This window comes from Canis lupus, chromosome 3 (assembly GCF_048164855.1).
Source record: "Canis lupus baileyi chromosome 3, mCanLup2.hap1, whole genome shotgun sequence".
Taxonomy (NCBI): domain Eukaryota; kingdom Metazoa; phylum Chordata; class Mammalia; order Carnivora; family Canidae; genus Canis; species Canis lupus.
The window spans coordinates 75,450,826-76,474,048 of record NC_132840.1 but is presented as its reverse complement, the minus strand read 5'-3'; the positions used below and the strand labels follow the sequence as shown (position 1 = coordinate 76,474,048).

At 44.7% G+C, this 1,023,223-nt stretch overlaps 6 protein-coding genes, 5 long non-coding RNA genes, 1 other non-coding gene and 1 pseudogene across 38 annotated transcripts; 7 read left to right on the top strand and 6 right to left on the bottom strand.

The window, feature by feature from the left end:
- Positions 1 to 111,079: 111,079 nt before the first annotated feature.
- On the bottom strand, positions 111,080 to 123,187 carry SC5D (sterol-C5-desaturase). Of its 2 annotated transcripts, XM_072822404.1 has the most exons (6): positions 123,100 to 123,181; positions 122,589 to 122,718; positions 115,730 to 115,947; positions 114,849 to 114,981; positions 113,186 to 113,286; positions 111,080 to 112,663 (listed from the first exon to the last, which is right to left on the bottom strand). In XM_072822404.1, exons 3-6 carry the CDS (start codon positions 115,937 to 115,939, stop codon positions 112,208 to 112,210), a joined length of 900 nt encoding a protein of 299 aa, XP_072678505.1. In that variant the 5' UTR covers positions 115,940 to 115,947; positions 122,589 to 122,718; positions 123,100 to 123,181; the 3' UTR covers positions 111,080 to 112,207. The 2 variants fall into 2 exon arrangements, with proteins under 2 accessions (XP_072678505.1, XP_072678504.1); XM_072822403.1 differs by lacking the exon at positions 122,589 to 122,718 and having other exon boundaries at positions 123,100 to 123,187.
- Positions 123,188 to 222,885: 99,698 nt separating this feature from the next.
- Positions 222,886 to 288,585, bottom strand: TECTA (tectorin alpha). The gene is made up of 22 exons (XM_072822401.1): positions 288,457 to 288,585; positions 285,470 to 285,757; positions 281,724 to 281,861; positions 281,209 to 281,374; positions 276,948 to 277,360; positions 270,251 to 270,821; positions 267,649 to 268,241; positions 265,294 to 265,867; positions 259,481 to 260,082; positions 251,535 to 252,096; positions 243,589 to 243,788; positions 239,158 to 239,541; positions 236,908 to 237,194; positions 235,180 to 235,460; positions 232,511 to 232,621; positions 231,156 to 231,358; positions 229,906 to 230,069; positions 229,216 to 229,464; positions 225,569 to 225,731; positions 224,327 to 224,414; positions 223,937 to 224,053; positions 222,886 to 223,364 (listed from the first exon to the last, which is right to left on the bottom strand). Exons 1-22 carry the CDS (start codon positions 288,571 to 288,573, stop codon positions 223,264 to 223,266), a joined length of 6,372 nt encoding a protein of 2,123 aa, XP_072678502.1. The 5' UTR covers positions 288,574 to 288,585; the 3' UTR covers positions 222,886 to 223,263.
- A 17,607-nt stretch (positions 288,586 to 306,192) lies between these two features.
- TBCEL (tubulin folding cofactor E like) lies at positions 306,193 to 379,049 on the bottom strand. Of its 8 annotated transcripts, none has more exons than XM_072822396.1 (10): positions 378,876 to 379,025; positions 375,436 to 375,614; positions 366,660 to 366,769; positions 356,943 to 357,092; positions 354,756 to 354,895; positions 347,444 to 347,625; positions 345,866 to 346,122; positions 343,145 to 343,271; positions 341,533 to 341,649; positions 306,193 to 310,194 (listed from the first exon to the last, which is right to left on the bottom strand). In XM_072822396.1, the coding sequence occupies exons 4-10, from the start codon at positions 357,073 to 357,075 to the stop codon at positions 309,876 to 309,878; spliced, it is 1,275 nt and encodes a 424-aa protein (XP_072678497.1). In that variant the 5' UTR covers positions 357,076 to 357,092; positions 366,660 to 366,769; positions 375,436 to 375,614; positions 378,876 to 379,025; the 3' UTR covers positions 306,193 to 309,875. The 8 variants fall into 8 exon arrangements, 7 of the variants coding, with proteins under 7 accessions (XP_072678497.1, XP_072678495.1, XP_072678496.1 ...); XR_012028778.1 differs by lacking the exon at positions 366,660 to 366,769 and adding an exon at positions 314,208 to 314,381 and having other exon boundaries at positions 310,010 to 310,194; positions 378,876 to 379,026; XM_072822400.1 differs by lacking the exon at positions 366,660 to 366,769 and adding an exon at positions 314,269 to 314,381 and having other exon boundaries at positions 310,010 to 310,194; positions 378,876 to 379,026.
- A 95-nt stretch (positions 379,050 to 379,144) lies between these two features.
- LOC140631129 (uncharacterized) lies at positions 379,145 to 408,427 on the top strand. Of its 6 annotated transcripts, none has more exons than XR_012028779.1 (6): positions 379,145 to 379,395; positions 379,558 to 379,726; positions 379,843 to 379,960; positions 396,883 to 397,019; positions 407,690 to 407,821; positions 408,000 to 408,427. It is a non-coding gene; the product is annotated as an uncharacterized lncRNA (long non-coding RNA). The 6 variants fall into 6 exon arrangements; XR_012028780.1 differs by having other exon boundaries at positions 379,843 to 379,978; XR_012028783.1 differs by lacking the exon at positions 379,558 to 379,726 and having other exon boundaries at positions 379,843 to 379,978.
- Positions 408,428 to 418,680: 10,253 nt separating this feature from the next.
- GRIK4 (glutamate ionotropic receptor kainate type subunit 4) lies at positions 418,681 to 841,785 on the bottom strand. 2 transcript variants are annotated; one of them, XM_072822392.1, is made up of 22 exons: positions 841,667 to 841,785; positions 792,998 to 793,102; positions 717,307 to 717,412; positions 711,839 to 711,970; positions 591,340 to 591,504; positions 578,704 to 578,801; positions 574,220 to 574,385; positions 564,187 to 564,365; positions 559,829 to 559,882; positions 531,459 to 531,620; positions 521,085 to 521,237; positions 520,305 to 520,409; positions 498,319 to 498,426; positions 491,785 to 491,988; positions 462,000 to 462,113; positions 450,891 to 451,000; positions 447,277 to 447,450; positions 443,297 to 443,462; positions 441,665 to 441,890; positions 437,644 to 437,772; positions 422,996 to 423,114; positions 418,681 to 419,138 (listed from the first exon to the last, which is right to left on the bottom strand). In XM_072822392.1, the coding sequence occupies exons 4-22, from the start codon at positions 711,918 to 711,920 to the stop codon at positions 418,782 to 418,784; spliced, it is 2,871 nt and encodes a 956-aa protein (XP_072678493.1). In that variant the 5' UTR covers positions 711,921 to 711,970; positions 717,307 to 717,412; positions 792,998 to 793,102; positions 841,667 to 841,785; the 3' UTR covers positions 418,681 to 418,781. The 2 variants fall into 2 exon arrangements, with proteins under 2 accessions (XP_072678493.1, XP_072678494.1); XM_072822393.1 differs by lacking the exon at positions 591,340 to 591,504.
- Positions 448,610 to 463,922, top strand: LOC140631130 (uncharacterized). The gene is made up of 3 exons (XR_012028785.1): positions 448,610 to 449,012; positions 455,726 to 456,014; positions 461,509 to 463,922. It is a non-coding gene; the product is annotated as an uncharacterized lncRNA (long non-coding RNA).
- On the top strand, positions 679,581 to 687,326 carry LOC140631124 (uncharacterized). The gene is made up of 4 exons (XR_012028777.1): positions 679,581 to 679,792; positions 680,323 to 681,478; positions 682,128 to 682,324; positions 686,124 to 687,326. It is a non-coding gene; the product is annotated as an uncharacterized lncRNA (long non-coding RNA).
- Positions 769,193 to 770,155, top strand: LOC140625229 (large ribosomal subunit protein mL43 pseudogene; annotated as a pseudogene).
- Positions 841,786 to 850,144: 8,359 nt separating the features above from the next.
- On the top strand, positions 850,145 to 852,787 carry LOC140625225 (uncharacterized). Its single transcript, XR_012024598.1, has 3 exons — positions 850,145 to 850,428; positions 852,191 to 852,375; positions 852,563 to 852,787. It is a non-coding gene; the product is annotated as an uncharacterized lncRNA (long non-coding RNA).
- Positions 852,788 to 856,625: 3,838 nt separating this feature from the next.
- Positions 856,626 to 856,728, top strand: LOC140631356 (U6 spliceosomal RNA). The gene has a single exon (XR_012028982.1). It is a non-coding gene; the product is annotated as a U6 spliceosomal RNA (small nuclear RNA).
- A 4,159-nt stretch (positions 856,729 to 860,887) lies between these two features.
- On the bottom strand, positions 860,888 to 1,012,275 carry ARHGEF12 (Rho guanine nucleotide exchange factor 12). 10 transcript variants are annotated; one of them, XM_072822386.1, is made up of 41 exons: positions 1,012,189 to 1,012,275; positions 939,807 to 939,830; positions 938,394 to 938,479; positions 936,758 to 936,814; positions 925,284 to 925,382; positions 924,568 to 924,617; positions 921,770 to 921,827; positions 918,965 to 919,143; positions 917,775 to 917,852; positions 917,465 to 917,584; positions 915,741 to 915,881; positions 910,451 to 910,525; positions 907,912 to 908,004; positions 905,833 to 905,943; positions 905,454 to 905,552; positions 900,125 to 900,167; positions 899,529 to 899,634; positions 898,941 to 899,078; positions 898,413 to 898,445; positions 897,785 to 897,899; positions 896,991 to 897,096; positions 895,418 to 895,630; positions 888,889 to 889,021; positions 887,846 to 887,881; positions 887,342 to 887,496; positions 885,807 to 885,953; positions 884,653 to 884,738; positions 882,464 to 882,589; positions 880,707 to 880,821; positions 879,177 to 879,277; positions 875,438 to 875,515; positions 874,011 to 874,086; positions 873,315 to 873,482; positions 872,384 to 872,471; positions 871,796 to 871,882; positions 871,582 to 871,661; positions 871,050 to 871,283; positions 868,108 to 868,575; positions 866,971 to 867,287; positions 865,844 to 865,913; positions 860,888 to 865,006 (listed from the first exon to the last, which is right to left on the bottom strand). In XM_072822386.1, the coding sequence occupies exons 6-41, from the start codon at positions 924,604 to 924,606 to the stop codon at positions 864,996 to 864,998; spliced, it is 4,323 nt and encodes a 1,440-aa protein (XP_072678487.1). In that variant the 5' UTR covers positions 924,607 to 924,617; positions 925,284 to 925,382; positions 936,758 to 936,814; positions 938,394 to 938,479; positions 939,807 to 939,830; positions 1,012,189 to 1,012,275; the 3' UTR covers positions 860,888 to 864,995. The 10 variants fall into 10 exon arrangements, with proteins under 10 accessions (XP_072678487.1, XP_072678488.1, XP_072678482.1 ...); XM_072822387.1 differs by lacking the exon at positions 1,012,189 to 1,012,275 and adding an exon at positions 1,012,051 to 1,012,069; XM_072822381.1 differs by lacking the exon at positions 1,012,189 to 1,012,275 and adding an exon at positions 1,010,843 to 1,011,078.
- On the top strand, positions 972,053 to 989,307 carry LOC140631123 (uncharacterized). Its single transcript, XR_012028776.1, has 3 exons — positions 972,053 to 972,185; positions 986,649 to 986,707; positions 989,174 to 989,307. It is a non-coding gene; the product is annotated as an uncharacterized lncRNA (long non-coding RNA).
- Positions 1,012,276 to 1,014,832: 2,557 nt separating the features above from the next.
- TLCD5 (TLC domain containing 5) lies at positions 1,014,833 to 1,022,958 on the bottom strand. 4 transcript variants are annotated; one of them, XM_072822376.1, is made up of 3 exons: positions 1,022,640 to 1,022,958; positions 1,020,353 to 1,020,527; positions 1,014,833 to 1,018,195 (listed from the first exon to the last, which is right to left on the bottom strand). In XM_072822376.1, exon 3 carries the CDS (start codon positions 1,018,089 to 1,018,091, stop codon positions 1,017,657 to 1,017,659), a length of 435 nt encoding a protein of 144 aa, XP_072678477.1. In that variant the 5' UTR covers positions 1,018,092 to 1,018,195; positions 1,020,353 to 1,020,527; positions 1,022,640 to 1,022,958; the 3' UTR covers positions 1,014,833 to 1,017,656. The 4 variants fall into 4 exon arrangements, with proteins under 4 accessions (XP_072678477.1, XP_072678479.1, XP_072678480.1 ...); XM_072822378.1 differs by having other exon boundaries at positions 1,020,353 to 1,020,467; XM_072822379.1 differs by having other exon boundaries at positions 1,020,353 to 1,020,552; positions 1,022,640 to 1,022,951.
- Positions 1,022,959 to 1,023,223: the final 265 nt, after the last annotated feature.

Genomic DNA, 1,023,223 nt, shown 5'->3' with positions numbered 1-1,023,223 from the left:
GGGTGACCAAGCCCTGAGCCACGCCACCTCGGCTGCAAAACCGATATATTCCAGTCGGGTCGGCCAACAGTCCATACCTTCTGCAAGCCCTCTGCAAGCCTGTAAGCCTTGCCGCTAAGGGGAGGGGGAGGGGGGGCGATGCTCAAAAGAGTGAGCAGGACCCACGTTTATCCCTAACCTCAGCTTGAAGATCCAGACCTTCTCTTCCTACAGATGGAACTGCTGAGGCACACCCGAGCTTAAGGATGTTTCTGCAGGTTTGTAGCAACAGCCAAGGCCTATCCACTGTGGCCGGTCTCGTCTATTCCATTTTATATTTCACTGTGCTTTGCACTCAGATCCCGGGTTTTGTTAAGACTAAAGACAGAAGAAGGAGCGGGGATTAAGGCAAAACTGCTTCTGTGGTTGTACAGGAGCTCGGTTTCAAGGGACGAAGGGGTGATCCATTCAGCTCCCCCAAAATGCTCCTCGTTCTCAACAAACCAGTCGTTTGATATCGCCCCCGGCCCCGGAGTCCTCTCTGGTTAGCTTAGCAGAGCCCCTTCCCCTGCCCAGTACCATCCTGCCAAAGGAGAGAAGGCCCCTCCTCACCTCCTCCAACCCAACGCTTTGCCACCCTCCCCCACCCCAGAATTACTGAGGTCTGGCCTCAGATTCTGCAGTTCCCCATCTCTTCCCAGCTCCAGTTTTCTCCCCAGTCAGGTTCCCCTGCCCCCCCCACTTTCTGTCCACCTCAATGTAATCATAGAACCACCCAGCTCTCCCCACCAAGCAAATCACTCATCCCCTGGGAAAGCCACAGAACCACTGCCAGCTCCCACTCTCCATCTAGACCAGCATTGCCCCCTCCGGGACCACCTTACTAGGAGTGGACCACCCTGCGGCCTCCCGGGACCAAGAGCATAGACACTGCGACACACACCCCCATTTAACCCCCAAGGGAAAATGAGAGGAAGGTGGCTAGAGTCACAACAGCCTGCAGATGATTCAATTATTGTTTCTGTCAACGTATATTTAATGAGAACTTTCTCTACAAGAGCAAGTGTCAGAACCCCAGCAGAAAACAGAGACAACATGTCCCCTACGTGTGGATTTGAAGAGAAGCAGCCCATTTTCTCCGCGCAAACTGCTGGTTTGAGGTTCAGATGGCAATTTGCAGGGCCGGCTCCTTCCTGATTTTGATTTTTGATATGCAGCTTAGAAGCTGGACACCTGGCAGGAATGCTCAAACATGGTTAATTTACTCCCTGAAAGCCCTCCTCTGTAGTCATTATCTACATTCCAGGCCATTCTCAGGTGGATGATCGGCAAAGCCTGGGACCATGTGTGCCTCCTAACTACAGGGCACAATGGAAAGTGCACTGAATGTCGAGTTAGGAGAACTGACTTTCTAACTTTGAGGACTCCAAGCTTCGATTTTCTTATCTACAAAGAAAGAATCTTCATCCCTGTCTATCACACAGGACTGTTCAGAGTGTCAGATAGAATTCTATAGATAGAAAAACATAAGTACAGTTGTCAAGGCCCCAGATAGAAGTATCACGGGCAGGTGCATTGAAGATGTGCATTCTAGTCCTGGCTTTGCAGCCCAGTGGTCGTGTGATGTTTGCCCTCGTCACCTCGCCTCTCTGGGCATTGGGTGTCTCCATATGTGAAAGTAGATCTTGCAGCCTTGATCACTCCCTGCCCCCTTCAGGACACCCACCTGAGCATGAGATAGAAGCAGCCACAGGTGAGGCCACCCAGGATAGGGGTCGGAGCTGAATTGCGCAATTCAGCAGGATTTCCTTCTAGCTTCAAAACCAGATCTGGGCTGTAAACAAGCCACCACTTCCTCCGTGTCTCCAAAATAGTATCAACATTGGGGTGGGAATGTAGACAGAGGTAGTACCCTCATCCTCTTCTGCCCCAACATGTATGGCCTTGCTCTCCATGCTGTGCAATATCACGAGGAAAATCAACATGCACAGGAATTTGACACTAGACTCACAGCTGTATAAAAAAGACTCGAGCCTCTGGGTTGCACTTTAAACCGCCCTCCTCTGTCCTTCTGTTCATCCTAGGCCATCCTGAGCTTGGACTGGAGATAAAGCTAGGCAAAAACCACCCAGAGGTCTCGGCGTCCCACATTTTTAACCAGATGCAGTCACCTTTAAAGTAGTAACAAGGACAACAACCATGAAGAGAAAGGGGAAAAAAAAAATCCCCAAAGCCTAACTCAACTTCTTTCTGTTCTCTTTCTGCCCTCATTGCCTCCCCAAATGTCAGGATCTATCTGCTTAGCCTCCCCACTTGGCCTACCCAAATCCCATTCCTCCTCCAGCTCCCAAGGCCTCCCTCTGCACCCAACCTAAGTCACAGCCACTCACATTAAGGTTCTAAGTTCCCTGCAGTCTTTGATACTTCTTCTCTGGTCATATTACTAATTTAACCTCATTTTCCTCTCAAACTATAAACAGCAGGAGGCCAACAATGGTCTTGTCTTGGTCTTGTCTTGTCTTGCTCTTGTCTGTTTTCCCAGTGCCCAGCATAATCCTGGCACGTGGTGAGTGCTCACGGACACTTACAGAATGCATGTATATGAATGAAGGGGAGGGATGACTCCCCTTTGCCTTGTGGTGAGGGTTTGGGGCACTTAAGGTGCCAATGTCGGTGAACCTTTAGACCTTTTCTTACCACCATCTCTCCCCCCACCACTTTTTTCTCCCAGAGTTGGCTTCTCTGAGTCACAACCAGACCTCAGAGTCACTGAAACAGAAAAGGGACCCCCCCAACACTTAAGAGTGGTGAACTTTATTCCCCTACGTGTCACTCTAGCCAGATAACTATCATTCCCCTCCCCAACCAGGGTAAGATAGAAATGCCTTCTTGCCCCAAAGAAATAACACTTTCTCCTATTGTTGCCAAAAATTCCCTTAGTTAAGGCAAAGTCTGGTATAATTGATAGGGTTGAAAATCCGATGCATCGAGAACATAGACCAAGGAACTTAGATTCTCATTCTAGAATAAATTAAATTCAAAGAGGAGGTTCTGGAAATAGGAATAAGTTACTTTTACATAGCAGCACTTTTACATTTATTTGCATAGTATTATAACAACATTATCAAATGTCATCTCTCAGCAACCAGTTGAAGTGGGCCAAAGCATGCATTATGGACACCCCCATTTCACAGATTTTGACGATAAAGTCTCAGAAAGGAAGATTATGTCACCAGCCCAAAGTCAGACAGTTTGTAAGAGTTAGACCCAGGCTCTCGACTGTTTGGGCCACATCTGATTTCCCTAAGGCTGAGAGAAGAGCTGGTGTTTCAAGTCCACGTATTTCTAGTCCAGTTTCAAGGCCTGGGTGAGGCAGTGAGAACCAGTGCAGAGAGAAGACAGAGTTCACAAATCGAATCCTGTTTCCTGTCCTTTTGTAGAAAAACCTAATGAGGGATTTGGTTTCAGATTTTCAAATGGGGGATTTTGCTTCAAAACCTCTGAAAGAGCACAGGTTTGCCTCGGGGTGCCTGGGTGGCTCAGTGGTTAAGCATCTGCCTTTGGCTCAGGTCGTGATCCTGGGGTCCTGGGATCGAGTCCCGCATCGGGATCCTTGCAGGCAGCCTGCTTCTCCCTCTGCCTGTGTCTCTGCCTCTCTCTCTGTGTCTCTCATGAATGAATAAATAAATAAAACCTTTAAAAAAATCTCCTGATGAGACAGTTTGCTGAGGGTCCCTGGGAGGTGATCTCCTTCCCTATGATAGAACCAGACTCCCCTTGCAGGGTCTGGACTGAACAGGAGGAGCTAAGGCTAGAGATTCTTTGAAAAACCCTGGAAAATGACACATCAATGGCTTCTATATCCTTCCCTCAGAGCTCTAGGCACTAAAGTGTGGGGAGGCACCCAAAGCCCCTTGGACACAACTCAGTTTAAATGTGTGGATGCTTTAGTTCAGTAGATGACCTGAAGTGCTCTAGGGGCCGTCAAGACAAAAGTAGATGCCCATGCTGGCTCTTTAGCCCCCCTCTCTCTAGTACAGTCTATAGACCTACGATCCCCAAAAACCCTCCTTCCATTTTCCTGCACCAGTCAGAAACGGATAAAATGCCTCTCTCCCCCACAACAAGCACAAGCGCGCGCGCACACACACACACACACACACACACACCTGCCATTGCTTCCTTTTCAAAGAAAGGCCACTTCTTGATTTTGCCCAGATAACCCCCAACCACCCCAAAGCCCTATAACCTTGCTGTACGCCTCTCTCAAGATGCTGATCCTTTTCTTCCTTCCATTAGAACAACAGTCTTGGCACAGTTAAAAAACAAAGTTCAACTGAATAAATTTTAAAGATCTTTTGGGCTTTATTCAATGATTCACGAATTAAGCAGCATCCCATCTAGCAGAAAGAAGCTCTAAAGAGCTGTACAAAATAAAGAACATACAGGCAGAAAGGGGCAGGAGGAGGAAGTTATTTATAAAAGCAAAGAATGGAGCACTTGCGGCAAGGTCATCTTTCTTTAGGGGACAGCAGGGCTTGCTCAGGCAGGTTACCTTACTAGTGCTGACCAGGTAATTCCAAATTGACCGGTTTAAGAGTCCATTCTGGGGAGAGACTGAAATTATAATTAATATTAAGTCTAAGTTTGGCAGCATGGGGCTTAGCACAAATGACTCCATTTAGGGCCTGTTGTCTGTTTTTGACAGTACTTACCTCCTTTTCTAAATTATAACTAGGCCTTTGGTCCTCTGCCCCTGTCTATAATATAATTATAATCTATAATAAATTATAGGCTACTGAGTTGAGTTGAAATGAATGGCTGGGGGTAGGGGATGAAATGATTTTGAATTCCTGATCTAGGGAGACTGAATTTCCCATCCTAGTGGCCACAACAAAGGATGCTGGAAAGATAACTGAGGGTCCTGTCAGCACCAGTTGAGTGAGCCTAGCCAAGAAAAGTGAGTCCTTTTCCGTTGTAACATATTTTTATGTATGACCCAGCCATTGCCAACCACCCGATGATAGGGATAATAGGATGCAAGTGTCTGGAAAGGATCCAGCCACAACCTGGAAGGAAATTGAAGAAAGTGAAGACAGATAAACAAAAATAGCAGAAATACGTGAATACGGTATTAAATTAAATCAAGCAAGAAAGCCATTAGACTAAAGTGGCTCTAACACTTTAGTGGCCTATGTGAGCAAACTAAAACCTAAGCCCATAGATGCTTCAAGTTTAAGAACTCAAAACCCAAACACAGTCCATCACCAATAGCCAACTAGGCTTTAGGCTGTAGCCAATCAAATAATTACTTTTTTTTTTTTTTGCTTCTGCACCTTCTCTGCATAAGTATTTTCCCCAGCTCCTGTCAGAGGAGCACTCCTAATGACTTATGCGTTGGTACTGCCCCATTTGAATTAATTTTTGCTCAGATAACCTTAAAATTTGTCATATGTTCCAGTTTATCTTTTTTTTTTTTAAACATTTTTATTTATTTATGACAGTCACAAAGAGAGAGAGAGGCAGGGACACAGGCAGAGGGAGAAGCAGGCTCCATGCACCGAGAGCCCGACGTGGGATCCAATCCCGGGTCTCTGGGATCGCGCCCTGGGCCAAAGGCAGGCGCCAAACCGCTGCGCCACCCAGGGATCCCTGTTCCAGTTTATCTTAACAGAAAAAGCTGTGCTTTGGGGCGGGAGGAACAAAAGCTGATCAGTGGGTTTGGGGGAGGTGAAGTGGAGAAGACTTTCTGGAGAACAAGCCCTTTTAAGCAGTGGCATCAAGTGTGGTGCAGAGTGAGGACGTGGAGGAGGGAGGAGGCTGAAATTGCTGTGTCCAGGAGGGGCAGGAAGTTGTTTTACACATCTCAGGAAGATGAGGAAAGTCTTCAAGGGAAGAAGGTGGCAGCAAGTAGGGTGGTACCGGAAGAGGAGGCTGGGAAGGCAGGAAGCAAGGTGTGGGGAGAGCAGGACTTGAATGGAGCACCTCATCTGACTCATGTCAGGACCACCGTGCAGGATGATTTGCGGATGCCCTGCAGCCCGGGAGGCCTGGAGAGGGCCCCTTCGATCACCCATCTCACCAGGACCACAGCACAAGCTCCAAACTGTCACTTCATCCACCTACCTCATGAGACACCTGTTTACCACCCATGGGATCTTTCCCAGGGGACTACGGGATCCTCCTCCTCCTCCTCACTGCCAGCTGTCCCTACATCCATCCCACTGGAAATTCTACATGGTGTCACCAGCTGAATTAACACCTATTACAACGATCATTCCCACCAGACTCAGAACTGCAAGTGCTTCCAATGAGGCCCTGTCTAAAGGAATACATTTTCTCAGAACCCTTAAACAAGTTATATTAAATCCTCCACACCAAATAAATTATTGAAATGGTGATTAGCGTTTGGATTGTACCAACAGATCTACTCAGGGGCAAACACGCTCTCATTTGGGGTTTGACACAACGCCAGCGCTAGAAAATGGCCCAACCACCTAAGCTGAGAACTAAGTGAAAAATCCTTTCTCTTTCCGTGGTTATTTAAACAAGAACTTCAGTGCTAAATTAGCAGTGGATTTTTCGTATGAATTTTCTTTGCATTCTAACATTATGTAAATGAAAAACCCAACGAAGTGCAAATTAAGACTATTCTTAATTCTAAAAGGCCTGCTATTCTGTGATCATGACGCCATGGAATACTTTGCAGTCTGCCAAGCACGGTGTGTGGTTTCTGCACCCCCCCACCCCACCTGCTTTAGTTGCCTGCCTGCAGGGGGGCACCCACTGTGTCCCCTTTGTCCTGCCCACTAAAGTCAGAGCTGACCCTCCACGTCCATTCCACCTCGTGATTTAATCTTGCCGGGATCATTTCATCACATAAAAGGGATAAGAGGTTGATGTGTGATTAACCTGCGTTAGGGGAACCCTGGGGGAGGACCTCAGGCATTAGTTTCGACATTCAGAGCCAGCTCACCTGGGCTTGTACCCCAGCTGGATCATCACCAGCACCTACTTTTCTTGGCTTGTAAATGAATTGCCGACCTCTGCAAGTTCAAAGGATTGTTTTAGGTTTTTTTGTTTGTTTGTTTGTTTGTTTTTTTAGTTCTAAGGATTGAAGGAGACTATACACGTCGAGCGTTGGGCATCAATCAACCCTAAACCTAAGACTTTTTAAATTATATATATTTTTTTTATTGAAGTTCGATTTGCCAACATATAGTATAACAGTCAGTGCTCATCCCGTCAAGTGCCCCCCTCAGTGCCTGCCACCCAGTCACCCCATCCCCCCACCCACCTCCCCTTCCACAACCCCTTGTTTCCCAGAGTTAGGAGTCTCTCATGTTTTGTCACCCTCTCTAATTTTTCCCACTCATTTTCTCTCCTTTCCCCTATAATCCCTTTTATACTCCCCGCATGAGTAAAACCATATAATGATTGTCCTCTGATTGACTCCCTTTGCTCAGCATAATACCCTCCAGACTTGATCACTAAATGAGACCTATTGTTATGGTGAGGAGTTCAGGGCAGATGTTGTTGCCAGATGAATTTGGGCCACTTGGTAATTGTCAGTTTTTTTATTATTCAGGTTTATGTGTCCTTTCGACCTCACTCCCAGGTGACATGTTGCTATAAAAGCAAGTCTCAGATCTGGCTCTGTCACATGCACACATGTTTCTTAGCAAACATACACAGAGGCAGTCAGGACAGGCTCTGCTCTCTGGCCTCTCTCTCAGCCCCCAAGGCCCTTGCAGAAAAACCAGGACCCCAGGAACATGCAGCAGAGTGTTGAGGCTGGTGGAGTCTACTCAACTCTTGGGCACATCAGGCAACAGAGTTTCCCATTCACGAGACGGACAAAAGACCAGATGAACACAACCCCTTGAGCAGAACTCTGGGGGTGGAGTTAGCATGCCGTTTTATGCTGGGTTCTTACAGCTTGTCCATGCAAGCCCATTCCAGCCAACCACCTTTCCAAAACCACTGATTTCAGCAGTGGAAAACTATTTCTAATAGCCCTTATGCTAATTCGCGCATCATGTGATTCAGATTTAAATGAAGATGTTGCCGGTTGGTAGGGGCCAGAGCCACCTCCGCAGCCTTGGATTCCTGACCAGGTGCTTCAAATTGCTGATCACACATAGAGCATGGATTCCTGATGGAGACCCTTCCAATGTAACTATATGCTCTCACCGTGGCTTAAAGTGAATGTACACACGTGTACATTGCACTGTTTATACGAAAGTCTTTAAAAGTCAATTACAGACAATATAGCAGCTATGAATAAGGTAAAGCTTCCAGCATCAAGGGAACAGGAGACCTAATGTAAACAATTATGATTTTTTTTAAGATTTTATTTATTTATTCAGGGGAGACACAACAGAGAGACAGAGACATAGGCAGAGGGAGAAGCAAGCTCCCTGGGACTCCAGGATCACAGCCTGAGCCAAAAGCAGACAGACGCTCAACCACTGACCCACCCAGGCGTCCCAACAGTTGTGATTTTATAATAAGAAATACCTATTTGGTCTTCATCCCATGTCTGGCAGAGAGCTCCTAAAACCCTTGGAATTTCCTAAGTGATAGGACCGGTAAAGGAGTCTTTTATTATTCATAACAAACCCTATTCAAACACCCCAGAGTTTATGTTAATGAGATGACTTTTGGAAAGCCCCTAAGTAACCTAAGGACGCGGCTGGTTGCCAGGGGAACCAACCAAAGTCAGAGGGTTGGAACTTCAGTCCCACCAGTGTGTGAGGCTGGAGGTTAAATCAATCACCAATGGCTAATGATTTCATCAATCGTGTCTATGTAATGAAGCCTCCATAAAAACCCAAGAGGATGAGGTTGAAGCAGCTTCCAAGCTGGTGAACATGTAGGGATGTGGAAGCCCCTGGAAAAGACCTGGAAGCTCCACTTCCCATACTTTACCCTCTGCATCTCTTCCATCTGGCTCTTCCTGAATCGTATCCTTTTGTAATAAACCAGTAACCTAGTAAGTAAAACCCTGAATTCTGTGAGCCCATTAATCAGTTTGATTAATTTGCACAGCCAATTAATCAAACCTGAGGAGGGGGTTGTAGGAACCTCCTACCTCTAGCCAGTTGGTCAGAAGCATAGGTGGTGACACTAGACCTGCAGTTTGCATCTGAAGTTGTGGGGGCGAGTGGGGGGGCAGTCTGAACTCTTAACCTGTGGGATCAGTTGCTATCTCTAGGTAGAGAATGTCATAACCTAATTATTTAATCAGCTGGCATTACAGAATTGCTCCATGTGTGGAAAACCCACATACCTGGTGTCAGAAGTAGTGTCGTAGTGGAGCACGTGGCGTGAAGTAAAACACCCCAGGAGTGTGTTTCTCCTTTAGAACTATAGATCCTTCTTCAGTTGGATTTGCTCATGCCCGTAACTTATTAAAAGATGCTTCAGCCTAGACAGGGAAATACTACCTAGCACCCTAGGGTGGTCATTTGCCCTAATCAGGAATTCATGCCTCAGGGGGAGGGTCAGCTAGTGTGCTAATCAGCCCACCCTCAGGAGGTAGCTATTACAAGTGTTTTGGCTATTCTAAGCTCAATCAATACAAATGATTTTTCTACTAATTAGCATAACAAATGTTTTTTAAAAATGGATTTTCATTAGTGCCTTGTTAATTAGCTTAATGAGTATTAAAAATAGGCTCTCATTAGTGAATTCAGAAGTATTCAAGACATATGGCTTGTCACAAATATTTTATAGACACACCCATCCCCCCCCCCACACACACACATGAACAGGTGACTAGGTGTAGGAATGTACCAAGCCCTCCAGCTGCAGAGATGGCCACGGAATCTTGTTCTCCAAATTATTCTGTGTGCTTGGATCTGAGGATTCTTGTTGTCTGTTACCAACCATGCCTTGAGCTTCATGCCGCCCCTGGGTGGTTGTCTCTGCACCCTGGTAAAGCACATTCAAGAAAGGTTTGATGAGATCCCCTAAAAAAGAGGTAAGACTTAACCTGCCCTGTTCCTAATAAATGACTAACGAAAGCTTGCAGTTGTAACAGAATCTGCCGTGAGATGGGCTGTCATTAAACTAAAATCCAGCAATGCACGTGACTGGCAGTGTTTTAAGGTTGCTTGGGCCGCCTTAACCAAATACCACAGACTTTGGGGCTGAAACAACAGAAATTTGTTTTCTCACAGACTTGAAGACTGAGGTCCAAGATCGAGGTGTCAGCAGGGTCGGGTTCTTCTGAGGCCTCTTTCCTGGCCTTGCAGGAGGCTGTCTTCATACTGTGTCCCCATCCCTGTAGGGTCATCCTTCTGCGTGTGGCCATCCTGTGAGTTTCTTCCTCTTCTTATAAGGATCCCACTCATATTGGATTAGGGCTCACCCTAACGGCCTCATTTTCATTTAATTATCTCTTTAAAGACCTTATCTCCAAACATGGTTACATTCCCAAGGTACTGGAGGTTGGGACTTTTTTTTTTTTTTATTTTTTTATGGTAGTCACACAGAGAGAGAGAGAGAGAGAGAGGCAGAGACACAGGCAGAGGGAGGAGCAGGCTCCATGCACCGGGAGCCCGACGTGGGATTCGATCCCAGGTCTCCAGGATCGCGCCCTGGGCCAAAGGCAGGCGCCAAACCGCTGCGCCACCCAGGGATCCCAGGTTGGGACTTTAATATATAAATATGCAGATGGGCACAATTCAGCCCATAACCAGGAAAAACTAACCTGTATACTTGCTCTAACGGGGCAGCCACCCTTATCTATTCAAAGAAACTGATGATGAGGCATAACCAGATTGATTGAGGTCAATTTTAACATGCAGTTATAAAGCAGTCAGAAAACCAGGGTGAGGGACGCCTGGGTGGCTCAGCGATTGAGCGTGTCTTTGGCTCAGGGCCTGATCCCAGATTCCTGGGATTGAGTCCTGCATCAGGCTCCTTGTATGGAGCCTGCTTCTCCTCCCTCTGCTTGTGTCTCTGTCTCTCTTTCTGTGTCTCATAAATAAATAAAATCTAGAAAGGAAGGAAGGGAGGGAGGGAGGGAGGGAGGGAGGAAGGAAGGAAGGAAGGAAGGAAGGAAGGAAGGAAGGAAGAAAGGAAGGAAGAAAGGAAGAGAGAAAGAAAGAAAGAAAGAAAGAAAGAAAGAAAGAAAGAAAGAAAGAAAGAAAGAAAGAAAGAAAGAAAGAAAGAAAGAAAACAAGGCTGAGGTTGGGAGCAGCAGGTTACACAAGGTTCTCAGGATCCGTGCATGAGTCCTGATAAAATTTCAGCTGCATGCCACAGAGACCCAACATGATGGCCTTATACAGACAGTTGATTTCTCACATTAGATGGTGTGTCAGGTTTGCTCTGCAAAGCTATCAGAAGATCAGGTTCATTCTATCTGGTTGCTCTGCTGTCCTAGGGTGCCTCCTTTGCACGGTTCATGATGGTTCGTGGGCCCATGCTCGTTTCAGACAGTGGGAAGGAGAAAGGACGCAAAGCCAAAACACGCACATATCACTTCTGCTCATATCCGCCCTTGGCCAGAACTTAGTCATATGGCCACACCTACCTGCAAGGAGTGCCAGGAGGTAGGGGCACTGTTCTGAGCATTTGTGTGCCCAGCTACAAATCAGAGGTTCTCTTCTTATTGGGAAAACCATACTGGGAAACAACCAAGAGTCCCTTACAAAATTAGGGAGAGTAGTAATGGAAAGAACAGGGCTGGGAATCCACAGCTGATCTCCAGTACTGGTGCTCTGGTTCTAAAAACACTGATACATTTGCATATGCATTGGTAAAGAGTCACTACTATAGCCCCCGAGCACCATTCTCCACCTCTACTGTCCCAGTCACCCTGCCTCTTCCCCCAAGACACCATGGACTTCCTCTAGGATCCAGTAAATAAAAAATTAATTAATGCCTGGTCTACCAGGGGCTCTCCATACCCTGATCCTGCCCAGTGGCCTGCGTCCCTTCTCATAGGTCACTGCCCTTGTCTTACTGATTTTTAAATATTTTGGAAATAACTAGTGGGAACAATGTCTAGAAATCATATTTTTATGAAAAAGTTAAAAAACTAGGGATATTTAAACTAAAATGGAGATTTGGCAGGAGTAACAACTATCATCTTTAAACATTTATTATAATAGTAATCACTACCTTTAAATTGTCTTTAAATTGTCAATTATGTGCCAAGACCTGAACTGAGCTCCATTGCTTTATGCATAAATTCTCAGATTTTCAAAGTAATCCTGTTTGGTGGAAATTATTTTCAATTCACTGACAAAGGCACTGAAGATCAGAGACACTGAGTTACTTGTAGACATAAAACCAAAATCTACATTCAAACCCCTGGATGTCTGGCTCCAAAGTGGGAAGATTTGTCTTCAGTGCCATAATGCCTACTCTGTGAAACAGGAAGTAGACATATCCACATGCCTTTATAGAGCAAAACTAAGAAATTACTAGAGAGCCGGGAAAGTTGTTCAAATTTTAAAAGGACTTCTAACCATTGAGCTATTAAAAAAACGTACTGTTGAGCTGATAGTAAATTTTACAAAGAAATGTAAATGACTTAGAATAGTCAAAGCAAACTTGAAAAAGAACAAATTTCATTAGTGCCTTGTTAATTAGCTTAATGAGTATTAAAAATAGGCTCTCAGTGAATTCAGAAGTATTCAAGACATATGGCTTGTCACAAATATTTTATAGACACAACCATCCCCCCCACACACACACATGAACAGGTGACTAGGTGTAGGAATGTACCAAGGACTTATATCACATGGTTTCAACACTCACGGTACAGCTATGGTCATTAAGCCAGTGTGGTATTGGCATAAGTAAATAGATGAGAAAAAAACAAAATCACAAAATAGAATCACGCATAAAAAGTCAAATGATTTTTGACAAAGGCACCACTGAAGTTCAGTGAAGAAAATTAAGTCATCTTTTAAGTACTTGTATAGTTGATATTTGTATGGCATCAATGAACCTCAGCCCCCTACTTCACAATATATTCAAAAATAAATTTGAGGGCAGCTCGAGTGGCTCAGTGGTTTAGTGCCGTCTTCAGCCCAGGGTGTGATCCTGGGGACCCGGGATCAAGTCCCGCGTCAGGCTCTCTACATGGAGCCTGTTTCTCCCTCTGCCTATGTCTCTGCCTCTCTCTCTGTGTCTCTCATGAATAAATAAATAAAATCTTTTAAAAAATTGAAAAATAAATAAATCAATTATTTTGAAGTGGATCATAAACCTAAATGTAAAGGCCGAACTATAAACTTTCTAGAAGAAAACATAGGAGAATATACCTGCAAAATTGGTGTGGACAAAGGTTTCTTAGGTAAGATACAAAAAATATGTAACAATAAAAGAAAAAATGATTTAATGTACTTTGTGAAAATTAAATTTTCTGATTGTCAAAATACATTGTTAGTAAAAATGAGTAGGCAAGCCATCAACTGGGAGAAATATACATCTCTGACAAAGGACTAAGGAAAGAATGAAGAACTACAAATCCATAACAAAAAGACAGTATTTTTAATTTTTTAAATTTTTTATGAATAATATATTTATTATTTAGATTCAATTAATTGGGCAGCCCAGATGGCTCAGCAGTTTAGGGCCGCCTTCAGCCCAGTGCCTGATCGTGGAGACCCAGGATCGAGTCCCAAGTCAGGCTTCCTGCATGGAGCCTGCTTCTCCCTCTCCCTGTGTCTGCCTCTCTCTCTCTCTGTGTCTCTCATGAATGAATGAATGAATGAATGAATGAATGAATAAATAAATAAATAAATAAATAAATTCATTTAATTAACATATAGCATACTATTAGTTTCAGAGTTGTTTCAGAGGTAGAGGTCAGTGACTCATCAGTTGCATATAACATCCAGTGCTCATTACATCACATGCCCTCTTTCATGCCCATTCCCCAGGTACTACCCCGCCCCCCCAGCAACCCTTGGTTTGTTTCCTAAGATTAAGAGTCTTATGGTTTGTCTCCCTCTCTGGTTTTGTCTTGTACAAACAATATTTTTAAATGGGCAAAGGACTTGGAGAAACACTTCATAAGAGAGAATGCATGCATGGCCAATAAGCACATAAAAAGGATGCTCAGCCTTGCTGGTCAACAGGGAAATGCAAATTAAAACCACAATGGGATATCATTACATACCCATTAGTAAGGTTAAGATTTTTCAGTTCTAACAATACCAAATGCTGGAGAGCTTATGGAGCAACTGGATTTCTTCTATATTGTGAGGGAAAGTGTAAAATGGTACAGCCACTTTGAAAAACTGGCATTTCCTTATAAAGATTCACCTATTCTGTGATCCAGAAATTCCAAAAGAAATGAAATCTTATGTTGACAAAAAATAGTAAAGGAATGTTCACTTTATTTCTAACAGCCAGTTTTTGGAAATGATGCCAATGTTCCTCCATGGGAGAATGGATACACAAACAGGTGAATTCATACAGTGGGATATTGCCCAGCAATGAAAAGGAACAGACTATTAATGCATACAGCAACATAGATGAATCTAAAAAATACTATGTTATGTGAAAAAGCCACCCCAGAGTACACCCACTGAAAAATTCTACTTATGTGAAGTCCAGGGACAGGCAAAATGAATCTATGGGACTAGAAATAAGAATTGTGTCTTCCTGTGGAAGAGGGAAACAGGATGGTTAACTGAAATGGATTATGGGAATATTTTCTGTGTGATGGCAATTTTCTGCATTTTGATTAAGCCATTGGATACACAGGTGTATTTTTCAAAACGCATCAAACTGTACACTTAAGGTCTGTGTATTTTATTATACATAGTTATACCTCTGTTAAAAGATAAATTTAAATAAGAAGATCAAATTAATGGCCTCTCCCAGTATGGTGCTCCTTGGCATTGGAAGTATCCAAGCTACATTAAGAGCTTGTTGCAAATATTGTGGAGGGTTTGGATTTGAGAGTTAAGATTAAGTCATTATAAAAACATACACTCAGATTTTTAAGACCTTGATGTACATGTCATTGAACTAATCGGATATTTCAGAAAAGACAGCAGTATCTGTCTTCATCTTCCACTTTAGGTTAAGGGTAAGGAAAGTCATGCTCCTAAAAACTTGAAAACATCTTTAAATGTTTGTGTGACTTTTTCTTTTCTGAAATTCTTCCCATATCTGCCCTTATCTCTACTTCCCTTCTGACACCCAAGCCCTTAGCCATTCTATGTTCCTGTATCTTAGAACATGCAGTGCTTGCACATTTCCTTTGTTAAACAACCTCCCCTCCTCCACCTCATCAACTTCTGCTCCGTCTCTGAAGAGTCTACACAGAAGTCAACTGCACCAGTAAGACTTCTCTACAAACACTACTACCTGCCGTTTTGAGTTCGATGGGTGTCTTAGGCTTGCCTGCAGCGTAGCATTTACCCTAGGCTAGATGATGCCAACGTTCCTTCCAGCTCAGAGATTCTAGCTCCTGGAACATGTGATTCCAGACTTGAAGGATGAAGAGAAATAGTCAAGCCATCAGCATAGGGTCTTCATCAGATTCTACATGAGGGGGATTGAATGAAGGAATGAGACCTAGGCGAACTACAGTTGATCCTCGAACAACATGGAGGGTTGGAGTGCCGACACCCCATGCACTCAAAAACCCATGTATTACTTTTAACTCCCCCAAAACTTACCTACTAAAACCCTATTGTTGACCGGAAGTGTTACCAATAACAACATGAACAGTCGATTAGCACGTAGCTTATTTGCATTCTATACAATATCCTCACAGGAAAGCAAGTTAGAGGAAAGAAAATGTTATTAAGACAGTCATAAGGAAAATGCATGTACAGTACTGTATTGTGTTTCGGGAAGAGAAACCCACCTGTAAGAGGACATGGGCTATTCAAACCCATGTTGTTCAAGAGTCAACTGTACATTGTTTCAAATTAGGTCAGAAGCTACAAAGTCAGCTGATTAATAAGAGGGAGCTGGGACAGTGAGACTTGGGTGGAGCTGGAAACTGGCAGCTTTGGGCCTGCATGGGAAGGGCCTAAGCTCCGTGGCTGCGTGAGAATGGATCTGTGTGCGTGTGCTGGGCATGGGGGTTTGGAAGGAAAGAATTAATTAAAAAAAAAAAAAAAAAACCTCTAGGCTAAATACAGAAGCTAATATTTATGGAGTACTTTCTCTGGTGCCAGATTTTATACTAAACACCTTGTATCCAGTAATCTTACTTAATCCTCATTTGAACTCTCTGAGGAGATGTTAAGTGGTGTGCCCAAGATTTTGCTGCTACTATGTGATAGAACCAGGTCTCCTTCCCGGATCTCTTCTACCCTGGAATCCATACTCTTGACCACTGTTCTGTGCCCAGAAAGGAATTGCCCAAATCATTTTACCCTGTCTCTTGGTTCCAGGAACCTCAACCAGCCCAATTTGATAACCACCATTTCTATTATTTTTTAGATCATCTGAGAAGAAGTGTTGATAGCATTGCCCAGCAACCTGGTCCAGTGTCTCTAATGTCTTTAGCCAGGGCACTCTTCTCTGTATTTTTTTCTTCTTCTTTGTATTTAATCTTGAGTCCTCCCTTCTCTTGTTTTATCATTAGTAGATGAGCTTAAGGTTCCATTTATATTTATAATTTCAATGGAAGGAGGAGAATGCAGAAACTGCTACATTTTAAATATTCTGGGGCATCTAAGGGTGCCTGGGTGGCTTGGTCAGTTAAGCGTCTGACTCTTGGTTTCAGCTCAGGTCATGATCTCAGAGTCCTGGGATCGTGCAGAGTCCACTTGAGATTCTTCCCCCGCTCCTTCTCCTTCTCTTTCCTGCTCTGCCCCTCCACCCCTCTCCTGCGCTCACACACACATGCTCTCTCTCTCTCAAATAAATAAATGAAATCTTTAAATATACTGGAGCATCTGAATTTTGTCAAGTTTCCATAGCAGTGTGGTCTAGAACCATACAAAAGAGGCTGATGAAGGGACAGGATGGGTCAAAAAAGAAAACGTGCATTAAGAAGATTTGGGAAATGGGTTCATTTCCATTAAGATATAAATGCAGTAGACCACAGGGTAGATTGTTACGTGAAACTCTGGTCTCTCCAAGGAAAATGCAAGGAACTAAGCTACTGGACATGGGAACTGTAGCAATGTTATGCTAAAGTTTTGCAATAGTCTTCTTCCCTTGGTCACTGTGTCTAAATAAACTAAGACCATGCCAAATACATTCAGCACCTGCTGGGAACTCGTTTCTCCATCTTCTCTTCCTTTTCTGTAGTACATGTGACTGTATTACAGGGAAATCCTTGCTTTCAAAAGCAGTGCTGTGAGAACCCAGAATGCAGGTCCTCCTTGCTCAAGAGCATGACCTCAGTCCTGAGAGTTGCAACCCCACATGAGTCAGACTACTGAGCGGTTGAGTGGGAGGTTTTCAAGCTACACTCCAAGAGCTAGTCACAGGCAGAGCACATGTTGAAAACTACGCCGCTAACTTAGCACAGTTTGTCAGTTTTTTTCTTTTAATCTCCCCCAGTTTCTTCAACTAGGGGTAAGGAATGAGACTCAGAGCAAGTACATTTTTATAGAGATGAGAGCAGAGAGAAACAACCAATGCACAGAGTGTTACCCAAGAGTGCAAGGCTAAGCAAAATATAGTGGTACGTCCTGCAGTCAAGGTGAGCTGGATAAGAACACATAGAAGTGAATGAGAAAAGGATGAGCCATTTGTGTGCAACACCCACCCCAAGTGGTTTCTAAGGAAGGATAAAGAAAGGAAACTGAACCAGGCCCACATGTTGACATTTTATCTCACCTGACAGCTTAAATAAATACGCCCATTCCAAGCCTCTCTTCTTGTCGTCCATGCAACAACCACATGCACTTTGCACAAGTCTAGAAACAGAAGCCAGAGTTTCTGGCCGTTGCTTAAACTTGTCACCTTTCCAAGCTTACCCCAGGGCAGATATCTACTGAGCAGATGGGATGGCGAAATTTCCCAAGGAAGCCTTTGGCTAGAACAACAAACACCCCAGAGGTTGGTTCAAGGTATAAATGCCATGCTAGCATGGAGCTGGTAGGGGGGTAGGCTGGAGGACCTAGCACTCTGCATTTCTCTCTGTGCCAGCTGGTTAAGGAAGAGCACAAAGGAGGCCAAAGCTGTAGGCTGGTCCAACCTTGGTCAGAGACCTTTTTGGATTTAAAGGACTGGAAGAGGGATAGAGAGGATTATAATAGTGAGACTGACCAATTACTTAGGCTGGGTCAGGGATGTAGACTTGGGCAGGCTTGGAAATTCAGTTTTATCAAAGAACACGTGCTGGGTTGGGCCATTATCAATCTTCTGGATGTTGGCTATTTGCCTTTCAGGCAGTCTCCACTCCATCTCACCCTGTGCTGCGCTCCCACAGGCTGGCGGTGTGAACCACATCAACAGAATCCTTGACCCTCTGGCTTTCGGTTGGCGTTGACCATTTGAAGGCATTCGCAGGAGATCACATTGTAGCAAAGAAAGGCAGTCAGGGAGGTGCCTCCCCCAGCTTTCTACCTTCCGGGTGGCTGTGGGTCAGCCACATTGCTCTGTTGAGGGCCCAGCTTGCATGGGGTGCCCTAGTCCATACAGCCCCCCTACCTGTGTTCTAGGAACTGCTTCTTCTTGTGCCTTTAGGAGGACAAGAGGAGGCCTAAGAGTTTCCCCCTATTATTAATGCAGAACACTGCCCTATTCCTGGCAGATTTTCCACACTTCGTAAATCGCAGCTTTATCAAACTCTCCTTAAAACATCTCATCTCATGTGCCGACTCAGAACACTTGTGATATTCAATCAATCTGACATTCAATCAACATCCATCAGCTCATAGTATGGAAATTAAGATGAGAATAACTGTCCCTAAGGTAAGAGTGTATGCTCCCTGTGATTTTATCCTCTGACTTTATTAGTTTGGATTGTTGCAAAGACAACTTTCAAAAGCTCTTAATTTTGTCCTGTGTGCGGTGCTTCAGATTTGAACAAGCTGCCTTCAGATGGATGGTAGTACTGGGTAATAATCTTGTTAAATATGTATAGGTGTTAGTTATGCTGGCTTTTTTTACTCGACTATATGAAAATATAAAACTAACTGTGTTAAAACAGTAAGATATTTAAGCGTCTGCCTTCCACTAACGTCATGATCCTGGGGTCCTGGGATGGAGCCCCACTCTTACTCAGTGGGGACCCTGCCTCTCCCTCTCTCTTTGACTCTCCCACCACTCATGCTCCAGCTCTCCTCTTTCTCTCTCTTTCTCAAATAAATAAATAAAATCTTTTTAAATAAATAGTAAGATATTAGGAGTGACTATTAATAGGCTATTGTGCAGTGATTCAGAGTACAGATTTTAAAGGCAGGCAGACAGAGATTCAAATCTACCACCTATTGGCTGTGTGTCCTTTGAAAAGCTACCTAATTTCTCTTAGTCTTGTTTGTTTGCTTTCATTCATGAAATAGTCATAATAACTGTATCTACTCCTTATGGTTGTTGTGAAATAATAAATACACCAAGTACAGCTATAGTGAGCACTTAAAATGGCAGGTATTATTACCATTAGTAAAATGTGTTAAAACGATGATGCACTTGAGGGGCACCTGGGTGGCTCCGTGGCTGAGCATCTGCCTTCAGCTCAGGTCATGATCCCAGGGTCCTGGGATGGAGTTCCACATCACGCTCCCCACAGGGATCCTGCTTCTCCCTCTGCCTGTGTCTCTGCCTCTCTCTGTCTCTCAAGAACAAATAAATTAAAAAAAAAATATTTTTTTAAATGATGTACTTGAAAGTAAGTTATCTCATCGGGTTTCTATGAAGGTTAAATGAGGGAGTATCTTTAAAGTGCTTAGAACAGTTCCTGGCACATATCTAAAAGCTATATGAATGTTAATTAATACTTAAATAATATTTAAGTGTAAACACCTAGGTATAATTTGATTCCTTTCTCTCTGCCTTTTAATTATTCTCCGTCTCCTCTCAAACCACTTTTGGATTTCCCTCCAGGCTTAAATTGAAAAGAAACTTCTACTTTATCCTGAAATGTCTCTTGGAGTCAAAAACCTTCCCCAGCCCATACATACTTGTTTGAAGTTCTGAGTTTTAAACCTCGGGTCAGCTTAGGGTGAAAAATAATTTCAAGCAAGCTTTTTTGAATATTGAATTCCTCACACTCCTGAATGAGATCTTAGCTATCTTTTCACCTTAGAGGCGTGGCGGGGGGGCTGTTAGGTTTTCTACGACTCCTTACTGGAGTTTGTTTAATTTGCTGCAGCGGCTCACAGAACTCAGAAAAACAGTTTACTTATAGATTATTGGTTTTTTACAAAGGATATTAAAGGATACAAGTGAACGGCCACATGAAGAGATAATAGGGCAAGGTCTGGAAGGGTTCTGAGCACAGGAGCTTCTTGTCCCCGTGGAGTTTGGGATGCACGGCTATCCAGAACATTGATGAGTTCTTGGGCACCGACCCAGAGGCTCTCCAAAACCCATCCTTCTGGGTTTTTATAGAAGCTTCCTTACGTAGGCAAGATGGATTAAATCATCAGCCATTGAGGATTCAGTCTCCCACTCTTCTCCCCTCCCCAGAGGTCAGGAGTTGAGGCTGAAAGTACCAACCTTCTAATCACCATGGTTGCTTCTCCTGGCAACCAGCCCAAATCCTTAGGGCCTTTCCAAAATCAACTCATTAACATAAACTCAGGTATTATTTAAAAGAGCTTGTTAGGAATAACAAAATATGCCTTGGCCTCTCTTGGGAGCTCTATATGCCTGAAATGAGGACGAAGACCAAATATATGTTTTTTATTATATATCACAGCAGTACATTTCTATAACCAAGAAGGCCAAGAGGTAACCTCAGTTCAAACCTAGCTGGATCCAGGGGTTTCAAATGATAACACAAGGACTATGGTTTTCACCACCTCTTAGCTCTGCAGGTGGCTGGTTCTGTTGGCTTCAGACAGATTTTCTCCAGGTGATGGGGAAGATGATCACTGGTTATTCCTGGATTATATATCATCCTTCGGGGTAAAGAGAAAAGAGAGAACCTTCTCTCCCTAGCATATCATTCAGTCCATATCAGTTCCTGAAGAGGACCCTGGTGAGGTCACACATCCATTTGTCTATATCCAGGACAGTGGGTGTTCTGATTGTCAGCTGGAGGCATGTGCCCACAATCGTCACATGGTGTGGGGAAAGGGCCTTTCTCAGAAGGAAGGCTTGAGGAGCAGCATAAGCCCTGACTCCATTTGGCTGGAACATTTCTCTAAACTCTCCGATGCAAAACTGTTTTAATACCTATAGAGTTAGATGTACATTCAGTTTTGGAAAAGGAGCACTGTGGGTTTGATGACATCGAGGATGGGTCAGAAGTCACCCTCTCTCCCCGGTCATTCTCAGAACTCTTTGTAGACCACTGGTTGATGATGATAATCTACCTGGCCATTATGATCTCAATGCGAAAAAAAGTGGAAGGGTCACTCCGTTGCACCACATCCCCAATTTACCCTCCTATCTCCCCAGATAGTCGCTAGAGACACACCTGTGAGACAAAAAAAGAAAGTGTCTTAGCACAGATTAGGTCATGAACAACAGCCACGTTTATTCTTTCATACTCTCAGTTCCCCAATCTGCTTTTTCTTTCCATTGAGGTAGAGCCAAAAAGACAGAATGAAAAGATACCCCCAACATACATTTTTCATTTCTCTGTGACAACTCCATGATGTCTCCTTATTTTTCAGTGAGGGGGTTTTCCTGACATCTGGCTTTTATAATTCATTCACTAGGTAGTTTCAATTTAATGATCAATTTTTAAAAATAACTTTTCTAGGCCCCCTGACATTTCAGCCCTTTAAACAGAACGTAATAGAATTTTCCAAAGGAAAAAAAAAAAGAATTTTCCAAAGAAATAAATGGTGATTTCTTTATACAACGTCTTACATTCAAACACATTTGCATACATGGTCCACCTGAAAAGCTACAACTAACGATTTTATACATGAGATTCTCATTTTCCTCTTCCCAGAATCCCTGCCCTCCTTGTATCAATATTCTTCAAAACCTCACATAAAATTATTCCCTCTAGGAAGTCTTCCCTGATTAACCAATCACTTCCAGATCTAATTACATATTTTTTCATCGTATAAACATTAATTGGAGATACAGTTCCTATTAGGTTCACCTTCTCTTATTCATATATGAATTTGAAGTTTCAAGAGTCTTAGGTTGCGAGTATAGATAGACAACTTATGGGCGGGGCTCTTCTCTTCTGTGTTCCTCTAGCCATCCCTACATCCACAAGATTGCTTGAAGCAAAGACAATGGAGGAACTTATTTACTGGTATAGTGAAAAATCCTGGGCCCTGCAAAATGCCAGAGCCAAGGTGAAGTTCCAGCTCTCTCTCTCTTTTTTTTTTTTCACCTCTCTTATTTACCAGCTGTACAGGGAAAAAGATCAATATATGTAAAAGCTTAATTTTTTTACATGAAAAAGTGATAATAAAGTGTTGAGTGTTTGTGTGATGATTAAATAAGTTATGTATTCGAAAACATTTAAGGATGCTCGTGGATCCTTTAAAAAGTATTTGTTTCCTTAGTGATGTGATTGAAAAAGCTACCGAGTCTGTGAAATGACTTTCTCGTTTGTTGTTGATTTTTGAAATTCTTTTCCAGAAGACAAAATTCCTTGTGCCAAATTAGAAATAAAAATAAAATTGCAAATGATCTTGGAGCAAGTAACAATAAACTTAAATATGTGATAAACACATGGCTACACGTCCTATCTCTGCTCCTTCCCTTACCTGGGATTGACACCGTGAACTGGTCAAAGCAGAATGTCCCACAGAGCCTGGGGTACACCTCGGAGTCCCCAACACAGGACTCTAGACAGACACTAGCAATTGATTGGCGTGTGTCCATTCATGCTAACACATATGTCATTGACACTGGTTACTTTCAGGACAGCAGAATTTGATTTGAGGAAGAGAATAAAGGAACACTCATTGCTCGGTGTAGAGGTAAGAAAGGGCACCAGGGGAGACAAAGGTGCAAGTTCTCTGGCCTGATGTAGTTTCTAAAATGTTACCATTACCCTATTTTTATAATAAATGAGGAAAAAATTTATCCCTGGCGAGTTTATGGTGAAAGATAAAAAATAGATCAAGAATATAGACATTAGTGTGTATGTGCCTACTAGCAAAAATTGCCTAAACCAAAAAGATACAACATATGTCTTACTCAAGCCATTTCATCACTGAGCAACTTGGGATATAATCCTGTAGCTGGCAAATTCTGCTACAGGAAGGCGTGATTTAGGGGAAAAAGGAAAGAGCCATTTTTCTCTCTCAAGGTTTCACAACTGCAAAAATCTTATCCAACCAACCAACCAACCAACCAACCAATCAGTATTTATTGACCTTCCACATGTACAGCACAGGACCAGGCCATACAAATATACATAGATGGATAAGATTCCCCCGTTCTCTGTTTTCTTAATTCTGTATTTGCCTGTTTGGCCTCCATTAATTATAGAGTTAAACCAATGGCCCAAATTGTTCACATCTCCCCTGTGATCTGGCTTAAGTAGACACATAAAAACCGTGTTACAAGCCCTCCAAGCAATCCTGAGGCCATACTCCCAACCACCTCCTTATCTAACTCACACATCAAGCCAATATTTCCTTTGCCTTTAATCAACACAAGGCCAGGTGCCAGACAACCAAGGACAGTCTCTATGCCCCCAAAGCTGACTGGAATTATTCAAACTAATCAGTCAGCTGTTTACCCCGTCCTATTATATCTTTACCCCAGAAGCTCCGATAAACACTATGGCCTATACTTCCCCCCCCTCACTTCTGCTTCTGTCTCCTGACCAAAACTGGTGCTTCTCCACATGGCCCTGTGTGGGTTGGCATGACCTCCTTCCCACAGGAGTTGTAGGTAATAAACACCTTTTGGTGGCATTAAACCTCTCCATATTGCCACTCAGTCACCTTGATAAATTAAGACCCATTTGCAAATCATCTACCCAAAACAACTTCCTCCCCTATCCCTCTCCTTTCTCTGACTCAAAAATCTCCTTCTCTTTGTTCCTTACCTAATCTTTTCTTCGTCATAATTCAGATTTGCTTATAGGCTGATCCATGTTTTTCAGGCCTTCTGAGCCCCCCAGAAATGGATGTGGATTGGTTCTTGGTAGAACTATTTGCCTTTCTTGGCCGTGCCTTGACACACCCCTTGTAGACTTCAGGTTTCCTTTTATTTGCTGTTAGGCACTGCTTCCATTCTCCTTCCTCTTGATAGTCCTCAACAAAAATCTAGAATATCCTCAGGCCGCTGCTCAGTCTTAGAGATACATTTCCACTCTATTTAGTGCCTCGGAGAAGTCATCATGGTTAATGTCTGCACTTTAATGCTCCCTCCTGAGCTATGGTTCATCCAGCTAAGTCATGCTTTAGTGATAATTAGGAAAGAGGTGACCGACATGGGGATTAGAGACGTGGCTTAGTTTGTCTGGGAGATATATTTTTTTTTTTTACTGCTAATTTATATGACAAATCTGGGAGGCACTCTTAGCTAGCATAATTTATTTTACTGGGATGAGAGGTTGTGTTTTTCTAACTCTTCAGTTGAGCTTGCTGACCTGTATAAAGTCAGCAAAATCCAATAATATCGTTCAAGCATCCTTGTAAAATCTATGCTAAATACTAGCAATTGAGTTCAAGTAGATACAGTTGGTGTCCTTTGACTATTTAGATTGCAAAGCTGACACAAACATGAAACAGTTTATCATAACACCAGAGAATATGCTCACGTGTTATAATTTATTCATAGTTGCTTTCTCGCTAAAGTCTTAGCAACTAAGCTCTGAGCTCCCCACCTCCTACTAGACCTGCTGAAATACACTAGAATTGCCTGATTCTCAGCCAATAATGGTGAGACTTCCCCAAGTTCAGCACCAGTTTCCCAAGTCTTATGCTTGGTCTTCCAAATGTTTTTACCCTGGACTTCCCTCCTTAGTGACTGGTAGCTTGGTGTTTTGTTTCAATATGAGGTTTCAACTGGCTAGCATGTGTTAAGTAACTTCCTTCTCCACAATGTACTTTAATTGAACCGCTTCTTATTCTTCAGATATCCCGTAAGAGCCCCCTCAATGACATGGAAAGGCCATCTGGTTTTGTGGCACGTAGCTGCATGCATCTCTCCCTGCCTCTAGAGAGCTGTAACCATAGTCTGAGCCCCTCCGTCTTTCCATAATGCCAGTTGGAGCAGATCTTAACAACTTAATCCTGCATTTTTATAGGTCAATTAGCATTTATCTGAGTAATTAACAAGCCCAGTTCCCCACTGTGCTAAACCTCTCAAAATCATACAAAACTGGACCTGTAAATCCTTAATCCCACTTCTACACTCTGGCACAGAGCTTGGTGTCATAGCCACTTTGTGCGGGCTTATCCTTCAGAGCACAATAGGAAAATCATTCTGGACTTCAAGAAGGAAATCTTAAGACAAGAAACAGAGGTAGGCAGAGAGAGGTCATTGGTGCAACCACTAAAGAAAAAACTTCAAGCTGCCAACTTCAGCTCTATAGGGAAATGGAGACTAATGCCAACGACAGATTTCAACTCCATGTCAGCTGAAATCTAACATGTAGTCATTCATTTGAGCTATAGCTTGAATTTATTTCTATGTATTTGTGACTTTGAAAATGCAGTATCAATCATGGTGCTATTTCCCTTAGACTTGGGGCAAAAGAACTTCAGTGGAAGATTGCCAGTTACTGCAGTAACATTTCAGGGAGGGAGGCTGGAAGGAAGAACAATACGTTCCCACATTTGGAGACTTTTTCTCCCCCTTATATCTGATTTTTCTTATTTCTGTATGTAGGGATCTTGCGCGTTAGCCATGTTTAAAAAAAAAAAAAAGCTTATTTCTTACTCAGCCATCAACTCACACTTTGAAAAGAGCAAAAGGGCTTTTACTAGTTTGACATTAGCACACTTATTGTACTTTATTTATTGATAGATTACAGAACATTTATATGTGTCTTATCTCCATAGTAAAGTGTAAGCTCAGGGAAAGGCAGCAGCTCTATAGAGCTAGGGGAGCAGTGCCCATGAGACTGTATGCAAATAAGAATTGGCATCACCGCCCTTCCTCCGGGAGGAGATGAGCACTCCTTCATTCTCAAGGTGCTGCAACTGATTTTGGAACTTTGCAAGGGGTGGAAGGAGAGGGGAGAAAACCCAGGCAGGCACCCAGCACACAGAGCTGGATGCAAGGCTCAATCTCATGACCCTGAGATCATGACCCGAGGCGAAACCAAGAGTTGGATGCTTAACCAACTGAGCCACCCAGGCACCCCTAGAATATTTTTGAGGTCCAACCTCCTTGTGGCATGTATCAGTAGTTCAGACTTAAGGCGGAATAATTTTTCACTGTATGGATATACCACATCTGTGTATCCATTCATCAGTGATGGATATTTGGATTGTTTCCAGTTTTTAGCCGCTATGAATAAAGCCATCTGAACATCCGCATGTAAGTCTTTGTGAGGACTTCATTTGCTTTTTATCAGAAAATAGGTTTCTCAATTTTATCTTGCCTCTATTCTCCATAGCTTTGCAACATTGAAAATATTTTTAAAAACTGTACCACAAGATCCAAAGGTGATGTCCAAAGAAAATAATTTTTTAAAAATTCTTTCTATAGATAATACAATTGGACTAAGAGTAATTGTTCTGAAGGAGATCATATTCATTTGATATATAAACTCAGGTGTATTGGTTATTAAATAGTTCACCTATTTTATAATCTATGTGAATGGTTTAATTATACCACTCCCGTGAATTGACAACAGTTTAGCACAGTAGTTTGCAGATAGTAGCTGCCTAATAAATATTTGCTGATTGATTTAAAAATGCCCTCCGTAGTTCCCCTTGGAAAGTAAAATATCGAAAGCTTTTATTTTTAACAGTGTTTTTCCATTTTACACAAAATGTTTTCCACTTTGTATAAACAACCAGGGTCCTCTGAGAGAACAAGACAAGCTATCTGGAGAGCACCAGGTCACGATTATTTATTGGGCAGCCATATTGATCTTCCTTCAGCTCAAGGGGCAAGAGCAATTGCTCTGTAGGCCTGGAGAAGCAGGAAGCATTTTTGTGGGGCCAGTGGGAGCATTTGGTCAGCCAATGCATTATGTCTCCATGAGAAACAGTCACAGGAGGCAAGCTTTCTCTTGGCAAGGGTCTCCCCTGCCCCTTGCTGGCACATTTTCTTAGAAGGTTGACTGGCCTGGATCCAACATTGGCTAACTTCCTCTCACTGGCTCTCTTGCACACTCTTCCAGGCCTGTGTGGTCAGATTTGGGCTGTAAACTCAACAGATTCCAACCACAAGGAAACTAGAACCACTTCGTGGTCCTGCTTGCTGACATTTTAGCTGTCTTACTGGCTCTGGGCAGCCACTAATACATATATGTCTTCGGTCTGTGGGCTCTGGGGTGGCACTTAGTGAAAGCCCATCTTTAATTGGACAAATGAAGGGTCCCCCTCTGGGCTTTCCCAGTGCTGAAGCAAACAGTGCATTAGAAATGCAGTCTGAGTGTCTGCCCACAGCTTGGGTTCTGTGTGCCTCTTCCCCGGGAGCACCGCCAAGGGCCGGACAATGACAGGGTCTTTTGGACAGGTTCTCCCGCCTAAGCAGGCAGCAGGCACTTTCCCCCTTTCACGTGATCATCAATTGTTTCTGTTTTAATTTCCAAAGCACCTTCATACGCCTAGGCACTCAGCACAGGTTTTAGAACTTAACAGAAAATGTATTTAAATGGTTGTAATTCTTTCCCACAACGAAATATTAAGTTTCATTTTAGTAGATAGCAATTAAAAATTCAATATACTCAACATTTTGTCTCATTACTTGTTTATCTCCCTTTAAAAAATAAAAAGGAAAAAAAATGGATCTTATCAACTCTATTCTTATAATGTAATTGTCTCTCCTTTTCCTTTATTTGAATTTTTGGCTCACCCACTGCAGATCACAACTAGGCCCAGAGCTTTTTCCTTCTGGGAGGAATATTTCACCTTCCTCCCAGTTATGCTCTGTCCCACTCCTGCAGCCGTGTCATCCAAGTGGAGCTTTCCTGGTCTGACTCTCACCCAGGAATGGACAATGACCCACTTTGGCCAATCAGAGCCCTTTCCTGAAACTTTCCCAACTGAAACTGAAGGGGAAGAGGACTAGTTGCTCTTTGATCAACACAATCTTATATTTGCTTAAGCAACTCCCAGTTGGATATTGTCACTTGCAACCAAAACCCTTGACTTACATACATACTCTTCCTACAATCTTGGCCGGTCTCACTGTCCTAGAACTTTATTACTGACGTTTAATTAGCAAATTAAAACAAAACAAAACACGTGCCATGATACTTTTGCTTTGTACTATTTCCCTTTTATAACCTAAGGATTTTTTTTTTAATTTTATGTATTTATTCATGAGAGACACACAGAGAGAGGCAGAGACATATGCAGAGGGAAAAGCAGGCTCCATGCAGGGAGCCTGATATGAGACTGGATCCCAGGACCCCAGGATCACACCCTAGGCCGAAGTCAGGTGCTCAACCATTGAGCCACCCAGGCGTCCCAAACTAAGGATTTTTTAAATGGCTCTAAGGTTAACAAGAGGAAAGAGACAAAGATAGGAAGGTGCTTAGAAACTACATCACTATGGAACATCACAGACAATTGAGTGTTCAACTAGAAAAGAAATCCAAACAGCCTCTGGGGAAGGCGTGGTGGAAGTCAAGCTATTTGCAATTATTTGAAAAGCTGATATATGAAGAAAGAAGTCAAGCTGTCTGTCATTTTGCAGAGGAATTAATTTCCAGGGGTGGAATTAGCAGAGTCCCATTTCTGTTCTTTGTAAAGAGAAAATACATTCTAATAACCAAAGTGTACCTCAAACAAGCAAGCCTCCCTTAAAAAGTAAGATTCCCAGACGCTTAGAGGTTAACATTTAAAGACTCCTGGGTGATGGGGATTACCTCAGATTCTCTTTAATTTTTCAGAGTCTGTGGTGTTGAAGTGGAGATGGAATAGTAGGAGGGAGAGGTCAGGAGCTTAGGGATGTTGACATCACATCTGCCTGCGATGAGAATCAGGCTCCATCTGAGATAGGAACTGATCCTTATGCATATCCTGCCAACCTGAGTGATCGGTTGTCAACTTCCCTAACTTCGTTAGTTAAAATTATCTAAGTGGTGGCTGGGGAATCCTGTCCCTCTCAGTTTTCTAATGGACAAAATGGGGAACTTGGACTAGCTTAGAAGTCTCCAGATCTTCCTACTAGAGATCATAGGGGAAGGACCGAGAGGAAATCCCAAAAGATGGAGAGCTGAGGAAGTACGACCTCCAGTATTGTTATGGGAGTCAGGTTCTTGAACCCGAAATGAGGCCAGACCTCAAAATCAAAGGCACAGAGGTTACAGGTGAAGCTGAAAGAAGACACAGCAACAACACATAGTACTTAGGCTGGCCTCCTCCAACAATGGGGAGGGCCCTGCTTGTATAAAGTTCCTGTTCTGGTCCCCACTCGGGTCCAATTTGCTAATGAGGGAAAGAAAAAAAAATGTTTCATCCTGGTTGGTTGTTGGTTGGTAGGGTCTTGCCCTGATTGGTTGATATTGGCAACTCAAGCAACTCATTGGTGCTCTTTGGAGCCGGGTTTTCTGTTTTAAATCTGGTTTGTAGAGCAGACCTGTCTTGGTTCTGCTGTTAAGGGAAGCAGTTTAAAAATAGTAGCCAACAGAAAGTGCCCCAGGTGCACTGTTTTTTTCTCTTGGGTTTTTGTTCCCATAGACCCTCACCGTCTCAGTATTCCACATGCTTTCTAGTTTTCTCTAACCATTGGGATTGCCTTACAGCTGGAGAAACGCACAGAGTGAAAAGAATGGTGGAGAATGGGGGGATATGTGCAGGAATGGTAACATGATTTCCGTGGACCTGTGCAAAATGAAAATGCAGGGCTCCTTGTTCAAAATCACAAGAATTTCAAGACAGCAGAGGTAGAGCATGAAATCAAGCGCAGGTCCTTTTTCTTTTTCTTTTCTTTTCTTTTTCTTTTTTTAATTTTTTATTCATGAGAGGCACACAGAGAGAGGCAGAGACACAGGCAGAGGGAGAAGCAGGCTCCATGCAGGGAGCCCGAGGTGGTACTTGATCCCAGGAGCTTGGTATCATGACCTGAGCCGAAGGCAGATGCTCAACCGCTGAGCCACCCAGGGGCCCCAAGTGCAAGTCCTTTTAAGCGTAGGACCCTACGTAACTGTATAGATCCTATGCCCTGAAACCAGCCCTGAATATATAACGCCCTGTATCACGTGGACACATAAAAACAATAGATTTGAGGGTTTTTGTGTAGTTAATTTCAAAACTCTCATTTGGCTATAATAGAGGATACTTCAATCAAAAAATCAATTTGAAGCTCTACTGATCATCTATAGACTAAAAAAACTTTATAATTCTCTAAGTAAACAATAGAAGAAACAAATAAATGCCCAACAAATTTCTCTGAATTCCCTAAAATTGGAATGATTGTGGGTTTGGTTTATAATGAAAATCTGCTCCCAAAGAGGCCTGCCAACTAAGGCGATTTGCCTGCATTGTTTAAACACATATTTTATCTCCATTTGTCTTTATTCAGAATCAAATGCATCCATTTATCCTCTCTTCTGGGATTGGTGTCAATGAATTATTTGTCTTTTATTCTTCAGTAAGCAACTACTTATCACACCTTAAGTACTTAAACGGCCCTACATTGTACTAAGTATTTTAAGTACTGGGACCCAGTCCACAGCTAAGGATGGCTGGTGAGGTGGGGTGAACAGTCACATAAAGGAAGGGAATATCATGAACCGAGACATGAAGGTTAAAATCCTTTTTTTATTATTTTTAAAAGATTTTGTTTATTCATGAGACACAGAGAGAGAGAGAGGCAGAGACATAGGCAGAGGGAGAAGCAGGCTCCTTATGGGAGCCGGATGCCGGATGCCATCCCAGGACCCCAGGATCACCACCTGAGCCAAAGGCAGATGTTCAAGCACTGAGCCACCCAGATGCCTGAAGGTCAAAATCTTAAACTGGTCACTCAGTGACCTTTGCAAGCTGTTGGCGGTGGGGCTTTGGAGTGGCCAGAGCTGTTGATCCTATGCTGAGATGCCTCAAAACTTTATTTTAAAATGTCTGGATCCCAGTGAAGCCCTACTAAACCCAAGTTACGGGGAGATTTGGAGAAAACTGGCGTCGATGGGCTTCATTGTTTATAAAATCAAGAGTGCTGGTAAAAAAAAAAAATAAAGCATTGAAAGCTTAGAATCCTGAGAAGCTGATGGTGAGTAATAACCAGTTTTACTTTGCACATCAGGTAGACCATCAGCCTGGCTATAAATTTAAGCAAGCTATGTCAGATGGAAACGTAAACCATTGCTGTACACTTGTATAGGTACTGTTGCCTTCATGGCATGAATAAAATCACCTGAAGATGAAAAAACAATCTTAAGTTGGCTGGAGAATCCAGTGTGGCTGGAGTATAGGAGGGAGGAATATAGAAAGGAAGCTTGGAGCTTCCTGTAGCTCCAATAGTAGAAGGCCTGTGATACCAAAGGAATTTGTCATTGATCCTATGAGCCAGAAGGAATCTTCCGCTAGAGAAGTGGTAAGAGCTGCCGCTTTAGGAATTTGTTAGTCACACCTGGCACTAATAAGTGGTAGCTATTATTATGTAATAGTTTAACAAGTATTTAGAAGAAGTAACAACAGGGTGCCTGGGTGACTCAGAGGTTGAGCATCTGCCTTTGGCTCAGGTCATGATCACAGGGTCCAGGGATCCCACAATGGGCTTCCCTTAGGGAGCCTACTTCTCTCTCTATGTCTCTGCCTCTCTCTGTGTGTCTCTCATGAATAAATAAATAAAATATTTAGAAGGAAGGAAAGAAAGAAAGAAGGAAAGAAAGAAAGAAAGAAAGAAAGAAAGAAAGAAAGAAAGAAAGAAAGAAAGGAAGAAAGAAAGAAAGAAAGAAAGAAGAAAGAATAACCACAAATAATGTACACCAATGTAATTTCCAAGAAAGAAAGAAGAAAGAAAGAAAGAATAACCACAAATAATGTACACCAATGTAATTTCCCCAGAGTCTTCCCAATATAGTGGATTACCAGCTATCATGGTGTCTCCATTATTTAAGTCTTTCAATTCTCAGTGGTTCTCCATGTGGAGGCCTTGCACATCATTCATTAAATTTATCCCCAAGGATCTTTCTTAATACTGTTATAAATAATACTCGAACAAATTATTTCCAGTTGTTTGTTGCTATATATAGACATTCAATAGATTTCTTTTATGTTGAAATGTATCCTGTGACTTTGCTAAATTCACTTATTTCTATAAATTTTGGGTTTTTTGGGTAGATTTTTAGAATCATTTGCCATGTATACTATCATGTTGTCTATGAATAAAGTACTTTTATGTCTTCCTTTATAATCTCCAAGTCTTCCCTTTCTTTTTAAAATTTCTTTTCCACATCTTTTTTACTGGCTAATACTAATAGTATTGTAAGAGCAGCCATCCTTGCTAGTTTCCAGTCTGGAAGAAGCTTTCAGTCCTTTGCCATTAAGTATGATGCTAGCTGTAGGTTTTTATAGATGCCCCTCATCAGACTTAGGATGTTCCCTTCTCTTTCTAGATTGCTGAGAGTTTTAGTTGGATTTTGTCAAATTCTTTTGCTGCATCTATTGAGCTAATCTTATGATTCTCTCCTTTATTTTTCTAATGTGGTAAACTATATTGATCAATGTGTATTATTGAACCAACTTAGCATTCCTATAGACAACCTACTTAGTCATGATGTATTATCCTTATGTATTGCTGGATTCAGTGTGCTAACATTTTATTCAATGTTTTTTTCCTCTTATAACTGCGAAGCTTACTTATTTGTCATTTCCTTTCGTCATAATGTCATTTTGCCATCAGAGCAATTCTGGCCTCATAAAATAAGTTGGAAAGTGTGCAAAATGGATATTATCTCTTGTTTAAATGTTTAGGCCCCTTGATGTTGTCTTATAATGAAACACAAGGCTCTGTTCATTTTTTTCCACTGTTTTTTTTTTTCTCTTTGTGACCCCCACCTCAAACTTCTGTCTCTGTTTCCTGCATCTTTTCTTTTTCCTTCTTATGCTATAGTTTGGAGATAACTCCCACATAGAAAGCTGTAGTGACTATAGAGCCCACCTAATGTGTTTTTAATCTTTAAAGAGCATATCCCTCCTATTCCTCTTGTCTAAAGCTTTAAAAGTGCTGCTTCGTGTATTTTGTTCAGTCTTACCAATGTTCACAATATATAAATGAATTTGATATCTATACGTCATCATAATCAAAACCACAAGTCCAATATTACTATGTTTTTATTTTATTTTATTTTATTTTTTTACTATGTTTTTAAAGCTTGCCGTTTACTGAGCATTTGTGTGGGAGAATAAACATTTTGCATGCCATTCTTCATGTAGCTGTCACACAGCTCTCTGTGGCATATACTATAGTGTTAAAGATGAGTAAATGAGACTCGAAGAGATTAAGTAAATTTTCTAAGGTCACGGAGTTTTTAGGTGGCATATTTAAAATTTGAATCTATCTCTACCAGATTAAAAAATCTAAACTCTTAACTATTACTTAATTGGGTCATCCTATAAAGATTAAATTGATTTACATTTGAAAAACACTAAGACCTATGATTCATTGAATCAGTAAAGCAGACCTATTCAAATTTCTAGTAAAGCATATTTCTAGTACTGTGGAGTAGCTGGCCAGTCGTTTGCCCGTTTGATTTCACTCAATTTTCCATTTTTCTCTTTGCTGCTCATTATCACAAGAAACCACCTCTTTCTTGCCAGGTTTCCTTCCCCTCTGGATTCAAGGAATAATAAAGAAACTTCTTCAGAATGGAAGCAAGTGACCCCAAGCAGTAATTAAAATCCATTCGATAAAAACAAAGAGCACAAGTAAAGATAATTATGTAATTTTAAAAGACAACATAAATGCCTCTGTGTTCTTTCTTCTCTTACCTGATTTCACAAGCAATTGTATAAACTGGTATGTATAAAATTGTATGGTTGGGCTTATCGCATATGGAAATACAATATAATTGACAGTAACAGCACAAAGGAGGTGGGTGGGAGCAAAGCTGTATTATAGTAAGAAAATGACACCAATTGGTATCCTGATCCACAGAAATAAATGAAGATCAGAAATAGGAGATAAGGTTACTACAACAAACTGTATGAATGTATCACTGATCTCTTTTGCCAGCTTTTAAAATAGACGTAAAATTATATAAAGTAATAATTATATCAATGTATTGTTTAGTTTGTAATAATTATAAATATAATACGTATAACAATAATAGCCAAAAAGGAAGAAGGAATAGTCATACAGGAGTAAGTTTTTTTGGTTGTTGTTTTGCTTTTAGGAGTAAGTTTTTTTTACTAGAATTAAGTTAATAAAGTTAGTTCCAATAAGTTATGATATATATGGTAAGCCCTAGAGCAGTTATCAAAAAAATAACTCAAAGCGATATAATAAAAAAATTAAAAGAACCAAAATGTTAAAAAAAAAGAACCAAAATGTTAAACTAAAATATATTCACTGAATGTAAAAGAATACAGTAAAAGAAGAACAGTGGAACAAAAAGATATGAGCCATATAAAGGACAAAAAGTAAAATAGCAGATGCAAATCCAACTATATCAATAATAACACTAAACTTGAATAGAAGTAAATAAACCAATGAAAAGACAGAGATTGTCAGACTGGATAAATAAAAAAATATGCAACTATATGCATCTACAGGACAGATACTTGAGACTCAGTGACAAAAATAGGTTGAAAGTATAAGGATGGAAAAATATATATCATTCAAACTGAAACCATAAGAAAGCTAGAGTGGCTATACTAATATCAGGCAAAATAAAATTTAAAAGAAAAAAAAAGTGTTACTAGAGATAAAGAGGAACATTTTATAATGGTGAAAGCTCAATCAATCATGAAAAATATGATAATTATAATCAAATGTGCACCTGAGAACAGATCCTCAAAATACATGAACCAAAACCTGAAGAACTAAAAGGAAAAATAAATGTTTCAATAGGAATAGTTGGATACTTCACCACCCGCTGTCCATTGCAGATAAAACAGATAGTTTGAAGATCAATGAGAAAATAGAAGACTTGAGCAATCCTATCAACCAAACATCCTAACAGACATAAAACAGTCTACGCAAAATAGCAGAAGGCACATTCTTCTCAAAATATATGAAACATACTCCAGAAAAGCCTATATGTGAAGACATAAAATGAAACTCAACAAATTTGAAAGCATTGAAATAATCATCATATAGTGTACTTTCTCTGACCACAGTAGAATGGAGTTAGAAACCAATAACAAAGAAATTTGGGAAATTCACAAATGTATAGAAATTAAACTATGTGCTCCAAGTAATTAATGGCTCAAAGAAGAGATCAAAGAGAAATTAGAAAATGCCTTGAGATGAATGAAAACAAAAACACAACGTTGCAAAATTTAGGGGATGCAGCTAAAGCAGTGCTTAGAAGAAAATTTATGGAGGCAAATACCTGTACAGATTCAACACAAACCCTATCATACTTCTAACTAGCTTCTTTGCAGAAATTGAGAAGCTCAACCTATAATTCATATGCAAATGAATATGATAAGCAAGTAATTAACCATTGGGTGAACATTACATAAAAAGAAGCACAGTGGTTCTTGGGATACATAACAAGGGCCAGGGTAGGGCAGAAAAGTGCTAGCTCCAAAGTGTTTACCTGAAGAGTAAATTCCCAGATCTCACTGGCATTATGTCAAGGCCAATTCACCTTTTTGCTGAGTCTCTCCACAGGTGAGAAGCACACGGGGCCAGTCAGACTGTTTCTAAATAGAGCCCTGCTCACCAAAGTCACATTCTCACCCAAGTTCAGTGTGAAAGGAAATGGAGAAGTGGACCCTCTCCCAGAATGCTGTTAGAACTTAAACAGGGAGGGGCCCCTGGGTGGCTCAATTGGTTAAGCTTCCAGCTCTTGATCTCAGCTCAGGTCTTGATATCAGGGTTATGAGTTCCTCCCACAATTGGGCTCCATGCTGGGTATGGAGCCTACTTAAAAAAACAAAAACAAAACAAAAAAGAAATATATATTTGGTGTTCATCCCTATTGCTGACACGTAACGCCCCAAACCCTTGGAATGTCCTAAGCAATAAGAAAAATGGGAGAATCTTTTTTTTATAGTGTTTGGTCTTTTGTCCTTGGGTCCTGAAATAGCTCTAGAGTCATAATGATTACAAGAGTGTCTTATTACTATTCATAACAAATCCCTTTCAGTCATGCCTCTAGCTCATGAGTTCAATCACCAATGGTCAATGTTCTCTTCAATCATGCCCATGTAATGAAGCACCCATAAAAATGCCAAAAGGACAGAGTTCAGAGAGCTTTTGGGTTGGTGACCATGTAAAGGTGCTGGAAGGGTGGCATGGTCAGAGAGAGCACAGAAACTCCATGCCTTTCCCCCCCATACCTTGCCTTATACAAACTCTTTCATCTGGCTGTTCATCTGTGTCTCTTTTATAATAAACTGGTAAATGTCAGTAAATGTTTCTTTTTGAGTTCTGTGAGCTGCTCTAGCAAATCCCAAGGAGGGGGTGTGAGAATCTGTGACCTGTAGCCAGAAGCACAGATAACAACTGGGCTTTGTGATTGCCATCTGAAGGTGGGACAGTCTTGTAGCACTGAACCCTGGACCTATAGTATCTGATGCTAATTCCAGGTAGACAGTGTCAGAACTGAGTTAATTGCTTGGTGTTGGAAAAAAGCAGTGGAATAAGAGAAAAGCCTCCTTGGAAGCCCAATGATGACTTCCTGAAGACCTGTTTAAAAGGTGTCTCAATCAGGGCCCCTGCATGACATAGTCTATTGAGTGTCTGACTCTTGGCGTCAGCTTGGGTCATGATCTTAGGGTCGTGAGATTGAGCCCCATGTTAGGCTTCAAGGTCAGTAAAGAGTCTGGTAAAGTTTCTCTCTCCCTTTCCCTCTGTCCCTCCCTGTACTAACTTGATGCTCTCTCACTCTCTCTCTCTCTCTCTCTCTCTCTCCCTAATAAGTAAATAAATCTTTTAAAAAATAAAATAAAATAAAATAAAATAAAATAAAATAAAATAAAATAATAAAATAAATAAAAGCTATCTTTACTATTTAATATATAGGGTACAGCTAGTATAACAAGAATCTAATGTGTGACTTAACCAAGTATAAATTTTATGGATAGAAGGTTTCTCTCTTAGTTAACAGTTCAAATAATCCACGGCTGAGAAAGGAGGGAACTCAAGTTCCTTCCATCTTCTTGCTCTGTGATTTTTAGATTTGTCCACAAGATCAAAGAAGACTCATCTTGACCACATTCCAAACCTTAGGAAGGGAGACAGAGACGAAGAGGGCACACTCCTTTCTTTTTAAAGGCATAAGAAAGCAGTGGCATGTGTCATTTTTGTTTATATCCTTATGGTCTGAACCTAATTTCAGGGCCATATCAAGGAAAAGTAGAACATGCAATCTTCAGTTGGACAACCAAGGGCCCAGTTTAAATGGCTGTTACCAAGGCAAGAATGGGAGAATTGATGCTGGAAGGACAACCACAGTGTCTACACTACTGTTAGTGGACCTAGTTGTTAGAAAGTTCTACGATCATTGAACTGAACCTGCCTCCTTGACACTCACCCATTGGTCTTACATCTGCCCCTGGAGTCAAGCAGCATTTATTTATGATCTCATTTTCTATGTGATAGCTTTGCACATATCTGCAGACAACTGTAATTTCCCCCTAAAACATTTCTAGGCTAATGTTCTCAATTTCCTTCTTTATTTTTCATATGGCATGTTCTTCAGATTCTCATGATCTTGTCCAATATATTCTGTACACTCTCTCATGGAATTCATTATGGAGTGTGAAAATAGAGCTATCATCTTTCTTTTTCTGGAGAGTACATTTCAATTAATATAGCCCTAGATTGTGTTTTAACGACTGAATTCTTCTACTGACACATGTGGAGTTTGGGATCAGTGAAAGAACACAACTCTCTTTCCCTCAGATATAGGTCAAGTTAGGTCCCTATCTTATAGTCATGCAATTGACTTTATGAACTTCATGTACGAACTGTATATTTATCCTTATTACTTTTCATCTTATTACTTTTAGCCTAAGTTCCTACAAGGTCAATAGGATTTCATCTCCTAGTCTATTATTACCTATAACTTTTAGCATAAATTTTTTTAAAAAAAATTAAGCAAGTTAAAAAATGAAAACAATTATTAACTCTAGGAAAAATACAAAAGGTTGTACAACAAATGACACAATAATGGTACACTACTCTTAATTCCTAGTAGTATACTCTCAGTATCTCAGTATCATCTGCTAGTATACTTACTCTCAGTATACTATTATAATGAATAGTAATGAATGTTATTTATGCAGCTATAATAATATAAATACTGAACACAAATTAGCAGAAGTTGAAATGAAAAATAATGCAAGAGATGAAAAGAGAGGAGTATAGGAGCATGAAATCCTCAACTTCTAAAGTAGAAGAATAGATATTACTCAAATTTGTAAACCAAGATATAATAGTCTAAGTATAAAATTATTTATAAACACAGAAATAAATCCCAGAAGAAATAGCTTATAATTTGAAAGTAAATGCATCTAAAATGTGGGGCTGTGGACAGGAGGCATGCAGACAGGGGGCAGCAGCCTTTTCTTCTTTCCATTCAGGACCATTTGGTTTGCTCTTTCTTTCTTTCTTTTTTTCTTTCTTTCTTTCTTTCTTTCTTTCTTTCTTTCTTTCTCTCTCTCTCTCTCTCTCTCTCTCTTTTTTTTCTGTGTGCATTTATTACTTTGTTAAAAATAAACATTAATTAAAAAAAGAAATAGTTTAAGCTGCTCAGTAAGCTACCATCTAGGAATCTATTAATTACGTTTTATGTGTCATTATCTAACATTTTAGAACAGGAAGGGGAAAGATGCCATTTTCTACACACTATAACACTGCATTTGGTATGGAGTTATCACTTGTGTCAGGGAGATAAATTTAATCACCTCTTTGGTGTCCTATTGTTATGAAGTGACAAAGTTAATGCAATTTGCTCAGTACTCTTGTTCCATTATTAATGTGTCACTCAGAATAAGACTCTAATTTTGTGCAATGACTTAATTTTTGTTCTAGTTTTTGAAATCATCATTTCTGCCAGTTTACTTCCAAAAAAATCAGAAATTTGAATGAGAAGTAGTTCAGATCCAATTCCCTAAATGGTTTTAGCTCAAAGGAAAAAAAAAATCAAACTTTTCTTGGTGAGGAAATTTACTTTCATTTATTTCTCCTAAAAATAATATTTTTTTCTAAAAATAATATTTTAGATTATAAACCCACGTGGTAGAAAACTTAGTGATCACCTAGTCACACCCTTCATGTGTCATCTATGTAAACTGAGGCAATGAGAAAAGTCACAATTATATCAGTATCATAGTGATGCTAAAAGGAGCCCATTTTTTCAATGACCCAATTTTCTGACTACCTATTCTATTTCCGTGCTTTGGATTTTGGCCTAGGTTGTAAGAGAGCCTGGATCCTGTCTTTGGTTTGCCCCAAATGTTATATGCTAATTAGTATTCATTATTTAGCAGATATTTACTTGGCTTCTATAGTGTGTGAAAGACAGTAGATTAACTAGTAAACCTAATTCAATCTTTTGAGAAGGAACATGGGGATTTATATAAGATTCGGGACTCTGCATTCTTGTTGACCTTTGCAGAGTGTTCAAACACTTCATGCACCCAGATGGATTGAGGTGTTTACAGGAGTCTGTATCAGGCCTCCAGCCCCTGAGGAAGAAGACAATTCCCCAGAACAATAGACAATTGCCCCACAGATGAACTCCCATTTGTTCAAAGCAGGGTTGCTGCAGCTAATGTGGGAAGAGTAGATTTTCACAAGAAGTACCAGACACCAAAGGTAAAAATGTATGCCCTTGGGATCTTTGTAGCTCTCTTTGTGTGCATGCAAATAAGCAGGGCCAACTGCCTGATGTGAAACGTCTCTGAGTTATTACAGTATGGAGTGGCAGTAGGGGGTCAAAATGATCATGTGGACTGTGATGTATTGAATGATGTGGAAAAGATAAAGTAACTCCTGTTCAGATGACTTTCTCTTTGCTGTAACTACTGTGATACTGGGGAAGCATCATGGAAAGAACACATGCTTTGGGACCAGACCAACCTGGGCTCAAATCCCACCTTCACACCTTAACCCAGAGGACACTGCACAGATCCCTTAAGGGCTGGCTCTGAGCTTCTCTTCTATGAGACAGTGATACTGCCCACCTAAGGTGTGTATGAAAAGCTTCTGACACACAACAGGCAGCCATTTAATGGGAGCTCTTAAAGTTATGTCTGTGGAACTCTAGCAGGATTCAATATAAAACCTGCAGGCTGGGAAAAGTGTCATCAAGATTTCTTGAAAAAAAAAAATGTTTTTCTGAGGAAATGCTCATTTTCCTAACTCTGCTGGTAAGCTCTTGTTCCTAAGCAACTTGCAGACTCAGCCCAGGTTAATGACACAGGTCTCTGAGTTGTCATTGCCAGTAAGAGATCATGCCCCAGTTTATCACCCATCCCCAGAGTTCTATCAACTAGACAAGTGAACACACCCATGAGCTGGGGAATAAGAGGGGGTCAACACTCTTTCTGCCTGTGAAGTACTTTCTGATGGTCTCTAACTGGTATTAACCCTAAATCAGATCAGTGTACAGCATGAGTTAGTTAGTTCATACAGGCTGCATTCCACCCTTACCATGGGATGGAGAAACAGTGGTCAAGAGACAGGAAGGAGGAGAGGGGTTCCTAGGCAGGGAGAGAAATGCAGACTGAGTCTCAAGGGCAGGAAGAGCCAGAGGACAAAGGAAGTTGATGTTCAACTGACTTATAACATTGAGACTCTTCTGAACAGTCTTAAGAACTGGGCGTGGGGATGCCTGGGTGACTCAGTTGACTAAGTGTCTGCCTTCTGTTCAGGTCATGATCCCAGGACCCTGGGATTGAGTCCTGCATCAGGCTCACCACTCAGTAGGGAGTGTGCTTCTCCCTCTACCCCTCCCCTCTGCTTGTGATCTCTCTCATTCTCTCTATCCCAAATAAATAAAAAAACAAACAAATAAATCTTAAAGAAAAAAAAAGAATCAGAAATGGAAAGAGAAAGAAAACAGACATTTCTCTGGAGCCTGTCCATAAAGGGGCATGAAGGGCATTTCAGGTTATCTAAGTGTGGTGGTCTTTCCAAGCCAGAGTAAGTGCTCCCACTTCTGGCAATCTGAGTTATTTCTATGTTTCTAATCACTTGTGTCGTGGGATCCTGATTCCTTGCATCCTCAGCTCAGAGCACACTAACCCTCCTTAGGGCAGCCCCAAAGAAAAATTATGGTGGCTCTCTAGCATTCATGAGGGTCCTGGGGGACCATGGGCAGAGGATTTGGAGAAACAACTTGAAGCACAAGCTGGGGCAGTGTCCCATCCTGCCCTGATGAAGGCCTTCTAGGCTGAGGGCCTGGGCCTGCTTAGGGCACTCATGCATCACCCCTCACCACACTTCTTCTTGGGGTCTATGACCCCTGGCTCTTTTGGGACCATATCCAACTGGGTCCAACTCTTGGGAATAGATACCTTCAGACTCAGGGCCCATTTCCATATCTTCTCCTCATTCTCTTTTTTGACCTCATTCTCAAAAGCCCTTATTCTTCTCACTCACTTTTTTTTTTTTCAACCATTAAAGTGTTCACTGATTCCCCCAAAGGGCTGGACAGTTGGTAGATGGACTAGAAAGTCTATACAGTCCTTGGCAACATCTGAAAACTTGTTCATCTTCACACAGGGTTGGGGAGGACTCAGTTCCTAGAAACACAAGTTGATTTTTTTGGCCCATGGAAAATAATGTTTCCAGACCTTTCTGCTGAGTCATCATCTACCAGGGATGGACAAAAGGACTTCTTGCCTCAGTTGACAAAACATAAGCAGAATAGAAACAGTCAAAAGAACTCCCAGACAATAGATTCTTCATGAGCCCCCCCGCCCCCCTCCATGAGCTAAGTTTTCCCTGGGTTACCTCATATACATTTATAGTAAATGCTTCCTCTCCCCTACAAGAAGAGGGCTCAGAAATGTGTCCTTCGCGTCATCTTTTCTGTCCCTTGTCACTTAACATTGTACCTTATACCTAACAAATGCTCAGTAAACATCTGAGGGCCCTGCTCATATCTTCTGTAAAAGTTTTTTAAATTAATTAATTAATTAATTTTTTATTTGAGAGAGCGTATATGGGTGGGGACAGGGGTAGAGGGAGAGAGAGAGAGAGAGAACCCTAAGCAGACTCTCTGCTAAGCACAGAGTCTATGTCGGGCTTGATCCCAGGACCCTGAGATCACAACTTGAGCTGAAATCAAGAGTCAGATGCTCGGCGGGCTGAGCCACCCAGGCACCTCACCACACCCTCATATCTTTATTGCTGCTACTTCAACACTTCCTTATGATACCTGGTTTCAAGTCCTTTCACCACTGTGTTTTATCCCAGACATAGTCTCCAATAGTTATTGGAGGCTCTCTTCAAGAGAGGCTCTTGCAAGAAAATTAAACCTCTCAGCTGTAGACTGACTTGTCCAGAGCAGGGACTTTGTGACAAGGTCACACTATTAAAATCTCTCTGTAGGGATTAATACCAACCCACTAATCTGTACCCTTAGGGTTACTCAAGCAGTTATAAACACACCTAGTTGGTGGCCTTAACCCATATTCCTCCATCTGGAACATCTGGATATCATAGGAGATCTTGTTAAATGCTGCTCAAGTCCCGAAACACTTTGTCTGTTACAGTTCCAAGGTCTACTGGAATAATCTATTGAATAGCATATAATTCTATTTGCATAGGTGTAACAAGATAGCAACTTATTTTTCTCTCAAGTAAAAGTCCAGGCTGGGATGCTGGCTTTGCTCCAAGAAATTATCAGGGGCATAGGTTGTTTCTGAACTGCTCCCAGGTACTGCCCTCATCCACACAGTTTTAAAGGACTTCCTCATTTACATTTTAGTAAATCATGTGTATTTTTGTTTTAGGGCATGACTCAAAAAGGAGTCATGCCTTTTGCTCATACGCATTGCCAGAACTTGGTCACGTGGCTAAGAAATTTCACTTTTGTTTTAAGTAGCTCAGGTAAGCTGAATAGCCCACGCCCCCAGCCCCAGCCACCAACCTAGATACTCACATCCTAATCTCTACAACCTGTGTGTTACCTTCTATAACAAGGGGACTTTGCAGATGTGATTAAGCAAAGGCTCTTGAGATGTGAGGTTATTCTTAATTACCAAGTAAGTCCAATGTAATAAGAAGGTCCTCGTCCATGGGAGACAGGAGAGTCAGAAGGCAGAGGATGAAAGCAGAGGTCAGAGAGAGAAAGAGAGAAAAATGTGAAGATGTGCCGGTGGCTTGGAAGAGGCCATAAGCCAAAGAATGCAGGCAGCCTCTAGAAGCTAGAAAAGGCTTGGAAACAGGTTGTCTCTTAGAGCCCCCAGACAAAATGCAGTCCTCCTCTTCCATTTTAGATTTCTGGCCTCCAGAACTATAAAATGGCAAATTTGTGATGATTTAGGCCACTAAACTTGGGGTAATTTTTTTTTTTAAGGTTTGATTTGTGTGGAGGGTATATGTGTGTACAGTTCTGTAAATAGAGCCACTCTTGGTGCAGCAAGAGGTTTATACTCTGAGAGGTGCCTGGGACTTGAGACCCCTGTCATTCTTCTTGGGAACATTCTTCCAGTTTCCCATCTCAGCCTGCTCTGGGGGCATCTGTGTGGTGAGTAGGGCAACAGGCACAGTCTCATGCCACTTGTACTCTCCTTCCTTTTTATTTTTTTAAAGATTTATTTATTTATTTATGATAGACATAGAGAGAGAGAGAGAGAGAGAGGCAGAGACACAGGAGGAAGGAGAAGCAGGCTCCATGCCAGGAGCCCGATGTGGGACTCGATCCCAGGACTCCAGGATCGCGCCCTGGGCCAAAGGCAGGCGCTCAAACCGCTGAGCCACCCAGAGATCCCAATTTTTACAGCAGCAATAGGAAACTAATATAGTATCCATTGGCTGGGCTAAAGTATCCATTCCTATGGAAAAAGGAAAGAAAAGATATTGGGGGACAGGTAGTAGTCTCTACCATGACTTTTTAATAACTGTCTTACAGCTGTTCCTAAAGATCACCTCTTTCTCTTCAAGTTGCCCACAAACATTCTTTTGAAAATCCCATCATTTATCTTGCCGGGGATCCTTGTCAAACTCTCAGGCCTGTAGTGTTAGGAGTCTTTTCCTGAAAACAATTCAGTCTCCAGCCCATCTCTCATTGTCCCCGATGCCCAGAGATAACAGCTAAAGGTCCAACCAAGTTGCTCATCATCCTGGTATTGGTTGCAGGGGCTCAACATCTGACATTGTCTGAAGCCTCAGGGTGTTTCCCAGCTTCTTCTTGCATCTTGGAACCCCTGTCCCCACCTATGAATGGTCATTTGCCCTTTAAGGGGGGAGATCACTCTCTTTGAGACAGAATTCTGAAACAACTCAGAGGCTGAGGACTTCTGCTGTCTCAATGTTGCCCATCAGCAGCATGCCATCAGCATTCGACAACGGACTTGGAAGTTCAGGCTTAAATGACCTTAGTATTAGATCACCCCCATGGTGCCTACAGAGGCCAAAGCCATCGCTGCTCTCTTGCCCAATTAGAAGAATGCAAAGGATTCAGTTTTCTCCATGGGCCTTTTGGTGTGGATTCATCGCCTTACAGGAGAAACCAACTAACTGCCCATGTTTCTGGGCCTCCATGCTCCCCAGAATAGTTCCAGGCTTGCTCAGACTGACGTATCTGCTTACCTCAGTTCACCCAAGATCCACAGCTTCTTCTAAGAGCCATTTGCTCTCAGAGAAGCAGCCTATGGGATGACAGCCAGGCTAATGGGGAAATCAAATAATTCTAAGGCTTAAAGTTTCCAAGAGATGAGCGCATTTCTCTTTTGTTCTCCTCACCTGCTCTGTGTTCTCTCTGCCAACACTCTCTCTGCCCCAGATTCATTGGCAGTCAAGGCAGGAGCCAACTGCCTACCGAGGCGTCCTCATTAAAATGCACCGCTCTTGCTAATTAGGAGCCAAGGTTCTCCCACGGTGGGCTTGGCCTGGGTATTGCCATTATCTTCATAAATAGACTCTTTACTTTGCAAATGGTGCTGTCATAGCCCGGCATTCCCGACCTGGCAAATGCTCTGCGCATTCTTAAGTGGCGGAGGGAATGTGTTAGCAGGAGAAGGCAGAGGCATTCATGCTGAAGCAGGGGCTCTGTCCTGACTTCACCCCTCTCTGTCTGGGCAGCAGGCAGCCAACACAACGGCTGAATCTGAGTGCACAACCACAATGTGAAGTAACCATATGGCCCAGGTTTCCTGGGAGATCTTATTTCTCAATCATTTTAGTCTTTACAGCAAAGTCAACTTGTTTCTGCATAAAATGCATACATATTTTTTAAGTGCTCTAATTGTTTTACCTTTTAGAAGGCTATGCTTGTCAATAATAAATTCCAAATCAGGGGGGAAAATCGGATGAGTTCTTAGTCTCCTACATCTGCCTTATGTAATCTCTATGAGAAGATGTTCACTTATTTCATTTCTTTTACCTACAAAAAACTCTCTATCATCTCTGCCTGTCTAATGCTTACCTGTCGTTGCTAGTACTAGTTCTTTGGCAAGGTCTGTTCTGATTCCCTCAATTAAATGTAACCTTTCCCTTCTCTGCAGTGTCAGTGTATCTGTTTATCTCTCCTTTATGGAACCTATTTGTGAAATGCCAACCCTGTGCCAGGTCTGTGCTGAACACACATAGCTCTATTCCTTACAATGAATTTGCAACTTATGTGTTATCCCCATTTTATAGATGAGAAAACTGAGGCTCGGTGACATCAAGAAATGTGCCCAGGGATATCCCCCTGGGGATAGGGGCAAGGAGCTGAACAAGGCTCGAGGATCTGAGTTGTCATTCATAATGGACTTCTCATACTAAATTGCAGACTCCTATAGGGAAGATCCTGTCTGCCTTCTTGGCATTTCCAACCTGAGGCACTCAAGGTTGTAATGCCTTGATTACAATTTAATTAGAGAGATAAAACACGTCTTCAAGAAAAATAGCTATATTAGAAAGCAGTCTAAAGTGTAGCTGATGGGGGTGGCACCTGGCTGGCTCGGTCGGTGGAGCTTGTGACTCTTTATCTCAGGGTTGTGAGTTCGAGCCCTATGTGGAGTAGAGATGACTTAAAAATAAAAATCTTTAAAATAAATAAAGTGTAGTTGGTACAAGCAGTATACCTTCTGCTGCTGAATATAATCTTCTGCAAAACTTACCCTGAAAAGGTTCATACAGCTGGTGAAGGTATAGGGCAAGTTGTTAGCCCTCCCCCTAATGCTGGTGTTAGAGCAGAGCACTTCTCAAACTTTGACCTGCATGTGAACCACTTAGAGATTTTGTTAGAATAAAGATTTTTTAAAAGATTTTATTTATTCATTCATAGAGACACAGAGAGAGAGACAGAGACACAGGCAGAGGGAGAAGCAGGCTCCATGCAGGGAGCCCGATGTGGGATTCGATCCTGGGACTCCAGGATCACACCCTGGGCTGAAGGCAGGCACCAAACCACTGAGCCACCCAGGGATCCTCTAGAATAAAGATTCTGATGCATGTTTGTATATATAGGGGGGTGGGACTCAAGGCTCTGCTTTTCTAAAAAGCTCCCAGGTGATGTCACAGCTGCTGGTCTTGCTGGCCTCACTTTGAATACCGAGGCTCTAAGAGACTGAACCATAAACTATAACTGGGGGAACTGAAAGGAAAAGAAGGAAGAGTGAGGGAAGATATGGAGGTTAGAAACCAGAAGGGATTAGAAACGGGTAAGAAGTACATGTGTCATGCCTTTCTCTATGTTGTAACCTTTGTCTGGAAATCCCTTGTATACTCTTTCACTGAAAAACCTTTATTTATCCTTTAAGACAACTCAGGGGTGGGCCCCTGGGTGGCGCAGTGGTTGAGGATCTGTCTTGGCTCAGGTTGTGATCCCGGGGTCCTGGGATCAAATCCTACACGGGGCTCCCTGCATGGAGCCTGGCTCTCCCTCTGCCTGTGTCTCTGCCTCTCTCTGTGTCTGTCATGAATAAAGAAATACAATCTTAAAAAAGAAAGAAAGAAAGAAAAGCAAGCAAGCAAGCTCAGAGGTCATTCCCACGAAACTTCGCTGAACCTCCATGCTGGGCTAGTTTTCCTCTCCTGTACTTTCGTGACAACACACATTCAGTCTTATCTAGCTGCTTCCCCATCTGACTGTCCGTCCCTTGAGGTCAGGGACTGTGCATTAACAATCTGACACATGATAGATGCTCTTTTTTTTTTTTTAAGTTTTTTTTATTTATTTATGATAGTCACACACACAGAGAGAGAGAAAGAGAGGCAGAGACACAGGCAGAGGGAGAAGCAGGCTCCATGCACCGGGAGCCCGATGTGGGATTCAATCCCAGGTCTCCAGGATCGCGCTCTGGGCCAAAGGCAGGCGCTAAACCGCTGCGCCACCCAGGGATCCCTCTTTTTTTTTTTTTTTTTTTTTAAGATTTTATTGATTTCTTTTTAGAGAAGGAGAGTGAGCAGAGGGAGGGGCAGAGGCAAAGGGAGAGAGAGAGTCTCAGGCAGACTCCATGCTGAGTATGAAGCCCAACACAGGGCTCCATCTCACCACCCTGAGATCACAACCTGAGCCGAAATCAAGAGTCAGACGCTTAACCAACTAAGCCCCCCAGGTGGAGCCTTGAAAGATGCTCCTAAATGAGATGAGCCTACTGGGAAACTGAGGAGCTGGTAATGAGAAGGCAAGGGTAGAGTATTAGAGATGGAAAGGAAATAAAGTCAGGGCAACAAAGGAATTCCATATAACAGTCATCTCTTGCTACAATAAGGCTATGTAAGAAACAACCAGAAAACCCAGTGTCTTAAAACAATAAGCTTATATATTAGTCATAAGTGTATGGATCAGCTGGACAGTTTTGCTCCTGAGTAGATTCTCATGCACCTGCCCTCAGTTAGCAGATTGGCTTTGCTGATCATGGCTGGGCCTTCTTGCATAGCTGAGACCTCAGCTCAGGGCTATCACTCAAGCAGGTTTGGACTCCTATCCAAGGCAGTGCTCCAAGAGAGGAAGTGAAGTGTGCAAGGTCTCCTGATGCCTCGCCTTGGATATGGCACTGTGCTACTTTTTTTAAAGATTTTATTTATTTATTCATGAAAGACACAGAGAGAGAAAGGCAGAGACATAGGCAGAGGGAGAAGTAGGCTCCATGCAGGGAGCCCGATGTGGGACTTGATCCTGAGACCGTGGATCACACCCTGAGTCAGAGCTCAACCACTGAGGCACCCAGGTGTCCCTACTTTTTTTTTTTTTTTTTAAGATTTTATTTATTTATTTGAGAAAGAGAGCATGAATGGCAGGGAGGGGCAGAGGGAGAGAGAGAAGCAGATTCCCTACTGAGCTATAAGCCCATGGTGGGGCTCAGTCCCAGGACCCCAAGATCATGACCTGAGCCAAAGGCAGAGCTGAAAAGACTGCAGCAGCCAGTTGCCCCAGCAGAATACTACTCTTGCTTCATTTTATTGACCCAAACAAGTTGAAAGTCCAGTCCAAAGTCAAGAAGTGGGGACTTGGACTCTACTGCTTGATAGAAAGAGCTACAAGTCAAAGAGTATGTGCACAGTACATGGAGCAGAAGATGTGGAGCCATTGTTGCAATCAACTGCCTTAATTTTAGATCAACTCAGACTCCTTGACTCTTAGAAGAGTAAGTAAGAGCATGCAAATTCCAGGGCACACTAGTAGTCGGCCATGACCTTAATGCTGTCACCTTTAGGAGACAAGTGGGTTGCAAACCATAGCCGCTTTTCATTATTTGCACATCAGTCACCCAAGGCAAATGTTCTTTCCCAGACTGGCTTCTTAGCTGGTTCCTCCCACTGTCCAGCTGGTGTGTGTTCATATAACTCAGACTTGGTCTAAAATTAGGGTGAGCAAAACATGATTAGAGAGGCGAATTGGTGGCAAAAAAAAAAAAAAGTAAAATTGAACTAAAACTAAATATAAATACCTTTATAGTTAGCTTCATTCAGATTACCTGTTCCCACAATCCATGTAGATACTTAGAGTTGTTTTCACTCGTATGTAGAAGTAACAAAACAAATGAACATAGAAAAAAAAAGACAAACAAAAAAAAAAAACAGATTCTCTCTTTTTAAAAAGATTTTATTTATTTATTTAGAGAACACGTGAGGGAGGGGCAAAGGGAGAGGGAGAGAGAGACTCTCAAGTAGACTTCTCGCTGAGTGTGGAGCCTGATGTGGGGCTTCATCCCACAACCCTGAGATCATGACCTGAGCTGAAGTCAAGAGTCAGATGCTCAACTGACTGAGCCACCCAGGTGTCCCCCCACCCCGCCCCAAACAGACTTAAATACAGAGAACAAACTGGTGGCTGCCAGAGGGGAGGTGGGCAGGAGGATGGAGGGAATAGATAAAGGGGATTAAGAGCACACTTATGATAAGCACCATGAAATGCATACAATTGTTGAATCATTCTATTGTACACCTGAAACAATTGTATGTTAACTATATTTGAATTTTTTTTAAAAAAAGAGTATATGTAAATCCTCCCTCACACATTTCCCTCCCTGCCAGCCACACTTCCTTCTCCCCAAAGGCAAACAATGTTATTTATTAAATATGTCTTCCCGGAAATGCAAGAATAATCAGATGTAAACAAAAAATACATGCATAGGTCATCGCCTCTCTAGTTGTGGTTTATTTTTTCCAATTAACATTATATCTACAAAGAGTTCTCCAATTCAGGTCACAAACACTTTCTCACTCTTCGTTAGGGCTGCATAATTTTCCATTGTGTGGCCGTATCTGAGGTCACGGACTCCGTCCCCCATTGACAGGCACTTCATGTTTCCATTCTGTTGCTATCATGTGATCTCAGCCTGAGAGGGCTTGAGCGAGCACAGCGATAGATTCCAGAACTTGGCCCTGTGAATGGATGGGTGACAATGGCTGCTCTATTATCTTCTGATTGGAGTCTTTGTCTTAGTTTGTAACCTTGCCACATTAAAAACAAACAGAAAATTCCATGAAGACATTCCACTTGACCTGTGCCCAGCATTTGGGGAACTTTATGTTCTCAGTGACCTCCAGAGGAAGCCATATGGGATAGTAGGGAGCCAGGGAGTGAGCAGAATGTGATTAAAAATACAATCGGCTCTGTTGCATTTTTAAAGAGCTGTTGAGAACTGTTTAAGGGGAATGCCAGTTTGTTATCTCCATGCTTAAGAGCTTTTCCACATTAGCGAGCTCTGCTTTGCTCCCATCAGCACTTTCTCATCTGGAGGGTGAGTTGCAGGTGTGCGGAACCAATGTCTTGAAAAAAGCTATATGGCTGAGGTAACTGGACACTTAGCGATCCCAGAACACCTGGGAGTCGTCTAAATGCTACAATCTGAGATTCAGGGAGGCCAAATCAGTTTGAATCTCAATTTGCCCAGAGCCCTGGTATACACCAATCAGTTCCAAATGCCAGCTCATGCTGCCTCAGACTCACCCCAGTGCCCGTTAAAGAACACAGTGCTGGGTCCCCACCTCATGGACCCAAGGAACAAGCTTGGCTGGAATCTATAACGAGCTCTCTGGGTAACTCGGAAGCATCGTCAGGACTGGGAATTTTACCAAGGCAACAGCGCAGATAAACACTACTGCATTTAGAAACCAGGAAGCTCAGGCCTTACAGACTCGATATGTGGGACACACCAAATGTTCTGCACCCTATCAGCCTGATGCTCAGGCATGGAAAAGACTTAACATTCTCTCTGGCTTTAAAGGCTGCAAATGTGAAGCTCAACCACCTCCCAGCTCCTGGTTGGTCAGGTTTCTGACAGGGACCCTGAACGTGACTCTGCAACACCACAATCTACAGGGAAATGTGTGGAAGGACAACGCTGCCCAGGGGACAATCCAATTCTCCCCTCTGTCTTTTTTTTTTTTTAAGATGTATTTATTTATTAGAGAGAAAGAGTGCAAGCAGGGGGAGGTAGAGGAAGAGGGAGTGAGAATCCTCAAGGAGACTCCCCACTGAGCATGGAGTCTGACATGGGGCTCAAGCCCAGGACCCTGAGATCAGGACCTGAACTGAAACCAAGAGTCAGACACTTAACCGACTGAGCCACCCAGGTGCCTCTCTCCCTTTCTGTCTATGTTGATGGACACAAGCCATCAGGATGAGCAATAGTGCCCTGGGTACAAGGTAGGAGGTTAGATTAGGTCCGGGATCCATCAGGCTGGCAAGGAAGCTAGTCTAAAGAGGGATACTAGATAGAAGGCTGGGCCACAGTCCCAGGCAGATGGCAATTGCTGCCATGTGGTGGCCCTGCCCAAGGAAGAGCAATTGCTTTTTCAAGGAATTGTACACATATAGACGATTGGGTAGTGCTGGTGGGAGGGCAGGCAGGTAATTCAGGTGCACCTGCACTTTAGGGAAAACTGTCTGGTCTTAAAGTCCAGAATCCATCTGGGAAGCTCTGTTTTCCTTGGGGGAAACTAGGCCGTCTCACCTACTCATGGTCCACCAATGTTGGTGGCTGTTGTCACACCCACATATGTGGTCATGCAAGGGATCTCAGGTGGGACCTGTGTCTGACTACAAAGGGAGCTGTTGATTCTGGGGATGGATCGTCAGGGCTGGCTCTCTCGGCTAGACCTCACTTGTCCCTTTAGGTGGGGAAGACCGATTTTCCTACTTCTATGTAAATGCATTAAGTGTTTAATTTCCAAGCTCCAACCAGGATTCTAGAGAAGCAGGCAATAACACTTTGCTATTTCAGGACGTAGCTGTGCAAATAAATCCTCTTTGAAAAGTCAAAATCTGTTTCTCAAAATCTTAACAGTGCTTTCTACATAGTTGGTTCTCAGGAAGTGTATAGATCAATTATCATCCCGAAGTTAAGTGATATTTAGCCATAAAAAGATACCCTATTCTATGATGGAAGGACATGGTAATGTTCTCATATTTTCCAACGCCCTGAATCTGCACTAAAATTTGCCCACCATGACTTGCAATCATCCTTTATGCTTTGAAAGTATGCCACTTCCGTGAAGGAGTAAATGGATAAAGGATTCACATGCAAATGCCTCCATGGATTAAGGAATTTTAGGTAAATACTGCAGAGTGAACAAAACCCCCTTTCTAAAGCCCCTTTCTCTAAAGTATCAATCCATGCTTAAACCCAAGACAACCGGAAGCACCTCTGCTCTGCAGTTCCTCATAGCGACCGTACAGCTTCCTCAACTGGGGCTCCCAAGCACAGGCCTGAGCAGTTACTGGTGTAAAGATTTCAATTACTGACCAGATTTTGTCTTACTGAGTTGGATAGGAAAGGGATTTGGGGAGATGAGGGAGACGGGGAAAAGAGAGAAGAGACAAAGGAACCCAGAGGGAAGAGAGTTTGAGCCCCACTGCTGCCATTGCCACCAGCACCTCAGGGTTGTCAGGGACTGGGTCACAACAGAACAGAGAAGAAAAAAGAGAATTGGGCCATTTTCTCCACTCCATTCAGAGTCTCCTTCCTGCTTTGTAGAGCCAGAATTAGAGGCCTTCTAGAACCCTCTCTGTCCATAACCAGTTCTCGCTTCCAGTTTTGGGGCTGCCTTGAGTCCAAGCCAGAAAACGTCAAGAGAAAAAAGGGCGGGGTAGGGCACCCCAATGCTGGCTCTGCAGCACTTGAAATTCTGGTCTTTCCCAATCCATCTGCTATCACTTATTTTTCAGTCCTCAAATAGCTGCCCTGTGCATTCTTTCCAGTTTTTAGAGCTGCATCCACTGGGAGAGACAGGTAGGGGTGCCCATTTCATGTTCGATCCTCCTATTTTGCTTTGCAAGGATCCTACGTAGCTCTACTTCACGGACTATAAACTGATAAACCGGGCCTTAAATTACTCACTTTATTTCATTCTGAGATGAGTTCACAAAAGCAAAAAATCACTAAGGGAGAAGTTTATCTATTAAGGAAAGTCACATAAGTTTGGTTTCTCAACTCTCGGTTACTTTATGTCCTCTTTAAGATCATGGGCAAGAAAAGTCAAAGCTGATTACCAGGTACTGTGTGCACCTGCTAAGAAAAACAGCTGTCATGCCCTAAGGCGCTCAGGGCCCAAAGTAAGGCATTAAGGTCAGAGTTGTGGTTTAAGACACCAGGCTCTGGTCCCTACAGAGAGGTCTTTCCTACGGGCCTCAGGACTTCACTCCCTAACAATCTTGCTCTCTCAAAGCTTTTTCAAAGTATTCAGCGAGCTGCCAAGACCAGGATGTTCTTCATCAAGGACTTCCGAGGAGATAAGATTTAATTTGCACTTCTGTTGGCCTTGTTAGGGCGGGTGAATTCCAGGGAGTGATGTATGTTTTCTGTAAACTCAGCAGGCCATTGTTGAACGGGGTTTCTGCAGATATTGTCAGTGGGAATATAATTTGGGTCAATGAATCATAAATTCTATTTTGGTAATTTGCCGAAGACAACATTGAGAACGTAGCTATCCCAGTGGGGAAAACTGGAAAGAGACATTCATAACTTTAACAGCACGGCAGTAGGGTGGGGAGGGGGAGGGGGGAAGAAGGGAGGCATTCTGCTCAACAGATTGCAGGCTTGTTTTCAACCAATTAGTCACCAAGCAGGTAGGATTTTCCTCCAAGTGCTGGGGGTGACTACCAAGCAGCGACAGAGGACTAGGCAGCCACAAGCAAACAGGAACATGCCACTCGAGGTAAGTCCCCTGAGATTCTCAAATGACCACCTATGTTCCGTTTATCAACCCCATAAACTTGTCCCTTGGAACAAATCCATAGACACTGAATGCAGCAGCCTCGTGCTGCTCTTGTCCTAGTTTCTGTAAGGTTACAGAGGAGAGCCAGTTCAGGCACTGGCTTTCTCTCTCCTTCCCTTTGCCTCACAAAATTTAGGTGAAGCTCTTGGTTCTAGGAGACTCAGCAGGGGGCAGGCGCCGTAGGAAGAGTACAAAGAAGAATGATTTTGTTCATTGGATGTGGCCCTTCCTCAACACAATTTTAGCTGCTTCACATGGGAAGAGATGGGGAAAAGAAACAAGAACAAAGCACCCCAGGTCACCGCTATTCAGCCCGGGAATTAAATCTTGGACCCTCAACTGGAATGCCCTTCTGATTAGCACATCCAGGTCTGGAGGGAGAGAGAAGCATTGTACCTGAGGGTGGCTGTAAAATCAAGGTCAGACGATTCTGTATTTACCCTCTCCAGCCAGCCCCCTCACCAATCAGTCCTCAGAGCTTTGTGCAAGTGAGAACAGCTGTCCTTTGTTTCTGACAAGGACAAACAAGAGAGCTGTAGTTTGATTGCAGTAGGCGGGATTTGGATTAGATGTGACGAATGATTGTTAGACTCCAAGTATTAGGAGGCAGAGGGAATGAGTTACGAGAGAGAGTCCTGCTAAAGGTTTTAGAGGCAGCTCTCTTCGTGGGGTGATCGAAGACAGTTCTTCCAGGAGGACCAATTACCCGGAGAAGGAAAAGAGAAACAACCTTCATTCAAAATGAGCAATGGTTTCCCCCTCACTGGGGAAGAGCTACTTCAGTTTCTCAAGGGGCACAGAAAACCACCTCCTGAAGTTTAAAAGACATTCTTAGCACCGGAGCAACAGCAACATCCTGTAGCTGGCCTTCCCAAACCTGGTCGCCCATTAGAATCTCTGGGGACTTATGGGTGCCATCCCAGTCCCATTAGATCAGAACGTTTGGGTGGTAGGGCAACAGGCATTGAGATTTTTTTTTTTTAAGATTTTATTTATTCATGAGAGACACACATTGAGAGAAAGAGGCAGAAACACAGGCAGAGGGAGAAGCAGGCTCCATGCAGGGAGCCCGACGTGGGACTCGATCCCGGGTCTCCAGGATCAGGCCCTGGGCTGAAGGCGGCGCTAAACCACTGAGCCACCTGGGCTGCCCCATTGAGATGTTTCTTAAAGCTTTCCAGGCGACTGGAAAGTGCATCCAGGGTTGAGAAGCCCCATGTGAGAAGCATAGATGATATTTAATCCCCTCTTTGAGGTCTTTCTAGTGGTTCAAACACGCGCTGGCTGGACCAAGGAAGTACAGAGTGTCTACTTCCATGAGTTGTCACAGTTTCCTATCGTTTGATTGCTGTGCTGGAGGATTAGCGCCCCAGGGATTATTCTGTGGGGGCAGGAGTCCCACTGGTAACGTGAAGGGGAGCCACTTCACAGCCTGGTTTCGAGAGTCTAGGAAAACAGCACGTAGGACTCAATGTTTTGAAGGCTCCCTCTGCAGAAAGGGAGGCTGTGACTCTATTGCTGGAGTCGGGGTCTCCACACTGCTGATTACAAGCTGCTGGTCCGTCTCCAGCTGTCACAGGGCAGAGTGTGTACAATGTCCCAAATTCAGGGAAACGATTGTCTGCAGTACGAAGCAGGCCCATCGTGAAGCCTAGTAACCGGCAAGAGAAAGGCAGCAAAGTGCAGGGGTTAGGAATCCCAGTTCTGGATTTGGACCGCCCTGGGTTCAAGGCCTACCATGCGCTAGCTTCACCCATTGGCATTTACTTAATTTCGATTTGGGTTTCCTTATCTATAAAATGGGGATAATAACAGCAGCTGTTTCATATGGTTGGGATGATCCAGAGAAATGATAAATGCAATAGCTGGTGTTGCACTCAGTTCCAGTTGCCTACATTTATTTATTGCCTACATTGTTGGTGTGGGCGTTGCAGCGGAGGCTGTGGCACTAGTGGGGAGATGGGGGTTTTCTCAATGACAGAGCAGTGGCATCGAGGGCGCAGGAGAAGATGGGAGGGGGAGGCATCAGAGAGGACACCAGGCTGGTGCTGACAGCCGCTGCTCCAGGTCACGGGGCACTCGCTGCACCTTTACAGCGCCCATCCTGGGAAACCCTGTATCTGCTCAACTTTAGGAGTGAGTGAAGTGGTCACCTGATCTTTGTCCTTGTCATTCCCGGACAGTCTGAGAAGAAGATTTGGGGGAGGGAAGCCAAGGAATCTGTATTTTCTTAAGAGTCCTCCGGGTGATTTCACAGCACAGGCAGGTTTGAGAACTCTCTGCAATCTCCCCAGTCCAATTAATAGAGGTCATAAGGGGCACCTGGGCGGCTCAGTAGTCAAGCATCTGCCTTTGGCTCAGGGTATGATTCCGGGGTCCTGGATCGAGTCCCACCCACATCAGGCTCCCTGCAAGAAGCCTGCTTCTTCCTCTGCCTGTGTCTATGCCTCTTTCTGTGTCTCTCATGAATAAATAAAGGAAATCTTTAAAAAAGGGGGGGGGGGGGTCATGAAAGCACCTCTGCCTGAGCCCGCCGGCTCTCTCTGTATTCCTCTGCCTGAGATCAGCAGCTCAGGAGCCCCATGACACAGACAGCCGTGTGATCAAGTATCTTCTTTTAAAGAGCACTTGGGTCTTGATGTGAGATCACAGAGTCCGAGCACTTAAGATCAAATTCAACAAATACACAGAATTCTTAAGGGAAAGAGAGGCAAGAGGTATTTTGGGGACAGGGGTGATGTGAGGACAGGAAGGGGGCTTTTGGCAACATAAAAAAGAGGCCATCTGGGAGGTAGACAAAGGGAGTATGTACACCAGGAGGTGGAAAAAGGGCCCAGGATGAAAGGAGCAAGGATCCCAAAGACAAGCCTGCTTCCTTAACCAGCTAAATGCAACCTAGAAACTGCTGTTGACAGGGCACCTGCTGGCTGACAAGCATTGCGCCAAATATTTTAGCATCTATTTGATTTTCCACAGCAGTCCTACAACAAAGGCATTGCCAGTCCCGTCTGGCAAGTGCAGAAGTTGAAGTTCAGTTACCTTGTCCAATGAGGTGGATGGGGGAGCAGGGGGGTGGGCAGAGCAGACATTACAGTGAGGGTGAGGTTGGGTGTGAGGGGCAAGAGCAGGCATCTTTGCAAAAAGACCTCCAGCTGGTGACATGGGCTCCTGTGGTCTTCGGTCCTTTTTTCCCTAGACCTGTCCCTCGCAGTTTCAGCCCAGCCCATTCCTAAGGGCAGAAGGAGAGAGTGAACCCACTGAGCCCCTACTACATGCTAAGCCCTGTGTCTAGGGACACTCTAGAGCAAGGAGCTAACTAAATATTGTCCTCTGCTTCCAGCAATTACATGCTGTTGTCACCAGTGTGAAATCTCCCGACTATCCCCACCTGGTCTATATCACTGGACTAGTTGTCTGTGATATTTGTGCACCGTCTTGAGGCTTCGCAGACACAGGTAGAGCCCCGATGCCATCATACCGTGTCTTTGTCAGCCCTCCTCCCTGTAAGTTGGGCTCCGTCGTCTACACTGCTGTTGCACTGATAGAATAATCACTTGTAGACTGACTGTCGCTGCTCTTTTAGCTTTTAATCTGTGATTCCTGGAACTTTATGCTGCTGTCCCCCGTCCCCTGAATTTCATCACCCAGGTTTGCCAAGCTTCTCTAAATAGTGTAGTCAAGGCTGTAGACTCTTGGGAGACAATCCTACATTCAGTGCATTCATTCATTCATTCATTTATTCACTCATCCATATTCACTGAGCTCTTTCTATGCTTAAGGTGCTGAACAAGTGATTGCCTAGGATTTGGGAATACAGTGGTAAATGAAACAGTCCCACCTCCCTGAAACTTAGAATACAGTTGACCCTTGAACAACGTGAGGGTTAGGGCACTGAGCCTCATGCAATAGGACATCTGCATATAACTTTTTTTATTTTTTAAAATTTATTTATTTGAGAGCTGAACATGAGTGGGGTGGGAGGAGCAGAGGGGGAGGGAGAGAGAATCTCAAGCAGACTCCTCACTGATTTCAGAGCCCCATGTAGGGCTCAATCTCCCCACCTGAGATCATAGCCTGAGCCAAAATCAAGAGTCTGGCACTTCACAAAATGAGCCACTCAGGCATCCCGAAAATCTGTGTATAACTTTTGGCTCCCCAAGAATATAACTACTAATAGTCTACTGTTGACCAGTAGCCTTACTGATAACATAAATAGGAGACTAACACATATTTTATATCTTATATATTCTATACTGTATTTTTACAATCAAGTCAGCTAGATGAAAGAAAATACTATTAAGAAAATCACAAGGAAGAGAAAATACATTTACAGCATTGTATTGTATTTATTGAAAACAAATCTGCATATAAGTGGACCTCACAATTCAAACCTGTGTGTTCAAAGGTCAAATGTATAAGCTCCTAGAGAAGGTGGGGGAGCCTAGCCTCATGGATGAGGGAAGGTCTCTGAGAGAGTGTACTCAAGCTGGGATGGGTTAGCCAGACAGAGATGGGGAGAAAGAGGATTGCAGGCCTAGGAAGAGAATGCATGATGACCAGAAGTAAGATTTGGGGGCGGACCCCTGAGAATCTGGAAGAGGGAGAGAGAGAATCTCAAGCAGGCCCCACACCCAGCAGGGACCCCAATGAGTGGCTTGATCTCATGACCCTGAGATCATGACCTAAGCCAAAATCAAGAGTCAGATGCTTAACCAGCAGAGCCACCCAGGTGCCCCAACCCAATGTGTTACTTTTTTTTTAATGCAGGTGTCACATTTTGGTGCATCTGGCTGCTTCTCTCTTGCCACCAGCCTATGAATTTTATGAAGTACCTGTCTTTACATGCTCAGGGGCCAGCCCAAGAGACAGCACACAGCAAGTGCTCAATAAATGCTGCACTGAGCCCAGTGGGGCCAGGGCCTCGGCTGTGGCCCTGTCTGGTGCCTTTCTCTTCCCCTACACTCACGTTCTCAGCTTGTGTTGGAACTTCCTTGAGTTATGGAGATACTCTTCTATGTAAGAACAAGGCAGCAATATCCGTAAGTACCTGAGTATCTTGATATGCTAATCACTGAGATTTTTGTGATCTAGGCAAAAATGCTTAGGACAAGGTGAGACTGCCTTGACATCGAAACCTGCTCCCTTTCCTTACTTGCCAGAAAAAACTCTGTAGGTCATTGTTTTTTTTTGGGTCCTGTTTCCCACAGGATCTAGATGTAATTCATTTTCTAATTGTTCTCTTCTAAAGAAAAAAAAAAGCATAGAATTTTAAGACAAGTCACATTCATTATGCTATTAAGAAAATCATGGGCTTAATAGCTAGCTCCTAAAAATCTGTTTTCGTGTAAGGTTCTCCTTGGCTTTCAGTGGGTCTGAGAAAATCTGGCCAATCAAGGCTGTGTTCAGATCATCAGGCTGCCCCTGCTACCTTATAAGGTAACATCAATTTTTGCTCCTTTAGCTTTCCCATACTCCCCAGGCTGGGGGATCCCATTATTTTTGGACATTCTCTGGCTTTAGTCACCAATGGACACACTCAGCATGTCTTTCTGTCCCCCTACCCTGCCCTTTGCGGGAGACAGTCCTGCTCCAACCTTCCCTTTAGTGCTTTTCTGACCAGGCGTTTCCCACTTCAGTCACAATAATGACTTCTTATTTCACATATTCGCAGATGGAATCACAACCCTTCCAGACCCCGTCGTCCACCATTCCCAACCTTCTGATGGACACACACAAAGGAAACCCAGCCCACTACAGCTGCCATGACTGCCACCACCACTACCAGCAGATGTTTAATTAGCACTTACCCATACTAACTCACTCCATCTTCATAACCATCTTCTGAGGCAAGTACGCCATCCTTACTTTGAAGATGAGGAAGCTGAGGTCCCAAACTGTGCTCTTAAGCATCCTCTTATGCTGCTTTCTGCAAACAAGCACTGCGGCAGAGTACAGAGAACGTGACCTTTGAGGTTGGAAATTTCCTTGGCTTTGACATTTATTAGTTGAGTGATCTTGAACAGGTTACTTGACTCCTCTGAGCCTCTGCTTTATTATCTGTAAAAGAAATAGAGTTTCTACCTTGTAGTAATGAAGAAATAAAATCAGAAGCTCTCGCATCTCTGTCTCTTGAGTCACCATGGAGATTTTTTTCCTGAATATCTACTCTGTGTCTTTCTTCTGAACCCTTGCTTGGTGCCATTAGCCTTAAGGTCCTTGGAGGCCCAAGGCCTCCATCTGCAAAGGCCACAGGTCTGAAAGCCCCTGAAGGTTTCTGGAGGACCACAAAAGCCTTGGAACTTTAGTCCAGGGCCTCCGAGAAGGGGGTGGGGTTAGTCCAAGGCAGAATTAAATGAGCAAGGACTTTGTGAAGGGAAATGTTTATATGAGAGAAAGGGGAGGCTAAGAAGGACTAAGAAGGAGAGTTCTCAGTTCACAAATCATGCCTGACCAGAGGTAGGAAGGTTGGAAAGGCATCCTAGACTTCTGTGCAATCTAAGAAAGGTTTGGCGAGGCTGTCAGGGAGTCCTTGAGCCAACACTGCTGTCAAAGATGATCAGTGTCTCCCAGGAAGGATCTGTCTTATATCCCCAGTCCATTCCTCCACTACCTGGGAACAGTCCCTGGGAGGCATGTCCTCTTTGCCCCACTGGATTTCAGAATATGGTAGCCAGGGCCCTGGTCAGTGATGCTCAGTGTCCCTCCTAAATCAAAGCGAGGCATTGATATAAAGGAAAAAGATATGTTTCCTTGTCTTAAAGGTAGAGTATTATTCCATTACTTTTCTAGCAGCTGGAAAGTTTTTGTAAAATAAAAGATTGGGAATCATTTGGTTTTATTGTTGAGTAGTCCCATCTTTAATATTATAATACTAATACTCCCAGTCTCAGCGAATTCTAGAATGTCAGAGCTGGCGTCAGATTTTAGAATTTCCTCTACAGTATCTTGATGAAAGAGAGTCCAAGTGTCAAGAGTCAGTCATTCGGTTTCAATCTTTCTGGGAATGAAGAGTCAGGGCCATTGAAGCCCTAAATAAGTGGCCTTGGTTCTGCCCTTGCCTGTGAGCCTCAACTTCCTTCCTGATCACGTTCTAGCTACATCATTACCTACCAGTGATTCAGCCTAGCTATGAATTAGCTAGAATTACCCAAGGAGCTTCTTAATAATACGCATGCCACAGACGTATTTAATCAGTGTCTGCAGGCGGGGGAGGGGAGTTGGTGCACAGAAGTCCGCATTTTTGAAGGCTCCCTGGAAGATGAAAGAGATTTGCCAGCTGCACTTGAATTCTAAACCATGTTTTGTGCCTTGCTTGGGAACTGCTCTACCTCTTAACAGCCACCTTCCTTATGTCTGACCATGTGTCTTTCATGGCTCAGGCTCATTTGCATGTGTCATTGCCAGGCACACGATTACAGAGCTAGATGGTTCCTTCCGCACAGATCTGACCCTTGGCACCCCTAGAGGAAAGCAGTCGAGATGTCTCTCTTGCATGTCTTCAGAGGAACTTTTACTAAAGGTCCAAGCATTCGGAAAGCTTGTTACCCTCCCTTAGTAGAGGAGAACTGTCTTGGCCATGATGTCAATGGAATGTAAAATCCGAACAGATACTTGGAAGAATCTGACACAAAAATGCATATGGCAGATACACAGCTCACCCCCCCACATGCTCTCGCCTGGTTATACTTCCGCCTGACAGGTGTCCTGCTGACCTCAGCTCCCTGAGAGCTGGCGGCTTACTGCTAGCTATACTGAGCTCTTTTCTGGAAGCTGTTATTTTCCAGGCCCCTTCAAAACTCCCATAGGTCTGGCTTGGCACCCTCCCCAGCACAAGCTCCTGGACTCTCAGCCCTGAACCCCTATCTACCTGAGTTCCTAGACCTTCTGGCTCTTCTCCTTCCTCCCTGGTGGCCGAATGGTCTGGAGGAGATGGTGGCCCAATAAATTTGATGGCATGACAACCTCACTGCTTTATTCTTTTCCTGCACCCCCGTGGGCCTCGTTTCGTTCCCATGTCACAAGGACCATCCATTGGTGACAGACAAGAGAAAGGGCAGTCTTTAATTTAGTGACCTTGTAAAGTTAGTTTCATATGATGCCGTCCTGTCCAAGTGTTTTGTTTACTTGTATTTACTGTAATATAAGACTCTCTTTTTCTCCCCATTTCCCCCAAATTTGCACAAGTTGTCTCAGGATCTGCAGGGTCAGAGGATAATAAAGATATCTTGTCCATCTCAACACTGACCATCTCCCCTGGACCTGATTAGAATCCCTGACCGGGCCAGCACACTGTGATATGCTCCTGTCAGGGTGAGCCTCCTTTAGTCTCTTAAGGACTGACTATATCTCATTTCCCTTCTTTGAGAGAGTGTCAGTCCAACCTGAAGCCTTGCCAAGCTCAGCATAAAGGCCACTAAGGCGTGGTCACCCAGAAAGATAAAGAGAGCCAGCTCTCCCAAATGCTGGTGTGGCCTGGCCCTCTGGATTGTGATGGAGCAGACAGGCTGAAGTCAGAGCCTAAGAATTCAGCAATCATTGTGCTTGAGAAATGGCAATGCTATGCCAGGAGGAGTCAATAATTGTCAACAGGCTTTAGAAAACAGATTTATGGGTCTGGCCAGAGAAAGATGAGGTATTGGGTGCACTCGAGGTGTACTCGAGGTGCTGACATTCTGTCCCTGCTCTGCCTTGGACATGTGACCTGTCATTCATTCAGTCATGCAGTACTTTGGGGATGTCTCCTCTAAGCCTGGGCACATCAGCATGAAGGAGACACACAGAACCCTGGGCCTCATGGAGCCAAGAGTCAAGGGACACTGTCTCCGGGCCACTCTTTGCCCTCTAATGTTGAGTGAGAATGTTGAGTGCTGAATGATGAAAAGCCAAGGGAGTGGCTTTTTCTAAAATGTTTTGAGTATCTGGGAAAAAAGCTTTGATTTTGCTTGATCAGCTATCCCTTCTAATGTCCCCCAGGTTGGGACTGCTCAATGTCGAGATGCAAATGTAGATGCAAAAGGAAAAGATAAATATGTAAATAGTAGGACTGATTTGTCCCTGATGTGTTTAAATGGAATTGTTGACATAACCTCCAGGAGCCAGGCCGTCCTCAGGGTACACTCATTATTCATTCAATCATTTATTAAACACTCTCGGTATGCCTGCTATATGCTAGGCACAGAGCTAAGTGCCAGGAACTCAAAGTCAAATAAGACATAAGCCTTGACAGCCTTGACCTCAATAAGCTTGAATCCAGTGATTGAGACCGCCATGTTAAATAAGCAAGTGCATGGGCAGAGGGATGTATACTGTAATGAAGAGTGTGTACAGGAGATAATAGGACACAAAGGAGAGATTGGCCAGTTCTACCCAAAGAAGTAATCATTTCTTGAGCTGAGTTTTGAAGGGTAGGTATGAATTCACCAGGCAGCCAAGAAGTAGGGATGGGGGAAAACAGCAAACAGCAAGACATAGAAAAGAGATGACAATAATGCTTATAAAGCTGGAGTATGAAGAGTGAAGATAGAATATGAAGTGTGGAGTATGAAGTGATAGCTGTGCAGATAGATAGTGTTTAGGGGCATAAAGAGGGCACAAAAAGTAATGATTAATGGTGAGAATGGAGGAATAGTCAGCAATCAGAACTTAAGAGACTAACATGCCACTGTAAGGAGTTTGGAATTACCCCGTAGATCACGTTGAGTCACTGATATTTCCTAGATAAAGAAATTACATCATCATGTTTGTATTTTAATAATATCTTATAAATCATAATATATTGTATAAAGTTCCCTCAGATAGCACTGGGAACAGATTGAAGGAAACAGGAGCAGGACTAGAAGCAAGAAAAAAAAAAGGACTAGAAGCAAGGATACTATCTAGAGATTTATTTATTAATATTCACAAAAACCCAGATTAAACTAGCTTAAGCTAATTATATAGATAAAGAGAGAGAAAGCCATATAGTAGGTTGTCAAGGCTTCGGGCACAGCTGGATCCAGGAGTGCACACAAGGCCATTAGATCTCTCTTCATCTTTCGACTCTGCTAGTTTTCTCTTCTCTTTGTGTGTTACATTCCGTCACACCATAGACAGATTGTGTCCACATGGCAGGAATGATGGGTGCTGGAAACCTCAAGACTTTATTTGGATTCAGAAGTTAAAGAGGCTCTCTTTCCCCCAGAATCCTTACATCAAAATTCATGGAAGCACTCTGGGATTGGCTCTGCATGGAACGTATTCTCCCTCTGGGCACTGTGATTGTCCAAGCCCTAGTGACATGCCCACCCTATGGATTGAGAGGACACTTCCTAAAAGAAAAGCTGGTGTAGATATTAGAATAAAGAGGAACTAGAGGGGGAGGAGGAGAGAGAGGGAGAGAATCTCAAGCAGACTCCGTGCAAAGCATGGAGCTGGAGGTGGGACTCCATCTTAGGACCCTGAGATCATGACCTGAGCCAAAACCAAGAGGCAGTTGCCTGACTGACTGACCCACCCAGGTGCCCTAATAGCTTCTTAAGAGACGATGTTTAAAGAACAATTTTTCATATACATTGTTGTTTCTGTGCAAACGCTGCTGCTGCTGGCCACCAGAGCTCTCGGGGACGTGTTCACTGAGACCATCAGGCCCCCTTGCAGGTTCAGGTTCCTTGTCAGGTGAGGAGTTGCCCTGCAATAGGTTGTTTGGAGGTGCTGATTTCTGGAGAGGAGCTTTCTTGCCAGGCTTGTTGGCAGAGGACATGGAGATGGTGGCAGTCCTCTTGGGGCTGGGGAAAGGCTGGTTGGCAAGGCTACAGGAGCCTCCCAGCTGCTAAAACTCTCTCAACTGGCTTCATGGACCATGATAGGCCATGGGGGCTGCCAAGGACATGACATTTATCATGCTAATTAGGGAGGGAGGTGACCAGCCACGGTGCCACTGATTTGTGTTTTTATGCTGAACATCAGGCTTCATCTGGGGATAGGTGAGAGCAAGGACCTCTGCTTTTGGAACGACTCCCATAGTTTACGTTCCTGGAGCTTTAGTGTTGATCTTCTGTCTGCCTGTGGCTACAGAGTGCCTGACTGCAGCCCCTTCTCATGCTGCCCCAATGGGTTCTCCTAGCCTGTCCTTCCAGCTAGAGCACCCAGGACAGAGCTGAGACTGGGAACATCCATGGGAGTCAGAGAAGAAGGTCATCTTCCTGCTCTTATTAGTTAGTTAAACTCACCCCTGACCCAGAACTTCTTGAAATCTGTGGGCGTCTTCTGTAGAAGAAGCATCTTCTGTTTGCAAGCCATCCCGATGCTGCGTGCCTGCGTGCGTGTGTGCATGTGTGCATGTGTGTGTATGCATACACGAGTGCAGAAGGGTTTATGTGGCCTTGGAAAGATGTTCACAACATATTGTTAGATGAAAAAGAAAGTTTCAAAACAGTATACTATGTACCTGATGTCACAAAATATGAGTAATTACATGTGAGTATGTAGTTACATACAGACAGAGTTTGGAAGAAAGCACACTAAAATGTCAATAGTGGTTTTCTCTGTGCCATAAGATTCCAGGACAGTTTGTAGATGCATATTTTGAATTTTGGCTTCTTTTATTTATTCTTATGTTTGAATTTTTCTTTACCAAAAATGTTATTAAATGATACTACCACTACTACTGCTAGCGACAAACACAATCTGCTATCAGATACTATCCTGATACCGTTCTCAGCACGAGGCTTGAAGAACAGTCAGGATAGAACTAAGAGAAATCAAGACCATGTATTGGACTGAATGTTGACATCCCCACAAAATTTATACGCTGAAATGCTAACCCCCAATGTGAAGGTGGTAGGAAGCAGACCCTCTGGAGGTGTTTCTGACATGAGGGCAGGTCATGAGTGGAGTTAGTGCCTATATAAAAAGAGGCCCCAGAGAGCTCTCTCATTCCATCTGCCGAGTGAGGACACAGTGAGAAGATGGCCATTTTCGAACCAGGAAGTGGGCTTTCACCAGACATTGACTCTGCCTCCATGTTGGACTTTCAGCCTCCAGAACAGGGAGAAATGAATTTCTGTTGTTTATAAACCATGTAGCCTATGGTATTCTGTTATAGCAGCCCGAAGAGACTGAGACAAGCTTGAATACAGAAAGATTCAGAAGACTCTGGCTCTTGTCCTATTTGGGTGGTTGTATACGTCTGACCCATGAGCAAGGAATTCCAAGAGTGTGGCTCCCATCTTGAGGATCAGTGTTTCCTGAGTCTATCCTTGCAGGGAGCGAGAGAGAGGGGATAACTAAACTGACATGGGACTTAAGGTGAAGGTGGAGGTGGTGTAAGGAGGTAAATGCAAATATGAGAAGAACTCTTGCTGGCTCTGTTGGCTAACTGGAATGGCCCAAGAACGATATCCATGTGATGGGACTATGCCCCTGGAGTAGAGTTAGTGGAACTTGTTCCATTAAAAAAAAAATTTTTTTTTAAGTTAGAAAAACCCTTCCTATACTACATTATCCATCCACCACCCAACCCCTATTTCAGGATCATAAACCCCACCACAAGAATTTGAGTTGCTAAGTTTTTTGGAGTCTGACACAGTTGGAAGTGTGAATTGCAGCCATCTGGCAGGCCAGAAAGCAAGTGGTTTTGAAATATTTATTTCCATGAAGCATTAGCTATGATTTTTAACCATGTATTGGGAGTTTTGAGCAGACACAAAGCTTGGGGCTCTGATCAGCCAGCCAGGAACCCCTTGGTTGAGCTATTTTTCCCCTAAGAGAAAGCAGGTCATAGGCTTAATGGGAAAATAATGGCTCCCCTTCTGCTTTGTAGGCCTTTTTGTATTTTTTGGTAGGAATCTTGGTTGAAAGAAAGATGAGACTAATAACCCAGGATACCCTTGGAGGCCCCATGAGCTTTAAAAATGTTTTAGAGAGCTGGGTGATCAAGAGGAGGGAGGGAAAGTCCATCTTAATCAGTAGCACGAATTTGGGGCTCGCTGGTAAAGCACCTGCAAGGGCCATTACCTTTCATTAATTACACAATAAACGACTCTTCAGTGCAAAGGGGCCACTAGTTATGGGAGGCAGGCGAGGGAAGGCAGGGAGTTCAGTACCCCTGGCTGATAGTCACATCCTGGACCCGGAGCGAAAGCCTTTCTTTTGCACCGGCTTGCAGAGGTGCTCAGCTCTGAGTGGACCAGTCCCTTTCCCAGGGTGCGAGTTGGGTCCCTTCACCCATTCTGGTAGAATCAGTATGTGCTATTCCTCCATCTACTGTTGTTGAGAAAAATGGGAATAATAAAGGCTGAAAGAACAAAGACTTTTTTTCCTTTCCTTTTGTTGCTTTCTCTTTCTTTTTTCTTTCTTTCTCTTTCTTTCCTTCTTTCTTCTTTCTTTCCATTTCCAGCTGAAGCAGTGAATATTGGATTGCTTACATGGGAGATGTTCTTGGGGCTTTTCCAGATCATTTCAAGAAGGCAGGTGCTTTCTGAAAATGAGCATTCTGCTTTTGGGTTAATTTTTGAAGGCCATCTGTGATTGATTTACTAGAGTGCTAATAATATTTTGCTTGCCTCTGTTTTTTCCCCAAAGCATCCTAAACTTCTTTCCTAATCCCGTACTCCCAGCTCAGCTATAGAGAGGCCCAATCACAGGCTGTGTGGTATTCATGGTTTTATGGGAAGGCTAACTTACAGGCTGATGGTTTTCCCCTAACCCTAGTGTTTAGGGGAGGGGATAGGGATCTTCTGTTTAAAACAAAATCAGATTTGCACCTGATTTGTATTAGGGGTATCTTCTCCACTGTGGAAAATAAAATCACACGAGAAAAGAGTGCTAGGTTAGGGCTGCAGAGAACTTAATAGAAGGTAGTATGTCAAGTATGGCCATAACATAACAGCTGCCAAGGAGTAGTCAGATATTGTGCTAAGCGCTTGTCCTGGATGACCCCATTTAATCCATATAGCTCTGGAGGAAGGTTCTATTGCAACCATGTCTATGGTCTAGAAAGATTAAGTAATCTGCACAAGTCTTTTTTTATTTTAAATTTTTGCTTATTTTATTTAAGACATTTATTTTAGAGGAGGAGGAGAGAGAGAGAGACCTCAAGCAGACTGTTTTTTTTCTTTTTTAGAAGATTTTATTTATTCATGAGAGATACAGAGAGAAAGAGAGAGGCAGAGACACAGGCAGAGGGAGAAGCAGGCTCCATGCAGAGAGCCTGATATGGGACTTGATCCCAGGTCTCCAGGATGATGCCCTGAGCTGAAGGCAGGCACTAAACTGCTGAGCCACCCAGGGATCCCCCTCAAGCAGACTATTAAGCGGGGAGCCCAAGGTGGGGCTCAATCCCAGGACCCCGAGATTATGACCTGAGCCAAAATCAAGAGTCAGGACCCTCACCCTACTGAGCCACCCAGGGGCCCCTATTTTAGTTTTTTAAATTGAGGTATTATTGACATATAAAATTGTACATATTTAAAGTATACAACAAGATGATTCGATATATATGACACTGTGAAGTGATCACCCACAATCAAGTTAATTAACACATCCATCACCTCATATAGCTATCTTTTTTTTTATCAGGGGCAGGGAGGCAATGCTTAAGATCTACACTCTTAGTAAATTTCAAGTGTATAGCACAGTATTACTACCTATAGTTGCCATGTGTATGTTAGATCTACAGAACTTAGTCACCTTATAACTAAACATTTGTACCTTTTAACTAATATCTCCCTATTTCCCCGTCCCCCAGCCTCTGGCAATTGCCATTCTACCCTTTATTTCTATGGGTCCTACTTTTTATTTTTAAGATTTCATATGTAAGTGATACCATACGGTATTTGTCTTTGCCCAAGGCTACTAATGGTAATGTGGGAACAGGATTTGAACCCAGATTGTTCTATACACTAACTGATGTCCCTACATCCAACACTTTATTGCTAGAAGGAAGTAGGGAGAAGGCATTTGGCAATTAACCTACCCTCTTAAATTGTCCTCTGAGTTAAAATATCCATTTCCTGTCTTTAATTCAATGCCTACCTCAGCTCTGGATGTAGAGCCCACACTCAGTGGTCTAGATGACGTTCACTCTCTTTGCACTGTAGCTTATTGGTGTTAACAGAGCTTATTTGCCTAAAGGACTGAGGAATCTCCTGCCAGAGAATTTATCCTGAGAGAAATAGTGGCCAGAGGTGGGGAAACTCTTAGCGTGGTGTCAGTTGGGGACTTGTCTCCAATCCCATCTGAGTCCTACGGAGAACAAGAAGAAGCTGATTTTCTGGTCTATTTCTATTTCTTCTGTTGGCATTACTAGTGTGTACATGTGGCTTGTCCTTAGAGCATCACAGAAGACACTGTTAGGGTAGTTTGCCCAACTAGCCCATTTTCCCTGACACTGCCATTTATAGCCATGGAGATGACTCTTGGCAGCCAAATTCTAGGTTTATGATGGGGCCTACTCCTTGCCTCACCCCACACTTACCATCTCTGCAAGCACAGAAGTGGGCAGTTGGCTGAAGCTGAACCAGTCAGAGTCCCTTCCAGGAACCAGGAACTGGCACTGAGAGAAGGTTCACGGCTGGACCTGCAGTATGTAAACCTAGGAGAGATTTCTACCAAGTGGATTGATGCACCAAGCGAGCTGGTTTGCAGATTGGAAGAAGAAAAAAAAAAAAAAAAGGAAATAAATTAGTTACGGACAGCAGCCCTGGTGGCACAACGGTTTGGTGCCGCTTGAAGCCTGGGGTGTGATCCTGGAGACCCGGGATCGAGTCCCGCATTGGGCTCCCTGAATGGAGCCTGTTTCTCCCTCTGCCTCTCTCTCTCTGTGTCTATGAATAAATAAATAAATAAAATTAAAAAAAATAGTTACAGAGAAGAGCAGAGACAAATGTAGAGAGATGACTTTCCTATCTCTGTTTCTAGTCCCCTTCCTTTAGCCCTTGGCTCTGGACACACTGTTTTGTTTCATTTTGTTTTTTAATAATAAATGAACTTTTTAAAAAGATTGATTGATTGGTTTTAGAGAGAGAGCACAGGAGCAGGGGGATGGGCAGAGGCAGAGGGAGAGAGAATCCGCAAGCAGATTTTCCACTGAGCGGGAAGTCTGACGAGGGGCTCTATCCCAGGACCCCAAGATCATGACATGCACTGAAACCACAGGTCATCACTTAACTGACTGAGCCCTCACCCAGGTACCCCAATAATAAATGAATTTTTATCGTAAACCATCTTGAGATGGTTTCTAAACTTGCAACAGAGAATTCTGACTTTTCTGAGTTTAATAAGCTAGGGCATGCTATAATATATTAATTGAAGCCAAGGTGATAGCTTCGTTTCCCCATAGTACATTAATTTTGCTCAGTCCTGAGGCAAGTTTATCTTATCTATTTTGACAAGGAGGTATGGGGTCAGCACCACTGGTGGAGAAACAGCTTAACAGCAAATGCACATTTGATAGTGAACCTGTATTATCTTGGAATATGATTGACAACACATTATCTCACTACTTTTCCCCCTTTATCTAGCCTACAACCCCGAAGATGCTAGGAGAACAAATCTTGTCCACAGAAGAACTTGCTTTTCTTTATGTCCCTAAAATGTGAGCCAAAAAAACTGAAGGTCTTTGTTTTCATCACAAATCAAATAGATAAGCTGAGAGGCCTACAGAGGTCTCACAACCAGCCATGGCAAAGGGAGGGAGCAGGAGTGAGGCCCAGGTCACTCTGGGGATAAATAACCCAGTGGTTGGGTCAAAGGACTCAAGTCTGATGCAAAGTTTCATGACAGGGCAGCATTACAATCTCCCTCCTTCCTTCAAGTCCCCTGGAGGGATAGCCTAGAGGGTACTATGGCATTTAAATTAGTTTCCTAGAGCTGCCATAGCAAAGTACCCCAAACCACAGAAATACATAGTTTCACATTTCTGGAGGTTACGAGTCCAAAATCAAAGTGTTGGCAGGGCCAGGCTTCCTCTGAAACCTCTAGAGGAGGATCCTTCTTTGCCTCTTCCAGCTTCTGGTCGCTCCAGGTGTTCCTTGGCTTGTGGCCACACCATGGCATCTCTGCCTCTGTCAGCACATGCCATTCTTCCTGTGTGTCTTCACAGCATCTTTCACCTGCACGTCTGAATTCACTTTCCTTCTTCCTATAACAGCATCAGTTGTATTGCATTAGGGGCCCACTGTACTCCAATATGACTTCATCTGAACTAATTATATCTGTGACAACCCCATTTCCAGATAAGGTCACATTTTGAGGTGCTGCTGATTAGGATTTTAAGCTTTCATCCTCAGGTAGGGGGAACAATACACTTCATGACATCATCCATGGGGATTTGGCAAACTTGAGCTTGAATTGAGGCCGAGGGGCCTGACATAGTTGGTCTGTCAAGCTAGCTGATGAACCTCAACACGTTTGGTGAAATGATTGGGTAGCTTGTCAGAAGACAACTTTCATGAGGCCCCAAGGATGAGAATTTATCCTAACGGTAGAAATCACTGGGGATTGTGACTTATTTAGTGGTGTATTTTTTTCTTTGCTGTCTATAAAATAATACATTTATAATAGACAATGACTTAGATTCAGTGAAATCCAATCATATGAACTTGCTTTCCCTCTCTTTCACAAAGTAGCTTATCCCAGTGACCTCAAATCAACTTCCTTAGGAAATGACTTTTCAACTGACTTTGAATTTATTATAAACAAATGATAGCTTTTGTCAAATGCCTTGATAAAAGAAAAGATACAGCATTTCCAATACCTACCAGTCTAGTGACTGGACTTTTTTTTGTTTTGTTTTGTTTTGTTTTGTTTTGTTTTTGTTTAGAAAGGCATTAGCTCCATCAGCAACTTTTTATTAAGCACCTGTTATATACTAACTATGGTTCTAAATGGGAGTGTATATTTATAGTAAAAAACACAATTAAAGGTCTTTGTTCTTAAGTTTCTTTTCCTAGGGTGTTGCCATCCAATGGAAATATAAAAAGCCACATATGTAATTTTAGTTTTTGAGTATTCCCATTACAAAAAGTAGAAGGAAATAGATGAAATTAATCTTAATAATGTGTTGTATTTAACTCAATATATGCAAAATATTTTATTAATGAGGTACTTTATATCCCTTTTTATACCAAATCTTCAAAATCTGGTGCATATTTCTGCCTACAGCACATACCAGTTAGGACTAGCTCACATTCAAGTGCTCAACAGCCACTGTGGCTAGTGGCTACTGTGCTGGTCAGCACAGATGCAGGGAGTGGAGAGAGATAATAAAGAAATAAATAAGATCCTTTTAGAAAGGGATATGATCTATGGAGAAAATAAAATCAGATCATGGGATCAAGAGTGACTGGATGGGGTTATTGATTGATTTATTTATTTGAGAGAGAGAGAGAGAGAGAACATACAAGCACCAGGAGAGGGATAGAGACAATCTCAAGCAGAGAATCCCGGCTGAGCACAAAGCCCGACCCAGGGCTCCATCTCATGACCATCACCTCCTACCCAGATCATGATCTAAGCTGAAACTAATAGTGCAACGCTAAGCCAGTCAGCCAGCCACCCAGGCATCCCTGGATGGGGTTCTTTTCTTTTTTTTTTTTTTTTTTTTTAAGATTTTTATGTATTCATTAGAGACAGAGAGTGAGAGAGAGATTGGCAGAGACACAGGCAGAGGGAGAAGCAGGCTCCATGCAGGGACTGATGTGGGACTCGATCCCAGGTCTCCAGGATCACACCCTGGGCTGAAGGCTGTGCTAAACCGCTGAGCCACCCAGGCTGCTGGATGGGGTTCTTTTAATAAAATCTGTGATCAAGTAGATGAGAAGGACCGTGCGTTGAGGTGGAAGAAGGCAGAGATAATGAGAACAAAGCCTCTGTAGCAGGAAAGAATTTGGAACAGTGCAGGGGCAGAATGAAGGTCAGTGTGGCTGGAGCAGTGTAAGTACATGTGTGTACAGTGGGGGGGGGTAGGGGATGGGAGGGTGAGGGTGGAGAAGGTAGGAGGGGCGGGGATGGTAAGGACCAGGAAAGAGAGCTAAGCGGGCATCTTGTGTGCATGGTAAGGACTTTGGAAATGATCTTGATATAAATGCCTCATTTCTATGTGAAATCACACTTGTTTCTGGTGCCTACTACATTCATTCTTTATTCACATCCATTTGTTTAATAATCAACTCTGGAATTTTGCTGGGGATTGATGTCTAGATTTTCCATGTGAAGTTTTCAAAAGCCATCCCTTTTCCCTTGTTGAACGTTGGGATGTTGTCCTTTGGTGTATCCCTTAATTTCCATGATTTTCCATAGATCTCTTGATTCCACACCTGTAAGTTCCTCCAACACTCAGGGATGTAATCCAAATAGATGTAAACATTTTTCACTGAGTAAATTCTTTTCTTTACCAGATTGTCACACATCTTTGCTTCTATTTATCTTTTTCTAGTATTTATACTCTTCAGTTCAAAGATATCACTTGATGGAGAAGGGAGAAATAAAATAGCAACTGAACTCATTCTGCCTTCTACTGGTTGTTAAAATTGTACCATTTTTTTCCTGCCTCCTCTTCTTGCTCTGAATGTACCACCTTGTTCGGATTTTTTTTATTATTATTACATGAGTTTCAGTTCATATGGTGTGTTGCTTTCATTACTTCTTTGTCTTGGTATTTCCAACAGTTGATGGTGGTACACCTTCCTCTCATACCCCCACACACCAGGGCATTTTGACTCTTCGATTTTCCTTATGGCCAATCCTTATGTCAGGACTGTCAGTTGAGAGTTGATAGAAGTACAGCTCAATCGATTTAAGCCACAAGAAAACAGACTAGTTTGTATGATTGGGAAATTGACTGGTTTCAAGCACAGTAGGATTTAAATTTTCTAAGATGTTAACAGGAGTCTTTTTGGCTTTCTGTTTTGGGTGGTTTTTGTTTTGGTTTGTTGTGTTTTTTTGTTTGTTTGTTTTTGTTTTTGTTTTTTTGGCCTTGTCTTTTCTATTTGTCTTCATCCTCAGGAGGCTCTTTGGCTTTGCCACACCAGCAGGGGAAAAAAGTCTCATTTCTGATAGCACCAGCAAAAATCAGTCCACAGTTCTCATCGGCCAGGTTTGGCGTACAAGTCCCACTCAAACCAGATGGCCTGTAAATGGTAAAGGTGGTTCCTCGGGGAAAGATCAATCAGAGTTGTGTTCCGAGAAAAGAGCATGGTATTATGTAAGTGCAAAATAACAAAGGGTCCCTATGGTCTCATATCACTGCTCCTCCCATCACAGCATTGCTGGTACTTCTCTTCTCTCCATGCTTTCTGCATCTGTTTACTTGAGTTACATTAGATTTTTGTCCAGATTTTTGAAAAAAGGCTCTTCCCTAGCCTTCCGGCTTCTGCTGCTTTAGCCCAGCTGAATCACACAATTTTTCATGGGACACACTTCGCAGGAAAATCCGCATGAACACACTGCAACACCATGGCCCTGACTCTTCCCAACTCCCCCTGCCCCCAGAATCTTTGAAATTGTAGTTCTCAATGCGTCAGGATCTTCAGAGCCCACCAGACGAGGAAGAAAGTCAGAAAGCTCAGCATTTAGAAGGGTCAGAGAGATGCCACATTTAACAGGTGAGGACTGGAATCTGATAGAACAATGAGAAAGAAGAGCTGTATTGTATTGGACTAACTGATGCAGAGAACACAAAGCGATACAAGAAACACTGGCTAATCAGAAAGAACTCACAATATGGTAAAGGGAGAGAAGCTTATAAGTCTCTATGATACATGCTGGAATGTAGGAAGGGCCGCATGAGGGGTCCTGTTCATATTTCATAGATGACTTGTGGCTGGAGTTATGAAGGAGGGCACCATGATAGAGATGACAGTTGAGCTGGCCCTTGCAAGACGGGTAGGGTTTTATGGGCTAGGAGGAGGTGAGAAGGGAGACGTGACTGGCAAAGTGAACAGCTCAAGCAAAGACGTGACAAGGTGATAGGAGGTCAGAAAATGGTGAATTGCCCAGATTAGTGGTGTCCTGGGGGACTAGGGGCAGACTTTGAGACCAAGTTTGGGCTAGATTGTGGAAGGTGTCAAATGCCCTGGATTTGGGGGATTAGATTATGGAAATGTGGCATGTGCTAAAAGAGAAGTACAACCCAAAGGACAAGTAGACATTGTCTGGTGGTCTGTGGGGCCATTTGCCCTTTCTATGCTTTTGAGGGAGAGAGAAGGAGAGTTCTTGAGATCTGGCATGGGAGCCCATTTCCTGACTGCTCTGCAGCTGGCATTCTCCTGTCATCTACGTGAAGGAGCCCAGCCCGCCTGTACCTTGGCAGCCAGGACTCATGCCACCAGAACAGATTTTAGAGCCATCCTGATATCGCATCCTTATTCTTGGCCCCATATTAGCCCCCCAGCCAGGCTGTGTTTATTTGGGGTTTTCTGGTGAAATTGAGGTGGCCCCAGGGGCGAAGCAAGGTCCTGGGGCAGGCGGTGGAGACAGCATGGACCCTATTTGCATGCTCAGTGTGTGGTATAATTTCCCAGCTGGCCTGAAAGGTCAGCCAGGGGATCTTGGTTGTGCAAATAGAAAAGAGCATAAGTTGCTGACTTTTTTTTTCTTAGTTTTTTCTCTCTCCCTTCTACCCTGGGACTGAGAGTTGGGTTATGCTTCTTGCCAGGAGCCTTCCTCCCTTGTCTACTGACTTGCCTCTCTTTCTTCCCTTCTCAAAAGGAAGGATGGGTCTCTTGGCTGTATTTCTGGTAGCTTCTGAAAGGCTTTCAATTCTCTGCTGGCAGAGGCTGGTTTCAGTATGACTCGCTCAACGTGACATGTTATGTGCGTCAGGACTCTGCTCCAAGGTGTCCTGGGAAACACACCTCAACAAGGCGGTCCTCGCTATGCCCCCAGGGATTGCTCAAGTGGGGGAGCAAGGACAGCAGAGTCAAGTCATATCTGCGTGGGGTGAACTGCGTGACCACTGTGGGCGGCTTCTCCTTCTCCACGATCCCAGCCCATTTGGATGAGGTCTCAGATGTCTCTTCTCTGATCCAGACCAGTTCCGAAAGTGCTGGGCAGTGAACAGATGCCCAGATGTCCTGTGGGGAGGATTCATTTCCATAAGACTTTCTAAGTCCTGGGCTGCGTTTCAATAGCCTGCTCCTGCTCTTCCTCCTTTTGTACCTTGGAGGGGGTAGGATTAGGAGTAGAACTAAGATGGGACACCTGGCTGGCTCAGTGGTTGAGCGCCTGCCTTTGGCCCAGGGCGTGATCCTGGGGTCCTGGGATCGAGTCCCACATTGGGCTCCCTGCATGGAGCCTGCTTCTCCCTCTGCCTGCGTCTCTGCCTCTCTCTCTCTCTCTTTCTCTGTATGTCTCTCATGAATAAATAAATAAAATCTTAAAAAAAAGAAAGAGTATTAGAAACCAAATGCAGATGCCTCTACCCTGGCCCATCAGAAGAACAGGTACTGATCTCTTGGCTGGAAATACGTCTGGACTTTGGTTGTTGTAAACTCGAGAAAGCGCCCTGCCCTGTGTGAAGGAAGCCCACGCTGCAGGTGGAGAGAGCATCTGAGGGTCCGACGGACCCAGGTGGAAGTCCCCAGGTCACCCACTTGCCTGTGAGACTGTCAAGCCACCTTCAGAGCATCCAGCTCCCTATTTGTTGGATTGGATACTTACTAGCCCTGCCCACCCCACAATGATAAATGGAAGGAATAAACAGGATAATGCACGTAAGGGGTTTAGCACAGTGCTTGGTGCTTAGTAAGCACTCAGTAAGTGATAAGCACATTGATATTAAGGCAGTAGTTTTGCCTTTATTGTTTAGCGTTGATTAACCCAAGAGGGGGTGGGGAAAGGTCCTGAGGCAGGTCCCTGCAAGCACCAGCCTGCTGTTGCTCCCCAGTCCAGGCAGCTGTTACAAAATAGCATTAACATGGGAGCTAATTTAACACAGTATTAATTTTAAGATGCAGCTGGGTCATCCCCAGGCTCCAGTGCCTTCCGGCTCATGTCTGGCACACCGCTCAGCAGAGACAGTCCTCTCTGTGACTTCCAGATCCACCTCAGGAGGGTGTTTGTGGCTCAGCGATCAAAGGGTTGTTAATTTTATACGCATACCATATTAACACACATTTTAAATGGTCTCATTAGTTTTTCTGCTGATTTCCAGCTTTGAAATTATTGCTCTGACTGCAGAGCCCCCGCGGACACGAGCTCTCATTATTTTTAGGGATAATACCCCTTACACACCCATAAATCTAGGGCAGCTGCCATTTGGGTTTTCCTCTGTGGTTCAACTGGTCCATCATATTGGAGAGGTGGTAAGTCAGAAACCACTGCTTTGATGTTTGGTTGGGATACATGCAGGTAGAGCAAATCAATTGCAGAAATGCAGGAAGTGAGGAGGGTGTGGAGGTGAAAAGAATCCGGTGCTATAGTGGACCACAAGCTAGAGAGAGCAATCGGCAGTGCCTCTCGATTGTGATTAATGCTGACTATGATAAGTGTGTGGGTGTCTGCCCCTCATGCTCAGCTCAGTTAAACCCCGAAAGAAGCCACATTATACAAAGTAGGGACTCAGTACCTCTCCAGACTTTCAAAGGAGATTTTATTTAAGACCAGCCCAGGGGAATATCTTTCCAACAACCCTCTTAGCTCTGAGCGCCAGAATGCTACATTTTTAATTTAGTCTCTCTACACATCTTAGAGCCATTACTTCTCAGGGATTTCTTTTAAAATAAAAGTTAAAAATCATTTTATGAAGCCTTGATTGGGGACGTCTGGGTGGCTCAGTGGTTGAGCATCTGCCTTCGGCTCAGGTTAGGATCCTGGGGTCCTGGGATCGAGTCCCACATCGGGCTCCCTGCGTGGAGCCTGCTTCTCCCTCTACCTGTGTCTCTACCTCTGTCTCTGTGTCTCTCATGAATAAATAAAGAAAATCTTTAAAAAAAAAACTTTTTTAAAAGGCTTGATTGTTGAAATACCTAGCTGCGCATGGTGCTGTGCTGAGTCTGTTTCAGAAACAAAGGTTGGTGGGGGTCAGTGCAAAGCACACAGGAAGATCCTGTAGTTCTGGGGTACGGGCCCGTCTGCGGTCAGCGGTAGGCAGCAGCGGGCTGGTGCTTTGCACTCTCTCTGTGGCTCCCCAAGTCCCTGCTCTCGAGGATCCAGCCATGCAGGGGCACCCCCCAGCCCAGGCCTTTACGTTCCTTCACCAGCCGCAGAGCAGCCTGAAAACTGTCCATCTCTCTCTCCTTTGGACCAGTGCCTGGAACAGTGACCAGCTCCTTTCGGGCGTGGGGTCAGAAACAGCGGAGAACCAACGTCATTCAGCAACTCCGCACAGCTGTCATCCCTGGCGTGGTGCCCTTGCCAAGGGACCCACGGCTAACTGTAATCAGTCCCACAGGCGGATGGCGGTGCAAACCCCGTGTGTGTGCCTCAGGAGTACAGCCGATGACACGGGGGCCCTCCGTGAGCAGCCCCCGAGCTGCCGATTCGGAGCCAGCAGTATAAGCAGGAGGTGCAGGCACCTGCACAGGCAGTTCCCCATTCTGGGTAGTATTTGATCCTCGTAGCAACTCTGTGAAGTCAGTGTTATTTTCCCCATTTTACAGATGGAGAAACAATTTGAGAGGTGAAGCCAACTGTTGTCCTGGATCTGCTCCTTAGGTGACAGGATCAGGATTCAAGGCCAGATTCTCTCTGAAGCAATTTCAAATTTTCCAGGGTGACCCAGGAAGAGTCTGACCAGCGGAGAAGCGGATCTGTGCCACCTGCAAACTCAATTGGGAAGTAGGGCCACTTGCAGTTTTGCTAACAACTGTCTGATATACTCTGGCTTTTGATTTTTTTCCCTAACATGTAAGCATTTGATCAAAAGGAGTCATTCATAGCATCCAATTGTGTGCATGTGTTTAAAGATTTATTTATTTACTTTACAGAGAGCGAGCCCCAGGAGCAGGGTGTGGTGGGGAGGGGCAGAGGCAGAAGGAGAAGCCAACTCTGCTGAGCACAGAGCCCAATGCGGGGCTCTATCCCGGGGCCCTGAGATCAGGACCTGAGCTATTTTTACTGTTTTTTTTTTTTTTTTAAAGTAAGCCTTAGATCCAAGGTGGGCCTGGAACTCACAACCTTCAGATCAAGAGTCGTGTGCTCTACCAACTGAGCCAGCCAAGCGCACCATGACTGTTTTATGAACCTCTTTTTCATGGAGGTTTAACATTCATGTTTTCCCCAACCAAGAGGTGCCCACTTAACTGACCGTGCCACCCAGGCACCTAATTGTGTGTTTATAGGATAATGTCTTTTTTTAAAAAAAGACTTTTTATCTAGGCACCTGGCTCAGTGGTTGAGCATCTGCCTTTGGCCCAGGGCATGATCCCGGGGTCCTGGGATCGAGTCCTGCATCAAGCTCCCCCCAGGGAGCCTGTTTCTCCCTCTGCATGTCTCGGCCTCTCCCTCTGTGTCTCTCATGATTAAATAAATAAAATCCTTAAAAAAAAAAAAAAAGATTTGTTTATTTATTTGAGAGCGAGAGAGCGCACAAGCAGGGGGGAGGGGCAGAGGGAGAGGGAGAAGGGACTCTGCTGAGCAGGTAGCTGGGAGCAGGGCTGATCACCCCCTGGGCCAGAGGCAGGTGTTTAACCGACTGAGCCACCCAGGTGCCCCAAGATAATATGTCTTAAAGTGTATCAATGCGTTTGACATATCTTTTCACAGAAAATTTAGAAATACAAAAAAATAAGAGGAAGAAATTACCAGTCACTTATCTTACCAAAACTTAGCATTCTGGTCTTTTTTTCATTGTATGTACATATAAACACATGACAAAATACAAATTAGACTATAAAAAATTCTTGATTCCTGTTTCTCCTCTCAACTTTATATAATAAGCATTTTCCATATCATTAAGTATTTTTTGAAAGTAGTATTTCAAAGGCCTTCCACAGGTTCTGGGACATAGTAAATGTGTAGCTATTATTATTTATGACAATATTCTAGTAGATGAGTGGACTATAATTTATTTGACTTTCTGATTTTGATGAAAATTTAGGTTGCTACCTTTCCCCCAGTATTATAAACAGTTGTATCAAGGACTTTTTGTACATAAAATTGTGTTTGGGGGCACCTGGGTGGCTCCATCAGTTGGGTGTCTGACTTGTGGTTTCGGCTCAGGTCATGATCTTGGGGCTGTGAGATCGAGCTCTGCGTCACTCTGCTGGGAGTCTGCTTGGGATTCTCTTTCCCAGTCCCTCTGCCCCTCCCTCTGCTCTCTCTCTCTCCATCTCTCAAATAAATAATAAAAAAAATTTTTTTTAAGATTTTATTTCTTTATTCATGAAAGACACAGAAAGAGAAAGAGTCAGAGACACAGGCGGAAGGAGAAGCAGGCTCCATGCAGGGAGCCCGATGTGGAACTCAATCCTGGGACCCCAGGATCAGACCCTGGGCTGAAGGTGGCGCTAAACTGCTGGGCCACCCAGGGACCTCTAAACAAATTTTTTTTAAAAGAAAATATTAAGATTGTGTTTATCACTATGTTGTATGCCTGAAACGAATATAACTTTGTGTGCCAACTATACTCACATAAAAATAAAAATAGATAAATAAAAGTGTGCCTAAGCTTCTCATCAATTTCTTAGGCTAGACCCCTGGTAAAGAATTACTGCATCAAAGCTTAGTCACTTTTTAACCATGTATTTGGGACACACACTGCCAAACTGCTTTCCTAGAAAGAGTGGATTTGTTTAAATTCTTCTTTTTTTTTTTTCTTTAAGTAGGCTCCACACTGGGTCCTGAGATCAAGACCTGAGCTGAGATCAAGAGTTAGCAGCTCAACTGACTGAGCCACCCAGGTGCCCCTACCTGTTAAGTTCTAACAGCATTCTGGGAGAGGGTCCACATCTCCATTTCCTTTCACACTGAACTTGGGTGAGAATGTGACTTTGGTGAGCAGGGCTCTATTTAGAAACAGCTTGACTGGCCCCGTGTGCTTCTTACCCGTGGAGAGACTCAGCAAAAAGGTGAATTGGCCTTGACATAATGCCAGTGAGATCTGGGGATTTCCTCTTCAGGTAAACAAGTTGGACTAACGTTTTTCTGCCTTAACCTAACCTGACCTTTGTTATGTATCCTGAAAATCCCTGTGCTTTTTTTTTAAATTATTATATATTTTATTTATTTATTTATTCACGAGAGACACACAGAGAGAGGCAGAGACATAGGCAGAGAGAGAAGCAGGCTCCCTGTGGGGAGCCCAATGCAGAACTCGATCCCAGGACCCTGAGATATTAACCCGAGCGAAAGGCAGATGCTCAACCACTGAGCCACCCGGGTGCCCCTCTGTGCTTCTTTTTAATGCAATGTTTGCCCCACTGGGAATCACTTGCTTATCATCCATCCTCCTGTTGGACTGGACCAGGTCTCTTCCAGTGCATTGAGCCCCCAGCACAGAGCCTAGTGCAGCCGGGCACCCAGTAAGCATGTGCAGGGGGAGAACCACAGCTATACATAAACTTGCCCCCAGTTAAGAGCTTTGAGCTGAATCATCCTCTTGTGGCTGTGTGGGTTTAAAAATGGAAAAATATTTCTTCTATATGATCAAACAAAATAAGCAAGTTACAGAATGTTCTGTGCAAGAGAGAGGGAGCAAGACAGAGAAAGAGGTAGGGAGGGGTGGCCAGAGAGCCAGAGACCATCAGAGGTGGGGGACCCAGGGAGAGACTTAAACCCTGAAATAGTAACATTGGTCATCACAGGGAGGATGATACGTTTTCCTTATTTTGAGTTTGTATTTTCTAAAGACTTTATAATATGCAGGAGTAGGAAACTTTTTTTTAAGATTTTATTTATTTATTAGAGGGAGAGAGCATAAGCAGGGGGAGCGGCCGGCAGAGGGAGAAGCAGACTCCCCGCTAAGCAGGGAGCCCAATTCGGGACTCTATCCCAGGACCCTGGGATCATGACCTGAGCCACCCAGGCGCCCTGGAAGTGTTTTTTGTTAAAATTATTACGGGGTCTCAAATTCTTTGAAACCTGTGTGGTATTACGGTGATTCAGTAAATGTTAATTACCTTATTTACGGAGCCCCCTTCATCAGCTGGGGCCACTTATTTATGTGCCTTCTTTTCTTCTGAGGCCTCTAATTTTTACTTTTAGCCAAAGATCCAGAGTGGAGAGGGTACAGGAAAGCTCACCAAGTTCCTAGCCGTCTTCCAGGCTGGCTTTCCCCAAGCTGGCCAATCTCTTGGGGAAGGCGAGGGAACGATCCCACTGAATGAAGAGGTGATCTCAGGTCAGCATTAAATAGATGTGTTGCTTTCCCCAGAGTTGGCTGAAAAGATCAAGTGACTTCCTCTAGCGAGAAGTTACAATTCGATGATTAACAGAAATTCCTCACAGCTTTACAGGTTTCGGTTCCTATTCCCCCAAGCACTGGCCTCATTACCATCTCTCCTCTCCAGGGAACAGCAGTCAGAGAGCCTAGTCCCCAGGGAAGAGCAGCAGCCTTGCAGTTTATATGGCGAGACTGGTACTCAGGTATTGAGGGGAAGCATAGATGGGGAGGTGGGGGCAGGTGAGATGGGAGAGGGTGAGGGGGGCAGGGGATAAAAGGGAAAAACTTTAGCCTCCATGTCTGAAGGGCTGTCCAGTATTTCTTTTATTGCTTGAAAATTTCTCTCCTCCTACCTTCCTCCCCATGGCCTACCCCCCAATGACAGTAGGATCCTATGGTGATAAATACGTAGGTCCTGGAAATACAGAATCCTGGCATTTTCTGAGATCATACAGAAGAAAATATATAATTCTTTTCATCAGACATGGTGTAGAACATGTGTTTCTCTTTTTGCCTTAGTTTCCAGGCATTTGTGCATTAAATCCTCCAACACTGCTTCAATGCTATGAGTAGGTGATCCTGGATTTTTTGCATACTACTGTTGCTCCTGGTATATAATGACTTATACTTGGTTTTGTATCATAATTCACCTCACAAATGATTATAATCCACCTTAGATGTCCTTTGGGGCTAAAGTGTGGTATACATTCATCTGTGCATTCATTGTTTTTCCCTCCAGGTTGGGTAAAGGGTAAGCTGCTGTGACAAAAGCCTAGCCCCTTTCTTTCTAATACACACCCCCGACATGAGTGCCACAGCCTGGCAGGTAGCAGGGGGCTCTGTCCCAGGAGCTCCTTTGAGAAGCCAGTTTCCCGAGTGGTGTATACCTGCCATCAAATGAGGTGATGTCACTGGGTGATCAAAAGAGGGCCAGAAGTATACGTGCAGTTCAGTTTGCGGCAAAATGAAAGAGCAGAACTCCAAAGCAAACTGGTTATCTTTTCATCTTCTTTTTAAGTAATTATTTTTTAGAGCAATTTTTTTAAGCTCATAGCAAAATTGAGCTGAGAGTACAGAGGGTCCCCATATGTACACATAGACTTCCCCACTACCAGCATCCCCCCCACCAGAGTGACACATTTATTACAATCCCTGAACCTACATTGACACATCGTTATGATCCAAAGTCCATAATTTACATCACAGTTCACTCTTGCTGTTGCACATTCTATGGGTTTGGGCAAATGTATAATGACATGTATCCCCCATTGTAGTATCAAAATAGTCTCACTGTCCTAAGAGTCCTCTGTGCTTTGCCTATTCATCCCTCCCTCCCCTCTAATCCCTGACAACCACTGATCTTTTTACTGTCTCCATAATTCTGCCTTTTCCAGAGTGCCATAAACTGGGAATCCTACAGTACAGAGCCTTTTCAGATTGGCTTCGTTCACGTAGGAATATGCATGTTAGTTTCTTCATGTCTCCATTGGTTTCCACCTTGCAGATGGCACATCGTGAGACTTCTCAGCCTCTATAATTGTGTGAGCTAATTCCTCATAACAAACCTCTTTATATATATGTTCATATATATTAATATGAATACATATATTCATATATATTAATATATGAAGAATATACAGATAGAATATATTCATATATTAATATTAATTATACATTAATAATTATATTAATATTTTATATTAATTATATATTAATATTAATATATGTATATATTTTATTTGTTCTGTTTCTCTGAAGAACCCTGACTAGAATATCCCAAAATATAAAATCCTTTGTAGAATACTAGAAATATAGTGTTCCCATTTTGAGCTCCTTTTCTGGACTCTAAGTTCTTTGAGAGTAGGAATTGCACCTTTATTTTTTGCTGAATTCATTCAATTACACATTTTTTTTCAAGTAACATATAGCTTATCGATAAGAATAGCAATAAAATTATAGTTCTTGTTTATTTACTGTGTATGCTATGCCAAGCACCAGTAAGCTAGGTAATTTACTTATTTTACATTATTTAATTATCATAGCAAACAGATGAGAAAGGTAGTATTATCCTCATTTTGCAAATTGGGAAAAGACAAGTAATTTGAGTAAAGACACACAGCTAATAAGTGGTAGGTCTAGAATCAGAAAGAAAAATCAGCCTGACTCTAAGTCTTACTCTTTTTTTTTTTTTTTTTTTTTTGCTACTAAAGCCCTCAATATACAAAATGAAACTCTTAAAGGTCATTTACCAAATGAAGGAGCTTGTCTAGATGATCTCAGCCAGTCCATTAAGCATTTGTTATGTTCCTACTATGTACCAGTCGGTGTGCCGGGTGCTGGGAACATAAGGTTGAATGGCATGTTTCCTTTAAGGGAAAGAGGCCAATTTAATAGACATTAGCTTTACTAAGGTGAATGCTCTGGGAGAGACATGGGAGCACAGAGGAGCAGCACATCCTGGCAATTTATAGAGGATTGGGTTTCTTTTCTTTTCTTTTCAAGATTGAATTTATATATTCATGAGAGACACAGAAAGAGAGCAGAGACACAGGCAGAGGGAGACGCAGGCTCCTTGTGGGGAGCTTGATGCAAGACTCAATCCCAGGACCCCAGGATCATGCCCTGAGCTGAAGGCAGATGCTCAACCACTGAGCCACCCAGGCCTCCCTCATGGAAGCTTTCTGAAGGAGGTCCAATCTAACCTGGGTCTTTGAGGAAGAGTAGAAGTTCGATGGGTAGAAAATGTGGGCAGGATAATCTACGGATTCAAAGTAGCGTGACAAAGGGCACACAGATGTGAGGTGACATGGAGGGGATGCTCCTTCTCCGTTCCCCGTGGCTTGTGTCCACGTGGAGGAAGCTCCTCCATCAATTCCTGCCCGCTCTCTCCCTTCATTAGTCAGAATGGCTTCTGATTAGTAAATCTGAGAAGAATGATTTGAATGTGCCGGATTAGGCTTTCCTGTCTTCCTAATGGTGATGAATGAGCTCTTTACGGGGAGCTCATGTTTGTCTCCTTCTTAGGTCCACAAAGAGAAAGCTTCTCCCTCCTTGTCTGCAAAGAAAAAGCCACTTTCTCCAGGGTAAACTTTATCTGTAATAAAGGGGGCATACTGGTCTTTCACATGTTGGTCTCCTTGTCATATTACTTAACTGATTCAGAACTCCTACAAGAGAGGTGCTATGTAGTGGGCTTTCTAGAACACACGTAATGGGAATGTAAGGTGTAAAGTGGAAACAAGATGAGTTTCAACAGATTTGGAAGAGCCAGCTCATGGACTGCCTTTGTCATAAAGGCCATAGGTGGGATCCCCCTGACTTTGGTTTTAGGGTGGGGAATAACCCACTGAGAACCGCATTCTGTAGTTTAGTCTCTTTGGCAACAATGCCGAACATGGATGTTGGTGGGATGACAGAAACAAAAGCAAAAGCAGAGAGACCAATCTGTAGGTGACTACAGCTGTGTGTATCCAGGAACTATCAGGGGACAAGGCATAGAAGAGAACCTGATCCATAGATGGCTGGGCGACCACATTGGTGAGATTTAATGATTGGCCACTTGTTCGAATCAATTACAATAGGCTGGGATAAGTCCTGCTTTTCTGACTTCAGTAACTGAGTAGATTATGTCAGTTACCAACAGAGGAAACAGGAAAACATTCTGGTTTGGGGAAAGTGAGCCACAATGCATGTCGTTTGGGCCATGCTGATTTTTATGTTTGGGATCTCCAGGTGATATGTCCAGCAGCCTGTGGTTGGGAAGGCATCTCAAGTCCAGTGGTGAGGTTCATCAGTCTGGAAGATTTAGATGTAGAAGCCATCAGCCTCCCTTCCAGGGAGGGGAGGGAGCCTTAAAATCATGACTGTGTGGGGTAGTGTAGGAAAATAAAACAGTGAGCCAGAAGGAAACTCTTTGGGGAAGGCAAACATTTTAAGAAGCTGGCAGAGGAGCAAGACCCCAGGAAATAGGACAGAAAGGAATGATCAGACATACAGGAGGAGAATCACGAGCGATGTCAGAGAAGTAGAGAATTTCAGGAAGAACCGAAGTCAAATGCAACAGAAAAGCCCAGTTCGACTAAGGCTGGGGGTGTCCAGTGATAATTTGGAGGTAATGCCCTTGAAGGCAGTTTGAGTTGAGTGATGTGGTCAGAAGCCAGGTGTAGTGGGTTGAGGAGTGGGAAGCGAAGACCCCATTCAGAGGGGCTATTTCAAGATGCTTGGCTGTAAAGCCAAGGGGACGGCAAGAGAGACTTTCTCCTCTAAAGTGAATCTTGATGTAGGGCTGACGGCAGGAAAGTACATTTTTAGAAAGGGATTATGGATAGAGCAAGGCCTCAAAGAGGAAAGGAGATCATGAATGAGCAGCTGACGTGGCGGTAGGGAGGAGGCGTTGGGACTTGAGAAGAGATTGGAGGTTTGTTGAACACCAGGCAGGACGGAAGAGGAGACTCCGAGGAAATGCTCATCTACAGTGGAGTTGGCCTGGTTATAGAGAGAACAGAAGACAGGACTTCCCCATTGGGGTGCAAATGGCAAGAGTGGGGAGCTCAGTGGTGCATTAGTTACTAGCAGTGGCAGCGAGGGCACAAAAGCAATGGAAGCAAGAGATTGTCAGCCCACGGTGGCTTTGTCCAGTCACGCGGCTCTACAGGAATAGCTAATATTTGAGCAGCTCTTTACGTTTCGGGGGAAATGTTTTTGCAGACATATTTCACTCGGTTCTCAAGGCAGCGCCACCAGGCATATGTCCCTATGTTCCTGTTCTGCAGACACAGAGCCGGCCTCACAGAAACAGTCGTTTACTCAAGGTCAGGCAAGTGGCAAAGGCAGGACTTCAAACCGTTATTTCTCGCCTCCCAGCTTCATACACATACAGGTTGATATTTAAAGACATTGGTGATTCAAGTCAGGAATGGAAATGCACACCATGGGTTGGTTTTTTCCTAAGAGTGAGGCTGAGTCCTTTCTTCTCTACTGGTGACCCTCCGGACCGGGCAGCCAAATAGCTCACTGATGTGATATTTATTTTTTTTTTTAGGAATTTATTTATTTATTCATGAGAGACACAGAGAGCAGAGACACAGGCAGAGGGAGAAGCAGGCTCCATGCAGGGAGCCTGATGTGGGACTCGATCCCGGGACTCCAGGATCACGCCCTAGGCTGAAGGCAGACGCTCAACCGCTGAGCCACCCAGGTGTCCCCTGATGTGACATTTACATCGAGGTGCATCTTGGCTTTACCTGGCTAATTGGCCCCCACAGCCCACAGCGGTCCTGCTCTAGCTCACACCTCCCTGCTTCTGTACCTGCTGCTCTTCTGCCTGCAAGATTCTCCCCATGATTGTCCCTTGTCTGATTCCTACATCCTTTGCAGCTCCCCAACCACCTTTCTTTCCACAGACGAAGCCAAAGACACTATTTTGTGCTTTTGTGCTCCTAATAGTACCTGGGGCTCTTCCCTTATTCCATCACATGGAATTTGTGGCCTATGCACCTGTCTCTCTCACTAGACTAAGAGCTCCTTGAGACAAGGAACAGTGTCTTCTGTCTCCTTCCATCTGCATACGAAGTGCCTAGCACAGTAGTTGGTGCAAACCTGCATCAGTCTCCTGTAAAGACGGGAGCTATGACCCTATGGCGTGACTCTCCGTGGAGACCAACTAAGAGGATGCTAGTCCGCAGTCTTAACACAGCCTCGCTGTTCTTTTGCTAAGTCAAAGTATGGCAGGATTATTGAGGGGTGGATAATTAGCAAAGGCTTTCCTTCCTCCCCCCTCCACCTGAGACTTACTTTCCTTTTCACCTTTGAAGTTCTAGTAGTTATGTCTCCCCAGAACCCTACTACGTTTCCTCACCTTTACCCCTGCTGCTGGTCTGAACCAGCCTCCTCTCTGGCCTGGATGATTGCAACAGCCTCATCGCTGGTCTCCCCACCTCACCCTCCCCAGGGGATGGCCTGTTCCCCACATAGCTCCAGAATGATCCTGTTAGGGCGCCGGTCAGATGAAGTTGCTCCCCAGCTCAGGGGCCTCAATGCCCGCTATCTCCCACCAGTAAAAGCCAGAATCATTTCCAATCCGTTCAGTGCTCTGCTAGATGCAACCCTTGCAAATGCATCGACTCCACCTTCTGTTCAGCTACATTGGTGTCCGCACTATTTTGTAAGCCACCGGGCAACTCCCACCTCAGGACCTTGCATTAGCCTTCCCTTGCCTAGAATTTTCCTCTTCCAGATTTCATTATCGTTCCCTTCTTTGCTCCCTCATCTCTTTTGACTTGGACATGTCCTTCTCCGTGAGGCGTCACCCCTAGCCCTCCATCAGATATTAGGACTTCTGACTCCTGCCCCTCACTGGCGCCATCTATCTCCTGCTTTATTTTTCTACTTAGCCCTCAACGCTGTCTAGAATATCACATGTTGTACTTACCTTGTTTATTTTCTGCCTCCCCCAGTAGGACATGACTTGGAACCTTCTGGTTCATTTCTGTATCCCTCCTGGGTGTCTGGCACAGAGTGGGTGCTCAATGAATACTGAGTTGAATGAATGACTTCTGATTCAAGTCTGACCTCTCATGTCGTGGTTAGAAACGGATGGTTCTCAGATTGTTTCGTGTCCATTAATCTGGCTTGTTTAATTAGAGCATATTCTTCTCAGAAGTAGAGAGCTGGTTTACACTCTGTGCCTATTGATTAATGTGGAGTGACAGCCCTCAGAGCTCAGCTGCATCTGTCCTCTGTCCCGTCCACTCATTCTGTGCCTGGCTCGGCTTGTCCCCGCTGGACCACGATGTTTCCTTTGACTCCCTCCACCAGGCCTGTTGCCTTGTCTCAGGAAACCCTCATCACTCCTGGAGAAATTCGGGCTTTCTACAGCTTCTGCTGATTTAATCCGAGCTTTTTAATCAGATAAAAGGAGGTGGGGGTGGGAGTGGAGAATGTACTCAGACCATCATACATCATTTTATAGAAGAGAAAGCCCGACATTTTCATTGGCAAATAAATCCTGGAGCTCTGGGACTGGAAGGGACCTAAGAGGTCAGCTCATCCATCTTTACACCTGTGGACAGCTCTGTATTGAAAAACCATCCCCCAAATGCAACTGTCTGGCCTTTTCTCTGACTATTCTCTAAGGAAGCTACTTCCCTGACCTCCTCTGGTAAGACATTTTAGTATCTTAGTGGGAAATAGAAAAATTATCATGGAAGCACTTACAGAGCAGTACCGTTGAGGGAGTGGAGGACAAATGTACAACCTGGAGCCCTCGGTAGGAGGCTGGGCTCTGAGGCCAAACCAACTTGGCTTTGACTTTTGAATCGGCCACTAATGAACTGGGTGATAAGAGGGATACTTATCAAATCCCAAGGACTTTATACACTTGTGTGTGTGTGTGTGTGTGTGTGTCTAAATAATAAGTGTGTATGCTCTGCAAATACTTATCTTCTTCCTTTTTTCTACTCCTCTCCCCTCACCCACCCAAATGCATTTCATGTTTAAGAGACCACCCAAGTCTTCAGTATAGAATTTTCAAGTCCGAGAGAACCTCCCAGCTTGGTGGTCCCCCCAAATGTTTGCAAAGGACTATCCCTAAATCATTCCCATTTGAACATAAAGACAGCCAATTTAGAAGACACACAGTGTGCGCTATGGTGACTGTATCTGAATCCCAGCTTTCAATGTATTCACTGTGGGACTTGGGCCATTCGACTTCTTATGTTCTCCACTTTCTCATCTGTAAAATGGGTGTAAAATATCTACCCTATGCAGTTCTTGCAATGATTAAGCGAGGTTATGTATGGAAAGAGTTCAGCATAGTGCTCTGAAACTTAGTATGTGCTTAATACGCGATAATGATGATCATAATATTTAATATATGTCAGGCATTAAGGAGAACTTTACAGGGAGTCTGGGTGGCTCAGTCAGTTAAGTGTTCTACTCTTGGTTTTGGCTCAGGTGTTGATCTCAGGGTTGTGAGATCGATCCCCAAATTGTGCTCCTTGCCCAGGTTAGAGTCTGCTTGAGATTCTCTCTCTCCCTCTGCCCCTCCCACTTCTCACGTGCACTCTCTCCCTCTAAATAAAGAAAATCTTAAAAAACAAAAACAAAGATGAAAGAACTTTACAGATCCTAATTCATTTAATAGTAGATGGTGGAAGAGTTTAGCATTCTCATTATCATTACTGTGATCATGTTTTAAAGACCCATGAAGAAAGGTGGTTGAGTTGTTTCCCCTCAAAGGATCTATTATTTGCTGTCAAATCAGTGAGGTGCTTCTATGTCCATGTGAGAGGTTGATGTTTATTCTTCTAAAGACAAGGGGTGAAAGGGGCTCAAAGAGAAGTGGGTGCAAGGAGCAGTCTGTAGGAGGAGCTGACTCATAACCCTGAGTGTGTGAGCCAGTCCTCACTGTGTAAATGCAGGGCACAGATGTTTATTTTGCCAGCCTGAAACAGGTCAGGCTGCCTTTCCCCAGGGCAATGGTGTCCTGGGTGGGACAGAGGTGACAAGGGGAGCCATGGAACTGTGAGAGCAGTGTCACTCAGTTTCTGTGAGTTGTGAGTACACATCTCTCCAGAAGTACACATGACAGGCCGGGAGGGCTGAGTGATTTCAATCTGCAAAAAAAGCCATAGCAGGTCACCCTCACCTAACCAAATAAGAAGCTTGATTTAAGCCTAACAATGGTGTTAATAGTGTTGTCAAAATGCTCCCAAAAACATTTTCATTTAGCCTGCAGACAGTCTTTTTAATTCCAAAAATAAAAATTATAATGATTATTTTCAAAAACATTAAAGAAGACTGAGCAAGAGAAAATTTTGGAGACTATGACTGTATTAAAATTCATCCCTGCTTCATATTAAAGCCTGTGGCTGCTGAATATCCAGATGATTCCTGACACAGGGAGATCTTAGGTATAATTGTTTTCTACACTAAAAGGTGGAGATGGGCCATTTAAAAATAATAATGCAATTCCAGTTACCAGTTCAGGTTACCGAGCCTGAAATGTCCTTCCATGAATTGTTCTGCTCTACTGAAACTCCCAATTTGCTTTAATAACGTTTCAACTTTTCGATTGTGAAATATGAAGGCTAGCTGCCTTCTGAAAGCATTTCTGAGTGGGTTCCTGAAGTACTCAGGGAGACAACAGGAGGAATAACATCACATTTATGACAAAGTGCCACTCCCACTCACTCCCCAAGCTCCTGACACAGTGACCCTCTTTCATTCAGGTCCTACGGCCACACCCAGAACCTTCGAGCCTAGCCCCTTTGAACCTAGCCCTTGCCTTTTGCATTTCCCTCTTTAGCGTTTCTCCCTCCCCCATTCTCTTGGTTGTTGGCTTCTTATCCATTAAGTTCAGGATTAAATGTCACCCCTTAAGAGACATTTACTGCCTACGCCTCCTATAACTCCAGCTTGCAGCATGCTGGTGTTCCAGGGCACGCATCAGCTTATCTCACTTGTTTGTTTCCTTGTCAGTGGAATCTCCCTACTAGACTCTAAGATCCAAGAGGGCAGATGGACAGGGTCCATGTCTATTTCATTTTTCATTATGGCCTTAGCATCTAGCATACAGGCTGGCATCTAGTGGAAACCCAACAAATATTAGTTAAATGAGAATAAAAGTTCAGTATTTCCTTTTCATTTATCACACACTTATGGAAAATATACTAGAGCACGAGTCCTTTCTCAGCTCTGTTCTTAGATCTATGTAGAAAATTCATGCAACTTATTTAGCTGAAGATGGGTGGCATTTGATCCTGGGTTATTCAAGACCCAGAAAAAGATTGTCAAAATGTATTACTCAAGGACGTCAGTCTTAGCAAATAAAATAAAATAAAATAAAATAAAGCCATATATATATGGTTTCCTCAGGCAAGGCAACAGAAGCAAAAATAAATAAATCAGGACTGCGTCAAACTAAAAAGATTTTGCACAGCAAAGGAAACCATCAACAAAAACAGAAAGGCAACCTACTGAATGGGAGATGGTATTTTCAAACAATATATCCAAAATGTAAGGAACTTATACAACTTAACAACAAAAAAACCCCAAACAAACTAATTAAAAAATGGGTAAAGGATCTGAATAGATTTTTTCCAAAGACATACAAATGGCCAACAGGCACATGAAAAGATGTTTCAACGTCACTATGAAAAGATGTTTCAACGTCACTCATAACCAGGGAAGCTCAAATCAAAACCACAATGAGATACCACCTACATCTGTCAGAATGGCTAGTATCAAAAAAGGCAAGGAACAAGTGTTAGTGAGGATACGAAAAAAAGGGGAACCTTCACGCATTGTTGATGGGAATGTACATTGGTGTATACACTGTGGAAAACAGTAGGGAGGTCCCTCAAAAAATTAAAACTACCATACAATCCAGTAATTCCACTTTGGGTATTTGTTCAAAGAAAACAAAAACAGTAATTTTTTTTTAAAAAATTATTTTTTTATTCATGAGAGACACAGAGAGAGAGGTAGAGACACAGGCAGAGGAAGAAGCAGGCTCCATGCAGGGGGCCTGATGTGGAACTTGATCCTGGAACTCCAGAATCACGCCCTGGGCCGAAGGCAGGTGCTAAACCGCTGAGGCACGCAGGGATCCCCGACTAATTTGAAAAGATATATGCACTCCTATGTTCATGGCAGTATTATTTACAAGAACCAAGATATGGAAGCAACCTAACTGTCCATTGACGGATGAATAGATAAAGAAAATGGAATGTTAATCAGCCATTAAAAAAGGGAACCTTGCCATTTGTGACAAGGGTGGACCTACAGGGTATTATGCTAAGTGAAGTAAGTCAGACCAGAGGAAAGACAGATACTGCATGATTTCATTTATAGGCAGAATCTGAAAAACAAACAGAACAGAAATGCACTCATAGATACAGAGAACAAACTAGTGGTTGTCAGAGGAGGGGGGTGGGTAGAGGGATGGCTAAAATGGGTAAAGGGGGTTAAGAGGTAAAAAATTTCTAATTATATAATGAGTAAGTCACAGGGTTGTAATGTACAGCATAAGGAATATAGTCACTAATAGGTAATAACTTTGTATGGTGATAGATTGTAACTAGACCTATCACGTTGGTCATTATGTAATGTATAAAAATATCAAATCACTGTTGTACACCTAAAACTAATATAATATTGCGTGTCAATTATAATTCAATAAAAAGGCTATTACTCCACTACATACAGTTTGATTTAAGGCTCATCTCCATTTGAGTAGTTGAGGACAGAGCTTTCTTACTATTTAAAAGATAAATGCCTTCACCTTGGACCATTTGTATCTATAAAGCCAGTATCTTATACAACATGGGGACAAAAAATCATGGTCTCTTTCCTTATAAAACTGTGAAAGATAAAGAAAAAATCTCAGACTCTTAATAACAGCTGGATTATGAATCCACTGTGTGCCAGGTACTGGGATAATGCTACAGAGTCCTTGGCATAGTAATTCTCATTTTACTAATGATGAAAATGAGGCCAATAGAAATTACATAACTTTACCCAGTCTCCAGTCACAGCAAGTGGCAAGGGACAAGATCCAAAGCCAGGTCTGTCCAATGCAAAAACTCATATACTTAGCCCTATAACAAATAAACAGTCCAGCTGTGAACAGCGTTGTCTGAGCCTGCACTCCGCAGGGCCAGCAATGAGCATCCTAGGACACAAGTTAAAGATAAAGAGAGCTGTCTAGGTTGTTACCTTTCCTTGGAATATGTCACCACAACACATACAAAACCACCTGAAAAATGCACCGGGCAAAGGCAAGCCTGACACTTCTGAGTCATTAAATGCAGAAGGACAAGAGAATGAATTAACAGGAGTACGTAGGCTGATTGGAAAGCCTTTTGAAAGGTGAATACGGTTCACTAGATTTTAGAGAGAGGGGAAGGGGGGATGGAGGGAGAAAGTAGAGGAGTATGGCTTCCACAGTGGTCACTCCTGGCCCCTTCAACACCATTGGCTGGATGGCTTTTTGGTTGTGGCCTGAAATAGAACCAGGAAGGATCAGAAGGATGCTCAGGATAGCACGTGTCCAAGTATAGACGACATTAGCTGTGAGATTTTTGAGGAACCAGGGCAGTGACCTTCAGGAGATGAGACAATCTTCTTTCCTCTTTGCTGTTGTGAGTAACTTGCTCCACTGTGACAAAGGGATGCGGGGCTGACGTCAGTAGTTGCTGGGACTTTTGCTGTAGGACCCATGTGAATATGACTTCCAAGACTGTGCCACCAAAGCTGAAGTCATTAGAGTTTATATTTAGAATGAGGTGAAGGAGCTTCTGTGCCCTTGTATAACTGTGGGTTGCAAGTTATTCTTCTGAGCTTGCTACAGAGGACAATGAAAATGAGGGACTTTCTTTTTTGCAGAGAAGATTCCCGAAAAGCTAAGATCTGAAGGGGTATCATAATGATGACTTGGGGGAATGTTCCTGTCTATATCGCTGGGTTGGAAATAGAGAAAACTGTACATTGAGTGCTAACAAAGGGAACTTTGGTTCCTGCTGCCAAGGAGTCTTCCTAACAGGAAGACTTCACAGGTCCTTCTAGAGGACAAGTGCTTCCTCCTCTCGAAAGTGACGAAAGTGACGCCACAGAAAAAATCTCGGCTTCAGCTAGGAGGGTTAACTCTTTCTGGTTTGGAACATTTGATTTCTGTATATTAAGACAAGGAAACAACAAATTTGTGCAGCCTCCCTGTGCCCTCCCCCAGAGTGGGCTCCAGGTGAATAAAAGTATGATTCATTTATTCCGTCGAATTTCTTCAAACTCTATTAACTCTATTTGTGTATATTTTTATTGGACCATGCTGTGATATTTAGTATGCACTTAAGCTGGATATCAAGAAAGTGCTCGCTTATTGCCAGCATTGAATACAAGTATCTAATCAAGTTCAGGTTACTGTGCTAATTATCATCCTGTTCTATAAAGTTTAATAGAATGCTACTGCAATTAGTGATTATGTATTCATTCAACTGCTCAGAGGGAAAAAAAACCATGAAATCTGCATGTGTAAGGTGAACTGTTTTAATTCATCTAACCATTAGATTCGATCATAAAATGTTTAAGATACACAATTTTAGTTTGAATTGATATTTTAGTGAGCCCACCACCAACCATCAATTTTCATCAGTCTCTTACCTTCATACTCTGTCTGGACCATGTGCATTACATTTATCTAAATTTGTTTTTAAAAATACAACATCTTAAGAATTTTCTCTCTGTCAAGTCATGAATGCTTTTTAGAGACTTTCTCTTCAACAAGGATTTCAAAGCTTCGTAATGGGTATGCTGAAAAAGGTGCCCCTTATTTCTGTGTCACAGAGAAAATGAGAGCCAGCAGACGGGAACACTCTCAAGCACTTGCCACTAATCCCACACATGTCCCAGCACCCACACCCATTCTCTCCTCCTTCCCTCCTGTGACAACAGAAACACGTTCCTTCTTCTGTCCAAAGCGACTGCTCCACTTGTATTCTGAATCTCAGCCTCTCCTGCCTCCAGTGACCTCCGCCCGGACTTGCTTTAACTCCCTCCACACAATCTGTCACTTCCTTTGGTACTAAAATATCCTCCAAAATTCTCGTCTTTATAAAACAACCCCCACCTTGACCCAGTGCCCAACCACCCACCACTGGCTTCATCTTTGCCCCACATTCGCTGCTGGACTCCTTGAAAAGCCATCTGTCTCCATGTCCTCACCAACCAGTCACTGCACACCCCACTGCAGGTGGCCTGTGCCCCTTCCACCCTACTGAGCTGGCTTTTACCAAGCCCCCCCTGTGTTAACGTACTAGATGCACCTCAACCCTGAGTTTGCTTGGCTACTTGGCCCCATTTGTTATCGCTGCCAGTCCTTCCATTCTCAAGCAGGCTCTTACCTCAGTTCCTGCAAAGCCACCTCATTGCGTGGTCTCCTTCCACGTTTATGAATTCCCCTCCTTTCCCTGACCTCCCCATGTTATTTAGGTTTCTGTCCTTGGCTCTTTTTACACTCAACACATATTCCCTGGGCCACCTGTCTCCAGGCTCTTATTAACATCTATATGCTGCTAACTTCCGAATCTATATCCCCCTGCCACCCATCCATCACACAGCAGCCCGCATGATATTGCTCACACGCTGATCTTAATCTGCCACTTCATCAAACAAACACCCCTTCAGTGTCTTCCCATCACTCTTTGGATAAAACAAAACCTCCCTACCTTGCACACTCCAGCCTCAGTCTCTTCCCAGGCCCCTCCCAGAATTCCATATTCCCACTGTGCTAGACTTCCTTCCTTCCTGGTCTTAAATGGCCCAGGCTCCTCCATCTCTCAACTTCCTCCAACCAGTTCTTTCCATCTGGAACCTTCTGCTGGCCCGCCCATCTGTCATCTTCTGATCTGTGGTTAATGTTGGATCCTTTTGAGGAGACCTTTCCTCCTCATCAGGCTAAGTTGGGTCCCGCTGCCTTGTGACCCCACTACATTTCTGCCTATTTCCTATGAAAATATTTGCTATACTTTAGCGATAGTCCTGTTTAATTACTTGCTGGTCTATCCCACCTCCTAGCCCGATGCCCAATATACACTAGATTCTCATAACCGCTAGTTGAACAAACAAATTTCCCTAAAAGGATAGTTATAAGTAACATTACCTGAACATTCATATCTGAGAATTTTTCCTTCTGGAAGGCAGTCCTTGTGCATTCCTCCATTAACTAATCCACCGCTAACTCCAAACCAACCTGTTTATCCAAAAACAACTAGGCTCTTTTATAAAATTGTGGAGGAAAAGCCTGCAACACAAAACAGTAGCTGTGTTCCTCTCCTGTTGTAGAAAACTAGCGTGAGTTTAATTGAAAAGGTGTCTAAACTCTGATTTAAAGAACTCATGGCTTTTATTTCCTTTCGACTGGCCGGCTAATTTGTACATAGTCTGCAACCTGCTTTGAGTAGTATGATTAATGGCTGATCATGAAAATACTGTCCTATAAACATTTTAAAATGACTGTACCCCTGACTTTATTAATCCTTAGACCTAGGTTTTTCCAAAGGAGGGGGAAACACTGTGATTTCTAATGGAAAAATAGGATTAACTCTGCAGAGATAAGAGCTTCATCGGAAAAAAAATTCAGGAGATACTAGTTTCACGTAATTGAAAAAAAAAAAAAACCTTTTCATACACCTCCTTCTGGGGGAGATGCATGTAATTGGAATAAGTGTCTCCCCGGGGCCAGTGGGGGACGTTCATTTGTCTACATCTTGCCTTACTGATTCTTAGTCCTGCCATTTTGTAAATATATTTGCCTGATGTTTTCTCTCTATGTATCAGGACCCAAAATACTGGGAAATAACCTAAGACAAACACGATGCTGTGTGAGACCCCGCAGATGACATTTACTAAACCATCAGAATGTGGAGAATCACTCTGATACCCTGCAGTACCAGGTATGCTTTGCTGCCCCATGGCGAAGGCATGTGGGCACATGCTGGATTTTTATTTGGGGGATGTTTGTTTGTGTATCTTGTTATTGAGCCTAAAATAAATGGCCAAGAATGGGATGATGGAGATTTAAACTCAGTCGAAAGGAACATAGCAGGGAAGATGCATCACTGTCAGGTTGGTTCATTGGTGAGATTTTCTAAAGACAAGGGAGGGAGCAGATGACCTTTCCAGAGCCCTCTGGTCTGCAGATTTTATGATTCCGTGCACGTCCTCTGTCTAGACATGGAGTGTGGATGCTCTTGCTTTTATTGCTGTAGCATGGGGAAAAAGCATAACCGCTCCACCTACAGTCTGATCCTGGAAACTACTCAGCCTCAGCCAGGAAAAACAAAACAAAATAGGGGAGAAGACGTGTATTACCCACTGGAAAGAATGTAATTGCAGTCTATAGTAGAGAATATTCCCTCCAAATTACATGCATTTTTACATCAGCCTTTCAAAATGATTGTGATTTTATTTTATTTTATTTTATTTATTTTTTTTAAAGATGTATTTATTTATTTATTCATGATAGACACAGAGATTGAAAGAGAGGCAGAGACACAGGAGGAGGGAGAAGCAGGCTCCATGCCGGGAGCCCGACGTGGGACTCGATCCCGGGACTCCAGGATCGTGCCCTGGTCCAAAGACAGGCGCTAAACCGCTGAGCCACCCAGGGATCCCTGATTGTGATTTTAATACCTGTGTTTTGCACAGTTACAGTATTCACTTGTATATTTGACATCTAATATGTAAGACCATTGCACGAGGAAAGGAAAAGATGGGAAATTTGGCTCTTCCTTTGGCAAGGGAGAAACAAAGACCTGGAGAGGTAAGTTAGGCCCACGTGTCCGACTACCCACAAGCGAGGTGTGCAGATTTCTACACTTTTGAGACTGAGCCAACATTGTAGAGCTGTCATCAAACATTAGACCTCAAGTCCTTTCTCCTTCCACTCACAGGTCCTGCTACTCCTTCCTCTGTATTTCAGGCAACCTGAACGCACCTTGTCCCACTTCTGGCCTCTTCACCTGCCTTACCTCTGTCTGTAAATTACAAACCTGCTTCCAGTTTCATAACTTTCCAGATCTTACAAGGCTCAGGTCACAGCAGCCTCATTATTCTTTCTCAACCACACCAAAGACCTGCCCTGCATGCTCCCCACTCAGGTGCCCACATGGCTTGTTCTTCTTTTCCCTTTGGGTCTTAGCTCAAATGTGACCCCCCTCACACAGGGCTTTCTCAACTACCTTGTCTGAAACAGCACCCTGGGAGTTCTTCATTCATTTTTTTCAACATCAATGAAATGTATTCTTGAACTTTTATTTATTCCGAAGGGTAATACACAAAGCACAAAGCCTTCCTCAACCTGCTGGGGGTCTGTCTCTTGCGCCAGACTCACAGACAGGGAGTCTTCCTTGTTTGACACCACCTAGTGGCTTCGGGTCTGAATTACTGAACAAAAGGAGGAGGACTCATGAAATGGGCAAAAGACATGAAGAGAAATCTCACAGAGGAAGACATAGACATGGCCAACATGCATATGAGAAAATGCTCTGCATCACTTGCCATCAGGGAAATACAAATCAAAACCACAATGAGATACCACCTCACACCAGTGAGAATGGGGAAAATTAACAAGGCAGGAAACAACAAATGTTGGAGAGGATGCGGAGAAAAGGGAACCCTCTTACACTGTTGGTGGGAATGTGAACTGGTTCAGCCACTCTGGAAAACTGTGTGGAGTTTCCTCAAACAGTTAAAAATAGACCTGCCCTACGACCCAGCAAATTGCACTGTTGGGGATTTACCCCAAAGATACAGATGCAGTGAAATGCCGGGACACCTGCACGCCGATGTTTATAGCAGCAATGGCCACGATAGCCAAACTGTGGAAGGAGCCTCGGTGTCCAACGAAAAATGAATGGATAAAGAAGATGTGGTTTATGTATACAATGGAATATTCCTCAGCCATTAGAAATGACAAATACCCACCATTTGCTTCAACGTGGATGGAACTGGAGGGTATTATGCTGAGTGAAGTAAGTCAGTCAGAGAAGGACAAACATATGTTCTCATTCATTTGGGGAATATAAATAACAGTGAAAGGGAATATAAGGGAAGGGAGAAGAAATGTGTGGGAAATATCAGAAAGGGAGACAGAACGTAAAGACTGCTAACTCTGGGAAACGAACTAGGGGTGGTAGAAGGGGAGGAGGGCGGGGGGTGGGAGTGAATGGGTGACGGGCACTGGGGGTTATTCTGTATGTTAGTAAATTGAACACCAATAAAAAATAAATTAAAAAAAAAGAAAAAAGAAAAAAAAAGGAGGAAGACAGGAAGAGGAAGAGAGGAAAGAAACACTTCTCTAGCACTTGGAGTGCTCATTCTTCGTCCTAACTAAATTCTAAGATTGAGCCTAACATAAGCCTTTCTCTATCAGTAGGCATCGAATTTCTAATGACCATTTAAGTAGCTGGAAGCTTGGCACCCCTAAGAGAGCGGGAACTTCCCATGCCAGCTCTTATTCCGGAAGTCTGATAAACAAATTCCTTAATTTCCTCAGGATGGTACTTGGAACAATAGGATTTTGCAAGGATTACCCATAATGACCCAGTAAGTAATTAGATGCTCATCAAGGGCCTACTTTTTTTTTTTTTTTTTTATAACTCCAGCACTACAAAAAAAAAAAAAAAGAATTTACATTTGGAGCTGCCCTACATGCTATCATTAGCATAGTTGCTTTAGAGGGAATTCGAACACCTGCTTTAGTGACGGTTTGTCTTTCTCTTAACCTTCTCACCAGATATACCACGCTGCCTACGAACTCACAATGTAACATTGAGTAATTCAGGTCATCTCTTTGGATTTGTTTCTTCCTCTGCAAATAAAGGGTTGAACTCATGATCCCTCGTGTCCTCCATTGGCCTAACATTTTGTGATTCCATCTAGAAGAAGGGTTATGATGTTAGTCATTCACCCCTGCCAGTGAATTAATCATAGAGGCTTTAACCTGGAAAAAGAGACCGATAGTAGTGAGAGCTGAAAGTTGTAAGACCCTCATCATCTGAGGAAAGGAAAAGCACTGGGAAAGGGCTTTGGTTAGCAGATTTAAAATGAATGATAAGAAGGACAGCCACTTGCTGAGGGCCAGCCATCAGGCACTTTGATCTCGGCATTTTACAAATGTTCTATCAGTTCATCTTTACATTACAGCTGTGTAGTTTAGGGCAGAACCAAAGGCTGAAATTAAACAGACCTGAGTTTATTTATTTATTTTTTATTTTTTTTGCTATTTAGTTTTTATTTGGCCAGACCTGAGTTTATTTATTTTTTATTTTTTTATTTATTTACTTATGATAGTCACAGAGAGAGAGAGAGGCAGAGACACAGGCAGAGGGAGAAGCAGGCTCCATGCATCGGGAGCCTGATATGGGATTCGATCCCGGGTCTCCAGGATCGCGCCCTGGGCCAAAGGCAGGCGCCAAACCGCTGCGCCACCCAGGGATCCCAGACCTGAGTTTAAATCCCGAGTTCAAATCCTGACTTTGCCATTTGTTTGCTCTGTGATTTAGCAGCATCAAATTTATTCATCTGTACAGTATAGAAAGAATTTGCCCCATAGGCTTTTGGAGAAAGATTAAGATAATGCATGTAAAGAGCTCTGTACAAGGTATTCCACAAGATTATTCAATAGTGGTAACTATTTACTATACTGGAAGTGTTTTAATCTTTTTTATTTTATCTATTTTTTAAGATTTTTTTCATCCATTCATGAAAGATAGAGAGAGAGAGAGAGGCAGAGACACAGGGAGAGGGAGAAGCAGGCTCCACACAGGGAGCCCGACGTGGGACTTGACCCGGGGTCTCCAAGATCATGCCCTGGGCCGAAGGCAGGTGCTAAACCACTGAGCCACCTAGGCTGCCTTTAATCTCTTTTTTTAAAGAAATATTTTTATTTATTCATTTGAGAGAGAGAGTGGGGAGAAGCAAAGGCAGAGGCAAGAAGCAGACTCCCCCCCTGAGCAGGAAGCCTGGCTCTGGGCTTGATTCCAGCACCTTGAGATCATGGCCAGAGCTGCAGGCAGACACAACCAGCTCAGTCACCCAGGTGGCCCTTTAATCTCTTAATTATAAAAGAAAAAGCATAAGCTCAGTATTTGAACCCATATTACTTTTATGCCATATATCTTTCTGCTATATAGTGCTGTCCCAATACTTTGCCTACTACAGTTTTCTCTTCTTTTGGCAAAGGAGGCTCAGCAGAATTACGGGCTCAAGGTCCCTAGCTGCATCAAATCTGCCTATATACCTGTGATATTGTGATTTATGATAAAAAATACATATTTGGTCTTCCTCCTGTTTCTGGCACAAGCAGCTCCTATTAACTACTGGAATTTCTTAAGTGAGGATAGTATTAAAGGTGTCTTTTGTTATGTTAATGAGCACACTTTTGGACCCCATCTAAGGGGTCTGAATGCCAGGAGAACCAACCATGTGATTAGAAGGATGAACTTTCCCTCCGCTCCTTGATTTCCTGGGAGGGGAGAGTAGCTGGGGCTTGAATCAATCACGGATGGCCAATGACCTAATGGATCATGCCGACGTAATGAAGTCTCCATAAAAAGAACAGAAGGGACGGGTTTGGAGAACTTATAGATTGGAGAACCAGAACCTTTCTGCTTGCTTCAGCTCCAAACCCTGAACTCATAAGAACAGAAATTCCTTTGTTTGTGACCTCGACCTATTAAGTCTCCACTTGGCTGTTGATTGGTATCCTTTAATATCCTTAGTAATAAGCCAGTAATCTAGTGAGTAAACAGGTTTCCTACCTGTTTACTGTGAGCCACTCTAGCAAATTAATCAAACTTGAGGAGGGGGTTGTAAAACCTGATTTATAGCCTGTTGGTCAGAACTCTAGGTACCAGCCTGGACTTGAAATTGGCACCTGAGGTAGAGGGCAGTCTTGTGGGACTGAGCCCCTAACCTGTGAAATCTGATACCATCTCTGAGTAGACAGTGTCAGAATTGAGTTGGAATGGAGGACACCCAGCTGGGGCCAGAGGATTGGGTGGAACGCCACTCACCTCCCCCTGCACACACATTGGAATTGGGGTGCAAAACCCTTTTAATACCCCATCTCATTTTCAGAGTCTTTTAACATAAAAAAACTCAGTAATACTGATTGGGAATTAAACTTGCTATCGGCACAATTCAACTTTGATGTAGATTTCAGAAATTTGGCCCTACAACTACAGGAGGTAAAAGTTTATTTTATGGCAATCACAGAAGCATTTAGGTTCCTTAACTGGGAATTTAAAGTCATGAACTCAGCATCATCTTTGCCTAAATTGTTCAGCACACTTCAAAGCAATTGACAAATTCCTAGCCTCAGCTTCTACTAAAATGTTCTATGCCACAAATACTTGTTCCTCTAGAGCCTTGCCCTCCACAGGCCCTTGATTACAGGCAACTATAAGGGATTGGTTAAGTAACCATTTTGCTACTGCATATCATGAACTTCCAATATTTCCCTTTAGTTCTGCAAACAGGGTCATTAATGACTTTAAAGCTAATCGACTCAGAGAACCAACTGCAGATTAACATGGGACTAATTCAGAAAACTGATTCTTTAAATTTTTTTATTTTTTATTATTTTTTAAAGATTTTTAAAGATTTTTATTATTTTTAAAGATTTTATTTATCTATTCATGAGAGACACAAAGAGGGAGGCAGAGAACCAGGCAGAGAGAAGCAGGCTCCATGCAGGGAGCCTGATGTGGGACTCGATCCCAGGACTCCATGATCCTGCCCTGGGGCCGAAGGCAGGCACCAAACCACTGAGCCACCCAGGGATCCCCTAAAATTTTTTTTTAATTTGACATAGAGTTGACACACAACATTCCATTAGTTTCAGGTATCCAACGTAGTGATTTGTAAAGACTATAGAGATCTGATTCTTAAGATTGTGACTTCTGAAACCACTTTTTTCAGAGCCAAATCCTTTATCTGTGTTCCATTAGGGAAGCAAGGGTTTGACCACAGGTAACTCGTGAAAACTGGTCACCACAGTTTTTATGTGGTGACTGATTCTGCGTCTGGTGTTGGGTTCTGAAGCATGTGGAGGAGGGAGTCGGAAAGAAGAGAACTGTGAGGTAGGCATGAGGGAGTGGCAAGGAGTTTCTGTGCTGGAACTCAGGATGGTTGACTGACTGGTACCTCTGTCATCCCCTCACAACACTGACATGGAGGGCATCAGAGGCTTAAACACATGTCAGACCCAGAATTAGAAGAAGCTGAAGGGTACCAGAGGGGAGTTGCAGCTGCCCTGGGCCCAGATGCTGCCACAGGCCAACCAGGTGAGCCAGTAAACACGTCACAACACGACTGAGCGGCAAGAGGGTTTCATAGACTGCCTCATCTTTCCCAGCACAGAAAATAAGATGGTCGCTAATCCATTTCCACCTTCTAAATCTGACATAAAATGACTTGGGTAGGCATGCTAACCTAGAACTGTAGGAAGGTAATTCTGGGAAACACAGTTCTGGCTCAGCCAAGCTGATATAATACAAGCCCACCATATCGCTGGTCGAGGAAGAAATCTCACTGGAAACAGAAAATACTTGGAACTATATAATAATGAAAAACAACTTATCAAAATTTATGGCATCCAGTCCACAGCTGGCCTTAGAGGGAATTTCGTGGCTTTAAATGTTTACATTTTTAAAGGAAAAAAAGAATAAATCAATGATCTGAGCTTCTACCTTAAGAAGTTGGGCCAGGGAGTGGGGTGGGGAGGAGAGGGGGAAGAGTGACAGAGAGAGAGAGAGAGAGATCAACTTAAACCCAAAATAAATAGAAGGAAAAAGAGGCAGAAATTAACGGAATTGAAGACAAGCAATAAAGAAAAAAGTCAACAGAGCCAAAAGCTGGTACTTTAAAAAAGGGCAATTAAATATATACTGTCTCAGCTATAATGAGCAAGAAAAAGAAGAAAATGAATTATCAGTATCAGGAATTAAAAAGGAAACATCATGACGGATCCTATAAGCATTAAAGGCATAATAGGTGAATGTTGCAAACAACTTTATGGCAACAAATCTGAAAACTTAAGTGAAATGAAGCAAATTTCTTGAAAAAGAGTGTATCAAAACTGACAAATGGAGAAATAAAAATATGAAAAGCCTTATATCTATTAAGAACTTGAATTCAACTAGACTGTATGTGTTTGTTACTAAGAAAAATGGGCTAATTCCACTGGGATCGTTCTCTTTGGTCACAGCATAAGCATTTGTCATTGTTTCATAAAGCTAAGGAATGTGTTTAGTCGATTTAAGTAATTTTTAAATAAAACTCCTAAGCATAAAAAAAGCACTTGAATTCATTATCAAATATCTTCCCACAAGAAGTCCAAGCTTGCTTTGGGATAGGCAAACACTACTTAGCTAGGACATAAAATGCAGTATTTATGAAAGATGTAAATACATCTTGGACATCACATTGGTCCAATGTGATACATTGGTCCTAATCAAGATTAACTTTCCTGTTTTTTCATTAAAAAAAAAACACAAAGGAAGGGATCCCTGGGTGGCTCAGCGGTTTAGCACCTGCCTTTGATCCAGGGCGCGATCCTGGAGTCCCAGGATCGAGTCCCACGTCGGGCTCCCTGCATGGGGCCTGCTTCTCCCTCTGCCTGTGTCTCTGCCTCTCTCTCTCTCCCCCTGTGTGTGTCGCTCATGAATAAATAAAATCTAAAAAAACAAAACAAAACAAAAAAAAAACAAAACAAAACCCACAAAGGAAAAGGCAAGGTACACGCTGGAATAAACATTTGTAAAAATGCATATATCCGACAAAGGACTTTTACAACATATAACAGATTCTTATAAATCAAGAATAGGAAGAAAAGCAACCTGATCTAAAAAAGTGGCCAAACAACTTGAACAGATACTTCACAAAAGAAATAAGAACAACCACAAAGCATGAGAAAAGCTCTCTACCATCATTAGTCATAGGAAAACGCTAATTAAGTACAAGGAGAGACACTCCTCCACACGGACTGGAATGGCTACAAAGAAAGACTGAGGGGATCCTTGGGTGGCGCAGCGGTTTGGCGCCTGCCTTTGGCCCAGGGCGCGATCCTGGAGACCCGGGATCGAATCCCACATCGGGCTCCTGGTGCGTGGAGCCTGCTTCTCCCTCTGCCTGTGTCTCTGCCTCTCTCTCTTTCTCTCTGTGTGACTATCATAAATAAATAAAAATTTAAAAAAAATTTAAAAAAAAAAAAAAAAAAAAAGAAAGACTGAGGATACCGAGTGTTGGTGAGGATGCGGAGGGAAAGAATTCTCCCAATTCGTAGTGGGAATGTAACATGGTACAACTTTGAAGAGGTTGACAGTTTCTTGTAAAATCAGACCTACATCGCCCCTGGGACCGAGCAATTCTACTAACAGATGTTTTCCAGAAAGAATGGGAGACATAGATCCAGACACAGACTTGTCCACTTGTTTGTGGCAGCTTTATTCATAATAACCTCACCTAGAGATAACCCAAATATCCATCAGCAGGTGCCTGGATAAAGGAATCGTGATACACGCCAGTGTAACAGCAAACACACACACACACACACACAGGAACAAAGTACAGACATATGCAATAGCAGGAATTTCAAAACATGTGAGCTAAAAAAAAAAAAACCCTACACACGAGTACACACTATCTGGTTCAATTTATAAGAAGTTCTACAATGGGCAAAATTGAGCTCCAGAAACAGAAAGTAGGTCAGTTGTAACCGAGGGCTGGGGAGAGATTGCAAAGATAGAACTTTTTGTGATGAAAAAAAAAAAAAAACTTTTTGTGATAAAGAAAAACGTTCTGTATCTTCCTTGGGGTGGTGCTTACATGGTGCTCACATCTGTAGCAGCTCACTGAACCATGCAGTGAAAACGAGTACATTTTACTGTATGCAGATTGTACCTCCATTATGCAGATTAAAAAGAAAAAAAATCCTAATGAAGGGGTGGACAGAAGTCACCACAGCAATTGCTCTCAAATATTGGAATGTACACTAAGTCTCCAGGCTCCTGTTTGCTTCTGTTGGGTAGCATACGTCAGGAGGCCAAGTGTCCATCGGAGGAAGAGGCTTAGTGCGTAAGAATTATAATTTTAAAATCAAGAGATAACGAGATTGTATCGCTTCTTGATACAAAAAGTGAATGAAAGTCTAGAGTACAGATATTTTAAAGGTGAGCGATGAACTTGGGATATCATTATGATGTTTTGTGGTTAAGTATGTTTAAATGTATTTGAATCCTGAGTTGCCAAGGAGCTCAGAAAAATGTGCTGAGTACACAAGTGTGCCTTTTGGGAGGGGATGAGTCAAACGTGTTAGACTTATCAAATGTTTAAGAAAATGGGATTAATCAAGTATGTAAACAGTGTCAAGTGTTTAGGAGCATTTAATCAGTCACACTTCTGATTGTTGATCAAAGAACTGAGAAGGTAATTTCTCTTACTTTTGTACAAATTTTACTGTATTTACATTTCAATAAGATCAAGTCGAGCCTAGATTTAAGAAACACCGTGAAAATGTATTCTAATGCAGTATCTTAGATTAAATATTTATAAGTATTGTCCTTTCTATACCAAAACTCTGCTTTGACAGTAAAGCTCGACGGTATAGTTCACACACTTCCTTCTTGCCTTAAGAAATTTAATTTCCAGGGAAGTTTTCTTCTACTTTACCTCAAAACCCTGTAAACAGACCTTACGGTTTACTGCAATGCATTTTTACAATAAAATTATTTGGCAATACATAACTTAACTATCTTACAATTCTTATGAAGAAAATTTACAGGAGATAATGTGTCAATTTTGGCTTTACTTACGATTCTCCTCTGTGCCCCCTATTTCAGTTTGCCCCTCATCTCTCACCCTCCAATGTGAAGATGAAAGTACCCAGGGGCCTTTTTTTCTCCCTGCAATTGATTTCCACCGAGGGCCTATCCTAGGTGTAATGACAATAATCACTGAACCTCGAAAGCAGAGGCATTAAGCACAATTTACATGAATAATAGCCTCTGCTGACATTTAATTGAGTGTTTCTAACCTATTTAATCTTATTAGGTAGGCAGGATTTTCATCAATTTACAGACAGAGAAACCAAGGTCATGCAATCTGCAAGTGGCAGAGCCAGGACTCAAAACTGGTGAACTCCAAAGCGGTTAGGGTCTGTAACTCCTCTGAGATGAATTCCACTCCAGCTGAAGCTATAGATTGTCCTCCCGGGTTTGTTATTTCTTGGTGTCATCAACCAATAATTTTTGAAGATTTTTTCTTTTTTCTTCTGTATCCAGAGCACCGTTAAGTAGTTGTGATTCATTTTCATTCAACCCTCTGATCGGTACTTGTACCACTGATTCCTACAGGGTCAGAATCCAGGGTACTGGTAGGTTTTGTTTGTTTCCAGTGGAGGCTTGACTTTGAGGGGAAAAAAAAAAAGGATAGTCCATCCTTGGTTAGGACCCATCTGCTTCCTCTTTACTTTCCCTCTAACTCCTCCCATGCACTGAAAATGTGAGCTAATGAATAAGAAGTGAATTCTTGGTTAAAACGACAGTGTGAAGTATCTGCAGAATAAATATTTGCAGCCCCTTGTGCCAAGTGTGTGGCACCCAGTAGGGGTTCATTCAATGTTTACTGAAGAGAATGACACTTCCATTAATTCATTCAGCAAACTATTTAACAATCCTCAGCCAGGTCTTTTAAGGACACATAGTTCAATACAATGGCAATTCACACACAGTCACTACTTTGAAGGAATCTGGGGTCTAGAATAAATAGGGTGCACTTAATGATGTTAGAGGAAAAGAAAACAGTAACTGCTGATCTAAGACTGCCAGTCAAGGTTCCTGACTCTGAAGAGGTTGGGAAGACAAGGAAAGAAATTTCTTTACCCTTTAAATTGGCTTATTTCTTTGGGTATCTTTTTTTTTCACGCTCTCCTCAGCAATCTCATGACCTCAAACTTTTCTTCTCTCTGGGTTAATCCCACATCTTTGTTGTGATTTGTCTCTCTACTTCCCCTTTTCCTCCCAGACATCATCTCTATTTAAATAATGCGCCAGCACTGCAGACTCCGTGTATCAAAACCTGCGCTCATAATTCTCTACCAAATCTGTCCCTGACTTCTTGAAGATTGGAAGAGAAAATGTGGGGCAGGACAATGAGAAGTAGGAAGTTCACCGCCATGTAGACACAGGGAGACAGAGAAACAGCAAAGAACAGGATGGCACCTAATAAAAAGTCTCCGGGTTTTTGAAATGTGTTCTTGTACCACCTCCATCCATTTCCTAATTTCTACCATAAAGGTAGAAAATGTAATCTTGACTTTCCCTTTCTGTTCTTGAACTAAAGTTTCCCAAGTCAAGGGGAAAAGCCATGCACTTGATGTTCCTGTGGGAAGGAATTGAGAGCCTCACTTCCATGAATACTGTCTGATTTCCTCTAATGGCGACTGGGACAGTGCAGTCGTGGTATTGAAAACACTGCAGGACTAAACATAATACTGCCCAATGAGACTAGAATTTAAGAAAAAAGGTGGGAGGGCAGGGGCTAGTTTGATGGTTACTAACATTTTTAGGAAGCTTTCCTCTCCCTATACATTATGTCTTTTTTTTTTTTTTTTTTTTTTCTGTTCACTACACAGTACTAAGAATCTAGAGGAAAATAACACTCATGCTCGGAGTAATGGAATTAAGAGCATCAAGACATCATCCAGCGGATGGACAACTTGAAATGCTCCGGGGGCTCGTTTGTCTCTTCAATGCTTTTACTGGGACCCCCAAAAGGAGAAGAATAAATTATGTGAGCATGGCAAACTGGCTAGCTGTTCCAGAGAGTGGTTTTCCCATTTCCCATCCTCCCAGGCACAATTAAGACACATTTCCCAGAATCTCTTTCAGTGACATGGGCCATTCAACAAAGTTTTGTCCAAAGGAACATGGGTAAGGGATAAGGCTTTCAACCTGACCCACAAAAATGGTCGTTTTCTCTTCCCTCTCCTGGTGTGGGCCCCTTCAACAAAGAAGACTCTAGACTGGAGACAGGTAGCCCCAAGACGGAAGGAGTCTGGTCTCAGAATGATCATGGAAAGCTGGCCACTGACCAGAAACATCCAAACTGGGCTTTATGAGAGAGAAATAACCTCAGAAAAGTCATGCAACTATATCCCAGTTTCCTCATGTCAAGGGCTTGTAATAGTGCCTGATCAAAAGTAAAAGCTCAATAAATATTAGCTGTCATTCACAACAGCCCAAAACCTCTGCAATGCAGTGAAAGTGGTCCTAAGAGGGAAGTGCATAGCAATACAGGCCTACCTCAAGAAGTAAGAAAATTCTCAAACAACCTAAACTTACACCTAAAGAAGCTAGAAAAAGAACAAATGAAGCCTGAAGCCAGCAGAAGGAAGGAAATAATAAAGATTAGAGCAGAAACAAATGATCTAGAAACTAAAAGAAACCATAGAACAGATCGATGAACCCAGGAGCTGGTCCTTTGAAAAAAGTTCATAGAATTGATAAACCTCTAGCCAGACTCATCCAAAAGGAGAAAGGATCCCCAAAAAGAAAATCACAAATAAGAGAGAAGTAACCAATACTACAGAAATACAAATAAGAGAACGTTCTGAAAAATGATATATGAACAAATTGGATGACCTGGGAGAAATGGATAAATTCCTAGAAACATATACACTACCAAAACTGAAACAGGAATAGAAAACTTGAATATTAGCTGCCATTATCACAGGAAACAAAGTTTGCCTCTTAATTTCCTTCTTTTTGCGGGGGTAGAGAGGCTAATGACAATCACTGGCTGGAACTGTCAGCTACAAAACACCACCAACTGGTACACTAGAATGTTTAAGTAGCGCAACAGTGTAATAGTAACTCAGAAAAAAAGATATTTTCTTCTGGGTGCCAAGCATTAAATTCTATGACTGGTCTCTTGCTAAAACACTCAAATCTAATAAAGATATGAAATATAAAAAGAATGTGATATCCCCCCTTTCTTCCCTTGACAATGAGCATTTGGAACATTTAAAAGTTCTGACAACCCACATCATTTCTGTGGTTTCAAATCGACACAATTTGTACAGAGAATACTTTGTGCTGCTACAATATTTAACTGATACAGTTTAATAACAGTAATAATCAACTTTTATTGATTTTACATAAATAGCTTATAGAATGCCTTTCCAAACCATTTTTTCCAATATATTTATGTTACAACACACATTTCTTTATGAAACTATTTGTTAAATTTTTTTGCACAGAAAGTGGGGAAAAGTGGAGGGAGAAGAGGGAAAATAAGATTTCAAAACTAATCTTCAGTGATAGGCCTAAATATTTGGCAATTACTTCCTTTTATAGGAAATTAGAGGATTGTAACTTTGAAACATATCAAAAGTGCAGTGCATCCATTTAATTTAAAAAGCAGTATTGTCAAATATATTATTTAGGCATCAAATTTCCCTTTCTAAATATATTCAGGCTCACATAATTTTATACTTATTAAATAATGGTTTAAAACAATAACCATCAAAGTCTTTCAATAATCCCAGATCTGGATTAAATCTCATGGTAGCGTCAGTATTTTTTTAAAGTTCTAATTTATTTTTTCATCAGTAAAATGTAATATTTGACAATGTCCCCAGAGAATAAGCTTCCCCAGAGAATAAGCTTTATTATGATAATCTTATTAAACCTGCTATTAATTAGGTCATTTAACTTAGCCGCTAATATGTTCTATCAGAATTTTTTTTTTCCACACTGATGTATCCACTTGAACAAAATACTATAGGTAGTCATTATCATACCAACATTGAAAACAACCATTCCTGAAACAAGGAATCATGTTTATACTAGTTCTTTGTTATGATGCTTAGTCTTGGTATTATCAAGCACAATGTATTTTCCTTAATGAATATGGGTGGATTAAGGCAAAAGGACATAACCTAGTCCCCTCAATAGTTTATTCTTTATCCTTATAAAAACTATTGTTGAGGCTATACAAATTACAGATATGCTGGCTAGAGAGAGACAACTTGTCCTTGAGACCAACACCTAGTATTGTAAGCATGAGGTTAAAATTTCAGGTGTTCACAGCATTCTCTCCTTGACCTACCATCATGATCATTCCTCAGCAGTACCCACAATGTGGACTTTCAAATACCACTTACTTGCCATGTCTCTTGGTAGTATGTATATAGATTATTTTTCCTTATTAAAAAGATTTTATAATATTTAATAATAGGGCAATAATCTACTCAGTCTTTGTAAGCTCTCCACTGAATAATTTTTCATTTTTACAACCATTTTTTGTATGGGTGTTGCACTTTTCTTCTGTCATCTTCTTCACATAACTAAGTGGTCCCTTCCCTTCAAAGGAGGAAGGATTTTTGAACGAGCCTCCAATTCTATCCCACAAAGTGAAATACTGTCCATAGTTATAGTCGAAGAACATGTGGTGGTCTGTATGATGGGCTGAGCCATTAATAAATGGCCTTAAGATTTGGGGAACACGGAAATCACCATCATGAATGGAAATTGTCCAGATATTAACCAAGATGTATAAACTTAAGTAAACCACTTTGTGTAATGGGAAGATAAAAGGGTATATATGGTAAGGTAGACTCTGAAGGAAGCCATCCACAGGGTGAAAAGCATGACTTGCAAATGGAGTAGGAATCTTCCAGAGATGATGAGGTTTGTGTATGCGCTACAGAAGAAAAGAACACAGTTAAGAACCACCTTTACTTTTCAACTTAGCTTTTCATGCTCATGTTGTAGAAATAAAAACTCTTTAAATTCAGCAAAATCACTTTATAAAATGTACCTCTTTACCTAAAAACAGTAACATTTCAACACAGCCCCTCCAGACCCATAAAGAACACAAACAAAATGCACCTGGTATCTATCATAACTATGGCTACTTAGGTATTTAACAAGTGAGGGGAAACTCTTAGAAATAGAAAACAGAATTTGGGGGCACCTGGGTGGCTCAGTTGGTTAAGCGTCTGCCTTTGCCTCAGGTCATGCTGAGGTCCTGAGGTTGAGCCCAGTATCAGGCTCCCTCCTCAGCAGGAGTCTACTTCTCCCTTTGCCCCTCCCCCCGCCTGTGCTAGCTTTCTCTCTCAAATAAATGAAATCTTAAAAAACAAAAAACCCAAGAAAACAGAGTTTATAGATATACACTGCTGAGATGTATGTATTTTTCTCTTTTCCCTAAAAATGACTCTACCTTATACACAAGTCTATGATGAAGGCCTCTGTGAATCCAGTAGATCAGCATGTCCGTGAAAAAGAGGAAGGACAGTATACTAATAATGAGGCGAAACCAGCCTAGAAAAGATAACAGGATATATCAGAATCAAGATCCGGCTTCCAGGACCATAGTTTACTTGGTGCTCGTCCATCTATGTGCACAAAATATGATCCTAGACTCAAGCACTATAAACTATTTTGGCTAATACAATACATTATAAATTAATCTCCTTTAATTCTCTAGTATCTGCTTCTTTCCTCATTTCCCTCTCATAAAAACTTGAAGTTAAAATATGAAGGCACTTATGAGACAGAAAAAGCATACACTTAGGGCATCTTTATTATTTAAATCTTTGAGCATAAATAACAGCGTTTATTTTTCCTCCATATTAATCTTCGTAAAACATAGTTTTACATACTATCTTCCTGCTTAGAATTTTTTTTCCACTAAATACCTCAAGCCCAGCATTTACTCCCTAACCCAGTCTTTTCTAATCTTTTCAGCCTCATCTGTTCTTGTACTAACCAGGCTGGTTTACTCAATGTCCTCCCAACATCTTAGAAGTCTTACCTCTTGTACCTTTACTTGTTCTCTTCAATGTATCTAGAATACTCTTTCTCCTTTTACTTTTACTCATAAACCTATCTACTTTTCAAGGCCTAGCCAATTCATCACCATACTGTATAATTTTTGTTCCTTCCTTTAAATATCTAACCTCTTACTTGGACAACAGGTGTGCTGGTGCCAGCAAGCCTGGGTTCCAGTCCCAGATCCACCACTTATTTGCTGAATGACCTAGGCAAGTTACTGTATATTAATTTACTCCCTTATAGAAGGAACATAATAATAGGACCTAAGTCACAGAATTGATGTAGAATAAGATGGATTGATACATGTGAAAATCTTAGCACTATAGCTGGTACATATCAACATTCAATAAATGTTAACTACTATTCTTACATTCTAATACTAGATATACTAGAACTGTACCTTTATTAAGTAATTTCAAAATTTCACAAAAATTTAGTTAAGGCACTGCAGGACTATCTATAATAGAAAAAAAGGAATAATCTAAAGACCAAAAAAACTGGGATCATTTAAATAAACTATGGATATCTACACACTGTGATACTGTAACTAATATATAATATGTCCAGATTTACTTACATGAAAATACCAGCATATACACTACGACAAAAAAAAAAATCAAAGTCCAAACCAGTATGCATAGTAGGGTTATATGAAGCTTTCAGGCATTGAAAAGAGGAAGGATAGATGTCAAAAGAGATGGGTTGTAGGTAGCAGGATAGTGGATCTAACAAACCTGTCTCTTGATTTTCTCTAATTATCATGAATTACTTGGGTTTTTTTTTTTTTTTTTTTGAGTCTGAATTTAACACAGAGAATAGTGAATGAAAGCAAAGGTCTCTTTCTCTGATCACACCCAGCTTCCCCTGGGCAATATTCCATCTACAACCAAGACTTCAAAATTGATAGACGAGGAAATGTACTATGTGGCAAAGACATGAGTATATAAAAACAGAGCATTTAAACAATTAAACAACTTGTAATTATTTTAAAAGAAGAAAAAAAGAGGCAGATTTGGTTCTTTAGAGAAACTACTCTGTGCTTAACTTACCACTGGGAAACTCTCCTATGTCATCATATAATTTGCTGTAACCTCTCAACTCCAGCAGGAATAGTAATACGGTGGGAATACTAATCCACGGCAATGACTGGACAGTAAACATAATTTCTCTATAGACTTGATTCTGAAAGTGAAATCATCAATACTTAAAAATCACAAAAATCTCTGTTAAACAAAAACCAGTGTAAAATTGTCTTGGATTGGATTTTTACAATCTCTTTTATATGAAGGAGCTTGCTGCCAAACTGCTTCTGTGAAAATGTTAATATACTGGAACGCGCATGGAACATTCCTTTGTGAAGACCAAATGCAGTAAATACTTTAAATTCTGAAAATTTCTTTCCTTCCCACAATATCTGCATGCTAGATTTCTCTTCGTGGAATAAGCATGTCTTTCACAAATAACTTCTATCCTCAACCCTCTCTTGATTTTCTTTTTTTCAGTCCTTGTAGTCACTGATAAATACAAATAACTGGAATAAAAAGATGATTGTAAACAAACCTACAATCTCCTATCTAGTCAGAAAATAGATATATAGTAAAAACATATTTCAGTTTGTGAAAGTCAAACATTAAGACCATTGCACATATGAGTACCTTTATGCATCACTATTAGCAAATTCTTGTCTATGTATCCAGGAAGACACCAGGCTTGTAATTAAAACGACAACAACAAAGTTGGATTCATTTATTTGTTTAAATTAAGAGAAGGAGAGGAGGATCAGCCCTACCAAAAACATCTAACCCATCTGAGGCTGGTTGCAAAAATTTTACTTAATGGTTATAACCAGTTTAATCTGAAAATCTCACGCACAAATACTTATTATTTTTACTGTAACAGTAGTTAAGAAGTAGGTAAGAAAATCACTTACCTTTAAAAATTGTGGATGCTTCATCAATGAATGATCATAGACAAAGTAATAGCTCAGCGTTGCAAAGAAGAAATAAAGGATATAAGCACCAAGATTTGTCACAATCAGGAGACTAATAGTTTGTCGGAAGATGTCATCCTCAGACCATGAGGCTGGATAGATGTACGGTGTAAAAAAATAATAATCTGCAGCACTGAGTACAAGATCCATCTTAGCCCCTAAAGGATAAACACGTGCAACAATTACTTACCCATGCTGATAGTTCTCAATGCAAAGAACTTTTGGAAAACCATACATGAAGTTTCTGCTTTCGTAAGCATTTACAACACAAGTCTGTGGCTACCAGAATCCCTGAAATGCCATCTTTAGAGCCAGAAGGGACCTTAAATATCATCTCTAATCCAATCTCTTCATATTATACCCGGAGACATCAGAGCTCAGAGACACTAGGCCCAGAACAGGTTCTTCTCTAACAGCTAGCTGGCAAGGGGCATCAATTTAGATCTAGTGCCATCTTGGTGTTCTTTTCCAAAGTCTCCTTAGGCAGCGTGGCAAGTAGTAAAGATGCGGAATGCAGGGCATTCAGATGTTTCCTCCTTCAGCTACAAGGTTCAGTGGGACTTCTTTCCTTCAAAAGGACTCTGATTTCAGAGTTTTCTTTCAGTGCTGAGACTTAAGATAAATTTGCTAGATAGTATTTATGCTGCCACCTCAGGGACCATCTGTTCTTGTGACAGAAGGAAAGGCCACTCCCATCGACAGAACAAAAGGAGACAGATTCTTGAGATTAAGAACTAGAATACGCTTATTCCTCTTGCTGCTAATCAATACTCTAGGTCAGGGGCTGGCAACTGCAAACCTGTGACTAAAAGTTTGAGGAGGAGAATGCACACAAGGGCTGTCTGGGAACAATTTAAAATTGTCAACTGTCTTCAGTCAGGCCTGCCTCGAGCTTGGATCGCCCTTACGTGGTAGTGAACCAGCCCACAGATTTTTGCCCGTTCTGTGAGACTTGTTCAAACACTTGTAGATGGGAATATATACTGACATATTATTTCTTTGCTACCAGGTTATGAATATCCTACAGTTTGGTGATCTTCTCTGCTGGTAAGGTTGTAGGGGAAGAGGCACGATCCTACACTGCTCTGGGCTTGCAAAGTGGCGCAGCTCCCATGCAGAGCAACGTAACATGCTGCCCCGGTAATCCGCCACCACTGCGAATTTATTCTGCATTCAGGCTGTCATCAGGTTTTATCTTGGCTAATTCATAGTGTTATGTTTAGCGATTTCATGATCAGCAGAGTCATTTTCACCATACTTTCAGATGTTTTTCACTACACTGTTTCCTAAATTTCCAAATCCTCCTTTCTTAATACTAACATCTGTCTTCAGCAGGAGTTCTTCATGATATATCCTAGCGTGTTTCACAACCAACAAGGCAACCAGTGGCATTTATGTACGTTCCTGTTGTCAAACCCACTTAATCAAAACATGGTTAGGATCTTCATTTCCCGGCCTGGGCTGTGGCTTTTTGTTTTTCATTAGTCCTTGGTCCTCGCCACCAGCGTAGAACTTCAGTAATGTGTTTCCCTGTAAGTCACATATAGTAGTAATTCCTACGCCGTCTTCTTCAGCAGAGGGCTCACAGACACCACCACATGCAAGCTCCTACAAGAACTCCATGCGATTACTAGGGACGGATGCTTCCCTTCATCCTGTCATTCATATGGGCTATCTGTAACTATTTTTAAAAATATTTCTACATGCGATTAAACCCAAAGTGACAATTATAGTCTCAGCAAAGAGCAGAGGTAGGAGTACCTGACAGGTGTACCAACACACAGTGAGCACCTCAGTCAGTCAGAGAAAGCCCGTGCCATTAAATGAATTTGAGTGCCAATCTTTAAAAAACAAAACAAGACCTTCTGGTTTTTCGGGCCTTTTCAGACTCTGAAACTACAGCTAAGGGACTGTGGACCTATGTTCCTTTGTGTTGTTTATTTAACTGATGTAAAGGATTTGGATAGCTTTTCACTTTATGCTATTTAAAGCAATGAAACAACGATTAACCCAATTTTGCATAAATTTCTATAAGCAGAAGTGCTAGGATGAAGATGAACTGCATTGATAACTTTGGTAGATTATCGATAGGTTGCTCTGCATAGGAGCTGCACCCCTTTGTAAGCCCAGAGGACTGCAGGATTATGTCTATTTCCCTAAAAACTTACCAACAGAGAATATCAACAAACTGTAGGGTATTTGTTAATCTGATAGCAAAGAAATGATATCTCAGTATATATTTATCTTTTTCTTGTGAGGTTGAGCATCATTTCACATATTTAGAATATTTATTTTCTGTGAAATTATGTGTTTATCCCTTGCCCATTTTTTTTTTTAAGATTTTACTTATTTATTTAAGAGAGACAGTGTACACACATGCAGTGGTTAAGAGAGAAGCAGGGAGCCAGATGCGGGGCTTAATCTTAGGACCCCAGGATCCTGACCTGAGCCGAAGGCAGCTGCTAAACAGACTGAGCCAGCCAGGTGCTGGGTTTTCAGTTTCTTAAAATCAAATTCTAGGGGAGCCTGGGTGGTCCAATTGGTTAAATGTCTGCTTTTGGCTTGGATCATGATCTCAGGTCCTCAGATCAAATCCCAGGCAGGTTAAGTCCTCTGCTCAGCTGGAAGTCTGCTTCTCCCTCTCCCTCTTGCTCTGTGCTCACCTTCGCTCTCAAATAAATAAAATCTTAAAAAAAAAAAAAATCAAATTCTAGAAGTTCGTTATCAATTTCTAGAAGTTCTTTATTTATTAAGAGTATTTAGCTCCTTGTTTGTGGTAGGAGTTGTAAGCATTTCTTTCCCCTCCCTTTGTCATTGAAAATTTTAATTAACTAATGTCAAATGTCAGATATGGACACATATCCTTCATCATATGTTGTTAATTCATTAAAATAACAAGTATTAAGTACTACACTAGATAATGAGCATACAAAGATGGAAAAGATGTATCTTTTCTAAATCCATCTGAAAGGCAACTATAGAAACAATTACATCAATACAAGTGCTATAATAAAAGTATATACACAAATTCTATATAATCAGAAAAGACAACAAAACTACCCCAGTTTATAGTAGAAGGCTCCATAGTGACAACATCTGATTCAAGCTTTAAAGGCCATTATCAGAAAGAAAAGGTTAGGGACAGCCATTTCAAATAGAAATAACAACTTGTAGGTGCCTGGGGGGCTCAGTCTGTTAAACATCAAACTCTTGGTTTAGTCTCAGGTCATGATCTCATGGGTCATGGGATTGAGCCTCAGTGGGGAGTCTGCTTGAAGAATCTCTCCCTCTGCTTCCCACCCCCAATAAATAAATAAATAAATCTAAAAAGAAAGAAAGAAAGAAATAACTTGCCAAGGAATGGAAAAAATCATGGTACATTCATTACTCATTGAGTGTTGCTGGTGGGTGCCAAATAGTGAGATAGGGATGAAATGGGGGTGGGGGGAGAGAATGTGCCAGGATAAACCTGGTAAAAGGAAATTGGTGTCAGGCTGTGAAGAGCTCTGCTGCCCTGATAGGGAATATGACTTTCCCTCATACACGATGGGGAGATACTAAAGGTTTCTGAGCAGGAAAGAGGTTCTAATCAGACCCATATTTCAGAGAAACCACTCCATTAGGAATATGAGTACTGATGAGAAGCAGAAAGACTAATTTGGTTGATCCTGTGGTAGACTAGCCCAGGAGCTCTAAAAACACACATACATATTCATCAGAGATTTAGCAGGTAAAAAACCCACAGGGCTTGATGACCAATTAAATACTGGAATGTGAACAAGGAAGAAGTCTAGGATGGCTGTGAAATTTCAGCTGGCCAGAGTAGATGGTAATGTCATCAAGAACTGAACAAGGGAATGCTGGGAGAGCTGACAGATTTGGTGCTACAAGGACAGGGGTGCATAAAGAATGAGGGATTCATTTTGGGTCTTAAATCTAATTAAGCAGAGACTAATAAGCTTTAAGTCCATGCTTACTCTTAAACATAGGCAGTGGTCTACATACAAACATGAATCCCAAGTTCAAAAGTGAGCTTGTAAGCAGCTGAAATTGAAGCCATAAGGAGTAGAGGCAGCCAGGGGAGATAATATAGCAAACAAAGTACACTAAGCAGTAGTAGCAGGAAACATAAACATTTAAAAACCAAACAGTTGAGAAGGATATTGTGACACCACTAAAAGTTGGTTAAGAGTTTATGGACCGGGATCCCTGGGTAGCTCAGCGGTTGAGCCCGTGCCTTCAGCCCAGGGTGTGATCCTGGAGACCCAGGATCAAGTCCCACATCGGGCTCCCTGTATGGAGCCTGCTTCTCTCTCTCTCTCTCTCTCTCTGCATGTCTCTCATGAATGAATAAATAAAATCTTAAAAAAAAAAAAAAAAAAAAAGAGTTAATGGACCAATCTGGATGTTACCTACAGTGTCCCATGGCCCTAAGTCAATATGGTACAGTCCAGCCAAACAATTTAAACATTAACTAAACTCTCCTTTATTCAACCTTTAATATCAGATGCAAGTAATAAGTTTCAAAAGATCTCAGTCCTTGACTTTAAACAATTCTATAGTTTTGCTTTTATCTGAAGACCACGCTAATTGTGTTAATTTGTATATTCCCTGCACATAATTGCTGTTATACTGAACCAGTGCCTGGACGGGAGGAAGACATGTGTACCTCAGTCATTCCAGAGGCAGTTTAGATCCCGTGAAATGAAACCTATTTTGTGTGTTTTTAGAATTTGGGTTTCAATTCATTCTATTTGTTGAATGTAATAATGAGGTATTCATAAACATATCGCTATACTTTCTGACATCTAACAAAAAAATCTTCTGAAATCAGTTAACAATATGATCTCAAAACTGCAATTCAAATTTGAAGTTTATATTCAAAGCCACGTCTGTAAAGGTTTATCTTGTTAAGGTTTAGAGACTAAGTCCCCAGAGTTTCGCCACCATCTGACACAGAGAAGTTAGTCAAAAAATAGGAGCTATTATTACTGCTGTTACTGGGCCACAGCAGAGTCAAAATTACTCTAACCTACGGGAGAATAAAGTGTCATTTGATTTTTCTTTGAAAAATAATTGATAATATCTAATATCAACATCTGCTATATAAACACTTGGTACCATACATATTAGCTCCTTTGACCCTTTCAAGAAACCCTAAGAGTTAGGTACTAGAATTATAAGTACTAGTATTATTAGGTACTAGTATTATGGATGAAGAAGCTGGGCACAGGCAAGTCAAGTAATCTGGGGTGCCTGGGTGGCTCCGTCAGTTAAGTGTCTGCCTTCCGCTCAGGTCATGATCCCAGAGTCCTGGGATTGAGACCTGCCTAAGGCTCCCTGCTCAGTGGGGAGTCTGCTTCTCCCTCTGCCCCTCACTTAGCTCATGCTCGCCCTCTCTCAAATAAGTAAAATCTTTAAAAAAAAAATTTCAAGTAATCTGCTTGGGATCATCAAGTAAACAAACGCTGGGGCTGGAACACAAACCCACGCAGTCTGGTTACAAAGTCCCAAGCTCTTCTACCAAGACTTGAACGAAGTTCGACTGCCTCTTCATCACTATCTCAACTCTTCAGCTTCTTAATTTTGTAAATTCTCAATGATGGCAAACTCACAGAATTTTGCATAAAATTTTAAGGCGTGTATACTCCCTTAAGTCCGGGGCTCCACAGACCCTAAGTTAAATAACCCTGACTGAAACAGAAGCTTTATATTGTTTTACTCCTACAGAAACAAAACTTTTTCATAAAACACAGTTACTAAAAAAACACAATTAGGCTAGAATGAGTCTACAATTACTCTGGCTTTACTGTAAAAGTATAGATAATAATAGTTAACATTTGTTGAGAACCAGGTATTATTTAAAAGCATTTTTTTAAATTTATCACCTTGCTTAGTTCTTTTTCTTGAAAGATTATTTATTTATTCATGAGAGACACAGACAGACAGGGAGGCAGAGACATAGGCAGAGGGAGAAGCAGGCTCCCTTCGGGGAGCCTGACATGGGGCTGATCCCAGAAACCTGAGATCACAACCTGAGCTGAAGGCAGACCCTCAATCGCTGAGCCACCCAGGTGCCCCACCTTGCTTAATTCTTACAACCCTACCAGGTAGGTAGGTACTTCCATAACTTCCATTTATAGACGGAGAAACTGAGGGCGAGAATATTTAAATAATTTGTTAAGTACTAAGTAACAATTAGGATGTATATTCCAGAATCTTGTTTCTCAGCTTCTACATTGTAATTATCTCTCAACTTGTATACATACAGATGGGGAATTCTGAATATCTCATACTAATTGCATTACATAATGAGTGGAAAAGCATCCTCTAAGTGATCGAGGATCATGCATTTATTATTATTTTTTTAGATGCTTATCATTAGAACCCTAACCCTAAACACACACCACTGTGGTGCTGTAAAGTCAGATAACCTGCTGGAAGGTTTAGGTTAGAAATAATCTAGCTAACACAAGCTCGACAGGTTGGAAACTTTTCATTCGGACGTTTGGAACTTTACTTATTGATACCACCTTCAAATTCACTCTGCTGTAACATATGGATGCCAGTAGGCATGATGTTTTCCTTTTCGGATGCTAACTTTAAAAAAAAAAAAAAAAAAAGATCGTATGTATTCATGAGAGACGCACGCAGAGAGGCAGAGACACAGGCAGAGGGAGAAGCAGGCTCCAGGCAGGGAGCCCGATGCAGGACTGGATCCCAGGACCCCGAGGTCACGACCTGAGCCTGAGGCAGACGCTCCACCGCGGAGCCTCCCAGGCGTCCCTAGGATGCTAACCTAACGGATGATTCCCCTTCCCTTCCAAGGCTTCTCGACCCGCGTGGATTGCTGTCCGTCCATCCTAATTACGTCGCAGTAAGTGGGGTTTGCACCGTAGCGGTCAGGTCACCACCTAATTTCTTTGCCCCTTAAAAAAAAAAAAAAATCCCCCCAGCAGAGAGGGAGCTCCGTCTCAAAGTAAAGCCTCAGTGTTCACCGGGCAGACTTCCTGCAGGTGTCCCGGCGCCCCCGCCCCATCACCGCGGCGGTGCGGGCCGGCAGGTGTCCCGGCGCCCCCAGCCTCCCCGGCGCCCCCCGCCCCCGCCCCATCACCACCGCGGTGCGGGCCGGCAGGTGTCCCGGCGCCCCCGCCCCGCCCCGCAGCGGGTCCCCGAGGCCGCCCGGGCGTGGAGCCTGCGGACCGCGGGGAAGGCACACGGCGGCCGCAGGGCTTCCTCAGCCGGGACCCCCCCGCCGGCGGCTCTCCATGCGCCCTCGTTCCCCGCCGCCGCCCTCGCGTGAGCCCTACCTCCGGAGCGCGCGGCCCACTCGGCGTCCGCGGGGTCGCAGGCTGCGGGGCCACCGGGCGGCGGGCGGGCGGGCAGGGCTAGGGGGCGTGGCCGGGCACGCGCTCCCAGCGGCGGCGCCGCCAGCCAATCAGCGGCCGGCGGCATAAGCTGATATGACGGCAGATCGCGCGACTTGGCTGCGCGCGGCTCTCGGCGGTCACGTGGGCGCCGCGCGCCCGGCCACGCCCCCTGCGCCCGCCCGGGAGGTGCGGAGCCGAGCCGCGGGGGCGGGGCCTCAGGGGTTGTTTCCGTCCGCTCTCGGCGGGGGCGGGGGGCAGCTCGCGGCCTTGGCCGGGGCCGGCGCGCGGCGTTGATGCGGACCTGCCTACGGGCGCTGCGCCTCGAGGCGACCCATCGGTCCGAGGAGTTGAGGGTTGACGGGGATTTGCCGGCCCCAGCGCACGAAGCCGACGTGCAGCACTGAGCGCCCGGAATTTGGCCGACCCAGTTTAGGTGGGCGTGTCCGTGACAGGCGCCTTTAGACGGAACAGGTGAAGCACACGCATGCGCACTAAGTGGGGCTGCGTGTGGCCCCCTGGAGGTCTGCTGTTGCCCGGGAGTGGGTGGTTCCTTTATTAATTTTTTTCCCTTTTGTTTTGTAGTTCTTTGCTTTTTCTAAACGTGAATTGCGTTGATCACACTTGTCAGTGGGATTCCTGGGAGCCCCAGGACTGTGCAGCTTCTCGAAAGGCCAACCGGCCGCGTCAGCATCATCTGGGAACCAGTCAGGCCCCCTGGATCAGAAGCTCCCCGAGGGCCCCCAGGACTCTGTGTTTTAACAAACAAACCCGAAATGAGTCTGACGTTTGTTAAAGTCGGAGAAGAACCACCGCTCTAGTGGATTTGACCAATCAGAAGAGAATCTGGTCCTCCTTCCGCTTTGCTCCTCCCAGAGTGATAAGTAGAAGGGGAAAAAGAGTGCTGGGAAAGTGAGAGATGACTAAGTTTGGGAAAGATGCGTTTGTTTCCTTGTAGGACCGACAGAAGTGCTGTCCTAGGAGGGGGGAAGTTATTAGACTCCAATCATAAACACCTTTTATATGAATGTTTTAGATATCAGTGGCTTCCATCCTGTTATTTATCTATTTATTTACCTATTTATCTACCTATCTATTTATTTATCTATGAGAGATCCAGAGAAAAAGAGGCAGAGACAGGCAGAGGGAGAAGCAGGCTCCACGCAGGGAGCCCGACGCGGGACTGGATCCCGGGTCTCCATGGGATCACACGCTGGACCAAAGGCAAGCGCCAAACCACTGAGCCACCGGGGCTGCCCTGCATCCTATTTTTTAATTGGCCTGTGACAGTATATTAGTTTCAGATGTACAGCACGACGACGTGATAATAGTATATTCGTTTCAGGTGTACGGCACAATGACGCGTGAAAGTGCCTCCTACTTTCCAGATCACGTTTTCTTCTTTGTTTCCTTTGTTGTTCTCATTTAATCCTTTAATTTGGGGGATTAAGATTTTTATGTTTCATTTCTGAGGAATGTAAAAATGTGATTGACCGTCAAAATAAGACGGCCAGGTATTTTGCCAGCAAACATGGGTTTGAGAATAGCAAGAGAATTGAAATTTGGGATAAGCAGGGTATGGCGAAATCATAGGCAAATCCCCAGAACAAGAGAGGAATGTTGGTTTATAGGGGAAAGGGGGAGGTTGGAAGTAGAATGGCTTTTCAGGGGCTGTGGGTTGTGACAATCTTTTATTGGCTGGGCTGTTGCCAAGGCAGAGGAAAACCTTCCTCCTGCCGGGGTCCTAAAATAATAGCAAAAGTAAATGGACTTGCAAAGTTATGCTCTTCCGGTTGAGTCTGCAGTTGACTAGGAGCGGTAGGTGTGAGAGCTCTCCCTGCTGGCCTCTCAACTCCATTATGGTTAGATTGCCTTATATTCTCATAGATTTATATGTACATATATATAGTATATACAAATATATGTGTATTTTAAAGATTTTATGTTTATTCATGAGGCAGAGATATAGGCAGAGGGAGTAGCAGGCTCCTTGTGGGGAGCCTGATGTGAGACTTGATCCCAGGACCCCAGGAGCCGAAAGCAGAGGCCCAACCACTGAGCCACCCAGAAGCCCCTTATTCTCACAGATTTAAAAGGTATTTAGTACAAAAGTTCCACATTTGTGGCTGCTGTAGCCTTGCCTATATGACTCGTTTAGTCTACGAATATATTTTTTCCTTTTCCGTGAATTAAGTAGTTTCACATTTAAAAAAATGACCTACTGTGAAAGATTGGGAAATCTGACCTTGAAATTATAAACAAACTTGAAATAAATATCCTGAGTAGCTGGAATTTTATCATTGAATATGTGGTAGATAATACAACACCACCAGATAGTGATAAATGTGGAGAAAACAAAAGGGTGAAAGGATCAAAATTGATGAGGGCTGTTGTTTACCCAGCATGGTCAGAGTCCCTTTCTTTGTGTGGGGAACGTTTAACCAGAGTGGAGTTAGGGGGCCTCATTTACTTACAAGATTCTAAACTAGGATTTAGAGTCTGAACGTTTTTGATGAGCTGGTAGGGCCACTGGCTCACAAACATCTGTTTGTATGAATTTAGTTTTTAGAGAGAAAGGAGTATTCAAGAAAAAGGTAGGTGCACAAGTACCCAAAACCAGAGGAAAAGAAGATTAATTCCTCAACCTGTGCCATGGGTTAGGTTTTAACTTCTAGTGTGGTACTTAATATTCTAGGGATCAGAGATCCCTCTGAAAATGAGATGAAATCTGTTGTCTGTCCCCCCCCAAAGTACACAATGCATACAGTAGAAGCTCTTCCTAACCACTGTCCACTTAACTAATGTTCTCAATACCCTTTCTGAAACATGCCAGCTGATCCCTAGAAAATACTAAAGACTCACAGCTAGTAGCTTTCACTTTGGTTCACACCTATGTATCTGCTTCCACCAATTGAGTGGAATGCTTAGCAAGGGTCAGTTGTATTTGCTACCAATCTATTTCCATCATAGGCCTCATAATTATATAATTACACAAATTGATAAAATTTGAGTCTGCAAAGAAAAAGAATTGTTTTTTTCAGGTATTTATTTATTGTACAGCGAGTGAGAGAGCACAAGCAGGAGGGTAGAGTGAGAGGGAGAGAGAATCCAAAACAAACTCATGCTGAGTATGGAGCCCGACAGGAAGTTTGATCTCATGAGTCCAAAGATCATGACCAGAGCCAAAACCAAAAGTCAGAGGCTTTAACAGGACAGAGACTGTCCCACCCAGGTGCCCCAGGAATTACTGTTTTTAGGAAGACCAAAAATGCGTTGGGAAGACAGGATAAAGGTGAGTGCCAATAAAAATAGCTGAAACTGGGTGTAGGCCAGATGGTTATGAGACACTAGAAAGATTTTTTTTTAAGATTTTATTTATTTATTCATGAAAGAAACAGAGAAGGCAGAGACATAGGCAGAGGGAGAGGCAGGCCCCTTGCAGGGAGCCCCACAGGGGACTCAAAACCGGAACTTCAGGATCACGCCCTAAGCCAAAGGCAGACACCCAACTGCTGAGCCACCCAGGCATCCCCAGAAAGACTTTTTAAAGCTTCAAATCTGGTAGGATTCTACATTCAACTTGATTAGCAAGAGTCCTTAACTTGTCTTTACTGGGAACAAATTAAAACAGAAATGCAAAGCGCTAGGCACATAGTTTATGCAATGAAGACTACCCAGAACTTCAGCCAGGGGGACTGTACTCAAAAGAAAGGTCTTGGGGAGTGACTGAGGAATAAATACCTAGGTAAAAATAAAATTCTTAGGGTATATGCATTGATGAGGATGTAGATTAGGTTTCATCTGACAGATACCCAAAATAATAGTGGCTTACTCCAGAGAAAAGTTTTTCTTTCTTTTACATAAAAGTGTTAATTAGCATACTTGTCTGTGGTAACAAACCCTCAATTTATAATGATCCCAACACAATAGAAATTTTTCTCTTTCTTTTCTTTTCTTTTTTCTTTTCTTTTCTTTTCTTTATTTTCTTTTCTTTTCTTTTTAGAAATTTATTTTTCACTCAAAACACAGTTCACATGGATGATCCTGATCATTGGGTGGCCCTCCTCTGCATGGAATCCAGATTTTTCCACCTTGTAGTGGAAAAATTTTCTGTGTCTTATCTAGAGAAATGGGAAAGAGGGGATTGAACATGCATAGCCACTTTTTTAAAGGCTTGGTCTGAAAATTCCATGCATTCTTTTGTTACCAATCTCAGTGACTACACAACTCAGTTATATGGCTAGGTCTAACAGAAAGGGAGGCTGAGAAATGTAGCCTTCATTCTGGTCAGCTAAAATCAGTTCCTAGGGGCACCTGGATGGCTCAATTGGTTAAGCATCTGCCTCTGGCTCAGGTCATGAGCTCATGGATTCTGGGATCCAGTCCTGAGTCAGGCTCCCTGCTCAGTAGAGAGTAGGCTCCTCCCTCTGCCTCTCCTTTGCCTGTGCATGTGTACACTCTCTCTCAAATAAATAAAATCTTAAAAAATAAAATAAAATCAGAGTTTCTATTGCTATAATAGTTATATCTTTATAACAAATCACCCAAAAATTTAATGACTTAAAACAAATATTTACTTCATGGTTTTTGTGGATCAGGAATCTGGATGCAGCTTAACTGGTCCTCTGGCTCTGGATCTCTCAAAAGGCTGCAGTGAAGTTTTGGCCAAGGCTCTATTTGGAGAGAGTTGGTTCCAAGCTCACTCAGTTGTCTGTAGCAGCCTTAGAAGACCACCTCCAAGTTCATTCACAAGGCCATTGGGAACCATCAAGTCCTTATTGGTTATTTCCAGAGAAATTGATTTCTTGCCATGTTGGCCTCTTCGTAGGACAGCTCATAACATGGGCGCTGCAATAGAGCAGGAAGGGGAGAAAGCAAGAGAGTGAGTGAGACTGAAGCCAGAATCGTTTTGTAACCTAATATTAGAAGAGATTGTGGTATTTTTATTAGAAGCAAATCATAGGTCCAGCCTACACTTAAGGGAGTGGATTTCACAAGGCAAGAACACCAGGAGGCAGAGATCATAGATAGTATTTTAGATGCTATCACAGTTACTCTGAGGAAAGGGAAAACCAATATTGGGAAACAAGCAACCAGTGTATTCATATTTCTTTCTTGTGATTCAGTCCTTGAATAAACTTTTGTCAATCAACCAACTAATCCCAACTATGCTGCGTAATAATAAAAGTTAACACTTAACAGGCATCAGGCACTGTTTTAATCTACTATTTGTATTAATGCTTACACAAACCCTTTGAGGGAAATGTATTTACATTTGAGCAACTTACAGACAAATTGAAGCACAGAGAATTTAAATAACTTGGCCGAGGGCACAAAACTTATAAGAGTTAGAGGAAGAATTATGAGCTCTTTGTAGCTGGCTGGTGGGTAGATTGGCCCATGGGAGTGTTGGGCCCTTTTCCCCTCTGATCTTCTTTGGATGGTTTTTGTTACAGGCATTAGATATTTTCCTTGAATGCAGATGCTGATCAATACTCCCTGAGAACCCTCCGCAGGTCTCTGGGATTTGCTCTCTGCATCTTTCTCCTGTCTGGCACTCTGTCCATGAACTTGAATTGCTTTCATCTCTCCATACTCTTCACTTCATCTCCTCAGCTTCATCTCCTCTCCTCAGCCCATTGGGCTCTAGCTAAGTGCTGTCCCTGCCCAGCATCCTTAGACACTCTCTCAGGGCAGAAAACTGGGGCAGTCCCTGGACTCATTCATTTGTTCCCCATTTCTCAGGCAGCACCGTCCTTGGTTATTTGACATCCCGTGTCTTGAAAGCCATTCTTTGGTGTGTTGTTTCAGGCAGAAGGGTAAATCTGATCCCTCTTCCTCCCTCTTGTCTAAAAACAAAAGTCAGAGCTCATGCTTCAAGCACTTCTCTGTACCATCTTCTACAGAATACAGAAGAGTACATAACATTTTTGGAAATTTGTGGCCATCCTCATCGCCATCCTGGGACTGCGATCCCATGTTATGAGGCTGTCAGCAGTAACTGAAGGAGTTTTTGTGATTCACCTCTGTGAATCGTGGAGAATGGAAGCAATGCCTCTTCAGGACTGGGTGATGAAACAAGACCCACAGTGAAAAGAGAGGCAGCCTCCTCATATCTCCTTAGAACATGGCCTGACTACAGTCCAGTAAGGACTGGAGGGTATGCTATGTCCACTTTTAACAAGCTAGTCTAGTTTCATCAAAGATGCAGGTGCATATTATTTAAAAAGACAAATACCATATGATAGCTGAAAAAGAGAGAAAAAAAAAAAGCTGTGTCCACATCTTAATCCTGCCCTGCCCAGGTGACTATTCTTTACAATTTCAGCTGCATAGTATGTCATGTACCTCTCTATTCAAACAAACACAAATTAGTCATGCTTGCTGGGCCATCTAGGGATATCTTTCTCACTCTGGAGCCCTGGGATTAGGACTATGGGCTAGAAACAATGCTTTTACAGAATGCTGGCCATGTGACTCCTGTTAAACAAAATTCAGCCAAGTAGACCTGAATATCTATTTGGCTTTATTCAGCCACTCATGCATTGGGCAGCATCCCATCTAGCAAGAAGAGAGCAACTCCCAAGGAGGTGTACAAAATGGAAGGTGCGTATAGATGGGAGAAGAGTGAGGCAAGGAACTTAGAAGAGTGGATTGTTTCGGGCAAGATCCCCTTCCCTTAGGGGAAAGCCGAGGGTCTTCTGAGGCAGATTACCTCACTAATGCTGAAGAGGAAGTCCTAGGCTGATTGGCTTAAAGTTCCACTCCTGGAAGAGGCTGAAACAGTTCAGTTGGGTGGGAAGTTTTGGTGGGGCTTAGCAAAAGTGACTCCATTTTGGGCCTGTTGTTTCTTTTTTAGCACTCCCTTCGACAGATTCCATAGCAACAGCAGAACATAGGATCTTTCACATGCACCAGTGAAGCACACCCATAAGTTTCCAGAAATAACAAAGGGAGAGATTTTGTTTGAGACCATGGGTAAAAGCAATGGATCTGCGACAGTTGAACTGCTAATGTGTTGTCATTCATAACCGTGGGCTGGTGGGTCCTGAGGAAATTTGAGTTATAAATAAAAAATATGTGCTGGAATAGAATAATGCACAGACAGGATACTGATTTTCTCCAAGGAACTCCAAGCAGCTTCACAGGTCAAGTTAGGACTTGAAGAAGTGGGAGTTCACCAGTGCCAGGTGATAGATAAGACTGGAAGGGAGGGGGGAACTGTATGTGCTGTGGAGATTCACAGGTCAAGTTAGGACTTGAAGAAGTGGGAGTTCACCAGTGTCAGGTATAGGTAGGACTAGAAGTGGGGTGGGGGGCGGAACTCTCTGTGCTGTGGGTGACAATATGAAAGAACAGAGTGTTCTGGAATGTGAACAAGGTATACTATAATGTTCAAGTTGAGAATTCTTATAAACAAGACCTGAGAGGTTGAATGAATTCTATTTGTTGGAATTCTTTGAAGCCTGGGATGAATTTCTTTGTGGGAAAATTTAATTAGCATCTGCCAGGCTTCTTGGGGATTCTAGTAATCCAGGATCGCTCTAACTTAAATTCTCACTTTGAGGTCTTTAATACTACCAAGACAACAAGAATTTGGCCTGAGGGCTGGCTTTCAGTTCTAAATTCTTTTATTTTCTTTTTTTAAGATTTTATTTTTAAATAATCTCTACGTCCAACATGGGACTCAAACCTACAACCCTGAGTTCGAGTCGCAAGCTCAGCTGGCTGAGCCAGCCAGGTGCCCCTCAGTTCTAAATTCTTGGCAGTGATTTCCTCCGCTTGCCCAGCACCAGCATTTGAATTTATTTACTTCTGTAGTTCCCTGGAACCAGCGGTGGAAATTTTTTGTAAAGAAGTTAATCCAGATGCCTATGCCTAGATCACCAAATAATCAGAAACAGAATGAGAACCATCTTTCTGATGAAGGAGCCTAGCATTTTATTTACCGGCACCTTATCTGATGAGAAAACTGTTTCCAAATTTCTTTGCTTTAGAAAATTTGAGTAAATGAGAGAACGTGGAAATGGCTAGTCCAAATGACGACGGCTGGACTTCCTGGAACATCTTTTTATCTACTTTGATTTTCACCAGTGGACTTTGAATACCAGAGCAGGTCCCAAGGTTTAGTGCCAAGATCAATAGTTTTGAAGACTTGGATCCAATGCCAGCCTCGTTACACATAAAGTTTGTGACTCTGGGGATCCGTTGCTCCTCTGTAAAATAGGACACTAATATATACTGTACCTATTAATTTGCTAGGGCCACCATGCCAAAGTACTACAAACTGGGCAGCTTAAAACAACAGAAACTTATTGTCTGACCAATCCGCAGCCTGAAAGTCCGAAATCAAAGTACTGGCAGGGCCCCCTGAAACATTTAGGGAGGAATCCTTCCTTGCCTCTTCCTGGTTTGAGGTAGTGGTCCTCAGTACTTGGTGTTCCTTGGCTTGCAGCTTCCTTAACTCAACCTCTGCCTCAGTCAGTTATGTAATGTTCTCCGTGTGTGTGTGTGTGTGTGTGTGTGTGTGTGTGTGTGTGTCCAAGTTTCTCTCTTTAATGACATCCGTTTTTAGGATTAAGGTCCCATACTACTTCAGTGGAAACTCATTTTCATTGACTGATTCTTTCTACGACAGCCCTATTTCCAAATAAGATTACATCCTAAAACACTGGGAGCTAGGACTCCAACATTACTTTTTTGGAAATCAATTCATAACAACTATCTTCTAGGTTACTCGCTTTTCTGTGTTCCTCAAAATACATCATAGGTATTGTATATACCTTAGTTATAGCACCTGCTGTTTTAAAGGCCACTAACCTTTGAAAAACTTCCAGTATAATTAACATACAATGTTATATTAGTTTCACGTGTAGAATATAAAGATTCAACGATTCTAAATGTGACTCAGCAATCGTTAATATAAGTGTACTCCAAATCCACTTCCCCTATTTCACCATCCCCCTGCCCAGGCCCCCTCTGTTTATTCTCTATAGTTATGACTCTGTTTTGTGGCTTGTCTCTTTTTAAATGTATTTGCTTATTTTTTTTCTTAAATTTAACATATGACTGAAATTATATGGTATTTGTCTTTCTCTGACTTACTCCACTTAGCATTTTACCCTCTAGAGCTATCCGTATTGTCACAAATGGCAGGATTTCATTCTTTTTAATGACTGAATAATATTCCATTGTGTGTGTGTGTGTGTATATATATATATATATATATATGACATCTTTATCCATTCATCTATTGATGGACACTTGGGCTGCTTCCATAGTTTGCCTATTGTAAATAATGCAGTAAACATAGGGGTACCTCTATCTTTTCAATTCGGTGTATCCATATTCTTTGAGTAAATACCTAGTAGTGGAATCACTGGATCATTTGGTAACTCTATTTTTTTCTTTCTTTTTTTTTTTTTTTTTTTATAAATTTTTATTTATGATAGTCACAGAGAGAGAGAGAGAGAGGCAGAGACACAGGCAGAGGGAGAAGCAGGCTCCATGCACCGGGAGCCCGATGTGGGATTCGATCCTGGGACTCGGGATTCGATCCTGGGACTCCAGGATCGCGCCCTGGGCCAAAGGCAGGCGCCAAACTGCTGCGCCACCCAGGGATCCCCCTATTTTTTTCTTTCTTTTTTCTTTTTCTCTTTCTCTTTCTCTTTCTCTTTCTCCTTCTCTTTCTTTCTCTTTCAGAACCCTCTCCACACTGTCTTCCACAGTGGCTGGAGCATTTTACATTCCTACTAACACTAGACAGGGATTCCTTTTTCTCCACATCCTCACCAACACTTGTTTCTTATGTATTTTATTTTAGCCATTCTGACAGGTGCGAGGTGATAACTCATTGTGGTTTTGATTTGCATTTCTCTGATAATGAGTACTGTTGAGTATCTTCTCATGTGTCTGTTGACCATCTGGATGTTTTCTTTGGAAAAATGTCTATTCATGTCATCTGCCAATTTTTTAAGGTTTTATTTATTTGAGAGAGAGACAGAGACAGAATGAGCAGGGGGAGGCAGAGGGAGAGGGAGAAGCAGACTTCCTGCTAAGCATGGAGCTGGATGTGGGCCTGGATCCTAGGACCCTAGGATCATGACCTGAGCCACCCAAGTGCCCCTCTTTTGCCCATTTTTAGCTGGATTATTTTTTTTTAGTATTGAAATATATCAGTTCTTTATATATTTTGAATGCTAACCCTTTGTTGGCTGTGTCATTGGCAGATAACCTTTTGCCATTCAGTAGTTTGTCATTTTGCTTTATTCTTTCCTTTGCTGTGCAGAAGCTTTTTATTTTATTGTAGAACTAATAGTTTATTTTTGCTTTTTTTTTTCTTGCCTCAAGAGCTGTATCTAGAAAGAAGTTGCTATGGCCAATGTTGGAGAAATTACTGCCTATGCTATCTTCTAGGAATGTTATGGTTTCAGGTCTCACATTTAAATATTTAATACATTTTGAGTTTATTTCTGTGTATGATGTAAGAAAGTGATCTGGTTTCATTCTCTGCATGTAGCTATCCAGGTTTCCCAACACCATTTACTGAAGGGACTATTTTTTTCCCATTGTGTATTCTTTTCTTTTCTTTCTTTTTTTTTTTTTTTTTAAAGAGAGAGAACACCCGTGAGCAAGGAGGAGAGGGAGAGAGAATCTCAAGCAGACTCCCTGCTGAACGTGGAGCAGGACATGGGGCTCAATACCAGAACCCTGAAATCATGACCTGAGTCCAAGTCAAGAGCTGGATGCTTAACTCACTGAGTCACCCAGGCGTCCTCCCCTCATTGTATATTCTTGCCTTTTTGTTGAAGATTTATTGACCATATAATTAAGGGCTGTCTATTCTGTTCTATTGATCCACAGGTCTGTTTTTGTGCCAGTACCATACTGTTTTAATTACTACAACTTTGTAGTCTATCTTGAAATCAAGGGTTGTGATAGCTCCAGTTTTGTTCTTCTTTTTCAAGATTGCTTTGGCCATTCAGAGTCTTTTGTGGTCCCATACAAATTTTAGAATTATTCTAGTTCTGTGAAAAATGCCATTGGTATTTTGATCAGGATTGCATGAAGCCTACAAATTGCTTTGGGAAGTATAGACATTTTAACAATATTCTTCCAATCCATGACCATGGAACATCTTTTCATTTGTTTGTGTCATGTTCAGTTTCTTTCATCAGTGTTTTATAGTTTTCATAGTACAGGTCTTTCACCTCCTTAGTTAAGTTTGTTCATAGCTATTTTGTTATTTTGGTGCAGTTGTGAACAGCATTTTTTCCCTCTCTTTCTATTACTTCATTATTAATGTGTAGAAATGCAACAGATTTCTGTATGTTGATTTTATATCCTGTGAATTTACTGAATTCATTTATCAAGTGCTGGTAGTTTTTTGGTGGAGCCTTCAGAGTTTTCTAATTATAGTGTCACATCATCTAAAATAGTAAAAATTTTACTTTTTCCTTACAATTTGGATGACTTTTCTTTCTTTTTTTTTTTTTAAATTTTTATTTATTTATGATAGTCACACAGAGAGAGAGAGAGGCAGAGACATAAGGCAGAGGGAGAAGCAGGCTCCATGCACCGGGAGCCCGACGTGGGATTCGATCCCGGGTCTCCAGGATCGTGCCCTGGGCCAAAGGCAGGCGCTAAACCGCTGCGCCACCCAGGGATCCCGACTTTTCTTTCTTTATGTTGTCTAATTGCTGTGGTTTGGACTTCCAGGACTATGTTGAATAAAAGTGGTGAGAAGCAGACATTCTAATCTTTTAGAGGAAAAGCTCTCAATTTTTCCCCATTGAATATGATATTAGCTGTGGGGTTTTCATATATGGCCTTTATTATGTTGAGGCATAGTCCCTCTTTTTTTTTTTTTTTAAGATTTTATTTATTTATTCATGAGAGACAGAGGCAGAGACACAGGCAGAGGGAGAACCAGGCTCCATGCAGGGAGCCTGATGTGGGACCCGATCCCAGGACTCCAGGATCATGCCCTGAGCCAAAGGCAGATGTTCAACCCCTGAGCCACCCAGGTGTCCCAAGGCATGTTCCCTCTAAACCTACTTTGTTGAGGGTTTTTTCATGAATGGATGTTGTACTCTGTCAAGTGGTTCTTCTGCATCTATTGAAATGATCATATGGTTTTAATCCTTTCTCTTGGTGAAGTATCACATTGATTTGCAAATATTGAACCACCCTTGCATCCAGGAATAAATCCCATTTGATCATGGTGAATGATTTTTGTAATGTATTGTTGGATTTGGTTTGCTAATATTTGATTGAGGATTTTTGCATCCATGTTCATCAGAGATATTGGGCTGTAGTTCTCTTTCTGTAGTATTTATCTGGTTCTGGTATCAGAGTAATGCTGGCCTCATAGAGTGAATTTGAGAAACGTTCCTTCCCCTTCTATTTTTTGGAATAGTTTGAGAAAAATAGATATCAACTTTTCTCTAAATGTTTGGTAAAATTCACCTGTGAAACCATCTGGTCCTGGACTTCTGTTTGTTTGGAGTTTTTGAGTACTGATTCATTTTCATTGCTGGTAATTGGTCCATTTGAATTTTCTATTTCTTCCCGACTTTTAGGGAGGTTGTTTCTAGGAATTTATCCATTTCTTCTAGGTTGTCCTATTTTTTGGCATTTAATTTTCCACAATACTCTCTAATAGTCCTATCCTTTGTATTTCTGTGGTGTTGTAATTTCTCCTCTTTCATTTCTGATTTTGTTTATTTAGGTCCTCTTTCTTTTTTTGTTGAGTCTGGCTAGAGATTTATCTTTTTTTTTTTTTATTTTTGTTTGTGCTCTAATCTTTATTTCTTTCTTCTACTGGTTTGGGGCTTTGTTTATTCTTTTTCTAGCTCTTTTACATGTAAAGTTAGGCTGTTTATTTCAGATTTTTCTTGCTTTCTGAGGTAGGCCTGAACTGTTAAAACTTCCCTCTTAGCACAGCTGCATTCCAAAGATTTTGAATCATTGTGTTTTCATTTTTGCTTGTCCTCATGTATTCTTTTATTTCCTCTTCAATTTCTTAGCCGACCCATTCATTGTTTAGTAACATGCTATCTAACCTCCATGTATTTGTGTTATTCCAGATTTTTTTTCTTGTGGCTGATTTCTAGTTTCATGGCATCGTGGTCAGAGAAGATGCATGGTATGACTTCAGTCTTTTTTAATTTGTTGAAACTTGTTTTGTGATCTATTCTGGAGAATATGCCATGTGTGCTTGAAAAAGATTGTGTATTCTCTTTTAGGATGGAATATTCTGAACATATCTGTTAGATCCATCTGGTCCAATATGTCATTCAAAGCCACTATTTCCTTGTGGATTTTCTTTTTGGATGATCGATCTATCCACTGGTGTCAGCGGAGTGTAAATGGGATGGTAATGTCCCCTATGATTATTTTATTTCTATCAATTACTTCTTTTATGTTTGTTATTAGATGCCTTACATATTTGGGTGCTCTCATGTTCATTGTATAAATATTTACAATTGTTATATCTTCTTGTTGGTTCTTTTGTGTTCTCTTGTTACAGTCTATTTTTTCTGATATAAATATTACTTCCCCAGCCTTCTTTTCACTTCCATTTGTATGATAAATGCTTTTCCATCCCTTCACTTTAATCTGCATGTGTTTTTAGGTCTGAATTGAGACCCTTGTAAGCAGCATATAGATGGGTCTTATTTTTATATCTAGTCTGTCACCTTATGTCTTTTGATTGGAACATTTGGTCCATTTACATTCATAGTAATTATTGATCAGTGCGTATTTACTGCCATTTTGTTACTTGTTTTATGGTTGTTTTTGTAGTTCTTCTCTGTTCCTTTCTTCCCTTGTTCTCATTTACAATTCATTGGTTTTCTTTAGTATTATACTTGGATTCCTTTCTCTTTATTATTTTTTTTTGTGTGTGTATCTATTAGCAGTTTTTTCATTTGTGGCTACCATTAGGCTCATATTTAACATTTTCTGCATATAGCAGTCTATATTAAGTTGATGGTCACTTAAGTTTGAACCTATTCTAAAAACACTAAATTTTTACTCCTCTACTCCTCTCCCCCAATTTAGGTATATAGTGTCATACTTTACATCCTTTTATTTTGTGAATGCCTTAACTGATTTTTATAGGTATACTTAAACTGCTTTTGTGCCTTCCTTACTCTTACTTATGGCCTTTCCTTTCCATTCCAAAGGCCTCCTTTAACATTTTGTGTAAGGATGATTTAGTGGTGATGAATCCCTTCAACCTTTGTTTGGGAAATTTTATCTCTTCTATTCTGAATGGTAGCCTGCCAGATAGAGTATTCTTGGTTGCAGGGTGTTTTTGTTTTTGTTTTTGTTTTTCTTTCCTTCAGCACTTTGACTATATCTTGCCACTCTCTTCTGACTTGCATAGTTTCTGCTGAAAAAGCTATTACTCTTATGGGGTTTCCCTTGTACGGAACTGTTTCTCTTGCTGCTGAAAAATTCTCTCTCTATTACTACTTTTTGCTATGTGTTTTGGTATGGACCTCCTTGTTGGATATTATTGGGAGCCCTCCATGCTTCCTGGGTCTGGATTTCTGTTTCTTTCCCCAGGATTGGGTAGTTTTCAGCTATTATTTCTTCAAATGAATTCTCTGTTCCCATTCTCTTTCTTTTCTCTTGCTGGATCCCTATAATGTGAATGCTATTATGCTTGATGGTGTCACTGAGTTCCCTAAGTCTATTTTCATTTTGTATTTTTTTTTCTCTCTCCCATTCAGCTTGATTGCTTTCCATCACTCTGTCCTCCAGGTTGTTGGCCCATTTTTTTGCTTCCTCTAGTCTATTTATTCCATTGAGTGTGTTTTAATTTCAGTGTTGTTGAATTCGTCATATGTGATTGATTCTTTTTTATGTTTTCTATCTCTTTGTTTGGGTCTCACTCCACTCTTTTATCAACTCTAATGAGTATCTTTATGACCATTCCTTTAAATTCTCTATCAGCCATATTGCTTATGTCCATTTTGTTGTCCATCTCTTCCTGTGATTTTTGTCTCTTTCTTTCACTGGAACATCCTTGTCTGTCTCCTCATTTTGTCTAACTCTCTGTGTCTGTTTGTGTGTGTTAGGAAAGTCATGAATGTCTTCCACCCTGTGTTAGTGAGCCTCTCTTGGGCCACCTTGGACTTGATTTGAGTCAGACCAGGCATTTGCCAGAGTTGGCGTGATAGCACCAAGCTGCAGGCACTATCCCTGTGTTGTCTCCAGAGAAGCTTTCATTGGTGGGATTGGGTCTGCAGTCAGACCACATATCTGTCCCCAACCCACTGCTGGGGCTGCAATCAGACTGATGTGTGTAATTATCTTTCCCTTTTGTGGGGTAGGAGTCACTTTGGGATGGTGCTGGCCCCTGATGGGGCTGTTTGCACAGTGGCAGGCTTGTGGCACTGCTTTGGATGGACTGGCAAGGTGTGTTAGAGTGAGTATGTCTGCAAGAGAATGCTGGGGTGGAGGGGTTTGCTAGTCCACTGTGGGAGTGGAACTGCAGCCACCCCAGAAAACACCTGCCCAGGCCAGTATGGAGGAGGAGTGGGTCCATAGGAGAGCACAGGGATGGTGCATACTATTAGCAGGCTAGGTGGAGAATGTTTACTCTGAGCTGGTTCTCACAGGTATCCATGTATCTAGGCTGGAGGATGGAGGAAGAAAATGGTGCTCTTTTGTTCTTGGAGAAGTCTCCCAAAGATCCCTGCCTCTCCAGCACATACTCTGAGATTAGTAAATAAATCTCCTTCCCATATACCCCAGACATTTTTCAAACTGCTACTTCTATGCTGTATCTCAGCAGGGTTATTTGTTGTGCTACGTTTTAAGGGAAGGGAATCCATTTCCTATCACCCTCTCAGCTCCTCCAGAGCCAAGCTTTCTGATTTTTAAAGTTCTAGGTGTTAAGCCCCACTGATTGTAAGAACTTGTAAGTTAGGCCCCTCTGCTTTTGAAAGCCAAGTGTTATGGGATTTGTCTTCCTAGTGTGGGTCCCCTGTGCCTGGGGTAACTGATGGGGGTCTGTTCCTCTCCCCTTTCCATACCTGTGATTCTCTCCCTTCTATGGGCAGTTCCATGGGTCAGTTTGGCTCCAGACCATCTTCTTAGATGTGACCTCTTCTCTGCATTAGCTGTGAGATCTAGTCTTCCAGTCTGCATGTTGTTTTCTGGGTTATTTACACTGGTGTGGATGTTATCTAGGTGTATCCACAGGACAAGGTGAGCCTTGGATCTTCCTATTCTGCCATCTTTCCTGAAGTCCAGCACTTGCCACTGTTTTAAATAAACTATTATTGACATACAGCATATATACAGATAAAAACATACAAATCATTACTGTACATTTTGAAGAATGATCACAAAATTAACACACCCATGACCATCATTCAGATAAAAAAAATAGAACATTACCAGCATCCCAGAAGTCTCGTCATGCCCGTTTCTAGTCACTACCCTTCCTAATCAATGGGAATTACTATCCTGATTCCTAATATCATAGATTTGTTTTGCCTGTTTTTGAAGCTTATATGATTAAAATAATTCACCCATCTCTCTCTTTTTTTTTTTTTTCACCCATCTCTCTTTCTGAGTAAACTGAACAACTAGATGCACTGCCTATACTAGATGGTCTCAGTGAGATGTCATTCAGGACCAACATAAAGGCAGCTATAATGCTACAGCTGTCCACTTTAGGCTAATGGCGTTTTATGTATATAACCTGTAGAGTATGCTTTTTCTTCCTCAACTAACTGGTGAGAGGGATGAGTTAAAAGAGAGTTGACAGTTCATCCAGGAGTAGGTGTCACTCCCAGCTGCCCAAGTTAAACATGGAAAACAGTATCTCTGTATTTTTACCCTTATCAACAAATTCCCACCTAGTTAATGCTTTTATAATTCATTCTCAGATTTCATTCATATAAATTGGCAAAATCTTGCAATCTTTTTGGTATATAAGTTCTCTTCCTTTTTTTTAAGATTTTATTTATTATTTACTCATAGAGACACACACAGAGAGAGAGAGAGAGAGAGAGGCAGAGACACAGACAGAGGGAGAAGTAGGCTCTATGCAGGGAGCCTGACATGGGACTCAATCCCAGGTCTCCAAGATCACACCCTCGGCTGCAGGCGGCACTAAACCGCTGCACCACCAGGGCTGCCCATAAGTTCTCTTCCTAAATTTGTGTTTGTACCTATCCCTGTAGGACAGGGATTAGCAAATTCTGGTTTGTGAGCTACTTGTTTTTTAAATAAAGTTTTATCATAATACAGTCATGCCTTTTTTTTTCTTTTTTACAGATCGCTTATATCTGCTTTTGCCCAACAATAGTAGTGTTGAATAGTGGTGACAAAAACTACGTGGCCTGTAAGCCTAAAATATTTACTTTTTAAGGAAAAAATGCCAGCCCCTGCCCTAGATTATAATGGGCTATGACTCTAGTTATATATCTAGATGCAATGAGAGATTGTGGAGGTACATCTGAGGAGAATCAGGATCTATTTTAAGTGAGAAAATTATATGATCTTGAATCCTGGGAGGCTAACCTCAGGTGGGAAGATGGGCTAATTTCACCGGAAGGGAAGAATACAGATTTTCACAGGTCTCAGTCTTGAAGTTTATATAAAGGTCATTTTAGTATTCAAGGTTCCACTTTTTTTTTCAATTAACACCTAAAGTTTTACTTAAGAGAATTGACAAGGCTGTAACCACAATCTAGACTGTGATTCTGCAATTTTTAATATCACAATTTAAATCTGGTTTTGTTTTTATTTTTAGGTCTCTCAAAACCCTTGAGATTACAAGGGATAGGAGACTTTTTCAAGGGACCCCTAGAAGTTCTCTTGCTCTCTAACAATGCTTTGACCCAAGATTTTAAATTTTTATATATTTTATATATTTTATGTATTTTTTATATATTTTAAATAAATGACCTTGTTGTTTTACTTCTTTGGGATCTCCAGTATGCTCTGAAGCAGCTAGCCCAACCTGTACAGTTATTGTAGTCCTCATTTCCACCTTAAGATTCTATTGCTTCAACTAGGGATAATGATTTTTAATATTGTTCTTTTTCACTGAATTCCATGGATTACTAGTGTTATTTTCTACTAAGAAGGTCATCTCTGATTACATGTGTAACCAGGAAAGAAAATCAATTCTTAATGATGTTCAGTTCTTAAGGATCTCTTTCTTGGAACCCAATCTGACCTCAAACTCTTTATTAGTTAGGATTCAGATGGGAAATCAGGAAAACTGTATTTGACAAGAAGAGATTTAATACATGTATTTAGATCCCCCCAAGTTACAAGAAGACCGGGAAGGAGTGAAGTTTAGGGAGAATGGCTGTGAACTTACAGAAAATAAAGACTATAGAATCAAAAGACGTTGTCATAGATGATATCAGGTACCTACCATACTAAAACAGGAAGTTCACGAAAGGGCTTCCTGGAAACTACTGCAAACCTTATGTCTACCCTCTGTCCACAAGCCTACCTGCAAATGCTGGTGAATAATGCTTCCTCATCTCTTCTATTCTTTACATGTCATACAAGTGCCTCACATTGGCTGATTCTAAACCCCACCCTAGAAAGAGATTCTTGGGAATGTAATGAATATGCCTCCAAGTGTTGCAGGAAAAGTGATGATTCCTCCATCAATAAAACACAGCGAACTGCTAGGAATATTAGAGACAAGAATAAGAGGAAAGCTTCTAAAACATGCTCATAGGCCTTTCAGCTGACAGCATGAAAAGATGAAGAATATAGTCTTCAGTTGACAGCAGACAATCCAGCACATTGCATAAATAGTTCCCAAAATATTCCACGGGATGCTGATGCTATGATGTGATTTGTCAATAAAGAATTTTACAGCCAAATACATTTGAGAAAATTCTAAAACTCTAACTCATTCTTATAGGGTGACAGTATGTATAGTTATATTAGAGTCTGAGAAAACCTGCAATAAAGAAACCATTCTTCTTTCTAATCTAGTATTCCTCAACATTGTTAACTACTCCAATTTCCCCACAAGTATCTGAAGAACATTCTAAAAAACACACTCAGGGAAAGGCCAACAATGAACCATTTTCTTTGGTTTTGTGGGCTTGTGTTAGATCACCATTGACTAAAAATGTTAGAAAGAGTGAAATGGGAAATTGCAAATATAGAAACCCCAAGCCACCATATTTGAAATAGACTAAAGCAATATTGAAAACATCTAGTGGAAAGACATTATTCATATTGAAACTATTTGTATGCATGAAGTAACCTAGTGGAGTGTGCCTGTCTGCAAACAAAAGTTGAAGGAGCTCTACATTCTCTGAGGCATAAGAAACACTATTGCACATGGCATCAGCATTTTATACACAAAGCATGTTGTATAATGTATAAAACAATGGGAATATCTGAAAAGTGTTCCTCCTGGTTAAGAGATGGGTCCTAGTTCAAGTGTGTTTGATTACTTGCTACCAAAAAGAAATAGCTAATATAAAATCAATACTTGAGATGGGCCATATAATATAGAACTGAATCTGAAAGAACCCAGATGCAAGAGGTCACATATTGTAGATTTCATTTACATAAAATATAAAAATAAACCTTATATAAAATTTAAAAAATAGGTAAGCCCACAGAGACAAACCAGATGAGCAATTGCCAGGGCTACAAGATGGAGAATATGGGTAGTTACCCTTGGTGGTATGAGGTCTTTTAGGGTAATGGGAATATTTTGGAACCAGATAAAAGTAATGATTGCACAACATTGTGAATGTACTAAATGTCACTGAACTGGACATTCACAATGACTAATCTTATTTTAATTTTATGATATTTTTTTTTAAAAGAAAAGAGGAATGCCTAGGTGGCTCAGTGGTTGAGCGTCTGAATTTGGCTCGGGGCATGATCGCAGGGTACTGGGATCAAGTCCCACATCGGGCTCCCTGCGAGGAGCCTGCTTCTCCCTCTGCCTATGTCTCTGCCTCTCTCTCTCTCTCTCTCTCTCTCTCTAGTCTTTCATGAATAAATACATAAAATCTTTAAATAAAAGAAAAACTGATCAAGTCAAAGTGGGATGAGAGGAATGCAAGGAAGAACCCTCCATCCAAGGTGGGAAAGCTAGAAGAGCTTCTTAAATGCCAACAAGTTAGTTAAAACATTGTTTTCTTTTCTTGGTGGTTCTAGACAGTGTGTCCCCCAAGTTGGAGCACTTGGTGGTATGATAGTAAAATAATATGGTGCTATAATGCTAGTTCTTTCTGTCAGACTATAGTAAAAACTCAAGAGAGAGACAGAGAAGAGAGATGTTGAGAAAGTTGCAGACTAAGCATAAAGTCAATAGCGATACAAGTATATGATTTCAATAAGGAAGACATTTCTGCTCATAGTGATTGATCTGAGGTTGCTGGCTGAGAGTCAGGAAAACAAGTATCTTATTTAATTTCAGCAAATTGTGACATCCTAAAATTAGTATGCTGATTAAACCATGGGATATTAGTAAACTGGAAAAGGGGCATTCATGTGTGTTAATGATCTGTTGCTGCTGTGTACCCACAGCCCCTGAAACACCCTGCCCACTGCACCCAGCCCCCACCCATCATTCGCTGATGTATTCATTGCTCTGCAGCTGTTACAGGACTTTCTGCAATCTTTTAAATGAATTGAGTGTTTTTTATTTTTATTTTTATTTTATTTTTTTAAAATTGAAGTTCAATTTGCCAACATGTAGTATAACACCCAGTGCTTATTACATCAAGTGCCCCCCTCAGTGCCTGTCACCCAGTTATCCTATCCCCCCACCCACCTCCCCTTCCACTACCCTTTGTTCGTTTCCCAGAGTTAGGAGTATCTCATGTTTTGTCACCCTCTCTAATTTTTCCCACTCATTTTCCCTCCTTTCCCTTATTATGCTAAGTGAAGTAAGTCAATCAGAGAAGGACAATTATATGGTTTCACTCATAAGGGGAATGTAAGAAATAGTGAAAGAGATTATAAGGGAATTGAGTGTTTTTTAGAACTTTACCTTCTCTAGCTTATGCCTGTTTGAGGAAATTTTTAGTGGTGTTTTAAAGATTGCAGTATACATCTGTAACTTATCACGGTTTATTTTTAAATAGTATTATACTATTTTGTAAGCAATATAAGAACCTTACAACAGTATGATTTTATTTATCGGCATTTTCACACATTGCACTCTGTTGTATATTTTACTTCTTACATGTGCCACAAATACCATAAAATGCTATTATTTGTGCTTTATGTAGTCCATAGTCTTATTTTTTTTATTTCTGAATTTTAATTTCAGTATAGTTAACATTGTTATACTTGTTTCAGGTGTACAATATAGTGATTCAACAATTTCATGTATTACTCAATGTTCAGTAAGATAAGTGTACTCTTGGGGCACCTGGGTGGCTCAGTTGGTTAAGTGTCCAACTCTTGGTTTCTGCCCAGGTCATGACCTCAGGGTTGTGAGGTAGAGCCCCATGTAGGCCTCAGCGAGGAGTCTGCTCCCCTTCACCTATTTCACCCATCCCCCTACCACCTACCTCCCCTCTGGTAACCACGTTTATTCTCTATAGTTATGAGTCTGTTTGTTGGTTAGTCCTTTTTTTCACCTTTGTTCATTTGTTTTGTTTCTAAAATTCCACATATGAGATAAATCACATGGCATTTATCTTTCTCTGACGTATTCGCTTAGCATTATACTCCCTAACTCCATCCATGTTGTTCCAAAAGGCAAGATTTCATTCTTTTTATGGCTGAATCATATTCCATTGTACATATATATACACCACATCTTCTTTATCCATTCTTCAGTTGATGGACACTTGGGCTACTTTCATAGTTTGGCCATTGTAAATAATACTGCAATAAACATAAGGGTGCATGTATCCTTTTGAATTAATATTTTAGTTCTTTGGGTAAATACCCAGTAGTGGAATTACTAGATCATATGGTAATTCTATCTTTAATTATTTGAGGAACCTCCATACTGTTTTCCACAGTAGCTTCATCAGTTTACATTCCCACCAACAGTGCATGAGGGTTCTCTTTGCTCCACATCCTCGTCAATATTTGTTTCTTGTGTTTTTTATTTTAGCCATTTAGCAGCTGTGAGGTGATATCCCATTGTCCTTTTGGTTTGTATTTCCCTGATGATGAGTGATGTTGAGCATCTCTTCATGTGTCTTGGCCATCTAGATGTCTTTTTTGGAGAAATGACTGTTCATGTCTCCTGCCCATCTTTTAAGTGAATTATTTTTGGTGTTGAATTGTTCTTTATGTATTTGGATACTAACCCTTTATCTGATATGTCATTGGCCAACATCTTCTCCTGTTCAGTAGGCTCTCTTTTTGTTGTTGTTTCCTTTGCTGTACAGAAGCTTTTTTTTTTTTTTTGTGATATAGTCTCAATAGTTTATTTTTGCTTTTGTTTTCCTTGCCTCAGCAAACATATATAGAAAAACGTTGCTATGACCAATGTCACAGAAATTACCTGTGCTCTCTTCTAGGATTTTTATGATTTCAGGACTCACATTTAGGTCTTTAATCTATTTTGAGTTTATTTTTGTGTGTGATGTAAGAAAGTGACCAGTTTAATTTTGTTGTGTGCTGCTGTCCAGTTTTCCCAACACCATTTATGGAAGAGACTGTCTTTTTTCCACTGCATATTCTTGCCTCCTTGGTCAAAGATTAGTTAACCATATAATCATGGGCTTATTTCTGGGCTTTATATTCTGTTCCATTGATCTATGTGTCTGTTTTGTGCCAGTTCCATACTGTTTTGATTATTACAGTTTTGTAGTATATCTTGAAATCTAGAGTTGTGATACCTCCAGCTTTTTTCTTTCTTTTTCATGATTGCTTTGGTTATTTGGGTTCTTTTGTGGTTCCATATACATTTTAGGATTATATATTCTGATTCTGTGAAAAATGCTGTTGGTATTTTGATAGGAATTGCATTAAGTCTGTAGATTGCTTTGGGTAGTATAGACATTTTAATGATATTTGTTCTCCCAATTTATGAGCGTGGAACATCTTCCCATTTGTTTTTGTTGTCTTCAGTTTCTTTCATCAGTGTTTTATGGTTTTCAGGGTATAGGTTTTTCACATTCTTGGTTAAGTTTATTCCAGGGTATTTTATTATTTTGTTGCAATTGTAAATGGGATTGTTTTCTTAATTTCTCTTTCTGCTGGTTCATTATTACTGTATGGAAATGCAACAGTTTCTGTATTTTGATTTTGTATCCTGTGATCTTATTGAATTCATTTATCAGTTCTAAGTAGTTTTTTTGGTGGAGTCTTACAGGGTTTTACAGTATCATGTGTTCCACAAATAATGAAAACTACTTCTTCCTTACCAATGTGGATGCTTGCTTTCTTTCCCTTTTGGTCTGATTACTATGGCTAGGGCTTTCAGTACTATTTTGAATGAAAGTGACAAGAGTAGACATCCTTTTCTTGTTCTTGACCTATTGCAATGGTCATATGGTTCTTATCCTTTTTCTTATTGATGTGATGTATCATGCTGATTGATTTGCAAATAGTAAACCACCTATGCATCCTGGGAATAAATCCCACTTGATCATGGAATATGATTTTTGTAATATATTGTTGGATTTGGTTTTCTAGTATTTTGTTGAGGATTTTTGCATCCATGTACATTAGAGATATTGGCTCATAGTTTTCTTTTTCTGTGGTGTCTTTATCTAGTTTTGCGATCAGGGTGATACCAGGCTCATAGAATGAATTTGAGAAGACTAGGTATTGACTTTTCTCTAAATCTTTGGTAGAACTCACCTATGAAGCCATCTGGTCCTGGAGTTTTGTTTGTTGGGAGTTTTTCAATTACTGATTCACTTTCATTGCTGGTAATTAGTCTGTTCAAATTTCCTATTTCTTTGTAATTCAATTTTGGGAGGTTATATATTTCTAGGAATTATCCATCTCTTATAGGTTGTCCAACTTGTTGGCATATAATTTTTCATTATATTCTCTTAAAATCCTTTGTATTCTGTGATATTGGTTGTTGTTTTTCCTCTTTCACTTCTGATTTTGCTTGTTTGAGTCCCCCCCCCCCTTTTTTTTATGAGTCTGGCTAGAGGCTTATCAATTTGTTAATCTTTTCAAAGATCCTGCTGGTTTCATTTATCTATTCTACTGGTTTTTTAGTTTCTATTTTGTTAATTTCTGGTTTAATCTCTATTATTGCCTTTTTTCTACTAGTTTCAGGCTTTGTTCTTTTTCTAGCTCCTTTAGGTGTAAAGTTATATTGTTAGATTTTTCTTGCTTCTTGAGGTAAGCCTGTACTGCTAAAACTTCCCTCTTAGAACAGTTTTTGCTGCATCCCAAAGACTTTGGACAATTATGTATTCATTTTCGTTTGTCTCCATGTATTATTTGATTTGTGGTTACCATTTAGCTTGTATATAAAAATCTTCTACATATAGCAGTCTATATTAAGTCAATTGTCACTTAAGTTTGAACTCATTCTTTACTTCTCCCCCTGCCAGTGTTTTAGGCATGTCATACTTGACATCCTTTCATCTTTGAGTTCTCTGAGTTTTTACAAATATGCTTATTTTTACTGCTTTTGTGCCTTCCTTACTCTTACTTATGGTCTTTCCACTTCAAGAGTCTTATTTAACATTCTTTTGTAGGGCTAGCTTATTGGTCATGAATTCCTTTAACTTTCATTTTGCCTGGGAAACTGCTTATCTCTCCTTCTATTCTGAGTGATAGATAGCCTTGCTGGATAGAACATTCTTGGTTGTAGATCTTTTCCTTTCAGCATTTTGAATATATTATGCCAATCCCTTCTGGCCTGAAAAGTTTCTGCTGAAAACTCAGATGAAAGCCGTAAGGAGTTTCCCTGGTATGTAACTGCTGTTTTTTTTTTTTTTTTCTATTCCTGATTTAAAACTCCCTTTATCATTACTTTTTTGCCATTTTAATTACTAATTTCTTACTGTGGACCTCCCTGGATTGATTTTGTTGGAGGCACTCTGTTCCTACTGGATCTGGATTTCTGTTTCCTTCCCCAGATTTGGGAAGTTTTCAGCTATTATTTCTTCAAATAAATTTTCTGCCCCATCTTCTTTTTCTTCTCCTTTTCAGATCCCTATAACACAAATGGTATTATACTTGATGGTGTCACTGAGTTCTTTAAGGCTATTTTTGCTTTTGAAGACACCACAAAAAAAGAAAACTATGAGCCAATGTCTCTCTCTATATTATATATATATATAAAAGATTCTATTTCTTTGAGAGAGAGAATATGTGAGTGGGGGAAGGAGCAGAGAGAGGGACAAGCAGACTCTGCAGAGCCCAATGAGGGGCTCAATCTCATGACCCTGAGATCATGACCTGAGCCGAGATCAAGAGTCAGATGCCTAACCAACTGAGCTACCCAGGCACCCTTCCACCTCATGTATTCTTAATTTCAGTTATTGAGCTCTTCATCTTTGATTGGTTCTTTTTTATATTTTCTATCTCTTTTTAAGGTCTCACTCTTTTCTCTGGTGAGTATCTTCATGATCATTACTTTAAATTCTCTATCAAGCATATTCTGTATCTCCATTTGACTTCAGACTTTTGCTGTGATTTTGTCCTAGTCTTTCATTTGGGACATATTCCCCTGTCTCCTCATTTTGTCTCTCTCTCTTTCCGTGTCACAGAAAAGTCTGCTATGACTCCAGAACCTAGTTCTTTAGGGCTATCTCCTGTGTGTGTTGTGTGCACTCTGCTCTTGTGGGTTGGCCACTTTGTCCTTCAGTCTACTCATCTGTAATGGCTCTCTTTTCCTGTTGTGTGCAGTGTTTGGTCTCTGTGGTATTAGTGGGCCAGTCTAGGGCTGCCTTAGGCTTAAGTTGAGTCAGACCAGGCATTTGCCAGAGATGTAGTAGTGCCAAGGGACAACAGAGGGAAAGTACATTCGTGTTGTCCCTTGGGAAGCTTTCATTGGTGCATGGGGCCTGCAGTCAGACTAGATATCTACCCCCAACCCATTGCTGAGGCCCCAGTCTAACTTTTGTATGTGGTTATTTTCTCCTCTTTCTAGGGAAGGAGTCACTTTGAAGTGGTGCCAGATCCTTTTGGGGCTGCTTGCACACTTCCAGGCCTATGGTACCACCCTGGATGGGCTCCAGGCAGACAGTATTGGAGGGCTTGCATTTGCCTTGTGAGCAGGGTAGTAATGTGGCAGTGCGGTGGTGTTAGCAGGGTTTGTGTGTTTTCTGTCCTCTGTGTGAAGGGCACTTGCAGGACTGAGCCTGAGGCAGGACTGGCTGGAGGGGCAGATCCACCAAAGGGCAGGGGCAGTACACATGGTGTTAACATATTAGACAGTGATTATAGACAGTGCACTGGTTCCCACAGGTGGCCATGTGTTTATGCTGGCAAAGTGGGGGGTGGGGGGAATGATGCCTTCCGGCTCCTTTGTTCCAGGAGGAGTCTCTGTCTCTCTGGGGACATGCTCTGAAATTAGTAAATAACCTTCCTGTATGTCCCAGGTATTTTTGAAACTTCTCCATAGGGACGTTTGTTGTGTTGTCTCTTTAACAGTGGAGACTCAGTTTCCTATCCATTCTCCCAGTTCTCCCAGAGCCAAACCCACTGATTTTTAAAATTCCATGGTTTAGGTGATGGGTAATAGGGAGAGCACTTGTTATAATGAACACTGGGTGTTGTATGTAAGTGATAAATCACTAATTCTACTCCTGAAACCAATATTATACTATATGTTAACTAATTAGAATTTAAATAAAAATTTGGAAAGAAAAAAAAATTCCAGTGTTTAAGTCCTGGTTATAAGAATGCATCCCTTCTTATTTCAAAGCCAGATATTATAGGGATTCATTTTCCTTGTGTAGGCTTCCCTGTGCAAGGGTCTGTTTCTATCCTCTCTGCCTGTGGGTTCTCCCCTCCCACTGACAGTCCTGCTTAACTCTCCACTGTACCTGTGCCCTTCCTGCCTTCTTCCATGTGGTCTCTTCCCTATCTTTAGTTGTGAAGTTTGTCCTGCCAATCTTTGGATCATTTTCAGCGTTATTACACTGATGTAAGTGTTGATCTGTTTGTATCTGCAGGAGGAGGTAAGCTTAGGGTCCTCATACTCTGTACTCTTCCCTAGAAGTCTACTCCATAGTCTTTTAAAGAAATGTAGCTATAAATGTAATAATTCTCTCTTTAAAAATATTAAGTGTGTCTTTTTTACTTACATAATTTTCTTGTGTTCTTCATTCCTTTCTTCAGCTCTGAGCTTCCATCTGGTATCATTTCCCTGTAGTCTGAATTACTCTTTTAGTATTTATTGCAATGCAGCTCTTCTGGAGATGAAATCTCTTCACTTTTGTCTATCTTAAAATGTATTTTTCATTTGTTTTTGGATGATATATTTTGCTATATATAGAATTCTAGGTTATCTTTTTTTTTTTCTTCAAGCATTTAAAAATTGTCTTTCCGTTGTCTCCTGGACCACCTGGTTTCCAGTGAGAAGTCAGCAGTAATTCTCACTGTTGTCTCCCTATACATAATATAGAGTGGCTGCTTTTAAATTTTATCTTGGTTTTCAGCAGTCTGAGGCTGATGTGCCTCCACTTATCTTGCTTGGAGTTTGCTAATTAACGTCTTTCAACAATTTTGGAAAACTCTCAGCCATTGTCTCTTCAACAATGTGTTCTGTCCCATTCTCTCTCCTTTTTCCTGGTACTCCAATTACATATGTCTCATAGATCTCAGATACTTCATTGAATTTTCTGTCTAATTTTTGTTTTTTGGTTTATATAACTTCTACTTCCTTTAAGTTATAGATCATTTTCTTCTTCTGTGTCCAGGCTGCTTCTGATCCTATTGAATGAATTCTTCACTTAGGATACTATATTTTCCATTTCTAGCACTTCCACTTGATCGTTTTTATCATTTCAGTCTCTCTGCTGACATTCCCCATATGTTTGTGAATGTTATCTAGCTTTCCTATTAGATCCTTTCATATTTTCGTGGTTATTTTAAAATCCCTGTCTCATAATGCTAATGGCTGATCCATCTCTTGGTCTGCTTCTTTCCTCTCATGGTCGTGAGTTGCATCTTCTTCTTTGTATGTCTTATAGTTACAGTGTATAAAAGAATAGTTGAGGTTAAAGGAAATAGTATTTTCCCCCAGAAAATTACTCAGCCCTTCTTCTATCAGAATGCCTAGAATCCCTAGCCCTGCAGAGGCACCAAGTAAGTACCAGCAAGACCTCAGAAATTTCTTTATAGACTAGATACCAGCTTTTTTTTTTTTAAGATTTTATTTATTCATGAGAGACACACACACAGAGAGAGACAGACACAGGCAGAGGGAAAAGCAGGCTCCATGCAGGGAGCCCGATGTGGGGCTCGATCCCAGGACTCAAGGATCACACCCTGAGCCAAAGGCAGGCGCTCAACCACTAAGCCACCCAGGCATCCCAGGACACCAGCGTTTTGAACCATGAGAGATTTTACTCTGCTTCACAACCTATATTCTAGCTTTTTGAGTCACTAGAAATTTGTTTGCTCTTCAGTTCCATTTCTATATACCCAAGGAGGGCTCTCTCTGTTTTACTATTTTGCTTTCATTCTTTGGCAGTTGCTGCTTTGCACCCAAAGTCCAGAGTGCCTGAGAGAGATTTTTCTCCTCTTTCTGCCTTGCTCTTACACTTCACTGAGCATTACTTGGGAAAGATCTGAGCACTTTATATGGGATCTCTCTAAGCTCTTCTGTTCTTCTCTTAGCCTTTAGCATATTACCCGTGTGCCCTCTGTGAGGGTCTATGGTAAATAGCAGGCAGCTGCACACTGTGGTTGGGGATCCTTGGGATTCTAGTTCATCATGCTAGGTCACATGCAGTCATTAAAAATTCATTAAAATGTGGCTGGTTTCTCATTATCACCTGCTATGATTCTCTCATCTTTTAACTTCTCTACTAGGATGAAAACAGCTATAGGTCTCACTCTTAAAGGAAGGACCCTTTACTTTATAGAGCTTAATTTAGTTAGATTTATTTTCTGTCCTCAGGTTTCTGTCAGGTTTAAAAACTATGGTTTCGTAGCTTATCCAGTTCGTAATAATCAGGGTGCACCAACAGTCTTGTGACTTGAAGTTGGAAGGGCTGGAGTTTGCATTTTAATGGCCTGTAATAGACAGGAGGCAAAGTCTGGATCCAAAGAAGGGTAGGAAGTAGAATCCAAGATTCTAGTATAAGCCAGAACTCTAAAAAAGGTTGATGTAGAAACTAACCACTCAATGGGAAACATGTTTAGGCTGGCTCTAGAATGAGTAGGAAGAGAAAGAAAGAATCTATTGGGAATTTTGAGTCATGCCGTTTTGGGGACAAAATGCATGCTACCTATGTGAATACTGAATACTACCAAGCCAGATTTCATTTTAAAGTAGCCATAGGTTAGTATTGCCCCTCTATGCCTGGCAGGAGCAAAGCAAATCCTCCCTATATGATTGATGCATGGATTTCAGCTCTTTCTGCACCTAGAAGTCATGGCTTATGATCCTGAAGCATGTAGCAGCCCCAAAGCATTTGATAGTAAATATACTAAATGAATGTTTTTGTCTTTTGTGCATTCATTGGGCCCTCCCATTATTTTACTAAAGAACAGACTCAGGTGTGTTCTGAGAAGAGAGAAAGTAGATCTGAATGCAGTGGTTCCTTAAGATTGGTGGTAGGCTGCATACTGATAGAGGATACCCTACCAGTTTTGTGAATGTCTTCAACACTGATGAGAGTGGCGAGGATTTATCTAATCTATGACCCAGGGTTCATTCCACTGTTGATCGAATCACACCTGAGGAGGCCAAGTATAAGTTCTGTGATGAGATAAAGATCTTTGTGGGCACTACCCAGGTTGACAATCCTCTAGATTGATTTGAAGCTTGACCAAATCAGTTAGGCAGTCCATCAAGTTCTGCTAGTCTGTGTATGTTGGCTGAATGTGCTAATGTGAAACACCAACAGAGAGGGGTGGGGGCAAGCTGTTCTTGATGTGGCATATGTAAAAGATGGCAATAGCTTTGCCACTGGGCTTTCTAAAATATTCATCTTTGGGGAAGATGACAAACCATGGATTTCCCTGCCCAAAAGAAAGAGTAATTGCCCCACCATTGCTGAAGACAGACAGAGATTATTATCCAGACAGAGCAATAGATGAAATGATTTCCAGATAAGAGAAATGGAGAGCTCCTTGCAGTTAATGAAGGATATATTAGCATGGAGGAGGGAACAAAACATTATTTTGAGAGAACTGCCACCTAGGGAACATGCGTTTACAATTTTTTCTTAATTACTAAAGCACATCAAGAAGCCCAAGTAAATGAAAGTCAGTAGGAAAAGAAAAAAAAAAAAACCTGAAGGGTCAGACTCCAAGATTGATATTGTAATTATTAGATACAGATTACATATCAACAATGTTTAATCTGTCTAAATTTTGTCTGTATAATGAAAATGAGAATCTTAAAAACCATAGTACTGAATGAAAAATATCAAGTATAAATCAGTAACACAGATAAATGAATTTTAGTCTATTCATAAGCACCATATCATAGAGCAGTTTGAAAAAATGCCCAAGCTATACATACAACATGGATGAGTTTCAGAAATAGAATGAAGAGTGAGAAAAGCATTTGAAAATACATATAATAGTCCTTTGTTTTAAAAGATTTTATTTAGGGCAGCCCCGATGGCACAGTGGTTTAGCACCACCTGCAGCCTGGGGTGTGATCCTGGAGACCCGGGATCAAGCAGGCTCCATGCAGGGAGCCCGATGTGGGACTTGTTCCCTCTGCCTGTGTCTCTGCCTCTCTCTCTCTCTCTCTCTCTCTCTCTGAATAAATAAATAAAAAATCTTAAAAAAAAAAACCAAAAAGATTTTATTTATTCATGAAAGAGAGAGAGGCTGAGACATCGGTAGAGGGAGAAGAAGCAGGCTCCCTATGGGGAGCCCAATGTGGGACTTGATCCCAGGACTCCAGGATCACACCCTGAGCTGAAGGAAGACGGTCAACCAATGAGCCACCCAGGCTCAATAGCTCAATGGTTTTTTTATATTAATTTCAAAATTTAGAAAAATTAAGCATTTGTTGTTTGGTGATACATCATATATTGTAAAACTAATTTTTAAAAGTGTCTGCTAATTTATAATTCAGAATTTTGGCCTCATATGGATGGGAAGGAAAGTGAGAAGATCAGAGAGGGAGTACAGTTAGCTAAAAAGATGTATTGTGTTGTGTTTCATTTCTTAAGCCAGGAGATTTAATACACAGTGTTTGTTTCTATTAACATTATTTAAGTAGATTTAAGTATGTGAGTATATTTTATTCATTATTTTGTATGCACAGTTTAGTTTTTAAAAATTCAAATCTTATTTTAAGATCAGTGATCTAAATCCTTTTTAGGAAGCCCGCACTGAGTATAAAGCGGTTTTTTTCTCTGAAGACAAAATATCAAATAGGTCCATCTAGTGGTGGATTACAGAATCTCAAACAAGGATACTCCAACTAAAGGAATACATTGAGGATGTGAGACTTTTGCTCAAATATAGTCCCTTCAACAAATAATCTGGTTAGAAAAATGGGCAGAAGACACAAATAGACGTTTCTCCAAAGACAATATCCAGATGACTAACAGACACAGGAAAGATGCTCAACATCACTCATCATCTGGAAAATTCAAATCAAAACTACAATGAGATACCACCTCACACCTGTCAGGATGGTCAAAATTAACAACACAGTAGACAGCAGGTGTTGGTGAGGATGCAGAGAACAGGGAACTCTTATACTGTTGGCGGGAATGCAGACTGGTACAGCCACTCTGGAAGACAGTATGGAGGTTCCTCAAAAAGTTAAAAATAGAGCTACCCTACAACCCAGCAATTGCACTACTAGGTATTTACCCAAAGGATACAAAAATACTGATTCAAAGGGGCACCTGCACACTAATGTTTATAGCAGCACTTTCAACAATAGGCAAATTATAGAAAGAGCCCAATGTGCATCAACTGATATATGGATAAAGAAGATATAGTGTATGTATACAATGGAATATTACTCATCCATAAAAAAGAATGAAATCTTGCCGTTTGCCGTGGATGGAGCTAGAGAGTACTATGCCAAGTGAGATAGGTGGGGAAAAAAACAAATATCATATGATTTCACTCATATGTGGAATTTAAGAAACAAAACAGAGGAGCATGGTGGAGGGGTTAGTGTAGAAAGAGGCAAACCAGAAAACAGACTCTTAACTCTAGGCAACAACCTGAGGTTTACTGGAGGGGAGATGGGCATTAAGAAGGGCACTTGTGATGAGCACTGGGTGTTGTATGGAAGTGATGAATCATTAGACTCTACACCTGAACCTAATATTACACTGTATGTTAACTAACTGGAATTTAAATAAAAACTTGAAAAAATAGCCATAAATATAAATAGAAAAAAATTCATTAATCAAGTGACAAACTGTGCTTTCAAAAGCATGAGAGAAACTTTCAGTAGCTTCCTATCTGCATCACTTTTACCCCTCGTTGACAGATGCCCCCCCTTACTTCCAGCACTGTGGCACTTTCCTTAAGACCTTCTATCCTTTATTGCATCTTCCTGCCTGAGCATTGGAGAACTCCTTCCCATCCCATTGCTTGCCTAAGCTCAAATTCTGTCCCCACCTCTGCTATAAGGTCAGGAGATCTATTCAAACGGCTATGCAAAATTCAGATCATTCTAGACATGTGAATAAATTCTCAAAAATGCACAGAGGACAGAACTGTTTGCCACATATGTTTCCATTTGTATTTTTTTTAAGATTTATTTATTTGTTCATTAGAGAGAGAGAAAGCATATGTGCACAAGCAGGGAGGAGGGGCAGAGGAAGAGGGAGAAGCAGACTCCTCACTGTCCAGGGAGCCCAATGTGGGGCTTGATCCCAGGATCATGACCTGAGCCAACGGCAGATGCTTAACCAGCTGAGCCATCGAGGTGCCCCTCCCCATTTGTATTTTTTAAAGGTTAGAGATGTATTTACATATATAGAAACTATCTGGGGAAGGACACATAAGAACCTGATAACCTAGGCCTTTGGGGTAGTGGGAGGGGAGGTCTCTGGGGAAACTGAGCAAGAGACTTTGTTTTTTTTTTTTACTGTCTGTTTATTGATCCCGATTGAGTTTTTCTGCAATGTGCATATATTACTTCCTCAAATTTTAAAGCAAGAAAATGCTATGTAGATGTAGATCCATATAGATGTTATCACTGATAAGCTTCCTACAGATAAAATACATTGATATTTTCTAATGGATTTTATTTATATCTTCTGCGCTGGATATTTTTTTTTTAAGATTTTATTTATTCACAAAAGACACACACAGAGAGGTAGAGATAAAGGCAGAGGAAAAAGCAGGCTCCCTGTGGGGAGCCCGATGCAGGACCCCATCCCAGGACCCCTGAGGATCACAACCTGAGCCAAAGGCAGACGCTCAACTGCTGAGCCACCCAGGTGCCCTTCACTGGGTATAAACATGTGTATGTTTATCCACTGCTAGCTGTAGTATAAGACAAGTTTGGATCGTGAGGTAAATGGTCTTGCTTGGATTGAAAGGCCCTCTCTTGTGTAACTTTGGACATATTCATTGCCCTTCATATTTAGCTGTGACTTTTAGCTTAAAATGATTTATGTTACAATTGACTTCTTTTTTTTTCAATTGGATCGAAAAAAATTAGTTTACATTTTTTATTTACGTTTGAGTCTTGACGCTTTGTCAACTGTGAAATCTAACAGCAATCTCAGACTGGCACATAACCTTTCTAAGATCTATTTCAGACACTAACTGGAAGACATACCATAATTCCTTTTATCTTAGCAAACTCTAAAACGAATGTACAATCAAGTATCACCAGTAAAAACACAAGTGTTTCCTGAGCAAATATTTCTGTAGTGGATGGAGTGCTTTATTCTTCAGCATTCACTCCCCCCTTCCTGTTGTATGGCAGCAGTAAACTTTGAGGAACTGCCTTGAGCTCTGCTGATGGGCCCTGGCTAGGAAGCCAGTGACTGTTTCTCAAGGACCTAGCCCTACCATTGTTGGGGGAAATGGAAATTGGCCCCCAAAGACTGAAGATAAAGACTTCCTTTTGGTGGCTTAGGGAGAGGCAATGTCTCTCACCTGCTGAATATAAACAAAGGAATAAGCAGGCTTTATTGTAACTGGCAGATGGCCTACAGCCTGGAGGGGACACCAGGCATGGATTGATAAAGATCCTGTGGCTACAGAGCAAAGAGAGGGAAAGATGCTATATTCTTGATGACACGAGTCACTCAACCAACCAACCCTGGAGCCTACCCCATCTCTGGACTTCATAGGAAAGCCAGCTGGTCAGTTTTTTATTGTTTGAGTCAAATTGCCTTGATTGGCTTTCCTGTTATTTCCCACTGAAAGCAGCCTGATGCATATTTCAGTAGAACAGTAAGAAAAATCCTCAATAAGTAAATGACACAATATCAAGGCTAGACCTTGAGTTCCTCCTCTTGTTGAATTACTTAACTATTTTACCTATAAAAGTACACATGTATTTCAGAGCATGGATATTTACATGAAGGATTGGATTGTACATTGTCATACTAGCATGGTGGAGTGTCTGTTCAGACTGCTCTCACAGAATACCATGGATTGGGTGGCTTCAACTGCAGGCATTTAGTTCTCATGGTTCTGGAGACTGGAGGGTGGAGATCTGGGTGCCATCAGGGTCAAGTTCTTGGTGAGGACCTCTTCCTGGTTTACAATGGCCACCTTTTTCGTTGCATCCTCACATGGCAGAGAGATGATTTCTTTCATGGCTCTTTTTAGAAGAGCACTCATCTCATTCATGATGAGGTCTCCACTCTCATGACCTTATGATTTCCCAAGGTCCTACCTCCCAATATCGGTACATTTGGGATTAGGGCTTCGACATATGAATTTTGGGTAGTCATAGACTTTCAGTGCATAGCATGGAGTATAACATGGATAGTATTAAACATTAATCCTGGTATTCTATTGTGAGACATAACTTCAGACTAACCATTTAAGCAAAATCAACACATGGTTAGGTGTTATAACAAAACACCCATAATGTAATACCATATTATTATGCTATAAAAAACCCATAAACCGGACGGCTTCTAAACAACAAATATTCATTTCTGACAGTTCTGGAAGTGACGAAGTCCAAGATCAAGGTACTAGCAGATTTAGTGTCTGATGAGTGCCCTCTTCCTGGTTCTTAGTTGGCTATGGTTTTGTTTATTTTTCCCTAGGTTCTCCTATTGGAGAAAGAGGTAAGGGATCTGAGGCCTCTTTAATAAGGGCAAGAATTCCATTCATAAGAGCTCCACCCTCAAAACCTAATCACCTGCCAAAGGCCCCTCCTCTTCATATCATTACCATTAGGTTCAGCATATAAATTTGGGGAGGATATATTCAGTCTGTAGCAGTAGGACACCAGAGAAAAAAGGACATCACAGGGCTTTTTCAAATTATAGTAAAATCAGTTATGGTCAGGTTTTAGGAATTCAGTGTGTGCTGAGGCTTAATCTAGAAATCAGCCCTGTGATTCAGAAGCCTCATATAAGTTGGCTGTTTTTTTCACCCATATATCTGGCCACTCTAGTGATTGTAGATTGTAAATTCCTAATTTGGCCTCTTTCATGGTTTTAGATACATTGAAGTTTTGTTTTCCTTTGAGTTAGTTTTAACCAACACCCATTTGTATTTGTAGGAAATTGTCCATTTGTCTACATTTTCTAATTTAATGGCAGAAAATCATTCACAATGTTCTCTTATTTTTAAAATCCCAATAGCATGCGTTATGTCCCCTTTTCTATTCCAACAATTTTTAATTTTTTTTCTTTTTCTTTACCAGTCGTGCAAGGGGTTTATTTTCTCTCATTTTATTAGTCTTTCTAAGCAACCATCTTGATGGTGATAAATAATCTTTTTTTTAAAAAAAAGTAAAAGGAATAAAGAAAAAGGAATATTTCTTCCACACATTAGAATGCATTTAAAAAAAAATATTTGAGAGAGAGCCAGTGAGAGAGAGAGTAAGAGTGGAGGAGGGGCAGAGGAAGAGAGAGAAGCAGACTCCCCACTGACCAGGGAGCCCCATGTGGGGATGTGGGGCTTTCCTGGGACTTGATCCTGGGATGTTGGGTTCATGACCTGAGCCGAAGGCAGATACCTAACCAACTAACTCACCCAGACACCCCTAGAACACATTTTAAATCTAGGACTGATACAAAAATAGAAACTTCAAAGAGTAGGACAAAGTGGAAAATCTATTAATATATGAAATTACACATAAAATTTAATATGAGTGTTATAAGGGAGATTATACACATATTTTGTAAATCATCAATAAAGTACATGAGCAGTTCACGCAGAAAGAATATCAACTCATTTTAAAATCTAGTATTGTTAATCCTAACAACACAAATCCACGTGGTAATAAACCATATCTAATAAAGAAAAAGTTAAAAAGTAAGTGTAATACTTAATTTAGATATGTCTTCAAGATAATTGGTTAACTCACCATTTGTAAGAATGATTCCTTAATTCATTTTTTTTAATTTATTTTTTATTGGTGTTCAATTTACCAACATACAGAATAACCCACAGTGCCCATCACCCATTCACTCCTACCGCCCGCCCTCCTCCCCTTCTACCACCCCTAGTTCGTTTCCCAGAGTTAGCAGTCTTTACGTTCTGTCTCCCTTTCTGGTATTTCCCACACATTTCTTCTCCCTTCCCTTATATTCCCTTTCACTATTATTTATATTCCCCAAATGAATGAGAACATATAATGTTTGTCCTTCTCCGACTGACTTATTTCACTCAGCATAATACCCTCCAGTTCCATCCACGTTGAAGCAAATGGTGGATATTTGTCATTTCTAATAGCTGAGTAATATTCCATTGTATACATAAACCCCATCTTTTTTATCCATTCATCTTTCGATGGACATCGAGGCTCCTTCCACAGTCTGTCTATCGTGGCCATTGCTGCTATAAACATCAGGGTGCAGGTGTCCCTGTGTTTCATTGCATCTGTATCTTTGGGGTAAATCCCCAGCAGTGCAATTGCTGGGTCGTAGGGCAGGTCTATTTTTAACTCTTTGAGGAACCTCCACACAGTTTTCCAGAGTGGCTGCACCAGTTCACATTCCCACCAACAGTGTAAGAGGGTTCCCTTTTCTCCGCATCCCCTCCAACATTTGTGGTTTCCTGCCTTGTTAATTTTCCCCATTCTCACTGGTGTGAGGTGGTATCTCATTGTGGTTTTGATTTGTATTTCCCTGATGGCAAGTGATGCAGAGCATTTACTCCTGTGCGTGTTGGCCATGTCTATGTCTTCCTCTGTGAGATTTCTGTTCATGTCTTTTGCCCATTTCATGATTGGATTGTTTGTTTCTTTGGTGTTGAGTTTAATAAGTTCTTTATAGATCTTGGAAACTAGCCCTTTATCTGATATGTCATTTGCAAATATCTTCTCCCATTCTGTAGGTTGTCTTTTAGTTTTGTTGACTGTATCCTTTGCTGTGCAAAAGCTTCTTATCTTGATGAAGTCCCAATAGTTCATTTTTGCTTTTGTTTCTTTTGCCTTCGTGGATGTATCTTGCAAGAAGTTACTGTGGCCGAGTTCAAAAAGGGTGTTGCCTGTGTTCTTCTCTAGGATTTTGATGGAATCTTGTCTCACATTTAGATCTTTCATCCATTTTGAGTTTATCTTTGTGTATGGTGAAAGAGAGTGGTCTAGCTTCATTCTTCTGCATGTGGATGTCCAATTTTCCCAGCACCATTTATTGAAGAGACTGTCTTTCTTCCAATGGATAGTCTTTCCTCCTTTATCGAATATTAGTTGACCATAAAGTTCAGGGTCCACTTCTGGGTTCTCTATTCTGTTCCACTGATCTATGTGTCTGTTTTTGTGCCAGTACCACACTGTCTTGATGACCACAGCTTTGTAGTACAACCTGAAATCTGGCATTGTGATGCCCCCAGCTATGGTTTTCTTTTTTAAAATTCCCCTGGCTATTCGGGGTCTTTTCTGATTCCACACAAATCTTAAAATAATTTGTTCTAACTCTCTGAAGAAAGTCCATGGTATTTTGATAGGGATTGCATTAAACGTGTATATTGCCCTGGGTAACATTGACATTTTCACAATATTAATTCTGCCAATCCATGAGCATGGAATATTTTTCCATCTCTTTGTGTCTTCCTCACTTTCTTTCAGAAGTGTTCTATAGTTTTGAGGGTATAGATCCTTTACACCTTTGGTTAGGTTTATTCCTAGGTATCTTATGCTTTTGGGTGCAATTGTAAATGGGATGGACTCCTTAATTTCTCTTTCTTCAGTCTCATTGTTAGTGTATAGAAATGCCACTGATTTCTGGGCATTTATTTTGTATCCTGCCACGCTACCAAATTGCTGTATGAGTTCTAGCAATCTTGGGGTGGAGACTTTTGGGTTTTCTATGTAGAGTATCATGTCATCGGCGAAGAGGGAGAGTTTGACTTCTTCTTTGCCAATTTGAATGTCTTTAATGTCTTTTTGTTGTCTGATTGCTGAGGCTAGGACTTCTACTATGTTGAATAGCAGTGGTGAGAGTGGACATCCCTGTCTTGTTCCTGATCTTAGGGGAAAGGCTCCCAGTGCTTCCCCATTGAGAATGATATTTGCGGTGGGCTTTTCGTAGATGGCTTTTAAGGTGTCGAGGAAAGTTCCTTCTATCCCTACACTCTGAAGAGTTTTGATCAGGAATGGATGCTGTATTTTGTCAAATGCTTTCTCTGCATGTAATGAGAGGATCATATGGTTCTTGGTTTTTCTCTTGCTGATATGATGAATCACATTGATTGTTTTATGGGTGTTGAACCAGCCTTGTGTCCCAGGGATAAATCCTACTTGGTCATGGTGAATAATTTTCTTAATGTATTGTTGGATCTTATTGGCCAGTACCTTGTTGAGAATTTTTGCATCCATGTTTATCAGGGATATTGGTCTGTAATTCTCCTTTTTGGTTGGGTCTTTGTCTGGTTTTGGAATTAAGGTGATGCTGGCCTCATAGAACGAATTTGGAAGTACTCCATCTCTTTCTATCTTTCCAAACAGCTTTAGGAGAATAGGTATGGTTTCTTCTTTAAGTTTGATAGAATTCCCCTAGGAAGCCATCTGGCCCTGGACTTTTGTGTCTTGGGAGGTTTTTGATGACTGCTTCAATTTCCTCCCTGGTTATTGGCCTGTTCAGGTTTTCTATTTCTTCCTGTTCCAGTTTTGGTAGTTTGTGGCTTTCCAGGAATGCGTCCATTTCTTCTAGATTGCCTAATTTATTGGCGTATAGCTGTTCATAATATGTTTTTAAAATCGTTTGTATTTCCTTGGTGTTGGTAGTGATCTCTCCTTTCTCATTCATGATTTTATTAATTTGAGTCTTCTCTCTCTTCTTTTTAATAAGGCTGGCTAATGGTTTATCTATCTTATTAATTCTTTCAAAGAACCAACTCCTGGTTCTGTTGATCTGTTCCACAGTTCTTCTGGTCTCGATTTCGTTGAGTTCTGCTCGAATCTTTATTAACTCTTTTCTTCTGCTGGGTGTAGGATCTATCTGCTGTTTTTTCTCTAGCTCCTTTATGTGTAAGGTTAGCTTTTGTATTTGAGTTCTTTCCAGGTTTTTTTTTTAATTATTTATTTATGATAGTCACACACACACAGAGAGAGAGGCAGAGACATAGGTAGAGAGAGAAGCAGGCTCCATGCACCGGGAGCCCGACGTGGGATTCAATCCTGGAGCCCAACGTGGGATTCGATCCTGGGTCTCCAGGATTGCGCCCTGGGCCAAAGGCAGGCGCTAAACCGCTGCGCCACCCAGGGATCCCTCTTTCCAGTTTTTGAATGGATGCTTGTATTGCGATGTATTTCCCCCTTAGGACTGCTTTTGCTGCATCCCAAAGATTTTGAATGGTTGTATCTTCATTCTCATTAGTTTCCATGAATCTTTTTAATTCTTCCTTAATTTCCTGGTTGACCCTTTTATCTTTTAGCAGGATGGTCCTTAACCTCCACGTGTTTGAGGTCCTTCCAAACTTCTTGTTGTGATTTAGTTCTAATTTCAAGGCATTATGGTCTGAGAATATGCAGGGGACGATCCCAATCTTTTGGTATCGGTTCAGACCCGATTTGTGACCCAGTATGTGGTCTATTCTGGGGAAAGTTTCATGTGCACTTGAGAAGAATGTGTATTCAGTTGAGTTTGGATGTAAAGTTCTGTAGATATCTGTGAAATCCATCTGGTCCAGTGTATCATTTAAAGCTCTCGTTTCTTTGGAGATGTGTTTAGAAGACCTATCGAGGGTAGAAAGAGCTAGATTGAAGTCACCAAATATAAGTGTATTATTATCTAAGTATTTCTTCACTTTGGTTATTAATTGATTTATATATTTGGCAGCTCCCACATTCGGGGCATATATATTGAGGATTGTTAAGTCCTCTTGTTGAATAGATCCTTTAAGTATGATATAGTGTCTCTCTTCATCTCTCACTACAGTCTTCGGGGTAAATTTTAGTTTATCTGATATAAGGATGGCTACCCCTGCTTTCTTTTGAGGACCATTCGAATGGTAAATGGTTCTCCAACCTTTTATTTTCAGGCTGTAGGTGTCCTTCTGTCTAAAATGAGTCTCTTGTAGACAGCAAATAGATGGGTCCTGCTTTTTTATTCAGTCTGAAACCCTGCGCCTTTTGATGGGGTCATTAAGCCCGTTCACGTTCAGAGTTACTATTGAGAGATATGAGTTTAGTGTCATCATGATATCTATTCAGTCCTTGTTTTTGTGGATTGTTCCACTGAACTTCTTCTTAAAGGGGAATTTTAAGAGTCCCCCTTAAAATTTCTTGCAGAGCTGGTTTGGAGGTCACATATTCTTTCAGTTCCTGCATGTCTTGGAAGCTCTTTATCTCTCCTTCCATTCTGAATGAGAGCCTTGCTGGATAAAGTATTCTTGGTTGCATGTTCTTCTCATTTAGGACCCTGAATATATTCTGCCAGCCCTTTCTGGCCTGCCAGGTCTCTGTGGAGAGATCTGCTGTTACCCTAATACTCCTCCCCATAAAAGTCAGGGATTTCTTGTCTCTTGCTGCTTTAAGGATCTTCTCTTTATCTTTGGAATTTGCAAGCTTCACTATTAAATGTCGAGGTGTTGAACAGTTTTTATTGATTTTGGGGGGGGGGAATCTATTTCCTGGATCTGAATGCCTGTTTCCCTTTCCAGATTAGGAAAGTTTTCAGCTAGAATTTGTTCAAATACATATTCTGGCCCTCTGTCCCTTTCGGCGCCCTCGGGAACACCAATTAAACGTAGGTTTTTCTTCCTCAGGCTGTCGTTTATTTCCCTTAATCTAACCTCATGGTCTTTTAATTGTCTGTCTCTTTTTTCCTCAGTTTCCCTCTGCCATCAACTTGTCTTCTATGTCACTCACTCGTTCTTCCACCTCGTTAACCCTCGTCGTTAGGACTTCTAATTTGGATTGCATCTCATTCAATTGATTTTTAATTTCTGCCTGATTAGCTCTAAATTCTGCAGTCATGAAGTCTCTTGAGTCCTTTATGCTTTTTTCTAGAGCCACCAGTAGCCGTATATTAGTGCTTCTGAATTGGCTTTCTGACATTGAATTGTAATCCAGATTTTGTAACTCTGTGGGAGAGAGGACTGTTTCTGATTCTTTCTTTTGAGGTGAGGTTTTCCTTCTAGTCATTGTGCAGAGTGGCCAAAAGCAAGTTGTATTGGGAAAAGGTGAAAAAGAGAGGAGAGAAAGAAGGAAAGAAAAGAGAAAGAGAAAAAAAAAGGAAGAAAAAGAGAAAGAAAAAGAAAGGGAAAAAAGGGTGGGGGAAGGAAACAAATCAAAAAGCAAAACAAAACAAAACAACAACAAAAAACCACCGGGGAGTATCTTCTGATTCTGTGTACTTTAAGTCCCTTGACTTCCCCTGGAACTTGTCCATCTAGCTGGTCTTCTGGGGGAGGGGCCTGTTGTGCTGATTTTCAGGTGTTAGCACTTGGGGAAGCTGCTCTGCCCCTGCCTGGTGCAGGGCTCAGTGGGGGTTGTTTACCCCGTGAGGCCCCAGGAGGAACAACCGCAGTGGCGGGGCCAGCTCTGGAGCCCCAGAGTCAGCTTCCACAGTAACTCCGGAGCTCTCCGTCTGCAGGGCCTGGAGGCTCCGGGGCGGGGCCGCTGATCTGCTCAGCTGGGGCAGGAGCGTCCTCGCTGTCCTGGGCCCTCCCGGCCTCTGCCTATCCCGGGGGAGGCCGGATCCTGGGCTGTGTCCCGGCGACCTATGCTCCGGGGCCTGCGCTGTTGGATTCGCGCTCCCGCCCCCGAGCCCCCCGAGCTGCTCCCGCCCCGCAGCCCCCTCCACGGAGCCGCCCCCGAGCCCCCCGAGCTGCTCCCGCCCCGCAGCCCCCTCCGCGGAGCCGCCGTCCAAGCCCCCCCGAGTTGCTCCCAGGCCGCGCAGCCCCCTCCGTGGAGCCGCCCCCGAGCCCCTCCGAGCTGCTCCGGGTCCCGCCGTGCGCGCTGCAGCCCTTAGGGAGCTCGGCGCACTCTCCCGGGTGCAGGTGTCTGTTAGTGTCCCCGGGAGCCCGAGGGCATCCCCGCCCTCCTGGGTCCTGCTCCAACTCCCTGCGAGCCCCTTTCCGCCCGGGAAGGTCGGTGCAGCTCCTGCTCCTCCGGGACGGGGCTCTCCTGTCCTGGGGACACTCGCCCCGGCCTCAGCCCGGCTCCTCGCGGGGTCCCTCCCCCTTGGACGCCTTTTGTTTCTTTATTTCTTTTTCCTCGTCTTCCTACCTTGATAGAAGCGCGAACTCTTCTCACTGTAGCATTCCAGCTGTTCTCTCTTTCTCAGGCCGAATTCATAGATTTTCAGGATAATTTGAAGGTTATCTAGGTAATTTGGTGGGGACAGGTGATTTGGGGACCCTACTCTTCCGCCATTATGCCCCTCCCCCCCCTTAATTCATTTTGGACCCCTATTTGACAATATGTATTAGAACCTGTAGACATAATATCCACACCCATTGTTCTAATGAAGCACACAGTAAGGATTTATCTTAAAATAATTCAAAAGAGAAGACTATATTCATTATGATTTTTTCATTATGATGTTTAATGCAGCATTAGTCATAAAATTGAAAATGGGGAGGAAACTTTCAATGTTCAACAACAGAGGGAGTGGTTAGGAAAAGCATCGTCTATAAACTGGATTACACATTACATGCTTCTTAAAAACTAAACATAGAGGTTTTTTTTTAAAGATTTTATTCGTGACACACACACACACACACAGAGGCAGAGACACAGGAGAAGCAGGCTCCACGCAGGGAGCCCGATGTGGGACTTGATCCCGGGACTCCAGGATCACACCCTGGGCTGAAGGCAGGTGCTAAACCCCTGAGCCACCCAGGGATCCCAACATATAGAACTTGATATGTGTGTATCACCATTTATTGATCACTTGCTATGAAGCAGATAGTTGATATATATTGTCTCTAAGTCTCATAATCACTCTGCAAATTAAATATTTTTTATTTCAGTGTAAAGGTTCTAGGTCTGGTGCCCTCTGAGATTAAGTTACTTGTTCAGTGGTGGATCTGGGTCTTGATCCCATGCCAGTGCAGTGCCTGCCACATCCATGGCCCAGGGAAGGGGGAGAGGCCCTGCTCACAATCCCTACTCTGTGATTTCTGCACCTTTACCCCAACCACCCTTCCTCCTGCCATCAGGGTGGGGTCTTGCCCAAGGGCCAATCCAAGGTCAGGCTAGTTTCTTGTGTTAGTCTGTCATGAAATGCTCTGCTAGAGACGAGAGCATGATCTCCATTCTTGCTCTTTGTTTACTTTTAGGAATAATGAGCAAATCAGGCAGTTGTTGGGAACTGAAACTGGGAGAATGTGAGACCAGCTTAGAGGGCATTTGATAAGTTAGCAGTGCTCTTGGGAGTACTGAGTGCAACAGAACTACTCTGCTAGATCACCCATGCCAGAAAGACTCGGTGGGTTCAAATCAGGCAGAAAAAAAAAATAATCAAAATATGAAGTAAAGGGAAATGGTTGTCAGCCACACCAAATTCTGCAAACAGTACCTACATCTATAAAATCATGCTCATTATGTAGTCTAGTCCCTTCATGATCTTGTCACTTCTCCAGAGTCATCTCTTAACTCCAGCTAGGTCAGATGACTCGTGTGTCTATAAGCACAGAGTATCAGTTTATCAGGTTAATCTCAGCTCCAGATTCACCCTCAGCTTGAATTAATAACTCCACGGTGCAGTCCTCTTCCTAGAATGCATTTTTGTCTGCCTACCTTATTCCTTTGCATCTTCCAAGACTTGGTTCAAGAGAAACTTCCTCTAAAAAGCTTTCCATGATCTTCTCCATCCCACTGAATCCCCCTGAGCACAGCTCCGTGGAGACCCTCTTGGCTAGAACTGCTTTATATCAGGAGAAGCTTGTTTGAGTAATGATCAGATGTGAAATAAGCAGAAAACAGAAGAGAGGATTAAGTGGCAGCTGTTAGAAGGACTAACTCAGAAAGAACATAATACCAACTCCTTAAAGTGCTTCCTCAAGAGAGGGCAGCAGATACATGAGTTACAATAGCTCACAATCCTTATTTTACCTCCTGAGTTCAAGTAGATATTTAGTATATATCAATGTATGTGTGTGTATATATATATATATAAAATATTAATTATTATACTTCAATATATGTATATATAACTGAAAGCCTGAAATGGATGGACTTTTATCCATTTAGAACTGGGGCAAAACTGATCTGGCTCTAAATTAATGCGAATGACATACTATAATAGCAATTTGTGTAACAAACTGTTCTTGAGGCAACCATCTGTACTATACAAATAAATTTGCCTCTGAAACTGCAAGGCAACATTTTCCCAGAGTCCTACAGAGAATCCAGATGCAAATTTGCCTGGCTCGCTGCCTTTGCTATATCTCTTTGGCTTACCAGTTTGTGAGCAAATTTATATAGAAAATTTAAAAAGCTGGCTCAGGATTCTAGTGTGAGGCAGAAACATAATAACAGCAATTTGTATTTATGTAAGTGGAATATTTGTCCTAAACGATCAGATCATTCCAAAATATGCTCTCATTCATTTACACCACATTATCAAAAGCTGAGAAAGTTTAAATAAATATTTTAAAGTGATTTGAAGTAAGGATTAGTTTGAACCAGACATGGGTGTTGTAATTTGTATGTACCTTAGGGAATGTTCCTATGGAATAGTTCTTTCAATCCAGAAATTTTGTTTCTCACCAACTGATTGTTTGAAGTCCCATAAGGTTTTATTTCTTCATCTATTATGCCTAAGATCTACCAAACAGTGAGCTCAGAACTAGAAATAAATGAAATCATAAGACCCAAACTTTGGAACGCATAAAACTTAACACCTTAATTATTCTTTCCTTCCCCCAGCTTCATTGAGATATAATTACATATAACATATTTTAGTTTAAAGTGTACAGTTGTGATGATTTGGTATGCATATCTATTGCAAAATGTTTACCACAGAAAGGGTGGTTAACACATTCTTTACCTCACATAATCACCATAGTTGTTAACTGAAAAACATTCCAAATCTATTCTTATGGCACCTTTTAACATACAGTATGGTATTGTTAACCATGGTCACTATGCTGTGCATTAGATTCCTGGAACTTATTCCCTTTATAACTTGGAGGTTGGCACTCTGACCAACATCTCCTCATTCCCCACCTCCAGTATTGGTCTGTTCAGATTTTCTATTTCTTCCTGATTCAGTCTTGGTAGGTTGTATGTTCCTAGGAATTTATTTATTTCTTCTGAATTGTCCAGTTTGTTGGCATAATTGTTCATAATTGTCTCTTATGATCCTCTGCATTTCTGTGCATCAGTTGTAATGTCACCTCTTTCATTTATGGTATTATTTGAGTCCTCCTTTTTTCTTGGTAAGTCTAGCCAAAGGTTTGTCAATTTTACCATTTCATAACACCAATTCCTAATTTTGCTGACCTTTTCTATTTTTCTCTTCTTTATTTCTGCCCAGATCTTTGTTATTTCCTTCTTTCTGTTAATTTTGGATTCTGGGCTTAGCGTGTTCTTTTTCTGGTTCCTTGGTGTATAAGGTTAGGTTGTTTGAGATCATTCTCTTTTCTTAATTTAGGCATTTATCACTATAAACTTTCCTCTTAGAACGGTTTTTTTTGCTACATCTCATAAGTTTTGTTTCATTGTTTCCTTTTTTGTTTGGATATTTTTTTTTTAATTTCCCTTTTGATTTCTTCTTTGACCCCACTGGTTGTTCAGAAGTGTTGTTTAACTTCCACATGTTTGTGAATTTCCTAGGTTTCCTTTTTTTTGTTTGTTTGTTTGTTTTTGTTTTTGGTTTTTTTTTGCTTTCTAGGTTCACACCATTGTGGTTAGAAAAGTTACTTGGTATGATTGCAATATTCTTTAAATTGCTAAGACTTGTTTTGTGATCTAGCAAATGATCCATCCTGGAGAAGAAGGTGTATTCTGCTGCTGTTGGATGGGAAGTTTGGTACATTTCTTTTAGATCCATATGGTCTAAAACAGTGTTCCCTGATTAATTTTCCATCTGGATGCTCTTTCCATTTTTAAAAAATGGGGGTATTGAAGTTCCCTACCATAATTGTATTGTTTTCTATTTCTCCCTTTATATCTATTAGCATATAACTTAATACATTTATATATGTTTATGTAAATAGATTTATACATTTACTATATTCCTTTGGTGGTGGCATGTTTCCTTGATTCTTCACCATCCCTCTAACCTTGTATAGATGTCTGCACATTTGAAGACACAAACACCTCTTCCAGACGTATGGACTGATTGTTGGCTATGGACTGATTATCCCCTGTGGGTGGTGACATGCCAGAGCATGTTGGAACTCTGGATCTAGCGGCATAGAGCACTATCCAGCTCAGGCTGCTGGGGTCCATGACATAAACAGCTACATGGTTCCAGACAAGGACTACAGAAGGGTTGCAGTAGCTGTAAGGCCTATTGGAGTCCTCAGTGGCACCTTCAAGTCTAGTGCCTAGGGACCAGAATGAACAGAGCTGGGGGCGGGGGAGGGGGACCAGCTATAAATGCCTGGCGGCAAGTGTTTGGTGACCAGGGCCAGCAGCATGCTACCACAGCCAACTGTGGGTACACCAGCAGCTTAGGGGGTCAACATTCACTCTGTAGCTGCAGACTCACCCTACAGGCACAGCATAGCAGTATAAGCCAATGATGGGAGTTAGTTTGGGGGCATGCTCATGCATAGTTGGAGGGGCTAACTGCAGGTGAGCCCAGTGGTGCAGGTCAGTGCCAGGAGATGGGGCTGGATCCAGGCCTATAAGCATCTGTAAGTCTCTTGACTTTTTGCCATTCACTGCTGTGGCTGCAGGATCTCTCCATGGGTGTACATGTGCTCATGGAGGCTAGCAACAGAAATCAGGCCAGGGGCATGTAGGTGCACAGCTGGAGGAGCTAGTTAGCCCCAAATGTGCACACAGTGCTGAGGTATCAGTCACCAGCATCTAGGCTGGCAACTTGTACTCACACAGCCCCAGAGGCCAGGACTGGCTGCCAGCAGAGATAAATAGTTCTGGTGGGAGGGTGGGTGGGTGGGCAGGACTGGGGGCAGAGCAAGGAAGACATCAGGTAGCTGTTATCTGTGATTGAGAAAACCTTTGGGGGAAACCCTCAGTGATGAAATCCACTGTGTTGGTCATGGGTTTCCTCAGTGGCACAAGCTACCGCTGTCCTCTGCAGAGCAGTTCACTGGGAACCACAGGCACTCCTGCTGTGTGGCTGCTACTGGCGCCCTGCTCTTCTTCCTCATTCCTAACTACCTCTATATGTCACAGCCTTTTCAGTCTCTGGGTGGGATGACAGCAGGGTTGGTCCCTTGTGCAGTGCCCCAGAAGGTGCAGGGAGCTGGTCACTCTCCCCACTCTCCCTTTGCCAGTGCAGGGACTCTTGGTACTTAGTATGCAGTATTGGCCGGTGAGGTGGGATGAGGCAGGCAAAACAATACTGTTCTTCCTTCCTCTTTTATGTGGTGGTTCTCAGGTTTTTTTGTTCCATTGCGTTGCTTGATGAAGCTTAAGTGGACCTTGAACTCTATCAGAGCTATTTTTGTTGGTGGATAGCTGATCTTATCGGTGGATGGAGGGTGGGGTCTCCTACTGTCACAGTGATGACACTCAGCTTAATTATTCTCAGCAATAACTTGGTACCTCTTCTAAAAATAGGATGCTTTCTAGCATGCTTTTAAAAGAATCTTACTAGATTTAATAAGACTATAAAAATTTGAAAATATAAAAAAGCGAAAAGAAGAAATGAAGCCATCTGTAATTTTAACATTTAGGAATAGCTACTGTTAAAAATTTGGCACGTTTTTGGGACATCTGGGTGGCTCAGTCAGTTAAGCATCTGCCTTCAGCTTGGGTCATGATCTTGGAGTCCTGGGATGGAGCCCCAAGTCGGGCTGTTTAGTGGGAAATCTGCTTGTCTTCCGCTCCCTCTCCCCTCCCCCTGCTCTCACTCTTTCTCTTTGTCTCTAAAATAATTTTTAAAAATCAATACATTTTATAGTCTTTTTTAAAGTGCTCATGTTAAAATATAAATTTAGGTAGTTAATACAGATCTTATTTTCCAAATGAGACATAATGTGAATTTTCAAAAGTGGCAAAATACCTTTCACAAACTTTATTTTAATGACTACATGGTTACTTACACACCGTTAAATATTTTTTAAGAGATTTTATTTATTTGAGAGGGAAAGTGAGAGAGAGAGCGAGACAGAGAGAGAGCATGCAAGTACAGAGGGAGAGGGAGAAGCAGACTCCCCACTGAGCAGAGAGCCTGCTGCAGGGCTCAATCCTAGAACCCTGAGATCATAACCCTGAGTGGAAGGCAGATGCATAACCTACAGAGACGCCCAGGTGCCCCTAAATATTTTTTTACACATCTTATGATGTCAGTTCCTCATTGCTTGAAGGTTTAAGTACAAACTTGGCATGGCCTCCAAAACTATTCTTAAACTTTGCCTCATGTTTTCCTCCTTCACATTCTAGACCTCAGCTATACTCAGTTTCTGTGTATCATATTCTCACTCATCCCCTGGACTCTGCTTCCTATTTTCATCATTCTTAGACATTTTTATTCTTTTTCCTCTACTTCTTTCACTCCTTTTTTCTAATAATACCTATCAATCTTTGATGGAGGGAGAGTGCATAGATGGAAAAATAGGAGGCCTAAGACTAAGTCCTTGATATCTCATTTATAAAAGCAGAGACCCCAGAGAAGGATCCAGAAAAGAAGAATGAGAACTGGCCAAAGAGGAAAACCAGAAGAATACAGCATCACAGAAAGCAAGGAAAAGAAATGTCAAAATTTATAGATCAAAAGAACAGAATAGAGTCAATAAGTAGACCCATGCATATATTGTCAATTGATTTTGTAAAAAAGAAATAAGGTAACTAAATGAGGGAGGAAAATAATTTTTTCAACAAAGGGGCTGGAGTGGCCAGATATCTGTATAAGAAAAGAAGAACTGTAAGCTTTACCTCACACCATATAAAAAAACTAACTCAAATCATGGACCAAAATGTAAGCATTAAACTACAGAACTTCTAGATTAAAACATAAAATGTAATCTTTGAGATTTGGGAGTAGGCAAATATTCTTAGGACACAAAAGTATAAGAGAAAAAATTTCATGGAATGAACTTCATCAAAATTAAAATATTTTTAAACACCATTTAGAAAATGAAAAGACAAGCCACGAAGTGGGGAAAAAAATGTATGATACGTATATCTGAGCCAGGATTTATTTAGAATATAGAGAATGCTTACATCTCAATAAGACAAACAGCCCATTAAAAAAATAACCAAAAGATATGAACACTTTATAAAAAAGATATGCAAATAGTTAATAAGCACACTAGATGTTCAGCGTCATTAATCATCAGGGAAATGTAGGTTATAAACATCTATTGTACTAAAATTTTAAAAACTGACGATGACAAGGTTGGTGAAGTGAGGAGCAACTAGAACTCTCCTCATTGCTACTGAGAATGTAAAATGGTACAACCACTTTGGAAACAGCTTGGTATTTCTTATACATTTAAACATACTTATTTTATGACTCAAGAATTCCAACCTAAGTATTTATCCAAGTGAAATGAAAATATATGTCCACACAAAGACTGATACATGAATGTTCACAGCAGCTTTATTTGTAAAAGCCCCAGACCAGAAACATCCCAAATGTCTATCAACAGGTGGATGGATAAAGGAATTTTGGTTTGTCTATACAAGGAATAAAAATGAATGAACCACTGATACATGCAGTAACAGAGGCATCTCAAAAACATACTGAGCAAAATAAGTAAAAAAAAAATACATCATATATAATTCCATTAATATGAAACTAAGAAAAATCTAAAATACAGTAACAGCATTATCATTTGTTATTTATTTATTTTTTTTCATTTGTTGTTTAGGTCAGGATGATCGTGGGCATGGGCTGGAAGGGGAATAAGGGTAACTTTGGGGGTGATGGAAATGTTCTATATCTTGTATTGGTTGGTACAGAGCTGCATATATTTGTCAAAATCCATCAAATAAGTTAGTATGTGTACCTTTTATTGGAAATTACACATCGATAAACTTGATTTTTAAAAATTATTTTGATTGCTATTGAGACTTTAGGTAAATCGAGGATGGAGAAGGGATTTTGGAAATGGCAGCATTAGAAGTCAGGAGTGGCTTCATTAAGAATACTTTCAATGAAGAGGAGCGAAGACCAAAACCTGATTGAAATGGGTTTGTTTTGTTTAATATTGTTGTTTAATTTCAGTATAGTTAACATACAGTGTCATAGTAGTTTCAGGTGTACAAGATATTCATTCAATTCCATATATTTCTCAGGGCTTATCATAATAAATGTACTATTTAATCCCATACATATTTCACCTATCCTCCACCCACCTCCCATCTGGTGACCATGTTTATTCTCTAGTGTTAAAAGTCTGTTTTCTGATTTTTCACATTTTTTCTCCTTCGCTAATTTGTTTCCTAAGTTTTATATATATATAATCATGTGGTATTTGTCTTTACTGGCTTAGCACTATTCTAATTCCATCCATGTTGTTGCAAATGGCAAGTATTTATTATTTCATGACTAGATAATATTTTTCTTTTTTACGGCTGAATATTATTTCATTGTGTATACATATATATACCACTTCTTTATTCATTCATCTTTTGATGTACATTTGGGCTTCTTCCATAATTTAGCTATTGTAAATAATGCTGAAATATACATAGGGGTCCATGTATCCCTTTGAATTAATGTCTTTGTTGTCTTTGGATAAATCCCAGTATTGTGATTACTGGATCATAAGGTAGTTCTATTTTTAACTGTTGGTGGAACCTCCAAACTGTTTTTCCAGAGTGGCTGCACCAGGTTGCATTTCCACCAACAGTGCAAGAGGGTACCTTTTTCTCCACATCCTTGCCAACATCTGTTTCTTGTGTTGTTGACTTTAGCTATTCTGACAAGTGTGAGGTGATAGTTCATTGTACTTTTGATCCATATTTCCCTGATGATGAGTGATGTTGAACATCTTTTCATGTGTCTGTTGGCCATCTGGATGTCATCTTTGGAAAAAGATCTGTTTATGTCTTCTGCCCATTTTTTAACTGGATTATTGGGGTTTTGAATTCTATCAGTTCTTTATATATTTTGAATTACTAACCCTTTATTGGATATGTCATTTCCAAATATCTTCTGCCTTTCAGTAGGTGGCCTTTTAGTTTTGTTTCCTTCACTATGTAGAAACTTTTTATTTTGATGTAGTCCCAGTAGTTTATTTTTACTTTTATTTTTCTTGCCTCAGGAGACTAAAAAAATACTTTGATGGCAGAGAAATTATTGCCTGTGCTCTCTTCCAGGATTTTTATAGTTTCAGATCTCACATTGAAGTCAATTGATTTTGAGGGTTTTTGTGTGTATGGTGTGAGGAAATGGTCCAGTTTCATTCCTCTCCATGTAGCTGTCCATTTATCCCAGCACCATTTGTTGAAGAAGCTTTTACTTATTGTATATATTCTTGCCTTCTTTGTTGTAGATTAATCGATCATATAATTGTGGGTTTATTTTTGGGCTCTATTCTGTTCTATTGATCCAAGGGTCTATTTTTGTGCCAGTACCATACTATTTCCATTACTACAGCTTTGTAGTATAACTTGAAATCTTAGATCGTGATACCTCCAGTTTTTTCAAGATTGTTTTGGCTATTCAGGGTCTTTTGTAGTTCCATACAAGTTTTTAGGATTGTTTGTTCTACTTCTGTGAAAAATGCCTTTGGTATTTTGATAGGAATTGCATTAAGTCTGTAGATTGCTTTGGGTAGCATGGACAATTTAACAATATTTTTTCTCTCAGTCTATGAGCATGGAATATCTTTCCATTTGTTGTCTTCAGTTTCTTTCATCAGTGTTTTGTAGTTTTCAGACCACAGGTCTTTCACCTCTTTGGTTAAGTTTATTCCTAGGTATCTTATTGTTTTGGGAGCAATTGCAAATGGGATTTTTTTTTAAGATTTTATTTATTTATTCATGAGAGATAGATAGAGAGTGAGGGGCAGGAGAAGCAGGCTCCATGCAGGGAGCCCGACATGGGACTCGATCCCTGGTCTCCAGGATCACGCCCTGGGCTGCAGGCTGTGCCAAACTGCTGAGCCACCAGGGCTGCCCGGGATTGTTTTCTTAATTCCACTTTCTGCTGCTCCATTATTAGTGTACAGGAATGCAACAGATTTCTGTACATTGATTTTTGTATCCTGCAACTTTATTGAATTCATATATCAGTTCTAGTTTTTTTTTTTTTTTTGGTGGAATCTTTAGGGTTTTCTATATATAGTATCATGTCCTCTACAAATAGTGAAAGTTTTGTTTCTTCCTTACCAATTTGGATGACTTTTCTTTTTGTTGTCTGATTGCTGTGGCTAGGACTTCAGGTAATAGGTTGAATAAAAGTATTGAGAGTGGACCTCCTGGGTCTTGTTCCTGTCCTTAGAGGAAAGGCTCTTAGTTTTTCTCCTTGTTAGCTGTGAGTTTTTCATATAAGGCCTTTAATCAGACCTGCTTTGTTGAGGCATTTTATCATGAATGGATGTTGTATTTTGTCAAATGCCTTTACTACATCTACTGAAAGGATCAGGTGCTGATTGACTTGTGAATATTGAATTATTCTTGCAGGCCAAGAATCCCACTTGATTGTGGAGAGTTTTTTTTAATGTATTGTTGGATTTGATTTGCTAGTATTTTGTTGAGAATTTTTACATCTAAGTTCATCAAAAATATTGGCCTATAGTTCCTTTTTTGTGGTGTCTCTATCTGGTTTTGGTATCAGGGTATTACTGGCCTAATAGAATTAATTTGGAAGTGTTCCTTCCTCTTCTATCTTTTGGAATAGTTTGAGAATGGGTATTAAGTCTTCTTTAACCATTTGGTGGAATTGGCTTGTGAAGCCACCTGGTACTGGACTTTTGTTTGTAGGGAGTTTTTTGCTTACTGATTCAATTTCACTGCTGGTTATCAGTCTGTTCAAATTTTCTTTTTCATCCTGTTTCAGTTTTAGTAGGTTATATGTATATTTCTTCTAGGTTGTCCAATTTATTGGCATATAGTTTTTCATGATATTCTCTTATAATCCTTTGTATTTCCATGGTGCTGGTTATTTTTCCTCTCTCATGATTTTATTGGGTCTTTTTTCTTTTGATGGGTCTGGCTATAGGTTTGTCAGTTTTGTTGATCTTTTCAAAGAAAAACTCCTGGTTTCATTGATCTGTTCTATTGGCCTTTTTTCTATATCATTTATTTCTGCTCTAATCTTAATTATCTCCTTCCTTCTACTGGTTTTGGGCATTGTTGGTTCTTTTATTTACCTCCTTTAGGTTTAAGGTTGTTTGAGATTTTTCTTCTTGAGGTAAGCCTCTATGATTATAAAATTCCTCTTAGCTGTTTTTGCATCCCAAAGATTTTGGACTATTGTATTTTTTTATTCCTCTTTGAGATCTTGGTTGACCCATTCATTGTTTAGTAGCATGTTATTTCATATTCATGTATTTGTGCTCTTCCCAGATTTTTTTCTTGTGGTTGATTCCTACTTTTATACCATTGTCATCAGAAAAGATCCATAGTAGGACTTCAGCCTTTGAATTTGTTGAGACTTATTTTGTGGTCTAACCTGTGATCTCTTCTGGAAAATGTTTTGTGTGCGCTTGAAAAGAATGTGTATTCCATTTTCAGATGGAATGTTCTGAATATATCTGTTAGATCCATCTGGTCCAATGTGTCATTCAAAGCTATTGTTTCTTTCCTTGTTGATTTTGTTTGAACGATGTATCCACTGATATATGTGGAGTGTTACAGTCCTCTGCTTTATTCTATCAATTATTTTGGTATTAACTCTTTATGGATTTGGTTGGTCTTAGATTGTTTGCATGAATATTTACAATTGATAGATCTTGTTCTAGCACTCCCTTTGATTATGCAGGGTCCTTTATCTTGTTAGTCTTTTTTAAGTCTATTTTGTCTGATATATTTCTATGCTGGCTTCTCAATTCTATTTGCTTGATAAATGCTTCTCCATCCCTTCACTTTTAATCTTCATGTATCTTTAGATCTAAAATTATAGACAGGTCTTGCTTTTTAATCCATTCCATCCTATATTTTTTTATTGGAACATTTAGTCCATTTATAGAAAAAAATGGGCATTTTTTTAATTTGAAGGTTTTATTTATTCATGATAGACGTAGAGAGAGAGAAAGGCAGAGACACAGGCAGAGGGAGAAGCAGGCTCCGTGCAAGGAGCCTGACGCGGGACTCGATCCTGGGACTGCAGGATCGTGCCCTGAGCCAAAGGCAGGCGCTGAACCACTGAGCCACCCAGGGATCCCCAAAAATGGGCATTTTAAATAACATAATAGCCATTCTGGAAAGCAGATTCTCCACACTCTTGGGGTTTGTTGTTGCTACGTGTCTAGGGTTTTCTGAATTACTAGTCTAATCTTTGTGGGCTGAATTCTCTGATTAGCTTAGTGGCGAGCCAATTGTTGGGCACATAATTCCTTAGATGCCTAGGGCCATTGTTTTCTAGTCTTTGCTAAAGTGCTCTATGTGTGTATGTTTTCAACATTCAACTAGGTGGTTTACAATTGTTTTAGCCTTTACTTTCTGTTTGAGTGGAGCCTCAGGTTACCCAGAATTGAGGTCCAAGGATCTTCTCAGCTTTTTGCTGAACATATGCATGGTGCAGGCCTTGCTTCCCCTTCTAGAGCATTTTTCTTTTATCCCCAAGATTTTTGGTGATCCTATTGTATTTTAGACAAACAGCTCCTTTCTCCTATCTCCAGTAGTTGCCAGGCTGCTGGTTTTAGCTGTGATTGTAGGCTACTGGTTTTTAATGGCCACCACTGAGTTAGTTGGAAGAAGGGGGAAGAGGATGGGAATAAGGCAAGTTAAAATGCCACAAGCCTCCTTGTTCTTGCCAAGATTTTGTCTTTTTATCTTGAAGTTTTCCAATTGCTTAAATCTTTAGTTTCTGGAGTACTAAAAATTTGACAGTTTTTGCCAGTGTTCTCCTTGCTATTATAGAGAATTTTTAGAGGTCCTTACTCATTTTTACTAATAGCATCTGTATCTTCTTAGTTTAAGCTAAAAATATATTGTCAAATATATTTTAAATACTAGGAGGTCTACTTATACTGTAAAAAACATTGATGTAGATCTTTGAATAGTCAAATGTTTTATTGTGGAAAGATGTTGGAAAAAAAGGATGGAAAATCCATCATTCCCTTGTTGCCTGATTCTGTAAGTGATCTGGCTAGGAGGTGCATGTACATATCAGCTTGGAGGGAGGGTTATGTATTAAATGAAGTAGAAATAACCATATTTCTCAAGATTCATTAATAAAAAATTGGGAATGTTATTAGGAATAGAGGTAGTGGCCTCTGGCTATATTAAACATGGAGGAATATTTTGCTCTGAGAAATTCAACCTCCCTAAGCACTTGAAAAAAAATAGAGGGGAATCCATTTTCCAACAAATCACAAGTTAGAACAAAATCTCATATGAAGTCTCTTTTTAAGACTCTAAACATTCGCACATTTAATCTTAAAAGGGTATACTGGGTCACACCATCATCTGGCTAGTAGACAAACAGTACTGCAATGTCTACCCTCTAAAGCAACAGTTAGTTCTGAGCCTTTTGCTGCCATCACATGTTTGATAAATGATTCTCTTATGTGAGAAACACTCTCAGTCCTATTTTGATAAACATCTCCCAAATTTGGAAGTCATGCACTGTGATAATTTGTGATCTATTGCAGAGATTCACTTGGACTGTAGGGCAGGACAATTCTCAGCATTCTGGCTATAAGGACATTCTCTTGTGTCCCAGAAATCATAGATATGTATATAATTTCAGCACCCTGGGCTCCGAGGACCTGAAGAAGAGGACACCTACTCAACACAATCTTGCCTAGAAGACAATCAGAAATATTTGGTACGTTTTAGATTATCTTGAAATGAGAGTTAACCCCAAGCAACTACAATCTTGTCATCGAGTCCAAAATTCAGTTCTTTTTGTTTTTACTGTTCAAGAGCTAAGAATTTTCTGGTAAAGCATGGCCCTTTGTATAAGCAGATGTGGAAAGGGGAATTCTTGTTTCCCATGCTTGAGCAGCAAGAACAGTAATAGAAGTTCCTGTAAATGGTTTTCATTTCTGTTCCTTTTAAAATGTAATTAGAATGACTGGTCTATCATGTAGGTTTACAATATTTGCCGGTAAACAACTTATTTATATGTTTCTTCTGAAATGATAAGAGTGATTAAAATGCATGAGACTGTTTTCCGGAATGAGTCATTCAAACATCATTTCTGATAGTGGGAACTGAATTGGAAAAGGGAGAGCTTATACAACTTATATACTTAAGGATCTTCATATGGTATTTTTCATGTAAGAGAATTTTCCCCCCACCTCAAACATTTGCTAACACCAATAATTTGTTTTATATAACATCCCTTTTGAAGAATGAGCTATTGAAAAATAAAAGCCATTTCTTGACCACTGTCTCATAGTACCCTTGGCTTTCTTCTACCTTTTCCTAATTTTTAATTTGGGTGGAAAAAAGAATGGAGGTGAAGGATTTGGGAACTTTGCAGAAGGGAATTATAATAGCTTGTGTGTACTGAGAATATATGCTATAAAACTTAGCTCAAATTGTGTGAAAAGTGATAATTCCCTTTCTGCTTGGCAATGCAACAGAGCCCAGCTGACCTCCAAGTGTCTACCATAAAACATTTATTCTGCAGAGAAAAAAAAAAAACACTTTTACAGAGCAAAGAAGATAGATCTATATATCTAGTCTAAAATGACTAGACTATGTTTGGTATAGATCAATGTTTTTAATACCAAGGCCTCATAATATGAAAATCTTCTCAGATTGCAATGATTCTCAAGGGGAATACACCATTCCATCAGACAAGATGTCAATCTTTTTTCTTTTATAATATAGCCTATACAGATGAAATTATACATTTGGAAAATTATTCTATAAACATTGCCCCTTCCTCAAAATGACATTATGTCCCCATTGGGGATGATGTCCTATTATTACCATCCATGGATGAGAATTACTGCTACAGAAGAGCAGTCCCCAAACTCACTGAGGGTAGACAGAAAATGTTAAACTTGTATTAATATTTTTAGCTACCAAGGGAAACAAATTAGGCTTTGTTAATAATGAAAGGTACTGATAATCTCAGGTGATTGGTAAGTTGACCCATGTGACAGACTGAACCTGAGTATCCTGAGGAAAGAAAGGGAACTTGAGTATGGGAGGTATAACAATGGTACTTTCCTTCATTTGCCACTTTTTACCATATTGTGACTGAGGCAATTACTAATGTAAGTAGAATTTATAAGCTTTAGTACAACACAATAATTAGGTTAAAATAAAGCATGTTTAATGTGAAAATACCTATACCATTGAGTTTCAGAGTCAATAAATATTGCAGCACAAATTAAATGAGTAATGAAAAAAGTTTTAGGATCAAGCTAAATCAGTTCTTAAAAATTCTAGCCTTAAATGCTTAGGTTAAGAAAAAACTTATGCAAAATTAACTAAGCCTACACTGAGGAGTTTTAGGAAAACTAAAATTCACTCAAAGAATGTAAGAAGAGTGAGCCAAAGCTAATAAGACTGAACAATTAGAAAAGAATTTGAAACAATTGATAAATTTGCCAAGATGGATTTTTAAAAATAATAAATCTTAGGAATGAAAAAAGATTGCTTTAGATGTTACAGACACTTAAAAATAGAATCAACTTAATGCCAATATTTAAAATTTAAATACAATGGAAAAATCTCTAGAAAAAAGTAATTGCTAAAAGTCAGTTCTATTAGAAGTAAAAAGAATCAAAATGGTAAGAACTATTAAGGGGGTTGAAACAATGGTTAAAAATTCTTCCACAAAGAAAACTCTGGGCTATATGGTCTATAAATCAAAGGAAAAATTCTAATCTTCTAAAAATAGAGAACTTTTTTAAACAGGAAATATTCTGAAACTCATGAAGATAACAATTTTGGTATAAAATACCAAGGACGACAGTGTAGGAAAATATAGGCCATTATTAACTCTTAGCAATACAACAGTGTTCAAAAAGGTTAATATTTCACAAGTTTTATGTATCCAAGGAATGCAAAATGGACGTAAGATTAGAAAATTCACATTAAAAAGAGAAAAACCATATAGAACCATGTAGATAAGAAAGCATTTGAGAAAATTCAGCATCCATCGGAAGTAAAAAAAAAAAAAAAGGGGGGGGGACCTTCCATAAATTGAAAAAGAACATTCATAGAGTTTGGAAGCAAATTTCATATTTAATGGAGACGTATTGAGAGTTTTCATTTGTATCAAGAACAAGACAAAAGCACCTGCCATCACTCCTCTTGAAGAGTGTTCTTAATATTGTATCCAACATAAGACAAAAATAAAAAGGATTGGGATGGAAAAGGCAATTGTATTTCAACATAGCACCAATTAGAAGATGTATTTAGAAACAAACACTACTTACATTGAAAAAAGAAGAAAGTTCCTAAGTAATTTGTCGTTAAAGATATGAAACTTCAGAGGCACCTGGGAGGCTCAGTCAGTTAAGTCAGTCATCTACCTTTGCCTTGGGTCACAATCCCGGGTCCTGGGATTGAACTCCACATGGGGCTCTCTGCGCAATGGGGAGCCTGCTTCCCCATCTCCCTCTGCCTACTTGTGTTCTGTATGTCAAATAAATAAAATCTTAAAAATAAAATAAAACTTCAGAAGGGGAAAAAAAACCCTGCATTATTTGGAAAGATTTAAAACCTAAATAGAAAATACTATGTTCATGGGTAGGAAATCTCATTATAAAGAGGTCAGTTTTCAAACAGATCTTTGGATTCAATGCAATTCCAGTTGAGACCCCCAACAAATTTCTCAAAACACCACCAAAAACCTAAGTTTTGTTTGTTTGAATGCATATGGCAGAGCAAATTATATATGTCACAATTAATATGAAACAGCAAATGCCAAAGAATGGCCAAGACACTCTTGATAGAAACCAGCAGGGAACCAGAGGTCCTTTCCCCTTCAAGGGTCTAGTTGGAATAAGAATCAAAATTGACATGAAACAGATTAACAGGAGAAAATAAAATTTAATAGTGTACATATGAGAAGCCCACCCAGACATGGAAAGTCCAGAGACTGAGGTATATAGGTCATTCTTTTTTTTTTTTTTTAAAGATTTATTGATTGATTCATGAGAGAGAGAGAGAGAGAGAGAGAGAGAGAGGAGGGAGAAGCAGGCTCCATGCCGGGACTCCAGGATCGTGCCCTGGGCTAAAGGCAGGTGCTAAACCGCTGAGCCACCCAGGGATCCCATATAGGTCATTCTAAACTAAGGAGTAAAGAGTAGGGGCCTGGGATTTCAGAGGAAAGGATTGTACTTCACAGGGTGATGAGAGAAGTTGTTTGGTAATTAGAATGTTTACCCTGCCATACAGATGGCTCACTCTGATAAATTTTATCTCTGCTAGTAACTCTTGTTATTGGGAAGACTACCAACTTAGACTTATGTAGTTAAGGAAGGAACATAAATTTCTCTTGAGGCTGTAGGGTTTTGATTGCCTTTAGCTCAGAATAACTTTTATGCCAAAGTGGTTCATCTTGGGGCAGCTTGCCCTGGGCCCCCGCAGTTACCTCCTTTGAAACTTCCCTGAAAGATAGAACATAAAAGTTGAGCTGATAGCAGATACACCAAAGTAACAGCCACATCAGTAGGACTCAAAATCATAGAGGCCACATTGAAAATGGTAAGAAGGGTGGAGATGCAGTCAGGTACCAAATTAATCTTTGAGACTCCCCACCAATAGGGGAGACACAACAAGCATGGAGCAGGAAGAGGAACAGACCCCACAACCAGGTACCCCAGAGAGAGGGGTACCTACACTGGGAAGACAAGCCCTCATTTGGCTTTAAAAGACAGAGGAGCTTGAGATAACCACCTTACTCCAGTCAGAATGGCTAAAATTAATGAGTCAGGAAATGACAGATGTTGGCAAGGATGCAAAGAAAGGGGAACCCTCTTTTACTGTTGGTGGCAACATAAGCTGGTACAGCCATGCTGCAAAACAGTATGGAGGCTCCTCAAAAAGTTGAAAGTAGAGCTACCCTATAACCAACCTATCAATTGCACTACTGGGTATTTACCTGAAAGATACAAACCTAGCGATCCAAAGGGACACCCATACCCCAATGTTTATAGCAGCAATGTCCACAGTAACCAAACTATGGGAAGAGCCCAGATGTCTATCAACAGATGAATGGATAAAGATATATCTATACACAATGGACTAGTACTAGTACCACACACAAAAAAAAATTCTTGCCCTTTGCAATGATGTGGAACTAGAGAATATTATATTAAGTGAAATAAGTCAATCAGAGAAAGACATTATATAGTCTTACTCGTGGAATTTAAGAAACAAAACAGGATCATAGGGGAAGAGAGGAAAAAAACAAAACAAGACAAATCAGAGGAGGAGACAAACCATAAGAGACTCAATCATGGGAAACAAACAGGGTCACTGGAGGGAAGGAGGGGGAGACAATAACTGGGTGATAGACATTAAGGGGGTCATGTGATGTGATGAGCACTGGGTGTTATATTAGACTGATGAATCACTGAACTCTACCTCTGAAACCAATAATATATTATGTGTTAATAATTGAATTCAAATAAAATTTTTAAAAAAGACAGAGGGGCTTAACTTCATGAGTGTTTAACAATAATAGGGCTTAACATCAGGAAGTTTAAAAATTGGTGGGTACAACTCAGAGCTGGAGAGCAATAGGGAATGGAGTCCCCACCCTTAAAGAGACAGGCTAACAAAACAATCGCACCCAGATACAGCATAGAAGCAGCAGTTTGAAAAGAGCCTGGAGCCTATGGGAAGGAGTTCTATTCACTAATCTTAGAACTGAAGGGGCAGGGATCTTTGAGGAGACTTCGCAAAGACCAAAGAGCTGATGGTTTCTCTTCTCTCCCCTGCCCCCCAACCTAAATACACAGACACCTGAAAGAACCATTGTGCAACACTCACCACTTAGCTTTTGCTAACAACATGACTTGCCCCCGAGATCCAACCTACATCACTCCAAAGGCCTCCCTCCAGACTGACTCCATGAGGGCCTCATTGCACAGGAAGCCTCAACAGAAGGTCAGCACCACTCGAAAGTGACTGTTGCACTTGGGATAAGAGAAGGTAACTACACACACAGCAGTTCGATGGCAGCCCCAGCAAGGGGCTTCAGGCAGACATCTGATCTGACTGCCTGCTCCACCCACCTACAGAAACCTTATAGGAGGTCAGCACAAAGAGCCTAGTAGTTCAGGGTCACTGCTATCCAGGGTCACTGCTATCCAAACAGAAGATTGGGGGCAGACATTGGCTCTGACTCCTAACCTTGCCCACCAATGAAAGCTACAGGGAGAGAACCCTGCAATTCAGTGCAATTACAGTTCCAGCAAGTGGGCTGAAGACAATCATCTAACTCAAGCCCAGGTGGTCCTACACTGGCATCTTAACAGCACAGGGACCAAACCCTGATGACAACAGGCAAAGAGGGCCATTCATTCCAACTGGACTGAAGGCAAATGTGGCTCAGCCACAATAGTAGGGCATATGCAACATACATAGGAGACACCACTGAAACTCCAGATTCTAGTGAAGAGGGGACATTGTATTGCAGGGCACTTCAGGATCTCTTCATAAGGCCACTCCTTTCAGGATCAGGAGTCATCGTTGACTTTAATACATTGAAGCAGAATTGGATAAAATGAGGACATAGGAATTATTTCCCAAAGGAAACAACAGTACAAAAAAAAAGAATTCATTGTAATGGTCATAAAGATACTCACTGGATTTAAGATTGAAAGATCTCCATGCAACCTTCAACAAAGATAGAAAAATATAAAAAAAGAATGAATCAGAGGTGAAGAGTCCTGAAATTAAAAAATACATTAGAGTGAATAAGTAGTAGACTGGAAGAAGGAGAACACAGATAAGTGAGCTAGAAGACAATAATGGAGAACAACCAAGCTGAACAGGGGGGAAAAAAAATAGGAGAACTCAACACCACCAAATGTAATAATATTCACATTCTATGGATTCCAGAAGAAGAGAGAAAAGAGTACAAAAGTTTTAAGTATCTGATAACTTTCCTAACCTGGAGAAGGAAACAAATCTAGATCTAGGAGGCCCAGAGAGCCACAAAACAAAACAAAAAACCCAAGGATGTCCACAACAATATGCATAATTAAAATGGCAAAAAGTAGTAAGAGAATTTTAAAAGCAGTCAGAGGAAAAAACAATTACATATGTACAAGGGAGACTCCATAAAGCAGTCAGATTTTTCAGCAAAAACTTTGTAGGCCAGAAGGGAATGGGATGATATGTACAAGTGCTGAAAGAAAAAAAGCCTACAGCCAAGAATACTCTATCCAGCAAGACTATCATTCAGAATAGAAGGAGAGATAAGAGCAAAGGGAGATCATAACCACTAAACCACCCAACAAGAAATGCTAAAGGGAGTTCTTTGAGTGGTAAAAGGCAGGCCATAATAGGTATAAGAAAGTTAGGGAAGGAAAAACTTTCTTAGGCACATGTAAACATAATAAAAATAGATTAACTGCTTATAAAAGTAGTACAGAAGTTAAAGCACAAAAGCAGTAAATCAATTAGACCCATAAAAAAAGTCAAGGGATTCACAAAATAAGTAGTATGAAATCATTTACATAAACATGGGGAGGGGATAGAAGTGTTGTCCTTTTAGAATGAGTTCAAACTTCACTATCAGCCTAAATAGGATGTTATATATAAACCTAATAATAATAATTCAAAAACCTGTAATATATATTCTTGGATTCCTTTTTTCTTGCAGATCACTAAATAAAGTCACCAAACCACCATCAGAAAGCAAGAGAAGGAACAGAACTGCAAAACCATAAAAACAATAAAACAAGTAGCAAAATGGCAGAAGTGCATACCTATCAAGAATAACTTTGAATATAAATGGACTAAATACTCCAATCAAAGGGATAAAGTGATTGAATGGATAAAATAAAACCACCTATATGCTACTTATGAGAGATTCATTTCAGTGAAATGAAAGTGAAGGGATGGGAAGGAATTTATCACGCAAATGGATGTGAAATAAAGCTGGTGTAGCAATACTTAGACAAAATAGACTAAGACAAAGTCTGTTACAAGAGATGAAGAAGGACACTATATAATAAGGACAATCCAACAAGAAAATATAGCAATTATAAATATTTGTGCACCCAACATGAGAGCACACAAATACATGAAGCAACTATTAACAGACATAGAGGAAGAGATTAGTTGAATATTACGAATTTTACCATCAGACATCAATGGCTAGATCATCTAGGCAGAAAAAAAAAAAAAAATCAAGGAAGAAGTAGTTTTTAAAGATTTGACAGAAAGAGAAAATGAACAAGCAGGGGGAGTGGGAGGGAGAAAGAGCAGGAGAAGCAGGCTCCCTGCTGAGCAGAGGACTTGATGTGGGGCTTGATTCCAGGACTTGAGCCAAAGGCAGAGGCTTAACCAACTGAATTAACCTGGTGCCCCAAGGAATCAGTTTTTAATGACACATTGGATTAGATGGATCTAACAGATAAATTCAGAATATTCCATCCTAAAACAGCAGAATACACATTCAAATGCACATGGAATATTATTCAGAATAGATCACGTTAGGGCACAAGTCTCCAAAATTAAAAAGATTGGAGTCATACCATGTATCTTTTCCAACCACAATAGTATCAAACTAGAAAATCACAAGAGAAAACATGAGAAAAGACACAAATACATGGAAGTTAAATAACATGCTACTCAACATTAAAAAATGAGTGGGAAATATCAGACAGAACGTGAGAGACTCCTAACTCTGGGAAACGAACAAGGGGTGGTAGAAAGGGAGGTGGGCGGGGATGACAGGCACTGAAGGGGGGCGGGGGGACTTGATGGGATGAGCACTGGCTGTTATATGTTGGCAAATTGAACCTCAATTATAAATAAATAAATTAAAAAAAAACATGCTACTCAACATTGAATGGGTCAACCAATAAATCAAAGAGGAGGGATCCCTGGGTGGCGCAGCGGTTTAGCGCCTGCCTTTGGCCCAGGGCGTGATCCTGGAGACCCGGGATCGAGTCCCACGTCGGGCTCCCGGTGCATGGAGCCTGCTTCTCCCTCTGCCTGTGTCTGTGTCTCTGCCTCTCTCTCTCTCTCTCTCTCTCTCATAAATAAATAAAAATTAAAAAAAAAAAAGCAAAGAGGAAATTTAAAAATGCATGAAGACAAATGAAAATGAAGACAACAGTCCGAAATCTTTGGGATGAAGCAGAAGTTGTTTTAAGAGGGAAGATTATAGCAATTCAGGCCTACCTCAAGAAGTAAAAATAGCTCAAACAACCTAACCTTACACCTAAAGGAATTAGAAAAAGAAAGTCCAAAGCCAGGAGAAAGGAGGAAATAAAGATTAGAGCAGAAGTGAAGTAGATTTTAAAAATAGAGCAAATCAATGAAACCAGGAGCTTTTTCTTTGAAAAGATCAACGGAATTGGCAGATCTTTAGCTAGACTCATTAGACAACCACAAAAAAACCCTCAAGATCAGAAATGAAATAACACTACAGAAATACAGAGGATTATAAGAGCATATTATGAAAATTTCTATGCCAAACTGTTCCCCTCCCCACCAAAAAAAAAAAAAAAAAAAAATTGAAGAGGAAGGATAACTTCCAAATTCATCTAGAAGGCCAGCATTATTCTGATACCAAAACCGGATAAAAATACCAAAGAAATAACTATAGGCCAATATCTCTGATGTGCATAAATACAAAAAAACCCAACAAAATATTAGTAAACCAAATTCAGGAATGCATAAGTTTTTTCTTTTTTTTACCATGATCAAGTAGGATTTATTCCAGGGATGGAAGGTGGTTCGTTATTTACAAATCAATGTGATACATCACATCAACAAGGGAGGATAAAAACCATAAGACTAATTCAATAGGAGATTAATATAACATTCATGAAAAGACTCTAGAAGGTTTAAAGGGAATATACTTCAACATAATAAAGACCATTTATGGAAAAACCCACAGCTAACATCCTATTCAATGGTGACAAAGCTTTCTTTCTAAGAAAGAGGGAAGTCCACCATCACTGCTTTTATTCAACATAGTACGGGAAGTCCTAGGCACAGCAATCAGACAAGAAAATAAAAGGAATTCAAATTAGTATGGAAGAAGTAAAACTTTCACTATTTGCAGATAAGACAGTATATGTAGAAAATCCTGAAGCATTTACCAATGTAGGGGATCCCTGGGTGGCTCAGCAGTTTAGTGTCTGCCTTTGGCCCAGGGTGTGATCCTGGAGTCCTAGGATCGAGTCCTGCGTCGGGCTCCCGACATGAAGCCTGCTTCTCCCTCTGCCTGTGTCTCTGCCTGTCTATCATGAATAAATAAATAAAATCTTTTTTAAAAATTTACCAATGTACTATTAGAACTATAAATGAATTCAATCAGGTTACAGGATTAAAAAAAAAATCAACATACAGAAATCTGTTGCATTTCTATACTAATAATTAAGCAGAAGAGAAATTAAGAAAATGATCCTATTTACAATTACACCAAAAATAGAATACATAATAAACTCAACCAAAAAAGGTGAAAGACCTGTGGTCTGAAAACTACCAAACATTGATGAAAGAAACTGAACACAAACAAATGGAAAGGTAATTCCATGCTCATGAATTGGGAGAACAAATATTGTTTGAATGTCTATGTTACCCATAGCAATCTACAGATTTAATGCAATCCCTATCAAAATACCAACAGTATTTTTCACAGAACTAGAGCAAACAATCCTAAAATTTGTATGGGACCACAAAGACCCTGAATAGCCAAAGCAATCTTGAAAAAGAAAAACAAAACTGAAAATATCACGATTCCAGATTTCAAGACATACTACAAAGCTGTAGTAATCAAAACAGTATGGTACAGACACAAAAATAGACCCATAGATCAATGGAACAGAATACAGAGCCCAAAAATAAACCCACAATTACATGGTAAATTAATCTACAACAAAGCAGGTAAGCATATACATTGGGACAATTCTCTTCAAGAAATGTTGGGAAAACTGGAGAGCTATATACAAAAGAATGAAACTGGACCACTTACTTAATCTATATTGAGTTTTTGTGTGTGGTATAAGAATCTAAATGTGAGACCTGAAACAAAAATCCTAGAAAAGTGCATAGGCAGTAATTTCTCTGCCATCGACCATAACAACATCTTTTTAGATTTGTCTCCAGAGGCAAGAAAAATAAAACTTTGGAACTACATCAAAAACAAAACAAAAAACCCACTTCTGCACAGCAAAAGAAACAAATCAACAAAACTAAAAGTCAAAGTCAACCTACCGAATGGGAAGAGAGATTTGCATTTGCAAATGACATGTCCAATAAAGGGTTAGTATTCAAAACATATGAAGAACTGATACAACTCCACACCCCAACAACAACTAATCCAATTTAAAAATGGGTGGAGGGGCAGCCCTGGTGGCTCAGCAGTTTAGCGCCGCCTTCAGTCCAGGGCCTGATCCTGGAGACCCAAGACTGAGTCCCAAGTCAGGCCCCCTGTATGGAGCCTGCTTCTCCCTCTGCCTGGGTCTCTCTCTCTCTCTCTCTCTCTCTCTCTCTCTCTCTCTCTCTCTCTCTCTCGTAAATAAATAAAAATCTTTAAATAAAAACAGGTAGAAACATTTCTTCAAAGACAACATATAGATGGTCAACAGACACATGAAGAGATGCTCAACATCACTCATCATCAGGAAAGTGAGAATAAAAGTAATGAACCATCACCTCACACCTGTCAGAATGGCTAAAGTCAACGACACAAGAAACAAAAAGTGTTGACAAAGATGTAGAGAAAGGGAAATCCTCACACTGTTGGTGGGAATGCAAACTGGTACCGCCACTGTGGAAAATAGTATGGAGTTTCCTCAAGAAGTTAAAAATAGGGCAACCCTGGTGGTTCAGCGGTTTAGTGCCGCCTTCAGTCCAGGGCCTGATCCTGGAGACCTGGGATCAAGTCCCACATCGGGCTCCCTGCATGGAGCCTGCTTCTCCCTCTGCCTGTGTCTCTGCGCCTCCCTCTCTCTTTTTCTCTCTCTCGAATAAATAAAATTAAAAAAAAAAATAGAACTACTATAAGTTCCAATAATTACACTACTGGGTATTTACCCACAGAAAATGAAAACACTAAAATCAAAAAGATACATGCATCCCTATGTTTATTGCAGCATTATTTACAATAGCCAAGATATGGAAGCAGCTCAAGTGTCCATCCATAGATGAATGGATAAAGATGTGGTACATAGACAGAATGGAATATTACTCTGCCATAAAAAGAATGAAACTTTGCTATTTGCAACACCGAATTATACCCTCTAGATCCATCTAAGTGAAATAAGTCAGAGAAAAACATATCCTTTGATTTCACTCACATATTGGATGTCAGAAACTCTTAACTAAAGAGAAACATACTCTTAACTGTAGAGAACAAACTGATGGACACCAAAGGGGAAGTAGGTAAATATATGGGGGAGATAGGTGATGGGGATTAAGAGTACACTTACCATGGTGAACACTGAGTAATGTATAGAATTTTTGAATTGTATTATATACTTGAAATATTTGGATAAAAATAAAAAGTTAAGATAATTTTCTTTGAAAATCGAGCTGGGAGATATTTTCAGCTCATTGAATTAGTCTCTTGGTCATCCTGACAATAAGTCAAGTTTTGTTGAACCCATATTAGGGGGCAGTAAATCGGGTATATTCTGGTTCAGGTAATCAAGTATTAAATAGGAGGCATTTCTACTGCTATACATGAGCTGTTATGATTTCTCTGAAGGTCGTTTATACTTAGTTTACAGGGCTTCAAGGAAAAGGGCAGTTTTAATTATCAGATTATTCAAGGTAAGAGAAAAATCAAAATGTTAGTTTGGAGAGTTGTAGCCAGACACTGGAGGATACTAGAACAAAAAGATATCTAGTCTAGTTTATAATGAAGAGTATTAAAATCTAATATCTACAAAGATGTAATCATCTGCATTCTTAAAATGAAGTAGACAAATTAACATTAGTTTGTTTGCAAAGTTAGTTTAAAAACAAACTTGGCATGAATATTTATGTAAGTGGAGCAAGAATACTAGTTGACCATATAGACTTTTTAAACCCCGCTTTTCTGAACTTTTCACAAGGAATCTTTAGACTGAACTTCTAACAGCATCTCATGGCTTGAAGCCAAGCTAAATACTTGCCATCAGACTTAGCCTACAATACCTATGGATTTGGAGTTTCTCTCTTTGAGGTCCCCCCCAAATATCTTGAGGTTTCTGCACCTGCCAGGAATGGGCCTTCTTCACTCACATGGTAAGGCTGCTGGGAACTCTGTAATGAAATATACCAGGCTGAGATTTTCAGGGGGAATTCATTGGCTCCATAAAGTCAGTCTTTTTTTTTTTTTTTTTTTTTTTTTTTTTAAAGCAGTCTGGTCATAACTGAATCTCTGCATGTCTCACAAATGTAACATTCCAGTCAAAGCCATATTTCCAATTGTGTCCTGTCATAAGGAAGACATACTCTTCTTGAACTTACACAAATATATTGCCACAGAAATCTCAGAATACTTTGCTGAGAGTCTGACTTCTCAAGGGTTCAGGTAGGGAGTAAAGATCACTGTTTCAATTTGTTCAAAGGTATATTTCATCAAATTGCTATAAGCCAGTTACCTTAAAAGAAAAAGTTTACTTCAATCTGGAGAAAAAGATTGCCATGAAAATGGCCGAGTGGGAGGACTCTAAACTCACCTTGTGTCATGGACACAACTATGTAACACTCACATTAGGAAAAATAACACAGAAAATGACAAGACTGGGAGGATGAACTCCACAACTAAATAGCAGCCACATTAAAGAAGGTACCAAAAAAAAAAAAAATATGAAGGGTAGAGTAGTGGTAGAGAGCTAAAGGGACCATGGGCCATCTATGGGATGAGGGGACCCATAGGCACAGATAAGGGAGAGAAACAGTATCACACTGGGGGAACCCACATGGGGAAAAAAAATCAATCACCATAACATTTGGCTTTGTAAACCAGAGGGCTGAATCTTGTGAGTTCTTACCGCCAGCATGACTAAAGATAAATGAACAGGCTCAGTTCTGGGAGGATCTAGATGGTGGGAGGAAGCTGAGTCCCCACCCTTAAAGAGATAATACAATAAACATCCTTGGGAGATACAGCACAGAAGCCGCAGTTTTGAAAATGCCCGGGATATTTGGGAGGGAGTGTACTCATTTTGGAGCATGTCCCAAGAGGACCAGAGATGACTGAGAATTCTCCAGGAACAAAGGATTTGACAGGTGTCACCCCTCTTCCCCAATCCCTGCCCCGCATAAACATGCTGACACCTGTGGGAACCAGAGCAGGGTCAACATTTACTACTTAACTTGCTTACACTAAGCCCTGCCCCCCACCCCCTGTACTTTGGCAGATCTGCCCTCTTCGGTCATGTTTGCCTCATTCCCAGCACTGTGGGTCCCCATCCTCAGGACACTGGTGTAATTCCTACCAACACCCCATGTATTCTATGGGACCTCAGTCTTGGCAACAGGCCCAGCAGAAACTGGAGGTACGCCACACCCACACATGCTTTGCAGGATCTGCCCAGGCTGGCCCTGGTCCCAGCTGTGGCAGGTCTTATTTTGCAAGCAGGACCAGCACGCATCTTGTTAGAACTGCACAGCACACCCTAGCTCGGTACCAAACACAGCCCACAATAGTCAAAGAGTACGTATGTGGATGGGGAGACTGAAGGAAAAAATGGCCAGGACACAACAGTAGGGCACACACAGCACAAATAGCAGACAATCCCTGAAGTGCCAGGCTCTGAGTAACAGGGTACACAGCACTGCTGGGCACCACAGGACCTCTTCTTAAGGCATTGCTTTCAAGAACAGGAAACATAGCTGACTTTTCTAACACACAGACACAGGGAGTTAGACAAGAGGAAGAGACAGAAGACAAGATCCTAAATGAAAGATAAAGCCACAGCAAGAGACCTAAGCAAAGTGAGATAGAACTAATAGGCCTGAGATTTTAAGATTTTATTTATTTATTCATCAGATAGAGAGACACAGAGACGACAGACACAGAGACGACAGACACAGAGACGACAGACACAGAGACGACAGACACAGAGACGACAGACACAGAGACGACAGACACAGAGACGACAGACACAGAGACGACAGACACAGAGACAGACGAGAAGCAGGCTTCCCAAAGGGACCCTGATGTGGAACTCAGTCCCAGGACCCCAGGATCATGACCTGAGCCAGAGGCAGACACTCAGCCACTGAACCACCCAGGTACCCTGATGCCTGAAAATTTAAAGTCATGATCATAAAGATACACACTGGACATGAGAGTACAAGCCATCATGGAGACCCTTAAAAGAGATAAGAAAAAACAAAAAACAAAAAACAAAAGAACCAGTCAGGGATGAAGAATACAGTTAATGAAATTAAAAACACACTAGATGGAAGGGTGCCTGGGTGGTTCAGTTGTTTAAGTGTCCAACTCAATCTCTCTTCAGATCTTAATCTTGGGTCCTGAGTTCAAGCCCAGTGTTGGGCTCCATGCCAGGCAGGGAGCCTACTTAAAAAACCAAATAGCAACAACAACAAAAACCTCCACACTAGATAGAATAAATAGCAGGCTAGAGGACGCAGAGGAACCAATTAGTGCCCTAGAAGAAAGAGTGCTGGAAAGTAATAATGCTGAGCAGGTATGAAAAAAAGAATTAAGAAAATGAGGATAGACTTAAGGAACTCAGCAATTCCATCAAGTATTACAATATTTGCATTATAGGTATCCCAGAAGCAGAAGGAAGAAAAGGGAGCAGAAAATTTGAATAGCTAAAAACTTCCTTAACCTGGGGAAAGAAACATATCAGGCAGCACAAAGATCAACCCAAGGAGGTCTATACCAAGATGCATAGTAATTTAAATGGCAAAAACTAGTAATAAAGAGAATTTTAAAAGCAACAAGAGAAAAGATCCTTACATACAAGGAGAACCTCATCGCTCCAACTCTGAGATTTTTCAGGTTTTTCAGCAGAAACTCTGCAGGCCAGAAGGGAATGTGATGATATATTCAAATTGTCGGGGGCGGGGGGTGGGGGGAACACCTCAAACTGCAGCCAAGAATGCTGTATCCAGCAATGCTAGCATTTATATATTTATTATTATTATTATTATTATTATTATTATTTTAATGCTAGCATTTAGAATGGAAGAGAGTTACTCAGACAAACAAAAAGGTACAGGAGTTCATGACCACTAAACCAGCCCTACAAGAAATGTTAAAGGGGACTCTTGGAGTGGAAACATCGCAGGAAAGAGCAGGAAAAGTAGGAAACACAAAAGCAGTATAAATCTATGTTGATAAAAATCACTCAAGGGACTCACAAAAAAAAAAAAAATACAGTATAGATAGTACCATATACTGAAAATGTGTTGTTTGGAGGTAGGGATTAAGGAATGGGTTCAAACTTAAAGAACCATCAACTTAATATAGACTGCTCTATGCTTAAGAGGTTTTATACGAATCTAATGGTGACCGCAAATCAAGAACCAGGAATAGAGGTGCCAAAATAAAAAGGATTCTAAGTATATAGAGTAGATCACTCAATAGCCAGCAAGTCATGAAAGGAGAGCAAGAAAAGGGTCAGAAAAACTATAAAACCCATCACAAAACAAGAAACAAAATGCTGATACATATGTATCAATAATTACCTTAAATGGGCCAAATGCTTCAATCAAAAGACATCAGTGATGGCACAGATTAAAAAACAAGTCCCGTCTATATTCTGCCTTCAAGAGACTCCTTTCAGACCAAAAGACATGCAGATTGAAAGCGAGAAGATAGAGAAACATCGTGCAGATGAAAGGGAAAGCCAGGGTAGTAATACTTCTATTGAACAAAATACACTTTAAAATAAAGACTAAGAAGGCAAGGACACTATGTAATAATAATAAAGGGGACAATCCAACAAGAAGATATTACCATTGTAAATATTTAAGCACTCAAACCTGGGAGCACCAAAATACATAAAATAGTTAACAACATAAAGGGACTAATCAATAGTAATGCAATAATAGTAGGGAACTTGAACACCCCATGTCCATCTATGGACAGGTCATCCAAACAAAATCAACAAGGAAACGGTGGTTTTGAAGGACACCTGGATCAGATGGATTTAACGATGTATTCAAAACATTCCATCCTAAAACAGTGGAATACACATTGTTCAAGAACACATGAAACAGTCTCCAGAATAGATCACATAAAAGGCCGCAAAACAAGTTTCAACAAATTAAGGACTAAAGTCATTGGGATCCTTGGGTGGCGCGGCGGTTTAGCGCCTGCCTTTGGCCCAGGGCGCGATCCTGGAGACCCGGGATCGAATCCCACGTCGGGCTCTTGGTGCATGGAGCCTGCTTCTCCCTCTGCCTGTGTCTCTGCCTCTCTCTCTCTCTCTCTCTCTCTCTCTCTCTGTGACTATCATAAATAAATAAAAAAATTTAAAGTCATACCATGCATCTTCTCTGACCACAGGGCTATGAAACTAGAAATCAGCCACAGGAAAAAATCTGGAATAACAAATACATGGAGGTTAAATAACATGCTACTAAACAATGAATGGGTCAACTATGAAATCAAAGAAGGAATCAAAAATTACATGGGAAATGAAAACCATCTAAAATCTTTGGGATGCAGCAAAAGCAGTTCTATGAAGGACATTTATAGCAATACAGGCCTAATAAAGCAGCAAGAAAAAAAAATCTCAAACCACCTAATTTTATATCTAAAGGAGCTAGAAAAAGAACTAAACCCAAGATCAGCAGAAGGAAGAAAATAAAGATTAGAGCAGAAGTGAATGAGAGGAAAAACAACAACAGATCAATGAAACCAGGACTAACACCACAGAAATACAATTATCAGAATATTATGACAAAGTATATGCCAAAAATTGGACAACCTAGAAAAAAAAAAATGGATAAATTCCTAGAAACAAACTCCAAAACTGAATCAGTAAGAAATAGAAGATTTGAAGGCTGATTACCAGCAATGAGATTGAATGAGTAATCAAAAAGTTTCCAATAAACAGAAGTCCAGGACCAGATGGATTCATAGATGAATCCAACCAAACATTTAAAGAGTTAATACCTATTCTTCTCAAACTATTCAAAAAAAAAAAAAAAAATCACACCACAATCAAGTTGGATTTATTCCTAGCATGGGTATTTACCCAAAGAATACAAAAACACTAGTTCAAAGGATTAGTGCATTACATGCATCCTTCTATTTATTGTAACTTTATAATAGCAAATTACGGAAGCAGCTCAAGATTCCACTGGTAGATGAATTGATAAAGAAGATGTGGAATATATATACAACTGTAATTCTACATTGAAATCTTAATCTCACTTTGGTTAAAAGGCAAATACAGAGAGTTATGTATTTGTGAGCAAAATTTAGCTATTTCATGCTGAACACTGTTTTCTTTAGTCAAAGATCTGAAATATAGTAAATTATAATGGGAAACATAGAATCATTGTTTTTTAGGTAGATAACTTAGAGGCAAAGAAAAACTCATTTACAGTTTCTTGTGAAGAATAGACCAATAGTTCAAGAAAACTGAAGATTTGAGAGAGCATGCATACATGCGCAAGAAAGCAGGGTGGGGGGGGGGGGGACAGAGAAGGAGGGAGAAAATCCTCAAGCGGACTCCCCACTAAGCTTGGAGCCCAATTTAGGGCTTTATCTCACCACCCTAAGGTCATGATCTGAGCTGAAGTCAAGAGTTGGACGCTTAACCAAGCCACCCTGGCACCCCAAGAAAACTTTGTTTTAACAAAGAGAAAACAAAAACTTTGCATCAGTGTCCTTTTGATATTAAAGCTCACTTACTTAGATTTATCCTGATCTTAACCAGCACTGACCACACACAACATTTGTTTCCAAAGATTCTATATAAACCTTTTAATGACTTTTTTTGACAAATTTTTTTCTTAAATTTTTACCCTTTCAAAATTGGTCAGGGCAAAGTTTTCTCTTCCCAACAAATATTTAGTTTTATTCCTCAGTTTTTCTCTGAAAAAAACCCAAAAAGCCAGGTCTTACTTTCCAGAGTTGTTTCCATTATTTCCAGTAATCTTACTTACATTTATTAGAATTCTCAATGCTTAGAAGACTTAATTTCCAGTGAAAAGTAAGCAACTGTGAACTGTTTACATGAGAACTCTTTACATTGGCAAATTTATGAATATATTTCAATTTTTATTTTAAATTAAATGTACTATATGTTGACTAACATATAGTACATCATTTGTTTCAAATGTAGTGTTCAATACTTTATCAGTTGGGTCTAATACCCAGCGCTCATCACATCACGTGCCCTCTTTAATGCACAATTTTTAGAAACATTTTTTCATAGTGTAGTCTTGATGTGGGAAGCAAAGGCAAAAATAATTAAATTTCCTACTGCCTACAGCCCACTGACAGGTCCTTGAAACAAGACTGAGTGACCTTCCTCTAGGAACTCCACTGCCTTGATGTTAATACTTTGCTAACAAAAGGCAATCTTCACCTGACCCCCAGGGTCCTATGAGTGGGTCTACTTTAACATATAAAGATTCCCTTGAAAACTTCCTTTGTCTCTAAATCCCCCAAGATATAGGTTGACAGCCCCCAAGCATATGGCACACTGATGAACGTACAAAAGGATCTCATGACTAGGGTTTTATCAGACAGTGATAAATGACCTTTTCCCAATAGCAGCTAGCCCCCTTACGGTCCTGAACACCTTGCTTCCAAAATTCCTTAGAGACTTACGCTCTCCCTAACTAACCCCCTTCCAACTTGAAAGTCTATAATGGGCCACTCCTCATGACCCCAGTGCAGCTCTTTCTGCCCCCTGGGCCCTGTCCCCGTGCATTAATAAAACCACCTTTTTGCACCAAAAGACGTCTCAAGAATTCTTTCTTGGCCATCGGCTCCAAACTCTCACATTTTTCTTGCGTTACTCTTTCAGTAAAGCATAGGTTTAGTAACAATCCCAAACTTACCTTTAGATTCTCTATAGCAAGACAAAAGTAGATAACATTAAGTACTGTACATGGTTTATCTTATTTAGAAATGATCTAGATGATCGATGAACTCTTTTACTTAGCACAACTTTAAAATCTTAGGTTACCAAAGGCTAAAAGTTTATATAAAGTCTATTTACAGCTAATTCACGTGTTCTTATGCTCAGACTACCCACAAAGCTTCAGGATGCATTAGACAAAGTCAACCATTATTCTCACTTTTTCCGACAAATTTTGCAAGAGATACTATGAGCTTTGACTTAGTAAACAAGCAGAATACAAGCTTTATATTTAATGCTGATAACTCTCAAATTCATGTCTAATTAAACGAACCACCTTAAAGTAGCTTTAATACCAAATATTTTCCCAAATCACATGAAATTGAGAAACATTTGGGTTAGTTTCTATCCTTCTGAGTTTTGGAATGCCCCCATCCTTACACGTGCTTGCCTTCAAACCAACTAAATAAAGGTTTTTTTATGAATTAACTTTAGGAGTACCAGTGGGAGGTAGAGAAAAATTTCCTATTTACAACATACATGGGCATACAAAAAAATACAGACAAGATGCAAACAAAAGCTTAATTTTGTTTCTACTAGTATTTATGGAGAGGCCATTACAGGTGCAATTTTTAAGTATTTCCCTCTTTTTCTTTAGTCTCAGGAGACCGCAGGCTCTGTTTACATTCCAAAGACATAAGATTTATCATTTCAATGGACACAGAACATAAAAAAAGAATTTTTGGGAGTTTCAGGGTTATTATCTAAAATTATCTACAGGACTATTTTGTTCCAATATCTTGATCTTGTATAACATTTATAAGCATTTTGAGAGGTTGGTAGAGATAGATGGGCTTTTAACTGGTTTCTAGCATTCTGGTTTTGTCAGGATTCGTAAAATAAAGACAGCTGTTCCTAATTCCCCAACGACCTGGATTACAGCCTGAATATCAAAAGGATTGGCTCATCTTTTTAACTAAATTTGCCTGTCTATATCAGGAAGAATTTTAACTAAAATGGGAACCAGAAGATTTATGCCTCTATGAAGACTGTATAAAGCATTTTAACAAAAGCCTTTTCTTCTGGGTACATAATAATCTTGGCTTCTATTAGCCCCTGAATATTGGCCTTTTGCACATCTATAGGAGGGTTTAGGAGGAATTTCGGTCATTTGTTTCTTCTGCAAGGGGAAGGTCGTAAATATAGTCAATTTTTCTAGTTACTCTAAATTTGGTAGGATCCTTTGAAAGTAGCCATAAAGGGCTTTATAATTTAAAAGCTCAGCTGCTGTCTAGGGAATGCGATTTTTTATTTATTTATTTATTTATTTATTTTGCACGCAGTGAGGAGGCAGTGGGCAGGAGACGCTAGGATGTATCCATAAGAGACATTGTGTAGGAATGCCTGAGACTCCACAGAGCCCCAGTTACAGAACCCTAAAAGGTAGGAGCAAAGCGAGCCTCATTGCCAGTCTCAGGCACTTTTGTTAAATTCATTTTCTGGCTCTCCAGCATTTACATGTGTAACCCATTACTTTGAACCTAGAGATTTGTGTCAGAGTGATCTGTCAATCTTGTAGGGAAACGGAAGGTAAAACAGGCAGAGGAGGGCAGATTTTAAGAGGACTTTACATTGAATGGGGACATTTCCTTCTGTCTTAGGTCTAATTTGTTCTTCTAGCTGGTCAAGGAAGTCCCCAAGACAAGCTGTTATGCTAAAGATAATGGAGAACTTTTTATTTTCAATATAGCCAATTTAAAAGATTCATCATCTGGCCATTGAGAGTAAGGTCTATTAATAGCGATTCACACCAATAAGCCTTTTAATGGTTTATGCAAAGGAGCAGGAGGCATCCAGAGAGGGCACGGGGGATGCAGACCCATGATCCAGGAGTTTACTCCTGAAGTTAGTCTAAGAAAACAAAGATCCCTGTTACACAGGCTATAAGGATAATGTAGTGAAAATTGGGTCTCCGGTCTTCCATGACCATGTGAGCTACCCCTAGTCACAGATCCACTAATCTGACATGAGCGGATGCTTGACAAGGGTTCCTATGGGCTGAAACCTCTCATGACGAACACCCTTAAGAGATGGCACAGCCAGGCAGAAGCAGACTCAGATCCCCGATCTATTCAACTGACCCCCATGGTACACCCCAGTTAATGCACCCTCCAGATGGTGGAGACCAAAGAGGATATTCTTACCAGTCAAAAACCCAAGCTCTCAGGACATAAAACAAAAACAAAGAAAATAAAATGTAACTACTTCATCTAAACCTTGGATTTCTTGGAGCCACACTAATCCCTGGAAGGGATGTACAGCAGGGCTGGGGACTGGGTTTTGTTTTACAACATACCCCATCGCAAGCATGTTTTCTTGATGTTGGCGGATGACCTAGAGTCAATCCAACCCATCCTGAGACCAACTTACCCTGTCACTGGGAGGTCTTCTTGAGGTGGTGAGCACTTTTACAGCTTTTTTAGTGCTCAACCCATGACCACCAATTTTGCAGCTTTGGTTGGCCAAGATGTCCTCTCAGCAACAGATGACAAACAACATACGACACAGATAAAGGAAAACAAGGACCATCTCTGGGAGGAAACGGATCAGTAACCAAAGATTCATGCTGTCAACTTTAACCAAAGAACAACTATACCTAAGAAACTAGTTTCACAAATATTTTCTCCTGCTAATCTAAATTTAGAAAGAATAAAAGGACTCTCATCCCTCTTGCTCCATCAGACTATGCAGACGGATATTCTAGAAGGCTAATGTGGTATAAAAGCTTACCTTCTGCTGACTGTAGGTCAGATTTCCCAAGGACCTCTCAGCTGCAGCAGTGTTTGGGGCAAGTGGTATCCAGGGAGTTAAAGTGTTCTGACTATGCCAACTGTCAGGAAGTAAGGATGCCTGTGACCTCAAAGGTCCTTCTAGCTGGGCTAGGAAACGACAGGAGACAGATTAACGGGGAAGAAAAAAAAAACCCACCCAAATTTAATAGCACACATATGGGGAATCCACACAGACATGAAAATTTCAAAGACAGTCAAGCAAAATGAAGCATATAGGTCATCCTGAACTAAGGAGAAGTGGGTAGGGGTCTGGGACCCCGGAGGAAAGGAATCCAATTCACAGGGTGTGAAGAGCAGCAGTTGCCCTGCCATACAGAGGAGTCACTCAGATAAAATTTATCTCCACTACTAGTGCTTTTCAGGGAAAACCCACCAATTTAGATTCCCCTATGTTGTTATGGGCAAAAGTTGCTCTTAAGCCTGTGAGGTCTCAATTGCCTTCAGCGCAGAATCACCTTTCATGCCAAATGGTTCATCTTGGGGCAGCCTGCCTTCAGCCCTTACAAAGTAGAATGGGTGGGGGGGGGGGGTCCTTCTAGGTATCAAGATTATAAAGCCATAGTAATTAAGACAATGTGGCTTTAGGGCAGGGATAAAGAAATAGGCCCATGGGTAAAATGGTGCCCAGAAATAACTCACGCATCCATTGCCAAACAATGGGTCAGGGAGGTATCCTCCAACTTGAGGATTCACCTTAAGACAAACAACAACAAAAATCAAAAACACAAAGCGAGTTACTCCAGACCATTCACAGAGTTTTATTCAGGGTAACTTCCTGACTGGGAGCATTGGGCAGACAGACAATCCAGGTGGTACCCAGCCATTCTCTGCCCCATCCAGACCTTAATCCCCAGCTTTTATGGAGCAGGGGGTATAGTGGTCTGTGCACCAGTCAGCTCTACCAGTTACCAAAAGTGAAGCCTTCTGTGTGCCACCTTAGGAAGATCAGAACAAGCCTTCCCTCATTCTGATCAGGACACACGTTAACCCCCATGGGGCCCAGAACACATAACCCTGAGGGAAGTCATCTCATTGGCATAAACAAGATGGAGGGCTAAAGATGGAGTCCGCGTTGTCAGCCCTCCTAGACTCCCCCCTTGACATCTTTATGGCCTGTGTGATTTTTTTTTAATTTTTATTTTATTTTATTTATGATAGGCACACAGTGAGAGAGAGAGAGAGAGAGAGAGAGAGAGAGAGAGAGAGGCAGAGACACAGGCAGAGGGAGAAGCAGGCTCCATGCAGGGAGCCCGATGTGGGATTCGATCCTGGGTCTCCAGGATCGCGCCCTGGGCCAAAGGCAGGCGCTAAACCACTGCGCCACCCAGGGATCCCCTGGCCTGTATGATCTTTTACATACCATCTTCCATGATGACCCTAGAGCCAGGTAACGGGAGGGGACCTGCAGCCCTATGCCACAGCAGCAATAGAAACAGCAACAGGAGACTAACCGGTCCCACCCCATGGCTTTTCACCATTCCTCATTCTTGAAAGAGGAGCAATGATCACTCAAGCTACTTCCTGCTGAAAAGGGGCGTGGATCAGGATTTGAGGATTGAAACTGCCTTGCATCCTGTTGCAGATTTTCCCTAGTATGAAGCTGAGCTGCCATCCTTAGTTGGAACCATTATTTTGGTGCTCTCGTGTATAATCTTGGCATCTTCTTTCACATTTCATAACGAGGTCCATTGGGTCTCTTCATTTAAACAGTGGCCTCATTTCAGGAGGTGGCCCAGCTGGTGGGCTTTCAAAGTCAGACCTGCCGTGTGTAATAAGTCAGGTAAAAAAATTACCAGCTATGCAAGGAAACCAGAATTCAGGATCCAGCCTGGTTTTATAGGTAAGCAAATATACAAGGATAATTAATCAGAACTAGAATCTAACAACAACTATAAAGGTATGTTGACTGAAATAATTCCACTCCACCCCCCACCCCAATTCACCCTCATTTCCAGTTGTTTGTAAAACAAATCTGGTTTTGTCCAACTTGGCCTATTTACATAAGTGCAGCAAGAATAGCACCTAGCCATTTACGTTCTTTTAAATCTCATAAGGAGTTTCAAATCTAGCCTCTAAAAGCCTTTCAAAGCCAAGAGCCAAGCCAGACACCTACTGTCAGACTTGCCTTCAAGACGTATAGATTTGAGTTACTTCCTCTCTTCTCAAAGTCCCTGAAATATCCTGAGGTTCCTGAGCCTGCCAGGACGTGACCTTCCTATTCACATAATAATGCTCCTAGGAACTCTGTAAGCAAGGTACCAGGGTGATATTTTTCCCCAAGGGGCTTTGTTGGCTCCATTTAAAAAAAGAAAGACCACCTTAGTTACTTAAGACCACCTGGTCATCTCTGAACCGATGCATGTCTCTCTCAAATAGGACATTCCAGTCAAAGCCTGGGTAACATAACCAGTGTTTCCAATGGTGTCCTGTTGGAGAAACTCTTACTGAACTTATGCAAATAACCGCAATTTTTTCCCATTTAGTCGTTATCACAAGCCCCAGCCAAACCGTCCTGGATATGAACTCACATCCAATTCAGAACTCACATCCAATTCAGAACTCACATCTGGCCCTAACACCCCCAGGGCCTATGCTTGATTTACTACCATTTTCACCTTTAAGAGAGCCTCTGTTGGTTAGTACCCCAAACCTGTTGGCTTCCTTTCTTAATCAAAGTTTATAAAGTTCTCGCTATCTGCAGTAGATAGTGTATAAAAGGTCTCCAGTAACCCAATAAACCAATAAAGGCCTGTAATTCCTTTACCATTTTAGGGATTGGGGAAGGCTTGTGTTTTATCAGTGACCACCCCTAGCATCATTTCTGTCTTACATGCCCAGATGATATCCAAGATCTTTACTGACTGACCTAACCCTTGGATCCTGTTGGTATTTACCTCCCAACCTCATAGCTAAGTACACCCATAATGATACAGCTGCCTGAAACAGGGAGGATAAATCACAAGTTAACATCATCTATATGATGATAAAGCACCATCTCCACTGGCAACATTTTTCCAGATCTCTGGCCACCATCCTGTGACAACTTGTGGGACTATAGAGATACTGTGTGTGGGGGGGCGGGGGCAGTGCCTGGAAGGTCCATTGTCTCCCATTCCACAGAAAGGTGAATTGGTCTCGGGATTCAAGTCCTAATGGAATGCTGAGTAAGGTAGTACACAGACCTGGTACAAAATGATAGGTCTTAATGAACGCCATGGATTTTTTCTAGCAATAAGGCTATATTAAGTGGCATGGACAGGTGGAGTAAATTTGTCAGTTTCCTGTAATCTGTTGTCATTCACCAGATCCCATTAGATTTCTTTATAAGCCAAACTGGACTACTGAATGGACTTTGAGCAGGTCTGATTACCCTCATCCTTTGTAATTCTCTCATGGTGGTAATCTCATTACCTGTGCCAATCTGTAGGTAGAGACTAGTTGGCCTGACCTTGATAGTTTGTCTCCCATAACCATCAATAGCGTTTATTTCTCCCCGAAATTAAGGCCTCTCCATAGTTAAGTGTGCATTCAGTTCCAGTGTCTGCTAGATTCTATTACACCTGTTAGTGTGAGACCAGTAAATGGTTCATTTCACATGGGGCACCCTACTGCATTAGAGGGCAAAGTTGGCCTAACGCCTAGCCTTTAGGGGTAGTGGGTATCCAACCCTGAAATTCCTCTTTTAGCAGAGGGGCACTCAGGGACACCCCAGGCTTTTCTGAGCCTTCTTTCAAGGCAATGAACTGCCTTCCTTCAGGCAAACCTTTCCCACAGTCTTAGCAAAACTGAACTGGGTTATTTGCATTTTCTCTCGGGGTCCCAGAGGATATTAGATCTTACTACCACTGCTTAAAAGACACCTTGATGGGTCCCCTTTCTGCCATTTTATTGTTGGCAGAATGCTGTTTTTCCATTTTTTTCAACCCTTCATCCCCTTATGGTGGATTCCTTCGATTCCACTTAAATCAGCCACCATAGTGGCCACTGTAAGGGCGGGCCAATTAGCCACAGGGGCAAGGACAGATTCTCAAGTCCTGAGCCAGGACCCCAGGGCTGAGTCTGAGATTCAGTCTTTCCTACCAGATAACAATTCTTTGAGCTCCTAAAATGCTGGGCATAAATAGCATGTTTCATCCCCAGTTCATACGCAATTTCACGTATTTCTTCCATAGTGGTTCGGCGTGACAATGGAGGGAAGGTGCCTTCCCTTTTCTCGGGCCAACTTCTCTTAACACAAGTGTTTATCCAATTGATCAAATTAGCTAAGTGCCCATGGTTCTCACCCATGTCTGCACATGTGATCTCCACTACAAGGCAGATAGAACAGTGAACAAGCCATCCTCAACATCCAGGCCCATCCGACACAATCCCACCTCCCCCAGTACCCCTCAATCTCAACAACCAAGCTGCCACCCCTTCCTGGCTCCTCACCCCCACTATAAGCAGCCGGTCAGCTCTACCAACTCAGTAGCAGGACATTCCCTGCCTAAAGCCAACACCTCTCTCATCTATGCCAGTGCTCTCCTTACAACTTCCTCCTCCGCAGGGACTCACGACGCATACATCAATTGCCAGGCTACACCCGCAAGAGTTTGTTCATTTCCCTTCTCCCCAACATTTAGGATAAAGTATTTAATAACCCTTTGACCTTCTCCGGGTGTCCTTTACTCACATGCTGGTCCCAAATGCTCCAGAGACCTGGCCATCTTCCCAGGTGGCAATGGCTGGCCAGCATGGGACTCCACTCGACAGTGGCCTCTCTACCCTGCTTGTTCCCTTTTCGCTCTCCTGCCTGGCCTTCCAACTATTAGAAAGTGGAGGAGGGCCAGTAAAGTATCCTCTAGCCTGAGAAGTCACCATAAGACTGAAAAACGAAGCCAGCCCTTCCATGCCACTTCCACAGCATTATGCAGGGTAACTTACTGACCAGGACCCGGGAGAGTGAGGACCCCATCCGTAGGCAGCCATTCTCTGCAACCCTTTGCCCTGTCTGGACCTTAATCCCCAGTTTTATGGAGCAGGGGCAGGTGGTGAGGTCATGGGGTACTTATCAAAATGGGCACCATCTGTGGGCCAGAGAGTCCATACTCATTACGTAAAATGGAGCCTTCTGTGTGCCACAATCTCTACTAGTTACCTAAAGTGGGACCTTCTGTGTACTACTTTAGAGAAGTAGAACAAGCCTTCCACCTCCCCAGTGAGGGCATACATTAACCTCCACGGGGTCTGGAACATGTAGTCCCAAGGGAGGTGATCTCAGGGGCACGAACACTATAGAAGACCAAAGATGGAATCAGTGTTGTCAGCACTTCTACTGATGGAGAAAGTACAATTCTATAAATGGTGCTTGGGCTATTTGTTACCAAATGGAAAGAAAAAGTCAACTTATCCTAATTTCACACAAAAATAAAACCTAGTATTTTTTAATAATAAATTTATTTTTTATTGGTGTACAATTTGCCAACATACAGAATAACACCCAGTGCTCATCCCGTCAAGTGCCCACCTCAATGTCCGCCACCCAGTCACCCCCACCCCCCACCCTCCTCCCCTTCCACCACCCCTAGTTCATTTCCCAGAGTTAGGAGTCTTCCATGTTCTGTCTCCTTTTCTGATATTTCCCACTTATTTTTTCTCAAAGGCAAATATATAACTTGAAACTTCAAAACTTTTGGAAGAGTTTTATGAATTTGAGGTAAGAAAGGATTTCTTAAAATACACATAGATGCCACTAACCATTGATTGATGAATCAATATATTAAAATTAAGATTGTATATTTCTTGCAAAAAAAAAAACATAGAAGGAGCATAAAAACAGTTCACAAATTGGGAGATTTTTTTCTTTTAAGTGGCACCACACCCACGTGGAACCCAACACAGGGTTTGAACTTCCAACCTTGAAATCAAGACCTGAGCCGAGATCAAGAGTCAGACGTTTAACAGATTAGGCCACCCAGGCACCCCAGAAGATATTTTTGACACACGTAATCATAAAGATTACAGTCCAGAATATAAAATAAGTCTATGAATCAATAAAAATGACCATTTATTAGAAAAGCGAGCAAAAGACAGCAACAGATGGCACAGGAAAAGAAACAAAACTAAGTTATAAATTTATGTAAAGTTACTTAACCTTAACAGTAATCAAGAAAATTTAAATTAAAAACACAAGATACTGTTTCACACTCGACAGATTGGCAAAAAAAAAATAATAATAATAATAATTAAGCTTTACAAACCAGGTGTGGGTGAGGAGTCCAATCGATGGCAACTCTCACACATTGTCCTTAAGGGAACAGTTGGATACAAGTGCTTTGGAAAGTTGTTGGCAGCACGTTGTAGAGTTGAACGTCCCCTCTGAGCCAGCAAATCCACTCCTGGAGATATACCTGGAGAAACAAAAATGTGCATGGAGCACCGTTTGTAATAGTGATAATAATAGAAACCTGGATCCAATGAAAATGTCTTTAACAGAATGGTACATCAGCTGTGGGTCATTCCATCGATGAAATGTGGTACAGAAGTAAGAATGAATGAACTAGAACCACACACGTTAGCCTGTGTGTTGAGTGACAGTGTTGAGTGAAAAAAGCAAGTCCGTAAACACATACAGTATGATCCATTTTGTATGTAGTTTGAACAAAGGATAAAGGAAGTATTACAATGTTTGGGGATGCATATGTAGTGGCAAAAATATAGGGAAGAAAGAGTGAATGATGAAAAAGATAATGGGCATGTGTGGAGGAGGAGGGTTAGGTGCATAGGTTTGACTGGGAAGAGCCAGGCGAGGAGGTTTCAAGGTACTAGCAATATTCTATTTTGTGATTTGGATGGTTGGTACATGAGCCTTCGGTTTATTATAGTTCTTTATTGTTACTCATTCTCGTATACAGATGACATATTTCACAACAAAAAATTAATTAAACGTTTACAATTCTGCAAAGTGCGTATTTAGACACTTTCTTTGATTATTTACCAACATGTATCTCAGAGCTTTTTAATAAATTAGAAGTCACATTCATAAGCAAAAATAACATTAACAGCAGAAAATCATTAATTTCCTGGTATTTGCCTGATGATTACCGAATTCCTGGCTAAGTAGCTAAAATTTTCAAAACTAATGAGGCCTATTCTATCACTTTGCTTCTACTCAGATATTACTATATAGTAATTATTTAAAACCTCCTCCTTTAAAAATTTGCATATACTTTATAATATACAGAATGGTACATTAGCACTGAGATCTAACTTGTTCACAGAAACACAAACACTAAATGGAGGAGGCCCACCCAACAAATGTCTTACTATGTAGACAATGAAAACATTTGGAGACCCCTGCTCAAGGTAGCGTTTCTCCAACTGCAGGTGCTCACGTGTCTCCTGAGCACCTGTTTGAGTGTTTATTTATTTTTATTCTTTTTAAGATTTTATTTATTTATTTAAGAGAGAGACAGAGAGTGTAAGGGAGAGCGAACCCAAGAGGGGGAAAAGGCAGAGGGAGAAGCAAGCTTCCAGCTGAGCAGAGAGCCTGAGGTGTGGCTCTATCCCAGGACCCTGGGATCATGACCTGAGCCAAAAGTAGACACTCAACTGACTGAGCCATCCAGGTGTCCCTCCTGAGCACCTGTTTAAAATGCTGTCTCTTAAAAACAATTTAAAAAAATAAATAAAAATAAAATGCTGTCTCTTGGATATAACCTCCAGGACTCTGATTACGTCAGTGTGGAGAGGGAGCCTGGATCATGTATTTTTAATACACACACCCTGGGCGATTCTGATGCTAGTGGCTCACTAGTGCCCCAATTTTGCTGTAAGTTTAAACAACAGTTAAGCCGCATGTTTACAGAGCTACGTCCCCAGATTGTGCAGAATTGCTTTTACTGAATGGAACTTTGGCGTGATGCCCCGGACTTGCACTGAGAGGCTCTGTAAGAACGAAATGGCCCTTTTAAATTCATGCCAGCACCTAGAATGAAGATGTAATTGATGATATAATGTATGTAGAGGGCAGATCGTGGGGCCTAGTACAGAGTGCGTTTTCAATAAATGGTGGCTTCTTATTGTTATAATTCTGTTTTATGTATTAATTCTTCTTAGGAGAGCACTTAAGAGCAAGTTCTTTCTCTTAATCCAGGGAAGAATTATGCTGTTCTTTATAACACAGCAATTTGACAGTCTGGTTCTTAGTTCAATTTATTTTGATACTTGGTTTAAATGGCTGTCATAGCTGACAAAATGTGCCTCCCACGGATATGTAGATCTCAACAGAAGAAGTGACTCATTGGTTGGACTTATTAAATGATTATACCTATGTTTTCTACCTCACCAGTTATTCTAAGCAGTTTGTGTGTGTGTGTGTGTGTGTGTGTGTGTTTACAATAGATAACTCTACTGAGTGACTTTTGCATCGTTTTCCAGAGAGCTTGGAACCAAATTAGCAACTCTTAGCACCTAGGTAGAATTTTATGACACTCCAAAAAAAAAAAAATCTAATTTTTCATACTGTTTTATATTCTTAGTCTTCTCACCTACTTCTAAATAATGCTATTTTGGGGTTATTCCCACATTCCTCTTATTGCCCTAAAGAGTTGTTGGAAGGAGAGCGTGGTGAGGAGGAATATGGCTGAGAACAGGCATGAGTAGCAGGCGGGACCAAAGTGTGTTGGTCAGCTAGGGTTCCTACATTGCCCTGGTGCAATAATCAGAAATCGGGATCAGTTATCCAACCCACATCACAGTCTTTTGTGGCTATTTTGCTTCCTTTCTCATGGATATGTGTCCACCAATTCTATATTCATCGGGTAGACACTACCAAATTAAGAAGCTCTTGTGTGAGAATTATGTGTGATTCTTGCCTAGAAAGTGATCTCCACTGCGTCCTGAAAGGTTTGAGATGCATCTTTTTAACTGATGAAGGAAAATGTCCAAGTGTTCAGTTTAGACAATGACAGAGGAGCGATCCCTCACCCATTTCTTTTGGATTTTTTTTGTGAACCTCAAGAATTTATTTTAACTAATGTTTACATTTCTGTTGATTGATTTTTCATAGGCTAAACTAATTTCTACCATTCCAACTAGTCTTCATAGAACTTTGTGAGGATCACGGTTTTGAAAAGAAGTTTCTATTTTTAAGTGCTAGTTTGGAGCAGATTTTCATCTTATATTTTTACCTGCTGGTAACATTTAGCAAAAAAAAAAAAAAATCCAAGTGCAATAATAATGGGTCTGAAATGGTGTGTTTACATAATTTTTAATAAATGAAAGCTACTCATTTTCTTTTCATCAACGCTTCACTGTTTTTAATGGCTTTTAATTTCTCATGCCTTTTTAGAAAGCCTGCATGCTTGATGATTTTCCTTTTTTAAATAGTACTCAGCATTCAGCAACACCAGCGAGCTTTGGAGAGAATATTCCCATAAGAGATATCTGTCTGAACACTTTTACTGTAAGCAGGCTAGGATTTTTAAGATGTTAATAACTTTGCTGATTGGTCCCTCCTCAGTTTGTAGTTAAAATTAATGGGGGGGGAAAACCCCAAACACTCATCCACTTTACAGGACAACCAAATAGTCTTAAGGAATGGTGGACAAGTAAAACAGGTTTTGGAGTGATAATGATAGGCTCTCTCCCTGACAATGAAAAGTAAAGCTTTACAGGAAGAAATTTATTCTTATACCTTTTAAATAAGTGATGATGTCAGTAAGGAAAGAGGACTTGTAAAATGCCAGTTTTATTGGCGTTCTTATAAACACAATTCTCTGCTAGCTTCTCTTGGGCACATCTACTGTACAAGGATAATTGATAGCATTGAGATAACAAAGGTTGGGAAAACCCTACTGTATACACTTATTCTAAACAAAGCCCCATGTTACGTGGCTTAGATTTGTCACTTCACTAAACACTCTGAACAACCACATTGGGGATGATGGTTCATAGAATTTGTGGGTTCTCAGAAAGATTAAAAAAACTTGCCTAAGATCTTTTTGTACTCAACATAGTTGGCCACTCTGTTCTGCTTGAAATACCTTCTTTCTTGGATATAGTCACACTTCCTCTTGGGCTTTCCTTGGCTTTTTCTGTCCATTCCTCAGTTACCCTTCAGTGATGTCTCCCTCTCTTCCTTACCAATAAATGTTGATCCTGTAGATTCCCGGGCCCCTTGAGATCAAGGCTCCATCTATTCTCTTTCTCTCAATTCTGTCTGAAACGTAAAATGCCATCTAGATGTATAGGATCCCTATATATGGTTCATCACCATCCCAGACTAGTCTGACGAGTTCCTGTCATATATCTTACTGCCTACTTGACACCTCTGCTTGGATCTCTTACAGACATCTCATGCTCAACATGTACAAAACTGAACACTTGATTTCTCCCTGGAACTATTTCTCACTAAGTCTCTCCCATCTCGGTAAAATGACATCATCATCCACCCAGTTATACAAATCCAAAGCATTTCTTATTTCTATCTTTCTCCTACAATACATGACCTAGTCCCATGGCTTGTTCCTCCAAAATAGAGCTCAAAGCCATCCATCTCTTCTCGTATCCATTCTCCATATAGAACTTGGAATTATTTTTAAAATGTAAATGGGGGGGATAAATTGGCGGAGCACAGAAGGTTTTTAGGATTAGAGGATTTTCTATCCTCTAATATTCTAGTGGTGGGGACATGTCATTCTCATGCTTCAAATCTGCACCTTGCCAAAACTCATCAGATGTACAACACCAAGAGTGAACTCTAACATAAACTATGAGCTCTGAGTGATGATATGTCACTGCGGGGTCAGTGACTGTAAAAAAATATACCACTATGGTGGAGGAATATTGACAGTGGGCAGGCTATGCAGGTGTGTGGGCAGGGGTTGTTTGGGAAATCTGTTATTTTCTGCTCAGTATTGCTGTTGAACTTAAAACTGCTCTACAAATAGAAACTTTTTTTTTTAGGTTTTATTCATTTATTTTAGAGAGAGAGCACGTGAAAGCAGGAGGAGAGGCAGAGGGAGAAATAGAATCTCAAGCGTACTCCCTGCTGAGTGCAAAATTGGATGCAGAGCTTGATCTCACAACCCCAAGATATGACGTGAGCCAAAAATCAAGAGTTGGAAGCTCACCTGACTAAGCCACTCAGGTACCCCTCAAATAAAGTATTTTTTTAACAAGTAAATCAGATGGTACCACTTTCCTGCTTACCATCTTCTAGTGGCTTACAATTTGCCTTTGAAATAAAATCCAAGTGCCTTTTCATGGCTGACAAAACTCCTGCCTATCTCTGCCCCAACTATGCCAGTCGAGAACTTTCCACCCACACTGGATCCTTCTCATCTCCGCAAACATGCCACTCAAGTCTCCCGGCCCATCCTTTGCTCCAACTTCTGTCTGAATTGCCTCCTTGGATGTCCCCTCCTTCATCTTTGTTTGTTTCCTTCTTTTTTGTCTCCAATCTCAGCTGAAGCAACACCATCTCCAAGCACCTGCCTGACTGTCATATCTAAAAGGCAGCTCCACCCCCATTTCTTCCCAAAACGTCCTATTTGTTTTCTTCACAGGACTTTTCACCATTGGAAATTATATCTTTACTAGTTTACTTGTCTATTATTGCTTCATCCCACTAAACTCTAAATTACCTTAAGGGCAAGGATGATATCCGTTTTCATTTACCACTATAGACCTGACATCTGGTACAAAGCAGGCAATCAGTAAATATTTGATGAATGAATGAAGTGCATCTGGCTGGTAAATGGTGAAAGTAGGATTCAAACTCAAAATCCGTATGACTCTAGAATCTGTGTTCTGTACCATTAGGCTGTGAAGTAAAATTAATTCATCTTTGATGGCATTGTAGGGTGAAATTAATTCTATTATAAAAATCTAAAATTCTTTTGAAGTGTGACAATCCATATGATAACCCTTCAGTGACAATAGAGTGCTGGATTGGCCTCTATCCTCCAAATAAACAGTGCTGCTGGAAAACGTACAGTAGCATGCCATCTTTGGCATTCTGTTTACTGAGATGCTCAGACAAGGCTCCCTGCAATGGTTCTTTCAACTCCATCAAATATTCTGTGAAATCAGATAAAATGACTCTGAGAAAGTTACTTACCTCTTCAGACCACTGGTTCTTCATCTATAAAATAGGGAAACAACTACTTCATGGGATCGCTTAGGAGTATATAGGAAATCATAGATGAAACGTCCTCACCATGGAGTCAGTCTAAGGCAAATAAATAATAACTGTGGTTCTTAAAAAAAAAAAAGTCTAATTCTTCAGTTGACTGAAAAACTCTAATCTTTAGGGCTAACTAACCAGGGTTCCTTTTAAAAACTATTTCTAAGTGCTGACGTGGTTCAGATGTGCTGGACTGACATGCCAAGTCATCAAAGACTAATGATACAGGGAGAAGATAGGCAGGAGCACTCACCTGCAGGGGACCTTGGAAATCTGCAGAAAGGCTCTAAATCCAGATGAACCAGATTCTCAGTCTCCACCGAGTTCACCCTTTATTCCACAGGCAGCGACAGCTCCAGGTTGAAGTCGGTACCATTCCTGCAATTTGTGTTTGGCTCCTCCATTTACATTCCCCACCAAGGCGCAGCTTTGAGGAATGCCTCATAGGACACTGCTGTTCAGGATTTGCCAAGTGCCCCACTTCCTGCATTTAATGGAAGTCATGGGTCCCATTTCTCTGGAGATCAGTTGGAAAGGGATCATATTTCTTTCTTAGGAAAAGAATGTCAGAATTTCTTTTCTCTCTCTCCGGTTTGGGATGTTATCATGACAAAACCAAACAAGCTGGCGGAAGAAGCCACAGAGTTTTTAATCTGGAAATGTAAAAAATGGAGCCAAATGGATTTAAAAATTTTAAATTTATAATTGAAGTATAGCTGACATATAATATTAAATTAGTTGCAGGTGTACAACATGTTAATTCAACAATTTTATCTATATCTTCTGAAATGCTTCACTACCATTAGTGTGTTACAATATCATTGACTATACTCCCTTTGGGGCACTTTTCATCTCGTGACTTATTTACTTTATAATTGGAAGTTTCTACCTCTTTTCCCCTTCACCCACTGTGCTCATTCCCCCACACCCTCCCCTTTGGTATCCGCCTGTTTGTTCTGTGAAGTTATGAGTCTGTTCCTTTCTTTGTTGTCATTGTGCTGTTTGTTCCTTTGTTTTGTTTTTTTGGATTCCACATAGAAGGGAAATCAGATGATATTTGTCTTTTTCTATCTGGCTTAGCAGACACTTAGTATAACACCCTATAGGTCCATCCACGTCATTGCAAAGGGCTTTTCATGGCTGAGTAATATTCCTACTGTACATACACCACATCTCCTTTATCCATTCATCTATGGACGGACAGTTGGGCTGCTTCCATATTTTGGGTATTGTAAATAATGCTGCAATAAACACAGGGGTGCAATATATATCTTTCCAAATTGGTGTTTTCATTTTTTTCATGTAAATATCTAGAAGTGAAATTACTGGCTCATATAGTTTTTTGAGGAGACTTTATACTGCTTCCCATAGTGGCACAATAGATTGCTAGTGCCTTGCAACTCCAGAAAAATTAAATAGACCTTATTGCTAAATATTTACTTGTTTTGGAGAAGAAGAACTTAGAGGTGAGTACTACAAATTTTAAGATTTATCATAATGATATTAATTCCTTACAACTCACCCTAAGGCCCTATTACCTTGCTGGACACACAGAGAGAGAAACTGTAAAAAATGTTTTTAAATATTTTTATTTATTTATTTGACAGAAAGAGAGAGAAAGAGAGAGCACAAGCAGGGGGAGGGGCAGAGGGAGAAGAAGAAGCAGACTCCCTGTTGAGCAGGGAGCCCCACATGGGCTCCAGGACCCTGAGATCATGACCCAGGACCCTGAGATCATGACCTGAGCAGAAAGTGGATGCTTGACTCACTGAGCCACCCAGGTGCCCCCAGAAACTGTAGAATTAATGGAACCTTAGCAGCCCTTAATGACTGGAACTTGGGCCAAAGGGGATGGCCAAGGAAATGCTTCAACAACATCCTAGGAGAAAATTATTGATGTTTCTGATGTCTCTTACGGATTAGCTTTAATATTTATTTACTTATTGTTCAAGGTAATCAGCTTAATATTTTCATTTATAGCACATCAGTGAGGTTTATTCCAAAGATAATTGTATCAAGACACTTTGTTCTTTCCTCCACATTAGTTTAGTGTCTGCAAGGAATATTTTATTAAATTCAAACTCTCTTCCTCAGGGTAATCCTGTCTTTACATTTCATTTCTTGGTTCTGGGCTCCATTCGATTTTTACTCACAGAATTAAATCTGAGGGAGTCATTGTTCGACTTCGTATAGTATTTCCAAATATCTCAGATAGACAATTAAGATCATTTTCTCCTACCTTTTAATAAAGTCTACTTAGGGGTTTTATAGTCAAAGTGAATTTTCCTTTTTTGGCATTTTTGGAAAGGGAAGATACTTTGGATGCCATCTGCTCAGTCTGGCTTCCTTCAGTTCCCATGGGAAGTCAGGACCAGCCCTGCCCCCCTGCGTGCTCACCACCATCCTCAGCTGTGCTTTGCTGTACACTGGAATGAAATGTTTCTTGGCCCCCCTTCACAAAACTGAAAGATTATGCCAGTCTCATTTTTTCCAACCAATGTGCATTTACACCCTTCTGGTGAGAGGGAAAAATCCAGAACGGGATTGGAATAGAAATGTGGAAATTGTTGGAAATGCTTACATTTACAATTGTTTACATCAGTAAAACCATAGCCATAGGAAGACTTTGCCAGTGATCATTGACTCGAGTTCGTGTTTTGGGGTGGCATATAGAGAGCCCACTTCGAAGAGTAGTCTCAAAGAGAAGGAATTTTGTTGTTTTTGTTGTCGTTTCTGTAACAGAGCACCTTGCAATGATGCTTCTTGGTAGAAGACATCTTAGGACATTTTGAGATTTAAAAATCACCACCCAGTTTTAAGTTCTATGGTTTCATCCTCCCATCACAGTATAGAATACTCTCAAGCAGAGGAAATAGAAATAGTTCACACTGATGTAGCTGTGAGGTCCTGTGGTTTCTATGAGTCACGGGTGCCTCTTTGGTGGCGTACCAGGAAACTTGATTTGTGATGAATGTGTGTTTCTAGAGTATAACGCCTAGAAATACCATGAGGTCCTCATGTGTTGTGACTGTTGGAAACCGCTTTTCCTAAAATAAAACATATTTGGATGTGTACGATGATGTGTTTCCCCATGATTTCAGCAGCCTGGGCTTTCAGGGCGATCTGCCTAAACAGCACACATTTAAACCAATTGCAGTCATTGAGTATATTATTCACTGTAGTCCAGGGGTAAGATTTCTTTCTCTCTGTTGACTCAGTTTTTGGATTCCACTTAAAGTTAAGTAATGAAAGTAGTTGTTTATGAAAAGGATCAGGGTAAAAGTACAATTCAAGGATGCTAACACACAGGAAATGGGAATGAAGTCTACAGTGGCCGGAATAAAGTCTACATCTCTAGGCTCTGCTAATCTTGAATTAATATTCAGAATACTCTTCAAAGCTCTTCTTCGCTTCATTTTATGCCTTGAATGTTCCAATACAACACCTAGACGTTTTCACATTATGTGTTCAATCATATTCCCCTTGTCGAATTAGTTTGCCAAATTGCTTTCTGATCAGGATTCTTGAGGAGAGTAGGCTCCTGTGGACATAGATATTCCTTACAGCATTCTGCAGCCATGGACACAGAGACTCATGGAGAGCTTGATTGAATATACACGTGTACCTCTTTGATTTGAATGGTTGGCATAGGGATGAAGAATACATTTAAGGACCAGAACAGCCTGGTTGCGTGAAGAATGTTTATGGCAGGTCAGAGAAACACTGGGAACCATGCGTTTTCTGCCTTTGGTTAACATCTAATTAGTAACATATTTCTATGTGAATATAATCTTTAGAGTAAAAACTTCCATGAGTTCTGGATAGATCTAATGCAAAGATTTTCAGGACCTAAAGAAATGAAATATGTTCTCCCTTTTGATAGATTTGTGCCCAACTAGAAGACAGTATTGAAATCTGTGCATTTTTGTACCCTAAACCATCCCAGGAAGAAATTCAAGAGTAAGGGGGGAAATTTTCAAGACTTCTGTCTCTAGGTTTTTTGTTCCTAAAAAGCTTAAAAGACTTTAAAGGCTACTATTATCCAAGTTGTCCCATTACCAGTTGGAAATTATGAGCCCACCTATATATATGGGTGATTGGGGCTTTTTTCTTCAGTTTTGTACTTTATGCCAATATATGTGCACTACAACTTTTAGCTAACACTCTTCTTCTAATTTCTCTGTCAAAATGCAGCATGATTTAGGATTGCACACTATTAAATATAGGTAGAAAAGCATTGAAAGTTATGAAAGATGCTACATGAGCATAAGGTACTGTGATTTCATCTAATGAGAGAATATCTTAGTTTCGAGACTATTTTGCAATCAGTGTTTTACACTAACAGATAAAACAGTAGCTAACCCAGAGGCTACATGCAAACAAACAACAAAATGTACAGTGAACATTCTCCCTTCATTTGTTTCCTTAGCAAATAGAATTTGATTGCCGAGTTCTTCACGGAACGATGAGTCTTTTTGTGTTTTATTTCTATCTATAGACACAGAGATCTGTCCCTCTGCCATGGAGATGTTGTCTTATATGAGAATCGTATTTCAGCAAACATAATTAAACCATCACAAACAGAGCCTTCCATTAGTCAGACCAGAGTTATTGCTGTTGTGCTTTAGATGCATATGAAAGTATTTCACATTCTGCTGGGGGAAAAGAAAGACCGCTAAATATTTCATGGGCTTTTCTTGATCACATTGTTTATTTCTCAGCGTTTTAAAGAGATACTTAATTTTTCCCGACAGCTATTTTTGTCAGCACGTTAGAGAAATAGATATTAAGGGCAAAATTTGCATGGGATGCCAAAAGCTGGTATTTTCCTGGAATGATGCGCACTGTGTGCATTAAAATAAATCTCACACTCTTCCCCAGAAAATGTCCTTGGCATTTGATGTGTTCTCTAAAGCTATATTCTGGTAACGTTCTGCATCTAAGGTTTCGAGAGGAGGGGGAGAAATCATATTTTGATTGAGGCGGTTCAATAGACATTTGGGTTTTATGCAAAAAAAAAAAAAAACAAAGAGGACACTAGAGGGCGCTGTTTGATTTTTCTTTTTCCCTCTGTTGTGCTGCAGGAACCGTGCATGGGGCCCTGAAAAACTGCCATCCTGTTCTCCTAACCACGGCCAAATTGCAATGAAATACAAGGTATAGAAATCCCCTGAGTTCCAGGAGAGAGGCTGGAAGCTTCAGAATAGGGTAGATGCTAGATTAATTCAGAAATAGTCAACAAGTAATTCTTTATTACCTTAAACCTGCATGATTGTCATCTTTTGATAATTACTTAATTCCTTTGGTTGAAAGAAATTTTATTAGATCTCAAGCTCTCACTAAATGTCAAATGGTACTAAAAATAGCTAGACTATTAGACAATGTAAAACAATTAGTGCTCTCAAGTTTTGCCATCAGGATTTTGAGTAGCGTGCATAACTACTACTGGTTAAGAAACTAATTATAGAAATCCCAATTGTCAGAAATGCCAGACCCCAAGATGTTGTTTCTTTTGATATCAGACAAATACCAAGTTAATAAGATTCCCAATTAACTTCCTTTATAACCTTTGCTAAGCAAGTGCCTTTTTTTCTCCCCTTCCTTGAGGCAAATCTTTTTGAGTGGCAGGAAAAGGCACTGTTCTGGAGTTAATCTAAATATGTACGGTCGTATGATTTACATTTGTATAGTGTCATTTTTTTTAACATAAGAATATTTAGAAAGACGCTTAATATTCTCCTTTTAGAGAAGGCAAGTTAAGGTATCATGCTGTGGAGTGATTTGTTCCAAGCAGAGAATTAGTAGGAGAAGGGTCAGGATCATCTTCTAGTTCTGCCTTCCTGATAGTCAGCTAAGGGGCCTGTTTGGTTTTCATTCTGTAAAAATCTTTCTCTTTAATACAGATGGGAATGATTGACTCAAAGATAACATGACAGCTGTCACCATGATTTCCAGTTCTTCTGCCCTCCAGGCTCGCCGGAAGCTCCTACTTCCCGACTCTCAGTTTCAGCCATGCAACTTGCTTTGGACAACGACGTGGGAATAGAAGTGATACAGCGTGCCTTCCAGGATGTGATTCTCCACCTTCTCTCCCTTCTCCCTAGGTGAACCCCAAAGCATCGTGTTGAACTAGCAGCATCACAAGATAATGAAGTCTCAAGAGATACCAAGAGTTGGGGGGTGGGGTGGGGAGGATGTGGAGTAAAAGGAACCCCAGGGCACCACTGGTGGGAATATAGATTGGTGCCACCACTGTGGGAAGCAGTATGGAGGTTCTTCAAAAAATGAAACCTAGAACTAGCATTCAATTCAGCAGTTCCATTTCTGGGTATTTATGCAAAGGAAATGAAAACATGAACTTGGAAAGATATCTGCACGCCAGGTTCACTGCAGTGTTACGTGCAATAGCCAACCCACCGAAACAACTCGAGTCCAGCGATGGACAAATGGATAAAGGATTGGTGATACATGCGTGCGTGCACACACACACACACACACACACACGTAATTATTCAGCCACAAAATAAAGTGCCATTTGTGACAACATGGATGGCTCCAGAGGACATTATGCTAAGTGAAATAAGTCAGAGAAAGAGAAATCCTGCATAATCCCACTTAGACACAGATTCTTAAAAAAAAGAGAGAGAGAGAGAGAAAAGAGTAAGAGTTCACACTAAGGTTTCTTTCTTGCCTATGCCAGTAGGCTCTGGTCCTGGGAAATGATCATCACGGTAAGTCTAGTTAACATCTGTCACCTTTCATAGTTACAAATATTTTTTTCTTGCGATGAGAACTTTAAAGATCTCTTACTTTTTTTTAAAGATTTTATTTATTTATTCATGAGAGACACAGAGGGAGGCAGAGACATAGGAAAAGGGAGAAGCAGGCTCCATGCAGGGATCTCAATGTGGGACTCGATCCTGGGACTTCAGGATCACGACCTGAGCCGAAGGCAGACGCTCAACCACTGAACCACCCAGGCGTCCCTCTTACTGACTTTCAAATAAGCAATACAGTATTATTAAGTATAGTCACCGTGCTGTCCATTATATCCTCAAGATTTATTTGATAACTGGAAATTTGTACATTTTGACGCCCTTCACTCATTTTGCCCACTGCACCCCTCCCCCTAACTCTGGCAAGTCTCTGTATCTATGAACTCATTTCCTGGGGTGTTCTGTTATGGCACAACAACCTCGCTTCTCCTAATGACAGACACACTAAGGATGTCAACCAAGTGGCAAAACCAAGGGCCAAGAATAAAAGTGTGGCAAGAATAGGTTTAATTAAAAGAACTTTAAAAAAAAAAAAAAGGAAACCAAAACCAACAAACTATAATCTTTCATTTAGAGATTTCTAATGACTTTGATAAGAAAGTCAATAAAGGGAAGCTATTAAATATTAGAACACTTCCTTCTTATGTATTTTTAATTAAGATTCACCTCAGGAAATCAAGTAAAAGAAGAAATGAGACATTCTTGTGTTCAACTCAGAATCGGTCTGATCGTGAACACCTAAACCTTCAACTGTGTCAATGAGATGGTTTTTCATGTGAAAATAGAACACGCACGAACATTGGTTTCTCTCTGGGTGAGGAAGCAGCCTTGTGTCTCACTTGCCATCGGCAGTTGGGTTCCTTAACCCATCTCAATGCTCAGCATTTTCCTAGATCTCAAGATGTCCCGGTTGAAGGAGACGCATATTTTTCTCCAGCACTACCAGCTGTCCTCTTAGCCACACGGCATGTGTAACCGGCAAGACCATTTAGAATTTGTTGGCCCTCGCAGAGGACCGGGAGGTCAAAGCACCTCAGCACAGATTGCTTCTCCATCCCAACTTCTTCAGCCCAGTGCCAGTGCGATGTGGGGCCCGTTACATGCAAGACACCAGCAATCATATCCACGCCCACGGTCAAGGACGTGAGGATTTATGCTCAGCTTTTCAGAGTTCCCAGAAAAATGCAAAAATACCATGAGCTTAAATCCAAAACAACTTCAAAATAAGCTTGAAGTGGGTTTTAGTTTGTTTTTAACCTTAAAGAGAGAGGCAGTCCAGGGATTATATTTAGCAGGCCCCGCTTTGCAGTTAATTACAGCAAATGTGTGTTTATGTTCTGTATACAAAAGAGCACGCAGCCTGCTTCTCTTGTACGCCGCACGTTGACGGCCTGCTAATGCTCTGTAAGTACACACGAACAGCCGTACACCAAAATACCTTAAAGCTCTGGCCGCCAGGGTCGACCTCATCCAACCGTTGCTCCTTTTTTTTTTTTTTTTTTTTTTTTTTTTTTTGCAAACAGAGCATGCTCTTTAATGCAAAGCTTAATATCAGTAAGAATGATTCCAGTCACCAAGTCCTGAGAGTACTTGAACACAAAGTTTATTTAAGCATAAAACACATGAAAAATGATTTGGTTGATTTGTCAAAGAGAAGGGTCTGGGTCTGGGATGGGAGGTGGGGTTCCCCAGGTCTGCAGACAACATCCCGAGTGGCCAAGCTGCCATGGCAAGGTTGAGGGATGTGAGGAGAGGGAAGGAACACATCATAAACAGAAGTGAGAACACATGCATATCAGAGATCAGACTCTTCCAAACATCAGAAAGACTCCTTAGACAGAGTCGAACCTTCCAGGCATCGCTTCTCAATATTGTTCCAACAGGCCCTTTCTCTGGAAAAACTATGTTCCAGAAACAGCACTGGTTTGACAGATTTTGCTGGTTAGACTTCCGGTCAGACCTCTCTAACCAGAATTTTTTTTTTCCTTTACTGGTTTTTCATGGGAACCAAAGTTTCTAGTGACAACTGTTTAGAGATTTTAGGCAAGATACCTGCTTTCCACAACTGGCTTTTGGAAGCCCCGTTGGGTCCTGAAAGAGGAGCTGGGAGTTTCACGCATTACTGGGACTCTGACTGTTTGAGGCAGATGGTATCACTTTGAGATGCTGGACACTTTCAAATAAGCTTTGACTTAAGGGCACACACTTTTATCCTACGGGGAGTTGAAGTAAGTAAATTACAGTACTTTATATAGCAACCTTGAGTTAATTATGAGGTCGTGCCTGATTTATAGACAAAATGCCATAGTGAAATCTGGGTCATGATGAGAAGCAGCGTCCAAACTTGAAGTTCAATGGAAGAATTAGAGGCTGTGAACAGAGAGGAACACAGTAAGTCCTATGATGAAAGATAGCTGTTTGGAATCAGAACTCTTTGTGGTACTCAGCGAAATGAATGAACCCACTTTCTTCATTGCCAAGAACTCACTTTATCCAAATGGTGCTGACTGAGGCAGGAAAGCAGCAGAATTAACTCAACCTTTAGCAGAGTCCTGCTAACCTCAGGGAAACCATGTGCTAAGGCTACTGCAAGAAATGTCCTTTGTTGGATCAAATATCCTAGTGCCAGCCACACCCCAGGTAGACTCGGTGACCAGATTTAAGGCCAATATTTGATCCTTAAATAGGTGGGTAACTTACTTAAAAAAAAAAAAAAGTCACCTTCATCTTTTAGATAGAACAGGGCCCCAAAGGTTAAACATATATATAGCTCCAAGATGGTGCTAGAATGCCTCAGCACTTCCCTCATCTTCCCATCTTAATCTTAATTTCTGGAATTTTCATAGGTCACTTGCTGACTGAGTGGGCCACGCATATGGGCTTCCCATATGCGTGTCTCCCTGCGCCCCCAGCTGCCTGCCCGGAATGGGAGGTGCATCTACCTCTGCAGCTCTTGCCGTCTTCCTGCAGGGTCCCCGTCACACAGCTACACAGAGGCCCATCGACCCGGCTCGTGCAAATCTGCTCACACCCTCCATTGTCCTCACACCAGTCCAGCCCTGAAAGAGAGCCGCTGGTCAGATCAACCGCAGACAGGCCAAATCTTCAATGCGTATCTCCCGGCAAAGCTTCAAAGAGAGGAGAGGAAGAAGAAAAGCCCAGGGCTGCTGTGGCTTTTTTGGGTTCATGAAAAGCTTTCATTATGGTGTCCTCCACTTCCTATTCACCAGATTCACATCGTAGTTGAAACACACCCAAAAGTTAGTCCAAGCCTTCAAATGCCATTGTTTTAATTAATACTTTATGATGTGTTTGGGGGGGGACATACGTACTTTTTCTCCTAATAGGTCCCACTGAAATGATCTGTTCTTTAGGTTCTTTGGTATAATCTGTGGCAATCCTGGAATTTTGTGGGCAAGTCTGAAAGACAGAACACCAGAGGGAAAACTCACACAATTAAGCTGATCACTTATTCTTCACCACGTCTCCAACCTCCAAAAGAGGCAGTGGTTCCAGCCTCAAGCACTATCGCTGCTCAGATTAATTAGAACCAATGCATTCTTGATCATGGAGCCCCACTGGGACTCTGGGCTTTATGTTGAACAGAATTAAATATATTCTCCACATTAAGAATTGGATTCAAAGAGGCTCCCTTCCCTTCCCAGGAATGAGGACCGTTGCACCGCATCAGGCAACAGGGTAGGCGGTGGCGTCTGTAAGTGGCTCTGCCCATAATTCGCAGCTTGATTCTGCAAGTGTTGGGGAAGCATAAAGCTGGAGCGTTAAAGACCAGGAGGCAGATACCAGGGCAGTAAAATCTTAGGGACACAGCCGTATGTGGTGAGGACGTAAGCCTGGCATGGAAGAGAGGACAGATTTGTCACGTCTTTCCAGCAGCCCCCCGCCCGCCACCCCCAGAGCTTCAGGCCCTGGCGTGGATCTGGATGAGCTGTAGGAAAGTGGCTGTCTAAAGAACACCTGGATAAAGTATCCTGAAGCCAGGAGTTGCTTTGGGAGTGTGGTGGACCTTGTCCCCACTGTTCCCTTCAGATTCAGGTGGCCAGGCTCCTTGAGACTCTGGTGCTGGGGCGGTGGTCCTCCCTCCCCCAGGGGATATTTGACAATGCAGAGGGTAGAGGCATTTTTGGGTGGGGCAACTGGAGAGGAGGTACTCTGCGTCTAGTGGGTAGAGGCCAGGGATGCTTCTCAACATCCTATGATGCACCGAACAGTCCCTATGACAAAGAACGATTTGGTCCAAAAGGCCAACGGTACCAAGGTTTGAGAAGCCCCAATCTAGTGCTCTGCCCATGACAGACTGACATTTCAGAGACAAAGAGGAGTAAATGGACATCATTCTACCGCATTCTCTCTGCTGCTGTCTCACCAAAGATGACTTCCACCCTTATAAGCATCTGGGTTGGAATCACCCAACTTAGCCACTTCCTAGTGCCGCGTGAGTGCCGCAGAACTCTCAGGGGACACCCAGATCCTGGCCTCTGTGATCTCCATGTTGGGAAAACTGGGACAGTGAGAAACAGGGCCAGGCATCCCATTTTCACACCCTCACTTACTATCTTACAGGAGTACTTCTCGGAATCACACAGTGATACTGCGCAGTGAAGGTGAACCTCATCATAGTCCCCAATGAACTTGAAGACGGTGACGTGAAAGCGACAGGTGAGTGAGACACCGTTCTCCTCGATGCCAATGGTGTTATCTTTAATGTTCTGACACCTATTCAGGAAAAAATGGGATCTTTGCTTCACACATTGGCTTTATTTCACAAAACAAAAAACAAAAAACAAAACAAAAAAAAACCTCATCACAATAGGGTCTGGATGTCTTTGCATTTGAGATGACCTCTGGGCTCTGTGGGGTTCTCATTTGCTACCAGTCCTATATATCTTCATGGTTTGTTTGAAAAGCATCAAATAACACCTCAAATTAGTATCCCAACTACAACCAAAAGTGAAATGATGGCCCCCTACCCCCCTGCAGCTTCACCTTCTCATGGTGCCCTCACCACCCTGAGCTTTATTGATACAACTCAACACACATGATGATCAGTCCCCACCTCAGCTGTACTTCCTCCGGCCAATTTCCAGGGTGGGGAGAGGAGGGTCCCCTGCTTCAACCCCTATTGGGCTGCTTTTGCACATGTTCAAAGAGGTGGGAGCTGGAGGATGAGGAGGAACTGTCTGGGATGAGCTGAGACTCCTTATGCTGTAGGTGGCCACCTCTTCTCCAGCTCCCCCACCGCACCCCCACCTCTTCGTGGTACTGAGCCAGTGGCCAGTGACGGCCACACACAGAGTTCCCCAAACGCATCACAGCCTCTTATGCCCCATTGCCTTTTCCATATGAAGTTTCCCCAATCTAGAATACTTCCCATGCAGGCAATTCTCCTGCTCTTTCCCCAACACCAGTCTGTGGCACCCCCTTCTCTACAAATACCCCCTAGCACCACCCTGACCAGGCAGGAACAGGTGGCCTTCCCTGGATTCCCAGAGCGCAAGAATCAGGTTGTAATCCCCACTGCGTCTCGAACACACTATAGGACACGCAGGATGGATCTAACCATCTTTGTGGATGAATGAATGAGGGAACAAATGCATGGTGCCACCATGGCCAAGGTTGGCCAGTACAGGCCAAGAAGTTATCTAAAAATGATGAAGATAAAAAGAGTGACTCTTCTTCTTCTTTTTTTAATCTTTCCTTCCCTGAGCCCACAGAATTAAATAGCTTAGTGATAAGGAAAATTAAAACCTGAGGTTATCCCTCCAGCATCCCCACACCTATTAGGTTTTGTAATCAGTCTTCAAGGCAATTGTCTCTTCAATGTTTCAAAATTAAAACCTACTTGCCATACTTTTCATTGTCACTATTATTCATTTGAATGATCTAAATTGGTTCGAAGTTTCAAAAATGTTGGCAGCCCTCCAATCTTCACATGGGCCTTCCCTCTTAACCAGACCACCCCCTCCCAGAGAGGGGACTTGATCTTGGGGTACCAGAAACACATGGAGCAGAAGCACGGAGCCTGGGGAAGCGGGGACACGCTAGGTGGATGCGTGCCTTGGTGTGAGCACACAAGCCAAGCACCCGAACCCTTTGTCCACCATCAGAGGAACAACTGTCCTTTCCTCTGTCCAGGTGTGTGAAGAGGAGGGAGAAGTGACCGGCATGTTGGGACTTCTGAGTCACTGGGAGGTGCCACTGCTGCCCTCAACGGAGCTGGAGAGGAAGAGCTGACCACCCTACCCCCACAAAATTCTGATGCAAACCTATTTTGCTGCTCATGCTTTCATCACTGTGCATTCGTTTTCCCACCAGACAAGTTCACCAGGTAAATAATGATCATGTCCCTCCAGAAAAAGGTCAGAGGGACTCATGAATTAAAACACCTCCATATGACGAAAGCAAACAAGAGTTTCACCTGAAGGTTTTTGTTTAGGTCCTGGGGGAGGCTGAGATTTATGAACACGCTCAATCGCTCTCCTCTCTGGGTCAAGTCTATTAAACGCTGTTTAAAAACTGCTAAATGCCACTGTGTCCTCCAAAGGAGACAGAGGCCTGATAACTGGGCTCACATCTGCACAGGGGCTTAGATCTGAGATCTTTCACTTTAGGAAAGGACTTTGATGGGAAGGAGAGGCATCCAGGCTGTGAGCCACCAAGGTGTCACCAAGTCCTTCCCTTTGCCTCTGAAGAGCCTAAGAATCAGCTCAGGAAGTCAAAAGCCCCAGCACTCCGTGCCACAAGTCCTGGCCAGCCAGCTGGGAGGTGGTGTGTCTTAATACTTGAAAGGATCTCTCTTCTGTCCCTGGCCAGCTGAGTGGCCGCAGGTGAACTGTGTACCTAACTTCTCTGCAAAGTAGTTGGATATTTACTGTTTGCCCAGAACCACACCTTCTTTTGAGAAACTATTTCTTTTCAACCTTAAAGCTAATTATAGTATCCACAGTCCTCCCTGACCACCTCAGGGCAGGTGTGTTGACTCAGGCTAGTGATAGGGGTCAGGACCCCTTAAACCCCAATCTGGCACCTTAGCATACTGAGTATTTTTTTTCCTAAAGATTTTATTTATTTATTCACGAGAGACACACAGAGAGAGGCAGAGACACAGGCAGAGGGAGAAGCAGGCTCCCTGCGGGGAATCTGATGTGGGACTTGATCCCAGGACCCCAGGGTCTTCCTGAGACAAAGAGGCTCAACCACCGAGCCACCCAGGTGCCCTGGCATACTGAGCATCTTAAGGTGAAGGAGTTTGAGAAAACAGCAGAAGCAAAAAGGTCACCCTGAACTCCCCCTGACTCCTGTCCCCTGAGACAGGTCAGAAAGCCCTCATGTGTTGAGGTGCCCTCCCTCCTAAAGGAAGGGAGCATCCTTCTCTCCAAAGACAGAGGACACCACGAAGAAGCCTAAGAGGTTTTTCCAGCTTTCTCCTGTTAGTCTGTCTTTAATTGTCACAGCTGGCCAGAATTACTGTCACTTGACATAACCAGCATGTTTTTATTTTTTTATTTTTTTAATAAAAGAGATTGCTTTTATTTAAATAAAATAGAAAAGACACTACATTCATAGAACCAGCATGCTTTTAAAAAATAAAAATAATTCTCATTTTTGTTGGGTGGTCTAGAGTCCTTTCTCCTGATTCATTCCTGTGGTAAATTATGTTACATAAGCTCTGTGCTTCCGGAAACAGTAGGTGCCAGGCATTTAGCGGTGAATAAGAAGAAACTCCTGATTTTATAGGCAACTATAGTTTATTCTATTTATGCTCTTATTCTATTCTGTTATTCCAGTTCTTTTCAGACTTTGACAGGTGTCCTGTTCACCAACCATCAATTATTCTCATGACATGCTTTCATTTGCAGGTGATCCACATTTCTCTCAAGCTGAAATGCCAAGTAGGCAGAGAAGAGTCCCCTCCTGGATTACACTGAAAATATTTTGTAGCTAATCCCACAGGGACTCAGGGACCTACTACTAAGTTGCTGTTGACTTTAAGCAACTTGCTTTGGTCTCACTAAGCCTCAGCCTGCTCATCTAAAGCAAGGCTTACAATGTCTACCTCACAGGCTGTGAAGAGAATTCTAGTTCATGGATGTAAAATACAAACACTAGCTGCCATTCGCTTCTCCAAAGATTGTTGAGATTGTTGACCAAGATTCATACTAAAGGCTCTGAAACTGTCCTCTGATAAGAGGCCACTCACCCTCCTTCAATGATGAAGTATCGGAGTTTGTCATTGCTGTCACGGGAGGGGGTGGCATAGCATTTGTTCAGCGTCAGAATCAAATGTGTGGAGTCAGCTCCAACCACAAAGACCCCTACATACAGCACATCTCGCGTCGTCAACACCACTTCACCCTGGCGATAAGGATGTTTGTAGGAGGCATTTTTGTAGAGAGCCATCTTGGTGGTGAAGCTGCCTTCTTGGGTTGGAACTGTGAGGTTAATGACACTAAAAGGGAAACAATCATGAGGTGAGGAACCCCAGACCCCAAGTTATATTTATTCAATCACTACCACTTTCAAGCTAAAAATGCAGAGGGAAGGCAAAACAGAGGAGAGTAAAGTCTAAGTCCAAAATGGTACCCACAAGCCACATGTGGCAATTAGAATTAAATTTAATTAAAAAAATCAATTCCTCAGCACCCCTAATCACATTTCAATTGCTCCGTTTCCATATACAGCTATTGTATTGGATAGCAATACAGTACGTTTCCATCATTGTGGAAAGTTCTATTGAGCAGTGCTGGTCCAAGGTGTTTAGGTGCAGAAAATATGAACTATTTCTTCTCCAGTGTTTCAAAGACAAATGCTAGCAAGCAATTTTGATTATGCTAACCTTGACTGTCAAGGAAAAGACAAAGCAATGCACACAGCCCATGAGATTCTTTACCTTAGCATAGGCTTCACAACAGAATCTAAAGAGATCTTGATATCCAGCTCATAAGCGCACGAAAATTCCACATTGATCGTCCGGTCCCTAGTGATGATGTTGCCGGTGTTGTTGGCACTTTCGATCCAGATTGTGTTTTTATACATAATATGAGTGCCATTGGACTGCAGAGCAAAGGAAGGTCAGAAATCATTAAATGTGGGAGTATGTGGCTTGCATTTCAAATCCTCAGCCCTGAAAATGGAGATGTGGCTTCATTCCACACATAACCCAGAGACTGGTGTAAGTCAGGATGGAGCCAGCTTCGGCATTTCCTAACAATAATAACGAAAGGACTGCGACAGATGTCAACAGCACCCTTCAGTCTGACAACCTTGAGTGTCCACGGAGGCTGGATTCACATACCCTGAATTCTAACGACGACCAGCCCCAGTCATCTGTGGACACCCAAGCTGGGGACATCCCGAAGCATTGCCATCCTGGGGTAATATAAACCTTCCTTTTCACTTCCTAATCTAAAATCTCTCCCCCACCAATCTTCTACCAAGCCTTCCCACAGGTACCACAATGAACAAATGCAGGTTGCACTGCTCACTCATCCACCTCCTGATAAAGCATTAATGCACACGGGGAGGAGAAGGAGGAGGAGGAGGAGGAGGAGGAGGAGGAGGAAGCGAAGCAGAAGAAGAAAAAGAAGAAGAAGAAGAAGAAGAGGAGGAGGAGGAGGAAGAGGAAGAGGATGACTATGGAGGAGGAGAAGATGACAACGATGACAGCAGAAAGGAACAGGGGGATAAGAAGCAAGAAGCTTTGCCAACCTATCAATTGGATAATCTGACATAAAAAGTTGGGACCTTGATGTATCTCTGCAGCCAACTGTTAAATGGTGTCTGGGACACCCTTCCCCCCAAAAAAACAGCTGAACCCAGCCATCTGTACCTGGAAGAAGAAGAGAAGCATGAACAAAGTAACAAAAATTTGTCAATACGCAGGGCAGAGGATGCCAGCAGACAGCGTAAACTGAGGACAGGAACCTGCCACTTACCATGAGCTTTCAGTTCAATTAACCACTCAGCACCAGACGACTCTTCTCCTTGATGTCTTGCATTTTGTATACGCCTTGTGCTGTTTTCCACGGAGGATATTTCTAAGCAGACCACCCTGAAGTTGGCTTTAAAGACACTCAATGTGCAAACACCCGGCGCTGTCACTACCTCGGCCAGATGTTCTTTCCGGCCCCAGGTTCTCACCTGCACAATGTTGCCACAGTTCCCTTTGGTGTTGTTGATCTGAAAGGAGATGAAATCTTCCCCCTCGATGTGGGAGCACCGCCTGTCATTGATCCTCACGCCCTCCCTCTCAAAGCCGAGCTGGAAGAGTTTGCACTTAGATATGGAAACTTCCATCTGGGCCGCCTTGCAGGTCACCTCGGCATCAATAATGTCATGGGAGTCTGTAGGGAACAGTTATAACAGGAAGGCTAGTCAGAGGGAGCTGGTGGTGCTGCAGGGGTGGGGGTGAGGCATCCTGTTACCGGGGGCTAATGATCTTCATGCAGTGGCTGGGCATTTCTAATTAAGCTTTGATCCAACCAAATGAGTATATGAATTCATTCAAAACAATAGCTGGGACACCGTTAAGCTTTTTTTTTTTTTTTTTTTTTTTTTTTACAGATGAAAATGCTAATAAAATGTTTCGTCTTTTCTTCACAGACCCAGGACCTCATCCCACTTTGATGGGAGTGACTTCCCCATAAGCTGCACGCCGCATCTGGCTTATCCCAGAGTGGCTGAAGGACATGCCCTTGGGTGACAGCAGCATTGGGCAGGCCACTCCTAAGGCCCCCACGGACCCCCAGGCACGCTAGGAGCACTTGCTTTTTGACACGATTGCGCCAATTGACATTTTCCAGGAGCACATAAACAGAGGGTTAATGAGCCCTGTAGAAACAGAGAGAAGCATTTCATCTGCTCAGGTGAAACCCTTGAACAGCACCCCTCCTAGGAAGCCTTTTGGTTCATTATGATGTTACAATTTAGCACTCCTGAGTTATTTGGTTCAGGCAAGGGCGCAGAACTGGGGGGGTCAATGCAGCCCCCCTTCAGGCCAACATCACTGGTGTGCCCCACAAGGCTATTCCTACCCCTAAGGGGCTGCCCTTAGGGGTTAGGACTGGGACCTGGGGTCCGAGTTGTTTACTGTTTGCTTCAAACACTGCAGTTGTTTCTTCACCAATTAATGGCTTTCAGCGAGCCTGAAAGCACCTGGCACCCTGCTCCGAGGCCTCTGTGTTTGCTGCCCACTGCCTGACCTCCCTGTGAGCCTAAGAGATCAACTGGGATCTCTCAGATGTTAAATACGGCCCCAGATGGAACTGGCTGATTCTATCCACGCACACATTTAGGTATTATGATTTATTGAAGAAAAGGATGTCGCTATGAGGAGACGAGCATTAGCCTACTTTGAAGACATCAGGCTGCTTCCTGGTTCTGCCCCAAGGCTCCCCAGGGCTTCGCACCACGGGTCTCTAACTAGCGAGGCCGCAGGGGCTCCACCCTTAGAGCCCTTCGGGCCGCCAGGCGGGGAGGTGGCAGGTGTCACTCACTGTTGTTGTAAGGCGGCGGCTCCACGCAGCCACACAGCTCTCCTCCGTTTTCCAGCTCACAGGTCCGGTTGGGACAGTCCGCCCCCACACAGGGATCCTCAACCACTCCTGCTAAAAAGGAAAACAAACAGAAACACGCACGATTTGATTTTCACACCCACGCTCGGCAGCAGGTGGCTGCACCCTGGACTTGCCACTGTCGTGGAACTGGCGGCGGTCAGATGGCAGCTGCGAATGAACAGACCACTTTTCCAGAAAGTGATGACAGCACTAGTGATCGGGCCCCTGCTCCAGGCCCTGCACCCGGCTTCATGCTTGGGGCCGCGGTGTCTCCCCTAACCCTCACCATCATTCAGGGACCTCATTTCCTAGCTGACACGTGCCCAAGGTCCACACAGCGGAAGGTAGGGGGTGAGGATGGAACGCAGAGTCACCCTGAACCGCCAACATCTACCACGATTACTGTTCTTAAGATACCCTGTTCTACGCATGACATGCATTTGTATCTTTGTACTTGTACAGAGTAGGGGCCAACCCTTTATCTCCATACTCCCTGCACCCAGCCTCCTCAAAGCTGCTGCTCAATAAATATTTGTCAAGAATGAAAATTTCAGGGCCAGTTAAGTCCCAGAGAGGTCCTTCGAATAGGACTTGCTGGTCTGCTTTGATTCATAGCCTACTTTCCCCCCATAAACTTCTATGTACTTAATTTTATAAAAATAGACCAACCAAAGTCTACACGCGGCTCGCCAGCACTGACTTAGATTAATTGTACTGTTTTGCCAACAAGGGTAAAACTAAGTAAAAAAGCAAATGTATGTGGCGTGTCACCATCATCATATTATAAACAATTATTTCTGTAGCAGATGAGTCCACAGACCACCTGCAAGATCGTCAACTCCCCGGTTTAAGGAACACTAATTGAGAGCATTTTCTTTTAGAAACTTGTTTCCTTATTTAAAGAATCTCTCTCCCGATCAGATATAATAATCCTCCTATTCATCATGGCATGGGATGGTGAGTGCTAAAGAAACAACAACTGTTCCATCCCAGCATGAGCCAAGTTAGCTTTAAGAATTTAAAAACAAAGCAAAACCCCATGCTGCCTCAGATGCGTCTCCTGACTCAGCTGCCATGCCCCTCTGCTAAGTATCTCATTGTAATATGTGGGAGGTCAGGGGTGGCTTAGCATCACCCTGTCTTAATTCCCAGAAATTCAACTAAAGGAGAGCCATCGGCAGAATGGAAATACGTTTATTTTTAAAGGCTTCCTTTTTTAAAGATCCTTTCACTTGACCAGTGTGTCCAGTACCTACACGGTGCTAAATACCCAGCAGCCACTCAACGGAACATTACAGTTGATTAACACAGCATGAAAACAACCCAGAGATTAACAAAAGCGTGGAGGTTACAGTCCACAGAAGGAAAAAACACCTCACTTGGAAATATGTTGGTCCTTATGCCAGTTATCAGATAAGACATGCCCTTCTATAGAGGGAAAATTTTAAGGTTTCAAGACAGTTAATTTTAAACTTACTTTAAGTACTGCTTATTAGCACAACAGGGTAAAATATTAAAGTTATCAACAAATTATATTGATTTCCAGCAGAGACTAGTAATTTGCTTATTAAGAGTTTCTGAAATCACTGGATACCTATTTTAATCAACGACATTGTTTTTAGTTCTGAATTAAGTGCATCCCTACCCTTGATCAGGGTTAGTCTGCAAATGTATTGAAATGCACGCAGTCTTGCAAGGTGCCAGTTTTCATGGTGGTACCTGCTTGCACATCGGGTTGGTGGTGCATACACATTCTGTTGGCCACAATATCACACTGCATTAATGAGACAGGGGACCATTTATGTATATGGACACATATATGTATATGACAGATTAATATGCTTATATACATATTTGCTCCATCTATTTGATTAACTTAGTAAGAAAATGAACAAATAGTATAATGGATTTACACATCAAAATAATTTCTTACTACAGAAGAAATATAAGAATCGATAGCTCTACTGGGAGATGGGCATTAAGGAGGGCACGTGATGTGATGAGCACTGGGTGTTATGTGCAACTGATGAATTACTGAACTCTACATCTGAAACTAATGATGTACTGTATGTTGGCTAATTGAATTTAAATTTAATAAGAACAATCTATAGATCTTTATTTTATCAGCTAATTGAATATATGTACAATCCCTTTACAAATCCAATCACAGCGTCCTTTCAAGCCAGGCAGATAGAGTCAGCTCGGCTCCAACTCGCCGCCTGCCACGTGCCTTTTGTTTCTGAGCTGGGCTCTGACCCCTGGTAAAGGAGGCGGGAAAGAGCTGGATTTGAGATCTGATATCAATCAGGATGCCATCCTCTCTCCCTCTACCTCATAAGTCTCTAAATTGGTGTTCCTCCAACCCAGAGACCCTCATCTTCCCAAGCTGGTGTCCCAAATTCCATAGCTGGAGAGGAACCACAGGTGAATGAGGTTCCCCTGAAAGGCCCCCCACGGAATCTCTGCTGTAGCTCTCAACTCTTTGACCCCGGGGACAGACGTACAGCTAGAGGCCGGCCAGCCAGCCAGGCCTAGACCAAGTGGTGTTGCCAGCAAAGCTGCTCTTTTAACTTAGGAAAGAACCCATGGAAATAAAATAATTCTCTTACAGCAATTCTCCTTCTCAATCCACTCGGTGCTGAGGATCCCGAAGGAGCGACAGGACTCCCCGTAGGCGGCCAGGGAGCCGCACAGCTGGAACTTCTTGTTGTTGTAGCAGCCATCCAGGTAGCAGGACTCGTAGAAGGGGAGGGGGTCGAGAAGCCCGTAGCAGGGCTGGAAGAAGCCCTTCATGTCCGTGAGCTTGAGGCAGTAGCCGTCGCCCTGCATCTTCTGGATGTGCACGTTATCGCACATGGCTGCGTACTGTGAGAACTGCAGCTCGTTGCAGCTGGGGGCGAGAAGTCTGGTCAGGCAAAGTGAGGCCAAGACAGCCCGAGACCCCCGGTGGGAGAGGAGACCCCATCTCCTACCTCTTCTGCTAGCCCAGGAGTCAGGGAAGTATGCTGATCCCAACACTAGCTGGCTATATAATCTTAGGTGAATCAGGTACTACTGGCCTCGATCTATCCACCTAAGAAAGTGATGCAGTAATTCCTATTGTGCTATCACTGGAGAAGTGAGGGTCAACTAAAATAATAGGTCGGTGTCCAAAGTGTCAGATGAAAGGCAGATATTGATATGATAACCGAGAACCTTTGACATAACTGATACAGTAACCATGAACAGGCATTGATATAATACCAATAAGAACCATAATAATAATGAGTTATTATTATTAGTTAATAATAATGGTAGTTGGTAGTGTCCAGGAGCCTTCTAAACCACTTCCCATATAGCTATCAGAGACCAAAGGCAAAAACCTTCACAAAAAAATTGATAGCCAGCTGAAATAGTTTATAAAGGAGGAAAAGGAAGGAAGGAAGGAAGGAAGGAAAGAAGAAAGGGAGGAAGTCAGGGAGAAACTCAAACAGAATCGTACTTCCTCAGGAGGAGAATCTGGACTTTGCCACTTACAGGGTCCCTCAAGTAAGTTATACTGGTCTAGATTCCATTTCACCTAGAACAGGAAGAGCTCAGACTAGATAGTGCCTGAGGTTTTTTCCAGCTCTGGGGCCCATAATTCAGAATAGTCTAATTTATAAGATAGTATTTGGTTTACATCTGCATCATTTCCCCATCTGGGTATTTAGCTGATGCTAAAGTACTAGGGATGGAGCCATTATACAAGCAAAGAAATACCATGAGAAAGAAGCACATCTATAGATCCAGAAATGTTTAAACAAAATTCAGTAGCTTAGAGGTAACCTGCATTAAGTACCTTTGGGATAACTTGTTTAGCTCATTCTATCTCAGGTGGTCCAAGAGGGGCCTCATAATAACTTCGATGATTTCCATTTTTCAAAGGCTTTTCTGATCTCCACCACCCTCAACCTGCACAACCACAACCACACTTTCCAGTGAGAGTCATGGGTACACAACTAGACCCAGCCCCGGGGAGCAAGGGATAGCCCTTCTCCCAAGCTGCAGGTGGGCAGCTGGCCAAGACCTCAGTGTTTAATCCTGGGCACCCTCTTCTGCTTGGCCAAGGGCTAGATGACATGAAAACTCAGAATCATATCCTCTAAGCCCAATTCCTCCCTCCGCCACTCCAGAAATAGCTGAGACCCCCGTTATGCCTATTTGCCTCCTGAAAACTCCAAAGACCTGGGGCTCAGCTCTTTGCAGAGGTGGAGCGGTGATGCTATAGAGAGTGCATTCCTCATTAACACCTGTCATGGACATGGGGGCGGGGGGGAGGGATTTGGGACACTGAGTCTAGGAGCTAGGACTCTCACCTCTTCTGCATGCCATTGGTTTTCCAGCTCTGGGCCAGTACCACGCTGCTCACCACTGGCTTCCCCCGCAAGGTCACATAGTCATCAGTCATGTCCCCATTGAAGTTGCCACAGAGGCCACACACTTTGTTCTGCAGCCTCTCACTGATGCTTATCTTTATGACATTGAAACCATTGTAGTAGATCTGGATGTCGGGGCTGGTGTCAATCACCAGGAACCCCTCACTGCTGTAGATTTTGGTTGCCAGCCCGGTTATAAATGGAACATTCACTTGTGTGCCATTGACCTATTGTGGGGGAAAGAAAGTAAATTACCACAAAGCAAAGGTTGACAAACTGTTACTGTAAAGGGGCCACTGTAGATGTTTTAGGCTTTGTGGGTTATATGATCTCTGTTGCCACTCAACTCTGCCCTCGGGGCATGAAAACAGTCATAGACAATATGTAAGTAAGTTAGTGAGGCTGCATTCCAATAAAGCTTTTTTTTTTTTTTTTAAATGGCAGCAAGTAGATTTGGTCAAATTCTATAGCTTGCTGACCCCCGCCCTACAGTTTAAGGGCATTTACTCATTATACTGTCCAGAGTTCCCTCAAAAGAAGCAAAACATGTAGGCAGAAAGATAAGAAAACATTACAAAAGTACAATCCACTACAAATGGCTGGGATTTTTGTATAAAACTTTCCCCAGCATAAGCCAATTACTGAAATGAAATCCCAGTCCTGTGCTAAGGAGTATCTAACACACGATTAAAATGAATCTGGGGATCACTGCCATGTTTATTGTTTTCTTGTATAAAATGTCCACACTGGAGGGCCCCTCATACACACCCCAAAGGTCCTATAGGCGCAGTATTTTCTGCATTCGTGATTCTCCTACTTTCTAACAGTTTCTTTTCTTAGCCCTCAGCACAGAACATAACGTGCTTTTCCTGTACTTACCAAATAAATTGAGTTTTTTTCCCCCAGGTTATTAGTAACTTTTATTTCTTTTTTAAAAAAAGCAGAAGCCCTTTTAGAAAATATGATTCTTTGCCATTTTGGCCAGCTTGGAGTATTTTATTCAGTAATAATGTCAGTTTTGCTCTCTCGGGCGGTCATTTTGACTTTCTAGCTCCCGTATTCGGGAGCAATGCAGTTGTGTCTAGGTGGGCCAATTTGCAAGAGGAATTGGAGTGTCAAAAACAGTAGCAGCTTTCATTGAAGTTAAAAAAAAAAAAAAAACATTAAAATCCAGACTCTTCCTTTTAAGCCTGCAAAATACCGCCAGTCTTTTGCCTAATGCTGGACCCTAAGCTGTCTGATGATTCTTCAAATAAGGATACGCTCCATGCATGATTATCTGAGCCAGTGGGAGAGAGAAGAATATACACAATGACCCTTAATTCTGGAAAATGTTAAGTGTGTGTCCTGGCTCTCTCCCTGACCCTCCCCAGCTGGAATCACAGTATGGAGACTGGCTCCGTCTTTCAGGTCTGCCAGCTTGTGCACAGTGCTGTTTAGCTGAGAGGCTGGAGGTCGCTTTCAGTAGATCATGAGAGTAGATTATATCTTACATGGAAGGGGTGGGAAGAATTCAAGTTGGGAAGCCATATCAGTTATGGGGGTGGGTTGGAGAGTCACATTTATTTATATGCAAGTCTAATAAACCAGAGACCAGCCACCAGGCTAAAGAAGGGGGCCATCCTAGGAGAAATCCACCATATTCAGCGTCCTATTGCCTTTCACTTGCTATGTCAACACGGAGCCCTCTGATAGTGGGGGATGCTCTCATCAGGTTTTTAGCAAGGTAGCTATTTTTGTAGGCAAATGCTTGCCTTCTCCCCACTTTTTAGAAAGGATGGCAGCGATGAAAGAGCTGGTCTTGGTACAGCTGAGCTGAGCCAAGAATACTTTTAAAGGCTCTGAAAAACAAACAACGTGCTTTTTGGAAATTAATCCAGAGTCAAAGTTGGCCAACAGGGTGGCCACCCTACCTGTGCCACCCCGAGGATTATCTACCATTTTATCACCCGGGACTCTTATCAGCACCCACGTTGTCACTACTGGCCTCGGAATTGTCAGCGAGGGACAGAACAGGGCCCGTCCTTCTGCCTGCAGGGTCTGTAGCTTTCCTTCCTTGCAATCTGGCCGTCTGTGTAGGGCTCACGTGGAGCAACAAGCTATTATCCCCACCCCGGGTCATCAGGGGTAAAAAAAACCCAGCCCTGGCTCCGGGCCACGCTTCTCAAGGTTCAAGGGCAGGCTTGTCACCTTGACAGTATTTCGGTCGTTGATGAGAATCTGCTCTTCGTTAATGTAGAAGTAGACGGGCGAGATGATGGTGAGGTTGGGCGCCGACCACTTGTCGAAGTTGATGATGAGCTGGAAGGAGATGTCGGGCAGCTTCTGGCAGATGGTGGAGAGCACGAAGGCGCAGTTGGCGGGGAAGCGCAGGAAGGCGCCGTCGAAGGTGCGGAAGACGCCGCCGCCCGCCGCCAGGCAGTAGGAGGTCCGGGTGCTGAAGCAGCCCCGCACCCCGTTGCGCAGCGCGCACTCCTCGTCCGACTTGCACTGGCGCGGGTCGCACTGGATCAGGTTGCGGCGGAAGCAGCGGCAGCGCCGGGTGCAGTCGCTGTTCCAGAAGAGCTGCTTGGGCTGCAAGAGACGCGGCGGCGGCTGTGAGGCTGCGGACCCCGCGCCCCGCCGCCCCCCGCCGCCCCCCGCCGCCCCGGGCGCCCGCCTCTGGATGGGGCTGGAGGGCGCGCCCCGGGCAGGACCGCGCTGACCTCAGGTCCGCGCCCCTGGACGCCAGACACTATGCAAGTCGGTCCTTATTGGTTTCCATCAAGAACTTGGGAATCGGGCAGCCCGGGTGGCTCAGGGGTCTAGCGTGACCTTGGCATGACCCTGGAGACCCGGGATCGAGTCCTGCATCGGGCTCCCTGCATGGAGCCTGCTTCTCCCTCTGCTTCTCTCTCTCTGTCTCTCATGAATAAATAAATCTTTTTTTTTTTTTTTTTAAAGAACTTGGGAATCTCTACAGCTGGATCGTGGAACGAATCACAGCCAACCTGTGAATGGCTAGCCATTAGAGGAAGCAGGTGAAGACGGGGGGAAAACATTTCTTGGGAGAAAATTATTCCGGCAAGGACTGTCTCCACTTCGACGATGCAATTACAACTCGCTCCAGAATGATCAAACTGGCCCTTTTCGTATCTTAAATAGGTTAAAAGAAAGCTGTAGTCGATTCTGATTCCTATTTCAACAGTTCACGGTACTCCTGCACTCGACACTTTGTCTTTATACCTAGCTGTTTGGAATTTAGTCCTGTAGCAAGGACTGCCATTCGTTTGTGTTCTGAAGTGAGGCATCTGGAGAACATGGAGGTTCTGGATTTCAGGCCCAGGCCTGCCACCCTACCTGTGCCACCCCGAGGAGCACTAGCAGCCTCCCAGAGCCTTGGTTTGCTCAGCTTTATTTTAAGATTTTATTTATTCGTGAGAGACACAGGCAGAGGGAGAAGCAGGCTCCATTCAGGGAGCCCCACGCAGGACTCAGTCCCAGGTCTCCAGGATCAGGCCCTGCGCTGAAGGCAGCACTAAACCACTGAGCCACCAGGGCTGCCCTTGCTCAGCTTTAAATTAGAGGTGATAACACAGTCTTGCAGGGCGGTTGTGAAGATTAAATTAAATATAAGGCATGTTTCCTGGCATAGAGTAGGCACTCAATAAATCGTAGCTGCAGTTCTTACTGAAGAAAAGCTACTCATCCTTCTTGAGAAGGTGAGGGATTATACCATTATCTAAAATACCCATAGCAGAGTATATCCCCCATGGTGGCAGCCTATTTCCTATTCTTCCCCACACAAGCAACAATCTGTAGACACAGTCATACTTGGTGGAGTTTGTGTTCTTGAACTTGCAATGGTTCTAGACTGAGAACTTCCAGGGAACTGTCAGAAATTGGTCATGATTGTCCGGGTGGGGTGTGGTCTCAACAAGTAGACCGTGTGGTACAGATGTAGGCACTAATTCAATTTACCAGAATGGTGCTATCCAGAGAAGAGGTTTTAACGAGGCACAAGAAGGCCTCTGCTTCAGTCTGGTCAACCATTTTCTGCTTTATCTATGGACTTATCAAAATCCCAGCTATCTCATACAGATATGACCCAGATTCAAAGGTAAATAGATAGAGAACGAGATCTCCCAGGACAGGTTTCCTCAGGGCAGTGCACTTCAAGATGCCACTGCTGTTTCTTTCATCCTCAAAGTGAGCTAGTTCCTGGAACCAAGTCTTCCCTCCTTCCTCCTTCCAGACCTGTAAAATAGTCTAGGTGCCAGCAGCCTCGCAAATTGACTTCATTTCTCTTATCAGATTTGCAGAATAATTGAGTGGATGGTCTGGCCTCTCTCTGATAAGAAGTCAGACATTACATGGGCAGAAAGAGAAAAATAACCTGGCATATGTGGATATGATAAAGAGTAAATAACTTATCCCACAGGAGAACTTGATCATGAAGGTAGCTTCACAGTGAACTCACTGGGCCCAGCGCGGCTTTCTTTACCTTAATTAGACCTGGCAATGACAGCTGGGTGATTACCCTACATGCTAATGGCTAGATGTGTTCTCCCTTTATTTCCAAGGAAATTTGTTGTATAAACAAGCCCCCAAGCTTGTTTGAATGGTGGCAAGGAGATGTGCGTTATTTGTTCTGTGAGTTTGCTACTTCCTAGATAGAAGCCGTTGTCAAAACCCACTGACTGTCTGATGAAAATCAGATAATAATGTTTATAGTGCTAATAGCCGCTGAGAGCTGTACCTGCATTTCCTGAGAGTTCCAAGGGCTTTTATACGCATCATTTCATTAACACGCCTGGATTTTTTTATTGACAAAATGCTACGCAAGGGAATAAAAACAACAAACACAATAGCATCTACCAATTACTGAACTGCTAGGTGCCAGGCACTAGGCGAGGCACCTGGCGTAGATTATTTATACAACCACCGAATGGAATTGGTATTAGGAGCCACATTTCATAGACAGGGCACCGAAGGCTCAGGGAAATGACACAGTTCGCTCAGTGTCACATCACCAGTGGTGTGGTTCAGCTAGGATCAAACCCGGCTCCCGTTTCATTATGCCACAGCCACTCAGCATCCCTGTTGAGGGGTGCGTGACACCCCTGATGGATGCAGACACTTCAGTAAGTCTCTGGACCCGGGGGCAGAGATTGCAAGAGTGCTTTTTCAGCTTTGAGCCTGGTTAACCTCTCCTCCAAGACTATGAGAAAGATGAACGTATTGTTATTTCTTTTCTCACATGACCTGCCTCTTCCTTTCGAATAAGCAGTATTTCTAAGACCTAAACCCACCTCTTCCTGGAAGTCTGCCTTGATTAGTTCTAATCTTCTGCTCCACTTCCGTCTTCCCAAACTGAAGCAGATTTCCCACCGAACATGAAACTAAAGCAACTCCCCACATTCCCCGGCTTTTATGTACTCTCAGAACAAAGTTGAGTCGGTTGTTCTTGAACAAGGCAATGCATTTTTACAAAAAGGAGACATTCTTTATTATTTTTTTTGCCTAATTTATTTCCAATTCAGACATTTCAATTCGATTTTTTTTTTTTTTAGTGCTGCTATTCTTTTTCATTTAAAGTGGATTAGTTCTGTAGGGTATTATTTTTCACTTGTTAATATGTTATTTTGTAATTGTTCTCTTGTTCTTTAAAGTGCATGTTTTTCTCTCCTGAATAGGCTTATTTTAAGATCCTCAAGGCAGGGGACGTGCTTTATCATCCCCAGCAGCACGTCCAGCACAGGGATCTGCAGATAACAGATACTCGATACTTGCAGTTATTACCTGTCTACTCGCCAATATAGGATGTGCATGTCATTTCAACAGAGACTGGGCTTGAGGCAGAACCACAGACTAAATGCTTTCTCCAGGCAGACTTTTTCTAGCTTCGTATTAAGGCCCATAAAGAAAGATTTCAAAGTACAAAAACTAAATGATTCAGCGAGCTGTTACATAATGCCTTACTGAGTGACATCTACAAAGGGCACCTTCATCAGCTCCATGCCGAAGTGCCCATAGAGAGGGAAGCAGAGGGCGGAAAGTGGGGGGCACAGCATTAAGTAGTCGGGTAGAGGGCTCTGGGGACAGTGCCCGAGTGACAAATGGCACACAAGGAGATGGTGGCCTTCACACACTTTCATGGAGCTTCAATCGCCCGAAGAAGGAAGGCCATTCCTCTTGGCCTCGAGCACCATATTTTCTAGTTAAAAATGTCCTTAGCTAAGACAGCTACAAATGTCAGATTCACAGCCACCATATTTCCCAGCTATAGCCACATCAGAAGCTTTCAAACTAAGATTTACAGGTGAGGAAATCAGAAGGGCCTAGAGGGAGGCATGGCGGAGAGAGAGACACATGCTAGTGGAGCTCAAGTGCAGGAGGCCTTGCCAGAGCCAAGGACAGTGAGGAGGGCAGTGAGGCCCCAACTCGTTTCCTCGTCGGATTCTCAGGGAGCAAGGGCCTCACCCAACCTCTCCTTAACCTCTCTGCCCTGCCTCAGCTCCCTGCAGACCAGCACCATCTTTTCATAGGGAAGAGGGAAGAGCGGTCAACTGTGACCAAGCTCTCGGAGTTGAGGAGAAGCTGGCAGCCGGCGGGAGGGCCGGGCGAGGCTGGGCTGCCTACCTCGTAGTATTTGCCGTCGGCGTAGCAGCCACAGCTGTGGGGCAGGATGCAGCTCTTGCCGTTGAGGACGTAGCCAGCATCGCACTGGCAGCCCTCCACGCAGTAGTGGTTGCACTCGCTCTTGAGGCGGATGGCGGCGCAGCGCGGTTGGCAGACACTCACGCAGCTCTCGTAGTGGCTGTTGGGAGGGCAGGTGACGGCTGGAACACAAGACACAGGTCAGGCCTCGGGCGCTCACGGGGACTAGACACGGTTCCCTCCTCAACTCGGGGAGACAGAGACAGACAGAGGCCTGGCGGGGAGTGAGCTGTGCCACCTCTTCTCACTACGACTCCCTCTGCTTCTGGAAAGCCTCCATCTGACTCATTACTTCTTAAATGACGGACCACAGAGCTGATGAAGCTACTGGAGTTCCCTCACAGAATCTCTGTCCTCTGCTCAGCCTTGTGTTTTGAGGTCCATGCTAACCTGCTACCTTCACCCCACCTCCCGACATGCATCTCGACTTCAGCCGGGCACCCCTCATGACCTTCAGGGGCGACCCACACTCATGCCTGCTTTTAGACCCTCGCTCGTATTGATCTCCCTTATTAATACCCTCCTCACCCTCTAGGCCTACCCAAATTCCTCACTCCTCTAGCCCTAGGGGGAGCCCCCTCTTATTGGCAAAGCTCACTCCTCCCACTGCCTTACACCAATGGCAACTCGCCTTCTCCCGAGAACTTCCACAGAATCTTTTCTGAACCAGGAATGCATAAACAGTAGGCCCCTGAGCTCCCGGATTTCTGAGGAGGCAAGTGTGTGCCGTGTGTGTGTGTGTGTGTGTGTGTGTGTGTGTGTGTACTATTTTCTAATGTTTTCAAATGCGTGGGGATGATCTCATAGAAGGCAATTAGGGTTCTGGTGAAGAGCATGACTCCGGAGCCAGGTGCAGGAGCCTGGAGCCAGTCACTTAGCCTCTCTGGGCCCCAGCTCGGTCTCTGTAAGATGCAGACACTCACAGCACCTACTTCATGGTGTGAGGGGAGGACTTCTGTGAGTCGGTGTGCCTAGAACAGTGCTTAGCACATACATGTTCAGGGTCACCCAATCATTAAAGACAGGTCTGCTTGAAAGTTCAATAGAGGCTATTATTTTAATCAGCTTACATGAAAAGCATGAGTACTATTATGTTGGAACTTCTCTCTTTTTTCTTTTTAAAGATTTTACTTATTTATTCATGAGAGACACAGAGAGAAAGAGAGGCAGAGACACAGGCAGAGGGAGAAGCAGGCTCCATGCAGGGAGCCTGACGTGGGACTCGATCCCGGGACTCCAGGATCACGCCCTGGGCCAAAGACAGGTGCTAAACCACTGAGCCACCCAGGGATCCCCTTGGAGCCTCTCTATGTATATACAGGATACATTTGGGGCACATTCTATTTTTTTATATTATCTAATAGCAAAGATGGACTTTTTGGGTGCACAGTTCTATGGATTTTACATGTATAGGTTCATGTAACCAATACCACGATCTATATTTTTTTGGCATTTAACTTAAAAAGTAATACCCGCATGTGGGAGACAATGCAAGCAAGCCATGCAAGTAAAAGTGCAACAGAAAATCACCTCTGGTAACAGATTAGAGTCGAATCTTCCAGAAATCTTCTATGCATATATAAGTATCCAGGTGTGTGTGTGTGCATGTGTGCATGTGTGCATGTGTGTGTGCATGTGTGTGCAACTGGGCACATGCATGTGTATATGCCATCCCCAGTTTTTCACATGCATGAGAGCATAATATGCTTATTTTCCTGCTCATTGCTTTTTCATGACTGTATTCCTTCCATTACCCTTGAATTACTGTTTTTGAACTGCTACATGGTGTGTGTATCTCCTGTGTTTATGATGATGCTGCAGTGAAAATCCGTAGACATATATCTTTGACCTCATGAGTAAATGAATCTGCACAATAAAGTTCTGGAAGCAGAATTACTGGGTCAAAGGGTATGTACATTTAAATTTTTGAGAGATGCAACTGAATTGCCCTTTAAAGAGGCTGTGCCAGTTCATCCTCCTTCCAGGGCTACATAAGGAGGTTTATTTTCCCACATCCTCAGTGACTGTTTAGCACCTCACTGACTATTTAGCAACCTTCTGGTCCTTGGAAATATGAAAGATTAAATGTCATATGCAAATATGATATATATGTATCTCCATCCTGTTTAAGAATGGGATTTTTACCCAGAATATATAGAGAAGTCGTAAAACTCAACACAACAACAACAAAAACTCATTAAAAAATGGCCAAAGAACTTGAATAGACATTTCGCCAAAGACGATGATATATGAATGGCTGGTAAGCACATGGAAATGTGCTCAACATCACTAATCATCAGGGAAATAAATATCAAAACTAGAATGAAATACCAGCTCATACTCTGTAGGATGGCTACTATTTAAAAAACCCAGAAAACCCAGAGTTGGCAAAAATGTGGAGAAATTGGAACCCTCATGCACTTTGGAATCAAAAATGGCACAGCTGCTGTAGGAAACAAGATGGTAGGTCCTCAAAAAATTAAAAATAGAATTATCACGTGATCCAACAATTCCACTTCTAGATATATGCTCAAAAAAATGGAAAGAAGCTTCTCAAAGAGACATTTATATGTCTCTGTTCATAGCAGCAGTTTTCACAATAGCTAAAACACGAAAGCAATCCAAGCATCCCTGGACGGATGAATTGGCAAGCCAATGTGGTCTACATACACAATGGAATATTAGTCAGCCTTCAAGAGGAAGGAAATCCTGCAATATACCACAGCATGAATGAACCTGGAGGATATTATGCTAAGTGAAATAAGCCACCCACAAAAAGACAGATGCTGTGTGATTCTACTTATAGGAAATATCCAAAGTCTTCAAGTTCATAGCGACAAAAAACAGAACAGTCGGCTGCCGGGGTGGGTGGGGAATGAGGAGTTAGTGTTTAATGGGTATAGAGTTTCAGTTTTGCGAGATAAAAAGAGTTCCGGAGAGGGATGGTGGTGGTAGCTGCACAACAATGTGAGTACTTCATGCCACTGAACTGTATGCCTAAAAATCGTTAAGACAGTAAATTTTATGTTCTGTATATTTTACCACAATAGAAAAAAAATAGAAAAAATTACTATATCCTTAGTTTGAGTTCTTTGTGGGACTGATCATCTTTTCACTCGTTTATGATCCATTGATATATATGTCTTCTTCTGTGAGCTGCCTGTGTCCTCTGCACATTTTGTGTTGTTGAATTTTTTTTTATTACACTGTAAAAGCTTTTTAACAATTAAAAATAGCCTTGTGTCTGTCATGTGTTACAAAATATTTAGCGTTTGGCTTTTAAATTGCTGCTTCTTTTATTTTTTGCGGGGGAGGGGGATCTGTGTTCGATTATGCTTTTGCCATGTAGGAATTTAAATTTTTAAAGTTGTCGAATTTATCAGGTTTTTCTTATGGCTTCGGGCGTTTTGCTTAGAAAGGCCCTGTCTACTTCAAGATTACCAAAAACAAAAACAAAACTGCTTTTGTCTTCTCCTAGTACTTTTATAACTTACATTTTTACGTTTGATCTTGGTTCTGTCTGGATTTTATTTTTGGGTGAGGAGTGAAGAGGGATTTAGTAATTTCCCCCTTTCTATTTTGTCCTTTGTCCCTTTGCTATTTATTGAAGAACACGTTCCCCCCCACCCCCCCCGCCCAGTAATTTGAAACACCAGCTTTGCGGAATACTAATTTCTCTTTAGTGTTTAGGCCTATTTCTGGATTTTCTCATCTTCCCACTGGTTGATCTTTCTGTTTATGTGCCAGTGTTAACTTGGTTTTGTTACAGAAGCTCGACAATACATTTTAATATCCGAGAAGATACACTACCTATTTAGAGATGTGCATTGTTGTTCCAAGTTCCCACTAGACTATAAACTATTTTATACTTCCAATTCTTCTGTGACACCCTAACAGTCCTGAGAACAGGGCAGGTAGGGTTAATAAACATTTGATTCTTGAGAACAAGCTTTAAAATTCCTAATACTGAGTTTCTCCACCCAAATGAAGTACCGAGAGAGTCGTGGGGGGATGATGGTTCTACCCCTGGATTTCCACTGTGGTCCCGTACACTGATTTATTTAGCCTTTGTGTCTTGAGGGGGACGTGGATACATGGATCCCCCTGAAAAGTGATGTAGAACAATGCAATGGACAATGGACTGGTTTGAGCCTTGGCTCTGCCACTAATTAGCGGTGCCACCTGGGCAGGTTACCTACTGTCTCTAAGCCTATTTCCTCTTCTGTAAAATGCAGGTGATGTCTCCCTCACCAAGTAGTTGTTAAGGTAAAATGAGGTGTGTTTTGCAAAGTTCCTAGTCCGCTGCCTGATACCTCAATGACAGCTTCTGCTATTAATAGTGGGAACAGTTGTCGTAGGGGAAGAATTTATTCAACAAGAATTTATTGGATCTGCAGAGAAATCTGTAAGAGAAGCCCTAATTACCAGACATTGGATCCAGGACTCTGAATAGAAGGGAAAATGAAAATGATACCCAGCTCTGACTGAGCACTCACCAGGTGTCAACCGTGGGGCGGGACAGACTACGAGACACCAGCCCACTTCATTCTCACGGTGGCCCACTAAAGTTGGAAGACAACCCCCCCCCCCCCCCGACTTGGTCCTGTACAGAGAGTCCTGCACACCCCCTGCAGCATCGGGGTGGGAGTCCCCAGTCCCCAGAGCTCCTGGCCCACTCAGGGTCAGAGAGGCGGCGCTGCCCAGTGGAAAGAGCCCTGCCTGTAGCCACTTTCCTTGGCAAAGTTCCTACATTTCTCTGAGCTTCACTTTCCTCCTCTAGAAAATGGGACTATTCATAGCACCTGCTTCACAGGGTGGCTGGTAGGAGAATATGAGTGGGGATTTGTATCGCACTTAGAATAGTGCCTGGCACGAAGTCAGAGCCAAGTCACTGTTAGGCGTTTGTGCTTTTCCTCTCCTACGGCTTACTGTCCTCTCACCATCTACTAATTTAAGTCCCCCATTAGGAGGCTGAAGGAATGACACTTACCTGAATGAATCGAAGGAGGGGTTAGTAATGAAGAAGACTGACCTCCCTCACCCCCTCTAAACCTGTTCGGTCGACTCGGGTGAAGAAGTTTTCCAATGCATTTACAAATAGGTAATTGAGTAAGAAATTATCAATTTCTTAGTTAATAATTGGTAATAATTATCAATTTCTTACTCAATAATAATGATCAATTATCCCATTGATAGGAACAGCCAATGCCATTGAAAAACAACAGAACTTTGCCTTGTCACCAATAAGGGGTAAGTGTAACAGGCTGTTCTGGATTACCCCTCTTGTTCCTGAAAATGCCATTTCTTGTATGTCGACATGTGAGTGTTGGATTGGACTAATTCTTGGGGGCAGGGGGATGTGAACCCTGCCCTCACTTCTCAGAGGTTCACGTCCCACCCTGCCAAAGAACACAGCTTTCCGCGTTCACCAGTGTCTCAGACGGAATGAGGAATGACTGAGTTAGGACTCAGTCTCCTGCAGCTTTTCTCTGCTTCTGAAATTCAAAATGGAAAACTCAGCGGCTCCAACTGTGCCCGCCCCCCCATCCCCACCCACATACCTTCTTTAAAGTATAATTTTTTCTCTTATTTTAGCATTTCTTTTCTTTTCTTTTTTTTTTTTTTCAGTCACTACCAGCATCTCTCCTCAGGAGCTCTCTTTCGGATCTTTGCCCCCGTCCTGACAGGCCGAGGTGGGGGCAAGTCTAACTGGAGCTCAGGCAGCCCAGCCTCAGCCCTGCTGGCGGGCAGCTGGTCTAGGCCGGGATGGGGCCCAAGGCCAATGGCGAGGCAGGACAGACTCTACTCTGAGTGCCTTGGCTAGAGCTCCCCATTACTATACATAACGGAGGCAACCCGTGTCTGTGCAGAAGTCTGAGGAGGGGAGAGGGAAGGGTTGTTGGTGGAAAAGCAGAAGAACAAGAAAAAATGGTCTTTATATCCTGAAGAGTCTTTTCGAAACTGTTTTCCCATCCTGCATTATTTTTAGCCCTGCAGGTCCAAGCATGATAGGGGTAGGGACATTTTCTTCCTCCCAGGTAGGGAAGAGGCTTCCCAACACAATTCCTTTTCCTTTCCACAAGTGACAAAAATTGAGACCTGTAACTTAAAGTGAGGCTTCCTGACATTAGCCCCCTCTAAAAACAGCTCTTGCCCATGAGTTCCCCATGCACTGCAGCTAGAAGCAGTGGTTTTTGGCGTCCACTCTGCCTGACCCGCATCGCAGCCCCCCAGGGAGTGGTTCAGCCACCGTGGCCCGACTACAGGAACAGAGAGAATGCCCTACAGTAAGTCTCAGGAGGAAGCAGGCGGTCTCTTTCCCAACAGACTTTCCCTGCCTGTTCCCCCAGGTCCTGGGGGCCAAAGCGTGGCTTTCTGATTTAGGTGAAGGCAAGTTCTCCTGCTCTCTGGTCACCACGCTGACCCCCAGTGAATCCAGAGGTGCTCTGGGGACGTCTCCAGATCCTGACTTGTTTATAGGTGTATTTATTTCACTGAAGTCACCAAAGGCCCATTAGTCTGGACAGTCACTCCTGCTGGCATCATCCCCCCCCACCTCCCACTCAGGGACCGAGCCTGGCTAACAAGGTCCTGGCGTCCATCCCTCCCTCTCCCTACTTCGGCCCATCCTTCCCCCACAATCTACACAATTCCAATTATGTAGAATGTAAACCAGCCATGGGAGCCTTAAACTACAATAGCGGTTCTGGGTTTTCATCAAAATCCCCTCTTTTTCAGGATGGAAAGGGAGCTTATTCTCTGGGACCCCCCACTGGATCACGTATTTAGGGTTCTGTGCACTCAGCATCCATCTGTAGCCTTTTCATACAGTTAGGCCTAGGAGAAATTTGCTATAGCTAATGAGATCAAGATGGGAAAATGGACCAAGGCAGGCTGGCCAAAGACCACTGGTGGTTTCTCCGCTCAGTCCTTTCCTATTAGGATATGCTCAATGCAGGCAGATTATTCTAGTACAGAGCACACCAATACATTGTATATGGGTTGACAGTATGAGCTTTGGGGTCAGAAGGTCGAATCCTGACTTTGCCACTGAGATTGTAGGACCTTAGGCAAGTTATTTAACTCCTCGGAGTCTTTGTTTCTCCCTGACTAATTGGGTTCCTGAGGAGAATAAACGAGATAATGTTGATAAAGTGTTTAGCACCAGGCTTGGCTCAGAGCAAGCCATTAATATAACAACAACACCACTTGGCATGCATACAGTGTGTTATGCTTTCAATTACCTAATTTGATCCTCTGGATGTTTCTGTGGCATGAAGGGTGTAGGCAGCAGCATTATCACAGCATTATCAGGGGGAAGTTAATTGCTCCAAGGTCACACCGACCCTTAAGGACAGAGCAAGGCTAGAATCCAGGGGCTCTAATTCTTTTTCTAACGCTTTTAACGTTCCACTATGTTTCTAGCACTAAGACTGATGACATGTATGAATCAAACAGAATAGCACACTTAGAAAAAGCATGGAAATTACCGGCACGGTGATGGGCCTGTGAGGTTCTAGAACAAACCAACCACCTAACTAACGCTTCGTCCCTTAGCCCTTTCTTAAAATTGTATTGTGCCCTGAGCTGAGTCCAAATGCTGTACACGATGATGCTCTGGTGCTTTATGTACGTGATCTTATTTCATCTTTAGAGCAACACGTGAAATAGGTGAGCATTATCCCCATCTTACGGATTAGGAAATGGAGGCTCTGAGAGGTTACATATCCTGTTGCGGATGTCAAACTCCATTCCAGGTGCATGTCCTTAGAGGGCTCTGCTCAGTGGACTCCCACGGAGCTGGAAGCTGGCCCGCCCACAGCCACCGACCAAGGTAGGAGGAGAGAGAGGGAGGGGGAGGGACTCACAGCAGGACGTGTAATTCCTCCAGCCGGTCACTGCGATCCCCTGAGTCTGGCAGGTGCTGGCGTAGTTCTGCAGCCAGCTGCAGGCGGTCTGCACCGCGCCCCCATCGATGCACGAGTCAAACAGGCAGTTCTTGTAGAAGAAGGTGGGGTTGACTTTGCTGTGACACTTGGTGAAGCCCGCGTTCTGGTTGGGGATCAGGCCACACAGCTGCTGCACTTTGGAGAAGCCTTCCACCTTGGTGCAGGACGGGCAGCGGTCCCCACAGCCAACCTGGCAGAAGGTGTCCCTCTTCACCCAGCTCTGCCCAAACTCGCTGACGCTGGAAGCCAGCAGACCCATGGGCATCTCCAGATCGTCGTCGGGGTTGCTGTTGTAGCGGCCACACAGGCCGGACGTGCCATTCTGCATGCTCCGAGGGACCGTGACGGACAGGAAGGTCTTCCAGTCATACACCACCTTCAGGCCAAACTCTGTCTCCACCACCACGTGGAAGCCGAAGGAAAAGATATTTATTTTCCCTTGGCCCAGCTTCAGGGGCAGATACAAGCGTTCGTTGTTGACCTACGGGGGAGACAGGGTGGCAGGAGAGAAATCAGGTTGGCCCAGAGAACACCCGCCTCTCCTGCCCATCTGTCTCTAGAGCGGCGGCCCCAGAGGCAGGTCTGGCTGGAATCTCGGCGTGTAGGTCGTTCACGTCAGTCAACTCTTATTATTAGGATTTGAACAGACTTAAATGACTATCCTTTGTACACTAATACACCTATTTATTTCAGTGCCTTCTGTTTACATCGCATTATTCCCCCCAGGAGTTCAAACTGTTTTCTCCAAGGTAATGAGAGGGTAATAAGAATTCAATTAAAGTTTAGACAAAAACACCAAAATCTAGAACTCCAGTGTTTCTATTTCCAGCTGTCTTGCGGATTTGTTTTCAGTAAGCCCCAGTTGATTCATTCCTTTGGGATTTTTTTTTTTTTTTTATTTCTCCTGAAGAATGACTTGACTTTGCTGGTCCTTCGACCTGGGATGCCATTCTTCACCTGCCAACCTCCCTCTCTCCCCCCCAGACCCTGCTCAGATGTCGCCTCTTCTATAAAGCAAGACTGTTTGAGCCTGTGGTGAGAATTAATCGCTCCCTCATCTGGGCAACCAGAATGTTATTTATGCTTGTGTTCTTCTTCACCTTTGGCCAGGATCAAGCACGTGTACACCGCTGTTGACGCCGGCATCACGATCTGCCTTATATTATGGTTAGTTGTCTACATTTCTGTCTCACCTACAAGATCAAGAGCAACTTGAGGGGAGGAACCACACTTTATTGATCTTTATATCCATCTTCCCCTCACTTCCGGCCAGATGCCCAGTGCAATGCCTCATGCTGAGAGGGCCCTTGACACGTGTTTCCTCCCATATATTTTTAATTCATAATACAAGGAAATCCCTTAACACACAACAACTCCAGAAATGCACTGCCCTTGCACTATTTTGATTCAGACGAGCCAAATCCTATAGTCCTTGGCTGGGTGGGTGCATGATGGAAAATAAGACTACTGGGAGGGCTGGGAGAGCTGATCTTCTTTTCTCAAGAGACAGGTGGCTGTGCCTCTGGGGGTGTTCTAAGATTGCTCCCTGACCAGAAACACCTTCTGTTCTGACCTTAATCTCTCCCCTGGCTGACACTCTCCCACCCCCACTGCTACTGCTTTGGTTCAGACCCCCACCACCTTCACCTTGACTACTGAATACTCTCCTAACTGGTCTCTCTGCTCTATATTGCCCCTCATTCACTCACTATGCCACTCCAACAGCTTTTAATGCAATTGAAAGCCATAATCCAATACTTCACACCCTCTCCAAGGCTTGAGTAAGATGTTTAATACACTCAGCATATCACAAGGGGCTCTCCAGGAGCTGCCCCTGTGTCTCTCAGACCCAACTCACTTACTTTCCCTACCCCAGCAATACCCAACACTTTGCAGTTCCCCAAATGGACCAAGTTGTGCCATTACTTTGCTGTAAGTGTGGTGGTGCTTTCTGGGTCCTGCCTGGGTCCCTCATCCTCAGATCCTCAGCCACTGTGACTATGGGGTAACTATAACTCACAGCTGGTCTTGCCCGAATGGAAGCCCAGAAGGTCACAACCCCACTCCATCACCCCCTTCCACCTCCTCAGGGTAGCCCTTGATCAATGACAAACCAGCCCAGGGGACCAGGGGACCAACTCTGTGTGCAGGTCATGTGCCAGAGCTCCTGGTGGCCCGGGCTGAAGCTGGTCTCTAGCTCAACCAGGTTCTTGTTGAGCGCTCTTCCCCTGGTACTTCCCTCACTTCCCTGAGAATCTCCATCTCAGACTCTGCCGCTAGGGAACCTGACCTACCCTAGCAATGATGCCCTTCCCCTTGTCTTCCCTCTCTATGGGGCAATGACCACCCTTCCCACTGTAACTCAACTATCTCCTCTTCTGTGAATATTTGTTTAGGCAACATTTATCCATTTATTTGGTACCACTATGTGCCAGGCACTGTGCTGAATGTTGGAATAAAGCACAGGCAGTGGCAGAAATAAATACATAAATCGATACTAATAATATCATCTGATAAAAGCAATGATAAAGATAAATAGATGCAGAGGCACCAGACTCAGCGGGGGGGGGGGGGGGAGACAGAATCAGGCATGCCTGCAAAAGATGATGTGCACACACATGGTCCTAAAAGAGGAGTAGTGTTGGCCAGTCAAGAAGGAATGAGAGGAAGAACAGAGAATTCCAAGAAAGTGGCACAGCCCAAGCACAGGTCAACTGGAGAGAAAAAGCCTGATAAATAGGAAGAACCACAGCAAGTTAGTGCTGTTAGAGCATAAAATGTGGCCATGGGAATGGTAGGACATGAAGATGGGGAGGTGGAGAGGTCCTGGATCATGGAAGGTCTTGCCTGCAATGTCACACATGACAGAGGCTGTGAGAGCATGTCTGACAAAGACCCATTCATTTTGCAGAAAAGAAGTCACTGGTGACTTTAATAAGAGAACAGGAGTAGAACAAGGAGACAAGAAGTCAGATGACACAATTTAACAGCAAATTGGAGATATGGAAGAAGAAGTGGTTCTCTCCAGTTCCCTGGAGGAGAAGGATTGAGTAGAAGCTAGTGGTGAATTGGGGGCAAGGTTTGCTTTAGAACAAACATGTTTATGGGGACCTAATAGAGGAGGGAGAGGAGATGAAAGACAGGCAAGATCCCTGAGAGGGCAAAACACATGGACAGGTAGAGAGTCGCCGCGGAGGGGAGGGGATGCCTCATTCTCCACGCCTGGAAGAGAGGAGGTAAAGAGGATGGCGTGACATTTCAGGAGTGCAGGAGAGCAGAGCAGGAGGTAGATTGTGCCTGGGGAGCACAGCTTTCTCAACCAGGAGGCCCAGAGGAGTCCCTATGGGCCCTGTGTAGACACAGAACACAGATGTGAAAGGTCAGGGAGGGAAGCACGGGCTGAGGGGATTCCCGCCTGCCTTGCACACCCACACTAGCAACTAAAATCTGTGCATCCAAAGGTTCATGTGTGCCAGCCTGCTTTTCCTCCCGAGTCTCCTTGCATTCTGTATTCTCGGCTACAGGATGCCAAGCAGGAGGCCATATTTTGAGGGCCAGCAAAATGACCAGATTCAAGCCAAAAGGCTTGCAAATTCTTCACTGTGCAGGAGCACCCTGAGAAAGGAATCCCCTCCACCTCAGATGGGCAGGCATGGCTTCTCTGCCTCTGAAGCCCCATGAATGCCACCACCATCCAACTTTACTGTCCTGTCTCTCTCTGTGAGTGACAAATGGAGGGAAAGAGGACGGACCTAGAGGGAAAGGAGGCACAGAAACGGAGAGGTTGGTACAGAAGCAGAGCCTGATGGACAGAGCAGGAAAACGCAGAGGAGAACGAGAACAGGGCATGGGGATGAGCGTCAGGAAACATATTTCAAACATTTAAGCATTAGGGTAAGACCACACACCAGATCTTTAGCAGAGAGATTTCCTTCACACAATTGGCCCTGATCTGCTTCTGTAGCCTCTTTAGCTGTCCTGAGAGGTCCCCTCACCCTCCACACTTTGCTGTCCCTCTGGATCTTCATGGATGTTTTCTTTTGCTAGAATGCTTTTATCTCATTCTCAGCCTGGCTGACAACCTCCGTCAAGGCTCAGATCTGGGTTATCTCTTCTAGAAAGCTTTCCTTGAAGCACCCCCTGCCCCTCTGGTCTGGCCTAGGCGACCTGTACGCTCATGACCCTCCACATGGCAGATTTTTGGACCACTTATTACATCAACATAACCTGCTAACACGTCTGTCTCTCCTACTAGACTCTGAGTTTTCTTGAGACAGAAGTCATGTTTGATTCATTTCTCTCCCCCTAGAATTTGGCATGGAATAAGCATTCATATAAGCCCATCAAACTAAACTGAGCCAGGGTAATGCTCAAAACATCACTCTTCTCTGGTGGCCACAGGATTGCCAGTAAGTGAATAAAGACACTGGATGTGAGGGTCCTCCGGCCTTCCCCTCGTCCTGGAATAAGAAGCACCTGGCTGTGCTGAAGCCCGGGGGCCATGTCAGGGAGCTCCATCTCTGTGGAGCTCTGGCTGTGGGTGGCTGAGACGTGGGTTGCTGCGGTGCCCTCAGGAGTGGCTCACCTACCACTGCTCACCCTGTAACCCTACCTGGGATATAGAGAGCATGCTCATTTCTAGCATCCCTTGCCTTAGTGGATTTCCCTATATCCTTCAGGACTGCTTAATGCAAGGAAAGGTCAGAATTATGAGGGACCCTGTGTCCCAAGGAAGCACTTCCATGGCACTTCTACTTCTGGCAGGGCCAGCAGTGACCCTGGGGGTCCATGCTGTGTTTCACCCAACACTTCATTGCACACTGTCATTGTGATGGTCATTATTCTTGTCTCAGGGAGAGATGGTGACTAATAATAACATCACGGGAAAAACAAATGCAAATCATTGAACAAGCAGATCCTGTAATGCATATTAATAATTCAAAGTAAATGCTAAATCTATCCCCCAAGCCCCCAAAGAAAAGAACCTTCAAGCATCCTGAACTCGATCTTCATGTCAAAGATTTGCTACACACTCTGTTTACAGCTTGGGCACTTAGGACATCTGGGTGACTTAGAGAGAAGGACCCTATGGGCTCCTTGGGTGGCCCAGTTGTCTGACTTTGGCTCAGGTCATGATCTTGGAGTCCTGGGATTGAGCCCCTCATAGGACTCCCTGCTCAGCGGGCAGTCTGCTTGTCCCTCTCCATCTGCCCCTGCCCCTTGCTCATGCTCTCTCTCTCAAATAAATAAATAAAATCATAAAAAAAAAGGAAAGAAAGACATGCCCTAGCTATGATTCCCCCCTCCATCCCTTTAATCAATTCCTCCTTGATGCCCATTACTCACTAATTACTCCCCTGTTGTAGGTTGAGCTATGTCCTCTGCTTAAAAAATAGGCTGAAGTCTTAACTCCCTCTCTCCCTGTACCTGCAAAGGTCACCTTATTTGGAAATAGGGCCTTTGCAGGTACAATCACGTTAAGCTGAGCTCGTACTGGATCACAGTGGGTTCTCTTTCAAAGACTGGCGTCTTTAAAGGGGGAGAGCAACTTAGCACAGGAAACAGAAGGCACAGAGGGAAGAAGGCCACATGCAGACGAGGCGGGGACCGCAGTTATGCTGCCACAGGCCAAGGATCGCCTACGACCGCCAGAAGCTAGGAGCTGATTTTGGATTCTTAGCCTCCAGAACTATAAGAGCATAACTTTCTGTTGCTTGAAAACACCTAGTCTGTGATACATTGTGACGGCAGCCCCAGGGAATGGATACTCCTTCCCATCTCCATCACTTAATGGGGGAAGAAGCCAACTGTGTGGTTCCCATGGCTCTTGCCTTTACCATGAATGCATCCCATGAGACCAGGGCAGGACACGTGCCTGGAAGGTGACCTGACCCCTTAGGGCCTTGGCCCGACAGCAGGAACCAAGAGAAGGAGACACCACTCAGGGAGAGTGAGGAATCGGCCACCACAAAAGAGAGTAAGTGTTCATGAGGCTCCAGTGGTGGGAAAATAACTTGGTCAGGAAACAGCATGCAAGTCTCAGAGGTCCATATGCTTAAATGCTGAAGAGTGTGTAACATGAGGCAGAAAACGCAATTTCATAACACACTGCATGGAATGGGACCTTTGAGCAAATTTTATTTTTAAAAGAAGAAAAGAAAACCCTATAAGGTAGAATGGTGGAAGGGTGTTGAATGCCAAGGAAGCAAGGAACTGCATGAAAATGTATAAATCTAAGGGTAGAAATATATCAGAGGAGGAGAAAAAGACAATACGATGCAAGCCACATGGACAACATGACTGATGTATTTGTTTTAACACATACGATGACAAAATGAAGTCGAGGACCGTTATTGCAATGGACAGCCTCAGCTATCCAGACATCTGTTGAAAGCCTCATGTGGCTAAAAGCAAGGCATCTGGTCTATTCCTATCTTGCCTCCGTGGCAATTTAATCTCACAGATTGATGAAGAAGTGGCCAGCAGCAAAATGAAAGTCCTAGGAACCATAGGAGAAAGGGGCTATTATGTCATCTCATTCATTCACTTGACAAATGTGTTGAATGTCGTGACACGCAGGGTGCTGTATATTCATTTACCACAAAGATGAATTAGGTAGAGCTCCTGCCCTCAAGAAGCCCACAACTAGTATGAGCGAGTTAGACATAAGCATCCCCCTAGAATTACAATATGATTAATGCGGTCATGGGTAGAGGCACCAACTGTTCTGGGAAGCACAGAGGAAAGCAGTCAGAGCTTGGGTATAATATCCAAGGAAGGGAAGAAGAATGGGTACAGCGAGACCCCTACCTTAGATGCCAAGAAGGCAGATGCTTGGATAAACGTGAAAGGGAAGGCAGTTAGGAAGCTCCGAAGCCTCTCTTTGTCAGAGAAGGAGGGTAAGGCATTTCTGAGGTGGAAAGAGATCTGGAGAGTTGCTCAGGGAACTCCCCAGTAACAGCTCAGCATTTTTCAGAGAACGTATACAAAATAAAAAGGAGTCCCCTTAGAGATGAATTACACCACAGATAGTGAGGAGAGTGGCAAGAGGCCCACGCCCTGTATCAGCTCTTCCAGAAATGCTAAAGCGGAGCTGGTTTGTCAGTGTTCCCAGTTCCGCTCAGAGCAAGATCTGGGAGGAGGAGTGGCCGAGTGTGTGGTGGAGGCTGACGTCCTTAGGCCCCATGATGCGCTCACGGAGCTCCTCAACCCCTACCTGCCGTCCCTTCATCAAGGGAGAAGAGGGTAGGAAGAGGGGATCTGAGGCCCAAGTAGGAGATTGTAGGAGAGCTACTGAGGGCTCCAGATGCGTGCAAGACTCCTAACTTCCCAGATCCCATGGGGGCCAATGGAGGAGCCAGGAAGAGGTAAGAAGAAGGCCAGAGCAGGAAAATGTCATCTTGGTCTCCACAAAGGGCAGGAGATGGACTGAGCAGTAGTACCACTTATAGGCATCTAAGCCGTGCTAGACGTGTGTTCTCGTCTACAGATGGAGTGATCTTGGAGTCCTGGGATTGAGGCCCTCCTAGGACTACCCTGCTAAGGGGACACATTGCAATAGCCCAGCTGGGATTCGCATCTAGGTCTGTGCTCTCCCCAACATACTCTGCTACGTTAGGAAAGATACCAGTTCTGTTCCTAATTTGGTGCCTTGGGTAGACCATTTTTCTCTCTGAGGCTCAGTGTCCTTATCTATAAGATAAAGCAACAGCAACTCTCCAGGGCCCCTCTCTGCTCCAACCTCCTAGGCTTATTCCTTGGATTCTAGACCAACCCTCTTCAGCTGCATCCTGGCCAACCGACCCAGGACCCCCATCCTCACATTCCCACAACGCCTTTCCTGGTGTCTGGCCTGGACTACTCACCAGCACAGTGTGCTTGTAGGCCCTGTGAATCACAATGCTGTAGCCAAACACAGTCACATCCACCTGCTTGACCCACAGGGCCAACGACGGGTCCCGGTCCTCGTTCTTGGCTGTGACAATGAACTTGGGGAAAGCATCTGAGCTTGGCCTGCTTCCTGTGGTGCACAGGATGAGTGGGCAGCTGGTCTGGAAGTCAAAGGCGAAGCCATCAAAGGTCAGATAGTGGCCATAGCCTGAGACGATGCAGGAAGCGTCGGTGCGGGGCTGGCAGTAGTACAGGCCTCCTTCCTCCATGCAGTACTCATCCCCTTTGCACGGGATGCTCTCACAGTGGACGCTGTTATCTGTGCCGTTGCAATAGCAGAAGATCTGACAATCCAAATCCACCCAGAAGGTCTCATTGGTGGCGAGCTGGTGCCCCTCAAAGTTGCAGCCGCACTCACTCTGGGGCACACACTGGCTGCCTAGCAGGGCATAGCCCTCGTCGCACTGACACCCCTCTGAGCAGGTGTCCACACAGATGGGGCCCAGGGCCAGCGTCTCACAGGTCTCCATGCATGTCACACACTCCTCGAAATGGCTGTTCTCCGGGCATTCCAGAGCTGGGGGTGGCCAAGGAGAAGACAAACTTGAGAAAGGGACAGTGGTCAGAGACAGAGTGTGCCTGCGTGCACTCGCTGGAAGCATGTGGTGGGTATGTGTGCATGCTGCTGAGTGTATGTTGTGCTCAGCACTACTGTCATCCTCATTTGGGGGTGACCAGAGGCTCAGTGACCCCCTCATGGGCTCATGTGTTCCTGGTGTACTTTGCTCTCCAGGTAGAAGATTCCAAGACTATGAGCCTGCGTGAGCACCCGCTTGCTAAGTGCTGGGCATCGTTGTAGACAGTTTGGTGTAACTTTGCTCAACCACTGGGAGGTAAGCAAAGTCTTAATATCATCTCTGTCTTACAGATGAGAAACTGAAATTGAGAAATGAAATCCAGCCCATAAGTACCAGAGAGATTTGAATCCGGAACTCTCAATGTGAAGTCCCCTGACTCAACACTGGAGAGGAGTGTCCTGGAAAGAATCAGTGCTTTGGGGCCATCTCTATGGATACCATCACTTGTGGATACCATCACTGAGCTCAGTTTCTTCTTTTCTTAAATAAAGATGATACTAACCTAGCACAGTCACTCTGAGGATTGATGACCTGACATATTAAGTCTACGGTAGAGTCTCAGTAAATAGAAAACCTCTCCCCTATTATCACTTCCTTCTATTAGGATATACTTTTATGAAGGCATTTTTACTCTACAGATTGGCTTTCTCTTTGCCTTTCATTTCTCTGTTCCTGGTGCCCTCAGATCTTTTCTACCTCCTCACCCATGGTCACCCCCACCTTCTTTGCTCACATTCTTTCCCCCACCTGGAAGGACCTCCCAAAGCCAAATCCCACACATCTGTCTGGACTCATTTCATATTGCACTTCTGCCCGGAAGTCTTCCTTGGTAGATCACGTCTCTGAGTCACAAAGTACAGCACATCATACGATAACAGTATGTGCTGCTCACTCTGGAGCTCCGGGTCATCTTCCCATTTCTCTTTGATATTTTAGTCGGCCAAAATTTGACCTGGGCAGGGCATGGATGAAACCAGGAGCCAGAAGAAATCTACCTACAAGTCTGTGTACTCTAAAGATCTGCAAAGATCCCCACTCTCCCCAGGGACGATAGGTACCTATTCTTTAAAACTTTCTTTAGCTTTTATGCATACCATCACTCCTTAATAGTGTTTTACAATCCAAGGACAGAGAGGACACTACAGAGAAATAAATTGCATGGCAATAATAGCTCTGCCCACAAGTACCAACTCAACAGTTCTGCACTACGTACTGAAAGCCAATCCTTTTTCCTCTGGGCTAAAGGACTATCTCCACTCCCGTTGACTACAATACCATACGGCTTTGGAGTTGAAGGCTAGTTCAGCACTGATTAAAAATGTCCGTATAGAGGGATTTTCACATTTGTCTCTAAATTATGAATGTTATAACATTGACTGCAGGTTTATGGTGATAGCAAATAACATGACTTATTTAAATGGCTCTCACTTTATGACTTATTGTGTTGTCTGAATTTGTCTGAAAGTCTGGAACATACAGACGTGAAGTAATAAAACTTCCCCTGGCCCCTGAAATGCCTCTGTGAAATTATTTAATTGAGCAGCTTGGCTCTGCCAACAGGAGGGCTGGTTAAAAAAAAAAAAATCTCTGAACACAGAAGCAGTGGTTGTCTCTCACTAGGCTCAAAGAAGATTGTGTTTCTGATTTGCAGCTGTTACTCAGCCCCATCCTCGGTCTGCAAGACCCTGACCAGATTAACCCCTTAGTACTCAAGTCTTCCTTGATCAGATATGTACGCTCTGGTCCCTCTGGTCAGACCCATGTGCATAAGGTTTGGCTGAGACATGCTGGGGGATGCCTCAAACTTGAGCCCTGACCCTCCACCTGAGGAAAGCATGTTCTCCATGACTGCTTTTGTCCACATGCCTCTCTCTTAAAAAGGCACTTAAAAGAATTTCCTCCAGCTCTGCAAAGGAGGAGTGGTGAGAAGCTATTCCCAGCAGCCATCACACCAGGAAAAGAGGGATTTACCCCCATTTCACCACATTTTGTACCCACAATGCCACCAAATTGTGCTCTGTGTAGTACAAAAGCAATCCAGAAACACTTCCCACTGGGTAGAGTTCATAGTCTGAGAGGACAGCAAACATGGCCAGGCAACAAAATAGATTTGGCAGGGGGCAGACTCAGTAACCCTGTACTGTGAATGAACTCCAACGAGAAAACTGATAGCAGGAGCAGGGACAGAGATCATAGCAGATAAGCTGCAGAAAAGACCAGAGAGGACATGGAGGCAGATTTAAAAGGTTTGGGAACATATTGCAAGGTCCCACTAGATGTGGTGGTCGGGAGAAACCGTGGAGCTTTTCTTCCTGTAGGTGACATATGAATGCTCTCAGAATTCCAGCTTTATAATTGACAACATCTGCTATTAATTCCTCCTTGGTGTGGTTAAGGGTCACCAAGAATGTCACTACCTTCTCTGAGATGACAGCCACCAAACCATCCACATGCTCCTTGGGATCCTAAAGCTCAGAAACCAGAGATTTAAAAAGAGAAGCCTGTATATGTGTATGCAATGTGTGTGTGTGTGTGTGTGTGTGTGTGTGTGTGTGTGTGTGTGTGAGAGAGAGAGAGAGTTAATTCTTAGCTCTAAGATGTTTCTGTTAAAAGGGCTTAGTAGCAAAGCAAGAATACTTCCATAGCAATGGATAAGCCTCACCCAGATCTTGGTTTCTAGGAACATTCCCCACTGAGCAGAATTAGAGCTTCTTGGAGCAATGGCTGATTCTAGTCTGGGGTAGGGAAGGTTACAGAAATGAATGTAGAGAATCTTGTTTCCCAGAAAGTAAGAAGGTGGCCAAGGCACACCAAAAGGACATAGAAGGCAGCCTGAAGGGCTCCCACAGGCCAAGTCTGGGAAAATTTTAAGACCAAAATCATGAACAAATGTAACATGAAATATAAATAATTGAAAAAATAGGAATTTGGATGTCCATATTGATAAGATCTATGATTGACACTTAGGTTGCTATGTGTCCATCCATAGCCGAATGGATAAAGATGTGGTATATATACATACAATGGAATATTACTCAGCTATTGAGAAAGAATGAAATCTTGCTATTTGCAATGACGTGATTGGAGCTAGAGTGTACTATGCTAAGTGAAATAAGTCAGTCAGAGAAAGACAAATACCATATGATTTCACTCCTACGTGGAGTTTAAGAAACAAAACAGATGAACAAACAAAGAAGAAAGAGACAAACAGAAAAAACGGACTCCTGAATACAGAGAACAAGCAGGTGGTTGCCAGAGGGGGACGGGAGGAGTGGTGAAATACATAAAGGGGGTTAGAAGTATACTTATTATAGTGATGAGCACTGAGAAATATATGGAATTGTTGAATCATATTATATAGCTGAAACTCATATAACAAGGTGTGTTAATCATACTTTGATAAAAAGATGATTGAGATAAGATGGACAGATGGATGGATGGATGACTGGATGGATGGATGGATGGATGGATAATAGATGGATAAACAGGCAGACACACAGAAGAGAAGGGACGTCTCTTGCTTATAACAGAATGATATCTATGGTTTGCTAAAAGTGGACAGAGTGCTGGAGCTGGAAACCATCAGCTTGTAATGATCATGCTAAAGAGCAATACAAGCAAAGATCATCAATGGACACTAAATTGAGGTGGGGGATTTCAATATCAGCCTATAGCTAGCATTTTGCCCCACTTGCTTTACCATCCTCTCTCACAGTCTCTGCAAGATACTTGCATGTTCTTCAAGTATCTCCCACAGAGTGGAGACATTTGACAACATCTGAGCAGGGGACCAGCATGCCCATCACCACTGAGAGGTTGGACAGAGCATGCACTACATGTGATGGGATACCACGAGAAAACACACATCACCTATGCAGGAGTCTGAGAGGGCATGCACAGCAGAACCTAATCATGAGGAAACACCAAACCTAAATGGAGGGCCATTCTATTTTAAAAGGTAGAAAGCTGTATTCTTTAAAAATTACAATAAAAGAGAAAAGAGAAAGAAAGCTAAGGGATTTTTCTAGATTAAAGAAGACTACAGAGATGTGACAGCTGTAAACACAACATGTGGTCCTGGACTAGATCTGTATTGAGAGGTGGGGGGGGGCATAAAGGACTTTATGAGTCAATTGACAAAATTGAAATATGGATATTAAATGATGGTATCAGTGTTAAATTTCCTAAGGTCAGTAACTATACTGTGGTTCTGTAAATGAGTGTCATTATCCAAAGGAAATACACACTGAAGTATTTCAGTGGGGCAAAGGGGGTATGAAGTACCCAATTTACTTTCAAATGCAGAGAGAGAGCTCAAGAGAGAATAATAAAGCAAATGGGGCAAAATATTAACTGTGGGTTAATCTGGGTAATGGGTATGCAGATAGCCTTGCAACATTTCCATAACTTTGCAGTTATTTCAAAATAAAAAGTTCTGAGAAATAAACCGACTTAGATAATAAAAGGAGATATTGTGGAAGAGAGATGAACAGATGTAGATGATGGAGTCCTAACGGTGCCATTGGTTTTGGTTTTGGTTTGGGGCTGATCTTTTTGGTGAGAAAGGGATGGGGTGCAGCAGTTCTTGCTCCAGGCATGGGTCCTGCCCTCTCCACCACTCTTCCTGCCTCCTCCTGGTCTCCCCCATCACCAAAGGGTGTTGTATGTCGGGCCTTCTCAGCAATTATTCTAATTACTACTAGCCCTGCCACCGCCCTGCTGAGAGGGGTCAGATCCCCCGGGGACAAAATGAAAAAACAGCAACGTGGGACTTGCCCCCAGGGAGCAGTGCTAATCTCTACTCGGTGAAAGGCACTCTGATGGATCGCCTTCTGTTGAAAGAAGGAAGCCGTTCTTTGCCAAGAGAGGAGGCACCAATGGAGCCATCACAAAGGCTTCCAGTCTTTGATATGACATGGATCCTCCAGGAGCTAAAACCAAGAGTCAATAGGATGGCTAATCCTTCCACAATGAAGAGACACCGTCTTATGAGAAACAGAAATGAAGGTGAGAAACAGTTCTGGTTTGGGGTGAGGGGCCACCCAAAGGACCCAGGCGACTAGGAGGGTACCCACAAGAATCAGACTGCCCTTGAGTTCAATTCCGCCCCCTCCCAGGTGTCCTCCCGCATCCCGGAGCCCCGAACTTACGGCAGAAGTCATAGGTCCGCCAGGGGCCCACCTCCACATCGGCGTTCTTGCAAGCGCTTGCATACCGGGCCACCGAGTCACAGAGCTCCGACTCGTTGCCTCCGCTCTGGCAGAGGCGGAAGAGGCAGGTGCGGTAGTAGGCCGTGACGTTGACCACCCCGTGGCACTCGAGGAAGGAGCTGTTGGAGGGGTCGTTGATGATGCCACACCTGGAGCGGCTCCGGTAGAATTTGAGCAGCTCCGAGTCGTTGTTGCAGGCCTTCAGCAGATCCCCGCACTCCCCGTTGCAGATCTCCTCGAAGGTCGTCCAGCTTTCCAGGAACACCGCCAGGTTGTCCGTGCACTTGCCGTTGGGGAGGCAAAACTCATCGCTGGCGTTGGCATTAAAGAAGCCACACAACCCGCCGGTGCAGTTGAAGTAAGTGGTGGAGAGCCGGATGTACAGCAGGCCGATGTCCGAGTACTGGACGGTCACCACGCCCCGGGACTCTACTGTCGTGCTGTTTTTGTTTCGATAGATTTCCAGCTTCCCCGAAGGATGGAAAAAAGGTAATTCCACTTCCTGCCCGTTCAGCTGAAAAATCAAATCACTGTCATCAATTCCAGATGCGCACAGGGTACCCACAATTTCCTAGGCTATGAAATGAAGACGTGGTTCTGCCCAGGGACTCGCCCTTTGAGAAATGTCACGAAGCTGGCGGGCTATGGAAACCACACTGACATACACAGACTGCTTCTTCGTGGCCATCTCCATTTCTTTCTTTCTCGACTCCTCGGATTCAACATATTTGCATACTATTTGCATATGCGTAAGACCCTAAGCAAGCCCAAAACAAAAGTGAAATGTGAGCAAACATTGTCTTGACATATATGTGGCTCCTTCCATCTGCCTGACAGCTCCACGGAGGGTACCCTTCCTTCCCCATCTTTCTGGCCCCTTCCTTTCCTTCCAGTTTGACTGTTCCTGCGTCCCAGCCCCTTGGGGACATTTATATCTAATTATCTAGCGTCCACCCATCTATCTAGCTTCCACTGTTTACTATTCTTTTAATAAATTGATCTCAGACAGTGTGTCGTGGGAATGAAAGCAGCCTCTTCGGTTTGTGGATGTGTGCTTTCCAATCTCCTGGCACAGGACTGCGTGGACATCTGTTTTCTAAATTAGATCTCCTGGGCACCTGGGTGGCTCAGTGGTTGAGCATCTGGCTTTGGCTCAGGGCGTGATCCCGGGGTCCTGGGATGGAGTCCCGCATCGGGCTCCCCGCAGGGAGCCTGCTTCTCCCTCTGCCTACCTCTCTCTTTATATCTCTCACGAACAGATAAATAAAATCTTTAAAATAAATAAATAAATAAATAAATAAATAAATAAATAAATAAATTCATTCTGTGATTTTACAAAATCCATGCTGACCTGGGAGCAGGGAGATCCACCTACCATCATACCAGCTCCACCCCCAATTAGCTGTGAGGACCTTGTCCCTCACTTAGCCCTTTGGGACCTTCATATGCAAACAAATAGTGGCACTAGGTGACCCCTAATGATCCTTCTAGAACAAATGATCTGGATGCCTAATGATGAATATTTTAGACCAGGTCAGAGGGACAGGAGGTGCTCCTGCGGGAGCCGTCTACATTACCCCGCATGGGTTCCCATCTACAGGTAGGAGAGTCAGTATAGTACAGAGTCAAGAGTACAGACTTTGAAACCAGCCCGCCGGGGCTCAAATGCCACTTGATGGCTGTGTGCCCCCGAGGAAGTTACTCGACCTCTCTGTGCCTCACTCTTCTCACAGGTAAAATGTCAATGAGGATGAAAACATATCCCTCATGGGATTAGGTGTGATACTGCTTAGAATAGTGCTTGGCACATAGTAAGCGTCTGATAAGCATCGGCTGTTATGCAGAGCTAGTCCTGCTGTAGCTATGTCTAATTTGAGAGATTCCAGCCTCACTTTGTTTCACATCCCCCCTCACTACCCCCCACCCCGGCCCGAGAAACTGATTTGGTGCTGAATGTTAGAAAATGTGATTTTGCAAAATCCATGCTGGCCTGGGAACAGGGAGATCCACTTGCCATCATGCCAGCTCCACCACCACTTAGCTGTATGGTCCCTGTCCCTCACTTAGCCCTTTGGGATCTTCATATGCAAACAAATAGTGGCACTAGGGGACCCCTAATGATCCTTCTAGAACAAATGATCTGGATGCCTAATGATGAATATTTTAGACCCCTTCGGAGCCATTGCCTTCCTGGAATCCACTCGTGGTCGGAGGCAGAGAGGCACGCCTGCAGAACACAGCTCCTTCACTTGGCCAGACTCCTCAGAAGAGCCTCCAGGGCATCAAGGGTCTTACCTTGACTTCCGAAGCGCCGACGCCTCCTATCTTGACCTCCTGGTCGGCCACCAGGATGCGGACACCTCGCAGCCAAGCAGGCCCCACGTCGGGCTTCTTCTTGTTAATGTCGATTTCTACGTACTCGGGCCGCTCGGGGCAGGTCTTGAGGAGGGTGTAGGAGAACTCGGCGGGGAAGGCGTAGGCGGCGCCGTCGAAGGTGTGCAGCACCTGGTGCTGGCTGAGCAGACACACGGTCTCGCGCTTGGGGAAGCAGCCCTGGTAGCCGTCCTCCACGGCGCACACCTCCCCGCTGCGGCAGGTCTTGTTGAAGCAGTAGACGTCGCCGCCCTCCTCGCACAGGCACTGCACCGTGCAGTTGGCCGTGGCCCAGAAGAACTCCCCCATGGTGTAGTAGTGGCCGTCGAAGTCACAGCCACACTTGTGCAGCGGGACACACTGGCTGGTGCTGAGCACAAAGCCTTCGTTACACTCGCAGCCCTCCGTGCACGGCGTGGCGCAGTTCTGGGAGGCCGTCAGGTCGGAGCAGGTGTCGGGGCAGCTGCTGGTGCACACGGAGTAGTGGCTGAAGCTCGGGCACTGCAGCGTGGACACTGACGTGGGGGAGAGGAGAGAACGTGACAGCAGGTGAATGCCCCAGGTGCCAACCACGGGGATCCAGCACGCACAGGGGCTGCAGGAAGGGCGCTCCTTCTGGACCATTTAGCTCCTAGAATGAGGGCCCAGTGGCCACTCATCAGGGAAGAGACTTGAGGTGGTGTCTGTAGAAACAAGCTCCAATGCTTTGTGATCACCACTGGGAAACGTGATTGAACTGTGAACTTGACTCTCATTGGATCATCTTGACTGAATTAAACCAGGTTGCTGACCTGACTAGACTGATTGGTCAACACTGATTAATGAATGGATGACCTACAACCATCAGGATGCCTTAAGATCTTCGACTGATGGACCTAGAGGTTGATCTGATCTTAAACAGCCCGGCCCATTCTTAGGAGAAAAAACAGGTCCAACTTGCAGGACAAATGAAAAATGTAACTGTGGGAGCAGCCTCTTGAAAACATGAAATTTCTAACAGGGAGGACACTCGAAAATACCTCGTTGGGCAGAGAAGGCTGTGAAAATGAATACTCTGCGGTCTTAAAAATAAGAAAGAACCTTGGTTATCTGAAGATTATGTGCACACCTGCTCCTCCAGACTAGGTTGGAAATAGATGCCTTCTCAAGGCCCTTCTTGCCTCAGAAATGTCGGTTCTTATTTTAAGTCCATCTGAGTCTACATAAATATTTGAGTCGGGTTGACTGCAAGAGGCAGGGGCTCAAGGGACTGGTAAACTAGCTGTCTGGATCAACTAGAATTCATCCCACTAACATGAGAGAGGTGGGGGGAATGTGGAAGGTAGGAAAGTAGTACCACTAGGGGGAAAAATAGCCATTATGGGCAATTTAGTTAGGCATTGTGGATGCTCTTAGATTATACAAGGGTCTTAGATTATACCAAAAAAAAAAAAAAAAAAAAAAAAGCCACAATCTCAAGTTGAGTCAGGATTTGGATGCTCCAGGCATCATAGAGGTTAGTCAATCACACAACGAAGCAACAAGAAAACACTGTCTCTTAGAGTTTTGATCAATTCTCTAAGAATTGAAGCTGATACATGATGATTTTGTGACTCCAATAGACAGTGATAGGAAAACAAACAAACAAAAAAAAAACCTCCCTTTAGCCTTGGAACTGAATGAAACTTTGAAACCTTCTCATCTGCATGGGAATCTAAAATGCATGGATATAATGTTCTGTGTGCTCACGTGGAGAAAACCAAAGGCCAGGAAAAGAACAGAATTCTGAGAAGCTGTTCTTTTGTTGGCTTATGTTAAGAATTTACATAACCAGGAAAAGAGAGGTTTACTTGGGACAGAAGGGGAGAACAAGACGACTAAATGGTACAAAACACTTAATGGAAAAGGTAGGTCGAAAGAAACTCAACTTTCCCACACTGTTGGGGCTTTCCCTAACTGCTTAGCATTTCCGAAAAAGGGTTTCCTTTCCCGATATTCTATGCTCCCTGGCTGCAGCCCTTTTCCCACCGACACCAGTGGGTCAGAGGAAAGCTGCAGAGCCAGAGACACAGAAGCTAGAGGAATGGAAGTTGGAGAAGAAAGAGCCACAGAACAAATGCTGTTGGTTCCATTTGGGAGGTGAATGGTTTCCCCCAAAGCTGGTGGGGATTACTCAGACCAGCGTCTGTGTTTACCCAGTGGCCACAAAGGTAAATGCTTCCACCTCTGAAAACCCCACCGCCTGGCTGAGCTCTGGGAGAGCCGTCCCTTCCTCCAGCCAAGCATTTCCTGCCACGCATTCCGCGTCCCTGGACCATTTATGCCCATCGGCAGTTTCTTGTTTTCTGGCTATGCTGTTGGGGGGGGGGGAAGGGGGGGAGTAGAGATCTTTGACCCTTCATTCTTCACGATATATGGCTATTTTAACGTCACTCTCACTCTTGGGGATTTGACTCAACAAGGAGATTTCTGGTGGAGCCCGGACAGCCTCTCCCCAGCCCCCTGCACAGGCACGGCCTTGCGTGGGGACAGGATGCCAGCTTACCGCACCCGGTCTGGACCCGCCAGTCTCCAATGGGGATGCCGAGGCCTTGGCACACGAGCGCGTAGGCCTGGATGGCTTGACAGAGGAGCGTCCCGTTGTCCCTCACGCTGCACAGGTCGTACACGCAGCTGTGCACGAAGGCCGTGGGGTCCACGGCGGTGCCGCACTCCCACAGGGGCCCGTCCGTCTTGTTGAGGAAGCCACAGTAGTCGGGCCCGAAGAAGAGCGCTTCGGTGGCCGCGTCACACACGGTGCAGTTGTCCACGCAGCCCGAGTCGCACTTCCAGTCGGCGTGGTACACCCGCCAGCTCTCCCCGAGGTCCAGCACGGACGTGGCCGGCCTGCCGTCGGGGCGCAGGAAGTCGTCCAGCGGGTTTTTATTGTAGTTCCCACAGAGCCCGCACGTGGAGTTTATATAGGAGCCTGGGATGGAAATGGAGGCGTAGTGCTGGCCGTCAAACGTCACTAAGAGCCCAAAATCCGTTTCCACGGCCGTAGACATGCCACTCTGGTAGATTTTCACCGCCCCCAAGTCTAACGTGACCGGCAAGGAAGTCACTAGGTCATTAACCTGCCAACAACAGTAATGGTAAAAGGCAGGTGAGCAGGTGCCAAGGCAGCGGGTCCGGCTGAGGTCGGGAAAGGGAGGCAAAGCGACTCAGTGCTCCAGAGAGAATGCCCCCCCCCCCAAAACCAGGGCTCCAGGAAGCTTGCCTTCCATCAAGGCAGAGGCCTGGGGCAACCCACAAAAGCAGGGTGGCGTGGGTCGGCCGAGCACTGTGTGCATTTGAGCCATGACAGATGTGCGTTGCCACCGTCATTCTAGACTTCTCTGGGGACCAGGTGGCTGTCAATCCTTCCTGGCTGGCTCTATGGCTAGCTTCAGATCTTTTCGGTAAAGACAGGTCACCGTGCCTTTCCTTTTTTACTCTTCCAAATTCATTCCTTTAAGTCTCAGCTGGAGTCACATATTTTGCCTGACCTCGTCACTAGGGCCTATAGCAGTCTCTGACCCCTCCTCCCAGCTGAAATGTGTACCATAAGCTGGTCCCCACAATTTAGCTTTGACGCTGCCCTGGTATTATTCTCTGAGTGTTTCACTCTGTTACCTCTGTTACAGGACTGTATCGTGTAATCATTCAGCAACAGCCAACAAATTTAAATGCTTACTGGGTACCAAGCACTATGTTAGGTGCTGAGAAATAAAGAACAAAGAAAATAACTATTATTCAGCCATCAAAAAAATGAACTCTTGCCATTTGCAACGACGTGGATGGAACTAGAGGATATTATGCTAAGTGAAATAAGTCAATCAGAGAAAGACAATTATCTTATGATCTCACTCATATGTGGAATTTAAGAAACAAAACAGGATCATAGGGCAAGAGAGGAAAAAATAAAACAAAATGAAATCTGAGAGGGAGACAAAATATACGAGACTCTTAATCATGGGAAACACACTGAGGGTCACTGGAGGGGGAGGCAGGTGGGGGAATGGGGTAACTGGGTGATGGGCATAAGGAGGGCACATGATGGAATGAGCACTGGGTGTTGTATAAGGCTTTTGAATCCCTGAACTCTACTTCTGAAACCAATAATGCATTACATGTTAATTAATTAAATTTAAATTTAAAAAATTTTTAAAGCAAATACTTGCCCCTGCCCCTCACGGAGGTCTCAGTCTACTGATTTATCTGTTTTAAATCTGCATTAATGGATCATGCAATGAGAAAACAGTAAGTGAACACTATATCCAGCCTGGGGGAGTCAGACAAGACTTTTTGGAGGCAGTTAAGTCTGCCCGGGGTCTTTAAGGATGAACAGAAGTGGCCAAAGAAAGAGTGGGGGCAGGGAATTGCAGGACAAGAGAATAAAGGCAGCATGGTTAGAAACAGCTGCGTGAGTGTGGGGACATTCATCCGGTGTTACTGGACTGCAGAGGGGAAGGGGTGGCTGGATGGAAGGCTGGAGACATGGGCAAGGTCCATGGTCCATTCACACTCAACAGATGGTGATTTAGGCCTTTCTGTGTGTCAAGCACTCTCCTAAGAGTTGGGGATTAGCAATGAGTGAAACAGGACACACATCTCTGCCCCATGGAACTTATATTTTAGTTGAGGAGACCAACAACAAACAAAATAAATAAATAAAATATATGCCTGGTATGCCTGGTAAGTGTTATGCAGAAGAACAGAGCAAGGAAATGGGAATCAAAGTGCTAGGGAAGAGGGTTCTTAACTTGAAATAGGATGGTCAGGGAAGGGGACATTTGAGATGAGGAGGCAAGCCATGCTGTTATCTGGGGTGAGAGTGGATCACACAGAGGTGACAGCCAGGCCCTAAGGTAGAGTGTGCCTGGATGCTCCCGGGACCTCAAGGGGCTGGCGTGGCTGGAGCAGGGACAGTAGGGAGAGGGCAGTGGTAGATGATGCCAGAGAGATAAAAGCAGTCAGAACAGGTAGACCTTTGTCGGCCATTGTAAAGACTTTGGCCTTGACTCTGAGCAAGATGGAGAGCCAAGAGGGTGTCCAGAGCAAAAGATTGACACGATCTGACTTCCGTTTTAAGAGAATTTCTCTGGCCTCCCTAGTGGGAATAGACCTTGGAGGGCACTTTAAGCCATGTGTCAAAACAAAACAAACTCCACAAAAACAAAAACAAATAAGACAACTTGGATTTCTATTCTGCAGTGAAGGCCCCAGAAGGTTTTAAGTAAGGGATTGACCTAGTTAGATTTGCATTTCAGAAAGCCCACTCTGGCCAGCATGTCAAGATTAGAAGCAGAGAAACCAGACAGGGAACTGATGTACAAGTCCAGGGGAATGGGACATCAAGGCCCAAACTACATAAGACACGCGAGGGTGGGATGAGCTCATGGAGTCCACTCAGGCCTCATGTTTTTTTTTGCAGTGGGGAGTGAGAAGTGGGGGAACAGTCAAGAGTGAGTCCCAAGTGTCTGACTCATGTAAGTAGGTGGCTTGAGAAGCCTCCAACAGAGAGAGTTCACTTTCTTCTTTTTTTTAGGCTTAACATGCCTAGCACCTGTAGACATCATGTTTGTGGTCTGGGATGGGACGGTTAGCCTAGCTCAGTCCTAGGTGGGACAGCCTGTAAGTGCATAGTCAAGGCACTGGACCCATACCAATTTCAGGTATGCAGGGAAGACAAGGGTCTTCATGGCCACCATTGTTGCTACTTCTTGAGTTTTCTAGGATGTGAGGTAGTAGCTTGTCCCAGCATCACTCGAAGATTTACCAAGGTAAATGCCATGTGCAATTGCCTGTCTCTAGAGATTAGTAGGACTAAATGGGGGAGGGGACAAAAAAATAGGCTTGGGAAATAAGCCATCCCACAGAGAGCTACAAGTAGAAAGAAAAACCTAGGAATTGATTGATCCATCCTTATCTCCTAGGTAGCAGGTTAGCCAATAAGGGTGAGAAAAGCCATGCTATAAGGAAGGTCAGCTAGAAAGGGCACCGGATGACTTTTATGTGCTGTCCATGCTGAGATAGAAATGAAACCTTCCCCAAGGTTGGTATAATTTTAAGTGCCGAACATGCCAGTTGCTGGGCACCCTCCTCCACTCTCACTCAAACTCCTGCTAACAAAGGGCAGTCTTCTGGGTCTCGAAGCAGGAGCCATGGGGTGGGCCATCTCTGAATATTGCAACAGTTCCCACCCCTCTCCCCGACTCTCATTTCTCTGTACTGGATCTTGTCACACTTAGACTGACTTAAGTCCTGGGCTGACCACAGGCACCACACTGGCCTGGTTTATACCTTCCTTCCTGATGTAAGTGTTCACTGCACTCCCGTTCACTCCCACATGAAACGTGTCTCTGTTTAAACCACAAATTAGAGAGTCACTGTGTTTGTCTCCCACAGCGCTCCGAGGAGGAGCTCCTGGGTGATTTCTTATTTCCTTCCTCCAGTCCCAGGCCTCAATTCTCAACTAGCCAGCAGGAGATGAACCTCACCTCTTCCCTTCCCTTCTCTCTATATTCTAATAATTTCTCTCTTTGACAGGATGTGGGTACAGGGGAGGTTAGGAGAGAGAAGTAGAATTGTAGAAGCATAGGTCTTAGAATGAAAAGAGATTTCAGTGGCAATGGCAATGTGGGAACTGCCACGTATAAGGTGCTTACTGGGTGTCAAGCTTTATACTAGATATTGCTCATGTGGCTGTTCTATTTCATCCTCATGACAAACATATAAGGACCTTATCATCTCCTTTTGCTGATGAGGAAATTGAGGTTCAGGGCTTGCATGACTGGTAGGTGATAGGGCTGGGCTCCAAAGCCACTGCTCTCTGCTACCTCTGTCCCAGTGCTGAGCAGGGGTAGCTAAGTCCAGATACTGCTCTAGAGCCCTGTCACCATTAGCATATACAATCCTAAATGGCTTGTTCTGTTATTTGAGGACAATCCAAAGGGGGAAAATTAATATATAGAAACCAGTCCCCAGGGACGCCTGGGTGGCTCAGTGGTGCATAGGCTTGGGAAATAAGCTAAGTGGTTGAGCATCTGCCTTAGGCTCAGGGCATGAGCCCTGGTCCAGGGTTCGAGTCCCATTCCGGGCTCCTGCATGGAGCCTACTTCTCCCTCTGCCTGTGTCTCTGCCTCTCTCTCTGTGTCTCTCATGAATAAATAGATAAAGTATTTTAGAAAGAAAGAAAGAAAGAAAGAAAGAAAGAAAGAAAGAAAGAAAGAAAGAAACCAACCAGTCCCCAGCATACAGAGAAAGGTGATCTGTACCTTGCAAGAACAGATCTTACTGGCCATTCCCGGCCAGGCCGAGTGTGTCTGGAGAAGTCAGCTGCCCCCCAGACATTTCCTTCGTGCTTCCCATCCCTCTCCCTGATTGTCCCCACTTCACCCTGGGTGGGGGCTCCGCCGGCCAAGGAGCCACCCTCCCAGCAGAGCAGGTGTATCCAGAGACACTTGGAAGCCATTTGGCAAAAGGAAAAGGAAGCCATTGTTAGCTGACAGTTGGAGTCGCATAACCTTTTCTTTCTGAAACATTTACATTCATATCCACAACTCCCTGTCGCTACAGAAAATTGAGGAATCCATGCCCTACGCTTGGACGATGGAAAAGACCCATACAAAATTAGCAGAGCCGCTGGGCCTGAAAGAAATGACAGTGCCCCTTTCCTTCTGACAAAAATTCTGACTGTGAGTGAAAAAGAATTTTAATCAAAATGGAAAATAGAAATAAAGCTTAATGCTTTCTTCCTCACCTACAGATATCATACATATCATCCCCAGAATACAGGCGAGCAGGGGAATGCTGGCGAACGTTTTTCTAGCTTGCAATAGTAGCATCTATCTACAATGCTTCACATTCACATTTACAAGGAGAAGTATCGTGCTCAACAGCACGATAGAAATTTAAAAGGGAAAACCTCTGAACTTCTGTACCTGAACTCTTACCTTGATGCGATATGCAGAGCTGTCCCTAGAGAGACTAACCAAATAATAAGCAAATTGGCAAAAAAAAAAAAAAAAAAAAGCAAATTGGCATTTCAGCCACAGTAAAAACTCACTTTCCTAATCATGACCGTGATAAGCTGTACAGACCTAGGACACGCAGAGCTAGAGAAAGTGAAATTAGTTCCTCGGCCCTGCCTTTTGTTGGACATGCTGTGTCAATTAAAACTACAACACATATTTAAAAAAAAAAAAAAGGAAGAAGAAGAAGAAGGAAAGAAATCCCCTCATTGGCATCCGTTCTGGTTTGTAATCTCTGTAATGACCTCCAAGCATGGGGATTAAGGATTGCGCAGGGTGACAGCAATCAACCCCTTGTGGTCTCGGCTGTTATTGCTTGAATAAATACGTGGTTGCAACAAGGTTGGCATTAACATGTGAAAATTAGGGCCTCCACAAATTGAGTAATTGCTAGTGGCTTTTTGCTCTCCCGCCTTTATGGATGCCCCGGCTTGAAATCCAGGTGGACGGTGACAGGAATCATTTGCATATTCTAAACAGACCAGCAGAGGCCCGCCTTCCTCTCTCTCATTCCAGGCAGGAGTAGGGATCCTATTAAAGGGTGTTTGGACAAAGCTTTCACAGAACCTGCCCCCTGCCCCACCCCTCACCCCCCAAGAGCTCACCAAGCCTAGTCCAGGTGTCCACACAAGTAGTGCCTCTGGAAACACTGAACAGTTTGGAGCTTTCTCTAACAATGAAGCAGTAGCTCGTAGGCAAACAGGATGGTGGATGGGTGAGAATGGTTAATGACAGGCTGTACTGAGTCATGAGTGTGTACCCTGCGTTTGCACCATCTCCAGGACATGACCATGTGGCTACCACTGTTGCAAGCCAGGTCCGTGAGAAATTGGGCTTACCTCTCTTCCAGTAACTTCAGAAGTAGCTTGGACATGTGTGCACATATGTGTGTCTGTGTGTGTGAGAGCCTGTGTGTCTGTGTGTATCCGTGTTTATGAGGTTACTAGGAATGTAAATGTACTTTAAGTCCTATAGCAGACAGGCATATCAAGGAGAGAGCTGGGGTGGGCTCTTGTACAAATAAGATTTAGCGTCGTAAAAATTTTTTACAAGATATTTGCAAGAAGAGCCACGCATCACTTTGGTACGGACATCACACAGCAGAACTGGCAGCTCTGAGAAAGTCTTCCCCGGGCTGAAGAACCTCCAGCTTCTCTATCTTCCCAGGAGGGATGGAGGGGGTCTCACCTTGACTTTTCCGTAGCTTCCCTTGGGGATGAGAATCTTGTAGCCATTCAACTCCACAGAGAGCTCCTTCACCCAGGAGACAGCAGAGCCCCCACGGTGTTCGTTCTTGGCCTCCACGCTGAAGAAGGGGAGGCTGGAAGTCTGCAAACACTGTCGGGCCAACAGGTAGGCACAGGAGCCTTGGAAGTGGAAGAGGAAGCCATCAAAAGTGTGGTAGTGTGGCTCCCCGAACACCACGCACGTGCTGGTCTCCACGGGGCTGCAGTAGTAGAATTTGCCTTTGGGTTCACACACTTCATAGGGGCTGCAGGAGGCGTCCTGGCAGTAGATCTCGTTGTTGAAGTCCAGGCAGCGACACTTGATGGTACAGTTCAGGTCATCCCAAAACACTTCCCCTCGCCGAAGGAACTGTCCTGCGGAAGAATGACACGAGAGCCAACATTTATTGAGCACTTACCCTCTGTGCCAGTCAGGGGGCTGATGTGCTCCCTGCATTATACCCTGTAATCCACACAAGAACCCTACTTGGCAGGTGTTATCCACCTCACTTGACAGAAGAGGAAACTGAGGCTTCGGAGCACTCAGCCACTCAGGGGTAAGGCCAGGTTCCAGGCCCAGGCTGTGGGTGTCCCAGGCTACCTCTTGGCATCATTGTCTCCACACCTGAGAAGCACACTCTCATTCAAGGGAGGACATATCGTCTTAATCCACAGCAAAGGCTATGACCCACAGGAATCATATCCTTCCCATCAGGAATAAGAGGAAGGGTGTTCTGGAAACAGGTCCAGTTTATCCTGGTAACTAAGCAATACAGTTGCTTCACATGCTAATTTGTTGACTCGTTCACTCACTCATTCATTCAGCAAACATTTGTTGGGGGCCCTGTAGGTGCCAGAAGAGATCAATAAGCATGACTCAGGAGTCAGACACACAAGTTTAAACCCCAAACTCCCTGGGAGGATTCTGGAAGGGCTGAACTCTGACTTCAAGGGCTCACAAATCCTGCAGACACTGCTTACGCAGAACCTGCATTATACAAGTTGTCTTCTCTCCACCCAAGGCCCTGCCCAAATCTCATCTTTATCCACGGAGCAGAACTTCTCAACAGAATCCAGGTCAGGAGGAGAAGCGAGTGTGTGTGTGTGTGTGTGTGTGCTAATTTAAAAAGTATTTACTACTATTTGGTAGACAATCAGTCCTTAAAACCATTTGCCCAAATACATGATCTCTCCCCCACCCCGCCAGCCACCAAACCTTCCAACTTTGCCAGCTGTTAATATCAACCCTCAATTAAAATAGAAGCATCTTGGGTAGGGGCCTGTGATCTTGTCCTTCCTCAGTTGGGTGTCAGAGCCAAGAGACCTGGAAAGTGGTCACAGCTCTGCCATCAGCTTCCAAGACTACTGGCTTACTTCCCTCTGCCTCAGGCTTCTGACCTGTAAAATGTGGGCAGTGTTATTGCCTCATCCCAAGGGGAATAATGAGACTCTAACAAGTCGGTACATATTGATAGAGGTGGAGGCATTTGTAAATTGAGAATGTCTGAAAAGGAAAGCATCAAAGATACAACATTAAGAAATGTAAATAATGGGGGCACTTGGGTGGTTCAGTTGGTTAAGCGTCTGCCTTTGGCTCAGGTCATGATTCCAGGAACCTGGGATGGAGCCCTCATCGGGCTCCCTGCTCAGTGGGGAGCCTGCTTCTCCCTCCCTTCCCCGCCTGTGCTCTCTGTCCCTATCTCTCTCTCTCTCTCAAATAAATAAATAAAATCTTAAAAAAAAAAGTGAAAGAAAAGATTACAAAAAAAGAAGCAAAGTAAATAATGTCATACACCAGGAGTTCACCATAGCTTGAAACTGTAGTTTGGAAAGATTGCTCAGGTTTTTTTTTTGTAACACTGAATACTTAGTGAAGAGCATAGGCTGCAAGATTGACCCAAACAGAAGGCATGGGTGCCTCAGGACCAGTCCTCTCTGTATCTGTGCAACAGGAACAATGATGTCTCCCAAGGCAATTACGTTTCGTACCTGTTGAGAACAGAGCCCAAATATGGGATAATGGATTTATTCACATTCCCAGCAGGTCATATGCATCAGTCCTGAAGACAGGGCCTGAACCTCAATGCTCTTTGGCACCGGCCCAGGCTGCATACATTTTAACAGCCTCCACTAAGTATGATTTCCAGTCTCTGCTTTTTCAGGCTTCCAATAAATGAGAGGAAAATGCCTTTGAATAGAGGAGGTTTGGACCAAAAGGTAGACTCTCGGAGATAATTTTGTTTGCAAAATGATGATATAATAAACCAGCTCTATGCAAATTTTCCCCTGCTATCACCCAGGGCAAACCCAATTCTCATTAGATTGATATATGTCCAGTGGCACATCAAAATGCACGGCAGTCTGTAGAAGGATATTGGATTTGTCCTGTATGTAAAACCCAAACCCATAACTCAGGGCGAGAAGAATGAAGTCAAAGTGGAGACTTTGTACACGGCTGGCATCTGACCAGCTCTATGGGTCTGCAAGCCAATGTTTTCCATTATCACAGCATTTCATTCCCAGGACTCAGGCGAGAGGCTGTCCCTGGGCACTTAGGTTGCACAGCCACAGGGGCCGAGGCATTGGGTGGGTCCCTAGTCCAGGCCATAAAGAGGAGAGAGATAAGGTGGTATTGGCTTGGTATCTCTCACAGACCTTAAGTGAAGCTGTCTTTACACTCTGTAAGGGAGGAGGGCACCATCTCTGAAAGACAGGGGAGCTTTATAGCTAGGTTCTTTGCCATCTAGTTTCATACCGGCTCAGCTCCAAAAACATTGATTTACTATTTGGAACATGGAGGACTTTACAGAGTCCACAGAGACAAGGATGCCCAGGCAGGCCATCTGTACAGATGACTTTTCCGTTAGAGCAAAGTCAGGAGGTTTGATCAAGCCTGACCACAGTGCAGGGAATGGGGCAGAGAGCGTGGCCCTTTCAGGCCAGGTGAACTAGGTTTTTCTGCATATTACATAAGCTGAAGCTGAGTCAAAAGAGAAATCCGAGCTGCTGAGACATGCAGGTCCCCAGACCATGCTTTCTATCCAAGGGGGCAAGAGACCTCCTGAAATCTGCATCCTAACCCAAAACTTTTCTTAAACATCTACAAACACTTTCCCCAGGGTCTTCCTCTGTGCTTCCACAGCCGCCTACCCTCTTGTCCATCACAGTATGTCCTATATTGTGTCATCATTGTTCCGGTGGCTGTCTTTCTTTCCACAGCAGCATCATGGGAACCAGAGCTCCTTCATCTTCAACACCTACTGGAGACGCCAGTACCTGGCTGGGGCTTTGAAATGTTCTTTGGAAAGGAGCAATGGCTGGTGGGCTAAGTGGATGGATGAGTAGACGGTTGGGTGAACAGACAGCTGAATGGATGATTTCCTACTTCTAGTTGCTCTAACCTCCACTCCAGAAGCAGAAATACTAACAGAAATACGGTTTTCTGAATATTTTTAGGCATGTGAGAAGCAGGAATCTACAATCCAGGATGTTCTTGGGCGAGTCCTGAGCTGTTTTGCACATTCAAAGAGGTTTTGGTGGTTCAGAGAAGGCCCCAAACTTTGGATGTCAATGTAAAGAAAATTCGGAGAGGCTCTACTACCACTTGTTCACACAGACCTAAAACCAGCTTTGACACCCCCCCAAAAAAAGAATTCCTGTGTGTTTTGCTGCTGCAGCGAGGAGTTTAGGAGAAGCCACCCTAAAGACGATGATGACACTCTCTCCCCTTTCTTTCTAATCATCCTGGGAAGCGCTGGTTTACTCTCGTGGAGACTTGGCAACGCTCCGAGCTCGCCCACTCCTGTGGATCTACAAAGTGCAGATGGCAGAGCAGGAGTAAAGAGGAGAAGAAAAATGGAAAGGCAGGGAATGGCAACAACAACAATAACGACAAAAATAACGTTAAACGGGAGGGCTCCCTTCTGTCCCTCTGGCTGAGCGATCGCTCCAGAGCCATGTCCACTTTGGAGTCATTTCGAAGTGGCAGCCGTGTTCGTACCCGAGACAAGGACTACGGAAACTGCTGTGGAGCAAATGCAGGGTTCCAGCTCCTGGTGTGATGAATGTGCATGCTAAAATTACCTTGATCTCCATTACCCAGCTGAGACATGTCAAAAGAGGAAGGCATCAGGAACAAGCCCGCCCCCGTGGCTTAAAAGCCTGCCTGTCAATCTACACTAAGCAAAGCCCACTTTGCCATGGAGAAGAGGAAAAGCCTTTACCTCTGGAGGTGCAGCCATTGGCTGGGTCAATTTCCTTCCCGTCAACTTTAAATGCCCAACGGCCTGGAACATTGACGTTCGTGGTCTCTTGGATATTCACAATATCAGGGGTTCTTGACCCCGGGAGGCTGAAGAAATTGGTGAGGTTTCCACCATTAAATCCTGCCTAGAGCACAAAAGGAAGATGAGACTTGAACACAAACACCACCCTTGTGGGTTAACCGACCCCAGCACATTATTTGCAGAACCCAGCACACAGAAATCAGGAGACCCCTTTTCCTGGTGTCCCCCAGGGCCACCATTCCAGGTGAGAAAGGCTCACCAGGTCATGCCACATCCAGATGAAGATATCAAAGATGGGCAACATTAGCCTCATTAGTCCACCTGCCCAATCAGACACACTTCTCAGGTAAAAGCTAGAGGAGCTTGGCAGGATTCCCTCCAGGACGCTGAGCAGCATCAACAGAGAGCCATGCTTCAGAAACATGATGGAGATGAAATGGAGAGCCACCTACCTGTGCCATCACTCCGCCAAGGCCGGTCAGGGGGTCACCGCCGCTCGCCGTCCCAGTGGTCCAGTTGATCTCATAATAATTGAAGAGCGTAAACGTGTAGGATCCGTCGGACACCAGAACAGCCTGGAAGGTGTTCACCTACGGGATGGATGGGAATGGACGGTCTCATGACTTCCCTCCCTAGAAGCTCCTCTCCCCAGCCCCCTCTCCCCTGCACGCTCCCCACCCCCAAGCAGCTCAGAGCAGCTCCAAAGCCAACTCTCAGGCTCTGCCTCCCCTCTGAAGTTGTTCTCGCCCCCGCTGGGAAAAGCAAGATATGTGGGAGCATGCACCTGAAAAAGAGATTGCCTGAGAAGAACCGAGAGGCTGACTCAGCGCCCCTTTTACAGCTCTGATTTGAACCAGACAGGGAAGTCAGAGGCCTGGCTCAGCTTGTGATAATGCGTGAGCACCTATAGATGGCAGCATGAGAATAAACTATAGGAAGTGGTCCAGGCAGGGAAGAGCTGCGCAAGCACCTGTTCCCAGGGGCTGGGGGTGGTGTGGGGAGTGTGTGTGTGGGGGGGGGGGGGGGGGAGGGCAGTGGAGGAGCCACCAAATGCCTGTCCGTGTGATTAAGGCCAAGGTCTGCCCTGTGTTCTCTTGCTTTCTAGAAGACACCAGTAATTCCGGTGAGGAATGGAATTTTTTAAAATGGAAGCTGGGAAACGATTTCTTAAAAAGCACTTTGTGGGGAGAAATTTTTCTTCTAATTGAGCATTTAGGCATCATCTCATATCTGCGAGATTCTCAACACCCATCTGTACCTCCGACCAATGCTAAGGTGGGCAATTGTGTGGCCCTTTCCTATCTGGTAGCTTAAAAACTGAGGGCTAAGGGAAATGAATTGCTGGCAATTTCTCAAGGACTCGGCCACAGAAAACGGGATTTGAGCTGGAGCTCCCAGTCCATCTCTTCATGTGCGCTCATTGTGTGCTGTCTTAATTTTAACCTTCTTAGGCTTAGAGATGTTATACAAATTCAAACAAGCCTCACCAACAGTTTCCAGAAACAAGCTGTAGCAAACTCTGTCCTTTACTATTTCCCTTTGTCAATCCCTACCCGTTGACACAGGTTTTCAGGAAATGTAAATAAAAGCAGAGTTAAAGGAGAGGCTGCTTTGACCTTTTACATTCAAGCCTTGCACTTTTCCTAGCTGCCTGATACCATCCTGGTTAACATTCCGTCAGACACAGAGGAAGACCCAAATCCTTATCCTGTGTAATCAGACTGGGGTAAAGGATCTTGGAAGCCTCAGATCTCCTAGACAGTCCCGGGGATGGAGACAAGGTGCAAGGAAAGAAAAGCCCTTTTTATAAACGAGAACTCTTTCCCCAAGCTCTGCGCTGGCCGCGGCCGATGGCGTTTATGATAGAGTCTTGCAGGTATATGCCTCCATTCTTTGGCCCAGCTCAACAAAAGAGTTAAGTGGGGCAGAGAGATGCGTGAGCAGTCAGCTCAGGATTGCTATAAGATCACTGCAGGGTCAGGTTCTAGAATCAGGCATGAAGTCAAGGTCACACAAGGTCTAAAGTGCAACCCTCCTCCGGACCAGGATTCTCCTTCAGGAAGTAAATCCCTTCACCTGAAATAAAGTTGGAAATATCTTTGGTCCAAGAGGGTCTTGAGAACAGCCCAGAAGTCACCTCAAAACCAACCGACTATCCTAACAATACGGCAAGGGTGCCTCGCCCTCACACACGGCCTGGCTTGCTCTCACAAACCCTACACATACTATCTCCTCAACACTTGTTCTGAGACTCTCCAGATCTGGGCTTATGAAATTGTGTCTTCAATTCTTGAAAAGCCTCTTTCTACTTGAGAGGACTTTTGGTGATGCCTGGAGGAGCCACTTCAGGAATTGGAGTTAGTTTGAACCTTGCTTGGCCTCCTGTGAGGTTCAAATCTCTTTGCTTGCCACCTGGGCAAGTCACTTAACTTCTTGGGCCTCTTCCCTCACCTTTCAGGTGGAGAAAGTTCTGTTTATTACACAACATCCTTGTGGGCGCTAATTGGTACCCATAAATAGTCTCCCAAAAGCCCTCAATAAATATTAGTTTTCCTTCCTTAAAATAAGCATGTCCCCTTCCCTCTCCCTTGCTATTGGGCTTCCATGGCACCTTCCACATCTAGGAGATTTCTCACGCCAAGTACTCAGTTAGCCTGATGACGTGTGTTCCTACAGAGGAAGACCTGGGGTCATGGGAGAGGACTCAATTTCAAAGATAGGGATGGATGGGCACGTACCATCTTTTCTCCAAGGAGCCCAAAGCACTTAGATGCTACCTCATTCATCCTCATTGAAAGAGATCTTACCTAGCCCAGAAATTTACTCCAAAGTACAAAGCAGAAAGTATCTAAATTATCTTGCCATTTTTATGGCCAAAGGAAGTTTTTCTGAAAAAATGGTGGTCAGCATTTGATGGGCATTTCTTCCCTTTTTTTCCCCCACTGACACTAAAATTTATCGATCTCTGGCATCCTGCATTTTAACGCTGTAAGGTATGAGGTTTAAAGGACATAAAACATCACCCGAGGAGTTGTTAGCAATCCATAACATGACAGAGGGAAATGTATGCTTCTTGAGAGGTTATTTCTAGCCAATGCATCCACCATTTAAACCTGTGTCTTTCTATTCTCCAGAACCTCTTAGCAATGAAGTGCACCTTCATACTCTGGTCAGAAGGAGCTGACACACGATGCGCTCAGCACGGGGCAGCTGTGGATGGCTAGTCCGGCTTTTGTCCACCTTTGCATCTAACTCAGTAGTTTCTGTTCCATCCCTAAACAACTGACTCATTATCAAGGAAATTGGGAAACAGATGGAATTGGAAATAATGCTACGAAAGCAGAGGGCAGATTTTTTAGTGTCTTTGCTTACTGGAAATTATACAGTTGGAGATGCGTCTGCTACTTCAAAAATCTCCACTGCCAAAGTCACCCAAACGAGCCGCAGGCTTTCGTGAAAACTGTGTTCTGTCCCTTTATGTGGAAAGTTGATTATCTCTACGATAATGCCAGTGATAATCTTTCTTATTTGACTTTTATTTGACTGCTCATTTGGGATTTCAGAGCAGATGTTGAAACTTTATTCATGAAACGTTTTAACTGCCCACTTCAATTAGCATCAAATATGAATAATTCCAGACCTGGTCACAGTTAAAAAAAAAAAAAAAAAAGGTCATAACATAATAAAATGAGCCAGGTCATTTGTACCCAAATCCAGCCCCCTACTTTCCTCTTCCTATCAGGCTTTGTGAAAAAAGAAAAAAAAAAAAAGGCAGGGAAGGGAGAGGGGGAAAGAAATTAGCTGATGGAGAGAAACATTTGTGCCTTTGGCAAGAAGAAAGGATCTTTGGGTTCCTGATGGGTCCCCGGTCATGTGACCTAGATGAGGTCACAGGGCCTAGTCACTCTCCTACAAAATAGAAATGCTACCTACTGCAGGAAAATTGTGCAGAGGCTCTTTGTAGACATTCGTAATGATTAGTGATAGGGATGACATGTCTGAGATATCACTGCTGACTGGCCTGGTTAGGTATGATATCTCCTTCTGTTTCTTGGAAAATGGGTGGCAAGACTCATTAGTTTAACTCAAGAAACTGACATTCCTCAGCTCTAACAATTAGACTCTGTCACAGTAGTAAAGATGGACAAGAATGAGATGTCAGGATATGAAGTGGAAAACAGAATATGTGAATTATTACAGGTGTGGTGCTGCTCCCTCCATAAAATGTGACTTCCTCCCATGTCACGATGAAAACCCAAGTGGCAGAGAAGGTTGCCATGTCTTTGAAGTACTTCCTGATGTCCTTGGTGGCTCTTTTCAAGATGACAGGGTCCATGGTCTCTCTGTAGTAGATCTCGCCTCGAATTCCATTGTGAACATCTGCCCAAAAGGGAGCAATGAAGGCCCTCCCATCCGTCAGGGGAAAGGACTCCGGTGTGAACTGACTTACTAGCACATTGAAGGAAACTACTCCGTTGTTATTAACCTGTGAAAAGAAGACAGGGTTGGCACAGTGCATCTAAAATGTGACCCCCCTCAGAGTCACAAACCAAGACAGACGTTTGCCTAATCATATGAATGAAAACAACGTTTAAACTATTGAATTAGAAACCCCCAAACACCAGCTTCCATTGCTCAGCTAGGAGGTTCGTTTACTTCCAGACAAACTTATTGGTTTTCTTTCACTTTCAATTTGTGGTTGACTTCATTTCTTATTAATAATCAGTCTCCTTTTCACATTCTTTATCCTATATTTACATTTACCAAATGTACATGTGCGTGTGTGCGCATGCGTGTGTGCGTGCACCCATGTGTGTTGGGCCAGGCAGGGACCATAAGAAAAGATCCAGCATCACAGATGCAAAATAGATAGAAAAACAGAACAAACAAACAAACAAAAACCATGGAAGCAAAAAGCTAAATCAAAAAAACTGTTGAGCTGTATATTAGACCTTGATCCCTAGTATATGACAAGAGTGTCAGTAAAAGATAAATCAATTACTCCATTATCAAACTCAGATCTCAAGATCAACCATATCCTGCTCTGGATGAGGCTTTTAAAGGACTTCTATTGATTTGATTGACTTCACAACCACCCTGTACCCAGAACAAGGACGAGGTTACAACCTACAGATGCCCAATTCCATGAAACCTCTTTTAGTCTGATGGCTTCTTTGTATAACCTCTGCATGAAAGTGGAGACATGAAATCTTTACATTGTATATATAAATGACTATTCTATCATGATTTCTTCATGATTTACAAAAGGCTTAGTAAGCTTATTAAATTACTAAACCTATTGCAAATCACAGTCAATACGTACACTCCATTGACGCAGGACCTGTACACAATTCAGCCTCTGCCTGTGTCTGCAGCATCATGAGATTGATTTAAGCCTGTGGTTTGTATGGCTTCAACAGCAGAAATGTCTGGGATGGGAATACTTGCAATTCCTGGACACAGAAAACCTGGAGTTCACTTTCCTATACATTTTAATTGTTTGTTATGTTCCTATTAATCAGTAATATAACACACACTAACGGTGACCCAGATCCCAGAGCGAAGTGATCAGCACCTGGGCCAAAGGTACATCAACCTGTTTTGGAAGCAAGAGTGTGGAGTTTGGAAAGGAAGCCAGAGACCCAGCTATAAGGACGTGAAGAATCTATTGTCTGCTAGAGATACCGAACAACTCAGGGGCTTGAAAAAGATTACACTACTCAAAGTACTGGAAACCCAGGGGAAAATTTGCCCCAAATAAGTCTGTCCCAAATTAAGGACCCTCCTTTTGCAAGGGCAGGAATTGTTCAGACTCCATGGTACAACAGAGAGAAAAAGGAGCTCAAGGAAATACATATCTTCTTCTAGAGGTCTGGGAGACTAAGGCTTCCTTCCAGAATGGAGGTCCTGTACACCTCCCCCATCTCCAAAATCAACTCAACAGATTCTGAAACGTAGAATCCACTATGCTACATTAAGGAGGCTCTGCTGTAAGTGGAAACCAAAAGGCATTTCAGGATGCCACAGCAATGTGTTTGCTAGGGAGTAACAGCTGTCGTTAAAACACACAGACTAGCAGAGGGAGACGGTATTGACTCAGATATATTTTGATTATCCTCTGTAGTTAAGATGAGGGGTTCTTAAACTTTTGTGGGCATCAGAATCACCTGGAGGGCTCATTAAAACCCAGATTACTGGGCTCCTTTCCCAGTTTCTGATTCAGCAGGTGGCAGGTAGGCCCTGAGAAGCAGCATTTCTAACAAGCACCAAGGCGATGTGGTTCAGGGACCACTGGTTAGGTAATGGAAGAGGGAATTATTTCTTTATAGGAGTCAGTCCTACGCTATAAATCAAAGTTTGAGGAATATAGAGAACCCAGATATAGACATGGCCAGAGACAGAGGTGTGGGACTTCCGGCTCTTTCTCCAAGGCAAGACACAGAATAGGATAGGATGTGATAGAATTGACATAGGCCTCACCGCATGCTTTAAGGCCAAAGATAAAAACAGGCTCAGTTGCTCTGAATGTTTTCAACGTGCAACACTCTCACTAGCAACAAACTCAAAGATCCAAACAAAACAAAACAAAACAAAACAAAACAAAAACCAAAAAGCCCTGAGAACACAGGTGCCCAGGAGGGCTCTGATAGCAAATGGTACCATTTCTTCATGCAGGTCTGACAATGGGACCCCATGGCATATCTCAGACCCAACAAGGACAGCCAACTCTGCAAACAACTTATATATAATACTTGATTACCCCTCTACTATGCTCTGGCTCTGTTCCAAATTGATAGGAAGCCTAAGAACAGCAGATGCCTCAACTTTTCACACCCCCAGAAGGGAAAGAAAAATGATATTGCTCCTATTGTGGTTCATAGTATCTTTTTATCTTGTCGAGTAGCAGAAATAATGTTCATGGCATTGGGGCCTCTGCTTCACTTCTGTGTTTAATCACCCACAAAAGCAATTTATTGCCCTGTATACTCCTCTACTATGAACATTAGCCATTAAATATACCTTTGACTTTCTTAATCATAAAACCTATCAGCTCATGAAATCTCAGAACTTGTCGTTCTGGCTGCCAATAAATCTTCCATTCCCGGAGCCCTGGATGAAGGTATTTAAAATGTTTTCCTTAATGACAAACAAAGGGGAGAGCCACAGAGCAACAGCAACACTTACATAGACCGTGCGGTAGGGAACGCCAAAGAAGAAGATGGGAGTGGCCAACTTAATCTCAGATGAGCTTCCATCATCTACTTTAGGGGTTTTGGTGTCATTCTGCCAGAATGGATACATGAGCTCCCTGGGCTGAGCTGTCGAGAGAGACGGTGGTTAGATAGATGGCAGAGCCGGCTTCCACTTGGCAAGTTACTTCCCTCCCACCCACTAAAGCCAGCTTCTTTCAGTAAGTCTTACAAACTAAATGCAAGTCAGACTGCCTTTTCATTTATCCTAAACCTAAGCCATACACAATGCATTATCTTCTGCCTCTGGAAAGGGGAGAATGGGAGCGATGCCATTTCTCCTTAGGAGAAATCGCTTCACGCTTCATTACTACGCTTCCATACATTCTGGAGAAAGCAATGGTTAAAACTGGCTGGAAGGTTGTGAAATCACCCGTGCCTGGAGCTCTCAGAGCACTGAGCGGGGGGGGGGGGGGGCCTCTGGGTCTGGCATAGTGGAGGACAGCTTCATCCTTGATCACCAGGCAAGTCGAGAGAAGGTGGCCTGTGGCTATGACCCTCCCTTCTGGCTCGAAAATTCTACTATCAAGTCTTTTCCTGAAAGGAGTCCCCTCCCTCCTGCTGCCCAGTAGGAGAAGATACCAGATCCCAGAAGGAAATAAACAACAGTTGGAAGCAGGACAGAAGTGGGAGGAGAGGGTTTGTAGTAACTGGCCCGTGAATGACCTCCATTGAGCCCTGGCCCTGTGAGAGGGCTCTCTGCCCAGCTCCTGTTTACAAAAGACAGACACGGGAGCCTCTGGAACAAGGGAGGCTGGGCCCTGAGAACTCTTTGGAGAGGATGCATGGGGCTCTTACTCATCACCCTGGTCAAAGGTGAGAGTCATCGCACAAAAACACACAGCTCCCCTCCAGTAAACCACATCACCACTCCTCCTGCAACCTGGCTTGTCCAAAGCCTTGCAAAGTGGCCTCGTTCTGTGAGAGAAATTATACAATTTTCCCAGGGACCACACTACTCATGATCAGGTGGTCCAATGGCATCTATGAAATAATCAACATTTGGGCCATATCTTTTCTCTGCCACTGTCCTTTCCTCTCTTGAATAAAAATAGAACAATAGAACATCGTCTTTCCTTCATTTTTTAAAAAAATTATTTGCGGGTTTTCAGGGACAGTGGCAAATCCACGATGGGCTTCGGGACATATCTCTTGAGGTACCTGCTTGCTGTAATCGAGATGCTAACACCCCATTCTCCGGTCAGTGCCTCTCCTTGGGAGAGTCCCTGCTCTTTGCTGATGAAAGCTGAGACACTGCTGAGCACCTGGCCAAGAACCGTCCAGCTCTTTTGGGAATTTTTAGCAAGGATACAACGGCTCATGTAAAGGAGAACGTAGTGACCAGAAAGCGGTACAGCAGTGCCTGGCCAAGTGCCAGCTTCTCTCCTTCTGGAGCAGGGAATGAGAGATCTGCCCAGTTGGAGAACTAATCTGTTTCCAGTGGCTAACATCAGAGGAAAGCAGGGAAACTAGCCCAGTCATTAATGCATAAGCATTGTTCCCCAAGCCCCGGAAGTCTCCGGGAAGCCAACCAAATTTGAACCGTAAGGAGTGCTGTAGCTAGTGTAATCAGAGGAGCACTCAATCAACATTCTTTATTTAATGCCACAATCAGTAGGCCAAAAGGGTTCTTCAAAATTTGTATTTACAGAGAAGCAACAAATTCCAAATTCCTAGAAGGTAAGATTTTTTTTTAAATCTCTTTATAATCCCTATCACAGCATTACATGTAGGTACTTGTTAAATTTGAAGGGTGATGTACTTTCTCAAATTAATAATAACAAATCAAATCATGTCATGGATTTATCCTTCATGGGGAACATTTCAGGAGTCATGCCCAAGCGTGAATAAGAACTGAAATTCACACTGAATTGTAATCATATTAATGAAAAGATTAATTCATATTTTGGGAAGTGTTGGCCAATCTGCCTAGGAAAAGGAAAATCCATACCTCTCATGGAAGAGATAAGACAGTATGGTCCATGGAGGTTATACCTAACTTCTTTCTCTGCTCCAAAGGTGAGGCAGATTTGCAAGATTCTTCTTTTCATGAATGATCCTAACTAGTTCATGATTTCAAATGAATGGACTGCCCAACTTTTTCCATTTTAAGAATACAAATAGTAAAGATACCCAATATTGTAAATACTCGATAAATACCTATTGAATGAGAAAGGTGCTTTAGAAACTACTTCCACCTTCAAAGTCACTACTATTATTAAAACACAACTTGTAAACAGCATACCCTATCATTAGCATCAGAGTTAATAAAAGAAAGACTATCCTTACCCACGCTGGCTTTAGGCTGAGAATTTCACAATAAACGTAACCATGTTGCCAGAACTTCTTTTCCCCACCAAATAAAACATGATTTTCTTAGAGCAGGAGTGGGAGGCTAAGGTCTGTGGGACTCTCATTACTATGGGTTTTCACACTGTGGTTTATGTGCTATCACTGTTTGAATTTATCCAACCCTAGAAAAATGTTAGGGCCACATACATCTTACAGAGTTGTAATCATGTGCCAGCTGATCTCAACAAGCCAAACAAAGAAAGGCGCCTTAGAATTTTAGTTGTAAAACTTTCAAATCTATATAGACCTTCCCATCTTTCTTGTCTAAAATACAAAAACAGTAGAAAGAGATGTATGTGGACCCTCGTCTACCCAGAAAATGCTATGGGTAGCATTTCTACAATGCTACACAGAAAAGAAGGAATCATTGAGGGGAAGAATTTCCTTTATTTCACTTGCAGTTTTCGATTTTTTGCCATTGCAAAAGGCCACTGAGTCACAAATTAAAGACATTAATGCCATTGGGACTTACTGATTTGAGCTCAAATGTATTTTTAAAATACACTTTAAAACTTGTACCACAAGTTAAATGGCCTCATTGGAATCAATAATCAGACCTGGGGTGCACACATTACCTATGCCCTATATGTTTAATGAAAATTATTTGCATTATTTTAAAAGACCTAGTCCATTAACATGGGGGCAACCTGGCATATACAAATTGTATTAGAAGTTAAATAAGAAAAATTAAGAATACAAGTGAACATCATTCAAAGTTAATGTATTTTGCCCTTGACAACAGAATTTGATTTACATTTTTCTTGTTGTATCTGTAGACACATGTACATCTGCCCTGACAATTACAGTTCCAACAAAAGTATCTCTTTATAAATTCAAGAACATGATAATCAAGAGCTTTATGGAATTCTGTAGTACTCACCTTGGTGCCGTACAAGTGCGAAGATGAAAGAGACCCAAATTCTAAGTAATGATGAATAATTCATCCTGGAATTTTAAAAAGAAAAAGAAAAAAAAATCCCCAGCTTGCCAAAGTAAATAGAACACCAGGTGTGTTTGGTGGCAAATCCCAAGACACATCACAACCATCATAGAACAAATTCACATAACATCAACAGTTCTGCGTCAGGCTGAAATTCCCCGAATGCTGGCAGGTCCTCCTAAGTTCAATGCTTCAGGAACAAATTAGACTCCCCCATGAGAAGTCAGTTTGGAAATATAACAAGATCATCCAAATTGTCAGGAAATTATATGGAATCAATGAGGGTGGCAATGAGTAAAGGAAATGCATCTATCCTGCAGCTACTAAGCACTAGAAATAGGACCAGACTCTAAAGATGCAGGTCCTGTGTTGTGTCTCTCACATTCATCCTCTGCAAGACCTAGCTCTTCTAATTTTTAGAACAGCTTTCAATCAGGATCAAATAAAAGTCGATTAAAGCACAATGTGTTTCTGCAGGTAGGATTTAGAGTTTTGCCATCACCTTCTCTATAGTACAGAGCCAATCCATCATTTTGAAGTACTGACCAGATTCACAGGTAATATAAGACTGTCCACTGACTTTCCATAGTGAAATGAAGGATAGACACATTGGTAATAAAAAGGAACCATGCCAGGGATTGCTCCTTGGAGTTATAGTAAAAAAAGAAGCCAGGACACAGCGAGTAATTAGCTCCAGCAAATTAATTAAAGAAGGAAGATCACAAAAGTGAACTTGTTTTCATCTTAGTTACAATCAGTTGAACTGGCAGCTCTCTACCCTCCGTTAGGTGCATAGATGATCTGTGCTTGCTCCACAAAGCTGAGATGCAAACACACACGGGAGCTCCAAGTTATATGTATACCTGCATGAGAACCAAATGCATGGGGAGACCGTGGAGTTTGCTCCCGACAGAATTCTCAAAAATAAAAACCTTCCTCTTATTGTTGGAAGCTTTTGCAATTCTTTAGACAAATTTTCATGGAAAATCAGTGAATTTACCCTATGAGAGTTTTATCGTAAATCTTCAATGTCAGGCACACACACTGAAGTCTCAAGCACACAATAAATATTAGTCCTTTTGCTGAAAATGGTAGTAAGACCAGCACAGATCACACGCAGGTTTAGCAGAGTGAGATGCCGTGCAAGTTGAAGACTTGAACCCTTAGGGAAACAGTTCAGAGAGCAGTAAGGAGGATTCATTTAAGTATTTGTATTTACGAAAAATGTCACTAACCTGTTCTGTAGAGACTGGAGGAACTGTCAGAAATATTAAGCCAAATCTTGGTAAACCAGGCAAAAATTAGGTAAAACAAGAATTCATGTCAGTTCTCCCCTACTTGCTGCCAATTATTTCTGATTCCTGAAAGGATGTCTGAATCCCCTCCTCGTAAAACCAAAAATTCAGTTAGTCCTGCGCTAGAGTCAGATAAGTGTTGGGTTGCAATCAAGTTTTTTTCTATTGATTAAGGAAAAGAAAATCTAAAGATCAGTTTCAGGATTGCGTAGAGAGGTTCTTTTCCTGAAAAACTAGACCTTTCTTTCCACCTCTTAAAAAAAAAAAAAGTAGATTCAGATGGAAATGTCAGGTACTTGGAGCTGAAACCTTGGTCCTTTCTGATCAGAATCACTTTGCACTGAAAAACACAAAAGAAAACCCCCCTTCTACCTTTGTACCCAAAAAAAAAGGCAACTGTATAATGTTACAGAATTAGCATCCACCAGCATGGGATTAAAACTCCAAACAAAGCTGCTGCCTCTAACATTTAAATGAAGTTGGTTTTCTACTAACGTCTTTTTTTGTTTCTCTGGTTTTGAACAGTTGCCATAGATAGGCTCTCCTCTGGTTTTTTCACAGGTATGCATGAAGTATTTAAAGGAACTTTCTCAAACTTTTTTAGGTTTCAGTCCCTCACTTTTCTCTCTGATACGCCGCTGTGCAGCATGATAGGCCAGGGCACTTTCCCCTAAAACAGAAGGAGGTAACCAGTGCAAGGTATGCTCTTTCATCAGGGAAAAACCAAACAGTGTCCTGAAAACCTCCAGTGATGCCCGGTGAGGGTCCTCGGAGAGAGAAGAGGGAGAGACCTCTCCTGATGAAAACTTGCAGTAAGTAAATAATTTAAAAGGCATTGTGAGCAAGGTAAAGACATGTTATCTTTGATGCAAAATGAGGAAAACTGCCTAAGGCATAAACTCAGTAAAAAAAAAAAAACGTTTAAAAATTACTCCAATTTTTTTTCTGATCAGACAGGTACAAAGAACCATAATTCCTGTTTTGAGCAAATTATCTTAAAATTATCAAGAGTGCTTGGGGAACAAATTTTTTAGTCTACCTTATTGAATATTTTCCCCCAAACCTGTGATAATTTAATAAGTTTTGCACATTAAGCCTCCTCTATCACTACTATCATGAATCCTCCACATAGATCCACTTACAGATGCCGAAGGACTATTTGCATCAAAAGGCACATGTGTATATAATAGAAAATCTAACTTTTGGGGTGCCAATTTAAAATAAAATTAAATGCAAATCCAAGACCTCCTAGAAAAGCATTCTCCTTGCCCAATCTTTAATAAGACTTTTCTCCTATGGTCAACCTAAATGTCTTGAAGCAAAACGGTTGGCCCAGTTTGAAAAACTGCTAGTGGCATAATAATTGCTTCGGTTTTCTTCCTTCATGCACTCAAGGATATTCATATCTTGGCCCTTTTGCCCTTATTAAATGCATCCTTCTTGAGGCAGGACTGGGATGAATGCCATCTGGGCATACCCAAATACACAAGATGGCTGTGTAAATGAGTCCAACTGACTTTGAGAATCTGGGTGTGAGCTAGTGCCAGGTGCCTAAGGAGAAACTGGCCTGGCTTATCACCGGTTGGGCCGGGAAGCCCATTAGTGAATGTGTGTGTTCCGGGTTTCGGCTCATTGGTCACACACAGATGGGGGAATGACAAAAATCTTTTATGCCATTGTTGGCAGGAGGGCTTCTTTTGTTGAAGGTGCAAAGTGAGCAAAGATTTTTGACAAGATGTAGACCAAAGGTGGTGGTTGAGGGGGGTAAAGCTAGTAACCCAAGACGTGTGTGCTTTGGAAAGATGGCAAAGATCGATGCTGCTTTTCAGGCAGGAGGAAAGGTGCCCCAAGCAAAACCAAAAAATGAAATTCCTTTAAAACAAGTGGAATGATTGTTTTTTTGTTTTGTTTTGTCTTCCTAGGTTTCCTGTACCTTTTTGGTGAAAGAGATCCCCAGATTTGAGCTAGTGGGAATTGACAGAGAATTGTGGTTGGCCATCACCCTCCAGCTGTTAACTCATTCAGACTCAGCCTCGGTGTAGAAGTCAAGGGCACACTTTCCTTTGGGTGGTACCCAGCCAGTGATTGGGCAAGTGATGGGACAACAGTCTAGCATTTTCCACCCAAAGCAAGCCCTCTCTAATAGGGAGTTTTGCTCTGGAGAGCCTGGCTAAGCTGACAAAAACTACACCAAGTGCTCAATGGAGGCAGCTCTATTATGCCAAGATCATGACCTAATTGGAAAAAGCTTGTATATTTAATGTATCCATATATAATTACATATACAGAATTTATTCTATGTATGTACATGTACATATGTGCTTGTGTGTGTAATGGCATTATCTGGGTAGATAACCCCAAAGATTTTGAGTCTCAGATTTCTCAAATTTTCCAAGCCCTTAGACACATCCCGCTTGACTTCATTAAGAGCTAACATTTCTCCCAGCACAAGGAAGACAAGAGAGGATTCACTCCCCTTTAGAAGCTGCTCCCATAGCCTCTCCTAACACATCCCCCTCCAAAGCTGGCAGGAATATGCTAGTGAGAGAAGCCAAAGCATCACTAAGAAACTCAGTGGTGGCTCTTCTCTGTAGGCCAGGGCTGATGGCAGGAAAGGTGATCTTAGAACTTGGCTACCTGACAGCAGTAGAGAAGATGGGACCCTGAAATGATAGAGACCAGGTAGCAGCACTTTACTTTACTGGCTGAAGCCAAGAGGGTCATAATCTTTTTAATGACCAAGCAGATCAGAGTGGTAGCCAAGGGGGACTGATCCATAGAGAGTTAAGGAGATGATTAATAGAGCATGACATCCCAGGACAAAGTAGATGAGCAACTGACAAGGGGATTGCTTACTATGTATAATTAAAAAGAGCAAAAATTGTTGATCAAGAGACTGAAGGCAGTTGTCCCCTCACCCCCAAAATTCTTGATGCTTTGGTTGGTTGTGGTTCTGAGTCAGTTTTCAAACCTGGATCCTGTAGACTAAAAAGGTAACCAGGTCCCCCCAAAAAAGAATGCTGCAACACCATGACAAGTATGTATGGTAATGATTCTCCCATTCCTGCCTTCAAAGACCTATGGCCATGTACTGTAGGGACTATAAAAAGAGGTAAGGAAAATGCCTACGTAGTTTGAGGACTGTTGGACAAGGGTTTTGTGTTAACACTGATACCCAAAGACCCCAGTAGAGTGGGAACCCCTAGGACCCAGGAGATAAAGGTGGTTTTGGCCAAGTCCAGCTTAGAGTGAGTCCACAGGGGCTACAGATCCACCTAGATGTTATTTTCCAAGTCCCAATATGTAATTGGGATTGACGTATTTGGCCCATTAGGCCTTTTGTCTTCTGTGTAAGAGCTATCATAGCAAAGAAGAAAGTAGATCCCCCCAAATCCAGCTAATGTAGCAGACATATGAGTACTGCATCTGGGGCCACAGGAGGATGGTAAACATCAGCTCAGTCTTACAGAGGAGGGGTGGTAGAGTTTATAATATTCCCATTTAGCTGGCCAGAATGGATCCTGAAGAATGACTGTAACTACTGAAAGCTCCCCCAAGTGGTGGTGCCATTTTATAGTTGCTGTGCTATCATAGTATCTTTGCTAGAGCTGATTAACATGGATTCAGGTACATGGTATGTGGCCATTCATTTGGCAAATCTATGTATTTTTTTCCTATCTGAATCAGGAACAAAAATGAGAAGTAGTTCACATTCAAATAGGACAGATAGCAATATACATTTATAGTTTTGCCCTGGGGCTGTGATATGGACCATTTGCATCCTACAGAACATCATCTTGATTCATTATTGTGATGACATCAGGCTGATTGGGCATGATGAGCAAGAGGAGGCTACAGCCAAGAGGCCTTGGGAAGACACATGTGCTCCAAAAGATGGGAGATAAATTTCTGAAAGATGTGGGCTAGTATCCCAGTAAAATTTTTAGGAATCCATCCAGTAGTCAGGGACATGCTGGGACCTCCCCTCCAAAGTAAAAGACAAATGACTGCAACTTGCAACCTCTTTACAAAGAGATTCTTCCTTTTTTTTTGTTGTTTTCTTTGGGTTCTGGAGGCCACAGATTCCATACCTAGGGAGACTGCTCCAGCCTCCATCCCAGGTGATATGGAATTCAGCCAAGTTCGCTGTGGGCTGAGAGCAGAAAGAGCTTTGTAGTAGCTCCAGGCCGAAATGCAAGTAACCTTAGAACTTGGGTCATATGTTCAGTAGACCCTTTTTTGGAGGTGTCAGTGGTGGAAAAAAAGATCAAATAGGAAGTTTATTGCAAACCCTAGTGAGAGAACCACAATGTCAGCACCTGGAGTCTTAGAGCAAAGTCATGCCATCTACAGTAAGAATAACATCTCCTGAAAACTAGCTCCTGGAATGCAACTGGGCCCTGTGATGGAACATTTGAACAAGAGACCAGTGACTGGGCAGCCCCGGTGGCGCAGCGGTTTAGCGCCGCCTGCAGCCCAGGGAGTGATCCTGGAGACCCTGGATCGAGTCCCACATCAGGCTCGCTGCATGGAGCCTGCTTCTCCCTCTGCCTGTGTCTCTGCCTCTCATTCTCTCTCTGTGTCCCTATGAATAAATAAAATCTTAAAAAAAAAAGAGAGAGACCAGTGACTATGTGTCCAGACTTCCCATCATGACCTGGTCCTATTGGACCCACCTAGTCATAAAGTCAGGTGGATCCAGGATGTCAAATCAGAGATGAGGGGCAGGAAGCACAAAGTCCCCCAGTTGGACATCCTGGTCCCCAAGAGGGCACCCTCTCATCAGGGGACACAGAGAGAGTCCCACTTAACTATAAACTATGGCTGTGATGTTACTTGGGCACCAAGGCTCCGTGTTCAGAGACTAGAAGAAAAGAAGATGAGCTACTGTCCTGTTAGGAGTCATTGACCCCAATGATCAGGAGGAGGTGAGGCTGCTGTTACATGGTGGGATTAAGGGATAATGTGTGTGGAGCTCAGGTGACCCATTTTGGTGGCTCTGGGTCCTCCCTTGCCCAACTGTGACTGTGATGGGCCAAGTGCAGCAACCCACGTTGAAGCAGCATGCGGTTACCAGGGTCTTAGACTACTTAGGATCTAGGGTTTGGGAGAAACCAAGAAACCACTAGGTAAACAGCAGAGGTGACAGTTAAGGTGATGAGATGGACAGTGGAAGAGGGAGACAAAGGGTACAAGTTGTGACCCTGAAATCAACTGCAGTGACAGGAGCTTTGTTCATTCCCCTAACCACCCTCTTCTAAGTTTCTGCTCAGGAAGAGAGGGCCACCAGAGCCTGAGAGGAGCCCGCCCTCATCGTGAAGAATTGGATCTATACATTGCATGGAGCGGTCTGTGGTAGATACCAGGGCGCACCACTCAGATCCACCTTCAAGAAAGGAATGCTTTCTTGCTACAGGGAGTGTGGTTAGCTGACAGCTTCTAGTTGTTGGCTCCTTCAGGATTTACATCACTGTTCAAACTGAAGTTATGTTCTTGTTGTGTTCCCCAACTGGTGATTGAAAAAAAAAAGTTAGTCAAAGGTCCCAGGCAGAGCTCTTCTTTGCTCCAGACCATCTTACTGGGCTGGCAGATGATCAGGTCTACAGCATGGTCTGTGGCCCCTCGTGCCCAGTCCTTCTCTCCTCCATCACTTTTCTTTCTTTTCTTTTCTTTCTTTCTTTCTTTCTTTCTTTCTTTCTTTCTTTCTTTCTTTCTTTCTCTTTCTTTCTTTCTTTCTTTCTTTCTTTCTCTTTCTTTCTTTCTTTCTTTTTCTTTCTTCTTTCTTTTTTTCTTTCTCTTTCTTTCTTTCTTTCTTTCTTTCTTTTTCTTTCTTCTTTCTTTCTTCTTTTTCTTTCTTTCTTCTTTCTCTTTCCTCCCTTCCGCCCTCCCTCCCTCCCTTCCTTCCTTTTCTTTTTTAAATAAGATTTGTTTTTAAACATTTTACCCATTTATTGGTCAGAGAGAAAGAGAGTGTGCACCACAAGCAGGGGGAGAAGCAGGCTCTGCTGAGCAAGGAGCCTGACATGGGATTCAATCCCAGGACCCTGGCATCATGATCTGAGCTGAAGGCAGATGCTCAATCAACTGAGCCACTCAAATGTCCCTCTTCCATCACCTTCACAGGGGTTATTCCTCAATAAGCCTTTTGCACTTCTAACTCTACCTTAGTGTCTGCTTCCCAGAGAACTGAATCTGGGACACTAGTGTCTTAAATAAATTTACAAGCCCTCTACAATGGAATGTTTTGCTTTGTTGTAATCTGCCATGGAGGTTCCAGATATTTCTGTAGTGGAGTTGTTTCTACCACTTAACCAGTGATTCAATGATGTTCGACCTCCTTGACCTAGTTCAATAAGATGATTACATCTAAGGCTATACTTACATTCTCCCTGAAAAAAGGTAGTTATCCACAGCAGAATCCTTGAAACAGATGGGGTGATATAGAATCAGTTATGCTCCTGAAGATTTCTCCTAAACAGTAAAGACATTTAGAATGAAATTAGTCTGAAGAGCATCACATCGAGATGTTTGTTTCTCTTTCTGCTGTGGAGTCCTGAGTCTTACACATCTAGATTAACTTTCATAAAATGAAAGTGTATATAGTCTAAATGTGTATATAGTCTGTTGGATTATCGTTTTTTCTTAGAAAGATTTTAAATTTAATTGAAATATAGTTAACATATAATATTAAATTAGTTTCAGGTGTACAACATTGTAATTTAACTATTACATACATTATGTATGTAAATGTTAAATGCTCACCACGTTGAGAGTATGACAACATGCTTGACTATATTCCCTATGTTGTACTTTCAATCTCTGTGACTTATTTTATAGTTGAATGTATGTACATCACCTTTGCCTATTTTTCATCTACTCCTCTCCCCTTTGGCAACCACCAGTTTGTTCTCTATTTATTTTATTTTAGAGATCTTATTTATTTGAGACAGAGAGACACAGAGAGAGAGAGAGAGAGCACAAGCAGGGGAGAGGTGCATAAGGAGAGGGAGAAGCAGACTCCTCATGGAGCAGAAAGCCTGATGTAGGACTCGATCCCAGGACCCTGAGAACATGACCTGAAGGCAGGCGCTTTTTTTTGGTAAGATTTTATTTATTTATTTATTCATGAGAGACACAGAGAGAGAGAGAGCACAAGCAGGGGAGAGGTGCATAAGGAGAGGGAGAAGCAGACTCCTCATGGAACAGAAAGCCTGATGTAGGACTCGATCCCAGGACCCTGAGAACATGACCTGAAGGCAGGCGCTTTTTTTTGGTAAGATTTTATTTATTTATTTATTCATGAGAGACACAGAGAGAGAGAGAGCACAAGCAGGGGAGAGGTGCATAAGGAGAGGGAGAAGCAGACTCCTCATGGAACAGAAAGCCTGATGTAGGACTCGATCCCAGGACCCTGAGAACATGACCTGAAGGCAGGCGCTTTTTTTTGGTAAGATTTTATTTATTTATTTATTCATGAGAGACACAGAGAGAGAGAGAGAGAGAGACAGAGAGAGGCAGAGACACAGGCAGAGGGAGAAGCAGGCTCCATGCAGGGAGCCCGACATGGGACTTGATCCCAGGTCTCCAGGATCAGGCCCTGGACTGAAGGCGGTGCTAAACCACTGAGCCACCGGGCTGCCCAAGGCAGGTGCTTAACTGAAATCAGTTGAACAATTGAGAAATCAACTGAGTTGATTTTTCTCTGTTGTTGTTGCTCGTTTGTTTCTTTAGATTCCATATACAAGTGAAATCATATGTATTTGTCTGTCTTATTTCACTTAGCATAACACCCTCTAAGTCCATCCACGCTGTCATGAATGGCAAGCTTTCCCTTTTTTGTGGTTGAATAATATTCCATGGTGTATAGATACCACATCTTCTTTATCCATTCATCTAGCAATGGGCATTTAATTAGCTCCCATATCTTGGCTATTGTAAATAATGCTGCAATAAACACATATCTTTTCAAATTAGCGTTTTTTTTTTTCTCTTTGTGTAAATACCCAGAAGTGGAATTACTGGATCCTATGGTACTTTTTAGTTTTCTGAGGAACCTCCACAATATTTTCCACGGTGGCTGCATCAGTTGACGTTCCCACCAACACTGCACCAGTGCACAAGGGTTCCCTCTTCTTCACATCCTCACCAACACTTATTTCTTGTCTTTTTGATACATGTCATTCAGTAGTTTTATTTTTTTTAATATTTATTTATTCATGAGAGACACACAGAGAGAGGCAGAGACATAGACAGAGGGAGAAGCGGGCTCCATGCAGGGAGCCTGGTGTGGGACTCGATCCTGGGACTCCAGGATCACACCCTGGGCTGAAGGCAGGCACTCAACTGCTGAGTCACCCAGGTATCCCCAGTAGTTTTGTTTCTTAAAAGCAAGTTAAGAAAAAAACCTGACTTAGAAATTATTTCTAATTTTTTTCATCTATATTAGTTAGTATCATGGTAATAATCACTTAACTGCAAGCTGAAAATATCAGGAGTTCAGATTGTAGCACAATTATCTGGAACCTGTATTTTAAAGAATTAATATTATTTGCCCTTAAGTAATATTTCTTTCTGTGCTGGCCTTACTCGTTCTAGACACTGAGCTTGGACTAAGCTAATAAATGCGGCTTAATTATGAGAGAAGTGGCATTGGCTCTTTGTAAACCACACTGAATGCCACTAATGTTTATGAACTAATCAGCGAGATTTTCTAGATCTAAGATCTAATAAAAGACATTCATCTCTGAAATTTAAATAAGCACTTAAAGATGTTTCTGAAAGCAACTTTAGTATCTGTATCTAGCCAGGGAGTTTGAGTGGTTAATTCTAAGGAGACCCCTATAACCAAAAAGGTTTATAATTGGCATTATTCTAACATTCTTGCCAGCACATTAGCAATAAAGCTTGAAAGAGGATGGCGGGCAGACACATTATATTCCCTATACACCACATAGTACCAAGTAGTTCTTCTAGAAGAATTTCACTGATCTGTAAGAAGCAGCTCTGATCAAAGCTTCCCATAGACAATAAGCAGAGGGTTTCAGGGCTATTAATCCATCACTTTTCAAGAGCATTCAGCTGAAACAAATGCTCATACATTGTTAAGGATAAATAATACATATACCTTCTCCTGCAGAGGTGAAATCTCACCAATGATTAAAAATTAGATTCCAGAGGAAAGATGGCTCAGAAGATAAACGATATGCATGGCTCATGAAAATCTGTAATGTGTTGAATTTAAGTGCCTAGCTTTGCATGCCTAATTGGGATGAACCCTATCTTAGCTGCACAAACCAGGAATCACATATCAAGAACAAGACCAGTAAAGTCTTTAACTTTGCAGGGATGTGACAAATAATAAAGTCAGGAGAAAATGTTCTTTTGATGTATCTGTCACGCAGAACAATTTGGCAATATCTACCAAAATTACAAACACTTTGACCTTTTGATCCAGCGATCCCACTTTGAAAAATGTATTCTACAGACTCATTTCAAATATGTAAAAGAACATATGCTGTTTACTGCAGCAAATTGAAAATAGTAAATAAAAGAGAGGGGGATTGGGATGGAGGGAGAGAGAGAAATGGAGGGAGAGGAAAAACTCGAATGTCTATCAGTAAGGTTCAAGCAAAATTATAAATTATGTCTATAAATGGAATATTATATATTGTACTGCAAACAAAGGACAATGTGATTCCCTATGTACTGCTATAGAGAGATCTCCAAGACATATTTTACATGAAAAAAAGCAAGGTGCATGTTAGCGTATAATAAGCTAACTTTGCTGTATAGAAGGGGAACAATATATATTATTTGCTATTATTTGTGTATACTCTGGAAAGACACATAAGAAACTAATAAAAGATGAAGTACAGGGACTTAGGGTAGGGTTTTGCAATGTATAACATCTTTACGTTGTTTGATTTTTGAACCATGTGAATGTTTTCTGTGCAGAAATTAAATGGTTTTTAAAGAGACTTCTTTTTGCAAACAAATTGAAATTCAAGCCAAATGAAATTTTAACACAACCAAAGCAATTCATAACATCCTGTCTCCCCTCTTTAATAGCGGAGTAAAGCTTACATCTGCCCTCAACTATATCAGATATTTCGGTAAACATTTTTTTCCTCTTAAGTCTGTATTTTTTGTTGTCTGCCTCTTCTTATTCCCACTTACTTAACACCTTAATTGTATTACTTACAGTGACTACGAAGCATTCAGGGATGGAGAGTCTGTGTGAGACTTGACAAACTGAAATTGCATTGTAATTTTTTGGCAGATCTAGATCTTGCAGACCATAATAGATAGCCTGTCTTCTCTATTTTGTCTGCAATATTTATATTACTCACAAGGTTCTCACTTACATTTTAAGGAGGAACAATGAGCAGTGACAGCCTCCTGCCTTCTCATAACAAAACCCTTGCAACAGGTTGCAGTCAGTTATAAAACCGTTTTCCCTCTATAAACACCCATTTTAAATCCACTTAAACACTGTTGCCTCTTTGATAGAAGTCTGAGTCCAAACTGAGTGACCTCTCACCTTTTGACTGTTTTACTGAAACAAAGTTTTAAGACTGTGGAATGTCCTCAGGTTAAAAACCAAATTCTCAGTTTTCTTGCATCATATTATTGGCTCATGTATTTTTATCAAAAGCACCCATCACAAGTGTCCAGGTGGCACTTCAGAGGAGCAGTGAGGACAACGGGTACATATCAACTATAATCTCACAATCCTGGGAATGGCATGAGGATAAATTCCAATTTGGATTTAGAGCCATCAGCCACATCAGTGATTTTGTTATAGAGCAAATCAATTTAGCAAATGGATAGAGGAACATCTCGTTTTAATGAAACATAAAGACTGACAATAAACGGGTATGTGTGTGAGCATGTGTGGAGGGTTATGGAGAATTTTAGCAGCAAGTATTACATACTAGCTGTTGTAAATGCATGGACTCCACAGCCAAATTCCTTGGGTTTGAATCCTGGCTCTGTTAACCAACTGTGTGACTTTGGGCAAGTTACTTAACCTCTCTGTATCTCAGTCTCTTCACTAGGAAGAAGATGGGGATAGCAAGTGCTAACCTCATAGGGATGTCATGAAGACCAAATGGGTTTAATATAAGGTAGAGCATTTAGAATGGGTCCTGGTTGAAAATAAATGCTCATTACTAGTGTTTAGAAGAAACGTGAGAAATAAACATTGTAAGCTCGGACCCCTGGCAATGAGTCATACAACCAGCACCTCTATCCACTTACGGCTCTCCTTCCCCCTGGGTTATGAGTTTGTTGCTCCCCCTTTAATATGCGTGCCTTCAAATAGAGTGCAAGCAAACTATTCCGGTGCTGAAACTGCCTTGAAGAAAAGTGGTAAGACAAAACATTAAACAGTTATTAGAAATTCTTATTTTAAGAACTGATTTCCTGGGGTGCCTGGTGGCTCAGCCGGTTGGGCATCTGCCTTCAGCTCAGGTCATGATTCCAGGGTCCTGGGATAGAGCCCCACATCAGGTTCCCTGCTCAGCAGGGAGCCTGCTCCCCCTGCTTGTGGTGTCAAATAAATTAAAATAAAATCTTCAAACAAACAAACAAACAAACCTGATTTCTTCAGGTTGATCTGTCGGGATCAATTATTATTTAGGTCAGCATTTCAGTGTTTTGAAATAGAGTTGTAAAAATGCCACTGACTCAGCAGAATAATGCTAAACTGTATTAGTAAAAAAAAACCCAGTTGTGAAGTTCTCTTTAGTTCAGAGTAAGGTGGGAAGCCAGCACAAGAACCTCTCATGTGTAGTATATTCAGATATACATATATGCATGCAAATATACATATTTCAATATTTTAATGTTTGTTAAAATAAAGCTCAAGATTTCCAATGTTAGTCTAAAATTTTTGAAGGAATAAACAATTATTATCTAAAGGAGTTACAGTATGATATGCTATTTTTTTCCCATGGATTAACTCCATTCCTAAACCCTGGTGACATTAAAAAGTTAAAAGTAGATGGGGACACCTGGGTGGCTCAAAAGGTTAAGCATCTGCCTTCAGCTCAGATCATGATCTCAGGGTCCTGGGATCGGGTCCCGCCTTGTTTGGGTTCCCTGCTTGGCAAAGAGCCCGCTTCTCTCTCTGATGAATAAATTTAAAAATCTTTAAAAAAAAGTTATAAGTAGATGAAATGACCTATATGAGTTTTAAAAGTTATATGATTAAATTTAAGCTCTGAATTTCTAAGTTGAAGATAACTTCCTTCCCAGAGGAGAGTTGGAAAGAAACATGTGACTTCATTTCTTGAAAGGTAACCTTCTTCATTTACATGCATTCTAGTAACCAGTGGGAATCATAGTATCTTCCAGCCCAATGGATACTGGATGTCTTGACATAGGTCTACCTTGCAAATATACTCAGAGAAGGTCATAATAAATACTAACTAAACAGCATTTGGCATAGAATTTAAAAGTATACCCTGAAATTTGAGTAAGGGGAAGAAATATTTAAACAGATCATGATACATCCTTCTGGAACACTGAGAGAGAAGTTAATAGATTCGGTCTTCTAATTACAGAAATAAAGTACAGTTCTTGGAACTTCATTCTTGATATAAGGTTAACTCATTGCATCTTACCAATAAATTATTGATAAGTGGGTAGGATTCAAGTGTCCCAAACTCCAATTCTTACAGAAAATTATTTTCAAAAGGCAAAAAAGTGTCACTTGAAAAAAATGTAAATTTTTAGTACATCAAATTGAGGTTTTCATCCTTACTCAAAAAAGAGGATGCCAAGTACCTCAAAGGGAGGTCTTTATCCTTAAGAGGATAAAAAGGGAGTATGAAGAACATGTTAGAAGCATAAAAATTTGCTAACACTAAAGCAATGACATGTTTCCTATGAATCTTTTTGCAGTTTTCATTTCTAACTGGCAAAATTCCAATGAAATTCGTGTGAAATGGTCAAATTCTTCTCAGCTTCAGCCAACTCCCCGGAGGACTCAACCACAGCAGTGATGTCAACCTTTGGCTATATAAGAATAAATCACAGATCTTGACCCCAGACCTCCAGAAAAAAAATCAGAACACAAAGAGAAAGTGGACTTGGATTTTTAATTTTTTTAAAGATTATCTATATATATATATATGTCTTAATAAAAAGTGCAAAGAATAGACCTTCATGTTTAAATTATATTCTAAAATAAAATATATATTTCCATTAGCTGCAGGAGACAACTGGCAAGTAAAGAGCCTGAGAGATCCCAGTCCCTCTCCATCACTACAATGGACATATATTAAGGAAGCACCTATGAAAAATAGAGTGTTCACAACACATCTGGTAACACAGATAGCTTCTGGGTGTACTTGAAAGCAGTTTGTTTGCGTTTTCAATCTAACATGAAATGAAGGGAAAAATCAAATTCATAAACAGAAATGACATTGCTTAGAACAATCTATTATTTTGTATTCCTGTTTTGTATGCCCTAGAGCCTAGCATTCGCCATGGAGCAAGTCACGCTCACGCATGCACTAGTAAGAGCCATCACCGGTGTGCCTAGAATGGGGGTCAGTGCTCTGTGGTCGGGACACTGCTGCTCTTAGCAACATAGATGAAAGGTTGGGCGAGAACTGAACTCGCATTTCTCTAAGTGAACAAAATTTAAAACAGATCATCATAACATGTGGCTCTCTTACACGTAGCTCCTGTTTTGGGCTTATTTTCACCAAAAGGTCTTAGAGAAACAAGGTGTAGAATATCCACTGCTTTCTTATGTATTCATGGTCATGGTGGCAATAGGTTGCAGAAACAAGAGAAACTTAATAATAACAACAACAAAAGAAGACACAGGACTCTGAACTTTTTTTTTTTCTCCTGTAAAGCAATCTGAGCTATTTCAACAATTCAACTTCAAAAATTGATTTCTGTCGTGGCTTCAGTAGCCACATGCGGGAACGGAGGATCCCTTGGTTTTGAACTGGCTTTCTTCTATTACTCCTTTCCTTTTTTTCTCAACTGAAAGAATTTCTATTTTAGAAAAGATATGTTCTATACACTGTGCCTGCAGCAACATATCCGTAATACTGGCTCCGACAGCATTTTGCCTCATAAATGCCGGTAATAGGCTCTTGCTGCATGTGAATAAAGTCTATATTAAAATATAGAGAAGCTGCTGCTGCCACCGATTAGGCATAACTTTTAGACTCAAAAGGTCCATGGTCTGTCTCCTTCTTTTTGGCCTGTTATAAAAATAATTTGGGTTACAAGTGTCTACACAGCACCAATTTTATTTCAAAAGCAGCATCTTTACCCAGCCGCCCAAATAAATCTACAAGTACGCATGCTCAAATAGCTTTTCTCTTTTACTTCTGTTCTGTAGCTCTAAAAGACCGGTAATTGCATTAGACTTTGTCTCAATCAAAAATTGTTCGGCAATTATTAAAACCATCAATTACAATGCCCTAAAAATACCCACATCCACTGAATTAGATGAGAAGTTCCCCTGACATGCAACTGTATAATAGAGGAATTATGCCTGCAGTTGATGGACACTGTGTTCTGTCGAACAGAAGGTCTCTAATAGTAAAAAAAGCATTTCATAAAACTTTGTCATATATAAAATATCTTATTGTGACCATTCCACTTATGATTAAAGCACAACGTAAGTGTTTGCTCTGCCTTCTGCTGTGGGACAGTCAGGGGTCATACAACCTCGAAAAATAAGAGTGCATCTGTTTCCCAGGCTGACAAAAGCGGCGGGCTCAATTACACTGTTTCTCTCTCAAACTCGTCTGCACTCATGCACACATACACAAAGCACCCACGGTTTTTATCTTCATGACACTGTTGCCACACTTTTTTTTTTCCCACTTCCAAAAATCTGTCAGGAGAATGTGATTGCAAAATAATTATTCTTGTCTATACCCAGACTGGATCACCATTGCTCATTCTTGTGATTTTGAAAGATAAAGTCTGCGACAGAAGGAGAATGGGCTTCATTCATCTTTCTCAAACCCTTTGGTTTCTACCTTTAATGTTACGGTGAATGTTGACTTGACTCAGGAGGCCTGGGTCAAAGGCTTTATAGATACTGAACCTGAAGTGCATTAAGAGAATAAATATCTGCTGTTATGGCATAGGAGAAATTTTAAAAAGTAGCGATAATAATCACAACTCTGCAGATGTGAAGAATTTATGAGTCATCTAAAAATTTCATAAGAAATTAAAGACTTTTGTAGGAGCGGTGGAATCACATAACAAAGGTCAAAAGGCCAAATGTAATCCGATAACGATTACATTCTCTGAAAATACTTCATGTGCATATCATCTGCCCTTAGTGATGCCGTCTTCCCCGAGTCTCCCATCTGCAAACACGGTGGACCAAGAGAAACGTCTACCAAACAAAGGGGTCACCCTGATTAACAAAGGACTAAAAAGAACAAACGTAAAGATTCCAGGGCAGGTGGGGGAACTAGTGCTTTAAATATGCGTCTGCAGAAAGTATGACTTGGAGGCAATTCTGAAGTTTTGACACTTAGACTTTACTCATAGATTAGGCAGCGTTGTTCTTCTGTGAGGGCAGCTAAGTTGAAATGTGAAACAAAAAGAACCGCCCAATTACGACATCACAGAATTCCAGGGAGGAACTGGGAATCAAAACTCTCTTTGATTAAAATTTCCCACTTTTAATGCAAAGTGCAAGAGCCAGGGCTTCAAGTGACGACACAGGCAGGGAAGTCCCGACACGCCTCTCCTGGACAGCCTGACTTTTCTCTCTCTTGACCCCCTCACACACACCATGGAGAGCCTGTTAGCTAATTCCCAACTCTCCCGGCACGTTTATCCATCTCTATTGGATTCTTCATAAAGTCAGGCCTCTATTCCCAATGGTTTAAGGTGATGAGAGATAGCTAGATATGAGGAAATATCATCAATTAGCAAAAATAAAAAGAACTGTGGAATGTGACACATTTCATATTATGGAAGTAAGGGTGGGCGTCATGTGTGCACAACACTGAAATGGACACCATGACTTCCAAAGGGACCAGGCTGCTCTGCCTTGGGCTGCCAGAACAGCAGCGAGGTTTCCTGGAGTTCTAACTCTCCATCCGCTCCTCTTCAAGATCCTAACAGAGTTACAGGTTCTAACTGAATACCTGAGTTCAGAATCAGGTCGAAAAATGCTTAAAACATAAAATTATTTCAAAAGGGAGAAATGAAAAAAACTGCCCACACTGAGAAAAGAGAAGTTACTTATGGACAGAATAAAACTGTTAGGTAAACGTGCTGACACAAGTCAACATGAAAAACTGAACCAACACAGGAAAGGAGGGAGAGAGGGAGGGGAAATGGAAGAACTGGCCCTTCCCATAAAGATCCCTGCTCCTGATTGAACTCCTACAAGTTACCCTGCTGAGGGGGGACACACTGTTCATGCTTTCTTCACAAGTAAACCTAAATGGTCACGATAACCAAGCGGTAGACACATCCCAGTGAACACAGTATGAAATTGGTGATTTCTTGGTCATCTTTCATGAGGGAGGGCACGTGGACTGGAGATGTGGCCAATTCTGCTGGCTGAGCTGAAGAACTCTGTGGTAGAAAATGCCAAAAACAGCCCCCTACCCATCCTAGGGGGAAAAATATACAAAACCCCCCAAAACCTAAACAAAACAAAACAAAACAAAAACCACCTTCTCCCTCCTAAAGAAAACCACGTTGAAAACAAATGCCCTGCAAGAAGTCCTTATGTATGTGTTTTTACAAGGCTGGTAGAGGTTATTTTGTTTTGGATTCCACATAAATTTTATCTCCATCCCTAATGCCAAAAGAATGCAGTGCCCGAGAGCTGTACTTCATTTCCTCTGGGCCAAAGGGTGCTTCATGGTCAAAATAGTAGAGAAGCATGTTGCTTGTGGGTAACTGCACTAGAGTTTTTAATTGTTTCTTTAGTTCTGCAACTGTTTGGTCCAGACGAATGCTCATTTCTTCCACCTGGTCGTTAAAGTGGACTTCTACTTTCGCACTGCTCTGGGGTCTGAGGTCCACTTCTGCCAAAGGCTCCAACTTCCCATATTTTGTAATCAGTTCATGATACCTAGAAAGATAAGAAAACAGTGTCAGCTTAAGCCACTAGCACATGAACTACAAGAAAACTAGACTGCTACAACCCTGTTCTAATATCATCTCCATCTATCCATCTACCTGGTGAACTATTTGTGTAATCTGTGATTTGCTACAGTTGCCCTTCTGAGGCCACAGTAAAACCACATCCTTGTGGATAGGAGAATTTGCCCTAAAGATGGTCACCATGCCTGTTATTCATCATTATAGAAGAACAGACTTGGGGAGGAAAGGAGAACCTAGAAAAGTAGACACTACAAGGATTATAGAGAGAAGTCTAATCACAAGAACTTGCTTTCTTGGGTGTCACCATCAAGAAGAGCATATATCTAAGCATGTGTTGCTTGGTAACCGATGAGAAGATGAAAGGAGGCCAGTTTCTGACTACCAGAGAAGACAACTTACAAATGACAACAAAAAATCTAGTTGTATGTGAGCTGTTAATCCAGCCTTTTCACTGATGCTTTGTTTGAAATGTTCCAGGCTCGTCTCATTGGCTGTCATACAAGGACTTTGTAGAAGAGTCAAGAATACATTCTTGTGTGGTGCCTGGGTGGCTCAGTCGGCTGAGCATCTGACTCTAGATTTTGGCCCAGGTCATGATCGCAGGTCATGGTCTCAGGGCTGTGAGACTGAACTCTGTGTTGGGCTCCATGATTAGCGGGGAGTCTGCTTGAGACTCTCTGTCTCCCTCTGCCCCCTTCCCTGTGCTCTCCCCTGCCTCCACTCTCTCTAAAATAAATACATAAATGTTAAAAAAATACATTTTTGTGAAAAAGTGGAAAGTGGCAAATGAGGAATAAAGTTCCTTGATTGAGGCAGGAATAAAGAGAAAAGTGAGTTATAGAGGTGAAACTAGGGCCCACAAGGTGAAATTTCCCCTGTGGTAAATCCTGTCTCCAATGCCAGCCTTGCAGAATCTAGGTCTGATTTTACTGAGGAAGTGGTACAGTTTTCTACAAATCAGAGAAAGAAAAAAATGATGAAGATCTGATATCAGCTTTACTATACCCAAGACCTACTGATCAGGATCAGAATGCAATGGTCATGTAAGACTATTCCCCCACTCTACTTATAGCTTTAGCTCAGTTAAATCAATGTTATGAGGCTGGTAGGTATTAAAGACGTGGTAAGATGTGTGAGGGTAAGGATGGCGGTACTAATTTTCATCAAAGGGAGTAACAGGATATGGTAAAACAGTACTGGCTTTGGAGTCAGGAGATCTGACTTCAGCGTCTTCACTCCATCTTATAATTAGCTGTGTGACTTTTCAGCTCAATCCCTTTGTACCTCAGTTTCCTTATTAGTAAACTTGGGATTAAAAAGTCTGCCCTTTCTACCTTATAAAACAGTCAAGAGAATTATAGAAAACAATAGATGAATAAGTACTTTGTAAAAACTAAGTTCCTATACAAATAAAGAATATCAGCATTACATTCCTATTCTGAAATTCACATTCAAACAGACATATTCCTCTAGAAAATAATTTATTGAAATCTATTTAGAACTTCGTGGAAAAGATGGTGGCATGATGAAACAGACTACGAATCTTCTCCCAGAACTTGTGTCAAGAACAAGGGTAGTTTTTAAAAGGATAAAAATATCACCAGCAATGATTAACATAAGAAGAGAGGGAATAACCTTACTGCGATAGGCTTTTAAAAGGAACCAGCTGTGTACTATATGGTTCTGCTATGCAAAGATCCTAATCCAACCACCAGCATCCATTATGGGAAAAGAAGCTAAAGAGTACACTCCTGAATGTACTAACACCTCCGAGTTTGGGAAAATTGGGCTAATGGTTAAGGAGCAAGCCAGAAGGAAGGCTGAGGAAACACTTGGGAGACTAGAAGCCTCTCTGTCCCACGGCCTGGATGTCAGGATCTCAGCAAAGGCCAGCAAATCAAACCAAACCAAAACAAGCCCAAAGAAACAAAAAACAAAAATACCAGCACTTGAAATTTTCCAAGGCTCCAAATTAAAAAAGTGAAATGATTCAAACTCTAAAGGTATCTTTCCCTACCCCTATCTCCTAGTATATGCCTTCAAACAAGTGAAACTAGGCTCTGATAATTTAACAAAATCTCAGAAAAAACAACAGAACACACAGGGTCAGATAAAAGCTGAACCCAACTCCAGAGATGGTTTCTCTTCAGACTACAGAAAATTAGAACTGTAACACCCCCACTCTTAAACTCCGCCTAGGAGAGACAAAAGAAACAATGGTGAAGGGGTCAGGGAGAGTTTACTTATACTGCGTTTCAGTAAAGACATGGCCTGGAGAGAGGTCCCCACTTTTAAGCATAAGCAAGAAGACACAAAATGGCAACAAGGCATACACCACAGCAAAAGGAATAAAAAAAAACACAGAGTAGGTAAAAGGCAGAAACAGAACTCAAACTGAAAGAAAACACAATTGGAAGCAAGATATTTAGAACTCTTAAGTGCATGAATAAATAAATAAAACAAGAGCTCAATGACAAATAATATACAGAATGAGATAAAAAGAAAGATCGCAGAGCCAGTGAAACAAATTGAGGTGCAAAACAATGTCATTGCTGACCAAAAAAACAAGTTAGAGGGCATGACCCAGGAGTATTATACCTTGCCAAGTTTAGGTTCAGAAATAAATTTAAAAGGTAACTATTCTGAAACAGGAAGAACTTAGGAAATAGGGCCCCCATGTGTCCTTCTAAAAAAGAAAAACATTGATCAACAGTGAGATTAAAGAACTAGTGGTAAACCCTAAATCTATTTAAATATAAAACTAAAATTTACAAGAATAATTATATAACCCTAGACTTATTTATACTTGACACTATGGCCAACAAAATTAATCTCAACTGTAAACGTATTTGTACACAAAATTATGACCCATGGGCAGAAACTAGCCTACTGGCTACAACTGGCTAAGTCCATCTACAAATTAAATGACCTATAAATTAAGTGACCTATAAATTAGGATACTAAGATCCAACAGTTTTCTAAAAATCAACACATCCTGGAATAATTCATTGTCTCTTGCCAATCATCTTTTCTTCCGGTCTTTCTTATGTCAGTAAATGGCACCACAAACTACCTACTCATCCCAGCTGGTAACTGGACAGTCATCCTGATTCCTTCCTACCCTTTCCCCCACCTTTCCCATTCAATCAACTGCCATGTCCTAACAATTTGATTCCTAAATACTTCCTGAACCTATGTGCACTTGTCTTGCCCACTTGTCTCATAAATTCAAGTCATGTTGATGTAGGAATGAGTTAGGGGTGGGTGGGGCTAAGCAAGGAAAGTTAAGGGAAATACCCAGTCAGGCGTCCAGGAATCTGTGGGCTCCCATAAACCCGAAGGACACCAAAAGACCCCAGATTCAGGCTCCTACCCATCCCAAGGAAACAGAGCTAAGACAGTAAAAACAAAAATAAACCTGGCTCCCTAGCTCCAAATTGTTAGGGAGTATTCCCCTTAAATGGCTACCCGTTCACAGACACCCCAGATGTAGAGAAATATTATGGAGGAGATATTAACCAGAGAGAAGGGAACACCTTTGTTTGTGCTCATGATATTTACAAACATCTTGTTTGTCACAAGTCCACCATGTTTGTTCTAACTATAGACCTGAAAATTACAAACACCCTGATACTGACAAGAAATTAACCAAGTTTCCTTGTCTGTTTCCTATAAAAGACAGACTATAAAAGCCCTCAGTGGCAACCCTGTGGGGCCCCTATTGCTTTTAAGAGCTTTCTATCTCTGCTTAAGAAAACCTCTAACAGGGGATCCCTGGGTGGCGCAGCGGTTTGGCGCCTGCCTTTGGCCCAGGGCGCGATCCTGGAGACCCGGGATCGAATCCCATGTCGGGCTCCCGGTGCATGGAGCCTGCTTCTCCCTCTGCCTATGTCTCTGCCCCTCTCTCTCTCTCTCTCTCTGTGACTATCATATATAAATAAAAATTAAAAAAAAAAAGAAAACCTCTAACACTTTGCTCACTCTGTTGTCAACGAGATTCGAGACAAGAACCAAGCTCTCTTGTATCAATATCATTAAGAACCTGAAGTGCTAGAACGTTCTGTGGATGAGCCACTTCAGCATCTATTCCGGCCTCCTCTGGAATGCCTTCTTCCTGAACTTCTAAGACTGGGAAAGTGTAGACATTCAGCAACCCTGGGGACAAATATAATGGATCTAGTAGATGGTGATTACCAGAGAGTAGATTACCAAATTGCAGTTCAAACACTGTGTTCCTGGAGTCAACAGCCCTGGCAGCAGTTTACTGAACACCCCAGTGTGTGATCCAGCACCAGAGACAGCAGCTTCTTGAGTTTCTCCTCTGATTCCACCAGAGGCAGCAGTACCATTGGTGGGCCAGTTCTGTGGTACCATCCTAAAGGCCATCCTAGAGACACAGCCCTTCCAAAAATTTCTGTAAGCACCTATTCTCCATAAGAAATCCCTTTCTTCTCAATATAGTGAGCCTGTCAGAATAAAGCCTGAACTCTATCATGGCTGTGGAAGGCAGAATTTTTCCCCCACAATATTTATCCCCTGGTGCTAGTCTCAAGGTCATATTGTTATTCTGCACTGTTGACCTTAAGACAGGAGAATTCACTGAATGGGCCTCATCTAATCCTATGAATTGCTAAAAGCAGAGAAGTTCCTTTAGGCAGCAGCAGAGGAGGATATCCGAGAGATCCCAAGCATGAGGGAACTTGATACGTCGTTGCTGGCTTGAAGATGAAGGTGGCCACATGGAAAGCCTGAGAAGGAATAGAATTCTCCCACCATCCTGAGTGAGCCTGCAAGCTCATTTTTCACCAGAGCCTCCAGGAACAGACACATCCTTGCTATAAACCCTTGATTTTGGCCTTGTGAGAACCTAAGCAGAGAACCCAGGTAAGCCACATTGTGCCCTCACTTCTGACCCACAGAAACTGTGACATAACAAGTAGCTATTGTTTTAAATCACTAAGTTTAGGGTAATTCGTTACAGCAATATAGAAAATTAAGTGACTAAAAAAGGCCCTTCATTATTTGGTTCCTTCATAACTTTGCATCCTTATTTTGTATCTTAAACATTATCACTTCTGCACCTGCCTTTCCACTTGTTTAAATCTTAAAATCATTGTTTGTTTTTAACTTGCAGGTAAAGCCACTTATCTTTTGTATATGGATAAAGGTTTTGGATTTTTCTCTAATTTATTCTATAACAATGAAGGAAAACACCAAATACGCTCCCCTAAAAGTTACATAAGTAAAAAGTATGATTTCTTTTTAAGAGGGTGGGGAGGAGCAGAAGGACAGGGGGAGAGAGAGAATCTTAAGTAGATTCTGATGGGGGCACCCAATCTCATGACCCCAAGATCATGATCTCAGTTGAAATCAAGAGTCAGACATTTAAACTACTAAGCCACCCAGGTCCCCCTAAAACATATGATAGTATGATTTGAAGATAATATGTTTAATCCCCATTTTCTTATTTTGGGTTGTTTTTAAGCAGGGCAAATCAGTAAATATAAGAAATCATGATTCTACTACATTGTCCAGTATATTTCAGAAACCAATTTCTTCCTAGTGTTCCAGTTTGGGTATTTTATTCATTATTCAACAGTCTATCCAAACTGAACTATCACTGCAAACTTGGTGTTATCTGAGCTTTTATCATCAACCCCAAAGCTATAGTCTTAAGCGGTAAATGGTTTCTGATGACTAAGCATTCTTTAAGACAATCTCAATTTATATTAATATTCTTAATCATTACTTCTATCTGATTATTATATAATTACTATCGTATGGAAGTACTGATTGAGAATAGAAGTACTGACTGAGGATATTAACACTGTTCCACCATAATCTTATAACAGAAAATGACCAATCACAAGAGGAACCAAATTTACTACATATGGCATAAAGATCAACATGACCACATAAGCAACTGAGAAATTTTTAAAAAAAGATTTTATTTATTTATTCATGAGAGACACAGAGAGAAACAGAGGCAGAGACACAGGCAGAGGGAGAAGCAGGCTCCATGCTGGAAGCCTGACATGGGACTCGATCCTGTGTCTCCAAGAGCACACCCTGGGCTGATGGTGGCACTAAACCGCTGAGCCACCCGGGCTGCCTGCAACTAAGAATGTTAAGTGGAAACAGAATGCTAAGTGGAACCTTGTGAAAACATTACCATAGGCAAACTGGCATTGTGTTTTCTTTCTTCCTATTAAAGAAAAACTCCTCTTGACAGAAGAGCTTCTTCTAAATTTAGGGGTCTATGTATCACAAGTAGTTAGAAAGCAGGCTACTGGTAAAATGAACACAGGCAAGCCTTCATACATGAGGTGCTGTGGCATACCTGCCTAATGTGATAGACATATGAGCAGATTTCAGTAGCATGACAGTCAGACTGAGAGAGGTATGCCCTTCTTCCTACAGCCCATTTTCATTCTTGATTCCTAAGATACCTGAGAGCATTTCCTCACTCACAATTCAGTCACAGGTCTATGACTCTAGAATAAGTGAAGACTTGACATACTACTTAGACTGCAGTTTCCTACCATAAATCTTAGTCTGAGAGTGAATTTAGAATAAAACCTAAAACTCAAAGATGGATGGAGACAAAGGCTAATTCATTCTCAGCTCTGAGTAGCCTTATAAACTAAATAATATAAACAGTAAATATTTAACACAAATATTTAAGAAACTGGAAAACTAAAATAAGCTTAGACCAGGAGCTTTTTAGGTATCAGAAAGCTTCCACATTTGGACTTCATGTTTCCATTTCCATAAAAGGTATAGTTAGAATCTCAAGGAACATCCTAGAGCAAAATGATGGGATTTACATTTTGTGCACGTGCGTATACTGCAATGGGATGATCAGTATCTAGCCCTTACAACTTCCTAGGGGTATACTCAAACGTGGCCTATGCAGTACTTTTAAGGTAACAATTCTGTTAATCTATTGTTCCTCAAATGCAGACTCATATTGAATTAACTGGAGTCTTTATTTTAAAATAAGGCTATCTTACTCCAAAATAAATCCCTAATATCTACATCTCTCTCTTTAAGGAATGTGACCAATAAAACATGAAATATCTCTGATGGTACAGTATGAAAAACATTCATTTCCCAAGGTATTACGAAGCATTTAAAATATTTTCCAAACATCTAATTGCTGTTGTTTAACCTCTCTGGCTATGGTATGCTTCCTCTTATTTTGACATGGCATACCAAAGAAATCTCCTTAACATTCTACAAGTGGGTTTTCATACACTACTGAAACAGTTTTCTCAACGTCACCAATACCCTATTATCAAAATACATAAACATCACTTCTTAGACACAGAAAGGACCTTAGAGATCACCTATTACATATTTTACAGAAATAGTAATTTGGACTGATTTGTTAACCCAAAAATCTAATAGCTAATGAGTAGACGGTGGAAGTTAGAATTCAGGTCTTGTTCTCAGACCATCATTCTGCCTTAGTTCTCATCACTTTAATGGTTTGCTAGAGTAATGAACACTGTTCTAGAAATTCTCTTCTCCTTTCTACATTTCAAATGTCCCTTTTCAATATATCCTTACAGGTTCTAATTCCTCTTTTGACCATCTACACTTATACACTTGGATAGTTCTCAAGATTCCTTCCTGGATTCTCTTCCGTTTTCTCTTTATGATCTTCTATCACAGATCTCATCGTCTTATTTAGCTTAAGCCATAGATGTTTCCCCACTTGTCTTCTTCAAGCTTCCATATTTTATCTACTTCCAAAATATTTATTCTCACCTTTCATACATAGCAAAGTATCTTGAGCTGAACTTAGTATTTTTCATACTATTTTTCATCAAAGCTTAAGTCATAGAATTTGTTTGAACTCATTATTTCTTAAATTCAAGTGCTGTCAAAATTACCTAGTGAATGGATAAACAGAATGTGACCTATTCGTGTAATAAAATATTACACTAAAGTTAAAAGAATTATTCGAATCTACATTTATCAGTATGATTAGGACTTTGATCAAAATGACTCCGTAAATTCACAGTTTAATATACTTCTGCTCCAAACATAGAGTAAAATGGATAAAATATGAAAGGCCGAATTCCAAGAAGACATAGCCCAGGCTCAAAAATAATATTCTACATTTCTACAGATCAGACACAGAAAAGAAATACAAAGCATACAACTAAAACCACAGAACCACTGGACTCCAAATCCAAAATAGGTAGTGGCAGTCAGGAGCTAAAGTCCGGTTTAGGAAAGGAGATTAAAAGTACTCCACGAAGAGAGTCAGGTTCACTGCATGAAGCAGGGGTAGGGTTGGAGGGCTGTGAGGCTGGACATAAAATAATGCAAAAAATCTGCTATAGATCCACTGCCTAGGGCTACCTCTTTAGAGCAAAGATTCTAGATAAAAGAAGGAAAAAGATAGCTCTACCACCAGGAATTGCATCAAATCACTTGCTGCCTAAGTGACTAGATATGTACTAACTGCAATTACTGTGGGACAAGAGTCTAGAGAGCTACTTAGAGACAACTGCAAAACTATTATACAGGGAAAGCTAAAATTGAACAGGAAGACATAACAATCTTCAGTGTGTATCAAGATAATGAAGCAAATACCAATAGAACTGAAAGTAAAAATAAACAAGTTCACAATTACAGCTAGAGAACACAACACTCCTTTCTCAATAACTGATAGACCAACAAAACAAAATACTGTTAACAATACAAAACATCTGAATACTACTAATAACTTGAACTGGTGTTTATAAAACATACTTCTCAACAACATTAGAATACACATTTTTTTCTAGTATGTATAGAGTATTGACCAAAATAGACCATATTCTAGGCCAAAAACATATCTCAATAGGTTTAAAAGAATTAAAGTAATACAAAATATGTTATCTTACTATGGCAAGAAATTAAGCTGGAAAATCTCCAAGTATTTGAGAAATACACAACACACTTTAAATAACTGTAGTAATAGGTCAAAGAGAAAGTTACAAGGGAAATTAGAAAATATTCTGAATTCAATAAAAATTAAAATGGAATATACAAAAAAGATATAATGTAACTAATGCAGTGCTCAGAAGGAAATCTATATAATTAAATGTTTATAAGAGAAAGAAGAAAGGTCTTAAATCAATTATCTAAGCTCCTACCTTAAGGTGCCAGAAAAAGATGATAAAATTAAACCCAGGGATCCCTGGGTGGTGCAGCGGTTTGGCGCCTGCCTTTGGCCCAGGGCGCGATCCTGGAGACCCAGGATCGAATCCCACATCAGGCTCCCGGTGCATGGAGCCTGCTTCTCCCTCTGCCTGTGTCTCTGCTTCTCTCTCTCTCTCTGTGACTATCATAAATAAATAAATAAATAAATAAATAAATAAAAATTAAAAAAAAATAAATAAAATTAAACCCAAAGCGAGAAAAGATATAATAAAAATATGAGCAGAAATCAGTGAAATAAAATGCAGGAAAAAAAGATAAAGAAAACCAATGAGACCCAAATCTGGATTTTTAAGAAAAGATTTTAGGTACTTATTTAGAGAGAGAGAGCGAGAGCGCACATGTGCATTCATCCAAGCAATGGGGAGGAGCAGAGGGAGAGAATCCCCAGCAGACTCTGCATGGAGCCCAACCCAGGCTTGATCCCATGACCCTGAGATCATGATATGAGCTGAAATCAAGAGCTGGATGCTTAATTGACTGAGACACCTAGGCATCCCCCAAATCTGGATCTTAAGATAAGCAAATCTGATAAACCTGTCACCAAACTTATCAAGAAAAGAAGATACAATATCAGGATTGAATCAAAGAACATCACAACAGACCATATAGGCTTTAAAGGTTTATAGTAAGTGAATATTATGAATATGCCCATATATTCAATAACTGAGATGAAATGGATGAATTCCTGCAAAGACACAAGCTACCAAAGCTTATTCAAAAGGAACAGATAACTTGAATTCTTGTACCTATGAAATAAATTTAATCATAGTTAAAACTTCCAGCAAAGAAAACACCAGGCACAGATGGCTTCACTGACAAAATTCTACAAAATATTTAAGAAAGAATATTAACACTATACAAACATTTTTAGAAAAGAGAAACAAAAACTCACAAACTCATTTTATGAGGCTAGTGCTATCCCAGTATTAAAATGAGAAACACACTGCAAGAAAATTATAAATCAATATCCCACATGAACAGATACAAAAATCATCAACAAAATATTAGCAAATGAAATCCACCAATGTATAAAGAAGATAATACATTATAACCAAGTGAGAAATTCAAGGCTGGTTAAACATTAAAAAACAAAAAAACAGCAAATATAATGGACACACTAAATGACAAAAATCACATAAATTTTTCAACAGATGCAGAAAAAGAATGAGAAAGGAAAAAAAGAAAAATTAAAAAGTAATATAGATTGGAAGAGAATACATATGGGGTGCCTTGTGGCTCAGTTGGTTAGGTGTCTGCTTTTAGTTCAGGTCATGACCCAGGATCCTGGGATCGAGCCCCACATCAGGCTCCCTGCTCAGGGTCTGCTTCTCCCTTTCTCCCTCTGCCTCTCCCCCATGCCCCACCCTGCTCATGTTCCCTCTCTCTCAAATAAATAAAATCTTAAAAAAAAAAAAGGAAGAGAAAATATACACTGTGTCTCAAGACAACATGATTGTTTTTAATCTACAAAAGAACTACTAGAAGTAATAAGTTGATTAGCAAGTTTGCAGAATACAGGTCAATATATCAAAATCCCATGTACTTCTATATCTAGCAATGAACAATTGAAAATTGAAAAAAAAAATTAAAGTACTATTTATAACAGGACTGAGATACATGAAATCCTTAAGTACAAATGTAACAAAAATATGAGCAGGATTTACACGTAGAAAAATACAAAACACCAACTTCTGAAAGAAATCAAATAAGACTTAAATAAATGAGATATACTGGTTCATGAATAGAAAGACTCAATATTATTAAGATGTCAATCCTATTCAAATGGTCCTACACATTTCACACGACAATCAAAATACCAGCAGAATTTTTTTCTATAGTTCAACAAGCTTATCCTAATATTTATATAAAAAGGCAAAGAAACTACAATAGCCAAAATAACTGAAAAGATCAATGTTGCAGGACCCACACAACCTGATTTTCAAGACTTCCTATAAAGTGACAGGAATCAAGACAATATGATACTGAGAAAGGACAGACACATAAATCAATGGAAAATAACACAGAATCCAGAAGTAGAGTCTGCCTATATGATTAACTCATTTTCCACAAAAGTGTAAAACCAATTCAATAGAGAAAGGATAGTCTTATCAATAAATGCTGCTAGAACAATTGACACTCATATGCCAAAATTAAAACAAAAGAAATTCATACCTTACATTATATACAAAAGTTAGCTCAAATGAATCAAAAGCTTAAACAGAAAACAAACCTATAAAATGTCTAGAAAAAACATACATGAAAATCTCTGTGATCTTGGATTAATCAAAAATTTCTTAGATATCACACTAAAAGCATGATCCATAAAGGAAAGAAAACCAATAAAGTCAATGTTACCAAAATTTAAAACTTCTACTTTTGAAAAACCGTTGAAAGAATGAAATGACAATCCAGACTGAGAAAAAAATTTACAAAACACATATCTGGTAAGAGATATATACCTGGAGTATTATAATGAACTCTCAAAATCCAATATGAGAAAATAAAAAAACCTACTACAAAAATGGGCAAAAGATTTTAACAGATACCTCACCAAAAAAGGTATTTGAATGGCCAAAAAGGCTCTTAAGAATATGTTCAACATTATTAGTCATTAGGGAAGTGCAAATTAAAACCACAATGAGATACCCACTATACATTTATTAAAATGGCTAAAATTAAAGAAATGAAACAAAAATTAAAAAAAAAAAAGACAGCAAAAGCAAAAAACCTAAAAATACCAAGTAGTGATTAGGATGTGGAGTAACAGGAACTTTCACATGTTGCTGGTGGGAAAGCAAAATGGTGTACGACTTTGGAAAACAGCTTGGCAAGTTAAATATACACTTTCCATGTGACTTAGCAATTTCACTTCTTGGTATTTACCCAAGAGAAATAAGAACTAATATTCACACAGAAATCTGTGACTATTTATCACAGTTTTCTTAATAAATTGCCAAAAATAGAAAAAATGGAAACACTCCAAATGTACTTTCAGCTGATGAATTTAACTGTATTACATCTATATAAAAGAATACTAGTGGTGCCTATAGGTAGCTTAATAAGTAAAGCATGTGGTTCTTAATCTCAGGATTGTGAATTCAAGCCCTATGTTGGGCTTGGAGCCTACTTAAAAAAATAAAATTAAGAAAAAGAATATTCTTGAGCAGTTAAAAGAATCTCACTAGTGATACATACAAGATAGATGAATATCATACATCATGCTAAGCAAAAGAAAGCAGACTCAAAAGGCTGCCTATATCTCTTTTTCAGGAAATGACAGAACTATTAGATACAAAACAATCAACAGTATATAATTGACATATAAGGCATTCTATATCCAACAACAACAGAATACATTTTTTTTACATAATCACCAAGATAAGCCATAAGATTAACAAATTTAAAAGAATTGCTGTTACCCAGAGTATGACCATATGGAACCAAGGTATAAATCAGTAACAAAAAGATAACAATTTAGGGAAATTCCTAAATACTTGGAAATTAAACTTCTAAATAATCTGTAAGTCAAAGAGGAAGATTCACATGAAATACTTTTTTAAGAGCAATGAACTGAATGAAAATTGAAATATAACATATCAAAACATGTGGGATGCCAACAGTGCTGTGAATGAAATTTAAAGCACTAAGTGTTTATTAGGAAAGATCTCAAATCAACAATCTACATTGCTACCTTAAAAACTAGAAAAAGAAGAGAAAGTCAAGCAAAAGGAAGGAAATAATAAAGATAGTGGAAATCAGAATGGCATATTTTAAAAAGGAAAATACCACTGAAAACTACAAAACATTGCTGAAAGAAATTAAACACAAATAAATGAAAATAGATTCCATGTTCATGGATTAAAATACTTAATATTATCAAGAAGTTATACTATTCAAAGTAATATACAGATTCAATGCAATTATTATCAAAATTTCAACAGCATTTTTTTTTGCAGAAAAACAAAAAATCATTCTCAAATTCGAATGAAAGGTCAAAGGACCCTGAATAGCCAAAAAATTTTGAAAAGGAAGAATGAAGTTGGAAGACTCACTCCCTTACTTCAAAACATGTTACAAAGCTACAGTAATCAAAACAGTTTGGTACTGGCATTAAATATAGACATATAGACCAATGCAACACAGCAGGCCAGAAATAAAACCACATGTACATAGTCAAATGATCTTCAATAAAGGTGCCAAGACCACTCAATAGAAAAAGGACAGTTTCTTTAACAAACAGTGCCAGGAAATTTGAATACCCACATGCAATAAAGTGAAAGTGGATACTTATCTTAACCCTATACAAAAATTAAGTAAAAATACATTAAAGACTTACATGTACAATCCAAAACTATAAAATTGCTAGAATGAGAAAAGTTTCATTGACATTGGCTTTGCCAATTATTTCTTGGATATTACACCAAAAGCACAGGCAACAAAAGCAAGACAAATGGGACTATATCAAACTTAAACATTTGTGCACATCAAAGGCTACGATGAACAGAGAAAAAGACAACCTACATAATATTGGGAGAAAATATTTGCAAATCATATATCTGAGTTAATATGCAAAATATATAAGCAATCCCTTCAGCTCTGTGTCAAAAAATTTAAAAAGATTGATTTAAAAATAGGCAAAGGATTTGAATAGACATTTTTTCCAAAGATGGCATACAAAAGGCCAACAAACATATGAAAAGATGTTTAACATCACTGCTCATCAAAGAAATACAAATCAAAACAACAATGAAATACGTCACATCCATTAGGATGGTTACATCAAAAAATAAATAACCACCCCCCCGCCACACACACACACACAAAATAAGTGTTGGCTGGTGGAGAAGTTGGAATTGCTGGTGTGACTAAAATGATAAACCACTATGGACATAAACAGTAGAGTGATTCTTCAAAAATTAAAAAGAAAATTACCATAGGATCCAGCAATCCCATTTCTAGGATTCAAAGAATTGAAAAGCTGGATCTTGAAGTGGTATCTGCATACCCATATTCACAGCAGAATTATTCGTAATAGCCATGAAGTAGAAGCAACCCAAATGTCTGTTGATGGATGAATGGTTAAAAAAAAAAAAAAGTGGTCTATACATACAAAATATCCAACTTTTTAAAAAAAGTAAATCCTGTCACATGCTACAATATGGATGAGCTAAGAGGACATTATGCTAAGTGAAATAGTCACAAAACACAAATATTGTATGATTTTACTTATATAAGGTCTCTAGAATAGTCAAATTCACAGAGACAGAAAGTAGAATAATTGAAAAGTGATCCCGTGGGGTTGGAGGGAGTGGGTAATAGGGAGGTGATATTTAATGGGTATGGAGTTTCAGTTTTATAAAATGAAAAATGTTGGAGATTTGCTGTACAACAATGTAATGTATATTTTAACATTACCAAACTGCACTTTAAGATGATTAAGATAGTAGATTTAAAAAAAAAAAGGATAGATTTTACATTATGTACATTTTATCACAATTTTTAAAAAAGGTTAAGATGGTAAATTATGTTATGTGTATTTTACTACAATGAAAATTTAAAAGAATTTTTAAGTGACCAAAAAGAATTAATACTAATTATACACAATCTTTTCCAGAAAACAGAAGAGGAGGGAACACTTACCAACTTATTTTAGGAAGCCAGTGTTAGTTACCCTGATACTAAAAGCACATAAAATACAGGTTTTTTTTTTTTTTTAAAGAATACTACATTCTAATCTCTCATAACCTAAAACACAAAAATCCTCAACAAAATATTAGCAAACCAAATCCAACAATGTATAAAAAGAAATATACACCATGATAAAGAGTAATTTATTCTACATATGTAATGCCAGCTCAATGTTTGAAAATCAATATAGCTCCCATATCAATAAGTTAACAAAAAGAAATCATATTGACACAGAAAAAGCATTTGGAAAAAATCTGACATCCATTTATGATAAAAATCCTCAGCATGTTAGAAATAGAGAGGAACTGCTTCAACTGATAAAAGGCATCTATGAAAAATCCACAGCTAACATTATACTTAGTGGTAAAAGACTGAATGCTTTTCCCTAAGACTGGGAGGAAAGCAAGGATGTCCACTCTTACCACTCGTATGCAACACAGTACTGGAAGTTCTAGCCACTGCAATAAGGTAAGAAAAAGAAAAAGGTCACATAGATTGGAAAGGCATAAATAAAATTTCTGTATTTGCAAATGACATGAAATATTCAGGTGTAAATCTAATGAAAGATTTATAAGACTTGTATGTTGAAAATTACAAAATGCCGATGGAAGAAATTAAAAAGGCCTAAATAAATGAGGAGACATACTGTGTTCATGCATTGGAAGATCCAATATAGTAAATACGTCAATCTTCCCCAAACTGATCTATAGGTTTAATGAAATTCCTATCAAAATCTCAGCAAGATTTTTTGTAGACAGAGACAAGCTTAGTCTAAAATATATATAGAAGGGCAAAGGTCCTAGGATAACTCAAATATTCTTGAAGAATAAAGTTGAAAGAATCATTCTATAGGATATGAAAGCTTATTATACAGGTATAAAACAATGTGTACTTGTGAGACCACAGACACATAAGTCTCTGATATAGAATAGAAAACCCAGATATATATCCACACAAATATACTCCAAATTTTGTTAAAAGGTACAAAGCAATGGAATGAGGCAAGACAGGTTTTTCAACAAATACTGCTGTAAAACTAGACAACCGAAGGTCAAAAAAATGAACTTTAGCTTAAACTTTTCATCTGGCACAAAAATTAACTCTAAATGGATTACATATTTAAATGTACAATGTAAAACTACAAAACTTTTAGAAAAAAATACTAGAAAATCTTCTGTATCTAGGCAAAGAGTTCTTGACACTTAAAGTACAATTCATAAAAGGAAAAATTGGTAAACAGATCCCATCAAAATTAAAAATTTTTGTTCTATATGAAATCATATGAAAAAACAAAAAGACAAGCCTCATACTAACAGAAAATATTTGCAAACCATATATCCAACAAAGAACTAGTATCTAGAATATACAAAGAGCTTTAAAACTCAATAGTAAGGAAAGAATCCACTCAAAACCATGGGCAAAAACCACAGAGATATTTCACTAGAGGTTTTACAGATACAAATAAGCACTTGAAAACATATTCAAGATCTTTAACCATCAGGGAAATGAAAATTAAAATCATGAGATAGTATAAACCTATTAGAATGGCTAAAACATAAAAATATACCAAATGCCAAATGCTAGCAAGAGAATGCTGTAGAAAAACTGGATCACCCATTTATTGCTCATGGGAATGTAAAATGGTATGGCCATTTTAAAAAAGAGTATGGTAAAAAAAAAAAAAAAAAAAAAAAAAAGAGTATGGTAGTTTCTTATAAAACTAAATATGCAATTACCATACTGCTCAGCTATTTGTACTCCTGGGTATTTATCCCAGAGGAATGAAAACTTCTATCCAAAAAAAAATCTATACAAGAATATTCATATGTATGTCATTTGTAATAATCCAAACTAGAATCAATCCAGATGTTCCTCAAGAAGTGAATGGTTAAGTAAACTGTGATACATATATAGCACATAAGCAATAAAAAGGCTTATTTGCTAATAAGCAATAATAAGGCACAAACTACCGATACATGTAACAATTTAGGTGACTCTCCACGAATTATGCTAAGTGGAAAAGGAACAATCCCAAAAGGTTATATGCTGTATGATTCCATTTACATAACATTTAATAATAAATTTATTTTTTATTGGTGTTCAAATTGCCAACATACAGAATAACACCCAGTGCTCATCCTGTCAAGTGCCCACCTCAGTGCCCACCACCCAGTCACCCCCACCCCCCCGCCCTCCTCCCCTTCCACCACCCCTAGTTCGTTTCCCAGAGTTAGGAGTCTCTCATGTTCTGTCTCCCTTTCTGATATTTCCCACTTATTTTTTCTACATAACTTTTTTGAGATGGCAAAATTTTATAAATGATAAGATTAGGGGTAGCTAGGGGATAAAGATGGGAGTAGGGGAGCTGGCAGCAAGCTGAGTGTGGTGATAAAGGGCAATCTAAGAGATCCTTGGTGATAGAACTGTTCACTGTTTTGACCACAGTAGTGGATACGTAAACCTCCACATGCAATAAAATGTAGAGAACTAAATTATACACACGCACACACACACACGCATACATGTGTACAAGTAAAGCTGGAGAAGTCTGAATAATCCTGATTGTGATGCTGTACTAGAGTTCTGTAAAATTTTACTATTGCAGGAAAATGGGTAAAGTGTACATGGGATCTGGCTGTATTATTTCTTACAACTTCATGTAAATCTATAATTATCTCAATAAAATCTTCAATTAAAACAAAAGGTTATACTATATGATTCCACTTATATGAGATTCTGGAAAAGTGAAAACTAAAAGGGCAGAAAACAGATTAGTGGTTGCCAGACAATGGAGTCAGGGAAAGAGTTTTTTTGGGTGATAGAACTGCTATATATTCTGATTGTGTCAGTACTTACAGAATTGTAGTTTTGTTAAAACTCAGAAATGTATACTTAAAATTGGTAAAAACTTACTCTATGTCAATTTATACCTCAATAACCCTGACTTTAAATAAAGAATACTACTAAAAAGATCATCATTTTTTTAAAGCAGGACCAATCAAAAAAATAAAAAAGAGAGTGAGAAAGAGAAAGGCAGAAGTAAACATTATTAGGAATGAAAAAGGAGATGACTATTGATACAGCACTTTTCTTTGATCAAAAAGATCAAATATATATATAGAGAGAGAGAGAAAGAGAGAACAGAGAGACATATAGAGATAGATATGAAGGTAAAAATATAATGAGGGCATTACAGGAGGTTATTGAACATCTGTTAAGTGAAAAAAGCAAGATGTATATTGTTTTGTGACCGTGTACAGAAATTATGCACTGAATAGCAATGGCACCCTATAACAAGATATTAGTGTCAGTAGTTGCCTAGGGACCGAATATCTGACTAGGTCCTAAGGATAAAAATAGGAAGACGATTTGGTTTACTATCTAAATCATTTCAAAAATTTTCAGTTGGGTTCCATATGGAAGTATTACCTAGTCCAAATGAAGATTAAATAGGATAAAATATTTGAAAAACTTAAACAGCTACTCCAAAATCATAAGAGTATTATGAATGACTATAAAATTTTAAAACTAAATTACAGTTACTTTAATAGAAAAATATAAAACTACCAATCCAATTCATTTTATGGAGCTAATTAACCTTCAATAACAAAACTAGAAAGAACGGTAGAAAAGAAAATTACAAAGCAACGAAATGTTTAAATATGAAACATTTTGGGATGGAAACATCCCAAAGACATAACATTAAATTCTGCAGTGTTGAAAAAGACACGTAATATTTTACAACCAAGCTGAATATTCCAGGAATGCAAAGATGGTTCACTATCTGAAAAGTGTATCCCTCAAATTCAGTTTAACGTGTCAAAACAGCATGTTCATCTCAATACAGAAAGAACATTCTATAGGAGATCAATACTTGGTCATAATTTTCTTAGAAAAACAGAGGTAGTAACTACTTTAACCTGATATGAAGTACAACTATGAAAAATCGACAGCAAAAGTCACGTTTCACATCACACTTCAAACTGAAACTTGGAAGTAGTCCCTTTAAAGTGAGAAACAAGATAAAGATGTCCTCTTTTACTGTTCACCTGTAATATTACAGGTGAGGAGGACTGTCTACATAAAAACTCAAAAGAAAGTAAAGATTAACTGCTTTATACATAGGCAAGACTGATGGATATGCGATCAACATGCAAAACTACACAGCATTCTTATACATCAACAAGAATTAGAAAGCAGTGACAGAAAAAAATGATTTCATTTAAAATAGCAACAAAATGTGTAAGATGCCTAGAAACAAAATTTAACAAATATGTGTAAGGCCTTTGAGAGACCATTACAAACACTGGTGAAGGACATATAAAATACGCTGAATTAAATGGGACGATATCCTATGTTCACAGATAAGAAGACGAAATAGCATCAAACCGTCAATTCTCCCAAATTAGTGAATTCAGTGCAATCAGAATCCAAGTTACAGGGCAGCTCTGGTGGCTCAGTGGTTTAGCGCCGCCTTCAGCCCAGGGCATGATCCTGGAGACCCGGGATCAAGTCCCACATCACGCTCCCCGCATGGAGCCTGCTTCTCCCTCTGCCTGTGTCTCTGCCTCTCTCTCTCTGTGTCTCTCATGAATAAATAAATAAAATCTTAAAAAAAAAAAAAAAAAAGAATCCAAGTTATAGCAGGATTTTTTGTGGTTCTTGGTAAGCCAACCCTAAAATCCACAGGGAAAAGGGCTACAATCTCTACAGTAACCTGAAAAATAATTAGGTGTAGAAACTTACCCTTATTGGGAATTCAGACTTACTGCAATTTAGCAATGTTATTTCTCAATTTTGTAATGGTACAGGAAGGGACACATATACCAATGGAACAGACAAGGGGAGGCAGAACCACACATGCATATAAAAAATGAGGCAAATGACACAGGTGGTATTAAAGATCAGTGGAGAACACCAATCATACCTTAGATCTCTATTCGATACCATACACAAAGATAGACTCCAGGCAGATCAAAGACACAAATGTGAAAACACATTTAGAAAAAAATCCAGATTATTTTAAGTGATCTTTGGAAAGGAAGAGATTTTGTTAAATAAGATGGAATAAGAATAAACCATAGAGTTGATATATTTAATATACATAATATACATAGATTGGTACGTTTAACATTAAAATTTTGAAACTTCTTTTCAACAAAATACAAAGTGAAAACTCAAACTGAAAATCAGCTACAGACTGAGAAGAAACTGCAATGCATATTGACAAAGAATCATAAAGTCCCACTTTATATTTTAATGGACATATAAAATATAGTAAGTAGTAAAGATACACATCAAATTCTTGCCAGGAGTCACTTTGTGGCATATATAGGACTGAGAACAGGAGCGAAAAAACTAATCCAACTTTATCTGCAATGTTATTTCTTTTAATAAATAAATGAAGTAAATAGCAAAATATTAGTCATCAGTTCTGAAATAATGTGAAAATAAGTATTTATTTTATTATTCTCAGTATTTTTTCTAAGCCTAAAGAATCAAACAAAAACAAAAAAGATAAAACTGGCCCCTGCCCTGGCCAAAACAAAAGTTGAGACAGCAAAGATAATTTCCCCCAAGACCATGATGTGGGAGGGCTGGTTCTTTTTCTTTCCTTTGCAGGTATATGCAAATTCTCATATATAACTCCAATCAAGATTAGGAAGGTAGCCTATCTTCTCCTGGGCTGGGAAAGTGGCAAGAAGTCAAAATAAAGTCCAAGGTAATTGGAATGACAAAGGTTGTAAGCGACAGGGAAAGCTAACATTTCAGGGGCTCTCCGGTGCGCCAAGGAGAAAGCCCCTTTTGTTTCTCATGAGACTGGAAGCTGAATGTGAGGAGTGCTGTGTCACGGCCCTTGTCAGAGGATGATGGAGCCTGGCAATATGGAGAACCCCAGGAGACTCATGTCCAATGTAGGAATGTTCCTTCACAACAGCAGGTCCTCTGTCTAGAAGGAATATGAGGTAACAGACACAGTACACTAGGATTTCTCCAGCATCCAAGACAAAGTAAGCCTTCATTGAGGTGGTGTCTGAATACAAGCCACTGCCCTGCTCTCACAATAATGTGAAGATACAATCAGCAGTATTTAGAAAAGCTATTAGTCTTAAGGAGGAAAAAAACGTACTCTCCATATTTTAAAAAGCCTACCATTAATGACAATCCAATAAGCATCTGAGGAATGCCTAATATTATCCTTGACATCACAAATAAGGATTTCCCAGGGCATAGTTTAGGGCCTCCTTGGGACAAATAGAAAGTGAGGTACAGAAGGAGAGTTTAAAAGTAAAGGAAAGGCTTTAAAAAAAACTATTTCTGGCTTTGCCTCTCCATCTCTGACAACAGTGTTTCCTCCCAGCAAACAATTATTCTCTGGAGCAATGCCTCTTCTAAGTCTTTATGAAAAACAAAATTTTAAAGTCTGGAAAAAAAGAGACACCCCAAATCAGTGAATATACTTCCTCCCTAGTACCATCAAAAACAAAAAGAAACATCTTCCACAAATGGTGTTGGGAAAATTGGGCAGCTTATATGCAAAAGAATGAAACTGGACCAATTTCTTGCACCATACACAAAAATAAATTCAAAATGGATTAAAGACGTAAATGTGAGATATGAAACCATAAAACTCCCAGAAGAGAGCACAGGCAGTAATGTCTCTGACATCAGCCATAGATTGGCCCCCTAAGGGCAAGGGAAATAAAAGCAAAAATAAACTATTGGAACTACATCAAAATAAAAAAGCTTCTGCACAGCAAAGGAAACAATCAACAAAACCAAAAGGCAACTATGGAATGGGAGAAGATACTTGCAAATGACTTATCTGATAAAAAGTTAGTATCCAAAATATGTAAAGAACCATAAAATGCAATACCCCAAAAGCACATAATCCAATTTAAAAATGGGCAGAAGACATGAACAGACATATCTCCAAAGAAGACATCCAGATGGCCAACAGACATGAAAAGATGCTCAACATCACTCATCATCAGGGAAGTGCAAATCAAAACTACAATGAGGTATCACCTCACAGCTGTCAGAATGGCTAAAGTCAAAAACACAAGAGACAACAGGTGTTGGTGAGAATGTGGAGATAAAGGAACACTCAGGCACTGTTGGTGGGAATGCAAACTGGTGCAGCTACTCTGGAACATGTAGGGAGATTCTTCAAAAAGTTAAAAGTAGAACTACCCTAAGATCCAGCAATCATGCTACTGGGTACTTACCCAAAGAATACAAAAATACTAATTCAAAGGGGATACACGCACCCCGATGTTTATAGCAGCATTATCAACAATAGCCAAATTACATAAACACCCCAAGTATCCATTGACTGATGAATGGATAAAGATGTGGTATGTATACCCAATGGAATATTATTCGGCCATAAAAAAGAATGAAATCTTGCCATATGCAACAACATGGATAGAGCCAGAGAGGATAATGCTAAGTGAAATAAGTCAGAGAAAGATCCATGATTTCACTCATATGTGGAGGTTAAGAAACAAAACGAAGGAGAAAAGGGGAAAAATAGTGAGAAAAACCAAGAAACAGACTTAATTATAGAGAACAATCTGATGATTACCAGAGGGGAGGTGAGTGGTAGGATGGGTGAAATAGGTGATGGGGATTAAAAGAGTGCACGCCTAAAACAAAGGGTTGTGGAAGGGGTGATGGGGTGACTGAGTGACAGGCACTGAGGAGGGCACTTGATGGGATGAGCACTGGGTGCCATACTATATGTTGGCAAATTGGATTTAAATTTGAAAATGTAAAAATAAACAAAAAATAAATTTTTTTTTAAAAAGTGCATGCCTAGTGAGGAGCATCAGGTGATTAAATACTTAAAAAGAAAAGAAACAGCTAAATCTCAAAAGATACATGGTATGTTGATTTCTAAAGGAAAAGTTACATGGCTTTTCTTTTTGTCTGTCTTTAAAACTTAATGGAGGAAGACTGGTATTAGTTCAGTACTAAATAAGCAAATTAATTCACTCTCAGAGGAAATTAAGAGATAAACCAAATACAACATAAAGGAAAAACTGATAAACATAGGCAACATGGACAGACATTTGATAAATGGCAAGGTAAAAATGATAGATTTATAATCGTGGAGGTTTCTTTCCCTCTAAAAATGATACTCTTCTATCCCTAGAGAAATCAGGGCTACTAATATCAGAAAATTGAGAACTTCAGTGTGTTTTCTAGGGACTATTTCAAATTCTAAGGAAATTCAGCCCTAATGTGTGTACCTGTGTAAAAGGACACAGACTGCCTCCAACACATACTTCCTTTACACCAAAGTATCTGTTATTACGGAGGGCTCTCTCAGATTCTCCCTCTAAATATAACCCAAAATCTGGCTGAGGAACTTCCCTACTTGAAGCCTTTCGATGATTCCTCATTGTATACAAGAAAAAGTCCTCTTCTCCTGGCAGGGCATACAAGGGTCTCTAAGGGCCTGCCTTGGGCTTCCACCCCCCGCCTCCCCTCCAAGCGCTATCTGCTACTACTTCCTTCCCACGTACTATGTTTCACGAAGTCCTATTAAACTGCTGCAGTTCACTACACATAAAGAATTCTTTCCTACCACTGTGCCTTTACTTCCCATGTATTCCCTTCTGTCTGGAATATTCTCCCCTCACCTTCATCATCAGGTTGACTCAATCATTCTCTAGAAAGTACCACCTCTTCCAGGAGAGCTCAGTAACCCTGCTTCGTGTTCCATGATCATAATGTGAAGGTTCAGTCATTTTATTGAACACTTGCTATTTTGTCAGGCACCACTCTAGGCATTGAGGGTACAGCGAAGTATAAAACAGAGTTTTATAAAAGTATAAAACTTTTACAGAGTTTGCAGTATGGCAGGGGGAAGCCAAGAGTATATAAGCAAGGCCAGGTAGGTATTGCTAAATAAGAAACATACAAGTAGGTTAAGAGAACTTGTAGGAGGCCGAGCTGTGCTGTTTGAGATAGGCTGGTTCTCCAATCAGCCATCCCCAAAGGAGAGAACCATGCAGCTAACCTGGTACGTTCCAAAGAGGGAAAACAGTACAGAGGCCTGAGGTGGGAGAGTGCTTGACGTGTTTCAGGAACAGCACAGAGGTTTTTGTTTTTTAAATAAACTTGAGTGTTTTTTTTTTTTTTTTTAAGATTTTATTTGTTTATTCATGACACAGAGAGAGAGAGAGGCAGAGACACAGGCAAAGAGAGAAGCAGGCTCCATGCAGGGAGCCCGACGTGGGACTCGATCCCAGGTCTCCAGGATCACACCCTGGGTCGAAGACAGTGCTATAAACCGCTGAGCCATCGAGAGATCTCCTAAACTTGAGTTCTCATAAATTGGCTGCTATGTGGAGAATAAACTAGGGGGCAAGAGTAAATTCAGGGAGAACATACAGGAGGGAGACATGATGAAGACTTCAACTGAATTAAATGGTATAAGAAATAGCCATTACAAATTCTCTCTGTATTTTTGAAGCAGTACTGAAAGAAAACAAAACAAAACAAAAAAAACGAATGGACTAGATGTGGCTTGTGGGAGAAAGAAGTCAGGGATGACTCTGAGGTTTCTGTCCCTAGCACCTGGAAAAATGGACTGATGGAAAATCCACAGAGGAGAAGGAGTGGCAGTAGAGGAGGGGCCCGGGGAAGGTAGGAGAGGCTATCAAGAGTTCGGTTTCACACACATCAGGTTTAAACACCCAGGTGGAGATGTCAAGGAGGCTTTTGGAAATACAAGGCTGGAATGGAGGGGCAGATCAGAGCTCTAGGTATAAATCTGGCAGTGATTAGAACAGAAGGCATGTAGAGCCACAGGACTGTATAAAAGTATGCAAGGGATGAGTACAGAAGAGAAGAGATCCAAGGACCAAATCCTTTGGTAACTTTATTGTTAGAGGTTGGGAACATGAAGAGAATCCAGCAAAGGAAATACGTCTCAGGCTAAGCCCAGACAGCAAGCTTCTTGAGAGCAGACACTACCTTTTTGTCTTTTTTTGTCTCCAGCTTCTGGTCCAGTGTTTTTTGGTTCATAGGAAGTATTCAGTAAATAAATTAAACTGTTCTTTGAAACCCAGCTAGAGTCCAGAGTTATTTCCTAGAAGTTCCTTCCATACAATATGATGGCCCAGCAACTGAAATATAACCAGCCCAGTGAGGACATCTTTTCAACTACTTGCAGCACACACTGAACTTATTTTGAAATCGCACACCACTGCTACGCAAGCCACAAAAAGACAAGGCACAGATGAAGTCTTTAAAAGAAAGAGTCCATTGATTGGAAAAGTAAACATGATGATGTTTAAAGGCCAAGAATCAGGAACAGAGATTTTTCACCTTCTGTTATTTCACAAAGTAAATAAACATGAAACACATAAGAGATTGCTCAGTTTTTTGTGTCAGTCCATTATTACCATACACATCTACAGTAGAGAGGCCAGACTTTCAGCTCTGTCAGTAGAAAACAATAAGAGGATAATTGAGCACCTGTAAGAAATTATAAAACTCTTAATTAAGTACATCTCCCTTTTGCCCTCTAAACACTTTATTCTGTTCATCAGAAAAAAATGGAAATGATTCAGGTAACTGAAACCTATATTTTATTCTGAGGTAGAAAAACAATATGTAAATTCCTAAATCACCTTTAAAAAGTCTTCTGTTGCTAAAATGCCTAATCACATGGAAACAGATGTGTGTGAGTAATCCAACTGACTCACAAAATAACTTTGCTACCATAAAGGACATTCAGCTGATCATAACGGCTTTTTATTCATGTCCTCAAAAGACATACCGGTTAACTTTTCTTATGTCTAAGTTGAGTAGAGGTATTATGTGTTTAATGTCACAAGACAAGAAAATGGAAGGGAAGGAAAAGCTCAGGGAACCTAACAACTGGAAAAGGATGTTGTGGAAGTTAGAATTCACAGGAAAATCAAGTTAAGCACTGATTTAAAAAAAATCCATGGTCAAATGAAGAGGAATGTTTCCTCTAAAGTAAGTGGATACCTCCATCCTACCTGAAACTAGAGCTCTCAAATGGGGTTCTGTATGAATCACTGAATTATCCAGAGTCAAATTTTTACCTTTTACGTTTAACTATGCACTGTGCTAATCACTGTTCATTGGTATTTTAGGAAGAGATTATGCATGTAATTTGGAAGACAATATAGTAAACACTCTGTTTATATATCAATATTCGTAATTCATAGTAAATTCATTTTAATACAAATACCTCTAAGCTTATTCACCATTCCATCTTGATACCAGCATGAATGCTATTATAGTTCTTGTTTAAGTGCCTAACAGTTCCTGGCATCTCACAATGGCTCAAAAAGTATTTAATACATACACTGATAATTCTACCAGAGGATTTACTAGGGAAAAAAGGGGGAAGGCACGTTGGTGACTCAGGTGGTTAAGTGTCCACTCTTGATTTCATCTCAGGTCATGATCTCAAGGTCGTGAGATAGAGCCCTTCACCCCCACCCCCGCAGTCAGGCTCTACACTCAGTGGAGAGTCTGCTTGAGATTCTCTCTTCCTCTGCCCCTCTCCTCACTTGCACATGCTTGCTCTCTCTAAATAAATAAATACAATCTTAATAAAAAAATAAATTTTAAACAAACAAAAAACTACTGGGGACAGGTATTATAGTGGATATATGTTAACTCTGCTGTCCAGCATCTGAATGCCCTTTGAACTGAGAGAAACCCAAGACAGACGAGAAGTGGGAACTACTTTCCACTATAGAAGCTAAAGAGAAGTAAATGTTCTCTTTCTTCTTTCCCTAAAAGCCATGTTCTGGAAAGGTAACAAAGATACCTAACCATAACTAGAACTGCAAAGACACAAGGTCTATCAGAGATTAGGCACAGCAGATATAGCAGAATCAAAAACTCAAAGCACGGCTGTAAATGTTGGAGAGCAATAGAGTCTAGGAGCATGTGATGACTGGCATCAGAAGCAACCTGTCTGCAGAGTAAGACACACAAATCTTGGCTGTGCCTAGCTTTCCATCAATCCCTCCCAAGCCTAATTCTCTAATCTTGTCAATTCTGTGAGCCACACAGTACTCATTATTCTTTTACTAACTTCCTACCTTACTTAATAGTTTGGCCAGAGTTAGTTTTTATTGGGTGCACTAAGAAATCGGCACCAGGGAGATCACCAGCACCAATCCCTCAGGTTATTATGGGCAATTTGAAATTGGTCTGGCCTAGCAGGGCCCAGTGAGTGTCATATTAGTGTTCATGGAAGGGATTTTGCAAAGGCTTTGACATGGAGCAGTGACATAACTAATGACCACGTGTGGTCCCATGGAAAGCTCTAGGTGATTGAGAGAGTGCTGCCAAGAACAAAACAATGTGAAGGGCAGGAAGAATGCAAGACTATGAGGTAGAGCATCTGCTATTCTAAAGTCATAAGACAGCCCAAATCAAGAGAATACTAAGGCTGAATACCTATGAACGAGGCTCAAAGCACAGACTAAAACCCAGGTACTTTTAAGAAAAGGCCTTTTTCTCTCTTACAACAATAAAGCTGAGGTAGCTATAAAAGCAATGCACAGTTTGATGCTCCAGATTGCTGAATTACAGGTCAGTTAAATCTGTATCCATACTGGGACTATTATATGAAAGTCGAAGCCCTGACTGGAAAGGTAGGGGAAGGATGTGGAGAATTAACTGGGTGGAGGTTTACCTAAGGGCAGACTCTGAGGGATGGGAACATTCTGAATCCCTAATCCTCACTTAGGCCCCCTTGTGAGCTGTTCTAAGGAGACTTCCTCTCTTACTTGAGAAGGCAGTAAAACCCCCCTAAGGGAATTATCTTACAAGTATAAATGCATTGCCACCTGCCTCATCCTTCCATACATACACGCTGCTCCCCTACCAACATATCACAGCATGTTCTGTGGGGTTGACCACAAAAACAAGAGAATTACAAGCATTTGGTCATTTATATGTACAAAAATATAGAAAATTAGTACAGGAATAGATTCTGAGGGTGCTGACCAAGGAAGGAGAAGCAATGTTAGATCTCACTGATTTTATTGATATAAGTACATTACCAGAAATTCTGAACTCAAAAAGCTACTCAGTGACTGGGAGTGGTTTTAAATTTTTATCTAGTTAGATGATTAGAAATTGGACTCATGGTGGTCTATAGCAAAAACAAGCTGAAATGCCACATATTTGGGGGGGTAATATAGAAAGAGAAGATAAAACACTTCAGGACACAGGAATCATGGAAATTATTGTCACTCATTATCTCTTCACCCATTTGCCATCCACAACTCTAGAAGGACCCTGAAGACACTTCCTTTTCTAAGGCTTTGAAAAATATATTAGTGGGCAGAACACTCACATCTTTAAAAAATATTTTATAGGACAGTCAGATATTATAATCAGTTTTCCCATTTTAATTTCAAGAAGAATGGAAGAGACTAAGCAGTGACATTTAACCACTAGTGAATGGTAAAGTAGGCATAATTACACACATGGGCAGCAAGGCCACTATTAAAATAGTTTGAATCTTTTACAGTAGCTAATTGGTCACAGTCTTTAGGATTAGAATAAATAGGTTATATCATTTCAGGGGAAAGAAATGTGTTTTCATTTGTAAAAGGACTACATGAGGATAGATGAGAATAATTTTTTTTACATATACAACTATGGGGAAAAGGTATATGTATAGATCTTGGATAGTCAAAATGGCAGACCAGAATAGATGCTCTTTTTGCTGAATTGTTCCTATTTGGGGAAACATCCCAAGATCAAGGTAAGCAAAAGTCTACCTCTCACTCTAGAAGCCAAAGTGGAACAGATAATCAATCTCTCTATCTCTCTGAAAACAAATATGAGCATACACCCTAAACATAGCCAATCAATTGGTCAGACACAGATTTCTGATTCTTGGGAAATGAGGCAAAAGTGGGTGAAAGATTATTTCCAGCACAGCCCATGGCACAGCTGCAAAAGTCCAATGGTGAAGTCTGATATTATGGTGTTTAGTGAGGACAGTGCCAGCAGAGACACATGAGGCCAACTCTAAGGTGGAACTTTGGCTGTCCTTGCTGCCCCTGGTTCCTATCTATACTTGGTTCCTCAGCTTGCCTAATAATTCTTATAGTTTCTCAATATCCTTCCAATAAATTCATCCTGTGATTGAAGATGATTTCTGTGACCTGCATTCAAGAATACAGACTATTGCAGAGGCCTGGATGCACGTTGGGATGATTATGCTACAAGACAGAAAACAATGTACTGCATATGTGTGTGTGTGTATATATATATATACACATACATATATATACACACATACACACACACACACATACATACACACTACTTTCCATTGCAGACTGGAGATTAAATAAACTATGATGCACTTATATTTAAGTATACTTAATATTTACTTCTCCCATTAACAAGTGAGATTGCATCAAAGGAAACTATGATTAGTTTCTTTAGCTAACTTTAAGAAGGCCATCTTCAAAATTCTTAATTTGTCTAATGTATTTTAAATAGGCTTTAAAATACTAACAAAACCAAAAAATCTTTTTATATAGTACTGGTTAAGGGATCCCTGAGTGGCTCAGCAGTTTGGCGACTGCCTTCGGTCCAGGGCATGATCCTGGAGACCCGGGATCGAGTCCCACATCAAGCTCCCTGCATGGAGCCTGCTTCTCCCTTTGCCTATGTCTCTGCCTCTCTCTCTCTCTCTCTTTCTCTTTATCTCTCATGAATAAATAAAATCTTAAAAAAAAAAAAAAAAGTACTGGTTAAGCCTTACTGAATGTTAATCCCCTCAAAGCCTGTAAATAATAGAAAACTCTGGGGGAAAATTAGGTAGGTTTAGGAAGAACGAATTAGAATTGCAGAAATTTTTAACCAGAAGGACCACCTGATTTCACTCACATATAGTCCTAACTTGCATCCTACTTGTGTAATGTGATTTCATATTTGTTAAAGTCATCAAGGAAAGCATATGCATTTTTGGTAAGTGGTCTAGTTACCAACACCTAGAAACCAGTTTTGGGGGATATTTTTCTTCTTGTATATTTACCTACAGCATACCTATTACATTTCCTTTTACATTTACAGAGTATTAAATGTAACTCTTTCCCAACCCTCATACACTGTTGGTGGGAAGGTAAATTGGTGCAGCCTCTGAGGGAAATGAAGAATAGAACTACCATATAATCCAGCTATTCCACTTTTGGATATTTATCCAAAGAATACAAAAACATTCAAAAATATATATGTACCCCTATGCTTACTGCAGCGTTATTTACAATAGCCAAGATATGGAAGCAACTCAAGTGTCCATCCATAGATGAATGGATAAAGATGCACATGCACATACGCGCGCGCGCACACGCACACACACACACACACACACGAATATTACTCGGCCATAAAAAAGGATGAGATCTTGCCATTTGCAACAACATGGATGGACCTAGAGGATAATATACTAAATGAAGTAAATAAGATAAAGACAGATGCCATATGATTTCATTTACAAGTGGCATCTAAAAACCAAAACAAACAAGCAAAAAGCAGAATCAGAGAACTAGTGGTTGTGGAGGGAAGGGAGCTGGGAGATGAGCAAAATGGGTGAAGGGGAATGGGAGATACAAGCTTCCAGTGGTGGCATGAATAAAAGGTACAGCACAGGGAATACAATGAATGGTATTCTAATAGTGTTGTGTGGTTAACTACACTTGTGGTGAACATAGCACAGTATAAGAAACTTGTTGAATCACCATGTTGTACACATGAAACTAATGTGACATTGTGTGCCAACTATACTCAAATAAAAGAATAAATGAATATAAAATATAGTAGTTCCTCCTCAAACCATGTATATTAACTCTTTATATACTTAAAGATAATTACTAGTTCAGGCCTCAGCATTTCTCTTCACATTCGACCATCCTAATTCCTTTAGCATCTTCTCAAGAGTCTGTTTTCTAGTCCTTTCCTCATATTCTCTGAACCTAAGGCATATTTGCCAAATCTTCCAAACTGCAGAACTTAGTATATCCTGAAAGCAGACCAATGTGAAAGAAGAGACCAGCTTTTGAGGTAGGTGAAGATGTGCCCCTGGAGAAGAGGATTGAACAGGAATCAATGATATGGAGTATGGAGTGGAAGCAGTCAATTACTTACCCAACCATTCTTAATACAAGTGCAAGGCTAGAAGAAATACACTGTGGAAAATGAGATAAAATGGGTTTGCTTTGTGTTTCTTCCCTTTTTTTTTTTTTTAATCCTACCACCAAAGTCCTCTAAGAGGGTCCAGTAGCAAATTATTAGATTTGCTCTAAAACAATAGCTCTTAAATTGCCTCAATACTTGTTAAAATGTTGTTAAACTGATCAGGGGTTTTTACCTGAATGGCACTTCTTCTTGTGGAACATCCACATAGTAACGGATAAAAAATCTCTCAGAATCTTCTCGTTCACCATCGGTAACAACACTGCCATTAAGTTTGGAAACTGATGGCAATCTGTTAAGTAAAAACCAAAATAAAGACATCTTAAGACAGAACATTTAGCTTTAGAAATAAAACCACTGATTTGAGGCCCCGTCTTACTCTCTTGAGAGGACACGTTTGATGTAACTCTGCTGATATATAACTACTTACATGAACTAAAGTGGTATAGAGTAAAAGGGCCAAAAATATCTACAGTTTCATCTTTAGACGTGCCTCTGACCTTTTATAATTATACCTTACCTTCCAAAATAAGATTCTAGCCAGCTAGCACTGTCCAACTTAAATATAATGTAAGCCACATATATAATTTTAAACTCTCTAGTAGCCATATTTAAAAAAAATAAAAAAAGGCAAGACTAGTTTTATTAATATATTTTATTTAACCCAGTATTTCCAGGATTTAATCATTTCAACCTGCAATCAATACTAAAAAATAACTAACAGGATACTTTATATTCTTTTTTCTTCCATATATTCAAAATCCAGTGTAAATTTTACACTTAAAGCACATTTCAATTCAGACTAATCATAATTCAAGTGCTCAAAAGTTGCATAGGGCTACTGACATCATATTGGACAGCACAGGCCTACAAGTAGTCAGTACAAATGGGTTCTATTGTTCACAAATTAATGTTTCATATTTACAAAAGAATTATGTAAAGAAAATAAAGTCTAAGTGAGGCCTACTATGAGCCCTAATTCTTTTTAGAAGAAAAGCATGCCAAGATGTATTTGTTCAGTGGAATATCAGTGTGTATGCCCACACCTGGAAAGCAGTAAGGATCTGCTAGGTGTTGGTTGGGCAGAGAGATTAATACTGTGTTTGAAGAACCATTTTTCTTTAGGGAACCGTAAGGTCCCTTTCAAAACTACTATGTATAGTACACAAAGAAAACAAATGAAAGCCCCATCGTCCTCCACATCTTAGCCAGAATCCTACCGTTGCTAGAGGCTCATACAAAAATAAACACTCATTTCAGTGGACTTGGGGAGGCAGAGTCAGAGACACAAATGGCAGGGGCGTCAGAGAAAGAACATAACATGGTAGTCATGTTTGAGTCAAAATATATTCAAGAAGGAAACATAGATGATGGTGCTTTCTTAAGTTTCACACTAACGTAACAGCCCAATGTTTAGGTATTTACACTTTGACCACTTTGTTAACAGAGAAAATAAAGACAACTAAATAGAATACATTTCCTATTATACCTAATTTTTCTTTATAATCCAAAACAGGACCTCAAATACTGTTAAGTATTAAAAAGCATAAAAATAGATTTGTGAGGGAATGTTTCAAGTGGTCTTGGCAGGCCAATTACCTTTCACATTTTTCTCATCATATTGTGTTTTCTTCTAGGATTTGAAGCTACAGAAGGAGCTCCTTTGAGCACTGTCTGTTCAAGAGACAGATAAACTTACAGTGTACTCCCCGCCCCCCAATAGTGCATTATCCCTTTAATGAAACCAGGCCCCCAGAGAAGAAAGCAGAGTAGTCAGGACAACAGACCTGGCTATTACCAATTTCCTCCGTTCCTCAGTGGTATATGGCTGCAGAAGAGGAATTCCTAACAATCTCACTTCTTCAAGTTTGGGGAATGAATTTAGTTTGTCAATGTCTTCCCAGGATTGCAAACCTAATTTGAGAAATATATTGTTTAAGTAAATCCAAAAAAGCATACAAATAAGAAGATGAACATAGAAAAAAATTACTTCAATTAATTTCTGAAATATTAAAAATGCTTATAAACTAGAGATCCTGAAAATTTTCTTCATCCAGGAAAGAACAGAATACAGGTAAACAACATAAAAGCTTCCCTATAGCCTCTCCTATTCCTGTGGTCTCAGTGGTCAAGGAGAGAGAACTTTATTCTCCAACACCCCACTAATGTACAGACTCTCCTCCCAAGTGACCTGTCAAGAGGGTCTCTGGTGGTCTCAATAAGCAAGATGTATGCCATAATTATATAAAAAAGGCGATGTGGTCTATTCTTTCACCAAATAAAGATTCACAGGACAGAACTATTGATCAGAGTTGATACTGTCAGACTCAAACTTTTACCTAACAAATTCTAAAATGAGGCAAGGTGAGTAGAACCAGAAGCTTAACATTATTTTTCTTACATACCTGTCCTCATTTTGGAGACAGGGAAAACAGATTTTAAAAATAAAACAAACAAAAACAGAGAATCTGAATCATTGGGTAAGAACAACATGCAAATTTAAATTAAGACTGTTTAAGACAAAAAAAAAATAAGACTGTTTAAGACTTAAGAAAATTAAGACTGTTTCATGCTTAAAAAAAAATTCTTCCTATGGTTGTGAGCAAATATATCATCCAAGTCAGTGTTTGGCACTGCTAGGAAAAATATGCGTGTAATAATGAAGCTGGTCAATTTATAGCACATTAAATCTATTTCAGAGAATATAGTTCATTCCTATTTCTATCAACCTCCAGAAAGGGTTAAAGCAGAGGAGCAATATACAAGGGCTCTGGTGCATAACTAACCCAAGTCACAACTGCTCTCTTCTCTTCAGAATGGTATTTCCATCTAGGAGGAAGAACAGAATTAGCTCAAGGGGTGTCAAGTTGTGCAATAACCAGCTTCCTTATGCAAAATACTGGCTTTTAAAACCTAATTCCTACCCTGTGACTTGTATGGCAAATTAAACTGTGTATATTTTTTCAATTGTAGATCAGAGTTATTTTTAGTTATGTAGTTATTTTAAGAAATAGGCTGAAAGACAATGTCAAGAGATTAAGAAGAAAAGCCACACACTGGAAGAATATATTTGCTTAAAGACATATCTGATAAAGGATGACTCTCCAAAATTTACAAAGAACTCTTAAAACTATATAACAATGTCATCTGTCATTGGAGAACTGCAAATTACAACAAGGTTCCACTACACACCTATGAAAATGGCCAAAATCCTGAACACTCACAGCACCAAATGCTGATGAAGACATGCAGCAACAGAAACTTTCATTCATTGCTAGTGGGAATGTAAAATGGTGAAGCCACTTTGGAGCACAGCTGGCAGTATCTTATAAAACTAAACATATTCTTACCATATGAGCTAGCAATTGTACTCTTTGGTATTTACCCAAATAAACTAAAAACTTATGTCCACACAAAACCCTGCACACGGAGGTTTACAGCAGCTTTATTAGTAAACATCAAAACTTCGAAGCAACCAAGATGTCCCTTCAGTTTGCGTGGATAAATAAACTATGGTACATCCAAACAATGAAACATTAGTGCTAAAAAGAAATCAGCTATCGAGCTATGAAAAGATTTGGAGGAAACTTAAATGCACATTACTAAGTGAAAGAAGCTAATCTGAAAAGGCTACATAATGAATGATTCCAGCTATATGACACTCTGGAAAAGGCAAAATTATGGAGATAGTAAAAGGACCAGTGGTTGCCAGGGGTTGAGGGGTACGGACACACAAGCAGAACACAGAAGGCTGCTAGGGCAGTGAAACTACTATGAATGATACTATACATGTCATACATTTGTCCAAACCCACAGAATGTATAACTTCAAGAGTGAGTCCTCGTGTAGACTATGGACTTTGGGTGATGTGAAAATCTGGGTCGATTATAAGAGTTGTATCAGTTTGGTGCTGGAACGCTGACAGTGGGAAGGCTGGACATATGTGAGAGCAGAGAGGATGTGGGAACACTGCACTTCCTGATCAATTCTGCTGTGAATTTAAAACTGTACTCAAAAATGAAGTTTATTAGTTAAAAAAAAAAAAAGGCTAAAAATTTCCATTCCCTGAGACGCAAAATCATACGGCAGCAAACTGGCAATTAATCATCTATAAATACTAGAAAGAAAAGTGAGCATTTACAAGGGATAGTAGGCTGAAATTCCTTAACCTACATCCAGACAAAACAGTCTAGTTTGTAATTCTTTGTACTCCTCTTAACTCTGCCTTTTACTGCCCAATTCATCAATTTCATCTCACTCCTTTCGTAGCAGGACCTCTTTAATAGATAAAATATAGCTAATAGGATGCTCTGCCACTTGATATTTATCAGAACATTTATGAAAATGAATGCCTTAAATTTAGCTGATCGATTGGCATCTGCATGTAACTCTTGAAAATGCATCCCATAAGAAGGCAGAGCCACGACCAAAACAAATAGGCTTTCATCTGTTTCATGCACAAGCTCAGACTGATTTGCACGTACAGCGAGAACAAGCCTGTAGCTCACCTGACTTGTGGAGGCTGATGGACCGCAGATTAGGGAATAATCTGGCCAGTGAATCATCAGGCTCCTCAATGGCATTCAAATGATTGTTAGCCAGGACGAGAGTATCCAGGGAGGGAAACATAACTCCTAACTTGCGTATTTCAGTCCAGTCTTGGAGGTTATTGTCTGTTATATGTAGTAGTTTAAGAGAATGACAGCAAATAGAAGGACAAGACACTGTTTCATAATCATTAAGGCACAGGAAGAGCTCCTCCAAACTGCAGAGAAAAAAAATGAAACATTTCATTGTTTAAAGCAGTTAAGTTTCTACTTTGCACCTACTTTCATTCGTTCAGTAAATAAATAAGTGCCTACTATGTGGGAGACTCTGGTAGGGGTTGTGGAGAAAATATAAAGACATCTTCCTAAAGCTTAAATATAGCTGGGAAGACAAAAACCTAAAACACATAAAACGGCAGAGATGACATAACCCAGGACTAAATTAATTTTGTGCTTAAGTAACTAAGTGCTAAATAAAGCAGTACTAACTCCAAGCACAACAGCAGTTCATATGGGAATGGAACTGAAATTACAGTGAGAATAATCAAGAAAGAATGCATGGCCTAACAGGAAAGGTAGACTTGGGTTGAGAGGACATAGAGGAAAATCCCAGAAACAACATAAACAAAATGTTTAGAAACAAAAAATAATAACTATCATTTACTGAATTTCTACCCCGAGTCAGGCCTTGCTCCAAGGGCTTTATAGACTGTACTGCCATTCTGCAAGGTAGGTACAATTATGCCCATTTTACGGATGAGGACATGGAGCTTAGCAAGGTTAATCACTTTATCTAAAGTCATATGGTCAGTAAGTGGAACTGGGATTTAAAAGCTCATTCCATGCCATGCTAGAAGCTACATGTGGTGAGGAAACCCATCTCATTAGGGGGATAGTGAGAAACTCGGGTGGAATAAATGGGGAGAGACCAGATTCAAAAGTCCTTGATCATTTCCATATTTAAACAAAGAAACTACTTCTTTTTTATATTTCTTTAAACTACTTCCTTTGAACACTTGTGCATATTCAAAGCTAGATACAAAGAAGTCTTAAGAAAGTATTTCTAAACTGACAAACAAAAGCATAATTTCTTATTTAAATTATCGAAAAGAGTTCCATTTTCCCATTAGGCCAGTGAGGTATTTAATCATCTGAGTGGGTAATATATTTTATAGATACTATGATTTTTTTTTTTCATCCCAAAGAAAAGCACCGGGGCAAAATTCTGAAATCAGGTAATCAGAAGATTAAAATGGAGAAAGTGTGGGTTGATGTAGAAATGATAAGTGCTTCTCAGGGATATTTTTTAGCCAAAGGATGACAGATCCTATGTCTTGGTGCTACTCAACACTGAGCAAGTATCGCAATGAAAAACCTACTAAATGACCCTCACACCCTCATTTTAAATACTTGGCTCTTCTAACCTCACTCTCCATCCACTCTGCTGTTCTAGTGTTTCTGAGATGGGAGATCAGTGGTAATTCTGTGTACTAACAAAGATGGCGACATGGCCCCCTCTCCATCATGCTCTGGGCTTACTCTGGTAACTCCTGCAGTATCGTGTGGACTGTCTCCCAAGAAGCTTTGCTGTTGTTGAGGACAAGTTTGCGAACCCCAGAGAAGGACCCAGCACATGTTCTTTCTAAAACCGACAAATTCAGAGGGTTGGAACTCAGGTTTAGAAACTCCAACTGGGGAACATTTGACACAATTTTACTGACCTAGGGAGAAAAAAAGAAACGCATATCAGGCAGTAATCAGAGTTTTTTTAAATAGCAATCATGCTCACAAAGCTTAAGTGAATGGGTCTCTAGGCAAGGGGCCATTCACATTAGGGAGTCCTGTGTTATGCTACCTACAGAGGGGCATAAGTAATTTCAACAAATCTTGGCAAATAATTTAATCTATGAAATAGTGACATAATTGAAAATCATACAAAAGACTTTCCACACTGCCTTGGGCAAGGTTTTTGATTCTGTTCTATATGATACTCTCTTTGATAAGTGAAGAAAAGACAGTTTAGAGGACGTTTTAGGCTGCAAGTTTCTAAAGAGCTGAGACTGGGTCATGTAAATCTCTTTGAATTTCTCCTTCCTTTTGTCCTCAGTGCAACATTAAGGCTAATTAAAGGTTTACTGAAGAACACACAGTAACAGCTCAAGTGTTCAAATTGACTACATAGCCAGGATCACTTAGAAACCGTTTTGGCTTGGTTAAAAGATGACCAAACTTCAAAATATACACACTCAGAAACCAAAACACATCCATAACTGTATAACAAATGAGAAAACATGGTAATCAATTTAACCACTTAGCTAGCAAATTGGTAAGCAACATTTTTTTTTTTTTTAAAAAGGCAACTGGCAGGCAGCCCCGGTGGCTCAGCAGTTTAGTGCTGCCTTTAGCCCGGGGTGTGATCCTGGAGACCCAGGATCGAGTCCCACATCGGGCTCCCTGCATGGAGCCTGCTTCTCCCTCTGCCTGTGTCTCTGCCTCTCTCTGTGTCTCTTATGAATAAATAAATAAAATCTAAAAAAAAAAAAAAAAGGCAATTGGCATTACAGACCTTAACTACTTGCTCTGCAAAGTACTAGTCTCTGATATAGCTTATTTCACTCAATTCTCAAAACAACTTGCAAGCTAACTATTTTCATGTTAAAAAATGAGAAAAACTGAGGCTCAGAAATGTTAAATAATTTGACTAAGGCCTCAGCGTCACAAAAACCAAATCTAGGATTTAAAAATCAGAGCCATTGTTCTTCCAGCATACCACCACTAGGAAAGTTTGAATATACCCCCCCACACACAAAAAGAAGAACGAACTATCTTAAACAAGTATGCAGTAAATGGAGTTAGCATCAAACAGCCAGTCAGTGTGGTAATAAAACTTCATGAGGAAAGGAATACAACAGAGTAGTTAGGATTGGTTTCACAGTCGAAAAACCTGGGTTCAAACCAGGTTCCAACAGTTCCTAGCTGTGCGATGTGACAAGTTACTGACAAGTAACTCCCCACATCTCAGTGTCCTCATTTGTAATGGACAAAACAGGACCCACCTGTGTCACAGGCCTGTGAGAGCATTAAAAGGGATACATGTGTAAAGCACTTAACACAGTGATTGGTACAACTTGTAGAAACTTCTATCCTTATCTATTCCCCAACAGGACGTAAGCTCCATGAAAGCAGGGATAGTACTTACCTAGTTCATTACTGCATTGCGGGTGCTTAATGTTTGCTAAATAAATTAATGGCACAAAATCATTCAGTAAATATAACTATTACTAACTTAGTAAGAAGAGTATGAACCAATATGTCAACCCTGATTATATGTCTTATTATATTTATTTTTTATTTAAATGTCATATTTAAAATAATTACTACAATTTCAAAAATACACTAATTCCCAAGATCTACCATAAACTATTAAATCAGGAGCTTCAAAGATGAGATAAGCTTCATGGTTGGAACCTGGATTCTGTTTCTTGTCAGAGCACCATAGGTTATGCCAAAAAGGTATCCAGTGCTGAGAACTACAGGTGGAAAGAAAAAGTAATGTGTACTTCACCTCAGATTTATGTGTACTACACAGGTCAGGAGCTCCAAAATCACTGTGAAGTGGACTCATTCCAAGAAGGTTCAGAGAAGTATGTCAGAGGGCATAGCATAGATGAACTATGCTACACACTAACCTTTTCAACTGGTACCATGTTTAGCTTCATTTTTTTAAAAAGATTTTATTTATTTATTCATGAGATACAGAGAGAGAGAGAGAGAGAGAGAGAGAGAGGCAGAGACACAGGCAGAGGGAGAAGCAGGCTCCACGCAGGGAGCCCAATGTGGGACTCCATGATCATGCTCTGGGCTGAAGGCGGCGCTAAACCACTGAGCCACTCTGGCTGCCCTATCTTCATTTTACAAATGAAGAAATGAGCTATATTTAGAGAAAAACATACTAGGCTTCAATTTAAAATGTATGTAATTTATACCAGTGTAAACATAGTCTCCTGCTTGATCCCTTTTGTGACCAAATTGTACCAAGCATTTTTGTGATATATGGCCAGGATTTGGAGTTTCGTCTGTGGCTACAACACAGCTAAATAATTTAGTCCACAGAGGGCTATAGAGGACCAGCCCTCTATAGCCCTCTACTGTCTGAAAATCTATTGGGTTGAAGGACTCCCATACAGATGATGATGACCAGCCTGGCTTCAACTCTTTTAAGGGCAAAAGAAAATGAAGAGGAATTGCACTCCAAGCACAGTATGAAGAATAACTAATTATGATACAACCTCAGCTAAACAAAAGCAAAATATAAACCCCTTGCTAACCACCACCCCTCATATTTTATCTTTGTAAATAGCCCCCAATGGATAATTTAAAAGTTTTGAAGGTATTCTCCCAGAAATTATGTGATATAATCTTCACTGTCTGCATCTATATGGCTGTCTCATGATAATAGAGATTTAGAATAATGATTCATTAGCCTTGGAATATCCTAAAAAAATTATAACTGGACTATAGTCTAATGATTCAAACAGAAAAAATAATGTAAGTTAGAATAAATGTACTCTTTAAAAGGCTGAAGTTAAAAGGATTTTTGGGTAATCTTACATGAATGATGAGATTTTAGAAAGTATATTAATTACGTAAGTAAATTTACTTCTAAAAAAAGTCCTAATAGCAAAGGCTGACAAACAAACATTCAGTAAGTTTCTAGGGCAGCACACTAACTTCACCTTTTCTAAATTCTAAAAAAAAAAAAAAGAAAAAAAAAAAGACTCTTAGCTAGAGTGATACAGTTGTCCCCTGAACAATGCAGAGGTTAGGGGGTGCCAACAACCCCACAAAGTTGAAAATCTGTGGGTAAGTTTTGACTCTCCAAAACTTAACCACTGACAGACTACTGTGGAGAGGAAGCCTTACAGATAACATAAGCAGTTGATTAACATATTTTGTACGTTGTATGTATTATATACCATATTCTTACAATAAAGTGAGCTAGAGAAAATTTTTTTGTTTTGCTTTTGTTTTTAGTTAACATGTGTTTTATTTTGTTTTCATATAGAGAAATAAAAAGAAAACTAAAAATGCCCCAAATTCAACAGCTCACTATCCTTATTGACGTCAAAATAACAAAATGTTCACAGTTAAGAAATTCAAACAGAACAAATTGAAATTTTTCTTGTGATTCTTCCCAGAAAAAAAAATGTATGCAGCATATTCTATCATATAAACTTACATCTCTAGATATTTTAGAATTTTACACAAGAAACACTCTTTGGGCTCCTGGGCGGCTCAGCCCAGTTAAGCATCTGACTCTTGGTTTCGGCTCAAATCATGATCTTATGGTTGTAGGATTGAGTCCTGCTTTGGGCTCTATGCTAGGCATGGGGCCCTGCTTGGGATTCTCTCTCTCCCTTTCCCTCTGCCTCTCCCCCTCCCTAGAAAAAAAAGAGATCTCTTTTATACTTTACATTTTTTTCCCTATGTTTCAAGCTTTTATTTAAATTCTAGTTAGTTAAGTATAGTGTAATATTGGTTTCAGGAGTAGAATTTAGTGATTCATCACTTACAAATAACACCTAGTGCTCATCACAAGCACCCTCCTTAATTCCCATCATCCATTTAGTCCATCCCCTGCCCATCTAGAGATAATATTAAGAAAACCATAAGGAAGATAAATTTTATTTACAGTACTGTCCTGTAAGAAGTCCACATGCAAACAGACTGTGCAGTTCAAACCTGTGTTGTTCATGTGCAGAAACATGGAGATGAACTTACATGACCTTCTGGGTCTCCACAATTCTATAATTTAATAGAGGACCCTCTACTCTGGCTTCTAAAAATGAAGAAACTAAAGTTTGAAGAAAAATGGGAAAAGGGTTGAAAGATAACAATCTGTAACTTATACCCAAGCTATTCTCTACCTCACCTGAGGGGCTAATTCCTCCATCCTTTCAACTACTTGGTTTAATTTCTTTTATAAAATGGTTTTGATAAGGAAGGGAGGAAAAAGGAGATGCCTTGGGAAAGGTGAGACGAAAATGTACTTAGCTAAAATTCAAGTCAAAAGCTAAAAAATGTCTCTTTTTTTTACACATGGATGCCCAATTTTAGAAGAATGGAGACAAATCTTTGCCTCCCCCCACAGTATGACACCTTACACTTATATTTATCTTTATCTCTGGATATCTATCAGCTACAAGTTTAAACTACAAAAGAAGTTGGTTGTAACATTAGTGACCATTCAAAACATCAAAAGAACATACTATATTATTTTGTTCCACATTGCTATATTGAATACAGGCCAAAATAAACTTACTTAATGGCCAAGGACAAATGATTTTTTTGGTAATCAGGTACACGGTTGTACTGGGATTGAAATGTAATGTCTTAAAACTGTGACCTATGAGGCATCTACAGCCTGGCAAAGAGTTTAATCGATCCTGAAGATCAACATGCTCTGCTGTCAGTACTTCCCCCACCATTCTGCGCTCTGATAGATATTCTAGAAGATTGAGATCAATTATAGTTATAGCAAAGAACAAAAATAAAGGAATGATGAAAACAAAAATAAATTGGAAGATGGAAACCCAAAGGATAGCAGCAATGAAAACTCATTTGAAAACCATCTGGAAACAGAGTATAGAGCACAAGTAGGAATATACAAACTGAATGCAAAGCACAAATGAATATAATAGGACCCTCTATCCAAATATGTCAATGTGGCCTGGAAAATATTTAGTGTAGACCTCTGTCTAAGCAGAGAAAAGGCTGATTTGCCTAGTGTGAACTTTGTGTTCTAATCCATATTGACAGAGATTGTTCTTCTGAGGCGAGGCAGCAGCTATATCACTATTAAACTGTCCCTACATGGTCAGAGCACAAAGCACAAAACCTTTCTGAAATTTTACACTCCCAAAGAAACACATTTAAGGGACTCGGCCTGCAAACATAGGAAGTGAAAAGATTCAGAGGAAGATTTGGTCTGACTTTTCACTCATTCAGGTTAAAAACTCTCACCAGACGTTGAGCAGCAGACAACTGGGAATTAGGGAGAAGGAGAATTAACAAGGTCGTTCTTTTTGCATCTGTGCAGTGTGGACAGAGTATGCACATCACTTAAGCATCTCAAAGGACCAAGAAGGCATAGAATGTAATTTGTGGAACAGTGAGCTGTAACAGTTATTGAGATAAATGAATTAATAAATAGATGCATGTACAAACAGATTATTTCTTGGAACAGCCCAGTAACTCTGCATTTATTAACAAGTCACTTAAAAGTCAAACAACATGCATCTCAAAGAACTTGGTAAACACCTCAATAAAAATAGGAAATATAACCATAAGCACAGATATCAGATTAGACTATGACATAGGTAAATATAAGAAAAGCTGAAGAAAATTAGGTTATGCACAGATTTTTCTTAAACAAAACAGCTGTCTTGGAATTTGAATAGCATTTAATACCTACAAAGCACCTCAATGATTAATTTTATCTGCAGCCCTGTCTTAGAGATGAGCGAAGTGAAGCCCTAAAGGATTAAGTGAGTCTCTTAAGATCATAGGAAAAGTTGGAGCAAGTGGTCTTGATCAATCCTTAAGATACAATCATTTGTTCATTAAAGCATTCAACAAACATTGGAGTACCTGGTATGACACTTTGGGTGCTGATGGTAATAAAGACAAAAATCTCTACTTTGAATAAGCTCACAGTCTAATAGGAAAACTGTCAAGTAAGTATGTGATTGCACTAAGTTATGATAAATCATCACATTTAACACAGCAGCGTGATATAGGTACTGGGATAATCTGACTCTGCCTGAGTGAGAGCTGGGGAAAGTTTCAGAGAGGAATAGTGACTTGGGCCAAGTCTTGAAAGATACATAGGAAGAGGTTGGGTAGACAAGGAAAAAGAGTAGTAGATTCGGAAGGAATAAAAGCAAGGTAGATTGTCATGTCAAGAGTTTATCATGAGCTGCAAGAAAAAGCATGTGGCTAAAGATGGAGATAAAACTCTAAAAGTAACCAACCGCCATATGGTGAAAGGCTACATTTAGAGTTCAGACCTTAGTTTTTAGGCAGTGAAAAGCAACCAAAGGACTTTAAGCAAAAGTGTCACACTCTTATTTCATTTATTAAAAGGAGTCTTTGCCTAAGAAGATAGCTTATGGGAAGCAAAATAAAAGCAGAGGTAGGAAAATCCATCAGGAAGCTTTCTCAACAGTCCAAGCAAGAAAGAAGATCCTAAATTAAGGCAGGAGAATGAATCAAGGAGAAAGAACTATTTTTCCCTATTCTCAAGCACAGCATTTACAAGGTAATGTTATCACCAGGTAGGCAGTGCTATGTACAATAATAAAAGATAATGTTGTAATACCTTTGTGTATTTGGTGTGACTTACTCTGAGGTCAGAAGACATGTCAAACCACGTAAGGGACTTAATAAAACAAGGAAAAGTTCTAAAATATTTGAAGAAAATTTTAGCAACAAAAATAAATATTTTTATAATCTGAGTTTTGAGCTTAAGCAATTTTTATGTCAATTTAGAGCAATAAAGGTTGACGTAGTGGTACAGAATGAACATAGGATGTGTAAACTCACATTACACATCAACAGTAAAAAACCCAATGTATTGTTAGCAGTTTAAACCTCTGTGGTCTTATTAACCTCTCAATGACTGGAATAAAGCTCCTCAGTGCTTTTCATACTAATGAAAACCAAATTAGCAGTAATGTTAATTGAAAAATCACCACAGAACAGCTGAAGCAGTTTATCTGAGACCCAGAGTCAAGACTCTCAACTAGAATTCAACAGAATTCACCAAAATGCAGTGATATAAAAGCTTTACCTCATGCCAGTCTTCGAGTTTGTTGTCAGAAAGATCTAGTTCCGACACATGAGCGCAGAAGGCAGCAATTTCTTTTTCATCTCCTGCACGTGTTATTCCACAGCTGTTTAACACCAGTACACTTGGGAGGTTGAGGCGATCTGAATCACAGGGGAAACAACGCTTTCTAAATCAGCCTAATTCTTGTCTACATACAGTCCCCAGGAATCAAAATCAAATAGTATGAAATTATAAGAGGACCTAGAAAAAAAACTTGAATACAATGGGGTCTAAGGGTACTGAACTCTAAGAGGAAACAGCCAAATATGGCCCAGGAGAGTAAAAGTACTGGACCAGTACCACCAAAAAAAGTCTTACAGGCTTTGCTGCTGGCAGGACTGTTGACCTCAACTACCAACAATACAGGTATCATCCTCGCTATCATCTTACCATCTGAACACTAGAACTTGCAACTGATCTGGACTTCCAGTATTCTAATAGGTCCCAATACTTTCTTTTTAAAAATTTAGTTTAAAAGTATCATTCTGGGGATCCCTGGGTGGCCCAGCGGTTTGGTGCCTGCCTTTGGCCCAGGGCGCGATCCTAGAGACCCGGGATCGAGTCCCACATCGGGCTCCCGGTGCGTGGAGCCTGCTCTCCCTCTGCCTGTGTCTCTCTCTCTCTCTGTGACTATCATAAATAAATTTAAAAAATAAATAAATAAATAAAAGTATCATTCTGGATAGCTCTTTTTTGTCTGATGTATATTTCCACCTATTGCTGCCCTTGAAAATTATCTCAAACCATTAGATAGTCTACCTGAAACCACTTCTATTCTTCAAATTCATATCATTGAAGAAATCTTCCTGCTTAAGTGGATTCATTTAAAAAACTACATCTCTCTCTCTCGTCTATCAATCATTTCCATTTTATATCCATGTAGAATGTGTCCCTTATGAAAATGAGATTTTTAAAAATACATAATTATAATGGAAGAAAGGGTTTCAGAGTCTTCAACTATATAATGAATTTGATCAAACTGAGGTAGTCAAACTATTGCGTTGGTTCAAAAATATAGGTGTCAATAAAACGACGCTTGCCCTAGTAAAAAGGGTAGACCTGAGAATTCAACAACTCTCAACCTATTCAGCATAAAATAAGGACTCACAAAGGAAATATTTTATTTACAGAGGCCTCAAATTACATAATTTTTCAATTCAGTACTTTTCAGTATCAAATTTTTCAGAATGGGAATGGGTGCTGGAAAAAAGAAAGACCAAGTAAGAAATCCACCTCTTTCTGCCATTCCAGTTTATTTATTTAATTTTAAAAATATATTATATTTATTCATGACAGAGAGAGAGAGAGAGAGAGAGAGAGAGGCAGAGACACAGGCAGAGGGAGAAGCAGGCTCCATGCAGGGAGCCCGACGTGGGACTCCATCCCGGGTCTCCAGGATCACACCGCAGGCTGAAGGCGGCACTAAACCGCTGAGCCACCAGTTTATATGGAGTAATAAGACAAGTTGAACTGAGGAACATAGGAACTAAAATACTGCTCAATACTGATTTCCCAACTCACACAGAACTACTTCCAAGAATTATTAAATGTAAATGAGGCTAAGATGTGAGAGACACACCTTGCATATTTCTCAATGTTGTAGATCTCTTGCTCACATCAAAACCCCTCTCCTAGAATGTCTTTATCTCCTCCTTAACTAAATTCTACATTCTTAAAGAATTAGTTTAAGTCTCATGGCTTTGAATCCTTTCCTGATAGTACTAATTTACTCTCTCCTCAATCTTTTTCCCAATCACTGTGCCAATCATTTGGTTCAATATAAACTGCCTTGTGTTATATGTTCGTAGATGGGAGTATCTTGTGATCCAGTTAAGTTTGTAAGGTCATTGAGGGCACAGGTCAGTCTTATACTTTCTCAGATCCTCTAAGTTCCTTGATAGAATATGTATTTGAAACATTACCATTCAAATATTGTTCGTGCCTGATGAGTGCAACTAAGGTGCCTTCTGGCCACTCTGGAGGAAGAGAAATCCTTCCAAATTTTTAAAAAAAACTGAAGTCATACTAAGGGAGGAAGACTATGTGACTCTAATAAAAAGAATAATCTGTAAACAAGACAACATTCTGGTTTGAGGCCCCAAGTACTAAGATCCAGTAAATAAACGTTTTAGGTCGCATCTTTTTTACCTTTCATAGGAGAGCCCTGAGGTGTGGCTGGGACATGGACTCCCATCCCAGGACCACGACGGTAAGGGAAATTTTCAGGACTATATTTTTCACATAATACTTGCATAAAACTCCTTCCACTAGGTTGATCCATCTTCTTTTCCTAAAATTCTACAAGAAACCAAGAAATTGTCAAAGTTATTTATTTATCATATAAGAAATTTTTATTGCAAACCCAATTATTTATAAGGCACCAGTCCAGGCATGGCAGACATATAAGACACGGTCACTGCCCACAGGAATTTGCACTGTGGTGAGACTTCACGATTTAGGGAAGCTATATATGCAGATGAATGACAGCAATGAAGTTCAGCATATTATAAATGCAATACAGATTAACAGTGCCACAAAATGTAGTCAAGGAGACAATCATTTCCAGTCAAGGTAACAGGAGGACTTTTGGCTGGTACATAGGGTATGTGGTAAGTAAAAGGAAAAAGGACTAAAAAGAAAGGTGTAGACTCAACATCAGACTAAAGAGTTTGGATGACTCCTTTGATATTTATCCCTCAAAATCCATTCTCCTTTTCTTCCATAGGAAGAGAATTTTTTTTTTAAGTTGGGTTCCATACCCAGCTTGTGGGGCTTGAACTCACAACCCTGAATTGGAGACCTGAGCTAAGATCAAGATTGGGACATTAACTCACTAAGCCACCCAGGCAGCTCAGTAAAAGAATTTTTAACTGTATATACAGCACTTAGGGATGAGTGTATGACTAAGCTCTAGCTGATGGGATAGAAATAGTCTATGGTAGCTTCTGGGAATCACCCTTAAAAGATAGCCAGTGTACCCTTTGCTTCCTTCTTTGTCTCTGGCTTAATTCTATTGCCTAGAAAACAAATGCCACTTGGCACTATAAGCCCAAGGAACACACCCTAAGAAAGGTGGAGCAAAGGACTGAAAGGAACTTGAGACCCTGAGAACTTCATGGAACTGAGCTGCCACAGTGGTGGTGGACTCCAGATTTCTGGAAATTTCAGTGAAAGACAGATAACCCTCTGTTTTATTTAAGTCACTGTTCAATTTTTCAGTTACTGATGAATGGACCCAACCCTGACTAACACAGAACACCATTTCTTTTGTTTTGAGTTTGGGTAGAGTCATCACTGTCGAACTCCAGCTACGGGTCCAAACACACAGTAACCCCAACATCCTCTCAGCATTCACGCACAGGTCAGAACAGGTAATATTAAAGACATGATAACTTCTGACAGCCTGTTAACCCCTTATCTTGAGGGGGTGGCCTATGATCTCTATTAAATATAAATCAAAATACAGGCACTTGACCTCTGTAGTTCCAACTATCAGATGACAAGTTTTTTTTACTAAAACAATCAGAAAAAGAGAATAAAGAATACTCTAAAAAGAAGGGATATCATGTAAAAAGGTTTAACAATGAGAATGTACATGGTCTAACAGAAAACAGCATTAGGAGTAACTAATCATGTGTGCTACATTAAAAGGCTGAAATTTATTCCACAGAAAACAAGAAGAAATCAACAGGTTTTACGGAAGGGACTATAATAATCAAATTTTTTGGAAAACTCCTGGATATCAAATAGGTGATGAGGGCACCTGGGTGTCTCAATCAGTTAAGCATCTGCCTTCAGCTCCAGTCATAATCCCAGGGTCCTGGGATGGAGCCCTGGGTTAGGCTTCCTGGTCCGAGGGGAGTCTGCTTTTCCCTCTGCTCCTCCCACTACTCATTCTCTCTTTCTCCCTCAAATAAATAAATAAATAAATCTTAAAAAAAAAAAGATGATGAATATGAAGGAATATATACTGAAGTTGGGAGAAGAGTTAGAAGGATACTACAAAAACATAGGAGACCTAAGCAAGGAAAATAAAAGCAAAAATAGACTATCTGGGACTACATCAAAATAAAAAGCTTTGGCACAGCAAAGGAAACCACCAACAAAACAAAAAGGCAACCTACCAGATGGGAAAAGATATTTGCAAATGATATATCCAATAAGGGGTTAATAAACAACTTATACAACTCAACAGTAAAAAAACCCAAACAATCTGATCAAAAAATGGGCAGAGGACCCGAACACTCTTCCAAAGAAGATGTACAGACGGCCAACAAGCCCATGAAAAGATGCTCAGCATCACTCATCATGAGGGAAATGCAAATCAAAACCACAAGACACCACCTCACATCAGCCAGAATGGCTAGTATCAAAAAGACGAGAAATAAGTGTTGGAGGGGATGACGGAACTCTCATGCACTGTTGGTGGGAATGTAAATTGATGTAGCCACTGTGGAAAACAGTATTGCAGTTCCTTCAAAAATTAAAAATAGATAAACCATAGAATCTAGTATTTCTACTACTGAGTGTTCACCCAAAGAAAATGAAAACGCTAATTTGAAAAGATATATGCACTCCTATGTTTATTGCAGCATTACTTACAATAGCCAAGATATGGAAGCAACCCAAGTGTCCATTAATAGAAAAATGGGTAAGAAGATGTAGTGTATATGTGTGTGTATACACACACACACACACACATATATATATATACACAAACACATATACATACACACAATGGAATATTACTCAGCCATAAAAAAGAATGAGATCTTGCCATTTGAGAGAACATGGATGGAGCACTATACTAAATGAAGTAAGTCAAAGGGAAAAAAACAAATACTACATGATCTTGCTTATATATGGAATTTAAAAAACAAAACAAACAAGAACCCAGAACTTTTTTTAAGATTTTTATTTATTTATTTGAGAGGGGGAGGAGGGGCCAAGGGAGAAGGAGAGAATCTCAAACAGACTCCCCACTGAGCATGGAGTCCAATGCGGAGTTCAATCTCACAACCCTCAAATCATGACTTGAGCCAAAATCAAGAATCAGATGCTCAATAGATGCCACAAAGCTAGACTTTTAAATACAAAGAAAAACACTGGTGGTTAACAGACAGGAGATAGGTGGGGAAATGGGCAAAATAGATAAAAAGCATTAAGAGATACAGACTTTCAGTTTTCAAAAAGTCCTGGTGATAAAAAGTATAACATAAGGAATATAGTCAATAATATTGTAATAATGTTATATGGTGACAAATACTGACCACACTTATCATGGTGATTACTGAGTGATGTGCAAGACTGTTGTACATCTGAAACTAATATAACATTGTGTGTTAGCTACACTTCAATAGAAAAATTAAAGTACAATGCTCTAAAATGTTAAAAAAATAAAACCATACAAAACAAAACAGGAGAGAGATAATGAGTGCCTGAAGTGACATGGTGGTAGTACAAATAGAAAGCAGTGGCTGATTCAGGGTCAATTTAGAAAGCATGCTTTTCAGGTATTACAGAGGCTGAAGAGAAAGTAGAGTCAAGACTGACCCTCAGGTTTCTAGTACAGGTGACCAAGTGACTGATGATATCATTAAGTAAATGAAAATATGAAGAGATTGAGCTTTGCAAAAGAAAATGATGAACTCCACTGTATATACATTTAGTCTGAGGCATCTGTGGACTACCCAAGGAAACAGTCTCTCCCCCTCAAATAAATACATAAATAGTTAAAAAATAAAAAGTGGTCTTTAAACTTGGTTCATTCCCTAAATTACGACCAGGACCACGTCCACTGTACTTTGTGAAATCAATTCACAACTGCCTAGAACATAGAGTAAACATGCATGAAGTACATGTCCATCTACTGGACAAAAGTTTCATTTACCAAGGTCTAGACTATGAAGCACATTTCATAATTAGGATATCACAAGTCATCTTGAAAATTCAGGGCTGCCCTTTGTCAGGATCCTCATTTGTCAGCTTAAAGACAGAACCTGTTTTAGTACAAGACAGTTTGTTCCTTCTATCCACACAGAGTGATAAACGTCTGCTGCTGTCCTCTATTCCAGCACTGGTTGTGTCAAAACTGAACTTTGGGTGTTTCTTCTAAGACTCCAGGAACCTTCAGGTGGAAGGTTCTTTTACAATGTAAACTTATCAGACCACACAGAGCAGGACCTGGGCCACTGCTGACAGCATAGTTCTCATTAAAGACCTGTCTAAGCAGAATGCCGGCAGGATTTTTAGATATGTTTAACAAATGTCAAAGAAATTACACTGCTACCTTCTATACAATTAGTAGTTCCAAAGAATAAAAAGTGTGTGGGGAAGGTGCTAACCTGTCACTGTCAAAATAATACTCACTGAGTTTAAATAGCATCTTTAAACTAGAGGCTTTAGAACCACTGAAACTCAAACCAATTCTTCAAGGGCAATAATCTTAATACACAATTTAAATACAGGCAAACTGAGGATGGCAACAATAGAGACATCTCAAACTAAAATAAGTGCGAGGAAGCCAGCAATCATGGGAACTTAGCAAGTTATTTCTCATGACCTCATGCTTTAGTAACTCTTCCAAACTGTCTGAGGTGTTTTGTTTTGTTTTGTTATTCTTTTTTCCTAAAGACTTAAAAGCAACGCCGGGCACCTTCACTGGTCATCTGGTCATTTTCCAGGATACTCTACTGAAATAGCTTTCCAGGACTGTTGATAGCATACGCATTAATACATGAGTTTTGAATTAGAACATTAAGATTGCAAAATGGATCAGTAACATAAATCTACACAAAATCTGTTGGGGCAGTTTTAGGAAGAACAGTAGGTGGGAAAGGAAAGCTGAAAATCAAACAGACTGGAAAATGAGGAAATACAGGATGGAAAAAGATCTTTAACTAGAGCCTTTTAAAAGGTTTTTTTGGGGGAAGGGGACAATCTATGACTTTCTGGAAAGAACAGGTATTGAGTTACATCTGACTACCTCTACAGTTGGCAGAGTTCTGATACCTTTGTAAAAGTATTCTGTATTGGTTCTGAAAGCCAGGAGCCAGGAATCTTGGGTGATGTTGCTTGGTTCCATTCCCAAATCATGGAGTGTGCCCGTGAAAATCTCAGCTGCTTTGTGTCTCAAATCCTAACTAGAATGAGCTCTTATAAAGCACTTGGAGAAAGTCAGAATGGAGTGCAAATTGGAGGATAAGCTGCCAAACAGATTGGTATTTTTGCTTTTTTTTTTTTTTTTTGCCAAACAGATTGGTATCAAAACAGAATTTCTAGTCACCTAAAACTCCACATACTTGTCAAACTAATTGTACTTTATGTTCCCAAAGGGTCAGGTCAAAATCAGTATGAAACTGAACACAACTGAAAACAGAACATTTCTGACCATTAACACTGGAAGGCATACAAGATATATCTTTATGCTAGTATGCAAGATCAGTATTTCACAAAAAAAAAAAAAAAAAAAAAAAACCCTTATGGTAGAGTACCATACTTCATAAAGTGTGAATACTACCGGCCTCATTCATGACTTAAACCCTAAAATACCACCTTACAGACTCTCAAACTATATATTTTAAATCTTACCAAAAAAAGATCTGTTTATACATGCATAGGATAAAATGGAAATTAAAAAAATTAGTACCTATGGATGACTCCAGAGAGAGAAAAGGAAGAATAAGGGTGGGAAGGAGATTTGCTTTAAGTTCATCTGTTTGAACTACCTGAACTCACTGCAAACATACATCACCTTTTGTTTTCATATATTACCATTTTGAAATATAAACATTTCGAAGTGATAAATCTGGGAATGACCTAATAGTTTGCCACATGGCTTTTTAATTCCTCATTATCAACTGTCTATGAAAAAAATTCCAATTGGACTGTGTTAAACACATAATATTAATTTTAAAAGGAACTGGGGAGTGAGGAAGCAAAGAGAAATAAAATGGTGGCCAAAAGGGAAGAAATAGTTTAATAAAATAGCATGGGAAAGAAAGTGAAAGAATGAAACTCACCTGAGTGCCTGAACAAACTAAATTAAGAGAGGAGGGGTTAGGATGACAGCCAGAGCACTGTATTCCCTGAGGGTTTCCATGGCCTGAAGAACAGTGAAGCACAAATCCACTATGACATGTACAGAAGGGTTGAAAGAATACTCTTCAGGCCTGCAGGGTCACTTCCTCTGCTAGCCAAGTTAAAGCTTTTAATAAAAGTTATAAACATGTCATACAAATTACCCAAATTGTATCAAAACTCTTGAGACTTTGGAAGCACAAGAGCTCCAGGAGGCAGAGATTACACAGCCCTAAGCCTTGGGATGCCTTGAGAGCTCCAGGCCCCTCCTCTTCTCTTACAGTGGAGACTAACAAAAAGAGTGGAGCATCCAGCAGCAGGAACCTGACCAGGCAGGACTCACATCACTGCAATACTAAACAGGAACGAATTTACAGTTCTAAGGAGTAAACTGAAATACTTCAAAATATGCATTAATTTAGGATGAGTCAAATCTATCAAGGAAGAGTTTTCATAGCATGAAAATAACGAAGAGGGAAACAGTTCTGGGTAGTTTAAAATTATTTTTGTTCATCTGACATGGACTCATTTACATACAACTGACCCACCTTACCTGTTCATCAGAGAAAGAAAAACTACATTCTAAAAGCTACCTGCCAATATTTTGCTACCAAGTATTTGAAAACAGAACTTAAACATTGTGGCAAAGATTCGATAATGTCACTGTCAGAGTCCTTTGGTCAAATAAGGCTTCATTCCAGTAGTTTCTCCACTTGGCTGCCTACTTCCTTCACAAGACAATCTGACACTAAGAATGTCTTTGTCACTCGTTTCATAAAAATGGAGAGACAACAGATGTGTTTAGTTTTCTCTGCTACCTCTTTCTTCGCACTCTATCAAGTGGTTCCCATCAAGCCTATTTGGCCATTCATTTATTCATAAAATGTGTGCCCTCACACAGCTTACCGTCTCATTTAGTTTCATTCAACAAAGATGAACCTTAAAAAAAAAAAAAAAAAAAGATGAACCAGACACTGAATCCGTGCCAAATGCTGCACTACACACTAAAGACAAAGTACAATCCACACTCTGGCCTCAGGACATCCACGCTCTGGAAGGAAACACATGAAAATAACACAATCTAAAATAAGCCACACAGAAAGAGTGAATTCAAACAGAAGAAGTGGTTCACTTTCAGAAGTATGATGGAAGAGGCCAAAGGTAAACCTTGAGCCGTTTTGAAAGATGATGAAGACCAGGTTAATAGGGTGAAGGAGAGCATTCTTGGCCCCGGAGACAGGAGATACGGCGATGATGTGATACCGCTAAAACATAAAATACACGCGGGGAGGGCAGCTGAGGCTGGAGGTTTCACTGGAAGGTGGATGATGGTCAGCTCGTGACTGACCTTGCTCAGCTTCAACTTCCTCTTATAGAGATAAAAGAACATTTTTGACAGAGATCACTGTGAATACAGTATAAGGATGGGGGTCACCAATTTTTACTGAGAATATCAAGCAGTCAGAAGTGATGAAACTTTTTAATCCCAAAAGGCCTGGGCAGTTAGGCGCTTGTTCATCTTAAGGGAAGTACTTTCAGTGTTTAGACCGGCAATAGAAACCACAACATAAGGAAATAAATGAAGACTGAGTATGTGAGAATCTCAAATGTGCTAAAAGAAGAAAAGATACAACAATGATGAACAAACACCAAGTGTTCAGAAAGAGAGTTTTATATTTCGTTCTTTTTTAAAAAGGACAAAAGAGAAATGTAAAGACCGAATTTGGGAATGTGGGTGGGGGGGAAGAGATTGACAAAACAAGTCGAAAGAGGAAACTCGGTTGAATAGCTTCAAAAAGTCTCTTAGGATTACTAGCATTCTCAATTTTTGCCAAGTTTGTTTGCTTTTTAAAGCTCATTTAACTTTTGCTTTCAGAACTCCTAATATCATCACCAGGGAGCCTCCTTTTTAGAAAAATCCCTCCTACACCCAAACTCTGCCACATTCTTACACATTTTAGGTAGTTTTTTCTGTTTTCTAAATCTTCCTGATCTTCACCATAAGTGTATCCCAATAAGACATAATTACACTGGGAAAGTATATGTGTGTTATCTATTTTTCCCTGTAGGAAAGATTAAATAAATGAATGGATAAATGTCTATTAATAAGCTTCTTTCTAAATAATTGTTTTTAAAAATACAAGTAATAAACATTCTGAATTTTTTAAAATTTCCAACTGAAAATTAGCAAAAAATCTATAACCCCATATAGTTTTCTTCTAGGTGTAGTTTCCCTTTTTATTAGGTAAGCTAGGCATGTAAGTAAGTATTACCAAAAGTTTTTCATATCTGAAGCATATCATATCATAGTCTGAGCCACAGCCATACCAGGAAGCTTTGGTCAACAGATTTAGCAAGTAGGTTAAACCTGAGGATGCACCTAATAGTGTATATTTTTTTCTAGGCCATTTCCCATGCTATGTAGATACATATTTTTTTAAACAAAATTAAATTGCTTTTAGGTAGTTGTGTAACCTCCCTTTTTTGCTAAATAGCTCATGAAAAACTTTCTGTATCAGTAAATATATATCTACATAATAATCATTTTTAAGGTTTGTCAAGTATTCCATTAACAAGCTTTTGCAGCTAAAGTCATGAATGGTAGCTATCTCACCCATAAAAACACTTCAGGGACATTGTCCAAGGCAATATAATTAAGCTAGACAGTGTTATCCTGCATGACTTCTAATTTCATTTATCATAAAGTACATATACCTGCAATTTTATCTCACTTAACCTCCCCTGACCATCATGTAATACACCTAAGTGGATGCCTTTTTGGAATGAAAAATAAGAATAATAAACTATAAGGTTTCAGAATTAGCCTGTAGAATTATTATAGTTAAGCAATTCACAAATTTACTCTGGGCATTCCAAGTGCCAAACTCAACTGTAGCTGATAAATCCATTATCAGAACACACCATACCACCACGACTTCACACCCTACTCTGAACTACCTATTTCTCAGTCTTCAGCTGTATACTAAACTACGTAACACCGTAAGAATGTGGCACATCAACTCTTCTTGGTAGAAAATTAAAAACAACAACAACAACAAACAATCCAACGCAACACTGCCAAATGAAACATGAATTCAGACTCCTGGTCCTATGCTTTTAATAGGACACTGCTACTCTCTTCACTTAGCACAGCACTTTGCTTCACCTTAAAAGCATGACAGACATTAAAATATCTAACCTAAATTCTTTACTTCATTATATTTGCGACACCAAAGATGTATAAAACTGGGACTCTATGTTACCAGTGAGTAGGACTTCAGAGCTGTCTGTATCATCTACTAAAGAACTATATTGCATACAAGGCCCGTCTGATGTTGGACAAAGAGTCTGTTTTCTTTTTCTTTTTTTCTTAAGATTTTATTTACTTATTTATGAAAGGCAGAGAGAGAGAGAGAGAGAGAGAGAGAGGGAGAAGCAGACTCCATGCAGGAAGCCCAATGTGGGACTCAATGCTGGGACTCCAGGATCACGCCCTGGGCCCAAGGCAGGTGCTAAACCACTGAGCCACCCAGGGATCCCCAAGAGTCTGTTTTTCCATCTACAACTGCACATTAGCAAACATGATTGCCTCTCATGTGCAGGGTCTACTAGACATAAACACAGAACTTGAAATTTCTGACCTAAATGCACTAGCCCACGAACTTTAACATTTTGATGAAAAAGCATTTAAGAAGAAAAAAATTAAGACAACGATGCCATTTTAAAAAATAAAAATACATACATACACACATTAAAAAGAAAATAGTGCTATTTGGACTTCAGTACCTCTTTATGTGAAATTATATCTAAGCACTTCTTTGTTGATTTGCACAGCTTCTTTCTGTCCAGAAACGTTGGCTTATGTGAGTTGTCTATATCCTATGAAATCAGGCATTCTGAAATATATATATATAAAAAAGCACTTGCCATACACTTTCAACAATCACAAGAACAATGAAAAAAGTTTAACATTCACTATACCCCTTTTCAATATCTTCCAAGGAGAGTTCCACTCTTATTCCCCCTCTTGTCTCCTTCACAAACAAATCTGCATCCAGCCCTACCTTTCTATGTGGCCAGAATGCAATTTTACAAATCTCAAGGCTTTAATATTGCACTCACTCAAAATTCAGGAGGTAGATATATCTATTCTTGAGTTGATGTTCCCCAGAAGGCAAGTGTCCCCACACTGAGATTCACAATCTTTTAAAGCATAGTAATTTCCATAACCACCTTCTGACCACCTTATCTCTGTTTACAGGACACCAAACTGAGGTGACTTGCTTGGGTTTCCACGGCCCAAGCAGCATGCTAAGTCATACTTTCTGTACCCCTAGTCTGTTGAGTCATGCTATCTTTACTAAAAACAGGAATAGTTATGTCAACAGTATATGGCATCATGCACAAATCACTGAAATAAAACTTATTAAAACAACTGAAAACCATTACACCCAAAATATCTCTTGTAACCACATCCATATAACTGAACCAGAATACTAAGCAGCAGGACTCACTGGTCTAGTCCCCAGAGGGGCAATAATTATTATCAACTTCCCCTTCTCACCAAAAAACAATGGATATTAGTCTCTTGAACAGAGTCATTTTCATTAGAAGAAAAACATATATGCATGCTGTGGGTCAGCTGTGAATACACAAATTTAAGGTCATTACTCAGCTGTTTACAGAACAGATTACCCCTATTATCTCTCCTCCTGAACACCTACGTAAGCTAATCGCGTTAAAACAAGGCCTCACTAGGAACTAACTACTAGTTGTTCTTCACTCTGCATACAAGCTTTTAGAGTTGTTTACAAACCATTCTGGCTCTTAGCCAGGGATTGCCAGAATGTTAAACATCAGCCACACAGAGAAGTTGCAAAGTTTACAAGTCTTAAAAAAAAAAAAAAAAAAAAATTCACTAGTCCTTTCTACATTTAGTGTTATGGCGGTATTGTCCACAGGGGTAACACATGCCATTCTGGAATCGAACTGCCTGGAGGTAAATGAGGACCAACTCCACTACTCTGTGTGGCTATGGGCAAATTACTTCGGTTCTCTCCGTCTCATCCTTTTATGGATGAGAGGTAAGAGATTATGAGGGGTAAGAGATTGCCCCTAACTCCTAGCTCATAGGGTTGCTAAAGAATGAATGGAGATAATATGGAGATAATATGGGTTCAGCACAGTGCCTAATACCTAGAAAGAACTTAATAAATACCCATTTACTATTGCTTCTACTGCTACCATCACTACCCAGGGAGCATGCTAGCATTAATATATACCTGGGGTCCTCACAATTTTTTAAGAATAGATTTCATCTAATTTTTTGGATCCCAGGACTATGCCAATTAGTGCCAATTAATGATTCAGGCACTAAAAATGTTTGACACTTACAAAATCAGTCCTCCTTAACTGGAAGCTCTTTCCCTCTCTTCTCCACCTAAATTTTATATTCTTCAACACTCCGCTCAGAATACAGTTCACAGGTGAAGCCTTTACAGATACCTCCTGTGGTAATGATCCGTTTCCTTTGAGCTGAGCTCAGGGATCTATTGCCTGAAATATTCAGGGGGCAATTAATGACACATTCGTGTGGCATAATTTTTGTCCCACATGCCATTATTATTTAACTTGTGCACAGTGATGTGATTTTCACATGTTTATGTCTTATGGCCTTAGACTATATAGCTCTTGAGGCTAAGGATTTGTAACTGTCAATGGCTGGAATTTTGCATATAATTGGCACTCCATAAATGTGCTAATCAATGAGTTTTCTAATCACTTCTGAGCGTGCATATCAAATGCATTATACAAATAAAAAAGCTGGTTTATTAATAAACTCTGAGATCAGAGTACTTGTGAACAAAAATGCTTCATAGCTACCACTGAAATGCATAATTATGTGTACCTCTCCATGGAGATTCCAAAAATAAGAGATGAAATGATAGAGCAATGAATCAGGAGCAGTCAGAAATACTTCCTACCTATCACAAGTTAAATTCTTCTGCAAAAACTATAGCCACAACAAATTTAATACTGCTTATTTTAGTATCCATATAACACTTAACATTTCATATGCAAAAGCTAATAATTTATGCCAACTTCAGAACAACAGGCACTGTTTAAACTAAAGTTGAATATATGTGACTTTCTGGTGAGAATGTAAAATGATGTAGCTGCTGTAGAAAACAGTATGGCAGCTCCTGAACAAATTAAACCTATAATTATCATATGATCCAACAATCCTACTGTGGATATATAAAAAAAAGCACTGAAAGCTTGGACTTGAGAAGATGTACACCAATGTCCATAGCAGCATTATTCACAACAGCAAAAAGATGGACATGACCCCACTATACATGGATTCATGATTAGATAAGGAAAATGTGGTCTATACACACACTAGAATATTATTCAGCTTTGAAAAGGATGGAAATTAAGACACAGGAATGAACTCTGAAGACAATGTTAAAGGAAACCAGATACAAAAGGACAAATACCATATGGTTACACTTAAATGAGGTATCTGGCATAGCCAAATTCATAAAGACAGAAAGTGGAATGATGGTTGCCAGGGGTTGGGGAAGAGTGAGGAACGAGGAGTTCCTGATGAACGGAGACAGAGTTTCAATTTGGGAACATGGAAAAGTTCTGGAGACAAATGGTACTCATAGTGGTACAATAATGTAAATGTACTTCATGCCACTGAACTATATACTTAAAAACAGTTAAAATGGTGCATTTTATATTTTACCACAATAAAAATATTTCAAAGAATGAAGAATAAGATACATGCTGTGTGTATATAAAAAAAAGATGAACATAGGTCAAGCCCAAAATTTCTGGTTATTACTCCCTTGGCACACTTACAAATTAACACCAACAGTTCACTTAAGAATCTTAAACAGTGAGTAAAGGATAAACTAAGCCAAGTCTCAATAAATGCATTTTCTGAGAAGTTTTATTTATGAAGTATACAATTTTCATTTATCTCTTTCTTGGACTCCTTTACTGATGTTCACGTGGAGAAATATCACTAACAGATGAGGAATTAATAGAATTGACATTTTAAAAGCCTCCAAAGGGCACTTGCTTTTACATAACTTACGCCTTAAGTTACTAAGAGTGTCTATGAGAAAATATGATCTTCACACGAGTCACAATAAGAGTTTAATAATTTATACTTATTTTCAACATTTTAAGGGTTGCAATACTTTATTTAAATTCATTTATCTGTGCACTAAATAACAATATACTGTGATTACAAATAGAACCAAACATTCTCAGAAATAAGTGCCTTTGAGATAATGGCAGCTGTCAATAAAAACTTAGTATCTGAGAGATCCGTTGCATTGTTATTCTCTTAAAATAAAATGTTATAAAGCTATCTGTAAGCAAAAGAAAAAAGTGCTAAAGGTAATGGTTTCCTGAAAAATGGCCTCTCTCACAAAATTTCAGAGTAAAGCATCATTATTATAGAATTCACTATCTGCAAAGTCACCTACTCAATAAGATTTATTTGTAACCCCAAAATCCATACTTGTAGCATGTTCCCAGTCACGTGCAGATACTAACTTGAGGTGCCTAATGTGCACGCTTCCAGTTAAGACAGAACAGGGCGGCACTCGGCCATTCTGTCTCAGCTCACCTGTAAATAAGACCCTTTTCATGATTTAGTGCCATGTTTTTCACATTTTTGTGGGGTTTTTTGGTTGGTGATTTCATTATTGAAAATGGCTCCAAGATGAACTGCGCTAGGGCTGCGTAGTGCTCCTACACACAAAAGTCTGTGGTGTGCCTTATGGAGAAAATACGTGTTAGATAAGATTTACTGGGGCATGAACTATAGTGCTATCCACTCTGAATCTAAAGTTAATAAATCAACACTATATCTTGAATACAGTGTCTATAAACAGACACAGGTACAAAACAAGGTCATGTATTCATCAGTTGACAAAAATGTTACGACCAGAAACTGGCAGGACCTAACCCTATATCTCTCCTAGGAGCGATGATGCCATTTTCACTCATTCAGCGTTCATGGCAACTTTACATAAGTACCATAAATAACAAGAATCAAGAATCAACTGTACTTTGTTAAAGAAAACAACTGGGGTGGGGGTGGGGATCAATGGACTAGAAAAGATAGTCCACAAATAGACCCATATGATTAAGGCAGGAAAGGGCAGAAACCAGTAGGAAAAACTTAAACTTCAGTAACTAGTCCTGGGACAAGTGAACACCAATCTGGGAAAAAGAAAGTGAATCCTCACCTCACAACACAGAAGAACTCAACTCCCAATAAGATACGCAAGTCAAACTTTATCACTATGAGAGGAAAATAGTTATTTTTTTCTAATAGAGGAAGAGGTTTAAGGTCTTGGTTTAGGGAACTATTTCATAAACAAAACATAAAAAGAACCCATAAAGGAAAAATCAACCAGTAGAATAAAAACCTTTTGATCATCAGAAGACACTAAATATGAAAAAATACAACTCAGAAACTGGAAAAAGATGCTGCCAACACATGTAACTAATAAGGAGAACTCTTAAAAATAATTTTTTAAAAAAGCAAATCATCCAATGGAAAAATGACAAAACACATCAACAGTATTTAACAGAAGATAAAATTCAAATGACTAATAAATAAATGTAAAAGATGGTCAGGTTTAATAATAGTTAGAAGCAAAAATGAAAATCTCAGTGAAATACTAACTTAATATATCAGCCAAACTTAAAAACTGATTATACCAAAGCATCAGAGAAAATGTGAAAGAACAGAAACTCTTCCACTGCTAGTAGAGGTACAAACACCTTGGAAAAACACTTTATCACCATCTAGTGAAGTTGTAGATGCCCATATGCTATGATACAGCAATTCTACTTCCCAGTGTAAACTCTATGGGAACTTGTATATGTGCACCAGAAACACCACAGGTATGTCCACAACAATACTGTGTGAAATTTTGAAAATCCTGGCTCAAAAAGGCCCTTATATCCAAGAACAGATGATGGGATAAATTATATTATATTATATTCATAAATGAAATATAACACAGCAATGGAAATTAACAATTGATAATTCTCTATGGCCTTCTCATCAACATGAATTACTTTTAAAATCAAGAAATTGAAGACAGAAATACATGGAAACCTATTCCATGCTCATGGACTAGAAGAATTAATATTGTTAAAATGTCCACACTCCCCAAAGTAAAACAGATTCAATGCAATACTTGTCAAAATTCCAATGGCATACTTCACAGAACTAGAACACACTGTTCTAAAATTTGTATGGAAATAAATAAAATAAAATAAAATTTGTATGGAGCTATAAAAATCCTGGAACAGCCAAAGCAATCTTGAGAAAGAAGAAATCTTGAAGTATCATGCTACCTGATTTCAAACTAGACTACAAAGCTACAACAATGAAAACAGTATGGTATAGAGAATATTGAGGAGGACCAAGAAATGTACACAATTATAGAATCGTTATATTGTACATTTGAAAGTATTCTAACACTGTACTTTAATTATACTTCAATTTTTTTAAAAAAGTGTGCTGCTATAGATCAATGGGACAGAACTATGAGCCCGAAATAAACCCACATATAAATGGACAATTAATCTACAACAAAGGAGTGTACAATGGAGGACAGTCTTCAATAAATGGGTGTTGGAAAAACTAAGCACCCACGTGCAAAAGAATAAAACTATATCACTATTTTATACCACACACAAAATTACCTCAAAATGGATTAAATGCTTGAATAATGTGAGACCTGGAACCATAAAATTCCTAAATGAAAACATAGATTGTAAGCTCCTTGATATCAGTCTTAGCAATGTCTTTGTGGATCTGACTCCAAAGGCAAGGGAAACAAAACCAAAAATAAACAAGGGACTACATCAAACTAATATGCTTATACACGGTGAAGGAAACCATCATCAAAACAAAAAAGCAATCCAATGAGTGAAAGAAGATATTTGCAAACCACATATCTGATAAGGGATTAATATCCAAAATATACAAAGAACTCATACAACTTAACAAACAAATCCAAACAACCTGATTTAAAAATGAGCAGAGGATCTAAATATTTCTCCAAAGAAGACATACATATGGTCAATAGGCACATGAATGCTCATCATCATTAGGGAAATGCAAATCAAAACCCCAGTGAGATATCATTTAACACCTGCTAGAATGGCCATTATCCAAAAGAAAAGAAACAAGTTTTGGCAAGGATGTGGAACCCTCATACAGTTGGTGGGATTGTAAACTGGTGCAGCCACTATGGAGATCGGTATGGAGATTCCTCAAAATATTAAGAATAGACCACCATATGATCCAGCTATCCCACTTTTGGGTATTTACCCAAAGAATACAAAAACACCAATTTGAAAAGACACATGCACCCCTATGCTCACTGCAGCATTATATACAATAGCCAAGATAAGGAAACAACCTAAGTGTCCAACGATAGATAAATGCATAAAGATGTGGTATATTTATACAATGGAATAATACTTAGCATAAAAAAGAATGACATCTTGCCATCTGCAACATGGATAGACCTTAAGGATATTATGCTAAGTGAGATAAGTCAGATAAACACTGTATGATTTCACTCAAATGTGGAATCTAAAAAACAAATGAACAGACACAATAAAACAAAAATAAACTCAAATACGGAGGACAGACTGATGGTTATCAGAGGGGAAGAGTGGCTGTGGGGAGTGAAACAGGTGAAGGAGGTTAACCAACTGGTGATGGATGGCCATATAGATTTATGGTAATGACCACTATGTAGTGTATGCAGATATGAATGAATTATACAGTTGTATACTTGAAACTTGTATTTTTTAAAAAGACACTCTTGAAAAGATAAAATAATCGCAAGAATATATATATAGTACAATCCCACTTACACAAAATTCAAAAATGGAATATTAATCATAGTATTGTTTAGGGTCACATATATATGTAATAAAAACTATAAAGAAAAGTCAGAGAATAACAAACACAAAATTCAGGGTTGTGGTAGCCTAGGAGGGTGGGGATGCATGATCAGGGAAAGGAACACAGGGGCAAAAACAGAACTCCTAATTCTCTCTTCAAACCTGCTCTTCCTCCACCAGTTCCCATCTTTGGAGCTGTATTTGCTTTCTCTCTTCCTCTCATACCCCCATGTAATTAATCAGCGAGGTTTATCATCAGTGCCTCTCAAACACCCCAATTCTTCCCAATTCTTTCTGTCTCCATTACTTTACTCTGGATTAGGCTTCCATCAGCCTCTCACTGGGACTGCTACAATAGCTCCCTCCTGGTCTCTGGTGACTCCACAATTCATCTTCCACAAGGAAGCCAAGTGATCTTTTCAAAATAGAAGCCGAATCATGTCCTCGAGGTTCTCCAAAGGCTTCCCTTCACACCAAGAATGAAACTCAATCTCTATCATGGTCTTCAGGGCTCCCTCTAGTCTGTTCTCTGCTTACCTCTCTGACCTCACCTCCTCCCACCCACTGGGTTTCAGCCAGCATGGCTTTCTACTTCTCAAAACTGCCAGGCTGATTCCCTCATAAGGCATTCACAGGAATGCCTTCTACCTGGCTCTTGGTGTCGCTGGCTACATCTTAGCATCCAAGCCTTGAATTTAAATCCAAATGTTACCTTCTCCATGAAGCTGCCTCTGACCAACCCATCAAAAATAGCCCCACTGCTACCATCAATCACATCACTCCAGCCTCTCTCATTCTTTCTGGCACTTCCACTATATGTTAATTTAGGGCTTCAGCTCCTCTCAACCAGAACCTAAGTCCCAAAAAGGCAGGGATTTGTCAGTCCAGTTCAGTGTCACATGGAGGAACATCTGGCACAGGCAACCAGTATTTGCTGAATGAATGAAAAAGTGAATTTTACTTTGATTAAACATGATGTAATATCTTCTGGCAGTGAAAAGAAAATCCAGTATAACAATGACAAGTATTACTGAATCAAGAGAGAAATTTTGAAAATCATTGGAAAAGCATTAATCTCAGAAGAACTTTAAATTATCCTTAACAGTGCTGGTAATAGATCACATTCCTAAGGGCCACTACTGAATTAGGAGTAAAATTTTCATACAGCCTCAGTGTTGAGTTTTGGAAGTGTGTCATTTTAAATCTGTTTATAGAGATACGCAGCTATGAATGATATAGAGGAGCACTGTGATTAAGAGCATGGGCTCTTTACTGAAGTAAAGCCTGAGTTCAGTCACAGATCTGCACTGGAATTTGAACAAGTAACTTACCTCTTTATGCTTGCTTTCTCATTTGTAAAATAGAACTATTAATAGCGATTTCATAGTCATTAGAATCATTGTGAAGATTAAATGAAGCTTTTAAAGCATCTTGTATCTGGCATGCAGTAAGTAGTCAACAAATTCTTATCATTATTATGAGTGCTGAGAATAGAGAAGTCCAGACAAATGGGACAGCTCAAAAATTGTGTGTACCTACTGTAATACAAGGCATCATGCTAGGTAAGTAATTCTCAAATTTTACTGTATAGAAGACCCACCTAGGCAAATTCCAAGATTCTTATTAAGTCAAAGGTGGAATTTTCAGAGACCTGCAATTTTCAGCATAAATTCAGTCAATTCAGATTCACTTGGTCCATGAACTCTGATAAACCCTGTGCCAGGTGTCCTAGAGATTAGCCGATATTTGAGTCTCCCGTCTTCTATGAAGTTATATAATCTACAAGGGGTAAAAACAAACAATACAAAGCAATGTAGGAAAAGTAGTGTAGACAATACAGGCAGGAAAGACTTCAAGAACGAAGGGTCATCTGTAATAACATGATGAGTAGGAATTCATGAAGAACACATTTCCCAGACTTTCAGGAACAATGGTGTTGTAAAACAAGTACAACAAGCAGACAGCTTGGCAGGAACAGAGGATCTGCAGTGAGGATGGAAAAACAGTGTCAGAAAAAAAAGTAGAGGCTCGAGAAAAACATCAGTGCCAACCTAAACAGTATGGGCTTTATTCAGTGCTGGCACTGTAAGCTAATGGTTTTTGAGGAGAGAAATGATAAATTAGGGTGCTGTTCTTTAGCAGAGTACTCTGATGAAGCTATGCAGGATCAAGCAGAATGAGAATAACAGACAATGGGAATAGTGAGTCTGTGAGCACTCACTCTTATCTCAAAGAAATGAAAGTCAGGAGAGGGCAGTGAAAAAGATTAAAAAGGAAGGAATGGCAACTCTTAATGACTCAGTGCCTATAGGGCAAAGGCAACAATCACAGCTGATTGCTTAATCCTTAAATCCAAATTGTATCACTATCAGCTTCCTGTTACTTTTTAGAACTTTTTCTTATACACTAACTACACTAAATATATAGAGTTCACTTACTTAAAACACAGTCCACAATTAAGAGGTCAGTAAATAGGCCTCTGACTGGCCAAAATACATGTCACATGGTTCATACACTAAAAAAAGTATTTGTGTATATATAATAAACACACACATATATAATATTCAGAGCTGCACAATCTTATTTTACACAAAATTCTAGCAAATATAAGCATCTAATTTCCAAACCCACAGCAGTTTGGAAGCAGAAATTAGAAGAAAAGAGCCTGCTATAGGTAGACATATCTAAGAGTCTGAGGTTCAAGAGAAAAAAAAAATGAAAACTATAAAAAAGCACACGCAATCACTCAGGGTAAGTTCTCCACAACTGTTTATTGATCGGTACACATAATTCCCAGAAAAATGAAATTAATGAAACTCCTCCTTCATGTTCCAAGCAACCACCACAGAAAGAAAACTTTTAAACATTCTTTAAAGCTAAAGATTCCCAAATAAATATTTACCTGATAAAAAGAATTTTTAAAGGACAGCTGATACATGCCAAGATAGACACCCTCTCACCAGCACCCAAGATATAGTCGATAAATAAATAGTTTACAACACACAAAGTTTGAAGATGATTAAAAATGCTTTCATAAGGCATCCAATCAAGAATGGTCCCAATGATGAAGCTTAATTTGGGCAATTCTTTCCTGATGGCTGTGACTTGGAATTCCATGATCCAAATAACATGAGGGCATCCTCGATAAAAATTAACACCAACAAAAGGGTCTTAAATACATACCCTATAAACTTACCTACTGAAATCAGGCAACATAATTTGACACTCAACATCATTAACAGACTGATCGACAACCAGTTTTTAAATAGCAGACAAGCACATCAGTGTATATTTACGACACCATAACATCAAAATTATCTTAAGCATGTTGTAGGGGTAAAGCAACTAAATGGAATTAGGCCTCTCATTTTCTGGGACGCAGCAAAGGAAGCAAGAATTGAAGCACACACTTCAAAAATTTCATAAAATGGTCAGGCCACATTAAGGTATCAAGGATTAAGCCCCCGAAAACGCCAAATATGCTACATTATAACCATATAAACAGGCGGAGGAGTCAGCTGCGCCCCCACCCAACCCCGTCTATCTCCTTGTGGTCATCCTGGCCCTCTAGAAGCATACGGGACCACACTAACCGAAGCCAAAGAAAACGTGTCTCGGAGACTGCGCGCTCTTCAGAGTGTAACCTGCGACCCACAAACCATTTGGTGGATTTCAAATCAGCGTTTTTAGTGAGAGGGAATGGAACAGGGCACAAATTATCAGACGGCATCACATGTAACAAGGGTGAATAGTGCTGCTCTGTGAAACTTTCCATTCATATATATGTTATGTACTAGACCGTAATGTAAAAAGTATTTCTTAATACGGGGGCAGGGTTAAAAAAAAAAAAAAAAAGTCTGAAAGCTCTTAACCTTAGAGATGTAGTCTCTAATATAATACCTATATACCTATAATACCCCCTAATAATACCTGTGTAATTGTTACATCTAAAAAAAAAATTCTATTTTAAAATTCATATTCTAAATGCGTCAGGACCCCAAGGCTGAGTGTTTTCCTTAGTCCTCAGCACCTACATACAATCTCTTTGCTCAAGGTGGCCTCCTGGAAACCAGTCTGAGAGCTCCAGGCGGCATAAGGAGAAAGGGGACGAGTCCCAGCTAGGCCTGGGTCGGTGCCTAGAAGGATGGCTGACTCCCCCCCCCACACACACACCCCCAGACAGCAGCCCGGGGCGGTGCCTCCAGGCTCCCGTAACTCAGCAGCCGCCGGGCTGCAGACCCCGCTTCCTCCACGGGCCGCCAACCAACAGTCCGGCTCTTCAACCAACTTCCCTTAACTCCACCCCCCCACGTCGCCGCCTCCAGAGGAGGGCGTGTGGCCCCTTCTGGCTCCAGCAAACCCCCAGAGCGTCTTCCCGGGGCGGGGGTGGGGGGGGGGGGCTAGGACCCTGGAGTCCCCATCTCCCGCAGGGCATGAAGCTGCACACACAGATCCTTGCGGTGGCTCCCCTCCCAGACCCCAGGCCAGGGTCCCGCCCTGCCCTGCCCTGCCCTGCCCTCCCCTCCGGGGCCCCATCTTACTCCAAGTCCCTCACTTCTCAGCGTCTCCCAACTTGCAGGGCAAAAAGCGATTCTCCCAAAAGCCCGTCCCAGACTCCCGCCCCCTGTCACCGTCCCCTGGAAGGGGCAGGCCTGGCGCCCCAGGAGCGTGGAAGTGCCCGCCGGCTCCGTTCCCCTCCGAGCCTCCCTGGGGACACGTCCTCTGCTTTTGTTTGGGTTCGTCTTCTTCCCCTTGGGATGCAGGGGTTCCGAGACGAAGTTTCCGGTTCGGCAGCAGCCGGGGGCGGCCCATCCCCCACGGCCCTGGGGAGCGCGAGCAGCCTCCGGCCCGGGGCCCAGCCCGCCGCCCGCCCGCCCGCCCGCCCGGCCCGGCCGCCCCCGCCCCGCCCCGAGGGCTTCCCCGCGGCGCCCCCGCCCCGCCCCGCCCCGCCCCCACCCCGCGCCCCGGGCAGGAACGGCCCTCCGCGCCTCGGCTCCGGAGGGGAGCGCCCGGGAGCCGGCGGGCCCGGGCTCCACTCACCCCTCAGCCCGGGAGGCGGGGGAGCTGCTGCGGCGGCTCCTCGGGCGGCGCCTTCCTCCCCCCTCCCGGCTCCGCCTCCGGCCTGCTCCCGGCCGGCCCCGGCCCCGCGCCGCTGCACCGCGTCCCCCGCTCCGGCCGCCGGGGCCCAGTGTCCTGCCTTGACCCGGAAGCAGCTCTCACGGCCCCACAACAACACGTGACCCCGCCGCACGTGTCACGTCCGCTGCGTGCAGGGGAGGGGGGCCCGGGGGAGCGCGGCCGCCGCCGTCGGCCTCGGGTTGCCATGGCGACGGGGCGGGGCACCTGCCCTTGCCCTCGGCCTCGCGGAGGGGCGCCCTCGGCGCCAAGGAGGGGTGAACCGCCCCAGCAGGGTGAGGTAGGGGCGAGCGGCGCGGAGCCTGGGCGGCCGAGAGGCAGCTGCCTTCCACTCGGGGCGTTGGCCCGACCCTCCGCGGGCTCACCTGCCTCTGTCGACCCCGATCAGCTCACCCCCCGCCTCTGCCTGCGGTTTCCTCGCGAGGTGAGCCCCAGGATGCTCTTGCAGGACGATGCGCTCACGCTCTGGCCTGTATCCGCCACCCCCCTCCCCCCCCCCCCCCCCCCCGCTCCCCGCAGGGCCTGGGGCGTCCTGAGCTCTCCGCGCCCCGGCACCGACCGAGTAGCACCGGCCTCCCCCTTCCAGGAGCACCTTCTAGGTACTGGGCCCTGTGCGTCGGCTCTTTCTAAGTTTTACAACTTGCAAGAGTGATGAGCATTTGGTAGACTTGAAATCGGAAGCTCACGGAGCTCCAGTGATCTGCCCCCAAGACCACGCAGTTGGTAGAAGGGAACAGGCCGCGATGTGAATCCAGGTTAGTCTGGCCGCAAACTGAAGGCCATGCATGCCCTAGCTCCGTATACGCCGCCGTATGTGACTGCCGGGCTGTGATTGCTTATGCACTCACTTATTTGTCCGTTTCTTTTGCAGGAACATTCATGGACTGGGGATGCTGTTGACTGATCCCCGAAGAGAATTCAGCCTCGTATGGATATGTCAGCTTGAAGGGCTAGGAATTGGAAAGGTCTATGTGCTACGCACATGAGGTGTATGTGTCAGGGAGCTGGTGAGGAATTGTGACACACATGGACGTGTATATATTGGTTCCTAGAGTGACAGAGACAAAGTTCTTTAAGGGGGACCCAATGGCAGCTTATCACCATCACTCCTAGGGAGGGACTGACTTCTCTCATTGTGTTTTGTCTTACCACATCGGAAGAGCTTAGAGAAGTTAGAGGGAGAGCTGGAAAAGCCCCAGAGCTGTGTTAAAAAAAAAAAAAAAGATTTATTTATTTTAAAAAGAGAGAGTAGGGGGAGGGGCAAAGGGAAAGAAACTCCAGCAAACTCCCCTGCTGAGCACAGAGCCCAAAGCAGGGCTTGGTCCCAAGATCCTGAGATCATGTCCTGAGCCAGAATCAAGAATCAGGTGCTCAACGGACTGAGCCACCCAGGTGCCCCTCCAGAAATGCTGGTGAAAGAAAATGCTTTGAGGATCAAGGGGAGGGTGAGCCAAGCAGTGTGGCTTAGGTTGCTGAGGTGGGGACTTTCCTCCTTCTGCAGAGAACAGAGCAGTACCCTCAAAGTACCCTCAGTGGCAAGGACCAGAAAAGAACAAAGGGACATAAGTGCATAGGAGGGAGAACAAGGTTGATGCTGCATGGATATTTTGTTGATAGACTCCTTGTGAGCTCAGGTGCCATTGGGCGCACACATAGAAATACTGGGGAGGCTAGATATCCTGTGAGCAACTAGAAAAAGACAAGAAATGTGGATTATTAGTGGACAATGTATATAAATACATATATGAGTATCATCTGTAACTGAGTATGATTAGTTATATGTGCCTTTGTTTTTTTTTTTGAGATTTCCTTGAGTCAGTTTGCTTTTATTCCTCTCTCCCGCCTTATAGAACAAACTCCTAAAGACAAGATCAATGTCTCCACCCTTCTGCCTATCTCCATAAGATGGCCAGAATTATGTTTCTAAAACTCCTGTCTGATCATATTATTCTCTGGAACTTAAAATCCTTCTGAGACTTTACCCTCAGGGTAAAGCCACAATGATTGACATGTTCCTCAAGGCTTTCCTGGTCTGGAACCCTGCTGAATTTTCCAGTCTCATCTCTTGCCTTTTTATCCTCTTGCTTTATCACTCTCTGTTCAACCTGGTAGCCACTAGGCATGTGTGGCTATTTAAATTTAAATTAATTAAAATTTAGTTAAATTAAAATTGCATTTCCTGAGTTATATGACACTAGCCACATTTCTTGTGCTCAGTAGCCATATGTGACTATCATATTGGACACTGCTGATCCAGAATATTTTTATCATCAAAGTGAGTTCTTTGGGCAGTGACTCTCAAAACCTCATGTATGATATATTCTATGGGAATTCATATTCTTTTGCTTGAAACATTCTTCTTCCCCCCCTACTTGAATCTAAAAATTCTACAGAATTGCTTATTTTATTGTCTCCTTGGTAAGTGTGTAAGCCTCAATGAAGGCAGGAGCAAAGTCTATCCTGTTCCCCATTGATTCTCCATTGTCTCTAAAGGATTGTCATGTAGAAGAGAGATGTTGAACTAAAGTGAGAGGCAGTAATAAAAAGGCAAATTTCTGGTCTCATCATTTTTTTTTTTTTAGAAATTCTTTATAATTCAATTGTTTTGACCTAGAAACAGCAATTTCATACGGTTTAACTTAATAGTAAGGAAGAACTTTGGAAGAATCAGAGCTGCTTCAGTTGATTCTAATGAGTTCTGTGTCACTGGGATAGGTTAAGCAAAAGCAGACTGTGTTAGAACAACGTGTGAATATTTCCTGGGTTGGTTAGACTGCTTGACCAGTCTGATTCTAAGAATAGACATCAATGTTTCTCCAACTGAGCCTGTAATTCAAGGTTGAGTATGCCATAATGACAATCATAGTTAGCCAAAGTCTACATACCAGGTACTGCTCAAGATATTTCACATAGATTATTTCCTTAATCCTCACAGTGATCATGTGAAGTCCATTTAGTACCATCAGATTTGCCAAGTGAGAGTCAGGTTAAGTAATATACACAGAATATACAGCTAGTAAATGGCAGAGGCTGAATTCACATTTAGGTCAGTGTGACACCAGAATCTGAGTGCATAATAGCCCTATAATTATAGGATAGAGTTCTATCATGAAGTTTCAGTCAAATATTTGCATGTCTTTTAATGTAACACATGTTGGTTTTATAATGAATATATTCCTTGCACTTAGCTAGGTGGTTTGGGGAAAACAAAGATGGATAAGGCATGGTTCCTACAGCGTAGTTGGAAAGATCATGCAAATACTCAAATAGCAATGACATGGAACAATTAATAGTATATTATTTTAAAAAGAGGAGTCATTGGGGCGCCTGGGTGGCTTAGTGGTTGAGCATCTGCCTTTGGCTCAGGTAGCGATCCTGGGGTCCTGAGATCGAGTCCCACACAAGGCTCCCCACAGGGAGCCTGCTTCTCCCTCTGCCTATGTCTCTGCCTCTCTGTGTGTGTCTCTCATGAATAAATAAATAAAATCTTTTTAAAAGGGGCGGGGAGTCTTCTTAGCTGAAAGCATCTCTCAAGTAGGCAATAGGATAAGGACAGAATTATATGAGAATTCAATCACATATATGAGAATTATATGAGAACAACATATGGGATCAAGGAGATCAAGGAGAAGGAAAAACCGACCACTTCACTTGAAAGAATAGTGACTGGTTTGGAAATTAAGAGTCAGCAATATTAGTCCTGCTTTTTCCACTAACCAGCCATGTTATTTGACCTCTTTCTGCCATGGAACTTTATCCAAATAACCTGGACTGAACAATCTACCGTAGTGAATCAACTGAAATCATGTATAAAATATTATGTACATACCTATGTTATACATACATACATACATTTTCAAGAGGAAGTGCCATAGATTCCATCAGATTCACACACACACACACACACACACACAAATCACGACTCAAAAAAATGTTAGGCTTCATTGTCACTTTAAATTCTGCAACTCTGAGATTCGGTATTTTATTTTTGTCAACATTATTGACATATCTGTCAGGAAATGGACTGTCACGCCAAGCTTATTGACCAAGCAAAGGGCAGAGATATTTTTATTTTAAACTGGAGAATCATACCTAGAATGATTTAGAAAGCATCCAGATTTCCTCACTGGGCAGAGTATGGTCTTAAAAAACAACTCTTAATTTACTTTTCTGCAATTTACATAAATGGATCAGTCATGTGGAGCTTAATTTTCAAGGAGGCCTTGCATTTATTAAAATCATTTGCAACAAATTGATATAAGCCTCACTAACATACATACAGATTGCTGCACATACAAATGTACACAAATGGACAGTCTAATGAATTATCACAACGCAAAAACTCCTGTAATACCACCTTACCAAGTCAACAGAACATTGCCAGTTTCCCAAAGCCTCCTCCCTAATCACTACAGTCATTATTCTCCGCAAACTAATATTCTGACTTCTAATATTGTGGCTTATTTTCCTGTTTTTAAACTTTATATAAGTGGAATCAAATTAGATGATTTAAATACTTACCACTATGAGAGTCATCCATGTTGTTGCATATAGCTGTAGTTTACTGATTTTTGTTGCTAAATAGTATTTCTTATTGCAATCACTACCATTTATTTATCCATTCCCCTGTTGAAGGGCATTTGGGTTATTTCCAGTTTTTAGTTATTGTGCATAATGCTGCTATAAAATTCTTGCGCCTAACTTTTACTGCACAAACATACATATTTCTGTTGGGAGCATACCCAGGAATAAAATTAATGGCTCTTAGCTTTGGATCAGCACTGTCCTAGAAATAGAGTGCAAGTCAAGTCACCATATGTAATTTAAAATTTTCTAGTAGACACATCAAAAAAGTTTTTAAGAAAGTGAAATTGATATTAAGCATGAATTTTTAAAAAGATGTATTCATTTACTTTTTTATTTTATTTTAAGATTTTATTTATTCATGAGAGACACACAGAAAGAGGCAGAGGCGGGCAGCCCTGGTGGTGCAGTGGTTTGGTGCTGCCTGGAGCCTGGGGTGTGATCCTGGAGACCTAGGATCGAGTCCCACGTCTGGCTCCCTGTGTGGAGCCTTCTTCTCCCTCTGCCTGTGTCTCTGCCTCTCTCTCTCTCTCTCTCTCTCTCTGTGTGTGTGTGTGTGTGTCTCTATGAATAAATAGATAAAATCTTAAAAAAAAAAAAAAAAGAAAGAAAAAGAAAGAGGCATAGGCAGAGGGAGAAGCAGTCTCCCCTGAAGGACCCTGGGATCATGACCTGAGCCAAAGGCAGACATTCAACTGCTGAGCCCCCTAGGCATCCCTATGAGCAGCAGGGAGGGGCAGAAAGAAAAGGAGAGCATCCCCAAGCTGACTCCCCACTGAGTGCAGAGCTCAGGATGGGGCTCAACCCCATAACCCTGAGATCATGACCTGAGTTGAAATCAAGAGTCCAGTGCTTAACTGGCTGAGCCACCCACGTGCCCCAAGCATGCATTTTATTAACCCAGTGCATCCAAAATACTATCATTTCAACGTGTCATCAGTATGAAAATTATTAATCAGATATTTTACATTCTCTTCTACATGTTAAATCTTCAAAGTTCAATATGTGTTTTACATTTATAGCAATTTAGACTACCCACATTTCAAACATTCAGTAACCAACATTATTGGTCTTTGTATTGGTTTTGTATTGAACACCTACATTGGATGGTGCGGCTTTGGATGATACTACCTGACAGTATTCCAAAGTGGCTGTGCCAATTTACCTTCCTGACGGCAGTTTATGAGAGTTACAGTTGTTCCACATCTTCATCAAAACCTGGTACTAGGAAGTGCACCTAGGTGGCTCAGTGGGTTGTGTCTGCCTTCCTCTCAGGCCATGATCCTGGAGTCCTGGGATAGAGCCTGACTCCCTGGGTTCCCTGCTCAGTGGGGAGCCTGCTCCTATCCTCTCCCTCAGTCCCTCCCTTCTGGTCTTGCACCCACACTCCCTTTTAAATACATATAACATACATACATACATACATACATACATAGAATCTTTTTAAAAAATCAACCTGGTACTATGAGCCTTTTTAATTTTAGGCATCTGATGGTTCTCTAATAGTATCTTATTTTGGATTAATTTGCATTTCCTTAATGACAAGGGGATTGAGTCTCTTTTCATATGTTTATTGACAAATTGATATTCTCTTCATGAAGGTCCTTTTTCCTACTGAGTTGTTGGTTTGTCGTTTGTTTTTTTTTTAATTGGTCTCTAGATTAATTGAAAGACATTCTCTCTTTTTTTATTCTCTGCAAAATTTTATATAATATTGGCATTATTAACTCCTTAGCTGATTGTTCTCCAACAAAGCCATTTGACCTACAGTTTTCTATATGGGAAGTGTTAAATTATAGATTCATTTTCTTTCTTCTTTTTTTTAAAGATTTATTTATTTATTTATTCATGATAGAGATTGAGAGAGAGAGAGAGAGAGAGAGAGAGGCAGAGACACAGGAGGAGGGAGAAGCAGACTCCATGAAGGGAGCCCGACGCAGGACTCAATCCCGGGACTCCAGGATCGCACCCTGGGCCAAAGGCAGGCGCTAAACCGCTGAGCCACTCAGGGATCCCCTCTTTCATTTTTTAAAAAATATTTTATTTATTTATTCATGAGATATACAGAGAGAGAAGCAGAGACATAGGTAGAGGGAGAAGCAGGCTCCTCGTGAGGAGCCTGATGCAGGACTCAATCCCAGAACCCCGGGATCACTACCTGAGCCGAAGGGAGATGCTCAACCACTGAGCCACCAAGGTGTCCCAATTTTATTTCTTAAACATGGCATTATTCAAGTTTTCCTATTTCTTCTTGTATTAGTTTTAGTAAATTGTATTTTTCTAGGAATTTGCCCACCCTACATAAATTTTCAAATGTGTTAGTATGAAGTTGTTTATAACATCCTATTATCTTTATCAGAGCTGCAGGGTGTACAGTGACATCTCCTTTTTATTTTAGATACTGGTTACTTATGCCATCTTTTTCCTTTATTAGTCTCTCAAATTTTGTTGGTCTTCTGAAGGAATCCACAATCAATTTTGTCAAATCTCTCCATTCTATTTTTTTCTTGTTTTATTATTTTCTACTTTTATCCATATTGCTTCCTTCCTTCTGCTCTTATTGGATATAATTTACTATCCTTTTTCTAGCTTTCTTCTTTTCTAAAAATATACATTTAGAACTACATGTTTGCTTCTAAATACAGCTTTAGTTGTGTGTCATAGTTCTGATATGTACCACTTTCATTATCATTGAGGTTTTAAATATTTCCTAATTTCTCTGGCCTGTTGGCAGTGTGGGCTGTCTTAATTGATTTTGGAGTATTGAACCAGCCCTGCCTACCTGGGATAAACCCATAGTGGTCATGGTGTGTAATTCTTTTTATACATTGTTGGATTCAATTTATAAATTTTTTTGAGGATTTTTACATCTATGTTCATGAGAGAGATTGACCTGTAATTTGCTCCTCATGTAATAATCTCATAGTTTAGTTTTGGTATTTGGGTAATCATGGCCTCATGGAGTTAGGAACTACTCCTGCTTCTATCTTCTGGAAGAGATTGTAGAGAATTTATATAATTTACTCCTTAAATGTTTGGTGGAATTAACTAGTGAATCCTGGCCTGGTGTTTTCTGTTTTGAAAGATTATTGATTATCGAGTCAGTACCTTTTTTAGATGTAGTACTATTGAGATTGTCTATTTCTTCTTACCTGAGTTTTGGCAAATTGCGTCTCACTGAATTGGTCTATTTCATCTGTGTCACCACATTTCTGGGCATAAGGTTGTTCATTGCATTCTTTTATTTTCCTCCTCAGGCCATGGGGTCTATAGAGATGTCCTTTTACTTCTGGTCATTGTCATTTGTTTTCCCTTTCCTTTCTGTTTAGATAGCCTGGCTAAGGGCTTATCAGTTTTATTGATCTTTTCAAAGAAACAGCTTTTTATCTTATTGATTTTCTCTATTCCCTGTTTTCTCTATTCCCTGTTTTCAATTTCATTGATTTCTGTTTAAATGTTGTTGTTGTTGTTTTCTTTTGCTTAGTTTGGATTTGATTTGCACTTCCTTTTCTAGTTTCCTAATGTGGAAGCTTAGATTTCTGATTTTACATCATACTCCTTTGTCCAAATACAGGCATTCAATGCTATAAATTTTCCACTAAGCGTTGCTTTACTGCATCCTGCAAGGTTTGGTAAGTTGTATTTTTATTTTCACTTAATTCATATTTTACTTGTTTTAGTCTCTTCAAGCTGCTATAACAAAAATACCATGCACTGAGTGGCCTAAACCACAAGCATTTATTTTTCATGGCTCTGGAGGCTGAGAAGTCAGAGATCAAGGCGCTAGCAGATTGGTGTCTGTTGAGGACCCATTTCCTGGCTTTTGATAGCTTCCTTTCCTGTATCCTCACTGACAGAGAGCAAGCTCTAGTCTCTTCCTCTTCTTATAAGTACACTAATCCTATCATCTGGTCCCTATCCTCATTTAAATTTTACCTCTCAAACCTTCCAAAGCTCCATCTAATACCACTCTATTGGGGGTTTAGGATTTCAACACATGAATTTTGGTAAGACACAAATATGAAGTCTATAACCCTTGTGATTTCTTCTTTGACCTGTGTGTTATTTGGAAGTATATTTCTTAGCTTCTAAATGTATGGAGATTTTTAAGGGATCTTGAAATAAATTTCTAGCTAAATTAAACTATGATCAGAGAACACATGTATATAATTTCAAACTTTTGGAAATTATTGAGCTTTGTTTCATGGCTATGCATATGATAAACAATACATATGAGACAATTTCTCTGAGTGCTTGAAATTATGTATACAGCAGTAGTTTTGAGTTCAATGTGGTATATAAGCAACTAGATCAGGTTTGTTAATTGGTTGTTCAAACTTCCTATATTCTTACTGACTTTTTGTTAGCAATTGATTTTGTAGTAATTGTTACAAGCAGATTCATTGCTTGTTTCATTAGATGCCAACAGAGGTATGTTAAAATTTCTGACTATGACTATGGATATAAATTTGCTTTTTTTCCCTTGTAGTTCTGAAAATTCTTGATCTGTGTTTTTTGATACTATGTTATAAGATAAATGCCAATTTCAGATTATATTCTCTTGCTGGTAAGTTAAACTTTCTCACTGTGAAATATCCCACTTATCTCCAGTAGCACTTATTACCTTAAAGACTATTTTGTCCAGACCTTTTTTTTGTTGAAAGGTGTTTGATTACTGATTCCATCCCTTTACTAGTTAGAAGCCTATTCAGATTTTATATTTCTTCAATCTTTAGCCTTGCTAGGCTATATGTTTCTATGAATTATCCATTCATCCAAGCTATCCATTGTATTGCATGAGTTTCTCATACTCTTTTATAATTCTTATTTATGTAAAATCAATATAAATGTCCCTGCTTTCATTTCTGATGTAAGTTATTTGAGTCTTCACTCATTTTTTTCTTAGTCAACCTAGCGAAAAAGGTTTGTCAAGTTTGTTAATCTATTCCAAGAAACAACTCTTGGTTTCACTTGATTTTCTTTATTATTTTTCTATATTCTATTTTACTTATCTTTGCTCTAATCTTTATCATTTCTTTCCACTTAATAGATTCAGATTTAGTTTGTTCTTTTTTTTCTCTAGTTCCCTAAGATATAAAGTTAGGTTGTTAGTTTGAAATCTTTTTTTTTTTTTTTAATGGAAGTATTTACAGCTATACATTTCCCTCTTGGCATCACTTTCACTACTTTCCATTTTTGACATGTTGTGTTTTTATTTTATTTATCTCAACATATTTTCTAATTTCTCTTGTGATTTCTTTCCTGACCCATTTGATTTGAGTGCATTGTTTAATTTCTATATATTTGTAAATCTTCCTGTTTTCTTCCTGCCATTGGCTTCATTTCATTCCATTATGACAAGAAGACAGACTTTGTATATTTTGATCTTCTAAAATTTATTAAAAATTGTTTTGTAACCTAACAGATGATCCATCCTGGAGGATGTTTCACGTGTACTTGAGAAAAATGTTTATTTTGATACTGTTGGGTGGAGTATTCCTCTAATATCTGTTAGGTCCAGTTGGTTCACAGTGTTCTCTGTTTCTGCAGGGAAATGAGTGTTTATGTCTCCCTCAGATTTATGATGTTGAAGTCCTAATCCCAATGTGATGCTATTAGGAGGTGGAGCCTTTGGGAGGTGATGAAGTCATGAGGTTGGAGTCCTTATGAATGGTATTCATACCCTTACAAAAGAGACCCCAGAGAACTCCTTTTCTCTTTCTACCATGTAAGACACAGTGAGAAGATAGCCATTTATGAGTGAGGAAGTGGGCTTTCAACAGACATGGTATCTGTCAGTACCTTATCTTGGGCTTTCAGCCTTTACAACTGTGAGAAATAAATGTCTATTGCTTATGAGCCATCCAGTCTATGGCATTCTGTTACAGCAGCCCAAATGGATCAAGACACTTTCCTTAGTGCTCTCCTGTTTGTCCAGTCTTGAAACTGGGATACTGAGGTCTCCTAGTATTAATGAAGAGATGTCTATTTCTCCCTTCAGTTCTCTCAATATTTGCCTCATGTATTTTGGAGCTCCATTGTCTTGTGCATATAGGTTTATAATTGTTATAGCTTCTTGATGAATTGACCCTTTGATCAATATACAATGTTCTTCTTTGTAACAGCTTTTGACTTCAAGTCTACTTTGTCTGATATTAGTAGAGCCACCCCTGATCTCTTCTTGATACTTGCTCAGAGTATCTTTTTTCATCCTTTTACCTTCAACCTAAGTGTGTCTAGATATAAAGGGAATCTCTCTAGAGACTGTCATTGGATTATTTTTTTTTATAATTCTGCCAATGTATGTCTTTTTCTTGGGGTATTTAATCCAATTACATTTAAAGTACTTACTGATAAGGGGGTACCTGGGTAGCTCAGTCTGTTGAGCATCTAACTCTGGATTTCGGCTCAGGTCATGATCTTAGGATCCTTAGATCAAGCCCCATGTTGTCGGCTCTGGGCTCAGCAGGGAGTCTGCTTGAGTTTCTCTCCCTTTGCCCCTTCTGCTTGTGCTCTCTCTGTCTCTCTAAAATAATTAAATACATCTTTTTACAAAGAGAACTTACTGATTAGGAGGACTTAATTTTACCATTATGTTGTTTTCTATAGGCCTTATAGAATTTTTGTTCCTTATTTCCTCCATTACTGCCTTCTTTGGTGTTTAGTTGATTTTTTTTGTAGTGACATGTTTTGATTCCCTCATGTCCTTTTGTGTATATTCTATAGATATTTTCTTTGTGGTCGCCATGGGGCTTACATATAATATCCTAAATTAATCTCTTTTAAGTTGATACCCACTTAACTTCATTTGCATACAGACTATTTCTTTATAGCTTTCCCCTCATTTTATCTTTAGATGTCATTTGTGACATCTGAATATACTATGTTCTAATTAACAAAGGTTTATAATTATTTCACAGATTTGTCGTTTATTATTTTTAAAAGATTTTTATTTATTTGAGAGAAAGAGAGAGGAAGCACAAGTGGGGGGAAGGGCAGAGGGAGAGAATCTTCAAGCGAGCCTGATGCAGGGTTGGATCTTACAACTCATGAGATCATGACTTGAGCCAACACCAAGAGTCAGATGTTCAACCAACTAAGCCAACTTAGGTGTCCTTCATGCATTTGTCTTTTAAATCTTATAGAAAATGAAAAGTGAAGTTACAAACCAAGATAACAATAATAGTAACTTTCATATTTGCCCATGAATTTATATACTCATACGGTTTCAAGTTACCGTAGAGCATCCTTTCATTTCCTACCAAGGAACTCCCCTTGGCATTTCTTTTAACCCAGGTCTGGTGGTAATGAACTTTAAGCTTTTTAAAATCTGGGAATGTGTTAATTCTTCATTTTTTAAAATACTTTTTTTTAAAGTGGGCTCCACACCCAGAATAGAGCCCAGCATGGGGCTTGAACTCACAACCCTGAAATCCAGGACCTGAGCTGAGATCAAGAGTCGGACACTTAACTGACTGAGCCACCCAGGAACCCCTCTTCCCTCATTTTTGAAGGACACTTTTTCAAATATAGAGTTCATGGTTGACAGGTTTTTTCCTTTCAGCACACTGAATATATATTATCCTACCGCCTTCTGGCCTTCAAGGTTTCTGATGAAAAATTGGTTGATAATCTTATTGTGGATTCCTTATATGTGATGTGTTACTTCTCTCTGCTTTCAAGATTGTCTATTTGTATTTGGCCTTGAACATTTGATTATAATGTATGTTAGTGTGGGCATCTTTGTGTTTCTCTTACTTGGAGTTTGTTGAGATTGCTGGATTTGGAAGTTTGTACCTTTTATCATAGTAGGGGAGTGTTGTCCCAAGGTTTTTCATTGAAAAATCTTTCTGCTCCTTCCTTTCTTCTTTTTCTAGGACTCCTATCATGCATGATAAGCACATCATACTAAAGAATTTCAACTGTCCTAAATTCAAGTTTACTGAGTTTTTTTTCTTCTGTTTACATATCAGCTGTTGAACCCCTGTAGTGATTTTTTTTTCATTTCAGTTATTATACTTTTCAGGTCTAGAATTTCTGTTCTGTTTGCTTCCTTTTTATATTTTCTATCTCTTTGTTGATACTCTCATTTCATTCATATACTGTTATCCTGATTTCCTGTAGTTCTTTGTCCATTTTTTCCCCTTAGGCCTTTGAGCATATTTAAGACAATTTTGTTGTTGTTTTTGTTTTAGAGAGAGTGAGAACACTTGTGTTGGGGGAGGGGCACAAGGAGAGGGAGAGAGAAAATCCCAAGCAATATCCATGTCCAGCGTGGAGCCCAACTCAGGGATCATTCTCACAACCCTGAAATCTTGACCTGAGCTGAAACCAAGAGTAGGATACTTACCTGACTGAGCCACATAGGTGCCACCAATACAGTTGTTTTAAAGCCTTTTTCATTTATTTTTTTTTTATTTTTTTATTTTTTTAGTAAGTCAGATATCTGGGTTTCCTTGGGGATGGTTTATCAATTTACTTTATTCCTTTGAATGAGCTATATTTTTCTGTTTCTTTGTATGCCTTGTAAATATTTGTTGTTAGAAGTTGGACATTTGATTATTATAATGTGGTAATTCTATAAATGAGGTTCTCACCCTTACCTAGGATTCACTTTCTTTTTTTAATTGTTGAAGGCTATGACTTGTTGAAGATTTGTTTGTTTTGAGGCTTTTTTTCAGTTTTTTTTTTTTTTTTTTTTTAATTCATGAGAGACAAACAGAGAGAGAGGCAGAGACACAGGCAGAGGGAGAAGCAGGCTCCATGCAGGGAGCCCGACGTGGGACTCGATCCTGGGTCTCCAGGACCAGGCCCTGGGCCGAAGGCAGATGCTCAACCACTGAGCCACCCGGCTGCCCTGTTTTGAGGCTTTTACAAACTATTTTTGGAAGAACTATTCCTTGTCATGTGAGCTCATTTGTCTGTTTTCATGTTCAGCTAATGTTTTGATGGAGATTTCCTTGAAAGCTAGGAACCAATAAACAACAGATAAACAGACACAGAAATACACACATGCACTGAGAGAGAGAAAGAGACAGAGACAGAGAGAGAGACACACACACAGACAGACAGAGAAAATAACCTTGTTTCCCAGTCTTTGAAGACAGGGTCTGTGCTGAGCAGTCCTTTACAGATTAGCTGTACTTGCTCTGAGCCTAGGGATCAGCCTACGGTGAAAACTTAAAGTCCTCTCAAGACTTTTCTGAGAATGGGTTTTTTTCTGGGCATGTGTATGACTTCTAAATTCCTCTGTATATGTGGATTGCTTTTGAATGTCCTAATTTTCCAGAGTTTTACCACATTTTCTTCCCCAAGTTGTTGATACTATATTGTATGTCTCCACCTAGAATCTCTTGCCTGGGGGGGATCTGTGGATTTATAGCCCCCTTATAGCTTTTACTAGCAGGGCCCATCAGTTTCCCCACCTATGGCCCAAACATGTACATAAGGCAGAAATGAGTGAGTCAATCACATCAGAACTGAGTACACCATAATTTTCAAGTAGGGTCTGTTCTCCCTTTGGTTCAACATGGAGAATTGGGTTGCTGGTGTGGAGAACCAAGACTGTCACTACTACATCAGGGAGATGGTGAGACAAGGATGAACAAAAGCACCACAGTGCTTTCCTATAGTTTTAAATATTTTTTTCCCTGATTAGGTATGATTGGTTGCTGTAAACCTTTCATTGTTTTCAAGGCTCCTACGAAGTTTATTCAGATAGTTTTTGTTTGTTTGTTTGTTTGTTTTTATCGTTTGTGGGGAAACAAAATCTTGGAGCTTCCTAGTCTTCTGTTTTCCTGATATAACTCAAAATGTTTGCTTTTTCTCTCTCCTAGTATCTACAGCCTTATTTCTGGAACCATTTCTTTTGTGTGACAAACACCCTTTAGTATTTCTTATAGCAATGGACCAGAGGTTGTTAATTCTCTCACTTCTGTCTTAAGTAAAGGTTTTTATTTAACCTTTGTATTCCAAAAATATATTTTTGTTAGTTTAGACTTCTATATTGGCAGATATTTTCTTTAAAAAATTTTTAAATTTAAATTCAATTTAGTTAACATATAGTATATTATTAGTTTCAGAAGGAGAATTTAGTGATTCATCAGTTGCATGTAACACCCAGTGCTGATTGTATCACATGCCCTCCTTAATGCCCATTACCCAGTTACTCTATCTCTCCAGCCACCTCCCCTCCAGCAACCTCAGTTTGTTTCCAATAGTTAAGAGTCTCTTATGGCTTACCTCCCTCTCTGTTTTTATCTGATTTTTTCTTCCTTCCCACTATGTTCATGTTTTGTTTCTTAAATTCCACACATGAGTGAACTCATATGGTATTTGTCTTTCTCTGACTTACTTTGCTTAGCATAATATGCTCTAGTTCCATTAAGTTATTGCAGATGGCAAGGTTTCATTCTTTTTGATGGCTGAGTAATATTCCATTTATATAGATACCACATCTTCTTTATCCATTCATCTGTCAGTAGCATCTGGGCTCTTTCCATATTTTGGCTATTGTGGATACTGCGGCTATAAACATTGGGGGTACATGTACCCCTTCTGATCACTATGTTTATATCCTTTGGATAAATACTTGGTAGTGTAATTGCTGGGTCATTAGGGTAGTTCTATTTTTAACTCTTTGAGGAACCTCCCTTTTGTTTTTCACAGTGGCTGCACCAGTTTAGATTGGCAGATATTTTTAATCAGCACTTTGAAAATATCATTCCAAAAAAAAAAAAAAAAAAAAAAAGAAAATATCATTCCATTATCCCCTACCATCCATTGTTTCTTTTGGAAGGTCATCAGTTTTGAAAAATTTTTACCAACTATATGACAGTTTGTTCTTTCCATCTGAGACATTGATTACACGTATGTTATACTTTCCTGATCTATCTTCTGTGTCTTCGGAATTTTTCATTTATTTCTCTCTCTCTACAACCTGGTATAGATATTTTCTTCTAACCTATTTTCCAGTTCATTAATTCTCTTTTCAGGTGTCTATAATCTGCAATACAATCCATCCATTGAGTTCTTTTAATTTTTGAGTTTTATAATTTATAAGTTCTCTGCCCAAATTCTCAATCTTTTATCTTTTTTTGAATATTTCATCATATTTATTTTAATGTCTGTGCCTAATAGCTTATTATTTGAAGGACTTATAAATCTTACATTGCTTCTCTTGGCTTTCTTTCATGTTTTCTTATCTCTTCATATGCCTGATTAATTTTAATTACAAGACATGAATTGTATATTAAACATTATAGCAATAATTTAAGGCCCAAGGACATGGCTGTATTTCTCCAGAAAGAATTTAGATTAGCCTTGGGCAAGAAACTAGGGCACCAGTAATCTCTGAGCACTCTAATCCAATTTCAGACATTATTTGAATCTAGGCTTCAAAATCTTTGTGAGCTAGTCTTATTCCAGTTCATCCTTCCTTCCAAGAAGTAGTTCTTTGGAGACCTAACCAAAACATGGTGTATTATTAAGGCCTTCCTTGTCAGGTCTTGGACAAATTGTTGTCTTCAGTTTTGTATTCCTAATCTCATGAGGTTTTGAAAAACACTGCTCAGTTTATAAGCCTCTCAGTTGTCTATTCCTGAATTAGCAGACACCAGCAGGGGAAAACAGCCACAGTGCCTCTCTGGGTTCTATCTTCCCTTGGTTCTTGACCTCTTTCCTTACCTTACTAGTTATCTGATGCCTACGAATTAAAAAAAATTTTTTTGTCCAGTTGTTCTAGTTATCTTCAAAGGGAGACTAGAAGTGGAAGTTGCCAATTCATTTCTACCATGACATCTTTTTTTTTTTAATGTTTATTTATTTATGATAGTCACACAGAGAGAGAGAGAGAGTGAGAGAGAGAGAGGCAGAGACACAGGCAGAGGGAGAAGCAGGCTCCATGCATCGGGAGCCCGACGTGGGACTCGATCCCGGGTCTCCAGGATCGCGCCCTGGGCCAAAGGCAGTCGCCAAACCGCTGCGCCACCCAGGGATCCCTACCATGACATCTTTTTGCCATTTTTACTAATCCCTGACATAATTCAAGAAATACAGTGAGAATGGGTATGGGAACTTGAGAAAATTTTAGTGAGCATTTTGGGTTTAATAATAATAGTAGCTAAACATGCATTGAGTCCTTGCTCGAGCCAGATATTGTTCCCTGCTTTTCATGCACTTACTCCTTTAGCTTCTAAAGATAAATTTTATGCAAAGCCAAGGTATTTTCTTCAGTAAAGAGTAATCACGAAAGTGAGAATCTCTCTAAAAATGGCATACTTCTTGAGCTATAGTTTGTTGATAGCATTCACTGACTAGCACAAGACTTGGTCATGGTAGTTAGGCAACTAAATTTGTGAAATAAACAAATTAATAAAGAATGTTGGAATATAATTGAACTAGTAATTGTATTATTGAGTTACACTTTAAAGAATCATTTGTAGGCACAATTGAAGCTGCATAGAAGCATCTAATCAAATGTGTTCTTAGGCATGATTTAAATCCTGGCTCACAATAATGCAGCTGTTTGTTCTCCACTCTCTGTAACCATTTAGCTCAGCGAAGTTGTGTCACAGTAAGCATTGCTTCCAAGCCAGGAACATGTCATATATAAACCTGCTTGTAATTAAGATTAAATATTGCTCATAGGTATCCATCTGTCTTGGAAGGTTTAGCTGTTCACCTACCTCAGGAGTTTCCACTGAGCAATGTGAATATGTCATTTTAAAAAATTGTACCAATTTTGAAATAACACTGAGTACAATTAAAAATATCATACACAATGTTAGTCCAAAAGATTCAGCCAACCATTGAGGAACTGGGAAGATAATCCTCTTCAATATGAAGTTCTGTTATATGTTATTTCATTATGCTTTTGTTAGAATTTTGTAGCTATTTTTCTCTAAAAATCTTCAAGGTACTCCTATATGATTCTTCTAAAGTTGGCTTTTCTCATGTAAAGTTATAAATGAGGGAAGTAAGGTAGCCTATAGAAAGGGGAAAGGAAATGAGAAAAAGAAAGGTTTGGGAGAGACTTTGGAAGAACAATGAGTACTATTCCATACTTTATGTGAAGAAGCTGTATAGCAATAAACATCACCTCAGTGGTAGCAGACTAGTTTTTCATAAAATTAAAGATCTCTCTTTAGTTAATGACCTCATTTACTGACTCTGTGATAATCTTAAAGTATGTCACAAATTCTTTGACACTTCTTCCACTGAGTGGTGGAAACTGTGTCCTCTCTCCCTGAACCTGGGTTGGGCCTTTGGACTGCCTTAATCAGTGGAGTAAAATGCCATGTACTATGCTTTTGTTCTCTTGGAACAGCTGTGCTTAGAACTCAGCCACCACGTTGTGAGGAAACCAATGTAGCCACATGGACAGGTCATGGAAGGCATTCCAACAATCCTCGCCAAAAACCATGCTAAGGTCTCAGCCAACAGCTAACATCAACAACCAGACATGTGAGTAAGTGAGCCTCGAGCCTTCATATATTTCCAGTCCTCAACATTGAATATTCTTAGTGGAGGCCCCAGGCATTATGGAGCAGAGACAAGCCATCTCACTGTGTTCTTTCTGAATTCCTGACCCAGCAAGTTTATGATTCATTTATAAAATGATTGTTTTATGCCATTAAGTTTGGGGAAGTTGGTTGTACAGCAAATAGATAACCAGAAAACTCATTCATAATTGAGGACTAGAATCTGGGTATAACCCATTTTTCCTGGCTTAGTTTTCATTGTTCTTCCTATTCCTGTCTGTGCCCTACTTCTGTATTATTCTCTCCCCACTCTGCCCCTGATCAGTCTGCTTTCCCTTACAAGGGCATCTCATGCACTTTCACCTTCCCCATGTTTTTGCTGGTGCTATTTCCTCTTCTTGGGCTGTAGTGTCACTAAGATCTGGTCTGAGTGCCATTTGGGCCTCTCAGTAGCAGAGTGATCAATCTCTCTAACCTTTATCAGAAAAATAGAAGTCAAAATAGAACCTATTTATAGATTAAATGGCTAAAATATATAAAGTGCGGGCAGCCCCGGTGGCTCGGCCATTTAGCGCTGCCTTTGGCCCAGGGTGGGATCCTGGAGACCCAGGATCGAGTCCCATGTTGGACTCCCTGCCTGGAGCCTGCTTCTCCCTCTGCCTGTGTCTCTGCCTCCTTCTCTCTCTCTCTCTCTCTCTCTGTCTCTCATGAATAAATAAATAAAATCTTTAAAAAAAATAAATAAAATATTAAAGTGCTTAGTGTCTGACACACACATAGTAAACACTCAATAAGTGTTAGCTATTATTATAAGTTCTTTCTATTCTTGAAAGTGAGTTTCTATTGAATAGTTAAGCCTTAAATGAAACCTTTGTCTTTTAAGTCTGAGCTCATATGTCAATTCCTCTGTGAAGACATCCCCATTTACCAGAAAAAAATTAAATTGCTCCTTCCATTATGCTTCCAAGTACTTTCCACATTCTTCTATTATAGATTTGACAAGTAACTTATTATATATGTGACCCCTCCCTCCCTTAGGGACCACATTCCTCAAGGGAAAGGTTTAAGGCAAAGACCTCACAAGAAATAAAGAATGTCCTTGTCCCTTGTATGAGTATATATGTGTGTGTGTGTGTATTTGATATATATGTACATCAAATACCATAATAAGGAAAAGAAAGTGAAAAATTGGTTAGATGACTATAGCAGGACAAGACTCAAGAATTTATAGAATCTGAGTCCCTGTCCAAATACTCTTTCCACTCACAAGACTTAAATTTTCCAACTTTGTTGAGGATATATAAACAAGTTATGGGAGCCATGTCAGGGGAGATGTACATTCTTCATCAGTTCATAATTGTCCACTGTGTACCAGCTGCTATAGTGGGTAGTGGGTGCTATAGAGTTTAGGCTCCATGGTCTATACCCACCCCCTTGCAAATATTCCCAAGTGTGGTTCCCGAGGGTGAACCTAACTATGCTAGAACCAGAGGAGCTGAGTGTTGCTAGAGAAAATTACACAACTGAGCTGACTGGATGCACTATATCCCTGCCTTCCTTCCTGCTAGGGAGATGACCTCACTTTAGACCATTAGTAAAAATAAATACTATCAATAGGAACTTATTTATCTATCTACACCTCCCCCCCAAAGACTTGCACTTGTCCCTGTTTCTTCTGCTGCTCAAATGGAGGCTGTATCCCTCCACCTATCAAAGGCCAGGTCCTCCCTTTGTGTTCTGGATTTCTTTATTTTCATCCACCCAAAGTCTTCTACCTTCTGGTTTTCCCCTTCTTTTCATGATTTGATAATGTCTTCCTCTCTATTGGATCATTCTCATAAACATGCTCTAGTATTTCCCATCTTCTTTACTTCACATTCTATACCCCTTCTCTGACTGCTTTATATTTCTGCTCCCCTCCCAGGAAAGTTTGTTTTATTTTATTTTATTTTTTTAAAGATTTTATTTATTCATGAGAGACACCCAGAGAGAGGCAGAGACACAGGCAGAGGAAGAAGCAAGCTCCATGCAGGGAGGCCAATGTAGGACTGGATCCCGGGACTCCAGGATCATGCCCTGGGCCGAAGGCAGGTGCTAAACCACTGAGCCACCCAGGGATCCCCTCCCTGGAAAGTTTCTTCGAAATAGTTGCTACACTCGTTGTCCCTTTTTTTTTCTCTCACCATTTCCTCTTGGGTTGACTCCAATGTGGATTCTCTTTCCAGTACTCTCCACTGACTATTCTTGTGAGGGTGACCAATGGATACTTCTGTTTTCATTTTAAACTCACAGTAGCATTTGGTTCACTCAAGCTCTCCCTTCTGTCTAGCCTCTGGGACATTACTTGTTCCTGATTTTCTTGTCACATTGGCTGCTCCTTCTTAGTCTCCTTGACTAGTCTATCCTCCTCTGCCCTACCTCCAAATAATAAGAGTTCCCAAAGGTTCCTAGGGCCTCTTCTTTCCTTGTCCTTTCTCATTTGTCCCTAGATCATGTCTATTGCCAGAGATTTAAAGAACATCTTCACCGATGAATTCTAAATCACCAGCCCAGACATCTCTCAACCCCCAGGCTTGTATTTCCAAATGCCTTTCTAATATTTCCATGTCAATAGTCCTTAGCCATCTCAAATTTAACATGGGTCAAAGGAATCTCAGACCCCTCCCTGTTTCCTCTCCCAATCTAATCTTTCACATCTTAGTAAACAGTACCACTTTCCACACCAGCTGCCAAAACTAGTAATATGGAATTCATTCTTGACTCTACCAAACGCTGTCTACCTCCAAAATATACTTATTACTACTCCACAGATGTCTGACTCAGGCACTTTATAAATATTCGTTTAATGAACAAATGAATAGGAAAAAGGTTTATGTTTGCCATCCAGAGAAACATGCAATAGGTTCCTGTGAGTCTTATGGGATGAGAAGTTGGTGTTCCTATTGTCAACAGGATAAGAAGACACTGGAATTAAAGCACACTGAAAAGAGGTGGGGAAAATATTTCCCCAGCTTCTGGGATAGGAAGGAAATTTGCCTGGGGAAGGTAAGAGTCAAGGTGGCTAGATCATTCTAAGTCACAACGTTGTGGTGTGCAGAAAGGAATACTCATAGAACATACAGGAGACTCTTTGAGGCCTTGGGAACTTTCCTCAACTTTCCTCATGGAAGAGTCTATAAACTCAGAGAGTGAAGCAACCCTTTGGGAAGCCTCTTTAAAGGGCTGTAGTATCTTAAGAAGAGGGGCACTCTAAAGTAGGTAGCAAGGAGGGCAACAGCAGTGTTGGTGTCAGTAGTAAAGCAGCAGGTGAATTTTAGATAGCTACTTTAGAAGCTACTGAGCATTTCTGCCAGTGAAAAGAGGTCTGGTGAAAGTGAGTTTCCAAGTGCTCATATTCTGAAGTTGCTATAGGTGCTCTTACACACACACACACACACACACACACACACACATACACCTTTTGTCAAAAATATATGGGAAAAGCAGCATCTTATCTTTTGGAGAGTCACTGCACATATTTGCATTATAAATACTCCAAGATGTCCTGCAGTAGAGAAAATGGTTTAACTTTATTTCATGCAGCATATTCCAAACATGTTTGGTCTCAGAGCCTTTTGTCATAGAATACCTTATAACATGTCACTGCACCCTACTATTCCACAGAACACAGCGGACTGATTGCAGGAAGGCCATGTTTCCTTAACTCTGGACTCAGACTTGATGAGGGATCTGCAAATCCCCGTGTGCACCAATCCCTGAATAAATAACAGTGCCTAAATACATATAGCCACTTAAAAAATGTATGTCAGTATCTGTAATTTTAAAAATACTAATTCTTAATCACTCAACACTATGATCCTATTATGTGGGAACATGAAGAATCATTTTTCACTAAAAAGACATCTTATAAATAAAAATTTGTGGATCAAGCATCCTTAAAATGACTTTGGTCCTATAAATACTAATGACTGACATATTTTGGTGCTTAATATGTTCTGGTACTATACTAATTTATTTATGGAGACTATCTCATTTAATCCTTACAGCAATGCTATGAAGCAGGTACTATTATTACCATCCTTATTGTACAGTTGAGAAAAATGAGGTTTAGTGAAATTAACTGCAACAATTTGTTGAAAGCCACACAATATAAAATGGTAGAATTGGGATTTGAACCCAGAAGCCTGACTCCAGAGCCTACAGGTCAATCATTAGGCTGTGTGGCCCCCATCCAGGCAACCTGTTCTGAAGGGAATGAAGCACAAGCCATTGTTTGAGCATTTTCAGAAAAGAATGGAGATTTCTATGTCCTGTTTTATGGCAGTTAATTCTGCTTCTACATGTTCCTGAGGAACTTCTCTGAGGACCTCTCCTCCACAAGACCAAGCTCTCTCCTTTTCTCCATTAATTCCACAATTAAAAGAGAAACCATGCAGTCCAGTGTTTTAGGGAGATGAAGGGAAAAGAAGGGATCTTTCCTCACATGTTTCCCTCATGACATCACATCCATTTCCACAGCACCTCACCAGGATTTGCTCAAAAAGATTTGGAAAAAAAAAAAAAAAAAAAAGAATTACAGACAGTTATGAAGCAAATTAGTCTGGGGTGAAGGAAGTGTCTCTGTGCCTTTCCTAAAAGAGGGGAGTATGCATGGCTCAGAACGGAGGCCCATTACCTCACTTTGGATCATCATGCTGAATTGGGTGTCCTCTTCTCAGTCAGGGATAAGGCATGTGATTTGAATGTCTTAAGATATGCCTTTGAACCTATGGCAAATATATATATTTTTGTTTGTTTGTTTTTCCAAGCAGAAACACCAGAGAGCAAAAGTCAGAAAGTGTAATGGTGGCCCTTCATGCATAACAATGACAATGATTGTGGAAGCAGGAGTCCTTGACTCTCTGCCCCATAAATTATCTGCTGAGTGCTGCTGGTTAACATCTCAGATTGGCACTGCGCTACTCTTTCTTTCAGCACATGGAATAGATTGCTGCTTACACATAAACAATGGCAACCCATCCCAGAGAGCGTCCCACCAGGAAAATGGAACATAAAATTGCTTTCCTGAACTGTTTTTCTTTTAGCAAGTTATTTTCCAGAGTTTTCCCAGCATGTCTCAAGCAGCACTTCAATACCTCATCTCCTGAGGTACGACACCATATTATAAATGATGTACTGGGAAAACACTTAGGACCTAGGTGGGAGTTAACAATTTAACTGTCTTTTTAAAGAGCTGCATTTTAATGTGTGCATAGGAAGGCCTCTGGGAGAAGCTAAACCAGATGAGTCTATTGTATACTAATCTATCCTTACACCACCCAGAATGACAACACTACATAATTTCTGTCGTAGATTAGTATGGAGCACTCTATGGTATATATGTATGTCCTATATGTCTCTTCCCAGCTAAAATCAGGGTGAAAGAAGAAGAGAAAAGGGAAGCAGGAGCAAAGATAACTCCAAGGTGAGGTCTAGAACATGAACACAGTGACAACAGTTTGTAGACCTCACGCTGAGCTTCCCAGATATGTGTTCAAAGGAAAGGAACCTCATCTCTTCACAGTACCCAGAGGATCAAACCAATTGCTCGAGGGATTTTTTTTTTAGCTGTTTTTGGCACTGAAGTCAGGTGGCGGCCTTTCCCTAGAGGCCTGGTGAAATGGACACAATATGATGCAGCGAACATCATACCCAAACACAGTCTTTACAGTAGAGTCAGTGAGGCTCATTGGGCTCCCCATAAAGCCCCTCCAGCTCAGCTAGAAGCATCTCACCAAAGGGTAACTCTGTGAGAATAATTCTGCAGGGGCCCAGTCTAGTCTACATAATCAGCTGATCAATAATGTGCAAACAATAAAGTCAAAATGAATCCAGAAAGCACTATATTAATAAAATGGACTGATTGGCTATCATCTGAGTGCAGGAAGTTACATCTTGCTAGTAAATGCTTTACTGACTTAAATTATGATCACTTTGGAAGTTTCCTATGCCTTTCCCATCAGCAGCATAAATATTAGAAGAAGGGTATAGTTGATAGCAGTGAGTAGTAGCAGCCTGAAGAAGGATAATAATTATCGTCACAAACTCTATACCATTTATTGGGCTCTTCTTATTTCCTAAGCCCTGTACACATGCACTTTTACATGCATTATCTCTGCAATCCTCCCAGTAACACTGTGAGAGGTTCTATTTTACAAAATAAGACATCAGAGGATACAGACATACCTCCTCTTACTGACCTTCATCGTGCTTTGCAGATGTTTGCAAATTGAAGGTTTGTAGCAACCCTGTCTTGAGTGAGACTATCATGGCCTTTGTCCAATAGCATCTGCTCACTTCGTATCTCTGTGTCACATTTTGATTATTCTTAGCAATATTTTTAGCTTTCGTCCTCATTATATTTTTTTACAATGATCTGTGATCAGTGATCTTTGATGTTACTATTGTAATTGTCTTGGGGTGCTCACATAAGATGGCAAACTTAATTGATAAATATTGTGCATGTTCTCACTGCTCCGCCAACCAGCTGTTCCTCCATCTCTCTCTCTCCTTCTCCTCAGGCCTCCCTATCCCCTGAGACACAATATTGAAATTAGACCAATTAATGACCCTACAATGGGCTCTTAAGTGTTCAAGTGAAAGGAGAATTCACACGTTTCCTACTGTAAATCAAAAGCTAGAAGGATCCCTGGGTGGCTCAGCGGTTTAGTGCCTGCCTTCCGCCCAGGGCATGATCCTGGAGTCCTGGGATCAAGTCCCACATCGGGCTCCCTGCATGGAGCCTGCTTCTCCCTCTGCCTGTGTCTCTGCCACCCCCCTCTGTCTCTCATGAATAAATAAATAAAATCTTAAAAAAAAAAGCTAGAAGTGATTAAACTTAGTGAAGAAGGCATGTTGAAAGTGGAGTTCAGCAGAAAAACTAGGCCTCTTGAGCCAGTTAGCCAAGTTGTGAGTGCAAAGGAAAAGTCCCTGAAGAAAATTGAAAGTGCTATTCCAGTGAACACATGAATGATAAGTGAAACAACCGAATAGCTGATATGGAGGAAATGGTGGTCTGGATAGAGGATCAAATCTCAAGCTAAAACCTAATCCAGAGCAAGGCCCAGACTCTCTTCAATTTTTTGAAGGCTGAGAGAGGTGGGGAAGCTGCAGAAGAAAAGTGTGAAGCTAGCTGAGGTGGGTCCATGAGGCTTGAGGAAAGCTGTCTCCATAACCTAAAAGTGCAAGTTGAAGCAGCAGGTGCTGATGTAGAAGCTGCAGCAAGTTATCCAGAAGATCTAGCTAAGGTAGTCAGTGAAGGTGGCTACACTAAAACAGATAGTTCAGCATGCCATCTAGGGCTAGCTAGAAGGAAATCAGTGCCTGGCTTCATAGCTCAGTTTGACTCTCTTGTTAGGGGGTCATGCAGCTGGTGACTTTAACTTGAAGCCAATACTCATTTACCCCTCAAAATCCTGGGGCCCTTAAGAATTATGCTAAATCGACTCTTCCGTAAGCTCTGTAAATGGAGCAACAAAGCCACGATGACAGCACAGCTGTTTATAACATGGTTTACTGAATATTTTAAGCCCACTGTTGAGACCTACTGCTCAGAAAAAAAGATTTCTTTCAAAATATTACTGTTCATGCATGCACCTGGTCAACCAAGAGCTCTGCCAGAAATGTACGAGGTTAATGTTGTTTTCATGCTTGCTAACACGGCATCCATTCTGCAGCTCCTGGATCAAGGAGTCATTTGGACTTTCAAGTCATATTATTCAAGAAATACATTTCATAAGGCTATTGCTGCCATAGATAATGATTCTCTGTCGAGCGAGGCAAAGTTAATTGAAAACCTCTAGAAGGATTCATGAGAAGAGGTCAAAATACCAACATTAACAGGAGTTGGAAGAATTTGATTGCAACCCTCTGGTATGACTTTGAGACGTCCAAGACTTCAGTGGAAGAAGTACCTGCAGATGTGGTGGAAACAGCAAGAGAACTAGAGTCAGAAGTCACGCCTGAAGATGGGACTGTATTGTTGCCATCTCATGATAAAACTTGAACGGATGAGGGGTTGCTTCTTCTAGATGAGCAAAGAAAGTGGTTTCATGAGGTGGAATCTATTCTTGGGGAACAGGCTGTGAAGACTGTTGAAATGACAACAAAGAATTTAAAATATTACATTAATTTAGTTGATGAAGCAATGGCAGGTTTGAGAGGATTGACTCGTTTTGAAAGACGATCTACTGTGGGTAAAATGCTATCAAATAGCGTCTCATGCTACAAAGAAATTATTCATGAAAGGAAGAGTCACCTGATGTAGCAAACCTCATTGTTGTTTTATTTTAAAAACTTGCCACAGCCACCCCAGCCTTCAGTAACCTCCACCCCGAGGAGTTGGCAGCCATCCACACTGAGGCAGGACCCTTCACCAGCAAAAAGATGATGACTCTCTGAAAGCTCAGATGATGGTTAGCACTTTTTAGCAATAAAGTATTCTTAAATTAAGGTACGTACTTTTTTTTTTTTTTTAGATATAATGCTATTGCACAGTTGAGAGACTGTAGTAAAGTGTAAATACAACTTTTACATGCACCGAGAAACCGAAACATTCATTTGATGTGCTTTATTGTGGTGGTCTGGAGTTTGCACAATATTTGCAAGGTTTGCCCATATAACCATGAAATGAATTGCCCAGAGCTCATAAGTAGTGGAGTAGATTGCGGCTCCAGTTCAGACTTTCCACCGTACCATGCCACCTCTATATTTCCACCATTTAATTAGGGAGTTCCTTTCTCCCCTGGTTTCTTACAATCCCTATTTTGTATGATTTTCTTCCCAGTGGCACATAGGACTAAACATCGTTTGAAAAAAGAAATCACTCTGTTGATCTTTTGAGTAGAGTTAATACTCTAGTAGAGAGGGAGAAAGCACTTCTCAATTCTTTTGCTCTGTTGGTAGCAACAGTGCAGTCTGAGTTCTTGAATAGTCTAGTCCAGATTTCTGTTGACTAACACATTCTCATTAAAAACCACTTATCTGAATTCCTTTACTGAGGTTACTGCCCCTTTTGTGCATTTGTGATAGGGAGTTGCTTTGGGGATTTGTTTTCCTGCTTGCACCTGTTTCATATCTTCAGCACACAGCCAGTCCATGCCAGCACTGTACAGCAACCTTCCACATATTATAGATGCACTCAAAACCACGAGTGGTTTCCTTAAGGAAAAGCTTCTTTGCTGACGTGAGACCGATAGTTCAACCTCTCAAAATATCTAGCTGTGGCCATGTCCATATAATTAATACTGCTTTGAAAGAATAGTTGAGCAAACATCTTTCCTGGTCTGTGATTAAACTTGAGAGACTGTATAGTTCACTTGGGAGGCAGGAGTTCCACTCCGTATTATATTGTAAAGGCTTATCCATATGGAAATATGGAGAGCTAGTTATCCACTTTCACAACTGTGAATTGTTTGTACACTTATTGGTGTACATTTAGATTTTTTTCCAGTTTCCTAAAAAAAGGTCTGTTTGTTTTGCTATTACAAACTGTTGCAGCGTATATTCTTGTTCATGTCTACTTGTGAACATTTCCAAGAATTTTTCTAGAGTGCATGCTAAGAAACAGAATTGATGATTCACTGTGTGTTTCTCATCTTTACCTTTATTAGCTATTGCCAAATTGTGCTCCAGTTTACACTCTGAGTAGCAGTAGATGGAGGAGACACTTTCTTTGACCACACATCTTCATTAGCCTTTGGTTTTATCGGATATTTATTTATTTATTTTTGCCTTCCTAATGGGTGTGAAATATTCCACTCTAGTTTTGAAATACTTCAAGTATTTGATAATGGCTGACTTGGTAGCTCTGTGAAAATAGGGCTTGTTCTAAATGAAATAGATAATGCAGGAGAAGAATTTATTCAATGAGGTCCCAATGACGGTGGTCAAGGAAACCAGTTGCTGCCAGTCTTTGAGCGGTTGTATTAAAAAATAAAAATGTAAATAAATAATAAATAAATAAATAAATAAATAAATATAAATAAATAATAAAATGTCACCGGTGTTCTTATTTTAACAAGTTATAAACAGTTCTTCCCCTTTTCCTATGCTACTGACCTTTTTCTCTTCAGACTGGGTTATTCATTTGGTACTAGCAATAAATAAGTCAAGACTGACACCCATCTGCATGAGGAAAGTAGTTGCTTAGAAATGGGAAGAGTGGGGGTGGGATGCTGTGATTGGCACAGCCACTTAAGCACAGGACTTCTGGTTTCAGCTCAGGTTGTAATATGGGGCTCCACTTGGGCTCTGCACTCAGATCAGAGTTTCTTGAGTTTCTCCCTCTCCATCTGCCCCTTCTACTTGTATTCTTTTGCTCTCCAAAATAAGTACATCTTTAAAAAAAAAAAGGAGAAACGTGAAGACTGAATTTAAGCAGTGTGCTGAATTTCCTTGGACATGCCTGAAAATGTTCTTGGATGCTTGGGGTGGGGTGGAGGAGCTGGCCCCTGCCCTGCAGAGGCAGGCAGGAAAATGGGCCCTGTGAGGCTGGGCCAGGCTCTGGAGAAAAGTTCCAGCCCCCAGGCCTGATTAGTTAGTTGCTCTTAATCTGTGTTTATTTTCCCTTCGTTACCTCTGAGCCTTTAATTGAGTCTTATTTCATAACTTTAGCCTTCGTGCTGCTCTACTACAGGGAATAAAGGAAAGAGTCTTAAGTACACTTGAGTCTGACTTGTGGAAGAGCAGAAGTGGCCCTGGAGACAAAGATGGCAACAGTGATGGTGACAAGACTCCAAGGGAAAGGTGAATCTTGAGGGGACTGAAATCTGGTTATCAATTCAGGCTCCTGTTCTTATGTAGAGATCCTACCTCCATTCTGATCTTGGGTGGGTTATAAAGGGAGTTTCCCTCATCGGCTTCTAGGCAGGTGAATCCTGGCTGACTCACTTGTGAGACAAGCCCCCTGTTCCTTCATTTCCAGGGAGTTGGCATGATGCCGCAGAAAGAGCATGCTCTTTGAAGGTGGCAAACGAGTTTACATCCATGCTGGGAAAGGTTTCTGCACATGGGCAATTTACTTCTGCTCCCTGAGCCTCCAATTCCTCAGCTCTGCGAAGAGGATAAGAGTGCCTGCCTTCGAGAGTTACAGTGAGGATGAAATATGATCGCTTAGGTGAAAGCACCTCCTATAACATCTGGAACACAGCAGACATCGAAGAAGACATTCATTCCCTTCCTCCCCTACCCCCACTCCTCTGTCTCTGAGAGCAGCTTTCCCCACAACCCCCGGCCCCCCAAGGGTCCTTCGTGCTGGCCCCGCACCTCTCGTGAGCCTCCATGCCTTCATAAAAGTTGACCTCTCCCAGGCCTTGTCTCTGCTATTGGGTAACAATTGACTTAAGATGATTAGCTCCATGTCGTACACTCTTATTGACAACTTAGGGGACCACAGGAGATTTATGGGGGAGATGCACTATCTGGGGGACAGTAGGAATCTAGCAGTAATTAACACTAACCTCCAGATCATACCACTTACCTTCAGGGAAAGCCTTAGCGTGGGGTTTGGAAGTAAATGGATTTTTCTCTGAAAGCCCCCAAGGAGCAATCACTGTCCTCACTGCCCTTAAGATAACTGCCTCTCCTCACTGCTGGAAGAGATTTAGGACCAACAGATGAGATTACAATTATCCATGACACTCTTTGGCCTTAAATTAAAATGCTTTCAATGGTGGGTGGCTGGCTGAGGTGGCTGGCTCTGTAACCTTCCGTTGTTCAGTTAGCAGTTCAGATTTGCCCCTGCAGCAGCATTCTCCTTTAGGGAGGAAGGCGGCCTGTGATGAGGATAAGCGGGGGCCTCAGCCCTGCGCCTAACCACAGACACTCAGCTGGCTGGAAACATCCCTCCCTCTGGCACCACTGCGCCTTCCTGACACTCTCAGTGGAGAAACTGAAGATCAAACAAGTTTAATCTCTGACCCCCACACTGGCCACCTAGCAGGAGTCTGTCTTTAGGGCAAGGGGGATCTGAAATAGAAATAATTCATGTTGCCCTCTCCACAGTGTTCTTTCTCCACAGGAGGCTGTTGGCTGCTTAGGGCTATCAATCTGACATACTTCTCCACTTCTGCACGGAGACTAAAATACCATTTAAGTCTTATTCCAACATTTCTCAAATCATGTGGGTATTACCAAGCATGAAATCATCATCTAAAAACTCAATTTTAAAGAGCTGGTTCTTTGGGAAAAATAAGAAAGAACATTTCCCCCTGTTTACTCTGAGATTTGTTTTTTTTTTTTTTTCCAACAGTGTGGTTATTGTGTTTTTCTTAATCTTCGGAGATTATGCTTCAATTTTTCACCTAGGCTCCAATTTGCCCATAAATCTCTTCATTTTGCTTAATTTAAATGTTTTGGCCAACTTCATGGTTTAATAATGAGAAATAAAATTGGAGCCTTAATGACTACTAAGGAGGGAATTTTCATTTCATCTGGAATTAAAAGAGCTGTTAAAGAGGCGGGCACCGTCAGACAAGCTGCCACAACCTTCACTGGAGCATGCCAAATGTGGCTTGATATTATACATTTCTTTATACCCACGGCAATCCTCCAATACGATTACTTGAAAATCCTTCAGCTCCAGCCCGACTTACATCCACCTGATTGCTACGCCCCTATTGATTAAGCTGGGAACTAGTCATTGAATTCAGGCCATCTGAGAAGCCCCCGAGGTCCCCACGGTGTCCCTCACATGCTGCCCATTGGAGCTAAGGCAAGTTACCCAGCTCTGGAATGCTCCGGCACAGCTTGTATAATGGGGGCCCTGAGACCACAATGATCAGATAACCAGGCAGGAGAGAGTACTGTTTCAGCGCTTCCACCTGAGCAGACAAACTTAAAAGAGAACTATGAAAAGTTAAAAAAAAAAAAAACAAAAAAAACCCTTTCTTGTAGGTTTACCAGCAGAGAAAGGTATCCACCGCATGGCTACATAGCCTAGAATTCCCTCCTTGTCCCAGAGCTGGGAGGAAACATGAGCTGGGTAATTCCCCTCTGCAGAGAGAGGAGCTCTGGTTTCTTTAGCTTGTATAGAATATAGCGAGTCCTATGAGACAGTTGATGGAGAGGCTGTTTGGCACTGGAGAGAATAATGGGAACTGGTTGGAGGTACAGCAACCTACTTCTATTGGGGGCTTATTGGATAGTTGGGAAAAAAACCACCTCAGATTATTCCATCTTGGGTACCCTCTTCGGGTATGTCCCACCCAGGTCACTTTCCTTACCACCTGTCACCTCGAAATATCCTTCAAGTATCCCATCCTTCACTCCACATTTAGTCTTATATTGTCCTGGGTGAGGATGCTTTGTGCACTTGCCTTTTAACACAAATTATAAGCGTTCCAGGACAAGAACCTTGTTTTAGATTTTTTATTCTTTCATTGACTGATAAACAAGTCAGTGATTAAGCCACTCATTATTCCAGCACCTACTATGGCTAAGAGCATTGAGCAAGGCTTATTTTTTTGCTACTCCAGGGACCCCAGAGAAGTGTGGTACCTAATTTCTGCCTTCCAGTAGTTCATGCTCTTGTTGGATAAGCTCAGTGTATATGGAGAGAAAGATAATAATGCAGTAGCACATAGTAAGATCACAATGATTCAAAAACACATAAAAACCACTAGAAGACAAGATTTTAATACTGATATTCTTTAGGTAGTGCCATTTGTGTTCCTTTTTTTTTCTCCTTTTTGAATTTCCCAAATTTTCTATAATGCATGTGTATTACTTAATTATTCAAAAACCTAAACCTTAAAATATAGGTTAAGAAAAACAGCATTTTTTCTCAACTCATCAAAACTGACTAGACTTCTCATATGGTAATCAGTCTGCATGCTGGAGTTGTAATTTGTTGACCTTCAAACTGTTATGATGGTTTTACATTTATAAGCAAACCACCAAGGGGAAATATTTTGGTTTTCCTGACAAGTATGAAGAAACTGAAGTTGATTTTGATTATTTTGGTAAAGAAGATCGGTCCTATTTGTTCTAAGCAAGTACGACCTTGATGGACTTCTATTGAAATGAACCAAGTTTTGGTAATTTTATTTTGAGCGGAAATCACTTTTTGAGGATAATGAGGAGAGAAGGGAGAAGGCTTATTGATTTTTCCAAAGCTGGCATGGGAGTCAGGAGGCTGCATCCTTCTAACCTATAGAGAAGGTGTGTAGACAGCTGGAAAAAGATAGTCCCTTGTACCTATCGACTGGAACCAACACCCCACCAGCCTATGAATGTTACCAACCTGCTCTCCATACAAGGTTCATGCCCAGTAAAAGAAGGGAAATCATATTTTTGCCTGGTATAAATTATTAAGTTGTTCTACGCATGATTGCTTTAGATCAAGGGTGTATTAGCATATCCTTGCCACTCCGTGTCCTGCTCATAGCATTTTTATGTACATTGGTCTCAGTTGAATTTGCCTCATTCACTCATGCATTCCTTCATGGGAACTCAATTTGCACAAGGAATCCTACACTGAAAGAATAAAAGATGAAAAAGGCATTTTCTCTGCACTTGAAGTGACTTACTCTGGTAGGTGTGGGGGTTATTAGAACAACATACGTATCAAGTACATAGAATTCATTGAGGGAAGTGCTAAGGGCCATTTAAAAAGTTTGGGGATGTTCAGGAGAAGGGGAGGTTATTTCCTCACTCCTTTGGGGATGGGGATCATTGAAGACTTCACAGGGGAGATGATAATGTGAGCTGGCTCTTCAATAGGTGGACTTTGGCAATACAGAGATGACTGGGAAGGGCATTCCAGGAGTGAGCACCACCCAAGTGAAGACCTAGAAGAAAAGCGTGGAATAAACAGGATAAAGACAGAACGGGAAGTGGTATGGTCTGACTGCAGGGTGGATAGGAGGTAGGTAAGAAAGGTGTCAGGAGAAGTTTGAAAGATCAGCCTGAGCTGGATCAGGGAGGACCTTAAATCCTCTGGAAATAATGGCAGCCTCAGCAAATCTGCTGCTTTATTTGGAACAAAAGATGTGCTAGCTGAATAAAAATGTTATTTCTGACTTCTCTACTTTATTGGCCAACCCAGCCAAGCAAATTTTAACAATTCCATTGTCTTGACCTTTCTGAACACTGTTTTCTGCCAAAAATGGACAGGGGCATTGATAAGTATGAAGCATAAATGGAAGTTGACCTGCCTTGCTCTTGTTCTTACAGGGTGTATTCAGTAACACTATCGGCTTTACGTTTTGTCTGGTCACTTCTTAGCACTGGAGGAACTTTGCTCTGCAGCTGATGGGCATGGAGGGGAAGAGGTTTTAAGAAGTCAGCTCAGGCATCTTAACACTCAACTGGGAATGGGAAAAAACACCTTTTACTTCATGCGTCTACATATACGGTTGGCTTAGAAATAAATTACATCAAAGATCACTCGGTGAGAACTAAGCCAGAGGACTAAACCCAGCAATATTATCTGGCAGCACGGAGAAAGGCTGAAGTGATAATGCAAAGTGTCTTCTCTCTTTTGAAATGGGCATAAGGAGCACTGACAGATCCTGCAGGTCTGTGCTAAACTCTCTCTCTCTCTCTCTCTCTCTCTCTCTCTCTCTCTCTCTCTCACACACACACACACACACTGTTCAGTCTACATAAGGGGAAAGGGAAGAAGCAAAGAAAAATCTCTCTGTACAGAACTATTTTTCATCTGATCCCCCTTAAGCTAGTTCTTCAAGTCCTTGTCACCACGTTTGAGCGCGTGGGCATGCAGTCTCTTAGTAATGCTGCTGGATGCTGTTTACCTGCTTGTGACTTCTCTCCTTGACCTTCACATTTGACCAAGTTTTGGTGCTTTGAAATGCCTTTCTATGCTCAGTTAGTGCTACAGGATTACAGATGATGTAGAAATGGAAGTTACATTCTGTTATTCTTAATGGAAAAAGCTACCACAAACCTAATCAGAACAATCCAAGTAGAATAACTTTCCGGGAAGACTCCATGTGCCACGGATAACAGGATGGTTTAATGGACTGAAAAGGAAAATTTTTCTCAGTTTCTGTACATCACAAATTGGGGTGGGTGGGGGTTGATCCTGTATTAATTTTCACATTGGTTCCACATCTTCATTTCTGCATTCACACTCCTTCCTCCCAATTTAAAAAAAAAAATATTTGAGGGCATCCTGGGTGGTTCAGCGGTTTAGCGTTGCCTTCAGCCCAGGGCGTGATCCTGGAGACCAGGATCAAGTCCCACGTCGGGCTCCCTGCATGGAGCCTGCTGCTCCCTCTGCCTGTGTCTCTGCTTTTCTCTCTCTCTCTCTCTCTCATTCTCTCTGTGTGTCTCATGAATAAATAAATAAAATCTTAAAAAATAATAATAAATAAAAAATATTTGAGCTCACCATCCACTTCAGACCATTTCCTCGCTTATTTCAGTTAGCCTTTCTGTATTCTGTAGGGCTAGGCTGTTTGTTTCTGCAGCTAATCCCACAAATATCATGTGAAGAAGCCCAGGAACGAGAGGTAAAAATCTCTACACAGTGTTGGCAGCCAACAAGAAGAGGCATAATAGGAGAGCCGGAATCCCACAAAAAGGACCACTATGGATGAAGGCAAAACAATAGCAACGACAAGCCATCATCACAAGAGCACTCAATTCAATGTGAATTATCCATACTGCACTCCAAGGGAGATGAAGCAAAGTATTGTTTTCCTAGGCATCAACGATTTTTCTTAACAACCCCAAGTCACAGTCCTGCTTCCTCCACCAAACCCATCTCAACTACCGAGATGGAGTCCTGAGCCCCTCTGAATTTCTACATGGTTTATATTCCAAATCACATACTCCAGCACTTGGGTATTTCATGCCTTACTTCCACTGTTCCTCGTAGGTGAGTTTTGCCTGCCCAGGCCGCGTACGGATCATTTCTTCCACTTCTTCATTCCTTCCCACAGAAGGTAATACGGTGCTGTGTGTTAAAGAAATACCTGTCAGGACGCTTGGGTGGCTCAGTGGTTGAGCGCCTGCCTTCAGCTCAGGTCGTGATCCTTGGTCCTGGGGTCCTGGGATCAAGTCCCACATTGGGCTCCCTGGAGAAGCCTGCTTCTAATCTGCCTATGTCTCTGTGTCTCTCATTCATTAATAAACAAACAAACAAATAAATAAAATCTTTAAAAAAAAAAAGGAAATACCCTCTCAAGGTCACTCACCAACCTGAAAAAGTTGCCAACAGGATGAGAGGTTTCTCTGGCAGGGTCAAGAGAGAACATTAGGTTAGGCACGAGGAGTATGAAAGAGGGCAGGATCTTCCAGCCAACTTTCTGGCAGGAGGATCAATGCACTTACGTGTTTGACCTCCATCCTCCCTAATATGAACGCTGCATAGTCTAGCCCGTTTCTAGGGTCAAGTCCCCAGACACAACCTCAGTCATGAGGCAGATTCCCTGATACGCTCCAGTACACCCCAGCCAGGGAAATATTTACACGCAGGCTCTCAGCTAATCTCTGGACAGATTATAGGCTCTATTTCTTTATGCCCCTTCCATTTTAGCGCCTCAATTCCTCTGCCATTTTCAACCAGAAAGCTTGTTTTCTGTTTTATTGCCTTCGTAGATTTCTTTCTTAACGCTGGTGCCATTTGTGGAATGGTAATATTAGTATTTTTTTTCATTCCTTTTTCAGATTTAGGAGGATGGCATTAAATAAAATTTGAGCAGTGATGTTCTATGAAGAGTGCCAGAACTTCTCTTGCCTGGTTGTCCTTAAACTGTAACAGGTTGGTTGATCCCTTCAGTTCTAAAACTTGGCCACATTTTTTTTTTTTCCGGAAGCCACGCCAACCTGTAAAATCTATGAATATATCTCTTTATATCTAGATATATGGATGTATAAATACTTATATTCATATTTACATAAAGCATACATTTTAATAAAATAAAGAAAAATATACTTTTTCTCTCTATGAGAAGAGCTTTCTTGAAGGCATGACATCACCAATTTTTGAGGCATACTGTTGGATGACCAGATTGACACACACTGGGACACTCTCTGGGTAATGGTGAGGACTTGCCCATGGAGAGAAAGTCATCTTTTACAGAAAGTCACGGGAATAACTAACTCATAGCTCAACGCAACTAAAGGTTTAATTTCTGTCTTAAGAGGGCCCCATAGGAAGCTCCAGCCTTAAGAAAAATCTTTATGAAAGGATTCCTTCTCTGAATTTTTCAAACAGGCTTCTTTGTTATTACCCCAAGAGAGTGAACCAGTCAGGGAATTAAATCTCCCTTATCGTTTCCAGACTATTTTACTTTGCTGTGCACACCCCATTGGCAGGAGAGGCACAAATGGTTCTCTCAAGCTTCACTCCAACCACCAATCTGCCATGTCTGAAATGTCCCAGCCCTTTCTGGCCTCATGTATTTGACTCCTACACCATGGGGAAGTCCCCCTTGGATTCCGAAAGAAAATTCAACTCCTTGGAATCCAAAACTAATAAACTTTCACAGAGTGGCCCCAGGTGGATTGGTTATCATGATATGTCAGTCTCACCTAACCAATAAGATGGCTGGTTGGCAAGTTCCCAGGATGAATATTCTCATATGAGCATTGGATTAGAGGAAGCCAAAAGATTTTTGGCCATCTACATGCTCAACTTACACCCCACCTGGGTTCTGGGGTAGAGATCTTGTGACGGTTGGGGCCCTGCAAGGCAATTAAAAGAAATAAAGCAAAGTATTATATTTTAATTGATGTAATCTTCAAGCTCCCAGTGGAATCTGGGGTGATATCTGACTAGAGTTACCCTAGGTATCAATAGATGGCTATTCTGTGAAAGTGCATTTAGGAAGACAAAACCCTACAGAATCCCAAACTTCATTAACATGTGTATCCGTTTGAGGGGTGGAGGGGGGTGCGGTACGGGTGTTGGCTCAGACTCCCAGGACTACAAATTGAAAGAAGCCACCTAGACTTTTCTGGGATCTGCACAAAGAGCTGAAGGGGGTGGGGAGTTGGAGGTGGGGGGGTGGTAAAGAGGGGGGGGGAGAAGGGCAGGTGGAGGGGAAGACACCAAGTGGTGTCTTTTTAATTGCTTTTAGAGTACCTGGATGTCAAGACACACCAAACTATTCTTCCCAAACCCAAACAGCTTTCATCCATCACTAACACTTCAGGGTTTGTTTCTGTTTTATTGTAAATATTCCAGTTGAAGAAAGATAAACAGACAAGAAAAAACTGCTTTATACAGTATACAGAGTCAGATAGAAAATACAGAATGGAAAAGAAAGCCAACAACCAACAGATAAAAAGTGGAGACAAACCAAGGAAGAGAACTAGCTGGTTGCAGGTTCACTCACCAGCTTGAGTGAGGTGTAGCAATAGTTCCAGCAGCAAATAGAAACTGTCTAGCACTGTCAGCCTTATCTTTACTCCACACGGTGAAAGGAACAGACTTTATAAATGATTCATGGGGACATTTATTCCACTAATCCATTAAAAAAAGTTGGCTATTGATCAAGATATCCTGCTCATAAAAACGAGTTTTTAAAAAAACAACCCTCCCCGCCCCAAATGTGATCTGACAGTAGGGACCACATTGTCAGAAGCAGGGAATGGAGCTGTGGGTTGGAACAGTGTGGCACCATTGGGGTCCGTGGTCAGGCGGCCTTCGGTGCCCTTCCCACCAAATCCACGAGACTCGAGGCAAGGTTGAAAAAAATGCTCGTGTCCTCTTACAGCTTGCCATCATTTGATGGTTAAAGAAGAAAAGGAAAAAAAATCCAAATCATGAGGGAGAAGGACAGCCTAGGACAAAACTGGCATCCTTTACTGGAAAAATCAGGGTCCCCCTGATTTGGTCCCCAGGATGGCAGTCCTAACTAACTGGCCTGGCACACAGAAGATGTTCAACTACCCAGATGGTAAAAAAGCAAAAAACAAACAAACAAAAAAAACCCACAAAAAAAAAAAAATGGAATTAAGCTCATCATCTTCCAAAGATGGTTTTATTTTAGTACATTCAGAACAGAAATGTGAGGACAATTTGATTCAAGGTGGTGGTGGTGGAGGTGGAGGTGGAGGTGGTGGTAGGGGCTGTTTAATTCTCTCTTTCTCTGAATTTTCTAAGTTTACAATCAGAAGTTGCATAGAATTTGTTTTCCATCAGAAAATGAAAACTCTCTGCATGAAACTCCCAACTGGCGAAGCCAAGCAAAGGTCAAGCAGTTGCTGGGAAGCCTCACCCCTCTCATCAGCTGATGCGCTGGACCCTGCAAACATCTCACAAGAGGAGTGGTAACGAGCAGCCATCTGAAAGCCTGGAAAGCATCAGTAACTGATTTTGTGGATGGAGGAGAAGTTAAATGCTTTACTCAAAGTCACACAAGGGGATTTCTGCCCATGCTGAGTTTAGGGCTCAGGAGTCCCCAGTTCCCAGGCCTGTGTATTAGCTGTGAGTCTCCACCTGTCTCCTAGGAATGTGGCAAATTCTCGATTACTTAAGGTCTTTCCACTTAATAAACACACACAGCACACGCTCACACACTCATGTGCACGCCTGCACCCAGGTCTCAACACCTAGTAGAAAGAAATTACCCAATCCATGATAGCCTTGGGGGGTCTGGCTTCATAGGCAGCTACTGGGTTTGGTTAGAAAGAGATGCTGTTGACAAAGTCTGCCCCATACCAACAAGGTGGCCCTACCACTCCTTCCCTGTGACTAGCACATTCCATCTGAAGGCAGGGCCAGGGTATGGGAAAAATGTATCACCCCACTCTGCTCCTTAATTAAGCGAGGCTCCAGGACACGTCATGCATTCTGGTCTCCCTCTCTCTTTAGAGATCACATTCACCAAAGGACCGAAATCAAACCCAGTGATAGTGAACGTCAAAAAGAGGAGAAAGAGAAAGAAAAGACATTAACTTCTGAAATCCCAGGCATTTCAAGGTCTCTCTGAGTAAACTATGAGTTGATTGGATTTTGGCATTTAAGAAATTACTTTAATGGACTTTTGAGACTTTCCGTCTTATTCTTCCCAAAGATCCTCCTCCTACACTGTGGTGCCCCCAACCCCCACTCAGGAAAGAGAGGTGAGCACCTGAAATCCAACGCACTGGCGGCTCCACATCCTAAAATTTGGGAAAAAGAAACGGATTATTTAGACTTCCATTGCCTAACCCAGCCTCCCCCTCCAAGACACGAAAACCAAAACACCATCCCCAAAACAAACAGAACTGAGAAGAGAACAAAGCAGAAAAGTGGGGCGGCGGTGGGGGCAGGGCGGGGAGGGGGGCGGAAGGGAAAACAAAAGAACATTAACAAAAATATACAAATCCAAGAAAAGAAAAACTTCCCTGTTGAGTTTAATGTGTTTTCCTGTAAGAACTAGACCCGGGGTACAATGGCCCCTTCCTAGGGGGACATCCCACCGATGATCCCACGGACTCATTGGGCGGGTCTGCGCAGGGACCCCCACCCCAGACTCTGCAATTCTGGCGGCAGGGAGAGGCCCCCGGGAGGGGACGGGTCCTTGCGGTCGGGAGGGAGGGGGGCGGGCCCTCGCCGCTCGGGGGGACCCAGCTCCCCGCCCGCGGACCCGGGCGCTGGCTCGGGCTCGCGATCCCCCCAGTCGGCCGGATCCAGGCTCGGGAGAGCCGCGCCCGCTGTCCGCTGTCCGAGCCCCGGCCGCCCCCGCCTCCCCAGGGCCTCGGCCCGGCCTCCTCGGTCCGGCGCGGCGGGCCCCTCGGGCCGCTCGGGCTACTCGGGCTCGCTGCTGTTGGTGGTCTTCTCCCACTCCAGGCTCTCCTCGCTGCGGGCCGGGGACGGCCGCGCGCGCAGGCCCTGGAAGCGGCGGCACTCGGGGCAGACGCGGATGTGCGTGCAGCCGCGGGCCACCAGGGCGGCCTCCTGGGCCAGTCTCTGCGCCAGCTGGTCGGGCTCCCCGGCCCCGCACAGCTTGCCGTTGCTGAGCGTCGCGGTGCCCCGCGGCCGGCGCTCCTCGGGGACTGGGGGCCGCGGCGGAGGCACCCCGGTGCGCCGCCGGCGGGGGTGCACACTGTCCTGACACAGGATGATGCTGCGCAGCTCGGTCACCATCTCCTGGCAGACGGACACCTGGGGGGGGGGTGCAGGAGGAGGTCACGGCCCGACCCTGGGAACCAGCCCCTGCAGACCCCTTGCGCATCCCTTGAACATCCCTTGCGCATCCCTTGCGCATCCCTTGCGCATCCCTTGCGCATCCCTTGTGCATCCCCTGCACATCCCTTACACATCCCTTGCGCATCCCTTGCGCATCCCTTACGTATCCCTTGTGCATCCCCTGAACATCCCTTGCGCATCCCTTGCACATCCCTTGCGCATCCCTTGAACATCCCTTGCGCATCCCTTGCCCGTCTGTTCAGGTGCACGGTCGGGAGGGGGGGGCAGTGTCTCAGGATCACATAATCGTATGAGATACTGGGAAGACCTTGCAATCCGTCCCCTCATGCCACCTCCCACTTAACACGTGAACGCCCTCCATCCCACAGTGTCCAACAGCCCTGCCAGCTGGCCTTCCAGTCTTGGTTTGGACGCCTCCCAAGACAAGGTCCTCACCACACTGGGAGAGAGGCCATGACATGGTGCTTCCTTCTACCGAGTTCACAATTGGCCTCCCCCAAAATTTTCATCCATCCATCCCAGTTAAATCTGTAACCTGAAGCCCACTAAATAAATAACCCCTCTTCTGCAGGTCAGTCTTTCAAGTACTTGAAAAAAGCCATGTCTCCATGAACATTCTGTTCTCAGCCAAAGACTCTCATTCTTTAGATCAACCAGTTATAGCTAGAGATAATAATCACTACAACGACAAAAGCAACAGCAACCACCCCCCCCCCCCCATCAGTCTGCAGTCTCCTGATATGAAACCCTTGGGTCCAGCTATGTTTCAGAATATTTTAGCTTTTAGAGAGGTAATACTACACGCATGCAACATACTGTATATCACAGCCCAGTGGGGTCTAGGGCAGACCCTGTATTCCAGCATGTTAAAAGTTGTTAAATCCTGAGCGTCCTCAACACAAGGAGGAAACTAGTTTTCCTTCCTGTCTTTTCATGGTACCTGTATAAGATGACAGATGCTAGCTGAATCTACGGTGGTGATCATTTCACAATGTATGTAAGTCAGATCATTATCCTGAATGCCTTAAACTTACCCAGTAATGGATGCCAATTACTTATCAATAAAACTGGAAAAAAAGCACATTAGCATTTCTGTAGCCAAACGCGCATACCTTTAGACTGAGGGAGATAAAGACCATCAACATTACATTAGGCTCAGACCTGTGCAAGTTTTGCCGCCAAGGGCATTTTTGCATCAGATGTATGTAATACTTGGTACTTTCCAAGCTTTTTCGGTTTCAGAATTGTGGGTAAAGAATCACGAACCTGTGCGGCTGCTACCTCGACCATACCCATTTCACAGACGTGGAAACAGAGGCTCAGAGGAGTTGTGTGCCTTGTGAAAAATTACTCGACTCATCAATAGCTGGTCCAGAATTTGAACCTAAACCTCATCTACTCCAAAGCATATGTACGCTCTGTTTAGTTCTCTACTCTGTGCTGGGAAGGACACTTTCCTAGCCTATGATGGGAGAAGAAACCTGGGCTTTCGTGATCTTTCTTCCAGTTTTCCAGTTCTGTCAACACGACTGTTGCTCTACCATAAGCCAAACAGCTAATGAAGCCTTTACTCTTCATGTTAGCTCTTGGAAGTCCTCACTGAAGTTTTTAAGACACATCCAGACCTTGCTTAAACTCCTGAGAATAACCGAATGTGCACAAATCCTCTAGTTGAAGCAGCTGCAGAGAAGTAGTATCACCTAATGGGATGTGGCCTGTTTAGACCTGTTACTAACAAAGACTCTGGGCAAGTCCCTTAATATCTCTGCGCTTCCAGTAATAACTTTAACAGCCAAAACAATACCACCTGCCTAATCTATGACATGTGACCAGACGTACAGTTTATTGGCTGTCAACTATGTATCAAGCACTGCGCTTTGCAGAGAAACAGAGATAGAGGTGGACACAGTCCCAACTTTTAGGCACTGCAGTGTTTGACAGAAAAATCATTGCAACATAGTTTGTACGTGCTTGATGCAATGGTGCTGGAAAAGAGGCCAAATGATCGACTCCTCTTGTCCACGGAAGAAGGCAGGAGAACTGGGAAAGTTTCGCAGGGAAAGAAACACCTGAATTGAGCCTTCTGGAACGAGTAAGTGGCACTACTATTTTAGGAGTGGACACAGCGAGAAAGCCAGTAGAGCTGGAGGGAGAAGCAGGAGGGGAACCAAGAAAGCTTGGTGTCAGGCAAGGCAAGGGAGGAGAGAACTTTTGGAAGGAACTGTCCACTTCCAGAAGGGCACACTGAGGTACAAGAAGGCCCAATGGGTTCTCTTTGGTTTTGTCCATTGGGAGGGATTAGACCTCTTAACAGTGACCTTTTAGTGCCGGAGTGGGGAGGAGCCAGACTGCCCTATGTTGAGGACTGGATGGGAGGTCAGGAAATGGAGACAGCAGATCACATTGGTTTGGAGGAGGGGAAGGACAGCCCAAGAGCAATAATAGTAACACTGCTATTGTTTCACGGCTTTTTGTTATTTTGTTTAAGGAGGCTCTATGCCCAGCATGGCGCCCAACATGGGGCTCGGACTCATGACCCTGAGATCAAGACCTGAACTAAGATCAAGAGTTGGATGCTTAACTGACTGAGCCACCCAGGCCCCCCAAGACTGCTATTATTTGAAATTAGCAGATTTACTTGAGCATAACTTTAGATTGTGGCAAGAGAGCAGGAAGCAAAAATAAAGGGGAGAAAAAAAGGAAAACCCCAGAATAGCCAAGGGAAGAGGGACCAAGGCAGAAGCAGAGGGATACCCAGAAGCATCTGCTGTGCCTGCAGGGGTGGCTTTAGCTGTGGGTCAAGTACTAAGGTGGGGAGGGGGGTGTAATTTGGGGCTAGCCAGTCCTGATTTCATGACGAGGTGGGAGGTAAAATTAGCCTTTATGCATGAAGGGGCAAAAGGATATGAGGAGCCGGTGAGGGTTTGGAAGTCCTAGCGGTATGGGAAAGAAGCTGAACATAGAAAAATAAAAGGACCGGAAGGCAGTGCTGTACTGAGGCCCGGCCTGAGGCTGGACTCCACAGAAGGAGGGGCTCGTGTGCACTCACGTCCTGCTATGAGCTGTTTCTCCAACATCAATTAAGGGAAGAGGCTTACGAAGATCCGGAGTTGAGAGGTTGAGACAGGAGCTAACGTACTTTAAAAACTGAATGATGCAATCAGCACGTAAGGATCGTTGCCCCTTCTCTGAGGCAGATCGGAGACAGAACGGGATCCAGTCTTCTTCCTTCTATTCAGACTTTTTGGTCTGCGTGAAATTTATATTAACCCAGTTTCTGAGCCACAGGTTTGGAGAATTAAGCTTATTCAAGATCCCTGAGAAGGGAGATGGACTTCTTGGCCTTATATGAATTGGGATATCTCTAAACATCTTTACCGGTTAGGCAAAAACATCCTGAAGATGGAAGAACCAAAGTCATTGCCTGCGCTGGTAGCCTGGTACTTTGGCCTCTTTTTTCTTTTTTTTTTTTTTTACATACTACATTGCCTAAATGTAGGCATTGCTAAATTATAGTTGTATAAGACTTTGTTGTGTGTAAAACATTCATCACGTATTTATTTGCTGGGCTGTTTTGGAAAGATAATCTGAAGCTCAGGGGTTAAGAGCACTTTCTGTGGCTGCATAATCAGTAAGTGATGAAGCATTATTAACCCAGATCTCTTGCCCTTGGGACTGGGATTCTTTCCAGTGCACTGTCCCATGGGTGCTCCACCCTCTTGTGGGATCTCACAGGTTTTGTCTGAAATGACATTTGTAGGTGCGTGATCCCACCTACCAACGCTATAGGTCGTACCCCTTTGAAGGTTTACCTCAGTAGCTTCTGAGTGCCGGAGAGTCCATAAAAACTCCAACATAGCCATAAAAATGGCCACGATTAAGCCACAAATAAGAACCACAAAGATTCCACCAATATTCTCCATTCCCAGTCCTGTAAGAAAGTGAGAGCAAATAAAAAATAATGTAAGAGGGCTACCAGACACCATCATTCTACTGAAATGCTGAAAGCCATTTACACAACCAGAACTTGAGGCTTGTAGATGCTTTACACACACATTCCTTGCATGGGATATAATTATTCTTTTGCAAAAAATGTGGCATAGCTGCAGTAGAAGAGGAGAGGGGGGATCTAGTTGCAAAAGGAGGAGACTGGTAAGAAGCCTCCAAATAGCCTTCTGGGGTGGGAGGTGAGCGGCATTTTAAGAAAAGGGTCAGGGGTGCCTGGGTGGCTCAGTTGGTTAAGCCTCTGACTCTTGGTTTCAGCTCAGGTCATGATCTCAGGGTCGTGAGATCGAGCCCTGCATCAGGCTCTGTTCTCAGCATAGAATCTGCTTGGGATTCTCTCTCCCTCTCCCTCTGCCTCTCCCTTGTTTGCTCTCTTTCTCTAAAAAATATAAATAAATAAATTTTTTTTTTTTAAAAAGAAGAGAGTCCGTGAACATTTGATTTAGAGACATGATACCAAAATACCTACAAATTCTAGATGCTCCGTAAAAAATTTAGTCAATCTATAAGACTGGGTTTGCTGGATATAAAGTAGTTGTTTAACCCAATTTTGGATAGAAAAAATTCCACTTATGTATCTGTGTCAACAGGTTACTAAAATACTTTAGACACTTAAAACTTTTTTTTTTCATCCCTCCAGACCAGAGGTTGCCATCAGAACCACCTGGGAGGCTTATTCAAAATACAGATTCCTGGTCCTCACACCAGACCTCTTGAATCCATATCTCTGGAGATGAGGCCCAGGAATCTGCATTTTAAAATACATTTCACAGGTGATTCTTTTCCAGCCAGTCCTAAAATTAGTTTGCAGATTAGTATTTTTTGAAGCAATATACAGGACTGTGTTCCTTGAAGTCAGGCATAGTTTCCAACTGTATCGTCACTGCCTAGCATGATACCTGGCGTATCTTATATACTTGGTAAATATTTGTTGGGTGTTATGGTTGTTCATTTCTACAGTGTCAAACATTGAGTTTGGCTAAATAACTAGATGCTTTATTTGGGATCTGAGAGACCCAAACTTTTGGGCAGTGTCATAAGCCCATGAGACCCTCATTCAACAGGGGCCACAATCAAATAAAAAAACATCTTTTATCCAGGAAAATGCCAAGAGGATAGCTTACACCCTATGCTATTCCAGAACCCTTGCACGTTTGAGTGTCTTTTTAATCAATAGGGGGACATGGGGCTATATCAGTGTCAGGGAAAGCCAGCCTCACACACCACTGCGAGACGAGCTTAGTTCAGGAGCAGAAATCGGACACTATTTTCTGCGCCTTGGAAAGCTGGACAAATAGCCCTGCTTAGCCATTTCAGGATGCCTTGGGTCCCCTTGCACAAAGCCTCAAGTGGATGTCCATTGCTTTTTTGATTTGCTTTTACAACAGCCAAGCCCAGTGCAGTGCTGGCCTATGCTGATCATCTGCTACCATGGCTCACATCACAAATGCATCAAAAGAGCTCTGTACTTTGGTCAGCAGGTCTACATGGTTGACTTTTGTGCAAATACGGATCCTCTATTTTAAATAACCAAAAATAGGAGAATATTTAAAAACTCAATCCTAAGGGAAGGCATACATGGTTTGGAGAAAATTTCTGCTTTCCAGGAGGGAGGTGCTTGGGCTTCATGAGAACACCTGCCCCTCTAACCTGCAATCATTGGGGCAGAAAGTTTTTGACCATAGGAACATCATGAACCATGTGAATGGGGCAGACACAAAGGACACTTGAGAAAGGGGCAGCACAGAGGACCTGGCTGAGGTGTTCTGGAGCCTGCTCCAGCAGCAGGTTTATGGGTATCGGGATGTGCATCTGAACATCATGGATGAACTAGGTTCTCCAGCTGGCCCCTGCAGAGAAGGCTGGCTGGAGGGCCTCGGTGAAGGGGAAGTGACCAAGGATGCCCACCTGTCCTGGTAAATGGAGTCCCCAAGTGACTGCTAAGGTACTATAAGACTCTCTGATCTCTCTGGGACATTTCTGCCTGATACAGGGAAAAAAGACCAGGATTCCCCTGAAAGGCCTCAACCTCCCCCTCTTATTTCTGCAGAGGGGTTGTTTTGTCCTCTCTGCGGGGCCAGTTCCGGCATCTGGACTCTAGCGGCTTCTCCTGCCTCTCTCAGCATGACCCTGACCCTCCTGACACGTACTCACATGCTTCCCTTTCTTAAAGAAAAATAAGAAGCCCTCCTTCCCTCTCCATTCTGTCTAGTGAACTCCCTTTCTCTTTCCTTCCTTCCCTGGCCAAGCTTTTTGAAACAGTTGTCTATATCAGAACTATTTTAAGACACTTTAAAGCCCTTAAAACGCATACATTTGGAGGCCCCAGCTCACATAAAAGCAAGTACAAGAAAATGCACCCACATCTTATGTTAAGTGCATTTTTAAAATTTTGCTTGTGATGTGACTGAGTAGCAAGCAACAGTTAATTTATAATTGGCTGTGATTTCTCAGCAATCGTTGTGCATACAAGGGAATGTTTGCAAAAGGAGAAAAACCTAACCAAAAAATTGTTTCTAAATGTAATGAAGTTTTTATGAATATTAAATTTAAAAATTAATGAAGTCGAAACAATGTTACATTTTGGAGATATTTAATTAAACATGTCTTAATTTAATTTTGCAGTTTCTTTTTTTGCATTTTGAAGCTAATACATTTTTTCAGACCTCAGACATAATTTTGGATGCTTGAAAAGCTTTTAGGCCCAAGGTATCTGAAGAAGAAAATGGTTCTATCTGAATTCACTTTTATTTTTCCTATTCACTCATCACTCCGTGTAATTTTGTCTTGTGCCGTTAAAACCACCCACACTGAGGTCACCAACAAACATTACGTTTCTAACCTATTGGAAAATTTCCAGTCCTCATCTTAAGTGACCTCTTGTAGCACTTGGCATTGCCAACCATACTCCCTACTTGGCTTTTTATAAAGACATTGCTCTCTTGCAACCTCCTCAATGTCTTTGCTTGCTCTAAGGCACATTTTCTCCTCATTTCCCTGAATTTGGTCTCCTGCCTCTCCTTCCTGCACTGGCTGGTACCAAGTCCTGCCAGTTTTACCTCCTACATACTTTTCAATTTTTGACCTTTCTCTCTCTATCCCTATGACCTCTTCCCTGGTTCAAGTTCCGGCTCCCACTGTCTCTTGCTTGGACTATTTCAGTAACCCTGGAAATGATGCCCTGCTCGTAGCTGTATAACTCAACTCTACCCTCCACTGGGTTGGCCTGAGTGATCTTTCCAAAAAGCAAAATCTAACTGCAACACATCTCTAGTAACTGTTCACAGTTCCCAGCACACAGCATTGTTGTTCCTACCGTCTGTACCTTTACTCCTGTTAGCACCTCTGCCCGGAGCCCACCCTCACTCCCCAGACACACACTGGGTTAACCTGAACCTTTCCTGTAAGACTTAGCTGAGTGATCACTTCCTCCAGGCTGCCTTCTGTGATCTTACTGGCTCTGTTAGCTATCCTGCTTTGGTGTTTCACTGATAATACACTGGGAATCATTCTAACATTGCATGAAATAATACCCTAGTTTAATGTGCTATATCTGGATTTCCCACCAGACCAGGAATTCCTTGAGGCAGATGATCCAGGTCTTGTTCAACTCTCTAACCCCACAATCATGGTGTCTGGCCCATAATATGAGCCCAATAAATGTTTGTGGAAAGAATGAACAGAAAGTAAGAGGATAAAGACCTCTCAGATGTAGAAGCCCACATTATCAGAAGCTTTGGATCCATACTGTGAAATGTATTCGTTCGTAATTAAATTTTGCTTGAAATAACAGTAAAGCGTGACAGCCCCTGTCGGGTGCTCGTGGCCTGGTCACAGAGGCAGATGGCCCAGACTGCACAGGAGTGCTTGGCCAAAGTGGAACCAAACAATGACTAATCCACAGTGTGGACCAACCGTCCCAGGTCCCCGGCAGGTGCAAGGGCATGGGGGAAGGTTATAAACAGACAGGGGATAGGTGCTGGGATAAGTCTGATCAGAGCAGGGAAAGCTTCTCAGAGGAGCTGAGGTTTTAACAGGATGCGTGGAGAAAGCATGAGTCACTGAAACACCCCCCGGTCTTGCTTTCCCAGCGTCTAGTGTTTCAGGGCCAGCATGTTAATCATGGCTGTTGGCTCCAGTGTGCTGATTCCTGGCTGGGCGGCCTCCCCGCCCAGGAGCGAGGTTTGTATATACCACCGGTGCCTTTAGGAACTTACTGGAAAGTGGAAGCAAGAATAGATTGCTGGCAGAGTCAGAGTTGAGAAACAGATGGAGTGGGAGAAGGCAGCGAGTGCTAGGAGAGCTCAGCGGTTCTACTTAACACTGTCATCACGCTCCTAAAGTCAAAAGCCTTCCAAGGCACACAGCCTCTCCTGGGGCATGGACCCCCTCGGCCCCTGCAAGGGGGAGCCAGCTAATCACTGTCCCCTTCTCTTCAGCCGGACCACACAGGAGCCACCGAGACAGATGGCTTTTGTACCGAGAGTCTCTTGACACTTGAGTCTCTGAGCCTCAGCTGGGTCCTAGCAATAAGACCGAATCCAGTGAGACCCAATCGAACTCCCCCTGCAAACTCTGGGTTGATGAAACACTAATTCTGGTGTCACTCATAGCTTATCCACGAATAGATAAATTACAGTTGATAAATGCAAACGAACAACTTTTCCTGGCTCTAGACCTAGAGAGGGGACTGGTAAGCTGGAAGGGAGCACCTCTGAAGACATGTAAATTTTGACCCAACTGCTCTGCCTTTCGATTCTGACCTGAAAGTAATCATTTTTTGGATTCGGGGGCATGGCTACCCTTGCATATCTCCTGATGGCACAGTGAGATGCAGGGCAACTCCTTTTGAACAAGGAAAGGGTGGGTAGGTCTAGCCTGGGAGGCAAAGAGGCAGAGGTCATGAGTGCCATGGACGTAGGTACAGAAAGAAAAGAGACTGGCATCACGATCCCATCAAGGGGGAGTGTATTTATTCTCAGACGATGGTCAACTCATCTTTCTTGAGAAGCTTCCCTAAGCTGAGCACTATGCTATGTGCTGAAGCTATGCAGTGTTGCACACTGAACATACGTGCCTAGCACATGAAGTCTTTGACCAAAATGATGTTCGAGCACTTTCTATTTCAGAGGCACATTCACCTACATTCATGCAAATACATTAAAGCATCTCCACAGACTTATTTATTGTAAATAGCAACTTCACGAGACCATGTGCGAGCTGACCTGTATGCCCTTCCCAGAAAATACGAAGTGACTCATCAGGTTTGCACGGCCGAGGCCTGGAACAGTAAGCGTGCCATTTACTCTTCCTGTGACATTCATTGACTAGACCTAGCAGAGTCTGGAGACAGTGATGAAAGCAGAGCGGGCAAACAGACACGACATAGAAGAGGGATGGAAGAGGCATCTGATAAATTTTGCAATTTATCAAAACACAAGCTCGGGAGAGGCACTTTGCAATTTATCAAAATACGAGCTCGAGCGCCTCATTTTTAAAAACATTTGCTATCTCATTCAATTATCATTAAAAACACTGTAAAGAAGGCCCACTGTCGGCATTTTACAGTGGAAAAAACAGGAATTCAGGAAAGTGAAGTTGCCCAAATTTTCACAGCTGAGATGTGAAATCTAGATAAATCTCACTGCCCAGCTCATGTTCTTTATAAAAATAAAGCTGACCTTTATGACTGCTTCCTATGAGCAAGATTACCAGGCTAAACATTTTAATTTAATCCCTGTGAAATCAGCACCATGTTTACCTCCATTTCTCCGACAAGGAAACCAAGGTACTGGAGTTGGGTGACTTGCCCGTGGTTCCCCCTAGCCAGCAGGAAGTGCCAGATCCGAACTGAGCCAGAGCCTGCGTCCCTACCCCTATCGCACACTGCCCCTCCCTGGAGCAAGGCTTCATCATGCTACAGGGATGGGATTACAGAACTCAAACCAGCACTCTGAGGACTGGATTCGGGGGCCCCTCCTCCCACCCAGAGGGACTGGGAAAAAGGGTCCCATGTACGGGCAATGAGTCCACTTACAAAATTCCCCTCTCTCCTTAACAATATTGCATCAAATGTTTGAATCGATGCGTTATTGACGTAACCGTGGCTCAGTATCCATACAAAGTTGGGCTGCAGACTTTCTAATTGCTGACCTCCTTTGATGAAGACACACTGGGCCACCATTTGCCTCTGTTCCTGATCATGCTTTCTGGCCTCCCCTGGGAGTTTCTCCGACTCTCAGCAATCAATCTGATTTGATTAGGGAGAGGCTTCCTCTGCAAGCATCCCTCTGAGACACTATCTAAAGTCCCATATTCAGGTTTCCAGTCTTGGCTCTCTCCAGAGAAACCAGAGAACCGGGATAATCAGGCTGGGCCCCCTGAGAAGAGAGAGAGAGAGAAGAAAACAGCCCCAGATTCCACCCCCCAACCCATCGCTCACCCCCGACTCTCTCTAAGATGTCTCACACTTTCATTCCCACCGTGCCAGACAGCAAACTTCCTGTTCTCTAAGGATTTGGTGAGTCAATACCACTGGCCTCTTTTCCATCCTTGAAAGGGGACCCTGATTTTCACAGCCTGGTGGTGTATTTATGTTCCTTTGAAGCCCGATCCTGAGCTTGTGTTCTTCAAGATAAAGGTATTTAATTTCCTTGGAATTTACCGACTACCTTTTTGTCCGACAATTGTTCTGCAAAGCCTTCAGTAACCCAATCCCCTTGAATTGGGGTGCTGGCATTTGTGAGAGGCTAACGAGATTTCTTTTTATAGGGGCTGAGTGAGAGAATAAATAAAATAAGTGTTACTGAAAATAAAGGGCAGGAGGAAATGAAAGAGCTTGGAGTCAAGCCTTCCACACACTCTACCATTTCACCTTTTAGCTATGGATGAAGGTAGATGGTCACCAAGCTACACAGGGAAAGAAACCAGGGAGGTAGAGCAAAGGGGTAATGTTGTGGTTCTTACTAGAGCCAAGGGAGGCCTAGCAAAATGACTCAGGATTGGTGGCACCATCCAATGTTAAGAGTTCTTCTCTGGAACTTGGCAGTGATGTCTGAGCCGTAATACTGGATTAGAAGTAGGGGTAGCACCGGATCCCTTTCTTTGAAATTTCTCGCATTTTAATAGGATAACGAAGTGGAGAAGGTTATGTTAGCTACTGCACACTGGCTGGTACACGCTGCAGATCTTCCTCGACTTACGATGGGGTTATGTCCCAGTAAACTCACTGACAGTGGAAAATACCCTAAGTGGAAAATGCACTTAATACACTTAAACTACTGAACATGATGGCTTAGCCTAGCCCACCCGACACGGGCTCGGGACACAGACACTAGCCTATGGTTGGGGAAAATCGTGTCACACTAAGCCTAGTTTGTAACAAAGTGCTGACCGTCGTGTCATTGGTCGAACACTGTGTTGCAAGTGAACGCCAGAACAGCTGTATGGCTGTATGGGTACAGAAGGGCTGTCAGCGTTATCGGTTGTTGACGCTGGTCATCTTGGGGTGACCGGGAGCTCTGTGGCTGCCCAGCATCACAGGAGGGGATCATCCTGCACATGGCCAGCATGGGAAAAGATCCAAATCCCAAATTCCAAGTACACTGTATACTCAACGCTTATTGCTTGCGCACCATCACAAAATCGAAGAATTTTGTCAGGGACCAGCTGTACTTGAAAGCAAAGTGCCTACAGCCACTGTCGGTTTCAGAAAGTCTCCGACCAAAGGATCTGCCTCACAGTTCCCTTCACCTCCATCCCTCTCTGCCTGTTCCACATTCTCCTCCTTCCTTTGGGTGCCTGTGAAAGCCACGGACTCACACCACGAAAAGAAAGATCACCTAGGAGCTGCTTTGGAAAGCAAATTAATACGACTGCCCTTTGTTCGGTTTGAGGCACACACACAAAAAAGGTTCTTGTGGTTCCCTTCCTGGCAACCATTTAAAGACTTAAAGGAAAAGATCTTTCAGGTCACGCAGGTCCCGTCCTTCTGCCACAGGAGGGGCTCCCTTGAGCAGTAAGTCACATTCCGTGAAGTCTGATGGCTAATTTGCCAGAGAAAGGCCAAACAATGGTGCCTCTCGTTCCAAGCTAGTGCTTCTTGCTTGGCTTGGAGGAGGTGACACGGACTTTCGCTTGGCTGGGACGCCTTCTCGCCTCTCTGAGTAATGTTTGCTTGGGCTTTGGCCATGGCAGCAATGGGGCCACTGCATTAAACTGGCACGAGCTGCTGTGGCTGGGATGGGAGCCGAAGCCCTGGCTCTTATGGTGATTTGCATAGTCCCAAACACGGAGGGCCCTTTGGACGTGCCTGCGTATTAATACAGCTCATCCTTCTCTTCCAAGGGACAGCTGCACTGAGGCAGGTTGACTCAGGCTAGTTGATAGAACCCTAGCACCTTCTGAAGCATTTGGGACCTGGGCAGGATGACTTCGCTATTTATTTTTCCCTTTCATCTGCTCCATTCTCTTTTCTGTGCCAGGGAACATTTGGTCCCCAAGTGCAGAGTAGAGCCTCCTGTTATTACCTCCCATCTTCCCTGGGAGCCTGAACTCCCCGTCTGCCTCCCCTCTCCATCCCTCCTGAGCTCTGGGGTCAGATCAGTCCTCCTCAGCCTCTGCAGACTTGGGCAGGGTTTTTGAAGCCAATCACTCAGCAAAAATTCTAACTTTTCTACAAACTACCCAATGTCTACCTCAAGCTCCCGTTTCCACCTGATTGCCAAAAATATAGAGACTTCTCAGTCATTCCAGGTTTAAATCCAGCTAAATGCAGTGTTTCCTCTGTTCTTGCTTTACCCCTGGATATATTTTGGGTCTGGGGAGAGGAGGGAGATTATGTGTCATGGAAGTGGGTTAGGTGTCAGGTCTTCATTGCTGGATTCCACTTAAGATTTCCAATGCTTGTAGGATTTAGGGACACGTAGGCCTGTCTCTGGACCCTCCCTGCCCTGGGTCACCAAGTCCCATATCTCATGCCCCCTCTTCACCTTCACATGACACCTATTTCTGGGGCTTTCCAAACTCCAGAAGCAAGCAAAAATCTCTTCACCTCTTAGAATCCCCGACTAATGTAGGAGTTCTATCTGCTACTGTCTTGTGTCCCAGCAGGGCACAAAGCTCCTTCTCAGGGACCCTCCACATTCAAATATATCTTTTTTTTTTTTTAATCTAGTTTGCAGACCAGGTGGCCTGGGTCTTCTGTTATTTCTCTACTCTCTAACTTCTAGTGCCAGCTTCATGCCAAGTTTCCTTTAGGTATTAGCCTTCTGTATTGCAAAATACTCTTCTGGCAAATCAAAAACCTTGACTTCTAAGAATACTGTCTCTGCTGAGTTGTAAGAACTGTTGGAACTTAAAGTCAGTAATTTGATTCTTTGTTCCTTCAAGGGCAAGGACTGTCCCTGGAGACCACGCATGCCAGTGACAGTTCAGAATTCCATCGCCAGCACCTGCTTTCATCATGCCACATCTTAGCCCAGCACCTCTGAAGTCTGTAGCCAACACTCTTGAACCTAGTTCAGGGTGCTATTGGTGTGCCAAGGCATAGGCAATGCTCTGGGATGTTTATGGAGCATCTTCCTGGGACACCAATTTTACTTAGAGTTGAGGTGGAGAAAGCATTCTTACAGTAAATGAACGTGCCTATGTTATGTCGTTAAGTTGCAAAATTCATATGTGTTTTTAGGATAAAACAGAAGACCAAGGACATTCCAAGGATGGTGGGCTGTTTTAGACTATGCCCCAAGACCCCCAAGAGTGTAGGCTTGGTCTCTGCTGCTATTAATTCCTTCCATGGAAAAGCTTGGGACATGGTTGTTTGCAGTCCAAATGCCTCCACCTACTTTTCAATGTTCTCTGAACTCCAACCTCATCCTACTTATTCAAACCGATTTCTGAATGGAGCAGTTATGCTCTACACCATTCCCAAAGCAGTGAGTCCTGATAGATGCTTCAAGGTTCAGGCCAAATGTCCCTAAAGTCTTCTTTGACTGTTGCTCAGAATTAATCACTTCCTCCCCTGGGCTTCATAAACACTTCCTTTATGTTCGTGTAAAGTGTTCCTACAGTGCAACCATTGTAGTGATGATTTGTGCCTCTCTCGAGGTTCTAAACCTCTTGAGGACGGGCCATGTCTTAGTCCTTTTCATACCCTCAGAGCCCCCAGCACAGTGCCTGATCTGAGGTGGGTTACAACGTATGTTGGATGCAATGGAGCTACGGGAACACTTTCTATGCCACCAGCCGGGGTGTCAGGGTTCCTGCTTGGGAGACAGCAGACAGGAAGCGATACCAGTCTGCAGGTCCTTGAGATGACTGCCTACTCCACTCATTCATTCATTCATTTGTTCATTTGTTCATTCTTTCAACAAACACAGATGTCAGATGATAATGCTGGTTACTGAAATATAAAAATAGATAAGACAGTCTCTGTGTTTGAGTTTTTTATAGACCATGGGGGACAGATGTCAACAGATGCAAAACAGACATCATAAGTGTTGATTTTACAAGAGCCATCTAGACTTGGGGAGCATGTGATGAGTGGGCATACCTGCGGCTGTGGACACTGTTCAGACCTCTCGTTGTGCCTTGATTGTCCCTTTAGGCCTACGTTTGGGGATAAAATTAGTTCTCATTTCCTTTGTGCTAGTCACTTTTGCAGAGGGTTTATTTAACATGATTTTCGATCTTCACGATAGCCCTGGGAGGTGACATGATTATTATCATCTCTATTTCCCAGAGAAGGAAACTGAGGCTCAGAGACATTTCCTAGTGTGTGTAACAAGGTCATTTATGGGGTGGTGTCCATTCAAACCAATGCCCATGATCCTGAACCCTATAGAAACTTCCTGAGGTAGGAGAACCAGTCTAGTGGCTGATGGTAGAACAAAGAGGCAGGCAGAAGAATAAAAGTCTGATGAGCTCCCTTCTTGGGGTCGGGGGTGGGGGGGAGAGGGGGGAAGGGCGAGACAAAGTCCACTGGACTTCAGGTGACACCTAGAGTGGGAGAGAGATGATCTAGACCAGGGACCGCAGAAGGCAACAGTAAGGCACTCAGATCCTGTATCATCCCCGCACTCGCACTGGCCAATTTTGCTGCCCTCCAACTGTTTCTCTAAAGGATTAGCAGGATGCATACATAAACAAAGCAAAGACACACGTGCACAAAAAAGGAAGGCCCTGGGGCTGGGTTTAGGGGACAGGGATGAAAGGGGAAGCTGGAAACAGAGGAGCAACTGAGCAGTGAGCCTCAAGGGGAAGTGTGCTCCAGGAGATCAAACGGGGATCTGAGTTACAAACCCAGGGAAAGCTGGGGAAGCCCACAGCTAGTGGGAAGTAGGACAGGAGGGAGAGGCATAGCTGACACAGCCTGCCACTGGCCTGGGGGGGCAATGCAGGAGTCTGTGGGGGTGGGGGGGGCGGGCTGCACCATCTGAGCCCTTGCCCCTGGCCCCTTCTGCAGTGATCCAGCCACCCTCATCGACTTCCGTGGGGTCAGCTGCTCAGAGGCAGGAATGACTTGGCGGAGTGGAGAGCTCAGGGGTGAAGTTGCTCACGCAGGTCACCAAAGCACAGTTTCACTGGGCACTTTGCTAATGTGACCCAGGAGAACACTGCCAGTGGGAGCTTTGGACAAATACTAGCCAGTAGCTTCAGTCACACCCCCCACAGATATTTACCAGGTCTCTGCTATGTGCGGGGCTCTGTAGGAGAAGCGGGGGACCTAGAAACAAATGAGACTGGTCCCCTGGCTGAGGTCCCTGGCTGAGGAGCCATCTGCCAAACAGAGGAGACCAGGAGCTGCCAGGTAGTGCGTTTGGTGCTCGTCCACAGGCACAGAAGGCACCCGACCCACTGGGGAAGGGTGGGGTGGAGGGGGATGAAGGGCTTCTAGGAAGAGAGATACCTGGACATTTCACTCATCTGTCAGGTGGAATCAAGGTCCTTCTGTTCTGGGGCCCAGATCCACTTGTGTTTCTACTTTAGATTATTCCAGATCAAAAGCCACTACCATTCCCTCCACCTGCTTGGTCAGATGGCTTTCTTTCCCATCCCTCTGAAGTTCCTTGTTATCACAGAACAACATTAGCAGATGTTAACTTATCAATTATCTCATTTTGTTTTGACTATTCCAAGGCCAGATTCAGATTGTTTTTAATTCATGTGTCCTTTTGCGGGGAGGGGGTGGTGCAGGAGCATTTTGCAACCGACACCTTCCCCAGTACAAACCCTCTGTACAGCTCAGCTCTTGCCTTGGGAATCTTGCTCTGCTCCCCCTGCACGGCACAGAACCCCCATCCCCCTGCACCACACAGAGCTCCTGCCCCCCAGCACCAGAGCCCCCACCCCCCTACACCGCACAGAGCCCCCATCCGACTGCATCACAGAGAGCCCCCTCCCCCCTGCACCGCACAGAGTCCCCGTACCCCCTGCACCGCACAGAACCCGCGTCCCCCCTGCACCGCACAGAGCCCCCGTCCTCCCTGCACGACACAGAGCCCCCGCCCCCCTGCACCACACAGAGCCCCCGCCCCCCCTGCACCGCAGAGAGCCCCCGCGCCCCCTGCACCACACAGAGCCTCCGTCCCCCCTACACCGCACAGAGCCTCCGTCCCTCCTGCACCGCACAGAGCCTCTGTCCCCCCTTCACCGCACAGAGCCTCCGTCCCCCCTACACCGCACAGAGTCCCTGCCCCCCCCCCCCCACCAGCACGGATTTCTGCTGCATCTTCCTCAAGGTGTCATCGCCCGCAATACCCGCTCTGACCCTCCCCACCTGCTCAGGTCCTGAACATCTTCAGCATCTACTTCAGTCTATCAAATGCACAAAAGGTTGCTGATACCCTCATTTCTTTTTTTCTAAACAGAGTGAGTCTCCTCCACACTTGATCTTTGGGGAGTGGAGAGCCAAGACTGTGTGGCCCCCTGGGTTCCTGCGAGGGAAGGGGCAGCACTTCCTCCAAACTACAAAGGGCCGTTAAAGTACCCATAGGTCCATATTCCCGAGACCTTTCCCTGCAGGACAGAGATCCACATAGAGACACTTGGAAACACAAAGTCACTCATTCACTGTCTCATCACAGATAATCATTCATGCTGAGCAGAGAGGGAAGGAAGTACATGGTATTATTCATTTCTCTCCTCCGCCGCCTTCCTAGGGGACAGCGTGTGTAGGTAAATTTGTTACATATTTTAGCAAGACTGCAATAGATTACTAGTGTGACCATATGATTTATTGTCCAAACCAGGACATTATGAGACTTAAAGGGGGTTCTAAAAATAACTAATAGGCATTAAACTGATCTACAACAGATGTAGCCTGGGACTATCCTGAGCAAACCTGCTACAAAAAAATCCTGGGTGCTCAGGGACCCTCAAGACTCCTCAACCACACATATCCGTCAGTGACTACTTTCTATCCAGTGTGATTTAAACTTCATTCATTCACTCATTCATTCATTCAATAAAATATCCACGTGCCAGGTCCTGTGGGCAGCCCTGCAAAGAAGACAAACTCTGCCCTCATGAAGTGTACATTCTGATAGAAGAGATGGAAAGTAAACAAATAAATGAAGAGAACACAGAGTATCAGGGAGTGATGAGGCCTGACAAGAAAACAAAGCAGAGCTCAGGTGATGGGGGAGATGGGTGAGGGGAGGGATGACTTCTCTGGGGAAGCCTCCTCAGGGAGGCCAGGAGGAGGGAACAGTTGTACAGGCCCCGAGGTGGGAGCAGGCTGGGAGGCCTGGGGGAATAGAACAGAACAGAAAAGGAAGAGGCTTAGGAAGAAACAGATTAGGTAGGAGTTTGAGGCCACAGAAGACGAGATGGGAAGGCTTTGAAGGTTCAGGTAGGGGAATGCTACGATTTAGTTGCATCATAAAAATCAACCTGGGAGCACCCTGGTTGCTCAGTCAGTTGAATATCCGACTCTTGATTGCAGCTCAGTCATGCTGGGATCGAGCCCCACATCAGGCCCTGCACTGGGTATGGAGTCTGCTTGGGATTCTCTCTCTCCCTCTCCCTCGGCCCTACTCCTACCACCGCCCCCCCCCCCCCAGGCTCATCCTCACTTGTTCTCTAAAAAAAAAGAAAAGGAAAGAAGAAAAAGAACCACTCTATTGGTGGAGAAGATGCTGTCAAGGAGAAAGAATGGGAAGGGGGGGCAGTCTGTGGTTGGGAAGTGATGGGGACATGGGCCCGGGGAAGAGGCTGCTGAACTCAGGAACCATGGTGAATATGGCATCTCCAGGACTCGTGAGCAGGTGGGCACTGGGTGCTTCCAACCTGCCAAGACTCTGGGCCACGACCAGCTCTCAGCCCAGCCGCACCCAGCCCTAAGTTCCTTCCAAGGCTTGCTCTTCATGTGTTTGAGCAATCATCACCGGGACTCGACACCAGGAGCCAGCTGCTGTACTCTAGAGCAGGAGGGGGAAGCCCTGAACCCCCTTACCTTTGGCTCTGTGATCTTCCTCCTTGGGGCACTTGCCGCCTTCCCACCATTTGCGCTTCAGAATTTCTAGGCGGTTGTTCTCCTGCAGCTGGAGGATGGCCAGGTCAAACTCATCCCGGAAAACTGAACCTGTGAGGTCACGGGAGAGCCCAGAACACAGGGCGTGAGTGCCCTCGTATGCATCACTCTGCTCCTTTCCCCACTACACCTCCTTGCCACTATGCCCGCTGGACATCAGGAGAGAGAGAGAGATGTGGCGGGGTCCCCGCAGGAGCATGGCTCTCCACCTGGCTTGTTCTGAGGACCGTCCATGGAGAGGAGGGAGTTCTGGCTTCATGCAGGGCACTCAGCCCTTCTACTTTCCTTCTCTCTACAATGACTGGCATGTTCAGCCCAGGGCCAAGAACTCAGTGTGGGTCAAGGGACAGCTTCTCAGGTACCGGTAGAGGCTCACTTCCCCACCACTTCCTACTGAGGTTAACCGACCTGCTCACTGACACTCGGGAAGCTGGTCGCGAGGCTTCCCCTCTGCCTCCCAGAGGCCAAGGTGGGAAATCTGTGACATAAACCTCTCACTGAGTCAGCTGTCTGTCTTCTACTCTATCTAAATTAACTCCCCAGGCACTTGTAACTCTTACTACATTAGACCTGACTGCTCTTAACCCAGAGCAGCCCCCAGTGAGAGAAGAGCCACCCCAAAGTGGGAAGGAAGCCACCTCTCTTCCATCTGGGCCCAGAATCCAGATACCAGTGACCCAAACCTTCCCACCTGCCTGCCGAGTGTCCGACAACCCCCTGTCCCCATCCATCACCCTGTGTGCACCACTCCTCCCCCCTCCTCAAACAGAAGGCTTCTGTTCAGTGCAATTCTTTTTTAATTTTTCTAATGGAATATGGTCAAGGAGCTTTGGTTCTGGAATTTAGGTTTAATCACAAAAATAGGCTTAAATGAAACCGTGGAAAGCTCAATGCCCCAGCACGGGCTGAGGCCGGAGATCATAAAGAAAAAGCTGCCAAGAGGCTGGAAACCAGCTAAGCTGCTCAGTTTTCTTGCTCAAGCTCTGTGAAGGCCTGATGTGGACAGATGCCTCAGGGGAAAAGGCTAGGGCGAGGGAACCGAGGCAGAAGCTTGGAACAAATAGATTTGTGCTCTCAGACTTTAATATGTATGGGAATGACCTGGGGATCTGATTGACCTGCAGACTCTGATTCTGTGGGTCTCGGGTACGGCCTGAGATTGTGCATTTCTAACTAGCTCCAAGGGGATGCCCTGCCTCTCAGCCATAAGCTGGACTTTGACAGGCAAGGAAGCAGAGCAGCTCCCAGATCTCTTTGGACTCTGACAGCCTATGACTCCACAGATGGAACCTTCCCTACTTGAAATCTAACTACGCCTGGCCATGCAAACCTGCAAGCCTGCAGCACAGAACGTGTCTATGCAAGCGACATGAGTGAACATCAAGAGTGCCTCATGTATAGTAGGTACTCAATACACATCTGCAGTGCATGGCTCCTTGAATGAACAGATGGTGCTAGGTGGTGAGACTAATGAACAGCCCAGGTTTACAGACAACTGTCAAGCCCAGCCAGGCATTTCAAGCAGTTTTCAAGGCATTTCAACCCAACCTCAACAGCACACCAGGGGCCCCATGAAAGAATTATTCTGTTGGCGGCCATGTTTGCCCACTTTGCTCCTAAACCACTTGACTAATTTTCCATCTCATTCCTCGTTCTGTTCCTCTTCATTTCCCTGGGTCCAAGCACATGGCTTATTCTCCAGATATGCCCTTACTGCCACTTAAAAAGGACACACATGCTATCTTTCATGGACGTAACCTCAGCCAATGTCAATTCTGTCTCATCAGTGGATTGTGTAATGCTCTTCCCAGCCTGATCCGAGAACCCGGGCAGGCACACAGCTCACTTCCCCACCTATCCTGTCTTGCTGAGCCGGTGCGAACATGGTCTGGTAAGTGCACCATTGAATCTGGAGACAGGCAGTCTAGGCTCAAACCTGGCTCCTCTACTGACTCAGTGTGACCCTGAACAAGTAGGTTGTCACCTCTAAATCTCAATGCTGTCCTCTAGAGTGGGAAGGACCACATCTACATTGAGGTGGGTTGACACGTGAAAATAGCACCATGCCTGATACAGAAGAAATACATTTCCTTCCCTTTTTCTTTCGTTATTGATAAAAACAAATGTCTAGAGTTGGTCTGCTTTTGTTCCACTCTCTATAGGTTCATGCCATGGAAACTTTTGGAGCATTTGAGATTTCAGGTCAATGTCTTAAATTGCTGGATCATGATCAAGGTGCATCTTGAGTTTGTCTTGTGGCTCACTCCACCATCTTGAAATAAAAGGTAAGCCAACAAATTTCTCAAAGAGGTCCATAATCTGTATATTAACAAATAGCAACGAAATATGATCGTAAGAAGAGACTGTGTGGGTTTACAAGTCCCCCAAGTGAGACCTCTGGCTTACAGAGCTGCTAGTGTCAGAATTCAGAGTTCGAGAATGAACTGTATCATTATCTATGCTCATTGATTCGGTTTCCCATCAGTCTTTGAGAAGTCATCTGCTGGGGACACCTGGGCGGCTCAGTCATTGAGCATCTGCCTTTGGTTCAGGGCATGATCCCAGACTCCCGGGATCAAGTTCCCATGGGGAGCCTGCTTCTCCCTCTGCCTGTGTCTCTGCCTCTCTCTCTCTCTCTCTGTCTCTCATGAATAAATAAAAATCCTGAAAAAATAAGAAGTCATTTGCTTTTATCAAATAACACAGGGGAGTATGGAATAGATGGGGAGGTCACTCATGTTCCCTCTAAACAGCCTAAGTGTGAGACACTGTAGTAAGGCACCTGACTGGTTATTAGGTTTACCCCTCAATTACCCTATGAGGTAGGGATTAAAAACCTAATTTTACAGATGGGATAACTGAGATTCAGAGAGCTTAAATGATCTGAGGTCCCACAGCCCACAACTAGGCACATTCCCAGGTCTGCCTGACTCCAAACCCATACTTTTCACACTCTACAGGCATTGTGAAGCCTACAGAGCTCTGAATGAGGTAAAGATCAAGAGAAGGAGACCCTAAGATAACAGCAAAGATGTACATGCTATATATCAATTTCCCCATATGGCCAATGGTGGCTTCCATTCCTGCTTCTCCTTCTGGTGCCTTGTATAGGACAACCTCATAGAAAAACAGCATTGGGTGAGGATGGCCCTATACAGAGTGGCTCTCAGCGGTGGGTGGGGGCAAGAGTGCATATCCCAGGCACCTGGAGAACATTTACAGATTCCCGCTCCAATCCAATAAGCAGTTCAGTGGGCTTCCCCTCACCTTGGGTTGGAGGTACCATTAGCAGGAGGAGGGCCAAAGTGTGACTACCTTTTAGGAAAGCACAACTGGGAGACCCTTCTGGAAGCCAAGCATCCATCTACTGCACTATAACTGCCTGGATGGCACACAGTCACCTGAATAGAGAGTTCTATTGCTCATTCCCAATGACTTATGCTGATTTAGAGGAGATGGGTCCATGAGACCCACAAATGATCTGAAAGCCACCTCCTCTCATCATGCCAATTACCTTTTGTAATAATTATACCTTTCACCAGGAACACTGATAGCAGAACTAAGTTTGGCCATCTCTTCCTCCTTCTTCCCACTGCTAGCGGAGAGGTCCATCAGCAGAGAAATGGGCAAGGGGCAGGAAACAGAAGAGGGTAGAACAAAAGCCCCAAAGTACCTACCAAGAGGATCAACGTGCTCTTGAGTAAGTAATCAATTAAAAACTAATCAATTGCCCTTCAATAATTAAAGATCAAGAACCAATCACTGATTAGTGAAAGTAGGTGGGTTTGCCTTTTTTTTTTTTTTTAACCTGGCGGCTGCCCACCTAAAGTCACTGCTAACTGGTTCTAGAATCTGACAAATTCAGTGCTGCATTCAGTGGTCCCAGCTACTCTGACCCCACCTGGATGGAGCTCCCCAAAGAGGCTGTCCCTCTCCTGCATACCGACTGGCATGCCGATCCCGTAGCCCTTGGTGTCCAGCAGCCCTCCAATCTGAGTGAGGTTGCAGTTTCGCTGCCGGTAGTACTCATTCATGGTGGATTCCAGAAGGAAGGCATAGTTGGAATTCAACACCCTGGCTATTCCCTCCTCTGTGCTCTTCACAAACACACTTGGCTGCTTAGAATACATGTAATTCCACATGCGTTGGTAGGTCTGATAGCGGGAATTCTGGGAAAAGAACATGAGGAAGCTGAATTAGAACAAGAGAAAGGAAAGGGCGGTTTTAAAAAGGGAAGAGCCAAAGTGGGCCTTAAAAATCCTGGCCCTTTTGTTCCTTGATCCCCTTGTGATATTCAGTAAACTTTTCCCTTCCATCTTTCAACAGCTGCTGTATCATGGCAGGAGGAGGAGTGCCTTTGATGCCTTTCACAGAAAGGCAAGGAAAGAACAGGGTCCTAGGGTACTGCAAACTCTGCCTACTGGTTTGAGAATTGCTTTTGCCCCGTCCACCCTAGAGAAGTCTTCCACCACCAACCTCCAGGTTCTGACAGAATGAAAACAGAGAGTCCAGTTGTGTCTTTCACTGTCTCTCAAGTTGGAAGCAATGAATTCAGGCTCATCCGGACTCTTAAGAGACACCATCTGAAGGAGGAGTGCCAGCTATTTACTGTTGACTCTAAACCAACTTATCAATCACATGTCCAGCGCTGGCCTCTATTTTTACAAATAAAAACAAAACCGAGAGAATTCTGGGGTTGGGGGGCTGTCTATCCACACCTGTGTTTGCACGATGCCCTCAGTGGTTGCGTGTCAACGGGCACTGAGACTTGCATGGAAAATGGAAAATTGCAGACCTTAAATTTGTTTTATGTCCTGGGGAGTAGGTTGGTTAGAGACCTATGAACTCCAGGGTAAATCTGCTTCCTCAGAGATCATGAAACTTTATTATTATTATTATTATTATTATTATTATTATTATTATTATTATCTTGCTTTGTCTAAGTGCTACCTATAAAATTTAACTCACATAACCGAGTTTAAATGTGCACACTAGCCTCATCCTATTTGATGGAATGAATAAAAGTGCAGGTTAGATTCACCCCGTTTACATACATGTTTTCCTAATACCCTTTAGAACAAATGTGAAACTATGACCATCAAAAAATAGTTTTGGGGATCCCTGGGTGGCGCAGTGGTTTAGCGCCTGCCTTTGGCCCAGGGCGCGATCCTGGAGACCCGGGATTGAATCCCACGTCAGGCTCCCGGTGCATGGAGCCTGCTTCTCCCTCTGCCTGTGTCTCTGCCTCTCTCTCTCTCTCTCTGTGACTATCATAAATAAATAAAAATTAAAAAAAAATAGTTTTGCCACATTGTACCGAAAATCATCTCAAGTGCCCCTCATAGTTCTTGGACAACACTTTGGGACAGGCTGATATTAACCCAGAGTGCTCTCAGGACCCCATTCCAGGGGTATTTTGCAGAGCGAGGGATAAATGTGCCCCAAGTGAACCTCCAAACTAGATGTTCGAAAGGGTTCATGGGATGAGGATCGATGTTTGTATCTCCGGAGGACAACCATCTCAACATTATTCTGCCCAATTGCCCCATGTTGGTGAGCAACCCGATGGGTTTACTTGGAAGAAGGTCATGCTGGAGCCTCCGTGAATTGTGCCATACTCAATGGCGGTCTGGTCAGCCAGGTCATCCACCGACTCAATGGGCACATCCATGCGCTGCACAGTCAGGAAGGCTGCCAGGTTGGCCGTGTAGGATGAGATGATAATCAGCGTGAATGCCCACCTACGTAGGAAAAGACCAGGGAAGCATCATTGCCTGAGCACCCCCAGGAGTCTTAGCCCCCATCCCCAGTCCTGTAGCGACAGAGGAGGTACCAGGTGGCTCTCTTCGGAAGGATCTTCCAGCTCAGTAGGGGAAGAGAAAGGAGGCAGGGCATATGATGTCAACAGAAATGAACAGAGTTTGTGAGGGTTGCCTGAAAGAAGACCATTAATTTTCTCATTTCTTAATGGAGGTGATTATTGGGTTGATGTTCAAAAGAGGTATGTCCATGTCCATGAGACCATCTCAGAGACTGTGAGGAATGCGTTAGTGAATGAGCTAAGGGTGCCAGCTCTGGGGGCTCTGTTTAGAGCCAGGGCTGGTTGGCTGCCCCTGTGCCCCTGTCTTCTCACGACAGAGCCAACCATCAGATGAGCATCGCCATGTACTGAGCACTTGCCATGAGCCACACACACTATCTCATGTACTCCCTACAACTAAGGGCGGTAAAATTCTTTTCCCAATTTTGCCAGTGAGGAAACAGGGGTTCAGAGAAGCAAAGGAACTTGCCAAGTAACACATGGATAAATCCATATTTTAATACCAGTTAGTTCTACCAACAGGAAACTCTTTCAGATGAACTGGTGACAAGCACCTCTGAACTTCTGAGAAGTTGGAATTAGAAACTACTCTTGCAATGGGCAAGCTATTTCAAAATAGAAGAGTGTTTTATTGGGTAGAGCAAACTCATTTAAAATGAGAATAATTTTGCAACTCAGGCAGTATATATATATATGCTAAAGCCATTACAACTAGTTTGTTCACTTAAGTAGGTTAAATAAGCCTTCTACCATCTGGTCAGCAGTGTGGATCTGCATCCCAATCCATTCGTTTATAGGGGTTCAAAGACATATCCAAGCATAATTGAGGCTGGATAATCACAAATTCTGAATCAGTGGAGTCTGAATTAATGAGGCTTTACTCATTATGAAGACATTGTCAACTAAAGCGTAGCATTTGCCATAGGATTCAGAGGTCGTCAGCTTCCAGGGGATTTTTCAGAGCAGGAAGGCCCATTGTCGCCTTCACCACTGTGTCCAAGGTCCCCTTTGGGCTGCCTCGCAGATGCGGAGTGACAGGGTCATCTACCAACTCAATGGGTATGTCCAGATGCCAGACCACCAGTGAGGTGACCTGGTTTTAGTTCTGGCCTTCTTCCACTCCACCTGTGAGACCTTAGGGGAAAAGCCACATACCTCCTCCAGCTCGTCTGCTCGGGGATAAAATGCCTGCTCTGCCTGTCTTTGGAGAATTATGAGATCAAATGAGAGAGTATGTCATTGGTGACTAATAATCTATAAAGGACCGGATGAATGTGAGATACAGAGAAATATAGAGACAGACCCTCACACTGAATATGAGATAAAAAGCATCTGGCCGGGCGCCTGGGGGTGCTCAGTGGTTGAGCATCTGCCTTTGGCTCAGGTCTTGATCCCGGGGTCCTGGGATCGAGTCCTGTATCAGGCTCCCTGCTTCTCCCTCTGTGTCTCTCCCTCTCTGTCTCTCATGAATAAATAAATAAAATCTTAAAAAATAAAATAAAAGCATCTGGCCACCTTTCCTATTTGTGACCTGAAAATGCTACGTATCCTTCCATCCTTCAGACCTGGTCTCCCTGCTCCTGCCTCCGCTCATACCCTCTGCTGGAAGTTCTTGTGACCATCTCTCAGGGGAGGTCAAGGAGGTGGGGGGGGGCACCCCCAGGCAGAGGCCAGCATTCTGAAGCAGCTGAGCTACTCAGGCTCCTGCCGTGCGCGTTCAAGAGCCCTGGGTGTGGACCTGAACTCGGAGTTGGCTGGGGAGGTTCCCTCAGCCCCATGGCTACACTCAGGCATCTGTCCCGCCCTGGGTGGCCATGCGGTGCTTTATACCACTAGTCACAAAGGAACAGGTCAGAGAGCAAAGCAGCTGGGGCAAGCCTATCATCTCCGCTGAGAAAAACAAATCACCTGCTCTCTCCAGAGGGGTCGGTGGAGCCTTGCTCCTGTGTCAAAGGGGCATTATCAGCTGTCAGGCTGGCATTCGTTAGCAACGTGGCATCCTCCATCACTTGCTCTGGGTGAGGAATCTAAGGTGGACTGGCATGGCCCTCTCTTCCGGTCTCTGATTCCTTTAGGGAGCCGATCAAATCGAGGCCTTGATTTGATAATTGAGAACTCCAAGAGGCAGAGAGGCTCCCTAACAACTCAAGGGCCCCCCTCCCACACACACACATAAAGAAGGCCCCACCATGCCCCCAGGACAGCTATTTAGAGCCCAGCTGGTGAGCCAGGGCAGGGAGCCTGCAGGACAGGTGTCCCTCCCAGGTGCTCAAGCAGGCATTCTCTGGAGGAGGGAATTCCTGGGTGTTGGGGAGCTGACAGGTGGATGAAACAGGCAGTGGGGCCTCCGTGTGGTGCGTGGGAGCACAGCCCTCTGGAAGGAAAGGCCCCAGGTAGAACGAGCTCAGAGTCTACAGCTGACTTCTGCTGCCTTGCAGGGCTTCTGTCCAGACTTCCAGGATTTTGAGGGAACTCTGCGATTTTTCTCACCAAGACTGTCCCTTTTTCTGGGGAACATTAAAACCCAGTTCTTCCCATTGATCCACTTGGTGATTTCTGAGCACCATCTATCTGGTGATGGGTGATCACCTTGCCCAGATGTTTTAAATTCTACTGTATTTATCATTTATCAGAGAAAACAAAAAGCCCAGCTGGGTTGGGGTCACTGTCCCAGCTGCATTTTTACCTCCCCATTAGCCTCAGTCCAGTGTCCTTCTGGTAACTATCCAAACGCTGGTGCCCAAAGGTGGAAACGCCACTTTTCCTTTATCCTTTGGCTTACACAGGCTGAGAAGGAGGCGAAGGAAGCAAGGTCATAAGTCCCATAGGCTGTGACAGCCAAACCCAGCAGTGGGTTTTTTTAAGTGAGGTTGGGGAACTGGAACTCTGCAAACTTGCCTGTCTCTGCCATATACATACATACAAATGTACGTGTGTGTGTGTGTGTGTGTGTGTGTGTGTGTGTGTGTGTTTTCATTTCTCCCTATAATGGTCTAACAGCAATGATTAGTCCACATATTTATGTAGCACTTTCAAGTTCTCAAATTGCTTTCCCACACATTGAATCACTCGACCGTATTCTTTTCGCCCTGGATGAGCCAAGAGGAGAAGGGAGTTTCAGGCCGAGGCTGGCTGACGGCCCGAGGTGGGGATCGCTCCTGAGATCCTGTCCGACTCTGAGCCACTAAGAGTTTGCATTTGCCCACACCTGCCGAGGTGGACAGGTCCCGCGAGGAGGCCCCAGAGCCAGGCGCCGAGGGACAAGTTCAAGAAAGCTGGTAGACGTGGCCAGATGTGACAGCCAGGTTTAGAGTCTTCCAGCAGGCACTTCCCGCTGCACATTTATATTTGCATAAATCTGCATATGCCTTGGCAGGCCCAAGCCACTCAACCTCAGGTCATTTTCAGGTCAGGGGGTTATAAGTGCTTTGCTGGATGCCTCCAAGGCTGTTTTCTGCATCCCCTTTCCGGCCCTGGCTCCCCTCTGTCTCCAGACCTCTGAAGCAGAGGGAAAGGGGAATGGGATTAAGATGGCACAAAGTGTGCCCAAGCCAGTGCTCCCAAGCCTTCTGGAGCTGGCCAAATATGCAGCTCAGCTCCCTGTTGGTCTGGTTTGAAAGGCAGAGCTCTGGGTGTGGTTCTTGTCCACCTGCAGCTGGAGAAGAGCTTAACTGAGGACCCCCTTGGTGTCCCCACCCCACTGGGCTTGGCCCCTTCTCTGTCCCAGATCTTACCAGACGCCACTGACGCAGCGGGTAGATAAGGCTCGGGGGGCGATGGTGGAACCCTGCTGCATGAAGCCCCCAACAGGAAACCAGAGGCTGTTGCCAAGGGAGTACTGATTCACTAGGAGGTTGCAGCGGCCCTGGGCGCACGGGTGGGGGCTGTACCACTCGTAGGGGGTCAACCTGCAGGAGAAACGGAACAGAGACCAGTGCCACGGAAGGTGGGCGTGAAGGAAAGTGCTGGGGAGAGTAGGAGGGGCTCTCCTTTCTGGCCTCACCTCTGTATTTCAGTACCTGGCATGTGGCCTGGGCTCAGCTGTTTCCCTTTGCTGGACTGGGATGCTCCCAACCAAAAAATCAGGGGCCTGGACAACCTTGGCAGGTTTTCAACTGTTTTTTTTCTTTTTTAATCAAGCCTCCCCCACATCTCTATTTCTCCAAAATGGATCACGACATGGAACTCCAAATACAAAATAGAGCAAAGTACAGGCCCCTGACCAGGATGTGTCAGGGGTAGACGGCCATGAAACGGCATCTTCTGCCACCCTCAGGCCCTGAAAGTGGTCACGGAGGGATCCGAGGGCTCCACGGAACCAGTGTGAGAATCCTCAGCCTAGAACAGTGGTTCTCAAACTTTTAGCCTCAGTCAGAATCCCCAAGGAGGTTTGTTAAAACACAGACTGCTGGGCTCAGTGCCTGAAGCTTCTGATTCAGGAAGGTCTGTGTGAGGTCTATGAATCTGGAGCTTCTTTGGTGATGTTGAGGTCCCCCGGCCCAGGGTCCACACTGAGAAACACTGGCCTAGACACTCGCTTGGGCTGTGGGTCTCAATGCTGTTTGTGTTTCACTCACCTGGGAGCTCTTAAAGCAATGCTGACGACACGATGCCACCCCCAGAGGTTCTGGTTTCATTTGTCCAGGAGGGGCCTGGGCGTTTGTGTTTTTTAAGGCTCCTCAGGTAAGGGTTGAGAAGGGCTGCTCTAAGCTCCCCACCCCTCCCTCCTGCTGTCCCTCTCTGATGTCCAGAATGTCCTTTCTTCCTGCCCACCAGACACACGCCTTCCCTCCTCTGTTCAGCGCCCCTGGCCTGTCACCACGCGAAGCCTCCCAGCTCTGATGAGAGAGAGGTGTATGGGTGTGTGGCGAGCAGGGCAGGCACCGGGTGCTCACACGCTGCTATGCTCATCTCCGGTCTTCCCGACCCTCCCCTCGGCCTAGTCTGTTGTTCCAGACCTGTTGTTCTACAGTGGCTCGCCCACATCTCCACTGCCGCCTCTCGTTCCTGAATATGACGGCAGTGTGTCATCGTTGGCCCGTGTCCTGAGATGGGCTCCTTCTCTCTGTGGCCTACCGAGCTGGCTTGTCCTCGGTGGTTTCCAAGCCTACAAGCTCTTGGAAGTGAGCTTCAAAGATACAGATTCCCCGGCCCCGGCCCTAGAGGTGCTGAGAGAGGCTCAGATCTGGGAATTCAAATTTTTACAAGCTCCCTGTGTGACTCTGATATCAGCCGGCTTGGGAACGGCTGCCTTAGCTGAATGGTTTCCAAACAGTTTTTCCCCTCCAAAATCTTACCCAGAAGTACCATAGATCAAGAGATAAAAAGTGGAGCTGGTCTGGATGAAGATGAGTTGAGGCCCCTGAGCTCTGGCTGCCCAGCCTCTTTACCACTCCTCCAAAGTCTCTGGCACCTCCCAGGAGCCTTCATACCCCATGGAACCCTGTTTGAAAACCAGTAGCTACCTGAGGTAGGTAAATTATCCTAGATTCACATATTATATATATATATGTATATATATATGTGTATGTGTGTGTGATATAATGTAGATATAGATATATAGACATATAGATATACATAGGTGGCCTTTTCTCGGTTAATCCTTTTGTTAATGCTGGATTTGGGGTGGGGGGCTGTGTGTGTGTGTATGTGTGTGTGTGTGTGTAGAGCAGGGAAGAAGGGCTGTTTAGGGCCCCAGGGCCAGTGGGAAAGCTTCAGGCTGCGGCAGGCACGGTGAAGCAGGCTTGTGTGTCTGTCTATCTAGGAACCAAGCCCTCAGACCATGTCCAGGGCCCTCGAGGTCCCTCAAGAGCTGTGCCTAGCTACACGCCGGGGCTCAATCAAAGAGGGCAAGAGGGAATTACCGAGCAGTGGAGCCAGGGCTCAGGCAGGCAGCTTCCTAAAAGCAGCAGCAGACAGTGCGGGGAAAGTGGGGAGGGAAAGTGTCATAGAGCGTGCCAGCCTCCTGCGTGTCTCGCCTGTTGTCACTGACAACAGATACTTGACAGTGGCAATGCCTGCAGGCCCAAGGGGGTAGGTGGCACCTGAGCAGTACACACAGCAGCCTCTGAAGACTACCAGCTTGTAAGCAAGGCCTTGTTCTGTTTGGCTGGATCTCATGGGCTCAGCTGACTTCCCTGAGCTTGGCTCTGACCTCCACTGGAAGAGGCACAGACTGGGTGGTATGATGCTCCCTGGGCCGGCTGGGAGCTGCCCTGTGGGCTAGGCACCTCGTGGTTCCCTGGGGTTCCGTGGTCTAACTAGAGAGAGCACACGCTCTCCTTGAGCCATTGGGCAGACACGCTCATGGGGAAGACCTCGCTCCGCAGAGGTGGGACAGGTGGGAATCATCTGGGCCCACCACTGTGGCCCCGAGGCAAAGGGGACTGCTATGGAGACGTCTAGAACCGAGTCCCTGCCAGCTCTCTTGAAGCTCATCCTGCGGTCCTCTGCTCCCAAGCCACAGCCCTTTCTGGTCCTCCACTACGGTCTGCTGAACACAGAGCAGGCTGCGGGGATTCTGTATGTGTGACCCCGACCCACGAGGGCTTGTTCTGTGTCTGGACAGTAAGCCGGCTCTCCTGAAGCCCGGGTGACCCGGTGGCCCAGCCTCAGAGAGAGACGACCCCCTTCCATGCATACTGATGGGAGGCGGCGGCCACGGGAAGCCCCGAGGTTCTTCTTTAGGCCCAGGGACAGTTTCTGTTTCCCGGGGGAAGGGAGGGCTTAATTGTTCCCCAGCCCTGATCTGGACCAGTTGTCTCAACACGACTTGCAGATGCCTCGTTCCATCCCGCCCCCCTGTCCTGTGCCACCCTCCATGGTTCCCATCCAACAAGGCAGCTGTATTTTCCCTGGCAGATCCGGGCTGGGGTTGGGCCAGGCCCCCTTCAGAGGAAACCTTCTCCCTTGCCCAGGCTGCTGAGGCCTCTGGTCCTTGTCACTCAGCACTCTGGCAGATCCTGGCAAGGTCCCATGCCAGGGCAGCCAAACGCACAGTGCTCAGAGTGGTCTTCCTGCCACCCTCCTCCCTCTCCTCTGTCTCCCAAGGACCCCACACAAGCAGGGGCCCAGAGGTTGGGGAACGGGATGGGGAAGAGGCAGGGGGTAGAGAAGTAAATTCAGGCCGGTCTGTCTGCACCTGTGCATGGTAAGGAGCGTGTGCGCAGGAGGGGGACCAGGTAGGGCAGAGAGCAGGTGGGTCCCAAGTCCCTGTCCCCCCCCTCCCCCAGGGGGGCCCCAAGGTCTTCTGAACCCACCCCTCCAGCGCCCCACCCCACCCCTCCCATGCAGTTCTCAGAGGTGGACGCGAGGTGGCGGTGTGAGGACAGGGAAGGGGAGAGCTCACCGAGCCACTAGGAAGAGGACGCAGCTGACGGCCAGATAGGCTAGAAGCATGAAGAGCCAGACGCCCGGAGAAAATGGGTCCAGGAAGGAGAAATAGCCAGGTTTGCGTCCCTGGAAATGAAGACAAAAAACCAGATTCACCGTACCCACTCAGCCAGGATGGCCCCTGGGCAGGCCGGGGAGGGCCAGAGTAGGTTCGGGGGTGTGGGTCTGGCCCCAGATGGCCTGGCCCCCCGGGGTCTGGGTGACTGGTTTAAATGGCCCTGGGCTGAAGGTGCAGAGGGGCTGCTCTGACACCTAGCCAGCCCTGATCGCAGCACCCAAACAAAGGGACAGCTGGGGCCACCTCACTTCCTAGGTTGAAGGAGGCTTGGTGCTGGGCAAGCGAGCAGAGCCCCTTAGGCGCTGCCCTGTGTGCCCCCACCCCCACCCCACCCTGGGGACGGTGTGGTGATGCCCAGGGGCACCTTAGAGCCACTGGTGTCCGGGCGGTGGAGTATGCAGCACGGCTCTTAGACACTCACGTCCTTCTCACGAGGATGCTAACTAACGTTCCAGGCGCCTTGGTTTTTTTTCTTTGCAGGGTGATCACACACAGTGAGATTTCTCACATAAACCTCAACACGGTGCCATGAGGCAGATTATTATTTTCATTTTACTAGTGAAGAAACCGAGAGCCTAGGGCAGTCGAGAGATGTGTCCAAGTTCGCACAGCCAGTAAGCAGGAGAGCTGGGGCTCCAATGCACGTCTTCTGACACAAAGCTCAGGGCTCGTGCCATCATGTTGTGGGGAAACATGGTCTGTCCCCCAGTGCAGGGGTGGGGGGTGCCTGGCCAGAGTCATGGGAACCAAAGGATGGAGCCAGGAGCAGGAGCCTAGGCATCAAGCCCTCAGACATTTTCTGGAGGAAAGTGAAATGGAATGAGCAGGATGGAGTTCACTAACCCACTCTGTCCACGGTTGTGTGCTCTTGGGCAAGTGCACGCCCTTCTCTGGCCTTGGCTGGAGCCACCTGAGATCAACGGGGACACACTGGTGGCTTATACAGACAGCCCTCACACATCTTGCCTGTTTAGCCTGCATTGTATTCGTTGCTAACGTAAAATGATTGGGAGATTTTATATAAAAATCCAAATTTCTGGCTTCTTTCACAAAACAGGGTGGTCTGGAAACTCTGAGCCTAAATCACCAACCAGCTGGAGCCCCCTCCACATACGGCCTGCTCTCTCCAGCTCTTCTCTCCATCCTTCCGCATCCCACCGTTTCTCAGGGCAAATGGACGTGAATCCTAGTGCCCTGTCACTCACGACTATTTCACTCCGTGTCTTACCCAGGGGGAAAAAAAATAATCTTTCATTGTTGCTTTCTGAATCTGAAACCCCATTAGATGCTCAATGTCAGAAATCTATACCTGATTATATCACAACGAGTGAATTGAAGAAAATGACAGCACTATTTAAAGCTGCCATATTTGGTTATGGGTGATAAGGAATGATGCACAGTCGTGGGAAAAAATCCTGGAGACTGAAGTTATAAAACACAGAACATCACACAAACAAGGATCAAGACATAAACACAGCTCCGCTGGAAACGTTATCAGTCACGTTGGCAGGGAAACATCTGATTCTACTGGTGATTGACTGACGCCAACCAAAAGAGCAAGGAGTGGGCAGTTATTTGAGATTTGGGTCTGGGCTTATACTGCCTTGGCTAGGGCTGAGCCCAGGCTGTTTCTATGATGTCAAAGAGAAGTATGTTATTTGCAGGCTCTGAACTCCTACTATTTTTTTCTATGCGGATGCTTTTCAGATTGCTTCCTTCCCCAAAGACGTCTGAGTTACTGGTGCTTGGGGGGCAAATCAGGTGTCATATGCCACAGACATTTCTTCCAAATACCAGATTTTCCTTAACCCAGAGGATATATGATGGTGATACTTTCTTTCTGAAGGACTCAAAATGTTTCACTATGTTCTTTTGATTTCAATACCCAGTTCTCTATATTGACAGATGGAGGAACTGAGACCCGGGGAGGTTAAGTGCCTTGCTCAAATCATTGGCGATGGCTTCAATTTCTCTGGTGCTCATTCGTCAAGCTGCGCCATAGACACGCCACCTCTCCTTCATTCGGATGGCTGCTGCACCGCGTCTTCTTCTACTTTTTATCTTTGCAACTTGCTCCAATAAATTCCCTAATTAATCTCACGCCTTCTCCCCCATGCCAGCAGAATTCCAACCTACTCTATCTCAACTCCTTCAAGGACTGTAAAGCATTATTTATACCCGTCATCATTTATTTTGACTGCTGTATTTATAGGCATTTATATTGATTTATACATGTCCTGTTGACTGCAAGTCGGGACAGTTCCTTCTGGTGGCTACAACCACTTTGAAGGTAGATAATTGGTAGACTATATATATATAGTCTATGCCCCAAACATCCAGGACAGGCCAAGTTCTGCAGATGGAGCTGATGATCAGATGGCACCAAAATTTAACTAGTTCCTTGGCGTTTTAAAAAAAGTTATTTATTTATTGGAGAGAGAGTGCATGCCTGCACAAGTGAGCAGTAGGGAGGGGAAGAGGGAGAGAGCAAGAATCTCAAGCGGACTCTGTGCTGAGTGCAGAGCCTGACATGGGGCTTGATCCCACAACCCTGAGGTCATGACCTATGATGAAACCAAGAGCCAGATAAATGCTTCACTGATTGAGCTAGTGATTCCAACCTCAGTTCCACCTCAGCCTTTCCAATTGTGACTTCATTGACAGAGTGGGTCAGATGTGTGGAGGGTTCTCCTGTGTCCATTGATGGGCTGCGCACCTTAGTCACTGTTTCCTTCGTGGTGACACCACACAAACTAATGACACCGACTTTCTACCTTCCTTGGAACCCTTCTCCTCTCCTGCAGAGCCAAAGACAAAGGCTCCTCCTGTCCTCCATGAGGTCTTGCCAGTCTTGAGAACTAAATGGCAAGGTTCAGAGGTTTCTTTAAACTCCCAACAGTGGTTGATAGTCAATAAAATACTCTTTAGGGCTGAAGAGATAAAAGAAGACATTGTCCATTTCACCTTCTAGAAGTAGCAGAAGAAGATGATTTCTTCCTGTCCCACCCCAGGAAACCACGGGTAGCTTTCCTCTGTGTGTCTACAATAGACTGTCTTTTAAAAAAAAAGAAGAACAAGATTTTATTTATTTCTTCATGAGAGACACACACAGAGAGAGAGAGAGAGAGAGAGAGAGAGAGAGAGAGAAGCAGGCTCCATGCAGGGAGCCTGATGCGGGACTTGATCCCAGGACCACAACCTGAGCCAAAGGCAGACGCTCAACCACTGAGCCACCCACGTGCCCCTACAATGACTCTTCCGATGATAGTTCCAACCTCTGAAGCCAAGAGGGAAAAAGAAGCAAGCAATTAATTCCTCCTCACATAAAACACCCACATGAGTTTGTTGCCTATGTAACTCACACGCTAGCATATCTATTTTCACTCTGCTGGTTGGAAATCTAGTATGAGGAGATTTAAATTCTAATCCCGGCATGGACTTTGACTTGCTGAGTGATTCCAGCACTCAGTTGATAAAGCCACTCAACTTCTCTGGGTGCCATTGCCATCTTCCAGAATGGAAGCCCACCAACAACATGAAGGAGAATGTGAGAGTTACTATAGTAATGCTGATAAAACACCTGGAGCTTCTTGAGATAGGAGTGCTCAATAAATGACTAATACTAAAATGACGACACATCCAGGAAACCATACTTCCACGTTATGGGCTATCGCGTTACTTAGCCTTAAGGAGTAGAACTCTGCTCATTTTCTGTTTCCTTATAGTAGAGTATTAAGCATATTAGAAATGATTCACTGGTTTACTTAGCATTGTTCTCCATTTTTCTAGGCAGCCTTTCTGAAATGAAACAGACCTTCTTGAAAAAACGGGTAATATATCCCGCGAAAATGCTGGGCATTAATTTAATGCTGGCATTTATGTCTCTCTCACTTTTTAATCACTGTCTGCTTTTTTTTTTTCTTGACAGAAGACTCTAGCTAAGAGTTAAGAAGAGAAGAACAGACTATAAGACATTCTCATTTGTTAATCAAAGGTGGAGCAGGACATGGGGGGAAATAGTAAAGTCATATTTTCCAGGCAGTCTTAGGTGTGCTGGCTGGCTTGGGACACTATTTGAGCTAGGACAGTATAGTAGAGATAGTATCCTCGGATTAGAAAGGATCTAGAAAGTTCCCCTGAGTCATGGCCTTGACACAGAGAAATACAACTAACTATACCACCAAGATGAGTTGTTGGAAGTGTATGGACTTGGGGACCAGAAACTTGAGCTCAATGCCACCTCCATCATCGTGCTCTCTCTTCTTTCCATGGCACCGCTAGCCACCGCTAGCCTGAGCATTCTTCTGTGTAAAATGGGAACCACACTACCTGCCTCGGGGGATTGCTGTATTAAAGCAGAGACTCTATGCGAAAGTGCTTTGTAAATAAAGAGATGCCAGACAGATGTTAGTCAACACACAAACATCCTGGACGTATACCCAACCTCCTTGAATATGTCAACACTGAATTTTTAAAATGTAATTACCCATTTGGGGGCTATATGTGCCAAATGTCAAATCTCAGGTTGGCTTCTGGCACACTTGGTTGATGTCTTGCTACAACAGTCAGTGTGCGCTTGAGGAATACAAACTTACTTCGATATTAATCTGAGCAAAACATCATTAGGCAAATTGCTGCCGCAGAAAGAAAGAGAGCAAATCTACACGATATACTCTAATGTTAAATATGAATGTTTTTGTTTTCTTGTGCTTGTCTCTCCTCCATTCACACAGATTTCGGAGAGCTCACGGTATGCCTCAGTGTCATAAAACCCCTGAGTGCAGATGCCCCTGGGGCTCTACTGCCACAGTACAAACAGAACTTCTCAGTAAGAATGAATGAGCTGATGTGCCAAGGAAATCAAGAGAGTCTTGAACTTCAGATGTCCTGTTATTTCATTACCATCTTTGGAGCAACAGGGGTACTCAGACTTAATAAGTACCCAGATTCTAAAGACTGGACCCTTTATGTGTGGTCTGGAAGCTCATCTGGCCCCAGCCAGGGATTTCAGTGCTTTCTCAGGTGGGTACTACACTGTATGTGGGATATGCAGGCATTGGTAGGGAGGGAGTAATGCGTCCTAGTGGCAGCCGTGCAGGCCTGGAGCAGAAGATGTACCTGGGCTTCCTGAAACATATGCCCCCCCCCCATCTCTTCTTGTTCTGAAGATCACTAGGATCAAGACCAGAAAGAAAACAATAAATCTATTTAGGTCACTCATCCTGCTGCCTGGGATATGAGGCCTTGGGACAGAAGCCAGGCTCCTGGGGCTCAATCAGGAGCCAAGAAGGAAAGTGATGCTCACTGTCCACAGGACCACAGGGCACCTCCCTCATCCTGCCCCCCCCACCTTTCTTCTTCCCATAATTATGAAGCAAATACCACCTATTTAGGATGATCACATTTCCATGCCAAAAATTGTACCACAAAAGTTTACAGCCTGACAGGAGGATACCTTCTCCTCAATATATCTCCCACTAGGATCCACTTAGGGAGAAAGATCAAGAATAGTGCAATGCAGTATATACATGCTATACTGGAGGTGTGGGCAGAGGGCATCTGCTTGGGGAAAGAAGCAATCAGCTCCACCCAGGGAAGTCACATTGAATAACAAGTGCCATTTGAGCTGGGTATTGAAGGCTAGGGAGGAGTTTAATACATTAATTTAATACATGGTTGAGAGGCAGGAAGACAGGTACAAACCAATAAGGAGACAGGAAGAGGCCAGCACGATGCTGAAGCAGTGAGCAATATGGAGTCAAGATGCCTGTAGCCAGGAGCTGGAAGTGGAACAGGAAAGATAGGCTTTATTCTCCATGCCAAGGATGGACTTGGTCTTGTAAGTGATAGGCAGCAAGTGATTTTTAAGTAGGAGCCTGATGTGATTTCATTTGTAAAAAAAAAAAAAAAGGCGACAGTAAACTAAAAAACTTTAATTCTCAGCAAGTTGCATACATTTACAAAATATAAAACCTAATGCTTCGGATCCCTGGGTGGCGCAGCGGTTTGGCGCCTGCCTTTGGCCCAGGGCGCGATCCTGGAGACCCAGGATCGAATCCCACATCGGGCTCCCGGTGCATGGAACCTGCTTCTCCCTCTGCCTGTGTCTCTGTGCCTCTCTCTCTCTGTGACTATCATAAATAAATAAAAAAATTAAAAAAAAAATTAAAAAAAAACAACCTAATGCTTTATTGTGCATAGGTCAGGCACTGTCGTAAGTGCGTTACTTATGTATTTATGGATCCTCATTAAATTTGCATGACAACCTCTTGTCACAGATGAGAAAACTGAGACACGGGGGACATGCAGCAAGTACGTGTCAGGTCTGGCTCCAGAATTTTCTCTCTACTGCTTCTTAGTGAATGCTAGCAATGGCTGTGGCCCTTTAATGGGGATACAGTACTGGATGAAAAACACCCTGACCTCGAGGAGGATACAGGCCATCAGAATGGCAGCAGTTCAGGGCAGAGATAAGGAGAGCCTGAACCAAGGTAGATCCAGTGGGGGTGGAGAGCATGCTTGAGAATGATTTAGGAAGTGAGCTGACCAACTGGACATGTGGGGTAAGAGAAGTGAAGGGCAGCTCAGGTGACTGGATGGAGATGCCATCATGTGAGTGGAGCAGAAGAGAGGAGGAAGGACTTTGCTGAATACAGTTTGTGACACTGTATTTGAGGCGCCCATGAGATAGCCTGGTGATGTCTAGTCACCTGTTAGAAATACGCTTCTAGAATTCAGGGGGAGTGGCCAGGGTTGGATTTACAGATTTGGCAGCGGGTGAGATTACCCAGGCAGACAGCTGTCAGAGAGAGAAGGGAAATGGGTTTGGGTCATTCACAGGGCAGGCAGAGAGAGAGACGGGTCAACAGAAATGCCGGAGGGGCAACAATCAGAGTGGAAGAAACAATGACCTGGACCCCAGGAACCGAGAGAGTTTTAGAAAGTGGGAGGGATCAACGGTAGCGAATGCCAAAGCCAGAATTCTCAGCCAGCTTCTACGTGGCAGGGTGTAGGTAGCCCAAAGAGTGAAACAGTCTTCTGATTTTGGTCCTAGAGATGCCTGAGTGGAAACAGAGATTATACCCCCAGAGAAGAAGGAAAACACTACATCATCGGGTCCTGGTGATCTCACGGTTATGAAAATCCCTAGGTAATCCCAGACTGCTGGAAATTCACACATCATTTCTGATGGTCTCTAGACTTCAGGCACATACCCACCTCCCCTTTACTATATTTCAGGGGGGTCTTGCAGTATTTTCAAAATAGGTAATTATACTTTGGGTTAATTATTTTAACCTTTGCGCACAGGCTTCATTATCACCAGATGCTCACATTGTGATCATAATCACTCATGACTCCGGTGACCTCAGATATAGAATTAAGATACGGATTCTAGGTTTATTCTAGATTATAAACGAAATGAAATTAATCATACTTTCATTCACAGATCAAACTATCAACTTGAGAAAAATTCACAAAATAATAAACACCCAGGACTCAACTTTAATTTTGTTAACGAAACACGACTGTATCAGAGATAGCTTCTCTATGTAATTTTAGACCGAGGCTTTTGTGGTGAACACCGCTGGGCCATCCTCTGGCATTAGCTGTTTCTGTCAACTCGGTACAGACATTTCAGAGAGGGCAATGTTCACCTCAAACCTATTTTCTCCAGGTCTCCCCCAGTTTCATTGATTCAAGATTGTTCTCTCTCCAGCTGACTTTTTCGTACTTTCTAAGCATACTGCCTCACACACAGAATGCACTCAATAAATATTTGTTGAATAAATGCATAAACTGTCAGTTCTGCTTACTGTAAGCTGTTCATGCCAGCACTCAATTTTTACTCAGCTTGGCCCCCTGTTATAAATCAGATCTGAGCAGCCATGTGGCATGCTAGTGCCTCAGTGTGGAGGCTGGAAGAGGGGAGGAATCCTGACCAGAAAGGGGAATCATATCAGTTAGGATTCTCCAGAGAGACAGAACTCGTAGGATACGTGTGTGTGTGCAAACAGATTTATTTGAAGGGATTGGCTCATGCCATTGTGGGAGCAGTAAGGCCAAAATCTATAAAGCAAGCTGGAAACTCAGGCAGGATTTCTTAAGTGATAGTCTTGAGGCACAATTTCTTCTGCTCCAGGAAACCAGTTTTTGCACTTAAGGCCTTCAACCGATTGGATGAGGCCCACCCACATTATCAAGGGTAATCTCCTTGATTAATTAATTAATTAATCTCTTCCTTTACTTGAAGTCAACTGATCATCACTGTTAATCACATCTACAGAATACTTTCACAGACTATTTAGGCTGGCAATTGACCAAACATCTGGGTCCCATAGCTTCGGCAAGCTGATACATAAAACTTCACATCCCAAGAACTAATACAGTCATAGGTTTGTGGTGGTAGGTAACATCTGGCCAGCAATCCAATGAAGGATGTCTAGAGGATTGGTGAGTGGGAGTTTGGTTCTGGCCCGAGTTGATATTCCGGCTAGTGGTGTCCTGGGTGGTGAGGGTAGCCTAGCAGTAGATGTTCCCGGGCAGTGAGTAGGAACACTTGGGATCAGGTGCCCTCAGTTACATGATGCCTCGTGGTCCATCAGGTCATGAGTGGGGCTCTAGTGTCCTTGGCATTAATCAATATATCAGGTGTTATGCTATATGTTGGCAAATTGAACTCCAATAAAAAAAAAATCAATAAATCAAGGCCAGAACCTAGTTGTATAGCCTGGCCATAGCGACATAGTTTGGAAAAAGGTTCTATGTCCCTATTTCTTTGGGATGCTGCCTCAGGGCTCAGTTGCAGGAGTGGGGTGAGGTGGGCTCAAGTGCTGGCTAGAAAATCACCTAAGGAGCACAGACGGGCGTAAGGATGACAAGAAGTCCTAAGAGTGAGGATACCTGGCTTCCAGGCTCAGCCCTGTATTGGTTCCAAGTGTGACTTTAGTTTCCTTACCTGTCAGATGAGAATTATAATACCCTCCCTTTTCTCAAAGAACAGTCCTAAGGACCAAATGGGAAAAGGTGCATACGAATGCTTTCTAGGACAAGTTACCCAATGATCACACAAATGAGGGGGGGCAACCTGCTGTCAGAGAGAGAGCACATGCTCCAGTCACACCATTCCTGGCTTTGAACTCTGCTCTTTCACTTACTTATAAGAACAACACAAGTGCATCAGTGTCCTGGGGCTGCTATAACAAAATACCACAAACTGGGTGGCTTAAAACAACAGGATCATACTGTCTTATAGTTTGGAGGCTAGGATTAAAAATCCAGGTGTCAGCAGGGCCATGCTTCCTCTGAAGGTTTTAAGGGAGGATCCCTCCTGTCACTTCTAGCTTCTGGTGGTTGCTGGCAAGCCTTGGCACTTCTTGGCTTGTAGCTACACCATTCCAATCTGTCTCCAAATTCCCATGGTCTTCTCCCCCGTGTCTACATTTCCATCTTTTTATAAAGACATCAGCTATTGGATTTAGGGCCTACCCTACTCCAGTATGACCTCAGTTGGATTATATCTGCAAAGACCCTATTTCCAAATACAGTCACATTCACAGGTCCTGGGGCTTTAGAACTTCATCATGTCTTTTGAGGGGCCAATTCAACCCTTAGGAATAGTCCACATCATCACAGGTGCCTGAAAGAGCGTCTGGCACATAGGAGGCTCTCAATGAACGGGAGCTTTCATCATGGTGATAAAGAGGAGTGGGGGAATCACTCGCTATCCCCCTTACTTCACAAGATGGACACAAAAATGACAGCGTGTACGATGACCAAATCTTCACATTGCTTTCTGTTTTAGCCTGGGGAGCTTGGGATTTCCATGCTTCTTCTTCTAGATGATGTGACCTCCTTTTCCAAGCCAGGCAGTGATCCTGATGGATACTGAGGTCCGGCACAAGACAGCGCCCCTCTGAGCTGCTGGAACAGGCTCCATGACAAGGAGACCTTCCCTCTTATAGGAATGGGCCACAGTTCCTGATGCCCTAGCACCCTGCTACGTGAGCCCAGGCTGGGACTGTGAATACAGACAACACCCTTTCTCTGGGGCTGGGATTTGGGGCCTGGGAAGGGGTCAGAAGTAGAAGGTCACTTCCTCAGCAGGCCCGTGGGATGAGTTCTTGATTCCTTCCCTGTTAGGCAGCCTTGTGGAGCCAGGTAACATCCTGGAAAACACTATGTTAGTGTGACCTTGGACACCTAGGGTGACCTAAGCATTGGGAAAATCCATATAATAGCTGTGCACTTAGAGTCAGTTTGGTAAAAGGATGAGAAGAAGGCTCTTCTGGTTCAGTAAGGAAAATCACAGTCAACTACATGCTGGCAGCACACCTATTATCCACTTTGTGAATGAGGCACAGCCAGCGTTCCCTCCTGATGTTCCCCCCCAACAGCCAGTGCATCATCAGGTCCATCCTCTACTGCCCATTGGTGTGCCTTCACAAACTCACTTAGACACTCACTCTAGCCAACCTAACCAGAGAAGTCTTTCTCTCTCTCTCTTTTTTATTTTAAGGATGCAGAAAAGGAGACAGGCCAGATATAAGTGACATTATTTCTTCACGAGTATGGGTAACCCAGAAAGGAAGGAGTCTGCGTTCTCTCACTAGATGCAATGCTCGGAGTGAACAGAGGTGCATCCAGAAGTCAGCGAAGCCCTTGAAAATGCTGGGGTGACCTATCTGGACTGGGGATCCTGTCCCTAGGAGGAAGCAGAGTGACCAAGAGGGCCACTCACCACCACACTACGCACCAGGGGTTGAGCTCTTGACCATCCCTATTCAGTGAGGCAGAAGCAATTTTTACTGGAAAGCCCAGAAGTGTGACTTTTCCATTCTTCTTGTTTGCAAGTCCGTGCAGCTGATGGGGGAAAAAATAGCCTGGCTCATTTGCATTTAAGTCTTGAAATCTAAATATTTCCGTGAGTCATTCATTATTACCATATAACTCAGTGTTTGCATGTAAATAACTTTAATGACATAAATGCTTATAAAATAAGTCTCTTACCATATGAACTCGGTAAAGAATGCTAATTCCCAGAGTCATGAATGGCTTGGAGAAATCAATCACCTTCTCCCGCTCAGCAGTAATGGTGAGGCCTGCCACGGCCAGGTCTGCTTTCTGAAAGGGATAGAGAGAGCCCATCAGTGGGGTGGCCAGGTGAGATGCAGGTAGAGGGACTTGTGGCCAGACGTTGTCACTACTGAGGAGATGTCACTCTGGTCCGGCTTCTCTGCGTGGGGAGTGACTCTAGGTCATCACGATCCATCTCAGGTCCAAACAATCACTCATGAAGCTGTAACTCAGGCACATGTAAGGTCAGACCCCTCTAAATACATCAATAAGCACAAAAAGCAGAGGGGATCACTAGGGAGTCTTCAGAGACAGACTCAAAACCCCAAGAGTGGGGGTGTGTGTGCATGGACTGGCACATAGGTTGCTGGATTCTCAGCATTAAGTAGTTTCTAAATTCAACTTCTTAATTTGCTCAGTCAACGGAACTTGACAGCGTTGTGAGGTTGTAGAAGAGCCGTTGTGGGGGGAGTTACGGGGAAAGGAAAAGAAGATGCAACCATGGAACTGAGACACAATCTAACACAACCAAGAAATTGAACAGGTGGCCCCAATGTCACAGAGCCTATCCTTGTCTGAGCTGGGACTGGATCTCGCGCTTCCTGGACCACTGGCCGCTTATGTTGCTGCCAAGGTTAAAATTCAGGTGCCAAAGAACTACAAGAAGGGTCTCTGGCCCTCCATGCAAATGTCACCAGAAATTGTTCTGAAGACCTTTCCGTCCTTTCTCTAGGCCTCTACATTGCACCTCAGGTGTCCACATCTGCTGAGAGTCTGAATTAAAGCCTTCTAGGAAGAAGATGCTGTAGGCTTCCTCAGTACTTCTCTTTGCTTGACAGCTCTTCCTTGTATCTAATTTAAACCCATCCTGTGGGGGCACTGGGTGGCTCAGTGGTTGAGCATCTGCCTTTGACTCAGGCTGTGATCCCAGGGTCCTGGGCTCCCTGCTCAGCGGGGAGTCTGCTTCTCCCTCTGCCTCTGCCTGCAGCTCTCCCCGCTTGTGCTCTCTCTCCCTCACACACATGCTTTCTCTCTCAAATAAATAATATCTTAAAAAAAAAAAACCCATCCTATGTCAAAGCAAACTCACTTCTATCGGTCTGTTCTCCTGTACATGGCACAAAGGGGAAAATCCCAGAACTGGCGTGTAGTTCCGCTCTCACCAACTCATTAACCTAAGATGTCCTTGACTTTGTCCTTAAACCAAGGATGTGAGGTGAACACAGTGCTAGGCCCCCTGCCCAGCAATTCTCTAACAGGGATTCTCAATATCTAGTCTCTGACCTCTTGCATCAGAATCACCTGGGAAGCTGATTAAAATGTGAATTCTCGAGTCACATCCTAGGCCCCCTGGATCAGACTCTGCTGGCAGGACACGGGCATCTGTATTGGTAATAAGCCGCCCCGGTGATTCTGACTCCTGCTAATAGTGAAGAGCCATGTTTTATAACCTAGGTGTGCATCCCAGACTGGCCTCCACTCATTCCCATTTCAGCTTAACTCCTTCTTTTAATTCTGGTGAGTCAGCTGGTGGAAGAGAGGAAGAAAGAAATGAGGAAAAGTGACGTGTCCGACAATCTGCAAACAGCCCTAGCAGCTCTGAATGGGCGCACGCACATACACACACGTACACGATTCTTTATCAATCGCTGCAAAGAAAATAAAGATAGACACGCTGACCCTCATTTTGCACACAAGGGAATTTGCGATCTGTGTACAGGATGGATACATCTACTGGCAAAGGTCAGTCTCTTCTGTATTTCAACCCTGAGCCTCTACTCCAGATCCATGCTCCGTCCTCCAGAGCAGCCACGTGACCCGGGATAGGTTAACGAACTCAGGGCCTCATAAAGTGAGACCAGGTTTAAATAAAAGAAGCTCGGGTGCAGATGTAAGAGATTTTTAATAAAAAATGAAAAATGTGAATGCCTCATTGTGCTCTTTCTATATTTCTCCAAGAGAGCGCTGATTACTGCTATCAAGTGAATCAACCCTTGAGATTAAAAAATGAAGTTTGATTAGAAGATTGTTAATGCTCTCATCCGGGGGGCTCTTTGGAGGGCTGCTTGGGCCTTTCAGAACCTCAGCCCCTCGGCGACAGTGGCACTGACTTGAGTTCCGCTCGCTCGAGAGCACAGGTGTAAAGCAACAGAAATCAATCAAGCACAAAGGCCCAGCAGATGCAGTGCCGGTCCCATGTGTGTGGATTTCCAGCCCATCGGCAGCCGAGCCCTGTGCAAAGCTTGGGGGGGGGGGGGGGAGGCGAGAGTCAACTGGGTTGGACTGAAGGAATTGAAGAAAAGAGGAGAAAAACCAAAACTGATAAAATGGGCAAAGGTAAACACAGCTTCCAGTCCTTTCTCTGGTTATTGAAAAACATGTATCCCCCCCAAATTAACCACCTTCAACAACTCTACCCCCAAGCTTCTTTTCCTCACCAACAGCTTTCCTCCATAAAGGGCAGACTTTGGATTGAAATTTGGTAATCACAGGTTTATCAAAGTTGGCCAAGAGTGATATTCTGGTAAAACCTTCCATATGGAGAGAATGCTAGAAATGGACAGCGCCCTGGGGGACCCTTTCTGGGTGCGTGCAGAATGATCACACATCCAGGAGAGTGTGTTCCCCAGGTCCAGACAGAGCATCTCTGTCTACTCACAGAGAGACGCTTCCCAAACTGGGCCAAGCAGAACCAACCACTGCCTCATGTGAACACTGCTGACTCATTGCCACCAGCTGGTCCCTCTTTCTTTTGACCCCCTCTCAAGAGTAAGTTGGGGGCAGGGGAAGCAGGGAAGGTGGGACGAGAGGGGAAAAAGCAGTGGCAAGCTCAAAGAAACCATGGCGGTTTGGTGGTGGTTGTTTTTTCCTATTTAATCAACTCAGTATAGAATAGTAATTATCTACCTTGGCTTCAGTGCACCCCGAAGTATTAGCGACAACCTCTTGGGATCGGGTTATTCCAAAAGACGTGCATTCATTTTATTTCACCTTAGTTAAAAAGACATTATGCTATAAAGCAGTCTTAGATGAGGAGATAATATGCCGTGAAACCAAACAAACAACCAAAGGGGGCTGGGAGTGTAGGAATGTTAGCAACTGTTGGTGTAGGGGAAGGAGGGAAGTGTGGGCACGCTGCAGGCTCATCCCTGCCTTTCTGCGTCTCTCCGGCAGAAAAGGGCAGGTAGACAGGACATCAGAAAACCTGGCTCCTGTCGCAGCCAGGCCACAAACTCACGGGGACCGTGGGCAAGTGTCTCCATTCTCCCGGCTGAAGGGTCATCCCCCCTGTAGGGTAGAGTGGTGCAACCAAATGCCCTCTACACTCTCCTTTCCAGCTCCCAAACCCCACACTTTTCATTTTGTTTGGCGAGAAGAGGTAGCGCTCACTTCCAAGGGCCCCTTAGTTTGCTCAAGAAGACGATGGTGGTCAGTAAAACTGAATGCCCTGGAACGGTTGAGGAGGGAAAAACTCTCAGACCAGTCAGCAAAGAGCAGCAGCGGACAGGGACATTTTATTTTAGGGAAAGAAATCCAGAGAAGTCAGGAAGGTCCAACGCCATCTGGACAGCAGGTCTGGGAAACCAGAAAAGGTGGGGAGCCCCAGAGCCAGAGGAAGGGAAGGAGGGCTGGTCAAAGAGACCTGGCAGGGAGTTCTGTATGCATCATGGTGTGTTCCTGGTCTTGGGTGTGTGTGCGTGTGTGTGTGCACGCGCATGCACACCTACAGGGGCATATAAATACATTCCCTCCGAGAGAAAGACCTCTCTCCTCCCCATTTTCGATTGAAAGTGTTCTTTGAAGAGCTGCATGCTCTGCCTCGGAGAGATCCCCCTCTTTTATCTCCTGGATGTTTGTGGAATTTACAAGGGGAGGGCAGGCTGGAGCCAGCCTGGAGGTGACTTCCAAAACATACTATCCTTTGCCTCATGGAGTTTAATAGGGGTCATGCAACTGGCACCGTTGCCATCAAAGCCTGGAGGCTCAGCGTGGCTGCCGCTCTTCTCCTGGGAGCTGAGGCCTGGCTGGGAAGAAGGCCGCAAATTCACAGCAGGGCTCCAGTCTGCATCCGCCTGAGTCGCGCCTCCCCGAGAACGAGAACGCCACTACCCCCGATGGCGTCTGATGGCAGCACAGGATCCTGGACAGTCTGAAGGGAACAAAGCCCCCTTCTGTCTTTCTCCTCTTTTGGAGAGCTGCTGCCCCCTTTTGGGCAAAATGCTCTCCCATCCCCTGGGCGGCACCCCAGCACCTCCAGTGGCCTGGCCCAGCCTCCCCTGCCCAGCAGCCCTCCCTTGCACAGAGCCAAGCTAAAGAGAGGATGCGACAGGACAAAGGACCACATGCCCATAGCCCACGGCCTCTCTGGGGCTCACTTTACTGGGCTATAATGGTGCGGGCAATGCATGCCCGTCATTGTCATGTGAGAGTCAAGAGAGATGATGGATGTGGAAGGGCCCTCTAAACCCAACACGCTGCAGAGTTCTGCTAGGCCTGGGAGGGGCTGTGGAGGCAGCTAAATGGGTGGCTGCGGCTCAAGCCTTCGGGGTGGGACAGACCAATCTGGACTTTGAGCACGCACAGACTTTAGGCAAGTCCCTTAAGTTCCCTAAGCCTCAGTTTGCTCATCTATAAAGTGGGGATATAATAGGGCCTACCTCCTAGAATGGCTGAGGCACTGAATGAGATGATGCTTGTACGTGCCGAGCACGGGCCCTGGTTCAAGGTAAGTTCCCAGTACACGTTTGCCGTTAGGATGCTAACCTCAACAGGGGCCTCTGGAGACAGTATCTTGGGATGTCGGAAGGGCAGCCAGGCCTATTCTAACCTCCGTGTAGGTCAGGGGCCCCTGGACCCTTGGCCCCTGGTGGTCCTTCCCAGGTGACCCAGGACATGCACAGAGCTGGGCTAACACGATGCGCCTCCTCGGCGTGACTGCCTGTCTCCGAAGATTCACACAAGGACCCTCTTAGGCTCCATCCTGTCCCATCGCTTAGAAAACTCAAGGAAAAAACTGACACCCAGCTTGAGACCAAACCCAGTCATTTCCCACAGTCTCTTCCTCGTTACGTGATTCTCCCTTGGGGACAGCAGATTAAATGACCTCCCCAGCTTCCTTTGAATGCTCGGATCCACCGTGCTGTGATCAGCTTCCAGATTTTTTCTCTCTGGCTTTTTTTTTACAGCCCCCCCACCCCCCCCACCCCCGCCGACCCCTATGTCCCCAGCCCCCTGCCCCCTGGGGAGGGCAGCTGCTCCTCCAAGCCAGCAGCTTCCCTGCCCCTTTGCAAGTCCCACCTGCACACACTTTATTTCACCTGCCACTCAGGCCCCATAGTGCCTTGCACTCGTTGCTGTCATTTATTTAACTCTGTAATTGTGTTACTTAACTCTGGAAAGCGTTGGGAGGCTATAGTTGGAATGAGAAAATGCTACACAGACTCAGGCTGTACTGAGCTTTCCTGGAAACCTTCATTCCCAGGTAATTGTCTCTGGAGATCCCCCGTATAGTGAGAAGGCTTGCGGAATTCCAAGCAAGGCCAGCCTAAGGCTGCGAGAACGGGAGCTGGAATAAACGCACAGACACCTGGGTGGGAAGGAGCTCCGAGTCCACCAAGCCTGGCTCGCCACGGAGGGTAACGCACATTAGGCTCTGGCTGAGGATGACGTGGGACCACTGAGCTCACAGAGCCCCTGGTAAGTGCTGTGTCCTGGGGTACCCCACCTTGAGCGTGGGCTCTCGGGGTGGGCAGGGACAGTGCGCAGAACTCAGCACCCCTCATTACTGACTCTCCACCCTGCCCCAGGCAGCGGACAAGGTGCTGACACACAGGCATGGCCTCCGATGGCAGAGGGCTTATGCTCCGGTGGAGGGGGTGGACAATCACCGACTGTCAGAGAAAATGTTTGTAAAATTATGGCTGAAATAGGTTTCATAAAGGGGTCATATAAGGCACATGAGAAGGTAGAGGAGGGCGTTGACAGAGTCTGGGAGGCCCGTGGTGGCTTTCCCAAGGTGACATGCAGTTGTCTGAACAGGAGTTACCTGTGAGAAGGTCTGCGGTGAGCACTCCCAGGGGAAGGGACAGCATGTGCCAAGGCCCTGAGGCAGAAGGAAGGTTGGAGCATTCCAGGGGCTGGAAGAGAGCCAGAGTGGCTGGAGGACATGGGGCTGCAGAGCATGCTGTAAGATGAGGCTGGAGAGGCAGGCGGGAGAGGCAACACGATGAAGAGCAATCGGATGGCCCTGAATATTTTAAGCAGTGGATGGCCTACAAGATTTGTAACACTAACCTGGCTAACACCTATGGCCCTTCCTGTGCATCAGGGCCTGGACTAAGCACTTGATCCTTGTTATCTCAGTGCTCACAAGGTGCCTAATGAGGAAAGTTACTATTATTACCCCCATTTTACAGGTCAGGAAAGTGAGGCTCAGAGAGGTTAAGGAACTGGCCCACGGTTGCACAGTAGGTAAGTGGCAGAACCAGAATTCAAACCTGGGCAGTTTGGCTTCAGAGACTGTGTCCTGAACACTTAACAAATTCAATTGGCTCTAGTGGAAAAAAAAAAAAAAAAAAAGATTAAAGAGAGGCAAGAAAGGGTCACCCTCATTTTTCTAAAAATAATTAACTTTTACACCATGACAACTATACCTGTCCTCCCTCTTGGAGAATTATCCATGATCCTCCCTCCCCTTGTTAGCCCTCGTGCACTCCTGTGACTTCAGCCTCACCTCCCACCGAACTCCGTTGACCCAAGCACACCCGACAGTGCAGTGTCCTCCACCTAGAAGGTCCAACCCGCAGCACCACCTGTCTTCCAGGTCCATTCACAGTTTCCCTCGTCTGCAAAAACTTCTATCACCTTCCCAAGAATGAGCCCTACCTCTGCTGAATCACTAACGTGATAAGACACCGCTTATACCACTCAAGGGGCATATGCCACATATGGCCTTGGATTGGAACCAAGGGCCGGGGCTCATACTCCAACTCTGTACTTAACTAGCCGTATGTAAGCTCTGGACTTACCTTCTCTGTGCCTCAGTTTCTTCTTCTAAAAAGTGGGCACGACAACAGTTCCCACCTTCATGGAGCCTCTCTGGGAATCAAATGAGCAAGCCACGCAAAGCCTAGACCTGGCACAGAAGAACTCCATAAACGCTAGCCCTCCCTGTTAGTACTGCGGTGGACATTCACACGCCCATCCTAGCTCCCCGGTAGAGTATAGACGAGATCTTTAAAATAATGTGCGCAGCATTTCAAAATAGCCATTGGCCATGTTTTACAAGGATACTGAGGCCCAGAGAAGTGAGTAACTTGCTCAAGTACACGGAGCTAGGACATGGGGAAAGCTGGCTTCAGACCCACAGGTAGCCTCAGGTCTTGGCTTTTGATGGCTGCACTTTCACAGGCATTTCCCAAAGTGGGCACACAGTGAGTCCCTGATGGACAACCAGCGCAGCCAACAGTGCGGGATCCCATCAACACGGCCTACCCTCGCGCCCCTTCTCGCTGACAGCAGAGCAAGGCTGATGTCTGACACAGGAAGGATTCCTTCCATGCCTGTACACAGGAAGGATTTTATCAGGAAGTCAGAATGTCAGGACCAGATTCAGGTCACGATGCAGACGTGGTCAGATGCCATCAGCATCCTCCAGCCTAGGGAAGCCTCAGTGCCCGGCATCCCTGCCAAAGGGCTCCTTTTCCCCCTGACGCCCTCCCAGGCCTCATCCCCTGTAACTGCACACAGGTGCCCTGTGCTTACGGGAGGCCGTCAGGGGAGAGGCGTTCATCCTCCCCCGGAAAGCACAGGGATCAGGGGTGGTGAGGACAGGCCCACACCGGGCCCAGGGGCCAGAGAGAAGAGGAAGGACTGGCTCCATGGAGCTGCTTCCAGGCTCTCACCGGCCCCACAGTGCTTTCCTGCGGCGCAGTGGAGCAGATTAACATCTGCAGCTCAGCCCATTTCAAATTAGATTATCTGCTTACTTCCTGTCTTTTGATCGATTTACCTGCTGGGTGCCTTTCTCCCGCCCACCTCCACCCCTGCCTAGTGAGATGCCCAGGGAACTCGCCATGACTCACTGAGGTCACCAGGCGCAGCGGCAGCAGGATCTGAAGGAGACAGGGAGGCTCACTCCCACTCCTGGCTGGAGCCTCAGCAAAAGTCGTCATTTAGGCCTTCCTAATAATAAGCCCGAGAAGTGCGCACATCTGCTCTCCTGCCGCAGCTGTCTTCCTGCTTCTCTGGCTCTGGGGCCAAGGATAAACTCACTCTCGGGGCTCACGTGGCCCCTGCAGACGGTCTGGTGTCCTCATCCACTGGGGACACGGAATGCTGGCCCCACCACCCCTCTCTTCTTTCAGGCCAGGATATGGGAACAAGGATAAGGGAATAGAGAATAGCTCCCAGTTAGTTACCTATCTCACACTCGTGTGCACGCACGCACACACCAACCCAGCCAGGATCCAGGCCCCAAAGAAGGCCTACTCCCTGTTCAGAGGGAGGCCCTGATCCCCGCTTTCACAAAGCAATATAAACCCAAATTTGTGGGATTTATCAGTGCTCACTGGGCTGAGTCCACCCTCAGTAATGCTCGGGGAGCAGAGGTCCAGAGGAGCATTAGCATTCCTGGGGAAGTGGCAATGTCGTTCATTGGTCCAAGGGCTCCTCGGTGCTATTTCTCGAAGTGACAGTCTACTCAGGGCTGGATGAATTTCTTTAGAGTTAAATGAAAATCCCCATGAAATATTTAGTTGGCTCGGCTCAGGGCTGCATTATAGGCCTGTGTGGGCAGATTTCAGGACAGAACCAGGTTTAAAGGAAGACAGGGTTGGCAGTTCATCCACAGGTGAAGTGGCGGGGCACGGGGGTCCCAGCAAATGTGGCTTACCTTTGACCTCTTGTCACAGTCTCCCATTCACAGGCCATGGACCCTCTTGCCCTTCGGGGTCAGATAGATGTGTGTTTAAATCCCAGGCCTGCCATTCACCAGCTGAGCCAATTACCTCAAGTCTGGGCTTCCGTCTCCTCCTCACTAACATGGGCAAAATAATGCATTTTATGGTTGCTGGGAGGATTAAAAATAATAGCTTATGTAAATGGAGCTCAGGTGTGGTCCTGCCTCTTCCGACTATAGCCAGAGGAGGCTTTTGAGAAACTAAAGCAGCTTATGCTGTTCTATTCTGTATTGAGTTCTTAATCTTTTTTTTATGCCCTTTTCGTACTCCGGTGAGGTCCATTCACCCCTTCTTCAGAAATGTTTAAAGATGTCTATTCCACGTGCTGTACTGCATAACCATATTACGCAGAAATACGGTTGTCAAAATATTTTTACATTTCTGTGAGACATAACAAGAGCTAGAGGTGGGCTAAGGGCAACAGTACGTTGACACCACCAGTGATGATATCACAGGGATGGTTAAAATACCACCACGATTTGTTACCCACGTGCACAACGGAAGGAAATAACACATTTCAGTTTAAATTTAGGAAAAGATAGGTGCAAATTTGTCCCTTCTAAGTTTATGGACTCTCTTAAAGCTATCCTCAGACCCTTGGGTGTGCATGGACCCCAGGAAAGAACCCATGGAGACTTCCCAGGTTACGAGCAGTGCAGGCTGCCCCTAGAACAACGCAGCGGTAAGGATACTGACCCCCCTGCACAGCCGAAAATCTAGGTATAACATTTGACTCCCCCAAAACGTTACTAATAGCCTATTGTTGACCGGAAGCCTTACGGATAACATCAATAGTCGATTAACACCTATTTTGCATGTTATGTGTATTCTCTACTGTATTCTCACAATAGAGTCAGCTGGAGAAAAATTGTTAAAATCCTAAGGAAGAGAAAGTACATTGTTGTGTATTACAATACTGTACTGTATTTATAGGAAAAAATATCTGTGTATGAGTGGACCCACGCAGTTCAAACCCATATCATTTAAGGGCCAACTGTAATTTCTGACCACGGCCCACAGGCATCGTGCCCTGCTGCCCACCCGCCACGCACCAGCCGTGCCGGCCTGCATCCTGCTCCTCCAGCACCGCAGGTTCATCTGCATCTTCACACCTGCCCCATCCACTGGCCAAAGAGCTCCGCCCTGGCCTTGGCCTTGGCTATAGGCTGGCTTCTTCCCACAGTTCAGATCTCAGAGCAGCCTTCCCTGTGCGCCCTTCTAAAGGACCTCTCTCCCTGACACTCTCTGTCTTATTATCCTGTTTTATCCTCTTCACAGCAAAAATCATGATGCTGAATTGTCTTCTTTAGGTATTCCCTTAGCTCTTTATTGTCTAGAATGCAAGCTCCAGGGGGCAGGAGCCTGTGCTTCGTTGCATCCACCTGTATCTCCAGAGCCTAGAACAGTGCCTGGTATGTGGCAGGTGCCCGATACACATCTGATGAATGAAGAGGCGAATCAAAGAAAGTAGGAGCTCAGTTCCTACTTATTATTCTCTTGCCTTCACTCTGAGCTGGGGGAACAGTATTGTAGTTGTGTTTCGACTACGAGCACACACTCCAGGGCCGACCTTGCCACTCACCAGCCACATCATCTTAGGCAAGTTACCTAACCTCTCTGTACCTCAGGCTCCCCTTCTGGAAAATGGGGACAGTAATAACACACACTTCATAGGTATGGTGCGAGGACCAAATGAATGAATACATGAGAAGCTCTGGAACAGTGCCCAGAAGATGAGATGCTACAGAAACATCAGCTAATATTTTACTTGTTGGTTTCATGTTAAAGGAGCAACTTTGATTTTATGTAAAACAATATTGTTTCAAAAACATCAGTGCAGGTTTTGAGAGAATGCAAAGAAACCCCGTAATTGGAAAAACTGATGTATATTATACACGTGTCACGGTGTTCATGTGGTTGGGATGTGAAGAGAGAATAGTACTGAGAGCTGGGCCCAGGCGGGTTACACGTGTGCCGTGAAGCCCTGAGATGCCTGAGCTCTCCTTACTCACCCTGCGTCACCACTACTGTCATCCTCACCATCACACCTACGTTCTGAAGACCTGCCAACAATCTCATGTCAAATTAAGAAAATAGAATCCTATTTACATTTTCAGGATGATATGCTCATCTCTAATACAAATACCCCTTTCCCTCCAAATGGACAAATCCCTCCAGTCCACAGGACCATGAAGTCCCAGCAGGCCAGGTGTCAAGAGGCACTGAGTTTGCACTGGCAAGTTTACACACTTGTGCCAGTCTCCCATCCTGCTGGCTGCCAAAGAAGCCAGGTAAGTTCTGGGCACAGTGTGGGGCCCTGCCACCCAGCACGGCTGCCCTGGCCCACGTGAGGATAAACTCGCAGCTCTGACTTTATAAGCAGAGGGCTTGCACTGACCACACCAGTTCTACATCTACTCGGGGCCTCGGAGTTCCAGGCGCACGTTCAGGCAGGCTCAGGCAAGTGGCTTCTGCCGCTGGAGGAATGTGACAATACCACTAGCCCACGGTGCTATCTTTCTTTCATTTCACTTTCTACCTGTCAGCTCGTAATGAAAACCGGTGTCATTCGCAAGCCTGTGATTAGGATGGATTTTGTGGGATGAAACCAACTGCCACCAGTTGTTGGAAGCACTGCTGAACTTCCAGAAGCTCCCCCCGCACCGGCCCTCTCTCTACTCCAAGCTAACAAGTCCCCTCCAGGGCTTCGCCCATCCCTCACAATCCTGCCCGCCAGGAGGGAGGTCCCAGCCCTGCCTCAGACTGGCCCCTGAGCTACCCGATGGCACCAGGAAGGGTGAGCAATGATCTGACCCATCAGATCCAGGACTCAGGGAGCACCCAGCTGCCTTCTCATCTCTTACAGTACACGCACAAGTCAAAACCATTGCAAAGGGCAGCAGGGCACTTTCTCAGGGATTCCTGTAGATTTTTTTTTTGAGGAGGAGAGTGAAAAAAAGTCGTCTAGAACCTCTGGTCACTCTTCTTGGGTGACAGAGTGCATTTGGTCCACTTCAGAGAGGTGTCCCACCTTGTTGCCATGGCTCATGTGACATCCCCAGTTTCACAAACTACATTTAGCCAGGTCAGCAGTAGCCAATTCAGAGAATTGGGGAATGAAGCTCAGCAGAGTTCTGTGGATTACTTTGGAAATAATGGCTACCTTTGGGCTGGAAGGGGAGATGTAGAGAAAAGAGGCATGTTGGCGGAACAGGGACAAGGGGCCTCCGGGGTGCTAGTAATGGTGTTACTTCTTGACCTGGGTAGTGATCACACAACTATGAGCCCTTTGAGACAGTTCATCAGGGTGACTGTTAAGATTTGTGTAATTTTCTATATTTATATTTAATTAGGATGCTTTTTTTTTTTTTTAAGTTAAGTGATTTGCCCCAAGTAGAAGAGAGAATGGCTACCCTCAAGCCTGACACAGAGCACCTTGATGACACTTTGGGAGAGAAAAGCCCAGAAGATACACGCAGCAGGGGCTACAGAGGTTGCATCAACTGTGCCACAGTCTGGGGACTTGATATACCCAAGAAACATAAGCCAGTCTAGCAGGCAAGTCTACTGTGTATCTCTGTGCAAGCATTTGGGTGACTTCTAAAAGGGCTGAAAGGAACAGCTGGATGTTTTAATTAGTTTTGCATTTGCATCTGGATGTAGAAAAGTCTAGATCCCTCGTCTGGTCCAAACAGCTGAACAGGCTATGAAACTTCCAGAGGGGCTAGCCCTTTGTCCACTGAACCGCAGGCAAAGCTCCAGGGAAGAAACCTGGCCTCCCTTGCTGGGAGCTGCAATCACTTTCCAGCACCAGGGAGCCCCCACTCCAGGTGGATCTTGAAACCCAGGGGAGAGGGAGGACCAATCTGTCACGGATTCAACTGCGATGCTGTTGTAGTGTGTTGTGACGGACAGCTGTCCGAGGACCCTGGGTTAAGTCTGCCCCTTGACAGCTATGTGGCATTGGGCAGCTCACTTAGCCTCTCTGAGCCAAGTATGAAGGGTAACAGCTCCTATTCCATAGAGTTGTGAGGGTTAAATGAGCTATTGTACGGGGCCTGAGCCAGAATAAATGCTCATTGCTCACTAAACGCTCACTGCCGTTGTTACGCAGTTGCGGATTCTGGTGTCCTGCCTCCATCCTCGGTCTATTCCCTTTGAAGGCCCCAGGACCTGGCCTCTGCTCTGGGGCTGCACCCCCCTGCCTGGTGGGGGTTTCTGAAGGCTGAACCCCTCTACCTGATTTGCTCCAGCTGACTCCTCTTCACTTTGGGCCAGACTCGCACCAACTGACACATCGGACCCCACCTACTCTGTTTAGAGCTCTTGCCTGCGCCCCACTGTTCACCCCACTCCGGCTGCCAGCTAGGGCCCCAGTCCTCTGTTCAACCATCATCCAGGACATGGCAGGTCTGCTCCAGATGTCTCCTGGATTTGGAGAAGGGATCCATTTGGCAAGAGTTGACAGCGTCTTTCTGAGCAGCCCAAATTCGCTGAATGGACCACATGCTGCCATTTTAAAAGATGGAGGCCTTTGTTCCGCTGCCTACATTGCAAATGTCGACACAGCTGGAGCAGGAGTTTGTCACCGAGCAGGGGAGCATATCTGAGGGCTGCAAAAGATAAGGAATAATTCCACAGGTCCTGGAAAGGGTGGAGCAGAACAGTCGCCCTCGGCTGCTTCCATAGCTGCCAATGCTGCCACTGGCACGATCAAGACAGGCCTGGTTCTCATGCTGACAAATGGCGGGATGTCAGTTGCTCCTGACAGGCTAGAGGATGGCAAGAAAAATAGTCTGTGAACAAGCCCCTCAAAGCACAGAACGATCCTGGCCAGGAACTGTGAGACGGGGAGCCCAAGCCATGGCAACAAGCAAGTTGAATACCACAAGACCTTCTGGTGCAAATTCATTTCTGTGAGTGAGGCATGGCTGGAGGACAAGAGGGAGCTGTCACATTTGGATTCTTTGAAGCAGGCCGATTTATTCACAGGAAGACAAGAGATGAGCAGGGCCTGCCTGCTGGGGCAGGGCAGGGAGCCACAGCAGCAGGATTTGATGACGGAGGCACTGCTAGGTAAGCAAAGCCTGGCGTGTGCTCGGGGTAGCTCTGCACGGTAATTAAAAGAACGCCCTGGGGGCCCATCTGAGCTTGGAGCCTGATCGTGTCTCTTCACAGCCACGAGACCTTGGATGAGTAAGCCTCAGAGGCTGTTTGCCAATCCACAAAATGGGGGTAATAAAACTTTACCCTGTAAGGGTCTTTAAAGATTAAATGAGATAGTACTTGTAAAGCAATCATTAGTATGCATGTAACTGGTCCAAAGGAAGTGCTCAACCAACAGGCCCGTTATTATCTTTAGAGCAATTTCTGGCCGAGGGACAGGCAGGAGGTCAGCACAGGGAGCCACGAGGGCTTGAGCACAGCACCTGAGTCTCAGGTGAGGTGACTCAGAAGTCCAGGCAGCTGAACCTGGAGCCCGTTCCATGGTGTTCAGGCTGCTGTCACCCCTCAACACACAGAGTCAGGAAACAAAGCCGGCAAGGACAATGGGACAAGGTTTACTCCAAAGGCAGTGGGAAGACAAATGTGTGTGCAGTGGTGGCCGAGCAGATACACAGTCAGGCCAACTGAAGCTTAAAGAGTGGACAGAGGTAGAGCTGTGACTCGAGGTACAAATTAGAAGACCCAGGGTCAATTTTAGAGCCAGACAACTAACTCTGGGCATCCCCACCCCATGCGGTGAGGATAGAGGGGTGAGGCTGCTTAAGTTCTTCCTTCTTAAGACAATATTGGTGTGGCAAGTGGGGTGGGGTTGGGTGTGCATTGGGGTGAGCTGGAGGCCCAGCTGCGGGGAGCTGGGGGAGGCAGGGCCCGGGAAGGGGAGGCAGAGATTTATAGGAAGCCTGTGCAGCCCCATGGCTGCTGTGAAAGGGCAGCCCCAGAGGAGGCATCAACCCCTACAGCCCTGACCTGCTGAATGCACCAGGCCACTGGTGTGCTTTCCCTGTTACTCATCAAAGGGGTCATCTGAAAACCTAGAGCTGGCTCTTGGCACTGGGCTGTTCTGTCCAGGTTCTAACTTCCTTGGGGTAAAGGGCTATAATGGTTAGTTCTTTTGCCTTCACAGCATCCTATCCATCTGTCTGCCCATCTATCTGTCCATCCAGCCACCCACTATCCATCCATCTACCCATCCACCCACCTACTCATCCATCTACCCATCCATCCATCCATCCATCCATCCAACTATTCATCCATCCCATAATACTGAGTGCTCTTGTATGCTGGGTCTGTTCTGGATGCTACTGGTACACAGATGAATAGGACAGATGTAGCTCCTGAACTCAGAGAACTTACATTCCAGTGAAGGGAGACATTCAAGAACCAAATAGTGTCCTAAGAAGCAAGATGACTTGAGATGATGATAATTTCTTTGAAGGTAATACAGCAAAGCAATGAGGTAGAGGGTAAGCAGGAGGAAGGATGGTCCCTCAGGGTGGCAGAGAAAGAATGTTTCTCAGAGGAGGTGACACCTGGCTTAGACCTAGATAATGAGAGGGAAACAGCATATTAGAAGTGAGGGGAAAGACAGACTTGCAATAGGACAGAGAGCAAGTGTACAGGCCATATGCTGGAATGAAGCTGCAACCAAGGAATCAACACCAGGCCAGTAGGGATGCAGCACAGAGAGGGAGAGCCAAGTGACGCAGGAGGCAGGGCCTTGTGGCTCCTGAGCAGTGCTTCAGACCCAGGGATGTTGGTGAAATTGTGGCTGATGCAAGGCAGAGCACGGGGGAAATGGAAATGCTCACTGACCAGGTGGGCAAACAGTAGCCCACGTAGATCCAGACACTAAGTTAAGGTTCGAGGACAGACCCTGACTTGCAACTCAAGCCCAAGAGGACACGTGGACTTACCAGCACCTTGTCACCTAACAGAGGTGCCTCCTCCCCCAAGAGATGGCCTGGAGAGCCCGCCCTCTAGAGGGAATTTCTGCTGTTTGTGCCCCCTTTAAGCAGGGAAGGCAAGGAAAGAGGGGTCTCGGCACAGCACAGCAGGCCACCACCACTGCGGACAACCTCTGGAAGGCCCAGGGCGAGCACATCTCAAGGGGACAGGTGGACATGCTTGCATGTGTGTGCATGTGTTGGAGGGGCAGGGATGGGTGGTGGGGGGGCTGAGCACCTGTGCGTTAGGCCCAGAGATGATGTGCAAGCATGGCCCCCCGTGGAGTGACAGGTAACAGACACCAGGGACAGGAGATGGCTCACACTCCCTGGGAGTTACCACAAGCCAGGCCTGCTGCAGAGACTGTCGTCCATTGGTTTGTCACACTAACCCCGGGGGTGGTCGCTATTATTTCCACGTTGAGGCTGAAGACACATGGGTCAGGAGTGTTGGGTGACTTCCCCTCACGGCTCCCCTCTGGCAGAGCAGGGATCTGCATGGGTGGCCCACGGGGCGCAAAAGGGGTGTGAGGACTGGGGTGAACATGGACCGTCCTTCCCTTTCTCCACCGCGGGCATCCTGATGACTCTCTGAGGGGAGCAGGCCCAGCTCTGCCCTCCCTCTGGCCTTCTGCCCACCACGTCCTGTCCTTCTCGCCCTCGGAGTCCTGCTGGCACCTCGGACTCATGTCATGTTCTCCGCGTACATCTCTGCCACATAAAGCTACTCTTTTTCCATGTACTATTTCTCAGTTCGTGACTTTACCAGCCACCTGTCATCCAAACAGAGAGCGGGAGTCAGCCTGGAGTCTGCCCTCGGCCTCTCTTCTCTGCTTTCCCCATTCAATAACCAAGTCCCATCCGTTTTCCTTCTGCAATGCCTGCTTAATCCATTACCGCAACTCGCTCTCCGCGCTGCCACCATCATTCACGTCTTCATTTGAATTATTCAGTAGTCTCTGCACTGGTCTCTCCACTTCCAGTGCCTTCATCCATCTACTGAGCCGCATGGACACCAATGGTTCTCAAAGTGGAGATTCACGGGCACCGGCCAGGGCTTTTGAGTTTGAATGTGCATCACAATCACTCAAAAAGCTCGTAAAGAAGCAACTTGCTGGGTCCCACCCTAGAGTTCCTGACTCAGCAGGTCGGGATGGGGCCCCCGAATTCAGATTTCAAACAAGTCCTGGGTGATGCTGCTGCCGTTGGTTCAAGGACCACAGCTTGAGAACCACCGCTCTAGAACCTGTTTCTATACCAAGGATCTAACTGTGTCGCTCCTCTGCTTACAAAACTCCAGCAGCTCCCCACTGTCTTTGAAACAGAGCCCCTGTGCCTCGCAGCGATCACCTCGCAGTGCTCCTCACAACCTGGCCTAGCCATGCCTTCCCAGCATCACCAGCACCACGCTACCGAACTCCCTTCAGCCCATGAGGAGCCTACGGCGCACGACTCATGTTCTTGAAGCTGTCAACTATTTCAGACTGTGTGTCTGCCCACGTAGTTCCCTGCTTGCAACTCTTCCCCCCCTGGTGCTTGCCTGTCAAATTCCTACTTGTCCATCAAGGCCCAACCTGACGGTACCTCCCTTTCAGGCATCGTAGTGTGTTAGAGCGACTGTGGACTTTGATGTGAGGCAGCCTTGGCTTTGAATTCCAGATCAGTCCCTTGTTAGCTGCGTGACCTTGAATTAGCCTCTCTGCTAAGCTGGGGCTAACCTCAGCATCTTCATTATAAAATATGAATAATGATAGTTATCTTTTAAGATTGTTGTTGGAGAGGACCTGATTATGACAAACGCCTGGCAGATAGCAGACGGTCAGTAAACAATAGCTATTATTATCATTAGCTCTGTTCCAAAGTCCTGCCTGGCTTCCTAGAGGCGAACTGTTTCCCTGTTCCTCCCCAAAAGTTGTGTAAGATTCAATTTTGCATATATCGCATGTATGGTCTCATTATGTTTATACACCGGGCCTCATTCCCAGTATAGTTGCAGCCAGGGTATGACTTATAAAAATTGATCCTCCCAGTAGACTTACTGGACACATAGTTTGGCCAACTGAAGGCCTCTCTCTAGGAAGAGAATCTACAGGTGGACACAGGTCCACACCACGGTACGTGCTAGTAGAGCAGTGAGAGGGCTCGCCGCCTTCAGGTCCCATTCATTCCTCGTGCAATACGCAACCTGTACAACTGTGTTTGGAGGTCCTATGTATATCGCACGTGAGTTCAGTGAAAGTAAGAACTGTGTCTTACCAACCTGAAGCCGCAACTGGTGTTGAATCCATGTATCCAGGGGTAGGTAATATTGGCTGAGGATGGGATACATCAGCAGGGTTAGTAGAGCCCTGGCCTCAGGTTCAGAGATAGGCTCCTTACAAAGGGAACCCAAGGACCAGGGTTTGCAACATGAGAGACTCGGGCTTGAGGAATAATCAGGAGCTGAATTACTAAAATTGGATGGTGAACAAGAACGTGCTTTGGGGACCAAGATAGAGGTTAAGTGCCCAGGTGCTGAACTGGAGTTCCTGAAAGGCCTCTTAGAGCCCAGAGCGTGGATGAGCCTGCAGATAATATCTCACCCCTGCCCTGCCATGGGGGGTGGGCAATCAGGACCAGAGTACCCTTAGGGGATATTAAGATACCACTTTCTATAGCTTCCTTCCCAACCCCTGCCCCAAATCAGTTCCCTACTGCCCAGTCTCTTCTGTTGAACGGCAAGCTAATCTCTCAGAAGGCTTTTAGAGATGCCTTAATTAATACATTTCCATTTCTTTTGCAGACCCCTCACTCCCCTTAACAGCTGGCACTCAGTGGGGAAGGTGGAAATAATTCCCAAGAAGTGAGCCTTCTGACAATTTCCCAGGCTGCCTCTCGACGCCCATGGGGTTTGGAGGAGTTCCCAGGCTGAAGCTGCTGAGGTAGCCCTGAACACAGCCGAACTCCAAACCCCCTGAGATTCCCCTATCAATTCCTGTCGTGGAAAAGAATGACCACAGGGATCTAAGGACGGGAGACAGAGCTCCGAAGTCTTTTCCTGAATCTGGGCCGACCTTCTCTGGCTCTCATGCTCTAGAAGACGGCTTTTGGGGACATAAGGCTTTAAGCTGGTGATGTACAATGCCATTACTTGGTCCTGCCCGGCTCAGGGCTCACCTAGCAATGTACTCACACCTCTCATGGTCACACTGGAACAAACAGTTCTTTGAAGTGTCTGTAACCCCCGCCCCCCCCCCCCCCAAGCTCCACACCACCTGGTCTGTAACCTTTCAAAGAACCAAATCCAGTTTGCCCTTTTACCCCAAACCCCTAGCACTGTGACCTACACATAGTAGGTGATAAATTACCTTCTGCTGATTCAGACTCTCCAATTGATCACCTAGTTTTCTACACCTTGGGTTGGCTGCTGGGTTGCCATCAACCCGCTGAGGGATGACCTCCCTAAGTTTCCGCAAGGGGTACTTATCGTATGGCGCCTTGTTCCGTAGGATTCGAAGGAACTGTTTATTAAAGTTTTGCTGTGTTCTAGGCACTGTGTTAGGTGCATAAGGATGTCAAGATGAATAAGATATTGTGCTTGCCCTCAAGGAGCTGCCAGTCTTCCTCCACTAAGAACCCATCCTAGCAGTCCCCAATCAGAAGCGATTTCTGCCTCCTATGCTGCCAAGTATGATGTAGTTTATATTTCTAATTTAGCACTTATCCCATATACCTTTGTGTTAAAATAATTTCGGCTTGTTTGCCTGCCCTTCTAGCTGGAGAGCTCCTAAAGGGAAGGGTCCTGGTTTCAAATCCTGGCAATTCCAGGAGTTGGCCTCTCTGGGGCTGTGGGTTCATAGTCTGTAAAAAGAAAGCAGGTATAATAAATAACACCCCCCTCCCCCAAGATAACAGGGTTGAGGATACAAGGGTTGTCCAAGTGCGTCTCTCCAGCTGGCCACTCAGGCCATCTCTCTTACAGCCATTCTCCTGGAGCAGCCTATTTTTATTCCTTCCTCCCCATTATTCCAGCAAGCAGACACAGAGGACAGGAAGACTTGGCCAAAATCGCTCTCCGTTCCAGTCATCTGTTCTCACATGTCCCTTGTGGTGCAGTGAGAGGAGCTCCTATATAGTATCTGGCCCTTGACACCCCTACTCTCTTCCTCTCCTGGGGGCAGAGATGTGACCAAGTGTCTGGAGCAGAGGAGACCGCCCCTCCACCCTGGCCCTGTCCCGAGTCTCCACAAAGCCAAGGGGAGCGAGAAGAAGGAGAAAATCTGGAGGCCTTAGCAGAACCCTCTGCTGAATCTGGGGGCTCAGATCTCGGGCTGTGGCTCTGCAGCCCCAGCCTTGTGGGGTGCTTGCGGGGCACCCCTGAATGGAGAGAGGGGAGCAGTCACGAAGGCAGACAGGAGAGCCCAGCTGCATTGGTGGCCATCGATACAGTCATTTTGGAAGAACGGGAGTGTGGCCTCAGTCTCAAAACCCCTTTATTGGCTTTTTATCAGGTAGGTAAAAGGAGGCGTGTGGCAGAAAAGAAGCTTTGAGAACTGGAAATGAGACAGAGTGGTATAAAGGCAGGGACTGCTGAGAGGGAGGGCGGAGGCGGCTGTGGCCCACCGTGCGGCCCAGGGCTCTGGCCCTTTTCTTCTCAAGGACAATGATCTGTGAATAATGAGCCGGACAAGACGGATTTCCTCCCTTCCCAGGTCTCTGGGAGTCATGTGCCAACACTGCTACTTGACGTGCCTCCCTCATGATGCTCTTCCAGAAAGGGCCTTTCCCAGAGTCAAACAGTCATCCCTCTTCCTCTGAGAACAAGTACCCGAACCCACACTTAATGCCCGACACAAAGGGAAGCTCACTCCACTCACAGATCCTAGAATTTAAGGCTGAAATCCCCACACGTTGCCATCTTTTCCTGGGCATCTTCCCCACCATGGCCTTGACCGGAGCCCCATCCCATCCACCTGGATCACGGGGCAGCTGTCTCACGAGCAGGCCTGCATCTGGTCTTCCCACATCCAACCCATTCCCCCCTCTCCTGCCAGAGGAACCTTTGGGAGTCAAAGCCAATTTTGTCACTCCCTTCTTCAAATAAAACAGCCCACCTTGCTCTTCAAAAGCTCCCCATTAGCCTTCTGGATACAGTTTAAATGTCCAAATACATAAATCCGATCACAACTGACCTCTGCCTACAGCTCTACTCTCCTCTGTTCCTTCCCATGTCTGACTCTGGCCACACAGAACCTATTTACACTGCTCGGTCTGTATCTTGGCGTTCACTGCATCTAGAATATTCTTTTGTACCAAGATGATCCCCTTCCATCCTCACTACGTCTTTTCCTTGGTGAGCCCTTCCCTGCTCATCCCTGCCCATATTTCTACCAGACCTGCCCCTGCCACTCACTGCCTCACTGACCCGAAAACATTCCTCATCTGCCTTGGGACTCAGTTTCCTCATCTGCAACAATATTTGGTTGTTGGAAGGACTAAATGAGTTCATATAATCAAGCACTTAGAACAGTGCCTGGCTTGTAGGAAACACAATAAATGTCAGCCATTATTATTACCATCACTATTAATGCAGCCCCATAATTCCTGCTTTACCTGTCTGCCTCTTAGGGTAGATGCCGGACTCCTTACTGGCAATTGATCACTTCCAAATAGTGCTTGTCAGAGAGGGGACACTTCGATGAATGAATGAATGAGTCAGTCAATCAATGAGTCAACGAATTATCACTGAAGCCTATATCTTTCTGATTTAATTCAGAAACCAAGCCTTAATAGGGAAGAGAGAGTAAAATGCTCCCGGAGCTTGGCTGTTGCATGGGGGAAGAGCTGAACACTCAGTTTGAGCCTCTGGATCAGTATCTGTCTTTTAAAGAATAGGATTCTATGACCTATTTGCAGTTAAAATAGTCTCTGGCTTCATGGTGAAAAGTTATCCCAGGGGACTGGCTGTGGTATTTTTTTAGTTCAGCAAAATGTCTCTGGACAACCTTCCCAGTGGGTCGAGGCCATGGACGGCCCATCCCACCAGGTCTCTGGCAAACTCGCTCCCCAATCCCTTTTCAAAGGCCCAGCAGGGGAAATGGAATGAGGCATTTCAGCTTCATTTACACTTAATTCATCAAAATGTCACTGGTAAGAGCTATTTGATGTCAAAGGCTTATGAGCCTTGATTCTAAGCCTTCCAAAGCCCCTTTCTCTTTGAACCTAAATGTGCCATTCTGCCAACATGGTGTTGAATGCCAACAGGGTGGTTGGTTCTGAACTCGGAAGCCAGAGGCGGACTCTTTCTCTTCCTGAATGTGCTTTTGAGCTGGGTCCTGAGGATGTGAAATGCAGGCTCTCCCCCTTCCAGGACAGCAGCGCTCTCCATCTCACCATAAGAATGCCTCACCCAGGGCCCCTGGGTGGCTCAGTAGCTGAACATCTGCCTTTGGCTCAGGTCATGATCTTGGGGTCCTGGGATTGAGTCCTGCATCGGGCTCCCTGCAGGGAACCTGCTTCTCCCTCTGCCTGTGTCTCTCCCTCTCTCTCTCTGTGTCTCTCATGAACAATAAATAAAATCTTTAAAGAAGAGAGAGAAAAAGAATGCCTCATCCTCACAGGGTTAGAAGGGGTCATGGAGGTCATCTACCCAGCTCTTTCACTTTTTTAAAAAGATTTTATTTATTTATTTGAGAGAGAGAGAGAGAGAGAGAGAGAGAGAGAGAAAGCATGAGTCAGGGGAGGGGCAGAGGGAGAAGGAGAAGCGGAGCAGGGAGCCTGACATGGGGCTCCATCCCAGGACCCTGGGATCATGACCTGAGCTGAAGTCAGACACCCAAATGACAAGCTCCTCAGGCGCCCCTGCAGCTGCAGGGACAGGAGGCTGCCGTTCCAGTGGGGCAAGGCCGTGAACCACCGTGGCCAAGGACTCCATGCCCAAGCCTCCCCTTGCCCCGCCACTGGCTGTGGGACACTGGGAGAATCATTTTGTACTTCTAAGCCTCTGGTTGCTTATCTATAAAAGGGACCTAATAATACCTACTTCACAGAGCTGTGGTGAGAGGTAAAGACTGAGCACTCGTGCAAGTGGTTTTGGACATGGAATCACTGCACAAATGTAAAGCATTACTGAGACAGCGCCCCGGACAGAGACCCCCCCCTGACGACACTGCTTCCCAGTTATCCACCGCCCTGGGAAGAAGTTCTCCAGTCTTGGTGAGGACTCCAAAACCCCCTGAGAATACTCTACCCCCCACCCATGTTCCATCCCAGGGCTTGCTGTCACCCAGCCCAGTCCTGCTCCGGCCGTGTGGCTGCCCCAGCAGCCCCCCCAGATCCCCCCACTATTCTCAACTCTGAACCCTGAGCAGCCCTTTCCATACTGGGTTCATCATAAACAACAGCTCACCCCTCCACTCCACAGCTCCTCTAGCTACCACCCCTTGTCCTGCTTTCTGACAAAAGCCAGGCTTCTTTAAAGACCATGCCACCAGCATTTGACCGTCCACGGTCCCCTGTTCTAGTCCGCCACGCACTGAAACTCTTGCCAGTGACTCCCGTATTGCTACATCTGAGGAATACCTTTCTGTAGTTCCTTTCAAGGGCTGCAAGACTTCTTTATCCACTCTCTTTCCATGGCCTGGAGCAGCCTCTTGAGCGTGTGTTTTTCTCCTGGGCAATGCCTCCCCGCTCGTGGCTTCAGCAGCCACCTCCTACATCTACAGCTTTAGTGTGCCGAGCCCACCATAGCCAACTCTCCGCTGAACACCTCTACCTGGACGTCCGAAAGGCATTTCAAAGTTCCCAGTTCCAAAGCTAAACTCATCTTCCCCTTTCCTCCCACCCCTGATTTTCCTCTTGAATTTTCCACCTCAACGATTGGCACTACCATCCACCTGGATGTCCAAGTCAGAAATTGGGGGGTCTTCTTACTGTATTCCCTTTCTCTCATGCTCCACACTCATTTGGTCCCTGAGTCCTGATGTCTGATCTATTAAATAGTTTTCAACAGTACATCCACTATGACCTCATGGTTACTCGTGTAAAATATATATTCGTTAAGAAATCAGGAGGGATGATACTGAAATGTTAACTGGGGGTACTACCGGATGGTGGAATTATAAATAATATTTTTTAAAATGTGTATTTTTAAAAAGATTATATTTTTCTGTATATAAGAAAACCTGCTACCTTGAAGAGAGACTTTGAATGTGTACCTTCTTTGAACTCCCAAGTTACTTTTGGTTCTCATCATCTCTTGGGAGAGCAGAGCCATTTCTATGGTTCTTCTGCCTCTGTCTTGTCCCCCCCACCCCCAGGCCCAGTCCAGCTGTCCTTCCTCTACACCGCGGGAGGACACATGGGCCCTTCATCAATGACCACTGCCTGCTTCCTAGTCTCATTTCCTGCCATGATTTATTTTAGGAATTCTAACCTTAAACAGAAACCATCCATGCACCTTCAGCCTAGGATCTCATGCTGCTTTCCTCCTGGCATGCTCTTCTCTTTCCATATCCCTCCATGCCTAGCCAAACTCTCTTCACCCTTGAAGATTCTGGTCAAGCATCACCACCTGCAGGCATCTCTCCTAGAGGTCACCAGCAGAATCAGGCACCCATCCTCCAGTCCTCTCTCCATACCCTGCTCTTCCCCATCACTATCCTTCTTATCATGCTTTTAGCCAACTGCCTCCCATCATAGAGTGACCTGGGGCCTATCTCTTCACCTGTATATCTGAAGACCTTGAACAATTTCAATGAAAACTTAAAATAAGTTTATTGGAGTGATACAGGAGGGCCCCGAGACTGTTCCTGGGGTCCCTCCCACTTCACACCACTCCAGTTCATCCCCTCCTCTCTGTCAAGTACACCTCCACCAACACACGCCATCACTGTGGGCAGACCTGCTGTGGGCTCGGCTGGGAAGGCTCTGACTGGGGCAAAACAAATCCGGACCCGAGAGCTTCCCCAAATAGTCATCCTTCTCATCTTTGTGCTCAAAGAGAGCATGGGGTAAGAGGCCACCCACCCAGTCTAGTTGATGTGAATCCATTTGTCACTCCAACCACACTCCCACTTGTAATGGGATTTGTGCCAAGAGACATATTCTGATGACTTCCAAACAGATGCAGTAAACATGCTCGAATGCTCTTCTACAGCTAATACGCCATGTGTCTGAGCCCCACGGCCTTGGGTAAGCAGGTGATAACGGACAGGAACTCTGAGGCTCTAGGACACCCACTGGACACGGCCCGGGCCTCTGTGTTTCTCTCCGTATCACTCACACATCCAGTAAGCTTCAAACTCTCTAAAGGAAGAGATTCCTCAGCCAGGTAGCCGCTAGCCCCGGTGTGTGGGCTACGGTCCCCCTTATATCTAGCCTTCTCTCTTGCTGCTGTTCTTATTGTACTCGCTATGTCGATATCCAGAGGAAGCTGCTGGGCAGCCCTGTACACACACAGCCCGGGTGCCTCACCCTTTGCACACTCTTGAGTGGCCCCCAAAGCGGCATGTGCCTGTAGGACAGGCCCTGAGCCCTGGCATGAGGCACTGGCCCAGGGCCGCTACGTCCCCATGCAGAAATCTCAGGCTTACCCCAGTGTGATGCTGTGAACAATCGTTTTCACTCTTAGCTGCCAAGAGCTGACTGGCTTAATTTCAGGCTTTGTACGGGGGCAGGCATTCTCCTTGAACAAGGAGGGGGCACTGAGACACAACCGGTGTACCTCAGTGAGCCTCATCATAGTCACCCCTCAGGGGCGCCTGCCTGGCTCAGTTGGTAGAGTGTGTTGACTCTTGATCTTAGGGTCGTGAGTTCAAGCCCCATGTTGGGCCTAGAGCTTACTTAAAAAAAAAAAAAAAAAAAAGAAAGACGGCAGCTGCAACCTCACAATCCACGACACATTCGGTCACGTGCTCAGTGGCTGGGGCCCTGACATCATGGCATTCCACCCTCCTGGCTGGCCTGGCCCACTGTCCACTCCTCCTGACCCTTCCTGCTGCCTCACCTCACCCCTTATTCCTGGTTCTTCCAGCCTCCAGCCTCCAGCCCTGACACTTCCTGAGGCTGCTGAGATGCAAGAGTACACGGACCTCCCGAAAATGGGGTTGCACTGGCTCATCCAGCCGCAGTCAAAGCTACAGGCAGGGAGGGGGTCAGCTGCTCACACCCACCCACCATGGCTTGTACCAGGGGTGCTCTCATTATTACCTCAGGATCTGACTTCTTTGAAAGTGCCCACAGGGTTCTGGGACACAGTCCAGAAGCATGCGGAAGGTGATGCTCTGTGGAGGCAAGCTCAGCCAACGGGACATGAGACTCAGCACATAAATTCTCCCCCGTGTCACCACGGGCTGTTGGGTGAGGCAGCAGTTTCCTGGGTCTCTCTGAGGAGCCAACACTCAGCTGTGCTTGGTGCAGAGCTATGGGCAGCACGGGACACACTCCCTCGTATGTGTCCCCCTGGCCTGCTGCCCCCCATCCCCTCTCCTTCCAGCGGCCTCGGAACAATGTTCCCTGAGTCAGCTGGGCAGCTTCCCCCCTTGGGCTCAATTTTCTAGGGAGCCCTGGCTTAAGACAACTCTTCCACTTCCCGGGTGTCAGACCCTGTGTGTGTGTGTGTGTGTGTGTGTGTGTGTGTGTGTGTGTGTTATTCTAAATCCTTAAAAAAAAAAAATCTTCCAAATGAACACTGAAGCCTTGAGGAAGAATTGGAAAGGATAGGACGACTTGCCTAAGAACTGAGAGCTAGAAGGGGATGAACTGCACCTTTAGCTTAGGTCTGTCTACCCTCAGGATCTGTGTCCTCTGAGACCATGAGCAGGAAGAGACCAGGGCTTCAACATAGCTCTCCAGCTATGGGATCATTAACCTCTCTGAGCCTCCACTTCCTCATCTGTAGAAGCGACAGATTGAGGGGTGGTGGGTTCTGAAATTTCTTCTGGCTGGGATGTTCAAGGCTCTTCTGTTCCAGCCTCTGAAATGTTCCCGTGGGACTTGGGGAGGAGGTCAAATGGGATGGATCCAGGAGGCTTTAGGACTAATGTAAACCTAGGGGAACATCTTGGCAGACATATCAAAGCGGTGAACCCAGGGGAGGCGGGGTCCCAGCATTACCCACTCCTGCCCAGGCTCAGTTCCAGTGGCATTCAGACAGCCTTTGGGCTGGAAAGCTCTTATTCCTCAGACACCAGCTCTGACATCACTTCCCAGGGGAAGCCTTCCCTCCTCTGCCCCCTTGCCCCTCAAGACTGGATCCCACTGTCCTCAGGTGTGTTCTCAGAGCTCCTGCTACTTTGCCTCCCTTGTACTTATGGTTGGAAATTATCTATTTTTTAAAAATTTTTATTTATTTATCCATGAGAGGCACAGAGAGAGAGGCAGAGACATAGGCGGAGGGAGAAGCAGGCTCCTGGCAGGGAGCCCGATGCGGACTCAGTCCCTGGACCAGGGATCACGCCCTGAGCCAAAGGCAGACACTCAACCACTGAGCCACTCAGGCATCCCGGAAATTATCTATTAACATGATCCTTCATTAACATCTGTCTCTCGCTGGTAAGATTCATGGGGGCAGTGTCTGTTTATTTTGTCCCCCCAAAGTATCTTCAGTATCTGGAATAGCAGAAGGTGTCCAATACAGATTTATGGAAATAATGGTTTCAGTAATTAATTAATTAATTAATACTACATAGCCAAGTCTTGATGAGACCAAAGCAGCAGCTTTTGGGCTTGAAAGGCGACCTGGGGTGCGTTTTAAGATCCCTGGCTGATTGCCTAAGTCATTTGGTATGTAACTGCATGTCCTTGAGCCCCAGACTCCTCTCCTCTCCCTGCCAGTCCGTGTCACAGCTCATTAGGGGGCTGATAAGGGGATTGGCAGTACACTAACTCTGACATCCCTGAAGTCACCCTACCAGTCACCAGGCAGCCCAAGGGGGCTGGAGACACGGGCTCAAGGTGATCAGTAAGAGAAGGAAAGGGCTGACAGTTTACCTTTCTGGGGTTTAACCACTGGGCTACGCCTCCACAGTGAAAGGCAAACAAGAAAACTTTCAGGAGGGGGTCTGGGACTGTACAGAAGAGCAGCAGCTTTTGTGCTGAAGCGAGGGCATCGTCTGCAGGGTGGGCTCGAGTCTCAGAGAGAACAGACACCTCTCTGAAGAAACCTTCACCCCCGGCCCCTGCCCCTGTGAGATGCTTCCAGGGCTCCTTAGGCCTTCTGCGGCCTTCTGTCGATTGATCAGTCCTCTGAGCGCAAGCCTCTCCCTGTGAGCAAGGTCTCACTTTGGAATCACTCACACTGGAGCGCTCCCAGCTCCCTGCACGAGTCTTGCCGTGGACCCCGCCGGGTCATTGCAAATGCTGTCTCTACTGCCAGGCAGCCTCCGAAGTGCCCCTCCTCCTGGCTCTTCAATAGCTTCCCAGACTCCTGTCTAGATAGAACGGTGCATGATGCATTGTCAAGGACAGCTTATTTAAAGTCCAACTAACATTTTTATCCTTGACGACGATGATGGCAAAAATTTGTCTCAGGTCCCAAGTCTGGTACATATGAAGTGTCAAAATCATACTACCTCGACAGATAAAGGGCAGGGGAAAAAAAGAAGGAAGAAAGGAAGAAGGCCAGGCTGAAGGAAAGGAGGATGTGGAGGGAGGGAGCCTAAAAAGGAAGAGACAAGAAAGGGCCGGGACAGAAGGATCCCTTCCGTGGCGACATCGCAGTCCAGCTGCGGTGGTGTGTGTCTGTGGGAAGAACGAGGGCCCTGGTGTTACACAGATCTGGGTTCAAGTCCCAGCCCCATCTCCTACTAACCGTGTGGCTTCACAGACAAGTCATTCAAGCCCTCTGAGCTTCAGATGGCTCGTTTGTAAAATGAGGATAACAACTAGCTAAAAGGTATGTATAAAGAGGATTAGAGATAATAAATGTAAAGCATCATGCACATGGGAGGCCTCACTTGGAAAGAGGGGGAGGGCTTGGTTTAAAGTCATACTAAGAACCCGGGTCTGTGCTCTCTGCACGGAGGGTCCACCACCAGGACCTGACCACAAAAACCCCGTTATGGAAATAAGGATCGTGAATCAGTAATGACTTAATTAATTTTTACAGGTGTTAATAGTGTGAGCCAAGAAGACATTTCCCGCTGGAAGAACTTTGTACACCCTTGCTCTAACCGAACAGAAGACTGACATTCTGTGATGCACACCTGCATTTTTGCCAAGTCTCCACGTTCACCTTGAAAATCTATAGCCTGTCCAAGTGCACCCTGACTCTAGGTCTGTGAAAGCACATTAACACCAGCAGGCAATAACACGAGAAGTCACAAAACACCATAACTGTGACCACCTGCTCAGACGGTTGATCCCTTTTTCCCCGTTATTGTATCATCTCTCCCTTGGCAGCACCTCGCCAGCATCAAAGTCAACGGCTGTGGCATGTTGTGCTCTCCTAGGTCTGTCCAAGCTCTGGCAGGGGGTGCTGCCGAGCAGTAAAATAATCAGAACAAACAAAAGCACCAGGGTCTTCCAGAAATGGGCCCCAAGCCCCCAAAGCCATGTTATTGGTCCAAACCTCCATTACCCATGACAGGTGCTGAGCCTTGAGAGCCACAGGACAGGGATCATGGTGGTCTTCTTCACCAAGGGGTATGGCCAGTGCCGGGCTCGGCACCGGCTCAGAAAGGATTTGTACAATGAATGGACAACTCCGTGAAAAATGCACGATTGCCTGAACACGTGGATGGTTCCCAAGCATATACACAGCACAACCTTATGCCTTTCATCTCCCTCCCCAGCCCACCCCCAAGTCCAGGTCACCTGCTCTTTCCTTACCCTGGCGATCAGCTCCCCGACCATTCCTGTCCAGGTACCGTTGGCCTCAGGAACACCGTACACACCGTCCCCGACCAGGCGGATCTTGTAGTTGAACCGGAGAATCTCCGCCAGCTCCTTGAGCATGTCCACGCAGAAGCCCTCGTAGCGGTCATTGCCTTCCATCTCCTGGTGGTTCCCCTTCAGCATTAAATACGGGTTTTCCTGCAGCAAAACTGGGCAGCTGTCATTCTCATCTTAGCCCTGGTGTCCCAGCCGCAAGGGATGGGGGTGCCGGGGCAGAGGTTGGGGAGGAGATGGCAGAGGGAAGTGACTCGCGTGACTACTCTGGTGGTGGCCATTAGCTCCCCTCCCGACCTCCAGGCACTTCTCTTACCAGGAACACACAAGGGTCCCCAGGGCACAGGGGGCCAAGCTGCAGCCCCTCTACCTTGTTTCAGGTCATTATCTGACCTCACCCTCAACCTACCCCTTCCTTATACCCCCTCCTTTTGTCTACTGCACACAGACCTATCACAGGGCATTGTGAGATAACAGGTTGCCGACAATTTAGCAGGGCAAGGTAAGAACATGCACCGCCCTCTGCAGCCCAAGGCAGAGCACGTCCAGCCATGAGAGCCCTGGGAAGAGGGGTGGATCTTCCCGGTGAAACATCTAGAGAAGGTTCCACAGGGGAGGGAGAATCCAAACTGGGCTCCAGAGGGTGATGGAACACAGATGGAACAGGTACGAATGGAAAGCATCCCAGGCAGGGGAAAGGTAAGATTGAGTCCTCAGCGAGGAGGACCGTGTCCTCTTCAGGGGACAATGGATCCTCCATTCAGCTGGAGCACAAGTGTGTGCAGGGGTGGTTGAGAGGACAAATAGATGAATTAGGGTCGGAGGGGTGCTGGAGCCTGGAACAAGGTGGATGCACAGCGTACATGCAAGTAGGGCAGCCCTGCACATCGGGAGGGTTTGCAAGACTGGATGATTAAGAATATCAAATAATAAGACAGAGCATGTGGGGGTGAGGACAGACCCTCTCCTGATGTGAGATACTGGGTCCTGAGCCACAGTCTGACTCACGATGGAGTGCTGGGAGCTGGAAGAGACAGAGCCGGCCAGGCCTGATGGCAGGTGGGGTGCGGGGCGCACAGGGGAGGGGCCTGGGTGGATGACCCGAGGAGGGCGTCCTCGCTCACAGGGATGGTTTGGAAGGGAAGAGGATCTGGCCATGCTGAATTTGGGGTGCCGGTAGGCTGTCTAGGAGGAAACGCCTGGCCGAATGTTTAAACTGCGGAGTGAGGGCAAGAGGGGCAGGGCCTAGGGAGGGGGTCTCTGCACGGAGGACACGTGAGGCCGTCGCAGGAGAAGCACTGAGGAGAAACAGAAGAGGCACCGCAGACAGAAGACTGATCTACGCCGCAGGAAATGAAGAGCAGCCATGGAAGACGACAATGCAGAAGCAGCCAGAAAAGCTCAAAGTCAGGAAAATGTGGTCAGGACAGCCCAGGAGCGGGGAGGCTGGGGAAAAAGTGCACAGATGTTCCCACAGAGGGAGATGCAGGCTGTGCAGAGGTGCCTGGGCCAGGTGTTGCCGCCGACCCTTCTGAGGCAGGTGCCGTGGCGACAGCAGGACTCTGCAGGAATGGGGAGCGAACGTGGGGCACATGAGAGAGAAAGGACCAGAATTTTGAGAAGTTAGGAGAGAAAGGAGGGTGGGCGGATGGCCTCTCTCCACCTGACTGCTCCGGGCCACGCCTCTCCTCTGGCTTCAGTTCCCCATCTGCAAGGCACCGGGCTGGAGGATTTCCCCCGTGTCCACCAACACCATGATTTACGATCCCCCAAACTGGGCATGGGGCAGCAGGGCCTGGGTAAGGGGGTGGTGATGGTGTCTGTGGAGGGGAGGGACCAGGGTATATTGGCAGGCAGAGAGGAGGAATCCAGGGAGAAGGAGAGATTACCAAGGAAGAGAAGTGCTAGCTGGCACAGCCAGGTCCCAGGGAGGAACGGAGGGAGACAGGGCCAAGGGGACAGCGACGCTGGGAAGCGGGCCTGGAGGGCAAGTGGAGACGTGGACAGCAGTGCAGAGGAGGGAGGGGGCGGAGGGCCCGCAATCCGTGCCGGGCCCCAGAGGTGTGTTGGGGGCAGGACCGAAGGCTGGGTGAGCAGGAGGTTTTGACAGGAGTGAGCAAGACATGAGCCCAGGGAGTGCCAAGGCCCCGCTGACGTCGGGAGGCTGACTGGTAGCCGGGTAGCCGGGCGCAGGGACTGCAAGGACAACTGGGCTTGGGACAGGCACGAGCTGGGAGGGCTGAGCATCGTGCTGGAAGCTAAGAGATGGAAGTGCTGAAGCGCTGGTTTGCTGAGCTCAGGCTGGGCTGGGGAGGACAGACAGACCAAGGGCACGAGGGGAGGGGATGGGAGGGACTTGTGGTGTGACGTGGGAGAGAAGAAGGCAGAAGGCTGTGCTTCGGAGAGGGAGCCCTGCGTCGGAGGCGACGTGGCTCTGCTTCATGACCAAGCTCACCGCCAAGTCTGTGAGATGGGCCGGGCTCCTGCCTTCACACATGCTGTCCTGGGATCAAGGGGTCCTCTCCGCCCAGGTGCTCTTCCGCCTCTTCTGCCACCTAGCCTAACTCACCTCCGTCCTTGGGGTCCCGGTGCCTCCTCTGATGCCAACACACTTCTCAGAACTCCCCCTGCGCTCACGGCCAGGGCCGCATGTGGTTCAGTTACGCTCTAGGATGTGCTCCCCGGTAGGATGTAGGTGGGGCCTGCACAGGGTCTTCCCCTTCCTTGGGAGCCCCAGCTGGCTCTGGCTTTAGGCCCTCGTGGACTGAGTGAACAGCACTCAGACATGGCCTCAGGGACGGGGCTTGGCTGGGGGTTCCACCCCTGGATCGGCAGCATCCCAGGATACCCTTAATTATCCCAAGGAGCATCATGAAATTCTTCTCCCCAGATACCCTCTACTCTCAAGTTAACTTAAAATTCACTGATGTGGGGAGTGCTGGGGCGGCTCAGTCGGTTAAGCATCTGCCTTCGGCTCAGGTCATGATTCCAGAGTCCTGGGATCAGACTCCCTGCTCAGTGAGGAGGAGCCTGCTTCTCTCTCTCTAATGAATAAATAAAATCTTTAAAAAAAATTCACTGATGTGTTCAAAGTAAACACACCAAAGGCTCATCTTGGAGGGAGGAGACAGGCGGGAAAGTCAAAATGTCAGCAAGTTTGGGGTTCAACGGCACTCTGGAAGATGTGGGGACCGGGCATGCTGGCCTAGAGCAGGAGCCCCTGTCCTGGCAGGAGGGCTGGGGGAACAGAAGGGATAACACAGGCAAACAGTTTACTTTGGGGTCTGACACGGCGGGGTAAGCGCTCAGGAAATGAGAGCTACGGCTAATTCTGTGTAAATACATCATGGATATGTCCCACGCGTCCCCCGACAGGAACATGGGACAACAGGGATACGTGCTGAGTTTTAAGGGGTTAAGTCATGGGATGCCTGGGTGGCTCAGCAGTTGAGCGCCTCCCTTCAGCTCAGGGCGTGATCCTGGGGTCCCAGGATCGAGTCCCGCATCGGGCTCCCTGCATGGAGCCTGCTTCTCCCTCTGCCTGTGTCTCTGCCTCTCTCTCTTGTCTCTCACAGATAAATAAATAAAATCTTTAAAAAAGGGGGGGGGGATTAAGTCATTCAGGATTACCACCTGCCAAGGACAACCCACAAATAGTCCCCAGGTACTAAATTAAGATAATCATTCCTGGTGCGAATTATTGACTCTTAGCCGCTGTCTCACACACACACGCACGAGAAAAGCTCTGTGTCTGAACTGCACTTAGCGTGTTATTAAATGTCACCTGACACAGAGGTGCCCTGCTGCCACCCTTCATATGTGTGTTCAACATACACACGCACACACAGAGTCAGGTTGCCTTTCCCAGTCTAGAAACACAGCCCTGTGATCTCAGCGTCCCGTGAGTCTGTGCCAAAGCTCTGAGCACCGCGTACAACCCAACAATGTCCCCCTGTCCCTCTCAAACTTTTGTTGGCTTTTAAGGGACATCCCCCTACCCTGTAGGGAGAAACAACTTTATATTCAAATTCCAATCACTGAGTTCCTACTTTGTGTCAGGAACCCCAACCTTTGAGGAGCCCTCATTCTAGAAGGGGAGGTAGAGTGGACACAACCACCTCTAACAGGAGAAAGGCCATGACAGGTGTGTGCAAAGTGCTAGAGATGGGGAGAAGGCAGGAGTCCTGTCAGGGAAGACTTCCTGGAAGAAGTGACATCTGAACAGAGCTTTGAAGGGTGCACAGACATTTCCAGTTGGAAACGGGAAGTGGGAGGAAGGGCATCCTGGGCTGAGGGAACAGTACTTACAGAGGCAGGGAATGGCATGATATGGTGAGGAAATGCTGGGCCATCCCGTACTGCCAGACCCCAAGTCACACGGAGCGGAAGCAGGTACAGCACGCCAGGCCTGATTATGAGGGGCAGTTCGGGGGCGGTGGGCCCTGGGTGGTCGACCTCCTTAGGAAGACCTGACAAATGGGTAGGGAGTAGGGGCGTAGACTGAGCCATTGAGAAGAGAGCCTCTAAGGAGGTCAGGTCACACTCAGGTGAAAGAAGTAAATGGGCTTCAGGTAGGGTACAGACTTTGGGGACAGACTCAAGAAATACTTCCGAGGTAGAAAGGGCCACAAGAGGGAGGTCCCAGCTGTCATGCTGTGTGCTGACCTCCTCAGCCAGGACCGCTGCTCACCACTGCCCAGCTCGGCCTCGCTCTACGACACCTCAGGGAGGGGCAGTGGTGACCCCACCACCGTCCGATCTTTCTGGCATTTCCACGTTGGTTCAGACAAGCTAACGCTGCAGCTGAGAGGGGGAATGATCAAAATTCTGGGAGCTAGAACTGTCTCTTCCATCCTTCCCTCTGCCCAGAATATTCCCTCCCAGACGGCCACTTGGCTCCCTCCTCCTCCCTTCAGGTCTCTGCTCCAGATTTCCCTGGCTCAGTGGGGTCCCCATGGACGCTGGCGCTCTCAGCACCCTGACTCCCCACTCCAGCACTGTCTATTCCTGGGCACCTACAAAAGTGCCCAGCATACAGCAGCGCCCCCCAAATATTCACTGAATAAATGGATGAAAATATTCGCTGACTCCGTTTCCTACTGCATGAAGGGAAAACTCAACAGAGGGGCATTCAAGTCTTTAAGTGCTAGGGACCCGGTCTACTTGTCTGGCCTCATCCTCTTCTCTCTCTACCAAGGCTTATTTCCTGGAGAACCTGCCTTTTTCAGCACTTCCTAAACACCCAACGATGCTGCCCTTCGTTCACTTCTCCCTCCCTATCTCTCCCTGGCTCTTGGAGCCCATCCCTTCTTTTCTGGGCCCTTCTGGTGGGATGGGACCTCTCCCTCCTTCAGCCTGCAAAGTGTGAGGCATGAGCCTCTTTCCTGGCTTTTATTTCACTGCCCACAGTAGATCAAGAATTCTAAGCTAGTCTTCCTGTGCCCTAGGAGCTCCTGAAGGTAGTGATGGAGGTCCCTGAGCTCTTTCATTATCTCAAAAAGCCTAAAGAAACAGACACATTTGCAGACCTCGCGCATTTAGCAATGATAAGGCTGAGCAGACTAACTGGTACATCCAGTCTCTGCTTTGGGCTGGAATTATATCAGCGAGGCAACACTGGTTATCTCCTGCTGATAAGACACGGTGCCAGGCAGGGAAATATGCTTTTGATTTGTTAAAAGGGGAGAGTGAGGGGCGAGGAAGAAACTAATTATCATTTAATATATGTAGTTGGTTTAATTGACAAGTCTTTTAAAACATGAGGTCTTCACAGGGGAAGAAGACAATGACCTTGGCCATAAATGCACTTGACCCAGGCCGTCTACTAAATTATAACCTCTTTGAGGCTAGAGACCAAGTCTTGCTCATCCATGTGTCTCCAGGAATGAGCACAGTGCCTGACCCGTGGGGAGAAGGGCTTGGTAATTGTCGAAGAGAATGGAATCAAATAAAAAAAAAGGCAGATGGTCCCTGGCTCTATAGATTGAGAACTTTCTTTTGGCCATCTGGAAATGAAGAAACAGGCCATAAAAACCCACTGCAATTTGGTTATCTACTTGCAGGGGCGCGTTTTATGCACAGTAGACACCAAGGAAGGTAGGTTGTCGTGAAAGCAAAGGGGCCACCCTGATGGACAGGACCGAGCCTCCCCGGGAGGCTACTCCCACCTATGTCAGAAGGCCCCCTTCCCTGGGCCATGCACAGCCACCCGGGCTGTCAGGGTGCCCCTGGAAGAGGCATCCACAAACTGTGGTGTCTCTCCGCACCATCCCTCTTTCCCAGCTGCTCTGGAACTCATCAAATATCATTTCCATATGAAACAGCAACTTGCGTTTAATTACACTGTCATAAATTGGCCTCGATGCTGCCATCAGAGCTCCCATCTCACGTTCCCCGGGAAGCCTGGGAATGCCTGGAGCTGGAGAAAGCACCCCGGGGAGCTGCAGCTGGGAGGCCCGGGACCACCCCGCTTACCAGGATGGTGGTGACAACCAGGGTGGTGTTGAAGAGGCTGTCGGAGATGTTGGAGGCGTAGAGGCGGCTGTCCATGCTGAGGCCGTCCGCCACGTGCCACTGGCCGATCTGAGGAGACAAATGAGAGAGGGGCTGGGAAGAAATGGGGGAACACAGGCGGCTGGGGAGAGGGTGCTGAGGTCATGTGCAGTCCTGCAGGGTCGGAAGGAGCTGAGAGGCCAGTCCCCTGCCTCCAGCCAGGTCACTTGGAAGCCAAAGAAGGAGGCAGAGATATGGAGTTTCCCTGGATGAGGGTAGGGTTACTGTTCCACAGGGTTGAGGGGGTCAGGGAAGGTGGGAGGGGGCCTCTGAGAAAGGAAGGAAAGATGGGGGCAAAGACCCAGGAGAAGAGGAAAGTAGAGAAACAAATCAGGAACGGAATGCAGTTTGGGGACGTTCGCTCACACAGAAGGGAATGGAACATGTGGAATCACATCACCTTGCGGCAAGAAGGAGACCCCAAACCCTTTTGCTTCAGCCTGCTTTCAGTAATTCCAGTTCCCTAAATAAGAATCAGAACTTGGCCCTTCGGTGAATGGTGCTGAGTGGTCCAATGAGTGAAGGAACCGGAAGAGGGAAGACCCGGGTTCTCGTCCCGGTTGATTCGCTTGCTAGCCGTGAGAACCTAGGCACGTTACTTAAATATCTCTGAGTCTCAGTTTCCCCATCTATCAGTGGGGTTGGTAATGTTTGCCCTGCCTTCTTCTCGAGCCAATCAAGATCCTGGATGCATCAGTCTGACGCTAGATTATTCAGCCAGGCCCAGGAGCACTGATCTCAAAGGCGTAACCTCCGAAAAGTTCCCCACCCTCTCTGAGCGTGTCTCCTCATCCCTAAGAGGAGAATAATAACAGAAACGTCACTGGGTCATTGCGACAATGTATTTAACCTGCCACTATTTTCCTTCCTCTTCCCCACTGCCTTCACTTCAAGGGGGGAACAAATGCACAACTGACTCAGTTCTCCATTCTAGAAAGTCGCCTACACCTCTCCTCAACATTATTGGGTTTTTAGATGGTTTGTGTTCTCAAAGGAACCCTTTTCATAAATACGTGTGTGTGTGTCATACCAATATATTTCTACTAGCTGGAACCCCTGGCAAATCATTTGTGTTGCTGAGTGTTGGGGGTGGGCAACCAGGAGATATGGCTGACAGCTGGCTGGAAACCCAATGAAATGCACACATTCACCTGTGTGCACCCAGCGGCAGCTTCCCTGGAAAACCCTCACAAGTTCCGTGGATGCCACGTGGCTCTGTACTCACCAGAGCTGGGCTCTGGGTTCCTCCTGTGGAAAATCAAACAACAATGAAGACATATCTCACCCTTGGGCCCAACCCCCACACCGTAGGGCCAGAGGGCTGGGGGTCTTGAGGAGCAGTAACCATCTCTCTGACATCATGGTCTTGATGCCAAGCTAGGTCTGATGGTCTCACAGGTGAGGCTTTCATCACCCCAAGGGGAGATGACCCAAAACTCCCCTCCACTGCCTCTAGGAGGATGCCACTTGGGAGAGGGGTGGGCAGCCTTTTCTACTTCTGCAAGGGCAGAAGGGTCCTGGATCTACGCACATTCGTTTCTAGTTTACAACCAGAGTTTTGAGCAGATCCACATGGGAGGCCCCATTTGACAGATTAAACTGATGCTGAGATAAGAGTCCCTCCACCTTGTCCTAGGGTCACCTCACCCATCGGCTGAGAGGCCTGAGATTTAGTCCCAGATGTATCTTTCCAAGCAAGCTTTCATGGCCATCCTGTCTGGCTCTTCCAACGTCCTACCGCACATTTTCGTTTGCCTGTCTTCCCCACTAGCCTGCGTGGGGCTGGCCGGTTTCTGCTCACACCCCAGCATCTTGCTTGGGGGCTGGTACTTGGAAGCAAGGGGAGCCAGCATTTCATATCAGCAGATTGCTGCTGCTGATGGAGTGTGGGCAGAAGGCAAGTGAGCCTCCTCTGGCTCTCTGGAGCACCTCCTGCCTCTCAAAGGGACCAGCTGGAGCTCCCCCTCTGCCCCTCTCTGCAGGGGAGATGGGTGGGGAGGACGAGGGAGGAGCTGCTAGGTTTCCAAAATGAAAGGGGAACGGTAGTGGCTGGACACCTGCTGTGCTCGATGTGTTCTATCAACTCTTTGAACTCTCCCCCCAACTTTGCAGAGAGTGCCAGCGTTCTGGTTTATGAGGAAACCAAGGCTCAGACAGATTTAGCAGCTTGCCTAAGGTCACCTCTCTAGTAGTGGTGCCCGGGCTTGAGCCCAGAGCTGTGTGACTCCTCAAAGCGAGACTTTCCTGTCTCTGCTGCTGTCTCTTGGGTGGGGATGCCAACATGTGTTCCATGAAAGCAGGCCTGGTGAAGCAGAGGAGCTTCAGCCATCCAGCAAAAACCCAGGACAGAGCAGCTCTCTCCTGGGTTTTGAGATTCCACAGAGTCAAATGAAATGACTGTTCTCTTGAAGGCTCCTTTCCCTGTCTTCAAAATGGCTAGAGTTAGCTCCCAGTGGCCTCTTAGGATGGGAAGGGCCAGATTTGGACAGAAGGACATCAAGAACAATTAGGCTGGACGTCAGCATCTGCACGTCTGAGACAAGGACTGAACTTCTTTAGAGTCCTACCTGTCACCTAAAATGTGAACTCAACACCGAAAGGGCCAATAAGACCTCAGCTCTCCCCACCCCTACCTACTTTCCCACCTCTGCTGTTCTCAGGGGGCCTAATCTTCACTAACCACCTGCCCCAGCCCCAGCCCCCCTGATCTTAACTCAAGCCATCAGATAGGCTCCCACGAAAGCCAGGGAGAGAAATGATTTACCCAGAGCCAGAACTGACGGCCTGAGCCAGGCGCCCCACCCCCACCCTCCACCTCTGGGGACACAGCAAAAAGACTAATCAGCCCCTCAGCTCTAGTCAGGAAATGAATCTCCCACCCACCCTCCCATTAGCCCCCAAGAAATTAATAAACTCATCAGATGCAACAAAGCGGCTTGGCAGCTATCACCCAGCGCAATCTAATTGCAGAAAGGCGGTGGGAGGGAAAGCGAGAGACAGAGCCAGGAGCCCTGGGATACAGGCTAATTGCCCCACCCACTGGGCACCTTCCATGCCACACACATGCCAGGGGTGGGCAGGAGACGCAGCTCTCATCGCTGACAATCTGTGGCTCTGCCTCCAGCCAGATTCCCTTGCTCCACCCCGCTGACACCTGCCCCCCGAACCTCCTGCAGGAACAGCTGTTTTGTCAGCCTCTTTCCACATGCCCACATGTGCCCGCCTGATTATGTGCAAATGATGTCTTTCCATGGCCCTCTCTCTGTACTTTCTGTTTCTCCCACTTGCTCTGCCTTTGCATCATGTCCGTGGACTTGGACGACACTTGTTAGAGCCTCTACCGCACCTTAATGCAGGTAAGAAAAAGGCACCTTCCCCCTGGCTGATGTGGCCATGCAGGTGCACAGCTGGGCAAGTTGGATTCCAGCCTCTACTGGCCCTTGACCTTTGTGCCATCTGCACCGTGAATGCTGTGGCCCCAGAGTGGGAGGAGCCGAGTTTAGTGTGGCTTCTCTGCTGATGGAGCTGTGTGACCCTGGGTAAGTTGATTAGATGATGAGCCAGGAAATGTTTAAAAACTGGCTTTGCAGGAAAAAAAGGCTCTGATTTATAGTGTTTGCCAATGTCCATGGTGTAAACATACCCGCCCAGGTTGATTGCAGGCTACTGATGTGATGCCACTGAACAGAGTCGGGGAGGATGTGTATAGTGGCCCTCACTGGCTGGGGCAAGCTGGCTCCAGCAGGCCATCAGCACCCACCTGCCCGCACAGTCTCTGTGCCGGACGCTCGAAGGGTATGCATACAAAGTGAAGTCCACATACGCTCATAATCAACCCAAGTCACAGAGCTGGTAAGTGGAAAAAACAGGATTCAAGACAAGGTCAACGTGCCCCTTCACTGAGATCATAATATTTAAAATGAATGTGTACCTCTTCTCACAACCGATCCTGATGCCCCTAGGAGAAACGTCTCGTGATCAGAGTGCTTAGTCAGATATGAACATCTCTGTACATAAATGATACGGGATGTGTTTGCGCAGAAAGTATCATTCATCCAACATTCCTAAAGGACACAGGATTTATGTTAATGTGTGACCATATGAATTAATAATAATCTTGCTCCTTAAGCACTAAAAATCTGGAGAGTTAATTATTTATTTGAAAGCATTGTTCCCAAAAAATTCTTCCAAAGAGATTTACACTTTCCACTGTCCTCTTAAACAGAGTGAGAGTCTTGACCTTAATACGGTGTCACCGTTATGAAGGCAGTTATTACACTGTGCTGTGATATAATGCTGCTCTGGCTTACTGAAATGTGGATGCCCACTTGCCTTCACTTCTGCGCTTTGATAAGTTAATGCATCTACTTCTCAGAGTGTCTCTTCTCCTTGTGAACCGTCACTCGGTACCGCAGTCAGGATATCTGTGTTTAACCCCTGGGCGAGCAACCAAGTGACCGAGCTCGAAAGAATGGCTGTAAGGAGAGCACAGATAAGGCCAGATGGCATGTGGGGGCTCTGGTGAATGGATTCTGTGGCATCGATACAGACGACCCAGAGTCCTTTGGAAAGGCCACTGCTGTCCAAGTGAAGGTGTGTTCTGAGACCTGCATTTAGTCTGTGTGTGATCGTGGGTCAGTGTAAGCAAGCTGGTCACGCCCTCAGCAAGAGGCCACAGGGAGCGCTTGTTCAGGGCCAGGACCCCAGGGCTCCCCTGCTGCTTCCTGTAAGAGCTGGCGGCGTGTCACGTGGAGTCTGGAGTCCCACGTTAGCATCCGGCACTGTGGCCACTGTGGTCATTGAGCTTCCCCAAGTCTCCCCTTCCCTCACCTCTACTCAAGTCCTCGTTTCCACCGAGCCTCCCCTGGGCCAGGTTACACTCCAGCCCTCTGTTCCGCTCGCCACCCAGCAGCCGGCAGTCATCTCTACAAAATCTCAAATATGATCACCCAGACCCTGCTTAAAACCCTTCCCTTCTTCCCATTTGGGTTTAAGGACAGAGATCCTTTACATGGCCTACCAGGCCCCATAGGGTGGGCCTCTACACACGCCGCAGGCCCATCTCACTATATTCTCCAGCTTTATCTGTGCGCCAGTCACGTCTCCACACTCAAGCGCAACAAGTCCCTTCTTGCCAGGGTCTGCGTGCATGTCATTCCCCCTCTGGAACTTTCCTTGCTGCATACCCACACTCCTCCCCAGCCTTCTTTCAGCTCTTCAGAGGTGGTCTATTTCAGGAAAGAAAGTTGTATTAGAACACAGCCACACCTGTTCACTTACGGACTATCCAGGACTATATTCATCTACAAGGATAGAGCTGCAAAGTCTGACTATTTACCATCTGGATCTTTACAGAAGCTTTCTAAACCCTCGTCTAGGTCATCCCAGCTAATGCTTTCAGGCTACATTTCAAAAGTCACTGCTTCTAGGAGGCTTTCCCTTTTTCTCCCAAAGTCAAACTTCTCCGCAAACCCTTTCAGCACGTTTGTCTCAGGCTATAATTACACACTCAGCAACAAGACTGTTGCTCGCCGCTTGTCTTTCTCGCTATGCCACCAAGGAAGAGCCCTCTGCTGTCCCCTGAGGACATCTGTCCTGCCCGGAGCAGCCACTTGTGCCCCTCCCTCATAGCCCTCTTAGTCCTGCTCCTCTTAGTCCTGCGTGGAGTCACTCAGGGCTGTCATTCTGCCCATTTGTTTTCTCCCAAGTAGGTAAAAAGAGATTTATTTTTAAAGCCCTGAGGGATTTCCTCACATCCTTGCCTGTATCTGTGGGTGTGCACTCTGTAACATTTAATATTTTATGTACATTTAGATGATTGTTCTTTGTACTCGGCGCGGCTGGGACCTAGCTTCTAGAGAAGCTGACATCACTCCAAGGCCAGGCAAGCCCTTCTGCTCCAGAGCCAGAGTTTGCAAACATTTATTGATCACCTTTGCAAGCTGGGCACTCAGCCATTGGTTTGCTTACATAAATTTCCCTGATTCTGCGTAACAACCCTGTTATTTTTCCCACCTGAGAGATGTAGACACTTCAGACAATGGTAATAATGCTTAATATAGGTACTTTATACAAGTTATTATTGAATGATTGAACAAATTAATGAAAGAATAAAAGAAATTGAGACTCAGAGATCTCGGGCAACTTGCTGTGATATTTTCTAGGTTAAACTTGGGTTTGAATCCATGTTCTACTTGCTATTATACTGTTGGAGCAGGTGTAGGCTATCTTGATCTTAGGGCTTGGGCCTTCCCACATACCTCTATGATTACTATAAACTTGTTCTTTGGAGAATACAAATGTGAAGAGAGTCTCCTAAAAGACCCCACAAAAGCGATCCAAGCCAAGGTGCAAGGAGGTTGCTTAGAGGCCTGACACAAGGGGATGCGGGGTTGGGGGGTTCACCAGAAGATACAATGTCTTTCCTCTTCTGCTGTGTGATTTGGGCAAGTCGCTTAACTGCCCTAAATCTTTCTCATCTATAAAATGGAAATAAATGAACCCACTTACCCATAGCACAGCACTGCTGTTGATAATAATCAACTGAGATCATGTTATGATGGCTTCTGATGAGCCCAAAGGAGCCATGGGAAGGGAAGACAATAGTCCCATATTGTCTGTCTGGTGGAAATGCAGTTGACCAAAAGTCAGGAGATCTGATGTCAAGTTCCATCGTGCCCTTGCCGTGTGCCTTGGGAGGTCAATTTTGCTACTATAATATAAGGGTGGTCTTCCTTCCCTTCTCTACTGACTGGGATGATCTGAGGCAATCACAGATGTGACAAAAGTTTAAAGACCTATCCAAATGCAAGCTCTTTTTTTTTAAGTTCCAGATCCTTGTTCTCTGGGACCATCCAAAGTTGAACACACCATAACCAGTGATTCATTATTTTTGACCTCAGGGGTCAGGGTTTGAAGTTGAAATTCTCATTAAGAAGGATGCATATGATAATATATTAGCATCTTCTTGCGTGCACAGAACTGAGTTTGACCTACTGGCAGAAAAAAAAAAAAAAAAGACAGGTGTGAGGCACTTATGACTAGGGACCTTCGGAATTAATGGAAATTGAGTTATAGTTTCAGACTCTACAGTACAGGGCTGTACTTGACTGAAGGTCAGTTAAAAGGTATGGAACGTAAGCTCCTACAGTAAACACCCCTGGCATGAAGGAGATAAACATTTATTGAATTTAAACCTAATATCTCCAATCATAAAAGTTTATTTTACATGGGAGACTGGTCACGAGTAAGGACTCAGTTGAGTGCCTGAGGGGGTGATCCGGGGAACACAGAGCATTGCTGAAGATCTTTCTCTTTGCCAACATATTCTTCTAACAAAATATATGCTTACATGCAGAATGCTGTGAAAATTCAGGATCAAACAACAACAATGGCAAAAATAAGAGATCAGAAACAAGTCCTGGAAAAACTGGGAAGACCTCCTATCAAAGGAACGTCTCTGCCGGGGCTTATTAAGCCACAACCCAGTTGGTCTAAGGCAATGTTTTGGTTCAATTGTGGCTGCTCCCCATTAGTGGGTTCTGAAATCAATTTAGTAGGTGAATACCTATACACTAAAACTGAAACCTAAATCCAGACTAGGTCAGGGTGGACTGCACATGGCCAGGTGACCACTGTTTCAGAAGTTTTGGTTTCAATTATGTAGAGGCAGGTGTCAGTGTGTGTCTGGAATTGCAACCATGTGCAAGTCATGCTTCAAAAGTATCAAAGTGTCTGCTGGTGCAAGAGATGTGGACACCTTGTCTGTTCACTATAATCAGCCCCTCACAGAGCTCCTGGAACACAGTTGATGCTCAATAAATACATTTTTTGGCCTCAATAAGTTCCTAGTCCTCATCACATAGAACTTGAGGACTAACTATAAGAAAATTATACAAGCTAACACTTTTGAACATTTACTGCATGACACTGGACTAAATGCTTTATGCTCATCACCTTAGTTAATCTTCCTACCTCCCCTACTAGGGAGGTACCACTATCATCCCCATTTGACAGACTTGAAAACTGAGACTCAAGAAGGGTAAGCTTCTAGCACAAAGTTCCACAGTGAGTGCAATTCAAATCCAGGCAGGTATACCACCCCCAAGATATTAATTCTCCTGGGCTATGGATGTGTAAATGCCTAGTACACATGCAGATTGTAATTCTTCATCCATTGGTATTTGTCACCAGGTTCTTGTCTGAGAGTCCACATCCCTGAAGTCAGCCTCTGCTTTTCCCCGTCTTTGATTGTGACTTCTGTACTTAGGAAATATTTATTTATTTACTTATTTGCTTATTTATTTTAAAGACTTATGTATTGATTTTAGAGAAAGCATGAGCAGGAGAGTCAGAAGGAGTGAGGAAGAGAGAATCTCAAGCAGACTCCACACTGAGCACGGAGCACGATGTGGGGCTCAATCCCAGAGCCTCGAGATGACGACCTGAGCCGAAACCAAGAGTTAGATGCTTAACTGACTGCACCAGAAGAGGATATTTAAATAAAGTTTGAAGAAGAGAACAGTGGGGAAAAGTGGAAAAAGTAAAGAAAGCTTCAGGAATTCCAGCTTCCCAATCTGGCTTGACCATCCACCAACTCTGGTCTCAGAGTTGCACACCAGACCACCAGCTCTGGGAGGCCCTTGCTTGGGTGGGACACACTCCCCCACCACGTGGGGGATGCCCACCCCCTCTGACTCAGTTAAGTCCCCATCACAATGACTCACGCAGAGGGCCCTAGACTTCTCCTTTGCAGCATACATCACACTTGTACTCATATAATTCTTTCAGTTATTATTTGTTTCAAACCCGTCTTCCCCACTAGACAGTACACTCATGAATGATGAGGCTCTGTCTTGCGCCCTATCATATCCCTAAGGCCTAGCACAGAATCAGTGCTTAAACAGTTGGTGATTGAATTAGTAAATTCCGCTATGTAGCCCCAGGTCCCAGGACACTGCCTGGCCTATAATGTATAACGGGTGCTCGATAAATATCTGCCTAATTACCTTATGAAATTCCTTTGGGCAAGTCACTTCTGTTTTAGTCTTCAGTTATCTCACCTATAGAAGGGTGTCATCTAGTCCTCACCAGCTCTAAACTGAATTCCTAAAAATGCTGGGTGTGTTTATAATGTGATATCATTTTTCCAAGTGCCTTGGGGGCAAAGTGAGGGAGAGACAGGCCCAAGCAGGACAACACAGAAGCCCTGGAAGCTCAGCTACACAGGCAGGAAAATAAAGCACCATGAAGGTAGCCACCAAGAAGGGGGTGTGAGGAAGGGCCCTCTCCGTCCTGCCATGAAATAGCTCTCTATGGTAGAGGCCTGGCATTCCCCCAGTAGAGCCTGGTCTTGGAGCTGAGACACTGTGTTTCGTTAACATGAAAATAAACTGGCAGTGTCCATGGTGGACACCAGTGGCCAACGGATGGCTGGTTTGATGTGAAGGAAGAGGGTACTACTCTTCTACTCAGACCACACCTGAGATGCCGCATGTTGTTTCAAGCGCTGCTCTTTAAATGAAGCACAAAGGTAACAAGCGTATTCCAAGGGGACTGACCAGGAAGGTAAAGAGACTGAAATCATACTATATAAGGAAGAAGGAAAGGCAGCCACCAGAACGATAGACCCAAGAAACAGAAATAAAGACAAAAGAAAGAATTTTGCCCAATAGACAGCAAACCTTTCTCACAATGAGAGCTTTCTACTTCCTATGGGTAGTGGGTTCCTCGACCTAGGAGGCCTTCAGGCACAGACTCTACTTCTTGCGAATACATTTGCAAGACTCCAAACATCTGATGAGAGCACTGCTCTACGGGACCTTTATTATTCCTTATGGCCCTCGGATTTAGGATCTAGATTCCACTTCTGTATCAGGGGAACCAGGAGGAAGGCCAGGGCATCAAGGAGTAGATGAGGCCCACGGACATTATAAGAAAAGAAGAGAGTCGGAGTACGGGGTAGTGAATGCAGAGAGAACAGGCCATGGCAGGACAAGGTGAGCAACTCCTAAGCACACTGGTCCCTGGTCTTCTCTCCTCGCTGAATCTCATTACAGTCATTTCTCATTATTTGCAGTAATTATGTTCAATAAACTTGCCATAAATACTGAATTAGAGGATACCAAGCTGCTGTTCCTAGGGGATAGGATCAGGTTTCTAGGAGCTTCTATTACACACCCTTTTCATCAACCGATCAACACACAACCTCGTTTTTTGTGTGTTTCTGCTTCATGACACCTCACATAAAAGATATTGTCGATTCATTAATATCGAACAATAGACTGCAATTCATGCCTGAATGATGTTTTCTGAACACCTGTATTTTTGTCCATAGGGCCCATCACAGCTCTCTTGCACTTAGGTTCATGACACAGCACATCAGTGCTCAGGTCCGGGGTCATTTTAAACATCAAAGTCACCAAGCAAAAACACACCGGTATGAAAGGCATGACACCATGTAGACCGCAAAAAAGGACACATGTTTACAGTCTGAGGGCTGGACGAAGGCAGATGCTGCCCTTTCCAGGTCAGCTGGGACCCTGCCCATCCGCTGACTCCCATTTTTCACTCTTCTGTGCACCTCCTAAGCAGCACCGTGAGTACCGTTTCTGGGACACTCAGGTAGATTTTAGAGGGTGGGAGGATTTGCAAAAACAGAATCCACAAAAAAATGAGGAGTCGGCTGCACCTCTGCGTGTGTTCAGATGTTTGGCTTTTGCCAAGATGTGCCCGGACCTCCATCCCAAATCCCCGACCTCCAGGATCTGAAGTGGCGTTTGGCCCGGCCCTCGGCACCCCTGCTCCAAAGAGAACAAACCCACAGCGGCTATTTTCTGGGACTCCAGTGACAGATGAATACTGTCCAGGGCAGGAGCGGAGCTCAGTGCGCTGCAGGCAGCTCTGATTAAACATACCGCCCTCCAAAGACACGCTCGGAGACCTAATAGGCTCTCTCACCAGCTCAGGCCTTCAGAAGTGAAGTTGCCCTGCGCAGGGCAGCGAGGGTGCCCGGACTGCCTTTTGTTCTCGTGTTTTTTGTTTCTCATTTTGCACAGAAGTACTTTGTGAGTTGAATGATTGCCTTTAACTCTATCACTCCCTCCTTTTCACCTGTGTGGTCAGTAATCTCACAGACCCTCTTCCAAACCTCTAGGGGCGGTGGTGGGGATGACCAGGTTGGCCTGGCACAAACTGGCACCGGCCCAGTGCACAGCAGAGCCTGTAAATATGAAGACCCAGCCGCACGTCCTTCTCATGCCTCCAGAAGGTAGAAGGTCTTTCAAATTAGCTGCCGAGGAGAGAATCTATCAGAGAGCCCAGGCATGCTTGAGATTTTTCATCTTCCGAGGAAATTACTGCCAATGAACACGCCACAGTTGGGGCATGGAGAGCGCTTGGCTTCATTTGTTAAACTCGCCAGGTGGAGAAGTGTCTTGGGAAAGCAGTTGTACTAATAACACACAACTTTGAGCTCTGAGCGGCAGATGCCAATTGAGCTAATGGTTCTAATGAAGTGTCTGGGCTTGAAGGACGCTGGTTGCTCCCTGTGTTTCAGGACTCAGTAGAATGCTGAGCTCCCAGGGAAGGGCTGAGAATGGCCCATTGTTGTGCCTACGGGGAGGCAGGCCCACAGGGAGGTGGTGTGTGGCTGGGCCTCACTCTAGTCTGGGCAGATGGGGAGTTTCTAGCTTGGGGGTGTCCGCAGCTCTTGTCCAAGCGGTGCTATGTTAGGTAAGCCCTGGATGTTCTGTAGATCGTCCCAGAAATGGAGCCACCACCTCTGGCTCTTGTCTTCGTCCCACCCAGAGCCACTGCCAGGCGGCACAGGTGATGCCGCCACATTAAGGAGCAGAGGGAGGGCAGATGTGAGGGAAGGAGAGAAGAAGAGGAAGAGAGGAGGGGAGGGCCAAGGGGAGCCCATCCTGAAGCAGAGAGAGGCTGGATGGCGAAGCTTACGTCCCTCAAGCAGGGGCCGGCCTTCGCGGCGTTTCTGCAGGGCTCTGGGCTTGCAGCAGGAGCGATGCGAGCACATGGCTCAGCCCTGCTTTGTCCTTCTCTCTGCCCTGAGCCAGGTTACGAGCAAGACTCCAGGAACGCTGCACACGAAGGCAGAGGGACATTACACAGACGTCTCCAGGAGCGAGGACGGGACTCCACTTTGCACCGTGGAGTAGAGTCCTCTACGCACACCTACAAACAGCCTTTCATTTTGTTCTCACGATAATCTTATAAAGTCCGTGACGCAGATATCATAGGACCACCAGCCCTATGTTCCAGGGGAGCCACTGAGGACCAGCGCGCTAGGGCCCCTCCCCGGCCCCCCGCCCCCCGCCTGCCCTCGCTGCCCACACCTCTGGTCTGTGGCGTGCCCATCTCTAGAACTGATGACGCCGGCTGCTTCGTGAGACCAAATTAGCAGCTCAGCCTCTTCCAGCTCTCCCAGGCATGGGCTGGCTGAAGAGGCGCCGCAGAGTCACTCGCTCCTGGCAAACTTCCCCGGGGCTGGGCTCCGGCAGGATGCGTGATGGGGCACATTATAAGAAATATATTTAAAATGCAGCACTTTGAAACCCCGCTCCTCTGCCCAAAAGCAGCCCCCCGTCTGAAAACTTAAGTAGCTCTAATTTGTTTGCCGGCTGATGTGTGAATCAGCTTCTACAGTCAGTGAATTTCCCATCAAAGCTGATAAGCAGGAAGAGCCAGGGCTCTGGGACAAAGAACCAGATGTACGTGGGCCGGGGAGCCCGGAGGAGAGAGGGTCCTGGAGGTCACACCCTTCCCAAGCCAGCTGTCTGCCATCCAGGGGTGGCCAGGACAGCCCGATGCCCTCCCAGGAGGAGGGACTCAATTAACTACAGAGGTGCCGCCCTGGGGGAATGGAGGGACACGCATGGTGACTGCAGGGGCTGTCCAGGTCACACTTTCAAATTCTAGTTGCCACCGGAGAGGCTTGTCATATGAACTTTAGAGAGCTCTCGTGACAAACTCCTGGGTCCCCAGGGCTCTGGCGTCCCTACTGGATGTGATGAGCTCCTTGGGGCTGGAATGGCACGTCCCTTCCTCCAGGCCTGTGCTGGGCCCCGCTCTCGGCAGGGGGAGGGCTGGGTCTGGACTCATGGATCACGGTCAGGGAGCACGTCCGTCAGTAGAGGCAGAGCGGCTGAGCGGCCTGGGAGCAGGGCACCCGCAAAGGTTAAGTGGGGCCCAGCATGTGCGGCCTCGCTGGGGAGCTGCCCTTTCACTCTGGGAGCAAACAGGGCCACCGAGGGGTCTGATTCTTTGGTGGGAAAGCTGGACCCGACAGCCCTTCGGGTCTCCTCCAGCTCGAAGAATTCATGACATTCTAGAAGACGCCAACTATTTCAAACCTCATGCCAATTCCCCTTCTCCTGGCTCCTTAATTAAAAGGAAGACATAAGTGACTTCTCAGTAACCTTCAAAGCAGCCCCCCCCATCCTCTCCCCGAGAACTGCTGCTCCAGAATTTCCTCATCAAAGGCAAAGTGCTCGCTGGCTCGTGGGGAATGGCCCGCCGAGCAGCCTCCCCAGACGGCCCCCTCTCGTCAGCTCTGTCCCCCAGCCAGGGAGCTGGCACTCGAGGCTGCGGATTTCCAGCAATCAAACCCCCGCTCCAGCGCTCTGAGCCAGGCTCCGCAAAGGCAGCTTCAAAGGATCTGCATATTTATGGTAAACTCCTTCCTCAAATTGAAAATGTATTAGACAGTAGCAATCATGACACTCTTAGAGCAGCTTCCCCCACTGGCAACCTGTCTGAGCCTTAATGGCTCTTCTCGTTAGCGCAGATGGGACCTGCACTGCCACAGAGGCTCATGATGAAGGGGCCGGGCAAAAGGGCACAGACGCCGGGCAGGGCCTCTCTATGGAGGGGGACCCCTCCTCACTGTTCCCCCAATGCCACCTGCAGGCAATGGCAGCACAGATTCTCCTCTGACAGGGTCTTTCCAGGGTTTTCTGTTGTTCTTTGTTTGCTTTTGAAGTGGGGTAAAAGGGTCTGGAGGTGGGGACACGAGGGGATCCCACCAGCAGGTCTGCTAAAATTGCCATCAAAGCAACAGAAGAGGTTTCCTAGTGTTCCCAGCTGCAGAGAGCCATGATAAGAAATGTAGCTGGCTGCCTTTGCACTACTCGGGGGGTGCTGCCAAAGCAGACTCTGCCATCATAAACACCGGATGATCCTGCAAAGGGGGCAGGCATGCTTGTGTGTGCGCTTCTCAGAGAAGATGGCAGGAGAGGAAATTCAAGACAGGCGGCCTGTCCTCCCAGCAACTGGTGGGACCGGCAGGAACTCAGGAAGTTGGAGCTGGATTCCCTGAACCTTCTGGAGGACAGGGGACCCCTGAGTTCTTGGTTTGCGAGGGTGACTCACAATAGCCATCTGGCTCATCCCCCTGCCTCGTTAGAGCTACACTCAAGTCATTCCAGAGAACCAGCCCCTTGAAAAGCTGAGTTTATATCAGCTTTGGAAAACGAAACATGGCCATCAGTTCTCAAGGCTTTTTACTCGCCCACTCTTGGCCAGATCTGCAAATCTCTCCATCTCCATAGGAACAGACTTAAGTACATAAGTGGTCCAAGGGAGGGGTGGCTTAGGGATGGTTTATATGAAAAGTTCACGTGAAAAGAACCCTGCACATTTTAGGAGGGGGGAGGGTGGCGGCAAGTGGAACGGTTAATTGATCTCAAGGTCCAGAGTTCTGAATGAATCAAAGATTCGAAAGCTAATTCCAGTAAGCACACTAATTCGGGGAATGGAAATTTAGTGTTTGTGAGGATGGTGCTCTTAGCTCTATACCGTTTCGCCCCATCTGGAGTGTGGTCCTCAATTTTGGCTTCATGTCTTAATAGAGACCTAGAAACCTAAAAAGCATCAGTGGTGTGAGATTTGGAGGCCATATCACGTTGAGAACAGCTATGGTCTGCTGTTTGCGGAAGGAAAGACAATCAGAGGGTCACTACGATAGTGCTGACTGCAATTTTTGCCTTTTCCCAAAGATTGTGAGCTCATGAAGGGACCATGACACAGAGCAGGCGCTCAACAGTGTTATGCTAAATTTCAGGAAGAAGTGAATGAATGAAGAGAAATCAAACTATTTTCAAATATATGAAGAGTTGTTAAAAAAAAAAAAAAAAAAGACAAAGTGGGCTATTCCAGCTGCTTCAGAGGGCAGAATTAGGAGGCAGGTTTTGACCCTCTCCCTGGAAGATGTGGGCATATGGCATGTGTCCTTTGGGAAGCAGTATACTTCCCAGCCCAGTATAGGCTCAAGGAGAGGCTGGGTGGCTGCTTCTCTCAGGGGCACTATGGAAAACACTCTTGCATTGGGACGGAAGATTAGACTAGAGGCCTTGGAGGTCTCCCCCAATACATTCTAGGGCCAAGCTACAGAGTAGAAAGAGCATGGGCTTTGAAGATAGCCAGATGTGGACTCAGTTAAGTCTGGAACTTACTAGCTGTGTGGATGTGGACACATTACTTTGCCTCTCTCTGCCTCAGTTTCTTTACCTGCAAGATGGAGAGAGCAGCCTTTATGTATGGCTGATAGAAGATGAGAAATTTTAAATATCTATGTATGCTACTCGGCAAGGGGCATCATGGAGGAGAACTATTATCATCATTATGTCAATAGAGCTGGCGTTATACCTAAACACAGGCCAGCAGAAGAGAGTGCCTTGCAAATCTAATTTCATTAATCCTTGCGTTTAACAATGCCAAACGTTGAGGGGTTACCATCTTCATCACACAAAGAAAATTGAGGTACCCTTATTGTGATGCACAGTGATCCAACAGGAAAGGTGAGAGCTGCATCTTTAGCTAGGGATGTCAAGCCCCCATGCCTCAGGCCTCCTTCTCCCCCAAAGGCTTAATTAGAGCTAGTTAAGCCATTTCCAATCTTCAGATAAAAGGTGTGCTCATCCTGTTACGGCCCTAACAAAGTCACTTGGGGGCTGCTCAGAATCTCTGATCTATTTAGACTAAGTTAAATGAAGGAAATGAAGGGCCCTCTAATGTTGTGCTTCTTTTTTTTCCCTTCTCTTTCAGATCTGATTGATCCCAAATGAAGAAGGGAGATTATATTATTCCAATGCAATCCAGGCCATCTTCTGGGAAATAAGAAGGGAGAAGATGGGATGGAGAAGGGAGAGCTCACACGGGCGGAACTGGAGGAAGAACTTAGGGAACCCAGAAGCAACACCATTGACTTCTATGCCCATATATAAGCAATTGGGAGATGGTCCAGGTTCAGAAATGTCATGTACAGGACACTCTAGAGAACATTTCCCCATAAAAGTCTCCAGGGGAAGCTTCACAGAATTCCAAGATGGAAAACCCTCTCCAAACAGAATCAAAACAGTAATTTTTTTAATGGTGAAAAATAACCCCGAGTTCTGAAAGACTATTTTTATAATGGTAATAATCCCTTAATCAGCCACCAGCAGGGAATACAGCATTTGGTTCAGACATTTTACCAATTACAACCCACTGGGTCCCTGTGTGGTGCTTTCTAAATAATCAAAACCAGCTCTTAATAGCCACTTGCCCAGACAGGAAGAGAAAGAATAAAACCAAATCCAAATGAGAAGACACCATTACTAAAGAAAGCTCAGCCCAGCAGGTCACTGGGAACAGGTAGCAGCAAAGCAACAGACCTGGGTAAAGTGTTTTGATTTGGGAGTTTAGGGATTCCAGGAAAGTGAGTGGAAGCCAAGAGCCTCGGGAGGCCCAAGAGCATGGGCTCTGGAGTTGGACAAGCCTGAGTATAAATTTTAGCTCTGCCCAAAGTCCTTGCTAATAGTGAACTTGGGTCAAGTTCCTTATCCTCCTTGATTCCCAGCTTTCCTATTTGTGATGTGGGAGACTATCCACCTTCCAGGGCCATCCCCCAGATCAGAAGTGATCTGTACGAAGTGCCCATGTGGTGTCTGATTCACAAGAGGTACTCAAGAGATGTCATTTCCTGTTCCTGGTCATTCCCCCTTCTCTTGCCAGACCACCTTGGATGGCATTGGAAGAATATTAGAGCAGAGATACTGACTTTCCTCCCACCCTGGAAAAGAAGTCCAATTAATTATCACTCCCCAAACCACTTCATCCTGTAATAATCAGGGGAAGGACACCTGTCGAGAGGCAAAGATTCGGCTGGTGATTGAGATGGGACCTGGGGACCAGAGCTGCAAGGCTACATCTGTGCTCACGATATAACTTGCACAGTATTCACTGGTATTCACAGAACCTGAGTGAGACAGCAAAGTAGCAGGACAGTCACCAGATTTGTTGAAGAAAAATGGGTAATAAAGAGGATTATTGCAATCCACTCTAAAAATCCAATCAAGAATGTGTGTCCCTGGAGAAAAAGGAACCCTCTTGCGCTGTTGGTGGGAAAGCAAACTGGTGCAGCCATTCAGGAAAACAGTATGGAGTTTCCTCAAAAAGTTAAAAATAGAACTACCCTATGATCCAATTATCACACTACTGGTATTTACCCAGAGAACACAAAAATGCTAATTTAAAGGGATACATGCACCCTCATGTTTATAGCAGCATTATTTACAATAGCCAAGATATGGAAGCAGCCTTAGTTTCCATCCATTAATGAATGAATAAAGATGTGGTAGACGCGTGCGTGCACACACACACACACATTCACACACCTGGAATATTACTCAGCAATAAAAAAAAGAATGAATGCTTGCCATTTGCAATAACAGGATGGACCTACAGAAGATGATGCTGAGTGAAATCCATCAGAGAAAGACAACTACCATGTGATTTAATGCATATCGTATTTAATATGGAATTTAAGAAATAAAACAAACGAGCAGAGGGGGAAAAAAGGAGATAGAGAGGGGCGAACCAAGAAACAGATTCTTAACAAACTGAAGGTTACCAAAGGGGAGGGGGTGGGGAGAGGAATGAAACAGGTGACGGGGATTAAGGAGCACCTCGTCATTATGAGCACTCGGTGATGTACGGAAGTGTTGAATCACTGTATTGTACACCTGAAACTACACCTGAAACTATTGTATGTTAACCAACTGGTATTAAAATAAAAACTTAGAAAAATGTGTGTTCCTTAGAGCAGCCGAAGGTCAATATCACCATCCTCTTTGATGGTCTCATGGGCTCAAAAGGATGAGGGTGAACTATGGGGAGGTCAAGAGGAAATTCTATGCGCTATTTGTCAAGGCATAGCTTGTGTCCCCCCTGCACGGGGGGTCCATCTGGGTGCTAGTCAAAAATATGCAGATTCCTGGAAGGCACCCAGTTTTGCTGACTCAGAATTTATAGCTATGGGGCCTGGGAATATAGCTGCAACAAGCACCATTGGGCATTCCTGTGCACATGTAGGTTTGTGATGCCCTACCTATACCAACAATGTGTGCTTCTGGGGAAGGATCAGTAGCTGCCATTTAGGACACCCCAGAGCAGAGTCCCCTGCTGGGCTGGGCTGGAGGCTGGCGATGCTGTTTCTTAATGACCGGGGCAATCCTGCAGCCTGGCAGCGGGGAAAAGCCAGCCTGAGTGGTGGCTGCTGGAGAAAGAGTTAAGGGGAAGAGGTACTTTGAGCAAAATTAGCAGTCATTCAAGCAGAGGGTGGGGTCAGGGCCACCAGCCAACTCTGCCACTGCAGGTGTTGCTTGATGGAAGGGGCTGGAAGGGGGCTCTTTCCGGGGGAGCACTCCAAAAGCAGGCCTGAGGTCCAATGAGGGGTTTTTCAGCACCTGGGACTAGGCCTTCTGTGGAGTAAGTCTGAGGCTTGGCATGAGCATTATATTCTCCTAACTACTGCTTCCCCATCATTATTATCCCCACATACTTCATTTCCTTACCTTTTTTTTTTTAATTTTCCCTGTAACATTTACCACTACTGACACTATATTAGCTATGGATTTGTCTATATTTTGTCCCATGCTACAATATAGGCCCCAGAGAAGCACTTTGCCCATGTTTTAAAACCTGGAAGTTTTAAAACTTAGAAGAATGTCTGGAACATAGTAGGCACTTAACTGGTATTTACTGAAACCACAAATGAACATTCTGCACTTTATGTCCCATGAGCATAATGGGGCTCATGGAAAAGTCAGCCTGGAAATTTCCCTACAGGCTGAAGACTTCATTTGTTTAGGGATTTATGAGCCAGAGGGCATGATCTGAGCTTAATAACCCCAAAGTGCACTGATTATTTTGCTATGTCACCAGGGAATGTGCCTTTTGCAGGTTTGTTTCCTCTGTACCCAGCACAGTGCCTGACACACATACCCATACTCAAGACCGAGCACACGCTCATCAACTGGTGATATTCTTCCCCAGAGTTTCTGGCTACCTACCTAACCCTAGACTCTCTTCTTTATCTTGTTGTTTCCCAAGAAGGGTGACCTGGCCTCAAGGCCTAGCATAATCACAGTCCTCCTAAAAGGAGCTCCACTTGGCCCTGTGGAGCCTCTCAGATGTGGGGACAGAGTGACGGGATGTGGGTGTGGCAGGGCCTTGTCAGCATAGCCTAGGGTTTCACTGGGGTCACCCTGAGTGCTCGGTGATCACATCAGTTCCTGGGTCTTATCTGAGGTCTACTCCATTGGACTTTTGTACGGTAGAGTCTAAAAATCTACATTTTTAACAAATTTACCAAGGTGATTTTGATGTATGATTTGTCGGTCATAATAGTTAAGAACTTGAGCTTCAGAGTCTGAGGTGTTAGGTTCAAAACCAGCTGCCAATACTAACTGTTCAAAGCCTCCCTGAGCATTCATTTCCTCACTTAAAAAAATAGCGATTAATAAAAAGTACCTATCACCGACCGTTGACTAAGATGAGCAAATCTGAACTAAGATGAAACAAATAACCTGGATAGTCCTATTTTAAGAAACTGAATCTGTAATTTAAAAGTTCCTAAAAAAGAAATCCCCAGGCCCAGATCATTTCCCTGAAATATTTTACCAAACACTTAGAGAAGAATTAACAGCAGTCATATACAACTTTTTCCAGAAAAAATAAGAGAAAGGAATATTTCCTAATTCATTTTGTGAAGCCAGTATTACCCTGATACCTAAACCAGACAAAGGGAGTAAAAAAACAAAGCAAAAAACCCTCCAAGCCCACTGCAGACCAGTAGTTCACTCAGAACTTGGATGCTAAATCCTCAACAAAATATTAGCCAACCTAATCCAATGATGTCTAAAAATTATACACTATGTCCAAGTGGGATTTATTCCAGGTGTGTAAGGCTGGTTAAACATTTGAAAATCAATTAATGTAATCCGCCATATGATCAAGCTAAAGAAGGAAAATAATATGATTATATCTGTTGACCCAGACAAAGCACTTGACAAAATTCAACAACACCCACTTCATGGTAAAAAAAATTCTTGGGAAGTTAGAATGAGAAGGGAACACCCTCAGCTTGATAAAGAACATCTACAAAACACCTACAGCTAGCAGCATGTTTAAAGGCGAAAGGCTGAATGTGTCCCCCCTAAGATCAGAAACAACGTATCAATATTGAACATTGACATTCTGGCCATTGAACAAGGCAAGAAAAGGGAAAAAATGGTATCCAGATTGGGAAGGAAGAAATAAGACTGTCTCTATGCACAGATGACAGAAATAAAAATAAAATAAAGATAGGGACAGCCCAGGTGGCTCAGCGGTTTAGCGCTGCCTTCAGCCCAGGGCCTGATCCTGGAGTTCCAGGATCGAGTCCCACATCGGGCTCCCTGCGTGGAGCCTGCTTCTCCCTCTGCCTGTGTCTCTGCATCTCTCTCTCTCTGTCTCTCATGAATAAAGGATGGATGGAATAAAGGAATAAATAAATAAAATCTAAAAAAAATAAATAAATAAAATAAAGATAAATTGAAAGCACTCAGTCTGTAAAGTGAGATGGGAAAATGGTACACCCAACATGGTTAATGGCTGGTGGTAAGAGCTTAAGAAATACAAAGCTGCTCTCTGATGATGATGATGATGATGATGATGATGATGATGATGATGATAGAAGAAGAGGAAGAGAAAGATGAGGAAGAGAAGAAAGAACTTAATAACCTCCGGGAAAGGTGATTGTGCAGCCCCTTGAGAGGCACATTCCCTTGCTTAGCTACTCTGACAGCGGAAGCCCTCCAGTGTGTCTGCTTCCTGCTATAATTAGCACATTTCCTATTTCTCCGGCTCTTCTAAGGCAGGAGAAGGGCTCGCCTAAGAATAGGGGGTTGATTATCTGGGCAAAAGGGAGGTTGGGAGACCTGCTGGGATGCACCTGTCATGGCTCAGAATCCCTGTTTCCTCTGATGCCAGAGGATGGGGGGGGGGGGAGTGAGAGAGAGAGAGTTCATGGAGGAGACGGGGGAAAAGATAGGGGGTTGGAAAGGCACTTCAGAGGATGGAGCCATCCTGAGCTGATGGGAGAAGACAGGTAGCTGACAGGAGAGGAGGGCTGTGTTCGGCATGGCGCAGGCTGGTCAGGAAAGAGCTGGCAGGAGAGAACTGGCCATCCACTCCAACACCAAAGGGACCCAGTTGGTTCCTTCCCCACACTCTCTGGAGTCTGACCCTGGTTCCAGGGTTAGGGCGGAATCCAAACTAGTGGGCACAGCCTGGGAATTCCCTCCTTATGTGACACCTTCTTGCCCCCCTGGCCCTACCGAGCATGACGGCCTGCCTCTCGGTCTTCCACTGGAGCTGTCCCTTGACCCACACTAGTGGACTGACCAGCAGGAAGCGGGGGAGGCCGGGGCATGCCAGGAGCGGTGCACAGGACGCAGCCTGTCGCTCCTGGGGATAGCTGAGAGCTGGGGCCACCCTGTGCACCAAGGAGAAATGGGATGAGAGGGCTGGGGACACAGAAAGGAACAAGGAGGAAAGATGTGCCACCACGGTGGCGGAGCCGGACTTACCTGCCGAAAACCATTCCTGGTGAACTGTAAGATTTTCAAGGCATAGTTGGACCTCTGGCCTTTGCTGTTGAATTCAATGTGGCCGGTGAGACCTTCCAATTCTACCTGTCCAAGAGAGAGCGACTTACAGCACCAAACAGGCCCCAGGTCCCACCTGGCTCCGAGCACCCCACACCAGTGCCGTTCAAGGATGCCCGAGAGACAGCAGGCCGTCAAGGTCCATCCTCCTGCCTGTCTCTCAGTCACGGGATCTCATAACCACGAGTGTGATGTCTCCGGGATGAATTCACACTTGGTTGGGGCCAGGGGAGGAGAAGGATGCCCCACACCCAGTGACCTCGCAGCCATGGCATGAACCAACACAATGCCAAGGTGGAAGCCTGAACTCAGATCCTCCCGTGTCCCTCCTCCAGGCTGTTGGCTGTAGATAGACTCTTTCCTCTTTGGGCAGCTGCTCACCCACCTTCAGGTCCGCAGGAAGTCAGGAGGACCTGACCCGAAATGCAAAACCCGAGCTACTCTGCACCAGGTGTCTTCTTGGTGGGCTAGAGATCCGTGTCCATCCCCCCAGAGGAGATGTGGCTGGGAAAGCCAGCACTAAGCCATGCCTCCCTGGTGGGGCTGTAGGGCTCAGGGAACACTGTGACCCACATGCACTGAATGGGGTCACCGCAGGTGGCTGTTCTATCTGGGACAGTGATACACCGAGGAGGCTTGGGGGTGCGGGGCCTTGAACAGAGCACCCCGTCCCTCCCCTGCAGGGCCCCGGCCACCCCTCACCATGCGCAGGTAGTTCATGAGGCTCGTGCCATGTTGCCAGATCTGGGCCGAGCCGCAGGACAGGGGCTTCACGCCGATCTCCTGGCTCCGGTTGAGCTCCTGTACCGCGGTCACCACAGCATAGACGGCATCAAACAGCAAGGCTGAGGACAGCTGGGAGAGGGCAGACGGTGGGCAGGAGGCCCAGAGCGAGGGAGGGTGGGAGGGATGGGTGGGAAGGGGGAGGGGAAGGGAAAGGAGGAAGAGAAGACGGGAGGAGGACGAGAGAAAAGAGAAAGGAATAAGGGTTCTTTTTTGGTGCCCATGGCCCACCGCCTCTCACTGGGCCAGCTCTGCTTCACTCAAGGGTCTAGGTGCTTGCCCAAGGCAGACAGTGGTGGCCAAGGCTTCTCTGGGATTGGACCATCCAGCTGTCCCTTTGGGCCCAAAATGATTTCAAGGATATCCTTTGCTCTCGTTGCTCCAGGTAGGTAGCGACTTCCAAAGCTCTCAGAAATCCCCAAGAAGGACACAGGGCTGCGTATCTCGGGAAGAAGGAAGGAGCCTGGAAGCTGCCTTTGGATTTGCCCATTCTACAACGCTCAACCAAAGGTCACTTCCTCCTAGAAGAGCCCATGATACTGGACATACCTACTATCAGTCTACTTCTTTGTACTACTCAGTGCGACCGGTACTTACGAAGTACATGGTGAGTTCAAAGCCTGAAGATGAGCAAGACCCTATTCCCACAATAGATTACAGTGGAATGGAGAGGGTGTTTGGGGACAAAGGACCCAAACAGGGGTAATGTGAAACTGAGTGAGGGCACAGGCAAAGGTCTGGGGGGGCGGGGTCCAAAGAGAAAGATCCTGTCTTGGTGATCAAGGAAACGTTTCTGGGAGCACCTGGGTGGCTCAGTCAATTAAGTGTCTGTCTTCAGCTCAGGTCATGATCTCAGAGTCCTGGGATCAGGCCTCCCTGCTCAGCGGGGAGCCTGCTTCTCCCTCCCCCTCTGCTGCTCTCCCTGCTTGTGCTCTCTGTTAAATAAATAAATAAAATCTTGAGAAAAAAAAAAGAAGAAGAAAATGTTTCTTGGAGGACCCAGCATGGGAACTGAGCACTGAAGGATTTTGGTAGAAACATCATTGGATCTGGGAGGGGAAGCGGCTGGGGAAGGGGAAAGACGCTTCAGAGGTGGAACTGCACATGCAAAGGGGTGGAGACTGTGGTGCAAGCTTGGCAGGGGGCAGGGGGCAGTAGGAGGGGAAGAAGCAACAAACTAGAAATGCAGGAGGGAGTCAGAGCCCCGGGAAGAAGCCAGTGTGGTTTGTTCATATTTTCATCTCCCTATTAAATTGCAAGCTCTTAGAGCAGGAGCACACAGGGCCGTCATCTCTATATGCTGCACAGTATCTAACTGGGACCTGCCATGTGGTAGGCCCCCCCAAGACATATTTTTAGAATTGAATTAAATTTGGGGTGTAATCTGCCCACCGAGGCTCAGCAGAGCACTACCCAATGAGTTAACTGGACGTGTGTGGCTTTGGGTAGGGGCAGGAAAACAGAAGATGCCTGCTCCAGGGAGTGTGTCATCTAAGGAGGCGGTGGCACTATGCAGTACACATAAAGCCCCTGACAAGAAAAACCTACTGAATGTAAATGAAAATAGGGTCAAACCATACAGGGGCCCTACGGGGAGGCCCTGTGGGAGCAGTGATGTTGGGGTCTGGAAGTCCACATGCCACCTCATCACAAAGCAAGTTCCTTCATAGAAGTAGGACATTCACCATTGGCAACTCAATACCGTCCCACCGGACGATGCCCCCACCCCCACCCCATGACTTCTTACAGCCTCCTCCTACCTGGCCAGGCCCTGGAAGACTGAGCCCTCCAAGGCAGGGGAGGTCATCTAGTTGGAATCTTTTTTTTTCAAGCTCTCAAGACAGAGTGTAAGCATCTTGAGACAGGAGGTGTCAGAAAAAGAGCTTGAAACCGGGAGGACTAAACCCAGAGTCTGGATCCTAGCCCTCACTCATGTGCTGAGTGATCCCGAGCACGCTGTGGAGCCTTGGAGAGAACAACGGTCCCCTGTAAACAGGTCTGTAACGTGCTCTGCAAACTGCACACCCCCTGGGTGCAGGCAGGTGTCAGCTCAGGAAGCAGGTGCTTCCAAGGCGACCTGGAGTAGCATGAGCAGGGAGCTCAAGGCAGGAGACAGGCTGGGAAGTGTGCTTATTCCCTCTGCAGCCCAGCTACCTGTTGGGCCAGGTGTCCTGTGGCAGCGACTTGGGGTGGGGTTGGGGGGCTGGTTCTGGATCTTCTTTCTAAAAGGCAGTTACAGGGGAGATAGCCCAAGAGAGTTTCCCGGCCCCAATCCGCGTTCCCTTGCAAAACTGCCAGCTCCAGTGTTGGTTCTTCCTCCTTCTTTCCCTCTGCCAATCCCTCTCCGGGTCCTCCTTTTCTTCCTTCCACCTGCTTCTTTTCTTTCCTCCCACATTTATTCAGTTCCTACCATGTGGCAGCACCACAGACCTCGACATGGCCCGATCTCCTCGGAGACATCACCGCAGGCAGAAGTCCGAAGGCCCTGGGCCTGTCCGTGCTGGGCCCTCTTCCTTTCACCTCCATCACCCCTCCTTTCTGTGCCCTGGTCCCAAAGCACCCAGGTGGGGACACTAAACGATGGGGACTAGGAGTAAGCTCTGCAGGGCGGCTCAGCCACACTGGCCAGCCGCCTCCCCGAGGCCCTCCCGCCCATCACCTTCTGCTCGCTCAGCTCCTTCTGCATTGATTCCAGGCTCACCTGCATGGCGCTCGATGCTTCTCGGCGAGCCTACAACTGTCCTTGTCCTCCGCACATAATTCATTTTCCCCTGCGCACATGTGGCTCCTTTATTAATGGACCTCTCACGTTTCCTTGCCAAAAGGACATATGGAAATGATCAATGCTATAGACTCTCCCTTTCCAGCTTAGACGAACGTTGACCTGAGGCGAGGGCTGGTTAGCGCTGCTGCCACCGGCCCCTCCATCCTTCCGTCTGGCTATCTAAAGCATACGGTGAACTAATTTCTGTCCCACCTTCTCCTTTGTCTCCCAGCTCATCTGTCCCTTCAGAGAGTCTCAAAATCTCTTGCCTTTTAGACTGCAAAGGATCCTAGAATTCAAGGAGTCCAACTCTCTTATTTTACCAATGGCGAAACCGAGGTTGGAAGAATTCACCTCCTGCCCAAAGTCACCGAGCAAGACAGAAGCCAGGCCAGGACCAGGAGCCCCAGGACCCTTGCTCCAGGCTGGTTTCCTCCTGTCTCTGCAGCACTGTCTTTCCATCCTCTTGAGAAGCTGGCGGTGAGTCACTGCTCTTGTCAGATTTATTCTTGGGCCCAGCCTCCCGGGACAACCTGGGCAATCTTCTAGACGTGGTCATCTTCCCAACAGCAGCCAGGAGCATGAGACTCTTGGGCCAGGGCTGGGGTCGGGGAAGGGTAGTGGGCAGGCCTCTCTCTTGTCCTGGGTTTGGCCATCACCCACCTTGCCTCTTGGTCTGCCTGGTTGGTTGTCCTCACGCTAGCCTCTCAGTCAAGAGAAATTTTATTGCAATGGGACATATAAGGGCAGGACAGAGGAGTGGTGTGAGGGGATCAACAGTTACCTACCTAGCACCTCTTCTCCCCTTCTTCCTCCCCAACAGAACCCCCATTTGGTTCGAGTATCCTCCATCCCCCAAGCAGCCATGTGCTTCAGGACTGGCTAACCCAGCCCCAGCTCTCAAGGGATCCTGAGTGGTCCAGGAGTCATCCCACCCTCCCAACAATATGGGATTCGGGAAAGGGCAAGCGGCGCCATTCTGACCAATGAGACATGAATGGAGACCACGAGTGAGGAGTCAGTTCTGAGAAAAGCTTCCTGTCTCTGAGAGAGGCAGTTCTTCCTCCTTCTCTCACCACCACTGCCACTGTTAGGACATGATGCCTGGACCTGCGGCAGCCAGCCTGGCTCCAGCCTGAGGGTAGAGCTGACACCAGGGGGAGCAGAGAGGAATGGAAACAAACCTCCGTCCAGAGTCTGCTCTCCTTCTCGACTTGCTGTGGCATGAGGTGACACGTTTCCCTTTTCTGCAGAAGGCAGTTTGATTTAAGATTTCCACTGCTGGAAGCTGAATGTGCCCTCATCAGTACGAAGGCCCTAGGGACCCCCTTCCTTCCAGGGCATGGCTGCCCCAGGCCCACTTAACCCCCTCTAGAGGCCTTTCTTCCCAGGAGGCTGTCTGTCAGTCCCGAGAGACCCCGGTCCCCGCAGACTGGCAGACGCTGCTCACCACGCCATTTCTCACACCCTCCCACCAGGCCCCAGGCTCCTTCCTGCCACACACTTGTTGTTCCCACTCGTCTGGGATGTGGTTTTCTTGGCTGATGTCCTCTTATTAGCAAATGATCCGGATGCCGGGAGAGCAGTGTGTGCCTGTTTGCAGTGTTCCTTGGCATCTCGTACTCTGGGACCTTCAAGATTCTTCTAGGCTTCTAATAATTACAGCCCAGAGAGGGACCCTGGGGGGCAGGGGTAGGTGGGAGGGACAGCCTCAAGGTTCCTGTCTCCTCTCCATCTGCACAGTGCCTTCGGTGATGGTCCCCAGGGAGCTCTGGGCTTCACGGGTCCTGTCTGTGGCTCAGCCTGGGCCCATCGTAGCCGAAACCTCCTAAGCCCCAAACACCATCCCCCCTAATTGGGCCTCCTCAGGGTCCTCCCTGCATAACCAGACTGCCCCTCTCTCGCAGGCTCCTGGCACCACGCCTGGGCCTCTCCCTTGGGTGCTCCAACTGCTTCTCTGAGCCCCAGCTGCCCACCCCCAAGCTCCTCCACCTTATCGGCCCCCAGATGCCAATCTCGGCTCAGCCAATTTCACCTCTGGCGGGAGAGCCTGTAATCTCTGCCTCGTCAACTGTTCATCTCACTGCAGATCTCCATCCCAAAGCCGCCTGCTGTTCTCTCCTACCTGCTTTCTCCTTCTGTTATCATTTACTAACTCAGCTCTGGCAAGCACTGGGGATTGCAGTTGGGGAAGAGCGGCTCTGATACCAAAACAGCGCTCCGTCTGCCTCTTGGGTCTGGCTGGAGCGTCCCCTCCGTCCCCGCTCCTTCTAGTCTTCCATCCCATCGCCCTTCCCTTCAGCACCTGCCTCTGTCTTCCTGTGGCTTCCGTGCCCCATCTGTGCGCACGCCTCTCTCGTCTCCGCTTCCCCTGTCCCTACATCTTCTAAATATTAAAACCCCCAAACGGCTCAATCCTTGTTTAAAATCCTCTCCTCTTTCTTGGCACCAAAATGTCGCTTGGCAAGGGACTCTCAATTCTCTTGTTTTTATATTTTCATTTGGTTCTTCATTGTTTTTTTTCTTTTGAGCTGTTTGTAAATTGTTTAGGGGAATGAAAGACTCTGTATAAATTAAGATGAATCAGTCTGAGTTAGTAGTGGAGTTATCCCCCCGCCACTGAAGGAAAAATAAGATATCTTCCAAACACACACCTGTAACCCTCATCTCCCCCGCCAGCCCCCACCCCAGATCACTGGATTCCCATTCTCTTGGATGCCCATTTGTCTCTGAATCTTTGTAGCTTAAACTCGCCCCCCCCCCCCAAATCAGACCAGGACAGGAGCCATTAAAATCTCATCGAATAGTCCGTACAATCTGGGTTTTATTCAATGAAATAAACACTTAATTACAAACATCTGTTTTAGCCTAAATTCTAATTACTTAACCTAGCCATCTGTAATTTTAATGATTTCCTACGATTTTTGTTCTTTGCAGTGTGATTAATGGGAGCGGCATGTGAAATAGCGGGTATGTGTCTCCATCCACAGCTTGCCCGCTTGCAGCTCGTGTGGTGTCAGGAGGGAAGCAGGGTAGAGGGGTGCAGCCCCAGCCTGGGTGGTGGCACTCAGCTTTCTCTCGAGGTTACTAACCCCTCAGCTCAGTGGCTCCCTCCCCATGTCCTCAGAGCAGCCCCCTTTCCAGCCCCCTGGGAAGGGAAGGATGGGGGGGGGGTGGCACACACACAATTTAGGAGGATGAGAAATGGGACAGGAGAAATGTCAAGAGCGTAGAAGGCACCTGGAGTGTAGAGGGGGAAGGAGAAGCAGAAGGAAGGCGAGGGAAAGGGAGAGGGAGGGGGAGGGAAGGGGACAAAGGGGAAAGAAAGGGAAAAGGGGAGGGAAGGAGTCATGAGGGGAGGGGAAGAGGGAAAGGGAGGAGTCAGGGGAGAAGACAGGTAGAGGAAGAGACTGGAATTGAGATAGAGGAGGGGCAGAGGGGAATGGCAGGGGTGGCAGGGGTCGGAGGAGAAGAGGTCCCTGCGGAGGAGCTGGCCGCAGTCTTTACGAAGCTGGATGGGGAGACAGACTGGCCCAGGCTTTCCTGGAACTGATTATTTCTCACCTTCCAGCTCCCCAGCAAATGACAGGGCTGGGCTGTTTGTACTGGAATTTCAACCCCTAACGAGACAGGAAGAGGCACCGCTTTTCAAAAGGCAGTTGCTAAGTGAGAAGCCCTGAGAAGGGTTTGTTGCTGTTTGAGGCTGTGCGCTTTCTTCCCATGTTCTTCCAGGTGGGAGCCTCCCCTTCCTCCTCCGAGGCCACAGAGCAGGGCTGCAAGGCTCTTGGCACTGAGTGGCAACTGGGGCTCTGATCTCACTCTTCTGTGCCTCGGTTTCCCCCCTTGCCCAAAAGGGGTGTGTGACCACGCTCATCTGCTACCGGGATGCATGAGGAGGAAGGAGAAGTGGAGCTGGGGTAATTTCATGGAAGGCCCTACGGGATGTCTTCGCTCTGCGCACAGATGGAACAAATGGAAAGAGCACCCCGGCCTCCTAAGCTAGAAAGAACGCACGCCCCTATTTTGCCTGCAAGAAAGCCATGGGGCTTGGCCAAGAGAAGCTGACCGAGGAAGCACCACAGCCTGGCCCCCGGGCCTGACCATCCCCCTCCTGGTGACCAGGGCTCAGGCTCAGGCTCAAACTTCCTCTCCTCCTAGGCCCCTCCAAAGTAGGCTTGCACTCTTGTTCTCCACCCCCAACACGGAGGAAGCCCCCAGAAGACCCCCTACACACTCCCTGAATGTTCCCCAACATTCCTGGGGAACCTAAGATGCTGCAGCTTTGGCAGCTCTGAGACTGGATTGGGAAGGACAAAAATGCAGTCAGGAGGGCTGCTTCCATGTGGCCGGACATGCGGCCCTGGCTCCACCCTGGACGCCTTCACACCCTGCACAGCATCCCGCACACTAAGTGAACAGCGGTGTGGTCTTCACTTCCACCTCCTCTGGGAAGCCTTCCCTGATTATTCCAGGCAGAGCTAAGGGGCTTCACTCTGCTTTCACAGGGCATCCATCCCATTTTCCTAGAGGTGGAGGCAGATCTTACCTCCCACATCACGAACCTCAGAAGGCAGAGGCTTTGGCTCCTATTCACCATGACAGACTACAGGATGGATGTACCCCAATCCTTCATTCTGTCCTGTACTCACACCTTTTGCTGTGTGACTTCTTACTTTTCTTCTCTAAAAGAGCCGAGTCCTCATTCCCTGACTTTGAATTTATCTGTGCCTTTCCTCGGCCAGCACTATGATTTGGCAGTCGCAGTGTGCACATTCTGGGAAATGAGCATTAAGAGGCCTGGTGTGTTGCTCCTTGCTTTGTCACTATCCTGCATCCACCAGGAGAATATGCCAGGCTGGCCTGCCTGTTGGGCCAGGGGAAGGAAGAGAGGTACGGGGAGCAGAGCTGCCCCAGCCCAGATTCCCTGAGTGAGCTGCTCAGGTGAACTGACCCCCCCCCGGCTAGGTCAGGAATCCATAGCTGATCCTCCCTCCCCCCCCCCCCCCCCGATTAGCTGATCTGATGTTCAGATGCACGAGCTACACAAATGCTTCGTGTCACGTGCTAGTGAGATTTGGGGGTTGGTTGTTCCACAGCACTTATACAGTGAAAGCTACCTGATATACTTCCTAATGCCTATCCCAGTGGCTGCCTTATAGCATATTAAAGCAGCTTATTCCGGGGATCCCTGGGTGGCACAGGGGTTTGGCGCCTTCCTCTGGCCCAGGGCGCGATCCTGGAGACCCGGTGCGTGGAGCCTGCTTCTCCCTCTGTCTATGTCTCTGCCTCTCTCTCTCTCTGTGTGACTATCATAAATACATAAATAAATAATTAATTAAAGCAGCTTATTCCATGAAGAGCTGTGATTAGAAGACAGACCTATATTTCATTTTATCTTCACAAAAATCTCCTTAGGTGGTCAAGCAGAACCAGCCCAAAATTCCGGATCAAGAATCAGAGGTGCAGACAGTTATAGAACTACCTTAGATCACTGAGCAAGAACATGGCAAGACTGGTATTCAAATCCAGCTCCTACGCCTCGGAAGGCCAGCGCTCTCTTAGGCACATGGGAGCACGCCCGGCCTCACAGTCCCATGAAAGGGACCGGCTGGCCTTCCTGGCAGGTCCTCGCAAGCCCTCCCACTAGGTACCGGGCGGGCCCTCATCTGCCTGCTGTGGTCAATGTGAGCACTTACTGGAAGGGCTGAGTCCCTCAGAGAGTGATTGGAAATATGGCACAGGGACCTTTTATTTCACCAGGCCACATGCCAAACGTGGAACAGTCTGGGTTGGAGGCAGCAGGCTTTGTCTCCTTTCCTGGTATTATGCTGCGAGCTTTTCCAGGCTGCCTGCACCTCATTAGAGTACAGGAGCCATGGCTGCAGGACTTGCAGGGAGACCAGGGGGACAGGCCTGCAGCCGGCTGGGAGGGATGAACCTGGTCCTACCATGATGCCCTGTCTGAGGATGTCCCGCACTGTCCCCAACACTGGTGGCGAGAACCCCCTTCCATCAGAGGTCTCACCGCTGCTGAGTCCTTCCTATGGATTCTCACCTCTTCCAGGGCTAAAATACTTTGTTGGGGTGTGCTCCTTAAACCTTTTCTGAAACTCAGTTCCTGGCTCCCTGATCACAGCTCCCTGAGCTCTGCATGAGCTCCGACCCCTTAGTTACTCCTTCCTTCCTAAGATTTCTACCAGGCTATGCAATCATGGAGGTGCACAGCTTGTTAAAAGGTCCCTCTGTCCAGGCCCCTGCCTTTAGCCAGCCTTGGCCAACCACCAATTAGGTGTCCATTTGTGCAGATGTCCAGAAATGTCCTTACCCTTGGACATGCACCAAAGATAGGTCTTGCGGTCCTATTTTAGAAGCCCCCCACCAGGGAAGGGCCCACTCCAGGAGGGTGCCCAATTTCACTGCCACCTCTCAGGTCTACTTCTTTTCCAGTTCTTTCTATCTCTAGCTCACTGTTCCACCTGCCTCCCTGATTCACTCATTTGTTCGACAAATATCCACTAACTACTCTCACTTTGCCAGGCACAATGTACAATGTCAACAGAACGATGCTCCTAGAGAGAGGGAAACAGCATAGCAGTTAAAACTTTGAACTGGGTTCTGATGCTAATTCCTCTGCGTACTAGCTGTGTGACCCTGGGCTGTTTACTTAACACATCTGGGCCTCTCTTTCAGCATCTGCAAAGTGAGGATACTGATAGACTTCAGAAAGTTGTGGGAGCATCACGGGAGCTGTCTTAGAGGGCTTTGGGAGGCTTAAAAGTAACGTGGCTGGGAAAGGACCTAGAAAGCCAGGCAGTCCCAGTCTCCTGAGAATTGGCCTTTTAACAGACGGACACAAGCACACATATGTGACCCACCGCACAGAGTAACGACATTAAACCTAGTAGAGTATGCCCGGGAAAACTTTGCCTCCATCACACACACACACACACACACACACACACACACAGCAGGGGAAGAAAGTACAAAGAGGAAAAGCAGGTGGGTGAGGGCACAAAGGAAGCTTGCCTGCATGAGCTCCTACTAGAGGCGGTGGTCCAGAGTGATGGAGAGAGCACAGGATCAGGAGTCAGGAAATCTCAGAATCTAGCTTTACCTTGCAAAAGGCTTGGTGTTTGCCTTTGAACAAGATCTCCAGGTCCCCACCCTCAGCCCCATTCTCAGGCTGGGCTTCAGTTTCCTATGCTGAAAAATGAGGAAGAGGAGGAGCGACAAGTGCCTTCCAACAGTAGGACTGTTGATCCTAAACTTGGGCAGTTCTCAGCAACAGCATGATCAGGAGTCAGGCCGCAGGAGATGCACGGACCTCACTAAATGACAGATCCGTGGCTCTGCACAGCGCTCCCCCTGCGGACCTCCACCAAGCCTGCTGATTACAGCTCACTCGTTTCCAAACTTTCTCTCTCGTAACCACTTCCCAGCACTGGCTAGGACCCGACAGGGCTGGATTCCAGGAGGGTGTGTGTGTGCGGAGGCGAAGGGGCCCAGGGAGGGCTCCGGTGGGTACTTACCGCAGGCCCAGTGAAGGGCACATGGTCACAGTTCTCCTGCCAGGACTGGTTGAGGCTCTGGGCAAACTCTTGGAAGAAAGCATGCGACTGGTTGAAAATGGAAAATCCCAGGATGTTGACACGATCGTCCACCAGGCTGTCCATTCTCTGGAGCGAGAACTCCTGAAAGACCCAGGAGTCAGAGAACAGGGTTAGCAAGGGAGGAGGCGTGGGCTCGCTTGGCTGGAGCACGTCTGGGGCTCTCCTATTCAAACGAACCCTTGGTGGTGGTACTCGGCTAGGTACTAAAGGTCCAAAGGGAACCATGAGCTGCTCTTCTGAGAGTTTGTGGTATTGGGGAAGAAGAAGAGGAAAAGAGAAGTAAGTAGAATGATCCTTGAGAAAGATATGTGTCCTGTGCATGGCACAGAGAGAGGGTAAAGCTAATGTGCCGGGGGGAAGCAGGCCTGTGTCCACAGAAAGTATGACCCTTGAGCTAAGTCTTGAAGGAGGCAGAGGCGTCCTCTGGGTGGCAAATGTGGATGGACAAAGGTGATTCCACAAAGAAGTCATCACAGTGGCTGTGATATGAAGGCACAGAGGTGAGAAAGTGTGGCCCTCTGGGTCAGAGGTCTGCGGTGTGCTGGGACAGGGCCCTGCTCTTTCAAGTGTGGTCTTCGGAGTACCTGCCAATGGAATGCTCTGACGTTTCTTTAAAAAAAAAAAAAAAAAAAAAAAAAAAAAAAAAAACGGTGATAATTCCTGGGACTCACTCGACACCAACTGGATCTGAATCACCTGAGCTGAGGCCCTGGGCATCTGCGTTTTCAGCAGGTCCCAAGGTCACATGCGTAGCAATATTTGGGAGTCACTGGGTGAGCATGTGGGATGCTGGGGGTGAGGGAATAGTGAGAGATAAGGCTGGGGAGGCGAGCAGGGGCCAGAGCACAGCAGCCTGACCAGCAGGCTAGGGAGCCCGCACTTTATCCTGTACGTGATGGGATCCGACGGGACTGTCAGCAGAGGAGTGACAAAGCCAAGTCTGCTTTCAAAGAATCTCAGCCTGACAGTCTACATGTAGCATTGTGCCTTCACTTATTATTATATTTTCCCATTTATTTAACAGATATTTAAGTGTTTATCATGAGCCAGACCCAGGCACACAAGATATTCTAGAAACAAAATGCACAAACAAGAGAGAGGCATGTCCTGCTCTCAAGGAGGCTGGGGGTTAATGGAAGAGGCAGACTAAGCACACAGGCAGATAGGACTTCAGCCGTCTATGGGAGCAATATTGGGGAGGCTGCTACTTTAGATGAGGCCATCAGAGAGACCCCATGCGGGGCAGTGACATTTAGAAGCTCAAGGGATTTCCACCTAGGACCCACGGCCCTCTTCCCGTGCCCTGGCTGAAGACAGCTGTTCTCTCAGCCAGCTAAAACCTGCAGGCATGAGTCCCCCGAGGCTAGCCAGTGTCAGAGGGAGAAGCATCGCCCTCCCCAACAGGGCTGAGCTCTGAGTCCAAGACCTCCGAGGCTCTCTGCTAGGAATCCAGGCAACGGGGGTGTGCATTTATTCAGGTCACCAATCCTGCTCCTGGAAGAAAGCCTTCCAGTGCAGGGCAGGTCATCTTCACACCCTGAAGTCACATTCATCACACGTTTGTACCGAGCACCTCACACAGAGCTCCACAGCCCGTGGGCACACAGTAGTTAGAGACCCCAGGACGAAGCCGACAGCCACTCGGCCCGACCAGATAGATGGCAGGTGCCCTGGGCTTTCTTTCTGGCTGGGCTGAGACACTGATTTCCTCAGGCAGATTCTTTTTCTTAAGACTTGGCTCCTCAAGGGCCCTGGCCCGTCCCCCGAATCCTCACTCGCACGTACAGGTGCTGCCAAGGCCCGAGGCCACAGGCCCGAGCTCCCCTGCCCAGAGTCCAGCCTGATTAACTGCAGCTTACAGACTGAGGTTACAAGGATTCCTTTGGAGCCTCCAACCCCTGACGGTGGGGAGTCGGCTGAGGATTAAATATATTTTGGATCCTGCGACATTCCCGTTAGGGGAACACAGACGTGCCAGAGAACATATCGATTCATAAACTGATATTATCTCCGGGCTCTCGAACAGGGCAGCTGCCCATGCGCTGTGGGCTACCGGCAGCACGAGGGGCAGATGGCTAATAAGAAGAGATGCATTTGGCAAGGGAGGGTGGTGGAGGGGGGGACAGAGCCAGGCTGCTGTCAGGCAGCTGGGGGCCTCAGCAGCTGGAAGATGTCCCCTCTCCCTGGACTTCCTTGTCAATGTGGCACATTGTCACCCCTCCACACCCCGCCCCCCAACAGGCTGATGGAAGGAGGCCCATTTCGAGGGAGCCCTGGTGTCTTGGACGTCTACACCCTCACAGCAGCAGCAGGAGCATAGAGTGAATAAGGGCTTTGGTGTTCAAGTCCAGATTCCACGCTACTGGATGTATGACCTCAGGGAAAGTCTGTAACCTCTCTGGGCTTCAGATTCTCATTTTGTAAAATGGGAACGATAATGACGGCAGCCTGACAGGTTGTTTCAGGGAACACACAAAATGCATGCGACAGGCTTTCACATCATATTTGGCACATGGAAGCGCTCAACTTACGACAATTACCGAAATACGACCCCGAGATCTTGGGCACCTTCCAGCCCTCTCTACCTTAGTTCCCACCTGCTCTGAAAACGTGAGTTGGGAAGGTGCATCCTTCAACTCTTGTGTTCTGAGCAGAGGAAGAACGAATGAGTTAATTACAGACAATTAGAAACAGCCCTTCCAGAAGTCAGCCTGTCTGTCTTCTCGCTTTTAATTCCTACCTTCTTATCCCTCAATTATATCCTTTTTCAAAGGCCCCCTTAAGATAAAAAGATCCAGGAGCTTCCTTGATAATTCATTCTATTTATAATGACTCATGGGAGAGCTTGCAAAAGGACAAGAAAGGCGGTGGTGTGTTCTCTTATCATAATTTCCTGGGACACTCTAGACTCTACTCCCCGAGTGCCCTCTCAGTTAGGAAGTGCCTCTTTATGTCTAAACTTGGCTCTCCTACTGCTGTTGAAGGCTGATTTCTAAATGAATAATGGGAAACCGCTGACCACTGCCAGTTTCTAGACAATGGGCAGCTTCTTTTTTTTTTTTTTTTTTTTAAATTTATTTATGATAGGCACGCAGTGAGAGAGAGAGAGAGAGAGAGGCAGAGACACAGGCAGAGGGAGAAGCAGGCTCCATACACCGGGAGCCCGACGTGGGACTCGATCCCGGGTCTCCAGGATCACGCCCTGGGCCAAAGGCAGGCGCCAAACCGCTGCGCCACCCAGGGATCCCCAATGGGCAGCTTCTAAGCCAGTGTTTCCCAAAATGCATTCCTCGGGACACTAGCTTTTTCCAGGATGTTAATAGAAATTTCACAGAAACAAGGTTCCCTGTTAAGGTGAGAACACACTGCATATTATATCTGCCTTTTCAAGATTTATAACACGCAGTAGAATATTATTAATGGTTTTAAGAAGTCCTGCAGCAAAACAGCTTGTCTAAATTTTGTTCAACCCAGAACCTTCCAAATGTTATTAACATGAAACACTTCTTGGATGCCTGGGTGGCTCAATGGTTGAGCATCTGCCTTTGGCCCAGGGCGTGATCCTGAAGACCCGGGATGGAGTCCCACATCGGGCTCCTGCAGGAAGCCTGCTTTTCCCTCTGCCTGTGTCTCTGCCTCTCTCTCTCTGTATCTCTCATGAATAAATAAAAATTTTTTAAAAAAGAAACATTTCTTTCTCTCAAGACCCATGAGGGTCTCACAGTAGTGTTCTACAAAATGCACTTTGGGAACTGCTACTCTTTTTCTGGGAGAGACAGAGCCTATGTGCCTGTGAGCAGGCAGGTGGAGAGAGAAAATCTCAAGCAGCCTCCACACCCTGCATGGAGCCCAACATGGGGCTGGATTTCACGACCCTGAGATCATAACCTCAACCAAAATCAAGAGTCAGACGCTTAGCCGACTGAGCCACCCAGGAGCCCTGGGAAATGCTATTCTAAACACATTCAAGGAAACATGGATTATAAACCCAAAATCAAGTGGTGGAAACATTTTGCTGAGATCGATATTTCATAAACTTAACAAATTTCAGGACTGGAGGAGATGAAAAGCCTTCTGGTCCTGCTGCCCACCACGAGCTCAAACAATGCACACCTGGCTCGCTCAGGTTTCCTGCTCCTCCAACCCCACAGCCTGGCTGGCTGCAACCTTACTTGAAATGAAAGAAAGAGCCGGAAGCCATGGGGTCGAACAGGTTCTTATGGGGGAGGGGGGAGGGCTTCATTCTCTTCTTATAAATGGTTCAGGAAGGGAAACCCTAAGGGTCTCCACTCCCAAGGGAATGGATTCCATCGCTGTGACAGCAGAGGAGCCAGGGTGAAGAACAGAGCTGGTGGCGGTCTGCTAAAGCCACGCACCAGAGCAGACCAAGGCCAAATCTTCCGTTACTCCAAGTCTGCACGAGTCTGTGACAGCCCCCATACTGCCATCACCTTCTCACATGTGTGGTGAGAGGAAGACCTTCTCTCCAAAGGTCCACATATTCCCAGAGAACAACAATGTCTGCCTCGGTTTTGAATTTATCCACGTGGCACCTTGCGTGTCTGATCCCCAGAAGCTGGATGGTAAATGTTGGCTGAGGAATGTTGATTGAAGATGTTTCTCATTGATTGAGGACCCTGGGGTCCTCAGTGTGCCTAAACTTACCACTAGTCTGCAGTCTTCCTCCTCCAGAGGACGTAAGAATAGGAGTAAAATTTGCGCCACCCCCGATTATCTTCCGGAGGTTGCATTATTGTATTTTGACAAACAAATTCCTGACAGCTTGTTTCCTTATCACTTGGCTTTCATGTTAGAACATTTTTAAATGCGTATGCATGTGTGCATGTATGTGAAGGGGCGTGGGGGGGAATTTTTGAGCGTGTAATGATTTGCAGGGAACCAAATAAACTACAGTTGAAGGTCATGTCACAGCCATGGGTGGATTCAGGGGAAACCCTTGGGTGAGGGGCATTTTGAACAGGCCCAGAAGGAAAGCCTCATGGCTACGAGCTTGAGAGCAACATGGAAAGGTCATCAGGAATGGTACGACTCGGCTCGGCACCCCTCACTTTCTTCAGCAGGTGTGACACATCCAGTGTCCTGGTCTAACAACAGGCATCCACTCACCAGCTGCCTGCAGAGACCTCACGGCTCCCCAGTCACCAAGCCAGGAGCAAGGACGGCTGTGAGTTGAAGTACAAGGTCAGTCGACTAGAGCTGAAAGCACGAGAGCTCTGAATGATCCAGATTTAGTTCCTGCGCTTGACTTTAAGGAGAAAAGCAGGAAGCTAACGCATAGGCTCCAGGGTACAATCCATCCCCTACCTCTACATCACTTGGACTTGGGCCTGGGCCTGGGCCTGGGTGAGACAGGAAGTAGCAGAGATGACGTTCTACGATGTTCCATCTGCCCAGCAGCCCCTTCTCCCTTGTATTCCTAACCCAGTAAGTGCATTACTAACTATTCCCTCAGCTACCTGAGCTAGAAACTCCAAATTTTCCTTCATCTTTTCATTCTACTTCTGGTCAGCTGCCACTTTTGTCAAGTCTATCTCTTGAATGTTCCCTGAATGTCTCTGAGGTCTGTCCTTCCTTTTTCAACCCCACCAGGTCAGGCCTACATTTTCCCTTTGCAACAGCCTGTTGCCGGAGACCACACCTCTGATCTCAGGAGACGTGGCCACTCCATCGCCCAACTCCCAGGTACCACTGACATGGATGGCAGTGTGAGCGGCGGTCCCTGGAGCTGTGCAATGTGGTGGTCTCCTCGTGACACATCAGAATGTAGTAGAAAGAGCACAGGTTCCGAAATAAGACGATCCTGGGTTCCAATCCTGATTTGGCCACAAGCTGAGCGGGTGATCCCGGGCAGGTCAGTAACCTCTCTGAATTGCAGCCTGTCACCTGTAAAATGCAGGGGAAGAACATCTACCTTGCAGGGGTGATCCACGGAAAGTGGCTGGTGCATAACAGGCACTCATGACACGTGAGTCTTGTTCTCTCCAAACACAGTCCATCCTCCACGCTGCCCCCTTCTCACTCCTTCGCCTGGTTCCCCTGACAAAGGGAACTAGCTGGCCTGGGGGCTTCTCTTCCCTCCTCTTCCCCCTCATTCTCTAAGAAGCTTTTCTTCGCTACTTGTCAAACGAGAAAAGTTTTGCTTAACAAGTCACCATAAGGTGTTAATTGCTTGGTGTGGCTATTTGTGTCAAGACAGAAGGCTTGACGTTCTAGATCTTCCATCCGTAAATAATTATAACAGAGCGATGCTTACAATAATAATAATGGCTACAATTTTATTGACCACCAGCTGTGTGCCTGGAAGAACTCAGTCGCTTCACAGGCAGGATTTCAATTCAGCTGGTAGCAGCCCCTACGACACAGGAGCTCTCGTTGCCCTTGTGTGCCTCAAGGAACCGAGACCCAGACTATTGAAGTGGCTCTCCCTAGGGCAGAGAGCTGTAAACAAATGGGTCTGGATTCAAACCCAGGCCCAGCTAACTTCAGAGCCAGTGCTCCATGTTCTCAAAGCACCTCCTCTCCACTGCGTGGCCTCGAAGTGGGGGTGACCAAGGGCCAGAGGCACGATGCATTCACTCTGAGATGCTGTAAAACAGCTGGCAAAATTGAGTTAAAATTGATTTCGGAAGGTACAACTCAACTTCAAGACCCACGAGAAGATTTACAGCTACAACATGAATACTGGGGGTCTGAGTAAAGGGATTACCCAATCAGCTAAATCTCTGCAGGAGAAGGATTTTAATTGCAAAGGGGTCGGGGACTTGGCACGGGCCCCAGACTGAACAACTGAACGATGATCCTGAGAACACAGGAGAGCCGAGGTTTGCTCTACACCATGTCTGTTCAGCACGAAGAACCCAGAGAAGGGATATGAGAGGGATACACCAGGGTGAAGCAGGTGCGGAGGGTTGTCTGGAAATAAAGGTGGTATAACTGAAGATGTGTGTGGCCAAGGGGCACAGAAGTAGGCAGGGATGCGGCTTCATGGCCTTGGCCATCTTGTGTGCCTTGTTCAGGAGTCTTGGCCATTCCTAAGACCCCTCTACAATCACCATCATTTGAGCTGCAGATGCTTCCCTGCTGTCTCACTCATTGGGCTGTCTCATTCAATGCTGCATCCCTACTGCCTAGAGGAAGCCAGTGACCCCAAAAGCTGGCTCACCGGTTTAATTAAATGATTAGGAGAATAATTGTTCTGGACAGAGCAGGGATAAATGTGGAGGTTATTTTAAGTCATTTACTGTCTACTGGTATTTTGTCCTAGATTTTCCTCACTGAAACCCCACATTCCAAAAGCAGTCTTTGTTTTTACATTTTTTAATCTCTTTATTTTTACCTCTTTTAATTTGACAAGTTTTCTCAGTACAAAGTAGGGGAAATAGCACTTCACCGTGTTGATGTGAGGCTTAAAAGAGATAACGTACAGGAAAAGCACTCTGGAGACTCAAAGGATGATATGAACTCCTTGAGTTATTAGTATTAGTCATAGTAACAATAAAATCACTCAAGGAATGCATTCCACTTGCACTTTGAGGCATCGTTCACAGGCAGTGAGGAGACCGCGTGGGGAGGAGGCCACCAGATGTGCCACAAAGGTGAGCCTCTCCACCCCTACATGAAGCCTTCAGCCCTCGTTGGCCTAAGAAGCTAACAGCTGCCTTCCTGCCAGCCCCACAGGCAACCCCTGAAAGGTGCCATCCTGATGCCTGACAACCTGTGAAGTCTCCCTGAATTTGGCCACCTGGGCCCCATCAGGTTGTGACTTTTTTTTGCAGACCCTTCGCTCCGGAACTGGTTCCTACTCTTAACACCCTTGCTTTTTGGCTGCTTGCGTCCAAGACTCTGCCCTTGATCCCTTCACTTCCGTGCCCAGCCCTGGCCTCTCGCTCCTGAGAGGGGGTGGGCAGCACCTGCATCACCCAAATCACAGGCCGCTTATTAAACATCAATCTACTACTGAGTTAATAACATTAAGTATTTCTGTGGAAGTAGACAGAAGGGTAGTAGATACCTGTAAGATCAGGTATCTACTGGGCCTCATAAGCTCACTCAGGGTGGACAGGACATTCATATTCCCATTTGGGGGAAGAAGGAATGAAGGTTCCTGGGACTTAAGTGTCTTGCCCAAAAGACAGACATGGGATTCGGATCCGGGTACCAGCATACAAGATCAGTGCTTATTACCCTACGCCTCCCTACTGTATACCTGGAACTCGGTCACCAGGAGACCCAGCATAAACTCAAATGTATGTGCCCCTGACTGAGGTTGTTAATGACTGACAACTTTTAAGGTTTTCACCCCAGGAGCAACTGATAACGCCAAAAGATTCCAATTTCTTAAGCTATTATCATGAAGCTGGATTGATGGAAGATATCCTTGAGACCATATCATCCCCAAACTTGAACTCCGCATCCCTTCCACCCCAATCTGATCCCCTCCCTCGGTTACTTGTGAATGTGACCCTTACCCACCCATCATTTAATCCAGAATTTGTAACTCCTGTCCTGCTCCTTCTATTCTCTCATGCTCCCCATCTCATTCCTTCCCATGCATATTCATTCATGGTTGTCAGAGAACATTTTACATCATCAACGCCTCTTGCATCTTTCCCCTTTCCACCATCCCCATCACCTCTGCCTCAATTCAGAGTTTCACCAGCTTGTTCTTGGACTACCAACTAATTGGTTTCCCTTTTCCCAGTCCTGCATTTCTCTAAGCTCCTTCTTGGTGCTATTGCTGGAGGGATCGGTCTAAACTACACATTTGATCATGAATCCCTCTCCACCTCCCAATGCTCTTTACTGCAAACAGGACAAAAGTTAACTCCTTAGTTTGACATGCACGTCTTTTCATGCTATAATTCCTGTCTACCCCTCTGCTCACTCTTCACCTTGACCTCCTCCATCACCAAAACCAGACAGAACTGGCCACTGCTTCATTTGGGCCACCACCATACCTATTGTCACTTAGAGCCTTTTATCGCAAGAGTTTGTTCAAAAGGACTGGGTGCTCTAGAGACAAATGCACTCACATTACCAGCATTTACACAGGTGCACAACATAGAGAGAGAAGTCAACGTTATTGGGGCACCTGGGTGCCTTAGTCAGTTGAGCATCTGACTCTTGATTTTGGCTCATGTCATGATCTCAGGGTCATGAAGATAGAGTCTTGTATCAGGCTCTGCACTAAGCACAGAGTCTGCTTGGGAGTCCTTCTCTCCCTCTCCCTCTGTTCCTCACCCACCTCCTCCCGCCACCATTTGCTCTCTCTCAAATAAATAAAATCTTTAAAAAAATAAAGAAGTCAACACTATTATAAGCTTAAGGAGGAAGTGCCTGTCAGGCTGCCCCTCATCTTACCCCATGGTAAGAAGGACCTCTTGACTTCCCAAGGCTTCTTGAGGACTATAGTCATTCATTTTTTTTCCAGGAACCCAATGCATGGAAGAGGCCAGGCCCCAGACCCGTGTCTCCCAAGGGCCCTCTCAACCTTTCTCAGGAAAGCCCTGGAGCTCCCAGGAGCCCAGAGTCTGCTGGGTACCATTCTACCTCCACTTGTGACCCCCCCCAACCCAGGTTCCTGTCTATTAATCTGCATCAAAGCCTCTGCTCTCTGCAGGCTGGGCAACTGCTTTCTGTGGAATAGGTCTTTGAAGAAAGTAGCAGTTGGGAGGCTAATTCATACCTGTCAGCGATTCCATTTAATGGGAGATTTGGTCCTAAACCTCTCAGCCCCCAGATCTCCTGGATTCTTTTCCCTGCATGCTTCCTATTCATTTAGCCCTGTGACCTAAACACGCATATCCGTTCCTCCCAGGGACCCTGTCCCTTCTCTGCTTTTTCTTTCCCAACATGAATCCACAAACAGGACTTCAAACACAGACCATATTTTGTCTTGCTCATTGATCTGTTTCCCTGTATTTGCCCCATGCCTGAGCTTAGCAAATGCTCAATACACATTTACTAAATGAATTAATTCACCTGTAAACACCCATCAGAGTGGAACCACCTTTCCAAAGGCTTCAGGTCATTTGCTCCCCGGAAGAGGAAGGCAGAGGCCAGCGGGGAAGAACCCTCCCACTTCCACCCCAGCAGCTTGTGACCATCTTCATTTTGTACTTGGAAGACTGTTCTGTGCCTCTGGGACTCAATAAGTGGTTATTAACTGTGAAGCTGAAACCTCCGAGGGTCAACCTGACATGAGAAATAGTGGACACTGTGCTCTCCCCTTAGGCTGGGGAAGTGCAACTGCTTCTCTGCAGGCTGCTTCCTTTATCAGGCATCGATTCCTTACCTCTGAGGTGCCCTGCACTCAGGATCCATTGATCAGGCCTCCTGCCTATACACATCAGGTATTAAACTTATCTCGTCCCAGAACCCAACTCATTAGCCTCAGGCATGTGGAGCCTCAAGGCACTCCGACCCCCATCTCACTAGGGGTATAAGGAGGTTTTAAGGAAGATGAGTGATGTTGTCAATCGGTAGCCTCTGCCCGTTGCATCTCTGCAGCAGGACCAAACGATGGGCTCCCATAGGGGCAGGGAGTCTCGCTGGCTCTGACATGCCCAAGATCAGTCAGGACATATTATGCAATTAAGGCAGGACCAGGACTCAGGCCACTGGGCTCTCAGATTTCTTCCCACAGGAGAGGGAAATGTACACAACAGGAGATCTTTAGATCTCGGCCCTCTTCACCTATTTGTTCCACAAACACATAAGCATCGCCTGTAGGATACACATCATGTTAGGCATTAGATATACAAAAAGAACAAATCGTGTCCGTGTCCCTGTCTTCAAGATGTATATACTTAGCAGCAAGCAGGAGGCAAGTCCCAGACAGCTGGTCACTATGAGTGCTCGGGGTGCAGAAAAAGGTGGTCTCTTTTATCAGAATTTCTGTTGATACTCCTAAGCTGAGAGCTGGCTGCAAGACGAGGCCTGAAAGATGAGCAGGAGCCAGCCAGATGGAGAGGTGGGAGGAGGAGCTTCCCAGTCGGAGAAATGACAACATGCACAGAGCCCCAGGAGCGAGGGTGTGTGATAAATTCAGGGGACGGCAAGTCTCTCAGTCTGGCTGGGGTGAGCTGTGGGTGGTGGGGAACGGGGCAGGGTAAAGCCCAGAGGGAAGTCATAGGAAGCTGCTTTGGACATCATCCTAAGGGTAATGGGGGAGCTACTGAAGGGCTCTAAGCAAGAGAGAGCATCAGGAATGGTTTCAGGAGGATCTTAACTCTTAGGCAAGATAGAAATCCAGCTTTGCTGGCTCACAGGAGAGGCATCCACCGTGCGGGTTGTTGCCGGAGGCTTCAGCCGGATGGGCAGGTGTCATGCTCACTGCTGGGCTGTGAATGTGAGGTGTCAGAACCACAAAGATGTGGCCGGGGGAAGCCTCAGATGGTGATGGATTGAGCTGTTGATGCCTTTGACATGGAGTAGAGCCTGATGCTGGGGATAGAGAAGCTGGATTGCTTAATAATAACAGCACTTGCTACTCCTAATGGTGCTTATAATACAATAGCACTTATAATGTAATAATAATAATAATAATGCGATTTGCCATAATGTCTTTTATTCTCAGACTCCCTATGCTTTCCAAACATTCATTAAATCCCAAACACTCTTCTCAGCAGGGCCCAGATTCTTCAGGGCTAGGCGCCTCTGTGGAAGCTGCAGCAGGCCAAGTGGCCTCAGTTCCCCCTGTACCCTTGGCTCTCAGTCTTCTCTCAGGTTTATAGACCACCATCGGGAGCTGGGGGTGCTTCCTGTCCAGAGCCCTGTAGCAGGCATGGGCCAGCAGAGAGAACCTGGCTGTATCATCTCTCAGGGGATGTGCTACTTCCTGCCCCAAGACTCTCCAGTCTCTTCTTCCTGTTTCCCTGGCTAGATCTCTCCTTGTCCATCCTTTCAGCAGGTGATGGGGGGGGGGGGGCAGCAGATGGCAAGAGAAATAAACTGACTTACCAGGTTGGCACATGTGATAGGCAAGATTCTAAGGTGACCCCCCCTGAGACTCCTTCTCACCCCCTAACTCTCTCAAATACACACAACACTCCCCGGGGGACTAGGGCTATGATGGGTTCTACTCCCATGACTAGGTTATGCTAGAAGGTACAGCTTATCCAGGTGGTTCTGACCTAAGCACATGAGCTCTTTAAAAACAGTTTTCTCAAAAAAATAAAAAATAAAAAAAAATAAAAATAAAAACAGTTTTCTCTGGCTGGCTACAGCAGAGGAAGTCACAAAGATTGAAAGTGTGGGAAGGGCTGGTGCAGAGGAAGCTTCTCCGTTGGTGAGATGAGATGGAGAGGTCACAGAGGTGGTCTCAGGCGAAGACCAGAGAGTGGCCTCTGAATGCTGAGAGTAGTCCCCAGCCAAGAGCTGGGAAGAAAACAGAGATTTCAGTACTATAACCACAAGGACATGAATCCAGCCAACAGAAATGAGCCTGGACGAGGCCTCTAATATCCAGATGAGAATACAGCCAGCTGCCACCTTGATTTCAGCCGGAGCATGGCAGCCATGCCATGCTGGACATCTGACCTGTGGAACTGTGAGCTAATAACTGGTATTATTTAGGCTGCTAACTCTGTAGTCATTTGTTGTATGGCAACAGAAAATTCATACAGCACATAAAAAGCCATAAACATGAATTTGATAAGGACAAGGTGTGGGCTGGGAGGTCAAGGGCAAATTCTCAGCTCTACAAGCTCAACACTTGTTGAATGAATGACATTAGCCAAGGCTCTCAAACTTCTCTGGGTCTCGTAGAACCAGAACACCTATCGGATACTGATATATTGAGGGCTCAAAATCCCAAACGTAAGAGCTTGGAATGGTGTCTGGCACACCGGTGGCACCCAGAACCAGAGAGTGTCTGCTGTGACGATGCCAGCTATAGAAATGGGTAGATTTTTATGATCAGACTCTTGGTGGGATATAATGGGGGATTCCTGGATCACCGGACAGAGGGGGAGGCCAAGGCATCGCTCACTGAATTAATGGAACTTCTGAATCTTTAACAAATTTGTGACAGAGGGCAAGGTAGGTCTTCTGTTCTCCCAAAGCTCTATTAGAGAGAAGGCCTGGGCAGTCAGAAGGGGACGTTACCATTATGTTTCCAGAGATACTGAACCAGAGTAGTCCCCAGAGTCTAGTTCTTATTTCAATTTGATTTATTTCATATACACAGTCTGGTGCACCCAGTCAGCGACACACACAGACGTTGATGAGAGAGTGTGCGTGCGTGTGTGGGTATGTGTGTTGGGGCAGACACAAGGAACAAGTTTCAATTTCTATTAAATGGATGATACACAAATATCTCAACCTTAGTTCTGAGAGTCCCGGGGGACCCACGTTCACTGTCATGCTGTTTGTCAAACATCAGCAAAGAGGTTGTCTGATAATTGGCTCCTCCGATGCGAAACAGTTTTTTTTTTTTTTCACCTCCACTAGGGTCTCTAAACCCCCTATCGAATGCTTCTTCAGTTTCCATTGATTTTCCTGGCAATACTCGTTCTGCTTTCACATCCCCGGCCCCACGTGGTAAGGATTCAAGTGTATTTGGAAGCTCCTGCCTCAGCTTTAAAAACCAGGGCCCACTGCGAAGTGCAGGTGCCAGGCTCCTCCCTCCAACCCAAGGCTCTGGGATAAAGGCCTAATTGGGTCATTTCCATTTTCAATGATCCTGCATCCCTGCTACTGGTGCCTGGTTCTTCCAGGATAACTGACAACAATGCCTCATTTCCCCTCCTCAGATAGACTGATTAATCAGCCCCAGCTGAGACCAACCCTTGCTTTGGGTAGAGAGCAGATGAACAAACACAAATGGAGTATCTCAAATATGGCAGTTCTTGGAGAAGCCTCCAGTGCAGCTTGGGATAATTCTTGTGGTCTTCTGGGCTTGCCAAGGGGAGCAGCCTTGCCCAGCATGACTTGGTGAGTCACCCGCCAGCCCAGACAGGCACTGGCTTGAGTCAGATGCCTCTTGGCCCACAGCCCTATACTGGGTACTCTCTAGAGTAAGAAGAGAGAAGTTTCAGAAGCTCTGAGAAAGGAGTGGCCACCTGAAGAGTGGCAGTAACACAGGTGGATGGGGTATTAGAAATGAGCCCTGCCAGGCCAGGGTTGCCTGGAGCTCCAGCTGAAGTTAATCTATACTACAGGGCATCTTGAGTTGGGTCCAGACCTGTGCCCACTGTCATCTGTCCCCCTGACAGCCACCACTGCTACCAGCAGCTTTCCTTCTCCAGGAAGGAGCTGCTTCTTCCCCAGGGCTCAGGCTTGGAAGGCCCTACCCATAGTGGAGGGCAGAGAATGGGCCACTCTGCCAATCCAGGCCAAATTGTTGGCCCATCAGGTACTTATTAGACACTGCTTCATGAGCACCTCAGGGCCACCCTGCCGATAGAACTGGCCAGATCCCCCTACCTTTCCCCAGGCAGCCCTGGCTTCAATTCTCTCTCCAGGTCAGTGGCACCCATTACCTTGCAGGGGGACAACTGTCGACAGCTATCCAAGTGAGCCCAGAGTGTCTCGGGCATTTGTGACAAGCCATCATCCCACTCACAGTGTTAGCTCGGGTCCACATGGGACTCAACCTTCCCTCTTCCCCTGCCTTCCACAGAAGAGGGAAAGTTGGCTGCCTGTGTGTGACATAATGAAGGCTCTGAAAGGTTCTCCCCATCCTCAAATGCCTTCCTCACCAACATCACAATTTTCCATTGTCCACTTCCTTGGCTAAGGCCTCAGTTAAAAAAGCAAATGTTGTGACAAATACCCACCATTTGCTTCAATGTGGATAGAACTGGAGGGTATTATGCTGAGAGAAGTAAGTCAACCGGAGAAGGACAAACATTATATGGTCTCATTCATTCGGGGAATATAAGAGATAGTGAAGGGGATTATAGGGGAAAGGAGAGAAAATGAGTGGGAAATATCAGAGAGGGAGACAGAACATGAGAGACTCCTAACTCTGGGAAATCAATGGGTGGGGGGGGTGGGCAGGGGGATGGGGTGACTGGGTGATGGGCATTGGGGGGGGGTGCTTGATGGGATGAGCACTAAGTGTTGTGCTATATATTGGCAAATTGAACTCCAATAAAAAAAAATACCAAAAAAAAAAAAAAAGAGAGAGAGAGAGAGACAGAGAGAGAGCAAATGTTGTTAAGACATTAAACTGTGTGTATCCTTCAGAGAATGTCCTGCTCATCCCCTATCTCCAGCTAGCTAATCCCCATAGGCCCTCTGGGTGTAGCCACTGCCAGGAAGCCTTCTCTGAACCTGTCAGACTGGGCCAGGGGCCCCTTTGATGGCCCCCAAATGCCCCATGAATATCCTCATCACTTTACTTAATCCGTCGATTTATAATAATTTATTTGATTTACAATAATTTATCTCCCCCTCTAGTCTGATCTCCTCAAAGATGGGACTTTATTCATTGCTACCTCCCTGACAGTGAGTGCTCAGTTCATGCTGACCCGGGGAATGTGTGGGCCTGTGGGCCTCCTCCCTCTACTCCTAGCTTTTTCTGAGAGCTCAGGTGAGTCATGAGCCCTCCTCAGTCATTCTCCACAATTGTGAAATGCTGAGATTGAGTTAGATGCTCTCAAAGGTCCCCAAAGGCGATGCTATCCTCATCCATTCCCATACTGGCACAAACTGGATTTGGAGACTGGGGAGGCCCGTCATCCATCAGGGAACGTAGGCTGGGCACGGGAGACAGGACAGTTGCTTCTGGGCAAGGGGGAGCTCATAAGCCAGGGGTGCTGGAGGGGCCACTGGAGGGATAAGTATGGCAGACCAGGACCCTGAAAAGCCACGTAGAGGAAAGTCACCTGCTTCACATGGGAAACAGGCTGGCCCAGAAAGTCACTCAGCCACTTATCATATATTAATCCAGTCCGTGGAGTCAACAGCACTTCAGAGTTGAGAGGTCTTTGGACACCTTCTAGTTTATTGGCAGGGGAGAAAGGACTTGTTCAAGTTACACGTGTGGTCAGCGGGACAGCCAACTCAAGATCCCGGGCCTGCCATTGGCGACTCCCAAAAAGTCCAGCAACTCTGTGGGACAGATGGGGTTACATCTGACCTGAACCTTGCTTTGCTGGCTCTGGCTCCATCTCTCTCCAACACCCCAACTCCCTTGCTCCAGCCCCAGTGCTACTGTGCTCTTGCTCAGACCCATACCTTACCTCTGCCCACGTGTCAGTCCCCCATTCTCATCTCTAACCATCCCTTCAATAAACGATTAAAGGAAACACATCTGTAAACCTTTCTCATGCTCCCAAAGAAGCACTAAATGCTCCCTCCTCTGGCCCTCCATACCTCGCATTGACAGACAGAGCTCTCTAAGCCGCACCATGCTGCAGCTTGCATTCCCCCCGCACACAGTAGGCACTTCATAAATCTTTGCTGAATAAGTATAGTTGATTTGAGCATTTTGCAAAGGCAAGCCACTAAATCACGGCTGGCTAACCACTTTATAATCCTATAACTTGGGCCAAGGGGCTTCCAGCAGTCAGCCACAATTTTCCCAAGTGCAAATGCAAAGAATAATTCTTCAGTCAATACCTCTTGAATCTCCTTCTAATTTTCCCCGCCATTTCTCTTTCTGAATACACCCCCTCCCTACCAATGACCTAGCTCAGAGAACAGACACAGGAGGGTTAGCAGCCAGAGAGCACAATTTTAGAGTAAGAGCTTCTCCTTTAGATGCTGGCATACCCATGTGTGTGACCAGGAGAGATTTGTTTAGGGTTTGCACTTAATGGGGGTGGTACGTTGGAGGCTCAGACAAACATATGGAGAGCTTTCACTCACTCCATTACTCTTTTCCTAGTTACACTAAAAACATATTTATTCACCAAGGTGTACTGTATTGTACGAAGTGGTTCTCCTAAAAGGCTCAATAAAGGTGAAATATGTAGATAGACTTAATAATTTTACAATGAATTACACTTTAGAATCAATTGTTCTGGCTCTAGAAAGTTGACTGATGGATTGTAGCTGTTGGCTAGCTGTGTGTGTATGTGCATGGTGTGTGCTTTCAGGAAAGACTGCAAGATATGGAAGGGGCTCCAGGACCATGGGAAATGGAGTTCTAACTAGGTGAGAGGTCAATTTTGAAATGTTTCTAGCTTTGGAGTTTTGGAAAATGAGAGGCAGGAGATGAGGAACCTGAGGTCTAAGGGTAGAAATCCCCAATAAGGAAATGGGAAAGGAAGGAGAGAAGGGAATAACCTCTACTAGCAGCCCACTGAGCATTAGAAAGTCTCCATGTTCTCACAAGATGATGTTCTAGGAGTTGTTAATCCCATTTTACAGAAGGGAAGACTAAGATTCCAGTGGATGAGGAAATGTGCCCCGTGTACATTGCATCACAGCGCCTGCCTTCAAACTCACACCATCTCTGATCTGAGGCCCTGGCTGTCTGTCTTAAACCGTGCTTCCATCCTCTGCGAGAACACAGTCCTGAGGCCCACCCAAGCTCGTGTGCCAAGCCATGAGGACAGCAGACAGGACTAGTTTCATGATGACCTTGAAAACCTGAAGGAGACATTTTGTTTCAAAGATCATTGTGTTCTGGTTCCAGGAGTCAGGAGCTGGCCCAAAGAGGCCCCTTGGCCAAGGCTGGCCTGGGCATGGTGCGGCCTGCAGAGAAAGCAGCCCCAGGTGACACAGGCCACTCAGCACAATCAGCTGGATTATCTTTACACTCTTAAGCCTCTACTTACCTCAATGATCATTTGTGATGCCAACCCTGAAGCTCAGGATTTGACACTGCCCCCACTCATCAGAACCCCGTGTCACCCTGTCTCTTGGATCCTGCACTAATGCACCCTTGACAGGGCTACACATTCTTGCTTTCCAGTCTGTCCAGCCCAGAATGGAGGAAGGGCATCATAGTCCCCATACTGAGTAGTTACCATACGGCCTATGAAAGTGCTGACTCATCTCAGCAAAGGGGACACTGAGCCCAACTCCTCCTGGCTGAGCAGGACTTTCGTGCTCATGGGCTTGTGGGGATGAGCTGAATTCCTACCAGATACAAGGAGGTAAGCTAGCTCACCTGGCCAGCCCTCCTGGTCCAAGAACTCTACACTGTTATGAGCTGCTCTCTTTGTTGACTCAATAAATATTTATTGAGTATCTACTACATGCCAGTAGGCATCTAGTACAGGGATAGATGGACAGACTTGGTCTCGCCTTCATGAAGTTCAAAGTCTGGCAGAGGGGTCAGACACAGAAGAAGAAATTCGCACTTGAGATGAATGCTATAAAACACAGAGCACAGGGTGCTGTGAGAGTGTCACAGAGGACCCAGCCTAGCATGGTGTCAGGGGAGACTCCTCCAGGAAGTGACATTTAAATAAAACCTGAGAGATGAGCAGGTCTGGCTCACCAAAGCAAGGATCAGAAGGGACAGGCAGTGAACACGCTCCCTTCTTCTGGCATCAATGGTTTCTTTCCTCCCTGTCTGCCCTGGCTCCCCCTTCTGTAATAAGTTTAGCAATTTCAATTACTTATGGCTAATCTCTCTGATAGACCTTTAGAAAAATAAACATAGGCTTGGTCTGCTTGACAATAAAATGAACCCAGAGGAGAAAAATCGGCTGCATATATTCATTCTGCCCAAACAAGACAGAGACAGGGGCACAGAAAGGTTATATCCTGCAGGACTCACTGGGACCGGGCGACTCTTTGGGAATCTGATGAGCTGTTAGCTGAACAGAAGCTGTTCCCATGGGCCAGGTTCTGGGCCTTCAATTTCATGGTCGTTCTCTCTCCCTCTCCAGGAAAGATTCTCAATCTGAGGCTGCTGTGAAGTGAAATGCTCCCCAACATGTAGGATAAAACAAATCCAGGGCTGAAAATGCCCCGAGAGATCACCTAACACAACTTCGTCATTTTAGAGATGATGAAACGAAGCCCAGCAAGGAGCAATGGCTTGTGGAGACAAATGCGACAGAGTGAAGGGGTCAAGGGCTCACTGCCTGGGGTCGTAATCCAGCTCCACTACTTTGAGCTTTATGGGGCTCAGCTTACTCATCTGTAAAATGGGGATAAAACACTGCCTTCTGCTAGAATGGTTCTGAGGTTTAAATGAGACAATAACCGAGAAGCACTTATGACAGAGCCTTGAAGGTAGAAGGTTTTCACCAGGTCAACTGTATGTCACTCAGCTGCTTCACGGCAGGGCTGTAACTAGAAGCCACAGCTGCTTCACTGCCCGTCCCCTATAGGATGAGGCCACCTGCTGCTGTAACCCTTCCTCATGCTTTCCAACATGGCATAGCCAGCACCTGGCCCCTTCTTTCTCCATTCCCCCAGGGAAAAACTCTGCCTCTGTATACACCCCTCAAATGGCAGCCTGCCCTCCGGGCATGGTGGTGATACCAGGGTGGCCCATCAGGTACTTATTAGACACTGCTTCATGAGCTGTCTGGGGCATGACAACGAAGTGGCGGTCGCAGCCTCCAACCAGCTGTGCCACCGGCAATACCTGCCAGCCCAGGTGACACAGTCTCCCGCTTCCAGGGCCCAATTCTTCCCCGCCTTTTGTTGACATTTCACCACTTTTGATTCTTAACCTGAAGTCTCTATGCTTCTCTTCACCAAGGCGGCAGCTCCTTCCCCTGGCACAGGGCCCATCTGTACTCTCTGACAATAGATTAGGGTGATTTTATCTTTTCTATTAGGCAGTGATTGCAAATCTCCCTGGGTTCATTAGTAGCTGGATAATCCCTCCAGATTTATGAGCTCAAACTCTGCCTCCCCCTTCACCTCCTCTCTTCAGATGGCATCTCTGCTGTCTCAGCGGCCAACTAGGCTTTGCCCAAAGGCCCTTCATTTCTCATGTCCTCTATCCAAACTTCCATCAGCTTTGTAGAACAGCAGTTCCCCTGCCAAAGCCTGAGGCCGAGCGGAGGACAGAGACTCCTTCCACACTCAAGAATGGAACAAGCTCGGGGAACCTGTAACTGGCCCGTGCCTGCCACACCTGGAAGCGTCAGACAGGACGGCCAGGCCAGCAGCCCCCCTGGACATGCACTTCCGGTGTAGACCTGAAGTGAGAACAGAGCTGATACCCTTATATCAAGGTGCTAATCAGACTTCCACGTACAGGATCAGTTGCCCTCTAAATAGACTTGCCAGGGCTTAGCATGCTAATTGCTTTTCCAGCACACATGAAAGAGATGTGTGACAATGATTAATAATTTAATAACATGGCAGTATTGCTAACTGATCACCAAACCCATTTCCTCTTCTACCCGGGTACACAGTAGACTACGTTTTGCAAATCGCCCTTCCAAGTAGGTGCAGGCACATAACAGCAATAGCCAATGGAGCCGCGAGGATAAATACTAGGGTGCCGCTCCTAGGCCTGGGCCCTTTCATCCTCCTGTGTGTGATCTTCCATGGTTTTCTCCCATTCCTGGCCTCTAAGAGGACTTATTTAGAGGCCAGAAGAAACCTAGGCCTCTGCATGACATTATGGAAGGCCGCTCATTGACCAAGAACAGCCTTTTGGGATGTGAGTTGAATGAGAAATAACCTTCCATTGCATAAAGCCAAGGGATTTGGGGTTTATCTGTTATAGCAGTTGGCATTACCTACCAGAAACAAGGTGCTATCAACAGCTACTTTTTAATTTTACCAAAAATTTTTGAGATGGATGTAATTATTCCCATTTTACACGTGAAGAAACTGAGGTCCCCAAGAGCTTCAGGGACACACAGCTAGGATGCTCCCAACCTGGGGGTTTTCACCAGGTCTGACCGGGTTTTTACACACTGGCTACTTTCTTTCATTATAAAGCTTCTTAATCAGCAGGACTCTCAAATTCGGCCATGTGGTCTTGCTTCTTTCGAAGTGCAAACTCGAAACAGAAATAAGAAAGACATCTGACCACTTCCCACCCATTAGGACAGCGATTACAAAAAAATAAAAACAAGTATTGGTAAGGATATGAAGGAACCAGAACCCTCATGCATTGCTGGTGGGAATGCAAAACGGTGCAGCTGCTCTGGAAAATAGTGTGGTGGTTCCTCGAAAATTAAGCACAGAATTATCATATGATCCAGCAATTCCATTCTTACGTATATGCCCCAAATGACAAAGCAGGGACTCAAACAGGTATTTAGATACTCGTGCTCATATTATATTACTTACAATAGCCAAAAAGGTGAAGGAACCCAAGTATCCCCTGATGGATGAATGGACAAACAGAATGTGGTCTATACACACAGTGGAATGTCATTCAGTTTTTTAAAAAAAGGAAGAAAATGCTGACACATGAATGAAACTCGAAGCCTTTATGCCAAGTGAAATAAGGCATTCACAAAAGGACAAATACTGTAAAATCCTGTATAACCCCACTTATGAGAGGTACGTAGAATAGACAGGTTCATGGCAATAGGTGGTTGCCAGCACTAGAGAGGAAGAAGGGATGGGGAGTCATTGATTAATAGGTGTGAAGTTTTGGTTCAGGAACCTGAAGAGTTCTGGAGATGGATGGTGGTGATGGTGGCACAACTTTTATTACTACTAACTGGTATGCTTAAAATGGTAAATTTTATGTCATGTGTATTTTACCACCTTAGAAGAAGAAAGCTCTGCAGCATGCTATCACATGGATGAATCTAGAAACTGGGATGCTGAGTGAAATAAGCCAGATACAAAAGGACAAATATTGTCTGATTCTACTTATATGAAATAAAAGCCAATAGGAGGGTGCCTGGGTGGCTCAGGGGTTGAGCGTCTGCCTTTGGCTCAAGGTGTGATCCCCAGGGTCCTGGGATCGAGTTCCGCATCGGGCTCCCCACAGGAAGCCTGCTTCTCCCTCTGTCTATGTCTCTGCTTCTCTCTGTGTCTCTCATAAATAAATAAATAAAATCTTAGAAAAAAAAAGCCAATAGGAGGTTATCAGGGTTGGGAGGAGGAGAAGGAGGGGAAGTTACTGCTCGCTCTATGGATACAGAATTTCTGTTTAGGGAGATGAAGTTTTAGGAAGAATGATAATGATAATGGTCAGATAACACTGTGAGTATAATTAATGCCACTGAATTGGAAACTTATAAACGGTTAAAATGGCAAATGGAATGTTACATATGTGTCACCACACTAAAAACACTCCGAAAACCAAAAAAAGAAAGAGAAGAATCTGTACAAAGGCAGGAACTGGTTCTCAGATAGCTTATGTATCATCTGTGTCTTTGGTGACTCTGCAGAATAATTTTCTTGTTTGCCTCGCTTTGTCCCCTATTTGGGCCTGGCCTCTTGCCCCTCACCTTGGTCCACCTGTCAGGACTTCCTTTCTTCTGGTTTCTGTCCTGATCTCTGACCAAATGCACATCGTGGCTCTTAGTTTACCACTAAAATTATCAATAAAGTTACGAATCCTCTGCCCCAGGCTCCCATCTTAGCCAGGTACCTTCAGAGGCCCATTCCTCTGTTGATCAGATTTGTTCTGCTGGGACTGAGTTCTGACCCATCAAAACCAGAAACAGGGCAAGAAGCTGTTTTGCCAACTGAACCTCTGACACCAGTACAAACTACTCTAAATCCCATTTCAAAATAGATGTGTAAACAAAAGCACTGGACATCTGTTCACTGTTTGCTATAACCGTGTGCCTTCACCATCTACAAACTTCCTGCTAGTGACATCTCCCTGAACAGAGGGAGATGTCAGTCTCTCCAATCTTGTTGAAGTGTCTCTCTCATTGCCTGACACCCCACTATCACTCTGTCACTGAGCCTTGGCTCCCCCCCTCCACCTTCCCCAGGCTCCCAGACCTGTCTTCCCTGGACCTCCCAGGCCTGGTAGCTAGCTGCATGGTCCTCCTGGCCAGTTTCCGCTAGCTTTGGCTCACCTCCTCTTCTGTGTCGGTTATCCTGACCTCCAAAGTTCAGGGCTGGCATACTCACTCACCTATTGGCCACTCCCTGACAGAGAGAAAAACTGTAAGTCTCTAGGGTCAACCGAATTGAAGGTTTAGAAGTTTGACTCATGATGGATATTTTTCTCCCAACTCTTATGATGGGTAATTAACTGATCAAATCTATAGCAGTCACTTGGATTTATTTATTACAGATGCCCTAAATCAACCAGCCTTCTTTTTAAAATGAAAAAAAAATTTTTTTGAAATTGAAATGTAATTGAAATGTAATTGACATACAAAATTACTTTAGTTTCAGGTGTTTAGCATAGTGATTTGACAATAATATATATTATGCAATGCTCACCATGATAAGTGTAGTTGCCATCTGTCACCATACAAAGTTATTATAATATTATTGGCTATATTCCCTATGCTGTCCTTTTCATCCCTGTAACTTATTTTTTTCATAACTGGAGATTTGTACCTCTTAATCCCCTTCACACATCTCACCCATCCCCCCGGTGGCCTCCCCTCTGGCGACCACCAGCTTCTTCTCTATGTTTGAGTTTCTATTTTTGTTGTTGTTCATTTGTTCTGTTTTTCAGGTCCCGTGTACAAATAGAATCACATAGTATTTGTTTCTGACTTATTTCACTTAGCATAATACCTTCTAGGTCTACCTGTGTTGTCACAAATGACCGGATCTCATTCTTTTTTATGGCTAAGTAATGTGCCATCACACACACCCCGACACATACACTTTATCCGTCTATCAATGGACACTTAGGTAGCTTCCATATCTTGGTTATTGTAAATAATGCTGCTATAAACATAGAGGGTGTATATATCTTTTTGAATTAGTGTTTTCATTTTCTTTGGGTGAATATAGCTGGAAGTGGAATTACTGGATCGTATGGTACTTAGATGGCTGGCAGACACATGAAAAGCTCAACACCACTGATCATCAGAGAAATGCAAATCAAAACCACAATGAGATATGACCTTACACCTGTCAAAATGGCTAAAATAATAATAATTTTAAAAAGACAAGAAATAACAAGTGTTGGTGAAGATATAGAGAAAGGGGAACCTTGTGCACTACTGGTGGGAATGTCACTGGGGTGCAGTCACTCTGGAAAACAGCACGGCAGGTCCTCAAAAAACCAACAATAGAAGTATCAATCAGCTTTCTTAATGCCCGGGTGGAAATGAAGAATGAGAACAGACACAAACAAACCCTACTCTGGCCAGCTCAGTCATGTATAACACCTAAACTACCAAGTTCTAGGCATTCTCTGTAAATAAATAAAATGGCATTATTGGAGTTGCTTTTACAGGCCACTAAAGGCTGGGCAGAAAAATAAGTACCTCCTGTCTTTTTCAGCACATGGGAAGCATAAAGAGGATTTTGTAAAATAATACCTTCTCTTTACTAAATTTGTATTATGAGCCCGTTGCTATGGGGATACTATCTCCTGAGGCACGTATTAACAATGTTCCCTTACAGCCGAGGTCTCTGACACTCAGAGAGGGTAAGTTACTCGCACGGGATCACACAGCCCGTAGCTAGTCAAGCCAGAGTTCTAAATCACGTCTGCCTAATACCGAGGCCCATGCCCTTCTGGCTCACGGTGCTAGCTTTCCAAAAACTAATCTGAGCACCGCACACCATGGCAGGATTCAGAAAGCGGTGCCACAATAGGTAGCCCTGAGGAATTCAGAGAAGAAATAAGTATTAAAGTCCAGGTGGCACCTGTATATGAGGCGAAAAGGATGGGAGAAGCTCAGAGGGTGACTCATTGCCTCTGCACAACGCCCCTCCTTCTCTGTTCCAAGTCTCCAACAGCAATCGGGCAGGAAGAGCGGATATTAAAGTAATTGCCTTCCTTTTAATCAGGGCCTGTCCTTTCCAGAAAGTCACAGAGGCTTCCAGAATATTCTCCCACTGACTGATTTTTGCAATGGCCTTGCTTCTGTTTTCTCAAATATTATTCGGCCATCATCACTCATACAGCTACTGTTTTGATTTCTCCTTGCAAACTTACAAACTGTGTGAGTCCTGTTAATTCTAGGTTCAAAGAACTCTCTGACTGAGGCATGTTCCCAGAGCTCCTCTTGTTCCGTTTTGTGGCCCCAGAAAAGGAGAAAGCTCTTTGAAAGTATCACAGTGTTATAAAATAAAAAAAAAAATACTATGCTTAGAAACCCGTAGTACTTTTCAATAACGCGTTTTTACCTCCCTTTACGACGACCTTGAAAGGTTTTATCTTTCCCTATTTTACAAATGAGAAAACGGGCTCAGAGAGTCAGTGCGACTTCCCCAAAGCCACACAGCATCTAAGACAGAGTGGGGCATTGACCTGGGTCACTTGGCTTCACAGGCCTGTGCTTTTTTCCATTAGATAAATGGTCACACTCATCATCATCAGTCCTGAGAAGAGGCAGTGGTGGTACGCAGTGTGGCTGATGCCTTCTTAAAAATCTCCAAGCCAGGGACGCCTGGGTAACTCAGTGGTTGAGCATCTGCCTTGGGCTCAGGGTATGATGCCAGGATCCCGGGATCGAGTCCCACACCAGGTTCCCTGCATGGAGCCTGCTTCTCCCTCTGCCTGTCTCTCTGCCTCTCTCTGTGTGTCTCTCATGAACAAATAAATAAAATCTTAAAAAAAGAAAAATATCTCCAGGCCAAGCAACTCCATCTTGTTCTAGGCACTGTCCAGGGGAACTCACATTCCAAAACCACTGGCCTCCTTCCATCTGCTAAGTCACTGCTGTGCCCCTGGCTGCTCAGCTTTGTCCTCCTCTGCTGAGTGCGGCTGCCTCATGTGGGGCGCCTCTGGCCTGCCTCTTCCCCCTCCTCCCTTCTGCATCCCGGGGTCCCCAGATGGAGCCCAATTGTACTTTAATCTCCTTTTACTGTTCTGCCAACTTGCCCAGGCTCCCCCAGACGTCTCCTTACTTTAAGCAAATGCTCCTGCATCGCTCTGGGACTAGTCTAATCCTTTTCTCCCTTTTTACATGTTAATGCTCTGATTTACAGCAGCAGTGCCGGATAGAAAAAAATAAATGAATAAGCAAACAAAGACATTCCTTCTGTTCTACATTTTGCAGGGTAGCGATGGGGAGCGAGGCAGGAGAGGGACTTCTGGGGTGCTGGCTGGGTTCTATTTTTGGATCTGGGTGTTGCTTACACAGGTGTGCTCACTTGGAAGACATGCACCAGGTTGTGCACATGTGATCTGTGTGGTCTTCTATGGCCTCAGGCTGCTTCAGGGTTGAAGAAGCGGCCCCAAGAAAGGGCGGTTCATAAAAACCTATGGCTGGAAACGAATAAGGATCACCCCGAGCCCGAGGCTGTCCCTTTGGGCGAGCATCTCCTCGACCTCGCAGGCCATTTCAGGAGATCCGGTCCCTAAATCCAGGGAGGGACACTGTAGCATCTCCTAGGTCGCCCTATCACATATGTTGACCAAGAAAGTCGTAACTTCTCGGGAACCTTTCTCATTTTAGGAGTCAAATCTGTAGAGGCTGTATTCTGCTTCCTAACTTAGCAAGGATCTTAAAATTAATAGAGATCTGCCCTTAAGTCCTCTAAATGGGTACCCTTCAAGAATGGATGTCAATAGATAAATGGTTAGTAATTAACTGTCATGCCCATCCCTGGAACAGTCTGTAAGTCTGAAGTGACTGTCTCCTGGACATGCCACGTCCTTGCAAATCTCCAAGTATGTGGATATGATGTTCCGTAACCCAAAATGCTCTTCCTTTATCAAGAAGAGCCTTACCCCTCTTTTAGGGCGGATCCCAAAGATCCCTCCTTTGATGAAGCATTTCCTGCCTGCTTCACACTGAGCAAAGGGCCCCTGCTCCAGGATCTATAGCATTTTGTACACACATCTAATAGAATTTACCGTTTTGCACTACAATAAGTACTTCGAGTTTTTCCAAGGCTCGCTTCGTTTCTTAGTCCCATTTTAATCCCTAGTGCCTGGTCCGGTCCCTATTACATAATAGGTACTCAGAAGTACATCTGCACAGAAGGGCCACTGAGTTGAGTGATCTTGACATCTCATGCATTTATAAAATAAAATAAACCTCTTCTCTGAATGATTGTTTCTAACAGCTCTATTTGTAACAGCCCCAAGCCGGAAGCAACTAAAATGTCTCCCAATAGGTGCATGGCTAAGCAAACTATGATACGTGTACACCAAGAAATGTGACTCAGCAATAAAAAGAACAAACTAGTGATTCAGGCAATGACTCGAATGGTCTCCAGGCTCGTCGTACATACTGAGTGAGAAAGGTCAGATACTGAATGACTCCATTTCTATAACATTCTTGAAATTATAAAACTGTCAAAATGGAGAACGGATTAGTGGTTGCTAAGGGTTAGAGATGGTGGGGAAGAGGGTGGTGAGACCATAAAATGGCGGCATGAGGAAGATCTTTGTGGCGATGAAATGGTGTCTTGGTTACAGTGGGATTGACATATACCTACATAGGACGTTTTGATGTCCTGGTTTTGAAACCATATGGCCATTATGTAAGATGCAACTCCTGGAGGAAACTGGTTAAAGATACATGGTACCACTCTGTACTCTCTCTGCAACTCCTCCTATGAACCTATAATCATTTCAAGTGAAAGTTATAATTTTTTTTTTAGAAAAACCAGTTCTCTGAGGTTCTTTCTAGTCTCTGAGTGTGTATCCTTCACAAGAACCATTCACATCTCTTAATATTTTATAGCTTCAAAATGTTTCCATGTAGATTAAACTATGCCACTTCAAAATGACAGCAACTCTATGGCATATGTGCTCTCATCCCCATTTTACAGATAAGGAAACCAAGGCTCAGTGCTTGTTGAAGGGCACATGGTTGGTTGCATGTGGCAAAGCCAGTGTTTCAACCTGACTCAATCAAATTTCTACAGATCTATTTTCTTATCAGCAAAATAAGGAGATTTGGCCAAGACAGCCTCTGTAAATGCATCCAGTTCTAATACCGTATGACGCATGTACTTTGTGCCCTAGCTGTCCTACTTCTGAGTTACCATAAGGGTCTGGCAATGCAGTGACTGGACTGCAGGCCAGTAACTGGACCTATAGAGAAGATACACCCATCAGAACCACTGTTAGGAGGTGGCGGCATTTGATAGAGGCATTCGACTCCCCAGATTCCCATCCTCCCAAGGCTAAGAGTTGTTGAGATGAGAATCCCAGTCACTCCTGGACTTTCATGTTTCTAGAATGCCCCACCTCTCTGGTTGGTTTCTGTTCCTTTGCTTTGTTTTTCCCCATCCCCCATCTCCAGAGCTTCACTTGGTCACACTCCACTGACCCTAGTTATTGATACTCTATGCCAAGGAGGTGAGCTGTGAAAATGTCTTACCAGATTAGTGAAGATGTATGTGTAATAGGCCGACACCATCCCTAGTTCAGCTGCCTGCAAACAGAAGAGAAGGAGATTAGACAGAAAACAGAAAGCCACAGGAAGTGAAAGAGCATGAGGGCTCCAAGGGTCCGCCATGTGTCTGGCCCACTACCCTTTGGTCCTCACACTGCCCTTGACTTGAAGAATGGAGAAGAGAAGGGTGTCTCCACCGCCACCCTGCTCTCCAGCCCTGCAGTGACATTCATAGATGCTGATGTTCTCATGTACGACACATTCTCATGGATATAACCAGATATCATGGAAGCCAAAATGACTTTAAGGGAAATGAAGCAAATAATAAAAAAGACTAAAATAATTATCTCCCAAACTATTAGCAATAATAGTGGCTACCATGTACCCATTATTTAGTATGGACCAGGCACTAGAAAGTCTTTCGCTTGGGTTAAGTTGGTGATGGAGGCACCATCATTCCTCTTCCACCCCCCATCTAACAGCTGATGAATCTTGAAACACCAACAGGCTCTGTAACTTGCACAAGATCACATGTCTCGAAAGTGGGAAAAGATGAAATTAAAGCCAAGCAGCCTAATTTCAGTCCTTTCAACCAAACTATCCTCTCCCAGAGGACCGTGATATCGATGCAAGTACCGACAACCCTCTTAGGGGCCGAGGCAGAGACGGGAGAGTCTGCAGTTGTAGGTAATTCCCAAATTAATCCAACTCCTGTCAAAGGCGAGTGCGTGAGACTCCTAAGAGTCTTTGAGTCTGCAGTGATGTAGGAAACAAGTGAATCATTTGCAAACTTTGGTCTTTCATTAGTGGTAAGGAACAAGTTGCTTGTGACATGCTTCACCCTTGATCACAGCACACCCGCGTGTCCTCGTCCCACAGTTGGGAGGCTCGACTTCAGAACAGCCTCCTTTTCGTCTGATCTTTGTAAGCCATCACAGACACCCCTCACCAACCTCCCCTGTCAGTGTGCCCGACTTTGAGTGTGACAGGTGCTACAGAGGCCGACAAGGAGATCAGGTAAATAATGAGCCCAGCTCTCCCCAGGGCCCTCATGCCTTCTGACAGGCAGATTTTCATCATGTATCCTGCAGCCCCAGGGCCACTGGGAAACCGCTTTCGTCCTGCCTGTTGGGGTGCATGAGGGGAAAACAAGACCAGGGGTGATTACATTTCCCTCTTACAAAGCATTTATGTCTCCAGGAACTCTAATAACTTTGTAAGCGTTTTTGCAGGAACCCTTACAGGGCTCCTGTGAGAGTAGCCTGGGGTACTTCTATCGCCAGCATTCCAATGGAAAATGAAGTACAGAAGGGCTCCAGGCCTGGGGCAAGATGATGTGGGGGTCACATGGGGCCCGAGGCTTCTCTTTTTCCTCTAAGCAAAACTACATTTCCTCCTTCACCTCCAAGGGGCCGGTACAGCCTGCTGCTGACCTCCTCTCATCTCTGCACACTCAACACTGTCCATCTAAAAATGCCATCGCCTGTCACCACTGCCTAGACAGGAGGGAGCCCCGGTGACCTGGTTACAGGGATGAGCTGGGGCCGGGGGATGGGGAGAAGGCACCGTCAGATGGTTAAAACCCATCTGTGAGATCTGCTGCCCAAAGCTAAAAGACAAGAGATCCTTGGTTTTTAAGACCTGAATTCTGGGTAAACACAAAGTTTGTTGCTGGAACAGCTGCTCAATAAAGTAGGGGATTACTCTGCAAATCCTTCTGAAATCAAGAGACAGCAGAGTGCCGCCAAGCTCCAGGGTCAGGCTCACGGGGGCACAGCAAGGCTCCTGGAAGCTCCGGGTGTGCTCTCTGCTCACACTGCTTCCCACATGGAGTCCATCCTCTCTGGGGTGCCCCCAAGGCTGTGCTATAACCCCTAGCGAGGATGAGCCTGCAGCCTGAGTCCAAGCCCCATGCAGAGCCTGCCTGCTGGGGACACTAGGGAGTCAAATGGGAACAAAGGGAGCCAGTTTCTGAAGTCCCACTGGGTAGTCATGGGCTTGGTGCCAAGGTCACAAGGGCTGAGGCCAATGGGTGGTTTCAGGAAAGCCTACTACTGGCCACCAAGCAGAACCACTTGCTAATAATCATCATTGCAGGGAGCGTTTTCTTCAAAAGCACAGCCATTTTTTTTAAGTGTTTTTAATGAAAATACCCAGTATTGGCAAGGGTACTATAAGACACCTATATGCTGCTGGTGGGAGTATAAATTGTTATGGCCTTTTAAAAAGGCAATCTGGCAAATCATATCAAAATCCTTAAAAGCATGCATATCTTTAACTGAGTAATTTCACTTCTGGAAATTTATGCTAAGAAAATATTCATGAATGTGCATAAAGATTTATGTACAAAAGATGTGCATCTCGCATTGTTTATTATAGCAAAAGATTGAAAACAACCTGTATCTCCAACAATAAAGGGATGGTTAAATAAATTATGGTACATCCATATGATAAGAAATGATGTAGCCATTAAAGTATTTGTAGACAAATATGTAATGACATAAGCAAAATGTGGGGCATATAATCAAGTGGGAAAAAAAGTATGTTACAGAAGAGTATGTGCAGGCTGATGATAATTTTGAAAAGAAACAAATGTGTCTATAAAGGCAGAAAGGATAGACATCAAAATTTCACAGTGGCTGTCTCCGGGTGATGGAATGTCTTTCTTTTCCATGTGCACCTGTAAGATTTTTCCATCATGTCCCAAACTAAAGGTTTATAAGAGAAAAAGAAAAAGCTATAACGATTTTTTATTTTCTTCTATGTACTTTTCTGTACTTTCCAAAATTTTAACAATAGACATTTTTTTTAAAAAGAGCCCAACCACATATGCTGGGAGTCATGAAATATTCCTGAGGGTCTTATATTATTATTATAAGGGCTGCCCCCAAAAGGCTTCCATCGGCCCGGTGGGGGGGGCGGTTGTTCAGGCAGGCTCTGGCCACTGCAGAGGGCACTGTGCATCCTGTCTACCCTCTGTAAGGGGCCCTGGGGGGACAATTATCTTATTCGTGCCCTTCATCTTCCCCGAGGTCTCCTCAGCCTGTCTCTCTGAGGCCCTGAAACTTAGAGGATCTTTTCCATCTTTGATGACTTCACTGATCATAGGCCCAGACACGAGAAAAGAAAAAGAGAGAAAATTTCCATTGGAGTGTGCGTGTATGTGCGTGTGTGTGTGTGTGTGTGTGTGTGTGTGTGTGTTGAGTGTATGCACCCAGACAGACGTGGGTTTGGAGCTGTGGAGAGTCACTATAGCAACGGACTGAAGGGACAGCCCTCGGTACTCAGAGAACTCATTCAAATCTCTTATTAACTCGGAGACAAAAACTAGCTGGGGAGGGGGAGGTTTGGATGGGGAGGGGGAGGAGGAGGAAGAGACAATCATCGAGTGTCTGCTGGGCTCCTCACAGCTTGGCAGAGGTTAACGAGGAGCCTCGCTCCCCCAGTGGAAGATGGCAGGTTACGTTTAAATGTGCAATTAGAGTGGCATTAGAGGAGGCCCCTGTGCCTGGAGGGGCCGGGGGAGCTGCTGGGAGCCTTGGAGCAGCCTGCAAGTGGGGCCCACCTTTCTGGGGTTGATGCCTAGCCCAGCCACCAGCCCAGGAGCTGGTGCCCGGGGACTCCAAGGCTACCCAGCTGTTTCCAGCTGTTTCTCCAGAGCATGGAGCCCCCACAACCCTGCCCCCCCACCCCCTCCCTTGGACTTGACTTTTGTCCTGGTCTCTCTCGTTGTCAGATGGGAGAGAACTCTCCCTCACAGAGTTCCAGTTTCCATCACTGTCCACTCTGATTTAGACACTGCCACCCTGCCCCTTGCATTCTGGGGGTAGAAGAAAGTGCTGATTGGCTGTCAGGCACAACAGGTATCTGCTCAGCTGTGCTCCTCCACGGTGCAACCTTGGGCAAAGCCATTCATCTCCTAGAGTCTCGGTTTCTTCACCCGTCCAGGGAAGATGGGGGTACCTGCCCCATTGGGTCACTGAGGGGATCAGGCTGGGAAGTCACATGGTAGCATTTTGTAAACCGTTCGGGGCTCACACAGAGGGCAGATGCTCAGCGACACGCATTGTCAAAATATGGAAATACTTGTATGCCACTTGGCACACAGCCTCTGCCCCAAGGCCACCAAGTGCCTCGGCCCCTCCCGGGAACCCACAGACCCACAGGCAGGGAGGGTCAGCTGCAACCAGGAGTTAACACTCTTACAGCATCACCCTCTTCTTGCCTTTCTTTTTGGCGACACCCAAGGCAAGGACGGAGCAGCCTACCAGCTCAGGGGGAGGGAGGAGGAGGAGGAGGAGGATGCTCTGTGCCCACCACGCCCGCCCCAGCCCGGCTCCCACCTTCAGGAGGATGGTGTGGGACATGGAGGCGTTGGCATGGATGATGATGGTGGCTGTCTTGTCGTCCCGGATCTCCTTGAGGAGTGGGGTGGGGTCCCGGGTGTCATCCAGCATCCGGACCGAGAGCGTGTCCTTGGAGATAAGGAATTGCCGGAGCAGCTTCTCCAGGTTTAAAAGGCCTGGAGGAGAGAGAGGATGAAGCCCCTGAGGGTCCACGTGCTGTCCTGGGAGACACAGGGCCAGAGGCAGGGCCATGGGTGTGGCCCACTGCTGGTGCGAAGCAGCAGCCCCCTTAACTGAGCAATGTTCTCAACCTCTGGGGACGTGGGTATTCCCATCTCAGGGACAAAGAATATGCCTCAGCCCCCATGGCTTTCCCCCAGCTCCCTAGGGAATGTTCTTTTAAAGAGAGATTGAGGTCCATTGAGGACCCCCACCCCCACGCCAGCCCTCAGGAGCAGCACCACCCAGCGGCCAAGACCCAGGTTTAGAGACCAGCAGGCCTAGTTTTCCCCCCTAATTTGGCCACTTATGCACCAAGTGACCTCCTCATGTGGTCGGGGCTCTTGGCTGCAGTTCTCTCCTGTAAGAAATGAGAATAACAGCAGCCAGCTCACAGGACCATGTTGAGGATTAAATAAGGTAAGATGTGAAGGGCTCAGGCCCAGGCCTTGTCCATTGTAAAGGCCCAGAAATGTCCCATCTAGGGGTACCAAAGCCCGGCCTTTGTTTTCACTGTAGATGCTGGGGGGTGCAGTCGTCTCAAGATCACAAGCCCAGGAAACAGGTCTAACAAAAACCCTTTGAACTCCTCAGAGCACCGTGGCTGCATTAAGTCAAGGTATCATTATGATTATAAGAGGACAGGCTTTGAACTCCACTCCAACGGGCAACAATATGGGCCTAGAACAAAATGAAAATGTGGGATTGTGAGCCAAGGCCTCCCCTCCTTCCGCCAGCTATCTGCTGTCTAGGAGCAGGGGGTAGGAGGAGGGTTTCCAGAATGACATCGCTGAGACACAAGCATCTTAATTCAGCTTCGTGAAGGCAGGCCAGCAAGAAGGTGTGTGTGGGGGGTCAGGGGTGTGTGTGTGTGGGGGGCTCTCCTGGGAAGATGGTGGTCTCAGCTCTAGTGGAAAGAGAAGTACAGGCATTTGCTCCTAAAAATAACGACAAGAGTTATATTTATTGAATACTTATTGTGTTCCAGATAATGAGCTAAATATTCCACATGGCTTGTCTAAGTCCTCACAACAATCCTACAAGGCATCTTAAACCTACACACAGAGGGGAACACGAGGCAAGACGAGAGGAGTAGCTCCCAGACATGGCTCCACACGTTGGACGGCAAGGCAGGGGTTGGTTTTCTCACCAGAGGCCCCCATGCTCCAGTTTCTGCTCCAACCACAGGACAGTGACTGCAGGGATGTCCTGAAAGTGACCCCAGACTCCTCCCTGCGCAGCTTCCTCACCTCCCTGACCCTCAGGATCAAAAGGTGAGAGAGAGGGTTCTGAAGGGCACAGCCACCCTGGCCACCTCCCTTGATTCACAGAGATGCCAAGACTTGCCTAGTCACACAGGGGTGTGGCAGGGGCCAGGGTTCCCCCTTTCCCATCTCCAGAGACCAGATGCCTCTCAGGACACAGCCAGCAGGGGTAGCAGGTGTACCGCCTGGGGCACGCATCTCTGGACTTGGGAGGAAAGCCCACGCTGGGTGTGTTTTCTAATAAGGAGAAGGTAGCAGGGTGGGGCCCAGGGCCTGGCATGATGCAAACAGACCTGGGAAGCTGGTGCCAACACCCATGCTCCAGTTGGTCATGGGTCCCCAGAGGGCAGTCTGGGGGGCTGGGGGCTACAAGGGGCAAGGGAAAGCCCTGCAAGGGGCTGTCACTCCAGAGGCTTCAGAACCAGCTGGTCTCTCTTCCTTCCCCCACAGGGCCTTGTAGGGGACTTGTAAATCTCGCCCTCCACCTCCCTGCTGTTTGCGCCCCCTGTAGCCCCTCACCACACATCGGGAGAGGTCCTGATGCTGCTGGGGCATTTCCTGCCAACCCTGACTTGCATGAGATTGGGATTCAAGCTCAGCGTCCGCCCTCACCAGCTGTATCACCTTGAGAAGTCATCTGACCTCTCTGAGGCTCTGTTCTTCATCTGTAAAATGGGTATGACAGTTGAGAGCGCACAGGGACATGGTGTGGAAGCATGCTGGGAACGGGAAAGTCTGGTTTCAGTGCTCCTTCTCCTGCATTTACTCATCCCCGCAACAGCTCAGGGGTAGAGGTGGCTCACTGAGGCAGACAAAAAGGGACGAAAGCACAAGGCTGTCCAACCCACACCGTGTGTACCCTCAGTGCCAGGCATGGGGCCGCCAAGATGTCAGCAGAGAAGGTGGATCAGATTCAGACCCTGCCAGCTGGGAGCTCAGTGCAGGGTCTTGCAACTGAGTCTATGACAAAGTTCAAATCATACCCATACTTTGTTTGAGAGTCTGATTCATCTGGTTTTCTACGGGGCCAGCCTCATTTATATCTATATGTGAAATGGAGAGAATATTCATGATGTCTTCCTCAGAGATGACGTGAAAAGCAAAATCCGACTCGCACAAAAGTCTGAGTACATGACCCCAAAGACACTTAAGATGGTCACGGGAGGCCACAGAGCTGGTGTTCCTAGAGTGCTGGCCATCTCTTTGGCTCAAGAAAAGATCCACCCGGGCATGCTACGTGGGAGGGAGCACTGCGGCTGGAGGGATGGCCGAGGACAACGCCACGGGTCCTGGAATGTAGCAGGGAAAGTCTCTAGAGCCCGGCTGGGAAGGAGGCCAAATCCCCTGGGATCCTTCCGAGGGGCAGTGAAGTTCAGTGGGATGCGACAGAGAAGCTTGGAGGACAGCAGGATTAGGCACAGCATGGAGATGCCTGGCCAAGGCAGCCTAGGGACTGTTCATCCCTTTAAAACTGTCCGGAAGAGCCCCCCGGATGGCAGATAAACTGGGGAGCCTGCTCCAATCAATGCCCAGCGTGCCCCCACCCGACAGCCCCATGGGGTGCTCTGCTGCCCTTTAACCAAGGAAGTAGCATCCCCATCCCATCAGCACACTATCATGTGTGTGCTGAGAGGTAGGATGGGGACAGTGATGGCAGCAGGTCTTTGGGGGTGGGGTGAGGTCTGCATCCCACCCAGGATCTCCCATCACCCACTCCTTTCCCAGCCTGGACCGCACCTGGAGCAGCAAACAGAGCACAGGGTGGCAGGTGAGTCTAGCTCCAGTGCTGCTAGGATTGGCTGGTGCAGGCGACTCCCTTCACCCTTCTGCCCCTCAGTGTCCTTACCTGTCAAGTAAGGACAACTGCTACCTTGCAGGGTTAGTTAGAGGATGTCAAGTAAGCAGGACAGTGCCTGTTCCCTAGAAGATGCTTCACCAATCTGATTTCCATTCACCCCCTCCTCACCCACTCACATCCTAACTGTCCTTCACCCAGCTCCTTCTCTTACCGGATTTATTATCCAATCCACAAAATATAGTCCTTGGTTTTAAACCAATGTAAAATACTTGCTAGCATATACGCATGCATATATATAGTAGAGGATATATACAAACACTAAGTATTTCACGGGCTTGGGTAGGAATTCCCACTTGGAACTCTCCTGCACATGCCCAGTGTGAGGCAGGGAGCACCGCGCTTGCCAGGGGGCTGAACTAGAGACTGAGGCCACAGAGGGGGAAGAGTGAGAGTCCACATCCTAGCAGAGCAGGGGAGTCGCAGTGCCAGGTGGGGAACGGACCCCATGTCACTTGAGGAGCAGCTGAAGGAAGGGGGTGCCTGGCTTGAGGAAGAGTGGGAAGGACCATCATGAACCAGATTTGCTCTTGGCAGCCTCAAGGACTACGCTCCAGAACAAAGAGTGGATGGAGGTCAAAAGACACTTAGCTCTGTTCAAGGAGTCTAAAGACGCAGTGGTAGTGAGTTCCCTGTCGCTGGAGGTAGTTAAGGAAAGATTGAAGCCCCTCTTGCCAACTGTCAGCAAGTGAATTAAGCCAGTGGATGGTAAGTCGGACTCGAAGAACATTGATGTTTTTCCAGCCCAGGGATTCTCTAGTTCTATGAATCAGAAAGGGAACCTTTTATTTTGTTAGGCAGCGGAAGGAATCTGGAAGGGAACGTGCAGTTTAGTGACATTAAGAACATTAGGAGTTTTTGCGTGCAGTGTAGAATTTTCCAAATGTCATTCTCCTCAACTCTACCTGTTTAATGGAACTAAGGGATTTATGGAAGGCAGCTGCCCCCAGAGGGGTTAAAAGCTGCTCTCTTCCTGGCTTCCCCTCCACCTCCATCCCAGCCTTTCTCTCCTATGGGGGCCTGTGGCCCAGCAGCAGGTCTGCCTGCCAAGTCCAAGGCTGAGAGGGACCTGGGGAACCTATTAGTTTCGCTCAGGATGCTACGGGGTAGATCGATGAAAGCCTCAGCAGGCCGGCTGTTCTGGGAAGCAGGAGGGAGGCAGGAGGCCAGACAGGGTGGGAGGAGGATGGAGAAGCTGTGAAAGGCACAGCCGGGTTTGGTCAAGGCCATAGGACAAGGACACAAATACCTAAGTGATGGGTCTGCAGGGGACACAGAGGGCCCTTGTATCAAAAAATAAGAATAAACACCCATTTCAACTGGCATCCGTCCCTCTCCACTGGCTGATTCCCTTGGCTGCAGGCGCTGGCTCTGGAAGATGCTAGTCCTCCCAGGAGGGACAGCAGTTTTAAATCTTGCAGGAGGCAGGGATGTAACACTGACCTCAGGGGACTGTGGGGAGGATTTAGGGAGATAACACGGTTCCCACTGTGCCCACACTGCCCTACACTTGGTAAGGCTTCGTTTCCCTTCCCTTTGCCAGGCCACATGCCTCAGGGTGTGTGGGTTTCAGACCTTCTCCATGGAGCACATTCTGATGGGGAGACGGGAACGAGAGTCCAGGAGGTCGCCAGTGGGGAAGGGGCACAGAGCAAGTTCAAGTGTTTGAATGATGCACGGCACCTGCTTTTTGGTTCTGTCTCATTCCACAGCTGGGCTTGGCCCCGGGAACAGGCAGGGGAGACCAGGACACAGGAGACAGAGGAGGAGACAGAGAGGGGATGGAGAAGGAGGTGAGGCTTCCTGCGCACAGGAGGACTGTGCTGTGCCTTGCGTGGCCCTGCAGCTTGCCCTCTTCTCTGGCAGCAAAGGTGGGCGTCGTGAGAACCTGGTCTCTGCACTCCTGCTGCCTAACTTCGGGGCGTGTGTCCAGCGTGGGCTCAGCTAGTGACTGCCCTGAGCAGGCTTCAGTGTCTCCTCGGCTCCTTCACTCACACTTGATTTAACCCCACAGGGCTCTGGGAGCGCAGGTGCTCCTGGGTGCGAGGGGGCAGTGACAGGTCACAGAGCTAGAAAACCCAGGACGGGCCAAGACCCAAACCAGGTTTCCGGATTCCGACCTCCCGCCTCTGATTCCTACTTGAGTTGGCGTGGCAAGGCGTCAACCCAGCCATGAAATAGGAAAAAAATGGTCCCCCCCCCCTTCTGTCTTTTCCACAGTGTTCAGAGAAGCAGGGAGAGGGGGTAATAAGAACCGTGTGTGTGTTGAAAATAGACTTAATCTCTCTTTTCCTCATGCATATAATAGCAATGTTTATGGGGTCCATCTTAGACGGTTATCGTGAGGTTTAAATGGGACAATTTCAAAAGCCGTAGCAGAAAGTCTCAGGCACATAGCAAGGGCTTAATAAATGGTTACTTTTGTATCACTAGGAGCATGAGGCCTCCCACAGCGAGTGCCTCCTGGGGCTGGTGTGGGGAAGGTCCACTAGGGTCCCACTATCTTCACAAGGGACCCTGAGTGTCACCCCTAGTCTCCCATTCTCCACCCCCTGCTGCCACAACCAGGCTCGCAGGATAAAGTGAGTAAATGTTTATTATGTCCTGGGCCCAGATACCTTCCACCCAAGTGCCCTGAAAAGCACTATTATTCTCACTTTACTCAGGGAGGTACTAAGGCTCAGAGAGGTACAGTGATCTGCTTGACATCACACAGCTCACGAGTGGTGGAGCATCTTGGTTTGACTCCAAAACAGTTCTCTTTTTACTGCACCATTCTGCACTTCTCTCCAGCTATGCTTCCTCCCCAGGCTCAGAGTCTGCTCCTCTCCAACAACCTGGACAGAGTTTAGCAAACACAGGGATAGCAGAAGGGCAGAGCTAAGCTCTGGTCACTCTGCTCCAGGTCCTGACCTCACATTTTTTGAAAGGGATCCAAGGAAGGAAGGAAAGAAAAACTCACATGCAGCTCGTGTTTCCGAGGTCACTGTGTTATACTCTTTGTATATCTTGTCCTATTTAATCCCCTCGGCCATCCTGTAAGGGAGGTATCATCGTCCCCACTCCATAGACAGGACCTCCAGAAGCTGGAGAGTACCTAAGTTACCTTCCCAAGGTCACACAGGTAGTAAACAGGTGGCAGAAGGACACATAGCCATAGAAAGGACATTGACATACTTGGAAAGAAATACCAGAGCAAACATAAAAAAAAAAAAAAAATAGGAGTTGAGTTTGCACAAAGATACCAGGAAAACAGACAGTGTGTTATACCTGTGACCTTAGGAATCGAAGGCTCTGGGTGCATGCTGAGAGTCTCAGAAGGTAAGCTCGTGGCAAGGCTGGGTGATCTCACCAAAGGGGCACAGAGCAAGTTCAAGTGCACCAGGTGGGGAAGCCTGACTCTCCTCGGAAGCACCCAAATGGCCGAGGCCCCTCCGCTCCATGGTGACGACCATGGACCCTCACCGCATCCACTCCCCACCCGCCAGCCTCATTAGAACTAGGCACTGGCAGATATCCTGATTTCTTTTCCCATTAAAGAAAAATAACATAAAACACAATACAATTCTGCTTGGTCCAAAAACCTGCTTATTAAAACTCTACTTTTGGAAAGAGAGAGAGAGAGAAAAAAAAAAAAAGTGGTCTGATTCCCTATGGAATGGTCTCTGTTATGGCTAATTTTGATGGTTGGAAAATAGAATTAGATGCCTGTTTCTAATTCAATGTACGGTGTCTCTGGGCCCTGCATTAATAAGGAAGATGGAAGAGGATCTCCAACCAAGCTCTGAGCTGCATTTCCCTTCAGTCCCTGGTTTCTTCATTCTTTGATTAGATTTTAATCCTCTTTGCCCTTGAACTTCTCCTCTTCTGCCCCCCTTCTTTCCCTGGGCCCTGGTAGGTGGGGCCCGGGTCCCTAGGCAGCCTCAGTGGGTGAGTTAAGTAGAGGCAGCGCTGCATGGCTGAGGCGTCTCGCCTGGGCTGTGTGGCCTGGCCCCCATGGCCCTTGGGCAGGCTCATCCTCCTCAGGATCGTGTCTGTGCTCAGCCATCCCGCACCCTGCTCAAGGGGGCAAGGGGACACACTGCTCCAGACACATCTCTGCCCTTCAAAGGACACCGTATGTGCCAGGCAGAGGCTGCCCTGAGCTGCGGCTCTGGGGTTGTTTGTACAGACCAGGAGGGCAGGAGGGGCCGTGGAGGACGAAATCTCAAGTCAAAGGGCCTGAGTTAGAGGCTCCGTTTGCCACGTACCACCTGTGTGATCGCAAGCAAGCCCCTTACCAGCTCCAAGACTCTGTTTTCTTGGCTCTAGAATGACTAGGGAGGAGGGAGATACAATGGCAAAATGTAAGTGAAAATGCTTTGCCATCTGCAAGGCAAGTCAAAGAATGTCATGATTCCAAGGGAAAGGGCCCTGGGCTAGGAAGCAGCAGAATCTGGCAGAGAGCTCAGCACGCAGTAGATGCTCAGCAAACGGCTGAGCAACTTCCTTGCCAGGAAGAACTGAAGTGGAGAGAACAGGGCTCACCCTATGAGCAAGAGGCCCTGTGGCTAGACACAAGAAAGAACTTCCCATCAGGGTGGTGAGACATCGGGCCCTGCACTAAGGAAGGCAGCAGGAGGATCTCTGCCAACTGAGATTTGCAGCCTGTCCTCTGTCTCTTTACCGTTCCTGCTGTACGCATGGGGCGCACCAGTTCAGTCCTGCCTGAGTGGGCTTGTGGTAGAAATTTCCAGGGGGAGAGTCCTTGGTTTTGTTCCACCATACAGTGGTTCGAGGATGCTAAGCGGGGCAGGACCACCTGCTGGAATGCCATGTTTCCCAACTCTGTTCTATCAAATACTAGCATTTTGTGGGCTTTTCGATCAGCATCCTTTTGGGACTTACGGTCAATCCTATTTGGAAGAGATTAAGTAAATAGTTGTTTTGGCCACAGGACAACTAGTATCTGTGCAAATGTGTGCTGTGAATCTCCATGGAGGGGAACCAAGATGAAGTGTTTATCCAAACATTTCTCCTTTTTATTTTTTATTTTGGCCACAAAACACTTATCATCTAAAGCAGTGCTGTCCAGTAGAACACTCTCTGATGATGGAAATGCTCAATGTCAGCATTGGCTGTCCTCGGGTGGCCAATGAGACTGAGGAGCTGCATTAAGGGTTTAACTTTGACTTGAGGAATTTCAACACCTCTAAACCCATCGGCTCGTTGTAATAATTAAATAAACTGTATAAAAAATACATGTGGTTGGGGCTCAGTTACTCTGTTTCTTGGGGAGCACTGAGTAAATCTTAAATCTGTATTAATGCAAATAAATGAATGAATGCTCATCACAGGGAGGCAGTCAGGTGCAAATGTCTGGTAAAGGAGGCATTTTGGGGCACCTGGGTGGTTCAGTTGGTTAAGCATCTGCCTTCAGCTCAGGTCATGATCCCAGAGTCCTGGGATGGAGCCCTGCATCGGGCTCCCAGCTCATGGGGGTGGGTGGGGGGGAGTCTGCTTCTCTCTTTTCCTTTGCCCCTCCCCCTGCCTGTGCTTTCTCTCAAATAAATAAATAAAATCTTAAAAAAAAAAAAGAAGGTGGTTTTGACCCTTGATGAGGAGGGGCTTTTATTTACAGATGCTGTAGGGCTGCCAGGGGGGAGAAAGGACTTAGGCAGGCACAGCAGTGCTGAGAACCCATATAAGCAGGAGCCCTGGTGGAGATGACATCTGTCTGCCAGCACAGCCCACCTAAAGCTGTGGGCACAGGGACAGCGGTGCCTGGGGGTTTGGGCGCGGGGCTCCAGGGGCCAGGGGCAGCCAGCACCTGCCTGACCACATGTGGGTGCACAGCTGTCACCGGGAGCATCCAGATGCGCAGACTTGCTAGATAGTGCTGCCTTGAATTAGCTAAATCTCATAAACACTGAATTTATGTTACAAATTGTCTGAGAGTCAGAGAAACTGTATTTCTAAAACCTGCATTTGCGAAAAAAAAAAAAATGCTTTATCAGGAATTGCCCTTGGACCTTGTTCCATCAGCAAAACCCGCTCTCCAGGGGAAGAAGCTCTTCAAGCCATCAAGTACAAAATGCATCCAATTTTACATTTTCCCTCTCTCTCTCTCTTTTTGTAGCTCCTTAACAATGAGGCTAAAAATGTGGGAATTGAGTTTGCAGATGCAAAAAGCCTTGGAGGTTGGCCAGTCTCCCTGTAACCCAGTTCTCTCTGCTCCGCCCATGCCTGGCAAAGGGTGTTCCTGGACTGCTCTCTTGCTCAGTCTCTCCCTCTCTATCACACACACACAGACACGCGCGCGCACGCACACACACACACACACACACAGAGGGGTGCCTGGGGGGCTCAGTGGTTGAGCATCTGCCTTGGGCTCAGGTCGTGATCCCAGGTCCTGGGATCGAATCCCACATCGAGCTCCTTGCAGGGAGCCTGCTTCTCCCTCTGCCTATGTCTCTGCTTCTCTCTCTGTGTCTCTTGTGAATAAATGAATAAAATCTTAAACACATACACACAGAGGCAAATAGCTAAGGACAGATGGGAATGCCTGACCTGCTGGTCATCACCCACCCCCCACCCCCCAGGCATCTGACGGGCCCTCCCCTTCTGGGTGCATCCCAGCCAGGGGCCAAGTCCACAAATCCACAAGCCCCACCCTGGCCTGTGGGGCAGAGCCACGGGGGGTGGAGCTTACATTCTGCTTTGGCACAGATGAGGCAGGCGGTGGTACAGTTGAAGAAGTTCAGGATCCCAGCTACAGCCACGCTGATGTCCGTGTTGCTGGGGTGGAGGTTCAGGGTTGTGAATCGCTGGAACTGGAACTTGATAAACTCCTCTGGGGCCACTTTGAAATGAGGGACCTGGGAGGAGGAGCAAAAACATGGGCAGCAGGAGGGATCCAGAATGAGTAAAAAGGAGGCCAGGCTTTGGACAGTGGAACATTCTAGGTAAGAGATCTTTGCCAAGGGGGGAGATGGAGCTTGCAGGACTCAGGACACCCTCGCCCGAGGAGGAAGACAAGATGACGTCTTGGATAATGCTTAAAATAGGAACACCCCGATGAGAACCCCATAAGCCAGAGACCTGTGTTAATGTACTTTGGACCTTGGACAAGCTGGGGTCTGGGGCCTTGAGGGGGCAAAACAATAGGTCTTTATTCCCAGAGCAACTGCCCACTGCTAGGCAGTGAGACAAAAGGCTCTCAGAGGCATAATCCTTATATTTTATTTGTAGTTAATAAATCAGAGCAGAAGGCAGCTGAAAGAGAGAAATACTGCCCCAGGGATTAAGACAGGAGCCCTGTCAGCCCAGCCTAGCCGACAAGTGTATAAACCGGCTCCCAACAAACTTCCGATGTGACCTCCTGGGATGGGCTCCTGCACACACACACACACACACACACACACACACACATACACACACACACACAGCAGGAGCGCCGCAGGCCGAGTAGCCACCCAGAGTGCCTCTTGAGTGGAGCCAGGTAAATAAAAACCTGCTCTGGCTTCATCAGGACAGTGTCAGCTTCCTTCCGCATCTATTACTGACATTTCTGGGAGGCGCTGCCCCTGCCTCCTGCCTTCCCTTCCCTTCTCCTGGGAAGAGATAGTAACAGGCTGTGATGCTGCTCTATTGGCGGCGTAGGCTACTGGGTAGGTAATGGGAAAATTAAAGCGTAGTAAGCTGCCATCCACCTTGATTTTATTTTGTTACCCTCATCCCTGGTACCCGGAGCCAGGAGAGCCGAAGGCTACTTGGCGCCTCTATTGTTAAAGAAGGACCCCGGAAACCTCAAGCCTTGTCCTCACTCAGGACCGGTGCGCCACGGAAGGGCCCAAGCTACAGTGAGCATGGGTTTGGAATGATGTTAAAGCAAGTAAGATTGAGAGTAGACAGCAGGAAGAACTTCCTGGCGGTGAGTCTGTTGGCTCCTGGAGTAAGTTATTCAGAAATGACTGTAGAAATTGTCCTTGCCTGGGCTGGCCCAGTGTCTGGGATGATGTTGCGATGGTGCCTGTAAGATTCTGCACCTTGTCCTTTTAAGATTCTGGGAGAGGTCAGCTAGAGACCAGAGCTCCTCTGAGGTTGGAGAGGGGCAGATAGGAGGGTAGGAAGGAGGGAGGGAAGGGAAAGATTTAGCAGAAACTAGGGAGAAAATTTCTGAATTCAACTGGGATTAGCCCTTGAACCACAGAGAGAGGGCAACCAATATTTTCCAGCAGACTCTGAAAAATGTGGAGCTGGAGAGAGCCTGGTGAGTTATGAGAGAAGACTCAGAAGAGTGAGGTTGATCTAAGGAGTCATAAAAGGTCTTTCCTCCTAGTTTTTATTGTGCACCCCATACAATCCATCTGAAAAGAATAGCAGGTGTACCTTGAATGGAAAAACAGGGTACAAAGGGGCAAGATGGAGGCCCAGGCCAGGCAGGGGCAGGGTGGTCAGGCTGATGCATTTGAGCATCTCTGACCCAGGCCCTCCCTGTGTGGCCATCCAGCCTCCATGGCTCCAGCCAACTCATCCACAACAGAACAAACCCTTAGAGACACCCTTTAATCCACAGACCCTAGAGACAGAGCAGGAAAATGAAGGAGAAAAGGGGTTTTATAGGTTATAGACTTGGGTTTGCATCCAGGTTCTGCTGTGTGATTTGGGGCCAACTGCTTAACCTGTCTATGCTTCCTAGGGATGAAGATAACAATGGGTGCTTCGTGGATCTCCGGGAGGATAAAATGAGAGCCTGTGTATGAAGGCCGTAATAGCTCAGGACCTAACGTGTCATAAGGGTTCCTGCAATGCCTTCTCTCCTCCCCTTCCCTCTTTATCCCCAAATCTAGGGGCTTCTGAGAAAGCTCCTGAAGCTGTCTGTGCAGGGCAGTGGGGGAGGAAGGGCCCCTCCAGGAGGTGGAGCAGGTGGGAAGTCTCCAGCACCGCCTGCCATCTTGAAGGCTGCCATCATCCAGCTGCTCTCTGATGGGCCCAGGCAGGGATGGCCCAGGCCAATCTCACTGATTCTCTCTCTAGGACAAAGATCAATCCATAATTGGTTTGCAATCGCATCCCAGCAAGGCACTGAGGAGGTGTGGGGCGTGGGGAGGAGAGGTGAGGCAGAAAGCAGCTGGCCACAGGGCTACAGAGATGTTAGCAGCATTTAAAGGAATGAACTCCTTGGTGGGAACTCCATTTCTTTTCCCTGGAGTGGAGGTGAATCAGTGTGAGCCAGTTCAGCCTCATAAAATATGATCAGAAATGCATAATCTGAATGGAGAGGAAAGGTTGCTCTGGAAGGGATATGACCAGACAAAGGAGGAGTAACGGGCTGGCTGTTCCCTGGGCAGCACGACCCGGCTGGCTGGTCAAAGGCATGGGGCCCAGGGTGGCAGGGTGGGGAAGACGGTTGTAAACCGGGGTCCCTGCCTCTGGCCTGCAATGCCAAACAGGGTTAAGGGTTACATGTTAGCTGAGATCAAACGGCCACTGAACCCCATGAGGAGGCCATACTGGAGTGGGGACTGGGGGATGGCTGTGAGGAACAGTGAGGCAGTGTGACGGTGGGGAGAGAGGGGAGAAAAGAGGAAATGGGGAGCTGAAGTCTTGGCAACCTCCCTTGGTAAAGATCCCAGGGCCGGTTGGAATAACAGCCTGCCACAGATCTGAGCTGCTACTTGGAGCGTGGCAAGAAACACTGGAATTAAATATCAGCTCTAACTTCCTGGGACCGAGGCCTGGGAGATGGGGGTGGAGGGGATGCAGGAGGAGCAGAAGCTCCTTTTCGTGGCCTGGGATGGGTCCAGGGTCAGCTTTCCCGACCTCTGAGGGGGCTGGGATGGGGGGAGCTGTCAACAGAGACCCAGCCCAGGGGCAAAAGGCTCAGGGGGCTTGGCCTATAGGGCAGTGGCCCAGCAGTTGGGAGCAAGAGCACCCATGGGACGGAGGCAGGGCTGTCTGACACTTTAAAAGTGTAGGAAACAATTCTGAGAGTGGTTCATGAACCAGGGAAGATAAATATCCTGCCCCAAGCCTCAGGGGACTCACCAAGCCCTCCGATCATAAGAAAAGTAGTGGTGGGGGGGGGCAGGCACCCCCTCAGAGGGCATGGGGTAGGCAGCAGCCTATCTGCTGTTCTGCTGCCTTTACAGGGGTGGCTTGCTGAGGGGGCGTCTGTCCTGTGGTGGGTTTTGTCCTATCTCTAGAATCAGATCTTCCCAAAGCTAACATTTCTGGAAGGCTGAGCCTCCAGGCCCCAGAACAGGTGCAAGACTGACCACCGGCTCCTGACCTTGCACCTCCCACCACCAAGCTCCATATGTTCTCGAAAGACCTGGTGGGCTAGAAGGCCCTTGAGACCAGAGAGGGGCCAAGGGGTTATTTGGCTGCTGTTCCCCAGGGATTTTTGTGAAAGGGAAGACAGATAGATTCTAGGAGAAGCGAGGAAGGATTCCAGCAACGAGCTAACCACCAAATAAACTTTTGAGCCTATTTTCTCCAGGGGAGGAGGAGGGAGAGAGCTGATGGAACAGGGAGCAGGCTATTACTCAGAAACTCATCCCCGCCTGTCTTTATCCCCATGGAACTGGAGCCAGAAGAAATGAACTCCACAGTGAAACCAGAGCGGCTCCGGGTCGGGGTGACACCTGCGCTCGAAGAATTCACTGATGGAAGAAATAAGCACTGGAACTGGTGGATGGGGAAGAAAACTCAAGAGAACTTTTTTCTAGCGAATTTATAAAATGGAGGTTTCAAACTTTATTTTAGCAATAAAATGTAGCAGTGCCTCCCCCCCACCACGCCCCCAAGGGTATTCTCCGCCAGAGTCCCGGTATCTGAACAGATAGTCGCGAAGCATCTCCTGGGGAGCTCAGACTTCTGTCCTCTGGGTGTCCCCAGAGGGGACCAGCCTCCACAGCCTCCCCCTCCACCCACCCGCCATGGGGCCCCCGAGGGACTTGGAGACCCAGAGGAGCTCAGTTTGAAAATCCTGTTGCAAAACCTCTCCTCTGTGTCTCCTCCACCAAACCACCTGGAGGAAAGTACGTGCCCAACAAAGAACCACTTCTTTTCACTGTTTTCATGTTGTTGTTGTTGTTATTGGCAACACCAACCAACCAGGCCCACATGGGCTCTTGCAGACCTTGAGAATCCAGGGACTGCCAGGGTCCCCCAACCTGATGGAGCACTCACCTCCTTCTCCCCACAGATGTTGCTGATGATGGAGCTGGAGGCCGGGCTGGAGGAGGGTCCCAGGACAGCGACCACCCCCTTGGGGAGAATCTGACACACTGCAGCAACAGGGAAGAAAACAGGGCCCTCATCAGGTGAGATGTGGGCCGGGTGCCCTGCCTGGGTTTTGGGCTCAAGTCCAACCTTCACTGGCTGGATCCTCACCTTCCGCTCCCCTCTCCGCCTCCTTCCTCCACTCCCCCGACCCTTCCAAACCCAGTGCCTCTCCTCTTCTGGACTATGGGACTCCGGGATGGTTTTATTGGAGTTTATGGACGGTATTAAATGAGGAAATGACCCAGGTTATGACAACATACGGCCGCAGCCAACAGGGTGTATAAATTGTCTTGGCTGTCACTGAAGAACAGAGGCTCATGGTGGAAACCTGCAGGTTCCATCCTGCCAGGCCTGCAGCGTGGGTGTCGGGAGCCTAGGCACCCAGCTCATGGAACAGTCACCTGCTGTGCAAGCTGTTAGCCTCTCAAGTATAAAGAGGAAGGGGAGGAAGAAAGGCAGATGAGCAGAGGGACAAAGGGTGGCAGGGATGATGCAGGCAGAGAGGAGAAATCAGACTGAGCTAAAGCCAAAGGGAAGAGAGACATAAGAAGAAAAAGGAAATGAGAGGAAGAAAAAGAGAGTGAGAGGCAAGGAGGGGGGTCTCATGTCTCAAAGTTACCCTCCGCCACTCGTGTTCACCTAGACCCCTGCGTGGTACACCTGCTTCCCGGAGCGTGTCGGGCTTCCCGGTGGAGAAGAGGCCCTTTCTTCCTCTACTCTGGACACTCACTCTCCTGTCAAAGAGCACCTCAAATGCCTCCTCCTTACACCTTCCCCGGTTCCTCTATGTGGAATTAATCTTCTCCAGGGCCCCTGGTGTGTCCCTCTGTACTAAGACTCTTGTAAATGTGCCTATTTCAGTTTGTTGCTTCGATATCTTTCTGCTCCCACTAGATTTCCAACCCCAAAAGGGCAGGAGCTGAGCCCTACTTCTCTCTAAACCCCCACCTCTCACTTCTTCAGTGGCCAGCATCGGGTTGTCTAGGTGGTCAGTTCATATTCACTGAATGAACAAGTGGCTGGATGGGCTATGTGGTCAGAAGAGAGGAGAGAATCTCAGATTTTAAAACACGGAAGAAGAAGGAAGGAGGTGACAGAGAGAACTTGAGATAATTCTCAGGACACACACTCTAGTAGTATCAGAGCCCAAGAGCTACCCCTTGGAATATGCACGGAGGTTCCCTGACATGCTGCAAGGCAATCTTCCCTGCAAAACTCAAAGCTTGACTCTGGACACATTTTCTTCGTACTCACGTCAAGGGTCAGGATGAACCATTTCCCAGGTCAGTAAACTGAGATTAAGGGAGCAGCATGAGGTTCCTCACTGAATTGGCTGCAAAGCCACTCCTGCACCCTAGATGTTCTTTCTCCTAGGGTAGGGTCCTGACCACTGGCCCACACGGCCACGTGATCGCCCTCATGGGGTCCAGGTGGTGGAGAGAGCCTCAGAGTCCCAATCCCAGTGTTACAGTTTGCCACACAAACCACAGGTCTGCAAGCTCTTCTCCCAGCCTGAGGCTCTGGCAGGGATCCTGCCTTGCCACGGATCTCAGCTGGCCAAGAGGCCGTGGGCCATGGGTACCAGACAGGACCTCATCTGTACTGTGTCAGAACCATTCCCAGTGACAAAGTAGCCACGAGCAGGCTCCATCCCTGACACCACTTGCCAGGTGCAGGCGGTGTCCACATAAGTGAGCTCACGAGATCTCAGCCAGCTTCACTCTCACTGCTGCTAGATGTCCCAAGTCCATCGGCCGTCACACTACGACAGCTTCAGGGGTAGGCCTCCCTTCCTGATTTTACCAATAAGGAAATGGCACCCGGGGGATGTTCAGTGACTCCTCCAAAGTCACGTACTTTGCACAGGTCAGAGCCAGCATCGGAATTCAAGTATGCTGGCCTCATCCTGCCTGGGGCTCATTCTGCTCTCTCGAAGCCACTCACCTCCCTGCAGCCACCTCATGTATCTCCTCCCACCCCTCCAGTCCAGGTCCCCATCTCTTTCTCCTGAATCTGCTCCCCAAGGTCATCAGCGACTTCTGAGCGATGCTCATCCTACTCTATTTTTACCGCATTTGATGCTATTGATGGCATTGCTCTTTTGAATTCCCTACCACCCTCCAGCCCCCATTCTTGTCTGCTCCTCTGGCCAGTCTTCCTCACTTCCTTTGCCAACTCCTCTTCCTCCTCCGCCTGATGAATCCAGGTTTGATCCCTGCCTCCTTCTCCCTGGGCAACCTCACCCTTGCCTTGACCTCCACTCTTGTTCCTGCCCAGGTGACCCTGCACTCTGACCTATGCCCTGGGTTACAAAGTCCAGTTTCAAGCACCTGATGGACATTGCCACAGGGACTTGGCTGTGGTGTCACCCCCTCACCATGTCCACGGCAGAGAGGCGCATAGTCATTAAGAGCATGGCCTCTGATGCAAGGCTGCCTGGCTTTGAGTCCCAGCTCTGTCATTTCTAGCTGGGAGACCCCAAGGAAGTTATCAAACCTCTCTGGGCTGCTCCCTCATCTACAGAACTGGGATTCTAACAGTAGGGTAGTAGGAGAATTAAAGTGAATTAATGCACACAAAGTGTTTAGAATGGCACTTGACATGCCACACAGCCTTATTATGCCCACGGCATCACGTGTGCCATATGCTTCTCATAATCTGATTTGACCTTCACACTTCTAGGCAGAAGAGTGTTATTTGCCCCTCTTTAGAGATGGGGAAACAGGCCTAGAAAATTTGCATGACTTGTTCAAGATCACAGGTAGGACATGCCAGAGCTGGGCTTGAACTCAGAGATCCATCAGGCACAAAGCCCAAGCTCTGAGAACCACTCTACTTCACCCCACTTCACTCTATAGGCTCCAACTCAAGTCACCTGTGACTCTTCCTTGGCTTCCCTCACTGAATCCACTCACTATACCCATTAGCAGCCAGATTCCAACCCCTTGACCTGCTAGCCCACCATCCCCTCCTTTCCACTCCCATTGTGATGGTTCTAGATCAGCCCCTTTTCTCCACCTGCCTCCTAAGGGGTTTCTCTGTCTCTGGAATTCATCATTTCCAATCTGTTCTCCAAACCATGAGACAAATTATAATCCCCAAACACAGGTGTATGTGCTGCTGCTGGGCAGAGAGCCTGTCTTATTTACCTCTGTGTCCTCCATACCGAGCACAGGGCCTGACTCCGAGTTGTGTGCTCAGTAAATAGTTGCTGAACCACAGTAAAGCCTGCTCAACATTTTCCGTGGAAAATTGGAAATGAGCTAAGGGTCCAATTATAAGGGACTACTTTACCTAAAGTGTGGGTCATATAGCCGCATGAAATATTATTTAGGTGTTTAAAGTGCTTATGAACAGTTTATAACAGTATTAAAAATATTTATGAAATAATATTAAGAGAAAGAAGCAGGATATAAAATTATACGTATATCTACAGGAAGGCCACATCGAAGCAAATACAAAAAAGTTATGCGCTCAGGATAGAAGAGGTTATAAAAGCCCGTGTTTACCAAGTGCTAATTATGGCCCATTCTGAGCACTTCATATGAATAGATCTATTAAATTCTCAGAACAACCTGATGAGATAGGAACTATTACCGTCAACTTCATTTTACAGATGAGAAAACAAGACAAAAAGGGTAAAGGTTGGAATCAGGATTCACACCCTCCATCCCTGGCCCCGGGGTCGGCACGCTCACCCCTCCCATGGCTCACAGCTTAAACGGATGGTCATGGGGATTGCTTGGGCCAATTCGACACTGAATGGCTCCCCCCACCGCCTTTTTTTCCCTTTATTTTCTATAATGAGCATCTATTCCTTTTATAACATGCCATTATAAAAGATAGGATGTCGTAAGAAAAGATTCTTCTCAGAAGCGAGTAAAATCCAAATGTGTGTGATCTCAAGACGCTACCACCTTTCCAGCCCTTCTTCCTCCCATCGTGCTGCCGGCTGCCTCACACCAGCTCACCCGGAGCATGCTTCTAATTCTCTTCCTTGAGCCTGTTCCCAGGTAGTTCTCTCTGACCAGACCAGAGATTCTTCACCTGCTGCCTCAGATCTGGGGGTAGAAGTCAGTGGTCTACAAACACTTTGGGGAAAAAAGTGACATCACTATTGTTTTCTCCTAATTTAATCTGGCATTCCTTCAAGTTTAAACACAAGCAATAAACCAGAGGCAATAACGGTACCTGTGACTTCGTGACCTACAAGCATCACAAATGTTTTCCTGTGACACTACAGTGCTACAGACAGTCTTAGGAGAGCATTTATATTATGATTTCAAACTTTGGCTAGCAGTTGGACCTATTGCTAGGCTTGGCTATTTAATACATTAATAAAGAAGCACATTCATAATACGTCATTATAAATATATTTTAACTGCATTTCCATATGGCTGGTTTCTTTGGTCATCCTATTTTATTTTATTCATTTAAAAACACTTTTCTGGGCAGCCCGGGTGGCTCAGTGGTTTAGCGCCGCCTTTGGCCCAGGACATGATCCTGGAGACCCGGGATCGAGTCCCACGTTGGACTCCCTGCGTAGAGCCTGCTTCTCCCTCTGCCTGTGTCTCTGCCTCTCTCTCTCTCTCTCTCTCTATCTCTAATGAATAAATAAATTTAAAAAATAAAAAATAAAAATAAAAACTTTCTGTGAGGCACCTGGGTGGTTCAGCTGGTTCAGTGGCCAACTCTTGGCTTTGGCTCAGGCCATGATCTCAGGGGGTCTGCTTGAGATTCCCTCCCTCTGCCCCTCCCCCTGCTCGTGGGTACACTCACGTACACACACTCTGTCTCTCTCTAATAAAAAAAGAAATCTTAAAAAAAATAAAAACACTTTTCTGGGAATGAGTCCATTAGCACCATTAGCACCCCCAGGTGACCATGGCCTAGGCCCTCTCTTGCTCTTCTGCTTGGCAAACTCCTACTGATCCTCCAGTGCCCAGCTCAGATCTTGCCCTTAGGCAAGTAGACACCTCCTCCTCCTCCCCTGCACATCATACTGTGGCTCTGAGTCAGATCTGCACTGGAGCTGCTGAGAGACATCAGCTTCCCCGTTCTCTGAATTCTTGGCCAGCTTCTGCCCCAAGCTGGTTCATTATGTTGGGCTGCAACAGAGAGAGGATTCTCCTAAAAATAAATTCTTATAAAAGGCTAAAATCCCTTATTCCCAATTCCAAAAATCCAAAAGGCTCTGAAGCTGGATGGCTTTCATCGAGCTCATTTGGTGGCAAATCTGATCTAAACAGACAGATGTGAGGCTATTCATAGTATGTGAATATTTGAATATAAGGATGTGTATTTGAGTATGGGCTTCTGCCCCCAGCCCCACTGGAGATGTTACTTAATATATGGTGTATGCACTACATGACTTTTCTGATATCTGGAAAGCTCTGGCTTCTAAAAACATCCAGCCTTGCAGGTTTGTGCACCCGTGCCTGCTGTTCTGAGTACCCATCTCCCATCTCCCACACTGGACTGGGTACTCCTTAAGGGCCTGGGTCACACAAATTCAGTTCTGGCAAAAAGACATTGCTCGACAGATGTTTGCTCACCTGACTTGACATGAGCCAAGATGATCCAATCCCCATGGCCTGGGGGTTTCCTGGGGTCTGAGAATTGCTCTCTCATTCCCTATGAGGGATGCTTTGCTCAAGACAAATGGAAACTGCTTAGGAAGCACCTCAGCTCTGCAACCTCTGGGACCCTGACTCGACAGGCCCAGGCCATCTGTAGAGGGCCCTGAGCAGTGTGTGGGAGGGATGGGAGGGGCGGGAGGTGCACTTTACCTCTGCCTCCCAGGGAGCAAGAAAGAGAGGGAGGGGGAGACATGAGTGACATTGCCATGGCAACAAAGTTTCCCAGCCAGCAGAGGCAATGGAAGATAGGGGTCAGAGAAGCTGCTGGAATAAAAGACTATACGGGGGTGTTGTAAGGTGGGGAGGGGGGGATTTTTTCCCTCCAGATGCCAGCTCCAGCCTGGATCCCTAGTCCTCCTCTGAGTCTTCATGGGGAGAGGAGGGGTCTGGCTGTGATGCGGACGGTACTGAGGGGTAAACTGTAGGCACCACTGACTAGAGGCCCTCCAGGGCAGGAGCAGAGTCCTGGGTGGGGCAGGTCGTCTTCACCTATAGCATGGTACTTCCAGGGAGTTCCCAGCGGCTCCCTGAGCCTCTGTGGCCAACAGGCCTGGCCATCGGGAGCTGACATTGAGGTGGACCAGAGGCGGCTGGGAGAACCCGGAGTCCTTCTCATCAAGACACTCTTGATGCGAAGCTCAAGTGGGTCAGGGTAAGGTCTCCATCTGGTATGTGGTACGTCTGGCACAAAGCTAAGCCCTGAGTGTCCTGGAGCAAAGCAAACAACTGCCTCGATCCACCTGGAAGAACTATCTCCTCCCCTATGCCAGAGCCTGCAGGAGGGAGCTCCATTCTCACCCCCCATCCCCACCCCAAGAGCGGACAGTGGGCTGAACAAGTGGGCCCTGCTGGTCCCCTAGCCGAGGAAGGGAGCGCATGAGGGCGAGAGTGCCAGGTCTCTGCACCATCACACCCCATGGTGGGGTTCTCTCTGGTCAGAGAATTCAGAACTGCCATTGGCCCCCCTCACCAAAGGCATTCTTTCAAAGCCCTCAGTCTGGTCCCAAAACTGTGAGAGCAGCACTGCAGTGTACTGGGAGCATCCAGGTGCCAGGTGCCAGGCTGACAGCCATGCTAGCTCCCTGAGTCCTCACAATCACCCTGTGACGGAGGAGTTACTATATGATTGCCTCTTCTACTACTACTACTACTACTACTACTACTACTACTACTACTGCATAAAACTTATCAAGAGCTCACCCTATATAGGGCACTGCTCTGAGTCTTGTAAGTGCATCATCTCATTTAATCCTCAAAAAATCCAGGGCGCCTGGGTGGCTCAGTCAGCTAAGCATCTGCCTTTGGCTCAGGTTGGGATCTTGGGGTCCTAGGATCGAGTCCACGTTGTGCTCCTTGCTCAGCAGGGAGCCTGCTTCTCCCTCCCTCTACCCCTCCCCACTGCTTGTGCTTGCTCGCTCTCTCTCATAAATTAAAAAAAAGAATCTTTTTTTTAAAAGTCCTCAAAAAACCTCTTAAAGGGTGGCTCAGTCGGTTAAGCATCTGCCTTCAGCTCAGAACATGATCCTGGTGTCCTGGTATCGGGCCCATGTTGGGCTCCCTGCTAAGCAGGGAGCTTGCCAGGGAGCCTGCTTCTCCTTCCCCCTTCCGCCCTCTCTCAAATAAATATAATCTTAAAAAAACAAAACAAAACAAAACAAAAAACAAAAAAAATCACCTCTTGAAGTAAGAACTGTTATTATTCTCATCTTACAGATGAGGAATCTGAGGCACAAAAGAGTAGCCCGAGGTGCTGGTAGAGTCAGGATTAGGATCCTGGTGCCTCCCAACTCCAGAACCGGACACCTCTCTCCAACCCCGGCCCTCACGCCCCACAGAAACGCTCTGCTGTAGCCACGCCCATCTGTCACTGTCCCCAAGTACTGCTGCTTCCTGCCCCGAGCCCTTGCCACGCTATATACAGTCTGCACGGGTGCCCGCTTCCCTTCTCTCCACCCACCAGACATTCCAAGGTCCAGCCCAGAGGCCTCATCTGACCACCGTCTACACCTCAGACCTATTTCCGACCACCCTCTGCCCATGTCTGAGCCACACAGCAGAGTTACTGAATTCTCTGTCATTTTTTGGAGGCTTGGGTTTTAACTGCCTCCTGGAAAAGACCACGGACCAGATGATTTCTACGCACTGCAACTCAGTGTGTTGCAGAGTCCACATTATGCACACAGGATGTGGGTAGCTCAGAGAGCCGGGAGCACGGAATGTTTGTTGAATGACTCATCGCTATCCTGTGACTTTTTCCTTGCGGCTTCTCCCTTATGCGGACTCAGATTTGTTCTATGGAACTGACAGAGGGATGCTTGCCCTCACTTACTAGAGTCACCCGGGGTCACGCCCACGGAGCCCGTGGGCATCTCGGGAGCTCGTGCAGGAGGAGCATCCACGCAGCCGGAGCATCACATGGGGCCACGTGGGGCGGGATAACCAGTGCGCCCCAGGCTTTCCAGGGGAAGCAGTGTGGACAGCTGATAGCACGCTTGGCCTCTCAGAGACAAACCAAGGCAGAGGCGAGGGGTTGACAGCGAGGCCCCTGCTTCCAGCTCTGCAGTAAATTAAACTTCAAACTGGCTCTGGCAGCAGCAGGGATGGTGCCTCCGGGTGTTTGGCTGATAAGGGGGTGGCCACTCCGTTAAGCTCCGACACGGCAGCCGCAGGAGACGTGCTGATCTATGGAAGAGACGGGAGCAAGGCCTGTGGGACCCTCCGTACACAAGAAAGGGTGAGGTGGAGGTGAAGACGAGATGCAGGAGCGGGGAGGGAAGGGGCCAGGCGGGAAGGACATGGCCTCATGGGTCTTGTTCTTGGAGCTTGTTTCAGATCCGCGGGCTGTGCAAGGAGGGAGCCGGGGAGTCAAACATCAAGAAGCCTGAGGTGATAGTGAAGGGGCAGGGAGGAGAAGGGAATGGGACCTGGGTTTGAGGAAGCCCTATGGGTGACCGTACTTCAAATAAATCCACTATGGGATGCCTGGATGGATCGGTGGTTGAGCATCTGCCTTCGGCTCAGGGCGTGATCTCAGGGTCCTGGGATCAAGTCCTACATGGGCTCCCTGCATGGAGCCTGCTTCTCCCTCTGCCTGTCTCTGCCTCTCTCTCTGTGTCTCATGAATAAATACATACAATCTTTAAAAATAAATAAATAAACTCACTATATGAAAATCTAAGTGAGCCAAATACAACAGGAGGTGATTTCGTGCTTGTAACTTTCCAGTGTCCGGGGTTGTTATGAATTATGCCCCGTCTGGTACTTCCCACCTCCCAGCCTCATTCTGAATCATCAAATGAGGAGGTGGATCTCTGGACGCCAGCATCTTCAGTTTCTTTACACTTCGCAATCTTTGATTCTTGAAATAGTCATTGTTCCCCTTGACTGATACTCCCACCCTGAACATGATTCATGAAAGTGCAATTCGTACAGAGCTTCTGGAATCTCACCTATTGCTGCAAGTAGGTACTAGAGTACATTGCTGGGTTGTTACCACCCGAACTTAGAGCAGGGCCTCTGCTCCCCACAACCAAGAACGTCTCTGCTAGGGTCTCTTTCATCCTCTTGGAGCAGAGTTCCTGGCCATGGGGGACAGGGGTGAGGTGGCAGGTGTTCAGGGGCCCAGACTGCCTCAGATAGTTTTAAGCTAATAATACAAATTAGCTCTGGACCCCTAGCCTGGGGAAAACAGAACCCATGGCACTGAGCAGCAGCTGGCTTTGGGTGGCCCATCATAATTTCCAAAGGCTCAATGCTGTCAGATGCATCAAGCCCAGAAAACTGGAAGAGGAAGGGAATGTCCAGTTACGCTGGATGCCCCACGAGGCGTGCTGACGTTAAGACAGGCCCCTTGGGAGGAGCTGGGAGGTAGATGGTACTGCCACATACGGAGGCCTCTTGTTCACGATGGTAAGAGGGTTGAAGGAAGCCTGCTCAGAGGAGGGGGTGAGAGGCCACTCACTGAATGTCAGTTATGTGCCTGGAGCTAAGCGCTGACGGCCACTGTCCCATGCTGTGCTCTCAAGGACTCTAGGAGGTGACATCACCACCACTTTTATTTTACAAACATGGAAACTGTGGTACAATAGGGCCAGACATCCTGTCCACAGTCATATAGCTAGTAAACAGTACAACCAGGGCTTAAACCTGGCCAACCTGATTCTAAAATCCACGTTCTTGCTCTTTATAACAAAGACACCTCATAGTAGGCATCGCAGAACTATCATCCCTCCTTGATCCAGGGACCCTGTCTCCCTCCTATGTCCTTCCCTCAATACTGCCACTGAAGTTCAGTCCCTGCCTGGCTTCAGCCAACAGCACTTACCCACCACCCGTTCTCTCCCATACTTTGGGAAGGAAATAGCTGGGCTGGAACCTTCCTATGAACTATCTGGGTGGTGTTTCAGATCCATTGTGGGGGAGCAGCTCTGGCTTCAGGATGAAAGGCCTTTGGGGTAGAAAGATCCAGAAGCCCTGTTTCTAACAAATGCTAATCATGCCTCAAACACATTGAGATGTAAAAGCTGAACCAAGGGTTACTAGCTAATAAAATACTTGGCGCCTAAAAGACGGGCATGAAAAAGATGCCCCAAAGCTCTGTAATGTGGAATAAAAAATATCAGTTTCCTTTATTCCCCTGATTCATCTGGCTTAATATTTTAGCGGTATGGACTTTAAGAAGCCAGGCTGCCGGGGTCACCGGGAGAGGACATTTACACGTGCTAACGACCCCCATCCAGGATGCACGATGCACGATCTCCACTCTCTGTCCTGCAGAGAAACCGTCACAAACCAGAGAAAGGAAGGAGGAGCTGGCTTTTGGACGTATGCTCTTGGGCGCTATCTAGGAATCTGGATCTTTGTCAGAGACCTGTCCTCCTGGACAAAGAACCACTACAGACTGGACTAGGAGACTCACAAGGAGTTGTTGCCGGGATTTCTGATTTCATTCAGAAGATGCAGGGAAATTGGAATCTTACTTTCATTGAACTAGAACTTCATCCCTTTGCCAGCTGGGACTTCTAGTTGGTCCCTTGCTGAATCCCCATGGCCTAGAACCCAGGAGAACTGGCACTCACCACATATGTATCACCTGACCAACTGAATAAGTGAGTGACTGTTTCAGGCACCTGATCTTCCTCCATTCCCCTCTGGGGAGGAATCTATGTCCATAGATCCCGCTGGTCTTCCCAGTCCTCTTTTGTAGGGCATGAACCCACTCTTGGTCCCTAAACGTGGACGCTCTCTCCAAGGGTAGTCATCAGGCCATCTGGCCAACACTTGTGACTGGTGAGATCGGCTCTGAATTTCCAAGAAGATATGCCGGACCCATCAGATCCTCTACCTTGGAAATTCAGACCAAGAGATTCTGAGGGAAGTTGCTACTGATGTACATGCTGAAGAGAGACCACAGGCCACCTGATGGCAGGGACAGTGTCTACCTTGTTTTCTGCATTGTTCCCAATGCATGATATCCTGAGTCACACCTGAAATAGAGTAAATGCTCAATAAAAGTTGCCTGAATAAATAGACAGTAAATTGGGCCTATGTGGCCATATGGGACAGGCATGACAAATGAGCCAGGGAACTTGGCCAGCCAGAGAGGGAAGACCGCAAGAGCCTCAAAGGAAACTGAGACAGAGCCACTGCCCTCCTTCCTTCCTGCTCTCTCTGGGTGCCACAGGACACCCTGCCTGTTGCACTTGGGCCAGAGTGATGTGTCTCTTCTCTTGCAGTACTAATGGCCCAGATCAGGGCACTGCTGCATCCACCCCCAGAAGACCAGCTGTCTCCCATATATGCCTCAGCAAGTTCTTTTGTTTTTGTGTTTTTACCATTGAGTATAACCGAAGGTTGAAACAGGTAACAAAGGGAGGAGATGGAACAGAGTCTTAGGTAAGAGATGTCATCACTTCTCTGGGCTAAGGGGCTCCTCTTCTTCCCTCTGCACAGGGTTGTTCACTGCCAGCTTGGCTCTGAGCCACTGGCCCATGACCGGGAAAAGCTCACCCTATAAAGTTGTCCAGGTAACCCCAGCAGGACACCAGAGAATTCCAGGGAGGTCTTGGTGGACTGAGTATGGCTTTGAGAGTGAGCACACGAGGGCAGGGTTCAGGACCTGCTCAGCCCGTGACTGGCTCTGGAGATGGGCAATTTGGTCATCGCCATTGAGCCTCAGCTTCTCTTGTAAAGTGGGGACCAACACAATTAACTCTCAAGCTGGGAAAATTAAAAGCAGTGCCTGACACAGGGCAGGGGCTCCACACATGTGACTCGAGTGCCCCAGTGTGTATGTGTGTAAAGCATTGCAACTCACAGAGGATTCTGCTATGTTTTTAAGTCCTTCAAATCTCTTGACAACCTATAAAATTTGCAAAGTAGAGCCTAGCATTCCCATTCTACAGATGAAGAAATTGAGGTTAAATGGGATAAGTGATTTGCCCAAAGTCACCCACGGAGTGGTCAAACTCCATCCCAAGTCCCACAACACTGCTCCTGGCACAAAAAAAAAAAAAAAGCAAGACAGGCAATCAGGTGTGCACTGACTAAGTGACCCCTGGGCTGGCCCTCTCTCTCTTCTCTTAATCACACATAAGGTTTCATTCATATTGTGTACAGTATGTCCAGGAGATGAAGAAGTCCATAGATGAAGGAATGTAGGAATGAATGAGTGGGTGAATGAATGAACGACTGAGTATCCTGTCTCAATTCTCCTCCATACATAGTTGGCAACAAAACCTAGGGATCTCCTCCAGACTGAGCCCTACAGGGCCTCCTACTGCATGTTTCTCTCCCTCTCTTGGGAATATCTAATCACAGGCCTGGAGAGGGGTATGGCTCATGTTATCAGCCCCTCCTGCCAGCAAGGAAAGCAGAGGGCAGCCCTGCCCATTCTACGTACTGGTTTCTGCGGTCTCGTACTCGCTGTCTCTGAGAAGCTCAAAGATGTCCACTTCGACCTTGGCCTTGCCCAGCCTGTCAGGAGCGCGGTTGATGCGGTTCTTGGCCAGGGTGATGGAGAGCCGCTCCCCTCTGCTGCACTCCATGGGGTCATCCAAGATAGCAGCTGTGGGCAGGCAACCACACGGAGACAGTTGGTACCCTCTCCCGTTCCCCTCCTTTCTCCACTCTCCCCCAGACTGCCACCTTCCTCTTCCGGGCAGCTCCCCTCCACCTCCTCCACCCCCTCCACCCTGCCATCCTGGGAACTATTCCCAAAGCAAGTTCTCTCCATGCTACGGGTCTTGGTTTGTGGGCAGGTGCAACCATGATTTCTCATGTGCATATCTGGCCCAGGAACCCCCTGATGTCATGGCAGGGCCATCGGGGGTCTATGCATACGAGGTCCCGAGGCTTAGGCGTGGTGATATGCTTGAGGGTACACAGGCACACGTGTGCCAAGGAAGGGACATAGTAGCTATCCTTTGAAAATGGTAGTCTGGGCATTTGCAGAACTCTCCCTGAGACAAGAGAGGGTTAAGGGAGACCAGGCATGAGAGAGAAAGCCGTGGAAGATACTGCTGAATGCCAGCTCTCCAGGCTCTGACACTGATAAACCATGTCAGCCGGTGAGCCAGGCAATTTCTTTGAACTTCTTTTCCTCACTGAACATTAAGAACAGTGAGACAACCTCAGGGGCTTGGGGTGAGGATTCAGTAAGATAATGTATGTAAGTGACACATCACACAAATTTAATTGGCGTGACTTAATATGAATGGCTGGAGTGGTATAGTGTACCAAATGCCTCCAGAAGCAGCGTTAAGGGTAAGCGTTCTGGTAGCATAGAGACCTGCATTCAAATCCCAGCTCCACCCTGCACTGGCTAGAAGACCTCAGTTTCCTCACTTGTAAAATGGGGAAAGAGCCCCCACCCCTTGGAGCATTGTCAAGATGACCTGAATAGTCTGTGTGAGGTGCTGATTAGCACAGTACCTGACACACAGTAAACACTCAACAAATCTACCTCTGGATATCGTTCATTCTCCTCGTAGAGAAAGTTACAAGATTGAAATCTCTACAAAAACTTGCACATACATGATCATAGCAGCATTATTCAAAATAACTCAAAAGTGAAAAAAGTCCAAATGCACATCAACTGATGAATGAACGAGCAAAACGTGGTATATCTATAAATGGAATAGTATTCAGCAATAAAAAAGAATGAAGTACTTATAAGGCCACAACACTGATGAACCCTGAAAATATGGTGCTAAGTGAAATAAGCCAGATGCAAAATACTGCACATGGGATGATTCCATTTATATGAAATTTCCAGGACAGGTAAATCCACAGACACAGAAAGTAAATCAGTGGTTGCCTAGTGGCAGTGGTGGAAAAGCTACAATGAATGGAGGGTGACTGCTAATGCATACATGGTGTTTCTTTTGGGGGTGCTGAAAATGTTCTACAATTGATGATGGTGATAGATGCACAAGTCTGTGAATATACTAAAAAGCATTGACTTACATACTTTACATGCGTGAATCATATGGTGTATGAATTATATTATAATAAAGCTCTTACAGGGGGAAAAAAAGAAGAAATATCAACCTTATCTTTCAGAGGTTGAAGGCTCAGAAAAGCAACATGGGGAATCAAGCAAAATAGGTTTCACCGACACGTGGCCCTTGAATTTCTGCGGCTGGCATGGACAGAAGAAACCCAGGTCCCATGCTGTCTTTTCTGTACACTGCTCCTATACCTACTGTGACCCATTTTCCAAACCAAAAACCAGGACACAGAATATTACAAAGCCTTTTTTTTTTCCTGATGTGTGGATGTGTTTATATGCATAGCCTGTTGAACAATAAAAATTAGATTTCATTGACACTGGGTGGGCCATACATTGGGCAACTGAAGCGCATCCCAAGAGCTAGCCATTAAAGCAGGTTTCTGTAAATTAGGTAGCAAAGTCCTCACACGCCTGTTGTGATCACCACTTGCAAGAGCGGCCAATGCGCTATAAACGTGTAATTGAAGAGCCAGAGGACACCCGAAACACCTACCTCGGTGACCTCAGGAAAGCAAGACCAGAATGGGAATGTTACTCAGGAAGCAGAAACCTAAACAATTATACTGTGCTGTCCCAGGAGGAAGACTCTGGGAAGAGAAAGGAAGAAGGGCAGCAGAGAGGAAGGCTGCATGGAGGTCCCTAGGCCCGTGCCAGCTTCAACCAGCATCCCTCTACACCCATCAGTTTTGGGTACTGGGATTCCACATAAGACTTGATATGGAAAAAAATATTTCATGGTTAAAAATATAATAGAAATCATTAGTCTAGCCCTAAAGCATAGAAAAGAGACATTGGCATGGCCATCACACACAAATCATGGGAAAGAGGAATGGGATCCCTGGTACGTAAGCTTTATGTGAATAGACACACACTTACTCAGTGACCACAGTAGCGTAAATGCTTAGTGGACACGGTCTCACTTAAGCTCTGCAACAACTAGCGTGTTCTTGGGTTATCCTCGCTTGGAGATGGGAGAATGGTCACAGAGGTCAAGGGACCTGCTCACGTTCACAAGGTTGGCAAGTGGGAGAGGTGGAAGGTGACTCCAGGTCAGCCTCACGCAGACCATGTACCTGGAACCAAGGCTCATCTTCCTTCCAATGAACCTTGTCTTCGTTGGATTTGCTGCTAAGAAAGGGGTGTACTAAGTAGGTGTGTCTTAGCTCAGGCTGCTGCCACAAAATACCATAGCCTGGGGGGCTTATACAGCAAACACTCACTTCTCACCATTCTGGAGGTGGGGCACTGAAAGCAGGGTGCTAGCATTGTTGGGTTCTACAAGGGGCCTGCTTTCCTGGTTTGCAGACACCTGCCTCCTCACACGGTCCTCATATGGCGGAGAGAAAAGGACAACATTCTCTGGACTCTTCTTATAAGAGCACTGATCCTATCATGGAGGTCCCACCACCCTCATGACTTTGCCCAAGGTCCCACCTCCTAATGCCATCATACTGGGAGAGGGGTAGGATTTCAACATGTGCATTTGGGGAGGGCACAATGCAATCCACAGCTGTAGGTCACATGAGCTTTCCAGTCCCCAAAGAGAAAGAAAGTCTCACCAAGGCAAATCGACTATGAAATACTAACAGGCAGGACCCTGGTCCTCTGGAAATTCCCCTAGCTAATGCTCCCAACTCCTACAAGATTTCTAGATGGGGGGCATCTTTCTCTTCAGGCCATATGACCTTTAAATATTAGAAAATCACCTTTTTTTTTTTTTAAAGAAAATCACTTGTAATAAAATAATTAATAAATTAATCTCTTAGAAAATGCCCACATCCCCTGTAAATCTAGGAAGGAACTCAAGCTCCTGAGTTGACAGGGCTGTTCATGGTATAGACACCAGACTTAGCTCTGTCCCATCAGTATACAAAGGGCACGATCACACCTATACCAGGAGGCAACACACACCCAACAGTTTGTTCTAGGGCTGTGTTCTCTTCTTCTTGAACAGTACATGTTCACAGTGTGAGCTACTGACTGAATATGTCCCCTTCCTCCCAATTCACATGTTGTAACTTTAACCCCCAATATGACTCCATTTAGAGATAGGACCTTTAAGATGTAATTAAAGTGACATGAAGTCATAAGAGTGAGGCCTCGATCTGATAGCATGAGGGTCCTTATGAGAGATGCCAGAGAGAGCTCTCTATTTCTCTCCCACCATGTGAGGACACAGCAAGAGGGCAATCCAGGAAGCAGGCTCTCACCAGAAACTGACCCTGCTGGCACCTTGATCATGGACTTCCAGCCTTCCAGAATTGGGAGAAATAAATGTCTGTTGCTCATGCCACCCAGTCTGTGATATTTTGTTATGGCAGCCCAAGCCGACAAAGATAATGTGCCAATACAAACCCAGATGTACAGGACACCAGCCAGCCATGGAACACCATATAATCAACTCACAGAGCATCCTCGGACATACTCTGAGACAGAGGGATCATGACCAGGTGGGGAATAGGGGATGTGGGGATTTTATGTTAAGGGGCACATGAGGTTCCCTGAGTATCTCCTTCTTCTTCGCCTTCCCATAGGGTCCCAGGAAGGACTCTGCACTCCACCCAACTTCTCTGCCATTCTGGGTATTGCTTTTCATCAGGTTTTAGGTTTTAGACAATGATTAACTCCCGTCTGGGAACAGCCTCAACTGGGTGGTTAGTTGGCATCAAACATATTGGGATCAGAATAATTAGGATGACAACAGGAACTCTGATTCTGGGTCTCTGGACACAAAGGATGAGGTGCCAGCTCAGGCTCTCTTAGGACACCAGAAGAACATGTGCCCGACAGGCATTTTCCAAGAGCATGCTTGCTGTTTGGTGGTCCCCAGTGAGGGGCCCCGTGCATGGAGAGCAGGGTGCTCAGGGCTAAGTGTGCAGCTGATGCTCCTGGCCCCAGGCTCTGTCCCCCATGCCTGGCTCTTGGGCTGGGCCAGGATGCTCAGAGCTCCCAGCCACTGCCTAATGAGGAACAATATCATCTAGCACATCCTCCATCCCCGGGGACTACTCTGCAGAGATGTCAACTAGTAGACACGGTAAGGCCAGGAGGTCCGGGGTACAGTAAGGCCAAGGCTCAGATGGAGACGTGCAATCAGGGAGAGTCTTCTAGCTGTGGGGACTCTGCACAGTGACTCTTCCACCGCATGTACTCAACATGCCTCTCATGCCCAGGGAGCTGGTGACCCACATTGACATTGGGCCTTTCTCCCCACAAGCCAACAGCTTTACCTCTGGCCAGCTCTGAGTTCTAAGGCTTATGCCAAGGAAAGGGCAGCTTCTTGACCCTGTGCCCACCTCCACCCCGAGGTCTTCTCCATGTTCTGGGCCCAGGTCTATGTCTACTCGGGACAGGATGCCTCCTTGGGCCCGGCAGGCCTGGCTCTGCCCACCTTAATCCTTTCTAGCTCACCCAGTGAGTATGGCCATGATTATCACCCACCTGCTCAAAGTCCTCAGGCCTCCCCATTATCCAAGGGTTGGTCCCATCTGAGTCTCTAGGATGGCACCTGGCCCTCTGTGGTCTGGCTTCCACATACCTAAACTTTTAGCTGCAGCACCCCTCCTACCCCTACAGTGACAGCACCCCCATGTTAGGACCAGGGCTGGCTTTACCTTCAGTTCTCCATGCCTCTGCTGACACTAACCCTGTCCCTGTTCCCTCTTTCCTTATAAGGACTCTTCTTCTTCCCCCTCAGACTCATCTCTTCCAAGAAGCCCTCCCAATTGCCCCAGCCCAATGTTCTCCTTAGATTTCCTGAGAGACCACTCACTGCCTTGGAAGGGTGCTTACTTTACATCTTTCTATAACTTCCCTCAATTAGCTTGAACCTGAAAGCTCAAAGTGATCTATCTCTCCTTCCTTTGAAATGCCCTGGTTCCCCATCCCAAATTAATTCCTTCTTCCTTAAAACTCCCACAGAAATTTCTCTGTACCTTTCATTAGACACTAATCACTTTTGACTTTTTTATTATGCCTATCTGTTTATCCGTCTTTTCTCCTCGAGGCAGCCGGTTCCTTGAGGGTGAGGGCCACGGCTGATTCATCTCTGTACCTGCACAATTCCAGACACGCATGCAAGTAGGCCCTTAATGAATGGTTATTGAGTGAAAGAATAATGTGACATGGTGCAGAAGCATTAGGTATTGCTCAGACCAAGGGCGGTCCCTCTGAACCAGTGCTGCAGGGTGCAGGGCATGTGGGGGTGCCTCTAGGGCACCCAGGGGCTGGCAGTTCTATTCTCTGCTCACCTGGGTAAGCTGGCACAGGGCTTGCCCTCCCTTTGCAAATCCTCAACAGCCTGCAAGTGACCCCTCAGGTTGGAAAATCAGCTTCCCTTAATCCTTTGGGTCTTTCAGAATCTCCCTCCTGAAGATTTCCAAGCACTTTGATAACTCTTATCTCTTAAAGGGGGGAATAAAGAGGTTTTACGGGAGAGTCTTTATAGGCAGTATCTATAACACTGCCCTTCAGCTGCTCAGCTCACCCCCATTAGAGCCCTGTCCTAACAAGAAAAGATGGTTGGAGTCTCCAGGGAGCCAGTCGGCTTTGCTCCCAGCCACAGCCCCAGAGTCACCGTTCACCTGGCACCAGCTTCCTCTGCTCACCTCTGACCTCTCACCTCCCTTTGTTTACCCCTGACCCCTGTAAATCCCTGTCATCTCTTGTGCTGGAGGAAGCCACACCACTGTGCAGGCCACTCCACCACAAACCCACACCCTTTCTGCACACTTGGGATGCAACACTGGACCGCCATCTGCCCTTGGTCTTGCCTGGCCAGCTCTAGCTCACATTCCAGACTGTGTATGGTTGCTGGAGCTGCCATCACAAAGTAGGGCAGACTAAGGGCACTTAGACAACAGATTTATTTTCTCACAGTTCTGGAAGCTAGGAGTCAGAGATCAAGGCGTGGGCAGGGTTGGTTTCTTCTGAGGCCTCCCTCCTCGGTTCTCCCTCGTCCTCACATTCTCTTCCCTTTGCTCGCGGCTGTACCCTAATCTCCTCTTCTTAGGAGGACACCGGTCTTACTGGATTAGGACCCACCCTAATAACTTCATTTTAATTTAATTACCTTGTCAAAGGCACTATCTCCAATGCAGTCTTATTCTGAGGTGCCGGGAGTTGACTTTAACATATGAACGGGGGGGTGGACCCAAGTCAGCCCATCATCTGGATTTTCACCTCTAACCAACGCCCAGCTCTCACCCCCTCTCTTCATTCACAGAGAGGTTAATTGGAGCCCATTTGCAGGGCACTGCCTCCTCTCTGTGCCTCTGCCTCTTTTTTTTTTTTTTTTAATTTAAGTGTATGTATGTAATCTCTACATCCAACAAGGGGCTCGCACTCATGACCCCAGGATCAAGAGTCACATGTTCTTCCCAATGAGCCTGCCAGGTGCTCCTTTCCAACAGGCTCAGATCATGAGGCCCTCTACACCTGGCTCTCCTCTCCTGACACCCTTGCCTCACCACCACACTTCCCTTTTTTCCTTTTACCTTCTGTCTCATCCCCAGACCAGCTCATTCCCCTTTGCTAGAATGTGCTCAGGGGACCCTCCGCTGACCTCAATCTCGATGTACAGCCCTCCAGCTCTCCCTTCCATCTTACCTTCAATTCAAACCAAACTTCTCAAGCGATTGCTCAACATTTTGCTGGCTTCACTTCACTTCATATCCCCTTGGACCACTGTAATCTGCCTGCCACCCGCACGAGCCCGCTCAAGACTGTATGCACAAAGTCACCGACAAGAACCACTGTTGCAAAGTGGATTCTCTAATTATATCACTAGCTGGCATTATTGTTCGTTCTCTGCAAGGTGCCGTTCCAAGAACATCATATGTGCTGTTCCACTTAGCCCTCACACAATCCTACAATGCACTTTTCCCATTTTACAGGTGAGAAAAACCAAGAAAGAGGCAGGGTGAGCAACTTGCCCAAGAGCACAGAGCACTCAATGGCAGCCTGGGTCTGGAGACTGCCAGACCACTTGGTTAAGCCACCTCGTGGTTTCTTCTGAACCTGAGAGTCCTGAGTGTTCGAGTCCTGAGTCTTTTGCCTGAGACCCTCAATTTCTGTGACTTCCATGACCCACGAAGCCCCTGGGGTTTTCCTCCTGCTTCTCTGGCCAATCCATCAAGGTCCGCTGTCTCCTGCTGAGCCTTTAACACTGGTGAGCTCCCAGGCTCTGACTCACTCCCAGACGTTTCCTAAGTGATCTTGCTCACAGCCCCCTCCAGGGGCACACTTCCCCTCTGTCCACCTGCCTGCCGACATCTCCATGTAAACGTCTGATAAGCGTCTCAGATTTCTTAAGACCCAAAGCAAACTCACCTTCTTTCCACTTACATTCTTCCTGAATTTAGCTAGTGATGGCACCAGCCACCCAGGCACCATGGCCTCACCTCAATCCCTCACCTCCAATGGCTCTGGCTTTGCCCCTTATTATTTTCCAGATCTGTCCCCGTCTCTCTCTCTATCTCAACACCATCGCCCAAGTTCAGTCTTTTCATCCCCTCCTACCCAACAGCACCCTCTTGACTCTCACCTGGTTTTCCCACTAAACCACCTGGCCCCCACCTGGGAGTCCTGAGTCACACCCACACACAGCTGCCAGTCACTTCAAGGCGCAAAGTCCTACTTTTAGCTTTTGGTCTCAAAATAAATGGAATTCCTTGGTGTGGCAGGCAAGACCTGGCTCTCTCTCTTTCTCAAACCTTATGTTCTGCTTCTCTGCTCATCCCTCTCCACTCTAGAAATACCAAACTACCACAGCACCCCCTAAACACACACACGTGTGCGTGCATGCACATACATGCTGTTGCGACCCTATGCACTTTTACTCATGCTCCTCCTTCTGCCTTCCCATCTTTGCTCACTGACCACCCTCATTCAGAATGAGTCCTTGACCCAGGCCGCCCCTCCTTCTGGAAGCTTCTTCTGAACGCAGAAGTCAATCAAGGGCCCCAAGTATGTATAGCCATAGAATCCCACGCATACTCTATTTCAATGATCAGCTTCATCCTTAACTTCCGCTCTTCAATCTTTTCTATCCCCAGTGCCTGGCACCCTGCCTGACAACAGGAGGCACTCTGTAAATGTTTGAGCCAAATTTGTCTTGGCTTTTGAGGGATGTTATGCCAACTTCTATTCCTTCCTTCAAAATTACTATTCTGACCCATTTGTATATGGCCAGCTGATTTTGACAAAAGCACAGTTTAAAAAAAATAATATTTTCAACAAATTGCACTGGAACAGTTGGATATCCATACGTTAAAAATAAAAAAGAACTTCCAACCCTGTCTTGCACCATACATAAACATTAACACAAAATAGATCGTAGACCTAAATGTAAAACCTAACATTATAAAACTTCTAGAAGAAAATCTTTGCGGCTTTTAGAAAAGATTTCTTAGACATGACACCAAGAACAAAATCCATAAAATAAAAAATAGATAAAGTGGACTTTATCAAAATTAAAACTGTCTGCTCTTCAAAAGACACCATGAATAGAACAAAAAGACAAGCCAGAGGCTGGGAGAAAATATTATACACAAAGCTTATACCTGATGAAGGAGTTGTATCTAGAATATGCAAAGAACTCTCAAAACTCGATAATAAGACATCAAACAATCCAACTTTTTAAGACTGTTTTTAAAAGTAATTTCTACACCCAAAATAGGGCTTGAACTCACAACCCTGAGATCAAGAGTCACACGCTCCACTGACTGAGCCAGCCAGGTACCATCCCCACCCCCAAGCAATCCAATTCTTTAAAAATATGCAAAATAAATTTGAATACACACTTCACCAAAGAAGTTACATGGGTGGCAAATAAACACATGAAAATATGCTCCACATCATTAGTCACTGGAGAAATACAAATTAAAACTATAAGGAGATCTCACCATAAACCTACTAGAATGGCCAAAATTGAAAAGGTCCACCACACCAAGCTGGCGAGGATATGAAAGACCTGGAACTTTCAGACACTATCGGTGGGAACGTAAAATGGAATAACCACTTGGAGAACAGTTTGGTCACTTCTTAAGAAGTTAAACATCCCCCTACCACAGGATACAGCCATTCTATTCCTAGGCATTTACCAAAAAGAAAGGAAAACATAGGTCTACTCAGAAATTTGTACATAAATGTTCATAGCAACTTGCTCTGTGATAGTCAAAGACTAGAAACAACCATCAATAAAGGAGTGAATGAACAAGCTGTGGGATAGCCATACAACAAAATACTACTAAGTTTAAAATGGAATTTAAGAAGTCAGACAAAAAGACTATAACTTTATGATTCCATGTATATACATGTCCAGAAAATACAAAACAGTCTGTAGTGACAGAAAGCGGATGAGTAGTTGCCTGGGGATGGGTTAACACAGGATGGAGCAAAAAAGGGAATTAGAGTGGCACCAAGGTACTTCTCTTGGGTGATGAAAAATTTTATTATCTTGACTGGTGATGGTATAATGGGTATACACATGGCAAAACTTATCAAATTGTATACTTCAAAATATAGGCAGTTTATTGCATGCAAATTATACCTCAATTAAAAAAATGCTTTGGTGAGAAAAATGTTACTATTCTAGCTCCTTCCTACCTTCTCCTCTCTCAGCAAATGAGACATTTAAACTCCGTGACCTATACCTACTGCCTCCAATTCCTCTCCATCTTCTCCATCCCGAGCCTCTGCCATCTCTGAATTCACTAAAGTTCTCCTTCCTTACAAATCCAAAGGTCTTTCTGTGGTTTTTTTTTTTAGGGTTTTGAGGCTCTGAGTCACATGTGACAGGAGGCTTTTCCTGGGTTGTCTTGTTTTAACATCCCTGATACAACACTAGGTTGATTTTCATTCTGATCACCTTTGCCCCAACTCCCTTCGTGCTCCAGTTCCTTCTTCTCTTTGATATAACTCTAGTTGGCAGTGTTCCCCAAAATTCACACTCTGGATTCAGTCCTCAGTCCACCTTTTTTTTTTTTTATTGTATACTATCTTCCTTGAATAATTCATTCTCAACTATCAGCTCTATGTAGATAATTCCAAAACGCCTATCCCCAGCTCCACTTCCCCATCCACGCACCAGACTTCTATTTCTGGTTGCTAGAGAGAAACGTTCCCTTGGAGGTCCTTCCAAACCCCATGTCCCAAATGTAACCCATTATCTTTTCATAAAATGGGGGGGCTTTTTTTGCCTTCCAGTTTCAACTAATGGCCCGTCTTCCCCACAGGATCCATGGAAGAGCTGTCCTGCGCTCTCCCCAGCCCTCTGCCACTCCACCTGCTGAGTCGTTGAGGACCACTGAGCAATGTGCCCCCATCCCCTGCTCTCTCTCTGCTCCCACTGCCACCATCCCTGCCTCTCTCCTGCAACACCCCTAACCTGTTTCCTGCCTCTGAGCTCTCCTGTGCAAACCCAGCTTCTCCATGTTGCAGATTCACCTTCCTGGCACCCACATCCTCCACAATCTGGTACCACATGTCCTTCCAGGTTTATATTATACCAAATTCTTTGACCACTTAGCTACATCTAGGTATCCCTGCTGAACACCAAGCAGAGCATGTCACGTTGCCCTCTCTTTCTTAAGGTGGCCTCTTCTTCCTGGAAAGCACTCAGCTTTTCTTGACCCATATCCCATCTAAATTATTCTCAAGTTCATTCCTGCCCTGACCTGGACATGCGCTGGACCACTCCAGCCCACACTGAATCTGCCCTCTCCAAATCCTTCAAAGCACTCATGGTCTGTGCCAGTCATTTAGTACTTAATCTTGTGCTTTGTAACGGATACAGGCAATGCATTCATCCAAGTGGATGGGAATCATTCCTTTATTTATTAATTCATCAAATACCTATTAAAACATTTATCTTAACCAAGGCACTATGTACACAGAGAAGGAAAAGATGTTTCTCTGCTTTCAAAGTGTCCAGAGGAGGATGCAACCATAAAATGGAATAGCCACAACCCAATATGGTATGTGATATGATAAAACCCTATTATGATCCCTCCATAAGCCATCCAGGTGCCCATGGTGCTAGGAAATAGCAGAAGACTATGCATGGGTCTTTGGCTCTCAAAGACATTTCCAGGGAGGGGTGGAGACAGTAAATGGTTTAGTAGAGAAAAATTAAAGAGTTCCCAGGAAGAGCTCTTCCGAGTAGTGGAGAGAAGTTGTTGGGAAGGCCTCATGCATTTATCTAATGCACACAGGTGTCCAGTGCCTACTGCCTACCGGGTACAGCATCAGGCTTCACAGAAGAGGCAATCTTGAAGTAGGCCCATGAGCTCCCCAGGGAGGCAGAGAAAGGAAGTGCATTCCAGTGTGCAGAGCCCCCAAAACTGAATCGTTCAGAGTGTGTGAAGGGCCCAAGTACGGGTAGGAGAGGCTGGGGGACAGCAGCCTGAGCGGGAAGGACCTTGTTTTCATGCCAGGGAACTGGACCTGGAACAACAGGACATACAGTGATATCATCATATTTGCATTTTAGTGCTATCACTCATGGCACTGCAGATACACCAGAGTGGCAACGAAATAGGAGCTGGGAAGATGAGTTTGGGATGACTTTAATAGCCTGGGAGAAGGAGATGAGGCAGGTAATGAGGGGCAGGACAGTGAGGAGCAAAGGAATGGGCAGATTTGAACGCGGTTCATGAGGCACAATGAACCTGGCAGCTGGCTATGGAGGGTAGGAGATGTGAAGGGCTTCTGGCTTGACTGTTTGGATGGTGACGTCACTGACTAGCATCAAGAACACGGGTGAAAAGATGAAGGCTGTTCAGTTCTGCTTCTGGAGAAGGGCCCAGATGATGAGTCTGGGATAGTATCTGCAAAGTTTGGGTCACACTGTTCCCCCAGAGACCCATCCAGGCCAGAGACACAGACCTGGGAGACCACAGGGCCAGGGTGGCTATGACAATTTGAATCTGGCACAGGGTAGACAGTGAAGAGAGAAGAGGGATAAGGTTCAGACCCTGAGGACTCAACATCTGGGGAGAATGCAGAGAAAGAGAAGCTGATGCAAGAGGCTGAGACACAGCAGTGAGGCTGGAGGAAAGTCAAATAAAACAAGAACTGAGAATTTTCCATGAGATTTGGCACCTGGGAGGTCACCGGGGACCCTAGTGAGAGCTGCTCCAGGGGAGGGGTGGGGGCAGCACGCAGATCCAGCTGCTGGAGAAGGGGCTAAGAAGGTGAATGAGTCAAGTAGCTTGTCTTCGAGGGAAGGAGTCTGATTAGGGCAGAAGGTGGAGGGAATTACATTGCCCAAGGAAGGGTTTTTAAATTCATAGGAGAAGGGCTCAAGAAGGAACCAGAGGGGAGGGAGAAGCTGATAATGCCAAGAAGCAAGTCCTGCAAATAGGCCAGGAGACCAAGAGTCTGGAGCACAGGGTGCAGGTTCACCTGCGCTGACAGCAGGGAGAAGCCCCCATGGGCTTTCTCCTTTTCCTCCTCTTAATCATAAAACACTATTACCCGAATGTGTGGCAGCCCAACTACAGACCACACTTCCCAGTGACTCTGCAGCCAGGGGAGGCCAGGAGCTAAAGTGGGACGGTGAGTTTGAGAGTAGTAACCATGGAACATCCAGGTCACCCCTGTGCCCTGGACTCTCCTTCCTTTTTTTGCTGACTGTAAATAGTAACAATAGGAATGTTCTGGAACTACACACTGATGAAGGCAACTCTGCTTCCTACCCCCCCTCCCAGCCAGTCCTGGGGCACAGCCGGCCTGTGGGCTCACAATTGAGAGAAGTACCCTTTTATCTTTGAAATACAGCATGTCCAGCTCTCTTTGCTACTGAAGCTCAGCCTCCAGCTCAGCACTGTCCACCGGAAACATAATGCAAGCCATGCTTGTCATTTTATGTTTTCTAGTAGCCACAGTTAAAAAAGTAAAAAGAGGGGCGCCTGGGTGGCTCAGTGAAGTGTCTGCCTTTGGCTCAGGTCAGGATCTCAGGGTCCTGGGATCGAGCCCCATGTCAGGCTCCCTGCTCAACGGGGAGTCCTCTTCTCCCTCTCCCTCTGCCCCTCCCCTGGCTTGTGTACTCTCTCTCTCTCTCTCTCAAATAAATAAAGTCTTTTTTCAAAAAAGTAAAATGCAGATAAAATTATGAAATTAAATAATACGTTTTATTTAACTAAAATTTCCAAATAATACAATTTCTATAATATAAAACCACTGAGATATTTTGTCTTGCTTTCATCCTAAAACTTCAAAATCCAGTGTGTATTCTGTACTTAACAGTACATCCGACAGGCGCCTGAATGGCCCAGTCGGTTAAGCATCTGCCTCTTGATTTCGGGTCAGGTCATGATCTCAGGGTCATGAGATTAAGCCCCGGGCAGGGGCTTAGGACTCTCCCTCTGCCCTTCCCCTTCCCCATAAATAAATCTAAAAATTTATTTAAAAAAACAAAACAAAAACCAGTACATCTGAATTCAGATGAGCCATACTGCAAGTGCTCAATGGCGAGTGGTGACCATACTGGACAGAGCAAGTCTAATCCTAATCAATAGAGCTTTAAATAAATATTTGGGAGGAGGGAGAGTTGAGAGAAACTGAGCTCAAGGCTTCTATTTTCTCTGAAGAGAGGCCAGATTGTCACCTTCTGAGCAACAGTGGTAAAGATCGGGTAGGTGGCTTCAGGCGACTGCTGAAAACAGGTGCTCCCACGTGTAAACGTGTTTCTGTTTGGGCCCGGATGAAATGAAGAGAAGTCGGTGTGTTTTTGCAAGCAGCCTCAGGGCACAGACAAATGCAAGGCAGGTAGATGTCAGTACCATCGACGGTGGGAGTGGCTGGGTGGGAAGACAGGATGAGGGGACAAAGGAGCTGAAGGCATCACCAGGAAAGGGGGTGAAACCCAGCAAAAGTTGTCCAAACAGACAGACCCCATGGGACCAAGAGGCTGCGGAAAACCTGGGAGAGGATGTGTGGATGTGGCAAGAAGCTTAGCAGAGGGAGCAAGGCGGTAAGAGCAGGGAGCCTAGGATGCTGTTAGCAGACCGTGGGATTTTGAAATTTCAGGCCTCAGAGGCAGGGCAGGATCCCGCATTGTCACAATCCCGAGTGTGGGTGTGACAGTGACATGGAGAGGGGAAAGCCACTGGAGGTGGAAATTAAGTATCCCTAAGGCAATGGCCCGAGACGATGGACTCATGGGCCCCAGAGACGATCCAGAGAGAGCAAGGGTAGAGGTGAGAGGAGAGGGTGAGCCAGGAATCCCAGCCCCATGTAAGAACTGCAGGTGCCAGGTGAGTGCAGACTTGTCATGGGGAACAAGGCAGGACAGGCGGGATGGCGAGCAGGGAAATCTAGAAAATCTAGTGGTTGGTCTCTCTCTCTCTCTCTCTCTCTCTCCCTCTCTCGAGCAGTTGCCTCTGGAGATGGGTGAAAGGGAAGCACTCCATCCAACAGGTATGGGTTCTCCACAGAATGGGGCTCCATGTCAAGCTGAAGAAGGTCCAGAGGGAGGTCTGGAGAGGGAGTACGAGCTGGGAGAAAGCACAGAGCAGCAAGGGGAAGTGATCCCCAGGGAGGGTGGGTGCCGGGCCCACGCATGAGAAGGGGGGCGGAGTGCTGTTTCCTGGTGCCACGAGCCAGCTCTCTGAACCAGGCACCCCTTGAAAGCAGAAACCACGTCTCACCATTTCCCGTGCTCCCCTCCGACCCCGCCACCCCCACGACTCAGCACAGATGCAGGCAGACGCTGTGCACCACGCATGCCTTCCAGACTTGTTAGAAGACCTGATCCCAATATGCACTGACTGTTGGACTTTCACAACACGGTTCACCTTTAGCTCCATCCCTTAATCCTTCATACTCCCACAGTTAACCAAAGGACATGATCCCTGGGAAAAAAATTTATGAACAAAGCCCCTGGCGTAACCAGCAATTACATCTGCACGTAGTGCCTTATTAATGCAGCCACTGTGTAAGGTCTCCGCATACCCAATTGATATTCCCAGTTAACCTGGGGCTGGCTTCTCTCTCTGGATTGTGCTACCTCCTTCTAGGTTCTCTCTGGGGAAGGACAGTCCCAGTGCATCCTCACGGTCACAGAGGGAGCCACCAGCTTTGTCCATGGCTGCTCCCCTGGCCAGCTGTGGCTGGACCAGATGCACAGCTGTGGCAGGGCAGCGTCCACCATACCCATACTCAAGGCTCACTGCGCACAGAGCCAGGCGGGGGGAAGAAATAGTGGGTGCTGGAGCTGCCTGTTTGTCTTTTCTAATGGCTGCTGGTGACAGCCTTCTGGCCGAGTTATGGGCTGGAGCAGAATGAAGGCAGAGGCTCAGGGAGTGATGGGGGCTGCCGGGAGCCCTGATGGGTCTAGCAGGTCCAAGGGTGCCAGGAAGGTCTGCTTTATGTCCAGAGGACAGTGAGCCCAGGTCAGCTTCACTGTCTGGGGGAATTCAATTCGATGAGCATGTACTGAACACCTATGTGATGCCAGGCACTAGTGGGGTAGACACAACTGAGAACAGAGGATGTGGAGACATAAAGCGACTCTAGCCCCTGCTCTCAAACACTCAGGGACTAGCTGGGGAGATGGTGATAGGAGTGGGGAGTGAGGCAGAGAGCACCAGCAGTGTGCCAGGCAGACTCTGAAAGGTGAATTCAGCGGGGAAGGGGTAGGTGCCATCCCCAGAAAGCCCCACCTCTGAGTCACCAGCACTCTGGGTGGCCTGCTGACCCAGCCATCAAGTCTCCATCTGGACACATCATCATCATCATCACCGCATGGCCTGTCCTGGAGTCTGGGGAGAGACCCTAGGCCATCAGAGCAATGAAAGGTTCTTAGTTCCACATTTTCCCCAAAGTTGTGAATAAAGGAGGACCGTGCCTGCCACAGGTTACGATGTGGGACCTTGTCATCTCCACTCGGAAATGACACCTAGAATGGGAGCTAGAAGTTTGACACATTTGGATGATGCTAACGTCCCTCCACTCAAAGAAAAGGGCAAGCGAGAGATAAGGACCGATTAGAACAGCTTTGAGTTCTTTGCAAGAATATGGCCAGAAAAATCTACAGGGCCATTACTTTGATTGCTTCCACCTTGGAGTTATCTGTCTCTTTTCCCAGGAGATCAAGGAACAAGCCATAGATCTCATTCATTGTCATCATCTCCCTGGGAGGGAGACCAGAGCGGAATATTTATCCAGGAGGACACTGGGGTTTAGAGAGCCCCACATTGGGAGAAGAACAGAATATTCGTCTGCTCATTCATTCAAAAAATATATTCGGATAACGTCATCCTCTTTCTCTTGCCCTTTGCCTAACGTGGGAAGAGAGGTGCTAGTTCCTATCAACGAAATGTGTCAAACTTCTAACTCACATTGTAATTATGATTTCTGACCGGGGAGGACAGTCACTGTTCTCTGTGCCGGAAAGCAAAGTTCCACAGAGCCTACGTCTGGAATGCAGGTGGGAAGTCTGTCTCACTCCCCGTCAGCCCCCATGAGGCCAGCATGTCCCCCATCGTCTACAGAGATCTCAAATGTCTTCTGTGGCACCTCACCAAGACAAACACCTCTCAGGTCTGTCCTCCCTCAAAAATCCATCACAGGCACCCTCTTTCTCCTTGAGACTAATTTAGGTTCCGGCAGGTGTCCATGGGCACCTCAGGGTCTCCCTGGGGAATCCTGCACACAGTGCTTTGTGGAGGGACAGTGAGGAAGAGCGGGGTGGCCCCCTCCAGAAAGAGCAACGGCCCTTGTCACCTGGAACCCAGAAGAGCATCCCACGATGGGGAGGGACACACACTGGCAGGTGGCATCTGCCCAGGTTCCATGTCAGGTCTCGGCAGACCAGCTCTTGGTCTCGGCAACCCCATGCTGACCCGTTGAATTTCCCAAAGATGTGCTGTTGGCTGGAAGAGCTGCTTCGTGGCTGTCATCAGAATATGCAAAATGCACAGAGGGACAAGGGAAAAGAAAGCACTAACCCGCATGAGATAAAAAGCAGCCCCATTCAGATGCCATATGCCACAGGAGTAAAAAGCTAGTAAATTTAATTTAGTATAGACTATGCAATTACCTGCTTTAAAAATTAAGAACTGAGAACATAAACCCACTAAACTTCAAATCTTCGTAATGAGCAGTTAACCGAGAGAGAGAGAGAGAGAGAGAGAGAGAGAAGAGAGCGGGGTGGAGCAGAGGGAGAAAGGAAGAAAAAGGCAAGAGGGCAGAGGAAGGATGAAGGGGAGGAAGAGGAAAGAGGAAGAAGGGGGAAAAAAAAAACAAACCAGGATTAGCAAGAGCACAAGATAGGTGTTAAGCCAAAGAGGACAAACAGACGAATGCCTGGCAACGCGACACTCCCAGAGGAATTTTCTGTGCTTGGGGTCTTCCGATTTTGCTGCCAAAAAGATTTAAAGTCACAACTGTAGGCACAGATGGGGACAAAATCTTATCCCGCGGAATAGAAATATTCTTTTTTTTTTTTTTTTTCTCTTTCCATTCCTGCAAGCACCAGCCTAGTTTAGAGCTCAGTTTCTCAGGCTCAGCACTCCTGATATGTGGACCTCAGTATCAGTATGAAGGGGGCTGTCCTGGGGATGGCAATAAGTTTAGCCCAGCACCTGTGGCCATGAGGACTCGATGCCAGAGCACTTTCCCCAGTTGTGACAACCCCACAAATACCTCTGGGTACTGCAGGTGCTGGTGCTCAGGGGCAGGAGTGTAGCCAATGATGGGAAGGATGGAAGGAGGTGAGGTGAAGAGGGAGACAGAGGGGATCATATTGCCTTGTGGGCCATGATGAGAAGTTTAATTTTATTCTGGCCACAATGGGCAGTCACCGGAGGGTTGTGAGCACAGCCTGAACTCCCTGACCCACTCTACACTTTATAAACTGGCCTCTAACCCATGCCCAGTGTCATCTGCTTCTACTCCTCTGAACAAACTGGAGCTTGCATCCGAAGCCCCTGAAGGGATATGAAAACAAAGACCAACAGGTCCCACTCCCAGAGTTTCTGATTCAGTATCGGTGCGGGAAGCACCCAAGCATCTTCATTTCTAACAACTTAGTGGGAGCTGCTGACACTGCTAATCCAGGGACCACACTCTGAACAAACTCGACTCTCTCCAAGATATGTCTTTGATCATGCTACTTCCATTTGGAGACTATTCATGACTCCTTCCCTCCTCTGCAATCTCTGTATTGAAAACCCAGTTGTGGGCAGCCCAGGTGGCTCAGCGGTTTAGCGCCGTCTTCCACCAGGGCCTGATCCTGGAGATCCGGGATCGAGTCCCACATCGGGCTCCCTGCATGGAGCCTGCTTCTCCCTCTGCCTGTGTCTCTGCCTCTCTCTCTCTCTCTCTCTTTAAGAAAAAAAAAAAAAAAAAAGAAAACCCAGTTGTTCTCAAGGGCTGGCTCAAAACGAACTCTCACACATACCTTCAGTGGTCACCCCAGGCAAACGGACCATTCCTCACTGCCCAAGCATCATACAGATTTTGTTCAGACTCATGTGAGTCTCAGTTCCCTTCTAAACCATGACCTCTATCTACCAAGGAGGGATCTTATCTTAATAAATCTGTTTAAAAATTTAAAAATCCCTCTCGAATCCCTAGGTGGCTCAGTGGTTTAGTGCTTGCCTTCGGCCCAGGGTGTGATCCTGGAGTCCCAGGATTGAGTCCTACATCAGGCTCCCTGCATGGAGCCTGCTCCTCCCTCCATGTCTCTCTCTCTCTCTCTGTCTCTCATGAGTGAATAAATAAAATCTTAAAAATAAATAAATAAATAAATAAATAAATAAATAAATAAATAAATAAAATAAAAATCCGTCTTTAGGGGCACCTCAGTGGCTCAGTTGGTTAAGCACCTGCCTTAGGCTCAGGTCATGATCTCAGAGTCCTGGGATCAAGGCCCACGTCAGTCTCCCTGCTCAGCAGCGAGTCTGTTTCTCCCTTTGTGATCTCTCTGGCTCTCACTCTCTTTCAAATAAATAAGTAAAATCTAAAAAAAAAAAAAAAGTAGGGATGCCTGGGTGGCTCAATGGTTGAAATGGTTGAGCATCTATCTTTGGCTCAGGTTGTGATCCCAGGGTCCTTGATCAAGTCCCGCATCGGGCTCCCCACAGGGAGCCTGCTTCTCCCTCTGCCTATGTCTCTGCCTCTGTGTGTCTCTCATGAATAAATAAATAAATAATCTTTAAAAATAAAAATAAATAAAAATCTCTGTTTTGTTTTGAAGGAGGTAAGCTACAATTAAATCAAGTGCTTGTATGAACTTTTTCTCACCTCATACCAATCAGGATGGTTATTATCAAGAAAAACTAAAAAAAAAAAAAAGAAAGAAAAAAAAAAAACCTCAGAAAATAACAAGTGTTGGTGAGGATGTGAAGAAACTGGAACCCTTGTGTTGGTGGGAATATAAAATGGTACAGCTGCACTGAACAGTATTTGTCTTTTAGTGCCTGACTTCTTTCACTTAGCATAATGTGCTTAGGGCTCATCCATATCATAGCAAGTGCCAGAATTTCCCTCCTTTTTAAGGGTGAACAATATTCCATTATATATAAATATATATGCCACATTCTGTTTATCCAGCCATCTGTTGATGGACACTTGAATTGCTTCCATGTTTTGGCTTATTGTGAATAATGCTATTATAAACATGGGTGTACAAATAGCTCTTTGATATATACTGTACAATTCCACCCATATGAGATACCTAAGAGCATTCAACTTCATAAAGACAGAAAGGTGGAAAGGTGGTTTCCAGGGGCTGGAGGATGTAGGGAATGGGGAGTTATGGTTCAGTAGGTACAGAATTTTGCAAGATGAAAAAGGTTCCAGAGATTGGGTGGGGGTAATTGTAGCAAAAAAGTGTGAATGGGGGCATCTGGATGGCTCAATCGGTTAAGCATCCAAGTCTTGATTTTGGCTCAGGTCATGATCTCAGGGTCCTGGGATTGAGCCCTGCATCAGGTTCCACACTTCGTGGGGAGTCTGAAGATTCTTTCTCTCTGTCTCTCCCTCTGTCCCCTACACCTTCCACATTCTCTCAAATAGATAAATCTTAAAAAAAGGAAAAAACAGTGTGAATGGACCTAACACTCCTGAACTATGCACATATAAAAATGATTAAGATGGGGCAGCCCGGGTGGCTCAGCGGTTTAGTGCCGCCTTCAGCCCAGGGTGTGATCCTGGAGTCCCAGGATCGAGTCCCATGTCAGGCTCCCTGCAGGGAGCCTGCTTCTCCCTCTGCCTGTGTCTGTGCCTCTCTCTCCCTCTGTGTCTCTCATAAATAAATAAATAAATAAATAAATAAATAAATAAATAAATAAATAAATAAACAAACAAACTTTAAAAAATGATTAAGATAGTTTTATGTTGTATACATGTATACCACAACTAAAAATGATGTTTTTAAATACAAAAAAGTTGCTTTATAGATTGTAAAGCACTTTCACACGTCTGATCTCATTTGGACCCTATAATAATCTAGAAGAAGACAGCAAAATATTGCCATTCCCTTTTCATAGATGGAGGTGCAGAAGCCCAGGAAGATTAAACCAACTCAAGTACATGCAGCTAATGTGTCAAGAGATCAAAAGTAAACATCAGATCCTTGCTCCACTACAATACACTGCCCAATTTATCACAATGCTTCTCCTAGAATGTTCTGTGTAGTAAATCACCTTTTATGGGCTAAGTGATGTATAAATAGTAACTGGCTAGTTGGGAGGAAGGAAAGAAGGCGGGGAGGGAGGAAGGGAGAAGAGGAATCATTTGACTTGAGGAGGATTTAGGGCAAGAAGAAAAACAAAACACTATTTTCTGGATGTTTCCATGTGTCTGGCAGTTTGCATACGTTTTTCCTCTTAGTTTTATACACCATACCCTGTATGATGGGCATTACTATTATTATTTTACAGATAATGGCAAAGAAAATAAACCCTTTAAATCATCTGACCACTTTCACTGTGCCTTTGAATCCAGATCTGTGAGAGACTGGGCTCAGGCTCTCGCTCCCAGCAAACACAGCAGCCTTCATGTTCTAGAATGTCTGGTGGCCAACATGAGGATTCCATGTCTCCTTGCCTCTGGCTGGCAGTCAACCCAACTCTCTTCCTTCACCACCACCCCATCAAGGTTTTTGTCATGGAAAAGGGATACTTTCTTGAAATTTTTTCCCTCCTGATGGACCCACCTATGGGTTATATTTTGCCCCGTCCTGACCACCCACTCTATCTAGGCTTTCAGGATGAGGAGAAACAAGGCTTGCGGGGGTTTCTCCTCCACTTTGCCTTCCTCCTGGCTCACACAGGCCTATGGACCATCTCCTCTGTGGGAAGTTGGTCCCTCCTCTGCATCATGGGACTCACACATCTCAGCGACTTCTCAGGGGAGCAGAGAAGAACCATATCTAGTCAACCATGCTTCTCGGATCCTTTCCCTCCCTCCCAAAGGAACACACAATGAAGGTCCTGGTGTGCTTCTTCTACCAAACCAGCACTCACCCCTCCCCAGCCTGACAGGTGAGCAGCAGGGGTGCTTCCCATGCAGGGCTGAACAGAACCCTCCAAAAGCGTAGTTGGCCAGGGTCCCCAGGGAACCCACTCTCTGGACTCCCGAAGACACCTCACACCACCTCTTCTGAGTCAGTGTTTTCTCTCATCCCTGCCTCCAAAGAGTGTGCTACTCCGGAGCAGCTGGAGGCAGCCGCAGGCCACTCTGTTACAAGAACGTGGAGGGATCTGAGTTCCCATTGATTAGAAACAAAGGCTCATCGACCCCTGTGTAATGAACTTGGTTGTAAATGTGGCTCCAGCCCCCAATTCTCCATCAGAATCTATCATTCTGTAGCTTTCATCCCTGGGCACCCAGAACTGGTTAATCTACCAAATGTTAACCCACTCCATGAATCTGATGGTAATGAGGTCAACTTGCACTTTATTTATCATTAGAGCTGGCGGACCCAAAGGGTAATTTAGTGTTTGAAAAGGCTGATTTTAAAACTTTATGTCAGGGGACGCACTGCCAAATGCAGTCTAATAACTGCATCATTAAAGACAGTCTAAAGTCTTTATTTAAATTCACATTCATTTCACCCCTGTCTGTAAAACATAGGGATGTCTACGGAGCAAGCCTTTAATCCTCAAAACAAATTTCTCCCTCTTGGTTTTCTCCCCCATCGGTCCTCCTGGAGTCTGTGGGAACTCGCTGTCTGATACTGTCTCACTTTTCAGCCCCCACTTATCAAGAGGACATTCACCACTGCTCAGGCCTCTGCTGCACACCCGCCCTGTGTGGAGCGGTGGGGATGCAGAGCTCATGTTCCTGGTCCCTGCCCTCGAGGAGTGTACAGAAATGACATTTGAGTGTACAAATGGAAGTGAAAGCAAATGCTCTGACATGATAGATCCAGAATACTCTGTCCCCAGATATCCTCCCAAGTCAATCCTTATGTCCTTCCCATCTCTGCTGTTGCAGTAGCAGCGAGCCTTCCCTGAGCACCCAGCAGGAAAGACCTCCCCGTCCTCACAGCCCCTCACCCTTTACCTCACCTGCTGTGTTTTCTATTTGTCCATAGCACTTAGCAATATCCAGCACATTCTGCATGTCCATACCATGGTATGTTGGTCCCCACTGCCATGTCAATCTACGCAGGGGCTCAGGGAGGGGTGGGAATTCTCTGTTGCGTTTGCTGCTGTGTCTCCAGCCCCAGCAGAGTGCCTGGTACACAGCAGGTGCTCAGGCAACACTTGCCTGTGTGGAATGAGTTGGTTAGGAGAGGCACATACTCAGTGATTCTGCAGTGCTGGGAGAGACCTCCTCTTTCACGGGGGGCGGGGGGGGGTCCCCTAGGAAGGTTTCACAAAGCAGGAGACAGTTGAACTGGGTGGTGAAGTATAAAGTTACTGATTGGGGAAGGGAAATTTCTGGTCCACAGGCAGAGACATGAAACCAAGTTGTCCCAAGCTGGGACCTGGGGTGACTGGACAGAAGGGAGAAAATGAAGCTGGGGCTGTTGGTGGTGAGGGGGATGGGCTGTGAGGGACCTTTTAGTCCATTTAAAGGGACTTGGACTTTATCTCAAAGGGATTAGTTGAGAAATCTGTAACGTTGTCTTTAGAACAGTAGAATGGACCTCCTGGTGAAGTTTCTAGTTCTCCCAGTACATGTCTCTGCTAGGCGGTATGCTAGGCAGCCCCCAGGTGGCCCCGACTATCTCAGCATCCTGGAATTCACACCCCTCACACCTTACCTTACTGGGGCTGACCTGCCCAAAAGCAAATGACAGAGGTGAGGAGAAGAAGTGAGGTGTCACTTCTCACACTGCGTTCCGTCTTAGGGTGGGACTGGGACAACCCCCATCACCACCATCCCCACTGCCCCTCCTGCTCTGGGGAAAACAAGCTGCTGTGCTGTGACCAACCCTATGAAGAGACCCACGTGGCCAGGAGCTGAAGCCTCCAGCCAACAGCCACATGTGTGAGCTCAGAGCTGACAGTGGCCATGGTCAACATCTCCACTGCAGCCTTGTGAGAGACTCTGAGCCAGTTCCATTCAGCTGAGTGGATCCTGGATTCCGGACCCCCAGGAACTGCACAAGATAATAAACACTGTTTTCAATTACTAAGTTTTGGGATGATTTGTTACGCAGCGGTATGTCACTCATACGCCCTAATACCCCTCTGAGAGCATCCGGCAACCCCTCCCCCCATCTTGGGGACAGAGACTGGAGGAGAGATGGGGGCTGTCATTTCTGTAAAGGCCACTTTATCAGAGATTCCTAATGCAAGTCTTGCAAAGGGGAAGGGGAGCTTCAGCTCCATCTTTGCAAAGCCCAGAGGGTGGGAAAATGCAGGCAGAGGCAGGCAGCCCTCTCTCCAGCTCTGCGGCACTGGCTGGTGCCACTGTAGCCCACACAGGTCCCAAACATGCAGCAGAGACATGAGCACAGGACCATTTTACTGGCTACCCCACACACATGCTTAATTCATGAACTCGTCAGAGGGTACTGCAGCAGCATCTGCATGGCAGTACCAGAAGAGATGATTCAGGGCAGGCTCAGCACTTGTCAGAACAACACTTGGAGGCTGGCCTTTCTCTGACATGTTTATTAAGCGTTGTTAACCGTCTTTTTTTAAAAGAAAAAAATTATTTATTTTAAAGACAGAGAAAGAGAGAGAAAGCACAAGTGGGGGGAGGAGCAGAGGGAAAGGAGAAAGAGAATCAAAAGCAGACTCCGTGCTCAGCATGGAACCCAGCAGAAGGCTCGATCTCATGAGCCTGAGATCATAACCTGAGCTGAGATCAAGAGTTGGCCATGTGACTGACCGAGCCACCCAGGCGCCACTCGTTAGTTAGCACTTTTAATAAGAAGCCCTTAGGGTCTCTGGGTAGCTCAGTTGGTTCAGCATCTGCTTCCTGCTCCATCATGATCTCTAGGTCCTGGGATTGAGCCCTGCATTGGGCTCCCTGCTCAGAGGAGTCTGCTTCTTCCTCTCCCTCTGTCCCTGCCCCCAGCTCATGCTCTCTCTCAAATAAATAAAGAAAATCTTTAAAAAGAAGAAAAAGGAGGAGGAGGAGGAGGTGGGGGAAGAGGAAGAGGCAGTGGCAGCTGTCATGCCCAGATTCTCAGACAAACCAAGACACCTTCTCAGGGAAGTCCTCCCAGCCTACCATGGTACCATGTGGTCTACTGTCTACCTAGTGACAACTGGGTGGCAAAAGAGGCTCGGCCTGACTTTAATGACCATATTTTATTTTCAGTTTTTGTAATTGAGATATAATTGACATATAACATTGTACTAATTTCCGGTGTATGGCATGTTGGTTTAATACACTTAATATTACGACATGATTATGAATGCAGTGTTCGCTAACATCAGTATCACTTAGAATTTCTTTTAGTGGTGAGAACAATGAAGATCTAGTCTCTTAGCAACTTTGAAGTTTATAGTATAGTAATGTTTTCTACAATCAGTATGCTATGCTGTGCATTACATCTCTAGGCCCTAATGACAATAAGAAAAATACTTCACAAATACCCTAAGAGGGTGCACCCTGCAGTGGGGAGACCATCTATCACTCTGAAACTCCAATTTCTGCTCTATCACTCAGTGTCTGCCCTTGGGCAAATTACTTAGTTTGTCTGACCCAAGGGTTGTCATTAGAGTTACCTTGGGGTATAAATAAGCAGCCACATACCAAGTGCCCACCACAGGGTCTGGAATACAGCAGGTGCTTGGGAAAGGCCTTCCCCCAGATGACATGTCAGTCTTATCATCCCCATCCCAGTCCAACCAGTACACTGGAAATCCCCCTTTCCTGTGCTCTGTGTATACATTAAGCATTGGCAAATAGTACCTGTCATCGTTGTCATATGTGTCAGGTTGGTGATGGTATCCAGATAGCTGGTCAAATACCAGTCTAGATGTCACTGTGAATGCATTTTTTAGGGTGTGACTAACATTTAAATCAACAGACTTTGAATAAAGCAGATTGCTTTCCATAATGTGGGTGCGCCTCATCCCATCAGTAGAAAGCCTTCCAAGAAAAAGTCTAAGATTCCCAAGGAAGTAGAAATTCTGTCTTCAGACTGCCTGTTGGCCTTTTGTATGACTTCTTTGGAAAGATATCCATCCAGTTCTTCTGCCCATTTTTAATCAGATTGGGTTTTGCTTTGTTTTTTGCTTTGTTTTGTATTGTTGTAAGAGTTCTTTATATTATATATTTTGGATATTTGCTTTGTTTTTTGCTTTGTTTTGTATTGTTGTAAGAGTTCTTTATGTTATATATTTTGGATATTAACCCCTTATGAATATGATTTGAAAATATTTTCTCCTATTCCATAGGGTACCTTTTCATTTTGTTGATGGTTTCCTTTGCTGTGCAAAAGGTTTTTAGTTTGATGTAGTACCACCTGTTTATTTTTGTTGCCTTTGCTTTTGGTCTCAAACTCAAAAAATTACTGCTAAGATCAATGTCAAGGAGCTTATTCTCTATGTTTTATTCTAAGAGTTTCACAGTTTCAATTCTATTTTTTTTTTTTTTTAAGAAGGAGATATTGGCTGGGGAGGGGCAGAGGGAAAGGGAGAGAGAGAATCCCAAGCAGGTTCCATGTACCAGCATGGAGCCCAACCTAGGGCTCGATTTCACTACCTTCAGATCATGACCTGAGCTGAAGTCAAGAGTCAGATACTTAATCAACTGAGCCACCCAGGCACCCCTAGAGTTTCAATTATTAAAATTTAAGTCTTTAATCCATTTTGAGTTAATTTTGTGTATGATGTAAAACACAAGTCCAGTTTCATTCTTTTGTATGTGACCATAGTTTTCTCACCCCATTTATCAAAGAGACTATCTTTTCTGTATTATGTATTCATGGCTCCTTTCTCATAAATTAATTGACCATATATGCATGAGTTTATTTTTGGGCTATTGTGTTCCATTGATCTATGTGGCTGTTTTTAAGTCAGTACTGCACTGTTTTGATTATTATAACTTTGGAATAAAGTTTGAAATCAAGAGTATAATGCCTCCAGCTTTTTACTTTGGCTATTAGGGATCTTTTGTACTTCCATACAAATTTTAGGATTGTTTCTTCTATTTCTGTAAAAATTGCCATGGAAATTTGATAGAGATTGCACTGAATCTATCAATTGCTTTGGGAGGTGTAAGTATTACAACAATATTAAATCTTCCAACCCATAAAATCAGAATATCTTTCCATTTACTTGTCTTTAATTTCTTATAGGGGCAGCCCTGGTGGCTAAGTGGTTTAGCACCACCTTCAGGCAAGGGCACGATCCTGGAGACCCGGGATCAAGTCACATGTCAGGCTCCTTACATGGAGCCTGCTTCTCTCTCTGCCTCTCTCTCTCTCTCTCTCTCTCTCTCACTCCCCCTCTCTGTTTCTCTCGTGAATAAAGAAAATCTTTTTAAAAAATAATCTTATAGTGTTCAGTGTACAGATTTTTTGCCACCTTTGCTAAATTTATTCCTAAGTATTTTATTTTTTCTGTTACTATTAGAAATGAACTTGTTTTCTTAATTTCCCCTTTTGATAGTTCACGGTTAGTGATAGAAATGTAACCAATTTTTGTATGTTGATTTTGTATCCTGCAACTTTACTGAATTTGGTTATAGTTTTATCAGTTTTCTTTTTTTTTTTATTTATTTATGATAGTCACAGAGAGAGAGAGAGAGAGAGAGTGAGAGGCAGAGACACAGGCAGAGGGAGAAGCAGGCTCCATGCACCGGGAGCCCGACGTGGGACTCGATCCCGGGTCTCCAGGATCGCGCCCCGGGCCAAAGGCAGGCGCCAAACCGCTGCGCCACCCAGGGATCCCAGTTTTATCAGTTTTCTGGTGAAGTTTTTAGGGTTTTCTATATATAATATCTTGTCACCTGCAAATAAAGACAATTTTTATTTCTTCCTCTGATTTGGATGCCCTTTCTTTTTCTTGCCTAATTGCTCTGGCTAGGACTTCCAGTACCATGTTGAACAAAAGTAGTAAGAGTGAGCACCCTTGTCTTATTCCTAATCTTAGAGGAAAAGTTTTCTACTTTTCACTCAGGAGTATGAGGTTAGCTGTGGGCTTGTCACATTTGGCTTTTATTATGTTAAGGTGTGTTTCCTCTATCCCCAGTATGTTGAGTTTTTAATCATGAAAGGATGTCTGCATCTACTAAAATGATCCAATAATTTTTAACCTTTCACTGTATTAATGTGATATATCATACTGATTAATTTCCAGATGGCAAACTATCCCTGCATCCCTGGAATAAATCCCATTTGATCATGATGTATATAATCCTTTTAATGTACTACTGAATTCGGTTTGCTAATAATACATTAAGCATTTCTGCACCTATGTTAATTAGGAATATTGGCTTATAAATTTTTTTCTTGTAGTGTCCTTGTCTGACTTGGTCTCAGGTAATGAGGTAAGGCTTCATAAAATGACATTGGAAGTGTTCCTTCCTCTTCTAATTTTTAGATGAGTTTGTGAAGGATTGGTATTAGTTCTTCAAATGTTTGGGAGAATTTACCAGGAAAGCCATCTGGTCCTGGACTTTGTTTGTCGGGAAGTTTTTGAGTACTGATTCAATATCCTTACTAATACATGGTCTATTCAGATTTTCTACTTCATGTTTCAGTTTCGAAAGTTGTAGGTTTCTGGGAATTTATCCCTTTTTTTATAGGTTGTCCAATTTGTTGGTGTATACTTTTTGGTTACTACCAACAATTTCTGTTGGTATCAAGTATAATGTCTCTTTCATATCTAATTTTATTTGAGTCCTATTTTTCTTGGTAAGGGTAGCTAAAGGTTTGTCTGTTTTATCTTTCCAAAGAAACAGCTCTTAGTTTCACTGATCTTTTACTAACTTATTAGTCTATTTCATTTATTTCTTTTTTTTTAATTTTTATTTATTTATGATAGTCACACAGAGAAAGAGAGAGGCAGAGACACAGGCAGAGGGAGAAGCAGGCTCCATGCACCAGGAGCCCGACGTGGGATTCGATCCCGGGTCTCCAGGATCACACCCTGGGCCAAAGGCAGGCGCCAAACCGCTGCGCCACCCAGGGACCCCTATTTCATTTATTTCTACTTTGAGTTTTATTATTTCCTTTTTTTCTACTAACTTTGAGCTGAGTTTGTTCTTCTTTTTCTAGTTCCTTGAGCTGCTAAGTTATATTGTTTCTTTGAGATCTTTCTTTTTTCTCAATGCAGGGAGTTTATCACTATAAACTTTCCTCTGAGAACTGCTTTTGCTGCATCCCACAGGTTTAGTATGTTGTATTTCCATTCTCATTTGCCTCAAGATTTTTTTTATTTCTCTTTCATTTTCTTCTTTAACCCATTGGTCATTTCCATATGTGTTGTTTTACCTCCAGATATTCATGAGCTCTCCAGTTTTATTCTTATAATTGATTTCTAGTCTCACACCCTTATGGTTTAAAAAAAATGCTTGACATGATATCAACCTTCTCAAATTCATGAAGACTTGTTTTGTGGCCTAACATATGATCTATCATGAAGAATGTCCTATGTGCCCTTAAGAAGAATGTGTATTCTGCTGCTGGATGGATTATTCTGTAAATGTCTGTTAAGTCCACCCGGTCTAACATACTGTTTAAGTCCAATGTTTCTGAGTTATACTTCTTGGGTGTCTAATCTTGATGTCTGTTGCACCTGCTAACTCTCATTCATGGGCTTTATCTGTGGAAATCCTTTGCAGCCAGGGTTGAGGATTTGTCCATTTGCGGGGCTCTGCTTTGCTTATCAGAAATTTCAGGAGCATTACCAGCCTGTTACCACTTTTTATACTGATGTTGCAACTTGGTAATTCTTGGGCCAGCAGGAAATATAAATTCAAACCTCAAACCCATTAAGGGTACCCCATGGTTATAAAGTCTCAGAGAGACTATTTTTTCTCACTCAGTGCCCAAGTTATCACCCTGTGCTTATGAGAGGGCTATTTTATAAGTCCCATTTCACTGAGGGCATCGCCTTTATGTGGGATTCTCAATTCTAACTCTCTCTTACACGATTCCAAGGTCTTGCCTCCTACCTCTCCGTAGCCAATGAAATCCGAACTCCTTCAATCCCAAGACTAGCAATACCCTCCCCTTCCCCACTCCAGGCTGCCACAGCATCAATTGACATGCTTACCACTTCACTTTTCTGCTTTCTCTTCATTTTTAGTCCCTTGTGGTTTTCCTTACTTTTCTTTTTCGTTCCGCTGGTGTTCAAAGGTTTGTTATTATATTTTATCCAGCATTTCTTGGTATTTTCTAGGAGAGGAGTTTTCAGTTTATCTAGTCAACCATACTGTCAGAAACAGACATCTGCTGTATTTTAAATGTTTGTCAGCACATCTGTCCACCCCCACTGGGCCTGTGAGCTTCTTGAGACAGTACACTCAGTGCTTCCAAGAATGGGCTTCAGAACATAGGCTGAGTGGGTTCAAAGCCTACCTCCGCCCCATTCACTAGCTATAAAACATCGGGCAGGTTACCTAATCTCTATGTCTCAGTTTAACCATCTAAAAATAGTGATAACATTAGCATATACTGTTATGATGATTAAATGAAACAATAGATGCTAAAATCTTCAAATGAAAACAAGCACCACAATAAACACTTAATACATATTGCTATTATCATTAGGACAGTACACAGCAGATAGATGCTCGGCAAATATGTACTGAATTCATTATTTTCAACTTCATATCCTCATTACCTAGCATAGTAATGCTGGCACATCACATCATTCAATACATATTTAATGAGCTAATATGACTTAGATGAGTGAATGAATGGATCAGTATTTATACCAATTCTCTTTGCTGTCCAAGAGGAAGAGATACCCTTCACCTGCCTAGGACCAGTCCTTCCAGCAATATCCTAGCTCTCACTCTTCCACTCTTCACATGCTTTCTCATAACTCTACCTTCCCATCCCTTTTTCCCCTTAGAATACTACACACTCTCATTTCCCCAGTGTAAAACATGCACACACACACACTCCTTTGTATGTATTAATTGCATATACTGGCCTATTCACCAAATTCAGAGTCTGAGCCAACTCCTTTCTTAACCTTCTGAGCCCGAGTTGGATGCCCTTTCCAAGAGCCACTGTTTTCCTGCCCAAACCTCCATCCCAAACCTTAGATGTTGCATGGTAACTATCTGTTCACTAGAGACTGAGGAATATAACTCTTGTCTTGACACCTCTAGTATCTAGCACAGAGCCTAGCATGTGGTAGTTGCCAACAAACACTGATCAAATAAATGAATGACTAGAAGTCACTGACAGCACAATAGTCACAGTATTTATTATTCCTACCCCCAAGAGCTGAAACAGGAGAAAGGAAGGAAGTATGGGAGAGAGGGAAGATGGACAAAACTTCAATCAGCCTCGGGATTACCTACATGAATCGGTTAGTTATAAAAGTTCCTAATTAGGTTTATGTTTACATCTGTCCTGATAAACAGGCCTAGAGAGAAGTGAGGATGGCCAGGAACTAGGAAAGGGGCAGCATCTAAATGGAAAAAGCATTCATTTTGACACAGTTTGAACTTCTTGATTCCACTCTCTGTCCCATCATTATACTAGCTATGGAGCTACTTGGGACTTCTAGTCTCTGTGTGCCTTGGTTTCTTCACCTATAAAATGGGTATAATAATGGTGACAACATTATCATAGCCTTCCTATCTTCCTCTTTGTTGTTATTGTTTTAATCATTTCTTTTTTTAATATTTTATTTATTGATGAGAGACACAGACACAGGCAGAGGGAAAAGCAGGCTCCCTGAGGGGAACCTGATGTGGTACTCAATCCCAGGACCCTGGGATCATGACCTGAGCCGAAGGAAGATGTTCAACCACTGAGCCACCCAGGTGCCCTTCTCACAAGGTTTTGTGTGACACTGTGTGTGTGCATGTGCACAGGCATTCTATAAATGATGAAGAACAACCCAAGCATTATTTAATATTGCTGTGATTTCTGCTTTCTCTCCTAGCTCCAAATCAATCCCCCTCCCACGTTTGCTTTGGCCTGAAATTATCTGCTTCAGATACAAAAAGTCTCATTGCATAAAATATAAAATTAAGCATAAAATACCAAAATGTATACACAATGTGAGAAAAAATAAAACAACAACTGAAATTCAAAACAAAGTACACCCCGTCACCAGTCTCTGGTGGACTGGTCTGGTCAGTGGCAGGTCCTTGTTTAAAGGGACAGAGCAAGGTCAGAGAGGACACAGAGCCTGATAGGGTGACAAGGCTGAGAAAGAGTTTGCCACTAACAGAGGGACCGTGTCTTCAGAAAGGATGGCTAGAGCCAGAAGCTGCACTTTGGTTGACTTCTCAGTTTTGCTGAGGGTCAGCCCTCATTAACTTTCACTGTGTGGCATAAACAGATGCTGGGAGTTGAGGTCGTTTTATCATGCCACTGTCACCCGGGTGGCTCTGCACCGCAGAGTTTGGAAAGATTTGTGTGTGTTTGTTTTGCATGCCACGCCTTCGCTATAAAGGAGAATCATTCAACTCTTCCTGCTTTCCCTACTGCACCCAGGGGGGCTGCAAACCTGGTGAGTGTTTCAGTGACTACTTACTGACTAATTGCAGCCACTCCTTAGGGTCTAGCAACAAAAGTGGGGGCCCTGTGTTTATGAAGACCCTGCCAACATGCAAGGATTTGGATGTCACTGGGAAATGACAGGGAGATGGTCCAGCCTCAATTTTCCTAAATTAATTCTTTAAATGGTGTATTAGTTAAGCTGGGAAAGCATTGTGGCAGCACCCGGGCAAGAAGAAGGGAAGAGCTGCCCATGAGCTACTAACGAAGGCTTTGTGTACCAGGAAGCATTGTCCAGATGTTGTAATGCCCAATCTCCACCGTCGAACCACTGGACTTCCTGGAGACCCCCAAAAGTACCAGCAAAGGACAGTGAGATTGGCTCCCTATCCATTCCAACCCTCCCACACTTGTGCAATAGCAATATGGTTTTTGGACTGAACCTTCTTCTAAGAATGAGCTCTGGGTAGTCTAAATCAGAGGTCAGCCTGCTATGTGGCCCATGAGTCGGATTCAGTCTGCCACCCTTTTTTTTTTTTTTTTAAGATTTTATTTATTTACTCATGAAAGACACACAGAGAGGCAGAGACACAGGCAGAGGGAGAAGCAGGCTCCCCGCTGGGAACTCAATGCGGGGACTCAATCCAGGACCCAGGATCACGTCCTGAGCCAAACGTAGATGCTCAACCACTGAGCCACCTAGGTGCCCCTGCCACCCATTTTTTGTGATTTTTTTTTTTTTTTTGGTGGCCTGCAAGGTAAGAATTTTGACATTTTAAAATGGTTGGTAAAAAATCAAAAGAAGAAGACTATTTCATGACACATATCTTTATAGAAAAGTTTGGTGATTCCTGGTCTAAATTAACTGAAGTAGTCCCTTACCCGTGTTTTTCTTGTAAGAATCGAGACTAAGCCATTCACAGCCAGGCATTCCCCCGTGACGCTAATCAGTTCAGGGTGGTTAGGTTGCTCCAAATTGGCCCATTAAAACTTGCAGAGAGAGAACTCTGTCTGGTTCCCACTCTCCTGATAGACTTGAAAAAATTTGCTATTGAGAGCCCACAGGATGAGGGGGAGCCGATCTCAGGATAAAGCAGATGCCATGGCCAGCAGAGTAAGAAATGGGGAAAAACCTGAGTCCCAGCCGCCTTCACTGAGCCACCAGAGACAACCAACAATGACGCCCGCCCACCTGTCTGCTTCTTGTTGTGGAAGCCTACTCGTTTTCTTTTCCATTAAGCTGCTTCCGGTTTGGTTTTCCGTACTTGCAACCAAAAGCATTGCTCAATTCTGGCCATTGGCATATACTGTCCCCTCTGCCCAGATAGTTCTCTCCCCATCCCTTGTCCAGCCAGGCCTTCTCATCTTTCAAGTTTCACAATAAATAGCAATGTCTTAGGAAGGCCATCTGTGACCTCCTAGACTAGATAGTGTCCCAGTGCTACATACCATCCCCATCCACAGTGCCCTGGACTCACCCTTTTGTAACACATGCCGTGTATTTATTACTGTTTGTCCCTGCGTCCTTGCTAGTCTTCCTGCTACATTATAGCCCAGACCATGTCTGTCTTGTTCTCCACGCCTGGCAATTAGGTGCTATCTAAATTACATACAAACAGGGGCACCTGGATGGCACAGTGGGTTGTGGTCTGACTCTTGATTTCAGCTCAGGTCATGATCTCGGGGTCATGGGATGGAGCCCCGTGTTGGGCTCCATGCTCAGTGCAGAGTCTGCTTATCCCTTTCCCTCTGCTCCCCTCTCCTCTAAAATAAATAAGTACTTTTAATTAAATAAATAAATAAGTAAATTGCATACAGGCAGCATTACCCAGGCTACATTTTGTGAAACAGCAGTGTCCCATGAGATGTTATTAGGTAAGACACCCAAGACATCCTCACTTATTTATGCCTATGTAGGCCAATTAACATCTGGTGATTATCTTCAGCTACTCCCTTTATCTCCTGCAATGTTTCATTCTGTGTCATATATGGCCTATATATTCAAGAGAGACTCAACTGATATTAAGTGTTCCAGGTTTGATATTTAAATAATTCCAAAGAACAAAGCTAAGCATTTGTCTTCACTGCGGGACTTCTCAGAAACCTTGTGATGGTGCTGGGCATCACCGAGGCCCTGATTCGGAGCTGCTAAGAGCAGAGTGTAACATGCAGTTTCCCAAACTTATGTGACAATGGTATGGTTTACTCTAAAGCAAGTCATACCGTACTAGACTCTATAGGTTTAGTGCTGGCTTCTTTAGAAATTTGTGAAATGCTGGCTTAGAGCCTTTGGGAAAAGCAGAGGCAAAGCATTAAGAGGTCCTCAAGAGTCCCCAGCATAAAGCAGCTAGTTTGCTGAAGTACTCCAGAAATGCAGATGGTAGGCCCAGGGCCCCCAGGTCCTCAGAATGGGAAAGGCAAGGCAGATAGTGAAAGGTAGGGGTGACCTGAAGGGGAGGTATTGCAGCCACTTTGTGTCCTGTTGCACTGAACAATGTGCTGCCCCTGCTCCAAGGTGGGGTAAGGGGCACAGGTTGTGTTGCACGGAGTGTAAGGAATGTCCAGGCAAATGGATATGCAGGGGTCATGTGGAGGCACAATCCTCGGCTGGCATCTCAGCCCAACCTTTATCCTGGACTGGGAGCTAAAACCATCTTGAAGCTTGGATTATTGGTTCTGGAGAGGATTCCTCTGGTGAGGTGGAGGCCACAGGGAATGCCACTTATTCTGCATGGTTCCCCACTGCTGGCCACGGTACCAGGGCTCCACACTGTCAATTCCATGAACTGTAAGGAATTTGCAAAGTCTTTCATTAAGGTACTGCCAAGAAGAGCTCTGGTGGAAAAGCCAGAGGCTACAGGTTCCCTTTGTGTTTTCTGACTGTATCCAGGACAGGTGGGAGTGCAGAAAGCCTGTCCCTAAAGTCCCAGAGAAGGATCCCCATGGAATCTGCATACCCCCCCCCATCCAATATGTCTTCCACTGACAAGTGAGACTTGTTAACAACCTTCTGGTCACTGCAGAGGGAGGAAGACTGGTGGCTCCATGCCTAAGAGCGAAAACCAGTGTTTAAATGTAGCTCTTCTCCTTTCTGGAGACCGAGTCTTATTTTGGAACCCCAAAAATGAAACAGAGGACTAGGAGACTCAGGTTTTGCTGCTGCCCGAGCCCAGAGCTGTCCTCCTTCTTAGAGCTATGAGTGGACAGATGATAGAGAAGGACAGAGTAAGTTACTAAAACCTCCCTGAGTCATGCACCATCCTTGGATATTCCATATGTTATATAGTTTTGCCACCTAAACCCCCGTGAGACAGGCAGTCTCACTATTATCCACATTTATAGCTAAGGTACCTGAGGCTCAGAGAAGTTAAAGGACTCACCCAAACACATAGCCAGAGAAAACTAAAGCTGGGCTTTGGCAAGAGGCCCAGTCTCCTTCCAATAGGCCATACCACCTTCCAGAAACCCTCAAGCCAGGTATCATGGCCCAGTACACAAAACACATCATGTGTGGCCTGGTGGCCCTCTCCATTCTGTCTTCCCAGAGGCTGCTTTCAGGGAATCTGTTGGTGTCTCTGCAGGGCTGGTGGCTCCTGAGGGCCAAGGACGTGCCTCCAGTAGTCTCTTGGGCCCACTCTGGGAGCCTCTCCCCTGCTGGGAGAGGAGGCAGCCCCACCTGATGCTGCCACCGTGCCACCAATGAGACACTCACGGGCCATTGAACTGATGAGCAAGAACACTGGGTTCACTCAAGGGTGGAATTCTGTACCTCCTTCAAGAGCAGAAAAATCAGCTCCACTGAACTGTGTTCTTCAGGCAGGAAATGAGCTGAGCACAGGCTGGCTGGCTGCAGGTGTCTGGTACAGTGAGAGGCAAAGGTGGAAAGGGAGCTGAGTTATGTGGGCTGCATAAAGCCTGCGGAGAAAGTGCCAGTGGCCGCCTTGCCTGGCTCACAGCCTCAGGGTGTGGGGGGCCCAGACATTCCCCTAAACTTGCTTCCTGCCTCTGAAATGATAGAACTGTGCACAGGTCTCAGGGTTGGCATCTGAGTCATGTGCTCACATCAGGCCAATGGAAAATGTGGAAGATCTGTGGTGTGGGACAATTGGGACTGAGAAGACACAAGAGAGGCCATTTGCCCTAAGAGAAAAGAGAGTGATGGTAAACTTGATTTAAGGGTTGAAGAACTGGGGGCGCCTGGGTGGCTCAGTGGTTGAGCGTCTGCCTTCAGCTCAGGGCGTGTTCCTGGGATCAAGTCCCACCATCGGGCTCCCTGCAAGGAGCCTGCTTCTCCCTCTGCCTATGTCTCTGTCTCTCTCTGTGTCTCTCATGAATACATAAATAATTTTTTTAAAAAAATGAGTTGAAGAACTGTCAGAAAAAAAGATTTGGGGTCCAGCAGGACTCATGGATATCACCTTACTCTTTGAGTCAAACCCCAGAGAACATGCAAGGAAGAACAAGCAAAAATGAGAGAGGTTTTCTTTAGGATCCTGAGCACAGAAGGCAGCCCTGTTCCCATCCCCGTGCCACAGAAGGTGGCATGTTTCTTCCGCTTCCCAACACCATGGAGTACTTGAGGGTCCGGAGTCAGATGCGCCAGGAGCCAGCGGGACCCACGGAGCATCTGAGGGCAGGCTGGGGCAGATGGTCAGCACCTTTTGCAGGAGGCTGAGGCCTGATACATAGAGGAGGCCAACAATACGCTACCGTTCCTCAGAACCTCACGCTGCAAGAGTGATGCCATACTTTGGTTTTGGGTAGCTGAGGTGACAAGCTTTACCACTGGGCCAGGAAACATCACTTCTGTTAGGGAAGGCACCATGTTTATCCTGCTAGTGTCACGGTGGGTCTGGAATCCAGTAGACAGAACACAGCAACATGATGCTGGAGGAAAAATCCCTCATCCCCACCCCATCTTAACAATTAAGTGCTGTCACCTTGGGCAAGTCACTTAACCTTTCCCCCAAGTAACTGCTTCCTCCTCTGTAAACAGTGACACTAACAGTTTACCCACCAGGTCATCCCGAGGATCAAAGATGATGGAATGTCCTGTGCCCCCACCCCCCCACCTCCCCCCACAGGGAGCAGCAGAAGCATCCAAGCCAAGCTTCCTCCCAGGATAGGACAAGGCCCACTGCATCTTCTGTTAGCATAGAAATGAAAGCCTTCATGGGGATTGAGGGGCCTTGAAAAGTACTTTATTTTCCTAAATAGTTTTCACTGCTCATTTGCTTAGTAAACCTTTTTCGAATAGCAGTGCTAGCTCTTCCTTCCCCGGGGCTCTGCCATCAGGGCTCAGCCCACTGGCTGGATAATGCACGAGTGTTTGCATCACTGCAGACTGTGGGCTGCAGAGGCAGGCACGATCCCAATCACCCCTCTATCCTTTGTGCCTTAGCACAGGCCTTGACCACCGACAGTCTCAATCACTGTTTATTGAATGAATGGACTTTGAACCCTCTGCCCTGACTAATTCTAAATTACCAGAGTCCAAATTAATGAGGTTTCAATGTAATTAACGTGGACTTTTTTTTGCAATTCAGATTCAGATATCTTGCTTCAAAGGATACCATCAAGACAGTGAAGAGACAATCCACACCAAAGGAGAAGAGATTTGCAAATCATATAGATGATAAGGGACTTGTATCCAGAATATATAAAGGACTCCTACAACTTAATAAAAAGACAAATCACCCAATTAAAAATGGGCAAAAGATCTGAACAGATATTTCTCCAAAGAAGATATACAAATGGCCAATCAGCACATGAAAAGATGTTCTATGTTTTTAAGCATTAGGGAAATGCAAATCAAAACCACATGAGATAGGATATGGAGAAATCACGGCTGGCGGGAATATAAAATGGTATAGCCCCTTTGAAAAAACAGTTTGGCAATTCCTCTGGGTTTAAAATGTTAAACCCAGAATTACCATTCTAGCCCAGAAATTCCACTTCTAGAAATATACCCAAGAGAAATGAAAACATATGTCCACTCAAAAACTTATATATTAACGTTCAGAGCAGCGTTACTCACAATAGCCAAAAAGCAGAAAAAATTCCAGTATCTGTTAACTGAAGAATGCATATATAAAATGTGGTCTATCCACACAATGGAATATTATTCAGCCATAAAAAGGAATGAAGTCCTCACATATGCTACAACATGATGAGCCTGGAAATCATGATGCTATACGAAGAAGCCAGACACAGAGGGCCACATCCTGTCTGATACTGTTCATCTGAAATATCCAGGACAGGTAAAACCACAGAAACAGAAAGTGGATCGGTGGTTTCCAGGGGCTGGGAGGGATCAGGGTGTTGAGGAATGAATGTTTCTTTTTTGAGGTGATGAGAATGTTCTAGAAGTGATGGTGGTGACGAGAATGTTCTAGAAGTGATGGTGGTGACGAGAACGTTCTAGAAGTGATGGTGGTGATGGGGCATATATCTGTGAACATACTAAAAACCACTGAAATGTTTACTTTAAATGGCGAGTTGTACAGCTCAACAAAGCTGCTTAAAATAACAAGACAAAATCGACATCCGGATTCGGATGTCTTCGTTTTTCTGACATCTAACTCTTAAGACTCTAACTTTGGAAAACAAGGGTCTGAGCTGGATCTTCCCTCTCAAATCCCCTCCAGCATCTAAAACAAGGCTGGATGCGTAATAAGTGCTCAGTACATCTTTGTATTAAACCGAAAGCGATGACTATTCTAGTCCCCAAATGAAAACAGGGTATGTGGACTCTCGTTCAAATTCAGTTTCATCAGGGTAATGATCTCCTGACATCTAGAGGGGACTCGCTGACCTATTTTACTTTTGTCTAACCACAATTGGTGAGGACGGTTATGATCTCTATTTTCTGGAAGAGGAAACTGAGGGCCATTGAAATTAAATGTCTTGTCTGAGGCTGTGGTTGGTGAATGACAACAGGGCACATGGCCAGACTCCAGTATTGATAAACCGTCTACTATTCCCATCCCTGGGCAAAGCTCCCCTAACTTACTCCCTCTTCCTCTGTCCCTTATGGGTACACCCCCACACACACATTGTTAGCTGAATGTTCAACTGCTAGCCCAGGGTTCAGCATGCACCTGGGCTCCCCAGCCTCAGGCCAGAAGCCCTGGAGACCTCTCAGATTCCTCAGGCTCATCCAAACAGCCTGAATGCAGAGCAGGGCTCAGGCGAAGCAGTTCTGTTCTGCTCTAGGGAAAGCTAGGCAAAACTCCAGAGCTTTCTTGTCTTCACGAAATCACTATCCTTCACTCAGCCTCTCCTCTGCCAGGGACGTGGTAGGATGAGTGACATGCGGAGCACAAGTGAGCCCCCCCCCCCCCCCCCCCCCCCCCCCCCCCCCGCCCCAGCACCCTGCATTCTCAGGATGACTTCCCTGGAGGCTGCAAGATGGAAGGGGGAGAGGTAAACCAGGAGGTGGCACCTCAAGGGCACCTTCCAGCCAAGGCCTGCAGCTCTCCTGCCTCAACCCAGGAACAGGGCAGGAACTGCTCTGGCTGCATGGTAAAGAGAAGGCAAATGGGCTCAGAAGCTGTGTGTCACCGTTCAAGGCCAGGCTCTGTGCCTTGGCTGTGCAAACAGTGACAACAGGTGGCCCTTCCTCCTGCTTTCAGGACCAGAGAGCAGAACAAAGGAAAAGCATCCTCGAAGAGATCCCTGAATGGGGGTCCGGAGACCGTGTCCCAGTCCCAGCCCATCAACAAAATGATGTGCTCCCTGTGGCCATAGGGAGGGCCAGAAGACGTCACTTTACAAAAGTGGGGTAACTTTAAAAGGAAAAGACAAATTTAAACTGATGACCCTTTAAGAGCCATTCAAAGGCCAGCTTTGTTACACTGCCCACGAGTAGGAGAAGAGCTGTGGGGCTCAAGAGGGGAGCCCAGCTCTCCATTCCCCGCCCTGCTGGGTGGGATCCCTCTGGCCTTTGCAACAGCTCCCAGACCCTGGATGGGCCCCACCCCAGCGGGCTGAGTCTCAGATACTGTGGGAGGGGGCTTTGCCCACCAGGACCCCCCCATCTCCACAGGAGTCCACCAGGAGGGCTGCTGCTGCTTTTTCAAGGACCTCCTACTAAAACACAGCAGGATTTTGAGGCTTGAGAAGGAGATTTTATTTTTTTTCCTTTAATTTTTTTATTTATTTATGATAGTCACACTGAGAGAGAGAGAGAGGCAGAGACACAGGCAGAGGGAGAAGCAGGCTCCATGCACCGGGAGCCCGACATGGGATTCGATTCCGGGTCTCCAGGATCGCGCCCTGGGCCAAAGGCAGGCCCTAAACCGCTGCGCCACCCAGGGATCCCGAGAAGGAGATTTTAAATCAAACTCTCCTGCTTCCTGGCTGAGTGACCTTGGGCAGATCTTAGCCTTTCTGAGGGTCTTTTCCTCGTCTGTCCCAGGACGTCAGGACCTCGGTGTGAGGTCAGGGCTTGGGGTCGCGGTGGTGCAGCTGCCCTGGGGCAAGGACACCATCACCCTGCAGGGAACACTGAGTGCCTTGGAGCAGGGGTCCTCAAATGGTGACCTCCCAGCCCCCAGCTGCGTGCTGGACATACAGATCCCTGGGCCCCACTCCTGACCTACTACGTCAGTCTCCCAGATGCGACCAGGGGACCCTGCATTTCAACAAGCTGCCCGAGGATTACAATGCTCCCCCAACTAGGAGAAGTGATGTTCAGCAGGCACAGCACCCAGCCCGGAAGTCTGGAGGAGCTGGGGCCGGAGGGCAGGGCCCGTGCAGGAAGGCAGGAGGAGCCAGCAGGGCTGTGTCCAGGCAGCCACCCTCCAGTGTCCCTGACCTGCCTGCTTCCTCAAAGCTGCACCGGGCCCCTCCCCCACCCCTCCCCTGCACCCTTCCCCCACAAACAGCCTTGCAGGGAGGACTCCTGGGAACTCTAAGGAGAACCCAACAAAGCAATAACTTCCCTCTCAGAGCACAGGCTTTGGGAGTCTGCCTGGCAGCTTCACCAGCTCATTCATTTTATTTATTTTATTTCATAAAGCTACCGATAGGACTTCCTATGCAAATGACTCCCAGATGAGATGCAAATTGGGATTCAGAGCCAAGAACCACCAAGGCTTTTTTTCTTTCTCCCTCCCCCTCGCCCCCCTCCCTTTTTCTTTTCTTTTTTAATTGTAATAGCACTGCAGCACCTCCTGCCTGGTCTTCTGCCCTCTGCTCAGCAGCCTCCTTGCCGTGTGCTTCCTGCTGGCAGCCGCGGGCAGGGCTCTGCTCCCACCTGCCAGGCATGGGTTCGGTGCTTGCCTCGCAGAGCCGCAGAGCCGAGCCGGCTAACTGTGCTCCAGCAGGGGGCCTGGCCTGGTTGTGGGGGGCGGGTCTTGCCAAGGTGAAAATGCACCGTTACTCCCTCCCCACTGAGGTTCTCGTGCTGGAGACTTCCCACCCTGCCTCCTCTGCACATGGGTCAAATGTGACAGGGTGCATGCTGCAAGGGCACCTCCTTGCTTCACTCTCACCTTGCAAAAGGCTCGAGTGCCCACGTATTTCTTTGAGCCTTACAGATCCCGGTTCAAATCCCAACCCAGCCACAAACCAGCCCCTGGACTCAGAGCAAATCAGTTAATTTCTCTGAACTTCCATTCCCTCCTTGGTGATGAGGATAACAGCACCTACCTCCTGACCTGGTTAAGTTACATCGAATAATTTACCTACAGGTACTCAGCACAGAAGAGCTCGTCGATGATTATGATACCATCTAAATAAAATGGCACATGGAGGCCCTCGCTTTGAGGAGCTTGTGTCCTAGACAAGGAGATGTGAGAACAAGCGTGTGGTTTTAATTCTGAAGATCCTTTTTATGACTAAGGGAGGGCCAGCATGTATCAACAATTGTTTTTTGTAATTCAATGACATGTTTTTAATGACAGCCACGAGCCACTAAGTGAGAAACAAAGAGGCTCCATCTTTGTGCAGTAGATTATTCTTCCTCTTTCCAGAGAGTGGTATCAGCGGGGGGGCTGGGCCATCAAGAGTCTTAGGTGCTGGTCTCAGCTCTGCCAGAAAGCAGCTGTGTCAACTCCAGCAAATCACTTCCTCTCTCAGCCTCAGTTTCTCCACTTGTAAGATAAGGAGGTCACACGAGGATCTCGGAGGTTCTGCCCAGAGCTAACCCCTTGGGATGCTCTACCGGAGGCTCTGGCCTCCACTCCCTTTCTTGGTACTGCCAAGAAAGCACATAAGCAAAGGGCTCTTGCACACACAGTACAAAATAATAAAAGTAAATTTTAAAATATTTCTAGAACTTTTTGCCCCCCCCCCCAACCAAGGAGTCCATCAGCCCTCCCAGAGAGTCAAGCCAAGGCTGCCTCAGTGGGATCACCCTTCTGCAGAGCAGCGGTGGGCACTTCCCATCTTTCTGCTGCCTCTCTGGGATCTGGGACTGTGCTAACTGCAGTTGGCTAAGCCTCTGAGTCTCTGCTAAGCAAACCCAGGCCTTTGGGGTCTGACCCTTTCTGGGGAGTTCTCTGCTCTGTTGCACCCTCTCAATCTGCCCAGGAAGCTCTTCAGGTTGCTCTGATCCACGCAGCAGCATGGCTTCCACAAGTAGGGGTGGACACTGGGACAGACGCAGGACCATTGGCTTCTCTGTGGCTCCTTGTCACCACGTGAGAGCTGGGCAAAGACGGGCCCTCTGGTCCTGCTGCAGCCCCCTTCCTCAAGTCATGCCCACAGCGCCTGCACTGCAGAGTGAGAGGAGCTCCCTTCTCACCTGGTACCACAGCTGTCAGCGTCCAGAGGGCCACTCCTCCGTGGCGTTCTGGGGAGCTCTGCGTCTTCCCCACTGTATGGGATCAGCAGAAGACTGATGGGCAGGGAGAAGAGGGAGGAAGTGTTGGCAGGACTGCCCCGGGGCACGAACAAGGCTCAGGTGCCAAGCACAGGTGTGACTCTGCTACACATCCCAGGCCCGTGGAACTCGCAGGCATGCCTCAATATGCCCGCCTCAGCCGATTCCACTCCTCAGGGGGAAGCAGGTGGCTTCAAACACTCGAGAAGAGGGACGCCTGGGTGGCTCAGCATTTGAGTGGCTGCCTTCCGCTCAGGTCCTGATCCTGTGATTTGGGATCAAGTTCCCCATCGGGCTCCTTGCGGGGAGCCTGCTCCTCCCTCTGCCTGTGTCTCTGCCTCTCTCTGTGTGTCTCTCATGAATAAATAAATAAAATCTTCGGGGAGTGGGGAACGCTTGAGAAGAGCCACTGAGCCAAATCCAGGGAGTTAAAAAGAGGAACCCACGAAGTTTCCAATCCAGGTAATGGGTGTGGTTGGTAGCACACATAGGGCCACTGGATTCAAGAGGGCCTCAAGCTCCTTTGGCCTCAACACCCCCTCCCCCATGCCTCACTCCCAACATGCATACGGATGCCGCGTGAATGATTAAAATTTGGTTAAAGGGCGTTACCATTTTCCTGCTCAGAAATTGGTTAAAGGGCATTACCATTTTTTTGAGAAAGATAGGGTTGCTTAGTAAGAGGTATGCCCAGCGACTCTGGCTCCCAAAGGACCTTGGGTGACTCCCTGTCCAGTGGTTTCAATAGAACCCTTATCTTCTGCATGCAAAATGCTACAGGATATCTATCCACCACCAAAATTCTCAGATGCAAGGTACTAATATCATCATCATAAGTCCTGGCAGATATTAATGGGAGGCTCAATACTGGGTAGTGAGCACTGTCATCGATCTCACGAAGGGTCTCCAACAACATAACCCGATACCAGGCCCCCAGAAACAACTTAAATAATTGCAGGAGGAGAAACAACAACCAGTAAAAATAGAAAACAAATAATAAAGTGCCAGGAGAGAGAAGTGGGGAGCTCCAAAGGAGTCTCGAGATCAGAACTCTTGCCCTAGGTCTGCTGCGGGACAATCTTGGAATGGTGACTCTTGGGAGTGTCAGTTCCCTCTTTTATAAAACCAGAGTTTGGAACCAGATGACTTCCACTGGCAACCAGGGAGGGCTACACAGAAGAAGTAGGTTTAGAGTCCTACTGTGAATGCTGAGTAGGGGTGAGGTGCAAGGGAGGGCACTGGTCGTCAGGTGAGAGCCTGATACGAAGGCTAGAGCGAGGAAAAGACAAAGCACATTTCTTTCTTTCATTTATTCGTTCATTTATTCATTTGCTTATTCATCATCTTGTCCAGCTATTTATTACTCTCTTACGTGCCAGGTCTAGACACTGAGGTCACAGTCATGAGGGCACCAGTGCATGGGGAATCAGGGAAGTGGAAATGGTGGATTCCAGCGCTAGACGAGCACTGTTCCCGTCTGTCTGCCACACAGCAGCCTGTGACACATACCCTCACTCTCTCTTCTCCCCGTAGACGCCAGGGCCTGCTTCTATCAAGGAGAGGTTTAAAAGTGATAAATAAAAGCGAGCAGAAAATGAGGTGCAAGAAGAAGACAGAATCAATTATTCCAAGCAAATTAGAAGTGCTCAGCAGGGGTGGAAGGAGATGATGGAAGGAGGAAGGGGGAGCCTGGGAAGGTGTCCAGTGGACCCAACAGCCCCTCACCTGAGGAGGGCCACAGAGGGAGGGAGGTTCACCTGTTTGCAGGCTTCCCAGAGACCGCTTTGGGAGACAACCATAAACACCCCAACCAGGGTTTGGTGGTGAATGGAGAGGCTGAAGGCTGGTTCTTAGAGTAGAATCACAGTCCTGGATGGTGCTTCTTAGAGAGGATACTGAATTAACTACATTAATCCACAGAGGCGCCTGGCTCGGGGTAGCCGTGATAAGCTTAATTAAACCATTCAGTTACCGGATCATGGGCTTGGGTTGCAACAGTCAAGTTCGCACCTCATGTTAAGGATTCAAACCCACATGGCCCTCACCCTGGGTCTTATTTGAAAAGCATATTTGGACAGGGTGAGCCTTCAGAACTGGGGTGTGTGTGTGTGTGTCTGTGTATGTATCTCTGCACTCAAAGACTTTGTGCCAGGCCTTGTGCCCATTTCCAGAAACCATGATAAAACTCCGATTAAGTTATCTGACAATAATGTCTGCCATATGAACCACAATACTAAAAATATTAACAGTTACACTGGACTGTGCTCACAATAAGTCATTAAGCAGAAGTATGAGAAATGGCGTATGGAGCCAGGCGTTCTGGAAGCCTGGATACCTCCCCTAACCCCTCACACACACCCCCCCCACCCCCAGTGTTCTGAATACCTCTAAAGCAATTTCTAAAGCCTTAGCTATTTGTCTAAGTTTCTCATGAGCCTCAAACCACCTTAACACTCCTGACTTTACATCTAGAGTAATCCATTTATGGGGGGGTTTGGGACTTTTTCCATCACTCCCTGGCTTCCTTCCAGACATCTTCACTATCCCTAATGTCGACTCGGTTTGTCACAAACCCTCAGAAGGGAGGGGACTGCAGCACGTTGAGACAGGCTGGTGAGGCCCAGGTCTGGCTGAGAATTGAGGTTGTCCAGCGCCTGTTAGGACGTGTTGTTAATCAGCTTCCAGCTAATGTGAGCTAACGACCAGCAGATTAATAGGAAATGCTGAGAAAGAGCCTTCTGCTCGCCCACTAATTGCTTGTTTATGTAACTGATGATCACGGTACTCATTAGGGGTTGTTAGCACATCAAGGCAGTGTCTGCTGATACTGGGAAAGTCCTGTTTGTGGACCTTAATTGGTTGTTAGGAGTTGGGCAATAGCATACACAGCCGTTACTTTAGGGGTGCTCTCTCTCACAGAGCTGCCCAGACTGAGAGCTGAGAACGAGAGAGTGCTATGTTCCAGGCATTTTACCTCATTTCATTCTCACAGCAAACGTGCTAGGAAGGTATTGTGATCCCTGTTTTAGAAATGTGGAAACTGTGGCTCAGAGAGGTTAAGTGATTTACATAAGGTCACACAGCTTACCAGTGGTGGAGCAAGAATCCCAACTCCATGGTCTTAACCACTCTGTTGAGCTGTCCCCGCTCTTCCCACACCTGCCTTCATACACAGCGTCTGCATTAATTCAAGAGTTGTCTGTGTTTGAACTTCTGTTGAGTGATATGTTAAGAGAAGGTGAGAAAGCCTGAGCTCTATGGCCTCTCTTCTGAGGCATCTAGGATTCCCGATGATGACAGAGAGACCTTTTCATCTGATGCTTGCAATTCTTGAATATTTCTTGATTTCTCCACACTGTGGCTGAATACAAATGGTAGCTTTATTCTACCGTTTGGGTGCGTGCAAGCTGCTGCCCATCTGCTCTCTGGGACAATTCCTTGGCTCCTAAGATGTTTTCTATGCCAGGGCTCCGTGTTCTGAGTCCTTGGTCTCTGAGGACACAGAGCCCTCCCCTCTTAGCCAGGACAGAAGAGGGGTTTGGAGGAGAAAGCAGGTAGCTTTCCTCATCTTGCTCCCATGACCTATGTATCTACCTACATACCTGTCCTACCTACTTACCTACCTAACCCACACTCTATCTAAAAACCAGCAGAGCCTCCTTGCTTGGGTGCAAGCTAGCTGGGTGGGTGTCCTCCGGCAAAAGATGCTACCGATCACCAGAAGTTTGAGCCTCATTAAATAACTGTGCTAACTTCAAGTTTTCAGGAGAGAAAAGTCTGGCTTAGAAAGGTTTAGTAATTTTCCCAAGGTCAAAGAGCAAAGAGGAAGAAACACACTTGTACCTGGGGTCCTAGGACACTGTGGTGGGGGCTGGGGACGTAAGGGGGAGCACTAGTCAGCTTTAATCAACCTCAGATCCATTATCAATCGACACTGACATTTCAGCAGCACTTTCTACTTTACAAAGCAATATTACAAGAATTATAATAGTTAACTCTGTGATGGTATCCATCTCACCCAGGAAGATATTAAAAACCACACCCAAGTCCTGGGCTCCTTAACAGCACCACTGGAATCTCTGTTTTGGTATTGGAGGGCGAGTCTTGAGTGTGTCATTCATGCTTAGTGCTCAACAGTAGGTGTTCTTGTCACTAGCTGAAGTAGCAAAGGGAGTTATTGTGACCCCCAAATCCCTCCCAGGTCACACCACTGACATCACTGGGGATGAGGCTTGACATTCTATATCCCAAACCCAGCTCCATCTCCTTTCTCAATCTTTATCCTGGCCCCTAAATAAGCAAAAACACCAATTTCCAGAAAGATCTTTCACAATTCTGCTCACCTGTCTGCCATTTGACCTATAGGACAGAGGTTGTCAGACCTCATTTTTCAAGGTCAATAATGGTTTAGTTGATTCTGATGTGCAACGTTCATACCCTCTGACCCAAATCTTTCACTTCAAAGAATTACTCTCCAGAAAATCTCCTGCAAATGCACAAAGACTCATGTACAGGGGTGGAAATAACCCACATGTCCATCAAAAGGGGAACCAATTACTTAAACAAGAGAATATTCACATAAAGGAAGCATAGGCAGCTTTTAAAAGGAAGTAGGTGCATTTATATAAACTGACATAGAAAGCTCTTCACAATATAGTGAAAAAGGCCAATCACAATACAATATGAATAGGATGATTCCCCATTTGTTTTGGAAAGGAGAAAAGCGTATGGATTTAGTATGAATAGAAAAAAATCCAAAGGAATGTTCCTTCATGGTTGTTAAGCTGGCAGGTGGGAGGAGGAAAACCTCAGGGGGTGAGAGTAAACCTTCCAGAAGATGCCCAGTAGGCTCTGGCAGGAAATCCACCTGCCTCCACCGTTGGCCCTCTGGCTGCGATGTGGACAGAAGCTCAGGGCTTTTCCCCAACAGTCCTATTTAGACATCAGTAAAGATGCTCTGGGCAAGGTCATTCCTATTTACACCCTTACCCAACTCTCTCAGCCCCCAAGTCCCAACCAATTCAGAATGAAATCAAATCATAAAACTGAAACGTAAATTTATTTACCACCATGGTAGGATCAGGCCATTTTTCTTCTATCAATTTGCTAGCCCAGAAATTGCCTTTTAAATGGATAATGATGATTGTGAGGGTCCAGTTATTACCTTGAAACCTCACATTTTGATCTATCTAATGCTGTTCTCTTATATAAATAACAGTTATTACTGCAAAGTGATTTTTTCCCTTGCACTTCCAAAGTGTTCCTGCAGGAAACAGCAAGAAAATGGATTCCATTAATATTCCACTTTAGAACTGTTGCTTTTTCCAGCACTACCTTCTATATACATCTCCTCGTGAGTCTTTTTCCCAAATATCATTCTTTCTACACTGCACCGCCCCACTCCCTGCACTGATCTCTGTTCCTGCATCCTCTTCATCTCCTTTTCCCCAGAAAAAGAACACCCCATCCCCTGGTTGGCCAGCCAGTAGCTGGTATGACACTGCCACCTGCTTTGCCCGAGACCTGGCACAGAGTAAATGGTGGCTGACATGATCATTATCATTGTCATTGTTTGCAGTCCTACTCCCTCTACCAGCCAGAGAATGGGCCTTTCAGCAGTTTTTTTTGTCCTGCCTCTTTAGTACTAATTAAAACCCCACAGTAAAATGCATAAACAACAAAAAGCCAAACTGATGGACAGGAGCCAGGGATCCTGGTACCCTGGGTCCTGCTGTGCCCCATGTTGAGGCCCAGGGGAAAGGAAGGGGCTTGAGCCTCACAGCTTCTTGAACATTCCCAAGTCTGTGCAGAGTCTGACGGAGCCTGGCTTGAAAAGACAGCCAACAGCTTCCTTAACGCTCCCTCCAGCCCCTCTCCCCACTGGATATCATGTAGGTTGTCGTTATTACGAAGGACTTACAAAGACTCTGTCACTGTGAAGTGCTTTACAGCCACTGCATGGGAGAAACCAAGGTGCTGGAAAAATCGTACCCCAGTGGCTGCTGTCCCTGGAGTCCTTCTGCAGAGCACCCAAAAAGGACCAAGTTTCCTGCCACAACCCGAGATCCCAGCTTCCCTCCACACAATGCCAGGCCATTTGTTATGGTGAAAAGGCCAGTTCACACACTGAAGCTCTTTCATCTGAAGCAAATTGTCTTTTCACCATAATCTTGAAAGGTAGTCAAGGCAGATAAGATTGCTCCCATTTTATAAGTGGGACAATTGAGGCTCAAGGAGATTCACTAATGTCTTTAAGGTCACAAAGCTAGTTGGTAAAAAAAAAAAAAAAAAAAAAAATTCATGAGACTTCATCCACGCTAAACCTAATGCTCTATCCTTAGACACTCTGCAATGACTTCCCAGCTAGTAATTGGCAGGGCTAGGACCAGAACCCAGGCCAGCCTTATACTAACTCCAAGATCCCATTATATGCAATGTTCCTCCCTTCCTGGATGACAGCCCCCTCTCCAGGTTCCCGGGTCAGGCATGTTCCTCTACACCTCTACTGCTGCACCTGCTTCAGGTCACTGTCTGTCTCTAGGTCTGTCCTCTTAGCCTGAAACACCCCCGGGGCAGGGACCACATCTTACTTCTTTCTCAAGCCCCAGCATCCACCACAGGGCTCAGTGGGGCTCAACAGGTTCTGATTGTTTGAATAAAAGAATGAATGAAGAACGAATGAAGAGCAAGGCCATGACTGCTGATGGGTGTTTCTGTGGACACGTGCCTACGAATTGACGCCCAGGAGAACAGAGGCATCTTACATCTGACCTGGAAGGTCAGGGTCCCATCTGTGGCATTCATTCCCAGGAACAGAAAGCCGCCAGAGAAGCGAAGTCTGCACGCTTGTTCTTTGAGGAAAGGCAGGATTACACAATGGTTAAGAGTACACTGCTTATTCTGATGCCTTTTAGCTGTGACACCTGGAGCCAGTTTCTTGACCTCTCCCATCTCTCAATTTCTCAACTGTACAGTGGGGGATGCGGTGAACAGTAAATGCATGCAGGGGCTCAGAATGACACCTGGCATCTGCTAAATGCTCCATGCTAGCAATTATGCCAGGGAGGAGGAGAGCATGGCAGTGGGGGCTCTGGAGCACTTACCAAAGATCTGCCCCAGAGAATGTGCCTGAGTGCATACCTCACACACAACCCACGCCTCTCTGAGGCCCCGCCACCCTCCAATGGTTAGGTCCCTGGCCCAGCTGGAAGTCCCAGAAATATGGGGTGGGTAGGGTCAGGCACCTCAATGCAGTCTCAGCCCTTGGGTTCGCATAGAACCAAAGGAAGACACCGTCTCCATGACAAGGTGAGGGCACACAGAAGCTCTGGAAGAGACACAGGAGATGGCCCATAATCAGAGACTTTTGCAAAGCACCTGGCCAGGGGAAGGGGACCGATGGGCAGGAGGGGGATAGTCACAGTGTTCCCATCCCCCGCGAGTCAAAGTGGCAGGGACCATCTCTTCTGGACCAACCTGGGGAAGCCAGGATCTCAGGTAGACAAAGCTACCCAGGTCACCAGGCAATGCTGGATTGCTTCCCTGGCAGTCCCCCTGCCCTCTGCCTGCTGGGGCTCTCCACGGGTGGGGTGCATGGCAGGTCATGAAGCTCAGAGCCCCAGGTGAGACAGGGCCATGGGGCAGCTGCGGATGATGAAGGGTCGGCAGGTTCCTGAGGGGATGCCCTAATCCTTACATTTACTCTAGCCAGAGGTTCTGCTCTTCGTGTGAAGGTGGGGGGGCCAGGGGCTGAGAGCTACTGCCACTGAGACACCAGCTGTGATTGTCCTCAGTCCCCTTGATCTTCAAATCAAAAGCAGCTGCGTGGGCAGCAGATGACTGTCCCAGTGGCCTAACTACAACCCACTGCTATGTGCAGGTATAACAGATTGTAGATTCTAGAGTCCCGCCAGGCTCAGGCATTTATTAAAATTCCCGGAGGCTGAGAGCGGGCTCAGAAAGGGGAGTAGAGAGCAAGCCAGACCTATATGATGCCAGACATCTGGTTGGATCTGCGCAAGCTCAGCCAAGTGTCCATGTAGTCCAGATTCCAAGCTGTTCAATGTCATGCAAACCAGCCATCTGCATTTACCAAGTACAGACTCTGGCCACCAGATGGGCTGTCCTGGTGGACAAGGGTGCAGCACATGTGACGCCTGCTGGCTGGAGCACAGTCCTATGACACGGGCAATGGCTTTGGTGGGTGTATGATCCTGTTAGTGTGATTCTGTTTATAGCCACAAAAGTCACCTTTAACCTAGGCCTGTCCTTTGGAAATTAGGCAGGCGTGGATTGGGCCGGTTCCATGTAAATTCACCACCAATACTAGATGACAACTTTTTATGTATAACCAATGTTGAGCATTGCCACTTGAGGATAGAAAAGATATTTATCCACAAAGCATATATATAAATATGGAGCAATTCTGGCTGCAAAGTATATATATGAGATAGTTAAACATTTTGTCTCAGAGAAAACCAGAATGGGAAAGAAAACTCTAGAAGCAATAGAGAAGGATTTCTCCCCTATGGCCTTCAGTTTTCACATTTACAAAATCATCTTTGGGCTCCCTTGCGCCTCCCAGCTCCCCGGGCAGTGAGCACGCCGAATGAGCAGATGTGTAGCCCTGTGCAAGCTCTGGTAGGTAGAGCAATCCTCGGCGGAGGCCCAGGCCCAGACTCACAGACTCCAGATAGAACCTATGGAAAGCTCCAAGGGCCAGATCAGCTATACTAGCCCCACTGTGTGGCGAGGTCTGTCCCCTTTCAGGAGAGCAACTCATTTCACTCTTACGGTAATTCTAGGAGGTGGGCACTGGTGCCATCTCCATACGAATGAGGAACCCCAAGTCTGGCTCTCCATCACTATACCCACCGCAAGGTACGTGGCTCCAGGGTGGGCAGATTTGCAGCCTCAGTAACCAAACTGGGCAGTGGAAGCTTGGGGTACAGGTGTGGATCAAGGGCTACAATGCTCCTTTTAAAATGCCAGGCTGCTCTGAAGGAAGGCATCCAGACCTGCTGTTTAAGTTTCTCTGCTCCAACTTTTTGGCTCTGATCTTTCCACGAACAAAGGGCTACTCTGCTTCTCTATTTGAACAAGTCAGAGCTGGCTCCCCACCGGCTGTGTCTCCAGAAGCACCCCCCACCCCCACGCCTGCCTTGTCATCAGGCGCCAGACCCTCCTGTCTCATCGAGATGAGACAGGGCCGCCGCTGAGCTTTGGAAGGAAGGCATGAACAAGACACGGGAGAACTGGCTCTCTCCGCTTTGCCAAAGCAGGTGGTGACAGAGATCAGAAATCCTGGCTGATGGCTCACTGATCTGAGCAGCATCCTCTCAACAGTTGGCTGTTGTTACTCACAAGCGTGGTACCTCCTGCCCTTCAGGCCCTGCTGGCCCAACATGGAAAATGCCAGCTGGCCCCCTCGCTGCAGATCTCAGCGTCCCATACTGGCCGGAGTAGGGAGTAGGACAGGGCAGGGTATGGGGTGGAGGGCGACAGACTTTGGCAGAAGAACATGCCATGTGGCACATCTGAGCAGAATGGCCATGTCATGGAGCTGGGTAGGATATGCCCTTCCTGCCTGGCACTAAGGTAGTTCAAGGGCTTTGCAGACCCATCCCTCTGTCCCCCTTATATATCATGCAATGTGCCCTCAAAATTGTGGTCTTTATAGTCTCCAACTCACATCCATTCTCATCTCAACTCACCCCATTGGGCTTCATCTCCTCCACTCCAAGATGATGCTGGCTAAAGTCACCAATCACCTGCATGGCGCTGAAGCATTCACCAGTGAAATACCTTCTTCCCGATTCTTCCCTGATAGTTCAATCACCTGTTTTTTTCCTAGCTGTGGTTTTACTTTCCACCTCAATGACTGCTCCCGCTCTCAATCTCTCCTTCATCCCAGACTTCCAAATGTTGCGGTGCTCCCAAGATTCAGTTCTAGATTGTGGTCCCTGTCTACACTCACTCTCTCTCTCTCAGGTGACCTCACCATTCTCATGGCTTTAACATCCACTTACAGATTCATGACTTAAAAATATTGTTCTTCCCATTTATTATAAAAGATTAATATGGAAAACCACACAAGACAAGTAAATAATTCAGTGAGTTACGCTAAGGTGAACTTCCTCATAATAACTTCACAGGTTACAATATAGAACCTTGTTGGCCACCCAGAAGGCCTGCTGGTCCCAGACCCAACCAGAGCTCCACCCTCCCCTCCACCTGTATCCACTTTCCTGACCTTTATAGTCATTTCTTGTTTGTTTTTTTTTTCTTTTATGATTTTATCATCCAAGTGGATTTCTTGCCCATTTTTTGAAACTCTTTTAATTATCTTATTTTACACATTTCTCCTTCATCTCTTTTTCTTTACAATTTATCCATTTGCTTGCCCTGTGGGGATTCCCACAGCCGAGAATCCTTGGCCTGTGTGCTCCTCATACAGTCCTGCATGCAACTCTGTCTGTGTTCTCATGAACTGGCAGCTGGATCCAGAGGCCTAATCAAGCTCAAGTCCAAACCTTTAGCCGAGACTAAGCAGTGCCGTGCTCTCTCATCGTGAGGCACGTAGTATCTGCCTTTTATTCTTTGTTCTGCGTTAGCAACTATTGCTGCTCAATGTCTAAAATCTAGACCTAGATTCATTAATTCAATTTTAGTTTTCATAGATCAACCTGGACAATTTTATTCAGAGGCTAACCTTTCATCTATTATTTGGTTACCCAGGGGCACAGTTCACACAGGAAGAATAGGATACATGTGCATTTCCTTTTATTCATCTGGTTTTTAAGATAATAAGTTAGTTCCCTGTCATCCTCAGATGATGACCAATTAATTAGCTAAGTTTTAAAATGTCACTATGAGGCGGCACCTGGGTGGCATAGTTGGTTAAATGTGCGACTTGATTTCTGCTCAGGTCATGACCCTGGGGTGGTGAGATGAAGCTCTGCATGGGGTTCCATGCTCAGGAGCGAGTCTGCTTGAGATTCTTTCCCTCTGCTTCTCCCCCCACTTGCGCTCATGCTCTCTCTCAAACAAATAAGCCTTTTTAAAAAGAAGAGGAGGAGGGGGATCCCTGGGTGGCTCAGCGGTGTAGCGCCTGCCTTTGGCCCAGGGAGCGATCCTGGAGTCCTGGGATCGAGTCTCGCATCGGGCTCCTGGCATGGAGACTGCTTCTCTGTCCTCCTGTGTCTCTGCCTCTCTCTTTCTCTCTCTACATCTATCATGAATGAATGAATGAATGAATGAATGAATAAATAAATAAATAAATAAATAAATAAATAAATAAATAAATAAGTCTTTAAAAAAAAAGAAGAGGAGGAGGAGGAGGAGGGCATGTGATTCTTGATCTCACGGTTGCGGGTTCGAGCCTCACACTGGGTGTAGAAATTACTAAAAAAAATAATAAACTTTAAAAAAAGTCATCATGAACTCTTGGATACATGCATATTGAGCCCATGCTTAAACATGGGTTTCACTTCATTGCAATTATTATCTTTCTTAAAGCTCATACTGTCATCTTTGGTCAGCAGGAGCCCCTTTAAAGTTGGCCTTTGACCTGACCTGTTCCAGGCTTATTTTGTACATTTCCTGCCCAGAACTGAGATCAGCCATTTCTCCAAGAAGTCCTAGTCTTTCAGTGGGAAAAGGTACAGCAAGACCACAATCTGGTTGCGTCTCCTGGCCACAGTTTCTATGCCTTTTTCAGTGGACAGAGCCAGGGGACAAAATAAGATAGACAAGTAGCTAGAGATAGAAATATTATATAGAACTATGACATATAATGTATATAATGTATATAATGTATATAATGTATATAAAACAAAATTTATAAGATAAAAAAATCAATTCAGGTTTATAGAGTTTTTACTTTGCCCCTGCTCTACTACATCTGTATTTCCATTCTTTTTGCACTGAGAATCCTAGCTCTCAAGGTCACAGGAATGATGGAATTAGAACTCATAATTATGCACTTGCTTTATCTCACACCATACATACAACAGTCTTAGAAAAACAGTAGCAAAAGGAACACCACGATGGGCAGTTATGATTATTAAAAAGGTTTAGAATGTTCTTTACAAATGCCAATGCCATCTCTATTTCTGCCATTTTTTTTAAGATTTTTAAAAAATTTTATTCATGATAAACATAGAGAGAGAGGCAGAGACACAGGCAGAGGGAGAAGCAGGCTCCATACCGGGAGTCCGATGCGGGACTCGATCCCGGGACTCCAGGACTGCGCCCTGGGCCGAAGGCAGGCGCTAAACCGCTGAGCCACCCAGGGATCCCCATATTTCTGCCTTTCTTAATATACTATGCCTTACTGTCAGATCATGTTGACTTTGCATCATACAATACGACCCTTTCAGTCCTCATGTAGTCCTGGTGCTAGAAGTAACTACATGTTTAATGCTCACTCCTGGGCTCATGTCAACATATCTTTGGTCATTTGGTTGTCTGAACTCATTCTCTAGCAGGTTCCTGAGGAAGGACTCATGGGGACAAATCTGAGTTCGTACACACTATTTTGACCATAGCATGTGCTCTTAATACTTGAAGGTCAATTTCGCTGAGTATAAAATCCTTGCCTCACATATTCACTTTCTCTTTCTGGAGTACCTTGAAAATGTCACTCCATTTTCTCCTGTCATAACATGGGGCTGCAGAAAAGTCTGATGACTGTATCATTTTCTTCCTCTTACCAGCCACTCGCTCTTCTGCTTAGATGACCAAAGGATTCTTTTTTTCTTTTTCTTTAAGGCTCAGTAATTTTACTAGAATATATCTTGCTTCTTCTGGGTCAGTATTCTCAAGTGTAGTGTGCTCTTTCAACGTGTCGCTTTAAATATAGTTTTTTAACTTCAGATTTTTCTGCATTATAATTTTCAGGATATGCTTCCTGATCTTGCTTTAATCTTTTTGTTTTTGCTTTTTTCCTTCAGGGATACCTATTATCCGTGTATTGAATCTTCTTTGTCTTCAGTATTTGTCACTTCCTCTCAAACCGTGCTTATCACTTACTTAATTTCTTTTTGGTTTAAAATTTTTCCTTCTTTTATGCCTTCTATTTCTTGTAAGGCACTATTGACAATGTTTATTTGCTCTCTTGTTCCTTGTTATTAATCTTTATTTGTACAGTGATGGGGTTTTTTTTCTTTGATCTCTAATCCTTTCTTAAATTCTATCACTAAGTTGCTAAGTTTTTCTAATCCCCATTTGTGTTATGCTTCATTTCTTGTATCATTGTTAAGTGCCTTTTAGCTCATTGGGAAAACAGCATGATATAGGGTGGTTTCTCTCTTTTCTTTTTTTTCTTGTTTTGGAGCATGTCTTCCTGCTTGGACACACCTGCTTTCACTGCCTGCGGGGATGTTACTCTCCTCATTCAATCTTATAGTTTTTTGGGGGTTTGGATATAATCATTTCATTTTTGTGTGAAATGAGTTTTCCTGAACTTTGGGTTGTTTTTTATTTTGTTTTGTTTTTTGAGAGAGAAAGAGTATGAGTGGGGAGGCAGAGCAGAGAGAAAGGGAGAGGGAGAAGAATCCCAAGCAGACTCCCCACTGAGCAGAGTCTGACCTGGAGCTCAGTCTCAGGACCCTGAGATCATGACCTGAGCTGAAATCAAGAGTCAGATGCTTAAACAAATGAGCCAGCCTGGTGCCCTGAGTTTTCCTGAACTTTTAGAAAGAGGTAGGTGCCCTTTCTAACTCCACAAAGCTTCCTCTTCTACTATTTATATAATATCAAAAATACAGTGGCTTGCTTTCTGAGATTTCCTGGCCCTGTTCCCTTCTCCATCTCTTACCTGGACCTCATTTTAATAATCTCAACCCTGTTGGGTTTTGATTACAACCCCTGTAGTTTCTCTCCAGTGGGGACCCTTGCAGGAAGCCCTGGCAGGTCAGGTTTGAGAATAGTGAAGATTTGACCCCTTCAGTCCACCTGGTAGGCTCCCTGCACTCACCTGCTACTGCAGGGAGCAGAACCAGGGTAGTCCCCTAATTTCAGCCACTCCTCTCAAAGTGTCCCAACATGATCTCCACCAGATACCTGTTGCTACTTGAAGGTTCTCCTGATCTCAGGTCAATCTCTCGACTCCATTCTCCCTGCTTATCATGTATGGACATGAATAACAGACAAATCTTGTATTTGTTAATGGGCCCTCCCCAGTTTGTTATAACTTGGAGTTCACTGGGATACCCTATCACCTAGTTTTATTGTCAGTGTTACCTACAGCATTTCGGTTTTGCTATTCCATTGTTCTCTCTGATTTATGTGGGGATTTGGGATGATGCAATCCTAAAACTCTGCTCCATTAGCTTACCAAAATCTCTCCTGCTAACTTTCAAATTTTATCTCCAGACTGCATTTCTCACCTGACCTTATACACCCTGATTATGAATTGATATGTCCACATGGATGTCTACTAGGTGTCTCAAATTTAACTTGGCCAAAAGAAGCCAATTTCTCCCCTCAAGTCTACCATCTCTAAGCATCTCAATAAATGGCACAATTTCTCTTCCAGTTGCTCAGGCTAAAACCTAGGACATAAGTCCCTTACCCTCACACCCCAAAATTAATCATATCCTTAGGCCCTGGTCATTCTCCCTCCAGAATACATTCAATTACTAGCCAATTACTAGTTCCCACCTCCATGCTATCACCTGGTCTCAGCCTCCTCTTTTGGACTTCTGCATGAGCTTCCTGGTCTCTCTACCCCACTATCCCTTTAGAGGATAGGATGGTCTTTCTAAAGCATAACTCAGATGACATCATATCTATGTTTAACACAACCCAAAGACTTCCCACTACAAACAACCTAATTCTAACACCTAACCATGGCCTATTAGACCCTGTGTAATTTGAAGCACAGTGTTTCCTTTGACCTCATCTCCCTCCACTTTCTCTATATTCTCTATGTTCCAGACACCTGGCCTTCTTTTTTTGTTCCCAAAACATCCCCATGTCTTTCTCATCTCAGGGTCTCTATATATGCTGTTCCCTGTGGTTAGAATGCTCTTCCCTACACCTTTGCAATACTGCCTATTTCTCACCATGTAGGTCTGAACTAAGACTTACTTTTTAGCCTAGGCAAAACTGTTAACTATTTTCTCTTATTCTAGCTCTTATAGTGTCTGCATTTATCTTTTTCATTGATTTGTATATATAAATATTGTCAGTATGCATACCTTCCTCCCACCACCACCACAAGAATTCTCCTTGTGGGGAGTAATACTAGTAGGTGCTCAATCAACATTTATCAGTGAATTTTTTTCCAAATATTTCTGGATATGGCCAAGGGAACCAAGTCCTATGCCACAGTAAACTCTGGAACATGAATCTTTTCCTAAAATTGCCAGCTGCCAATCTAAACCTTTCACTCAGGACAGAGCCGTGTCTAGGCTTCTAGCTACAATGTCTGGACCACCTAACTTATGTAAAAAATAGTGGTCATAAAGTCTATTAGAATTAATACTCCCTTTCTACTGTAACCAATATTTTTTTAATTTTATATATTTATTCATGAGAGACACAGAGAAAGAGGCAGAGACACAGGCAGAGCGAGAAGCAGGCTCCCTGTGGGGAGCCCAATAGAAGACTCGATTCCAGGACCCAGGATTACGCCCTGAGCTGAAGGCAGATGCTCAACCACTGAACTACCCAAGTGTCCCTACCATAACCAATATTTTATAACACACATTTTCTGTTCTGAAATAAAATCGATATATAACTACATACACCTCATGGTTCTCTAATTATAATACAAAGAAATGACTTTAAAAGTAATTTATAATAAAATAAGTATTTTATTATGTGAATACTTGAGTATGGCTAAACCAAAAGACACAATGAAGTAATGAGATGTTTGCACCTTATGGAGAATCACTGTGATCACACTGTAAATACAGAATAATATGAGAATATTGTATTAGTAGTAACTCAAAGGTCACATGCTGTGTTGGCCAGACTGATGAAGAGTGATATGATTTTCCAAAGTGCTAAACAACGTTTGGTAAAGTTCAGAACAAAACAAAGTTACATTAGTCATTACATTAATGGAAGAGTTAATACATACTCAGTTTTTCCAAAAAATATTCCATATTTATAAATAAAATGTAGTTAGTTTCTAGGCTCAGGTATTTAGAAGTCAGTAAGTTGACAAACACATGCCCAATGTCTTGCTGGAAGCAGGACAGTAAGTTGATCACTTAAACACCTCAGTGTCTTGCTGGAAGCAGGACACGTCTTCCTTGTGTTGGACTTTCCTGAATCTTGAGGAGCACTGGCCCATCAAGTTCCAGGAGTGCTCCCTCCTCAATGAATATAAAACTAAAAGTGACCCAACACACTAACAAAAACACCTCCTTGGTTCATATTACTGTAAAACAGCAGCCTTGCTCACAGTTGCCAAAAACTGGCAACAACCCAAATGTTCAACTGGTGAACAGATAGACACACTGTGGCCCATCCACACAAAGGAATACTACTTGGCAATAAAGAAGGAATACACTTACATTGCAGACAACAACACGAATGACTCTCAAACGCATTATGCTAAGTGAAAAATGGCCAGGCTGAAAGGCTGTCATACTGTATGTCTTAGAATTCCATAGACTAAGTGGCTTATAAACAACAGAAATTTGTTTCTCATGGTTCTGGAGGTGGAGAAGTCCAAGATCAAGGCATCAGCAGATTCAGTTTCCGGTGAGGGCTTACTTCCTGGTTCATACACAGTCTTCTTCTCTAACATGGTGGAAGGAGAGAGAGGGAGCTCTCTGGGGCCTCTTTCATAAGGGCACTAATCCCATTCGTGAGGACTCCAGCCTCGGGACCTAACCCCCTCCCAGTCTATAGCACTGCGTGATTCCACTCCTATGATCTTTTGGAAAAGGCAACATTAAAGGACCAGAAAACAGATCAGTGGCTGCCAGGAGCTGGAGGCAGGGAGAAGGACTGACAAAACCACACAAGGGAATTTCCAGGGGGTGATTCTAGGTCTGTTCTAGGTCTTAATTACAGTGGAGATTACATGCTAGTGTTTGTCAAAAATGCACAGAACTGTATGCTGTAAGAAGTGAATTTTACTGTATGTAATTGTATCTCAAATTTTTTAAGTGTTCAAAAAAATTGGTACCACCCCCCACTGAGAACCGCTGGTATAGAGCTTCCTAGCTTCAAAGCACTTCCACATGTCCTGCCCACTGTGAGGGAGGTTGGGCAAGACTCACTGACCCAGTTCTGGAAATAAGCAGGATAGCACATGTGAAACTCTATGGGATTTTATGTGGGAAAACCAGCACTTATGTTGATGATCTGGTTCCAAAGCCTGAAATCGACCGCTTGAAGGTATATTTGTGTGACCCACGGCAAGTACATTTCTCCTCTGAACCTCAATTTCTTAACTGTCAATCCTGACCTTCTTTGATTCATCAATTTGTCCTAAGCCATACGGCTGGTTAATGATAGGCTTCAAAGTCCTGATCATTACCCATACCTTCTCTGTGCTAATAACTAGGAGACTTCTCACAGGCAATGCACTAGGGAAGACCCATCTGCTGTCCCCTCCTGCTGAGGGTCAGCACAAAGGACTGAGGATGGGAACAAAGCCCAGCAGAGCAGCGAGTGGAAATCACAGATACTGGGCAGTGGAGGGAGGCACGCACTGCAGGTGGGAAGTCCAGAAGGTGTCACTTGCCTGGGCGAGGTGACTTTATGACAAAATCAGAAGTCAAGGCCATTCTTGTTGCAAAACTATCCTGACAAAAAAAACAAAACAAAACAAAAACAAAACAAACAAACAAAAAACCAACAACAAAAAAACTATCCTGACCTTGATAAGCTCTTTTTTCTAATGACCAACAGCCCAGGGATTCCCAGGGGCTACTTTTTTCCTTCTTTCCCTTTCTTACTCGGCTGCCCCATTTACAGTACACCTAAGGCTCAATCTTTCCCACAGGCTACCTCTCTAATCATGTTTAGGGGGTAAAGGAAGACACTTGACACCACAAACCTCCAGAGTGCCTTCCCGGCACTCTGGGTACACTGGGTACACCGGATATTGAGCCCCAGCCTCCAAGTGAACCTCCTAGCATACTTCCAAGAAGAGCTAATACTAAGTGAGGCTGGTTACAGACTCTGGAGCCCTAGCCACACCAGGCTAAGGGAGGCCTGGTGGGAAGGCGGGTGATCAGAAATTGAAACAGATTCTCCAATCCTCAGTACTTTCTTTCTCCCTCTTCAGCTCATGTTAGTCTTTGGAATCTGAACCCTTCAAAATCTTTTGTTTATGGTTCTGCTCATGAAGCACCATTTACTGATGAGCAATGGCTGGTGTCCCTGAATAAGGCCCTGTTAGTTACCGCCTCCTTTACTCTTCCTTAAGGAAAACATAATTACCAAGTAAATCTCATTTGGGTTCACTCAATGCTCCAAAGGTTTCAGCACAGACTGTCTTTGCCCTTTCAAAAGATTCCTTGAAGCCTGGAGACACTTTGTGTGCATGCAAATGAAGGAAGAGCGAAGTTTTGGGGGAAGCCTGATTGTGCTGTCTGGGGAGGGAAGCACCAGTTCCTTTCAGGAGAGCGAAGCTGGGAGTCTAGCTCCCCGACTGAATCAAGATGTCTCTCTGGAAAAGCCTCAAAATCTTTCTGATCCTCAGTTAATCCCGCTGCAAAATGCCATTACCTCTACCACGGTGGAAGCAGTAGGCTCAAGTAGAGAGTTTTGAAAAGAAAAATGTCACATAGAAATGCAGGACATTCTCTGCTGTAATTAAAATGGTCACCACAGGTTGAATGTCACTTGCTCTTTGCTGCGACTTGCCCGTCACCGACTTGAGTGGTGGTACAGCAGAGTGATGGAGCTTGCCTGAAAGCCCGGTGCTGGCTGGGTAGGACAACAGCCATTCACTAGCTGCGTGACTTAGCTCAAGCTCCTAAGCCTCTCTGAATTCAGTTTCCTCATCTGGAAACCAGGACTTCATTCCTAAAGATGCGATGAGAACCGAGCTGAAACATATAAATTCCTGAAAAGAGTACCTGACACATAGTGTCATTAAACATTATCTATGGATCATGCCTTTATTTTTTTTATTTTTTTGGATCATGCCTTTAACTGCCTGGATTAACCACATCCTTCATTCTCTGTATCCAGGCTTTGGCATCCAGGGCGTTACAGGCCAGATGGACTGACCTTCTCAGGGTCAGCCAATTCCTAAAGACAGTGAACAATTCTCTCGTGGAGGCATTTTTCAACTACAAACCAATCCTGAGCCCACCTCCCCAATCGCTTCTCCCGTTGAGCACTTCCACTCCAGCGTCCACCTGCCCTAGTTATCCCAGGGCCAGCAACTGGGCAATGAGGGCCAGCCCTGATGCTCCACAACCCACTGAAATTACTCAAATGAGCCAATCCTAAGCCTGCTCACCTGGCCTCACCCATCTCTACCCAGAAAAACCACAATAAAGGTTCTTGCTCATGTGTTACCCTCATTCCTCTGCTTACTGTCCATTCCTGGGGTTTCCCTGTGTGCCCCCCACCCCATGGCCTGGCACACCCAACCACCCTCCTGGGGAACTGCAAGCAACAAACCATCTTTTCAATGGCAGTCATCTCCCGATCTGTTGGCCTGACCATTCCTCAAATTTTCTATTAACACACTGTATTTTAAAACACTGCCTTCGTCATAGCTTTCATGTTCCCCAAACTGCTCTCTTGAACATCACCCATGATGCCTTATTGCCAACCAGGCAGCCCCATCTGTGTCTATTCTTTCTCTTGCCTTTATTCTAGTATCTGGCTTGGTTGACCAGCTCACAGCTTAGAGGTCACCTGTTCCAAGAGGTCTTCCACGACCACCTCCCCAAGCCCTGAGGCACTGGTCAGTGCCCCCCCTCCCATAGCTACTGTCATTGCCCGTTTCTGTAGCTGCAGACCCTCCATTAGGAAGTCAACCCAGGAGTGCTCGAGCCATGTCCTCCCTTCAACTTACAGCACGATGCCTGGTGCTCACTAACTATTACCAGAAACGCACTCATCCAGTTTGTACAACTCATTCAACCTCAATTCTTCATCTCTCTTCTGTCCCTCATTCTTCTCCCTTCTTTCCTCTTCCACCGCCTCCCCCTGCTCCTCTGTCCTTCCCATCGTGCTATGAAACACAGCAGTTACCCCTTCTCCCATTTCCTTTGTCTAGTATCTCCCCTCCAACCTGTACTGTACCCACCACATTACATCCTTAAATCATAACTAAATTCTTTAGTCTCTGCCCCTCCCTTCCCCTCCCCAGCCTCTGCCCTCCCAAAATAAATACCAAGTCCCAATTGCTCATCCTAGTGTTAGCGCCTCTTCCTCTTGCAATCTCCTCCTCCTCTCCTCCAACTACCCATGACTGTGCACCAACATCTCCCACCTGAGAGCTGTCTTCCCAGTCCTGAGCAGAACCTGACCAAGGCAGAGTACACAAACACTCACATCCTGCCTCCTACACTGTCCATGCCTGGGATGGGGCTCCTGCACCGTTCTAGATAGCTCCTTCTCCCCCATAACTGTAGAACTGTGGAAGATTCAGCCTTGAGACCTGGACTGTAGTGGACAAATCTGTATTGGTTTGCTCATGGCCAAAGATGCATCAGAGGATGTCTGGAGAAAACAGGCTACAATAAACCAGAGTCAAACACAAAATGCAGTGTTGATTGATTTCATGACCAATCCTGCCTTGGCAGACCTTAATGTGCTATGACTGTAACCGGCAGAAGTAATTTTAATGGTCATGCCAATAGGAACCCTCATTTCTCAACCTCCCCCTTCTCTACACACACACACACACACACACACAAATGTGCTCCACCTTCTAGAGATGGGGCAGCACTGTGCTGCTCCTCCATTTAGGTATACTTTGCTTTATGTAAAACTTGTTTCCTAGGATCCCTGGGTGGCTCAGTGGTTTAGCACCCGCCTTCGGTCCAGGGCGTGATCCTAGAGACCTGGGATCGAGTCCCACATCGGGCTCCCTGCATGGAGCCTGCTTCTCCCTCTGCCTGTGTCTCTGCCTCTCTTTGTGTGTCTCTCATGAATAAATGAATAAAATCTTTAAAAAAAAATATGAGGTGGGGGAGAAGCTTCTCTAACTACTGTCTCATTCCAGCTAAATCTGATTCTGAAACAAAATCCTTTTTAGTCTGAGAAGAGGGATCCACAAACAACTCTGGACCCTTGAGGCCTGAAGGAAAATGGGAAGGGCAAGTGGTAGAAGTAGTAATATGCATGAAGACACCAGGCCTCCTGGAGACTGATTTCATGTTTTAGCTCAACTTCATGACTACGAGGTAGAGATTATTATCAATTTGACTTTACGAAGAGACAGCACTCCAGATCCAACAGGTCAGGTAATTGGCCCAAGGTCACACAGACGGCTGAGTGTCCAGGTTGGGATCTGAAGCCAGATCTGCATCTAGAATCTTCACCTTCTACTAGGTTGTTCCTGGGAGGGGGCCTGCTGTTCGACCACCACCCCTTCCCCTACTTAGGCCAGAATATAGGAAATACTGCTTCATGTGTGTCCATAGAAGTTGTTATATTCTTTCTATACGCTAACAGCCCATTGTTTTTCTTCTTTAAGCACCACCTTATTCTAGAAAGGATTGGAGGGTTTTAGTAACTCCTGTTAAGATGAGGCTCAGCCACTCATGAAATGATTCGGATCAGAGTTATCATGGCCTGGAAGCCAGCCAGAATGACCGGGAAGCAGGGAAAGGTCCAGGCAGCCAGCTTGAGAGGCAGGCAGCAACAGAGTAAGGAGGTTCCTGCAGCCTTGGGGTAAGGGCCCAGGCAAGGACGCGAAGTCAAGGCAGTACCAAATCAAAGCAGGGTGCTGTCAGACCCTAAGCTCAGAGAGAGGCAAGGGCAGCTTGGCTGACCCTCCCAACGTGACAGGCTCCAGCCCTGGATGTCCATCTGTCTGCCGGAGCTAGGACTGCACGCAACATGAAATCCCCAGCATACAGATGGTGCTCAATACATGCTGGACTCTCTCCCTCCTCTCTTCCATCTTGGGGACAGGATTAATCCCATGCTGAGACAAGGCTATACTTACAGCTGGAGGTTAAGTGTCCCCAGCTTAGAATACCGAGGAGAAGCAGGAGCAAGGAGCCGAGCAAATCACTCTATTCAACGGCAGTGAGCTCTTTCTTCACCTCGGCCTAAATCTGGCTTGTGGCTGTCTACGTCTATTTCTTCTCGCTCCGTCCTCAGGGAAAAATGGAAACTGGCCAGCATCCACTCCTGAATATGGATGCTTTAGCCACTTAGACACGTTGGCCACATCACTCCTCAGTCTATGGAGATGGAGGTTTTCCTGCTGTTTCTGGAATGCCCGGGTAAAGACAGAGGAGAGACTGTCTTACAGGTGCATTTATGGGGGTGGGTGTGCACTTCCTTGGGAACTGCAGTGACAGTCTCAGGACTGGCTCCAGCGCTAAGCCCTGTCTTTGTTCTTGGTGAGGAGATGGAGGAAGGAAGGCATCACAATAGAAGGGAGACGACAGGCTTCTTAGCACCCAGAGTGGGAAGCACATGACTTATGACCTTCCACTCCCGGAACCAGGTGTGTGTCTAGACAGACACTTAAAGGGGAAAAGCCGCCCTGACTTAATTCAGTTTGCAATTTCCTCAAGCCCTCTTGCAGCAGGTGTCTGTCTCAGTTCAGGGGGCAGAGCGGGCAACGAGCGAGGCTCTGGGTGCTGTGCCTTGGTGATTTTCTGCTCCAGCACAGTGCGGAGCTCAGCCCCGAGCATGCCCATCCAGCTGCGGGGCCACACGGGGCCTGGTTTCTGGCTGAGAAGCCCCTCCGCACGCACACAAGGAGGGTGCTCCCCACCCATAAGCTCTTTTACCACCTGGTGCAGCCTCCTCGTATCATCTTGGTGACACATGGAGCAGGGTGCTCTTATTTCCCTCCTTACAAGGAAGTAAGGATGGAGGTCAGCTGATACAGCCACAGTCACAAATCAAACTCTGGAAACCAGGTTTGTTTGTTTGTTTGTTTTTTCCTTTTTTTTTTTTTTTTTTTTTGGCTCCAACAGTCACATTGCCTGGCTCTACATGGTCCTTCTCAAGAGGCGAGGAGGTCGGGGTGGGGGTGGCAGAGAGAAGTGGGCCCCGTCTCTCTCCACTACCTTATCATTCCTGGGTCCTTAGCAGGCTCGCAGCACCTGTGGGCAGACTCTTTCTTTTTGAGAAACCCAAAGGGGCAGTGGAGTCCCCACCCTGGTGACAATGCAAACACTTCCACCAGGACCCCACAGTGGTCACCTTTCTGGAAGCATCTGCTCCTGCAGTGCTGCCCACCCCCTGAGTGTGTGCAGTCCCTCCCTGCTTCCCAGCCCAGGTCCCATCTGTGTTACTCTAGCCAGGCAATCCCACCCCCCAGCTTGCATTAAGGTGACCAGGTCTGCATTAAGCAAGGGGCATGTGGCCTCCCCTGAAAGGTCATTGGGTGGCCATCTCCTGGCTGGACCCGAAACTGCCAGTCTGAGCGTCAGGGGGCTACTTCCTCTGCATTCCTCTCCACTTGAGGACCACAGCTAATATTTAGAGGATTTGGATCCTCATCCCTGCCAAGACCCTCACTGACCCTTCAAGCTAAATCCCAGTTCAGGGTCGGGCAAACAGGCTTTGGTACCAGGGCCCTGAGCCACTAAGTGCAGTTCAGGGAACTGTCATCCAGCAGAGACCACCCCTCTCCCTCTGAATCCATCATTAGGTCTCTGCTCAGGGAGGCTTTCTCTCCAGGTAGTCCCCAGGAGAGAAGATTCTCTTTTCCTCTTAGAAGGGACCCTATAACACTGAGTGTTGTTCTATATGGTGGCAAGTTAAATTTAAATAAAATATGGAAAAAAAGAAGGGACCCCACACAAGGTGGGTGATGGCTGGGGAGGGGACGTGCCAGGGGGCCTGAGCTTGCTCCTCATCTATTTGTCACAGTGTTTCTGTTTCCTCAGCCAGGCTGCCAACTCTTTGAAGGCCCGGGCTGCATCTTCTCTTTGCATGCTTTGGTTTGAAATCTGAGCCTACAAATAGCAGGCACTCAATTCACGTTGGGTAAATTCATGAGTCCGGTAGCTACAAACCCAGGTTTGAGCTTCTGCAAATCGGGCTCCGGGTTCCCCTGCCTTGGCTCTGACATGGTCATTCCCATCTCAGAGACCACTGCCAGCACTCCACTCTCTACAGAACAGTCTGCACTCTGCACCCTCCTTGTACTTCAGGCCGCCAGCATCAGGCGCCAGCCTACCCTCTGGCCTCACTCCCCTCACGGCGACTTCCCACACACCCAGTTCTTAAGCGACCCTGAAGCCCCTCCTCTGCTCAGGGTGGCGCTGCCCCAGTGCCTTTGCTCGGATTATTTCCCCCACCTGGAATCCATGGCACTCCACCCGGAGCAAGAGCTCAGGAGGGCATGCTGAACTCATTTGAATTTAATTGAATTTGGAACCCGGAGGAGGCCGTGTCATATTTTCTGCTTCAGTTTCTCCAGTGCTATCTGCAAAGTGGGATCTGTGCCCCGAGTCCACCAGCCCCGCGCCAGCCAGACAGCCAGCGAGTCACCTGCACGGCCTGGTGCGAACGAATGCTGTGGGAGCGTGGCTTGGGGCCAGCGGGATTCGAGAATCTTAGAGCCCTTTCCAAATGTCATTCTCCATACCTGACTGGGAAGTCATCGGTGGGGAAAACGAATGTCTAGAAAAGGAAACGTGAAGGGAGAGAAGGTGAGGGAGAGCAGGAAGCAGACAATTAGGGAAAGGTGGAGGGGGGCGAAGGAGCAGGGACCTGTGCTCCCTCTAGGGAGGTGCCCTGGGCCAGGGGTTCTTCATCGGACTTCACCAACCAGCCTCTGGGAGGTACAAGAGCCTCGGATCTCTTCGTCTATTTGTTTTGCAAAAGGACCCACAGCTTTCATTGGATTCTACGATGCCTCCAAAACAGGCTTCTTTTTCCTGGATTTATCTGCTTGCCCTCATAGGCTGGGGCTCCTCTGGATTCTGTCCTAGGCCCTGTGCTATGTCCAGTGGGAGCATCCATACCCATCGCCTCCATTACGGCTTGAAGCTGACTGGGGTCCGGCCGGGACCAGCATGAGGGCCCCTGTGCTAGCACAGACGTGGTGCATGCCTATTGCCAGCCGCTCCTGTCTCCTGAGCTCCAGACCCACATACATACGAAGTTACCCAGAGGACACACAGCTCCACGGGGAAGCCCAGAGGCACTTCAAAATCAGCAGGACTTTAACTGAACACCTCCAATTCATTCTCCTCGCTACAGCTGGAGGAGCCTCTCTAAATAGAAATCTGATCATGTTCTTCCCTGCTTAGAACTCTTCAGTAGCTTTACCCCTGTACTAGGCTAAAGTCCAACCCTCCTCAACAGGATTGCTAAGGCCCTTTATGATCTGGCCCCTATCCTACCCCTGCAGGCCCACCTCTTCCCGTCTTCTCCTCCCCGCTCCATCCCATGAGAATATCATGTTCTCTCTCACCTGAGCCTATGAACACGCTTTTCCCTCTGACTACACCACCCTTCCACACACTCTGCACCTGTGCTAACTCCTCCCCTTTTATTTAAATTTCAGTTCTCAGTTCAGGCTATGATTTTGTCCAGGAGGGCCTTACTAGGTGACCCTTCAGTACCCCATACTTGGTCTATCAGGATGTATTTGACACTTTGCAATAAGGGCTCGGTCTTCCGTAGCCGCCACTAGATTCTAAGTCCTGAGAGGCTAGAAACTGCATCTGCTGGCTCACCACTGTGTCCATGGCATGTATACAATAGATGCTCAATAAATAGTTGCTGATAGAAAATAGATCTGGGAGAAAAAAAGAATGGAGGGAGGGAGGGAGGGAGGGAGGGAGGGAGGGAGGGAGGGAGGACAGGAGAGAAAGAAGGAAGGCAGGGAGTAAGAAGGGAAGGGAGGGGTCAGTCTTTTCTTTCTGAAATTCCCTGTCTTTACTCTAGGTTGCAATAGACTCACGCACTAGCATTTTCCCTTCTCCAAAAGCCTCAGGTCGTGCATGGATCTGAAGTCAAGACGAGCCCCCAGGCTGGGTGAATGCCTGCCGTTATTAAACATCATCCCTGCCGTTTAAAAGTCAGGAGAGCGCATCGCACTCTGTGCATCCCGCGTGGGGTGCAGCGCGGTGTCTTGCACGCACGCAGCAAGTTCTCAGCCCATCACACCCATGATCGCTCGCAGAAAGGTGGAAGAGGGATGAGTGAGGAGCAGAGGGGATCCTGGGCATAACAGTGGGGGGGCGGCACCCTCTGGGGCAAGATCAGAGCCTGACACCCAGATCCCGGCCCCCATCTTGTCCCTGCCTCACAGGGGGACCTGGAGTCGCTGCAAATCCGTTCTCGACTCAATCTCCCGCTCTGTAAAATGGAGACTCAGCCCTCCTTCCCCAGTCTTCCAAGGCTGCCGAGAAGAGATAAGGCTAGACATGCACCACGGAGGCAAAGGGAGCCATGAATATTCATGTGGCACATCTCTTAGGACGACCCTGGCGGCCGCCACTCATCAAGTCACTTGTAGCCACCTCTCCAGGGTGCAGGGTCCCAGTTCCAGTCCCGCTCGTCTTCCCTCCTCCCTTAGAAATCCTCTGTAGCCGGCGAGGATGAAGGAGACACAGCCACATCTATTACCTCCTACGAGCTACGGTCATAAATCCCACCGCAATTAAACCTAGCCCGGGAAAGGGCTTGGAGCACAAAACATGCTGCTGCCTTTGCATTTGCCAATTACGACCTGACAATGACTGAGTAGCCCAGTGTCTGCGATGCAAGGGGGGCCCACTCGGCCTTCCTCCGGCTCCCTAACGGGGTGTACCAGCTGGGGCCTCGAAGCAGGTGCTGGGGAGGGGGACACCCCGCACCTGCCGGCCCATCAAACCTGCAGAGGCCACAAAACTGGGAAGGCCTGCACTCAGCCTGTCAGGTGACGGAATCCAAACTCAAAATGTCCAGTGGAGGGCAGCCCGGGTGGCTCAGCGGTTTAGCACCGCCTTCAGCCCAGGGTGTGATTCTGGAGTCCCTGGATCAAGTCCCATGTCAGGCTCCCCGCATGGAGCCTGCTTCTCCCTCTGCCTGTGTCTCTGCATCTCCCTCTGCCTCTCTGCCTCTCTCTCTCTCTCTGTTGCTCATGAATAAATAAATTAAATATTTTTTAAAAATGACCAGTGGAGAACACTGTGGGCCCCCCCAAAAATAAAATCTTGGGTGGAAAATGTGGTTTTACATTTGGATTCTAGAAATCAGTTGTAGGCCCATAAACAGGACACCTGGCTTGAATAGGTTTACAAAAAGAAAAAGATGTGGGCTTTGCTTGTTCATTTGTTATTAAAACCTCAAGCCTGAGGGACACCTGGGTGGCTCAGTGCTTGAGCATCTGCCATCGACTCAGGCATGATGCTGGGGTCCCGGGATCGAGTCCTGCATCAGGCTCCCTGCTCAGCGGGGAGTCTGCTTCTCCCTCTCCCTCTGCTGCTTCCCCTGCTTGTGCCCTCTCACTCTCTCTCGCTCCCTTGCTCTCTTTCTCTGTGTCAAATAAACAGTAAGTAAAAAGTCTTTTAAAAAAACAAACCACAAGCTTGATGAGGACTGACTGCTTTTTTTCTTTTAAAGTGCAGTCTGGGCTGTGTTAATAATAGCATGACATCCAAGACAAGGAGGAGACTGCCTCCCTGATCTCTGCTATAGCCAGACTAATAATGCCCAACAAGGTGATCAGTGTGGTCACCACTTTCAGGACAATGACAAGCTAGATGAGGAAAGAGTCTGGGCTAGTGACAGAAATAGAAATCAAGTGGCTGAAGGGCTCAGGAAGTGCAGGAAGCACCCATCCCCATCTAGAAGGGGCACAGTGGCTGACTTCAAGCATGCAAAGGACCATTGGGAAGAATTAGGAGCCTACTTCTCTTAGGGCCATGAGGGCCAAACCAGGCCTCGCAGAGGGGAAGTGACAAGGCTCAGATTTGGACTTGATATCAGAAAAAACTGACCAACAGGCAGGGCCTCTGCGTCAAGAAGCAGCAAGCAACCCATCTCTGGCAGCATTTAAGCAGAGGATGAATTCAGGAGGAGAACAAACACAGAAGAGCCAGTGGCCTCTGCTGCTATCGCCTCTGCAGGGCACAGAACTGTGCGGAGCATCTCCTGACGGAGCAGGGAATGGTTACAGAGCGCTTGGGCGCAGGTGCTTCTGGAGACCAGCAGGCCAAGCTCCTTCTCTCCTAAGTCCTGCCTCTCAGGACTCATTTTCTGTCATTTCTGTCCCCTCTCCAGACAACTCCCAAACTATGCTGGACATTGGGACTCAGCTTCTCCATCAGCTCTTCTGAGGAGGCTTCTAGGACCCCCAAAAGCGGGTCAAGTGCCCCAGCATCCCAGTTCCCTTAGCACAAAGTACTTTCCCCTTTAGAGCACGAAGTACTCCCTGAGCACGAAGCACTTAGCCCCTTGACAGTGACCAGTTGCTTATCTTAGTTCCCTGCTGCTCAAGGCCGAAGAAGGCAGAGACCTGGTCAGGTTTGCTCATTACCGAGTCTGGAGCACCTGGCCCAGTGCTTGGCACACTGCAGGTGCAAAATGAGGATTTCTGAATGCATGAATGTAGGAATGAACTGATTCTAAATGAAGCGATTCAGACCACAGTATGCACGGGTAGGATCAGTTGCTAGGGCTTCCAGGTTTCTCATCCCTTCAGAATCCACCTCCTGTCTCCTGCGTATCAGCTTTGAGGCATTTCTGCCCTGGCCTTAAGCTCTGGGGAGGAAGACCCTCTCCCCTCCAACCCAACAGGACTTCTGCAGCTTTGAAGTGGACTAGCTAGCTGTGCTTTACCACTGAATACACCTGCAGGAGACATGTGGGGAAATTCTTCCCTGGAATACAGTAAGGATTGATCTGTTTGATATGGTTTGCCAGGGACTGGAAAAGACAGTCCTCTTTCAGCCCTGGGATTCTAGAAAGGCGGGCCTACCTTCCTGAACTTGGGTCATCCTGGGAGATGCCCCTTAAATGAAAATATGCCCCATTCCAGGGTGTGACTCAGCAGATAGATCCGCAGCACCCCCAAGCCAGAGGCCTGCGTCACGCCAGCAGGAATATGCTTTCTCCCTGCACACCTTGGCTTGTGGTCGAGACAGGTGAGGGGCACCAGAAGGTCTCCATCTGGAGACAACAGATAAAATGCAGACCACCCACCTCAACTGGGTCAGCTCACGGAGAAAGTTAAGACCCAAGGAATTAGATGCCTTCCTTTGCCCTGTTCCTAAAACACTGCTTCTCCTCTCAGGAGTGAGCGCAGTTGTCCTTAAAATGAACATTTTATAGCTCATTTTTGTTTACCCTCTGCCTCTACTTGCTGCTGTTGCTATTAATATTTAATGTCTCTCGAGGAAGGCACGCTTCCCGGACATAACAGGCTCTGGCGCGGCGCTCATCAGAGAGACGGACGCGGACCTCCCTGCCTGTCGCAGCTCGGCAGGGCCCACCCTGAGCCCTACAGCAGCCAGGGTGTCCTGCCCACCCGCTGCGGGCATCCCGGGGACAGCGGGGAGGCTGGATGCTGGGGTTCTGCGCTGCCCTCCTGGGAACCCCAGCCCTGGAGTCTGCCGAAGGCTCCCTGCTTATTTATTTACCTGCTTCCTTACTCACCCGGCCTCTGGCAAAGAGGCCTCTGGGCGCACAAACAGATTTTAAAATAATACAAATCATTAACATTTAAAACAGCAAAGTGGCAACAGTGCGTTCTACTCTCCAAAGATGGCAAAGCAGCTGAGAGAGACAGGAGCTGGGGGTGGGAAGTGCAAGCCTCCGTCTTCACAGGTCAGACCCACCGGAGAGACAGAGTCTAGGGGTGACCTTTCCTCCTCGGAGAAAGGCCAGGTACTCCTGGCCCCTCAGCGCACAGAAATGGCCCAGTCATTCCAATCTATCAAGAAATACTCTACCATGAATCCAGGTGCTCAGGAGCAAGGGGCCCACACAACTGGTGCCTCGCACAGCTGGAATCAGGGACCAGTTCACCCCAACGGAAGGTCAGACTCAGAACCAACGTTTGCTCCATCAGTCGAGGGGTCAAGGTGAGAAGGGGCAGCCCACTGGGAGAGCATGGGTGGAGGGCCAGAGGTACCATCTTGACTTTTGTCATCAATGAGCTACACTTCTTAGCCAGAGCTCCTAACCTCCCCCTGCTTCAGCTCAGTTCAACTCCATTTTCTCATCTGACAAATGATAGAATTATTTCATTTTAGAACTGGAAGACGCCCCAGAAAATATCTAGTCCAATCTTCTCGTTGTACAGATAACATCTGTCTTCCCTATGTCTCAACGCTGCTGTAAGGGTTAATTGGAAAACAGGACTCCTGTACTTGTGGATTCAGGATTTAAGATTGGACGTGGGGTCAGTCATTTCATTTTGTTTCGGCCTTGCCTCTTGATGACCACTATTCACAGCTGTGACCTGAGGTGACTCTGAAATCAAGGCATAGAGTTCTTGCTCCTAATCAGAATGCTTTGCATGCATGTGGCTGCTGCCCAGTGTTCAAAACACCCTCATCTGCCTTACACGTCTGGTCCCTGTGAGGGAGTCTGGGGGTATCAATGTGGCAAGTGGGAAAATGCAGACAGAAAGGCACACTCTACGTCTCATGGGTCATAAGTGGCTGAGAGAGGACTTGAACCCTGGTTGTCTCATTCTCTGTCCAGGACTCATTTTTCTACACCACTCTGTTTTTTGTTTTTGTTTTTGTTTTTTTCTGGTAATGGAAAACTGAAGACTCTCTTTGGTATAATCAGAAGACCTAAAAGAGCCTCAGAAAAGAAGGAGCTTTGGGAAACGTGTGAACAGCTGTCCAAAGCATTCTGTGGATGAAACAAACACTTCTAGATTTGTCTATTTGCAGGGATAGTCAAAGGTGCCATATAAAAGTAAAGTACGGTTATTATTAAAATCCCACATTGCAAAACCAGATGGCATCAATTCCCCAGGACTCCTATCAAACTGACCTTTTATTTTCTATAAGCTAGTTAGCATTTGTAGAGTATCCCTTAGGAAATAATTCCAAAACCTGGTGGAAGGTGATGAAAGGGGTCAGGGAAGTGAATCCTCATTTTCAGATGACAACACTTAGTCTGAGAACTTCTGAAACTATTTCTGGAGTATTCCTTCCCTGGCAGGTCCCACGTCTTATTTATCCTCACATCTGCAGCACTTAACACAGCTCAAAGCAAAGAGTGGGTACTCAACAGAGGTATGGGGAACTGCCGCCTTTGGCAATCTAGGTTGGGAGTAGGGACTGCAACTCTCAAACTTTAGAATTCCTATGAATTCCTGGAGTGCTTGTTAAAATGCAAATGCTAGGGGTGCCTCGGTGGCTCAGTCAGTTGAGCATCTCTGACTTTTGTTTTTAGCTCAGGTCCTGATCTAAGGGTCTTGAGGTCTAGCCGTGCATGAGGCTCTGTGCTCAGCGTGGAGTCTGCTTGAGACTTTCTCTCCTTCTCCCTCTGCCCCTCTGCCTCATGCTTTTTCATACAAGCATTCTTTCTAAAATAAATAAATAAATATTTTTTAAAAAACAAAATGCAAATGCCAGAATTGGAGATTCTAAATTCGGTAGGTCTGAAAATCTGCATTTTAAATAAGTACTCCAGGGAACATTCTAAATGGGTGATCTTTGCCCCCCTCCCCAACTGAAAAATACAGCTCAGAAAGTCTGAATTCCCCAGCTGGTGGTCCTTCTGAGGGCTATTACTAGGTCTCCTGTTCACAGGTCTGCCCCCAAGCTCTTGGGTTTTATAAATATCCTCAGGCTCTAGGCCATTAGAAGGAGACAGCTGACCTGCTGGAGTCCTAAGAACACAGAGAAAAGCTTCTCACCTGGTGAGAGAGGGAAGGAGGTGGGAGACGGAAGAGGAGCATCTGTGGACATCAGACCTGGGCTGCCAACAGGCCACAGAATACCGTACCTGATGGCCACAAACCAAAGCCTTTGACTCTGTGAGCTGAGAGGAGCGCATCACAAGGACAGCGGGGCCCAGCAACTGTTTTCTGGCCCAACACAGTTGAGGGCAATTAACCTTTAGAGGAGCAGCTTCATTTCTGGAACAAGCGGCTGCCTCTGTCTTCTGGAGCCTGTTCATATTCCCACAAGGAGCACCAGGCTGAGGGCATCTCCCTGGATGTGGCTCTGTTCCAGGGCCCAGAGATTCAAAAGGGGGGGGAAAAAAAACAAGAAAGAAAGAAACCCAAGCTGGCCAATCTGCCAGCTGTTGAGGCTACACCTTCGAGCCCTGTGCTCATCCCCGCCTCTGCCTGGCTGCTCAGTAGAAAGATATTTCTCCTTCCTCCCTGATCAGGATTTTTCATCAGGGTTTTCTGTTGAGCTGAGATAGATGTGGGAGAGGGTGGGGAGACTCCACACACACAAATCCTATTTAGTGTTTTTCTCACAAAGGGTCTTCCACATAGAACAAAGAAGCAGATCAAAAGCTCTGTGCAGAAACAAAGGTTCTTTGTGGCCAACACCCACTTCTTCGGCACCTAGCCTTTATACTCATTACTAAGTCATTAAGTCCCTAAGGGTTCCAAGTATGTGATAACATCTAAATGACTCTTCCTTCTCTGAGGTTCATATGGACATGGTATTTTCCAGAAATGGTCACAACATCTTCCAACCCATATGCTCATCTTAAGATGTGACCCTGGCACACATCCCATTGGTGGGGTCTGTGGCCCTCCTCTAGAGTCCATGTGGGCGTGGGGTTACAGTGCAAGTGATGCTTTATGATTCTAGGTCAACCATAAAAGGCAAAACGCTTCTGCATAGTTCTTTTGGGTTGTGCAGTCTTGGAACGCAGCCACTGGGCTGTGAGGACATTCAAGTAGCCTGCGGAGGAGCCCACATGGAGAGGTCCATGTGGAGGGGAAGAGAGAGGTTCCTGGCCCTCAGTTCTGTTCCCTCAGACTCCTGGCTGAGTCTCCAGCCAGCACAACCTGCCAGTCATGGAAGTGAGCCATCTTGAAGCAGACTGTCTAGTTCCAAACACACGTGCACACACATGCACACCCTACAATCGGTCACCCCAGTCAATACTACATGGGTCAGAGGTGAGCCTTCTCAATCCACCCCCATTGAGCCTTCCTCACTGGAGATTTGTGAGCTAAATAAATGACCATGGTTGTGTTAAGTCATTATGGTTACCCAGACTCTGAGTCACTCCGCTTAACCCTTGCCAGTCTGTCACCAAGAGGGGTTTCTGAGGTTATAAAGGTAGAGACACAAATGTGTGGGATCTGTAGGGGATGGTTGAGTTGATTCAGCCTACACAGACAGGTCCTTCTTCAGGCTTCCCCTTGATGGTTCACTCTGAGCAGAAGGGATGTGCCTGGCAGGCTGGTGGCCAACTGAGTGGTCTTAGCCAGTGAACCGATACATTAAGAGCTGCCAGCTTCAGAGCTCCCAGGGCCTATGGTTCTAACTCATGTACTTAACCCCCTTCACAGCTCTCTAGAGTTCCTGTTTCCTGACTTTCTCGATCCCCTTGTCTCCGGATCTCTGTGAATGAGCATCATGCTGCAGCATTCTCCCAAGAAGCCCTATACTGGCAAGTTCACCCAAGCCTAGGGGTTCAGCATTGATAAAGACAAAAATGCCCGGCTTGGTCGTAACAGGAGCCCTGAGTCAGAGAGGATCCATGGCTATGTATTCCTTTCATGGTGCCTGACACAATGTCAGTCCATGGAGATGTGGTGTAGCTGCCATCATCTGGTATGTTAACACGGTGACCAGAACAAACAAGAATGGTGCTTGGGAGAGACAAGGCCACCAAAGAGAAATCAGGAGGGCCTCCGGGGAAGGCAGCCACAGAGTTGTTGGGACTAGTTGCCACCAATCCAGCCATGGTTCCCCAGGGCTTTGGTCATAATCCCTCTTCTCTTAACCTCCCACATTGCTCTGACACTACACGGAACAGACTACCTGTTCCTGTTTGTGTAAAGTGATAAAGATCCCAGCAGGTCGAGTATTTCCTGGGCCAGAAATCAACCCCAGTCCTGAAGGGGTCCCCTGTGCTCCTAAAACTTCAGAAGACCACACACACTGCCTATCAGCCTTTACAGTCCAGCCTCCACCCCATTCCCTGCGTGGCTTCTCCATGGCACCCACGCTCCTGTGTCCTGCAGAAGGGGGGTGACCCAGGACAGGGCTGAGCAGAGGTCACATACAGACACATGAGGACATGCCCATGTGTGCATCCACACCCACTCCCCCTCAGAGCCCCAGCAGCTGACAGGGTCATGATGAAGGTGGGGAAGCAGGAAATGAGAGCTATGAACAAAACACTGGGACTGAATCAGCCAGGAGACCAGAAAAAAATTGGGTCTGAATGTTGACAAGAAATCTACACAGAGTGCCTAGAAAGGTAGGTAGGGTTGGGGGTAAAAACATGGTAGGAGGGTTAAAGGCAGATATCAGGGTGAGACCTCAAACCCTCCTGGGAGATGCATAGATTTTAAGGTGGATCATCAGATTCCTGCACACAGGCAGGAAGAGGTTTCTGTGTCTCTCCTGAGTGGGTACCAAATGGACCCAGACATGGACCATGAGCACGGAACTGCCCACTGCTCAGACCAGGCTGGACATGGGAAGCAGCTGCCTGGTGTTGAGGATCCAATGCTGGAGGCCTTGAGGTGGCCAAAGGAAGAAGTCAAACAGTAGCCTGAGACACCAGGCCTCCAGGGAGGACCAGCAGAAAATGCACTTTGGCCTTAGACTTTGGCAATGGACTTGACCCCAAAAAGAGGCCACAGAACTATGTAAAACGCGGCTCTGAAGTTTTATTAACCATGACCCATAGGGAAAAATATCACATCATTAACCAAGACCCACATACCTAAATATATGTATAAAACAGAAAGAACAGTTCATGAAACAATAACTTTTTACAGTCTGCGATGCCCCCAGTGTGTTCTAGTACATTCTTTTTTAGTTTTTTAAAATTGCTGGTTGTCACCCACTAAATTGACTTCCCAACTACTAATGGGTCTTGGCCTGCAGTTTGGAAAACAGAACTGTAGAATAAGGGTCAGTTAATTATGGCCCATGGGCCAAAACGTGCAACCTGCTTGGCTTGTTTTTTAACTGAGGTGAAATTCATTCAGTTAATATGATTTCATACACATATTTTATTTATTGTTAAAGACTTTATTTATTCATTCATGAGAGACATACACAGAAAGGCAGAGACCCAGGCAGAGGGAGAAGCAGGCTCCATGCAGGGGAGCCCGATGCGGGACTCGATCCCAGGACCCCGGGATCACGCCCTGAGCCAAAAGCAGATGCTCGACCACTGAACCACCCAGGTGCCCTCATACACATATTTTAAAATGTACATTTAAGTGGCATTTGGTGGATGCATTTAGAGTGTTGTGCAACCATTTCTCTCTAGGTTCAAGACTTTTTCAACACTGTGGAAAATACTCTATACCCTTTCAGTAATCATCCATGTCCTACCTACCCCCCCCATCCCCTAGCAACCACTAATCTGCACTCTATCGCTATAGATTTGCCTATTTGGGATATCTCACATAAAGGAATGATAAAATATTTGTCTTTTTGTGATTGACTTCCACATTCATCCATGTCATAGAATGCTTCAGGACTCCATTCCTTTTTATGGCTCACTAATATTTCATTGTATGGATAGACCACTATTTGCTTATTGATTCATCTATTGATGGACATTTGGGTTGTTTCCACCTTTTAATGATGCTATAAATATTCATATGCAAGTTTTTGGTGGATATGTGTTTTCATTTTCTTGGGCACGTACCTATGAGTGGATTTGGTGGACCATACAGTGATTCTATAGCTAACTTTTTGAGGAACTGCCAAACTGGTTTCCACAGTAGCTACACCATTTTATATTCCCACCGCAGTGTACAAAGGCTCACATTTCTCCACATCCTTACCAATGTTTGTTATTTTCTGGGGTTTTTAAAAATGTTTATTTATTCTTTTATATAACCATTCTACCGGATGTGAGGTGATACTTTATTGTGGTTTTGGTTTGCATTTCCTTAAAGCTTAATATCTTTTCAAGCACAGACAATAGATATTTGTAGATCTTCTTTGAAAAAAATGACAATTCAAATCTACTGTCCACTTTTCAATTAGGTTGTCTTTTTGTTGTTGAGTTCTTTATATGTTCTAAGATACTAAGCTCTTACCAAACACATGATTTGCAAATATTTTCCCCCCATTTTATACATTGCCTTTTTAACTGTTGATAATGTTCTTTGATTTCTAGATGCTTCTGATTTTGATGAAATTCTATTATTTTTTCCTTTTGCTGCTTATGCTTATTGTGTAAAATCTAAGAATCCACTGCCACGTCTAAGGTCATGAAGATATACTCCTCTGTTTTCTTTTCATTGTTTTATAGTTTTAGCTCTTATACTTAGAGTTTTGATTCATTTTGAGTTCGATTCTGTATATAGAGTGAAGAAGGGGCCTAACTTCATTCTTAGCAGATGACATTTTTTTCTTTTTTTTTTTTTTTGACATTTTTCTATGTATAGAAAATCCTGAAGAATCCACCAAGATACTACTAAAGCTAATAAATTCAGCAGAATTGCAGGGCACAAGATCAATATTAAAAAATTAGTTGTGTTTCAGATACCAGCAAATAATTCAAAAAAGAAATTAAGACATCATTTCCATTCATGTTAATATTAAGAAGCATAAAATAGCTAATAATAAATTAAATGAAGAAGATGAAAGACTTGTATACTGAGGACTAAAAATTTGCTGAAATGAAAGAAAATCTAATTAAATGGAAAGATATTCCATGTTCATGGATTGGAAGACTTAATACTATTAAGGTAGCAGTATTCCCCAAAGTGTTCTACAAATTCAATGCATCCCTATCAAAATTCCAATGGCACTTTACAAAAATGGAAAAGCTGATCTTCTAGTTTCTAGAGAATTGCAGAGGACCCATATAGCCAAAACAATATTGGAAAACAAAAAAATTGGAGGACTCAGATTTCCCGATTTCAAAAAATACCTACAAAGCTACAGTAATCAAAACATTACAGTACTGGAATAAAGATAGACACGTAAACCAATGAAATAGAATTAAAAATCTAGAATAAATTCAAACATCTATGGCCAACTGATTTTCAACAAGAGTGCTAGGACATTCAAAATGGTGAAAGAACAACCTCTTCAGCAAATGGTGCTGGGACAACTGGAATACCACATGCCACCTGTTTTTGTAAATTAAGTTTTATTGGAACATAGACTTGCTCATTTGTCTATGGCTGCTTTGGTGCTATCATGGAAGAGTTCATTAAATCACAACAGAGATGATAAAGCCTGTAACTCTAAAATATCTATTATTTGGTCCTTTACCCCACCCCCCCAAAAAAAGTTTGCAGATCCTTATATAAAATACTGCTTCTCATGCCTATCTGTGGACATTCCTTCATTCAACATTTATTGAGCATCTACCACATTTATGTAGTAGGTATTACTCTAGATACAACACTGAACAGAACAGACTAAAATGTCCTCATGGAGCTTACATTCTAGTAGGTGAACTATCCAGGAGAGTCCAGCAATCTAAGGAAATTCAATGGCCCCTTAGGGAGGAGAAGCATTGAGACTGTCTGTAAATTATAAGGTTTCCAAGCTGAGATACAAGCTCTGAGGTTGGCTCTAAGCTTGGGCTCACCTAAATGCTCCCTGTTGGCTATGGGTCATGTCTCATTCAGCCACATCTCCTGAGTTGGGGCCAGAAGTGTCCAGCATGCAATAAATCTTACAGCTCTTCCAGAGATCCTAATATATTTAGAGCATTGTGTAAGTGCTATAGAGGACAATGGTGAGTAAAATACAGTTCCTACATTGCAGAAGTTCACAATCTAGTGAAAAATATACCAAAGACACATCACCGTAACAGAAATAATAAAATACTATCACTTAATGAGTACTTGATAGATGCCAAGCACTATACAAAAAAACTTTATAGTCATTACCTCATTCAGCCATTATGGGAACACAAGAAAGTCTGTTAACACATTTGATAGAGGAGACTGAGTTTCAAAGAGCTTAGTATTTTTCTCTGGGTCACAAAGCTGGTGGATGGAAACCCAGAAATCTGAACTCAGACTATATGAATTTAAGGTTAAGCATTAAATTATTAAATTGACATATATAGAGTTCTCCCAATATTCTAAGCATCACTCTAGGCTCTAAGGACACAATGATGATGGAGACTAGCACTCTTTACACCACACCATCCAGTATCCACCATGAACAGGAAATAGGACACAGCATAATTCATCTGCCCGCAGGAGTTTATTAGTGATTCAGAAAGTGGGACACGGACATTAATGAGACAGTGACAATAACACCAGGTACATCCTAAGTGCCCCTAAAAAGGTTTAAATAACAATATTTCAAAGGAATTGCTTAGGGATACAAGAAACAGGGAAAGCTTCAAGAAAGAGAGGAAATGGATGGATGACAGGATTTACAAATAATCGTAAGTAGTAGGTATAGTCTTCCCTCTGGTCTACCCAGCTCACAGAGCTAAAGGCTTCAGGACCCCTTGGAGAACCTAGAAACTGACCAACGCACACAAGAACTCTAGGTGAGCCCTTAGCTTACATATACTATCTCCTTCTCCCCCTCTGCTCTCTTCAAAACATCTCACCCAGCTCAGGCCTGACTACCTCTTTGGAACATTGCACCACCTTCTTTGGAAGCAGAGGGCAGATTGAGAAGATCCCAGGCCTGGGGTCAGAAGCCTTGAGTTTAAATCCAGTTTCCACCGCTTAGAATGGCACTGTCCATTAACATGGCCTCTAGCCACTGGTTGCTTTTTAAATTTAAATCTAAATTAACTTAAACACAATTAAGAAGACAGCTCAGTTGTACTAGACACATGTCAAGTGCTCAATGGCCACATGTAGCCCATAGATCCAATATTGGGCCAAGCATACACAGAACACTTCCATCATCACCACTGAATGTTCCATCCGCCAACACTGACTAAAAAGTCCAAGACCTGGGGCACCTGGGTGGCTCAGTTGGCTAAGCGTCCAACTCTTGGTTTCAGCTCAGGTCATGACCTCAGGATCCTGAGATCAAGCCCCATGTTAGGGTCCTGCTTAAGATTCCCTCTCTTCCTCTCTCTCTGTCCCTCCCTATCCCTGCTTCTAAAAAACAAGGTCCAAGACCTAAATGCAGCTATGTTTCCTCCTTGCACCTCATTCTCTTCATCTTAAAATGAAGAATAACACTTAAAATGGGAATAACACTACAAATACCTCCCTAAAACTTGCTGTGGAAATAAAATGAGATGGCAAACTTGCAGGTGTGTTAGTGTCTTCCTCTTTCCCTTCTGATACAATATTTCTTCCTCCCTCAACCCCTCAACTGTTCCCTGCAGGATTGCGCCCTTCAGAACACCCCCACCCTTGGCTCCACTACTCTTCCCCAAGCTGTGATCATGGAGTAAAAACAACGTGGAACAATAAAAAGCAAAATGAGAGGCGCCTGGATAGCTCAGGCGGATAGTTGGCGGTTGAGTGGCCAACTCTTGGTTTTGGCACAGGTCATGATCTCAAGGTCGTGAGATCGAGCCCTGAGTTGGGCTCCATGCTTAGTGCAGAGTCTGCCCCCCCTCCCCTGCACACACTCTCTTTGAAATAAATAAATCTTTAAAAATAATTTAAGAATAATAAAAAGCAAAATGAAACAAAAATCCCCACAGGAGTGATCCCGCCCGCCTCTGTCTACATGCTACTGGATCTCTTAGGAGCATTCTTCCCTTGGCTTCCAGAAGACCATGCTCACCTGGTTCTCCCACTATGCCCTGCTTGCACCTCTCCAACTCTTTAACCTCTTTTTTCTTTCTTTCTTTAATCTCTTAATGTTGAAGAGCTTTGTCCTTGGTCCCCTTCTCTAGCCACACAAACCCATTCTCACAGCATTAAATACCATCTGTAGGCTAATAACTTTTAAACCCATATCTCAGGCAGACTCCAGTCGCTTGAACTCCAGATGCACATTCCAACTGCCAGCGCACAGTCCCCTAGCTGGCATCTCAGACTCGGCCCAAGGCTGAACTCAGGCAGCTCCTTCTCCGCACACCAGCCCAGGCCCCTTCCCTGTCCCAGCGAATGCCAACTCCATCCTTCCAGAGCCAAGCCAAAAGGCCTGGAGTCACACGTATCCCCTTTCCTCCTCTCACATCGCATATTTAAACCATCGAGAAATTCTGATTTACCTTCCAAATCCGTCCAGAATTCCACGGCATCTTACTGCCTGTGCAAGCCGCCCCCACCTCTCACCTAAAGAACTGCAAGCACTGCCTCAGCGGGCTTCCTGCTTCCTCCCTGGCCCCCTCTGGTTTGTTTTCAATGCAGCAACACAGTGCTCCCTTTAAAATCTAAGTCAGATCATGGCCTTGCTTTGGCCTAAAACCTTCTGACTGTTCCCATTTTACTCTTAAAGAATCCATATGGTTTGACCCTCACGCCCACATCTCTGGCCTTACCTCCTGCTGTGCCCCCACTGTTCACAGTGAACCAGCCACGTCAGCCCCAGGGCTGTGCCCTTGAACAGGCCAGGCCCACTCCTGCCTCTGAGTCTCCGCACTTGCTGCTCCCCCCCCATGTGATCTTCCCCTCACATCCACTTGGCTCCTTCTGTCACTTCCCTTAAGTCTTTATTCAAATGTCACTTTCTCAAGCTTTCCCAGGCCACCCTAAACATTCACACCCCTTCCCTCGGACCCTATCTCCTTCCCTGCTTTATTTTCCTCCTTAATACTCATCCCCAACAGACTAGATACAAACACACATGCACACACACGTGTGCGCACACACATGTGATGCACACGATTTATTGTTTATATTCCTTATGAAGCAGGGATAATTAAATCGCCACTTCATGCCCAGTGCCTAAAAAGTACCTGGTCCATAGTACACACTAAATAAACATTTGTTCAGTGAATGAGTGAACCAAGAGGCCCTGGTTATAGACTTTCTCCTTCATGGGGCTGTGGAGCCTGCAGTGATCACCAGTGGTCATAAGTCCCAAAACTAAAGGGCAGGAGCCCTGGAGGAGCCAGGCTAATCTTTCCTCAGTTTGCCTCAGGCTTTGGAGGAGGGGGGGTAGGAAGAGGAGCCACCAAGAGAGGATCAGAGCAGCTGGACAGCGCTTTGCCACCGGGGGCCAGAGGGTCACAGGCAGCTGTGCAAACTGCAACAACTGGTTCTACTGGCATCTGGTGTCAATGGGAGCTATAAAGCATGAGATGCAGTATGAGCTTGGAACTGCCAGTGAGGAAGACTTCCCTGAGCCAGATAGGGTTTCTCCCCATTATGCAAGGCAGGGAAGGCGATGGAGTATTTATTAAAAACTCTTACCTGGGGCAACAGCTCCCTGGGGACAGATGAAAGCCAAGAACCCACTTCCCCTGATTACAACAATGCATTGACACTATAGGAAAATGTATGTACTCAGGGTGGGTTAAACGGGCTCCTGAGATGTGTATTCCCTCCGCCCCCAGATTGTGGAGCCAAACAGAGGCTGGGGAGGGGATGGAGGGCTGGAGGGCAGGTAAGAAGCAGGTACTGGGTTGCTGAGCTGGCTGCAAGCCGCAGAGGGATGGGGAGTGGGAAGCAGCGGGCGACCTTGGCATGACAAAGCAAAATTGCTTCCAAAGGTGAAGTATAGAACAAAGGTGAGGGTAAGGATATTATGCCTATTGCCAGGAGATGGGTATCAGGAGCAAAAGAAACAGGGGAGAAGTCAGCGCCATGTAAAGAGCTTTAAAATACAGCATCTTGTTAAGACCTCATCCACCCAGGGTGCAGCCACAGTTCTGTGCAATTCACAGATGAGGAGCCGGGGCTCAAAGAGGTGCACTTGCCCAAGGTCACACAGCTATCAGCGGCCGGGACAGAATTTGAATAGAAGTCCCTCTACCTCCAAAGCTAGTGGTTCTTAACAGGAGCCCCATGAGGCTTCCTGAAAACTTGGGCACATTTCTGCCCTATAGGTGTAGTAATGCCTAAGCATTTATGTATTGAGATACATTCTGTTAGTTCCTTTTAATTTATCCTTTAGGTTATATTTAGGACATGATGTGTTTTTAAATCATGTGTGCAGAAAGGTGATAGTATCTCTGAATTTCATTTTAGGGACAGTACAGTGGACGTTTCAAAATATCTGTTATGAAATGGATTGCACCGAACTGGGAAACACCGCACCATACAGAGCCAGAAAGGTGAGTGGCATTTTGGCTCCAGCCAAACCACTCCGCCCCTACCCCTGGGGCCTGGAAAGCAGACAGGGTTGCCTGTAGCAAGAGGAGGGAGGACAGGACAGGTGCAGCGGGTGAGACCCGCTGTCCAGACCACTCTGGGCCCCCACTCATGGTTTCCAGCCCTTCCCAGAGGGGTGGGCCCCAACCCAACAGCCCCAGGTACCCCCCTACCCCCGGCCCTTGGGAGTGTGCACAAGAGCCAATCTGCATAAGGTAAATTCGCCCTAATGTGCTCTGCGACTCACTCCTAGCTCCTGTGGAACCCTGGAGCTACCCTTCCCTCTGGCAGCTGGCGTGTGCTAAAGGAACACACGGTGTCTCAAAGGTCACACTTAGTGAGACAAGTTAGAACTCAGTGTGCTGTCGGGCCTTTAGGGTTTGGAGTTGGCTGGTGTCTTGGGCTGTGCTTTGCTGTTCCCCTTCACTCACATGACCAACCAAGGTCTCCAACCGTCCCTGCTTTACGAATAGAACTGGAATAGAACTGGCCGCTGAATCTAAGTTGAACTGCAAGGCGGAGCTGGCCCTGGGTGGGGCTGGAGGGCTACACAGTCAGAGGGACCAAGGGGAAAATTGGGGGAGGAAGGTGACTGAGGATGGGCAGAGGCATAAGGCAGCTTCTTTATCAGAAGGCAACACACAAACACACTGGGCAAGGGCTGGACACCAGGCTTGCAGGTGGGGAGAAGTCCCACCACGCCTGATCTACTCCCGGGGTCTGCTTCTCTTCTGAAACACGAAGGAGCTGGACCAGAAGACCTCTAAAGGCCTCTGCTCAGGTGTGACAGCCTAGAAGCTGGGGAGTCCGTTGGCAAGGACGGTGCAGAGAGCAGAGCAGGATCACTGTCACTGCTGAAAGTGCCAAGGTCTTGGAGTCACCCTGGGGCTCCTTCCTGGCCTGCACATCCATCCCCACTGCCACTGCCTTGCCAAACCCTCAACACCGCTCACCTGGCCTGCAGCACTGGCTTCATCCCAGCTCTCCCTGCCCCTGCCCTACCGCCAGCCCAAGTCCATCTGGCTGCCTCCAGTTTCCTTCCAAAGAGAAATATGAAGAAGCCACCACCTACACGGACTCCCCACTGCACCCAGGATAACATCTCGACTCCACGCTGGACAGAGGGCATCACAGCCCCTCTCCGACCTCAGCTCTCTCACATTAGGCTCCTAATGTGAATTTGAGCTTCCCGGGCTCCTCTGCCACATGCCCTCCTCTGACATTTCTCTTTAGAACCATCTTACTCAAAACTGAGCCCAGACTTCACCTCCCCTAGGAAGCTTTCCTGCAACATAGTGGAGCGTTTGCTACTCAGCTCAGACTGTAACTCCAAGGCTATGCACACCAGGTTATAATTATCTGTAGAGACTGCCTCCCTCATTAGACCCTGAACACCTCAAGACAGAGGGGGACCCTCACACACTGTCCCAGACATGAGGCAGGGAACACTGGCCTTCCCAAATCCCAAGTTCAATCACAGCTCCATTGTCAACCAGCTAGCTTTGCAGCCTTGGGTAAGTCCTACCTACCTCCTCTGTGGGCCTCAGTTTCCTTATCTGTAGAATGAGTACACAGGACCTGATTCTGTGGCTCCATTCTGGTCTGATGCTCTGGGCTCTGACTTGGGATGGGGCTGCCCCTCCCTGCCCACTCAGCAGGACTTCAGGACACCACGTGGGTGGCTTGAGGCCTGCTATTCGGGGCATATATCTCCCTGGGTGCTACTGGGGCAGACCCACTTCAGCACAGACATGCTCACACAGCGCCCCTACAGAGAGTCATCCTCTTGCTCTGCACTACCAGGGTTAATTAGCCTGCAGCATCTATAGGGTTTCCTTCTCCTTTAATAGCCAATTAGATCTTGTTAGCTGTATTGTCATTTGTAGGACAAGTCACAGAGGTGTTCCCATCTTGCAGAAGCAGGTAGCCCACATCCCTCTGCTGGTGAGGGAGAGCTGGAGGCCCGCTGCTGATACAAGGGCTTCAGGAAGAGCGCCGAGGGGGGAGAGAGCCTCCAGGCCCCCAGGTGGAAGCACATGAGAGCCTCGGGTTTTTCCAATCCACAGAGCAGGGCTGTGCATGAGCGGTGTGAGGTCCCCCCAGGCCCCTTCTGGGGCTTTCATGTCAGAATGCTCCTGCCGGGGGCTGCACACAGCCAGGTCCACGAGCAGTGGTGAGCGCGGTGACTCCATCTGCCAACCCGCCGGGCCTCTGCAGGACCCATCAACACCCAGCCAGGCTGCCCTGCTAATGACACCGCATCGTACCCCCATCACAAAGGGTGTCGGCCTGCAGCAGCTTCAGCTCAAAACAGGCCTTTGGTCGTGCTAACGAGGCAAGGATGGCTCTGCCCATCTCCACCTCCCCATCCGTGGCTGCCTTCCAGGCCCAGGACGCAGTGGGCAGGCCAGATCCCGCAGGCTGACCTCTCTTCCTCTTCTGCATAAATGAAATTTCTGACAAGCATGGCCTCGAGCACCCTGGCACTAAAAGCTGACGTCTTGATGTGGCCGGAGAAACCGCTCTCTCACTTCGCAGGGAGAACAGAGTGAGTCGTTCTCATGGGGGCCTGGGTGAAATATGTGTCTTGGAAATGATCCCTAGGCGAGCCACACAAGGCCCTTCATGGCAGGTCACGGCAGCCACCCTGGCCGGAGGGAGAGCCAAGGCCTCTCTGGAAGAGCAGACGGATGCCATGACAGGCTAGAAGGGGGTTGGGCAGCATGATTCCAAGTAAAGCCCAGTGCCACCAGAGCTGAAGGCCACCGGCTTATTTATAGCTCCTCTGGGGTCGTGCAACAGCTGGCAAGCTCACAGCTAGGAACACAGGTCACCCACCTCTGTCTGCAGGCGCAGCCCAGCTTATGGGAGGGACCTCCCCCATTTCTAGGCCTGGAGGGGGTGCTGGGGCGAGGGCTCTTAGCCAGGGGTCCCTGGGTCTCCTCCAGTGAGACTATGGACCATAAATAGCACAGGCTTCTGAAAGGAGGAGGGGTGGTGTTCACAAGTGGCTTCAGATGAGGCTCAGGATCTTTTTTTTTTTTTTTTTTTTTTTTAACCTTCCTAAACGCTCTGGAGGGGAAAAGGAAATAATCAAGTTCCTGTGATCAAGCCTGAGGATGATAAAGTAGGAAGAACTCAAACTGCAGGAGGGAACTGGGAAACATTAGGAGAAGGCTGCAGTGTTTTATGGTCTGTGCTGCTCTTCTTTGCTTCTCGATCCTTTTTTTTTTTTTTTTTTTTTTGAGGGAAACAAATTAAAGGGCTTGGATTTTAATGAGGCCACAGAAAGATAAAAATTATCCTGAGTTTGTTGGAGCAGGAATGGGTTCCAGGCTGCCTCTTCCCCACTCATCCCCTCAAGCCTCCTGCTAGCCCTACTGCGACCTCCAGGAGACTCAAGTGTCTACACAACCACACCCAAGTGACCTATGAATCAGGCTTCAGGAGGCCGGTGCTGGATAGAAGGGAGCTCAAAAATCTCACTAATTTCCAGTTCTCAAAGTGTGCTCCCCAGACTGGGTGTTGGAAGCTAAGGGAGCTCAAACCCCAAGCTCCTGATGAACTGTTTCGACCGCCTTTTTACCTACGGGGATTCTGTGTGTCATTTTATTTGAGCAGAAGATTTAACCACTAAATACCAGTTTGGAAAACTCATCTGGCTGATCTGGTCTGATCATTTTACGGATGAGGGCTCCGAGGCTCTCCAAGCAAGAAGGGCTTAGGTCACACTGTGAATGAATGGCAAATCTGAGTCTCAAGCCAAGGTATCTTGACATTTAGTCCAGTGTTCCTCTTCTGATACCACCCTCCCCTCCACCAGCCATGCTCTCATGGCTTCCTCTGCTGCTGATGCCAAAGCTGTACTTCGGATCCAGACCTTCACGTTTCACAGCTGGCTATCCAGCGCTGCTGGATGTCTCTACTTAGATGTCTGTGGGCACCTGCAGTCCCCCACATCTACCACTCACCATCCACCCCTGCTGGACGCCAGCCTCAGCGGACGGACCATCCAGCCACCCAGGCACCCAGCGGCGGCTCCAGCATTTTTACAGGAGCAAATAAAAGGCAGCGGAGGTCAAAGAGAAAATGGTGCTACTGAACTTGTCTCACAGCTGAGTCTGCGTGACAGGCACACTGCTTTTCCTGAGGTTATATACTTAATCGGGGTGCTGAGGATTTAACAGAAGACCTCCTCCTGACTCAGCCACTGCAGTCATCCGGAGTAGAAAATGTGAGACATCCTTACCTCCTCCTTGTTCTCCACCGCCCCATCCAATCAATGACCAAATCCTACTAAACGGACCTCCCAAATGACTCCTTACTTCATCTTCCTTCTTCTATCTGCTCTATAAGACAGGTCCAGGCTTCCTCACCTCTCCTCTATCAGCTTTGGAGGGCAGGACTCCACCTCTTCTTACCTTTCTCGGTATCCCTGACACTCTCCAAGTACCAGACATGTAGCGGGTGCTCGGTAAATACCTACACAAAAGGATGAATGGACAGATGGATGGGTGGATGGATGGACTATTGTAACCTTCTCTTGACTGGTCTCTCTCTTTAAAATGGTATCACCCTCAAATATTCCTTCCATCTTACTACTGAGATGACTTATCTAACATGTAGATTGCTGTCCTCTACCCTCTCACCTAAAATCCCTCTTCAAGAGTTCCCTGTTACTCCCAAAGTTCTCTGACACACCAGGTCTCCATGACTTGGTCCTGGGTTCTTCTCTAGCCTCACCTCCCTGACTGTCCTACCTTTTAGTTTTCTGTGGCACATCCTCCTCCTTCACCTGACCCACTTTTCAGTCTTCTTTTAAACCCAGCTCAGGGGACATGTCCCTTAGAAACGAGTCCTAGCTCTGCCCATTCCTGTTCTAGGCTGCTGGGCGCCTGACCTCTGGTTCAAGGTGCAAATATCCATCCCTGCAGTTGCCATGCTGGGTTGTCATGATCTGATTATGTGTCATCTCTCCCACAAGACTGCTCACTCCTTGGAAACAAGTCCTGCATCTTACTCATCTATCTCCCCAACGCCCAGCTCAAAGATCAGCATAAGGACCATAGTTGGGTTTCAAGTGAGTAAATGTGCTCCCATGTGGTTATTTCTGAGAACCAAGACCCCCTCAGAAATCTTCCCCAGAGCTGAGTATGCTCTGGAGGGAGGGGTGTCTCCACCCTGGAAGAGCCAAGCCTTTCCCTTGACATTTCCTGATGGGGCACTGCTCTTGTGTATTTACTCTCAGGACAAGGTAAGGCAGGGCTTGGGGGGCACCAGCATGGTGGTAGACCCTTCCTCACCTTCCACCAAGCAACAGAGAAGGTAGCCATTATACCCGGGGCTACTGAAACTTGGCTAGGGGGCTTTGCTGGGCGATCATGCCATCCCTCTGCTGCCTGGCTGGTCTCATAGAGGATGGGATGGGAGGCCACCCACACAGGGGCCATGCTCAGGCCAATCCAATGCACAGGTCACAGGAGGGCACACTCTTGGCAGCCCCGGTAGGGAGCAGGAGAAGTTTGGGTACAGCATCAACCTATGGGGAAAATTCTCAAACTCAAGGATAAAGAATGCTCTCCATCCAGCTCAGCTGTAGGGGTGTCGGGAGTACAAGAGTAACCCCAATATGCCCCTGAGGCCAGTGGCAGGGCAGCTGGAGGAACACTCATCCCACTGCACAGGAGGCCAGAAATAACATGAGTCCAGGATACTGGAAGAGGCCTTTGGTCTAAAACAAAGGCATTTGTCATCTGGATTTTTTTTTTTTCCTATCAGACCATGCCCAAAGAAAGGCACTGGTCTCCCAGAATCTGGGTTCAACGAAGACAAAGGAAACAGAGTCCTTGCCTTCGTGCTCCTCTGAGTTAAAATGCTCCCTTTGCAAAACCCTCTCTCCTACCTTCCTGGAGGAGGCTGCGTCAAGTGGAAAGAAAGGCTGTTTGGGGTCATCTTACAGAGCCTGACTTCAAATCCCACATGTGCCATTTATTAGCTATACGCCCTACAGTAAGTTATTTTATAACAGTGAGCCTCAGTTTCCTTAACTGTCAAAAGGAGGCAGAATGTCTATCTCACCTGGTCGTGTGTCAATCATGGAGATGCTGTATGTGGCATGTCTCACACCGTGCCCTGGACATCACAGGCGCTCAGCACCTGCTGGCTCGTGCCTCTTCCCAATCTCAATTTCTGCACTCTTAAAGTTGCCTCATCCCCATCACCTCATCCCTCATTCCCAAGTCAGGGAATTGGGCCATTGTGAGAATAAGCCCATTGCCTGGGAAGGTCAAGTTTAGGGTAGATGACTGGAGAATGGTGAGGCCAAAGTATGACGAGAGATACACAAGAGCATCATCAGGAAAAAGGAGCAAAAAAGCCTCCACAACAAGGTCCCTGACTGCCCCTGGATTCGGGTCATTCTTAGAATGCATTCTGAAGTTTGGGCATCCTTGTTTTTAAAAGAAGCTAAGGAGAGAGTCTGAATACAAAGGAAGGTAATAAAAATGATTAAGGGAATTAGAAGGCTTGACCTATAAAGGGAGGTTAAAGGCACATAATATGTGGAACCCAGAGAACCAGGGCCTATGAGGACATGATAACTTCCCATAAATATGCGAGACAGAGCCACATAAAAGAAGGGCAAGAATTATTTCAGGCAGCTTGGGACACCATTAAAAGAAGAAATGGCCTGAAACTAAAATAAGAGAAAGTTAAATCTGGACCTTGGGAACAACAGCAGGTGGGGGCAGTAGGGGGATAAGATGGCACCTGGCTGTTGGTGCCAAGTCATCAGAAAGCAAAAGCCACAGGTCCCAGGGCTGTTGTCCCTGTTTGGGAGAAACGGCCCCTTCGGGACCCATCTTGGCTGCTCAGAAGGTGTTCTCACTCTCCACGCTGAACGGCTGTTTCCAGGCATCCGATCCACGACAGGCAGGGCCCTGGCTCCGGCTACCCAGCCTCAACTTCGCTCTTGAAATAGAGACAGGTGCAGCCAGCTCCTGCTGTGGCAGTTGGCCCGGCTGGTGAGAGCGGGAGGCCAGGAGGCCAAGGTCACAAGTGTGAGCCCCGCGTGGGCTTTGCCAGGGTCACAGTGACAGAATGTGCTAGGCAGGAGGTATCCCCCTCAGTGCAAATGTGCCTAAGACCACAAGCCCCACACAAAAGGACCATTGCCAAACACGGGGCTGCACAGTATTGTATGGGGATGCTACTCATCAGCACCTTCACACACTCTCAGAGCGAGCGTTTTTATCCAGCACTTCAACACCACACATGAAAGCCTCTCACACGCCAGGAGGGTGGGGGGTGCATTCAGCATGAGGGCCCCGGGCCTTGGCCATGGCTGCTGAGAGCGGCTGTGACTCTGCACCGGGGGGTCTGGAGTGATGCGAGGAGCCCCAGCTGATGCTGCCGCTGAGCATCTCCCCAACCTGTTTGCACAGATCCTTGCACCCAGCCATAAATCACTTTTACAGTTCTTCTCAAAGCTCACATAAAATTTATCTTGCTTTTTGCCTGAAATTGACTGAAAAAAAAAAAAAAAACCAAACCTTTAATTACAATAAGAGACACCTGGAGCAAAACACATGGAAAGCCCATTCAATACTCATTTATTCATTCAATCAATAAATATTTATCGAGGACCAGGAACACACAGGCATTGTGAGGCTACAAGATGAAAAAGGCATTTTCCCTGCCTTCAAGGAGATTGCCCTGGCACAGGTCGGGCTGCTACCAGTGGAACACAAAAAGCGAAAAGAGAGACAGAATGGGATGGCTTTTAACAGAGGAGCAAACTATCAGGTAACTCAGAGGAGAAATGAATCATTCTGATGGGGAGGTTCAGGGAAGTTTTCAGAGAGGAGGTGACATATGATCTGGGTCTTGAGTAAAGAATATATTTCATCAGGTTTAAGGGATGCCATGAACAAAGCCATGGGGGCAGGAGAACGCTGGTTGTCTATGGAAGAGTGAGTGGCCCAGTAAAACTAGAGCAGGGAACAGGGCCCCAGCGTAGGGCCAGGGAGGGTGCAGAGGAGGATGGTAAAAGGAAAATACATTAGGGTCAGAAGGTGGAAGGGCTTAACACACACCAAGGATTATTTACTTTACCTTAAGAATGAGAGAAACCCTAGGAAGTCCTGGAGCTGTGAACAACAGTGACTAGGTCCTGCGTGTTCAGAAGAGAACATGGGTTTGACGTGCACATCGGATTCAAGAAGTGAGAGACTGGAAGCAGATAGAAGGTTCTCCTAGGCAAGAGGTCAGAAGGACCCAACTAGGGCAGTGGCAGAGACCATGGGAATCCTGTTTCTGCCAAATCATGGGCATATTATAGCAATCCTGGAGCAGCCCATTTCCTCAGCCTGTTCCTCCTGCCTGGAATGTCCTGCATCCCATCCATCCACCTCACTTCAGAGGTCAAGTGGAGCATTTCCTGGCCCACCCAAGCCCTGTCCCTGCTCTGTGCTCCCAATGCCACAGGCACGTTCTTCCACCCAGCACCTGTACCACTGTTATTCGTCATCTGGTTACATGTTGACCTCTGCCATCAGACTGTGAGGTCCTTAAGGGCTGGACTTTGGTCTTCTTTATCTCTGTATTCCCAGGACCGGGTCCAGACTGGGTGCTCAGAAAGGGCTCCATGAAGAAGGGAAGGTCCCTGAAGTGCTCTCTGTGCATACAGTTTCCTTCTTTCACACCGACACACACAAGCACACTCCACTGGGGCACACGTAGGGACCAGTCCCATGTCCAGTGCCTCTCCACCATCCCACCCTCACTGTGAGCCCCCACGCCCTATTTCCAGTGTAAATTATCCTGCCTAGCCTCTCTCCACCCCATTAAAATATGATGAATTGTTTTCTGCTCTCATGCAGGACTCAGTTCGGACTCCATATTGGGTTATCTGGGCTGAAACACAATCTGTTTGCTGATATCAAAATGCTGCTGCTCACCCGGGGGATTAACACTCTGACAAAATCATTAGAAACCTGATGGAGTAGTGAGGCCTCCTGAGCTTGCCGAACACTCATTCCTCAGCCTAATGAATGCCTTCCTCCTGGGCACGTGCTTACAACCCATCCATTTCCCTGCCTTCTTCGTGGCTGGGCAGCCCAGAGACTCTAGAGAATGCCTCAAGGAAGGTTCACCCCTAGTTGGCTGGGCCACCTACCAAGACCCCCAGCTAAGAACTGCTCTTGTAATCCTGTGGCTTTTATACATTCATAATAAACACCTGATTTCTACTTCCGAGTAGGATGGGCTAGTTTGTGGCAGATCAATACTTCCACTGAGAACAAGTAGAAATGCTAAATAAAAAACAATAATCATCTGTTTCAAGGCATCTTAGATCTTCTGGAGCAACAAGGATCAGAGAGGATATAATGACAGAGAGTGGAAAGGGAGGGGAATGAGCTGATGTTCTGTAGTTGCTTCTAACCTGGAGGGCTTTGCCATTTCTGGGCAGAGGATGAGAGGCTGGGAGTCCAGGCTTTGCACCAATGTAGGGCTGCTGCTAGAGGACAAAAAAGCCAAGAGAGCTTCTGGCAGACTTAGGACTACAAAGAGAAAATTAGGAATGTAAGGGGCCTCAAATGCATGGCTGGTTATCCCCTGAGGTCATTTATAGAGCTCTACCACTGAACAGAGCAGAAGGCCAACAAGCAAGCAAGCAAACAAACAAAAAGCTTAAGCAGAAAGCCTCTATAAAACAGATTTTCCTGCAGTCTCAAGGCCCCACCGAGGAGACCAGACTAGAATCAGGACCCAGCAGAGAAGGGAATCAGTGAACACACCAAGCTCTCAATTAATGCTGGCTATTTCCTCGGAAAGGGGTGACTCAGAAGTAGATTAAACCTTATCAAAACACAACCCAGCTTGGACTCAGTTCGGTTTTAATTGGATTAATATCTTGGTTGTACTCTGCCTAGCAAAAAGTAAAACACTCTCTTGAAGGTCACAGTGTCTACAGCCTACATCTAGCATTCAATTAAAAAAAAAAAATTATTAGGCATGCCCAAACATAGAATCATATGACCAAAATCCAAGAGGGGGGGGAAACAACAGACAATAGAAACAGACCCATGGGTGATTCAGATATCAGAGTTAAAAGGACTTTGTGATAAATTTGCTCAAAAGTGGTAAGAAAATGTAGAAAACAGATGAAAATAGAGAATTTCACTAGAAAATTATAAACTATTAAAAGAATCGCCTGGAAATTTTACAAGTGAATAATAATAAATGTTGCCAAGACCTAGAGGTTTATTAAGGAACATGGTAAAGTGGGGGAAAGCACTGGGACCCAAGAGTGAAAAGACCCAGGCTCTGTTCCCTGGCTCTGCCTATATCTAGCTAAGAGAGCCTGGGATGTCACTTACCTCCTCTGAGCCTTGGTTTCCCCATCTGTCAAATAGGATAGACCTACTCTACCTACCTCATGGCATCAAGAAGACAATTAAATAACATAAGTGAAAGCTCTTTATAAGTTACCACTCATTATACAAATGTAAGGTACCATTATTGTCACAGTCTGACATCAATTCGAAACCAAATGTTTCTGCTCCATCACCAGAAGTATTTTATGGCTCTGATAGGTAATTAGTGTGCCCTTGACTGATGCTGATATTGTCATAAAGGGTTCTGACCAGAGAAAGCTAAGAGAGGAATAATAAATGAAACGGTCAATGCTCAGTTATGTTGGGGTTGAGTATTCACTCTGCGGGTTATCCCCAGACAATCAAAAATCCTAACCTAGCTTCTCCCACTGCTCAGCATGCTTCTGGATCATCCCCTTCAGTTTTCCAGATGGCGCACGCTCGTGAAATTCAAACCCACATTAATGTATGCCAGACGAAACATAATCAGCAAGGTAAATTTGAAGCACAAATACCTCAATGCCTTCCAAATCCAACAGCAGTAATGTTGGGACAGTCTGTTATTTTGATTCTCCACACTCCACTAGTATATGTAAGGGAGAATAATGATTTCCTTTCACAAGTAAAGGCAATGCAGCACATCCCCTACCGATAGGACATTTGAACTCTCTGGCATGGACAGGCACTGCACTAGGCCTTTTAGAGAATAAAACTATTGTAAGGTCATAAGCTAGACTGACTGGAGCTTTTAGTCTCATAGGGAAGATGTCATGTACCCAAATAGTTACAATGCAAGGTATAAAGTGACTTATGTACCATCAGAGTGATAGTTAAAGAAGCATAGGTTGTGTGAAAGCTGACTTGGGATCGAGTTGATCACAGTCTTGGCCAAGTTACAACAGATTTTGGCCTTGAAAGACAACAAAATTGGAAATAATCCAAGGAGAAGGAAGAGTTCGAAGCAAAGACACAGAGCTAAGAAAACACAGATCAGTACAAGGAATTGAGTTCAGTTCGACAGATCTACCAATCATGAATAAATTTTTTTTAAAAAGAAACGAGTATTTATTAAGCACCTACTATGTGGTATCATTTTATATACATTACCCAACTGGACTTGGAAATAATCCTCTGAAGCATGTATTATTAATCTCACTCTTTAGAGGTAAACTGAGATTCAAAAGTAAATTAATTTACCTGAGATCCCTCAGCTGGCACATGGAAAGCAGGATTCAGATCCAAGTGTGTTTGGCTCTAAAGCCCATACATTTGCTGCCTAAGGGTGGCATTACTGATCCACGGCCTAAGTGGCACTACCACACATGTGGGACCTCCTGCACACAGCTGGAGCTGCAGAGGGATAGGACTGCAGATGCCCTGGAACTTATTTCCACAGAGATGGTATTTACAGCCACAGAGTGGACAAGACAGCCCAGAAAGGGTGAGGGAAGCATAAAGGGCTCAAGAACAAAAGAGTAACCAGAAAAAAAGAGATGAAGAAAGAGTTAGGAGTAAAAAAAAAAAAAAAAAGTGAGAGGGAGTCAGGAGAAGGAAGATCCTGGTCTCATGGAAACCAGGATCAACAGAGATCTGAATGGTAATTGAGATCAAAAAGGAAAAGGTAGTCAAGACCACCCCAGTCAGAAAGAGGTAAAAAAGGATAAGTTGACGACCAAGAAAGTACCATTTTTTTGGCGGCGAAGATTCAACAGAAGGATTTCGTGAAGAGAAGAAAGCCTACGGCGAGGTGTACGCATGGTGAGAAAGCCAGCCTAACCCAAGATGTGGCCACATCTGAGGCAGAGCTTTTAAAACGTTCCTGATGGCAGGAATCATCTGAGGATATTTATTAAAAATATGAATTTCGCAGTCTTATCCCAGTCTCACCAATCAGAATTGCTAGGAGGAGGGTCTAGGAAGTAGCCCAAAAGATCTTTTTTTTTTTTTTTTTTTTTTTTTTTTTTTTTAAGTAGGCTCCACACTGGGCTTGAACTCATGACTCTGAGATCAAGACCTGAACTTAGATAGAGAGTCAGACATTTAACTGATCGAGCCACCCAGGCACCTCCAAAAGATTCCTCTATCGCCATGACTAGATCAGTGTCTCTCAAACTGGAATGATTGTGAGAATCACCTGGGGATTTGGCTAAACTTGTAGATACTGGTTTTGTAGGTCCGGAGCAGGGCTTGAGAGTCTCCATATTCCCACGCAATGTCAATGCCGCTGATCTGAGAACCATATTTTTAATACAATGGTCCAAACCAAGGCTTACTTGTCCCAGACAGGTAGGTAACAACACCTGGCCCTTCTTAGCAGCTTTTGTCTGTTACCACCTGAGGACCACGTTCCTGGCTCCTTTCCACACTCACCAACAGATGGCAGCAGATCTAAAAGTCATCTTCCACAGAACTGCAGATTCCATCCGCTCTGGACTTCCTATAGGCCTTAGAGAACACCCTTTATTCACTCTTCCAAGATACACAAGTGGATCAGGTCAGCACAGAAAAGCATCCCTTGAGTACTTCAGTACAGCGAGGGCGAGTGCTCCCTCTGCTAGGCTCTTACACCATATACTGTCTGTACTAGTCACTGGACACTTAAGATATGTTTTGCCTTACTCTAGTTATTAGATTGTCGTGCATGGTCCTTCAATTTTTCACACGTATTAATATTGTCTCCACAAGCTCTCAGCGGCCAGGGATCAACTACGATCCTTTATCTTCTTAACCTTGACTGGCAGTTTGCTCATAATATTGGGAATGAACCAGTGACTGGATCAATCGGCCATCAATGAGATCAAATGCATATCGCATATTTCACTCATTCTTCTCAGGAACAAAGAATGCTTACCAGAAAATGTTAATGGTCTGAAAAAATTCTTTACTTACTTGCACATCTGCATTTGTGACTTCTCCCTTGAGAATCATCTAACACATCACTAGGGAACACTTCTTCTAGCCTGGCAAATAGACACTCCAGGGCTTTCACTTACTTCACCCATGGCAGGATGCATAACACAGTGTCCGCTGGTCACCAGAAGACATGCTGGTTGTTCAAGACAATTGTTGACTTTCCTGTGGCTAACTTAGCATCATTAGCCAATAAATTCACAACTTCTACTCTTTCTTGCCAGTTAAAATATTTTGGCTGGCTGAGATTCATACATATTTTAGTTAATGTTTGTTTTGTTTTAATGTAGGCTCCATGCCCAGTGTGGAGCCCAATGTGGGGCTTGAACTCACAACCCTGAAATCAAGATCTGAGATCAAGAGTCAGATGCTAAAAAAAAAAAAAAAAAAAAAAAAAAGAGTCAGATGCTTAACCAACCGAGCCACCCAAGCGCTCTTCATGTATACTTTAACTTTGCAGTTTATTATGGATTCACTAGACTATGTCTATTTTGCAAAATGGCCCAGGAGTCTTGATCATCCTTCTTTTCTAAGCAAACATTTCAGGTTGCTCAGATGTAGGCCCTCCACATTGTTTTCTCCCTAGAAGACTGCTAATAACACCCCTATTTATATCTCCATCCGACTTCCCTTCTGAATATCACATTATTTCCATTTGACTCCCTGACATCTCCACTTTAAGGTCAGTAGAATTTAACATTTCCCAGATGGAATCCTAGATCTCCCCTTACATACCCTCCACCTCAACCAGGGCTGCTCCCCTTCCATTGTTTCCCTTCTTAAAAATGATACTTCTGACCTCCTAGCTGCTCAAGCCAGAAACCTGGTCCTCCTTGACCTTTCCTTCATCTTCCACATCAATCTACTACCAAGACTGGTCAATTCAGCTTCAGAAAGAACTGTTTACTTCTCAGTATCTCCACTGTCAGCCCCCTAATCTAAGCCAACATCATCTCTGGCCTGGATTATTTGTTGATTTTGATTATTATTTTATGTTTTGATCTTTCAATTTGCTCGTTCATTTGTTCATTCAACAACTGGTGGGGTACCCACTCTGTGGAGCATGATAAGTTCAGGAAATACTCATAAACAAACCTGCTACACTAAAGGTATTTATTTTTCCCCTTAAAGATTCTATTTATTTGAGAGAGAGCGAGAGACTGCACAATCAGTGAAGAGGGACAGGAAGAAGGAGAAGCAGACTCCCCACTGTGAGCAGGGAGGCTGACAAGGGGCTCCATCCCAGGACCCTGAGAGCATAATCTGAGCTGAATTCAGACACTTAACTGACAAGCCACCTAGGTGCCCCTACACTAAACGTATTTATAAGGCATAATGACACAAAAGAAGGATATAAGCTCTTGGAGGAAGGGAAAATGTATCAGGGAGCTCTGCAAGGGGAACACAACATTTAAACTGCATTTTGAAAAAATAAACAAACAAACAAATAAACAAATTGCATTTTGGACATTTCAGACAAAAGCCTTCTGGGTGCAGTGGCAGGTAGAAAAGCATGGCACTTTCAGGGCACATCAAGCACAGCGCAGAGCTAGGTGGGTAGATGGCACTGTGACTGGTGGGGTAAGCAGGGGTCAGATAACATGGGGTACTGTAATGAACTGGCCTGTATTCCTCTAAAATTCATAAATGGAAACCCTAACCCCCTATACATCAGAGTGTGACTGTATTTGGAGAGAGCACCTTTAAAGAGGTCATTAAATTAAAACGAGGTATTAGGGTGGGTCCTCATCCAACTTGAACGGTGCCCTTATAAGAAGAGGATACTGGGACACCCAGAGACACACCAGGAAAGCACATGCACAGAAGAAAGACCACGTGAAGAAACAGTGAGAAGGTGACCATCTGCAATCCAAGGACAGAGGGCTCAGGAGAAACCAAACCTGCCAACACCTGGATCTTGGACTTGCAGCCTCCAGCACCATGAGACAAGACTTTTCCCTTATAAGCCACCCAGCCTGCGGTACTTTGTTACGGCTGCCCTAGCAAATTCATTCTACTGTAAAATTGTTACTCTACACAACTGAGTTGGGACCTTATCCTAGAGGTAACAGGCAACCAGGGAAGGGGTTAAGCAGGGAAATACTCTTTAGCCACTATCAGTCCCTATATACAATGTGGGAACTATGCCAGGAACTAGAAATACAGTCCAAAGGTTTATCTGCAGAAATGATATTTTACTGAAGGGATGAATAGGAGTTGGCCAGATTTAAAAAAAAAAAAAAAATGCAGCAAGGCAGAGAACATTCTAGACAAAGACCAGAGCATGTGTGCAGCCCCTAAGACAGGAAGCTCTGGCCACACTGAAGATAAGGACACCAGGTCAGAGTGGCCAGAGCTCGGGGAGAGGATGCAGAGGGATGGGATGGAGGCTAGATCATGCTTCCTAGGCCTCTACAGCAAGGGTGTCCCCTCTCTGGAGAATTTTCCTGGAAATTTCCAGGCCAACTGGAAGGGCCCGCTTGAGGGCAGAAGCTGAAGCCACAGCCTCTGGTTGTTGCCATCTTTCTCTTTCCACCGAGCAGCCAGGGAAGCCCTCCCTGCAGCCCCGGCTGTCTGCCCATCAACGCCAAGGTGACACCACCAAATGCATTTCTTCCCAGCCAGTGCTCCGAGAGACACCAGGATTTGCATTTCAATTTGACTTCTTTCCGATGATTCCAGCCAAAGCTTGGAAATTGCTCCCCCCGTCATTCTCTCTGAGGTCCTGTTTTCCTTTTTTTCCCTCCACCCCTGTGGAGGGCTGTTTTTTTTCCTTGACATCCTGCTCCTCGATGCAGAGAAAAGTCATCCTTAACAGCAGTTTTATTGCCCGGTGATATTAACACAATGAAGGAAATCACTGCTAATTTTTATGAATTATCTCATCATCTGCAACTAATTAACAGCTGCTCCAGGAGAAGGCGATAGGCTTCCCCTCCAAGAGCCTTTACCACTTTACCAAGGCCTCACCCTTGTCCCCTGAGGAGGGTCTTCCTGCTGGGGATGGGCACTTCCTCTCCAACAGGGCCCCCCTCCCCCGCCTCCAGGCAGCTCCCCCAGACCACCCCCCCCAGACCCCAGTTCTGCACCCTCCTGCCTGCCCCAGCCTGGGGAGGCAGCACTGGGCTGACAGTCGCCTGCCGCGGTCTCTAGGCAGCCTGTGACGAGGATGATTTAGGTTAGCTGGAAACTTTATTAAAATCCAATCTAAGTGGGCCGCCGCTGTGCTCTGTTCTCATTACCCTCCCTCTCCAAAATCAGGCCTTGGCCTCTGTGCCATGCTGAATGTGTCTATAAAACTGAGCGAACAGGCAGCCAACAGCTAAATGGCACTTAATCAGGGGATAATCTAGACCCAGGTGGACAGTAAATACTTGGAGGGGCAGAAGTAAGAGAGGGAGGGGAGAGAAAGCAGAGGAGGAGGAGGATGGGGAGGTTAATATGCATCTGTTGCAGCCTCCAGAGAGGCAGAGAAGGGAAGCACAGAATCCTGGGCTGCAGGCCCCCTGGGGGCCCACAGCTTGTGACACCTGAGGCCCAGAGAGAGAGGTGCCCGTGACCCTGCAAGGCGGCAGGTGCCACAGCCTGGGACCCATTCTCATCCGGGGCTCCCCTCCCAAGCCCTGGGCCTCTCCATTCCTGCCTCCCCAGCCTGGCTTTGTCCCCTAGAGAGTGCCTCTCTACTCCTCCTCCAACCTGACCTGACCCTGTGAGAATCCGCTCTTGGAGCCCCCTGGCATCTGGCCAAGCCCCAGGCAGCTGCTGGCTGTGTCTGCAGGGATGAAGGGAAGGGCACTGAGAGAGGAGGGTGGAGGGTGACAAGGCCTGAGGTCAGCGCACCCCAGTGCAGGGTGGCACCTCCCGGGCGGCCTCGGGCATCAGAGCCAGGCAGGGCAGGGGGCCTCTGCGATACTGGGCCAAGCATATACCATCAATAAGGGTCAAATGCCCCCCACAGCGTATTCCATTATGACTGGAAGGCTGGAGACTGCATGTTGTGATGACAGGGAGGATGAGGCACAGAGAGGGCACTCTCCTGAAATCCCCCTCTCCCCCCCACGCCCCCTCCACCCCCCCAGGTCTCTTTCCTCCCTTCCAAACTCTGAGACAGCCAGTTAACAGCCTCCCTCCTCCCCCCCAACCAGAATGTTCCAGGCTCTTTGCTGTTCTATTTCGAGATGCATAACTTAGCTCATGTAGTCCCCATTTCCTGCCCCAATGTCCCCATTTTCAAAGCCAGTGGGTATATGGTCCCATGTGGAACAAATATCTCCCCCACAGCAGCCACGAATTGAGAATGAGTCATTCATCTCCTCATTCATTCCACCGATGTTTGTTTACCACCTGCTATGAGCAAGGCCAGCAGAGTGCAGGTAAAAAGAGAAACCAGTGCCTACAACTCCCATCACTATGTCTTGTGAGTCCCACACACTGTGGAATGGGAGCACGAGAGAGGCAAAAATCCTTGAGATAGAAGGGCGGGGTCATGGGAGGAGCTCATAGGTCAGCAAAGCCTTGAATATGAATAAAATCCCACTGCTCCGGAAAGGTGAGAGGGTGAGGATTCCAGGCAGGGGGAGCAAAGGCCCTAACACCTGAGAGGCAAGAATGTTCTGGAAACCCCTATGTGTCTTGTGGGTGGGAGGCATGCTAGTGAGTGGTTATGGGGCAGGGTATGGGGAGGAGGGAGTGCTAGGGAACAATGCCATCTAGCAAGACTGCAGCCTGACTATAAAGGCTTCACAGACCCTGGGAATAAGTTGGCACTTTCTTCTAGAAAGATAAAACTAGGAAAGAGTCAGGAAGTGAGAGGTGACAGGGAGGATGGCAGGGGCTGGCAGTGGTGGCAGTGAGTGTGGAGAAGTTCAGTGAGCCACGCTCTCCCCGTGAGGCAGGTCTTGCTCTCCTCAGACGTCTGAGTGGGGATGCCTTGGCTTTGGATCCTGGTGCATCAGGGCCTGAACCACCCAAGACCCTGCACCTGCCACGTGCCACCATCCTGGCTGTCAGAGCCCATAGATTGGGGGGGGGGGGGGGGCGGGGTCTGAGTTAACTTCCACTCAGCATCCTGAATGTTGCATTCCCTGCCTCTCCCCAAGGGGCCTCCCAGGTAGGATGTGTTAGGTAGGCAGCCTGTGCCCGCCCGGGGACAGCTGACAGCTCACCCTGAGTAGCTTGTAAAGCACCATGGGAGAGCACAGGGGAGCCATAAATTCCGGTCTCCAGGGACCAGAAGTTTACCATTATCTTCCTGAGCTGTTTACTCAAAAAAGTTAAGCTTAGTCAAAAGAGGAGAAGGGCCCTGCTTTTGAAGTTGGGCAGATGGAATAAGGAGCATATAGTCTCCAGAGGTGGATGGGGCTCCAGCCTCATGCCAGCTGTGTGACCTTGGCTAAGTTGTTTAACATCTCTGAGCCTCAGCTATCTCATCTGTAAAACGGACATGATGATAGGATTAAATAATTTTGAACAGCACAGTCCCTGGCATGTAATACATACTCAATAATTGTTGCTATTATTGTAAGGCTAGATGTTTCTGGCCCTCAAAGGCCCAAATCTCACCCTAAACTCTTCTTTCCCTTTCAGCATGTTCCTTCTCACTCCCCTCCCCACGCCCTTTACCTCAAAGGGTTGCCCCATTTTATAAAAACTCCTGGTGGGGGGATCCCTGGGTGGCTCAGTGGTTTGGCGCCTGCCTTCGGTCCAGGGCCTGATCCTGCAGACCCAGGATCAAGTCCCATGTCGGGCTCCCTGCGTGAGGCCTGCTTCTGCTTCTCCCTCTGCCTGTGTCTCTGCACCTCTCTCTCTCATGAATAAATAAATAAAAAATCATAAAAAAAAACTCCTGGTGGGACCCCCCATCTGGTCTTTAGGGCCACCTGTCACGCCACCTTCTCTACTCCTACCCCTAGGGCCCTGTGATTACACAGCAAGGACTCCCTGGGCCCCTTTCCTTGGTGCCTTCCAGGAAAAGCAGCACCCGGTACATTTAACAGGGCTGAATAAATAGCAATAATAATATATGTTCAGCCATTAGCCGCATAAGTAATCAAAGATCACTGCCATATGATTCCTGGTTAAACATCATTTGGAATCTAATAAATAAGTGGCTATAAATAAAGGCAGCATGCAGACTCGTCCCCTCTGAGCGGTGCAGCCTCTGCTCTTATTTTTAGCCTAAAGGTGCCTTCTGCGCTACTCCTATGGTTCCATTTCAACTTAATTTCTCTCTCCCAAATGTCTGAAAAGGAAGCCTGCAAGGGTAGGACAACGAGGAGGGTTCGAGGGCAGCCTCTGCCTTCTGCTTAAGGAAACTGAAGTGTCCCAGGGGTCTTGGGAGGACAGACCTCATTTGTGCCTTCCTCCCATGCCTCTCCCTGGGGTTCCATGGCAGGGGGCAAGAAAAGGGAAGTGCCTGGGGACACCTGGGTGGCTCAGCAGTTGAGTGTCTGCCTTCAGCTCAGGGTGTGATCCTGGGGTCCTGGGATGAAGTTTCACAACAGGATCCCCAGAGGGAGCCTGCTTTTCCCTCAGCCTATGTCTCTGCCTCTCTCTGTCTCTCTCATGAACAAATAAATAAAATATTTAAAAACAAACAAACAAACAAACAAACAAACGGGAGGTGCCTGGTGTGGAGGACAGAGTACAGGGTCGCAGCCAGAAAATTCTGGGTTCAAATCCAGAGTCTTCCAGGTCCTGCATGAGTGACCCTAGTCTCTCCATGCCTCAGTTTCCATCCCTAACTACCAGACATTATCAACCCCACCTCTGGAGACTGTTGCAAGACATAAAGCACATAAGCTATAGGAAGTGATAGGCACACTTTGGGTGCTCAGTAAACATGAATGCCATTCCATCCCCTGTGATAAGGCCCTTTAAAAGGCCGGTCCACCACAATTCCATTAAGCCCACTCTAGATGGAAGCAGGGGATACATCAAGAAAGGCAAAAGAAGCCCAAAATGCCAACATGCCCCTGGTCCCTGGATCACCACCATCCCCGCTGGACATACAGGACAGAAAATGTTTTGTTAATGTTCTAAATATGGAAAGGCACAACTCCCAGACATAAAGGAACTATAGGGAAGCTCAAAACCTGTCCCTCCAGCTTCCTGTATGTCCCACAGAGGCTAGCCCACTGCAGGGCACCGTCAGCATTCAGTAAGGACTAGGAGATGGAGGGACAGGTTGCACCAGCTTCCAGGTCTCCTAATTCCCTGCTCAGAGCAGTACCTTCCTACATCGTGTTGCTCCTCAAAGCAACTAGAGATCTGTCCCCTTCTGGAAGGATGACAGGCAGAGTAAGAGACAGTCTGCTGAGACTCTGGGGGGACGTTATTCTCTCTGGGCCCTGTGGCAGAAAATAAACACATCACTCCAAGGCAGGCCCCGCAAAGCCCATGTGACACGGCCCCAGGTAACACTCAGCTGGTAGGTTACTCCTTTAGAACCCTGACACCTTAAATCAACATGATGAAGGGCTTCCTGTTACACCGTCTCTTCCCGGCTCGCTCTCCCCATGTGGTACAATCTCAGTCACAGTCATATGGCTGTCCTATCCAGTTCCCTCTACCCATCAAGGAAACGCAGTGGCTTTGGTGCTCCAGGCTGCCCAGTTCTCATGCAAAATGGTTGACTGTAACAGCAGTCAGGCAGCTCGGGCCAAGGATTGCACTAGGGACAGTTTCCAAGGGCAGGCACATCCCCCTGCACCAGGCACTGCTCACAAGAAGGCTTTCAAGGGGGCTCAGCCTCTCATCTTGGGGGCCATCCAAACAGAGGAGCAGGATAATGGCCCCTCCCAAAGACATCTACCTCCTACTCCCCGGAACTGGGAATGTGTTACCCTTCCATGGCAAAAGGGACTCTGCAGATGTGATTAAGGTTACAACCCCTGAGATGGGGGAGATTATCCTGGATGATCCCAGTAGGCTCAATGTAATCTCATGAGTTCTTAAAAATCAGAGAGCCTTTCTTGGCCCCCAAAGACGTCCACCTCCTACTCCCTGGAACTTGGGAATGCACTACCTTCCATGGCAAAGGGGACTCTGCAGATGTGATTAAGGTTACAGACCCTGAGGTGGGGGGAGATTATCCTGGTTGATCCCAGTAGGCTCAGTATAATCTCATGAGTTCTTAAAATCAGAGAGCCTTGCCTGACTGAGCTCCCATGTGAAAATGACTTGACCCTCAGCTCTGAGGATGGAGGAAGGGGGCCACGAGCCAAGGGATATAGCAGACTCCAGAAGCTGAGAACAGCCTTAGCTGACAGCCAGCAATAAAACGGAAACCTTGATTTTATAACTGCAAAGTACTGAATTCTGCCAAAAACTCAAATGAGCAGGAAGCAGATTTTCCCCTAGAGCCTCCAAAAAGGATACAGCTCTACCGACATCATAGTCCAGCAAGAGCTATGTTGGACATCAGAATTACAGACCATAAGATAATGAATGTTTCTTGGTGGAGCCACTAAATACATAGTAATTTGTTATGGCAGCAACGGAAAACTTGAGTAGTAATAATTATGATTATTAACTATGGTAATAATAATTAATAGAACTACTGATAACTATTATTTATTGACCTATTAATTATCTGGCACCATGCTAGCCATTTTGCATATGTTATCATACATAAACCTCAACAATCATCCAGGGTAAGTAGTATTACTCCCCTTTTATAGGAGAAAACAGATGCCAAGTAGTTTGTCCAAGGTCACATGCTGAAACTATAATTCAATTCCAACTTTATTTGTCAATAAAGCCCATCCCCAATCCCACTACCCTAAGACAACATCCAAAATCATGCTTGCCACAATGTTGAGCAAATTGCTGCTATTTTTATAGTATAATATTACTACTTTTTAAAGAAACAAAAGGAAATGAGCTGTTTATTAAATATTACTAGATGCACACACTGTGTACAGAACTTTACACATCTCTCAATTAATACAATAACCTCCTATGGTACACTGTTATCTCCAGTGTACAGATGGGAAATTGAGTGCAAGAAAGGTTGAGTAATTTGCCTAAAGGAATATGGCCAGGAAGGGAGATTCATACCCGTGAATTTTTAATCCAAGGCCGACTTGTTCCCTAGTGCCCAAGATAGGAAGACTCGAATGTGAACTCCAAGCTCCCCCAGGTGACCACCCTCCTGGCTTCCCACTAAGAGAGGCACCAGCTGGTGACCCAAAAGGGAGGTCCCCAACCCAGGCTGGAACCACAAGCCAACAGCAGCAGCCCTCCAAGAGACTGTGGCCCTACCTGCCCTGTTCAAGCCTGCCCAGGAGCCAATATTCCTCTCCTGGCAGATAAGGAAGAAGCTAATTAAGTATAAGGAGAGCTCCCATAGAAGGGATCCCCAAATACCTCCTCTCATCTCCACCAATACCACTTATGTCCACGTAACAACCTTAATTCCTCTGACGCTTCTGGCTTTCCAAACTGGCTCTGAAGGGGAGATTCATATTCAACCACTGTTTCCAGGTAAAGGTCCTTTTAGGTTCAGAAAGTGCCAGGAGAATTCCTTACCGATGGCCTTCGGAGAGCTCACCCTCTTGCCCAGTCTGTTGACCCGAGACTTCTGGGTGGCTGCCCAGAGCTCTGGGGCCACCCAGTGCAAGTCTACTCCCATACGAAGGGGTGGCTGATGCTGCTCTGGAACAACTCCTTAGCAGAGCTTCCTGCTGAGGCCCCCGGGGCTGTATGCTTCCCTTTTCTGTCATCTTGGGGAAAATCCCTGTTCTTTCATCTGTGAGCTGAAAGCTCAAAGTCTCATGTTGTTAGATCCCTGCCACTGGGGGGAATTTATGAGTGTTGCCAGCAAAGTGGCATTCCCTCCCCTGCCTGTGTCACTCCCTGCTTGAAAGACCATGCACTAGAAAGGATGGGGAAAAAGCACTTCTTGGGAGAAGCCACAGGGGTCACAACGTAATAAATCTCCAGCGCCGGGCTCTTTAACACAGGTTAAAGATGCCCCAGTGTCACCTACAGCAGGTGACACTGGGGCATCCTGCTGCAAGGCACTCAAAGAGTGCCATCGGCTCTGGGTGCCGAGAGCAAAGCCCATCATGGAAAGAGCCAAAGGGGGGAAGGGAAGATTTCACAGGCATAGGTGGGACCTAGATGGGCTTTCCTTAACTTAAAGAGTGGTCAGCCAGGGCTTGGTAGGAATGGGTCCAACAGGGGCTTTGAACCCACAGACCAGACCCCACCAGGCTGGAGCAGGTGCTTGTGTTCAGTTGGAAGCAGTTAAGGGGGAGGGCTTGCCTCTGATTTGGGGGCCACATACTAACTGGGAAGAAGAAAAGAGAAAACCCATTTGGAGGAGGGTTCTCAGGATGCTGAGAAGAAAGGAACAAAGGCGCTGATGATGAATCTCTGGAAGAAAGGAGACACCAGGAGCTGTGAAATGATGGCATCTTGGATTTCAGAGATGCCATCACTGGGAAGAGCAGAGACCTGCTCTGCACACTCTTCAGGGACAGCTAGACCTAGGACAGTAGCTGGAAAGCACAGATAGACAGACCTGGGCTTCAGAGAAAGAAAAACCAATAGTCGGCATTATTCAAAGTGGAATGGGTTGTACCAGGGTCCCTGCCACCATCAAGATTTTATGAATCGAAGTACAAACAGACAGGCGGAGTAGAGCACCGGGAGCATCTGCTGGCAGACAACAGGCAGGTACCCTGGCCAACACTGGCAGCCCCAGGAAAAAGCTGGAAGCAGGTGGCAGGGCCGCAGCTGGGAGCGTGGATCCAGATTCAGGCCTCCAGGCTCTCGGAAGATGGAGACAAGCAAGGCCTGACCACAGAGGCACAGGGAAGCTTGGGCGCAGTCAGAATAACAGACGGAGGCTCAGACTTGCTGACAACACAGAACCTTGGGCATTGCAGTGGCAGCCAGGTGGGGGATGATCACAAGTCAACAGCCTGCTGTTTGGATGTAAGGGGACGAAGACCAGCAGCAAGGTTCATTGTGATGCTGAGTCATTAACTGCTGGCGTGGACTTCCTCAGAATAGGATCAAGATTGGCCCCAGAACCTGGTGTTTGCTGCAGGGACCAGAGAACATAGGGACAGGGAGCCAGCAGGGCCTGCTGCACCCTCCCTAGCAAGGAGCACTTGTTCAGACCCGCTTCTGTGCCAAGGGAGATCATCACAGTCTCTGGCTTCTAATGGCTTGCAAATCTGAAGCTCCGCTGGGACCTCCTTTGGGGCTGCATCATTCATCTGCCCAGTAGATATTCAGTGAGTACTTTCTATAATACACCAAGCACTGTCTGATGTGCCAGGGAAACGGCAGAGTACAAAACCAAGGGCTTTTCCTGATGGGAGAGGACTCAGAGAGAAACAACTAGGATCAGTTTGTCAGGGGGTGGTTAGAGCTCTCGAAAAAAATCAAGCAAGCAAGGGGTTGGGGAGGGGATGGCCTGCAGGAGGGTTGTGGGGCAGGGGCATGGCCTGCAGGAGGTGACAGAGTGGACCATGCAGGTATCTAGGTGAGGAGTGTGCTAGGCAGAGAGCACAGCAAGTGCAAAAGCCCTGTGGTGACAGCGTACTTGGCATGTCTGAGGAAAAGCCAGGAAACTGGTGGGGTCAGGGTTGGTGTGGAGCGAGCACGAGGCAGAGCGGTAAGGGAGGGGATGGAAAGGTGACACAACAGTGGGGCAGACCATGGAGGGTCTTGTGGGACACCGTAGGGGTGTTTTCTTTTACTCTGAGACAAGAGGGCACTGGGGAGGTGAACTGACATGATTCAACTCACATTTTGAAATAATCATTCTTGCTGCCACTTTGAGGAACAAAAGTGATTGAGTGAGCGGGAGCAGAGAAACCAGGTGCAAGATAATACTGCCTTGGACAGGAAAGAAACTGTGAAGTGGTAAGAAGTGGCTGGGCTCTGGGTATGGCTGGGAGGTACAGCAAATAGGATTTTCAGGTGGAGAGTCTGTGGGATGTCAGAGAAAGACAGGATCAAGTGTGACTCCAAAGGCTGGCATCTGAGTCCAAATAGATGGAATGGGATTCCCATTTATGAACTGGGGGAGACAGTAGGAGCAGCAGGCACGGAGGGAGACAGCCACACCTGGATTTTGGATATGAAACACTGGAGTCACTCTCAGACATCCACGTGGGGATGGTGAGTAGGCACAGAAGCCTGGCGTTATGGGAGAGGTTGGAGCTGGAGATGAGAGGAGATGAGCCATAAGCACGTAAAGCCCTGAGACCGAATGACATCACTAAGGAGTGGGTGTGGAGAGAGGTGTATAAGGATAGAACCCTGGGGCGCCTCCGTATCCAGAGGTCAGGGAGAGGAGGAGGAAGCAGCAGAGGAGGCTGGGAGGGAGCAGCCAGTGGGGCAGGGCAAGAAGCAAAATGGAACATAACCAGACGCCCAGAGAGAGAAATGTTTCAAGGGAGAGGGAGTGCGAGGCTATGTCAATGCTGCTGGTAAGTTGAGGCCTGAGGACCTACGACCCGGATGCAGCCCAGCAGGCATCACAGCTGGGGCAACGTTCTGACAGGAGGGAGTCCTACTGATAGGACGAGAGAGGACAGGGAATGGAGACAGCTTTGAGCAGAGTTTGTGTGTAAAGGGAAGGAGAGAAACAGGGGGTTTGCCGAAGAGGGATGTGGGGCTGGGGACGTTTTTAAGACGGGAGACCTTTCAGATCCCTTAGCCAGGACCTGGGACCATCACCCCAATGTGAAAAAAAGCCCACGCCGAGGGTAGAGAAGACAGAGTTCCATCTCTCAGGAAGCTCTTAGGCTTATAGGGTAGATGGAATTCAAATAAGGAACAGGTGGGCATGCATCAATGAACGCGGCGCAATGCACGCACAAACATGCACACGACTTGCACTCTGAGGATTCTGGAAGCAAGAGCTTTCCCGATCAGGTGCGGAGTCTCAGCTCCCAGACAGAGATGAATTTAAAGCAGGGTTTAGAAAAAAAGAGGAAAGAGAGCATTTGGTGGAGGAAGGCAGAAGGGGGCCCCGGGGAGGGGACAGAGACAGGGTTGACCCATAAGTGCTCCTCAAAATCACAGCTATCATTGCCTGCTGCGGATCTAAGGGCTCTCTCTGTGGTGACGTATTGAACTCCCATGAAAGCCTGAGGTGGGGACTGCTGTTACCCCACGTTATGGATAAAGAAATTAAAGCACGGAGAAATCAAGTTCTTGCCTGAGATCATACGACTAATAAAGAGTGGAGCTCAGATTCAAACCCGGGCCATCTGGCTAGAGCCCATGCTCTGACATCAACCCCTACACGATGCTGGAGACTTCCAGGGCCAAGCCCAGTGCTACCCAGAACAAATGGGTTTTTATTCTTTCCCTCTAGACGCCGATCAGCTTGGAATCAGCCATGGAAGACACCTGGGAAAGTCTGGGTGGAAGGGGCCGAGAGGAAGAGACCCCTGAGGGAACCTCTCCCGGGCCGCCACAGATGGCCACTCATCCCCGGGAGGAACACAAGACAGAATGAGGGGATCTGAGAGGATGTGGCTAATGTCTGCCCCTGCAGTAGAGAGTTTCAGAATGGTGAACCTCTTGTCTGAGAAGGGTTCTGCTAATAGAATCTCAACTCTAGAAAGCCCCAATCAGGGCTGAAATGCCTCCTGAGTCCAGCATGGTGGTACATCTGCCTGGGCGTGCCAACAGAGGTACATGCTGAGCCTCCACTGGTCTGGGCTCTCTTCCTTCTCCACAACCCTCTTCATCAGTGTGGGCTTTAACGGGCCTCACCAAGCCCATCACCATGATAGCTGGGCCCCATGACTCAGCTCGATGGGAAGAAACACGCAAGGAGACACAGGGGTGCTCACTGTCCAGTGCTCCCCAGCAGCCGAGGGTCAGGCCCCGTCAAGGAGATATGGAGCCAAGCCGCAAGGCTGGGTGTGGGACGTGTGGGCTCTCATGGTGCACGCAGGTGTATCCCACCCACTCAAGCTCACTCACACAAACACTCAGGCACTCGGGTGAGGTCCAGCAGCAGCTCCCACCATCACCCGTGCTCCCCTAACTCCCCTATCAGTGGCTACAGGGAGAAAAGAAACACACAGACAGGTCTACACTGACAAGTAAAAAGAATCAGTACGGCTTCATGTCTTATCTGGCTCGCCCAAGCAACTGGGGCCAAATGGGGTCAGGGCTTAAGTTAAGCAGATGGCTGCCTCCATTCTAAAACCTTATTAACGGTTGTTAATGAGGACACAGGATAATGGAATGTCTCCCTCTGTGAGTATAAGAACAGACCAAAGGCCAAAGTCTCCTCTCACAGAATCCCAGGTTCAAAGTGGCCTCAGTGGTAACAGGTCCAACCCCCCACCTTTGAGGCTGGAATCCCTGTCCAACCTAATCTGTGGCCACCTCCAGCTGTGGGTGCCTCAGTCCCCAGAATGGCTCATCCCATCTGTCTCATAAGTTTTTTTTTTTTTTTTTTTTTTACATCAAATCCAAATTTCTCTCCATGATTTCCACCTTCCCCACACATACCCCAAACCACCACGGGGGAAAGAAAAATAGATCTTGCTAATGAGTCACTCCCCGTTTCAAGACTTCTGTAAACCATCTCACAGGACTGGAGACAGGTTTTTTGGAAGTCTGACGGGATGCCGTTATGGCTGTCCTCTCAGGCCACGTGCATCTCTGCCAGGCGGGGCTTCATCCAACAGAGTAGCAGCTGCCGTCAGACCCCCACACGTGGGGAGGGCCAAAATGAGAGCCCAGGGGAGACCAGGCCACTCTAGCACACGTGAACACAGGCAGTTGCACACCCAAATTAATCTGAAAATCAGCTGTTATCTAGAACTTTTAGTGGGGGAACAATAACCCCATCCTTTTGCTCTGATACACCTGCTCCTGGGACCTTTCCCAATTTCCTCCCAGAGATCATCCACGATATGTTTAAGGAAACACAATGTTTGCTACTGTTACTTGCCTATTCGCTTTAGCTCAGCCGGATTTTGTGAGGCCTTGGGTGTTGGTACACCAACCTCTGGTGGCTTCCAGTCCCACCCATCAAGAATGTACACCAAGAGGCTATTCGGGACTCTGTCACCTTGGCTATGCTCCAACTCTGCCCACCAGAACCCCTCTGCCGCCACCTGGGACGTGTCCTCTCCTCTTCTCTCCTCCCTTTGAGGCCACCGCCACCCCCACCCTGTGGATGAGCCAGGGCAAGTCACAAACTCTGTGAACCTCAGGACCCTCTTCCAGAAGATATCCTTACTCCTACCTGCCTTGCAGGTTGTTAGGGAAATTGAACAAACATGTGTGGAAGAACAAGAGCATGTTACACGCTGCAAACCATGGCACAGAATGTCTCCAGGCAGCTGCGGGTCAGGAGCTGTGGCACAGCCAGAGGGGCCCTTTGCTGACTTACTTCACCTTACGGGGACCCTGGTCTTTCTTATCAGTAACCTGAAGCCCACCTGGACCGAAATCAATCCTCACTTCGCAGAAGAGACTATGGCCTGAAGCTGCACTTCACAAAAAGGTTCTGGAAAGGTTGAGAGAGAATTTAAACTTCCTGAAAGCATCCTGTGTGGTGCTCTTAGAAGAAGACAAGCTGCAGGTAAAGGCAAATGATGACATCGTGGGCGGAGCGACCCCACAAAGCACCCTGGCCTGGATGCCTTCTAAACACAGCTAAGGCTCCCTCCTCCCCACTACAGATATGGCAGCAGGGGTGAGGTGGGAAGCAGGGAGAGACAGCCTCGGGCAGGCACATCTGCATGTAGACACGTACACACACACATATACACACAGGCTTCTTCATTTTTTGGTAAAATATTTACTCTCCGAATTACATACATTGTACACTTATCGTTAAACAACACTGCTTGGTGTTTCTGAGTACCAACCAATATGTGGGAGAGAGAAATCTGAAAACGGACGGGTCAAGCTCAAGACCCAAAAGTTATCCTCAGATCATGCGTCTAGCAAACAGCTGGTAGGCAGTGCTCTGGGGCAGGTGTCGTGGAGACCCAGGAATCCTAGGAATCATAAGAAAGACACAGACCCCCAAAGGTGTTCAGCAGGGGAGAGATCTGTGCCCCAGAAGTCTTTCCATATTCCTGCTCTAGATGACAGATGAAGGGGAAAGTCATCAATTTCTATTTGTCACTAATGTAAAAGACCAATTGATTGCCTATCCGGGTGACTCAATTTGGAAGAACGATGAAAAGTTACGTGGCCATCAAAATTCCATAAATCACGTCATGTGGTAACATCATTAAGGGGAGCCCACTCCTCAAAAAAAAAAAGAAAGAAAGAAAGAAAACCCATGGTGAATATTTGGCAAGGCACAGAATTCAGCTGGTAGATCTGGATCTTGGTGTGTCAGATAGATTTAATACACAGAACAGGATGAAAAAAACAACAACAGTGTTTCTACGCTCCCTCCTTACCTCCCCCAGTTCTCTTATAATCTGCATCATTCTAACATTGTAATGTTCTATGTTTAACGTTCTCCCTACAGGACTTAGAGCTCATTGGGGGAACCAAACAAGTAAAAAATGGTCGTTGTAAAGTGCCTGGGTGTCCTAGTAAGGCAGTGTGTCAAATAAATCCAGGCTCTTGCTGCTTTACCACCCAGGGAAACTTTAAACAAAAAGAGAGGCAATCGCTCCCATAACCTGCGGATGCGTCTGGTGCCACCCACGCTCATCGGGACTTCTGTGCCACCATGAGCAAGCCTCTCAGGTCCCCAGGCCTCAGTTTCCACATCTATCAGGTGGATTTTCTCTGTGGCCTTGGGAAATTGTTTACAGGTAAAGGAACCAATGAAAAGCTAGAGACTACCAAGGCAAAGACTCCATCCGTCAATTCCTTTACCCGGTGGAACACGGTATAGTTAATGTGACGGCTCTGATAATGGGAAATCCCTAAGGTCTCCAGGGTGTACCAGCTGCACTGGAGTAGAGTAGAAAGAGATGGCTTTGGAAACAGGTTCAAATTTCAGTATCTCCGTGACCTTGGAGGAGTTATTTAAACTCCCCGAGCCTTCACCCCTTCATCTTTAACATCAGGTCATTAATTCTGATGTGAGGATTGCCTGATAGACGTGAGATACCCAGCACAGCGCCTAGCAGAGAGGAAGGCCTTTCCGAGTGGGAGGTACTCTGGTGATTACTACTGTGCCCCCATACCCTCAGTGCTTGGCACAGAGCACTCAACAGACACCTGCTGGGTGAACTGAGGAATGGATAACTGAATCACCGTATTTATCCTCTTAGCCAAAATCTGCAGTAGAACCCCATCGGGATCCTCAGCCCATTCTTGTTATCTGTTCTAAATAAGAAAGACAGGGGACACCTGGGTGGCTCAGCGGTTGAGCATCTGCCTCTGGCTCAGGACATGATCCCGGGGTCTTGGGATCGAGTCCTGCATTGGGTTCCCCTCAAGGAACTCAAGTCCTGCTTTGCCCTTTGCCTGTGTCTCTCCCTCTCTCGCTGTCTCTCTCATGAATAAATAAACATATAAATCTAAAAGATAATAATAAAGAAAGAAAATAGAAGCACATTTTCTCCTCCTTTTTCTCCTTCCTCTTCCCATTCTTCCAGTAAGCCTACCTCCTTAAGCATATGCAAGACCAGAAGACAGTACTTTAAAACAAGGATACCAAACATGTTCTTGGGGAACCAGGTCTTGCAAGGGGCCATGGATCCTCCACACATCCCGTTCACTGAGTCTGAGCGATACGTTTGCATACACGAAGTATGTCAGGTGGTCAATCACCCCTGGAGTTCAGAGTCTGGTGGGAAAAATAACTAGAGCACACCCCAGTAGGTGCCGGAATAGGCGTGAAGTACCAGGGAATGGGCAAAGGGGCAGGAAAGAGAGGATTTCTCCCCCAGGAAGGACAGGAAATCCTGAGAAAGGACTTGGCGGAGGAAGAGCTATCTAAGCCTGGGAGAACCGTGATGGAGGAGGAGAGGAAGGGGTAGCAGTGGTAGTAGCTTTCCAAGGAGGAAGAGGAGATGGGAAGAGGAAGAGTAGTGGTAGCAGTTTTCCAGGCTGGGAAGAACAGCTCCAGGCACAGGAGGGGGATGCGTAAAGCCCAGACTAAACCTTCCTGGTATTTTGGGTAACAGTGGTTCAGTGTGGCTGTGACTGGGGCCAAGGAAAGTGTAACAGGAGACAGTCTAGAAAGCTGACAAATACTTATTGAGGCTTCACATGTTCAGGGCAAGGGTAACATTTGCTAATGTCAGGAACAGGCTGGGGGGAAAAAAAGCACCAGCGACAACCCTGCTGATGGCGAATCTGCTTCCCCAGTGGCCAGGGGAGCCCGCTGGTGGGCGGCGAAGCAAGCAGTGCAAGAGGAGTCAAGGAGACAGGGCTCTAGCGTGGGCTGCCACCAGCCCGGCCACCTACTCGCGATGTCCCCTTGGGGCCTCCTTCCTCATGTGTGAAATAAGCTGCGTGGGGAATGGGAACCTCAGAATCCTTTAGGGCTCTGAGATAGGATGCTGATCCCTCAAAGTAATAAAGGGCAGGGGGAGAGATGCGGTGGGGTCTTCTCGGAGCATTTATTAACTGTGGATCCCATAGTCATCACTCAGAGAACCCCAAGGGACAGAAGCAAAATCAAAAGACATTTCCAGAAGATAAATGACTGAAGGGGGCTGACATATGTGAGAGAGTTTGGGGAATTTATGTGGGCAGCCTCATAGTCATAAATAAAATCCCTTTCTCTTACCCAAAATCTCATTCAGGGGGTAAACACTGGGCACTGTAACAGACAATTTGGCTGTATCTCCCACCCCGTGCCTCACTTGAATGAAAAACAGCAGTCCCCAGGCAGGGTAATGGGTTTGGCCGCCCCTTTACAAACATCCATATTGTCACGAGCAGACAAGCAGGCTGAGGACGAAGCAGGCGGGACAATTCATCTCTGAGATTCCCCATCCCTTCCTGCAGCCTCGCTCTTACAGCTATGCATCCTGAGGCTGAGGGGTTTGGAAGGAACCCCAGAAAGCACCAAACGCAGGGAGAAGTGAGCCCTGGGAAGGAGGAGGAGCAGCATCCCTCCCCTCCCTCCCCGTGCGCCCCTGGAGGACGCTGGAGACGCCAGCAGCACCAGCGCTGGCCTGGCCCTTCGCACTCAAGGCTGCCTGCTGCCAAGCTCAGCTACTTGTTTTCTTGACCTACTTCTCTTCCCATCCCTACTCCACTCCAGATCCCCTCTGGAGTCCACAGTAATTAGCACCTTTCCGTCCATTAGGTTTGGGAGACTTGAGAAAGCTCCTGGCTCCCAGGATAACCAAGGAGACAGGAAAATGGGTTCTGGCATTGCCGGGCTTGGTTTTCCTTTTCTTTTCTTTCCCTTTGTTGGCTTAACTCTGCTTCCTGGCCTCGGCGGGAGATCAGGCCCGGTTTGACCTTGCCAGCCAGCAGGGCGCCTGGCTGGAACTCGGCTGCAAGTGGCCCGGCGTGAACCAAAACAGAGGGCCAACAGCATCTTGACAGAACCGGACAAGCAATGCTCCAGGAGTGGGTCCGGGGGCAGGAGGGGGTCCCTTTGAAGCCTTCTATTGTCAGCGTAGCAGCCAAGAGAGGGAACTGTCAGCTCCAGTTTCTGCTTCCCTCCCGGGGAACAAGTGTCAGGAGAGCCAAGGCCATGAGGCGCTGCTGTTTCTGGCTCAATCCCTTTCCGCTTCCCATTAGCGACAAATGGAAATTGATGGGTTACCGCTTTATCCACTCATTTAGAGGGGGAGAAAACCTTGCAGCAAACGCTGAATAACTGTAGGCATCTTATAAATTAAGCATCTTAAGGATACGAACCGTTTTGCATTGCTGCTAAGCAGAATTAAATTAGGTTTTGAAGTTTTCGGCAGCAGTGAATGGGGAAGAGGGAGGGAAGATTTTGTTTTTAATTCCTTTTCTCTAAGCATGCGGAGCGGTGAGCCGAGGGCAGGGTGAGGGGAAGAACGAAGTCACCTGTCTGCATTTCTGATTCCAATCAGCCGCTGCTGCATATGCATGGAGAGGTGTGCCCGCAAGTTCACACAGGCAGCCCGGAGACCCGCAGCTCGGCCTCTGGGCCGCGGTGCATGGCCTAGCCAGGGTCTCCGCCTCCGACTTGCCTCTGCCCACCCTCGGCCTCCTGACCACCACCAGCAGGCCGGCCTCCAGGACTCAGGACCCAGCCTGATTGCAACCGGAGGAATTCTACAGCTTTAAGCCAATTCCCTGGGACTTGGCATCGAGATACCTTCCTTCCCAATCAGCTCTAACGCTTTCAGATTCAAATTTAGATTTAGGATCTTGCCTTTGGCAGTACTCACTCCCCCCCACACCTGGCTCCCCACCCCAGTCTAGGAAGAGGGGCACCAGATGGGTACCTGTCTGTAAAACCTGCCTAGGTTTGAGTCCTTCTAGGGCTGTTGCTTAGCCATGCCCCAGGGGTCCTACTGTTCAACCAGCCCTCTTAGGACCAAAGGCCCACCTGCCTAGGCTTCTCAATGCTTTGCACGCCCCCCCCCCATCTGTCTTCACTGACCCCCACCCCCATATACATGCAATCCCCCAGTCCCTGATACCCCACATCAGTGTTAGGCTGTCATCTGATGGCCCATATTTCTCCCTGCAGCTGGGGCCGTGTCCCTACAACCCAGGTTAGCAGTGCCTCAGCCTGCCATTAACGAGCCCTGCAGGGTCCTGGGGAAGAAGAGGCACTGGACGTCCCAGGCACTCCCGGATTCCCTGGGGAGCAAGGCCTTGCTCCAGGAACCAGGCTGCTGCTGACAGGGTAGGTAGCCGCACTGCCTGCCCACGCCTAGAGTGGGCACCCCCACAGCAGCAAGGCCGGGGAGAGAGCATGTGTCATCCACGTGGCCTTGAAGCAGCAGTCCGGGAGACACACCAAGTCGAGGGCCCTGCCAAGCAGCCGGCCAGGGGCCCCGAGCGCACTCCCTGACTATCTGAGGCACACTCTCCAGGAAGCCTTCTTGGATTGATCGGAGGAGAGGAGAGGTGATCTCTGCCCTAATTTCCAGCCCTGGATTTAGAACCCCCACGGCCATTCCCATCCTCCTCCTTCACCTGACAGCTGCACCTTAGTGTGCCCGGCTGAGTAAGTCACAGACTGTAACAGGGACGCAGCATCTTTATTCTCACAAGGGGGCAGTGCACCTTCACCCCCAGCCCCGCCAGCCCCTACCACCACTGCGAGCCCAGCTGTACCCAGGGAGGGCACAGGGCAGGACCAGATGTCCCCCGTGGACACCTGGGGTAAGAAGGGGACAGGAGCCAGCTCTGGGCTGCCCCCAGGGTGCCATACGAGCAGCACTTACCGATCCTCAAGGAGTGCGGGCTGCAGGCGACCATCACGAGCCACGCGGGAAGCAGCACCAAAGGCGCCGAGACGCGGGGCATCTTCTATAAATCCTCATGGAGCCCTCTGCTGGTCTGGGCATGACATAACTCTGTGAGAGAGCGGTGGGAGCGCGTGAGTCCTCTGCCCCCAAGAGGTAGCCACCCACCAGGCCCTGTGACCAGAGCTACCAGGCCGGAGCCTCCGTGGGGAGGGGCCCACGGTCCCCTGCAGAGCTGCTAGTAGTGCCTGCGGGAGCACTGCTGGCCAGCTCGGGGCCTCCGCTCTTCCTCCCTAGGCCAGGCCCACAGAAGGCTCAGGTTCTAACTCCCACCCCTCAAATCAAATTGGGGGCACATGGGAGTAACTGTGGCCGAATGATGGAAGGGGCTCCACTGTTTTTAGATCTCTAATCGGGGATGAAAACCTTTATCTGCTCTTAAGAAACAAGAGCCATGAGTGAGCAGAAGAGGAAGAGGTGGCAAGGTGGTGCCACTGCCCAGGGACACGCCACATGTACCCCCTCACTGGGGAGTGACGTGGGGAAGGAGCTGGGTTCAAGTTCTGCTCCTCCACATGCTAGCGAGGTGGACTTCAGGAGGACTTCCCTCCACCACTCAACTCCGTTCCCTCACAGGTAAAATGAGCATGACAACACTCAGGTGGTGGAGCTGAGCTGCGGCCCAAGATAACATGAGGAAAGCAGCTGTGCTCAGCCCTGGCCTAAAGGATGGGCTGGACACCGTCAGTCCCTCCCTGGCCCAGATGAGAGAGGTCTATTCTTAGCAAATACTGAGGACAGAACCACACATACCAGGGCATCAGCTGATTTCCACATCTGCCCCTGCCACCTGCTGGAAACTAACCCCTCCCCATCTTCTGTCCACCAAACCCCCTTCCTCCTGAGGCCAATCGACCTCTGATGACAAACCAGAGCCTTGGAGGGGACTGCCTCCCCCCAGCAGTATGGGAGCTGTCCCCTCCCTGAGACCTCTGACACCCTAGGAACAGAGTCTGCACCCCATCAGTGGGTCACGTGGGGCTGGTAAACACCTGGATATGCTAATCCTGAGTCACCCCTGGTTAGGAAAGTAGTGTTAAAATGTTTCCTCCTCCCACCCCCTGGACAGAGAATCCAAAGAAAAATGGGCAAGAGACTAGAACAGACACTCTGCTAGGAACTATGTCCAAAAGCCTATAAACATGTGAAAAGAGTCTCAACTTCCCTGGGCACCAGGAAATGCAATTTGAAACCACAATGAGATACCACTGACCAGGGGCACCTGAGTGGCTCAGCAGTTGAGCATCTGCCTTTGGCTCAGGGCGTGATCCTGGGATCCTGGGATTGAGTCCCACATCGGGCTCCTTGCATGGGACCTGCTTCTCCCTCTGCCTATGTCTCTGCCTCTCTCTCTAAAATGAATAAAATATTTTTTTTTAAAAAGATACTACTATACACCGACCAGAATGACTTTTTTAAAAAAGATTTATTTATTTATTCATGAGAGACATGGGGGGGGGAGCAGAGACACAGGCAGAGGAAGAAGCAGGCTCCATGCAGGGAGCCCGACGTGGGACTCGATCCCAGGTCTCCAGGATCACGTCCTGGGTTGAAGGCAGCACTAAATCGCTGAGCCATCAGGGCTTCCCAGAATGACTTTTTTAAAAAGACAATATCAAGTGTTGACAAGGACATGGAGCAACTGAACTCTCGTACAGTGTCAACGTAAGCATGAATTGATATAACTGTTTTTGAAAATTGGTCTCTTTGGCCTCAAAACCCAGAGCTTTACATAGATCCTAGGGACCCAGTAACCCCACAATAAGTGTACTTCCAACAGAATGTACAAGTATGTGCTCAGATGCATTAGATGTATCAGAATATTCATAGCAGCACTTTGCATTTCCCCAAACTGGAAACTACCCAGATGTTCAGCAGCAGAATGGAGAAATACTATGTGTCACACAACAAAGTTACATGGAAATAAAAATACTTAACAACTACATGTAACTGTCTGGATGAACCTCATAAACATAATGTGAGCAAAGAAACCAGGCACAGAAGAACCCATTTACTACGATTCTTTCTATAAAAAAGTACAAAAAATTGTTAGTAGCCCAGCAGGTGGTTTATTCTTGGGGGCAGGCACTGACTAGAAAGAAACATGTGGGGTCTTCTGGAGGGTGCTGACGATGTCCTGTTTCTTATATTCACTTTCCTGTGTGTGTGTTGCATACTTTAGTAGGTCTTCATTTAATGATGCTCCCCAGCACCACACCCTTGATTGATTTTCCAGCCACACCCAGCACCTGGCAGCTTCCTGAGCACACCTGGTCTGGTTCCATCGGCCTGTTGCCCCCCTCACCGACCCCTGCCACTTGCCAAAGTCTGGAGCCTCTCTATATGCCACGACAGCAGGTCACAGTGACTCTAACAGCACTTTCCTCCCACTTCTGCTGCCTTTGGGTGTCCACATGGGGAATCAGTGTGGACTCCTCAAGGCCAAGGACAGTTGCCAGTGTGCTGCCGTACTTATACACAACAGATGCACAGTACATACTTGTTCGATGAGCAGAAGGCCTCAAGCAATTACCCGGAATCAGGAGTCAGAGTTAACAAAAGGTAAAGGACTAGCACAAAGGCAACTGTGCTGTTGGCCGATCAGGCCCAGAATCTCTGTCCTTTCCTTCGTAGGTGTTGGTGCAAGGATAGATGACAGCAAACACAGTCTCAAGAGAAGCTTGACATTCTTACTCATTATGGATAAAGTCGATTGTTCAGTGATTATCTCCCCACTGGAATGCAAGCTCAAACAAAGGAGGTGGGGCAAGGGGGCAGAAATCTTGTTCGTCTGTCTCCATGGGGCCCAGAACAGGACCTGGCATATTTTACAGCCTCAAGAAATATTTGTTGAATGGATAAATAAATCCGCTGTCAAAGAGGAAAGAACTGTAAAAATCTGGTTGGGCTATATAAAAGCAATACTAACTATAATCATTTATGTCAAATGCCTTCCATTTATGCCCGATCAGCACGCCGCACGGTAATTATTATTCAGACTGCTAAATAGGTGTCAGATTAGCCTGTGTAAATTCTATTTGATGACACAACTACACTCAGTTCGTGCAGGCCTGACTCTTGTCGTTCATGGCCCTAAAGCCTAGTTGACCCTGGAGATAGCGTGCAAGCACTACGGTGACGGAGGTCCTGGGCTGCTCTGGGGCCTCGACCGTATAACCCAGGGCATAAAGATGAGCAATAATCCCCTTCCAAACCTTACAGGAATACAGAGAACCATGGTGTTACATGATTGTAAGCCCCGCTGGTTTGCAAAATTCTTTCCACGGTCTCCTTCTTATTTAATCCACGAGACAAGCTCTATTACAGCTGAGGAAGCTGAGCCTGTGAAAGGTCAAGTGCCTACCTCAAGGTCACACAGCTGTCACGAGGCGAAGCCAGGGACAGCCCAGTCTCTGATTCCACAGGCTTTCCTTGTATAGCTTCACTGTTTACACAGAGGAGCAGGAAGATGAAGCTTTCAGATTCTTTATCATAAGAAAGCACAAAGAAATCTGAGGTCTTGTTTTCATTTTAATGTTTAGATGAATCTGGTCTTAGAATCAAAAAGGGCAGCTTTTATCAACTAAAACTATTTAAATAATTTAGGGAGGGAAAAGAAATTATCCGGGAGATACAGCACCAAGGCCCCCTTCCCACTAACCCTGTCCCTCCTTGGGGAGTTTTCCCTCCTGCTGTGGCTCCTCACCGCCCGCCCGCATGGTGTGGCTTCTAAATGAGCGGCCCATGCCCAGTGTTCTTGCACAATACAGCCGTCTCCACCATTCTCTGGATGTTGCAGAGCACTTCAGACCCACCTCGTTCTAGGCAAAAGACAACCTCTCCACCGCACCCACCTGCTCCTTCTCCTACACCCTTCTTCTTGGAAGGCAGCACCACACCCTACTCATCACCCAACCCTGAAAGCTGAAGTCGCCCCAGATTGTTCCTTCCCCACACCCTACTCTGATCAGTCACCACATCCCAACAGCTCTGCCTCCTAAACACCATGACTGTCTCTGCATCACCATGAACTCCCACCTCCATCCCACCCTTGTCCAGATGTCTATCAGCCATGACCTGGACCCTGGCCATAGCAGCCGGGTAGCAGGGATTCTTGCTAAAACGCAAACATGATAATGACACACCTAGGCCCAGTCTCGCCTAGCTCTCTGCTGCCTCAGGGATCAAGGGCGCTCCTCACTCCAACAGGCAAACCCTTCATGACTTGGCTCCTACTCACCTGTCCAGACCATCCAGCCCACTGCACCTGACACTCCACCAGAGCTTAAGCCCTGACTTCCCCAATATGCCACTTCTGTATGAACTTCCAGGTGGGATGTGGTCTCAACCCCTGATGGCCTGGAACCAGTTTTCTACAGGATCAATGCATTATCTCTCCTCTGAGGCTCTGTGATCCCTTCCCCATATGTTGCCACCATACCTGAAATATTCGTCCTTAAGGCACACAACCTGCTACAAGGATGCTGTCTTCCCACAGAACCATCAAAAGTGATAGGAGGGACTGTGACAAGCATCTAGCATGCTATTTGGCACATAGTAGGTTCTCTATTAATACTGGACAAATGAATAAATGAACAGATGGCATTAAAAATGGATTGATGGCACCTGGGTGGCTTGGTCCGTTAAGCATCTGCCTTCGACTCAGGTCATGATCTCAGGTCCTGGGATGGAGGTGGGGCTCCCTGCTCAGCAGGGAATCTGCTTCTCCCTCTCCCTCTGCCCCTCCCCCCTGCTCCTACTCTCTCTTTTTCAAATAAATAAAATCTTTAAGAAAAAAAAAAGGCATGGGCCGGGGTGCTCTGGCTGGCTCAGTCAGTAAAGTACATGACTTTTGGTCTTGGGGTCATGGGTTTGAGCCCCGTGTTGGCGGTAATTTAGTTAAAAATATAAAGGGGTCATTTTAAAAAAGACTAAGTGTACACAAGTATGAAATAAATTCCCATTTGACTTGTACATTTTGTGTATCTGCTGTGGTTACAACAAACAATCCAAGTGGACATCATGGTGTGGATCTGGGCAAGGAGGGATCACAGCACGGAGGGGGAAGCAAGCATGTACTGCTCTTTTCTAGCAGAATTTAAGTTCAGAGCAGGATCTCTGAGGGTCTCTGTCTCCACCTAACCAGAGCTGGGCCTCACTCCTGGACTTCGGGGAACTTGGAAGGCTAACAGTCAAAATGCAGCCCTTTCCTGGGTCATTGAGGACACTGCTCCAGACAGCATGGGGACAGCTCTGCTGCTGTGGCCACCCCGGGATGGAAGCCAGGCTGGGTGTGGCTCCGGACCTCGCTGAGGGAACACTCTCAGGCGGCCTACCTCTTTCAAAGCCCACCTCTTCGTCAGTAACACGGGAGTAGCAATGCCTACCTCACAGGGTGATGAGCACCAGGAGAGCGGGTAACACGCTGCAATTTTCCACCTGTGTCTCCAATGCCTAGCACAGGCTGGCACATAGTAGGCACTCAAAAAATATCTGTGGAAATAATGAAAGAATCCAGTCAGATAACATACGTGGGAAAAGGCTCTGGCAGCATGAAGCAGACCGTGACTGACATTTGGAGCCCTTGCCCACAAGGAACCTACAACCCAGACCCCACTTCTCTGCGGCACAGGCTGTCCTGGGAAGCTCCAGCCCTGCTCCAGTCCGTGATGCAGGGCAGTGTGACTACACACCGCCCCCGTGAGCACTGAGAGGATGTGCCACGTCCCCACCTTGGCCCTACTGCTTACCTGCCCAGGGGCATTTCCTCATCCAAACACCAAAAACCACTTGTCCCCACTTGTTCCAGAAGGATAACCTAATTTTCTTTTTCTGTTTCTTTTTCTTTTTTTTTTTTTTTTTTTCAGAATCTCAGGACAGGTCAGCTTCCCCAAGCCAGAGGATCCAGACAAATGTGTCCAGACATCTCTGGCTCACTTCCGTGCTTCTACTTGGATTTCTTGCGCCCTGAGGGCAGGCTCTTCGTCCCCTTACTCACTGCTGGGTGTTCAGCACCAGGAACAGCGCCCGGCTCCCTGGGACCGCAAACACCCCTTGCTCAAGCCTTGCATGAGCGAGTGGCCGTTTAACCCTGTGCTTAAATTCCATCCTCTCTCCACGACCAGGCCATAGGCTCCCGGGAAGCAGGGGAACATCTCTTTCGTGCACATATCTTCCTGACACACTTTGCTATAGTGCCCGTATCACTCAGAAGCTCAGTAAGTGTAGATCCCCAACTGACACCGGTGCAACACAGAGACAGCACAGCCCACCGCCAGCCCACTGTGTTCAGGCCCTGAGCATGCTGCCTGGACCCCTGGCCCAGCTGTGCTAAGTGGCCTCTCCTCTCCTGATTTGTCAGCAGTCCCTCTGCCAGTCTCTCTCTCGTCCTCACTGGGCTGTTACACCATTAATCGTGATTTTCCAGGGTGGGTCTGAGAGGAGGCCGACAGCTGCCAGACGGTGTTTGGTGGCAGAGATGACAGAGGAAATCAGAGGGGCAGCCAGATTAATTACAGGTTTTCTCTCGTCTGTGAGCAACAAGATCCTGATTACTCCTCATGACGCTCCGGGCTCCTCAAGACAAATGGATGTGGGCTTCTCTGCTGTTCTGAACCCCCCAACTGGATGACACTTCCAGCGCAGCCAGCAGCTTGGACAAAGTACGCTGGGTGGCAGGGTGGCCAGGGCAAGGGAGTAGGGCCACCCCCGGCTCTGTGGTCCCCTTGAGGGAGAATCAAACTCTGGAACCTGATGCTGCTGGGCAGGACAGGTAAGTATTCTCTCTCTGGAAAGTAGTGTGATGCCAGGACCCAGGCCTGTCCCGGGAGGCAGGGACCTGGGTATTCACTGGCTCTGGGAGATACTCCTCTGAGCCTCAGTTTCTTATTCTGTAAAAATGAGGGAATTGGCCCAGATAATCTTTTAAGTGGTGTAATTCCACAGTTCTAGAAATTATACTTCATGCTTACATTTACTGAATATATACTTACTACATAAAAAGGACTATTTCAGCCACAGCGCTCCTCAGAAGAGCCCTGTGAGGCAGATTCTCTCACCTTCTCCACCTGTAGATGTGGAAACTAAAGGTGCACAGGTTGAATGATGCCTCCTAAGGTCACCTGGCTGGCCAATGGGAGTGCCAGGCCACCAGCTCCAAGACCTGTTCTTCCTCACTCTTCTCTATACATCCCTTCTCTCTGCATCCCAGAACCTGGCACACAATTGGCACTTGAAGAAATGTTGGGCTGTGATTATAATGATTATCATGATGTTGAAAGAGAGGAGTTAAATCCAAGCAGATCTAGGGCCCATTTGCACATTTTTCACATCGGAGGAAGCAAGCAAAGAGAAATGAGTCTGAGTATGTCCCTTGGCAAAATGATCAGCCCAGGTGTCCTCAATTGTTAGGATTTACCATCAGGAGATGCGCCCAGGCGTTAGTGATGAGTTACAATGTGGCAGGTTAGCCAACACTTGCGTTGGCATGGGAGTTGGACCTGGTCTGACTCGTCAGGATAAACTGAAGAGCAGTGGCTGGCCCCAGCCCAGGCCTGATATTAGGGAAGGGTATTCAGGCGGCACAGCATCCCCAGGCATCGGCTAGCACCGCGGGCATGTGTCTAGGGGTAGCTGTCCCCCATCCTCAGACACTAATGAGCAAAACGTAAGGAATAACCAGTCTCTTCTCCCCTCCAAGCCACCTCCCCGTGTAGATTTCAGACTGAAGCCCTCAATCCACTTCAAAAGAGTGGCCCCTCACCAGGGGCCTGAGCAGACATACTTGGTTTCTAATCCCAGATGCCACTATGTGTCCTTAAACTGGTTACTTAAGAGCTCCATTTCCACGAATGTAAACCATGGGCAACAATGGCACCTCCCTTGAAAAGCTGCTGCAATAGGTTTTGGCTGTAATAGGATCAATGTGAACTTCCTTTCTTTCCTCTCTCCACCCTTGTTCAGGGCTCCCTCCAGCCCCATATGCATGTATCCCAAACCGCATCTGCATCTTCGCCCAACAAGACTGCCTCCCATGCCTCCAGCCAATATTAATGCACAGCCCTCTCATCCCCAGAATGCTGCTCCAAGTCAAGCCCATCCCAGAAGTTTTCCCTGAAATCAGTCTTCCTTCCTTACTCAGATCCAGCCTAGCAGAGGAGAAAAAAAAAAAAAAAAATCAGGGATTGGAGGTGGAGAGCTGATCTTGGACTCATCTCTTAACCTCTCTTCTGTAAAATGGGGAAATTATACTCCTACCATCTCCCTTGCAGGGTTGCTAAGAAAACCAAATGAGAAAATGAGTGGAGCATTTCTTTGCAGATGAGTGAAGTGCTTTCTAAGCACAATGGTGTATATTGTTCCTTTCCTCTAGGCTGGCCAAAGCATATGAACATACTCAATAGCACTACAAGATTTATACTTTATTCATTCAACAAATATTTTTACTGAGTGCCTACTAGCAGGCCCTGTCCAGGCCCTGGAGCGTACAGTCAGGGGAGGGATATTAATCCCACATCCAGGTAACCAGATGCCATAGTTACAGACAACGAAGGAAAAGTGCAGGATGCTACAGAGCGCATGGCAGGGGGACCTCATGTGGTGGGAAGGGAAGGCTTCCCTGAGGACAAAGGTTTGACCTGAGTTGGCCAGGTCTCTCAAAGGGGACACAGTGAACAGGGAGAAGAAGATCCCAGACAGAGGAACAACACGGAGGAGACCCAGAGGCCTCAGGTGGCAGCCAGCGCAGCGCGTTTCAGAAATGGCGAGGCATCCACGAGGGTGGGAAGCCGAAACATCTTCTTGATCTGCTGTATTTATGTCCAGTCTCCCCCATTAGGCACCCCCAGCTCCTGGATACAGCTCTGCATCTAAAGCCAACTGCCTCCGTGAACCTTGGACTGGACCCAGCGGCCTTCGCAGACAAGGCAAGGGACCACTGCATCTCGATCCCCTTTCAATGCAAAGGAAGTGGTTAGAGGTGAGAAGATGGGGAGTTAATCACCAGTCTCAGTGAGCTGGGGAAGGCGGGAAGAGGATCCCAGGGTAGGATGTGAAGGCCAAGGCTGGCTCAGGATGGTGAAAAACGTCCCTGGCATTTATCTGAGGCCACCAGGCTTGGCCCAGGGGGAAAGGACGCCTAGCAGAGACCACATGAGCCGAGGCTTTGAAATAAAATTGCCCAGTGCTGGAGCTGTTGGTAACACATTTAGAGCAGAGAGGCCTTGCAGGAGTGTCCACAGAGGAAATAGAGAGTGAGCAGGGGACAGACACAGAGAGAAACCGCTTTTTAGGGACAGCGTGTTAATTGCCTCCGGATAGACACAGCTCTCCCTTCCCTGCTCGGGATCTATCTGGGTGTGGGGAGGACAGGGGCTATCCTGGAGAGGGTTGGCCATGCCCTGGAGTGAGGCTGTATGCACTGCAGCCTTCCAGAAGGAGATCTGAAGAGAGCTGGGTGGGAGCCGTGTGACGGGGGAGGGGAGGTACATCAGAATTTAACTCTCTGAAGCCAGAGACGGGTTATTACAGACTCGTGGGTGATGGTACACTATCTCCAGCTCCACTGAGGTCAAAGCTGGAGGAAAGGGCTCTGAATGTTAGTGATAAAGAAGCAAGCAAGCCCTAGGCTGTCTGGGTGCCTCAGTTGGTTGAGCGGCTGCCTTGAGCTCAGGTCACCATCCCAGAGTCCTGGGATGGAGCCCCACATCCGGCTCCCTGCTTCTCCCTCTCCCTCTGCTGTTCCCCCTGCTTGTGCTCCCAGGCTTTCTCTCTCTCTGTGTCAAATAAATAAATGGAATCCTTAAAAAGAAGAAGAAGAGAAGCAAGTCCTGAAATGAGAGCTGCTGGGTCACAGATATGGAGTCATCCCTTGGCACAGCTCTATCATGCCCAAGTGGAAGCCCTGCTGCATCTGGGGTCTCTGACACCAGAGAGCAAGGTCCTGTCCTCTTTTTCGGAGTCCTGGCCAGAACAGGGAACAAAGCAGCCCTCCATAGGTGTAGCGTTCCTTGGGGAAGCCCAGGACCAGCCCCTTGGCTGGCACTTCCAGGGGTGGAGGAGGAGTGGGGGGTGAGGAGGACAAGAAAGTTAGATATGGTAAAATAAAGGTGCATAACAAAGCAGGTGGTGTCCTCTTCAAAATGCAAAGCAGTTGGACTTATTCTATGGGTGTCATCCAAGCTAAGGAGTCTCTGGGACTTGCCAAAGAGCACACAGAGGGACCATCCACCCCTTCCCGCCACCCTGCTCTGTTAGCACTACTACTGTCTACTTAGGGAAGGCCTGGCACCAGGCTCTGTGAGGGGCAGGGAACAGTCACTGGCTGCTGGCCAGCTGCCCCCTGGAGAGGGCTCTGGAACGGCAGTCAGGGTAGGAAGGAGAGTTGCTTTTCATCCTAAAGTGTTCTCTACTGTGTGCATTTTAAGAGATTGGATTGCTTTTTCAATTAAGAAATCTAATTAATAATTTAGAAAACAATAAAGAATCCCAACTTTCTCAATGATTGGCTCCAAGACGTGGGCATGTTACTGAGCCTGGGTCCCCCTCCTCTGTATAGTGAAGCTAATCACCTCAGGTTCACGTGCTCAGCGACTGACTGCTGGGCCCGTCCAGGTCCCTTGCAGGCTTTATGGGCCACTCGGCACTGGCTGTTCTGAGCTGACCCTGGAGCCTGGTCCGAAATCACACTCCCCTCCCAGCCACAGCCCAAGCCCAACAGCCACCCCCCAGCCTACCTGCAGTGTCAGTGCTCACCTCTGAGCAAACTCCTCCCCCCATACACACACCTGGGCTCTGGTTCTTGGCTGGATCCCAGGCCCCAGGCCAGAGGAGAGCCCTCCCTCTGAAGGAGAAACACTGGGGTAAGGTGGGGGCTATGTTCAGCCAGTCTGTGAGGGGTTTAGGGACACAGAGGACACACTCTCCAGCAGCTGCCCCGGGCTTCTGCATTTGTCAGAGGCCACAGAGGACAGCCCAGCTCTCAATCAGCCTGCCGAAGTCCCATTACTTTCCCTCTGCCACAGCCTGGAGAGGTCATGGAATCCAGAGGTCAGGCAAGTCTGTGGACTGGAAGTCCAGGGACATGTATAGTCTCAGGGCAACCCCGGGGGGTGGGGGGAACCGTGACCTCCTTAGCTAAGCAGGGGAGCTGTCCCCACACTCAGCATCCCCTGCCCAGGGGCCGGGATGAAAGGAGCACATGACATAACCCTGGGAGCCCAGCTCTCTCCCGTGTGCTGTCTGCCGTCAAGGAGCTTCCTGGAAAAGCATGACATCACAAGCAGCACGCTTGTGAACACATGACGTGGGACAGTCAGAAAGCAGCTCTCACAAGGCAGGGCAGACTTCGTGTCACCAAATGAGAAAGGAGGGCTGGGAAGACAGAGGCAGAAAGCATCCCTGGGCCTGGACAGGTGTGCAGGATTCTTGGACAGTGTGGACACACGCTGCTTAGGAAAGGAGACCTTCCAGCAGGGTGCCAGGAAAAGCAAGAGGTGGCCAAAGGGCAGTGACCAACCAGCTTGGCAGAGGCACACTTCCCAGAGAGAGATAAGTGCTGGGGTCAGATTCGAGCAGGCCTTGAATGCCAAGGTCAAGGAGCTCGGACTTTATCGTCTGGGCAATAAAGAGCCCCTGAAAGTTTCTGGGCAAGGGGGGCGGGTGAATACTGGAGCTGTACTTTAAGGGAATCAATGTGATCAAGGTGTGCCAGATGGCCTGGAGGCCAGAGAGGCCCATGAGTGGGCACTTAGCCACTCGGGAAGGGCCAAGAAAGTGAAGGAAGCTATTCCTGAAGGGAACAGTCCCTGTACTGCTGAACAGGGTGCTACGGGTGCTACGTTTGCCCACAGACTGGAAAAGAAAGGTTCTGGGCTGCCAAGCTTTGGGCCAGAGCATAGACTTCATGGGTCTCCAAAGAAAGCAGAGCCCCAGGCAGCTCTGGAACCAGCTCCAGCAGGACACGGGACATCATTCGGCAGAGCCTGGATGGGGCCCAGATGGGAGTGACTCTGTGGAAGAGTCTGGTCTTGGAGTCAGAAGGCCTGTGTTCAAAGCTGGCTTCACCACTGTTCCCTGCAGGACCGTGGTGTGGGCGGGTCCTGTGCTCCCCCCCCCTCCCCCCCGCCCCTTCATTCCCCATAAAACCATGAACCGGGAGACAGCGCTACAGGCCCCATCTACTTCACAGGGTCGTCCAAAAATGAAAGAGGACGTTAAATGTCCAAAAATATTTTCATAACATGTAATCAGAAAGTCAGGAAGATTTTCTTCCTTTTTTACAAAAAAAAAAGTATTTATTTATTCATGAGAGACACAGAGAAAGGCAGAGACAGAGGCAGAGGGAAAAGCAGGCTTTCTGCAGGGAGCCCGATGTCGGACTCGATCCCAGGATCATGCTCTGAGCCAAAGGCAGATGCTGAGCTACTGAGGTGCCCTGGAAGATTTTCTTCTAAATCGGTCTCTGTGGTTTCTTCATTCTTACCTCCTCCACTGCAACCCTCATCCCTCCAACATTTTATTCCCTGTCTTTGGTCCTAGAATGTATGTCTGACACCCCAACTCTCAGACTGATCGAACAGATGAATGATTTATCATTGTTTTCTATAAAACACCAAGGACAATGTTTTCCACCTAGTTAGAGCTCAATACATGTATGATTAATTAATAAAAGTGAACCTATAGAGGATGTTTTAATCTTATTCATCATTCTCCTATTCAGTGACTCATATTAACATCAGTGCTAGCGGAAAAAAAAAATAATTAGGATGGCAGTTTGGGAGATCTCTCTCCCCTGCCCCATCTTCATTCACAAAACTTCACATAATCCCTCCCGGAGGAAGGCAGGATAAGGCAGTGGTTAGCAGCACAAGCTCTGTGTCCCCTTCAGACAGTTCCCTGAGTCCAGGCTCTACTTCTTACTAGCAGTGGCCTTGGGCAACTGGGTCACCTCCCTAAACCTGTTTTCCTACCCACAAAATGGAGAAAATGTTAGACCTTCCTAAGGTTGCCTTCAAAGGTTCACCACGATCTTAAGAGCGCGGCTGCAAACAGAAAGCGCACAATGCTTGCCCTGGTACTGAGCTTACTGAGAACTGTTATTGTGTTATTGTGACTACTGCTATTATCGTCCAGAGCCAAATCACCGGAGGTGGTGGTGGTGGGGGGATTGGTATTTGGGTACAGACTTCCCATTAGTGTGGATGATGGTGTGCGCTCTCTGACTGCCAATAGATCAAGCTTCTCATTGCCTTCAACTGGAGAAAGCACATTACGCGGAGCTCTGCAATGCCTCGACCCCCAAGCCAATCTCACATCCTGCTATCAAGTGGCATCTGGGGCTGGGGGCACCGAATGGATCAGTCGCCCTTATGGTGCTAACCCAGCGTTAATGGTGCAAGTGAATTACAAACAAGGCCCACCTGCTGTGCTCAGCAACAAAACCCGGCAGGAGGGTAATTGCCCGGAACTTGAGCACAGGGGGACACAGCAGGCAGGAAACACATTAAATGTGGGGAGGACCGACTTCCCAACACTTTCCTTCTCCACACAGACCCAAGGAGAAGCCAGCAGGCAAGGGGACCGGAAGCCAACAAGGCACCAGATGGGGAACGCTCCAGAAGCGCAGAAGAAAGGTCTTCCAGCAGACCACAGCTGGCTGTCTGGCCCAGCGCCCTCCACAGATCTGAGAGCAGCTTCACGCTGCCTGATACCTTACTTATGTGAGCTTGGACACCACGGATGTCCAGCATGGCCAAGGGCTCCACCCCAGGGAAGGCACCCTCCCTGACACACGACCCCCTGACACACACATACACAAGTGATCGGGGTAGACAATGGGCTCCCAAAGCTGCGACAGACCATGGTGGCATGGAGACGGTTCATCTCTTCATCCATACACTCGGCCCAGGAGGCTCGGTAGAAAAGGACCATTACGCAGGTCTTAAAGGATGGAGACACACACACACGCACCCCTCATACAGACATTCACCAGGTGCATGTATGTAGGCTCTAGGCATCTAAAAGAGAAGCACACAGCCCAAGGCTCTCATGTTCCCACCAAGTTCCCACATGCTCTGAAGCCAAAGAAAAAGGACAAACTTTTGAGATCTGAAGCTGCTCTCAGATCTGTGGAGGGCACTGGGCCGGACAGCCAGCTGTGGTCTGCTGGAAGACCTTTCTTCTGCGCTTCTGGAGCGTTCCCCATCTGGAGCCTTGCTGGCTTCTGGTCCCCTTGCCTGCTGGCTTCTCCTTGGGTCTGTGTGGAGAAGGAAAGCGTTGGGAAGTCGGTCCTCCCCACATTTAATGTGTTTCCTGCCTGCTGTGTGTCCCCCTGTGCTCAAGTTCCGGGCAATACACAGCAGAAAGCAAACCTTGTCTCTGACCACCTTCACTGTCTCTTCCCGGCAAGAAAAGTTGAGCCCTTCCTCTTTTCCCCCTCTACCGGAAAAGCCTTGCCGAGGACCAGAGAAGTGCCTTTACAGCAGCCTTCCTCTTCCTCCTCCCAAGAAATCAGACCATGAAAAGGGGCAGTGACATTTCAGGAAGCCATGAGAATAGCAGGCAGGGGCATCAGCTCTGGAAGGCTGGCTTCCAATCCCAGCTCCCTCATTTACTAGCTGGGGTCAAGACACTGACCCCTCAGCCTGGGCTGCCTCATCTATAAAACCAACCTCAGAGGGCTGTTGGCAGTTTTAAATGAGAAATGCATATAAAGTGTTTAGTACAGTGCCTGGAGCATAGTTAAGCCTCCAGAATATATTCCAAATATAATTCACAATGGCACCACATTCCTGCTACTTAGAAGCAAACAGCTCTACTGATTTTGGTCCACACATTGAATCCAGCAAAGAGCATTTTCATCAGCACTATTTCTTTCATTCAACAAGGATGTACTGAGCACCTAGTCTGTGGAAGCATGAGCTCTTATGCAAAATGACAGTGTCATCCTTGCCCTTGAAGTATTTACTCACCTGTGTCCTGCAGAACTGTACACATACCCACACACAATCACGTATGTATATACACATACGTGCATACGCTTCTGCATGCACACGTAAACACAGAGCCCCTGCCCCTGATAACTTGTCATCTACGCTGAAATTACTATTAGCCACACTGTGGGACCTGGGGGTTGTTAGAGTCTAAGCACGAGGCGGCATGGGAATGACTGTACTGTTTCTAGAAGAGGAATCTGGGACTTAGAGAAAATAAATGTCTGACCCAGAGACTAGAAGAAGGATGTCCCCAGGACTAACATTACCAGGCACCCATTCTGCACCACACGTGCACAGGTTAAGTTAGCCACTTCCATATGCTCACGCCATCCAGTCTCACAATAACCCTCTGAGGCCCTACTTGGAACCCTCCTGAAAAGATGAAGAAACAGAAATTCAGCAAGGGTAAGTAATTCGCCAAGGATCACAAAGCTAATAAGTGACAGGCCAGGATGCAAACGGTACGTCTGACTCAGACCCGCCAGCTTCTCCCACGGGACCAGAGAAGATTTAGTACGTGGCACAGTTCTGATTAATTGTAGCCTGTCTGGCTGCAGGCCCAGCAGCCTGTGCTCTGACCTCCCACAATACTGGTGGCGGGCCTACTATGCACCCGGCAGTGCGCTCTGAGGGGCAATGCTGAGTCCTTGCGGTTCCACCTGGGGACCTCTGTGTGCATCCCGCCTTTGCCTAGAACATTCTTCCCCCAGAAGACTGGCAAGTGCCTTCACCTTCTTCTGGGCCTTGACTCAAATCCCTGTCTCAGGAGGGCTTCATCCTCCCTGTTCTACTTTTCCTTTCTTCCCTTAACACTAACCACCCCCAGCTTATTATAAAATTTGTTGACTTATTTATCTTTGTTATTTGTATGGGATGCCCTGGCACACGTTTTCTACAGTGTAAAGCTCCCCAGAGAAAGAATTTTGTCTCCTTTGTACTTTATGTGTGCAGTGCACCTGGAGCGACGCCTGCCATACAGCAGGCGCTCAGTAAATGTGCTAAACAAATGTGAGAAAGCTGTGAACGCTAAGTGGCTATTAACATTGAAGATTCAGAGTGCTGATGAGGCTGTGTGTATTCTGGGGTGGGGGCTGCGGCCACTGGGAGTCTCCCACTTCTGCTAGAGGAAGGGCAGCCTTAGGAGCATGGAAACTGGAGGACTTCCTATTGATTACCGTGATGATCCAGACACAAAGGCAGCACTAGAAGCTTCCTATTTACAATGTTCTGACAGCAAACAAGATGAAGTGAGAAGAAGGGCATCAGAGAATTTCCAGGCGTTCTTGTCCTGGATACAAGGAGAACCCAAGGCCATGTCAGAGCCCAGAAGAAGCCAGGAAGCCAGGCTCTGCTTATTGGCACATCCTGAAGGGACAGGGACATGGCAAAGGGGCAGGGTGACGGCGGGTCCTCACAGCCTGGAATGTCAAAACAGTCGAGGAAAATCAAACCCTTGGTGAAGACAGATCCCAGAATCTCAGGGCAGCAAGGAACCTTGCAAATACCACCTAGCACAGGCTCCTCACCTCACAGACACAAAAATGAGGATCGGAGAGGGAAAGTGACTTAACCGAGGTCCAGCATTGGTGGCAGAGCAGGTTCTAAAACCCAAGTCTCCTGACTGCTTGGTCAATGCCTTTTCATGTAGCACTCGCGCGTTAACATGTTTTGAGCTTTTGTGTTTTGTTTTACTGTCTCCCAAAAACCAGCACTCTACTAGGTGTTGGGGACACAGACACTATGCAGAGCAGATAAACACACAGGCAGCGTCACATTCACACACAAGGTGCACAGTGTTATCACGGAGGAAGTGTGGCTCGGTTGCCATGGGAACACTGGGAAGGGGTCCCCAGGCCACAGTCGGGACATCAGGAGGACGCCTCAGAAGCAAGGAGGTTTTGGTTTTTTTTTTGTTGTTGTTGTTTTTTTTGAAGCAAGGAGGTTTAAGCTTGGAGTCGACCAGAGGGAAGGGGAGCGGCGGGAAGAGTCACAGCACGTCCATGGCCTGAAGGGGAGAGGAAACAGGGATCTTGAGGGATCTGTAAACGGTGAGAAACGATGCCCAGAGGGAGGCAGGACCCTGTCATCGAAGGCTTTGGCAGCCACGCTAAGAAACTGGAATGTTATCCTAAGGGTAACATGAGTCATTGAATGGTTAGAAGTAAACGCATGACATAATCAGAATTCCCTCTAGAAAGATCACTCTGATTGCAACCTGCACAGTTTTAGAGGGTTCAGTCTGGAGTCTGGGACGATCAGCTGGATGGTGTCGAAGTCCTGGTGAGAGATAAGGATGACATGAACTAATGCAGGCAAACTAATGCTTGCCTTTGAGACCTTTTCAGGAGGTAGCTGACAGTGATTCCACTCCTGAAGCTCCTGAAGAAACGGGAAATAAGATGACTTCCAGGCTTCGAGAAGGAGCAACCGTGTGCGCGTTGGTGCTACCAGGGGAAGAGCCTGGGGCGGCCAGGTTGGGGCAGGAATGGAGAATCACTCCTGGTTCTCTGTTCTCTCTGGACAGCAGAGAAAGGAACAATCAGGAGAAAGGGACCTCTTGAGGTTTCAAGATGCCGAGAGCTCAGACTGTTTGGGCCTAGGCTCCAAGTTCACCTTTTCCACCAGTGGAAAGCTCCCTATTCAGCTGAGCTTCAGGGCAGGTGTACCTCATGGCCTGCGACTTCCCAGCAGCTGACCCTCTGCTCTTCTGAGGTCAGGGGCCCAACTTGGAGAGGGAGAATGTTAAGAAAGGCACAGAGGGGATCCCTGGGTGGCTCAGCAGTTTAGCGCCTGCCTTTGGCAGGGCGCGATCCTGGAGACCCGGGATCGAGTCCCACATCAGGCTCCCTGCATGGAGCCTGCTTCTCCCTCTGCCTGTGTCTCTGCCTCTCTCTCTCTGTCTGTGTCTCTCATGAATAAATAAATAAAATATTAAAAAAAAAGAAAGGCACAGAAAGTTATTTCTCATTCCTGAAAAAAGGCAGGCCCCTGCTTTGCACGCCACTTTAGAAGACAGGATGACGGCAGAGCGTGGTCATGAAGAACTCAGACCCTGGGGACAGATTCCAACTCCGCCAGCGCCTACCTGTGTGATCTTGGGCAGGTTACTTAACTTCTCTGTGCCTGGTTTCCCTTCGTAGGAAGATGGGGTTAAAAATACGTGCCTTTTCACAGAGCTGCGGAGGTTAAGTGAATTAACATTTGTGAAAGAGCTTAGGAGAGGGCCTGGCAGACAGTAAGCACGACATATTTGTTGAATTAATAAAAATACTCGCAGAACATAGGGATTTAGATGCCATCGCCGGGAACGAGATAATTGGGAGTCAGGGAGGTGTGGTTCTGCAGGCAAAGGGGCCCAGGAGGGAGAAGGAGCCTTCTGCAGTGTGGGCTTCAAGCACTCTGGCGTGCTCCTCACTAGGGAAAATACTGGGCTGAGCCAAATGAGTAGATGAAACCAGCTTTAGCCTCAGATCACTCCGAGAAATAATTATTCTGTGTGTGGATCTTCTTTAAGAAGTGATGTCTCCTTCGGAAACCCAGCAAAGGCACCCCAAATAGCTCTGATGTATGTGGAATTTGACCAGCCTCCGTGATATTAGGGGAGGGAGTCCTGTTTTATGTATCAGGCTCTCTCTCTCTAAAGCACTAAAATTTACAGCACATTTGCTATGCAGCTCAGCAAAAGGTGTATGAATAAAGAATAACCTGCTCAATCAACACCGCTCAGCCAGAGAGCCTGAGAAGCGACTCACTCTGCCTGTGGAAGGGGTTTGCCAAGCACCAAGGGGGGGGGAGGGAGACAAAGCCCATCCCACGAGGGCACCCTGACATTGTATTTCTACCGGGCTCGTGTTCCTGCTTCTACTTTGTCACTTGCTAGTGAAAACAATACAGCCCAAACACGAGGTCACTCGCTTCCCCAGAGATCACAGGGGCCCACGTGGCTGTCCCCATCCATGCCTTGCTTCTAGAAAGGAAAGGAAAAATATTTGCTCATGTGCCTGTTCTCCTTCTTGCCCCCCGTCCTCTTCTCCTTCCTCCTGCGTCTTTTTATTCTCTTCTGTTCTTCATGACTCCTCCCTCCCAGCTGGCTACCACAGGCCTCTGTCCAGAGCAGTCCAGGGCATCAGGGCCCTCAGACACACAGTCAGATCAGAAGCTCACCTTGCAGCAGCTTAGTCTCTAGGTCTCTGTGAAACTTCCAGGAAAGGCTGTTCCTGCCCAACCAGGCACCTCTGGCCACGGTTCTGGACCTGTCCCATTCTCAGGGGCACTCAGGACCCAGACAGCAACAGTCTCTAGGGAGGAATCCTGGTTGGGCCCCATGACCTCCCCATACAGCTTTCCGAAGCTACTTTTCTTAGACCAGCTGGTAGAAAGACAAGCCCCGGGCAAAACTGTGATATACATAAAATCTGTTCGCTCATTCAGTTCAACCAACACTTCTGAGCATCTACTCAGTGCCACGCCCTGGCCTAGGAGCCAAAAATTTCACTGTTCAATGCTCCTGCCCTCACGGTGTACTGCAGCGTGCCATGCACAGGGGCACACAGAGGGTCACCTGCAGATTGAGGTCAGAGAAGGGTTCCCAGGAGAACACTATCCAACCTGAGGTGTAAAAGAAAAATAAGGGGCACCTGGGTGGCTCAGAGGTTGAGCGTCTGCCTTCAGGTCAGGGCGTGATCCCGGGGTCCCAGGATCGAGTCCCTCATCAGGCTCACCGTGGGGAGCCTGCTTCTCCCTCTGCCTGTGTCTCTGCCTCTCTCTGTGTGTGTCTCATGAATAAATAAATAAAATCTTTTTTAAAAAGAGAGAAATAAGAAAGCTATGCCCAAGAATATCTGAGGCCTCACTATTCATGACAGTCAAAAACTAGACATCCCAACATCCACCAACCACGGAATCGATAAACTGCAGTATATTCACACAATGCAGCACAGCAATGAAACCAACCACCACAACATGGATGAGTCCCACCCACAGAGGGAACGATGTACAAAAGAAAGCCAGACAGAAAGAAAGACGCATACTGTATGATTCCACGTTCATGTGCTTCAGAAAGGGACAAACTTATCTACGGTACTGGCTGTCAGGGCAGCGGAGATCGTGGGGTCACAGAGACTAGCTGGGGGTCTCAGTGGGTCAACCATGCTGTTTCTCAACCCAGGTGTTGGATATAAGGGTGTGTTCACTGTAAAAATTCAACGCCTTACATTTATGATTTATTCATTTGTTGATATATTTGATGGACTTCCATGAAAAAGTGTACATTTATTTATTTATTTATTTATTTATAAATTTTTATTTATTTATGATAGTCACACAGAGAGAGGGAGAGAGAGGCAGAGACATAGGCAGAGGGAGAAGCAGGCTCCATGCACCGGGAGCCCGACGTGGGATTCGATCCTGAGTCTCCAGGATCGTGCCCTGGGCCAAAGGCAGGCGCCAAACCGCTGCGCCACCCAGGGATCCCGAAAAAGTGTACATTTAAAAAAAAGGCTAAGACAAAGAAGAGGGAAGCTGGCAAAACAGAGATCTTGCTTGTCTTCAAAGCCCTGGGCTCCGTTCCTCATCTCTCTGCTATCACCCAAGTGACCCTAAGCCCCTTCCAATCTATAACACACCTTTCACTCTACAGTCACCCCGGAAAGCATCGGATTAATTAATTCACGCTAAATTGTCCATGACTAAAAGCAGTTCAACAGTATTACCCCTCCCTGGGGGATTTCCTTTTTAATAAAGCAGATTTGCCTGAACTCCCAACTAGTAACTACTGCCAGGCAGGAACAAGGAGACATAAGTGGTATGGGGTGGTGGGCACGTCCCTAGCACCCCCTTCAACGCACCCAATGCCACTGCTTAACCCAAAGGCCATGGGACATGCAGAGCTTCTTCTTCCTGGAGAATGAGCCACGGTGGGGGGAGGCACCTTTTGCAGGGGGCCCTGGGGTCAGCCCCCAGGTAAGGAGAGTAGGCGACAGCAATGTACAAATGCTCCAGGCAGAGGGGTGCTGGCAGATGTCATGGGTGTGTCCGTGCAAGGCTTGCCAGGGGAATCTGCAATTTTACACTGCCAAAGAACAAACAGGATTTTGACCTATATCTCTTAATTTGCATAGCTGATTTAGTGTACTTTGGGCAGCTCTATCATGCTTCTAAGAATTATCCAAATATTTCCCTGCTTCTGAGCAGGGGGGAATTGCTAGGTTTGTGATCTCTGACAAAAATTCATGGCAGGCAGAGGAGGAACCAGAGGCATTGTGGGGGCCAGGACGTAGGGCTCCCACAGGGACTGCTGGCCCCACCTGGCTGGCACCTGCTGCCCTTCCATCTTCTCAGTCCTGAAATGGGATAAGAGACCAGGAAACGAACCCCTTGGGCTGCTCAACGTCCCTGAGTCCCACTGGTCTATTTCCTCCCAGGCTTTGCTGTCAAAGCTGATCACAAGTGAGCACAGGTAGGGGGTGGACTGGGACGGCGGGGACGCTGGCCTCTCTCTTCCCCACACAGCAAGAGATGAAAGGCCACTCAGTCTGGCCACCTGCTCCAGTATTCAGGAGGTCACACGCTGGCTGGCTCCATGGGCTGGGCAAGGAGACCAGCAGAGAGGAGAGAGAGAGGTAAGTCCCTGGCAGCGGGGAGTCACCCCCCCTGCCTGCCAGGGCCTCATGAGAACTCTGGAGATGAAGCTCTCACAGTCTCCCGACTCTGCTCCCAAACCTGCTGTCTCCAGATCAGTGGGTTTTCCAGACATAGCAACAGGTTCCTCGTCTGACAGACTCTGCCCTGAATAGGTCCCCAGGGGAACAAAGACTCTCTGAAGTGCCTCTGGGGAAGGCAGGCTGGCAGGCCCGGAGCCTCGCACCTGGGAAGCCTCTTTCCAGAACAGCCCGGGCAGGGTCCTGCACACAGGCTGTGCAGAAGGCTAACCAGGGCAGGACCCTGGAGGGAGGAGGAGACTCTGTGTGGCAGGTGGAGGCCTCTCTGGGCTCCCTCTGCTTCCACCTCCACCTTTATGAGTGGTGGCACCTCAGGCATGGTCCTGGCACACAGATGGGTGTTGTGCATATTAGCTGTTGTGTTCCAGGACAAAGGCACAAAACACCTTAGAGAGACAAAGAGGGAGTGCCATTGAATGCAGGGCCCCAGAGTCTACCCCTTGCCATTTATTAGGGGACCTTACAACACGTCAGGTACCACTCCACGCACTTTATGTACATTATCGCTCTCAATCCCCATACAAACTGAAAGGCAGGTCTCAAGAGCCCCATGTTGGAGACAGGGTCCAGGGAGGTGCAGCTGCTGCTCTGACATTACACAGCCTTCACGTGGAAACAATGGGATCTGAACCCACATTTGGCCACCTCCAGAGCCTACCCTGCTCACTGCGACGCCAGCTCTCCCCAACCCTCACCTGCTCACAGCTACTCAACATAAGCTAAGAGGTTCAAGGTGGCCTTTTTGCACATCTCATGGTAGATACTCTACAAGTGGGACACCTCTCTCAAAAACATCTCCAAACCTAGCCATGCTTTCCTTCTGTCTCTGCTTGGCTGCCCCCAGCGAACACCAGAAAGCCCTGAGCAGAGGGGAGAGAAGTTCAAGTACCCTCTCCCAGCCCTGCCCCACCGCGCACCCCAACACAGCCCTTGCCCTCTCACCTAGGAAACATCATTTTCATATTCCTCTTTACTTGGAAAAGCTAGAACAGGACAGTTTCAATGCTTAGAATTTATCTTTCTTAGATAAAAACAGTTAGCAGGCTCTCGGGTCCCAAACTGAATACCACCAAAGGCAGGTGCAGCAGCCTGACTTCAGACACGGGGTAATGTGCTGTCTATGAAGGGCTGAGATTCCGGACACCGGCCCCAGAGCAGCTGCCTCTCTGATTCAGGGAGCCGTGCAAGCCGGACATGGCTTCAAATATTTAAGCACTTGAAATATGCCGATAATGATAATTACCCTGCTGACAGCGTGTCATCCTAAGTGAAGGCTCAGGCCCGAGAAGACTCGGAAATCATTGTCACCACGCAGACGATACCCCATTTGACACTAATCCTCGCCATTGCTCGGGCGGCCCCGTGGGCAGCTCTTACGGCAAAAGGCAATGAACTTAGAGCCGTGTGACAGAGGTGCCACCATCACACGGTGTCCCTGCGTGAGCCAGGTAACTTCTAGGTCTCCTCATCTGTAAAATACTGGGCCTGCCTCAGGGTTCTACGTGAGGAAGAAGGAGAGCACCTGTGAGCTCTAAGAGGGTTACAGACACGAGCAATTAATGAGGCATGAGCAGCAATGCCCCCAACCCAGGTGTCCCTCGGCAGCAATGCCCGAAGGGTAAGTGGGGCGTTAGAGCTCCTGTTTCTCCGCACACAGGATGAAGGTGCCCGGGCTCCCCGGAGAAAGGCCTGTTCATCACGAACACACACAGGCCACAGTGGGCTGCCAGGGGTAGTGCAGAGGGCTACAGGGCACTGGGAAGCCCCAACCGAGTTCAGGGGGTGCTTCTCCGCCCCACCCCCCAGGACCCACTCGGCAGCTCGATTTGAACACCACCCCTGAAAGCTAAAGTTCTCCGTAAGATGACCAGGGGGACAGATAAAAGGGGGAGGGACACTCCGGAAAAGACGGACAAGCTTTAGACTGTCAGTTTTCAGGGCCTAGAGCTAACCTGGAGGTAGGGCCGGCTGGCACGGTGAAGCCCTGGGCGATGAGCACGGAGCTTGAAGTGGCTCCAGGATTCCAAGAAGGCATGCTGCAGCTTGAGAGAGTGCGGGTGAAGACACAGCATGGGGATGGGGGCACCTGGGGGTCTCAGTCGGTTAAGCGTCTGATTTCAGCTCAGATCGTGATCTCAGCGTCCTGGGCTCGAGCTCAGCATGGGGCTCCCTGTTCAGGGGGGAGTCTGCTTCTCCCTCTGCCCCTCCCCCTGCTCTCTCTCTCTTTCTCAAATATATAAATAAAATCTTTAAAAAAAAAAGAGAGACACATAATGGGGATGGGGAGGACAGAAAGGGAGCAGCTGGTACTGAAGCCCCACTAAGAGCTGGGTCCTTTCCATGCTTTGTCTCGCCGAATCCTGCTAAATCTCCGAGTGGCTTCTGTCCTCCCTATCTTTCCAGATGGGGAAGCCTGCGGGGGGAAAGGGCACGTGCCCCCGCCCACTGCGGGACAGTACATGGCTGAGCTGGACCACGGCCCGGGCCACCCAAGTCCAAAGCCCACATCCTCCCCCCACCTGACCACCAAGCTCCAAGGCTGGGGCTCCAGGCAGACGTGGCCCGCGTGCCTCTTACAAGCCCAGCTGGATTCTGGGAGCTCCGGGGTGAAGAGGAACAGGAGACAGACCCTTGTTCTCACAGAGCTTTCAGCAGAATTTGAGAGACAAGCCCAAGACTCATGAGGCAATCATAACAATCAGCTCTAAATTATGAGAAAATTAAGAGTTCACGGAAAGAATCCTCTCCAAACTCTCTCTCAGAGGGGAAGACCTCTCCCGACCTCATGCCCACCCCACCCCCGAGGCCTCCGCCCTCCTCTGATGACGGGGTTGCTGAGCTTACCAGGCTGGCCACAGCTCTTCCTGGACCCCACTCGGCTCCCCTCCCCGTCAGAGGCCTGGCCCCAGATAACACACCGCCCCACACTGTGCATCGATGCCCGCGCTGTGCACCTGCAGCCTGCCCACTCTGAGCGTGACAGTGGCAGCGGCATCACCAGGGAGCTTGTGAGAAATGCACCTCCTCGGGCTCCCTTTCAGAGTCCTACTGAGTCAGAATCTGCCTTCTGACAAGGTCTCCAAGTGATTCATGAGCAGATTAAAGTTTGAAAAGTGTTCTGGAACTCCCAACCAGCCTCACAGCCGGCACTGTCAGAACTGGAAGGCATGGTGACAACGATGACGCCAGCGGTGAGCAAAGACGTGACGGATGACATGTCTGAGGTGCCCTCTCTGAGCTGAGCGCCATGAGCCAGGCTCTCTGGGCAGCTGTACCAAACCTCACAAAAGCCCAGAGCGGCTGGTGCTGGGATGATGCCCATTCTGCAAACAAGAGAACTGAGGCAGAGACGGGCCAGCCAGCTGGTAAAGGACAAAGCTGGGACCTGGACCCGGACCCTCCAACGCTGCGGCCCCTGCCACATTCTCACCTCCTTGGCCAAAGGGCTTCTCCAAGAACTCAGAGGGCACCCAGGCCACGTTCTCATCTTACAGGTGAAGAAACAGGTCAAGCAAGAGACGGGGCCCTGCCCAAGATCCCACAGCCAAGACTCCAGAACCCTGGTCGGTGTCCTGCCCAGTATCCTTATACCGCCCTTCACCAGCATCCACTCGTGTTACACAAAAGAGCCTGGAATAATTTTAAAGTAGGCAAAACCATTTAAATCATTAGTCCATTTTTGCTCAACATGATATGGACCCATGGACCGTAAGAGAAGCCCACTCCTGGGAGTTCCTCCCTTACCTGAAGTTCCCGAGACAGGGTCCCGGCCACCCAGAACACAGCCCAGCGCCCCGGTAAGAGGAGTCAGGAGCTGGCTTCTCTTCGGATGTCACGTTTCCCGGCAGCGCAGGGAAGGGCGGAGATGGCTGCTAGCTCAGAACCGTGGCAATCCTGCTCCAGAGTCTGGAGAGCCTCCTCTTCCCAGTGGGCTGCCAGGGGCATGTGCAACCCAAGGAGATTCTGATTCACTCTTCCTCAGGCACATCTCAATTTGTTTCAGAAACACTCTGGGAAGATCATCACAAAGTGGCCAGGCAGCCTTTGGTTTGAGCTGAAGAGCAGGCCACGGGAGGCCTCACTTGCCCACTCCCAAGGGGCTCAGCATCCGCGGGGCTGAAGGGCCTTCTGCAACCCCAGAGGCTGACGGGCGAGAGGCAGGGCCGAGGAGGCCTGGGGGAGGAAGGGCTCTGCAGCCCCTTTCCTGGCAGAATGAGCTCAGGGTGCTCCTAGATGCCCAGATGGGAGGCTGTGCTGCCCTGGACCCCAAGGTGGCCCTGCCACCAGCACAGTTGCCAGGTGCCTTTCATGCCCCGGCTGGGCACTCTGCACCCGAGCTCCACCAGTCCAAAGTGACTCCTGCAGGCAGATACTGGATTAACACCAGCACAGCCAGGACGGGCCCAATTAGCACAGAGGCCTCTGGCCTGGTGCAGACGAAATGTCAGGCTCCGGAGGAGGGTGGGCAGACACGGCCTCTGAGGGCCAAGCATCCCCCCTCCTCCTCGCAAAAGGCCAGTTCCGCAGCCGCCCAGCATGGGAGGAACGTCAGGGAGGAAAAGGTGGCTGGAAGCTGTCAATACAAACAGCAACAGCCTGGCAGGGGAACCTACTTTCTGCCGGGAGGACAAATTGGAGCAGAGGAGAGAAGCTGGGTTGAATTCACACGGGCTTGAGGTGCTCTGGCCTCTTCTGCTTGGGGAGAGGGGACTGAGTACGGAACCAGGTGTCCCTGTGGCCCAGGAGAGGGCTTCGGGGAGGCTGGGAGGGAGAGAGGAGAGAGGAGCCCCAGGAGTCCTAGGGATGACAATGGCCACCACTTCCTAAGGCGCGCCCACTCCGGAGCCCCTTGGCCCTACGCGCTCGGTACGCTATTTCACTCAATCCTCAAACAACCCTATGAGACAGATACTGTTATTGCCCTCATTTTTCAAATGAAGAAACTGAAGCTCACATAGGAAGGTGGCTGGTCCGAGACCACGTGGATATTCCGTGGTATAGACAGGATACCAGTTCAGATCATCAACCACTACCCTGAACCGGTTCTGTTCTGCCCTTGTGCATCCGGCCTTTCCCATTTCTCCAGATCCCTGCTGTCACCCACGGCCCAACTCTGGGCCGCCATCTCCGTGTGTCCTCCTTGACCCCACGAGGCTTCCCCAAGCTCACCCAGGCCGGGAGGGCTACGGCGCCCCTCTCAGGGCCTGCACGCCCGCCTTGACTGTCCTGTTGGGTGGTTATTTCATCTTGCTGACTGTGAGTTCCAAGGAGGGCAGGAGACATGTTCTTCACGCTCGGTGTCCTAGCGTAACGTAAGGCATACACAGCTTGCTCAATAAATATTTAAGGAAGGGAGGGAGGGAGGAGGGATGGATTTTTTCCTGAAACCTTCTTTACTTCACATTTATTTTTCATGGTACAGAAAACAAAAATGAAAACTGAGCGTGGGGCTTCTCACCCTTTCTGGAGAAGCCTTCCACCCCAACAGCTGACCAGATGGCTCTTACCCTCAGGTGCATGAGGGTCCCACAGAGCAGACTTCCGCAGGACCCCAAGGAGCTCCTCTTCCCCATCCCCCTCTATGCGGCAGTGACATGGACCAGTGCAGGGATGCAGCTGGCAATCTCTGTGGCATCATGGACTCTCGCCCCCACAAGCCCCTCTCTGCACAGGCTATATGTGCTCAGAGGGATGCTAGGAGCCCAGTTCCTGGCTTCGGGGAGCCTATGACCCTCCCAAGGGATGCTCTTACCCAAAGGGGCACATGGCAGTCAGGGAGGCCCAGCAAATACCAAATAAACAGGTTTTCAAGAGTCAGAGTCTTCATTTCTGCCAAGGGAACGGGCAGCTGAGAGGCAGTGAGTGGTGTCAGGGGTGCTAGGGTCTCCTGATACCATGGACTGAAGATATATTTCTAGGGCAAGATTAATAACTCCTCCAAGCCGGGAAGAATGCAGCACTCAAATCCACCAGCAGCCTGGGCCAGAAATGTCAGATGAAGGGCCAGGGGATAAAGACAGAGCCCACTCACCCTCCCTCCACCTACCAGCTTGCCAAGCCTCTGAGTTTCTCCCCACATCTGAGCCATCTCTATAGAACCCCTCCATGGAGCCCTCACCCCACCCCCTGCCTTCCTTAGCACCCCTGCCACACAGGCTGCCTCCTCTCCTGTCCTGTCCTCTCCTGTCCTCTCCTCACCCCCTCCTACACTTTTCAAAGCACCTTCACAGGCTTTGCCTCTTACCATCTCTTACTCTAGGTCCATTTGGCAGACAAGGAGACTGAGGACCAGGGGAATTAAGTGGCACAGCAATTGTTGGCAGCACCCTGACATGACCCAAGGGTTTTCTTCGGAGTGTCCCTTGACACTTCTCCTTCAGGGTATATGTTATGACCTGAAGAATGATTTCATGCGGGAACTGTGGAGGGTGCAGCCTGATGGGGGCGGGGGCACTCTTAAGGGCCCCTCTCTGCTTGTCTGGCTCAGCAGGTCCTCACACACGGCTCCACCAGGTGCCCACAGGCCACAAGCTTGTGCTGCCTATGGCCCAGTGGCCGACAGGACAATAGTGACAGCTTTGCTGCAGCAGGAGCACCTGCCCCAGGACAGGTGACCTTTCTCCCCAGGAGGTGACTTGGGTCTTCAGGAGCTACCAGGCAGCCCCAGGCTGTATACGGCAGAGCACGGGAAGACTAACATGGCCTCGGTTATACACCTCCAGGCAGGAGGTGAGGACGATAGGGAGGAGGCTTGGCACAGCTGGTCCTGCAGGCCTCATCCCACCGCCCAGCCTGGTGCTCTGGGAGGCACAGGGCAGAGGAGGCAGCAGGAGACAGAAGAGGATTCTCTAAAGTTGGAGGAAGGTAGCAGAGCCCGCCTGCCCCAGGGCAGAGAGGCACAGAGCCTGGGGCTCCAGAGCCAGTGCCCGCAGAGCTGGGGACGGAACTCAGCTTCAGGACTCAGTCTGGTTCTCTCCCTGCACCGACTGTGCGCCTTCTCCTCTGGGGAAGATTGAGACAATGAAGGTTCCCACCTCATGTCAGTTTTGTGAGTGAATGGCAAGTGTTATAATCTCTCCTGAACAAAGAACTGGATGAACTCAAGCTCCGTAACGTTCATTCATCAACCAAGATTAGTGAAACACCTACTACGTTCTGTCCTTGGGGATTCATCAGAAAATAATTGGACTATGATGCGAATGGCCAATGAACCACACAAGCCCAGACGCACCCCTAGTCCCGGCCCAGGGGCTCCCAAGACAAGATCAGCATGGATGGGGCTGCTCCCAGGCGCCACTGAGCGGGGAGCCCAGAGCCCGGGGCAGAAGAGAGGCAGTGAGTGGTGTCAGGGGTGCTAGGGTCTCCTAGCCACCAGGAGTCGGGTGAGCACATCAAGGAACTGGTGTGCTGACCATCGGTGTCGCTCACTGCTGGGGTCAGCTCTCCGCCAACCACATCAGCAGGTGCCACTTCAGAGCCGACTATAAAGCAAACATTCTCTGTTCCACCATCCTTCTGGAAAAGCCCTAAACAAGGAGGAAGGGGGCCAAAAGGGCAGAGGGTTTCTAGACTGTGTAGGTACAGAGCAATGGAAGGACAGCAGCTTTGTCGCTCTTGAGATTTGATCCAAATGGGGGTTCGGACCGAGGGATGAACTGAGTGAACTCTGGGAATCTTTAGGGGCTCGGCACTCCCTGGGAAAAGCCTGCTCGAGATGAGCCTGAGATGTGAGTGCACCTGGAAGGAGTACGGGTCTGGCAGTGGAAAGATGCTCAGGCCACAGGATACCAGGATCCTAGAACCCCTACCCCGTGTGGCCCCGAGACAGCACACCCTCTGGCACTTTGTCTTTCCAGGGGAAACTCATTAGCTTCCTTCCCCAAAAGCACCTGAGCCAAGTCAATCAAAGCAGGTAAAATGGCTTCAAAGTCCTTCCTGGTGTCTAATCAGAGTAACTTAAACCCACTTTCCATGAGCTGTTCTGTTTCGCTGGTGGCTGGCTGTCTTGCCTCATCTGTCACCAGCACATAGGGGAGTGGGCAGTGAATCGAAGCTCCCTTTTGTGGACTGCCAACAGGCTCTAGATCAATAGCAGCTGTACCAACTCAAAGAGACACTCATACATAATATTTTTATGTGATTCTCCCCAGATGAATTCCTTTTTAAAGCATCTTTTTTGGGGGAGGGGCACTCTGAAATAATTAAAGTCTTCCATCAAATTATCCTAGAGATCTCTTTCCATGAAAAGCCTTTAATTTCACCCTCCTTAATGTAATTCTGTCCCGGCAGATGAACTTGGCTTTTCATATTTCTTCAAATATTGTGTTAGGGCCCTTCATCAGACATAGAATCTGAATGGGAGAGGGATGGAGCAGCATCTGTCCATCAGAGCCTGGGGTGGGACAGAGGTGGCCACCACAGATACCTCCTCACACCCCCAGGGGTCCCCCCCTGCTATCTCCCTCTGCTGACTAATCGGTCCCCCAACATGACAATTCCACCTGGAAGTGCTGAATCACCTGTCCGTGCACCTGCCTCCCACCAAACATGCCTCTGATACCGTATCTCTGGCATTCAGCTTGGAATTGAAGACGAGAGGAATATCCAAGCCAGGTCAGACCTGTGTCCACTGAAACCCGGACCAAAATGTCTCCTCTCCTGGACAGATGGAGCTGTACCTATAAAAAGTGGGGACAGAAAGATCTAAAGAGAAAGAGCACCTGAAGGGCTGACCCATCAGCATTTCTAATGTTACTGACAAGAGGTAGCCATACTGAATACTGAATTCCTTTTTTTTTTTTTTTTTTTTTGAAGATTCCTTATTCATGAGAGACAGAAAGAGAGAAAGAGGCAGAGACACAGGCAGAGGGAGATGCAGACTCCATGCAGGGAGCCCGATGTGGGACTTGATCCCAGGACCCCAGGATCACGCCCTGGGCCAAAGGCAGACACTCAACCGCTGAGCCACCTAGGTGTCCCACAACACTGAATTCCTAACCTAAAATGAAGCAGTCTGTTAATAATTTACCCACTTCTCTCTCGGCCTCCCCTGGCTCCTCTTTCCCTCCTACCTGCTCTTAGACCCTTCCCTTTTTTAGTGCCCTCCCTCTAGATCTCTTTCCCAACAGACCACACTGTGAAATTAAAATCTATTTTCAAATATTTGTTTTAAAAGAAGGCTCCTGATTGCTAGTCTCTACTCTCTCTCTCTCTCTCTTTTTAAATATTTATTTATTCATTCATTCATGAGAAACACAGAGAGATGCAGGGACAGAGGCAGAGGGAGAAGCAGGCTCCCTGCAGGGAGCCCAATGTGGGACTTGATCACAGGAACCTAGGATGTGGCTCAGGATGACCTGAGCCAAAGGCAGACAGACACTCAACCACTGAGCCATCCAGGCGCCCTAGTCTCTACTCTTAACATGGGTGCATTTCACCTTACCTAATGGCCACCCCATGGCCTCCCCACTCAGATCACCAGATGCATAAAGCTGCCTGTATCTGGCGTTACTTTCTGAGCTTTGTGTTGGGGGCAGCAGGTGGGGTGAAGGATAGAGGACAGGAGGGGAGGTGGAGCTGGCTTCCAGTTCTAGAAGGAAGACCCGAAGGTCCCCCCCTAACTCAGGCATTAACGGGTAAAGAGGGAGGGCTAAAATGCCAGCGATCCCCAAAACTTACTCCAAAAATGCAAATAATCTGGAGAGGGCAAGAAAGACACCAAGTGTCTGTCCTGATTAAGGCATTCACCCAATTTATTTTCCTCCCTCCGTGCCCACTGACTCCAGAGAGGGTGCTGAGAGAACCAGGAATTCTGGAAGCCAGGCAGTCAGCACAGAGGGATGGACAGGCTCAGCCCTCTGGGAGCTGTCATGGGCTATTTCCAGCTCAGAGCCTGGGTGTGGGGCAAGGAGGAGACAGCCGAGGGAGGAGCCACCAAAGACTAAAGTTTGCTAGAGCCTGGCCTGGGGCCTGCCTGAGCACCTGATTACAGGTGAGGGGCTGGAGACACCTAGGCAGCCCGGATTTCTGTCCATGGGGCCCCACACTGAAGGCCACTCAAAGGCCTGGGCTGCCCATCCTTGGGTTCTCTGGAGGTGTTGCTCCCCGAGAAATCCCCATGGGGGGGGCCTCAGGAGCCCTTGATGGAAGGCTGGAGCAGCACAAGAGATGTTTGGATTTGGCCATAATTATTGCGATAACAATTTAATCATTTAAAAACACTATCTTGTGTTGCTCTAATGAAAAGAGAGGCTCTGTTCCATATTGTTTGTGCCATCTGTGAGCAATTTTCACATTAGCCTCTTAGAATGGCAAAGCAGAGGCCCCATAGTGATGTAGAGGGGTAGAGTGAGGAGGAGGGGGCGGGGGGGGGGGGGGGGGGAGTGGGGGAAGGGGGATACGGGAGGAGGGGAGAGGGCGGAGAGAAGGGGAGGGGAAGGGGTCCAGGGGGAGGGGCAGGACGAGCTGAAGCCCAGAAAGGAAGGGAAAGGCCTGTTGCCAGAACCAGCCACACACCACCATCCCAGGGCCAAGGGTGAGCCAGTGAATGCAGATCTGGCCCTGCCTTTGGGGTATTCCACAGTCAAATGGGGTAGAAGCTCCTAAAATCTTCGGGAAGGGCCAGGAAAGGCAGACTGGCCTGGTACAGTGATTTTCAAGCTGTGGGTCCCTGAAACCATGTAAATAGATTGCAATCCGTATATTTTTTTAATGAAATAGAATGAATTGTGTCACAAAGAAATACTGCTCACTACAGCAATCAATCAGGGCAAACAGGGCAACCAGGACAAATGCCAGGTCAGAGGCAAGGAAAACCCAGGGAAGCCTGGGACAGCCTGTGCCGGATAGCAAGGAATTGCTTCCAGACTATCCAGGTGGAATCCAATTTTTTTTTTTTAAATTTTGTAAATTTTTAATTGATCTTTTTAAAATCCCAGTATAATGAACACACAGTGTTATATGAGTTCGGGGTCCTAGCTAATGAGCCAGGGGTTGACCAGAAAGATCCCCCTGGCTGAGGATGGGACAATTTGAGCGTCAGGAAGAAGAGTGAGGATAACTGATGGAAATATACTGAATCATTCACAAATCCATAACTGTAGTGGGATAAAAGGTGGTCCCCCAAAACCTAGGCTCACGTCCTAATCCTTGGAACCTGGGATACTACCTTATATGGCAAATGGTTTGATTCAGTTAAAGATCTTGAAGGGAAAGCTTCCCCTGGGATTCAGGTGGGCCCTGAATGTAATCACCCGTATCCATATGATACAGACACGCAGGGGAGGATGTGGCCTTGCAGGCAGGATTGGAGAGAGATCGCCGAAAGCCAGTGATGGCCTGAAGCCCCCAGAAGCTGGGAGAGGCATGGAACAGATTCTCCCCGAGAGCCTTTGGAAGGAGCCCAGTTCTGACAACACCTTGGTTTTGGACACCCAGGCTCTAGAACTGTGACAGAACAAACTTGTGCTGTTTTAAGCCATGCAGATTGTGGTCATTTGTTACGGCAGCCACAAGAAACTAGTGCAATAATGATACCCAAAAAAAGAGAAAGCCAAGAGCGATGAAGACAGAACTGTCAGAGCACACAGACACCGTAGCTCAGTTTGATACCACATCTATCTATCTGTGGGTCATCGGGGTTGGGCTCCGAAACGTATTTCTTGCTGTGGATCGTGTTCAGAAAGATTGAAAAACTGGCCCAGTGGCTGAGATCCTGAGCTTTGGAGTCAAAGTGCAGACAAGCAACTCACTTCTGCTCCCGACAGGCCTCAGGCAAGTCACTTGACCCTCTCCAAACCTCTCATCCTGCGCTACAGAATAAGGTTCCTGTGAAGATTACATGAAATCATGCACCTCCCACAGAGCCCACCACGTACTGCATCCTCAAGGAATGTTAGTAGTCGCGTATTTGTTGTCATGGTTAATAATAATAATACCAGACAGACGGGGAGACGGGCACAAGCATACCTCATGCCATGTTAATTATCACAAAGGCTCTTTGCTGCTCCAGCTGTGAAGCCTCTAGGGAAGGCTGAACTGTAAAGGGAACGGACTACAATCATGCCAGCAAGTCCCTTCATTTCAGCAAGGGGGAAACTGAGACTGACCCAAATGGGATTGGATCTTAGTCTCTGAACACCAGGCCAAGGCAAAGGCACACCAACTCCAACTCCTCATAACCTCTTATTTGCCCTTAGGACACCATGGCCACCACTCCTATGGGCCTCTTTGCAGCCCAAGCCTTTGTCCCACAACCGGGGCCCTAGATAAGCCTCCTTTGTGTCCAACCCACAGGAAATACTGTAGATGCAAAGCCCATTGATTATCTGGGAGAGGGCTTCTTTGCCAATGAGCTTTCCTTGCACTGAACAAACTCACAATATCCTATGATTACCTGTTCAAATGATTCCAATATTTCTCCCTGACAGCTCCAAGTGCCTGATTCCCTGATCCTGTCTAGCAGGAGTGCCTGCAGGCGTCCAAGCAGCCAGCTAACTGGAGACAACAGGATGGAGTGTGGGAAAGGCCTGACTGGGGAGAGGATTCTCAGATCATCTGCCCATCCTCCCCAGACACACCATGTAGCCCCTGCAGCATTCCTGACCTCAGCCGGGACTCCAAGGGATTGTGTTCCTTTCCTAGCTGCCAGGGACTTTGGGCCAGGCAGGCTGTGTAGACTGCTCCCTGGCATCAATCAGCCAAAGAGACTTCACCCCAATCTGCGGCAATGGGGACAAGGCTAAAGGAGTCCTCTTTCTCAGCACTGAACCACCTGGCCCTGAAATAATGGCCGAGGATACAGGTTTTGGGGTTGGGCAGACTTGGGTTTGGAATTCGAGCTTTTCCACTTACTGGTTGTATGATCTTAGGCAAGTGATTTAACTTGTCCGGGCCTCGTTTGTAAAAGAGGGGTAATGAGGTCTATTTCACTGGGCTGTTGCAAGGATTAAGGAGATCGTGCTTGTAAAGGGTTTAGCACAATGTTTGGCACATGCCTAGTAAATGGGGGTTGGTAGAAGGGGAGACCTAGCGGTGGTGGCTGCTGTGGCAATAATTATACTATAATACTTAGCAAGAGCTAAATAGACACTAATTGAACAAATTGAACAAGAAGTTTTCCACAGGGCTGGGAACGTCTGCATTAAATGCTTTCCCCTCCCAAATGAACCATTATTCCTTTGAATCATCTAGTCATCCAACAATTATTAAGCACTGCTATAAACTAAATGCATCCCCCTAAAACTCATATGTTGGAACCGCAACCCTCAATGACATGGTATTAGGAAGGGGGAGAAGTTCGAGGGGTGATGAGGTCATGAGAGTGGAGCCCTTGTGAATGGGATTAGAGCCATAACTGAGGCTCCAGAGAGCTCCCTCACCCCTTCCACCATGTGAGATAGTAGTGAAAAGATGGCTATGCTGAACTTGCTGCCGCCTTGACCTTGGACTGCCAGCCTCCAGAACTGGGAGGAATAAATGCCTGTTGTTTATAAGCCACCCGGTCTGTGGTATTTTGTTTTGGCAGCCCAAACACACTACAGCGTGCACCTAGGGGGTGTCAGGTGCTGAGCTAGGTCTGGGAATACAGTAGAGAACAAGGTAGACAGAGTACTGCTTTCACAGAACCACAGCTTATTGTGGTTCTAGGCCTTAGCTGGTTAGGGGGGAAAGGCCATTTTGAAAATCTGATTGAAAGTTTCAGCCTCTCTTCTGGAAAAACACGTATCACTACCTATACATACCATTTTATCAACATTCGGGGTTCAGAGAAGGTGGTCCATGAAAGTCTCTGTCCTACATGAACCTTCTGCTCCAGCCACACCTGTCTGCTACCACCCCTGGACTGCCCCCTGAGCAATCTTGCAGAGGCCAAGAGGAGTCTTCATGAACCCCAGAGCCTGATAAAAACAGCTTGATGCGGAGAGGGTACTGGGATCACTAATACAGGTAATCACAGTGTATCACAGGCTTGTTCAGAGCAAGAGAAGCTCACTGGTTCACTGCCTGATGCAGAGGGGTATCTGGTAAAATCCAAGCAGCCCAACCCTATATGTCTGTAATCTGTCTGCTTCCTCAAAGTATCCACTTGGCTTTACCTGCTGGTCTTGGGTTCTCTGAGCACCCTTGGGAGGGGATCAGTGGCTCATGCTTATCCATCTCCAGTCCTCCTCCTGCCCACCCAAGGATCTGCCTCCCTTCCTGCACACAGGCCAGAGCTGCCCACTGTTCCCAGGTGGGCAGGACCTAGCCTCATTCCCCACCCCATTCCCCAGCTCATCCAAGCTGGGCAGGGACCTGATCCTGCCATCAGGCCTTTGCTTACACAGTTGCCCTAGAGAGGAATCTCACCCCACTGTCTCTCCCTCACCCTGGTAAATCCTGGGGAATACCCACGGATATCCCAGTCCATGGCACTCTCTCCTCTTCTGTATACATCTTCCAGGGGTGCCAGGAACATATGCACATGTCCTGTCTCTGCCCATAGGAGCTAAGCTGCTTGAGGAAAGAGTCCTTGTCTGATCTACCTTGGAATCCCCCAGAGCCTAACCCAGCACCAGGCCCCTAACAGGCACTCAGTTGATGATGCTTTCTTTTTGGGGACAGCAGAGACTACAGGGGCAAGCTGGGGGGCTGATGAAGACACTCAGGCATGCTAGCTGAGCCCAGTGTCCTCAGGCTGAGGCAGCACGGGCGCCAACCTCCAATTCCATCCACCCTGGCTGAACAGCTTAGGGTCAAATCTTCTGGAACAAAGTAGCCAGCTTCCATCTGATGAGACAGAGAGCTCATAATGGCTCCTTGAGGGCCATGTCTGTCAGAGCCAATTTGAAAGAACAATCTAATGGGCTTTTGCTCAGGACCCCCCTTATGAAAGCTCTGTTCTCCAGCACTGTCTTTACGACTGAGCTCTGGTTAAGCTGTACCTGGGGATCCCTCAGTGAAGGGACTACTGACCCAGAAGCCCAGCGGGTACAATCCATCATATCCTGGTCCATTCCACCAGCCCTTCTGCTCCTGGGGCTGGCCCAGATTCCAGGGGCTCAAATCTGGCTGCGTCCACAGCACTTCTGCACGAGCACACTATGTATGCGCAGATCTCCCCATTTTCCCTCTGCCCCTTATCCCCATAAAGATCGATGGCCAGCAGTTTTTTAAAGCTCCTAGGACAGGCAGGATCCAAGGTCTCTGGGACTGTTCAAAGGCTCCTAGGTGCTTGAACTGTCAGCTGGCAGACAGCTGTGACCCAAGGGAGACCCGTGCCTGAAATCAGCTATTAACCCACCTCCCTCTGTGTACCCATCACATTCTAGGTCTCCACGACTCCTGGGATCTGAGCACTAGAAGGGATACCAGATTCCATTACTTATCACCTGAAGAAAAGAGGACCAGAGGAGTACAAGGACACATAAGCAATTAGTGGGATTTAAATCAAGATCTCCTACTCCAGGGCTCCTCAGCTGTATGATTCAGACGAAAACTGAGCACCCTATTAAAGAGGACCCTGGGGTCCCCTGCCCGTAAGTTATAATCACGAAGCCTGATGGCAAAGTCACTGTAGCAGGCCATGGGGGCAGAGAGTGCCAGCCAGACCCAACAGGTAGAATGTGTTACTGAGAGGTCCCCATGGGCTCCCTGGGACAAAGGGAGTGACAAGCAGAAGCTGGCAAGGCTGGGCCTCCTTGAATGGAGGAGAGAGCTGAGCCCAGGCAGCTGCCAGGCCCTGCCAGGCAGAGATAAATTCATCAAAGCCAGAGGCTGGGCCATTCCTGGGAGCCCAGTTTAAAGGCAGCTGCCATCCCTCTGGGTGCAGGTACCCATCGATCCATAATGCAGGGAGTAATAGACTTTTAGACGAATTCTATCTCATTCGGGTATCTGCACAAGGAGGCTCACAGAAGTGGCCCACTCAACCCGTTCAGCACATGGGCATGCCTGCTGGCATACACCAGCTCCCAGAGCCAGAGATGAGGTGAGGGAGCTGTGCGGGGCAGGACGAAGGGCCTGGTCAGAGTCCCAGGTCTGCCTCTTCCAAGCTGCGTGAACTGGGGCAAATCAGCCAACCGCTGCACCTCAGTCATCTCAAATGGAAAATAAGCATCACAAGACCTGTTTCATGGAATACCATGAGTACCAAGATGAGTTATGCAGGAAAATACTTAGCACGGTGTCGGGCACACAGTCGACAAATGATTACTTGTTTGCAGTTTTAATAAGTCAGATCACTGCCAGGCTCTTCGTAGGGAACAAACATTGTAGAAACACTCCTAAATCTAGAGGACAGCTGGCATCTACGAGTGAGTGGGTTATGGCCACAGGAGCTACCCTCACCCCATGGACCAAGCGCAGGTCTGGTCTGCAGCTAGGTTTGGAATGGCCAAGAGAAGCCGTCGGGCCCTACCCACCGCACCTCACATTCAGCAACCCAAGGGCTTCCAGCTACAGGCACCTGCAGCTCACCTGAGAACTTTCTGGTCTCTGGAGCCCACACAACCCATGGACACAGGCGGGGCCAAGTGCTACAATGTGCAGTCAGTGGCCAACAGGATACCCTGCCCATTGCTCTGCTCTCTCACTAATAGACCCAGTGGACTGGGCGCTGGTTGCCCACAGTGATAACCTATAACCTACCTTATTGTCTTCTTTCTCTTTACTAGCTTGTTTCTCAAGCAAATGAGTATTTTCCTGGTATCACCTTGCAAGTAAATATCCACACTTACATCTTTGTGCCAAGTCCGCTTCTAGGGAAGCAAGTCCAACACAGGGTGTGGGCCAGGCCCTATAGTGATGACGGTCTATTCTCATCACCTAGCAGAGGGAAGGAGGAAAGAAGGAAGAAGGAAGCTAGCAAGGATGTGGGCAGAGGCTTCTTAAGGAGAGGAGGATGAAACAGAAGAGAGGGTGAACCCACCAGTAACTTAAGACCAAAACTGAACCCTGGAAGAAAAGGCTGTCCACCACCGAGTCAAAGCAGAACAGAGCGTTCATGGATTTCCCCAATTTCAGGCTACAGCAGGGCTGGCAACATTGCCAAAAGGATTCATCAGCCAATTCTTAAATTCTCCAGACATCGCGAGATGGTAAGTGGGGAGGCATGCAGAGAGCCCACTCCGGACCAGGCTCTGAGATCATTTGCTTGGGCTACATAGATGAGCATTCAGGACTTAGGAGCTTCTTGTCCCCAAACCTGAGGTCACCTCCAAATCAAGGATAGAATCACAGAATCTCTGCGAAGGAAAGACCTGAAAGGCATCTCCCCCCAATCCCATCTGATACATTATTCTACATCCATCATTTCTCCTGCACCCTCAAGGTGAGCATAAACAATACGTACACACACACACACACACACACACACACACAGACACACATACAAACGTGTGTGCATGCAAATGCACATGTGCATATTCTCTCTCTCTCTCTCTCTCTGGGCTTCCCTGCACTCCTGGTCCCTTTCTCCGGTGCTATTTGCCTTGTATATTCCATTCACACATTAGCCCTACAAAGATTAAGAGGATTAGCTCTTACAGAGGGCTTTGTATCTCCAAAGCTCTTACCAACACTAGCTAATTAAACAGACATAGTCCCCTTTCCCTTGGCTGTCGTGTATGGAAAGTGTAAGACATGAGTTAATGAGACCCGGGTTCTAGTCTCAGGTGGGGAACCGCATCTCCTTCTACAAAATGCAGAGAAATATAGGCATTCCTGAGATACTGCAGGTTTGGTTCCAGACCACCACAGTACAGCGAATATTGCAATAAAACAAGCCAAGTGAACTCTTTGGTTTCCCAGTCCCTATAAAAGTCATGTTTACACTATACTGTGGTCTGTTAAAGGACACAATAGCATTACATCTAAAAGACAATGTACATACCTAAATTTTTAAAAAATATGGTTAACACTGTTTTAGCAATAAAGTAATCTGAGCTTTCAGGGAGCTGTAATCACTGATCACATAAATAAATGGAGTAGTAATAAAAAATGTGTAATATTCTGGAGAATTACCAAAATGAGACATAGAGACACAAAGTGAGCAAATGCTGTTGGAAAAACAGCACCACTAGACTTGCTCCATGCAGGGTTGTCACAAACCTTCAATTTGCAAAAAAACAAAAATAAAAATAGGGATACTGGGTGGCTCAGCGGTTGAGCATCTGCCTGCGGCTCAGGGCATGATCCTGGAGTCCTAGTATCCAGTCCTACATCGAGCTCCCCTAGGGGAGCCTGCTTTTCCCTCTGCCTATGTCTTTGCCTCTCTCTGCATGTCTTTCACGAATAAATAAATAAAATATTTTAAAAATAAATAAATAAAGATAAATAAAATTTCAGTATCTGCAACGTGCAATAAAGTGAAGCACAGTAAAACAAGGTGTGCCTGTAGTTACTACGACACCTCGCACAAGAGAGGAAGAAACAAGAGGCAGTAGGTGACGAAGCTGAGGCCAGGCAGCTAGGAAGCGGCTGGGCTTGGCTGCACACTTAGGTCTCTCCAGCCTCCAGAGCCCACGCTCTTAACCACGACTCCATACAGAGAGCAGTTATCACTCCCGTGATTCTCACACTTCAACATGACCTAGCAGAGACCAGTCCTTCTGGCCTCAAATGCGTTTACCCCAGCATCCCTGCCACTCACACACAGAGCTCTACTTCCTAGGTGCGTGACGGTTTTGAACAGTTTTCCTGGCACAGACACTCTGGTTCACATGGTGTGATCACAGCCCCTCCGCTCCCCCCAGACTCTGAGTTGTCAATGGTCAGGTCTCTTTCCCCATGCCCACAAGAGCCCCTAGCTCAGGACTCCACGCAGAGGGGCAGCTCAGATCCATGGGGTGTGGTCTCCGCCTGGCCCACAGAAGAGCAGAGATGCCCTCTTTCTTTCACAGATGTCACAGCGAAAGCTTCGACCCCAGTCACCCTCCACCGCTACGCAGCTCAATTAACCAAGTCGTTAATGAGGGATACATTTACAGCTTCTATTGTCAAGTCTAATAATTCCCTTTAACTGAGATGTTTTGCTTTCATTAATGTAATCAGTGCCTATCAGGAAATGATCAAAAAAAACCTCTTAGGATTTTCACCCGTCATTTTGATTCCCACATGCCATATGTTTCATCAATGGGACTCAGGCTCAGTCAATTCTTTCAAATGCTGTTACTCCTTAACAAGGCTAATAAGATTTTTTTTCCCTTCAAAAGTCTTAATGGGATAGAGAATTTGAAGAAATCAATGAGTAACTAATTACCCATTAGACATTATTTGCTTAGTACTGTGAAGACACAGAAATGTCTCAAAAGATCCTTGTTTTCTGAGAGCTTAGAACCCTGGATGAGTAAGAAAATTAGCATAACAAAAACATGAAAAAAAAAAAAACCGTGAGGTAACAGGTGGATGGGCTCCTGTACCAGAAATACACTAAGATTCATTCATTCATTCAGTGAAATACCATTTAGATGATACTCATAGTAGAGTCTACTACAGAGAGACACCCCGATGGTTCAAAGTGGTGAAAGGTATCCAGTAGGAATAGAGATGGGGTATATCCTCAAAGAGCCTGGAGGAAATAGGCTTTGTAAGCAAGTGAGTAGAGGACAAGTAAAATGATAAGTACGTCAGGAGAAGAATGAGCCAAGTACCCTGGGAGTAGTTCAGAAAAGAGGGAATTAGTAGGGAAGCAGCAAGATTGAAATCATGACTAGCCATGCAGAGAGAGGTAAGCTGAGTCTCAGGTTCCCCATCACTATGAGGGGACTCTGTAACCCCAAAAGCACACTCCCTGCATAGCATGAAAGAACATATGATTAATCTTGGAAAAAGAGAAACTGGTATGTTTGTGCCTGCTGGCTTCATTCCACACTGTGCTCACCAGACCTGGACTTAGATCACTCATTCATTCATTGAACGTTTGCCAAAGGATGATAACTGAGGATGCCAGAGAGAACGGGGCCCAGGCTGTGCCCTCACGGAGTTTAGAGTCAGGTGGGGAGAAGACAAGCACACCCCAGTGACAATACAGATGGATAAATGTTTGAACCACACACGAGAGTGAAAAATCCAGACTCAGGTGGTGGGTGGCAAGGTGACGGGCCCAGTGGCCATGACTCAGCTGCATCCCGATGCACAGGTAGCAGGTGGGTGTTCAGGCTACAGCCACGAAAGTAAATGACGATGACGACGGTACCAAGAATTATGACGCACCATCAGTACCATCAGTTCGGGAGGGCCTCTCCTTCATGGCAGAAACTGTACTTGGTATTTCACTCACACCCTTGCACACGTACACACGGACACATCAATTCTAATCACGTTTGAGTGTGTCTGCTTGGGATACAAGCGATCCTTACAACCGCACTACATCTTAAATATCATTAGCCCATTGGATAAATGGGAGAGACATGAAATGACTTTCTCACGGCCCTATAGCCAGCAAGCGGTCATGCTGAGCTTCAAATCCATCCCTGTTCCATCTTCTGTCCCACACTTTGGAACTTGGGTGGGGCGAGTGGCGGGGAAGGTCAGGAATGAATTCCTCCCTGGCCTCCAGGACCACTGAGAGGTCCACAGGTTCACGCAGTGCACTGTGGTCTAGCATCCCGGAGGGGCAACCAAGGGGGGTCAGCCCTCTCCCGGCTCTGCCTCAAGCTATGCATCACTTCCAGGGGTCGACTATGAAATAGGGACGAGAAGCCCTTTCAAGACTTCTGCTCTGACACTCTCCAACACTGGCTCTCATCTGAGAGGCCTGACAGAGGCATCAACAAAGATCAACGAGTGTCCCATCATCGTGTCTCATGTGGGCCAACCTGTGACTCAGCAAGGATTCCCCATCCAGGGGAGGAGACCTCCTCAGAGGATGAGGCTGGGCGGGGGGAGGCAAATCCCCAAAGTCCCTGAAGCTCAAGAGGCCTCAGGTGTTCCTAGCTCCCTCAGCATCCCTCACGCCACCCTCTCCAAAGTGGTGCTGTCTGAAGATAGCACCCCGTCCGTTTGCTCCCTCAAAGACCTAGAGTCCACTCCATGAGCCACGAAGAACATGCCACACTGTCTTCTGGGCAGGCTGCTCGGAAGGACGGTGTTCTCCACCATCTGGTCCCCGCTGACCCCAGGTCCCTGCCTGCCAAGCTTCTGCCCTCCACTTCAGCTCCTGGGCCAGGTGAGAGACAGGTGGGAGGAACAGCTCACTAGCAGGACCCATCCTGCCAGAAAGCTGTCCCTCCACCCACTCCCTCCCGCACACACACACAGCAACAGCGTGTTTTCTCAGGCTTAAGGGGCTGGGATCCAGGAGTGCTACACACAAGAATAAACAATCTCATCTCCAAGTGTATATTTTGTCTTCATTATGCCACCGTGAAGGTGTTAATATACAACTTACAACATATTAATCACCCCTCTAACTTCCAAATGCTAAATGCATCATTAACATTCATGTTTTCTTCAATTACTTGGCTGTTCTGGGGGAGGGGAGCAGTCAGCTGCCTCCTAAATCCATCTCCTGTGGACGGCTCAGAGGTCATAAAAGGCAGCCTGGGCCTCCCCATCAGCACTGGAGAGGGGAGGTCCTGCTCCCGAGGCCATCAGGGCAGCTGTCTGGCCCAAATGCAGGCTGGTCATGAAAAAAAAAAAAAAAAAAGCAGCTAAAGCCAAGAAGTGAAAGGAAGAAATCCAAAGAGGGAGGAGAAGGCATGGGGTAGGGAGAGAGAGACACATGGAGGAACTGAATCCACAGAGTCTAACCACCTGGTATAACCATAAATGAGAGGACTGTGGCTCAGAGACGGTGAGTGACATGCCCAGATCACACAGCAGGTTAGAGGAAAGAGGAAAGAAGGAGTAGAAAAAACGGAGTGTGGAAGAGGACAAGGCGAGAGGAGGGCAAGGTGGCAGGAGGCAGGTCTGTAAAGTATAAAAAGGGCAAAAAAAAGAAAAAGCAGAGAAGGACAGACAAAGGATGAGTGAAGGAGGGAGGACATCTGAGCCAGCTAACCCAGAGCTGGCTCCAATGTCACCTCCAACTGCTCAGCACCCAAATCCCCAGGGCAGGCGATGGCTGGGCAAGGGGGTGATCTGGGACAGACCGGGCTTAAGAGGGAGAGAGGAGCTGGGGTTGGGTCTTTGACCCAGGCCTCCAAAATGTAGCCAGGCTAAATATGGCACACAATTAAAATGTCATTACCCCACAATGGTGCTGTCCAAACTTCCCTCGGAATTTGTTACAGGCACTGGTGGCTACAAAATCAATCCGCTATTGTCCTTCAGCAAATCAGATTCCATAATCTCCCTGCCAGTGGGTTGCAGACCAGCCCGGAATTGAAGAGGGAAGAGACAAAAGGGCTCCTGCTGGCAGGTCACTTTTTTGTCTACAGGCTGCCAGCCAGCCAGGCCCGTCCACCTTGAGGTTGGAATCATCCAAGGTCAGCACGCTGGCACCTGCAGGAGGGTACAAGTGGGGGCTCGGAGCCCAGCGAGCAGAGAAGCAGGGGCAGGAGGCGGCAGGATCAGCTTCGGTGGACGCCGTCCTGGGCCATCCAAAGACACGGGCCCCGACGGTCATTGTGACCGTGGTTAAAACCCCACGCAGGTCAGCACACCCCACGCAGTGCTTTGAGATCAGCCTCACAACTTAGGAGGTGGGCGAGGTGGGCATCGCTCCACACTGAGCCTCAGAGGGGTCAGGAGCACGGCCAAGGTCACCCTCTCGGGAGGGGGAGGGCGGCCACTCTGTGTGCTGATGACAATGGCAGTGAGCCCGGGAACACAGACACCCCCCTGCTCCAGCAGAGCGGGCGGGCTCCTCGCAGGGTGGGCTCCCTGAGGAGTGGGAGCAGTGGGGCGGCCCTGGGGGCCACCGCAAACAGGCCCTGCTCAGCTTGGCGACTTGGAGCCCCGTGGAATCTTCCTTGCAAGCCGCCGCCCATCGGTCTCCTCTGGTCTCAGCCCACTGCTACATTCCAGGGCAGGACCCAGGACACACGAAGCCGCCTCCCCTCTCTCCAGTCTCGCACACCAGTTCCAGAATAATCTAAAATGCCACGTTGACCTTACCACTGCCTTGCTCGTGAACCTCACACAGCGGCCTCTGCTCTTAGCTCCTGCTCCCGCTGCCCCACTGAAAGTGCTCCCCCGAGAGGCCTCGTGAGCCCCTCACTGCCAGATGGGTGCCTCCCATCCCACCTTACTGCACCTTCTCTCAGCAGCTCCTGTCACCTCCAACCACCTCCTTCCTGGAAACTGCCTCCCTGGGTTCCTGCAGTCTCATTGGCTTCTGTTTGTCCTTCTACGTCTCTGGTTACTCAAGTGGCTTTCCGGCTTTTTCCCTTAGATTGCTCCATAAATTCTTGCGTTCCCTGGCTCTTAGTCACCTTTCCTCTTACCCCTTATGTGACTGTGACTTCATCTGAGTCCATGGCTTTGGTTGCATCTCTACCTAAACGAAGCCCAAATCTGGGTCTCGAGCCCACATCCCGCTCCTGGATTCCAGATCCCATTATCATAGCTGCTGGCATCAATTAGATGCTTCCCTGTGACACCCCAAACTCAACGTGTCCAAACTGAACTAGTCATCCCCCTTTCTGCCCCCAAAAGACTACTCCTCCCAAATTCTCTTTCTGAATGGTATCACCAGCCAACCAGTTGTCCCAGGAATCATTGTTGACTCGCCCCTCCCGCTTACCCACCACATAGATGTTGGCAGTGCCCTGCCTGCATCCCCTGGCAAGTGCCAGCCTCGTACTACAAGTACCTGGACTTCCTGTCTGAAGGCTTCCTCCTGCAGACCACAGTACTGGGGAGTTCAACACAGACATGACTCTCAGCCAATGCCATAGAGGAACTGGATGATGAGGAACCCAGCTTCCTGGCCCATCTAGGAGGATACATTAGAGTTGCATTTCCCCGCTGTCTCTCTGAGACCCCAATGGGATTGAACCCGTGTGTCTGCAGCAGTACCCTGCTCTTTAATATTCCCTGCATTGGCTCCCTTCCCTATCTCGCTTTGCCTTCATCACCTCTCTCAAACAAACCTCTTACAACCTAAATCCTGGTCTCAGGGTCCACTCTTGGGGGAACTCAACCTATCTGCCCACCCAATCCTAGCTCAGTCACCAATGTCAAGCTCATTTCCTACATGTCTCAAAGACCTACCCTGCTCCTGCACCTGATTCCATCTTCATCATTTCCCACCTAGACTATAGACCCAGCCTCCTGACTGGCCTGTCCTGAACCATCTTCAATTACACATCTGATCATGGCATTCTCTTGCCTGAAATACCTGAGTGGAGACCACTGTCTCTAGGATACAGCCCATTTCCTTTATTCTCATGGCTTCAGAGACTCTTCATGATCGTCACCTCTGTCTACATTCAAGCTTCATCAGCTCTTCCCTGAACCCCACAACCCAGCCATGAAGAGCTCCCAGCTGAGGCACAGGCTGGTCCACCCCTCCCTGGCTTGGCTTTGTCCTCCCTGGTACCTTCTGCACACTTACTGAGTCCAACTCCATGCTCATGGATCACTCCTTTTATGAAGTCTTTCCCACTGAGCATCACCTCCCCATGCTTCCCACGAGAGAACTCCAGGCCTTCCTCTCCACGCTCACGGTCCCCATGACATGCTTCTCTTGGATACCTGTGGCACTCTTGTGAATGGCCTGAATGGCAAATACACCTTTCTCTTTGAAGGTGAGGCAACAGTTTATCTTTTGGTCTTTTAAGATTTTATTTATTTATTCATGAGAGACACAGAGAGAGAGGTAGAGACATAGGCAGAGGCAGAGGTAGGACTCAACCCCAGGACCCCAGGATCACAACCTGAGACAAAGGCAGATGCTCAACCACTGAGCTACCCAGGAGCCCCACAGTTTATCATCTTAAAATGCACACAGCTTAGCTCAGTACCTGACACTTCATAGGTGCTCAGTCAATGGTAGTTGCAAGCATAAGACCTGGAATGGGTAAAAAGAATGAACCTACAGCCTCATTCCCCTTAGGATCTGCCACTGGCTTGGCCACTTGATGTAGGATCTGGAGATGTCTGGCAGAGACCTTGCCCTTCGTCAAATGTTTACAGTGCTATGTAAATAACCTTTCCTGGAGATGATAAATGTGGCCTTTCTGCCCTGGGCCCGTGAAGGTCCATGCCAAGTGGGCTGGCAGTTTGGCTGCTTAAGTGAGACACCGAGGAATACGGATCTTCGGGGGAGAGGTGGGAAAGGGGATATAATAAAACACTGTACGAGGACAAATCTGGGCCCCATGCCATGAAAAATGTGAGTCTGTCCTTGACTTCAGTGGCAAATGAGGCGTGAAAACATATCAAAATGTGATATTCAATATATGGATGTATTTAATATTTTATGAGACTGGAAATCGGTTACCGAAGGTTTGAACGATAAATCAAGCACAGAGCAGATGAACTTTTTCAAGTGTCTGCACCTGATATGTGCCATTCCCCAGGAGGAAAAGAAGGAAGAAAGAGAGGAAATGAGGGCAAGATTGAAGGGCCTAGAGACTCTGGAAGGTGAGACTCAAGAGACCCCTGGACACACTTGTTTGAAGCCAGCCCCCACCTCGCCCTGCACATTCTGTGCTGGCTATCTACAAGCCTTCTGCACCTCCTTGTCTAAAGAACTTTATTCATCCTCCAAAATCCAGCAACTTCCTTGGGAATTCTCTCTAGGCAGCTTCCCCTGGCCCTTGTAACCTCTCATCCCAGACCCACAGAAAGTAGAGCATGTGTCGCTCTGTGCACCGTGTGATGGCTGGGGGCTTTACACGCCTGCCTCCCTACCACACTCAAAGCTCTCTGGTGATCAAGACCAGGTCTCCCTCACTTCAATATCCTTCAGAGCCTGGAACATCCCAGACACAAAGTAGACCCTCCATCTACATGGAATTTGAACTGAAAGAAAGGAAGTTCTTGTACCGAGAACCACAGACTGCAGGCAGCTCTGGAGAACCACTGTGGCTCAGACACTCACCTAGGAACTTGCTGATGGCTTTCACACTGCTCTTTGACATAAACTTCACAAACACCCTGTGCTCTAAGTAGTATTTGTTCCATCCTAACTGGTGAGAAAAATGAGACTCAGAGGGACTTTGTTGCCTATGCCTAACACTATTCTGTGCACTCCTAAAGGACAGAAGGACTGAGCATCCTCCCGCTGTGAGCCCAGAGCCGGGCCTGGCATGGAGCAAGTTTTCAAATATCTGGTGCATGAATGACTACTGATTCCTAGCCTCCCTCAAAAACCCAGATCCTCATTTTGATGTTTAACAGCCCTCATACCCATCTATGCCAGGGGTCATCACTGTCACTTTGGAAAATATTTTTTTTAAGATTTTATTTATTTATTCATGAGAATACACAGAGAAGAAAGAGGAGGGGGGAGAGACACAGGAAGAGGGAGAAGCAGGTCCATGCAGGGAGCCTGACGCGGGACTCCATCCCAGGTCTCCAGGATCACAACCTGAGCTGAAAGCAGCGCTAAACCGCTGAGCCACCCAGGCTGCCCTGGAAAATATTTTTTAAAGATTCTATTTATTTATTTGAGAGAGAGCAAGTGAGCACAAGTAGAGGGAGAGGGAGCAGCAGACTCCCCTCTAAGCAGGGAGCCTCAATCCTGGGACTCTGGGATCATGACCTGAGCCAAAGGCAGACAGATGCTTAACTTAACTGACTGAGCCACCCTGGTGCTTGACTTCAGATATTTTAAAAACTCAAGAGTTCTGGGCCCCACTCCTGGCATTTTCAATTAAGTCCTAGGTGGCCACATACATTTTTTTTTCCCCTGGCCTATTCTGACAATGAGGCAGATTTGGGTACCACCAATGTGGCCCTCTAAACCTCTCTTCTGAATTTTGACTACATTTTATCCAGCTCAGACATTAGGGCTAATGGAATCTCCTTGGGAGCCCTTCTTGGGACAGGAACTCTTTCTGCTTATTATCACCTTGCCCTGACTTCTTTTTTCTGTGAAATCCTCCCATGTCTTCATTCAGGGCACAGCTCCCTCTGCTCAATGATGACTGTGAGTCTCTCTGACCTTATTCTGACTCCTAGGTCTGGGCATAAACCAGTCAGGGCTGAGCCAGCATCATTCTGAAATCTGCGTCAGCTGGATAATCAGCTCTTCCCAAAGGATGCTCCCCCTTCCCAGCCGAGATGAAAGATCCCTTTATGGGAGCCTGGGTGGCTCAGTCAGTTGAGTGTCTGCCTTTGGCTCAGGTCATGATCCCAGGGTCCTGGGATCGAGCCCCACATGAGGCTCCTTGCTCAGTAGAGAGCCTGCTTCTCCCTCTCCCTCTCCCTCTCCATCTCCTTCTGCCTGCAGCTCCCCCTGCTTGTGCTGTCAAATAAATAAAATCTTTGGAAAAAAAAAAAAAAGTTCCCTTGATTTAGTTCATCTCTTCCTGAGACCGAGAAGGAAGGGAAAAACTCATGGGGGCACCACCAGCTATGCCAGGGGTCCCAACCTTGGCACCACTGACATCTGGGACTGGATAATTCTTGAGGAGGCAGTCCTGTGCACTGTACATTTGTAGCAGCATCCTGGCTTCTGCTCACTTGATGCCAGCAGTGCCAACTCCACCCATAACCAAAAATGTCTCCCAACACTGCGAAACGTCCCCGGGGGGGGGGGGGCACAAAACTGCCCCCAGATGAGAACCAAGATGCTAAGCTATCAAGGAGCACAGACCTTGAGGCAAAGGACGTCTGAATCCCAACTCAGGCCCTAGCCTGCATGCATTTCTTTGTCTTCAAGATAGGGTCAATGACATCCCTCATGCAGAGTGTTTGAGACAAGTAAATGAGACTGAATTAAATAAATGAGCTTGGGTGAACATGCCTAGAACAAATTGGAGAGATTTTTAGAGCAAGTGTGGAAAGCAAATGCCCGTACGAATTGGTGTGCAGGTATAACCAGCTCTCAAATGAAAAACAACTAAGGTAAATAAAAAGTTCTGATTTGTAGTGTTTGCCGATTTCTATGGTGTGAGAATACCCAAAATGGCCAATTTCAAACTACCAACCTGATGCTGCTGAATGCAGAATTGGGGCGAGATGTGCAGAATCGCTCTCCTGAGCCAGCCAAGCCAATACAGTAAGTGTGACCCGGGCCGGCAGGTGGCGGGAGGGAAAGGCGGGCCTGTGACCTCCCTGGAGAGTGCCCGCCCTGCTCAAAGGCGTTCAAAGGCGTTTCAAAGCAATGGCATTTCTGGACAAAGCCTGTCGGCCCACAGGACCCAGGCCCCTCAGCCAGTTGTGATCTCTGCTCTGGAGATTCCCCATCAAAATTCATTCCTCACCTTCTTCTTTCTTCTCTTCCACCTTCAGCCTCTGCTATCAGAGCTAGCGCTGAACACGGTGGACGTATCTCCAGCATTAACGAGATACTAATGAAAACACAGGAGTGGAGGGGACCCTCACACGCCGTCGGGCCTTCCACCAGGGCAACGAGCTTGGGTGCAGCCCATTCTGTAGTCCAGCCTCCTTTTGTCAAGACTGGACCTGCTCCTTCACTTCTCTGGGCCGATCTATGTAAAGAAAATAATCTCATCTTCACGATGGGCTGTCAATGCCTGCCCCCGAGGGTGGTGATGACACCAGCCTTTGGGAACGTTCTGTAAGAAGCCGAGCCCGTGTCTTCCTTCCTCTTTGGGCAGGTCCCCAAACGGCCACCCACCCATTTCCAGCCCCTGGACAGGGCTGCCAGGCCACGAGGAGCCAGGGGGTGCGAATCAATTCCTACAAAGTTCTATTTTATCCACTAAACTGGCCCCGGGAAGCAAAACCTCTGATGAGCCGAGAATTACAAAATGATATTTTTCACCGTTGTTGTCATTGTAAGAGGCCAGAAGTGGGGGATCCATGGCTTGTCAAAGGTAACCAGAAGGAGGGGCCCCTCCGCGTGGAGCTGGCCCCCAGGAGCTCCAGGATCAATACTGTAAGTGGTGCAAGCTGGAAGTTTAAGGAGCCGTCGGATGAAAGAGAAGGATGAGAGCGGATGGAAGCCAGCCCCGAGGTACCTGGCGGGTGACTAGCTGGGTGCTGGGGACCCTGGCAAAATCAAAGGCGACGATCAATGGCCCAGAAAGCTAGAGTTCCATCTCAGTCCTCGGGGCCTGCAGGGGCCTACGGAAGTCGGGGGCCCCGCCAAGCCTGGGGCTCCTCATTTAAAGCAAACACCAACCCCCTCGGCCCTGCTTTGGCAGAAAACAGAATACAGAACCTTGCTCCAGGTTTTCATCATCTATGCGGCTCCTTTAGCCCATCTCATTAACTCCGGGATGAAGAACGCATCCGGCCCAGCCCCAGCTGTACCCCATTCAGCTGAGTCTCTTCTACCCCAGACTCGCAGCGGGCGGTTTCCTTTCCACTTCCCCCACGCCACGGGCCTGTTTATTCCTTATTTATTTTGTTCATCTCAGCCCCTTTACTTCTGGGAGTGATTCCAACACCAGCAACAACAACAACAAAAAACCACCACCACACACACAATCAATTAAGAAACAAGCTGCTTTGCAAATCGCCAGCAAATGAGAAAAAGCCTCCCCTCCTCACCGAGGCCTCCCTCCCCTCAAACATGGGGATTTGATCTTTAAACAAGAAGCCACTGATGTTCTGTGTGATTCAAAATCAAGTCACTTGCCCTGTCTGGGCCTGAGGTTCTTCTGGTCCAAAATCAGAGAAGCTCAGGAGCTCTCGGCCCTAGGGCCGCGAGCCTCTTTGAGGATGTGAAGAAGAGCTACTGATTTGCCCCCTGCACCAATCTCACTTTCCATATGTAATATGGAACATTCCCCGAAAGGGATCTCCTGCAGCCCCGACTGGAGGAGCAAAATGAAGACGGACACCCCTCCTCAGCTGTCAATAGAAGGACCTGATAAGAACCAGGCAGGCCTTCCAGGGAGACCCTGAGAGTGGAAACTCCAGCTTCCCTGGGTTAGCCTGAGGCACTGCTTCTGGAAGGCTGCCATTGGGGCAAACAAAGCTGATTTGCCATTTGTGTAATTTGCAGGAAAATGCTTTACCTTTTTTTTTTTTTTTTTAAGACAAAGGGGAAAAAAACACCCTCATAAAACCTTTTACTCTTTTGCTCTAATGGGACCCATAAAGGCTGCCAGTGAAGAAGTATCTCGCCTCACGCCTCACGGGTGCTGAAAGCCAGAGGGGAGGGGAGCGCCTCCGCTCCGAGGGCAGAGCACGAAGGCTTCAGTGATGTAGCCTCAGGGCCCCCACACTGAGGGACTCACCTCCCTCTTTTCCTCCTTCCCTCGTAGCAACCTGAGCAACCCATTGCATTTCCAACAGAATCAAAGCTGCCAGAACCATCCAGAACCATCCTCCCTGGAGTCTTCCCACCAGAGGGCATCAGCCTTTGACAGGGGTCAATGGGTGAGTTCCCCCTCTGGAGCATTCCTCCTAGGCCAGGTCCCGGTGCTAGGTGCTCAAGCCCACGCAGGAAAGGATAATATCAAAAAAAAAAAAAAAAAAAAAGCAGTTTAAAGCAACCCCAAAGCATTTTGCCTTTGGGTCACAAGGTCTTGGGGCCTTGACTTGTCCCCAGAGTCCAGACTGACCCAAGAACCTAGAGCTGGGGAAAGGCCCAAGGTGCCCATACTGCCTACTGCCCTGTTCTCTCCTGGCTGGAAGGAGAGTCCCAGAGCAACCTTGAAATGAGGCCCACACCCCAAAAGTACCCAAGGCAGGTTGCCTTGGAACTGGCTCCCACAAATCTCTGATGAAAGCTGTTTCTACTCAGAAAACAGATCACCATGGCCTTGGAAGCACAGAAGGGCAGATGGGGGGCCGGGAATACAGAATCTGAGATGGAGCTGGCAATATACACAGAGACTCCATCACTGCACTGAGGCTCCTGAACCTCTCCCTCCTTCAATGAGCCTAACACTCCCTGGTCTGCAAGTCCCAGGTACTGGGGTTGGGGGGTGAGGGAGATGACATATGTACAATTCAGATGGAGAAACCAGAGCCCACCACAAGCCCTAGAGAAAGCATGAGGCACGCAGTACAGGGCTGTCCCCTCCACCATCCCTGTAGCAACAAGCCATGGAGGAGGGAAGGGCCCGGCCACCAAGTCCAAACATGTACTCCCAGGCATCTGAAGCATCTGGTCCAGAGAAATAAAAAATAATGAATGATAATAGCCAGTTATGAGAATGGGGATAAATTACCACAGGGAGGTTTTGTTTTCTCGTTCTCTGCATGTTAAAAAAGAAAAGAAAAGAAACATCTGTCTGGAACAGCCTTGGTGACACCCTGTCCAGGGACAGAGGATCAGTGAGGTCCCCCATCACCACCACTCCACGCCTTTAGCTTACAGGACTAGGAATCGTGAAACCACCTTCTGAAGAACATTACCCTTTATGATAGATGGCAAAATGATCACAGTTTTCCCATCTCAGGATGCACACCCTTTGTAATAGGGCTCCCCAGCCCTTCCAGGTAGGAGGAGGAGTCTCTTCTCCACCTCTCGAATCTGAACACATACCTATGACCTCCTTTGGCCAGCCAGACATTAGTTAACATAGAAAAACAGGGTTATTATTAGGGCTTCCCTCTTCCACTGCTAGGAACATTTCACTGCCACACGAATGAGTAAAGATAGACATAGGTACAGATGCCCATCCTTCCTCTTTCTACATCTACACCTGCATATAAAATATATGGACGAAGGGGTCCGGGGTAGCCTCCTGGGGAAGCGAGAGACCATATGGCCCTTGCCCCAGCTGAGACTGAGTAAGGCCCTCCCAGACCTTGCCTTAGTCCAAACCGAAAGAACAACCGTCCTAACACAGAGCTGTGAAAAACCATAAAGTTGGTTGCTTTAAGCCACTAAGTTTTGGGGAGGTTAGTTATACTGTGGAAGTTAACCACTCTACTCTGCTATCCACTCCCCAGGGCAAGAGCTGGCTGGCTCCCCGGGGGTTAGGGCAGGCAGGACCAGACAGGCCAGGCAAGTATCCAGGGTAGCCAGTGAGAAAGACCACGAACTCAGCACAACAAGGCTGAATTCCAGCCACCATTTTGCCATCTGCTAGTTGTGTGTGACCTTGGGCAGGATCCTGAGCATCTCTCTGAGCTAGCTTCTCATCTGCACAGTGGGACCGGCGGCAATCCCTCGCAAGGACAGAATGAGAAGGAAAACCCCAGACACACAGCAAGTGCTCCATGAATCCTCCTCTCTGTTGGATTCAGCAGACCAGGTGGTCAAGGGGTCTTCCACCCTGATGAAGAAGAGGAGAAAATACAGGTCCCTCTTGGGATGCACGCTCCCTGACCCTGGATCAGCTCAAACTGCCGAGCCAGGCAGGGGCAGGAGGGAGTCTGTCGCCAAAACAGCCACTTGGATCAGTCGCTGAGGCACTTGGTTTTTTAATCTCTAGGAGGAAAGAGACGTTTCATCCAACATTCACTGCATCAGCAACTCTGTAAGTAAAATGCAGGAAACACAATGTCTTTATTCATTCCATCAAGCGGTAATTAGGGCCTGGAATAGGAATCTTCGTCGGCAGGCACTGTAGCTCCTAAAAGCCAAGCAGGTTTCTAATTGGGCTGGAGCATGACACTGGGGGGATGGCACAGAGGCCGCTGAGCAGGGACTCCTCCGGAGCCCCAATTGCCCTCTTCCTCTCACATCTTAGGAGAAAAAATTAGCATGCTGCACCGTATCAGGAAATTAGACAAAGTGGGAGCCGCACCAAAGAGGCAAAACACACACAGCCCACAACCAGGAGGACCCCCGCAGATCCCTTAATGTAAACAGGTTGGCAAGGCGCTCCTCAGAAGCAGCCAAGGAAGACGGAGACGCAAGTTTATTTTTGTTGTTTCAAAAGCAGCAGCTAAGGAAACTGCCTCGATGTTACACAGGGATGCTGCTGTCGGCCAAGGGGCTCAGCTGGGGGGCTGGGGGGGTGGTGGCAGGAGCTGGGCTGAGGCAGCACCTGTTGGGTCAAGCCAGGCGAGGAGGGGATGAGGAAGGAGGGAGGTGGCAATCACCAAGCTCCCGCCCTGCTGTGCCTGCTTCACGATCCCCGAGTCCTCTGAAGACCCCCCACTTGGGAAGCATCATCCCCTCATGACAGTGGGAAGGGCCTCAGTCCCGGTCACCCAGAGGGTAAGGAGCAGAACCAGATTGGAACCCAGAAGGAAAGGGGTCAACAACCCTCCAAGGTGAGTCGAGATGCTTCTGGCCACTAGGGACCCCAGGAACAAAGTCACCTCAGGCTGGACTGGCATGGGGTTGGTGTGTTCCCAGCTCTGTGAGAGTAGCCACCGACGAAGCCAGGATCCCGAAGCCCCACCACCCCCACCACCATCCCCCAGCCCAGTATTTATATATAAAGAAGCACCAGGTGAGGGGAGACCTGGATCAAACACAAGCCTAGCAGCTGAAGCCCCTTTTCAGACCCCGCCCCCAAATTACCTCCCTAGCCTGGCCCCTTCTTCACTACATACTACCGATGCCAATGCACATTAACACAGATAGTCATCCTTCCTCTTTGGAAGTAACTCTGTGGGCTCGATTCCCACTCTAGCTGTTCTCCTACTTCATCTCGGAAGCTTTCCCAGCACCCCACATCCTACTCCCCAGGCAGAACTTGCTCATCTGTGCCCCTTTTCCCACACTCACCACATTGTATTATATTTAATGGATAATAAGCTGGTGTCCTTTTCTAGAATGTGAGAATAAAGACAATTTCTTATTCGATTTATTATTGTATCCTGAACACTTGGCACAATGTTTGACACACAGGGGCACTCGGAAATATTAGTCAAAGGAATTGATTCAACAACCAAGTGTTGAGTACTGACTATGAGCTGGGTGTTAGGGATACAGTCATCAGGAAGTGATGAGGCACCCCCTCAAGGAGCTCAGAGTCTTGAAGAGGAGGGCAATTAGGGACCTACGGTCTGGTAAGTGCTTTGGTGGATCGGTAACAGCATCCTGAAGGCACATGATCTGGGGAGGGAATCCCTGGGAAGAGGTGGCATCTCCGCCAAGACCTCCGGGAGAGTGGGAGTATCTGAGAGAAGGAAGAGCTGTTCCAGGCATATGTGGAGGTCTGGAGGTGAGAGAGACTACAGAACGTTCTACAAACTATCTTATCATAGGTCAGTAGGGCTAGAGTATAAAGCATGAGATGTCACCAAGGAGCAAAGGATAAAGGTGGGGAAATTAGGATAGATCAGGCCATTCCTCCAGTTGTGCAATCAATGAGCACATAGGACCTTCTCTCCATGATGTACTGTGTAAGCTGGCTGGGCCACAGTGCTGTACAAGACATACAGTCGCTGCCCCTACGGAGAAGAAAAAGAGTAAACACAAGAAATACTTTAAAAATGTGGTAGGGGCTACGAACAAAACTAATCAGAGCATAGACAAAAATAACAGGTGTAGGGAAACCTTGATGTGAGAGCGATGTGAGACCCAAGGATGGACAAGCACTGGCCATGGGAAAAGCAAGTGGAGAGGCTCCACACAGAGGGGACAGTATGTGCAAATCTCCTGGGGGCAGGAAAGAGCGTGGCCTGTCCAAGGGCTGACAGGGCTATGACAGTGAAACACAGCCTGAGGAAGAAGAATATCAGTTAGGATAGGGTTGATTAAAGCAATGGAAAGTCTTCCTTTTTTTTTTTTTTTTTTTTAAGAATTTGGAGGGATCCCTGGGTGGCGTAGCGGTTTGGCGCCTGCCTTTGGCCCAGGGCGCGATCCTGGAGACCCGGGATCAAATCCCACATCAGGCTCCTGGTGCATGGAGCCTGCTTCTCCCTCTGCCTGTGTCTCTGCCTCTCTCTCTCTCTATCTCTGTGACTATCATAAATAAAAAAAAAAAAAAAAAAAAAAGAATTTGGAAAGTGCTGACACGTTGTGTTTTGACGACAGACAGACAGACAGGCAGACAGAAAAGAATTTGGAAAGTCTTCCTAAAAGTGACCAGGACCCTAAAGACATCTATTATCCCACTCAAGGGAGATGGTCGATCACAGGGTGGATTCAGCCATGTGTCTGAGGACCTGCCTCCCCTCCACTGCCACCCTCAGCATTTGCAGTGTCTCCCCTCACGGTGTCCCAGACCACATCCTCACCCAACATCAGTAAAGCAGAAGGGTGCCATGGAGGCATCACCCCCATGCACAACTCTCTCATGAGGGCGGTACATCTCTCCTACATGTGGCCAGTAGACTTTTCATTAAGTCCCAAGGCACAGGACAATCACACGCTCCCCCTGAAACCAAGTACTGGCAATGGAGTCATGGCATTACCATGATTATAGCTCAGATCCACCATGATCACCTCCTGGAGTGGAGGTGGAGGGGAGAAGACTCATCTTCCCTGAAAATATGACTCTCACAAAAAATTCCCCCCAGTCTGAACAGAATCAGGCTTCTGCTACAATGGAAGATGGGAGGAAGGGTTGTTGGGAGGACCACCAAACGAGAAGAGTGTGCCAGCTGGATAATTTCATGGATGGGCCAGATCATACAGAGCCTTAAAAGGCACAGCAAGGAGTTATTCATTACCTTTACGACCACTGAAGGGTTCTAAGCCGAGGAGTAACATGAAACATCTTACGTTTTTGGTGGCTCTGACGGCGCGCGGGACCCCGAGCCGCTTCCTGGCCAGTGTCCTCTACAACGGGCTGGGCCGGTACGTGCAGCAGTTGCAGCGTCTCAGCTTTAACCTCAGCCGCGATGCGCCCTCGTCCCGCGGTGCCAGGGAGTTCGTGGAACGGGAGGTGGCCGACTCCGCGCGACGGAACCGGGGGTCGTAATATACGTGAAGTCGAGGCCGCGCTGTGTGCCCAGAGTAGTGGCCGAATACCTTAATGGGGCAGTGCCAAGGAGAGCATCCACTGCAAGTCAGTCGAGGAGACTGCGACGCTGGTGCAGAAGCTGGCGAACCAGTCGGGCCTGGATGTGATCCGCATCGCAAGCCCTTCCACACTGACAGTCCTAGCGTCCAGGGCCAGTGGCACCCCTTCACCAACAAACTGACAACGTTGGGTGGGCTACGCCCGCGAGAAGTCCAGGATGCTGCGCTAGCCCAGGCGCAAGTGCCATAAAGAGTTGCCCCACCAACCACAATCTGGGGCTCTGGACTCTTACCTCAGTGGAAGTGGTTCTTCCTCTTTCAGAGGAATTCCAAGCCTACGCAGGCAGATGGAGCCCCCCAAAAGAGACACTGACGCCAAAGCTTTTGCTTGGGATAAAGAAGAGCTCTTCATTGCTCAGGAGGAGGGGCAGTGACTTTGTTAGTCTCCTAATTCTTCCCTGTTTGACATCCCTGAAATCTGACCATTCAAGGATATTGCAGGCATTTATTTCTGAAATCCAGATTGATAAGACTGATCTCAAATCCTGGTGAGGGGTTTCAAGGTTGGCTTCAGAAGAGCCCCCAATGCCCTCTTTCTACAACCATTGAGCTTGAGAGCTAGCTAGCCCCTTATACTGTGCTGTGAACCTGGCATTAGGATAACCATTTTATAGCTGTGTGAGTGTTTAGATTAGAAAAGGTTAATAAACTTGCCCAAGGTTACACTTGAGGTCTTCAAAAAAAAAAGAAACATCTTATGTTTTTAAAAATGCTGAGCTATGGGATGTCTGGGTGGCTCAGCGGTTGAGCATCTGCTTTTGGCTCAGTGTGTGATCCCGGTGTCCCGGGATCGAGTCCCACATCAGACTTCCTGCATGGAGCCTGCTACTCCCTCTGCCTGTCTCTGCCCTCCCCTCTCTCTCTTTGTGTGTCTCTCATGAATAAATAAATAAAATCTTTTTAAAATAAATAAAATAATAAAATAAAATAAATAAAATAAAATAAAAATGCTGAACTATGTGAAGACCAGAAAGCAAAAGTGGAAGTAGAGAGACCAATCAGAAGGCTTCTGTCCTATGTCAGGAAAGAGATGATGGCGGCCTACACTCATGGGTGGCAGGACAGATGGAGAGACAAGTACAGATCTGAGACATATGAAGGAGGTACACTGGCAGGACTTGAGATGTGAGGTGAGACAGGAGAAATCAGGAATGACTCCCAGGTTTCTGGCCTTGCAAATTGGTAGATGCCATTTACCAAGATGGCAAAGATTTAGGGAGACACAGATTTGGGAAAAGAAACCAAGAGTTTGCACTGTTGGTGTTTTATATGTATACACACACACATATACGTACACACACATATATATATACACATACATACACATATGTTTGCAATACCTGCAGGACATTCAGATGGAAAATTCAAGTACATAGAATTGCAAGATGAGAGATCGAGAGAAATCTGGAAGTCATCACTATATAGATGGTATTTAAAGCCTGGTAATCGGTGAGCTCACCTAGCAAGAACAGAGAGCATAGAAATGAGAAGAGAGAAGAAAGCCAGAGGCCAACTCTTGGGACATTCAATATTTAGACAAGAATAAGGGAGGAATAAGCAGAAGGGGTGGAAAGGGAGCCAGAAGAGTGCCATGTCCAGAGCCTGGAGAAAGTGTCTCCAAGCAGAAGAGGGTGTTGAATGCTGTTGACAAGTCAAGATGAGCAGTGTCCATGGGACTGAGCCATGTGAAAGCTACCAGTGGCTTCTATGAGCAGTGGGGTGGCATGGACAGAGGCCAGACTGAAGGGGGCAGGAGAATGACTGGGAGGTGAAGGAGTGGGGGGCCAAGTGCACCCACAACTCTTCTCAGTTGCTGGGCCAGAAAAAGGAGCAGAGCTGGAGCAGACAGCAGGAGAAGAGGCAGTGGCAGACTTTTCAGTGATGACCAATGAGAGAACATGCCAGTGCATCCTGGGCCGATCCTGGGGGGAGGTGGGCAACAAGGTGACAAGGTGGGTTCCAGCTGTCCCATGGGGGGACCAGCCCTCGGAGCTCCAGCAAGGATGTCTGAACACCACCGCACACAGGCTTGCAGATCGCGGTGGAGTGATGAGGGCGCCCATCCCAGGCCTTCCATGTCCTCCTCTAGCTCCAGGATGAGGTGCTGAGCTCAGCCCGGGGGTATGGGGGTGAGCAGGAAGGTGGGAAGTGATAGAAGAGAAGAAAGGAAGCCTTGGGGAACAGAAAGGGAGTCTACTAGAGAAACAGCATTGGATAGAAAATCCTAAAAGGCCGTGAACTAAATTCTGATTTTCAGCTGGGCCATCTCCCCCCACAGCTCCCGGGACATAGCTCTGAGCAGGGGATCAATCGGGGAAGTGGTGCAGGGTTCATTGTTAAAGAGCAACAGGTGCATTTCTGTAGGAATTCCTGGCAACCATCTCTGGAAGGGTGTATGGGGCCATGTTTTGGCGAGCCAGACAGCATTTCCCCCAGGGCTTACATACAATTTCTGAGATGCTTCATCTTCATTTCTAAAGGATGTGTAATTGGCACCCGTTCTCAAGCTTGAACATAAAGTTTCCCTGTCCCTAAAGTCCCTCTGTCAAGTACTTAATGACCTGTAAACCATTTACATAAACTAAAAGAGCTCTAATTTTAAAGAATCTAGCAGCAAATCCTTCTATAAAGTGATTTTTTTTTTTTTTTTTTTTTTGTAATGCAAACGGCCTTGATCTAGAGGGTTTTCCTAAAGAGAGGCCTACCTGCATTCCTGGAGCTCTGGTGGTCAGAGCAAGCACAGGTGGCTTGTACCGAGATCTTTTATTTCCTGGGACATTGACACACATCTGCTCAAATTAATTACTCTTCCAAGATCTCTCCCCTGACTCATCTGATGGGAACAGGGAGCTCCTGTGCTGGCAAATACAGATGAGGAAGGGGAGCTCCGAGGGGGGGCCAGAACAGAACGTAGAACTCAGCAAAATGGAAGTATCAGCACTTTGCTGGCACCAAACATGTGTGTCTGTGAGCATCAATCCAGAGGTGAACAGCAGGACCACATGGGACAAACACCGGGGGGAGCTGCTATTGTCCTGACCAAGAGAACTTCGGTGGCTGTGGAGGGGAGGGTGGGAGGAGCAGAAGGGAGCAGGGGTACCCCTTGATTATCTGGGGTTCACCCTTCCAACACATTCTTAGCCTGAAACCCTGATGGGATCAGTGCTCTGGCTACAATGAGAGACATCAAGAAGAGTGGGAGGTGACAAGGAGTTGCACAGCCGTGTGTAGGGAAGGCAGCTGGAGGATGGCCCTCAGGATACATTAGCTCCCCTGCCAGCAAGGGGCACGGTCATGCCCAGGCCCGCCTGCTAGAGCCCAGCTGTAGGCCCAGGAAGAGGGGTGAGAGAGCCCAGGCCCCAGATATGGCTGGATCCTCCAAGGGGGGGGGGGCAGGGTGACTTGCCTCAGTTTACCCCTCCAGACAAGAAGGAAGCACAATAAAAAGCCAGACCTCGTGTGATTTAAACCCAAACGCACCATCTCTTGGCAGTAACCATCATGATCTGTGACTGTCTCAAGCCTCAGATCAGGGTCAGGGGACAGAGCCAGGAAAGGGAGGACTAATTGAGGCAAGGCCCTTAGAAGCTCCTTAATCTCCCAATATCTTCATTTAACCCACCTATAAAATAAAGATAGCAGTACCCACCTCAGGGACTGCTGAAAGAATCAACAATGTACGTAAATCACCCAGCAGGTGCCTGGCATTGGTGAGCACTCCCCAAAAGAGGGTTAGACGGAGCCCGGAGAAAGGGACCCTGTGGCATGAAGGGCCTAAGATCCCACTGACATGGGTCACTGAGGCATGCATGAGTCACTGTATGGCCAGACTTGGAGTTCCCGAGAAGAGACCCAAATCCAACTCAAGGGAAGGAACAAAGCGTATTTATGCATCCAGTATCACTCTACAAGTGAACTGAGTGCCGCTTATATTTCAAGCCTTGTGCACAGCCTAGAAAAACAGCAGAGAGAGAGAGAGAGAGAGAGAGAGAACCGCCCAGCAGGTGGCAGCTGGACATGCCGGTGCAGGGAATCAGTACTAAAAGTTCACCTGGGACCAGAGACCCCAGGCACCAGGCTGACCCATACAGCCAAACGCCCCTTTCCAGGAGGACAGCAGAGCCTGCAAAACTATTTCATTCTATTTCCCTGAGAAAGATAAAGTCTTGAGGCTGTGAGGAAATGTTCTACAGAGGCAGGGTGAACTCGAGAACTGGGGTTCTAGGGCCTATGGGTAAGGGCCGGCCAGCTGAAAAGAAGCAGAGGCAGGGTGAGGGGCAGGTGCCGGGGTAGAGTTGAAACACTAAAGAGAAAGAAGAAAAAGCCGATGGGAAATAATCCTTCCTGGATGAAAAGAGCACTGAGGCCTCCTTGGCCTTGGTATAGGTATGTAACTTGAGTTGGCAAGACGCATCACTAAGAAAGACCAGGGTCTCAGATTCTGGCCTCAGGGGCTTAGGTAGACGGACCTTTGAGGCCCCTTCCTTCTCCACCCTTCAAGAGTGAAGGAGAAGTAGCCTTTACATGTGAAAATGCCAGCCGCCCAGGCAGGGCTGAGTATGGGTCCCTCCGGCCCTTTGGGCTATCAATACCTTTTAAATATATATTACAAGAGACAAATGTGCTCTGCCCTGCTGAGGACAGCTGTTATTGTGGACAGAGGGGCAAGGCAGGCGGGGGGGTAGTAAGAGGCCCAAGGGGGTCCTCTTTGGGAAGGGTCATGTTTTGTTTTCTGAGATCCCCCTGCAGGCAGGGAGTGCAAACAGGAACCGCTCCCAAAGCTAAAGGGTCAAAGGCTCAATGCCTTTGTGCATTTTTCAAACATTCTGAGCTCTATCTTCCAGCAGCTGCATCTAATTCAAAAGGCTCAAGAGAATGAGACACGGATAGCCAGCACTGAGAAAGTTCCAGTGACTGAGCCAATAGGCGTTCCTGAGACTTTATCTTGGGCCCAAAGCAGTGTCTCCAATCTTTCAAGGCCTCCCTAGACAGGTCTTCACTATTTAGAAGATGGCCAAAGGTAGGATTTTTGAGCTCTGCTAGGAAGAGGCCAGGCACTGCATGCCTACAGCCTGCAAACTGTTTGGTTTGGCCTGGGCCATGAGTTAAAATGACAGAGTACAGTGGCTCTCCCAGACCAGCAGTGTAACCATTACCTGGGAACTTGATAAAAATGCAAATTTTTCTGACTCTCTACTGAATCAGAAACTCGGGGTGGGACCCAGCAATCTGTGTTTTCGCCAGCCTTCCACATGATGAGAACCAATGAAGTAGCATAACCAGACAGGGGTCATTCCGAGGCCCAAATACAAGCTGTTTAACAAGTTTTGCCTCCCGCTTGGGCTGCTTGTTGCATTTCTATTACCAGCCAGCTGGGCCCCCAACTGTGTCCGTCTCTAGTGACCCTTGGCAGAGAAGGTAGTGCCAAATTGAGCAAAAGCTCTTGGTGACCAAATGCCCATCAGTGGATAAATGGGTAAACAAAACGCAGTATATACACACAATGGAATATTATTCGGCTTTTAAAAGGGAAGAACTTGAAGGCATTATACTAAATAAAATAAGCCAGATACAAAAGGGCAAATATCGTATGATTTCACTTCTTTGAGGTAGCTTCTGTGTCAAATTTATAGAGACAGAACAGAATGGTGACTCCAGGGGTTGGGGGAGAGAGGAACAGAGAGTTAGTATCTAATGGCTACAGAGTTTCAGGTTGGAAAGGTGAAAAATTCTAGAGATGAATAGCAGTGATGGTTGCATAGCAAGACCTCTCTGAATCATCTACCCATATCTCCCTGTTATTTCCAGAATAAAGTCCTAACTTCCTTCAGTTTTGTTTTTTAATTGGGGTAAAAAATACATTATCATAAAACTTACCATCTTACCCATTTGGGGCACACAGTTCAGTAGCATTGGGTACATTTACATTGTTGTGAAACAGATCTCCAGAACTTTTTCTTCTTGCAGAACTGAAACTCTATAACCCATCAAACAACTCCCTTTTGCCCCCTTCTCCCCAGCCCTGAGTAACCACCATTCTACTTTATATAACTACGAACTTAACTATATACCTCATATGGGTGGAATCAGACCACATTTATCCTTTTATGACTGGTTTATTTCACTTAGCATAATGTCTTCAAGGCTCACTCATGTTGTAGCATGTGACGGAATCTTCTTCCTTTCTAAAGGCTGACTAATATTCTATTCTAGTATATGCTACATTTTGTTTATCCATCCATCCATCCTTCTACCTCCTGGCTATTGTGAATTGTGCTGCTATGCACACAGGTGTGCAGATACCTGTTCAGATCCTGCTTTCAATTATTTTTGGATGTATACCCGGAAGTGGGATTTCCAAATCATATAGTAATTCTACTCTTAATTTTCTGAGGAGTTGCCATATTGTGTTTCCACAATGGCTCAAGAGTGCACCACACAACTCTATATCCTTGTCAATACTTATTATTTCTATTTTTTTTCATAGTAGCCATCCCAATGAGTGTGAAGTGATATCTCAGTGTGTTTTGTTTTTTTTGTTTTTTTGTTTTAGATTTTATCTATTTATTCATGAGAGACATGGAGGGAGAGGCAGAGACAGGCAGAGGGAGAAGCAGACTCCATGCAGGAAGTCCCATGCAGGACTCCATCCTGGGACCCTGGGATCACACCCCGAGCCAAAGGCACCCCGAGTCAAAGCCCAACTGCTGAGCCACCCAGGGGTCCCTTACTGTGGTTTCGATTTGCACTTCTGATGATTAGTGATATCAAACATCCTTTGATATGCTTATTGGCCCTTTATTTATCTTTGGCGAAATGCCTATTCGAGTCTTTTGCCCATTTTTCAAACAGGTTGATTTTTTTTGTTGTTGAGTTGTAGTCCCAACCTTAACATGAAACACAAGGTCCTTCCAGACTTGGCCCAGCCAACCTTTCACTCTTATCTCCGACTATTCCCTACACAAGTGGTTCTCAACATAGGCAGGGGTGGGGGGGATGAGGATGGTGCTACTTTGCACACAGATGTCTGGCAAGTCTGGAGACATATTTGGTTGTCACAATCTGGGGACTGGAGGCCTTGGATATGACTGGCATCTAATAGAGACCAGAGATGCTGCTTAGTATCCTACAATGCCAGAGTAGCCCCCATAACAAAGAATCGTCTGACCCAAAATGTTGAGAACACTGCCCTGCACTATTCCCTGGCAACTCTTCCATTCATTATTCTAAACACTTTGCCCTTGGCTTACACCCTGACCTTCTGGCACACCTCCCAGGCCACCCTGCAGACTGGATCCTGCAAACCCCACTCCTGCTGTAAGGCCTTCCTTCCTCACTAGTCTAGTTAATTCACAGTAACTCCCTGGCTTCTGAAAACCTACTCAAGATTAGCCAGTAAAGACCTTGTATTATGCTTGCCGCCGCTTATACACAGTAGGTACCAGGTATGCAATTACTGATCAGTTGCCAGGCAGTAAGAAAGAGAACTGGCTGGCAGGGTGTTCACCTCACTCTAACATTCCAACACCAAGAATATCATACTCCAAGAAATGTATGCCCCATCGGACCCCAAATCCAGGCACTGAGAACCCTGAGGACCAGAAACATACAGAGAACCCAATCTAAGCTATTTCACCTGGCTTCTGGCTATCCCCAAGAGCAGGCCAAGGCCAGCCACACACAAGCAGAGGTGGGTTCCAGACATGCGTCTTACTCACCTCCAGCTGCCTGCCCCTCTGAGTCTAAATGCCCATGGTCTGGGTGCTGAAGCTCACAATCAAAAGGTGATAAACTGAATTCGTGAAAACGATTTAGCAAACCCAGCAGCCAAGTGACTGCCAGAGGCTTTAATACAGAGTCCTGCAGAGCTGGAACAATTACGCCATATCAGTTTGGAATTAGTAAGATCTCTGAATAATGCAGCTGGTTGCTCCAACAGCAGCATCCTTGACCAACAAGACCACGCTCCAACCACTCAATTGGAAAGGCAGCTCACCAACCTTGGCAGCCTGTTCCCTCCCCCTGAAGACTCACCCAGTGCCACAGCTGACCAGTACCTGGCCAGGTAATCCAGCAGGCTAGACCGCACATTAGGTGGCTCTGCCTGTCTTAGCCAGCAGGCCAGCCTTGCAAGCAGGATCAAAGATGAATGAGCTGCACCTGAACTTCGATCCTGAGCAGCTCCTAACTAGCTCAGTAGACCAAGCACCCTGACACACCCATCCCTGCCTCAAACCCCATTTTGGAAAGATCAAGATAATAACTCCATATGTCTAATACTATGTGAAGCAATTCACATAGGCCATCCTATTAGACATCATTATCTCTATTTTGGGTGTCAGAGGCAAAGCAACTTCTCTCAGGTGACACAGGCACTAAATGGCAGAGCTAGGATTCAAACCTTGAGCCATCCGATCCAGAGCCATGTTGTTCTCCCCATGTGACATTGTAAGAATCCTTTTTCTGTATCAAAATGGCTCCATGGTTCCCTCCAACCACTCATCCCTGCCGGTGCTGCCTTCCCCGGGGGCCTCTCACCCCTGATTGTCAGTGTCATTACATTAGGCTTCTTTTCACTCCAGCTCCCATTATATCATCTCAGCCTGGCATTGTAAAGCAGCCCCATCATAAACATCAGCTTGATTATAAGCAGAGACTGTTGCCTCTAATAAATAAGCATGCGTAATGTATACAGAGGGAGAAAGAGACACCTCTATATTTTCAGTTTTGTAAAGACAAATCGCCTCGATTGTTTAATCAATAAAAATGCCTCTCTAACTCCTACTGTTATTACAAAGCAATTTCAGACAGAGTGAAAAAGAAGCATCACATCTGTATTCCTGTCAGGACAGACAGGGTCTGATTAGGGCGACAGATGAAGGATCGGACCCAACACCCGACCACTGAAGGCCTGTGTCTGGTCCCCCCTCGCTGCGGTGCCGGGGCAGAGGGGGAATGAACAAGTGTCTTGATTTCAACTGCACATCAGGTTTGGGGAAGTTCAAAGCACAGAGATTTAGATTCATCTAAATTGTGGGGTTTGATCCAATCAGGGATCCCTAGGGACAAACACATTCTCTGGGTCAGAGAAGGGCAGCCTGGCTGGCAGAGCACAAAGAGGGGGCACTAAAAGAGAAGTGCACTCATCCTAAATGTCCTCACTGTCACCTCCAACTTCCCATTCCTCCAACCACTGCCAAGTGTAGACAAAACCTTCTCATAGCCAACAACTCCTCCTCCCTGTCCTTCTCCTTTCCTGTCTCATGGCCTCCACTCCTCACCATGGCCCTGGTTATTTACGTAAACAAACATGTGAGGGCAGAGGAATGGTCACGACCGCACAGAAAGTCTATCATTGCTTCGCCCAATGTCTACACATGAAAGTTTAAACCCTTTTCTCTAAATAAGAGCTCTTCCTGAGTTGGCCTTGTCTTCTTCTAGACTCAACCCCCTCCCCATCCTCCCACCCAGGCATCTTCTCTCTGGCTGCTCCAAACTCTGCAGTTTCCTGAAGACCCTACACTTCACACTTCTACACCTGTGCACATTTGGATCCATCCCCTGAAATGCCATTCCCCAGGTCCTCTCTTGGCAAATTCCTACTTATTCATTAAGACCCACTCACTCGACCTCCTCTGAGGCCCTTCTGTGCTCCCCCTCCCTTACTCCTTGCCCCAGAACCCTGCCACCCCTTGCACAAAGCTCTATTGCTGCACTCAGCACATGGCACTCTAAGTGTTGGCTTACCTGTTTCAATGCACCAATGACTTGCAAAATGTGTATCTCCAGCCTTTACTTCTCCTGAACTCCAGACTCCTTTGTCAGCTGTCTCCTTGCCAAATGCTCTTATGCCTCATGGGCTTTTCCAAAACATAACTCCAAACTCCCAACTCCCAAACTGTTCTCCTCTATCTTCCCTCATCTTAGAAAATGGCACCATAATCCAACCAGATGCTTGAGCCAAAACTCAGTGAACCTTAATTCCTCTTTTTCCCTCCTGTTCCACATCCAAACATAAGTCCTATGAATCCTATCTCAAAAACATATCCAATATAAAAGTAATTCAGTGGAGGAAGAATAGTCTTTTCAACAAATGATCCTGAAATGATTGGATATCCATTTGCAAAACAAAACAAAAAACACCAAAAAAAAAAAAAGACAAACAGAAAAAAATCCTTAAACCATACCCCTCACCATTAAAAATAAATAAATAAATAAATAAATAAATAAGCTCAAAATGGATCGTGGCCCAAAATGTAAAATCTAAAATTACAAAATTTCTAGAAGAAAACATAGGAGGAAATATTTATGACCTTGAATCAGGCAGTGAGTACTCAGATACAATACCAAAGCACAATCCATAAAAGAAAAAACTGACAAATTAGACTTTATCAAATTAAGAACTTCTGCTCTTCAATGGCACTGTCAAAAGAATGAAAAGAATACGAAAGAGTTGAAAGCAAAGTCTCAAAGAGATATGCTTACAGCCAATTTTATAGCAGCATCATTCACAATAATCAAAAAGTATAAGCAAGGAGCGTCTGGGTGGCTCAGTCAAGTTAAGCATCCAACTCTTGGTTTTGGCTCAGGTCATGATCTCAGGGTCTTGAGATGGAGCCCCACGTCAGGATTCCACACTCAGCGGGAACTCTCCTTGAGATTCTTTCCCTCTCCCTCTCCCCCTGCTCTGCCCCCTTCTCTCTTGTGCCTGCATGCACTCTCTTTCTCAAATAAATAAGTAAAACTCTTAAAAAAATGTAAGCAAAACATATGTCCATTGACATATGAATGGATAAAAAAATGTGGCATATACATACACTGGAATATCATTCAGCCTTAAAAAGGAAGAAAATCTGTCCCATGTGATAACACAGATGAACCTTGAGGACTCTATCTTAAGTGAAATAAGCTAGTCACAAAAGGATAAATACTGTAGGATTCCACTTAATGAGCAGCCAAATTCAGAGAGGCAGAAAGAATGGTCGTTGCCAGGGCCTGGGGGAGCTGGGAATGGAGAGCTGTTGCTTAATGGGTGTAAGATTTCAGTTCTGAAAGATAAAAAGAGCTCTAGAGACTGGTTACACAATAATGTACATGTATTTAGTGCTATGGTACTGTACACTTAAAAATGGCTATGATACTAAATTTGTGTTATGTGTATTTTACTGTAATTAAAAAAAATAGAAACTACAAAATCTGGACCATCAAGATAAGATTCTCATAGAGGCTGTCTTCTGAAACCATTCTCTGAATGCCAACAGAGGAGTGGTCTGTGATAAAAGAATTATGTTTGCTTTAGTCTTTGTTCTATTTTCATGAATATCCTTGGTCTTGTGATTTAAGAGAGAGCAAGCCAGAGTGAGTGAGCATGAAAGGACAAGCCAGAGAGGGGAGAGAATATGTGCAAATCACATATCTGATAAAGAACTTACATCCAAAATATATAAAGAACTCTCAAAACTCAATAATAAGAAAACTAACAAACAATGCAAAAATGTACAAAAAACTTAAACAGATACTTCACCCAAGGAGATAGAGGAAAGGCAAAAAGGCAGATGAAAAGATACTGATACCATTAGTCCTTGGGGACATGAAAATTAAAACCACAATGAGATATCACTCACTATGTATCTATTAGAATGGAGGACAGAATTTTAATTTTTTTTAAAAAAGGACAATACCAAGTGTTGGCGAGCACTCGAGGCCACTAGAGCTCTCATACCTTGCTAGTGGGGATGCAAAATTGTACCGCAGAAAAACAGGGCTAACGAAGTGAAACATACATTGACCTGATGACCCAGCAATTCCACTCTTTGGTGACATGACCCTGGTGACATGAAAACTTAGTTCACATAAAAACCTGTACTCGATGGCTTACAGCAGCTTTACTTGAAATTGCCAAACATGGAAAACAGCCCAAACGTCCTTTGAGTGGTGAATGAAAAAATTGGTATTTTCAAAGACTGGAATACTACCCAGCAATAAGGAGTGAGCTCCGCATTTCTGTGGCAGCATGGCTGGCTCTCAGATGGGCTGCGCTAAGTGAAAGGGACACATGGTACTAAGGTTCCAAAAGCCACAAACTATAGGATTCCATTTACGTGACTTTTCTTTAGAAAAGAGAAACCCATTGGAAAGATTAACGAGTTTGACAAACCTTTAGCTAGATGGACTAAGAGAAAGAGGGAAGACGAACTATTAAAATCATAATAAGGGATCCCTGGGTGGCGCAGCGGTTTGGCGCCTGCCTTTGGCCCAGGGCGCGATCCTGGAGACCCGGGATTGAGTCCCACGTCGGGCTCCCGGTGCATGGAGCCTGCTTCTCCCTCTGCCTATGTCTCTGCCTCTCTCTCTCTCTCTCTGTGTGACTATCATAAATAAATAAAAAAAAAAAATTTTTTTTTAAAAATTAAAATCATAATAAAAGAGGCACATTACTGCTGATTCTACAGAGAAAAAAAAAAAAGAAAAGAAAAGAAAAGAGAAACCCAGAGGGACAGAACCAGATCAGCGGTTGGCAGGGGTGGGCGGTGGGGGAGAGGCTGACAATGGGCATAGGGGAATTTGTGGGGTGACGGGAACGTCCCGTATCTTGTGTGGCGGTGGTCACACAGTGTGCGCACGCATCAAAATTCACAGAGCTTCGCACCACACGGTGAGTTTTAACGTATGCCAAGTGTACCTCAATAACACAAGGAGAGCACACATATCTGGATCCTGCCCAAGGGACATCTATCTGCCGCTGCCGGGGCTGCCCTGTGTGCAAGCCACCGTCAGCTCGCAGCCAGCCTGCTACGTCAGTTTTTCATTTTTCCTCCCCTAAAACGTATTCTTAAAGAGTAGTCAGAACTACTTTTTTAAAATATAAATCAGATTATGTCACTCCCTGCTTAAAACTCCGCTGTCTTCTCATCTCATTTGAGAGTAAAATCCGAATTCCTGCCCAGCCTGCAAGGCCGCGCCTGGAGCTCTGGCCTCCCCACACACCCTCCCCTTCATGTGCCACGAGCCAGCCACTCAGGCCACTTTCTATCTCTCGAGGACACCAAGCATGCCCCACGTGGGGGATTTTGCTCCAGCCTCATTCCCTTCACCAGGAAGGCTCTGCCCTGACCTCTGTGTGGAGGGCTCCTTCTGACCTTCCGGGTCCAAGCATTAAACTGTCACCTCCTCAGAAAGGTGCCCCATCGGGTCCCCTTAAAAAGCCCCCCACCTCACCCTGCACCCCCACACTTCATCCGTCCCAGGGTTTTCATTTCATCATGACACGTATCACATCCTGATCATCCTCACTCACCCCTGGTCATCCTTACTCCACTAGAGTGTCATCATGCCAACCTTAGCCTCTTCGGAATCCTCCGTGCCAGGGCAGGGCCCGGCACACGGTAGGTACATCACAAATGCTGCTTGGGCCTACTGTTATCCTCAGGAAGGAGTCTGCCTCCGAGCCTTCCCGGCACTCACCTCGGGGTGGGAGGTAACCCAGACACAGGGCAGGCACAGCACTGCCCGCGGGATGTCCCGCCCTCACCCCCACTCTGGGTGGAATAGTAACCTGGAGCTTGCAATGGCCATTGAGTGGCAGAGCCAGGGCTCAAATCCAACCACTGGGGAGCTCGTGGCATTAGCAACCGTCCCCACCTTTCATTCTGAGTACCTGTGGAGATGGGCAAGTTGAGCCACGCAAGAAAGGAATACATGGCAGGCCCCTAGGGACCTGCTGGCACGTTGGGCCCAGCCCCACGTCCTGCTGCGCAGCTCCCAAATGGTTCTCAGGTTCCAGAGGCTGCTTATACCAGGTTAGTAGTAAAAGCCAAGCATGTATCTGACACTGCATCAGGCACCTCTTTTACAGGAGGAAGGGAAGGTGGCTGACGTCAGCTCACTGGGTACCTGGTACGTCCCAGAAGTCCTGGCTGTGGTGCCTCATGAACACCCAAGACAACCCTGTGAGGCTGGCAATAGCACCCTCACTTTTATGTGACCTCAGAGAGGTCACACCCACTGTAAGAGGCAGAGCCTTCTGGAGTCCACATCTAGAGCTTTCCATCACATGCCTACGGGCAGCTCTAAACTCCCGCCTCTCTCTGGCTTCCTGGGCGTCTTTAATCCAGCGCACTGTCAGCCCGAGAGTGGAGGCGCGGACCAGGGAGCCCCAGAGGAATATGGGCTGTGCCCACCTCTGTCCCTCCGTGTCCTCATTTCTAGGCTCCTGTGGGTGTAGACTCACAGACGAGACCAGCTTTGACCAAATGTCCCTGCCCTGGGGAAGGCAACCACTGCTCTTCTACTTCCCTGCTCCCGGCCTCATTTCTCTCCTTCTCCCCGTCTGCCGCCTCTCCCTTTGTCTGCCTGTCTCTGATTCTTTGTCTCTCGCACGCGCATGCACACACATGCACACACATGCACTCACTCGCACACCGCAACTCCTTCTCCAAGCCACTTCCTTCAGCTGCTCAGCTCACTCTGCCAAAAGGACAGGATCCTGACAGATCAAGGCTCTGGAAAACCCGCTGCAGGGGATCAAGGGGATCAAAAGGATGCCGGGGCTGCGGCTTTGGTCCCCAGGGCCAGAGCCATGGAGTCTGTGCACACACAGGGACTCGTGGCTGCCTGGACCCTGCTCGGCATCGCGTTCCTCATTAAGCCCTCGGCGCCGCTACCTACCCCGTGTGGGCTGCGCTGCACACCTGGCCGCCGGAGGGGAGGGGCGCCGTCCAGCAGCTGCTCCGGGGCAGCCCAGCTGCAGCCCAGCGGTGAGGCTGGGGAGGGCTGCAGAGAGGAGAGCAGGGACTGGCATAATTTCACGTCTGGCCTTTGCTAGCCGACAGGCGAAATGACTAGATCCCCCAGCTATCTTAATTAGTTGCATTTTACAATCCCCTGGTCTGGCAGGAAATGTCCCATTAAATCTTAATGGTCTGCCTTCCAAGAAACTCCAGGCCCTCTGTCCCCTTGGAGGACGCCTAGCCCTGGAAGTGCAGAGTGGGATGCTGGGGGGGAGGGGGGGAGGAGAAGATGCACACCCAGGACACGGGGTCAGGAACGAGCTCCCATCCAGCTTTCACTGGGAGACTGTCTTCAGAACCTGAAGGAAGAAGGTCCTTCTAAACCAGGAGATCTCCAACATCCCATTCAGCGCTTTCCACAGGACCTCACCCCCTCCTGCTCTCCTCTGAGGCCACAGCCCACTCACCACCACCCCCACCTCCATCCCAGGCTTTTGCTTAAGGTCTCCAGGCTCCAATTCCACAAGATCCAGAATCCGGGACAGAACTGTACCCTGCCCCACTGCTCCATGTGTGCGGCTGAGGCTGGGGTAGGAATGTCTCTTCGAAAGAGATACCACGTGACCTTCAGGATGATTCATACATTAACTACCTGGATAAACAGTTTCTCCTATATCCTCATTATCACCTCTCTTGCTGAAGCTACAGTGCAATATTTCTCTTTTATATCCAGAGTGGAAGATGCTGCTGGTGACTCCTGGGGAGAGGGGGGAAATAACAAGGAAGGAGAGGGAGCAGAGTCTGCCCAGCTCCCATCCTAACCTGGGCATGCCCAGAGGGAGCTAAGGTAAGATCTCAGGCAGGAAGCTGAAGGTCACCTGGAACCAAACAACCACCAACCTTGTCCCTGGCCCAGCACAGGCTGGTGGTCACAGAGAGGCTTAGGGAACACGGGCTCACGAGGACCCATCCAGCTCCAAGAGCTCCTTGCATGACCTTGGCCTTGTCACCACTTGGGCCTGCCTTCCAGAAGCACTGCCTCTTGCCCCTGGCCAACGTGGCTATCCATGATCATCAGAGCTATAAGCAAAGTTCCTCTTCACTGACCTTGAATTAAACCCTACACGTTCTTGGCTGGACCCTTTCCTTCCTCTTCTCTCTCATCTTACATTACCTTTGGCCTCCACCCGCTCAGGTCATGAGAAAGCCAACCAAAGGTGTGTGATCCCTCCCTGCTTCCTCCACCACGTCTGGCCAGTCAAAACTCTCACCAAGAGCACCTGCCTCTCCATACTCCCATCCGTCCCCTGGGAAGGGGGGCAGTCAGGGAGGCCCCAGTCCTCCTGAAGTCCAGCTTTGGCCAGCAGACAAGATAAATCTCTTACCAAATTCCATTATTGCAACCCATTTGAAAGTTATATTGTGGATTCTTAAGATGTCAACAATGAGGAATCCTATTGTCCCACTAATTAATTCAGCAATCTCCCTGAAATAATAGGAGTTGTAATTGTAATTCCAAACTCACCCCTCGACCACTGGAATCAACTAATTAAACAACAATTAGCCAGCACCAGGCTTTCATGGGGAAGATGGACTATTCCTTTTTATAGCTACAATTAGGCAACACATTCAATAATCAGAATGAAATACAAATTTGCTGAGGAGCCCAGGAAATTATGGCCATTCATACTCTGTTTTCCTATGGTCGCCTCCTCAAAAATACAAGGGGCTGCGTCTTCCAGCAGCAGCAAAATGCCATGTGGACCACGTTTGAGCCACTCTGCTCAGGTTCCCCTTCAAGAGCTTTCTGCTATTCAGTTCATAAGCACAAGGTGAGGGCGGAGGGTGCTAGATGCCTACCTGGAGTCACATCCCCGGTGGTGCCAAGTAGGAGGTCAGAAAGGCTGGTGGTGTCTGGGGGGAAAATGGCAGAGAACTGGCCAAGAGCAGGAGGTGAATATACAATTCTGCCTGGGGCGGTGTGTGAGGCACATGCCCCAAATACATTCACACTCTCACAAGCACACCCCATTCAGAAAACCCTCTATTTCCTGCAAAAATGTTCCAGTGGGATATTCCAAAGAAAGCCTGGAAGATGGTGGGAAGATGCAGGCTTCAGAGGGAAGTGATGTGGATGAGTTCCATGAGGAGCCACTGAATAAGGTGTGAAAATTGCATCAGGTCAAAGGCAGTGTCTGGGCAGTGACAGAGGAGAAGACGCTGGAGACAGTACATGGAAAGTACCCTCGGCCTGCCATGGGCTGAGCAGAAAACTCAGACGCCTCAGATCTCACAAAAAGTACTCATGTCCTCAAAAGGAGCGAGCAAAGGATCCCAGCATTAATGTGCATAACTGAATCATCTCGGCTGGTCTACATGAGGGGTGGTGGCTATCACGGGGTCCTCCGAGGCTGAGAAAGCTGCTGAGAATGGTGCTCATTCACCCCTTCCTAGAACTCACAGAAGGCAAGGTGGGGGTAATTCCCCAAAAGCACAGGAGAGCTTGAGGAGAAATTCAAGTTAAGGGATGTCTTTGTAGAAGATGTTGGAAACACCTTGATATTAGGGACCCCTTTCCTGGCACTCGGTTTGGACCTAGGCGCACAGTAGGTGCTCAACAGACATGGGTTAAACAGAGGTACCTGGTTCTGGACCACCCTTCTACTCAGCAGGCACTATGGGTGACACAGAAGAAGAGCTATCCTCCCCGCAGACCAGTGGAGAGCTTCAAGGGACAGGAAGTGATGCTCTCACGATCTGCTCGTTCATTCGTTCAAGGACATTTATGGGGCATCTCCGCCATACCAACTGTATGCCAGGTGCCAGGGGTTCAATATGTGCAAGACAGGCCCAGTCCCTGCCCAGACAGAACTTACGGCCCATCCTAGGGAAGCGGGACAAGCGAATAGCCAGGAGGAGTGAGAAATGCAGTGACAGGGAGGTAGAGGGTAGTAGAGCCTTTACAAAGGAAGAGAAGTGGAAAATGCACAGGAGTGAGCCAGGATGACTCCGTTTCCTCCCTCATTCTTAGAGTAATAAGAATACCTGCCTCGGGGTGCCTGGGGGGCTCAGTGGTTGAGCATCTGCCTTTGGCTCAGGTCGTGATCCTGGGATTGAGTCCTGCATCAGGCTCCCTGCATGGACCCTGCTTCTCCCTCTGCCTATGTGTCTACCTCAGTTTGTGTCTCTCTCACAAATAAATAAAAGCTTAAAAAAAAAAAAAAAGAATACCTGCCTCTTAGGGCTATACTAAGAATTAAATGAGGAGGGGGGAATTAAATGAGGGAACCTGTGTAAGGCATTCTTTCGGGCTCTGTCAGTGTTTGCTCATGATCATCACCGCCCCCCGCCCCACCATCCCCTCCCTGGGAGAAGACCTTAAACCATAGCGGTCCATCCTGCCCAGCGGCTCCAGCTTAGATACCTGCTTAGTGGGCTGCCCCCATCCATTCAGGCACAACCACGCAATGTGGCCCCTGCTCTATTCACCAGCACTTACGGAGCCCCTGCCGCATGCCTGGTGCATGTGAGGGCATGTTTGAACTAGGGAAGACATTCATGACTTGTTCTCAGGAAGCTCACAGTAAGGCTGGAGAGAAGATACGTAACAGAGAACTAAATCTCGCATCGGATAGTCTGTCCTAGAGGCCCTGGGGTTGGTCCCAGAGGTGAGAGGATGTGTCACAAGAGATGTTCTCAGGGCTGTGACACCTCCAACCCCTGAGCCAGTGGAGGGGAGTCAGCAGGAGTCCCAAGGCCTTACCATCAGCTGCGCTTCAGCCACCTTCCAACCAGGCCTCTAGGAACTGAAGAGCCAGAGCTCGAGCACAGGCGGAGCTGTCAGTCCAGGCCACCCACACACACAGAAGGGGCTGGGAGCAGGGCCTGAACCCCAAATCCTGGACCCCAGTGGCTCCCTGACTCCTGATTCACACTCACGCACACATACTGTCTGTGGCAGCCAAGCCCACGGCCCGCTGAGTCCAGGTCCAGCCCGAGCTGCTCCCCTGCCCACTCCTGGCCTGCCCTCTTACACACCTGCACTCAACCGTTCTGATTCCCAAGTGTTCCAGTGCCAACGATCCATCCTCACGTCTACCTCCTCCTCCCACCCAGAGAGATGAGAATTGAGCTGCCATCAAAAAACCCACAAGCTTGAGCTCAAGATTGCTGAGTGGAAGCCCAGGGTCCTCGGAGGCTGTGGGGTAGCCTGGGTGAACAGTGGGGCTCTGACTAGTTCATTGCCTCCCTGTTTTCTTTTTTTAAGATTTTATTTATTTATTTATTAATGAGAGACATACAGAGAGAGAGAGAGAGAGAGAGAGAGACAGCAGAGGGAGAAGCAGGCTCCACGCAGGGAGCCCAACGTGGGACTCGATCCCAGGTATCCAGGATCAGGCCCTGGGCCAAAGGCAGGCGCTAAACCACTGAGCCACCCAGGGATCCCGACCTCCCTGTTTTCGGCTCAACTTCTCCACAGCAGCAGATTGCCAAGGCCCTTTTTATCATGCCCCAGCTCTTGGAAACCATAAAGAGTCTGATTGAGCATCCTCAGAAACACGTTCAAGGGGAAATTCTCACACACACGAGTACTGATTTATCCCCTGATGACAATGGCAGGATTAGCTTTATTGATCGAGCATCACCATCAACAACAAACATTTATGGGGCTCTCACTCTGAGCAAGCTGCCTGTCCTGCAGCCCAAGCCGTACCCGGAGGACCCCATACCATGTGAGCAAAACCAGCTGGGCTCAGGGCCTTGGGGTGACTACAATCTGCAAGAGGTCACACTGCCTCAAACACACTTCAACTACCTCAAACATGAGGTGAGATGCCATGATTTCATCACACCAGAACCTAGACCTTTATTCAATCCAGAATATAGCATGGAGTGAAGGAATGAATGAATGAGTAAACAGCGCAGAATCACATCCAATGGCTTTGGGCCTAAGTATCTAATTTATGGATTACTGAGGCCTCTTGTTTTCCTGTCTTCTTGCAGAATGTCTAATGGGCTTCCTTGGGTCATTTCATAGCTAATTTCTATCTCTCAATCAGAAGCAGAGGGAGGGAGCAGAGGAAACGTAAAGGGGGAAAGTCACAAATCAATCAGTGTTTTTCCTTTTGGCAGTTTGGAGAAAGGTTTTGCGGGAAGATGAAAATTAATGGCTAAAGCAGAGCTTGGGAATTATCTGTGGATTTTACTTATGCATGACTTCTGGCATCCCTGGCCATCTTGCTTCCACTCTGCCTGGAAAACTTCCCAAGGAAGGCAATGCTGTAGGAGGGGATGAGGGAGGGCAGGGAGCCTGCAGCCTCCTTCAGCAGGCCAGGCAAATCCTTCCAGAGACAGCCTGGGAGGAGGACCAGCTCTCCCGCCCCAACTGCTGTCACAACACGCTCTTACCTACTGAGTTACAAGGGACTGGATGGAGAGAAGAGCCTGACATTCTCCCCGATGCACTATGCCTTCCCTTGCTTGATTCAGATCTGAATTTTTCCAGGCAAAGGTGACCAGGCATGTTGTAGAGGGGATCCCTTCCTCTGACCTCCTGCTAGTTCAAAGGAGCATGAGCAAGGAGGGCTGTGTGGCAGACAAAGGGAGGAGGCAGTGATGGCCTCCATCCTTATAAACCACATTCTCCAACACCAAGCAGACCCTGCTACCCAGAAAAGGATAAAACACCAGGCCGTCCCACAGACCCTGGGGCTTCCCATGGGGAGACCATGCCCTGGACAGGGTCCAGGCACAGGTGTAGGGCGCTGGAGAGGCACACATCAACAATGGGGCTGGCAAGGGAGGAATGGGAAAAGAGGGGAGGGATGTTAGGTGAGGCCAGGTGGCTGACGAGTGGCAAAGACCAGGGAGCATGGGTCCTGGCTATGGTAGAAGGTGGTCAGATCACAGCGCAGACCGAAGAAGAGCACTGGACTTGAGCCCACAGATCTGGGTTCAAGTCACAGTGCTGCCCCTTCATAGTGTGACATGTGTGAGGGCCCTGCCTTCCTAAAAATCAAAGTCCTTTAGCAGGATGAAAAGATAGGAAAAAATGGCCAAGGGGGGCTACAGAAAGCAGGAGATCCTACACAGGCAATAGGAGATGGCAGTGCCCCAGGTGCAAAAGGCAGCAGCCCAGAGCGTGTTAGCACCACACCATGGATTGTCCTCACCAGCCCTCTGGACGCTGCATACATCTTCCGAACCTGAGAAAACTCCTGGTAAATGTGCTCCATCAAAACAATGGAGCAAATCAAAAAAAGAGAGGATGCAAGGTCCTAGAAAGGAGGAATGTATATTACAAAAAGGAGAAGGGAATTCCTGGGACCAGAGCAGAGGGAAGTCCTACGGTGACAGCCGCACCACAGGCCTAGGAGCAAAGCCAACCAGACATTACAGCGGTGTCCAGAAGCAAAGTCTCCGAGACACGTGTCAGAACTGACCGATTGTCTGATGAGACTGACCTTCAGGAAGATTATTCTCAGAGGCTATTGGTAAGTACAAAGAAAATTAAAGCAAAAAAAAATTAAGCAGAACAAGGTGGTTATTAACTTCAGGAAAAGAAAAAAATAAAAAGAAACATAACCATAATATAATAGTCAGCTGTGAATAATAGTCAAACAGGCACAATGTAAATCCTGACTATTGATTTAACTAGAATTTAAATACTCTATATAGAGGGTGAGAATCAGAGGGGATGGCAGTGTAAGAGAACTAAATCCTCATTAGCATAAATAGAAAGTCAATTGATAATATAATTAATGCATTAAGCTAAACTATACATACATATTATTTAGAACTCTAGAGATATGTAAATGTCAGAAGAAACAGATAAAATGTGGAAAGCCATTGCTTCCAAGAGGGGAGCCTGAGGGGTTAGGGAAGGGTAGGGCAGAGAAATACCATTTATTGTTAGAGCCTTTTGATTTATAAACCATGAGCAATTGTTACAACTAGTTATTTTTCTTATTGGTAAAATACACAAAATAAAATGTACCATCTTAATCATTTTCAAGGGTGCAGTTAAGTGTTAAGTAAATTCATGTTGTGTACAATAGGTTTCAAAAGCCTCAAGCGCCGACCTTCTCTGGTTGGCAGGGGAAGGAGGCTTCCCAGTGAGGCAGGCAGCGGGCTCTTCTTCCCCTGACCCCTGTCCCCTAAGATTCACCTTGTCCCACTCATTATCGCTGACACCAAGAAGGTAGGGTGGGTAAGAAACAGCCACCACCCGTTCCAAGGAGTGCTTTGCTACAGACACAGGTCCTTCGCCTTAATCCCAAAAGCACCTCTGATGAGACTGGAATGATTAATTAAGACTTTTCTAACGGTCTGGAAATATGAAAGGGAAAGGAACAAGAGGGACACTCATCCACCCAATCTGGCCTTTGTGCATCCACTTAGATCCTCTCCGAGGTTCCCTGTTCACCATTCCTAGCCACGGCCCGCCGCACGGAGACAGCACCATTCCCCGTGCCCAGCTTCCTCCAAGTCTGTAGTCACCAGCGCAGGGCCCAGAGTTTCTCCCCTGCCGCCCTGAGGTCCTCCTGACCACTCCCGTTTCCTAGCTAAGGATCTTCGTCTTGTCTCAGTGACTGACACTGCGTGGCACCACCCGTTAGGGAAGCCCACAGCTCCGGCTCCAAATCAGAATTCAACATAAGAATCCCCAAGGGGGGACACCGACACATGGAAACGGCTGAGGGCGCAGGGCAGGGATGGGGGGGAAGGGAGCCTCTTATTCTGGACAAAGTAGTAAACTTTCCAAAACCTCAGTCTTCTCATCTGTAAAATGGGGATGACCGTATCTGTTTCAATCTCAGGGTGCTTATCAAGATTGCACCAGACGACGGTAAAAGGCAGCAGTGTAAACCACAAAGTCTCTTACAAATGTGAATTATTACTGTTAATGATACTTTTTGAAAATCGGCAGACTACAAAGAGATCTTTGAGTGGCAGGAGACCAGTGCACTGAAGTTTAAAAGCCTCCACCACGGGTAGTCCTGTCCCAGGTTAACCATTGGGTACTGTCTGGTTGGTGTATTATCCAACCTGCAGCAGTGCCAGCTGCCCTGCCTGGAGCTACAGACGCCCCGGGCACAGTCCTTGATGCCTCAGGCAAATGGCTCCAAACACCTGTGCCACTTCCCCTCCATAAAATAAAATTGCTCACTAATGCTCTCCGGCTCCTTTCATACGAATAGCAACAGCCGTTGTTCTTATTGGATTGTAGATGAATCACTTGGAAAATATTTTTGGGCACATTATAGAGGCAATAACATAAAAGTACCTGGGAAATGGTTCTGTTTTGTTTTCCACTTTGCAAACCCAAACTGGAACCTGGGGTTGTGTTACATATTTTTTTTTTTTTTTTTTTTTTGGTCTCCTCTCTCTCTCTCTCTCTCTCTCTCTCTCTTTTTCAACAGAAGTGCTTTGCTCATTTCCTCTCCGTGCTGGGAAAAGGGACACGTTAATCACTCCTGAGTGGGAAGTGAAACCCCTGAGAGGGTCTAGCTCAGTCTTTGGCAGGAAGAATTTCAGCGAGGGGAGAGGTCGGATTTAAATGCCAGCCTTCAGATTTAGGAAGAGCGACAGGAAAGACGGTGGTATACATCTCTGTCTCCACTGAGGACAGAACAGAAAATGGCAGGAGTAAGAAGTCAGGCTCTATCCACAGATTTAACTTGCGATCATCTTAAATAGACCCTATTCTAATGAAGCGTGGATTTATGGGGCATCTGAGGCCTTACTCGGTAGTAGAAAGGAATGTGCAGTCCGGTCTCCTCTCTCAGTCATCTCCTGGCTGGGTGACCCTGGACAGGTGGCTTAACATCTCTGGAACCCAGTCACTTCCTCTGAAAAGATGAGTAAATAATATCTTAGGTAGATCAGAAGATCTTGAAGTCCCCTGGAGTTTGAGAGCTACAATTCCTCATTCAAGGGCCTCTACAAATGAAGAATATTTCTTTCCTCCTTTTCATTTGTCAACTGCAATCGGAGACCCAGGGTAACAGGCAAAGCATAGGCTCTGGAGTCTAAAGGACCGAAGTGCAAGACCAAGCTTGCCATTCACTAAACCCTGGGGGTAGGACTTGACCTGTCTGGGCCTCACGCACAGGGCTATCACCAAGATGACAGCCGCTGGCACCCCACAGCTACAGCTCGGGAGCGCACGTCACCCCTGTTCTGGAGTGAGTCAAACTCATCCCCCAAGCCAGAGCAGCCACGCGGCTCAGCTCCTCGCCTCTGATTTCCTGTCGTCACTTTTTACTTCCTCTAGGAAAAGATGGCTTTGTCCATTCCCTACCAACTAATATGCTATTAGTTAAGTTTTCTCTTGTGGCCTGATATTACCTCTGAATTCTAAGTGGAAACATTGAGATGTAAGGAAGAGCCGGGGGCCCCGAGTAATTAATGAGACAAAGCCCCGAGCCAGGCCCTGTATTTCTGCTCGGGTCTCATTAACCAGCCGAGGCTGCCCCGGGGTTGGAGGCCCTCTTCCCCCCTACCTGTCCCTCCCCACTCGGCTGGCTGGTCTCTGTTGTACCTCCTACAATATTGGATCTGTTAAATGCTTTATATTCCGTTTGCCAACGCAGAGATGATTCAGAACAAGATTGGGTTATTACAAATTCAGGAGGCACTACACACACGGCTGTCATGTTTCAGTTACCCTTTCTCTCGGTTTAATAAAATTTGCCACACTCATACAAAGCCATCTTTTATCGTTTTCCCTGCAGTTGTAACAACTTGTCCGGCTCCCTCCTGCTAATTAAAGGAGGAGGGGACGCAGCAGCTCATTGGAAAGCGACTTTCCGGAGAGGCTGTCCACATCTTCGCAGCCACTTAGCTCGGGTTCTCCCGGTCCTTCAACCGCCCGCTCCTCCAGGAGCCGAGCCCTAATGAGGTCAGCGGCTGGTGGTGACGAGGCAGGCTCGGCCACCTCCACCTCGGAGGCCGGCCCCCCCGCCCGCCAGCGGGAGAGCAGCGCCGCGCTCCCGGAGCCCCCCAGGGGCGCATGACGCGGGCTCCGCAGTCTGTCCGTCCTCCCGCGCCCGCCCCAGCATCACCGCCTCGGCCGGGGGCAGGTGCCAGCTCCCCGGGGAGGGGTCCCCAGCAGATCAGATCGGGCAGGCCTGGGAGGGAGCCCCCCCGCCCCGCCCCGCCCCCGCGCCCTGCCCCCGCACCGAGCCCATCACCGGAAAGGGGGAGGAGGCGGGAGAGAAGGAACTGGGGGGCGGAGAGAAACAAAGAGCTGCCCTTGTGCGAGGTCCTGAGATGGGGCCCGAGCAGCCGGCTTCCGGGAGGCCCACGCTCCGCGGGTCGGCGCCCTCGGGGGGCCTCCGGGGACGCCACCTCCGCGCCGCGCCGCGCCGCACCTGCCCGCGGCCCCCGCGGAGCAAGGAGGCGCGGGCACGACCACTGGGGGGCGCAGGCGGCGCCCCCGGGCTGCGCTGCAGGGAGCCCCGGGCCCGGGGACCAGGCACCCCCAGGGCGGCGCAGGGAGCCGCCCCTCCCCGTGCCCTCCCCACCCCCACCCCCACCCGAGCCACCCGTCTCCTCTCCGGCTCCTAAGGCCCTTCCCAACCGTGCGCCCTGGGACCCCGCTCCGGGCGCGACGCCGGGGAGTCGGAGCCCGCAGGGCGGAGGGCAAGGCCGGGGCGGGGCCCCCCGCGCCCCTCGGCGCCCCGGGCCCTGATTAGCATGCGGCGGCCGCCGCCCCCTCCGCCGCCCCCTCCGCCGCCCGCTCCCCGCCCGCTCCCGGCTCCCGGCTCCGGGCTCCGGGCTCCCCGCTCCCGGCCGCTCGCCGCGCGCGCACACTAATAAGTTTACAAATGGAAGCCGGTGGCGCCGGTTGCAATAAAAGGCAGAAGCTCCGCTCGGGCGCCTCAATGAGAGCATTTTCCGCCGTAACAAGGGGCTGGATTCAGCTGCCTGGTGCCGGCTGAGCGGGGCGAGTTGCCAGAGTAACGCGGGCCTGGCGCGCACGCGGGGGGAGGGGGCCGCGGGGGGCTCCAGGCTCGCAGCCCCGGGCCCTGCAGCGGCCTCCCATCGGGCCCTCCCCTCCCCGACGCCGCCGTCCCCACCCCAGCTCCCCCCCAGTGGCCACCCCCTCCCCCGCCGCCAAGCCCCAACTCCCAACCTCTCCAAGGCTCCCCCCGCAGCTTGAACTGAATTCATGAGACACACCTGGCACACCGACTCCGGGATGGACAGATCATGTGCCAGGCCCTCGGGCATCAGTCAGGAGTCAAACCAGACTGGTGGCTCAAGGTAGGCCCAGGAAGCGTCCCCCGTCCCAGGTGTGGCAGGTGCCAGACCCGGCACAACAGGCAGGCAGATTCATAAATTCTCTGAACTGGAGGTGGGCTTCTCTGAAGCTCCAGGAAAGGTTGGAGAGGAATTCAGAGCCGGATAACCGGCAGTGCCACATCTAATTTCCTTAGATGGAGGACCAAAGGAGAAAGTTCCAAAAATGCTTAGGTCTGCTAAGCTGAGAGAGGGAGCCAACTGGATGGGGAACAAAACCCACCCAGCCCACCTTTACCCACAGGATAGCTGCTGTTGCTCCCTCCCAGCCGCTGGCCTAGCTTTTGGCCTAAGACTGAACTGCGTTTGGGGTCCTCAAGTTTTTATTTATTTTTAAAATATTTTTATTTATTTATTCATAAAGACACAGAGAGAGGCGCAGACACACACAGGCAGAGGGAGAAGCAAGCTCCATGCAGAGAGCCCAATGTGGGACTCGATCCTGGATCTCCAGGATCACGCCCTGGGCTGCAGGCGGCGCTAAACCGCTGCGCCACTGGGGCTGCCCTCCTCAAGTTTTTAAACATTCACATTTGTCTCCAGAAAGTTACAGTTGCCACCCACCGTGCTTTCTTCCCAAGAACCCAGAAATACAGGGATTGTCTTATCTCCTTTTTCACAAGCTTCTCCTTGGGCACCAGTTCTCCCAGCCCCCCAGAAGGTGTTCTCTAAAGCCCAGAGAAGCCAGGGTGTCAGGGAGCTTGGAATTTGGAGCTCCAAGACTAGGGGCTTCCCAACAGCTGCCTTGCCGATGGCCATATGCTAGTAACCTAGAAGAAGCTAGGTCCAAGCACAGTGCCTGCTGGCCAAGCAACCCCTAGGCCATACAAGAAAGGAGGCCAATCATGACACTGTCCATATGTCCAGTACAGAAAGAGTCTACTTCCTTCGTAAGAGACAAAGACGGGGTTTGCCTGGAGGGGACAGAGAGGTGGGAGCTGGGCCAGCTGGACCCCCGCCTGCATAAGTGACATCTCAATAATCACATGCATCCCAGAGCCCGTGGTCAGAATGCATCCACTTCCTCCACACAGGGCCAGAATGGGGCCCAGGGCCACGATGATGATCCCCACTGCCACCAAGCAGGTGGGCCACACGTGTCTGGGGACATGCTGCCCAGCCTGGTCTCTCAGACCTGGCTCCTCCCTTCTTCATCCATGACACCCCCCATGTCTAATCACCACTAAGTCCCGCTGATTCTATCTTCTAGAGTTTCTCAAGTTTGTACCCTTGCAGATCTCAGTTTAAGCCTACATTTCTCACAAAATCGGCCATAGCCTCATTTTTTCCACCTCCTATTACCCAGCCACCCTACCACCACCGGAGGATCTCCACCTGTTCCCTTTTGTTTAAATCCTCCTGGTGTCTTTGGCCTGACATACAAGGCCCTTTGTGTCTGATCTCTGCCACTTCTCCGGCTTCTTCTCTCTCCCTCGTTCCTGCCTGCTTCCTGTTACCAAGACACAAATTCTCACTCAGTTCTGGGTATTTGTTGAAGCTCTTCCCTCAGCTTCATAACACCCTACCTCTGTTTCTTCTCTGGGCTGGCTCTTATGCATCCTTCTGGACTCAGCTTGGGCATCACCTCCACCAGGAAGCCTTCCCTATTCCCTTCCAAGACTGAGTTTACCCCCTTAAACATACTCACCTGCTCGCCTCCCACACTGAGCTGCTTAGGAGCAAGGCCCGACTCCCTGCCGAATTTTCAACAAGGCCTTATTAGTAAGTGATCAAAAGTGATTTCAAGTCAGATATGGGTTTGATTCTCATCTCTTCCATCTGGGAAGGCCACTTCATTGCTCTGAATCAGAGCTTCCTTATTAAAACATAATATTGTCTTAAGATTCTTGGGGCTAAATGAATTAATGTGTTTAAAGGCTGTAGCACAATGCCCACAAGGTAGGATAGTCTGTTCTAGCTATTACTTATATTTCCCAGGCATCTAGCATATCAGGAATGTCCTAACCGCTTATCCATGCTTTCTGAGTAAGTGAATGCATGAAGGGAAGAACATGATGTGGCTCTGAGACACCACACCTGGCCGTTCTCCCCTAGATAGCCTTTGCTTTGCTGGTAGCCCTTTTCATATGGGTCCCCAAAACTGGTGACTCATTCACACTCCTAACACCGCATGTATGTAGTATAGTAGACAAGAGTCAAGTCCTGATACGTGAATGGGTAAGAAGACAGGAAAGAAATACATACACAGGAGGCTGAGAGTCTCTGGGCCATCCTGGGGCTTAGGGAGGGAAGAAGGAGCTGTAGGGATGGCCGTGTTCTTCTGGAAGACAGAGTGTCCTATGTAAAGGGGCCTCACCCATATCTCCTTGTCTTTGCTGTTTCCTGACCCCTGGGGAATACATGGCTGCCCCCCTGTGTGGTCCAGGAGATGTGGTCCAGGAGACCCTTTCTTTACACAAGACCCATGCACAGCATTTGCCTTTGCTGGGGCAGGGGATGCCCAGAACGAGCTGCCCCCTTCCTGTGTGGCTCTCAGCAGCATAAGGAACTAATGGAAGGGTGCCCTGTCAGCAGCGCCACCTGCTTCCTCTGAGGCAGGAGGAGGGCAGGGGGCCTAGCTGGTGAGCTGGTGGGTGGGCAGGAAGGCCAAAGTAGGAGGGAAAGAAGAGAAGAAGGCTTGAAGCCCCCAGCAGGAGCAGGCTGGATGCAGATCTAGAACACAAAGCGGGAAGCCTCCATCAAAACCATCTGAACTTCAAAGTCTGCCAGGCTGAGGACCTGCAGCAAGCAACCCTCTCCTGACTGCCTCTACCCCGCCCCCCCAGGCCTGCTCCCCTTCCTGCTCCTGCTCCTGCTCCTGCTCCTGCTCCAAAGCCGCTGCAGCTGGGAGCCCTGTGCTCCGCCCACCCTCCCCTGAGACCACACACAGGGGGCTGGACAACTCCCTCCCTCCCTGGCTGTTTTGCATTTTAATTTCTCACCTTCCTAAACAGCCAAGATTTATGGCAGACTTGACAGAAATATTTAATTTTCCAAATGCCTATTATTCAAAGGCTGTGGAAATCTCCAGCCTTAACATTTCTGCATTAATATCTATCTAGCGCTGAGACCAAATAAAGATCTTCCCAGAGGCGGGGAAGAGGGGAAGGAAGAGGAGGAGGAAATCCTGGGCAGAAAGGAATGGCCCCTAGAAACCCGTCCCCCGCCCGCCCCTCCCATGAAGCTCCTACCATCTCCGCCACTCTTCCACCAAATCAAACACTGAGGCTCTTTTATCATCGTTATTAACATCTCAGTGCTCATTATTTGCCAGGTATGTGCTAAGCAATTGTAACTGCCATCTTATCATTTAATTTACAACTCTAGGAGGTAGTCACTGTAATTATCCCGTTTCTGAGACAAGGAAACTGAGGCACAGCAATCTAAAATCACCCAACCAGTAAAGGGAAAGGCAGAAATGACAGCCCCAATTTTACTGTCTTACCCACTATCATACTGTCTCTTTGGTATACCTGATAGAAATACTCTCTTGCTTTCTAGCGGTACAACTATGATACATTCAGTTTCATTCCCTATCTCATTAAGTCGATTCATTGATAAATTCAGTGTGTATATATGTGTGAGGTCCCTGCCTTGCTGTGGGAGCTTAACAAATGTGAGGCGAGGTCCCTTGTCTACCACGATCTGAAAAAATCTATCTGGAACACTGGTCATAATTGATCATTGTACAACCTGTACAAATATCAAATCATTATGTCGTACACCTGAAACTAATATGTGGTGTGTCAATTATATCTCAATAAATTAAACAAATTCAAAACAGGGCATATAGGCAAACAAATGGAGCATCAGTACAAGGTAGTATAACACCACCTACCCAGGGGACACAACCCTACTGAGATAAAAGAAGAAACAACAGGGATGTCTGGGTGGCTCAGATAGTTAAGCATCCCACTGTTGGTTTCAGCTCAGGTCATGATCTCAGGGTCATGAGACTGTGCCCTGTGTCAGGCTCTGGGCTGGACATGGAACCTGCCTGAGAATGTCTCTTTCCCATTGTCCCTCCCTCTGACCCCCCACAACTCCCTCTGTCGCAAGTTCTCTCTTAAAAAAAAAAAACCTCAAAATAAGCTAGAGAGACACTTCCAGACTCCATTCCATGCCTGATGCTGATGGAGTTTATTTACTCTAAATGCAAAGCAGAAGAGAGGCAGGCAGGCTGGCAAAAGCAACAAGAAGCAACTGAGTAAGCAGGAGAGAGGTGAAAATCCTCAGATGGATAAACAAGCCAAGAAGCCAGCAATCTGGGGCCACTCGGTATGGGACACAGAATATCCAGGTAGTAGCTCATGACCCAGTAGTAACAATGACCCAGAGTAATGAGAACAATCATCAAATCGTGCTCTGTGTAGACCGTTTAAGAGAGATGCATATTATATACGCATAGTATATATAATGCATATATTAAATATAATGCATATATTATATATGCATTATATAGTATATAATGGATACTTATGTCCATTGGGATGGAAATATTTAAAGTGGCCACAATATATATATTTTTTAATGTTGGTTCTTAAAGAGGTGAGTTACATCCCGTAACTCATTCTGTACTTTGGCACCACAGCCAGTCAGAACTGGAAGCTCCCAGTGGACAGAAAGGTTCTAGCTGGCTGGCCCTCTCTGCTGAGGGCCCAGCACCGGGAAGCACCCAGCAAAAGATGACCGACCTTCACAGGGGTGCTGGTGCCCACATGCCTCATGCGTGCATTGCTGGGAAAAGAGAGGGAGCAGGGGATCCCCTCCACCACCAATCCTGGGGAGCCCAGGACCTAACTTTCCCATCTCCCAGGAGGCCAGGCTTACAGAATTGTCATGAAGGGGCTCTCTGTCATCCCACAGGGGTCACCACTCCCAGACTTCTCTAGAAGGAGTCCCAACCTAAGTTGTCGGCAGGTAAGAGAGGACGTGTCTCTGCCTCTCTTTGCCTGCTGCTAAAACGGCTCTGGTCAACCGCTGCCTGGAAAGGTAACAGAAAGAAAGCCGAACAACAAAGCAAAAAGGTGAGGGTCCATCAGTATCACCGTAGTGAGGCCCTATCGAGGCTCTCAGAGGTCTTTGCAAAACCAACAACTTGCAGGTGATGAGCCCAAGCAAGAAAAAATATAAGACGCAAAAGAGGCACCAACGTACAGAACCCGTACCATGTCTGGAAGGTGACAGCTTCTGCTTGCTTTCTTTCTGTGTCAACAGAAAATGTCCCCTGAAGCCATCTCCCACCCCTCTACCAACGACATATTTTTACCTGTCATGTGTATAGCACCTACTCACTTATTAATTTTCTATCATTCACGTGGTGTGCAGATACTGCCAAGCCAGCATGACTGAACCAAAAACATCCATGGGGTTTTGAACTTCCTTGGTATGGGTGAAAGGAGCTGACATTCGTAGAGCACTTGCTATCATACAGACACTTCATGGAGGCTCATCTCATTTAACATCCTAACAGCCCTCGAAGGTAGACATTATTTCCCTTTCACACCCAAGAAAACTGCAGCTCAGAGAGGTTAAGCAACTTGTTCAGAGTGGCACAGCGAGGAAGCATCAAAGCAGGGGTTCTGACCCTGACTCTCAAGCATCAGCAGAGCCTTCTCAGCAAAAAGAGCAGAGCAAAGGCTCTCAGGTCACACATCTAGAGAAAAGGGAGACCCCTCTCACTTCACATGAGAATGTTCTTCCTTCTGGCCTAAGCTTGTCTGACATTTCAGGGGCTGACTTTCGTGATAAATGGGCTCAGGGCACACACGAGATGTAATATGTCTTGATTTAGTGAAGCGCTTGATAGGTCGTCTGATGAAATTTTACTTGCAGAATTAATTCAGATTGTCTTGGCTGGGTGCTCCCGTCACCCAGACGGCGGAGAGGCTGGGAAACTGTAAACAAGTGGTCGAGAGAAGAGGCTGGGAGGGCAGGCGGGCGTGCAGCACCAGAGCCAGGCGACTCCAGCAGCAGGGCGGACGTACTGCTGTCTTTCCCCCAGTGCAAGGACAGGAGCCTGGGACAAGAAGCCTGCAGGTGGATGGAAGAGGAGCACGCTGAACACGACAGGCCCTGGCCAGGGAAGACGGTTCTTCCTTGATGAGAAGGTGCCGGCCAATGGCAGAGGGCCAGAGAGGAGCAAAATGACCCTGGGGGGCTCCTGCCATCCAAGATTCTCTGCAGCCATCACCTGGGGCCCAGAAATTCACTGGTGAAGCCACAGGAGGAAACAGGCATCCTCGGATGCTGCCACTGGGCAGCTCCAAGAAGCAGCCGCCTGCATGAGAGTCAGGGTGACTTAAACCTATCAGGCCAACGTGGCTAGAGGTGGGTGCCTCTTGTGGGCAGGAGGCACCCGGATGGGTCAGCTCAAGGTGGGATGTCAGTTCACCCCAGGAAGGGGAGGCTGGAGGCCCAGGAGGGAAGGCTGGCGAGATGCTGGGGGGAGAGAGTGACTAATGAGGAGGAATCCGAGGCCTGGTGCGCGGAGTCGAGCTAAGCTGACACAGGGGCGGGAACGTGACCGCCACTCACAATTAAGGAAGGAGCGCAGAAGAGATGAATTACTGCAGTTATGAGCTTGTGGAGCACGGTTAAAAAAAAAAAAAAGTGTCCTCCCGTCCTCTTGCGTGTGTACACAGCAGGGGAGACGAGGGCAGGCAGTGAGCCCATTCCCAAGACAGACGTCACCCAGGATGTTGGGGAGGTAAGCAGGAGCCTGGGGACAAAAGGAAACCAGGCAGATCCAAAAGAAAGCAGGAAACCTTGACACACACACCCCTGCCTCTCTGAGGAGTTGGCAGGAGGTAAGTGGAATCCATGGGGTTGAAGGGTTAGAGGGGCAGGTGCTGCCTCCGGGTTATCCTGGCAAAGTGACTCGAGCTGACTTGCATTTTAAAAGCTTCACTCTGGGGGCGCCTGGGTGGCTCGGTGGTTGAGCGTCTGCCTTTGGCTCAAGTCGTGATCCCGGGGTCCTGGAATCAAGTCCCACGTCGGGCTCCCTGCATGAAGCCTGCTTCTCCCTCTGCCTGTGTCTCTGCCTCTCTCTGTGTGTCTCTTGTGGGCAAATAAATGAAATCTAAAACTGAATTAAAATAAAAGCTTCACTCTGGGCGGTGGGGAGGGGTGGAGGGGAGAGGCAGGGATGTAGAGGTGGGCAGCAATGGGACTAGGGTGGTGGAAGCTAGTGGAAGGGGCTGGATGTGGGGTACGTTCTGAGGATGGAGCAAACGGGAACTGAATAGGGGTATGAGGTGAAGAAAGGACTCACGAATGAATGAATGCCCCAGCCTGACTGCATTCTGTGCAGGAACCTTCCTCACCCGGGCTAACCCCCACCCCTGCACGTCCTCTCCTCGGTGTAAACCTTGACCTGTAACCTGCCCCTTCCCTTCCGACTATCTGATCCCTGGCTTTGATCCAAGTTAAACACCCGTCTGCGTCGGCGGGCTGGCTTAGAAACCTAAACCCCCACCCGAAAATGTGTAAGAGCCGGTTTCAAGTAGCCAACAGCCAATTTGTAAATAAACCACTAGAAATACGACCTGTACATAAATAGGCAGTGCCTGTATAAACGCTGTCATTGCCCAAATCGTCAAATCCAAGGCAAAGCAATTTCTGTTGCCCCTGAGACTAACGGCCTCAGCCTGGCCATGATTCTCAGTGGGCAGGGGCATCAGTAACGGTGACGGAGGGAATAAGCCCCAAGGCCTCTAGAGATGACAGAGTGGCTGGGGACAGACATAAAAGGAACTTGCATCCCTTGTGCCACTCACAGCTCTCCTGGGAGGCGAAAGAACAGTAGGTGGAGGGCAAACCTCTCTGCCCCACCTCCTCCCCCCCTTCCCATCAAGACACTGGATGCTTCCCAATGCTACCTGCCAAATAAACTGCCTAGAGGTGGGTAGGTCGGGAAAGGCCGGTGGACTGGGAGAGAGAAGGATGCCCACTGTGTGCATCTGGCAGGAGCCTCCGCCCCACTGTGAGTTCTGCTGAGGGAAGATGAGATAGTCCGTGAGTGCTGGCGAGGCTCGCCGAGCACACAGCAGACCCAGTCGAAAGCTTCCTTAGCAACCTCGGTGCAGATCAGACTTGGAGAAACAAAAGGCGGACCTGTGAGTGCTGTGTCAGCTCCAGAGATGCTTCTCCACTTCTCATCTGGCCCCGCCGCCCCACTGGGGCTTCTGGTTCACCACTTGGTACTGAGAGCTCCCAGAAAAAATGAATAAACAGGAAGCCATGAGCTGGGCCCTCCACTCAAAACCCCAGCCTGCGGAAAACACCGAAACGTCGTGCTTTCCAGGGCTTCAGGTCTCCGTTTGCAGGAGCCAAGCATGAAGTCATGGCAAGGACAGGTAGGTAACACGGAGACACCTGTGCTTTGTGGGCCAAGGGTGCATCAGCGTGTGGTCTGGAGCTGCAGAGAACCTTCCAGCAGGAGCAACCCCCGACCCGGTGGGCTTGGAAGAGTGGCCCACCCTTCCACGATGCTGGCCTTGCAGTGTGGCTGCCGTCTCCCCACCCCACCTCCAGTGCTGCCCTAACCACACCCTCAAGCTGAGCACATCCCTCATCTGGCAAGAGACGAAAAGATGCACAGGAAGTGGGGGGGGGGGTCTCTCCAACCAAGCCCCTCCCAGGAGCAGGGAAAGGAAGAGGGACCCCGAGCTCCCCCTTGACTCGAGCTCCCCCTTGATTCGATGCCGCACACCAGCTTGGAGAAACTGTGAGAAACAAAAAACTTCGGGGAGGCAGCCGCCCTCGCAGAGGTCACAAGGCTGAGAGATAAGGTCTTCCCAGGCGGAGACCTGACCGCCACCCTGACACAAAAAGAGAGCGCAGAACACACTGGGAGGCGTGCAAAGGCTTTCATGGCAAAGAATAATGAATTGCCCCTGCCAAGCCTCCGGGGCTGTTGCAGAGCACACACTGTCCCTGCCAGTGAGATCCTGCGCTCACACCCATGGAATCCACGGATATTTTTGCTGGCCCCAGCCAGGCCTCACCCGAGTTTTTTAACAGCAGACATTCATCCAGCTGTCTTGCATTCATGGAGCCTTGTGGGTGCCAACGGCATGGGGCAGGTATGGGGGGGAGTGCCAGGGGGGAACCTACAACATTCCCTTTCATGTAAGTGTCCCCACATCCAGCCCTGCTCGTCAGCACCTCCCTCCAAAGTGTATTCTTGGGTTTTTAGCCTGACCTTGACCTTGGGGCCTGGAACCCCTCCCACCCCAGCTTCCACCCCTCCCCTACTCTTCGAGGTAGGTTCAGAGCACACAATCTACTTCAGTACAGGGTGGGGGGTGGTGGGTGGTGGTGAGAAATCTGGGGGCACAGGAGACACACGGGTGGGCGATGAGCAGCTACTCGGCTGGTTCAGCTTCGGCAGCGCCAGTCCTCACTCCCGGCCTATTCTCTGACCCCTTTTAACTCCCCCCGCCCTTCCAAGGCCCAGAGGGTTCGCTCACTCACAGCTCCGGGCCCCGAGGAAGCCAAGTGCTGTTTTCTGGTTCCAAATATAACCCCCGAGTTCAAATTGTAACTTCTTTTTCCTACAGCTTCTTGGAAAATTAACCGATTTCTCATTTCTCCAGACCGGGGTCCAGTTCTCTCCTTTTCTAACGCCGTCGATCCTCTGACCCTACTCACTGTTTCCCCGCCTCCCCCCTTCCCGTCCTCACTCTGGCCAGCCCCTGCGGCGTCGCCCCTGAAAACCTCGCCTGGTCCCTGGTCGGGGTGGCCTCCAGATGAACAGTTCCAGCCTCCGGGACTGCCTGGAAGCAGGCCACACAGCCGGGCCCAGCTTCTCCTCCTCCCTCCTGGTCTGCCTGGCACCACCTCGCCTGGTTTGCCCTCCCTCCGTCTCCCCAGAAGGCTCCCCAATCACCCCTTAAGTGCTGATTTTCCAGCTTTGGTCACTGGTCCTCTTCCTCACTGCACACTCGCCCATGGCAATCTGTGTCTAAACCCTCACCACGGCCCGTTAGCTCATGACCCCAAACCAGCATTTTCTGCATCCCTTCCATCTAGACAGTTTTTGGGATATGCCTAATTACAGCTCACTCGAATCTGCCCCTTGCAGGGCACCTGGGTGGCTCAGTTGGTTGGGCATCTGCCTCCGGCTCGGGTCATGATCCTGGAGAGTAGGGATCGAGCCCCAAATCGAGCTCTCTTCTTGGGGGGGGAGGCCTGCTTCCTTTACCGCTGACCTTCCCCCCTCGTGTTCTCTCTTTCTTTCAAATAAAGAAAAATTAAAGCTTAAAAAAAATCTGTCCCCTGCAAATCACTCCTGATCCCTCGCACCTTCCTCCTTACCTCTTCTCACCTGGCGAAATCCCCAGTCCACGCGCACCCAGCTATGCCTCTTCTCCACGTCTGCACCTCAGCACCTGAGTGTTTCCAGACAGACCCACGCAGCCAGCTGACGACTTGCACTTTACTTTATAACCATAGGCTTCCAACAGGCACTCATCACTGCCCTGTGATCCCTACCCCCACCCCACAGATCCCTGGTAAACTGACCCCAACTCCCTCAGGCTGGCATCTCACTTGTAGCTCATGCCTTTGCCCCAAAGTCCACAGGGGGAACTAGTAAACAGGAACCCCCTAAACTTCCCACCAGCTCACCTACAGCTTGCCTCCGTCTGCTGACACCTTCTCTGTCATCCGTCTGACTTTACTCCCATCAGACGCCAAACCATTTGTTTCCCAACCGCTCACTCTCTCAAGGCCTTCATTCTGGAAGCCACCCCCTCTCCCCTATTATCAGTTTGGTCCCCATAGCCCATGTCATTCCCATCACTGTACACACGTGCTCGGCCATCTCTGGTCTTTAAACATAAAATGTGATCCCTGGAGCCTTGGTTCTCCCCCACCAGCCACTGCTCAGGTCCCTGCACCCGCTCACAGGGCCCCTCGAAGCCCTTCCCGTGCTCCTCCCCGGCCCCCTCCTCCTGTCCACTCCGCAGTGGCTCGGGTCTGGTGCCCTAGAGCCCCCCATCTGCATGAAGCAGACACGTCTGCCCTCATCTCCTGTGTGACCCCGCAGCACCAGGGATGCAGCAGACCGCTCCCTCCTCTCCCCATTCTCGGCCTCCTGGCTCTCCAGCCACGACTTCTCATGTCCATGCCCATCTCTCCACCTCGTCCTGGCTCTCCTACCCCAGGGCTCTGTCCTCACCCCTCTTCTGCTCCTCAATATTTCTGTTCTCTCCCCACATTACTGTTTTTCCTCTTAATCACTGGTGTCTCCCCAACCCCGACCTCTAGCCTGGGCAAGAGACCCATATCCAACTACTGACTCTCTATCTCTATACTCACTTGTGTAATCTTAAATGTATCTTAAATCTTCAATGCATCTTAAATGTAACTTGCTCAAAAGAGAACCCCCAGCCCCTTGCATCCAAGACATGCCCTCCTCAAACCCTGCAGCTGTCCAGGGTTACGCAGCAGCCCCGTCCAACTCCCAGGGCCCCCGATCCTTCCAGACCATCGACAGCAGTCCAGCAGACTCTGTGCCGGCTCGCACCTCGACTCCTGGCGTCTGCCCATTTCTGGTATGACCAATCCTCATGTTTAAGCCTCTTCTCTCGCCTCCTGAGTGGTCTCTGGCTCCTACTCTTGCCCCATCCACAGTCCCTTCTCCCCATGGCTGCCAGAGTGATGTTCTTAAAATATAAAGCAGATCCCGTCACCCCTCAGCTCAAAATCCTTTAGCAGCTTTCATTGCACTGAGAACCAAATCCATGCAAGTGACAGAAAACCCAACTCAGGGCGCCTGGGGGGCCCAGACGGTGGAGCATCTGCCTTCAGCTTAGGTCATGATCTCATGGGCCTGGGATGGAGCCCCGCATCAGGCTCCCTACTCAGCAGGGAATCTGCTTCTCCCTCTGCCTCCCTCCAACTCGTGCACACTGTCTCTCTAGCTCAAATAAATAAAATCTAAAAAAGGAAAAAAAAAAAGAAAACCCAACTCAAACTGGCTTAAATGATAAGAGCTAATGCACTGATAGCGAAATGGCCCAAGCTGTTGCGGAGCTCAGCTCTTCATACCTCCATGTCCGGGGGTGCCTCTTCCAAATAGCACAGTGGTCCCAGGAGCAGCAGCCTGGGCAGCCGGGGGGAGCCCTGAGGGGCTCACTTCCCAGAGGCCTGCCTCTCCGGCTCCTGCTCTGCACCCCATCTCCACCCGCTGCCCCCATGCCACCCCTCCTCAGCCTCGGCTCTTTCTGGTCCCAGGCTCCTGGTGTGAGCTGAGCCGCATGTCGGGGGCATGTCCCCTTTCCAAGCTCAGGGCCAGGATGCTGGCTGTGCCTCCCCTTCTCTCCTTCTCTGCGTCCTTTTAAAGGAAAGAGCCCTTTCAACAGGTGTTCCTGCGGCTCTCCATAAAAGGATCATTCTCTCTTTGCTACACTCTGTCTGTCCACAATTGCCATCTAAAGGGACCCCATGGGGGCATGTGTCTTCTGTGAGAACTGGCCAGGAAACAGAGCAGCCTTCGGAGCCCCCGGGTCCCACGGCTGCCTGCGATGATGAAGTAGGAAGGAGGCACTTGACTCCTCTGGCCACGTACCAGACCACGTACTGGACCATGTCCGGTGCCTGGGCCTACCTCGGACTGTGCACCCATCTGAGCAGCACTGTGTGGTGCAGGCTCCCGGGCCCCTCCTGGGCAAGAGCACCCTTTCTTCCCTGCAAATCCTGCCACCTCTGCCAAGTGACTTTGATGAAGCTCAGCCTCTCAGGGCTCCTGTGTCCTGTCTGTAAAACGAAGGGGTTGGAGAGGGACCTCAGGGCCTCTTCTGGCTCTAACACGCGATGCTTCTCTAACACACAATGTTTCTCTAACATACGATGCTTCTCTAACACTTGACACTTCTCTATACACGATGCTTTTCTAACACTTCACTGGCGTAGAATGTTACTTTGGAGTTGTGCTTCCATACAAAACATCCGGCCCCAGAGAAGTTTGCTGACAACATAAGGGGTCTAGGGGCTGGAGTTAAGTGGCCCAGGTATGTGTCTCTGCTCTAGGGTGTTTGCTCCAGAGACCCTCCTCTCCCCACCTGTGGATCCTCCATGCTGCCACCAGAGTGCTCTTCCCAAAACACCAACAGGATCGTGTCATTTCCCTCAGACCCCAGTGCCTAGAAGAAAATATCTAAACCTCCAGAGAGGCAATCAGGAACCTAGCCGCCTCTAGCTGCTTCTCTCTGACTCCCGCGAGCCTGATGTCCAGCCCAGTGAGGGCTCTTCTCTGACCACCTCTCCTATTTCCACGCCGCTGTGCCTCGGCTCAGATGTTCCCTCTGCTTGGAATCCCTCCCTGGCTTTCGTGTCCTGTGGCCCCACCCTGTGCAATTCTACCTAAGAATCAAGGTTCTGCTTCAATATCCTCCGAGCACCCTCGCCGACCCCAGAACTGAAGGCCCATGACCCAGGCATCCATGCCCTGGTTCTCTACACCCCTACCATAGCCAGCACCTGTAACATGGCCCCATGCCCATCTTGACTCCTCAGGGCGCTCCTGGGTGCTGGCAGGGCAGGGGGGAGGGCAGGCCTCGGGGTCTGGCAGGCTCGTGTTACCAGCAGGCTGCCTTGCCTACCGGCACCAGGTAATGGGTGAGGGCTCAGGGGAAGACTCTCAGCTGGATGCCCACACGCCTCCCTGGCGTCTCCCCCCGCGCACAGCAGCCCCCCGTGTGTGCTCCCACAGGAACGCTCAGGAGTCCCCCTGACATCAGGCCAAGCAGCCTGCTCACCCTGGCAGGCGCCCAGCAGCAGCGTGCTGCACACTCCCCTTGCACCCAGCACATTTATCCCGCTAATGAGAAGTTTCTTAAAGCTCTAACAAGGCTCTTTCCATCGAGCAGGTTCAGTAACAGATTCTTATAAAAAATAAATTCGGCGCATTAGTGGACCCACAGGGAGGAGCCTGGAATTTACCAAATACTGGCAGTTGCTGTCTTTTAATTAAAAAATAATGATGAGCTCATGTAATTTCTGGTCTCTTCCTAAGACAGATTTTCTGATTTTCCAAGTAGAAAACCTGCATGTTTTTGTTAGGACAGAAACCATCTGAGTGGCTGGAAACAGGAAGTCTTCCCAGTTTGGTCTCACCAGCTCCAACCCCCAGTTCTCTCGTTACTGCCTTGAGAGTGTGTGGGAGACCTCAGGCCGCTGTGACCCGATTCTGAGTGAGCCCCGCTCCACTTCACCACATTCACCTGTCTGTTCCTCCAGCCGTGCAGCCACCTGCTGAGGTCACTGTGTGCTGGGAGCTAGACCCGCGGAGATGCCGGAGATGCGGGGCGCGAGGTCACTGACCTCCGGGAGCCCCCAGTCTAGCTGGAAAGAGAGATGTCAAAACAAACTAGCACAGAGGCTAAAGGCCACAGTGGAGGTGCCCCTAGGGTGCCGTGGGGGCAAGAGGAGATGAGTGTTTCTAGGGAAGGCTTTCAGGTGAGGCTCTGTAGGGGGGACCACTATACCAACTGTGGAGGAGAAGAGGGAGGAGGAAAAGAAGAGAGAGGAGGAGGAGGAGTGGAGGTGGGCAGAGAGAGGAGGGTGCTCAGTAGACCGGATGGCCACGCAAGGGCCTGAGGCGCACCAGACGCCAGCAATGCAGAGGGAAAGCTGCCAGAGTCCAGGAGGCAGGGTGGCAGGGAGGCTCCCGGGGCTCTGCACGCTGGAGCTTCAACCTGGATGGTCAGGTGATACGAAAGCCCCTCGCCATGTGGAAGCCGTGCTTGGCTTCAGAACCCGAGATTAGAGATCGAAGTTGTATCTGGTTCTTCAAGCAAGAGTCTGAATCAACTTCTTGCATTTCCAAAATATATCCTGTCCATGGAGGCCTGAAGCTTGCCGCAAATTCCATCCTTGGTCCTAGAAGCCCCATGGTGGGGAGGGGATTCTAGAAGGTTATATTGCGGTGGGGGGCGGTATCTGCGACTCAGGATGGGTACTGACACGTTAAAGCATTCAAGGCCCCAGGCCTCCCCATGCACCTAACGTGTGCATGCCAGAGACCCCGGCCTGACTCCCACGGGGACAGGCTGTGCCCAGCCCCCTCGGGGTGCTGGACTGCTGTCCAGGCTGCAGCCCCCCCGCTCTTCTGAGTGGATCCCTGGGGAGAAGGAATGGTGCTATTGGGACGACAGGTACAGAGGCCATACAGCCACAGCCCGGCAGGAAGTGGGCAGGTGCAGTCCCCCAGGGAGTCCTTAGTGGGCAGGTGCAGTCCCCCAGGGAGTCCTTTGCCGTTCCAGAAGGAATCATTCATTCCCAATTGTCTGGTCTGGGCTCACACAGCTCACCCTGTCTCCACACCCTGGCCTCCTTAGAACACACCCCTGATCATTTCTCAGAACCAGATCTAGTTTTAGCACATCATTCTTTCAAGGTGCAACCCTAAGTAATCCAGGAGCAAACTGGGGATGAATCCATTAAACTGAAATGGCTAAGCCAAAGCCATCAGGGGAGGTTTTCAGTGAGGGCTCCTGCCTGTCTCCTCCCCACGCTGGTTCCTGGGGAGGACTCGGTGGGAAACAGGGAACTGCGGTGTCAGGGCCAACCCCCAGACGAACCCACGAAGATCGAGGCCTCTGGGTCCCTGGCTGCACCTTGGGGAGAGCCCGAGGGTACCCAGGCCACACTGTGGGACACCTGAGCACAGCGGGAGGCCCACAGGTGACATGAGAAGCAGTCGCCCCCGAGCCACACCCCTCGCTGAGGAGGGAAGGATCCTGTTCCATCCCACGCTCATCACACAGCATCAACCGAGTGAACTGCTCATTATGAAGTGCAGCTCAGTGGTTCTCAATAACTCTTGCTCTGTCTTCATAAAGCCTGAGTTAGAGAACCTCTAGGTGTTGTTATCTAAAGATTCCTGAAACTGGTGGTCCCTACCGGGCAATTATAACCAAGATTTCTACAGTCCTGAGTAGTTAAAACCCAGTAAACAGCTTCAGCTCCTCCCTTTCAAGATTCATTGCTGTTGCTATTTCACATAAGAAAGAGCGAATTCAAAAAAAAAAAAAAAAGAGGGAATTCAAGAGCGGGGACCCTGGAGCTGACTGCGTGTAACATAATGTCCTCACTTCCTGGCTGTGTGACCTTTGCCGAGTTACTTAACCTCTCAGAATCTGCTTTCCTTGCACATAAAGAAGGGTTAATAGTAATAGTGTATTAGAGACCTTCGAATGGTGCGTTCTACTCCACGGTAGGATGATGGATGACTCCCCACCCCCTTACATTTGCCTCCTTGTATTTTTAAACTGTCTTCAATGAGCATATATCATTTTATAATTAGAAAAAAAAAGTATCTTAGGAAAATAACCTGCAATTAAATTAACTTAATATAGTTTCAGCCAAAAGAACATTCCAAAGACTGGAGATAAGCTGGTCTTGAGTGAGCCGGGCTCGGCATCTGGGATGCCTCTGTAACACATAAAGGTGCTCTCAGTGCTCTTAGCAACAACCCCGGTGGTTTCCTCACAGCCCAGGCTGAGGGATTAGAGCCCGGGGGAGACCTCCCCCAGCTCTGAGATGCCTCCCCCAACACAACTGTGGAGACGGCGATGCCCTGGCCTCACCACTGGACCACAGCAGCCGACTTCTGACTCTGCTGCTCACTGGCCATGTGCCCTGGGGAACTGTGCAAGCGCTCTGCCTCAGTTTCCCCACACACAAGCAAGAGAACATGGGAACCGCCACCACCACCACATAGAGTTGCAGTGGCGATCACATGGGACATGCCAGACACCATGTTTGACACCATCCTAGGAACTAACAAGCCTTGGGTCCTCCTCCCCATCCGAGTCCTCCCCGCTCTCCTTTTTCCACTCCCTTGGTGACATTACCAAACGTGGTTTCCCTGATGACATGGCAGGTGATTGCCCCCAACCCCCCAGTGCAGCCCTGACCTCGCTCCCCTAACTCTAGGACCAGAGTTCTGATGGCCCACAGGATATCCCCCATCCTTGTTGCCCTGGTGACTCAAACAGCCTGCTCTAACCCTGAGGAAGGAGCACTGAGGGAGGAGGAGGAGGGACACCACTTCCAAATAACAGCAGGCCTACAACTGTTCCAATTTCCAAGTTTAAAGCAAAGGGCATTTTTCCTGTCACCTACCCCTTGTGACCCTCATGGTTGAAGGGACTTAGTTCCATTTACCACCCTGTATTGAAAGTCTACTCAAAAAAGCTTATTCAGGGGCACCTGGGTGGCTCAGTGATTGAGGGTCTGCCTTTAGCCCAGGGCGTGATCCTGGGGTCCCGGATCAAGTCCCACATCAGGCTTCCTGCATGGAAGGGATCAAGTCCCACATCAGGCTTCCTGCTTCTCCCTCTGCCTGTGTCTCTGCCTCTCTGTGTGTCTCTCATGAATAAATAAAATCTTTGGGCAGCCCTGGTGGCTCAGCGGTTTAGCGCAGCCTTCAGCCCAGGGTGTGATCCTGGAGACCTGGGATCGAGTCCCACATCGGGCTCCCCGCAGGGAGCCCGCTTCTCCCTCTGCCTGTGTCTCTGCCTCTCTCTGTGTGTCTCTCATGAATAAATAAATAAAATCTTAAAAAAAAAATAAAAGGTTTATTTGGAATTGAACAGGACTGCTCCTGCCCTCCCAAAGTGCCTCCTCTTTTGGGGAACCAGACACAGTAATAAATAATGTCAACACCCTGAGTGACCAGTGCTCCAGGAAAACCAGCTAAGGCTTCCTGGTGGCTCAAAGGAGGGGGTAGTGGGCTCTGCCCAGAGGGAACGGTCCAGCAAAGGCTTGAGCTGTGTCTTAGAGAGAGTAGGAGTTCGGTAGGTCGGGAAGGAGGCAAAGAGAGAGCAGCTCCAGCAAAGGCCTTGGAGCCTGAACTAGCATGGAACGTTCGAGAAATTATACCTAAATCCTGTGCCTAGGCCCCAGGCCTAGGGGTGGGGGTGGATAAAATACGCCAGCACCATGGGCAGGGCAGGTTGCGGAGGGCGTGACACAGCAGACAAGTGGTTCTTGGTATTGTTGAGGCTACAACCCTCCTGGAGAACCTGATGAGTGTTATCGACCTTGTACCCCACTCTGAACCCTCTCAGTGACCCCTACGTAGTTATAAACCTTACGTTATAAACCCCAGCTGAGGGCGACGGGCAACCCGGATGGCCCAGCGATTTAGCACCACCCTCAGCCCAGGGCCTGATGCTGGAGACCCGGGATCAAGTCCCACATCAGGCTCCCTGCATGGAGCCTGCTTCTCCCTCTCTCTCTCTCTCTCTCTCTCTCTCTCTCTCTCCCTCCCTCTCTCTCATGAATAAATAAATAAAATCTTTAAAAAATAAAAAAATAAACCCCAGCTGAGTGTCTTCAGGAAGAAGCCCAGTCACTTGGCCACATCCTATGCTCAGAGCCTGCACTCGGTGGTCTGGGTTTTTCCCTCTAAAAACACCATCCAGCCTTGTCACGGTAAGGCTGCCCTGCTCTTTCTCGGCACGTTGCCCAGGCCTGTGGGACCTCGGCGATCTCCCCCCAGAGGCCCAGAAGAGCCTCTGACAAACCCACAGTCACCACCACTGACCCCGGGACACAACGAGCCCGGGCCGGGCCAGCCCAGGCCCCTGTCCACTCGCATCCGCGTCCACCCGACCCTGTGCTGCTGCCAAACACTCCCTCCACCTGTGACAAAGTCAGAGCCGCACAGAAACTCAACTGCTTGTAAACGGCCTTTGGGGGCAACCTTGGAAGGACCCCAAAAGCCAAGCAGGTTAGAGCTTGGCGGGTCCCTCGACCTGGCTGCCCCCCTGCACCCTTCAAGCGCTCCCCGGAACCAGCCCAGCACACACTCCATCTGCAGAGACCCACCATCTGGCTCCCCTGGGAGGCGTCTGGCTTATGCGTTTGGCGACCCTGTCCAGCTGGGAGAAGCCGACATGGCTTTAAATATTTAACCACTTTAAATACGCTGGTAATGATAATAACTTTGCTGATGGCAGCTCGAATTAAGCTCCAGATCAAATAAGATTTGTGGGAACTAAAATCCTTCTAGTTAGGTCTCTGGCCAGCTTCCCTTACAGCAGATGGCCACCAGGGGCAGCTGTGCCTCCCAGGCAGAGCACTGGACTTGGAGTCCATCTGCAAAGAGGGGTGAACAGTACTCTTTCCTGTGTGGTGGTGTAAAAAAGGAAAGGAGACTGTTTGCCAAACTGCCTTCTTTGGTGACCCATTATTAAGTGGATACAAAGGAAAGGAACCATTACCACTGATAGTTTAAGATGCTCACAGCTCATCCGCAGGGGTGCTTCTTGGGAAGTGCCAGACCTCTTACCCAGAACCTCTTCAAGACCACAGGGACACAAGGCCCAGGACTATCCCAGAGGCCCCCAAAAGCCACCCCAAGCCCAGCAAGGGGGCTACATTCTCCCCCCACAGGGAGATGGTCCCTCTGAGGGCACCCTCCCTTAGGCAGAGAGCCCCAGGTGCTAACCTGCTACCTTAGGGAGCCCTCCCCCAGCCAGAGCCTAAGATGAGCTCCCCTCACCTCATCTGGAAGTGGTGTTGGCCTTGGAGATCCCCACAGAGTTTGGGGGACAGGTAATCAGGGCTGCTTTTTGCTTTCTTTCATTTACTCAGAATTCCCCAGCCCAGAGACCAAGGAGAGAGGAACCGCTAACCTGGCCGCTGGCCCAGTGAGGACACTGGCCTTCCCTCTGACACTCACAGGAGGACCCCTCACCCATCCTGGGATGCACTCAGAGCCCTGAGTCCTGGCCTGGACTCAGCATTGTTGTCCTGTAGACTTCACTTAATGAACTGCACTGACTCGCCAATGGAAGAAAAACCACCCTTTATTCCCCTCTTGGCTTCCTGCGTCTCTGGGATGAGCTAGGTGATTGACCAGGTAGGCTGCCAGTTCAAAGGTCTCAGACAAGCAGCAAACTCCAGCACCTGGCCTATCTCCATACTTCAGGACGAGAAGGGGCCTGAGGCAGTCTGCCCGGCCAGCCCAAGGCAGCAAGGAAGCCAATGATAATGGCTAATGCAATACACACAATTTCATTACTAATGTGAAAATTGATTCTAACTCATGGAGAAAGAAAGGGAAAATATGCTTGGAATGTTAAGTCCCAAGGATTTGGAATGGCTGAATGTGCCTGCCCTTGGGGAGTGAGCCTTTTATGAGGTGGACCTCGTGGTGGGGAATCAGACTTCTGCCCGGGGTGGACTGGGGTGGGGGGTGGGGGTGCCACCTGGACACTGTCTAATTCCCTTACAAACACCTGCCTGTGACCAACTGCTGGGCTCCATTCTTTCTTCCCAGGGAGGGACAACTCCAAAAACATGCCCTCTCCCCACTGACCTGGTGCCAAACCTGTCCGGGAAAGCAGGCCCACCCTGGAGACAGGTGCGCATCGGAGGGATGCGCGGGGCGTCAGAGACTGCGGGTGGCGTCGGATGCTGGCTTCTTCCTATCTCTACAGAAAGGCTTCTGCCCTCATTACGGCTGTGTGCTATATGAAAGTCTGTGGCGGTGACACGACAACACGCTTGCCTGTTTATGAAAGCTAAATAATTAAGACAAGGTTTTTATTTCAACATTGGCCTTGGCCATACATCACAAACTTGCTCTGTGGTTTTCCTTGCCGTGTGACACGTAAATGTGTTTCCCTGCCCTCCCTACCCTGGGTCCATCCCCTCACTAAGAAAAATCCACTCAAAGGCTTGTTTGTCCGAGCTGTTTGTAGAACAAGTGAGTCTGCATTCCAACCTGTACACAGAAGAACGTATATTTATTCTACAACAGATTCACTCATCCATTATTGAGCGCCTACTTTGTGCATGGCAGGGGGCCAAGGTGGAAGCTGTAACTAGAGGAAGGCAGCTCCTCGGCGTGGTGGGGGGGTAGCTCCCAAATGCCCATCCATTATGTGTATGTGTGCACACGAATAATGTGCATATATACATATACATACCTGAGACGTGGTGTACAAAGAGTCTGGAAACCAGAGAAGAAGGAATGATTAATTCTGCCCCCGGGGCTTGGAAAGAACTTCCAGGAGGCCTTTGCTTCTGCTTCCAGTAGGATTCCCCCAGACAGTACAGAAGCTGCTCTGGTGAGATCCCAGAGACCTCATTTGTACACACTCGTCGGCCTTGTCTTCATGCCCAGTAAACAGCACTGCCACATCCCTATCAAGGACAGTGCCTATCCTGAAGCTTGCTAGACGGCTAGGGCCCTACAGCATTTGCACTTCTCCAGCTAGGTGCTTCGCCCCACTGCCCACAACCCATATTTCCGCCTGCTTTCCATTCCCCCCACTTCTAAAGAATCCATTAGCCAGGTCGGGAGAGGCTGATGGAAGGGTGGGGAAAATAGGGAGGTGGGGGGGCCTGTAAGTTCACTGGTGGGACCAAGAGTAAGGGAGAGTGACACAAAAGAGTTAGGCTCTTTCCCTCAGCCACACCGCAAAGCTTCAAATGTCCGAAGCGGCCACTCTGCATCTTCTCTCCCACCTTCCTGCAGCCCCTTGCCATTTTGCCGGCCTGCTCCTGGGCGCACTGTGGCTTTTACCAACGTGTCTCAGAGGGAGACTCTCCGGTCTGGGCACAGCGCACCCCGGAGGATGCTCTCATGAGGGTGCAGGGTGGGGCACACGCCCCTCGGCTGACCACGTGGTGCTTGTGGTCAGCCCCATGGCCAAGTCCTCCGCCCTGGAAGACGCCAAGCCAGGCCTCCCCATCCTGTGTTCATGCAATTGATTTTGTTAAAAAATCTATATGCAGGAGTTCTCATTTGCTCGTGGCTAATTCCATCTTCTTTGGTTTGGGCCCATCGTCCTGCCTATCGATCATTCTCCATGCTGATCATGTCAGCCAGTGGGGGCAGCTCCTTTCCTGGCCAGCCTGCTGCCATGTGTGAATTTGATAGTCTCTCTCCCCCTCCAAGACATCGACAAATATGTCACCAGGACGGGCCCAAGGATGACACCCTTGGCACCAGAGACCTACAGGAAGGACTCAGTTAGCATTCATCACACAAATACATGAGCAACTGAATGAATAAACAGATGAGAGTGAGTTTTCTCTAGGTCCACCCTGGTCTTTCATCAATGCCCTGCGTCTGACTCTTCAGCCAGCTATGAATCCACCTGTCTCTACCACACGGCAGTTTACTGCTCTTCCTTCCCCCCCTTTTTTTTTCATAGCTTTCCATCTTATCTCTAAAGACACCATCAAGACATGGTTTAAGGCTCCCTGAAATGAAGACACCCATGTCTAAGATATTTAAACACTATAAGCTTTTGGGGAAAAAAAAGAAAAAGGGAGGGACGCCTGGGTGGCTCAGTCTGTTAAGCGTCTGCCTTCGGCTCGGGTCATGATCTCAGAGTCCTGGGATCAAGTCCCGCATCAGGCTCCCTGCTCAGCGGGGAGTCTGCTTCTCCCTCTCCCTGTCGCTCTCCCTGCTTGTGCTCTCCCTCTCTCTGTGTGTCAAATAAATATATAAAACCTTAAAAAAAAAAAAACTTAAAAAAAAAGAAAAGAAAAGAAAAAGAAAGGGAGATAGGTTTGACCTGGCTTGTTCTCCACAAACTGCTGCCAACTCTGGTGAGCACCTCTTTATTTGCCCAGAGCTCCAAAACCATCTGCTTCATAAACTCTTTCAAAACGTTGGAGGAAAATGGCATAACACTTATTGCTTTATAATATTTTTAAATCTACCTTTCCCTTCTTTGTGAAAACATCTGCCCATCTGCAGACTTCCGGCACCCCTCGCCCTCTCCACAATTTCTCAGCACGATGCTTCCAGAATCCCATTTACAATCTTTCACGGCTCTCCTAAGAATGACTTTACGGTCACCTTTGTTTGTCCTGGTCTCAGACTTAGCCCTGGCTTTGGCCCACCAAGGCAGAAATGCAGCCCTGTGGGCAGGACGAGCCAGCCGAGCTCACTAACACCGTATTCACGTACGCTCATGCCTACCACCGAAAAATTAAAACCATGCCCGCTGATTTGAAGGCAGGTTATAGCGTCATCCTCGTATGCTAAGGACCACTCATTATGTATGAGCAAGGGATGAACAGGAGGGGCGATGCAAATGTGAGCATATGTGCATGGATGTGTATATAAAAAATTCAGCATGCATTGAGTTCCTGCTGTAATAATCATAGTTAATATTTTATATCACTTTGCTCAGGTACTAAGTGCTCCATATATTTTATTCGTTTAATCCCCACTATGGCCCGAGAGGTGAGCACTGTGATTATCCCCACTTTACAGCAAACAAGCATGCAGCTGTGAGCGGGAGAGCTGGGCTGGGGACCCGCGAGAGTCTGGGCTCCCAACCACTGTCGCCTCTTGTTTGGTATGTTTCCCTGCATCAGCGAGACCCCATCCCAAGCCTTCCACTGCATTTCCTCCAGCCCACAGCATGCGTCACATTCTTTACACCCACATACGCCTTATTATTCTGTGAACATTCCGTGTCTTTTTACACCACTTGGCCTCATGCTACTGGCTCTGCCTGGAATATCCTATCTCCTCTTGCCCATTCAGAAAACTCCTATTCATCCTTCAAAGCCTAGTTCAATGCCGTCTTCTCTGTGAATCCTGTCCTAGTCTCACCCCAGGTGGAATGGTCTTTTCCCTCCTTCCCGGTCCTACAGCAAGCTGTTTGTACTACACTATAGCAAGACCATCTCCATCAGGCTTTATAGTGGAAGATTCTGGAGCAAAGATTACTGTAAGAGCTGACAAAGATAGCAAGACTGGGGGTGCCCGGGTGGCTCAGTCAGTTAAGTGTCTGTCTTTGGCTCAGGTCATGATGGATCCCAGGGTCCTGGAGTTGAGCCCCACATTGGGCTCCCTGCTCAGAGGGGAGCCTGCTTCTCCCTCTCCCCCTGCCCCTCCCCCTAGCTCACTCTCTCTCTCTCTCTCTCTCCTTCAAATAAACAAATAAAACCTTTTTTAAAAAAAATTTAAGGGAAAAAAATAAAAAATAAATAAAAAATTTAAGGGACACCTGGGTGGCTCAGTGGTTGAGCATCTGCCTTTGGCTCAGGGCGTGGTCCTGGGATCGAGTCCTGCATTGGGCTCCCCCGAGGAGCCTGCTTCTCCCTCTGCCTGTGTCTCTGCCTCTTTCTGTGTCTCTCATGAATAAATAAATAAAATCTTAAAAAAAGTTTTAAAATAGCAAGAATGAACTTTGCAAGTTATTGGAGGCTGTTACTCATTAATTCATTCAAAAAATATTTATTTAATACCTACTGTATACCAGGCACTATTCTTGATCCGGGGGATAGGACAGTGAACAAACACAGCCATTCCCCCCTCATGGAGCTTACATTCTAGTGAGGGGAGATATATGATAAGTAAAATAGGTAAAATAAATAGCATATTAGCAGGCATCGAGTACTGTGGGGAGGAGTCAGGAGGGAGGGAGAGCAGAGGGGAGTGACAGGGATGTTTTGCCATTGGATCCTACTCTAAAACTTGTTCTCTGCTGCCACTAGAAGATGCCAACCTGAGGGCCAACCAGCAGGTGATCCTTGAGCGAGCCACTGAACTTGGACAGAACTTCAGGGAAAATGCAGGGCCCCTCAGCAGCCTCCCTTCCACCTCTAGCAGTGCTGACAGGGAGCCAAGACCATCCCGCTCACCTGAGGGGGTAGATGCCGATGAGAAAGAACATCTGAGGGCACAGCTACAGCGGACACCTGTCCACAGCAATCGCACCTGAGTTACACCAGCCACGCATCCTGTGGCCTGGGTCAGCCCCAAAACATGTCCAAGAGCAGAGACAAAGTGCCTGACAGGGAACAGAGAGGGACTCTCAATGCCGAGCCCTGTCCTAGACGAGGGCCCGAGACAGTCCTGGGATGCAGGCTGGCCCCTGGACTCAGCATTCAGCTCCGAAGCCAGAACAGTGGGTGCGGCTGAGGTTCCAAGACCCGTGGCCATGCCTGACCAGGTGCTTCCCTCCTGGGCTCCCCCACATGCCTCTCCTGCCTCCCCAGGTCAGCCCAGTGTGGCCGTACCACACCCCAACCTTGCCCACGTGGTAAGAGGGTCCCCTCGTTGTCCCTCTTAGCAGCCAAGTGACAGCACAGACATGCTTTTCCAAATGTGCCTTTGGCTGCCCACCTGTGGCCTCCGGCTCATGCGGAGCCTGGCCCCTGGGGCTGCCCAGCTCCTGGTCACTGTTTCTTCTTTCCCCAAACCAGCACCGACTCTAGGACTTTCCCCTGTGCCCCTGAGCACATCTGCCCCAGTGGCTCAGACTCCCTCCCAGGCTCACCTCTTCATTCTCCTGGCCCTGGCCCCTGGCCCACTCCCCCTCTTCCAAGCAGGGTCTCACCTGCCTGACGGGTCTGAAATCCATGGCCAACTGCTGCATTAAGTGTGACCCAGAGCCCTCTCTCCTCCCTCTGGTCCCCATTGAGGGGAAGCCCCTCCTGCCCGCAGCCCTCCAGACCCTTCACTCTGGCTCTTTTCTGACGTGTGTGCTGGATGGAGCTGGCACAGACCAGCTCACAAGACTTCCCAACTCTGCCTTCAGTGACGGTGCACGGGTAGCTTAAAATGGACTGTGGCAAGAGTGTTCACACCATGGCAGGAGTGTTCACACCTTGGCAAGAGTGTTCACACTGTGGCAGGCGTGTTCACACCTTGGCAAGAGTGTTCCACCGTGGCAGGAGTGTTCACACATGGCATTCAGTAAACAGCATGTGTCGGGGTTTCCCCCCACAAGAGCCCTTTGTCAAACACTGACCAGCTCACCAGGGAAGCAAACTCTTCTAGAATGACCAACTGTCTCAATTTGCCCGGGACCATCCCAGGTTTAGTCCGAGTCCAGGAAGCCCCTGAGTCCCGGGCAGCACAATGGCTGGTCACCCTCATCTCTCTACCTCCGCTGATCTTTCTCCATCAGTAACCAGCGTGGTCAGGCCTCTCAGGCTGGAGAAGCCCTCCCTGGAACCTCTGCCCCTGCCCCAGGCTTTTCCTGGTCTCTCCTGTCCTCCCAGCCAGGCTGTGGAGGCCACCTGTCCCAAGTCCTTTGCTGTCCTGTCCAACACTGTTCCCCTCCTGGAACCTCCCAGCCCAGTCTTCTACCTAGAAGGTCACCAAGGACCCCTGGGTTCCCAAATCCCTAAGCACTGTTTGCTCTTGCCCTACTTACTGTACCTTTCAACAGCATTCCCCAGGGGTCCCTCCCTCACATCCACCCAGCTTCTGAGACACCTTTCTCTCCCAGCAGTCCTTCTACCTCTGTCTACTTCTGGCCTTTTGTTGACTCAAGCTCTCCAAGCGGACAGTCCCCAGAGCTTGTCACTGGCCCCCCTCTCTTCTCACATTAAATGTCTTTCAAGAGGAGTTCATCCAAACCCCTGTGGCCCCTCTCGCTCCAGTTCCCAAATCTGTACCCCAGCCCCAGCCTGTCTCCTGGGTTCTGGGTGGGCGTATTCAGCTGCTCACCAGACATCACCATGTGGACATCACCACGGTCACTTCAAATCACTTCAAATCTAGTCTAAAACAAAGCTGAGTCCATCATCATCTACTAGACCATCCACTAGACCACGCAGTCCTGCCCCATATGCCCCGCCCTGGTCAATGACTCCCAGCTGCCCCAAAGGAAGAATCTGAGAATAACCAGTGCTGGCGAGGATGTGGAGCAAAGGGACCCCTCGTGCACTGCTGGTGGGCGTGCAAGCTGGTGCAGCCACTGTGGAAAGCACTATGGAGTGTCCTCAGAAAAATAAAAAAGAGAACTACCATATTATCCCATAATCCCACCTCTGGATATTTATCCGACGAAAATGAGAACATTATACCGAAGACCTAGCTGCACCCCCATGTTCATCGGGCATTACTTACAACAGCCAAGACATGGAAACAGTCAAAGTGTCCACCGACAGATGAGTGAATAAAGAAGATGTGGTGCAGGGACACCTGGGTGGCTCAGTGGTTGAGCATCTGCCTTCGGCTCAGGTCATGATCCCAGGGTCCTAGGATCAAGTCCCATATCGGGCTCCCCGCGAGGAGCCTGCTTCTCCCTCTGCCTGTGTCTCTGCCTCTCTCTCTGTCTCTCATGAGTAAATAAATAAAATCTTAAAAAAAAAAAAAAGATGTGGTATATACACAACAGAATATTATTTAGCTACAAAAAAAAAAAAAAAAAAAAAAAAACAAGGAAATCCTGCCATCTGCAACAACACGGACAGAGCTTGAAAGCGTTATGCTAAATGAAATAAGTCAGAGAAAGACAGGTACTATACGATCTGACTTCTGTGCGGAATCTAAAAAAAATAAAGATAAACCCAAACCCAAAATCCAAATTCACAGAAAAAGAGATCAGCTTGTGGTTACCAGAGATGGGGAGGAGGGAGAGGGATCTTAGAAGGTGGTCGACAGGTACAAACTTCCAGTTACGGGGTGAATATGTCCTGGAGCGTCGTGTACGACGTGATGACCGTAGTTACCATGGCTAGAGGAGACACGAGGAAGCCACTGAGAGTTCTCATCACAAGGAGATTTTTTTTTCTTTAACCTTTTTTTAAAGATTTTATTTATTTATTCATGAGAGACAGAGAGGGAGAGACACAGAGGGAGAAGCAGGGAGCCTGATACGGGACTCAATCCCAGGACCCGGGGATCAAGACCTGAGCCAAAGGCAGATGCTCAACCACTGAGCCACCCAGGTGTCCCTGCTTTTGCCTTTTTTGTATCTGTGCATCTTTTTCTTTTGATTATATTCTATCCATCAGATGCTAACTAAATTCGTAAATCATTCCACGGGGCACGGAAGCCAAAGCATCACACTGGAGCCGGGCAGCTTAAACTTGCACCGCGACGTATGTCAATTATGTCTCAGTAGAACTGGGGAGAAGCAGCCACTCCGTCCTGGATGGGGTAACTGCTCGGAGGAACTTCTGCAGCTAATGAGCCTTGTGGTTGCAGTGAGAGGGCTCGGAGGATGAAGTACCGGAAGGCTTTCTTTTTCACCCTGTGTGGTTTTCCCATGCATCTTTTCCACGTGGGGGAAACAGTGCTATTAAATAACGCCAGGGAGTCGGCGGTGGCTCAGCTTCCAGGTGTTAGCGTTAGGCCCATGCCCCAGGTGAGCCTCCTCGTCGGGGGCAGACCCAGCACGCGGCGGCTACCCACGTTCCTTCTCGTCTTAGGGAAGGTGAGTGTGAGGCCTCTCTGTGATCCCCAAAGATATTTCCCATCAATTTGGAAGCTGTAACAGGTAATACTTTTGCTTTTGACAAGACTTTATCTGGTTGAGATTTACTCATGTATTTTACAAAAATAAAGCTTTGTAACCTCTGGTTAAAAAAACAAAGAATCTGAGAATCCTCTCAACACCTGCCTTTCACCCACCTGCCCTCACCCACACACAGTCGACCCCGAGGTGTCCCGTCTCCTCTGTGCTCCCCGCGCCTCCCCGCCTTCGCCAGCACCCAGCCTCTGCCCAGGGTCACCGCCAGGCCCGGTTACTGCTCTCTGTGCCCGCGGCCTGGGTCACGACCATCCATCCTCCATCCCTTACTTCTAGAAATAACTTCTAGAGGGCGATTACTTCTAGAAATAAACTTCACCAAGCTACTGTTCTGTTTAAAGCATCTCCGTGGCTCTCTGCAGCTTTCAGGATACGGTTTCAACTTTTCAGTTCATTTAAGACGCTCCATAATCTGGCTCTACCGGGATCCCCCCGAGGTCACCAACCCTCTGGCACAACATCCTGGGGCCAGACAACAGCCATGAAGCAGCTGAAGGAAGCAGCACTCCTGAATCGGAGGCCTGTGTTCCTATCTCTGGGCCCCTACCAAGGACATGTGGGATCCAGGATCTGTCTCCTCAGAGATTAAAGATGTTACTAGTGGGACGCCCGGGTGGCTCAGTCGGCTAAGTGTCCACCTTCAGCCCAGGTTGTGACCCCAGGACCCATCAAGCTCCCTGCTCAGCAGGGCATCTGCTTCTCCCTCTCTTTCTGCCGTTCCCCCAGCTTGTACTCTCTGGTGCACTCTCTCTCTCTATCCAATAAATAAATAAGATCTTTTTTTTTTAATAAATAAGATCTTTAAAAAAACAACTATTTAGGATGCTACTGGCATCTGCGTGTAGGATTTCTGCAGGTACAAACTAGATAATCCAAGGAAAGTCTCTAGCCACTGCCCAGGCTTAGTGCGTGGTGATTAGCCCCTTGCCTTATTCCTGGCCTCCTCTCCCTCAGGCTCTGGTCCAGCCATCGCACACTGTTCCCTCTGCCTAAGATGCCTCTGACCTTTTCTTTGCCAGACTAACTCTCACCTGTCCTCTGAAGTCAGCTCAAGCCGTATTGCAGGTATTGCTCCTCCTCCAGGAAGGCCTCCCTGCTGCCCACATCTGATTTCGACATCCTCTCTGTGTCCCCCCGGCTCTCTGCCGTGGCCACCCCTCAGCACATCACGCCGCGCTGTTATCCACCCGCCTCCCCGTCTTCACTCCAAAAATGCTGAAGTCAGGAATCTGTTCCCTGAGAGCTGAACACAGGGCCTGGTACAAAGTGGATGCCTTGTCGCCTGGGTCTCCAGATACTTGAGAGAACTCCAGTTGAGGAATGAGTCATGTGAATCCACTTGGGAGGGACAAGTGGCTACAGGGAGGCCGAAGCTGGTGCCAGAAAACAAAAGATGCTCATTATGAAGCCAGCGAAATGAAACCAAGGTTCGGGGGTGCAGGGGAGGAGCCCACATTAGAGCGAGAGAAACGAGGCAGGCAAGCAAGCGGACCATCGAAGCAGTCGACTGAGACTCAGAAGGGAAGGACACATTAAATCAAACCTCTGACAGGCAATCGATGGACATTCAATTAGCAGTTACAATATTACTAATTTACACAAAATGTCTAAACAATACCCTTTCCCCCTCCGGCAAGATCTTGATGCAATGCTTCCCAGCAGGTGGGACGTTCCCTGCTCACCCCTCAGGGCAACTGTGCCCACCCCAGGGCAGACCCCACAGGGTGGGGCAGCCAGACCGGAAAGATCCTGGGGGTAAAGGGTGGCCCTGAGCAGCTGCACAGAGCTGGGGCCGGGCCGGGGCGAGGATGCTCAGAGCAGGTGGCCGGGTCACGTCTGGAACTGGAGAGGAACAACCAGAGACTCCAAGAATCAGAACCAGGCGGGCACCTGAGTGGCCACAGACCCTGGCTGGGCCTTCGGAAGTCCTGCTCCTCGCAGCCCACGGCACGCGGAAGGCAAAACACCTGCCAGGTGCGCCGAAGTCCAGCTTCACCCCCAGGGCATCCAGAGACAGGGCAGGACTCAGGTCTCCATTGGGGGGCACCGGGGAGAGAAAGGGAAGACACTCACTCCACAGGGACACCCCAAGGTCACGGACGCAGCCCTCGGCATGACATCCTTGGACCAGAACCTGGAGGGAGGAGGGTGCTGAAGGAGCCAGGCAGAGGTCAATTCTAACTGTGACCTTGGGTAGGCCCCTCCCTGCCCCGGGCCTCAGTTTCCTGCTCCAGTAAAATGGGATCACACTGGTGCCCACCTCGAGGGGGGGTGAGAGTTGGACAGCATGTGGGCAGAGCGCCCAGTCCGGCACGCCGGTGACGCTGGGTGCCTAAGCACCAAGTGGGGCAGGACTACAGAGCAGGTGCATGAGGTGGGGCATGAGGTGGGCGCATGAGTGGGTGCTGGGGCAGTTAGGGGCAGGGGACGGGGGTTGGCGGGGGGAGAAAATGCTATTCCCCTTCAGATACGGACTAAGCTGTCGCAAGCACTACCTACACACACAAATCCCAAGTCCCCTCACATGCTCTAAGCCCTGCAGCAGCCCAGCCTTCAGCAAAGTGATTTCCGGAGGAGAGTGTGAGCGCAGCCTTCAGACAGCGGAAGGCCCGCCGGGTCCCTGCTGCTGACACAGCCCTGTTTTCCCTCTTGATCCCACGATGGCCCAGGCAGGTCCCATCATTCCTACTTTATAGATCAGGAAACTAAGTCACAAACAGGTTAAATGATTTGCTCCAAGTCGCACAGTAGCGGGTCTTGTCTTTTCTTTCTTTTTTTTTTATTTAAAGATTTTATTTAGGGATCCCTGGGTGGCCCAGTGGTTTGGCACCTGCCTTTGGCCCAGGGCACGATCCTGGAAACCCGGGATCGAATCCCACATCGGGCTCCCGGTGCATGGAGCCTGCTTCTCCCTCTACCTGTGTCTCTGTCCCTCTCTCTCTCTCTGTGTGTGTGTGACTATCATAATTAATTAATTAATTAATTAAAGATTTTATTTACGAGAGAGAGAGAGAGAGAGGCAGAGACACAGGCAGAGGGAGAAGCAGGCTCCATGCAGGGAGCCCAATGTGGGACTCGATCCCGGGACCCCGGGGTCACACCCTGAGCCTAAGGCCGATGCTCAACCACTGAGCCACCCAGATCTTGTCTTTCTTAAATTATATTTTGCTTCCAGCCCACGATGCTCCTGAGACACAAGTGGGACCAGTGAATCACAGGGCTGGGGGTGCTGCTGCTGCAGAGGAGAGGGATCTAACAATCAGACCTGTCCTCACCCCAGAGGGCTAAGCACCCCAGGGCCCTCTCTCTCTCTTCCCACACTCTCAGACATCATGGGGCCTACGGTACGTCCCTCCGTCTGTCTGAGACACTCCTTAGATCTCTGCCCTGCCTGGAAGACCTCAGCCAGCCCTCCCAGCGCAGGGGTCAGAGGTGGAGGCACCCGCGGGATCACAGGCACAGGACCTTGCGGCAGGTGACTTTCCCACTCACGGATTTTAAGCCCAGAGGATTGAAATGGATATTTGGGATGTAGGCACCCCGCCTGGAGACGCCGCCACCATGACAAATGCTCTCCAACAAACGTTAACAGGCAGATGAATGACTTCCCGGACTGGACAGGCAGTGGAGGGCTGCCCCCAGCAACAGTCCTTCCCGCCCCCCACCCAGCCAGGAGCCTGCAGGAGCTGAGTCCCCCCGTCACTCCTCTCCATGAAATATCCTTCCCCGCATCCTCTTCCCACAGGCCATCGACCAATTCATTTGCTCACCATTATTTTTAAAACTCAAATTTTATTAGCAGTGGAGCATGAGTAATAAATACTAATACACTGTTTGCACTTGAATTAGCCCTGCATGTCCTGGGACCACAGGGCCATTTGTCAAAGCCAGATTTCCCCCTCCCACCTGCACTTTGTGGTCGGGACACAGGCCCTTCCAAGGTCACTGACTCCCAGGCGGCCAAGTGAGAACGGGGGCGCTCTGAGGACTCGCACTTGGGGCTCCCTGATTCCTTAGGCAGGGCACTGGGCTGCCTAGAAGGAAGGGCAGCTAGGGCAGAGAATTCCAGAAGAACCGGATCCCAGCTCTGCTGCCTACCAGGCAAGAGCCAGGATGCAAGCATGTCCGCGTAACCACTCTGAACTTGTTTCCTCATCTGTAAAATCGGTCAGTAACACTCACTCCACCCCACCCAGGGGTGCTGGGAGTCTTCAATGGACAAGCTGGATATGAAAGCACCAAAAAGCAAACGTGCCCACAGTGAGGATGGTGGCTGTGGGGTGCATGAGGCAGGAAGGCTTCTCTCTACCAAGAACTGTAAGATAACCTGAATTACCCTCCCCTGGTTCCATGGAAGGATAAATGAAGGCAGCACCTTTCCCGGCCCCCTCCCCACTCCCTCAGGGGTCTTACACACCTGACATCCAGGCATTTCTGGGGAACACAATTACCCCGCATCTGTGCGCAGCTGCCAGGAACTCGGCACGGAGCAGAAAAAACGTGGTCGCCGGTGCCCAGGCTGGGCTTTCGACGCCTGCCTCTAGCAGCTGTCTTGGGGCTCAGACTCAGCTGGGCACGGACGGGGGCCACCCTTCCGACACAAGCGGGCAGAGCAACTGGGCTCCCGGAGCAGCAACTCTGGAACTCTGCTCCTCACTTTGGTGCTCAACGGCCTCACCCCTTCCCACAATCATTCAGCGAGATCCTCCCGCGTGCCGGGCTCTGTGCTGGAGCCTGTGGCACAGAAGTGGCCGTGGCAGCCCAATCCGATCCCTGGCTCCCTGGCTCCCCAGAGCTCAGGACCCAGCTGGGGAGCCCAAGCCTTGAACAGGCAGTTCGGAGGCCGTGTGGGGTTGTGCTCCAAAGGGAAGGCGTGTTGGAGGCTGAGAGCACACAAGACGAGCCTCATTCGGGCTACAGGAGGCAGCAGCAGGGGGCTGCCTGGACGAGGAATCCAGATGCAGGAGTGAAGCAAGAGAAGGAGGCGGGGTGGAGGAAGGGGTTCCAAGCAGGGTAAACAGCACACGCAAACATCCTGAGGCACAGAGCCAAAGCTCCCCGGGGAGCCAGAGTCAGCTAGCTGCGCTAGATGGGCAGCTGCTAAAAGGAGGGCACCCCAGGGGAAGGGCCTGGTGCTCCCTGCCTGCAGCCAGCCTCCCAATGCCCTGGACAGACACCTAAGACAAAATCAAGCGTAAACACCCAGAACTTGCCAAGGTACTCACTCTCCTCACTGTGTCTTCCCAAGGACCGGGATGTAACGGGAGGGGTCCAAAGGGATGAATCAGGGCAGGCCTCCCAGAGGAGGTGAGCGGGCTCTCCCCCTGCCCCGTAAAGAAGCTGTCTGCTCTCCCACACCCCGAATGAAGCCACCAGGCCCTCTTTTTCTCCATCTGATTGGAAACCTTGGACCACAGTAAGGCTTTATCTGTTTTGCCAGTTGCATATAAACGCGAGCACAATGCCACCTCTCTCCCACCAGACAAGGCCGCACGTCAGGTGGCTTAGTTTGAAGGGCGCTGCCTCGCTTAGCCAAATAATCCAGGCAACAGAAGCACCTGACTTCCCATCTCACCCCCAGGCCCAGCCCAGGGGAGGACGCCAAGACGCTGGGCCATGCCCTGGCTCCTCGGGACCAGCAGGGAGGCCTCCCTGAAGACGCAAATCCCCCACCTGGCCTGGCGAAACAGTGGGGGAACTCGCATTATGCAGAGCGGCTCCCTCCGGCCTTGGACTGGTTCTCCCTCTCTCACCTGGCAGGGGTCTGCCCTGGAGGGTTTCAGGGCAGCACAGCACCATCTGCCCCCTTGGGGCCTCCATGCAGCCCCCTGGGGGACCCTCGCCGAGCAGAGCAGACTCACTGTTCCCCAGACGCCCTCCTTCTGGCTCCTGCTTCCCACTTAATTCCATTCTGGAGGCATCTCCAGATTGGGAGCAGCACTGCGGCCCCACTGCACATCCCCCTGCGAGCGGCAGGGCCCGGCAGGAGCCTGGCAGGTCAGCGTCGCAAAGGCAGTGCAGGCGGGAGGTTCACCCCCAGTTAGCGGAGTTGGGGGGGTGGTTAGGGCAGCACTGGCGGCCTTCAGACACCTGGCCCGTGCCCACCTCCGCCACAGGATGGCTGTGTGACGCTGGGCAGTGTGTGTCCCTTCCCTGAGCCTTGTAAAAGGGGTTTGTTGTAAGGACTACCTGAGAAAAGGTATGAAGGCCATTCCAGGCCTCCTCTTCGACATTCTATCAAGTGACCGGACTCGAGCCATTAGAACCACTTGAAAAACTTTCAAAAGGGAAGTATCCCGCAGGTAGTGGAAAGTGCACGTACGCGGAGAGCGCAGTGCATTTCCCACATAATCTGCTCCCAGGTGGAGACACAGCATTGCCAGCACTCTGGAGGGCCCCTCCTCCCCTTCCGAGGGTAACTCCTAGCCTGACTTCCATTCCCAAAGATGACCTTGCCTGTTCTTGAATCTTATATAAAGTCACACGGCATCTACCGAAAGCACCTGATGATTTAAGATGCGCTTTTGCAGATGTTACCGACCTGCTCCTCCCCAAGCCCTGTGAGAAGAGGCTCTTTCCATCCCCGTTTTCTCTCAGAGCGGAGGCTGCAGGTACGCGAACTCCCATGTCCAAGGCTGCACGGTAAGTAAAGAGCCAGGGACTCGTGTTGCCAGGAAGCCCCCTCTTCCAGGAAGCTTCTGTGGACTGCTCAGGGGAGAGGCACCAGCCTGTCCTGCTCTGCCCGTGTCAACCTGGACACTGAGTCTTACAGCCCAGCCAACCTGGGGTGGACCTGGCAGGTGTGTGTGGGGGTTTGTGGGACGCCTCTGCTTGTGTCTTCTCCGCATGCCTCTGAGGTCACAGCTCCCGGAGAGCAGGGCCTGCATTCCACACCCTGCCCAGGATGGATGGGGCTGGCTAGAAGCTGGGGAGGCCCCAGTGGGAGGGGGAGCAGTGGGGCAGGGCACTGGCTCCCTCGGTTTGATAAGAGGCTCCGTGGGAGTCCGAGAGGCACGAGACAAGAACAAACCAGGGGTCAGGGGAACCCCAACCTGTAATCCTGAACCTTGATTCTTCAAGCCATGTGACCCTGGGCCAGCTACCTCCACTCTCTGAGTAATCTCCTTATCTGTAAAATGAGATGCTTGGCCTAAATCTCTTCTGACAAGTTCATCAGGCCCCGTGCCCGCGGCAGACACAAGTCGAACCAGGCCCCGTCCCAGGAGCCCTCACTCGGCCCCAGAGCCCTCTGTAGGTACTACCACCAATCAGCAGAGAGGGGCTCGGGGAAACGCAGCAGACACGCTGACCATGGCCAGCAGCAGGTAGCCAGAGCCACCGAGGCTCTGCTTCCACATGTAGCTCCTGATCGTGCCCCAGAAATGCCTCCTCTCATCCCCTAGATCCTGGGCCCCTTTTCCTGGTCCCCACACAAGGGCAGCCTCTTCCTGGGCTCTGCGCCAGCACCCCCACCCTCCCATGCAGCAAATGCCACTTGCCAGTAAATGAATTCCAGGGTGGGTGCACACGGTCCCAGGTCACACGGGGTGTCTGGAGGAGCTCAGGCCCTTGTTCCCAGAGCCCCCTCCTGACCCTCAGGAGCAAGAGCACCCCCTCCGATCTCGAAGTCAGAGCTCCCCACCTGTGTGTACCACTGCTGCTCTCACTCAGACACCCCTGTCCAGCCCCCCTCCCTGACCCTCAGGCCAGGCTCAGCTGGGTTTGAGGATGGCATGCAGTGCCTGGGGCCAAGGTCCAGGGAGACCCAGGGTTGCTGTTTGTACAGGTCACACGAACACCACGATCCTGGGAGAAAATGTCTTTTGAGATCCACACAGCTGACTCTTCAGCCACACATGTCTGTGAGTTAAAGCGGCCCATCGAGCTTTCCAGAGCCAATGCTCGTCATTAGCCTAGAGCTCCCCGATCTGTGGCCTCTGCAGACAAGGAGCTCACGAAAGCAGCCATCTGTTCCCCAGATATTTATTGAGCACCTACTACATGCTGGGCCATCCTAGTTGCTGGGGCTCTGATGCTGAGGAGCAGACAGAGTCCCTGCACCAGGGAGCCGTGTCTCATGCGGGGGGGGGGGGGGGGGGAACACATGACCTCTGCTGACCTCCCAGGGGCACCAGTGTGGTGGACCCTCCCAGAGGTGAGCCAGGTGAGCCGCTCAAGTTCCCCCGCTGGGGGCCGGAGCTGAACAGAGACATCTACTGGCTCCTTAGAGCAGCACAGGCCACGGTGCAGAAGCCAGGGACACGGAGAAAGGGCCATGCTGTGGTTCCTGTACCCCGGGCCCCTGGAGCACCCCCTCCTTCCTGCATCAGATGGAACTAATACCCCTCACGGGGCAGGGCTGCCGTGGGGTCCCGCGATGACACGGGGCAAGGGACACAGCGAGACACAAGAGCGCCAGGAACACGGCACAAAGGTCGGCTCCGTCGCAGCTCCTCAGGTGCCAGGCCAAGCGTCCCCGGCTACCCCCTCCCCAAGGAGGAGCAGAGGGGACCAGAGAGGTGCCAGCCCAGCCTCCTGCCTGGTCAGCCTCGTGCTGCTGGAAATGCACTTTCTCCGCTGACTCCCCGCTACCTGCATGGCCCAGTGGCCTTGTTACTTCTAATCTGCACCCCACCTGGCAGGCCTCATGTTCCAGCCTATTTACTTTGGACTCTGGCAGGACTCTCACTTTTCAAAGGAGAAGGGGATGGTGCTATTTTAGCTCAAATGCACTGGTGCGCTTTCTCCATCTAATTGCCCACTCTGTACTACGAGATTTGGGTCATCTGAACTTTCTGGTCCTCTTCGGGGGAGGGGGGAGTGTCTGCAGCATCCCCTAGCCTGGCAGGAGCTCCAAGGACCAAGGTGGTCACCTCGGTCCTCAGCCCCCTGCCCCCAGGACCCGAGGCCCAGGGCATCTGACAGACTCAATATCTGCACGCGTATCGTGTAAGGGGCCGGGCCTGGGCTGCACCCACCCAGTGCCACTCTGTGGCCATGCCTGGCACCCCAGAGGCCCTCAGGAAACGTGCCCTGGGAATGGATGTGTGGCCACCGTCCGCATAGCCCTGTGGCCAAGGATCAGGCCACTACCCGCCCATGAGTCCCAGCCTTGGACATTTCTCTGGGCTCCCCCATCATCTTCCCAGCCAGAGGATTCGATTTGGGGAAAAGAGTCTTGGACAGAAACCCAGTTAGGAAGAGCCTGAATCCTGGCTTTGCTTCTGCTCACAGCCCGAGGACTGGAACAGGAAGGAGGGTGGAAGCGCCTCGTGGGGTTCCAAGGAGGGGTGCAGAACGTGGCCCCATGAAAAGTAGATTTGGCTCAGTTTAAGGGAAAACCTTCTGGTATTTTTTGAAGAAAATCCCTAGCATTTCCTGGGCACCTTCTGGATGCCAGACAGCATGCTGGGTGTTCTCACATGCTCCCTGGTTTGCAGCTGCCTCATGAGTGGTCAAGAGCATGGCCCCGAGGGCCAAATCCATGTCCTGGCTCGACCACTTACTAGCGTGTCACCTTGAGCAAGCTACGCGACCTCTCTGGGCCTCAGTTCACTCACAGGGTTGGTTGTCGGTAGATCAACTTAATAGGTATAAAGTATCTAGAACATAATCAGTGCTCAATAATGTCAGCTTTCAGAAGACGGGGGGGGGGGGGGGGGGGTGGAGAGAGGCGGCAGCCGGGGCTGGATAACCAGCCCGCGGAGATTGTGTCTGCAGATGAGAGCGCGTCAGGTAGGCTGCTGAACGAACGCGCTCAGGTCCCTTCCAGGAACAAGACTCTATGTTTCATTTCCCTCCCTGGGTTTCTGTTTTCCCAGCAATGAAACTGGCATTATCATTTCTGGACAAATACTGTTTTACTCTGCGTACTATTCTCAGCCTTGGGAAGAGCAGGTGTGCCCAAGGACCACTGCCTCCACTGTCTGCACGGGCCGGGGGTGACCTTCAGAAGGCACCAGGTGTGTGGACGGAGCCCCGGGCGGGGGGCAGGAGTCCTGGATCCTGATCCAACCTCCCCACCGAGTAACACTGGTTCCCAGCTAGTCGCTGAAATCCTGAGAGTCTGGGGTGATAATTCCTAGCTGCCCACTCCACCTCTGACAGAGATCCTGGGGGCAGGCGCAGAACCGCTGAGAAGATACGTGATACCCACCAGGAAGTGGCATTAGCAGCTTCGGCAGAAGGGCTGACTGTCAGGTGGAAGGTCAGGAGCAGCGAACAGCTGGAAACCACCCCCAGGAAAGGACTCCAGAGGGGCCTTCTGGACCCCCCGACGCCCAGTCTAGTCTTCTCTGCCCTGAAAGAGTCTCTGCTGCCTCTGGAATGAGATGCCCAAATTCCTCCCCTGTCACCCACCTTACTGGGGACGTTCTGTGTGACCTTATGAGCTGAATCAGGCCAGGGAGGATGCTGGAAAGATCAATAAACACAACTGTGACAGGAGCGCTCTAACAGATTTCTTCCAGTGATACCCCGTCATGCTTCTGAGAGTCCAAGACCCCAGCGAGATCCCCCTCTGATGAGGGGGGGATGCTGTGACCTCGAGGGGCCACGTGTCATCTGAGCTCCACCAATCCTCAAACTTTTCATGTCATGGGAGAGTCCCATCCGTGGCTCACGATGCTGCCTTGTTCTGGCTTTCACCCCAGGCCCACCGATGGCCTCTGTGCTGGCAAAGACTGGCACATGACTCAGGGCCCACACAGGAGCTCTGATGAGGGTGGTCTTTGACCGCTTCTCCAACATTGCCAGGGACCTCTCACTCCGGGAGGTCAAAGAAATCAGGCCAAGGCACCAGAGTGTAGGGAAGATCCATGCCCCCTCCATGCCTGGCCTCCTTGCCTATGAGACGAGGACTAGGAGGGCGAGGGAGCCCGAGGGGGAGCTAGGAAGTCAGGGGACAATCAGTGGATATTTCACATACACACACACGTGTGCACACATGTGCATGCACCCACACAGGCACACAGAAATCTCTAACACCTAGTTTGAAATCAGACAGCCTGAGGGGCATCTGGCTGGCTCAGGTGGCAGGGCATGTGACTCTTGAGCTCAGGGTCGTGAGTTTGAGCCCCACGATGGGGACAGAGTTCATTTAATAAAAAGAAAAAAAATTTTCTTTTAAATCAGACCACCTGGGTGCAAATCCCAACTCTGCTTCTTACCAGCTACGAGACTCTGGGCTAATGCATTAGCTACCCCAAATCTCAGCCTCCACGCCTGTGAAATGGGTATAACAGTACCCTAAGTAGTGCCTAAAACAACCACAGCACCCTAAATAGTATCTGAAAGCTTAAGGTTAGTAAGGGGAGGAACTAAGATACTATATGGAAAGCCGTTTGCATCATGCTCAGCACCCAACAGGCATTGGGAAAATATTAGCTATTATTATTGCCATCAGTATTGTTGCCGTCAACTAGTCTTTCTCCCTAACAAATACTGACTGAGGCCCGGGACGTGAGCCTCCTGCCAGACACAAAACCACCGGCTGCCTTCCTGATCCCGAGGAGCTCCCAGTCTAAGCGCCTTAAAGAATTAAGATGGTTTTCCTGCTTAGTGCCGATCGGATCCGGTTTGGATGCCGAGATGGGACCAAATGGTCTCCTGACGTCTGTCCTGCCTTGCTGCCCCTCTGGATCCTGTGTGGACGGCCACTGAGCCCACCAAGAGGGACACGGGGGGGATCCTGGAAGCCAGCCTGATGCCGCAGCTCGGCCACGGCCCACCCTGTAACTGGGACCAAGGCCCAGAGGGTCGCACCCAGTTCCCTCCTCTCACCGGCCCGCCAGGGACGTGACTCTGTAGCGGCTCAACTGCACCAGGAGAGACTGCAAGGGTGGAAACGCAATGGTACTTGTCACAGCAGCAAATGTGATCATTCACTGGGCGCCCCATGCACCTGCTGAGATTTACTTTGGTCACTATTAGGCCCCGTAGGTCCCTGCCCAACAGCTGGAAGGGCCGGGATTTGAACCCCGTGCGATCTGAGCCAGGGGGCTGGCGACTACATCACACAGCCTCCGGCCGGGGGGACAGGGATGTCGCACTCCGGCCACCCGGAAAGACAGAGACTCCTGAAACCCCCAGTCTCCCTCCGGAGGAGCCTCCAGGCTGCAGGGCAGCAAAAGCACCCCACTGTCCCCCCATGTGCAGCCATCCTCCACGGCTTCGGAAAATCTTTTTTATTAAGTGCGCCTTGTAGCCAGCCTCTCACTTACACATCTTAACCTCCTCTGGGCTATTGATTTCTCATTCTATTAAATCCTCTTTAACTCCGGCCCTCAAACTTCAATTCGAAACATGTGTTTCCTCCCGCCGCTGGGACACCCCCATTCTGGGCATGGCGCCCCCGGCTTGCACCCCCTGCCAGGGAGCCTGCCCACGATTCTGTCCCTGAGGTCGAGGGACTTACAGGCCTGAGACTATGGAGATTACCAAGAGTAAACTGAGGCAGCCAGAAGTAGCCCGGATTCTGACAGGTGGGGAGGGCAGGGGGAGCCCCGGGACACCCGGTTCCTGGAAGCCGGGGTCCACGCAGGCTCCCGGTCCCCTCCTCACCTGCCAGGATCCACTAGGAATCTCTCTCTGTAACAAACATTTATTGAACATCACTTGGGGCCACTTCAGTGAGACAAATATTTACTTAGCACCCACTCCGTGCGTGGCACTGGGGTCCCCCGGAAGGACAGCTGGGCTCGGGACCCCTGAAGGCCACAGGCCCGGGAGCAGCTTCAGCGCGACAGCCACTGCTGGTCGCACAAGACTCTCAGCTGGTCCGCAGGCTCCCGGGCTCCATCCCCAAATGCTCCCGGCGGCGCCTCGCAGCAGGTCTGCGAACACAGCCCTCAGCCCTCCCCGAGGCCCACTTCCCCTTCTGGCTTCCCTATTTCTGAAGTGGCACCACCATCCTGCGAGCCTCCGGGGCTCCAAATCTCAAAGTTCTCTGCGACACTTCCTGCTCCCTCCTCTGCTGTTCCCAATCTGTCCGCACATTCTGCTGTTCCTTGGAAATGCCACTCAAACGCACCCCCCATCCTTCTGCCCGCACCCCCAGCCCTCAAGGCCTCGCCGGGCACTTGCCCATCGCCCAGGATCCTCCCCACCCCCCCAGACCCTGATGCATCAACCTGGACCTCCCCTCCTTGGCTTCGAGGTCCCCTTGAACTTGTTAGTTCCGCCCTAACCCCCCCTCCCGCCCACCCTTACCTCCCCCCCCCCCAGGGCCCACTCGCCACCAGGCAGACAAGACCCCGGTCACCCAGCCTTCAAGCTGTCTCTGTCCCCGACTCCGTCTGGGCAGCTCTCCTTGCGGGAAGGCCCTTCCTCCTCCTCACTGAGCTCCAGCCCCACCTGACCGCCAGGGCCCACGTGGCCAGAGCACATCCACACACCCTTCCTGCTCCCATGCGGCCTGTCCCCCCGGGCTCCCCACCCAAACCCTAAACCTGCCTCGCTGGCCCTGCCTCTCTGACGTGCTCACACCTACCCCATCCCTGCTGAAGTGGGGAGTTGTTCAAAGAAAACCTGTCTCAAATATTTTCTTAAGGCGCCTCCCACTGCCCTTTCTGGGCCCACGTATAGGGGAAGGAAGTGGGGTTCTGGAGTGCTCCCTGGACTATGGCACGGCTCAGAGGAACCCCCTCTGGCCCCCTTTCCTAGTCTGTAAAAACAGAGGTGGGGTGACTCCGAAATGAGCAGAGCGCACAGTCAATACAGCGTTAGATTCCCTCCTTCCTTCCCATGGTTTACCTGGGCTGGTACCGTGGCATAAACTGCTTTTTCGTGTTGGATTTGTTAAATGTAAGGCAGACCCTATTTTATGTAACCAAATGTCATCAGCAAGCAACAACGATTCCTTACATCCCTACTGTAAGCAGGGGCCAACGTATGGGTGTCGAAAGACAGTGCACGCTCGGTGAGGAGCCGAGGACTGAAAATTCAGGCACCAGGGAAAGGTCTTTCTCCTCAAGGGACCTGCCTTCTGGGTGGGGAGACAAACAGGGACAAAGAAACAGCAACAGCAGGTAGGAGATGGTGGCGTGAGAGGACCCTACCTGCAGGTGCCCTGCGGGGACCCACAAACCACAACCCCCCCCCACATATGGTCATGCTGATAGCAAGCCTTTCAGGCAGGTGAGACTGTCCCCATTTTATGGGTGAGACAGGTGAGGCCCAGAGAGGTTACGCAATTTGTTCAAAGTCACTCAGAGAGTGACACCAGGATAGGAAGCCAGACCTGCCTGAGACTTGGTGGCTGAAGCTGCCACCAGGTCCTGCAGAGGGTGACGGGCTGGGGCGTGGGGAGGGCTTCCCGGGCTGCCCCTTGAAGGCTGGCAAAGTGTAAGTGGGCAGAAAAGAGGAGGAAGGGGAAGGATGAGGGCCCAGCGCGTCAGGTGCCCAGAGTGAGAGCGGGTCAAGGATGGGTCCCAAGGCAGAAGGCGGGGCCGTGCAAGCAGAAGGCCATCAAGTCCAAGCTACTACCCGGGACCGTGTCCAGGAGCCAGGGGCGCCACGGAGGCTCGGGAGACCTGGTCACACATTACCAAAGCCATCTTCTGTAGGGAAGCAGGTGGGGCAGCAGGTGCCTGGAAACTGAGCCCGCGGGGAGGAGGCTGCGATACCACCACCCCCACCACCACCCCCAGGCCCTGAGCTGCTAAAGCCCCACATGGGACAGTGGCAGTGTGCAAGGAAAGCTCGGGCCGGGCACCAGAAGCGCCCAAAAGAACTGAGGTCTGAAGAGATAAGGCGCCGAGGAGTGGGATGAGGGAGACAGAGGAAGAAGGCGGAACCAAGGTCTCTGTGGTATCCGGACAGTGCCTGGGAGAACCTGGAACTCCCTGCGAGGGACAGTCAAGAGGAACCACCTGTCTGGGGCAGGGATCGCGGGACATCCACAGGGGCTGGTGGGACATCCAGGGGGCTAGGAGGACATCCACGAGGCTGGTGGGACATCCAGAGTGCTGGGGGGACATGCAGGGGGCTGGGGGGGGGGCATCCAGGGGGCTGGAGGGACATGCAGGGGGCTGGGGGGACATGCAGAGGGCTGGGGGGACATGCAGAGGGCTGGGGGGCATCCAGGGGGCTGGGGGGACATGCAGGGGGTGGGGGGCATCCAGGGGGCTGGGGGGGCATCCACGGGGCTGGGGGGACATGCAGGGGGCTGGGGGACATCCAGGGGGCTGGGGGGAAAATGCAGGGGGCTGGTGGGACATGCAGAGGGGGCTGAGGGGCATCCAGGGGGCTGGGGGGACATCCAGAGGACTGGGGGGACATGCAGAGGGCTGGGGGGACATGCAGAGGGCTGGGGGGCATCCAGGGGGCTGCGGGGACATCCAGAGGGCTGGGGGGGCATCCAGGGGGCTGGGGGGACATGCAGGGGGCTGGGGGGACATGCAGGGGGTGGGGGGCATCCAGGGGGCTGGGGGGGCATCCAGGGGGTTGGGGGAACATGCAGGGGGCTGGGGGGCATCCAGGGGCCTGGGGGGACATCCAGAGGGCTGGAGGGACATGCAGAGGGTTGGGAGACATCCACGGAGCTGGAGCGGCCAGTCTAGGGACTGTGAATGCGGAGCCAAGAATTAGCCTGATCTAAGACGTGGGACGCGCGTGGGGACCACCAGCCAGCGCGCCCCCCCCCCCCCCCCCCGCCCCAGCCCGGGGAGGGGAAAGCGTGGAGCCGACCCAGAGAACGGGAAGATGAACCGAAGCATGGGCCGGGGAGAGCGAGGGCCGGACGGCAGGGACCTTAACAAGCAACAGGTAGCAGCACCGGAGCACTGGGCCCGGAGTCCAGAGGCCTCCCGCGCGGCTGCCGAGCCTTGGACACTGAGCTCTCGGCGCCCGGGGGTCTGGGGGTCAGTGACGCCTCCTTACGGGGTGATGGTGCAGACGAAACGCTCGTAGGGCCCTGGTGGAGATCAGATGAAGTAATTCTCCTAAAAAGCATTTGGAAAGCTGCGCGCTCGTCACACGCATAAGGGATTCGTACTCGCACAAGTAACAGGAGAGGCTTCCTCCCCACACGCTCCCGCCGCTCCGGCGCGCCCCGCCCGCCCCTACTCGCCCCTACTCCCGCCGCTCCCTCCCTCTCCAGCAGCGGCTCCGGCCCAGGACGGCTCCTCGGCCCTTCTTCCTTCCCTCCGTCTGGATGTGGCTCGGACCCCCTCTCCAGGAGCCCCGCGTCACCCCTGGGGGTCCCCGCTTCCCTCCCTCTCTGCCCAAGTTCCCTCTGCGTCCTCCCATCCTCGGGGAGGGCAGCCAGACCCAGGCGCAGACCCAGGCTCTGGAAAGAACTTTTGGTGCTGCCCGAAATGTCAGCGACGATCAGGACGCCTGGGGGGAAGGGGGGGCGGGAGCAAGACAGGCCAGCGTGTCCCCCCCGTGGCGGTGGCAGCCCCTGGCCCTTCCCCATCGGCCTCCCTCGGGTCCCAGGTGGCGGGCGGAGGAGGCCCAGGGGACGGGGCCAGCCGGGTGGCAGGAGCCCGGTGGGCGAGCCCGGCCACAGCTCCCCGCGGGAAGCTGGCTCCGCAAGAAATGAACAAAATACGGAAAATTAAACAAACCCAGACACTGTAATGTGTGCATATTAGATTAACTCTCCAAAGGGTCGCGACCTTGAGGAACACATCCGGCCAGTGAGGAAAATAATAAACCTGATTAATGATGAGGCACGGGCTGCAGCTTCAGCAAACCCCGCCGGCCCCACGAGGCCCCGCGGAGTTCCTGGGGCTTCCTTCCCGGGGGCGGGGGGGGAGGCGCGCGGCACGGAGGACCTCCCCGGGCCCTCAGGGCGGGTCCCCCGAGCGCAGACACGGGGGAGGGGGGAGGGCGGAGGGGGGAGGGCGGAGGGAGGGCGGAGCGAAGAGCCACCAGGCTGCTCCCGCCGCCCACTGCCCGCCCGGCGGCCTCCATCCCGGGGACACCACGCTGCTTGCAGGTGCTCCCGGAAGCGTCCCTGTCACCCCGGTGCCCCGCGGGGAGCCGAAGTGAGGGTGGCCCGTGTGCCCGCGGCCGGGCCGGTCCTGGGGCGCTCGGCGTGGTTCCGAGGGGCCGGGCCGGGCCCGGAGCGCCCCCCTCCCGCCAGGCACCCCAGGCCCCTGGGAGACATGCCCAGGAGAGCCGCTGGAGGGAGGCAGGGAGGTGGCACCTCGTGGCACCGCCAGACAACAGCGCCGGGAGGAAGATGGCAGCGTCAAGTGGCGACGCCGGGAGCCGCGAGCCCCAGGTCCGGCGGGGAGAGGCTGAGGCCGCAGTGCCCCGCGGCTGCCAGGCCCCCCCCGCCCACTCGCCCCGCCCGGCCCCGCGCCCGCGCCCGCTGCTCCTCGCTCACTTTCTTCGGCTCGAGGGAGCCCGGCGGGGAGGCGGGCACAGGTGCTCCGGGCGCCCCGACCCCGACCGCGACCCCGGCCCGGCCCGGCCCCCCCGCCCCGCCCCCCGCCCCCCCCGCCCCCCCCGCGCGCCCGAATGCGGGTCCCGGAGTTTCTCCGTCGCTTCCCACTCGGGTGAACTAGGGTGAGGCGGGTGGGAGCCGCGTTCGTCGGGGGAAGAGGGTCCCCTCGGGTAGGACGCGGGTGCCCCGGGGCGGGGCGGGGCGGGCGGGGGCGGGGGCGGCGGACCCGGAGGACCCGCAGGACCCGCAGGACCCGCAGCACCGGCGGCAGCACCGGCGGCAGCACCGGGGACCGGGGAGGGCTGCGGCGGGCGGCGGGCCCGGGGAGCCGCGGGCGCAGCGCGGGGGCCAAGCGCGGGGGCCGGGGCCGGGGCCGGGGGCGGGGGCGGGGGCGGGCGGCGGCCCGGGGCGCGGGAGTCGGGGGCGGGGGCGCGCGGCGGGCCCCTTACCTGGGCGGCTCCGCGCTCCGGGGGCCGGGCCGGGCGGCCGGGCCGTCGCTCTCCGGTCTCCCCGCTTCCGCAGCAGCCGCGGCGGCCCCAGCGCGCTCCGCCGGCAGCCGAAGGCGGTGTGTGTCCGGCCGCGAGCGCGGGGAGCGGGGAGCGGGGAGCGGGGAGCGGGCGGCGGGAGGAGCGCGGCCGGGGCGCCGCCCGGCGGTCAGCGCGGGGACTGCAGCGGCCCGCGCACGCCGGCGGGGGGGGGCGCCCCTCGGGGCAGGGCGGCCCGCGCGCCCCGGGCACCCGCTCGGGCCCCGCCGACGTGCTCCGCAGCCGAGCGCCGGAGGAGCCGGGGGAGCCGGGGGAGTGGGGCGGCGGGGCGGGCGGCCGGGGGCAAACTTGCCGCCTCCGCGGTAGGGGGGGCCGGGGGCCGCGGGACGAGGGCGGGCGCTGCGCCCTGGAGGCGGGGGCTGGGGGGCTCCCGGCGCGCACCCGCTCCCGCTCCCGCTCCCGCTCCCGCTCCCGCACCCGCACCCGCACGCCCCGCGCGAGGGGCCCGGGCCCCGGAGGTGCGGCGCGGCCGGCTTCGGCGGGCGAAGGGCGCCCCCTGGTGGGGCCGCGGGCACCGCGCGGGGCAGGAGCGGGCCGGGCTGCGGCGCGAGGACCAGAGCGGGAGAGCCGGCGGGACCCCGCGGGGGGCCGGGGGTGGGGAGGGGTGGGGGGAGGTGGGCCGGGGAGCCCGTCGAGGCTTCCAGGGCGCGGTGCGGTGCGTCCAGAGGCCCCGAGGCCGGGAGGGGCGCCCGGTGCGGCCCAGGGCCCCGCCTGAGCCCGAGCCAGGTAGCGAGCGGCGGGGCCAGGAGGGCAACCAAGCCTTCCCACACAGTCGGCGCCGGGCGCCCCGCCCCGCAGCTGCGCCCAGGGGGAGGCGGCGGCAGGAGGCCCGAGGACAGGACGGCCTGGCCCGCAGACACTAGTTCCAACCCCCCACGCCAGGGGGCTGCCCGCCGGTCCTCCCCGCCGCGCCCGCGCACCCGCAGCCCCATCAGACCCAGACCCCGGGGTGGGGGGGGAACGGCTCGCTCCCAGCCACGCCCGCAGGGTCTTGGCCTCAAGGGGTAGCGTCCTGGCTGGCACTGCGCCCCCCACGCAGGGTTGGCCGCCCTGCCCTGGCCGCTTCCCTGCCCCCCGGGCTGCAGGCCGGAATGTGGCTCCCATCCTGCCATGCCCCACCTCCCCTCGCCGGCTGGGTGCTCGCTCCTTAGGGAAGACACCATTTAGCACCGACTGTGTGCCCTGAACACAGCTCTTAGACACCGTTGTTTGCAATCACCTTGGCATCAACCTTGCAAGGTGACGCTGCCCCCATTGCACAGAGGAGGAAGCCTGCACACCAGCCACACCGGCGGTGAAGAGGCTGCACAGAACTACCTCCTAATTCCAGCTCTAGTCCCTCAGCCTGGGCCTCATTGGCGAAAGGGGCAGAAGGACTGCATTGGGCCAAGCAGGAGGTTCCCTGGAGGGGCACCCCGGGGATCGCGGGCAAGAGATTTCAGGACCCTTGGCTTCTGTTTCCACATCTGTACACACCAGAAAAGCAAACTAAGTAATCTCTAAAGTTACTTCAAACTGTGAAATGCCAAGTGTGGATCCAGGGCCTCTGTTACGGGAAGGCTGCAAGATCAGCAAGACCATGGTAGCTTAAGGGTTTTGGAGGAAAAACACTAAGTGAAATGCTTCATCTTATTCTTTTGCCTGGTGAGCTCATCCTATTAACCAAGGAGGCGGGAAGGAGCTTTTGACAAGGTCAGAGAGATTGCTGATGGGTCCAAGGTAGACTTGGCTGTGACCTAATGAGGACCTCGGTTTCTCCCCCTTGCTGCGAGGATCATTCTCTTTCCCCATCAGGCCTCTGCCCCTAGAAGCAAGGGGTCCTCTAGGAGGCAGGCGGCAGTGCCAGGGAAGCCCGCTGTCAGCCCCACCCTGGTGGTTGCCAAGGGACAACCTGTCTCTTCTTTCTGCCACCAGCTGATGAGTTGTTTTGAGTACTCACTGCTTGCTCTCCTCTTTCTTTTCTCCAGAACATCAATGCCACTTGTCAATCAGAATTTCGTTCCAGATGACAAGCTAAGTTCCCGAGCTCAGCTGGGAGTGGGGATGGGGTGGGGATGTCAGTCCGGGCCATTTGGGGGATTCCAGAGAGGTTGGGAAATGGGACTCCTGCCCCTGGACCTTCTCAACTGAAGCATCCCTTAACTGAGGCATCCGGCCCAGCCAGGGTTCAGCGTGCCTGGGCAGCCTGGTGAAGCCCTGGTGGACCTGAGTTCTTCGGTGGCTGGAGCCCACAGGAAGGAGTCTGTTCTTCTGGATTGATGTACAGCTTCTTCCTTCTTTGTATTTGCCTCAGGTAGTTCCGCAAAGAATACTTGATCTTAAATTTACCTGCCTTGTCTTTTCCAAAAGTCCCTGTGAAGGTTTATCACAAGTGCATAATGAACCCACTGCATCAGTAGGGCCAACGGATGTGACTGGGTGACTTATCCACGCTTGACTTCGTGGGACATGCCATCCCTGTGTCTCTTAGAAACCATGCCAGCAGTCTCTAACTGATGACTTTAGACTGGCCCCTAACACCCCACAGATGGCTGCCCCAGTGATGGATCTAAAATGAGCATTACTCCTTCGCACCCCAGGTTAAACCCCTTTTCATGACCCCGTATGGCCTATAAAGTACAACTGAGCCCAACACTCCTCAGCATAGCACCTAAGATCCCTGCTCACTCCTCTGGCCACACCCATCTCCCACCACTGCCCATCTCAGGCTCCATCAGTGCCAAACTGCCCACAGTTAGTTCCCTGGTCCTCCTATTTTATGCTTCTGTGCTCTAACACATCGATTTCGGTCAAGAAGCCTCACACACACACACACACACACACACAGGTACAAAAAACCTCAGTTTAGGAATTTCCTCCTACAAGAAGTTGCTCCTGCCCTGCTATCGGGTCCCCTCCCGACAGAATTAATTACTCCCCGCTCTAGAATTCTCTTGCACTTATGGTTACTCACTCGATCCATGTCTGCATTCACTTAAAGACTATGGACTTGTTCCCTTGGATTTATTTTTAGCTTCTCCCTTTTTTGTATTTTTCTCAGGTAGATCCACAGAGCAGAATAGTTGTTCTTAAATTTGCCTACCATCTCTTTTCTGAAGATCCCTTTGAAGGTTAACCACAAGTTCATAATGAGAGTGTGGATTTTTAAAAAAAAAAATCTATATTAGCAGCAGAATTCCCAAGATAGCAGGTGCTCAGTAAATGTGTTGGATGAATGAGCCGACATGAAGTGGGGGTTAGTGAGGTCTGCAGTTCTGGCAAATCAAATTTACTTCCACCACTGATTTGGGGGAGCCAGATGGGTTTTCCTGACACGCAGTGTGAAACTACTGGCCTCCACTAAACCTGAAGTCTTTACAAACCTAAGCTGAAGGTAGGGTTCTGGTGGAGCGCCTTGAGGTTGGAGACAGCAAGGGCCTGACCGAGGATCCTTATCGCCTCTTGGTGTGACGTGCGGCAACCCTGCTAGTGTACTACACTCAAACTCCAGATGAGATGAAATAATTCTCTGTCCTTTGGTCACCTGTTTGGGATATAAATGGTTCATTCCTAAAGAATAATGTCTAACAGAACCAGCTTAGAAGCAGAATTGATATGAGGGGCACCTGGGTGGCTCAGCGGTTGAGCATCTGCCTTTGGCTCTGGCTGTGATCCCGGGGTCCTGGGATCGAGTCCCACATCGGGCTCCCCGCAGGGGACCTGCTTCTCCCTCTGCCTGTGTCTCCCATGAATAAACGAAATCTTTAAAAAGAAAAAAAGAATTGATATTAGAAAGAGAATGGGTCTTGGATTTCACTTTGATTTTGACTCCTGCCTTAAAGGATGCTCTAAACAGCAGTTTTGCTTCATGGACATTGTAGCCAAGTGTCGGTGAAGAGCAAACATGCACACCTGGGGGCTGAGATGCACGCAGCCCCCAGGCCCCGTGGCAGCACATTGCTCAGCCTAGCTGACTGCAAAGACTATGTCTACTGTGAAAAAGCAGCCCCTCCACTTGAGGACCATGTTCTGAGGCAGCTCTCCTGCCCCAGCCTCTCTTACCTCCATCTTATTAGTCTAGGCGTACAGAATCCCGCTCACACTGAAATTACAGGGGAAACTTGGATCCTCCTTGATCGGAATACAACCTGCCTCCCCTTCTGTATTCGAGCTCTCCTCCCAGCATAAGAACCTAATTCATTCCCACCCCATATCTCAATTTCCATTTACTACCCTGTAGAGGAGATAAGCTGCCATGGCAATGCGTTCTTCTTCCAGAAATCTTTGGTGCCTATTATGCGCCGGGCCCTGGAGACAAAGTAGAAAACAAGACAAATCCAGGGCTTGGCCTCTTGGGGTTCAGGCAAATGAAAAATATCGTAGAGGCCATACATTGTCTTCTCACAGTCTGATCCATTCGGAGATCAGGTCTTTTCTGTAGGATACCTCACATACAGTTAACACAGTCGCGGGGGCATAGTCTAGGCCGGCAGACTGTGTGGGGGTGGCGGCAAGCACCAGGGACCTGTGGCTTATGGAAAGTCCAGCGCTGGGACCGAGGGTCTTCGGCACATACGGGCTTGGGTGTGCACCTGTAATTCTCTGCCCGGATCTCCCACAGACCTGGGCTGCAGCTGCAGGCCGGCCCCTGCGGCCGCACCTGCTAGGAAGTGGGGCGTGGGGCCCGCCTGCACGGTCAAGCCTGGCAGCTGGTGCCCAGAGAGCAGGGGTGCTATGCTTGCTTCTAAGCCAGCATCGTACCTGTGGTGGGCTTTCTACTTCCACATCCGCCTCTCCTCATGGGCTCTCACAGGCGAGGCAGGTTTCGAGAGCCCATGTTCCAGACAGAAATCAGTAAGGAAGCAGCAAAGCTGGGTTAAAACTCAGGGCTTCTGGGGGCCCCTGGGTGGCTCAGCGGTTGAGCATTTGCCTTCGGCTCAGGTCAGGATCCCAGGGTCCAGGGATCGAGTCCCGCATCGGACTGCTTCTCCCTCTGCCTGTGTCTCTGCCTCTCTCTGTGTATCTCATGAATAAAAAAATAAAATCTTAAAAAACAAAAACAAGTCGGGGCTTCTGGCTCAGGGAGGGTGAGAAGCATGCTTCGAGAAGGATGCTGGGCAGAGACCACTATGAGATGGGGACAAGCCCACTGAAGTCTGTGCTAGACAAAGACTAAAGTACTTTTTCTCACCATTTCCCTGTTGTCCTTCTTGATCTCCAAGAACAAGAGCAACGGAGAAAGCTGTACAGGGGAGCGGGAGCGAGAGCTAGGACAGACGAGGAATGGGGAGCTACCTGGGAGCAAGGTACGATCGCTTTAGCAATGAGGGGCACACAGGAGAGGATCTGCCTTCTTGATGCGACAATCTCAGGATACAAAAATAGGATGCCGAGGGCGCCGGGGTGGCTCACCGGCTGGGTGTCCGACCCTTGGTTACAGCCTGGGTCCTGATCTCAGAGCCCAGGGTCCAGCCCCGCATCGGGCTCTGCGCTCGCTCAGTTGGGGAATCGGCTTAGGATTCCCTCTCTCCCTCTGCCCCCTGCCCCAGTCTCTCTCTCTCTCTCTCTCTCTCAAATAAATAAATTAAAATCTTTTAAAAATACATAAGATGCCAAAATATGTAAATAAGATGCCACCTTCCAGATCACCCCAGGTGTGTGGGGTTGGCAGTTCATCCAGAGAACAGTTTTGTCTGCACTGTGGCATTAGGTCGTCCTGTGAATCATTAGGAAACAATCCCAGGAGAGTAAAAAGTAGAAAAAAAATGTGTGTGCATATGCATGTGTATATATGTCTCTCTTTACAGACACACAGCCAGGTAGGTGGACAGACAGATGTGTGTGCGCATTCCCAGAGACACGTATATTTCAACATAATGTTGGCCAGTTCCCTTTTTCAGCTCAACAAAACAGTAAATCAGCAGCAGCTTCCACCTGCCAGGAATGATATTAGGCACTAAGGGGTACAGAAAGAAGATCTGGACATAGTTCCTGCTTTCAAAAATTTATGTTCTGGTGCGTTTAATTTTCCCTTCTAAAGGAAAACCTTTACATTTTATCTCATAGCAATTTTTAGGAGCTCGTGCCCTCTGAAGGAATTCAGAATAGTAAAAAAGAATAAGATGGTGGGATTTCTATTCACTCAGGGCAGATTTCTTACTACTCTCCGCTAAATGAGGGATGAGTTACGTTCACGAACTGTACTGCGCAGTGGGCCGCGGCCAAGTGTGGATATGGAAGAGACGCTTACCCGCGAGCTCCTTTGTAGAGGAAGTTCTGTGTTGGGTACTGCACGGTTTAACACTCAGTTGTTTACGTCGTTACTCTTCCAGATTCCAGGCGAAAGCCTTAATTTAGAGCCATCTAGTTATCTTAATTTTAAAAAGACTAAAGGAAGATGTGGTCGTTGTCTTCAAATACTGAAGATCGTTCCCATTTGCTCCACAACCAGGACCAATGGATAGAAGTTATAGGCCGATTTTAGTTCAAATAAGAAAGAATTTATGAGTTGCCTCGGGAGATAATGAGCTCCCCAGCATTGGAAGTATACAAGCAGATGGATGGCCATCTGCCAGGATTGCCAGAGAAGGGATTCCAGCATTGGTTTAGGAGGTTGAATGAGGTACCTTCCATCTCTAAATTCGTGGATTCTCAGTCTGTCTCCTTGGCCCGAGGCAAAAAAAAAAAAATTTTTTTTCAATCTTTGGAGAAACTCCTATTGTTGCAAGTAAACATGTGCCTCATGGATTGGGCTTTTCTCTTTAGATGCATGGGCACTTTTCTTTAAGTGCAGTGAAGATACTTAATATTAGAAAATGCAATAATCACTTAAATGCTCTATTGACAAAATTAATATTATTGATACACTCAAGTGTTACTAGGTAAATAGCATTAATGGCCTTGTTAAAAAAAGGAAATCTATTTACAAGACAGGACGATAGTTCTCAAACAAGACCAATTTGAATAGACGAACATCGTGCTTGTTTTTTAAATGACTTCTTATAACATGCACACATGCGTACACATTCAGAAAGGAAAACAGTCAGTGGAGAAAAATGAAAAAGTATCTCAATATATCTACTGCTTTTATGCCTCGGAGTCAGACTGTACCACCTGCTAGAGGAAGGATGGTTTTCTTCATGCATTTTCAAGCATTAAGCACTTGGGTGAAGCTCAGCACGCACAATAATACCCTGTTCTTTGGAATACAAATCGACTCCAGGTTATCCTTCTCTGCACCCCCCCCCCCAGTCTGATGGAGTGCACTGCTTTTCAAATGCTAATTAGGCAGACTGTAGAGGTGATATGGTTGACTTAAAAATTTGGCGGGGAAAGAGAAATAGAAACTAAATTGAAAAAAAAAAAAGAAAGAGGCAAAGCAGACCCAAGAAAAAATACTTCTGCATAAATATTTAGACAATAACCAGAACAGGATATAGGTCTTCTCTCTCCCAACCCCTAGAGACAAGATTTTTATTTTTTTTTTTTAATTTTTAGTTTTTCATGTTCATATAAGGATCTGCTTTATGGACTAGTTGGATAAAAAAGTGAATGGGATGCCATTGTTATGTTGTCAGATAACAGAGTTCCTGCTGGGGTGTCTTCAAGGTTCAGTGGGGTTTGGTGAGCAGTTTGCTCACTGGCTGCTAGGTGCCAGGCCCTGTCGTGGGGGGGTGGTGCAGGCAGGTGTGGGGAGATGGGGCCCTGCCCTCCCGAAGCTCCCTCACTCCTGAGGGGCTTGGAGAGGCCCTTCTGTAGGCGTCAGCCCGCTTAACATCAGTCCTCAGCTCAACACTGCTGCCCCTGCTCCCTCCTCGCTACAAAACAAAATACATCTCTTATGTGGAAAGCATTCTCAAGATAAAAACCTTTCAATTCTGTCATCATGCAGGTAGCTGATCCATCTCCCTACCACTCTAACAACTGATATTTGCACGACACTTCACAGCTTATAACGCACTCGAAGCCACCATCATACTTATGGGTTCATCATCAGGGCCCTGTGACGTGTGGGGTTAGCCCCATTTCAAAGACGGGGACATAACCCATTTAGTAGTAAATGATGAGCCTTCAAGTTGTATTTTCTTTTTTTTTTTTTTTTTTTAATTTTTATTTATTTATGATAGTCACAGAGAGAGAGAGAGGCAGAGACACAGGCAGAGGGAGAAGCAGGCTCCATGCACCGGGAGCCTGATGTGGGATTCGATCCCGGGTCTCCAGGATGGTGCCCTGGGCCAAAGGCAGGCGCCAAACCGCTGCGCCACCCAGGGATCCCTAAGTTGTATTTTCTGATTTTAAACCAGCAAAGTCCCCTTCCACTACCGTTCTAGCTTAACCACTCCGCCATCCTCACGTAATACCTATACACTTATTTTTATTTATTTAAACTTTTGTGTTAAAAAGCCTCCATGCCCCATGTGGGGCTTGAACTCACCACCTTGAGATCAAGAAGCATGCGCTCTTGGGGGCTGAGCCAGCCAGGCGCCCCCTGCTGTAGCAGGTAAAGAACCTGAGGAACAAAGCATTTAATTGAACAAAGCTATGCCACTTCTTGGTGAAGCACGCTGCCGTCCAAACTCCTGCTTCTTCCCGTTCCAGGCTTTTCCCTTGTAACGGAGCCAAGCCACCAATTTCGCCTTGGGCCAGATGAAAAGATCAAAACGTTCTTTGTAGAATGGAAAACATTGGTAAGACCCAAAACCAAAAGAGCTAAAAAAAAAAAAAAATCCAACCTATCACTTGAAACAAAAGCAAAAATTAAATCTTGCTTTTAAATCAATCTTACTTTTTTTTTTTTAAATCAATCTTACTTTTAAAGTGAGTTTTATTCCTCTTTCCTTGTGCCTTGTCTTAGATATGTCTTTCCCAGGGGCAGGGTCTAATGTTTATTTATTTCATAGAAAATATTTGGAAAACATACCCGACGATGACATACACTGTCCACTAGGTACATATTTTTAATCACCAGCATTGAAACTAAACTCACAAGCATTTTACATTCTTAATCCAGACAGAACCATCCTATTCTGGGGGCTCCTGGGTGGCTCAGCGGTTGGGCATCTGCCTTCTGCCCAGGGTGTGATCCCGGGGTCCTGGGATCAAGTCCCACATTGGGAGCCTGCTTCTCCCTCTGCCTGTCTCTCTCTCTCTCTCTCTGTGTCTCTCATGAATGAATAAATAAAATCTTTAAAAAATAAGAAAAAGAACCATAGTATCCCTTGTGTGCAACAGAGCACATGGCTGACATTTAATAAATGCTAGATAAAATAGAAGCCGTACTTCAAAGTAACAATAGCTGAAGAATCTCATTAACACAAAGTAAGATAAACAAGCTACCATCGCACATCTGGATTGGCGTAGCTAGGCACCTTTCCCCCCGACTGCTACAAAAGACACGGAGCAGCTAGGATCTTACCCGACATGCTGGGCAGCATTTTCCATCCAACACCATGGTGAGAGACAGGAAAAAAAAAAAAAAAGATTCTTTTGTCCAGTTCTCTTCCCTAATTATACCTTGGGTCTAAATAAAGAAAATACAGCACACATAATCAGAAATGATTTGAAGTAAATGAAAAGCAACAGAGTGGAGGTTTTAATCATATTATCAGTGGCAAGGGTCAGAGGAAATGGACAGATGGGAACAGCAAATTATCCACAGTGGCAAGGAGCAGAGAAAGAGATGCAAGGCCAGAGGAGGAGTCAAGAAACTAAGCTTGGTTTTCCAAGTTCATTCAAAACTGTTTGTTTGGAAAGATGAATGGATAAAGAAGATGTGGTTTATGTATACAATGGAATATTCCTCAGCCATTAGAAACGAAAAATACCCACCATTTGCTTCGACGTGCATGGAACTGGAGGGTATTATGCTGAGTGAAATAAGTCAGTCGGAGAAGGACAAACATTATATGGTCTCATTCATCGGGGGAATATAAAAAATAGTGAAAGGGAATAAAGGGGAAAGGAGAAAAAATGAGTGGGAAATATCAGAAAGGGAGACAGAACTTGAGAGACTCCTAACTCTGGGAACCGAACTAGGGGTGGTGGAAGGGGACGTGGGCTGGAGGTGGGGGTGACTGGGTGATGGGCACTGAAGTGGGCACTTGAGGGGATGAGCACTGGGTGCTATTCTACATGTTGGCAAATAGAACACCAATAAAAAATAAATTTATAATAAAAAAAAAACTGGCGACTGAAGGAAGAGGCAATGACAACCCTCCAGCAGGCAAACTGCTTGCTAATATCCTAGCAAAACACTAACACCATCAAATAATAAGAAATATCATGATGTCTCCAGAGAAGCGAGGTTCAGACCTGCTTTCCCGTCTGTAGAGTTCCACTTAATAGAGTATATTCAACGTAGCTGAACAAATATCCAGAAGGTTACAATGTTGATTAGGAAAAATACTGTTTTTTTTTTAAAAAAAGATTTTATTTATTTATTCATGAAAGACACACACAGAGAGTCAGAGACACAGGCAGAGGGAAAAGGAGACTCCATGCAGGAGCCTGACTTGGGACTTGATCCTGGGTCTCCAGGACCACGCCCTGGACTGAATGCAGCGCTAAACCGCTGAGCCACTGGAAAAATGCTTCACACTGACATCTGGAAACCACCCGACCAGTTAAAAAAGCAGGTGGGGACATTTCGGTTGTTTTGTTCCTCTGAGAGTAACGCTGGTGTCCTGTGGGCCTAGCTGCCTAGCATCGGGGGAGGGTTAGGGGGCGGTGGGGGGGGGGTTGGAAGCCGAGGGAATGAGAGGTGGGAGGGACGCCCCCTTGGGGCAAAGCCATTGAGGCCTTCTCCTGTTGGGTTTATTGCAGTGGTTTAGGAAGCAATCCAGGAGATCACCCAGACGTCTTCAGCCATGGCCAGGGCTGCGTCAGACCAACAGATTATATCAAACGGCTTGTAAAAGGTGACCAAGTGTTGTAGATGATTGACCCTAAATAAAGCGTCTCCTGCCTAGGATTTTGGTGCCATACCATTTCATAGTATTCGCCTGACCTCAGCCAAAACAGGGATAAAATCTGAGATTAGGATAAGAATCTGGGGAAGTGACTCATTACTTTCGCTCACTGTATAAAGTAGCTTTGGTTCTGTCTTCTATTTACCAAAATGCAGAGGGTTACTAGGAAGGTTTGGGTCACCTGCCTTATGTTAAATATGTTTATTTTTATGTTAAATAAAGACTGCTCTCAATTTTTTTTTTTTTAGATTTTATTTGTTTATTCATGAGAGACACAGAGAGAGAGAGGCAGAGACACAGGCAGAGGGAGAAGCAGGCTCCCTGTGGGGAGCTCAATGCAGGACCTGATCCCAGGACCCTGGGATCAAAGCTCCCCTGGCATGTTGCTGGGTAGTCACCCAGTTGTCTCCAACCAACAGCACCTCAGATCTCTGGCCACGCTGGGTGCACACCTCATGAAGGGGAAAAACAAACTTGCTAGCAAACTGAGCTCATTGGCAGGAAAAGCATCCGTAGACCCCATCAAGACTCTTAAAAAACAAAATCCCTAACCAACCTTACGTTCGCACAGATTATTCCAACAAGATCATTTCTTCAGCTTGGTGCTTCGGGCTTTTTAGGCTATTGGAGGACCAAACACATGTAGTATTTGAGCTCTTACTGGGTTTCTAGTGTTGTAAAGGGCAGGAGAGAAGTAAGAAAAAAAAAAGATCATTTATCAAGTGTTGACTATATGCTAGGTACGACAAAACTTTCCATTTATTCCTTCATTTTCATCAACACAACCCTACGAGGTGTGCGGGATGGTGAGTTCCCTGTGACGGGAGCTGTTGAAGCATGTTTAAGGAGTGTAGGTAGGGGATGGATGAAAGCATTGAATCACTCAGGATGGGAACAAAGTGGGCGATCTCTGAGGTCCTTTTTTTACTTCCATTAAAAAAAGAAAAGACATAATTCGCATACCATAGGATTCACCTTCCTTAAGCGTACCATCCAATGTTTCTTTGTGTATTTGTGAGGTTGTGTAACTGTCACCATCTTCGAATTCCAGAACATTTTGATCCCTCCAAACCCATTTGGACTCTCCCATCTCCCAGCCTCTGGCAACCAGAAATCTGCTCTCTGTTTCTATGGAATCACCTATTTTAGACGTTTCATGTAAATGAATCATACAATCTGTGGGTATTTTGTAACTGGCTTCTTCCCTTGGTGTGAAGTTTCCGAGGACCATCATGATGTAGCGTGCAAGGGCCAGATAACATTCCATTGGGTGGATGTGTCATTTTGCTGACCCGTTCATCAGCGGATGGACTCGGAAGCACTTTCCACTCTGAGGTTTATGGACGCAGGGTTCCCGTTCTGCATCCGGCTGGGACACCAACAGGTGGGACTCCAGTTGGCCTCCAGCACCACACTTGCAGCTTCTTGGATGACGTGGCTGTTGATAGACGGCTGCCTCAACTGCACATGCCAAATGGAACTAATTTCCCCTGACAGCCTCCCTCCTTCACGCTTCCCCACTTTTGCTAATGGCAACACCAATCTCTCAGGTCCATGCAACAGTCTTCTTCTTCTTCTTTTTTTTAACCCCTCCTTCTTCTGCATAGTAACTCACATGCCAACCTGTGTAGACCCTACCTCGACTATACCATTTCCTCCCATTGTCATGACCGATTTCAAGCCTCTTGGCTGTCAGTGTAGGTTTTCACCAGCTTCCCCATTTGCTAACTGTCCCCTTTCTACTCAGTGTGATTCAGTTGCTGGATTTATCCTTTTTATGTGCAGCTGTGTCCAAACCTGTCCCGGGATCAAACGGCTGAAATGAAATGCAAATTTCTAACCCTTGGTCCAGCGTAAATAGCTTGCAATTTAGTAAAGGAAGAAAGGCAGATAAGTGATAGTCATACCCTTGCCTTCGCTATTTGATTGCAAACATCTTTAAGGGAAGAAACTATTTCCACAGCAGGGTGAGAAAGACAAGGCTTTGGTGGAAGCCAGGCCCTCTCTTGAAGCCTACCTATTCCATCAGGGACACGAGAATCACCCCAAGCTTCCATCACCTCATTTGTGAATAAAAAAAAAAGGAGAAAAACTACTTACCTCTTGGGGTGCTTGTGAAGATGAGACGTAAGGTACATAAGGGGACAACACCTGACGTGTAGCTTGTACACAATGAACTGTGGCCCCTGCTTTCGTCCTCCCCGAGATGCTGCACACTGCTCTGCAGAGCGGGCACCCAATACTCGGACTGCTAAATGGAAATGTGGGGATTTGGTGGGATACAGGGGGAAGCCCCAACTGCGGAAGGAGTCAGGGAAAGAGAACAGTAGCTGGCAGTTGCAGAGAATGAAAAGAGGGAGCTTGGAAACACGAGCAAGACATGGATGGACAGGTACGTTCTGGGCTGGCCTGAAGGCAAAGGCTGAGGCAGGACTACCTGGGGGCAAGGTGCGGGGGGCAGGGAGGAGGCTAAGCCTCACTCGGGTGAAGGGCCATGATGGGTAGGAGAGGGAAATCAAGTTGGCCAAAGAAATCATGAACAGCTCAGAAACTAAGTAGAGTTGGATCTCCCCGTGGGAGTCCCCACAGAGCCATTACGGTTCTTGGGCTGACAAGTGACGGGAGGAGCAGGAACCCACGCTCATGCTGGTGTTTGCCCAAAACGACCCGGCCACGCTGGGGATAGAGCAAGGAGCACACCAGAAAGACATTTTGAGTGCTGGGGGGCTCAGTGGTTGAGCATCTGCCTTCGGCACAGGGCGTGATCCTGGAGACCCGGGATCGAGTCCCACGTTGGGCTCCCTGCATGGAACCTGCTGCTCCCTCTGCCTGTGTCTCTGCTTCTCTCTGTGTGTCTCTCATGAATAAATAAATAAAATCTTAAAAAAGAATACATTTTGAAAGAAAAAAGCATTACAGGCCTTCCCTAGTAACAAAAACGATAAACGATCCTGAACTTTTGCCTCTTTCCCCGAAGGCCAACATTTTATTTTTTCCCTCCAAACATCTTCAAACACCTTGTTCCTCCAATCCTTTCTTTTCTGAAACAAAGCTAGAAATAAACTTGACCGATTAGTCAGGAAACCCTATCAGTCGTGGCTGTCCAGGTACTCCGACCCAAGATAGAAAGATTCCGGGTTATCTTAATCTGCCTACCTGTGCCCAGGCTTAATTGCGATGCGGCGCTTCCCTGAAGAGACAGGAAGAAGTTGAGCATGTCAGGTAATCAATCAAAACTCACATTTACAGCTCCAGAACCTTCCCCCACACTCCTATTAGAGTACAGATACCCCACAGGAGGCAAACATTAGGCTCCGTAGGTACTGCAGCCAAATATCACTGGCTGCCCCCATCAAATTAGAATGTGGCAAAGAGGCCACTTTCTAAAAGGAAAAAGAAAAAGGTCAAGAAATTTTGAGGCCTTTTTAAAAAAGATTTTATTTATTTATTTGATAGAGAGAGAGAGCACAAGCAGGGGGAGCAGGAGAGGGAGAAGCAGACTCCCCCCCCCCCCCCCCCGAGCAAGGAAGCCCACACGGGGCTCGACCCCAGCGCCCTGAAATCATGACCTGAGCCAAAGGCAGACACTTAACCGACTGAGCCACCCAGGCGCCCCAAATTTGAAGCTTTTACTTTCAATAGGTGGCAAGGCATAGGGAGAGTTTTGTGCCTCTTTTCCTTCCACTGGAGCTGTTTATAAATATTTGATTGCATGAAAGCCTCCAAGTTCTCTGGGACTCATTCTTGCTGGCTGGGCCCGTTTTGCTGCTGCTGCACTTGCTGGCTAAATAATCAATCCAGCTACCTCAGGTTCCGGGCACTCAACTTTTGTGAATTTGCCAAATTTCAGAAGCCTTTCAGAAGAGGCCATCAATCAGGACACGAGAGGGAATGGAGGTAAGCTCTGTCAGTCTCAGGCTCGCTTTGAGCACATATACTAAAATTGGAATGATCCAGAGAAGATTAGCACGGCCCCTGCGCTAGGATGACACACAAATCTGAGAAGTGTTCTATATTAAAAAAAGAAAAAAAAAAAAAAAAAGACCTGTCAGTCTCTCTCAGCCAATGCTCAGAAAGTCTTCTCTGAACCAGGAATGTCACATCCGCTTCCCCAAAAGCCCTCAAGATTCTTGTAAACTGGCATGGAGATGAGGACAACAGAGAAAATATAAATAATACCTCAGAAGACTGTAGGTCATGCTCAACTAGAGGAATCTATCAAAAGAAGAGATGCCAAAGAAGAAGAGGGCAAAGGGAGATTTCCAGGGACAGACTTCAGCGAGTGACATTAAAATTATGCTCTTATTTGGAGGAACACACGAGGCCAGGAAAGGCTGGGGTCACCTGGCCCAGCGAGCCCCCTCTAAGCTGCACCTCTGTGCTCTTGGGTCATCGACCTTGGACCCTGTCAGGACTGGAGGGACCCAAGAGAGAACTGGCACCTAACTTCCTCAGGAGAAGATGAGAAACCTGGCAAATGACTTGTTCCGGGTTAGACAATGAGCTAAATGAGAGCAGAGAGTAGAAAGGACTTTAGTTTGGTCTGGTCATGCTTCCTTGGTCTGACGTACAGATAGGAGGGGAAGACAGGGAAAGCCCCAGAAACCCTGCCCCACATCACCCTTCAGGCCATGCTGTCTGGGCTACAGGGTTTGCGTTCTCCAGAAAAGGTCCTAAAGCATAAGAAGTTCATATCCATACATGAATATGAAAATCGCTTATGCTCTTTACCGCAGTAGCTATGGTAATATATGCATTTTTAGGAAGATAAAACGCAAAGTTTCATTAAATAATCACACTATAACTCAGTCTCCCATTAATTAAAAATGTAAGCAGCTCATATATTTTAAGGAAATTAAAGATGTTTCCAAACTACCAAGGTCTAGCTTTAATGGGAAGATAAACCCAAATAGCATCAGCACACTGCGTATGGAAGGAGGCTTTCAGCAAGATGGAAAAAAACCATTAGTTACACAGGACTGCGTAATTTCTGGGACGTCTCCTGCGACCACACTCCACCCCCTTATAACAGTAGCACCAAAGCAGCACAAGTTCAATATATAGGTTTCTTAAAACCAAGGTTCTGGGGGCACCTGGGTGGCTCAGTGGATTGAGTGTCACCTTCAGCTCAGGTCATGATCTTGGGGTCCTGGGATCGAGTCCCACGTTGGGTTCCCTGCTTAGTGGGGAGTCTGCTTCTCCCTCTCCCTCTGCTCCTTCCTCTGCTCACGCTCTCTCTCAAATAAATAAAATCTTAAAACCAAAGTTCTTACTAAATCACCATTTCTTTCTTCCTTTACATTTAAAAGAAATAGGTTAAACAAGTATATTATTATATAGGCTAGCAACCAATTTTTAAAAAATGAACATACATTCTCTCCCTCCTCTCTCACACACATACACGTAAGCCTAGCATTTGGACACACAAAACCATGATAAAACCTGAAATAGGGCTGCCTTTGTAAGAGAGAGATTTCCATATCCTAAATGCATTCATCATCTTTTCACCTTTCCCACTTTAAGTATTCAGCTCCTAGAATAAAATACTGCCACCACCAGCTTTCTAGAGAGACACCGATCACATGCTTGGAAATTTCTTATTCATGCCCCACAATAACTCCATTAAGTATTACTGACCCTGATCTGGAGCTGAGGAAATGGGACCCAGGGGTTGACCTGCTCGGGGTCACACAGCAAGTGAACAGAAGAGCTAGAACTGAACCTGACCCTTCAGGCTCTTTTCACCACCCCAACACTTCCCAAAGTATGGTCTGCAAACCCCTGGTGTTGCCAAGATTTTCAGGGATCCAATCATAACTATTTTCATCAGACTACTAATTTGGAAATTTGTGTCCACCACCGTGAGACTTCTCCAATGAGATCAGTTATCAATACCAATGAACGTGAGCTTTTGATTTTATGTAAAGAAATGTGTCAACAAGTGAAGGTCTGTGTAGTTCAGGAAACCAGTTATTTTCCAAATTACTGATACGGGGTATTATAAAACCATGCATGGGTAAAAGATGCCATTTTTCACACACTTGAAGTTTAAAATGGACTGATGTATTTTAGTGTCACAAAGTATAAAAATTTCATTGATGTGGCTTCAGATTCCACATTGCTGCTCTTTTAAGAAACTACCACTCGTCAAGTTTCAGTGTAGTATCAAAATATCCACAACCATCTGAAAAGGCTATTAAAATACTTTTCCCTTTTTAAAATATGTGTCTGTGTAAGGCTGGATTTTCTTCATATACTTCAATCGAAGCAACATAGCACACCAGATTGCATGCAAAAGTAGATACGAGAATCCAGTTGTCTTTTACTATGACAGACATTAAAGACATCTGAAAAACTGTAACACTCTTCTCATGAATCATTTTGTGAAAAATGGGTTTACAATTATTTTTAAATGAATTAATGTTTTTTATTGGTTTTCTCCTTTCTCATAAGGAATTTTCTCATTTCCCTAACGAGGTCAAGGTCAGTAGACACATTCCACATGAATACGAGATCCTCCAGGAGGCCTACAATAACTTTTAGGAGTATGAAGTGATCTTGAGATCAAAACGATTGAGCTTGGCTGCCCTTATTTAAAATAATGAGAGCAGAAAAAAATTGATCTGTGCAGATACTTCTCCAAAAAAAAAAAAAAATTACATGTATACAAAGAAAGGGATACCCTAGAATAAAATGCTGTAAAGGAAGCCTTAAATTAAAGGTAGGCCCAAAAGCACCCTCACCAAGTAAGGGGGAAAGACTGGAATAGAAAGAGAGCTCTCTATCTACCCTAAATGGTTTCACACCGAGGCCTTGGCTGATGCTCAGGGAATGCTGGTGTCTCACTAGCAATAGGTGGCAAAACAAACATGCTTCCTGGTGGCTAAAATCAAGCAAGTGCTTGCAGTTAGCAGTATGGGTGACACTTGCCATTATAGGAAAAAATGGGAAACACCTAGATCTAGCTATTTATCTGTAATGTTTGAGGACATTCGTCAGGAAGACATCAACTGAAAAGCAATTATTCATCGGGATAGATCCTCTGATCTTTCCAGTTGGTACTAAACCTTTGGTGAGCCAGTCCCGTGGCTTGGGAGAGGGATGGAAACAATATAAGTAACTGCTCACAGGCAGAGACAGTGCTTAATTTTTGCTGTTCCTCTTAGAAGATAGGCATCCAGGACCAAGTGGGAATGGAACAGGTATTCATCTCCCCCACAACCTACGTTCATAAACACACTTGCAAGCACTAACAGTTTAATGGCCACAAAGTATATTTAAAGTCTCAATTTTTAAAGGGCTTAACTAAAAAATCCTGCAAAATATAAAGCATTTTTCGCTGTACTTATCAGATCTACTGGCCAAATGTGCCCCCGAATGACTGAACATTTAAATGTCATCCTAAGAATTAGTCAAATGATACGTCTATGTCAAAACTAACATACCAACAAGTCCCCAAATCAGCAAGCTTTCAGGATGGAAATGGGATTAAAAAAAAAAGAAAAGAAAAAAAAGAAATGTTGCTATCTTAGGAAATCCAGCGTTGGGGATGAGAATGGTAATAAAGACATCCTATTTTCATTTAGGGTAGCATTAAGCCGAAGTTATTTTCAAGTGAACCATTAATTCCACTGACTTATATACTTTAAAAATGGTTAAAATGACAAATCTTATGTGCATATGTTTTACAATTTAAAAAAGTATATCAAGTCATTGAATTGTACTCTTTAAAGGAATGAACTGTATAACATGTGCATTAGGTCTCAATGAAGCTGGCCCAGGTGCTGCAACATTGCCAACTGCTGGTGTCTTCACAGAAGCTCACACATTAGTGGCCAGCTCCCCAGTAAAGATGTTCTCATAAGCAGGAAGATGTTGGACGGTCACTGCCAGGAAGATTAATCAAGGCCTCCTTGGTGCCTAAGCTTTTCTTTCGTTTCAAAGATTTTATTTATTCATGAGACACACAGAGAGAGAGGCAGAGACACAGGCAGGGGGAGAAGCAGGGTCCCCGTAGGGAACCGGATGCAGGACTCGATCCCAGGACCCCGGGATCCCGACCTGAGCCGAAGGCAGATGCTCAACTGCTGAGCTACCCAAGTGCTAGTGCCTAAGCTTTTCTAATGTAACTTGTATAAGACAGAGCAAGAAGAATATAAATAAAAAGTCACATCCTTAGTTATTTTAAGCATATTTAATATTTGAACTTTCATTTTCTATTTTCCCAGACCCCAGAAAACAGAAAGTTTTTAGATGACCAATATTTTGTTCCAGAAACATAGTCTTATCAGCTAATTCATAAAAGAGCTATTTTACAAAGGTACATCTGGATAATTAGAACAATAAAGTCTTTTAGGCATTTCAAAATGTGATCAGTAAAAATACATGATTATTAATAAAGTTTTTTTTTTAAAGATAGTTCCAGATTTTTTTAAAAGTAATTTCTGTTAAAGAGTACATGATTGTATGGTGAACAAGGAAAATAAAATGTTCTAGTAGGAAGAGGCTTATTAAAAATAACCAATAGTGTGCACATTACAGTTATCACTTTTGCAGGACATCTGCTTAGCCATTGGCACCCGGAAATGGCAGACAGGGCTTCCTTCTACGAGGTACATTTTTTTTTTCTACCAATTTATTATCAAAACCATCAGTACCAGTGGGGAAGGTGTAAGGAACGAGGCAAAAGAAACTCCTTTCTTGAAGAAAGAACAATTTTGCAGATCACTGAAAAGGCGTGGACCTGTCAGAAGAAAACATGGTTTATCAAACAAAGACTTTAACAGTAGAGGCGAAAAAACTAGCCAGCAGAAAGAGGACTAGAAGGTCCTGCCAATTTTCTATCTTGAGGTCCTCTGTACACACTTCTCAGTGATGCTCTCTGTGACACACAGGGAAGGAAAGATTGACCAAAGTTCTAGTAGCTCAAAATAACATCATATACCACCTTCAGAGAAGACAGTTTCCAGTTTGAAATATAGAAGCTCCAGGTAATACACCAAATTTACCAGCATCACCAAAAAAAAAAAAAAAAAGAAAAGAAAAGAAAAAAAGAAAAAAGTAAGTAAAAGACAACTCAATGGAAGCATAATTATTTTCTTTAGCTTCTAAAAAGAAGGGGGGAAAAAAACTTTTCACATTAGATTTCCCCTCTCTCCTCCAAAAAAAACTTTTATCTTGGGGCACCTGGCTGGCTCAGTCTGTAAAGCATGTGACTCCTGATCTTGAGGTTATGAGTTTGAGCTCCTCGTTGGGTATCGAGATTACTTCAAAAGAAAATCTTTACAAAAAAATTAAAATAAAGAGACACATCCTAACAGTAGTCAGAAGTTGTTTTGGGGAATGGGAAGCCATAAAGGTAATGAAATGCACCTTCTTATGGTACAATATAGTAAATGGTTTCAGTTTAGGTCCTAAAAGCCGAGAGAACTCAAGCAGTCCAAGTCAGCTGATTTTAAAGTATGCAAAATATATGGCTTCTAGGGCTGTAATCATGATTTTAAATTATAGCACTTTGGGGGCTTGCTGATTTGCCTTGATTAACTCTGTTCTCTGAAAAGGAAGGAGACACTCCAAACGTAATTTGCCACTTAATAGCAAAGGAGCCATTAGGCCCCCAGAAGAGAGCACAGGGTCACAGCAGGTCACTTCAGTGGCTAAAACCCAGCTCTCCTGCTCTGGGGAGGTTGCTTTGTTCACCACCCTTGGATCCAGCTTCTCCTCCAGTTAACTATGAGAAAACAGCTTTGATGGGGATCACTGTCACTCAAAACCCAGGGCGACTATCTAATTCCATCATCCTGAAAGGCAGATATGGTATCAGAGCAGAGTGCATGTGATTCTAAAGGCCGGAAAGAAAAGGCGGGGCTGGGAAGGAGGAGGGGAGAAGTTAGGCTGGTAGGACAAAAAGAACACTCAAAAACTAGAATCTTTTCAGACCTAAGACTTTGCTTTGGGGCTTCATTTAAAAATCCAGATATAAATTTATTTGGAGGTACTAGAGCTATGGTCAAAGCATTTTTCCAGTTAGCCCGGTTCCAAGGAGAGGTGAAAACTGTAGGAGAAGACAAGCAGATCGTTGTTAAGGACAAGATACTGGCGGAGCTGGAAGAGAAACCTAAACGTTCCTTAAACAAGGGCCGAAGAATTACATGAACTTACCCTGTGCTGTTTGAACTTAGGGTGAAAGTTCTATTGTTTACCTTGCTCCTGATTAAATGCCCGCGGATGATGACGCTGGTGTCAGGGGGCCACAGGCGTATCACCCTGTGAGTTGGGAGTGACTACCCCCTTTCCAGCCCCACCTAACCATTCGGTTTCTACCTGCTTCTCTTACGAGATACAGAAAGTCAAGTCCCAAGCTTGTCTTACTAGCTTCTGCTTCTGCTTCTAAAATGTTTACACCCAATTCTGATTTCGTTCATGCTGGGCCTGCAACTCAAAATATCAGTCTAATTTATAGATGAGGTCCAACGAATGGTCCAAGTTGGTCTACTTAAAAACACAGGTCAGACTTGAAAAGGCAGGAAATAGGAATGTGGACAGAGATGAGCTTGTCAAGTCGTAGTGGTGTTTACAGGAGGAGTAGGGAATCATCATTACTTGCGATGAGAGTGCCGGGGAAGAGGAAAGTCACATCCCGATTACCCCCAGGGTTCAGAGGGCACTACTGAAAGGTGTGAGCAGTGGAGGAACACGCGTTGCGTATTAACAGAACTGGAAGATTTGACCAATGATTTCGTTTTAGTTGGCAAAAATACTCCAAGACGTGTATACCCGATGCACAAGGAAAACCACAGAAAGCCAACGTAACTGACGGAGTTCTCCAGTTACGATTCTGAAACATCTGTCCCCTGCAGGGTGCTGCCCATTCTACAAGTCACTCTAGAGCAGCCAGCCAGCAACCCCTTGCCCACAGTTTCCAGTGTATGTTCTGGTCTGCAATTTGTAAGGTCACGCACCAGTGTGGAGAAAGCTCCGGCAGCGAAGTCAGAGGAAGTGCTTCTGGAGCTGGTTTGAGCAGCCCTGCCTTCTCCACCACCTCTCTCTCCGCTCCACGCGTGGCTCTCCTTTTAACTCAAAGAGCCCTTTGGCACCATCAGTGCAAAATTAATATTCGAGTTAAACCTCCAGGTACTAAAATTTTACTGGCCTTCTATTCAGCAGTACCCGTGGCTAATGAGAGCCATGGTTCAACTCAGTAGTGATTCCGTTAGATAACCTTCCTAGACTCTTGCCCCCGCTCCCAACCCACCCCTCCTCAGCAGCCCCCACCCCTGCCACCAGTTGAAGCATCTTTGTTTGTTTTCTTCCTTCCTGCTCAATCTGCAGGGATAATTTTCCACAAGTGCCGAAGTCTAATGTATCATCATAAAAATGAAACAATACCAAGAATAACAAATTTATAGCCAAGAAAATAAAATTTGCTTTCCTCCCCCTCCCAAGTCCCTCCCCTCAATAGAAAAAAAGACAAAAGAAGAAAACACACCCATTTTCAAGTGCCTGCTATTTAGTACATTGAGGATTTCTGTTAATTGCAGGTGGAGCCCAGCTACAGAGAAGAGGTGCTTGCCTCAGGTGGGAGGAAGCCCACCTAACTCTGCCCACCTGGGCAGCACACAGCTCGAGTCCTCTGTGCACAGGAACCACGGGCATGCTGTGCCTTCAAGGAGGTGCTCCTCAACGAAGACGCCTACTGGACAGCAGGGGCCACGGGACAGACTTCAGTGAAGGCTGGATGCTCCTCCCTCCCCCGGCTTACCCTCTCTCCACCTCTCTACCCAGCCTCCCAATACCTCATCCGGAACTCTTGGCTTCAGGGGCAACTGACCCTTGGGTGTCCTAAATACAAAGGGCTAAAACTCTCACTACTCAATTAAAACAAAACATGGCAAAATAAAAATTAAAATGTGCTTTCAAATACGGAATGAAGTCAAATAAATACATCTGATTTTTCTCTTCTTCTTAAGTCTAAGTAAAATTTCATATCCTACACCCAAAGCTCTATACATTTGGTTTTTGTTCTGAATCAAAATGAATTTCCGATGGTGAGGAGCGCAGAGCGAGAGAGTCAAGGCTCCCTCACTGACAGGCTAGTGCAGCTGCCGGACTTGGAAGAACTAGTCCCGCTCTGGGCGCCCAGGCACGCGGCGACCCCTGGGGTGGGGGGTTCACAGGCAGACCCTCCGTCACACACTCTCTCTGCGTCCACGCTGCAGCCAGGATGGGTGATACAAGGCCGGTGCTCAGAGTCCAACAACCTTCAGTCACCTCCAGGACACGTGGTTCTAACTCTTATCTGGGAAGAATAATGATAGGCAGAGATCAAATTAAGAACAGACTAATAGAGAATACCTAGGCACCTGTGGGGCTTGTTGTGTGTGTCTTTCTGGATTAGAAAGGCCTCATTCAAGGGGCGCCTGGGTGGCTCAGTGGTTGAGCGTCTGCCTTTGGCTCAGGTCGTGATCCCGGGGTCCTGGGATCGAGTTCCACATTGGGCTCCCTGTAGGAAGCTTGCCTCTCCCTCTGCCTATGTCTCTGCCTCTCTCTGTGTCTCTCGTGAGTAAATAAATAAAATCTTGAAAAAAAAAAAAAAAAAAAGAAAGGCCTCATTCACTCATTCAAAACCATGTGAGCCAACAACAGAGTACAAATTGCTGCACTGAGCACAGATCCATTTGCGATCACGGGGAGATGGCGCTCTCGCTATTAGGACAGATACCCACGTCCAGCAAGGCCTGGTGGGCCCAGAGCCTCCCTCGGCAGCACTGGCAGGGTCTCAGGGATCTAGGATTTATCAGGCTTACCCCTGCCCTGTTTTCTGCTTTTGCAAAGGTGAAGTAAAGCCTGGGGTGGGTAGAGGAGAGGGGTGGGTAGAGGGGAGGAGTGGGGAGCCAGGGGGCCGGGGAGGACGGCACAAGAACTGACAACCACAGCTTCTCTTAGAAAAGGAAGAGCAGAGTCAGCAAACAACAGCCTCTGCTTGATATATGATGTTTGGAAACAAGTGGTTTTTTAAAGACAGGAAAGAAATGGAATCTCAGAAGGTTTCCACTTTAAAGAATAATAAATCATTCTGTTGGACATACTGTTGGCAGAATGATTCTAGAGTCTGGAATCCACGATTTTCACATACCTGAGTGCTTGTCTGTGAGGGCTGATCCAGCCAGCCTTTGGCAAAGAATGCTGTAACTCTCTTCCACCTTCTGTAAGATAAAACCCACGGGGTTCTCATTTGAACATCATAATTTTCCTTTATGAAAACAGGGAAGAAACCTTTTCATATTGCCAGTACATGCTTCTAGATTTCAACATGAATGTTGTTAAAGATTTTGTTAGTGAGGAAGAAAAGTGAACCGCATTCCTTTTACCTGTCTCTCCCTTGAGTAACCTATAACTTCTTCAGGTTAAAGATGATTCCCCCACCCCCGGAGGCACCCTGAAGACGGCCCCACGGGGGACAGGAGCTGCATTAGAGCCAGCTGGCCCACGATGGCCTTCTAGATACCTCGTCTGCCCTTGGATGACACTCCTTATAATCACATGAAGAAGGGAAAACCTATCACATAAAGCTAAATGAAAAACTAAGGGAGACCATTCTTCAGCTCAAAGGCTTCTAAGAACACTTTTAATGTTGTCCCTAAGCCTCTAACTAAACCAAGTCATGAAAAAAATGTTTAGGTGCTGGCAGCTGTGTCTACCGATGACAAACTTTAAGTCCTTTTCTCAGAAATCACCACATAAGTCAGCTTTGAAATAGTGGCCTGTACAGTGACAACTTCAACTCCAATTCACAAAAATCCTTTCGTGCGCCGGTCTCCAGATCACAGGGGCCCCTGGAGCCAATTTCTGTGTGTTAGAGTGTCTGGGAAACTACCTGTATCGCCCTAACAATTCATAGATAATTCATAAGTGAAAGCATTTTCTAGAGGAGACACGAGCCCTGCCCATGCCACTGGCTTGCTGTTCACGTTTTCTCACAGAGGCCAGCCAATCATCCCAAATATACTTGGGTTCTTACACGGAGAAACCCACACAAGCAGGCAGTCTACAGCCCTACGGTGTTTCTGTTCTTGTGATCTGCAACCAGTTGAACCATACTGTTCTCAGCTTTCTATCCAAGACTACTTATGGGTAATGGTCAAGGAGAACAGCAAATCTAGAACCTGAACAAGCTCACCGGCATCAACATTTTGACTATCCTCTACCTCCCTCCTCTCTGTTTCTTTACCCAAGCCACGAGGACGCTGAGGTCTGAGGTACCTTTAGGTGTTCTAGGTCAGCCTCGATCTTACGAATGTACTCCATGATCTGGCTTTGTGAGTCTGCACAAGAGGGGGGGCTCTGGATCTCAAAACAGGAATCCTCCATAGCTCCCCAGCGCTGCTGGACCAGGAATTCTGGGGTGAATGGTGAAGCCGCCCCATCGGAATGGGCATGCTGGGGAGAGTGCTGCTGTGGGCGGGCACAGTCCATGGCGGGGATGCCTGCCGTGGGCGGCGGGGGAAGCGAGGAAGCAACCTCCTCGTCCGTGGAGCTCTCCTGCACCGCTTCATAGCCATCAAGAATCAAATAGTTTCCTGTTGACAGACACAACAGCTTGATGAGCTTCACGCTGCCATCCTCACATCAAAAAAGAGAGATGAGGTGATATGCTGACAACCTTAAAAGCCATTAAAGATGGAGGAAAGCCATCAATTCCCCACTTCCCAGGTTCAGTTTTAAGTACAGCAGAGTCTTCTCACTTCAGGTAAAAGCTAAACTTAGCAAACTTTCATATTTCCGAATAATTTCACATTAGTGAGCATCTTAAAAGTTACAAGCTGGAAACTACCAAGTCCCCGTATGATCCTGCCACCACTTCCCCGGCCACAGAGCTCTCATGCCTCACCTCCCACCATCTTCCCCCCTCACCCCTGCATGCCGTCACTACCAAGCACCTGCTGGCAGCCTGGGTGCCCTGGTTCTCTGCTGGACCCCCCTGCTCCCGCACACCACACAGCTTCTTCCCTCACTCCCCAGGTGGCTCTTGCTCTCATGCTACCTCACTGAGGCCCTCTTCCCTGATCACCCTGTCTGCCCCTGGGTCTGACTTATGTGCCCTCCTAATTCCTCTGACATCTGTTTACTTATTTACCATGACTGTTTCCTCACCAGTACTTAAGCTTCACAAGGACAATGGATTTTTTTCTGTGTTTTACTCGATGCCGTATTTCCCAGCACTCAGGATGGGGTCTGGCACTGAGCAGATTCAGTAATTATTTACTGCGTCAAAGAATAAACCCTACACATACACATACACACAGAGGATGACGTGTGGGTACCCAAACAACATCCATCTCAGCACATCACTTAGCTAATAACAATCAAAATCAAAGTTTGACTGTGAAAGAAACTTGCCTGAGATGCGCAAATTAACATCCTCTTCCTTCTTAACTGCTCCATCACCTTCTGATGGATTATCATCACTATGTGCTTCACGGGCATCAAAAAAGTGCTCTCCACTCTCATCAAGACTCCCTTCTGGCTCTGCAGGAGGCATCTCTGGGGTCATAATCATGTGGTCCATTACTAAAATGTTACTTGCCTGGCTCTCTTGGAATGCCAGGACCACTGAATCCCGTGGAGCAGAAGATTCAGTGGAAGTCCGTGGACTGTAACAAGTTGAAATGTCACCAGTTCCAGTTCTAAAGGGCATCTGTCCTTCACCAGGAGGATAGGCCTTACTGTTTTCAGAGTTCTGGGTTCCACTGTCTGTCTGCACCCCTGAAGACGCCGTCCTGTATCTCGGGAAATGTGGCCAGTCTTCCTGAGCACTCTTCTCGGTCAAACCCAGCTGTTGGACGAGCAACTGCTTCAGCAAGCCCACTGGAAGATTTAGGAAGGGAGAGGAAAAAATCACATTCACAACAGCACCCGCAGACTGCCAGGACTAAATTAGTTTGAGGAATTAACCATTATTTCTAAAAGTAAGTACCTTTTAGTAACATAAAGTCGAAATATTAATTTCGTACAATCATTTCTTGGTTTTGCATTGAAAACTGAAATAAAGCGCTATCGAGAGCAGATTTAATATTAAACGAGACTTGGAAAGATGTAAGCCCTCTGAATGAGGAGGCACTCCTAAATAACCAATACCAGGCCTACCTCTCTTTTTTTTTTTTTTCCTCCACGTAACCTGAATGATACCCTTAAGGAACTTCTTAAAAGGATGTTAAAAAGCTGTGTTATGCTAGAAAAGAAGCCCTGAAAAAGTTTGCTTTTTCCAGAAGCAGACAGTATATAACACAGGCGTTATTTTTTCCAACTTATTAGACACACAGAACATTTATTTTATCATTTATAATAATCCATGGAATCCTTAAGTGGTGAAGAAAATAAAGCTGCCCTGTAGTAAGATCGACTTTCAGGGGCTCCTGGGTGGCTCCGTGGCTAAACGTCTGCCTTCAGCTCAGGTCATGATCTCAGGTCCTGAGATCGAGTCCCCTGCTAAGCAGGGAGCCTGCTTCTCCCTCTCCCTCTGCCTGTCACTCCCCCTGCTTATACTGTCTCTCTATCTGTCAAATGAAAACAAAATTTACTTTCAATGACTTGAAAGCATGCATACTTCTGAAGAAGAAAATGTTTTTTAGTTTTTAAAAATGACCTCACAGATGAGAAACTTCCTTGGGCTGTTAAAAAGAGAAGCGACTTAATTTTAAATGGGCAAGTGTATGCTGTGAGGCCACTTAGCCAATGACAGAGTCACTGCGACAGTGTCAAACTCTGAGAAATCATTCTGACTGCTCATTCAGGAGAATTGACAATAAATTAGATCTTAGAGAACGTGACCGATTCTGTACTTTTAACTCTGGCTTAATTTCTATCTCCTGTTTCTTTTGACAAACAGTCTCCACACAGGTCTGGACATTAGCCCTCTGTTCTTTGGTTCTACCAATACTCCCTGAGAGATGCTATGCGTTCCTACGGCTCTGACACTCAAATCCATCCTTTCCCTACCCTCTTGCCAAAGCTCTAGTCTTAAGATTCCAACTTCCTGCTTGTTACTTCCTCTTAAATAGCCTGCCACTTTTTAAATTGATCCCATAGTCTCTGGCAAACAAAGAAAAAGGCGGGGGAAGAGTGCAGCAGTGACCAGTGGTGGTCCTTCCTGACTCTGATTTCTGACAAGAACACTGAAATTATCTAAATACTGCCCTTTTCTTAGCCCTGATACCAACCAAGCCAATCGTTTGAAGTATTTCTTGACTCCCCACTTTATTTATTTATTTATAATAATAACTTTATTTTTTATTGGTGTTCAATTTGTCCCCACTTTATTTTTATTCCTCTGATACTGTTCTAGTCCAAACCGTTTTAGCCTCAAGCCCAGGCTACTACAGCGGCTTCACCCTAGCCATGATTTCCTGGCCTCCTCTCACTCCAACCCTTCTACCCTCTCAGCCAGAGCCATCTGTTCTTACTGGTCACACCCTAGCTTAAAAACTTCAAATGGTTCTCTGCAGCTAGAGAAACCCTTCTCAGCCTTTCCCCACTGCCAGTACACCTGTGAGATGGGACAGGCTCCCATTTGTGATTTTCAGCCAGCTGGAGAGGGAAGGGGAGGGGGTAGCCAAGGGCAAGGGCCACCCATCTTGTGAGTATGCGGGTGTGTGTGTCATGGAGGGAAAGAGAAGAAGGGGAGGAGGAGGGAGAGGATGGGTCAGAGTGGGGGGGGGGGGAGAGAGAGAGAGAGAGAGAAAGAGAGAGAATCTTAAGCAGGTTCTATGTCCAGTGTAGGCCCGATGTGGGGCTCGATCTCATGACCCTGAGATGACGACCTGAGCCAAAATCAAGAGTTGGATGCTTGACTGACTGAGCCCCCCTAGGTGCCCCAGGTGCTGTGCCATCCTTAAAATCCAGAGCACTCAATGTAGTTGTCAAGGTTCACAATGGCTGGCCTCCGCATCCTGTTTTCTACCCTTCCTCTCCCATGCCTCTTCTGGTTATGTGAGCACCCTCAGGACCTCGGGCCTCTGTGTTCTGGTCCGACCATTATTCTTACCTGCATATTTTCTGCACACCTATCTGAATCTTACCTACTCTTCAAGGCGATAATCACCTCCTTCTTGTGTCCTGACACCTGCCTCTCTGGTCACTGCCACCAAATCAATTCTGGCATAGATGTACTGATTACTTAAAAAGGTGGGAGGTTTTCTATCATCTTCCCAACTAGATGGTAAAATTCTTTATGGGAAAAGTCAGCGTTTTCACTTCTCTGGTTTCTTCCTAAATGGCTGCACAGTACATTACACAACCCACTACTTCTTAAGTATCTGTGTTAACTTATGAATAAAACTTACAATTCCTTAGTGCATCCAGTGCCCACCGTTCTTCGGAGGCAGGCAAGTGTGGATCTGGGATTGTGATCTGATAACTTCCTCCAGCTTCCTGCAGAGTCCCATCTGTATGCTGCTCCTTAGCAAACTGCCTCTCGGCCACAAACAGATCATCTACCTCGGATTTCCCAGAGGTACCCAGTGAATGAGACTGAGGTTTTGATGATATTAAGGGAGACTCTAATCCCAAATCTCTGTCTGTTCAATGGAACAGAAAAAGTAGAATAGATCTTAAACAAAACTTTGAACTTTTAACATGAAGCATTCAGGAAATACTTAGAAAAAAAATAACCACGTGAGTACAGAGATCATCGGCTGTTAAGTAAAATACACGGCACTTAGAGCAGTGTTACAATGGCACACAGGAGGCTCGTAAGCGGTTTGTTAAATAGCTGATGTGAGAACTGCATAAACCAAAAGACTTAAAGTTTCTTTGCATTTTAATAAGTAATGTATAGACTACATTCTTCCAGGTAAACCTAATGGATCAGTTTACCTGGACTCTGCAAACCAGGGACTGAAATGCTATGATGTTCCACTTTTAACTTTGGAGCTGCTTCTTCATCGTTGTCTCCTCTGTACAAGAAAGAAAACAATCTTTCAGCTTCAAGAGATGCCCAAACATCACTGCAGTGAAAGGTAAGGATCATCCGTTCCTTTCCTGATCAAAACACAGAGTCAGTCCTACTACAACGCAAATGCACACTCACTCGCAAGGTGGTGACTGTGGCAATGGGATTGGCTTTGCGGACTGTTCCTTCACTGATGCAGCCATCCGACAGATTAGGTCTTGCCAGCTGCAGGAAGTGTGAAAAGGATCCAAAATCCAAAAGGGAAAGGAAAAAAAAATGCCCTTTAAATATACACTCAGAAAGAAATAATAACAAAAACAAACCAGAAACCAAACCAAGCCAATCCAACAAAAAAACTCTATTTCCACCAGAGAGTGTCTTTATTTTGGCAACATTAGGTAGAGATGATAAAAAACACTGGACCTTCAAGAAAAACCTAAGCAAACAATGTTATGGATACAGCACGCATTAAAAACCTTTGCTTGATGCTTCTGAGAATTGTTCTTTAGAAAAGATACTTTCAATAGCATAGCGCTAAAACAAGGGACATCAATCTTGAGAGGACCACGTTCTTAGACAGTATCTCTTAAAAAATATAGAGGAAGTGGTTTTTTCAATATAGTTTTTGGTTCCCGAAGTATTACAAAAACCAAGTTTATAGAATGTTATATTCTATATATCTATAACAAAAACTATTAGAGCAAGGTAGCTGTATCTAATACATACACAGTCTTTTCAGAAACAGTCTGTGCCACCAGTTCATAAATCTGGGCTCCATTGTCTGACATGGAGATGACAAATAAAGCTTTGTTATCTGGAAGAAACAAGACAAAAATTACTCTCACAACATGGATATGACCTACAGAAGCCGTGAAGGATACTTCTCGGGTCCTGGTTTATTCTGCATCTTAATCTGGGTAAAGGTTAATGTGCTCACTTTGTAAAAATTCATCAAGCTATAAAGTTAAAATTTGTGTAATTTATCATATGTTACATTGTCTATGTTATACTCCAATAAAACAAAGATCCTAAAAACTAGCCCGGGTTCCACATAGAAACAAGGAGGTGTACATACATCTGAATTACTCAACACGATGACATTTTTGCATTTATTTTGAATTGCCCTGTTGCTAAATTGTTAATTAATGAAATTTAGTAAATGATGAAGAAAAGAGGTCGTCAGCTTATCTTGCCACTATGGAACTGACAAGTTTGAAAAGGGATCCCACTGTTACTACGGTTAATGTATAATTTGCTAACTTAAACTGATTTCAAAAAACCCAAACTACACCCACCTCTCTGTTTTTGTTTGCTCTTTTACCACAAATCAAAAAGCATACCACTCTCATGTAACTCTTTTCATTGGGATTATCCCTCAATTCACCATCTTCCGTGGTAGTCTGTCAATGATGTGAACATGGACTAAAGATTAAAGCGGTATGCAGGAAATTTTCAAGAGCAGAAAATTGCTCAGAGAATCTAGGCACCCCAAAGAATTTGGGGGTAGAAACTCTTTAAGTAGTAACCAAATTTCATTTCATTTGTTTAAGAATGAAACAGAAACTCTCTACCAGCTGGGCTGTTTAAACAATACCAAGGATCTCATGCAACTTTATGATGAACCTGAAAGCTACTGTCACTCTGTGGACATACTTGCCTGTTGCCACTTGTCGAACCAACACTGTATTCAACTTAATGACAGGGCTAAATGTGTGTTTGCTGTCAGCCGTGGATGCCAGAATCTTACTATGACATCTTAACACCAGTCTATCATCCTGCTTTTGTAACAATACAAGAATGTCTTCCAGCAGCAATGTGTATAGATCTGGAAACCAAAATGTAGAGAAGGTGATTAGTGTAGAAACTGAGATGTGTTTTATAAACTTTGTAACAATTTGACAGAGAAAATTTATTTCTGTTAAAGCTAATACATTTAAAAAATTGACTTGCTATTGTCTTTTTTAGTTCCATTTTTTAATAATTCATTTTTATATTGTATCGCACCAAAGCGTCAGTCGGTGACTGACAAGAAATTAAAAAAAAGCCACCATGATTCCTCAGCATAGATAGTTTGAAATGGAGTGGTTTAAAGAAAGCTTATTAGAGAGCTCATTAGAATACAAGAATGATGGAGACATGACTGAATCATGACAAATTTTTCTGCTTTTCCCCCTCAGTGAACATTTAATGTACTTCACCTATAAAGAAATACCATAAGCAGATCTGCAAATATAACACAGGGCAGCACTGCTCACTGCTGTTGCCAAAATCTGTGAACGGTTGTTTCTTCTCTTTGGCCCAAAGGAACTTTAATTTCTCCACTCTCCGTAAAACTGACAGACACGATACCTACCAATAGTTTTATCTCGATTCACCTTCCAGACCAATGGCCCTTCATGAATCATCTTCCTTTTCGTTAAATCCAAATTCTGCCAAAATAAAGAGAATTACACACAAATTATTTCCAAGCTCTGAGACGATATGCCATAGAGTCTCTTTTCAATAAATTCTTTATATAAAAGATACCATTTACCTTCACTATCATTATTGGTATTTGCGAACTGCTGAACATGGAATAAAGATCAAGTTACAGTAAGCTGCATACAATTTCCTAAAAAATTAGAGGTATCTTGAAAAACATTCAGAGGACTGCCTTCCAAGTCTCACAATAAATATATGATAATTGCTTATGAAAATGAAGTTGCAAGCATTCAGCCACTGGATTTGCAGCCCATCTAATTATTCTATGAATAGCTAGATGAGGATGATGCATAGTTTATCTATCTGTAAGAGGCCTGTGAGTGCCAGGCTCTAGTTCCAAACAAAGTTCTAAGGAACAGTACTCATGAAAAAGTCCAAGTAGTACTTGATCTTGCTCTAAATATTAATAATTTATTTTATCAAAAGATTCATTCGTTCGTTCGTTCATTCATTCGTTCGTTCATTCATTCATTCATTCATTCATTCATTCATTTAAGGGAGGGAAGGGTAGAGGGAGAGAGAGAATTCCAAGCATACTCCCTGCTGAGCATGGAGCCCAATGTGGGACCCTGAGATCATGGCCTGAGCTGAAAATCGAGAGTCGGACACTTAACCGACTGAGCCACCCAGGCACTCCTACTAAATATTAATAATTTAGTAAGAAAATCAGCCCTTAGTATAGGTAGCTCTAGAAAAATCTCATCCTCTGGAAGTGAAGGCTAAGCGTATTAAGCGTGCTTTTTGATAAGCTGCTCTCTGTGATACAAGTCTAGTCTACCAGCCACCAAATACAATTTGCAAAAGCAACCCCCTACTGAAAGAGCACAAGAAAGAAAATCCTAAGCAGTTCCTTAATACAAAAGCCTCATGTAATAGAAATGGCAATTACAAAATTTTTTACTATCATTCCCATAATGATTTCAACACTCATGCTTTTGAAGAGTTTCATGAAAAAATTATCTTGTTTTACTCAATAATCTGTTAAGTTCCCAGAGTGAACACCCCTACTCTCATTCAAACTATAAGAACACAATAAAATTAAATGATTGATGCTCATTAAGTGTCCAGCAAACTCCTGTTACAAAAAGTTAGTTTTACATAAAATATTCCTCTAGTAAAAGGCTAAGTCATCTTCACACAGATCAGATGTTGAAAAGGAAGAAAAGAATCATAAATATAGACAATCTAAGATACAAGAACTTCAGGTGATGGATTATCCCCTCTGAGATGTTAATAACCTGCCAGGTCTTTAGTAAACTGTGTTTTATTTTTTTAAATTATGATTAGACTATCTCTCACCCTGAGCTCTTCCACATTTGGGTACTCTGACAACTTCAGATTGGAGGTATCCAGGCGACGCTGGTAGTCTTCTAGTCGCTGAAAATTAAGACAAGATGGAACCAAGGTCACTGCTTTGGATATTAATAACCTCCCTGTTCCTAAGCCAAATGGATGTTTTTCACTCGCATTTTACAGAGCTCTCTTCAACACCAGACATCACTGACAGGTCTTCCTTCTTTAAGAAAGAGAGAGAGAGAGAGAGAGAGAGAGAGAGAGAGAGCGCGCGCGAGCGAGCATGTAAGGTGGGAGGAGCAAAGAGAAAGGGAGAGAGAAGCTCAAGCAGACTCTGCACTGAGCATGAGCCTGACAAGAGGCTCAATCCTAGGACCTTGAGATCACGACCTGAGCAGAAACCAAGAGTGGATCACTCAACCAACTATGCCACCCCAGGTGCCTCACAGCTTACTCTTTCTTAAAACATCCCTTTTCCCTGGCTTTGGAGATATCACATATTCCTAGTTGTCTAGGAATTTTTGGCTGTTCTTGCTCAATCTGCTTTTCAAACTCACTGACCTTTAACTAGCTTATGGCTATTTTTCGAATACGTAAGCATGTACATGGTACAAAATGTGAAAATATAAGGCACACAATGAAGTCTCCCTCCAATCCTGTCCTCTTGCCTCCCACTCCCAATATTCTCTCTCTCTTTTTTTTTAAAGATTTTATTTATTTATTCATGAGAGACACACAGAAAGAGAGGCAGAGACACAGGCAGAGAGAGAAGCAGGCTCCATGCAGGGAGCCTGATGTGGGACTCGATCCTGGGACTCCAGGACCACGCCCTGGGCCGAAGGAAAGCACTAAACCACTGAGCCATCCAGGGATCCTCTCCTAATGTTCTCTAAAAAAGCAATCCCTAACACCCATTTCTTAGGCAGCCTATGAGAAAAATTCTAAACAAATAGAATATATGCATATATAAGTATGCTTATTTCTGTACATGGTGTGTGTATATGCATCCTTTTAAAAAGACATGGCAGTATAATATGTTAATATATATACTACTCAAATGGTAGCATAATCATGTACACATCTGTTAGTATCACTCATCAATGTACCTTCGAGACTGCTCCACATTAGCACATATAGAGAAAACTCTTTTAATTTATTTATTTTTTTAGAAAACTCACTTTTTGAATGGCTCTATGGTATTCAGCTCTGTGAATGAACTACAGTTAATCTAACTACACTTTACTGATGGATATATAAGTTACTTCCAATCTTCTCCCATAACAAATACAGTGATATAATGTCCTTAAAACATGTATTTTTATAGATGTGTGTGTATATATATCTGTAAGATAAATTTTTTTTAAAGACTTTATTTATTCATGAGAGACACATACAGAGAGAGAGAGAGAGAGGCAGAGACACAGGCAGAGGGAGAAGCAGGCTCCATGCACCAGGAGCCCGATGTGGGACTCGATCCCAGGTCTCCAGGATCAGGCCCTGGACTGAAGGCGGCGCTAAACCGCTGAGCCACTGGGGCTGCCCTGTAAGATAAATTTCTAAAGAAACAATTGTTAGAGATCAAAGCATATGTGCATTTTCCCCTAAGATTATAAGAATGTCCAAGTACATAGAAAAGTCTGAATGTGTATAGTCAGCACTCAATAGATCTATCATTTACATTCCTGTTGATATTTACTGTATTTGTTTTATCACATCTGTTCATTCCTCTAGCTATCCATCAATCCACCACATATTTTGAATACAATTCAAAATAATTTAACAGTTGTAAGCACACTTTACTTTTAAACATTTTAGTGTGGATATCATTAACAAGAGTTCTATATTTAGTTATTTTTCAAAGTAAAATTTACATGCAGTGAAATGCATATATTTTAAGTGTACCTTTCCACAAGTTTTTACACATGCATGCACCTGTGCCATCAAACTCCTGTCAAGATACAAAATATTACCTTCACCACAGAACGTTTCCTCTCACTTCTTAGACCTACACCTAGTTAATATCTCTCCCCATATCCCCAGTGACAACCACTTTTCTGACCTTTTTTTCCACCATAGATTAGTCTGTTCTAGAAGTACATATAAATAAAATTATATATATGTACTCTTGTCTGCTCTTTTTCACTCAGCATCATGTTTGTGGGATTCATCCACGTTGTATGTATCAGCAATTCATTCCTTTTTATTGCTGGAATTTATTCTCCTAGTTTGTGACTATACCTCATTCGGTTTATGCTAGAAACATTCTTATACAAGTCTGTGGGCACAGATCTTCATTCCTCCTGGGTAGATTACCAGGAATAAAATTGCTGGGCCAAAGGGTAGATGTATGAATATGTGCATTTTAAATTTAAGTTCATATTGCCAAACTGCCCTCTGGGATTTTATCATTTTACACTCCAAACAACACATTTGGAAGTTCCTGTTTTCCTACAGCCTCATCAACAGAGCTATTGTCATACTCAGTTCCTAAGAAACTATATCCTGGTCCATGGATTAAATTAAGTTCTATTTATGCTCACAATCTGATTATTTTTATCTTTGGTACAGTCCTCTTAGAAGTAGATCCATAGAGCCAACTGCATACTGTATATCTTCACTTGACGTTCCAAACTGAACTCTCTCCATTTTCCCACAAACCTGGGGCTTCTTCCCTCATCCTGTCCACCCAAATACGCAAGCCAGAGGCCTGTGATTTATTCCTACCATCACACCTCTTTTCAAATCCTTCTCTAAATCACAGTCACCACATCCTATCAGTTTTACCTTCTAAATACTTTTACAATTCTTGCATCTGTCCTGAACTGCTGCAACAGACTATACTGAGCTCTTTCATCTCCTCTCTGCCTCCTTCAACTGATTCTCCACAGACTGGTATGAGTGGTACTTACAAGGTGAAAAACCTGAACACGTCATTCTTCTTCTTAAATGTCTATAATGAATTCCTACTGCTCTCAAAAATCACAATCTTTAACACTGTCTACAGTAGGGCCCTATATGACTTGGCCCTGATCTATATTTTTCCTTATTTCATACCACTTTGACTTTGCTTTTTTTGGCATGATCCACACTAACCTAATTTTTCAGTTCCTCAAACAGGCCATGCTTCCTTCTTACCCCAGGACTTTTGTACATGCTGTTCCCTCTACTTGTAAGATTGCACCCTTCTACCTTCTTTTGGTTTATTTCATTTTTCCAAGCTTGGCTTAAATGTCAATTCTTGAAGGAAGCTTTCTCCAATGGCCACCACTCAACGCCCTCAATAAGGCTTGCCCTACATGCTCCCACTAGTGACACACTCCTAGCATCCCAAAATTCTCCTTCATAGCAGCTATCAACAACTCACATAAAATACTTATACTAACATCTGCTCAATACCTTTCTATCCTGCTAGAAAATAAGCTCAGTGTGGGCACTTAGTTTACTCATTTACTTAAGCACTCTACATCCTACACTCAGTATACAGATGCTCTAGAAATATTTGTTGAATGGAGAGATGAATCAGAGAGCAAACACATAGCTTCTGATGCTCAAAAAGGTCAAACACTAGCCTGATGTTCTACCACAAATTAGTCTGGGCCCACCTAGTGCATAAACAGCTACCAAATGCCCCACCTGTCAATCATGTAATGGTAATTTCAATTACTATTTCAGAGACTCCAGTTAACACACTAGTTTAATACTCTCACTACATTGTCCTGTATCTTCTTGCTCTTCCCCATCTTACCTGTTTGTTTTCTGCCTCCTTGACAGCCTGATTTACGTAATTTAAGATCTGACGACAGTGATCTGCGGCTTTCTTCACCTTCTCCCTTTCCATTGGCCATTCTAAGCATGGGGCAAAAAATCCAGAACGTAAAATAAAGGAAAACAGAGAAGAACATAAGTATATGTATGTATAAATGAGATACCATTATATGTCAACAGCTACAAGAATGTACTAAGACCCTAAATATTTTTATGCCAGGCTAAGATCTGTGGCAAAGTCTCAATTCAGATCATTTTTCCACAGATGAGACCTCTGATGATAGTACATTAAAAGATAAACACTCATCTTTAAAAAGAAGCCACTGTATGGAATCCCAGGTTCAGGAGCTATGCCTTCCTTCGAGTATCAGCTCCTCTAAGTTACGCACTCTAGGGATTGGGTCTCACTCATGTTGTAAGCTGTATGAATGGGACCCCTTCTCCCCCTAGGATCTCCCAAGTGCGTACCCAATGTGGTATGTACCGTGGACCTGTTAAGCAGTAAGTAATTTTTTAATGATAACACAATTCAAAATAACTCCAGAATAAGTCTTTTTTTGAATTTAAGATTACATTTAAAGAAAGAAAATAGATTACAGCATGTGTATGATTAAAAGATGAAATTCACGAAAATACATTGAGATTACATTGAGGTCTACAATGTAAAGTCAAAATCAGAATATTTAAAATTACAGTCTTCTGAACAGTCCACCTATATTGAACAGATATGTTAAAGTATAAAAATTAACATTTATGAGTATTTTCAAATTCTCAGGCATATGAAACAGTAGTTTGATTGCATAAAATTATTTGATTGCATAATAATTATTAATTATTAAATTATTATTATTAATAATATTATTAACTATTAACAGTAGTTTGATTGCATAAAATTATTATTAATTAGAACTGAGTATAAGAGCCTAAAGCCCAACTGAGAAACTTGGATTCACTTCCCGGTTTAAAACAGAACTGGAGTTACAACATATTGATCGGGCTTAATAAAGTACATGTATAGACACAAAGCAAAGCATCTCTTCACCCAGGATAAGACATCTTCAAAGCAAATATGACATATACTATATAGGAAGGACTGCACAAAGTGTATTCTATCTATAAAGAGCCAGATGACAAATACTGTGCACTTGAGGGACTAAATGGTCTCTGTCACAACTACTTAATTCTGCTTGTTGTAGTGCAAAAGCAGTCAGAGACAATTTGTCAACCAATGAGCACGTCTATGTTCTAACAAAACTTTTTTACAAACCTATGTGATGACCCAAATTTGGCCCATGATCCATACTTTGCCAAATGCTGTGTTAAAAGCTACTAAGGGAGTACATTAAATCAAATAGCCTAGAGAAGACTGGACTGAATCTTGTTAGAAAATGCTGCCATACTCTGGAAATTGAACCCATGGGCATCAGGATGCCGTGAGAGATTATTTAGCAGGACATGGAGTTTTCTTGTTTTGTTCCCAAGCTTTTTAATTTCACTGAGAACGCTGTACCTGTGTATTTGGCAATATTATCCAACAGAAGAGGGTACTTGGTAAGCCTCTGCATCTGGGTAGGAATGATATCCTTCAGCTGCAGACGACGACACAGAGGATTACTCTCAGCATCCTAAAATTAAAATTAAATAAGGGAATTTGTGATTCTTATTAGGACTATAGTTTCCTAATATGTGCCACATACCCATCATAAGTCTACAACATCACAGTTCTGGTTATTAAATCAAGACGTAAAGCATGGTGAGGTATACTATGGCCACACTATACTTCTACTCACATAATGGGGAAGGGGAGCCTTTATCACTAAGCCAGTGGTTTCTTTCTTATCTGTTTAAGCAAAAATTGAGAATATCCACAATCAACTCTAAGAACTGCTTGCTTGTGATAAAACAGTTTTATCTTTACATATTCATTTTCCTATGATTGGCATTCCTACCAAAAGTTAGTCAGCTGATTTGCTATTTGCCATTCCAAGTAGGTACAACGGATCATCAGTCTGGATATACATACACACACCAGCTCATCTCAAATGGGGGTCTGCAAACTCTTCAGTAAAGCGCCAGATAATAAATACTTTAGGCTTTTCATGCCATACAGTCCTTGTCATAACTACTCTATTTTGCTGTTTTAGTGCAAAAGCAACCACAGACAGTATGTAAATGAACAAACATGACTGTGTGTAGTAAAGAGTTCTGAGAGTCTGCTAGATTCCCACTCTCTGGTGTACGCAGCCTGTATAATCTCCCCTGGACCGTGGACAGAACCTGTGAACATGATGGGGTATCACTGATATGATTAGGTTACTATAAGTTAACTTCGTGTTAAGAAAAAGGAAAGCTTTTCCAAGGTGAGTCTGACTTAATCAGAATAGACCTTAAAAAAAAAAAAAAAAAAGCTGTCAGAGAGATACAATCCTTCTGACCTGCAAGAAAGGAAATAACTATCTTATAAATTGCCTGTAGGGGCCACGTGGCAAAGATCTGGGCATTCTCCAGGAGCCGAGAGCAGTTTCTAGCCAACAATGACAAGAAGGCTGGAATCTTGGTTATACATTTACAGGGAAATGAATTCTGTGAACAATAAGGGAACTGAGAAGAGGACTGCAAGTCTCAGATGAGAACTGCAGCTCCAGCTAACCCCTTCCTTCAGCCCGGTGCAAGCATGAAGGGAGGACCCAGCTAAATAATATCTGTACTCCCAAACCACAAAAACTGTGACCTAATATATTTGTATTCAGTTGCTACATTTGCGGTAATTTGTTCTACTGCAGTAAAAATTTACTATACCATAATAAAACTCCACAAAAACAGGCAAGAGGCTGGATAGGACCTGTGGGCCACAGTTTACTGACCCTTGAGTTACACCAATATATACACCTCAATAAGCATGACTGGTGTCACACTCTTCTGTGGGCCCATTCTCATGTTATGACCATAGTATTGTAACAGTGTACATGGGATATTTTCTGACAATATCACCATGGCAATGTGGACTCCTATGTCAGGTATTTTATTTTTTTGTGTGTGTCAGGTATTTTAATCTTTTATTATTTACTATAATTAATTATTTATTATTTACCATTCCACTCTCACCTTTATATACTCCAAGAATTTAAGAAGGAACATATGGCTTTAAAAAGTGTTAACATAATCCTTATAAATATCTTAGTCTTAGAATTTTCCTAGTTTATTCTATATTCCATAAAAAAATCACATTATTCTTTTTTTTTTTCTCACATGACTCACTCAACTCACTTGCACAAAGGTCTGGAATCGAGAATCCTTTTTCTGACGAGACTTGATCATTTCCAGGGCAAAAGGTTGGTTACTGCAAAAGGTAGCAGCGGCGTGCTTCAGCTTGTCCTCCCCTGGTCCACTGAACTGTGCCAAGAATGCAAAGAACACAGCAGAGAATGGCATACTGAGCTTATCTTAAGGCCAGGCAAAATGAGAGACAACCACCAATCCTTTCAGTATTCCACTAAGTGCTCTCAAGTGAATGGAGACTTACATATCTCTGTGGATTATCAATGTTTCTCCATTAAAAAAGGTCAGACTGACACATGCAGGCCTTTTCTGATCATAGCCTATCACAATGTTTTCCTGCTCACAGCCTACCACAACTTAGAAAGGCTGACACTGGGGGAACAGGAGACACAAAAGGCTTAAAGACTGAAGTTAAAATCTGATTTTTTTAGAATCTGATAGCTCACAAAAATTACTAACTGCTCCATAAAGAAAATCTTTGAGATTTTAGTTGATACTTTACTATATTATACCACAAATTTTTTGTTTCAGGGGCTCGTAGATGGCTCAATCAGCTGAGCATCTGACTCTTGGTTATAGCTCAGGTCACGGTCTCAGAGTCCTGGGACTGAGTCCCACATTGGGCTCCCTGCTCAGCGTAGAGTCTGCTCAAGGCTCTCTCTCTATGTCCCTCTCCCCCACTCATGCTCTCTTTCTAAAATAAATGGATAACTCTTTTAAAATAAAAATTTGTTTCGAGTAGTGTGCTGCCAAGCTAAGAGAACTCAGTTAAAACCTTTCCTGCTACCCTGAGATCTACAAAATGAGCTACACTATCACAGAGTAGCTGTAGAGTAACTTGGGTTTTTCAAGGAAGTGAAATCTCCTTAACAAGAATAATGCCAGAATGAGCCTGAGAAGATGCTTTGAAAAGCTGAGTAAATACAAGATGAGACTGGACAGTGATTTCCTGATCTTTTCTATGAGTCAAGTGGCTAAGAGAAGATCTCCTATGGGATTAGATTCTCAGCTATGATCTCAACATCAACGAAGGGAGTAAGATGAACATTGTCTTAGTCAACTTTCTAGTATTTGATCTTCTAAAAAGTTAGCATTATAAAGTTACCAAAACCTTGTGGCATTTCCCCAAGCAATCTATAAATTTCTGTGGGCATATCTACACAGTTTCTGTTCAACCTGGACATTTAGCATTTTGAGAACTGTGTCATCTGTTTCACTATTACTCATAGCCTTAACTACAACATTTTCTTTAAAAGTTTGGATCATACCTACTTTCCCCTAGAAAAATTTTCTGTATGTCCTACTTTGGGTCTCCCTGCTGTATCTTCCCATAACAACCCATACTCTCCCTTTTTTATAATTCTTATCGTACTTGAAAGGACTAATGACTGTTTTCTCACTGGTTATCAGCTCCACCCAGGCAGGAGCCGTGCTCGCTGTGATTGCCACTGTATCCCCAGCGTGTATCCCCAGCACCTGGAACAGTGTACATACTGTGGGGGACATACAAAGAGTCGGACAGAAAAACAGAATGTGTCTAACAGCTCTGATGGTCTCTGAACTCTTTCCTTATACTGTAAATGAGATTAAGTAATTTTCACTTTTCTACCTTTGTGATGGTAGTTCTGGATTTACAACTGTAATGTTTTACAGCATAATTCTGTGATTTGGACAATGGAAGACTGAAAATTCTACATTAGTTAAATTATTTTTATCAAGATTCATTTTGCTCTCTGTTCATTAAAACACAGAGAATATCTTTATTTTGATGAAAAGAGAGCACTTAGTTTGAATGAGCACAAATATTAAAAAAAATATTACCAAGGGCAGCCCCAGTGGCTCAGCGGTTTAGCGCTGCCTTCAGCCCAGGGCGGGATCCTGGAGACCTAGGATCAAGTCCGTCAGGCTCCTTGCATGAAGCCTGCTTCTACCTCTGCCTGTGTCTCTGCCTCTCTCTCTGTGTGTCTCTTGTGAATAAATAAATAAATAAAATCTTAAAAAAAATATTACCAAGAATAAAAAGATACTAACCAAGAGAATACATACTTGGACCCCTTTCGTCTTTATGGTAACTTTGCAAGATGTATGAGTTTGCATATTTGGAAAGATTACTCCACCTTGAGTCTGATCTTTAAGTGTCTATAAAAATATTAAAGTGAAATAGCCAATTTCCTTACCCAGGTCAGCAAATCTTCCCCAATCTGATCAATAACTGAGGTCTCATTCCTCTTTCGAACAGCCTTCATTTGCTCATTCAATCCAACTAAGGGGGGAAAAACAGAAAATAATTAAGTATACCTGCATTTTAGTTCGCATTACTGGTTGTACTGAAAATTTAGAACCTAAATTTTTTAAAAAAGGATTTTTAGAACCTAAATTTTTTAAAGGAACCTAAATTTTTAAAAAAGGATTTTCACAGTAGTATGGCTGCCTCTGGTCTCCTTAAATATAAATCTGAAAGCAATTCTTCTGCATACAGATATTGTTGAGCTCTATCCGAAAAACAGGTGCCAGAGCATTGAAACAATGTGGAAACTAGCACATTACACACTGTATATGTACATCAAATATGCATTTAACTTCAAGACGCCATCATAACCATGCTCATAAAGAAATTTCAATAGAACAGGTGATTCTGCCCCCTGTTCCTCTCAAAATGTTTTTGTTCACAGGCAGTTGTTATAATCAACCTGAACCTGTCGATGCATGCTGTTGAAACCTAAGATCACCCACAAAGACATAAAAAGGCATCAATTTGGTAGGCAGGTGTTGGCAGTTGGCGATGGCATCCTTGATGAAAGAAAGCTTGAGAATTAAGGATCACAGAGAAGCAGTGACTTACAGAGAAAGGAACTGTGTCTACAAAAGTCTCAGGAGACTATAACCAAGGAAAGCCAGCAAGGTAGAATTTTTATAGATTTACTCAAGCATTTCAAGCAACAATAAGATAATTCCTAAAAATTACCCCATCGTGATATTAGATGCTGAGTATTATATATAAGTATATATACACACACCACACAAATTATATGGCATATATATATTTAAAAACATATACACTACAATTGATAAGAAATTTCCAAGGGTATTTATATTTTTCATCTTTGACATTAACTTTAGATCCTAAGTCCTGTGGTAGCACTTCATATACAAAAGGCTAATGGTGTGGATGAGCGTCTGGGGAGGGGGATGTTCAATGATCTGATCACTTCTTTATGTTATATGCTCACATACAACATGGATGCACTTAGAAAAGTTTACTGTTATGATGCTTTTATATACTCACAATCTTTCATCTATTAAAAATGTTAGGGACAAAGATTTTTCTTACTGTGAAGTTGAAGAATATCTTCCAAGTTTGAAAAAATCTTCCGTAGTTCTGAAGGGGACAGAATTCCTTCCCTGGACACTCGCTGATAGAATACTTGATCAAGAACCTTTAGTGTTCGGACATGAGCTCTTTCAGTGTAGAACAATTCTAAGCAGAGAAAAAAGGAAACATGAAATGTTACCTCGTTCTGAATAATTCCGTGAGACCAAACACAGGCTCTAGCTGGAATTAAGCAGCAAATGAGCTCTATAATAATTATTTATAGTTTTAAAAGGATGTAGTATCTCTCATGTCACTTTCTAGATTGCATGAGACCCTCCTACATACCGGCTCTAAGAGCTGAGTGCTGGCAAATGAAAAATATCATTCAAAACTATTCTGGGGGCCCTGGGGTGGCTCAGTGGGTTAAGCGTCTGCCTTTAGCTCAGGTCACGATCCCGGGGTTCTGGGATGGAGAACCGCATTGGGCTTCCTGCTCAGTGGGGAATCTGCTTCTCCCTCTATCCATGCCCTCTGTTTGTGCTCTCTCTCTCAAATACAATCTTTTAAACAAACAAACAAAAAAACCCCAAAACTATTCTGTATATTAAAGTTAACAATGGGGCTCCTGGAGAGCTCAGTTGGTTAAGTGTCTGCCTTTGACAGGTCATGATCTTGGGGTCCTGGGATCAAGCCCCACATTGGGCTCCCTGCTTGGGAGGGAGTCTGCTTGTCCCCTTCCTTCTGCCCCTTCTCCTGTTTGTGCTGTCTGTCTCTCTCTCTCTCTCTTGCTCTCTCACAAATAAATAAAATCTTTAAAGTTAACAATGTACTCCAAAATCCTTTTGTCTTTTCACAACACTATTCACCAATCATAGCTAATAACATCAGAAAGCAGTAAGCCCAAACACCATTTAGCCTATTATTTCTTCAAAATAATAGTACTTTTGGTTATCTGATTTGCCTATAAACCCTCATTTCTGAGGCTAGACTTGTTATTTCACTATGTCTCAAAGTTATCAGACACAGGAAAGGTATTTATTGAAATCGCATCCTAAGGATAGTGGAGGGCACAGCATCCATGTCACCCACATCTTTGTCACATATATATATTAGGGCAAAATAAAGAACACTGCACTAGGGTAAAGGGACACCTGACTCCCAGTTTTGTCCCTATCATTTATCAGCTAGCTATATGATCTTGATTCATTCAACCACCCTGGGCCTGAGCTTCCCCATTTATACTATGCATAAAAATAACTTAACGATGAGACCAGGCTGCCTTAATGACTGTTCAACTTCAAGATCTATAATCCTATGAATCTTAAACATCTTGAAAGCTAAACACCTTTTCCTTTTAAATTACCATTAAGAACACAGAATCATTTGCATGTTTTGAGTTGGAAAGCTCAAGGATCATCTATCTAGTTTAACTCCCCTCTGTATAGAACAAAAGGCTAGCAGAAATTTTGAAGCCAACTCCAAAGCTTGGGGGCTTGTTTTAGTCTAATAAAACTCACTGTATGTGAACAACAACAAAGTCTAATTAAACTCACCATTAATTACTTCCTGTCTTTTGATCTCAGAAGGCTTTAGGCCCAGTAACACTTCTCGACTAACGAGCTGTTGCCAGTTGGGTGGATCTGTCTCTAAGTCATTTTCAAACTGTTCATCCTCACTTTGACTTTCTCCAAAAGCTATGCTGTCAAACCTGAATGAAAAAAACCAAAAACCAAAAAACAACAATGAATTCTATTTGGGGACATCAGATGGACAATGGGAAATAGAACAAGTTTTTCTATTACAGTAAATAAGTCATATTTCTGAAGTACTGCTTAGCACAGGGCCTGAAACATCACCCTCTCCTACAAAATGACTTATCTATGTTATATATACCTCTATAAATATCTTTTGAATGATGTGTGTTTATTAAGAATTTTCTTTTATACTAACAGATTTGTATACAGGTTTTCCTTTCCTTTAAAACTACGATGTCAGAGAAAAAAAGATATTATTTCTTAAAATATGCCTCTATTGAAAGCTACTTTAGGATTACTTACTTTCGAAAGGGTTTTGGTGTCCCATGCTCAGTCACCCTAAAACAATGGGGAACAAAGGGTCAACAAGAAAACAAAACAGTAATCAAGAAATTTATGCCTGAACATTTTCCAAACATACAAATGGCCAACAAGATAAGAAAAGATGTTCAACATCACTCATCATCAGGAAAATGCAAATCAAAACCACAAGGAGATATCATCTTGTCAGAATGGCTAGTATCAAAAAGACAAGAAATAACAAGTGTTGGCGAGGATGTGGAGAAAAAGGAACCCTTGTGCACTGTTGGTGGAAATGTAAAATGGTGCAGCCACTGTGGAAAACAGTAAGGAGGTTCCCCAAAAAATTAAAAATAGAAATACCGTACAGTCTACTAAGTTCATTACTGGGTATTTACCCAGAGAAAACAAAAACACTAATTTCAAAAGGTACAGCATAGCGAATACAGTCAGTGGTGTTCTATGATGACAGGCAGCAGCTACACCTTTGGCTAGCACAACATAAGGTATACATTTGTTATCACTATGTCCTATACCCAAAGTGAAGGCAATGCTGTATGTCAACTACACTTCAATGAAAAGGAGAAAAAAGAAATTTATGCCAGCAATACTAAAAACTGGGTTAAACTACAGTGACGGATAAATAATTCTTCTAGATAGTCAAATGATTTGATACAAAATAAATTTAAAACACTTCAGTAGAGACACCTGAGTGGCACAGTGATTGAGAATCTGCCTTCAGCTCAGGGCCTGATCCCAGGGTCCTGGGATCAAGTCCTGTATTGGGCTCCCTGCAGGAAGCCTGCTTCTCCTTTTGCCTATGTCTCTGCCTCTCTCTGTGTCTCTCTCATGAATAAATACATAATCCTTTAAAAAAATAAAATAAAATAAAACATTTCAGTACCTAATATTTACTACCAATAAGTTCTAGGACTTTCCCAAAAAGCACATGTGGGGGAAATGCTACTAAGTGTAGGAATAATATACAATGAAATAGCTGAGGGTTCTCCTAACATCCCCACCCTCCAAAGATACCACTGAATCACCTTTCCACTTCCCATTCCTCCTCCTGCACTTGGTCTAAGGGAGGAGGTGGGAAATCAAAGATGGTATTGGGAGTCCGAGGGGTATTATCTATGCAGTCTCCAGATGCTGGTGTTTCTCCAACTTGCTTTGATCCTGGAAAGACAAAATTCAAAAACTCAGATGGTGCTAATGAAGATAATGATTCCAAAAAAAATTCGTCCTGGAAGAGAACTTCAATCTATCCATAGCCACATTCCTATTCAAACAGTTGCATGTCATCTAGAACCAAAATTTTAATACATAAAATTTTAAATGCACTAAAAACTGTTCCTAGGAATATCATGTTTAAGCAACTTTAAAAAAATCAACATAATGGGGTGCTTGGGCGGCTCAGTCAGTTAAGCCCCCAACTTCGTTTCAGCTCAGGTCATGATCTCAGAGTCGTGAGTGAGACCGAGCCCCATGTGGAGTTCAGCACTGTGCATGGAGTTGGTTTGAGATTCTCTCCTTCTCTCCTGCCCCTCTTTATGTAATATCTGTTTCTCCCTCTTCTGAGGATTTTACTCACTTATACTTCCCATCTTCACTTCCCCCTCATTTCTTCCCAATGTTTAATATTATTATTATTATTATTATGGGGTTATTATTGGTTATTACTTAAGTTTAAATGATAGAATTGTATCTACATTTTTGTTTCATCAAGGAGTTAGTACCTTAACACTCTTGTCTATCAAAGTAGGTATTTAGTATCCATATTCTTCCCTTTCATTGTATTTTTTTTTATAAGATTTCATTTATTTATTCATGAGACAGAGACAGAGACACAGGCAGAGGGAGAAGCAGACTCCCTGCAGGGAGCCCAGTGTGGGACTCCATCCCAGGACCACAGGATCACACTCTGAGGTGAAAGGAGACTGCTCAACCACTGAGCCACCCAGGTGCTCCATGACTTAACTTTCTTGAACAACTTTGTTTTTCTTAGTATTTCTAAATTACTTTGATTGCTGTCAAAACACTGTCATTTTATTCACATCTCAGATTTCTTCATTTGTTACATCATACTACCAACTGCTTAAAACCTCCCTTTTTCTTATCCCCTACTCCTTATGTTCCAATCTGGGGCAGTGGCTCCCTTTGCCTATGACCTAACCATCATCTGAGACTTGCTTGCCCTTCACCACTTCCCTGGGATGTTTCCAGTATTTCCCAGACCCCGTAACACTGCCTTCTTTCATTTTTCTCTCATTTTGCTGAAGTATGTATCTTCAAATCATGTTCAGGAAAGGACACACTTCAGTTAAGCTTTGAATCCTAGCATATCTGAAAATGTCTTTATACCCTTCTTCACGTCTGATGGGTAATTTGGATGGACATAGAATTCTAAGTTCAATAATTTTTTTATAGTAAGTTGCAAGGCCTGATTCCCATGTAATCTAGCCCCTGGTGTGATCATGAGAAATGTGATGCAGCATAATCCTCATTTTCCTTCCCCTCAAAGCTTTTGGGACTTGATCTCTGGTGTACAGAAATTTTTAGAGACATTCTAGGTATGGTTCTTGTTGTTACTTTTCTTACTGATATTAATTCATCATAGGTGGTTCCCAGCGAACTCTGTCTGAAGACAAGTCTTTTTCCCTTTGAGATGGTCTCTTCTATCATTTCTCCAATTGCCTCGCCTCTTATTTCTCCTGCTGATGTTTCGTCAAAGAAGAGAGAGACGTTGGACCTCTCAAGTGGCTCTCTACGTAATTCCTGTCTCTCTGATTTCTATCTCTCAACATTTCTGATATACATTCTGAAATATTTCCTTGACTTTATTTTTAGGGACTTTTTTTTTTTTTAAACTCTTGGCAGCTGTGGTGGTTTGAAAATATGTGCACAAATTCTTTGCTACTCCTCCCTCCCTTCTGGGGGTGGAGCCTAACTCCTTCCTGCTTGAGTGTGAGCTCGATTTAGGGGCTGGCTTTAACTTGCTGAAATGACAATGTGTGACCACAGAGACTAAGTCATTAAAGATAGGGGGGCTCCTTTCTTGTGCTCTCTTTTGGATCACTTAGGGGAAAGTTAGCTACCATGTCATGAACACTCATGCTGTTCTGTGGAGAAGCCCATGTGGTGAGGAGCCAAGGCCTCCAGCAAGGAGCATAGGCCCAAGGCCACCAGCTACCAGTGTGAGTGCAGATGCATGTGTCTGGCCCCAGCTAAACTTTCAGATGGCTGATTGACATCTTGACTGCCACTACAGGAAATAGAATTGCCCAGCTAAGCTGCTCTCAAGTTCCTCACCAAAAATGTGACATAATAAATATGTTTTGTGTGAAGCTATGAAGTTTTAAGGTAGTTTATCACAGTAGTTATTGTATTCTATGTAATAGTTATATTATTATTTTTAAACATTTTATTTATTCACTAATGAGAGACACAGAGAGAGAGAGAGAGAGAGAGTGGCAGAGACACAGGCAGAGGGAGAAGCAGGCTCCATGCAGGGAGCCCAACGTGGGACTCAATCCCGGTCTCAAGGATCATGCCCTGGGCGAAAGGAGGTGCTAAATCACTGAGCCACCCGGGCTGCCCAGCATTATTATTCTTGTTTTATAAGTGTAATAACTTTTAAAATTTCCCCAAGCATACTAACTTAGAGGTATTTTTTTAAGTTTTTGTCTTTTACCTAAATTATTGTTTTCGGCCAGGGGCAGTTTTTTTAAAATTTTTTTTATAAATTTATTTTTTATTGATGTTCAATTTGCCAAGATATAGAATAACACCCAGTGCTCATCCCATTAAGTGCCCCCCCCCCAGTGCCCGTCACCCAGTCATCTCCACCCCCCGCCCACCTCCCCTTCCACTACCCCTAGTTTGTTTCCCAGAGTTAGGAGTCTTTCATGTTCTGTCTCCTCCCTGATATTTCCCACTCATTTTTTACTCCTTTCCCCTTTATTCCCTTTCACTATTTTTATATTCCCCAAATGAATGAGACCATATAATGTTTGTCCTTCTCCGATTGACTTATTTCATTCAGCATAATAGCCTCCAGTTCCATCTACAATGAAGCAAATGGTGGGTATTTGTCGTTTCTAATGGCTGAGTAATATTCCATTGTATACATAGACTACATCTTCTTTATCCATTCATCTTTCGATGGACACCGAGGCTCCTTCCACAGTTTGGCTATTGTGGACATTGCTGCTATAAACATTGGTGTGCAGGTGTCCCGGCATTTCATTGCATCTGTATCTTTGGGGTAAATCCCCAGCAGTGCAATTGCTGGGTCGTAGGGCAGATCTATTTTTAACTCTTTGAGGAACCTCTACACAGTTTTCCAGAGTGGCTGCGTCAGTTCACATTCCCACCAACAGTGCAAGAGGGTTCCCCTTTCTCCACATCCTCTCCAACATTTGTGGTTTCCTGCCTTGTTAATTTTCCCCATTCTCACTGGTGTGAGGTGGTATCTCACTGTGGTTTTGATTTGTATTTCCCTGATGACAAGTGATGCAGAGCATTTTCTCATGTGCTTGTTGGCCATGTCTATGTCTTTCTCTGTGAGATTTCTGTTCATGTCTTTTGCCCATTTCATGATTGGATTGTTTGTTTCTTTGCTGTTGAGTTTAAGAAGTTCTTTATACATCTTGGAAACTAGCCCTTTATCTGATACGTCATTTGCAAATATCTTCTCCCATTCTGTAGGTTGTCTTTTAGTTTTGTTGACTGTATCTTTTGCTGTGCAAAAGCTTCTTATCTTGATGAAGTCCCAATAGTTCATTTTTGCTTTTGTTTCTCTTGCCTTCGTGGATGTATCTTGCAAGAAGTTACTGTGGCCAAGTTCAAAAAGGGGGTTGCCTGCGTTCTCCTCTAGGATTTTGATGGAATCTTGTCTCACATTTAGATCTTTCATCCATTTTGAGTTTGTCTTTGTGTATGGTATGGCACAAGAGAGTGGTCTAGTTTCATTCTTCTGCATGTGGATGTCCAATTTTCCCAGCACCATTTATTGAAGAGTGTCTTTTTTCCAGTGGATAATCTTTGCTCCTTTGTCGAATATTAGTTGACCATAAAGCTGAGGGTCCACTTCTGGATTCTCTAATCTGTTCCATTGATCTATGTGTCTGTTTTTGTGCCAGTACCACACTGTCTTGATGACCACCGCTTTGTAGTACAACCTGAAATCTGGCATTGTGATGCCCCCAGCTATGGTTTTCTTTTTTAAAATTCCCCTGGCTATTTGGGGTCTTTTCTGATTCCACACAAATCTTGGGCAGCCCGGGTGGCTCAGCAGTTTAGTGCTGCCGTCAGCCCAGGGCGTGATCCTGGGGACCCGGGATCAAGTCCCACATGGGGCTCCCTGCATGGAGCCTGCTTCTTCCTCTGCCTATGTCTCTGTCTCTCTCTCTCCCTGTGTCTCTCATGAATGAATAAATGATTTAAAAAAAAAAAAAAACTGATTCCACACAAATCTTAAAATAATTTGTTCCAACTCTCTGAAGAAAGTCCATAGTATTTTGATAGGGATTGCATTAAACGTGTAAATTGCAGGGACAGTTTTTATGTTTATTTTGTATTCTCTTTTTTATGTCATTGATATAGTTGGCATTATGTATTATCTTAGGACTTGGTTCTAACAAGGAAATTTTACCAAGAATGAGTAATACTATTCATATTTGAGAATGCAGGGCTGGGTAGCTGCTGTGGCTTTCCTTTACAGCCATACGGATGTAAGCCCATTGTAGCTGGGAGCTCCCTGGGCAGAGTGAGACCCTGGCATGTTTACACTCAGGTTTTAGGCTCCCAATGTTAGAACTCCACAGCACTAATATTACAGAGGACTTACCTTGCCCTACATAATTCAACTTTTCTAAGAGAACACACTCATTTTCTTCTGGTGTATACAACATGCGGCTCATATTTTACAATGCAAGGACCAGAAACTGCTGACATCATTGTTTTGATTATAGACCTCCAATTAATTCATTATTTTCAGCTTTACTTCTTACTCATGCACTCCATAAGACATGCCAACTCTGAGCCCAACATCTCTCCAAAGTTTCCAACAGGCAGCCTGGCTCCCACCTGGGCCTCCTTGAATACATTATAGACTCCAGCTTCCTCTATGATGTTTTATCCCTCAAATCACTCTTGTCCACTTTTAATCTCCCCCAAATTTGGTAAAATATCTTACTTGTTAATATCTTCCCTTCCTCTACTTCCCTTCTCTTCATGTTTTTTATTTAGTTGTTACTGGTTACCTATCTGCCATGTTTTTATTTCAATGTGAGCTGGGAGCCATGAATTCGTACATCTACTCAACTCAACGTCTTCAGAATTCCATATAAGGCAAACCTCCAGATTTTTCTATGCATGTCACCCCTCCTGCTTTGTCTCAAATCCATGCTTCCTTGCCCCCCACCCCGTTCTGCTACAGCCCTCTCAAATGGAGACAGATGTTTCCATTATATAATACATACTTCAGTGTGGAGATGAGACAAATAGATACCCTTGTTCCTCAACACTACTTTTAGACCACTATCTTGCCTTCTTAGAGAAATCCCTTTCTGCACTGAGGCTCTCCCTCTTTATGACAATCATCTAGTAGTACTGAACCTTCGGCTGCTGGTGCCGTTTTCATCTCTTTGCTGCTATCACAAGGGGTGACCTCAAACCCCAGGGATGTTAAGGTATTCCAACTCTTGGCTTCTTGGCTCCTTACTTTCTTCATCTCTAGTAATTTCCCCTCTGCCACTCCAGTGACAAGTCCCACAGCTTTATCCTTGACCTTGTCATACCAGAAATTGAACTGCTTCCAAAATCACTAATACAGATAGGCATTCCCTTCTCCAAATACAGCACCAATTCTCTTATCTTACTTGCTTAAGAAACCCATTATAACAAGCATGAAGAAATATGGTCACAAGCTTTCTTCCCCAATGATCTACAATTACTTCACATCTTTCTCTACTCTTTAAGGCCTCTTGGCCTTCTTGCTCAGCTAATAATCTTGCCCTCACACACACTCTGGCTCTCATCTCTGCTCTCCTTCTCAAAACCTTGTCCTACTAGTTATAGACAGTTATTTCCTGCATCTTCAACCTCTTCCTCTCAACTAGCTTCCCTTTAGTATTAAAAAAAAAAAAATCTCCAGTAACTCAGATTTTTAAAAAAAGTCTTTTTTAGACTCCTCCCACATCTGCCCCTAGCTACTAAGTCCCCTCAACACGCCTTTTACCCTTTCATTACTAGATCTGGCACAATTTGAATTTTTATTTATGTGACTATTTTTATTTATGAGACTAAGTGGCACAGGGCAAGAATCTATGTATAATTATTGTGTGCTAACATCTGATACAAAGCAAATGTCTGACAGCTCAGTCAGTATTTCTGAATTGACAAGAACTCAAAATGAGCATTCAGCATGGATTTATCACTTGTAGAACATTAAAATGTTAAAATGAAATTGGATTCAGTCTTGGTTAAAACAATATGCCACTCTATTTCTTACTTAGTGGGACTGAAAATCTCAATACTTAGTTACTAAATCGAACTATAGCACCGGCTTACCTGTATCATTCTCCTTCCCTCCTTCCTGGGAAAGAGTGGCCCCAGCAGCCACAGAGGACATGGGATTGGCTGGCAGGTATCCGACCTCTGTTCCTTCGCCTGCTAATGCACTCTGGCGCAACTTGGCAGGGTCCTGAGGCTCAGGACTCACAGAAGAAGGTGTGGATAAGTGCTTCGGGTGGCGCTGCTTCTGTAGTTCCATGGCTCTGCCAACTGAACAGAAAGCAATGGTTAACAATTTATGTTGCAAAAAGGCTTAAAAAAAAAAAGATGATGCAAAGGATTTAAAAAAAGATGTCTGGAACATGGTGGACCCTAGAAAAATATCTATGAATTGTTACAGAGTGAGGAATAGATAGATAGGAAAAAATGGCAGAAGGAAGAAAAGAGAGTGAAAGGAAGGATGAAAAGAAAAGAAAGGGAAGAGGGAGGAAGAGAGAGAGGAGGGAGAGAAAGAGATGAAGGCAGGTGGAGGAGGGCTGGAGAGAAGGAAGAAGAAGATGGAAGATGAGGGGGAATGACGGGAGGGAGAAAAGGACAGGAGAGCAATGGCAGGAATACTGAGAGAGGAAGACAGAGGCACACAGAACTATGCTTACTTGTGAGAGTGAGAATGAAGCCTGTTATTCCTGGGAGCTCATGGCCCCCCACCCCTCCCCGATACTCGCAGCTTCATTCTTACATTGTGCCTCAGAGACTACAGAAACTGCTGGCAGCCAGCTCACCACTCCTGCTCAGGTCAGTAACTATAAGAAGTCAAAACACACTCATGTCCTCAGTTGTCATCATCGCCCAGAAGCACTGCACTCCCTCACACAGCTCTGGATAAACCTAATCTTCAAATTCTTCCTTCTCTTATTCCTCAATTCCTCTTCTACATCCCTTGGAACTCATGGTCAGCATCTGTGAAATACTCCATTCTCTTCAACCTCTTCTCTTTGAATTTCCTTCATCTTCTCAGTGTTTCTTGAGCAAGGGGCACCACTGGTGTCTGAGAATTTCGCACTGTACCACAATCCCACCCCTACTCCAGCCTGGCCAATGATTTCAAATGTAGAGCTGCCCAGTTGAAGACCAGTACATAACCTGATTTCCCTGGCTGAGCTTCCATCCTCCCTATTTTTCCCCCAGATCAGTGGCCTGATCTCTCTCTCTATTGGGCCCAAGGGTGGAGGGAGGTCAGGAAATAAAGCACAATGGAGAGGTGGAGAAACTGCAGAAGTATGGTGAGTAATATGTGTATGAAAAGATTAAACAAAGAATGGTGGAGAAATCCAGGCACATTTAGTTTTTTTAATTTAACAGATGTTGGATGCAAACAAAAATCAGAACAGGTAAGTAAATTACGTTATGGACAACTGCTGGGATAATGCCATTAAAGAAGATGTTTAAGATAATTATAGAGCCACATGGGGGTAGTTGGTTCAGAAGTAACCTTGAAATAAAGGCACAATGGAAGCTCAATGGAATCATTTCAGGAACACCTTTGTCCAGCAATTCATTCTAGCTAAGTGAGCCTCTGAGGGAAGATGGTGGGAGCTGGTGAGAAGGCTGCTTTTCCGACTTAACATACTTGCACTGTTGTCGTGACGGCTTGGTCTCCTTGGGGGTCCCAGGATGCTGGGGAATCCTCTGCGCTTTCCTTTTTCTTCGCCTTCTCGATCTTTCTTCATACTCTGCTAGAGTTGAGGTACAATCAGAGAGGTTAGGAGATAGATAACAGAGTAGACTTCTTTTGTGGCTTTCAAACACAGAAAGGCAATTCTAATGGTCAGCTGAGAGAATTGGTTAAATGGGAGTGAAGGACACACACACAGAGCACTTGATAGAGGGCGGCATGTGGTACTGTGCACACATCAAATGCAAGGTGTCTTTTCAACCCCTTTAAAGCTGGCATTTTTGGAAAACAAAGGTAATTTTAGGACACATTTACTGGGACCTTGTGCCAAGCAGTTCATCCAACTACTGAACGAGTACTTAATAAGCTCTTAATGTGTGAGGGCAAAGTGCTAAAAGCTGGGGATACAATGAGGGAGGCCCTTGCCCTCACAGAGCTTCAGAGTCTAACAAAAACTAAAGAGAAACATACATAATTACAACCATGACAGGGGTCATAAAAGGAAAGACAAGGCTGTTGGGATGGCACTCTCTATATAAACTGCTATCTGCACTCCTCACTGTCTCATCCTTGCTTTACATGCTTGGATTTCTCGCTAGATTTCTGAGCTTCCTGAGAGGAGGGGCCATATCATACACCTATTAGCATGCCTAGTACCAACCTGCTGGAACGGTAAGTACCAAGAAGGACACCACTGCAACCTGTGGAAAGAAGCATGGAGACCCAAACACATTATTACCCAGTTTTACCTTGATTTTTGGAAGGAATCCAATCCGACCCCGCTTGTGCTCCAAATTTCGAGGTTCTTTCACTTTTACCCCCAAATGCTTCATGTACATTAGGATAACATACTGCATTGTTGAACTGGAGGAGAAAAATTAAATAAAATAAGAATTCTACGAAGGGGGACTCCTGGATGGCTCAGCGGTTGAGCATCTGCCTCTGGCTCAGGGTATGATCCTGGAGTTCTGGGACTGAGTCCCACACTGGGCTCCCTATGAGGAGCCTGCTTCTCCTTCTCCCTATGTCTCTGCCTCTCTCTCTGTGTCTCTCATAAACAAATAAATAAAATCTTAAAAAAAGAATTCTGAGAAGGGAGGGTAGGTAGAATAAAGATATCAAATGGCTTCAAAAACCCCAATGCTGGAATCCTTAGAAATCATTCATCAAGGAAAAACTAAGGAAGAATCTATTTGTTGCAAATAGAAAAAGATTCTACTCAAGATGCGAGGATATTAGTCAAGTAAAATTGAGGCCACCAGAGGGAGACAGTCTGAATTTTGAAGTTAAAAGAGAGAAATCCTATTTAGGACTGACAGGAAAAAAGTTTCTTTTTTTCATCAAATTCTAGGGGAAAAAAAACCCCAGTTATATTACCTCTTATCTTCTTCCACAGGCTGAGCAGTCATCCTAAAAATAAAAATATTTCAAAATTAAATACTGTCATATAATGAAAGAGATGCTACTCACTCAGACAACACCTGAAACAACAGAGCAGAGCTAGATGCTTTGGGCCACCCTCAATCTTTGTCACCTGGCATAAAATACCAAAAAAAATGCAAACCCCTCAAGGGACCATATGCTTTCCTCACTCATGTCATCAATCGTCAATATTTTCTGGCATGAGATCATTTCAAAGCCGATGAACTGAGACCACTGAAAGTGCTCAACCTGTTTTTCATCAGTTAGAAATTTTATAGTCACTCATTTTACCAATACCCAGAAAAAGAAACACAAGAGCTTTGCTAAAACATCAGCAAAACTGAAAAATTAAACCATTAAAACCCAAATACATAGCTCCACATATGCAATCTGCCACCCCTTCTAAATTTGTTCAAGGTGTGCATGAAGCATAATGAGCATCTCCAGAGAGAGGGTATGTCTACATATACTTCTGTTACTTACAACACTTCTTCGATTTTGGCAACAATCTGTTCTGCACATGCCCGTTCCTTCTCCAAAGTTACCCGGTCCTTGTCTCGCTCTGCGTCGAGTTTAGTCAGCTCGCTTTCAGCCAAGGTCAGTCCCATGCTACGCTTCTGCCTAAAGGGAACAGGACAACTTCCTGAGATAGCCCAGAGAAGCACTATCTCCCTCTGGAAATCCTTCATCAGACTTTCCATAGCTAAGAGTTTCTAGCAACAGGTAAAATGTCAGTTTTCTATTTTGGGGCCCCTGTCACCTAGGACACCGGAGGAAAAGAATTCTAGAGGTGATCGCTCAACAGGACACATCCTGACGGAGCACACTTAGCCTAGAAGAACAGTGGGTTCAGTGAGTCCTGGAAGCGTATGGAATGGGGACTACAGACTCAGTACACACCAACTCTGACTCCAGGTGCACATTTTTTTTTTTTTTTTTTGCTCATTATGTTTTAATCACAGTGATAAAGACCGTACTCTGAGCCAAGGACTTAACGTGTAAACTTTTGCTACCTAAAAAGAAGATTAATTCAGAATAACCACATCAGCTTCTATCACCCAGCAAGCTTACCGAAAATCCTCCAAGTGCCTCTGAACTTCTGGGTGGACTCTTTCCTGCATTGTTTGGATATAGTGGCGGTGTAGATCCTCAGGTATAAGCTCAGGTCTCCTTTTTTCTGCATCACGGAAAGGCAAAGAGTTATGTGATTTTAAAGGTACGTTCTGGGAGTGCCTGGGTGGCTCAGTTAAGTGTCTGCCTTCAGCTCAGGTCATGATCCTGGGGTCCTGGGATTGAGTCTCACATCGGGCTCTCTGCTCAACAGGGAGTCTGCTTCTTCTCCCTCTGTCCCTCCCTCTGTTCATGCTTGGTCTCTCACTTTCTCTCAAGTAAATATATAAGTCTTAAGGGTATGTTCTGTGTGTTGTAACTGGCAATATATCAATGCTATTTGGTGAGAACTCAAAGTAGAGCAAGAGAAGGTCTTCAATGCATTTACGTATTCTACTTCACATCGCAGATTTCATATACTATATTTTAAATGTATTACAGACTCTCTTTCCATTGTGATTGAGATGCCCTACTAGCCGTCATGTGATAGATAACACCTTTAGAGCTGAGCTGAGCTGAGCTACGGATTCTCCAGGATACGGATGCTCCAGACTTACCTAGATCTACTGATATTTCATCAGGCACAGAAACTTTCAGGTGCTAAAACAAAAATGCAAACAGAAAGTCACACAACACTAAGCACTCTTAGAGATATATATATAAGAATTCATATAAAGTGAAGAGATGCAACTTGGATAGCTATTTTTATAATCACATTCAGGGATAAGCTCACCTACCCCATCCAAATGTCACAGCTGTGGATAGTCTCACTGTTTAAACTTGAAAATAAGCCCTTTCCCCAAGGATCACACTATCGGGGAAATATCTGTAGTTTGGTTAATATACTCAGTTATACATCATTTGAAATCAATATAGCTAAAATCTAAACAGTGTGTATATTATATGGAAAACTTTGTCATATACAACCACGATTTTTTTTTTTTTTTGCTGTATTTGAGACCATAGATCATATATTGCTGGTAATTTCCTATGTAAAGTTAAAGGACCCTCATGACATTCACGCCTCAGTGAGAAGGTATTGGATGTCAATGTTGAGGCTTTGGAGTATTAGACCTCCAATAACTATCTGTAGTTTTTACTATTGAGCCAACGAAGATAACTGTGTCATAATTAACTTCTTCTTAGCTAGGATTTTCCCCATAATAACTGCAGTTTCTTGTCCCATTATCATATAACTGTGTTTTCCGTCTCACCATCTGGGAAATTTTCCATTTAGAGAAACTATCTTAACCTCTTCATGCTTACTTTGTATTATATACTTACTTAAGTCATCTACTTCCAGAATTTAAACAATTCCTTTAAGATCTAAAGCTTTATATTAAAAAGTCATTGGTGAAAATTATGAGATCTCCAATATTCATCAGAACAATGAAATAGATTTCAAAGCTTTCTCTTTAACTGAAGTTGCCACACAGTAGCTCAAATCAACTGTCCTAGAAGTCCTGCCAGCACAAATGCAAAAAAAGATTTACATGCTCATTTCTGTATTTATATGAAATTAATATCACCAGTGGTATTAAAGAATCATTAGCAAATAAATTTAGCAGGGTTCTTATACTCTAATGTTGATAAATTTAATACAGATCATGAGCAGCAAAATAAAGATTTGACTTAGTTTGAAGCTATTAAGAAATGTGAAATTAATTTCGAGATTTACCTGAAATAAATGAAGTAAATCAAAAAGATATATGCACCTCTCTGTTCATTGCAGCATTATTTACAATAGCCAAGATATGGAAGCAGCCTAAGTGTCCATCAACAGATGAATGAATAAAGAAGATGTGGTAAATATACATAATGGAATATTACTTGGCCATAAAAAAAGAATGACAACTAGCCACCCATGACAACATGGATGGACCAAGTGGGAATTGTGCTAAGGAAAATGGTTCAGAGAGAGAAGATAAATACCATATGATTTCACTTATATGGGAAATATAAAAAACTAAAACCTATGAGCAAACACACAAAAAAAATAGAAATGGATTCATAAATACAGAGTGGACTGATGGCTGCCAGAGGGTAAATGGGGTGGAGAATGGGTGAAATGAGTGGTGGTGATTAAGAGGCACAAACTTGCAATCATAAAATAAGTAAGTCACAAAGTACAACATCCATTCCTGATAAAAACTCTTGACAAGGCAGATCTAGAGGGAACATATATCAACATAATAAAGCCCATATTTGAAAAACCCACAGCTAACATCAAACTCAATGGGAAAAAACAGAGTTTTCCCCCTAAGGTCAGGAACAAGACAAGGATGTCCACTCTCACGACTTCTATTCAACTAAGTTCTGAAGTCCTAGCCACAGAAAGCAGACAACAAAAAGAAGAGGCACCCAGATTGTTAAGGAAGAGGTAAAACTTTTACTATTTACAGATGACATGAACCATATAGAGAAAACCTAAAAGATTCCACCAAAAGCCGGCTGGAACTGACAAACGAATTCAGTAAAGTTGCAAGATACAAAATCAACATACAGAGATGTATTACATTTCTATACACTAATAATGAAGCAACTGAAAGAGAAATTAAGAAAACAATCCCATTTGTAACTGCACTACAAATATTAAGATATCTAGGAATAAACCTAACCAAAGAGGTGAAAGACGTGTACTCTGATAAAGGAAACTGAAGATGACACAAAGAAATAGAATTTCATTCTCAAAGATTAGAAGAACAAATATTATTAAAATGTCTATATTACCCAAAGCAAAGTACACATCAACACAATCCCTATCAAAACAGCAACAGCATTTTTTACAGAACTAGAACAAACAATTCTAAAATTTTTAAGGAACCACAAAGATCTTGAATAGCCAAAGTAACCTTGAAAAAGAAAAGCAAAACTGGTGGCATCACAATTCTGGACTTCAAGTTCTATTATAAACCTGTAGTGATCAGTACAATATGGTACTGACACAAAACAGACACATAGATCAATGGAACAGAACAGAAAACCCAGAAATAAATCTACAACTATACAGTCAACTAATCTTTAACAAAGCAAGAAAGAATATCCAATGGGAAAAGGAAAATTTCTCCAATAAATAGTGTTGGGAAAACTGGACAGCTACATGCAAAAGAATGAAACTGGACCACTTTCTTACACCATACACAAAAATAAATTCAAACCATTTTAAAGATCTAAATGTGAGACCTGAAGTCATATAAATACTGTGAGAACACAGGCAGTAACCTCTTGACATTGGCTGTAGCAACTTTTTTCTAGATACATCTCCTGAGGCAAGGGAAACAAAAACAAAAATAAACTACTAAGGCCATATCAAAATAAAAAGCTTCTGCACAGTGGTGGAAATGACAAAACTAAAAGGCAATTATGGAATGGGAGAGGATATCTGCAAATGACATACCCAATGGAGGATTAGTATCCAAAATATATAAAGAACTTACAAAACTCAACACCCAAAAAACAAATAATCTAATTTGAAAATGGGCAAAAGACATGAACAGACATTTCTCCAAAGATCTACAGATGGCCAACAAACACATGAAAAGATGCTCATCCTAACCTACATCAAGGAAATGCAAACCAAAACCACAGTGAGACACCACCTCACATCTGTCAGAACGGCTAAAATCAACAACGCAAGAAACAACAGGCATTGGCAAGGATGTAGAGAAAAAGGAGAAAAAGTCCCTCTTGCACTGTGGAATGCAAACTGATACCACCAGTCTGGAAAACAGAATGGAGGTTCCTCAAAAGTTAAAAATAGAGCTATCTTACTATTCAGCAGTTGCACTACTGGGTATTTACCCAAAGAATACAAAAACACTAATTCAAGGGGATATATGCCCTTCTATGTTTATAGCAACATTATTTACAATAGCCAAGATATGGAAGCAGCTCAAGTACACTCTGATCGATGAATAAAGAAGATGGCGCATAGTTAGACAATGAAAATTATTTAGCCATAAAGAAGAATGAAATCTTGCCATTTGCAATGACTTGTATGGAGCCAGAGAGTATAATGCTAAGTGAAATAGGTCAGAGAATGTTAGAGAAAGACAAATACCATGATTTCATTCATAAAACAAATGAGCAAAGGGAAAAAAGACAGAGACAAACCAAGAAACAGATTCTTAATTATAGAGAACAAACTGAGAGTTACCAGAGGGAGTGGGGTGGGATTTGGATCAAATAGGAGATACAAGGAGTGCACTTGTTATTAACACTGAGTGATGTATGGAATTGTTGAATTACTATACTATACACTTGAAACTAATAAAACAATGTCAATTGTACTTCAATCTTTAAAAAAGGAAATATAAAATTCAAATATACTTCAACATACTGTCATTTCTTCATGGAAGTAAATTTTCTTAATAAATATAATGTATAATATTTTACACTGGCAGTATTCATAATATCAGCATAATGAGAACCCTAATTAATTCACTCAATAAATACCTGAGTGATCAGTCTGTGCCAGGATCTATTTAGTGTTGTAGAAACAGCAATAAACAGAACAAAAATATCTGCCTTAATGGAAGCTTTAGGGATGCCTGGGTGGCTCAGCGGTTTAGTGCCTGCCTTCTGCCCAGGTCGTGATCCTGGGGTCCCAGAATCGAGTCCCATATCGTGCTCCCTGCAGAGAGCCTGCTTCTCCCCGTGCCTAGGTCTCTGCCTCTCTCTCTGTGTCTCTCATGAATAAATTTTAAAAATCTAAAAAAAAAAAAAAAAAAAAAATGAAAGCTTCACATATAATCTCAGTTCTACAGACAAAAATAACACAGGAAAGGGGACAGACAGTGAAGACATAAAATTTCAAGTAGGGTGCTCAGGGAAGGCCTCACTGAGAAGGTAACTGTATTTCACAATGTGTAGGCATGTAGGTAATATAAAGGAATATAAGAAAATAAAAAAATATAAGGAAAATGGGGCAGGAGCTGGAGGGAGAAGTGGTCTGTTTCAGTGTAAGTCTCTTTTAAGATAGGTAAACTCACAATGTTTGCATGCTAATGTGAATGATTCAGCAGGAAACAAAGAACTGATGGTGCTGGAGAGATGACAGTTGCTTGGATCATGTTGAGCAGGTAGAAGGAAATACACCAACCCAGGTGAAGAGGGCAAGAGTAGGCCTTGGAGAAAAGAAGGCAAGCTAGCTATCCACAGCATCAGGGGAAAGGCAAGAGCGTACAGAATGATGAAGGTGGGGGAAATATTCGGTAGAAGTTCTCTGCAAATACTTCAGATTTCCCACAGAAACTGCAAGAGCCTCAGCTGAGAAAGGGCAGGAGAGGAAGTGAGGTTTCGGGAGAGGAAGGGTGGGGAACAGTCATCAAAGAGGAGTACAACTGTGGAAGGCCCAGGGAGTGGAGCATGATTACGCAGGAAGCATTAAAGGCTGTTACCCTATTGCAAAGCTAAGAATTATAAAACTCATTAGTTTAAAAACCTTACAAAGATTCCTACTGGTAAAATAAAACACTATTATCATTTCTGTAAGATCTTTTCTACCACTTTTTAGTTACCCTTGTGGCTCCAAACTTCAAAGAGGCCAACCCGAGTTCATTATGCAAGTATTATCCTCTGGATCCTCATACATATGTATGTATATCATTTGTGTTCTCTTTGCACTCTCTTGTCCTAATTATGCACATGTATAAACCCAAATATACATATGTACTCCCTAACACCTACTGTGAGAATTCATAGCCTACAACTAATTCAGAAATAATAAAAGTAACAGTCAAGAGTAATCAGTAACTGATTACATACAACACAGATGTCAGAAAGTCCACAACAATAAAGTCCAAAAGCAGGGGAAGACTGGAAGTAGGAGACCAGTAACTCAATGTACTATAGCAAAGATTATATAACGTTAACTTGGTAACTTACTGCAGATCGATCCAGGAAGAACTGATGAAACTCAAGGAAGACGCGACGAGTCTCCTTGGAATTGGTCTGCTTATACAGGTCTGAATACAGATAACAAAGCTGTAGTAGAGGGAGAAATGGATAAGAGAGTAAAAGGGAGAAATCATGAAAAACATCATCTATTAGATGTTCACTGGGCAGGAAAATTTCCAACAAGTAAGCCACCATAAGCAAAGTCCTCATTTCTACACAACCAAGTTTAAAAAAAAAAAATCAACTGTATTTTAATTATCTTATCTATCCTGATATGTTTAGAAACTCATCTTGCAGAAGTGAGAGGTTTTACGGTATAAGAATCAGTGTAAGAACTTTGAACTGGCTAAATGAACAAATACATTACCAGTGTGGCGGGGTCAAACTGTGAGACTACATGGTGTAAGAAAACAGCCAGGTGAGCAGGGCGAGATTTCAGCAGTTCAATGCTCTGGAAACAGCTGCACTGCCCATTGATCTAGGAAAGTGAAGTATGGATACATCAATAACTCCACACCCAGGTGCACAATGTAAGGTAAGCACAGTTAAACACAGCTACCTACACTTCACTTTGACCTACCCTAAAACAACTCAAGATTTCAAAAATTTCACTGAAATTTATTAGTACATGAGCTTATGGGATTTCTTCCCCTGAAAATTAATAACCTCTTGGAAACAGGTTGAAAGAAAGCCCATCTTAGGAGAATGTAAATTTAGAAGATGATGATCGAGGAGCTCAGGTGTCTATAAATCAGGATGCAAAAAACAGCATTAAAAACACTTCTAAAAATGTAAGGGGAGGCTCTCTGCCTAATAATGAAATAGACGTCTTCCTTTCCTTTTGAGCTAATTGCAAAAATAGTGGTATGAAAATGGAGAGGTATAGTTTTAAGCAAGATGACTCTGAGAAGATATTCCCGAACTACACTGAACACAGAAAACTAGGAGTTAAACTTAAGGAAACCTCGAATCACAATTTCCATTTAACTTCTCACATCCAAATAGAGAAGAAAGTTAATCTAAACAAATAACACCAATTCTGCATGATCTCTTTCAGAAAATACAAGAGGAGGGAATGCTTCTCGAGTTATTTTCAGAGGCCGGCATGAAGGGTACCTGAGTAGCTCAGCTGGTTAAGGGTCTGACTCTTGATTTCACCTCAGTGGGGGAGCCCGCTTGGGATTCTCTCTCTCTCTTTCTCTCTCTCTCTCTCTGCCCCTCTCCCCACTTACATGCTCTCTCTCTCTGAATGAGTAAGTAAATAAAATTTAAAAAGGGGGCCACAGCATTACTCAAATACCAAAGACATCATAAAAAAAGAAAATGACAAACCAATATCCCCCATAAAAACCAATGTAAAAATCTTCAACAAAATAATAGCAAACTGAATCTGGAAATATATACAAAAGAAAATACATTATGGCCAATTGTAGTTTATCCCAGGAATGCAAAGCTGGCCAACATGCTAATATCAATGTAATTTACTCTATTTAGAGACTAAATTAAAAAAAAAAAAACAAAACCCACAATCATCTCAATTATTCAACAAAGTTCAATATCCATTCATGATGAAAAATCTCAGCAACCAGAAATAGAAGTAAACTTCGATAACCTAATAAAAAGTAACTACAAAATACCTATAGCTAACATCTCACTTAATGATGAAAGACTAAATATTTTTCTCCTCAAGGTTAGGAATAAGGCAAGAATGTCCTGTCTTAGCACTCCAATTCAACCTCATGGTGGAAGACCTAACCAGTGCAATAAAGGTACAAACAAGAAATAAAAGATAAACAGGGACGCCTGAGTGGCTCAGCAGTTGAGTATCTGCCTTCAGCTCAGGGCGTGATCCCTGGTCGGGGATCAAGTTCCATATTGGGCTTCCTGCGGGGAGTCTGTGTCTGTGTCTCCCTCTGCCTATGTCTCTGCCTCTCTCTCAGCACCTCTCATGAATAAATAAATAAAATCTTTAAAAAAAAGAAATAAAAGATAAACAGATTGAAAACAAGTAAACAAGGAAATAAATTTGGTTGTCTATGTCAAAAATCCCAAAAAGTTATTTTAAAAAGCTCCTAGAAGTGGTAAATGAGTTTATTAGTAAGACCATGGGATACAAGGACAAGAATCATGCCACTCACATTTCTATACACCATCAATAAACAACTGGAATTTTAAATAAAAAAATATATATTTACAATTATATTTCCATCTCCCAAATTGAAGTACTTAAGTGTAAATCAATCACTTATCAGCTTTAAAGGCAAAGCCATTTCTTCTGGTCAAAGCTAAACAATCCAAGCAATTAAACAATCTCAGTTCTAGGACACAGCTTTAAATCTTTACAAATATAATCCCAGTCTCCAAAAAGCATTTATTTTTTTGCAACAAAATTGAACACGTTGAAAAATTAATAATCCGTGTTTTAGAAAAAAATGTCATCACCTACCTGTTCATGTTCAGTACCGAAATCATCATCCTCTGCTCCAATAATATGAGCTGCTATACGGGGAGAGGGGCTCCCAAAGAGAGACTGGGTATCCTGGTAACATGCAGAGAAAAGGAATAGAAATTAGCTCTTGGTCAAATTCACAGAATGAAGCCAAATCATCAAAAATAAATGGTTCACTAGGGATGCCTGGGTGGCTCAGTGTTGAGCGTCTGCCTTTGGCTCAGGTCGTGATCCTGGGGTCCTGGAATCAGGTTGTGATCCCAGGTCCTGGAATCAAGTCCCGCATCAGGCTCCCCACAGGGAGCCTGCTTCTCCCTCTGCCTATATCTCTGCTTCTCTATGTGTCTCTCATGAATAAATAAATAAAAGCTTTCCAAAAAAAAAAAAGAAAGAAAGAAATTGTTCACTAAAAGATTCCGTTTTATTTTCTTTTAGTGATTTTCAAAGAAGTGGTTCTCAAATTTTCAAAGCAATCAACTGCTTTAGCAAAGAAAAGCACAACAGTATCAACTGTTTCTCGGGAAGAAAAAAAATTTCCTCTGGAAATAATTAACACCTTTTGCTCACTATACTCTTGGATATCTGATTCTAATCACTCTGTGTGTACTCCATTCATTTCATATAAACCTTGTCATAGACAGATAGTTGGCTTATGTAAACAATTACAATTCTAAAGAGCTAGAGTAAGAAAAGTAAATGAAGACAACAGAACAAAGGAAAAATGAGAGCAGAAATGATAAGACAAGTGAGGAGAGAGGTTAATACAAAGACTTCTATTAACATCGCATAACTGAAAGCTGTCCCTTAACCCTGTTTTTTCATTTTCAATTCATTTTCGTAAGTGCATAATGCAGGGTTTTTCAACCCTGGTACTGCTGACATTTGGGGCCGGATAATTCTTTGTTGTGGGGGCTGTCCTATGCATTGTACGATGTTGAGCAGCATCCTGGGCGTCCACCCACCCACTACATGCCAGCGGCAGCCTCCCAGTCATGACGATCAAAAATGTTTCCATACACTGCCAAATGTTCCCTGAGGGACAAAATCACTCCTGGTTGAAAATCGCTGGCATAATGCAACAAAATTTTCAAGTAATCACACAAAATTAAAATCATTTTGTATAGAAACAAAGAACCAAAATTGCAAACATAAATTGTAGGTTGGCAGATCTCCCTCCCATGCAATGGCTCCTCCATTTGTCAGCTCACTTGCAAAGTTGGATTTAGCATGAAAAAGGTAGTGTAAAGGCATGTATATGTAATGTACAAATTATGGATGTTTGAAGACCACAAATACTAAAATCAAAGGCCATACAGTATGAAGATAAACACAAATTTGGGAAGATCTTGGCTCAACCTGAGAGCAATCAGACATGCAGGATGTGAAGCTATCCTGATTCAGGGGTTATCTGTATAGGAGTTACAGCTGAAGCTCTGCACATGTATCCACAAGATATAAACAGTTTAAGCACTATGTAGCTGTGGTCTTCCCTCCTCAGGTGTGGTGCAGAACTCTGTATCTGCATCTTCTAAACGTGATTCTGCCTTTTTTACTACTTGTTTTTTGAACCTCAAGGCGTTAGGAATTTTTTTTAAAGTTTAAAAAAAAAGTAAAATGAGAAACTTGTTTTGAGTGGTTGTTAGACTCTAGCTGTTTCAGTGTCTCTGATTTTCCAATAGTCCTTATGTTGCTAATAACTGATGAGTCACAATATTCTGTTAAATCTTATACTATAAAACTTTTTATAAATCTGATTAAAAAACAAAATGAGAATGCTAAAGTAAAAGCATTTACTTAAGAATATGCAAAATCCAGCAACTCTACTTCTGAAAAAAACAGCCAAATGAACTAAAAGAAAGAACTTGAATAGATATTTGTAGGCCCATGTCATAGTAGCATTATTCATAATAGCCAAAAGGTGGAGACAACCCAAATGTTCACTGAGTGATGAGTAGATAAGCAAAACATGGTCTATACATACAATGGACTATTATTCAGCCTTAAAAAGGAAATTCTGACACATGCTACGATATAAATGAACTTGGAAGACTTATGCTAAGTGAAATAAGCCAGTCACAGAAGGACAACACATATGATGCTTCTCATAGAGGTTTCTAAAGTAGTCAAATTCAGAGTAAAATGGTAGTTGCCCAGTGCTGAGGATAATGAGGAGTCAGCGTTGAATGGGTACTGAGGTTGAGTTGGGGAAGAGGAAAATGTTCTAGAGACAGATATGGTGATGGCTGTACACAGTGATACATACAACTTGATGACAATGAACTGTTTACTTAAAAATTATTAAAATAGTAAATGTTAAGTACATTTTACTACAATAAGTAAAATAACATTAAACCACCTAATAATACCAACTAACTATCATGGGAGTAGCTCTCCATTTATCGAATATTTATTAATAAGTTTAAGTTTTTTCTCTCTCTACCTGCACACACACAATCCACAAATATCAGGTGTGTCTGTCACTGAAGTAGAAGGAAAGCTAAAGAAAGCACTACCATTTCATGGATTTCATACTCACAGTGTCCTGAATCACTTCACTTTTCTCTGGGTTTTCCTCTAGACAAATCCTCTCTTTCAGGGCACTCTTGGGACTCTAAAAAAAGACATTCAGTTCATTTCAATAGGCTCATCAGAAAGGGATAAGGAAAAATAAGGTTCTGAACTTCACATTTGTGTCTGAAACCACGATATACCTTTCATAGAATACTTAGCTCCACTATTTGTTTTCCTGACTTTGGCAAGACACTTATTTTCTCAACTGATCTAAGTTTTATGTTGATAAATAATATCGCATTAAGAGAACAGCTGTACTGTATCTCCAGGCCTGACAGCTAATTTCTACCAAGTAATCCCAACTAGATGTATTTACGTACCTCAAACTCAATATGTCAAAGTTAAACTCTGTCTTTATGACTTCTTCTAACCCCCTCTGCCTCCAACTCTTCTTTCTGTGCAAGTTAAAAACATTTTGGCCTATTTATATGAATAAAATTAAGCTTCTATGTTTCTGTATCATGTGAAAGTGATGGGTAGATTCTTATATATAAAATTTACATGGTATGTCTAGGATGACCTAATGTAAAACAGAAACAATATGATGTGCAGAACTTCAATTCTGGAGGATGAGGAACACCCCAAAATATTCCTTTGAGGAGGCATTCTTCAGAACAGCTGAAAACGAGGTACAAGAGATTTTTGTGTGAACATCAATTGGGAAGATGCATTCTATTTATACATATACCAAGCTAGCACAAGATAAAGACAATAGTAGCTTCAAACATAAGCCCCATCTTGGGGAAATGGAGGACTCTAGGTCTAGGACAAGAAATATAAAAGATAAAGCTAGAATAATCTTGTCACACCAAAAAGCAAGAAAGCTATCAAAATTACTAGGAAGTCATGTTAAAAGAACAGAGAGGACAACTCAAGGGAGCTCCCACCGCCCCAAAGAGGGACAGTTTCAGCAACAACAAAAAGTAATGATTACAATGGACTCAAACACAACAAGCAAATATGTTAAAGTCTATGAATTCAAAATATTACACATATGCATGTGAACACACACCCCCCCCCCCATTGGTGACCTTTAGATTTTGTTAGGGTACCAACTCTATGTATCTGTTTGCAGTAAGCTAGTAAACTTCATTTCCTGTATAAGCTACATTTTAGGGTAATCTAAAAGCTATTAAGAGAAAATTCTTCTTTGTCAAATAATTCCATCTAGTAAACACAGAAGGAATGACAAAATTATAATAGCATCCTTTTGAAACCACTAATTAAATAATGGATGCAGGCATTTGATCATCAATGACTGGTAAGAACATTACATAAAAGCTTAATGGAAAAGTTGATTATGAAGGAACCATGCTGACATCATCTGAACACCTTCAACAAACCTACAGTCACAGAAAGACAACCAGACATTCACCTCCTGATATGATGTAACAGGATGTACACAGGTCCACCCATGCATTGTTCTTGCCAAACAACAGCTCTTAATCTGATCAAGACTCTAGATCTCACTAATGGCTCTCAGGAAACATAGAGGGATGAACACATTAAACACCACCATGAAAATACAATTAAAATGTGAGTTTGTTTTACTGGGCATATGACCCAGTTTCTGTCACACAGACAAAAAAAGGTAACGAATTAAGAGACTTAGAAACCAAAGGCTTAAAGACCTTGACTAGATCCTGACTCACATAAACCAAATGCAGAAAGATCATTATGAGACAATTAGAATAATTAAATTGCATATTAAGAAATGTGATTTGATGATAATGTTATTATGGCTGTATTTCTTGAAAAAGTCTTATTTTCTCTTAAAAACACAGATTAATGAAATAATGTCTTGGATTTACTTGAAAATACTCCAGTATTTGGAGGGTGTGAAGAATGGGGTACACAGACCAGAAAATGAACACTTGTTGATGACTTCTGAGGCTGATCAGGTACATAGAAAGGAATGTTATGCTAGTCTCTATTTTTGAATAGGTTTAAAATTCTTTCAAAACAAGTTCTTAAAAAACACCAGCCACAAATTCACAAAAATCTGAGAGGCAGATGCTCTAAATTTTAGATGATTTGTGAATGAACTTGCTTCTATTGTGAGAACTGGGTGTTGGGTATTCAAAGCCTTTTCTGAGGTTAGCATGAGCAGGGAGCTTTACAATAAGAATGATATCACAAACATCACAAGAAGATTATTTTAGACAAGTAGAAAATGGAGAAAAATTTAAAACCACTGATACAAAAGATAGAAGACTGGCTCCTACAGTCTTAATAGAGTCCACATGGAACAACGGTGGGAATCTGTAAGGAAAAAGCAGCACAGCGTCTGTGTGTAAGGCTTCACACAGACGCTTGCTTTTTTTGTTGTTGTTTTTAAGATTTTATTTATTTATTCATGAGAGAGACACACACACACAGAGGCAGAGACACAGGCAGAGGGAGAAGCAGGCTCCATGCAGGGAGCCCGATGTGGGACTTGATCCCGGTCTCCAGCATCAGGCCCTGTACTGAAGGCGGCACCAAACCGCTGAGCCACCAGGGCTGCCCCACACAGATGCTTATAAGAATTAAACGAATTTCTTATGTGTTCAGTGAATATCCTCGCCTGCATTCTATCATCTCTCACCTGGATTTCCACAACATCCGGTTTATTATTTACCCGGTTTCAATGTCCTCATCTAAAAAATGGTGATACTTCTTTAATACTATTAGGAGAGTTTAGAAGAGTATCTGTACAGCATTAGGCCCAACTACTGGCACAAAGTAGGGAGCCAATATTTATTAGCCATTCAATATACATTTGGAAAGATCCTAGTAAGCTAAGCAGTCTTCTGTCTCTTTATTCGAATTCGTTTCTACTCTGACATGTTTCTGACTATGCTTCTCACTTCTACATGCAAGATAAAGCCCAAACTCTCATTCATTCTGTTGTTCATTCAAATACTTACTAAATACAAATCATATCTCAGTCTCAAGTCACTGGGATGCCTATTTCTACACTTGTCAATTCATTCTGTGTTCCATAAAGTTATATTTCTTTTTTTTAAAGTTATATTTCTAAGCCACACATTTTATTGCAATGTTCCTCTAAATACAAGATAATATTCAAATTTTTCTTTTGTGCCATTTGTTGCAAATTCCTAATTGTAGGATCTGCCAAGCTTTGGTGACATAAAGTCAAAGATGTCCCTGTCCTCTCAAGAAAATATCTAGTGGTAGAGATGAAAACAGACAGGAGAAACAGCACTAAATCTAAAAGGAGAATGCAAGAAAAATCCTTAAAAACAGTTCTGCGAGAACAACATGAAGCCTTTTAGAACCTGAAGTCAAGCCTTTATTTCTAAGATAAACTCTAGCCATTCCGTCCATAACCCTAATACATCAGTAAAGTTTTCACTGCTCTCCCCAAATGTTATGCATTTCTACTCCTCAGTACTTTCGTTTATATTTAGAGTACTAGTACTTTAGAGCTAGACGTAGGCAGATTACAGATTATCTGTGTAAGTTATTAGCAAATTAGTTAACTCCCTTTGGCCAGTTTTTTCTTTTGTAAAATTATGATAACAGTAGAATTAACTAAAATAAGGAATGTAAAACACTCATTATAGCATATGGTATGTATGCCCAGTAAGTGTTTTTTTGAGTCAGTTTCACCCATCCAATCATAAGACTGCTAGCACTATCTTCCCCCTTACCCCTCACCACTCCCCCCCAAAAAAAATCCTCAAATTTTCCTTGAATGAAGTTCTGAGTCATTGGGCCTAAGCCTCATCATTCAGGTTAAAGCCTGAATGATGGCTTTAACCAGTGGCTTTCAAATTTTTTTTTCCACTACCTTCAATAAGAAACTTTACATTGTTAACCAGCATGTGAACACACACATGTGCATTGTACGTTTATATATAATAAAAGTCACAAGAAGTAACACTTAGTTTATCTGTATCTTACAAAGCATTATTTTCTATTCTATTCTTTTGTTTTTTAAATATTTTATTTACTCATTCATTAGAGAGAGAGAGAGAGAGAGAGAGAGAGAGGCAGACACAGGCAGAGGGAGAAGCAGGCTCCATGCAGGAGCCTGATGTGGGACTCGATCCCGGGACTCCAGGATCACACCCTGGGCCAAAGGCAGGGGCCAAACCACTGAGCCACCCAGTGATCCCCTATTCTTTTTTTTTTAATGCTAGCCCCAACCCACTAAATTGATTCCATGATCCACAGTTTTCAAAACACTGGTTTAGACTATTTTCCTTATCACTTTTAAAGAGGGTGACTGGGGTGCCTGCATGGCTCAATGGTTGAGTGTCTGCCTTTGGCTCAGGTCGTGATCCTGGGGTCCTGGGATCGAGTCCCACACTGGGCTCCCTGCAGGGAGCCTGCTTCTCCCTCTGCTTATGTCTCTGCTTCTCTCTGTGTCTCTCATGAATAAATAAAATCTTTTAAAAAATTAAAATAAAATAAAGAGGGTGGTCTATTCTTAAGTCATTATTCCTATCACTGCATACTACCTACAAAGGAATGCTGAGTAAGGGCAGCCCCTGTGGTGCAGCGGTTTGGCGCCGCCTGCAGCCTGGGGTGTGATCCTGGGGTTCCAGGATCGAGTCCCACATCAGGCTCCCTGCATGGAACCTGCTTCTCCCTCTGCCTGTGTCTCTGTCTCTTTCTCTCTGTGTCTATGAATAAATAAATAAAATCTTTAAAAAAAAAAAAAAAGGAATGCTGAGTAAGCAACAGTGAATTCAACTGGTCAGTACTCCTACGACCATGGTGGTACATCGTATTCATCTTAACAAAGATCCATCTTCATCTGGCAGTTTGGGGGTTAATCAAGAAAGTGTTACTAAACAAGGACTATTAACTCAAGTCTATCTAATAGGACTAAGGCTTTTCCTCTTTGTAATGGCAAAGTGCCCCGTGATTCAAGACTGAGTCACTCTGACCACAAATGGAATATTAACATGCTCTTAAAGATATCAACAGTTGGCCTCTTGGTTCAGTTAAAAAAAAAAAAAAAAAAGCATTATTAACTTCTCAACCCACAAACAAGATGCCTGCTGGGAAATTCCACCTCCTCAAAAGAAACATTTGGCAATGTGTATCTAAGGGGAAAAGTGAACTCTGAACATAGACAACAGAGTGCAGAATTTCTGCTCATTTCTGCAGAATTTCTGCTCATTGCTATATTAAAGGTGGTGATAAAGGTAAGTAATAAGAGAACACCTCTAATTCATGTAACTTAAAATCAAATATGGAAAGGAGCTGTAGAGAAGAAAACCATGATGCAGAACACTTACGTCAGCGCTGTCACTGCCGGGCCGAGAAGCATCTCCAGTGCAGTAGTCAAGTCTGCCTATTCCCTCACCAGGATCTGCTTCTACCTCACTGGCTGTCAGCGGCTCACCTACAGGCTTGGAGGAGGTAACTACAGCTCCATCCTAAAACAGATTAAATACACACACACACACACCAACACAATAAAAGAAACATTCATTACTGACTGCATAAACAGACTCACACTGTCACCTAATTGGAGATTTACCAAAAATCTGGCCAGTTTGATGTGATCAAGGAGGCTTAAACCTCTAAAAACTTAAAGTATAAATAACTACCAATTCTGTGGTTCTAATATGGCATGATTTCAAAGACAGGGAAAATGATGTTTTAGCAAGGAGAATAAAAGTTCAAACTTCTGAATAGGGCAGAAAGGTAAAAGAGTTGGTTAAATTAGATGATTCATATTTCCTGCCCATTATAGTAAAGATTATTACACTATAACTTCTCGTTAACTGCCTTCCAACACTTTTGAATTTCAATAAGTAGCCAATTCTGGAACACAATGCTATAATAGAATACAGGCTTTTAGATCAGGAACCACGTTTTTATTGTTTGAACAGAATAAAAATGTTGTCTTCATTCAGTAATTATAACAACATAAAACTGTCAACATTACTGAGGCATAATAATCAAAATCTCATAGAGCTAATGGGACTGAGAGTAATGAAAAAAACTAAATACCATGTAGCCACAAGTACATCAAACCAGGAAGTCAGGAGACCTTACAGTGATGTGACCTTGGCTATGTCATTTAACCAGTTTAGGCTCTAATTTTCTCAACTGAAGGATGTTTTGACTTTAAGATGAGCCAATGAGGCTACATGATCTCAAAGAATCCTTTGAGTTCTATGAAACTGTGGCTTTCACTCACAGACTCAGAAAGCATAATGAATCAACAGCTTTTACTCATTTTAAATGGTACAGGAATATGGTCCATTTTACTTTAAGATGAGATATAAGGACCTTTTCCTATCTCAAACATGAATATTAGAGATTACAAATCTGGCTGAGCTACTGTTTCTAGTAAGACCATCATCTCCATAACTTACACCTGTGTAATAAATTCTGTTTATATCTAGTTTAAAACTTCAGTAAAAATATAGTTGCTAAGAACATGAAAGTGCTTTGTAACTCATCAGACTGGGTCTAAATTCCAGTTCCATTGCTTTTGAGCTATATGACTTCAGGCAAATTATTTAATCTGAGTTTCTCTAAAGGTACACGTAAAATGAGGGCAAACAATAGTAGTATCTAATCTCAGAGGGTTGCTGTAAAGATTAGCAAGAACATGTTTGTCTCTGTATTTAGGATAATGCCTGTCACTTTACAAAATCTTACGTTCCTACTTAAAAACATGTCGTTCTCTTTCAAAATGGCAGAATGAGCCTCAAAAATGCAAACGTATATAAATACATTTTAGTAGTTTGTCACATCAAAGCAAAAGCACTCAGTTCTTTTTAAATTATGGAACAAAGGAACATGATATCATGAGCAAGCAAAGAATCGGAAGCCCACATTTCTTGTAGTTACATCATTTCTGTAACATGCTACACAGGACATCCTCTTGGCCTATGCTAGAAAAAAAAAAAACTTTTAAAAAAGGCAATTGCAACATTCTCTAACACATTCCCAGAAGAAAAATCTCCTGCAAAAAGTTGGGTAGCACTTTTAATAGTGATGCTACCTGAGCAGAGCCTGTGGCTTTGGATAACTGCTCTTGCAGCTGAGGAATGTGTTTCTTGGCCTCTTGGATCTCTTTTAGCAATCTTTGGGCAGGTGTTCGGTTGTAATCTTCCTGCAATAACTGAAAAGTTATAAAAATATTTTGAGAATTAATTACTTGTGGCAAGAAAATATAGAAAAAGTCCATTCTTAATAAAATAGTGATGGCATTGATTACAGTACTACTTGACTGTGATCATGACAAATATCAACTCAACTACGCCCACTCAGTTTCATTAGCCTGTAAAAAGCCCCATTTCTAACTTTAGTACCTGTAGCCGTTCCTGTTCTTTCTGTAACATCTTTCTCAGAATTTCTACTTTCTGGTTATGAACCACATTGTTTTCCTCCTAGAAAAAAGATAAAAAAAAACACAAACCAACAACAACAAACAAACAAACAAGAACCCATATAGTGACGTGAAGCTAAAATAAGCAGCGGTTATAAAGACAGGCTGGGAGACCTGACGCTCAAAGTCAAAATTAAACTAGGTTCAAGACATTACATTTTGATATTAGCTGGAGAAATGAAGTTGCCTTAAGTATAATATCATTATGTTACACTTTCCATCCATCCTTTGGATCCGTATTGTCAATCCCCATGCATGACACTTCTCAGTACCTCCTGCCTAAAATGTTAAGACAGCTCCCTAACTCCTCTTCACCATCTATCTTTGTTTCACAACCCTATAAGATTTTATCTAATTATCCTTCCTCAAATCCTGCTACAATCACGTCACTCTCTTGCCCACCTCCACTCCCCAATTTTAATGGATTCGTACTGCCTCTTCGGGTACATGTAAATAAGCCTGGTAGTTGTGATTTTTCAAAATAAATAGTCTTACTTTTTTCAAGCCTCATCTCCCACTACTTAAATCCTTAACAGGCACCAGCCAAACAAGAATCTTGGAACTTCCCCCACATACTTGGTGCTTTCCTGGCTCTTTATCTCTGTTTATTCTATTTCTTTTACCTGGTTTACTTCCCTCCCCATGGCCACTACTTAAATGTTACCTGTTTTTCAAGGCTCAATTCAAATAGTAGCTTTCCATAAAGTCCTTCCTTATTACAACTGATATGCTTCCTCCCTCCTTTGAATTGTCACAGGACTTAATATGAATATATTATATGTAATATAATATGCAATAAACAAACAAACAAAACTCTGTCCTCTTAAAGTTTATATCCGAAGACAACTAAGGTCCTTGAACATAGGGTATCTTAATTATATTTTTGTGAATGACACCTTGTTCTATATATGACAGGTGTTAAATCTTTCTTAATTCAATCTGCTATCCTAATACTCTGTAATAATTTCAAATTAATACATAATTTTTATATAAGGAAGCTATTTTCCAGTATCTTGAACTTAAATTTATCAGATCAATGCTTTAAAACTCTTAATATAAAGCAAAGTCATCATTACACACTGAGCATTTAAAAGAAGCTTTCCCCCCTCTTACCCCCATGAGCACAGGACTAGTAATTCTCTCCATGTTCCCAGATGCTCCAGGTGAATGAGGGGATGTCATGATGGGAGACATATGTCCAATGACTGATGGCTCTACTTCAGAATCAGCGAGTGGAATCTGGGGCGACCCAGGTGGGCGTCCCTGAACAGTGAGAGCTACATAGGAACCAGCTTGGGGAGGGAGAACAGGAAAAATAACAAAGTCAAAGACTTGTCTGTGGTATTTTGCTACTTCACCTTTGACAGTTCTGTAAGATCCAGTAATGTGAGCAAGTTTGATTACCTACTAATCACTGCTCCACAGAAAAAGAATCCAACTTGTCATTTCTTTTTTATGAGTCCTCTAAAAATCTAAATGAACGATGCCATTTTCAGATAGCAAATTACTATTCATACGATCAGATATGACACAAAGGCAAATAAAATTTATAATCCCAAGAATTGTTCTTAATTTCTGGAAGGGTGAGTTATTAGCAACCATCTACTAATGACTATGTTCAATTAATTTCTTAAATTCAGGAAACCATCATATTTTGAGATGATACTAACTAGGCAGGGTTCAACTAATTTTCGGGAATATCATGATGCAATTTTAAATTAACTTTAAAAAATGAGTAGGACAGGGGATCCCTGGGTGGCTAAGCGGTTTAGCGCCTGCCTTCAGCCCAGGGCGTGATCCTGGAGTCCCAGGATCGAGTCCCACATCAGGCTCCCTGCATGGAGCCTGCTTCTCCCTCTGCCTGTATCTCTGCCTCTCTCTCTCTCTCTCTCTCATAAATAAATAAATAAAATCTTTAAAAAAAAATGAGTAGGACAAAAAATATCCCACGAAAACAGGAAAGAACACGCAATAAATTTGAGTTTTTCTACTTTAAATGTGAAGACAGAACTTCACTAGGCATAAAGGACAGAGGGCAAAACCAACCTTAACCAGAAAGACTCCAGAACAGACATTCATGATTTATCTAGCATCGAGAGGAGACTTTCCAAATAAATGACTTTTCTAGATAACAGACCTTAAAGTGACAATATCTTCCTCTTAGACTTTTCAACAGAGAATTTAAATGCATTTCATACTTGTCTCCCTATTTAACTGCCTGCAGAACTCACCATCAATTGTGTCAGTGTTTGAGGTTCTAAAAGCCTTTTTTTTTTTTTTTTTTGGTACATTTAGTGGTCACAAATGCTATGATTTGGGAGAATTTAGGGATATATACTTTGTAAGGTTTTTCACTTGTATTTCTGTCAGAATGCCCTCCATTAGTAATAGCTTATTTACTTATCCATGTGTTCACCTCCACTGGTTTCCTATTTCTTCCCTTCCCTCTTCAGCTATGTTTAAACTGCTTTCATCTGAAATCCCTTTTATCATGTCCAGAAGATGCATTACAGGGTAGGATGTGAGGGACCTCCAGTATAAAGAGAGTACACAGTGCAAGGCATTGCAAATTTAGATCTGTTGTGGATGCTCACAGTGATTTATGTTTACCTTTAAGTTTTTAGCCAGGCTTTCAGTATTGGATAAGTCATCTTACCTGCTATAGGGCTATGATTTCCTTTTTATTAAGTAAAATTTACACTAGAATGAGTAAAATATATAATCTAAAAAGTTAAAGAAATAATCTGACTTTTTATACTCCTCAATAGTGATCAGGTTTATATTTATTTATTATCATAAACCATCATAGTTATGTAGCACATAAAAATGTACAAATCACAATCTCATTACATAAATAAACTGATTCGAGGATGGGGATCTAATTGTGATCATCTCATTCCTTTTTAAAAAGTACTAAAGTTAAGAACTATGATCCTAGGGACCTTTTAGAGCCTAGCTGTCTGATAAAAAGGTAAACAGGATTCAGGGGTTGCTTTAGTTAAACAGTGGTAAGACAGCTAAGAAGGAACTCAGTTTATTAAATTAATTCTCAAGATGTCCACCCTATGAAACAAAAACAGGATTAAATAAAGTAGTAGTGTTTCTGCTTGGCCATAAACAACTATCTTACTTGTAGTCTACTATGGAATAGTCTGATGATGCAGATGATTCCAAAGCCTTAACCCTGGAGATTTCCAAGAGATCATTACCCTGGATTTTATTTTATGATTTACTTATTTGAGGAAACATGACTATGCTGGATGATTTTTAAAGTTCCATTTCAGTTCATCTGGGCCATTCCATGTGAATTCTCTATCTCTTCCCCCTCAGATGACTCATGCATGTCGTTCAAATATATGCCTTCCATGTTACCAAGAATGACAAGATATTATCATCTACCACATATATGAAGCAGATAAAATATAGTTATTAGTAAATTAGGGATTTTCACTTCAGACTTTCCTTTAATGCAGAGTTAAAGCAAACTCTAGCCAAGAGGCTATATCCAGCCCACAGATTGTTTTAACAAAATAATTTTTTTTTTTAAAAAAAAGATTCCATTTATTTATTCATGAGAGACATAGAGAGACCGTGGCAGAGACACAGGCAGAGGGAGAAACAGGCTCAATGCAGGGAGCCCGATGTGGGTCTCGATCCTGGGACTATAGGATCATGCCTTGGGAAGAAGGCAGGCGCTAAACCGCTGAGCCACCCAGGGATCCCTGACAAAGTTTTATTGAGATACAGCCACAACTGTTCATTTGCAAATGGCTTTTTGTGCAATCATGAGAAAATAGAAGATGGTAAGGCCCACAAACCCTAAAATATTTTACTATCTGGCTTATTACATAAATGTTTTTTGATCCTTCCTTTAAAGGATTCAGAAACTAATTAAAACTGAGAATAAAATTCACCTACATTTGATTAGCTTCACCACTTCCAAATGGTTTGAATGAGTCACCAGAGTTCCATTCACCTGTAAGAAAATAAAAAAATGTCAGACACATTCCATTGAGAATGGCTATATTGACCTTAGAAATTATTGTACATAATACAACCGATTAGAATATAGTACACAGAACTATATTAAAATATGTATATATTTGATTCAATATTCACTTTTATCACTATTCTATAAGGTGTACTCAGCAAACTTGGCAACAAAATGAACTTGAATATAAAACAATGCCTTGATTTAAAGGATATTATAACTTATCATGAAAAATAACAAAACATATTATACAACAGGTTTTATAAGTCCTTCACAGTGAAGGGTTCTTGCAAACAAAAAAGACCATTTTGCTTTTAACTACAAATTCAAAAATCAATCATGAATTTTCAATCATGATTCAAAATCATACTGATTTTTTTAAAAGATAAAAAAATAAGCATTATTTCCCTAACAATACTCACTCTACTTTAAGTTTTCCAACCATGACCTAATCTTTACAAAGAAAACTAATTTTCAGATAGGCTAACTGCAAGAAATGTTATCCAAAACTTCCACTAACCCAAATGAAGAAAAACTCTTAAACATGGAACCAACGCTATTTTCCTTGACATGGGTAATGCTAATCTTTACAAGTTCAAATATATCAGTGTCTAAAATAGCAGTAAAAAGATACTAGTCATGCCTACCAGAGATGATAGCTGTTAATCATGAAGTTTAATCTCTGAGACAATGTTCTAGGATACACACACCAGATACACAGACACAGGCATAGACACATATATATACACACATATATTATAATTGCCTTTTTTTCTGCACATAAATACTTTTTTGTTGTATATGGTTTTCTTTCAATATAGATACACATAGACCTAATCCATTCTTTTTAACATCTGTGAACGAAATGTAATTTCTTTTTCTAGCCCTCCATTTATGCACATTTGAACTGTTTACAATTTTTTTTAAGACTTATTTGAGAGAGAGAGAGTGAGTGAGTGCAGGGAATAGGGGCAGAGGGAGAGGGAGAGAGAATCTTTTTAAGCAGACTTCATGCTGAGTGCAGAGCCCAGTTGGGCTCCATCCCATTACCCTGAGAGGACGACCTGTGCTGTAACCAAGAGTCAGACACTTAACCAACTGTGCCACCCAGGTGCCCGCACAAATTTTCAATATGACAAAGCTGAAATGAATTTCCCTATACATATGTCAGTTCACATTTATACACTTATTTCCTTAGGTAAGTCCTAAAAGCAAACTTGCTGGTCAAAAGCTATATATTTCTCTAAAAGTATGTAATTTGGGGGGCACCTGGGTGGCAGAGTCAATTAAGCATGTGACTCTTGGGTTCAGTTCAGGTGATAATCTCCAGGTAATGCGATCTAGCCTCACATCAGGCTCCCTGCTGGGTGTGGAGCCTGCTCAATATATTCCCTCTCCTTCTATCCCTGCCCCTGCCCCTGCCCTGCTCTCCTTCTCACTTTAAAAAAATAAAATAAAATAAATTAAATAATAAAATAAAATAAAATAAAATAAAATAAAATAAAATAAAATAAAATAAAATAAATAGTATATCATTTTTGATACATTCACAAATTGACATCCAAATAGAGTTTACCCAATTTATACTCACAAGTTTATGAGACTAGCCATTTTACCATGCCCAAGCCATGCCAAAGTTATATTATCAATAATCTTTAAAATTTCTGACAACCAAATATATTTTCACCTATCATTTTATTTATTTTATTTTATGCTTTAGAGAGGGAGAGAGAAAAGGGGGTGAGAAGTAGAGGGAAAGAGAGAATCTTAAGCAGGCTCAATGGCCCAGTTCAGAGCCCAATGCAGGGCTCAATCTCACAACCTAGAGATCATGACCGAGCCAGAACCAAGAACTGGATGTTAACCAACTGATCCACCCAGGTACCCCTTAAGCTATCATTTTAATTTCTACTTCTTTGTTATTAATGAGATGAGACCTATCCTCCTTAATATATTATTTATTTCAATTATTTTGGGGAGCCTGATAAAATTCTTCACCTTGTTTTGATTAGGCTATTTATTTATTTATTTATTTATTTATTTATTATTCTCTTAGGAATTTAAAAGTGCTCTCTCTTTACAAGTAAGGCATTCTACTCTGTAGTAGGTATTTGAAACTTCAAATACTTATTTCTAGATAGTTGTTTGTAAATACTCATGGTGCCTTTTCCTATATAATAATTTGATTTTAAGTATTCAAATTATTCAACATCTCAAGAGTAATGACTGATCGTTCCACTCCTCCCTGTTTCTGGACGGACAGGCCTATACCTAGACTAGAGCAACTTGCTTTGAATTAATCCCTACCATCTCATCTCACACATACCCATATATATAATATTTTTTTTCTTAAGCTATTCTTAAACCTCTGTAAAATTCATTTGGAAGACTCATGAGTTTGACAAATAATAACACATCTCCCCAGTCATATTAATATATTCTGATGAGACTTTCTTGCTAACAGAGTAGTTTGGAAAGAAATGGTCTTTATCACAATGAGTTACTTTCCTATCTAAGAATACACATGACTCCATTTATTCATGCCTTTTATTATGCCCTTCAGTAAAGAGTAATACTAATTTTAAAATAAATGAAGTGTTTTTTATAGTCAACAAATATATATAATGCACTGCTTTTTATAAAAATCCAAGTGAAAAAAATCAAATACAGTTAATATATGCTGTTTTAAAATCTATCATAAATTCCGTAATAGTCTTTTCCTTACCTTGATGATTCGATCACCTGTCTGTACCCCAGCCCGCATGGCTGCTCCATCTGTAAGAGAAATTAATTACTTAAAATGTAAATCATTTGCATGTGCCGATAATTTTCTTGAAGGAGAGGCAGTATAGCCAAATGGTTAAAAAACATGTGCCTCTGCCACTCACTAGTTGTGTGACCATGGATTGGTTTTATGTGTTGTTTTTTTTTTTCACTCTAAGCCTCAATATCCCCTGTAAATGGGGATAAAAAATACCTACCTCAAATTACAGCATAAAGAATGTATTCAATATATGTAATAGAATATACTATTACTGTCATTTTGGGAAAAGTAGGTGTTTTGGTGCATATAACCATTTCTTTAATCTGGTCTAAAAATATCTCTGGTGCCAGGAAGAAATAAAATTCTATAAACTTCTATAAAATTCTATAAACTTTGTATTGCTTTTTGATGTATAAAGTTGCTTTATACATCAAAAAGCAACACAAACAAGGAGTCATATAGTTTCTAAAACTAAGGCTGTTTTCTTTCTAGTAAGTACAAAGAAAATCAATTGGGGAGAATTCATGTCTATAAATGACACTAAAGACAATCTAACACAATGGACCATTATGACCTGTATAATGTATGTGATTATTTTATTCTAGGCAATAGACATTAAGTTTTTCTATTCTTAACTCTGCTCCCAAGTGACAAGACTTTTTTTAAAAATGCCTTGCCTTCTTTGACAGACTGTACGAAGACTGGATTGTCTCCACTGACCGTCAGCCCAAATCCATTGTCATCCTTCTGGATGATCACACAACGCTGAACCAGACCTGCACAAGAACCACAGGGTAAAGAGAGAAGAGAAAATGGGAGAGAGAAAAAGACATAATGACATATTAGTAACGAACTGTAAAGAACTATATTCTATCTGGAGAAACACAAGATGGCATGTGAAACCAGTATCACAAACCAGAGAACTAACCCCATAAACAAAACAAATGCAAGAATATCACAAAGCGTCATATATATTGGTTTCTCGCTGGACAGGTAGAGTAGAACTGCTCCAAGATTTAAAAACAGCTATGGCAAAGTAGAACAGATGAAGTATTAGGAGACAGAAGGAAGGCCTGTTTGCATCCTTGCTATTTATTTGTAACATGAAATCCTCCCCACTGCCCTCTGTTTTGAGTGCTCTCACTGGTGTTTAAACCCAAGAAAATCTAACATCTGGGGACATTAGGCTCAAAGCATCCCATGTAAACCCCAGAGAAATCCAATCTCACTCTCAGAAAAAGACTATATAAAGAAAGGAGGTACTTGCAGAGCATGGGCAGTTCTTCTCCCAAAAGGGAGAAAGAACAAGTTCAAAGACAAGAAAGGCATTGGCTCATAGAAAAAATAAAGAGGAGAAAAAAATAGAGAAGATCAAGAAAGAACCTTTGAACTCAACCAATTCTTTCACTCCTTTCACGTACTTACCTGATTTCTACAGGAGAGTTTGTTTTCCTTCTACCAAACGGCAAACAAAAGTAGTCAAGGCAAGGTAAAAGAAAGAGGACCACAACCAAAGGAACAGGAATGTCCCATCACAGAACCCTGATTTGTACCCAGGGCTGTCTGATCACAGATCAAGATCTGAAGATCCTGAACTCTGTGTTAGCCAGAGATTTAATACTTTAGCTTTGCAGGATCTAAGTGTTTCACCAAAAATCAATATATAAAACATGATAAATAATGCAAGTATAGTGATGATTAGAAAATAAAAATTTCTTCAAAATAAAGATTTTTACACAAACAGCATTTTTTATGTAAATGCTTTTAAATAAGTCTGATGTATAAAATGAAGGATATGTTAAAGATTGCATATTAATGAATACATGTATTTCTTGCTGTTAATGAAATGTCACAGGTATGTGAGCCTACTACAAATGAAAGCCTGGAATAAGTGCATCACAGTACAGAAAACACGAACTATGAACCTTATTCATAAGCCTACACAAAAAATTAACTTAAGAAAAATCATGGACCTAAACACAAAGGCTACAACTTTTCTTCATAAGAAAATATAGGAAAAAAAGTCAAGATCTTAGGTAAGCAGAGATCTTTTAGGATGGAAAATGCACCAGCCATAAAAGAAAAAAACTAGGAAATTGTACTCAAAATTTTAAATACACTCTCCTTTAAAGAAACTGATAAGAAAACGAAAAGGCAAGGTACAGAGTGGAAGAAAATATTCATAATACAAATATCTGATAAAGGAGTTGTATCAGATTATATTTAAAAAACAACAACTCTACAGTTCAATAACGGGGGACACATTTTAAAAAGAACAAAAGATTTCAGGGCACCCGGCTGGCTTAGTGAGTAGAGTGTGCCACTCTTGATCCTGGGGTTGTGAGTTTGAGCTCTATGTGGGCATAAAGATTATTTAAAAATAAATTAAAAAAAAAAAAGAACAAAAGATCTGAATAAACACAGAACAAATAAAGATACCCAAATGGCCAAAAAGCACATGCAAGGATGCTCAACAACTGCAGTCATCAGGAAAATGAAAACTAAAGCCACAATGAGATACACTAACTTGAATGGCTAAAAATAAAAAGACTGATAGTACCAAATGCTGGACAAGGATGTGGAACAACTGGAACTCTCACGCATTGCTGGTAAGAGTGTAAAACCATACAAACACTTTGGAAAACAGTTTAGAAATTTCTTATAAATGTAAGTATACATTTACACATGACCCAGCAATTTCACTCCCAAGAGAAATGAAAACGCATGTCCGCATAACGGTTGGTACACAAATACTTATGGTAGTTTTGTTCCTCAGAGCCAAAAACTAGAAACAACTCTAAGATCTATCAACGGATGAACAGATAAACTGTCATACATCCATTATAATAAAATATTACTTAGCAAGGGAAAAAAAGGAATAACTAACACATGCAACAAACATGGATGAATCACAAAAACATCATGCTAATAAGCAAAAGAAAGCAGATACAAAACAGAGTACATACTATATGATTCCAGTGGAGAACAGGCAAAACTAAAGGATAGTAACAAAAAGCAGATTAGTGGTTGCCTAGGGACAAGGGGAGGAAGGGTGAGGATGACCACAAAGAGACATAAAGGAACTTTCTGGGGTGATGGAAATGTTCTTTATCTTAATTAAGGTAACGGTTACATGAGTGCATTCCTCTGTCAAAACTCATCCAACTGCACCCTTAAAAGGACAGCTTATTTTATGTAAGTTGTACCTAAGAAAGTTGACCTTCCACATCAACACATCACATCAATTAGTAACCTTCAATTCTAGAGACTACTAAACACCAAACAGTATTTGAATTAGCAAATTGACCACACCCACAAAATAGTACATTGTAATGAGGGCAGAGGAAAGACAATCTAAACCTCACAGAATTCAGTCTTTGACTTGCATCCTTCAAGTAATTGGGGAAAACTATAATTAGAATAGATATAATACATAAAATCAAGGAGGAAGCATTCTTCATAAATTCCTGGTACATAATACAATAAATATAAGAATTAGAGACCCAGAATTAGAGACTCAGAATAGAATAAGGACAATGTTTTACCAAAATCTTTTAAAATCCACATTCAGTTTTAGAAACAAACATTTGATGATCTCCTTTACAATTATTTAAAGTTTCAAAATAAGATACTGTGACTTCAACATAAAAATCAAGATACTTGTAACATAATATATGTATTTCCCATACTATATCCTTCTCCCATCCCACTTCCTATGCTGAATGAAAATCAGTGAATTAGAGGTTTCTAATGTCGGGGTTTGCTGTGTTAAGCCACTAGGCTTCTTAAATAGACTATTTTTCTGATCCCTGTAAATAAGAAGATGCTTGTAAAAAATGAGGGAGGCAGAGTGGGCAGTAAGAGTTTGCTATGTTTTGGAGCACCTGGGTGGCTCAGTGAGTTGAGTGTCTGACTCTTGATTTTGGCTCCAGTCATGATCTTGGGGTTGTGAGATCAAGCCCCATGTCAGGCCCACATTCTGTGGGGAGTCTGCTCAAGATTCTCTTTCTCTCTCTTCCTTTGCACTCCCCTCACTTATGCATGCTGTACATTTGTGTATTTCACTTGAATATAATATATATTAAGTATTTAGCTTAATCCCTGATAAATACAAATAAAGATTCATAAGTGTTAAGTATTTTATTATGATTAGGGGTACACTGCCTTTGGATTTACCTGCTCAGAAATATATTACTCATCTAACCACGCCATCAATTAAAAAATCAATTAAAAACACTTTTATGTTAGGGATGCCTGAGTGGCTCAGTTGTTGAGCATCTGCCTCTGGCTCAGGTCATGATCCCAGGGTCCTGGGATTGAGTCCTACATCGGCTCCCCCTCGAGGAGCCTGCTTCTCCCTCTGCCTTTGTCTCTGCCTCTCTCTGTGTGTCTCTCATGAATAAATAAAATCTTTGAGAAAAAAAAAAAAACTTTTATGTTAAACTCCTATTGTTACTGCAAAGTAAAAAGATGAATCCTCATTTACGTCTTTGTCTAAATTTTTTTTGTTTTGTTTTGTTTTTTGTTTTGTTTTAACAAACAAGCAAATTAGTTTTGGATGGGGAAGGAACAGAGAAGGGAAATATTATGGAGCAGGGCTTCTTCTAAGAAGGCAACTTTAGAATATAGGAGACAGCAAGAAGGTATGAAGAAAGAAATCACCTTCTCTTATAAGCTTTTCCTAAATACCCAGACCAGGTTAGGTCCCCCCAGCCCGGCAGTGCCCTCTATTTACTCCCCTACTATCATTATCATTCACAATTTAAAAAAAAAAATTTATTGGAGTTCAATTTGCCAACATATAATGTAACACCCAGTGCTCATCCTGCCAAGTGCCCCCCTCAGTGCCCATCACTCACTCACCCCAACCCCCCCCCCTGCCCACTTCCCCTTCCACTACCCCTTGTTCATTTCCCAGAGTTAGGTGTCTCTCATGTTTTGTCACCCTCACTGATATTTTCACTCATTATCACTCACAATTGATACCTATTGTTTTTATCCACTCACTAGATGATATGCTTCAAGAATGTAGGGGCTCTGTCCTCATTTACAATTTCAGGAACTGGCAAATGTTTAGACACCAAAGGAAAATTTTTAAAATTGCTTGTAAATTAATAAAAATGGGAAAAAGCCAAGAGTCTAGAGACGGATGGAAGCTCAGAGAGGGAGGTCATTATGAGAAAAATATCACAGAAGTCAATTTTAGCAAATATGCCCTAGGACCTAATAAACTGCTAAAAATTGAGTAAATGTAGTAGGATTACCTCAAAATACTGCAAACCTGTTTTCCATAATTCAAAATTGCCCAGCCTGATAACTTTCCCTCTTAACTCTACATCAAAAGGAGATGAGGCCAAAGAAAAGGAGGAAACAGAGAAAGTGCTATGTGTATATACTATTCGTGTTTCTCGTCTCAACCCCACTATAGTGTCCATTTATTATTATTCTATCTGCTAATCTGAGAATCTGATGTACTTTAACATATAAGAATCACTAGAACAATACAAAAGGAAAACATGCCTTACATATACAGCCAATTCAGAATCTACATATTTCAAATTAATGATACTATTTTGTAGTAGGAATCTATGCCATGTGCATCAACTTGGAATTGCAGTTATAATTAAGTAAAAACTAAGCTGTCATGCCATTCAAAATTCAGAAATCCAGTCTTTCAAATGCTTAGATCTATTATGTTCCTTCCCATTCAAAATAAAATAAAATGTTTTTTTTTTCCTTGAGAGAAATGTTCTACTTGTTATAGACCACAAGGTGTTTTAACCCATCACAGAGGATAAATTCCACCTTTCACACCCTTAACACTGGAATCACCAATACTTCACATTGAAATCATGGATACACCAACAAGACTAAATTAACACATCGCTGAAATGTTCTTTTTGACAAACAAAAAACTACTTTTTTGTTTTAGCAAATCTGCACTGAACAACTGTCTACCAGTTATTTAACACTGCAGTTTGTGAGGAATACAAAACTACTAAACATCTTTGCCCTTGAAGAATTTAAAATCTTGGCAGGAAAGGACCACAGAGACACAGGGAATGTCTATGACAATGGCAATATCTAATGAAAAATCAGAGTATAGGACAGATAACAGGCTTTATATGTTTTATGAAAGAAGATAAAGTGAAAAGTAAAGCCCTACCTAACTCCAAAAATAGCCATTTTCACATTTTATTAATTAAAACCAACCATGCAGCCAACACTTTCCATCATTTTCACTTTTCCTGGTTTTTACACACATGTATAGTCTACGATTTGTTTGTTGGCTTTGCTAGATCACTTATTGTCTGTTAGAATTACCATACAATGTGTTTACCTCTGAATATGAGTTTTTATAAGGTCACAAATCACTTTAATGTGAGCTGTATCCAAGCACTATGTGTGAAGACAGGCAGAGTATCCAACAAATGAGATAATGATAAGGAACAACCTCTCCTAAAACTTGGTCATGGTAATATTTCTCCATTCTCATTGTTCTTAGTGCCATAGGAGTTTTTGTTTTTTTTTTTTTTCACAACTGTCTACTTTGTAAGGGCATATGGAGTATTGGTAACTGCATATCTCATGTAATTACCAAAATCTATTAAAATTCTTTTGTGTTAGACTGTGAACTTCTAGAAAGCAGGTGCAGATCCTATCATCTTTGTCTCTCTATCCCTTGTCATAGTGCCTGACACACAAGAGGTACTGAATGAATATTTACTAAGTAAAATTTGAGTTTATTTTATATACAGGAAATTTTAATCATACTCAATTACTTCTTAGGAAAAAGTAAAATCATTGTCCTGAAAACCATGCAAAGTAGAGAAATACTTTCAGGACACTAACCTACTGCCCTGCCTAATTTCTAACTAAAACAATCTGATTCTTCTACCCTAAAAAAACTCCTCTAGTTAAAAATACATTTTTTCTTTATTTCCTGTCTTTTAAGGATTATGCTATTTCACCTGGAAGCTAATAATAGATATCATGCTTCATATCATTGGTGAAGTAAAAATGTTCTATAAAAGTTTATATAAATACTATCCTTTCCTAAATTTTATATTCTCTTTCTAACAAAGGACATTTCTTTTCCTTGTTATGACAGTGTGGTATTTGAAACCAACATAAAATGACTGTTTTTTATTCAAAAGATAATTACCAAGGATGGTATTTTGAAAGTGAAAGAAATTAAGCCTTTGTAAAGCTTTGGAGTGGGGAGAAGAAGTCATAAAAAGGTACTTTGAAAAAGAGGAGAAAATACTCTCAGAATTCACTATGATACATTCCTGGGAAAAAACAAACAAACAAAACAAAACAACAGCGACAGTACCAAAAAGCAAATTCCTGAAAATGGAAGGTTAAATACACAGGGCAGCATACTGAACCTTCCCTACTACATTCATTCTAGTGAAAGCACACTAGTCATTCTTCACCTTTGATTTTATTACATGACCAAACTTCTCAAAGTCTCACCTCTCAAGAATTAGCTTCAGGGAAGGGTGTGGAAAAAGACCATGTGCAACCTCATAAAAACAGCTCATTTTTAAACTGCTGCCAGACATACATGTTTTATGAGTAAGACCTCAGATAATCCTTTGATTAAGAAGCTTCTGGATTCTAAATGTACAATGCTGCCAAGCAAGAGGAAGCTTTAACTTCCAAGTGGGCTGATTTCATCCTTTTAGACTATTACCAGCAGCAAGTCTCTTTTCTAAGTTACATTTTCTTATACCTTAAAATCTTTCTGAAGAGAAGAAAAATCCAATCAAGATGAGTCAACATTGTATTCTATTAGTTCTCCTTACTAAAATGCTTCACTCTAATATCAATAATCATTCATTCAAAATTCATTTAACGAGAGCCTCTGCTGTGTCAGGCATTGTGGGAGATGCAAAGATGGGTAGAAACACAAATAACTAGATACAAAGCAGGATGTCAGAGGTCAGACAACAGAGAAGGGGGCAAACCTAGGAAAGTCCTGTGTTGGAGGCAGTATTTGAACTGGGCCTTGTAGGATGGGGAGTTATAGGGGGTAAGCCATTCAAGACAATGGGAATGGCATGAGCAAAGAAAGAACCCCCAAGCCATATTTGGAAAGGGAAAATGTGGAGGAGCGGCTGGTGCCTTTAGGTAAATGGTAGTAGAAGTAATAGGAGTGGATTAAGAGAGAATGATAAACCAGAAACAAATTATAGCACAACTTAATTAACCATTTGTACTTGCCTCATAAGTGAATGACCAAATCCTTACTTTAATAAAATATATCTAATGGAGAAAGGGAAGGGAATCACTGTGAAATTAAAGTGAAAGAAAGTGGTAGAATCAATGGTGCCTGGCAAACCGCTGAGGACAGGGAAAGGCAGTAGTCAGAGAAAACTTTAAGAAACCAAGACAAGGGGAATGGCAGAAAGGCAGTGCCATGAAAAGAATGGTGGGAATCATGAGAAAGATGGATTTCTAGCCACAGGGAAAAATGATGAATTTCACACTGGTCATTCTGAATTTGAAAGATGGTTAGGGTGGAAGTATTCAGTAAACAGTTAAAAATATAAGACTGGAAACAGCAGAAGAGATCAAGGACAGAAACGCAGGCCATGCCTCCATCTATAAAAGGGGAAAAGCAGCCAAGTACAGAAAAGACAAAACAGTTGCAGAGAGAAAAGAACCAGATTGATGTAATATTACAGGAGCCAAAAAAGGGCATCAGCATTGCCAATCTGTTCAGAGGAAGGTGAGAACTGAGAAAAAGTTAACAGATTTCAAGCAGGATCTTTTGATTCACCTTCCAGATAGCATGTGTTCAGAAGTCAGACTTCAAGAGGTTAAGAGGCGAGGGATCTATGAGGACTTAGAAGGTTCATGCTGCAGAATGCTCTCTGCCAGGCTGAAGAAAGCAGAAAGAGCTTGATGACTTTCACCTTTATACATCTGAGAAAACTGAATTGAAAAAAGGTAAGATTTTTTAAAAAATATATTCTGAAGGAATATATTCCAGAAAACCAGGAATGTGCAAGTATTAGCAGTTTGCTTCTGCCATGGACTGCTATTTACGCCCCCTTCCAAATTTACACACTGAACCTTAACCCCTAATATTAACGTAATGGTATTTGGAGGCAGGGCTTTAGGGAGGTAATTAGAATTAGATGAGGTCATAAGAGTGGGGCCTCCCCCTTGGGACACCCAGGTGGCTCAGTGGTTGAGCATCTGCCTTTGGCTCAGGGCATAATCCTGGAGTCCTGGGATGGAGTCCCACATCGGGCTCCCTGTAGGGGGCCTGCTTCTCCCTCTGCCTGTGTCTCTGCCTCTCTCTCTGTGTCCCTCAAGAATAAATATCTAAAATGTTTTTTAAAAAATTGAAAAAAAGAATGGGGCCCTCATGATGCGGTTAGTGTCCTTTTATAAGAAGAGACACCAGAAAGACTTCTCTCTCTACATGTACTTGCACCAAAGAAGGACGATGTGAGCACAAAGCAAAAAGGTAGCTGTCTGCAAGCCAGGAAAGAGCTCTCACCAGAACCTGGCACCCTGATCTCATCTTTCTACCCTCTAAAAGTGAGAGAAAATACATTCTGTTATTTAAGCCAAGTCTCTGGTATTTTGTTATAAGAACCCCAGCAGATTAAAACAGTTTCAAAAAGACATAGCTTTTTTGTACATAATACTATCAGCTAGAATCTCTTCATGAATCTAAGACAGAAGGCAGGAAAAGGCTGCAGTCAAACTCCAAATTCCCTCGCTAACTCTCTCCTATTCCACAAAAGTCCACAAAATTTCTCCATTATGATTTTCATGAAAAAAATAGAAAATTAAGTATAATTAAAATTGTAGATCAGAAACATGATCTGCAGGTGATCAACAGATTCCAAAAGGTATAGAGGGAAAAATAAAGAGAAATGGAATAAATACTGATCTACTGCACTGGGCAGAAACTTAACAGAAGAACAACACAAAACAGACACTTGGTTTTCTTTTAAAATGAGCAAAGTAAATGTATCTCATAAAACAGCTCTAAAAACAGCTAGGAAGATTCAAAATAAATCATTTGTAAGTGAAGAACTAGCATTTATCTAAATATTGAGCTAGTGAATTTGACCCCAAGATGATGTAAAATCTCAAGTCAGAAACGGGCTTGTTAAGAGATCCTACACTAAAGCAATGTCAGCACTATGACTCTATTCAATCATAATCCATTATTTCTAAGCTTTTTTTTTTTTTTTTACTCCCTAGAGATTGTTTTTCTTCTCTGTTAACTAGTCTGAGGAAATCTATTCACACAGGTGATAAAATATTTGTAATGTCAAAGAGATTTCAGTGTGCATGCTAACTCTGTTCTGATCAAGTCATCCCTTTTATAAGTGCTTTTTAAGGACTCATGAGCTTCCAAAAAAGGTATTTCGAGGGTTTACAAGAAACAAACATACGAAGAAACCACACCTTATTTCCCCATTTACCACTTAAAATGTTTCTATTACTAACAAGTGAATGGCATGTCTGAACTAGTGTTAATATTCCTATCACCGAAATATTAACATCCAAATCAAACAGCAAGCTTTTGCATACATACCTATCATCCTATCATCCAAAGCAAACATCCTGGCATCCAAAGCAAACAGCAAGCTTTTGCATACATACCACATATCTAGGAAAATGGTGGGGGAGGTGAAATATAACATTGCAAAGGCTACTGGAAAAGAAGGGAGCCATAAAGATAGTGTTCACATTCCTAAGGAGAGAATAAACCATAGGAAGCTCTTTATATAGAACAGAAAGACAGAGTCTTGAGAAATCCAGAAGCTATTTCTTACTTACGAGGAGCCAAGTACTTTGGAAGGAAGAAAACACAAACTTGCCATGCCATACAGCATGGTACACATTTCGTCTTGAGCTACTGTAAAAGGTTTGACTACACAGAAAAAGGCACTGGCCACAAAAACCAAAGCAGAGAACTATATTTATTTAACACAGAAGCATTTGCTGGTTTAAAACCAAACACCAAGGTCTCATAATATTAAAAAAATATGTGATACTATGGGCTCAAGTGTCAGGAGATATAAATTATAAAATGTCTTCAAGTAGGGGGAGGGGTGCTTTCATGTATTTTTTTCCTTTCATGTATGTCAGGCTAGGAAATAGCTACATCTGGGGAAACTTCCATTTGGTAGAATTTTGGCTCTTTTAGAGAAGACCTGATTTTCCTTTGAGGCCAAATTTGGAATCTTTTTAAAATGAAATAACTTATTAGTCTCTCAGAGATGATTTTAGAAGTCATGGTTCCAAGCAGTGCTTCTCCTATTCGCTTTTCTCAAAGCACTAATTGGATGCCAAAACAAGGGAAGAGGGCAGGTGAAACTGTGCAAAGGAAAGAGAAAAATATGTATGAACGTCACAAACATGGTTTATATTATCTTTGGGAGACAGAACACAGTCTAGAAATATTAGTGTTTCAATCATCTGTTGCCAAAGTTAACTGTTCAGATTAAACCTGCTCTTTGTGAAAATTATTCTGAAGAGGTATCATTTTAACATCTTCCCATTCAGAATAAGCTTCAGGGAAACTTCTGAAAGGCAAAAACAAACTCTGGAAGCCACAGAAATAAAATACTAAGATATTTCTGCTATTGTATATAAATCATATACAAACAGCATTTCCAGGCGGTAAGGCCAATAAAGAGAAACAAAGAAAAAAATCCAATAAAAATTCCAATGAAACGCTAACACCTCTAAGTCACACCAGTGCTACACTTAGAGGGAAAGACCGGTCGCCATAAAATCCTACATGACCCAAACTTGGCAAATGGGACACGAGAAGAAGATGACAAGAATTCAAAGCCCACCTATGTTATGTGAAGGAGCCCAACTCAAACATATGAGACATCATCACTTTCCCATCATAGGCAAGATGAAAGAGAAGATGGGTCATGTGGCCTACTCTTACTCTACGATGTTAGTTTCTAGCAACCTTCAGTTCCCCAGCTGCAGCCACAGTAAAACCCCAGGCTCCCTTTCCCTGCCATGCCATGCAGAGCAGACACAAGGAAGGCTGCAGTTATTAAAAAAACAAAAAACAAAAAACAAAAAAACAAAACAAAAAACAGCATGAAGCAAGCTCCAAAGGTGCAAGGCTGAATTGGCTACATTAGCTTACCATATATCTCGGATCTACTCTCCTCTGAACTAGACTTTGTCTTCTTGGAGGAGCTATCTGCACAGGAGCGGGAGAAAAGGAGAGAGATATAGAAAATATGGAGACCAATGTAAGGGGAAAAAAAATTCATGGGGGGGAAAAAGAATGAATCATGATCAAGTTAAATCGTGCAAACACAAAGTATGAACATCACAGGTGATAGCACTTAGAACAGTCACGAACAGCACAAGTAATGACATACTTTAAAGATTTATCGAAGAAAAGACAGTGCAATAAAAATATGTTCAAACAAAACAACACGTGAATAGTCTACAAAATATATCGTCTGACAATCATTGAGGTGACATTAAAAGTTGTCATAACCTCATTTTGAAGCACTGCACACTGCTTCACCAAATCTGTCTATGGACATGGGCACATCACAGCAGAGTAATACAGAGGAGGCCAATCTAACAAGACTCTAATAATTATATGAACACAGGGCAGAAACCCATTAGCAAGACTATAACTAATCATATAAATAAAAGCCTCTGAGCCCCATGATGTTAAAATTAGGTGTGAGAAATAAAGAATTCTCTTTTAATGGAGATCCAGAAGCTATACCCTACCAACAAAGCCTAAAATTAATGATTGGGATTTCATTTTTACCCATGACCCAAGATGCAGGTAAATTATTAGCTATTCACTTCTTAGTCTTCCCTTCCTGGATAATATTTATAATAGTTTTTCAAAAGAACAATTTATACTAAAAATATGAAACATCTGAGTTAGATACAAAAAATATACTCTATTAAAAAAAGCATTTCTTAACAAAAATATGTAAAAAGATACATTTCATTTGTGTATCCAAGACCTCAGCATTTACTTCCTTTTGTTATAGGAACATACAACTGAGTAACACTATATGTGTACAAAGAACACACATCAGCTTCAAGTAGCAGAAGCAAAATTATCATTTTTTTTATAAATTAAATACTGAATGATTTCACAAAGGAGAAAGCAAAAACACATATTTTACAACAGGAGTTCAATCTATTTGCATAAAATTAAGAATATAAATAGTCAGAAGTCTACTAGCATGAAAATTTCAGGAAAGATCGACATTACTTAAAAGAGTCTCTAAGCTCAGAATATTTTTGACTGAAGAAAAAGGGATCCCTATTCATTTGCTGACTCTAAAATTAGATGATCATGAATCTCTGATGTGGATTTTATCTAATACTCCAATTTACCATGATCACACATGAATTTTTAAATGACTATAGAAATCTGTAGTAGTTATAGCTTTGATTTTATGAGATGCTACCGCTCATACTTAATGGTTTATTTTAATGCCAAGTCCTTGGTCTGACTAGAATCTCCAAATTACGATATAATGACGATTTTTATTATCATCGTTATTTTTGAATAAAAGACGCTCTACAATATTGTTTCCATAGTGGAATTGTTGAATGTTACAAATGCTTGCATTCCTCCTGAATGCAAAGGATTTATATTATACTGCTGAAGAGGAAGGAGAATCACAAGTAGACCAAACAATAACTCCTGGGTGTTTCAGGTAGTTATACAGCTTCAGCTGAGTTATTCTGAACTGCACTATTCTCAATATTCTTTGGAAGAACAAACAGTGTTTTACCTGTGGGATCAAAATCATGTGATGCACTGCGCTCAACTTTCTGCTTCTTATCTGTTGGTGACTCTCGGTTCAAAATACTCCCATGCCTAAATTAAAGCAAAGCAATCAAATATTTACTGTAAGCAAACCAAGAGAATAAAATCTTAATTTAAAAACTGCAAGTGTGTCTTACAAAGAGAATCCAAGTAATCTTATACATCCTCATAAATCTATTTTTGATTTATTTTTTTTTCATATTTTTCAAGAAGTTTTAAATTCAGTCTATGCTATGTATAATAAGGAATCTAGTTATTTGGTTATAAAAAATGCTTAAAAATAATAAAACTAGTATTTAGTATTACATCTATTTTATTCCTAGAAAGAACCTAGAAATGGGATTTAGTATTACAATCTATTTTATTCTTAGAAGTAAATTCTTTCAGTAGCTTTCACAGGTTGTTATGACTTCCATTAAACAGGTAAGAAAACAGTGCCTGAAAGTAATTCAACACATTCCCCAACCTGAACCTACATATACTATGGTCAGGTTCAAAATCACGGTGTTAATGTAGCATGGATGAGAATAGTTTAAAAAAAAAAAAAAAAAGTCTTAGGCAAGCCTCACTAGACCTCTAGCTACAGAAATCAGGCAGGCCCAGATGACACCAGAATTATTATTTTCTGTATGGCTTACCCAATTATACTGATCAGATAATGGTTGGGCAGCAAATAAGCCCTCACTATGATACATACACTACTAATTAACTGAAATGCCAAGGTTAGCATTGGTATCCTGGACCATGCAATGCAGTCACTAAAACTGATAAAAGCACTAACATAATTAGGAATGATATACTACCTACATTTTAAATAATATTTATGACACCGAGGATGAGAGAGCAGTGAGAACAAGTACTGAGGAAAAGGCATTTAATTCCAGGATATGAATACATATGGAGATATGGCTCATGCACAGGCATATTTGAACATTTTGGATTTTTTCCTTTACTGTCTTAAAGTAATTAAGACTGATTCAGTTTGCCAAAGTTCATTAACCAAAGGCAGCTGTAGTTACCCAAGTGATAAAACACATCAAAAACTGGCAAGCCATTTACACTCCTCAAGCTACTCACAACTGGAAACAGTCACAATAGATTTTAAAATTAAATCTCTTCATAGGGAGTGACCTTAACTATCAATTTGAACAAACTTTTAAAATGCTTATATTAAAAACATTGAAAATGTTATCAAAACAAAGCTGTCTTCCAGAAAAAATATGCAACACCTGTTATATTTTAAATTTGTAAAACATTTTGATATTTTAAACTACTTAAATCCACATTTTCAAAAGCCACAAAAATCCGCCATAATTTTGAAGGAATGCTTCTAATTAAGATTTAACCTAAGCGTACGAAGGGCAACTGAACAACTTACCTTATAGGTTTTTTGAGGGGAAACCTGAAACAAAGGGGGAAAAAAAAGAAAGATGTAGTTATTTCACTTATAAGATTGTTACTAAATTTAGCCATTCTACTAAACCAGAATAAGAGATTTACATCTTATGCTAACTTACCCAAAGCAAGACTCAACAAACAGGGTAAGTATGAGTAAGAAGCTGGATGCTATTTTTAAGTATCTCCTTAGATAAATCTTAAATTGCAGGTGCATTTACCATGAACCGTCACTGAGTATAGGTTCTCTTTGTAAAAATCTAAATACTAATAGCAACAGTTAAATTTATTGAGAGCTTACTAGATACTAAGCACTGTACTAAACTGTTGACACGTGCTATCTAATCCTAAAAGAGATCTATAAACCTATATCCATTTTACAGATTTTAAAAAACTAAGGCAAAGAGAAATATCTTACTATTAAAACGTTAAGTTTTCCTAGCAAGGAAAGTTTCTTCCTGTCCATCACTACTCCCCATCCCCCAAGATATCTGGGTGCTAATTACTCTATGGATCTGTGTCTACTTCCCTCAAATTACAATTCTCATTTATTTGTGTTTAGCATTTATAATAGAAATCTAGAGAAAATACCATTGCAGTACTACCAGTTATTAAGACTATGTTCCAGGGGGATCCCTGGGTGGCTCAGTGGTTTAGCGAGCACCTGCCTTGGGCCCACGGCGTGATCCTGGAGTCCTGGGATCAAGCCCCACATCAGGTTCCCTGCATGGAGCCTGCTTCTCCCTCTGCCTGTGTCTCTGCCTCTCTCACTCTGTGTCTCTCATGAATAAATAAAATCTTTTTTTTTTTTTAAAGACTATGTTCCAAAAGTAGAAAACAAAGGGTACATCTTTTCTTTCTTCGGTTCTATAAGCTATTAAGAACTACTGTATTTCCTCTTGGTTGCCTTTTTTGAAAGAAATATTACTGAGGCTCCTTGAGAAGAATTTGATGTTACACATAAACACTAAGTCTACAAGTGTTTTCAAATTTCCTCCTATTCCTCTTTTCAGGTCTGTCATTTCAGAAATTACCTCAACCCATGGCATTTTATGTGAGTATTATTTAGCCTGGGTAATAAAAATGGGGTTTATTAAGAGTATCAACAAAACTGTTTTAAAGTTATTAGTAAACACAGTAAGAAACAAACATAAAACAATGATACTTGAATGCTATTTTATTTGGCCTGGAGACAGTTTAGTTAAAAAATAATCTCTAAAGTAAAAGTTTAATTACAATCTCCTTTAACTCCTATATAAGCCAAAAGTGATCCAAAGAAAAAGACAAAGAATCTGAAAACTTCTATAATGAGTGCATGTTAACTCCCAACAAAGTTAGGGATAATAAGGAAAAGAGATTCTGGATAAGAGTACACTGCTCTAGAGAATATACTGATGACAAAAGATCATCAAATTGTCAGAAATAGGAAGCCCATCCTTACTTGTTAGGGGAGTGGGGAGGTGGGAATATGTTTTTTAATTTAGAAATGAATATAGAAGTTGGCAGAAAAGAATTCCCAACTGATTTCTACAAAGGATAATACCTGCAGTTAGCAACCTTAGCCACTCTTCCTGATAGCCATTATAAAAACTCCTACCCCAAAACAATGCTGCTTGCGTCAGGGACTGCAACATCCAGGGAGATTCTGGTAAAGAATCCCGGAAGTTCCCAGACTAGTGATTGTAAACCAGCTTCCTGAGCAGCTTTCTCTTATGAGGGAATGGAAAAGGAGGGGAAAGAGGATGATAAAAATGGAATGAAAAGATGAAGAACAAGGACTCCTGTGCAGTAAAATTTGTTTATCAAAATCTACTTACTATATTCTTAAAGAACAGATGAAGAACTTCTCTCAAACAAAAATTTTTAAATCAATACTTTTTTCTACAATCATTAAATGCCACAATTAGCCCAACACTAGGCTGACGAAAGAATTCTGGTGCACAAAATCCTCTATTTTCAAGTCCCTGTCCATTCTGTACCCAATTATAAAACTGTGACAACCTCCTCTGGTGAGATATTTACGGGAAAGAGCTGTAGTTGAATGCTGAATTATATTAGATGTGCTTAATTAAACTGTATGTGGCTTTTGAAAATATCATATCGACGGCTTGGACATCTAGCCAACATTGAACATGTTTGTGCATACTTACATATGTGTGTATGTATGTTTCCAGATGTAAGACAAAGTCCAAGTACCAATATGAAGAACCATGTTTTAAAAAGCAAAGTGTTGTCAGAAATGTGAGCCACTGGAGTAAGATAACTAGATGCTCTTACTTTTGATTACCTATGATACTAAACATACTTGAATGCCACAAATCCTAAACAAGAGCCTAAAGGGTCACAATTACATTTATTCACTTGATTCAGGGTGCCTTCTTCTTTATAAGTTCTGGGCTGTAATATTAACCCCGTATGTAGTAATATATAGAAGCTCCCCCAAAGTTTTAATTTTCATACTCCTCCCAATATGTTATTACAGTGTAAAGGGAGTTGTGATTTTATAATTAAAGAATTCTAACTCAATAAATAATACTTCCTTTGGTAAAACTTCCAGTTTTAGCCAGGCTTAACCATACATATACACATATTTAACTCTATAATATATATACATGTATATGATTTTCCAATCAGGATATCCCTTTAGGACTGTTAAAACAGAAATTCTTTTACATTAAAAAAAATTGCAAACAGCTGTCAAAGTTTGTGTTATCATATGTTTGCTTATAATATATAGACTATTAGAAGTCATTTTTTCCTGTTATAGATTTTTTTGTGTGTGTGTGAGAAAAGAGACAGCCCTTGACATTACTCCTGTGAGAAGTGTCCTGAAAGAAAAAGAGAGATAACACACTCAAATCTTAATCTACCCTCCTCTCCTTCAAGGTATTAGATGGTTTTTTGGGGGTTTGGTTATGATGAAGAATTTGGGTTCAGGATGGTTCTTCATATGGGATGATTGAAACATAGAGAATTCAGTTCAGGATATTTTACCTATACTGGATAGCAGGCAAGTTTTCATTAGCAAACAATGTTAGCTACTAAATTTAGAATTCTCAAAAATTCCATTGTAAGATACATCCTGATTTTAGCAATGTTAAACGGCAGGGTGAAAAGCCCGTGCACTTTGGAATCAATGAAATATGCCACTGGCTTACTGGAATTCATGCCAGTCCAGAGAGTTTCTAGACAAAGAACTCTGCAAAACGGACCACAGATTAAGTCTAAGGCTCCATCCTCATAAAATGATAACAAACGTCAATGCAAAAAATATAGCATTCCCAATACTGTTATAGTCAACAAAAACTGCATGTGATCTCAAGGCCTCAGGGATAGGAGTTCCTCAGGAAAAGCCCCAAAATAACAAGGTTCATAGTCTAGTTTTGCGATTTAAAAGGTGTCCTTACACTTGTACATGTTGCTTAACCTAACAATCATCTGTAAAATAGTGATAATACTACTTCCTACTTACAAATTTGTTTTGAGAATTAGAAAATGCAAAGCATTAAATCAGAAACACTGCTTAGCACATACATAACCACTTAATTATTATTAGCTGCTAGAACAAAAATAAAATCTGAATTTTAGAGACTTCAAATTAAGTAGAAAAGAAAAATAAACTTAAAGACTAACAATGTTCACATAGGTTTTTAGCTCAGTAAAATCCACAGAAATGCATAATTCAAAGCCAATGATGAAACTATAGGTTTAACTTGCCAAGTCATATAAAATTAACGTCAATACTCAAGTTAACAAACTTCCCAGATGCTGCAGGGTAAGAGAAAAGATCAGGTTACAACCCAAACTTTTAATTTTCCTAGCAAGTAGGGTCAGTGATTTTTTTTTAAGCCTGTGAAACTGTCGACCATACCTGCCACTTAGCAAGAAAGTCCATTATTTCCGTATCTCCTTTAGAGTATCAAGAATGATTAAGGCATTCCATGTCCTGGATATAAGTCAAATTTTTTATTTATCTATTTCCTCAAAATAATTTAAATAGCCTAAAGCACAACACTAAAGTTTGAAATTACTCCAATGTGAATATGAACTAGCTAGCTCTAGTATTATATCATTTTTCACAAAATAACAAACAAAACAGCTAAAAGGGCATTTGTCTGTAATACATAAGTACCCTTAAGTATAGGGATTTAGAACATACTGCTGACTTCAGCTAACTGTTAATTCAATCTTTCTATCTCTGGACAGTAAGATTCATAGAACCAAAAGTAGTAATGACCACTACCACTCCTCTCCCCCCAAAAACACCAGTCATAAATCCTTTAACCACCTACAATTTATAACTGGTCTAGCTTAGAGTCACTAAAAGAACTAAAAACTATGGAAATAGAAGAAAAAAAAAAGCCTGAAATTTATCGACCATTGTACCTTCTCATTAGGATTTAAATCTAAAGCATAAAAAGTTCTTAGCAGAGCTGGCAATAAACATTAGTTAGTTATATCAGAAAGATTCAAACAGAAGCTACAGCTGACAGGATGACTCATGGAGAATTTTCATGGTGTTATTAGTTTTAAACCTCCGGACCTTGCAATACAAAACCACAGAAACAAGGACCAGGGAGTTCAGTTGTGGTGTAAAATCCAAAAATGATTCACTAGAATGTGATGTAAGAAGATCTCAAATTAACTTCTTAAATATAGCTTAGGACACTGCCACTTTTATTAAAGAACTTAAACACATGAGGACCCTTAGTAAGTGGCTCTTCTTTCCTGGATGTACCTTGACAAACCAAATAGTAAATTCTAAATTATTTTAATTGCCTCTGCCAGATATTATAAATTGGATATTCGTTGTTTCTGAACTGAGAAAAGCAGTTCCAAAACAAACAAACAAACAAAAAAAAAACAAAAAAAATCCCAGCTCATTTATTACAGGCTCTCATTGACAGTCTAGAACAGCATCACTTTTGGGAAAGTCTCCTGTGAGGTTGCTAAATTACTCTCCTTTGAGATCATGAGTATCATCATTAACTTACACAGAGTCTTTTCAGACTTCCAATTATTCACTTCAAAAAAACCAAGTACAGGGAACTGCCAGAAAAATTAATGAGACCCTCAAACTACTACTTAGTATTTTCATTCCATTCGATATCACTCAAACTATCAAATCCATGTTTACATGAAATATTATCATTAAAGAAATATAAACAAACAACCTAGACTCTACAGAAGAATCTCAAAATTGATAAAATAGTGATGATATGTAATTTTCATTTTATAGGGATTTAAATTTTTTATTTAAATTCAATTTAATTAACATGTGCTATATTATTAGTTTGAGATAGAATGATTCATCAGTTGCATACAACCCAGTATTCATTACATCATGTGCCCTACTTAACGCCATCACCCAGTTACCCCATCCTCCACCCCTCCTCCCTTCCAGCGACCCTCAGTTTACTAGAGTTAACAGTCTCTTACAGTTTGCCTCCCTCTCTGTTTTTGTCTTATTTTTCCTTCCCTTCTCCTATGTTCATCTGTTTTGTTTCTTAAATTGCATATATGAGTGAATTCATGATACTTGTCTTTCCCTGACTTATTTTTCTTAGCAGATAGGGACTCAAATCTTATTTCACAATTCCCTATTTCAGAATCTGTTTGGAAAGCTGGTTCAAGATGGCAGTGTAGGAATATCCTAAGCTCACCTCTTCCTATGGACACAAAACTTCAACAGCTAAAATGGACTAGTTTCCTAAGAAAAAGTTCTGAAAACTAGATGAACATTATCTCTACAGCAAAAGATAAAAGGGCCACATTGAGACAGGTAGGCGAGGCAGAGACATGCTCTTGCCAAAACCCCACCCCAGGCACAGTGACCCACAATCAGAAGAGATCTCAAAAAATATGCAACTTTTCCCTGAGGAGTAAGGGGTTTGTGCCCCCCAACAGGCACCTCAATCCCTGGGTCATGCACCAGAGAGATGATCCCCCAAAATGTAACATAAACAGGAATTGGTCCAGGAGAACCACAGATATGTAGGGAACTGTGAACCCACTCTTAAAGGGCTTGCAGGCTGACTCACATGTCCTGAGACCCAATCCAAAAGCAGCAGTCTGAAAAGTTCTTAGACCATATGCGAAGGAGACCTAATTACTCATCTTAAAACAACTGCCAGAGAGGCAGGAACCTACTGCAACTCTCTCCAACAACTGAAGCACTGGAAAGTGCTATTTTTGTGATCACATTCTACCTTGCTAACACGACCTTGCTAACTTTCACAATTTCCCTCTAACCTGCCAGTGCAGGTTGGTATCCACAAATCCAGTGCCTAACCATGCCACAATCAGGCAAAAGCCTGATTATATCATGTGCCCAGTCTCCACTTCTGGTGGCCCAGCCACAGCCCCACCACAGCCAGCAGGCATGCGCAGCACACAGAGGAGATCCCCCTTGAGAGCCTGGCTCTGGTGAACAGGGATACTGTAATTCTGGGCCCCATGGGTCACCTCCTACAGAAGGCTATTCCTTCAAGACTTGGAGAGGTAGCTGTTTTGCCTATTACACGGAAACAAACACAGAGACTCAAGCAAAATGAGAGGACAAGAATAAGTTGTAAACAAAAGTACAAGACGAAACTTGAGAAAAAGTCCTTAATGAAAGAGGTAAGTAATCTACCTGCTAAAGAGTTCAAAGTGACAGTCACCAAACTTGGTAGAGGAACAGATGAACACAAGTGAGAACATCAACAAAGATAAAACACAAGAAAGTACCAAAAAGAATCACAGAACAGAAGAATACAATAACTAGACTAAAAAAATACACTAGAGGAGTTTGGCAGCACACCAGATGAAGCAGAACTACTAGTGAGCTACAAGACAAAGCAACAGGCTCACCCAACCAGAGCAGGAAAAAAAAAAATTAAAAAAATAAACAGAAACAGAAAAAGAAAGAAACTTTAGAAAATGAAGATACGTTAAAGGACATATGGAATAATATCAAGTGGAATAACATCCTCATTATGGGGGTCCCAGAAGGAAAACAGAAAGAGAAAGTGGCAGAAGACTTATTTGAAGAAATAATGGCTGAAAACTTCATTAACTTGGGGAAGGAAAGAGACATCCAGGTCCAGGAAGCACAGAGAATTCTACATAAAACAAACCCAAAGAAATCTACACCAAGAAATATTACAATTAAAATGTCAGAAGTTAAAGAGAGAATCTGAAAAGCAGCAAGAGAAAAAAATTTGTTAGGTACAAGGGAAATCCCATAAGGCCATTAGCAGACTTTTCAGCAGAAAATTTGCAGGGAGAAGAGAGTGGCAAGACATATTCAAGGTACCGAAAGGAAAAAACTTCCAACCAGGAATACACTACTGGGGGGGGGGGGGGGATGTTAATTCTACCTGCCCAGGTTAGTATTCAAAATAGAGGAGGATAGGGCAGCCCAGGTGGCTCAGTGGTTTAGCACCACTTTCAGCCCACGACCTGATTTTAGAGTCCTGGGATCGAGTCCCACGTCGGCATCCCTGCATGGAGCCTACTTCTCCCTCTGCCTGTGTCTCTGCCTCTCTCTTTCTCTCTGTCTCTCCTGAATAAATAAATAAAATCTTAAAAAAATAGAAGATAAAGAATTTTTCAGATAAGCAAAAGCTGAAAGTACATCACCACTAAACTGTCCTTACAAAAAAAAAGTTAAAAGGATTTTTTTAAGGTAAAAAGCAATAGCACTAATTAATGCCGGGAAAATATGAAAGTAAAAACCTTACTGAAAAAGGTAATATATGTAGTTAAAGTAGTGGATTAATCACTTATAAAGCTAGTATGAATGTCAAAAGACAAAAGTAGTAAAAATATCTATAACTACAATAATTCATCAGGGGATACATAACATAAAAAGCTGTGAAATGTGACATCAGAAACAAAACATGGGCAGTATAAAAATGTAATTTTAGAATGTATTCAAATTTAAGTTGTCATCAACTTAAAACAGACTGTCATATACATGGGATGTTATTTGTGAACCTCATAATAACTACAAAGCAGAAATTTATAGTATGTATGCAAAAGAAAATGAAGAGAAATATGTACATAACACTAAAGAAAGTTATTAAGCCACAAGGGAAGAGAAAGGAGAAAAAGAAACAAGAACTACAAAAACAGCCAGAAAATAATTACTAAAATGACAATAAGGGACGCCTGGGTGGCTCACTGGTCAATTGTCTGCTTTCCGATCAGGTGATTTTGGGGTCCTGGGATTGAGTCCCACATCAGGCTCCCTAAAGGGAGCCTGCTTCTCCATCTCCATATGTCTCTGCTTGTCTCTGTGTCTCTCATAAATAATTAAATAAAATCTCAAAAAATAAAAAATAAAGTGACAATAATACATACCTATTAATAATTACTTTAAATGTAAATGGACTAAATTCCCGAGCCAAAAAGTACAGAGTGGTTGAATGGATTAAAAAAAAGAAGACTTACATATATGCTGCTTACAGTACACTAATTTCAGAAGTAACATAGAGACTGAGTAAAGGGAAATAAAAAGATATTCCATGCAAATGTGAACTGTGCTTCTAACAGAAAAAATAAACTTTAAAGACTTTAATAAGTTAAAGAAAGGCATTACATAATGATAAAGGGGTCAATCCAGGAAGAAGATATAACATTTATAAATATATATGCATCAACATAGGAACACCAAAATAAATATTTATAGAGCTAAAGGAATAAACCAATAAAAATATAATACTAAACACCAATAGATAAATCATCCACACAGAAAATCAGTAAGAAAACACTGACTTTACACAATACATCAGACCAGATGTTCTTAATAGATATATATGGAACATTCCATCCAAAAGCAACAGAATACACATTCTTCTCAAGTGCACATGGAATATTCTCCAGGACAGATCACATGTTAAATCACAAAGCAAGTTTCAATAAATTAAAGAAGAAAGAAATCCATCAAGCACTTTGTCCCACCAAAATGGTATTAAACTAGAAATCAATTATAAGAAGAAAACTGGAAAAACCACAAAAATGTGGAGGCTAACCATGCTACTAAACAACCATGGGATCATCAGAGAAATCTGAGATATAAAAAAATGCCTATAGACAACTGAAAACAGAAACACAACATTCAATAATCTATGTGATGCAGTAAAAGCAATCAGAAGAGGGCAATTCATAGCAATGAGAACATGTTTCAAGAAACAGAATAGGGGCACCTGGGTAGCTCAGTAGGTTAAGCAACCAACTCTTGGTTTCAGCTCAAGTCATGATCTCAGATCCAGTCCTCTCTTGGGCTCATGCTCAGCAAGAAGTCTCCTTGAAAATTCTCTCTCCCCCCTTTCTCCCACTGGCTCACCCCTCACTCATGTGTGCACGTGCATGCTCTCTCAAATAGATAAATCTTTAAAAAAAAAAAAAGAGTATATTTGTGAACATAAAAAGAATATGAGGGGAAAAAATGCCCTCTTAATCTTGGATGGGTATGCTTCTCAATAAGGTTTTATATAAAATGCATTAAGATTGAATGTTCAAATCTTGTAAACTGAAGTGAGAACTCTGTAAAATTTGTTGGGACAAGCTGCTTTCCCCAGATTTGCCAAAGGATACAAGTGTACTTTTGAAAAAGTAGAAAGTCTTAGTTAGCTTTTTTTTACCTTTCTTATTGGGTGTCATTGAGACAAACTGCACCATTAATCTGAACTTGAGAATTTTATAACAATATAAAATTAAAATATAAAATTCAAGTATTATTCTATCTTCTATGATGTAAAAAAGCTCTACCCAAAATGTAAATTTTTAAAAAGATTTTATTTATTTGAGAAAGTGAAAGAACACAAGAAGGGGGAGTGACAGAGGGATAGGGAGAAGCAGGCTCCTCGCCAACCAGGGAGCCTGGTGTAGGGCTGGATCCCAAGACCCTGAGATCATGACCCAAGCTGAAGACAGATGCCCAACCAACTGAACCACCCAGGTGGTAAATTCTTAATGTATCCCTTTAAAGCACATATATATTTGCAGTTTGTTTGAATTTTTATTAAAGAAAAAAATCTAAGGCATCCATAAAAATAGCATTCCATAGCAAGGAATATCAATTCAACAAGAAAACAAATTATTATGGATTTATCTTAAATGTTCCTTAACATTTCTTACCAAGTGCCAACACAATTATAAGAGGAATCTTATTTCAAGAATCTTAATAAGAGAAGGAAAAATGGTCAGAATTACACTAATACTCAAATCACAGAGCTCTGTTTACCTTCAGGTATTGTACTTGGTATACACTCATTCCTTGAATACAAAGAAGGCTAATTCACCATCATATCTATACCACAAAGCTGAATAGACAAAGATTTGCCAAAAAAAATCACAGCACAAGGAAACACAGCAAATCAGAGAAGTATAAACATGGTTCCCATATACTCTAAAAATGTTCACAATTTCCTTGAACTAAAGCAACACAGGCCTATTTCTTAAAGAAATAAAACCTCATATACTTTCCAGGAAGAACACAGAGAATAAGGATTATGCACATTCCATGTTTTCCACTTATAATTTTTTAAATTATATAAGAAATGCATTATGAGTATTTTAATTACATATCATTAAATTTATATGTCATACTCCTTAGTTGGTGAAATATTTCCATACATAATAAAACAGGCTATATGAATATAAAATATCGGCAAAGACTAATAAAAAAAACTGATCAGAGCCAGTATCATGACAATTAAATCTTCTATATAACACACATTCTGCATTCATAAAAGCGTCTTATTTTCTTCATAGAAATTATTTTTCATTAAAACTACTTTTACTGGCTATGTATATAATGAATGTTAAAATGCAACTTTTGGTTTTAAACTAGAGCTTCTTTTCACACATGCTTTGGTTCTGGCATCAAATATTAACAGTTCTTCAATTCTTCTTAGCTATGCACTTAGTTTATCATGAAACCACATAGTCTATGCCAAATCTTTTTTTTTTTAAGATTTTATTTATTTATTCATGACAGACACAGAGAGAGAGGCAGAGACACAGGCAGAGGGAGAAGCAGGCTCCACACCGGGAGCCCGACACAGGACTCAATCCCAGGACTCCAGGATTGCACCCTGGGCCAAAGGCAGGCACCAAACCACTGAGCCACCCAGGGATCCCCTAAACCAAATCTTAATACCTCAAACTTTCAAACCAGCACAAAGGGAAAAAGACCCCTGATTCTGAGGGGAAAAGAGAATTAGTTATATGCATGCCATTTCACACTTTCTTCTACAAGAGTTTTTCTTGGCCCAAAAACACAAAACTAGAATAAGGGGTATACTCTTATCAGTAACAATGGCTCAGCACTCAATTTGGGAAGATGGAGGGAAAGTGTGTTTTAAATATCTTCACATTCCTCTTAAATCACTCCAGAATTGGGAATCACTGCTTTACAATGTCCAGTTCATTTTTAATTCACTGACATTCAGTTCTATTTTTTCCCTTAGATGCTAAAAATGTGATTTATCCTAACACACTTTTAACACATAAGACTACTGATGTTAACTTCTAAATAGATCTGTTACTAATACTATTTTCATAAATTTTCAAGATAATTCCTCTCTCTCAAGAGATTAAGGAATGGGACCATTATCTTTCCAAAAGTTTCCTATAAAGCAATGGTTTTCTACTTTTTAACATGAAGAACTATCTTCTCCAGGTGCCTGGGTGGCTCAGTCAGTTAAGCATCTGCCTTCAACTTGGGTCATGTCCCAGGGTCCTGGGATCAAGCCCAACATCAGGCTCCCCGCTCAGCAGAGGAGTCTGCTGCTTCCTCTCCCTCTACCCCTCCCCAGCTGTTGCTTTCTCTCTTAAATATTTTTTTTAAAGAAATATCTTTATCCCCCCCAAAACACATATACAAACATTTTTTAAGTAAAAAACAAAATAGAAAATAAAAGTCACACATAGACTCAATACCCAGCATTTTTTTAAAAAATGTATTTATTCATGAGAGACAGAGAGAGAGAGGCAGAGACATAGGCAGAGGGAGAAGCAGGCTCCATGCAGGAAGCCTGATGTGGGACTCGATCCCAGGACCCCAGGATCACAGCCTGAGCTAAAGGCAGATGCACAACCACTGAACCACCCAGGTGCCCCAATACCCAGCATTTTTATGAATACTTCTACATCTTTTCTAAAGATAAAGATTTCTCTTTTTACATATGATACAGATACAGTATATAAAATTTATCTTTATCAAAATTACAGTGTATAGGATATATTGTTTGGTAACCTTTTTAACTAATAAAACACTGACATAATTTTACATCATTAAATATCTCACTACAGCACTGGTTTTAAAATGTGCTGCACACAAGCCTAAGGATTTAAAAGATGCCCCTCAAGGACCAAGAGTGGGTAGATGGGGATCCAGGCTCCCCACATAAGAGCTGCTTAGCCTTTTTTTTTTTAATATAGATGTATTTATTTGAGAGAGAGAGAGAGAGAGACTCTTAAGCAGACTCTCCACTGAGTGCAGAGCCAATGTGGGGCTTAATCTCATGACTCTGAGATCATGACCTGCCTGAGCCAAAACCAAGTGCTGTACACTTAACTGCACCACCCAGGTGCCCCCGTAGCTGCTTAGCTTTTATTTATTTTTGTATATTGAACTTCCAAATAAGATAATGATTTGAAAAAGATATCTCTAAATAAATCCTGATAGCTGCAAAGTAGTTTGAGATATGGATATTTATTTAATTTAAACCATTCTCTTTAGTAAATATTCGGGCTAGGCCAGGTTTTGTTTTGTTTTGTTTTTTGTTTTTTCAGTAAAACAGACATTGTTATAACAAATAACCTTGTAATTCAAGTTATTCATTCCCTCTTGATTTCTTCCTTAGGACTAATTTATCTAGAATAAGGAACCTAAATGGAAGTTTGCACTAGAAGAGGAGTTTGTGTATCACGTAAACAGAAAAAAGAACTCCCTGTTTCCCTAACTCAATTCCATGGACTTATGGAAAGACACAGCAGCAAGAAGCTGAAGGAGCCATTCTGGGAATAGATCCTATAAGATAAGGGGTCAGAGTAACATTATACTTTGGTGTCCAAGTTGACAAAATTCTTACTAAATACATGAAAGAGATTCTCTGTTAAAAGTGAAAACACTGAGCCTGGGTGGCTCAGGCAGTTGAGCATCTGACTCTTGGTTTTGGCTCAGGTTATGACCTTATTGGTGGTGAGACTGAGCCCAGCGTGGGGCTCTGGGCTCAGAGGAAGGCTGCCTGAAGATTCACTCCCTCTGCCCTTCCCCCTCTTAAAAATAAATCAATCTTTTTTTTTTTTTTTTTTTTTTTAAGTGAAAACAATGGGTGGCTTGGTTGGTTGAGTGTCTGACTTGTGTTTTCTGCTCAGGTCATGATCTCAGGGTCTTGGGACAGAGCTCTATGCTCAGTGGGGAGTCTGCTGGAGATTCTCTCCACCTTGCCCTCTGCCCCTCCCCCCCACTCACACTCACACCTTTCTCCCTAAAAATAAATAAATCTCTTTTTTTTTTTTAAGTGAAAACAAAGCAGGGAACCACATAAAAGCAGAGGCATGTTCTCCACAAACTGAATACCAAAAAGCAACATTTGTATTTTATTAATCATAACACCATCATTACATTTGAAAAAAAAGTAAATATAGATGTGAAAGATGCATTACTTATGCACTGCAGGAACTGCATTAAGTACCTATAGAGATTCTCAGTTCCCCAGTGGTAAACATGAAATCAATTCCTAAACTGGGAACTACTACATTTGTTATGGATTGAATTGTGTCCCTCACAAAGGTACGTTGAAGTCTTAACCCCTGGTATCTGTGAATATATCCTCATTTGGAAATAGGGTCATTGCACATGCTCTGTATGTCATATCTAAGAAGTCTTTGCTTAACCCAAAGTCAGAGATTTTCTCCCATATTTCCTCTAAGTTTAATGACTTTCAATTTTACTTTTAGGTACTTTTAGACATTTTGCATTAATTTTGGCATAGAGCATGAGGTATGAATTAAACTTTATTTTTTTAATATGAATATCCCATTGTTCCAGCATCATTTAGTGAGAAGACCATCCTTTCTCCACTAAATTGTCTTTGCACTTTTGTTAAAAATCATCCATAGAGATGCCGGTCTCTATTTCTGGAATACCAAAGAGGTGAAGTTCCCTTTCATTTACATATCAGGGGATGTACATTATCAATATGATTTGTCATTAGTAATGTTAACCATGATCATTTGGTCAAGGTAGTGTTTGCCAGACTTCTCCCTGTAAAATCACCTTTTTTCATTTTTTCATACTCTATTCTTTAAAATCAAGTTACTAAATCCAACCCAGACTAGGGGTTGAAAAGATTAAACTCCATTTCCTGGATGAGGGAGCATGTACATATGCTATTTGGAATTCTTCCATGAGGAATATTTTATTTTATATCTATATTTATATTTATATTTTATCTTCTCCTTCACTTACTTATGCAATCATTTATGTCAATACTGAACTCATATATACTATATATACTATATAGTTATACTTTGAGTTCTAATCCAATACTATGTTACTTATTTTCTTGCTCAAATTATTTCAGTTTAAACCATTCAGAGGCATTTCAGTTTGGCATCTGTTTCCCTTTGACATGCCCCCAGCCTTTGGGGGTTTTTTGAGCACTTCCTTGCTTCTGGCACTGCAAGGTACTCTAGATTCATCTTTTATTTTATCTAAGGCAGACTCCACACTCAACATGGAGCCCAACACAGGGCTTGATCCCACAACTGCAAGATCATGACCTGAGCTAAAATCAAGTTGGACACTCAACTGACTGATCCACTCAGGCTCCCCTGACTTGATCCTTCTCATTTATTTAAACTTACTTATAGCGCGTAAGTCTTATCTTTTTTTTTTTTTTACTTTCCACGGTTTAATTATAAAAATCAACATTTCATTTGTTACAACTCAGCTTATTGTAATAATCAAAAGGGAATTTATATAAGGTATTTTTATATAGTTTACAATTAAAGCACTTATTTTATGAAAAGGGGGAAGTGAATGGTAGACACGGGCTGACCAAATGCTGGCCATTAAAATATAAATGCATCCTTAAGCACCACCATACCAAAGTCCATGAACCAGAAACACCAGCTGACTTTAAGCCAATAACAAAGATTAAAGCTTAAGAAAAAATTTAAAAACACAAAGGATAAACATCTGAAAGCAGCACCAGATCCTTCACTTGCAAATAAGGCTAGTCCAGCTTAAGCTTCTTGGTCTATCTTAGTAAATGTTCCATGTATACTTGCTCCTCCCCTCAAAAAGTGTACTATAGTGTGTACTAAGTGTTCGATACAATATTATAAAAATGAAATTAGATCAAATTGGTCAGTAGTGTTAGGTATTCTATACCCTTACTGATTTTATACTTCTCTCAATTACTGAGGGATACTGAAATCACCAGTAAGAATTGTGGCTCTATCTGTTTGTCCTTGCAATTATATCAGTTTTTCTTTCATGAATTTTAAAGCTCTGTTATGAGGTATATAAAAGTTTAGAACTGTTAGTCTATTTACTTGATGCTTTTACCATTATGTAATGATTTTTTTATCCCTAACATTTTTGTTCTGAAGTTTACCTTATCTGATATTGATGTATCACTCTAGCTTTCTTTTGATTAACAGTAGCATGGGCATATCTTCTATCCTTTTAAACTATAATGTCTTTATGTTTAAGGTGTGTTTCTTGTAGCATATAGGTGGGCTTTGCTGTTTTATCCAATCTGATAACCTCTGCCTTTAACTGAGCTGTTTAGACCATTTACCTTTAATGTGATTACTGATTATTGATATGTATAAGTTTAAACCTATCACCTTGTGATTTGCTTCCTGTCTCATCTTTGTTTCCCCGTTTTTTTTTGTTTTTGTTTTTGTTTTTTTTTTGCTTTCTTTTGGATTAAATTACTGTAATCAACTGATTTTTGAAATAATTTTAATATTCTGTTAACTTGTCCCTCTCACTAGACCTTAAATTATCTGAAGGTGAGGGCCATGTTTTATCTGATTTTTTTTCTAATTTACTGGTATAGTGCTGAGCATATATTAGTTCAATACATGTTTACTGAATGAATTCACTCATTCAAAACACTTTTATTTACAATGACAGAGGACATAAGTGATTCCCAATCCAGACCACAATCCTCCTTCTAATGCCAATTTTATTCAGTTAACTACCACTTTCCTCAGAGCTCAGATGACTCAAGGGAGCTGACTCTATCTGCAGCAACAGAGATGGGCCTTTCTGCACTGAATGGTAAGTCCACTGTTGGGTAAGTAATTGGTTCAGAAAGAGACAAGGAGAATAGAAACAAAGTTTACTAAAAGCATCTGTGAAAGTATTTTCTTACTCTTAGGAAACAAAATGAAACTTCTTTTCCTCTTTCCCACTGGACAGGAATGAGGAAACAAGTAGCCCTAACTGCTACTTAGCATCATCCTTAAGAACTAGTTTAAGATGAAGTTGACACTGATGGCAAAGGTGGAAAATTGGGAAGAACCTGGGCCCATGACATGGGTATTCACTAGATCAAAAATCCATGAACCCTACCTGTAGACTTCTTTTTATGTGACCCAATAATGTCCTTACTACTTAGATTCCTGTTACAGGCCATCAAGCATACACTAAATTACACAAACAGCAATCTGTGCCACGCACTGTTCTGGTCACGCAAGTTTACATCCAAGAACAGATAAAGGATCTGCTCTCAAGAAGCTTACATTCTACAAGAAGACAGACTAGATGAATAATTGAACCAAATTATTTAAGATAGTGTTAAGTGCTATGAGAAAAATAAAAGAGATGTGACTGTGACTAATTGGCTTAATTTTGTTTATTCACAGAAGACTTCCAGGGCATTTGAGCTGAGACCTAAATGAGCTGAAGAAGCCAGCCATGAGAAGGTCTGGGGGCAGAGAATTATAGGCAAAGGGAATAGTACAGAGAAGAAGTCTAGTGTATTTGAGAAATACAAAGTCCAGTGCGGCTTGAGCATAGAAAATGAGCAAGAGAGCAGTAATGAGACAAGATTAACAGATACAGACAGGGGCCAAATAATATAAGAATATAAGCCATCAATGTTAGATTTCTTTCAAAGTACAATGAAAACGAGAGTTTTAAGGTATGACCTAATTGAGATTTTAAACAACACTGTGATAAATGAATAAATCTTCATATGCCATAGATCTGAACACCAAGAAAGTCCAATTCAGTCCATTTACAATAAGTGTATTCTTCCCCAAACATCAAATAACTATAAAACACCTAATATGTGAAGAACACTGCACAAAGTCTATAATGTTGAAATATTCCATCCCCACTATGTGTGAATTCCATATTATCTTGAAGTTAGATTTTATTTTTTAAGAAGAATAAAATGAGGATGAGGGGGCTGCTAAATTGTCATTTCTATCCTAATTTCTCTACATAATGAGAGTCTGAAACTCAGATGTAACTTAAAAAAAAAAAAAAAAAAAAAAACATAACATGACTGAGAGGCATGTGGTAAACTTAGAACTATAGTTCAGCCATTTAGTGTCTGCCCAGGCAAGTGTTTCAGTCCTGTTCTAACACAAGTATTTGGATTTTTCCAAGAGCTGATGTCAGGGCTTTTCACAGAGACAGAACAGCATTTACAGGCCAGAGAAGGAAAAAGGGTTTCCCCAGCAGCTATGCTCAATGTGGCCTTTGTACTGTTCCACTGCTAAAGGCAGGAAGACCCTGCTAGATAAAGCTATTTAGTTCCTGAAAAAAATTCTACTCTGGGAGGGTGAAGGAGGATGAATGACCAGATTCCCCATTAAGGGAACCCAGCTCAGTTTTCTATCAGTGCTCAAACCCAAATTTAAATGAGCTCATCATCAGAACAAAAATTTCTGAATTCTTATGAGGAAAAAACATTCTACTGAACTTGTATTTAAAGAGGAGATGAGCTGGTTGGAAATAACTGTAAATTAGAGAGGTGAAGAATAACACAGTAAGCTGTTGCATATTTCCTGGGATCAGACTCCCTGAAAAATACTCATTGGGAAAGAATAATTAGTTGAGAAACACTCAATACCTTCAAGTCATACTGGGTAGTTACAAATTATGCTAGATAAACTGCTCTAAATATATGTACCCCATTATTCATAAGAATAATGATTAACAATTAAAAGTCTGATAATAATGGCTAAACTTTACTTGACTAGTCCTGCTACAGTTCTTAACATATGCCAGTCTCTGCATAAAGTACTTTCCATATATTGATTTAATTTTAACAATAATCCTAAGAGATAAATACCACTTTTAGCCTCATTTTATAATAGAAAAATGTTAAGTTCAAAGAGGTGAAAGTAACTTATACAAGTTACATAACCAGTAGATGGAAGACCTTTGATTCAAACCCTCATGGTCTACAGTTCCTGCTCTCAACCTCTGAACTACTGCATTACCACAAAACATTATCTTCCCCCCTTTGATAGTTTTTTTATAGTTAACAAAAAGTTTTCACAGGAGTGAGGATCAGAAAATTAGATCTTGTATAACTATTAAATATTTAGCTAAAACGGTATTCATGCCTTTTATATAGTTGTAGGCAAAGATAAGCCAACATAAACTGGTTACAAAAGAACTCCCAATCCTATAGAATCTGTGTTTCCAAATCCCAAAGCTCAGTGGAGAATTCAGTTAATATCGATGGGCCATACAGGCAACTTGCCAGCTACATATCATTAAGGAAACCTGTTTCCACCTGAATGTGTTTCTTTAGGGCAACACTCTCACAAACCACTGGTTCCTTCAATAAATACACATTTATTCCAGGTAAAGATGAAAGATAATAAAACAATTTTACTCAACCAGCCTTCCTCAACACTAAAAGCAAAAACAGAAATGAAAAAAAATCCATCTTCTATGAAAGAAGGACATGATTATAACCTTAAATCACTAACACAAAACATTCTTGCCAAATCTATTAAATTCTGGATCTACCTATATAAAAAAAAAAGTCTTAGTAGACCTGAACAGGAAACCAATTTCCCAAAACATAAGGATCATAGATCTGAAATGAAAACCTAACTGTTCTTTGATTAGGAAGTCAATATCCAATTAGGAATAGAACAAGGGAGTAGGGGGCCCTATAGAGACGCAGAATAGCAGGAGGAAGTAAAATTAAAGAACAAAAACATGCTAACACATTCCTAGGTTTATTATACTGCTGCTGATAAAGTGGAAATAATGAAGGAAAAAGCACCTGCCATCAGAACATGACACAGAGAACCCTGAAACTTCAAGAATATTGCTGTGAACCACACAGGCCTTTTGAACACAAAAATGAACATTAAGTAAGAAAAATGGAATAGTTAATAATAACAGCTAACATTTACTGTTCATTAACATATGCCAGTAACTGTTGTAACCATATTACATGTATTAACTTATTTAATCCTCTGTAAATACTATTATTATCCCTGTTTTATAGACGAAGAAACTAAGGCACAGAAAGATTAAGAAATTTGCCCAAGGCCAATTAGTAAGCAGAGAAGCTGAGAAGTGAACCGAGGAGACCTTACAGTTCTTGTTTTTAATCACTATGTTTTACATAATTAAAAATATTCAAAAATACACCAAAAAAAAAAAAATCCCCCCACATACTAAATAAGTGAAATCTGAACATGTCATACTGTAAAACCAGACACAAAATAAACACTAACATATATACTGCTATATATATATATAACATATATACTGCTAGAGTTATTAAAATATAAGATTTTTAAATAAGACAACAGCATTTTTCACAGAACTGGAACAAAGAATCCTAAAATTTGTATGGAACTACAAAGACCCTGAATAGCCAAGGTACCCTTGAAAAAGCAAAGCAAAGCTGGAGGCATCACAATTCCAGACTTCAAGTTATATTACAATGCCATAGTATCAAAATGGTATGGTATTGGCACAAAAATAGACACGAGATCAACAGAACAGAATAGAAAACCCAGAAATAAACCCACAACTCTATGGGCAATTACTCTCTGACAAAGTAGGAAAGAATATCCAATGGGAAAAGAACAGTCTCTTCAAGAAACGATGCTGGGAAAACTGGACAGCTACAAGCAAAAAAAAAAAAAAAAAAAAAAAAACACTGAACCACTTTCGTACACCATACACAAAAATAAATTCAAAATTATTAAAGACCTAACTGTGAGAACTGAAACCATAAAAATCCTAGAAGAGAGCACAGGCAGTAATTTTTCTGACACTGGCCACAGCAACATTTTTCTAGATGTGTCTCCTGAGGCAAAAGAAACAAAAGCAAAAATAAACTATTGGAACTACATCAAAATAAAAAAAGCTTCTGTACAGCAAAGGAAATAACCAACAAAACTAAAAGACAACCTACAGAATGGGAGAAGATACTTGCAAATGAGATATCTGATAAAGGGTCAGTATCTAAAATATATAAAGAACTTATAAAACTTAAAACCCAAAACACTAATAATCCAATTAAAAAATGGGAAGAAGACAAGAACAGACATTTTTCCAAAGAAGATATTCAGATGGCCAACAGACACACAGAAAGATGCTCATCATCACTTACCATCAGGGAAATGTAAATCAAAACTACAATGAGATATCACCTCACATTTGTCAGGATGGCTAGAATCAACAACACAAGAAACAACAGGTGTTGGCTGTTGGATGTGGAAAAAAAAGGAACACTTAGGCACTGCTGGTGGGAATGCAAACTGGTACAGCAACTGGAGTTTTCTCAAAAAGTTAAAAATAGAACTACCTAATAATCCAACAATTGCACTACTGAGTATTTACCCAAAGAATACGAGAACGCTATTTCAAAGGAATACATGCACCCCTATGTTTAGAGCAGCACTATTTACAATAGCCATATGGAAGGAGCCCAAGTGTGTATTGATTGATAAATGGATAAAGATGTAGTGTGTGTATACACACACACACACACACACACACACACACACACACACTCTGCTTAAAATAGAATATTATTCAGTCATAAAAAATGAAATCTTGTCATTTGCAATGACATAGATGGAACTGTAAAGAATAACGTTGAGTGAAAGAAGTCAGAGAAAGACAAATACCATATGGTTTCACTCATGTGGAATATAAGAAACAAAACAAACAAGCAAAGGTAAAAAAAAGAGAGACAAACCAAGAAAAAGATTCTTAACTCTAGAGAACAAACTGATGGTCACCAGAGGGGAGAGGATAGGGGATAGGTGAAATAGGTGATGGGGATTAAACTGCTTCAGGATAGGGGATAGGTGAAATAGGTGATGGGGATTAAACTGCTTAAAGACAAAATCCACCCAATAAAAATATCCTCAAAATAAAGAACTCAGGAATGTAGAAGCCACAGTAAAAGGACTGAGGGTGAGCACTGGATCAGTTAACATAGAGAAACTATTAAATGCTTGTAAACAAAAGCCACCTCCCCTACTGCCATTCACTAAAACATGAGTATTTCCTCAATGGAAAATTTGTCTTCACTTTGTATCCTCACCATATCCTATATGGTACTTCTGCACACAGTACTCAAAAAATAAATACTTTTAAAAAATGATCATCTGATATATTACACCCCCATTCAGCCCCCCACCTGCAAGAATATAAACTCCATGATCTCTGGTTTACTGCCATATCCCAGGACAGTGCTACACACAGAGCAGGTGCTCAGTAAATATTTGTCTAATGAAATAGTGGGTATTAGACTCAGGCAAATGGACTTCTATCTTCTGGGCTCTACAGAATTGCTATCTGGGCATATTCATTTAGATACACCACTAGCATCTCAAATTCAAAAAGTACGAAACTAAATTCTTACTCTGTCTCTCAAAGCTTACTTCTTCATCTTAACAAATAGACCGTCATCCACCTACTTGATCTAGTCAGAAATCTAGAAGTCATTAATGACACCTTCCTTTCCTTCCCCATATCCAATATAACCAACTCTTCATCCAACCAACAGTACTTACTGAGCACTTACTATATACCACACATTGTTCTAAAGGCTGAAGACACAAAATAAGTAAGTCTCCCTTTTCTTGGAGTTAACAGCCATCTTTGCATTCTACTGATCTTACCTTCCACAGATATCTCAGATTTATTTCTGACTTTCACCATTGCTTAGCTTAGAGTCCCAAGCCTAGACTATTATAATAATTTAACAGGTCTTGCCACTTCTACTCTTGCATGGATCCTCCAATTCATTTCCCTATCAATTTCAAAACACAAATCTTAGTGTGTTCCTCTTCTGCTTAAGTTCTTTCAAAAGTTTCCCACTGCATTTAGAAAAAACAAAAAAATCCAAACACCGAACATGACATGCAAGACCCAAATATAAAATATAATCCTTGTTACCTCATTCCAACTTCTACTGCTCTCCTGCTCACTTACTATGTTCCAGCTATAATGGCCTTCTTTCAGTGCTTCACATGTGTGCTTCCCCCAAAAAGGAATACTCTGCATGCTGCTCTATTTGGAACCCCTCTCCTTACTAATCCAATTCCTGAGTATACTTTAGTTCTTTGCTTAAAGGCTGCTACCTCAGAAAGGCCTTCCCTGACTTCTCCCCCAATTTAAGTCAAGTTCCCACAATTACTCTGTTCTCTCTCTCTCTCACTCTTCACAATTTCACAATTGTGAATGTGACTCACATTTCACAATTATCTTGTATTTAATGTTAGTTTGTATCATTAGGCAGCTCTACGAGTACATGGTAAATTCAGCCCCTGGCACGACTCCTCAAAGTGTTCAATTAATATTTCTTGAATGAATTAATAATTCAACCACGGAAAGAGACACATAGAGAAATTCTAAGCATGGGACGAAGCATATGTTGATGTGTTTGGAGAAAATGCAAATAGCTCAGTATGGCTAAAGCATGAGGATTCAGTTGGGGGTGAGTAATAATGTCTGCAGAGGGGTCTGTATACCATACAGAGGAACAGAAAGGTTCTTAACCCAAACTTCAGCTTCTATAGGTATTAAACATTATGGGATAAATCTAGAAATAGTCTCAAAAGAAGTCCATTAAAAAAGAGATCTCCTGGGATGCCTGGGTGGCTCAGTGGTTGAGCGTCTGCCTTCGGCCCAGAGCATGACCCTGGAGTCCCAGAATCGAGTCCCACATCAGGCTCCCTGTGTGGAGTCTGTGTCTCTGCCTTTCTCTCTCTCTCTCTCTCTCTGTGTCTCTCATGAATACATAAATAAAATCTTAAAAAAAATGAGAAAAAGAGAGAGAGAGAGAGACCTCCTTCAAAGAACTGTGCTAGAGACAATGCAGGAACACTGACAGATTTTAAGCCAGGCAGTACCATGATCCAGTATGTATTTTAGAAATAGCCTCCTGGAAACAAAATGAATGAAATTGTGGCCCAGGGAAGCCAATTAGAAAATACTAATACTACAAATTTCTAAACTGATAAGGATCTCAACAATATCAAAGGCAATAAAGAGAAAGGAATAAATACAAAAAATAATATTACAGAAATAAGCACTGAACCTCCAGCAGACCTAGAAAAGGAGGAGTGGAAGACTAACTCCCAGGATTTTGATTTGGTTGACAAAACAGTTGAATGTGCCAATCACCATGGAAAGAAATACAGGGCAAGTTTGGGTAAGAAGCAGTTTTACGTGTGTCAAGGTACCTAAAGGACACTATAATAGACATGTCTACGAAGGACTTGAGTTCAGAGAAGAGACTGGTCTGGAAATTCAGATTTGGAGGACAGCAGTGTTCATGAGAGTAGGTGCAATTGCCCCGACAGTCGTTTAACGTCATCTATAAAATGTAAGGACTAGACTAAATCTGAAAGACATTTCTAAAGTAATGTGATTTGGGCAGCCCGGGTGGCTCAGCAGTTTAGTGCCACCTTCAGCCCAGGGCCTGATCCTGGAGACCCGGGATCGAGTCCCATGTCGGGTTCCCTGCATGGAGCCTGCTTCTCCCTCTGCCTGTGTCTCTGCCTGTGTGTCTCTCATGAATAAATAAATAAAAATTTTAAAAATCTCTTATAATAAATAATGTGATTTTACTCCTTACTGATTTTTATGAAATAAAAAAATCCATAAGCAAATGCAAAAAAAGTTTATTACAGCTGATCCTTGAACATGAGTTTGAACTGCACAAGTTTACTCTCTTGTGGATTTTTTAAAAGATTAATTTATTTGAAAGAGCAAGCACATGCATGCAGGATGGAAGAGGGAGAGAGAGAATCTCAAGCAGACTCCCCACTGAGCACAGGACCCCCAACTTGGGGATTGACTCACAACCCTGAGATCATGACCTGATTCATAATCAAGGGTCAGACAGTCAACCAACTGAGCCATCCAGGAACCCAAAATTCTTTTTTTTTTTTTTTTTTTTATAAATACAATACAGCTCTGTAAATGTTTTTTTCCTTACCATGTTCTTAGTAACATTTTCTCTTGCTTACTTTCTTGTAAGAACACAGTATATAATACATAAATCATACAAAACAGGTGTTAATAGACTATGTTACCCATAAGGCTTCAGTCAACAGGAGGTCATGAATAGTTAAGTTTGGGGGAGTCAAATATTATACATGATTTCCAACAGTACAGAGTAAGTGTTAGCACCCCAAACCCCCATGTTTTTGAAGGGTAAACTGTATTTCAAAGTTTATATTATATACCTATAGTTTCTACTTCCTCATCATGTTCTTATAAATTTATGTCACAACTATTACAGAGCAGAAAAGATACTAAGAAATTGTTTACTTGTAACTTCTCTTGCAGTGCCAGAAGTTTGGCAGTGGTAGATTTCATTGTTAAAAAGAATATTAACATATTGCAAAATACTGAAAGTCTTTGTTCTTTAAAAATGTAAATATGGTGTTTCGTAAATTAAAATTTTTTTTGCTTAATTTGAAGAGTACTATCAATCATATTTCTAGTTCTTATAGCTATAAATACTCATAAAAAACCTAATCTCATTGCTGGCATTTACAAAACTCTACAGCTGATATCACACTTATGGTGAAGAATAGAAGGCTTTTCCTCTAGGATCAAGAACAGGACAAAGATGTCCCCCCTCATCACTTTTACTCCACACTGTACTATTCTTACAGCTAGTGCAGTAAGGCAAAAAAAAAAGAAATACAATGCACCCATATTGGAAAGGAAGAAGTAAATGTTTATGGACTGGAAATCCCAGTACTGTTAAAATGTCATTCATCCACAAATTGATCTATAGATTCAATGCAATTCCAATCAAAATCCCAACAGGCTTTTTTCCAGAAATGAATAAACTGATTCTGAAGTTCATATGGAAATGCAAAGGGCCTGGAAGACCAACAACTTTGAAAAAGAATATAACTAGAAGACCAACTCTATCTGATTTTAGGACTTATTAGAAAGCAATAATAGTCAACACAGTGTGGTATTGGCACCAAGAAAGACAAGCAGATCACTAGAATAGAGACCTCTATATATATGAACAACTGATTTTTGACAAAGGTGCAAAAGCAGATCAGTTTTTTTCAAAAAATGGTGCTGGAATATTTGGATATCCATATAAAAAAAAAACAAAAACTACACTTCAATTTATACCTCACACTATATAAAAAAATTACTTCACAATGTATCCCAGACTAAAAGTAACATTGAAGCTATAAAACTTCTAAAAGCAAACACAGGGGATCCCTGGATGGCTCCGTGGTTGAGTGCCTGCCTTCGGCCCAGGGCGTGATCCTGGAGTCCTGGGATCGAGTCCCATGTCAGGCTCCCTGTGTGAAGCCTGCTTCTCCCTCTGCCTGTGTCTCTGCCTCTCTCTCTCCATGTCTCTCATGAATAAATAAATAAAATCTTTAATTAAAAAAAAAAAAAGCAAACACAGGAGAAAATACTGATTAGGAAAATACTTCTTAGATATACCAAAAGCACAATCCATAAAAGGAAAACCTGACAGACTGGAGCTCAAAGTTAAAAGCTTTGAAATGTGAACTATATTATCAATAAAGCTATTTTTAAAAAAAAGGAGAAAGGGAATACTAAAAGAATGAAAAGACAAATCAAAGACTGGAACAAAATATTTCTAAATCAAATATCGAATAATGGACTCAGATCCAGAATATATAATGAACTCTTAGAACTCAATAATAAAAAGCATAACTAAAAACAAGACTTGAACAGACAACTCATGAAAGAAAAACGCATGAATGGTAATAAACGAATGGAAAGATGCTTAACATTACTGGTCATTAGATGAAATGCACATAAAAACTACAATATGACGTCATTATACACCCACTAACGTGAATAAAATTTAAAAGACTGACAATACCAAATATTGGTGAGGCTATGGAGCAATTGGAATATTGCTGGTAAAAACTTAATACAATACACTCACTTCAACAATTTGGCAGTTCTTTAAAAAGTTAAATAGACTCCTTCCACATGATCCAGCCATTCTAATCCTAGGTGAAATGAAAACATATGTCCCTACAAAGACATATGTCCAAAGTAAATCTATTCTTAATAGTCTAAAACTTGAAACAACCAAATGACTATCAACATAAATGGATAAACAAATTAGAGCTATCCATATGTTGAATTACTCAGCAATAAAAAGGTATGAACTACTGATATACACAACATGGACAAATCTCAAAGTAATTATGCAGAATTTTAAAAGTCAAACAAAAAAGAACATATACCATAAGATTCCAATGATACAAAAGCTCAAAAAAATGCAAACTAATCCATAATGACAGTAACAGTGGTAGCTGGGGATGGGTGGGAAGGATTCAAAAAGAATTGTAAAAGGCACAAAGAAACTTTTTAGGTGAGGAATATGTTTACTGTCTTAATTGTAGCAGAAAGTTTCCCTGTGGTATGCAAAACTCAAAACCTATCAAACTGTGTACTTTAAGCATATACAGTTCATTATACTATTATAAAAATAAACTGTTAAAATCTCAAAAGCCTAATTAATGTTCAAATGAACCATAACTACCAGTAAACATTATCATACTTCAAGAAATATCTTTTTTTTAAAGGTTTTGACTTTTTAAAATGTATTTTTGCAAGAGTGTGAGAGAGAGAGAGAGAGCGCACGCACACACAGGTGTGCATGAGCACAGGCACAACCAGGAGAGAGGGAAGGGGGGAGAGAGAGAAGCAGATTCCTGCTAGCAGGGAGCCTGATGCAGGGCTCCATTCTGGGCCCCTGGGATCATGACCTGAGCTGAAGGCAGACATTTAACTGACTGAGCCACCCAGGCGGCCTCCAAGAAATATCTTAAGTAAAAGACTCAATGGTCTAAATATTTTCTACCCATTGTAAACTAATAGCATTTGAGAGTATAAATTAAAGGATAAACCAAAAAGGAACTTTGCTGTGTTTGCTTATGTGGAATCATCCAATAATGCTTTTTAGTACTTTAAAGTTATTTTAAAATATAATATCAAGTAAGCCTATGGTCATCAAGTTCTATACTAACAATAATTTTGCATCAAGAAATTTCAGCAAACTTGGGCAGCCCTGGTGGCTCAGCGGTTTAGCGCCGCCTTCAGCCCAGGGTGTGATCCTGGAGACCCGGGATCCAGTCCCACATTGGGCTCCCTGCATGGAGCCTGCTTCTCCCTCTGCCTGTGTCTCTGCCGCTCTCTCTCTCTCCCTCTCTCTCTGTCTGTCATGAATAAATAAATAAATAATCTGTAAAAAAAAAAAAAAGAAAGAAACTCTTCCTTTAAAAAAAAAAGAAATTTCAGCAAACTTAAGTTTACTTGCCTAAATTTGATTATTTTGTAGGTTCTCTATAAAAATTATTTTGTAGGATCTTTCAAGATCCTCACACTATTTAATTCTTCAAAAGATCATTGTAATAATAAAATAATTTTAGCCCCAACAGAATGTGCTGGTATTAAAAAGTACAAAGTCATTTATATATTTTATCAATGTACTACACAGGTCTAGTATTCATTCATTCATTCCTTTATTCAATAAATTAATTTATTACTACATACTCCGTAGCCAAGCACTAATCTAGGTCCTTGCAATATATTTGGAGTAAAGGGAAGAGGGAGACAACAGGCAATAATGATCTTAATAAATAAATTTATACTGTTAGAATGTGGTACAAATTATAACACATTAATGAGACTTGTTTCCATAAGGCACACATGAAAAATCTCTTACACTGAATACAATCATATAATGTTAGAGTGGAAGTTTAAGGTAACTTATTCCAGTCTTACACTTGACAGATGATGTTAAATAATTTACAGAATCACCCAGGGCTTGGCAGAGATTAGGATCCCTATGTCCTGTTATCTCCATTGCCATCACTCTTTCTGATGTCAAATAATTGTGATAAAATGTTTTAATCTGCTTATATGGAAACAGTGGAAAGAGTTGTGGGATTTGACTGGCCTGGGCTTCATGGTTTTGTTTGTATTACTTAACCTCTCAAAATATAAATTTCCTCATCTAAAAAAAGGGACAGTCGTAATTTTGTAACTGGGTTGTTATGAGGATTAAATGTAGCAGCAGCTTATGTAAAATACCAACATGTTAGTACAGGAGTATATAACCAGTACTCATACCCTAGCACCAAAAATAGTACATCATAGGCATGAGTGTTTTTACACCCTTCACTATAAATCCTATATGTATCTAAAGCACAGACCGTAATATAAACATTCAATAAGTAATTGTTAATTTGTTAATATTCTAAGTCAACCAGCTGTCAAAATGTGGCAAACAGTAGGATCACTCATATCACCATGATGGAGATGATCAAATTAAATGAAAGCTTCAGCGTTATGCTTGAAAATAATTTCAGGCTGTCTTTTCTAAATAGAGGCATCTGTAGTGCTAAACACTTTTTGGTGTCGTAAACTATGGTCCTGGATCTTTCTGTCTACAAGAAAATAACTTCCACCATGAAAAACACATTCAGGATGAAACAAAAAAGCCTGCAGCATTTTATACCACTTCTTTTCACATTCATGCCTCTTCTCTTGTATTCACAGATATGAATGCAGGAAAAAAAAAAAAAAAGCAGAAGGCAATTCCAATGCCATCACATAGCAATCCGGCAGCTTCTTCATATTTATAACCAACATTTTAGCTGACAAAGGCAAAAATACCACAAACCAAACAAAGGATAAAATAATTCAAATTGCTAAGAATATTTGGCACCATGGATATCACCTTTTTCAAATGACTGTATGTTTCATTTTAGTTTCAAATGAAAAAACAATCATGAAGATTACCCTATAAAAACATTCCCTTCCCCCCACCGTAGGATTAATCCCTGTCCTCCCATACCCCATCCGAGGTCCCTTGGGTATCAAAGGAAAACCACCATCCTGAAGCTTCAGATAATTAAATCACAATTTACAGAATAATAAATCAAAGTCCCTAGCTAAGATTCAAGAGAAGTTATGTCAATTCAGTTCTAAAAAAGGTAAAAAAAAGGATGCTGCTTCCTATCCTTTTGAATACAAATATCCTTGCAATGCTGGTTGTTAAAACCTTTGTTCTCAAGCTAAGCAATTAAAGCACAGATTATCAAAACTAGAAATTTTCTTCCTTTAAGTCAAATCAGGTTTTTTAAAACATGAAAAAATCTTAAAAGCTATTTTAAGAATAATGAATAATGTAAAGATATCCTCTTCCTTTTCTATCTTGCTCCTCTGTGATAGGTACATCCCTTTCACTGAAGCTATTTTTCTACCATTTTGCTACATTTCATACACCACCGAGAAAACAAAGACTGCTATAGATTACCTGGATCACCAGACAAATCAGCAGACAAGTAAGAGCTCAAAAAGGCTTGTTTCCATGGAGCAAAAGAATGAAATCCTCACCAAAACACCACTCCCTTAGCAACCTTAGGCTTCTCCTTTATATATACACTCGACATCCTTGGAAAGGCATTTGCTGGATGATTTTACTGCCCACAAGAGGGATGATATGAAGAAACCCCACCTCTTCTCCCACCCCCAGTCGTCTACCATCATCATCCGAAGCCCAACACTGTGCTGCCAAAGGAAAAAGGCACAGAACAGCATCCATGAACACGACTCCAGGTTACACCACAAAAATACTTAAATGATAAAGAAAGCAAAGATTTAGCTGACAAGTTTTTTTAAGGGAGGAGGCCAAGCAGCTCCCACAAAATTAAATATACTTGTAAAGGGTCTAATTGTAGAGACACAAAAATTAGTTTTCTTTAGAATTTCGTGAATAAAGTATGATTTTTAGAAAAACATAGTGTCTCTATGAAAAATGGAGTTCCTCAAATATCTTAAAATGTTGTTACTGCTCCTGCCCCTTTCCCCAAAAGAAAATCAACCAAATAAATTAAGATTTACAAAAAAAATATATATATATATATATCCTTTTGTTGCTAGTTTGACCCCTTCAATGATAATCTGGGACAGGAGGTGGGGATGGAGGAGAAAAGATAAAAAAATGAAAGGAGGAAAAATACTTTCTGCCCCAATAAGCCTAATTAAGTTTATAAGCAAGGCTGGGAGGATTGAAATTTCTTCATGCTACTTTGTCTGTGTTTGATTATTGTTAAATCTTCCCTGGTCTCTAACTATGCCCCAGGCATTATGATGTCTGGCACTCTGTTAACTTGCATCCCTGCCACTTACAGTACAATGAGGGAGGGACAGAGACACATACTCATTCAATTTAATCCCTGCAAGCCATGTAATTTTGCTAAAACAGTAATTTGCCTCAAATACTGCTCTCTAACAAAGGCACTGTCACCCTAAGAAGACTCGTTAGCCTCTATTTTCCTTTCCTGAAGCTCCAACCCAATTTGACAATTTGCACACACGTAATTTATGGGATCAGTAGATTACTAATGAATAACAAACATATTCTTTGTTTGATAAAACATATTCCCTAAAACATCTGAATATATCTAATTTTAAGTGAAAACCCAGTAATCATTGCACTCGCTTAAATTATAGCCTAGGGTTCTGTGAATTTCTAAACAACTTCACAGAACCTCAGTCACAGTCAGTGATCTATGAAGAATTAGTTCCATGGAACCACACCTTGGTGAATGCGGTTTGTAAAAAATAAACAAAAAAAGAAGAAGAACCAAAGGGTTAGATAGATGGGTAGATCTTTAGGTTTATTAACTAGAGACTAATGATTTTAATGCTTTCCCTGGACTAAGTACAAATTCATTGAATTTATGATTTCTAAGTATTTAATAAGAGAATCAGTGATACAAGTTACCATACAACCATGTGACCCAGAAATTGCATGCTAAGGTATTTTGCCCAAATGATGTGAAAATTTATGTCCAAAGAAAAATATTTGTGATGTTTATAGCAGGTTTACTAACTTATCAGTGCTAATAAACACTGGAAGTAACCAGAATGTCCTTCAGTGGGGGAATGGATAAACTATGATTCACTGATACATGGAATATTATTCAACATTTAAAAAGAATGAAATAGGGATGCCTGGGTGGCTCAGCGGTTTTGCGCCTGCCTTCAGCCCAGGGCATGATCCTGGAGTCCCGGGATCGAGTCCCCCATTGGGCTCCCTGCATGGAGCCTGCTTCCCCTCTGCCTGTGTCTCTGTTTCTCTCTCTGTGTCTCTCATGAATAGATAAATCTTAAAAAAAAAAAAAAAAAAGGATAGAGAAATAAAGATGGTAATAAACATAATGATTCTTTAAAAAAATAAAAAGAATGAAATATCATTTCACACAATATGGATAAATCTTTTTTTTTCAATATGGATAAATCTTAAATGCATTTTACTATGTCAAAGGAGTCAGATGCAAAATCCAAAGATTTTCATAACATTATATTCACAGGACACCCAGGAAAATGCAAAATTAAAAACAAATTAGACAAACAGATTAGCAGTTACTAGGGACTGCTATTACTAGTTACGATTAGCAGAGAGGAGAGTACTTGCTACTAAGGGGATGTAGAGGGACACATTTAGAGTACAGATCTTCTCCGTGCAATAATAGAGGTGTGGATACATGATTCTACTCTTAAGTTAGAAACCACAGAACTACACATTCTGAAGAGTGAGTTTCTATGAATGCTGGCCAAATAACAACAAAAATCCATCAACCAAAATGTTGGAAGACTCCACGATGGAATGTAGAACTGTGATAAATGAATCTAACTGCATGAAAAATTATGACATAACTGCACTGAAAGGGTGGGGAGAAAATGAGCTGACCTAATTAACTTTGGAAAGTGATGTTCTGACTAGAAATTGTAAGGCTAACAACAAAAATAAACCCTGGACTCTAATCGGAAGGTTTGTTTCTCATGGGCACACAGGTAGGTTAACAGTTCTGAAATAGCTTCTCATGTATACTGGAGCTGAACAAATAAGTAAATGGATAATATATGGTTGGAACCAGGTTTCTCATTGTGAAATTCACACAAAAACAAGAAAGGAAGACTAGAGTGAGCCCAATGGTACTGGATTAAAATCAGATATACCAGTAAGAACTCTTGCGTAATATATTTACAAATGGATATAAAAACAATTATGGATATGTGTGTATACCTGGGTATATATACATATATCATCTATATATACATATATTACCTAGCTGTATTGCTTGAGAGGGCTTAAAAGCAATGGCACCCCAACAGCCATGAGCATACCCAGTACCCATAGTTTGGATTCTAAATACCATTCTCCTATAAAAGGAATCATAGCTCCTTGGGAAAATGGCTACAACTAGAGCAAAATGAGCATCTCAGAGTAACAGAAAATAAGGAAGTACTCAAAAAACGAAAAAGATAGCAGCAAGTGCCAACCTAAAAGCTTTTCCAATGGTCAAAGCTGGAACAATATGAGCAACAAAATAAAAACATAGTATTGCAGTAGAATTCAAAATATAAAATAAACACTAGTCCACACTGATATAAGTAATTAAATAACTAAACAGGAAGACACAAAAATCTTCCTTACAGAAGAATTCTAAATCATATATGTAGATACCTCCTCGCTCCCCTAAGTGTGGATTGGATATTGCTTCTAAAGAAGGGGGGGGGGGGGGGCTGGGTGGCTCAGCGGTTTACCACCTGCCTTCAGCCCAGGGCATGATCCTGGAGACCCGGGATCGAGTCCCACGTCGGGCTCCCTGCATGGAGCCTGCTTTTCCCTCTGCCTGTGTCTTTGCCCCGCCCCCCTCTTTCTCTCTCTGTGTCTTTCATGAATAAATAAAATCTTTAAAAAAAGAAAAAAGAAAAGTATGGGAGAGAGAAAGAGTCACTTTAGATGGGAGAAACCTGGCATACACTATCTTAGCCAAGTCATCAAAGTTAATATCACCAATGATGTCATATGGATGATCATATAGACATAATATACCCCTGACACAAAATGAAAGAGGACTTCATCTCTGTCGTATTCTTCCAAAAAATACATAACCCTAATAATAATAAACAGCAGCAAAACCAGACTATGGGAAATTCTAAAAAATCACTGGTCAGTACTCCTCAAATCTGTTACAGTCATAAAAAACAAGGCGAGCCTAAGAAACTTTCACAAACAGGAAGCAATGTGGAATTCTGAATTGGACCCTGGAACAAATAGAGATCATTAATGCAAAAACTGAAGAGATACAAATAAAGTCTCTAGTTTAGTTAATACCAATGTCAGTTTCTTAGTTTGACAGATGAACCATAGTAATGCAAGATGTTAACAATGAAGATAACTAGGTGTAAGGTATATGGAGTTCCAACACTATCTTTACATCTTTTCTGTAAATCTAAAATTATTCCAAAATAAAGAAGTTAGGGGATCCCTGGGTGGCGCAGCGGTTTTGGTGCCTGCCTTTGGCCCGGGATGCGATCCTGGAGACCCGGGATCGAATCCCACGTCGGGCTCCCGGTGCATGGAGCCTGCTTCTCCCTCTGCCTATGTCTCTGCCTCTCTCTCTCTCTCTCTCACTATCTCTCTCTCTGTGTGGCTATCATAAATAAATAAAAATTTTTTTAAAAAGTTCAAAATAAAGAAGTTATAGAGTAACTAGTATATGATGCTAGAAAGTCAGAATAGTAGGTGCTCTTAGGTAGTGACTTAGATTTTTGGTTAAAAACATTCCCACAAGGAAAACTCCAGGCTCAGATGACTTCATGATGATTGTCACAAACATTTAAAGGAAGAGATAATAACATCCTACTTACTCTTTCTGAAAACACATGACACTTCCCAATTCATTGTCTGAGGCCAACATTACACTCAATATCAAAACAAGGCAATGACATTATAAGAAAACAAAAACCGGGGCAGCCTGGGTGGCTCAGCAGTTTAGTGCTGCCTTAGGCCCAGGGCATGATCCTGGAGACCTGGGATCAAGTCCCATGTTGGGCTCCCTGCATGGAGCCTGCTTCTCCCTCTGCCTGTGTCTCTGCCTCTCTCTCTCTCTCTCTCACATGAATAAATAAAATCTTAAAAAAAAGAAAAGAAAACGAAAACGAAAACCAATATCCCTCATGAATACAGATGTAAAAATCTTCATCAAAATACTAGTGAACCGGGCAGCCCTGGTAGCACAGCGGTTTGGCGCCGCCTGCAGCCTGGGGTGTGATCCTGGAGACCCGGGATCAAGTCCCACATCGGGCTCCCTGCATGGAGCCTGCTTCTCCCTCTCCCTGTGTCTCTGCCTCTCTCTCTCTCTCTGTCTATGAATAAATAAATAAAAACTTTAAAAAAAAAAAATACTAGTGAACCAAATCTATCAATACATAGAAAGAATAATACATAATGACCAAATGGGATTTATCCCAGGAATGCAAGGTTGGGTCAACATTAAACATTCAATGTAATTCACCATACCACCAGTCAAAAAAACCACCACCATATGGTCATTTCAATAGATGCTGAAAAAGCATTTTACAAAATTCAATACCTGTTAATAATAAAATATCTCACAAACTAAGAAGATAACTTCCCAAAACTGATAAAAGGCACAGATAACATCACATTTAATGATAACAAATTAAATACCTTCCCTCTACGATTGAGAATAAGGCAGGATGTCTAGGTGTCTTTGTTCACAATTTCTATTTAACATGTTAGCCAGAGATAAGACAATAAAGTAAATATATAAAAGGCTTAGAGACGGAAAAGAAAAAAATATTATTGTCTTTAACCACAGATGACATGATCATCTTTGTAAAAGATCCAAAGAAATATATATATATATATATATTTTTTTTAAGATTTTATTTATTCATGGACACACAGAGAGACAGGCAGAGAGACAGGTAGAGACACAGGCAGAGGGAGAAGCAGGCTCCTTGCAGGGAGCCCGATGTGGGACTCGATCCCGGACCCCAGGATCACGCCCTGAGCCAAAGGCAGACGCTTAACCACTGAGCCACCCAGGTGCCCAGAAATCTATATTTTAAAAAAAGAGAATGTTTAGCAAGATAATAATACATAAGATAATATACAAAAAGCAATAATATTTCTATATACTAGCAAAAATTAACAACTTTTAATTACCATTTCATCAAAACATATGAAAAATACAGAGCTGAATTAGACGTGCAAGACCTATACATCGAAAACTACAGAATTTTTTGAGAGAAATAAGACTTCAATACATACAGTGAGATTATGTTCATGAATTAGAAGACTCACACTGTTAAGATACTGATTCTCCCTAACCTCCCAAACCTATATTTGACACAATCATCCTCAAAAATCACAGCATTTAAAAAAAAATACAAACTGACATGTAGATTCTCAAATTCAGATCCATTCAATACAAAGACTCTAAAAAAGCCAAGACACTTTTTTCAGAAAACAACAAAATTGGAAGGCTTATACTATCTTGTTTCTAAGATTTAAGATAAAGCTACGATACTCATGACATAAAGATAGGTATATTTATCAGAAGAACACAATATAGAGAGCATAAATAGAACCATGTGTAGAGGATTGATTTTTTTTTTTTTTTTTTTTTAAACAAAAGTGGCAATGTAATTTAACAGGAATAGTCTTTTCTACAAATATCCCTGGAGGGCAGCCCGGGTGGTTCAGCGGCTTAGCACCGCCTTTGGCCCAGGGGTGATCCTAGAGACCCAGGATCAAGTCCCACGTCGGGCTCCCTGCGTGGATCCTGCTTCTCCCTCTGCCTGTGTCTCTGCCTCTCTGTGTCTCTCATGAAAAAATAAATTTTAAAAAATCTAAAAAAAAAAAAAAAAACCCTGGAGCATATGCCAAAACAAACACACACAAATAGACCTTAATCCTTACCTCATACCATATACAAATGTTAACTTGATATATATCATGGGACTAACAATAAGAGAAAAACTACAGAACTTCTAGAAAAAATTAGGACTAAATTCTTGCAACCTTGACTTAAGAGTTAGGTCAAAATTTTTCAGGTAGGACCCAAAAAGTAAAAACTTTATTGTTTTTTTTGTGTGTGTGATTTGTTTTGTTTTGTTTTACAGATGTTGACAATTTGAACTTAGTCAAAATTTAAAACTTTTATTCTTTTAAAGACATTGTTAAGGAAATAAAAAGACATGGCACAAACTAGGAGAAATATTTTCAAAACACATACCCGATAAAGGATTCCTAACTTACATCTCAGTAGTAAGAAGAAAAGCTAATTTTTTAAAAGATTTGAACAGACACTTCACAAAAGAAAACAAATGGCAAAAAGCACATGAAAAGTCCTCAGTATGATTAAGGGAAATGCATATAAAAAATACAATAAGATGGCCATTCACACCCACTAAAAAACCAAAATTAAAAAGACTGAGTACACAAGAGTGTGTGGGCAACCTCCAGTGGTGGGGAGGGACAGAGGGGGAAGGAGAGAGACAAGCCAACTCCACAGGGAGCCTGCTGTGGGGCTTGATCTCAGGACCCTGAGATCATAACTTGAGCCAAAAACCAAGAGTAGGATGTTTAACTGATTGAGCCACCCTGGCATCTTTAAGTCCATAAATAGCTGATAAGTTGACTAATTTCTCTAACTCCCTACCTAAATTATAAAACCTAAGTTGTTGCTTTAAACATAAAATCTTCAGAATTCCACAGAAAAATAAACTTTTATTTCAAAAATAAAGCTTGAAATGCTGAGCATTGTAAAATTTTAATTCTTAGCTCTGAACATGTTATTTAAAAAAATATTTAACATTTTGATGAGCACTATATCAATATGCTGGCTTACTTCAATATCTAAAGCCCAAGCAATTACCAAAGCAATTCACTTAACTAGGATATTCTTATCAGGACATTACAACACTCCACACACAGCAAAGGAACCTGATGAACACCACTTTGGCCAGGTAGATCAAGGTCATCAATAGTCATAAACTATATCGACAGTACTACCTTGATATGATGTGATGAAAATGGCACTATTCCTCTGTGATCTTCCTTCCAACAACTCATAACTCCAGTCTCATCATGAGGAAAACAGACAAATTTCAATGTAGAGACTATTATAAAATACCTGACCAGTACTCCTCAAAAACTGTCAAGATCATCAAAAACAAGTCTAAGAAACTGTCACAGCTGAGAGGAGCCCAGGGAGACATGACAGCTAAATGAGATGTGGTATTCTGCATGGGATCCTGGAACAGAAGAAGGACAATAGGTAAAAACTAAGGAAATCAGAATAAACTCTGGACTTAATAAATATTGATGTATTAAAACTCAGTCATTAATTTTAACAGAAGTATCATTCTAAGGTAATATATTAATAACAGAGGACTCTGAGTGCAAGTATGAAGTACCTGTTCCTCTCTATACTAGCTTTTTAATTTTTCTTTAAATCTAACCCCATTCTGAAAAATAAACTGTTACAAAAACAGTCGCCCTCCGTCCACTACCAATTCAAAAAAGTCCACTGCAGCAGCAAAGTTTAGAACACTATAGGAAAAGAGAAGGAAAGATACTAGGGGAAGAGAATCAAGAAAAGGACTGTACAGGTGTAATTTAAAGAACATCCGTACAGCCTGGGTAGAAAACTATGTTATATAGTTTTTCTTTTCTCTCTCTGTCTCTTTTTCTCTCTTTAACTATTTAGTGGAACAAGAGAAAGCATAAAAAGAAAGGTCAAAAGATGATCTAACAGGGATGTTAAAAATACTCTTGCCACTGCTTATACAGCTGTACTGGTGTTTTGACGTCAATCTCAAGACTCCCATGGATTATAACAACAATTCCTTCTTTGGTGTTTGCTGTATAAATTTCAAAGTGAAACCCAGTTGTTAATGAATGTTCACAGTTTCCATGATGAGAAGACTAATTTTGCTTAAAATCTGAGAAATACAGTGGCTAAGAATGGGGAGGAGGAGAAACAGAGAGGGTCATTTTGAACATGCTCATTTGAGTTTAAAGGAAGTCCTCTCTCTCAGACCAAGAAGACATTTACCTTCTCATTCTTAAAGCTTCACTGGGAAACTAAAGTGAAATACAAATCTCATTCATTTCTTTTACAAATTTGAAAAAGATGTGGTTTGGTAAAAGCAATTAACTTGCCCTTAACTGAGGACTGATATCCAAAAATGTCTGAAATTTCAGTCTCTGCAATATCTGTGTTTTGTATGGTAGATTTAACTTAATAGAGTTATATTAGTGATTTGAATCACTAATTGGTATGATTCAATGTATTTGGTTATTCACAAAAGCATATTCTTTGCTAAAACCATCACAATGAATCTTCACTATCCCAAGAGAAATATGTTATAAACAATACTTTTTTTCCTAAATTTGCAACTACACGAGAACTGTTATACCAAAATTCACAAGGTTAATTTTGCATTTTGAAAGGTAATTTCTGCCATGTCATATATGTTGCATTCTTTTTTTTTTTTTTTTTAAGATTTTAATTATTTATTTGAGACAGAGAGTGAGGAGAAGGAGAGAGGCAGAAAGCAGACTCTGTGCTGAGCTCATGGCGCCCGATGCAGAGCTGAACCTCACAACCCTGAGATCATGACCTGAGCAGAAATCAAGAACTGGGGGGCCACCAAAGGGGCCCCAAGTTGTATTCTTACCTTTGTGAACCTCTGGAGCTGAACAGAAAAATCAGCGAGAGATGCTCAGTAGTTCAATAAAGCTGTCTTTATCAAGTATCCTAACATTCGTGTATATATTCAGCTGTACACAACAATCTCAACTTTATCTCCAGAAGTACCTCCCTACTCTTAACTGGTGATTAAATCGAAAGGAGTGAATGTTTCTTCTCGACCAAGGAAAATATATGCCAGCAATGTCAAAATTACAGAACTGTTATGGACATTTTTTTAAAAGTTCTCACTATGCAATTCATTTTTATGAGAAAAAGCATATCTGAAAGTCAAAGCATCTCTCCTACACTGAATAAAGGTGCCACTCTGAAATGATCACAGGAGAAGGACACGGGAGGGATGTGGGAGAAGGTGGTTAATGACAGCCACCACGTCAAATTTAAAGGAAGCACAAGAAAGGGAAAAATTTGACTATGGATAACCATAAAAATCCATTTTTCATATTTTAATTTTGTTCTCAAATTAATTTCCATCATTATAAAAAAAATAGTTGTTCATTGAAAATAATATGGAAAAAAAACATAGGGAAAAAAATCACCTAACACCTTACCACCCATCATTATTCTACTAAATTAATTATATAGCTATATAATAAAATACAGTACAGCCACAAAGCACAGGCACTCACAGAGAAATAAAACATGTATAAAAAGTATACTGCTGGGGTGTGGCTCCGGTGGCACAGCGGTTTAGCGCCGCCTGCAGCCCAGGGTGTGATCCTGGATACCCGGGATCGAGTCCCACGTTGGATTCCCTGCATGGAGCCTGCTTCTCCCTCTGCCTGTGTCTCTGCCTCTCTGTGTATCAATAAATAAATAAAATCTTTTTTTTTTAAAAAAAAAGTATACTGCTGGGGATCCCTGAGTGGCTCACCGGTTTAGCACCTGCCTTTGGCCCAGGGAGTGATCCTGGAGTCCTGGGATTGAGTCCCGTATGATGGAGCCTGCCTTCTCCCTCTGCCTGTGTCTCTGCCCCTCTCTCTGTGTGTGTGTCTCATGAATAAATAAATAAAATCTTAAAAAAAAAAGTATACTGCTAAATGAAAACATTGTTACAAAACAGTACATATAGAGTAATTTCATTTGTGTAAAGCAACTTAATGGTTGCTACATCTGATAGCTACATCTGGGTGAAGAGAGGGAACCTGTCACTTTATACCTTCTTCTATGGTTGAAAAGATTAAACTAGTTTTAGGGGCACCTGGGTGGTACAGTCAGTTGGGCCTCTAACTATTGGTTTCGGCTCAGGTCATGATCTCAGGGTCGTGGGATCCAGCCCACATCGGGTGCTCACCTGTGGAGTCCACTTGGGTTTCTGTCCCCCTTGCCTTCTGCCCCTCCCTCACCTCTCATATAAATAAATAAATCTTAAAAAAAACAAAACTATAATTTTAGTACTGAAGCTGCTAACAGGTATATAAAGGTTCATTACTCTTTTCTAACTTAAATGTATGTCTAAAATTTTACATTATAAAATCACATAAAAATGTACTTTATACTTCTAAAGAAAAAAATGTTTGAGACTGGTTTCATCCTGAAGAGCTTTTCTATTTGTGTCTGCATTTGTTTTTAATTCTAGAGATAGGTATCTCAGCTAGATCCCCCTTAAACAAAAAATTATCAACCACGTACAATAATTTAAAAAATATATTGTGGGCAGCCCGGGGGGCTCAGCGGTTTAGCACCGCTTTTAGTCCAGGGCATGATCCTGGAGACCCGGGATGGAGTCCCACATTGGGGTCCCTGCATGGATCCTGCTTCTCCCTCTGCCTATGTCTCTGCCTCTCTGCCTCTGTGTGTGTCTCTCATGAGTAAATAAAATCTTAAAAAAAAAAAAAATATATATATATATATATATTTCAAAATCCCTTGAAGTAGATATTATAGTAGACATTACAGATAAAGAGACAAAAGCTAAGTCAGAGTCTAATTTTAAGTATTTTAGCTAACAAATATCTGATTGTAAATTCTGTCTCTATCAAAAGAGGGAAAATTTTGTGGGGGAAAACCTTACAAAAATTGAGCATCTCTCTTATCTCTAAGAAACAAACTTCAGTTTCCCATAAATAAATCTTTCAAATGCAAGGAGTAAACCAAGAAAGGATTCCTATACTCTACTGCTCACTTGCCTAGGAAATTCAAGCTATATTTGAGAGCAGACTGAACTCTGCAAAGCAAACTGGTTAGTAACACATTGGGGCAAAGGTCTGCCAAAAAGAACTGTGCATTGAGCTGGTATATGACAGTGTACTGAAGCACAAATAAGTATAATTGAGAGGCATTAAACAGTATCAAGTCCATGTTAAAGATGGTATCTCTATTAGGATATATGAGAACTTTACTTCCTGAATACAAAAGAAAACATTATCAGCAGATCAGAGCAGTAAATAGTTCTACTGAAACCCAGGTAGTAGTGCTAATGGCGACCCTTGAATAATGAAGTAATTTAAAATCTTTTGTAATTTACAAGGCATTTTTTTTTTTTTACTGTAGTAGTGGTTACTTTGTAGTTACTATCACTTATCTAATGTTCTCTTTAAAAAAGCTTTAGTGGCTTTCAGGGTGCCATCAAAAATTCCAATATTCGAGGGATGCCTGGGTGGCTCAGCAGTTGAGCATCTGCCTTTGGCTCAGGATGTGATCCCAGGGTCCTGGGATTGAGTCCCACAACGGGCTCCCTGCATGGAGCCTGCTTCTCCCTCTGCTAGTGTCTCTGCCTCTCTCTCTCTCTCTCTGTGTCTCTCATGAATAAATAAATAAAATCTTTTTTAAAAATTCCAATATTCAAAAGTATGAAGGTAATATAAAACTGATTAAAGTACCACTTTTCTAGATTATAACCTAAGTCTGTGCCTTATAGATTATAAAATATCCAAGTAGCAGTAGCTTAGCCCATGAAAAAGATAGTTTTGGTGAGCTATACTCTCATCCCTTCAAGTTTTTACTAGTGGTCACTAGAAAAGACATTTAAAAAGTTGCTCATAACTTGTTATAAAACTGTTGCAGGAGACACTAAACCCATTTTTGTCTTGAAATCTATGTGAATAATATTTTTTATGAAGCTAATGACAAATGACAGGAGGAAACACACTCCCCAACAGCTGAATCATATTTATCTTTTTCCCAAAGCATCCTGATTTAAATTTTGTTTTGTTTTGTTTTACTTAAATTCAAGTTAGTTAACATATAGTGTATTATTATTTGGGGGGTAGAATTTAGTGTTTCATGAGTTGCATATAACACCCAATGTTCATTATACCAAATGCTCCCCTTAATGCGCCCATCACCCAATTAGTCCATTCCCCCATACACCTCCCCTCCAGCAATCCTGTTTGTTCTCTATAGTTAAATGTCTCCAATTTTTTTTAAAGTTTTTAACCCACAGCATCCTGAAAGCAGAGAGGCTTACTCACAATGGTTTTATCAACCTTTATAATAGTCATATTTTCATTTCCATCACTGTAAAAACTTTATCTTTTTTTTTAACTTGATCTTCTATATTTATTTTAATGTCTTTAATAGGGACTTGTGTGTGTGTGTGTGTGTGTGTGTGTATTCTTTATTATAAACCACTTCTCATCTTTTTGGGATGTGATATAGAACATAAGCATTAAAAATAATTTTTATTTTTTTAAAGATTTTATTTACTCATGAGACACACATAGGCAGAGACACACATAGCCTCCTGCAGAGGCTCCATGCAGGAAGCCCTATGTGGGACTTGATCCGGGACTCCAAGATCACACACTGAGCCAAAGGCAAATAAATGTTCAACCGCTGAGCCACCCAGGCATCCCTAATTTTTAGGGGCACCTAGATAGCTCAGTTATTAAATGCTCGACTCTTTTTTTTTTTTTTAAGACTTTATTTATTTGACACAGAGATAGATAGATAGGGAAAGCACAAGCAGGCAGAGCAGGAGAGGAAGAAGCAGGCTCCCCGCTGAGCAAAAAAGCCCGACTCGGGGCTCGATTCCAGAATTTAATAGTACTGATTTTAATAGATATCTATAGTCTGATTTTAGAAAATGCACTCCCCCTCCACTAGACATTACTCTTTTTCTCGTGGAATTTTAATTGGGAAAAATGATCTAATCTCATTTGAACCCATTCGAGAGACACTATAAAAGTATGACTCCCTATATAGATTAGGAGAGGTAGGCTCAAATAACACACAAAAAAAGATATGGTTAGGGGATCCCTGGGTGGCGCAGCGGTTTGGCGCCTGCCTTTGGCCCAGGGCGCGATCCTGGAGACCCGGGATCGAATCCCACGTCGGGCTCCCTGTGCATGGAGCCTGCTTCTCCCTGTGCCTGTGTCTCTGCCTCTCTCTCTCTCTCTCTCTCTCTCTGTATGACTATCATAAATAAATAAAAAAAATTAAAAAAAAAATAAAGATATGGTTAACATATCTTTGAGGGACAAAGCCAGGATTCATTTCTGGCAATTCTGACTCTCATAGGCTTTCTTCTATACCACACCACCTTAAATAGGGCTTTCAGCAAAGACAACATAAAATTAAAATATTAGATGATGAGAGAACAACAAGAGAAATGAGATGGGAATGGAGAGGTACCAGGGGAAAAGAAAAAAAGGAAGGGAGAAAGAAAGGAGGAAAGAAGAAAAAGAGTGGGGAAGGAAAGAAAAGAGGGAGACCAACTGACCTTCATAACAATAGTGAAAATCATAAAGGATCTAGGAATTAAACTTAACAAAAAATGTTCTGAGGCCTCTATGAATGAAATTACAAATTATTACTGAAGAACATAAAAGAAGACCTGAAGTTTCTAAAGAAATACCACGTTCATGTATAGGAAGATGATATCATAAAGATGTTCAATTTCCCTAAATTTAGCTAGATAGTCAATGCAATTACAATAAAAAAATCTAGTAGGGCTTTTTATGAAACCTGACAGGTTGATCTCAAAATTTACATGGGAAAAGAAAAGGCCAAGAATAGCAATGAAAATTTTGAAAAAGAACCAGGTAAGGAGACTTACTCTACTTATAGGCTTAAGTAATTTGGACACTTTGGTTTGGTATAGAAATAGTCAAACTAGTGAACTGAGGGTTGATGGAGGGGAGGTGGGGAAGATAACTGGGTGATGGGCATTAAGGAAGGCACTTGATGGAATGAGCACTGGGTGTTATACACGCAACTGATGAATCACGAAATTCTACCTCTGAAACTAAAAACAAAACAGCAAAAACAAAACAAACCCAGTCAAACCAAGGGAACAGAACAAAAAGCTAAGAAACTCACAACATATGGAACCATGATATAATTACAAATTTAGCACAGCAAATCAATGGGGAAAAGACTATACAGAAGAAGCAAGACAACTGGTTATCTAGAAGGAAAAATAAAACGATCTCTACCTCATACCATAATCATATTTTATTAATTAAAAACACTAGTTAGGGCAGCTCTGGTGGTGCTGCGGTTTAGCGCCACCTGCAGCCTGGGTGTGATCCTGGAGACCTGGGATCGAGTTCCACGTCGGGCTCCCTGCAAGGAACCTGCTTCTCCCTCTGCCTGTGTCTCTGCCTCTCTCTTTCTCTGTGTCTCTCATGAATAAATAAATAAAACCTTTAAAAAAAAAAAAAAACACTAGTTGCAGGATACATTCAACACGAATTCAATTTTTATAAAGTTAAAAAATATGCCCCTCAAAGCTCTATAATGTGTGAAGATGCAATAACTGTGTAGAAAAAGCATATAAACATGCATGAAGGCAACAAACACCCAATCTACAATAGTGTTTACTTCTGCCGAGGAAGAGAATAGGATTAGGGAAAAGTACACAGGAGTGGCACTTTATCTGTAATTTTAGTTCTTCCCCTTCCCCCAAGAATGATGATGCCAGGTAGTAGATGCACAAATATTCATTATATTATTTTCTTTTTTTTTGGCTTATGCTTGAAATATTTCACAACAAAGTAAAATGAGAAGAAAAGAAAATTAGATGTTATAATTGGGGCTTCTATTTAATAACACTGAGAAAGCATATTTTTCCCTTTTTTTTTAAATTTAGAACTCACTGAAAGAAAATATATTTTTTTTAATTTTTATTTATTTATGATAGTCACACAGAGAGAGAGAGAGGCAGAGACACAGGCAGAGGGAGAAGCAGGCTCCATGCACCGGGAGCCCGACATGGGACTCGATCCCAGGTCTCCAGGATCGCGCCCTGGGCCAAAGGCAGGCGCCAAACCGCTGCGCCACCCAGGGATCCCAAGAAAATATTCTTATGTTCCTCCAAAATCCTAGTTGTTAAAACTTCATCACTCCAATTAATCTCTATAAAATGATAAATGTAATATTTAGAAGGGCTTATGCCACCAGTTCATTGACTTAAAACTCTCTAAGACTTATCAGCAAGCACCAGTACTGAAATAGCTGACTCTTATCTATGAAATTTATTGTAAGTTTTCAATTAAAAACAAGAGATTTCTGTGTACACTTCTGTAGTCATTAGTCACTACATAAGATCACACTGCGATCATGGAGACAGCTAGAAACCAAGGACAAAACCAATTCTACTTTTTCAGCAGCTAAAGAATAACACTTCTGTATTATAAATGCTGGAGGCCAGACAATATTTATTCTAAAACTTTTCTAAAAGGGAAACATACATAGGAAAAAACAGGGGTTTTGGTATTGGTCAGGCTGCGGTCAATATCTGGCACAGCTATTCAATGCTTTGTGTGACCCTGAGAAGTTTACTGAACTTCACTGAACCTCAGTTTCCTCACAAGTGATTAAACTAAGAACTTGTAGGGATGCCTGGGTGGCTCAGCAGTTATTAGCGCCTGCCTTCGGCCCAGGGCATGATCCTGGGATCCCAGGATTGAGTCCCAGGTCGGGCTCCCTGCATGGAGCCTGCTTCTCCCTCTGCCTATGTCTCTGCCTCGATCTCTCTCTGTGTCTTTCATGAATAAATAAATAAAGTCTTTAGAAAAAAATAAACTAAGAACTTGCTTTACAGGAATGTTGTGAGGATTAAATGAGATAAGTGTATGGCCCAGTACTTACGATGTACCAGGTAATAAACAAATGTTGATTTCCTTTCATCAAAATCTTTCTCAAGTAAAAGATACTATCTTAAATTCTACATTCCATCTAAGTTTCCTTATCTATTCCACAATGCAACCTGTGGGTCTTAGTTTATCATGAAAAAACATATCAACACTTTTTTTTAAATGATTAAAAGCATGTAAGCAACAGAAATAAACCAATCTTTTTGTGCTGTTTTATAACCTTGGAAAACTCCCTTTGACATATTTTTTCCCCAAAAGTGTAAGTCTAAAAAATATTTACATATCACAACAGTTCTAAGATGTGAATTGCAGAATTATAGTCACTCATATACTCTTTCCTTCCCAAGGGGTCTTGATCTCTACTTATGTAATCTCCAAAAGAATCAGATGCAGTAAGGCTATTGGACAGCAATGAAGCTTCTTAAAACTACCAACCTGGGCAGTTCCAGTGGCCCAGTGGTTTAGCGGCGCTTACAGCCAGGGGTGTGATCCTGGAGACCCGGGATCAAATCCCATGTCAGGCTCCCTGCATGGAGCCTGCTTCTCCCTCTGCCTGTCTCTCCGTTCCTCTCTCTGTCTGTTAGGAGTAAATAAATAAAATATTTAAAAAATAAATAAATAAAACTACCAACTCTCCTTGGCCATAGCATAGTAGTATCCAGCTACAATTTTTTCTTTTCTAGTTACTGCTATCCACCCATGGAACATACATTATCACGTGGATTCCAGGAAAGGAATACAGGTGAGTTTAGATTAGGTAACTGGAGCCAGGATTTAGGGGTCAGACTGTGGTCACACTAATTTACCTGTTGCTCACAGACAGAAAAGGGAAGAGACCAGCCAATACTTCTATGGGAAAATAAGGAACCTCATAGGTGACAGACAAGAACAGGCCACTCATTGTATTATTTCATTGTCCAGAGCATCATGAAAAGATTTTAAAAAGAAATCGAATGTACTCCTCCAAAGCAGATACATTTAGATTTAAGGATTTTATTTATTTATTTACTTACTTATTTATTTATTTGAGAGAGAGACAAAGAGTTCTAGCAGGAGAGCACAAGTGGGGTGAAGGGGAGAGGGAGAGAATCTCAAGCTGACTCCAGGCTGAGTGTGGAGCCTGAAGTAGAGTTTGATCCCACAACTCTGAGATCATGACCTGAGCCAAAACCAAGAGCTGGATGTCCAACTGACTAAGCCACCCTGGTGCCCCCAGATATATATAAATTTAAATTAATTTGGAGTCATCAAGGAAGATACTCTTTTCTATTTTTAATTGACCCTTTTTTCCAGAGTCTTGCAATGGAGGAATAGTTAGGTTATTTTTTTTTCCTGCCTCTTTTGTTGTTGTTGTTGGAAGTGCTACCAGAGGTACATGTAATTTCTCCAATTTGACCTAAACATTATCTATCCTTCCTTACTTGGGAAATGCCCTTTATCACTAAGATTATAGCTTCAGGAGTGCTTGCACGTAAGTTGGCGAGCAAGTTGGCTAATACCTATCAAGACAACCAGGTCCACTGACTAGGCAATCCACGGGGTGACACGTGTCAGAAACATATTATCTTCATAGTCATATCACATATCTCTTCTTAACCCTAACAAGTTAGAAACAGGATCTTCAGCAACATACGGGATTTAAGGAAGTATAAAGAAAAAGAACCTGAAGTTGTTAATGACTACATGAAATTTTTATGTTCTGCAAATAAGAATACATTTTTAAGAGCCAAACTTTCACCTCAAATTCTTTACATTTACATTAAACATCCAGAGACAGGGGCTTCCTACAGCCCTCATTTTCCTTTATCCCTCTATCTTATGGTCACTACAGCCCTCTGCAACCCTCTCACCACTGCCCCACTGCAGGAACTTCTGTCTCCCACTACAGCCTCTCAATTGCATTCCTATCTCAAGATTTACTTCCCTCTCAGGGCGCCTGGCTCAGTTGGTAGACCATGTGATTCTTGGTCTTGGGATCACGAATTCAAGACCCACACTGGGCCTACAGTTCACTTAAAAAAAAAAAAAAAAAAAAAAAAAAACTTCTTAAAAAAGAAAAAGATCATCTTTCAGATTACTACCTTAGTTATTCACTAAAATAAAAATCAAAAATATAAATAAAAACTAGAGTTTTCACTTAAAAACATTTCTAATTACAAAAGCAGTAATATATTAATCATTGAAAGCCTAAAAAAATTCAGATAAATATAAAAACAAAAATCACCCATAATCTCACAACCCAGAAACAGAAACATTTTAAAAATTAGCATGACCTAGAAAGTCTATATATTAAATTTTAAGCACTATATTTGTTTTTTAAAACATAATTGGCATTATATTTGAAGTTTTATCTCCTACTTTTCACATACCTTGGACACTTTTCCATTATAGTTTACCTGAAAATGACTACAGTTGCTGAATATATAATATTCTATCAAATATCATATGGTAACACTGGTGTCCTAACTGCTCCTTGCCCTTATAATTTCTAGGTCTACCTCTTCAGAGTACCAGACTTAAATTGATTGCTCTTTGCCCCTACTACAAATAATGGTGGGGTTGACATCTCTGCATAAAAATTGACAACTAAATCTTTATTTCCTTTTATGTCTTGAGATATATACCATATTGGCATCACTGGCTCAAAACGTTTAAATATTTCTTAGGCTTTTGAGCTATACTGTCAAATTGTTTTCTATGAAGTTTAAAGCCAATTTACATACTCAAATGTAGAGGATAAAAACACTGCTTTACCACAATCCTTCCTGGCATGACATATTTAGTTAGATTACAATTAAGAATAGAAAAGAAAAAAAAAAAAGAAAAAAAAAAGAATAGAAAAGAAAAGGGATGCATGGGTATCTCAGTGGTTGACCATCTGCCTTTGGCTCAGGGCACGATCCCCCGACCTGGGCATCAGGCTCTCTGCAAGGAGCCTGCTTCTCCCTCTGCCGGTGTCTCTGCCTGTGTCTCTGCCTGTGTCTCTCTCATGAATAAATAAATAAAATCTAAGAAAGAAAAAAAAGGGGGTAAAAGAAAAAAAGAGAAAGTTCTTCACACAGCAAGGCATGGCCCCAGAGATCTTTCTTGAATTTTTTGCTTGGTACTCAAGATTATGCCTTATGTTGTACAGCAATGTAACTCTTACTTTGGGTTTATCTGTTTATTCATTTATCTATTCAAATATTTATTGCCTTTTGTCTTCCAGGTATAGAACACAAAAGTGAGTCGGACAGACAAGGTCAGCAAAGTTGGAAAAATTAGCTCCAAGATTTCTCCATCAAAAGCATTGTCCTTAGAGCTATCAAATCTCCTCTGTACTAACTCCCTTCCAGATCCAGTAAGGGCTCAATTCTTGAGACAAGGTTGTCCCTATGTTGACCAACATGACGTCTGAGGTAACTGAAAGTGGAGAGATAGGTCACTGGAAAAGTTAGACAAAGGCCAAATCATGAGTGGTCTTGAATACATGTCAAAGAACTTGCCTTTAGCCTCTAGGCTACTGTCTCCCACACTTAAACACTACCTTACTCATCTGCCAGTCACATAACTCCTGGACTATTAGTTACTTAATGTTTTCCTTTAAGTATCAATGCTTTAATTTCAGAAGGAAGCTTTACTTCACGATGATAAATAAAAAGCCAGCATTATTGGCCACAAGTAGAAGGCATTAGTAGGCAAAAAATATAAACCATTATTAAATTTTTAAAAAGTAAAAGTGAAATGCAAATAAAGTATTCTTGGAAGTAGGAACACTAACAATTAGCACATCTGTTACATGGTCATCACAGCAGCCTTGAAAATGAGGCATTTCAATGTTTCAGTATCTTCAAATCCCCTGAAGTCATGACATGCCTTTAGCCTTACTCAGTTCACTGATACTAGTGATTGGTCATTCAATGGAAAACAACAGTTAAAGCAAAAAAGTGTTAAAAAAGTAAATAAACACTCATATATACCTGATGTTTCATTTCAATGTAAAATACATAAGTGTACATTTACCAATTTTTAAATGTAGGACCAAGGCCTCTTCCTTAAATAAGGATGTGTTGATTGCAGTGCCCTATTATCTTTCTTGTATAAACTGTACTAAAATACCTCAGCTATGATTTATTTCCTGTTTCAGTTTCCTTACAGTGGAGCAAGAAACTAAAAATACTCATTGGACTCTACTTTTTTCCCAAATAGCTAATAGTTGTTTTTCACTCACATTTAATATGGACAGCAATTTCTTTTTCTTTTTTTAAGATTTTATTTATTTATTCATGAGACACAGAGAGAGAGAGAGGTAGAGACACAGGCAGAGGGAGAAGCAGGCTCCATGCAAGGAGCCTGATGTGGGACTCAATCCTGACACTCCAGGATCACATCCTGGGCCGAAGGCAGGCACTAAACCGCTGAGCCACCCAGGGATCCCTGGACACCAATTTCTTTAGTGATGGTGTCTCTACTGGCATTTCCAAAGTGCACACAACTCAGTTGTCACAGAAATACCTTTCTTTTTTTATGCTCATATTTTTCCTCATTTTTCATATATTTAACTCAACTATCTAATTCCAATACAAGTACAACAGGTTGGGATGATGCTGTTCAAATGGAAGCAGAAGTATTCAGACATACTACGAAGTGGCCTCCTACACACACGCATTTAACTTGCTGCAGGTTAAAAGTCATGCTCTACAGAGGAATTGGAGTGAGCCCATGAAATTGAGGTTGACCAAGAGATTTCAGTGATTGCTTCTCTCCTCTCTTCTTTTAAATATACTGGCCACATTTTTCAAGACTTGATCATGTGTAGCTACCCTGGATGTTACAGGACTTCATGAATTCCTAAATGACCACCCTTCTTGACCATGTTTCCTCCAACAGTTCCTTAACTGTAACCGGCCACCTTGAGACACTCCAAAACTGTATCTCAACATCAAGAATGATACTCTCCCCAGGCACATTTGCAGCATCTCTCATCCTGTTATTTTCATGCTTTCTATCAGCATTACAGCTCGAAAACATTCATTAAAAAATCTTATGAAAGTATTCCCTATCTTAACTTCAAAATTGGAACTATGTATAGTCTGGCAGGAATAGTGGAAAAGTCTTCACACATCCATTTGAGATGGAGGAGGAATTTCAAATATTTTGGAAGAAATCTTCAATTTGTGAGATCATATGCATGACTGAGACAGGCTCTGCAAATAAGCACATCTTGACAAATATATCTGCTCATGTGAACAACTTAAATCTATCCTGATAAATTTAAGTATTCTGTGTACAAAACAAAGTGAACAAGATAACCGCAAAACTAGAACCACAAGATATGTGATTTTTTTTCTTCTCTGAGGACCACTTGAGGACTCCTGAAAAACTACTGAAAATATTTTGAGTGTTTTAAAAGATACTTGAAAGATTTGATATGTTTTCACAAGAATTTTCCCAAATTGGATGGCAGCAAAAAGCAGATGAGGAACCCCTTTTCCATATCATCAATATCTAATAAATAACTTGACACATTCAGAAGAACAGATTCTAAAAATTCCTTTAGATGATTTCTTGGAACAAAAGACCTAATATTTATGAGTATGGAACCACTGATCAAAGTTGTCCATTAATTAGCTTCTGACCTTTCCAACTACAAATACGTGAGAGTTGGGGTTGCTGGTATTTGTTAACATCAAAATTTTAACAATGCACCTGTCCTAATGATCTTGAGTCTCATCTTATATGCCAGGCAGTGTCCAAACAATATCCCTTCATTGCTGACTAAAAACTATTTTCTCACTGAGGAACTGATTTTCAGGCAGACATTTCTGTAAATCAAAGGATGCGTTACAGATTTCATTTTTAATTTTTAAAAATTTAATAGTGTCTAATTTTCTACTGTTGCCTTCTGTAAGTGGCAAGAATATTGATTTTATATTTATAATAAGGAAATAAAGTTTCCTTTGGGAACGGATTTTCAATTTAAAAACCAATGTTAAAAAACAGTACAACTCATGTTAAAATTATAAGCAAAATAAAACAATATTCTATCTTTAAAAATTAACTGATAGTTCAGTGATTATAAGACTATTGCAGGTTATTAAGGTAATATCCAAATAATTTAAATATAGAAAAAAAGAGCCGACAAGATAAAGGCCAAGTTTCTTAACATGCATTCAAGACCACTCTAATTATCCTTCCAGTCTCTTTTCTCACCACTTTCCTTCATCTCAAATTTCATGTTCTAGCAATATCCCATAAATAAAAAAAACTATACTTTCTAAAATGTCTATTATCCATGTCAGCAGCACTGCCACCACCTACACACACACCCCACATCTAAATATCTAACTCAAATCCTTACCTTTAAAGAGGTTCTTTACCTACTACTTTCCTCCAAGAAAACTTCCCTTAACCACGTCTCCTCAGACTGTATTACAGTCATACCTCATTTTATAGCATTTTACATATACTGCATTTTTCACAAATTGGAGGTTTGTGGTAACCCTGCATTGAGCAAATCTATGGATGACATTTTCCGACAACATTTGTTTACTTCGTATCTCTTGTCTCACAATATTTCAAACTTTTTAAAATTACACTTGTTATAGTGATCTGTGATCAGTGATTACGGCTTGCTGAAAGCTCAGAGGATGGTTAGCATTTTTTAGTACTAAGTATTTTTAGTTAAGGTATGTATTTTTTTGTTTTTTGGACGTAATACAACTCTATGCTTAACAGACTACAGTATGGTACAAACTTCACTTTTACATGCACTGGAAAACCAAAAAATTTATTTGGCTTGCTGTATTATGGTATTTACTGCAGTATTCTGGAACCAAACCCACAACATCTCCCAGATATGCCTCTATCAGATCTTAGAAACGTTGTCTTATTCACTACATACCTTTCTCTGGTTCTCAGCATAGTTATTCAACAGATAATTTTTGGAAGAACTCTCCAATGTTTTACTTGACTACTATGTATCACTTAGCAACATTACATTTTACTTTCAACTTTCATCCCTTCATGAGGTTTCCTTTGTATACACTGTGCTCTCCTCCTACTCCTCTGTAACCACTGACTTGATTCTCTGTAACAATTTCTTAATAGGCTTTGAGAGCACTTCTGTCCTCCCCCACACTTGTGACCCAAGATATTATTTTAGCCATCCTTCCCTTATAATCTCATTCTTCTGAACTTGCCTATTTAAGTTACTTCAACTACCATCACAAACACAACAGCAGCAGCCAAACCCTCACTTCTCTATAGGTGACACATATGTCATTGATTAGCCATGAACACCTGGATATTCCATAGGGTACCTGTGGTGGGCAGCTTCTAAAATATCCCCCAATGAATCCTGCCTCCTGGAATGCATGCTCTGTATAGGTCCTTCCCCACAGTGAACAGAAGTGATCTGTGTTACCAGCAGACAGTACAAAAATGACCGTGTGCCTTCTGATCCAGGCCAGTTCATAAAAGTTATTATGGCTTCCACCTTGTTCTCTAAGATCATTTGTTCTGGGTAAAGCTAGCTGCCTCAACCATCCTTATAGAGAGGTCTCTGAGGAACTGAGGCCTCCTGTCAACAACCAGCACTCACTTGCCCAGCATGTGAATGAGTCACCTTAGAAGTGGATCCATCAGCTCCATTCAAGCCTTTGCTTCAAGAACAGACATCTTGACTACAAGCTCATTAGAGACCTTGAAGCAGAACTACTCAGCTAAGTGGCTCCCAGATTTGATCACAGCAAACTATGAGATAATAAATGTTTAGCAGCAAAGTCCAACAGAACTTTTAGTAACGATTAAAATGTTCTTTTGTTTGTTTTTATGTATTTTTATTTTTTTAAGATTTTATTTATTCATTCATGAGAGACACAGAGAGAGGCAGAGACACAGGCAGAGGGAGAAGCAGGCTCCCTGGAGAGAGCCCGACGTGGGACGGGTCTCCAGAATCAGGCCCTGGGCTGAAAGCAGGCGCTAAACCGCCAAGCCACCGGGGCTACGCTCTTTTGTTTGTTTTTAAAGATTTTATTTATTTGAGAGAGAGGCCAGTGGAGGGAAGAGCAGAGGGAGAGGGACAAGCAGACTCTGCACTAAGCTAAAGCCTAACATGGGGCTCAAACACATGACCCTGATGAGATCATGACCTGAGTGGAAAACAAGAGCCAGAGGTTTAACCAACTGAGCCACCCAGCTGCCCCTGATGAAAATGTTCTATGTCTAACGTCCAACACAGTACCTGCTGACTACACTATAGCTACTGATCACTCAAATGTGGTTAGTGTGACTGAAGAATTAATTTTTAATTTTATATGATTTTAACTAATTTAAATTTAAATGGCCACATGTTGGACAGTGCAAGTATATTTATTGATCTAGTATCATCTACAGGCAGCAAGAGAACTACTATGGTACCTTAAACAAAATCTGCCTCTTACTATATCTATTCTCCTCTCAATCTTTCATCTAACCAGTTAACCAAACAAAAATAACAAAACAAAATAAAACTGACTCCGCCCTTTTATATTCCCCAGCTTGGCAAATGATACCAACACCTAAACACCCAAGCCAGAAGGGTCCTCACTTTCACCACCTACCCTTTTCATACTACTGGTATTCTTAACATCTTCTCAATAGCTCTATTTGTCTCTTCTCTTTTCTGGATATTGTTACAACTTCAGTTTAGGACTTCATTTTTTCATCTGGATTACCAAAAATGCCTCCTTTCTGGTCTCTCTATCCCTAAAACTGCTTCTCGAGACCAACCCATTCTTCATATTGCCCCTTGAACGATCATTCTTTGACATAACACTGATCTTATTACCTTTCTGATTAAAGGTCTTCAGTGGCTTCCCACAATCCAGAAGATAAAACCCGACCTCCTCAGAACATAAAAATAATCTGGTGTCTCTTATCACTTCAATTTACCAGCTGCTGTGCCCATCATCAACCTCCCCACTCTAATCACCTCATGCATTCCTAGAAAACATGACCTATTTCACCTCTGTGCCTTTGTTCACATTGCTACTTCTTCCACCTGAAATGCTTTTCTACCCCTCACCTCTCTGGTAACTATACCCTTTTTTTCAAGATTCAAAGGAGGTATTCACCTCCTCTATGAAGCAATTTCTGATTTATCCTGAAAGTACTGGTTTTTCTCAAGTCCCCACTGTACCTTGTGCACTTAGCTGCCTACACGTTTGTCTCCATTAGACCAGAACTTCTAAAATGCAGAAACTGTACCTGATTCAATGCTAATGATATCTGATAGTATAGCATAGTATTTAATACAGGTTGCAAAGATACACAAATTCAGACTACAATCCCAGTTTTACCACTCACTACGCATGTCACCTAAACCTTTTAATGTTGTTTCTTCCACTGTCAAATGGAATTTTATAACAAAACCCATTACTTCACAGAGTCATTATGAAATTCAGTAAAGGGCAGCCCTGGTGGCTCAGCGGTTTAGTGCCCCCTTCGACCCAGGGTGTGATCCTGGAGACCAGGGATCGAGTCCCACATCGGGCTCCCTGCAGGGAGCCTGCTTCTCCCTCTGCCTGTGTCTCTGGCTCTCTCTCTCTCTCTGTGTCTCTCATGAATAAATAAATAAAATATTTTAAAAAAAGAAATTCAGTAAAATAGTATGTATAAAATATTATAGTACATATTATATAACTTTTACTCAATCAATAAATTTTGGATAGAGAGATTAATGGTTGGGCTACTACCTCCCCTACGTAGGTAAAAAAAGAGTGAGAAAGGTCAAAATAGAGATAACATGTTTGAAATAACTTTTGTTAGGCCACTCTAGAGAAAAAATGATAGGTAATCCAGGAAGCCTATTGGGTATCTACTATGTGGTCAGAAAAGTGCAGGGAATGGCAAAAGAGCTCACCTAGAAAATAAATAAAAGGTTGAGGAAGAGCAGAGGTTCTAGATGGCATCAGATAGGAAAGATGAGAAGGCTGGTGATGACAATGAAGGCAAAGACTACATGCAAAAGGATATGAGGGAGAATGAAGAGAAGGTAAGAGATAGAAAAACACAAAAATTTTTTTGAAAGCAGAATCCGTCTAAGCAATGACAAGACCTAAGATATATTCATAAAGATAATACTCCCAGGATAAATAATATGAATTGCAAATACCGGACTGCTTTTGACTAGTAAAATGGATTAGACATTTTTAAAGTAATAAAAATTTGGTGATGACACATTGATTCCATTTTACATTCCACCTTTTGCCTTGGGAGCCTGAAACAATGTAGGGATAATAAGACAGTTTGGCAAAATTTTAAATTATACTTCTATTAAAGGATCCTGATGTTCTCTGGAACACAATTTAGAAACTGCTGCTGTAAATTATATTAAAAGAAACTAAATAACCTTCTTTGGCTGAAACTTCTTATATTTGAATTTTATACTATTTGCGTTTGGATTCTAACTTTACAGAAATGATAGGTGCCCATAATTAAGTGCAGTAGCAAATACAATGAACCAAGAGTCAAAAGACCTAGATTAGAAACCTGACTCCAAAAATGTACTAGCTGAGAAATACTGGACTAGTCAATGAATGTCACTGAATCTAAATTCCCCTCATCTGTAAAATGGGAATGACATCTGCCTGGTGGTATTGTTATGTGTATTAAATATAATGCCTATAAAGCATTGAGAATGATGCTTGATAAACAAAAGCTGTTTGTTATTGTTACTAAGTGAGAAAACAGTTGTAAACGTATAGTAAATGTAAACTACTGCTAAATCATCTAAACATATATATGAAGATGACAATAATTTGACTTACTAGATGTGATAGGATGGAAGTGAATCACACTCTTATGTGATAATAAACGTCTCATTTTTAAATACAAAAAAAATAAGCATGGGCAAATATTTCTATAATAACCAGATTATGTATAGACCATGAATTGGTTGTTTACCTACTCGTTATTTTTTCCAATCTGATTTTTTAACTTTAGCAACCCTCAGAACATAACAGAACATACTCCAGACCAGTCATATTGAGAACAGTAAACTTTTCAAGCTGGATAAGCAATGGTTTCCTTATTGCCAACAGTGTAAGGAAGCAATGCTAGCTAAAATGAGATATGGTAAATATTTATGCAAAATTAACAGACCTTTACCCCACAGGGAGGCTGCAAGCATGGGAAAAAACAGCTTCCCAGAACTGAGCATAGCGGATGTCTGTAGATCTCCCTAAGGGCTAGAAAAGTCTCCACATCCATAAGAATGCTTCAAAGGGCATTGCTTTTTTGCATGCATCCTCTCTGTGGCTTTTAAACCAAGTAAAATTCTCAAATTATAATTTCCTACTCTTTCTCTACCTAGAAACAGTACTTAGTCAATAAAAAATTTAGTTTGTAGCTTCTTTTTTGAATCAGCTATCTGCCTACCTCTGTTCTAGATTCTCTGAGGTTATTAAGAAAATGCAAAAACAACAATATAGTTAAAAAAGATTAGGCTAAAAAATACACGTAAGTATCTCTTAATTTTCTTTCCAATGCTACAGCATAAAAAGTGGCTGAACTAAAATGATTCATGCCATAGAATTTCAGTAACAACAAAAAAAAGTCACAAAAAAAATGAACAAAAAGTCACTGCTTTATGGCTTAAAAGATAAATCTAGAGCTTTCGAATAAAAGGGATATTTATACATTTCTTTAAGTGGTAGAAAATATAAACTGAATGATAAAATATAAAGGGAAGATCACTACTATAACAAGAAATCCTTAAAAAGAAAATATTATCCCCATTGCCACTTACTTAGGAAAAATTTAAACCCGATTTGCTTAAATCACTTACACTTCACAAAGACCTGATTACCTAGCATTAAAATCATTCATTTGCTGCCTTTTCTTCCTCTCAATATAACAATTCTTTGAGTCCCTTCTTACCGCTTTGTGTGCCTACCACACTCTACACACACACACACACACCACCAAAAAAAAAGAAAAAGAAAAAACCCACAAATCTTGTTTTAGATGGACCTTAAACTTTTTAAAAGAACTTCAGAATAGTTACAATGGAAAATGACTTATAAGCAATGTATATTAGGCTTCAAAAGAATCCAATGTTTACAGATGTGTGTATATTAAAAGCAATGAATAAGAAATCAAAACACAATGTAGCCATTCTTTAGAGGAAATGAGACAAAATGCCTCACGTCAGAAATCTGGAAAAGGGAGTAAGTAAATAGGTGATTAAAAATACAAAAGAATAAAATATAGTATGAAATTATAATGTAAGACAACACTTTAATGGTGTTGAAGGCAAAAATCCACTTTCTGGGCTTTATCCAACTGATTCAAAAGATCAACTGACTGATCCAGATGAGCCATCTTACTTAGTATAAGCAAGCCTGAGACCAAAAGGCCCAAAGAAAATGACAATTGGAATCACAATCCCAACTCCTCTACTGAAAAACTATGTGACTTTATGCAAGTTAATCCATGTCTTAAAATTTCATTTTTCTCTGTTTTAAGATGAGGACAATATTTAAATTACACAGCTAAAAGAGTAAAAAAGACAATGCATAGAAAGTTCCTGGAACAGTGCAGAGCACTTAATATGTACTCAATAAACATAAAATCCTTTACCACATCCCAAATTTCTTTATAAGACTAAATTTCCCCTACCTTAAAATATTTCTTTTCACCCACAGTCATCTTCCCACCTTTCTGAAATATAAAACATTAGTGCAGCAACTCATCAGGATTTAAGCACGGTCTTGCTAAATAAACAAACTACTGTAGCTTCCAGAATCTTTCACTGATCAACATATTTACCACTGGATGTACAAAGTTGCTAGTACCTTCAAAGAGGTAGCTAATGAGGAGAGATGTTCTCCTTCAAATAGTGACTAAAGCAATACCTAATCAGAAAAATGTGATTTCTTCTATTCAAAGGCAACGAACATCTAAAGCTTCTTAAATTTCAACTTAAAAAACACTGCACTTCTCACTTTAGGTAACTCACCAAAATATAATTAAACTGAAAAATAAAAAGGAAACAACTGGACAGTATGTGATGGGACAGAACAATTTAATTTGGAAAACAAGATAAATTTCACCATTGATAGTTTCATACCACTATTTCACCCCCAAAAAAGTGACTTCTCATGTTAATCATCAGCATGAATCAATGGATATCACTCTTACAGGTAAATTTCTTAATTGTTAAATATAAATCAGCAGGTAGCAGAAGCTCAAAGTAACTTTGCCAATGCAATGACCTATGCAGAGTGGGCATTCATTATTTACTGAATAAATGAATAAGTAAATGACCTAATGTTGTAAAGACGGGAACTGAACAAATCCTGAGTGATCAAAGGCAGATTTAAAAGTCGATTGCCAAGCCTACAAGTCTTACCAATTCAGCAACCAGAGAGGTTATTGTTTCAGTCTGAACCGAAATAACCGTCTCTCTTTGGCCTGTTCCTCACTTCCAAATGTATCTTAATTCTAAAAACAACCTATAACTTGAAATATAAAGGATAAGGAATACTATCACAGTAAGGATACTGTGATATCTCATTTATACAGATGAGAAAACTAAACTGTTGTGCAGAGGGTTTGCCTATGGTCTCCCAGATATAATAAGCAGCAGAACAAGTCTGACACACTAAGCCCAGGAGGCTTTTTTTTCTACATCATCTTCGATCAGTTCCTTTCTATTGCTTTCTTTTACAAAAGCTAAACACACAGAGATACACAGATATAAAATTAAGAGCTGAAATCTTTTCTTTTAACTACTTTTAATTTCTGACAAAGATAGTTTCAAAAAGAAGGCTGCCAGTGGAGTCAAAATTAATATAATTGCTAATATTTATCCATATAATATTTTACTTAATTCCTATTTTTGGAAACAAAATGCACCTTGTACCCTACTAAGCAATAATTGCATGGGGAGAAGCTTCTTTTTATTAGTCACATCCAGGCAACACACCCAACTTACTTTTAAACACCATCCAAAGAATTCTGATCTTGTAGAGCTTCTGGGTAAATACAGTAACTAGAAACCACAAACCTTTCCCCAAATTGTGCAACTAACAAATACAACTGAAGTACAAATATATTATTCTGACAAAGGTACCAACAAATTATTATCTCTGAAAATGAATGTTTTTCTATTGTGATGCAACAGAAAAATAACGAACAATGGCCAAGTCCAAGAGTTATTCTCCATGGGAAAAAACTATTTACATTTTAAATAGACTACATTGTCCCAAGCAACCAAAGCCAGAATCAGTTGAATGCCAAGAAAAACTCAAATTTAAATAAAAATTGTATTTACAAGCCAATGATTTTACAAGCCAAGCATTTTCTACTGCAGTTACTAAACGGATTCTGAAATGAGACTAACAATATAACTTAATTAAAGAAAACGAACCATTTTGATACCTAGAAAGATAATTTTAACCTAAGTGTCTCTAAGCACAGTGAAAGAAGCCCATCAAGAAAACAAAATTAGCTAGTAGGACTCTACTAAAATAAAGTACTTTCATCATGTTTTATATAATTTATTCATTGGTCTGGATAAATCCTCCTTGATCACCTCACTGTCACCTGCCAATCTACAAACTGATGAAGGGACTCTGTTTAATTTGCTTCCCACTGTTGATTACATAACACTTTCCCCAAAGAATTTCCTGTGAAGCTGATGATCCTGGATGCATAATGAAGAAATGACAAGTATACTTATTGTATCATACTGTGTGATAATAACCTCTGTAAAGTCTTGAGTCAAAATGGAGGCTTTATATCCCTTAGACAACTAACCTAAGCAGTGGCAAGTGGCTTTCATTACTTCTAAACCACAGTTGGACAGACTCTCTCCCTTACTTTTGGATCATCTCAGGAACCTCCTTAAAGATTGATAGAGCCTTTCTCTGCACAGCAAATAGGATAGGTGAATATAAGATTTTTACAAACGGTTCTGATGTTTTTCCTTCAAAGTAAATAACATCACTGGGAACTCCCAGAACACTTAGAGCCATTAAGGGCTGGGATTCCTTTCAGTTGGCATCATTCCAACAGAGGCTCAGTGAGAAATGAAACCTCCTGCAAATCAAATCTGTTGCAATGTTTTTTTTTTTCCAGGGGTTAATTACCTGCTTCTGCTATACACACACACACACACACACACACACACACACACACACACTGAAGTGGAGAAGAGGAGGTTCTGGGAAAACAGATGACATTCTTCTCTATAAGCCTCCTCCAGAAATACTCAAAATGAAATCAAAACAGGTTTCTGGCTGTCAAATTGCAGATACACTCCATGAACATCCTCTCCTACTTGACACCTGTCAGTCCCTAGTACCATTACCTCAAACTATTAGACAGCAAGATTAAAGGAAGTCGCACTTTCAGACTTTATTTTTCAGAGATACTTAGTGAAGTATTTATGGGTGAAGTATCCAGAAACTGCTTCAAAATAATCTGATGGAGAAGCAGGGCAAGGAAACAGATGAACCAAGACTGTCCACGCACTGATAATTATTGAAGCTAATTATGGGGACATGGAGGTTCATCATACTTTTATTCTCTGTACTTCTGTGTATGTTTGAAATATTCCACAAAAAACAAAACAAACAAACAAAAAAACTGGGCAGCTCGGGTGGCTCAGCGGTTTAGTGCCTCCTTTGGCTCAGGGCGTGATCCTGGAGACCCAGGATTGAGTCCCACATCGGGCTCCCTACGTGGAGCCTGCTTCTCCCTCTGCCTCTGTCTCTGCCCCCCGCCCCCGTGTGTCTCTCATGAACAAATAAATATTAAAAAATAATAATAAAAACAAAAATAAAAAATAAAATAAAACTTATACGGATTGAAAACAACCCATCTAGTAAGCATGGTGGACTATGTCATCCCTAATTTTTTACTCTCCCCTTCCCCTAAGAGAATTATACATCCTTACCCATCATTATGTGACTTGCAACACCACCTGTGGGAGGAATATTCATCCCTGGCACACTGACAATGAGCCTGACCATTTGACTTGCTTTGGCCAATGACATGATTTATGTACACCATGACTGAGGAGAAACTTTTAAGAGCCACTGCATGCTTGCATCAGCTTTCCTGCTCTTTCCTTCTGCCATGCAAATGACATATCCCAGACAGAGGCTGCTCCTTCAGCCAGGGTTCTGAAAATGCTGCAGCCAATCCACAGATGACAAGGTGTAATGTAAGCAAGAAATAAACCAGTATTGTAAGCCACTAAAATTTGAAGCTGGTGTTACGGTAACACAAGCTAGCAGAAACTGATATATATACCTACTATGGACTAGGTACGAAGAATATTAAAATGATAGACTGCTGTACTTGTAAGGATGTTTTGAAAGATAGACCAAAAAAAATTATTAATTTTCTAAAGTGGCAAAGGATACAGTATGCAAGGTCCAAAAAAAAAAAAAAATTAGAAGTATGACATTTGCAATTCAATCAGTTTGTTCTTAAGGTTCCAGCAAAGCCAATAAAGGGTTTTGTATATGGGTGGTACAGCCGCTGATCTCAAAAAAAATTCTCTAAATTCTATTATTTCAGTATACCAGTTAAAACTAGAGAAGAAGAAAAAAAAAAAAAACTAGAGAAGAAGTATGTTCGAACCATTAAGTTTTGTGAAAAAGCATTAATTAGTTCCATAAATGAAGTATCTACTCCATTAAGTTAACCCATGTAGGGTAAAATTCTAAAGAGAAGAAAAAAAAAAGAAAAAGAAAAAATTCTAACTGTAACTCTTACAGTGATTAAACAACACTTGAATGGTTACAGAAGTCAAGGTCCACACAGCAATTCTTTATTGCAGGAACACGTTTTTCCACAAATTTGAGCAGTATCTGAATATAGCTGCAACTTGCAAACATGATTAGGAATAGGTCTGCACTATTCATCTTAGGATCTCAAAGCATTTCACAAACATTAATTTAACCCTCATATCACCTGAGAGGTAGATATTATACATTATAACCATCTATCCTGCCACTACAAAATGTTTAAATACCCCTTCAGCAGTACTTGCTCTGAGAAGGTCTTGCCCAAACAGCCAATAAAACAGGAAATAAGCTGACGGTGCATGTGCCACCAACAATCTCTGAAAAGATCAGACCTTCACCCACAAGAACCACTTCCTCTGAATAAACCACAGAGACTGTACAGGGCAAACCACATACCAGTTTGTGTGTGGGACACAGGAAGATAACCCATCTAAAATCTATGGAAAGGTATGTCTAAGCCCCTTCATGAGACTTTCCATATACATTTAAATGTAGACATCGATCTCAAGTTATAATGGAGTTATATCCCAAAAAATCCACTGTAAGTTGAAAATATCATAAGTTGAAAACACACATAATACATATAACTTACTGAACATCACAGCCTAGCTAAGCCTACCTGAACTGTGCTCGGAACACTCACCTCTCAGCCTAAGGTTGGGCAAAATCATCTAACAGACAACCCTATAAACCACTTTCATAATAAAGTGTTAGATATCTCATGTATTAAATACTGTCCTGAAAGTAAAAAATAGGATGATTATATGGGTACAGAATGGTTTTAAATATATTGGTTGTTTACCCTCACGATCATAAGGATGAGAGCAGTGGGGCTTGCTGCTGCTAACCAGCATCAAGAGAGAGTACTGGTACTGCCTACTAGCCTAGAAGAATATCAAAATTCAAAGTACCATTTCTACGGAATGCATATCACTTCTGCATTATCTTGAAGTCAAACACTGTAGGCTGGGAACAATCTGTATTTTGAGGGACTTGTTATTCTGTCTAGACAAGACCAGCCAACTTCTGCATTACATGTTCAATTTCACATGTAACATCTTCAGAAGACAATGAAATTCCAGTTTTTCAACTATATAAAATCTACATTTTTTTAAAGATTTTTTTATGTATTTATTCATGAGAGACAGAGAGAGAGAGAGAGAGAGAGAGAGAGAGAGAGAGGCAGAGACACAAGCAGAGGGAGAAGCAGGCTCCATGCAGGGAGCCCAATGTGGGACTTGATACTGGGTCTCCAGGATCACGCCCTGGGCTGAAGGCGGCACTAAACCGCTGAGCCACCAGAGCTGCCCAAATCTACATTTTCTAAAACCAAAGACTACCTACAAAATTCTCTTTGATATCTTGAGGGTGTGAACCTAACATCAGCATTTAAATGTAATATTTGACCAAAATTGTAGTCTCTGAGCAATAGCTTTAAATGACTACATACAACAGGCTTTACAATATTAAAGAAAAAGCAGTGTAACAAGTGGCTAATTGCTAAGCATTGAGTAAACCAGGTTTTCTTAAATTTTTTTGTGTGAATTTTTTCATGAATTGTTACTCATAGTCCCAAGACAGGAAATCTAATTTTTCATTGGCCATTAGATTGGCTTGTCTTTCAACACTGGGAAGCTACCCAGGCCTATCATGTGACTATGATCTCAAAAACCAAGATTCAGCTTTTGAATTAGTAAAAGATCCTGTTTTGGTATGAATCTAAACTGTCAGCTGCATTGGTGCATGCTAATTCAATAAGGTAAACATAGTGTATTTCTTCTTTTCCTGAAAGTCAATAATGTATGCTTGTGCAATTCAGGCAAAGCCTCTGACCTTCAGACCATCATGTGGTACCTGCACAGAATCAAAAAGCTAAAAATTATCCTAAGGCACTAGCTTCATAAGGTTCTCTTGGAGTTAGAAGCTGTCTCACAAAATCTTTCGTATATGGCTATCTCGGTACTCCACATATTCTCAGTTGAAAAAGTAAAATGCCCTAACTTTGGCATCTCACCAAAACTCTAAAGTTTGAGGAAACAAAATCACTAGCAAAATACAAAAGAACAAAGACATCTATTTAAATAATTTTAAACTAAGTTGCTATCGATGAAAAAATCCTACCAATAAAATATTCAAGAGTTCTATACTCTTATGCATTTTATAATTTAAATATGCACTTTTTCCTTCTTTTATGGTCTCATCATTAGTAACAGTGCTTATAAATACAGTGGCAAAAAAGTAAAATGTTATGTTAATTTTAACAATAGTGTATTTCACTGGAAAAATAATGCTAAGTATTTTCAGGTCAAGTTCTTTTCACTCATATGTGGGGGGGGGACAGAAAAAAGAAGGTAAAACTCAATATACAAAAGAAATGGAAAAAGTGACATACAATTTAAGGTGAGACTGAAAAACCACTGCAAAAAAAATTAAAAAATTAAAAAATAACAACTTCCAGATGTATCACCACATTGCGACAGATAATTTAGAGCTACAATCACATCTCTTCATTTACTTACAAGTTCAGAGATGTCTTATCTTCACTTCTGATTGATTTTCAACCAAGGATGGCTCCTAACACTTATTATTTTTGTTTGCTACCCATCTGTCACATAATTGATAACACTTGTTACATTAGGGGCACTCATATTTTAAAGAATCACTTTGTAAAGAAGCCTTTTATAACGCGAGTAATTGCTTAGCTGATTTAGTAACTATGCTGTTCGTATAAATTTATTTGATCCCAACATCTCCCATATCCATTCTAAAAACTAACATAAAAGTGAATTAAAATAAACTTGAGAATCTCTTTAGCCCTAATTTTGGGCTATGCCTAGAGAAAACTGAAGACCCCCTGAATTATATTAAACTTAAAGTGGGAACTTGCTGCTCTAGAATATGGGTAAAGATAAAATACAGAATACTATATTTGGTCCTAGGAGCACATCTAAGGGGGAAAAAAAAACCTCTGCACTAAGAGAGCAATTAGGGAAAAGCTAATAAAACATTAGGAGGGACAGGGTGATTTTTAGACAACAAATCAACAGAACATACAACTTTGCAAAGCAAAGAATAAGGGTGGGGGTAGGGAAAGGGTGCTGGGTAACTGTCTGAACCATTTAGAGTCGTATAAACACAACATGGGAGGACAGCATTATTTAGCCTGCTACAGCAAGTATATACAAGTAAGAGGACAAATTAAAAGTCTGAGCTAAAGATCAGGAAAAACTTCCTGACTACTAGATCTATCAGATTACTGTTCAGTCTCGTGAGGAAGTGCCGAGAACTTGACCCTCTAGAATAGGTAAGGCATTAGAAAGCATCCCCTAAGAGAAAAATCCAACTCTAACTTGGCCAGATTGGAAAATTACAAAAGTAAAGTAGGACAGAAAAAATAATACACATAGTAAGACAATAATTTAAAGTAGAAAGAGGACTTGAAAGTCAGAAGATCTAGGTTAAAATCGTCCTTTCCAGTTTTATAATCTTGACTTAAAACAGTATAAGTTGTCTAAATGTTAAGGATGATCTGCCCTATGTGGAGTGAAAATATTGCAAGTGTTAAAGAATTACACTATAATAAGATATTGTTAGATACATGAGAGTATTTTACTCAAAAAGAAACAAAATATTTATAATTTTGCTCATTTTAAAATTTCAGTTCAAATGTCACTATTTTGAGGACAAAGGGAAGGAGACAGGGACAAAGGGAAGAAGAGAGAATGTCTTCAAATGAGGCTTTAAAACATCATCAAGTTTTAACAGAGACAGAAAGAAGTTATTATGCTCCAGCTCCCTGTTCCTGAAAATGTGACATGGTCAATTTCTAGGAGATAAACAATTACATGATAAGAAACATTTCTAGTAATTTTGTCAGACAGCCACGATATAAAAGTCTCTCCGATGACCTCTCGAAAAACCATTAAAATATCCTGCTTTCTGTGACCCACACCAGTTTGATTGGCAATTCATACCCATTTCGAGATGGCTTTCAGAAGAGGCCACCACATATGTTTACTCAAAGATTTTCTGACTGTTTTCTCTGGAATCAAAATGCTCCACAGAAAAATATGTAAAATCCACCGTTTATGGATTTCATCAATGTCTGCCTCAAATTTCACTGAAACTCCAAACTTAGTTAAAAAAAATCCTGTATGTTAACTCAATGTTATCTACTACATTTTAACGAGAAACCACCAATGTGTTAGGGAGCATTACCAGGTTACCATATTTTTACAGTGATTCAAATAGATTCTCTTGTCACCTCACTAAACAAATACGAACATCTTATAAATGTACCATTAATCAGGAAGACGACAGCTCTGCACTTTTTAAAAAGTTTACTTTGTACTGTATCTGTTGACTCATGTAAAAGCGTACAAGTGAATGTACTATTGCACGTCTATATGAATCAGGATTTTATACCGTACTGGGAGAAAAGAACATTAAACTGAATACAAAGCTAGCTCTGGGATCCTGGTCCCTAATCTCAATTTTGTATTTATCAAATGACCGACTTTACAAGTAAACGTTACAAATAACCTAACCTTGCAGATGACTCAGATAAACTTGAAAACAGCACACATACAGGAGTTGTTTAGTTTTGTTTTCTAATCAAAAGCATTATATGGCAATGATGGCAGAAAAAGTATCCTGGATGAAAACGCCAATTACTGTGTATACACATGTAAAGTCACAAGTTTGCATACTCACCAAAAGTTTGCTTCAATTAAACAAGCTTAGACCTGAACTCAGTACTAAGAAAATGCCAATATATTAAAAACCTTTGTTTATCTGTCAATCAGAACAACAAAGCCCCTAAGTCCTAGACCAGACAAAGATCCATTTATTTCAAGTAAGACACTTATAACAAAACCTTACCTGTATCGTCCCTGAAAACTCACTGTTCTAGAATCTAGCCTGAAACGGTTTAGGGAGTCCACTGAAAGAGCACTCTCCTCTCTCTCTCTCAGAAGAATTTCCAAGTGCCATAAGACCCCCTAAACTGTCTTCTGTTCTCTCAGGAACAGAAGACAGGCACCTAAGAGGACTGCAAAGAATTAGGATGTATTTTTAGGACTGAATATAGCAATTGATGCAAACTGAAAAATAGCGATCAGATGCTAATACAACTTTTCAAGTGCTGATTCTAAAAGTGGAAAACTATACGTCTCACAGAAGTTACAAAGCAAAACACTAGATGGTATTCATTAGCTGCTTAGATTTAAAAAACAAAAAAAAAAAACAAAAAAAAAACAAAACCACAACACTATTCAGATACACTGTATAAAAACAGCAGTTACCATAAACATAGTTTGGATTTTAAATTGATAAGTACACCTTTTAAAAAGGGGGGAAATGGGGTGAGGGGTCTGAGGAATAGAAGATGAAGAGGAAGAGAAGGGAATAAAATGACTGTGTTAATTTAACTGTAAAATAATAACAGGATATAACAGAGTTCTGAGTATCCACAGTGACCAATCAGAGCCTAAACATAGCTGAATTCCATCCCAGCCCCAGCACGTCCCTAACACAAGAATAAAACCCTTCTTATCTTGTTCAGCCATGTGTCGCCTGCCACAAACTGCAAAACAGAACAACGCCCAAAACCAGCTAGTCTGATTTCAAATGAGGACAGACAGACTCTGTAGTCAGAAGCACCACAATGAAAGAACTCTAACTCACACAGCTGGCCTGGTGGGTCTGCACACTCTACCAAACAAAGCCATACCACATACAGTACTTCAAACTTGAAAGGATCTTTAAAAAGCTACACTGGCACTGTTAATTTGCCAATAGCTCTAGAATCAGCAAAATACACCTACAGTACACTGGAATTAGACAGTGAGAAACAAGAATGGGGTAGACATAGCAGAGAAGCAGCTAAGAACTACTCTGTACCCATAACTTTGTTAAGGTACCCTGGGAAAAAAAATAACACTAAACTGGCGCGCTTCTGGATTTCACCCCAACATATATTTAAATCAGGGACAACTACTCTCCTAGCCAGCAAATGGATGCTTGATATCTACAGAGTAAGATGTGTTTAAAGAAAATGTAATAGTCACCTAAGAATAATCTTGTTAAAAAAAAAAAAAAACTAGTAGCAAATTTCTAAGATACGGGTATCCACAATGTCTTGGCAATGCATTCTAAATTAAGTGGTTTTTAAAGGTGTTTTTCTTTTTTAAAATGTAACATCAGCCAACACCTGAACTTATTCAAGGACATAAATACCCAAACCAATTTGCAGATTCATCTTATACTTAGAATACTCGTCTTTTAATCTTTTGTGCTTAGCACGGGGCCTGGCAAAGGACATCCACTGACTACATATTTATTGTATATCTGTATCTCATCTAACTTATTAAAAAAAAAAAAGTCCCAAGATTTAATTTCAAGATAATAGAAAAAGGAAAAAAATCTCTGAGAAGCAGAGAGGAAGGTTATTAAGTGGGCACTATTATTAAGTGGTTCTCATGTGAAATGAGCTAGTGACCCTTGGTTCTGTTTCTACAAAATTAAGCACCCCTAGTACCACAGTAAAAACTACTAATACTACATTAGTCCCTAATAAGACTTCTTGTCTAAAGGCTCATACAGAGGCCAAGAAGTGAATGAACCAGGAAAATAAAAACACAACGTGATTTCTCAGTAGCAAAACACCCTGAAAGGAAAAGGGATGGGGATGATCGAAAGAAATTAAAGATAAGCACTGCTGCTACTTGTTGTTACGGGTACAATCAGAAAAGTTGAAAACTAAAATTAATTTTAAAAAAATACGCAACGAATATAGTTTAAATATTTAATGGAATCTTTTAGGTGAACATTCACGTGACACTGGAAAGCATCAACAGGAAGAGGAAGTTCTGTTTCTGGAGTAGCTGTTATGGTATGATAATGGAATTTGGCCCTTTTAAAATCAACAAATGAGTCTGACCATTGGGTGAAACTCTGTATTAGGAAACTCCACATTTTCTGCAAGAGCACTATTGTTGCACTTTTCATCAAAGTGCTTTGTTTTGCCCCCCTAATTCAGTTATTTGATCTTTTTTTTTTTTTTAAATGATGTAATAGTCTGAATACGGACTTAAAAAAAAAAAACAAAAAAAAGACTGGCTGAAATTTGGAACCAGGATACAAGGTCATAATGAAATTGAGAAATAAAATACAGTAAAAGGAATTTACTGTTTAAACCAATATTCCAAAGAATAACCCCTAAGAGTAAAGAAGCTCCACTTAAAACTACATAGCCTGAGCTCAATTCACCAACCACCAGGCAACACAGATCAGCAGCAGAAAGGACTCACAGAACTCAGCACATCCACCTGCCATGCTTCTAACTACCTAATTCGCTTAGGGTTTGTATCTCTTGAATGCAAAAGCTTCTGGGAGATGAAATACGAAAAATGCAACAATTAAAATCAAACCCCATGACTCTCCCTCGCCTCCCCCCCCACCTGTTTTTTTTTTTTTTAAGCTCCATCAGGAGCCTGAGATCTACTAGTAATTTCAACATTCTGGAAAATGATTAGATAATAAACACTACGCAGCTCAATATTCAAAGAAGAGCCAGCTCAAAAATCATCCTGCAGCCGTCTCAGGACGAAGTCCACAGACGGCAATTCCTAGAACCTAAACACGGCGTCTGGGGGGACCACGGCGGGGGGGGGGGAGGGGCAGGAGGAAGACCGATAGGTGATGCACCAATACCCCCGGCCGAGGTCGGGCGCTGACCTTCACCCCAAATGACCTTCCCCTGGGTTCCAAGAGAAGTGCCGGATCCCAGTGCACGCGCGCCCCACAGAGCGCCGCTACCGTGGCGTGCACCTACCCCATCCGCGGACAAATCTGGAGAAAAGTTTCTCTCCAAAAAAAAAAAAAAAAAGAAGCAGCAGCAGCTACATTTCCAAACTCGATCGAGTGGGTAAGTTGGCAGCAGCCCCAGACTAACTGCGGAGCTCCAGGGCGCGCGTCCCTGCTCTGCCTGTCAGCGGCGCCGGGCAGGGCGGTCGGGGGCGGTCGGGGGCGGTCGGGGGCGGTCGGGGGCCGTGGGCTCGCCGGGCCGGGCGGGCCGGGCGCCGCGTACCCACCTGTCGGTGATAGTGGGCTGTGTGCCGCTCATTGGGGCCCGTGGCGAGAGGTCCTCCTTCTATCCAACTTGCATGGTACGGAACACCTCCGCCCCACCCCCCGTGCCCTGGGACCAGGCCCGACTCCGCAGGCGACGCCGCAGTCCGGCTCAAGGCTCCATGCAGTCATCGAGGACGTCCGGCGGGAAGGGGTCGGGGAGAGGGAGCAGGTCGGGGCGGCGGGCGGGCGGGCGGGCCGTCTATCTGGGGCTGCCCGCCGCTCGTGGCCACCGCGCCGGCCGCGGCTCGGGCCGCCCTGCGCCGGGCTCGCGCCGCTCCATGCCCCCGGCCCGGGGGCCGCTGCCGTCGTCCTCGCCGCCTGGGGCTCCGGGGCAGGGCTCCCGCGGCCGGAGGGGACGGGAAGCCGGTGTCTCAGCGCCGCGGGCTGCTCCCCATCCCCGGGAGGCCCGGACTCTTCCGCAGTCGGCGCGGGCGGCGGGCGGCGGGCGGCGGGCGGCGGCGGCGGCTCCTCCCCGACGCGCCGGTAGGCGGCCGTTCCCGCGAGGGGCGGGAGGTTCCCGTCCGGTCCGGCCTCGAGAGCGGCGGCGGCGGCTGAGGCGGCGGAGGCGGCGGCGGCGGAGGCGGCGGCGGCGGCGGCCACTCGGCGCGCGGGGCCGGGTCGCGGGGTCGCGGAGCTCTCGCGGGAGCGCGCGCGGCGGGCGGAGGAGGCCGCGGGGGGGCGGAGGGGGGGCGCACGACGGCCGCGGGCGCGCGCGCGGGTTCCGGTTCCGGTTCTGTCTTTCCCGGCCCCGGCCGCGTCCAGCGCGAGCGAGCTCTTCCCCTCCCCCGCCGCCGACTCTCTTTTTTTTTTTTTTTTTTTTTGGCCTCCTCCCCTCTGACTTCGGGAAGCCGCCTCACCCGGGATCCCTCCGCGGCGCGCGGGGCCGCCCCGCCGCCCGCCGCCCTCGTCTCCCCCGCGCCTTGCGGAGCGCGCCAGGGCCGCGCGGACGCCTCCGCCGGAAAAGTAGTTCTGCGGGGCGGAGGGAGGCGGGGGCCGGCCGGGCGCGGAGGCCCCCACCCCCCCCCGCCGCTCGTCGGCCCCGGGCCCCCGGGGAGCTGCGCGCCGGAGTCTGGCTGCCCCCGGAGACGCCGCCGGAGAGCGCTCGCCCGGCCCCCGGTCCCCAGGGGCCCGGACGGGAGGCTCCTCGGGCATTACCCGGCCCCCTTACCCTGCAAACCTTTATTCCTTAACGCGCTGTACTTGTCGTGACTTTCTGATAGCTCGTAAAGAACGGTGACGGCTGGAAGCGAAGGACGCTGTCGGGCACCTGGACCTGCAGGGAGAGGGTTTGGCCTCGGATGCTCACCTGGGGCACCTGCTGGCCTCGTCCCAGGTCTGGGGCCGCCGCGCACAAGCGCTGGCTGCCAGGGGAAGTTAGAGGACGGAGGCGTGTGGGGCTTGGGGGGTGGGGGTGGGGGGGGGTGGGAATTGGATCCAGGATTTCTTGGTATAATATTACTCTGAGCCTGCTTCTACCTTGGCAAAAATGAAACGTATGATTTGGGGCACCTGCGTGGCTCAGGTCGTGATCCTGGGGGTCCTGGCGGGGAGCCTGCTTCTCCCTCTGCCTAGGTTTCTCTGCCTTTCCCTGTCAATAAATAAATAGATAAATAAATAAATAAGTAAATAAAATCTTTAAAAAAAAAATGTATGATTTGCCAGATGGAGAAAGCATGATGCTTTTTCCAAAGCGACTTCACAAGCTTGCGGAGGACAGAGATGGTGCTGCAGCAAATGAAGTGTATTTATCCAGCAGAAAGCGCTGCAGTTGTCTCTGAAGGGTTCTCCTCTATCTTTTTTTTTTTTTTCTTTTTCCTACCGGGTACATTTAGATATCCATCTAGTTTTATGATTGCATAATCCCATAGTGTAACAATTTAAGTACCACATACAGAATAGTTCAGTTCTGCCTGCCAACGTCCACTCTGGCTGTCCCTTTACCAGTTTTCGGGCTTCATGAGTTCAGCCCTGTACGGGTGGGTGGGGGGCCTCAGCCTCGTTGTGGCGCCATCAAGTGGTAAAGCAAATTTGATAAAGAGGGGATGCGGAGAGGAAATCAGTTACCTCTTAATGCTGTTTCTAAAAAGTCAACCCGCAACAGTCCATGAAAAGATCATTATCCCTGAATAGATGCATGATCTAAGGCTGACGTTAGGACGGGGTGGAAAAAAAAAAAAAAAAGGAAAAGATAAACAGAGGCCAAAGATGACTCTTTATTGCTTGATTTTTTTTTTTTTTTTTTTAAGTTCAAGGCACAGCCAGCTAATTTTGTAATGTTTATTTTGGGAAAGAATAGCAGCAGATTAAGGTTCCAAGCCACTTTCCTAATGATCAGACCAGGATACATTGCCACCTGCTGGTGTACCCTAGCATAATTCTACCCTGAGAACTCCTGTTAATTAAATTGTGTGGGGGTTTTTTGCCTATTAACTGGAAAGAGAGCTCCTTCCATCCATATAAAATAACCAAAATGCGGACTTCACCCCCAGACTTACACCTTTCTTAAACATGCTAAATATGTTTTTGCCAAATTCTAATAATTTACAGGGTAGGTATGAAATTATTTGGACCCAATGACTCATCGAATCATGCGTTTAAAAAAAAAAGTGAATTCTCCTCTTCCCTTCAAGAATGTCTCACTACTTGAGCTTCAGGAATAAAACAAACTGGGAAAGTTTCCTAATTCACCTTCTCTTCCTTGCATACAAAACCTCTTGGCAGGCTGCTTTCAAGATCTTTCCAAACTTAAACAGACCCAAAGTTCTAGCTGTGAGCAAAGAAGGCATTTGCTGTGGGAAAGCTTCAGAAGATGGTAAGCAAAGGATTTAATTAAGCCAGTGGTTATTCATTCCAGAACTATTTTTTTCAATGATGAAAATCTCTATGTTCACCCACAAAGCTCTAATGGTAAAAACATCCCTGAAAGCCTCTTTAGAGCTGTTGGTAGCTCTAGACTGCTCTAAAAGCTCTATCTATGGAATGCCTTGAGAAGAATCACACCAGTCTAGGTAGAACACAGTCCTCATGGTCATTAGTTCCTTCCTTACCTACAAAAAAAAAAAAAAAAAAAAATAACACTGGAGACACAATTCATGGCACATGCTCTTTGAGGTTCCCCCCCTGGAGGGTGGGGGCAGGGTGGTGACTCTAAACCACATCCTTATCCACTCTTTCAACATTTACTGAGGACCTACTGCATGTCTTAACACTGTTCTAGGCATTCTAACCACAGTTCTGAAGAGAACGTAGGGCCCTTGTCTTCATGGAACCCATTCAACATCATTTTCAAGGCAATGCCCAGGGGTTCCTGTCAGTTGGTTAAGAATCCAATTCTTGGTTTCAGCTCAGGTCATGATCTCAGGGTTGTGGGATTGAGCCCCATCGTCAGGTTCCATGCTCAGCAGGAAATTTGCTTGGGGTCCTCCTTCTCCCTCTGCCTCTAACACTGCTCAAAATAATCAATCAATCAATCAATCAATCAATCTTCGGGATGCCTGGGTGGCTCTGTGGTTGAGCATCTGCCTTCGGCTCAGGGCATGATCCCAGAGTCCTGGGATTGAGTTCCACATCGGGCTCCCTGTGGGGAGCCTGCTTCTCCCTCTGCCTATGTCTCTGCCTTTCTCTCTCTCTCTCTCTCTCTCTCTCTCTCTCGCTGTGTCTCTCATGAATAAATAAAATCTTTTAAAAAAAATTTTTTTTAAATCTTCAAGGCAGCTGCCCAAATAGGTGGTAAATTAAAGAAATTTAGTTCTTCCTATCTCTTTGGCAAACTTTTCCTGTATGTAGATTGTTGCCCAAAAAAGTAAACAGTATTAGGGATGGTTGATGGTAAGAGCAGATAAGAGGTATTTCACAGAGAAGTATTAATTTGGGTCAACACTTCTACAAGCCAAAAGACTTTTTTTCCTAATTGCTTGGCAAAACCACAATAAAGATATAAAGGCAGACTCTGGGTTGATAAAAAATTGTTTATTTTTATAAAATTTAGTACAAATCTCACTGAAATATAAATCTTTCTTGAGCAGTGTTAGGAATTATTACATAGTAATCCAAAGGCAAATGAATAAAATACTTCATTTTGTCTGACCACAGCACATGTTAATTAGCCCTTCATTTACCTAAGATTAAAACTCCCCATCTTAACTGCTGACTCACCTTCATGTCCCATTTTTCTCTCAGGGAGGTTCCTTCATAGTTATTAGGTAAAACATCAGGAAAAGCCAAAATGAACATTTTTCTTTTCTTATTATTTAGGCTAATCAAAAATCCAAAAGAAACCTACATACATTTCCCAATGAGAGTACCCCTCAAACAGCAAGATCTGCAATCCCTTCACTTCTGAGGAGTAAAAAAAAAAAAAAAATTGGTACCAGATTAAGCCTATTCATTTGTCTGGTATGGAACAGGTTGCACTGTGCCAAAATTCAAGAGCCAGCTTTTTCTTTTTTTAAGCTCCTGCGCCAAGCCACTCTTTTTTACTAGGCTTTTGCTAAAATCAGCATTCCCCAGCATCCAACGTTGACCACAGTTTTGCTGGAAAGAAGCTCACCAGCATTCTGGGGATACTGATCACAGAAGAAAAGAGAACGGAGACGCTACTGTCAGATTATTTCCATGTGCAACAAAACTCGGTAATCAGCTGACAGTCATTTTAAAAGACCCACTGTTAACATGCCTTGGAAACTGCTTTTCTTAGACCCACGATGACTTTATGCGGTTCCAACGCTCCGTCATGCCTGGCCAGTGACATCCATTTTGCACATGGACCACTCATTAGGTATGACCAGGGACCACAGAATGGATAGAGACTTCCTACTGACCGAGGCTTAGGCTTCAGTAGCCCCACACATTTGCTCACTGAGCTGATCGCTCCCCAGTGGTCTAAATAACATAATCCATAATCAAATAAACAAATAAACAACAAATAAATAAACAAATAAACAGCAAATAAATAAAATAAATAAATAATAGTTCATTTCCCACCCCCCATAGACATCCTACATTACAGACACCCCTTAATAAAATGCCACAGTGTCGCTGTGAAATACACAGCGGGGTATTTCATTCATTCACAACAGAGTTTAAACCGAGACAAAGGGTACACCAGTGACCTGCCCAAATGATCTGGCAGGTGAGTAGCCAAATTAGTTAAAGGAACCCAGAAAGTCTTGATTCCTAACCTCTCGTTCTAAGCTTACATTATCCCTTTTCCTGGGTGAGATTCGAGACTATTGCACTAAGAAATATTTTGTTTCCTTCCGAGACCGGCCTTGTCATAATGTTTTATAGACAGTGGCACCTTTTTCAGAGAAAAGAAAAGGTAGTAAAGAGGGCTAAAGGGAATGTATATGATTTTTTTTTTTTTTTTAATTAGCCTCATCACCCTGCGGCCAGCACACCTCAGTCTTTGGTTCTGGTTTGCAGTATGTATAGCAGAGTTGAAACTTGAACTGCCATCTCAAGCACAGTGGAATCCACATGGTAAATCCCTATGGAATTCACTCACAGCCTCTCATGCCTGGGAGATTAATGCACAAAAGCCCTGAGAATTGGCATAGTTTTCCCGGTAGAGCAGAACCCGTACAGCAGGACTCGGTAAATCTGCCTACAGCTCATTCATCTCTCATCCAAAGCTCTAGCTCTCTGCTTTTTGCACAGAAAAGAGTTAACAGGGCAGGCCTGAACTCCTGTCCTTGGAAAGGCCAACTTGCAAGGTTGGCCAAGGGCGGGCATCTGGGAATGTAGATTTCAGGAGCTCTCCCTCCACGAATTGCTGATAATGGTCACCATGCTTAAATTGTTTGTGCAAACAAAATGGTTCATGCTGAACATGTATGTTCCTTCTGGGAGTCAGGAATTTTGCTACATGCCAGGCAATGGCTGCCTACAACCCCCAGTAAAAAACTTGGGCACTGAGCATCTAATGAGCTTCCTCATTGGACATTTCACACATATGGCCCCAAATCGTTGCTAGAGCAATGAAGCACATCCTGGGTGATCCCAGTAGGAGAGGACTCTGGAAGCTTGGGCCTGGTTTCCCTTGGACTCTTCCCCAGGCACCTTGTCCCTTGGCTGCTCTCTTTGTACACTGTAACTAATCATAGCCAGGAATTTGACAACATTCTGGGTCATGTGAGTCCCCGTAGCAAAGCACCAAACCTGGGGGTGTGTCTTGAGGACCCTCAACAGTTGGTATAGAGGGGCTCAAGAAGTGACCTACCACCACAGCCAGTTTCACCACCATCCTTCTCACAACTCTTTCCCTTTCTTTAAGCACATCCAGTCCCCTGATCCAAAGCTCAGAATGCCAGAAGTGCATCTTCCCCAAAATCCCTCCCTTTACAGTAAAGGGGGTGACTTTACTTAAATTGCTACATGGAAAATAGGAATAAGGGTTTGTTCAAGAAGTCAATTCTCGGAGAAATTCTCAAAGGAATTCTCAGATTCCTTCCTGAGCTATCTAGCCATCAGGCATCCCAGAGACAAAAGGACCCAGGGACACCAGAAGCTAAAAGAATGCAGCAATTGCTCATCTCACGGTGCTGACTTACTCCAACTACCATCGAGTATTCTCACTTTCTACAACTGGGCCACAGCAGACGTTAGTGTTTTAATACTGGTATGGGCTTCACTAGAAAACTGACCAGGCTGACTGAAGAGTTTAGCCCTTTCTTGAAAGCTAAGTTGGTTGTGAGCATGATTCTTTAACAGCCGTGTCTCCAACCGGTTCCCGTGGCCGACTAAACCCCTTGTATCACCTGGAGAAAGGCTTGGCTAATGCGTCTTGAGATGGCCGTTGTGCTTCAGCTGCCGCTCCTCACTGCACCTGCTTCTCCAGGCATGGTACTTCTTGATGCTTTTCCTCCACGCAAAGCGCCAGATGCTAAACATGAAACACCAAGACACGGCGTACATTGCTACTCCTCCAAACTTCACAAACCACTTGGGCTTGGGTGAGACCATTTCACAGAAAAGGAGGCGAGCTCCTACTCCAATCCTCACTCCAGTAAACAGGGCCACAAAGAGGAAGTCCACCACGTCTCCAGTGAAACTGTGGTAGTGGCCTGTTTCACGGAGAAACCAGCGCATCTGTAGCAAGGGGTTGGTAATCTCACTTCCAAACAGGACTGCATTGACCTCTGTGCCTGACTCTCCGAGCACCAGGGCCATGATGATGCCCAGGATGCTCAGTGTGTGGTGAGCCAGCATCAGGGCCCCCTCAGACTGGAAGTAGATGCACCAGCCCAAGTCGAAGATGAAGTAGCCCAAGGTGAGACAGAGAACGTGCACTTGGAGAGGAGTATTGGGCGAGCCTGAAATAAACCAAGACAGAAGCCAACTGAGCCACTGGGAATGGAGCTACCTTGCACAGCGCTCCAACATCTCCCAAGCGTTCCTGAGCCACTGGGAGCAAAAACAAAGGCAGGCCAGTGACTTTGAATGACACTCGTGAAAGAGTAAAATCTAAAACCTTGGTCTTGATCAAACCCAGTAATGTCACAGGCCTGGGAAATGCTGTTTTGATTAATCCGATCTCAATGTGTGGCCTGAGCGCCAGCCACAATTTCAGTGTCCTCTCTATGGAGCAGCATAACATTGAGCTATTTTGTCCTTTCAATTAAAATCCCAGTTTCTCAGAGATTGGGTGGGTGGCTAAGTGGTTGAGCATCTGCCTTTGGTTCAGGTCGTGATCCCGGGGTTCTGGGATCAAGTCTCACATCAGGCTCCCCATAGGGAGCCTGCTTCTCCCTCTGCCTATGTCTCTGCTTCTCTCTGTGTGTCTCTCATGAATATATAAATAAAATCTTAAAAAAAAATTTTTCTTAGCTTAATGGGTTAGACTGTTGGGACACTGGTGACCACACCCTTCTTTAAAGTGGACCCTGGAAAGAAAGAACCCTAGAAATTAGTGTGTTCCCAATCCCAAGAAAATCAAGTATAAGGACATGACATATTCAAGTCTATTTAAAAACTTCATGTAAGACATAAAGCTTAATAGCTGCTTTCACATCAGTTTGATAGTTTTAGGAAAACCTCAGAAGCTCCACATACGATTTTAAGGAAATAAAAAAAAAAAAAGAATCTAAGGAATTATTTTTTTTTATAATTCTTTTTTTTTTTTTTTTTTTTATGATAGTCACACACAGAGAGAGAGAGAGAGAGAGGCAGAGACACAGGCAGAGGGAGAAGCAGGCTCCATGCACCGGGAGCCCGACGTGGGATTCAATCCCAGGTCTCCAGGATGGCGCCCTGGGCCAAAGGCAGGCGCCAAACTGCTGCACCACCCAGGGATCCCAAATCTAAGGAATTAACAAAAAAATCATATCCTAGGGGAACCTATTTTTTTTTAAGATTTTGTTTATTTATTCATAAGAGACACAGAGAGAGGCAGAGAGAGAAGCACACAGAGAGGCAGAGACAGAAGAAGCAGGCTCCATGCAAGGAGCCCCATATGGGACTTGATCCAGGAAGTCCGGGATCACGCCCTGAGCCAAAGGCAGACACTCAACCACTGAGCCACCCAGGTGTCCCTCCTAGGGGACTTCTGGCCTTAATTGTACCCCCTAAATTCTTATGTCAAAGCCCTAACCCCAAAATTCCTCAGAATGTGACTATATTTGGAGAAAAGGCCTTTAAAGAGGTAATTCAGTTAAAATGAGGTTGTTAGGATGGGCTCTAATCCAATACGGCTGCTGTCCTTATAAAATAAAGAGATCAGGACACAGACACATTAAAAGGGAAGACCATGTGAGGACATGGCAGGAAAGAAGCCACCGGCAAGCAAAAGAGTGGAGCCTTAGAAGAAACCAAACCAGCCAACAACTTGATCTTGGACTTCTAGCCTGCAGAATTATGAAAACATAAGTTTCTGTTGTTTATGCTCCCTGGCCTGTGCTTTTTGTTATGGTAGCCCCAGCAAACTAATTCAAGGGGATACAACCTTTTTTATTCTAAGGAGGTAATACTTGTACATCTAGCAGCTTATCAATATAGGTGCCTCAAATAATGAGACATTGGTCAAATAAATGATGATATATCCATACAACACAATATTACATGACGGTTAAGGATCAAAAAAACCTATATACATAGATGTCCTTTGAATATACAATCAAGTGAAAATTGCAGGTTGTCAAAAAGCATATGTAATACAGTCCATTCCTTTCTGTTTGGAGGTAGTGGTGGAAGATGTTAATATTGGCTTTATGTTTTGTATATTTCAGTGGATTACATACAATGTAACAAGCATTTAAAATTTGTTTTAAAAGTAGAGAGTTACAAAAAGCAGAAATAGGGACATATACAGTATCAGAGTTAAAAATGAAGACTCCTGACACAAATTGCAATTCGTAATTATTCTTCAATATTCTTCAATATTGTACAAATTCTGTGAAAGTGTCCCATCCTTCCAAGACTACCCCCCAAATTATAGATCCCTTAGAGAAAATCATCTAATGTCTCCTACCTACCTGGGTGGGTAAAAGGCCAAGGGCCATCAATGAAGCCAATATAAGCTGAGAGGCCTATGGAGAGGATTCCATGGGTGAATGTTACCAGCCGGCAGCTCCACTCATAGCTTCGGTGCTTATTCAGGCGGCAGAAAGAAATGTAGAGTGAGAGCCAGCCCCCCAAGCTGCACAGCACCTGCGGACACAGAGCTAATGCCATCCTATGTGAAAAGACCAAAACCAGAAAAACAAAGTATGTACCCTAAGAAAACAGCATTGAGTCAATTTGCATATAATCTTCATTTCTACTCTAGAATAGTCCAAAAACATTGCCTACACTGAAACACTTCTCATTACCTACACAGCCAAGATCTTCTATTAAAGGGTGGCTGTGGTTCTGGTTCCATGTTCCTTAGAGATAACTGGTAAGAGCTGTAAACTGAAAACCAGGAACTATATTCTGAGTTGGTAGGCTGCCTGATATAACGTGTTGTTATGATGAGTAAATGTCAATAACAGCCCGCCAGTGATCACTGACCTTGGATGATGAACATGAGTAATATAATACATGTATTAGATAATGTGTTCAGGCTTCAAAAATCCCAACAAGAAGCTCTCGTGAAAAAAACAGTACCGCCACCTGTGGTTTCTGCTAGAGGTCATATGACGCACAGCAGTTTCATGTGGTTTGAAGCTGATACTAAACTCAACTGAAGTTGGATTTGGGTCATGGGTTTATCTATTAAAATCGAAACTTGAGGTAAACCAGAATAGCGAACTAAACCAAGTCTAGGAATTTCAGAAAGAGAAAAAAAAATCCTAGTTCTGTTCAGTTTTGAAATCCAACTCAAAGACTGACCCAGGAGGAAGCAGAAGGATTTAGAAGTATAAGTGGGAAATTTTTGATGAGATATACAAATATCCTTAAGGTGGTTCTTCAGTTAACCATAAAACAGGGCAGCGTGGGTGGCTCAGCAGTTTAGTGCCACCTTGGGCCCAAGGGCCTGATCCTGGAGACCTGGGATTAAGTCCCATGTCGGGCTCCCTGCATGGAGCCTGTTTCTCCCTCTGCCTGTGTCTCTGTCTCTCTGTCTCTCTCTCCCTGTGTGTCTCTTATGAATAAGTAAATAAAATATTTAAAAAAAAAAAAAACATAAAACAAAGTCAGAAAGCTACACTTTGAAATTTTTACTGATGACAAATATATCAAGCCAAGAATGATGTAACAGTCAATTTAGCCATACAGAACTAAGATCTTAAAATAACCAGGATGTTATTATGAATACTTGTTAGCTCTTCTATTGAAAGTACAAACAAAAAAGTCAAAAACATTTTAGATATCTGTCTCATCTCAGCAGGAATTTTCTGCATGGCTACCCTTATTGCTTAACCCTATTCTGACAAGTGAAATAGTATCCGTGGACCAACACACTTCAATACACAAACCACTCCCGAGAATGCTATCCAGAGAGAGCTTTATGAAGGTCAAGTTCTGTACAGAGTTCATCTGAAATCAGGATTCTATTCAAGAAAACAGTAGGTGTCCACCAGAGTCCTGAGTTCCAAATTTGTCTGTGCCTCTAACTAGGCCTAAGAGTGTGGGCAAATCACTTTCACCTCTTGAGCCTCCGTTTAAAAAAAAAAAAAAAAAAAAAAAAAGGAAAAAGAGAAGAAAAGAGGATTGAAAACTCTAATCCGGCCCAGTTCTGACAAGGAGTTCTGAGATAAATTTTGTAAAACATCTAGGCCAGTTTTCAGAGCAAGGGCCAGAAATACAAAGTACCCAGAGTGAAAAGAACCGTCCTCGCTTATTTCCTTCTAAATGCCAGGGTCACCGGCCAGTAATGCGGATCAGCTCATTTGGATCTGCTGATTAGTATTTTTAGAGTCCTCTTCCCTGAATCCTAATTCCCTAACAGAACAGAGGAAACAGTAGTCTATTTACAAACACTTAAATAAAAGAATAGACGTTTGTAGGGGGCAGATACGAGTCTGTGACCTTGGGAAAGTCACTCCATCTCTCTGGATTTCGGGTTGGTTTTTTTTTTTTTTTTTGCTCTCGGGTGAAAGGACGGAAGGGTATGGAGGCGGCGGATCGGTCCCGGCCGCTCGGGTCGCAGGGCCGGACTCGGGAGGAGGAGCGCGGGGCGGGGGGCGGGGGCCCCGGACCGCCCCGGACCGCGGCCGTGCACCTGCTCCGCGCGCAGCCCGCGCCCCCGGCCGGAGGGCATCCCCGCGACGCCCACCCGCAGCCCGCAGCCCGCAGCCCGCTCCTCGGCGCCCAGGCCCGGGGGTGGGGCGGTGTTACCTGGCCGAGCGCCGGGCAGCCTCGGGCGCCTGGGCCCCGGAGCCGAGAGCGCCGATCCCGGGAGCAGGAAGCGGCGGGGACCCGGAGGGATGGAGGAGGGATGGAGGACGAGGCTCCGGCGGCGGCGGAAGAGGAGCCGGGGGTCTGGGGGCACCTTGCGGCCGGGAGGACGGAGCGCAGAACCCGAGCTGGGCCCGAGGGACGTCCCTGGAGGGAGCCGGAGGGTCCCCCTCCCGCGCTCGGGGCTGGGGGGCCGCGGGGGGCCGGAGCGCGCCGGGTCACCCCGTGGTCACGTGAGGCCCGCCCGCCGCTGCCCCTGTCGGCCTGCTTGTTTGCTCCTTTGACTAATCCCCCTCCCCCCCCAACAATGGGACAGCCCATCCGGTGACCGAGCGCCTGCATCCCTACTGGGCGCCGCCGGGGAGATGCCGAGACCGAGTCGCCCCCCGCACGCTCTGAGTCTCACTCGTGCAACAAGCGCACAGATCACTAACTTGCCAGCAAAGTGCTTAGGCCTGGGAATTCCAAGTGAATTCCTCTTCCTTACGGCCTTGTCACCAACCTGGCGGTAGGATGGATATAAG

Bases quoted from the DNA above. Each gene is read 5' to 3' on its own strand.
- ARHGEF12 (XM_072822381.1), bottom strand. From the start codon at position 1,010,874: ATGAGCGGCACACAGCCCACTATCACCGACAG. The intron at 921,828-924,567 runs GTAAGGAAAAGA...ATTTTCTTACAG, and splicing joins CAGGTGATCGAATCATCAAG to GTGAATGGAACTCTGGTGAC. The intron at 865,914-866,970 runs GTACCTCAGACC...TTTATCTTACAG, and splicing joins CTGACCTAGAACACCTAAAG to AAGGTGGAAGAGAGTTACAG.
- TECTA (XM_072822401.1), bottom strand. From the start codon at position 288,573: ATGTATCCATTCTGGCAGAATGACACCAAAACCCCTAAAGTAGATGAT. The intron at 230,070-231,155 runs GTGAGAACCTGG...TTTGCTCTGCAG, and splicing joins ACTGTGGCAACATTGTGCAG to TCCAATGGCACTCATATTAT. The intron at 224,415-225,568 runs GTAAGTGAGGGT...TCTGTCTTTCAG, and splicing joins AGAAGTACTCCTGTAAGATA to ACTTGCCCACAAAATTCCAG.
- TBCEL (XM_072822394.1), bottom strand. From the start codon at position 357,075: ATGGATCAACCTAGTGGAAGGAGTTTTATGCAAGTATTATGTGAAAAA. The intron at 343,272-345,865 runs GTGAGCTACAGG...TTCTCAAATTAG, and splicing joins CATCAGCCTCCACAAGTCAG to GTTTGCAATCCTGGGAAGAC. The intron at 341,650-343,144 runs GTCTGTTGTCCT...TTTACTTAACAG, and splicing joins AGGAAATTGGTAATAGCCAG to ATTGCCATCAGTTTCCAAAC.
- TLCD5 (XM_072822379.1), bottom strand. From the start codon at position 1,020,551: ATGGCATTAGCTCTGTGTCCGCAGGTGCTGTGCAGCTTGGGGGGCTGG. The intron at 1,018,196-1,020,352 runs GTAGGTAGGAGA...GGTTTATTTCAG, and splicing joins TTGGCCTTTTACCCACCCAG to GCTCGCCCAATACTCCTCTC.
- SC5D (XM_072822403.1), bottom strand. From the start codon at position 115,939: ATGGATCTTGTACTCAGTGCTGCAGATTATTATTTTTTTACACCGTAC. The intron at 114,982-115,729 runs GTAAGTGATTTT...TTTCACTTTCAG, and splicing joins AGCATCCACAATTTTTAAAG to AATCAAGTCTATAGAGAAAT. The intron at 113,287-114,848 runs GTAAGTTAAGCA...TATCTTTTCTAG, and splicing joins CATAGGAGAGTTTCCCAGTG to GCTGGTTTCGCCTCATTATT.
- GRIK4 (XM_072822392.1), bottom strand. From the start codon at position 711,920: ATGCCCCGCGTCTCGGCGCCTTTGGTGCTGCTTCCCGCGTGGCTCGTG. The intron at 498,427-520,304 runs GTAAGTCCGGCT...TTGTCTCCTCAG, and splicing joins CCAGGAATGGTTTTCGGCAG to ATCGGCCAGTGGCACGTGGC. The intron at 437,773-441,664 runs GTATGCAGGAGA...GTGACCTCACAG, and splicing joins CGGGATCGGCATGCCAGTCG to GTTCAGTTTTCCGGGATGAG.